Raw genomic sequence first — 981849 nt, forward strand, 5'->3', positions numbered from 1 at the left:
CTAAACCCTACTAAACCCTACTAAACCCTACTAAACCCTACTAAACCCTACTAAACCCTACTAAACCCTACTAAACCCTACTAAACCCTACTAAAATAGATATTTTCTATTATTACATAAAAACGATTCAACAAAAAAAATCTCATAAACATTCAAAAACACATTATCAATACTCAAAGTTAACTGACGGAGTTTTTTTAGCCGAGAACACCTTAGTAATAACCTCCAAGCCCTGTTCGACCTCAAGTTTTTCACCATTTAATTCCTTATTCAAAGCTTTAGTTGCCGAATCTAGATTAAGAGAATATCGAAGCTGACCATAAAACTCAATAGGCACAGGAATGTTGTAGTAGTTGAGCTTCAAACCTCGTCGCCTAAGCTGAATCTTTTGCACATAGTAGATTAATGGGATGGTCATAATAATTGGAATCATGACTCCAACAGCTGCCCAGTAACCATGAGTGGGCTTAAATGCCGGCGCATCGACTGTAGGAAAAACAACGTTGGGAATCCAAGCACCCATGGCATAGTAGAAGGCGTTAGCAAAGGCCGGGAAAAACCCTCGAAGTTCGGCATCGTCGTAAATAACATCTTCAGCCCATGTCATAAGCAGTCCCCAGAACGGTGTTCCAAAGCCGGGAATCAAATAAGCAGCAAATTTTGCGCTGAAACTGATGTCCCAGACAGCAAGCATAAGATTTCCAGTCAAAATAAACAAGCAGGCAACAAGGAAGAGCTGCCAGCGGCAGTAATAGAGATCTGAAATCACACCATACACATATGCCATAACAAGTCCAATAACATTGGAGATAGTGGGCAGAATATTTATCATCTCGACAGAGTACGTCTCTAAGCTTACTAACCACAAGTTCATGTACCCAGCACCGTTAAGAACGTACACAGAGTAGGCAAAAGAGAAAGCATACAATCGCCAGTCTGCGAGGAAGTGCAGGAGACGCCTCAGCGTCATTTTCTGTCTTCCTACTCGTCCGATTTCTTCCATACGTCTGAGGGCCAGTGCCCTCATTTCAGGAGTAAGGTAAGGTGCCCGTGTATTATTGGGAAAGTCTGGAATGGAAAAGAAACCCAAAATAGCAACGGGAAAAGACATAATTCCGTTGATGTAAAACATCCATTTCCAAGCAGGAACTCCCTGCAGGCCATTCATGGTAGCATAGATGCCCGCCATAATATATCCGGAGCATATAGAAGCGATAGCCCAGGAACCATCGTAGATAAGCATTCGCTTTGCCATCTCAGACGGCTTGTACCAAGATGAAATAACCATAGCAAAAACGGGGTAGCATATAGTCTGTGCCGCACCGATAAGAAATCGGAGGGCATAGATACCTTTCACATTGTTTGTGACGGGGATCATAAATGTAAACAGCGTCCATAGTAGCTCGCAAGTGGGAACAACGACGGAAGGGCGGTATTTAAAGGTGATCATCTGCATCGGAATAGCCATGGCTATCGATCCAACATTAAAAAATGTACCAAACAGATTGTACTCGTTATCATTCAATGCTAGATCCTCTTTCATTCCAGAGACATAAGCATTGTAGATACTGGACTGATCGACCGATTTCACAAAGTACGACAAAGTAACGTAAATCCTAAACCGAAATCAGAAATAGAGCAATGGAGAACACAATACATTGTTACGTACAACACTCCGGCATCGAGACGATTTATGAAAGCTCGCTCAAGCGGATCTGTGGAACCAGCATTGTCCCAAAAAATACCCGCGATACGCTTCCGAAGAGGTCGGGTATCTTTAGGCTTCTTCGAATAGTCGACTATTTCGGAGTTTGCAGTTGAGATCACCTCGCCCGCTGAGACGCTGACTTGCTTCTCTAGCTCGATATCAACTGACTTACGATCAATTCCATCCATAGTGTAAGGGTACTACTATCAGATAGGAGTAGATTCTGACTAGATGTTTGGAGCACGGGCATGGTTTATCTTATAACAAAACATTGGCAAGCCGTGTGGGTGGTCGGTCATGCCTGACTGAGTGAGGACTAGCCAGTACGGATAGAGCTTGTGTTAAACTGCTTGTACCTTGAGGCAAACAGCCATAGTACTTGGCTCGAGCTGTCAGTTCTGTGAGTTTGTGACTCATGTTGATTAAGAGCAAAACCCGCCCTTTGGCTGGTTCAGCTAACCAGATTTATTTGCTTGCCAGAATCCATGCTGACTCAAGCAGCTAGCTTACAGAAGTCTCATAGTAATTTTCAGAGATGCGCTGGCTGTAAATATGTGCTCAATTTCTATAGTAAGACGCTTCTCCAAGTGAGTTGCGCGGCTGCTCGAGAGGTCCTGTACAGTGAAAGGTTACTCGTGCTGCTAAAAATTCTTACTTACTTTTGATATAGTATAGCAAAGGCACAGAGCTGTTGGGTAGAAGAACATAAGACTCAATTGAGCACTTAGGACCATCATCAAGAATTAAGTATATCATATCAGATCACCTTGTACATTGGTTCATTCGTTAGGTCTCCTAAGACAGATAGCGTGTTGTTTTAAGTGTTTTGAGTGATTACAACCTGCGTTATATAAAATATTACGCATAACATACGTAATAGCTTCTATGAGAGGCGGAATGTATTTCGGTCAATTCCGGTTAATTGAAGCAGATTTGGAACAAATGGACTGATTTCTTCGCGTTACAATCTGCGGCGGAGCTCAAACCCCAGCAAGTGAGCTCATGGTGTAGGGGACTGTACTCCCAGGTCGGGGTGTGCCATAGCACGGTATGCTCGACCCAGTTCTGCTGACTCACAGATCTTCCCGCATTATTATCTTTTAGGGACAAAAGAATAGAAGATAAGAGCGGGGACTGTGTACATAGGCCCAAGGCTTGAAAAGGACGCTGCGTCGTACGAATGGTCAGTGCTTTGTACTATCGCGAAGACTCGAGCTCTACAGTCTCCGACACTTTGATAATAGCTAGATATCAGGTCTTCCATTGAGTCAACCCCATATAGAGTCTCATTAGCAATAAGGCTTTGCAGAACGATCTTATTGTTATAATCTGCGCATAGTAAAATTAGGTGACCGTCTGACATATGAGGGTAGTGGCTTCTATATCCGGCTGGACAAAAGATACGACGAGTCACATGAAACGGATTAAGCCGCGCTCATTATTGGCAAGTCGTTGCCTTGTAATCGGAACCTGCCGCGCTCACATAACCGATGCCTGCCGCGCTTCGTCAATCTCAGACAGCTCTTTGTTTTTTGAAATAGGCAGTTGATAACCTGGTTCATCAGGTCATTTTCGAAATTCAGACGATGAGAGGGCTGTGGTTTTCGGGTTTGTCCCATCCGAAGATATGTCCAGCAACGTCTAATTTCGAGAAACGTTGACATGTATACTCAAATGCTTTACTCTTGCTTTCTCTGTATAAGTCATCACGCTGCTTGTGAGGGCACAAGGTTTCGGCAGCGAAGGTGCAACGTATGTACAATTAGCCCCTGGTTTCTTACTTGATAAAGTTTATATCTGCACGCATGATAACGGATCAGGACAGTGATCCAGATTCTGTTATCAGCCCTATCAGAAAGTAACTATACGTGAGACTGACCTTCCTCATCGCACTTGTGACATTTTCCTGTATAATCAGCTGCAAAGTCTAAGATATAGTCTTTCCGCGGTTTACTCTACTAATCCTACAATGAGCTGGCTGAAAGGTTGCAGGTCACCTGTCACTACTGTAGCAAAGTGTATAACTGATTAACATTGCTAGAATCTCTAACGTTGATGGAATCTCTTCTATCTCAGCGGTTGTTAGGGACTATTGCTGTAACGGCTATCAGCATGTACACGCGTTAGCCGCGGTATAGATAAGTTTTGATATGCTATGTAAAGCGTTCTGTTATCCAAGTTTCGTATCACCAGATGAGAATGGCAAGGGCTTGAATACTTGCAAGTGGCATGGGATATTAAATACAATTTGAGGTCCCTCACTTCGAAGCTTGCCACGCTATTGTGCTAAGCGTTATGCACTATGCACTTCCTGCCTTGTTTGGGCAGCGTGAGTCATCAGATGAGTGTCCCTTTTCGGGCTTGACCTCCTTATCCGTCCAGATTTGGCGTGTTTCTACTATAAAAATGTTTCGATATCTCAAAGAGGCGTCGGGTAAACCTCAATGGAGGCGTCGCGATGCAATTGCTGACTCACTTTGGTGGCAGCTGCAAGGGAAAACTTAGTTTGCTTAGAAACGCAGCCTCATCGGCAGATAAAGAGCAATAGCTTAGTGTTAGAAATAATTCTCTATCTATTACTGTGACTTATCATGAATATAATTTAAATTCACTATCATTGTCTCGTGCGAGCAGTATGCAGTGGTTGCGCGCGACCCAACATGGCCTGTGCTTTACGCTTGTGGGTCATCTCTACTGGTCCGACAGAGCTTAAACTTCTTTCATGAGCGCTATCACTCCGTACCTTTTCTGTCAAATTGTCGTACCTACTGTAAACCGAATCACAAATGCTCTCAGTCTAATTGCAACCAGACGGGTCCAGTAGGGTCTAACACATGTCGAAACAGCTGGATTTGTTTACTTACTGAATCTGTCAGACTAGAACTTTGCTAGCCGAGTTCCTGATTTGAGGAAGTATTTGTTACAAAAATAATACAAAGGCTATTGAAGAGTGAAGCTATTAATGCTTTACTGGATGCTCTAAATCCATTACTAAAGATTTTATTATCTACAACTGGCATATCTAGCAAGATTAATATACCGGCTACCACAGCTACAACTCCTCCTAAATTATGTGGTATAGATCCAATAAAGCTTGAAATGATAGTAGATACTATTCAAGGACTGTAATTGATAGTATCGATATAGGATTGGTCATTATATGATTTTCTGTATGCTTTGCAATTTCTATTGTATTCGCATTATTTCTTCGAAAATAAGAATTTGCTATACTGGTAGTAATGCGCTTTCATTTTTCTATTAAGTTTAGATTATTAGAATAACTAGCTCGTTTATTATTAAATTCATAATTGTATTAATTAGCCATAATTTATTATTTATACATGATCGTGATAGGTTTAGTCAATATAAGTATATCACAATCCCTTTATAACCTTGACTTTTATCAGAATGAACTCTATTAATAAATACTTTAGAAGGTAGAATATTGTTTAAAATGTTTATTTCTATCCCTAATAACTAATTGAGATGTATTTGTCAATGATTTTTAGATATACAATAACCTACTGTACCGTCTGCATCAAAAAATGAGGAGAGCTACAAAATAATTTATAGAAAATATATAGCACAATTTTTTAAATGTTCTACCTTTAGGATTTTTAACAGCATCATTTACACCTCTAAGAAGTTATTCAATCTTCTTTTTTAGATAATCTATATCTAAGGAATGGAGATACAATTTTTTCTTATTTTATAATTATTTTGAGTTTATGGTAATAAGTTTCATCCTCAAGAGATGCTGTACTGTTATAATGACCATATTTCTCCTTTGTAATCTATCAAACTTGTTAGCCGTTCAGAAGATTTCTTCAAGTTAAAGAACTTCTTGCTTGTAATCTTCTATTATGCTAGTCGTTGCAAATCTTTCTGTGTGCGTATGGTGTCAGAGATACTTACTAAAATAGCATTAATTATTAAAAATATATTTTGATATATTTCTGCTTATAATATCCTCTGTTCAACTATTGATATTTGTATAATCTGGAAAATGAATGATATTTAATAAGGAATATAACACACTACCTTTATTTATAGATTTATTGCAAACCACTAAGCTTAGCATATTGCACTTTATAGGCTATCTATTTCAATATGGTTGCGATTGGCTGCTTTCTTATTCAAAGCTTAAGCGCCGCAAAAATTTCTATTGACGCAGAATAGTTCAGCAGGAGCGAAAAAAATATCTTCTGAAATATCAGATTAAGAGGTAAAGATACTCCGCAATATTTGAATGGATTTACTTTCGAAATTTAATATCAAATTGCAAATAATTTAAAAATAAACTGCTCAATAGAAACAATGAGCGCGACCAGTACACTGATCACATAACCGAAATTGTACCACTTGTTCCAAATGCTGAGATTCCTACTGGCCGCTTATCCAGCAGCGCCAGAGGAACAATACCAGAAACATGCATGTCTGGACCGTACACCTCCATCGGTATGGCAAGTTCTTCGCTGCAGTTCTTGATTAATCTCAAACCTTCTTGCCAATTTGGTCCTCCTCTGCGAACGTACATTCTAACGCCATGGGTATGAAGAAGAGCTTGGTAATCTTTGAATGCGCGAATTATACCCTTAAAAGTCGAACCAACCTGCGTAAAGTTGGCAATACCTCCACCGATGAAAAGGACTTTTCCTCCTTCGACGGGTGATCCACGAGTCATCAGATCAAGAACAGTTTTTGCGTACTCATAGGTTTGAGTCTCGGACGGAGCACCAGAATACTCTCCATAATTCGCAATGTCATTCGCATATCCAGCAGATGCAATTGCATCTGCGTAAACAACGGAGGCACCTCCTCCAGCGACGAGAGTCCATACGCGGCCAGCCGGGTTGAGGACGGTGAGCTTCAAAGAGGCGCCAGTTTTAGAGTCCAGCTCTGCGATATATGCCTCCTCTGTCGTTAACTCACGACCAAAAGGGGCTGGAAACACCATCGGCGGACCAGCGTCGATGTTTATGACTGACCCCGTCGTGGGCGCAGTAATACCAAGAGCAGTTGGTGAACGAGCAATGGCCCACTTAGCACCGCATTCGAATTCAGCAGTTTGATCGAGCTTTGCGGCCAAGTCAAGATAATGAACTTCTACTCCAGACGCAGTGGGAATAACCACCAGAGGATTGATCTCTAGATAGGTAAACTGCAAGTCGACGTAGGCTGCATAAAGACGATTGATGAAATCTACAAGGGTGGCATGCTGCGACTCGGGCACCTTTGACAGCAAGGTAGAGATAATAGTAGCATTGGAAGGATACTCAGATTCAAGATCAACCGGAATCAAAATTTTTGAAGCTTTCGCGTCAACATCTCCAACGTCCACACCGCCCTCGTGGTAGAAGAGAATCCAGTCACCTTCGCGCACCGAGTTAATGTTGATATAATACTCGTTCTCTTGGGCATGCGCCACAAAGGGCTCGACAAGAAAAGTGCGAAGGTAGCCGTTGATACCTTCAACGGCGATTTGCTTGCCTGCACGGGCGGCGACCCAGGCACGCGCTTCACTCCACGTCACGTTAAGAGAGAGCAAGCCAGACTTGCCACGGCGCTTGATCAATTGATCAGGCTTGGCGACAAACCGCGCTCCATCAACAAGCAACCAAGGGTAAGTAGCCTCTGCCGCGTCTAACACGGCAGTAACGGTGGCAGTGGAATCATCAGGGAATGTAAGAGAGGCCAGACGTGGCGGCGCAGGCACGAACGAGGTAGCCGAGCTTTCCTTCGTCAACGCAGGCGAGCGCGGCAAAAAGTAAGCGAGTAATGCCTTGCCATCGGCTTCGTGGATGGATTTGGCAGACATTGAGAATATGAATCAAGTAGAGAAAGTACGGAAAGACGAGGGTGGGCGAAAGACGACAGTTGGGACTAGTACACTAAATATACGCACGCGTGCTGCCTCGAGTCGTGCGTGCGTGCTCATTATTACCCCGCATCATGCTCAGAACTGCCGCTACCCTGGCAAGGCATGCTGTGCTCAGAACTGCCTCAGCGTATTTATTGGCATAGTCCCCCAGCTCCCGCTGAACTCGGACTAGCGCGATACCGTCGCGTGCAGCCTATATTTGCTGCTTCCCCACGCATGCTGTCCTGCTTTTTCTCCTTACTGACCACCGCTTTTTCTACGCTGAATTCATCAATGGCTTCTGCAAACGCAAATATTTCTCGATTTGAGCCTCCTACGGCACCGGCTTCGCCCTTGCCTGCTTACCAACTATTTCACAACAAAACACGCGCGTTCGTCTATGGGATGCAGCCGCGTGCATGCCAGGGCATGCTTGATTTTGATTTTATCTGCAAGCGTAGCGTCCCTTCTGTCGCGGCCATCATTTATCCTTTCGGTGGTCAATTTGTTTCGAAGATGTATTGGGGAACTAAAGAGACCCTCTTACCTGTCTACCAAGCGGTCAAGACTGCAGCTGAGAAACATCCTGAGGTCGACGTCGTTGTTAACTTTGCCTCTTCTCGATCTGTGTACTCCTCAACTATGGAGATCCTGGAGATCCCTCAAATTAGGGTGAGTAGTTTCCTATGCCATTACGGGTGATATTTCTGTATTGACGTTATATAGACTATTGCGATCATTGCAGAAGGTGTGCCTGAGCGACGCGCTCGTGAAATTCTCTTTAAAGCGAAGGAGAAAGGTGTCACGATCATTGGTCCTGCCACTGTCGGCGGTATTAAACCAGGCTGTTTTAAGATTGGTAACACCGGCGGAATGATGGATAATATTGTCGCTTCTAAGCTCTACCGCCCTGGATCGGTTGGCTATGTTTCCAAGTCTGGTGGAATGTCGAACGAACTAAACAACATTATTTCGCAGACAACTGACGGTGTCTATGAGGGAATTGCAATTGGCGGTGATCGCTATCCAGGAACCACTTTTATTGACCACTTGTTGCGCTATGAGGCTGATCCCAATTGCAAGATTCTCCTTCTTCTCGGAGAAGTCGGTGGAGTTGAGGAATATCGCGTGATTGAGGCTGTCAAGACTGGGAAGATCACCAAGCCTATTGTGGCTTGGGCTATTGGAACGTGTGCATCCATGTTTACCACTGAAGTTCAGTTTGGCCATGCTGGATCATTCGCCAACTCTCAGCTCGAAACAGCGTTGGCCAAGAATGCTGCTATGAAGGCTGCCGGATTCCATGTTCCGGAAACGTTTGAAGATATGCCTACTGTTTTGTCGGACCTCTACCAATCTCTAGTGAAGGCTGGAACTATTGTACCTAAGCCAGAACCAGAGGCGCCAAAGATTCCAATTGATTATGCTTGGGCCCAAGAGCTTGGCCTTATCCGTAAGCCTGCTGCATTTATCTCGACTATTTCTGATGATCGTGGACAAGAGCTGCTGTACGCTGGAATGCCAATTACTGATGTTTTCAAAGAGAACATTGGCATTGGTGGTGTGATGTCTCTGCTATGGTTCCGCCGTCGTTTGCCTGAATACGCCTCAAAATTTCTCGAGATGGTGTTGATGTTGACTGCCGATCACGGTCCTGCTGTTTCAGGAGCTATGAATACCATTATTACCACTCGTGCCGGTAAGGATCTTATCTCGGCTCTTGTTTCTGGTCTCTTAACTATTGGTTCTCGCTTTGGTGGCGCCCTGGATGGTGCTGCCCAGGAGTTTACGACCGCTTTTGATAAGGGCTTATCTCCTCGCCAGTTTGTCGACACGATGCGTAAGCAGAACAAGCTGATTCCGGGTATCGGCCATAAAGTCAAATCTCGAAATAATCCGGATATGCGTGTTGAACTTGTGAAAGAGTTTGCGCGCAAGCATTTTCCTACTACAAAGCTGTTGGATTATGCTCTTGCTGTTGAGTCGGTGACTACATCCAAGAAAGATAATCTGATTCTTAATGTTGATGGCTGTGTTGCAGTTTGCTTTGTCGATCTCGTCCGTCACTGCGGTGCATTCACCGCTGAAGAGGCAGAAGATTACCTGAACATGGGTGTTCTTAATGGCTTGTTTGTTTTAGGTCGGTCCATTGGTCTGATTGCACACTATCTTGACCAGAAGCGTCTGCGTACGGGATTGTATCGGCATCCCTGGGATGATATTACGTACTTGCTCCCGACGGTTGACTCGCTGGGTGGCAAGGGTCGTGTTGAAGTCAACGTCTAGACGTTGGCTATTATGGGATCACGCTGCGCGTGAGATGGAAGTGCTTTGAGGGCATTTTACACGCTGGACGTGGGAAGTATTTCGCGGGACGAATATAAACTGTAGTAGAAACAAAACATAAATTTATATCGTGAAGTTAGCGTAATATATTGTTATATATGGTAAATCTATTACAAGCTACAAAAAATGTTTTGAAGGCCTGTATGTCACTATTCGTGTAAGACAGAAGGGTTGCTTTGTACGGCTTGCAGAGTCTCTCCCGCGGGGTAGCTACACACTCCGAGACTTTATTATGATTAGTACTCCCTGCCTAAATTTGTGCCACGTATATCACGAGTTTTAATGCAATTTTTCAGCCGTGCATACGTACATATATATATATATATATATATGCAAATTGTCGGTCATTTGCTGTCATCTAAAAAAAAAGGTACATTTGATTCTTATTACCCTAAACCAATGATAGTTGTTAAGGCGAGACACTACAGCAATGTTAGTAAAATTTGCTGTCAAGGCCTACAAATGAGCAATAACAGTTTTTTGAAGGCTAGTTCAATTTACATTTAGCAAATGAACGCGGAAACAGAATGACCGCACTTTAGCAGTTACACTGACTAAGCTCGCATGCTGCGACGCGTGGGATTCAAAAGGCCCCCCACGTTTCCTAGGACGAAATCTTCAGTAACTTAAATCAAACAGGATTTGCCAGTCATTCCTCCATCTTCTTTGTCACTGGTTTACTCCTTCTCAAACAAAAGTGAAGATATACATCATTGGCTCTGCATTTTAACCAGTTGTTTTATTAATTGAATATGAGTGACGTAGGTGGCTACTTGAAGAGCCTCTTCTCTCTTGAAGGGCGTACTGCACTCGTTACCGGCGCAACTCGTGGAATTGGTCACGGTATCGCCCTTGCATTTGCAAAAGCTGGTGCTCAAATTATTCTTGTTCAGGTAAGAACTCTTTTTATAAAGTTGGCTAGACAATATTTCTGACTTTAAATTCAGCGCAACGCCGACGAGAAAACTAAATCGGAGATTGAAGCAGTCGGCGGAAGGGCCATTATCATTGTCGCTGACCTCTCAAGCCGCGAGGAAGTAAAGGCAATTGTGCCGAAGGCAGTGGATCTTGGCTTTCAAATTGACATTCTTCTCAACTGTGCCGGCATTCAGCGTCGTCACCCGTGCGCTGAATTCCCGGACGAAGACTGGGACGAAGTTCTCCAGGTTAACTTGACGACGGTATTCCTACTTTGTAGAGCCGTTGGCAAGCATATTCTTGATAGAAAGGGAACTGGAAACATTATTAACGTTGCTTCTTTAAATACATTTCAAGGAGGTCTTACTATTCCAGCCTATGCATCTGCCAAGGGTGGAGTAGGTCAGCTGACTAAGGCACTGTCAAACGAGTGGGCTTCTCAGGGCATCAATGTCAATGCAATTGCTCCTGGTTATGTTGCAACTGACATGAACGAGGCTCTCATAGCAAACCCTACGCGATCGCGTCAGATCATGGAGCGCATACCTGCACAGCGATGGGGTGCGCCGGAGGACTTTGAAGGCGCAGCTTTGTTTTTGGCTAGCAGAGCCTGCAAGTACGTGTCAGGAGAGCTTTTAGTAGTGGATGGTGGATGGATGGGTCGCTAGATATAATTTACACTTATTATGTATTTTGCACGTCTTCACGCTGGCGGAATGAATGATGCAAACAAAACCGCCTGAACCCCTATCCAAGTAATCATATATCTAACTTCCCACAATCCTTCATGTCTTTCAAAATCTGCCTTTGCTCTCTTCAATATTTTTTTAAATCCCCAGCCTTTTATGACTTCTCCAGCATCTTCCGGCTCGTCCATAAACAATCGTTCTGCGACATACCAGTAGACAAGTGGCATACAAGTGCCTAGTCTGGTAATTATTTGAACATGCCAAATGAAAAGACTCATTATGCCCATAACCGATTGTATAATCACGTAAGGACGCAAATGCGGCACGTCTTTGTATCTTTCATATGACCTATAAAACAGAAACCATGTAGGAAATGCAAAGAAGAAATTTGGAATCTGCCATGTGCGCCAATATTTGAAGAGGCCTACACCCCAGTAATGACTTTGAACATATCCATAAATGAGTGGAGGTATTTGGTTGCACCATTCACGCCCTGGGCAATACCTAAAATATGCATAAATCTGGCCGGCAAGAAATCCTCCTCCAACCAAGGTGCCACCCAAAATGATCGCTAACGACTTGTATACTTTCTTTTGCCGCGCGGCCTCAAAAAGATCGTTAAGAAATAAAATTCCCCATAACAGTCCATTTCCTCGGAGACAGCATGTTATACAAAACGCAACTCCGGACAAAACGTGCGCATCAGCCTCCCGAAATGCTATACCTAAAAATGAGAAAAAAGCAAATAGGGTCTCAGAATATCCTGCAGACATAAAAATCCCACCGGGAGAGATTATATAAAGAAGTGCGGAAAGCAGCGGGAACACTGATCGCGAATTGCTGCTTTCCTGCTTTAGAGAGACCGCTGATAGCGGACGAATATATTTCTCCACCTGTGATGAAGCAATATATATCATTATAACTGCAAGGTAATGACCTATATGCGCTATTATAATCGCTGCAATTGCATAAATATAAATGCTTTCGACCTGGTTACCAATATCATCAACCTCTTTCTCAAGTTCTGGCCACGCAATAGCAAGAATAGGCGATACGAGGTATTCGCCGACATTTCGAATCGTCCACATCCACAACCACCCCCAAGCCCATTCTTGCTCATAAATGTAGCCTCTTTGAGCAATTCTGATAAAAAATACTGGATCCCAAACTAGGAACCGCGGAAGAACATAATTTGCAATCCATGGCACCTTCGTGGAGGTAAAGATAATTTGAGAAGAAGTATCGTACTGCTGAGTCACAAGCTGAGGAATCACAAAGAGCACGGATTTCACAAAAATAAAAACGGACGTTAGAAAAGTTATATCCGTAGAGCGAGCACTTGAGATCAGCATGGCGCTCTAAGTACTTGTAGACTTGCAAGATCATCAACGATTGTTTAGTTATCTTGAAATCTGAGAAACTCAAATTCCTGCCCGCGCCCCTGCCTGCGTAGGCATTGCTGTCGTATAAGAAATATTGTCAGCACTCTACAATTGGTAGTCTCCGCCGCTTCAAATCTCTAATGCCTTTAATAAATGTCCGTCCGGACTGGAAAATAAAAGAATTCTTCATGCTGGTAAACAAAAAAAAAAAATGAAACGGACAGGAATTGAACCTGCAACCCTTCGATTAACCACCTACTTAGCTGGAGTCGAAAGCTCTACCATTGAGCCACCGCTTCATTATACCAAAAACATATTTTGAATTTCGCTAACAGAGTCTTATTCTACTGCCCTAGCCCTTTACAGTATCTTCAATCCTGGATTTTTGAGGTATCTACGTATTTTCTAACGGCCTAGGTCGCACGTATCTAATAAGGTCTTGCTGAAGTTAATCCTTGCTACAGCCCTTTCTTTAGAAACAGTCAGCCTGTAAATTTGAGGTGAATTTTAACTATGATAACTACTATATATATGTTAGTAAGAATGCGACCGTTAGTTTTCATGGCAGGCACGTGCGTACTGTTTCGTGGTCCAGGTTTTTGGTTTTTTATCAAAAATTAGCACGCCCATATTCCTCAAAGACAGTAAAGTAGTTTAATTGCTTTCGGCAATTACGCAAATCAGACTTGCTAACTACTATTATTCTTCTTACAAGAGCGAAGTGGCCGTATGATTGTCCCTGCCTGGTGGTCTCGAATAATTTTCGTTCGGCAGTTAGATATAGAGTTATAGCTCATCAGGGGTTTGATCAATCGTCAGAGTAATACATCAATCTATTGAAAACATCAAAATTGACTGTAATTCTAATTCTAATCAAGCCAGATCTCTACAATACAAGTCTGACGTTACTCTTTTATGTATTTAATTTAGGAATCTAGTCTATTTTTCTATCCGTTAAGCAGTCCAGTAAATTGGGTTGATTAACGAGTTTTAATTACCTAATCTGAATCAAACCCGCTTGACAATTTTTCTTTCCGCATTACTGGCGTCCCACAGTATTGTGGAGTTTATGCTCTTTCATCAAAAAGCTTGAAGCTGCGCACAATATACTGAGAACAGTGGCGAAAATGAATACCGCTCGCACTGAATCAAGATAAGATTTCATGATTATTTCTTTCAACTCCGGCGACAGATTTGCAACCTCGTCAATTGAGTCCTTAACTTTGTTAATAATCTCCTCTGAACCGGGACCAGTAATGCGAGAATATAATTTTGAAGCAAGAACATTTTGGAACACCGCAGTCGACAATGAAACACCAAGAGTAGATCCAGTTCCTTTGAACCCATACTGGATAGAGGTCGATATAGCCTGATACTCTCTCGGAACAGCGGCAACGAGAGCAATAAGTGTAATCGTTAGATATAATCCAAATCCAAATCCTGGAACAAAGATTATAGTCATAATCAGCCATCTGGGAGTTTCCGTCCCCACAAAGCATAAAATTAGAGAGCCAAAGACCATCGAAAAAGCGGCAAAAACAATCATAGGGAAATAGCGTCCGGTAGCGCGCATATAATAGCCAACTAACAGAGCACCGATGGAGTCACCAATGAAATGAGGAATCAAACTAGAGCCAGACTTAGTAGGTGAAACCCCGCGAACTGACGTAAAATATATGGCAATGTAATAGAGTTGAGCATAGTAAGTCATGTTCATAAACCAAGATGTAAATGATGATCCAAAAACGGTTCGATCTTTTAATAAATGCAGAGGAATTATAGGCTCTTTGGCAACCTTTAATTCGACGTACATGAATGCTGCGAAAAACAATGCTGAAAGCAAGAGAGCGGAAATGACCTGGACACTAAACCACGGCACATAAACGCCACCAATACTAAGAGCAAACAGAAACAGGACTAAGGTCGAGACAAGAGTGAAAGAGCCCATGAAATCAATTCGTTTTAGCCGGGATTCATCAACTTCCTTAACCGGAAGATGCAAGTTAAGACTGAGGGAGAGAATGGAAAGAGCAATAATAGGCCCTTGAGACAGAAAAGCCCAACGCCATCCAAATGCTTCGGTAATTATACCACCAACAACACCACCAAATGCTGCACCGCATCCCCAGAGGATGTTTCCTATACCCTGCAAGACACCACGCTGACGGAGCGGGACGATATCTGAAAGAGTAATCGCCGTGAGTGATGTAAGGCCGCCGCCTCCGATACCAGTAAGAATGCGAGCACCAACCAAAAACCAAAAGCTTGGTGCAAGGCCGCAAAGTACCGACCCTACACCAAAAGTAATATTGCATCCTATAAGGACAATTTTGCGGCCGTAGATATCCTACAAAAGTCAGCAAAATATAGAAACAAGTGAAGCCGTGCCCACATACCGAAATCTTTCCGTAAATCGGCTGTACTGCCGCAACACTAATCATATAGCCAGTTGCTATCCAAGACACAGATCTTAGTTCGTTAAATTCAGATGCAATGTGCGCCAGCAGTGTAGCAACGATTGTTCCATCCAGCGCAGCCAAGAAGATTCCCACGTACAATGATACGAAAACGGTCACCAGCGCACGCGATGACAATTCCTCCTCCTCTGCTTCGTCAGCTTCAAACTCCGCCTGCTCTTCTAGAATATGTGCCTCAATGTCCGCTTGCACAGCATCCAGGAGTGGAGCTGCTTCCTCGATGGTGTCGGAGACAACAAGTGGGCCGGCAGTAGCATTCAAAGGGTCATCCACAGCCATTCTCGTAGCCTCAAGATCGAAAAATACAAAGAAAAGAGAGAGAAGAGTAGTCGCGGTTGATAAAGACAAAACGCGGACCTGCACAGGTTTTTAAAAAGTTTGGCCTCTGAAGGGCTCCGTATATAGTTTACAATTGAAGGGCGATGCGGGACCGATAAAGGAATACATCGTCCTCAGGCATCTGACTCATGACTCAGATGAGTTACAGAGTTAAGGTCGCCTACTTTATCCCACATCTACATAATAGAAGTTTACTTTATTTCAATTGTATCTAAATCTCTAAATATGTTCTTCCAAACCATACCGCAGATGGCTCGCGCGAGAATTCGAGTGCGCACGGAGTTTGCGTCCTGTGCCCAAGTTCTTATCTGCGCGTATAATCGCTCCCAGCCGATATTTTTTTTGCCTTATCTAATCTCGTTAGCTATGATTGCGTAAGGTCGAGAAGTAAATCCTACCAAATTAAGTTTTCAGAATCGCTGAAATAAGAAACGGGTATTCGCAGAGGACAAAATCTGGAAATTCGATTTTCAAATGCAGTGAAATTTTCATTTCCAGAGAATTAACTCCTAGCAAAAATATTGATCTGCTACAGAATAATTTGGGTACACTTTTCATCTCGTTTTGTACACAGTAACTCATTATCTGAGCAAATGAAGGGCTATGCATAACAAACCAGCAGACTGCTCTCATGTTACAGAATTATAGGGCTGCGGAGCAAGAAAAAAATAAATGTTATATCATGAAAATCTAGACGGCAGGCTAGCTATTCAATCATGTCTAATCTACAAAGTACCTGCAGACCGCAAACAAACTACACGCAACTGTCCAAAATCGAACATAGCGGATCAAATACATGAACGTGATAAACCCAAAAATATATACATTGACGCTGCATAACACAATATAGCAATTTCGTTTGATAAACAATAACCGGAACCATAAATCGCAAATCCAAAATTTCCAGCACCCTATAAATAAAACCGTTCACTTGCAAAGCTCAAGATTGATAAATGAAAAAAGACGATCCAAAGTATAGGTACAAAAGTGAACCAAAAAATAATTAAAAGCAATTAGAGATCATCAAGCCGAATCCACTCTTTAAGATTTTTTGTGCCTTCCATCCTGCCTTCCGTGCCGCACCAAATTGATGCTAAGGCTGCGCAAACACAAATAACAATAGTGATAACCCAGGCGCCTGCTTTGTCCTTCGAGGTCACCTCTCCGCTGTATTCTGCAGTTATGCCCTTCGTTCCACCCGAGGCATCGCCAGAGGAAGAGCCACCCGTGTCATTTGCGTATGGGGCTGCTGCACCAAACGAGATCATCAACTGCTGTGTCATCTCTAAAGCGGCCATCTGTTCTCCAAGGCCATACATTCCGTCATATGCGCCCGTTAGCCAAGTATACCCGCATGTATTACCATCAGTGCCTCCACTGCACGTAGTTACAGCGGCAGCAGCAGAGGCCTCAATAGTTGGTAAAAGCGTATCTTTCGTATATGGAGCTACTTGCATTGTGAGACCCACAAATCGGGCAACATAAGCTTTAAAGGACTGCTCATCGACATTACAATTTCCTGAGCTCTCACAGGCAGGTTCATAGATAATGTTAGTGTCGCCTGAAGTGAACATGGACACAGAAGCCACTAAACCATCCAATCTAGTTTTCCAAGTGTCGGCAGCAGTTGAGTTTCCATTTTCAGAAGTGTAGTTATACATATAGGCAGATCCAGCTAAAAAGATAGCCATGTTGTAAGTCCACTGGATCTTATCTATGTCCGCACAATTATTGTCAGTGTTAACTCCGTCGTAAATGAAATAGTCCGAAGTGATTAGCCCGACGTCAACTTCCCATTGCCAGACTTTTTCGGCCCAATCGGCATAAGTGTCGTTTTTAGTGTATCGGGCGAGTCTACCGCCAAGCTGGAGAAGAATACCGTTCGAAACCGAATTTTTGTAGTCGTATCCATTATTTAATACAAATTTCTGCCACCGGACACCACCATCACAGTACTGAGTGTCCCAAACGAGAGCGATCGAGTTGAAGACGGCCTGAGCAAGAGCTAGCCATTGCGGTTTGTCGCTAGCGGGATTTGTAAAGTTGCGCTCTGCGGCCTGCATAGCAGCAAGACCCCAGAAACCTTGATCGTCATTTCCGAGCGAAAGAGTTTGATTTGAAGGCTCGTAATCCCAGTTAGTGCCTACTTGAAAGATCATTCCCGCTTCAATAACATCGTTGTATTGGTCATCACCCGTAAAAAACCAGTAGTCGATCATGCTCTGTTGGGTACAGTTGTCAGCATCAAAAGATATTGAAAGCAACAAAAATCAAAATTCTGTGGAAGGATACAACGTACACCCCAGGCAGCACCACTCTCCCACCAGTAGTAAGGGCCAGAGAAGATGCCAGGCACATATCCAGCTTCGTCACCATGGTAATAGTTCATGAGACCCGAGGCTATCGTGCTGCAGGCTGATTTAATAGATGCTAGCATAATATAATTAGACAAATCAGCTATAGACAACGATAGATATTAGGAACTCACATTCACTAGAGGTATCGAGAGTGATGGCCGCGTGGGCAAGACCAGTGAGGCCACACGCGAGCAGCAGCGGCAGCGGCAGCAGCCTAGGTGCCACAGAAAGACGCATATTTGTGCAAATGCCGGAAAGAATAATATCAAAAGGGAAACTGGCGAAGAAAGAACTGATTAATGAGAGAGTATGGAAGGTTGAGAGGAAGTGAAGAGAAATCCGAGGCTTAGTCGATGTTTGTTTATTACTGTGCGACACTTTTAGTCTCCGCCCTGGTTCTGAGCGGCTCAGCCACTTCTGCCTTTTGCTACAGACAAGTTATGCTTCTGCTGCTGGTGCTACAAACATTGCTAATAGTGCTTGCTCTATTATATTACTACAGATCTGCGACTATATAAAGACGGTAAGCACCGCATCTCCAAGCGCTTCATAAACACGGGGCTATATTTAGACTCAGCGGCACTAGCCACACTACGCGCGTCTCGAGGCTGGCGCCCTTCAAAGCACAGCCCTGCACGTGAATGGTAGAGCACAGTCATAAAAAGTAATCAATTACTAAGCACGCGTTATTGCTCATCCATATAATTCTCTCAGCCAGCATCTGGCGGCAAATTCACATCAACACCACTTGGCTGGTTTGTACGTGCCAGTCTATTCTGTCATGGTCAGCAAACCGCTCGTCTACATTGTCATTGGCAGCACAAGAGTCGGCCGCGCTGGACCAGCAATCGCGCAATGGACAAGAGATATTGCGGCCGCGCGCTCGTCAACCGTGGATTTCCGTATCCTCGACCTTATCGACTTCAATCTGCCTCTGCATTCACCCCATATTCCCATTACCGGATAGTACACCCAACCAGAGACAATTCGTTGGAGTGACACAATCAGCAGCGCCCAAGGATTTGTCTTTGTTACGCCAATCTATAACGGCTCTTACCCCGGTGTCCTCAAACTCTACCTAGACTACCTGAAGAAAGAGTGGGCGCGAAAGCCTGTAGGCATTGTTTCGTACTCCCACAGAGGCGGAGATCGTGCCGCTGTTCAACTGAAAAATATTCTCCGTAGTAGTCTGCAGATGAACGTAATTGATCCACCGGTATTGATGAAGCTTGACGATGTTTTTCCTATCAGATATGCTGAGACTGAAGGGCCACTTAGCGACCAAATCAATGCTATAGTTGATAAAATCTGCCAGAGTATTGAGGCTAGGACCGTCTGAAGACAGTTGTCAGTAAGGCATGCGCGGGAGGTGCATTTGTATTGTATTATGATAGACTTCCTTTTTGATGACAATTATGACAGCTTTGTGATATTGGACAAAACACTGCCAACTTGCCGCCTCTAGAATTCTAATTCTTCTACTTTTATCTCTTCTTTTATTATCTTTTATCTGACCTTTTTCTTACTTTTATTTTTTATCTTTATTTACGTAGGCGAACTTCGGCTCGGTGACGTCATGGAAGCAAGAGCATCAGAAACCTAAAACCCTGAATTCTTTTGATGTCGATCGCATGTGCCTCCCAACCACTGTCTGTTCCATTCAGATATCTAATTTTTTTTTGCTCTCTCTCCCGAAATATCCTTCTTTGACGAATACTTTTCGACGAATATGCGGCCGTGGTTTTTCCACAATGCTACCGCTCCTCTTGATGATCCGTCAGCGCCCCTTCCTGCTCCGTCTACTCCGGCCGCGTCTACGGTCCCAATCGAGAAGGAAACCAACTGGATCCCTTTTACTCCTGAAGACAACGAGCGCTTAGAAAACACCTGGCGGTCGCTATACATCACCAAGGAGAATTCTGAATTTGGCGATGCCACTGTCAAAAAGGGAAAGGGAAAATCAAAACATGATATCGTCAACGTAATAGTCGGCGCGGCCAGATTGTATGCTGTTCAGTTTATGCCGCCTGTGGCTGCAGAAGATGACACTCATCAGCCAGAAGAATCCCCTTTTCACGACAACGCGACTCACGAGTCTGGAGATGCTACGACTTCTAGCGCTAAGGTATCTGCTGCAATGGATCATTTTGATCCACAGTCAGTTTTGGGTCCTTGCAAAATGAAACTCGGCCCCGTGTACTGGCATGCTATGCACGATACTGCACATGTGATTCGTGCTACATGGTTCCATACTACTTCATATCCTCCCGCGCCTATCAGGGATCGGAATCAACAGCCTGTTATTCATCGACACAGATATGCTTCTCATCCAATAACGGATCTCAAGATTGCTGCAAAATTGGAGCATGGTTTCCTAGAAATGCAACCATGGTCACCATCGTACATCTCGGAGCTCAAAGCAGTGCGCAAAACTGGCAGAGAGGCTGAGGACAAAATCAAGTTTCCAGTCTCAGACGGATATTCGGTTGTGTATTGGCCATTACCAGTCGACCCTGAATACGGCAAGAGGCTCAGCAACCACACCCGAATGGATGACTACTCAAGATACATTCCACATTACGCCGAATTGTCTAATGCTGAAGATAGTTACGAGAATAAAAAGGAAGGCTATGCGGTTATGATTCCAGAGACAATAATAGTTCGCACCTTTGCTGGTCGCAGATCAGGGATTTCGCGCGGTATCGCCTGGGTTCTTGGAGCTGTATCTCGCCGTCCAGGTGCCATGGAGGTGAGAATGCCCGGAAAAGGTATTGAGGGAGTTGTTAAGCGCGGTTTCGATTATGAAGATTGGATCCGTGGCGGTGGTAAACACCCCCAAGGACTTTGGAGCGCAGATAAAATTGACCATCTTGTTCTTGTTGTGCATGGTATTGGACAGAAACTTACTGAGCGGGTAGAGACTTTTGATTTTACATATGGTACTCTCTATCTTATAATTTTGAGAATAATTACTGCGCTAACAATTCTCATAGCTATCAACACTTTCCGAGTTCTGATGGCTAAGCAGCACGAATGCATGTCGTTGGCTCATACTCCTCCGTCTGTGCTTCCTATTAACTGGCGTCGAACGATTAATTTTGATTATGAGGACGTTACGTCAAAGGAGAGCCAAGAGACTGGACCTATCCATAAAGCGTACTCTCTGGCTGATATCACACCTTCCACAATCCCTACCGTTCGCAATATAATTTCTGACGTGCTTCTTGATATTCCTTACTACTTGTCACAACATAGGCCTCGAGTACTTCATGCAGTGGCAGCAGAAGCCAATCGTATCTACCGACTGTGGATGAGGAACAATCCTGGCTGGACAGGCAAGGTTTCTATAATTGGCCACTCGCTAGGTTCTGTCATTGCTGTAGATATACTGTCGCGTCAGCCATCTGTCCCTCCTCCTTTGTTTTCTCAGAACGAAGAGAGCAGTGAAGAGGCGGATTTGCAGCTTGAGTTTCCTGTGAAAAACTTGTTTCTAGCTGGAAGTCCTGTAGGGTTCTTTTTGTTGCTCAATAAGGTCAATCTTATTCCACGTATCATATCAACTACTCGTTTGACGAATATTGCCAAAAATATGCCGCCAAACCGAGACGAGTTTGGAAATCTAATGCCGCCATCCGCGGAAAGGCCCGACGATATTGGCATAAATCGTGGCGGAGTTTATGGATGCATTGCTGTCGATAACATCTATAATGTTATTCACACATCTGATCCAATAGCTTATCGCCTGAATCCTTGCGTTGATCCCGAATATGCAGAGACATTGGAACGTGCAGTGCTTACATTACCGTCAAATCAAGAGGGATTTTTGAGTCGATTGTTCACTCTCGACCGGAAGCCAGCCAAGAACCCACTTCATAAGCGGGTAAGGAGGCTGAGATATACGATATCCGACACTGCTCGAGCGGTCAGCAATAAAGTTGCGGTTAGCATCACTCGGACCGTTAATCCTAATTTCCAAGCTGGTGAACGCATTGAAGAGAATAAGGCTGCTATGAAACGCAAGAGGAAGGTTGGTGAGGATGACCTCGGGAGTGTTCAAAACGAGAGTGACGACGATGATGACGATGACTATGACAGTAGTACAGTAGCTGCTAGAGACAGGGATAGAGATAACGAATCTGATATATCTATAGATGGATCTGCCACTACCAAGCGTCCTATTTATTCAACCAACTATTCGTTCACAAGGGGTCCTACCGCAGGATCATCGTCATCTAACCCCCCAGATGCAAAAAAACGACGCGATAATCGTTTCGAGAGAATTGTTAAGACGAGAATGCATGCACTGAACGAAAATGGCCAAATTGATTTCGTGATGCATCCAACAGGCCCATTAGAGAATCAATATATCAGCATCTTAACTGCACATTCAGGATATTGGGAGTCGAGTGAGTTTGCATATTTAGTCGCGGCAGAATGCAGCCGCTCTCCAGGCATTGAGAATACTCTAGAGCAGTTCCGAGCTAAACCGAAGGCTTAAATAGCTCTATTGATTTCGTGTTCAGTGTCTGTGCCGAGTTTATCATGAATTAGAGATTTAAGATTTATTTTTTTCTGTGTTTTTTGTCTTTATCATTTTCAAATTGCATTTGAATGTGTATATCCCTGGTAGATTTTGGAGTACTTGCGGACTGGTTACTGATTGGCTTTGATTATATCCATTCAAGATTGGAATATAATAATAAAGGCTTCATTCTGATATTTCGACCCTACCTGTAAATTATGCTGACTCTTTTTCTGATGGTTATAAGCAACAAAAGAGGCATAAACTAAATTATGAATGAAATGAGTTGGGGGGTGGAATACAGCATCAGAAAAGCGACAAATTGACTCTACTGATTACGGATACGAGTACGCAGAATATTATGTGTATCACGTGACTTTATCTTATCGTTGCTCGTTGGCCGCCGGATCACTAGTGGCTCGACAGGCCTGGGAACAGGGCCCGCGCGCAACTCAGCTATGGCAATAGCTTCCACCTCTCGATATTCTTTTTACGTTGGGCTGTGAATTTCGTTGTGCTGAAGGAGTACCGTTGACATATATAAAACCTCTCGCGGTATAGTAGACGCGACAGTGTGAAGTCGTCAGGAATATCAGGCACATAAGCCATCAACTCGCGTTTCATTATTTACGAAACACAATCGAGGAGTTTGGGGTGCTGAAACTCACATTAATATTTTGAAAAATGTCTTCGGTGTCAGAAGATGAGAAGCAAGCTTTTGCAGCTGCTGATTCTTCGCGGGTAGTAGAACCAATGGGTATGTATTGTCTGGTGAAGGTGATTCTGTAGGTTTTTTTTGCCACTAACGCGATATTCTGTTTAGACTATGGGTCGATATCGACGACGAAATCTGTAAGCGAGGAGAGCTCTGAGCTTCTTGATGAGAAGAATGGGATATATTCTCAGTTTGGTGAGCTGGCCGACTTGTTGGAAGGCGGCACGTACGTTTGTTTTCTTGAGCTTGCTTGATGTAAAAGCAAAGGCTGATTTATATATAGGGACTCGTGGACCGAAGAAGAAGATAGGAGAGTGCGATTTAAGGCTGATTGGCGAATTATGACATGGGCGTGTGTTATGTTTTTAAGTTTGCAGTTGAATCGAATCAATATCGTCAATGTCTTGACTACAGACTTTTTGACGGATTTAGGAATGCAACAGAATGATTATAATCTTGGACAGACAATATACTTCTTTTCGTTTTTGGTCATGGAGATTCCCACTCAAATTATGAACACCATCGTTGGACCTACGATCTGGATTCCAGTAAGTTGTCAAGTTCTTGTGTATAGAGATGTTGAAATTAACACATGTCATAGACTATGATGACTACCTGGGCTCTTGTTGGATTCCTGCAGACATTTATTACTAACAAAGCTTCATATCTTGCTACTCGTGCTCTTCTTGGTGCATGTCAGGGCGGATTTGTTCCGGGCATTGCGCTGTACGTCACTTCTTTCTACAAAGCTCATGAGATGGCTACCCGCCTTGCGATGCTTTGGTCAACTCAATACATCACAAACTCAATCTCTGCCCTTTTGGCTTCCGGCATCTTCAATATGGACGGTCTCAATGGATGGCATAACTGGCAGTGGCTTTTTTTCCTTGAAGGTCTTCTTTCGCTGTCTATTGGTGTTTCGACCTTTTTCATGATGCCATCGTTTAGAAAGCCTACTCTCTCAAAAGTGTTTACCGCTCGTGAGACTGCGATCCTACGTGCTCGTGTCATTCTAGACGATCCATCAAAGGCAAAGGCGCTCGACGGAAGTCGAGTCAATACCATGAAAAATTTGGGCCCTCGGGATATTCTTGGCACGATCACTGATATTTACCTGGTGCCAATGTTTTTGCTTGCATGGCTCGGGTTCTTGCCTTCTGTCGCTTCGTATCAGTTTATGACAATTATGTTCCGTAGCTATGGCTATGAAACATTTGAAGCAAACTTGCTTGTTATTCCCGCCAACATGACTATCATGACGGGTATGCTTGTTGCTTCTTTTGTGGCAGACAGATACCGTCGTCGCTGGCCGATCCCGCTTGCCGCTATGGCTTGGGTTTTGCCGTTTCTTATTCTCCAGAGATCGCTTCCTGATGACACACCGTACGGACTCCGAGTTTTCTGCGTCATCTTTACTGTCGGATTCCCATACTACACTCCGGTACTAATGTCTTGGCTGTCAGCTAATGTTGGCGACCAATCTAAGCGGGCGCTTGCAATTGCCATCTACAACATTGGTGTGCAGTGCGGTAGTATCTCTGCGTCTAATGTTTATCGGGCTGGAGATGCACCATTTTACAGAAACGGAAACTCGATTCTAATTGCTGTTGCTGTACTTGTTGTTTTTTTGACTATATCGGCTAGATGGCTTTACAAACGCGAGAACTTTCGACGCGAGAATGTGTGGTCGGCAATGACAGAGGAGGAGAGAGAGGAGTATCTTGTGACGACCACTGATAAAGGAAATCGTAAATTGAATTTCCGATTCCAGTTGTGAGACAAGATTAGACATTGTTTCATGGAAAGGACCTTTTTTTTTTGCATTTGATGTGTTGCATTTCTTCGAGCGGGGTATTTTGTGGTGGGATTGGTTTCTTGGGAAGGGCGGAAGGGGGTAGAAAGTACTTATTATATTTCGAGGGTTCAAGGTTTGGTGTGGAAGAGGATTATGATTGAGTATGGAGCAGTGGGTTTATGGTATATTGTTTACTAGGCGACATCCGCGTCATCGCACTATAGTATATTAATGACATAGCATTTGTATATACCACACTACATGTATTTAGCCTTCGCCAAATGATTTGTAAAATCCTATTCTTGCAAAAAAAAAAAATAATAGTGACAAAACGCCTAGCTTGCTGATTACAGCAATGTACCAAAACCCTCACGTTCTGATCTCGCTTCGCGGCGCATAACCAGAAGGCGGTATAATCTCAGGCGGAGGTGATCGAATGCCATGGTCGCGAGGTGATTCCAGGTCGTGATTAGACTGCTCAGATGGCCGACGGCCCAGATGCTTAAATCGGCCAATAATTATATCCACATCTTTTCGAGCATTGATACTAACGCCTCCTCCTTCGAGAATCTCTTGCATACTACCGTCACAGTCATCACGACCGTATTCTATTCTCGAGCGTCGAAACACGGGTTCATCTTGTCTGATAAATCGTAGAGCGTCGAAAGCGTCTGCTACTCTGCAAAATGAGACCCAACCACACTTGCGCTCCCATACTATTTTCACGTATTCAATTACACCATATCGTTCGAACATCGCACACAGTCGCGGCGCATTAATATCAGCCGGTATGCCTCCTAAATATAGCTTTCGCGATACATTTCCCTGGCTCAGAAAAATATCCGGAACGGGAGCTGGGCTGGGCACAAGATCTAGAAAGACTTCATATTCATTGATGAACATACTTCCTTGACTCGCTACCCAGTTCATATAAGCAGCCGCGTCTTTCGGATGCATGTAATGCACGAAAAAGGTACGTCGATGAGGGTCATAATGCGAATATTCGATTTTTCCACCACGGATAAGAGAATGCAAAAGAGCCAGGTCAATTTGCTCATCGGGAGGAAGATTAGAGAAAATAACAGTGCGTGGCGCATCATGAGCTACTGGAACAGATAAGGAATGGCGATCACGGTCACGGTCTCGCATATCATGATCTCTGTCGTGCCGGCCGCGCTCATCGTGAGGTGGAGATCGGTAACGAGTGACTGGTGTAGCAGCTGCCATTCGTTAAAATTCAAATTCGATGACAGAAACTTGATATATGTGAGCAGTGAGTTATTTAGACATACCGTAGATAGGGCTGTGGCGACTCATTTGTCAGGATGGTTGTGAATGAGGGAGCAATTTAACTCAATACAGTAGCAGCACCGCAAAACAAAGAGGTACAAGCAGTAATCAATACAACAGATGACAAATTAGAAGAGTATAAAGTCAGAGATCAGAACTGGATGCAGTGAGAAAGCCAACCAGCAAGGCAAGTAACGATTAGAGTACACTTCAGACAAGGACTTTCTGTGCACAACAAATACTATCTGTAGCACACTGTCTTTTCTATACAACTAAATATCAGACCGCAGAGTAGTTCAGGCGCTCAGAGGCGATCAATTGTGATGCGATGAAAGAGCAAGCTTAGAGGAGGTCTGGAAAAGGAAGAGTACGTGAGCACGTCACGTTCTTCTCTTCTCGAAAGTCTAATTCAATCACGTGACATGACGATTAGCTTTATGCCGTTCTCCCTCCAGCCAAGACAATGCTTGCAAGAAACTAATTTGATTATTGATTTTGTGCTAAATTTATACAGAAAATGGTTGTGCATCTTGACATACGAAGCAAATAAAATAAATATTAGAATTGCGGAGATAGTGTCATGCGGCTTTGGCACAGAGATAAGCATGTCATCATCAACTATATATTGTAACTGTGCTCCTGCTTGTCTTCAATATCATACATATAGAAACTTGCGCAGCACTAACAGCTGACTGCTGATTACTATTTTTTAAGTATGGCCTCATTTTCAGACGCGAACTATGATGCAAAATCTTACTCGGACTTCCGTCCCAGCTACCCCCCTCAGCTATACTCTACTCTCACCGCATATCACAAAGGTGCTACCAATCTCCTGGTTGACCAGGGATGTGGCCCAGGCACAGCAACTCTTCCCTTTGCTTCTATTTTCTCGAAAGTAATTGGCAGTGATCCTTCTCCTGGTATGATCCAGACAGCTACGAAAGCAGCGGCCGCCAAAGGAATCCAGAATGTGAAGTTCAAGGCTGCAGCGGCCGAAGATCTCAGTTTTGTGGGTTCTGGACAGGTGGATATGATTGTTGCATCTCAGGCTGCTCATTGGTTTCGCCATGACGATTGGTTTAAAGAGTGCGCTAGGGCGTTGAAATCTGGTGGAACCTTGTCGTATTTTGGCTATCTAGATCACCAATATATGGGCTCGCCTTTGGCTAATCAGATTATCGAAGAGTTTAGCTATGGAGATTCATACTTGGGTAAGAAAATTAGTATAATATGATATAATGGGTTGCGTAGACTGACGATGCGACTCGAACCTAGGTCCATATTGGGAGCCTGGCCGGCATATATTGCGCAATCTGTATCGCGAAATTGTAATTCCGAAAGATCTTTTTAAAGACATTGAGCGCATTGAATATATTCCTGGTAAATCCTCGGAGGAAAAATACCTCGTTGGCAAGAAAATGACGCTTGCCGCTAATGAAGAATATGTCCGCACTTGGAGTAGCTTCCACAATTACGCTAAGTCGCACCCTGAGGTGGCCAGACGTGACAATGGTGATGGAGATATCGTTGATCATCTATTTGATCGACTAAAAGAAGCTATGGGATGGACTGAGAAAACGCTACTGGAAATTAGATGGTCGCATGTAATCATGTTGGCAAGACGTATTTAGAATATACCTTATCGACATTATATACATATTAAAATCAAGTGACAATGATTCACAAGTAAATCTACAACTCCTTCTTGTTAAAATCTTTGTAGGCCTCTTTACCCTTATCAAAAACATATTCGACGGCGTGCTCGACGGGCTCGTCAAAGAGATACGGCAACATTGGAACGACAGCGAGGCCCATACCGACAGGACCCCATGTTCTCATAGCGGGGTTCTTGAGATTCCTCATTGCTCGGCCACTATAGCGTACAGTCTTTACGACGGTTAATCTACAAATCATTCAAAGAGACGGCAACGAAATACATACCGAGTGGATGGTAAAAGCCGGAAGACCCATACTGGCGATGCTCTGAAAGACACCACGCTGCAGAGCTGTAAGCGCCCAGTTGGGCTTCTCACTAGTGGAAGCTTCACCCTTTGCAGCAGCTGCAACCCATTCCTCCTGCTTGAGATAAGTCTAGATATGCTATCAGTAATGCTGTACGAAACTGAGATCAAGAATAATAATTGACAAGGACCTTGTAGCCCTCATAGGAGACATCGCCAAGCACATACGCCCAGCTAATTCCGTAGCAGGCTCTGACGAAACTCGGGTTGACGATAGGTCTGAATGACTCGCCAATATCGGAGGTGTAGGCTACGTATCTCTGGGTAGCGAGCACGATCTGTGATCTGGTCAGCAATGTCTACAACTGTGTCTAGAAAGCAGTAGTGGCATACAGTCTGCAATAAAATCAGTCAGAATACAGTATATTTGATAGTATAAATAAGCAGAAACGCACTCTCAATCGGTTTGCATAAGCGGCATATCGCAGGTTTGTATCTGTAGACTGCGGTGCCTCGCCTTCCTTAATTTCGTAAGCGACCTCCTCTACGCGCTCTTCGACTCTCTCTTCGAGTCCTTTAGCCATATCTAGATACCAGAGAGTTTTGTAGGTGTGACAACAAGCGAATTGCAGGCTAAAGAGAAGAGGAAGTGAAAAAGGCAATGCTCGGAGGAGTGAGAATGTGGTTTAGTGCTTGGCATCAGCCATAGCTCGGTGATTTGGCATACAGCTAGGGCCGAGTGCGGGGTTGGTACTGTTTACAAGGAGCTGCTGGTGTAGTGCTGGAATAGTACTCGAGGATGGCATTTGAAAAAGGACTTAGGTAATGAATGTAGAAACTGATATTTGTTAGATTGTTGATTGTTGTTGATATGAAGCACCTGTAAGTCGGATGGCTTTGTAGTGTTATACATAGTCAAGGGGCAGGGGTGAAAGTCTGAGCCGTGTTTGCTATAATTCACTTTACTTTCTCAATTCAAGACCTCAATAAATGTCGACAGCAAGCAGCACAGCGTATGCACTATATTTGTGTATTTATGACTATCAAAGTGTCTAATCTGAGATTCTAGTGAAGCATACAGTTGCCGGTGCGCCCAGTTTGTGGTAGCCGTTGCGCCGGCACTCTCGCAGCTTCCGCACAGAAAAGCTGATCTATCTGGTCTTGACAGTATTGTAGCACCACGAGATAATTGCCGTCTAACAATGAGAGCTGCACGTGATGCAAAGCCTACAAATTTGGCTAGGTGGGTGGTTGAGAGGATGAATCTATAATATATAATCTAACTCTCTATTACGTGCAGGAGTGACGGAATTGAAGAGCAATGGTATATTTACCGCTGCCCGCGGTGCAGTTTGCCGATTGGATATGATCTGCAGGAGAAAGAAGCTGCTTTTACATATTTATTAGAGTCTGCGTTGATAGCAATAAGTTGAAGAGGACAGGGAAGGAGAAACCTATATGTTGCTATGCAGATGAAGGCGCTAGCGGACCATTGAATGAGATTTATTAATTGTTCTATACTGTTCACGGGGAATTACATGACTATTTCTAAAGATACACCAGTGCGCTGTTCTTTCAAATACGACACTGCTTGATCAACCAGCATTATACAAAGAGTGGATTCATAAGAGTGGTGGCATCTTTGTCATTTTCAGCACACACACACGATAATAAACATTATGACTGCATGCTCATAATCATATTCGCTCGTTTTCTTCTATAACGGCTATTAATGTGAACTTTAATAAAAAGAAAGCAGAGCATTCAAATTAAGACGAATAAAGACAAACGAAGAGCGAGTCTGCTGCGGCTCATTGAAAGAGATAACTAAAACAAACTAATTTTTCTTCCCAATCTTTTAATTCTTCACTTCGTCTACTATTCCACTCTTCTTTTCTCGCTATTTTATACCACGCTTATATTATAACAACATAAAAATGGTCGAAAAGCTCTTTATTTCTTACGAATACGTTCACAAGCTCTGCCAGCGCTCGGCACCCGCTATCAAAGCTTTCAAGCCCGACCTCATGGTCGCTATAGGCGGCGGTGGCTTCATCCCGGCACGTATCCTGCGAACTTTCCTCAAAGAACCCGGTGCAAAGAATATTCCCATTCAGGCTATCGGTCTTACTCTGTACGAAGAAATTGGAACTATCGAGCAGACTGACGCGGAAAAGGTCAAACAGGCGGCGGCCGAGGCAGAAGAGGTCAAGCGGGAAGCTGAAGGTCTGCCCGAGGCTGAGGAGGCCGGTGTCGAGGTCATTCGGACGCAATGGCTCGACTTTAACACTCTTGAGACCCATGCCTTGAACTTGATTGGTAAGAATATTCTTGTTGTTGACGAAGTTGACGACACACGCACAACATTACACTATGCCATCTCAGAATTGGCCAAGGATGTCAAGATTCAAGCAGAGAAACTGGGCCGAGCTGACGAGGTCACAAACTTTTTCGTTTTTGTCTTGCACAACAAGGAAAAGCCTAAGCGTGCTCATTTGCCAAAAGAGATGATGGAGGCTGGTCACTACATTGCTGCCGAGACTGTCGAGGATATCTGGATCGCGTACCCGTGGGAAGCCATCGATATTGATCTTCAGACTAAGTGCGCCGCCGACCAGGGCAATATATAAGATTTATAGTTTATTTGGTTTGGTTTTGGATTATGTTCTGAAGCGTTCTTTGTCTTGGTTTGCGATCTTGTTGGTGTTTTGAAGTCTGGTTGATACTACTGTTCGCATATGTCATGATCTGCTGGCGGAGAGATTTTTCTTTGCTTTAGTTATTTTGTTGCATAAGATTTTCTAATTTTTTTCTAATTTTATTGTAAGAGAATGATTATAATTACCTCGTTTACTGGATTACTCGCAGCTGTTTTAACTGATCTCAAATTCTGAGAAATGGTAAACTCGGCTCTAGTCCAAGAATATTTAGACTATTGATGTGAATTGCTGCTTTTTGATTCACAAGATTATAAATCACAGATGCTGCAAATATCATATTACTTTGCGCTGACTATAAGCACAAAGAATAGTATTTCCGAGTGCGTTATAGAGTTGATAAGCATATTTTTCCAATTATTACTGCATAACCCAATCACCAACAATTGTCGCACTTAAATTATTTGTAATCTGTCTTCCAACCTGCCTCGACTTACTTTCCCACTTCTCCTCCCTCAACTTCCTTCTATACTTCTAATTAATCTCTCAGTTACTCTGATTTATTCTTAATTTTCTCAATTGAGTATTTTTCAGCCTGTATCAGAAATGGCATTCCGCGTAATTCTAGGTATGTCCATGACCCGCAATTTATTTCGATAACGATTTGCGACTGATCTAACTGACTCCAGGCATGATGACCTTTGGTCCGGCATCGTCCAGCACCTCCCGTATCACCACCATCGAGGCTACAAAAGAGGTCTTCTCCTACCTAAAGTCTAAGGGATACAACGAAATCGATACTGCTCGCGTCTACACCGACGGTCTGCAGGAGGCCTTCTCCGTTGAGGCCGGCTATAAGACCGAGTTCGGTTTCGACATTGCGACCAAGTGCTACCCGCAGAAAGGCGGCGAGCACTCGGCTGAGCAGTTGCCCAAATTCCTCAACACGAGCTTGAGCGAGCTTAAGACAGACTCTGTTGGAATCTACTATCTGCATGCCGCTGATCGCACCGTGCCTCTTCTTGAAACTTTACAGACCGTTGATAAGCTCTACAAAGAAGGCAAATTCAAGATCTTTGGAATCTCCAATTATACCGCCTACGAAGTTGCAGAGATTGTTACTCTTTGCAAGGCTTACAATCTCGTTCGTCCGACGCTGTACCAAGGCAGATACAACTGCCTCACGCGCGATGTTGAGGCAGAGCTGATCCCGGCTCTCCGACACTACGGTCTTGATATGGTGGTCTACAACCCAATCGCCGGAGGACTTCTTTCGGGAAAGTACAACAAAAACGTTAATCTGACTACAGGTCGATTCAGTGAGAGTACCGGCAGACAGGGCACACTTTACCGAACTCGGTATTTCAGAGACGTGTACTGGGATGCTTTGGACATGATCCAGCCCGTGGCTGAGAAGAACGGACTGACAGTTTTCGAGATCGCACTTCGTTGGATGGCGCACCACTCGGCTCTCAAGCTTGGTCCTGCTAAGGGACAAACCGGAGATGGTATTATTATCGGTGTCAGCTCGCTCGAGCAGTTGAAAGAAAACCTGGATGCTCTAGAAAGTGGTCCTTTGTCGGATGAGATTTTGCAGGCTCTTGATAAGGCGGCTGCGCATGTGAAAATGGATAGCCCGCCTTACTGGCATGGAGATCTGGTCTACTCTTACAAGTGGGAGTAAATTTATTTTAGTCAATGTTGAGAGGAAAACGAGAGGCAATTGCAGTGCTTGTTGTTATTGAATTTATATAGGCCATAGTTAAAAAACCTGAGACAGCATATCCCGAACTTTTATCCATCTAGTAGATTAGATCTGAATTGCCTGTGTCTTTTCGTCGTATCTCCATTGCAATTGACGACCAGTCAAGTTGAGAGCAGCGGCGATGTCGCTCACTAGCATCTAAAACAGTAAATTAGTATTTTCTTTTTAATAGCTAGAAACTCAACAGTTGCAACTACTTTATAATTTCCCGTGACATTATAAATCACAACTGCCTGTTTATTCCAGATCTTGTCATTTTACATCGTAACTGGTATTGAACCGTTGGGGAAACGGTTGATGAAGTACATCTGGTGAGGATGTTCATTATTCAGTTTGAATCTGGAATCATACTGTCCGGATACAAATTTATCTTTGGATGCCTGCTCTGTATCATCCTCCTTAGCAGGATTTAATGTAGTCTTCGTTTCGCTGGGTCTCTTGCTGGTTTTCTGTGATTTGGTATTAATTTTTGTCGCAGCTTGTGAGATATACCTCCTGCCAGTATTTAATCGCCGTCGTATACTTATCGCACATAGTTCACACGGCAGCCATATCCTTGTATTCGCCTATAGCCGTTGCATGGATGCTGTGTCGTAGTAGCAATACCAAATCAAGATATTGGATATACAGAGCAGAAGGTTAATCACGTGATCTAAAAGCTGAAAGGGGCGCGTGAGCGAAAACTTTTTGTCAGAATAGATTGTACCTTTAAGTATACAAATACAAGCAGAATGGCAGCAGGGAACTCCTTTGATCTTGTTCCGAGGATTCTTCCTTATCTCGACCGTCTCTTGATTTTTGCTCTTCTCGAGCACGCGTCGGAGCAGAAGCTGTACAGCGAAGATGTGCTTCTGCAGGCAAAATTCGATCTGATGAAGGACACAAACATGGCCGACTATGTAACTACTTTGCACAAGAAAATCAGCGGTAGCGATGCCGAAGTGTCAGAGTATGTTGAGCGAAGAGAAAAAGTGTTGGAGAAGCTTGCTGCTTTCGAGAAAGAGTCTGCTGAGTTGTTGCAAGTGCTGAGAAACCCCGACGTCGTCGCTGCTCTGCGGCCAGACAGAGCACAGAACATCGCCTACCTCAAAGAAAACCACAATGTGCGTTGATTTTCTAATTTGAAGTATTTTCTAGACGAAGTACTAACCAATATCTAGATTTCGCCCGATTCGATCGAGGTGCTGTACCACTATGGCCAATTCCAGTACAACTGCGGCAACTACAGCGAAGCCGCCGACCTGCTTTTTCACTACCGAACACTCGCCAGCGACGCCGACCTCGTGATGTCTGCTACCTGGGGTAAGCTTGCGTGCGAAATTATGACTTTGCAATGGGACAACGCCGCCGAAGAGCTACTCAAGCTGCGTGAACAAATCGACGCAAAGACCTTCTCGGACCCGCTCGTACAGCTTAATCACCGTGCATGGCTGCTTCACTGGGCTCTATTCTTTTTCTTCAATGCCGACGCTGGTCGCGAGAAACTAACAGAGCTGTTCCTCACGCCGGCTTACATCAATGCGATCCAGACAGCCACACCCTGGATCCTGCGCTATGTCACAGTTGCCGTCCTAGCATCGCGAGCTGCGCGCAAGACCACTGGCGGCGCAAGCCGTGCGGCCTCCTATGCGACATATCAGAAGCAGATTCGTGAGCTGGTGCGCGTCATCAGACAAGAGCGTTATGAGTACTCTGACCCGGTCACCGAGTTTGTCTACGCGCTCTACGTCGATTTTGACTTTGAGGAGGCACAGGCTAAGCTTTCTGAGTCGGCTGATGTTGTCAGAAGCGATCTGTTCTTGGTTGCTTCGGCTGATGTTTTCCTTGAGAGCGCACGCCACCTTGTCTCGGAGTTGTACTGCCAGATTCACCAGCGGATTGACATAAAGGATTTAAGTGCTCGTCTGAACCTGTCTGACGAGGAAGGTGAGAAATGGATTGTCAACTTGATTCGCGACACCCGCGTCGACGCAAAAATCGACTTCTCCGAGGGTACTGTGATTATGAACCATCCCCCACAGAGCGTTTATCAGCAGGTTATTGAGCGAACAAAGGGGCTTAGTTTCCGGACAAGTCAAGTGCTTGCCCATATGCTGACTGCGAGGAACGCGACTGCGGCCGTGGTGGGAGAGAGTGAGGCATAAAAATCCGTTTCTTTTTTTGTTTTGTTGTAAATGATTATTTTTGTAATTTAAGCAGTCTTGTGTTTCTCAAATATAAATTTAAATGGGGATTTGACATATCAGTCAGTATATACATTTAATTATGTAATCAAGATTGAGCTCCGATGGCGCGCTAGCAAAGTGTGAGTGTTCTAAGAAATCTACAATTTGGAACATTAACTAGCTGTTGCTTTGAGTTGATGTATTTCTATATAAACGACTATTTTATATTCACAGTTGTCCTATGAACGACCAAACAGCTCCTTTTCCGCTGACGGAGGAGAACTTGCAGGCGCTTCTTCGCGCGATATCTGACTCGACGATATCGACCTCGCCGCCAACATCCTCTGCCAATGCGTCACCTTCTCACTCTCTTCCGCACACCCCGCTTAATCATCTAGTATATGGAACACCAGCGCATGCTCTATCTCCGCTTGCGCAGAGGAGCCAAACGTATAGAAACATAGACACGGACGACGATGAATTCGATACAGATATCGATACTGCTTCGCTGACGACTATAACCGATATCGCCGCGCCGGCGGGAGTACGACAAATTCTGCGGACGACTAGCACAGTTGTATCATCTCCGCAGGGATCGGTCATTAATTTTGCTGCGCGCCGTGCGGCAGCGAGGATCCCGAACGCGGGACAGAGACCAGTGCAGGGAACACGTCATCGGAGGAGACTTGAGAATGGTAAATTGTACGATGAATGAGAGGAATAAGTGACAGGTGTTAATCTGTGTTTGAATAGCTCGAATGTTGCATAATCCCCACGCCGTACCGCCAAGTCCTCAAGACTATCTGCCACAGCCGACATACGCAGTGCGGAGGATAGACCGCGATCTTTCTTCGTATCTGGCCTCGCGGACGGCAATCACCGAGTCATTTATCAGCGAAATAGCTGCTAAAGAGGCACATAGAGCACAGGAGATTGCAGATAGAGCAGCAGCCGAACCACGAATTCCTAAAACGCTTAAAGAAAGAGTCAAGAAAGGGCATCTAACACAGCCATTTCTGAAAGGCCTTGAAGAAGATATCCGCGAGTTCGTTGTCTCTGCTACTGTCCCTGTTGTGAAAGAAGCAACCTCACCGGTAGACCGTGAGATTTTAGCAAAGGCAGCCATGGCTAGACGAGATGGCTTAAAAGAAGTGTTTACTGAAACTAAGAAGCCAAGCAGGACGATTCCATCAACGGAGCAGTACCTGCTTGAAAAAGAGATCGAGATCATTCCGGATAGTGAAAAAGCCGAAGCATTTTCTCGGTGGATCGTATATCAGATTGCAGAGTACTATCGTCTGAGCTGCTATAGTGAGTGGTTACTGCAAGTCATATGTTCTGTGTTTATACTGACTGATTCGGCAGCTAAAATAATAGATGAGCGAAGGATACCATGTGTAGTATTGAGTGTGGAAGGAAATACTTTATTTTCAGAAATACCTCGGGCAATTTGGACATATGTGTAGACTATACGTGATTTTTTTGTTTTTTCCTCTACTAAATTGACGGCTCACATTTTGAAATTCTGGATTCTCTGGACTGTTTAACTCACTGGAAAAAATATGAACATTTTAAATAATGATTTAGGCAGGAGATTTGCTTTATATATTACGGAGATGAAATGAATAAGCTGATAATTGTGTAGAAGGAGTTAAGGTTACTAGGAGCAGAGTAAATTGACTAAGCTAATATTTTATTCCCAATTTTTCACTTATCTCCATCTGGTATTCTACTATCTAACAGACCTACATTTTATATTTGCATATTTATAAAAATATCAAAAATAATATCACAAACAAAAGATTTATGGCCAATTTACTAGCTCCTGCGTCATTTCGCCAACCAGATCAAGGGCAAACCGCCGCGCCAACTGTCGTCGATGAGCAAAAGCCGTTCACTTTACACCTCCCTCCTTCCTCTGCGCGGATTCAGACACAAATAAATACTAATAATGAGCATACTACAATAAACAGTGATGGTCCTCTTGTTAAATGTCCCGTGTGCAACCAGAGCTCGCTGCAGAAATGTATGATTGACGAGAAATCCGCCATCCTGATGTGTGTCGATACAAAGGTTTGTTTAGATTTCCACCATTATCGAAGCTATTTTGCAGAACTCTTGATTTCTGATCAGAAGCTTATTTTATCATCTCTAGTGTCCCTATCCATTTCAAGACGAGTCTGGAGTGGCAAACCACATTTTTCCCGTGTCTCGTGAAGAAGCGCTTGAAAGCGCGCGACAACGAATGCTGGAAGTCGGCGTAGGAGAGAGTACTGCGACTCGAATTGTATCAACTCGAGAAAAAACCGTCAAAGACCAAAACGATTAGGAGGATACGATTTTTGGTCAATTGTATATGGTTATTGCTTTGTTACAGAAGCATGGAGTTTTCAGTTTCAATGGGTTTCATTTAGACATTGCATTTCGTACGGTAACTAGGGATTTTATTAAAGGTTTATATATATTTACGTATATGGGTTTGTTCAGGATGATTTAATACTATAATGTCTGCTTACTTGAATCAGAAAAAGATGCAAAGGTAGTTGATTTCTGTGATGCAATAATCTCAGCTTCACTCGACATACCCACTTTACAATATCATCCTTATAATCACTCAAATAACTTGTATTGTATCAACTCTTGCTCAGACATCCTGCAATATCTTTAGCAACCGTATATCCAAGTGATAAGTAAACGAGAATGTCTGTAAACTTGAGCTGTATCGAGGGGATCGTGCGGCTCAAGTTCCTTGAATGCGGGCCGTTTTAGTATTTTTTTAGAGGACGAAAATATTTAAAATCGCACTATCCTCGGCTGAAGCGGCCGACAACCTACAACCTACAGCCGCGTGCTGTTGTTACTCGACGAAAACAATTATAATATCCAAAGGCTCTGTGCAGATTATAATATGCAAAGTCTCTGTGCAGTATCTCAAATCAATTAACATTTGGTATATTTGCTGGAATTTGCTGACACCCAGAAGAGCAAAGCATCTGTTGTGGATCTAGTCGAAGAATCGTCGGCAAGGCGTTGCACTTACGATAGTGATCTTTTTGATATCAGCACAGCACCATGAGCGACGCAAAGTTCTTTGCAAAGGTGCAGTATTTGTTTACTTTTTTTCACACCGAGCTATAAATTTTATACTAATCGTGATTTATGTAGGGCAAAGCTGCGGAGCTTCGCATGGAACTCAAGTCTGACAAAAAAGACAAGAACTTTGCTAGACGCAAGACGACGCTGAAGCGGATTGTTGCTAACATGACTATGAACAATAACGAGATGGTGCAACTTTTCTCGGATATTTTAGAATGCATGCACCTAAACAGTCTCGAGATTAAAAAAATGTAAGTACCAGTACTTTCAAGTGATCAGCTAGTCCCGCTAATCCCGGTCCGCAGGTGCTTTCTATATCTAATCAATTACTGCCGCGTCAAACCAGATCTGGCAAACAAAGCTTTACCGATTTTATTAGCAGATATCAAAGATCAGTCCCCTTTAATACGAGCTCTTGCTTTGCGCACAATGTCTTGTGTTCCGTTGGCGACTTACACTCAGGCCATTGTTGACCCATTACACAAGCTTCTTGGTGATTCAGACCCGTACGTTCGCAAAACTGCTGCATTTGGCGTAGCCAAGCTGTGGGCAGCTGATTCCCGACTTGCCGAGAAATCCGGATTGATTGAAGGAGTAAATCAATTACTTGTCGACGACAACCCAACTGTCGTCTCCGCTGGGCTTGCAGCTTTGACAGATATCACAGATAAATCAGAAGGAATGAAATTAGCAATTGGTTATCAGGATGCCAGCAAACTAATCAAAATTCTTCCTGACTGTAATGAATGGTCGCAGACGTTTATTCTTAATGCTTTAATGTCATATACGCCGCAAGATCCTGCTGAAGCTTTGTTAATGGCAGAACGACTGTCGCCGCGACTGGCACATTCTAATGCTGCTGTCATTTTGGGTACGATTAAAGTAATTTTGTACCTTACGCACTACGTGAGCGATGATGCCGCTATCGATATGCTGGTTCGAAGATTTGGTCCTCCGCTTATCACTTTACTTTCCAAACCTTACGAAATTCAATACGTTGCGCTTCGAAACTGCTTTTTGATTTTGCAGCAGTATCCTCATATTCTTCAAAGCAATGTCAAAGTTTTCTTTTGCAAATATAATGATCCGATATACGTCAAGGTAGCCAAGCTGGAAATTATCTTTTTACTAGCCTCTGAAGAGAATATGCCAGAGATCCTTCGCGAGCTGCGCGAGTACGCTTCCGAGATTGACGTTCAATTTGTTCGCAAGGCGGTGCGCGCGATTGGAAAACTTGCCATCAAAATCGAAGGTTCAGCAAGAGATTGTATTGATACTCTTCTTGACCTTGTTGCTACGCGAGTGTCTTATATCGTTCAAGAGGCCACGGTTGTTATTAAAAATATATTTCGAAAGTATCCCAACAGATACGAGTCTATTATTGCGGTTCTTTGCCGGAACCTTGATTCATTAGATGAGCCCGAAGCTAAAGCCGCTATGGTTTGGATCATTGGACAATACGCAGGCCGCATCGAAAACTCTGACGAACTTCTTGACGATTTCTTGTTTTCATTCAAAGAGGAGGCGGTTGAAGTACAGCTGGCACTTTTGACTGCAACTGTAAAACTATTTGTTCAACGACCGGCAAAAGGCCAGGAGCTTGTATTACAAGTGTTGAAGTGGGCTACTGAGGAGACTGATAATCCGGACTTGCGAGACCGGGGGTACATGTACTGGAGATTACTATCCTCGGCCTCTGGTAATCCTGAGATTACGCGTGAAGTAGTGATGAGTGATAGACCGGCCGTAACTGTTGAAAGTGATCGTCTAGATGAAAAGACTTTGGAAGAGATGACGCTGAACATCGGTAGTCTGGTCTCTATCTACATGAGGTCTGCAAATCAGATCTTTAAAGGTAGCAAATCCAAGCATTTAGAGCCATCACCTGCTTTGCGGAAAGCGTATTCCTATGGTCCGACTGAGGATCAACAGATGAATGTGGATGCTTCGTCATTGATGGAGCAAGGCGAAGACGATGACACGGCTGCGGCGTTTGCGGGGCCCAATGCTTTTGCGGCGCATGGTGATTTATTGTCTGATGAATGATGTATTATATGATTATCCTTTTTTAAATATGTAACAAATTTACGCATAAAGAAGCTGTCTCTGACAATAGACTAAACTGTAAACTGCTGGGGTTGGCCTCTACCCTCAACTTTGACTTCAACTTCATGCTCAAATACTCTCTGCTCGTCTTCTGTATCCTTTATTTCTTCAATTTTGACAGAAAACAAATCTTCAGGTTTGTTGCTGATCTCATTAATCCCAATAACTTCCAGATCCTTTGCAAATTTGACGTTCCCTGTAACTGGCACAATAGTTTCTACTTTACTACCATTAGTCGGCAGATTTCCTTCTGGTCCTTCTGGAATCTCTTCCTGGCGTAATACACCTGGTTCGAGAATTTCTTTTAAAATTATAAAAGCACCAATTTTGGAAAGTACAGCGTTGGATTCGGCGCAGTTCGTGGTGACTATACATTCTGGACATCCATATTCGCAGCCGCAACCCTCGACACGCTCAATAGCCATTTCAATAACGTCTTCTATGAACTCAAACACTTTGCGCGATAAACCGGTGCCATTAATCTCTGCTCCTTGGACGACTGAATGCAGATTTGCACGCCATCCGGTGACGGAGCTGTGGGCGTCGTAAAATGTCAAACGAGCAGGTCGTTTGCGCTGTGTCTCTCGCGTCGAAAATTCCTTCTCGGGTGCTTTGCACTCGGTGTGCAAATCGTTCTGCGTAGCCATGACGAGCACACTTACAGAGCTCATGCCGATGATGATATGCTCTGCCGCATGAATCGCTCCTGCAATATGTAGCTTTTTAGATTTTATCAACTCCAGAGCGCGGTGAGGTACATCTATCCAAAAACCCTTTGTATATTTCTCAACAGCAGGAGTTGTTGATACGTCTATGGCATCGATGATTCGATTACGCGAGTCCATCTTAAAATAGCCAAAAACCATGCTAGTGACTTTGACATTCCCATAGAAAGCATAATTAACTTCGTGAGCTCGATTGGTTGACGTTACTGGTGTGGGCGTGATTGCAATCGAACGAGTATGAAAAGAAGATATAGATTTGATAGCATGAGTTTCGATCGCGTCAACGTCAGTATAATCCCGTTGGGCAGTAGTCCAATCCACGAAGGTCCGCTCGATTTTAGCAATATGCTCGTCAGGATTAAAATCACGCACAAGATACGGCTTTCCCTGGTGGATGTAAATAGCTCCTGGTTTGTGTTTAGATTAGCATGACCAAATTGAACGCGAACTAGATCTGAAACTTGCCTTCATAAATGGTAAAAGTTGTCCGGGATGCCTCAATTTGTTCAATAACAATATTTCGGCCTCCAGTGATATCAACAACGGCAAACATTTCATCCTCTATGTCTCTAATCGCAACATCTTTAGCTGGCCAAGGCAAGAATCTAGTATGACAATCATAAAGTTCAGGGTCTGATTCTTTTAATTTCTCTCTCTTTTTCAATCTCGCCAAAACTAAATTAGTCATAAGTGGTCCAAAATACTGTAAATCTTCAGATAATGAGATTGGAAGTTCAAACGCTGCACATTGTAAATGCGACTCCAGCACAAGCGGATTCTCAATGTCAAGGACTACTTCAGCATTAGGCTTTTCGAACAATTCAGAAGGATGAAGCATGTAATGCTGATCGACGGGCGATGATCCGCAAACTAACAATGTTAATGAGTCCTGATTGCGTCTACCGGCGCGACCACTTTGTTGCCGCAAATTCGCAATAGAAAACGGGAATCCAAGAATGACAACCGCGTCAAGACTTCCAATATCAACACCTAGCTCTAGCGCGTTGGTGGCGATAACACCTAGCAAGCGGCTTTCAAACATGTCCTTTTCGATTCGCCGCCGTTCAAGAGCAGTGTACCCGCCTCGATAACTGATCACTCGATCGCACATTTCTGAGCGGCCCATTGCTTCTAGCATCTGTCGAGCTGTTTTCATCATCAACTCGCATTGCGTGCGGACTTTACAGAAAGCAATCGTGCGTACTCCTCGGAGTACTAACTGCAGAAAGAGTCTCGCAGCTTCATTCAAATCACTTCGTCGACCGGATGATTTGTCTTCGGGGTCTCGGAACGGCGTGTTCCATGATAAAAAGTGCTTTTCACCTGCAGGTGATCCGTCGTCTGAAATAACCGTGATAGCCTCAGAAGACAGTCCAAATACTTTAGACATGTGCCCAGCCGGATTTCCAATTGTTGCGGAACAACTGATGAACTGTACAGCGTCATTACCGAGGAAAGCGCATATGCGCCTTAATCTGCGCATTATGAAAGCTACATTTGATCCAAAGACGCCATCGTAGACGTGCAGTTCGTCTACCACAACAATCCGTAACGCGCGGAAGAACTCGCGCCAACTGGGATGTTCTATTGATGATGGAAGGATAGAGACGTGCAGCATGTCGGGATTTGTAAAAAGTACGTTGGCATTGCTTCGAATATGAGCACGCTGCTCTTTCGGAGTGTCGCCGTCAAAGGTCTCTGCAATAACACTTGAGAGACTAGGAATCAAACTGAGGATCGACTGAAGCGCTCGCTTTTGGTCTTGCGCGAGCGCCTTTGTGGGAAAAATGTATATTGCTGTGACTCGGTTATCTTCTTCCAGAGCTTTGATCACTGGAAGCTGATATATTAGAGACTTGCCGGAGGAGGTAGCGGTTGCGACAATGACATTTTGGTGCGCGTGAAGTGCGTTGAGTGCCTGTGCCTGGTGTGTGTAAAAAGAAGTTATGTTGCAGGCCGTATAGAGAGCATCTGCTACTTCTTGTGATATGGCAAAGTCAAGGTTTCCTAGACGAGTTTACACAAGTTTAGTAATATAAAAATTTTCGCTATAATGGCATGACATACCAAATTGCGCTTGCTTAGCCGGAAGTACTCGGCATCCTTCATCCACTAACTGGCCACAATATTCGTCGTCGGTAATAAGCTCTTCAATGATAGTAGCCACAGAATCCCTATTTTTTGGGACAGTATCCGGGAGCTTGTTCGTTAGCCGGCGCTCAGTCGTAGCAGTCCGCAGATCGGGCTCGACAGGAATACATTTTCTCATTCGGTCTTTAAAAGCCAGTTCTGGATCTAAGGCATTCTCTTTGCATGATTTTAGAAATCGAGCAATGGCTTCGGAAAAACGAGTATTTCGTTTCGTAATCAACTTTGTCATGTTTGCTGTCGAAAATGCTGGCATTCGTATGGCATCCGCACCTTTTAATCTAGAAGCGCTCTCACTATTCTTCTTTGCTTCCTCAACGAATTCAAAAATCAGCATGAATTTGTTTGAAACTGATTCGTCTTCTTTATTTTCAATACTGAATATATCATTTCCTGTGTCACGGCCAAGCCGGTCTTTGGCACCCGCAGAAGTAACTTGCTCGGCGTATAAGCTAAGTTCTAGCTCATCGACGTATTCGAACCTTGTAGTTCCGGGAACCAAGCAATTGATCGCTGCTGCATCTTCAATCGTAAGCTCCTTTATCGAAGACTGAAAAGTACTGAGTAGTGGTGGCACGTTCTTGCGCGACGAGACAAAGGTGTAGAGTGTATTCAGTGACTTGTGGAGTTTCTCCAGACGCTGTAAAAATGGTGGAAATAGAGAACTATCAGGTTGAACCGGTGTCGAGACTCTAGACCGCTTCTTGTTCGATCCAGAAGACGAAGAACTCGAGTCCGAGTCCGAGCGCGAACGCGAACGCTGCATTCTAGTGACCGGCTCTCGAAATATCAAGGACAAGATAAAGTGGGAATTGGGACTACCAGAGACGCGTCGGCGAGTACTTGATTTATTTACCAAATTGAGAACCCTAGACGCGCGCCGCGTCGCTGCTCAGACTTCTATATAAAAATCATTTACAGATATATTTTCCTACATTTTATCTAATACGCAATATAGATACATATATATGTTTTTGCAACCCAATACCCAATTATGAAAAGCTATTTGAAAATTATACTCCAGTTTTATGACCCAGATGCCCATGTTTATAAATCCCGATCCCGTATAGATAGTAATATCACAGCTTGTATACGCCAACACCACCCACATTCAAATTATCCCCGGCCCTCTCACGATTTCCCAGTTGCCCAAATCCAAAGTACGGCATTCCAACAAACAAGTAGTCAGCATACGAGAGCACCGTGTTACCAAACCACGACTCGATCTGTTTATTTAGTCGGGTGCCACGCAATACTGGCTTCAGTCTGATTATCGGAGTCGAAAGAAGAGACGGTGAAATATTGTCCAAATTTTCGGAGGGCATTGCCATGGTAATGTTGTCAAAGACCTCAAATTTCTCAAAGACATTCGTGCTTGAGGCAGCTGCCTTGCGCTTAATCAGAGACAACACCGCGTCTTCGATCGAAAATGACCACACCGCACCTTCGCCATGCCCAGCAAATGGAGATGATATATATACAGTATTTGGCTCACCATCTTTCATCGTGCCCGCATAGCCAAATTTGACAAACTTCTCGCCGGCACTATCAGCAATGATGTAGGCTGCAAGTTTGGGCTTCGCTGATGCCGAGCCTTTGCGTCGGATATAGAGGTAGCACAGTCCACTTTGAGCAAACTCTCCGGGCGCATGTCTTCCACGTCTAGGAACGTTCTTGCTGTCTAGAACTGCCTCGTTGGGACTGCCAACCAATATCCACTCTCCAAGACCTTCGATATTTCCGGTCAAAAGCACCCCGCCACCATAACCTGAAGCAGAGCCAAGTTCTGAAAATAGGCCATACAGTGGGGTACCAGTCTTTGCATCGAAAGCAAAGACAGCACGCGATCCTGGGGCTCCCACATATGCTGTACAACTAGGTGCCGCAGAAAATGCAATTTGAGCACCAAAAAGCTGATAGTCTGTGGACCCAGCAGAAGTATGCAGAACGGATAACCCATCGTCCGGATCTGGAATGGCAATCTCTTTAGGAGTCACAAACCGTGAGAGCCAGACCAAATCCATGGCAATGGTATTGAATCCACTGGCTAATGCAATCTCTAGTTCGCGTCCAGATAGAATCATAATCTCGCCCTCTTCACGAGCTCGCCCTGACAAATCAGACAACGGAGCAGTGACGATCAGGTCTGGAATGCCGTCGTGATCAACATCGTGCGCTAATAGACCATGGCCAAACATTTTCCGTCCGCGGCTGCCATATGTTATTGTGCTGTCTCGGATTGGAGGAGTAATAGTTAATAATAGCTCAGATCCAGCAAAGATGTCAATTGTAGAAACACCCGGGGAAGAAATCGCCAGTAATGTTGTGTTAAATAAATATATAGGAGCCATCGATGCGCCAAATTGACGAGGAAAAGTGAGGTTGAATCTTTCGTGACGGGAAAGAGATAACAAAGACGGAGTAGCGATCCGATATTCAGAGGAAAATAGCTTACTCGGACCGCTATTTACAGAGCTCTCGAACATAGACTCTATTTCCGCCAGCGGAATAATATATACAGCTCCGTCCATTTTGTAAGTCTCATCTGAGTATTCATACGGTGCAGAAACCGCAAGGCATGGGCCAATGTTACTGCCTCTAAAATCTCCGACAGTAAACACAGATCCAAAGAGCGATCCGGACATGCCAGTCGAAAGAGTCACTCCAGTGGGCTGTCCTGTCGTGGATAGAGATAAGCCAGGTTCGAGAATATCTTTGAAAACATACTGGTCGCGTTTCTGCATGTGCTCTGGAAGTACAAACTCCGGAAATTCGATGTAGGTTTCTGAGTTATCCGGTGAGGCAGATATTTTTAATGCAGGCAAGATGTCATCAATGTACTCTTTAAGATCTTCAACTACCGTCGCCTGGGCGCGGTCAGAATCAATGTCTCTGACTAGTGGTGCACGGCCGGCAAACACCTCACAAATGTCCCAAGCATCAACATCTGTAGGCGGTCCATTGTCGAGCCATTGTTCAAAATTTTTCAGACAGAGCACTGTCGAAGCTGTCATTTCCTGTATGCCCCCCATGAAGTAGCTTTCAAGGACATCGACTAAAAGTGGGCTTTTTTTGGCGTAGGTGGGATACATTGTGCGAGCGATGTTGACCTCGGCGCCTAAAGCGGCAACCCCACGAGCCATACAGTACTCGAGAGCTGGGCGAGAGACATCGAGGTGCATACGTCGATAGATGTTGATGATATCAATGCTGGGGATCGTCCAGCGCTGAGTAAGCCAGTCGATATCGCCTGACGCGCGCAGTATGCGGAGCATCAAAATCATGTCGCCGCCAGTGTCGAGGGTGCGATGAGCTGTCGCGGTATCTCCATTAAACTCACGATGGGAAAGGGCCATCAGCAGGCCCTGGTCGACGCCAAGGGAATGCCATGAAATATCAGAAACTTGGTGAGTGAGTGTGCCGAGTAGAAAAGAGCGCAGACCAGCGCCAGCGTCGAGGTTGCCTGTGCTGACGTAGGTTTGGTGGTAGTAGTCTGCAGCAGCACGCAGGAACGGAGGCCAGTGAGCGGCTTCGGCAATGTCGGAGAGGCCCATGCAATTGTAAAAGGCATCGGGCAAAAAGGCTCCCGGGATAGTGAAAGTTGACAGTCCCTGATCTTTGAGAGAGAGATGCTCGCGGATGCGAGCCACAACCTGGACGTGGACGCTGTGAAGAGAGAGCATGTTAAGAATAGAACTAACTTGAGATTATAGTCTAGATGATCGGAAGGAAATTTACCCGATGCCACTGGCCAGCACAGCTGAGATGCAACTAAGCCCCAAATATGAATATACAAGCAGCTTCATAGTGTATACATGCTGGGGAAAAAAGCTGATAGAGAAGGAGGAGGGGAGAAGAAAGAGAAGAGAAAAAGAGGAGAGGGGCGGAGAATGAGCAGCATGAATTAGAGTTTTGGGTGGCTGTTCGGCGCAGTCCGTGCACAGCGAGTCATCCGCTTAGATGAGACTCGTCGTGCTGCTATGAGCATAATGCGGACGCTATCTAATCAGAGAATAAACTCCGTCTGTATTTGTCTGTCCGCTGCATATCACACGGAAAAAAGGAGGATAGGAGTATACAGATATACGAATACAGGTATACGAAGGTGCGCAGTACAAGTGAGGACCGTGCATGCATTAAGTAACTAATATAGTGACGTAATGCAGTAGATCAGTAGCTAGTAGGTGCTCTGCTATTTTCTCCTCACTGATAACGGTGGGAGTAAAGTCGAGGAAAATAATCAAAAACACAGATAGAGAGATAAAACGCTGAGTTTTGTAAAGGCAAGCAGCACGGAATGGCTTTGCTTTGGAGAGGATAATGGTTATAACCATGCCTGCGGTCTTTACCGCACCTTCACTAAATCTACCTGCTCGTCAAAATAGACTATTTACTATGGCTTTCAGGCAATATTCAACTTCAGGCTTATCTTGAGCTCCACCTATTCACCAATTTCGAACACGTCATCCGCAACAGTTAATCCACATCAGACTCATGAACCGTACACTTACTATTCACGCGTTAACCGCCCCGGTTTTCACTTGTACAGTTTTCTCTCATTCAGCGTAAAGAAATTATCCTGCAAAGGTTTTGATGATGATGATGATGATGATGATGATGATATATATCTGAAGACTTAATACAGGGACATCGAAAAACAATCATACATACACTAAACGGGAATTTTCTAAGGGATTATTATAGGTTAAGGGTTAACTAGACAGCGGATAATAGCGAGCTACGAGAAGTTTTGTTTATAGCAAGCCTCTATGGCCAAGTTGGTAAGGCGCGGCACTAGTAATGCCGAGATCAACGGTTCAAATCCGTTTGGAGGCATCATTTTTGTTATTTTTTTTTTTAAATTTTATTTTTATTTTAAATTAATATTCTTGCTTTTCTAATGATAAAATTGCAATTGATGAAGAAGATTACTTTCAAATAAATCGCGCGAGTGAAGATGTGGAAGGTAGTAGGGGTGCAAAATAACGCACCCAAATCTCAGACAGAAAGATTAAGCAGTTCGATGCCTTCCTTTTGACAGGAGCAAGTCGCAGCGCCACACACGCCCGAGCCTTTTCTCAATCAATCCAAACTCCGTGCTGCCAATCCACTATTCTTGTCATTTTAATGTTTCTGAGTGACCGACACATGCCGTCAGTCCCGCATGCCTGCGCTTGCTTGCGAAGTGGCTGTCGGTCACGTGCGATAACACCATAGGTCGCAATCTGCGCGAAGGCGTCTATCTAGACACGACCGGATCTGAAAGGCCTTTTCAGGAATGTTCAAACTCACCCTCTTTCGCCGTCCCTCGCATTTAAACCATGTCGCAGATAGCAGTTTGAATTTAGATGTTAGCTTGTGCCATCCCAAAACCTTCCGTCTCTTCCTTTAAACGCAAACTCAAAACATTGCACACCCGTTTTCTGACGGTCGCGCGTCCGGCTGCGGCTTGCAGGACCACGGTCTCTGTATCTCCATCCCCATATTACCCAGAAGACATTAGCCTAGCTTGTCCAGGCTATTCTGGGCCTGACTCTGACTCGTTGTCGCGCTAGTATTTACACTCAGCCGTAGGACTTCGCTCCACCCTCCTCACTTCTGGCTCCTTTTCCGCTTCTCCTTTCTCGCTTGTCCGCAGAACATGGACTCGCTCTCGGTCTCGTCGGTGTCGTCTGACGACGCGCTCGATGCCGAGATCCGTGAGCGTGGACTTGTCCCCGGTTCAGACCCTGTTCAGCGGCCACCTCACTCACGGTTTGCGTTCGATATGAATGCAGAAGACGGTGACAACGTAGAAGACCCTATAGATGACCTTTTTCCAGAGACATTTGCTGTTCATAGGCGTCCGTTCAGCAAACGGGAGTATACTGGCGACTCCAGTAATGACACATCGCACACCACGAGCGCCTCGCTCTTTCCCGACTCGACCTCAGACGAGCCCTCAAAGGTCGCGCACACGACCTTTTCAGCAGCTTCTTTACTCAACGATGACTCTCGCTCTGGAGACATTGACCAATACGAACTTGAGTACCCGCGGCGGTCGTCAGATTACGATTACCCACGCTCGCTACAGTCCTCACTTGGTACTTTTGTTATCGACGACACTGCCGATGCCGGAGGAGGCAATTACACTATCGAAGATGGTATGGCCTACCACCCTCCGAAGAAGCACTATACAGAGCTCAAGCGTACACTTAAGACGCGGCATATTCAGATGATTGCGGTGGGTGGCGTGCTAGGCAACGGCCTCTTCATCGGCTCAGGAAAGATGCTGGGAAACTCTGGGCCATTGGGTATTTTACTTGGGTTCCTAATCACCGGCTTTATTGTTTTTTCGGTCATGGTATCGTTCGGAGAGATGGTTGCGCTTATTCCTATCGCTGGTGGAATCTCAGCCTTTGGTTCTCGATTTGTCGACGACGGGTTGGGTTTTGCTCTTGGGTTTTGCTATTGGTTCTCTCTCGCAATCGCTATACCTACACAAGTTTCGTCCGCGGCTGTGCTACTGACATATTTCGAACCCTTTAATCCATGGAATTTATATCCAGCTGTTATGGTAGTTGTCTTTCTATTTGTCATTATATTCATCAACTCTATGCGTGTGCAAATATATGGGGAAATCGAATATGTTTTTGGACAAATTAAGTTGACTTTGTTGCTGGGTTTGATTATTCTCATGTTTGTACTTAATCGTGGACACGTCCCTCCTGAAAGCGGCAAATCATCAATGTTTCCTGTGAATTTTTCTTGTGAGTATTTCTTTCTCTTTTTTTCCTGCAAAATATTATCTGGAAGGGTTATAGAATGTTGACTTTATGTTTTAGTCTGGGATAGCAGTAAGAGTTCAGATTATGGTCCATTCCGACCGTATTTTGAGGTATCAGACAACGACAAGATCGAAGGGTCTACAGGACGCTTTCTAATGGTTTGGACGTCAGTTGTACAGTCGGTGTATTGCTTTTCAGGTACAGAGCTCGTCGCTTTGACTGCTGGCGAAGCCAAGCACCCACGACGATCACTACCTCGGGCTACACTGCGAATATTTTTTCGAATTTTTACTTTATATATGCTCGGCATTTTTGCCCTCGGATTGAATGTGGCCGCCAATAATTCGGCGTTGCCAACCTTTTTCGTACCATGGTCGACATACTCTGCTCAAAAGGTCAGTTGGTCGAAGAAATGGACTATTGATGGCAACTGCGAGACAGGAGCTATATCGATGAAGGGCTATTCATCGTCAAATTCATCGCCGTGGATTATTGCACTGCAAGGCGCTGGGCTATGCGTAGGAGCTTCTGTCGTAACCTGTTTATTTGTGTTTTGTGCGTGGAGCGCAGGAAACTCTTATCTTTACGCTTCGAGCCGGACATTATATGCTATGGCGATTCAAGGAAAAGCTCCGCGATGGTTTGGTTACTGTACTAAAGGAGGACTACCTTACGTATCTGTGATTTTCACCTTTACCATTGCCATGACTGTTTTCCTAGTGTCGTTTCCAAACGCGACCACAATCACCATATATTACTGGGTTCGTAAGTTGACTTCGATTCCAGGCACCCTTGTTTGGGCTGGTATATGTTTGAGTTATATACGGTTTTATTATGGGCTTAAGCTGCGGCCAGATATTGTGCAGCGCGATATGCCGTCTTATCCTTACCGGTCGCCATTCCAGCCATTCACTGCTTATTTCGGCTTAATAGGATGCGTCTTTCTGGTCATTTTCAACGACATGACTATTTTTGTCAAATTTGAGTGGCAATACTTCCTAGCTAGTTACGTTTCTCTTTTGCTGTTTCTGATTTGCTTTGTCGGATATAAGCTTTGGAGACGTACAAGACTTGTTCCACTTGCAAGGATGGATTTGGATTTGGGAAGACGAGAAATGGATCTTTACGAGGCTGAGACTGCTGCTGAGATGCGTTTGATGGAGAAGGGGATTTGGGGAAAAGGCAAGCGGACACTGAGGTGGATCAAAGCAATAATTATATGATTCAACTATTTGTGTAATGCCGTTTGCTTTTTATTGTCTTGTATTGGTTTTTTATTTTGCAGTTATCTGATTTAATTCATATTTTTTTTTTTTTTGTTATTTTGTTTGGGACCTGGTTCTTTTTTCTTTCACGATATAAAAGTGTGTTCTCTTTTTTTTACTACCTAATGGAGTCGTTTCAGTTTGTTTTGTCTTGATTTTATATTTGTATCACAATGTATTCTAACAAGTTGAATAATTCGCATTTATCGATATTTCAAATCATAATTTTACTAAAAATATTAAAAAAAAAAGCTGTTGTATACTGATTACAACAACTTCAATTAAACAAAATAAATACACCAAAACTCCGAATTTCTATAATCTCCACTCGCTACTAACGATGCCCAGCTCTCCACTTTTTTAAATCCGGTTTCGGCGTCAATAATGGCGGCGGCATGATACTATCGCTGTTCGCAGCAGCAAGATCATCATGTCTTGGACTCCGGCCGCCATATTCGGCAAATACGGGAACTGGAGCGCAAGAAGCGTCTTCGTTGCGATAATTTACCCAGGTCTCGTGGGATGCAGATCGTAAAGGCGATGACATTCCAGAGAGTGTTTTTGCGCGAGGACGCGTGCGAGAAGCGGATGGTTTTGGAGTTAGCTGGGGAGGTTGTTGGGGTTGATGGTCGGTGCTAATAGTGAATTGCGGCAGAAACGAGAGATCAGGCTGAGTACCAGAGACAGTATGTGCGCGTCTCTCGCGCCGAGAAAGAAATGGATTTTCAGAAGGACTGTCGGCATCTTCTACTAGAGAGTCCGCGAAGGGATTGCTGGAGGTAGTTGAATTCGAGCGGGAGTGAAGCTGACGCGGACGCGGAGGCGGGCGGGAAGGCGATTTTGAGGGGCCGCGGGCGGGTTTGTAGACGTAGCTAGGTGGTGACGAAGAGTTTGCCATCGAGAGAGCAGTACTCCAAGGCTTAGAATACGGGTCTTGCTGCTCTGCTGCGTCGTCGGTATCATCGTAGTCGTCTTCTTGCTGAGCGAAGTGAAGACGCTGGCTGTCGTCAGATACTTTGGAGAAAGAGCGGGCGCGGGCTCTGCCTAGACGCGGCGAGGCGGCCAGCTGTGAGTCTGAAGAGAACGGAATCATTGAGGACAGTACTTTGGCCATAGTAAATGCCTTGAAAACAGGGAAATGTAGACCAAAGTGAGGAAGGAGCAAGGAAAGAAGCCGCGGAATGTGCAGTAAGGAGGCGCTGGGAGTTTAAACGGGGGCCAATTAGTCTGTCCACGCGTCTATTCCCGAATACGAGCTCTCTTGTGTTATTTCTCGGCAGTTTGGTGACAGAGTCAGTAATGAATTGTTATTATTCTTTGATACTCTTATAAGAAGTGCAGCTTCTGCACTTTACCTATATATCGCTGCAGCTTTTTCTAGCTGACAGACGTCTAAATTTATACACTACTGACAACGCGAGCCGAGCTCCGAGCCGCGCGAGCCGCTTTCGCTCCTCTGTTTGCTCTGTAATTAATTATGTAATATGCACAGCCATTAGCATAGCCACATGCACAGCCATCAGTTGGCTCCTCTCTTCATTACTCTGCGCTTGGCATCAGCTGCATTTTATGTCTGAATTACAAATATTTAATTCAATTGTGTAGATAGAGGCATTTTATTTATGAATATTGACTTAGACCCTTTTCTACCCTTCTGCACGTCCAATACTGCCCTTCCTCTGCTCATCTCTACTAAAACACTCATCCAGGGCAAGGGCTACAATTTTTATCAATTCATTCTCGTCCTCGCTCTTCTCTTTTATCTGTGTCGTCTCTCATCCCGCCATGAACCGCTCCTTCGAAGAAGTGCTGCGCAATTCGCGGCTGGCATCTTTGCCAAAGCCACTGCCGTACCTTCGCAGAGCGCGGCATCCAACTCAGCAAGTCATCACTTCTCCAACGCACTCTCTTCGTCGTGGCGACTACGGTCTCAAGGCTCCTCTCCCTGTCCTGCCGGGCTCGAAATCTCATCTCAAGCACGTTGTTGTCTCGACTATCAACACTCCCGAGGGTTTCACTGACTTTTACTCGGGCTCAATGTTCTACCGCACACTCACGAAACTCGAGGAACTCGGCGTGCCTGCGACCGTCGTTAGGGATCCAGCTCGACCTATCGGTAGCGACAGTCCGCGCAAGGCCTCTCGCGATCTTCCTTTTCTGCTAGATTTTTCTCCTAGTATTGGACCAGATGGTAAAAAGCGTGTGCCGACACTCGCTCAGCTCCGGGCAATGCGCCGCGAGTCCCAAGCGTCCGCATCCACTTCCTCGACAACTGCCTCGACACTCCTCGACATCCCCGCCAATGTCAAGGCCCTCTACGCCGACCAGTCGACCTGGGCTCCCGCCAACTTCTCTCCAAAGCCTACGCTTCCGCACCCGGTTCTTCGCCAATCCACTGTCGCCGGCTCAGGCGGTCTCACCTACGCGCTCTCCAACCGCGCATACCAGACCCCTCTTCCTTCGTCCTCGCCATCGTCTTCAGAATCTTCTTTCGGCTCGCTCGTTTATAATCCTACTTTCCCTGGCCGTGATCTTGGACCTGGAAGCGTTCTCCTCGCCGGCGTTGTAAGTTCTCGCGCGTGGGCAAAGTCATCGGGTACTTCCTCGACTCGAACCCGTTCTAGGGATCTGGCTGCGCGATTCACGCCGCAACGATATTCAGTTTTGCAATTGGGTGTCTATTGGACTGGTGATGTTTATATGCGTGTTAAAGCGCCATTTGATGAATTGCAGGAAAACGTTCTCGCGCAGTCATCTAGACGCGATCTATACTCTTCTAGAAATCACAATACTTCATCCTCGGGCTCACGGACAATCAGCAACAACGGGCGCGATCGATTGGTTGCCGATTCTGTAGTCAAAGGGTTTTCTGATTATGAGAATCCAAATGCGTCACCTCGGAGTTTGGATTCGATTACTGGTGATGATCTGTATGGTCTTGTGAGTGGAGAGGAGGGGACTTCGGCTTCGTCGGATGATATTTTAGGACATCTTGAGAGTGTATTAGAGTCGTCGGATTCAAAGCGGTAGAGATGAGAGTTATCATAGATGCTTTTTTTTTATTCTTGTACATATACTAATCATTAAGATAAGAAAAAACTTTTATCCATCTTAAAATTTGTTTCTTGACTTCTCACCGACATACGATCCTCGCAACTTTTAGCATCGCAGCCAACGCCTCGTAATTTTTATCCTCGCTCGCTTCCGGAGAAAAAACGTTGGAAAACATTGTGACTTTATGCGACTTCTGCTGCTCGGCATTTAAAAATGGTAATAATGTCTGCAACACAACCGGGTTCAAAAGCTGATTCACCAAAAATTCCGATGATTCTGCTGCCGTTGTCGAGTTTGCAGCTTGAGGATTACCTAACTGTTCCCACTCTGTCCTGATTTTCCCAGGAACTTTCATTTCGACAGGTTCACCATCCGCACTGTCATCTTGATCGACGGGTTCGCTTGCACTTTCTGGAATATCAGACTCGGCAAAATACATCGCACCCAGTACACTTTCCTCGCGCTTCTTCTGCGTCTCGGCTTCAGGACTCTCGGCATATGTTTTTCCACCGCGCTTATACATGTTTCGGAAGGCTTGCGTCTCACTGAATCTCTCGCATTTAGAAAAGTCAATCTCGGCAGGCACATACCAAGCCACCACTTCGTCTTCCTCCGCCTCTCTTTCAACATTCTCATTCTCGCGATGTCCCATTCTAAATCCTTCGTCTTTATCCAGCTCTCGTGCATTCTTCTTGCGTCCTTTTGTACTGCTGATTTCAGACTCAAAGTATCGCACAGCCACAAGATCTGCGTCGCTCCGCCAGGTTACGGTTTTTTTCGGTTTTTTTTTTACATTGTTTGTGGGGGCCTCCGGCGTTTTCTCAGAGTCGCTGTCGCTGGCATTTTGGCTCGTCAGCAAACTGCTTACTAGCGACATTACTCTTGGCGCAGGTTTTCTAATTTTATCATTAGTAAGACTCGAAAATAAACAGACAGCTTAATTGACACTCACGCAGGTTCTGCTGGCTCTGATGTAGTAGATGCAGAAGTAGATGCTACAGCTGTGCTTGTCGGCACCGGTCTACTCGATGCGGCGGGTTTTTTCAAGTTCTGAAAGAATGCGTTGTACGTTGCAGGTGCAGCTGCCGCTGGTATCGCTGTAACTGCGGCTGTTGCAGATGCTGCTGGCGCTATTACATCTGGAGACGCGGTCTTCGGTCGCTTTTTGATGCTGATGCCAGACAATGCTGTTTTACTCATTGGTGGAGCTTCTTTTTCTATAAATTGATTACTAATTAGTACATAGTCCACAATAGAAGTAAATCAAGTTGAAGAACTCACCAGCTGCTTTATCAAGCACTTTCTTTGCTCCGTCGGCTACTGCACCCTGTGCCTTCTTACTCACCAAAATCAGAGGCTTCGTCATCTTAACCGTATCCAAATCTTCCATCTTGGGCGCCATTCGCGCAAGAAAATTCACTAGCGTACCTACTTTTTCAAAATCGTTCGCTTTGTAGTCGTACACCAGCCAATTTCTTAAACGAGCAAGAAACTTGATATTTGTCGCCATCATCCGCCAAATTTCACGGTTTACAGATGTTAACAAAGAAAGGAGGTACACAGTATATGTCTCGCGCAAGTCAAATTTTGTCTGCTTGCCGTACGCCTCGTCGGGAATGGCAAGACCAATCTCAATCAATCGATCAACCAACGCAGGCTTATCGTCAAGCAAATTCTTGAAAGCGCTCGCGACTCGCATTCTAAGAGCGGTTACTGGATCCTTTTCAGAGAGGATAGGAATCTCGGCTGGCACGGGAGGAGCGGTAGGCGGAGCCGGCGACTCGGATTTCTTGACTGTCGGTTTCTTCTTTGGCGCACTGTCTGTCGCAGAGGTTGGGCGCTTCTTTTTAGCAGCGGCAATCACTGCTGCTGCTGTCGCTGTCGCCGCAGATGATGATGGCTGCTGCTGCTGCTGCTGTTTCTGCGGTTGAATCAGCTGATCGCTAGTTGACATTAGCTGTGGGGTCGAATTTTGTATGTCAAGTCGCTGGCTTTGGACAGCAGGAGTTTGAGTATTTGGTATCTGCCACTGCGTCTGCATAGCCTGCAACGGCGGTGCAGAAACTGCAAACGGCGACGAGAGACCGTCGAACATGGCCGCATTGGAAAAGATCTGCTGGTACTGTTGCTGTGCTTGAGCATCGTAGTGCGAGTTATACTGCGCGTTCATCGTATACGAAGACGGCTGTTGCTGAGGCTGCTGATCTTGTTGCTGATGAGTCTGTGCCTGCGATTGGAGCTCAGGTTGTGGAGAAGGAGAATGCGTTGAGAAAGAGGTGAAGTACGGATTCCTTACTGCAGGCGGGGTATAATTTGCAGACGGCAGCCCGGGAGAGAAATACTGCTGGACATTCTCATCAAGAGTGGGAGTATTTAAGTTGCTGCTGCCATAGTTATCGTAGTTGGTAGAGTGCACAGCTGTTGCTGGAGTCGTGAGCTGTGCTATAGACGGCAGATGAAAGGCGTCGTAGAGATGCTGCTGCTGCGGCGGCGGCGGTGCAGAGTAGCTGTCGACCTGGTGCTGCGAGAAGTACGGGTCATTGTAAGAATTATGCTGCTGCTCAAACTGCTGACGCTCATGTTGTAGCTGTTGCTGTGGTTGTTGTTGTTGCGATGGAGGTGGTGGCGGCTGCTGCTGCTGCTGCTGAGGCTGGGAAGGCTGCTGCTGGCCGTAGAAGAACATCTGGCTCGGTTGCTCCTGAGTCTGCTGCTGCAAAAGATACTCATTATATCGCTGTGGATCCATTGTATTTGATTCAATTAAATCTTAATTCGTAATCTCTCGTTTTCTGTTTTGAATACACTTCTTCGAGTAAACTACTACCGCTTACTGCCGCCTGATCACAGGTTCAACAGCTTGCCTTGTATTGTCTTGCTCCACAGTCCTCAGACAAGACTCAAGCGATTATCTATCTGCTTCACAGCAATGCGAAAAGACACATAAAAAACTGCCTTGATACTTGCTTGAAAGATAAAGAGATTTACAAAGTTAGAAGACAGGCTATGACGAAGAGAATAGAAATAACCTCGTTCTTATAGCTTATCGACCCGATCACCGCGCGTTGATTTCAGATGAGTAATTTCAAATAAGAAAAATGCGATGTGGAACAGATAATAACTAGAAAACAAATTCAAATATGCAGATATATGACTTTGCTATCCTTCTTCCTTACTCTGCTCTTGAGACAGTGAAATTCTGGACAGAGCGAACACGATCGCCAGGGCTGAGTGACATTATTTTGGATTGTTGTGCACCTTGATGACTAATATCTGACATAAATATATTTTTGTGTAAGTTAGTTGTCCGCTTTGACTGATTGATATATAGTTACGGACAACCTGAATACCGTAATCCAGAAATTCCATCAGCAAGAACATACTTCAGGCGACCAGTCTCATGTTATTCTCAGCCTAAGGTACTAATTCAAACTTATCTCAGTCTGTCTTCGTCTAGGATAGCATATCATTCTTGTGCCTTTGCGTTTGTACTGACACGTGATACATCGTACCAGCTTCTGAACTCATGATCTCAGCTTCTGACAATTGCAAATAGACGAGAGAACTGAGATTGGCCAAGACTGCTAATTTTCTATAACTTCGCTGCTTATTTGACTGTTGTTTTTTTAGTGTACCAGATGGAGCGCGGAAAGCAAGGGATGTGTAGGCAGCTGGCGCGTCTGTTCAACTCTTGAAATATGACCATTTCGCCCTTGGTCTAGCAGTTTTTCATTTGGGGCCTTCAGATTAAACTTATCGCAGGCTTGGTCTTACAATATTGCTGGAACAGGCTTTATACCTAGCCAACTATTTCGGTAATTGATCAGCCGGTACTTGTGATTTTGCGTAAGGGCGACTCAAGCAGGATAGTATAAATCATTGTTATCTATTAATATCGCACGACTGTGTGTGGTGAGGGATAGCAAAAGGTATTGGTTGATGTAAGGATTTTTTTTGATCTAACAAGGTCTAGCGGTGATATCTGTTTGTTTTGTTTGTATTCGATGTACATTCGTGCTCCTAATATATGCAGGTGCAAAGCTCTAACTCCCGCTAATTCGTGTATTCGGCAAGGCGTTATACAAATATTAAAAATCATTTAGTGTTCTTAGCTATGTATCTTGTACAAAATCATATATTGTGGCGCTTTTAACAACATTGGTTTTTTATTTACTGAGTTCGGCAAGATCGCGTCGCGTCAATTCACACACGTGACTAACAGGCTGATGTCGGTTTCACGTGTTTTGAGATGATTGCTCAGTCACTTCTTGATCTCGCGTCAAGAGCAAAAGCTAAAGCAATGTCTGCACCAAGAAATAGAAGAAGGCCGTATGCGTCCGTTTTGCTTGGGACTGTGGTCGTAACTGCTGCTGCATCGCTAGCATATTACTACTTTTCTGAGCCAGTGACGCGCTGGATTGAGTCGCGGGGTAGTAGTTCAGCGTCTACACAGGCGAATGATGCCGAGCACAAGAAAGATATCAAAAGGACAAAGAAGGGAAATAAGCGCACGGTGGTGGTGGTTATGTCTGAGGTACGTCGTTCAAACTACTATGATAATCTGACACTAACAGAAGCAGACAATCGCGTCAGTGAATCTACTTACAGAAGACACAAAAGAGCAGATCAGGTTACTCATCTTATACCCGACGGCTTTATCTTCTTTTTCTTCTTCTTCTTCTTCTTCTTCATCAGTCGTACCATCAGTAGAAGAACTTCGTACAAAGTACGTCACGCATCCGACGCACGTCTTTCTTCTATCCAATACCGAGTCAATAAAGCCAATTCTGCGCCATTTGGCAAGCGATGAAAGTACGTCAATGACTATCGTAGTCGCAGATCAGAATCGTGATCTGAAGAATGATGAGGAGATTAAGAAATTTGTTGGAAATGTGGTGGTTGTTGAAGGAGATGGTGCTGAGGACGTGTGGCGGAGTAAAGTGCTGAGTGCGAAATAAGAATTTGAGATTGATTCTTATTAAATATAAAATTATTTTGGGGTTGTATTTTTAATGAATTTCTACAATTTATTGTAATTTGCTGTAGTCTATTGTGATTAATAGTGATTTAATAGTGATTTAAACCAAAATGTATAAAGTTCTAAGAAATCAGTTGGGAGTTTTACGCTCATCGTCGCCACATCGTCAACCTTCACCTGCTACTCTCTTCCTCCTCCTCTTCATCACCATCAGCAAAGATGTCTTCATTCACAATGTCTTCATTGTCAATGGTGATCAAACAAGTAACAGTCATGGCTCTCGCCTCGACTCTCACCTATCTTGTCATGCAGCCGCTCGTCAACAGCCTCGCCGACAGACTGCAACAATCGAATTCTACAAACTCGTCGGCTAGCAAGCAGAAGACCGGCAAGCTCATGGCAAAGATCAAAGAGCGCAATCCGAACGCTAGTCTGAGCTCATACGAGATTGCGCTTATGGCTGAAGTTGTCTTGCCGGAAGATATCAAGGTTGGATTCGAAGATATTGGTGGGCTCGAGGATATTATTGATGATTTACGAGAGACCGTGCTATATCCTCTCACCTTGTGAGTTTTATTTTGGTCTTTGCTTTCAACGAAATCTAAATAGACTGACGATTCCAAATTTAGACCCGGATTTTTTGCAAAAAACTCTCCGCTTCTACAGGCTCCAAAAGGTGTGCTACTCTACGGCCCTCCTGGCTGCGGCAAAACGATGCTCGCGAAAGCACTAGCACACGAGTCGTCTGCAAATTTTCTAAATATCAAAATTTCATCAATTGCTGATAAGTGGTTTGGTGAATCCAACAAGATTGTTGACGCAATTTTCTCACTTGCCCGCAAATTAGAGCCGTGCATTGTTTTTATCGACGAAATAGATTCGTTCCTTCGTGAACGCGCAAGTGGAGATCATGAGGCGATGTCTATGGTCAAAGCTGAATTTATGACTCTTTGGGATGGACTTACGACCGAAGGCCGGATCCTAGTTCTCGGCGCGACCAACCGGCCAAACGATATTGACAGCGCGTTTTTACGCCGCATGCCGAAGCGATATGCAGTCAAGCTTCCTGATGAGCAGAAGCGGAAGAAGATTTTGAAGTTGATGCTTCATGGAACTACTCTTGATCCATCGTTTAATTTTGATAAGGTTGCTAGACAGATGGCAGGCTTGAGCGGTAGCGCTATCCAAGAGGTGTGTCGTGACGCCGTGATGGTCCCGGCAAGAGAATACTTCCAGAAGCGACATGCTGAGGATGGCAAAAAATTTGTTCCAAGCACTGGCGCCGGTGATAATGAGTCGTTAACGATGAGACCGCTGAAAGATACTGATTTTTTTGTTGATTCGGCGGCGGCGAAGAGCTTGAATGACGCGACTGGCGCAGGAGACGTTTTGGGATTGGACTAGGCAATTACATAATATTGATAGATTGTTTGATTTTCCGTTGTCCCTTTTCGCTGCTTGTTTTAATTGTAAATAGTCTTAATGTTGAGCATACGTAATATTAGTTAAGCCAGTTGATAGTATTTACATAAGCATAAATTGGCCTGAATACAGCCTATCGCCGCGCCTCGTCTCCACGTAGCATCAACACCTCCCCACCAGGTCTTTGTGCCGTCGCAACTCTTAGCTTTACAACCGAACAACTTGCTTCTAGTGCACAATGGATCCGCCGTTCAAGGTCAGGTCCGTATTCGAGTACCTTTCCGATCACCCGGACGACCTCTCGTTCCCGCTCGGGACGCAGATCCAGGTCACTGCCGTCGAAGACGACGAGTGGTTCAGCGGTCGCTACTTTGACGGATCCGGCAAGCTTCATGAAGGAATGTTCCCGCGCAATTTTGTCGAGCTGGTTGCTGAAGAAGATGCCGGTCCAAAGGCTCCGGCTCACCCGAGATCAAAGGCTGCTGCCGAGCCAGCTACTGCGGCACCGGTCGCTGCCACCGAGCCTGCGATAGTGAACACTCCAGAGCCTGCCACTGTTTCTGTCACGAGGAGTCCAGAGTCTGAATTACAGCCTGCACAATTGCCTGCAGCCGAGCCAGTTGTCCAGCCTTCTCTTGCTGCTGCTGCTGCTCCGACCTCACCTGCCGCTTCTTCAGGATTGAAGTCTTCATTCCGTGACCGTATTGCCGCCTTCAACACTGTATCAGCTCCTCCAATCACTCCCCAAGCAAAACCTGCAGCTCAATCCTTTGCTCGCAAGCAGTTTGTGGCACCCGCCCCTTCCGCATATGTTCCTCAAGTCCCGCAGCAACATAAGCCGCAGCCTGCGGACTTGCAGCCGGCAATGAGCCCGACGAGATCAAGCTTCGACACTGGAGCAGAGGATGAAATCGAGCGTGAGGATCCGACGCACCATGAGGCTATCAACACTGGAGGCACGAGTTTGAAGGATCGGATTGCGCTGTTGCAGCAGATGCAACTTGAGCAGCAAGCGGCTGCTGCGGCGAAGGCGGCCGGTAAAAAGAAGAAAGCCCACAAGAAGCATGCATCGGATGGCACTGCTGAGGCTGTGCCTGCTGTGTCTGCTGCGTCTCCAGAAGAGCATGTTGTTGAAGATGCGGTCGTCGCTTCGCCTCGACAGAGTCTAGATAGCGAGGCTGATCTGACGAGACGGGCTTCGCTAGACTCGTACGTCTCGTCGTCTGGTATCATCCCTGAGATTCCGCACACTAATGTGCATCGCACTGATGACCGGTACGAGTCTGACGAGGCGGCTATACAGTCTGATGTCGAGGATAATGTGGAGCAGTACGTACATCATCCAACGGTGCAGCATGTTGAGCCGATTGCCGAGGATGCTGACGAGGCTTATGAGGCGGAGAATGAGTACACTGAAAGCGAGACGCCTAACGAGTCCAGGGCTGAAGTGGCAGCAGTGCAGAACGATGAAGACGAGGAAGAGGAAGAGGAAGAAGAGATTGACCCTGAGGTTGCGCGCCGAATGGCAATTCGTGAGCGTATGGCCAAGATGTCTGGCGGTATGGGTATGCCATTTGCACTGCCTGGCGTTGGTGCACCCATGGGAATGCCAATGGGTATGGGTGGCTTTCCACCGCGATCTACCCCTAAGCGTGCACCGGAGCCAGCAGCTCAGGAAGAGCATCATGAGAAGGAAGAGGTTCGTGAGAAGCCGATGCCAGTGATGCCGATGCCAGGCATGGCGCCGACCGCTCCTGCTGCCTCGGAGAGCAGTGAGGAAGAAGAAGCAGAGGATGATGATGATGATGATGATGATGATGATGATGATGATGACGAAGCGGCCGATTTACCAACTCCAGTTACCGCAGTTGTCGCTCCCGTCTCGAAAGCGTCTACAACAGATGAGTCCGTACCTCCTGCTCCAGTTGCGAGGGTGTCAACTGATGAAGCTAGCCTGTCTGGCGTTGTTCAGCGAACCGCTTCCTTAAGCTTAGAGTAAGTCTTGTTTTAAGCCATTGTCTATGTACTATTTATTAATAATTCATAAAGGAATCCGGCTCCGGTGCCACCACCTGTCCCAGTTGCTGAGAGGCATGAGTCTATCTCCCAGGCCCTGTCACCACCTCAGTCGCCAATTGCAGCAGTGCCTCCTCCACCGCCTGCACGTGCGCCGACGATCCCCATTGTACCGCAACGGCAGCCGCAGTATGCGGACTCATCGGAAGAGGAAGAGGAAGAGGCAGCTGACGAGTATACTGAGCCTGCTCCCCAGCCGCGTGCTGTGCCGCCTCCGCCTTTACCGACAGCTGCACCGCGTCCGGTATCGATGACGGCGCCGCCGCCAGTTCCTACGTCGCCTCCAGTTATGATGTCCTCGCCAGAGTCCTCTGCTCCTCCAGTTCCTTCTCATTACCATCAAACTGCCCCGCCTCCACCCCCTGCAAGTACTCTGCCTCCACCGCCGCCTGTACCAACTGCGTCGGCGCCTCCACCGCTGCACTACGCGCCTCCACCGGTACCGAACATGCCGCCTGCGCCTCTGCGTCGATCGACAGATATGTCAGACTACAGCCTGCCGCCGCAGTCGCTGTCGAGGAAACTGACGCAAGAATACGGCTACGCAGATGACGAAGAGGACAGCGACGACGCCTATGGCAGCCGATCCTATGAGAGTAGCTCGCAGCGAGGATACGCGGCATCGCCACCACCTCCCGTCGGCTACGCACCGCCGCCTCCGCCGCCGTCGCAATATGCCTCACCACCAATGCCTCCTACGCAAGCGCCGCAGTACGCGTCGCCTCCTTCTGTACAGGCACCTCCACCGCCGCCGCTCGCAACACATCCTTCTGCCGGGCACGGGTACGAGTCACCGCGACGATCTGTTGAGCAATCGCGGAGGTCTTTGGACCAGACGCGACGCTCAATGGACCCGCGGCGGTCAACGGACTCGCATGAGGTTGCGGGACCGGGAATGTTTGTAGCTAGTGATCTCAATCTAAACGAGCCTGAGCAGTGGTGGGCTACTCCTGAGTCTGTGCCGCCAGCGATTCAGCGCAGGGCCGGTCGTGATTTATCCTTTGAAGTTGACGAAAGCTACCATTCGCGACGTGGACGGGGTGTCGTTACACGATCTATCTACGTACTTTATTACGATTATTCGCAGACAGTCATAAAGCTCTCATTCGAACGTGAAAATCCTGCGCGTGTTAAATTCGAACAGACGCACAGCGCTCCGCCGACTGGTGTGCGTAAAGACCAGCTTGAAGGCTGGTACGAGCGATACGGGCGAGCCGCGGCTAAGATCGCCGGAGATTCTCTCAATGCGGCGAGTATTGTCGGTGATGGTACGTCGTTTGCGTTCGTCTCTGGAGTTGTTGAAAAGCTTGGAGATGCGCTGCCGTGTGTAGGAAACCGCGCGTTTGGAGCGCTCGTGTATAGTAACCTTGCCAATGCTAGTGTTGCGCAGACGGACGAGATCCGCGCGGGAGATATCATTACGTTCAAGAACGCGCGGTTTCAAGGACATAAGGGTAGTTTACGTCAGAAGTACGCGGTCGATGTGGGCGTGGGATCTGATGTTGTGAGCGGCATAGTAAGTGAGTGGGATGGCACGAAGCGGAAGATACGTGTCACGGCACAGATGAGCGCTAAGGAAGGAGGGAAGGGTAAAGGCGTTCGCAGCGAGAGTTATCGACTCGGCGATTTGAAGAGCGGTGAGGTGATTGTTTGGAGAATTGTCGGGCGCGAGTATGTTGGTTGGGATGATGATTCGCTGTAGTTACATACTTTAGCTGTGCGTTTGAGTTGTCAGTTTAATAGCATTTCATGGTTTTTAATCATCTACACCGTCTCCGAAAAGTAAATGTCAACTGTAGATATGCGAACGAGCATATTACTACTGTATACTTTCGACAACATAAGCAGCCACGGAAAACCTTTGAAGATATGTCTGCTAGAATATGAGCAGCCCTCATTTTGCTATATGAAATCTTTTGCAACTTTTATTGAACCAATATACATGATCTAACGACAATTAAGCCCAACCCTCTCAACAAAAGAATAACAACCTATGACTCCTCGACGACGGTGGTCTGCAGGCCCTTGAACGAGGTGACATTGACGGCCTGGACGTATGAAAACAGAGGCTCCTTAGCCTTCTCTTCGTCGTTACGCTTCCGCGAGATGCGCAGACGCAGTCTGTATGGCACACCCTTGATTCCCTGCTTCCAGATCTCCTTGTTCAACTGCGGGTCGAGACGGACGTCCTTGGTGCCCTGCATTTGTTTTGATATTAGTCGGGTGTTGAATTATAAAAAATAAAATGAATTGTTAGTCAACATACCATGTGCTTGTAGGCAAAAGCCTTGATCTCCTTGACAGCGGTGGGAGCACGCTTCTTGAACTGAACGCCATGGACCTATACAACACGATATCAGTTCCATTCTTTTACTTCTTCCTCTTATTCTTCTTCTTCACGAAAACTTACGCGAGTGTGCAAGTGAATGGTATATTCACGAGTAACCACGTCCTTAAGAGCCGATCTCTGGGTAGATGCCATTGTTGTTGGTTGTGGAGGTTGCGGAAGTAGCTCTGGTTGGCGACGACTTTGGCTGTAGTCTTCGAGATCTCCAGAGGTGCTTCCACGAGCGGCGTTGGCCAAAATCGCAGTCACGCTGGGACATAGCCCTACAGCAACCCTACAGCATTTAATTATGTCATCTGTGAGTAATAGAAGTGCCTGTTGACACTAGTGTCACTCGTTTATTTCACGTGATTTAGCCTGCTCTCGAAAAACATCCTTCCTCTTTTTACTGAGGTTAACGGCCATATTCTTTTTTACGGTACCCACTTAAAGTGCAATACACAACAAAGCACGAGTATCGTAATACAAAAGATGCTCTCAAGGACAGCAGCAGCCCCGCTGTGCAGTCGTGTCGCGCGGCCATGGGCGTCTTCAATAATATTCTCTTCTTTCTCGCGGCAACAGTTTTCGACATCAGCAGTCCGCCTCGCCGATCCTAATCCGAAAAAGACTACGAAATTGAAGGATGCAGAGAAGTTTAATACACCGTTCCCGACTCGATTTAACCCGCGCTCGTCGGCAAACACCGCTCGCCCCGTGCTTCCGTCGGGTTTGACCTTTAATCCACCTCCCTCGGCGCCTTCACCGTTCGACACTCCAGATATCTTTCTGCCATTGCATGAGAGACGAAAAATTGAGACTGCGCCGAGTATGGAAGTGCTGCCACCGCCGCTGAGAGCGGTTGTGCCCAAAAAGTACCATTTGAGCGAGAAGCAGATTGACGAGATCCGGAGACTGCGCGATGAAGACCCGAATCGCTGGACAAGAAAAGTATTAGCGGAGAAATATGGGTGCTCGGATTTTTTTATTGCGCTTGTTTCGCGAGCACCAAAGGAACGACTTGACGAAATGGACCGGCGGTTGGATGTCATTAAGTCGCGATGGGGAATGTATAAGCGGAATGCGCGGTTACAGCGCCAAAAGAAGAGGGAGATCTGGGCAAGAGATGAGTGATGATGTTGCATACATGTATATATATTATTATCAATAGATCGTTTGTCATATATGTCATAAAAGGTTAGCTACTACGTGTTGTTGGCTTACGCCCTGCTTATACAACCGGCACCAGCTCATCATCATACTCGGTATACCCAGAACCCCCAACAGCAATATTAGGCCACCCACACACTCTGTCAGTCATCAACACGTCAGGCTTATTTCCTGAATTCACAATCTTCTGTAACGACTGGGAGATCACCTCGACGGCATCTATACGCGTAGTCTTGCGGAAACTTCGCTGATATATAAATGGCAATGGCCAGCCTCGTTTACGTGGAGGCGGGGCGACAGCGGGAAGTGTTTCTGGAAGAAGGAGAGGGGTGAAAAGGTGATCACTATGAGTAACGTGAATGAGTTCCAGCTCATCAATACTCTGATTATTGTTAAACACTTTCGAATCTCTGCAGACAAGATAAAAACTATGTAACTCACCATCGGTGCCTTTTCGTCATCATCACCACCTTCGTCCTCAGCTATCTCAACAAGAACAGTTCGCCATTCTCTCATTTCGTGTCTTCCTCTCGTGACATAGAACTCAGCTACCTGAATAGGTACGAACGCGTTCCAAGACTTTGCGACAAGTAAATCAGAACTTGCCGAATCGAGTGCCGTGCTTGAGATAAGTTTTCGAGGGAACTCTGGATTATTCAAAAGCCTCGATTGTCGCGGAGGCTCTATAATGGTCTTATGAGGTAGATCGTCGTCGTAGAGGTAAACGTTAAACCTGAGATTTTCAAAACTCGGTCGTTTGCCCATGTTGGGATGTCGCGCCTGACTTGGATTTCGCTGGCTAAAATGTACTTGCAGACGATAAGTACCCGGTGCCAGACGAATATGTCTGGCAACATGAAATTGCTTGAGCTGCGGATGTATCGCATCGAGTGACGTTTCGTGGGTGGTCGATAACGGGTTCTTCCGAACATTAAGTCTCCTTCCCAAATATTTGAAATCCCACCCTGCTAGACCGTGTTCAAATGAGAATTTCCATTGCTCGAATAATGCCAAAAAAACCATGTCCCAGGTAAACAAGGAGAACGCTGGATCTTGTCTGATTGCAAGGGCATAAGATCTCCCTTCTTGGCCCAGACAATATACGATCTTTGCCTGCCAAAACTCATTACTCGCGAGTAATTTGTGAAATGTCGAGTTAGTACGATGAAGAGCTTTGAGTTCGTCTCGTGATAGATAAAGACATATTTGAATCAAAATCTCAGTTGGAAGAATGTTAAGAATTGTTCGTGCCATTTCGTGATTACTTTCACTTGGACGCTTGAAATGTACGAAGCAAGATCGTAGAAACTCCAGATCAGGCTGTGATCCTTGTTCAGTATTTCATATCACAGGCATAAACATATTGTACGGTTTCCATATTGCGGATGATAATCAAATCGCTTAGTTTGGTTCAAATCAAAAAGGAGTAGAAGATCTAAGCGGATGAACCTATATCTAATGACATGAATGAACTAGTACCTCATTTTAAGCCGCAGATTACTAATATTGACTAGTTACCTACAAGTTCTATTTTGCGGCTGTTTTTTTGCATTTACTGGTTTGGACAATAAACATTTTCAAATCTTGGATAGACAGTTTTCCAACTCATCTAAGGTTGATAGTGATAGACTGGGCCTTATAGATTAATTGTCTCAGAACGATAAACTATACCCGTAAATCATTAACCTCCCCTACGCCATCCAATTCATTAACCAGTATTCACGAAAACGCCATCATTCACTCTATTTCCGCCGCGATGATGATGACGGTGACAACGAATTATACTTTGCCTTCTTCTCTGCCGGTTTAAGAATCTGAAATGAGCATAAAAGTGACTCGTCTACGCTCATCATTGCCCCAGCGTTATCAAACTCCCCACAATAATTCGGCGCCGAGAAAATAGTCACAAGCTGACGCTTTGAGAAAAACTCGTACCCGTCTTCAACAACCTGATGGCCACGACAAATAAGTTGTAAATCATGATGACGGAGAAATCGAGTTACGACATCGGGACCAAATGTTACAGAAACACCGCGGTCATTCTCAGACCAGCCAGTTACATTTGGATCTGGATCAGACCAGAGGATATCACAGATCAAGCCGGATTCGGGTAGCTGTCAAAATAATTAGAATCCAATCTGATAAATGAAAAGGTATAAAAGGTGGAATACATCTGTAGGACGCATGATACGTCGAATCTGATCCATGCTCACCAAATCAGGTGATAATCCGCCGTGCATAGTAAATATCTTTTCATCAATAATAGCGGCAACGGGAAAGCAGTTGAAGCAGTCAGTGAAAGTCTTCCACAGCTTTATATTATATCGTCTTTTGCCTGTTATTTGAGAACGATCAGTGGTGCGGTGCAATGGAAGACTAACAAAAGTACGTACACTCGTCATAGAATCCGTAAATGCGACTGATTGATGCGCTTTCGTGATTCCCTCGTAATAGAAAAAAGTTCTCCGGGTATTTGATTTTGTAAGCCAGGAGAAGGCAGATTGTTTCAAGGGATTGCTTGCCGCGATCCACGTAATCGCCTAGGAAGAGGTAGTTCGCGTCGGGAGGGAAACCGCCGTATTCGAATAGCCTTAGGAGATCAAAGTATTGACCGTGAATATCGCCTTAAAAGAGGTGTTGGAGCAGTATTCTAAATAATAATAAAAATCAAACCTAACTAACCGCATATCTATGGGAATGGGTTAGCAGACAAGGTCACAGATTAGTGAAGAGAAACAACACACCTTTATCGGCGCCTCCAGCTCGAGCAAGATCGGCTGCTCAATGAATATCTCTCTAGCCTTTGAGCAAAGAAATCTGATTTCACTCTCTTGAAGATCGACATGAGATCCCGGTTTATTGAATCTGACTTTTAAGAGTCGGTCAATGATGTTGTCGAGATCAAAGTAAGAGTCAGGTCTAGGCGTGCTCGGATCGGTTGATTTGGTTGACGCCGGAGTCATTTATGGGCAGGTAATGTAGCGCAGATAATTGCAATAAGGCTAAGAAAAGAAAAAAATAAAGGAAAAAGGTTAAAGGAGAAATGTGAAAAAGCCAAAGATGATGAGAGAGAAGGAGTTAAAGAGTGTTTGTATATATAACGAGAGCGCGCGAATTAGGGATTAGGAAGGGCGGGCAGTGCAAATCACGTGCACTTCAAATATGCTATCTTCGCTTGTTCACCGTCGTGACTGAGATAAGGATGCTGGCAATATTCAGTCTGTTGTTATGCAGAGTTATATCATAATAGTATTATGCTGTTATGGTTATGTCCTGTAAGATTGACAGGCGTCTAGCAGTCGCGCTCTGATGATTGATGATTGAGACTTGCGATGATTGTGATGCTCTGTGATTTGCTTTTAATTCATTTTGAAATCTTCTTGGAGCTGTAGACTATGGAGAAGAGAGGGTACCTGATGCATTCGATCCTAAAGATTTACAAACATCCAGCATATGTATGAGCTGGAATGTAATAGTTAAGTGCAATATATAATCAAAGAGCAGAACAGAAGCTGAGAAAAGGTTTATGTATTTTTGGTAACCTCGTGTCCGGATTCCTCGGTTAACCTTTGCCGTCAATTTGCTTTCGCGACGCGTGTACTTTTTCGCAGAGTCGTATAATGCAAATATAGATTGACTGTGATGCTTACTACTTTGGTAATAAGATTTAGAAAGTGCTTATTCAGGGTGGCATCACTTTTTGTATCATAGTATACTTTGACTGTCGCAACAGACAAAACAAGCAATGCAAGCAATGCAATAAATGCAAGATCAATTGTATTCCGCCATGAGGCTAGAAATTTTTACAGAGACTGCTAAGAGTATGAAGCTTTCGTTCATCATAGTATATTGATCTTGATAATTGTCTGTCAACCGTTTGTAGATCTGTTGGCGGGGATCTACATCTTTGGGATATACTGCTTTCGCACCGAATAGAATAACTGTCTAACCAGATATATGCAATCCTATTAAAAAATAATCAGATATCTCGTTATTTAGCGAATTTTAGTGTAATCATAGAATAATTCTTGGCCTTGTATCCATCTCTTGCCGAGTTTCATTGATGATTTTGCCCTAAACCGCAACTCCGAACGAAGTGTAGAATGCAGTTTTTTTTCTCCCAAGATTTACTCAGTCCTCTACATCTGGTTATATCTCCACCGGCGATCCTTTGCAGTTTTCCTGTATAAACAAGCAATGGCCAAACCTGGAAAGAACCCCGCCTTTCAAGAAGTTAAAATAGCTTCGGCAAACAATAATGCATCATCCTCTCTATCGCGTCTACGCAAAAAGATCCGTGATCTTGAGCGACTGCTCAAGCGCTCAGCTCAACAATCCTCTTCTGCCGGTGGCAAGGTCGGCAAAAATACAACAGCACTCGCTCATCGTGAACAAGAACGTGCATTAAGAGCTCTTAAACTTGAGCTTGCTTCCGCTGAGACTGGGTCTCAGGCGAAGAAGCTTGAAAGACGGTATCATCAAGTTCGCTTCTTTGAACGGCGGAAAGCAGATCGCAAAGTAGTCAAGGGTAGAAAAGTCTTGAATATTGCAGAGATTGCATACAAAACAGCTAAAGCTGGTGAAGATAAAGAATTAAAGTCGGAGTGTAAGCGAAAGCGAAAAGACGCTGAAAGAAAGCTGAAACTTGCCGAGCATGAGCTGGCTTACATTGTATGCTTTCCCGAGCAGCAAAAGTATGTCTCGTTATATGTCGACGGCGGACTTGAGCGTTTACTGAACGAGCGAACAAATGTCGAGAATGAAGACAAGACGGATAAAAAGAGACGCGAATGGTGGGATATTACAGGGCAAATGTTGGAGAGTGGACAAATTGATGTGAATACTCTGTTGTTTGGATATCACGGCGATAAGCCATGGAAGGCCGCAACGCCTAATAACAACACTGGAGTCGAAGATGACGATGGGCAGGAGCTTGAGCAGGCTGAATTCGATGGTGAGGAGGAAGAAGAGGACGAATTTTTTGAAAAATGATTTTGTCGTTGTTGGAGTTTGGGATCATTAAAGAGTCGTTGTATTTTGTTCGGTTATATTCTGCATCTTTGTTGTCTCTGGCATGGAACAATTTATGATAGAATTTTCAGAAATCTTTATTAAATTATTCACTAATCGTATATAGTGAAATTTCAATACAAGACATGCCTAATCCAAACAACAACATTACAAGAAAACAATCCTCATCCACACAATCCGGCCAAAAAATAATTTTATTTGATTTATTGGCGAATTTTTTCTTTCCTTCGACAACATATACCCAGGTCCAGAGAAAAATGAAAGCTGCCACGATCCGCTGTAGCAAAGAAATAGAAAAAGCAAAACTCCATAAGAACAAAAAAAAAGCACACAACGTACAAAAAAAAAGGATACGGACCACAATGCACGAAAATCTAAGAGAAAAGAGACATATATTAGAAATAAAAAGAAAGATACTGCTTCGGCAAATTCATTCAGATTAGTAGTAGCCGTATACACTTCTCTGTTTCGGTTTCCTTTTTTTTTGTATTTTATTTGCTTCAAAGGTGCCCACCCTGAATCATATTCTGATTTACACCGGCTGCGTTCTGCAACTAGTTATTCTGCTGCTGATTATTCTGCTGCTGGTTGTTCTGCTGCTGGTTCTGATTGCCGCGGGTACACTTCTGCCATGACGGGAGACCGCAGCCAAAACCAACAAGGACGTAAATGAGAAAGATAACAGCAATAACAATCATGACGAGCAGTCGCTTATTCTTCCACCACATTTCACGCCGCAGAGCTGTCGAGCGTTTGCGGAAAGCGAAGGCTGTCTGGTTCATATGATCGGTCTTGTCGACGAGATTCTCGATACGCTCACCGCGCTCGATAACGCGCTCAATGTTCTGAGACATAATATTCTTGACTTGGTCAATTTCCTGACGTACACCAGCGACGCGGTCCTGCGAGGAGTCGGCTTTGGTCATGAGCTGACCCAGGGTATGCGAGAAGGAGGCGAGGGCATAAGGCTGGTCGCACTCACCAACCTGCTCCTCAGTGAAAGTCTCGTTAAACTTGCGCTGCACGTCAACAAGGTAGGCAAAGGGTACACGACGCGGGACGGTCGAAAGGGTGATGGCGAGGAAGGTCACGCCGTCAGGAACTGCTTCGTTGGCGGCGGTGGTGATGTAGTGGACGAGCCAGTTGTTGTGTATGTAGGTGAGCTGGAAAATTTAGTGTTAGAGCAAAGCCTTTACGATAAACTCAACAGAATTGGGCTTACTTTGGTGTCATCCTCAGCAGGAATCTTAGGCAGGATGAGGGCCGCGACGGCATTAGCGTTTGATCGGAGGGGAGCATAGTCAGCGAGGACAGTTGTGCCATGCGCCACGCAGGCGTAGAGGACTAGAGATTGTCAGAACGAATGAGCAACTAGCAGAGGCAAATACAAAAGTAGCATAACCAAGATACGTACAGTTAGAAGCGGGCATAATGAGGATAGGGAAGGGGAAGAAGGTGAGCGGAAGAGAGACGAGATGGAGCCAGAAAGATCCGAGAGCGATAAGCCTCGGGGCTGATGCAGCAAAGAAAGGTGCCCTGGTCCAGCCCGGGAGCACCGCCACTTGCACAGCCGCATGCACCGCCAGCCGGATACGAGCACGAGGCTTATCAGATCTACGTCTGTCGCTGGTCTTCGTCGAGAGCAATCGCTGATAAAGAATTTTATGGAATATAAGAGTATAAGCTTACGGCAATTGGCATTTATATGCTTAATTGCGCTAATGTGTATTAGTACCCATAAATACACATCCTGCCTAAATCAAGTCATGAGCATTATTATGGGCCGCAAACACCGACTCCGCTTCGTCGGCGCGCCCGACGTCAACCGCCTCGTCTGCTATCCTCCTTCTCGAGCGCTGCTAACGGGCTTGTCCAGCGACTCAGTCCTACTTCAGTGCACACTACTGGCGGCAGTGAGAGCTGCCAGGCAGAAAATACATGCAACTATAGGAACATAGTCGAACGCGAGTCGAGCAAGTGCGGCGCCGAGCAACTACCACTGCGACCTCTCTCTCGCCCCACCTCCTCCTTCTCCGCTCACTTCTCGCTCCTTAGCCATCCTTCCCGTGCTCCTACGCAGCGATGTCGGACAGGGCATACATATCCCTGATCTTAAATGACGCCTATTTGCCTGGTGAGTGCCTTTGTCTCCGCGCCCTGTCGCGGCTAGTCGACCTCATGCCTCTCGCTAACACTGTCTTTTCTGCTTAAGGCGCCCTCACCCTCGCCAGCGCCCTACAACAATCGGGCTCAAATGTCTGCCGTGCTATCCTTGCCACACCGGCACATCTCTCTTCATCGTCACTCGCGGCTCTAGAATCCGCATACGATCTAGTCATTCCTGTGCCGGCGATCGCCAACCCGGCCCCCGCAAACCTCTTTGCCCTCGGTCGACCCGATCTGTACCTTTCGTTCACAAAAATCTTAGCCTGGAATCAGACTCAGTTTAAGCGACTTGTCTACCTTGATGCTGACGTTCTTCCCCTCGAAAACCTCGACCATCTCTTTGATGTCGATGGCGTAATCGCTGTGAGTAGCATTGCTCTTGCATTGTGTTGATTGTAGAGACTTTGCTAATTTCTTCATCGCAGGCTTGTCCTGACTCGGGGTGGCCCGACATATTTAACAGCGTATGTTTTCTTAAATTTTGTTTTACTAGCCCTTTTTCATTTCACGTGCATGCATCTACGATGAGGCAGTTACCTCGCTTTGTTTGCATCCTTCTTCTTGTGGCTAACACTCTCCCGGCTCAGGGCGTTATCGTGCTCACACCAAGCAACGCAGATTTTCTCGGTCTTTATGCTCTGTCAGAGTCTGGCGAGTCCTTTGATGGTATGTCTACGCCATTCCAATATGAATACCGTGTTTACGTTTGGCGGGCGCTGCATGTGAACCCTGCCACTGACTGATAGACTGACACTCTGTTGCCTCTTGCTTTAGGTGGAGACCAAGGCCTACTCAATACTTACTTTAGCTCAAACTGGACGCGGCTACCTTTTCTTTACAATGTCACTCCAAATGCGTCGTACCAGTATGTTCCCCTGCTCTTCCATGCTCGAAACCCGACGCGTCTTTGTAGAGTTCTTTCTGCTCCCGTTTCCGTTTCCGTTGGTATCTTCCTGACACCTCTCTTGTCTGACACCCGGCTCCCGCGAACAGTGGCTTGCCTTTGGCTCTACTTGGCAAGCCGCTGATTCATGCGCCCGTTAATCAACGCGTTTGTGTGGTTCATGCAACGTGCCCTAGCCCGACGACCACACTAGTACGGAAGCGGAAACTCCCAGATGCGCGTCATGGTTTATGTCAGCCCCGAGATAGTTATCTGTCTATATACGCAGTCTCTTTCGGTAGACTTAAGGGTAAAAGGTGCTAATTTGTTTTTTGTATTATAGATACATACCTGCTTTTCAGCATTTCTCGAAAGATATCAAGGCTGTGCACTTTATCGGCTCACAAAAGCCTTGGAACAAAGCGCGGCCGCCGCCACAGCCTGAGTCTCAAAGCAGGGCAGTACCAGAAGGATACACCACTGGCGAAGAAGTGTATAATTGTCTGCTGAGGCGTTGGTGGGAAATACATGACTCTTTGCCATTGCCGGCCGGAGATGCCTATGTAGAGGAAGAAGCAGCTGCCAGCGTCTTGCCCTCTCGTGAGCCGACGCCTATCCCTGTTGTCGCCGCGCCGTTCTCATTCTCGCGCATCACGGAATGGAATCCTGCTGCTTCTGTACCACCTGCTATTTCTACAGGTGAGGCGACGAATTTGCCTGCGCAGTTCCGTCACGATAACGCATGGGATCGTCCCCTATCGCAGTGGCAGGAGAGATTTGTTCCCCCGCCGGTGCAAATACTGCCAGAGTATGTGCCTAGTGAGTTTACACCTTTGCAAGAGCAAGTGGACTCATTGGCGATTGCACAGTCTCCCGAGTCACTGTGGTACAATGCTGAGCCAGCGTGGAATCCTCCGTCGCCTGTTCATCGCGAACCTAGTTCTCCGGCAGCTGTCTGGCACCCGCCAGAGCCAATAGACCGGGCACCTTCACCGTATCGACCGCCGCCTCCGCGCGAGGATACTCCTCCGCCACCTCCTATTTTTCCATGGGAAACTCGAGGTGGCCCGAAGACCGCTGCGCGCTCGTTTCCTGAAGACGAGTTGCGAATAGCTGCTAAAGCCGAGGCCGCGCGACGAGAAAGACAGGCAAGAGCTGCAAGAGCCGCTGCAATTGCTGCATTTAATGCTAGACAAAAGGCGCAGGATGATGCGAAGTTGAAAACTGTGGGCGCATTTGATGTGGAAGGGGAGAAAGAGGGTGCCGATGAGAACGCATATGGTGAGGATGAGGGAGATGTAAAAAGCAAAAATGAAGGAGCTGAGAATCTAAAAGAGGAGCTGAATGAGGATCTTACAGAGGAAAGGGAGATTGAGAAAGCTGAGGTTGCGGAGTTTGCGCAGGAACCTGCGCAGCATGAGACAAAATCATCGCCAATCTCGTCGCCGACTCCAGTTCGTGTTTCACCGCGGTCTGCGCTTGCACTGAAGGCTCCCTCTTCGACGAGTAGACACGCGCCATATAATGCATGGGATCGGGATAGCTCAATTACTGGATATGTGAGTTCTTTTTCGAATACGATGTTTGGCGGTAATGGTGTCGGTACAGATGTGCCGCTGTCGCCGGAGCCGACTAGGCAAGGATCTTTTTTTGGATTTCAAAAGGTGGATGAGGAAGGTGAAGAGGAAGTCATCGATGACGATGACGATGATGACGAAGGAGTTGAGGAGGCATGGGTAGGTTGGCTTGATAATGTTTTTGAAAGAGCAGTTACTAACGACAAGATGTACAGGATCCGTATAAGAAGCTGGATGAGTTGGCGAAGATGCCCGCGCTGCTAATCGCTCAGCACATGCAGACTACGACGCTGAAAGACGATGAAGAGGAAGCAGGAACAAGCGCAAATGCTTAAAAAGGCGACGATATCGTAGTAGATAGCATTTCTCTTTTGTATACTGCTTTGCATTTAGTCTTACAAATTGATACGTTGCAATGACAGCTTCAAATTTAAATATTAGTCAGTGATTAGTCATGACCTAGCCCTATATGTTACAGAAGGGACCTAATACTCGAAGTTTGTCCGTCAACAATCGGGATATCGAACCACAGCATCGAAGAATCCAATAGATGGACGCAGTAGCCGCAATGCAGGACCAACTCGGGTTTTTGGTGCCGACTGAGGCAGCGACACCTTCGTCGTCGTCGTTGTCGATGTTGTCGTCAGCGGGCGCAATGCTCACGAGCTCGGCCGCAACAACACTGACCTCGACGAGCTCGCCGCTCACATCAGCAGCCGCGATAGTAGACAGCGGCTTACCGGCTGTCGCACAGATTGGAAGGATCATAGGTAGTTTGATGATGGTCATAGTTGAGCAGACAGTAGAGGTAGATATACCAGACAGGCGTCTGGGCACCTTTGTCGCGTATCTGACCTCGCCATTCGCGTTGCTCTGCATGCTCATGGCTGTCGTGCTCAATCGCACCGCCGTATTCGCGTCAGTGAGAAGGCCTCGATCGATGCCATTTGCTCTTAGATTGCTGGTACGTTCAGTCGCGATCATCCAGCTTGTGCGGGCAATCGGCCCGCTGCTCGTAGCGCTCAAGTGCTACTCTCCCGGCATAGGAGCCTACCTGCCCCAATATTTTGCGACCGACTCGTGTCCTGGGCCTGACATCCTCTGGTCTTTGTACAAGGCTTTTTGTGCGGGCCACTTTGTCGAAACGTTTGCGAGCGCGCTGCAAGGCCGCGTGCCGGCGCCAGATACGGGCATGACATTGTTTGAGTACTCCTTAGCATTTCAAGAGGCTCAGTCCGCTCAGCGGCCGTCGGTTGAAATGCTTGTAGTTTCGCTGCTTTGGGCACTCAATTATCTTTCATTTTTACTTATTTCCGTGTTTGATTTGCAGAATTACCGCGTATGCTTTTTTCCAGCTATTTTTGTGTAATCAGTGGGTTCTATTTACTGACTTGTGGCTCTTGCAGCTCATTCCATCCTCCATCTTCGGTATGATCTCACTATCCTACTTCGCCGTATCGACCTTCCACGGTCGTGCGCAGTCTTTTCCAACTGTCTGGATCATCGGTTTTGCTCCCCACCTTGCAGTTCTTTACGTCATTATCCTCTGCGGCGCCATATATGGCCTCGCGACTATCTTCACCGGCGGCACCGCAGACTTGCAGGCAACCGTGCAAACAGTCAATATCTCGCTTGCCGAAGATTTCTATTCATGTTTGCTAAAACTCGGTATCCTCGTTCTCACGTCCGCAGCAGATGCAACGTACATGACCGAAGGTCCTTCTCTCGCTGTACCGGCTACCACTTGGATTGAGGCGCTCGAATTCCAAAAGAAGGCAGGCTTTGAGTACATCAATGATCCACCGGATACCTCTTCTACTCCGGCACTTGCGACTGGAAGCTTGCGTCATCGGGTAAAAATTTCTACTCCGACAGGCGGTGACTATACTGCATTTTCTGCGCCGAACAAGCAGCGACGACGACATAGTCGCAGCGGTCGACGGCGCAGCTCAGTTGGATTTTCTTCGTTTTCTGTGTCGTCCACTGCAACGCAGAGCGATGTTGGGTCGGGCTATGCAAGTCATAATGTCCGGGTTGGAAGTGGAGCTGACGCGAGTTCGGGTAGTGAGCAACGAAGAAAAGGCGCAGATCGGTTCCGGTGGCTTGTTATTGTCTATCGAGTACGTATGGCGTATCGACTTGTGCTGTGGACGACACGGGTATGTAAGAGTGTATTGAAGCGTGCTGCGGCGAATGCTCGCATTAAACTATTCGGCAGCGGCGGTGATGACTTTGAGGATGAAGACAACAGAATCGCGATGAGCGCTTTGGCCGAGAGGTTGACTGATGATGATTACTATTCTGCGTTTGTGACTGGGACTGAGCTTCCGGATATTGACGAGTCTGGGGAGTTTGATCCTGATCCGGATGACGAAGATTATGACGAGGATCTTGATGATGATGATGAGGAGGAAGAAGATTTTCGGGATGAAGAGCGCAGAGTAGTAACGACCTACTCTGAGCAAGATTTATTTCCTGAACTTGAAGACTCAGATATTTCTCTGTTAAGTTTACTTAATCCGCAGAGCAGAGAAGAGCGGCATTTGGCAAATGTTATGCGCGCTCATCTATCCACAAATCAAATCCTGACGCGGAATCGTATGATTCAGCAAGAGGTCGACGACGAAGGATGGGAAACAGACGACTCTACAGATTCTGAATACGAGACTGCAAACTTACTCGCGTTGATTGCTGAAATCCGCAGCTCGCGGAAAGTCGCGACTACAATTAATTCAGATGACGATGATGAAGATGCGACGTACCAGCCATCCTTGTGTGTCGTGTGCCATTGCAACCAGCGTAATATCGTGCTTTGGCCATGCAAGTGTCTTGCTGTATGTGAGGATTGCAGAGTCAGTCTTGCGGTTCGCAATTTTAAGGGTTGCGTGTGTTGTCGAAGGGATGTGGTATCATTTAGTAGGCTTTATGTTCCTTAGCCTATCTATGCTTTGTTTTTTTTAGTTTGTAAAACAGACTCATTGTAATGGAGTGTCATCGTATTTTAATGTATGCACAAGTTTGGGAAATACTTGTGTTCGTTGTTTTGTTTCTTCTCATGAATGTTATGCTTGAAATAATATTGTACATCAGTCTTTCTGCTATATGCTCGTACATACGAAACCTCTTATAAAAAAGCCTTCGATTTCACGCGCTTTAATTGACGAAGCTCTCTATGTAGCGGCATGATGACCTTTATGTTCGTTTAGCTAGCAGGTAGAGTTCAGTCGGTCATACATACACCCTCGAGTCTTCATCACCTAGTCTCCACTGCTTGAGTTCTTCAGGCGTCATCTCCGCCATCTCCGGCAGCACTTTAACAATAACCATATCAAACAAGAAATACAGTAAATGCTTATTCGCAAACTTATTTTCAAAGGGAGAAAGTAATTCTTCTACTCCAGAGAGCGCATCATCGCCGAGAACTTGCTTGCGCATACGTTCAGGTACCACACGGAGAATATTCTTGTGTACACGAGCAAGGATCTGTTTCTTTTCCTCATCGGAAGGGTATATTCTCGGTGCTGCCATCCTGCCATTATTTGGAAACAGAGCCTGTCTCGAAACAGCGAGTACCGAGCACGCAAACTGTGAAGTCATGATGTATGTGTTGAAGAAATGAGCTAGTAGTCTGTCGATCAAGGAACCGGGAGGTAAGGAGACAAGTGGAAGAGCGAGTAATTCAATAGTTGACATCAGCCAGGGTTGGCGGTCGCCTATGTTGAGTAATCGTGCAATTGTTGGGAAAAGGGCAATCGTGAGTAGCGATGCGCTCGCTGTGCTGCTGGAATCTGTTTTGGATGGCGATGGGGTGAAGAGCGGTTCATCAGGGACGGACCGCGCAAAGGACACCAGAAAAACTATTCCAGCCTGTAGAAACGAGCAGAAGGATATAAATGATAAAATAAAGCCCCGGACTGAAGCAGCAATTGACGACACTGTGTTACCAGGTATCACTGGCTCGGTGGGTACATGATCAACTTGTTCTGTCTCTTCGGGGTCGCCGTCGATTTTTAAGCTCTTTTCGATTACTTTGGAGATGATCTCGTGCACCATAAATGGTTCACTTAGTTTATCCACCACTTTCCACAAGACGACATCTGCGACAAGAGATCGGAGCAATGTTCGCTCTGTAGCCGAACCTAGGTCCTCAGACGGTAGCAGTACGGAAAGTATTCCCTTAGCTAGCACGGACAAGAATTTGCGCTCTGCATCGTCTGCAGAGGTAATATTTTTCTCTGATGCCTCTGATGCGACTGGCATTAACGCAGGATGTGGCTGCAAAGCATGAAACATCTCCTCAAAGGACTTACCGGCCGCGTACGCGGTGCCTGTCTTTTGTCTTGCAAGTTTATAGTCACGCAGATGAGCGTCGAGCACGAATGGCACATCGTCAAGGATAATCATTTCGAGTTCAATTTTTCGAAGTCGCTCTTCTAATGACCGTGTGACGTGAGCAACTACATGCACTACCTCATACACGAATGCGCGATCCACAACATCATCGCCGGCAATTTGGGAGTACCATACTAAGACAAACTGCCGTAGTATCAGCGCCACAAATGCATACAGCTCTTTGTCAAGATCGGGAAAAGATGTCAATGCTGGTAATATACTGTCCAGCGGTTTTTGAACGGAAGAAGCAGGCACGAGAATGTTTTTGATCAACGTTGTTGTCGCGTCGTCGGCTGCCGAGCCCGCTGCTGTTGATAGATGATCTGATGCACCGCTCGCATTTGCGGAGTTGCTGCTAGTGCTCGTCACGGCTGATGTGCCGTGCCGGCGCACGTTCGACATGAGACTGTAAATCAAGTGCTGGGCTGTAAAATGTTGCTTTGTGGCTGATATAATGTTTGAGGATTATCAAAGTTGCGATATCAAGGTTGCTACTGTAAGATCTCAAAATTTGATTTTAGGCAAAATTTTAGATTTTAGCAAAAATCTCAATTTCACAATTTAGATAGAATTTTGATAATTTCTCTGCTCTATTTCAACTTTTCAAAACCGAAAAAAACTATCCAGACCTAGGTTCAGCAATGGGTACGTTTCTGCTAATTTAAATCAATTTGATATTTGCTAAATATATCATAGGTGACGGTTTATTGTCGACTTGGCACGAAATTCGTCTGCCGCTCATCATCGGCACGACATTTTGCTATGTCTATTGGCGATACTGTTTTTACCAGCCTCGAGCTACAATTCCCAAGCGAGAAAAATCTGCGCGAGACCCCAGACGACCCGCTTCTGATGATGATGATGACTCTGATGATGATAGGGGGAACGGTGGCGATGAGAAGAAGGTTGGAGATGAAGAGGCTTTGGGAGATAGTTCCCCTGTAGTTGGATCTGAGTGGAACACCACGTCTACATCGTCTCAAACGCCAACACCTGCTTCACTTCCATCCAAAAAAGCAAAAGTTAGAGGTGCAAAGGTCTTCACTCGAAGAGCAGCGAAGAAAGATACACAGACTATGTCTGCGGCATCTGACATTCACATCTTTTACTCGACGCTCACAAATACATCAGAGAAATATGCCTCCAAATTGCACGACCTTCTGCGATCACATCCTATCATTTCTCAGCGCAGCATCACAGTACAGAATATTGACTATGTTGACGACCTTGATACCTTTTTTGTGTCACCCGCGCGCAGCCTCGATAGCGCTTTCTATCTTTTTGTAATTCCTTCGTACGAATCTGAGTCGCCACTAGACTACTTCATCGAGACTTTGAAAGATACATACAACGATTTTCGCATTGATTCGCGTCCTCTTCGACGGATTGGTGGCTATGCGGTCTTTGGTCTCGGAGACATGCTGGGCTGGGATCATATGTTTTGCTATCAGGCACTTCTTGTCGATAAATATCTTGGCAAGTTAGGCGCTCCCCGGGCGTTTCCTGTTGGAACAGGAAATGTGAAAGGAGAGATTGGGAAGGAATTCGAGGAGTGGACTACGCATTTACTTGATACTCTTGCGGATCCTAACGGTGTTGCGGAGATTCCAGATATCACTATGTCTGACGATGAAGGCGCAGAGGAAGCGCAGGATGAAGACGATCTTATCGATTCTGCTTCGGTCAAACTTTCGAAAAGTACTGATGCTAACGACGTTGTTGATGTTGAAGATATGGGTGTGATTATCCAAAATTCAAAAATCTCGAGTACAAAGAAGGAGATGGTTGGCAAGGACTCGCCAACGTATGCTTCCCTTACTAAACAAGGCTATACTATCGTCGGATCACACTCTGGCGTCAAAATCTGTCGCTGGACAAAGTCTGCATTGCGGGGTCGCGGGTCATGCTACAAATTTGCATTTTATGGCATCAAGTCACATTTGTGTATGGAGACCACACCATCACTCTCGTGCTCGAATAAATGTGTATTTTGCTGGCGTCATGGTACTAACCCTGTCGGTACTACCTGGCGCTGGCAAGTTGATCCACCCGAGGCTATTTTAAAAGGCGCTTTAGAAGGCCACTACAAAAAAATAAAGCAGATGCGCGGAGTGCCTGGAGTCCAGGCGGCGCGATTTGCTGAGGCCTTTACCGTTAGACATTGTGCGCTGAGTTTAGTTGGGGAGCCTATATTTTACCCCCATATCAACGAATTTGTAGGTATGCTCCATGAACGGCATATCTCCAGTTTCTTGGTTTGCAATGCACAGCATCCCGATCAACTCGCGCGTATGAATCAGGTTACACAATTATATGTCTCTATCGATGCTGCTGATAAGGAGTCTCTGCGACGGGTTGATAAACCTCTGCATCGTGATTTCTGGGAACGGTTCAATAAGTGTCTTGATATTTTAAAGACGAAGACTAACCAACGTACTGTTTTCCGGCTCACGCTTGTCAAGGGATTCAACGCTGAAGAAGTGCTTGGATACGCTCGTCTTGTTGGGCAGGCTATGCCGTGTTTTATTGAGGTTAAGGGCGTCACGTATTGCGGTAATTCTGCTGCACCGACGGGACCTGGTGCGTCATTTAGCAAGGGCTCAAAGGACACGCTGACTATGGCCAATGTTCCATTTTACGAAGAGGTATTGGCATTTGTCAAGCAGCTTAATGAGGCTCTTCATGATCAGGGGCTCGAATACGATATTGCTGCCGAGCATGCACATAGTTGCTGTATCCTCATCGCGCAGAAGAGGTTTAAGATTGACGGTGACTGGTATACGCACATTGCTTACGATCGATTTTTCGAGTTGCTCGAGAGTGGCGTCGAATTTGGCCCGATGGATTATATTGCCAAGACTCCTGAGTGGGCGCAGTTTGGATCGGAACAGGCAGGATTCAATCCTGAGGATGAGAGGGTGAAGCATAAGAGTGTTGTTAAACGGGAACAAAAATTGCAGGATAAACGGAATTTCCGTGAATCGAATTTGCCGGTAATGATTGAGGTGTAGATTCTCAAGACAATCTATACCTATGTACAATATTTATTTGAATTGACTTGTATATCTTTTTACTGGATGCGTGGCTGCGCCGCTATTGAGCGGGATGAGCGGGGCGCGGCGGGACCTGCAGCTATGTGCCGCATTCATGATTGCATAGATTCTAGAGTCTGTGAAGTTGTAGTGAACTGTAATAGTGTATGCTTCGCAGGATTTTAACTGATGCTGCTGGTCGGTAGTTGCACCTCGCCAAGGTCCAGGCTTCTCTCGCTCGTGATTTCGGTTGCTGTCTCCCGTCCGCGCACGTCTTTGCAGCTACACAATCAGCACCCATTAGAATCGCTTGTAGCCTAACAAAAATCACATGAAAAAATATTCCATACATTGCAAAGTACCGGATGATAGGTCTGCATGGCGAGGCATCTTCAATTCTTAGCGGCAGATCGCAAGCAAATTGTAAGTACTCTCTTAAAGAGCACTCTTTTCGCCGGCTGAGCAATCCAAGCACGTCTTGTCGATTAAGTCTTGTTTCATCAGATGTACCTGCTATATTTGATACTGTTGGGAGATCTAATGGAGGTGGTGTCTTTTTGGCTGCCATTTATGTGTATCGTAGATGAGAGTGGACTATCCAACTAATAAATTAAATAAATATGTTGATGACGCGCCTTCGAGGTTATATCGTGCGGCGACCGAGACAAAATTATCGGCCTTTGTAAAACATTGATCTACATCTCTTTCTTGCTTCCGTTTATCACCAAATTGTATTTCTAAATAATCTGAATTTAGCAAGCCTTTGAAATTTCGGCGTAATCGAAAGCTCAATCTCTTCTTTTTGTCCCAAATCTGACAAATAAAAACAGGAAACGACTTGACTATGACTTCGTTAGATAATTTCTCAATTGCCAAGCTATATGGCATCAATGAAGAGTTTATCATTGAGCAGCTTGAATACGCTAAGGCAATGCTTAAAGGAGAGATTGGAATTAAGGAATTCTATGTTACGAGTTATCCGTATACCGGGGCTGCTTTGATGCATGCCATTGTTATGGTGCTTACCTTTGTCGTTGGTACCTTTCAGGATGAGTACTCTCAGGTATGAATTCATTTAGTCCATGCAGAATCTGCTCATATTCATTTTTTATTTTTCAGGTTGACCGCATATGGTCGCTGCTCCCGGCGTTTACAATTTTGACATACGGAATTCATAGCTATTTGAACGACATTCCATCTCCTCGTCTCTGGATCTACATCACTATCGCCTTAATCTGGTCAATTCGTTTAACGTTCAATTTTGCTCGCAAGGGTGGATACTCTGGTACGGAAGATTACCGTTGGCAGGTTCTACGGTCAAAAATGAGCGACGTTCAGTTTACTATTTTCAGTATTACATTTATTAGTACAGCTCAGATTGCCTTATTGCTCAGCATTACAAGTCCGGCATGCATCTTGTACTACTCTGAAGACAAACCTATTGGAATTGTTGATTATGGGTTCATTTATGCTATGCTAGCCTGCATTATGGTTGAAAGTATCGCTGATAATGATCAGTGGAGTATGTGGCTTGGTCTGATTTTATATGATCGCTATACTGATGGACTACTGACGTTTTATAGATTATCATTGTGCAAAGTCTGAGTTTAAGAAAACGGGAAAGATTGCAAAGGGGTATACAAAAGCACAGCTCGAGCGAGGCTTCTGCACGTCTGGTTTATTTGCCTACTCACGCGTATGTCTTCTTTCCTTGTTGTTATTCGATGATAATTAATGATGATTTTAGCACCCCAATTTTTTTGCAGAGCAGTTGTTCTGGTGTATCCCATATTTGTGGACCATACACGTAACTGGCAAATATATCAACTGGACCATCTTTGGCGCTGTTGGATATGTACTGCTGTTTCAAGCATCTACTTTCTTTACGGAGTACATCTCCACTGGCAAGTACCCGGAGTATTCCAAGTATCAGGAATCTGTGAGCAGATTTCTGCCTGGCTTGAGCCGTTGGAGCGAGCCCGCAAAGAAAGAATAGTGAAGTAAATTTTTAATGTGAATCTAATGTGTATATATCTAAATTTGGCTTCTTTCAGAGAGCAGCAGGAAAAGATGCCTTGTAATTATTTAAACACCAGACTAATCCATACAAACAGTCTAAATCCAATCAGCAGCAGAGGCATTGTATAATAAATAGATATCATACAACAGCACAGCGCCAGGCAATTCCGAAATAAGGTTTTGTAACCGTCACCAAAAAAGGGCTCGACAGTTTTGCTTCTCGAATGCATCCGCTTCCTCAGCACTGAACTTCGAATCCGCTGCCTACCGATTGGCGATCCCTATTTCTGCAGCTCATTGGCATTAGGCAGAGGTTTCTCTTGCGTATTTCTATCTTGGAATCGCTAATTATAAGCAGTGGCGGTGCGTAATTAGACATCTACGCTCTTTAACGCCTTTTTCTCCTTCCCACTCCTCGCCAAAGTTCGTCTGTGTCTGCCGCCATCCCATTGAAGCAGCAGTAACAGTCGAACTCTACAGCACTCACGCCTTCTCCTTACTCGTCTGTCGGGCCTGCTGGTGGCGGGCCTGCTTCCTCCAATCCCTCGCTGGCTTCAGGAAACACCGCCGCCCGCCCGACTGAGTTGTCGAAGATCGTCGGCGCGCAAATTGTCGTTCTTGTTTCTACAATCAAGGAGGACAAGTGGGACGCGACTGTTAAACAGATCAAGCAGGTTTGTTATGGCTTGTTTGGTACCATTTGAGGCAGTTTTTTTGGCTAATACTGGGCTGTCTAGCTCTGCGATCAAAACGGGCCAGAAGTGTATCAAAAGTATCTTCGTCGTCTAATTTCGATCCTGTTCTCTACATCGCCCTCGCGTACGCAAGAGAATCCGGCGATCAGACGTCTTTTGATCGAAGAGGTTACTATTATCTCCACTAATCCCTCTCTATCGCATAAATTTATTGATTCGATTGCACTTCCTGATAACGACGTCTTTAAGGATTTCCGTCTCGGTTCATTCTTTGATAATCTGTCGCTCAATCCTTTTCAGAAAACTATTTTATGTTTGGCTACTAAGACCACTGCGAATCAGGATCTTAGATTTCAGGGTATGCCAAAGTCTGAATATTTTTCCTTCTGTAACAACTGAACGACTAACCTTGTAACACTTTTTCAGCGTTTGACATCCTTTCTGAAAATTTCAATTCTTTCCTATCGATTATTAGAGACCCTTCTCAGTATTCAAGTTCGCTTTCGGATGAAAGTTTGCTTCTGATTGTCGATCAATTCAATCAGGAACCTCTTGCCCCTTTCTTCACTTCCGATTGTCGCTCAGCTTTATACTCTGCAATCAGAGCACGATACTCTCCATCGCAACCTCCCGAATCAATCTCTTCAGTCATTCAGCTTTCTGCGGATTCTCAACCCCCCATGGAGTCTCTTCATAAGTTGATTGCGTCGCTGGGTCCTGGCGTTCCGCAATCGATCGAAGATCTTGTTTACGATAGCAAAATCGTGATCTCAGTCGCAAATGAAGCCAGCGAATTTGAACTCATTGACGAGTTGGTATTCTTTCAGCCTTCATTTTTTGCTCTAGATGTGTTTTCCTACCTGGCACGTCAAGGAAAGTATCCATTGCAGAAATTTCTCGAGGCGAATCTTGTAGGCGATGCATCGGCATTTGTTGCCGCCATCTTGAGCTTCCTCGATGTGAAATCTAGTACCGAATATTCTTTACAGCAACAGCAACAGCAGCAGGAGGCTCAACTGCCAGAGCAGTCTGACTCTCTGTCGCTCCATGTGCAAGTTGTGCATGATTTACTACATGTTCTACTGTCTCAGTATGTCTTCGATCTTTTCTGTTTTTGGCTATATGATGCTGACGCAACTCATCCAGAACCATTCCTCCCGAACTTGTGGACAAGTGGGAGCATGTCCAAGCGAAATGTATCCAAACCTATCCACGTCTAATCAGCCTCGGACGTGGTCACGACTCTGCGGTATTGGCCAACAGTAACGAGACTGGATTTTCAGTGGAAATTGAAAAGAGAATGAAGTACTATTACCAGCGGATGTATGAGCAGGAGATGTCAATTAGTGATGTCATTACTCTCTTGCAAGAACTTCGGGTATCCGATGATCCTAATGAGCAGGACGCCTTCGCTTGCATGGTGCATTCACTCTTTGATGAATATCGCTTTTTCCCCGACTATCCATTGCCGGCTCTTGCGACTACTGCTGTACTTTTTGGATCAATAATTCAATTTCATCTGATTGAAGATCTTCCTTTGGCGGTCGCGCTGCGCTTCGTTCTCGAGGCGTTAAAGGAGTCACCAGATGCCAAAATGTTCAAATTTGGTCTGCAAGCTCTTATGCAATTCCAGTCTCGTCTCGATACATTCCCACATTATTGCACCCTATTACTACAGATTCCCTCATTGGAAGCAGTTCAGCCCCAACTGATTGCCAAGCTGAGGGCGGTGGTTCTGAAAGACGGTGGACTTAATGGCGACACAACCGGCGACCATTCCCTGGATAATGATAGGCCTGCGCCACCACCGCCTTTTCGTTCCTTGCACTTGGACTCTGACCTGGCTGGCCCCAGCGAGACTGCGGCAGAAGATCCGGGCGAGGAACTGCAGGACAAGGTTTTGTTTATTGTCAATAACATTGCCCCAACAAATGTCGACCAAAAATCTAAAGATCTAAAGCTACTTTTAGATGAAAGATATCATCAATGGTTCGCAAACTACTTGGTTGATACTAGAGCCAAACAAGAGCCTAATTTTCATGACCTGTACATGCGGATGCTTGACATCGTTAATGACAATCGTCTTAACAAACAAGTTATCTCGAGTACTTATGCAAGTATAATTTCGATTCTTAATTCTTCGGATGCAGCTATTTCATCTCAGGAGCGCAGCAGACTAAAGAACTTGGGTTGCTGGCTAGGCTATTTAACACTTGCCCGAGATAAGCCAATCAAACACAAGAACATTGCTTTCAAGGAGTTATTGATCGAAGCGTTTGACACCAGTCGGATCGTTGTTGTATTGCCATTTGCATGCAAAGTATTAGAAATGGTGATGAAGTCTCGCATTTTCAAGCCGCCTAGTCCTTGGGTGATGGGTATTTTGAGAGTCATGATTGAGCTATATCAGTTCGCGGACCTTAAACTGAATCTCAAGTTTGAGATTGAGGTGCTCTGCAATTCTCTTGACGTCGAGATGGAAAGCTTGGAGCCTTCGACTGTTATTCGGGATCGATCGCTGAAGACGGATTCGATTGAAGCTACCGGACAGACGATAGACGTAAATAGAGATTTAGATCGTCTTTCGCTTTCTGGATATAACCGGGTTGACGGTCGATTATCCGCTCGACCTGCCGATGCAGTTAGCATTGGTACCCCTACATTGCCTGTCAGTTATCCTCAAATCTCAGCCAGCAGTGCATTGACGACACACCCTGCTTTAAAGAAGATTCTGCAGACCGCGATCGAAAAGTCTATTAGGGAATTGATCACTCCGGTAGTCGAGCGATCAGATACGATTGCGCAGATCGCGACAAAGGAGCTTACAACCAAGGATTTCGCTCTTGAAGGCGATGAGGAGAAGTTGCGCAAAGCGGCCCATAATATGGTTCATTATCTCGCTAGCAGTCTGGCGCTGGTAACATGTAAGGAGCCTCTGCGACTAAATATTGGGAATAATTTGCGGTCGTTACTAGTTGCCAGCGGCTACCCGGAGTCTACGTTCAGTCCTGAGGTTCTCAATGCGACGATCAACGAGCATCTCGATGCTGCCTGTGCAGCCATTCAAAAAGCTGCTGTTGATAAAGCAATCGCAGATATCGATGACGTTCTTGCGCCAGCTTACGCCGTGCGTCGACGTCATCGCGAATTAAGACCGAATCAGCCATTTATTGAGCAGTCCGCTTCACGATACGCTCTGCAGCTTCCTGATCCTTTCCGACTTGCTCCACCAGGATTGACTAGACAGCAGCTGATGGTATACGATGACTTTGGCAAGTTTAAGTTGGGAGGTCCGGATGGACTGTCAAGTGGCGAATTTGGTGCTGGAGTTGATCATACTGGTGTGCCTCTCACATCACAATCCCATCTTTTGCAGCAACAACAGGCTCAGGGTTCACTGCTAAGCCAGTCCCAGAGCGGTCTACAGCAGCAGCAGCAACCTATGGGCCTCCCTCAGAACAGGCTGATGCCGATGCTTCAGCAGCCGCCGTCACTGCAGCAGAGTCACCAGTTTGACAACCAGCTCCACGGGTCTCAGACAGCGAGTCAACAATCTGTCGATGCTGTTGGAGGAATGGGCGATGTGAGTCGACTATCTGCGTCCGGAAAAGTATCAGCTATCGAGCAGACTCTTGCGTCTATGCAGGTGAGCACTAATTAGTTATTTGAATAAAAGACAGTGCGGCTAACACTAGGAACATTTAGACGGCGATTGACGCGATGATTAAGACTATCAAAGAGATGCCTGATGGGCCGTATGAGCAGCTCCCAAATGACGATCGCCTGAAGGCGATGGTGAACTCAATTTTGTCAGTAGCAAACCGGAGTCCTTTGCGCGACCAGGTCATATCACGCACGTCCCAGTTGACAGTCAGTGTTTTATTTACTGTAGCCGACTCGCAGCTTGCGCGGGAAGCGCTCGGTTATCTACTTGCCCGACTTTGTGATTTGTCTGCCGCTACCTTAAAGGAGGTTGTTTTGTGGCTGATTTTATCTGAGGATGAGGTATGTTAATGGCCCTTGTTATAGGAAAGAGAAAGACGAAAAAAAAAGACTAACTGATATCATGACATTTAGCGCAAGTTTAATGTGCCGGTTATGATCACGCTTATAAGACTGGGACTCGTTCATCCACAAGAGCTTGATCTCAATTTGGCAAAGCAGTTGACTGCTCATCGTCTGCCGGCGATTGAGTTTACAGCGAACCTGATTCACGAGGCGCTACTTGGAGAGAGACCATGCGCTCTACGAACTGACTTTTCGCTTTGCTTAGAGGCTATGGAGATGCTCGGTTCGCAGGCGCAACCCGAGCCGATTGCCATTCAGCTGATACAAGCGCTGCAGAATGCATCGCTACCGAGTGTGGCCGGCTCTGACATTACGGAGAAGGAGATGATGCGGTACATCTTCAATGAATGGGTGAGACTGATTCAGCACCCAGCTCAGAGCGAGAAATTGTTGAATGTATTCATCCTGCAGCTAGCCGGGAAGGGAATATTGGACGACGACAAGTATCTTGGTGTGTTTTTCCGAAATGCGCTCGAGTTTTGCTTGGATGCGTATGCCAAGGACCTGCAGTTGCGGATGATGAATAACAATACTGTTACCTCGAAGGATGGCGTTGTCTCGATTGACGCACTCGCAAAGTTAACAGTTATGCTGTTCAATATTCACGAGGACAAGGGGGAAACTACGAAATCTACATACTTGAGATCGATTATGAGTGTATATGTGCTCGTTTTTGCTCATGCGCATGAGTCGCAAGCTGATGCATTCAACGGACAGCCGTTTTTCCGGCTGTTTTCTAGTATTTTGTGCGAGTTTGTTGAAATTGAGGAGACGATGACGGAGGTCAGGGACGAGTTCTTTCTGTTGATGGCTGATATGTTGAAGGTGCTGCAACCACTTGCATTCCCCGGGTTCACATTTGCATGGATGACGCTGATTTCGCACCGGATGTTTATGCCGAAGATTTTGCAACTCGAGCACAAAAAAGGATGGAAGCCGTTTGTAGAGCTGATTGAGCAGCTGCTGAGCTTTATCGGGATGCATATCGTCGGATCCGATTTGGCGGACAGTGTTCGGTATATCTACAAGGGCACGCTGCGGATAGTGCTTGTGCTTCTACATGATATTCCGGAGTTTCTGGTGCAGTATCATTATAGATTATGCAACGCAGTTCCGATCTGCTGTATTCAACTGCGAAATTTGATATTGAGTGCGTTTCCGCAAAACATGGCGCTTCCGGATCCGTTTGCGCAAGGGTTCAAGATGGAGCTGTTGCCAGAAAGCCAGCAGGATCCATTGCTTGCGAGCGAGCCTGCAGAAGATTTGCAAGCTCTGGGCATGCTCGAGTTCGTAAAGACATATTTGATTGCGGCAAATGCGGAGACGATCACGCTTGAGCCGCTGCTTAAGGAGCTTACGATTACGCCCAAGACCGAGATCGGACTTGGGTTTTCGACAGTGACTATAAATCGGCATGCGATGAACGCGCTTGTGCTGTATATTGGACAGCAGGCTGTTGTGGATATGAAGCGCGGCGTGGCCGGCGCGAACAGCTCTGGGGAGGTTGCGTTCGATGCAAAGACAAATTATGTGACGTTCTTGACAAAGCTAGTTCTTGAGCTTGGAGCCGAAGGGCGGTTCTTTTTGCTTAGTGCGGTCGCGAACCAGCTGCGGTATCCGAACAGTCATACTTTTTTCTTTACTAGTTTTGTGATGTATTTGTACGAGAGAGCCGAGTTGGGCGAGCAGCAACAGGATGTGCAGGAGCACATTGCGCGCGTGGTGTTGGAGAGGTTGCTGTGTCATCGACCGCATCCTGTAAGTTTGAGTCTTTTTTGAATCTTTTTTTTATTTACTTTTTTTAATTTTTTTTGAATCGAGTTTACTGACAATGATTGAAATAGTGGGGCCTCCTCATTGCGCAGGGTGTGTGCCGGTCCGACGTGCGACAGCGAGCGCCAGGACTGATTGAATGATTGATTGTACAATAGTGGGACGGAAGATACGATAGATGAAGGGGTGTAGTATGAGAGATGTCTTGCTATTGCTTTATGAATTGCGTTTTGTATTTATGTTAGTTTTACTTTTGAATGTGCAATGTATGTAAGTTACCTACCTATGATCAGCTAAGCAGAGCTGTCTGAATAGGGTTTATAGCATGAGTCAGCAGCGACTTCCGAAAGCGGCTACGGCCTCCCCTTGCGTGCGGCCCGAGTGGCTGAGCGGACCAATCACGCGGCGGGGCAGCAGAGGCGGCGTGCAATAAATTCGGGCCCGCGTCCGCCTGCGCTTCTTTCCGCTTCCTCCCGCGAGTCTGCCGCTGCCCTAGCCCAGCCCCTGTCCGCCCCTTACCCGCACTCGCCTCAGCAGCTCTGATATATCATAGTTTACATCTGAGATGGCTATCGTGGACATTGTCGCCGAGGATGCTCTGTAAGTCTTGGCTGACGTTGCCCTTTATCGCATTGTATTTTCTTTGTGCTGACTTTTGTCTAGGCGATCAATCAAGGATGACCCCCTCAGCGTCAGCTCAAAAGACTCGGCTCCACTCTCCCCTCCCATCCCCTCGCCTCCCCTCCACCACAGCGACCCTTCAGACTCTTCTCAGGATTCATCTCAGCCTGCCGAGTCTGCGCCGTCTGAACCCGCTGAGCCCGCCGAGCCTGTTTTGGTAGTTGACAAGCCTGCTCATGACGCTCCTGAAGCTGATGACGAGCCGCCTGCCAAGCGCGTGAAGTCTGAAGATGTTGTGTCTGAGACCGCGTCAGCAGTCCCAGAGCCAGCTCAGACAGTACAGACAACTCAACCAACTCAGACAGTTCAATCGGCTCCTACAGAACCCGTCAGCGCTCCTGTTGAATCGGCCTCTGCTGCGGCAGCTGATCTCGCCACCACACCGGCTACTCCAGCAACAAACGGCTCCCCGCTACCAAAGCACCAGACAAAATTTGCGCATTCTATGCTGCGCTCACTAAAGCGTCTCAAAGATGCCTACCCTTTCCTCGTTCCTGTCGATCCCATCAAGCTCAACATTCCCGATTATCTAAATGTCGTCACAAATCCCATGGATCTCTCTACGATGGAAAAGAAGCTCACCGCCGGACAGTATAGTTCTATTGATCAGTTTGTTACCGATTTTGATCTCATTGTCAGCAACTGCGCTCGCTACAATGGAGCAGAATCAAAGATTGCTGAAATGGGACGCAGTCTAAAGAGCTCGTTTGAGCGCCAACTGAAGCAGATGCCGCCGGCTGAAGTCAAGACTGAGTCCGGGGCGAGTAAGCGAAAGAAAAGTTTCCCGCCAAAGGATGTTGCCACTGATCAGTCCTTTGCGCTGACTCCCTCTGGGATTCCAATCATTCGTCGCGACTCGACTTCGGCCGAGACTGGTCGACCAAAGCGTGAAATTCACCCTCCACGGCCGAAGGACCTTCCCTACAGTGAAGCTAAACCGCGACGGAAGAAATATGCTGCCGAGCTCAAGTTTTGTGCGTCGGTTCTCAAGGAATTGCAGAGTAAGAAGTATGAATCTTTTTCGTACCCGTTCTTGCTGCCAGTTGATCCTGTGGCGCTGAATTGCCCGTCATACTTCAAGATTATCAAGAAGCCGATGGATCTCAGCACTATCCAGGCGAAGCTCAATAATAACGAGTATGAGACTGGAGATGAGTTTGAGGAAGACGTTCGGTTGATGTTCCGCAATTGCTACAAATTTAATCCTGACACGTCACCCGTTAATGTGATGGGTCACCGTCTGGAGGCGATCTTCGATAAGAAGTGGACTGAGAAGCCTGCTCCCCCTCCAGCTCGAGTGTCCGAGTCACCTGCTGAAGACTCTTCCGAGGAGGAGTCTGAGGAAGAAGAGGACAGCAGTGATCAGATTAACCTGCTGGAGCAGCAGTTGATGGCCATGCAGAGTCAGCTTCTGATGATGAAGAAGGCCAAAAAGGACGCGGGTAAGAAGAAGAAGAAAGAGGTTTCCTCAAAGAAGAAGTCTTCGAAAAAGAAAGGAGGACGGACAAACTCGACATCCTCTGCGCCTGTGCCACATGTGTCATATGACATGAAGAAGGAGCTTTCAGAGAAGATCACTGAACTTTCTGCGCCTAAGCTTCAGCACGTGGTTAAGATGATTCAAGAGTCGATGCCGCATTTGAAGAATGCAGAGCAAGATGAGATCGAGCTTGATGTCGACCAGCTTGATCCGTTTACGCTTGTGAAGCTTTATAATTATGTGACAAAGAACACTCCTGGAGCGACTGTGAAGCCATCAGTTTCGACGCCATCATCGGCGGCGAGGAGCAGTAAAAAGAAGGACCAGAAGAAGAAGCTTGCCAGTTTGGAGAAGCAGCTAAAGACGATGCAGAATTCTGATAGTGAGGACTCGTCGTCGTCTTCGGAGGATGACTCTGATGAGTCGAGCTCTGAGGAGGAGTAAAATCTTCTTTGTTTTATCTCTCCTCAACAATTGTATATTTATTTATTTATTTTATTTTTTTTATTTTTTCTTTCTCTTTTCGTGTTGTGGACACTCTTTTTGTAGTGCAGGACAGGTAAAGGGATGAAGAAGATTGCGCTTGGGAGTATGGATAGTTTCGTTCTTATTAGTATTACATATTTGATAAGTGGGCGAGTGTACGATATTTGATATTGAAGTGTTTCTGCGATGTTTTTGCAAGGGAACGGAGTGCTGATTATTATAAGCCAATACGGAATGAATAAACAGTAAGATTACGGAATGAGCAGAAAGGAGCATAAATAGCTGTTAAGAGAATTATATTCAGTATTATATTCAGTTATATCCAACATCAGCAATCATAACCGGTAGCAGTAGGAAATATTAGACAATTATCCGGCCTGTTGCAGCCCGAAGCAGCCGCAGCCCGGAGCACGGCCAGCACTCGCCCGCGGCAGGCGCCACGAAATAAGTTGCCGCCTCCTCCGCTTTCTTTCTCTTCTTGCTCCGTCACCACACCCACTCCACTCTTTCTCACCATCTGTCTATAACAACTCAATGTCTTCCTCTCTCGAACAGCTCAAGGCCTCCGGCACCGTCGTCGTCTCTGACTCGGGCGACTTCGAGTCGATCGCCAAGTACAAGCCCCAGGATGCCACCACCAACCCGTCGCTGATCTTCGCCGCGGCCAAGAAGCCCGAGTATGCCTCGCTCATCAACGCCGCTGTCGCCTACGGCAAGGCGCATGGCTCGACTGTCGAGGAGCAGGCCTCTGAGGCACTTGACCAGCTCTTGGTTGAATTTGGTCGCGAGATTCTCAAGATTGTGCCCGGCCGGGTGTCGACCGAGGTTGACGCCCGTCTGTCGTTCGACAAGGAGGCGACTATCGCCAAGGCGCTCAAGATCATTGACCTCTACAAGGCTCAGGGCATTGACAAGGATCGTGTTCTTATTAAGATCGCCTCGACTTATGAGGGTATCCAGGCCGCGCGAGTGCTCGAGTCCAAGTACGGCATCCACACCAACTTGACCTTGCTCTTCTCGTTTGTGCAGGCCGTTGCCTGTGCCGAGGCTGGCTGCACCCTCATCTCGCCTTTTGTCGGTCGTATTATGGACTGGTACAAGGCCGCGACCGGAAAGACCTACTCCGGCGCTGAGGACCCTGGTGTCAAGTCTGTGCAAAGCATCTTCAACTACTACAAGAAGTACGGCTACAAGACCATTGTCATGGGTGCCTCTTTCCGCAACACCAGTGAAATCACCGAGCTTGCTGGTGTCGACTTTTTGACAATCTCGCCTAACTTGCTCGAGGAGCTCTACAACTCGACTGAGTCTGTGCCCAAGAAGCTCGATGCCGAGGCGGCTGCTGCCCTTGATATCGCAAAGAAGTCGTACATTGACGACGAGCCTGCTTTCCGTTATGACTTTAACGAGGACCAGATGGCCACCGAGAAGCTTTCGTAAGTGGCGATTTTTGTTTTCTCTTTTTTTTTTTGTTTGAGATGATTTCTATTGAGCGATCGCTAACGATATTACATAATAGTGACGGAATAAGAAAGTTTGCCGCCGATACTCTTCTCCTTCTCGACGTCATCAAGGCAAAGATCACTGCTTAAGTCTTGTCAACCAGATGTGACTTTTTTTTTGATGATAGCGATTCTGTGAATTGCTGACTTGGAAATGGAAATTTAAATGTGAAATTACATATCCAAAATGAATTAGTAAAAAGAATTGGGAATTATAATGTATTTAAATTCATATATAGTGTGCAACGAAAAAAAAGGAGAACCTTAGTGTCTATCGTTAAGTCTATAACAGTTACCAGATTGAGAAATTATTTGTAAACCCATATCTCTTCAAACAACTATATACATCAATCGATAATCCTTCGAACATGAATAGGAAAAGACATTAGTGAGCACGGGTCTAATCACATAAACCTTATCCCCACTAAAACATAGCAGTGTTTATGCGAAATACCCAGTCTTGTTCTCTTTCTTCCTTATGAATATGCGGTATTTGTCTATATAGATCTTTCTGTGTTGAATCAATCAATTACCTAATATGAAATAGTAGAAGACTAGTTCCTGTCCACCATTATGCGATATAGATTTTTGCCGAGCTGAAGTTGGCGATACCAAATAAGTAGTGTTTGAGTAGTAACTAATAAAAAAAAACAAGCTATGCCTTCTCGTCCAGACATATACACATATATTCTACGTAAATATGTTCTCTCTTTCTTCATTCATTTGCTGATATCAAGCAGGTTCTTATTCATTCTCACTATGGATGAAAGGAGGCTTGCGTGCGGCGCGGTGGCGCCGATGACGTGTGATATCATTATGCATAAGCCGTAATAGGAACTTCTACTCTTTGCAGCATCTTTTATTGGGATATTAGAACCAGACTAGCAAGATAAACAGAAATATAAAATAAGCAAAAAAAAGAAAGAGTCAGTATCTGCATTAATAAGAGATTTCGGCAGCTGCGGTGTTGGAACTGTACGCATGCGACGTAGACGATCACTCTCACTCTCACCCAAACCTCAAACCTTGCTGACCGCTCCTTTTCTTCTCTCGTTCTCTTTTCTCTCACTCGGATCTTGCTTCTCTCCTGTATATCGTACTACTCTAAATGGTCTTTTATCATACCTTTACTTGGTATTAATCTTTTTCACTCACGTGCTTGACGCTTTTCTCGTTCTAACGAACCTGCTAGGCCTGCTGATCCGCCCGCAAACGAAGTCTACGTCACCGGATCATTTGATAACTGGTCGAGATCTGCTCCGCTAGTTAAAGAGCTTGACGGGTCCTGGTCTGTCTCTATTCCTCTTCCTAGCGAGAAAACTGTTTATAAAGTACTCTATCTTTGCTCTTTCTCTGCCCTCAATAAGAATAGGTTGTGTTAACATCTGGTTTACAGTTTGTGGTTGACAATCAGTGGCTTGTGGATCCGAATTCAAAGATCGAGCGCGATTCGTCAGGACAAGAAAATAACGTTATTGAAGACTCTGATATCGCAGCTCTATCTTCCTCGAATTCAGCCGCCGTCATCCCAGAATCTGCGATCCCGATGTCGACAAAACCAGCTACAGAGCAGCCGCCAACAGACGGAACAATGACTGAAGACGAGGTAGTCTCTCTTGATTCGCATGGTCAGCCAGAGGTAAAGAAACAGATTAGCGGATTGGCAAAGCCGCCACCGCTTGATATACCCCCTGAAACTAAACTGACGGCGTTACAGCAAAATCCGCATATCAAGTCCACATCGTATGACGAGCATGTCGGTGCTTTGAATGCGGCTCCGGGAATTGCTATTCCTGCCAATGCAGAGCAAATCCCTGAATTGCAGCAGCCTACAAAAGCACCTGAACCGGCTCAGTCAACTCAACAGCAGCAGGAAGGTGTGGGTGCGTTTCATGCGACCCCAGGAATTGCGCTGCCGAATAATCCGCAGATGGCAGCTGCCTTTAAGGCAGAGCCTGCTGCTAATACTAATGCCTATACGGGTAACGGTGATGCGAGTACGACGTCGCCTGCGCCGAAGGGAAAGGAATCGAAACCAAAGTCTTCATTCTTTGATAAAGTGCGCAAACTCTTTTGAATTCTATTTCTTACTATTCTTTTTATTGTTATTTTATTGTCTTGCTTTTTGCTGCTTTGATTGGGCGGTGAGTTGGAAATTTGTTATGTGCTCTGGTTATTTACTCTAGCATGTTTATATATATGTGTAAGTGTGTGTGTAACCGGTCTAATTTTAATAAAGTTGCTTTATACAAATGTATGAAACTTCATTCTGACTTTTTTTTTGTTCAAGGAGTCTAAAGTGGTTGACGACGAAAATATTCAGCAGCATGGCACTGATCAGGATACTTCATTTTCGACATCATCATCATTTGAGATAAGAACCGTTAAAGTAAGTGTTTCTGAAGAAATTATCTCTAAAGAAATTGTCTCTGACCAGAGAGTTGATGAGACGAGTGGAGGTGGTGTTAGAGGGGCTTTGGTGGTTGGAATGTTTGTATTTGCTGTTTTGGCTGTGTTGTATCGCTATGCTTGATTTAGTCTTGCCTTTTCTTTTCTTTCATATTTCCTTTTTTTCAAATCTATTGCTTGTGGGTTTCCAGTGAGAAGCATGACTGCTTTTTTGAGATGAGTTTGTTTGTCCTCATATACATGGCTGTCTGATTAACAGTGCAACGCGCGAAACAAACTTCCTGAATGGGCAGTAAATGCAGTTTTATGCATTCTACAGCTCTTAATTACTTATCGTAAATGATTTATAATTGATTAATATTAAAAACAACTCAATATTACAGACAACTCAATTTCAATAGAGCAATGATGTTACAAAAAAAAAAAAATACGATTCGTTATAACCACGAGAAACAGCCAACAAAAATAAAATATAAAAACGCCTACACGTATACTGAACGCAATGCTCCCAATCGCTATTATTTTCTCATTCTTTTTGACTTTGTTTTATGTTTTTTTTCCTCTCTGAAAAAAAAAAAAGAAAAGTAATTAATTGACGCAAACAGGGTCAGCTCCAGAAGCGATATTGCACTGATGCATCAAACGATGACCTTCAGGACCAAACTGTCCAGTAACAGAATGCCAAACGCCTCGGTTGAAGAAAATTACTAAATCACCTTTTTGCCAATCGTGAAGGTAGATTCTTTCCTTTGTCAACTGCTGCTTCATTAAGCCGTGAATAGTCTCTCTAGCTTGAGCAAGTTCTTGAGTACCCTTTGCGGTCTCGAGTTTCCAGATGCAGCAGCCGTGGACTTGCAAGTGATGGCGACCGGTGACGGGGTTTGTCCAGACTAATGGCAGACGCTTGATTTTTGAATCTTCCCATTCTGGAAGTTCTTCGAGTGGAGTCTCGAGGTTCTCAGACACCATGGTGAAGCCGTCTGAGGTTGCGCGAGCAGGCGAGATGAAGATGTACGGGTGCGGAGCGTAGACAACGGTAGTCGTCAGAGCGAATTGCTTTTCTTCGTCAGAGAGAGCGTCAAATGCATCGGCACCGGAAATAAATGCAGTAGCAGCAACGTCAGACTCAATGGTTTCGCCGGATCCGCCGTCAAGTTTGATCTTTTGGCGTTCACCACTGGGACAATCAATGCCAAGCAAAGTAGTGACAACAGGTGGCGCAAGTTCATAAAGTGCCGAATCGATGTGCCAGCGGTAGAAACGCGTGTATCCATCAGCCATTTCCTGTTCCGACAAGGGTTCCTTGTGGAAAGACATGTGCGTAGGATGGCGCAGTTCAAGCGACTCGGCACCTTCGTGCCCGTCAGCGCGACCCTGGCCTAGTATCTGCACCTGAGGCTGCTTGGGCACCGACGAGCCATCGCGACGAAGCACGGACTTTTGGTGTCGGAATTCTTTGGTGTGACCATATGCGCCTTCGCAGGTGGGATCAAAGCGCTTCGTGAGAAGGTACTGCGATGTGGGGTCGAGGTCAGCGAGGCCCGGAAGGACAACGACGAGATGCTCGTGGACTGCGCGGTAGAGACTGGCAAAATCTTCCTCGTTGAGATCCTTGGGGTCGCGCGCGTAGGAAGGGAGGATGATGCGGGCGCCGAAGGAGCGGCCGGGAAGGGGCTCGACGCGGAGGGTGTCGGCCGTAGTTTGAGTGATGGTAGCGGTAGTAGACATTGTGAGAAGACTGCTGATGTGTCGATGGGGCTACAAGAAGTGGAGGAGGCACGACTATATATGTATAGTTCATTATCTACTATCTCAAATTAGGATGCGGAGTCGAGCTGTCTCAGCCGACCCGCGCCCGAAGCCACGCTCCGAAAAGCCGTAGTGCGGGTTAGGGTAAGATTATGATGGCAGCCCGCGGAGTTGTGCGGAAGGCAGAGAAGCAAGATAAGACAATTTTTTGGTGAATAGAGTGGATAATAGTAGTAAGACGAGAGCTTAGGATGCTGCTGGCAGTCCGAGAACTTCTATATTGTATATCCAGCGATTGCAGCAAATGCAGCGACTGCGGAGACATACGGATTAGATGGCAAAAGTGACTACACCTTATCTTACTATTTCATAGAGTAAGAATCTCTAATCGCTTATGTCACACACTTCCCTCTCGCTACTCTCCAAATTTTCATCATCTATCTCTCTCGATAAACACCCGAAATTACAGAGTTACAAACTCTAGTCTCTGCAAAGTCAAAGCCAGAGCTGACCCGTGGCGCTGTCAGTGCGCCGCCGCAGTCGTCACGGCGTCGCACTTGCCCGACGACGCCGACGATGCTCAGAATTTCCTACGTCTATTCCGTTTTCGGTATACGGTAAACACATGTTTGCGATTCCTTCCGCCGGTCGCCTTCCTCTTCCATGCGCTCTTCTCTCTTGAATCGTCTTGGGTCAGTCTTTTTATCTCTGACCGAGCACCCGTGCCTCTGAGTCAAATGAAATACTCTAATTCTTGATGGCATGCCTCTCGCCGTGCGGCTCTCGTCTCATTTGCTGCCTGCAGATTCTATTCTTTCGCTTTTTATTGTTTACTATCTGCGCTAGCTTGGTGTTTTATTTTCTCTTAGTTGGATCATGTGTATAGGGCCATTTCTTGTTGTCTGGTCTCGGGTATGTCCGGATGTGGACTTTTTGCGGCCAAAGCTCAGTTCTTTTTACATCTTGGCTATCATTATCTACACTTGATACTGCCCTCTTGCCTTTCAATTCTCATAGGCAACCTGTTATATTATCTCGTCTCCTGCGAATTCAGATCAAAAAAAGCTACTTGATATCACCAGAGCCTCAGCTTTAGCTTTTCTGAATATTTTACAGTGCTTTGGAGTTACTTTGCACTTAGTTTCCCTAGCGTATCCCTGAACAGTTTATTCCTCTACATTCTACAACCTTGCTGGTTTGAGAGTCTATGCGTAATTGTCATTCTTACACACACGTCCACCACACTCTTTTCCATGCGAGAGTTCAGTATCGGAATCTATTCACAAAAATCTACTTAAACTCAATGATGATGATGATGATGATATATTCACCGACGCCAATACCGAAAAAAAGATTAGTTTACACGTGATTGAGGAGCACCATTTATATTGGCATTAAGCTTCACTTAAATTGTTAAATGCCTTGGTGGCTTAGTTGGTTAAAGCGTGAGTCTCATAATCTCAAGGTCGTGGGTTCGACTCCCACCCGGGGCACTAAATTTTTTTGCTTTATCAGATGAATGCGTGATATGTTCATTTCAAGCATTAGAAGAATGACTTTTTTCAACGTTGTAGAGGCGCTGGAGGTAGATTAGTTTGGTGCCACTCGAGTCTTAGAAAAGTCGAGGAAAATTCAAGATCTCCCAACAAGGAGAGCGGTCATACTTTAAATTTGTCTAAACTCTTCTCTTTCTTCTATTCGCTTATAATTATTACCATTGTGTAATATTTGATTTGCTCATTTTGCACGAAACATATATTATGGAAGATATTCATGATCCATCTGTTGGTCGGTATAGATCGGACGTGCTGCAGCCTTCATTGTCTGGTAGTAGTCGGTTAGTTGAACTGCGGCAGCAGCGACGCGCGCTGGAAGATGAGCTAGATGCCTTGATTTCTGTATTGGAATCGGTATGTACTGTCTGAGACTATTCAATAAGAAGATTTGGGACTGACTTTATGAGTTATATGAAGCACCATGTTGATATGAGTACGCCGCTACTTACTGCAGATGGGTTTCCTAGAGATGATATCGATGTCGCACAAGGTATCTCGCCAACATTACTCTTTAAAAGTAAATTGTCTTGACTGATAGCTTTTTTTTTGTGTCACTTAGTTCGAATCACTCGGACGCGAGTAATTCGTCTCCGCAACGATCTTAAAGATTTAATGAAGCAAATGGAGGCGGCATTACATGACCATCACGCCAGCCTACGCGATGCGATTTCTTCATCAGCATCAGGGGAATTATCTTCATCAATGAGATTAGCAGCGATGCCCGATGCCGAAGGTATTGCCTTTGCGACTGTTAATTCAGTAGAGGATGGAAGTCCTGCTCATGAGGCCGTATGTCTAACCTTGTTTCTTTCTATGTGTTTTGTCCTTTGGGAACCATTTGGCTCATGAAAGTTTTCTTTAATTTAGGGACTGTCCAGGGGAGATAAGATTATAAAATTTGGCGATGTGCATGCTGAGAATCATCAGCGTTTATCAAGGATATCGACAGTCGTTGAACAAAACCAAAACGTAAATCTCTTCTCGACTCTGATCATCTACCGGATCTGAATGCTAACATGCTATTTTTTAAATTTTATAGAGACCGATTGATATATGTTTAATTAGAGATATAAACGGAGCTAATGCTCGCGCGCAGATAAATATTCAATTGACGCCCCGATCAGGGTGGGGTGGTCGTGGATCTTTAGGATGCCATATTGTCCCGTTATAAGCAATATTGACTACAGCAAGGCCATTATATTGAAGTGTTATCGGTCGCATTTGCGCGAGAAAAGGGTTATAGTAGATTTGCTTTTGTTCAAATATGCATTTGAAAAGAATACCTTTGTGGATTCGGTGAACTTTTTAAAGTGTCTAGTTCAGTCTATTTTGAGAGTTCTCGTAGTTTCCCGACAGGTGCACACTCTCAAACCCCCCTCTTCATTAGTATAGGCAGCTAAAAATGATTTAGAACTTAGGATCTGTAAAGAGACGAGGGGACTGCTGAGTGGAAGTAGAATAGATTTCAAAGGAAAGGCTAGGGTTTGCGGCAGCAGAATCTCTCCATTCGCCTCCGAGCTTCGACTTTGAGACCACGTTCACTGCAACACATCCTGCATCAATTGCTTCTTTCTTGTCTTTCTCGCTTTTTGCTTTCGCGTTTAATTTTTTATTTCTCTAATACAACTAGTAATGAAATTCTCGTCTCGTGTCATTCTTGGACTTTTCGGCGTTGCCGCTCTGGCTACTTCCTCCGTGAAGGCGCAGGAGTACGACGAGGAAGGCGAGGAAGTTATTGCGCCCAACTTCTCGCTCGAGACTGTTTTCGTTGATAGCACCAGCCCTTTGAACCCAATCATTCTTAACACGGTGAAGACTAATGTTGAGATTTCAATTACCAATGAGGAGAATACCGAGGCTATTGTGCAGGTTGCTGGTGGTGCGCTTTTTGAAGTTGGCAAGGACTTGCCGCTCGAGAATGTATGTTTTTCTAAGCTCAGTTTCTATTGGCGTTGTAGCTCTCGATCAATTTCATGAGTCATAATGTTGATGGATAAAATCCTCCGAGGATATCGACTTTGACTAATTGTTGCTATTTGTATTAGATCACTGCTACTCGTGTGGGTCCCATCCAAATTCCTCCGCACGACAAAGTTGCTGTTCCTTACAGCTTCGTGATTGATCGTGAACCAAAGGATTATCTCCTTAGAATTGGCCTGTTGATTGAATACGAAGGCCAGCTTGTTCAGTACCTGAGTTACAATTCCACCGTCTCTGTCGAGGACCCGCCACTCTCGTTCTTTGATCCTGCACTGTGAGTTTTCTGTCGTATTTACTATTACGAATTTCCTTATGCTGATAATCTAGTCTCTTTCTGTACGTTATTATTGCTGTATGCCTCGGCGTTGCCGGATACTTTGCATTCTACTCGTACATTCAACCCAAGTATTTCCCCAAGAAGAAAGCTAGCGCAAAGAAGCGTGTCGCGGCATCGTCTACCGCCAGCGCTAGTTCAACCTCGGCTGAATCTACTAGCGTTAACGCAAAGGGATACGACGAGAGCTGGATCCCTGAGCATCATTTGCGGACCAAGAGTCCTAAGCCGCGTGCTGTCAAGAAGACCGGAAAGAAGGCTGCAAAATAAATTACAAACTTCCGGAGAAGAGTTGAAAAAAAAAACAGGGGATGACAATTAGAGACGTTTAGAGACTGTTGTTTCTGTTTGACAAGAGTATTGAGAATGCATAAAGAAAAGACATAGCTAGGGAAAGTATAGGAGAGAGAATCGGCTTTTTTTTTCTGTATGGAAATCATTGCTATTTATGTTAGGGTTGCGTTTTTTTTTCTCTTTTTTTGTTTATTTTTTTCTTTCTTTTGTATCTTGAAACAAATTATGTATATTTATTTTGCTAAGAAAGCTGTGAATGTGTGTACGAGTCTTGTAATGAGCATCTTTTCCTTTCCTTTGATAGTCAAGCTGTAGTCATTGTTAAGTACGAGATATATTGAGTATATTTCTTTAGTAATGATAATGATAATGATATAAGATACTACTCTATTGCTGAATAGAAGTAAAGAAAATAAATGTTGGAGCTCTGCTGAATAGTGGAATTTCTCAATTGATGAAGAACAATATGGAGAATTGATATAGTCCACTTGTCCCTGTTTCAGTAACTAGTGACACAAAAGCTATCTAATTTTTCGTACGACTATACGTGTTATCAATTCTGTTTTCTGGGTACTACGCTTGGTGATTGCGTTCTCTGGTGTTTATCGTTGTTATTGCTAATGAATAGTTATTGAAATAGTTATAATTTGATTAATTTCACTGTTGCTCCTCAACGAATATCAAACAATCTGACTCTTTTTTAACCAACATTTGATACATGCAAAATTGCATCATTCATATATATATGATATTTATTCAAAAAGTTACCAACTAAAAAAATGTTGCATGTGTCTAGTAGAATATTTAAACTTTAAATTGCTGTACTGGGAGAAAAAATGCAACTGTTCTTGAGAAACGAACAAAGATATTTTGAATCGAATCTGGCTGTACCTCATATGACACCTTCTATCAATATCGAAAAGAGACCAAGTCACTATCTTTTATAATAATGGCGAAAACAAAAGCAGACGATGGACTTCTTAATAAAAAGAAACGGACGCATTCTAAAGAAGAAGAAGAATCAAAACCAACAAGACACACGACAGAAGACACACCGGTTCCCAACCAGGGTGATATATCTGAATCCACCCCGCGCAAAAAACCAAAAAGAGAAAAACAAAAAGATAAGAGCTCGCAACAAAAGGTAAACAAAGCACCGCCTACTCCAGACGAGCTATATGCGGAATACCAGAAATATCTGGACGCATACGCGAATAATCGTTCGAGTTGGAAGTTCTCGAAGCCAAAACAGAACTGGGTTGTACGGCATTTATTTACGGTTATACCAGAGTCTTGGTATGACAACGTGATTGTGTATGTCGAGGGGTTGCCTGTCGGCGGTGTAAGGGAGCGGGTAGTTGCCGAGGCAAGGAAAGTTGTGGCAACTCGGAAGAATAAAGAAAGTGAAATAGAAGAGAATGAAAACGAGAAGAGCGAAAAAAGTAAAGAGAACGAGAAGGAAGTTTATGATGAAATGAAGATTGAGTGGGCAAACAGAATTTTGGTGGCATTAACTGGTGAAGAAGACGACGACGACGAATCAAGCAGCAGCAGCAGCAGCAGCAGTGACGACGACGACTCCGGAAGTGAGTCTGATTCATCGACATCATCTTCAACTTCTAGTTCTTCAGGATCATCTTCTGGTTCGTCGTCGTCAGAATCAGAGTCTAATAATGGGAGTTCGACTGATGAGAGCTCTACTGATAATTCATCAAATAGCTCATCAGAAGACACTTCCGACAGCTCATCAGACGATACTGACTCTGACTCTGATTAGCATCTGTAAATTTAAATATACACATTGTACAGTAGATAGATATAGCATAAGCCACAAGTCAATACAAGTCAAATATACGCTTTAACGGCGTTCTCGCTCATTACGCGTAAGCGCGTCGTTTACATTTTTTGACGCGAACCCACAAAACCCTCGTAAATGTCAGCGATTATTCTGCGCAGCCATCCCCAAAAAGCATCCGAAAGAGGCCACCTTCGCATTCCTCGGTCGACCACTAAATCTCTTGCGTATTTCCCTGTCGTTCTCGTGGGTGTGTCTGAGTTCTATTTTACGATGAACGTCCGTTTTCAAAATATTCAGGTATTTGCCGGTTTCTTTTATATTTGGTAAGAAAGTTATGTACTAATTTGTATTTGATGTAGGTTCAGCAGTTTGTCGAGCGGTTCAAGGTCTGTCTCCACCTCTTTAAGAAATTTACTTTACAAATATACTAACAATTCTATTTAGACTGACTCGACACTCTTGCGTTCTCGCATGGGCACTATTCGTCCTGTCGGCGAGTTCTTTGACTTTAAGCGCATCTCAAAGCCAAGGCACATGAACGAGGTGCAAAGCCGCGTGTCGTATAATCTCACTTATTTCTCGGCAAATTACCTTATTGTATTTGCCATGCTGTCTGTATACAGCTTACTTACGAATATGCTGTTGCTCTTTGTTTTGGTGTGTTTTAGTTTTGAAATGGATTAGAGGTTTGTGGCTGAATTGTTGACATCGAGTAGATTTTTGTGTCGATTGGTTTATACGGTATCAACTATTTGAAAGGAGAAGATTTGAATTTGGGTGGGTTACTTCGGTTTGATGTGCGCAAGTATCAGACTGACTTTGTAATTTAGGATTCACGCGTCTAAATACGTCTCAGCTCTACGCTGGTCTCCTCATTATCGGTAAGCTATAAACCTTCGTTACACGCTGATACATCAATATTGACCCTTAGACAGCTCTCCCTCTTGGATTCCTAGCTTCTCCATTCTCTACAATTCTCTGGCTACTAGGCGCCGCTGGCGTAACAATCATCGGCCACGCAGCAATGCTCGACAAGCCTATCGATTCTGCTTTTTCCGAATCAGCCGTCTAGACCGGGGAGCTGTAGTTGCTAGCGCAGGTTCTTCTTCTTATCATGGTGAAGAGCCTGTCGTAGCTGGGTCTAGGCGGGTACGGAGTGCGGGAGAAAGTGGTGCAAGCAATGGGAAGTTAAGGCGGGGTAAGAAAAGAGTTGGTAGCAGTGGACAGCAAGAGAATAGCGACGGGTATATTAGTACTACTACTAGTACTTCTAGATCGGTTCGTCGAGGATGGTTCAATAGGTTTCGCAGCTCAAGTTCAGGAAGTGAGTCAAGTGATCGTGGCGAGTCATCAACATACTACGTCTCTCGAGAACAGATCATTCCTCAGCAATCGTCACGGTCGTCGTCGTCATCACCAACTTCTTCCAGAAATAAACAAAAGATATTAACGGACGAACAAGGAAATCGGTATATTTTACAATCTCCCTCGTCGTCTCCAGAGTCTCATTTAAACGTTCCAAAGACTCGACATCACCATCATCATCATCATGAACAGCGACATCAGAGATCTCATAGTATAGGTGGGGACGATACCCCGCCTCCAGCTTATCCTTCGTTTATGCAGCAACAAAGATTACCTCAGTATGATCAACGAGTTGTTAGTTTGCCGGTAGCGGGTTCTCGATTGCAACCGCCAGATGATGTTGAGCAAGCTAGGCGTAGTAGTAATGATGGTATTTATTATAGTCGACGTGGAAAGTGATGCGGTTCCTGAATTTGTGTTTTTGAATGTTTTTTTTGCTGTATATAGATTTTGCCTTTTTACCTGTTCTTTTTTTCGAAGTTTTTTTTGTAATTTTAATACAGTACACAAGTATGTAATATTAATAAAATACTTTATTATTTATGATTATATATCAAATTACTGATCACAATCAGGCAGATTACTCATTCAAAAGTCCACACGCGTTTCCTTTTTTTCTATTAATAATATAAGAATGGCCTATACCAAATTAAAGATAGAGAGCAATTCAGTGGTGGAACAAGCGCACATGGTTCTCGACATAGACAATTCCTTTAGAATCAGCGGCAGCAAATACGGCATCGTCTTGAACCGAGCCACTGGCGGCGGCGATGTACTTTACGCCACTCCGGGCAGCTCTGTAGACGTTGTCTGCAAAGGGAAACTATATTTGAAAGGAGGTCAGTATCGGGCTCTTAAGATTGATCTAAAAAAACATACAAATGCATCAGAGGAAAGTGAGACGCCTTCGAGCTTAGATAGCCATTCCTTGCGCTCCTCGGTAGTAAGCGGTACCGGAAGTTCAGCAAACTTCGACTCGTACTCCGACTTCTCCGGGTCCTCATCCGGGATCTGATTCGACACATAGAGATCAATAGCGTTTGACTTGTCGGGCCGCTTAACGCCCTTAGCCCACTTGAATGCCAAGACGCGAGGGTGATGACGCAGCCACCAGTTATCAGCCTTGTCGCCAGCCAAACGCGTGCAGTGAATACGCGACTGCTGACCGGCACCGAGACCGATAAGCATACCGTTCTTTGCGTAGGCAACGGAATTGGACTGCGTGTACTTCAGCGCGATTGTGGCAACGATGAGATCAGTGACTGCTGAGGCGGGCAAATTTTTGTTCTTAGAAACGATATCCTTGAACGAGGCCGCATTAATGAAGACATCGTTGCGCTTCTGCGCAAGCGAAACTCCATAGACTTGACGGGTCTCGACGGCCTCGGGTGTGAATGACGGATCAATCTGCAAGATCGTGTACTTCCCACCTTTCTTCTTCTTGAGAATCTCAAGCGCCTCAGCAGAGTATGCTGGGGCAATGACACCATCCGAGACCTCGCGCGAGATGATCTTGGCGGTGATGGGGTCGACAATATCGGAGAGCGCGATCCAGTCGCCAAAGGACGACATGCGGTCGGCACCGCGAGCGCGTGCATAGGCAATCGCAAGCGGAGTCAGGTCCTCATCCGCAATGTCATCGACGAAGTAAATCTTCTTCTCGACGTCGGACAAAGGAACAGCTACCGCTGCGCCGGCAGGTGAGACATGTTTGAACGAGGCAGCGGCAGGGAGATTGAGTGAGATGGAAAGTTCCTTGACGAGCGGCCACGAGTTGAGCGCATCGAGGAGGTTGATGTAGCCCGGAGAGCCTGCAAGGACCTTGAATGGTAACTCGCCTTGTTTGACGTAGGCCTGCGCCGGCTTCTGGTGCGGGTTGGCGCCGTAGCGCAAGGTGAGCTGAGCTTTTGACTCTGCGTATTTCTTACGGAAGAAGTCAGCAATAGCGGCGTCATACTCAGCTGTGTGTTCGAATGCCTTGAGAGCGTAGGCATTGCGAGCGTCGGCAGAAACCTCGCCAGCCTCGAGTTGCTCGAGAAAACCGGCGTAGTCAGACGGGTCCGAGAGGATCGTGACGCGGGCATGGTTCTTCGCTGCGGCCCGCAGGAGGGTGACACCACCAATGTCGATCTCCTCAACAGCCTCTTCAATAGTAACATTGACCTTTGCAATGGTCTCCTTGAATGGGTAGAGGTTGCAGACAACGTAATCTACTTTGTCAATGCCCTGAGCCGCGAGGTCGGCCTCGTCGGAGTCGATGTTGCGGGCGAGAATACCGGCATGAACGGCGGGATGGAGAGTCTTGACGCGGCCGGCAAGCATTTCAGGAGCGTGAGTAATGGCAGAAACATCTCTGATCAAGAAGATCGTGTTAGTGGTAACATTGCACAAAAATAAGCTGATTCACACGGAGAAGGAGCAAAATAAGAGCGAAAAAAAGGGCAGACGCACTCGACAGGAAAGCCGGCTTCGCGCACGAGTTTAGCGGTGCCGCCACTGGCAAGCAACCTGATGTCGTGCTTTACGAGGCCCTTTGCAAGGTCCAGCAGACCAGTTTTGTCGTATACGGAGAGAATTGCGGTCTTCATTGGAGGATGCTCGGTGCTGGGCTGCCGAATGGAAAAGTTTCAGGCATTTGCAAGAGTAGTTTTACATCACGTGATAGTGACGTAATTATTGTACTAAACCCTTAGGGTTTGACGATTGCTGGCATTTAAATAGAGATTGCTCGCTCCGCTGTTTTCTTTTTCTTTTTTCTTTTTTTTTTAACGCTTTTTAACATTGGACCGCGGGCTTTGAGTCCGAATACAAGTATTCCTATGAGAAGAGCACTTTATAGTGCTTATCGAGGAGGTATGTGAATCTAGGCAGTTCAAATGGAGAAGAAATATCAACAGATCTTGGGTGCAGCGAGCTTTCTGAATGTTTGTTCATTCTAAGGTGTGCCCTTCGTGGTCCCGGATGAGGCTAGGTGCAATGATCTGCGGGACATTTTGTATTTAATTGTAGAATACTATTATTATTATTATCATCATAGACTCATAAAAGCGCTTTGAGAAACAATCGTAACTAAATTTCTTCTGAAAATTCTACGCGGTGGCTTGCCAGTCATCCGTGGCGGTGCGTACGTGGCGGTGTAATCCTCGGCCCTTCCACACTCGTCTCCATCGCACACTCTCTCACACCCATTCTTTCCTTACTCCATCACCAACAATGGTACTCTTTCTACTGTAATACTGTATATATAAGTCATGCTCTAACTTCTCCCTCTCCAGACATCTATTGGCACCGGCTACGATCTCAGCAACAGCGTCTTTAGTCCAGGTACGTCTCCCACCTTCCACGTCTTTATGATCCTCAATCTAACCTTCGTTTTCTACTTCAGATGGCCGGAATTTCCAAGTCGAGTACGCAAGCAAGGCTGTAGAGGCAGATGGTACTGCAATTGGGATCCGATGCGCTGATGGTGTCGTCTTTGCTGTTGAAAAGATCGTGTCTTCGAAGCTACTCGTTCCTGGTGCCAACAAGAAGATCCAGACTATTGACAAGCATGTCGGTGTCGTATGTCGTTAATCTCGTTAGGACTTTAGTTTATTGCTTTCTAATTTCTTCTTTGTGTCAGGCCTACTCCGGACTCACTCCCGACGGTCGTCATCTCGTCGACCGTGGCAGATCCGAATCTTACAGCTGGCGAGGTCTGTACAAGTCCCCTATCGGCGTGCCCATCTTAGCCGATCGTCTTTCCGGTTACGTTCAAGCCTACACTTGCTATTCCTCTGTGCGTCCATTTGGTGTCTCCGTCATCGTCGGTGGCGTAGACAAGTCCGGCCCTCATCTTTACACTATCGAGCCATCCGGCGCGTTCTGGGTGTGTCATCCACCTTTGCTCTCACGTTAACTACTCACTAACTATATTTCTTGCCTCAGGGATACATGGGAGCTGCTACAGGAAAAGGCCGCCAAGCAGCAAAATCAGAACTAGAGAAATTAGACTTACCAAACATCTCGGCACGCGACGCCGTCAAAGCCGCCGCAAAGATCATCTACATTGCGCACGACGACTCTAAAGACAAAGATTTTGAGCTCGAGATCTCTTGGGTTTCCACCTCCGAAACCGGTGGTGATCATCAGTTTGTGCCAAAGGACCTTCTAGACGAAGCCGAGAGACTGGCAAAGGCTGAGGATGATGATGACGATGACGATGACGATGAGATGGATGAGGACTAAACTTGTATCATAGCATTTTCCCACATAATACAGCTACGTCAAACTACTACTCATTTACTTATTACTTGGGTCATAAAACAACTATATTATATGTAAAGTAACACAACAGAAATACTTTTTAAGAACTTTTGCCAGCACTCTAACGGTATCTCCACAAGCTGAGAGTGTTGTGCAGCTTCCAGGTGTGTCTTCTGCCGCTGTTGGTCTTGTTGTATCCGTGTCCCTTCTGGATACCACGCGAAGCCTTGCCGGCGCTTGTGAGACCACGCGACTCGCGGTGCTTGTGCACAGGGTTCGCGATCCAGTTGTACTTGGCTGAGTTGCGGATAGCGTTGTGCTGCGGGTCAACGAGGATAACCTCGAAGTACTTGTACGACGAGTCCTGATTGACCCAGTACGAGTTAAGGACACGCAAGTTGGGGCAACGACGGCCAACACGCTCCTCAGCGGTGGTGCGGAGCGAGCGCTGGTACTTGAGCTGGTTAACTCCCATGTTGGTGGGCTTACCTATTCAAAAGAAAAAAAAATGTCAGCTTCCATGTTTTTTTCTTTCTTTCACATCTTTTAAAACTGCATTAGCATACCATAGGTAGCACCCTTGTGGACGGGTTTCTTGCGGCCTCCACGACGAACGCGGATTCTGTAGATGACAAAGCCCTGCTTGGCCTTGTATCCGAGACGACGAGCCTTGTCCGGGCGCGAAGGACGCGACGCACGGTGGACAACGTTCAACTGACGGTACTCCCAGCAGCGGACACGAAGCAAGAAGCGGAGAACATCCGACTGCTTCTTACGTTGGAGCTGTAATAGTATAGTTAGTATTTCATTTTATTCAGATCGCGAGCATTCAAACGCCTATTTCTTTTCACGTTATTTATTTTAACCCAATAGCATAACTCTTTCATCTGCCTTTATATCACGCTTAATGACTGGATAATGGAGAGATATGCTGCAAGATCTCAAGAAACATAGAATTTGAATACAGCGGTCATGAAACTCTTCAAACCCAGCTATTCGACTCATACCTCTTCCAAATATTTATAGGCACCCACTAAAATATCAAATTAGTATCATTTAATCTATGAAATCGTTATTGCAGAAAGGAATATTCTTACTTGTTAATGAACCTGTTGCTGACTTGGTGTTGCTGAAAGGGTTGGATTCGAGACGTAGGAGGTTTGCTTGCGTTGACAGACCAAGTGCGGCGGGCCCAGCACAAACCCTACAACTCTGTCCCAAAGTGTGACTGCTATTTGTAAACCCTACATCTACTATCCGGTTAGGGCTACCTTTTGGGAAGTTTAAAAACAATGTTATGCTAGTCTGACCGTCCGGCCCATTTCTTGCTCGTGACCGTCGCGCGCACTTGTCTCCTTCTGCGCAAATTTTGTTTAGAACAGTCTACATTTGTATATTTATTAAGTTGAAGTAATGACTCGACGAAATCGCTCGCTAAGACTAGCCTATGTCGACTACGCTGCCGCTCGCGACCGCGCGCCTGAGCCGCCAAATACTTTTCTAACACCGATTCGAATCTTTTGCGCCAACGTGGCAAACTGCTGTCTCGGCCGCACAAATCCTGATAATGGATACAGAGTGATGAGTTTATGGGTGAACGCTTTGGTGAACATGTGCGGTGCGCTAGGCGGCGTTACTTTGATGATCTTGTATGCTCAGGATCTACAAGATACTTATCGTGCTCGCAATCGCGGCATAGAGACTAACAGAACAGAGATAAAACTGCTTGGCGGAATTTTTTTCGCTGCTATCAGCATTGTCTTCTCCATGGTTAAGGTTAGTCCTGCTATTTCTGTCCAGATACGAAATTTTTATCCTCTGTCTCTATTTCTCTGTCTCTGTTTTCTGATTTTCACGGTGGCTGGAGGAAAGCGATTCGGGAACGCCGACAGCGCAAGTTCGCACGACTTCTCCATCGGGCGTAACCATAATTGGATTGTTTCTTGCTTTTTACTTCTATACTGGCTTTTTGTCTCGTGCATTGCGATATATGAGCGAGATCGAAGATCCGAGCCTCCACATAAACCGCGCGCGCTTTCAGATTTGAATAATCTACCGCCTGAAATTCTTAGTGAGGTGTCTCCTATTCAGATGCCCAGTCAGTCTTGTCATATGTACGAAACTGGCACAGATATGGAACTGAATAACGATGGCTCGCGCAACTCAGTCAGTCCAATAAGCTTACGCTCTAACCCGCGAACCACGAGATCAAACGAGCGACGCACTCCAACATATTCAGATTTGCGACCGTTGACACCAATGGTTTCTAATCCCCCACAGCTTCCCGTTGCCTCTTTTCGTGGACCAAGAAACCTTGCGCCGCCAGCTTATTCGCCCGTTGATCCGCTTCAGTCAGATACCCCTCCAAACCCTCCCAACAGCCTTGAAGACGAGACCGTGTTTGATTGCCGCTATGCGCTAAGAAAGCGATCCCCTCCTCTGCCGCCGGGTTCTCGAGTGCCGCCGAGAAAAAGACCATAGCTGTTCTGTTTGCTGTTAATTTTGTCTTGTCAATAATAGCCTTGCCTTGTTCAGTCTCAGCAGTATCCCAGATACCTTATCTTTTTTTTATTGTTGCAGTTACAAATCAACTCAATTCTAGCATTCTATTTTGATCTCTGTAAAACTTTTATTCATGCAGTGGCATCGCTAAAATTGATGTAGTTCAAGTACATAGTCAACACAAACACCGAAACCTCCCAAAATGCTCTCCGTATGCTCTTATTCTATAGTTTCATGTATATCTACAGTTGATGCAGATACATCTTCGGTTGCTGAGCTTGACTCGGATACATCGCCGGCCGCAACTTCTCTCACAGATTCTTCTGTGGTATCTTGAAATTCATTTTCGGTCAATGCGTCCATGGTGCTTGCCAGCTCGGCAACAGACAAAGAAGTATCCACAGACTGCTCTATCGATGTATTCTCAGCCGGAGCTTCATTCTTGTTCTCGTCCTCATCCAACTCCTCCCAAGACGTTGCTACAGGCTGCGGCTCCTTCTTTGCCTTTTTCGCCACAGCGGAGCTTTCTGCCGTAGACTTTGGTGCCGTAGCTCCCAGCGCGGCAAATACGTTATAGGACGCAAATTTGGCTTTCAAATTAGCATTACTCGAGGAAGGCGTTGTAACTGTCGACCATGCGCCGCTCGAAGACTTGCTCTCGTCTGAGCTCTCGCGATAGGCAATGACATTGTCGCGCGTCAGCCAGCACAGTTCGACAACTTTAGCAAGCCGCTGCTCTGCCGTAATAAATCTTTTCAAGCTCGGCTTGATCACCAATAGCTCATGCTCAATTTGTCCAACTTGAAGACCAAGTTCTGATCCATTGCGCTGGATTAAGATAACATCCTCATCAGTAATCCATGAGGCTGTGAACCGCAAGTCTGAAACAGCATTTCTAGCCATCATGTTATCAATGCTACGCTCTAATTCGACACGAGTCAGGCCAAACTGAACATTCTCCAAGAGAATAGCGTTATATGCCTGTTTTGGCGTCCGGCGCATTTGCAGCGGCATACTACTATTCATAGATCCAAGTTTAGGTGCTCCAGAGCTCTGTTGTTTCTTCGTCCAGATCGCGTGTGCTTGCGAAAGATTCCGCTCCGGTAACGCAGTGCGCGAAGTGCGATGTAATACTACTGAGCGATGAGGTTCTGGATCCTGGCTTTCGGAATCAAGGTTATATGCTTCAGCAATGCAGTGAATGAATTGTCGCTGCTGGCTGCGCATAGGAGGGAATGCCAAAGAACGTTTGGCAGCCGAAGATACGACGAATGAGTCGATGATTTTTTCAATACCCTCGCACCACTTCTTGTTGGTTCCATACAAACGTAGTGTGATATCAGAATGAGTGACGGTGCTTGACGACGCTGACGATACTTCAGTATCGATATTTAATGCCTCGGCCAGTTTAGCATTGCGAGCCAGGAGCGCGCATTGGTCATTACTTTTCGATAGTTAGTCGCCAGACGCAAATATTAAGATTAAAGGAAAGATCTCACCATTTGATCACTCTCAATGGCGACTTTGTCGTTTTGGTAGCATTGCATTTCACAGTCCTCTTAAGATTCCCACAATGGCATTGGATTTCAATTGGCGTAGGACAGGGTTTGTCTTCCTCACACTGGAAAGGTGAATGACATGGCGTCTCATCGGGATGCCCGCACGATTTAACTTTGCCGCATTGCTGTTTGCAAGGCGATTCGCACTCGCCTTCGCGATGACATGGTTTCTTGCAGTGATGAGAACCGCAAGATAGAAGCTTGTTACAGATAGTGCCGCAAGATACGTTGCGGCGGCTACATGGCTGGTTCTTCAGAAACGACTTGTCGCACATGCATCGGCGTTCGACAAAATATGGACTGGATTCTAGTTAGTTGTGCTTATCTAGAAAGTTGTAAATTGCCGCATTTTCATTACCATTTGGGACACTCTTCACTATCGAGATGACAGTTATGCTTCACAGCAGGGTGTCCACATTCAGGTACTCTTGTGCACTGATAGGTGCATTTGGGTGGTTTAGTGCCACAAGGAATCGGCGGCATCATCTTCGTTCTCCCGCAGTGACACGAAAGTTCATCAAAGCTTGCTTCAAGACACGGAGGACAAGGTCCGCGATGACAAGTTATCTGACATCGATGATTTCCACATTTAAGCATATTGTTACAGGTAACTGTACAGATATGTTGCGGTTCGATGATATCTTCAAGTGCTTGCTGTTGCTGTATTATGTCTTTCCGGCGATACTTTGAGACTCGCTCCAGGCCAGGTTTCTCTCCTGGACAACATGGTTTACCGCACTCATGACGCTGGCAGTTGAGTTGAACTCGGCAAATTCTTTTGCAGTGAGGTGTACCAAAAATCAAGTCCGCACTTAAAAAATCTATTAATATAAATTTCAAGTTGAATAAACTCTCAAAAACTTACCAAGGAAGAGTAATCTGATTGTATCCACAAACACAGGGAACAATAACTTCTTCCACACAAGGTCCGCAAGCTCCAGAATGACAAACTAGCTTACATTGATGTCCACAAAGCAAAGTTTTTTCGCACTGGTCGCGACACGTGGGAATAGGGTCTTCGCAACTCGCCCGCTCGTGTCCTAATATTTCAGAGACAGAATGCTTTCCACACGGACACGATGTAATTACATCGGGACTAAGTGGACAGTGAGCTGGTTCGAGATCTTGAACGTGGCACGTCTTTTCGCAGCTGTGAACGCCGCAGTCCAAGTCCCTGCCGCACTTGTTATCGCACTTCCAGATTCCAGTCCACCATGCTTCGTCGCCATCTTCATCAATGAAAAAACTTTTGCGAGCAGGCAAAGTTTGGCAACACTTGATATCCTTGTCTTCCTTTCCACAATAGCAGCTACTATGTATAGGAGCCTCGCAAGGCCCACATAGCCCAGTATGACAAGGTCGAGGACATGTGTGTACCCCACAAGCCATCATCTCCCCACAAACAACTCCACAACTCCACCCGTCATATTTGGTATCTACGCATCGCCATTGAGTGTTTGATTTACCGCAGAAACAGTCAAGCGGTGGTCCCATAGCGGTACATTTCGGATGTGGCCCAGGATGGCAAGATATATTACAAACATGCGGACAGTTTGGATATTCATGCGAGCAAATCTGGCCACAGCTATGCGGTGGAAATAATGGTGACTGGTCAGGATTCTCAACTTTGCCGCACCAGCAGCGGTAGCGATCAGGAATCTCCTGACGAGCAGTTTGACAGCCGGGGCACCGCCAAGCAATTGGAATTGTAGGGTCTGCACCTGGGGCTGCAGCAGCCGTGTCTTTAATCTGTTTCGCCCATTTCTGAATGCAGTTAATATGGAAAGAGCGATAACATGTTGCACATGTCCAGATTTTTGATTTGCGAGTGACAGGGCTGATACAGATCATGCACTCATAGGCCCCAGAGTGAATATCTTGGAGCATGCTAACAGCCAGCGAATTATCCGACAAATCATGACCAGAAAAATATTCATGCAGATCGAGTGACGAGGTTGGTGGTGGGCGATGAGCGTGCTGGTGGGTTTCATGCTCATGCTCCTCGTCGTCGGCTGACGGAATTGTCAGTTGCGCACCAAAGTTATTTCGAGCACGATTCGTTTTAAGTGCCTGAGATTGTAAACGTACAACTTCTTTGGGCACGCTACCAGTGCCACGCTCGCGACGACGAGTTCTAGTAGAAGGCTGCTGATGCGGCGACGGCTGGTTGATGAACGCTTCGATACCTATTCCCGACGGCACGAATTCCTGTGCGGTCACGTTCAACGTATTATTGGCAGAATAAGTCTCATCAGAATCCGCCAGTCTGTCATTTTTATTGTTCGCGCGTCTATTTCTGTTTCTTTGTCTTGAAGTGGAAGAGGAAGGACCAGAATCGCTAGGATCCAGAGTTCGCACCTGATTGCTGCTATTTTGGCTTGTATGCGATGACAGGCCATTGGCGTCTTGTTCAGTAAAATCGTTCGCATTACCTTTCCGTTCTATTCGAGAGCGTCTACTGCGTCGTGAACCAGTTGACACGGTAGCATCGCCGATATCGTCGAGTACCTTGGATGCCTCATTTTCAGGCCCTTTCGCGGGCTGCTTCTGTCCACGACGTCTAGATCCTCTAGAATGCTTGTTTCCAGATTCGGAATTTTCGCTGGAACGGTTGTCGCCACGCTGTCGATGCCTAGAGAGATCTTCTGTCGCTGCTGGATTAGTGGTTCTGTCGGACATAGGTAGTTGCCGCTGCGCCTCCACTTCTGCAGCCATAATGTGTATGAATATATACAAAAGTAGTTGCAAATATCAAGACGCCGCTAGTAGAGAGACAGCTCAAATAAAAAAAGAAAAGCTAGAGAAAAAGAGAGGAAGTGGACCTGTTATAAATGTTTATGACTAGCGATGAGAAATCCGACGCAAACACCCAAAAAGCTCTGTATGCGCCACAATATGTGGCAGATGACGACACAAGACCCAATGTGCGCACATTATGCGCTTGCGTGCGGCGCATTGTGGCACAGTAGCTGGCTATAGAATGAAAGTTGACTCATAAATTGAATCTGCGCTGAACCACTAGTGGATTCGGCAATTATTAAAGAATACAGTTAAACTATTGAGTAATAGCTACTTGTTACAGACTAGTCTTTTAGACAAGGTCTGGAATGGAGTAGTGCAGAATGTAGAGTGGCATTCGACTCCCAACGCGTTCACTAAACCAAATCCAGAAAAAATTGTATAGCGAGTGCTCACTGTGTGTTTGTGTCCTGAGCAATGGCGAAGGGCGACCGCAAATCGAATGCCTCTCGAGGCATAATAGTCTCAGGCAATGCTGGGAACTCGTCTAAATCAAAAGCAAAGACTACAGCAATTGCTGAAGGACAGCTTCCGCTGCAAAAGTCCGCGCCGTCGGCAAAATCCATCGTCGCTTCGTCGTCGTCGTGGACGGGGAAGCTGCCGGCCACGCTTCTACACGAGCATTGTCAGAAGCAGGGATGGGAAAAAGTGAATTACGATATGGTGTGTATATGATTAAAGAGTCTTGCTGGTCAAGTTATCAATTGAGAGTGCTAACGATGCTAAATTGGAAGATCCATTCACCAGGCGGGTTTACGGCGACAGCGATACTTGCGGTTCGTAACCCAAAGACAAGTCAGATAGAGACAGTCAAATTCAGACCACCAGATTCGCTTCTTGATCCACAACCGACAGCCTTAGAAGCACGTCACTTTGCAGCTACATTCGCCTTACATCGAATCGCATCCCACAAAAACATGGCAATGATTCTTCCCGGCGAACACAAGACGCTGTGGCGGAAAATGGAAGACATAAGGCGACAAGATGTTAAAGCTGGAAAAGCACATCATTATTCAGCAGATCCATTTTTGGTTCAAAGAGAGCAAAATGACGCGAAGGCTGCCGTCGCCGCAAAGCAGCAAGAGAAGAAAGAAGAGAAAGCCGCAATTGAAGCAGGCATCGTGGCACCCCGTCAGTCCACCGTGTCAAAGAAAGGTTGGGAGAGAGTACCATCTATTGAAATGTCGCGAGATGTGCGCGCGTTGGTTGAGACTTGTATTAGAAGGTATCATGTTTGGGAGAGTGGCGACTCAAAGAAAGGAAGTATATCAGACGAAGAGATAAATGAGCTCATTGGACTTGGGTTTCGTGATGTGCATGTTGTTGAAGCCACCAAATATACTTCTTTTAAGCAGGAAGCGTTGGGTATTTACTTCTTTTGTAACCATAGAGGAAAAAATACTTACTTTGTTTTTAGAATGGCTACTGATCCATGTTCCAGAAGACGATCTGCCTCCCAGATTTCTTCCCGAAAACTACACCCCAGGAGTAACTCTTATTACCGGATCGATCCAGTTAGAATATGCCGTGAAAAGACTCTCACAAGCTGGTTTTCCTGCTGAATTGGCGCGCGAGACAATCGAAGAGTTTTCTGGCGACGAGTGCAAAGCCATCGAGAAGCTCATTTTTTCATTGCAATATCCGGAAGCAGTTTTTGAATTTATTGAAGACGTCGGCGTGGAAGTGGCATGGAACGAAGAAATCGAGACGCTGGCGGCCATTTATGGCGATCGATTTGCTAATCCGCTATCGGAATTCATCGAAATCAAATTATCTCTTCCCTCATCTCCTTTATACAACAAGGATAATCTATCACTACGTTTCCACAAGTCTTCCGGCTATCCTGCTTATAGGATTCCATCTATTTCACTATTTGCCACCGAGAACAATCGGCCAAAGAATCTGCCTGCCTATATTCGTCTATCAGCCGTGCTAAAAGCAGCAAACTATGCCGCAGAGAATCTTGTATCTGTACCAATGATTTTCGATATCGTCGAATGGATGCAGGAGAATCTTGTCGATATAGTTAAACATCCTGTAAAGCTAAAATCGCTTTCAGGGGCAATCTACGGAATCACGTATTCTGGCGAAGGTGATACGATAAGTGATATTTTTGCGAGTATGAATCTTGGAAAGGGCCGAAATGCACAGAGATCTTCCGGTCGATTAGGTCCCATCCGTGTCAGCTCTCAAGAATTGAAGGAGAAGTTGATGAGGAAATTGAATGATCCAAAGATGGAAGCAATGATAAACTCCCGAATATCGTTACCGGCCTGGAAAAAACGCGAAATAATTGTCGAGACGATTCGCAGAAATCAAGTCACGTTAATCACAGGCGAAACCGGTTCTGGAAAATCTACTCAGTCTTTGCAATTTGTACTAGACGACCTTATCGAGGCCGGTAATGGAAACACCGCAAATATGCTGTGCACGCAGCCGCGACGTATTTCCGCCATGGGACTTGCTGCTCGAGTGGCTGACGAACGTGGATGTGCTGTTGGTGAACAGGTAGGATATGTTATTCGTGGCGAGTCGAAGGTCTCTGCAGCTACGCAGCTACGATTTATGACTACCGGTGTGGTTTTAAGAATGCTGCAGGTCGACCCGCAGAGCGCGCTAAAAAACGTCAGTCATATCTTTATCGACGAAGTTCATGAGCGCTCGCTCGATAGTGACTTTTTGTTAATCATTTTAAAAAGATTAGCGCAGGTGAATAAAAGGATCAAAATAGTGTTGATGAGCGCTACCGTTGATGCGGCGATGTTTGCAAATTACTTTGGTGGGGCGGGACATGTTAATATTGAAGGTCGCACGTTTCCTGTTCAAGATATTTATGTAGATGATATTCTGCGAGCTACGGGATTTCGTCCTTCCCTGCAAGGAGTCAAGTTCAGCAAAAAGACTGAAGAATATACGAACAAGAAAGTACGAAGTATTGATGATTATACAGATCGTCACGCACCAAAGCAAGAAGAATCTACGATGACTGAGGAAGAATATGAAGACTCGTTAATGGGCAAATACATCGCTGCACTAGGAGATCGTATCAATTATGATTTTCTCGCCGCAGTGGTCAAATATATTGACAAGTCGCTTGGGGATAAAGATGGTGCAATCCTGATTTTTTTACCAGGAACAGCCGAAATTTCGAGATGTATATCAACAATTTCTTCGGCATCGTCTCATTTTCATTGCTTGCCGCTCCATGCTTCGCTGATTCCGTCTGATCAACGTAAAGTATTTTTATCTCCCCCGGCTGGCAAGCGCAAAGTGGTTGCGGCGACGAATGTTGCCGAGACATCGATCACTATTCCTGACGTGGTCGCCGTTGTTGATTCTGGGCGTGTCAAGGAGACCGAATTTGATCCGCAATCAAATATGACACGTTTAGTGGAAACGTGGGTATCGCAAGCAGCTGCAAAACAGCGACGAGGGCGAGCCGGACGAGTATCGAAGGGTTCTTGCTACAAACTGTACACCGCCAAGGCTGAAGTTGAGCGGATGCCGGTTCGTCAAGTACCTGAAATTGGACGAACGCCGCTCGAACAGATTTATCTGATGGTAAAGGCAATGAAAGTTGGCGACGCAGGCAAGTTCTTAGGCGAGGCTTTGGATCCTCCTGATGTCATGGCGATCGAATCTGCTCGCAATGTTCTGATTCAGGTTGGCGCGCTCGATGAATTTACATCTGAATTGACTCCGCTCGGGAGTCATTTGTCGACTATCCCTGCTGATCTTAAATGCGCAAAGCTACTGGTATACGGCGCTATTTTCGGTTGTTTGGATATGGCAGCTGTTATTGCTTCGATTTTGACGGCAAGATCTCCGTTTATGTCTCCTGCTGAGAATCGAGACGCGGCTAAGGTGTAAGGTTTTCTGTTTCTTCAGTACACACAAAGTGACTTGACTAACAACAGGTTAGAGCCCGATCGGCGTTTTCTAATGGCCATGGTGATGTAATTGCTGACGCTCGTGCGTTTATGGAGTGGGAGACGCGAATAAAATCCTCTGGATATCGCTCAGCGCGTATGTGGTGCGAAGACAACTTTCTTTCTTTTAGAACCCTTGAAGACATTGCGTCTACGCGCGACCAATACTTGCAATCCCTGCAAGAGATTGGATTTATAAAATCCACGAAATTGCCCCCCGCACCAGCGTATACTAATGAGCAACTGAGTCTTGTGCGGACAATTTTAGCTGCGTCAATGAACCCATCCATCACGCGCATTCAATTTCCGGAAAAGAAGTACATGGCAATGAGTTCTGGAGCTGTCGAGTTAGATCCGGAAGCTAAAACTATTAAGTTATTTACGCGAGACGACGGTCGAGTGTTTATTCATCCTAGCTCGACGTTGTTTACTGCGCAGTCGTTTATAGGTGGTGCCGAGTTCATGTCTTTTTTCCATAAAATGGCGACCTCCAAGATTTTTATTCGCGAATTAACTCCCTTTGGCGGATATGGATTGCTAATGTTTTGCGGCACTCTCGGTACTGACTTACTGGGTCGGGGCGTGACGGTGGGTAATTGGGTGCGATTAAGATGCTGGGCGAGGATCGGTGTGTTGGTGGGTAGAATGAGAGTACTTTTAGATCAAATTTTGGCGCTGAAGATCGAGGCTCCAGAAGTTGATGTGAGTGGGCATGAGATTGTACAGGTAGTTAAGCGGTTGATAGATCAAAATGGGCTGTAAATTTATGTCTTCTACAATACTATTCGAATATGTAGATTAGATGAAAGCCATCCAAGCCAAATTCCTATCGCGCTAAACTCCGATTACTGAGAGGAAAAAATCCAAAACCTATCTATGAGAACCCAATGTCAAAGTGCTAGATTTCGCAGACGCAATAGCTTTCGCCAGCGAAAGTCGTCTAGAAAAATAAGAATGTGAGGAATTTGTCGCCGTTGTAGCCGCCTGTTCGGGCGGATCTGTAGCTTGTTTTGCAAATTTATGAGATGAAAGAACTGAATCGAGAGTCGGTACTCGTGTAGACTGCTTAATACACTCACATCAATATTTGTATAATTAAGATTGGAAAATTTTTAAAAGAAGGGGGCAGTCACGTTCAATGGAGTTATTGAATTGGAAGTATTCAAATTCTGTCCATGCCGTTCGGCAGCACCTCGTCTAACCAAGGTAGATCCAACCACGATCTGTCTCCGCAACGTCGGCTTCAATTCGCGGTTCTCGCTCTCAAGGCGGCTATCGATTGTAAGAATTGATGATGCGACTCCAGTTGATCCAGTACTTCCTTGTCGTCTTGAAGCTGTACTTGAACTTCGACCCGATATTGAGCTTGCTGAAGAAGTACTTGATAGTAATGGCTCCAGGAGTGTGGATGGTGAAGAACGATGAGCTAAACTTGATGAAGTAGCGTCGACGGTTGGTTGCCTGGGAATATAAGTTGGCGGAATTGATGCAGTCTCAGAAACTCGGTAAGCGGCGCTAGGAAACACATTTTTCGGAGGATATTTTCGTCGGAGTCGCGCCATTATCCTCTTTAATAATTCATTGTACTGGTTAAATGAAAGTGTGGAGAGAATACTGAAAGTTTCCGCCTAGTGCCGAGAAGGGCGAGAACTTTAATCAGCCTCACGATGACTGCAATGCTTTCGACTAGTTACAAGATTTTTGATTTATATTTCATAGTATATACTTCTAGATATTCAGTTCGTCAAACAATACTTTTTTTATTCATCGGCAAAACAACTGAACTTTATATATGAATGTTGCAAAGAAATGGCTGAAAACGCCAGCAAACGAAACGCCTGTATGTTATAAACATCTCAAGAAACGACGACAAACTATTAACTAAATCAGTCACAGAATTGATGGCCTCTTCGAAACGCCGAAAATTATCACCGCAGTCCTCATCACCTCCGAAAAAGCGCAAGCAGGAGTTCACATCCTTCCGCGACGCTCTTGCAATCTACATCAACGATCCCAAACTTCATCTCAACGACAAGACAATCATCAGATACACAGACACAACGACATTGATTTACGACAAATTTCCTAAATCAAGTATTCATCTCCTTCTTCTTCCTCGAATTCTTGAAATTTCAACTCTGCACCCATTCAAAGTCCTATGTCCAAATATCTCGACCTTTAAAGACGATTATTACAATCTTCTGAAACCAGCTGTCGATGAGGCAAAAGGTGTTGCGCTCACGCTCCTGCAACGAAAATTTAATCGCAAATTTGTCGGAAGCGATATAAAAGCAGGCATCCACGCGTGTCCTTCATTATCTAATCTACACATTCATATAATTTCCGTCGACAATTACTCTCCGTCTCTGAAAAACAGAAAGCACTATAACTCTTTCAACACGGATTTTTTCGTTTTATTTGAAGATTTAAAGGATTTGAAAGTCTCAGATAAAAGAATAAATGAAGAGGAACTTTATTCTCAACAATTACTTAAAAAGGATCTGATTTGTTGGCGATGCGGAGGAAACTTCGCTAACCAATTTAGAAAGCTGGACGCTCATCTCGCCGAAGAATTCAAGGCATGGCTGCATGAAAAGGAAGAAATCTCAAGCACAATAAACCAGCCCGCAAAGCATAAAGCAATAGCATAATAAAAATGATTAATAGAAATAAATACATACATTAGAAAGAACATACATTATACACAAACATCTGTACACAAAAAAGAAGTACATGGTAAAAGATCCATCCATACACCCGTTACATGACAACAAAATCACATTTAAATCATATATCCATGTAGGCTGGAACACAAACAAACTAACAATTTTTCTATGACTCTCACATCGCACACGGCAAGACTACAAAATCCATAAAAGAAAACAAGTGAACAATTACATTATAAAATGGATTAGCAGTTCTCGAGAAGCAAACAAAACACACACAAGAGGGAATAGTGAAATGATAAGTCAAATAATTAAAAAGTAAGAAAAGAAAAAGACGCCGCAGCAATGATATTGGAGAGAGATATTATAGCTATTCTATGACATCATCGTATTATCGGAATTGGCAAAGCTGAAGTTCTGTCCAGTGCCATCGTACGCCGAAGCATCCTGGCCACCGAATCGGAAAGTATCGCCGGCAGTCTGAGGAGCGAGATCAGCATCTTCGACAATATCCTCTTCCGAGAAGTACTTGTCGATAATGTTGTATGCCTTCATGTAAATCTCTTCGTTTTCATTCTGCTGAGTAGCGTGGATCTTCTCCATACCACCGGCCTCCTCAATGTACACAGCATAAACGTTGATACCGTTGGTCTGCTCCTTATCCTGCTCGCCAACCTTGAGAATATTCTCAAGACCATCAAGAGCAACCTGGATAATCTTATTATCCATGCAGGTAAGCAAATCGCAAAGAGGTTTGATACATCCTTGCGAAACAAGGAATCGGATCTGATCAGGTTTAGCCAAGCCGCCCGAGGTAGCATTCGAAATAGCCCAGCAAGCCTCCTTTCTGGTCTTGAAGTCGGCGTTTGCAAGAAGGTTGATCAATGGCGGGATCAGATTGCTCGAAATGACGGCTTCAATCTGAGCATTGTTGCCAGCGGTAATGTTGGAAATAGTCCAGCACGCCTCCTTGCGGATGGCCTCTTTGGGGGAACTCAAAAGAGAGAGCAAGGCGTTGAGAGCGCCAAAGTTGATGATCACCTGAGTCTGCACGTCATCGCCGGTAACGATATTGCCGACCGATCGCAGAGCCGGAGTCTGGACCGAAGTGTTGGGATGCCTAAGGGAAGCCACGTTAGTGAATGCAATCGCAAGGGTATAATTAATAAATCCAGCACACATACAAAAGCAACTCGACTAATCTTCGAGGAATACCAGCCTCAATGACAGCCTGGATCTTATCGTTCGAACCGTCAGAGAGATAAGAAATAGCCCAGCAGGCATCAATCAAAACCTCATCGTCCAAGGAATAAATAAGTCTAGCTAGCACAGGAAGCGCAGTCGAGATCGTAGCCCAATCAGGCTGCGGCGCCTTACCGCGGCAGAAATTGGAGAGCGTCCACGTCGCGTTTCTGAGCATGCTCAACTTGCGCGAGTCGTTCAAGAGCGCAAGCAAGGGACGTAAGGCGCCTGCGTTCAAGACAATATCGCGACATGCGGGAGAATCACCAGCGATGTTGCCGAGTGCCCAGACTGCCTGCTCGCGCACGTCGGCCTCGGAGGAGTCGAGTAGCTCGACAAAGATGGGGATCGCGCCGGCATCAATGACGACACGAGTTTGCTGCGACGATCCAGAGGCAATATTAGTCAGAGCCCAGGCAGCCTCGAATTGGATGATTGAGTGTGGCGATCTGAGAAACTCAACAAATCGAGAGACGACACCGCACTCAATTACTTTTTCGATGGGCGGGTTGCGCTCTTTCGACAGGAGTTTTCTAAATTTGATAGTTGATTGGATCTGCGCATCGATGTTGTCAGAGAATACACCCTGAATCATCTCCGGAAGATCCTCATTGAGCTAGGCGAGAGAAAGAAAAAGTCAGCTTATAGATCAGAAAAGAAAATCACACACGCATGCCAAATGATTGACGTCATAAAGACTATTTTCCAAATAAAACACAAAAGAAAAAAAAACATTGAGGTAAAAAAAGCATACCTGGGTCTCAGCAGTAGACTCATCCTCACTCTCACTCTGGATAGTCTCGATCGGGTTTTGGGGCAGCGTCAAGTTGCGACGTTTGGCGAGAGATTCCTCGCGTTTGGCCTTTCTGATTTCGACCTGGGCCTCCTCACGCCGGCGACGGAGCTCGTCGGCGCGGAAATGACCTTTATTTTTGAAGTTAGTCCGACGATGCTCGGGCACAAAGCGGCTGGTAGAATCAGCATCCATGATGGGGTAGGAGTGGCTGAGCGAGAGGGAGAAGGAAGTGAAGAGACAGAGGCGGAGAAGCGGATTGAGCAAAAAAAGTTGACGACTAAGATTTTAGGCGTATGTTTGTTTTGGAGTGAGCTGTCGCTAGTAAATAGATGAAGCCTCAAGTGCACTGTACCTATGCGGTTACGCCATATACACAGAACATCAAGGTTACATCTGACTTGAGGTCACTGCTAGTCGCGTAATCACGTGACTAGAATGAGTAAGCGCGACGGATACCAGAGTAGATGATTATAGACTGAACATAGACAAGTATAGTCTGGGTATTAGGCGAAGTGAAGAGATACCGAGTGTTTGAAATTTGATTGTTGGTTTCTTATTGCCTATAGATAATTGTATGGCTGACTGACAGTCGACCGTGGTTGAATGGCTTTGTTATTAATTCCAAGTTATGCAAAGCAATAAGCAAGTCCTCTATTTTATTACGTATCTACTAAATGTTCGTAGCAATCTAAATCTACTTCAAAAGAAACCGGACAGAGACCCAAAACATAACTCAAATCATTTGCTCTTGCCAGCTCGTTCATGTAAACATACGTTACCCTACACTAAACTGGTCCGACGCGCGTGCCTTTGTCTAACGCGCTCTATCTTCTGCATAGTCATAATATATGCGGTCGCACGCTCTGCTGTGCTCTTTGCAATCGATCAGTCACTGTCGAATAATTCTCTACGATCAGAGCTGACCTGTCTTTCTGGAAGAAATCAAAACCAATGAATATCACGTTCTGTCCTGAGTTTAAAGATCTGTCGGAACAATTTGTTTGCGCTAATCGTAATGCAAGATATATTGTCGCCGGCCGAGTAGAGAGCCTAAAGGTCAGGACAGTAGGAAATGCCAATAGTATGTTTTCTCTTTCTTTTCACTTTCTTTGAAGATAATGGCAAAGCTGAGCAAAGCGCCTTTTTTGCAGATACTATGCTGTCGCTGATCATCAGTGATCCATCGACGACCGGCTTTGCGTCAAAGCATTTACAGTTTAATGCGTTTTTTGAACAACAATATTTAAGTGGTCAGCCTCAGTTTGACGTTGGATCAATGATTGCTATATATAATGCTGGGGTGAGCTATTCCTAATTATTTGACTTGTGTTGAATTTATCCGAGTGATACTAACTACGCGTCTCAGTTACAAATAAAGAAGAGCCGATTACTAGGATCAGAGGACATTCAAGGCGTCAAGGAGGGGCAAAAAGGATATGTTCTTGCTCTTAACAGCAATAATCGAACCTGCCTTTATTTATCCTCAACTGAGAATCCATCCGAAAACAGTATAAAGACTCTTCGCACCGCCCTCGTTAAACTGAGAACAAGCATGCAGCGGGCCGCTCAAGGAGCAGAGTACCTCTCAATTAGTCAAATATTTGGCCTTGGCACATCGCGACCGCCGTCGTCTAGCAGTCAAGTAGTCGAAGCCGAAGTCCCGGCGCGGAGCCCTCCGTCGCCGACATCGCTCATGCCAATGAGAAGCCTGAGAGCGAGCTCGAGCATTAAATATGACATTGTGTGCGAGATTGTGGCATCGTTTTCAACAAAGTTGGATGGACTCATTATTACTGATTATACGGAGAATCCAGATTTCCCGGTTACGAGTAATCCCCATAGTCCGCCTGGACGCTATTGCATGACGATAAAGTTCGATCCGACACCGTATACATACATCACTAAGAATTGCGTGGTTGGAGATATTATTCAACTGCAAGATATAACAGTAAGCTTTTACGAGAATCGGGATAGACAGAGTAATCTAGTAGCCGCGGCGTCGAACGATAGTCGTGTAAAGAAACTGTCAAAACTTGATTCATTGGCGCAAAGGTTATGTTTACGCAAACAGAGGTTAGAGAAAGAGATGGGTGGCTTTGAGGTCAAGAATAGGAGAGATTCAAGTCGAGCGGCAGCGTCGATTCCGGATCTCGAAGAACTGCGCGCGAAATCGCCGAGAGAAAGAGCTTACTCGATGAGTTTGGAATCGGCGGCATCGAGTCGTAAGCGAGCTAGTTCGGTAACTTCGGACTCGACAAGAGCGTCAGAGAAATCAGTTTCGCGAAGACGGTCGGACGTGACGGATGCGCCGAGTTCTGTGTCATCGAGCCCAGAGTATATTTCTGAAGCTGAGCAAGTCAAGGAGGAGGGTCGACAATCGAGCGTCGAGTCAGATGGTGAGTCTTTTACCTCTCTTCTATTTTTCTCTTTCTTTTTTTGTAATATTCTTTACTAACTTTGTTAGTTGATGATTTGATTTCGATTCAGCAATTAATGAATGAAGGCCAAGTTGGTCAGACGTATCACGTACGCTGTATAATACGCCGACTTGTTCAAGAATCGTGGGAGAGTACGATAAGACAACATAAGTAAGATATATATATATATATATAAATTCTCTTTTAACAAACGGGAAAATTGACAGTGATTTTGATTTATAGTGACGGCGCATATTTTCACATAAGTTTAGTGCTTGCAGATAGTACAAAGGATATTATGGCATTTTGTTCTGGTGCCGAAGCAGTTAGGTTTTTGGAATTAGAGCCGTTAAAGTATGGCTTTTCTTTTGTTTATTATTTTCGTTAAGAAGAAAACTGACGAGTGAGCGTTTAGAACGAATATTCCTCAAATTGAGAGAAAGTTCGCAAAGATCAGTGACGCAAAAGCATGTCTCTTCCGGCCTGTGAATGTCTGGATTACGGTTAAGAGAGGCCCAACTGATTCGACAAAAAAATTTTACCAAATAAACGAATGTACGATTGTTTCCAAGTGATTATATACTAAGGATTTATTGTCGTCATTGTTTCCAATATGTTTTTTGAAAAAAACCCCGATTTGACAGCCAGAACTGTCCAGTAGTCCGTTAACTGGGTTGAATTAGTAGTGTTCGAGCGAGTGAATATGAAATGGCTGTATTTGTTCTACAATTATTGTTGTAAAAATAGACAATTTGTCAATCTAAATTGGTCTCCCTCTCGTATTACTCACTACACCCAGTACCCACAGGTTGACTCGCTCTATTGTGAGTCAATCCGGCGGAATTGATTCACGCTCCCCATCATCATACCTGACCTGAAACGCCGTCGCCCTTATCAATTATAAAGCACAGACACGTTTTAATTGAGGGCTCTTCCGACCATAGTTGTTTCGCTAGATTTTGCCTAATGCACCGCTAATAGCAACCTTCTTATTATACGAAGCCATTGATTCTCCGTCATCTGGGTAGGACCTTGTATTTTCAAGTTGTATGATATCCACGTGTCAGATGTGGTCGGTCTCCTAGTCAGATTATTATGGCTCCATAGCTCCTTGGAAACTGCTATATGAGTCTAATCACTCGCGCTATTCTTATATGCGGTAAAGTACGAGTCGTCATTACCTAAGTACTCTCCGTAAAACCCCAGATCACTCCATTATTCATTTGCTATCATTACGTAATGCTTAAAATATGAGCGATATCATCAAGCTAACGACGCATGGTGTCTCCGGCCTGGGTCTTGAGAATGCAATACCTCTGCACACAACAGCAGATATTTTTTTGACGATAAATCGTAAAAGCGCGCCACAGGACCAGACTTGATCTCCACAGCTTAGAACTAATGACTTCGGTATAAGCAATTTGTAATTCGGTCTCGTCTGAATGTCACGCCGCTGAGCTATTTCCTGGCCGCCCGCCAATCAGTTTTATGTAAGTGTTTAATCCCTTTGGTGTAACGCCCATTACTTCCATTGCAAGTAGTTCCAGTACGATTACGTAGAACTTGACGCCTACCAATTTTGGGACCTACGCCGAACGGTAGGTAAACATATATGGATACCAGCACCCAGGCCACAATGTTCTTCCAGTTATCATATGTCCCAAACACTCCGTAAATTATCGCGCATATTACTACTGTTTCGAGTGCCGAATAGTAGTAGCTATTCATTAAGTATGGACACCTGAGATCCGATCCGGTGTACGCCTATTTGTGTGAATAATTCGATTTTAACTCTTACTGGCGGTAGAACACCTAGCAAAGTCTTAAGCTTTTGAGATGCCAAGTAGGGCACCGGTATTTCCGGTATAACACCTGAATTAAACACGTGCAATCTAGCGTAGAATTATCGATGTTTTTTTATTTTATTCTTGCAATGCTTCTTTTTACAATAATACACGTGAAAAGATACCAAAGTTTATTTTATCAGCAAACAGATCGTATTTCTTCTTGTGAGTTCGTGAGTGCTGAATTGAAACAAGATACGTCATTGACTTGAAGTGAATGCGCGGATGCCTAGATGCAACATGACGTATTATCTAGCTATTACGAAGAGCATGGGTAACAAGAATATTTTTGCCACTAAGAAACGAGTTTTACCAATAATTAGCGAAATTCTGCATAGATGAACTCAGAGTGGGAAATAAAAAAAAAGGATAGAAAAAGAAAGAAGACGGAAAAGAAGGCGAACGATGACGTCCGATCCGGCAATGCCTGTTCAGTTCAGCAGCAAAGTCTCGATTACGATTAAAACAAATCAAACGAAGCAAAGAGAAACTTTTGCGTTTAGAATTTTAAATATTTGCTGTTGATGGAATTCTTATAGAAGTATTAGGATGGATAGTCGAGCAATCAATCCAATCCTGGGAGAGAAAAAGAGCGAATATACTAAAGAAAGATAAAGATTACTACAGCAAAGTAGAGAATATTCTCTCAATCATATGATATCGATACATAGGGTAGGGCTGTGTAATAGAAAGAGTCCAGGTACCGGCAATAGCCAAGGCTGATTAAAATAGCCAAGCTATTATATTGCAATCCTATACTAAATTAGACTGTAAATTATAGAGGGTGTATACAGCTTATGAAGAAGATATCGGCGCGTCTAGTAGTATTCTGGAGTATTGAATAGAGGAGTTTGAAAAGAGGAGATTATCATTAAAGCAGTGTCTCACAATCGCCAAAGTTTAAAAATCCAAGATTGCGGCCCTGTGTTACAGATATAATTTAACTCTTTTTGAAGACCCTTGATTCAAGATGAAGCAATAGATCAGCAATAATCTTGCTATTGTATGATTTAAATTGTCTTTGGAATGTCTTTGGAATGTTGAATGAAGAAATCGGTATCGAAGATGTTGCTACAGGCGTAGATACGGTCATCTTTTATACCTACTTATTCATATTTGTACTCTATACTCTTTATACTCTCTACACTTTCCATTACTGTGCCGAGTCTCAGACTGAACCTGTCTGGTACATTAGCTTAAAGACTACGTAGAAGATTCGAATGAAAAAAGACGCAGGATTAATGACGGATAATGCAAAGAGAAGTAGACTGGAAGGATATAGGATCAAGTTACAGGATGATTAACAACAACATTGAGCTTGAAGATGAGTAGCCTAAACAGTCCAGCTAAACAGTCCAGCTCTGGTTCGAGCTGTGAAAACAAACATACATTTCCGCAGAGCCCTGATCAACTCGGATTTGAGTGTGAGGAACCATTGGCATCCATGCACAGATCTGTAAACTTGTGGCATATGCAACAACTAGTAGTTATCGCATTCATGAGTCGGACATAGAAATACCATTTCTCCAGCAAAGATTAAATGAGGAGATTATTTACTGCCTCCACCAACATATAAAATCACAAAAATGGAAAAGTATGTAGAATCCAGCGAAGTCTTAATGGACTCAAAACAAGCTCCTATAATGCAGAGACCATGTCGGCCAACAATACTAGCAAGATATTGCAAAAAGGTATTATCTTAACAATAACAAGTATAGATACATAATAGAGAATCAGTATAGTCAGTCAATCCAGTGTAATGTAATATAATGTAATATAATGTAAGAATATCCTGGCAGTGGCCGGTTGCTTAATCTCTTTTCCAAATGCGGTTAGATTAGCTCATACATTTCGATTCAATCAAGCTTCCACCGTTCTTCAGTTCTTCATTCTTTGCAACGACAATTTCGGCTAGGGAATAATACAGCCGGTGAGCTATATCACCAATACTATTACCAACCCCATACTTATCAATGCCGTCGATCATCGATTCTAAGGATGATAGAAGCCTGATGCCAGCAATTGCGCACACGACCCACAGCAGACTAATGCAAGCTTAGGCGATCATCGCAAGCCGGATCAGGCAAGGGCGCAACACAGTTTTTTATTGTCCTCTAATCTCTGCCTCGCTTCGTACGCCTTTTTTTCTGCTATTACCGCTTAGGCTCCCTTTATTTGTAGATAGGTGTGACTGATGTCTATCTACTAGGTATTGCTACTAGTCATTTGCTATCGCTGCTACTACTACAAAGATATCGCTAGCATGGTTTACTTGAGCAAACTTCTGCTACAATATAAAACAAGACAGGAGATCTCGAGTCTGTCAAGAGGCTGTGAGTTGAAGAAAGGGAGAGTGAGTTAAAGAAAGGGAGGTGAGTTAAAGAAAGGGAGAGCAAGAAAGGGTGTTGAACAGAAAAAAAAGACTTACTTTTATTTTTCCATAATAGCAATTCTAATTCTTTTAACACCAGCATTAATGCAAACTGATTATAAAAGACAAATACTTATTCTATTATCAATCATATATGCTTTCTGTAATAATATAATGCTTCCTCTCAATTGTCATTTGTATGCTCTCGGATCGTCATTTGCCACCCACAGGGCTAGGGTAATAGGGGCTAGGGTATTCTTAGGGCCGCGCGGCGAGGGCAATGCTAAAAATATCTCATAGGTACCGGGTACCATACTCTGCCACGCTTTCGTCTATCAGCTCTATCGTACCACTACCGCCCTATCCGCTGCGCCCGCCCAAGTCCGTCGGTTCTATCCTGTTCTGCGCTCTTATATATTTCCCAGTCTCCCTTCGTCACTTCTTTCCATCCTATTTTTTCCTCCATCCGCTTCACTTCTGCTTCCACTCTTCACACTCGCTTTACTACAACCGTTTAATCCTACTATATTCACAATGCAATTCAAGGTCGTTCTTCTCGCTCTCGCCGCCGCCGCCGGTGTCTCTGCTGTGTATGTTTCATTTTTTTTTTCTTTCCCTCTTATCTCCCTGTCTTGCTAACACTGCTATAGTACCAACGCCACTACCAACGGCACTAGCACCACTAACACCTCCGTCCCTACCTCGGCTACTCCCTCTGCCACTGAGTCCGTTGCTGCTGGCTCCCAGAACATTGTCGGCGCTGGTATCCTCGGTGCCGTCGTTGCCGGTGGTATTGCCCTCGTCCTGTAAGCGGTCTTACCTCAATTCTCGTGAGTTTTGAGTGCGGTGTCGTTTTGTTTTTCCGTTTACATTCGTTTCGAATCTCTTGGGATGAACGCCGTCGGCTCCGCTTCTGAAGCCTAGTCTTGTCACTTTTTTTTCTTGCTACTCAGTAAAGCTAAAGTGCCAGTGAAACTTGAGTCATGGCTAGTGTTTAGCTTGTTGGCTGCTGCTTCGGTTTTTGTCTTTGTATAGGGCATAGAGGTACACTGTAAGGTGTTTTGGGACGATTTACTTGGAGTTTTCTGCATCTATTTTAATATGTGTTCTTCTTCTTTTATGAGTGAGGCAGTATCTCTGTTCAGCTACTTGTGTCCTCTATTCTTTTTTATTTTGTTACATACTTAATGTGCTGATGGGATTTTTGTGAGAGGTATTTTTTTTCTATTTGTAACATTTGTATTTATAGAAAAATATTTTTATAAGCTACTTATAAAATTCTTTTCTCCTCGTGTAGTAGTAACTTTGTAGGAAATGGCGTCACGGCAGTATCATTTGGCTAGCTTAATTAAGCCGCTTAGTTTGGTTATACTTTTACAAGCGTTCTGCGTTCTTAAGAGGTTTAAAGTTCGGAGCACTTAATTGGCCCCTTTGCTCGGCTATTTAGCATTACTTTGGATATTTCTATTGTTGAATGATTTTGTCTGTGACTGTGGCCAGTTTGGTCTACTGGAGCGTTCGTTTCAAAAGATAAGTTCAGACAAGCAAATAATCAAATAAACAAAAAGCCATAACAGCGGCCGAGTGACGATAGCGTGCTTTATCTGTTCGGCGCGGATGTGCCGAATTCTGACTTTTTGATATTTGGCGTTCTAAACTTCATGATTTGTGGTTCATGGTTCTAAGCACATTCAAGTACTAACTAGTCTTGAGCATTCGCTCATGTGGTATCTGAAGCTATCCTTGGTATGCGCGCCCGTTGGCGACGACGGAATGTAGAATCTGATTTGATTTGATTTGATTTGTGTTGCTTTATATTTCTGATTCTAATTCTATAATTTCTATCTGCATAATTGTGCTATTCTATAGTTTGTGATTCCTTATTACAAGCGGATTTCCATTTAGCCGCATGGTATTATGATTGAATGTACGGCAATTCGAAACTCAAGCTAATTCAATAAGACAATCTCCAGAGTAGCTGCAAGTAGTTCGATACAACTGTCGCGCGTGCCGAAGGACAAGTACTTATTCTTCCTCCTTATCACAATATCAAACTGAATAGATTATTTATACTGCCTTCCTGAATCGGTAATAGGTAAATAAACTAAATTACTGCGCTGCACTGTGAGGATTGTACTTATTTAGTTGGGAAAATGACAAATTGCTGTTAGAGTTAGAGCATGATGTTTAAATTTATATTGGCTTTCACTATTTTATTGAAGAGTCGATGGATGGCGAGATGGTGGTAGTATTGATGATCTTGAAATGAATATTCAAGGATCTGTTAGTAAAGAGTCATTTGATTGAGCTCATTCAATAGCATTGACGTTGACGTACACCAGTGGTAGTCGTTGAGTCTGCATGTACTAGCTAGATAAATACCACTGAAAAGGATTGTGCAAAGAGACATACAAGTCAAAGCAATTTTCAACTATGGTTTTGTCTAAAGTAGCTGAAATCTCAAATTGTCCGCAAATCTTGGATGTACGTCAACCACAGAAAATAAATGACAACGCTACATCTATAAATAATACGCCTTTTTCTTTCTCATCAAGCAGTATTTTACTACATCAGTCACTTTCATAAATCTTAACTCATTCATTCTAACAATTGTAACCATCAAAAAATAAATCACGTGCAAATCACAACTCACGAAGTGTTCTGCACACACAAGCTGAAAGGCGCTCGGAGCCAAACAATCTACTCTCCTCCTCTCGCTGTAGGTTCTGTCTCTTTACAATCCATTTCAAATTTATCGCTATCTCGTACAAATCAGACGGTAATTCATTGGTAAGTTTGCAATTGATTGTTACTTATGATTCTATTTTGCTTTTTGATTATTCTTTGTCATGCACTGCTGTTGATAGCAGGGGGGCATTGCGTGGCCTCGGAAGGATGCGGTGGCCGCAGCAGGCCGCAACGTCATATTACTCTGATTGTTCTCCATTTCCACATCATTTGACTGTCAACTCAATACTGCTCATGATTCAGTTTATACTAACGATTTTACTATCCAGTCTGTGGTTAATAGATTTGATCTGATTCTGGATCGATTGTTTGTCGGTTCCGCGTTTTGCCAGGGACAACAATCAAGTCTTCATTGATTCGAACTATTTTTATCAACAAAATCAAATAGGATAATCTTTTTGAAGGAATAGATTATTCGTCATGGCAGAAGCCGCTTTGCCTATTCAGTTTCAAGAACATTTGAATCTGACTGCGATTGGAATTCCTCAAGAGGCGATCGGATTCAACTCATGTACTCTCGAGAGTGATCATTATATATGGTATGGTTTCACTTCACATATTCTTTTTTAAAAAAGAATATATATATATACATGGCTTCTATTTGAGACAGATAACTAAACTCAATCATAGTGTTCGTGAAACCACTGAATCCGGAGCACAGGTTGTCATCATTGATCTTCACAATGGCAACAGTATCGTCCGCCGTAACATCTCGGCCGACTCAGCCATCATGAACCCGACGCAGAATGTGCTCGCACTGCGTGCCCAAGGTCGTACATTGCAGATCTTCAACTTGGATCTCAAACAAAAGCTGAAGTCGCATACTATGGATGAGGATGTGGTATATTGGAAGTGGTTTAATGACAAGTCTTTGGTGTTGGTTACTGATACGAGTATTTATCACTGGGATATCATTGATTCGACACAGCCTGCTCCTGTTAAAATCACTGAGCGTCATGTGTCGCTCGCTGTGAGTACTTGAGTTTATGCCATACTCTCTGACTATTACTGATTTTTTTTTTCGTTTGTTATCTAGTCCTCGCAGCTGATCAATTATCACGTCGACCACGATGGTAAGTGGAGTGTACTTATTGGAATCGCATCCGAGCAGGGCCGAGTTGTTGGTCACATGCAGCTCTACTCTATGGACCGCAAGCAGTCGCAGCCAATTGAAGGACACGCTGCTGCTTTTGCTCGTCTGCGTCTCGACGGTGCCACGACCGACTCCAAGCTCTTTTCCTTTGCAACGCGATCTGCGACTGGTGCAAAGTTGCATGTGATTGAGATTGATCCTCAGGCTACTGGACCCAAGTACGCAAAGAAAGCTGTCGATATCTACCTGCCTGCTGATGCGGCGTCGGATTTCCCGGTTGCGTTGCAGGCATCGGAGAAGTACGGTGTGCTTTACATGCTCACCAAGCATGGCTTTATCCATCTCTACGATCTTGAATCCGGAACTTGCATCTTCATGAACAGAATTTGTAATGCGATGGTCTTCACTTCGTGCGTGCATACGTCGTCGTCGGGAATCATGGCAATTAACCGCAAGGGCCAGGTTTTGTCAGTCGCTGTTGATGAAAACACGGTTATCCCGTACATTCTCAAGACACTTCAGAATCCGGGTGTCGCCATCGCTCTTGCCTCACGCGCGGGTCTCAGCGGCGCCGATGATTTGTACGTGCAACAATTTTCGCAGTTGATTGCCGCAGGCCAGTATGGCGATGCTGCGCGAGTGGCTGCAACTTCGCCGCGCGGAATCCTGCGCACTCCGCAGACTATCGAGCAGTTCAAGCATTTGCCAGCTGTGCCGGGCCAGCCGTCGCCTATTCTGCAGTATTTTGGAACGCTGCTCGATAAAGGTACGCTCAATCGCCATGAGTCGATTGAACTGGCGAGACCGGTGCTGTCGTCGAATAAGAAGGCTTTGCTTGAGAAGTGGCTGAAGGAGAACAAACTTGAGTGTTCTGAGGAGCTTGGAGATATCGTGCACGGCTACGACGCCGTGCTTGCGCTTAGCGTATATCTTCGCGGCAATGTGCCGGCTAAAGTTGTCGCATGCTTTGCCGAAACGGGACAGTTTGATAAGATACTACCCTACTGCTCCAAAGTAGGCTATACGCCTGACTTTTCGGTTCTGCTACAGAACCTTGTTCGGATTAATCCTGAGAAGGGCGCCGAATTTGCTACGCAGCTGGCTAATCATGAGGGTGGGTCATTAGTTGATATCAACAAGGTCGTTGATATTTTCATGTCGCAAAACATGATCCAGCAGGCTACCGCGTTCTTGTTGGATGCGCTCAAAAATAATGTGCCGGAGCAGGGAGCTTTGCAGACGCGGCTGCTAGAGATGAATCTGATGAGCGCTCCGCAGGTTGCCGATGCTATTCTTGGAAACGACATGTTTAGTTACTACGACAAGAGCCGGATCGCGCTACTTTGCGAGAAGGCTGGCCTTTTTCAGCGTGCGCTTGAACATTTCGAGGATATCGGAGATATCAAGCGCGTGATTGTTCACACTAATGTTCTCAATCCTGACTGGCTTGTTCAATTTTTTGGTAACAAGCTTAGTGTCGAGCAATCGCTTGAGTGTCTGCATGAGATGCTGCGTGTCAATATCCGGCAGAATCTTCAGGTCGTCATTCAGATATCAATCAAGTACTCTGAACTTTTGGGTCCGCAGCGTATTATTTCGCTTTTTGAGGAGTTCAAGTCGTTTGAAGGTCTGTACTATTACTTGCAGAGCACCGTCAATCTCACGCAGGATCCGGATGTTGTGCTCAAGTATATTCGATCGGCCTGCCAAATTGGACAATTTACCGAGGTCGAGCGCATCTGTCGCGACAATAATGTGTATAATGCGGAGAAGGTCAAGAATTTCCTCAAGGAAGCTAAACTTGCGGACCAGCTACCGCTTATTATTGTCTGCGATCGGTTTAATTTTATTCATGACCTCGTGCTGTACTTGTACCAGAACCAGCAGTTTCAGTTCATTGAAACTTATGTGCAGAAAGTTAACCCTACGCGCACGCCGGCTGTTGTCGGCGGCTTGATTGACGTCGACTGCGAGGAATCGATAATCAAGAACTTGCTGCAAACTGTATTGGGACTAGTTCCCCTTGAGGAGCTCGTGGCCGAGGTTGAGAAGCGTAATCGGTTGAAGCTTATTTTGCCATTCTTGGAGGCGACAATGGCTACCGGATCGCAGGATCCGGCACTTTATAATGCGCTGGCCAAAATTTATATCGATAGCAATAATAATCCCGAAAAGTTTTTGCGTGAGAATACTCTTTACGACTCGCTTAATGTTGGAAAATACTGTGAGAAGCGAGATCCGTACCTCGCGTTTATTGCCTACGAAAAGGGACAGAATGACGTTGAACTTGTGCAGATCACGAACGAGAACTCGATGTTTAAGCATCAGGCTCGGTACCTTGTAGCTCGTGCCGATGAGGAATTATGGTCGCTCGTGCTGAATGAGAACAATATTCATCGTCGGCAGTTGATCGACCAGGTTGTGGCCACTGCCGTACCGGAATCTAGCTCTCCTGATGATGTGTCGGTTGCCGTCAAGGCATTTATGTCTGCTGATTTGCCGATTGAGCTTATTGAATTGCTTGAGAAGATCATTCTTGAGCCGTCGCCGTTTAATGACAATACAAATTTGCAAAACTTGTTAATCCTGACTGCGATCAAGGCTGACAAGGGTAAAGTCATGGACTATGTGCATCGCTTGGATAGTTATGATTCTGCCGACATTGCGCAGATTGCTGTTGATAATGAGCTATACGAAGAGGCATTTGAGATTTTCAAAAAGCAAAAGAGTCATAGCGAGGCTATTGGTGTGCTGGTCGATCATATCATGTCGCTTGATCGGGCCGAAGCGTATGCTGAAAAGATTGACACTCCTGAAGTTTGGAGTTTGCTTGGCAAAGCGCAGCTTAATGGTCTTCGTATCAATGACGCGATCGAGTCTTACATCCGTGCGAATGACCCGAGCAATTACCTCGAGGTCATTGAGATTGCCTCCCGAGCGGGTAAGGATGAGGAGCTTGTCAAGTTTTTGATCCTTGCGCGTAAGACTATTCGTGAGCCGGCTGTTGATAGTCAGTTGCTGCTTTCATATGCGCGAATTGGCAAGTTTCCTGAATTTGAGGAACTCTTGTCTGGCGCCAATGTGGCCAATGTTGAATCCGTTGGTGACACATTGTTTGAAGAGAAGAACTATGACGCGGCGAAGATTTTGTATCGGTCAATTTCGAACTGGTCGAAACTCGCTTCTACTCTTGTGTATCTTGGCGATTATCAGTCGGCTGTTGATTCTGCTCGCAAGGCTGGCAGTGTTAAAGTGTGGAAGCAAGTCAATGAGGCGTGTATTGACAAGAAGGAGTTTAGACTTGCGCAGATTTGCGGTCTCAACTTGATTGTTCATGCCGAGGAGCTGCTTGATTTGGTCAACACGTACGAGAAGAACGGCTACTTTGACGAGCTGATTGCGTTGCTTGAGCAAGGTCTTGGACTTGAGCGTGCGCATATGGGAATGTTCACTGAGCTTGCGATTTTGTACTCAAAGTATCATCCAGAGAAGATGATGGAGCATTTGAAGCTGTTTTGGTCGCGGATTAATATCCCAAAGGCGATCCGCTCTTGCGAGGATGCGCATTTATGGCCCGAGCTTGTATTTTTGTATTGTCATTATGACGAATGGGATAATGCAGCGCTGGCAATTATGGAGCATGCGGCTGATGCATTTGAGCACTCTGCCTTTAAGGAGATCATTGTCAAGGTTGCCAATCTCGAGATTTATTACCGCGCATTGAACTTTTATCTTGCGGAGCAGCCGCAGCTGCTGACTGATTTGCTTACGGCGCTCACGCCGCGCATCGACGTTACTCGAGTTGTGCGTATGTTTGAGAAATCGGACAATATGCCCTTGATCAAGCCGTTCCTTGTTGCAGCACAGAGTCAGAATAACGCGGCGGTCAATAAGGCCTACCATGAGCTATTGATTGAGGAAGAAGATTACAAATCACTTCGGGACTCGGTCGATAACTTTGATAACTTTGACCCGCTTGAACTTGCCAAGCGTCTCGAGTCTGACAATTTGATCTTTTTCCGTCAGATTGCGGCGCGTATTTACCGTAACAACAAACGGTGGACACAGTCTATCGAGCTTTCGAAGTCCGATAAGCTCTTCAAGGACGCGATCGAGACGGCGGCTGTGAGTAGCAAGACCGAGGTTGCTGAGGAGTTGCTAAGGTATTTTGTTGAGGTTGGAAATACTGAATGCTATGCGGCTATGCTGTATACTTGCTATGACCTTATTCGTGAGGATATTGTGTCTGAGTTGTCGTGGAGACATTCGTTGAACGATTATACTACTGTGAGTTTTTTTCCTCTATGTTTCCTATCAATTTTTATCCATTTGATTCTTGTGTGAAGGGAGATGCTAATTATTGCTATGTAGCCTTATGTGATCAACAAGCGCCGGGAGCAAGAGATCAAAATCAAGGCCTTTGACGCATTTATTGAAGAACAGAAGCAAAAGGAGAGCCAAGCGGCAGCTGATACGGCACCCATTATGGGGCCTATTCTTGGTGGAGGTCGGTTGATGCTTACGCAGGGAATGACTGGATTGTAGATTGATTATTATATTTGAAAGGAGAGTTTGATTGTGCTTTATTTTTCGATGCATTTATTTACTTTTAAGACAATGAATGCTGTATTTCCCTTTTGTTGTGATTTTTTGATGATGTATTTTATATTTCTTATAGCCAATTTATAAATATACCAGTATTTAAAATACTAATTACCAAAAAGAGTTTTTGAAGTCAGTGTCGTCTGCGTAGACTTTTATGGTTATCAGCACTGAGTCACTATGAGTCCGGGTAACTGCCTGATTTGGCAACGTGCCAGACAGATAGATAACGCGTCTGTTTCGAATCTGGTCCGAGCGGGTGAGTCCTCTATTTGAATGAATTAAGGGAAGTATCGTATAGAGCTGAGCTGACCCTACTTTCGAGAGAATGGAGTTTGCGACTGGCTCGCATAATTGGATTGATAGAATGTGAGTGGCTTTTTTTTTTGTTTTTTGTGTCGGATCTGGGAAGAGAGAGATGCTGATGGGGGTTGACTAAGTAGATCGGGATCATTGAGGGCGCCTGCTACAGGATTTATCTTGATTGATGGACGGACCGGCATGTGCTTAGACGGTACGGTTTTTCCTTCTCTATATCATTACGAGTTTTGATATCAAGTGTGTGTGTTGTTAACGTGGTAATATGCTTGCAGTCAGGGGAGTTGCTAGCAAAGATGATGCCGCTAAGTTATATCTTTCTGTATCAGCGCTCGACGAGTCTGGCAATGGATCTGTTTCGCTACGAGATAAGTAAGTTTTACTTATTCACACTCTCTCGAGAATAATGCTGATGATGTGTGTATGTGATAGTCGGGTTATCTTACGAAAAGAAGATAATTGCCTAATTGGCGTTTACATGGATTCTTCACAAATCCAAAGTTGATATCAGCTTACTCTGAGGTCTCTAGTGAATAATTTGGTAATTTTTTTGGGATTAGCATATTGAACTATTAAGTTATTTAGTTATTGAGCATTGGTGTTATCTTGTAAGATATTGCATATAGCTCTTTCTTTTGTATTTCTATTTTATCGCTGGCGTCTCTCTTACTAGTAATTGTACAAAATGCTGAAATATAAATTAAACAAATTATATAGATTTTGCAAAAATTTCAATGTTTATGCTATTATACAAAGAAAAAAACAACCAGATACTAATGCCAGCGCAAGGGTATGGTATTTTCAACTTATCATCCATGTAAATATATACAATGCTGCCCTCCCTTTTCTTTTATATCTTTGACTATTTTTTCCCTACCAAAATTTATATTTCTGTACCATGAACCCAATCCTGATAATCGCTTGGCTATCCATCATAAATATTAGAAATCTGTCTCGGAGCAATACAAAAACTCAAGGGGAGAAAGTAATTACTTACGTAGACCAGATACCGAGCACAGAAGGAGCATCGACAACTCGGAATGTAGAAAATCTTCGCGGTTCCCAGAATGCTCTATTGTGTCGTCGAGCAGTTGCACCATTGTTCTTTGTCCGCTGGCCCTTGACTGGGTATCTATATTGAAAACCACGAGTTAGTTCTCTGTTCGTATACTATAGTGTATCTGTGAGTTGTAAAAGGCGTACCCCAAAGCATGACGTCTACCAGCATATGTTCCAATAGCTCTCTTTTTTCTGATATTCTCGCGAATCATATTAACGTATGAGTCACCCGTAGTATAGGATTGCAATTCCTTCGACAGCGCTAAAAAGTCGGGCTCTTCAAGTTGATGCACACGCATTCGTGGGTAGAATCCGAGTTTTGCGCATACCCGTTCGGCATTCAAACGGCCTAAGCCTGGAAATTTGTTTTCTAGCATAATCTATTAAAGAGTGACGATTAGTATTGGAGAGCATGTGAATAGGGAGGAGGAATCCGAACGCACTCTGATTAAGGCATTGCCGCGCACGTTTTTTCCTTCAAACCGGATAGGCATTGTAGATTGCGTAATAGTAAAAATACAAGGAGGTCTTTTATGTCTGATATATAGGAAAAATCAAGTTGAATGAAATGGCCAACCTTTGAAACAAAGAGTATCTTTCGGACTTCTTCGACTTCTTCAAAATGACGAAAATCTATGAAAATGGGCTAGGGTTTACATAGACGCGACAATTGGAAAGACAGGGTCGTACTATGCACCCATTCGACTTAAAGAGAAGAATAGCACGAAAGATCAGATATTTATGGTGGGAAAAATCTCTAAAATAATGTTAAAATATAGCAGTTATAGTGAGGTTTTTTTTTCTTAATTATATAGGAATTTGCCGTAGATCAAGGAGGTAGTAAATCCAGTGAGAGCGCGGCGTCCAGGGGCTCGGCACCTTCTTTTATAGTAAATCCACAACTTAACTCTGATCCTCACCTTACTTTGCATGTCTTTTTCTCTATTACTCTTGACTTTGAAATTTAACTGTCTGATTGTTATTACGGATCACTGTCGCAAATACTCCGACTACTGAACTCGACTGCTTTGTAACCATTCCGACTCAGCAGCAATGTTCCTGGCGGTACTTTCGTATATCGGCATACTTGTCGGTTTTGTATTTCTCACCCTCGCAATAGGTACAGTTCATCTTGATTCTGAATTTTCGAGTGCCTTTTTTATAAATAGTCGACTAATTGGTATGATTGTAGCCGCGGGACTATATTACTTGTCAGAATTAGTGGAAGAGCATTCACGATTCACAAAACGATTACTCGAGAAACTGATATTAGGAATCGTGGTTATACATATACTTCTTTTATTATTTGATCACTTCCCATTCTGGCTCACGGTCTTTTCAATCGCGACGCAATTTGTGTATTACCAGAATCTTAAACAGTTTCCTTTCATTCAGCTTTCGAGCAGTACATTTATTGCCAGCTGCGGTAAGATCCTTTTTTTCTTCTTTTTACATTCTTGAGCAAGCCGGTTTCTAATAGTCTGCTGGATAATTAGTCCTGGTTTTGTTGAACCACTATTTTTGGTTCCAGCATTTTTCCCGCCCATCGATCCCACCGCCAACACTGCGCTCATCGCCGCTCTATGAACCACCTGCCGCATTCCCCAGCTTCTCCGAAGTCTCGTCATTTTTTGGAATATGCGTTTGGTTTGTTCCATTTTCCTTATTCGTCAGCCTAAGTGCAGGAGATAACGTCCTGCCAAGCACTACCGACGCGCAAGGTGGCATTGGAAGCGGTAGTGGTGGTAGTGGAAGTGCGTCGATGGGAGGTGGATTCGGCGTTGGTGCTGACGACCGCGCGAGAGTGTATGCCAAAGGACAAGGAATGGCGAAGGTTGTTATTGGCAAGATTCGGGAAGGGATCGCGGAGGTCGCGCGCGTTATTGGCTGGGGCGATGAGAGTTTAAGAGGTGGTAATGCTCGCATTGTCTAAATTTTGGTGGTTCGTTAATATGCCCAAGATATATTCGACTATTGATTATGAAGATGTTAGTATTTAGGGAGGAATCACTTCGTGAAAAGAGAGAGAGAGAGAGTCGTCAGCATTATGTAATTTGTAGTGCATTGTGATTGTAAGACTGTCAAATACGAAATGGGCATACTTTTATCTACAGCCATTACAGCACCCGGATTCCGATAGCCATAGTGAATTTTGAATCAAGACAAATAAAAGTCCGGTGTATGCCTATTGCTGTCCTTTATTGTAGATGATGTTCTTCCTACTATGTGAGTACTTGGGTGGTTTTACCCCAACCTGTCCCCACTGCTGATTATTGATTTACTTCTAAATCTATTTAAGCAAAATACATCTGAAAATGTATAATCTAGGGAATAATCTCATTCTCGCTGATTGTTTGATTCTTGTAGCAGCGCGAACAAAGTAACTCCCAACGCGCGGCTTAGAATCGTGAATTTTTATTATTCAACAGCAATTTTTTTCTTTTCTCTAAACAACAACACTACACAACGGCTGAACCGCCTTATTTCTTGCAACAATGTCGAGGCCCGAGACAACTGCTCCTCCCGAAGTATTTTATAATGACCTCGAATCTAAAAAATACACGTCATCTTCGCGCATCCAGCATATTCAAGCCGAAATGACACTCAGAGCACTAGACCTGCTCACTCTCGAACCGCATCAACATATCCTCGACATTGGCTGCGGTTCAGGTCTGTCAGGTGAAATTCTGTCACAGGAAGGTGATCATGTATGGGTTGGTATGGATATTTCTCCGTCGATGCTCGCTGTCGCGCTTGATCGTGATGTAGCTGGTGATTTATTGCTCGCAGACATGGGAAATGGGATTCCGTTTCGGGCCGGTACTTTTGATGCCGTGATTAGTATTAGTGCTATACAATGGCTCTGTAACGCCGATACCAATACCGCCGATCCGAAAAAACGGCTCGCGAGATTTTTTGACTCGCTTTACGCAGCGCTCAGAAGAGGCGGGAAAGTTGCCTGTCAGTTTTATCCACGGGATGAAAGACAGATCGAGCAGATTCTTGGAGCAGCAAAGGCATCTGGGTTTGCTGGCGGCCTTGTAATCGATGACGAAGAAAACAAGAAAAATAAGAAATACTACCTGATTTTAACTGCGGGTAATGTGACGACTAATGATATCAATCTCAAGGGTATCAAGATTGAGAAGCAGCCCCGAAGAACGGCAAAGAAAAATAAGAGAGAGGAAACTACAAAGGAGTATATCAATCGTAAGAAAGAGCTTATGCGCAAGCGTGGTAGACTCGTTGCCCTCGACAGTCACTTCACTGGACGAAAGAGACGGCCTAAGTTTTAGACTGCGTCGTTATTTTAATGTCGTTGGTTTTCTTTTTTTTTTTTTTTTTTTTTTTTTTCGGGTTTGGAGTTGGGCTGGATTGATTAGATTTATCTTTTATTCATATAATATCATCTATTTTCATATATTGATAGATTCTTACGACTAGTCAGTAGGCAGAACCTAAATCATCACAACATGTCCAATGCACTGCACAAAACACGCATATATAAAAAGTGGAACTGTATCTCTATAAACTAATTGGACGGCTTTTAAATTATTGCCTCTTAATAATACGCAGTACACTTCAAAGGGACTCCATCTTGTCGAGAACAGCCTTAGTAAATTCAGAGGTAGTGTTGGTACCCTTAAGATCAGGAGTTCTAACTTGTCCCTCAGCCAACACAGCGTAGACACCGTTAGAGATACGGTCAGCATGCGACTCAAGGCCAAGATGGCGGAGCATCATAGCCGAAGAAAGGATCAAAGCAGACGGGTTAGCCTGGTTAGTTCCCTTGATATCAAGGCCGACATGTCGGCAACCGGGCTCAAACACGGCGATGTCGCGGCCGATGTTGCAACCGGGCACGAGACCAGGACCACCGACGAGACCGGCGCCAATATTGGAAAGAATAGAACCGTACAAGTTAGGAAGCACAAGTACATCGAATTGCTGAGGGTTAGAGACGGCCTGCATGGATGCGTTGTCGACAATCATGTCGTTGGTCTTGATAGTGGGATACTCGGCGCCCATGTCCTGCACGGTGCGGCGGAAGAGACCGTCGGCGAGCTTCATGATGTTTGCCTTGTGGACGACAGTGACGGCCTTGCGGTTATTCTTGAGCGCAAACTCGAAAGCGAAACGCGAGATACGTTCAGACTTGTACTTTGTGATGATTTTGAGCGATTCGACGACGCCTGGCACAGACTGATGCTCTAGACCAGAGTACTCACCCTCAGTGTTTTCACGGATGAGACACATGTCAATGCCAGAATGACGGGTCTGGACACCAGGAATGTTTTTGATAAGCACGAGAGAGGCAAAAATGTCGAGTTCTTGACGAAGAGCAACGTTGAAGGAAGAATGGCCAGAGCGCTCGACGGGAGTGAAAAGGATACCCTTGAGACCGACCTTGTTCTTCTTGAGCGACTGCACCGACTCACGAATTCCATCCTCGGAGTTGCCGACGCCGGTGACATCGATCTGCTCCCATTCGACGGGGACGTTGTCGGCTTTGAAAATGGCCTTAACGGACTCGGAGACCTCGGCACCGATACCATCACCTGAGCAAGAGAAAGAAATAAAATTTAGTATTGATCTACAATACTAGAAACCAGATAATGGAGTATAAAGAGCAAAAAAAGCGGATTTACGACATACCGGGAATCAGAGAGACGGTATACTTGCCGCCGTACTTGAGGGGCTTGAAGATGTCTGAGGTGGGGGCGACGGTAGTGGCATTACGGGCACCGACGAGAGGAATCGCGGACCGAGCGAGCTGGAGAAGAGCGGTTAGCTGGAAAAGAAGAAGTATGAAAATAGACAGGATACGCACTTTTGAGGCAGAGGATCTCAACATGGCTGCAATTGAGCAAGATGGAGGAAGATGGAGGAGGAGGAGGGGGAGGAGAGGAGAGAGCGGCAGATGAAAACACGATGGTTGACTGTGGTTGGCTGTTTGCCTCCGAACCTCCGCCGACCGCCGCGTCTAAACCAAGCTAAGGCTCTGGGGGTTAGGTCTCTGAACCGCCAGTGCCGATGTCTGTAAGTGATGACTAAGAGATATACTGCACCGAGATTCACCAGTTGCCTTCACAGTCTACAAAAACGACCTCTGCCGCTACTCGCAACACAATATATATAGTAGTTCAACTTTTTTGATTTCATATTACAATAAATACAGCCCGTTCTCTAACTTTTTACTTCGACAAAACAATGGCGTCGTACTTCTGCTTGAACCAGTTGATGCTGTCCTCCTGCTTGATCTTGTGCTGAGCACCGACCTTCGCAGAGGCACGCTTGCGACGAGCGACTCTGCTTCCAGGGCGGGCAAGGCAAACGTAGAAGTCCATACCGTAGATACCTACAAAACAAAAAATAACAGGTTAGTTTCTTACTCTTTGACACTCAATATCAGATACACAATTTAACAAAACAGCTGCGCTTTTGATTTGATATCCAAACATTTTAAACCACAAAAAACATACCAATAGAAGGATCGTATTTGATGCCGAGATCAATGTGCTCAGAGATACCGAAACCAAAGTTACCGGTCTCGGAGAAGTTCTTTCGTCGGAGCTCGTACTCCTTGACCTTCAGTCCACGCTCGAGAATTTCCTCAGCCTTGTTAAAAAAAGTCAATAACTTGTTCAACACGAACGCTTGTATTCAAATCAAAAACCGGATGCTAACCTTGGGTCCTCGGACGGTGACGTGGACGGCAATTCTCTCGTTTCTTCTGATACCAAAAGTTCGGACGGTGTATCTAGCCTTGGAGTAAACAGGAGTCTGACCAGAGAGCTGCTCAAGTACCTTAGCGGCACGAGTAAGTCTGTCACCAGACTCGCCGACGGAGATATTGAGGGTGAGCTTCTCGATACGCAGCTCGCGCATGGGGTTGGAGGACTTGTCAGCCTGGGGATTCATGTTAGAGTAGATGTTTTTGAATTGAGAATAATTGCATGTAAACACAAGATATCCAAGACTATTCTGAATCGTGTATCTTCCTGCTAAGAATGCTAACGTACCATTGCTACTGTGATGTGTGGTGCTGGTGCTGAAAATGGTGAACGAGTTCAAGATTCGTGAAGCAGGAGCCTGGGAAGCGCGAGACTGGCTCCAAACCACAGTCACAAATGTGTAGGGTTGAGCCCTATTATACTTTTAGCATAATAGCCAAATGTTTGGGCATAGCATAACTGCATCAGCAGAAATGCATTTTGAGAATAGAGTTTTTAGACAGGATGGACAGCCAAAGGAGTAAGAAGACATCGCCATTTACACTACAGCATACTGCTGCCCTTGGTACTCATTTTTATTTGTAATACAGATCATATACACTGTATATAATATCCGAGATGGTACGTTTGCTTGTTTGTGTTTGCTTGGTGCGTTTAATATATACATGCTAACAATTGATCCAGGCTTCAAAACGAGCAAAATTGGTACAGTATAGATCTATTATGAAGATAAATAATAATAATGATCAGAAATTTTACTAACGATCTCTAACAGTCGGACCTGATCAACTACAGAATGCGTATTATTATGGAAGATGGCAGACAACTTACAGGACAGATGCTAGCATTTGACAAAGTACGAAATTTTGTTTTGAGTCTTTTCGTCAGATTCTATTTCCGCATTCAGCTAACAATCTAAATTACAGTATATGAATATTGTACTCGCCGATTGCGAAGAATTTCGATTAACCCGCCGATCAGCAAGCGCGAAGCGACAAGCCGCCAAAACCGGTTCCTCCACATCAACCTCAGAAACTGTCGAAGAAAAGAGAACATTGGGATTAGTTATTCTCCGCGGCGAAAACATTGTTTCGGTCAGCGTAGAGGCTCCACCACCATCTGATGAGTTGCCGAGATTAGGTGTTATTCCGCCTGGAGCTGGTGTCGCGCGGGCAGTCGGACGAGGCTTGGGCGGTTTTGTACCGGGAATGGGGTTCTAAGGATTCATTGTATCAATATCTGCTAAATTGTACTAGGGTTTTTTGTTTTTAACTGTCTGATTGCTTTTGGTTTTGCAGAGTTGTTTTATGCGACGCGTGTTTCAAAAAACTGCTGCTCTTCTAGTGTGTTTGATGTAAGATTGATTTGCATAGGAAGTGAATTATAGTATTGACATTCATTCTATTTATCTTCCGTGAAGACGAACAGCTGTGTGACTATAGAGTTAATGATTTGACAGACTGCATTATTCAAACGGTATGCACTGGATAGAGCTCTTCTGTATAGGCATTGTTCACGTCAGCCACGTCATCTCAGTATTAGGTCAAGGATCAATATGATAATAAACTACATCAGCTCAAATTCGTGAACCTTCAGATCAGTTCAAAAAATGCATTCTTTTTTGGCCACAATTTATGGCTATAGTAAAAGGCCACTCATAGTGGTACCGAACCCTGGACTCTCCAAACTTTTATGACGCGTCAACTACCTCGAAACTCCAACCCCTCGCTAAACATTCACTTTACCTACAGCCTTTTCCCAAACTCACCCGCCTTTTCTCGTTCGCCAACTACTATTCTCTTTTACCCTACTCTTTTTGTTTTCTTTTTATATATTTTCGTTTCCGCTATCTCGGCGACAGTGGGTATAATTGCTCTGTAGCAGCCACAACTGCGCGAGCATCTACAAATCCTCCTTTTGCTTGCAATAACCCATTGTTCGCATCCACTTCGTCTGCATCCTTCTATTTATCACGCGCATATCTCTCAACGAACTATTGACGAGCATGCCGGCAGACTCAGCGCCAGTGCCTTGCTGCAACTGCAGCTCTCGCGTGACAGACCTCACCTCCATAGTCGACTCGCAGCGGTCCAAGATCGCGGAGCTTACAGAGTCTCTTGCGCGCCAAGAGGCCGTGAGTAGAGATGCAAGGTATAAGCAGCGAACAGCGGAATTGGAAAGGACTTCATTGCTTGACAAAATCGGTGAACTTGAGCGGAAATTGAGTGTTTTGCGGGGTCTATCATCAATGCCAATTGCCGTAGACACAACGAACGGCAATGATGAAACTGCAGGTAATGATATTAGCGATATAAACGATATTTCCAGTATTCGAGGTATTTGCTTCCTTTTTATTTATTTATTTGTTCGCTTTAAATGCTAATACTATCAAGGCTCTGTGCGACAAGTCGAACCAGATCCGAACCCACCCCTTCCACCCCGCAAATCCATGAAAACATCTACTGGCCAAATCGATCTCACCAATTCAGTCTCTAAATCATCGTCAATATCTCGCGAGTCTGATGCCTCTCAAAAACAAGCTTATCAGCCAGTGCTGCAACTTGACAATTCAGGCTTCGACCTTGTACGTGCGTTTAACGAGTCATTCGATCGCAGCAGGCATTCTTTTTCGTTAGCTTCGGATTCTGGAGCGGATTCAAGTTTTGATACTGCGAAAGAAGACTCTAATGCGGCGTCATCGCCTTTAATTCCCTCAATATCTAATTCAGGCGAAGCCAATTCATCGACGACAGATAATATCGGTTGGAGTGCAAGCGATATATCGGCTTCAAAGAAACAGACAGACAATGAGCCGCATTCTAGACAGACCTCGGATTCATTTTCGTTTGAAGCGACTGCGCAAGACGAGTACGCTATTAGATGGGCTAATCGCGACGACCGGGACTCTACATCATCTGTCGAATACGTCGAGGCGGCTGACGATGACGAGGAAAGAGATAGCGATTACTATGGGAAAAAGGTAAACGACGATGAATTGACGACTCCAACATTAGAATCTACAGGTGGTACAATCACGGCGAGTGAAATGCGACCACCGACTACAAAGAGCGAGCAATTTCCGCCGCGGCTACAGTCGTATTTCCCCTCTAGGCTGAGTTCTGTCCCAAGTGCCGCTGCAGGATTGAACAGCGGCACCAATGGACTAGGTGTTTATGGCATCGCGGAGAAAGGATTCCCTGATAATCAGCAGCAACCATCAAAAGAAGCGCCCCCTAAAGACGACGACTCTTCAGAATTGACGCCATCTGCAACGGCAAGTACAAGTATCGCGTCGGCCGACTCGCCTGTGTACTTCCCACCGCCCTCACCAGCTTCGTCGCGCGGTGCGCGCTCGTCAATCATACCCGCTGCCGCTGTCTTTCCACCCCCTAACTCAAATACATTTTATGCCAATACTCCCATTATCACGCAACCCTCAGGACCGCTGATCACACCCGAAAATCTGCCGACTATCTCTGTGCAAGTGACTTCCAGCCGCATGCGAAATTTCCACAAAGTTAAGGGAAAAGTTGATGATCCGATTATAATCCTTTCGATACGCGATCGCAGCGCGGATAAAGAATGGTGGAAAACCAGCAAGACGCTGACGAGTCTGAATGCGCTTGATTCGATCTTACGGCTCGAGCTGGAAGAATTTTCGATACCGAGAATACCTGATCGCGCGCAGTTTGTGAGTCTTGCGCCGTCAAAGGTTGATAGTCGGAAGCGACTTTTGGAAGGATATTTCTCTGCTATCACTAGTATCCCGTCACTAAGCACCGAGGCTGCTATTCTATTTTGCGATTTCTTGTCGAGAGATATACTTGATCCCATGGCACTTCACGACTCGGCTGTGAGGAAAGAGGGATATCTCACCAAACGCGGCAAAAATTTCGGTGGCTGGAAGGCTAGATATTTTGTCCTTGATGGGCCGGAACTGCAGTACTTTGATGCACCGGGCGGGTCACTACTCGGCAGTATCAGGATTGACAATTCAGAAATTTACAAGCAAGAGGCCCCGGGAGGGTACGATGATGCGCCGAATGCTGGTGACAGAGCATATAGACACGCTTTACAAATCAGCGAGCGTAAACGTGCTGATTCAAGCTCTTCTGTGCGACACATTCTGTGTGCCGAAAGTGATGAGGACCGCGACGATTGGGTTGATGCTCTGAAAGAGTTTACGGGCACGTCGGGATCATCGTCGCCTACGCCATCGCTGTCTACACAGTTACTGACAACTAGTGGATTGCGAGCATCTAGTGATCAGCGGAGTATAATGAGTTCTTCGACATCGATGTTAACTGACGTTGCATCGTCTGCATCGTCGGCTATTACGTCTGTAAGTCCAAAGAAAAAGTTATCCACAGGAATTTCTATTGCGTCGCCAATTTCTCGAAAATTGAGAATCAGGAAAACGTCTCCTGTTGATTCGTCTTTGCGAGAGTTGTCCCCTACCGCTGTACCTGCTAGTGCGGTGTTAGAGCATACGGAGAGCAATGGCAGCTCTGCGAGCTTGACGGATGGAAGTGCTTTGGAGAGCGGCGCAAGCACGCCGTCCGCGCACATGCGCACTCAGAGATCCCCGGTTCTACCACCTGATCATCATCTCTTGCATCCGGATGATGGCGCCAGCATAACAGCTGCTGATTTGAAAAAGCAAAAGAAACGCAGCATCTTTTCGCTTAGAAAGGAGACAAGTCATGAGTCTGGATTGACTGTGCAGGCGATGTCGACATCCGAGCAGTATCGTCAGCAGCAGCAGCACGATACAAGGCGGTTCTTACAGCTTGATATGGATTCACTAAAGAATAATCCGATGTACGAATATCGAGCTTCTTTATCTCGACAATTCGATGACGAGCCACTAAGAAGTCCGAATGGTGATAGATTAGATTACGATAATGATCCGAAATTTAAAGGCGAGATTGTCTGTGGTGGGCTGAAGGCTATTGATAAAACTATCTCAGTATCAGTCTTTGGAATTCCACTTTCGCAGGCCATTGAGGTGTCGTTTGTACAAAAAGGAGAAGTTAAAGTCCCTAGTGTTTTATATCGCTGCGTGGAGTATTTGGACTATAAACATGCGAATCGCGAAGAAGGAATTTTTAGACTTAGCGGTTCGAGCTCTGTGATTCGTGCATTGAAGGAGCGGTTTAATACTGGTGAGTTTTCTCATTTTCGTCTTTTCTATTAAGCGTATCTTGAAAATTAACTGTATTATGTAGAGGGAGACGTGGACCTCATCAACGACGGCGCAAACTACGACGTTCACGCAGTGGCAGGTGTACTCAAACTCTATCTTCGTGAACTACCAAGTAACATTCTTTCTAATCTCGGAAGCGATTTTGCCGAAGCAGTCACATGTCAAGCTCATGCTTCGCGAATCGAGATGCTGTATGTATTGCTTCGACAGTTGCCGTTTGAGAATTTTGGATTGTTGAAGAGCATTTCGCGATATTTGATCAAAATCGTTGAGAAGAGTGAGAACAATAAGATGAACATTCGGAATGGTGAGCCGCCCTTTTTTTTTTTTTACAGTGCGAAAACGTGCTAATTTATATCGCTAGTTGGAATTGTATTTGCGCCTACACTTGGAATTTCTAATGTGCTCGTACAAACATTTATCGTCGATTACGCAAGTCTATTTATCGATAACCGAGAATAGTGTACTTTTATAAACGGTTATTTTTTTTTTTTGGGCATGTAACATTCTGAATTTTCTTTGTTTTGATTCTTTATGTTGGAAATGCGTGGGAGGAGTACAGATTGACATGATTTTACTGATTAGAAAAAATCTAAAGACAAGAACAAAAAAAAAAACAAAGAAGCCAAAAAACAAACAAACAAACAACGCCTATTTGCAAATGTAATGGGCAACAGTAGAAATAGAAAAATAAAAAAATAAAGACTGAATAGGAAGATAATTATGCAGAGTCACCTTCAGACGCTTTCACAGCTAGCGGAGAATTCCTAAAAAACGAGCCCTCTTCTTCTTCATCAACTCCGACTTTCTCACATTGTAATTCACCCCTCATATTTCTAATCCGCTCTACCATCCACTCCGAGCTAAAGGCTTCATCCTCATCACTACCCACCTCAGCTATAGAACCCAATCGCACTCTAGACGCCAACGCGCAGAATTCTGGCTTATACCGGAACTGCAAACAATCACTCCAATCCACACAGCGAGCTTTGCAATCTTCGTATGATCGATGTGCAATTTCTTCAACTTCCGAGTCGTCAATGTTATATTCGCGGTCGTCTGCGCCGTTGTCCCAGTTTTCACGGCGGAAGTCGGTGATGTATGGTTTCACAAAATGCGAGTAAATATCGCGGTAGAGAATTGGGTTGTGCGACGAGCCGTAGAGATTTTCAAAAATATATAGATTCTCGATTTCCCGTGGAGAAACATGATGAAAAGAGACAATTTCGGAACACCAATTGTCTTTGCTTAGACGTACAGAAGTAGGCGCATCGCCTTGTAATCTTGAGTGAACCGGACCCGAGTTAAGAGAGACGCCAATCTCCGCAAGCGCATGAGCAAAAACATGATCGCCACAGCAGTTTTCGGCAGTGAATGCTTCCCACTCATGCGTGATTCCCGGATGAGACGGGAAGACAGAGGAGACGAGACCATGGGAGAGAACGACACCAGAACCGCCGTGCGCGAAGGGTTCACCGTTGATGACGGCCGGAGCGCCGATGTAGAGCGAGTCAGACGGATTGAGAGTACTTAACCAGCGCAGCATATTTGGCCAGATTATATAGGAATCGTCGTCCATGATGATGTACCACTTGAATTGTGGATGCTGCGAGTAGGCATGTGCAGCTATCGGCAGCGGTTTCCACTTGTCGAGGTCCCACGCTTTATCAATATGAGCTTTTGTATCCGTAAAGTCAACGTTGGCATTCTCGGCAAGTAATTCGCGCTGACGGCGGTAAGCCTGCATTGCGTCTGAGCCTAGGGTTGCACTCGTGATGTTTGCGAGTGCATCAAGGACGGCGATGCCCGCTACGGTGCCCGGCGCATCGGAGTAGATGGCATAATGCGGCAGTTGCGAGAAGGTTGTTTGCACGTGAAGCGGTGTACGTTCATAAAGAGAGACCGCGCCGGTTTTGAGCAGGAGATAAACGTCGTCAGAGCCTTGGAGGTAGGAGTTGCGCTGTAGGGCAGAATGGTTTTGGCCGGCCTGCGGAACAAAGTTCGAGAAGGTGGCCGAGGAGTAAGAGAGGGCGATGACGGTGAGTAGCGAAACAACTGCCGCGACGAGTAGGTATCTGACGGAAAGGCGATGCATTCTGCACCGAGATTACTGCATGCTGGTGCGAGAAGAAGAGAAAGGGTCCTGGATTGAGTTTTGGTTGTGGCTCGAGCAAGCGAACTCAGGGGCAGTCTGATCTTTGTCTGCTCTCAACAAGACTGCACTAGCTCTGGCCTTCTTTTCCCTCTCTGATGCGCTCTTTTGAGTATCGTGTACTTTCTCAGTCTACTGTGCTGACTGCTGTGACAATGAAGGTAGCAATGGCGATAACGATACGATGAGATAATGATGGGGGGCGCGGGCACGTGTCTGCGATAGCCGTTGGAGATGTAAACTCCTGGCGAAGCCGCACTCTGTTGCAGCTCAAATCTACCGTCTATGTTGGTTTAGCTGCTGTTTATTATGCAATTAATAACAGACAAAGTAGCTGATAGATAATATCAGTAGAAGCAGCTATAGCCACACCGCAAACCTCACTTTTCTCCTTTTTTCTCATTTCTTGAGGCAGCAGTACTCTTCACTATGGATACCAGCACAGTTTTTCGTGGTATAGGTATCTTCAAAACAATACAGCTTGACAACAGTATCTACAAAGGCTGACCACCCAGATTATACGCAACTTTGTTCGGAGTGAATGGCCGAATCAAGATTTGGCGCCACTTGATCGCACCTCGGGTAGCCTCGTTGCGTACTCTCTCGATAGCGCTAGTCGCATCGTCACCGAGAGCCATGAAATACGCCATCAATCCAGCGGCAATCGGACTCGCCATCGACGTGCCAGAGTATGACACAGTGCCATTTCCGCTGTTTAGTAAACTCTTGACCTCGACTCCAGATGCGAACACGTCCACGCAGTGACCCCAGTTTGAGAACGGTGCAATCGTGTCGTCTGCATCGTCAAGCGCGCCGACGGTAAGTGCCTCACGGGAACTCGCGGGAGAAAACGCACACGCAGGAAGTCCGTCGTTACCTGCTGCTACTACTACTGCAAGGCCGGACTCTACAGCTGCTGTAATTGCGTTGTTTAGGATAGCGTTGTAGAACGCGCCTAGCGAGAGGTTGGCAACTGATTTACGTCCCGTGGATGCCCGTTGCGTGACTGCGTAGTCAAGTCCAGCAATTACCGTCGACAGCTGATTATTCTGTTAGTTACCATTTCATATTTAATACAAATTCTTCCAAACATAATCATACGCTACCACCGCCAGACTCATTGAGAATTTTCACCTCAATTATGCTGACATTCTTTGCGACGCCGTACGTACTGCTTCCAATTAGTCCCGCAACATGAGTACCATGCCCGTTCCTATCTCCGAGCCCTTCACCGGTAAAATCAGCACCGGCAACTGCTCGCCCACCAAATTCAGGGTGCTCTTTGTAAATTCCTGTATCGAGAACGTACGCGTCGACGCTGGTGCCGGCTGAGGAGTCGTAGCTGTACGTAAGCGCTTCGGTAGATGATAGTGCTCCTTGCTGAGAGAGCCTTGCCAAATGACGGGGGGCGCCTGCTTGTGTCGTTAGACTTTTAGTGTTTATGCTTTTCTTTGTTTTTATGTCGTTTGCTTGGAAGATGATGTCTGGCGATATGTTTTTGACCTGTATCTTAGTAAAAAATTGTCACATAGGAAGATTAACACTACTCACTAGAGGATGATGACCCAAGGCGTTAACAAAATTCTCATCGCAGTTTGTGGCAATAGCACGGAAACTTCCAAATGAATATGTGCGAATCATCTTTGCTCTCAACACCGGATGCAGCGTCAAATATTCTTCAATATCAGTGTCTGCCAGGAGCTGGACTAAATATGTCCCTGACACTGCCGAAATCAGAGACGTCATTATTAGTACAGTATTAAGCAGACTGAAGAAATGCATGGCAGTGGTATAAAGAGGGTGCCTGCTGTCAAACAAGTTGCTGGAGCCGAATGAGATGCGGTTTTGGGCACGGAGGTGGACTACCTAGTGTTTTCGTTTTACTTCATTTGGTAATATTGGGAACGCGCATGAGCCGCACCGAATTTTGCATTGTAAGCTAACGCTCGATAAGAATATGATTAATTAATTCATAAATCAATCATATAAAGAAAATTTCTGCAGCCTTTGACTGGCAATCATTTTGTAGACTTTCAATATGTCTTTCAACGCCCTTGAATCTGGAAGAGCCAATGTGGTATGTTATCTAAGTTCTTGATAATGTGCTCTAATTGACGATTATAGGCTCGCTATGTGGCGAACGAGGCCAGTAGACCGGAGTTCGATACCAAAAAACCACTCATCGTGACCAGAGTGCGTATTTATTGATTGTCTATTTGGAGCTGCTTTTTTTCTAAGTTTATGAAGACACCCAAACCCGATTGGCAGCCTGGCGACGGAGCAACAGACGACGAATGGTCAAAACACAAAAAAGTCATTATCGATCCATCTTCGACCGACTCCGGTATCGATACTTACAAACTCCTTATTTCGGCAATTGTACCTCGTCCAATTGCATTTATATCCACTATTTCTGCTGATGGCACGCGCGAGAACTTGGCGCCTTTTAGTTACTTTGAAGTAGTATCAAATGATCCTCCGACGTTTGTTCTCTCAATCTCGGGAGGAATGAAGGACACACTAAGTAACCTGCTAGAGACGAAAGAGGCGGTTCTGAATGTTATCAGTGAATGGTTCATCGACGCTGCAAACTACACCAGTATCACATCACCTCCTGAAATCTCAGAATGGGAATTGAGGTATGTCTTATCTTTCTTCGCTGATTTTTACGTTCATGCTGACAGCTCCTCATTAGTGGTCTTCATAAAGAGCCTTCTAATATTGTGAAACCAAGCTGTATAGCGGAATCTGCATTTAACATCGAAGTAAAACTAGTAAATACACTTGAAATTGAATCTGCGCGTACACCAGGCCAGATTATTTCGCGCGTATGTATTCTACAAGGCGTGTGTATGCACGCTCGAGAAGATATTTTGAATGAGAATAACACTCTTTCGCTTGATAAGCTGAAACCCGTTGGCCGCGCAGGTGGAATTAGTTATGTCAGAGTTAGAGAAACGTTTGAGATTGCGCGATACGAGTATGCTCAGCAGTATGAGGATGTGCCGGTCGTCAAGGAATTGTCGAAGAAGTAGGTGTAAAGACTGCGTATACATGATTTTAGATTATGATATTGTGCAACTGTAATACCATTTACCATCAGTCAACAGCATCTCATATTGTTGTGCCATTGAATTCAGAAAACGGGGGCTAAAAGGATTTGATGATTGGCATAAATTTTTCGATGAACGAGCGCAGGGAGGAAGGAAGTCAGCTTCCTTTTCAACTGTCCTGATTAGATGACACGAATCCAGCAGGTCTATCGTGTACTTTACGCTGTGTTGCAACAATCCATTCGCCGCTAAGGCTACTATTATTCTTTGTATGTCTACTATTATTCTTTGTATGTTTACAGTATTGCCATCTTGGAACGCCACCATTCTTATTCAGCTCGCGACTCTTTAAGCATAAATAATTATACATGCAGCATGCAGCCACGCCAAACACCAAAAAACACAAAAATTAAGAAAAGTAAATTACACACCCAATCAGTTACCCCGCTGCCTCTTCTCAAGATGGTCGAAACTCGACACTGACACGTCCCAGATACTCGTCATCATCCGACGCAGTAGCGACGCTAGTACGATTTCTCTCTGACGAATTTCGATTAAGATACCCCTGTAAATTTCCCAGCAGCTGCGATTCTTGCTCCGCTTGCCTCCGAATCTGATTCAATGTTACAGGGTTTGTAGGAAATGCCATACCGCTACCCTTAGCCGTGCGAACAGGGATTAACCATAGTAAAGGATCATCGCCCATAGCCTGTCGGAAATTTGCACGCCAGCCAAGATCAAAAACATTACCCACTGTTTTCGAGGATGGAGCTTCAGTGTATCTAAATGATGCAGAAGGAACAGCAGATTTATAGCGCTGGGGCTCCATTGCTTCGATTGTGGTCTTGTTGCAGAAGAGGAGGTACAATTGGCATGCTAAGAAGATTGCGACTGAGATACCAAAAACAATAGAGAGAACGAAAAGAAAGACCCAGTTCAGTGATATATAATCTTTGGCCTATAATTGAATGTGGTCAGAAAAACACCCTTTTGAGTGAGACAAAGCAAACTTACAGAGTCAATAGTGTCAAGCCATTCCAGTAGAACAGCTCCGGAGGCCACAAACGACACCCCACAAAGCAACACAACATAAAACAGAAATAGAATAAAAAACTTGTGGTTGTCAAATCCGATACATATTGAAAACCACGGACAGTGATGATCCATTTTTAATACACAGGTCTGACATGTACTGCAATGATGCGTCCGATCGGGTTTCCAGCACTTGCATTTCGAGCAAAACCGTCGCTGGCCGTTCTCTTTAGCCAGAACACCATGAGACAGTAACGACTGCATTCCAGCTTCCAGATCTGATGCTGATGTTGAACTGCTCGCTTCTAAATCATCATCGACAGCTAGTCGTGGAGGTCCTCGAGCTCCAAAATGGACAATACAATAATAACAAAGCACACACATGGCGTATATCAGAGTTCCCAGCGCAACGGTTATAAACGAAGCACAGCCATTCATATGAATCAATCCGATATCGATCACTAAAACGTAAAATACCCAGGTCACTAGTGCGTTGACAAACACTCTTGGAAAAGCAGTTGATAAAGCACAGCAAAACCTGTTCCACTTTTCTGCCGAGCAGGCGCCGCCGCTGTGATTTGACTGTCGAGAGCGAGGGCGCATTCTTTATTCCACTGTATCTACAACTTCGAACAAACTAATAAAAAAAAGGAAAAGATTAAAGAATGAATGTAGTTGTAAGTCTGATAATCGGTGACATCAATATTGTGAGCATGCCGACCGAACCCAGAAGCGGCTTCAGTACAAAGCCCTCGCATAGCACGTAGCTCACCAAGTCGCGTCACTCCCGCGTTCACTTGGTTCCCCGCGCGTCTAGCTTCATTACATTCTTCTGACTCGCCATTTACCCCATCAATAAGCAGCACCGTACTTCGGTGAGCATATACTGCACTGAGAATAGTGCGATAATGACAGCAGCATCAGCAGTTAAGAGAGGTACACCGCTGACGGACTTTACGAATATCCCCCATTCGGCAGCGTCGCAGTCCGCAGGCGACATCAAGCGCGTCAAATATGCGGGCGCGTTAAAGCAGGTCAAACCCAGTAGCTTTGAAGAAGATTTAACAAAATTTGAGGAGGATATTAGTGGGTGTATGTTGTCCATTGGCTTTCGAGAGCTTGATTAGACGCGTTACACGTATGAATTACTGATTGAGAATCCGATATTATAGCTGCTGAGAGTGATCAGAAATGGGCGCGGCCCTCTCTAAAAAACTTCGATCCAAAGACTACGCCGATTGGTGAGTGTGTCTTTTTTATCGAATGACGGTTTGTATTCGAGAGTGCTAATGCGGTTTACTGCAGTATTCCAACAGATCGACGCTGAAGAATCAATGTATGACGGACACCCTGTCGTTCGTCTATTTGGTGTGACTGAGGTTCGTTATTCAATTTTTACTTGTGACGTTAGAGACTTACCAGTTTATACAGGAAGGGCACTCGATTATGTGTAACATGACTGGATTTTATCATTACTTTTATGTGCAAGCGCCATACGGATTTGAGCAGTACCACGTTAATAGTCTGGATGACTATCTAAATGCAAGTTATCACTGTCTATTTTTGAGATATCACTTTACTGACAACAATTTTGTTTAGAACCTATTTCCAGGCGCGATCTATAGTATTGAGATAGTCAGTCGTTGGAGCATAATGTATTATCTCGGTGAATCTGCCAGCGCATTTCTCAAAATCACCGTCAATGATCCACGACTTATTAACCGAGTGCGCAGTGGTTTTGAGCGCGGACAGGTGGAATGGCGCGATGGATCGGTGGGTTTTGCGCTCGAGACTACTTATGATAATATCCAGTATGTGCTTCGTGCAATGATTGATACCAAACTCTCGGGAATGTCGTGGGTTACTCTTCCTGAAGGAAAATACAGTGTAACACCTGATATTCAAAAAATATCTTCCTGTCAACTTGAAGTGCAGATCCCGTTCGATAAAATAGTTGCGCATCCCTCAGAAGGAGAATGGCTTAAGATGGCACCTTTACGAATCCTGAGTTTTGATATTGAATGTGCGGGTCGTAAAGGAATCTTTCCTGAACCCGATGTCGATCCCGTTATTCAGATTGCAAATGTTATATCACGACACGGTGACAGTAAACCTTTTGTGCGTAACGTGTTTACGCTAAATACCTGCTCACCAATTGTTGGATCGCAAGTCATTGAAAATAGAACCGAACAGGAGATGCTGCTTGGATGGCGCGATTTTGTTAGGGAAGCAGATCCGGATGTAATTATCGGTTACAATATCGTCAATTTTGATTTACCGTACTTACTCGATCGTGCCGCTGCGTTAAAAGTTAGCGATTTCCCTTTTTTTGGCAGATTGTCGAATGTGAGACAGGATATGAAGGACTCGACATTTTCATCAAAGGCATATGGCACTCGTGAATCAAAGGTAATCAACATTGACGGACGACTACAGTTCGACATGCTCCAACTTGTACAGCGTGATTACAAATTACGGAGCTACACTCTCAACGCTGTCAGCGCGCATTTTCTGAATGAGCAAAAAGAAGACGTGCATCATTCTATTATTACAGATTTACAGAATGGTGGGGCTGAGTCGCGACGACGTTTGGCGGTGTATTGTCTCAAGGATGCGTATTTGCCTATCCGACTTATGGAAAAATTGATGGCTCTGATTAATTATACTGAGATGGCGCGTGTGACTGGCGTACCTTTTAGTTTTCTCTTAACGAGAGGGCAGCAGATTAAAGTTGTCTCTCAACTGTTTCGTAAAGCGCTACAATTAAGCCTTGTGGTGCCGAATATGCATCAGGAAGGGTCATCTGATGAGCAATATGAAGGAGCTACGGTTATTGAGCCCGTTCGTGGATACTACGATGTACCTATTGCAACCCTTGACTTTTCGAGTTTGTATCCCAGTATCATGATGGCGCATAACCTGTGCTACACGACGTTGCTTACGCCCGAGTATTTGAAACGTGCTGGTAGTGGACTTGAGTTAGACCGCGACTACGAACGAACTCCCAATGGAGATTATTTTGTTAAGTCGAGTGTGAGAAAAGGTGTCTTGCCTGTGATTCTTGAGGAACTTCTAGGAGCGCGTAAGCGCGCCAAAGCGGATTTGAAGAAAGAGGCTGATCCGTTTAAGAAGGCTGTGCTGGATGGACGACAGCTTGCGTTGAAGATTTCTGCGAATTCAGTGTATGGATTTACCGGTGCGACCATTGGCAAACTTCCATGTCTTGCGATTTCATCTTCTGTTACTGCGTACGGTCGAGAGATGATTGAACAGACAAAGTCATTTGTGGAGAATAATTATAACATTGAGCATGGAAATTCACATAATGCACAGGTTATATACGGAGATACGGATTCGGTTATGATTAAGTTTGGACCAGATGATTTGAAGGAGTGTATGCGACTCGGACAGATTGCAGCGGACAGGGTTTCTCAAGAGTTTCCTAATCCGATCAAGCTTGAGTTTGAAAAAGTATATTATCCATATTTATTGATTAACAAGAAGCGATATGCGGGTATGTACTGGACAAAGCCCGATAAACCAGACAAGATGGATACAAAAGGTATTGAGACAGTGCGACGAGACAACTGCCGACTGGTGCAGACTGTTATCGAGACTGTGCTACAGAAGATTCTACATGATCGCGACGTGAGTGGCGCACAAGAGTTTGTCAAGAGAATGATATCAGACTTGCTGCTAAACAAGATCGATCTGTCGCTACTGGTGATTACAAAAGCACTTGCTAAGGCCGACTACGCGGCTAAACAAGCACATGTGGAATTAGCTGAGCGAATGCGAAAGCGTGATGCTGGATCTGCGCCGACTCTGGGAGATCGAGTTGCGTATGTGATTATCAAAGGTGCAAAAAATGACAAAAATTACGAGCGCTCAGAGGACCCGCTTTACGTGCTTGAAAATAATATCCCACTTGACACAAAGTACTATCTCGAAAATCAGCTCGCGAACCCGCTCAAGCGAATTTTCGAGCCAATTCTGGGCACGCGCCAAACAAATAGCTTATTGAATGGCTCGCATACGCGCACAATCTCTGTCGCGGCGCCGACAGTAGGAGGCTTAATGAAGTTTGCGGTCAAGACTGAGGTGTGCATGGGCTGTCGAACGCCGCTTAGCGGTGTATACGCTAAAGGAGCGTTATGCAAGAACTGCCTATCACGAGCACCAGAGTTGTATCGCAAGCAGATTGACAACGTCAACGTGCTAGAGACGAAGTTTGCGAGACTGTGGACACAGTGTCAGCGATGCCAAGGAGGTTTACACCAAGATGTGATTTGTTCGAGTAAGGACTGCGCAATATTTTATATGCGCAAAAAGAGTCAGAAGGATGTGCAGGATGCGACGACGCAGCTTGCTCGGTTTGATAACACGGAGTGGTAGTTACTGTGTATATTTAATCATATAGATTCTAGCTGAAGAGTAAAACTAGATGTTAAGAAAACTCCGCCAGGTGTAGAGCAATCCATAAGAGCGGTACCAACAGAGTAAGCCACCCGAAAGGAGGCAGGCCTTCGCACGAAACTGTCTGCGGAAACGACGCCCGAAATGGTAAGGCGCGGGATATGAAAAAGTAAATATGCCCTTTCTATCAGAGCCACAGCCAAAGCAAAAGTAGCTGAATTTTAGAGTATTTATAAGTGCTGCTCGAGATTTACAATCTGCTAATTTTTCGGTGAGAATTTTGCCTATCTCACAGTGTGGAAACTGTTTCTTCTCCAGAGCAAGAAGAGTTCTCGGGCAGACAGGGTGGGTCGACCAATCAGAATGCAAGTTCACCGATTAAATTGTTTATTGGCATTCTGAGTTAGCATTTGACGGATATTTGGGTGAATAAGAAGCAGACAAGGAAATTTTAACACAGAAGCTTGGCCGGCCTACCGTATGTTTTCTTACAGATATATCCGACCTTAAATAATAGCTGAAGCTCCTGCGTCGCTCTAGTGTCAACTGGAAATATAGTTCCAACATTGTTTCAGCAGCCCCTGGCTTATCTGTCAGTCCCCATCACACCGTAAGGGAATTTCTCAGCAATAAAATGAAAAGAGCACTAATTGTTGTACACGTAATTCAATTCTATTCCTCTACAAAAGCAGCATCCGGTCTTGCATACATTCGACGCACGCAACTCCGGTGGACCGGTGGATGCGGCTCAGTATCCGCCGGCATTGTAGTATTATGGGGATACATGCACTTCTTCTCTTCTCCCCCAGCCGTGGTGCAAAATGTACCAGCACAGAAACTGCGAAAACTCTTATCTGGTTTTGCTGTTCGCGAGAACTTCCCCACAGCCGTAGTTCCACCCCTTTCTTCTTTCTTTTACGTTCTTCTCGTCTCTTTCGTATCGACCACTCCCCAGCATATCTCAGACATCCTTACTCCATGACTGCCGAACTCGAACTCGAGAGCAAGACTGCGTCGCAGCAATTCTCGTCTTCAAAAAGCAGCTCCGAGAATTTTGACCAGAGCGCTGTTGATCACGAGGTTGCTGCTGGCGTAGATATCGAGTCCGGTAGACCAAATCCATTCGTCTTCCTTCTTACTATCCTTGTATCTTTCTCTGGTTTCCTTTTTGGATATGATACCGGCTATATTTCTGGTGCGCTCACCTCCATCGGCATTGACCTCGGTCACGAGCTTTCTGACGGCGACGAGTCCTTCATCACCTCGGCCACGTCACTTGGAGCGCTGTTAGGTGGCATTATCGCTGGTACGCTTGCAGATGTTCTTGGTCGCAAGTGGGTCACTCTCGGCGCCAACACACTTTTTATTGTTGGCGCTATCATTCAAGCCGCGGCGCACACTGTCTGGACTATGATTGCTGGACGTTTCGTCATGGGTTGGGGAGTCGGCATTGCGTCCCTCATTGCTCCTCTCTACATTTCCGAAATGGCACCTTCGCGATTTCGGGGCCGTCTTGTCATTCTCAACGTGCTCGCCATCACCGGCGGGCAGGTTATTGCTTACGCCATCGGAGCAGGTCTCGAGGACGTAGGTAATGGCTGGCGCGTGCTTGTCGGACTCAGTATTGTGCCGGCTACTGTACAGATGGTTATGTTTATTTTCATGCCCGAGACTCCGCGATTTCTTGTCAGTCGTGGACGCATCGATGAAGCTAAGCGCGTTATTCGCTGGGTGTACTCGCCTCGCCACCAAATTGTCTCTGAGAGCCTCGTGGAGAAGAAAGTCAAGCTGCTTGAAATTTACAACAACGATCAGCATCCCGAATGGACCAAGATCCAGCGGTTCCGTTACTCGCTTAGACAACTTTTACTCGTTCCCGAGAATATGCGCGCTGTTATTATCGCTTGTATGTTACAGGGCATCCAGCAATTTAGCGGATTCAACTCACTCATGTACTTTTCCTCGAGTCTTTTCGCTGTTGTTGGTTTCGATCACTCGACAGCAGTCTCGCTCATTGTCGCAGGCACAAACATGGTGTTTACTATCCTTGCCTTTATCCTCATCGACCGAGTCGGAAGAAGACGTATCCTCCTATGCACCATTCCTGGCATGGCTATTTCGCTTGTTGTCGCCGCAATCGCATTCCACTACCTCCCTTCAGATGCCACCGGAGCGGATCCGTGGGCCATTGTCATTCTGCTCTTTATGATGTGCTATGTGGCTTTCTACGCCTCTGGAATTGGTAATGTGCCATGGCAGCAGTCAGAACTTTTCTCTATGCAGGTCCGCGGTCTCGGAACTTCGCTTGCGACCGCTACAAACTGGGCTGGTAACCTTACTATTTCGTCGACATATCTTACAATGATGAAGAATATCACGCCATCGGGAACTTTCGGTCTTTTTGCAGGTCTCTGTATGCTTGGTTGGCTAGGTGTGTTTCTAATGTACCCTGAGACTGCATACCTTACGCTCGAAGATATACAAGGATTTTTGAAGAGCGGATTTGGTATCAAGAAGAGTCAAGCCATGTCGCGCGAGCAGCGACAAAAGCATATTGCTGCGTGGGCAAAAAAAGAGGGAGTCGAGATTGTTGAGGCGGAGCATGTTGCTTATGCCGATTCAGCAGTCGAGAAGCAGTTATAACAATAGTAAGGAGAACGGGCGATGGCTTATATCAGAGATAAAATGGTTAAAAAAATGTGAAAATGTCCATTTGAGAGAGGAAGTAGAGGACGTGAAATAAATGTAGATACAGATCGTGTGAGATATTAATGTCTAATGACATGCTGGGTGTCATGGTGTAATTTATTCTAATAAAAATTAATTGAATAAAAAAAAAAGAAAAAATACTCTATAACAATGCTTCTGCTACTAGTTGCACAACATGAGCAGCCATTCCGTACGAAGACTGATATCCAGCGCCGCCGGCACCGTAGTTATGCACCACCCACCCGTCCTCAAACTTTTCTTTCTCAACTCGAGGTCCACCAATTCGCGAAGGGCGTAAACCTACATTGTGTTTAATGATGTCTAATTTACCCTCATCCTCTAGTTGTGGGCAGATCTGCAAGCACCGCTTGATGATTCGCTGCGCCATATTAGGATCCGGCACGCCGTTCCAATTTCCCAATTGATAGCAACCACCTAGGATAGTGCCGCCGCCGGGGCGCGACATGATGTATGTCATTTCATCGTCTGCATCCGAGGTTCCGGAGACACTATACATTGCCGGTGCATGGTTCCGCACAAGCACCGTCTGCCCGCGGCCAGGAATAACTTTCTCGTCCATGACCCCACCCAATTTGCTCGCCATCAACCCCGTACAATTGATTACTGCCTGTACAGGCACACCTGAGGCGTGGGATTTGAAGGCTTCCGATATGTGCGAGACTGTGCGGGAGCGCACAGATACTCCTAATTTTAAAAGTTGAGATACAAGCCAGGGGAGGTAGATTTGAAGATTTATACAAAACGAATCGTAAGAGATTCCTCGCGAATACTCTTGTGGTAACTCATCTTTGCTCAGTCGTTTGAACTAGATTATCATCAGAAGTAATTAAATTAACGAGTGAAAAAAAATACCTACATTGGGAGTCAGATCTGCAAACCAAGGACGAGGATCCAAGAGACCACCAAGAAGACTAGTTTTTTCTAGATCTTCCTCTCGTACATACTGAATGCATTTCTGGGACTGCTCATTTTATTAATAATTGCACAAAACAGTAAAAGCACACTATACATACCCAAATCCCAGCTTCTGGCTGTTCCTTGACGAGTCTGGTAAATTCCTCGAAAGTCATCCGATCGTAGGTCTTCAACTGCTCGTCATCCTTCACGAAGCCTATATTGTTAATTGTAGAAGTAATGCTATTTTAATATTTTATACTTCAAAACATACTCATCCAATTAGCACCCGCCCATGGACTAGTGTACTCTATATCGTAGTCACCGGGCAAGTACTTTCCAATTACTGACACATCATATAGCCCCGTGCGGGCGAGTTCAAGAGCCGTAGTCAGACCAGCTACACCGGCACTAAACAGGGATTATTGTTAGCTGAAGTATACACAATGCGAATCTGACGCGTACCCGAGCACTACGATCTTTGGTTTAGGCGAGGACATTGCGTTCCAAGATTATCTCGGCGGCGTATGGACGATATATCAACACTGAACCCTACTCAGTTCATTTAGTTTTAGATAGGGGATTTACAAGTTTTGCGGCTTGATTGACGGACTGTTCAAAAGGTTCAATGATTCATTTCGGCTGTGGCTAATTTATATTCAATCAATTCCCTTTTTGCAGTTTTATTAAGAGGATTTAGTGGGTATAGGATAACTAGACGGTTCACGTCAATTGGCATACTTTTATTGTATTTGATTAATGCACATTTCATTAACTCAGTAATCGTATATGTATCGTCATGAGTTGTAATTTACAAACATAAAGCAACATACGCTAAACCAATTGCTCCAATACAAACCAATTGCTTCTCCATTCTATTCACAACCGTTAGTGAGCTACTACGCGCTGTGATCACGCAGACAACGCGGCGCGCGCCCTAGATAACTAACGCGAGATCTGCATAATTTCCCCATTCACATCTTCTTCACCTTATTGTTCACAGCTTAAGCAGTACTGGTGCAATCAAGTTTACTGTCAGAAAGTGCTGGATATTACGTTTTCTGATACTCTCCTTTTTTCGAAAAACTTGAGAGCTGCTAAAAGTCTCGGCCGGGGACATATCTAGATAGTAGATTCAGCATCCAGGTGTTTACCAATTCCATTACCACACGCGCAACAGTCGCATTAGCGCGTCAGACTATCATATTAAAGATATTCAGAAAATGGAATTATCGACAGAATCACTTGCTGACTCAATATTGTCGGAATTAGACAAGATTAGTGAGAATAACAACACAGACAGCGATAGAATTGTTGTAGCACAGAAGCAATCAGCAGTACCATCTTGGCGTGCTTCAGTCGCTCAATCAGGTTCTTTCGAACACGTGTCTACGCCATCACAAGAGTCTGAGACTGTGGATGATGGCGAAGAGGATTACGATGGATATGAATTGATTGATTTGATCGAGGCACATATGGCGGATATGAACATCACCAATAACCAAGATGATGGGAACGAAGAAGGTCTTCCGCGGTCGGAAACTCCGCTGAATGCTTCTACTTTTGAGGATTTGCCGGCTGGAAGTAGCGGACCTGAAATCGAGTCGTTGCATAGTAGCGAGTTTGGATCCGGCGAGAATCGCGGACTTACTCAGTCTCTTAGTATTGGCACAAATGGATCTGTCCTTGACCTCGAGAAGCCTGCAGTCTATGGAGGAGCGTCTTCGGATGCTGCTGCTGATGAGACAGAAGCCATGGTCGTTGTCTCTGAGCGATCGACTGCTGAGGTAGCAAACACGAATGCAGAGTCTACTCCTGCAAACGCGACTGATCCCGATAAGCCAACAGCAGCTAATGATCATCTTCCATCCACCAGCGGCAGCACGTCGTCTTTCGGCCAGCCAGACTACGCCGCGCTCAAGGAGCTAGAAGTCAGCACTGCGACTGAGACCGAGGATGACGTGATTGAAAGCGTATTAGCATCCGCAGACGAGATCGCTGATCCACCGAATGAAGAAGAGGCGTACGCTTCCGACACACTTGAAGAGTCAAAGCTTGCTGCGCGTATCAGTCTGGAGAATGCCGGCCGATCATCATTTGCGGAGAAGGATGGCGACTTTGAGATAGTTGAGAAATTTGCCAAAACCGAAATAGTGGGGGATGACGTAAAGCCTCTCGAAAAGGAAGTAGATGACTACGTGGCAGAAGAATCGTATTTGCCTAACTCATCCCCTGTTGCGAAGAATGAAGGTGCTGTCTCGAAGGATCAGACTTGCAAAGCTGATGAGGCTGAATCTTCTACAAATCCTTCTGCTGAAGATAATAAAGGCTCTTCTGCCGCTGAAGAAATTGCGGCAGCTGAGGAGATCCCAGTTGAAAAGAATTTGACTGCTGACAAGCCGATTACAGCAGATAAAATAGCAGCCGCTGGAGAGATTCCTCTTTTTTCGGTTGCGGAGAAATCATCTGTCACTGAGGATGCAGAAGAGAATCCCGCAGCTAGCAACAAGTCTGTTTCCGTGCAGAATCCTATTATTGAGGACTCCTCTACAGTTGAAGAGACTCCGAATGCCAGCAAGACAGCCGATTTTGAATATGCTAAGCCAGAAGAGATTGCGTCTGCCGAGGAGACTTCCGTTGTGGATAGTCCTGCAACCGATGAACATGAAATTGCTGAAGAAACACCAGTGACTGATGAAAATCCAGTGGTCGACGAAATTCCAGTGGTTGATGCAACTCTTGTTGCAGAGGATGCTGCTTCTGTTGACGAAGCTTCGACTTTGGAAGAGACTGCTGATGTGGAAGAGGTTGCTAGTGCCGAACAACCTGCTTCTTTGAAAGAGACTACTTCCGTTAAAGAAACATCTGCAGTTGAATTTTTTGCGGAAGAATCTGCTTCAATTGGTGCTGATCCTGCAGCTGCGACTGCGACTGAGAAGTCCCTTGATCCAAAGGAGATTTCCGAAGCAGCAGATGCACCTGTTGATGAGATAACTGCCGCTGAGTCTACTGCCGTGGAGTCTTCTGCCGTGGAGTCTTCTGCCGCTGAGGAAGCTTCGAATATCGACGATTCTGATAAGGCTGAACAAGGAATTATTGAATTAGGAGAGATTCCTCCTACTGAAGGCAATCCTGTTGCCGAAGAGACTCCTTTTGTCGAAGAGACTCCTTTTGTCGAAGAGACTCCTGTTGTCGAAGAGACTCCTGTTGTCGAAGAGACTCCTGTTGTCGAAGAGACTCCTGTTGTCGAAGAGACTCCTGTTGTCGAAGACACTCTTGTCGCTGAAGCAGCACCGGCTGATATTTCCACTGCTGAATCTAAAGGGCTTTCGACTGCTGGAATACCAGTTACTGCGGGGTCGGGGTCCGCAGTCAGGAATGATATCTCTACAACTAAAGCTCCTATTAAAGATGAACCGACGGTGACGGCGGCAACCAGTGAGCCAGTAGTTGAACGAAGCTTTGCACTCGGTTCGTCAAAAACGGAGTCTGAACCAATCCCAATTGAGGAATTCTCAAAAACTCTTACTTTATCGCTTGCGAATAATAGATCTCCGGAGCTTGCTCAGGAGGGAGCTGAAGTTGTGGAAGTCAAAGAGCCTGTTGTCGAGAGGAGTTTTGCTCTTGGTTCTTCTCAGGCCGCGATTACAGAACCTGTTGTAGCTACAGAGCCGTCTATATCGGCGCGTACTATGCGCGAACCTCTCAAAGAAGTTGCAGCACCTAAGACTGTTGCTGGGCCTACTTCTACCGTTGACGAAAGTCAGACAATTTTCATTTATACATCTTTCACTGGTGGTATCATGTTTGGCCGAAATATAATGATGCTCACGAGTAAATTACAGACTATTCTTAAAGCCTATGGCATCGAGTTCCAGCTAGTTGATATCGCGACGAATGAGAAAGCTAAGAAGCTATGGGCTAGACAGTCTAAGGGGCGCAAACTACCGGGCATAGTGAAAGGCCAGGATATTGTTGGCGTAAGTTTTACTTTGGTCTTTGTTGTATATACACTAGACAGTTTTCTGATAATTTCACAGAACTACGAGGAGATCGCTGAGTCGCACGAATATGGCGAGGTTCAGATGATGATTGAGGAATTTGTGTAAATCTGATACCATATCTACCAAAGCATACCGTACTTTTTGTGATGTTTTTACGAGTATACATATATAACGATTTAATGATATCGGAGTAATGACTTGAATTTTTTGAAGTTTCCAAATGTGATATTGTAATGTCAATCACAAATTCATATGCTAGTATACAAATATCTTCTTTTCTTTCAGTAGTATTGACCCTGCCCACTGTAACTGACACTTTGCCTTACTGCCGACGGCGATTCATGATGCTCTCCGGTACCTCCCCAATCTATCAAACTTGCAGGTGGCGTCCATTCACCTTTTACAGCGACAACTTCGCGCCCGGATGGCCAATTACGCTTAGTATCCTTGATGTCAGGTATTTTCTGAAAAGACAATCTATCATTCTGGGCTCTATAATCTCTCTCCATCGTTTCCAGTTCTGAGCGGAGCCGCTTCATACTCTCTTTGATATCACCAAGAGACTCACCAGAGAAAGTACCATCGGCAGATATTGATGAAGATGACCGTTTGGGCATCGATAACCGAGAGGACTTTTTCAAGATCGCAGGACCGGGTTTTATTTCTGCGCGGCCGGCCATACAAAGAGCAATAGCGGCACCGACGTCACCTTTTGATTCACGCTCAACAGCCATGAAACGCTCTGCGACAGCCGTTGAATACAATTTCGCGTCTCGAATCCAATTTTCGAAATTGTCGTTTTTGAGAGATGGAGGCAGTAATGATAATGCTGCGGAGAATTTCTCAAGCGCATATATTGATATTCGGCTCATTAGGCTTGGCGATGGTGGTTTTTCTGCGGAGTCGGGTGATGGAAGTGATTTATAGATCACTAGAAGATGAAGAGCGCCACCGATCATGTTGATCAATGGGGACAGAGTAGAAGGCTGAAGATCTAAAGGAGCAGCTGGATCGATTTGGAGGGGATGCGTTGAGAGGTATATCAGAATTGATCGGGCTAGCGTCAAATGAGCAGTAGACTATAAAGGTGTAAGCTATTTGATGCTCAATAACGACAAATGGTCCTTAAGAGTACGCACCTGCTTCCACTTTTCTTGAGAAGTTCCGACTTGATATATTTCCTCAGCCAGCGCCAGTAGCGACAGGGCGTATGCGAGTAGGGTCATTGAAGCTTCATAATCTATTGTTGGAGCCGATATTCGTTGATTTTCAATGATATGTATTGGTGAGCCTGATAATGGCGGTCTCCAGGAGGTCACTGACTAGTTAGCGAAGTCAGAAGATGAAGTGTAAAATAATCGATTTACCAATTTCATTGTCAAGCAATAGATAGCCTGACTCAATGCCGTCCTTGATTGTAAAGACGTGGGGTATATAATCTTCGATGACCTGGGGCCACACAGAATATTGTCAGCTTTCGAAAATATCTCAACGCAAAATAAATATACAGACACACCTTCACAACTTCAACCATATCCTGAATATTCTTCCGCTTTGCCCGTTTCAACACGTCACGTAGCTGGGCGCGTCGGACATCGGCATCGGCCAGAAGCTGATAATGCTCCGATGAGCTGATACACTGGCAAAACGAAAACGCGCCCGTAGTCGGTAATGGGAAAACAAAGGTTACACTCATTCAAAAATATTTAATTGTGCATAAGATTTCTTTATCATAAGCGATATCCAAAATTCTATAAATATGGCGGGGCTAAGAGAGGGTGGAGAGTGTGGTTAAGGGCTCGAAAGTATAAATTATACTTATCACCACAATACGCAGCTCAAGTATATTCTTCTTTTTGCATCTTTGATCCACAGAGCTTCATTTTCGTTAGCTCCGATAAAGGCAAAGAACATCTAAATATGTCGACTGGTGGCTCTACGATTAAGCCTGAGCCGGTGAAGAACGAAGATGAGTTCAGCGTTGGTGGTTACGAGGACGATGAAGACTTGAGTCCTGCTTCTGTTCTAGGAGAAAATGGAGACGAAGACGAGGATGTTTACGAAGACTCTGGAGACCTAGATATGGCAGCGGCTGATAACAAAGTTTGGCTTGTTCGGATTCCGAAGTTTTTAAGAGATCGTTGGATTGAAATGGGTAGCAGCGGCCAAGATTTGGGTACCGTTAGGTTGAATAATCCGAAAGATGTGAGTTTACTACATTTACTTATGAGCATGTAGCTGATATTTACATTTTATTTTTTGATGTAGATCAAATTGATATTAGCAGACGTTCCAGAAATGAAAGATTTACCGCATGAATATAAGCTTTCAGTTACGAATCAAAAGGTTTCAAATACTTATGTATTTTCCGAAGAGAATCTTACACGCTTTCGTGATGGCAAAGAACATACTACGAACGAATCTAGTACTGGCAACGAAAAGAATGGGAGTGGCCAAAGTCATGAATCAGGTTATCAAGCGAAAAGAAAGAGATATCAACCATATCGCCGAGTCAATATACCAAGTATGACGAGAGTCGGATTCTGATTTGATGAATCCGACTACTGACTAACTTTTTACAGAAAAAACGTCAATTGCCGGAACAGTTGCTCACGATTGCTCCTTGACTGTATCCCCAAACGACAGGAACTACAATTCATTCGTCCAGCAGCGGCAGCAACAATTCAATAATATTGCTCCTAGGGCGCAAGTGACGCTATTGGATGAGATTCCTGGAGTTACACTCGCCATGGCTGGTCCGAGTATGAAGCACAGCAACAGTATGTTTATGAAAGCTCAAAAACGAGAAAAGGAGCGCGCACAAGAAGGAAAAGCAGCAAGAATACCTAGAAACGAGCTTTACGATTTACTATTTAAGCTGTTTGAGGAATACGACTATTGGAGTATGAAAGGGTTACGTGAACGGACGCGACAGCCAGAGGTACGTATTCGCTTTTCTTCCAGAGATTACTATTAACACCCGTTATTTTAAAACGCTCAGGCCTACTTGAAAGAGCTACTGGAGTCTGTTGCTATCCTCAACAAAAAGGGGCCATATGCATTGAAGTATAGTCTGAAGCCGGAGTACAAGGGACGGAGAGAAGGCATTTCGTTACCTGATACGGGCACCGAACCACCTGCTGAGTAAATGTTTCTGGGATGTATATTAGCATAACCATAATCTTTTAAATAAAACAACATGACCAAATGTAATGATATAGTTGGGCACTTCTAGTCTCAATTTTTTGGGTTAGGGTGAAGCAAGATTTCAACCTTTTCAGTCTCGGCTCTATTCAAGCAGCTTCACGAATATACATCCCGGGTTTGCCTAATTGGATTGTCACAACCTGCAATAATGTTGTCACATTTATTTTCTTTCTCACGGATTGCTTTGTCCTCAGTCCGGAGAAATGTGGACTTGGGCCTGTCGTGGTCGTTGCAAATGCAGGCCCGCTTTCGTCCTGCTAATGCTTTTCGAAATCTGCCTTCTCCTGAGCCTGCTTCCCGGGGAATCAAAGTCCGCTCGTCGGTAAAGAAGCTCTGCCCTGATTGCTACGTGCGTTTTGCTACTGTTTTTTTTCTCTTGAATTCCCGACTTGTAAGTGTAGCTAACGTTTACATACTTTAGACCGTCCGGCGTAAGGGAAAAGTTTTGATTAGATGCAAGTCGCATCCCAGACACAAGCAGAGGCAGGGTTAATAGATTATTTCGGTCTTGGATGAGGACAGATAGTAGAGTCATGTTTACATCTATAATAGTTGGGGATTTGGTAGCGCATGAGGGCGAATGCTGATTGCGCTATATAAATTAGCTGTACATATTTGGAGATTTTAGCGACAAGTGTATTATAATATTGATACGGATTTACAATTTCAAGCCATTGATTTCATCCTTGAATGCATTTTGAAAACTCTCATTAGATATCTTCAACCTTTCGATAATTAACTGATGTAGCAATGCTTCAAGTGACCACACGTTCCGCGTGTCATCCCATTATATAACATCAGAACTTGTAATCGTTTGTATCTGTCTTTCTTTGGAATCAACCAATCTCGACTCAACATCTACTCGTACAATGTGTTTTCCTGGAACCACGATCATTCCAACATATCTGAATCGTTCTTGTCGCCGAGAGTCGAATGAAATTGGCAGTCGTTCAGTAGCTTCGCTAAGAATCAAATTACGATCCTATGATACTAAATCAGTTTTTCAATCATCATAGCATACAATCCCAAAGAATCCTACCCTGTCAGTCGCAACTAAAGTACCGTAGAATTGACGCCCATCGCTCGTAGAAACAATTAATGGGTTAGATATAAATCGATACACGCCTGCTCGCGATTCAGCTGCCACAGACGATGGACCAGCAGTATTCTGACTCATATCCTTTCACACATTTCCGCCTGTAGAACAGTACTTGAGTAGTTGCTAGACGGTCAATAACTCTTTTGAGTATCTACCAGTTGATGGTGCTATACCTGGGCTACTAACGACAGATGATGAACAGACACTACAAACCCCTCGCCTCTTCTTTCCTCTTCAGGAGTGTGAGCTAGTGCTAATATCCTCTATATTAAATATTCGGATTAAAAATCTGAAATCCATTAGATTGTGGGTATTTACATATCTAAATTCCAAATCGCCAGTCCGGCTCCACCTATAACAAGCACCCGACGGTCTCCAGCCCAGCCGAAACTTATACAACCAGTATCCGAGACAGTAGTATATTCGTCTCTCTCGAGAATCAATTTAGATCTGCTCTCATCAAAGCTCCAAAATCTGACTCGCTGATCAACAGCAGCTGACAAGATTGTGTGATCATTAAGAACCATCAGCGACGAGACAGTCGAGGCATGAGCGCTTGCCAATTTTTGTTGTTGTTCAGCGCAACTTGCGCCATTGACATCTATAACTGATACACTATTGTCATCGCCTCCAGAAATAATAATTGCTTTTTCTGTACGCATAATCTCCATTGACTTAATGCTAGACTGATGAGCACGAATTGACCAGGATTGCTCTGGAAAGGGCAGGCAATCCAGGTTCTGTGTCAACACAGACTCCATAATTGGACCCAAGTTCCAGCAGGTTATGTAACCGTCAGAACCTCCGGTAAGCAGCAAAATATTTTCTCCGTCAATTATAGCCGACACTTTAAATATGCAGCAAGTCTTATATCTCCCTGCTGATTTCAACGTAAACTTTGCCTCAGTAGTATCAAATAGCCACACCTTAATCGTTGAATCAGAGTATACCGTCACAATGAAAAACTGAACTCCTTCCGCAATTTCTACTTTTTTGGCGAAAAAATCCATAACCCGCAAATCCGGCACATCTGACTCTATCGGGGCCGAAGCAATAGGATACATATACACGATACTCCTTCTGATTGTAACTTGCCACACAACAAATTCTTCTCTGGCTGAACTGGAGAACAGATATTTTCCATCATCAGACCATTTGAGCTCTTGAATACCGGATACGTGTTTCCTGAAGATGCCCAATGTTTCAATTCGTCCATCGTTATACACTAATAACCGTCAGTTAACTAATTGACCTAGGTAGAGATTAACGGGCTACATACCATTTGTAAGTCTGATGCACGTGTCCTCTGATCCCGATGCCACTAGAAGAGCATCAGGATCGTTTTTAGCTGAGGAGGCTGAGATTGCTCTGATTTCCCTACCGTGGCTTCCATCTTGGAGTAGCGATGTGGTGTACTTCTGTAACATAGAACTATACGGAGATGCAAAGCACAACTACCAATTATCAGACCAAGCTCAGCAAAAAAAAAATGAAAACAAGCGAAAACATACTGCTGTAGATTTCGTATAAAGAAAAGCGAATTTGGTCAGAGAGCGAATACTAAAATGCCAAAAGCGATGGGGACCGCCGCAAACCTCAGACATAATCTCATACTGCTTACTCTCATTCCACACGAAAAAGTAATTATTTTTGAATCCCCAGAGAATCAAATCTCCGCCGATGAATATGGCCTTTAACAAAAGTTAGCAAGAGAGAACAGACCCTTACAGAAAGTTGACAACTCACTCCTTCAATGCTACCCTTGGCAACGCGGTTAAGATGTATCTTCTGTAATATGACTTTTTTATCTTCTTCTACAACACTGCACACTGAATACACTCCGGTCCTGGAGGTAATTAACACGTCCGTCAAATCTGGTTCTTCATGAGTGACGATGACATTGGTTATGCAATCCTCAGACATTATTCGTCGCCAACACCCGACACTCTTCTTGGAGCTAGCATCGTCAGCAATTGCATATACAGCCAGAGCTCCAAATCTGGATCCAACCACTAGAAGACCAGAATCGTTGATAGCCGCTGCAGAAAATGGAAAAGTAGCATGCGACTCTAACGTTGATGCATATGCCAATGACACAGGGCCAGTCTAAGAACCAGTTAGAAAAAAAAATAAACATTATAATGCACTAATTCCGTCGCCTTACTTTTTCCTCCAGTAAAACAAACAGAGACCACGGCGCTTGTAAGTTGCCATACTGGACAAGTAAATATAGACGGTTGTCTTTACTAATAGTCACCATTTCAACTGTTTTATTACAACTATCGGTGGGAGGTTCTAGCACCAGCACATCACTGTTTCTCTCTTGCGAAAGGATGTAAATCCTACCAAAGCGGTCTCCAACAGCAATGTACGGTTTATCTGTCCAGCCTTTGAGAAGGCTAAAGCCTACAACGCTTTGATTGTAAAAGAGTTCATCCCACGAATTATTCACCGCATCGTAAGACAGAATATAACTGTCCAGAATAGTGTTAATATAGTCGATATGATTATTGGTTAGCAACAGAACTCACCCGCCAGTCGTTGACAACGCATAACTAGTAACATTAAAAGCTGCAAACTGTTTCACGCTACCGCACTTACTTGATAGTCAGCTCAAGTATCCAACAAAGAAGTTGTTACATTTTTGGGATACTTACGGACTTTCCGATAGCTGTTTCAATAGATTTAAAATCAGTGGTTCTTCGGTTTTCTATATAGATTAATGAGTTTTATTCTGCGTCTGATCCATATCAAGGAAAAGAAATAATGCACTTACCGATGAACCGTGGTTTCTCGTCAAGATCCCAAATCCTTATCCGCCCATCGGCCCCGCCAGTCGCAATTAATGTCTCATCGAGCCCATTAACAGCCATTGACCACACATTTCGTCCCGTATGGCCTTCCCATGTCTGCACGCAGTCAAGTTTACCCTGCTTCAGCTCCCATACACGAGCAGTGTTGTCTTCCCCAGTACTGATAATGTTATTCTCCAGAAATTTGAGCTGCCAGATTCTTGCCATATGACCCCATCCTACAGCAAGACATGTCTCTCTATCTATATCCCAGACGCGAATAGATCTGTCATCAGAGCAACTGACTACCTTTGATCCACATTTTGAGAATTGCACATTGAATATGGATCCTTCATGACCATTAAGAACTGAGATGACTTCTCTCTTGTTAACTGACCAGATATCAATGGAGCCGAAAACAGTACCAGCAGCAACGTAAATATCATCGGAAGTTGAATAGACAGAAGCAGAGTATAAACTACATTCATTTCCGCAACTAAACACTTTCTCAAGCTGTTTGCAGTCTATGCTAATTTGAAGTAGCAAATTGTGGGCCGTGACTAGGTAGGCTCTATTATCAAGTCCCCAATGGCCAGCCATCAACCAATCTTTCATTACAAGCTCTGTGAATTCGAAGTTGTCAAGGAGACTGGGTATGTTGATGATACCAAATGAATAAGCTCCCCATAGTAAAATCTTTGACAAACCTAGACCCAAATTTCTGTAAGAGAGGAATAGTAAAAAAGCTCATGCTATAAACATACCGACCGCAATGCCCTGGATTTTATTTCGTTTGAATAATTTGATGTCTTTTAGTAATTCCCCAGAATTCCAGTCATAGATGGATAGCACAGAACCACGACCAGCTAGCAGTAGATTCTTTGGTGCAAAAGCCAGCGAAGTCACAGAACCATAGAATGCCAGACTCTGTTTATTTGAGTTAATGAATTGGTATGACGAATATTCGGCCGATTTGTTTCCTACCTTTTTATCAACTTCATGACCGTACACCATAGCTGCGAGAATTATTAAAGGCTTAGCTAGATATCAACTTCAACCTCAATTAAAGTTTCTAGAGAATAGCAATTTCTCTATATCTCTATAGTACAGTTCTCTGAGCCAAAAAAATGTCAAAACATTTAATAGTCCATATAAAATAAATTTATCTGAGCGTTGGGAGTTTGATCACCTTCGACAGCCGCACATCCGTTATTCATCTTCTCCAGTCTTAAAAAAAGCTTTGAGGTTGACGGAAAGAAATTTTGCAAGATAGACATCCAACTTTCAGTGCGAAAGATCACTACATTGTTGAAATATTTGCTATTTGGATTTTGCCTATGGGCGATACAGAAAACAGCTCTTCTCCTGGATGTCCAGTGAACCATGATACGCCGTCAGATGGAGCAGCGGCTTGTCCTGTCGACCACACTCAGCGAAGTACCTGGCTTTCCAAAATAAAGGGCGGCGATCAAAGCAGACCAGTACCGCCTTCTGCTAGAGGCTCTGAAAAACTACCAGAGGCAAAGCTTGATCAGAAACGAGAAGTGTCTTCAATCCCTCGAGTGGACGCATTTGGTACTTACAATGGCGGAGAAGGGTCACACGGTGGTACAGTCGGAGGTTCATCAAAATGGGTGTATCCCTCGGAGGAGATGTTTTATAAAGCCATGAAACGGAAAAATTGGGATCCAGAAGCTGCTGATATGAGAGTGGTTGTACCTATACACAACGCAGTGAATGAACGGGCATGGAGCGAGATTTTGCAGTGGGAAATACCAATGGGGGCAGCAAAGTGAGTTGCAACTTATATCATCACTAATTTACAGTGATTGCTAATGTGTCTTATGATAGATGTGGCGGTCCAAAATTGGTATCGTTCAGCGGTGACGCAAAGAATATAAGCCCCCGAGCTCGAATGAATGCCATGATGGGGTATGTCTTGAGTCAGTTCCGCATATGAAAGTCCCGAAGCTAACTTCCAATCAATAGGTATTCACTCCCATTCGATCGACATGACTGGGTAGTTGACCGATGCGGAACTCGCATCGAATACATCATTGATTTCTACGCTGGCAAGCCGAATCCACAGACTCCTAACATTCCCAGCTTCTATCTTGACGTTCGCCCGAAACTATCATATGAGGGCGCTAAAATGAGATTCCAAAGGTTTTTTGGTCTCATCTGATGAATTTGATATAAGTCAGTTTCTTTGTTTGTTACATATGTAAATAGTAATACTACATTGCAATTAATACGAATAATCTCCAACATAATATTTTGTCTGCAGCATGGCAACGCTTTAAAATTGGCTAACATATAACGAACATCGACGCTGCACATTAGCTGTTAATGGTATTCCATCAACATATTCTTCAAACCGCTGATAGATCATCGCAAAGCCCGTCTCAACAGTATTATACAGCTCCTCTAGCTCTATAAGCTCAACAGGCCCACCGGTTTCCATCCGAATTCTCTTTGCAGCCACATCACTGGGTTCAAGTGGTGGATTTTCACGAAATCGTTCAAATGTCGACATAGTGAGTTCTAGCTCGTTCATAATTCGAGGAATGTCGTGTTGGACAGTGCCATATGTATCTTCGGCAAGCGAATAATCTAAAAAAAAAGCGAGCGCCATAACGGCATCCTCAAAAAAGTCTTTTTCAGAAGCTAATCTTGCCACTTTTCGCTCAATTGTCCATCGGAACGGGACTGATAACTGACTCTCCGCCAAAACCTCACTATATATGCCCAGTCTGCGGAATGCTGTGGTGACTGCAGTCTGTAACTGCTCTAACCATCCTAAAACCATTGCTGATTGAACGGCCTGGGGATCCTGCACGCTTCTAAGGACCTTGCTCTCTACGCTGACTATCGGGCTCGCACGAGAACTGACGAAAATGTTATCCTTACGAGGCTTAACGGCAATTGGGGTTGGACTCGCTGATGGCGAGGGCTGTATGTGTGCAGTAGTAGCCTTCGTCTTTGTCATTGATGGTTTTCTACTCAAGTCAAATCGGTGCCGCATATCAACGATAGTGCTAAGGCACTCTGAGCATATCTGACTCCAAATAGTTGGCTTCTCAATATCTCGGTAAATATTATTGCGTCGTACACTATCGTTTTGAGCAATATAGCTTAGCTCTTGGTAGGCATTCAACTATCAAAAATATTAGCATCGCAAAGAATTTTGATTTCTTGTAATCAGGCAATACTACTTTTGTAAATGGTTTCTTGTCTGCACGTAAACCTGTTATCAAAGTTCCATTTGGATCGCTAGATTTTGAGCTAAAAGGCTTTCCACGATGAATGGCACCACGACAAAGATAGATTGTAAACATATAGTTTGACATTCTCCACATGAAAAATATCAGAAAAGAATAGCAAAACCAATGATGCAGAGGTAGAGGAAAAGGTGCCATAACATTTGACCTATGAAGTTCATTGCTTCGCGAGAATCTACTCCCAAATTAGAACTTATTCCCGTAACCAAAAAGGGTCCCAAAACGTACCTTGTCAAAGATCGAATGATACCTAAGGCAAACCGCCAAAATGATCCTCGAACCAAAGGATAGACCACGGTTGCAAAACTAGAAACTGAGATTACTGACAATCCAGCCGCTAGTTGTAAAGCTGGTATCACTGCCCGAAGAACTTCTCGCATTGGATCATCCTATGATCAACTGTTAGAACTCTTGCAACCTATTGCCAGGAAGGGATTTGTCATCAAAGATACCTTTGCTCGTAAAAGTCTGATTTTGTCAAGATCAAACCAGCAATAATAAGCGCTAAATATGGCCGCATCGATAAGCGTAAGGACATACATCGAAACTCTCTTCTCATTAAGGCGCGAAAGTTCGAATGCTCTACCAAAGTCTGGGTTAGCTAGAGTCCACGACAGTCTCATACAACAGATGAAACCCACTTTTTGGGCAGGAATACATTCAGAGATGTAAAATCTTTGCAATAGAAATAGGTAACCAAAAACGCAGAGAACGAATACACAATCAGCGTTTTAATGTAAGACTGACAGAGAATTCGCTGCATTATCTGGCTCATAGCACTCGGCGGAGTTCGATCATCGACTGAAATCATTTAGTATGCTACTCCACCAAAAACCTTAATCAACTTACTATGAAGCCTAGCTTTCCGAAAAACATTAAGAACAAACAGCCCAAATAGTAGCACGCCGGATCTGAACGGAAATAGATTCCAAATCCCTATTAACAAACAGTTAGCCGGATCAGCAGGTTCGTGAGAGTTAGACAAGCTCATTACTTACATCCATAACGTAGCCACGTAGGAATAAATCCAAACAAATATAAAATAATGAAGGAAGTCTTGTGCAGTAAACTGAATCTAGATTGTGAAATCGCTGTACTTATGGAATTGTAGTGCATCGCATCAGAGCGCCCGGAAGACGTCTGAGGAAGCGACCGCGGTCCTGCAGACATTCTAGCAAGACAGATTCCAATTACAATAACCCAAATACCACTGCAAAATCCCTAATTTGCAATATCACAGGCGAAAAACTAATTAATGACGTTGCCAATCTTTTTCAATAGAAAAACAATAACTCAACGCGTGAAAACCAAGAAAACGACGCGCAAAGACCTAAACCTATAGTATTATAAGTACCAAAATAGAACAACGTGACCGCGCGTGCAGAGCAAAACAAAACTAGACACGCAAGTATTTACTGTATATACTGGCGATATCTTTGGAGTAGCACTCAACCGAACCAGTTAAATTCGATTAATTCTGCGTGCTTTGATCATATAATAGTTTTGAAGAGCGAAGGGATAGTTTATATTTGTTACCAGTTTGTTAGGCTCTATTTTTTAGCATTTGCGTTGCGATACATTCCGCTGAGAGACGCGATGCCTGCAGAAGGGGACCAACATTTCATTTGGGCTCCTCCACATCCCAATTCACTCATGGCGCGTCAAAAAGGATGGTCAAACAACGAAGCAAGATCTATTCAAGAACGGCTAATGCGTGAACTTGGTCCTGAGTTCGTCTCGCAACGCCCGGGAGCTGGCGGAGGCAAAGTTCACTACTTGGAAGGATGGAAGGTGCTCAATCTTGCCAATGAAGTGTTCGGATTTAACGGATGGAGTTCAGAGATAAAAAACGTCTCTATTGACCACGTAAGACTAAAATGATTTTTTTGCGACTATGCAACTAACTCGGTTCAGAGGGAACAAAATAAGGATGGAAGATACTCCTTGGTAATGTCAGTTACGATTAGAGTGACACTTAAAGATGGCACTTTCCACGAGGTACTAATGAGATATATATGCGATGACAGATGCGAATTTTGCTAATGAATATGGCTGTATCCAGGATGTTGGTAGTGGCCACACCGATAACGCACGCCAGTGGCATGCCGCCTTTGATAAGGTATATTGACTTACTTGAACGCTCGTTGCTGAGAGCCGCCAACTAATGTGTGTTAACAGTGCCGGAAGGAGGCTACGACAGATGCACTGAAACGATGCTTCAGAGCGTTTGGCCCTTTACTTGGCAATTGCCTCTACGATAATGATTACGTCCGCCAAATCACCAAATTGCCTAATCCTCCAGTACGTAATACAGATTGCATATTGCCTATAAGCTTTTAACTAATACTAAATCTCAGCGTCGACAAATTGAAGCTGAGACGCTGCATCGTGCTGTCGAATACAGATCTGACGTACAAGCCGAAGCTTGCCGCCGCCATGCAATGGAGCTAACGGCAGCTGATATAAAACCCACTCGAGCTGTCAACTTGCGACCAGCATCGAACCATTCCAATGCACCCGAAGAGTATCAGGCGATGATTCGGAGCAAGTCACTATCTGATCGACGAGAAGGTGGTGTTTCTAAAATCAGATCCGCAGAACATGAAGACAATCAATCTGCCTCGTCTCTGTCACGAAAGCAAGTACCGCAACAGCCACAGCAGATCATGCATAATGCACAGATATCCGTACAACACTCTGCCCCTAGACCGGAGACTCGAATGGAAACAGATGATAGCTACGTCTCTAAAGGATATGTATCAGCGACGCACTCTCGCCACAATACTATGGGTCAAGATTTTGACATGGATTTTGGAAGTGACTTAATCGAAGATTACAATGGTGTGTAGACTCCAGAAGCTTTTCTTTTTATTTATTTTCATTTTCAGTTTTATTTTTTATTGCTTTGCGTGCTGGATCCTATAGATTGGGACTTGGACCGGAGTGTATCTTAGATTCAACCGCGCTTAGTTTGTCTATATAGGAACAATAGCTAACTTTTATCCTAAGAATTCGATGAGTACAATATAGGATCTGATGATATTTTAGACTATGAGCCGTATGTATATCCTATATCTAAATACTTTTTACGTTTCCACTGACGAAAGTAGATATGATGGAGGTGAAATAGTAACTTATGCGACCAAAGATGATAGCGCAGGAGTCTTTAAACAGCCAAGAAATGTAAATCAGCAGTCGGGCCAAGAAATATCTCAAAAAAGGTCGTTAGAAAAACCTCCTCAGGATCATGTTCAACAGCAACAACGACAACAAGGCTCTACTCTTGAGTATCGAGAAAATCAGCAACGAGTGGAGTATGCGAACGAGACTCACAGCCGAGCTCAATCTGGGCCAAATAGTTGTGTAGCATCAACAGCTGAAAACAGGCCGGACCATTTGCGTGCGGCATCTGTTCCGCCTGTAAATCATCCCCGCGTTCATAATCTTGTGACTAGTAACGCTACTGCTCCCCCTGTTAATCTACCAAGCGCATCCGGCTTTCCCAAGAGTACTCCACCAAATGATGACGAGTCTGACTACGGATCATTATCGTCTGCCACTGAGCTCGCTTTAGTTGAAGGCATCACACCTCATGTAGGGGATGCTGGCAATCAGTCCGGCAATTCTGCAGCAACTCCTATAGCATCTCCATGTTTTTTTAGCGCTCGCGCAGCTGAAGCGGTTCAAAAGGAATTGCCGGTTGATAACTCAGCAATTTTTGATGTTTCCTTCCAGAGTCCGTCTATGCGCAAGACCGTTGATCATACCCGATCTCGCCCAGTGGCTCGCTCGCAACTAGAAAACAGTCCTGCGGCCGCTGTTAGTCCGCGAATGTTTGAGAACCCAAGACTGAATCCTACACGACGAGTAGGGATGCCGCCAGGCAGTGGTGCGTCTAAGTCTCTCTTATCAGTCAAGCGGCCTCTTCATTCCACTTTCACAGCTGCGGCAACTGGTGGATCTGATCAAGCTCCTGATGCTTTGGGTGACATGTCGGAGAGCAGGGTTAATGTCATGAGCAGTGGCTCAATGGCCACCAGTCAAGATGAATTTTCTAAACGACAAAAAGTCTAAAAAAATATTTACAATGTATGGGAAACTATGAATTACTGATTTTACAAGCTGTATTGGCTTAACACTCGTGGGCTCAAGTCTTCTTGCGTTGTAAATAACTTCAATAACATAACTACTAATATTTGCGTACTTCATATGTCAGCCGTGAAAAAAGTAGCTACAATCATTTTTACCGCAGCATGGATCTGCAGTTAGTGAACTATAGCAGTCTATCATGATATTGTAACTTGTCGCGCGGGCGACAGATGTATGCTTTATCGCGATCAAGCACCCTGGATATTCTTGTTGGCACGGTACACCAACATAGGGTTACATCATATGCAATGATTTCATAATTCAAATCAGTGAGACCCAATATAAAGGTTCTATAACAGTTGATAAAGATGTGACCATTAGACTGAATACTGATCATGAAATTTTTCGATACTATAAGACTAGCTGGCACGATCAGCCAACCTTGCACTCATAAACCGGCTAACCTTCAACACTTCACCATTTTCATCTAGAGGCACAAATTCCCTTTCTTCAGGTTTAACATGATACCCATTTTGCTTGTCAATCATTTTTTGGCGGAGACGATGATATGCAACACTTATCTCCTGGCGATGAATGTCAGGATCCAAGTCATCGTTCTCATCAAGATCACTTTCTTTTGCTTGATTTTCGGGCACTTCTTCTGTCAAAATTGCTCGGCCCACATTTACTTCTGCTGATTTTTCCTGCACCATCTTTTTAAATAATGACTGCTTCGATTTACGTGTCGGTTTTTCGGGAGGTTCATAATGCCTCTCTAGAATCGTTTCAGAAAGGAGCGGCTGTTCAGAAACTTCATCTTCCTCATCTGCCTCCATGGCTTCTCTAACCTCTTTAGCATTGAAATTGGGAATAACATTTTCTCTCAAAAGTTTCTCCACATCTATATTTTCATGAACGAGAGGAGGAACGACTATCTTTTTAGGAACAGGTCGACTGATGGTTGTAGGCTTTGGTCGATTCGAAGTTTTGCGGCGCGCCAAGTTTTTTGTTGAATCTATCGGCGGCAGTGAAGTTACTGCCGACTTTTTAGGGACCACCGACGGCTTTAGAATTGGCGGTGCTGCGGCAGCTGAATAATCTCTTTCAATGACATCACCAAACACTTTTCCCACTGGCTTTGGATCCACTGGCTTTGGATCAGAGGTAAGTGGTGGTGATCCAGCCGCATCATCAGCTTCTGTTGTATTCAAAGCACTGAAAAAATTTCCGGTTCCAGCTTGCCGCCCAGCAGCCGATTTCTGACGAGATATCTTAAATCGAGACATTTTCTTTGTATTTAATACAGCCTCATCATCAACGCCGGGTTTGAGGGTAACGGACGATAATTTATTGCTCTCTTTTATTTCAACAGTCGAACTGGGAGATTTTGAATAAAATTTCTGTACGGCAACGGATTCTAAAAATCTGACTTGCTTTGAGGATTCAGACTGAGATGAGTCCTCAGGCTCAAGGTTTGCCTCAGTTTCTAGAGCTGCACCATCGACCGCTTTCAATCCGGAAAAACTAGAAGATATATCTTCTGGTACAGACGATTCGCTCCCGCGAAGAGGAGAGTTGCTATATCTGACTGGCGTATTTATACCGCGGGGGAGCCATGGAAAAAAGCTACCCCGGGTACGGCCAAACTCATCTTCGTTCTCTTCGTCATCATCGTCACCGTACGAGTTATCAGAGTCATAATCTTCATTGTCGCTATTTTTAGCTAATGACCACGCAAGAGATCCCTCAGAAACTTCAATGTCTAAAAGCTCTGAATCGAAATCGCTGTCGTCTTCATCCTCCTCCTCCAAATCTAGAGCAATTTTTTCCAGCTCAAGAAGGCCATTCGGTATTCTAGAACCGCTTGACTTTACAGGCTTTGCAGGAGATCTTGATGAGGGAGATACTGGTGGAGAAGGCTCTGGAGGAGGAGGAGCAAAATTCTTAGATTTGAAAGAGGATATAGATGACTTTTTTGCTTGTTTGGCCGGCGCGCTTGGCTGGTTAAGCGAATGTTCTGCTATAGATGTAATGACCGGTTTTGCATCCTGGGTAGCATGATAATTACTTGCAGACGAATTTTTGCCGTCAGTAACATCGCCCGACTTCTGAATAAAATTCGCCTCCAACTTCGGTTGAGCATTTGATATCTGAGAGGCTATAGAAGAATGTGCCTGCATTGCAGCTGGTGCCTTTGGAGGCGACTTCATTTCTTCGGTGTTGTCAGAGACCTGTTGACTATCTAAATCGCTAGACAAGTATTTGGAAGCGATATCAACATTAGACAGAGATGTCGTATCCTTTGTCGATCTATCTTTAACAGTACTTCGCGCGGAAGCAGTCAATCCGCCGTTAGGGATTCGCTTTGACTGGGAGTCTTCTCCATCTTTGAACCCAGAGCCATCTTTGTTTTTAGCGTTAAATTTTTCCATGATATCGCTCAATCTGTCTTCTGCGAATTGCTCTAGACCAGTTGTCGCTTGGGGGGTAATATTAGTTCCTAAAGCACAATAGTTAGAGATCAGTAAAATTTTAGAAACCACAGTAGATCAAACCTATAACATTTCCATCCTCATCCAGATCTTCGCGTATTTCCATCACAGGAAGGCCGGATTCTTCGTCAAGAACCAGTTGATCTGGCTGGCTGATCATTTCTAGCTGCGACAGCTTTCGCTCTAGATCAGAGACTTGAGATATGAGTTGCACCTTTCCTTCCTGCAAATCTGAATACTGAGATAAGCAACCATATTTTTAGCATCAAAAATTCAGTACATACTTTTTGCTTTGCGCTCTGCCATTCTGGCGGCGTTATAAGCAGATTGCTGAATAACATAACCATCGCCGATTGAGGTATATATCTCATTTGTGTGGACAACTTGAGCTTTGACGATTGCTCTAGGACTTACCTTGACATTTACTTCTTTACTCAAAAACCTTGGATAAGCCTCTAAAGTTTCAGAAAGAGATTTATATTTTTTCGCTTCGGCTTCGACTTCAGTGATTCGCTTTCGAAAAGCTTCTAAGGTGGTCTTCAGCTGCTCCGTATAAGGTGAAAAGAAGGACTGATTAGCAAGTACATCCTTGATTGAAGACATTTTCCGCCAATGACTATAAATACATTGATTATCTGGATACCCAAAGAGATTTCTTCAAAGGAGATAAGCAGATAAGCAGCTGATATACATTGTATTTTTTTCAAATTTCACTGAGCCTACGTAAACTTTCTGCATCTCCCAATAAACACCCTAACCCAAAGCCTTATAGTCAATTTTTCTTCCCAGAGAAATTTTTGTGTATATTTTGCATTTTGGCAACGGAGATCTTAAGACGCCAACCTTGCGCTTTTCAAAATGAGGATTCGAAGTAGGCATATCTTACTAGTTTGTATATTATATTGTGAGTCTTTACTAATATATTGGTATGTTCTTAGGGCCTACCAGCAAACGCACTTCCACCAAGATGCGCGAAGGCATCAAGAAGAAGGCAGCTGCCACCAGACGCAAAAATAAAAAGGAGGCCAAAAAAGACGTTACTTGGAAGAGTCGGGTGAAAAACTCTGGGAAATTGGATATTGATCAGATTCCGAACTCCTTTCCTTACAAAAATAAGATCATTGAGGAGTTAATGCGTGAGAAGGAAGCCGCGAAACTTGAGCGAGAGCAGAGACGCAAAGAGAACAAGGAAAAGGGTCGACTGGCAAAAGAGAATGATGTAGACGATGATATGGCCGTTGACTCCGAAGATGACGACATGGAAGTTGACGACGATGAACAACTGGAGAAAGGAGGCGAAATGAACGCTCTAATGGCTTACGCTAAGAAGATTGCTAGGAACTACGAAGAGGATGAAGACAACGATGATGAGATGGAAGAGGATGGTAACGAATCAAATGGGGAGGCTGACGATGACAGCGAATGGTCTGGTTTTGGAACCGGCTCTAGCTCATTAGAAAATTCGCGAAAGTCATTTGATAAGGTATTCAAATCAGTCGTCGATGCATCAGACGTTATCCTCTATGTACTTGATGCTCGTGATCCCGAAGGCACTCGTTCTATTGAGGTCGAAAAATCAATTTATGGATCCATGGATAAACGTCTCATCTTCGTCTTGAACAAAATTGATCTCGTGCCTGCTCATGTTCAGAAAGCATGGGAGACGTACTTGAAGAACTTCTTCCCAGTTGTATGTGTTCGTGCATCCTCCGCTGCTCCAAATGCCCAACATTTGAACAAAAAAGATATCACAACTCAAGGAACTGCTACGAACCTCCTTCGTGCCCTCAAATCTTTTGCCAATAAGTCGAATCTGAAACGATCCATTTCTGTTGGAATCATCGGATATCCAAATGTTGGAAAATCATCCATCATCAATGCACTTACAAACAGGATTGGTGGTCGCAAGACTGTCTGCCCAGTTGGTGCTGAAGCAGGTGTCACAACTTCGATGCGTGAGGTCAAGCTCGACAGTAAATTGAAGCTGCTTGACTCCCCGGGTATTGTATTCCCGTCCACAACTGCAACAGTTGATGGAATGGATGAACAGGTAGCCAAGGATGCTCGATTACTACTTGTTGGAGCTTTACCTCCTAAGCAGATAACCGATGCTATTCCCGCAGTAACAATGCTCATTCAATATCTTGAGTCTGTACCTGAACTATGGGAGAGTTTGATGAAATACTACGACCTTCCCGCTCTTATGCCACGGCTTACTGAGAATGGAAGATTTGACAAGTCTACAGATTTTCTTGTAAATGTAGCTCGCAAGCGTGGAAGAATTGGAAAAGGTGGCATTCCTAATTTGCAAGCTGCTGCCATTACTGTTATTACTGACTGGCGCGATGGTCGTATTCAGAGATGGGTCATGCCTCCTGCGGAGTCCCCGAAAGACGCTATGGGAACAGGTGTTACAGTATTAAAAAACAAGGAAGGCAAGAATGTTGAACATAAGGAAATTGTTCAAGAATGGGCTAAAGAGTTTAGTCTCGATGGTCTCTGGAATGCTGAAGATGCGAGAAGTGACGAAGAGCTTGAGGGATGATCCAAGTGTATCAGTTCATGGCGATCGTACGATTTGTTTTAGTATAATGGCAAATATAAAAGTTTTTAATTATGGCATAGTATTATACATAACTTACATAATAACTAATGTAAGCTGTATGGGCCTGGTACCAGAACTAAAAATTAAGTAGGCCAGAAAAAAATTGAATGGGGAAGAGAGGACCTTGACTCACAACTTCACAGTCATTGATTAATCTCGACTTTAACTTGATAGTTACCTAATATATCCAGCTATTATTTAGCAGCTTGAGTGCCTATTCACCACGTCGCTGATTAGACTATCTTCTGTGCGGTGTAGCCGTCGAATTGCTCGTTACGGATCCTCTTTTAACCATCTGGTATGTCCTCGCTTGCCTAGCTAGAGTATTGCCTCATTTCCGTAGTTTTAATATAGTGGTTAACGATATAATGCTTAGGACCCTCATTATCGATATTTTATAAGTCGCAACATGGCCTCTGAAGCAGGTAGTGTATTATTTATTGCTTTGAATATCTATAGAATGAGTGCTGATCGAAGACATATAGCTCCTGCCATTCCCACGGCAGAACAGCCCAAGCAGAAGACGGCGAAAGAGCGTATGTATTTTATATTTTATTAAAATATTATTTGGATTTGCCTGAATTTAATTTGATGATACAGTCGAGAAGGAGCGGAAGAAGGCTGAGAAGATGGCCAAGTTTTTAGAGAAGGAGAAGAAGGTAAGCCTCTATTGATATGAATGACGAGAGCCGTTGTCTGATTGTGTGTTTAGAAACAAGTCGCGAAGCCAGGCAAAGCTGACAAGGCAGAGAAAGCTGCCAAGAAAGAAGAGCCTGTTGCGGAGTACGTCGAGCTTACTCCCGTCGGAGAGAAAAAGAGTACGTTGCCCTATGTATTGCACATTTCAAGCTCTGTTATTGACAACAATGCTGTAAAGTTCTGCAGGATCTTGATCACCCAGCTTTGAAATCTTATAACCCTCAGATTGTTGAATCTAGATGGTACGAATGGTGGGAAAAAGAGGGGTTTTTTGAACCAGAGCTCACTTCCGATGGCAAGATAAAACCTGAGGGTGTATTTACCATTCCAGCTCCCCCTCCTAATATCACCGGTGCCCTTCATATTGGCCACGCTTTAACTGTATCCCTTCAAGATGCTTTGATTAGATGGGAGCGTATGCGAGGAAAAACTGTTCTCTATCTTCCTGGATTCGATCACGCCGGTATCAGTACCCAGTCTGTCGTTGAGAAGATGTTGTGGAAAAAGCATAAAATTACCCGTCACGACATTGGTCGTGAAGAGTTTGTAAACCGTGTCTGGGACTGGAAGAACGAGTACTATGTTCGTATTAAGAACCAGTCTAAGCGCCTTGGAGCCTCCTACGACTGGACTCGTGAAGCATTCACTATGGACGAGAATTTGTCTGCTGCCGTTCGCAAGACATTCATTCAGTTTTTTGAGGAAGGTATTATTTACCGCGACAACCGACTTGTGAACTGGTGCGTGGCTCTCAATACTACTCTGTCTAATCTTGAGGTCGACAACAAAGAAATCAAAGCAAAGACCTTACTTCCAGTACCTGGATATGATCAGCCTGTCGAGTTTGGTGTAATTACTTCTTTTGCTTATCGCGTCGAAGGCTCGGATGAGAAACTAATTGTTGCCACCACCCGACCCGAAACCATGTTTGGTGATACGGCTGTTGCGGTCCATCCCGACGATCCAAGATACAAGCATCTCCACGGAAAGTTTGTTGTACATCCTTTTGTTAACAGACGCTTACCGATTATAACCGATGCGGAGGCTGTTGATATGGAGTTTGGTACTGGTGCCGTCAAGATTACACCTGCTCATGACGCCAACGATTACGCTACCGGAAAGCGTCATAGCCTTGAGTTTATCAATATTTTCACAGATGACGGTCTTCTGAATGCAAATTGCGGTGAATGGAAGGGAATGAAGCGATTTGATGCTCGTAAGGCTGTTGTTGATAAACTGACTGAAGCTGGCCTTTTCATTGAGAAGAAGGACAACGAGATGAGCATTCCAATATGCTCAAAGTCCGGCGATGTCATTGAGCCTGTTATGAAGCCTCAGTGGTGGGTTCGCCAGCGCGCTATGGCTGATGCCGTGGTTGAGGCTTTGAAGAAGGGTGATATGGTTCTTGAACCAAAAGGTTTTGACGCTGAGTTTTTTTACTGGATGGAAAATATTCAAGATTGGTGCATTTCTCGTCAACTCTGGTGGGGACACCGAGCCCCCGTTTATTTTGTCAAGATAGAGGGTGTTGAGCAGGACAGAATCGAAGACAAGTGGTGGATTGCAGGTAACGATGAGGAGGAAGCCAGACAGAAAGCTGCTGCCAAATTCCCTGGTCAGGAGTTTACTCTTGAATGGGACGAGGATGTTCTTGACACTTGGTTTTCTTCGGGATTGTGGCCCTTCTCTACCTTGGGATGGCCCAACACTGACAGCAAAGATCTTGCAAACTTTTACCCGATGTCTATGTTGGAGACTGGATGGGATATTATGTTTTTCTGGGTCGCCAGAATGGCTATGATGGGAATCAAGCTGACTGGATCAGTTCCATTCAGGGAGATTTATCTTCATTCGCTTATTCGCGATGCTCAAGGCCGAAAGATGTCCAAGTCCCTGGGCAATGTCGTTGATCCTCTTGACGTCACAACCGGTCTCTCTCTACCGGATTTGCACGCCAAATTGCGCGAAGGAAATCTTGATGAGCGTGAGATTGCCAAGGCAGAGGCTGGACAAAAGCAAAGTTTCCCTAACGGAATACCACAGTGCGGAACTGATGCTATGAGATTTGCTCTCTGTGCCTACACTACTGGAAATAGAGATATTAACCTCGATATTCTTCGACTTGAGGGTTACAGAAAGTTTTGCAACAAAATCTACCAGGCGACCAAGTTTGCTTTGATGCGTCTTGGAGAGGGCTATGTGCCTCCTTCGGACATTGTCGTTACCGGCAAAGAGTCTCTCGTCGAGAAATGGATTTTGCACAAGTTTAGTGCGGCTGCCAAAGAGACTAACGAAGCTCTGGAGAAACGTGACTTTTTGGGTGCCACGACAGCTGTTTACAACTTTTGGTTATATGAGCTTTGCGATGTTTATATCGAGAATTCCAAGTCTCTTATTTTAGAAGGCACTGCAGAGGAGCAGTTGAGTGCTCGGAATACACTTTACACTTGCCTGGATGGTGCCCTCAAGCTTATTCATCCGTTTATGCCTTTCTTGACCGAAGAGCTCTGGCAGCGCATCCCGAGAAGAGAGGGAGATAAAACGGTTACCATCACCAAGGCCAAGTACCCGACTTATCTTGCCGAACTTGATGACTCAAAATCTGCCGCTGTTTACGACCTCGTTTTCTCTGTGGTTAAGAGTGCTAGATCGTTACTTACTCAATACGGTATTCTCAAGGGCGGTAAGATTTTTGTTCAGGTTGTCAAGTCTGAGGACAAGGCTGCTATCGAGGCTCAGGTCAGTAGTATCAGTGCTCTGATCAAGTCTTACGATTCGCTCGTTGTCATTATGGCCGACGAAGCTTTCCCTGAGGGAACTGGTGTTGCTACCGTTTCGAAAGACATTACCGTCGGTATTTTGCTTAAGGGTCAAGTCGATGCCGATGCCGAGATCAAGAAGGCTGAGTCCAGACTGAGCAAGGTACTTTCCAGCCAAGCTGCTTTGGAAAAGACGATGGCTAATAAGGATTACGAGACAAAGGCCAAACCTGAGGCCAAGGAGGCCAACAAGACAAAATTGGATACATTTCAGTCAGAGATAGAGAGTTTGAAATCTATGATTTCTGATTTTGAGAGATTGCGTGTATAGATTTTATATTGTACTCTGAAGATTTGCTACTATAAAGCCGAAGTAATACCATATTCAAAAATAATTCAAAGAACACCTTTATTTCATTTCTCATAGATCTGCGTAGCTTATGTATTCGAAGATTCTAGTCTCTGTGAGACCTGTAGCCACTATCAGACTGAGACTTGCGCATGAACGATAAGTAAATGCGATACATAATCGCTTTGAAGGACCTTCAGAAGCCGCGACACAGCAGCCGCGAGGATTGTCCTGACTCGCAATACTTTATAACACCGCTTGCGCGCTCGAGTCTAGAAATCGAGGAAGTATTCTAAAGCTGACAGTAGATTTTGTTCTTTTTCTTCAGCCCGATGCAGTTGAAAGACGATAGTTGGGGCTTTCGCGCGTCGTACTTTTCCTCACGCGTTGGTCGAGGGATCGAGACCGTCGAGCAATCTAAAGGCGTCGCGAGCATGTTTGAGAGCAGCAGCAGCAGCAACTGAATGAGCACCGTCAGATCGTACCATTGCTATAGCTTGTTCGAGATTTGTATTTCTGTGTTGAGGATTAGATGACTACTGCGTGCATGAGTATATGTAAGACGATACTCACATTTCTGAACAGGTGAGGAGTATTTTCTGTAGCTCAGTTACAACTAGTTTTTCCTGTTCTGTCAATTGAGACTGATCATTTTGCTCCTCAGAGGCGGACATGTCGTGGTTGTATTCTAGCTAATGATTATTGTAGTGATGCGATAATAAAAAGGCCCCGCCTGAGAACGAGATTATCCCTTTGTGAAGAGACGCGTCGCGCTTAGAGACCCTCCGCGCAAACGTGTATACTTACAATATCAGCTTTATGTGAAGATTTGCTTGATTTTTGAGTATATTTCATACATATTCATTACTGTTTATAATCCTTTTCTATTATCTTACTATTTGCTCATTACACAATACACGCAGATTTTAAAATACTTGGATGATATTAAACCGATATCAAATGACTTATTCCACATTCTAGCTTCGATTAGATGGAACTAACTGCCTAGTACCTGCTTAACTGCTTAACGATCCTTTTTCTCTCCTTTCTGAAGTTAACCGAGTCTAGAATAATAAACAGATCAAAGTATATAAAGAGATCCGAAAGACCTTCAGATTGCGTGACCCTAACCCAAAAGCACATTGCCTTCCATCCACTCTAGCTCATCATTTCGGCTTTCAAAGCAACAATAGCCGCCTCCACGTTTATACTCGCATAACTTCGCTTTTATATCTCGAAATTGTGATCACTTATGGTTTTACCGCTTGCTATTCTCTGGAATATTTAGCGTCTTGTTTAGCCATTTCAATGATTCCGAAATCCTATACTCGGCAGCGAATATATTGAAAATTGTCAACATGGATATAACAGACTGTATGCTCAATTTCATGCTGATTCATATTGTTGTCTGGTTTGGTCTAATAGCTGTTTTTAGTCACATCATCAATCTCATCAGTGCACCTGCAAGACGCGACCTTGTCAGAGGCGGCTACTCATCTCTCATTGACTTCCACACTCTCATCTCTTCCCGATTCAGACGAACCAAACCATATTCTACATCATCATCAACAACTGCCGGTACATCATCACGACTTACATCGGCATGTTATTGATCACCAACTACAAGAGTTGCAAGAGCAACAAGAGCAAGAAGAGCTTCAAAAAGGCTCGCAAGTTGAAAATAATCAGATTTCCCAAAACTCTGAAAAACAGCAACAGGAACATACAGAGCAACGAGATTCTGACCGCATATCTGAGGGAAACGATGTAGATTTTGCTGCATTTGCATCGTCTTTACTAATTGCTCCGGACGAGAAACTTGATCTGACACAGACATTCCCTTCTAAAGATGCGCTTTTACTACATCTTAATCGATACGCAACAGTCTCTGGGTTTCGACTATCACGAACATCTTCTCGTCCTGAACATATCAGAATACAATGCTGGAAGCGATCGAAAACTTCAAAATACACCCGCAAAGATGACGATAGTCGCAAACGCCGAGCTAGCTACGGCACTACCCGTTCTACAGACTGTCCATTTTTTCTGAACTGCTGGCATCACAAAAAATCAGGATGCTGGTATGTGAAGTCATCCAACATTTTACATAATCACGACTTTTCGCAGGACTTGATTTCGCAAAAGAGCCTTTCCAACGATGAGCGGAATTTACTAAAGGATTTGAGTTATGCTGGAGCAGAGCTTTCTAGAAATATTCCGGTAACAATCATCAATGCTAAGCGTCGAGAGCGAGGCATACCAGACGTTGACCCCAAGTTAGTGTCTAATGCTTTGGCAAAATGTCGCCAGGCCAGAGATGAAAGTTTGAAGGCCAAGGATATGGGCCAAGACCATGAGCGGCGTAATGATTCCAATGATAATGATGACCAGCCTCCTGCTAAATGAAATCAGTTATTCAACTTAAACACGAGATCTATTCGCTTAAACATGAGTTTTATAGTGCTTGAGTACGCATAACTAAATTAATACCTGGGTGATTTTCACCTTGACTGTATGTGGCGTTTACTGTGTTTTACTTTTAGCCGGCTAATGGGGCTAATTTTCTTTTATTATGCTCTAAGTGTTCTTTTAAATCTGAGCGGAATATTTTTCAGGCAATGAAGTTGTGGCTGTGAAAGTAATTTACGAAGTTATCATAGCTCTCAACAGGCACGCGTAGAAGACGCGTCAATCTATAAACCCTTAACCCACATCCTATGAGACAGACGCGTAAAGCCACACATCCCAAGCCCATTCTTCATAGCCTCCTCCCCACCGTCTCTATATCTTCTCTTTTCTAATTCAAACGTTTGATATCATAGTACATAATCTAGAAGATGAACCAGCCGCAAAATGTGGTGCCGAAGTACGCTCATCCACCTGGGTTAACACGGGTCGCGTACTCTGGAGACGGCAAGTACTTACTCTCCGTCGGCACCAACCGACTTATTCGCAAATTCACTGTCGATTCCCCGAGCGATGAACCAGTATCTACAGAACATCACGAGAGTGATATGACTGGAATTGCTGCTTCTGTGAGTACAACGTGTATTCGTAGTTTGATCCCAGTGGTACGTGATTACTAACGTCACTAGAAAACACATTTCGCAACGTGTTCGGAAGATGGCACTGCCTCTTTGTTTTCTATGGAAACAAGCGATGTAGAGAATATGCTGATGCGTCAATCAATGCCATTTCGGGATCTTGCGTTCAGTGCAGATGGCCAGTGGGTGGCGCTAGCTGGAGAGTAAGCGATTGTGATCCTCTTTGATGTATTGATAGTACTAACATAGCATCTAGTGATACCACTGTCAAGTTGGTGAACACAAAAGATATCACGCGTACTCTTTCACTTTCAGGCCATCGTCAAGGTGTAAAACACATTTCGTTTCACCCTAATGGCGTCTTAGTCTCGACCGCAAGTTTTGATGGTACAATTCGGATTTTTAGCATCAGCTCTGAAGAGCCAGAACTTGTCAAGTCTTTTGAAGGTATTACAGCCGCAATTGAAGATGAGCTTGATGAAAAGTCAATCAAAGTTGCGTGGCATCCTGACGGACGCGTTTTCGCTACGCAAAATAAGACGAGAGATGTAATTACAATCAATCGAAGCACTTGGTTAGTCGAACGCTCGTTCACTAGCGGACATATGGGACCAATTAATGATTTCTCATGGTCGCCCAACGGTGCTTATTTGGCAACTGCAGGCTCGGATGGTAAAATTCTGATTTGGGACACAAAGACTCAGAACATTGTCAGCAAGTTTAGTTACAGAAATGTGATCTCTTTGGCCTGGCATCCCCTCAAGAACCAGATTTCATTTGTCACCAATATGGGACAATTGTATACAATCTTGGAAGTCGTACCCGAGAAATTGGATATGCCGTTTGGTAAATCTATTTATCCTGCGCCATTGATCAATGACCCCGACGCTGGCGCAGCCGTTCCTCGAGCACGGATTAACACATTTAATTCTGAGGTTGAGGCAAAACTTGATGGACATAGACCTATTAGTGTTCGTAATGATGGAGGGTTTGAAGATATGCTTGATTACGACGACCTAGAGGAAGTTCAGCGTGAGTGGATCGAGGATGACGACGGTGCAGGATATATTCCTGACCTTGTGCCAGACAGCGACTCGATGGGTAGTCCCCGGAAGCGACATTACGCTAATGAACGATATGCGGATGACTTTGCTAGTAATAAGAGACGGTTCGTGAGTGTGTTGCAACGTACACAGCATGAAGCATTTCAGCCTGGAAGTACGCCGTTCATTAATGAACGTCGATATCTGGCTTTGACACCAGTTGGATACATTTGGACTGTGAATCAGCTAGAATATAACACAGTGACTGTTAATTTTTTCGATCGCGAGAGTAATCGTGAATACCATTTTACTGATCATTTTCGCTATGACAAGGCATGCATGACTGCAAACGCGGCACTCTTTGCTGCTGATGATGAGAGCGGCAAAGGGTCGCGAATATTCTTTAGAAGTCACGGCAGTCTTGCTGATAGCTGGGACCAGACGTTCCCTGAAGAGACCATAACCTCTATTGCTCTTTCCGAAACTGCTGCTGTCGTATGTTCTTCAAAAGGATATGTGCGAGTATTTAATAATTTTGGTTCTCCTATTCGAATCTATCGGCAGTCTAGCAACTCTGTCGTTTGCTGCGCCTGCTTCCATGACTTTTTGATGATTGTGAGAAACCAAGGCGATGGATCTGGGAAATTGATTTACACGCTTGAAAATGTAAAGTTTGACGAGACTTTACAGAAAAATGATTTTGTTGATATTCCGTACGAGGCCAGTCTTAAATCTCTTTTTTTCTCTGAAGAAGGAGATCCTTGCATCTTTGATTCAGAGGGCGCGCTTCTCGTTCTTATGCATTGGCGTCAACCACTGCAGGCAAAATGGGTCCCTCTTCTCGATACCAAAGCCATGGGCCGCAATAATCCAGATGAGTCGTTCTGGCCTCTGGGAGTGACTGAGAATAAATTCAGCTGTATCATTTTGAAAGGTGGCGAGAAGTATCCTTACCTTCCTCTTCCTATTGCATCTGAGCTTGAGATCAAACTACCTTTATTCTCTGCCTTGGCAACTAAAGCCAATGAGACCGATGGTGCACAGCAAAGAGAAGCAATTGACAGCATGAAGCTTGAAGAACAGTATTTACGAGAAAAAGTGCTTCTACAGCTTTACAAAGACGGCGTATTGGCTTATTGCGGTGGAGACGAGTCTGCAATGGATGATGAGCAACGAGACGAGATTTCAAAACGAGAGCTTGCGCTTGATAAAGTTGCCTTACAGCAGTTGCAGATTTTATGCCGCATTGGTGGATATGATGCAAAGGCTTATGGACTGATATTGATGATTCATAAAGAAAACGCATTAACTGCGGCAAGTAAAATTGCAGTGCGCTATGATATGGATTCGTTGGCAGAGAAGATAAATAGGGAGATTGAGCGAAGACAGGGAGAGCAATATGATTGATTTGTATTAGTAGTAGACATATGTGAATCTATAAATGTTATAATATTGTTGTAACCCAAAACATAAATATAAAAAAAAGGACGGTAGTAATAAAATGAGAACCACATGCCAGACCGACACCGACATACGTCACAGACTGTACAATATAATAAGAAAATATCCGACGCGACAATTTGGATAGATTCAAATGCTGTGAGTTTAATGAATTTAGAAGATGAAGAAGTGATGCGAGGGGATTGTGAGATTTAATCTAGAATCTTGACGTTTCGCTCATGAACTGGTATTCCATCAGCTCCAGGAAGGACTTTATCCAGGTTCTTGAAAGCGGGGTTAGCATTAAACTCGAAATATAAAAAAAACTCATAACATACTAAAAAGGTCTTCACGCATTTGTTTAGGTAGGCTTCTTCTAATCTACACTTGCTCAGTTCGTGGTTCGCGTTCTCAAGACAGGTATAGTGAGTCTTGAGAGTCTCGGCGCAATGCTTGTTAATATCCTCCAAGCTACAACGGACAACAATTAGCAACTAGTATTCAAAAAGATTAATTCTGGTGACCACAACATACACAGAGATAGCGCATCGCGTCACTCGTCGTCCCTCATAAAGACAGTCTTTTTGAGGAGTCTTACTCTGACTCCGACAGAGCATGAAGTTGTCATTATATGCCTGACATCTAGCACCGATGAAATAACCTATAAAACAAGAAAAAAATGAGACATAGTCTCAATTACAAAATCACCGTGAATTTCATACTGACTGAAAGCAAAGGCGCCGAGGTAGCGCCAACCTCGGGAACCTTGGGGATGCCCTCAGGCAACGGGGTCGGATCGGCAACGTAATATGGCAGCGTGCGAAGGTCGTGAGGCGCCATTGCTGTATATTATATCAAAATATATATCTAGATATAGATTGATAAGGACAAACAACCGCAGAGTTGCTGAGTTAACAAAGTTGCCAATGTATTTTGTGAATGACGAAAAACGAAGGAGCGCCAGGCGTAACACGAAAATCACCGACTCTGATTTGGTGGATTCAATGTAAGCAATATATGGGCTTTGTAGGATCACGTGCAATTGTAAGTACTGAAAACTCTTTAGTAAACACTGAATCGCGTACCACGAACAATTACTGTTTATTGCTGCTTGTAATGTCTTTTTCGTTTGGACAACCGCAGCAGCAGTCTCAGCCGTCGATGTTTGGTGCGTCGCTGAATCAGGCACCACAGCAGCAGCAGCAGCAGCAGCAGCAGCAACAGCAACAGCAACAGCAGCAGCAACAACAGCAACAACAGCAACAACAACAACAGCAGCTGCAGCTGCAGCTGCAGCAACAGCCGACCAACGGACTGTTTGGAGCCTCACAGTCGACAAACTTTGCAAATCCTGGAATAAACAATGGCATAGGTGCATCAACATATGGGATGAATAACAATCTTGCGCAGTCCACAAATATAGCCATGTATCCCACTCTACGTAAGTCTACGCTGATCCTTGATTCAATGACCTATTCGATATTAACAGTACACAGCTATGGTTCCCTCAATACCGGACCAGTTGTCACGAATCAAGAACTCATGGGATCCGTCATCGCCAGAATGTGCTTTTCAGTTTTACTTTTATAACAAGGTGCCCTCTGAGCAAGCAGCGTTGTATGGAAAACCGCCTCAGCATGATCAACAGCGATGGGATAACGCGATAGCCAACCGACCTGATGCAAGCTCGGTACCTGTACTTGCAGTTGGATTTACCGACTTGCAAAAGAGAGTAACGGCGCAAGAAGAGCGCGTGGTTGCGTACCGGTTACGAATGCACGAGATCAATACAAAGTTAACGGAGCTGATTACGCGGCATGATTTATACACTACTGTGCGCGTAGCCGAAATGAAAGCTCGACACGCAGCTCTATCGCATCGGACAATGAGCCTGGCTGCCAAAATCCAGGTTCTCAAGAGCCGTGGGTACGCGCTGCGGCCTGATGAGGAAGTATTGAAGCGAAAACTTGAAGCTCTCACAAAGACCCTTGAGGATCCGGCTGTGTTTGGCAAGATTAATGAAGTGTGGGCTAGATTGACTGTTGTACGAGAAAGGATTCGGATTTTAAATGAGCAAGCCAAACAAACTGGTGAGCAGTGGGAGAATACGATTGATTGGGAAAAAGACGACGAGCAACTAGAAAAGTTAGCAAAGGTGAGTTGATCTATCAGTTTTGTCCCCCTTTAATATTTACATTTTCTAATGACAGTTGTATAGATCTTGAAAGGTCAGCAGACCGGGCTGATTTATTTGGCTGATATTTTACGAAACGACACGGTGGAAGTAGATCAAATACTGCGAAATTTGGAGCAAAAGCTTCAGGAGCGGAAGCGGTGATCTGAATAGTCAGATTTAAAATATGTGAACTGTACAATAGATTTAAAAATTATCAATTCTAGCATGACGAAGAAAAAATGAAGAAAATTTTTGGCTCTTGGTAAGGAACAAACTTGTCAGGCCCACATAAAGTGAGTCAAGCGCTCCAGCTAGAACCAGCACTTATAAAGCGAGATCTTGAGCAGAAAGTAGAGATACAGCTGGGGTATAAAATATAGAATATCAAAACCAGAGCACCTACAATAAATTCTGCCCGAATGAGTATGAAAAAAGAAAATTAGAAATAGAAAGACTGGCAAGCAATTTATTGGATCAAGGTTGGGGTTACTAATACTGAAATATACGCATATGCAGCGCAGATATCAGACTGCTACACGGCCAATCAGGATTCTCCCAATATTCATGGTCAACAGGCAGCTCGGAAGACTCGCTTTTGCTCTGCATTTCCCCATCCCAATTCCTCCTCCAGCCCTTCACTACCACAAATTCGCCATGATTGCGCGGCAGATTCGGTTGGCTAGCCGGGCCTTTGCTCAACAGGCAGCACGACGGGCATTTTCGACTTCGCGGCCGACGTTGGCCGAGGTAGAGGTTACCGTTGACGGCAAGAAGATCATGATTGAGGCAGGCTCTGTACGTCCTCCTCCCACTATTGAAAGATCAGAAATACTCTGCTGAAATTGAGCTGGATAAAATTGTTCTGGGCCGATTACTAACCTTCTTAATTTCTATTATAGGCCCTAATTCAGGCGTGCGAAAAGGCAGGCTCATTAGTACCTCGCTACTGCTACCATGAGAAGCTCGCGGTCGCTGGTAACTGCCGTATGTGCCTGGTCGATGTCGAACGCGCCCCCAAGGCTGTTGCATCATGTGCCTGGCCTGTTCAGCATGGTATGGTTGTTCACACAAACTCGGAGCGCGCTATCAAGGCCAGAGAAGGTGTCATGGAGATGCTACTTGCCAACCACCCGCTCGATTGCCCAGTTTGCGACCAGGGAGGAGAGTGCGATTTACAGGATCAGGCAATGCGCTACGGTTCAGATCGTGGTCGATTCCGTGAGATTGAAGGCAAGCGTGCCACTGAGGACAAGGACCTTGGTCCGCTTATTAAGACTGAAATGACGCGTTGTATTCACTGTACTCGTTGTGTACGATTCTCAAACGATGTCGCCGGCATGCCTGAGCTCGGTACCTCTGGCCGTGGTAATGATATGCAGATTGGCACTTATTTGCAAAAGAACTTGACTTCGGAACTTTCTGGTAACGTCATTGACCTTTGCCCCGTTGGTGCGCTCACATCTAAGCCTTATGCTTTCCGTGCTCGCCCTTGGGAACTCAAGAAGACCGAGTCAATTGATGTCCTAGACGGCCTTTGCTCTAACATTCGTGTTGATTCGAAGGGAGTTGAGGTTATGCGCGTTTTACCGCGTTTGAACGACGACGTTAACGAAGAGTGGATTTCAGATAAAACTCGCTTTGCTGTCGACGGCCTCAAGACTCAGCGACTCACAATGCCACTGCTGAAGGCCGGCGACCGTTTTGAACCTGTGACTTGGGACGAAGCTCTTTCTACAATTGTTGAGGCATACGAGAAAATTGCGCCGAAGGGCAATGAGTTCAAGGCTATTGCTGGAGCTCTTGTTGATGTCGAAGCACTTGTCGCTGTAAAGGACCTTGCCAATAGCTTGGGATCCGAAAATTTGGCGCTTGATGTTGCTGGTGGTAATGCTCCGCCGGTGTACGGTGCCGATGTGCGATCGAACTACCTTTTCAACTCTACCATTCACGGTATTGAGGACGCAGATGCGATTTTGCTTGTCGGAACGAACCCACGTCTCGAGGCTGCTGTCTTGAATGCTAGAATACGTAAGCAGTGGCTTCGGTCTAACCTCGAGATTGGTCTTGTTGGTGAGAACTTTGATTCTACATTCGACTACGAGCATCTTGGAGAGGATGCTGCTGCGTTAAAGAAGGCACTTTCAGGAGCTTTTGGCAAGAAGCTGCTTGCTGCACAGAAGCCGATCATTGTTGTCGGTAGTGGTGTTGCTGAGTCTGCTGATGCGGCTGTGTTTTTCGAGCTCATTGGACAATTCGTGAATAAGAATGCCGAGAAGCTCGTTACCTCTGAGTGGAATGCGTACTCATTACTGCATCGTGCCTCGTCGAGAGCGGGTGCGCTTGATGTTGGTTTTGTGACTTCTGACCCTGCTGTGACAAGCGTAACACCTAAGTTTGTGTGGTTGTTGGGAGCGGACGAGATTACTGCTGCTGATGTTCCAAAAGATGCGTTTGTAGTGTACCAGGGTCACCATGGTGATGTTGGTGCACAGTATGCTGATATTGTACTGCCGTCGTCTGCCTATACTGAGAAGGTAGGCACCTATGTTAACACTGAAGGTCGTGTTCAGGTTACACGTGCCGCAACTTCGCCGCCTGGTGTTGCTCGCGATGACTGGAAGATTATTCGGGCCGTCAGCGAGTACCTTGGCGTCGGTCTTCCTTATGATGATATCTACGATATTCGATCGCGAATGGCTGATATCGCACCTCATCTGGTGCGACATGACATTATTGAGCCCAGCAGTCGCGAGGCGACTGTTTTTGGTTTGAAGACACAGATTGTGGACGCAAACAAGGCGGCTAAGCCTACTGGTGCCAAGCTTGGATCGGTGATAAAGAACTTTTACTTTACTGATGCAATTTCGCGGAGTTCGATCACCATGGCGAGGGCCTCGGCTGCTGCGGCCAAGGGAGAGAAGGCGGAGCCGATTGCGGCATATGCATGAGGGAGAACGATACAGGATAGCATTTACCAAAGTTAAATATGTGCGTGAGAAACTGAAAAAAAAGAAAGAAGACGTCGGGTGTTTAGATACGGTTCATTTGTATTTTTTTTCTTGTTTATTGATTCGTCATTATTTCTATTAATGAATAAATGTTTATAAATCTAAATTGTACGGAAACTGTAGACAAGGCAGACATAGCGGAGATATGCCTAGATATGCAGTCAAAAATGGTCAAGGCTCTACTAAATCTGGAAAGCTAATCCCTTAAGTGTGGAGCTGTGGTCAGAGCGCTATGCAGCTCGATTGGAAGATATGAGTCAGCGAGGAGATTCTGTATCCTGATACCTCTTCTTGACGACTGTCTCTAGTTGTTTGAGGGATTGAGTCAGATCGTTGGCAAATTAGTGGCGCCTTGCGATTTATTGTGGGTTGGCTGCATGGAGCTGGTGCAATGCTTATGGCAGATAAGTGGAATATGGTTCTTATCAGAAAATCCAGATATTGGTTGTTAGGGGTCGAACAAGATAAGAGAAGTTTTGAGGATAGTGTTCTATGGAAACAGAAAATATGATAACTTACTTTAGAGAAAACTAGCAACTCGAGTTTTTTAAGCCATGGCATGATTTCGAGCAGATTTCGAGTTATTTGGATAGGTTCTCGGGACCGCGTTTCCTTAATCGAAGACCAGTCAAGAGCCGCACGCCCAGTCTTTAGATACCACCGTTGCTCTCTTTATTGATCTTCGAGTCTCATATATTTTGCTTTGTCATCTTTGTGTGTGCTTCGTTGCTTATATAGAGTGGGATTTGAAGACAATGCAGGTTTTCGTCAGCTTATTCTTGCTTGCCGTGGTAGCCTCGATCGTTTACATCCTCACCTCGAATCGAAAGCAGCAGCGGCAGCAGTCAGACTACAAGTCCAAATATGTATCTGACGAACCACTACCCGAACCAACTCCGTTGTGGGATCTTACTCCGGAGAGACTAAAGACATATGATGATCGTCCTTGGAGACCGTTCCGATGGCCATATCATCAGACTATGTCAATTTTCAAACTTGATATTAATCACTGGCTTGATATGGATAAGTGGTACCAGTATGTTTTCCCGCAGTATAAATTCGTGCCGCCCTCTGGTGTAAAAAAACTAACACGTTAATAGCCGCTACGTGACGGAGAAGATGGACATTATTCGACGAACCGGTAAAGAATACTGCGATACTCTTCCCGACGGCGAAGACGCAGCCGAAGAACTTCTTGATATAGTAGTGGATCACCTTACAAAACGGTACCCGCGACTTTTTACTCGCTCTCCAATTGGCTTGGATAACCATGTAACTGGCGAGAAGATGGATCTACGTCGACCTCTGAAAGAACCTGCACTGCATTATGTCGCGCGCCTGGCGAAGGAAGACTTTTATCTCGTCAAGAAGCGCGACGATGGACGACATTACCTTGTTGCAGCAGTTGTTCCTGCCCCTGGAGGATTTTTTGGTGTGCAAAACAAGATTGGCCAGCATTTGGACGTTATTCATACCGAAGTTCCTTATTACGAGGAGAAACTCAAGGTCTCGATGGAGCGGTGGTTTGCGCGTATGAAAGTGAGTGATCCAGTAGAGCGAGCAAGTTGGTTTATTTGCTGGGACCACGAGCTTTCATGTAACGGGATTTACTCGCTTGAGGATGGGGCCACTGTTCCTAGTGATACTAGCTTCAGCAAGTATAACGTGCGAGTATGTCGGCAGACTCTACGACGACTTCCAAAATCCAATGCAATTATCTTTTCAAATCATCCGATTTTCTATTCAATTGAAGAAATGAAGGATGAGCCGTTTGTTCCTTCAATTCTAAAGAAAGTGGTTCTTGAGGGCCCTGAAAAGATCTTGAAGTACAAGGGGTTTGAGAAATTTGATCAGCACCTCGTGCCTTACCTTGACAGCCTTATCCAGCGACAAATTGATCTGGGAATAATCAAAGCCGATGATCCTATCAAGACCAGCAAAAGCTATCCGTTCGCTGATTGGTATGATATTGCGGAGAAACACACCGGAAAGGGTTACACTAATCCTTACTGGGCGAAACACGACTTGCAGATGCCGGAGCCGCTAGGTATTCCTGTGCATGACGAGAAAAAGGGTCCAAAATTGTAATTTTTAAAAGCTGGTAGTAATTACACTTACGAGTTGACGAACGTATATATATGAGTTCATATATATATTCTAATTTATTAAACCTACATTGGCACTCAGACTAATACAGTGCAACTTTCAAATAAGCTTTCTCCCAAAATTATTGTATACTTAACAGAAATACACACAAGCCGTTTCAATGCTGAAAATAAGACCTCATATTCATTTCTGTTGCAAGAAATTCTTCATCTCTCGGTCCTGAGCCGTCAAATGCGCAACTTTTATCCGCCGATACTTTGCAGCCATGCTAGGACTCTTCAACGCGTCCATAGCAGCTCGAAACTGAGCATCAGCACGATTAGTCGCCCATCCTTTTCCGATATTCTCGTCTGCAACCACGCATTTGACTGTATATCCCGCATACTGTGCGCTTACCCCAGCTGCGACAGGAGTGTCGATATATGCAATAGCTTGAGACTGGCCGCCAATATAGCTGTACAGTTTGTCTTTTGCTTTTTTGTCAACTTTACCTGTTCGAATATTTGCCATTTCAATTGATATCAAAGTCGGCGACAACAAATCAGCAATGAACTTCTCAGCAATGACTCCACCTTCGACTGGATTATCGTGTAAAATGCCTCCAATATAGGCCTCAAAAAGATCCGCATAAACTTTTGAAATCTGAGCCGTGGGCTTAGCAACCTCGCGGTCACTTGTTATTAATTTTTTATCAAATTCGTAGATGTTGGCGTACGAAGCAAGTCTTGAATTCGATACCAGGTCATTGCGCATTTCAGAGAGCTCACCATCGGATGCAGAAGGAAAAAACAAATATATGACACGAGTAACTGCGTAATGTATAAAAGAATCTCCAAGATATTCTAATCTTTCGTATGACTGAGCTTTGCCTTTCCCAGCCGATGAACGATGAGTGAAAACGCGACTTTGAATCTCGGGGTTTCTAATTGGTGGTAGCTGTGGGGGCCAAGCCTTCTCGCATCTACTTAGACGCTGCTGAAGTGCGAGTCGCGCGTCGACGGTGCCGAGCGGTTGAATTGATGGAATACGATGAGTCCAATGACCTTTGCCATCTATTTCTGTTGTCCGTGATTCGTCGGTAAATAAACGATAATCCGCAGTAACAAACTCCAGTTCTCCTTCCTGCGCCATGCGCTTAAGGCATACTGCAAGATCAATACGTGGATCTACTCCGTGCTGCCCAATTCGTGTCTTGTACTCTCGAGGGTTATACGACGGGTCTGTATAGTCAACATCCAGCGTTGACGGCGTTTCTGCGAGAAGCTTGCGCATTGATTTAAGCATTGACTCTGTGCATGATACGACTTTTGCGCTTATAATGTCAGCTTCTGCGGGAGTGTGTGGCCTAGCGGTATCTAGTTGCGAATCTGAAATATCCGCTGACTGTCCGTTCGCTATTCCTTTTTGCCATTTTCGTTTGCTTTTTTTTTTCTCAGATAGTAACTGTTGATTCTCCGCATCGTTTGGCCCTGTAGATTTCTGGCTTCGATCATATAAATCATCGTTATTTTCAATTTGCTGAGTATCGTCAATAATGTGTCCGATCTGTTCTGCCCCCTTTGGCTGACTTATCTGATACGCCTGTCTATCGTCCCCTATAACAGATTTTACACCATCTTTACTATCACCATTGTGCTGCTTATCTCCGTGGTGTCTTTTGCGCTTGGCCATCATGCTATAAGTACATGTATTTTGTAGAAATTGATTTTGCTCTTTGCTCTAACAGAATTTATTTGGGAGCATAAATAAGGTTTGTCTTTGACATCACTTCTACTTTTACAGTCCTCAGTCTTTACTTTTTACTTCAAAGTATCTCAACGTCAGCAATTGTCTGCAATCATCATCAGTTTGAGCAATTGCATTTGAGTTGAAGTTTGATTGATATACGATGCAGTACAAATCACTACTGTTGTTTATTGCCACGTTGGCGCAGGCATCCGCTTACACAGTCCGTGGCTTCCTTGATCCATTCGCGCCCGCATCCTCATCTTCTTCCCCTCCCATCCCCCTCAAATATGCTTCGTCAACCGAAATCACTCTTCGGTCATCTACTGAATCTTACAAAACTTTCTTACAAGCAGCCTCGCTTCCTGTGGAAAGCAGCGATTTGACTGCGTTTGCCTTCGTGAACGTCACTGAGGGTAGTTATCAGCTTTCTGTGAACAGTATTAATCATGTGTTTCCGGTCTTGCGAGTCGATGTTGCGGAGAATGAAGTTTTGGTGTATTTGTCTCATCGAGGAAACGATTGGAGTGTGACGGGTCCACGACAGCCATATCCCATCGAGCTGAAGCCTCTCGGCATGGCCGTGTATTATCAGGTACATTCTCATCTATAGAGTAATGTTGTGTTTTAAGCCTTTTTATTCTAACGCTTTGAAATTTCTCTTTCTTCATAGGTTCGAGAGGGGTTCAATATTCTGAAGCTGTTTAAGAATCCGATGTTGATTATCAGTCTACTCACACTGGTGATGGTATTTGTACTTCCTCGATTGATGAATAATATGGGTATGCTTTCTTCATTCAATCAAATTAAAATTTCGTTCTGACAATATATATTAGATCCTGAGCAATTAAAGGAATTACACGAGCAGCAAGCGAAAAGTATGCCTTCTGTCCTTGCCAATCCAATGAATTTCGACATGGCTAGTTATCTTGCTGGAAAGTCATCTGCATCGTCAACAGAGACTGCCGGTGCTGTTAGTTCGGGAGCGAGTACGGGTTCTGGTTCGAGTTCTACAAAAGGTGGCGCCCATTCGAGAAAAAAGCATTAGAATTTATTAGTAATTTCTTAGAATATAAAACGGTGGGATGTAATTATTTTATGTATTTCGATAAGAACCTATGTAAGCAGTATAAGCATGAACAATATTTTTGGTTATATTCTACGAGAACACAGATCCTCACTTCGACGTCACCTCATGACACTAAACAGCATTCACCACATGATCAAACAGTCGTAATTAACAATGAAATGCGATATCGATTCAAGATCTACAAAGAAATATTCTCAATATAGAGAGGCGCAGTCAAAGCATAGTCTTAGACTAGACGGGGCTGAGCAGAGCATGAATTTCAGCCGCGCCCGTACACGGCTGAATTCCCGCTCGCTTCTTTTAAGTACCTTATCGCTCTTCCGTTCATGCCAAGATTTCTTTTGCTTTTTGTGTAGTTCTTATATTTATGAAGCTAACTTTACATATTCTCATCTTCGCGCTCTGCCTCGCTCTCGTTCTATCTATTGCTGCGGCGTCCCCAGCCAGCACAGACAAAAAGCAGCTTTGGGCGCGGCGCGGTGGTTCTGGTGGTGGTAAAGGAGGCGGCAGTGGTGGTGGTGGTGGTGGTGGTAAAGGTGGTGGCAGTAGCAGTGGTGGAAAAGGAGGATCTAGTGGCGAAGGATCCTGTACGTATAATCTTATCAATATCCGCTTATCGTCATACTAATTTCACAAGCATCATCATCTTCCAATTCTGGTGGGCGCACTTCATCTGGATCAGGAACTAAACCTTCCCTCGCAGGCGGCCAATACTACGCCGGCGGCTCAACAGTTCCCTATCGTACAGGTGCTGTCAGCTATGGCGGAATTAGTCCATATTTTGTGCCCATAGTAGCAATGGGCGCCGTTTTCCCAGGAGTCTGGCTTTACGGCGCGTACGCATACCCTTACAATCACACAATTACATACGATAATCACACTGATGTCAATGCCACTTGTTTGTGTGCTCAATATGCTGAATGCGGATGCGACGAGAACGATGATGCTGATTATCTTGCTGAATTACCGTCGAATAGCACCAATCTCGAGCTAATCAATGGCACTGAACATCTGTATATCAACGGTACGCTGGATAATGGTACCACGGCTACTGGGGGCGATAGTTCCAATGATGCTGGGAGAAGACTTGTCGGTGCCGGTTCTTGCACTGCTGCACTTTTGGCATCTGCAGTATGCGCTTTTGTCTTGTTGTAGAATATCATTGAGCAATAAATTTTTGAATGATGCGTTCTAAAGTGCGATCTCTTATATAGATTGTGCAGCCTTGGCGGCTCTCACCTTGTTAAGTTCGGCCGCCAAGTCTCGAAGTAAAGATAATCTCAATCCTTTGGTATCAATAACACGACCCGATGTCGACGGCATCACAAGAACCCTTGGTCTCCACCTTTTGCCCGCATCAGAGGTCGAGGTATCTTCAGCAAAGTGAAATGGGCATGAGTCCTGCCATCCGAATTCGAATGGTGGCTGCGAAGAAGACAGCGGACGACCACATTTAAACCTATAGATCGCCTCCCAGATGGATTTTCCAACAACACACAGTAACGCTGGACGTAAAGGAATTAGCGTACTTTCAAGTAGCGGAACTCGTATTACCATTTCTTCTCTAGATAACTCTGACTCTGAGCGCGTTACCCGAGCCACTAAATTCGCAATTCCAAGATTGAACAAACGGGGTAGATCTTTGTCATCGGCGGCTGAAAGTGCGCGTGGTAGTACGCCTGATCTGAAGAGTAATTTCCAAAAGTGATTGGAGTGGTGGGCAAACATGTGCTGCGATGTACCGGTTGCTATGCCTGGATTAATGCCAATAAAGATGCAGTCAAGGTCTGGCGCAAGGATAGGTTCTACTGAAGAAATATGACTATATTGAGAAGGGGGCGCATATCTTAACGTCTGCCTAGATCGCAATTTTCGCTCCTTTGCGACTTCGGTTGAAGAAGACGAACTTGAAGTAGTTGGAGAAGGGCAAGATGAAGGATGTATAAAGCGATCAAGAGTCCCGCCAAACGAGAGCTGGCGCTCACGTTGCTCAGCATCCTCTTCATTTTCGTCTTCTTTGCAATCGGCATCACTATCCTCTTTTTTGATCATGGTGTCCTGTCTTTGATTCTCCGCCTCATTTATGCAGTTGGTTGCTTGAAACCGAAAAGAATGATGTAGTCGATCCTTCAAAATTGGAGATAGGGTGTGTAGGGTTTTCTAGCAGTACATCGGATCATGTGATATCAAAATTTGGATCCTCAGTAACAGGGTCAGAGTCAACGATAATATTTTCTTTTATTCTAGATTTCAGCAAAAATGGTCAAATATGTGGTAGAGCACATGGAGGAAGGGATATTCCCATGGGTCCTTCTTGAGTACCTTGCCGTTTCTAGAGACGTCGGTGGACGCGAGAATTTCTTTTTGACATCAATGAAACAATCATTATACGACTCGCTACCTCAAGAACTAGTTGCGAACGATGAGCACGAAGCCGCTGCGACGATGACTACTAATGAAGTTATTGCTATTCCAGAAGTTGCGGAGGCTGCTAAGCTTGGTCGTGTGTGCTTGCTTGATCCAGGTGCTGCGGAGGAGTTGGAACCTGCAGATGGAGATCAGTTTGACTGGTATGTCTTTGGTGGGATTTTAGGCGATCATCCACCTAGAGACCGGACGGCAGAGTTACGCAGATACGGATTTACCGGCAGACGACTTGGGCCTGTTCAAATGACCACTGATACGGCTATTCGGGTAACAAAAATGGTTGTCGAGAATAAAAGTGAGTGCTTGCAATTATTTTTCAGAATGCTACCTTTTTCCTAATCTTCGTGTAGCTGCTCTTGATGATATAGCGTATATTGATTTCCCAGAGCTACGATTTAGCAGACGCGAAAGCACGGAGATGCCGTTTCGATATGTTGCTGACGACAAAGGCGAACCTATACTTCCTAATGTACGAATTCAAATTTTTTTTTAGGCAAGACGCGTGCTAATGTAGAAATCATTTAGGGAATGCGAGAGCTTATTAGAGCTGATTCCTCGCGAGGTTTTGGTGATTTTTTGTAATATTTGCTGGCGACTATCCAATGTAAATAGAATCCATAATGTCATGACATCATTTAGAATAACCTACAAACTATTTTCTCTTCCTCCGTTTGCGCAAGATCGCAATATCATCAGCAATTTCCTCACTCTTTAACCCAATCAGCCCACCAAGAGCTTTCTCGCGATGCCTGCCCGTGACGCTGCCACCATTCGAACCCGAATTTGCACCGGGACCGTTCTTCGATCCTTCATTCCGCGCTGAATGGCCGAACGGTAACGCCTCTCTATCACTCCAAAAAGCAGCAATTTCGTCCTTGTCACCAGCGACAGCGACGCCAGAGCTTGCGCCTCCCCGTTCATTGCGTTTGCGTTTCTTAGTGATAAGAAGACCACTAGCCTCGGCTGCTGCCGTAGTGGGTATTAAATCGCCTCTTCGTCGAAGATTTTTTCTTCGTTCACCTACAGAACCCATTACACCGGCTCCACTTCCAGCACCAGAAGATCCACCGCCAGGAGAATCCGGAGGAGCCTGGTATCCAGACACCGAGAGGAGTAAAGAATGGTCATTAGCAATGTCAAGCAACTCACGGTCTTCCCGCAGTTTACGGCGCTGTGACTCTAGACGGTTGAGAAGATGCTCACGCACACTTCTAGCCATATTCTCGTATTCTTCCATGGCGGCTGCGACGTCACGCTTATACTCTTTCTCTGCTCGTGAAAGTAGGAATTCCTGGTTTAAATACAGAGTGACGAGTTCAGAGTCACGGGCTTCTTCCAGATCATGCATTTGTTCAAGGAAGCCAGGATCAGTGCCTGCATGCAGTGATCCCAGAGTAGCCTGAAGCTCACCGAGTGAGTCGCGGTAAATGACGTCCTTCTGCGCCGAGAAGAGCGAGGTGAGGGAGTTGTAGCGTTCGCTCATATTATGCCGCCGTCGATCGCGTTTCGATCCGTATTGGATTTGCGAGGTCTGATAAGAAGCCGCCATAGCTGGCGGCGGAGAGGGAGTGGAGCCTGGGGAAGGAGGGTCCATTGTGGTGAAGTGTAGAGATGGGATGAGATTAGAGCGAGTGAGATGTGCGAACAGGCAGCGAGCTACCGAGTACATATTATGTCATTCATGATTAATTATTATATTGTAATATATTACTAATCATATCTTACGATATTGGCGAATCAGACAGCTCCAGCAGGAGAGAGAAAAAATAGGAAGACTTTGAAGAAGAATAAAATTGATTAAATGTTAACAAAAATAGAGCAATGTAATTGTTTATAGTCAATTAAAAAAATATAGAAGTAAACACAAGCGAATGTAAACCTTCCGAGGCTTTTGCTACGTCCGGTTCAAGCTCTCGTCACTCGGGTTTTTTTCCTCGTCTCTTTCCTCTTTCTCTCCTCCGTCATCCTCATCCTTCATCTACTTTCTCACAAATGCAACCTTCAGCTGTTCTCCGCCGGACCCCGCTCATTAAATTCGTCGGCAAGCGTGTCTTCACTGGTTAGTCGCATTTGTTTCGAAAAAAAAATTCAAAGATAACATGATCTGACATCACCAGAAGCCGTTGACCACTCTCCCCGAGTCCACTCGCAAGACCCTCACGGTGCCCTTCCTACATCGTTCCAGCAATACCGTCTCAACGCACAACAGCATGGTCCGCTAGCTTCTAGCTCTGCTCACAGACTGTCGGGTTCAATTGCTCCTGCACCCGGTGAGTTCTTTAGCCGGAATGACCTGCCTGCTCGGTACCGCTACACGCCGCTTGACGAAGACGAGATGGACATTATCAATGCCGGTGGTGCAATCTAATTGCTTAAATTCAACCTTCTATAACTGAAGTAGTATTTAGTTAATACAAAAGAAAAAAAGGCATTTCCGTATTCAGTGCTTTACGATCCGTCCTATCCGTTCGGCACATTTTTTTCGTCATTTCCTCCCGTGTTCGCAGGCCGTTAGTATTATTATTGTTATCATATTCCAAAATCAGTTTGGTGTGTTTTTTGAAGCATGTTTTCCCTTGTGCTTTTTTTTTATTGAAATATGGATGGGATGGGGGTGTTTGGTAAAGAATGTCATTGTAATGATTGATTACGCAATACATAAGATTTTATTCTATTCAATATATATTTTTTTCTTAATTCTCTGTGATATGTAAAATTTGGTACAACTGAAGGAGGCCATCTACATGGCAATGATTAATATTCATGTGTGTAAATGATAAAAATGCGCAATATTAACAAAAGACATGTAGCCTATTTATCCTGTTTGCTTATATAGCCAGCGTAGTAGCTTAATCTGAAGCTATGAGGCCAAACTAATATGCTCTCTTCTGTTCAAGATCAAACTCGTGCTCGTCTTCGGCCACGCTTCCCAACGGCTGCATTTCAAAAGACTCATCGGCATCATTCGTCGCAATCGGCGCATACGTATGTCGTCCTATCACACCAGTCTCAACCTCGATATCCGTCTGCGGAGTCTTTTGAGCGTGCAGGATTTTCTCATGCATACTCTTGATACGAAAGTAATTGTAAAAAGCAATAGCAATTAATGTAAGTATGAGCCCAGATACATTGACGGCCGTTAGCTTGTCACCATAGACTCCAGCCGAGACACCGATCGTGAGAACTTCCTTGAAAATTCCGACGATTGACAAAGTGACAACATTTGTGCGATTGAGTAGAAAAAACTCGGCTGTGGTCATGAGAAATGCAATCACGCCCGGGGCAACGAGAATTAGTAACCACATTCCAAAACTCTCTTCTCGCCATATTGGCGCTTCAAAAAAATCAAGAAGCCCTTCAATTGGCAACGCGAGTGCGAAAAGCGTAACTCCCATAATCGGCGCAAGAAAGAAAATCGTAGAGAAAGGGTTTGATGTGGCCTCGTTGGATTTTAAAAGGATTTGCGTGATTGACCAGCGTAAGCCAGATAGCATTGCTGCAGTGAATGCGAGTAGAAATCCAATCAGTACAAATTCCGTTTCTGAAGCTACCATCATGACAACTCCTATCGTCATTAAAGATATGATACCGATAAGACGTAGTGTTGGTCGCTCTAATCGTAAAAGAAATGCAAATAGTAGCACAAATACCAAGTTTGACGATTTGACCATCGCTAAGTACAGCTATTAATTTCTGCTGTAAACTTTGAATCAGGAAATGACTTACTGTAAAATCCTAGAGTAATGTAACGTAATGACATATTTCCTAATCCAATATCTCCACCGGTCGCGAGACCGCATGCTCCTACTCGAAATCTAGACAAGTCAGTCTCAGTGGTTATATGTCAGAGACAGTGGCAGGCTACTTACATATATACTCTCCACGTCATCTTAGCTTGGGGTCGGAAGCGAGGAACAAAATATAATACAAGTCCAGCAAGTACTGTCTGGGTAATCATATGCAGCGATGTTGCAAAGAGCGGGAACTTGAAATTCAAAAACCCATCTGAGAACATCCATTTGTTGTACAGTGATAGCGATAATGAAAATGTATACCATAGCAGAATAAAAATTACATTTATCGCTATCTTATTAAGCAAGATCCGCGTCGATCCGGAAAATCTTGTCCGGTTGAATAGCCTTGTTGTCCACCGCTCGTTGGAGTACCCGATCGGCGCAGGATTTGTGCTATATGGATCTGCATCGTCTAAATCAAACGCAATCTCATCTTCCATTTCAGATCTAATCGACTCGAATGTCCGACGCGCACCACTTCCAACCTGACTTGGCATGTTCTGAACGGACGAGCTGCGCCGATGGGCCTTTTTGTGCGAAGTGACTGCTGAGGTAGCTACGCGGTCATGACCGCCACCATCATCTTCGTCGTTGTCACCACCGCTGTCGAAGCCGTCGTCGATCATAGGTTGTATCGGTGATACGCGGTGGAGATTCGCGTAGTTACTCATGCTTCAAAAATCATATATTTTGAGATACAGAGTGCGACGCGAAGGAGTTGGACGGATAATGGATTTAAAGTCGACTGTGCCGCAAATTCTTGTATCCTGCTCTTATAAATAGTAATAATATTCAGCCGTAGCACCAAATCAGATACTAATCAAGCTAATCGAGAGTAGCGAAGATACAATTGAGAGCTGAAAACGAGATATTGATTGATTGACTGTACACTTTCCTCGAAGCCGCACCGGTCTGTGCCGCCGCGGTGCAGCAGTCTTTTATATTACCTTTCTACGGCGCACGTGGGTATGAATGAGATCCATCACTTGTATTACATAGTAGCACTTATAATAATTTTACATTGTGTATTTCAAAAGTGTGTAAGTATCTAAAATAGTACGATTAGTTTATTGGTCAATAAAGCTGAATCTAGGGCAACGCAGCGACATAAAAAATATACACAAACCCCTTTTGCTCACATCGACAGCTTACCTTTTTTAACACTCATCGAGACAGCCGAGTAGATCAGATTATTGCGCATCTTTCAGGAGAGAAATAGCAAAGTGGAACATTAGAATCAGAGAAACATATACTGTTGTTGATATATCCAGCCTTGCGCCTGAATCTAGCTTGAATCTGTGAGGCATGAGTGTCCGAAAGAAGTTTTTGATCTATACACAAGTACAGCCTCGAAGCGTGATCAAAGCCACTGTCTTTCAGAAACATTCACGATAGATAGCTGCATAAGATAATTGAAGCACTAGTTAGTACGAGAGATGTCGGGTGCGCGGAATGGCGGCAGCGCAGATAGTTATGGACACCTCGCGTCCTCACAACAGCTCGAGACTAGACGCGAAGTGGCATCTTTCAGGCCAACTTCATTGTTGACTTGTGGATTATCCAAATTTTACGCGTCAATTTCTCATAATAGTACAGAGATGCTGGCTGGTATGTGTTAGTTTTCTTCAGTTTAGAGAATCTGTGTGCTGATATGATTGCAGAGCCGCTGCTTCTACATCGATACCAACCACTCCGCCTGCTAGGTTCAGGTGCATTCGCTACTACTCACCTAGCTCTTGACACGTACACATCCACGCATGTCGCTATCAAACGGCTAGCGCAAGAGCATACGCCAATAGCACGCCACGAACATGAAGTTCTTCTGCGACTTCGCAGACGCAATTCACGGCATTTTGTCCGTTTATTGAGTTCCTTCCGCGACGAACAATCTCCCGATGTATTGGAATCCTGCCTCGTGCTCGAGCTACTTGATTCCTCTAATCGTGTAGCTTTACCTGATTGTGCGCATGGCGGTCTCGGACACGATCTTTTCTCTTGTCCTGAGCGAGTGCATACGCTAGCCGATCTCGCGGTGCAACTACTTGCTGGCATGCACGAACTACACACCCTGGGATTTATACATGCAGATCTCAAACCCGATAATATCATGTACGTTAGCTCTTTGAGTGGTACGCGTGCCAAAGTCAAGATCATCGATCTTGGAAATGCAGCAGCGAAATTAGACACACATCTTTATCATGACGACTTTGAAATTCAGTCGTTAGGATACCGAGCTCCTGAAGTTTTACTTGGCGATCGTGGTTTTGATGAGCGTATAGACATCTGGAGCGTCGGTGTTATTCTGCTTGAACTGCTAGCTGGAGAGCAATTGACGGGTGGTCGAATAATAAAGGGGAATACGCGCGAGGAGGTTGTAGCCGTCATGATGCGATGGTTTGGTGACCTTGACTGTTATAAAAGTACTGGATTATTATGGGACGATGCTTTTCCATCTGTGTCTGCTACTGCTACAGCGATCAAAATACCCAAAACACCCTCACCGCAAAAATCTTTTCGCACAACTTCCGATACAGGAAGTGCGCGACAAACAGTTACCAACTCGTCAGAGCGTCGTCGACGGTCATCGAATATGCTACGAGATTATGTTAAGCGGCGCCGAAAACCTCGTGATGAGAATTTATCAAGTAATACAGCTACTTCTTTTGCATCCTCCAATGAAGAGCAAATCATATCATTTGCGAGACGAAATGGATCAAGTACAAGACGACGAAAGAAAATGGAGAACGCAAAGGTGTTTGATTTTTCAACGCTGGATACTGAATCAATTACTCCGCCCCCAAAGCTAGAATCTGAGCCAAACAAGATGTTTGCAGATGATGCTTTTGAGGCAGCAATTATAAGCCGCACATCTCTTTCCTCGGCGCCACCAGTTGTCAAAGTTGAAGATAATCAAACGCCGCCCCCTCCTCCTCCTCCTCCTCCTCCTTCACAATCTACAAAACTAGATGTATTACTAAAAGATCCGCGGCGACAGGACTTATTACAGTTTATGAAAAGGCTACTGAATGTTGATTTTAGACAACGACCGACTGCTGTAGAACTTTTGCGGGATCCATTTCTCGTTGATGAGGTGTTGGGAGTTTGGGGAAGCGTGCTGATGAGCAGGTGATGTGTTATCTATGTACACTAGGTGTATTTCTACCATAGTTTTCAAGAAATGATTGGCGTTTTGAAATGATTGCTCGGTTTCTTTGTTTTTTGGATTGATTAAAATGTACAGTACTGTCAAAATAGAACTATAAGATAATTATTCACATGAGCACACAATCTTCCTTTTTCTTCGGCTTGCCGTTGCTTTTGAACGCTGCTATTTTTTTTCCTCCAGATAAAACACCAGAACTACCATTATCTGGAGCTGCACCGCCAATCAACTTTGATAAATCTCGAGGCGGTATATGACCAATCCTCTCCGCTTTCGCTAATCTGGAGGCTCTAGTAATCTTTACAGCCTCTGTGAACGCTCTTGTGATATTTATATCGTTTCTAGCGGAACTCTCGAAAAATTCACATTTCAGTTTTTTTGATAGATGAGAACCTTCGATTGAAGGTACCTGTCGCTCACCTACTTTGTCAGACTTCGTAGCGACGATAATGGCTGGCACTTGTTCTCCCTTTTGTCGTTCTACGGCCGCCAGCATCGGAGCGATTTTCTGGAATGAGGCACGAGAAGTTACAGAGTATACTAGTACAAAGCCTTCAGCATCGCGAATCCATTGCTCTCGTAGACCGGCAGAGTACTCTTCTAGACCGGCTGTGTCCAAAATTTCGAGAGTACATGATTGGTGAGCTATGATGAAGTGTTTGTGATACGAGTCTTCGATGGTGGGGTCATATCTCTCAATGAAATGATTTAAACATAGCTGATAAATAATTTGAATTAGTCTATGTGTCTATTTGTAACTACTGTTGATAAAGAAATGTACGTACCCGAATTGCTAGAGCGGTCTTGCCCACTCCAGCATCACCGAGAACAGCCAATTTGACGCCGGAGTTTTCCTTGCGCGGAGATAAAGCCATTTGCCATTCACTGCCTTCTTCATATCATCAAGAGAACAATTGATATCCGCTTCGTAGATAATCAATTGCGGCTTTTGAGGCTTTACATATATCCTTGCGACGTGAGAGAAGCAGAGTCACAGCGGCATCCGCTGAGTCCACCAATGTCCCCACAAATGTATCTGAAATTTGATAGGGTTTTGTGATTGAGTTTGGCGAGAACTTTCATTCATTCATATATCTTGTGATAGATTAATTTCACGATACGCTTATTGAAAGTCAATAACTAATATCGGAAATGAAGTTTATTAAAATATTTTTTCTTCTACTTTGTGGAGAGCCTTCTTATTGTGGACTCGGATAGACAACTGAGTAGCAGAGATGAAAAGCAAATCCTCATCTATCTTGCCAAGAGAAAATGAACTAGTATAACTATTGATAACACATCAAATCGATTACAATTAAACAAGATGTACAAAATAATGAATTAAAGAATCGCAAAAAAGCAGAAAAACATATAGTGACAAGCAAACAATTTCAAGAGACTTTGCCAACTCCAAATGCACAAAACGTCATTAAGAAAAACAAAAACACAAAACACAAACAAAAGAGTTTTCAAAAAATGAAAATGGGATTTTAGAATCTAATCCATTTTGACAAACCGACAACTTAATAAAACCACAAGAAGAAATAAAAGATAAGATATATCACATAGGCCTGCGATATCTCGTCTAAGATAATAGCCAAAAACGTTAGTCGCCTCGCCCATTTCCGTCTCAAAATTATAAACAGTAAGTTTACAGCCATTGGTTCTAATACTTCATTATTAGTCTAATGATGAAAAAGATAATCAACATTGGGAAACGTACACGATCCCACTGAGGGTCTTGAATGAATCCACACAACACCTTTGAGCCAGTCTGCAGCAATGGATGACCGGCGACACTATGATGGCACAATTAATATACTTTACTTATGCAAATACAAACAGTAGAAATATAACACAAGATAGTAAACATACACTTGTAGGAACCGTTCTAAACCTTCGCGCCTGGACTCGATAACCTCATCCGAGAATCGGTTTGTAAACACCTTTCCAGGAAGAGGAGGGATAGTGACACGAGAGGACTCGCGTTCTAAAATATCTCTGAAATATTCAAAATCACTATATCTCCGTCGCACAACAGAGTATTTTAATTTAAACGCAGGAATGTTTGTCTATTAGTATAAAAGTGTCAGCCAGTGTGCAAACTAAACCCCTCAAATTATTGAATACACACCCTGCAAATAATTTCGTAATCTGTGTACATTCCTCGACCGTACCCAACTACAGCACATTAGCATAAACTACACAAACAAAGTGTATTACCCAATTGAAATTATTCACCATGAGTCTCCGGATTGCGGACCTAATAGGACAGAAGGACTCATTAGCACAACCAATCTCCATAACTTCTCTTCCATAAAGCAAAAGAAAAGCAGAAAAGCTACATACTTCAATTTCTAGAAAGTTCTCGGGAACTCCATAAATTTCATCAAAAGTCTGCTGTTTGAACTGCGGCCGCGAAATAAATTCGAAATTTCTCGACGAGGGCGAAGTCGAACCAGACCTGGAATTTCCGCTTCCGCTGCCTAGCGACCCACTAGGCATTGGCTGAGGTAAAGAGTTCTGCATATTCTGCATTGCCTTGAAATATTTCTTTTGTAATCGGAAGAGAGGAAGACGAGGAGGGTTCAGTTGTCAAGAATCTCGAGGCTCGTATTCGTTGGATTCGGCGGCGGTCATCAGAATCGCTTTCGTGCTCGGCCCCTTCTCTTATTAGCAACAACCCTGATCCTAAATTAAAGTTGAACTGCACGTGATTCGTTATCGGACTGAGATTATCTGATATTTGATCTGGTGAAATCCTATGTGTGCTTAGCTGTACGATTGTAGTTGTCTTGAATGAGAATAATATAGACTACAATTTTGACTCGCTAATGAGCTGTTCAATAATTAGTTGTAGAGCAAGAAGGGTATGCGCTGCTATCGAAAAATTCATCTCACAAGTGCAGTTTCGTGGCTGCAATCTCGATTTGCAGCAATAAATTGCTCAGTCGAGGCAGCAGTAATCCATATTCTAAGTTTATTTCCATATAAATGTAAGGGACTTCTTCAAATACAAATCATCAATAAACATAGCTCAGATAATAAAAATACGAATACGACATGGGAGTAGGGTTCTATCTCCCAAAATATTTTCTATTTTCAATGTGCGGTTGGGAGCAATAGGAAAAAAATACTATTTTAACGATTGCACTATTTCGACTCTGCCTGCTTGAAATACACCAATTTCAGCATGTCACTTTTTGAAATTGAAGGATGGTCAGTATCAGTGCCCGTTCAATCATCTGACTCATTGCAACTTAATGCGCCGACGACTGCCGCGGGGTCAGATACGCCGATTCCAAAGAAACATAGGAAGAAAATCAAAAAGGCACAGACACACGCTATTGAAGACAAATACACGAGGTCTGAGAGCGGGAAGAAAGTGACCAGCGATGAGTTGCAAAAGCTTTTTGTCGAGCAATTTGGTGTAAATGGTGAAATGGTGAAGGATGAGAAAAGTAAAAAAGAGATCAAGAAAAGCACTTTGACGGCATCGTCAGATACAAAGAGCGATAGTGTAGTCGAGAGCTCAAAATTGAAACGAAAAGCGGAAGATGAGAATATAAAGTCACCAAAGAGGGAGAAGGAAAAGAAATCTGAAGCAATTCATCAGGTCGTCCCGAAACTATCCAAAGACAAGAATCCCAGGCAGGATGACAAGAAAGCATCAACATTCAACAAGTCAGAAGTCGCTACCGTCATAGCAAAGCCGATACAACAGGTAAAACTGACACCACTGCAGCAGAAAATGAAGGACAAGCTGGCTGGTTCTAGGTTCCGCTGGATCAATGAAAAATTGTATACGACTACCTCAGAGGACGCTATAAAGCTAATCAAGAAGCAACCTGAGCTATACAAGGAATATCATGAAGGATTCAGACAGCAAGTGCAGTCTTGGCCTGAGAATCCTGTTGATATTTTTGTGACGCGGATCAAAGAGATGGCAAAGAGCAGAATGCCGCCACCTAAAGGTTTACCAAAAGACAGAGACGGTACAACGTATATAGCAGATATGGGCTGCGGAGATGCCGAACTTTCAAGACAAGTATCAACCAAATACGCGCCACAGAAGAAGAATGGAAAGAGAGCTGGACGATTTGATCCCAAGATAGTAGTGCACAGCTTTGATTTGGCAAAGACTAATGAGAGAGTCACTGTTGCTGATGTCAAACGTGTGCCATTACCCGATGCTAGTGTTCATATTGTCGTTTTTTGCTTATGTGAGTATCTTTCGTTGGAGGGGTGACCAAAAAAGATTACTAACAAACTGTAGCGCTAATGGGAACCAACTTTCTTGATTTTATCAAAGAGGCCAATAGGATATTAAAATCAAGGTAGATATCCTCTTCTTTCATTATTATTAGATTTTAGAATTTAGCTAATGATTTTTTTAAGCGGTCAATTATGGATTTCTGAAATCAAGTCCCGGTTCTCAGATACTGACGGTACAGATTTTGTAAATGCAATCAAAACCCATGGATTTGTTCACACCGAGACAGACGACTCGAACCTGATGTTTATTCGATTTGAATTTTTCCGTCCCTTGTCCGAGAAAAAGGAAGCTCGAGCGATAGCTGAGGGTAGTGGAGCTCCGTCAAAGAAACCTAAGCCTAAATTTATCGAAGAGTCTGATGACGAGGAGGAGGGGACTTCCAATGGTGGTCCGTTACTCAAGCCTTGTTTATATAAAAAGAGGTAGATAACCAAAAAAAGTTATGTCGTTCTATTATTTACAAATTATGTACATTACCATCGAACAGGAGGCTCATTTGATCGTCTTTCAATGCGCTTAATCTCGTAGTCTTGCTTCGCATCTTTTACTTCCAGCAATTTCATTTGCCGTTCCTGTAGAGCGTCAATATTTTATGTTTAATATTAATATTTAATAGTGGCACTTACATAATATTCTTCTTTACTCTCTTTGGGTAGCTGCTGGCTTGTTCTAGGCTTTGGCAGCAAGTCTGCTTCTGGTGTCTGCATGCAGAGTCAGTTTCAGTTTTGTTTAGAGTATTGCACTCGAACAGATTCAAAAACTTACCAAAACTCTGGCCTTGTCGTAGGTCTTGTACCGAATCTCAGTAAACTCTTGTAAATAGTAAGAACCAATTACCATTACTGACATAAATGGCAATCCGTAGAACAGAAACGGGTTCTTTTTTGCGTATTTGTAATATTCAACTTTGGTACGATAGATAAATAGAGATATCTTCTGAATTAAAATAGGTCGAGTATCTTCTTCTTCTTCAAAAATAATCCGCTTGTACTTTTTCGGTGGAGGTGGTTCTTTCTGTGACGGCGCACTTTGCGCTGCGAGATGAGAGATTGCAGTCGTTGAGAAGGCTGAGTATATTCTTTGAAGATCGACAGTACCTCTTCCTGATATTCTAGCTTGCCGTAAGATTATGCTAGGGAATGCCATGATTATGAATAATATGGAAAGTCTCGGCAAAATGTCATAAGAGACTGCCACAGACGTATTCAATCGAGCCGTCTGAGGCTGAGGCTGAAACTGAAGCAGCTACGCGTACAGCCTCCGCCCGATGTTCGTTGCCTCTATATCTATTGATTCACCTTTCTCTTTCTTCTCTCTGATAATCTGTCTTTTGTTTGAATCTGTTTGTTGATGATTATGTGATTTGGTCCATTTCTCGGTATTGAATCTGCATACTCGAGCGTGTTTACGGATTTCCAGATTAACTCAATTCATTTGGAGTAGTCTAGTTCAGCTTCATACAAATCAGCTCCTCACACACATTCGAATTTGCTCTACCGCCGTTTATATTTCCTCAATAGTTGAAGACAGTATACACAATGCAAAGATTTAGTCGTCGTCAACCGTCGCCTTCGGGATTTAAAGTCCATTCCGTGGTTCGTCTGTCCGATTCTCCTTCGGACGCTATTGCAACGACGCAAGCAACTCAATCAGCATATACACATGAAATCTCAAATAGTCGCAGTGAGAGCTATTTAGGTGACTCGCTGGAAATTCCTACAATTGTCATGACACCTCACGAGCAAGATATTCAAAATGAGAGCGAAATCGCATATTTTGATAGTGCTCAGCGACAACGAGCTTCATATTCTTCTGATTCATCAAGTGTCTCGGCTGCCATGGTGGCTGATTTCCATCGGCTATCTGTTAACTCTCGATATTCTGAGGATGGATCAATGACATCTGATAGTAGGCGAAACAGATTTAGTGCCTTGTTCAAAGACAAATTGCAGTTACGATCCAGATCGCGCGGTGAAGAGGACGCCGTAGCCTCACCTTCTGGCGGAAGTTTGTCATCGCCATACGGTCGTGCGCGAAGTAATAGCAACACCAGTGCAGGTCGTAATCGAAGCAGTTCATCACTTATTCAACCAGGTCACTTGAGCCTGCATCTTCCGGAGAATTTACAATCGATTACACCCGACGAAGCACTAGTTGCACGACTTAAAGTGAAAAATGACGAGGACAAAGATGCAGAGATTGAATCTGAATCTATGTGGGAGTCGAGAGCCGTTTTACTCGCTAGGAAGGAAGGCGAGGTTGATAAAAATAGCGTTTCAAGTCGGCGATCTGGATTCGCTGATTTATCGCAGTCTTCGGTGGATACGCTATCATTTGTCGGCTCTGCAAACAATCAACAGTCAGCTCAGAGAAAAGTTTCTAGTGGCTCAATTGCACATAGTGCAGTGAGCGACGGCGACTTACAAGCTGCTATTGATCTACACGAATCTGGTGACTTGGAAAAATCCACTCTGTTATTCGGTCAGTTGGCTGACCCGGAAGGCGTAAACAATCCGTTAGCTCAAGTATTGTACGGATTAGCTCTCCGTCATGGATGGGGTTTACGTGCCGATCCTGACGATGCAATCCACTACTTTCGACTCGCGGCTTCAAACTCTGCATTCATAGAAGAAGCAGCAAAGAAAGCTAATGTCAAAGTAAATCCTCGAAATCGGAAAGCCGGAGTTGGCGGTGCAAAAGGTGAGCTCACGCTGGCGATCTTCGAACTTGGCAATTGTTTTAGGTATGGATGGGGTGTCGAGCAGGATGCTGTGGCTGCAAAGCATTATTATGAAACTGCTGCCAATCTTGGGGATTCTGATGCTATGACTGAGACTGGTAAGTTAGTTTTTCATTTCTTGTTGCTCTGCGTGCTAATGAGTTATCAAAAATAGGATGGTGCTATCTTGAGGGTTTCGGGTGTGAGAAGGATAAGTTTATTGCCGCACAGTTTCTGCGTATGGCTCAAGAAGCAGGAAAAGAGGAAGTTGGACAGTCATGGATTTGGAAACCAAAGTATGATCCTACGACGGAGAATCTATCTTTACGCGAAAAAGGTAAGCGGAGACGACATGCATTTCGAACATAAGGCATTCATAAATACTATATACAAAAAGAATGAAAATAATGATAGGATAAAATTCCAGGATATGTATCGTTGTAGTTGAACTAGCGTAAGCGTAACTTAAAAGAAAATTATCCTGATTTCGACTTATCCCTATCCAAGGAGAAACTAACTGAGTTTTTCAATTTCTGTTTATACTCATCGGCATATTGTTCTCTAATTTTCTGTCCAGCTTCTCGACCATATATATCTTCAGGTGTTCTCATTTTCATTTGTTCGAATAATTCGTTTTTAGCTCTTGCTCTTGCATTGTTCTTTTTTCGTTGTAACATTCGTGCTTCGTGTAGACAGCGGTTCATATCATCTTTAAGATTGTTGCATCGGAATTGTCGTTCCATGAATGCAAGACCTTGGTGGCAGTCTTGCAGAGCGAAAATTATATCTGTGCAGTCTGTGAAAGATGTCAATTAATAGTGCTCTGAATGTGTTTTGTTATGAAGACCGTACCGATGTAGTTTGGATCATCGAGATTAGGATGCATTGTTAATTAGCAGTGCCGCATATGATCTGTATTTTTCTCCAATCTTTTAAGATATATACGTATATACTAAATTTTGAACATAAACAGTCGAATGTTAACAGTGAGATTGAACATGATACGATTGGGAGCAAGTGTAGGAAATCCCAGCCACGCACGCGCCTTGATGTGCGCCACACCTTTTCATGGAAATGCTAAGTGATGCGCAAGCGATGAAGTTATCTTTCGGCATATTACACCAAAATATATTCCGGTTAACAATTGATTGTGGAGTATATAGAGACGTATTAGCCATGTCTGAATCGTCATCAAGTAGCGCTGCTACTGCTGCTGCAAACAAAAAGCAGGCTGGTATATTATATTCCTCGACTATAATTTCATAAAGCGTGAGACGAAACTAATAGATCAAATAGATCTTCAAGCACAATACAACAACTACAAATCAATATTACAACAATTAGCTCAAAAGATCGGGGAACTAGAGAGCGAAACAGATGAGCACAAGCTCGTTCTTGATACTCTAAAGCCTTTACCGGTTGATCGCAAGTGTTTTCGTATGATTGGCGGTGTACTTGTTGAGAGAACTGTTGGAGAAGTTATCCCTGCTTTAGAGACGAATGCTGGCGGAGTTGAAGCAGTGTTGAAGCAGTTGGTTGAAGAGTATCGCAAGACTGAGGAGGATATGCGAAACTGGCAGGTATGTGCCTATTAGCTACGATATTAGATTTGATGAAGTTTGGCACTGACACTACTAATCTAGAAAAAGAATAAAGTCCAGGTGGTGCAGGGGTCATGAGAATGATTGACCGAATGCAGTCAATAATGGAGATATATTGTAAATAGTTACGACAAGTGATTAAGAATGTCACAGTGAATACATGTGATTTAGATTCGATTCCAAATCTTCCTATTTCTTTCAGTCTCCTGCAGACAAAGTCTTCTATCGAGAGTAGAACAAATTTTAGAAAATATGAAGATAATATAGCTCAATGTGCAGAAATTTGATTAAATATATACAAAAGAATGCTAAAGAAAAGAGATGCCGAACAACAATAGTTCAGAGGTCACAAAAAGCACACTGAAAACTAAAAAAAAAAAAAATAAAAAAAAAATAAAATTAGGCAAGCAATACAATATTCCAACAGCAATAACTCCATTTTGCTCATAGGCAATTTTATGTATCCACTGAATTAACTCAAATAGCCGATTTCCGCCGTGCAGCAAGATCATTAAACACTCTGACGTTACTGAAGCGGGAATCATTCTCGACGACTCCCTTCTCGACTTCCTTCTCCAGTGCATCATTGGTGATTCCGTACTTATTCCATCGAACAATGGGCGCTCGAACAATGTTTTGCATAGAAGGAACGCCAGAAACCTTGCCTTGCTTTCGAAGCATATCAATGAATGCATCTGGATCGTCAAGAGCCGTATTTTTTAGTTTCTGCAGGGCAACTATATCCCCCGACGCAGTCTCTCGTTGAGAGTTGAGAAGTTCCAAAGTAGATGAGAGAGCGATATAGTCGGTGTTAGTGTCAAGGTCAATGTCAACGCTAGGCACGCCAGCATCAGCAGCTAGTGGCGACGGTGTCTGCTCAGCGTTGACCGAGGCCTCGACTGCGGCTGATTCCGCCGCTCGCTCTTTCGAACGGGTAGTGACTGGTGTAATTGGCGGAAGGTTTGCCAGCGCAAGACGGCGCTGAAGCGAGATAGCCTGGTTTTTGGCATACGTGGACGCTCGGCGAGGCTGCGGTAGCGGTGTCGCGTCAGCGTAGTAAGCCCCTTGCCGCTCCTGCTCCTGCTGCCGCTGCGCCTGGTTCTGATTCTCAGTCCCTGATGTCAGATGAGTCGAAAGGTCTTGTGCAGAATGAGCATGCCCGAGGCTTATTTCGTCGACGGGTAAGTCTGGCATAGGGAGATCGATACGCTCTGCGGCCTGGAGCGCGGCTTTTTCGTCGAGCAGGGGCTCGCTGACAAAGTGCTGAACCTGCTGCTGCTGCTGTTCTGCTGCGTCCTCAGCCATAGTGTAAATAAAGGCAAAAGGGAGTAGGCGGAGTAGGGGAAGAGGAGGGCTGGGAGTAGGGAAAGAGGGCGAGGAGAAGAACGGAGTCGGGGAAGGAAGCGGCACGAAGATGAGGTCACGGTTGCGCGATGTTGCGGCGCGTGTGTCGCACTATCGTTAAAACCCTTTCCCTGATTTGGTCTAGCCAAAGTTTAAAATTGATTATATAGTGAATTATGTCATAAGAACTGGTACGCAGCGTATATCGAATACAGTATTACAATAGCTATGCCGGTCTCTGCTATCTACTCGCGAGCGCCTGCTTTTCAAATAATAACTGAGTTTGATAAAGAATACCGATTACTGTGCTTTGGATTTTGTTCTCTATTGCATCTAAAGTATATTAGTATTCTTAGCCAATCTCTGCCTAAAAAGTACGCTGATTATCAGGGGTTCATGCAAACTAATATGCATTAGTTATGCCATATACATTGTATTATATCTCAATTAGTGCATTTAGGGAACCCGAACCCTTTCCGTTCTCGCCGCTCGCTTCTCTCGTTCAATCTTTGCCGTCTTTACCTTGTTTGCCTGCACTTCTCTTTTTTTTTGTTTGCCTTTTGTTTGCTGTCCTTTTCCTTTCATCAGCCTGATTTCTGTCTGGTCTGCTGTGCTGGTTGCTGCATATTCGGCGTTGATTGTGCTCGACTTCTTGTTTCACTGGAGTACGTCATCGCCGCCGTTATCTTTCTCTCTTCCCCGGATATTCGTCGCTGACCATTCGTTATCGCAGGACTGGCTGGCCTCTCTCTCCCCTCTCGTCTCATTCCCCTTTAGCCTCCTCTCAGTGCGCGGCGGTTTCTCCTATCATTAATGCTCTCCCCAGCTAATTTTTTGCGTCGGAAATTTCGCTCAATATTCCTGACCGATGTATCTCCTTCTTCGACTCTAGCCCGCCTAGAGACCTCTTGGGACATTAATAAGACTATAAGTCGTGTTCAAGCACACCGGTTCGTCATTACAGATCTGCAGTATCTCCTGGACTTTGCTATCATCTTCTTTGTTCTCTGTATTGTCACCGAGCCCGGTCCTATCCTTAGAATTCTCATCGCCATCGGCTTCTCTCTCCTACTCCTAATTCCCATTACTTCGCAGTTTTTTTTTCCTTTCCTGCCCATAGGCACATGGCTCTTCTTATTCTACTCCTGCCGTTTTGTTCCCGCATCATGGCGTCCTCCTATCTGGGTTCGAGTGCTACCCTCTCTCGAGACAATCTTCTATGGTGGAAATCTCAGTAACGTGCTCGCCGCTCAGAAGTCTCCAGTTCTTGATATACTCGCGTGGATCCCGTATGGTCTTATCCATTTTGGTGGGCCTTTTGTCTGCTCGGCTGTCATTTTTCTTTTTGCTGCTCCGGGAACTCTTCCCGTCTTTGCTCATGCCTTCGGCTACATGAACCTCATTGGCGTCTCTATCCAACTTATGTTCCCTAACTCACCCCCTTGGTACGAAAATATGTATGGTCTTGTCCCTGCCACTTATGACGTCAAAGGTTCGCCAGGAGGTTTGGCTCGGGTCGATCAGATTATTGGTCTTGACCTCTACACTTCCTCCTTTACCGCTTCGCCAATGGTGTTTGGTGCATTTCCGTCCCTGCATTCTGGTTGCGCCGTCATCGAAGTCCTCTTCATGTCCTACTTGTTCCCCCGTCTTACTCCTTATCTGATGGGATATGTTCTTTGGATTTGGTGGTCAACTATGTACCTCACCCACCACTACTTTGTCGATCTTATCGGTGGTGCCATTCTTTCACTTTCAGTCTTTGTCTTAGTCGCCCGCTCGTATCTTCCCAAAGTTCAACCTGACAAACCATCCCGTTGGGCCTACGATTACGTCGAGCTCGGTATTCTTCCCGCCCCCAAAGCTCGTCTTACGAAAGAATACACACCTGGTGACTGGACTCTTTATAATTCTAGTGACTCATCTGACGCTTATACTCTGACGCCAACTTCGGAATGGGAAATCGAAACCTTGGCGGATAATGAGGACGAGTTTAATAGACCACTTGTTAACGCGAATAATGCAAAACCTTCCAGGGCATTGAATGAAAAGGCGGTATATGAAGGATGAAGAGGGCGGTTATCAATTTTTGATGATTTTTGGTCGCCTTTTATGTAAAGTAAAGCTATCGCATACATGCAAGTACACGATGAACATGAGCTGCATGATTTAACAGAAATAGGTTTCTCAATGTTTAATTCTCCCTTCGGTTCTGCTTCTATAAATATTTCCTCTATTGTTTAATTTTTTTATGACATGTTTTTATGCTGAATTTTCATTTTATCTCTTCACACGACTGTACGATAATGTGATTTCTTTACTTTAATTTTTTTTTACATGGATTTGTATAATCTTTACTATATTAATTTAATCTCAAATCATCTATGCCATTATATTAATCGATTAGTATATATATATATATATATAAAAATATAAGTCGCACCCCATAGAAAATTCCAAAGCGCCATAACAAGAGTACATATAAAAAACGGAAGGTGGAATCATGCCTGGCACTTAACCAGATCCATAAAATTCCTTTAACGAATGGCAGCATCTTTCTTAGCCGTGGTCTCCTGCTGCGCCTTCATTTCCGCCATCTTCCGCTTCATCATAACTTTTCCAAAAAAATTCAGCGAGAATGGCAGCATAATCATGTCAATCACTATCCATGCAGCTAGTACTCCGTAATTTCTACCTAACGTATTATGCGTGTTGAACATAATAGTTCGTGTCGCGTCAGCGAGGTTCTTGATCGGCAACGCGTATCCATATCGATAAAATACGTTCTGTAATGGAATCGAATAGAAGGCTGGAGATATATTACTGATTACTGTGCAAATTAACCCGAATCCGAGAATGGGTGGATAGGTAGCGATGCAGATTAAGGCCAGGTTCTCTAGAAAAATTCCCATTGCCAGCATGCCTAAGTAATTTGTCATCCAAAATACAACAAAGCCGGCGTGTCCAAAAGCACGAGAGAAATCCATCTGGAAGGCTAGCGAGACGAGAGAGTAGAACAATGAAAGAAATAAATATGCAATCCAAGAAGACATATACCGGTATGCTATCATATGTGACCGTTGGAGATGAGGCGAAATCAGCTGATGAATTGGCGCAAAGAAATTAAACTGGAAAAACGAGGTAATGACGATTAAAATTAATCCGACCTGCGTCGTCGCCGTTGCTGTTGGATTATCAAATGGGAACAGATTCGCTAAAGCGATCTCACTCGGACGAGTGACAAGTTGTGGCGAATCGTTGACGATATCGGAAAGTGTGTAGTTCTCAGCTGCAAGCGCTAGAGTCTGTAGCGCAAACTCGCCGGTATAGTTCGCGCTGAGCTGCATTACCCACGACACAATGTATCCCATTGCAAGCATATCTCTAGCCTGAGAATACATGAACGTCACTTGGCCTGTACCGTTATATGAAGTACCAGTCGTGGAAGGATTTTGCAGAGCACTTGTAAGTACTTCGGTGGCGTTGGGCGGGATGTAAAAAATACCCCACGTCCGCTCATTCTGGATATCATGCACGATTTCATCATATGACCGGCTGTCTACTGTCTTTACGTTGACAGAGTTTCGAGAGCCGGAAAAGGCTTGCGCATAGTTGATGAAAGAAGGGCCAACAATGTCGCCCTCGTCGTTGTTGACAATCCAAAGATGAACACGGTCGAGATACGAAAGTCGTTTATAGAAGGAGGCCCAATATATAGAAAACAGCATCTACTGAAATTTAGCAAGACGAAGAGCAGGTTATTTTTGGAATAGTAAGCACATACCAGCATAAGAACACCCATTAATAATACAGACAATGCCCTCTGTTTAAAGACCGCATGTCGCTTCTCTTTCAAGGCCGAACTGAAAAAGCCGTATTTGGGGGGAATTCCTCCAGGCCCTGTAGGTCCACCAGGACCAGGACTAGAACCAGAACCAGCAGGCTGAGGTTGTTTCTCCGCAGCATCTAGTGTAGCAGCAGATGAATCTTTGCCAGAGCCTTTTTCATCGTTTGCTTCTCTTTCTCTACCGGCGCCGTCGCTATTCACTAGTACCTCGTCAAACAGATCGCCACTGAGCGATTGTCTTTCGGCATTTGAGAATTTCCTCAATAAATCCTCGTCTCCGTAAAAGTCTGGTTCTTCCAGCTCACGGCTTTCTGACGCTTGATTCGAGTATGCCATTTTAAAGACGAATAGATATAATTTTAAATATACCTTTGACGTGCTATACTGTTTTTTGCGCACCAATCTTTGATGTCAAAAGAAGTGATTATGCGACAAAATCACCAATTAGATGATGCAACAAAAGATAATGCCATAGAATATGAGGCATAGAAAATCGGATTTTATACCCTCTTTGTGAAGATTTAGAGACCTTGATCATCCGAGTGTTGGTCAGCATTTTTTTTGTTCGGCTCCGAAGTGGTTAAAACAAGAAACCCTACTTGAGCGTACCACACACAAACCTCGGATCTACGAGTTGCTTCGGCCGATATGCTGCAGACCTTTTATGGTCTATGTCAAAATCTATATCTTTCTATTTACTTAGGAACATTTTTCAGATATTATCAGCTCATCATATGATAATTATGGTGGTGACGATGATAGTAATTCGAGTTTAACGTCCTTATGAGTAGGTTATGACTTACACTCTATCGCGCGAAAGGCTTGCGGCAGTAATTTGTACTTGTTTCCGAGAAAGGTAATTCTGGGTCAATTGTACTATGCATAACTCTGAGGTGTTTGAATGTTGTGAGATAAAGGCGCGTTTGTAAAACTTATATCTATAATTACGCTCCGCTCGTGCTATCTTTCAAATGCCGTACGACAATTTTGTCATTTTCAATCAAAAAAACCCTTGATTGCGCTGAACTTGAGTTATCAAAATATCTGAATATGAAATATTTGCCCAAGAATACTTGTCGCTAACAAACAGTAGTTAAAATAAGATAGTGATTTTCTCAGCTATTAGCAATTATCGGTGAGGCAGAGATACAAACTCCGGTCGATGCTGCTCGGACTCTTCAAATATTCCTGATTGCTACTCTTGCTCTTCTCCACATACGTGGCATACTTTGCATCTAAGAGGAATACTGCTGAAGAAATTTTTTGTTGATTAGAGATAGTGGGATGATATTGTGACATGCATGTGCCGCTTGATCTAAGGTAGAGAGTATTACCAGATTGTCCTGTGCAAAACGCTCTTGCCTGAATAAATCTAAACTTTTTCCATTGAACACATTTCTACTATCTAATATAATATACAATACAATACAAATTTGTTGGGATGGTGCCATCTCTTTAATGAATCTTGAACTATCAGAGAACTTCTAGTTAAGATGTCTGGTCGTTCTCATATGGGTGTACGCGCATCCAAGACCGCCACTATTGGTATAAATATTAGGTGTTGCTATCCGTATAAGTCTATTGACTAGTTTCAAATTGCAATGTTGGAAATGGTTGAAGTTATAATAGATTTTGGTTTATTTGCTAGATTTGGGTCGTCATTCATCGATATGTAGCTTTTTATCCATATGCTCGGGAGCTGAAAGACCTTATACTGTGATTTTCTTTACGGCTGCCAATCGTACCACACTTAATATTATATATTAACTTGTTATATTGTCTATTCCTCCTGAAGAGGTGGAACAAGATTATGATTGACGCGGTCCATGTGCTAGATTGATTTTGCGGCTTCTAGTGAGATTGCTCGTAATTAATTTGGTTTGACCTCCCAAACGCGAGAAGCAACCGTTGTGTTATCCTTAGAGTAGAAGTTCTGTTGTTCAGATTGTATATGTTTGCTGTTGATTGCATACTATCTTCGGGGAATGAATTTTCTTATTGATGAGACGTGCGGCTGACAGAAAACCAATAGGCATTATATTTCGGCTATAAATTCTCTAAAAGTAGAAGCTCATACCCAAAATCTCGCTAATTCACGCAAGGTCTCATTTCATCTTTCTATATCATCACTTCATATAGGCTTCTACTTAAGATACCGCTTCGAGAAGAGTGCAAAGCGTACTATTAATTTAATTTGTCTCCGTTGTGTTTGTCGCAACTTCCGCTAGGCCCATGCGCGCTCTCGGGCCCGACCTCGATTAGCGATGGTAACCCTAATCGGCTGGGCCCTGTCAAAAAAAGGATAAGGCCAAGTGGAGATAGGCAGCCTTTATCAAATCTTCCTCCGTGAAAGCTGATCGAGACGGGTGCGTTGTCTCTTTTTGATTACTTTTGATGCTTATAAGAGTCTTGCTCTAGGACATCCAGCAACGAGCAAAACAAGATGCATACTGAGACAAAAAAGTTTTGGTCACGACCTGTTCGTGCAGTGTTAGATTTATTTAAATCTGTCTTATCGGCAAATCTAGGTGAACAGATGCTCGAAGTGACTAAACGGCAATGGCATATCGGAACCACGTCTTTTGGAGGACCTATTGTTCAGTATGATTGATTCTTTTGATACTTTTACTAGCAGTGTATGGAGATCGCTAACGATTATTATATATAGAGTTGCTAATGTATGTTCGAGGTTATCGAGATCAAGATTTCAATCTGAGTTAACAAAATGCTAGTTTAACAATCTATTTGTACAAAAATACCACTGGCTGGATGATTCGACATATCAAGAGCTTTTTGGAATCGCTCAATCACTACCCGGTTCCGCGTCTACAAAACTGATTTTCATTATCACTCTCCTACGCACTTCGATCCTTCCCGCTTTACTCTCATTCATGTTTTGGGCTGGTCCAGGAGCGGCTGGAATGTTTGTATTAGCTGTTGGAATTGGTGAAATAGGAAGTTCGCTGCCTAATCCTGTGTATGCTTTACTAAGTGGCTTAAACTCCGCTATCGTTGGTGTGATTTTTGTCGCTGGCCTGAACGTTTCGTCGAGGTGTATCACCGACAAATTAAGTCATCTGACAATATTTGTGTCGGGAATGTTTGGAGTCATGTACACTTCGCTTTGGTATTATCCTGTACTGATGATTGCTGCCGGTATTATAACCTTAGTTTTTGATTCGCCATATTTCAAATTGTTGGTACGATTTGTGAGCAGGCATTGTAAGGCAATAAAGAGATCAATGGCGCAGACTGCCAGAGATATGGTTGACAGCGCGCTTAACAGGAAAAAATCGCCGGATCAGACAATTAGCTTGGAAGACTTAGGCAGCATGCAGCCTGATCAAAGACCGGAACATGACGAGCCATGCGCATACAACGCCGAAGAAAGACCACGCCCGGAACCAACCAAAAAATCCGACGAGATCCTAATCCGCACAAGGACGGGCGCATCTGCAGTTTCATTCACGGCGACAGAGATACATAATGAGAATTCACAAGACGCCGAATCCAGAGCATCGGTAGAACCAAATTATCCCATCAAATTCGGAATTTCTGTCGTTATATTCTTTGTTATATCATTTGTCGTAATCATGGTTATTCGAGCCGTTGTTAAAAACCTCGGTATGCCGTATTTGATGTTCAGTAATATGTACCTGGCCGGTACAATTATTTTTGGCGGTGGACCCGTGGTTATTCCCTTATTGCGTGAATATACAGTTGGACAAGGCTGGGTATCTCCTCGCGACTTTGCAATCGGTCTCGCGCTAATTCAGGCATTTCCCGGTCCAAACTTCAACTTTGCTATATACCTAGGCGCATTGGCATACAAAAATGGGGGGCACTCATCATTTTGGGGAGCAGTTGTCTCTTTTATTGGTATATATACTCCCGGGATGCTTATCGCGGGCGGTATGTTTACATTTTGGCATAAGCTGCGGAGATATGTTGTGATCATGAGTTTTCTCCGAGGTATAACCGCCGCAGCAACAGGCCTTTTATGGACTGCAATCTATCGGATTTGGGATTCCGGATTTCTGTCGTCGTCAAATCAGGTAGGCGAGTCACTGGGGAATGAGGCATGGTGGTATGTAGTGGCTGCTACGGCTTTTGTGTTGGGCTATTTGTATCAGGTGCCGACGCCTTTTTCGATTGCGGTCGGTGGTTTAATGGGTGTTATTCGATGGGCCTATGATGGTGCGCCGATGTAGGTCAACACGGTTTTATCAAAGCACGTTTCGTATGCAATGTCTTTCCAAGTTATGTAATGAATTTTTACAGTACCCGACATCCTTGAATTATTCTTATGTAACTACCTATAGATAGATTGCTGCCCTACTAATAATATCCAGCAACAAAGCTAAGAATGTCGGCTCTTTTATGTAGGTTGACTCGAGAATCACAAAGCATTATTGTAACTGTCGTCTCCGTGCAATTGTACAGCACGACACTAAAATCAAAATGTTTAAAAAACTTGGGCATTAGATATTATAAAATATCATTAGTAGTTTCGATGGTCACTTAGATACATTTTCTTTCATCCTAACCCCGCCCCCGCAAAGTGGAATCAAACAAGATCTCCCGCTTTATATTTAGTATCTACCAAGTAGGATACCTTTTTAGAAATAGGACATCAGTTGTGTAGAACTGATTGCTGATCTAGATTTTAGATTAGATTTTTCTCGTCATACTGAGCAGAGTCGAACCTGACGAGCCCAGAATGTTTACACTACTTACTCCATCTTTACTAGCTGATGATGACTTCAACGCTTACCTCGAAGTTTGGGCCCGATTATGGGTTGTTACTAGAAATGAATACAGATATCCAGTCATTTTTCTCATGCTCGGGAGAAGCTATCAAGTGACGTAATATAAGGCAAGGCATGGTGAAGTCAGTATCATAAAGTGTGTGGTCTTCGCATATCCGCATGTTTCTTAGCGCAGCGGCAAAATACCGCTGGGTAAAATTCACTTAACTCGACATATTTCATCGCTTATATATCTGCGTGGTGGGTTATCCGCTTTCGTCTATACTCGGACAGCAGGCCATCAAAGAGTACATTGGAACACCACACTACTGAATAGAATAGCTGACACTTTCCCTAATAATGCCTACAATCGTCTGCCTATCTTTTTCTGCTACGAAATAAATCAGATATTCCTCGACTGTTCGCGCGAAATATCGCTATATCGAGCTTTTGCTGACTTAAAATATATTTATTTTTGAGCCCTGCTGACTATGTTAATGCAGATCAGGAAAAGACTTAAAAACAGACACAAATCTTCACATCCTGCTCTTCTATTACTACCCACACATCTGCTCGCTTTTTGAATATCAATTAGTCCCTGTAAACACAATGCATGTTTTTGTTACCGGGGCAACCGGCTTTGTCGGTTCAAAAATTGTCGACATCCTTCTTTCTAGAGGCCACACTGTTCTTGCTCTCGCTCGCAACCCCGCAAAGGCAGCCGTCATAGCATCGAAACCCGGAGTGACCATCCATACAGGCTCACTCACTGATCTTGAAAGTCTCAAGGCCGGTGCACTGGCAGCTGATGGTGTCATTCACACTGCATTCGTGCATGATTTCACGCAGTATGCGACGAGTATAGCTATTGATCTTGAAGCAATCAAGGCAATGGTTGGAGTTCTGAAAGGAACAAATAAACCTTTTGTTTCCACTTCTGCAACATTGCTTGCCGGCCAAGGTAGAGTTGTTACAGAAACTGATCCTGTTGAGGTTGTGGATATGCCAACTCGCGGTCCAGCAGAGACCTTTGTTCTAAAGAGCTCTGACGACGGTATACGTTCCAGTGTCGTCAGACTGCCTATCGTCCATGGTGAAAATGATCCTGGTTTTGGAACAATCTTGGTGAATCTTGCTAAGCAAAAAAACTATGTTGGATATATAGGAGATGGCACGAATTTTTGTCCGGCAGTCGAAGTAAACGACGCGGCACTGTTATACGTTCTTGCTCTCGAGAAAGGTACTCCGGGTTCTGTTTACCACGCTATAGCCGAGCAAGGTATCGAATTCCTCGAGATCGCAAGCACTATTGGCAAAAAACTTAGTCTTGAGGTAAAATCGATTCCTAGAGAAGAAGCAGGCAAATACTATGGCTGGTTCGCTGCATTTGCCGGGTTCAACTTCATGGCTTCTAGCGAAATTACTCAGAAGCAGCTAGGCTGGACGCCAAAAGGTGACGGAATGATTTCCAATATCGTTCGGTATTACTTGTAAAGTTATCCAGCTGCTAGGCTTAGTCTAAATGTTGATAGTTGAGAATTTACAATATTCAATTTTTCAATTCGTGGCAGACTGGTCCCAACTGTGCCTTAGTTACTGCTATCGGCAGGAATCTGAAATCTTATAGCTTAATCCTTAATCTTGGAGAGTGGCTAATTTGCTTGATGCATGATTGTCGATTTCCGAACGACTAGCATGCAAAAGGAATTGGGTCGGAACCTAGATCTGTAGGACTGATTGTCGATCTAGATTTTGGAATAGATCTTTGTAGTCATAGTCTTATACTCTTTGCTTCAGAATTCAGAAAAACAATTGAGCAGAACCGAACCCGGCGAGCCCAAAATGTTAACGCTACTTGCGCCATATTTACTAGCTGATGATGACTTCAACGCTGACCTCGAAGTTTGGGCCCGATTCTGAATTTCCACCAAAAGCGATTCCAGATATTCAATCATTTTCTCAAGCTCGGGAGAAGCTATTTAGTGACGTAATATAAGACACCGCATGGTTAAGTCAGTATCATAAAAATTGTGGGGCCTTCACATTTCCGCAACTTTCACCGCACAGCACAAAAAATAATTACCCAAATACTTGGATTCTGACGCATATTTATACAATTCTTACTTCTAATACCCGATTTACTGATGCAGTCGTTGCTTCGAAACACGGTGTCCTGTTATAATATGTGGTATATCCAAACTCCGGTCGCTTGGCATATCACCGCAATTGGCAAATAAACTCCGCGTCCCAAAAGTTAAGCGAAGCGCATCTAAGTTAACGCCGTGAATTACCTCCGTAGATAGCTTGATATATGCGGAGATTTGCTAAGTTAACGTTGCTGACGGCGCCAAAAGTCTGTCGAGCTAACTCTGTTTACGCAGGTCAATTACAGACTCGAAGATTTAAATGGCATGGCCACCGATCGTCTACCACTACTATTGAACAACTACTTGTATCTCACATTTCTTTGTCGATTTCATAGGCAATATGCACGTCTTTGTCACTGGTGCAACCGGCTTTGTCGGTTCAAGAATTGTCAACATCCTTCTTTCTAGAGGCCACACTGTTCTTGCTCTCGCTCGCAACCCCGCAAAGGCAGCCGTCATAGCATCGAAACCCGGAGTGACCATCCATACAGGCTCACTCACTGATATTGAAAGTCTCAAGGCCGGTGCACTGGCAGCTGATGGTGTCATTCACACTGCATTCGTGCATGATTTCACACAGTATGCGGCGAATATAGCTATTGATCTTGAAGCAATCAAGGCAATGGTTGGAGTTCTGAAAGGAACAAATAAACCTTTTGTTTCCACTTCTTCACCATTGCTTGCCGGTCAAGATAAAGTTATTATAGAAATTGATCCTGCTAAAGTTATGGATATGCCAACTCGTGGTCCAGCAGAGACCTTTGTTCTAAAGAGCTCTGACGACGGTATACGTTCCAGTGTCGTCAGACTGCCTATCGTCCATGGTGAAAATGATCCTGGTTTTTTAACAATCTTGATGAATCTTGCTAAGCAAAAAAACTATGTTGGATATATTGAATCCGGTACAAATCATTGGCCGTCGGTCGAAGTAAATGACGCGGCACTGTTATACGTTCTTGCTCTCGAGAAAGGTACTCCGGGTTCTGTTTACCATGCTATAGGCGAGCAAGGTATTGAATTCCGCGAGATCGCAAGCGCAATTGCCAAGAAAGTTGGTCTTGAAGTAAAATCAATTCCTAAAGAAGAGGCGGGCGAATACTATGGCTGGTTTGCTGCATTTGCCGGGTTCAACTTCATGGCCTCCAGCGAAATTACTCAGAAGCAGCTAGGTTGGACTCCAAAAGGGGATGGAATGGTTTCTGAAATCGGTCTTTATTATTCCTGAAGGCAGCAAGTCTGTTGAATTGACTTCGATAATTTATTCTGTTAATTTTAATACTCAATCTTTTTATGTCGTCGTGGCAGTCAACACGCGCTAATCCGGTCGTGTTTCTTGTTAAGTTGCCCAAACCGGATTTGGACAGTTGACGGCACAAGGACGCCGACGACGCTTCATCAGTGGTTACTAAACTGCAGTGGACGGCTGAACAGCCTGTGTTGCTTTATACATTTGGTCAACGCGCTGGCAGAGTAGAGTCCTCGTAGTTGTCAGGGAGTTCTAAAACAAATGCCGGAGGACTGGCAGTGTCTGCAGGCAGATGTAGGCTAGTCTTGCGGAAATTCTTGCCAGACCATAAGTAAAGCGGTTAGCTTCAAAAGGTGCGAGGTGTTGCAAATTATTTTGTGGTTGGCGTTGCAAGCGCTATTTCCAGGATACAATCGGAAAGCAATCTATACGCGTACTCTGTCAGCTTCCAGGATCAATATCAGTTCGGCAGAGTAGGTAACCCAGTATACGACGAAATTGACTAATTCCTTAGATACCAGACAGCTTGATATATGCCTCTGGAATTTGAAAATTATACAGTCTATGCTTATCTATTGCTCGGATACGTGTCAAATATGAAGTGAGGTTGCGGGTGAAACGACTATGTCAGCGATATCGGTCGGAACAATCATCACTCCCATGTCAGCAATTGCACAACACAACACGCCGTATTAATACTCGGGTTTTGCAAAGAGTTAGTAACTATTTATTTTATATGCACAAATCAGTTTTTATTCAATATTTAAAATACGGTCGTTCATCTCAATTTATTGCCTTGCTCATTGCCATCTATTAAACTTTGGCATAACGACGTCATACTGTCTCCGACTCTACTAACGTATAAGAACAATTGCACATCTATCTCTTTTGTGCGAGATAGGTATTTGCTAATACAAAGGGTAAGACTTGCAATCATCTGCATGATAGTTAATCTGTCTGATGACGTGACTAAATCTTTACGAGCCAGTGAGTAGAGAATTTAAAAAGAGACTACATCCGTTGTCCTATTCTACCATCACCCATACATTTCTCCCTTTGCCAATCTCTTTGTCGATTTCACAGACAATATGCACGTTTTTGTTACCGGTGCAACGGGCTTTATCGGCTCAAGAATTGTTAATGTTCTTCTTTCTAGAGGCCACACTGTTCTTGCTCTCGTTCGCAACCCCGCAAAGGCAGCCACCATAGAATCGAAACCCGGAGTAACCATCCATACAGGCTCACTCACTGATCTTGAAAGTCTCAAGGCCGGTGCACTGGCAGCTGATGGTGTTATCCACACTGCATTCGTTCATGATTTTTCAAAATTCGAGGAGAATATTGCTCTTGATGTCGCGGCGATCAAGACAATGACTGAAGTTTTGAAAGGAACAAGTAAACCTTTTGTATCTACGTCCACGCCCTTAGTCGCTGATCCAAGAAAGGTTATTACAGAAACCGATCGAGCTCAAGTTGTGAATTCTCCGGGTCGTGGGCCAGCTGAGAATCTAGTCCTGAAGTCCGCCGCCGATGGCGTACGTTCAAGTATAGTCAGAGTTCCTGTCGTTCACGGCGAAAATGACCAAAATCTTTTACCATCCTTATGCAAGATTGCCAAGGAAAAAAAAATCGCTGCCTACTCTGGAACTGGCTCCAATCGTTGGCCGGCAGTCGAAGTAAACGACGCGGCACTGGTATTCGTTCTTGCTCTCGAAAAAGGTACTCCAGGTTCTGTTTACCACGCTATAGCCGAGCAAGGTATCGAATTTCACGAGATCGCAACCGCGATCGGTAAAAAATATAAGCTTGAAGTAAAATCGATTCCTAGAGAAGAGGCCGGCGGATATTATGGCGGGCTTGCTGGATTTGCCGGGTTCAACTTCGTGGCTTCTAGTGAGATTACACAGAAAGAATTAGGCTGGACCCCTAAAGGGGATGGGATCATTGCCAATATTGGCAAGTATTATTGAGGTTCAAAAGTATGCTGCATTGCATTTAGGATATGTATACTATTGACTGGTGTTTTTTTCTAATCATTAACTCTGTCTGTTATCCATCTCGTCTCGTTTATCATTCTCAGGGGCTACTTATAACTCATGACTAAGGTAAAATGACCCTTTTATACACAATTTCTGTAATCGCAATACGAAAATAGGGACTAGTAATAATAAGACCGCTTAATAATATCATCTGTCGATTTGCATCCAACCGCGTTTCCAAAAATCTCTTTGAATAGTAAAATTATATATATATTCCATGTACGTTAATTACAACCTAATCCGAATCCCAAATTTATTCCTTCCATCTTTCTTTCCATGAATCATTAATAAAATAAAAAATAAAGCCCTAGGTCCATCAGCTTTCAAATATACAGCCAACGATCAGAACTTATCATCTCCATATCTCAATACACAAATTATCCCTTCGGGAACAGAATACCATGCCCTACTATCAATCCTTTCCTTCCACCTAAGACTCAAATAAAAAACCCTTGTAACATTCAAAAATAAAACAATGAAGACAAACTTGCAGGTTCTCCTGACAGGCGACAGATAACAAGAAAGTTAGTCAAACGAGCCGGCAATCCCCATTGCGATCCCAGACCAGTCGCTACAGCCATCAAGGCGAGCGCCATCTGTCTGGATCTGCAGATTCTCGTCACTGAAAACAAGAAATGGAGAGCCAGTCGGACATTCAGTCTGATTGTCGTCATCGGTCAGAGTAGCGGTGCTAATTGTCTGGATGTCTTTTTCTGCGCTAAGAGCTGAGACGTTGGTAGAGATTGTCGAATCGACGGTGGTGGCGGTGATTTGTTTTGGTGAAGCTAGTTCGGATAAAAAATTTTCAGAGATGATGTCGCTGTCGTCGGCGGAGCCAGTAGTCTGAGTTCCAGTCTCATCCTTCGAGTCGAGGACGGCGTCCCAGTCGAAAAGATGAGACTGATTCGAGTTCACCGAGCTGTCAAAGGTAGTGGACTCGGAAAAGATAGTTGCATTTGGCAAAACGTCAAAGAGCATATGTGGAAGAGAATCATTGCTGACATAACTGTAGTGCTCGCGAGCTTTACCATCCAGGGGCCCCAGATGAGTGGTTGGTTCTTCAAATGACGCTGCAGGTCAAGGAGTGACATCACCGCTGCGGGATGATGCATCGATTTGAAGGCCATCACATCGAGGGCGTCAGGAGTGGCAGGGATATCAGACGAGTCTTCAGGAGATGTGCTGTACGAATCAAAAAGTAAACCAGAGGCTGGAGAGAACGACGAAAGAGAGGATGAGGAAGGCGAATCAAAGACAGAGGCTTTATCGGTGGATATAAAGTCAGACGAGGCCATCTCGGTCTTTATCCGAGGTTCCTGTGGTACTGTAGTAGATGATGACGATTTAGAAGCAGACAACTGCGCAGAAAGCTCATCTAACTTCGCGCGAAGAGACTTATTCTCGGCCTCGACGATCGCCAAGCGATCCAAAACGGCACTGTTTTCTGAGCGAAGATCGAGATTGATCGACTCGAGTTCTTCTAGTTGTTTGCGCTTCTTCTCTCGAGAAGACTGGGCGGCTTGACGGTTACGCAGGATTCGCTCTACTCGTCGCTGCTCCTTTTCGATAGCTGTCTTTGCACGCTTGCGCGGAGGCAGGGCGCCAGGGGGGAGAGGAAGTGAAAGACTCTCACGACGTTTTCGAGATCCATCGAGAGAGTAATCTGGAGAGCTGTAGTCCTCGGGTGACTCTGACATGGCTGGAGGTATCAGAGATTTGACGTAAAAAAAGTGATGATGAAGAGAGAAGAGGAGAGAGAAGGTGGAAGTAGGCTGTTAGTTAGGCACCCAATTTGGGGCGCTGGACGCGTGGCCGCAGCAAAGTGGACACGCTGGCACCTTTATGCTGCGCCTTGGACCCGGCTCTCTGGTTTCTGACCCAAGAGCTTTACAGAAAGTGCAACCGGGTCAGGAGATGGGTGCCAGTCGGTTTGCGCACGTGCCGGGCCTGAGACCGCTCACGCGCCATTATTATCCAGAAACAGGGAGAACAGACGAACTGATAAAGAAGATAAGTGTAATAAACTGAGTAGCATTGAATATTGCAGGAGAATCCAAAAGAATCCGAGAGAAAGGTGCGGTTGAGCATGACAGGGGCCGATCCCAGCTAACGAGTATTATCCCGTCACATCGAAGCAAGGAGTCGCGACCAAGATTATCATCAACCCACAGGTGTACGGAAGTCAAATGTATTTAGCTTATGATAGTCACCACTGATTACTGCTCAACCGTATATGAAAGTTTACTCATCCATGATCCGAGACGACTGCGACGTCTGAAGGCTTACATGAAAAGAAAGGCTACTATTGCGCGGCCTCTTTGTTTTTTTGTAATTTTTGTAAGAGTTTATATCATTCGTGGCTAAAACCGAGACTGTTGTATCAAAGACTCAACAGCGATACTTAGTGCGTATCGACTGATATTGCAATACGCTGAGAGATCATTAACATTACCAAGGCGGTTCGGGCGTGTCAAACCCTTCAACTGCCTCGCAATATATATCTGAAAGCGCAACGCCATGACCAGCGATGATCCACTTAATATATATAACCGAGGTACTAGTATCGAGCAGACTTGTACATCCTCCAATTCCTTCATCGTTTATCTTGTCTGGTGTAATTATCTGTAGATCCTCTTTGATTTGTATGATTGTGCTGTCCTGTGTCTCACAGTTGCTTCTGTCTTTTGTATATCTGTAAAGACAGTATACTATATCAGATGCATCGGGTAGCTCATAACACTTTGTATTGCACCCATAGTTTCCATACTGATACTTTGAGCCGAATACCAGTGATTTGACAATGTTGATCATAGAATATACTATAGATCTTTGTTAGTTACTGATATGAAAGGTTCTCACAAGAAAATCCTCGGCGCTGCCATGAATGCTTTGCCAAAGTGGATTACTGCTGCCTTATCAATCCACGGCGGATATCATATCTCAGACATAATAGGCGAATTCTGCTTAAGACAACTCTAACATTATCAAACCATCGCTAGAGCGGCAATGCAAACTCTTCTAAGATTTTATATTTCTAATAATGGCAAGTGTATTATCCTACCGTTATCAATCAGAAACTCTGGCCGGGTCATAGGCACAACACTGATCACGATATTAATAAAAATAACTAATGTAAGTGCGATCGGTAGTTTAGTTTTTTCACCCAAAGCCATGACGAAGACTGCGAATTACACACGTTTACGCTGCACTTCCTACGAGATATAAACTGATCCAATATAGGAGTTCTGTTCATTAGTCATTAATTACACAAACCAAGAGTCATCAATGCGGCTCATATTGAATTCTGTTAGTTGCAGTCATTCAAGCAATTTTTTCGTTTTAAATATATATATGTAACTACAATAACCATCCTTGGATCTCTATATCTGTCACTATCTACAAAAAGCAATCACTTCTAATAAAAATAGAGTCATGTCGTCAGCAATCCGTGCCGCAGCGCGCCGGGCGTCATTGCATCCGCCTTACTGCTCCCAAGCACTCCGATTTCGCTCAGCTATCCGCCACGGGTCCTCTCAGCCTGCCGAGGTATGTCACTCCTTTCTCCTTTAGGCATTTTGCTGCTGATGCAGCAACTGACATTCTTTTAGGTACAGGACGCGACATTGAAATACATTCGTGAAACGGATCCGCACAGTCTTACTACCTATGCCCGACCCGAGATGGTCCTGTACAAGGGCAAAGGTTGCTATCTGTATGATTATAACGAAAAGTAAACATTTCTTTCATTTGCTTGATGCAGGATCTCTCTTGAGTTAGATCAAGGTGCTGACTATTTTTTTAGGAAATACCTGGATTTCACTGCCGGCATTGCTGTCAACGCGCTCGGCCATGGCGATATCGAAATTGCAAAGATCCTCTTCGACCAAGCAATGACAGTCATTCACACCTCAAATCTTTACTACAATGAGTGGTCTGGTCCTCTCGCAAAATTGCTCGTCGACCGGACATTAGCCACCAAAGGCATGACGCAGGCATCGCGAGTATTTTTCGCAAATTCAGGAACTGAAGCTAATGAGGCCGCTTTGAAATTCGCGCGCAAGTTTGGCAAATATGCGGCTAAGAATGCTAGTGAGGAAAAATTCGAGATCATTTCTTTCTATCATTCGTTTCACGGACGAACTTTTGGAAGTCTGACTGCGACACCCAATGAAAAATATCAGAAACCCTTTAAGCCTATGGTTCCTGGGTTTAAATATGCGACTTATAACGACATTGATAGCGTGGATTCGCTTATTAGCGACAAGACTTGTGCTGTGATTATTGAGCCTATTCAAGGCGAGGGCGGAGTGTACACAGCATCGAAAGAATTCATGGTTGCCCTGCGACAGAAGTGCGACGAAGTAGGCGCACTTCTCATCTTTGACGAAATTCAATCAGGATTAGGACGCTCAGGACATGTGTGGGCGCATGAGGCATTTGGACCTGGAGCTCAGCCAGATATTTTGACGATGGCTAAAGCTTTGGGAAACGGCGTGCCGATTGGCGCGACTATGGTTACTGAACGAGTAGCTGAGGCAATTAAGATTGGCGACCATGGAACTACGTTTGGAGGCAATCCTCTTGCCTGCCGCGTGGCACATTATGTTGTTGGCAAGCTCACCACCCCAGAATTTTTAAGCTCGGTGCAAGATAAATCTCGAATCTTCAAAGCCGGCTTTGACAAACTCATGGCGAAGTATCCAAATCTCGTCACGGAGATCCGCGGAACGGGAATGATTTGGGGGATACAATTAAGCACTGATCCTACGCCTGCAGTTAACGCGGCTAGAGAAAAGGGATTGTTAATTATCACTGCGGGAACGAATACTATTCGAGTTGTTCCGCCGTTGATTATTAGCGAGCAGGAAATTGAGGAAGGATTACAGATTTTAGATGCGTCGCTTAGCTCTTTGTAAGGTCTACTGACAAGCTAGCATAGAGTAAAAAGTTTTGTTATTTGTGACTTGCGAAAATAGAATGCTAAATGATAATTTTAATGTTATTCATACGTGGATTTAGATTTACAATTAGTGAATAGAATTGATTATGAATTATGTATTGATCTCTGATCATTCTGGCCATGCGGCGGGCTGCCCTTTTCTAATTCCCAACTGTGTAAGTCGATCAAGATAATTCACCCTCATATCTGCAACATAATATATACTCAGCGCACGCCTCTACTTTAATCAATTATTATATTTTGATATTCCCAGAATTAATCAACTGAGATATTATAAAATTTTTAATTTGGTATTTATCCTTTTTTATATTTTTTTTTTAATTTTCTGGGGAATTTATTATTTCGAAGAGAAGTTGCCACTGCGAACAATGATCCGATCAATCTCACGAATCTCCACCCACCGCCCTCTTCTTCGTTTCACAACTTTTCAAAATTCCCCCCTCTCTATCAGACTATACGCGGATTTTTCTAAACCTCGTCCAGCACCGCCACGACTTCCCGAAGATGAACAAGAAGAGTTTGAGCGCTTACTAAAGAAAGCTAACGCACCATTTACTCTCGATGCCGAAGAACCGGAGATTGAAGTAGATATCGAAACTCTTACAGCTGTTATGGAAGGGAAAGAAGTTGAGAGTCCGAGTGTTGAACAGGAAAGTCTGGCGAGATTGAGAGCTATGAATACGAAGCATGCTGATTATGTCGGACGTACGATTCCTGAATTTGAAGGTGATGTTAATCCAAAGGTACATTACCCATCTCGTTCTGCTTATTATTATTTTTTTTTTATTTTTTATTGAATTTGAATTTGAAACAATGAGCTAACCTGGACGTTAATTTTTTTTCGGAATAGACGGGAGAGATCGGTGGACCAAAGCAGGATCCACTAAAACATGGAGATTATAGCTTTAATGGCCGTGTTACTGATTTTTAGTTGCTATTTTTTAATGATATAGATAATATATCGAAACTCTGAATGGTATTAGAATAATCGTGTAACAGTTTCATTAGTTCTTGCATCTTAGAGATATATGAAACCATTTCAAAGAACTCTGTTCCGATTATCAGCAGTCTTCATATAGATTAACCATTTCAATCTATTTCTCATCTAATCGAATACCTAGAGCATTCAGAGATGATCATTAAATATATCTATATGCATATATAATAACATTGTAATTACATAATGTTCCTAATTCGAGAACAACCTAGTCTTTAGATATCGTTAGATGTCATCGTTTCAAAATCAGCGCCACCACCCGTCTACCTCACCCACAAAGTGAAGCTCAGAATACACTCAAAAAAAAAAAATTCAATAGAATCTCACATTCTCATTCTTGACTAGGATTGTTTCACGCAAAAATACGAAAATTTATATAAATGTTAGGTCCTGCCCGGATTCGAACCGGGGTTGGCGGAAATATCTCGATATAAAATCAGAATCCGCAGTGATAACCAGCTACACTACAGAACCAATTTTTTGAAAAATAAAAATTTAAGTATCTCTTAGCTCTTAGAGTAATCACGTGACGACGTTTTTCTCTGTCTACATACTCTCTTGAGATGTGGTTTGCATGTATGTCATAAGTCTTGATGATCAGTCGATGCTGGGCTATAGCCTTTTTTAAAATTATATTGCGGCGGCAGCGTGCTAAGAGCTGAAAATAATCGACGCAAATGAATTAGTTTCGATCGCGTGTTGGAGTAACAGTGCGATCTTAGACAATAAATGACGATCCAGCGGGCTTGATAATTATGCATGGATGATGACATGTTATGATAGATAGCGCAGGTAAATAATACATTGATGAAGAGGCCTCAATTCCGCAGCTATTTAACAAGAACTAATTTCCTTGACGCACAATTACCTAATGTCTGTATGACAAGCTTGCTACGATTATCTATGGTTGAATCAAAATACTGGGCTATGATGTGAAGTGATGTGCTTTGCTGGTGGCTTGCTTACAGGTGTCTAATTAGCAACTGAAACGAATCCCCAGACTTACCGGATCTATAAATGTACGAAATAGGCTGCGAATTCGAAAAACAAGACTCTAAATTTGCTTATTCAAGTCACGATACACTAGAGATGCCGTTCTAAATAGCGAATTACAGAAATCGAGCAGCACTATAGTTTAGTACGAGAATGAGAATAGGGAGAGATAATAGGAGAGAGTGAATGAGTGAAGGTGAGCATGCACATATTATTACAAATACAAAAGTCAAGGTCAAAGTTCAAAGTTCAAAATGAAAAATCCAAACCGTTGACGACAGAAACAGAAATATGGGTACACTGAGGCCAAAAATTACAGCACTGTCTAGTTCAAAAGAGGAAAACCAGCAACGCTTATTCCCAAACGAGAGGCTTTCTTGTTTGTTGTTCTCTCTAGCGCTTGTCACTGAATATTCTGATGTTGCTATTCTGCAGATCATTTTGGTTTTCTTTTTTTTTCTACTTGTTTGTTTGTTTTGGTGATAAGACCTCAGAGGGCTTCTGGTTAGTAGGTAAATGGAGCACGACAGCATATTCTATTGCTCATCTTTTATCACCATCATCAAGCTAATAATAAAGTGATCGATTGGAAAAAAAGATTCGAAATAGAATGGTCTGGCTCGCTGAATGAATCAGTGAGTCACTGTCATACAACAATCATGCGCATTACAGACACCGCCAGTGAAGTAACTATCTGCTCGTAGAAAGTGGAGCACTTACTATCGCAGATACTACTTACTGTCTGGCTCCTATTGCCCGGCCTATAGCACAATACTACTCTGTACTATACTGTCAGTGCCATTCCTCTCGAGATATAGATACTATAATCACAGCAATATCAACGATAAATAACAATTTTTAAATATTAGTATAATCACAACGATCACAAGACATAACCCAGTCCGATATTTTTGTGTTAGCCTACGGCGATCGCAAGTTGTAGCAGAAAGTTCACTAAACACTCTAAAAATAACCGAGCAAGCAGTACTAATCCAAATTAGGCAGTACGCTAATCTCCAGTCTGCCCGAAATAGTACAATGGCCAGACTCCGTAGTACTCTTTTTCTTTGACAATATTTAATTTTTTAATTTTTTTAGGTTTTTTTCATTTTTAGCTTAGTCTGTGAACGAGCTCACAATTTGTGACGAGCTGCGTTTCATCACTGCTTGATCTCTTTCTATTCGCTAGTCTAAGTAAGAGGAAAAAAAGATAATCTACTCATCCAGCCATTTTTCAAAACAAAGCAAGCTATAATCTACCAATGCGTACAGTGCATTCGCTGACAGGCGGCTGGTCGAACAGCCAAATAAAGACGGGCGCCATCACTCCGTCGGCTCGCCCGTTCGCTCTTTTTTCTCTCTCGACCGTCTCATTCCATTTTCGGAAAAACTCAAAGTCGCTGTACTGTATCCGCCAATGCTCATTCTATTCCCGGCCAATCATAATACACACTCTTAAACCTTATCTACATTCGATTCAGCCATGGTGTGCTTCTCAATTGACGTCCGCAGCGTCATGTCTGATGCACTCAAACGGCAGAACGGCATTAAGATATATATACTATGAGAGTAAATTAGACGGACAATCAGGTTCGTCTCTGCTAATCAACTGCACACTTATCAGAGGTCAGAAAATAGACTCAGGAACCAGTTCCGCACACGAGAAACTCTAAATCACATTCCGGCCGCATAAGAGTAGTCTATTGCCCGTTCCGAACACTCAAGAATGTTCGCTCATTCTACTCTTCTTATCTACAACTTTCATATCATTCATTCGCAGATCAAAGCAATTCCTTTCTTCACTATTCTATTATCACAAACCAGGCTGCCAGATATCTGATTACAAGCGTAAAAAATTATTATTCATACTGTACACTGCAATCGCTCCAAAAGCTAGCCAAATAGGATATCACAATGGCACAAAAAAAATTACCCAAATCCACAATTAAAATAATTTTATTAAAAAAAACATCCAACAGTATATTAAATAGAGAAATTCAATTGATCACTATTCTCTAACCACTTTGTATATCTAAAAAAACGCGTGCAACGCTTAAAAGAAAACCAAGAGCCAAAGATCAGAAACAAATCAAACCCCCCAAATCCAATCACTGCTGCACATCTACCACAGCAAGGATTTGTCAGGCGCCAAACCGCTTACAAAAGGTAAGCAGCCATGGCGACAACACCGGCAACGGCACCACCGGCGACCTGGGCCTTGTTAGCAGCACCGGTGAAGGTGGAGACAGCAGGGGTGGTCGACGAAACGGTCACGATGGCAGGGGTCGACGAAGAGCAGACGGTGACGGTCGAGGTGGTGTAAGTCTTGGTGCGAGTGCAAGGGCAGTCACTAAAAAAAAGTCAATCAGCAAATCCGAATTAGAACGCGTTATGATAGAAACAGTAAAACATACGTGATGGTAAGAGTGGTGGCCGAGGTGATGGTGTAGGTCTTGCCGCCCTCAGTCAGGGTAGTGGGGTAAGGGCAGTAGGTGGTGTAGGCAGTGACGACCTCGGTGGTGGTGACATCGTAGTACAGAGTCGAGGTAGTGCCGTTGGTGAAGGCAGCCGAGGCGGTAGTGGCCAAAAGGGCGGCAGCGGAGAGAATAGCGGTGAACTTCATTGTGTATTAAATTGGTTGGTTTGCAAAGTAGCGAGTGACTAAGGTGGGTAAAAGCGAGTGTATGAGGAGGAAAAAGGAGGACGAGGAGGGGGGCTTAATATATGTGAGATGGGCGGATATCTCAGCTAGCGGCAATGTACGAGCACTGCATGCCAGCGCCTTAAATAAGAACATTGACCTAACCGCATCCGGACAGAGAACGCCGCGCAGTGGGTACCTCAACAAAGGTCGCTAAATTTAGGCCGCACACTTGGCCCGCGGCATGCTGGCTGATCACGGCCTGTTTACATTCCTACGTCATGCGCTTCCATGGCAACGCTAGTAAACACTACCCATAGTCATCGTCGTATAGAGTAGTATGATTGTGACGACTTGCCTGTTTTTGTTACTGTATGTTTATTAGTGCAGGCAAAGTGTTTATGCAGCCCGGACAGTCAGAACCGCAGACTCTCGTCTTCGTTCTTCGTGGTAAATCAGCTCACGCTTTTGCTCGGATTCTGCAAACTCTCAATATCATCTCTCGGCTTGTTCTTCCTCCTGGACGACCGTTTCCGTTTTTTTTGGTTTCTTTTTTGTTTTTGGCTAGTTTGATTTCTCTACTGTTTCTTAATTCTATTTTTTGTATATTCATGCTTTTCATAGCCTTCATCAAAATATTTATCGGAAAAGAGAGCCGTGGCGAAGATGTGTGACTTGCCCTCGACAAAGTTGACCGCTGCCATTCCTTCACTGCCATTCCTTCATTACATTTCCTCAGCCGTGCACCGTTTCCGTCCATATCTCCAGCCGTCTTGCTCAATCTCTCATGTTTTACCATCCAATCACCCTTTCGTTACTCGTCATTTTGTAACTCGACCCTCAGCAAGACTACTAGAAATGAGAGCTCCTTCTAAGTAATGCGTCGAACGCAGAATACGAACGAGAAAAATAAAACTGGAAACCAGAACAGACCAGATACGACATCACCGATTTCAAGCAATAAAACTCTGATTGACAAATTTTACAATTAAAACTCTAATTGTGTGTAGAGAACAGAGAAATTTCGGGGACTAGGCTGAATTCCGAGAAAGAGTTTTGACGATTGGTCTCAGCTTTGCGAATCTGCATTATTCTTAATAAGCGCTGACCTAGTGTCATTCGCAGACTGAACTTCATTGGACATCCTACGCAGTATATTTTTGTTCATGATCTTCAATCTATTCATCTCCTGGTTAGTATTTAACAGTCGTCATCAAAGCGAATTAAACACTTTGCATGAAGTGCATGTGGGTTGATTCTTTGATCATTCAACCGTCACATGCGTCTAATTCTGGATATCCCGCTCGTGTAAAAATAGATAGATAAGCAACCGTAGGATTGCGAAAAACATAACGCCCGACACCTCTCTTGCGCTCGCACTGATCAGGCATTGATTAGACTATTTTCTCGCAATTGTGACTGCTTTTGTTTGTTGAGATTCGCGCTGTCAGTTCCTCGACCGTTTAAAGTGCGCGAATTAAGCCGACGGCCAAGGTGACATCTAATATTGAATACTCAGACACGATGTACATTCACAATCTCTAACCTGTTCTGTTATTGTAAAAGTAGTCAAATATAGAAATCATCTTTTTATAACTTAGCTATTTTTTTGTATTACTGATCTATTTATGGAGTGGCTACTTGTTTATTCTTCGTATCTGTTTTATCTGCACCTGATTAGCGAGTATTATGTAACTTGTCTTGTCTTTGTAAGCCGTTAACCGTCACTCGTTTATACGTTTACCTCCGCATTATTGCACCTAATGGCATAAAACCAGCACAATAGTAGGCTAAATTAGAGAAAAAAATGACTATCTGACTTGCCTTTCTGTCATGCTTTGCTTGCTGTGCTCCTCGCAATTTCCGGATCATGGTAGATCACATACCGCTGAGCCTGGGAACATTTAATCAGTTGGTGAAACTGTTGCTTCCTACTCATACCAGCTTTGACTAGAATTTTCGCCATCATTAGAAATGATGTATTAAATAGAAGGATCATTTAACTCATGATCTGGATTTGTGTAGCCGGCTTTTTTATGAATCCAGTAAATTAGACTAGGCAGTCAGGCAGTAGAGATATACAACGACGCGTAGACTAAAAACTGAAACTCCATAGACTTGGTCTCGCAAGCGAGCTGCCAGCTCAGCCTTACACAACTCAACCTGCATTTAATCGTGTGCTCACTATCTCCGAAGCTAACTATCCTCCTTGCTTCGGTTTATGTGCCTACGATGTCCAACACTGCGGGTGACTTTTAAACCTGAGTTCTATGGACTCAGAACTCAACAGACCTGGAAGTCCAATATCAAGCATCTCGTTTGCTCAATATTAATTGCGGTATCTTAGTCTAGTCATCCAAACGCGCTCCATCTAACATTCCTGGCCAGCATGGATCGGCAAATAAACAAAAAAAAGCTACAACGACCGGATGATTTTATCCGTAGGGAGTCTTTGTTGTGATCCTGCAGTACCTGATTTTAAACTCTGTCAACTACAGGTACTGTCAATAGTTTGCTTTTTCAGTTTTCATATTTCTACCTTTAATTGACTCTTGGTATGCACTGCGTATGTTATTGTACTCTTTTGAAAACATGCGGAGCCGAACCAGGCACCGTTTTTTTTTTTTTTCCATTCCATATAATTTTGCTATTTCTGTGATTTCAGACAGTTGCTTTTTACGATATACTCCTCAATCATTTCCTTCGCGTAATAGGAATAAAAGACAGCTTTTAAATGTTTGCCTTGAAAAAATGAATCAAGACGCGCCGCGTCGTCGCGTCAGGTACCATACACGTCGATTAACCACGCGGCAACTTTAGTCTTTGGTCAGCCGCGCAACGCGAGAAGCACGCGTCCCCCTTTCTTTTGACATTGATAACTGCCGTGCCTGCCTTTCTTGAAAGTCTAAAATAGAACTTTCTACAATGGCTTACAGTTGTTTGTCGATGCTACATCTTAACACTGAGGAATCATCGCCACGCATGTCGGCTAGGTTGGCTAGCAGACGAGTCTGTGGTTTAGTCTTTCTACGACAGCAATTAGCGAGATGCTGTTCTCAGTAAAAAGGAGGTTTGTTCATTCCAGGCGCTTGCAATCTGAATAAGCAAAGCAAGAGAATGTGCACTTACTGGTAACGGCCAATAGCATACTCCTCTTCTAATAATCACAAAAGAGATAGTCCGAATACTGCCAATGCTCAAGCTATATTTATCTTTTGTTGTAAATATAGCACAGAATGTGGGAGTTTACTTACATTCCCGTAGATACAGTTACTGAGAGCACAAATTAGCAATCAAAGCCACATCTTCTCGAGTCTCTCGGGGTTCAACTCTGAATGTAAAAAATATTTGAAGATTAAATAACGATAGAAGCCGAATTGTAACTCAATGTAGATTTTTTTTCTGTTGATATTGAAATACTAAGAGTGATTAATGCTTCTTCAGATTAAATTTTTTAAAACCCATAAATTCTTTACTAGATCCTCCGTTTGTTTATTATGTTGATTCTGAATTCTTGATATTGTGATTTAGTAGTGACTTGTATGACTAACTACCGCAAAATTCCCTACGCTCTCAGCCAACCTACCGATCTAGCTGGCTTACACAAAGAACAACAAACCCTTACCCGATTTACTACAACGGATGCGTTCCACTCGATCTCAATTCCCGGCGCAGATCAAAAGAGATGGATAAATGGGTGCGCTGTGTACGAATCTTGTAATATATATAGCTTGCGTTTTTGTGACAATTGCAGTGTATATTGCACTCGTGGAAACAACATGGCTGCAGTCGACTGCTTCTGGTGCGATCGTTATTGAACGAATCTTTCTATTCTTTGGCGTCTTTACAGTGACTTCCGCTGTCTCCAAAATCGGTTTGTTTTTAATAAACTCGGTATATAAACGGAGAACTACGAAAAATGGTGAAGTAGAGGTTTATAATCTCGCTCATGTGATGTTAAACATCGACTCGAATCTTTCCTCGACTTGGAATAATATGGGATACTGGCCCATTCGTGAGCCAGGATATCCTCCAAGCACGGCATTCGCATCGGCAGCCACTTGCCTCGCTACCAAACTTGCTACAGCTGCAGAATTAAAGTCATCAGATACACTTTTAGATATCGGGATTGGCTGTGGTGATCAGGCGCTTGTGTATGCACCGCTTGTCAAGAAGTACATTGGCGTCACATCTCTTGCCGAGCATGCGTCGCTAGCACACGACAAGCTCGAGAAGAAAGAAATGCTTGATAAAGCGAGTGTATATGCACTTGATTGCAGCTCTCCTAATGAAAGAACCTGGCCTACTGCGTTGCTAAACTCGGTCGTGTTGGATGGTTCAGTCAATAAAATCATCGCATTGGATTGTCTTTACCATTTCTCTCCCTCGCGCGAGAATTTCTTGCATTTTGCAAGTGCCTCTCTCGAAGCAGCGTACGAGAGATTGCGAAATGAAGATCAGAGTGGCTGTCAAGTTAGTTTTGTCGCTGAAGATATGTTACTCGCTAGTCGTCCCCTCCCAATTATCAAAATGCTGGGTTTACGTATAATTTGTAGCCTATCTCAGTCGCCCCTTTTGAATTTCAAGACAGCTGATGAATATCGCTCTATGTTGCAAGATAGTGGCTTTGGTTCTTCTCGTGGATGGACTATTGAGATGCAAGATATTTCTGACAGAGTTTTTCCCGGATTAGCCGATTTTCTTGATGAGAGAGGAAGTGCTCGTGATGGGATTGGTAGGTGGTTGCGTTTTGAACGGTTTACTTATTTTGGAAAAGTGGTGAGGTGGTGGTATGAGCAGCATGTCATTAGGGCGTTTATAATCTCTGCAACGAAAAGGAGTTGATATTGTGTGAATAATACTTTCTTATATATATATATATCTCTTTTTTTACATTTAGGTACTCATTTCTAGTGTCATTCACAAATCTCTCCAAAAATCATTCCACTGCAGAGGTTTTTTGACCGCATTTGAAAATCCGTCGTGAAACTGTACCCAGACTCTGTTCTCTCGCTCGAGTTTACTTTTCTCTTTTGTCTCTTGCATTGAGTTTTGTCGTGAATGGGGTCGACCGCCGCCATTTTCCATATCCGAACCAGTAGAGCGGGGAAAAAATGAAGCAAATGAAGGACGGATTGGCTTGACGTCTGCGACTTTGACTGGCGAAGATGACAAAAGATTATCAGACGCAACACGTTTATCGCGATGTTGAATATCCTCACTCTGCTCTTCATTTTCCCGAGCCCCATCATCATCGTCGCTACCACCTTTTCTCTTCACGCTATCAGCAAGACTCTTCGGTCGTGTCAATCGTCGCGCAAATTCCTGCTCGAGTGCCTGACTTATCAGCTGTCTGATCAGATACTTTCCAACTGAAGCACTCCCCTGCTCTTGCTCCGAAAACTTTGCAATCATCTCAATTGGCGGATCGGCTTTATACACATAAACTCCACTATCCGTGCGCTGCTGCAGGTACTGGAAATCGAAATCTATCATTATTTCTATCGTATGTGATAGTTTCTGCTTTTCGCGGTCCAAGATTAAACCAGCGTTGACGGGGTTTAAAACTGGATTGACGATGGTCATCAAAAACGGCGCAAGTTCGGTCGCAATCACGCTTTCCTGACGAAACATACGCGATGTAGTAGCCGGAGCGTGCGCGATAAGCTGTTTAATCAGATCTCGGTTTGAGCGCTGTTGTTCATATGCTTCAAAATCCGTTTTCGGAATCGCAAACTCTTTAACATCATTCATTGAGTTGCTGAACATGGTATGGAACGCACCGGCCGTGTACGGTAAATATTGATGCAAATCGCGATTCTGGTTGTGATAGATTGAATGTGAGAGTGTATCGTAAAAATGAAGCCAGTCGCCTGCAGCGACTGGTTTTGAGAGCATATTGTCTGCGTACTGCATACCTGGATACAGTGTAAAGCAGCCAGTCGTAATCTTATCAAATTCTCCATTTCGCTCAACATCGTCAATCACACCTTTCAGTCGCTCCGTTACTGTCTTTTTGTCGTTTCTTTGCTTAAAGATATGACCAATTATCGCGTTCGGATTCGCAGATATATCTTTCTGTCCTATACTTTGCTTTCCAACTCGTGACCCACCCATGTCAAACTGTAGTGTATTTATACAACCGCGCACGTCGCCATCCATATTGTCAACCAACTTCTTTAATGTACTTGTATCAACACTCAACTTTTCGGCCGCGCAAATCTCCCGCAGCCGTGTCACGACCGCAGACACCGGCGGCCTCTTGTACGATATGATTTCAGCTAATGGACGAAGACTGCGCAAAGCTGATACGTAGGGGTCATTGCATATTGCAACAATTGGTCGTAAAAGAAATTTCGCTGTCGATTTCTTTTTTTTGCGACCGCCGGAAAGAGAGGTTGTTGACGATGGTCGCTGCTGAATTGCTTTGGCATCGGAGTTTAGTATGTCCATTATCACGCGAATAAATCCCTAAACTATTTTAGTCGATATGATTCAAAAATATAAAAGCTTAAAGAATTCTTACAGATTCGGCACCACCATCAATCTCGTCAATAATTAAACATACCGGCTTTTTGCCCACCCGATGAGATTCCAATGCGCCCGATATTTTTGCCTGAACTGCCGGCCCACCTCGCTCATCGCTAGCATTGATCTCAAGAATATCGTACCCTGCCTGCTTAGCGGCTACGTGCGCAACTGTCGTCTTGCCTAGTCCCGGTGGTCCGTGTAGAAGTATGAGCTTCTTTTGGGGTCGGTGAAATGGGTCGACTGCGATAGGAGGACCGCTGGATTGTAAAGACCTTGATTTAGGGAGGTCCACTACTGATTTCTTGAATACGGCATGAGACCATTGCTGAATCCAGCGAAGAAGATAACGATGTGTTCGCTAGATATAGATTAGAGACCCGTTTTGACAAATATCAAAAAAATATACTAGACATACCTCGTCTCCTACCAAATCAACCCATTTCGAGGCTCGCCATTTCTCAACCCAAAGTTCTTGCTCTTTTCGAAGCGAAATAACGTACTCTCGCTCCTCCAGCATTTTTGCTTCCTTCTCCTGAATCTCTTTCTCGATTTGAATCATCATCATCGAAATATCCGAGCCATAAGTTTCTGATTTCGTATTCGGACCGCGCTGGGTCCAATTATTCGATGAAGAAGAGAATCGCGATGTGCGTTGCCGTAGCGTGACTTGTTTCCCGCTTGCAAGAATAGCGCGTCGATAGAATGCGCTGGTTAATTCATCTGTTGAAGTAGAATTTGTTGTTGAATTTCGGTTTTGGCGCGCATCTGCGCGCAATTGCTGTAGTCGCGTCTCGACATCCGCACGATTATCAGTCTCCTCGTCGTCAATTGATCTCTGTTTTTGGGTGTTGTATTCATTATTCTGGGCGTTATCGGTCGAAATCAGCCCAGCGTCGCAAATTTGATCCTCATATTTCATTTCGTCTTCTTCGATCACATCAAATGGCGGAGGCGCTTCAGGGTATTCTGGTTGAGATTCTCGTAGGGACATATGTTTCACGATCGCCTCTTCATCCGTCTCAACAACCACCCTTCCTTTTGTCAAACTCGGAAACTCATCTTCCAATCTCGCTCTATTTTGCCGCCCAAGCAACATTCCTTGCTCCACATGATACTTGTCGCTTTTACTGTTCGCAAGTATATTGTTATCCACATTTTGAAATCCAAACGCGCTTTCATGATCTTCGCAATCGGCTTCATTAACTAAACCAAACGGTGTACATCTACCCACCCCTAGCAAGCTCTCACGATCAAGCACGTTCATCGCCGTTTTATTCTCGTTTCCTTCCTAGAGAAAAGCGTCGACACGAGACCGTGTGCGTGTTTGCTGTTTGAGTGTTACAGATCCAAGAGACGCGTCGCGTCGACAGTTAGAGTATACAGGAAAACTTAAAAAGTTTCCCTCCCAGCTTCAAGTCACATGAATCCGCTTGCCGTGTGAAATGGTCGACTCTGCGTGTGTCTCGCAATTGTAAATAAAATGAATGGGATTATAATATGACTTGTTTCGCATAATAAACGCTGAAAATGGAATTTTTTTTTTGGATGGGTGCTGAAATAGTTAAATTCGCTGCGTGTTGATCTATATTGGCCTTTGAAGCCCTTATAAGCGATCTTAGTCGTTATCATGAAGATCACAAAACTCAATATGCTAACGCAAATATTTATCGGTGAACATAGTTGACTATTTGTTGTCAAGCAGAACTTATCTTGGAAACAGTTTAGAGATATAGCAGTAATCAATTAAACCCATTTAGCACCACCGCTCCCTAAATCGCACAATACTCCTACACCCAGACTCGAAGATATAAACCATAAACAAAGCACTCACAAAATATTAAAAAAACCACCAGCAACCTCCCAAGTCCATATGCGATACCTAGTACTAATATACACAGCCTGGTTAAGCGGTCTGTCGAATTCTGGGTCGACGTAAAGGAGCTCTCTCATAGTCACTCTCATCGGTATCATCCCCAGCTAAAGATCCACTACTGATTTCAGACTCTTCGTTGTTAATATCGCTTACAAAATCAAAGTCTGACATTGTACTCCCTTCAGCTGTCGTTGTGGATTCGTGATCGGTTTCTGGTTCGATGACAGTCTCGACTGTATTTTTAATAGTAATAACTTCGGAATCGTAGTCGTCTGTGTCTAGACAAAAGATGTTAGCATTTACGATCTTTTCCATAGTATGGTTTCTTCGTTTATAACATACCAGTCGCGAAATCCTGCTCATCCTCAGTAGATGAAGAGACCGAAATAACATGCTGCAAGACATGCTCACTTCCAGAATCATAAGATTCAAGAACTCGCCTACGTCTGAAATTCTCATGTGCAGCCTCTCGAGCAGAGCTAGCGCTCTTTTCACCAAACGCAATGAGATCAGTTGATTCACCACCGTCTCTTGATGACGAGGCAAGTTCATCAATATCAGCCATTATGGGACTTTTATGAATAAAATCATCCGCATTATCGTAAAAATCAGCAAGTTCCTGATCATCAGATGATGCGGCAAGTAATCTATGCATCCGACGGTTCCGATCAGCTTCAACTCTCTCAGCTGCAAATAATTTCAGTTCGTTAAACTTCTGACTGAACGTCTGTGCTATAGCTTCTCGCTCATGATAAATCACAATTCCTAAAATTACACCAGTCGTCACGCCAAGACCGATTCCGAATCCGAGGGCGGCTGCAGGCGCTATTTTTCTGTTAGTTGTACTAATAGCATGCTGGTCATCGTGGGAGCTTACCTGGCATTTTTGGCAGTATTGATCTTTATGAAGCGAGAAAAAGCGTAAGCAATAATTTGGATATGTAAAGACGTACTGAATGCAAATATAGTGAAATGTCAAAAGTGTTCAACAAAGATCCAGCAAAGGCAAACTTCATAAATAATGAGAAGAGACGCCGTCATCTAGTCGAGCTGGGAGTTTTGCCGCCACTCGGTTAATTAAATTACGCAGGCTGGACTGTTCCCCAGAATCCACTGCGTAGTGTAGTCTTGCAAAGCATTCTTACAGCATCAGCATCCTTGAGGTTTGAGTTCACTCGTTAATCATTAATTGCATTTACAAAAATTGTTCATATTCTGTTTCTGAATTTTTTTAATATTTTACCAGAAAAGACTGCTAAATTCTACGCTAATTATTACTATATTTCACTTGATGGACGAGCTCGGCATACAAGATTGGCAACTTCCAGATGATATTTGGGATATAGGTATATACGACGCGCACTGTCACCCAGTCGATAACTATAAAAAGTTACCAGCGGGATTGAAGAATTTGCGTACGTCTAAATTGACGGTGATGGCAACTCGGCTCGATGATCAGCATAAGGTCCATGAAGCTGCATTGCAATTTCCTGACCGTGTAGTGCCCAGTTTTGGTAAATACTGCAGGTTTGATTTTGAGATCTTCAAAGGCTAAATAGTGGTAAAAAGGATATCATCCATGGTTCACACATCTGTTGTATGCTAGCAGCACCCCGCCCGAGTCCAAAAGTCAGCATTATCGATCCGTCTTATTTCCTGAGCCCACAGACAAATTTCTTGACCTACTACCCGATCCAGTTAGTTTACATGAATTCATAAAAGATCTTACTATCAACTTCGAGCGACATCCCTACGCTTTGTTAGGGGAAGTTGGAATTGATAGATCATTTAGATTACCTAAAAGCGGCAAACAAGTTACCTACGAACTACCAGATTCCGACGATGAGCAACCGTCCAGATCCGAGAACGAGTGCTGTGAGCAAGATAAGAAAAGATTAAGCCCATACAGAGTCACACTAGATCATCAAAAACAAGTTTTACTTGCTCAACTTGCCGTGGCTGGAAAATACGATCGTTCAGTGTCCCTTCACGGCGTTCAAGCTCATGGCGTGCTTTTCGAGATCTTTAATGAACTGTGGTCCGACTTTCACGTTCCCACCAAAAAGGAGAGAAAAATGAATAAGGATGAGAAAACTCAGATAGCTGATACCGGCGGCAACGCTTCTTCAGCTACTCCGTCGTTTCCTACTAGGGTTTGTCTACATTCGTACTCTGGTCCTCCTGATCAAATCACATTATGGATCAATAAACGTAAGGTTCCTGCTCGTATATATTTTTCCTTTTCTGTATTGATAAATCAGAGATATGGTGAGAAGTTTAAAAAAGTAGTGCATGCGGTACCTGACGATCGGTTGCTCGTCGAGACGGATTTCCCACTCGCGGGTGAGAAAATGCAAGCGTTACAGGCGCATATTGTATCGGTCGTGTGTGAAATAAAGGGATGGAAATTAGATGAGGGGGTTAAAATTCTCAAAAGAAACTGGAATGAATTTGTATACGGCGAAAGCAGTGCGCTATAATGTCCTTCTAACAATAAATGGATGAAGTAGTCACCTGCAAAGAGAAATAAACATAAACAATACAAAAACACCATTCTAGTCATTCTAATCCAACGCCAAACAAAACCCTTCAATAATATTTATACATAGCCCAATTCACGAGCAAACAGAAGACTGTCTTACTACACGGTCCATTCCCGAAAGGTGTCTACAAATTCTGACAAACCACAACGGACACGCTCTAAGAATCGGCATAAGATTTACATACATCGGGCTCGAGATCTTTCCCGTTTGTCCTAGTTCGATAGCTCGCACAGTTTTTCTGGCCAAATCTTGAGGATCAATAAGGGGAGCCAAAAACTGGAGTGGTGGAGCTATATCGCTAAACATTGAAGTAGTCATTTGACCAGGAACGACCAGTAATGTCTTGACGCCATCCTTTGGAGATAGTTCAAAGGTTAGAGATTCATGATATGCAAAAAGAGCAGCTTTCGAAGCACCATATGCAGCTAGAACAAATGTCAGAAAGAGTGCCATAAAATAAATATTGAACCTACACACCATAGTTAATGGGACTTTGGTATCCTAGACAAGACGCTATTGTCACAATATAACCTCTATTAGCCGCCAACATTCGAGGAAGCACTGCCTTTGACAAAAAAAAATGGGAGAGTAAATTAACATCAAGGATCCTGCAGCAAATAGTCAGTGGACTATTCATTTTTGAAGCTCGTATCCGAAGATTGTACTTTTGTATATCTTTGATTGACGTATTGACGATACTACCTCTATGAGTAATACCAGCATTGTTCACTAGCACAGTAACGACACCCAGCTATTTCCATATAAATCAGTACCTCCAACCTCTGAAAAATCATCAATATTACAAACCTCCCGCCTGACTGTCTCAAGAACAGCAATTACCTCGTCATTGTCTCGTACATCGCATAAATAGTATTTCACACCCGCAACTTCGAACTCAGGAACTGCAATATCAAGAACAGCAACAGCAAGTCTTCTTCTTGTGAATTCTTTTGAAAGCTCATATCCAAAGCCTGAACTGCCTCCTGTGATAACCACCACATCGTTTTCTATATTGTAATTAGGAGTTCGGGTTGCGTCGACGATTAACTGAAGTATGCTATGTATAAGCACTAGTATAGCGTATATTTGCGGAATCAAATACTCCAGGTCTGTAGACTGCGCTCGCCCACTATAAAATATTATTAGATATTTGAAATCAGATTATGCATTGTGGAAACGTACCTCCGTAATAAGAATATAGGCACAAGAACTGCCAATAACGGATTCCATAAGATTCTGCCAGCTGCAGATATTATAGTATCAATAGAAATCATAGCCTTCTATAAAAAGCATCAAAAATCATAAATGAAATCAAGTGTGGTGATATATCAAGCGCGCTGGTAATCTGGTATATTCAGGTTTTGCCCGCACTTTGGACAAATATTAAGCGAGATTTTTCAGAAGTGATGCTGAAGGATGATTTGATTGCGATTTTATATGAATTTCTGATAACCCAAGATCATTAATACAGCGCTCAAAGGTCTCGTATCTATAATTAACATTTCAGATACAAATAAACGCTGCCAAAGCATTTGTCAGTAGATTCCAATCAACCGTTAATAATTATTTATTACGTAACAATTTATTGTTGCTGACGTTATTAGAGTATCAACCCTAACCCCAAATATAAGCCGACGGTGGACTGGCAATCACGAAATTTTCTGAGAAGCAATTCTGACCACAGCTGGACAAATCAATTTCAAGTGTTCGTTTACTCTTAAGAAGACAAAAAACGAAACGAATTTCTGGAGAAATCTGATTGGCTTTTCAATTTTGTCTCTAGATATATCTTTGAAGTTGTTTGCAGCAGCACAATGGCAAAGAAACCTCTTCACTCCGGAATCCTTCCGCGTCCTCGTCGAATTCTTGAATTCCCGAAACCAGTATCGAAGAACCCTGATCAAGGATACGCGGAGAATGTTCCAAATCCACGAGGAACTTCTCGTTATCAGCTATTAAAACCATTTCCGGACCTTGATAATATTTTTACAAAGACAATTTCGGAACCAAAGTCCGCGCGACCTGAAAATTACAAAAATAAAATGGCGGAATTACGACGACGATACCTTCGCGAGTCTTTAGCTAAGGAATATCAACGGCATATGGAGAATTTGCGAAAGCAAGCTGCAGAAGCGCAGAAGCAGATTGAAAGGGCTGAATTTGAACGGCAGGATTTAGCGCAAATGCAGCAAGATAAGATATTCACGCTACCGACGGTGGCCAGTTATATCAAGACTTACCATCCGCCTTCGTCATCTACGGTTGATGAAGAGGCAAAGAAACTACTGACGAAGTCTGCTAAGTACAAATTTCTGGCTGACAAACTAAAGCGGCGAGAAGAGCACGTTTACAATCTCTGGTCTCAAGAAAAGAATTTTGCTACTACTGCTGAGGACGTCAGGGCGCTTGTTGACAAGGGGTTCACCGACCAGAGAGAAACTCGTTCAAACCAATACGACAGACGGAACATCAATTTCCTTGTCTATCAATCAATGAAGAAAGAGATGGCCAGAAGCAGGGGTAATACCGCCAAAGAGGCAGATTGAGCAGAAAGCTGATTTGAGATTTGTATATATGATTTTTTCACTATACTTAATGGCATATAAATGTAATTGTTAGAATTGAAGCACATGCATATACTAAATTGACGCTTTTTGATAAATAGTTGAGAGATGCAATTGGCTCACAGCATGACTGCACCGACACCGCTTCTGTTTACCACATCAAGACTTTGATCAGGTAGCAAACCTCCAGCAATCGGCCGAGCCTTGTAATTGAAAACATAGTAATTGAGATATCCATCGCCGGCACCGAACTTCAGCTCATCCAAGAAAAGCGGGTTGTCGAGTAAAGTGAGGGCGTTAAAAACGTCGAAGTCCAGCTGCAAGAATATCAATATAACTGAGATAGGCATAGAAAAACAAAGAGTACTCACGTCTCTAGATAAAATCAGAGCATTTTCGAAGAGTTTGATAAGTCGAGCTTTTAACTTCGCCGTTACCGCCACATCAGCTCGTGATGGAGCCTCCAAAGCAACAGACGAAGCATAATAGAATGAATAAGCAATATTTATCGAATCATGTTTTGCGTTTCCTAGAACTGTTGAAGGAAGCTTATAAAAAGAAACAACGTCCGTGATGGCACCCTTCTCAGTCTCAACCACATATGCCCAAATAACTCGATCAGGATCATTCGCGTCGTTAGATTTGCCATTCAGACCGTGGTCATGCATCAGCCAATGCAAAAGCTCATCTTTTTCAAACACCTGAGCAAGCTCAAACTTTGACAAGTACGTAACCAAAAGATCATATACTTGATCAATATCTCCGCGCTCCATGAGTCGGAGTCCAGGTAACGAAGTCTTCGCCGGAAGTAAATACTTTGAGATCATCTTTGCACGCGTAGAGTTTGGTGGTAGAGGACTGAAGCCTACGTCATTAAGCTTCGCCCAGTTGATCGATCGGTGATAATATCTACATGTCGATACAGGACTAGGAAGTATCACACCGCCAGTGTACAGTGCATGCCAAATATTTTGCTTGTTGATTCGCCGTGTTACCTCTTTTATAAGAAGAGGGGTAAGACGCTTTGACCGTAGCTTCTTGTGCACGCAAAGAAAGTTGACTTCAGCAGACGGTAATGTTGTGTTGCGTACTCTAAGATGCATAGGTATACCACTTATAAACGCTACCAGCTTCTTTGTAGCAGCAACTCTAACACCAACGAGCCATTCTGGTCGACAACCAGGCGCACGCAAAGCCCAGTCGAAAAACTGCGGAGAATACTTGAATCTAAACGTCTCGTCGGCGTCCTCAACGTAATTAGCGTACAGCAGGTCATATATTTCTGTAATTTGCACGGGATCGTTTAAGTCAAGCGTATCCCATTCAAATTCCTTCAAAAGCGGATACGGATGATCAGGAACTTCGTCGGGAGTTTTGGGTGCGTCAATCGAGCCTTCATCATCGATTTTCTCGTCGAATTTAGTAACCGGCTGTGTGCGCCAAAACTTGTACTCTTCCATACTCTTTTGTTGCGGCTATCACAAAATCAGATGTGAATTAGTAAAAACCACAAAGAATCTAAAAGATAAAAGCATCATCATACCTTGTCGCGGGGCATAGCAAGCTGCCTCAGCAGCTCTTCTAGATCCCGTACACTATTTGAGGACGGAGCCGATACGACAGGCGTTATCTGCGCGGGTTCAATCGGAGCAACGGCCGCAGAATCTTCAGCAGAATCTGTTTCTATCTTTGCAACTTTCTTTTTCTTTTTCTTGTTGGTTTTCTTCTTTTTCGGTTTCTGGGTTCCTTCGACAGAAGGTGCCCCGTTGGAAACTTGGACTTCCTCGGAGGATGATCTATCGTCGATGGTAGTTGCCGTTGCCATGATATCAGTCCTCCACCTTCAGATAAGCACTATTCCAATTGATTGATTTGTGGGATCACTCTAATGAAGAGTAGTTGACAGCACTAGAAGCCAATGAGCAAATATTATATTTTACAGATTGAACTTTTCTGCAAACTAATTCGGTGCAGTGACACTCTTAGACATTTAGTGGTTCAAATGTACGCACAGTACTCAGTTATGCTGAAGTTTTACGCATCATTGATACCCCTGAATTTATCGGTAGCGTCGATTGCTCCGGGAAGGATTGATTCTTTATACGAATTCTAGCTATTCAAGTAACCTTCACTGGCATTGAAGACAGTTTACTAGAAGAGAGATGATTTTTGCAAAAATTATTTATCTGACAATTACGCTATTTGTTTTATATTTTGGATTCTTGTGTACTTTGACATTGGAGCCCGTTCAAAGAGGGTGAGATAGCAACCTCAGCGATGTTGATGCTTTATTTAGATCCCTAGTTAATGAAATTCTAACGTAATATATACACAGCCTTTTGTTTATAAATGGACTTACGATTGGCAGCAATGAAACACTTTATCATCCCGAGACATCCGGATTTGCCAGTACGTAATTCTCACGCTCTGAACTTGATCTTACCTGACATGTCAAACTAGAGAACCAGGTTGCTCCTTTCTGGCTTGAAACACCTGATGGAGAAAAACTATTTGGATGGCATATTTTGCCCTTAGATGTTTATGAATCGCACCAGGCAGAGCTGCGCGCGATTGAGACTACGCAGGACACTATCGATAGCGGAGAACTTGCGCAGATACATTTGAGCATCTTGAGAGATGATCCGCATGCTCACGTTATTATTTATTGTACGTGAATCATCACTGTCATTTTTATTGTCAAGAATAATTGTAAACTAACGGCATGTAACTTAGATCATGGCAATTCAGGATGCATTTCATCAATGCATAGACCAGATATCTACCGTGCTCTTCTCTCTACCTCGCCTGCCCACACCCACCTCTTTATTGTTGACTATCGTGGATTCGGAATATCTACTGGTGTTCCCTCTGAAGAGGACCTAATTACAGATGGCGCACATACCGCACAGGCAATTCTAAAGCTTACAGGTGTCTCTCCGGCAAACACAGTTTTGGCAGGCCAGTCTCTAGGTACAGCAGTCGCTATAGGGGCTGCCGACCTACTCGCTCGAGCTGATCCTCCTGTTGAATTTAAAGCTCTTATTCCAATCGCAGGATTTGCGTCAGTTGAGGAGGTCGTAAAAAGCTTCAGAGTGTTCGGACTTGTCCCTATTATTGGACCAGTAGTGTATTTACCGATAACGCAGACCCTGATCTCAAGGTTTCTTCGATATCCATTCCACAGCGATGTTAAATTGGAGAGATTTGTACGAAACAGTCGCAAGACTAAAGTGCTGATCGTGCACTCGTTTGAGGACCCCGAAATTCCCTTCTTCCACGGCGAGAAACTTGTAGAGGCTGCACTACGTGGAGCCCTTGAAGCAGATGAGGATATTTCAGAGAAAGACTATCTGGAGATGGAATTGACGCATTTGGAAAGGTTTGTGAGTATGGAAGAAGACGAACGGAAGGGAGTATTTGAAGTTGTAAGCATGGCAGAGCAGCAGTCGAGAGAGTACGTCTTTTTCCAGCGATTCTCTGATAATAGTACTAGTGAAGAAAGAGTTGAAATTGAACGATTAGTGAAGGAAGAGGAGGAAAGCGTAATTTCAGTACCGATCGGAGACGAGGTTAGAAGGATCAGCATGCTTGCTATCAAGTGGGGAGGCCATAATACCATTCCAAAGTCATCGGATGTTGTTTTAGCAATCCGTAGCGTCTTGTATAACGACTAGACGAACTGGATAAGCCAGGAAAATAATAGGGTGGTGAAGAAATCAGCTATTTACTAGAGAAGTATTGCGATGACGCAGAGGTAGGGGAGAGAGTCATCTGATGAATAGCCGTAAATGGCATCTAGACGGATGGCTGCCGTTCGTGCGAGGATTGTTCATCCCAAGTCGTACTCATAAAACGACCAGCGAGTCTTTTTTGAAGCTTTTTAAAATTTCAGAACAAATATAACAAAAAAGGATAAATTCGAATGAAAGACAGTGCAGTAATAATATATTCTGCGGGGAAAGCAAGGGACTGGTCCGAATTTCCCCACAGCAACCCTTAGCGCCATTTGCGGAAGTGCTCCTAGCACTCATAAGTATAAAATACTCCGCTGCCTCTGTCTGTTGTCGATCGAGTCTACTCCTTTGACTGTACAGTGCCCCATTTTCTTTGTTTTTTCTTTTACTCTTACCGTCGAAAGCGAAGGAGAACAATAGAGTATCCTGCTGGAAGCGTTTTAGACAGCACACGAACGCTTATCTTGAGTGCATGCAATTGCTAGAGATTTGACATCCACGGACAACCTGATATTTCGATTATAATTCACGGCTGTACTACGGGTTTCCAGCGTTATGCACACAACAGAAGAGCCGACATAGCAGCCGTGGTATAGATACGGATTATGTCCGAGCTGCACTCCCGGCAACATGGGTTAATCGGAGCTGGTAACGACTGTAGGGCTTTCTGACTTAACGCCGGAGAAAGTTACGTCCTTTATAATAGAGCCCCGAACCCCTGCTTATCTCAGTATATATCAGAGAAGTGTGTGCTATGGAGATCAAACCAAACAGGCTCTATTTGGAAAGAGGAAACAGAAATAGTGAAAATGGTATAGAAACGCACAGTATTCAGATAATTTAATCTGAGAATATCAGAGTGCAAGAATGCAAGGTTCAGCGCACAATAAGAGCAGAATCAGATGATTAAGCTCAGCAAGATATAAAAATTTAACAGTTGATTATAGAAATAATAGAGGTTTTTCTCTGATGGCACACTAGTTGAAGCTGTGACGTTACTTAGAATGGGGATATCTGTGTCTTGGAGGGGTCTGCTCAGCAAACACGATACCAAAACGAGGAAGAAACCAACAGAAGAATAATGTGGGGACCCCGGACCCTATTTACATTAGCTTTCGACAATACTAGCAAGCATTTGCTGCGCTGCTCTGAAGTATCCACTACATCTTGGTGGCCGTCAGGCACTTCTCCGGAGCCGGAGTCGGAGACGGAGAGCCAAGTGCCGGATAGCTGACTAGTTATTACTACTGTTTAATCCTGAAAACCTGCTGGATCTAGCTACTGTTTCTGTCTTTATATGAGCGTGAAAGGATTTTCTCGCTCTATATAGAAGAGTTTACTGATTTTATCTGAGTGTTGTCTTGTGCAATACGTATCTAATGAAGAAGAAAGCTGTGTTTCAAACAGCCAGAATCCATTTATCCGCTTATATTGCTTGTTTTGAGTAATAGACTGTTCGCCAATGCCAAACCATTGCAGAAATCAGGCAAGCTGTGAGTAATATTTGATTTGATGATATAATTTTATTCAATATTATTACGGATATAGCGTGTATTATTTTGCAAGAAGCACAGATATAGGTAACAAGTCACGACACTGCAAGTCTCGCACCGCCACGGCTACAGTTAATAGTTCGCAATGCGAGTACGGACAAAAGACGAATGAGAAGAGGGGTCGATCACATGGTGACATAGAGAGCGTCAGACGATTACTTTGAGTAGTGATTGCGCGCTCTAGCGGTGCTAGAGAGTGTGGCTGTTGCCGGCTAAGTTCAGAGGGCGGAGGAGTGAAGATTCAGCTAGGCAAATTGCGTCAAATAGCAGTCAGTCATCATCTTTAAAAAAGCGATAGCAGAGTAGAGAGAAGCGGCCTTCAGAAAGAGAAATTATGACTAGTTTAGATTGTATCATGATAATAGCAACATCTGAACAATGAACTGCGGTGAGGAGCAGAATACCAGGTCAGAGTGAATTTGCAGTGGATAAATACCGATTGACTCAACAGTGATTGTTGTATAGCCGACAGCAAGAAAGTACTGATGCGCAGAAAGTGCTGATTGGCTCTACTTCTGTTACTGTATACTTGTGAGACCAAGCTACTAATTTTCAATGCTATCTATCAATATCATTGTTATTTTTAAATTAACGGGAGTTTTTAGTTTTTTTCAAAGATATTTATTGGAAGGCTTTTGTTCACAGGTACTAGTGAATGTGAAACAAGTACATACATAACAGGAAGCAGCTTGGATGCCTTGTACGCCTATGATTTAGCTGCAAACAACGAATGGCCTAGGAGGCCCCTCAATACAGATGTCAAAATGCTCGCGGCAAACAGAAACAATCGAATCTCGAAAGAAAGCAGAGGAGAAAAGGATATACGCAGCAAAAGAAAATAGAGAAGCAAATATAACTGGATATGCTACACAATAGGAAAAAAACAGAGACGGCTAGCTGGCTCCGAGCAATGGCCGAAGAAGATGCGCTAAGAAGAGTAGCGGCTACACGGAGCAGAATCGGAGAGAGGCAGAATGATTGGCGTCTGATAATAGCCAGCCAAGCCAACAACGAAGCTACAAACTGAACGAAGCCTACTGAATAAAAAAAAAAATCCAAACCTGATCGGACAACGTCAGCTATACCAAACAGAATTTCGGTATTCTTATGAATCCCCGCGCTCATTTATCTCCATCTCTTTTTCTTACTCGCTCTCCCATCAGTTTACACAAAAAATAGCACAGAACGACTGCAGCAACAAGGAGTCCTAAACGCCGAAAATAAGGCCGATCAGGCTACGTGGCGGTGCAATGACGTCGGGGCACGGTTAATCCGGACTCGGGCGAGGTGGTCAAGAGACACACCATTTGGCAGCGCGTGAACGAGCTACAAGGGCGCATAGGTGTGTTTGATGCGGCTCAAAGTGCCGAGAAACAGGCCACTGCGGCAATGGCGGCTTTTTGTAGCACTTCACCAACGCTGATCACGTTTGCGCGCGAGCACGCGAAGGAATAATCTTTTAAGGCAGATTACTGCGACTGTCGACAGAGAGGCAGTATACAAGAGTTCCCTAAGCCCAGTGAAGTGAATGCGAGAGCAGGTGGGCTGCAGTGGCCTTGCTTAGCTTCGGCTCCCACTGAGTTTCTTCAGGCGCTTACCCAAAGTAAGCATCCGGCGGAAACTTAGCGCCAGTATGCAAATCACGCACTGCCACAGCGCCACACCACCGAAATTTGCAGCACTGAAACCTCGTCATGCGAGAACCCAACAAGAACTTTCTTCCCCACGAGCATTGCGTTTGTCTGTTCAGGCTGAGTAACGGAATTTGTCGCCAATCACGGTCCGTCAAATTGCAGGGTGTTTTCCAGCCACACCCCACACTGAGCTGCCTTTGCCACTTGCTCGCCCGCCCTTTTTCTTTCTATCTGCCTCGGTGACCGGCACAGCTCTCCCCACCTTGCCTGCTCCGCTGCTTTAAAGCCACCGCTCTTTCCCCACACTTGTTTACTCTCTCTCTCACACAATTTTCTTTGCATTGCGTTGCACTTACCTAAGTAGCTCCTCTATCACGTCTGCTTCTGTCGCTCCAAACGCCATGTCTTCTCCTTCCACGGCCGCCTCCTCCACCAACCTGCCCATACATGAGAAACCCGTCGACCTCAGCCAACTAGAGGCTGGCAACGGCAACAGCAACCACGATACTCAAGATACTGAATCGAGTGACCAGCTCAAAATCCACCGCATCATTACTCACAATGGTGACCCTGATCTTATTCGAATCGGTGACAGCTGGGTTTCTCGTAGAGAGCTCATGAGTGCCTTTGGTGGTACCCTTAATCCAGGTATGCACTTTTTTTCCCTCTTTTTCTTCACTTCATCGTCATACCCAAAGCATCAGCGGCAGCTTCCTGCTCTTATAGCAAGACTCTGAACGTGCCAGTACAAGCCATATTTGTCATATTATCAGCGATATTATTGCCTAGCTAGCTGAGTGTCTGATGAATTAATATGCTATCAGCATTTGTGAAGTAGGGTGACTGGCTAAATGAGTGATTGGCTGCCTGTGACAAATCATGTCATTTGAGATGAAACAGTTTCACTGTGGCACCAGTACCAGCCGTCTCCATGCACACAACTGCTGCGAGCAGCTATTTGATTCGGAAATACTTTTTGGCTTTTGGAAAGCGAGGCGAGGACAGTGACGTTTATATATATCATAGCTTTTGCGCCGTGAGATATCAGTCGCTGGTGGTGGTGCGCATCTAGGCGCTCCGAATTATCGCCGAGGCCTAGTCCTCCGAGCCTGCGCCGACTGCCTCTGTGTATCTCTCACCACTTTGGGCAATTAGCTGCAAAATGATCTGCTTGTGCTCGCCGAGCCCATGCCGACCATGAGTTACTTGTCTGCCTTACCGCTTTGCTACCTTGTGTCGGCTGACGATCTTGCTGCTGCTGCTGCTGCTGCTGCTGTTGCTGATAGGCCCAACGATATCCATCCATAAGGGAATCTTATACTAACATGATTCTTAGGTTATGCGCCTATTCCCACACGCAAGTTTGGTAACCCGGCTCCCCTCGGACTATGTGCCTTTGGGTTGACCACCTTCGTCCTTTGCATGGCCAATGTCCGTGTTCGTGGTGTAAGCAACCCTTCTACCTTCATCGGTCTCGGATACTTCTATGGCGGCTTCATCCAGCTCCTTGCCGGTATGTGGGAGATGGCTGTTGAGAACACTTTTGGTGCCACTGCGCTCTCGTCCTTTGGTGGCTTTTGGCTTTCATTCGCTGCGATCGAGACCGATGCTTTTGGAATCGTGTCTGCCTATGGTGACGATATCCATGGCCTTAACACTATGCTTGGCATCTACCTCATGGGCTGGTTCATATTCACTTTTATCCTCGTTCTTTGTACTCTTAGATCCACCGTTGCCTTCTTTCTGCTGTTCTTCACTCTTGATCTTGCTTTTATGTTCCTCGGAATCGGCAAGTTTTACCCTGACAAAACCGCTATCACTATTGTTGGTGGTGTCTTCGGCCTAATGTCGGCTTTCTTTGCATTTTATAACGCCTTTGCTGGTTTGGCCAACAACGAGAACTCACTCTTTGTCATCAAACCTATTCCCATGCCCTGGAATCCTGTCTTGAAGGCTTCTCGCAAGAACAAGTCTACTTAGTTCTGGATCTAATTTTGGATTTGTTCTTTTCTTTGTCCTGTTTTGAGTTTGTCATTTTGTTTTTGAGTGATCACGTATCTTTTTCTGGCGCAGGCTTATAAAAGTATTGTTTCGCGCGGGCGTGAAACCTTCTTTTTCTAGCGGTTTCCTTCTAAAGGTCAGTTTCACATTTTTGTCTCGTAGTGGGTGTATTGTTTTTCCTCTGATTCTGTAATGTCTCGGTGTACTCATTGTGGTCTCTTGTCCTTATTTTCTAGATTATCTGCAGTAATAGTCATATCATCCTTAGTCATTCCATTTGATGACATAAATGATAAACACATCCACGATGTTTATAAAGAAAAAATAAAAGTGTGCGGTTCATCAGTTGTTTTTCCTCTCTAGTGCCAGGCTTTACCAGCAGCCTCATATTAGTAGTATGCGGTTACGCACAGCCTGCTATGTTTATGAGATTTTTTTCGGCTAGTGCGATGCTCATCGTGGCTTCTCAGTTGGTCTGTGTGTCAATTGAGAGTTGCAGATTATACTAATGCTCTGAGGAGACGCTGTTGTGCTGTGAGTGAAGAAGCTTTGTTAATCTAATGGATAGCTTGATGGGAGATAGAAGGGGTTTGCAGCGTATTCATCTTGATCTTCTGAACAACAGGTGCTTTGGTTGGCAATGATTGCCTACTTGCAAAGACAAAGACAAAGACAAAGACCCAAGACAGTGACCGTATCTTCCCGTCGGTAAAGAAGAGAAATCACGACTTACAAGCGAGCATTCCTTTTTTGCGTATTCCTCAGGCCGATATTTTATTTTGACTTTCGATACTGAAGTGACAATTATGTACATTGTTGTACTTCAAGACAGACAGCTGCGAGATGTCTACAAATTACTAATTATACTCGTCGCTTGCCACTGTTCTAATTCTGTATTCGATTTCTCCTGAAAATTTCTTGCCGAATGGCTACATCTTTAGCGTCTTTAAAACAATATGCACTTTGCCGACTTTGATCTCGAATAATAAATCAAGAAACAGCACACAAGATACAATAAACACAAACTGACAACCGGATCCGACGCGCTGAAGAATGATTAAGAAATGAAGAGGCAGGAGGAGAGAAGCAATGCCGTCGCAGGAGATAAATAAAAAATTCTTATGCGGGGCGAAAGCGGAACAACGGAATAGTGAAACTACCGCACATCGCTTACTCACTGTCCAATGAATACTAATACGTATTGAGAACAAGGGCGTTGATACACCACCGTATATCTCTATTGGAAGTCGTAATATGCGAATTCTATCTGATTTGCCTATGAAAAAAACTGATAAAGTATTATGCCGACTTCAATCTGAATCGCGATATGAAGGGGCGAAAAGAATTTTGCGAGACTTCAGTTTTTTCCCTTCTGTCTTCTCAGTGAATTGAGGTTTACTCTTAGTTTCACTCTTACCCACATTCGATTGATCTTAAACGATCTCGACTATTTCAGAATATCTTGTGCAAGATACCTGTCATGAAGCAGAAGGTAATGTTAAAATTACAAATATCTATGACAGGTGACAGGAGCTGAGAACGCGCTCGCTTTAAGACTACTAATTGGCTCACTCTACAGCTTAGCGCAGTTAATCTCTTATCTGCCCCTCTTAAGAAGTATCCGAATCATGATTCCGAGACAAGAATTATTTGTGCGCATCCACCGGAGATGATCTGCTGTGCTATTTTTAACTGCGAACGCGGGAGGCACAGTCCTCGAGGATGAGTGGATTAGATAACGGCAATTATTACTTTTCGGTTTATTACACAGAATAATACGCCAGCTATAATTCTTGCTGCTGATGCGATAGATTTTCACTTAGAGTAATAGATAACAAAGACAATTATTTTGTAAAATTGATCGTACCTACCTGTTCGGGTACTTTAATTTTTGCAAGCGTCGGCATCAAGAATTAATTACACATACATTACATAACAAACCACCATACCCTTAATCATAGATAATATACTAAAGTTTATCGCTGATTGTCCTCCACACACTCGGGCTACCTTTTCAGGTCAAGGACACCTAAGTAATGCCATCTCAAACCCCAGACATTGAGCTAGCGCCTCTTACGGGATCTTCCTCAGCTGTAGGGTCTTCTGCTCTGCCAAAAGCGCCTCCCAATTTATCAGCTCCTTCAGCAGATCATTCGCTGGTGGCTTCTAACGCTATGGCAAAGCGAGCGACTACCCTATCAACCGCTTCGACCGGCTCGCTGAGACAGAAGCGGCCGATCGTCTTTCAGGTCGTGCGCGTCGCCACGATTGTGATTTATTTCACGACTGCTGTTCTTACGTATGTGGTCATTTTCATTTGTGGCTGTTCAGCGCCTTGTTATTAGTCAATTGGGGTGCTGACATGAATGTTTCTAGAATTAATCTTACCCAGGTATGCTCCTCCATGACATAAATACAATCTCTGACCATATATTATATCTGTTCACAGTTAACTCTGTTCTTTGCTCTGCGCAGTTACTTGGTCTTCCAATTCGACTATTTTCAAAATCGTGGTTCCACGCTTATGTCGACTACACGAAGCAAAACTTCGGTCTCCTGCTAACGACTGCGACACAATGGTGGGCACCAACGCCCGTTCATGTCGTCGGCGACCAGTCCGTATCAGGTCTGATCAAGCGCGCTAAAGATGGCACTCTTGAAACGAATTTTGGCGAGCGATTGGTCGTGCTTGCGAATCACCAGATTGATGCTGATTGGCTTTATATGTGGTGGATCGCGTATACTGGCAAAAGTCATGGGGGCGTGTACATTATTCTCAAAGAATCCCTGAAAAACGTTCCTTTTCTTGGATGGGGAATGCAATATTTCAAGTTTAGTACGTATTATTATAAATTGAGAGTTTTAAGACTAGAAGTTTTAACGTCATGATAGTCTTTTTATCACGGAAATGGGATAAAGACGAGGCGCGTATGCGATCTGCGCTTACGAATATAAACAATGAACCCGATTGGCCGGCCTGGGTTCTCATCTTCCCCGAAGGCACAAATATTACCGAGAATACCAAAAAGCGAAGTCACGAATACGCAGAAAAATTCAATTTGTCTGAGCCTGAGCATCTGCTCTTGCCACGGGCTCGTGGTCTGTATTTTACGTTAAAGAACTTTGACGTGCCGTATCTCTATGATTGCACTGTTGCTTACGAGGGTGTACCAAGGAATGGATACGGCCAGGATTACTTCAGCTTACCGATTATTTACTGCCAAGGGAGACCACCAAGGGCGGTACATATGCATTGGCGCCGATTCCATCGGTCAACGATCCCATTAGATGACGAATCTGAATTTGAGAGATGGCTTCTAAAGCGTTGGCACGAGAAGGATGAACTATTAGAAAGCTATTATGTGAATGGCCATTTCGATGGCGATGAGCATGTCGATACCGAAGTTCGATTGAAGCGGATGTCGGAGATTCTTAAAATGTACGCCGTCCCTGCTGCAGCAGTATTGTGTGCTAACATAGCTTGGAAACTTTGGAACATTTTATCGTAATTGAGGCCATGATAAACTTACCATGATAGTATAATAGCTTGGGGGCCATGGGTGTCTCAGTTATATCTATTCATCAGGTAGGTAGTAAGAGCTGTTGAGTCGGGAATTGTTGGTCGCGTGCTCCCGAGATTCGTATGTACTTACACTGTCCGCTGCTGTCGTCTTTATCTTTCGATGATTTTGATGTCAGAGCGTTAACTGTAATATGTTTCTATTTTACATTATATATTTATTCACTTTTCTTCTAGTGCAACTGAAATATCTGGTATAATGAATAGATCCATCGTTAAAGACTTGGATAAGGTAGGAACAGAAGTAGCGGCGTAGATAATGCATAAACGTCAAACATGAATAGGCTTTGCAGTGGCGGGCAGCCAAGCACGAGATGAAGTCCCAAGAGATTGTCCGGCACAGCAGCCAAATCCCGAACACAACCCAGCACAGTTTATGAACTTATATCTACCTTGATATTTCTGTTGATTTAAAAATAATCGCCTGAAGAGTTTTGTTAAGATGTCGACTACTGCTAGGCGAAGATTAATGCGCGATTTCAAGGTATGTAGCGTCAACTTCGGCAGCCACTCAATAAATGCATATACTTGCTTTGTGTGTTAAGGTCTTAGTGATATTCTTTGGTCTTATCATAAGTCTATTATCTACTATCTACTATGAATTGCCGTTATTTTCTAGTGAAAGAGCTGATGCTAACAGGTTCAATTATTCAGCGCATGCAGCAAGATCCCCCAGCCGGCGTCTCCGCATCTCCAGTTTCCGATAATGTTATGACCTGGAACGCAGTAATCATTGGTCCGAGTGATACTCCATTTGAAGATGGAACATTCAGACTTTTGATGCAGTTTGACGAGCAATATCCCAACAAACCTCCTTCTGTGCGATTTATTTCTCAGATGTTCCATCCTAATGTTTACGCATCTGGCGATTTATGCTTGGATATTTTGCAAAATAGATGGTCGCCTACGTACGATGTGGCAGCTATCTTGACATCCATTCAAAGGTATTTCAAGGAATATTTAATTCATTGCAAATGCTTTGATTATCAAATGCTAACACTTTCTATAGTCTGCTAAACGATCCGAATACCGCCAGCCCGGCCAATGTCGAAGCTTCTAATTTATATAAAGATCACAGAAAACAATACGAAAAGCGCGTCCGCGAGACTGTTGAAAAGAGCTGGGAAGAGTCATGATTTTGACGGTGGATAAGCATCGTTCGGCAGCGATCTGAATCTCTGCAGATATCGACTGATGCGTTTCACCATAAGATGAGCTACTTAATGTAATTGTCTTGATTTTGATAGAGCCACAACTATCCCTTATAAGATTTTCAAATTATTCGTTACCTTCATGATTGCGTCTTTAATACGTACTTTTTTTGCGACTCGCATTCTTTACTGGTCGCTTGTCTGAGTATCGTTTCATTTGCATAACGACAAATTATTTCGATTGCTTAAGAGTTTTTTAATATTGCTGTGTTGTGTCGGATCTCGGAGTTAATTGATATAATTCTCTTTTTCACTGAAAAATTCTATTGCTAAATTTTCAAGTATTTCATCGTCCGACCTATACCCCCAGCTGACAAGTAGACCAACAACCAAAATAATGCATAACCACACAATAACACACATAAAAATTCACATTATCAATGCAAGGCAAGCACTGACAGAAGCTCAAAGTAAACGCCAGCGCAATTAATAACAAACATATAACCCCATCGACTATTGAGGTAGTGACTGTTACTTATATAGGTTTAAAACAACTAATTTAGACTAGACCATCGTATATGTTTATTAGACTAAGCCATCGTAAATATTTAGTGCTGAAACAATTGTAGGATCCTTTGAGTTAATCATTAGTAGAGGTTCAAGGCGGCATCGGATAGAACGGGGATACGTACCAATTTTGAGCCTTCTTTGAATTCGTCGATTGTTAATTCGCCGTTCTTATCTTTGTCCATCGCATTAAAAATTTTTTCGACGCGCTGAATAAATAGAATTAGTTATAAGTGACTGCGGACATATTTGAAATACTGGTAATACCTTTTCTGGAGTAGCTTCGTCCTCCGGAAGTTTCATCATTGAGCCCACCATCTTGTAGATGGCTTCAACGATCGCCAACATCTCCGAATATGAGATTCTGCCATCATTGTTTAGATCGTAAAGCTGGAAAGACCCTACATCCAGTTTATCACAATCAGCTTGCAGTTCCAAATCTGTCCCGAACAAGATTGGACTTACATAAGAGTTTCTCTTCAACTGATCCACGAGCAGTGATCGACAAAGCGCAGATAAATTCTTTGAAGTCAATAGTACCAGATTTGTCGGCGTCAAAGACATTGAATACATATTCGGCGAAGGAAGAAGGATCACCAAAGGGAAAGAATTGCTTATATATCCTCTGGAACTCGACTTTGTTGAGCTGGCCGGACGGACAATCTTTCAAAAAATCTGCAAAACAGTTAGTATTCATGCTATTGACATATTATAAACAGTTTTGATCCCACCCACCCTTGTACCATTGCTGCAGTTCCCGACGGTCAAAGTAGGTTGACTTCTGGAGCTCAAGCAGCTGCTCGCTGCTTAGTTTAGACTGTGCCTTTCCCATTGAATTTGAATTTACAGATGATTACTAGTTAAACAAAACGTTCAAGTCAGAGAGGAATAGGACTACCAAGGATAGGAAGATGAAGTGAAGACCAGCTAGACAGGTTAATGAGTAGACCAAGAAAGATAGCAAGACTCGAGCGATCTTCGCGATTAGGGCGACGAAGAGAGGCTGTGCGCTTGGCGTAACAAGGTATAAATCACGTGTCTGTGACCGTAGCACCATAATAACTTTAGAACTTTTCTAAGAGAAGAAATATTATTATGGATGCAGAAGCACTCTGCTATAAAAGCCGCACGCACGTGATATGAGTCAGTTTCCCGGACGAAAATTATTTGGAGTCCACCTCCGCAAAAAAAATACATTTCCCTGTCTTCTTCTCCAACAACCGGCCACTTCTCGAAAATGACCACTCACGTAGAGACAACTCGTGTCTCAATTTTGGGAAAGGACTCTATTGTAGTCGGATATGGTCTCATTGAGTCCATGATCAAGGAAATCGTGTCCGGGATTCCTTCCTCGACATACATCCTCATCACTGACACAAACATCGCCCCCATTCACCTCCCGGTCTTTCAGAAGACTTTCAAAGAAATAACTCTTTCTCTGGAGAATCCTCCTAGATTACTTTGCCAAACAGTGGCCCCCGGAGAGCATTCGAAATCCCGAAAAACAAAGGCCTCCATTGAGGATTGGATGCTGCAGAACCGATGCACTCGCGACAGTGTTCTCATTGCCGTCGGTGGCGGAGTTATTGGCGACATGGCGGGTTTCATTGCAGCTACTTTTATGCGAGGAATTAAATTTGTCCAAGTGCCTACGACCCTCTTAGCTATGGTTGACTCCTCTATTGGAGGAAAGACAGCAATCGATGTCCCTCTTGGCAAGAACTTGATTGGTGCCTTTTGGCAGCCACAGCGTATCTTTGTGGATCTTGCCTTTTTGGAAACTCTGCCTGAGCGTGAATTTATAAACGGTATGGCTGAAATCATCAAGGTATGCATATGCTCTGAATTAATTGCTGATTGGCAAGGTGTTACTTAAGTGTCCAAACGCTCATTTTAGCCTATCTACAGACTGCTGCCTTCTGGGATGAGAATGAGTTCAAGCGTTTAGAAGACAACGTTGATGAGTTCTTAACCGCCTTCCGGAATCGTAACGCGGAGACCGGAATTGTGGATTTGTCCTTAATTCAGACTATGCTTCACGCACTTGTGGTCGGATCAATAAAAGTCAAGGCTCACGTCGTCTCCGCTGACGAGCGTGAAGGTGGATTGCGAAACATTCTCAATTTTGGGCATACTATCGGGCACGCCTATGAAGCTATTCTGACGCCTCAAATTCTTCATGGTGAGTGTGTGGCAATCGGTATGATCAAAGAAGCAGAGCTCTCTCGTTATCTCGGCCTGCTATCTGATTCGGCTGTTGCGCGTCTATCCAAGATATTAACCGCTTACGGTCTACCGGTCTCAGTAAATGACCCCGTTGTTCGTCAACGTACAAATAGTCGCGCTACGCCGGTTGATCAACTTATGCGCGCTATGGCTATTGACAAGAAAAACGCTGGAGCTCAAAAGAAAGTTGTTCTTCTCACTGGAATAGGTAAAATATATGAACCAAAAGCTACTGGCGTTGCTGACGATGCTATTCGCGTTGTATTATCTCGTGATATTATTATCAAATTAACTGCTCTCGAGCGTTACGCGAAAATTGAAGTTACTCCGCCGGGATCAAAATCTATTACCAATCGCGCTTTACTCTTGGCGGCTTTAAGCAATACCACAACAAAATTGCACAATCTGCTTCGCTCTGATGACACAGAACATATGATGAATGCTATTACTCAGTTGTCTGGTGCTGAATTTACTTGGATTACTGGAGAAGCGGGTGACATTCTTGAAGTGAAAGGCAAAGGTGGTCAGCTTGTTGCTTCTTCCGATGATATCTACCTTGGAAACTCGGGTACCTCAGCTCGGTTCCTGGCTGCGGTTGTCACCCTTGCCGAACCCTGTGAGAACGCCGATACTGTCGTGTTGACTGGCAATAAGCGCATGAAGGAGCGACCTATTGCGCCACTGGTAAATGCTCTGCGAGAAAACGGATCCGGAATAGAGTATTTAGAATCGGTCGGATGCTTGCCATTGAGAGTTACTGCTGGTATGCATCTCTCTGGAGGAAGAGTCGAGCTTGCGGCTTCTATCTCATCGCAATACGTGTCAGCATTATTGATGGCTGCGCCTTATGCTGAGGATCCGACGGTATTGGCACTTGTTGGTGGAAAACCAATTTCACAGTCCTACATTGATATGACGATTGCAATGATGGCTTCGTTCGGCGTGCATGTGAAAAAGTCAACGACAGAAGAAAATACATATGAAATTCCAAAGGGAGTTTACTCTGCGCCTCCCGCGTACTATGTCGAAAGCGATGCAAGCTCCGCTACTTATCCTCTTGCATTTGCTGCGATCACTGGAACTACATGTGTTGTGCCAAATATTGGATCTAGCTCACTACAGGGCGATGCCAAGTTTGCTGTAGATGTCCTGCTGCCGATGGGATGCGAGGTGGTCCAGACTGCTACGTCTACTACCGTAACCGGACCGGCTCCCGGTAGCCTGCGTCCATTGAAACGAGTTGATATGGAGCCAATGACTGACGCCTTTTTAACAGCAAGTGTGCTAGCTGCCGTTGCTCATGAGAATAGCGAAAAGCCCATTCCGACACAGATTGTGGGAATTGCAAACCAGCGAGTCAAGGAGTGCGATCGTATTGCAGCGATGGTAAAAGAGCTTGGCAAGTTTGGAGTTTTTGCTTGCGAGCTCCCTGATGGTATCGAAATCCACGGTGTTGAATCAATCAGGGATTTGACTGTGCCAAAGGATGGCGTGCATTCCTATGATGACCATCGCGTTGCTATGAGTTTCAGTTTGTTGAGCGTCGTTACTGAAGGACCTGTACTGATCAAAGATCGTCGGTGCGTTGAAAAGACATGGCCTGGATTTTGGGATGTTTTGAATGCGAAGTTCAAGGTTGCACTTGAAGGCTTTGAGGATGCTAACGACGTTATTGGCAAGAAATTTGTGCCAAACAATGGTCGCAGTATTTTCATTATCGGTATGCGTGGAGCCGGTAAGACCTCATGCGGTGGTTGGATTGCTGATAGCCTTGGAATGAAATTTCAGGATCTCGATCCGTACATGGAAGAGAAATTTGGGCGAACTATTCCCCAGATTGTTCGTGAAGATAAGTGGGAAGGTTTTCGCAAGTTGGAACTTGTTGTACTGAAAGAAGTTATGGAGAAATATCCCTCTGGATACGTGTTTGCTTGCGGAGGTGGCGTTGTGGAGTCTCTTGAAGCGCGTAATCTATTGCAAGCCTACATTGAATCTGCCGGGATTGTGATTCATGTTCATCGCGATGTCAAATTAATTATGGAGTATTTGTCAGTCGACGTCACGCGTCCAAGCTATGTCGACGACATGTTCGCGGTCTGGCAACGTCGTGAGCAGTGGTTTGCTGACTGTTCAAATTTCTTCATTTACAATTCCGATTTGTCAGATGAAAAAGATGTCGCTCATTTCAAGTTGACGCTAAGAGGTGTGTTGGAGACCATGATCGGTGTCTCAAAGGTTCACGAAAAAATCTTAGCTAAGCCGCGATCTTTTTTTTTGTCGTTGACGTATCCCGATGTTCAGGATGCTATGCCGGATATTGAAGAGCTCACTGCCGGATCCGATGTGTTGGAGCTGCGTGTTGATCTGCTGCAGCCGGCGCCACACGAGCAGTCTCCTAGTCTAGCTTATGTTCAGGAGCAGATTGGTATTATCAGAAAGTACACCGCTATTCCTCTTCTTTTCACAATTCGTACAGTTACACAAGGAGGTAAATTTCCTGATCATGATTATGCAAAGGCCCTTGATTTGTATATGCTGGCATTAAAGCTCGGAATTGAATACGTCGACGTCGAAGTCTCTTGGCCTAATTGGATGATTCAAAAGATCATTGACGCGCGTCGCTTCACAAAGCTGATTGCTTCTAATCACGACTTTAGCGGCAAATGGAAATGGGATGGACCAGAATGGCAAGCAAAATACGAGGAGGCAATTACTGGCGAATGGGCAGATATAATAAAATTTGTCGGCTTTGCCACGTCTCGTATGGATAATATTTACTTGGAGGAATTTAGAGACCTTCATAAGACAAAGCCATTTTTGGGAATTAATATGGGCAAGACCGGACAGCTTAGCCGGGTGCTCAACAAGATATTGACTCCGGTTACGCATCCTTTGCTACCGGTTAAAGCTGCTCCTGGACAAATCTCGGCTGAGGAGATTCTTGCTGCGGCAGAATTGATTGGAGAGTGAAAAGTCAAATTAATTGTAATTAAAAGTTTGGTATTGTGTGTATGGATTTTAGCGTATTAATTTGAGATTAATTGTTATCAAAAATGTATTTTTTTTCAAATAATTTGATTTAAATCACATTAACATAGAGGAGGCCGATAACGTATGCAGCTTCGCGTCAATACAAAAGAGAATATAATACAGGCGAGGCGGGGAAGAAAAACACGCTAAACCAAACCAATAAAGATAAGTTTTTATAGACCGCATTTTAATAAAAGGGGGATGGGGGAAAGAAACCGTGCCGAAAAACCGAAATATAGAACTTGCAAGAACACAACAGAATTACGCCTCAAGCTATTGCGTTTATTCGTTAGCCTATATTCATATTTAACAATAGATTTTTGCAAAGCCAAACTTACAGGTCTCACAGCAGGAGCAGGAGCAGCAGGAGTCATCATTCTCGAGATAACCATACCGACACCTTCAAAGACAGCAAGCAAGCAACCGCAAGTAATTGCCGAATTTCTAGCATGCTTGAAGCCACCACGCATGGCGAGCGCACCGCCTGTACAGAAGCCAGCCATTATAGGATTGAAAGGATCTTCTTTCCGACGAAGTCCTTTAATTGAGCAGTCGAAAAATGAAAAAACACCACCCCATGAACCAAAATTTCCGCCCACGACAGGTGCACGCGAGCGAATTGCTGTCAGAGCACCTGAGCCTCGCTCGCCCTGTAGAAACATTGTTATTAGCGGTACGTCCTACTACTACCAATAGCAAATAAACATTGATGAAACCGTACAGTAGGAGAATTTCGAAAACCCTTGATACCATGCCAAATGGTGCCTCCAATAACCTGCACAAATATCGTGAGCCACAAGATACACAGAGGAGCTTCGTAAGCCACGAAAAAGGAAAGCATACACCCATCGCAAAAGCACCACCAAAATCATTAACGATAACGATTGGGCAGGGATCTCTGGTATGATCAGCCATGTTGGATTAATACTGATGAAAAAAGGTCTCGAGTAAAGATCGTCAGGCTTCTGTCGACGATGAATAATTGAAATGCACTCTGAAGACGGAAAAAAAAGCTATCGCTCAAGGTCTTAATACAATGCAACTACCTTCAGCAAAAATTACGTCAACTCAGACGCGTATTTATACGAAAGTGGTCTAAAGGTCACTATTTCACTAGACTTCGGTGGAGCAGATTTTTTTGTATGATTTGCCCAGTAGAGTCACGTGAGATGATTTAGTGATGTGTAATCTTTCTAGAATACTGACATAACAGGACTATGATAATGAAAATTTTAGCGTATTACAGTGTTTTGAGCTTCTGGATAATAAAAATTGCCTAAATATATTATATTATGATCTAATTGATACACGATATTGTATGCTTCATCAAGAAATTGTCAGTTTCTACAGTTACTAAAGAAATAGACACTCATCCGAGAATATTGCACAAGCGGCTCGGAATTTTGTCGGAAGCCGGGATTAACCCTGTTCGACTCAATTTTTTGATTTCTATGGCCCGCGACCTTTGCTTTCTCCTCCTTATCGTTATCAAGTGCACAGCTCAGCATCCATGTACACTCGCTATATACGTCTAAAGCGCGCTTTGGCGAACGAATCCGCTTCTCTTTTTCGTGAAGTCCGGAGACGAATGAGCTCTGATGCTGCCAAAGCCCCCGACACTCCGCCGCCTGCACAAGATACCTCATCCGCTTACAAACGCTTCCATGACCGAAGGCCTCACACTACTCAGGTCCTCCAGAGCATGGCCGTTGGTTTCATTGGCGACTCTCTTTCACAGTTAGTTATTTCTCCAGAGAACGAGTACCAGCCATTGCGAACGGTCAAAGTCCTACTCACGGGTTCAATCCTGTCGTTGCCTACCTATCGCTGGTTTCTCTTCATGGCTCGTCGCATCAACCACCCCAATAAATTCGTATCTCTGGCAATGAAGATCGTCGCTAATCAAACCTGTTTTGCTCCTTTCTTTTTGTCATCCTTCATTTCATCCGGCCTGGTGTTCCAGGGCATAACTGATCCCAATGAAATACTAGCAACCCTTAAACAGCGCGTGCCAGTGGCATGGATGAACGGCTGCATGTTCTGGCCTAATATCGTCATCCTAAACTTCACCCTGATTCCTCCTCATTTCCGTGGCCTAGTTAATTCGGCAGCTGGCGTTGTTTGGCAGGCATATTTATCATGGCTTACTTACTCTTCGAAAACTACCGTTCAGCAAGTAATTGACAAGGAAATCGCTTTTGAGCACAAGGTTGAGCATAAAGTGGCTGAAGGTCTTCATTTAGATAGAGCAAAGGTAGCAGTGTTGGCCACCGAGAGAAAAGTACCTGATGCTGCTTCCTCTTCTTAGAATTTTGTAGAGCGATATTTGATAGAAGTCGGCTTGTTCTTACACTCGGGAGTTTTGGTTTGATTTTTTTTTTTTTTTTTTGGTTTTGTAAGTGATGAACGAGATCTAAGTTGATTCGGTTTCAATTGTTGATGCGTATAACATTTGCTTTATTCGTACAGAGGCGCTTCATGGTAGAAACTAGATAAAAGTCATTAACGCCAGTTATGTGTCAACTAATCTACATACTATTATGCCCATCAGTAATATTTATAAAATTGTAAATCTCAGTATCTACGACGAGGATCATTCAAGTGAGGTTGCTGCGGTCCTCCAATATTAGGTCCAGGAGGCTGCTGCTGCTGCTGCTGCTGCTGTCCTAAAACTCCAAGAACATTCAGCTGATACTGCACCTGAGCAAATGCATCCGTAGGATTATTGACCGAGGTAGCAGGTGCTGGGCCATTGGTCGCTGGCTGGCTAGCGTTGACCTGCATTTGATGCAGTAATGCCTGTAGCTGTTGCTGCAGCTGCGCTTGTGTTTGATTTTGCAGAGACTGCACCGGAATTGGGGGTGGCGCGGGCTGCTGCACTGGGGCAGGCTGGGGCGGTGGTACCGGAGCTTGCGTAAGTAACTGCTGTCGAAGTTGAGCTTGAAGCATATTCAGATAGTTTTGTGTCTGCTGCTGCTGCGGAGGTAAAGGGGAAGGTTGGCTCTGGTATTGGTTATAGGAAGGTTGAGACTGAACTGGAGGTGCTGGTTGCGGTTGCTGTATAGCTAACTGGGCAAGAAATGCAGGATTTATATGTGCCCCGGGAGGTAATTGCTGCGCAAAATTTTGCACATTAGGTTGGTAAGGTGCAGCATATGAGCCAGAATATCCACCATACTGATCTGGAACCGATGACGTATGCTGTTGACTGAAGGATCCGTGAGAGTCACGGGATGTTGGTCGGGATGCAAAAGAGTTGCCGCTGCCATATGGAGGCTGACTACGATTATCGTAACTCGTCTGTGATCTTTGTGGCGTGTCAGAATACTCACGGTTATCGCCTCGATCACGCGGCCCAGACCATCGCTGCCTCTCCTCGGCAACATCGCCAAACCGCTCTCGAGCTCCTTTCCGTTTCCTTCTTAGGCGTCGCTTTTGACTGTGTGAAAGCCCTGAAACATCGGAATTTCCATCCTCACCACCAGGGCTCATAGAGTTGTGTGGAGATAGTGTACGCTTTCTCTGATTGGTATGGAAACCTTGGCGAGCTGGAGGCTGGCTTGTACTCAAAAGAAGCCCTGTGGGACGAGTAAGAGTGTGATATGGCTCTTCGTCCAAAATATCGGCGGCTTTTTGTTGCGGAGACTTCCGCTCTTGCAGTAACTGATTTTGACCACTTTTAGATGCACCATCTACAGTTGCAGTACCCTTTGAGTCTTCCGGAAGTCGAGGCTCATAATCATCGTCCTCCTCAGACTCGTTTCTCTTTCCCCTAGAATCTGCAGCAGCCAACTGGTCAAGAAAAGCGACATCCTCGCCAGCTAAATCTCCAAATGACACAATTGAGGGCTGAGAGGTATTTCTCTGAAATGCTGAGACCCTGCTATTAAGTTTTGGAGGTTCTTTCTTTTTGCGCTGACTGTCCTTTTGCTTTAACCGCCTTTTGTGTTCTAGCTCAGCTTCGTCATCCGAGAACTCCTGCTCATTTTCATCCACTTCTTCGTCATTCCAGTTACTTGCATCGCTGCCCTTGATAGCTTTTATCTGTTGTGTATAAACAAAACTACTGTATTTAGGAGCATAATAAACCTCTTTACCAACTTGAGCCCAATATTCAGCAGCCTCAGCGTCAGTCGCAAATTTGACAGAATAAATCGGTTTTTGAACTGGTCCTAGTGTTTCAAACACCTGTCGTAACCACAGTTATTAAAATGATCACCAGTAAATGTATTATCAGGAAATCTTACCCGTCCAAATGGTTTGCGATCGGCAAGAACAAGAATGGAGTCTTGATCTAGTACCTGGTACTCGCCGGTGGTGAACGCAGACACTATAACAGTTTTTCCTACGATCCGTTCAATTATTCCAAGCCTTTCAATTTTCTCATCAGGCCCAAGTTCAATAGTAATGGGCTTGACTGGCTCGTCCAGAATCTCATTTTTGGTCTTGAGTGGGCCAGTATCGCCTTCCTCATATTCATCGTCACCGACATCAGCAGGACTGCCAGGTTCAGAGTCTTCATCTACTTCTCCTTCCTCTTGTTTGCTGTCATCGTCCTCACTGTCGGACTCGTTGTCAGAAGAAGAACTACTTTCTTCGGCCTGCTCTGCTGCTGAAAGCTGGTTATCGCCATTGACATTGCTGATGATGGCATTTCTTACTCCATCCTGGTTTATTACCGGAGCCTTAGAAATACCATCAGCAGCAGGGGCCGAGATACTAGAATCTGGCACATCAATGGATGTGCCAGTCAAAGAGGAAGGGTCATATTCTTCATCAGATTCAGCTTCAGATTCGGGCTCCTCGAGGAGAAATGGGTGTGTCGCAACGGGAGCCTCGCCATCATTGCTTGCCTGACTGCCAAATTCCTCATCTGATTTGTAACTGACTTGCCCGTCGGGGTTGGCCAAAGCATGCTCGAAACTAGCTTCAACGGAAGTTGATGCCGCGGGTCTAGCATCTGAAAGATTTTCGCCAGCCTTCTCGACAGTTCCAGCGGGCGCAGGACTGTCAGACTCACCGTGCGCCGCTATCTGGCTTTCACTGTTCGCATCGGCTTCTGTCGATTGCACAACGAAGTTGGCATCTATTGCGGGTGCCCTTGATTCGCTCAATGCAATATCTGCCGGTAGAGAGTTTGTTGGTGGCAAAGTTTGCTCCATGCTTTACGATCCTGACAGGAAATCACAGTAATAAATACTGATAACAAAACATAAATATGCCAGAGTACAGGAAATTATGATTAGAGCAGATTTGCTGTGGTATGGGATGGTCACTGAGAATGGTAAGGCGCGTCTATTAAATACAAAATCGATTGCAGCAAATTTATTTGCTTGTCCATTCTCACCAAACCCTCAATCCCGCTGATTTTGCGCCGCACGATATTCGAATTCTATTATTCAGTTGGCCTCTGACGAGATTGCGCTAGAAAGAACAAACTGCTTATTAATGGATAAGCGATAGATTCTTATAATGCCTGGATCTGTCACAAAGGCTAGCACTCTTTTGGGAGCCGTGAACCAGGCCTCGGCGCAACATTTACTCTCTGTGTTTGCTGTCGTGGCAGGTATTCGGTCATTATGTGCTCGATTTAGTATTATTCCAGATTGCGACGAAGGTAACTACAATAGTCAATACGTAGTGATCTCTGTTGACTAATATTTACAGTTTTTAATTATTGGGAACCGACACATTATTTGACACATGGATTTGGTCTGGAAACATGGGAGTATTCGCCAGTGTATGCTATTCGTAGCTGGAGCTATGCTTGGATACATGCTCTTCTAGTCAAATTATGCCAAATAGCCGGATTTTCGCAGGTACGCATTGGGAAATCATTGTAAACTTGCTTCTCTAACATAGGGTGATAGACGAATCTATTTTTTGGTTTAAGAACAGTCTTTGGGACCTTTTGCGCCTTTTGTGAGGTTCAGCTGTACGGTTCGCTTTGGAGAAATGTATCCCCGTCAGCGGCTCAATGGTTTATATTCTTGTCGGTTACGGCTACTGGCATGTTTCATGCATCAGTAACCTATTTACCTTCGTCTTTTTCAATGTATTTTACGATGTTGGCTCAAGCCGGCATATTAGATCATGACAGCATACGCTCACCAGTGTTTGTAATTTCAATGTTCGCTATCAGCGGTATTCTAGGATGGCCATTTTCGCTTGCTGTGTCAATTCCGTTTCTATCTGCGATACTGATTCAATTGAAAAATCGCTCGGTTAAAAGACATATTCTGCGAAAGATCATTAAGTCTAGCATACTAGTTCTAGGGTTTTTTTCTATTGTAGTAATCTTTGACTCGATTGCTTTCAAAAGATTACAGATTGTGCCTCTAAACATTGTTTTATACAATGTGCTGGGATCCAATAAAACTGGTCCAGATATTTTCGGAACTGAAGACTGGACATACTATGTATTGAATCTGGTTCTCAATTTTAATGTCATCGTTATTCTTGCTTTATTTTCAGTGTTTATTGTGGTAAGCTTCGCCTATGCTATGTTTATATAGGAACATTGACGCTAAAAAAAAGATTAGCTGATTCGTGTCCTGATTCCTTCTTCTAAAAAAGTGCTTCAGCCCAATGTATCTACAACGCATATTGTGATGGGTTTAACTCCCTTATTCTTGTGGTCAATCATATTTTTTCTTCAGCCTCATAAAGAAGAACGGTTTTTTTACGTTGTTTACCCACTGATTTGTGCTAATGCGGCAATTTTCCTTGACTCTCTGCTAGTAATCGGCAAGACAGTGCTTTATCAGTTAGAAATCCCGAGGCCCCTAGTTACATGGATGGAATATGCAGTTCATATCAGTATTTTGACGATTATAGCTCTTATAGGACTTCTAAGAATCAATGCTTTGCATCATTTCTACTTCGCTCCCTTGGATGTTTACAGTAAATTATTTGAAGAGCAGGAAAAATTTCAATCGCGGAGTGGGGACATACGTAATGTATGTGTTGGACGCGAATGGTACCGTTATCCTTCCTCGTATTTTCTCCCAGATAATATGAGATTGAGGTTCGTTCAATGCGACTTTAACGGTATCCTGCCTACTGAATTTATTGGAGATTCTTGGCTTGACGGGGCATCCAGAGTTCCAGAGGGGCTAAATAATATCAATAAGCAAGAAATGTCATTTTATGTTCCCTTAAGCGAATGTGATTACATGGTGGACTCTAACTATACTATATCGGATGCGGAAGGAAGTGTTGAGCAGCAATACATAATGGATACAGAGTCGTGGGATATAGTGAGCTGCTCGCATCTGCTCGATAGCGATGGCAGTAGTCTCGCCGCGAGGATACTTAAATTACCAGCCAGCATCGAGCGTATAATTCCACAAGACAATACTTTGTATCATAGGAGCTGGGTGTCCTACTGCTTACTGAGGTCGCGAGCAAAGGCCATATCGAATAAGTAAATAATTGATGTGCAAGCATGTGAGAAAAGTGGAGCTGAAGTTGGTGGTCAAAAGTCCGGATAAAGTCAACGTTAATAGCATGTTTTTAAAGCAGACTGCTTTTTATCTCTCTATTTTTTATCAGCAACAAGGAGTTAAAAATTTGCCTGATACTGATGAACAGAAAAAGAATATAATGCTTATAAAATTGTCGTTATGCCGAAGCCTAATTGCTAAACTTTATATGGAGAAGATGTCCCAAAAAAGTGAGCCCTTGGCGAGGACTCAAAGTCTGATTACGAGCGACATTCGAGCCGCACGGGTTAAGTATTCCATTCATGCTACCGTGCTTTGGCCGCCACCTAATCAGGACAGTCAAATCACTCGGGATTTTTGGATAACTTTGAGCGACTTCTAGACTCGTCCTGCTTATATCCCTGCAGCATTCCATTTCATTAGCTACAGCTCATAGCAAAGTTGTCGTGCCGTGCTCTCATTAAGACCATTATGGCTGAAGTGATTGACAAGATAACGCTTTACTTGAAGACGGCGGACCAATATTTGGACAAGGTCATTTTACACGTTCAAACTACTGGTCAAGACCTGGTATCATTTGCCCAGACTCACTTTTCAAATGCGGGTCGACGCGAAATTACATTGGGGTTAGTCGCCGTTATTATTGTTGCACAGATTCTGTTAATCTCGGTGAAACTGGTACAAGTTTTCAGAGCTACTGGCACCGCCCCAGCACCGAAAGCAGTAGGGGAAAAAGTAGGTGAAATAGTAGACGAAAAATCAAAGAGCTCATCTGAATTGAATAATGGTAACTATCTGTTGGTTGTTGGTACTGGCATGTAGAATCTAATGGTTTCTTTCATATAGTGTGGCAGTCGGTGGAATTCAAGACCCCAACGCCAAAGCCTTATCCAAATTGGGATATCAAGACTACTAAGGCGATCTCCTATCGGCCGTTCAAGCACAACTATCATGTTACCATGGGAATCAGAAACTTAGACTGGAACGACTGGATCGAACTTGACAACGAGTTTCTGAAATTTCATGATAGAAAGGTAGAGCGACTGGCAGAGCGCGGCGACAAATTGGTGGCGACTTTTCCAGATGCATTTGATGCTGCAATAGAACTCTTAGAAGAATTTAGAAACTGGCTGCCGGCTCGATACCCCTCCCTCTTCAGGCGCACAAATGTCGGAATTGACAATCTGGTTACTGGTGAAAGCTTCAATATCGTTGAACGCCCACTAAAAAAGGACCCTATGGAAATTGCAGCGCTGCTGCTTCAAGATGATTTAGCTATTATGATGCCGGGTGAAGATGGTCAGTACTATCTAAAAGCTGGATGTATTCTTCTTGCAGGTAATTTATTCTTTTTTTGCTATAAGATTTCGGGTGAAGCTGACTGTGTAGGATTTTGGAGATTGTCCGACAAGCTGGGAATGCCCCTTTCTGAGATCCATACCTCTGGTGATGTTCCACAGTTTCGTGAAAAGCTGCAAGCGTCTATGGAACGGTTTTTTGTTCGTATGAAAGTCGATAAGCCGATCGCACGAAACAACGTAAGACTGCTTCTCAGAGTATGTAAACTATGACGAGATATAATTGCTAAAAGATGATATAGTATTTCCTTCAAACTGATGAGGATCTTGGATGGTCAGCTGCAATTGGTTCCGAAGACAGCAATGATATTGGCTGGAATGCGGCGGCTTTTGCTTCCGACATAACCAAGATGCATTTTCGTTCAGAACGGCAATCGCTTCGGCGATTGCCTAAATCGGGTGGCATTGTGTTCACAATCGTACGCGTTGCATTATGTTTTAATTCATTTGAAAAGCTTCTAACTGAATATATATAGCGTACATACCTTCTCCCGCTTACTGAAATGGCTAAAGAGCCTTACCTTCCAGGACGTCTGGCCGACGGTATAAGGGCTTGGAGCCATGATGTTGCAGACTACAAAGGAAAAGAGAAATATCAGGAGATTGTTTTGAAATTCTTAGATGAAGAACATCAAAAACAGGTTGCGAATGGACTCAAAGTCGATCAGGAGCCGAATAACTATCCGTTTTAAGCTAAGAAAAGATGATTGATTAATGATGGTAGAGATTTTTATGTTCTAAATTTGTATGCATATAGTTTAAGTCATAATTTATACATGTTAATTTACATAAAACACATCCCCATCCGCGACATTTTACTTGCCGAATCGAGATAGAGCTGGTCCAACTTCCGTATCGTCCACCGGCAACCCGCGCTGTTGCTTTCTGTAATTCTGGCGCATAGTTTTCTCTTTCTCCCAAGATTCCTGGACACGTAGCCGTCTTTCGTCAATGACATTATTAGCCTTCTTCCGCAGATATCGTCGTAGCGCCGAGTTTTTGCCTCGAGTTTTTGCTTTTGGCTGGAGTTTGGTATTTTCTTCTTTAATCTTATCGGTTTCACTTGTAGTCACTAGCCGCAGAGCTTGCTTCCGTTCATCAGGTGCTCGAGCGTCAATTCCACCAATAAAGTTGGGATCTAATGCAATCATTTCTGGTTGCAACTTGTTCAGCAAGCCTTGAACCTCAGTCTCACGACGCTGCTTCACAGTCTCATACGGGTTAGCCTCCAAAGCATCGAAGTTCGCTTCACCGGATCCAGGCACAATAAGACTAGAAACGCCATTGTCATGTCCCATAGCAAGAATATCATCAAAGGGACAGAATCTAAGATCACTGACGGCTGATCCTGGACTGAGGTGTGTCATGTACGGAGATTTCTGTTTGACTTTAAGTGCGTCTTTCCAAACACTGACATGGGGTCCCCATCCAACTCCAAGTAATCCTCTATCACTAAGAGTAAGAGTAGTAGCTGGAGTCGGTGTATAGTAAGCATGAACTTCTTTGTACATCCGAACGTCCCAAATCTTGAGCTGACCATCGGCTCCCGCCGAAGTCATATAATTCCCACCACGATCAATCGCAACTGCATTTACAGGACCTTTGTGACACAGCATACTTACAAGCGGGGTGGTCGAGTTAGGAGACCATAATGACACAGTACCGTTTGAGTGTCCAAGGTGTATAATGGCATTATAAGGATTTTGCGCCATTGCTGTACTCGGACCTAATTTCGTTCGAAGTTCGCATACTTGTTCACCAGTAGAAGTATCCTGGTATTTTAACCATCCTGCGTTTCCCACAGTTGCTAAAAGAAAATGGTATCGTAAGAATTCCATATGAGTGACCTCTATGTGCTTCTTTAAGCAATGAACTTCTGCTCCGGTCTTGTCGTAAATGAAAACATATTTTTTCTGGGAAACGGCAAAAAACTGATCATTGTGGAGATATTTTACGTCACGTACTGTTTCGTTGACGTTGAACTCAACATCAAGAACTCCTTCACGAAAATCGAACGATGCAATGTGACCTTTACGCCCGCCGAGAAGTATCTTGCGACCGTTGGTAGTGTAATCAAGCTCATATGGCCCAAAGTCGGGTAACTTGAGGTCAAAAGCTTTTGAAGCCGTCGTTATATCAACGCTCTGTTTCAGCTCCTCTTGATTAAATTTGTAGGTCTTCTCCATGCCCTCAGCTTCGAGGTACCCTGCCTCTTCCTGTAGAAGTAGTTCGCTAGACTTCGCCGCCGCCCTAGCTCTCCGAAATTTTTCATCTGATCGTTTCATAGACTGTCTTAGCCTTCCATCTTTGATTTTATAATTTTTCTAGATAGCAAAGTAAGTACGTATACAAAGAGACAGCAGATTGAAGCTGGACATACTTTCTTCGGTCTAGACTTAACTGATCCATTTGCAGATGTCGGCGCAGATGCCACCTCAATAGCACGGTCTTCATTCTCTAATCCTAGCCCGCTGGCTACTTCAAGAGCAGACATTGCTATGTATTAAGAAGGCTAGGCTAACTATACAGAATGCAGCAGAGAGATCAAAATTTCAAAAAAAGATTTCGCGTGCGGCTTCATTAAGTCCCAGCAACCACAATATAAAGTTACCCTAACATCATTGTCATAACTCCCAAGAAGTCAAAAAAATATTTGAAAACTAAATAACTGGCTGTTGATTCTCTCGTGTGCCACTGTCAGTAATTTGCCGCGATTCTATATTTGTTTGAGACAAAGCAGTAGAGAATAGCATTATGTTGCACCATCATCGCTCTTCACTGAAGCAGAAACAAAAGCCTTACAAATCAAAACACTCCAGCAAAAGTGCTCTCAAGGCAACGAATAAAGGTGAGTTCACCTCTTAAAAGCCGGCAAATATCCTCTCACTGACTATTTTCACAACAGGAAAAATTGAAAAATCAAAATCTAATACTAAGAATACGCATGTTCCATCAAAACTTGAGCGCCGAAATAAAGCAAAACAGCTTATGCTAAACAAGAAAGACGAAATTAGTTTGACTCGCAAACTTTTTGATGGCCGCCAGGGAGCCCCTCGTATTGTGGTACGTACTTATGATGTATGATTCACCATATGTGCTAATACAATTTTTAGGCTATTATTCCTCTGTGCCCGGATGTGGATGCTGAATTAATTGTTCGCAATCTCAATGCAAGCCTTGATGTCTCAATCGATGTACCTAATAGCGGCGTATTCACTGTCCCTATCGAGCGTTTTAATCAAAAGATACAATATATCGTCACTCCTCGTCATTTTACATCGATGGTGAATGCTGCTCAGGTCGCTGATTTTGTTGTTTTTGGGTTGTCTGCCAAGCAGGAAGTTGATCATTTTGGAGAAACGATTTTACGCAGTATTGTTGCTCAAGGTGTTTCAACTGTATATACAGTTGTTCAGCATCTCGCCGAAGTAGAATCAACGAAGATGCAAACTGAGTTGCGCAAATCATTGCTGTCGTACATTACACACTTTTTTGCAGAACAAGAGAAAGTTTACTGTATTGAAACTCGGCAGGAATGTCTTAATGTTTTGAGAGCCTTGACACAGCAGTTTCCTAAGGGCATTCAATGGAGAGATAGTCGATCTTATCTTTTAGCCGACCGTGCCTGGTACGAAGAGACCTCGTCGTCAACCACTGGAGGATTGATTGCAGTTGAAGGCGTCGTGCGTGGAAAGAAATTGAATCCAGATCGATTGGTTCATTTACCAGGAGTCGGTGACTTTCAGATTGAACGTATTTCCTCGGTCGGCTCAAATGATGATAGCGTCTCCATGATGGTCGATACCGATGGTAGTAAATTTTTTGGAGAGTTCTTGATAGTTCCAACTGAAGATCAGGATGATTTGGATCAATATGTGGTGCCCACACGTGGCTCCGAAGACGCGGAAGACATACTGAATGACATACCGGAAATTTCCGAAGGAGTCAAATTGGATGATCACTTCTACTTACATGACGAAGGTGAAGATGAAATAGAGACTCCGACATTAAAGGATAAGAATCGCGTTCCCAAGGGCATGTCAGAGTATCAAGCGCGATGGATTATTGAAGAGAATTCAGACGACGAGTTTGATAACGACGCTGATTCGGATGAGGAAATGGAGCTAGATGAACATGATGGATATGCGGCTACGGCTACAGAGTATGCGGCTACGGAAATAGACGCTCAGAGTGAAATGTTCGTTGATCTTTCTCCAGAGGAAGAAGCGCGACAGTAAGTTATCAACGAATATCTTTTCCCCAGTAGCATTGCTAACGATTATTAATTCAGATTGAAGGCATATCGCGAACGTGAGCGCGAAGAGCTAGAGTTTCCAGACGAAGTTGAACTTACTCCCGAAATGTCTGCAAAAGATAGATATGCTCGATATCGCGGCCTGCGGAATTTACGATCGAGTCCCTGGGATGCTGATGAAACAGACTCCCGCACTCCGTCAGATTGGAATCGTCTCGCACGCTTCCAAAACTTCAGAGCATCTAGAAATAGAGCTATGAAAGAATCTGGTGTAGTTGGTGTTCCAGTATGTTTGAAATTATATTTAAACATTGCGATTAGTGCTAATAAATTGCTTCAGGCCACCACACGCGTTATTTTGTACATCCGTGCAACCAAGGATGTTTTTGATGCTCTTTCTAGCAGATCTTTGCTCCCTATATTTTCTCTACTAAGATATGAGAATAAAAAGGTGGTTCTAAATATGACAGTTACTCCCAACACGGAGTACGAGGAGCCTATCCCCTCAAAGGACTCTTTGATACTGCAATGTGGTCCTCGAAGATATGCCGTCAATCCTATATTCTCCGAAAGCGGAAGGACATCTAATCATGTCTACAAATTAGATAGGTTCTTACATCAAGGCAGTACTGCTATGGCAACAGCTATTGCTCCAGTATCATTTGGCAATACGCCAGTGCTGCTACTAAAGGAAACTGATAAGGGTATAGAGCTAGTAGCATCCGGAAGCGTCGAGAATGCCGACTCTGCAAGGGTTCTAGCTAAGAGAATTGTCCTGACTGGATATCCGTACAAGATTCACAAGAAACTTGTCACTATTCGTTATATGTTTTTCAACGCTGATGATATCGCCTGGTTTAAGGCTGTTCCTCTATTCACCAAGATGGGTAGGCTTGGATATATCAAGGAGAGTATTGGAACGCATGGATATTTCAAATGCACCTTTAATGGTCCTATTAATGCACAGGACACAATTGCAATGGCACTGTACAAGCGCGTATGGCCTCGCGACTCGGAGCTTTGGAATAGCGCTTATTAAACGGTTGTTAATCGTACCTTTAGTGGGGTAATGATATTTATGGTTTGAGTGCATAGCAGCGTAGGAAAATAATGGTTTACGCGTTCTCATCTAGAGTAGACGAGGTTTCTGTGAATTCCAATCTTTGAGTCATAAATTAATTTCGAGCGTCCAGCATGTAGTTCGTAAATCAGATTTAGTGATTTACAAAACCGCCATGACGCGACTCAGTGAATAGTTCTATCTTATGATATTGAAAGTCATACAAGCTTTACTTTCCTCAGCCCAATTTAAATAAATTTTGTTACTCTCGCAATACTCTTTACGGGTAAACTGATGTTATTTTTGCCTGTAGCGTCCGCAAAAGGGAGTACCGAACAGAAAAAGTCATTCTCAGTGTCGATAACTTTGTCAGTTGATATTGGTCTTTTATTGGCAATCTGTATTCGACAGTAAAATAAAAAATAAAAAACAAAATCAAGAAAAATCGGATACAAAAAATAGGAGTCCGTTAACAGAGCAGGAAGAGGGAAGACAAGCAACTGTTCACTAACATAATAGCGGTTTTATGTCATTTTGAAATTAGAGGTTGAATTTCCACTGTGCGGCGTGGAACTGATGCATACTAAAATGATGCACACGCTAGCCAGGAACGCTGAAATCATAGAAGTTTTTATCTTTTATGTGCAATTTAAATGCGCGTTATTTATGAAAAGACAACTATGCATACAATACAATAACATCTGCAAATACTAATAAAAACCAAAGAAAAAAAAATTAATGCCCACAACAGTAATCTAATCGATCAAACGCCAAATAACGCAGACTTTAATGTTTGGCAACTCCGTCTTTTAACCCTAGTTCGTATACAAGGGAATGTGTATATGCATAGTATGCAATTTGTTGGGCTTGACGGAGCCATTTCCCGAATCTCTTTCGCGCAACGATTCCTTCCTATTCAGACTTGAGACAGCGCTCTGTATTTCGTCACACCCTCACATTTGCACAGCGACGACCACGCGTGGTCATGAGCGCTTGAAAAGCTGAGTAACACGGCGTCGTAATCGCAGCAAACCAATCTTACTCCACATCATGAATTCGATCCAAGCAGTTTTGATGCGACGGGTAATGGAGGGCTGAGACTGGGCATTGCGAGTAGTTGTTCGTGGAATAGTTGCTGGAATACCGGCAGCTTTTTCCTGCTGCGTGGTGTGGTCGACCATTTTCAAAAGAAGGAGAAATAAATCGAGTGGCAGTTGGCAATTTTTGGAGAAGGAGTATGAGCTAAAAAAGGAGGAAATACACTGGCAATGGCTGACACGGCCGAAAGAAGAAGTGCAGAAGAACCAAGTCTGAGCTGTTCGGCGCGGCTTCTGTAGGTGCACGTGTAAACTGACTGCAAAGCAGGAATGCCATAAATGCATAGATATATGATCAATATAACCACAACTTAGGCGTTGTTAAGTATAGACACCGGGTAGCTGCATGTTTCAATAACTCTAATTATAATTACCCCTTGACAACATCACGTGTATGAACGGCGGCGGCTACGTCATTGACCGTACGTGCTTGCTCAATACTCGAGAGCAAAGAAGTATCCAAACCGAGTTGGGAAAGGCAGTAGTCTGTAGTTTGTACTTATTAGCCTAGTTTATGTGTTTCAATTGTATGCCCGCTTCTATCTGTTACTTGACTGTGAACTGACGTAGAGCTTGCTATCTGCGCTGCCGAATCGAGCACGTTTAGACAAAACATAGGATAGATATTGTAGATTATATACAACAAATTGTATTCTTATCCCAACGATTTTCTCGCTTGGTGATTTTGTTTGCACTCTCAACACCCTGGTAGTTTGCAAAGCACTTGCTCTTTGATAGACACATGCTCCAGACCTTGTGCGGCAATTGGCCTCTGCAACGCCAGCCTAGATCTCTCCCAGCAGCCCGAGCTTGTCTTATCGGCTTAATTATGCACCACTTAAACCTTATTATCACTTATTATCAGCCGAAAGCCGCACAGCACTGTCGCCTAGACAGAAATTTTTAGAGAGAATGGTGATGGATAAGAGTCTACAGAGAATTTTAGACCGACTACCTAGCATCACCCTTATCATTCCTCCTATCAACAAGACTTCGAACTATCTCGGTTTCTGACAGTTTTCTTCTGTGCTGAGTGCGATATTTTGCAGCTCTATCCGATACGGCAGCGCAGATAACAAGCTCTACGTCAGTTCACAGTCAATTAAGAGCCGATTTGGGCCACTTCTACTAACTGCGCAGCAAAGATCAGCTTTCGCATTCGACACCTAAACAATGACGCTATCTGATACGGGAAGAGCATGGCTGCTTGCAATCTGCTCAGGCATTGCATGCGTTTTAGGCAGTTTCATTATTTGCTCTGATCTCGTATTACGGCGGTTTAAGCGTTTCCAAAGCTTCGATATCAGAGAAGACAAACGGATATTAGTCTACGGCTTCAGTTTGAGTTCTGGTGTAATGGTAAGAAATCTGCTATCAAACATTTCAGCAAGTTTGCTCTAATTCACTAACACATTTTAGCTCTTGACTTCGATGTATGAACTACTTCCAGAAGCAATGGAGAATCTAGTCACCTCTAAGGCTCTCTTTGAGAAAGAAACTCCCTCTGGACTAGTTTTGATGGCGTCATATGTGCTTGGAGTTGCCATTTTTGCCGCTCTTAACCAAATTATTCATGCTCTTACTACAAAGAGTGTCGTCCATTGTGCTCATGAGAACCTTGATGATGGTGAAGGTCACAGTCACGGCCACAGTCACAGTCACGCCTATAGTGAGCCCGATAAAGAGAAATCTCACGCTCATTCGCATTCTGGTTTGCAATCAAATTTGCATTCTCACCAACACAACCATGTGCCTGAGGCACCAGCTGTTGTTACCAGCTATGGTTCGACAGTGTCGGAAAAGGATCCCCTGATTCGAGTCATGACACACCGTCAAAATCTAAACGATGAAACCACTTCTCTCGAAGACGATCTCAATTCGTATATACAAAGTACCTCATCTTCAACTTCTTCAACGGTGATCATAGAAGAGACTGATTCTGCCATTCAAACAGCAACCGCAGAGCCCAACTCTAACTTCGTCGATCTCCTAGCTATTGGTCTGCAAACCTCTCTCGCCATCTCCCTTCACAAAATTCCTGAAGGGTTCATCACTTATGTGACTACATATGCCGACCCGGAACTCGGTCTATCGGTCTTCATCGCGCTCGCCATTCACAATTTTATAGAAGGTTTCACCATCGCTTTTCCTCTCTACCTAGCCCTCGGATCTCGCTGGATGGCTCTCGGCGCCGCGTTCGTTCTCGGCGGTCTGTCTCAACCGCTAGGTGCGCTTATTGCATGGCTTTCATTCCGTAATTCTGAACCTCCGAATGCTGACGAAGGATCCGTTATCTACGGCGTCATTTTCGGTGTTGTTGGCGGCTTCTTAACTATCATTGCTTTACAAATGTTTGCTACCGCTGTCAATTTCAGTAAGAAGCCAAGTGTCTGCATTAATTGGGCCTTTGCTGGTATAGTACTGGTTGGCATTGCTATGAGTTTAGGCGATGTCTAGCCTTTTTATTTTCGTTTTCTTTCTTTCAAATGTGTATTTGTGAATTTTTCTCAAAAGTGGATAGTCATTCTGGGTTTCGGTTTCTTCTGGCGTCATATATATATTTATGTATATATGCATACATATGTTTTTGTTTCTTTGCTTATTTGCGGATAATTATATCATGAAAAATCCTATTTGACAATTAAAAACCTATACTCCATCATTTACCACTAGCCACAAATAATATTGCAAACTCATACGATCTTCCTCATCCCTCATCATTGTCTTTTTACCTAATACACAATATAAGCTTTAGTTTCACTATTTTGATCATCCTTTAGTAACTGTTTATACACCTAGTCACTAACATTAGGTTCACGCCTTTCCCAAAACATCAGTGTATGCACCTTCTAAACATTCTGTTAGTAATTCCCCAAATGGATTATAAAATATCAGCATAGATCACGTACCCCCTTTGCGAGCCATTGACTGCAGCGTTTTTATAATAGCCTGGTGAGTCAATCCTGGCAAACGATCTCTATTTAGACCCAGCCATTCAATAGGAGGCGTTGCTTCACCCATATCCTTCAATTGCGGAGTAGCGATAACCGGTGGTTCCAGAGGGATGTAATTATATATTTTATTCAATTTTACCTCTTTGATCTTCTGTCCCAGCTCATCGCTATCCATCAAATGTCTTTGCGAGAATGGCTTGCCATCAGACTGAATCTGGTGTATAGAAAAGGCATTGACGTGCGTATTCCACATATCACGAATGAAATTAATCGATCCTAAATTCCATCCGACGTCAACTCGCCCCTCAAACATACTCCAAAAGATAAATTCGACTGTGGTCATATCATCCGGAGGTTGCCATGTAGTCATCTCGACACTGACAGCCGGAATCCTAATGATAGTACCTCCCTTTGACTCTTGAATATACTTCACAAACTTATCAATCGCAATTGTACTGACATCCTCATCAAGACGACGAGCAGTAGAAAGCGCAATCAAAAACTGGCCGAGTCGCAGCTTCAAATAACTCTTGAGCTTCTCATTCTCAAGTCCCAAGTTAAATCTTGCCAAAATATTAACTGCTTCAACTCGCAGAACCTCACTATCGGCAAGGGTAGTTGGAAAAACGTCGACACGAAATCTCCTGATTTGCACATTAAGATTAGTCGCAAGCTGGATTGACTTTAAATCAATATTCTCATCATCTATATCAGCCTCACGGATGCTGGGAACGCTATGAATCTTAAATCTCTCTGAGTCGCGCAAGACTGCTTGATATGACGACGCGCGATCCTGTTCAATTCTTTTGATAGTCTTGAGAATCGCCAGGATATTCGATGGTGCCAGAACTGTTAAATAAACACCGATAGAATCACAATCAGCCATACCGACCAGAGAATCGCTACCATGTGCGTGGAGTCTCTGATTCAACATTGTCAAATGCAGAGCTGATCCTGTGGCAATCAAGAACAAATGATAATCAAAGTACAATTTTGACTTTAGCGTCTCGATTCCGGCTGTAAATTGGACAAGCGGTACACCAAAGCGACCGTCATCCAAAATCTCCCAGCGGACAATAGATCTGCCTCGAAGATCGCCGACATGTAAATGACCACCGAGTCGACCACGACAATCAGCAAGCAGAGTACAGACACCGAATGTAAGATGCTGCTCCCAGTCTGAGGACTTGCGAAAAGTAAGCCATATTTTGTCAAGACTGCACTCGAGCTTTCCAAGAGACTGACCAAGATCCAGTTTACCTGTCACATCAACCAGCTCAAAATCAACGTTCCAAGGAAAGGCATTGGTTGAAGTTACACGATGGTACTTTTCAACCACCAATATAGCACGCTCATTGGCTGTCTTTTGAGGCATAACAGACGAAGGAACGAGGGAATGATCAGGTGCCCAAATATCTTGGAATAAAAGCAAATCATGGCTTTGCTTCAGATTGAGATAGAAATCAACACCTGCAACCTTCACTACAAATGATAGTCCAGTATTGCTGCTGATTTTCTGATCAGATAAAGCAGCCACTGTCACCTCCTTTACTGCTATCTGAGCACTAGATTCACGAGAGTAGATATGCTGAAGAGAGGCTCGCAAATTATGCAACTGAGTAGTAACCGTAGCAAATTTTGGAGAATTCGGCTTATGAAACGTATTCATAGAAAAGAACACATCATCAAACGAAACCGAAGTTGAAACCTTTGCAATAGGCTCGCAGCTAAATGTGAACTCCTGTCTTTCAAATCTTAATTCAAAGTTAACTTCCAAATCTCCAAAGAGCTTATCTGCAGTTACGACTTGAGAAGCTTCAGGCGTATATTGCGTGGTAGACATATTTAAAGACTTGCCATCTGCGTCATCCTCATACTTCTGCTCCCGAAAGCTGTCTCTAAGATAATGTAGCATCTCTACTACCACAGGCATCACTTTAGGCTTTAACTGATTAGTTGATGACTCAATAAGAACTTCAGCCCCTAAAGAACGAGAACTTAAAGAGACTGCATAGTCCGCCAAAACACGCACGCCAGGAACATGTAATGTTCCCAGAGACTTAGTCGATTCGGCGTTCTCAGCACCATCTGAAGGACCAAATGATGTCGTCCTTCTGATCAGAGTTGGTTCTTCTGTATACTTCATGTTCGTATTGCCAAATAACTCAATAGTAGCACCAGCAAATTCGGCTTTCACGTTGATGGCACTAAACAATAAACTCTTTCGTTCAGCTGAGATCGGAGCCTCATTGCTGGACCCTCGTGCTACTGACGCATTATGATGTGCAGCAACATGATTTTTGTAGTCTTGAATTTTTTCGGCAGCCGCAGCAGCCGTCTTCGCCACAGATGATTTGATCTCTTGAATTGAGTTGACCACCTTCGGTATAACTTTCATTTGCACTGCAGAACTTTGCACGATAAAACCCAGCGCACGATTGGGACCATCATGGTTCAAAGAGACGTATATTGATATATCCGGCATCATCGCCGAACTTTGTCGAGGTATCTGATGTGAAGCCAAATTCTCAAGCTTTGCCAGCTTCTCTCTTGCCACAATCGCAAACTGTTTAACCTCCATAGCAATTCTGCCTTCACCCTTGGATGCGAGGCGCAGATGATCAGATCCAATCGATAAGAAAAAGTTATAGGGATCATCTCCAAAATCATCAGATATCCAATGCAAGGCACAGTTTAGAAATTGAACTCTTACCAAAGCCTTGAAAATCCCATCCCATGTCTGAATCTCAGGACTGGTTTCTGGTGTAGTTGGAATTTGCGGCGCACTTGATCCTGGATCCTTCAAGAAATCCTGAAGATGGAACTCGGGGAGGTCCAGATTCATGAGAGACTCCTCAAATTGACTTAAAAGCTCTACCATTAATGTTGAGCTATATGGGGAAAGGGTGAGTATCCATTTGGAGCTTTGCACCGCAATCGCTTGACGAACTGAATTTTTGTCCGACTTGTCCTCATTCGTCTTGACTGACAAAATAACATCAGTATCCAGAATTTGGAATTTGCTGCAGTTGAACTTCTTGTTGAGCAGAAATAGTTGAATTTTTGGTAGTGAAACTCCGAGAGACATATTGTGAAATGGCTTGTCCTCCAGACCGTGATTGGGATTTGAATGACCTTCAGTCTTGATATTTTCAATCGTCATGACCAATTCCGAATTAGACGATTCAGCCTTCAAGACGATTCCCTTTATGTACAGCGATCCCTGTATCTTCACATCTCTAGGAGGACGAACAGTCTCCATTGACCTTGTATTTGAAATGTCCGGAGTGTACTGTCGAAGTAAACTTAGAGTCCTATTCCACTCCTTCTGTGCTACCATAAGTTCTGCTTTGGTGACATCTCCAGACAAGACACTCGCGAATGTAGGGAACGACGAAGCATCAAAATTGACAGTATCGAGATTCATGCGAATATCAACGGCGCGACTGTATTCTGAAAAGTCCTCAATTCGCATAATAGTCGTTACTCGCGGGAATTTGGTAGCAGTAATCAGCGTATCTCGAGATTTCTTGCGCTGTCTAAACTCATATATCTGCTCACCTGCCTCAAACGCAACCGAACGAATTTTGTCAACTCCTGGAGTCACGATAATTTGGACTGCGGAGCCCTCCACGTTGAATCTCAGTGAGGGTAGCATATTAAGCACAATTTTATAGTTTCGTAGATCAATGGATATACCAATTATATCTCCTGGAGCAGGTTTGTGAGTGGTAGCATGGGGTTGGGCGTTTCGGTCTTTCTCGCATGAGATCTGTTTAGGCTCTGCTGAAACGGCAGGCGGAAACAGTTCACACATTTGACGGACTTCATCGCTGACGATATCAGTGATAAGTCGAGAAATTCCAATTGTATCCTCTTGGATCTCAAGAGTTACATCGGCTACTCGAAGGTATGACCGAGCCGCTTTTGGATTCGGCAGTCCTGATAGTGAAACCCAAATGTCCGATTGCTGGATTCCAAGAGATAGCACCCGCTTTTCTCTGGAAGCTTTAGGATCAAGAACATCAAATTCCAGAGCAGTAGCACGCAATAAAAAGGATGACGGATTATAACTCGCCACTGACGAGGATGATTGCTTGTCAATATTAACAATAACGCTAGATTCGATGCTATGCCCCGCGTACTGCAGTCGGAAATTGCGGCTGTGAAGAACAGTAATAACTGACTTCACGCTAAGCACCACATGAACCTTAGCAATTTCGGGACTCCTATTTGCGACATCAGATATCGGACCAGACTTCACCGAGGAAACATTATTGACCTGCGAGACACAAATATCTTGAATATCATGGAGTCTACTATCTAACACGCCTTTTATCTCTTCATACAAAGGAATAGAACTCCAGATTGTTATAACGCGGATTTCTTCGCATCCAATTGATAACGACATGTGTCTCGCTGATGCATTACCACCTAGAACCAATTCTTGAGACGGTGAAAACTGTAGATCTGGCTCAGTTCTCTGAGCGCTCGGCTCGGCGCATGTCATACTGAAGGTTAGATATGACATCTGCAGATAATCCTCATGTTCCGTGCCGTTTGCAACATACAGGGTTACAGATTCAATGTCAATCAGAAGTTCGCGAGCAGAAGGCGATAATTGAACTAATTTCGTTTCGCCATCAAAGACATGATTAAAGAAGTAACATGTGCGGATGTCAATCATTTCCCAGTTTCTCCATCTCAAAAGTATATTGATTGTCTTCTCTTTGGCATCTGAAGGAGGAGGAATATCCAACTCTAGATCACACGCGATATCTCTGTTAATATCTGGCGGTAAAGCTCGCGCGATATGACGGAATCGAGAAATAAGTTTCCAGCTATCATTTGTACGAATGTGATCACTAGAAGAACGCAAGATATAGGCAGGACGAGTTAAAAAAGATGGATCATGCGCAATTTCGTAAACGGCGCTAGAAGCAGCAATCAGATAAATTAGATTCTTTGTCCGATTTTTCTTGCGAGTTGCAATTGCACCTAGCTTCTTAGATATTGGCAATAGAGGACATATAATATCAAGAATAGAATGCGTGATCCAGTTCATTTCCTGTCGCACAGCCATGAACCCAACTGACTGGATCTTGACAGATGAAATATCCTTTTCTGTGCCGTCACGATTCCAGATTTCAACAAGTTCAACCTTCAGCTCAAGCGGAGTTGTCCGCCCCATATGATCTTCTGTGTCTTCGTGCCGTACTAATCCAAGACTCATATGATCCAAGGTGAAACATACTCTGGCGACTCTCTGCACGGGATGTCGACGGTAATCTCCATGATTCATACTTTTATCACGAAGTTGAGCACTTATCACCATAGCTTTCCCTTCCAAGTCAACATGGTCGCGCATTGTGATCTGTGAAGGTTGCATTGCGCAATCTGTGAGCTGGTTCTCTACCTGTCCATACCGTATATGAATACCAGGAATTACTATGCGGAACCCAATAATTTCATTCACGTTATTGAGATTGCTTTCAAGTCGGTCAATGATATTGATTTGTAAACTGTCGTATATTCCAGAAGGCTCCTGTCATTAAATTATTAGCATCGTATACTTTATTTTCATCAACATATTGGCTATTTTTACCGGGCGACTAAGAGCATCTAGCACTTCTACCAGAGTCTCCAATCCATCTGCAGACAGAAACCCGTCAATACCACCGCGAAACTCAACTACATAGGCATCATAGGCAACCTCAGAGTTATCGAGTGGACGCATTGACCCAATATCGCTCTGTATTATTCCTTCATCCATTTTATATATCTCGCGGTCAAAGCCGTTACTAACAGCACTCAAATCCTTAGAGAAAAACCCGATATATTAGCAATCTATCTGGCAAACCAAAGGGGTCTGAAAAAATATCATACCTTGAATGCAGTCATACACGAATATGGTGGCAAAAAAGTACTATGAACTTTGCTGTTCTCTTCTTTATCTGCACTCCGACAAGTGGTATAAAAATCATCTATCAACCAAGTTAGCTGATTGTCCATAACCATCCTATCAAAATAACAAAGATTACCTAAATATGACTTTTCATATTGTTGCTCCATCCTCACTGCACTCAAATCATGATGGATTACCGAACTGTTTTGGGACTTAGCACAAAATCATAAACTAAACTCTAGAAACAAAACCGACCTAATCGAAGCAGTACTAGAGTTTTCTCTAGACATAATATCCGTACTTTGCCATCCATAAGATCCGCGATCAATAAATGATTGCCTGTTCTCGACAATTAGTGGCGGAGGTAAACCGGGAGTCGGCAAGGCAATCTTCAGTCTATCGATGGCTTCTGGATCTATCCGATCGGATGTGTGCATTTCAAGTTCTGGGATTAAAAGAAACGAGGCTCGATTAAAGGCGGCATCCTCAGCTCTAATATGCTCCTGCTGCAGCCTTTGCCTTTCAATACCAAACTTTTTGCGATCAAAATTGGTTATGAAAAGAGACGTATTAAAATACCCTAAAACCCTAGAACCCTGTGATTTGTCTCTCAGCTTCTCACGACACAAGAAGCTGATATCAGGAATCTCCACACAAAGACGCGAATTGTATGATCCCGTCGCCAGATCGTTCAGTTGAATCGTTAATTCAGAAGTAAGAAGCGCTAAGGTGGATTTCTCGGTGTGACAAAGTGCTCGCAGAGACGGAATCTTGACTCGCAACATAGTAACATCATATAGTGGGGGATCAGGAACAATAAGAGAATTTTCTTTGTCTAAAAACGTGTGCCTGAAAACTGAAACAGCATCGCCTAAGCCCTCGTAGAGTGTAGGACCGCCTTCTGTAAATATCAGCCCAAGATTAAAGTCCCAGTTGCACACATAAGTCGGTTCCGTCGGAGGGAGTCCGAACATACGATGCCCATAAACCGAGATGCCTACAGATTTCCCATTAGATACCAACTATAATATCAACTTGTTCGAATACTCACCGTCTATGAAGACTTCCGGGTCACGTACACCCACAGCTTCACGTGTCGTAGTCAGCACTTGTTCCACAGGGAGATACAAAGCAAATCCACGAATTGGACTGATATCAATTTGCAAATCTGCGAGCCACATTAGTAACTACTTGATCATATTTTCATATTCAAAATATAGAAGCATACCCATATAGAAGTTTGTGAAACGCAGGTCGACGTCAAGCATGTCAAAGTCAAGTCTGAAGTGACTCTCGGCTGTATATATCATACGGGGTAAAATCAAACAGCCACGATTTGTTTTATAAGAAATCAGCACATCTGTAGAGTTTTGTAAGACAGGTAGCTCGGCTTGTGGAGGCGCTGACGAGAAAAAAGATTGCTCATCAGTGCTGCGCAAACTAGAGTCGAACAATGAAGAGTCGCTCAGGCTTCCCGCCCCATCCTCGGAGGAGCGATATTCATTTCTTCCCCGCGTAAATTCTTCAAGAGTTTTGAAATGGACGTTATCGCCGAAATAATTCTCTCGAATCTTGATGAGATAGCGAATTAGAAAGCCATAGGCAATCAAACTAACGTCACCGGTAGAAATGTCCATGACTAATGTGTCGATAGGCATAGGTAGTGCAGAACTCATATACGTATAGGAGCCTGTAAGTTCTAAGTCTTTAATTTTTCCAAGTTCACGCAATTTCAAGAAACTGGCTAGTGTATTCCATCCTGGAGGCTGTAAATTTAAATTTACTTTTTCGCCCTAAATTCACAGTCAATATCATTAATCAACATTACAATAGCTGAACATACCAGAATCTTGTATGACACAGTACTGTCAGTAGGGAAAACCTGTGTCAGAGGAACATCAATCTGAGCCAACAATTTTGGGCTCGCAAACGAAAGAAAAATATTGTCCTCAAAATCAGTCAGATTACTGATAATATTGGAGTCATTAACGTTGAGATGTATTTCAACGTCCAACAGCGCAAGATTGAAAATATAGTGTTGAGGAACAAAGCACTGGTACGGGGTTCCAGGGCCGGATGTAAAGTCAGTCAACATATCAGAGATCATTGTTACATGCTCACGCAGGAAGAACGCCTGAGTCCCTGTTGCCTCACAGTCAAAAATCCAGGTATCAAGTCCATTCCATTTTAATGAAGACGATAGATCACCATTCAGCTATCAGAAAAAATTAGTGTGCAGCTTCAAATTAACTTATGAAAATACTCATTTCGTACAGAGAATTTTTTGGAAGACCACAGAATATCATGATTGACACTTGAGCGCACATCAAGGCCACAAAGCTCAACAGACAGCGTATGTGGCCAACCATGCGAGGAAGCGACCAGCGCAGTGGAGTAGCTGATAGTAGACAACTCGGCCATTTTCAGTTCAATCCAACCAAACGATCGAATCTCATTAGCTACTTCGTCTAAAGCTTTCTGCTTTTTGAACTCTATATCTTTGCTAGATTCGCGAATTGGAACACGCAGAATAGTAGACTCGTCAAGCTCCACATAGAATTTCATATCGGTATTGATTCTAGGTTCTCCTGGAGATAATTTCTCTTGCGGAACACCATCGACCCGAGCAGACGGGAAAAAGCTGTTAAAGAAGAAAGCACGCTGTCGATCTGCCCAGGGTCCATATTGTATGGTTCCATCGAAAATACGCACAGTCATTCCCCATTCAGGAGGTAATCCTCCGACTCCAATATCAATCGTCTCCGAGCATCCTACGGGCAACGGCTCAGGATCTTCAGGAACCACTCCAGCAACATCATAATAAAATGTGATACTCGCTTTTCGAGCATCCAAAACTGATGTGCTTTTTGCATATTCTTCTAATTGATCTGGATCTTCGTTTAATGCAATATCGTCGTCGTCGAGATAGCGCTGAAGACCTTGCCAGGCCCCTTCAGATTCACTCTCATTATTTTGAGCAGCGTAAGATCTCCTACTGATTAAAAATGACACAAAATCCAAGAAACTCTGCCATTTACTATTTCGATCGCGAAATAGATTCATTCTCTGATCTACCTTTTCCGTTTCTGCGTAATTGTCGGAGTAGTCCATGTTCGCCTTAATCTGAACTACTGGCTGCTGAAACTCAAAATCATAGGTCATTTTATAGTGATCTAACTCTGATCTTGAACGAACCGCATCAATACTTCCTGCTCCGTCCGTAAATTGGTACACCATAATTGTAGGCGTTGTTCTGTTTCCGACTACCAATGAGCCTTTCTCACAAACCAGTTCGATTGGAAACATTTGGAGCATAGGAGATTTCTTGGGATCTTCGATATTGTAGAACTTCGGCGCATGCCTACCCGTTGCCTCATCTGCGTCCGACAAACTTGGATCTTTATCATTGTGGAAAGTTCTGTCAGATTTCTCATTCATAGATGAATCGAGCGCAGTGCTTGGAGGAGTCAACCCCGATGAGTCTCCAGATCCAGATCCATCGTCTCTGGAGTCAGTTCTAGCAGTGACACTGATCTCGCTCTTTTCATCATCGAACATATATCGGCCATTCACACTCTCTCCCTCTAAGCCAAGTTCAGAATCTCCCGACGAGTGCCGCGTAGCAGCATTCTCGTATTCACTTAATGCAGATTCGTATGCCGGCGTACGATTATATACGAACCATTCAAGGCCTTCGACGTAGAGCAAGAATCGGCGTGGTAGAGCCTCGTTTTTCTCGCGCATAGCTGGATCAGCAAAAAGCCCGCATACACACGTACGATTGAGCCAGTATCGCCAGGTGAAATGTCCCTGCACTGCAAAAATTGTTTCATTTGTTCCTATATATCGTATATCTTTAAAAAAGATACGCCCTCCAAGAAAAGATACTTGTATAGCCCTGACGTCGACAAAAACATGATACTTGTGCCAAGTATACCAACGAATGGACAAAGAAAGTAATGTCCCGACAACGCGATTGAAGTAGAATAAAACAAAAATAACGGCAATTCCAATCACAATAAGTTCAACTAAGAATACCCAGCTAAATCCGATCGACGAACGGAGCGGAACAGCCGCGAATTCTGAGCTCGAGTCGAGCATCACTGAAGCAGGTTGTGTTCCGTTTTAGTAAGTTTATTATGACGTGTATTGCTCCAGGATCAACGGCATCAGCATTCAATAGTGGCCCTCATAATATTCATTGTCAAGAATCTGGAACTGAATTTTGAAAGACTCGGAAGTGATAAATGGCAGTTACTCTCAAGCGATGAGCTACGGTTAACTGTTGATGTTGGATCCGAATGTTACGCGTAGTGGCAGTGCATATTTGCGCCACATATATTAACGCCACACAACTGTCAGAGTGACTACTGCTACATCCGCTCCACCAACTTTTTTTTTTACTTCTCAAACCAACCAAATTTTTGAAATTCTTATATTGGTACTGATTTTTGTTGCACTGCTTATCTTTCATCAGGCTTTTTTATATTTTTGTTCTGTAAGTTTTCTTCAGCATGTCTTAATACAATTCATTGCGTGCTCTACAAAATGATGATCATGGTCCTGTTGGACCAAGAGTTACTTAAACCCAGCTCTTCGAGGTCTTTACCAATGAGACAACACTATTATCTGATCTTTTGCGCACGCCAATGAGATTTATATTAAATTTATCGCTCTAAAAGAGTATTGCTAACTAGCATCAACGCGTTAGGTTAATGTCAGCATCTACAAAGCTGTTGCTAGAGAATTTTTGAGCCTGATAGTTTGACATATAGCATGCTAGTATTTACTAAGTTTACTTTCATTTTATACACACTACACAACTGAACTCGCTGCAATTTAGCTTCATAATGTTATTGTAGTTTATGCAGTAAATTTCATGCATAAGAGTAAAATTTTACCACGACAATTTGAACAAAGCATTTACATGAAAGGTAACACTGAACAAGTCACTAATTTGCTTAGTTCTTTCCAGCACCAGCCTAAAAATTTCGATCAATGTTAGCATATGAGATTCTGAATATCCAATAACACCAAAAGAATAACGCACTCTGAAATAAATAATGTCACCGTCCTCAACAGCGTAATCCTTGCCCTTTTGCAAAAGTTTACCCTTTGCTTTCACAGCAGTTTCATCGCCCAATTCCTTCAAGTCCTCGAATTTAGTAACTTGAGCTAGAATGAAAGTGTTCATAAGATCTAGAATAGTAGAGTTTAGTTATGAGCTACAAAAAAGAATTAAAGTTAATATTTCACACCTGTATGAATGACGCCAGCAGCTTGCGGTGCTTTGGTGCCTTTTCTGATCGTCCACTCGCGCACCTCATCGGGGCCGCTCGTGAAGAACGAAATAAGGTTCAATGCACTACGCATGGTGGTGATGATTTTTGGCAAGATGCTGACAGCTCCGACCTTCTTGCATTCCTCATCAATCTCTCCCTGTGTTTCGAAGCCAGTCAGGCGCTCCTCAAACGAAACACTGAGAGGTATAATGACATCACCGGGCGAATTTTCATCGATCCATTCCTTGATGGCAAGTAAATTCTTGTTCTTTTTCCGGATATAATCACGCTCTGACAGGTTGACGAGGTAAATGCAAGGTTTAGCGGTAAGCAAGAACATCTGATTGATGACTTCGACTTCCTTGGTTCCCCAGTTACCCTTGGCAACACGCTTGCCATCTTCTAACCAAGCAATGATCTTCTGGACAATAGCAACTTCCTCCTTGGCGGCCTTCACCTCAAGCGATTGTCCACCACGCTTAGCAAGCTTCTCGACACCTTCAAGGAACTTAGTTGCAAATTCAATATCCTTAAGTCGTAGCTCGTCGAGGATAATCTGCAGATCACGAACAGGATTGACATCGCCCTCAACGTGAATAATTTCAGCATCATCAAAGCAGCGGACAACCTGGTAAATAGCATCTACTGCACGAATGTGCGACAAGAAAGAGTTACCAAGACCTTCACCGGTAGAAGCACCTTTCGTCAACCCGGCAATATCAAAAACGGTGATATTTGCGGGAACCTTCGACGCGGGCTTGTACTGTTCGCAGAGCCATTCAAATCGGGGCGACGGAACAATGACGCGAGCTTCTTCAGGCTCAATGGTTGCATAAGGGTAGTTGGCAGGCTGTATTAACGGCAAGAATTAGTATCCAGCGAATCATACGATATAGAAAAAATATTTTGGTAATACTAACATTTCCAAGCTGAGACTTGGTGAGCGCCTGGAAGAAGGTAGATTTTCCGACCTACATATCAATATTAGCATCTCTTTCAATTACTTCAGTAGCTGAAACACAAAAAAATTGCGGCATACATTAGCCAGACCAACAATACCACTCTGTAGTCGTTCAGTTAGTGAACAAATTCCAAATTGCAGGTAAAAAATTCCAAAGCAAACCTGAGTTCAACACACCTTCAAATTATTTCCCGGACGACCAAGAAGGATTTTTTCTTCCTTAACAGCTTTTTTAGGAGGCATTTTTGTTTTGTTTTTTTTAGCGGCGTAGAATCTGCAGAACTGAAGCGAAGGATAGGCAAGACGTTGCAAACTAGAAGTTTGGAAACTTGTACGCGCAAATAATAGACTAGATGGCGTTGATCGGAGTATATCAAAAGAAAAGCGAATGATGGCTGATTTTAGAGATGCAAATGACAACAAATTAGCTGTCTCTTTGGATCCTTTTTCTCACCTTTTCTCAAAGTGGTTTCAACAAATAGTAAAAATTTGTGATGATACGAAGCTAACTAAAATGGGGGGTTTGTACTAGATGACTGGTTAAGGTTTAGAGATGGATGATTCTCCGCTCTAGTTCTTTACAATCTTCTGGTTTATCGTCAATTCGCTGTCAATCGCATCAGCAATTACACCGATTGCTGCTTTGAAGATCAAATGAGGGCAGTTGCATTAGTTCAAAAAATTGCGTCGGGCACTATTCGTGCGTTTAGCACAACTCGCCCGATTTTTTCTCAACCTTCTCTAAAAATTGGCTATGTGCCTGAGCATTTCTCCACACCAATGTTCTTCGCAAAGCAAAATGGGTATTACGATGAAGCTGGAGTAGCTCCTGAGTTTTTTCCTTATATCTCTGGTACAGGCCATATGATTGAGGCACTTAAGAATCGTGATATCGGTGAGTAATGATTATAACTTCGAGCTTCTTCACAACCTCGGCTTAATTAGTAAATACTCAAATTAGATGTTGCCGTTGGATTGACTGAAGGATTTGTGGCAGGGCTTGGAAAAGGCCAAGACTGGTTTAAAATTGTGGGAAATTACGTTAAATCTCCGCTGTGTGAGTTACAATGTACATCATGGTCAACAATCTGAGGACTAATAGGAATGTAGGCTGGGCGATTAGTAGTGGCATCAACAGAGATGATATCAGCTCTATCTCTGATCTGCGTGGTGGAAAAATTGGAATTAGCCGTCTTGGAAGGTAAGGCTTATTCGAAGGCCTATTAGTACTTTGAAAAATGTAACTTGGACTGACATGGCTACAGTGGATCGTACGTGATGCCTTTTGTTCTTGCCAAGCAAGAAGGATGGAGTGAGCCTTTTGAGTTTAAAATTCTTACGAATTTCAAAAATCTGCGAGATGGCGTTAATGATAAGACTGCGGACGCCTTTATGTGGGAGCTGTTTACTTCCAAGCGCTACTATGATATCAAGGAAATTAAATATGTCGACCGTATCTATACTCCGTGAGTTTTCTTTGTCTTAATGTTTTATGAATCGTTGTAGAATTAGGGGATTATTCCATAGCTGTACTGACCAAGACGATATATAGCTGGCCCTCGTGGACTGTGACTGCGCACAGCGAAATCATTGCCGCTGAGCCCAAGACCGAGGCTGTTGCTCGATTTTTTTCCGCTGTAAACAAAGGGATTTCTTATTTCCGTGAAAATCCCGGCGAAGCTGTTACATATATTGCTAGTAACTTGGATTATACGGCCGAAGATGCAAAAGAGTGGATGAAGACGGTTGAATTTGTAGATGATGTCGCGAAAGTGGATCAGATCACGATTGTGGAGAATACGGTCGTTATTTTGAAGAGCGCTGGAGTTATTGAAGATGAGAAAATCACTGGGAAGGATTTTGTGTATGGTATCAGAAGCCTATGAGGAGAGAAGAATAGTCGAAGGTAGGCATCTGAATTGCCCGGCATGAAAAGGCGCTGGTTTTTACCAGAATGCGGGTTTACAGCTCCAAAAAAAGGTTACATCATATGAGAGGGATATTATTGCGTTAAGATATCTAGTAGAGTTAAACCTTTCCCTAGGAATTGAAAGCTAGTTGATGGTGTAGTAGCTGTTACGTCCAGAAATCGGCCAATATTAAACCCGCCACAAGTGAATGTTCTTAAACTTGTAAAAGTAAAACAGCAAGGGGTCTGACTTGATAAACTGACTAATGAAGAGTGCAGCAGCGGTTGTCTACAGGAAGCTGATATAAGACTCTGAAATACCAAAGTTGGCAATCGAAATAGAATGAGTTACAGTTTGTTGAGCCCTAACCTGCAGACTTTGAATCAGGTGTATAAGCGACACCAGAGCGATGACGTACGAGTGCCGGTTACTATTGAACTAATCAATCTTGCAGAAAGAGGAATTAACAGACATTAAATTGTTTTACAGTAAAAAGTAGCATAAGTATATAAAATATTGCAATAAAAATAAAAGTTTATTTGACAAGCCTCCGGAACGCTCCGTTTTCTTTACTCGCTCTATCTCATAGCTAAGGTTTTGACCAATACTAAGGCTCTACGCTTATTGTTTGCGAAATTATCTAGCAAAACGGGTAGAGTATTGTCGAGAGTTAATCTATATTCAGCGATGCGAAGCTGATAATCATAGTCACGACCATTTCGCTATATTATTCCTCATTCGCCAGTTGCGGCCACTCAGCTTCCGCTCTAATGGACTTTGTATAATCCAACATAGCATTCTAAAATCTACCAATTTAGCTAATTTGAATAGTTTTCCATTCCTGCAAACCCCTTGTCTGACCGGAGCAGGCCCGGCCCAGGCCATGAGGCCAAAGGCAGGCCCGAATCAAAGGCGGGCTCGAGCTAAGAAAGAGCTAGCAAAAAGCAATCGCCGCAGACTATGCGGCTCCGTTCTGAGCGCCGAGAACGCCACACAAATGGTGCGAGGTTACGCATCTATGGCTTATAGACAATAATAGCAAGTGCACCAGTTGCACAAGCGTCGAAAATGCTAGTGCATCGGCGAAGATTCGGAGCTGGCGGCTTCGTCTTGCTTAGGCTGCTGCAAGCCCATCCCGAGTGACAAATAGCCCAGTGCTGCTCGCTGCTTGAATAGACTACTAAATGCTCTTTCTGCTTGCTGGTTGTAGTGGCTCATTGTGGTTATGTAATTGTTTTGCTCTGCGCGGCCTGCGAGTGTTGCATGAATAATTACGTCATATGGAACAATGGTCGTTGATTTTCTCAAAATGTCAGCTAGCGGACCTAGGCGCGATGAGGTAGATAAACCTTATTTAGCCTCGTCGCATACGGCGCGCCGCCGCTCTCACCTCATCTAGTCTTGATCTGGCCGCTCGCAATCCCGAACTCAAATATATCTATATAAGTGCGCCGTTACCTCTTGTGTCATCTTCTTTTCTCACTTCCCTTAGGTTATACAGCTTACGCTGCAGTTCCAATTCATTTACATTACTTCATCACATCAATCAATCATCGATCATGGCTGATTTTGACGAGCATTCGTCTGGATCATCCACCTTCGCGGACAACAACAACAATGCTGGCGCTACCGAAGCGAGAGACAAAGTACAGGACGATTATCCTATTATCTCTAAGGACTTTGAACCTGCTTCCCCTGTCTCCGGCGGCCAGCCAGACTCCACCTTTCCCTTCGACACCGTTAATATCGAGCGCGCAGAGTTCCCAGCCGAATACGAGACAGAAACAGCAACCGGTCTTGTGCCAATTTCCTCCCTAAGCGAGGAAGTTGTCCAAAATAGCACAAGCAACCGCATCTACCGCACGGAAACCGCGCAGTCACTAGCCAGTGCTCTTTCTCGTACTGCCACCACCGACTTCAACTTTCCTTTCGCCACAGAGCGTGCTGATCACGCTGAATTTCCTGACGAGTATACCTCTGAGACTTTCACTGGTTTAGTTCCTCAATCCACTATTCGTTCATATCGCGGCAATGCCGGGCCTTTTGAGCAGATTTCCGAAGAAAACGAAAAAGGCGAAAACGAAGTCGAATACGTTACTTTCTTGATTGGAGATAAAGAGAATCCTATGGTATGTGCATCTGTCAACGGTCTATATACTTAATCTATAATGTTAACTTTATATTAGAATTGGAATACGAAGTTCAAATGGTCCGTCACCTTAATGGTGTCCTTGCTTGTTATTGCCGTCGCCTTTGGCTCTTCCTGCGTAACAGGTGGTCTTGGCCTCGTTGAAGAGAAGTACAACGTTTCTCAAGAAGTTGCAATCTTGACTTGTTCCATCATGGTCATTGGTTTCGCTGTTGGTCCTCTGATATGGTCTCCTCTATCTGAGCAGATTGGCCGACGACCAGTTTATATAATCTCTTTGACTCTTTACACAATCTTCAATATTCCTTGCGCATTGTCTCCAAATATTGGCGGTCTGCTAGTTTCACGATTTCTTTGCGGTGTATTTTCTAGCTCTGGACTCGTGCTTGCTGGTGGCACTATTGCTGATATCTGGCCTATGGAGCATCGTGGTAACGCAATCGCTTACTTTGCTGCTGCTCCTTATTGTGGGCCAGTCTTTGGACCTTTGGTCTGTGGTTGGATTAACATAGGTTCCGGCAGACTTGATCTGATCTTTTGGGTCAATATGGCGTTTGCTGGAGTTGTTAGTATCATTGTCTGTCTAATTCCCGAGACATACGCTCCTGTTATCTTGAAAGCCCGTGCGAAGAGATTGAGGAAAGAAACAGGCAATTACAATATCATGACAGAACAGGAGCGATTAAAGGCTCCAATGTCTGAAGTTATTCGGACCGTCTTGATCAAGCCCATAAATCTCATTGTTACCGAACCGGTTCTTGATCTGATGAATCTTTATATTGTTTTGATCTACTCGCTTCTTTACGCTTTCTTCTTTGCCTACCCTGTCATATTCTCTGAGCTCCATGGTTACAACGATGGCATAATTGGTTTGATGTTTATCCCAATCTTGATCGGGGCATTGTTTGCTCTGGTTACCACTCCTATGCTGGAGAAGCTCTACACAAAGACAATCTCAAGACGTCGCGCCACTCCTGAAGATCGTCTCGTTGGTTCTATGATTGGTGCTCCCTTCGTTCCAATCGCACTATTTATCCTAGGTGCTACTTCTTACAAGCACATCATTTGGGTCGGACCTGCCTCTTCCGGACTTGCTTTCGGATATGGTATGGTTTTGATCTACTTCTCTGTCAACAACTACATCATTGACTCGTACGAGTCTTGCGCGGCTTCAGCTCTTGCGGCAAAGGTCTTTACGCGTTCCGCGGGCGGTGCCGCGTTTCCTTTGTTTACTACCCAAATGTACCATAGATTAGGTCTACAGTGGGCTAGCTGGTTGCTCGCATTCATCAGCCTTGCTATGGTTGCGATTCCCTTTGGCTTCTACAAGTACGGAGCTAATCTAAGATCTATTTGGGGAAATGGAACTTACTCTCTTGATACTAAGCATTAATTTTAATTTCTTTTTATCATCGATGACTGCACTCTTTAGAGAGTCAAAATTTTGGCATATATATTTATACTTGACAGGATTCTTAATTTCTTTACCATTGGTTTTTAATTTTAATATTGCTGTATGATACAGGGGTTCCGGTTTTGTTTCTAAATAAAATAGAATCATTTTATGAATCAAGATAATCACTAAATTCATCGTGATATACTGAGATGTGTGAACGCACTTTAGGCATTCCTATATTCTGCAAGTCGTCCCTTCAGTTCAAACCGATAGTGCTCACCGACGGCGTTCCCAAATCTAGACAGTCACCCATATCAGTACACATACAGAGTTGTATATTACTTCAAAGAAACTCACTTGAATATAACTCTCGTTCAAAAAGAGAATTTCTCGTCGAATGCTTTCGACATAAAGATCTTGGATTTTGAGCCATTCGTCGCGACTCTTGTCTTTGACTTGTACACTGTAAACGTGCTTATCTTCCACAGACTCGTGGGTGACGTTTGCGACTAAATCATATAATACTGGCTCACTTGCTCCTTCGATATCTAGAGTTTGATTTTCCCTGTTAGCAGACATTGCCATTGAAAAAAAAGTGAAGATCACGTACAAGGTGCCATGTTGAGTGCAAGCGAGTTGAAAGTCACAACAGTGTGGTTGACTTCTTCAATTAAATTATTCTTTATAATGCGTTTAATATGAAACGCCATAAACGGAGGTGCTTCGGTAATTTTGTATCTTTTTCGATGTCCTGCGAGTTCATGAGCTGTGATACCATCGTATCGGCTTAATATAGACTGTAATGGAATCTGCGGGATAATATTCTTGTCGATCTCATCTTGGAATAGCGGTGCAGGAGGAAGTTCGAGTGAAAGAAACATGAATGGAGTTTCTGTGATTTGAATCTGCGTGTCTGTCTCGAATCGTAATCGGTCACCGGCATCGGCATGCACTGTTATTCGCTGCGACTCAATCCGTATTTTGCCTTGAAAAATCTTCTGCACAAAACTTGATCTATACCGAGTCTTTGATCCACCAAGTGCAAGATGTAGGTTATTAAGAAACCAGCTCAGAAAATCAAACGGGTCAGCTTGTTCGGTGATTTTGAAGCGTTTCTTAGAAATAGCACTCACATGCTGCAAAAGCTCATGAGGCGAAACGTGGCCTCGGAATGCGTGTGGGTTCCATAGCTTGCGAATTAATATACTGACTCTTTGTAGTAATTCTGATTTCCCTTCAAAGTTTTCTAGCATGAAGAAATTTCGAAACGGACTAACGTGAGCTAGGCTCTGAATAATCACATTCAGATAATCATTCTGTTTGATGTTATTCATTCCCACAAATCCCGGTCGATACGGTTTATAATTCAGATCCAGAGCTTCGATAGGAACTTTGTCAATCTTTGCAACGTCAGACTTTGTGAATGTTGGATTAACCACGAATTTTATGTCGTCAAGAGTCGCTGATTTAGATTCGTAGGACTCGGGAAGGACGTACACTTTGAGCGTTTGCAGATTGATAAATACGTGGTGGTTTTCGTCTACGCTGTGGAAATATGCGTATGATGATTTCCCTCGACCTGAAGAATTCCATTAGCTGTTTTGCGTGAGTGAATGACGTATCTCAACAAGTACCTTGAAAGTATTTTCCGCAGATTAGACATGCGTAGACATTGACGTTTGACAGAGAGACCGAGCACAGTTTCTCAAAATCAAAATCAAGTCGTTTCCGATCAATCTATGCAACGATCCTTATCAGTTTCTATTCATATGATCACATCACGCAAACAAAAAAACTCACAGTCTCTAAATATAAATCACCAGCTGTCTCCGCGTTGACTTTATCAGGCTCAGCAACCTCCACCGACTCGTCCGCCTCTTCATCGTCACTTTCAATCTTTTGGATTTTAGAGTTCCCGTTCTCATGTTCTGTTATATCATTACTGAATTGAACGCGCTTCGCTGCCGGCTCTTTGATTATTCCTTCCTGATCTGGCTCGGGAGACGACGAGGCTGCGCGCTTCGCCATTATTTTGACAGACTCAAACTAATCAAATGCGTATTGTTCAGAGTAATTTTTCTGGCCACAACGATAAATATTGCTAATGCCTCCTTTCTATTATCCTGCTCGTCAGACAAACAAACAAGAATTGTTATTGACGTGAACTTCGAAAAGTATCTTACATTTCAATTACATAATGCAAGTTGTATAAGGGTTATTTGCGCGTTTTCGTGCAATCGCAAATTTTGGAGCAGTTGCTTCGCAGAAGACAAACTCGATAATCGAAATTACCGGTCTTTCATTTGACTTGATCTACTGAAAGTATTACTGATTAAAGTGTGTTATTCAGAGAATATTGCCAAGATGAAGCTACCAGGGATGAGCCCAAATGCGCAAGCGGTTTTCAAGAGTCTTCCCGACAAGCTATCAAAGTTCTTTTTACGCTATCCACCTCGACAAATACAAGAATATGCGCAAAAGCCAGTTTCAATCTCTGATCCTACGCGGAATCCTTTTTTAGCAACGTTTAACGAGATCACGCAAAAGTACCGGAGTCCGGCTTACTCGTTGCGGGAGCAAAGTGACTTGTTTAAACTTGCAGAGCAGTATGGAATTGAGAAGCTGCTACCTTCTATGAATAAAAAATTTGGAATTCAAAAGAAATCGGAGAAGAGGACTATGTCTGGTGTTCGTCGGCCTAAAGGATCTAAATATGATAATAACAGACCTGAACGGTATGTGTGACATATTTTTAATATTTAGTGCATTCTAAAGGCTTATACGGCTGAATACTAATGAAACTTTTTACAGTATGGCTAAGCGCGAGGATGCCATTAAGAGGGCAGACGAGATTATCAAAGAAGTCAGAGGTGTAAGTATCTGAAAAGGTTTACATGTTGAAGACTTGTCTAACGAGTAATCACAGAAACGGTACGAGAAAAGAATTACAGCAAAGAACAGCGTCCCCAAGAATTTATTTTAAAATATGTTTTGAAGGAGTTGGCATGGAATTAAATTCGGAAGGCGGAGCTCTGTGTCAAAGTGTAATATAGTAAGAGGGCGGGCATGTAAATATTCTATGCAGGCATTTTAATGATATTTTTTTGATTTTTCATCAATAATTTACTTTTCAGAGCCGATGTTTTAGCGTACTGGTTTAAACCCGAGCCGTCCTGTAATCTCACATTGAGTAGACGCGACCGAATATCACTAGTTAACAGATGATGAGGGAAGAGTAGTCGATCTGCTATTAGTAGCCTCGCCAAACAGACTATTTGCTTTGTTACTGAAGTGCCATCATATGATTTTGAACTGATGTATTCCTCTGAATTTGACGCCATTGCTGTTGAATTCGGAGTCGAGAGGCATCTGTGAGAAACGTCACACGTATTGGTGTCCGTCAGCTCTTTCAGGTTCATGCAATAATTTTGAGATCCTTGTTGGTTATACAGTTGATTATTTGATTTCATGCACTTTGGATAAGGACTTCATTGTTGGAAATCCAAGGTGCCAAATTAAGGGTTTCAAATCATGTAGACGGTTTGGTGCGCCAATCGCAAGAAATCCAACGCTGCAGTGGCCATAGTGAGGATATTTTTATCATTTTCATCCTTGATTATACTCAAATGCAGACACAAGTCTCAGAGATCAAATTGCCGCAGACAACCCCTTGGACGCCTTGAACAAGGATCAGGAGGCGCACCTTCGTGGTTACATGACATGTTTTCGATATCTATGCCGAGGGCCAGCTTATTATTTCATATTCCAGCATTTTGTAATTGAAAGCAAAACACTTGTACTGATGAGTACAGGAATATTGATAGAATCAATTCCTGACAGTTGTAAGATCAACAATATGACTTGTCGTATCATTGATGGCACAGGTTGTGAGTCATACATTAGATTTTGAATACAGATTTGAGTTGATATCATTAGATGTCTTAAAATAAACATTGAAAAATTGTAAGAGATCATAGACAATCGATAGAGTAATTTCTGTTTATTAAAAAAGCATGAAGGGGATGTATTGAGATCAGCTATTTCTTAAACGGACCTATCAGCGAGCAGATAGTTTTGGACCACCTTGGTAGTTACAGCCCCTCCATAGATTAGTTCATCTTCAATTCTACCTTCTACATTTCACGAAACAGATATTTGCTCTATCTAGAGTGATGAACTTGTCTTGAAGCGCTTCAAGTTAAACTGTGAATACCTTTTTGTCATCTTGCTGGCAAAGCAGTGGGATTGCTGGTGAAGAGAGGAAAGTAGTCGAGCGACTAAATAGGCAATTCGCAGAACAGGTAATATGCACTCACATTGACTGCTCCATTATTTGTTCGACAAGAGCTTACCCACAGCGTACAATCTGTATGCCACCAAATTCTCATAATACAACTAGCACTTATATGACGATCAATAGTATACTCTATATATTACTATTCTAGAGCTTTTCGACACACATAACAGTCTTGTAAGCAGAACCGGAATTTCACGCGTTGTGTGCTACTAATGAGACAAAAGCGGGTGCGGCTTAATTAAACTCTAAAATTAAACTACCTCCAAGGTCCTCTTGCTCGAGAGAAAAACTCCTAGATAAGATATAAAAGAGAACGGTTCGGCAGGCACACTCAAGTCCGAATAGGGTCAGATTTTAACTGCATTTCCTCGCAACAAAGATGCTCGCTCAAGCTCTTTCAGAATTTACTCCTCAGCTCGTTAGTGCGCTTGTTCGAAGAGACGATGGGGCTGCTACCCCAGAGTGTCCCTCTGAGAATGGCTACGACGGACGTATGGGTCTTCGTGTCTCTGCCATTTTTGTTATCATGTTCTCCTCATCTCTTGGTGCGTGTCTTCTTCTATATATCTGTTTGTTTTCAAGTTTACTTATCTGATTTTACTCCAGGCGCCTTGTTCCCAGTTCTGACGAAACAGTCGCGAATTCATGTTCCAGAAATTTGCTATTTTGTCGCAAAATTCTTTGGCTCAGGCGTCATCATCGCTACCTCCTTCGTTCACGTATGTACCTACATGTTTGTTGAATCATTCCGGGTCATTTGTCTAATTGAATCTAGTTGTTGTCTCCTGCCATTGATGCTCTGAGCAATGAGTGCCTCGGAGGCACGTGGCAGCTATACCCCTGGCCTATTGCCATTTGCATGATGGCAATCTTTATCCTCTTCTTCATCGAGCTGGTCACTTATCGATTTGCGACGTTTGGCTCTCTGTCAGGTGTCTCAAGCCAGCCTGCTAAACTCGCCGTAATCGAGAACGATACACAGACGACTGCCGTCCACTTCTCGCACGCTGATGACCACGTTGATACCGACAACGGCCCCGAGAGATCAAACACAATAAGACTAAGTGAAAATCAAGAGTTTGATTATAAGTCTACGGATCTTGAGAAGATGACTGAGGATCACGCTCATTCGGAGAGCGTTACTGCTCAAATGGCTGCCATCTTTGTCCTTGAATTCGGCATTATTTTCCACTCTGTCTTCATTGGACTCAGTCTCGCTATTGCTGGTGATGAGTTCAACACTCTTTACATAGTTCTAGTTTTCCATCAGGGGTTCGAGGGTCTCGGTTTGGGAAGCCGACTAGCTGCGACCCCATGGGCGCCAAACAAGCGATGGTTGCCTATCGTTCTTGCTGTTGCCTTTGGATTAACCACCCCCATCGCAATTGCCATCGGTCTCGGCGTCCGAAAATCATACAGCGATAGCTCGCGCAAGACTCTTATTTCCAATGGTATCTTTGACAGTATTTCAGCCGGTATTTTAATCTACACAGGATTGGTCGAGCTTATGGCTCACGAGTTCCTCTTTTCGCATGATATGAAGCACGCGCCTTTCAAAACCGTCTTACTTGCATTTGGTGTCATGTGTCTTGGTGCTGGTCTAATGGCACTTCTTGGTCGATGGGTGTAAGAGTTTTATGCCTCAGCATGTAGTTGTTTTGCGAAGAGAGCATTAAGCTTATTCTTCGTATTGTCATTATTTAAAAGAAAATACTCTATAGAGTTGGCATCATCGATTATGGGAATATAGGTTTGCGATAGGGAATGCGTTCGTTTGTTTTGTGGTGTATATATGTTAACTACACTTGCTTTCTATTTTTAATGATAAATTATGGTACAAAAATCAAAAATGCTAATCATCGTGATCATGCGTCTCTAACTTTCCCATTGCAAGAGTCTGTCCTTTATCGCCCACAAACAAAATACGATTGATACCTGTAGGTTCGTCATCATCCTCTCCTTCCAAATAGATAACAAGTGAAGTAACCCGCTGGAACCGAACATAGCGCAACTTGACAGAGCTCCACCCCTGCTCATCCGCTTCAGAAATCTCGTCTTCCTCATACACCGTTGGTACGGAATTCACATCGTCGAAAGAAAGAATTGAAGGAAGATTAGTCCATACTTTAATCTTCGTCGGCCGCTGTCGCACTTCGTCGGCCGATTCCTCTGCTCCATCACTTTTCTTCGACACAGCACTCTGAATCAAAATAGAATGTACTTTTGCAACATTCATAAGCTGTACGTAAAACAATAATTGTGAATCAGAATCGCTTTCGATATTACACACTGAAACCGCCGAGCTCTCAGCAGATGGTGCGCTGAATACTGATCGTACGCTCTCGACTTCATCCGTCCCTTTGCGACCAACAGTTAAATTCAACGCTTCAAGAGACTTGAGCTCAATTGTATCATTAAGCAACTCGAATCCTGCGGGGATAAACTTCTGGTACGACATTCTGAATCTCTGAAACAGGAAGTGGTACTGGTGGGTGGATTATGACGTGTGAGGACAGTGGAAGGTAGTGTGTAATATGTTGTTTTTGAGTAATGCGGCTCGCTCATATTATTCGATTGTCCCAGCTTTGTACAGTGAGATACAAAATCCATAGCTCAGAACTTCTCTACTAATACTTCTCTATTTTTGTAAGTCTTGCAATAATAATCACTGCCTCCGCAAACTACGACACTTCAAATCTACACGGTACAAGAGTAGAGAACAAGCTATATTAACGACAACTCACAATAATAAAAGTAAAAGAATTAAAAAGAATCACTGCTGCTTATAGGAAAACAGCAGATAATAAATATAAAAAAAGGATGTAAATCAATAAATAATTAAGTAGCAATATATATATGAATCTTGCAGAATGGACAACACACTTATCAAACATAAAAAACGCCAATGACCGTACCTTTCGAACTAATAAAAAATAAAAATAAATCATATGTATATCGAAATTTCAAAATAAAATAAAAATAAAGTCCGAAAAAAATTCCCGCGACACCGTTGTCCATGTTCCCAGAAAACAGCAAAATAACAAGAGGAAAAAAAAAAAGAAATGTGATAAAATCACAATTTGAAAGGCCAACTTCAGCTCTTATCCAAAGTTGAAAAATAGAATTCAAGACCTCACGAATATTCAGCGGAATCTGAACTATCCTGCTGGCACGATAAGCTACCTAATGATGGCTCGCTGTAGCCGATGTGCGAGAAATTGAGGTTGAAGCAAATGGATAGCTATTCTGCATCTCCAATTTTTTCTTCAACGTAGCCAATCTTCCTCGCACACTATAAATAACTAATAACATAACGTTAGTATCGCCACTACACATCTCTGTCTCGAGAAACATTAACTTACTGCCTTCGACAGTACGTCTGTCATCTTCATCGATTCCATCTCCAGGGTCGCCATCATTATCCAAAATCGCCTGCAACATCAAAATAGATGTCTCATACATGGTCTCACACCCCGCCATATCCTCACCCATAATCTCGCTCATAGCAGCAGTCTTTGACATCTCGACCGCACGATCGTAAAGTAACTTCTCTGCTGTCACGCCAGTGCTGAAATCTTCTGCACTAGCAACAGCAGTAGCATTGCTGCTACCATTACCTACAGGATCGGCAAGTTTCATGCGAGCTACTTGAGCTTTGCTAAGTGCCTCATTGAAGCGCTCACGAGTCCACTCAACGGCATTTACGACGCGAGAAGACACGCGTAAAATGTCTTTGGCCATCCACCAACCAGCAGCTAAATCCATAACGTTTGCCAACAGCGACAAACTTTTGACATAAAGCACTAGTGCCTCTTCTGAGAGTGCCACAATAGCTTGCGAAGTCAAATCTGACGACTCCATGGCGTCGCTTGATGGCGCAGAAGGCATCAGCTGGGAGAATTTTACATTAGCAAACTCGTAGACTGCATTTGATTTTGCTGCGGCGTCTTCAAGTTTAAGAATAATCGCCATCTCTGATTCATCGACATAGTGATGCTCGCGCGGGGACTGGCTCAGCCGGTTTCCAGAGGCACTTCCAGAACTACGACCAATTAATCGGGCACTAGCCATTGCAAGAGCGCGACCTAGTGTTGACGTAGGCGACTCGCCGTATCTTCCAGAAGAAGATTGGCGCGATAGCGAAGGTTTGCGAGAAGAAGATGACAATCGGCGCTGAACGTGGCCGAGCCCTTTTGGCGAGTTACTCGCCAGTTCGTCGGCAAATGCATTAACTTCCACAGTGCGCTTTTCAATAACCACGTACTCTCGTTCAAACATTATGTCGTCCTCTGGTCTTCCCGTTGTTGCCGGACGCATCAATGCAGGACTAAGAGCAGAGTTTATAGGCGGAGTTTGAACGCTGAGCGCGGAGGAGCGACGACTGCTAGTCTGGGATGACGAACGTTCGCGCGACGTACCATCCGGCAACAATGCAGGTACAGCTTGTGGTGAGCTATTGCTCTGATTCTGAACCAATCCTGCAGAGCTATCCTGGTCATGCTTGAATTCCTGACTAGGCTCTTTAGGCTCTTCGATGCGTTCAAGAGAAGGTCGACGGTTCGCAAATGATGAGGTTGCGCGCTGAGGTGAAGGTGGTCTCTGAGCCGCAACGACAGCAGGAGATGCTCCCATGGCAGGAGAAGCAGATCTGAGTGACGCAGTCTTAATAATATTTGCACCCGGAGTTCGCTGAGGTACAGGCATTGGGGTTGTTCTCGTAGCGGGAATTATCGCCGGAATTGCATGCGGAATCGCAGTCTCTGAAGGTGCAGTGGCAGCAGTAGCAGCCGGAGAAGACGGTAATGGACCTGAGCCCTTACGGGAAGGAGATTGCTGCTTGGAGGGGCGCTCGTATGAGGACTTGGATAAGTATTCTGTAATGTACTTGTCTTCATCCATATTAGCTACCAATGCCGGCGCCTCACGAACTTCCGGTATCTCGCCACGCACGGCATCATGTTCGAAAAATTCCTTAAATCCCATACGCTCAACAGGGTTTCGCCTCAGTAAGCCACAAATAAGTCGCTTTAGAGGTTCAGATACTGGAACGGTTTCAGTAAAATTGATACGGTCCTCATTCTTCTCGATCTTTCGGACCAGCTCGACATAGTTCTCGGCTTTGAATGGCGCTTTGCCCATGCATAGCTCGTACAGAATAGCACCTATTGACCATAAATCTGCTTTGGCATCGTATTTTTCATATCGCAGAATCTCAGGGGCCATGTAAAGAGGTGACCCGCAAAGAGTCTCAGCTAAGCTCGCATTTGGAAGAATACGGGCGAACCCAAAGTCGGCAAGCTTGAGAATAGGTAAACCCCAGGTGCCAGCATAGCCTTTATCAATAGCTTCTTGTTCGGTTCGCGGGGGTGGGCACAGAAGAATATTCTGGGGTTTCAAGTCGCGGTGGACAAGATTACGTTCTCGCATGAACGCGATAGCCGATGCCATCTGCTTCAAGAAATGGCGAGTAAGAACCTCGTTTAGACCACCGTCTGGCGAGTTTGGAAACTTCTCCATAATCGAAGCGATAAGCGGCATATTTGAAACACGGTCACGTTTGCGGATAAAGACGTTCAGGTCGCCGAGTGCACAGTACTCCATGATTAGGTGTACATAAGTCGACGACTGTGTGATCTCGTATAGCTGAACAATATGCGGATGAGTCAAGGTCTTCATGATCTCAATCTCCGTCTCAAGATTCTCTAGCAGTCGCTTTTTGAGCTTGGATCGCAGGACGGCCTTGACGGCTACAGAATTGCCGGTACGCTGAGCATATCGAGCGCGTTAGTAACTATTCGGAAAGGCATAGCACGATAACGTAAGTTGCGCAAATAGGGTACTCACAGTATGCACTCCTTTAAACACTATCGCAAAAGATCCCTTTCCGATCTCTTTGCCAATGTTGTACTCATCGATGGTCGTATCCATCGGCGGCGCGCCTGAGGACCGACTGGACTGATGGCGACGCTCGCGCTCCATTTGGAGGCGATGAAAGAGACACGAGTGGAATAAATAAAAAGCGAAAGTAGATCTGGCTCAGTAAAAGTAAAACAAATCGACAGGAAAAGCAGCAAGGCCGGATATCGCGGACATGGAGCGAGGGCTGGGGCGAATGTTTGTAGGGGCTGCTGTTGTCGATTGGTGATGGCGCAACGGAGCCTGAGTGTGAGTCTTGATTGGGAGTTTTGGCACCGCCGCAGCCGGCGCCACAGACACCGCCCGCATCAGTGCAGACGGATAAGCACGGCGGGTCGCGTGCCAGGATTGAGCAGTCTCGCTTACTGAGCGTGATCTGACTAAAGCGGGGACTGATGCACGATACCGGTGACGTAAGCCTGTCTCGGCGTTGGAAGCAGTGCTAATCGGCACTCGACACAAGTGTGACAAAAACCGTGCAGTCGGTGGATTGCTGAGCAAAGGCTGCTTTATTAAATATGGAATATTTTTGAGCCATCGCTAAGACTGCTCGTGCTGCTGCTGATCGAGGTACACGGCTGAGCATGGAGGGTTCTCGTTGCAAATCAGCACACGTAGACAGCGGCGGTGTGGCGCCAAACGCTATCGACGCCTTTAACATGCTTTAATAACATATATTTCACTGTGTCTACACTACTAACGCCAAATGCCAGCGACATCTGAGTAAAGCTATGTTAATACCTCCATATAGTAGCAGGCCTATCCCTTTTCACAAAGCAAAACCGGACGACTTCATTGCTGTTCTGCCTTCATCACTATTGCTGTCGCTATCGCCTTCACTCGCCTTGCTTCCTACCGAACCAGCAACTGACTTGCCTACACCGCCGCCAGCTGGTGTCGACAATGAACGTATAGCCGGTGGACGTAATTACCCTCCTGTTCTCCCATCTGCCCTTGCCGCTGAAGCCGAGCTGTGAGCATACCGTAGAGGCCAATATCTTTCGCGTCTGCCAATCTCGGTCTCAGACGCGCTCTCTGTTGAACTTACGCTTGGAGTTCGCGTAGGTGTCTGCTGCTGCTGCGAGCGTGGTAGATTTGTGTCGCGCACAACACTTAGAGAAGTGTGTTCATCAACATAATCAGCATCCACACTCGGAGGTAAGCCGGTGAAATACGGCTGAATTTGATTCTGAAAATGAGCCAAGTCAGGCGCTACAAGCCGAGCCGACATTTGGACATGAGGACTAGATCCCACCGAATGCGTATTATTTGATAAATTCACCGTAGACGGAATCAGCTCAAATGACACGCGATGTTGCATTTGGTGATGGGGCTGCTGACCTGATTGATGCAAGATCCCTGCCTGCATATTGAGAGTGCTGGATGGTCGCGAGAAGACGCCACGGTGACCTGGTGTTGTAGGCTGCGATCTACTGGCCTGTAGATATGACTGCTGCCGACTTTTATACTGATAACCATATGATGAGATCCTCGGCTGAGAATAATTAAAATAATTGTAATAATATCCGTCGCCACTCGTTCGTCGCCGATGCATCCTTGGTGTGCTAGGCGACGAGTGTGAAGTAGTAGTCGGACTAGGCTGCTGCAACAAACTGGTCGATCTAGCTCTTGTATGGGGCACACTCGATGTAGCTGTCGGAAATAATGAGGCAGACGAAGTCTCCGCAATGCGCGCAGTCTCTATAGGAGAGCCAACATCAAAATCCGTATCTTCCGGATAAACTCCCATCATATATCCTCCATCGTCACCGTCACCTTCGTCGTCGACATCCATAGCACTTTCATACGTCTCTTCTTCTTCTTCTTCTTCTTCCGCTCCATTATTTTTTTCGTGACTGGATGATTGAGGACTGATTTCCCTCTCCGTGACGGGTGAATTAATCTTGACTCTAGAACCTATCTTAGTCGATGAGGAACTTCTTTCAGACGCACAATAATTTTGAGTTTCCGATCCATCAGCATCGTATGATCGCCTTCGTCTGCCAGAATTTGCCTTATGATACTCCTGCGAGAAGGGAAGACGAAACTTTCGCGCGCCAAAAGCGATCGAGCTCATAATCGTTCGTGATCGGAGTTCTATAATCGCAGAATCTAACGCCAGCTCAACGGCGCAGTGATTTCTAATGATTGATATTCGGGACCATGTCGCTCGCTGCCCGCGCAATTTTGCATCTTGCAGGAATTCAGAAGTAGGATTCTTCAAAACTCTCCTTAGTTCAGACACATAAACCTCCGGTAGAATTGTGATATCACCAGAGTACTTCTGGGAAAGAACTGAGCGTAATTTGGTGCATAAGTTTGGAAAAATTCCCATTTCGGATGAAAGCAGCAATCTGTGCATTGTCTCCGACACGGCAAGATTGATAAGAGAATCGCCGAATGCGGTTGATTTCGCTAGTAAATTGCCAATCACGCCAGTGGCAATCGTACGAGTCTTTTCACTCGCGGAGCTATCGATCGAGGCGCTTAGATCATAGCTGTCCACACTCGATACTTCGGGGAATACTCCATTAGAAGATTTAAGAAATGGTACAACATGAGGATTAACTTGTGACACGATAAAGTGGTTCACGTTAAACATCTCGTTTAGTCGCGACATTGGAAGATCGTTGTCAACTGAACCATCTATCCAGCGCTGCGCTGTGGGGTTCCACGGAACGGGTTGGCTAGTACGCGGGTCTTTGGCAAACAATGTATGTGAAGAGAATATAAATGGGACAGAACAAGATGCGCATCTGATATCCGTTAACAACCTGTAGTATCATTTAAACAGAAGAGGAGACTTACACTGCAGACCAGATATACACGTTCGGAGCAGTCAAATAATTTAGCAATCTTGGAGGCTCATAAATGCTTGCACTTGACACCGGTATATTAAGGACCCGTCGTGTACGATTATATGCTTCTTGAAACGTCAGATCTCCAAGAACTTCTTTCATAGACGTCGCTAGGTACGATATATCAGTCCAGACACCGTGTTTCAAAACCCGCGCAATTCGAGTCCAAACTGATTCTTCGTTTCCAGTTTCTTCAAAAACATCAAGATTGAAATACTGGAAATCAGTTAGTAGTTGTGGAAGTTCTTGGTCACTGCGCGTGCATAACGCAGACGCTACAATAGCACCGGCAGATGATCCAGAGATGATCTTTGGTAATAGATTGCACTGTAGCAGTGCTTCAAGAACGCCAGAGTGCAACATTCCCATAGTGCCACCTCCTGACAGTAAAAGCGCGGTCCGACCGTAAGCATGTCTTGTGCGCAGAAGCTCATCGAGCTTAGTGTTATCGTCGATATACATATCTTCATCGTCTTTTGTTCCAGAAGGGATAGAATAATTTAAAATTGTCTTCAACGAATATTCACACTCAGATATATAGTCATCAATAAGATATTTTGTTCCAATATGGGAATGACTATACAGCTGTTATAAGACTTCCAGTTAGACTATCACATCTCTGAAATGAATCAGACAGATCACATACCTGAGGGTTACCAATATTTGCTGGGTTTCTCGTCAGACTGGTCCTTAACAGAAATAAAAGCTTCAGATAGTCGCCGCTTTCGCGAGTATTTCTCATTTCGTTGAGTTTTGTCGTTAGAACCTTATAGTCGTATTCATCAGATACAGGATTCATCTTCCACTTTTCGTATCCTAGCAAAATATCAAGCTCTTCAGATGCACGCGCCCATTCTTCGTAAGATGAAGCATGTTTCTTCAGCATTCGTGCAACATCAAGCTTCTTTTTCAAGTTATCAGCAGACGAACTAGAGCTAGTAGAAGTATGTGGTGTGTCTGAAGAAGTTTCGGAGCCATTGCGTTCGGCGCTTAATAGATCGCAAAGGGATGGAAACTTAGATGCTGCCCGAACAATTCTGTTTGCAAGGGAAAAAACTGCTCCCTGTCCATGCGTTGAAGAACCCGCTGAATCGGAAGAAGATTGCTGTTGGTCTGGTAGGCGATCATGTGGAAAAACTATAGAGGTAAGGAGATTTGTCATCATGCACAACCTAATCTGCCTGTGGTGCTTAAAATATATACAGAAGCGATATCCAACAATATGCTTTGGTGAGAGACGCGAGGGAAATGAGGATCTGCTAATAATACACTATGTACGGCGTAATCTCTCAATTACACGCAGCGGGTTGGGCCTTTTGACACATGCGTAGTGTGTAGTGACTGTGGGGATTTTGAGTTTGAGATACAATGTTAACGACTCTTATCAGCACAATACCAATACAGACCAGTTAGAATCATGGTTACAACTATGAGATATCTTGAATTAACTTTGTCACATATAATATTCAAATTCATATTACTAGAAAAACTGCGTAACAAACGGGGAGCCGGTTAATCCAAATCAACTGACCGTCGTAGATGATCCAGCCCATTTTACTCGATGCGGCTATTTCGGTTTAGGGCTAAAACTCGAGATCTGATCAGGCGTCATTTTACGTAAATCAGATGAACACGTACACAGTAATGATTTATTCTACATTCCCGTTTTCCACTGAATATCGTACAATTGGCGTAGCCAATCCGCAACCCGTCTACCAGCAGACCGCAAACAGCCAACCACGAACAGCAAATCACGAATAGCAAACCACGAAAATCAAAATCAGAAAGTAAAAAACTAAAAATACATAAAAATACACATCATCCAGTATAGCGTACACGATTACGTGACTACTGCCTCATCAGCGACTACTGCCTCTTCAGCGACTACTGTCTCATCAGTGACTACTGTCTCATCAGTGACTACTGTCTCATCAGCGACTACTCTCTCATCAGCGACTACTCTCTCATCAGCGACTACTCTCTCATCAGCGTCAACTACTGTAGCCTCCGGCATTTCGACGACAACCTCCTCAGTTGGGAGTGGTGTAGACGTCGCAATAGGACTACTCGAAATACTCTCCACTTCAGCGGTCTTCGGCTCGGAGAGCGTAGATGGAGGAGGCAATGATGGAACAGGAGTAGCGTCTAAAGTCGCGGATGGCTTTGTAAAGGCCGGGGCCTTCATCATTGCCAAGCTTGGTGGAAAACCCATTGATCTAACTTTCTTTGCGCGGTCAAATTGATTTTCGTTCAAAGTTGACGATTCTGAAGCGCTAGCGGGAGTGCGAAACATTGGGCGGGGAATCTCCATAATCGTTTCTTTCGGTCGAGCGGCTTTAGAGGGGAGATGAGAAGGAATATAGGAAGGCCTTGAAGGTGGCGCCGGAGTTCCAGTTGCAATATTGAATGCTTCGAGAGTTGAAGTATGACCTGGAGGAGCCGGATTAGAACGAGCAGGCTGTTCAGTTTCCTCATCTCGCGATCGTTTCCTAGACTGCAGTAGCTCCATATGCGCATCTTCTTCGCCGCTTACTTTCAAAGGCAACTGCGTTGAAACATTCTCTATTCCATCCAGCACCTCAACAAGACCTTGTTCTGTATTGATCTGAACTGACTCTTCGATCCCTGTCTCATTATCGCCGAAATCTGGAATAGTACCCTTCTCAAGCAAAGAGCTGAATGCCTGTAACAGTGCGGCTTGGTCAACTCCCTCAGCCTCAAGGTCGATATTCATGGCAGCCATAGTCCTCATGGCCTCTGCCATGTCGATCTGTTGACCATCTGGCAGAGTGATAATGTTATTCTGCGGCTCCCCATTTTGATTTTCTGCATGCCCCTGCGCGTCATTCTGCTCGAAAGTAGGAGCAAGAGGATCGGGCGGGAATTTCTGATTATGCGCTTCATTCATGATAAGAGCGGAGCCAGTCTCTAACGACTGTGAATCGGGCAACTGATTGCCTGATTGATTCCCGACTTCATTCTCTGGAGCATCTTTATGCAATGCTTGCTCTTGCGCCTGCTGACCATCTTCAGCGTTTCCTACCTCATGTTCACCTTCTTGTTCATCACCTTCCATACCTTCTAACATTCCTGTTAAATTTTTAATCAAATTAGGATCTCTAGCCAACTGCAAGAGCATGCTATTAAATTTCTCCACATCAGCTTCACGGCCCATTATTTCAGTCAGTGCAGCTTGCAATTCCTCTCCAATTCCCGCCTGCCCAAATAACCCACTCAAAGCACCACCGGCAACGCCAAAATTCTTTGCCGCCTGTCTCTGCATTCTTGCAAACCGCCTTTCGCGTCTTTTGTGAAACTCGGCTTCGATCCATTCGGCTTTTTCTTCTGTTAATTCTTTCCCGAACATGGCGTCTGCGCGACGGTAAACGCGACCACGAAGATCATTGTCTTTGTCTATAATAAGTGTCAGCAGCTTGAAATCCAATAAATTTTTAAAATAGAGTATACGCACTTCTCTCGTCATTGAATTGACGCCATCGCTTTTTGCGTAACCGATTCAAAACTTTAAGTTTTTGCCGTTCCTCCGGAGTAGACGGAACTGTTTTTTTTCGTGTTTGCTTTCGCTTAGCACGATCGCCTTCGGTTTCTTGTCCGTAAAGTTCATCCTCTCCACCGAGAACACTTGACAGAGCATGAGAAACGGCTTGTAAGAGCGTTGACGGATCGATGTTGGTCGCTGCTTGAAGCTGCGCTATGGCAGCAGCCGGATCACTGAGGTCCATACCCATTATGATTTCGTTAAGTTGCTCAATACTTAGAGCCTCACCATCGGCAGTGGCAAGGTCTTGCTGGGCACCAGGCTGCTCGTTTGTACCTGCGTCTTCAGAAGTTGAAGGTTGCTCTAATAACCGACTGGCAGTCTCAGAAGTGTCTTGTAGAGCAGGGTCAATAGTGATAGACTCAGAGGGATCGCCATGAGGCTCTAGTAAGCCTTGCTCATGGGGATCAGCCTCTGAACGCTCTTGGAGACGCATGTGTCTTTCTGTGGCTGCGATAGGTTCGAGAGTATTAGCAACATCCTCAAGATGCTGCTGAGCAGTTTCGCTAGCAGAGTAGTTGGTATCATCAATGCGTTGCTCCATCAGAGATTCCTCAGGTGGCTGAGACAGGTGGTCAACTGCACCATGTTCCTCTATTTGCTCATCCTGTTCTTGTTCTGGACCCAAAGCAAAGTCGCCTGCCAGAAGTCTCTGCATAACATGTTGCTGCAGTTCCTCAGCAGTCAGATTTTCTAACCCGCTTTGTTGAAGCTCTAGAGCTAAAGCAGCCACTTGTTGCTGAAGCTCATCAGAAAGCACGATTTGCTCGTCTGATTTGTCATTATTGTCTTGCGTCTCAGCCTGCTCGTCGGGCTGGAACTCTTGCGCTTGTGGCTGCTGGTCCAAGTTTCCCGATTGTTCAGCACCAGCCTGGCCAAATTTTATGTGCTCATTGAAACCTAGATGACTCTGATCGTCGACATGCGACTGCTGAGCAAGTTCGCCAATAATAGAGTCCACCGGCTCATCGGATGCGGACTCAGATGCAACTTGAGTCTGCATCACGAATCGGTTTACGACATGCTGAATATTCTCGTTGTGATGATCTGTGTCATGATGTCCATCTAAGGAAATTCCTGCAGCACTAGCAGCTTCCTGCAGCATAGATGCGATATCGTCATTCTGTCGTTGTTGCTGCTCTTGCTCTGATTGCTGTCGCTCTTGCTCGCCGTGCTCGTCTGGAAAGTGGTGCTCGTCGCCATGATCCGACTGATGTAATAGCAATTGCTCCGCAATAAACGTGTCGGTATTCAGCGCTGAATCATTATTGTGCTGGTCTTCTGCCGAGAGCTGGCTTTCAGTAGGCTGTTCGTCGGCCATCAGATGGCGATGCTGCGGCTCGGGAGGTGTCCCGCCGCGCAAGGTGCGGCCAATATAATCAGGGTTAGGTTGCTGCTAGTAAGCCGGCCTTTTGAAATTGTCTAAGTTCTGGGGCGGACGCGTCCAGGCAGCGTTAGGATTGTGCGAAACTGGGCTTCGGAGAGACGTGAACGGGACTGTTTTGTGACTGCGAAAGAATTTTGCGTAGGGCTTACCACCTAACCCTGCAAATACAACACTGGGGTTTGTGTCATCACGTGATTATTATTGACGATTTACGCGAGTTAGCCGTATATTATATTATTTTACTGAATATGAACTTGTTGAAATGCATGTCTAGTCGACAGTTGGCGTGGGAAAAATAACAAAAGTGACAATTAGTAACGATGAGATTACTGTACAACAACTATCGACATGTAAACATGAATCGAAATAACAGATAATTAACTCCAGTGATAAAACAGAAGACACCCACTATACATTAGGATAATGTACATGCACAAGATGTATCTCATTGCAGAGCTACACACATATATGCTATTTGTACAAGATTTTCAGATTTAGTCGCCAAAGTATCAAGATTGCATTAGCGACGCTTTTCATTTTCCAGTTTCGAATAGAGCATATATAACGCCATTTCTAGATACATAGTCATTAGAATCACCCAATTAGAATAAAGCAGTATAGAATTAACATACGGTTGCACTCGGTAGTCCCGGTAATAGTAACAAGTCTCTCATTGCTGTTATCCTGAGCCTCGTTGATCTTAATAGAAGATCCCGATAATTGTCTAATCTCATTAATCTTTGATCCACCTTTGCCAATAATAGCGCCAACCATATCGTTTGGAATATATATTTGTTGTGTGAGAGGCTGACCGGGTAGAGCGCGTTGAGCTTGCTGCTGAGCACTCTGAACAGACTGAGCGGATTGAACTGTAGGAACAGGCTGAGCTTTTGTAGTCTCTGCACCAGCATCCGTGGAGGCTGAAGGGGTTGCCACGGCGGTGACGGCAGCAGCAGCAGCAGCAGCAGCAGCTGCCGCTTGGGCTACCAGTGGGGCACCGGTCGCGACAGCGAAATCAGCACCAGTGAACCCGTTGGGTGAAACCCCGTACGGATTGAACGGCGTCGCTACACCTTTCTCTACTATCATACGCCAATGCGAAGGCCTAGCATAGACACCAGATATAGGAAGCGGGGTATAATATTGTACGTGCGCAGTCGCTAGCCGTTCGCTTTGATCGTAAAGATTTCTAGAGATATTTAGCACTGCTGCATGAAGGCCCTGTGTGGGTCCGCGTATGAGGAGTGTGCGCTCTGTCGAAAGAGGAAGAAGAGTATCAGATACAGAGAGAGAAGTGCCGGTCTCTGCTGCGAGAGCACGGATGGCGTTGCCGTGGGACCCAATGATCGGACCGAGCGCTTTATGCGGTATAATTGTTCGAATAGAGTATGTCTCATCAGACTCTGGTTCAGATTCGTTATTCTCAATTGATTCGCCGTGGATTGTCCGAACTAATAAAGTGCAAGCCTGTATATATATAATCAGTAAGATCAGCGCCGTTTATACAATCATAGCAAAGAATACACACGTTTGCGATTGCTTCGACACTACCGCTGACTGTCACAATTCGTTCCGAAACACCCTTTATGTTATCGCTAAAACTGCAACGCACCCCGCAGCTACTGCGGATATGTGCCACATTAGCACCTTTCTTGCCAATCAGCGACGCGGCCTCACGACTAGAGACTAGGCAGCGCAGATGGACCCACGACGTCTCTGCGGCTGTTTTGGTGTCATCGCTGGAACCGTTCTTAGATTTGTAGGTGAAGTTATCGCTGAGAGGAGAAGTGTTACCATTACTGCTTCGTGCCTGGCGCTTGTTGGAACGCGAATCGTCTGGCCCGCTGTGTCTTTTGCGGGCTGTCTGGGTAGATGCCATCGCGAGTTGAAGCTGCACTGCTGAGCACGACACGAATCTTTTGGAAACAAAAGATTAGTACGACAGATGTAGGGTAGAATCAGAGGTGAGCCGAAATTAGCTGAGAACGACGCAGGCAAAGATGGGACGGATAGGAGATCTTGGGAAGGGGAGAGGGTGGAAATAGAATGAGTGGGTGGTGACTTTTCGCGTGAGCTTAAGAGAGCCGCATCTCGTACAGAACCAGTTTGGAGCTTTTCACTGTCAGTTTGCAGAGAGATGCGGTGTGGGTTGCAGTTTTTTAAACTGGTTCTAGACGGGTAAGGGGCTTTTGAACCTGTTTGTGCCCCTTGCCTTGTCAACCGAGTCTAAAACAGCCACCGAAGCATCGTATATTACTTATAGATCTGACTGGTAATCTATTTGATTGCTGAGTTCAATTTGCTATAATACGCTATAATAATATATTCGTCCAGCGCATAAATATACGCAAACAACAATAGAGCCCTCATAACTAGCAAGACAGCAGAATATTACTATACAGCTCATCCTCAAGGGGACTGGTAACCAGTAAACAGGGTATTTGCAAAATGTATCAAATCAAAGGACTTGCCAAAGGAGACGAATTTATTTCTGACGGCAAGCGCGGTGAAAACGGATTTCTGGGCGACACAGCAGCAAACGGCGAAGAGCGCTCAACGACAGACGTGCCGAGCATCACGAATTGATCTTCAGATGCAGAGGGTGCATCTATGGGCCGTATTTGCATCACATTGTTGAATCGTACAGTAGAAGAAGGAGAAGGGTGGGGTATTGGTTCAGATGAAATCAGTTCTCGCGATACTGGAGATAGCGCTCGTAGAGGTTCTTTAGCCAATGCGGAAGGTATCTTGAGAATTGGTGACAATGGTGAATCAACATACGTAGATTGGGTACCAGGCGAGATCATGACCCAGTCGTCTGCTTGCATCTTTGCAGTATCAAAGACCAGTCGCTTTTGCTCAGAATCTTGGGTATTTAACAGTTTGTTCTTGCACGCAAGAATATTTTTCAAATCATCTTCAAAATAGGGCCGTTTCTTACTATCATGACTTTTGATATGTTCCGCTACTTTCCCTAGCTCTTCTAGCTGTTCAAGATATTCATCCTTAGTTACTCGCCGCGATTTGGCAGCACGACGATTAGTTGCTGCTGTCGAGATCAAAGCGCGATATTCATAGATCCGGGATCGAACACGGCTGAAAAGATTAAGACGAGGTACGCGCGATTGCTTCTTCTTCTTGGAAGAGACGAGCTCAACTAGTTGATTTTCTGAAGACTTGACCTCTTGCTGCTTTGAAGTCGCCGGAGAGTCGCTGAATATGCCTCCTGACATTTGCTCGTCGCGATCTTGAATCGGTGAAGATGGCTCGGACAGCAGAGGAGAACCGCAAACTTTAGATTTTCTGCGTCGCTTAAGCGATTCAGAAGCGCGCTGAGCAAAATTTCTTTCCGTAGTTTTCACTTTGCCGTTCTCCTTATGGGGGAGTGTGTCAATACAAAGATAATCCTCGTCGCAAATTGTATTTCCATTGATGGGACTGAATGGGACAGATTTATTATTTCCAACGGAATATAGAGATAAAATTGCATCACCAACACCCTCTGGACTAGCGAGAGGAATTGTAACAAGTTCCGACGTCTCTTTAGAAGCAGTAATAGTTGTCGGACTAGGAATTTGTAAATGCAGCTGCAAGCTAGGTGGTTTTGAGATGGGATTTGTGTGCCTACCTTCTGCTTCGTACTGTGATCGTTGACTGCGTTGCGAGAGACGACGCCATAGACCCGGCTTTGAAGTTGACGCATCAGCTGAGGCGGCAGCGGCAGCTTCAGCAGCTTTTAGAGCAGTAATTTCAGCGGCAGTACTCTCGATGACACGTGTGACGCGAGCAATCGCTTCTTCGGTGTCGAAATCATCCTCATATCCTCTCGAGCTGCTATTAAAACTATTTGCCTCCCTCTCTAAATCAATTTTGCCGGCAGAACCTACCTCAATTTTCATTTGTGGTCTCTTCTGCTCTGACTCTTCGTTCTTGCAGCTCTCTTTGTCACTATGACTGATCGACCTATCAAAACTAGAAAACCTACGGTCGATGGTGTCGCCAAGATGAAGTGAAGATGAAGACAAAAAGTTTAATGCCGGAAGTCGACAGGCCATACGCTTACGCCAGCTCGGACAAACGCGAGACTTGCAGCCTTTCTTTGCCAATGCAGAAGCACCTAGAAATCTAGCTCGGGCAAGATCGAAATCGGCCGCCTCTTCCTCAGGAGAGATGGACGGCTTGTTCTGGTCGCGCGGGGTCGGAATACGGGCTCTGATGACACTAGAATGGGGAGGAAAATAGCTGATGCGAGACTGTTTTTTGGATCTGCTGCGAGCAGAGACCATTGGCTGTGGATTTGTGGGGGACACGGGGGCCGATAGCGAGTAGCGAGGGGTGTTGCGGCGCTCACCGGCGTATCGGGCCGACGATGACGAGGCGGACGAAGTGCATGAGAGAGAAGAAACTGTCGATGCTGATGATGAAGACAATTGATAAAATTGAGAAGGATCCTTGTGCTTTTTGCGCAGCTTGAAAAGAGCCATCCTGCGACGGTGTGGGTGGATGGTAGATTTGGCAGTGGAGGAGCAGACTGGCCGGTTCATGCAGATGTAAACAGAGCTGCGGCTCAGATCAAGTCCTCGGCTGGGTAGCGAGCGCAAAGTGTCTGAGGCGCGCTCGCTTGTAAAAGGCTCGAATGTAGCTGCCCTCGGTACTCCTCGCGCTATCTTGCTTCGCAGTCTTATCTACAATCGAGTGGGGCCCTTTCTTAGCATTTCTTATCGTCCTATTTGCCGCGTCTATCTGTATCCATGCCGCCGTGGCTATGCACTGCGAATTTTGTGCCGTCCACGGCACGTGCTGGTAAACTCCATTGAACCTTGTTTTGAGGGCCAGGGTATTGACGCCCCGCAGCCTTCTGTAGCCTCACCGCTTCGGCTTCAGGACTGTCTACTTCTCGCGCGCACTCGTTTACTTTAAGCTCTCTGTCTGGGTAATCTGGTCTGTTTTAATAGTCGTGGTTAATGCTCGGCGCTACGTCGATATACGACGTACCGGCGCCGCCCATTTCCAACGAGGGCCTTTTCCTACTCACCTTCGTACATCTCTTCACCACGTCGGCTCTGCCTCCCGACTACTTGGCAGCCGCTGTCCGAACCCGAACGAATTCTACAACTCCTCAGTCAGATCCATCGCGTCATCCTCATGTACTTACAGAACCGAGCAAAGAACTCCTGCTTAAATATCACAATGCATCTCCGGCACTGCCGCCAGATCTCCCGCTACCTCCTCTCCCTTCCGCGTCTCGCGCAAACATCAATTCAGAAGGCAATCTGATAGGTCACAAGCACGACCGAAGCAGCGTGCCGTTCGATATTGACAAACTTGATGTTGCTGCCGCCCTCGCGCAACTTGATTCAGCGGCGCTAGAACTTGAATACGATCTACAAGAATCATACATAATGGCTCCTCCGCCAAGTGTCTCTCAGCATACTTCATGGCTAAAACCTCACAACATACATACGCAGCCGGTACTCAAGAAATTCCAATTTCGGTCAGTCAACTTTAATGACCACGGCAAACTGAGTACGCCGTTGTCTCTCGCTGATGGTGGCAGTTCGCCTGCCCATCTATCTCCCGATCGACGAAGCAGTGGTAATATAAGCGAGATCAGTGATGCTAGTTTTGAGATTGAAGATCTCCTTACAGATTTAAGACTCTCAGCCTCAATTATCGAAACAAAGCGACCTTCTCTTCCCTACTTGTCATCTTCAACTACCGCTTCACCTTTTATGTACTCCTCCCGCCAGCGTGAAGGTCTATCTGTCTCTTCTGAAGCTACTACCACCACATCTTCGTCCTCGCTCTCTCCGAATTCACAGAGTCCCGACCCATTTGCTTCTTTATCGTCGCCTACTCATCCGTCGAAAACTTCAAAAAGGTCCAAATCGAAGCATCTTTTTTCTTCTTCTTCATCGGCGCGTAAAACGAGCGCACAATCCGAAATTCTGGTCCCTGTAAATACCCCCGACACGGCCGCTTCTCGCTCGTCATCAGAATCTCAACTCCCCAGTCCCACTTATGTCAACTCCACAAAAGTTAATGCTCCTTACGGTAGCGAGCTCAACTCGCCTTATTATGTACTCACAAATGTTGGCGTGCGTCTTGTGACGCCTGGTCAGGAAGGTGACGCTCCAGTTGATGCGGCAACCGCAGTCGCCGCTGTATCTGCCGCTGGTGGCAGTCTATCTCAAAATGATTCAAAGCTTGGGGGACGCGTTAAGAAAAATAGTGCGTCCAGTGCTACCTCGTCTCGGAAATCAAAGAAAGGCTCAGTCTCTAGTACAAGTACTGGTGGGTCGTCTGCTTGGTTATTTGGGAAGAAGCATCGCTCTAGTCAGACATCTTGATTTACAATTTGTTTTATTTTATATGACATTTGTCTTTTCGGCTTGTTAATTTGGGCGTTTGTGTTGTTTTATGTATACTACTCATTGTTTTGCTTCATTTATGATTATGTATCGTGCGCATATCTTACGTGTAGAGATGAAAGAGCTGGTTGGGGTGGTTCAGCAAATGCTGTGGTGAGCAACAATGGGAATTGTGAGAAGCATTCATTTGCTTATAATCAAATTCAAGTACGAAATAAAAGATTACACACAGTAACTAGAAAAACAATTACACAAGCTAAAAATAGAAAAAAAAATAACAATCGCTTTAAACCGTACCCATCCGTCTAACCATACGTCTTGGTCCATCACCAGAAACGCTAATCTGTCCCTCTACCTCGAGGCTTCTAAGCGCGTCACCAAATTCTAGATTCTCAACATGTTCCGAGGCTTGCTCATTCATATGCCTGATTAAATCAGAGTATCTCACACCAGCACTACTTCCGCGCGACAACGTCTCCAAGGCTTTAATCACTTCGCGCATCAAGTCTGTACGCATACGACGCTGAGCTGCCGAGGTTCCGGTTTGAATCAGGTCCATATCGATCCGTCCGGTGACGGGATCAGTAGCATAATCCTTGATGGCTGAGCGAATCAAACGAACAGCTTCCTCGACATCATCAACAGTGACTTCTTCGGAAAGACGCATGCGCGCGTGAGCTTCCGACAAGCGAATCATACTCTCAAGTTGTCTTGTTGTAGCTGTGATTCTGCGCTCGGCTGCTCTGACGTCTTCTCCGAGTTTGCGCAAGTCAACGTATGCCTTGACTAATGCATCCTTTGCGTCGACTGAAATCACGGGGTTGATGTGCTGTTTGGCGTAGGAAATGTACATTGTCAAAAACTCAATAGGAAGAATCTCGTTTACTGAACCAGTCTCGGGAGCGTCTTCAAGGTACAGTCCAGCCAAGTGGCGGGCCAACCGACGATCGCTTTGCTCATCAACTTTGTCAAGAATCAAGTATACCAAATCAAATCGAGATAGCAATGTAGGCGGCAGATCAATATTCTGCGGCACAGGGAGATTTGGATCGTACTTTGATCCAATCGGATTCGCTGACGCTAAAACAGATGTACGAGCATTCAAAGTAGTGATGATTCCAGCCTTCGCAATCGAGACAGTCTGTTGCTCCATAACTTCGTGCAAGACTGACCGCGTGGCATCGGACATTTTGTCAAACTCATCAATACAACAGACACCGCCGTCAGAAAGTACCAAAGCACCCGATTCAAGTACAAGTTGCTTGGTGTCTTGATCTCGCGTAACATATGCAGTCAAACCAACAGCTGAGGAGCCTTTTCCAGAAGTGTATACACCTCTAGGAGCAATCTTGTGAACATACTGCAATAATTGCGACTTTGAAGTAGAAGGATCACCGCAAAGCAGAACATTGATATCGCCACGGAATCTAGGAGATCCGCTCTTTTCGAATGTCTTGTTGGTGCCTCCGAATAGTTGCAGCAGAATACCCTTTTTTACATCATCCATCTCATAGATCGAAGGTGCTAACGAACGCGAGAGAAGTTCGTAGAGATCTTCACGAGTTGATGTAGCGACAATATTGTCAATATCTTGCTGTGTAATCCTACGCATTTCCTCTACTTCTGTAGACTGCGACGATTGGTTCTGCTGCGTCTGCTCGGCAAACTCGCCCTCGAGAGTTAAAGTCGACATATCGAGTCCCAGTCTCTTCTTGTCGATTTTCTGAATGTGCAAAACATCAACGTAAGTCTTGAACAGGCTCTTGATGGTACGCATGCGCGGATTCACACGAACAGGCACAGATCTGAAAATTCCAGTGATTTCAACTCTATCACCGGCCTTGCTAGCATCAACTAACTCATCGTATGCACAAAGAGCAACGGCATGAGACGTCTGACCGTCAGGCACGACGTCAGGAGTCTCCTGAAGCTTTATAACTTGCTTATCCGCGTACTCGCATCTATTGTGGATCAATTGCATTGACTCGCGCGATCGACAGGCTTGTCGGGGACACAATGTGGGTTCGGCGACCATGCCGCGATCAATGTCCACAATCTGAATATGAGAACATACTGTACATCTAAAAAATGCAGCTTTCATATCTGGAATAATGGGTGTGCTACGAAGCACAAGCCCTTTAACGGACACCAACTTGTCGATGTCTCCAGGATTTAAATCTCGTAGACCCTTGCTACCGCCTTCATCCGAGCGAAGGTTGAAAGGACGTACTTTGTACACCATCCGTGCTTCATGATCGGCGATCTGAGCTTGTGAGAGGCTCATTCTTGTCAACATCTCGACAACACAGTCTCTGATAGCCTGATCCATGACGGGAATCAGTTCCTGCGGGTATCGAAGCAGGTTGTAGTACAACGTACGAGTGGGCGGATACGATCGTAAGTCTTGCACATCAAGGTTTAGCGTAGTCACTCCGACTTCGTACATATCACGGAGCATGTTCATATATACAAGTTCTTCGCCTTCACCAGGCTGAACAAGAACACCGTCTTGTGCCAGCCTGTATTTGGAACGGAAGTTCTGAATAAAACTAGTAAATTGGGCAGTAGATTCGGCAAGAGCAACATTGGTACCCCACACAACGCGGTAAGGTACAGCTGCATCAGAACCGTCGTTGCCAGCGGAGAAAGTGGCAGCGTTGGAGGATGACGAAGGATTAGAGGGGTCAGACGATGGATCATGACCTGCACCATTTGGTCTTGTGCGATGAAGAGGAGTCGAATATATGCCAGACGAGTGAATGTCTCCACGATTACGGCGCGCAGAGCGCGGAGTTGAAGAGAGATGTTCAGATCTATTAGAGCTTTTTGTCAGTAAATTTTCTTACAACCTGCCAATACATTATTATTTCATCTGCTTAACGTACAATTCTGATCTCAAATTTCCAGAGCGAGTAGTGTTACTTTTTCCGAGACTGCTACTTCTCCTAGTACGAGGAGCAGGAGACGAAGACGAGTATCGCAGAGGCGACGAAACCTCATCTAACCGACTTCGGCGGGCGGTATTCCGACTTGCACGTGGTGTAACAGCATCTGAATCGTCGGCATCATCACCATCATCGTTATCAACATCCATGGCATTCATGAATGAAAGTGCACGCGGTCTTGACGATGGACTAGGTCTCACGGGCGATGAGGAGTAGAATAATGGTGACGACGCGATTCTTGACGCCGCTCCTGCTGCGCGAAAAGCTGGACGTGGCGTCTGCTCAGCTGGTGGTGAGGATCCAGGAGGAGAAGACATTTGTGTGTCCAAGTGCGAAAATGAAAATGAAAATGAAAATGAAAAAGTTGTTGGGTGGGAAAAGGAAAGTGAAGAGGGCCAAAGTGACGAAGACGAAGAGATTGGGAAGACAGGGGCCTTTGGGCATTTAGTCTTCCGCAGGGGGTAAATTGAAACTTTAACTTTTCGCGCGTCGTTCACGCGTCGCTTACGCGTAACGCGCCAGAAGAATAAAAAACCCTAAAGTAAATTAGATACTATTGTATCTATTATTCCGATTATTTACATAAGCTATAGTACTCATTTCCGTACAGGTCGATTCCTCTTCCGCTCTTCCTCTACCCATTTTAGAACTGCGCAAAAGTAATTTGCATCATATGGCATATTCCGATTTCTGGCCCAGCGTGCCATTTGCTTGGAGTACACTTCTAAGATGTCCCCAAGCCATTGAGCAGCGCTCGCATTATCTGGGCACCCAGCTAAAATCATTTTGCGAATGCTGCTTTCTGCTGATTTGCAGCAATCGCTATATTCTTTACCATTAGTGTGCTCCGCTGCTTGTGTAATCAGTTTGAGAAGTTTGAAACACCGCGCAGCATCACATCGGAAACTGGCTGTCCAAGGCTCACATAGAAAGCGTAGCAATTTGATAGCTGGAGACTTGACAGATGCATCACTAGTTCTAACAACCTGTAAAATCGGCCACAGCATCGACATGATACGATTTCCGGCTTGGGCACTGTCAAATCGAGTATCCTCCTTATGATCTTTGTAAGCTCCGGCGTACGCGCGCAAAAGTCCAATAACTCGATTTTTAATTTGCACCAATGTCACCTTCGCCGTCTTTTCGCGCTGCTTCTTTGTTTCTATGCGTTTCTTTGTATTTGAACTTACGCGATCTTGAAACATTGCTGAGAGTTTGTCGTCGAGAGCCAGCATTTGATCGTCATCCATCTCTTCTTCCTCGTCCGAGTCATCATCGTCTGAAAGCGGACGTTTTACTCCTAAAATTTGGCCAAGCTTTTTCTCAAAATTGACAAGATCTGCACTGGCATCAGCATCGTCCTCAACTTCGCTGCTCGAGTCGTCGCTTTCGCTCTCTTGATTTTTCTCCTCCTCCTCCTCCTCTTCCTCTTCTTCTCCGTCTTCTTCTTCTCCTTCGTCGCTATCTTCATCATCCTGATTTTCACTTTCCTCGCCGTAGCTCTCACCACTTCCATTCGCACCAGCTTCATCATCACTAGACCCATGAAAGTCACCAGGTCCAAATTCTCCATCAATTTCATCCTCATCCCCGACATCAAACATTTCACTTAAACCGACCAAGCTCTCTTTAGTATTTAGCACATCATAAAGCAAATTTAACTCTGGCTCGGTTACTAAATACGCAAACCAGACCATCATGCGCTCGCAAACTACTCGAAGCTGACTTGAGTTTTTGGTAGAGAATTGAATAACCATCTCAACAAACATATGTCCTAAGTTATTACCTTCTTCGTCAGAGTATTCAATAGACATATCCATGTCATCAATTTCGATTTCTGACCCTCTAGTGACCTTTGATCTTTTATGCCGATGCTTCTGCTGCTGAGTTTTATGTTTGTGCTTTTTCAGTGATGCATTTGCCTTTTTGATTGCAAGACGTGAGAACTGTAGAGCATCTTTTAGTTCTTCGTCGGTCATCTTCCCGTTGCAGGCAAATAACGCACACACTGACAAAAACATCTCGACAAAAAGAACTTGCTCTCCAGCTGGATTTTTCTGATTTTCTTGTTAGTCGTGTGGTCATCAATGCTCGTGATAGAGCCAACTTACTAGAGACTGTATGCCATGCACAAACTGGGCTGACTTTATAATTCGCTTCTCATTGACGCCAGGTTGTAACCTCCACTCATATTGAGTAGCCTCCAAGAGCGAGTCAATTGTATTTAAAACTAACGCCGGATAAGTTACCAGATGTCCACTACTATCTATAAAGGTAGCATTTGATTGATTTTGAGTCATTCGGCCTAAAGTGGCTTCAAATTTTGGAACGAATAGCTTTCTATCATTCGCAAGATCTTGCAGCTTTTCCATTTCAGGATTTACCGGGAATAAGATGCTACATTCAAGTAATAACGCAATAATTGACCTTCGCCATTGATCTGATTCGTACGTCCGTTCTCGACTATAATAAAGCAACTCATTCGCGATTTCAAATGCTAGAATTCTTCGTTCGTGAATATTTTTCGATTGCCAACAGTGCTTTCGCAAAATTTTCACGGTAGCTTCCAAATTGTTCTCATTCATTGTGGAAAGGCATTTGGCAAATTGCAATAATGTTCCACTAAACAACTCGTGGGCGACCTCTGCGCATGAGCAAATAGTATCACATACAAGAAGACTGTTTTCAGAAGAATTCTCGCATTTTTGAATGATGGTAAGAGCAATACGTCTCTTACTAAGAGTCAAAGCCCTATCATCTGAACCTCTCTGATAAAGTAGATATGCACTATTTTTATCTAAAATATCGCTCAAGTATGAGAGGTGCACTTCTGCTGCGACCATAGCAATAGTCCACAGACAGAATTCAATTTCTCGCTGTTCGAAATTACCGGATACAAAGCCCCATACATCTGAAAAAGGAATTAGATCTCTGGATTCTTTCGAAGTGTCTGATTTGGCGGATTTATAGGCGCGTGCAATAAATGTATACAGAAAATGTGGGCGCTCTCGCCATTTGACTGCCTCCCATGTATTTGGTTCCGAAAGATCACTTAATCCTGACAATTGTTTGATCGATGGTCCGCGAATGACTTTGCGTGCTTTTTTAATACAGTTCTCAAGCTGACAATAAGATTCTTTAGATAAAGGATTGACATTGGCCCATTTTCCATGCTTAGTCTCGAGTTTCTTAAATTTTGCAATTAAGCGATTATCAAAATTGTTACGCAGACGAATAGCAATAAGTACACTCGCTGCTGACGGTGTAGCTAAAAGAACCTCATCCTCTTTCAGTTTTTGAACAAAATATGTTTGCAAATTATGAGATATCAGACGGTCGGGGAGAGTGTAGAGCGCCTCGCATAAAATCTCAAATGAAACTGGACCGAAAAATGGTTTTAGGCTTGCAATTTCTAGCAGCATTGATAACAATGCTTCGACATCGGCTGAAGTCATATTTTTATCTTGCAAGAGTGTCTGATTATTTAAAATAGCACGAATGGCAATAAGCGTAACCAAAGTATTGGACTCATCAGTGTCGACGGCTGGAACAATTTTCTGCACCCATGTCAGCTCGAGAGATTTAACACGAGTGTTCCTACAAAACTTACATCTGTGTTTGAATTCTTGGTCATTTCTATAGGAAAGCACTCAATTATTTGCGGTATCTTGATTAACCTTAATGATTCACAAGTAGCCTTCGTATTGCAATGCAAGTTAGATAGATTCAGTGACATATAACATAGGCTAAGACTTACAGAATCGAAAAGATTGATAGTAACTCTCAGTCTACTGGACGCATTCACGGCCATAATTCGAAATATCCTCTTAAACTCCTTACTCCAATCCTCAGCTTTGCCATTTCGTATCAGCTTCAGAATCCTTGCGCTTGCCTCTTCTGCGCGTTTGGTGGTTTTGGAGTTTTCAACCAGAGCAGTGTATAGAGAACATATACCGCCTGGCTTTAACTCTGAAGTGGAAAATTGCAGATCATCTCCTATCCATTGATAGCTTAAGTCGGTCATAGTACCAGAAACTAGAATCAGGCAATATATCTTTTCAAAACAGTTGTTATCATACTTAGATCCCTAGTTTGTCAGTTGGGACCAAAAAAAAAGGCCATACCCCTGAAAAAAAATCTTGTACATTCCCATGCAGTTAGTTGTGTTTCACGTGACTGTCGACTTAAGCAGTGGGTTAGGTGCAGGCTCATCGAATTATAACGACCACGAAATTTTATAGATAGAATATAGGCTGTACCGGTTGTTGCGGAGTTCCTGCGCTCTGCCCGATATTTTGATCAGATTCTGCCGCAAATAGTCAAAGGTAGTTTCCCTACTATAGCCTTATCGATTTTTATTCGAAAAATCTCGCTCTCGCAACAATGGTGGCCGCGGATAACAAAGGCAAGGTGGTTATGATTGACAATTATGACTCATTCACTTGGTAATATTTCCATATATTAGCTGTTCGACTCTATTATTAACATGTCAATTTGAAAGGAATGTCTATCAATTGCTATGTCAGGAAGGTGCAGATGTTACTGTTATCCGAAACGATGTAATAACGGTCGAAGAACTCGCTGCTATGGAGCCAAGCAGGCTTGTTATATCTCCCGGACCAGGTCATCCTCTTCACGACGCTGGAATTTGCCCGGAGGCAGTCAAATACTTTGCCGGAAAAATTCCGATTTTAGGAGTGTGTATGGGCGAGTAAGTGTTTCAACTTTAGTCGATGGTGAGGAATATATTTGATATGTTCTAACTTTCGCTGCAGGCAATGTATCTTTTCAGCATTCGGCGGCACCGTTGCATCTGCCGGCGAAATTGTTCACGGAAAAACCTCATCGATTGATCATGACGGAAAAGGAATATTTACTGATGTTCCACAACAAGTTGCGGTAACTCGATATCACTCGCTTGCCGGAACCGACGCAACGGTTCCGGACAGCTTGATTATCACTGCTAAGACCTCAAATGGCATCATTATGGGTGTTCGTCACAAGGAATTTACAGTTGAAGGTGTGCAGTTTCATCCGGAAAGTATCTTGACTGAGTCCGGCAATCTCATGATCCGAAACTTTTTGAACATGACTGGTGGAACCTGGGCTGCCGACTCCCTAAGCAAAAAGAAAACAGCCATTACTGTCGATTCTCCTGCTACGAATGAAGCTTTTGCTAAAGAGAGTATCCTAGATAGAATCTACGCTCAGCGCCGTTTAGATGTTGAAGCTCAAAAACAGATTCCTGCCTTAACACCCGAGAATTTTCAAAAATTATATGACCTTGGCGTGGCTCCCCCGCAAATAGATTTTGCAGCCCGACTACTTCAAAGCGAATCCGCCTTGCTGGCTGAGATTAAGCGTGCGTCTCCGTCTAAAGGTGATATCGATGTCAACGCCAACGCTGCTGCGCAGGCTCGCTTATACGCCCTTGCTGGCGCATCTGCTATATCCGTTCTGACAGAGCCACATTGGTTTAAGGGAAGTATTGACGACATGCGCTATGCACGGCTTGCTATTGAAGACGTACCTAATCGTCCGGCTGTGCTGCGAAAGGAGTTTGTTTTTGAAGAATATCAGATTTTAGAGGCTCGGTTAAATGGTGCCGATACTGTTTTGCTGATTGTTAAAATGCTGGATGAGAACTTGCTAAAGAGATTGTACACTTACTCAAAATCTCTTGGAATGGAGCCTTTAGTTGAAGTCAACTCTGCACCGGAGATGACCCGAGCGATCCAGCTTGGTGCGAAGGTAATTGGAGTGAACAACAGAGACTTGCACTCATTCAATGTCGATTTAGGCACGACTTCGTCGTTGGTATCGATGGTTCCCAAGGGAACAGTTTTGTGTGCTCTTAGTGGAATCACTTCTCGAGCAGATGTCGAAAAGTATAGATCGGAGGGTGTTGGTGGATTTTTGGTTGGAGAGGCTTTAATGCGCGCACCAGATACAACCGCGTTCGTTCATGAGCTTATTGGATCAAAGTAGAGTAGTGGGTTAAGAAGGGACGGTTTTTGTTTATTATTTTTGCTGAATTTTTTGTAATGCATGTTTGATCTGGCAAAATAAAATATATAATAAACGCTTTTTTTGAGTATGAGCTAAAGTATACTGATATGAATAGGGATTTCATCGATTATTATCATATCTGTATATTAACCTAAGTACATAGTGCAAATCCCTCAACCTGCTGTATGTAACTTTTACAGCTTTTTACCTTTAAACACCAAGTTCTCAGACGAATTATACGATAAGCAAACTGGAATGCACCAAAAATGTTCCGCCAAAAGAATTATCTACAAGCTGTGACAAGTTTGTTACACGACAGGGGCATAACGCAGTTGGAAGCCGAAAAGCTTGTGAATTGTGGAGGAAGAATGAGGATCGAGGCTACAGCGCTGTAGCGTTTGTGTAAGTTGGGACACTGTACACGATCATGTCAGGAACATAAAGAAATCCCGGAAGTATATAATTCTGGGTGATTTATATTGATCTATAGTATTGTAATTGTGCTATTTAAGAATAGATGAGTAAATATTTAACCGAAACTCCAGAGACACATCAACCTGTTTTACAAAATCCAAAAAAAAATTAAAATTAGCTCGTCTACTCGAATCAGCATTCTCTAATCTTCAGAGGAGACGACTGAAGTGGCGGAATTAACGCTTTCAAACGAAGATCGAGGAAGAGATAAATGAGGATTCACCATCTCTCCAGGAACTGCGGCAGACTGTGACATATCTCTATCCGTTATTTTATAGCTGAAGTTTGAAGCATCGCCAAGCTCGAACTCGTATCGAATCTCAGACTCGATGAGGGCGTCATCGATCAGATCAACAGGCTGAAGATACTTGTTCTTTTTTCCTAATTTTGATGATTTAAAGTGTCCATCTATAGCCAGGTATTTGTTTCCCTTGACTGAGAAAGGTCTGGTAGACGACATACTCCGCGAACGAATATGAAATATTCTGGATCGACTGTCGTTAGCGGAGCTACCAAGACATCAACAGACGGAAAAGGGGGTGCACTTACTTCTGATCTAGGTCTAGCATTTGGCGGCTGAAGACCAATATGGCAAGTTATCGAATAAGTGTTTATTGCTGACTTTAACGAATCTGGTCTAAAAATCCAGGAAGGAGGAAGTCGTGCAGTAATAAAATAAAAATGTTATGGCGTGAGCGGCGCAAGGCACAACACTCCCGACCAAGCCGAGGCCACCAGTCAATACCCAGCGCCACTCAGTCGGGGCCCTGCGCCACAAGCGTCACTTCTGACGTCACAGCTCCAACGACAGCCGATCACTGTCAGCGTTTGGCCACTGTCTACCCCGGAATCGGCAGTTACTTGCTTCCCACTAGCGAGAAGACTCTATTATCGTTTCACACACCAATATACACGATTGTTCAATTCAAGGTAATCTAAACGAAGCAGGTAAATTGGTCTCATAATACACATTGAGCCCTGCGCGCCGTAGACATTTGGCATCTTCAATAGTTAAATTAGGACAGCCACTGATGTCGAGAACTTGCAGCGAACAATTTGGTAGACAAGTCACATCTCTTAACAGCTCTCTCAAATTAGACACATCGGGACTGGCTAGATACCGATCCCATTCTCCAATAATTGCAGCTATTCCAAACCATGTGACATTCATAGACAAGGTAAGCCATAGAACCCGCAGCTCTCTCAGTCGTGAGAGTCCAATCAGGGCTCGATCTGTTGCCACGCCACCAAGTCTCTGGTTTCCGAGATCAAGATAACATAATTTTGAGCACAGCTTTACGATGTAGTCCACAGCCTGTAATGAAGAACCAGTCAGACTCGTATCAACCTCGTCAGAGTCAATCAAAGTATTGACGTCCAAAGCCAGGTATCTGCACGATGATAAACGCAAACGCTTCAAGTGGTACCCATTGATTCGAGTCAGCACCGACACCAGTTGTTTCGCTGTCATTCCATGAATGTTTGAGAACTCGAGCGTTTCAACGTTTTTATATTCAGTCTCAAAAACTGCCTCCCTTCTCCCATGATCGTATTCTGGAGCTGATGGATAGTAAATTGCTTCCGTCGTCCCATCAGTTCTTAGGTGTTTTCTTCTTCGCTGAGGCACCGTTCCTGTGTCCGCTAGAGTCACTCGCTTGCATGATGGCGGAATAACTGGCATGATACGCATCAGGCAATTATTAAGCTCCACAGATCCCAACTTTAGATTCTTTTCAAAATTTGGAGTAGTCAGCGAGTCATGCTCTGTTGGCTCCCACTCTTCACATTCGTCATCCGGCTTCAGATCATCAATAAATCTAAACCCTGTCATTTTGAATGATTTGAGATTGGGTAATAAGCGCAGCAGTCTATTCAGTCGTCGACCACATATCGAAGGAGACTGGAATAATTCAGAGCCATCATCAAAAATTGTATTGTATAACTCGCTATTGATGGGCGATGTTCTGGCCTTGATCTTACAAATCGTAAGCTCGGTGATATTTGGTAGTGCATCTACGCAATACCTTGAAAGCGGAACATCATACACCACATTATCACTTTTATGAGATACATGTAGTGGACTGAATTCCTGAAAGTCAATGTTTTCTAGATTTGGGAAATGACCGCGTACAAGTAATGGTACAAAATTAATACTTTGAACAACAGTCATTCTTGTATAAACCAATTGGTTTAATCCTTCAGGCCAGTTGAACTCCAAGGCATATGGCGTTGGCTCGAGATTAAAAAGAGCAAATTGTGATGATCCGGAAGACTCTATGCCTCTCTGAATTCCAAACAAAAAATTAGGATCTCTGACCGCCTCATCGACCACAAACCACTTCCAAAAGCTAGGAGTCGACATGATAAAGCGATCCCAAGACCGTGCAACCAAGCGTAACTCAACCAATAGTTGTATAGGTGTATCTTCAAATATTAACTCGACTAGTTCAGTAGGCAAAAATTGGACGAAGTCATGCTGATGTAAATTGAAATGGTGTTCCACTAGTGAATTTCTATCTTCAGAGATATTCAAAGCGCCCATACCTTTTGAAAGGATATGTCCGTCGACAGATCGTATATCATCAACTAGCACTTCCATTGTTCAGTAAATTTTAATTATTTTGCTCATCGGTGGCTGCTCTTCTGCAAATCTTTTGTATATAATCGAAAATGGCGATTCAAATATCTACTCGGCTCGTTGATTAAATATCAGCAAAATATTCGACTGATCAATTGAATGAAATAAATTAATAAAATCAATCTTCTTTCTTGTATCAGAAGTATAAAAATAAGAGTTTGATTATGTCGCAAGCGTAGTCAAGATTGGGCCGCTTATCGTATGAGTAGCATGTGAACGAATAATTTGAAATGATCACGGTATTCTTCAACGTTAACTGCACGCGCGCGGCTCATAAGTGAATACTCAATATTCGCCGAATTCAGCATCGTGGTACGCAATGTGGTTGTACTCATCATCGATTCCATTAAAACAAAAATTTTGCCTTCTCATGTCATAAAACTTGTCAAGTTTATCAAATAAATAAGAATAATAGCTGTCGAAAAAAAATTGGACGACACCGGAATCGAACCGGGGACCTCCCGCATGCTAAGCGGATGTGATAACCAACTACACCAGACGCCCTTTTCCTAATAAACAGCAAGAAGCTGGTTCATGTAGAGCATCGATAGCTGACAAAGACATCTCTTTCGGAGGCCCTCTGTGAGCCTCGACAGCCTGAACTTCCTGACATAAATGCCTACAAAGACGTCACTATCAGGTGTATCGTTAGTCTAGTCTGTGTTCTGGGTTACAATCAGGAAAATAAGATTATTCTCAGCTTATATTGAAAGGACACTGTAACGATTATTATTGCGACTGAGACGCTTCAGTTCATTCGTTAAGAGTGGATTCATAGACTCGTATTGTCTATGTAGATGTGTCTGTTTAGAGCTTGAGGTTCGTCATAGTGATAGTATAATATTTTGCGAACTTAGCAAATTAGTTTCTTGACTCAAAGAATTTGTTCGCTTTCAGAAACTCGTAGATAGATGGCTTATAATAAGGACGCGTAATATTCTACATAGAATAAACCGACGCGCGTGTCTCATTTTCTTTCTGCGTCATACGACTTCCGCATTAAAAAGTACGCTGTTTTAGCTTATATCATTCGCTTATTGTGTTGTTGGATGGAAAGAGAAATTATTAATGTCAGTTCTTAAAAGAATAGAGATGTACTGTTTTTCGATCTCGCACGAAATTTGAAATTTGCATTGAATCGGTGATGTCTAAGTTTGAAACTGACTGAGAAACTATCCAATTTTTCACGAAGAAAAGCGAAAAGCGAGAAGATTTCTTGGTGTTTTGCTATTTGAAATATCTGTATTTCTTGATATGTATGATTAAGAGTGCGAATTGTTCGTACTTGTATGATGCGATTGAGTAGCTACCGCGAACTAGACATAGGCTAAAAAACATAGTAATCAAACCACGGATATTTGAAATATTTGGCTCACATCTTCTCACCTTCAGTTCTTATCATCATCAATATATCTTTTCCGTCTACTCTCTTTATGCTGTTTTCGCTTAACACCGTCTCCACTGATCTACAAGCTTTTTTGCGAAGTAGATATACCTGACGACGAAACGAATACTAGAAGGACGAGACAAATACAAGATGAGGGGCGTTGAGTAGTAAGATAAACGGCAATGAAAATTGGCAGGTACGACTTGAAATATTAGAAATTACGACTACGTAAGCCGTGTAGACGAAAGTTTTGCCGGGGTAGTATTTTTCGCGGTGACATTAGTATATTCCATGCCAGTCTCACAAGTTACAATCAACAGACTAGCCTTCATGTGCGCGTTAAGTCGTAGTGGATCAGTATATGGTAAAGTGTTGTCCCGCGAAGGGTTAAGGCAAAAATTGTTCTATACGCCGGTGTCGCGCATTTGGCGCCGTTTACTCTTTCGCTGACATCTTTCTGAGAGACGATTTCTCTTTTGACGACAAAGATGAAGGTTATTAAAAAGGGATACGTATGCTAAGTCTGCTTAGAGTGCTTGGATTAACACTCGAAGATAGCATATAGCAAGCTTTATCATATACGTCATTTGCTCAACGGGTTTCTTCTGTTTTCTCTCTCTGTCCCATCTGCGCGGACTAAATGGGAAGCTCAAAGATTTAGATAAGGCTTCAATTTTTTACGGCTTTGTGTGCCTAACAGACGGTATGACAATGATAGGGATGATAAAGATGATCATGAAAATAATTCAAAATTGTTGTTCATATGCATCAGTCGTCGGGCGAATCAAATGCATGATTTTCATTTTTCTAGTTGTCTCAGCGAAACAGAGTAAGGGAAAACAAAAAAGAACTTACTTTTCTTGCTTTCATAAGCACTTTTTTTAGTACAAGGCAATTACGAAGGCAAGCGACAGTACCCAATGTAGTTCCCAATCGAGTAAAAGTAGAAGTATTAACCCCGCCCCCCTGATGCATACGCGCAAGTCCATCACATTCGAGTTCTGATTTTTTGGTAAAGTAAGACTATTTTTAGATACAATCTATCACTAGAGGACTGAAGGCATTCAAGAATGTGCTGTGCGCAGAATGTGGAGAGAAGACGGCAAGATATGAGTTCACAGCGATCGTTCGCTGCACGAACGAGAACGGAAACAACATCTCTCTTGTTCAAAAATACTCTTATAAGTCTCTCAATTATAACTGTAGATTGAGAACGTATAAATAAAAGGTTCTATAAATGCGCAATCACACAACACCCCAGATTTTAAATTCAAATTACAATTTAAGCCTGTTTATAAGCAAGAATACAGTTGTCAGCCTCGTATACGGTGTGCGGCTCTAATTTATTAACCTCCGGCTATGGCGCGGCTGTTTTTACGTAAACAATGAAAGATCTGTCTGATATGAGAATATATTTAACACTCCATTATTTGCTGAAGTAACCAATAAGTTACAAAAACTGCTAATTAGGGCAGTTTTGATAGAAAAAACAGAAAGATACATGCTTAGCGAAGGACGGATGACGTAAGTCTCGTAGACGAGGCGCGCGGAAACCGTCAGCACTCCAGCAACGTCAACAGGCTCCTCCTGCGGCGAGAAATGCCAATATCAAGTTAAAGCGGATATTGATCTTACGTGTTCTGAATTATCATGGTTAAATTTTTTCTTCTAGCCGTTAGCAGCCACAGTCGTTTACTGACTGTGTGAGCGACAAAACTAGTACGTAAGCTATCTTATGTTTATCCTCGAAGACGAAGTTTTGGAACTGTCGTTTGCCGTCAACAAGCCTGACGCAAATTGTATAAATATCTAGCTGCTCGTCTTTGTCAACGATCCAAATTGCTTCACCACCAGCTCTACCCCCTCCTTCCCACCCATCTTCCGCCCGTCCCTCCTCCTCATGCGTCCTTCCCACTTCCTCTTCCTCCTCGGAGCAACTACCTCTCTGGCCGCGGCTCGCGGCAGCGAGCCTGAGCCGGAGGGTATCCCCTCATTCTCGTCCATGTACATGCATCCATTCAATGTCACTGACTTCTTTCTCCTCTACGACACCACTTCCTTCCTCAATACCCCGGACTCGCGCTCTTTCCTGCTCACCCACATTGCCTTGATGCTCTTTGCCTTCGTCGTTGTTCTTCCCGTCTCCGTTATGCTCTCCATTGCCCGCTCGCCCCTACACATCCCCGTCCATGTCATTTTCGTTGCCCTCTCCGTCGTCGGCACCGTCCCCGCCGTCATCTACAAGGCCCGCGTCAATGACCTCTACCCGGGCAACCTGCACTCCTCCTTCGGATGGCTTCTGCTCTTCCTTCTTGCCCTACATTTTGGTGCTGGCTTCCTCAAAAGTCTCCTGAGCTGGGCAATGCGCAAGCCTGCCTCGTCAATTTCCTCTGCTCCACACCATCACCATTCCGTGGCATCAGACAGTGCAGATACTGCCGCTGACCGCGTATTGCTCAGCTCCGTCACCGCTAGTTGCTACGACAATGACTACTTTTTTGCTTGCGATGACTCCACTGACATCTACCCATCAGAGTTTGGCTACCGCTACACTGATGCCGCTGACGGCAGTCGTGAGTATGTTCTTGAGACGGCTGACGACCTTGAAAAGCTCTCGCTTCCTCATCACCCGTCCTCTGTCGAGTATCGCGTGCAGCATGCCATTGCTACTTACTTTGAGCCTGTCCGTCGCGCCGTCTCGCGCCTGCCCGACCGTCTCCTGACTTTTCTCTACCTCGCCGCCTCGGTTACCTTTGCCCTCCTCAACCGTCTGCTAATACTCATTGGCTTCTTCCAGATAATGTCTGGAATCGTCACCGCGACAAACCTTGGCATGCATGACAAAATCTTTGGCCTCCTCGCCCACTTCATCAAGGGCTCCGTCTTCTTCTGGTTCGGTATCCTTTCTTTTGGCCGTGTTCTTGGGGCATATGCAGACCTTGGCTGGGCTTGGAACGTGCGTCCTCCTGTGCCGCTCTTGCGCCAGAGTCTTGGAGCGCGCTCTTTCCGCTGCTCGATGGAGACCGTCGAGTCCGGTCTAATCTTCTTCTACGGCATCACGAACATCTTCTTGGAGCACCTAGGTAATCACGACGGCAAGTGGTCTCACAAGTACTTGCAGCATGTTTCCATTGCTTTTATGTACATAGGCGGCGGCCTTTGTGGCCTGCTGTTCGAGTCCAGCCTCGTTCGCAGTCTCTTCAACGCCTCCATCCGCTCTAAGCTTCCTGGACGCCGCATAAAGAACGGCTCAAATCCAGACGGCTCATCACCGCCGCACGCCTCATCAGCCGCGCGCGCATCGTCATTGTCTTCGCGTCCGGCATCGGCTTTGGCTGTCGACCCTCGCGCGGCAGAGCCAGTGCAGTATACATCGTCGTCGAACCCGTTCCCGCTCTTCACTGTGTTCTTTACCGGTGTGCTCATGAGCCAACATCAGCAGGCCACAGAGCTCTCGACCAAGATTCATATGCAATGGGGATACTTGCTCTGTATCGGTGCCATCTTCCGTGCAATGACCTATCTTTCTTTCTTCCACTCGCCTCCCAAGTCCTATTTGCCGGCGCGTCCAATGACGGAGATCCTTACCTCGTTTTGTCTCATGGCTGCGGGTGTGATCTTTGTCGCTTCTTCGGAGCAGATAGTTAACGCGATGCTGTACCATCGTCTCGATGGCATGTTCACAATGAATGTTACAGTTGGCGCGGTGGCTTTGATCATGGCATGGATCATGTTATTGATGGCAATCAAAGGTTGGGCACTGCAGCGTCGGTACTAAGCTCTTCTCTTCATCTTTTCATTTTCTATCCATTTAGCTCTTGCTTTTAGTTATGTCATTGTCTAGTATAGTTTTCTCCTTGCTATATATTGATGGTTTTCAACAGATATTTCTATACAATCTCTCTCTTTGTGTGTGTGTCGCTGTTGCATTTTATCAATTTTACATGTTTCTTTCTCAAGAGTCATTCTGTACATATTTCTCTAACTTGTCCTTGCTATCTTTTTCCTTTTCGGATATGAACTCCTACTACTCCGTTATACTTCGTTCTGAATGTGTATAATGATCAATTTATCTTAAATATCCGAGCACAGTTTCTGATGTTGCGATGGAACGATGTGGATATGGTTTGAGATGTATAATGTACTTCTGTTTATGTACACACATATTTGAATTGACTATGAATGGATAGATAGTTTAACGAGGCATTGTTGAAGCGTGACAACATAAATCATTGCACGCTGCTGCAGTTTATGGCCAACATGACATTCCTGTGCACTACTCAGAAATGATTCCAGGTCCTTGCCACCGCCCGCGCCAACCAAATCATCCTCGAGACCACAGTAGTTCTCCTTTTCTAGTTAATGCTAGCATTCCTCAAAAATCGCCAATCTCACCTCTAGGTTTCGTATCTACTCTGCACCATTTGTCAATTTAGTCTTTGCTGCGGGTGGACAAGAATACAGATGAGTGGATAGCATGAAGATATTTGTGCAGGGTATGCCTCAAAACAACCGCACAGCTTTCAGATCCTCGCTGATTACGCAGAATGAGCTGGCAGCCACGCTACAGCAGTTGACCTTGGACCTAAATTGTGATACATGTAGTTCAAAACTTGCTCTCCGCCCTTCTCTCTCTCTTTCAGGTGGCACTCTGCGGGAAGCACACACAGTCCGAAGTCAATCTTCTCGGCATTATTCTCGACAACTTACTATCGTTCGAGGCTCATACCCTGGACTGTCCCTATTGCGTGCAGTATTGAAAGTCATTGGAAGGTTTTTCGGTACTCACTGCGGCATTTTTGGCACAGCACTTCGTATCTTGTACTTGGCGTATGTGCCTCCTATGTAAGGCCTACTCGCTGAGGTCTTTTGCATTTCTTGGATTGTGTTCATTTATTATGCTTTCTTTGGTTTCTCTTATATTCTTGTGTGCTTCCCAACGCTTACTGTAAATATTTGAGGAAAAAACTCTGAATCTTCTTATCAATACCAATAATTAATTATTGAAGTGAAGCGTCGTATTTGTTTATTCTGGATGGTCCAGCCCAAATGTTTAACGCGTAGAGTATTCAGATTGTGAGTAAAGAATAGCCTAGTCAATATGCTTAAATACTGTAGCTGGTCTATCGATGACACGCAAAGAAATTATGATTTTGCCGACCAGTTCCTTAACAGTTGATATCAGGATATTTACCGTAGCAGCTCGCTAGCAATTGTCATGTCTATTTCTTACGAGGTGCTAATGTGGGGTTAATTGTCTAGTATTTATCAAACTAAATATGTGCTCAAAGAAGTAAATTAAGTTATCCCATAAGAATCTATGGTTGCCATCAAATTATTTTGGGAATATCTACCAGATCGATACAGCTTTGAAAATAGACCTCTATTTTGAAGGTATTTGTGCTAACGCCATTCAGCGATTCTGCTTAAATTATATCTAAACGATACCGTGTTATTTTATATTTACTAAATGCTAGTTATATATGATGAGCAGTTGACTATTACTATTCTTCTCTACATGGCAATGGTTGCAGAGTGCGCATATTTCGAAAAACCCTAGAGACGAACGCACAATATGGTAACTCTGGGCGCGTAAGGCAGAGCTTAGGCTAAACGACAGCTCGAGCTAAACGACGGCTCGATCGCCATATATTAATGCCCTAGTGTCCACCCATAAATAAAAAGACATTAAAAGGTTTCTATTGTTGTATTGACGATAGCAGGACTTAAGCGCTTTTCGTTGCTGAATCATTGACGTCATCGGTTGACTCACTGACAGCCCTATAAATCCATCTAAGAGACTTGGTTTGAGTCAAGAATTCGTCACGTTCTATCGATCCTTTTCGCAGCCAGTTGTTGACCTACGCAATGGATATTGAAGCAATTAGACAAGCAGAAAATTCTGGTCGGCTTTTACAGCCCTGTCGATATCGAACGGTTTGTGACGCAGTCTTTAATGAGATTTGATCGCAGCTGGTATTGACTGATCACTTAGGGACGAGTGCTGGGACAAGGATCCTACTCCGTGGTCAAGGAATGTGTACTAATAGAAACTGGCCAGTATGGTTACGAGATGCATACAAATCATAGATGATCTGTTTCTGATGTTTAACAGGAAATTTGCAGCAAAGATCATAAATAAGCGGCTGATGTCTGGTCGCGAGAAATTTGTACGCATAACTCTTGCCACTATGGCAGTCGCGCCTGAGAACCTTTGTTTCTTACATAATATGACTGCATTTCCAGGTCCGTAACGAGATTCTGGTTCTTAAGAAAATATCTGCTGGCCACCGAAATATTTTGACTTTGGTTGATTTCTTCGAAACCTCAAACAATCGTACGATTCTACTCTGGCTTTTTTATTATCCGTTTGAGAAAAATAACTAATTGGGACTTATCAGTGTATCTTGTTACTGATATCGCATATGGTGGTGAGCTTTTTGACAGGATATGCAGCAAAGGTTCCTACTATGAGTCAGATGCGACAGCGTTGATCAAATCTATAACATCAGCGGTGGCTTATCTGCACGCACATGGAATTGTACATAGAGGTATGCTTGGTATTTGATACCCTTTTTCTATCTTATGCTAACTTATTCAATTTAGATCTTAAGCCCGAGAATCTGCTTTTCAGAACTGCTGAAGATAACGATGATTTGCTGATTGCTGATTTCGGTTTATCTCGAATTCTAGATCAACAGAAATTGAACATCTTGAATACCACTTGCGGAACACCCGGATATATGGTACGTTATATTTTTATTTATTTGTACCCTTACGTCTTGTTAATGTGTACTGCAGGCTCCGGAGATGATCAAAAAGACTGGTCATGGCCAGCCAGTGTATGTATATGAATAGTTTGTCATTAAATTGACTCAAGACTGACTTAATGATAGGGACGTGTGGGCAATCGGAGTCATTACCTATTTTCTACTGTGTGGATACACGCCTTTTGATCGAGACACCAATGCTGAAGAGATGCAGGCAATTGTCAACGGCGAATATGATTTCGAACCCGAAGAGTACTGGTCGGAGGTAACCGATAATGGTGCGATACCTAATATTTTTTTATCCGAGCGAAAGTGTGTTAACATCCATATACGTCTAGCCAAAGAATTTATTCGTGAATGCTTGAATAAGGACTTTGAGAAGCGCATTACTGCTGAGCAGTGCCTACGACATCCTTTTCTTTTACAATCGCAGGGAAAGGAAGACGAGACAAATCTCCTCCCAAGTCTCAAAACGAACTTGTTACAACGCAAGTATTCTACGACAGACGGAATGCAAAACAAGCCTCTTAAGCGTCTGGCAGAAGAAACAATTATGGACGGAAAATTCAGTGAAAGTCCGGAGGCAATAAGGTCACCAGCCTCTAATACTTCGCCGACCGATCAGATCCCACCATTACTAGCATGATTGAGATCACGCTAGTGCACAAATCTATGAGTTTTCTATAAAATATTATGATTCTTATATAATATTTTTTTTTTGTAAATATAATACCGTTTTACCTTTCATGATATCGAAGTAAATTTTATTTGCGCACAGGAAAATAATCAAAGTACGACCTACTTAGAACTTAAAGATCATTTTTAATCTTCACCAAAATCCATTCTCAAAACTCATTTTATACGCGAGAACTAACACACATCAGCAATCTCAACTTCTAGACCGTCGGTCTCTCCAAGATCAAGCTTAAGAGTACGGTTAAAAAGCTCATTGAGCATGGTCATGCCGATTCGGGTGACAGCTGCGTCGTATCTCTCTCTGGAGTTCTCATCTCTTACGAAAGCGTGCTTCGTAAATACTGTTAGATCTAGAAGTACTAGAACAAAATTGGACTACATACCTGAGCTCCAGCGACTTCCCATAAGCTGAAAAAGACCTCAGCTTTATTCAGTGTTTCACGAATCAAAGCTCGTCCTTCGGGGGGTACATGGGGATCACGCGTGCCAAAGATCATAATAACTTCACCTTTGATATCCTTTGAGCGCTTCAGAGAATCATCTCCAGGGCCAAGAGTGCCAGAGTGAATATCTGTCCCAAACCAACAAACAGTAGCCTTGACACGTTTATCAAAGGCAGCGCGGAAGGCAAGGTGACCACCTAGACACATTCCTGTTGAACCGATGCGACCAGTGCAAATTGGAAGACCGCAAAGATAATCAATTGTAAGCTTTGCATCTTCATCGTATGACTCAACCGGCTTTTCCACTTTGTAACGATTGCCATCGTCGGTGCCAGCTGTGTCGTAGGCAAGTGGCTCGGGACCTAGAATTAACGATCGGCTTGATCAGCAATGGCCGCATATTATACATTAAACTTAGAACCTACCAACAAAATTGTGATAGACTGATGGAGCGGCAACAATGAAGCCTTGGCTGGCAATCTGCTTTGCGAGACGAGCTACGGGTCCTATATTGCTTGTTAGTGGAGATACTTCCGCCCTGTCGAAGTAAAGGCATGCGCGTACCAGTAACTGCAAGATAATTTGGCAAAATTAGCTTAATTGCGCTATACAATAAACAGTATCTGATCTTGTCAAAGCTCACCTTGGTAAATTTCGGAGTAGCAGACTACACCAGGAAATTTGGCTTTCGGGTAGCCAGGAATGAAAGGTGTGTAGGTGAAGACTCGCATGGTAGTGCCAAGCGACGTCGGCAGGTCGACATAGGATTCATGAACCAGCATAGTTTAGTGTAATAGAATCAACGTCAGTCAATTGACCTTGTTGTTGAGACAATTGCTGAAGTAGACGTTAAGAAACTTATTAGTCGATACAATTTAACATAAAGCCCCACGGAGCTAGGTCCGGTCTAGTAAATGCAATCACTAGGAATAAATATCAAACTCCTCTACGGTCGTTTCTTGGTTGCACGCAAAAACTCAGGTCATCGATATTCGTTCAATCATAATTGAAATATTTGAGTCTTATAATATATTGCCTCTGCAGTATTCCAATTCACTTTATATAGGCCTTGGCTTTACATTAGCCTCGCAACCTAAATATAAGCAGCGCATTTTCTTTGCCCATAAACCTGATCTAGCTTCTCTGTCTCTCGAAAAAATAAACATATGCAAACTTCTTCATCTCATCCACATCTCCACCTTCAACAACTTTCTCGTCATTGAATAAAACCCATTGCTCTTTTTTATTGTCCTCCACAGTTTTCTTAACAAAAGCTACATAATGTCCAGCATGGACGCTACCACCCTTATGACAAATGATACTGTGTAATCTATAAGTGGCTGGTAAAGTACCATCTCCAGCACTATCTGTCGATCCAAGGGGAGCAGCAGAAGTGTCCTCACTTCCATCGTCATCTGGATGACTGAATACCCACTCCACAGCACGCTCCATATCGCCACCAGTTTCCTTAAGAGCTTTTTTGGCCTGTGCAACAGTGAATCCCATATCAGTGAGCATTGCAATCCCTTCTGGCGAGGCCTCCGAGGGATTCACACTCTCATTTCCGGAATCAATTTTGAGAGGCTCATCGATATCGGGGTCTTCCATATGCGCAAACAGCCAGTTCATTGCAGAATCTGGATCCGCGTTGCCGGTATTATATAATGCTTTCTCGCATCGCGCAACAGGAAAACCCATACCTTCTAACAAAGACATAATACCTTCATTTGGAGTAAACTTGGTTTCTGCGCTGTCAGACGTTTCTGGCAAGAGCTCTTCTCCCTTTTGTATTCCTTGAGAAAAGTACTGATCAAGGTCAAAAGGCTCATCCCGAACTACCACTGGAACATCTAGACAAATTATTACTTAGGTTAGCATATCATCAGTAACTCGCAATACTTCTGGGGATGACTCACCTAATTTTGTAGGAACCCAGTTGATGATTTCAAATCGTCGGGCGTTAACAATCAGAACCTCGGGAAACGTTTTGAATGCAGTACGTTTGAGAGCTCCATCTCTGCTGCCACATGACTGACAAGTGTAATCCAATCGCTCAGGCTGTGTATATATATCTAGGCATTCTCTCATGTTCACGCTTTCAAACGCGTCTTTATCTTCCGCAGATTGCTTGTCGAGACGACGGACAGGAACTGAAACAGAGATATTGTTCTGCTTATCTGATTTGTAACTAACCTTATGACAACCCAAACATTCCAATCTCTGCTCGGAAATAAACTCCAAGCACTTTGTAGGATCATTTTCTGCTTCCTTGCGATTCGCGCGGCTGATCGTCTCCACTAAGTACAACAAGAACTCAAAAGCATCTTGCTGGCGCATAGTGGAGAACTCAGCATGATTCTTGCCGACCATAGCTTTGAAAGTAGCAGGACGAATACCAGCTTGGAAATGGTCGTCAGTGGATGGAACAGAGTATCTGCCTGATAGTAATCCGTACGCAATTTTTCGGAGCTGAGTCTCAAAATCTGTTGCTGGCTCCGACAATATCGGCATATCGCAATCTGGGTTGTAATATCTAAGAAGCTGTTAAGATAAGGTCTTCGATGTCTGTCATAAAATATGATTCACCTTTTCTGAAATGACGGCAACGAGAACAGACATTGCACAACCGACGCCAGATAGCAGGAGTTACCAAGATTTTTCAAACCAGTAAATCCGGGGCCAAACAATGGCTTCAACTCCTCGCCATTTTCCGCAGTCATGCTAAATTCCCATTTTAAGTTTTGTTCAAGTTGCTAGGTATATCACGTTAGTTATTGACATGAAGCGTTTGAAAATCAATTCAGCAAAACTCACCAATTCGACTAAACTCTTCTCTACTTTTTGTCGCTCCGATATTTTGATTCCCCAATGCCATAAATGCTCTGCAAGGTTCGGATCTTGCCTTTCTTCGTTGCAAAGATAGCAGTACACATCTAAAGTCATCTTGGTCAATTCAAGCTAATAGTTGATGATATAGATTGTGTTTATACCAGCTGTTCCATCAGGAGTAATACTGCCTAGCTTCACAGAAACTGGATGCTGTGTTTGATCGAAATGAGCCAGTCCATGACTATTTCCACCCACTCCACCAAACTGCTGGCGACCGCAGCCCAAAGCACCACACTGTAAACACAACCATAAATTCTCTTTGAGATCACATTGGGAGCAATGGGCGAGTTCTGAAGAACAGCAATTAGAATTAGTATATTTATTAAAAATCGCTACGACACACCTTGATCAGCAAGAACCTTTGGCTCTGCCTGCTCTAAACATAAAGTATGCTCACAGGGGGAAATTTCCTCCTCCCAAGCTTTTACTTCAGATTGCTTGTCTGACGAAAGGCTAGTCATTACGCCTTTGACTGTATCGGCAAGCTAATATGATATCAGTTAGCGTATTGGGCATCCAAAAGAACACTGACATTGGATCCCACTTTGTCGCTATGCTTATCAAGCTCTAGTCCATTGCAAGCAAGACATTTGACCGCTGTAACTGTATCATAGCGATCTTCGTCGGTCTCTGCTGGGATCGCTAGTTTTGCGATCTTGGCAGGGGAGTCATCACGCTATACATATGTTAATCGAGTCTTAACACAATCAGCCAAAATTAACAGCAGCCCTACCTTTATTGGCTTTCGGGTGCGTTTGATATTCAAAACTATTGGGTGCTGCGTAATTGCATAGTGTAACTTTGAATGTCCCGGAAATTCAGAAGTACATCCACCATTGAAGCAGCTCAGGCACACATCCAGCCCAGAAGGCGCTTCCTATAGTAGCAGACCAATAATAAGCAGTTGTACTATCTTTTGGATACTCTAGCAATCAATCTCGTACCGTGCTGTCAAAGCACTGAGTGCAATCATCCTTGTAAACTTGCTGGGATGCGGTCGGCGGTCGTAGACTAAGACTTTCAAGGTGGGCGCAGTTCATTGTTGAAGAAAAAGACAGAATGTGATAGGGAACAATTTCCTGATATGAAATTGTCTATAGGTTGCTCGGGATCGGATTTTCTATGAAGCTGACCACTATGATAGATAGTTGAAATTTGTAGATCTACTAGTTTATGACGTTGCAGTTATATATACACAAACCCCTTAGTAATTACTGATGTTTGCATCCAGGAATTATTCTCTCAAGGCGATGGCCTTATTTCTTTTTGGCCGCTGTTACTGATTTCGAATTATCAGCTTTCTAATTCACTGATTTGTGATTGTCTCTTATACTCATCTTGGTGTAGTAAAGTGTCTGCTATATAAAATGTCTTACAACAACATCGGCTTATCGACAGCGCGGGGAAGCGGCACTAATGGATTCATCCAAGCCAACAAGGCAAACGTCCGACCAAGAGACCCCAACAGAGAGCGTCAATTTCGACGTTACGAAGACTCAGAGTACGGCACAAAAGATGATCTGGAAATCAGAAGAGACGCTAAACGGCGAAAATCGGCCAAGGAAATTGTGGACCATGATGCTGCTCGGGAGATAGAGGTTAAGTGCATGGAATTACGCATCCAGCTGGAAGACGATGAGTATGCTGTTGTGATATTTTATGTTTTGTGTTTCAAGACTCTAATTACCATTATTCAGAGTTGATGATGAAGAAATCGAAAAGAGGGTAGAAAACTTGAGGAAAAGTCTTCTCGATCCAAAGAAACGACCATCCGACTCGCGACAAAATTCCCGCGATGTGCGGCCTCGTCCCGATAGAGATGGTGGAAGCAACAGATACAGTAGAGATACAGCCAGAGAGGATCCCTCTCGATCTCGGCGATCGGTTGTGTATGATTAAACTCTGATAATAACGAGACGGTGATATTCTGGTTGTTTGTATTGTATTGGCTTATGTTGGTAGATTTTATTTTTGTTGGTTTCTAGTTAAGTATCGTAGGACAGTCGTGTATATTATTATGGAAAATAAGGCGTCTTGATAGTTTTTGTTGTAAAAGTATTTGATTCAATATATACAAGAAAAAGGTAAAGTATAGCCAGATTCGAATTCATCGATATATACAATTGAGATCTAGAGCGGTGCCATATCTGCAAATATGATAAAGCCAATATGGTTTCATTTTTCTGCAGCAAGACATAATTGACATAATTTGATTCCGGCTATGCACTGTCGATTCACGAGATTGTCGTATTGAAATTAGAGAATGGTAGTGAACGCCGAATAAAGAGAAATTCAAAACAAAATAAAACAAAATAAAACAAAATAAATAAATAAATAAATAAAGAGAAAAGAAAAAAAAAGAAAAGAAAAATCCCCTCCGCTACTCCATCCGTCAAGGCTAATGAATTATCAAAATCAGTTGAGCAGTTTTTGAAGAAACAGGGGAGACGAATAATCTGAAAGCTCTCACTGCTGTCCGTCGTCTTGCGCTGCAGTCTCAAATGTGGAACTAGAACTATCACTTGCAGCCCGTGGGAGCGGAATCTCAGGAATTTTTATCGAATAACTTGGAGAATCGGTTAATTTGTCCAAAGCAATCTGCCTAAGCCTTTCCATCTGTTTTTCTAACTGTTGTGATTTAACTTCGACTACTCTTTCGTTCTCTCGTTGTTTATGTTCATGCTGGATATGTGCTTGGTATGCTCTTTCAATATCTTCTTCAAGACCTATTCCAAAATAATACATAAATCCGATGGGAAAAAGTAAATAAAGTCCAAACTAATTCAATTCGTTAGCAGTGCAATTGGTGAAGCATGGAAAGAATACTCACTCGATAAAGCTCTAAATTGCCTCCCTGAAAGGAGCGGTTGAATGTTGCGCGAATACGATTTGCAAATGACATGATCAAATCATTCGCTTGGATATCGAAATTGTGGGACGTCTAGACAATGGCAGTAGTAAAAAGTATGAGGATGAGTTTGTAATTAACCAGAGTGGATAAAAGAGAAAGTCACGTCAGTCTATTTCCCGAAAGTCTGCGGCTCGGCTTTCAGTTAGCAGCAGATCAGACTGCCGAGTTCACTTTTATATGTACCAAATGCAGTTGTAACTGCAACAACAGAACTGCATTTGTATTACAAAATAGCAAAAAGAACTCAGCAAAATTTCAGCAAGGTTTTGATTGAAATTACTAATTTGAGGAGTGAGCTGCCGCTGTTGTCAAGGTCACCAATCTTAAACGCTAGGTTCTGTCACTCCGTCGACAACGAATAAGGCGTCGGAAATCCGGAGGCTAGCATTGTACATTGGGATTGAAATATACTTTTGAATTGTTCAATAAGTCTTTACTGATAGCTTGATTTGTCAGAGCAGTAACAGGTACACCACTTTTTTTTCGGACAGATTCTCTGTTATCTCATTCCTTGCATATTAATGATATCTGGCATCTGATTACCAGTCACAACGCTTACGAAAAACTTTTTACGCGTTCAAGATGACTGCAAAGCGTCCAGCAGAAACTGCAAGCTCCCCACTGCCTCCGTCTTCAATCATTGCTCACTCGACAAGTCCTCCAACAATCCGAAGGAAACTTAACAATAGTTTACATGCTTCTATAAAGCGCGGCAGCACAGAGGACTGGGATAGCGGTGATTATGAGTCTCAAAAAGATAATACGACAGAAGAGGGCGAGATTGTTGAGAGCCCAGCGGCTCCGTCTAGCAGATCAGATGGCAGACGAGTATTTCACATCAAGGGAAGCGATGGTCAACATGGCTCTGCGAGCACACCGTCTTCTCCTGCTCAGCTCGAACAAGATCGAGTAAAGCTTTCGCAGGTTGTTATAGCTTCTGGTTCTTCTACTCCCAAGGCACTACCAAGCTCGATCCCTATCAAACATCATTTTTATGGATGCTCGTTTGCAAAAGTAGAATATGACGAGCTGGGAAAACTTGGCGAGGGAACTTTTGGGTATGTTTGCTAGTGCTATATCGACTATTTAACCAATGGAACTGACGCTAGCTATCAGTGAGGTATACAAAGCTAGACATAAGCGTACTGGTCGATTGGTGGCACTTAAAAAAATTCTTATGCATAACGAGAAGGAAGGAGTGAGTACTTCGAAATCAGAGTATTTTTCAATTCCTCAGACTATTGTGCTGATATTACAATAGTTTCCTATCACGGCACTGCGAGAAATTAGAATTTTGAAAGAGCTGTCTCATAAGAATGTGATTCCGCTACTGGAAATGACAATTGAAAGAGCAGTTTGTATGGAAGGATTCTCTTGTAGATGCAAAGAGTTGTGCTAATTTTTTTTTCCTTAGGGGACAAAAATACTAAAAAGAGGGGACAGATTTACATGGTAACGCCGTATATGGACCATGACTTGGCCGGCTTGCTGGAGAATCCATCTGTGTCGTTTAGCATTGCACAGATCAAATGCTATATGCTGCAGCTACTGGCGGGTACTAAATATTTACATGATGTAATGAGTCACTCACTAGCATATTTCAAGCAAGTCGTACTAATAGATATCACGCAGAACCAAATTTTGCACCGAGACATGAAAGCCGCTAATCTTTTGATCGACAACGAAGGAATACTGAAGATTGCTGATTTTGGACTAGCACGAAAATTCGAGGAGGAGCCACCAAAATTTGGGGACGAAGGGGCAGGTCCTGCACGCCGGGAATATACAAACTGTGTCGTGACGCGATGGTATCGGCCTCCGGAGCTACTTCTAGGCGAGCGAAAATACACGGCAGCAATTGATATGTGGGGAGTTGGCTGTATATTTGGTGAAATGTATCGTCATAAGCCCATACTGGCTGGAACTTCAGATATGGACCAACTGCAGAAGATTTTCATGCTTTGCGGGAGTCCGACGCAAGAGGCCATGCCCGGATGGGACAAGCTTCCTGATGCCGGTGGTTTGAGATTTCCACAGTTTCCTCGCCGGCTGGAATCCGATTTCAATGAGTGTGTTTTTTTTTTGTTAAATATTTCAACTTCGAGCTAATTCCATTTATCAGAATTGGCGCGGTGGGGGTGGCACTATTGGCTGACATGCTTACGTTGGATCCACGCAAGCGCATTACGGCTGTCAACGCTATATCTCACTCATTCTTCACGACTAAACCCCTTCCAGCCGCACCACACGAGCTTCCGTCGTACGTCAGCTCTCACGAGTACGATGCGCGTAAACTACGTGAACAGCGTGCGATTCGATATGAGCCCAATAGCCGGGGTCGGCAGCAGAGATGGAATCAAGGTCAATAATAAATCTGGATATGCGTTTAACACGATGGGACTCCACGAACTGAATTTAGTAACTGCAAAAGTTGAATTTATCCAAGCCACAATCATAATACGACGATATTCGTCGTTATCTATACCGAGTGTGTGCGCGAACGTTTATATTGGTCGACGATCTACTAGCGAGCACTGTAATGCACTTTATTCAAAAACATTTGAATTACATAATCACAATCAATTGATTACATAATATGCTGACTCGGCCCCGCGCGCGTCAAATAAGCACTAATCGAATTAGGAAATTTTTGACTCGGGGATTTTTTTCGACTGGCAGCTGAATGACGCGGCGCTCTTGCGAAAAACAAAGGCGACGGATGTTGGGCGCTCATTGTATATTATACTGTGCCATGACCAATTTCACGAAGATGATAAAGCTGCTGAGATCCTCTACTCTTTCCCATTCTCTATCATCTCCATCATCTTTGTCATGTCTTCTGTTTCCTCTTCGCAGCAGTACGCGACCTTTGGAGACTACCCAGTCCCAAAGTATGATGTGCCTGCAAGCGCTGTAGCCATTGCGGCCTTCAGTCTCCTCGCCATTGCCAACAGATACCTCCACAGGGCAAACTCCAAGAGGCGACATAAGTTCGTCATCAGCGGTCCGCTCTTTGGTCTCTGTATAGCGCGAATCGTCACCTTCATCATGCGCATCCTCTACGCACATAACGTAAATGATCTCGGAATCAGGGTCGCCTCCAATGTCTTACTCTCAGCTGGTGTTATTATTCTCTTCATCTTGAACATCATTTTCTCGCAGCGGATCTTCACCGCTCGGCATCCTTCGCTGGCCTATAAAGGATCTATCTTTTACATTGCAATGTGTGCCTCCTATTGTATACTAGTTGCAATGCTGATTGCGCTAATCGTCCTCTCAGCTCTCTACTACAATTCCAGCTCTACTTCCTTTATGCATGGCGTAGTGGTATTCCGCAAAGTGGCCATGGTTGTGTTTACAGTATCAGCGTTTGCTCCCACCGTCATCGTCGCGGTTTCTTTTGCCATTCCACGATTAAATAAAGACGAGTCCTGGCCTACTCGCCACGCTCACTGGATAAAGCAATATCACGGTAGGTATCTTGTCAATACTGACTCTGTTCCTACCAAAATTGGGCCAAAGAAGGATTCTGAGGGTCGCGTGATAGTGCACACAGTCTCTCCTAAGGAACGCCGTCCAAGCAGTGTTTTGGTCATTGTGGTAGTCGTTGCATCTCTTTTACTGACAACTGCCACTGGCATCCGTACCGCTGGGACTTTTGTGATCAAGCTGGAGTCTGAGAAGCCCTGGTTTGATCACCGAGTGACCATGTATATTTGCATTGCTTTGATTGAAGCTGGTGTAGAAGTCATGTGGCTCCTTACCCGAGTCGATCTGAGACTCTATATCCCGGACCGTGCCGATGACATAGCTGAAGATTACGATTCGCCCTTTGAGACCCATGAGGAGACGATTGTTCCCGTTGATATCGAGAACGATAGCGTCACTCACGCAAGCAGACTGGGACGCAGATCGTCCTATATTGATATGCGTGAATATCAGCTTTGATTATATGGCATTAATATATAGAGCAGTCTTCAAGTCAGTCATCCTTCGTCATCAGACCCATCTTAATCAAAATAGCATAGTGAGAGCTTCAAAGTTCAGTTGTTTGTAATCAGAAGATCAGGAGATCCAAACTCTTTGGAAGTGCGTGCATGTTTGTAATAACTGTAATAATAAATTAGAATTAATATACAATTTGAAATAATTTGAAACAATTATATTTCTTCTAAAACCAATCAAATTCAAGCCACAGCTGCGGCTGCTGTCACAGAATTGTCATCACTAGCCTGTTCAATTTTCTGTGCCTCTTTCGCCATTTGAATACTTCGATCAAAATACAAGTTAGGATGGGTAATACTCTCCATACCAACCCCAGTTCCAATTAAACTCTTGACTCCATGTAAACTCTTATGTGTTATCTCAAAGACACGCGTGCAAGCTACATGATATTGCTTTGTTCTCACATCTTCCTTCACTGAACGCAATGTGCTTGCGTCACGAACACCCATTCCTTCCAACGAGGCCACCAGGTTATCCTCCGAAAAATATCTATAAGGACATCCGTGATGATCAATAGGACCCGGTGCCGCATCACTTAAAATTTGTTGACATCCCAGTGGTTTGTAATTCTTCCGACTTCCTTCTAGACCGTAATTATGTCTTATATTATAGCGGTACTCCTTTTGAAACTTATCCTCTACCATATTGGAAAAACTATTTCTCCAAAAAATCAAGGCTTCTTCAACAGAAAGTCCAATTCCTTTCAAGAATAAACCGTACTGCTGTCTGCCATGGTAACGTAGATGATGATCTCGTCGCAGAGCTTGATGCATTGTACGCATACATAGCGGCATGTGTTCTACCAGCGAGTCAACTTGCGCGGCCGTAACTCCACCTCCTAGAACTCCACTATTGATGTCGGGATTATACTCTGAAGCAACAAATCCTTTGGATAGATGATTGAGAATAGGAACCAGACGATCGTCCTCATCCAGCCGCGGTAGAGCTCTAGCGGTTATTTCCAGCATTCGTTCAAGCTTATCACTAAATTCGGTCAAGACAAGCGATAGCTGCAGTGAAGAAGGAACATAAGCGACTCCTTTGCTTAAATATACACGTCGAGATTCAATGAGCTCCGTGACGCGTTCAAATGGAACTTTGAAATAGTTTTCAGCTGCAATCATCTTGTCTGTCGGAGCCGTCAAGGTTTCAGTCGCAAATGAAAATTTGTCAAACAACGTCTGCTTTTCGTCTTCGGAAACAGGCGTCCAGCCAAAGTCGTGTTTACTCAATAGAGTCTGCTGCTCTGCAGCGTCTGCTGCTGTATATCTCAAGCGAAAGAGCAGTGATTCAGCTTTCACAAATCTATGGCGTAACTCTTCACTAAAGGGTAAGTTAGAATCTGGTAAAACAGGCAAACAGGTCAATCAAGTATGGGATATATACCTGCGACAGAACGCGAGTCGCAATATAAAGTGAGAGTAATGATCCTTTTTTCGTTCCTCCTCCAATTGATTATCTTTGTTTCCCCGACTGTTCGTGGAATTTGGCGACAAAGGCAAATACTTTTCTAGTAGTGGACGTACACTTTGCTCTACTTGTCTTATATTTCTGTTTCGAAACATGCATGATTCAATCTCTCCCAGCACTGTCGATTGATATTAAAAATCGCTAGAAAAAAAAAGAGCATTGCAAGTACTAACCTCGAAGTCTGTCCACAGCCCATTCTTCAAACTGGTCAATAGTTATCTCAGAGAGCGGAGGAGTGAGGTACATGTTTAGGCGGTCGGGATATGCCTGCTCGCGTTCGACCTCTTGCCCAAAGGTGGTTCGCTCTAAAGCGCGTTTTTTCTGAGTTCTAAACATAATGTCACTTGGAAATAGTGAGTAGATCTATATCAGATCCAATGTAAATAAAGTCGACTAAAATGTAATTCCATTCAAGGAAAAAGCAGCAGAGGTGTGAAGTGTTCGTGGTGATGATTGTCAACGCGTGTCGCGTTCGCTCTCATAGATTTAAAGTTTATTTATGCATAAACATCAAAACACTGCATAGACGCGCGACCGACGCGACTCGCCAAATCAAATTCTAGATGTTATAATAGAGAAATTACTACATTCGTGCAATTTTATGCAGAAACACACGGCTACAAGATGTCGGCACCGGAAATTCCTGTAGCTTTGCTGGCAAAGGAAGTGCCAATAGAGGTTCCGTCTGCTTCTTCCGTGCCGGCGCCGAGTCCTGGATTAATTCAGAGAATGCTTGAATCGAATCCTTATTTCACTGCCGTACGTCGCTCAGCTTTATCAATGAGGCTGCCTTATGAATAAAGTCGATTTGTGTCTAACATTATCTGAGCAGGGATTTGGGTTGATGGGTCTTGGTGTAGCATTAGCTACTGGTCGGCAACTACTAACTCGAGGTTCGACATTTATGTACAGACAGATGCTGGTAGATTTAGAAATTCCGTCAAAAGATAAATCATATCTTTGGTTTCTTGATTGGATGGCTCGCGAGTCAGTTGCGTTACAAAATCCAATACCTAGTGGTTCCGGTATTAAGAGCCGGATTCTCAGACTTCGGAATTTGTACACTTCGTCGCACCATCTGAGTGTTCAAACCACATACAAACAGCACGATAATGGCAGCGTATCTACCAACTTTAGCCTCGTCCCGGGACCGGGGAAGCATATTCTTCGCTATAATGGCGCTTACATACAGGTCAATCGAGAAAGATCCTCAAGGTTGATGGATTTGACATCCGGGACTCCTTTTGAAACCATAACTCTTACAACATTATATCGGGATAGAGAGGTTTTCAGAGAGCTTCTTCACGAAGCCAATTCAATGGCAGTACGCTTACAAGAAGGAAAAACTGTTATATATACCTCTTGGGGCCCGGAATGGCGTCCATTTGGACAGCCACGCAGAAAGCGATCTTTGGAGAGTGTTATACTAGATGAGGGCGTTGGAGAGCGGATACTTAATGATGTAAAGGACTTTTTGCATTCCGGGAGCTGGTATTACGACAGAGGTATACCTTATCGAAGAGGATATCTCTTATTTGGACCTCCAGGAAGCGGTAAAAGTAGTTTTATTCAGGCTTTGGCCGGTGAATTGGATTACAATATTTGCATTTTGAACCTCAGTGAGCAGAATCTGACAGACGATAGACTCAATCATCTTATGAATCATATTCCAGAACGAAGTATTCTGCTGCTGGAAGATATTGATGCAGCTTTCAATAAGCGAGAGCAGACTGATGACAGTGGATACAAGCTTTCGGGCGTGACATTCTCTGGTCTGCTGAATGCGCTTGATGGCGTGGCATCATCAGAAGAGCGTTTAATTTTCATGACTACAAATCATCCCGAGTTACTAGATCCTGCTTTGATTAGACCTGGACGCGTAGATGTTCGTGAATTGATCGACAATGCTACGGCATATCAGATAAAGAGAATGTTTTTGAGATTTTATGAGGGTTCGGAAGACGAATGTGAGAGGTTCATCGCAGCTGTTAAGGACTTGAATGTTCCTATTAGTACAGCTCAGCTTCAGGGGTTATTTGTATATAATAAGGCTGCTCCTGAAAGAGCTATTGAAATGGTTCCGTTGCTAAAAAGCTGAGGACAGCAAATCTGCATTTATGTTGAAGATTTTGTAGTTGAAACGATACGTTGGTGATACGAAATTGACGGGCTAGTCGTTACCGAAATAAAAAAATAGTATTCTAAACTTTACACAGCTCATTACTCGTGACGACAAATTGCATTAAGCACAATCGTTTCCCCTTGTCGTTTATTAGGGTACGTACTTTAAAATGATATGCGGACTCAGTTTACCTGATACGAGCAGACATATATTTAGACATACTATGACAATCGTTAGCATTTTGGCTGGTTGCTGAGAGAACTATCATCGAAATGCTTACCTGACTAAGCCATCTAATACCTTCTCCGTATCCTTGTCTCATGACAACGGAGCTAAAATATTCATTAGTTGAACCGCTGAGATCAAGCTCGTTCCAGTTAAACATACCACATAAAGACTTCGATCGGTCGGATTCCTTCCAAAGGTACTTTTCCTTTTCCGGTGGTTTGGTATAGCCCAAGAGACAACCGTAACTCATCCTCCGAGACGGCACCAGGAGCATCAATCTTGTTTCCCAAAATCAAAAAGGGAACCTTTGAGAGCTCCTCGATAGCAAGCAGGGCATCGAGCTCGGCCTTGCTTTCGGGGAAGCGATCAACGTCGGCACAGTCAACCAAAAAGACGATTCCGTTAACCTCAGGAAAGTAGTCTTTCCACAGGCGGCGAGCCTGTTGGTGACCGCCTAGGTCGAATGTCGTGAACTTACAGTTGCCAATGGCAAGCTCTTCGGATGCTTTTCATTAAGAGAGTTAGAATACTTACCAAGCAAAAATCACAAGCAGGAAATAATAAACTTACTGGGATGCAAAGTAGGCTGTAGAGTAGCTAATCGATCATTCTGTGCAGCAGTTAGCGATTTAATTCCGCTTGAACGGTATGAATTTGACGCATAAGTTCCCGCGTGGACTTTAGGAAACCTTACCTTCAGCATATGCAGTAGAGTAGTCTTTCCGGCGTTATCCAGACCCAAGAAGAGAAGTTTTGCATGCTTGTTAAGAAGACCCAGGGAGGCGAGAACGTCGTAGACTATTGTGAAGAGTTAAGTCAGCATAATTTATAAGCAAACAAGCATTATCTCTCAGAGAACAAAACCGCATCAGATTCAAATATAAACGCAAGGAAGTACATACACCAGTTGAGAATAAACATTATGAAATGTAGTGTAGTGGATCTGTTTTAACAATTTGACATATTAGTACTTGTGGACGGACTCGCGATACGAATACATCTGACAAATCGCATGCTTCTCTATCAACAACAGCAGATACAGAACATACTCAATTCAACTGATATACGCCTAATTTTAGCCTGTAGCGGATTCTCACAGCAGAGAGATAGCAATCAGAATATAGATATATATGGAAGGAGCGATCCTTCGTCATCTGGGTCCTCTTCTGCATAATCGTCATACTCAATCAATATATATGCTAAAGTCTAATTTCAGCAGTTGACCCGCAGTGTCACCTAAAAGATTTTGCCTGCGACTCAGTCTGCGAAATTTTCTCTGCGCTAGTCCTCCCAAAGAGCAAGCATCTCCATAATCTGACCACTCCAAACAATGTCGGGTGTGCAGTACGTTCTCTACGAAGAGCCAACAGGCTATGCTCTTTTTAAGGTGTCATTCCCTTCTGACTCCGTGGGTGCCCGGCTAAAGGAAGTCCAAGAGGCTGCTAACGACCTGGCTCTGTTCGGCAAATATCTCAGTCTTGTCAGTTTCGCTCCTTTCAAGGGCGCTGCTCATGCATTGGAGAACGCCAACGATATTGCTGAAGGAAATGTTAACGAGCACTTGAAGAACTTCTTGGAGCTAAATATACCCAACAGCACTAAGAAATCAAAGAAGAACAAGACCATTTTAGGAGTGTCAGATTTGAAGTTGGCGAGCGGCATTAAGGAAACTTTTAAGGGCATCGAGTGTGATACCTCAGAAGTCGTTCAGGATCTTTTGAGAGGTCTCCGCCTTCATGGCGCAAAGATGCTCAAGCAGCTTCAAGACGGTGATATTGAACGTGCTCAGCTTGGTCTTGGTCACGCCTACTCTAGAAATAAGGTCCAGTTTAGCGTACAAAAGAATGATAACCACATCATCCAGGCTATTGCCTTACTGGATCAACTTGATAAAGATATCAATACATTCTCTATGCGTGTTAGAGAATGGTACTCATGGCACTTCCCCGAGCTCTTCAAAATTGTCAGCGACAATTACACTTACTCAAAGTTGATTATTTTTATCAAGGACAAGGTCTCTCTGTCAGAATCTTCTCTGCATGACCTCGCTGCTATCGTCAATGACGATGCTGGTATTTCTCAGAGCATTATTGATGCTGCTCGTATTAGTATGGGTCAGGACATATCTGAGACTGACATGGATAACATCATCACATTTGCCGAAAAGGCTGTCAATCTTGCCGATTACCGCAAGCAGCTCCACGCATATCTACTTGAAAAAATGAATACTGTTGCTCCCAATCTGTCAGAACTTATTGGTGAGATTGTTGGCGCTAGACTTATTTCGCATGCAGGTAGTTTGACCAACCTGTCCAAGTATCCTGCTTCGACTGTTCAAATTCTGGGTGCCGAGAAAGCGCTCTTCCGTGCCTTAAAGACCAAGGGTAATACTCCGAAGTATGGCCTTATTTACCACTCGTCTTTTATCGGCAAGGCAGCACAGAAGAACAAAGGCAGGATATCTCGTTTCTTGGCCAACAAATGCTCTATTGCTAGCAGAATTGATTGCTTCTCGGACGTTCCTTCCACTAAATTTGGCGTTGTTCTGAAGAGACAGGTTGAAGAAAGACTTAACTTTTACGAAACTGGTGCTGCTCCTACCAAGAATGCTGACGCCATGCAGGAGGCTCTGAATGCGCCCGACTTGATGGAGGAGTAGTAGGAAAAGGAAAGTTTTTGAAGTTCTAAATGGTTTCGTTTGCTTGCCACAGTTTTTCATGTTTCATTTTTGTAATATATAGCTATGTATTTCTGATACGTGTTTGGGGATTGTTGATTATCTAGTTTGTTCATGCGTCCTTTCAGTTTATCTTTGTCGTCATAAAAAGTTTTTGTTCATAATTTCCTAGTTTTATTGCAAGTGGTACGTAAGATATACGTAGGTGATGAAAATGCATAATACTTGGCTGCTCACAAATGATAAAGCTGTTTTGTATTCAAATGTACATTCCGCTAGATCTGATCCTGGGTGGTAACGTGGCCAAATCCAACTTCCATGGAGCACCGCTGGGGCTAATGACCTTCGACAGGATTTCGGCTGACGCTACAGCATAATCATCTTCAACAAATTCATGATCCGGTACCCCATCAGCGGTGACTAGGAGAGCTACAGCCTTGGAATTGGAAATCTCCGCCTTAGGAGTAGCAGTGTCAGCACGATGATAAACGCCAGACAGAATCAGCAATGTACTTACAAATGATATCAAGGATGCATAAATTCCGGTAATATAGTGAGGTGGCTTCAGGTGTAAATGCTCAGGTAGATCTACTTCAGACTTAGAAGTACATAAAACCTGTACTGGATGGTCTGGATCAACGTATAGAGGAGCCATTACAGCCAACAACTCTGGATGGAGTTCTGCAATCAAATACTGAGCGAGTGGATAACACTCCTTTGAAGGAATTTGAGGTATCCGAATCCAATGGAGTGAGAGATCCTTGATAAACATTATCCGCATAACAAGAAGGTTTACTCTTTTGGAGTCAGTTGGAAACTCGAGGGTCACCGATCCGACTTGCTGAGAAGGTCCCAGACCGAGCATAACACTTTCGAGAGCAGGTGCTACAACGACTAACCTGGATACTGCATCATTAATTAAGATATTTATTTCACTAACGGGACTTGTGTCCTGATATGATGTCTTTTGAGGCTCGACAAGTGACTCATCATCCTCTTCCGTTTGACCTGGATGCTGATCCTCGTCTGACGAGGAATCATCATGCAGCTCATGCCGAGGTGGTGGGACATCTAACCATGGTTTGAACTATTAACCAAAATCAGTCGATGGAACAATTGTATCATATCCTAAAAAAACATACCAGCATTGTGAATAGGTGCACTATGTAAGTTGATATATTGCGAAGGTGCTTATGGATCAATGCATGTCCCAGAAATAATTGGTTGATTATGTAAGTAGTATGAAATGTTACATAATTAATCTAGTGAATAAAGCTAGGGCCAAATCAAAACACGTGAAGAGTTAGCTGCGTACTCAATGCTGATTTCATATAGTGGAAATCACCAACAATTGTGCTGAATGAAGCCAATGATGTGTACTATGTAGCTTGTGGGCTATATAAAGGTTTGGAAGACTTGGGTTGGAGTAATACATGGCCCCTCCTCGGAAACGACGGCGCGAATCGGTCGCTCAACATTCACTTAAACACGACAAAAAGATCAGAAACGAAACTACTGGCATTGACTGTGGTGCAGAGGTAATAGACCTAGTAGTCGACGAGGATAGAGACGTTGGCGATAGTGTGGCCGACGAGGATCTGGTCTTATCTTCAAAAATCGAGCAGATCCTGCCCTTCAAAGAGGGAAAGTCACGAAAGCGAATTGCAAAACAGAATGCGGATACAAATAAGCCTTCAAGCGCCAAATATCAATCTAGTCTTACCGGATTATTTGCTAACTCTGTGTCGTCTAAACAGAGTACGCGAAAAGCTAAGTCAGCGCATTCGCGGTCGACATCTAAGGTGCCGGATATTAGAGCGGGTCGATCTGCACCTTCTTCTTCTAATTCCCAGCAAACGGATGCGAATTTCCTGGAAGATATTGATGATTTGTCTGAATCATTGTCCGAATCAGATACATCGGGACTTGGAAGATCTGACAAAGAGTCCGAGAATGGAGCAACTTACAGGCCTATATTTCGTCCCAAAGGTCTGCAGTCTGTAGATACAGTTGTATTCTCTGGCAGAAATTCAAAAATATCACTCAATAAACCGACAGCAACGGTAAAGTCCCTACCAGAAACGGATTCAGCGATTGCTTGCAAAGAAGCCACCACTTCCGCCGACGACTCTCTCTGGGCCGAGAAGTATGCACCTTTGAACTCTTCTGCCCTGGCATTGCATAAGCGGAAATTTGAAGATGTCAGCAATTGGCTACAACTTGCACTTTCTGGTCGTCTGCCACAGGTGAGGAGTCTATCAATTTGAACAATTCTGCTCATTGCGCTAACGGTTATTATAGCGCGTTCTGGTTCTGGTAGGTCCTTCCGGATGTTCTAAAACATCTGCTATCTCTGTTCTGTCAAAGGAGCTCGACTTTGATATTGTCGAATGGACCGACCCTAATACGTCAGATTATGAGCCCGGTCAGCACTATGAGTCTTTTTCTCAACGCTTCTCTGATTTTTTATCTGGTGTACAAAGATTTGGTTTTGCACATGCAGCTGAAGTGGATGATGAAGAGGAGCAGTTAGTGTATGATATCCGAAGGTCTGCCGTGAAAAACCGTAAAAAGGTTATTCTTATTGAGGATTTTCCGAGTGCGTTATTAACTACACGAGAATATCGTACTCCATTCCTGGACGCTATATTTGCATATATGCACTCATCTGCGAGAAACTCACCGCCAATAATATTCATCATTTCCGAAATTGAGCTACAGGAAGATACTCTTGCAGCAAGACAGTCTGCTTTTACGGCAGAGAATATACTGGGAAGAGAACTAATGTCTAGTTCCAGACTAGCTAGGCTACAGTTCAATCCGGTGAACAAAACGCTGGTGACGCGAGTTTTGAAAGACATAGCAACGAAGGAAAACATACTAGTATCATCGAAGAGTAAGAAATTTGCTGTTGCAAACTCTGAAGCTCTTGATATAATTTCCACAGCTGCAGAGTACGGCGACATTCGTTCGGCAATCAACTCACTGCAAATGTGGGCAATCAGTCGTGGGGCGTTTGCTCCTGCCTTGAGAGAAACAAGAATGGAGGTTTTTCATGCTGTTGGTAAAGTCATTTATAATAAAACCGATGATGTCGATAAAATTCCCGTATCAGAAGCGATAACGCAATCAATACCTACTAATCAGCTTATCGGTTCTATATTTGAAAATTATCCTCCTTCGTGCTCGGATGCTGTCATGCTAGATTCTTGCATTCACCAACTTTCAGACTCTGATTTGTTTTGTGCACGTTCAAACGGATTCGGTAGCAATAGTTTAAGGCGGAGCGAGGATACGTCTTGTGGCTTAGATGATAGTTTACTGGCGTCAATGGTTGCTGTTCGTGGTGTGATGGGAAGTCTGCCATCCTCAGTTACAAGACTCCCTATCTCTATAAAGGATTTTATATCGCCAATAGGTGGCGATCATAAACGGAACTGGAGCTCTCTTGGTGGAAGAGGTGGTAATAATTCTAATCAGATATGCATGCCTCAGTCTTTCTCTGTTTTCAAACGTCAGACAAACATACAGTCTCAAGTACGTAACATTCAGGCTGCGAGAGCTGAAGGATCTGGCGGAAATACAGGTATGGAGGCTTTAAATTCAGTGGAAAAAGTTTCTGGATTTATGTCAAACACAGTATTTTGGTTGTCTTTGATTGGAAAACAGGACAAGTTAAGAAGATTAGGTGGTGAGTATTCGTTAACGGGCACATCCGACCTGGGTACTACCAATGATGACGAATTATTAGAATTGTTTTCCAAACAGAATGATGAAACCAATTCTGACTCGTATGGGTTTGCAGGAGAACCTGGTGTAGGCCTGTATCTATCAGAGGACGACATCGATGAAAGGAGCGATGAAGAGGATTTCAACTATAGTTCTGATTATGATCTTATCTAGCAACTTTGTAAATTCTACTATTACTACAATCAGCGATTCTAAATATTTCCAAATGTGATTTGAATCGCACTAGTTTGCGGTTAGATCGAGTCCCACTAATGTAAAAATTCAAAATATGCTAATCAGCGCTTTTGGTAAAGAAACCGTTGAACAACCAAGAATAAATCAAATTCAATCTGCAGCTTAAGCAAGCTCAAATTCAAGAAAAAAAAAGGTAAAGATGTAAAATCTTTCAGAAATTTATATTTTCGCCTCATCCCGAAGTCTACTAATGCCATATCTCTTGATTTTCAGAATCTCTTTGATCAACCGATCTAAGCTAGAGCAACATAGTTAGCCGGGAAGAGCTTTCTTTCGCCATTGTAAACTCCGCTCCACCAATCTTCATCTGGAAACTGAATATCAGTAATTGTTGCCCCCTCCGGAAAGCTCAACTCATTGTCCTCCTCAGCAACATATTCATACGTGGCGATCGCGGTAGGACCAGCAGCGCCAACTCCAAGCGAAGGGACGCTCAAAGTGGGGGCTGCAGGTTCCTCACTTTCAACCTCAGCTTGTGGCTCTTCTTCTGGCTCGTGTGTCTCTGATAGAGGAGCAGCACTTGCCTCCTGAACCTCGACATAGTTGGCTGGGAATAGTCCACGTTCACCCTCGCTATTGCGGCCAGACCACCATCCTTCGTCAATCTCTTCTATCTCAACAATAGTTTCTCCTTCAACAAGATTGATCTCATTGTCCTCCTCCTTCATATATTCATACACGACCACAGCGGTAACGCCACCCGCTGGCGCTCTTGGAGTTGATTCGACGTTGATGACAGGCGCGCTACCCGTAATGCCTCCAGAAGATAGAGCAGCAGCGGCCGCAGCTCGTCCTTTTGCAAATGCATTCTGCTCTGGCTCCTCCTCTTCAGCGGGCTCCGGTTCTTCCTCTGGCTCAGGGGTAGGCTCTCTGGCAGGAAGCTTGGGTCTACTAGCGAAATCAATTTTAGGAGGTGCAGGAGCCTCTTCGGCTTCCTCTTCGGCTTCCTCTTCGGCTTCCTCCTCGGCTTCCTCCTCGGCTTCCTCTTCGGCTTCCTGCTCGGGTTCCTGCTCGGGCTCGGGTGATTTGGACGCAAAGCTAGTGGCAGTACGTGAAATCGAAGTGGTCGAGGCAATGGGATGTGCAAGACGGATGGGAGAGCTATCTCGTACCCCAAAGGAGGAACGATCCGGGCTCTTTTCAGACTCTTCCTCGTCGTCATCGTGATTTATTGAAGAGCGAGCAAAACGATCTCGGAGCGATGCAATACTGGAGTGTGGCTTTTCCTCTTCTGTTTCTTGATCTCTGTCAGATGTCGGAACAAAACTCGGCGATGATGAAGAAGAAGAAGGAGCATGTGCTGAGCCACCATTCTCTCTTGCCTTGCGCTCTGCCCATAATTGAGCAGGAGTCTTTCCACCTTCGTTACCAAAGTTCCTCATACCTCCAACAGTCCTAGGTGCAGAAGAGAATTGGTTACCGGGAATAACGGGAGCTGTTCCGTATGTCTTTGAAGGCGCAAATCTGCTAGTAACGGAAGATTTCTCAATCTTCGGCTTAGGCAGTTCAGACAGTCTGCCAGAGGAAGTCGCGGAAAAGGCCTTTGCACGCTCAGCGAGACCTAGGGGTTTCGCTTCCTCTTCTTTTTCGGGCTCGGAACTCTTCTCAATTGCCTTTGATTTCGCAGCACTTTCTTCATTCTGCTTAGCCTGAGCTCGAATTGCAGCAATGTCAACTTTGCCAATCGGCTGATAGGCACTCTTGATGATTTCGGGTTTCTCGGCATCCAGTTCCTTTCTCGAAGCAGTTGCACGAATTGCAGCGACATCGACTTTACCAATTGGTTGATAAGAGCTCTTTACTGGTTCGATAGACGAGCGTTCCGAAGCTGAGCTCTTGCGAATCGCGTCAAGATCAACCTTTGTTGGCTTGTAAGCAGAGGCGACTTTGGTGATGGAGCTTTCAACAACAGGTGGAGCATCACCCCAATCATCTTCAGCGGCAGCAGAGGTGTGATGGGAAGATCCATATTTAGGCCGAACTGGAGGAGCTCTACCGAATTTAGACGCAAGATCCGCAACAGAGTACTTGGATCCAGAAGCGTCTGACACCTTTCTAATTATATCGTCCGGATCAGCGTCGTCAACTGAACGGGCGGTGATCTGAACGTGGTATCCCTAAGTGGTAATTCCAGTTAGATGCAAATCCATAATAAAAACTCGAGGGCTTTGGATGTCATACGCGGAGAAGCTTTGCTACTGACCCGAAATGGGCGCTAAAGTAACCCTTGGCTCTCTCTGGAACGCCTTCCCCGCACTACATTCATAAGGTCAGAATAATATTAAATAGTCGAAATAGATAAAGGCGGACATACCATCCCAATCAAGACAAATTTAGGAAGCTGCGAGTTGGGCTCGATGACTCGGGCAAAGGCATATTGGATCTTTCCCTCGGAGAGTTCCTCTTGCAGATCTTGTAAGTCGCCGGCTACATCAGGATAGAATTAATATCTATATTTTTGAGAACACAGCAGCATGCCAATCATAAATATCAATTTGCCATTATGTCCGAGTAGCTTTAATAGACTTCAAGTGACTTACTACCGGAAGCTTGCAGCTTCAAAGTGTTGTTGTTGAACCCGGCACCGTAGGTGAACACTGCCCAAGAAATGTTTGGATCCCCGGCAACAATGGCATCATAAGCCGATTGGATTTCTCGTGCATTTGAAGATAGGTCAATAGCAGCCATATCTCAGAAAATAGACTTTGTTTACGTTGGCAGTGTTTCTGATTTAATTGCGTCTATGGAAGGAGTTCAAGGCATCATTCACTGGTTTGACAGGCGCAGCAACTGCCAGGAATAGTATGTCACGTGATGATTAGTATGGTCGAGCAATCTTACGCGTCTTAGCTATAAATTGTATTTAGTATTCGTTATGGTCGGACAGTTATCTGATAGTAATACACATCTATTACGCAATTTTTTTATAGTACATGGTCCCAGCCAGCTCTTTGGTATATACAGTAGACAAGCTCAACATCAAAATTTCTAAGTCATCCACAACCGTATATCCAACTGCGAAGATGCCGATGCAACCAGACATCGAATTCTCCTAGGATCGATATTATTTGCAGCAATGCTACCGGTATTTATATCGCCATTAGTTGTCTGCTTCGTGACTGCTGATGGCGCCCATTTGAGCGCACAAATAAAGTGATCGTGAGCGCTCTCAATTGTTCTTACGCACTTTCCTCCTTGCAGTAGGTCCCAGCATTTTATGCTTTTATCATCGCCTGCAGAGAGTAAATATTTGCCTCCGGGATGGAACACAATGGCACGCACCCAATTTTCATGACCTTCCAGAGTTTTAATTAGATTTCCTCGTGAGTCCCAAATTTTTATCAGTCTGTCTCGTGCTCCCGTCGCAAAATACTCAAGCTGTCCAGAAGTAGCAGAAGGCACACGGCCTGATTTAGTGAGTGCAGCTATTGCAGCAAAACTAGAAGGCGGTGCAACTGCACAGCACTCTATGGCATGCTCATGAGCTGGAAAAACCACCTTGCAGTCGCCATCGACGGTGCTGCTGACTCTCACCGTCTGATCTGATCCAGTAGAGATTATCAATTCGCTATTTAAAGATACATCAATTGACCTTATCCAGTCACTGTGGCCCGTAATAGTGCGTAGACAATAGCCTGTATCTATTGCCCAAATTCGGATGGTTTTGTCCCGAGACGCGGAAGCGAGTCGCGCTCCGTCGGGCAAGAACCGAACGCTAGAGACGGTGTGATCATGCCCTTTCAATGTTTTTATATTTTTATAGTCGTCGTTTGTGTTCCATAACTTTATCGTCAAGTCTGATGAACAAGTTGCTGTAAGTTATCGTTAGTCTGCATCCAGTTGGCTCTTTACGATCTGTCAAATCCTGCTACTTACCCAGTAGGATATTATTCGGTCTACCACCAAAATCCAAGTCTGTTACGCTTTTAGTGTGGCCTTTCAGAGTCTGCTCCAGTTCGCCCAGCTCCCAGTCCCAGATCTTAACTGTTGTGTCCTCGGATCCAGAAGCCAAGATAGTAAAAATCGGATGAAATGCCAGGGAGGTAATAGCCTGTCTATGACCTAGAAGTGATACTTTTGGCGACCGCGGAAGCCAGTTTATTGAATCCTCGACTTTGGAGGACGATGAAGGCAGATTGTCTAGCTCAGACTGCAAGGTGGACATCTTTGATTCCAGGTCTAATATCTGTCAAGAAGTAAGAAACGGCTGATTAGAACTGTCAGTTTGAACAGCAAGCTACCTTTTTTTGCAACCTCACAACACTAGTCCATTTTTTTTCTAATAGTCCATCATAATTGCGCGCGTCTTCCTCATAGCGCCCCTGCTCGAATTTAAGATCTTCAACTAACGCATTATGAGCTAACTGAAGACCAGAACCAGCCAGGTACTGGAGAATCGATTTATGCCTATTTTGAAAAACGTCAGTACATTTAGAATATCTGGCAATCACTCTTGATAGCAATTCGAAACTTACAGCTCATCGCGTTGCCGATCTGTCAAGAAGGATGATGCCATCTATCTGGCTCAGGCTCATCAGCTACGCCGGTCTCTCGCTATCAGATAGCCGCGTATTATATCAATTGTTTAGCAAACAGTCCCAACACGTAGTATTCAAACTAAGCATGTTAATCAGAATCCTCTCGAAAGAGCTCTTCCCGATCAAATAGAGTGTGATCTAGTAGTGTTGTGGATGATATCCGATAGCCAGAAGTCGCGCCGCGCGTTTGATAAGGTTTTCTGAACACAGACATCTGTGCCATGCGGCGAATTCGCAGCATAAATGCATTACCATCAAGTATTTAGGGTGGTAAACAAGTTAGGTTGCAGATTCCTGGAGTAGATGTAAACAAACAATCAGCCTGCTCTCATCTCTGAACCCACCGACAGCCTGTGCAGTTCTCCAAATAAGCGGCTCCAGATCCAGGTTTAGCAGCCAGATATTCTATTTGTTTCTTATAGACTGAAATGGCTGATCAGGAAATTGACTATTCTACGCTTCCGCTAACAGAACGCGTTGTGCACAAGGTCAGTTACGTTTTATATCTAGTCATTGTGGGTCGTTTGCAGCTAACCTATTCAACACAAAACAGATTTGGAAAGTACGCTTAGGTGCTTATGAAGAGATCACCAAGCAGTTCACGACTTCGGGAAGCGAAAACGATCTATGTTTTCGTCCCTTTTTAAGCGATCCTACCTTATACAAGAAGATAGTTACGGATTCAAACGTCGCCGCTCAGGAGGCCGGTATTGGATCCTTGGTTGCCTTCTTACAATATGGAGGGACTAATGCTTGCCAGAAACTAAGAGGAACTGTGGTTGCTCCTCTTGTGGAAAAAGGACTAGTATCTATGCGCGCCGGTACGAAGCAAAAGACGGTAGACGCCTTGCTATATTTTATTGAACTTGATGCGCCTGATCCAGTAGTAGATGAGATTCTCCCAATTTTAAGCAACAAGTTACCGAAGCTCGTTGCCGGAACTACAATGTCTTTACGCGAAATCATCAAAGCATTCGGAACCAAAACAGTGCCTCCGAAAGGGATCGTGAAAGCTTTGCCAAAGTTATTTGCTCATTCTGACAAGAGTGTTCGAGCAGAGGCAACCAATTTGGCTATTGAATTGTACAAATGGATGGGTGATGCACTGAAGGCTGTGCTTCTTCCAGATTTGAAGCCGGTGCAGCAGAAAGAGTTGGAAGAAGCATTTGACTCAGTAAAAGGAACAGTACCTCAGCAAGAGCGTTTTTTGTTATCTCAACAACAGGCTGCTGCTGCCGCCAATGGAAATGGAGCATCTGGAGAGTTGGCTTCCCCCGAAGAAGAGGAAGAAATTGACCCTATGGATCTGGTTGAGGCAGTTGACGTGTCCGGTAAAATCCCAGGTGATTTTTATGAACGAATGGCATCGGCGAAATGGAAAGATCGGAAGGAGGCAGTTGATGACCTGTTAAAATTGACTTCTGTTCCGAAGATTTCAGATGCTGATTTCAACGAACTCATGCGCGCCCTGGGAAAATGTATACTCAAGGACGCTAATGTTGCCGTGGTGACCACTGCCGCGAATTGTGTTGAGACTCTTGCCAAAGGTTTGAGAAACTCTTGTGGCAAATATAGATCAATAATTTCTGCCTCATTATTTGAACGATTGAAAGAGAAGAAACAATCGGTCTCTGAGGCTTTAGGTGCCGCTTTGGATGCTTTATTTGAAGCAGTGAGTCTAATCTGTTATCAATTTATTTCTAGTGTCTAACAAGTTTAGTCTTCTCTGAGTGATTTCCTGGAAGACATTCTCAGCTTCATGAAGCATAAAAACCCTCAAGTCAAGCAGGAAACTGCCTTGTTTCTTGTTCGTTCATTGAGAAGCGTACGAACAATCCCCAAGAGCGCAGAAATCAAGCAGCTATGTGACGCCTGTACGGTTTTGCTGGCTGATACTGCAAAGCCGGTACGTTCAGCAGGAGCTGAGGCAATGGGTACACTTATGAAGATGATTGGTGAACGAGCGATGACGCCATATATCAGCGATCTTGACGACATTCGAAAGAATATGATCACTGAATTCTGTGAGACAGCTACAGTTCGGGCTAAACCTGAGAAGGTGGCAGCTCCGCCGCCTCCTGCTGTTGCTGCAAAGGCTCCTACTCAAGCGAGAGGAGTGGTCCGGTCTCGACCTTCGGCGGCCGGCGCCAAACGACAGTCAGGCACTCCTACCATTTCTAGTGGCAAGATAGTCGAGCCATCGTCTAGCTCTCGTATTGCCGCTCCCGGTGCACATACGTCTAGAATTGGAATGTCAAATGGTCTTCGGAAAAAGACTGAGGATCCTGCCTCTGCTGCTTCTCCCCGCGTAGTGCGTACCTCTTCTGCTACTTCGGGAACCCCTCCCAGAAGTACAAGCGGCCGCGGCTTGACGGGAGTTTCTCTGTCATCTTCGGCTTCTACCAGTGGGCACGGTGGTCTATCCGCTGCTGATAAATTAGAGCTGATAGAGCTAAGACGCGCGAAAGAAGAATGGTTGTCAAGTAATGCTGCTTTGCAACAGCAAGTGGACACACTTCAAGCTGAAACTACAAAGTTGACCAGGGAAGTTGCGGATTTACAGCTTAATAATGCTCAACTTATTGAGGAACATACAAGAGACATGCTTAGCGTACAGTCCAAAGAGACCCAATTAACCAGAATTCGAGGCGAAGCAGATAATGCTCGAGCTCAAATATCTAAGCTGCAACGGGAGTTGGATCGGGCTAGAGCAGAATCTCAGTTGGTAGGAAGGCAATCTGCATCGAGTCCAAATGGAATTGACAGTCGGGATGCAAAAGAACACTCACAATCGTCGCTTCAAGCGCGTCAGTCGAGTACGATTCGCACGTCGGACGAGGAAAAAGAGAATGAGTTTGGCAGAGTACAGCCGTCGGCAGCAAAGAGAGCATCAGTTTATTCTGGATCGCAGTTACCCAAGCCTGGTTCGTTCAGTCCACAGTCCGACGGAACTGACGGTAGAATATCAAATGCTGGCTCTGTGGAGAGCTGGAAGCGCGCGGCTGAGGTGACGAGTCAACTGAAAGCTAGAATAGAAGCGATGAAAGCCAGACAACTACGTCGATGAGGATTATGTTCAGTCATATATGTACAGTCTCGTCAGCCTGTTTGTTCGATACCATGTATTTTAGTCAATTCGTGATGCAAATGTATTTTATCGTTATTTATATTTACAATGTGAAAAAGCAACCTCGAGCAGTATGCTATGCTCGTGAACACTAAAGAAACCTCATTTTAACGCCCGGGAATGCATAAATCAACTTTTCTCGCAACATTTCTTGCTGTAATTTTCTAGTCTTAGCCATTTTTTCGCGGTTTGATCAGTCCATTGTGCACGAAATAATAAACCACAGTCGAATCATCCGTATACATAGCCATCAAGATTCTTTTTATAGATTCGTTTGTAAACGCTTCCAAGCTTTCAAAAACAGACACCCATCGTCGAATACTCCAGTTTGATTCTGTCCTAACTGGCAGTATCCATTCGTGAGATGGCAATCCGTCGGCGTCGTATAAATCGGTGGCGTATAACCTATCAGTTGGTCTTCCCAGCACAAACACCAATTCCTCTGCATCTAGAAACTTGAACGATTCAGGAGAAAGCGCAGGCATCCTATGTACTGAAAGATCTGTCCATAAATGCTGCAAGTCCAGGTTTAATTTGACCCGATGGGCAAGGTCGGAATTTATAAGATTATTTTCGGCACTCGCTGCGTTGAATGCGCGGTCTGCGAGACCCTGACTGCCGAATTTTGGCCTTGAACTTGAGGACCCGGTAGGAGTAGAATTCAACGATTTCATCATTGAAGTTCCGACGTCTTGATTGGAAGCTTGAGACATATTAAACAGCGTGTTGATTTATGCTGTTCCCATTCATAGAAATGTAGGCAAAGTACTCCTCTAGAAAATATAAAATCTTACTTGAAATCTGGTGAAACTTTAAATATTCTACCTGCGTGAACACGATGAAGACAATGAATGATGTAAATTGAAGCTGCTGCTCTATTTTACTTACAACTCTTATATGATTTAATTGCTCTTTTTCGATTTTTCGTTAATGAAAGTTTGCTATATCCAACTATCCAACCAAGAAAAAATTCATCACCATATGCCATGCAGGAAAAACTAAACTCATCATTATAATTTACCGCCTCTTCAATTCAGACTACAACCGTGTCAACAATAATATTACATGCTCCAAAATTCGCAACCATTGAAAATGCAACACTCATACAAAAACTGATCACATAACAGAACCGATTTAGGTACGTGAAACAAAATCTATAACCTTGTTTCGAACAGCGGAAACCATAGACTCTCTAGCTTCTTCTTTAGGATCTTTGGTTTCATTCGTCTGTGGCTTAGTATCCGTGGGTGAGTCTCCCAGGAGCTTGTACTCAGGAATTTTACCCTTTCCAATGAGAGATCCGTCACTGTGGAGAGTGATTGTACTAGCATCACCGTCGGATCCAGACACATGGGCATTTGTTTCTTGCGAGACTTCAGGTCCCTCTCCGTTGTCAATGTCTTGTTCACCTTTTAATTCGTCGTCATCTTCTTCTTCGGCTTCCTCAAGCATGTCCTCATTCTCAACTTCCTCCAAAGATTCCTCTAAGATTCTGTCTTGAATAAGCAGAGCTGACTTGTATGCTGATGATGACGTAGGCGTGCTTAGTGAACTAGCAAATGAATCATTTAATAAATCAGCTTTAGCGTATTCTTTACTGGACATCTTTCGATCGCTATAAAAATCAAGCTTCATAACCTCCTTTCTCGCAATAAGAATAGCTTTATGTAAAGCTCGGCGGCGTAAGCTTAATTCTTTTACAGTCATTGATTCCAAATCTAAGGTAGCATGATGAGCATGACTTTTTGCATGGCTGTTTGCCTCTGGATCTTCTTTTTCTTCTAGTCCGGTACGCATAAATCTTGAACGAGACCGTACTTGCGTGTAATAAAACAATAACGATCGAAGTAGTTCGCGCCGTGACTGCTGAAAAATCAAGTATGATACAATTTCGTTCATAAGAGGTGCTAAGAGAACAATGTCGTCTCTGCTAGAACATACGAATTGTTCGATAGCGTCAATCTTTTGGCGATCTAGGCGTAATTTTTTCAACTTCCGCATCAACCCACCAATAGTAAAAATTTTCTCGATTGAGGCTTCGTCTCCTTCTTCGTCATCGCTAAACCAAAGGTCCATACTTTTGTTTTCCTCGTCCAAAGTTTTTGGTTTAGAACTATCCTCGGCAACAGCGGATAAAGAGCGTTGATGTCTATTCGCAAGCCGGATCTGTTCGTGCTTTTCACGAGCTTTCACAGACGACGACTCAATAGAGAAGTAATTCAGTGGAGTTCCTTCTACAATCGAATATGCTTTTTTGGATTTGATGCGGTCAGGGATACCCGGATTATTGGGATATTCAACAGAATCTTCGAGATTGTTGACGCGTCTGCGCTTTCGAATCCATCTCCTTCGTCGTACGAAACTGTGAAACCACACATGAGCACCATGCCAAGCTTTCGACGAAAATCCGATTGAGTATGACCAGCCTTGATCGTCCACATCATACGTCATATCTATATACCATGTTCTCCATATCCATTCCCAAGATGGATCAGGAACCGGAGTTGATAAAATATCGAAAGGGGAATATCTGAAATCAGCATCAACCCAGGCCGAAGGGTCAAATTGCAGTAGACTTTGTGAGCTGAACAAGGGAGCACCAAACATGAAAAATCTGACACAAGCAAAGTTAATATGAGATAGAGATAGAACAAGCAAAGGTTCAATTAGCACGCACCCCCGTTGGTTTTCGTATAGGATATCATACGCAATGTTAGGATCTGCACTAAATATTCCATTACCTGCAGCTGAAACCACGTTATCAACCTTGTGTTCTTCTTTTAGACGCTCATAACCACGTCTCGTAAATCGTGAAGGGATAATAGGCAAAATGTCGCCCTCGTCACCAATGATGTATTCACCATCCTCATCAACTCCATCTAAAGATGTTGGACAGCAGAAAAAGAGACAGGATATTATTTTCAAAACTGTCCGCTCCAATGTCATCGTGCATGTTCTCCTAGAGTATTTTCGCCGATGAATGGCTTCTGCAGGCTCGCCATAACCATCGTCCTCGCCATGCTGTAGTAAAGGAGCAGATTCGTCAGAGGTGACTTCTGTGGCATTCAAGGTCAGTGCCATAGTCGGATCCTGACTATCGGCCTGCTCGGCTGAGCTCGATGGCCCATCGCCGTGGTCGCGGCGATCAACAGAGACAGGCACCTCCGGCTCATCTGCGGCCTCTGACTTTCTGGCTATGGCTACGGCATTTGGCTCCTCTCCCAATAACTGCCGTGCTTCTCGTATCTGGACCTGTCTGCGCGCTGCTGCTGCGCCGTTGGTGTTGTTGTGTGAACGCGGTATCAGCGGCTCGGCAGCTTCGTCTGTCGTACGATCGATGAGTCTGATGCGGCGGCCAGGATGAACTGCGCGGGTGCCGCTGCTGAAGAGCGTGCTGCCGGCCTCGAGGATATCGTCCGCCGGACGAGTGATAGCCTGGAATATGGAGCTCATAGGACATAACCAGCGAGAGCAGAGAGCTGAGCAAGAGACAGAGATGACGGAGGACCCAACATGCTAATCCCAAACAAGAAATAAATCTGCGGCTCGAAAGAGATGAGCCCTGGAGGCGAATTAAGCCCATCGACGTCATTTTACGGTCAGCATTGTATTCTTGCTGTTTAATTGGCCACCGCCGTCGTTCGTACGAATCCTTGTTTACTCTATACTATACTTGATATGTACTAAATAACTGACCACATTGTGAACATTGAATGGAATACAATCATACAACATTTTGCATACACATCATAATAAACAACTCAGAAAACAAAACAAAAATGTGTGCCTGACCGCAGCATGTATTTCTTCATGTAAAGCTATAACCTCTCGGCGCATAATCTCGCCAACCAGGGCATGATAAGCATTCCTAACGATCTATAAGATCAGCTAAATCCTTCCCTTTCAATCTCGCGCCGCAAGCTTTCCATTTGACTCAGCCTTCTGTCGACGTAGTTTGGCATACATCTCGGCAACCTTTCGCGATGATACCTTTGCAGGCCAAAAGTAACTCGCAAACACCCTATAACAACGTCAGTAAGAAAAATCAAAGAAAAGTCACAGTGGATAAGAAAAACTCACCATAAATGTTTATGAAGTTTTCCTTGATCTTCATGGGCAGCAGACGAAACCCTGCGCTGAATGTGGTCGCCAACGCTGATCAGTTCTCGCTTAAGAATGTCTGCCCACTCTGCCCGATCAATTCCAACACCGCCTTTGCGTAACCTCCGCAGGCTCTGACGCACAGGATGCAACATATCCTTGCATGACTGCTCATCCATACTGGAATAATCACTATGATCATCATCTCTCTCAATTTTTTCGCGCCGATGAGCAGATTGCGCTGCATTAGATGTTGACGGTGCCTTTGTACGCTCCGTTTTGGGACGTTCCGCTTTAGAACGTTCAGGTTTGGCAGTCTTTGAGCGTGGGGGCGCAGCTGCTCCATTCGAGACCGGGGGATTTTCATGCGAGTCTCCGGCTCGTGCAGTTTCGCTTTTAATTGCAGCAGCAGGTGCTGGAGATGCCGAAGCCGAACCTGCATTTATCTTAGCCGTCTTATTAGCTGATCGTTTCCTGCGCCTTGCATCCTTCTCCGCATCATGAGGCTCTGGCTCCTTCAGCAGTGATATAAGGTATTCAACGCGTCGCCCTAAGTGGACTGGCCCAGGCATCTTTGGACCTGACTTCTCTTCTTTAACTCGCTCTTCCTTTTTTTCTATTCGATGCTCCTCCAGGAAAAACTTCTCGCTTAAGCCCAGTGTGGGATCATCACGAATACTGGCCCACGCTCCATATCCATACTTGCGTACACCAACAAGTAGCATGTTATCGTCCTGTACATCCCACGAACAACTCCATCCATGAACTGACTTCACGTGGCCAGTGAGTTTGAAATTTTGAGAATCATCTTTAGGAATCGCCTCATCCAGAGTTCGTAAATCAATAGGTCGCTGAAGAATGAGCTCAGCATTCAAATTCTTCACCAAACCTTTATACTCAAACAAAACAGCTTTACGCTCTTTCTTTTTGCCAGCTTCAGCGGGAGGTAGACTCTTCTCTAGCTCGAGCCGCCGAGCTTCCTGGCGAGCAATAGCAGCCGTACTTAGCTCTGTCATCTCATCAAACACTTGCTTAATGCGTTCAGGATCTTTATTTGAGAAAGAACCGTCAGCAACAATCTGATCCCAGCGCTCGCGCAGGTTTCCATAGCGAAGTATAGATTTGTAGATACTGCGAACATCACGCTCGGTTAGAGCATTAGGATCACCAGCTCCATCAGTCTCATGCTTGCGTTTCATTGCTCTCTCCTTGCGTCGATTTTCACGCTGATCAGAGCTATCGTCAGAGTCATTATCGTTGGAAAGTTGTTTAGTTGCAGCCTTCCGACGACTACTCAATTTAATTTGTTCTTGCAAGAAATCCTCTTCCCTCCGTTTTTGATCTTCTTCCTTGATTCTCGCAAGATCAGCTGCAGGGATAATATCATCCCAATCGACATCGGCCTTATAATCGGTGACTTCAAATTGCTTCAAAAACTCTTCTCCACCTAGATGAGATTCACCCAGGTCAGGTTGAGTCTCGTGATCCTCAGCATGCTCTAGCACGTCATCCAAATTCATGTTTTCAAGTTTCTTCTGATTTTCATTGGCTTTGAACATGTTACCAGCACCAAATTTCAAGATAGCGCTCAGCTCTTTGCTGGTTGGTTCGGTCTTCTTAGAAGCACCACTGGTGTCAGTGATTCCAAGCGAGATAATTGCGTACTCTAGAATCATCTTACGTCGTGCTCGCTCAAGAACCTCTTCCTCGACAGTGTCTTTTGACACGAATCTGTAAACCATGACATGCGATTTCTGTCCAATACGATGCGCACGAGCCATGGCTTGCAAGTCAGCTTGAGGATTCCAATCAGAGTCGAATATAATAACTGTATCAGCCGTCATCAAATTGATTCCGAGACCGCCAGCACGCGTACTTAACAAGAACACAAAATCGGGACTTCCAGGTGCATTAAAATGATCTATTGCAATTCTTCGAGTCTGAGCAGGAATAGTTCCATCTAATCGTTGAAATGGTAGGCCACGGTGCGTGAGGTAGTCGCCCAAAATATCCAGCATTCTCACCATCTGGCTAAAAATAAGTACTCGGTGACCATCTCGTCGTAGTCGGCCTAGCAGCTTGTCGAGAAGAACCATCTTGCCGCTGTTCATAATCATACCACGAAATATTCGCTCATTACTGTGATCTCCATCTACTGAATTCAAGAATTGATTTTCGGCGTTGGGAAACAAATATGGATGGTTACTGGCCTTCTTTAGTTCCATCATAATGTTGAGCAGACTTAATTGAGAACTTCCAGTAGCCCCAGCATTCAGAGCACTATAGTTTCTCGAAATAATATTTTTATAGTATTCCGTCTGCATATCAGAAAGCTCGACTCGAAGGATGCGCTCCGACTTGGAAGGCAGAGACTTCTCGACATCCTTCTTTAAACGACGCAAAATAAACGGTTTTAAACGCTCATGAAGATCTTTGATGTAAGACTCTTGATTAGCTCCCGGAGTTTCAAAGTCAATCTCAATATCAATATGGATCTTCCCAGGCATAAGAAAATCAATCAATGCGGCCAACTCTCGTATATTGTTTTGCAATGGAGTACCAGTGATGAGCAGTCGGTTTTCCACTTTGAACTCTTGTAAAGATTCATACAGAGCGGACTCCGAATTCTTCAGTCTGTGTGCTTCATCAACAGCAAGATATCGCCATTTGATGCTTCCAAGCTCGGACCGATCCTTTAGAATGTACTCATAAGTGGTGACCAGAACATTAAATTTTGGCTTCTTCTTGTTTCCATCGACATAGAATTCATGCGTTCTCATCATTCTGCGCGATTCAGTGTTTCCCAAATAAACAATATAGTTAAGATCAGGTGCCCACAAATCGATAGTTTCTTGCCATGCTGGGACAGTAGACAATGGAACGACAACCAAAAAAGGACCATGCTGTTTTCGAGCATAGACTAACCAAGAAAGAAATGCAACGGTTTGAACAGTCTTCCCAAGACCCATCTGAAAATTTTGTTAGATTCACTAGAAATGACTATCAATCACATTAATATTCATACCTCGTCGGCGAGGATACCATTCTCGTTTCGAGACCATAAGAAAGCCATCCAATTAAGTCCAGTCAGCTGAAAGTCGCGCAGCTCTCCATTCTTAACAAAAGACGGTTGCTCGGTAAGCTTCTCAAAACGAGGTCTTCGGTTGCCATAATTGACGCTATTCGATGGCAAGAGCTTTGAATTCGATCGAGCAAGAAATTGTTCGACAGCACGCGGTGCAATCTTAGCGACATACTCTGCATCCTCCCAAGTGCATGCGTCATAGTACAACCGTTTCCCTAAGTTCAGGTTAGCAACTTCGCAATGCTTTGGCAACAAAACAAATTGCACAAACATTTTACAAGATAAATTAGTTTCTTTTTACCATCTGAACTAGATCTCTCAGATGACACGACTCGTTCGACAGTTTTGAACTCTTCATAATTTTCTCTCATGCGCTCGCGTTCAATGTCCATAGCTTCGATTTCTTCTTGAGTAGTCGAAGGGTCACTGCGGATTTGCGAGTCAAGGAAGACACTCTGTCGAATATAATTGTCGAGACGCTTATTTCCTTTGAGACTTGAAAGATCTTGGTACGTTTCCCATGTATTGTGAAGATGCGAGATTCCTTGCCATTTGATCTATATACCTGTCAGATCAATAGTTTCCGTTGAAAAAAGGTGATTGCTTACAAAGTATTCGAGATCGACGTGAGGATCATTGGTTCCATTGTCTGAAAACAATTAGCCAATAAACATTAAGTTACTCTATAATATATTTGACATACCTGGCCCGTCAGCGATGGGACGATGATCAAGAACGAGATCAATTGCTCGGGTTTCTAAAGCCAATTAGCCAGGAAAAGATACATACTAGAAGTCGGTATACCTTCAACTTCGTAATTATCCAAAGGAGCTGTATTCTGAGACTTGACTTCATAGTAATCCTCTTCGCTGAGTTCAAGGTCGTCGTCCATTTCGTCTTCGTTGTAGTTCATAACCTTATTATTTCTAGTAGAGAATCTCATCTCCGAAACAGCACTACCATTCATCTTCCTTCTCTTTTTGCGAGAGCGGGAATTGCTGTAATCATCACTATCAGAGGATACTGTCTCTGATCGAGATATATTCGTAGCTAGACATTCATTCGGTTAGCCAGGCCATATCAACCAAATCACAAAATAATTTTACATTTGGCCAACTCTCGTTTAGAAGCCTTACGAGACTTCACAGGAATGTCGTCGCTATCATCTACCCCGTCAAACTATATATCATTATTTTAGCTCATCGTTGTCATATCAAAATATCAGAAAATCCAAGAAAGCATACCTCAACAAACCTATCGGGAGCCGTGTGTGACCGGTTCTTCACAATGTTAGCACTCTTGCAATCACTAGTATATAAATTAACTGAACTTACACTCCTTCGTAAACCATAGAGTTCCGGATCAAAATACTCAGGTTTTCTGCGAGATTTTGTGGATTTTGACTGTGCGGGATAGTTGTTGCTATCACTCTCTGCACCAGACAGGTGCTCAGTAGTAAGAGAACTATCTTTGGAATTACTCTTTTTTGATATTCTCCGAAGATCTTCTTCTTCGGTTTCTTGGCTGTCTGCATCATTCGCTTCCTCATCAGCACCAGTTGTGTCGTCTGCTTCATCTACATCGCCGAAATCTGATTGGTCAGACCTTCTGGAAAGAGACTCATCGTCTGTCGACCCATCACTATCGACCAGATCTTCGTCTCCTGTATGGCTATTAATTGCATCCGAATCTTTAATTGCCGACAGCTCCTGTGTGCTGGTGCTATCATTTGGGGTAACGATGGCCGCGCCCGATTGCATGATCGACAGCGCCTCAACTGCCGTTTCTTCGTTACTCATTGCTGGATAATTCCAAAAAGATAGCTGCAATAATCAGTTACTCTGTTAAAAGAAAAAGGTCAAGCCGACAACCTGCGCGATGGACAAAAACACAGTCTACATATACAGCTATATGTGGTGGCGTTCGTAACATGGGTACTATGCGGTTAAAGTCTCTCATTGAAATGGGCATGCAATCGACGGTCTCGTTTTTTTTCATCTCCAGACGCGAGACGCAAAGTCTTTCTATACTTGGAAATAGTAAACAACGTCGCTGAACCAATAATAGAGACCGACCGCGTTCCGCTAATCTAGCACTGAAACAGCGATAGAAGAAATGCAGTGCCCGAGAACATCAATCAGAAGTTCCATGTCAGACCCAGACTCCACCAGCATACAACTGTGAAAAGCAATTTCCAGATTGTCGAGCTTGAATACGTGAGGAAATAAAGATCCGGAGGGACTTACCGAGAGACCGCACGAAATGTATCATAGCACTCGCACCTAATAAAAGACAATTCGAAAATCACGCGTGCCCACCAAATCAAACAATACCAAATTAAGTGATATGAGAATGATTAATTGTAAATTGCCTGGTCAAATGCAATCAGAAAATGTGAGTAAGGCCCAAGCAGTTTAGTGTAAGACGATTTCGAATATTTCGCTGGGAGAAGGCGTTCAAAGCTGGTAGCACAATACGCAAAAAGCAGGTCGCATATATTCACGTTTAGGGCATATTGTCCACCCGTCTGGCCCCTTGCTGGCTAATTTAATGATTCCATACTTCATCAAAAGAAAAATACAGAGATTGAAAAATAGAAATAACTGATTAGGCATTTTAAATAGCTTTTTTGAAAAAATACATATACCTACAAAAAAAATCGATGATAACTGTGAGATTCGAACTCACGCCCCTTTCGAGATTCGAAACCACGATAATCGTGATAAGAAATCAAATTCTTGAGTCGAACGCCTTAGACCAACTCGGCCAAGTTACCCTCGCAACATCTAAACCAAGTTTCCTGCGCGGCTATATTCCGTAAAAGATTGTATAATAAGTATAAACTATTGAATTTCGGAAAAAAACTGTTTTATTTCCGTAATATCAGAGCTTTTATGGAGCATGATTCTATAAGTAGATGACTTTTAAAATATCTTGTAATCGGTTGTGAAATTCGCTTATTTGCTGAAATTTGCGAAGCGTAAGCATCATTTCTCTCCTCTGTATTGATTACGTCAAAGAGTCGTTTGCGCTTAGTGACGGTTAACCGCGCTTAAGGATGCTGCATCAACTTTTACCCCATCTCTGTATAGACCCGCGTCGCGTTTGATTCCTTTATTGACTCTTATCGCACGCATTTGTGCCCCTTTAAGTGTGAACTACATGCGTTCTCTTTCTTTTCATATCACTCAAGAGCCGTACAATGGCAAGTAAGATTGCAACAGATATATTACAAACAGGCGCGGCGGGCGCTGGGTCTACAGCTTTATGGAGACAATCTCCAGTCTTCATTGGAACAACTAAATTCGATAAATCTGAAAATTCTGATAGAATTCTGGTAACTGGGGGTGCGGGATTCATGTATGTCTTTTTTTTGGTTTTCTTCGAAGTAGCATTCATCTAATAAGATGGGTTAACATAGTGCGTCTTGGGTCGTGCGACATCTCGTCCTGCAATATCCTCACTACTATATAATATGTTTTGATAAGCTTGATTATTGCGCTTCAAAAAACAACTTGGGGAGTGTCAAAGGAAAATCCAATTATTATTTTGTTGAAGGAGACATCACAAATGCCAATCAGGTATCTGCTGTATTGAAAGAGCATAGAATTGATACAATCCTACATCTTGCAGCTTTGAGTCACGTTGATCGCTCATTTGGTGGCGATTCGTATGAATTCACGGAAGTCAATGCGTACGGCACTCATGTGTTGCTAGAGTCATGCAAGGCATATGGATCTATTCGTCGCTTTATTCATGTTTCGACAGACGAGGTGTATGGAGAGGTCCACGATTCAGATGATGATCTGCTTGAATCAGCAATCCTAGCACCAACCAATCCATACTCGGCCTCAAAGGCAGCTGCTGACATGCTTGTTAATGCTTACTACAAAAGCTTTAAGCTGCCAGTTTTAATTGTGCGTTGTAATAACGTGTATGGTGCTCATCAATTTCCCGAAAAGATAATTCCAAAATTTATCTGTCTGTTGCAGAGTAATCGGAAGTGTCTAGTTCATGGTGACGGATCTAATACTAGACGATATCTATATGCAGGCGATGCTGTTGATGCACTGGATACAATTCTTCATAAAGGAACCGTTGGCCAGATATACAACATTGGAACCACGGATGAAATATCAAATTTGGATCTATGCCAGCAGTTGATTAAAGCTTTTGGTTATAAAGAATCGCAGTATATCGATCATATAGAGCACACTGATGATCGCCCATTCAACGATAGGCGGTACGCAATTGATGCCACTAGATTGAAATCTTTGGGCTGGTCCCAGAGAACCAACTTCAGTGACGGTATGGCAATAACAATAGAATGGTATCGAAAGTTTGGGCTTTCTTGGTGGGGTAATCTTTCTGGAATTCTAACTGCGTTTCCCATCGGACCTCTGCATGATGCCCGCAGTGCTGGAGCATGTTAGCAGGTTTATTAGGTCTTATGTGATAATTGGATGCGGCATCCGGTGTATCTAAGTCTTGGTTTTAGGATATGTGAGGTAACTCACCTAAAGCATTTGTACAAAATTATTTTTAATTATTTAAGGAAGATTATATTAAAATTTCTCCACAAATGAAGGATCTTATAGGATGATATATACAGTATCAAAGTGTTTTCTTATTCAGTTTGCTCTGCAATCGAAACCATTTTCCCCTTTTGAAACCAATCAGCAATCTGGAAGGCCACGTCCAAAGCTATAGGGGTACAATTAGCAAGATATAAATTAAAGGCAGTTCAAATAGAAACTTACATTGGCTCTCGCTCAGCCTAGGATCGCAAACCGTGTCGTAGCGAATCTCAAGATCCTCATGTGTCAGCATCTCGGAGCCACCTGCGCGCATTAGTATTGCTCTGAGATTAATTCAAGTATTCTGAATCAAACACTAAATGACTTACCGATGCACTCAGTCACTGCATCACCTGTCAATTCAAGATGAATACCGTGCAGTTGAGAACCGGCTTCTTTGTGGACTTGCAGAGACGAGGCAACTTCTGACATAATGTCTTCAAAATCTCTCGTCTTCAGTCCACTGGCTTCAGATGTCTTTGTATTTCCGTGGCAGGGGTCACACATCCTGTATACAAGTTGTTAGTCTTGATAGAATCTTGCACAGCATTAGATCTATGAGTATCTTAACATACCAAACGACCTTGTGCTTGGTCTTTCTCACCGCTTCAATATGAGCAGGAAGAAGCTGTTCAACCTTTCCAGCTCCATATCGCGATATGAGAGTCACCTTTCCTACTATAAAGTCTGGATCAAGAATATCAAGCGCGTCGACTAGTTCTTTGGCAGTCATTGATGGTCCTACCTTCATACCTATAGGATTCATAATACCTTTGAAATATTCAACGTGGGCACCATCCAATTGTCTTGTCCGGTCCCCAATCCACAAGAAATGTGCCGAGGTATTGTACCATTTATTCTTCGCATCTCTAGGGTCGCGTAATCTTCGTGTAAGACTTTGCTCATACTCTAACAGAAGACCTTCGTGCGAAGTGAATAAATCGATCGAGTTAAGAGAGGACGATTCTGCTCCAACAGTTTTCATAAATGACAGACCTTCCGTAATCGATTTCACCAAAGAAGCATAGCGCTCCTTCACGGTATTTGACTGTACATGCGAAAGCGACCAATCGAAAGGCCTATGGAGGTCAGCAAACCCAGATGAAAGACAGGATCTGATATAATTCAAAGTAGCAGCAGAATGAAAGTAAGCGCTAAATATATGTCAGAGATATTGACCGAATTAGTGCAAAGCGGATGAGAAAGCTTACCTGACTAATCTTGAAGGATCTGGGTTACGCTCCGAGGGATCAAAGCCGTTGATATTGTCACCTCTACACCAAAATTAGAGTGATATTAATAATAAATGAATATTGACTGTACCTGAAAGAAGGAATGGTTTTACCATTGACTTCTTCCGTCAGTTTTGAACGAGGTCTATAATGTACTATTAGAAGTGTTAATGATTTCCATCTCATTTTAAGCACTTACTTGGCGAATTGTCCAGCAATACGCGCAATTCTGACAAGCGGAAGTTTGGCTCCTAAATCAGATGGTCAGTTAAGTTTATAAGCGTTTGCTGTTCAGTTTGATTCACCAACCCCAGATCAGAACCAGGGACATTTGAAGAAGAATCTTCATTTTCGATTCAATACGATCCTTAAAGAAAATTATCAGTATTGTTATAAACATGATGAAGAGAATTTAAGAATTACCTGCGAGCAGTAATCAAAAAGCTCCGCACAGTCACCCCCTTGGAGCACAAATGCCTTTCCTAACGCAGCGTCTCGAAGTAGATCTTGCAATCGATTGATCTATGCGCTCGTGTTAGACCATCTCAGAGCGATTTTGACAATACAGTTGATAGCAGAGCTTACCTCGTAAGGACTGACGAGCGGTGGTAAAGCTTCTAATTTTTCCAAAGCCTATACAGTATATTTGTTAACCTTTGATGTCCAGCAGCAGCGGTATGAATATGTGATTCTAATACCCGTTCGACGGCTTGTTCGTTATCGTAAACTACATCCTGAACGATAGGCTTTGAATGCCAAGTGGTCGGATTCCATGCCGCTCCAGAATTTGTAGATTTTGCTTCATCGTCTTTGGGTACTTCGCCTTGGGTGGTTGTCGAGTTCGACCTTAGCTTCGCTGCTCGAATAGCACCATCACTCGGAACCAGTTTCTGTGGGTTGACCTTGATAAAAACAGGTGACTTGGGAGGGCTCTGCCTTGGATTGAATTCTGCCATGTTATATATGAACACGAGAGGTTCAATATTGAACAACTTTAGCTCATTGACCAAACAGAATAGCTAGTGCAGATATTTAGGGCAAAATGAAAATTTCATAACGCGTTGAGTCAGAGTTTACCACGTGCTCCCGCACGTCATGACAGATTTATCCAGAATGCCAGTTCGGCAGTTCGACTATATCTACGACGATACGATTATGTGAATCTAGCAGTAATTACTTTTTAAGCAAAGATACCGGATCGGCAAGATCTGCGAATCACATACAGCAGAATTTAGCCGCCAGTCGATGCTTGACAGTGAACAAGAAAATGGCGTCTGCCAATCTACTCTTAATGATTGAATCGATTTCTTTGCATGTAAAAAATAAACTATTTTTCTCTGTCCGCATATCTATCACAGCATCGCAACCTATTAAATGATCTATTTGGCAACCGCAGACAACGCCTCCAAAACCTCCAACTCAATCTTAGCCTCGACTTGGTCAATCTCACTTCCAGAAGTTGAGTTCTTCTGGGCCTCGGCCAGCTGGGTGCGGATAGCCTAAAATAAGTGTTAAAACATATGAGAGAAATCGGTCTGCAGAAAAATTCAACAAATTACCTCAGCGCTGAAGTCCTCAACTGGATAGGCTTCGATGGCGTTGATGCTCAACAGCGAACCAGGCTGAACGGTAGCGAAACCACCCGAAACTACATACGCGTATTCATTAGACAACTTTAAATCTCTATAGAATCAAAATCAGAAACATACTGAAGAACTGCTTGGTAGCACCACCATCCTCAACGATATCAATGACACCGGGTCGGAGCTGTTCAATGGTAGGAACATGGCTGGCAAGGACACCCAAGTCACCAGTCACAGCGGGAAGATTAACCTGAACGCTATAGAAGAGTTAGAATGCTGATATTAACAAAGCTCTGCAATTTTGACGCTTTTTCGTTGCTTGCCAAATTATGACCTGCTCCTTAATCCAACACGTATACAGTCTCAATCTTCGTTGCAAATAAAACAAAAACATTTCAGTCACTGCTTCATCTAATGACAGACGTAGCAGATGATCACTGGATACGCCTTATGTTGAATTTAAAAGACGATCGATCGTGCACGCAAAAATCTCGTTCTGATCGAAGTATCGAAAACAATTGAAATTGAACTTACACATCAGCGCTGTTGTAAATAGTCTAAACAATTAAACTGTCAGACTATAATTCTTTTTAAATCTCTCAATAGCAATCAAATCAGATGCTAACCTGGTGAGGAAGGGTCAAGCTCAGACGGATCTTGTCGGCCGGGACGTCGGCGTAGGTGCGAACGCATCCTCGGAGAGACGCGGCAGTCGGCTTTGAACGAAGAACGGATCGGGTGGCCAATCTCAAAGCACTCATTTTGAATCTATCGACTGATGGAATGCTGCAAAGGGAAGTGTGTGTTGCGATTGTTGTAAGTAGAAAGGAAGGAGCCGCCCCGAGTCCATCTTCCGAGAAGCGTCTTGATTGGACGCAATTCCGGGTTAGGTGTTTTTGTCTGACCTGTCGTGACTGCGACACCAAAATAATTTGTCTGGTTTACTATTAACTGAGAAAGGTGTTAAATTGTAGAAATCTTTATTATAGCAACTTTTAATTTTTGGCCTCGAGTATATTACACTGCAAAAGTTTAGACAACAGAATACTTATATAGTGAATACAATTACCGTCATGCCTCCAAAACATATTTAGCCTAGTGTTGTCACCAGCTGTATCCAATATTGAGAAATTAGTTTACATTACATTATTCTTCAGTTGTTTACGATTGAGATATATGCTTCAAAAAAGGACCCCCTCGCTCATGCAAAATGCTAGACCGACGTGGTGAGTAAAGAGCAAATCTATTCTTGTTTGCGCCAAAATAGGTACACAATACAGCTGAAAGCGTAAGAACGCATTCCATTGTGCACCAGAGTGTTGGCAAACGGTGGATCAAGTTGACCTTTTTAGATAAAGATCACATCTTGTCCTCAGTCTACATCATCGTGTTCACATTTCTGCCTGAGAATGTAAACTAACAAACCCAGCCAAAAGCATAGAGTAAAAAAGTATTTATTTTCCCTTTGATTAACATACAGCTCTTTTTTTTAATCCATTAACCGTAAAACGCATCCTTTTTCTAGAATATTGTTTATTCGGAAGGAATGTCGATATCACCGCTGTTGATTCCATCGCTATCCAAAAGTTAGAACTATATTAATAAAAAGTTTAGATATGCGCAAAAAACGTACATGATATCGTGGGGGTTCTGGCCGTCGACACGGCATCCAACAGACTGAGCAGTTCCCAAAACCTCCTTAACAGTTCCTGATAGCTCCTTGGCTAAGCTCTTATAGCGCATCTTTCTGGCGATTTCGATAATCTCATCGAGGGGAACGTTACCGCTGTGCTTGACGTTCTTGTCTTTCTTGCGGTCTCTTGGGGGCTCCTTTAGGGCAGTGATGACAAGCGATGACGCAGCAGGGACAACCGAGGCAACAGCCTGGCGGTTCTGGATGGTGAGCTGGACAGTGACACGAATTCCTTTCTGTTATAATGCATAAGTCTTCCATCTCCATAGTTCATTTTTCTCAAGTATTTTAGGCACTCACGTAGTCCTTGGTGGCCTTGGCGATATCTTCACCGACCTTCTTAGGCGACTATAGCAGCATATATTAGTTTTCTTTTGTTTTCATTCGAGTGTAATACACTGTTGAAGCATACCAAACCAAGAGGACCAATCTTAGGAGCAAGGGCGGAAGAGGCACCAACCTCACCACCAGTGGCTCTCAGGTAGATGATCTTAACCTCAGTGGGATCGGACTAATATAACAGTTAATAAGATAGTCCACATATTAACAACCATTCCCTTCAAATAACTACCCACTTTTGGCGGCATGTTGTATGTTGGTATCTGGCCTTCGTAGGAGTACTGTCTATAACCAAACTCGATTATGACTTCCAACTCAAGTGTGCAATCTCGGGAGTTGCTGCGGCGCCAGCTGCGCATAAATTGTGACTGCTATTATTTCTTTAGGGTTGAGCCCTATATTATTATACCCCAACCCTGGATACGCTCAAAATATGCGTCTCTAGGGTTTTTGGTCTGTCATGGTATTGAAAGCTACTGCGTAATACTGTTTGATCATATTACTATTTGAAATATTAATCTGTTAAGCAAAAATCACTAGAACTACAAGTAAAAAGTTTTTGCATACAGAAGCTAAATTTCTGGCATTCTGCAGTTCTTAAATCTACTGCGCGAGCCAGCACATGTAGCACCATAATCAGCATACAATCACAAGCAAAAGCAAACAAATCAAGACTTTCTAAAGTACAGGTTTGATCCACCGTGTGTCTCTCTTACTCGGCGTAGGCACGAAGCTACAAAAATATCAGTATACATTTCTCAACTTCACAAGAAAAGGGATAGAAACATACGTCGAGTGTCAACGCTCTGGAGCTGTTTTCGATCTGTGCCCTGTAAATGCCCACAAGAGAATCTGATCTCTCAAACAAAGCGTTCTTCAAACTAATCACAATAAACTGGAACCCAGGACCAGCATGGTCGTGAATGTAGTTGGCAATCTTCGCGACGTTCGCGTTGTCAAGAGCTGCGTCGACTTCATCCAAAACGAAAAACGGAGAGGGTCTATAAGAATGGATCGCAAAGAGCAAGGCTAACGCTGCCATTGTCTTCTCACCGCCCGATAATTGATCCATGTCTCTGAATCGCTTCATAGGCGGCATAGCGTGATATTTGATTCCATCAAGATACGGTTCCTAGACTTTGTCAGTCATTGCTCTATATATTGTCGAGGATTACAGGTTAACTTACATCCTGGTCTTCTACCGTAAGATAAGCAGTACCACCAAGAGGGAATGACCGACTTTTTGTCAGTTCTTTGTAAATCTTGTCAATCTGATCAGAAATATGGTTGTATGCCTTGTTAAACAAGTCAAGTCTAGAAGACGTTAGTATTGGATATATTACTCTGTGTCAAATAGAAAGAAATTTGATAAAAATACCTCCTTTCTTTCACGGCATTAAACTTGTCCTTCGCTTGCTTAGCTTCCTTGCGAGCTTTCTCAAACTCTTTCTCGGTCTCATCTAACCGGCCCTCAACCTCTTCGAGTCGCTCGATGGCTTTCATATTGGGCGACATCTTCTCCATCTCCGCATTCAACGACCTGATCTTTTCCAGCAGTGACTCACCAACTTCGTCGCTGTCATCCTAGAATGCAATTCATAAATCAGATAAAGTGCATTAATATTCCTGTTTGAATACATACCTCGAGCAGTTTTTTGTTTAGAGAGCTAAAGTCAACGACAATTCCAAAGTCATTAGTATCGGGAATTGCCTGCGATGCCCCAACAGAGTCATCGATATCCATACGGTTATCCATCAATGCTTCTTCTCCAATCGGAATATTGTCTAAAGAACCTTCAGATAATGGAAGCTCAATTCCCTCCAATTTGCAATTGCGTAGAGCACTTGCTCTGAGAGAATTTTTAGTCTCCAATTCTTCTTGCTATTTACAAAGAATTAGTTATTCTGCGACTATTTCCAAAAAAATTACTAGTTTAAGCTCTGTACTTACCATTGCATTGACCTTCTTGGAAATTTTTTCAATTTCCTTGCTTATTCTCTGAACTTCTCCACGACTCTTAGCCACCTCGTCAGCTTTTAAATCTGCCATTTCTTTATACTCGCTGGACTCTTCATTGATTGCAGAGAGCTCAGACTGCAAAATGCTGATTTCTTCATTGATAGCCGCCTTCTCGGCAATAAGCTGATTTACAAGCTTGGCTTCTTTTTCAAGACTGGCGTCAATATTACTGAGACGTTCTGTCGTTTCTGCCAAGCGTTCTTGTTCGAATCGCAACTGGTTGGATACCCGAGATCGCTGAGTGGTGAAGATTAGACGTTTCCTAGATGCCTCTTGTAAAAGCGTGCCTTGGAATTCTTCGTATTGACGGATATTGTCGACTCCGATCTTTGAACAGAAAGAAGCGTAAACGCTATCCTCGATCTCTCTCACCTTGTGTTCTAATTGGGTAACTTGAGCATTGATTTGCTCGAAATTGGAATCAATTTCTGCTAGCTTGGGAATCAAAACAACCAGTTGCTCCTCAACAAATTTGAGCTCATCTTGTTTGCTCTTAAGATTGCGATGAATGATAGCCTAGTAAATCAAGTCAGATGCTGAATCGCAAGAGTTGTCAAAAACCAGATATCTCACTTACCAGTTCATCGCGTTCAAATCCAAGCCTTTCTTCCAGCCCACCAACATCGCCTGACAGTGTCTCTTCTATGGATGGGTTCCGCTTAGATTTCGCAAGCTCTGCAAGTTCCGCAAGCAGATTCTCTTTAAGAAGTTGAAGGCCTATATTATGTTAACCTCCAGTTTGTTTATCAGTCGCAAGTACCGGCTAACTTACCTTTCACCTCTTGGTCTTCCCACTTCTTGCCTGTCGCATGTCCATTGCGCCCACCAGTCATTAATCCACCCTTGTGGATCACTGAGCCATCAAGAGTAACAGCTAAAAAGAGAATTAGTACAAATAATCGACAATAAAATTATTCATGCCAAAAGTACCTTTAGCCTCGACTCCGCGTTCCCATCGCATATGCTTGGCAATGTTCATGTCATCGCAAACAACAGCGCTGCCGCAGACGTATTCCATAGCACGTTGATTTGATATATCAAAATCAATCGTATCAATAGCTAATCGCATCTGTTTATGCATGCCCTTGAATGACGAGGAGACTGGCTTAACGACAACGGAATTAAGAGGAATAAAGGTGCAAACACCGGCTCTCTGCTCACGCATATAAGCAATACAGTCTGTAGCCGTCTTCTGAGTATCGACAACAATTGCATCAAAATTACGTCCAAGAACTGTGCTCATTGCAACCTCATATTTTCGTTGCTTAGGCTTGCATAGATCGCAGACTCTGCCGCGAACGCCTGGAATAATCCTCTTCAAAGAAGCGATTGTGTCTTTCATTCGAAGTTCGCGCTCCGACTCGCGGCGATCTGCATTTAACTCGATAAGCTCGTTCAAGCATTTCTGCAATCTGCCATTAAGCTCATCTTGTTTGGCTGTCTGCTCTAATCTTTCGTTGACTGTTGCATTCAGTTGCTGTTTCTTCGATTCAAGATCCTGGATATCTTGATTCACGCGAACAGAGATCTATCATCATGTCAGTTGAATGTGCAGTTTACATACGAAACGGAACGCATACCTGATCATACTTGACGGTTATCTCTGCGATTTCGTCTTCCAAGCGCGACTTCTGCTTCTGGAATTCATCAATTTTCACGCGCAGTGCAGTTCCGCTGTCTTCATCAGTTCTCTTTTGTCGCAAGAAATTGTCAAGGGTCGCCTTTTCCTTGGCGGCCTGCCGATTGAAAGTTTCTTTTAGACTCGCGTATGTTTTCATGTCTGCTTTGCTTAAAGATATTCCAAGTTTCTGCGAAGCAGTACGTTGTTGCTCTTCAAAAGCAGTAATTGTCTTGTTGATCTTGTCAAGCTCTCTCTGTAGATGCTGTACAGTGGCCTCCTGGCGAGAGACCTCAGCTGCGACTTCAATCTGACGAGATTTGTGTCGCTTCTCATTGGCGTTTATTACCTTTATCTTCTCATCAACCGGTACCATACTAGTTGACTTATCCTCAATCGATTTCTCAAGCTTTCGGATAACTCTCTCCTGCTTCTGGAGTTTGCGAGTAGCCTGGGATTGCTCAGCTTTTAGTTTATCAAGAATTTGTTGCTCGTTAGCCATCTCTGTTCTGAGTTTGCGCGCCTGGTCTTGCGCAACTTCGATTTGAACATTGCTGGCGTCAATAGAGCGTGTATAATGGTATAATTGCCACAGTATATGAGTCTTGACAGCAGAATCCTGATTAGATTGTAAGCATGTGTAACAGAGTACTGAAACATAGGTAACTCACTCTCTGCTTAATCTTCTTTTCCAGCAGTTCTACTTCAACTTTCTGTTCCATATATTGTTTAATTTCAGTATTATAAGTACGCTTCTTGCTAAAAGCCAGATTGGAAGCATCAGCAGCTTGTTCTTGCTGCTCTTTCAGACTGTCATAGTCGGACCTGTATTCCAATGACCCCGAAATCTGCTCAATAAGACGCGTCAGATCCTTGGGAGATTGAGCGGCTATCGCCTCAACGTCGCCTTGGAAAACGAGGAAGTTTCGCGCTTTAATAAGAATATTCTCCTCTTCTAACGCTCGAGAATATTGAGAGGCACTGACCGATTTGCCGTTGATACGATACTCACTAGAACCTTGGCTCGTAATTCTATGCCACCGCGTGTTAGCAAAATACGAACAAGGAGACGCGTTTTCGACGCACTATACATACGATCGTTTCAGTTTAATCTCATCGCCATCATCCTTCACATAAACCGCAGTAACTGAAGCCGTTGCTGGATCGCTTTCGCCTTGTGTTGCGAGATCGTTGTTTGTTGTCATAACTCTACCACGGTAAACAAGATCCTTAAGCTGCGTACTACGCAGATGGCTGCTCTTGATACCGAGAACAAAAGAGATAGCATCCATCATATTACTCTTTCCAGCTCCATTTGGCCCAATAATACTAGTAAAATATGACTGGCCGAAGTCGATAGTCTGCGTAGATTTGTAAGATTTGAAGTTGCTCACTTCAATACGCGTGAGCTGTCCCATATTGGAGGCAGTGTGCACGAAACGCTAGAAGCAGCTACAATCTGAAGTATTATAAGCGGTCAAAAACAATAAAGTAAATAAAACGTGAAGATACCCTGCGCGCAAATGTACGATAGAAGGGCAATATGAAAAGAAGAGTCGAAGAGAAACACGCGCTGGAGTGATACGCTACCGATAGAGACGCGTCGATATCCGGGTAAGTGAATGGCGCGTCAAGCCCTAACCTGAATTTGCATTTTGTTTACATAGTATAATTTAAATACACTAAAAATTCAATATTTTCAGGCTGTCAAACTGACCCTACGAGCAGGAGGCAATGGTTTTTCGATTATGCTATTATGTACGGGGCAGTATTGCTATTTGAAACTTAAAGTAACATCCGAATCACAGAACTTATTTATATTTGCCAATCTGCCAATCCATGAAAACTTCCAAAACGCCTCCCAATGCAGTAAATCGTTCACAATTGACAGTATCATCCATCAGTAATAATTTGCCCTACCTTCAACGTATGAAGGAAAAAAAATGCAATATCATGCGTTTTGGTTTTTTTGGTTTTGTATTTCTAGCTTCTTTGCCTTCTTTTGGGTGTTCTGTATTTTCTTTGCGGAAGCCAGTTCTCTTCTAGCTTGCTTGCTGGTCAATTTTTGTTTGTCATCAACAGACAAAACAGCCCCACCATTGTCACTCTGTTCTTCGGTAGAGGGTGTATCGAGCTTGACAGAATTATCTGCGTTATCGACCGCCGCAGTTGTAGCAGGCTTGACGCTAAAATTTTGATCTCCATTAGCTGCTGGACCCGTTTTCAGTTGTTTCAGAAACTCTGAGACTTTGGCATTTTCAGTTTCTGAAAGCTTGTTAGTCTCTAGAGCTGGTTTCTTTTGCGCGCGCTCTTCGTCATAAGCGTCATTGCCCGATAGCGCATGTTTTATAAATCGCCCAGCAGCAGGCTTGTCTAGCTGCATTTGTCCTTGTTTATCTGTCAGTAAATCTAAAATAAAGCTGGATCTGCGCTTTCAAAACTTACGTCCTGCAAGTAACTCCTCAGCATGCTTCACTTTCTTCATATAAGTCTGGACTCTTCGGATATCGCTCATAACCGGATGATCTGGTGTGAAACTATCACTGACTTTCAATGCAGCTAGTAATCTGTTAGTCTGTGATAAAAAAAATGGAGCCGAATCACTACACGCATACAAAAAATTGACGAATTCAGAGCATAAAGTAAAGTCATGCACGCCTTAGCTTTGTCCATGGGCGGCAAATCAGCGATAAAAGCTGCGAGGCCATCTTTGGTTAGATGAGAAATGCTCGATTCTAATAGAGTCATTTCGCTGTCAAGAGCCTCGAAAAAAGGCTCAATAGATTCGGATCTGCTCATATCGACTAATCTAGCGCGCTGTCCTTGTCTGAATGTGTAAACTTGGGATGCTGCAATATAAATGCATGTCAAATATAAAAAATTTAGGCGGGAAAAGCCCGAACCCAGATCCTGAATCTTAAAATGTTGTTTACGGTAGGGAAGCTGGCCCATTATGCAATGTTAATCTAGCCCTCAAAGAGAAACTGAGAACAAGGTTATAGAGTAACGGAATCGTTCTGATAATACGTGGATAAGTGGGTTTACATCTACTCCCTATTGAATTCAATTGCTGCATTTGGCTCAGGATCTAGCTTCAAGAACTAGCTATATATTTAATACACACTTGACCCACGGCACAATTTCACACCTTGCCGGCTTCTGTCTGTTTCATATATTCAGTCAACATGGCTGAAAATGCCGTTGCTGCTTCGGCCGCGGATATTGAAAATCAGCTCAATATTGTAATTGATGGGGGTTTTCCTGATGAGAAACTTTATAGCGATGACGGTGAGATGGAAGTCGACAAGGACAATGGTGGAGGCGCTTCTCAAAAGGTTGACAATACTGAGGTTTGTATCATAATCCAGCATCTTATTCCTTCAAAGGCAATATACTGACAGCAGCAAATTAGGAGACAATCCCTGAAGCATACTCGCTAAAACGTTCTGAAGCTGTCTGCTTGATTGGTGTTGACGAAATGTCGACCAAAGATGTCAAATTATACGCGTCAACTTATTTTCCTGAAGAGGCTCCGAAATTTGAATGGATCGATGACAGTTCAAGTATGTAGATGTTACATGGGTTGATCTATGGGCAACGAAGAGACTAACAATGTAGCGAAGTATTACTCGTGTATAGATATGATGACGTAGCTAAGCGGGCTTTAGATGCCTTTACATCTGAGGCGGAGTATTATGACGAGGCTCCCGGCGATGGTGCTTTAAGAAACGCCAAAGTGCATCCCGAGAATGGAAAACACTCGCTGAAAGTTCGGGAAGGGCTAATCACTGACCGAAAAGAGGTGTGTGATTTTTTTCTTGAAATTATATCTCATTGCAGTTGAAATTAACAAATTGATCTTACAGAAAGAAGCACGTTTGAAAAGCCGATATTATCTATTCCACGGTGATCCTCGCGAGGACGAGGAGCGAAAGTGCGTCGACTCATTGTTTATATATCTGTTTGCGATCTAGAGTATTGACGATTTATAGGCGCACGTCTGAGCGTAGGCCCGACAGGGGATCGGCACCGGATGGGAGATATTCTGATAGGAGATCAAGAAGACGAAGTGCATCGCCTACCAAGTTGAGAGACGGTGACGACGATGAATCCTCTTCTGGTTATAGAGACAGATATCCGCCGATCAATAAGACATGGGGCCATTCCTCATCACTTGATCGCTATGTTCCGAGCGAAAATTATGACAAGTTTGCTCGGAGAATCGACCGGTATGCGCCTCGACAGAATATTAATGAATACGTTCCAGACTATGACTCAGGGCGCCTATCACCCGAGAGAAAATCTAGGCGCAGATCTGAACATGAAGAGGGCAGATCTAATACTAGACGTCCGCCGATATCATTAGCCAGAGATGTGGATACAGCGCCGGATAATTCTGAAGAAGAAATATTTGCTACACCAGAAGGTCGTTTATCTGGCCGGCTTTCCGTTGAAATCGATCCCGAAAGACGACTGGCTCGAAGTCAAGCAGATAGCGGTAAAAGTTCAAGCAAGAAGGGATTAGATAATAACTTCTCCGGCCGGATAGGTGATGCTGGTAGTTCAGATATTCTGTCAGAATCAAAGGAATCTGGGAGTTCGTTTGCAACTCGTTTGGGCAGTAAATCGCAACCGCTGCAAAAGAGTGAAAATAGCTCTGATTTTGCTAGTCGACTCTCGAGTAAGGATAAGGGACGACGACGCAGAGCGCATCATCTTGACTTTGATTGAGCTGCTTCAGTGGCTTTTTGCTGTGGATCCAATTCGTTTTTCGAAGCTGAAGTGTATATGAGTTGGAACTTGTAGTATCGCTAGTAGTCGTAGTATCTTTAATGTACATTATTCATGACCATATGCTGATAGATTTCTATCGGATTTTATAATCCGACATTTTTAATACTTGCGTCTCCTAAAAAATTAGATATATCTTCTATTATTATTTATTAGTGATATTCGCAAATAATGTTTCAGGTTGCGGTTTGTAGTATTTGGACTATAAAGATGCAATAAAGCTGACGAATATTTACTGACGATAACTCCGCCGCACGTAAAATAAACTCAATTCGCTATCAAAATGGCGTTTCATTATCTCACGCAGCACTTCCCTGTTCATTCAACACATACTACTTGTTACATACAAAAAACAAGAAGGTAAGAACCAAACAGACAGAACCACTTATTTTTTATTGTGCTGTTGCTGCTAAATTATTGTAAGCAAAACTGAGGAGTACCTATTGGTCTACTCTGACGACGCCGACGATAATTTGTCTCTGAGTGCAGACCTTCAGCTAAATACTGACGCTTTGTGTTTCAGAGATTGAATATGCCGTCTCGGGACAATATTCATGTTATTGTAGCGCGATATCTTCGCGACAATGCGTACGACGCAGTAAGTAGATGTTTCAAACGGACCTTATCAGGCATACTAATTGTTACAGACCCTTGAGGCATTCAAAGGAGAGCTTGGCATCGAAGATGACATGATTCCATCTGATCACTCTATGACGCTTGAGAGGTGAGTGAGCTTCTCCGACACATCAATACCCTCATTTTACTGATTTTACATCACTAGCATTATCGAGCAAAAACGTCTTTATGACCTTGCCATGGGAATCCAAGAAATGGAGATTAAGCCCGAGCCGAAGGATGCCTGGGCAATTCCCGCCCCAAATTTCAAGTCTTTACTCCCCGAACAAATGGCGAATATTCTTTTTGTTAAGGTGGCCAATCTATCTATGCCGACTTCTATTGACGATCCAGCTGCAGGTAACTCGGTACGACCCTGCATTTTAGTTACAGAGGCAGACCGCTCATTGCGAATATTTGACTTCTACACTTTCGATCTTTTGAAGGTGTACTTGCACATACATTCTTCGCCTATATTAATGCTTGAGGTTTTAGACGAATCTAATATCATGACTGGAGGAATGGATGGAAGACTTGTGATTTCGACGCCGAGCACTGGTGAAGTCACGGTTGAACTAAAGGATCACTTCAAATATCTTGTCAAAATCGCGATTTCAAAGGATCATAAATATGTTGCTACTGCCGGTTATGACAAGAAAGTGCATGTATACTCTCTCGAAAAGCCAGAGAGTGGCCCTATAGTGCTCTCAAAGATTGGCACGCTAACGTTTCCAACTAATCCCGAAGCTGCCATATTCGTTTACGCAGACGGCGAAGACGGAGCAACTACTACAAAGTTAGTGGTTTCAAGACGTGATTCTACATTTTTATACTATTACAAACTTCAGCCTAACCTGGTTGAGTTTGCCCGTCACAACTTGAATCCAGAGAGCAACTCTTGGGTTTCTTTTTGTGCTATGGATTTGGTATTGGATCCTACTGAGCATAAATATTTGGGAGCTGTTACCTCAACGGTACCGCACATGAGATTTATGTTGCTTGAGTCTGGTAATGATACGATTTTAAAAAACGCGTTTACTCGGGCCCCTCAGGATGCCTACTCGACTAGTAGAGTCACATGGAGACCACAAGGATCTGTAAGAATTTTGATCATGAAATTTTAAGGTCATGAATGGAAACTAACTATTTTGTATAGGGCATCTGGTGTAATGGTGACGACGGCCTGATTAGAGGCATCGAAGTTTCGACTGGAGCAGTTACGGCAGAACTAAGACACCACGAAGGAAAAGTAAAAGCACTCTACTCAGGGATGGTTGACGGTAAAGAAGTTGTAGTTACTGGTAAGTGTCGGCCCTTTTTTTTGCGTCTACCTTATGTCACATGCTGATTTATTTAAAGGTGGATTTGATAAGACCATTGCTGTGTGGGAGATTGACCAGAGGTAAACAAAAATTTGGATTTGTAGAAAGATTTTATAGACAGAAAGGAGAGTGAGTGATTGAGTGTAAATATTGTTGTATAGCAGATATGAATTTGAACACTGTGATTCAAAAATCTTATTCGTGTATTTTCAACTGAAAGTCGCTATCAGATTATGGCTTGCTGTATAAATATTCAGATTGTCTATTTCAACAAGGCAGTCTTCTTACGCCAGGTTCTAACTGCCCGGAAAATCAGCAAGATTAGCAATTCGACCTCTGAAAATGCAAGACTTATTAGTATGTGTATAAAAAAAAAGAAACCAGATTACATACGGTCTCTAAACATAAAGAGCAGACCCTGAACAAGAACTCCTTTAGAGATTTGAGGTCCAATTCCCTTAAACAATCCTCTCATTCCTTCATTTTTGAATAGATACGCTAGGGCATCGATAAATGAATTAAAGCGCTTCTCGCCAGCCTTGGGTTTCGATTGGGTCATAACTTTAGCCACAATCATTGGTTGCGTCGCAACAGTAGCCATGGACTTGGACAATGCTCCAAGAACTTATCAACAGATCCAGTCAGCGTATTTAATTCATTTTAATGAAAGCGCATCTACTTACAGAAGGAATCGTAAGCTGTCAGGTTAGCTTTGCCGGCGAAGAAGATGTTTCTGAATCGCTGATACATGCCATATGTGATGGCGGGGTTGACCACAAGTACAAGAGACGCCTTGAGACCTCTCCATAAGCCACTTGGTCCATCTTCAGCAATAACTTCCTTTCCTGTCTTTAAGAATTCTGATGGAGTCTCTTCGGTTTGCTGGCGAGTCGTCACCACACTGACAGGAATTGTGAAGATCTGCGCCAATGCTCCTGCAATTGCGCCAAGGATGAGTTCCATGGCAGTAGAAATGCTTGGGTACTTTCTTTGATAAGCTAATCTAATAAATCCGTACCAGCTATTTGTATTGTTAGCACTATTCTTAAAGTCATACGTAGCTGACGTACTAGAAATAAGCGAAGTTGGTAGACGCGACACCAAGAAGAGATCCCGGCAAACCGGTATACAAAGCAGGAACGCCTCCCTTCTTGTAGATCTTTTTTACAGCATCCGCGGTACTAATGTAATAATCCTCGTTTGAACTAAAAATGTGTCAGCTCATAGCTTCAAGAAGATCGGGGTCACATTTTACATACGCTTGTCCTTTCTCTAGAGTATCTTGATCAGATGCGAGGCTCTTTTTTTTCTGTACCTGAAGCTTGGTTTTGGCCCTTAACATAGGTTAGTTCTCTGGTTTTTTATCTTTGCCTTGACGTGGTGCCTCACAAATCTAGAGGATAGACGATCGTGTTTGCCAACACGGCACCGGCAGCGCCGGATAGTGCATATCCCCAAGGGGGAAGTACCTCTTTCGAAGGGACCGGCATGCGTAATTTGGGTAAAAGGTAAAGAAGTAGAAAAGCAAAAAAGATAGGAGAAAGTATTGACGGGTACTCGAGAAGATCGCGATAAGGTAATAATAGAAAATAAAGGCCGATAAAGGTAAAGGCGCGAATCTATTGGGAGATCTCCAGCAAATGACGTAAAAGATGAGCGCGCCGTTTGCCAGCCACAGGCAGTATTGATGGCAAATTAAACAGATTATCAAAGCTATATCTTTATAGGAATAATACGTACTCTCAATTACAGGAAAGAGATCACTCATTTAAATGAAGCAGCACTCGGCTCTTTCTTTACGACTTCAGCCCCGCAGCTCGGGCCGAGCTTACTCGAAAAGGCCCAACCTCGGCTGAACTTTATATTCAGGGGTAGCTGATCAGGGTAATGCCTTAACCTTGCGCTGCGATCCTGGCGATACTCTTTTCTGATAGTGCTCCCCGTTTCCAGCCCATGGACCTATCTCACGAAAATCGTGCAAAGGTTGCTATATCTCATGTTGTATCTAAATTTATCGTGTTCTCACATAATTACTAGAATGCCTTAGCTACTGCCCGTGTCCTCTCTGAACGCGGCGATCGACATGACGCTCTCCAGGCTGCCCTGGAAGCAAGCTCGTTATTCATTGACGCAACTAGGAACGCTACCTCAAAGGCTGAACGAGCACGTTTAAAAGAGCAGTTTGAAGTTGCAACTTCACTGGCGAAGAAGCTCAAGGCAGTTCCACTTACTTTATCAAGGTCAGAACATTCACCTCAGTCGCAGCGGTTAAAACCGAGCAAGGAGGCACGGTTATTCGCAGAGTTGAAGCTACCTACTAAAGAACGCGCCGTTATTTTGAGGAGTTCAAAAATTGGTGGTCTGGTATTTCCCCCGTGGGAGGCATCCGACTCACTACCTGTCTCTTCCAATGAGCTGTTTACGTATGAATATTGCTCTTTTACATGCCTTTTGAGATTTCAATTGACTAATAATCTAGTGATCCTGCCGGCTTTCTTTCTTTATCGCTAGATCAGAAGACACACTTTGCGGGGTGGAAGCGACCGTCTGAAATCTGGGGCCAAAGTGCAATTCTATTCAACAATTCAGAGAGTAACTCTGGTCAACCTCTATCGTCTGATATATGTCAGGTATGATGATCCTATAATATAAACATTTTTAGATTTCAGCGAAATAGTAATTGACGATAAATCCAAAGGACATTTTACCAGACTGCTCAGTTGTCGCGTCACTGTCTGCGATATCTCACTGGGAGTATTTGTCGGGACGTGTAGTAAGTTTACACAAGATAAAATAAGTGCTTACGACATTACAAACTAACGGACAATCGTTCCAGCTAATTTCTGACGTATTATATCCCTCCCAAAAATCTCAGAACGGAAAATATTGCGTAAAATTGTTTTTCAATGGAGTGTATCGCAAGGTCCGTTGATAAATCCATTGTGTTACCTTTTTCAAACATGCATATTCTGACTGCGTCGGTTAGGTCATTATTGACGATTATCTGCCGACATCGAATTCATCAAGATACATACATGTTATCTCAAGATCAAATAACTGTCTTTACGGTCCAGCTTTGATAGAAAAGGCATATCTAAAAGTAATGGGTGGATATGATTTTCCGGGATCAAATGCTGCCAGTGACATTTTTGCTTTAACGGCATGGATTCCTGAACATATTCTACTACATAGCGACAGTATCGACCTAATAGCTCTTTGGAATCGATTGTTCGCTGCCTGGAGGTTTCGAGACATTTTGATTACTATAGGAACCGGACTATTGACGGCCGAGGAATCAGAACTTTTTGGTTTGGTCAGCGAGCACGATTATGCAGTTATAGATATGCGAGTCTTGGAAAGCGGTCAACGCGTGGTTTTGATCAAGAACCCATGGAATTTAGAAAACTTGCCGCAGTCCTCTCAGTCGCGATTTATGAGTGCTGAATCGTTACCTCAAGTAGAAAACTGCTGCTGGATGGAGTTTTCTCGTATGAGTGTACGCTTTAATAGCCTGTATCTCAACTGGAATCCTTTATTGTTCAAATATAAAAAGCAGGCGCATTTTGAATGGAATTTGGAAAATGGGAAGGGATTCGGATCACTACGTAAGTTTCTGATCATTAAATGCAAGAGTTAATTACTAATTTCGTTTTGAAAGATCTGAGTCCGCAAATGTCTATTGAAAATCAAAGTGTTGATGAGTCTAAAGTTTGGATTCTTTTGACAAAACATATAATTAAAAATGATACCAAGATATTTATTGCTCTTCATGTTTTCAACGATCCTGGCACCAGAGTCTGGAGGAAGAAGCCCACGATTATCAAAGTGAGTTTCTATTTTCATGATGAAAAGATTATTTTTCTTGGGCTAATATTACTTAATGTCATAGTCAAACTTTGTCGATTCTAGTCAAACGCTCGTTCGAGTTGATATACCTGCAAACACAAAATACACTATTGCGGTTGCTGCCCAAAGTAGCAACTTCAGCCCGCATGCGTTTTCTCTCTTTGCATATTCGCTAAATCCAATAAATCTCGAGCCAGCTAGCGAAGCGTTTCCGTATTCAGCCGATGCTGATGGACTCTGGACGGAACTTACTTCAGGAGGCAACACTCGCTCGCCTGGCTATATATATAATCCGCAATACAAACTCACAGTCACCCAAGATTCCATAATTCAGTTGATTATCGAGACACGGTCTCATAGCCCGGTGCATGCTCAAATTGTCTGGGGCGGTGGCCATCGAGTCCACTCGTAAGTTTCGATTTTTGGCAATATTAAATTTCGTGTAGTATGGTTGTGCTAAAGACTCATAATAGGATTCTTCCACGGGATATAGTTTTAGATACTGGTGAGTACCGAGTAGGAAGCGCGATGAGCATGAAAGGTCAAGTCATGAAAGGCGATTACACAGTTGTCGTATCGCTTTATGATCCAGGATTGATGGGCGAGTTTTATCTGCATTTGATATCAGATCATCCTAGTCAGTTGACTAGATTGTCAGATTTTCGAGCAAGACCAGAGTAATTGAGAATGGGAGCATGGTCATATGAATATGACTAAGATTGTACGATTGTAAGGCAGTAATAATGTATAATACAATAGCATAAATTTGACTCTAAAATTACGGGTTCTCCTTTCTCTCACTATTTGTTGATTAATCATCCGTGCCTTTTCCATACCCTCCGCGACCAGGATCATAATCCATTCGAAACTCATCTCTGATTTGACCTCCGGATTTTCCACGACCATACTGTCGTCCTTCCTTGAACCCAGCATCGATATCGGTCTTGATTACTCGCTCATCAAGCTTAGATTTATTGATATATCGCATGCATGCCAATGCGTCTTCGCGGGTGTAATACTCGACAAAGCAGAATCCGCAAGGTGTCTTACTGAAGCGATCTAAGCCCATGACGATTTTTTTGACCTCGCCGACTCTATTTATAAAATGTGTAAACCATCAGGTTCTTATAGTATTATACCACTCAAAATAAATATTAGCATACTTCGAAAATAATTCCATGATTTGTTCTTCTGTGGTGTAGAATGACCTGTATATCTCATGGTTAGACATTATCTTCAGCGTGAAGAATATTCATACATACAGATTTCCAACATAAAGTGTGCTAGACTCTTCGAGTTTTTTTCTCTGGAACTCTGCGTCCTCTCTGTCTGCCGAGGATCTCTAAAAAATTATTTGCGTAAGCATATTCAATTGCTGGATTGAATGATTTGAATTAGCAGTAGCCACAAAAATGGAGGGTTTGTACCAGTTTCTTCTCGACGTATGCACTAGGTGCATCTAATCTAAAGGTCGAGTGAACAGCGTATGTTTGGCGCGAGTCCAATGCCATTCTGTAAATAGCTGAGCTGCTTGATGTGGTTAAAAAGACCTCAATTAGTCGGTGCACGGAGGAGTTTGATTTAGCAGTGATATCTTCTCAAATGTCGCGCCGCACCACGCTGATCTAGTCTTGATTACGACTGAGTGAACTAATCATCTAATCCGTATTCTCGTCCAGATATTTATTAACATATACAGGGTTCAAGCATGCCAGTTACCGGGTGCGTTCTTATCAATGATATTTTATATTTTTATGTGCATAAATAATAATGCAGCAGATACTGACTCAAGCTGCAGACTCTATGTAGTTCAGGAACCAGGTACAATTGCGAGTACAATATCGAGTATTAACGACAAAATCACTCGTCAATTCCCTAAAGTTCTCGGTAAATGGTCAATCGAATACAAATTATTTCGAGAAAATCCCGAAATCAGTACGCCGGGAAGACAGGGCTCACAGGCACATATAGATCAATACCAACAGCAACCGCAAAGCAAGGCGCGCTTTCTTTCACAGCTGCATTTATCTACACATGACGATGATGTGTTTAATTTGATTGACGAGCCAATGAGTTACTCGGCTGCAAGGGCGGGAATTAAGTCTGATAAGAAAGTACTCGCGGTGTTTGACAAAGGCATGGATTCGATTATCGGAGCAAAATTACAGAGTATGTGGTTATTGCGGCAATCAATGAGGGCCGAAGGCCATGTATTTGCCATCGGAGACTCTTTTCTTGTGCGAACGGCAAATGTAACACAAAATGGTACATTTAAATTCTTAATTATAGAGGTATTCCTGTTTCCTTTGTTTTCCACTCAATTTCGACTCTTAACAGAGATGTGTTACAGGTCGAATATCTGGCCAGCGATGATCTCGATGCATCCAAAGAAATAATAGCAGGCTTCATCACCAAATGCGGATTCCCCCAAGGCCGCCTATTTTTTGGAGATTCGTTAGACATCTATCGCGAACCTGCCGAAGATCCCAAGAAATTTGGCAAAATCGCACATTGTCTTCAGTACATGGAATTCTTCAGGATGCGGCCATCCGGTTAATTAACTACTAAATGTACGTTCAGAATATGATATGTAAGATAAACAGAATTATGCATAATATATGTACAGTTCTTGCATGCAAAATCGCGGAAACAAAATATGAAAAGATAAACCTTTAGTTATGCTCTACGCGCTTATCAACCGCTCGCTACAATTAACCGATCAGAAGCCAGAAAAATGAAAATAAAATAAAATAAAAACAGAACAAAATATAAGTCCAAATATATAATACGAAACATGCATTACTCTATTTCCGCCACCAGCGCAAAGCTGGTCAACGAACCAGCAGCCAATCCAAGGTTCAAAGCCAATCCCATAAATCCACCAGCGGCCTCCTTCTCGTCTTCAGCCACGTAACTCTCGGCATTCATCATTGCACAGCTACCAATATACCCGTTTGTAATACCAAATGCGAATTGTAAAAGCATGTAAAAAAAGTCACTTGAGATGGCTGCGCCTTCTCCGTTGACATTACAAAGGAAGAACAAAGGAATAAAAATTAATCGGGCGACGGCGAAAATCGCCATGTTCTTTTGTGAATGCATCACAAGTTGAGGATATCCACAAACAAGTCGACCGGCGAGGTCACCTGCGTTCCAAATGAGGTATGCGAATGGGATGTACACGTTTGGTCGAAACCACGAAGTTGATGAAGTCACGCCTTCGACATAATTAACCGAAAGAACGGTGGAGGCAAAAACGGGGAACATCAAAGTAAGACCGAAAGTGAAGAAAACCGCAAAAGCTGAATAATATAGCTTCTTGAGCAATGCAGTGAGAGGAACATATTTTCGACTTGGTTCAGCGGCAATATCACCAGACAGGGAATGGGTCAGAACACTACCGTGATTAATGACTGCCTTTTGTCTTCTATAAAACGACATCCAGAAGAAAATAGTGACGACGGATACACCGGTTGCAGTCAAAAAGTAAACGAAAGAGCTAGCGGATGATGAAGATTGGCCTGCCTGTCCGGTACTTGTAGACTCTACCGATACGACTGAGATAATCTGTGCGACAGATGGAAGTACACCCGCGATAGCTTGACCAACCATAATTCCCTGAGTATATACAGGTGTGAAAAGATTAGCAATAGCAAATGCACCATTTTGCGAAAGCGAGGTAGCCACGGCTGAGAAAAAAACTGAAAGCAAAAGGTAAATGAAGTACACTACGATATGCCAAGCCTCCTCGGTAACTGAAGCGATTGCCAAAATTGTGAAATTGAAAGCGTTCAAAAACAACGCGATCCAAATACGCAAAGTATAGCTTGCGTCTTGCTGCTTATGGGAGAGGTAGAGCATCGAGAGAGTTGCTGTGACTGTGCTAGTCGTCATCATGACTACGCGACGTAATTTTAGTAATGGATGGAGTTTGCAAATGATTTGATACACTTACAGCTTTGAAAATTCTCTCTTAAGAACTCGCTTTCTTTAAATCTGTCTTGAAAGTAGGCGGCCGCGCTAAGGAAGCAATTCCAGGGCCAAAGCATGGCAAGCCCTTGGAAAGTAAAATGGTCAGCGCAATCTACAGGCACAATGCACTCATAGAAAAACACAGCTCACCTAGAAGTAGAAATGCCCAATAATCCATAGAGTTATACGTTTCCTTCGCATGCTGCATCATCTTTGCGTGAGAGTCGACATCATGATTGTTTTCAAGATTATTGAGAGCATCAGCGGCTATGAGGTCATCGTCATTATCGACTGTACTCAAGAACCCCGACGTCGAACTTGGAAACTCATCTTCGCTGCTCAAGAGATGTGAACGCGACGTATCTGAGAACTCTGTCATTTGAGAGAGGATTGTGGTAAGTGGGTTAATAAAGCAGTAGCAATACTAGAGCGATTAATTCTTGTGCACGAGCCAAGGGGGAGATTGTCAGCAAAGTAGGGTGTTGTGTTGGTTTTGTGGAAGCGATTGCGCTTGGCCGAAGCGATGGAAGCGTCTTGGAGCGTTTATTTAAAGCGCTTCACTTGCCCCGGCTCTCTCCCTACTTCCTTTCGACTATTTGGATACCTTGACCTCAATTGATCGCCAAAATGACTGAATTTGACCCTAAGGATATGGAATACCGGTTTCTCGGAAACACTGGTCTCCGCGTCTCATGTCTATCGTACGGCGGCTGGTTGACTGTCGGTGAGGACAGCGAGAAAGTTACCAAGGCATGCTTCGAGGCAGCCTGGAGCCGTGGTGTCAATTTCTTCGATACTGTACGTTTCTACTTGCGAATTCATCTGTATGAGTACGAATGATCGTTGCTAACCCGGCTATAGGCTGAAATTTACTCCAATGGTGAATGTGAGGTTGTCTTTGGCAATGTGCTAAAGTCACTGGGCTGGACTCGCTCCGATTACGTGATTTCGACCAAGCTTTACTTCGGATTTGGCGAGAAGAGTCCTAACGGTCGTGGTTTGTCTCGTAAGCACTTGATTGAAGTATGCCTCTATCTTTGAAGTTTGCGATAATGTAGTTATCGCCTACGATAGTCGTCGGAGTTAACTAATGATGATAATAGGGCCTCGAGAAATCCCTCAAGCGTCTCCAGCTTGATTACGTCGATGTGATCTTTGCCCACCGTCCTGATCGTGAAGGAGTGCCGATGGAGGAAGTCGTGCGCGCATTCACGCAGATGATCACAGACGGAAAGGCGCTATACTGGGGTACTTCGGAGTGGTCGGCATTCGAGATCGAGCATGCTCATCATATCGCCACCAAGTTCGGCTTGATTGCTCCAATTGCCGAGCAGCCTGAGTACAATGCTCTCAAGCGTGATCGGTTTGAAGCCGAGTACAAGCCTTTGTATGATCTGTACAAGTATGGAACTACCATCTGGAGTCCTTTGGTATGTTATCTGCAACTGTTGATCGTCTTTCTGGATTGTGCTAACCAGATTCTCCTCTAATAGGCTGGTGGTATTCTCACTGGAAAGTACAGCGAAGGATTTGGTCCCGGTACTCGTTACGGAGACCAGAGTTCGCCGGTTGTTGCGGGTATTCGCAAGCGCTGGGAAACGCCCGAGGGCCAGGCAAAGATTGAGAAAGTGCGCAAGCTTTCAAAGATTGCCGAGAAGCTTGGATGTACTACCGCGCAGCTCTCCCTTGCGTTCTTGCTCAAGAATAAGAATGGTAGTTTTTCTTTTACTCTTTTGTTTTGTTGTGTTTGGAATCATGCTAATAGTATATGTTATCCCTAGTCTCGACTATTCTTACGGGATCTTCTAGAGCCGAGCAAGTCTACGAGAACTTGGATGCGCTCAAGGTTTACCGCCAGTTGACCGATGCTGATATTGAGGAAATTGAAAAGATCCTGGACAACAAGCCGAACTACAACGCCTTATTTTAAGTTGTAGATAAGATTTTCGCTATATACACTTATTTTCAATAGATATCTCATACTTATAGCCTGCTTAGGGTATAAGATGAGCTTAACTAGAGATTAGAATGGGATTTTTCCAAATTGTTGTAAAGTGCTGCTGCACACATCGCCTTAATATCCTGCGTAGCTGTAAGTAAATCACGAAGCGGCACAAGCCTGAGAGTGATTTTTTCTCGTTCACTTTCATCGCCGCCGATGCGTCCTTCAAGCTGCGCCATCTCGTGAGCATCCATCAACTTTTTACAATAGAAAAACTGAATCTGCTCATCAGATGCTCCGCAACTGGTATATACGCCACCGTCAGTCGTATACAAAGGACGCATATCTGCGGGTGTGACCTCGATGCCGCATTCTTCACGTAGCTCGCGTTGAGCCGTGAATGATAGCGAGCCGTTATCGGATTCGTCGCCGGGATCGAACATGCCGGCTGGGATCTCCTGCATTGCCATGTTTGAGCCAGCGATTCGTGGTTGAATTGTGATTATTACGTGCGCTTTGTCTATAAAATTGTTAGATATCACTGCAATGATAGTTGAGAGATGAGGAAGTTATTATGTACCATCGTCGTAGTCGGCGGCATTGTTGGCTGAGGGATCGTCAGAGGGATAGACGATTACTAGCATAGCAACACTCTGTCCTCTAAGAAACACGATACCCGGTAGACTATCCCCAGTCTCATCTTCAACTAGAGCCTTTAATTTCAAAAACCCGAGACGATTCCTTAAGCGTAATAAAAAGTTTAGTCTGCATGAACAAGATAAGGGAAAGAGAAGCAACGACTCACTTGCCAAAGAAATCTGCACTTTGGATCTCAATTTTCTTTAATCTGTAAAACTTGGTACTATCAGCAAAACCTATCCCACTTCTAACGGATGTTTCTCTCAAACTGCGCTGTAATCTATCAAACCAGCGCACAAAAGGTGGGAATTTCTCTACATGATTGGCGCCGAGCGTGGGAGCTAAATGAGCTGCAATCTCCACGCGAACGGAATTGTAAAGAAATGAAGTTGTAGAAGATGGCATGCCCAGATTTTTCAGTGCTGTTAATGCTGTATTCATTTATACTCGAATTAATACTCGAATTAACAACGAACTACTCAGAAGTACTACAATTGTTGCGTAGATCAAATCTGCAGAATATGTCAAGTGCGATCAAGATTGAACTCCCAATTGAGCCGCACGGACCGGAGATGGGCTATTTGTCTGGACTTTGGCTGCTTGGTTTTTATTTCTTTTTTTTTTTACCAATGCTCCGATATCTCACATTTCTTTCCTATTGTATTGTTCTATTTGTGATATAATACCTTGGAGGTTTTATGCGAGAATTGTGAATTTCGAAGAATGGTGCGAAGGTTTCTGGCAATTGCACCGAGTTTGGCTGCGCGGCAGCAGATTAGAGCATACGTCGTCCATTGGCAATGCGGCAGAATGCTTAGAGAATCAAAAACTGTATGCAATATACAATCAAGACGCCAATTGAGCTCGACTAATAGAGCACATAATTTGGAGACGGCACCGGTGGCAGAGGCGCAAGCAACCGGATTAACAATTACCGATCCGCTCGTGCTATACCGGCTGTACGTCGACTCTGGCCGTATCAGACCTGACGAGGCCCAGCATCGCGCCGCAATTGAATTCCAAAAGTTGTACTATCGAGTGAAAGATTATGTACCCTCAGGAGATTTCCAGCGACAAGTTGACAAACTGTCTCAGCTGCTTGAGGTACATTGTCGGTTTGTCTACTACCAAAGAGGGTGTAAGCTAATGCTGTGAACTAGGAGATGGAGCAACCGGAATACAAATCGGCGTGGTATAGTCCTGAGCGGCAGTCATTGGCACTTATTAAAAAGCTTTCGGACGAAGAAGAAATCTATCTAGTCAAGTCACCTCAAGGACTGATGATTCATGGAGAGGTGTATGTCGTGTGCTATTAGCGTACATCAAAAGATCTGTTACTGACAAAAATACATAGAGGAAGCGGTAAATCCATGCTAATGGACTTATTTGCTGCATCGCTTCCACATGGATCAAAGCGCAGATGGCATTATCATAATTTCATGCTCTCAGTATACTCGCGCATCCACCGTGAAACACAGCGTAGCCAACAGCTAAAATACCTACCGGAAGCCTCAATAAAGAGGCAGCGAATAGTTTTACAGAACGAATATGTGTTGTTGAAAATTGCTCAAGAGCTGGTGGATGAAAGCGCGGTGTTGTTGTTGGATGAATTTATGCTGCCTGATATCGCGGCGGCCAAGATAGTAAAGACGCTATTTACATTTTTTTTCAAGATGGGCGGAGTGCTAGTTGCTACGTCTAATCGTTTGCCAAAGGGTAAGATGGAACACGCTGAAAATACACTAGTGTGCGGTTGGTGCTAATATGACGTAGAACTGTATTCCGTTGATTTCATGAAAACGCAATTTGGATCATTTTACGATATTCTTCAGTCGCGCTGCATTTCATACGACATACGAAGCCAGAATGATTGGCGGCGAATACTTTGCGAGGAGTCGTGTGCTTCAGCGACAGAGACAGATGATAAGATCAGACGATACTGGCTCTTGGGACAAGATTCTGAAGATGAATGGCAAGCTACATTACAAAAGATCACATCGTCATCTGTACTTGCACGTGACGATCCAGATGCTTGCGCAGAGGAAATACAGGTATACGGTCGCGCGGTACAGGTTCCATGGAGTAAGAATGGTGTAGCAATGTTTACGTTTGACGAGCTCTGCAACTCACCGTTAGCAGGTGCAGATTATATTTCGATCGCATCACGGTATCACACTATCGTGCTTGATGATGTGCCGGCTCTGAAGTTGACGCAGAAGAATCAGGCGAGAAGGATGATTACGCTGCTTGATGCACTGTACGAAAGTCGCGTGCGGTTAGTGATTCGTGCGGAGAAAGACATCGACGAGCTGTTTTTCGCAGAGATGAAACGTGATGACGGACGTCCTGTGGCCGAGGTGAAAGTCACAGAGAGCAGAGGTCATAGTAAAGCTGAGGAAGACGACTCACTCGAGCTTGAAATGTATTCTGAGCTCGATCTGGACCTGTCCAGTCCGTACCGGCCCAACGTCTCTGCCTATGACGAGACTGAGAAAGAAGCTACGTTTGCAAAGGCCGCCGCACCGGCTACGACGAAAAAGGCTAGCGACTACACGAGCACGACTGCATTTACAGGAGAAGATGAGCGGTTTGCGTTCAAGCGGGCGATTTCGCGTTTAAAAGAAATGACGGGGTCGGATATGTGGTGGGAGCAGGGACGGTGGCTGCCAGTTGAAGCTGCGGCGCGGATGTGGGAGGCCAATAACGCGTCGGCGCAGACGAGGGTTGTGCACGATGAAGGGCCTGAGCGGGCACTGGCGCACGACCAGCGGAACGCGTATCAGCGTGGAGAGGATGCGCCGCCAAGGTTTAGCGTGGCACACTTTTGGTCGATGATAAGCTGGGGAGAGGGAAAGAGACGCGATGCGGCGACGCGGCGGTGGATGCGAGGGGCGGATGTGTATAGAGAGGAAAAAAGGGACTGACTGTAAAAAAGAAGAAGAAGCTGAGAATATTCAAAGAAGGGCTGGAGCACTGGCATATTAGCGAGTTTTGAAAGAAAAGAGAGTGTGTAGACTTGTGGATAGGCGCAAGGGGTAGAATATAGACGAGACTAAAATAGAAATCCACGCGCCGGACGCGTTGTGGCGCATATTTTTTGACGCGCGGGCCAGAAAGGTCATCACACGGCTGCTTGACCATTTTAGGTAGAGGAGGCTGCAAGAGTAAGAGCGATATCAGAAGGAGAAGAAGAGAAGAAGAGAAGAATAGAAGAATAGGAAAAGATAAGAAGATAAGAGCAGAAGATAAGAAAAGATCGTAGACTGCGATTGCAGGCTACAGATAGTAAATTTGATGCAGCAAGTTGATTTCAACGCGTCGGTGTGCGGAAGATTCCGAATACACGAGTCTGCTAGAGACGCGAGAAAGGAGAGAACCGCAGCGATAACAAAGCGGGATAAATGAGCAAATAAGCGATAAACTAGAGAATGAACAGAGAATGAACAGAGATGAACAAAGAATGAATAAGCTGATGCCACGCGTTCCTGTGTTCCCGATTAGGGATTATCGGTCCTGGCTTGGTGCGGCTGCTCTAAATGCGTCGGCGTGAACAGTGCACAACCACAGACAAACTCTGGTCTACTCTTTAAAACCCTCGTATCTCCTCTTTCTTTCTGTCTAGTCGGTTCTCTTTGGTTCTCTTTTTCACCTCTTCTCCATGCTGCTCTCTCCCGCTGCTCTTCTCTCGGCTGTGGCTGCCCTGGCCTCCTTAGCAGCCGCTACCCCTGCCCCTGCTGCCCCTGCTGCAGCCCGTCGCTGGCTCAATTTTGGCTACGGCCTCAGCGAAAAGGTTCGCGGCGTCAACCTCGGCGGCTGGCTCGTCCTCGAGCCCTACATCACTCCTTCGCTCTTTCAGCAGTTCCCCGATGGCCAGGGCCCAGTTGATGAGTATCACTTCTGCCAGACGCTCGGCAAACAGGCCTGTTCTGATCAACTCACCGCGCACTGGTCCACCTGGTTCACCGCCGACGACTTTTTGCAGATGAGTGCTGCCGGTCTCAACCACGCGCGTCTGCCGGTCGGATACTGGGCCTTTGCTCTACTTGACAATGATCCCTATGTGCAGGGCCAGATCCCTTACCTCGAGCAGGCGCTGCAATGGGCCCGCCAGGCCAACATCAAGATCTGGATTGACATTCACGGCCTTCCTGGCTCGCAGAACGGGTTTGACAACTCTGGCCTGCGTGATTCCGTCAGCTGGACTTCTGACGACTTAAACTACGAGTTTTCCAAGTCCGTCCTCGCAACCGCTATTGCTACTTACTCTGCGCCGGAATGGAACGACGTCGTCGTCGCGATCCAGCCCGTCAACGAGCCTCTGGCCTCCAACGGTTTTGTAGACATCAACAAGGTCAAGGAGTTTTATAACTACGGATACGACGTTTTGCGAAACGATGGCCAGTCTGACATCGTCCTCGCAATCCACGACGCCTTTATGGGCATGCCATATTGGAACGGATATATGTCGTACCCCGACTACTACAACGTTATTCTCGACCACCACTCTTACCAAGTCTTTTCCCAGGGTGAATTGCAGTATAGCATGGACCAGCACATTGCTACTGCTTGCCAGGATGGTGCCAATGCCAGGGCTTCCTCCCTCTGGGTCGTTGTTGGCGAGTGGAGTGCTGCTCTGACTGACTGCGTATGCTTACTCTTTTTGATTTCTTTTTTTTATTACTCTGTACTCTTAAAAGATTCTAGCTAACCCTATTTCTTTCGGCTGACAGGCTCTCTGGCTGAATGGATACGGCCGTGGCTCGCGTTATCAGGATGGCTACGACAACAGCCAGTATATTGGCTCGTGCGATGGCAAGTCTGACATCTCTACCTGGTCAGACGTTGACAAGGCGAACACGCGACGATACGTCGAGGCTCAGCTTGATGCATATGAGCAGGGTCTTGGCTGGATGTTTTGGTGCTGGAAGACTGAGGGCGCGGCAGAGTGGGATTTCCAACGGCTACTAGGAGCGGGCCTCATGCCGCAGCCTCTCGACTCGCGGACGTACCGAAACCAGTGCGGATACTAGTTTGGTTGATTGCTTTTTTTTTCTCTTTGTAGATACGGAATTGTTGGCGGACTGCATATTTTTGTTGCTATGCTCTGCCATTACTGGCCTGATGCGAAAGAGCTAGCAGTTACTGACAATGATTGGTATGTGCTAGCATCATAGCTCTCCGATATGGACTGTGCAAGTATTAGCGTATTTCCGTGAATTGTGTTTATAGAGGTAGACCTTGCGAATTTTGTGATTATTGTTATTTGGGAATAATAAAACGGTAAAACTCTTTAAAAATGTTACTATTGATCTTTCGCTAGTGCGTGCCTGAGTCTCGAGCTAAGAAAGCCATTGTCATTCCAGTCCCTTTTCAAAGCCACATGCGGCTGAATGTGGATTAATCTGGGGATCATGTTGCTGTGGCGCCTCCAAGGTCTGTCTTCTCTGCCACTTTTATCTAATCTAATCCAATTGCTATTACCTAACTCTTTGTCGTAGTCCTGTCTATTACTTCCCCTCGCCCTCTCTCTCTCTCACTCACACACTCTCTCAACGTATCATTTAATAGTCCTTCTCTTCTAAGTCAATATTTCTATATCGTTAGTAAACAAAATCGAGAGCGACCCTGCGCACAGACCTCCTCTACTTGTAAATCCTGCTTCTCCCCACATCTCTTGCGTCTTTTCTTTTCTTTTCTTCCTCTTCTTCTCCTGCAACGCACTGTACCATCCCTATTCCTCTATCTATCAAACTGTTCAATGCCTCCTCGCAAATCCAAAGAGCCGGTTGATCCCACCTCTCTTCGCCGTTCAGGCAGATCGCACTCGGCAACAACTTCTCCGCTCTCTGGCCTCACAAACAAAGCTAAAATTGTAAAACCAACCGCATCCGATCCCAAAGCCGAGAAGAACGAGAAGGACGAGAAGGACAAGAAAGAGTTGAAGAATACAAAACTGGCTGAACTGCAAGTGGGTGATCCTATTCCCGACATCTCCATCGTCGACCAAGACGGCAACTCCGTCAACCTCTCCACTCTTGACGCGTCTACTATCGTCATCTTTGCCTACCCAAAAGCAAGCACCCCGGGCTGCACTCGCCAAGCCTGTGGTTTCCGTGACGAGTTTCCGAAATTTGATGAACGCAAAGTCGTTGTCTTTGGGCTCTCGGCGGACTCTGTATCCGCGCAGAAGAACTTCCAAGAGAAGCAGAAACTGCCATACTCGTTGCTTGCCGATACAAAGTATGAACTTATTGGGCCGCTTGGAGCTAAAAAAACCGCGACGGGTGGGATCACGCGCTCATATTGGGTTGTCAGGAATGGAAAGATCACCACCAAAGTTATTGGTGTCAAGCCTGAGATTTCGGTTGCAAATTCTCTTAAAGAAATTTTAGCGTCTTCGTAAACCCTTGTATTTTTGTGTACTTTTACTGAATGTTATAGCTAGTAAAGATATGTCAACTTGATTATTTTACTGGATTTATTAAACTGATGATTATTCTAATCCTATACTCGAATTAGGATAGTATATGCGTGCATTCTGTAAACACAGGAATGCGCGATATAGACATTATTCTGTACACCTGACTACAGAAGTCTACTATGCCTTTGCAAATTCAAATTATATAATACTGGATAGAATAGCTTATCTTACCGGCAAGCTGAAGAACTGAATCAAGATTCTAAAGGCTTCAAGCTCGCTCGCGTATAACATTCAGATTTAAAATATCAATTCTCTATTACTGTAAATAATCAACAATCTTTTTTTATCTACATCAAGCAATCCATGCCGCAAATTTACCAAACTACTTGTAGTCTCCCGTGTTGTAAAGGCCAATATCAACCTCAGCTTTTCCCTCGCCGTTAACCAACGCATGATATCCCTCCTGTTCCGCGTTCTTTTCAAGTTTCTTCAACCGCGCATTCTGGAATCTGATTTCATCAAGATGCTCAAGATATCCATTCTCGACACCAGTAACGTACTCGCCCGTAAAAACGCCTACCTCAAACTGCGTAATATCCGGATTCTCGCCCGTGCACGCGGAAATCAAGTCCGGTAGCGTCTGGTAAATGACATCGTCGGCGCCGATAGCAGCCGCGACCTCAGACTCGGTACGCGAGTACGCAACAAGTTCTTTGGTGTCTGCAAGATCGATGCCGTAGATGTGGTTATATCTAATTGGCGGAGCACAGCTGGCAACATATACTTTTTTCGCCCCGGCTTCGCGCGCCATTTGCACAATTTCCTTACTAGTCGTGCCACGCACAATCGAGTCATCGACAATCAGCACATTGCGGTTCGTAAATTCCAGGTCCATGGCATTCAACTTCGTGCGCACGGACGAGCGACGAGCCTGCTGGTCCGGCATGATGAATGTGCGGCCAACGTACCGGTTCTTAACGAATCCTTCTCGGTAGATAATACCGAGCGTGAATGCGAGTTGTAGAGCTGCGTTGCGAGAAGTGTCTGGAACCGGAATAATCACGTCAACCTGCTTCTTGAGATTCTCAAGACCGCCGAATCGCTTGACGAGATTCGCGGCAAGTTTGTCGCCCATAGCCAAATGACTTCGGTAGATAGAGATACCGTCCAGGACCGAATCCGGGCGCGCAAAATACACGTACTCAAATATATCTGGAGTGTACGACAATTGCGGGACAACTTGCCGGATGATCGGCTTCATCGTCGACTTTGGAATAATCACGGCCTGACCAGGAAGCACATCACGCAGATTATGGCATCCTTGAGCCTTGAGTGCCACAGACTCGCTAGCCATCAGCTGGTCAATCGAACCGTCGGCGTTAAGACGCTCGCCAATAACAAGCGGTCTAATACCGTTCGCATCGCGAAACCCAATAAGGCCGAAACCAGCCAGCATACCAACACAAGCAAAGGCACCGCGACATTCACGATATACGCCGCCCAAAGCAGTGAAGATATCTTCCTCATTGACGCGTACCTTGTTTGTCTTTTCAAGTTCAGAAGCAAAGACATTGAGAAGGAGCTCAGAGTCAGAGTCAGTATTGATATGACGATGGACGTCTTGGTCAAGGTATCGCCTCAGCGCCGGTGCATTTATGAGATTACCGTTCTGTTGAGGTGTGCGTCAGTATACAAGCATTAAGTAGATAATATGATACATACATACATGCGAGAGAATAATACCATAAGGCGAGTTTACGTAGAACGGCTGCGCTTCGGAATTGGCGGAACTCCCACTCGTCGGATATCGTACTGCAAGTAATAGTCAGCCTACGCGTTCTCAGTCTACACGTTTTCCTCACCTCCGAGATATTTTCAGATAAGAAGAAAAAAACATTCTTAAAGTAATCGTTTCTTGTCCTTGGCGATAATCTTCTAAAGCCAAAGCGTATACAAACTCGTTTGAAAATAAAAGAAAAAAAAAACTTACAATGTCCGACGCCCATATTTCCGATAAGACCAAGCAACCGCTTCTCATTAAATACATCTCTGATCATACCATTGCCCTTGCACTGATACAGCCGACCACGAGGTCCACATGTCACGATACCGGCTGCATCCTGACCACGGTGCTGCAAGAAATTCATCGCCTCGAGAATCTGCGGGGCGGCGTTAGCGCCGTGGTCGGCGAGTAAGATACCGCAGATACCGCACATTGCTGTTCTTCGTCTGCACACTCAAACAACTTATTCAAAAGCGAACAAGTGTAGAAATGAGAGTAGAGGAAAGCGCAGGTTTATAAAAGAGCCCTGCGTGAAGAGAAGGCCAGGAGGTGTGTTCGTGGGACTTCAGACTATCATCTCAAATTTCAAGCGCAAGAGCTGCGGCGGAAATTTATTTATTTGTCGAGTTCTCAGTGAGCCGCATGCACCAACATAAGTTGTCTTTATGCTGTATTTGCACTAATTTTCGAGTATTATGCTTATACCCAATTGTTTCTCGATATTTACTTGAGGTTAATATCAAAAAAATGTACTATCTCTTAGTACTACAATCCAGACCAGTTCTTATTCATTACAGGATAATCCAGCTGCCAAGATCGTTAAATTCGATGGCCGCAGATGTCAAATGGAAACTCCCAATATTCACGTGATTAAATTTCTGCGGCTCGCCCCATAATGATAGACGAATGACGTCATCAGTCCTCTCTCTGGGTCCACATCTCTTCGGCGCACATATAACAATAGCAAGCACCTTTGTTTTTGTATTCTGCAGTTTTGATCTCTCCAGAAGCTGGCAGATCACTTTCATATCATTTTACACGCCTATCAATGGATACTACTGAATATTTGTCGGCTAAGCAGCCAGAACAGTCGCCTGCCGTAACTCCTGCGAGTGTCTCCAGCTCATTCACGCCCCCCCAGATCTCCGGCTTTGCTACGCCCACTTCATCTGCTTTCTCTGACGAGACATTACCAGAGTACCCAGAATCTCCTTCTGAGTCTTTAACAAGTGTCGTCACGCCTACGACCACTTACTCTGCACCAGCTACAGTACCTTCACGGCCCGAGTCGCGCTCGTCTACGTTATCTGGAGTATCGACCACGGCCGTCAAGGACGGCGTCGAAGGCAGAAGAGTCCATCAACAGCCCGACGTGTTTCTCTCTTCATTATTGGGAGCATATAGTCAAGGCGCTTCTCATCAGCATCATCATCATCGTCATCAGCGCGCAAAACAAGCTGGCGAGCAAGTAACTGGAGATCAGACGCCGCGCCCGCTTCTCTCGCGTTCACCTTCGACTACATCTTCGGGATCCTCGTATACGACCGATAGTTTAGGTGCCACTAGTTATACATCAGCGCCTGTTGACGATATTCCTGCAAACACTGTTGTCTCTGGTTAAGTGGGGGTGGTGAATGTTTTCTTTCAAATGTCGTCTTCTTTAGTGAAGTGATAATAGTGAATGTTTCCTTTCTTTTGTCTTCCTGTTGCGCGCCGCTCGATAGTATTATGTTGGTCTTTGGTATTGTGGATGGTTTTTATTCGTTATATGCACGGGTTTTGGAGTGTAGCTGTCAAAAGTTGTCCAAAAAAAATGGAAGCTTAAACAAATTCAAAGCATGACGCCGGGAATGCAAATAAGTTAATAACAATTAAATGCATTTTTTCTATATCTATTATATATATTTTTCAGGCACAAGATATTTTTTTTTTCAAGAATACGCTTGCATCCTAAACACAAGTTTCATTTGTGCGTCCTGGAGCGTAGACTGAAATAATCTTCCAAAATCCAACTGTGGTCGATCGATGAATTCGTCGTCAACTGAAGATATCATATGTTAGGATCTTCATTTATGATCTGATGTTTGTAAAGTAGAAAACACTTACTATCTTCGCCATCTTGTGATGATAATCCCTGTAGCAGCGAGCAGAGCTCATATAAGACCTCTGCTTTCTTTTCATGGATGATTCGGTTTCGTAAAGTATCCTGGAGCGGTTCGCACAGTCCTTCTAGTAGTTCACTATCACAAAAATATAATTAGTCCTGATGACCTATGCGATATATTTGGAAAAGGAAAAGGAAAAGCATACTAAGCAACACCTTCGCCCTCTGTAAATAATGCATAAAACAGCTCGTACTCGTCATTGCAAACTGTTCTCATATATGCAATACTTTGTCGCGTCTGGATTTTTTGTCAGAACGAACGGAACATGACTAACGGTAATCAGAAAACTTACCAGTTGTATTAGATCAGAAATCATATTTCTCATATCGACGATCCGTTTCTGTATGACTGGAACCACAATTCTTTTTCGCACATTGGTGTAATATTTATAACAGTCGGCCATCAAACTAATGTACTCCTCATGACCTTCGCAACGCTGGTGAATCTCATCCGTCAAGCTTTGCAAGATCGGCGCATCAACTCTGAACTTTGTATAGAAAAGCGCGGATTGTGTTGAGTCGTTCAAGGCCTTCGCGGCAATTCGTGATTGGACATCATTTGCCACGTCGCGAATATTGTTTATGAAATGCGCTCGAATGAGAGTAAGAGCGCGCGTCATGCATTGTCGGAAACGCATCGCGTAAAGATCAATTCCTTTAAATTGGGGCTTGAAACAGTGTCAGCATGATAAATAGACCTTTGAAAATCAAATAATCTAAAACTTACGTGCATATTGCAGTATTCGATACACTGATCCAAAGTAGAAAGCATCTGCTTGAATCCTTCTTGTGTAACAAAATCAGTTCCGGGAGCATTAAGTCGTCGCGTAATTTCTTCCAGCATATTAAACGGTCGCAAGTGTGTCTCTATATCATCTGCCAATTTTTCAAGCCTTATATGCTCGATCGATAATTCATCGCATGCCTCCTGAAATGTGGAGGTTTGGTTCCGAACGGAATCAAAGCCACCGCCTAGTGCGTCAAGGATTTCGAGCATATTATTCGATTGAGCAATAAATTGTTTGCATGATTCCCGATATGATTCAGCAGTATCACGAAATTTTCTAGCACAACGTTGTCAGATTATCATTCAAAATTGCAGAATGGACGCACGTATGGCTTACATGAATCGGGCATCGTTGGCATCTTGTATCTCTCTCTCTAGCGAATCATAGACATCCATAAAAGACAATTCGTCATCTTGCGAGTAAAGGAGAGATTTTTTCTCAATTGGAGTGAAAGGATAAGTAATCAAAGCCACAGACTCATTTGGGATTGCAAAATGCTGATCAACCGTGACTGGCTTTCGCAATCTATTGATTCCCGACATAGAACTACTTCGTCGTATTGGGACCGTATATTCGGGAATCTCGTGCGTTGTCCTCATTTGATGCATTACCTCCTCTGCCACATGTCGTAAGCTACCGGGTCGAGAATCGCGTGCGTCAGGCAACTAGTAGTCTCTTTAGTTAGCTCGATTCATCTTTGAGGAGGCGTTGCTCGCATTAAGAAGTAGAAAGTCACAGACCTGAGATGGATGTTCTAATGCAACATCCTGTAATATTGATTTACGCCGTCGTCGATGCCTCTGCGGTGTAGGTTGCGGGGCATACTGTGAAGGACTGACATGGTACGCCCAGTCGTCATACATGATTGTCTAGATGCCGTAGACAGATTAGACGAAAAGCGAGGCCGACCTTGCGAGACGAGACGGTGGGCGATGACAAGCACACGCAATTGCCAGCTTACACAGTAACAACAGATATACAAAAAGGTCTTCACGCTCTGAGTCGTGTCGTTGTTGTCTTCTCGCCGAAAATTGACAGTATGTGGGGGAATATCTGTGTAGAGAGTACTATCTAGATGTTAATTTCTCGAAGACGCTGCACAGGAGCATCCTCGAAGTGTCTTCAGCGTCCAGGGGCTCGCGTTCTAAGTTTTTGCCCGCGTCTCCCTTTTAAGGTTGTCAACTCTTTGTCCTGGCCATCTATCAGCGGGCTAGCAATCGAGCTGTTAAACAGCATTTCCTTTTTTTTTTTTTACAAATAACCATGGCTGTAATATAGACTCATCAAAGTCGCCCTTCTTTTCTGGTTCTTGAAAAATCTGTGTCTTGTTTCTGACAACTCAGATCATTACGCGTGGTCAATAAATATCTATACGATGCCGCTATTACAACGATTGAACCGGGTCTTCAATAAAAAGGGAGGCATTAAATCTCTGATTTCTTTACTTCCGGTGATCTCTGTATTACTAGTACTTGCAGGAGTCTGTTTGCTTTTTGTGCTTCCTATGGATGGGCAATTCCGAAGAACATATATTTCAGAGAACGCATTGCTGCCTGGTCAGGCGCATACATATTTCAAAGATTCCGAGGAGAATATACTACGTGCCTATAGAGAAGAGGTGAAAATTCTTAAAGATGTTGCAGAGTCAGAGTAAGTGCATTTGTATTGCCCTTCCGATATTTGGTTCTAACAATCCCTCTAGACGGGCGGTGGTAATTGAGAAATGGATTAATGATATGGGATACAAAGCTGCAATACATAATTGGTCGTTTACGCATCAAGATGATGTCAAATCTGGCTCGAACGTATATGGTGTGTTGCATGCTCCTAGAGGAGACACCACTGAGTCGATGATTTTGTGCGCGCCGTGGATCAATGGCGACAATGAATTCAACGAAGGGGGCGTTGCGCTTGCGATTGCATTGGCTCGCTATTTCACTCGATGGTCGGTGTGGTCGAAAGATATAATTATCGTGATTCCTTCAGATACAAGATTTGGGCTCAGTAAATGGGTAGCTGATTATCATTATACTTCAATGTCTGCCTCGAGTGGTGCAATCCAAGGTGGAGTCGTGCTGGATTTTCCTGGTTCTTATGAGCATTTCTCACGAATCGAAGTGAAGTATACCGGATATAATGGACAGCTTCCAAATCTGGATCTGATAAATACGGCGGTGCTGATCAGCGCTCATATGCATCTTAACATTGTCATTCATGGTGTTGCTGGAACTGATCATGAATACAAAAATAGGGCGACAACATTACTCAGAGGTATTATCGATCAATCGTCTTCTGGTCTTTATAAACAAGGATATGGTAATGAGCCGTTTAGTGGATGGAGGGTCGATGCAATTACATTGAAAGCAGTCATGGATACCCAGTCAATGCCATTCACGCAGATTGAGTACGGAAAATTAGTAGAGTCTGTTTTGCGTTCGATCAATAATTTGCAAGAACACTTTCACCAGTCCTTTTTCTTTTACTTGATGATATCTCCTTGGCAATTCGTTAGTATTGGAACGTACTTGCCTGCTGCTATGCTTGTCGGCGCTAGTTTTACCATTAAAGGTATCTATTTATGGCTAAAGGCGACGGAGTCTGCATCGGGAAAATCAATTGTTGAGTCTGCGCATGCCTTTGGTTTCTTTGTAGCAATTTTGCTTGCGTGTGCGGCACTTTTTACTGTTGCTGGAAGTGCCCCTTCATCTGTAAGCTGGTCTGTTTTTTCGCGTAACTGCCGCGTGATATTAATTGTTACTATTCTACAGGTTTTGTTGCCAATTTACGGTTTAATCTCAGGGATATCAGTGATTTTACCTTTTTTCCTAAATAAAATCGTGGAACGAAAATCAGAGTCCTATATCACCAAGTTACGCTCCTATTCACTCATCTACGCAGGACTCGTGCTAACCACACTCAGCACTTTAAATTTCTCACTGGCATTAATACTTGGACTTTTATTTTTTCCGCTTGCTCATTTAGTAAAGCCAAGCAAGGAGGTGTCAGAGGTGTCAATTAAAACGAGCGTAGCGTCGCTCGTGTCAAATGCGGCAATCATCTTGACGAGTCCATGGACAGGTATTCTTCTCTATTTTAGATTTATTGTCTGTCCTCCATCGTCTAAGGAAACAGTGTTTCCGCGGCTTATTACATCAATTTCTGTGCCCAAATTAGATGATTTTGTAAATGGGATGATGTGGAATTGGCGTGCGTTGGGTGTATGGTCCTTCGTACCAATCTTGTTCTTGGTATGGCTGCCGTTATGGATAAGTGCTTTTGTGGCTACTTTGATTCAAGAGTCTAAAGTGATAGAAGTAGAATCGGTGAAGAATGGGAAAGCTGGAGAAGAGAAAGTAGCCGTAAATAGTGAAGGGGTTGAAGATGGAAAAAAGAGCGATGAGAGTGCAAAGGACTAATTGTGTGAATAGCGCTTAGATGTACATGAACTAGCATTGATTTAATAGCTGAATAATGTATAATATTTGCTTTGACCGACAGCGTTATCAGTAGAGAATCTACTTATATTTTATCAAACAGTGCTTTATCCATCAAATCACGGGAAACTGGATGTTTTCTCACTATCGCATCGACTCAAAGATACAAAAGAAAAAACCCTAAACAAAGCATAAATTTAGAAGAGTAAATCTCGCTCTCGCTTTTCCTTATCCCTTTTGATATTTTTACAGTTGATCACTACCCTAGTTACTTTTCGCTCTTATTTATCGTTACTTTGTTTATCTGAGGTTGTACAATTGAGTGGTCTTAAAATAGGTCAGTATTCTTCTTTGTTGTGGACTACTGCTATTGTGTATGTCATTCGCTGATCTGGATGGAGATCAGTGACTGGTTGGCACTGTAAACAATGCATCTCAAAAAAGCACTTTTCATTCTTCAACTACTATTGCTAGCCAATATTCGTTAAAGATATATTATCATATTTTAACGTCTTTTTATTAACACTTTATAGGCAAAAGAAATTTATAATGTCATATAGAGTAGGTGTGTACATTCAATATATTGCCTCATCTTGATCCCATATTCAGATCCACGAACCCAAGATCAGAATTACAAAGGACGAATGATATTAATAATAGTATATAGAACTTTCATCGTCCGCTCGTGCGGCGTGTCGATCAGCTTGGTGTAAAACCGCCGACGAGAAGATTCAAAAGGGCGAGTTGCGATTAGGTGTTTTTGTCTCTATAGGCGAACATCAGGCGTATCAATGGAGACACTGGTATGAAATATTACTTCTATTTAGTATTTCGAATTCTTCTTGGGGGCTATTGTCATTTTTGTTCCACATATTAACATGTTGATATTCATCGTAGGAACTGCGTCACGCCCCAAGTTATTGATAACATCAAAAAATCACTCGAGAATCTTCCTGATGATTTAGATGGGTATTCTGATCTCGCGCCTGAATTTCAGAAAACTGTGGTAGACACACTTGAAGCCGGTCATATCAGTGATGATTTATTCAAAGGGGACGTCTCGTTAAATAGACTTGGTGCTAAAAAACCACGAAAACCAAGGGCCAAGAAAACTGAAAGTGAAGAAATTTCTGAGAAATCTGAAAAGCCAAAGAGAGAAGAGGAGAGTGCTGTTGCTACTACTACTGCTGACACAGTTGCAAAGCCGGCTAAGGAGCCCAAAGTGAAAAGGGTTGCAGATGAAGACGCAGATGCCAACGGCAAGCGCAAAAGGGTTGAACCTACTGAAGAGACAGGCAATGGAACGTGAGTGCCAGCATTTGAGGCTACTATATATATATATTTTATGTTGATTGGTTCATAGATCGGTCAAGCGAGGTCGTGGTCGTCCTAAAAAAGATGGATCTGTCTCATCTGCCTCGGATAAGCCAAAAAAGCCTAAAGAGCCAGCATCAAAAGCTGAATCTGCAGACGGCGTCAAAAGAGGACGAGGAAGGCCTAGAAAGCCTGAAGTGAGTTATTTTCTACTAGTTTGTATCTGATGAATTTCTAACATATATGTATATAGTCCGAGAAACCACAACGAGATCCAAACACTCCGAAACGTGGACGTGGTCGGCCAAGAAAAACAGACGCTGATCCTACTAAACCGCCGAAACCCAAGCAAACGCCAGATGGTGAGAAGCGTGCTCGCGGGCGCCCGAAAAAAACAGCTGTTGAGACTGAATGATTTAATTTTGAGAATACTGTAGTAGCGCGATGGTTGTGTTTTCCCTTTTTGTTTCTGGATTTATATTAGGAGTAGGATTTGTATGATTGGCGTCTAAGAGAAGCGGGAATTACTGTTTGTAAAGTACTTTTCGAAAGAAGAAAAGATTATTTTGATTGCATTTTGCATTTCTGTAATACTGTGTGAACGTGTATGGTATGTATGTACTATGTATTCGATAATGTTAATAGGTACTATTTGTACTAATTTTTGTGCCAATTATGGATATCAGTAAGTGCTTGCCACAAATACAGGCTTTTCTCTATTTTTTGCATCTTTTTTTGAGTTTTCGGTGAATGTGATAGTTATAATATCAAAAATTGAACAAAGTAGTTGTATGTGTAAATGAAGTAGAGCAGTAGTCAAGTTATTTGGGTTTGGAATCATAGAGCCTCACCATGAATATCGTGCTTCCCAGTCATGTTATACATCTCGTTTCTCCTTTTAGACACATGCTCAATTACTACCTTGACTATAGACCTCAACTTCACTTTTCGCGTGATTTCTTTTGCAAAAAAAGGTACTAGAAGTGGAATATGAGTAAGAATTTAATAGGTGCATATAAACGCACAGAAGCACAGCGTCTCCGAGGACGTGTAATTGCGTTGTTTGTGGGTGGATTTGTGGGATTATATGTCGGTGCGAAAATGATTCCTTATGAATTAGTATGATTACCTTTTGTTTTTTCTTTGTTTTTTGTATTTGCTTTTTCAAGCTACAGAAAGATGGGTCGAAATTGACAGGTATTCTATTCAGATAGGAAAAGAGAAACCATCGGAAGAACTAGGCAAAGACGGTCAACCGTTCTTGAGATTTCGAATCGAACCCGCCAAACCTCTAGAACTCAAGCGCGATATTCGCGAAGAACAATATAAATCACAAGTAAAGAAACTTATTGATGAAATACAAGCGCAGCGAATAAAGGATGGCAAGAAACCGCTTGATGATGCGATAATCGAGGAACGAGCGGCAGCTTTAGCCGAGGCGCGTTTCGGGATATCTAAGTTGGATGAGGCAAACACTGCAGAGAATGCGATGCCGAAGGTTGATCTTGATGCATTGAGGAAGGGGACGGATGAGAGTACGAATGAGTGGATGAAGACGAAGTTTGGGTCGGCTGAAGATAAAGATTGAAGAAGGGCGCAAAAGAATGACGGCAATGTTTCTGTCTGATGATAGAAACAAAAAGGGTTTGCGTTATGTATATAAGACTAAAGTGCACTGCTATCAATTGAATGAGTGAAGTTATCGTGCTAGATGTTATTTGGAAATGTCCCGGAATCAGTTGCTTTACGATCCTTTTCACCATATTTTCTACATGCTATTGACCAATTCACAATAACCTATCATTCTTATATGATTGATCAATGTTTAATATCATTTATTAATAAAGGCGAAAAAACACTAAAAAGAAGTTAACTTCCCTAGGTTGAACTTTTTGGACAAACAGTTGCGGGTTAGGTGGTAACTGGGAAAGAGTTCGGCAAAACAGTATACCAGTTTTTCATCAACGCCAAGTCAGATTTCTGAATGTTTGTCTCTTTTGCCTACACTTTTATCAGCAAAAGAATAAAGTAGCCTGAAAAGCACGAAGCGAGCAAAGTGCGTTTTTTTCTTGTCTGAACGTCACGCCTCTGTTAAAACTCACGTTCATTGAACATTTCTACATTCGATAAATAATGTCACAAACAAATACAGATCCACCAACATCAATCATACTAAGCGATTCATCCCTACCTGAGGGTCTTCCACGTTGCGCGATTCCAGGTCAACCTCTGTGCTCCTCGAATGAATACACAGCAGGTCCAGGAACATACATCGACACTAACATTACGATCGCAAACAAAAGCGCAATAATTGCGTCTGTTCTCGGAAAAGTCACTGTTAAGCGCGCGTTGAAAGCTGAATCTGAAAAAAGTAAAGAGCAAACTAAACCTGCTCATTATATACGCACAGTGTCAGTTAGTCGTCCTGAAAAGGCAGCTGATGCCGCAAATGCTGTGCCGACGGTCGACGATATCGTACTAGCCAGAGTCCTGAGAATTAACCCCCGAATGGCAAATGTTGCGATTTTAGCTGCGGGTGATGGGATTGCGAGTGAAGAGTATGGTGGAATTATAAGGTACATTTTTTCGCTGTTTTTGGTTTTTGATTTCAAAGTTGTTGTAATTTCGAAACAATATCACTAACAAATATTTAAATATAGATCTACAGATGTACGTGAGACAGAAAAGGACAAAGTGAAGATGTCCTCGAGTTATCGCCCAGGCGATATTATTCGCGCGGTGGTAATCTCTCTAGGCGACGGGACAAATTATTATCTTTCGACAGCACGAAACGATCTAGGCGTAGTTTTTGCTACTAATGAGTTATCTGGAGAACCAATGTTCCCTGTCGATTGGCGGACGATGAAGTGTCCTATTACAGGATCGACGGAAGAGCGAAAATGCGCGAAACCATCAGGATTAGATTAGACTATGAATATGATGAATTGTATGATAATATAACGAAAATTCCACTAGAACTACTCCATCTAACTCAGGGTGCGATGGCTAAACGTGGACGATGATATATCTTTATAAGTCAATATCAAACCAGACTCTACAGCGCGCAATATATCTCGCAGCAGAATCAAGCGTGGCGAAATAACATCAAGGCAAAAAAATAGAATAAAATACGGAAAAAAAAGGAATGCGATAGATACAAATAGATTGATGAGAAAGAAAGGCCAACGATACAAAAAACAACACCAACGTGTATAAGACAGTCTATGCATAGCAAACACAAAATTGGATGTTATACAAATGCATACACATACCTGTAAATCTAGCGCATATCGGTCCCTAGAAATGCGACTGCCAAGAACAGCTAGGTTTGTATATCAAACGCAGCAAGCAATGGCAAATGCACACATAGCAACTAAAAGAAAAGCCTGAAAAAGACTGAAGAATATTACAAACAAAACGAAAAATTAGTTAAACATAGAAATATTACGAGCTCTTATCTTCGAGGGCGACCTTGCTAAGCTGCTCCATAACTTCGTTATCCATCGCCTTCTCGCCTAATTGGCTATTGGCGTCGAGTACAGCAGCAGCTTCTTCAGCAGTCTTATTGTTCCCAAGCATTTCATCAGGAAGCTTTGCAGATGAAGAGGCAGCAGCTACTTGTGACTCTGCCGCAGTCTCGAGTGCCTGAGACTTGCTCAGTTCTTCTTGCAGCTCTGAATCACTCGTCGCGCGCAGAGCGGCCTCAGAAAGACCGACTCCACCACCAAGAGCGCGCCACCTCTCCATGTATCGAGCGCGCTTCTCAGAAGCCATTTCGTCAAGAGCTTTCCAGTAGACTTCGTGTTTGTACTCGAATTCCGATTTGCCGCCAAAGACCGAGTCGAGTTGTGCGGCCGGAACGTATTTGTCAATGGGCTCGGAAAAGACGAGCTTCTCGCGGGTGAGAGGGTCGATGAAGGGGTAGATGATTTTGAGGAAAGTCCATACAAACCAGGGGATATTAATGACGAGGGCCTTTCCAAGACGCTCAGGGTAGTGAGTCTGGAGGATGTGTAAAACCTGACGACCCTGGTTGACCGAGGGATTCTTTGAGGCCGAGGAGGATTTGAAGTCTATTAGCAGCGCCAATGACTCCTGGCCACTAGGCATAAAATCAATAACGCGTTCGAGAGAGTAGACGAGGTGTTGGATCTGGCGATCTGATTTGTCGGTGTTTTGACGTGACGGATGCAGGTAGAGGCAGGGTCGCGCGTTGAAGTCAAAGCCTAGGATAATTTGCTTGCCAGAGGCGTTCTGAAGAAACATAAAAAACAGATGTCAGTAAAAAAGAGCCACGAGTACGAGAACAATTGAGGTAAAACAATGTACAAGGAAAGACGTGCCTCGGGTGAGATGTAGTCAGCAGTAAGCTTGCGGACGCCGTACTCGCGACGCCAGACGATAGAGCCCTCGATGCGCTTCTTAGCATCGGATTCTTTCCACTTAGTGGCCCGGAGATAGCGTAGGATGCACTCTTTCGTAAGCCAAGCAAGCTCTTCGTCACAGAGGGGAGCTTTTTCCTTGCTGTTTTCAGCGACAGGAAGCTCCGTAATGGATTTGACATGCTCAAGGACGGCATTGTACTTTTCCCGCTCTTCGGCGGTCAGAGGTGGGCGGGGAGTGGGTTTGCATGAGGGGATGGGTTCACTGAAGGGCACGTAGCGGACCATTGTGAGGAGAGGTGAATGAGGGAGGAAGAGGAAAAAAAACAGAGGAAGAGAGGACGAGTGGAAGAAGGACGAGCGTGGGCAAGGGCCGGCGGGAAGCACACCCTTCCGGGACTACGCGCTCAAGGCGCGAGGCGACGCTGTGGCGGGTGCCATAGCTCCGAGAGATCCCTCTTCTTTCCCTGAGTCCCTTAGCGGCTGAGCCGACAAACTCTGAGGGAGGCCCAGAACGGACATGATTAGAACAAAACAAAGAGGCAAGAAATTAGCTACGGATTGAGTTTGGGAGGACGGGCACTCTATTGAGGCGATGGAGGAGCGAGAAGGGGAGGCAGGGAGACTGCTGGTGGTTAGCCCTGCTCCGGCTCGATGCAGCTCCGGGCTCCGGGTCGCGAGTTTTTTGTCTTTGCAGAAGCAGCTGAGAATGGGCGATGTTACAACTGGGATTGTGCAATATAATAGACATGTTAGTGAATCTAGAATAATGATAAGGATGGAAGAACTGAAAGAGTTGAGTAATAGTGTTGTCGCTTTGCTGGCGCAGACAAGGGGTTAACAAAGAACAGTCAGCCACAGTCTTCCTCACTGACAATTCATTGTACTCGATCTACTCTCAATTGCCCGATCTGAATCCTTTAGCCGTGTATATTTGAAATTGTTATAGTAAAACAGAACTAAGTTCTGCTCTCAACTATTGCTGTATTTGGTAATTCCTGAACAAAAGAGCCGTGTATTCATGTCAATCGAGCACTGCAGGGCTTGCGGCCTTGCAACAGTTTCATCTATTATTAACGAACTGAAATCTTTGGACCATAAATCTTTTTGGTCAGCATCAATTTGATGCTACAATACACGCTCGCAAGTCATATATTTACATCATATTCACACGCGTCATAACGGTTTTTCCAACGAATCTGTACTCTCTAAATTAAACAACACATTTCGTTGATAATTCTCCCACATCTGTGACAACAGTTCGACGTTCATATTCTCTCGATTGACGTCCTGCATCGAGATCAGCTTATAACGAAAAAACACAATAATAAATTTATATAGGCCGGCTCACCTGCAGAGTTTTGTTCAAGACGATAACTGCCTCGTTCAGCTTTTCCTGATGTATGATATTATTAGCACGTAAACCATACAAGCAAATGCATGCAATTTGAATTCGCGTCGAACGCAGACACGTACGATATTTGTGATGATGCGGGACAACAGCGCGTTCTGGACTTGCTCGTGTGGATTCTCCATTTTCGTTGCAACTATTATAAAAATAAATATCAATATATAGCATATTCATATCACTGTCCATACCTACTATAGAAAATCCAGAATACAGCAGCAATATAACCCACAAATAATCAGGCAGCCAAGACGCGTGCATCAATAACAGAATCAAAACAAATACAGTTCACCACTAAGCAGCAAGTGTAAACCCTTATCCTGAAACGAGCTCCGATCTGATAAGGACATCCAGGAGTTAGTTGCCAGACCCGGGACTCGCAAGTCTGATACAGGAGTGTATAAAACATTTTGATGTATATATAAATCGATAAATAAAATATGATAACTACTAGTTAATAATATTATAATGGGAAACGGGTGCCAGCAGTCAAATTGCGAGGAGTCGACTGCATCGCCTCGGCCACTGCAGAGTACAGACGCAACACTTTTCACAGCCCAGAGGTCAGCGGTCAGTATATTTACTAGATATATCTAATTCTACTATTACTACTAATTATTTTAGCAATCCGATACCATTTCATCCGGAACTGATCCAATGCGAGTATACCTCGGATGTCTCTAACGAATACGAGCGCCGCTCTCGGATAGGATAACGCCACTCGGCAGGGTTACTCGAAAGCGGCACTAGATCCTATCCCATCGCACCACACCACCGAGACTTCCAAGCTCAGTCTCACTATATTTACTTTTCCTCTCTCCTTCCTCTCCTTCTTCCCCATCCGCCTAGCCCTATTGCTCAACCAGCGGCTCTCTCCTTTTTCCTTTTTGCCTCTTCAACAGACCACTCTCGTCTTTTTGTTGCGATTATGTATGCTATTTTGCTCGACCGTTGTCCTGTCTAGATAAGCTCAAAACTGACTCGCGTTCCAGGTCCTCAATCTACAACAGCACCCTCGCCGCTTCAACCTACGGCGAGACGCTTACAAACATTGGCGACGCTTTCCCCTCGTACAATGCTATTGATAAGCTTTGGGCTGCTTGGTACACCTGGATGCAGAACGATGTTCTCGCTACTGGTACGACGCGTCTTTTTTTTTTTTTCTTGTTGGCCTTTATCGCCGCCTCGCAACCGTCATACTTTTCTTTTTTTTCGACGCGCTAACTTTCTATTTTGTCTGCAGGTCTTATGATCTTTGTCATTCATGAATTCTTCTACTTTGGAAGATGTGTGCCATGGTTGATTATCGACTGCATTCCTTACTTCCACAAGTATAAGATTCAGCAAGGGAAGGTCAATTCCTGGAAGGACCAGTGGCAATGTACCTCTGCCGTCCTGCTCTCGCACTTCACTGTCGAGCTCCCGCAGATTTGGGTTTTCCACCCTATTTGCTCATACTTTGGAATGGCTTACGACACTCCTTTGCCTAACTTCCTTACCATGTTCTATCAAATTGCTCTCTTCTTCTGCATGGAGGATACCTGGCACTACTGGAACCATCGTCTGATGCATTACGGTCCTTTCTATAAGTACATCCACAAGCAGCACCATCTCTACTCTGCTCCCTTTGGTCTCGCCGCCGAGTACGCTTCCCCTATTGAGGTTATGGTCCTCGGTCTCGGCACCGTTGGCTCGCCTATCCTTTGGTGCGCACTCACTCACAACCTCCACATCTTTACCTGCTATCTCTGGATCGTCCTCCGCCTTTTCCAGGCTGTCGACGCTCACTCCGGATATGAGTTTCCGTGGTCTCTTCACCACTTCCTTCCCTTCTGGGCTGGAGCTGACCACCATGACGACCACCACCGTTACTTTATCGGAAACTACGCCTCCTCTTTCAGATGGTGGGACTTCCTACTCGACACCGAAGCCGGTCCTAAGGCTAAGGCTGACAGAGCTACCCGTGAGAAGAACAAGGCTGCTGCTAAGCTCCAGGCTGAGATTTCTGGCGCATCCAAGAAGACCGAGTAGATTTGCAAGACCTGTGCAGTATTCAACAAATGATAGAATTCAAGTCAAGATTGACTCAGATCCTAAATGTCTCGTTTTCTCAGTCTCTCTGCAATGAATTCAGTCTAGAAAGAGGGGATTTTTTTAATTTGCTTCTCGTATGTCTGTTCTTAGCGTATGAGCTAGCGGCGAGTCCTTTTTTTATTTTTAAAAAGAAAAACTCTATATATTTACATGGTTGGGCGAATTTTTTTACTGTTTTCATATTATAATTACTTCGGATTTTTTTTATCAGATAAAAATCAATATACCATTCATTATTATTCTTTTTCGATTGTCCTTTTTTTTTTTTTATCTTTTTGTATGGCTGGTTTACTATTCTTTTTAATGTATATTTAGTTTTTAGGTTAAATTGTACTCATTCATTTCTATTATAATTTGCCATTACTCCTTGATCTTTTTGATCTCGCCAGCACCATCTATTGGAACGATAACATCTCCAGCTTTCCACATATACCAGGTGAATAATGTTCGATAAGGTCTGAACATTTCCGATTTTTCAATCATTTCCTGCTCACTCATATATTTGAACTTCCCCTTTTTTCCCTTTGCCAGCGCTAGGTTCTTGCCCCACCAAGACGCCATACCTCGCTGAACGCCTAAGTCGCCTAGGGAGAATACATTCGGCCGCTTCAGTGCGAATATCAAAAACATTTCGCAAGACCAAACACCTAAACCGCGGACTTTTACGAGTAACTCGATTACTTCCTCATCGCTCATAGTAACTAAATCATGCGGGTTTATCTCTCCCGAGTGGAATTTAGTCGCCAGATCGAGCATGTATTCGGCTTTCCTACCTGAAAAACCGATTGAACGCAGTGTCGCGGCGTCTACTTTAAGTACTTCTTCCGGAGTCGGAAATCTGGATGACAGTACTTGATCAGCATCTTCAGGGTTTTCGTCATCAAACTTAGGATGGAGACGGTTGAAAAGAGCAACGAAACGAGCCTTGATGCTCCGAGCTGCAGAGCCACTTATTTGCTGTGAGATTATCGATGAGCCAAGTGCCTCGAACGGGTTGACTGGTTTCTCCAGATCCGCCTCACTTAGAAACTGGCAAGGGTATAGATCGGAAAGTTGCTCGAAGCGTGGGTCAATAGAGATCAGATGTGAGAGGGCTTTATTTAGTGTAAAGTCCTTTTCATAGGCTTTTGGTACGATAAGCATCGGTGCAGGTACACTGCCATCGTTGGAAATAGGCACGTCTTGGATAAGAATTTGGTCTGCGGGGATGTACCCTTTCTTTGTAGCTGATTCTTTCTTTGTAATTACAGGTGTCTCGCTGGTCGCTGTTGCAGTAATAGTGGTAATCTTTGTGCGCTTGGCAGGCTTGTCGAATTTACCGAGTTCTTCATATTTTTCGTTCTTGACGACAGCAATTCGGCGCTTAGAATCTTTAGGCAGCGAAGTAGTCATAGACCGTTTGGTCGATTTGAACGCAGTCGTAATTGAGCTCGTTGTCTCGGACGATATTAAAGTAGATGAGACGATAGTAGTGTCCACTGTATTGAGAGCGGCTGCTGCTCGAGAACGGGTTACTCTCATTGCCAGCGATGATAAATGAATGTTCAACGTAGATTATCGATAGTATAAGATAGAATAAAAATGTATATAATGGTAGATGTGAGATAATGTGGAGGATGCAGACGGTATGTGGTTGGGGGTGGGCTGGGCTACGAAGCAAGCCCCAGCTCGATAAGTAGATGACTAAAGAGATCAAGAGAGAATTATAATGCGCGGCTTGCGTTGGATGAGGATGATGAGGATGATGAGAATAATAGAATCAGAAAAGGACTTATAGAATATTCATCCATGACTGACACAGAGAATATACAACTATATCAAGAAGTTACTGGAGAGTACAAGCAAAGTAGCATCGCCGCTGGTAACATGACTAAGGGCTTTGTATTATCTGTCCACGAGGGCCAAATGATGGATGAGTGTTCAAACTCGTGCCTCATCAGGCGGTGTGAATCATACTTTTTGAACCTCCGACATTTTTTTTCTTCCTCTACCTTTGCTATATCTTACACCCTTATTCTTGCTTATTCTATCTTTCTGCTCCGTCACCGAATAATGCCTGCCGCGTTACCTGTACGTCCTCCTCCATGTCTTTTATCTCCCGTTGCAGATCTTTTCTCGTCTTCTTGCGCGGATGTCCGGCTCGCATCGCCTGAGCCTGTCCAAACTACATACTAACCGCGATCTGCGACAGATGTTCACCGCCGAAGGCTTGACGTCCTCCTCTGGAGCTTCTAGTGTTATGAACGAGGAGCCTGAGGATGTTCGAAGTATGTCCTTTTACTTTTGATTTGTTCTTTTTTTTTTTTACCTGCTGCATGTGCAAAAAGGAAGTGTGTATATTGACATCCATTTCTAGTTATCGGATATGACCCTCTCGTTCCGCCCGCTCTTCTCCAGCTCGAATTCCCGGCCGTGCGTATTCACTTTATTAATAAACTTCTATTTTTCTTTTTCTCGGCCTAATAGTAGTATCATAGTCCGCCCGCTCGACCGAGACCGTTATGCTGGGCCGAAAGGGCGCCGTCAAGATCATCAACGGCAAATCCGACAAGCTACTCGTCATCGTCGGACCCTGTTCGATCCACGATCCTGAAGCTGCCTACGAGTACGCCGCTCGCTTGAGACCCATTGCCGAGAAACTCCAGGATGATCTGCTTATCGTCATGCGAGCATACCTGGAGAAGCCGCGTACCACCGTCGGTTGGAAAGGACTGATTAACGACCCTGATATTGACGAGTCGTTCAAGATCAACAAGGGCCTTCGCGTGAGCAGACAGCTCTTCTGTAAGCTTACCGATATGGGTGTTCCCATTGCCTCCGAAATGCTCGATACGATTAGCCCTCAGTTCCTTGCCGATCTGCTTTCGTGCGGAGCCATCGGCGCGAGAACTACCGAATCTCAGCTGCACAGAGAACTTGCTTCTGGCGTATCATTCCCCGTCGGGTTCAAAAACGGAACTGACGGCTCGCTTGATGTCGCTGTCGCTGCCGTCGGTGCTGCGTCGCACCCTCATCATTTCATGGGTGTCACCAAGCAAGGTCTTGCTGCAATCACTACTACCAAGGGTAACGAACACTGCTTTGTCATCCTCAGAGGTGGTACCAGCGGTCCCAACTACAGCAAGGAACACATCCAGGCCTCTAAAAAGAAACTCCCCGCCGGTGTGCCGTTGATGGTTGACTGCTCACATGGCAACTCGTCAAAAGATTATCGCAACCAGCCTAAAGTTTGCAAAGCAGTCGCTGATCAAGTCCGAGAAGGCGAAGAAATCATCATGGGAGTTATGATTGAAAGTAACATTCACGCCGGAAACCAAACCGCAGCTACGCGTGACAATCTCCAGTACGGTATCAGTATCACTGATGGCTGTGTTGCTTGGGAAGATACCGTGCCTATGCTTGAAGACCTTGCTTCTGCTGTGCGCGAGCGACGACTAAAGGTATCGGCCGCAAAGCAGGCTGCCAAATTACAAATTGCTTCTCAGTAAATAGTGATCCTTTTTTTATGAGAGAAAGAAGACGCTATAAACAGATATTGTAAATTTGTTGATAAAAGTTATTACGAGAACGGAAAAATTTGCAGAATGCGATCAGCTTTCTGTGAATTGTTGTATAGGTTACTTGGATTTTGTTTTTGTTTACTGGTTTATTTGTAATTATGCGTGTTTGGGATCTGTTTTGTTTGCTGTTCTAACTCCCTTTAAACTTTCTCTTGGTATATATTTAAATGCTACAGTTATTCGTACGAGGAATCTTTAAATTACATTTGCATTTCGAGGAAATATCACAATGGTTGTACGAACTTTTATTAGGTTGCGGAACCACCTTACATTCATAAATACAAATAAGAAACCAAAAAAAAAAGAAAAAAAGCTAAGAGATCCCTGCGCTATTACTATTAATACAAACAACTCCTACTCTTCCAACGACCTTCACGATTCAAACGCTCAACTCGACTTTCTCGGCAACAATCAAGTGCTTATAAGGAGCGAGTGCCTGAGCGACATTAACCTTGACGAATTTCTCTGTCTGCTGTGGTGCCCGACCAACAAAAGTACTAGGATCAAGCAAGGTATCAAGTTCAGCCCAGACAGGCTCAAAGTAAGGCTCCTTCTTGATTCGCTCAATAAGATCGTTATCGCCACCCTCTTCCTTGACAACCTTGGCTGCCTGATGGGAAAGCACGCGGATATGCTCGTGGCAGACCTGTCGGTCTCCGCCCTTTTGTACCATTGCCATGATAATATTCTCGGTGGCCATGAAAGGAAGTTCACTCATAATGCGGCGCTCAATTACTTTAGGGTAAACAACCATGCCCGAAGTAATGTTGAGAAGTGTCGAGAGAATGATGTCGGCAGTCAAAAATGCTGAAGGCAGCGAGACTCGACGGATAGCGGAGTCATCGAGAGTACGCTCGAACCATTGCACAGACGCAGTCTGCACGGTATCCTGGAAGAGACCAGTTAAGTGGCGAGAGAGAGAGCAAACGCGCTCGCAGCGCATGGGATTACGTTTGTATGCCATTGCGCTTGATCCAATCTGCGTGCTCTCAAACGGCTCCTCGACTTCTTTGAGGTTTGCGAGTAATCGAAGATCGGTGGCCATCTTGTGCGCAGTAGCGCCAAGCGACGCAAGTGGACCCAAAACATCGATATCGATCTTGCGGGAGTAAGTTTGACCAGTAACGGGATAGGCACCTTTGAATCCCAGCAATTCAACGACAAGTTGGTCAAGATCTTCGACTTTGTCGTGATCACCATTGAACAGAGTCAAGAACGAGGCTTGGGTTCCGGTGGTTCCTTTGACTCCACGAAGAAGAATATCATCTCTGGCACGCGAGATATTTCGCAAATCCCAGAGCAGCTCCTGAAGCCAGAGAGTAGCTCGTTTGCCAACGGTAGTCAACTGAGCAGGCTGAAAATGAGTCCATCCAAGGACTGGCATATCCTTGTACTGCACCGCAAACTCCGACAATTTCTGAATAACATTTACTAGACGCTTGATCAAAATGTCGCAAGCGTCTCTGAGAAAAATAAGATCAGCATTGTCGGTCACGTAGCAAGAAGTAGCGCCGAGATGGATGATTCCAGCGGCGGCCGGGGCAGCGACACCATAGACATGGACATGAGACATAACGTCATGACGCACAATCTTCTCCTGCTCACTAGCTGCGCGAATTTCATCGTCAGTAATTTCAACATGAGCACGAAGCTGCTCAATGGCCTCGTCAGTGATGGCCGAGAGGTCGAGCTGCTTCTCAGCAATGGCAAGAGTAAGCCATAACTTTCTCCAGGTCGAGTATCTGGTTCTGGGAGAGAACAGAGCCGACATTTCTTTCGACGCATAACGCGACGACAAAGGAGATGAGTACGAGTCAAAAGACGACATTTTGTGAGTCTGAATTTGCAAAGCAGTAAGCAAGAGTTAATTTTACGCTTCTCGTCTCTCAAGCAGGACTGGAATATTTTATCGGGGGCCATTCAATAGCGTGCGGCTCAGCCTCCACAGTCACGTGCAGTTATATAAGAGTCACATGAATGTAGGGTTATATTAGGTCACAGAGGATGTGTGACTGCGTTTTCTGCATAGTCTCGCACACAACGCACACAACAATTTGAGTGCGAGACAGGACTAGGGTTTGACATTGGGACCGCTCAATGTGTATCAGTTCGTCTCGAATCTCTTCTTCCTTTCCGTTCAGTCCTTCTCCAGCCCATTCATCATGCCTCCAAAAGCCCCCGCTGCTCCTAAGGGTATGTTTATGTTTTGTTGTTACCTGCTGGGCCTTGACTTTCTGAAGAGACACAGCAGTTGACAGCAGAGATCCTGGTTTATATTCTATTTTCATCATCTAACTTGACTTTTTTTCATCAACAGAGAACATTGCCCTCGGCCCCCAGATCAGAGAGGGTGAGCTCGTTTTCGGTGTTGCTCGTATCTGTATGTCTTATCAACGTATTTCTCAATCGGTTTTTTCAGAATAAGTGCTTACTAGTCGAATTGAATAGTCGCTTCCTTCAACGATACCTTCGTCCATGTCACCGATCTCAGGTACGCTCTCCGTCTCTTTTTCTTTAATTTGCTCGACAAAATAAAAATTGCCAATTTTGTTTTCGTGGGACGGATGTTTAGCGAATAAGTTCAAAAATACTGATTGAATTATTATAGTGGACGCGAAACTATCGCCCGTGTTACCGGTGGAATGAAGGTCAAGGCCGACCGTGACGAGTCCTCCCCTTACGCTGCCATGTTGGCTGCTCAGGACGTTGCAGTTCGTTGCAAGGAGATCGGTATCACTGCTCTTCACATCAAGATCAGAGCCACTGGTGGTACTGGCTCCAAGACCCCCGGTCCTGGTGCTCAGAGCGCTCTGCGGGCGCTGGCTCGTGCCGGTATGCGCATTGGACGTATTGAGGACGTTACTCCCGTTCCTTCAGACTCTACTCGTATGATTCCTTCTTTTTTAAATTTATTTTTTTTACTACGATTACTGACTTGGCTATTTCTTGTACAGGTCGGAAGGGAGGTCGCAGAGGTCGCAGATTGTAAACAACAAAAAAGAACAAACAGCCATTTCCTATTTTTTTTTTGTTTTTTGCACCGTGTTCTATATGTATGTATTATCTTGTTGACATAAATGGAATTTTGTTATAAAAGTTAATGGAGCGGGAAGATACGGCTAGCACGTATCAAATGAATACTATACAAATTGGTTGTACAAGTCGTATAGTTGATCTGCTGAAAGATAACTGCGAGCTTTTATATTGTAGATCACGTAGTATAATTTCACTTTATGATTTTCATAATTTACTATTAGAACTTCACAATTTGTTAAAACTCCAATTATATTTAATTTGATAATCGCCCAAGATATAAAATACTATACAAACCAGCACTCGCAGTCTTTCACTATACACAAACAAAAAGGGCTCTTTCTTTTGAACGGCTGGAAAAAAAAAAAAAGGACAATCAAAATTCTCTCATACTACATAAAATTCTATACTTTACATGAGCACCTTTTCGGGAGATTGCTCCATTTTACTTGCCTCCTGTACGCCATCGCGACTAGCATTGGACACAGTTGAAGCCGACGAGTCGCGACGACTTCTCTTTTGACCCGCGGACACAGAAGTATCATTCACGCTTTTAAACCCTGCAACATCAGAAGGAGAAGAAGGCGCATCTAAGGTCCGATCGGGATCAAAATGTGATGTTTTTGACATATCCGCTATATGTGGAGCCTCGGGGATGTCTGCATGATTAGCCACGTCAAGTGCGTCGACAATAGGCTCTGTCGCCGAATCATTTTCACTGTCGACTGTCGACTTTGTGTGTAAAGCGGTCAACATCTTGTCTTCGTCCTCCATTTCAGTCTCAGCGTCTCCTGTTTCTACATCTGTATCGCCTGAGTCGTGATCGTGTGAAATATGAACTGGTCTATGACCAGTCATTCGTTGACGCTGAGCTTCAGAGATCGATGAAGCCACTGTGACATCGTGCACACGGACCGAATTTGCTTTCCGCACCGGCGATGCAGGAAGCGATCCTGCAAGCGATGGAGCTAGTGAACCTACAGTACTCCCAGCCAAGGATCCTTCCCGAGACTCAGATTCGTCAAGTTGCTGCTGACTTAGAACTTGACTTGCTAGAATCCCCAGGGCAGCTAATGCTCCTTCTTCGTTTTTACCCCGGTGCCGGGCACGTCGCCTACTGTATCGCCGTGAGGTTGGATCGGCTGCAGAATTCGGGGGTTCTTGCGGTAGATGGCCTTTTAATCTGTTTATCTCAACTGCTTGATCTTCAATCCTTCCAAGAGCATCTCGCAGTCGTCTCTTTGCACGCACTAATCGTCGCCTATATTTCTCAGCAGTATCGCTGGCTTCATAGTTTGCCATTGCAGAATAATGCTGCTGAGCAGGAATGCTAGTCGAATTAAGATCCATTCGCAGCTTATCCACTTCCCTTTGCAAAATAACATTCTCGACTTCGTGTCTCCGGTTCGATTCCTGCGCTTCAATATTCAATAGACGGCCTTGAAGATGATGATGAGATGACGCGAGTTTGGTATTTTGCAGCGTTGCGCGTAATCGTTGGATTACGGCATTGGCGCGAAATAGCTGTTATATGTTAGTAAGCTGTAACTTACACGACTATGGCGTGAGACCTACCTGGTGTTGAGCTGTAGTAGAATCCATTTCTCTTATTTTCGTAGCCGGTATGTCCTCCCAATCCTCCTGCTTGTTTTCGTAGTTAGAACCAGAAATTCATCAAAACACTGATACAATCAAAACATACATCCTCCCCCATATTCCAAAAAAACGCACTCATTCTGGGCTGCTCATCTGTTACGGGAGCAGGCAACGACAGAGATCCAGAGGTCGGTACGGGTTTGCTTAGCACACCAGTCAACGACGAAACAGGCATTAAATCAGAGTCGGAGATTGACAACTCTTGGACTGTCTTTGGAGCGGTTGAGTTTGACTGTGTGGACTCCTGCGATGACTCGTCCAAGGTAACGGTGCTCGCCATAGAGCGCACGCGAGCTGCTGTAGACTGGGAAGAGTCTGCTTCTTGTTCATGCAGACTTGTCGTAGCTATTGCATCTCCGTTTAATAAAAGCTGAGCATCAGGTGATTGAGAATGCTCCTGTTTCATCATGCTAATTGTCACGATCGGACTCTCAGACATAGCCGTACTCATTTTGTGCATGCAATGTGAAAACTAGTGACAATTGTGACGAGACTCTAAAAGAAAGCTGGGAAAGGCGATGCCTTAACGTTCTCTCAAATACAACACTTATACAATCAATAGGTGCCAAAACGCTCTGTTGGCTATAGCAAAGGCTGAGGTTTTGGCGAGAGTTGTTCAGTGATGTCTGGCGAGCTGCAACTCTTACAACGACTGATGGCGCAACCCAATATTCAAAGAATCGACGGTCGTATAATACAATACCAAGATAAAATGAATATATCTTGTAGAAATTGCCACGATACTTGATATCGGCTCTCGCGCTTGTAGTTTTATGAGCTGCTTAACGGTTGGGGTCGCAATACCTGCAGTGTTTTGATTAGCAACAGGTCAACAAACACGCTCTGCATCGCGTTAACATGTCAAAGCAAAATCGGAAAACTAACCCAACTATTCAATCATGCACAATAGTAGCAATACACCTTTACTTAATAGCTGGGCGGGCCTGTAAACAACTAGATATAGACACCAAGCTTGAAGCGTTACTTTCGCGCGCATTGAATCGCAAACACAAACCGCGAAGTGCATGCGATGTCACGTGGTATACTGCTTGTTTGTTTACAAAATCAGTCTGAACGCAGCTGCCGTTTTGTCACCAATCTTCAAAACTACATGACGCTCGGCTTATTTGCAAATTTTTGCTAATTGCATCTTGAAACAGTCGTATATTAATGGCTTTGTGAAATTGACGGAAAAGGTGAAAATTTATATACAATGGCTGAAGTCGCGACTCCGCCGGTCAGACCTCCGTCGCGGCTACCAATTTCGAGTCTATCGAGATCACGGTCGGTGTTGGGGATAGCTCAGCATACCTCATCTACTACTAGATCATACTCTCAACTCGTGCCAACTTCTCTAGTATCTCATAGCAATAGTCAACACTTGAGACCGCCAACCACGGTCAGTGCGAAGTTTGAGTCCGCGCGACTCAAGCCGCGAATTCATACGCGATCCGTATCCTCAAAGGCCTCGTCCATAGTGACTTTGGATGGTTCATTGCCAATGGGTTCTGCTAGTTCTGGCTCTACTAGCTCAGTTATTCGGCCAGAAAATTTTGAGTTTACTCCCAATTTTAGCAATCGTGCCTTGAAGCCATTTGCACAAAATCGGCAGGTGTCCAATTATTTACCATCTGATCGGTCAGCTTCTCGTGGTACTGCGACGAGGACAAATCTCAAACAACAGAATGAAGATCCAATTTATAAGCCAAGCTCAAAGATTTCACAGTCCTCAGGTACCCAATCTATTTCTATATCTCGAACGGGCAGGCCAAATTTGGAAGAGACACCAATCAAGAAAGAGAGGGCGGATTCAGCCAGTTTGAGGATCAAACGGTGCCCTACTCCAGGGTCTGAAAGTAGACCAGGAGAAAATCCGACAATGAGAAGAAGTACTCGCTTGTCCAAGATATCTACCACTGCAGAATTGTCGACAGCTCGTCGAAGACCGACTGGACCTAGACGACCACTCCCAGCTTCTGAGCAAGATGATGATGTTGATGCCACACCCAAAGCATCAATTTTGAACTCTTCTAGAAGACAGCAACCTAGCCGTTTAGCGACTATCAGACGTACAGCCCCTGCAGCAAGCCAAGCTCCGCCCACGCCATCAATACCAACATCTGACCGGGGAGCTAGAAAGGGGTCACAGTATTCTGCATTGGCAGCCACGCCTGAATCTATTGCGAAGCGAAGGGTGACGCCGTTTTCTAGTAGGCCCTCGACCACACAGAGGCAAACAAGATCGACTAGTCGAAATGCTGCACTTGACCCTGACGCGACCCCAAAGGCCAAAAGCAACATAGACGACAGAAATGGATTGCCTGATTCTAATATTACTCCGCGAGCAGTATCGCGCTCGCATGTGGATACGGATGTTTTGAAGCAACCAGCTCGCCGATTAGCTTCGGGTGCAAATAAGACACCAATGGGTCCTCGTCGAGCAGTTTCAAGAAGCTCAATGATTGCAACTCCACTATCCAGTTCCAAACTCACAGATTCCATTGCTAGACCTCAGACGGCAGCAGCTATAGAGACAGTTGCCATGGCGCCGATGCGACACGCTTCTCGAGAAAACAATGGGCAGACTCCTGTACGATTAGCCAGTCGAGTGCCATCATGCAGTACAGCAACTTCAGCAAGGTCACAGTCAAGCCTGAGTAGACCTAATGCAACTACAAATGTTTTTTTACCGCGTGTGTCTCGAGACGATAGAGATCGCACGCCAGCACGAACCTTCTCGCGAGCAATCCCCAGAGTAAAGGAATCTATACCTGATGCGTCTGATACTCTAAGGCGACCCAAATCCCGATTCAGAGCTCCAGAAGCTTCCTCTATTGAGCCACCAGAGACGCCAGTGCAGAAGGGAGCTATGTCAAGAGCTACTAGCGGCATGTCACGCCCGCGTCCTGATCTTTCTGCTGAGCTCTCAAAAACAGCTAGTGTACATCATAGAAGGAGAATTCCTGCAACCCCAGCATTGACAAATTTCCAACAATCAGGTTACGAAGCTGCTAATAACACACTCACTCAAGTTATTGATCCATTTAACATGGGCTTGAGCACAGAACTAGAGATATTGAAAAAGATACAAGCAGCTAGAAGTAGTGGGCATTTAAATTTGTCGAGTTGTGATTTAGACACATTTCCGGATGAGATGTATGATTTTTTAAATCTTGACACAGAGATAAAGATGGCGTCTAGAAGGCAAAGTCTTGTTGCCTTAAAGCGCATTGAAGCAAACGATAATAAGCTTGAAAAGCTTGACGACAGATTATGTTCTCAATTTACATATCTGGAAATGCTGAATGTGAGTCATCTCAAGATTGAATTAAGTAGGGTTTCGCCTAAACTAACTAACATATAGCTGCACCATAACTCAATACGAAAGTTGCCACAAACATTTTCTGATCTGCATCATCTAAGAAATCTAAACCTCTCTGAATGCAAGCTCGCCAATGATTCTCTTTCTTTGATATTTTCTCTAAGATCTCTTACAACTCTTGATTTGCATGGAAATAGGCTGGATGGTGAACTTCCCGCGTCAATATCTTTACTAACCGAGCTGTGCTTTTTGGATCTCAGTAACAATGAATTCACTTCAATATCGGCTAACGCTCTTGGAGGTCTAATCTCTCTTGAAGTATTGAAGCTAGAGCTGAATAAGCTGCGCTCATTCCCATTCCAGTCAATTGAAAATGGTTCGTTGACTGAGTTAGATATATCATATAATAAGTTGTCTGGCAGCTTAATATCAACAGCTAGTATTTCTCGATTTTCCGAGCTGCGAATATTGCGTGCAAGTCATAATCAGGTAAAAGTTGTGTCGGAATTTGCCGTTATCTTACCAGCACTTGAGATTTTGGATTTATTTTCGAACCGCATTGCGTCGTTGGGAATGTTGCTTTTGTGTACTCCGAGTCTGACGCATTTGATACTCGGTCAGAATAAGCTTACCGAAATGCCTGAAGGCATAGCCGGCCTTTCAAATCTGAACTCTTTGGATGTCTCCTTCAATTCTCTTACTAAACTGGATCCCAGTCTGGGTCTCATTAACTCTCTTGAAGTGCTCAAATGGGAAGGAAATAAGTTTGCCGAGAAATCCTTCACATATTTGAGCACCAAAGATATCAAGTTCCGGCTTCGGGCGCGGTATGAGAAGGAGCAAGAAGCTGCTGAGGTAGATGATGACTCTGAAACTGAAGAACTCATGGAGCTCATGGTTAAAAAACGAACTATGCAATCTCAGCCAAAGTCTCAGTCGATTGATCTGTCTGGACGCGAGTATTGTGAGATTCCTGCCGATGTCTTAAAGCATTACATGCCTGGAGGGGTTTATAGATATGGCAGCGATGCGGTCAAGGAGCTGATCTTGAGTCGAAACCGATTTACGACAATTCCAGACTCAATCATGAAATTTGCGTTCGCAGACGCATTGCAAATTCTAGATTTGTCGTCAAACAGCCTCTGCGATGAAGCCTTTAATAGTCCATTAGCGTTCCAGATGCTGAAGGAATTGAAGCTGTCAAATAATTCCATAGGCGGGCTGTTTATGCTAGCTGCAAACTGTCAATTTCCTCGGTTGCTGAAGCTTGATTTATCATTTAATAAGATAGAGGAAGTGCCTTTGTCGCTTGTTCGATCTTTTCCTACACTAGAGGAGCTTAATCTCCATGAAAATAGGATTTCTGAAATTTGCGCCGAATCGTTTTACGGATTGGAAAAGTTGGACCTATCGAGCAATTCAATTGGCTATTTACCACCTGAGCTCTGCAAGATAAAGAGTCTGGTGGAACTTCATGTGCTAGGGAACGTTTTTAAAACGCCGAGACTTCAAATTGTACAGAAGGGCACAGATGCATTGTTAGAGTGGTTACGATTGAGATTGCCTGACGAGCAAGACAGCGAGACTGATGACTAAGAAGGCAGTGTGGGTCATCGCCGTATTTTGGAGCGTTATTTCGTTGTATTGCAGCATGCGTATGATAATTCTAAGATTAAAAAGAATGATTTATATCAATCTGAACAGCAAAAAATGATGGTATATCTAGAACAGAAATTATTCAATGGCAAAAAGAGAAATAACTAAGAAAAATTAAATGGAAAATAACGAAACGTATCAGAATCTATCAGAATAGAGAGTGCAAGGTGGCATCACGGACGCGCCAAATATAACGACAGAGGTACAAGAGCTGTCTCTGTTATCTCTCATCGGCAGTACCACTGACAAAGAAACATTGATAGCAAATGCAGAATAAAGGAGAAAAAAGGAGACTTTGGTAAGAATATGAAAATGGAATAAGGATAGGTTGGTCTCGAGACTCTGAAGATCTCCAGGGACGAAAAATGCTGCCAAGGGCTGAAGCATCCGCAGCGGATGTGTTTAGATTGACAGCTTTCAATCTGTATCGTGCTTAGAGAATAATTCTAGTTCATTATTTTGTTATCATGCTATGTACTAAGTAGTAAAGTATGTAGTATCTGATCTGCCGTTGCCGCGCTGCTAAAACCCTAAATATTTCTCAAATTCTCTTGATAATTATTTTGTATTTTATATTCTGGTTCCCAACTTCGGACTGCAACTCTTTCTGATCAGTATACCCAACCACCACGCACTTGCATTCCAGGCCGCACCCGTCCCTCACCACATTTTTTTAGAATCGGGATTTAGCGCCTGGCCATGCGCCGTTCTCGCGCCTTAATTTCGGCTACCAGTCTGCGGTGCAGGCTCTCGCGGCGACTTTCTCAGAGGTCCTTCGGCTCACGAACTGCTGCTGTGTATTTACCCAGTTCAGAACTCTTTGAATTCTCAGAAACACCAAGGTCAGCAGCTGGTCACTCTGAGTTAGTTGATTCCAAAGATTTGGTAGACAAGTTAGGCCTGGTTACCGGTAAAGGTCACGAGCGCTCCAAACCAAACACATACTCGTTTGCTGTCCTGCGACAGCGATATGGAAATATCAAGAGGTTTGCAATTAATAAACGTATGTCGACACATGTATACTCTAATTCTATTTTTCCTTATTTATTCTGTATTAGGCGCACCCGTTTTACATCCACAACTCGGACAGTTCGTGATTACTCTCTTCCCTCTCAAACAAACACCTCCGGAGTTCTTCAACAGTCATCCATTCTACACACCCGACGAAATTTCTTCTCTTACAGCATTACTAGCTCCCTATGGTGATAAAAAGGAAAAAATTCATAAGACTCGGGAGTTTGAAATTCCAACCGAAAATGTTGTTTTACCGATCATGGATCATGAGCATTTGCTACCTGAGGACTTGAAAAAAGAGACAATGTCATTATTGCAGAGTCCCAGTCTTATGTATGCTAGTTTGCAAAACACTACTAATTCTAGTGAATTTGAGGAGGTACCAAAATATTACTGTTTCGAGAAATGTGCAATGGCTAAATAGGCTTACTACAGATTAAGCAACTTTGTGAGCGAATGCTGCAAGCCGAATCATCTACCGCTGCAATTGAACTTTGGACAGGCAAGTACAGGCAGTGTGATTGGCGTGTACAGCTCATTGGTTTACAACAGATTATGGATTTATTGATTACTCATAAATCATCTTCCAGTCATTTTGATCTTTGCTTTGCTATTATCAAGAGCTTCAGTATTGACTCATCGACCACGTACATGCAACAGTCGCTAGCTGCAATCGAAGTGTTACTAGCCCATGTTTCCAAAATATATAACTGGGGGGGTTCTTCAGCCCAGACTTTGTCTCCAATTGACTCAGATTTGCGAGCACTTATTAAAGAGAGTAGGTTTCTTCCCTATATTCTCACCTAATTTTGTTTGAAATAAACTGACCTGCTTCGTAGCTGTTATTGCCTTTGCAAAGATATACTCTCTTAATGGACTCCCGGAGTGTGTCATCGAACCGCTTTTGATTGCTGTTACCTGCGTTCATGACTATGAAATGGCTCTCTCACTGATCCTTAGCGCCAGAATGCATGGGCTTTCCCCATTACCAGAGAACATTGTTCTCCTACTCCAATCTATGGAGAGTTACTCTAAGACTCCACAGCTGATAGCTCAGGACCAGAAATATGCTTTTTCTTTCCTTGATACTGAGAAAATTGGTTTTTTTAGACCATATTTCTTGTCTCGGGCGGGCACTCACTTGGGGTTTGGCTATTTGCTTCGGAATCACTGTCAGACTGTCGATGAGGTGTTTAGTATACTCGAATCGAGCAAAAAATTGGACGCAAAAGGATTTGATCTCATTAAGCTTAGCTTAGTACGAGAGGTGGGTAAGGCGGTTATGAAAGATGACGGAGTGGGAAGGACTCTGCGACAAAGGAAGGAAACCGCCCTAGCTATGATGTTAAACATGGTAACTAAGATCGGCGACGCCCAACTAGGGGACCTCAGCAAGCAGGTTATATCTGAGGTTTTGGCAATGGAAGGCGATGAAAAGAAGTAGTACACGTTAGTATGTTAAAGTTTTGTATATAAGGATACCAAATAGGAATTAGGATTTATTATGCAAAAATAGATCGTTCAATAATATTCTATACATGTAGTTGAGACGGCTACTCTAACTAGTCTTCTCACCGTTGTCAGGGGTTGTCGGTGTCGGAGCAGGCTCTGTAGATGGAGGGGTCGCAGGAGATGACGACCTGTGTTGAATCTTGATTGTTGCAAGAACGGTGAGGAAGAGTACGCAGAGAAGCAAAAATAAAATCACTTTGCACTTTTGCGTTCTTTGTTGATAATGAGCAGCCTATTTTTTGCAATATTAGTAATTAGGAGGTAAATAAGTAGAACGAGAAACGAAGACACACCTGTCGTAAGTCTACTTCTGCAGCCTTTACATGCTCTTTCATATTTTCTATATTATAGTCTATTCGATCGAGGACAGTGCCCTGATCTATAACCATCGTCTGTAGTTCTTTGAAGATTTCGGCCAACTCGAGAATACCTTCTGCAATCATCGTGATTTCGGCCTCTCGTTGCCTAATCATTGTGTCATCTGAACTTTGAGCTAATTGAGCCGATTGCTGGATCTGGGCTTGAGAAAATCCGACGTCGAGATCATCATCGGGATATGACACATATGAGGACTGTGGTAATTCGGCTTGTCTGTTTCCGCGCATTTTCTTGAGATAAGCGGATTGTTTTTTTCGAAACAATGTTGAGGAGTCTTGAACTTTGGTGGCTAGAGATATCTGCATGTTTTTGCACATGTTGATCTGTGCCGGTGTCAGATCTGCTTGGTGGACGAACATGCCGAGTTGTTGTATGCGCTGTTGACATTCATGATAGTGCTGGTAGTCATTGAGTTAGTCAGGTTGTTTCTTAGAATTGCTGGTAATCAAATACACACATGTGTTATTTCCCGCGTGAGATTTTCAATGATTGCCTCTTGCTGCGAGCGGTCGTCGAATCCGGGGAGTACATGCTCCTGATGCAGCTTATCGAGTCTCTGACTCTTTTCCTTGATCAGATCCAGGATCTGATTAACCTCCTCGTCAACGTCAGTCCACGATGGGGGTAAAATGTCCATCTCTATTGCGATATCGTCGTCCCCGTGTCCACCGGCCTCGCCGCCGGAATCGAGCAGTGGGTTGCGAGCATCGTCTGCGCCTACTCCAGCTGTTGAGTGGTTTCGACGAGTGGAGTACGGATAGGCTGCTGATGGCGGGTGACGTGCGTAGGACTGACGATAGGAGTAGTATAGTCCCGTACGGTCGCGGAACATGCCGAGCGGAGAAGGGACCAGTTGCTACGTCGCTCGGGGTGGAGATGCTCTCAGTACTCAGTTCGGGGCCGACTTCTTGAGAGTCTGGCCGCATCGTCATATAGGTAGAGCCGCAGCATATTAGTCTTATGTAAGTAAACTTTAAGGTTCTAAATAATTACATTTTTGTGCAGATATGTAAGTTATTTTGGGTGACGAGCACCAGACTTTATATATTAATTTCTCGGTATTATTATTTCCATAACTATCTAGTCTACGCGCGCCTTCTGGAACTTCATTGATCAACCCACTTCTGATGCGTTCAGATCTTGATCTAACCTTCACTTTTGTAATTTCAGCTAAATATCGTTCAAACTCGAACCTTTAGCAATCGTTCTGCAGAAGTCTGCAAAATGGTCGTTGACTACTCAAAATGGGACAAGCTCGAGCTGTCTGACGACTCGGACATTGAAGGTAAACGCACTTTATTCTAGAGATCATATATAATGCATTTGATAATTTGCTTCAGATACTGACTGAGATCCCGCTTATTCTAGTCCACCCAAATGTCGACAAAAAATCATTCATTCGTTGGAAACAGCAAGACATTCACGAGAAGCGCACCCAGCGCCGCCATGAGATCGAGGCTCTAAAAGCTGAGAATACAATGAACAGCAGTCTACTCATCCGTCTCAACAAACTGATAAACTCACTCACACCTCTCTCGGAAAAAGAAAGAGATTTAGTAGACCCGATTCTTAAGGAGGCATCATTGGAATCTCCCAAAGATCTACCTGAAGAGCAAAAACCAGAAGCTGGACCGTCATTTGCTACTATGATGGAGTCATTGATCGGCCAAGTGCTTGATGAGACAAAGAAAGCTGCTGTCAATGGCAAACCATTTGTTGAAACTCTTAGGTCGACCTTCCAAACTCATCAGAAGAAACTCAGTGAGCTACAAGACGAGTGCGTGAAGAAGCTTAATGCTTTGCAGAACGAGGAAGCGAAACATATTACATCTGAAGATCTGAAGATTGGCTTCGATAGCACGAAAGTATCAAAGAAGCATACAGAGTCGTTGCCCGCAGCTGCTCCCAAGAAAATGATAAGAAAGGTCGAAGTACTCAATCCCAGCTCGTCGCAATCTGAAGCAAAAGGAAAAATGAAACTTATCGAGCAGGATCCTGATGATGATGCCGATGACGAGAAAGAAGAAGCATCTCATAAAGCTGCCGATGATGACGAGGATTACAAGATCTCACCTCTCTCAGAAAAGTTTGCAGAGATAAAATTGGGTGACTACCAGAAATGCCTCGAGTACATTGGTCAACATCCAAGTATTGTTTCAGAAGAGGAGGCAGATGGTATCTTGTACGAGGCTTTCGGTAAAGAAATGGCGAAGAAGCATGTGGCAGCGAAACGCTATGTCCATAATGCTTTACTTTTACAATACTGTGCTCGGCTAGGACGAGATGGAGTTTCGGTGTTTTTTAGAAAGATCATGACTCCTAATCATCCTTCGTTGGGCGCATTCCTACAAGATGTTGAGCAAACATATAATCATGTCAAGCAAAGGTCTCTCTATTTACTCGAAGAGCAGAAGGCTCAAGCTGCCCAAGAAATTGAAGAGGAGGAAATCATTGACCTTGATACTGTTACCGATGAGAAACTAGCTGAGCTGGGACTTACGCGGGAAGATATTGAGAAGTTCAAGAAAGAGCAGGAAGAGAAGGACGCAGCAGAAGCGCTGGAAGCTGGTGCACCACAGTAGTAAACTATTGCACAGTCTTTAGCCTTGCCTATAGTATATATCACTCATAAAGTTAATACTAATTATTAACGTAGCGAAGGCGATGCTACTTTTAACAGCTCAAAAAGACGTATGTAGCATTAATCATTCACAGACATCATCAAAGAATAATAAGAAGCGTTTCACAGTTTGAATTTATATCGTAAAGACACTATATATACGAAACGAATACATCTCAATAAAACTTCCGCTACTGCACATTCAAATTAACCTGAAATATTACAATCAAAACAAACAATAGATCCGGAAAGCTAAGATATATCATATTTTGGTGAAAATGCTTTTTGGTGTCAATTATTTTGAAAGCTAAATATAGGTCAGAAATTAGAACCATGTGACGAGAAGAATACGCGTAAGCTTCAGAAGGACTCACCATCAACTGGACAAATTCATTGTAATCGATGCGACCATCGTTGTCTGTAAAATCATATTTAGAAAAAGATAAAGGAAGAATTATGCATGATTTGAAGACGTACTAGTATCAGCTTCTCTGATCATCTGGTTGACCTCCTCCTCTGAGAGGCGCTCGCCAATAGAGGTCATGACATGCCTCAGCTCAGTAGCAGAGATGTATCCATTGTTATCACGGTCAAAGACGCGAAAAGCCTCTTTGATTTCCTCTTCGGAATCAGTGTCCTTCATCTTGCGCGCCATCATAGTAAGAAATTCTATAAGCACTTGTCAGCTGCAAAGGTCAAGAGTACAAAGGGGCTGAAAACAGACATACCAGGAAAGTCGATAGTGCCATTGTTGTCGACATCAACTTCATTGATCATATCAGCTAGTTCGGCTTCGGAAGGGTTCTGGCCCAGACTTCGCATGACGGTGCCTAACTCCTTAGTGGTGATCTGGCCTGAAGAAAGAAAAGTGCGGTTAGTAGGGCAACTATTATCGGAACTCGTGACAAAAGCGTAACAATAGCAAGCGCGTCACGCTGGTAGCTTTGATTGAAGAAAGGAATGTCCGAATACCATCGTTATTGCGGTCAAAGAGAGAGAAAGCCTCCTTGAAGTCATTGATTTGCTCCTCGGTGAGTTGATCGGCCTAGACATAGTAGACATAGTCAGCTAGCGGTACGCGCGGACAGTAGAAAAGTCGTGAGACGCGGGAAAGACGGATGGCAGATGATCTTTACGAAGAATTAAAAAACACATACCATTGTCCAAAATTAGCAGCAGATATGAGAGAAATAGATCGTTAATAGGAATAGCGTCTAGGGAAGCGAGAGAGGGATGTGTGTACAGAATTCAGACGACTCTCGCGCCGGTCACAGAATAGTACACAGTCACGTGGCATATCTGCGCCACAGCTTTGACGTTGCACAGCCATTGGAGCTGAGCTGACTCGGGCCCGGCCAAAAAAGATACACGCAAAAGTTGTCTTTCCAAGTAGTCTTTCCTCTCCAATTCCCGCGCCCGCGTCAAAACACGTCCACCGCTGCCGCTTACGCGTCTGTCCACTTCTTTACGCGCTACTGTTTGCGCGGTGCTCCGTCTCCGTTGTTTGTCCGGTTCGCCAATTGCCCGTAGAGGGCCTCAGTCTTCGCTGCCATAGTATGCCATGAGCAGCCCGCTCAAACCCGCGTCGCTATCGCGTCTTAGATGCCTTGCACTGCGAATACATTCTCGCACGAATCTGGCTCGCAGTTCGTCTTCAATTCCACTCTCCTTCCAATACTCATGCGGTTCGCGTGTCAGAGTTAATCAGCCTGCTGTTCTTCCGCTCCTTCAGCTATCCGCCTCTATCGCTTCAAGACGCTTGCACACCCTTTCGCCTCTACGGAAAGAGGACACCACCGGAAAGGCGACTATGGAATTTAAAGAGACTTTTCCAGGAAAACCAGATGAGAGCGACCCCGACACGAACGGTTTTGAATTGACCGAGAAAGCGCAAAAAGCTGCTCTGGTCGATTTATCCGCCAGACTCTCCAAACGAGAGGCTCCGCCAAAGACTGCCGGCCTTGACGAAATAAAAAGACTTTTCAAGCTTGCAAAGAAAGAAACTTGGCCCATGTCTGGTAAGTTTGCGATTGTTCTTTGATTAAAGTCCACACTGCTCACCCGTTAAATTCGATTTTAGCCGCCTTTGTTCTTTTATGCTTCTCGTCAGGCGTAACACTAATTATTCCGTAAGTTGCTGTACTCCTCAACATTATGAGATTTTAGGTGCTGATTGCATATATTTGAAATGCATAGATTCTCAATTGGCAAAATTCTGGATATTGCTACAAACAGCGCAGCCGATAGTACGATTTTTGGTATGACCCTTGGGCAATTTTACGGAGTCCTTAGCGTTGTATTCATTGCTGGTTGTACCGCAAACTTCGGACGTGTCGTTATATTGCGCGTGGTTGGTGAACGTCTAGTTGCTCGTCTTCGTTCGACATTGTACAAGCAGACTGTCACTCAAGGTTCGTATTCTTCGTCCCTAGCAATTGTCAACCACTCGTTTCCCGACTGATCTCGAAGCACAGATGCCGAATTTTTTGACGCTAATCGTGTTGGTGATCTAATTTCGAGACTCTCCAGCGATGCAAACATTGTCGCGAAATCTCTTACTCAAAACTTGTCCGATGGATTACGAGCTGTCGTGTCAGGAGTGGCGGGTTTGTCTATGATGGCGTATGTGAGCATCAAACTTACTGTTAGTATTTTTTATTCATTTTCGCTCCATAGACTGCTTCGATTTTCTAATTCTTTAATATTCAGACCGTTATGATGGTGATTGTCCCTCCTGTCGCGATTTTTGCTTTTATTTACGGACGACGAATTCGTAATATTGCAAGAGAAACGCAGCAAGCTCTTGGATCAGCTACAAAGGTTGCTGAAGAGCGTCTAAGTAACATTCGAACTGCGCAATCCTTTTCCGGTGAGATCTCGGAAGTCGGTAGGTATAATAAGAGAATTCGTGAGATATTCAATCTAGGTAAACGAGAAGCATACTATAGCGCCATGTTTTTCAGTTTGACGCGATTCTCAGGAAATCTTACTATTCTTGCTATTCTGGGTGCTGGTTCTTCAATGGTGACCTCTGGTGCGATATCTATTGGTGAATTGTCATCATTCATGATGTACGCGGCGTACACCGGTGGTTCGATGTTTGGCTTGTCTTCCTTTTATGCCGAATTGATGAAGGGCGTTGGCGCTGCCAGTCGTCTTTTTGAACTGGAAGATCGGAAGCCAAAGATTAAAACGACTGTTGGAAAGCCTGTACCTAACAATGGACGCGGTGAAATTGAATTCAGAAATGTCACCTTTGCCTACCCTACCAGACCTGCCGTTAATATATTTGACGGTATATCATTCAAGATCCAGCCGGGAAAAAATGTTTGTATTGTTGGTCCGTCCGGTGGAGGAAAGAGTACAATAGGTGAGCACGACATTTATTATTTTCCCTAATTTCTGTGTGCTATTTCTGTGTACTAACCGAACGATTCAGGTCAACTGCTTATGAGATTTTACGATCCCACTGGCGGAAGCATTATGCTTAACGGGGAAGACATTAGAGGTTTTAACCTGAAGTCGCTTCGTCGAACTATCGGAATTGTTTCTCAAGAGCCCGTCTTGTTTTCCGGAACTCTTGCAGGAAATATTGCCTATGGAAAGAAAACTGCTACTCGGGCTGAGATCACTGCCGCAGCTCGCAAGGCAAATTGTGATTTTATTCAAGGTTTGTTGGTTGAAATGTCAAATACCCATTTGTATTACCTTGCTAAATTTGTTTTTTCATTTTGCAGATTTCCCTGATGGCTTGGACACTCAGGCTGGTGCGAGAGGCACTCAGCTTAGCGGTGGTCAAAAACAGCGAATTGCAATTGCACGAGCTCTTATTCGCGATCCTGCAATTTTGATTCTAGATGAGGCCACTTCTGCTTTGGATGCAGAATCTGAATCCGCAGTCAATGACGCCCTTGTTCGACTGATGAAGAGTAACACTACTACCATCTCAATTGCTCACAGACTTTCCACGATTATGAAGAGTGATTACATTATTGTCTTGAATGGTCACGGACAAGTCGCCGAGATGGGTTCTTTCAAAGAGTTGAGCTCGAATCCTAATACTTTTTTCTCCAAACTTCTGTTAGATAATCAAATTCCCGCTGCTGATGATGTAGCCCGTCAATCTGAGCGTGAGCTAATTCGCGAGGAAGAGGAGGTTTTACAGGAAGAACTATTGGAAGAACTAGAGCAGGATGAAGAAGAAAAAGAAAAAGAAAAAACTCGGGAAGGGCCGTTTAGTTCTTGAGAAGGTGGTGAATAACCAGTGTTTATGGATGTAAATAGTCGGTATATATCACAAGGCATACTCTCGTTTTGACATTGTATAATTGTTCACTGTTTCATAACTTTTTTGTTTCATATAATTCTATTCGTCTACGATTATGATCATACTTTTTAGAAAATAGTTAAGAGTAGTTAACATGTATCCATTAGTACGCAAGATTCTCAGCGCGCTTCAGCGCACATACAAGCGTACAATATATAACATTTTATGACTGTACTACCACAACATTCTTTCTTTTCTCGCATATCGTAAATCCGTCAAAAATCTAATAACCCTTTGCGCCAGGAGCATTGGGGTCACTCTTCAAGGAGAGCAACAACTCTCTGAATCTGGTCTTGTCAACTTTAGCTGTTCGCGCATTCTTCTCAGACAAATCAACGAGCTTAGCGATACGCTCCCATGTTGTTCCTCCTGAAACTGTGCTCTCCTGTGACTCGATGAACTCCTTCTCTTCAGCTCTATACGAAGAATGATAATCAGCAACAAAGCAACTTAGATAATTATGGATGGTAAACGCACCTGGTCTGGGCAATCGCCTTGTCTTTCTTGTCATTGTAATTGTCGTAGAAATCGTCAATGTTTTGCTTCGCAGCATCGAGTGTTTCTTGCTTTCTGGCTTTGCTCTGTTCATCTCGCCGCTGAATCGCGAGTTCTCTACGCTCTCTCCATTCCCTGGCAATCAGAATTAGTATTGACACAGAATTACACTTAGCAAGACCCAAGGCAGTAAAATTGTCTGACATACTTGATCACATCAGGTTCTTCTTCCTCAATCTGCTGTTGTGGCTCGAAATCGATAGTCTCTGGGGCCTAAACACGAATCAGTTACATGAACACACGTGTTCCAACACAGTTTCAAATCTTCGTACCTCACTCGAAGCAGCGAATGGATGGGAAGTTTCTGAGCCATTGATAAAACCAGGCTCGTCTCCACTTAAGAGATCACCGCCATCAGTCGTCAGCGCAGCGGCATCTGAGTCGCCGAGCACAGCCTTCTCTCGGGCAACGAAATCTGCCTCGGTGTCTGGAACACCAAAGTCAATGACGTCGCCTCCATTTGCACCATCATCAATTGTGCGGACTTCGGTCTGGCCCTCGTCAATCTCTTCAAGCGATGGGAAGTACGACATGATTTTGAATAAGGTAGAGTAGTGGATAGTTGTGAACAGAAGATGAAGCAGAGAGATGGAGCGACCGCCGCCGGACGCTGCGCCGCTAGTGGCTGTGCAGAGTGGCTGAGTTCTGAGACTAACTACGTCAACCGCTTTTATGAGCAGTACTGGCGCTACCAGCAATTGCTCTTGACTTGATCTGTCTTTCAAAATCGCGTCTGGGTTATTATAACTGAGAGAGAGTTGTACATTTGTTAATATGTCATATTCTGAAGACGTAGTGATTAGCAAACTGTCGAGCGTGAATGAGACGCAGGAAGCAATCGTGAACATTTCACAATGGGTACGTGTTTCTGCCATTGTAATTCGCTTTTTCGTCGTAGGCAATTAAATGTGAATTGATAAGATATACTAATAGCTTTGCGTATCTAGATCATGTTCCACCGAAGACATGCAGCCCAAACAGTCAAGACTTGGTCGAAAGCATTGAACGATGGTACACCCTCCTCGAGATCCATCTTTACCTACAACTGAACTGACTATTTATTTGTAATACCGCAGCCCCTACTCATAGAAAAATTGCTTTAGTATATCTTGCAAACGAAGTAATCCAACAGTCTAAGGCGCGGAAACGAGACGAGTTCTTGAAAGCCTTCTCTCCAGTATGTCGATTTCCAAACTGAGCATGCCAATTCCAGTTTCTAACTTATCTTTGGCAGGTCATTGCCGACGTAATCGACATTACGTATCGTCAGACTAATACGGAAATACAGGGCAAAATAAAAAGAGTGGTTGATGTCTGGCGGCAGCGAGAGATTTTTTCAAGTAGCGTGCTTCAAGATCTACAAACTCGACTTGCTGGTACGTGGTTCTTTCGACAAATGAAATACGCATCGTAGTATTTTTCTCTAATTGATTCCTGTCTATGTAGATGCCGATCAGAACAAGCCAAAGCCCACGGCAGGCGGGCGTCGTCTGGGTCAGGGAATGACTTTTGGTATGGGCTTGGCTCCAGAGATTTCCAAGCTTTCTAGTGCATTTGGACAGATAAATAGTCGCGCAAACACATTTGGGACCTCATTAGAGGCAGCTAACAAGAATTATGCTTTTCTTGTAGATGCTGATGCTCTCCCGGCGCCAGCTGAATACGCCTCGCGAATAGAATCAGTTTTGCTTACGCTCGAAACTGCGAAGACTGCCTCTGAGGAGTTGATCAAAGCACGAAAAGATTTCATCGCTCAACTTGAATCTTTAACTTCTGTTCACAAAAGTGCTTTGGAAGCTGAGCTGAAACAGCAGGTTGGGCTACAGGAGAAAGAAGCACACATGCTTAGTCTGAAAGAAGACATTCAGGAAATGGTGTCAGGCCCCCCTATGGACTCTGATACCAAATCAGTTTCACCACCAACTTCTAATCTGTCATTAGAAGATCTGCTGGCCAGTACTGCTAAAGCTGCAGCGGCGACTGCTATGGCTACTTCTTCCTCGGAAGAGGATATCAGAGTTCCTGATCCAGAATTTGTTCCTTTATCTGATGCAGACACCGATTCTTCGGCACCGCACAACAAAGAACTTGACCCTGTGCTTGCACAGTTTCTTAGTACAATTGGAGGCTCCACTAATACTGCTAAGGATTTGGAAGGGATGTCGGCGGCGACCAGTTAATGCATATTTCCGTACATTGATGTATCTGGATCGATTTTGAATGAGCATAGGATATGAAAATTATTTGGTTGTTTAGTAATAGTTTTTTTTGGTGATTTTTCTTTCGCTTGGTGTAAATGACTGAATTTGCATTTACCGCAAACGATTTCTGTAGATTTCTAGATTGTGTAGATATTCTACTTCTGTTCTGTTGCGCGGACGGCTCAGAACTAAGTTTAAATGTCAGAAACTGTCAAAAACAAAGCGCGTAGCTGCGCATCAAGATCATATCCCAGCTAACAATCGCCTTCTCTCGTCTCTCATTTCCTTCTGCAATTTTTAATCGGCAAGAAAAATAACCGGAGGGACATGGTTTTTGTGAAGGACTCCCGACTGCAAAATGTCATTGCAGATCATCCGATATTCTCAGGTGTTGGAAATGGTAGCGAGCGAATAAATATTGGCTCTGTTTCATCATTTCTATCTTCACCACAGTTGCCTGCTCAGATACTGTCAAGTGAACCGGCAGTGAAACCTTCAGATGACAACGAAATACGGAATGTCGTTGCTGTGCGAGGAGCAGAGATTTTTTTTGCAATCGACGGTCAAGTACGCTGTGTTGACTGCGCAAATATTCGAGAAAGCAAGAATTCACGATCCTACAAAGTAAGATCTTGCCACATCTCAAATTGACTCTCCATCTTCTTGTCAATCTTACATATTATTTCAGATTTTGAACATACCGCGAATCGAATTTGCAGTACGCCAGTTAAAGATCAACGAAACAGGAACTCTACTTGCAATTATTGGCGACTGCGATATAGTGATCTGCATTTTACCTTTGCCAGGCTTCTCAAAACAGGTTGAGCCAAAATTACATGCTCGGTATGATATAACTGAAATTTAATAGGAGAAATTATACACTAATTCAAGAAAGTCGCCGTACGGTTGGCGAGCGAGTATTTTCGTCAAATATTAAGATTAGGAAGGCACTATGGCACCCACTGTCCAAAGAAGACAGTTGCCTCTTAGTCCTCTGCTCCGATAATACGCTGAGGTAGGGTTTTAGATCTTTACTAATCATTAGATGCTAATATTTGGACTTCAGGATGTTTGATCTTAATTACAGTTACGATGAGCCGGAACAAGTATACAATTTCAGCAAATCAAAATCAGCTTCAGAGAGCACAAACTCATTCGGACTGTCTGACGATGACGAGATGGAAATGGTGTCGATGTGCTTCGGTTCCCCTGTTCAAGGCATGGGATCCATGGCTCTGTACGTGTTGTCCAGCGAAGGAGATATATGTGCACTGTCACCGTTTATTCCCAGACAATGCGCCATCCAGCGAGAAAATATCACGATGATGCTGCAATGGGCTATTGCAGAAGATCGTGATAATGATATCGAAGTATCTGCCTCTCCGTCATCGACGTCATCGGCCAATGATGCCAGCGCCAGAGTTGAACGATTCAGACGACGCCAGCAAGTTACTTGGGTAGCTGATGTCGTTCGTCAGTGTAATTCCACTCGCCCAGTTGGTTTGATACCAAGGATTAATAGATATGGTGAGTCGGCTGACCTGTGCGTCTTCGAACGGCCGGACACTATCAAATATGCCGTCAAATTGCAGAATCCTGTGCGACCTGTTCCCTTTCCAGCAGATCTTTATGGTGCTATAGCTAGCGACATTACTATATTAGAGCTGGAAAATGATTCAACCATACTTATCACTGTCGATCAGAAAGGCAGGGTAAATCTCTTTTTACAGGATACTCCAATTGGAGCGTTATGGGAGACTTCAATATTTGCAACTCTGTTTGGCGATGAGGAAGAGGTCTTTGATGTCATTGATGAACCGACTGTGCAGACTATTGAGAGCATTCAATTAAAATCAAATACGCTTTCTACTTTTGGCAAAGCAAACGCTGTCGAAGAAGGTGTGCGCTATAACTTTGTCGAGGTCTCGTTAGATAACGATTATGTACTTCTAATGAGCTCCACGAGAATAATACAGATTGACTTTAAGAATTGGAAACAGAAGCTCTCAGATGCATTCGCAAGCGCCAGACCCGAGTCTGACCTACGGCAGGTGCTGCTAGAAAAAGACGGAAAGCCGAAAAGTGAGATTAAATCTCTGTACACAACTGCTGCCTCAAGCAAGGGCGTACCTCTTGGTGCTATCGTGGTTCCTAATGCCATCTTGGGAGATATTCTGATTGTCCCTCGCGAAGGAGGAATAGAAGTGTTTATCGATGACGAGGAAGGCGGTATAAATCCTCTGGGAGCGCAAGTTTCCAATTACAGCCTGTCGCAACCTCTTTCTGCTAATGCAAGCAGGGTCACTTACCAGACCTTGATGAGCCCTGTGCCAATTGATGTTAGCTCATTGACGCGAGGAAGCTCAACAGAGGCTAAACTAGCACTAAAACGAGGAATGGTCAAATTCTCGTTAACTGAACGACCACTGGAAGTATCGGAAGATTCGCTTGAGTATTTGGGAAATGCAGCTGAACTACTGGAAGTTGAAATCCGTGATGTTCAAAATGTTGGCTTGAAATTGCAGCGCAGGTAAGCTTATCAACTGTCGCTTCTATTGGGGTTTAAAACTAATCAGTACTTCAGACTTGTGGAGCAAAGAGGCGAATTAGAACGACAAATCAGAAAATTGCAAGAGGTGCTTTCTCGTGCTGCAGACTCTACTCAAGAAGTAACGGCGACAGATCAAGTGGGGAAAATCTTTGAACGACAAAAGAGTCTTAATGATCGCGCAGATAGAATATATAAGAAGCTAGTCGAAACTCAGCCGTTACCAATCAGCGATAGCGAACGGAAATGGATTCAGGAGCTACATCGCGTTAAAGCCAAAGTCGATGAACGAACTACAGGTCTCAAACCTCGCGCGACTATGGTAAGTGTGTTTGTGTTTGTGGCATGTTTTAATTTACATCTAACTTTATTAAAGGCTACTTCTCAAGCAAAAAAGATTGTTGCAATGGCTGGTTCTGTTTCTGACAAATCACTTACCGACGCCACCAATAAATCTCCAAAACCACTGATGACGGGCCTGAGACGCGAAAAAATTGAAAGTTTGAAAGAATTGATAGATACTGAGTAAGTTTTTCTGTCACTTACAGATAAACTAGATTATGAGATTACTTACCAACTGATTTATATTACAGGTCATCTATTATTAACAAGACACGTAGTGCTGTGGATTCTCTTATGCAGCGCATAGACGAGCGAATGGAATCATTGAGTCTAGCTAGTGCTGAGTAATGAGAGGTGTTTGGTTTACGATTTAAAAGCATCTTTATTTCATAAACAATGTACAATAACCGACTGACATGCTATAAATAAACACGAAGCTAGCTCAATTCAAAAATTTTTAAATCAAACGTGGAGGATTAATATGGGCCACTTGGCTTCCAAATCGACTCTTCAGGAAGTTGTAAGGGGTCTAACTCGACTCAAGAATTCAAATCCCACAGGTATTCAACTTGCAGCTTTGGTAGACTCGCCAAACTGGTTTTATATGGGATTGGCGTAATGTTTCTCACTCTCAGCCCAATCTCTAAATTAGAACTAGATTTCTAAAGTAACCGGCGTAACCTCGTTCACTCAAATAATTGGGCTGAGCTTCTGTCGTCGACTTTAACAACTCTCTGGACTAGTATCTAATTCATAGACGCTAAACTGAGTAACCCAGACGAGTTTAGAATCATACAGAGATAATTATTGTCGACAGGTAATCATAATTTCTAAATTACCAGAATTATGCAACCTAGGTACGAAGAGAAATGGCATATTATCATCTATCCCTGGAAAGCAACTCCAGCTTTCTCAACGACTGACTTTCCACCAGCCGAGAATCCTGTTCCTTCTCTTGCTAAAAACAAAAGACCTCTATCGTCTTTTGATTTACTCTTTTTGTTTTTCTTTGAGGATCGAGGTGCGAGATCAATTTGGCAAACGAAGCACTGAAGCGATTCGCCGGCATGCATCGGTTTCATTACTTTTTCAAAGCAAGTTTTACATATGACATGGCCGCATGGTTTGGCAACTATACGCGTCGGTTAGATGATATTTAGAAAATCAGAAAAAAATAGAATCGTACGATAAGCCTCCAGTACGGTTCCGAATGCCTTAGAGCATGACGGACAGACTCGAGTTTTCGAATCTTGCGTAGACGAGTCTTTCAGTGTGTCAAACGATATCGGTAAGAGGGCTTTGAGCGATAGAGAATGTGGATCATCAAGATCTGACATCGGACATAAAGAAACTAATTTTGGAGGCTCTAATTTTGGAGGCTCTGTTTTTAATTGGTCGTTGTGAGCTTTAGGAGCTAAAACAAGAGCCGAGCTTTGATCTGTATGCGCGTTGTCTTCTTCTCCTTCATACTTTCGTTTACTACCGGCCACCTCCTGCTTTGAAGGGTTTGGCTTTATCACAGATTGCAGCAGTTCGAACTGCTTAATATCTTGTCGGCTTTCCTCTTCTTCCCGGATCTGTTTCGCGCGCAGCATCTCAGCATGCTTCGCGGCGATCTCTTCGTTTTTGACACTGATATCAGCTCGCTGGGCAAGTAGATTTTCCATTATACATTCACGACAAAATATATGTCCCTTCGTAGGGCACGCTACCGGGTCGCGCGCCGCCATTAGACAGAGGTTGCAGGCATCGAACTCTCGAAACGAATCGCTGGTCAATCGCTGGCGCTGTCTTCCATAATGCGTGAGAAGTGAGCGCTCGTACGCTGTGAAAAACGGTGACGCGGTACTACATACTATCAGTACAGGTCTGTTAATGTGCATACTTGCCAACGTACTTGTTTTTGGAATGTCGCGTCATTTTGTGCGGTTGTGGATGTGGACGTCTTGAGTTTGAATAAACTAATTTACGCATGAACTCGCATCCCCTAACTCAATCTAAGGGGGTTTAGGTCATATGCCGATATCGGCAGGATGACTCATGCGGCTGCGGTTTAGACCTACCACGGGCGAGGAATTGTAATTCGCATCGAGTTTTTTTTCAGCTAAAATTCTCAATCTTCTAGCTTAACTGATATATTAGTTTTCTGTCCCACACAGAAACAATACAGTAACATATATGAAGATGCTACGAAATTCACAACCACGGACGATGGGCACGGTGCGAGCTAGTTTCCGAAGAGCATTTGGCTCTACAAGGACGCTGAGAAATGAGGAGGACAAGCTTAACAGATATTCTTCGGAAATTACGTTACCAAAATCGCAGGGCGCGTCGCAGGCGATGCTGTACGCGACCGGATTCACTGACAAAGATTTTGAGAAAGCTCAGGTTGGAATATCCAGGTATGCGAATTTGAGGAGTTGAGAAAATAAAATAAAAAGTGCGGGGGTTAGAGTCATTGAATCTAATGCGGAATAATCAATTCTAGTGTATGGTATTCTGGTAATCCGTGCAACATGCACCTGCTTGATCTTAACTTTCGCATCAAGCAAGGAGTCGAGAAAGCTGGTCTGAAGGGGTTGCAGTTCAATACGATTGGCGTCTCTGATGGTATTTCTATGGGTACAACCGGTATGCGCTACTCACTGCAATCGCGTGATCTCATAGCAGATTCTATCGAGACCGTAATGCTGGGCCAGCATTACGACGCAAACATTTCTATCCCTGGCTGTGACAAGAATATGCCCGGTGTTCTTATGGCTATGGGTCGCGTAAACCGACCAGCAATCATGGTCTACGGTGGTACCATCAAACCTGGTCGGTCATCCTGTATGCCTGATGTCGATATTGATGTTATTTCAGCATTCCAGGCTTACGGCCAGTACCTTGCAAAGACTATCGACGAGCCTACTCGTGCTGATATCATCCGCCACGCCTGTCCGGGTGCTGGTGCCTGCGGCGGAATGTACACTGCAAACACGATGGCCTCAGCGGCCGAGGTAATGGGAATGACTCTTCCTGGATCATCTTCTTTCCCTGCAGAGAGTCCCGAGAAGCTACAAGAGTGCGAGGATGTTGGAGAAGCAATCAAGAACCTGATGCGAATCGGTCTGCGTCCGTCAGATATCATGACGCGGGAGGCATTCGAGAATGCCATGAAATATGTTACCATTACTGGGGGTTCAACTAACGCAGTTTTACATCTCATCGCCGTCGCTCACTCTGTGGGTATTAAGCTGACCATTGAGGATTGGCAGGCTGTGTCTGATCGCACACCTATGCTTGCCGATTTCAAACCCTCGGGCAAGTACGTTATGGCTGACTTGCTCGCTTTGGGCGGCACACCCTCGGTTACCAAGTTCCTCATCAATGAAGGCGTCCTCGATGGATCTACTATGACTGTTACCGGTAAGACTCTTGCTGAGAACGCTTCAAAGTTCCCTGATCTTCCTAAGGATCAGAAGATCTTTATGCCGTTTTCTAAGCCTATCAAGGCAACCGGCCATTTGCAGATCCTTAGAGGCAGTCTTGCTCCGGGTGGTTCTGTTGGTAAGATCACCGGTAAGGAAGGAACAATTTTCAAGGGCAAAGCTAGAGTTTTTGATGCCGAGGAGTACCTTATCCCTGCTCTTGAGCGAGGAGAGATTAAGAAGGGCGAGAAGACTGTCATCATTATTCGATACGAAGGACCCAAGGGTGGCCCTGGTATGCCGGAGATGTTGAAGCCTTCTAGTGCGGTTATGGGCGCCGGATTGGGCCAAGATGTTGCATTGTTGACCGATGGACGCTTCAGTGGTGGCTCGCACGGTTTCTTGATTGGACATATCGTCCCTGAGGCTATGGATGGTGGTCCCATTGCCTTGGTCGAAGATGGCGACGAGATTATCATCGACTCGGAGAGAAATGTTATTGACTGGCTTGTTTCTGAGGAAGAAATCGAGAAAAGACGCGCCAAGTTTGTAGCTCCGCCATTGCGCTACAACAAGGGTACTCTTTATAAATACGCAAAGAATGTGTCGGATGCCAGCCATGGATGTGTGACTGACTTATGAACATGCGTTTAGTATCGTTGTTTTTTTGGTTCCGTTGAGTTTGTTATTTTGTATGCTGTTCATATTAGGCTATGTCTAGAGTTTTATTCTTGATAGTTTGATGATCTGGGATTGATTTACTGATTGTCGGACAAGCATAAAATAAAATTAAGCAAAAGTTTGCACTCTAAGTAAACGTTGAAATAGAACAAAATACCTCTAATATCTAGGATTATAATAATACTGAAGCGACATCGAGCAGAACCAGCAGCTCGTGCCGAGTATCATATTCTTGAGACAGAACACTCACTCTTTATTCTGCAGAAGCTCGTAAATATCACCAAGCTTGGTCATGTAGTTTTGGACCGCAACAGGCGCATCCTGGGCCGTGACATCGCTCTCGGTATTGACACCCGTCAACACAAACAAAGTTCCGAGACCGCCTTCGACGCCGAATCGCATGTCAGTATCAAGTCTATCGCCAACCATACAGGCACGAGATGAAACAAAGTCGAATTTCGCCTTAATACAATCCATCATTGCCTGTGAAGGTTTGCCTAACGAGATTGGCTGCCGCTTTGACGCGAGGATAAGAGGGGCTGACATTGTGCCGGCGCCAGGAAACAGTTTTCCATTTGTGGGGTAAGTAGAGTCGATATTTGTCGCCAAGAAAATAGTTTCGGGAACTTGCAAGTTAATTAACGCTATGGATAGCTTAAGATAGTTAATATGCTGGTCCAAGCCACAGAGCACGCAGCCAATTGATGGGTCGGCGACAATCTTGTCGTAGTCTTCGGGCGCAATGTCGCGGCGAAGGGAAGGATCTGTACCGCCGATATACTGAATACCTTCGCTGGCGAGTTCTTCCTCAATTCCAGCTTCTCCGAGGACGAAAACTTTCTTGTCCTTGGGCAGTTTAACTACTTTGCTGAGATATATAGCAGAAGAATACGCAGAACCAAATATTTCCTCCTGTATCAGCGATTAAGACTAAAGATTAGATATTTGTAACCGGCACAATATGACTCGAAGAAATTTCAAGCTTACCGCGGTAACCGAAATTCCTAATTTAGCAAATTTTTTGGTATATGCCTGTCGCGACTTTGTAGAGTTGTTTGTCACGAAAATAAGTCTCTTGCCTAATCATTAATGTTGGCACCAATAAGTCAACTGCTATTCAATTAAGTGAAATTATAAACATACCTCTGGAGCGCAACAATTCTAAAGTCTCGGCAGCATAAGGCAAAAGCTTGTCACCTTGCCACAACACTCCTATAATATACATTACAAATTAGTATTTCCGAGACCGCAAGGCGCGTTTAGAAGTACTCCAAAAAGTATTCCAGGAGACTCCTCACCATCACAATCGAAAAGAAAATCATCGTACGAGTCTAGGAATTTCTCGACTTGCTCTTTAGTCGTTATTTTAGTAGGTCCAGTCATTTTTTCTTTTTGCGTTAGGGTGAAGTGCCGTTATGTGGAGATTTGACTGAGCGTGAGTGCGGGTTCCTTATTTGTGGAGGGACGACAGCGACGAGATCAAGCCTCACCCGGCCTGTAAAGTATAACCTTGGAAAGCTATTTTCGAGTATAGGCAGAAATTACCTTACAAGGCTTCAAGAATTGGTCCATATTCGCAATTTAATGAAGGTACTGTTAATTCGTCCTTGTCTGCATATTATTTTTATGTGTACTAGATACCGCGAGAGCAATACAAAACACGTCTAGCTTAAAGCTCTGCACTTGGTAATAGGTCACGTGAAGTCCAAGTGTCTGGAATATATTTTAAAACACGATAAATTAATAAATTATCAGATAAACTTGAGAGTATACAGTATTTGAAACCTGTCTCGCATTTTACCGCGTGTTTTGTTTGATGTTCATTTGACTAAAAGGATGGCTATGGTTCAGTTGCGCAGTACTAAGAGCATTCTAGTATAAGATCAGGACAAAAAAAATTCATTGGATACTGTATTTACATATGTACTAAAAGCGAATAAATTTGAAAATAATATACAAGATCACAGTAACCGCAACCTATAACAAAGGCTCTAAAACAGCTTTGTAGCAAAAATATGAAAGTTATTGTCATCAGCAAAAAACTCGTCGCCGAAGTGCTCATCATACCCATCGCCTTCACCAACGTCCATATCATCTTCTTCATCATCGACCAATGCATCATTATCATCTGCCTCGACATCGCCCTCATGAAATCCACAGGATTGAACTCCACTCGTATGTCGCGGACCTGAATTAAACTCGTCACTCGTCAACTGGGCTATGGCCTCACTATTAATCTGCGAGCGGACAACTGATCGTTCAGCAACGACAGGAGTAGAAGTACCGCTTGACCCAGAAGCCGTTCCTCCCGCGTTCTGGGTGACGCTTGGAGTGCGTTTACGTCGGATCGGAACAACGAGCTCAACAGAGTTCATCCATAATAATTCCAAATTAGGTAAGGCAGATTTTAAAATAGTTGCCTGACGCCGACAAATATCATAAATACCAATTCCATAGTATACAGTGGGTGTATAATTAAGATACAAATGGTGCAACACAGGAAACTTTTGCATATGAGTGACGAGATCGTTGAAGGATGTTGCGTTACGCGAGAAATCAATGGCAAGTGACTGGATATGTTTTCCGGCAGCAGAAGTAGCAAGCACACGTAAATCATCCAGAGACCATGCTGCAAGTACAATATTCTGACCAGCTGAAATAGACCAGATGTGTATCGACAATTTTCTAAGATGCACAATTGGCGAAGAAGTATTGTGGTATCTTGAACCGCGAGTAGAGTGTCGCGTTCGATGAGACATAGATTGTTGGCGAGAGTGTTTTATTGAGCGTCGAAGATGCCCTCGGTATTGAGAATTATAATCCTGACCTCTATTGAGCTGCAAAAGCCATGGCGCTATATGTTCCGACATGACACGACTCTCAGTTAATGGTTCACAGAGCAACTTCAGGTTCAAGTATTCGACAGCATACAAATCGCGTAGCAAAGTGCTCATCATCGGCGGACGTGTATCGATCGGAGTGATTTCTTCTCCTGGCTGTGCTACCTGCGGTGGCCGCTGAATCGGGGAAAGAGGAAACGCCGCTTTACCAAGCGTAAGATCAAGAGTCTTCATGGTACGCGGCAATACGGTGTTCGTAGTAAGCGTTGAAAAAACTTGACTATCCGTAGAGTGTAGGCGCAAAGTATTCAACGCACTAAACGAGACACGCGAAGCCAGAAACTCGAGATTTATTCTTGGGAAATCAAATAGTGCTAAAGACTCAACTGATAACTTATCACTCTCATCAATATCCTTCAATAGCACCTCCAGAAATTTTGACTTGAGGTTAGTAGTCTCAAGGTCAATATCAGCAGCCTCATCCTGTTGCTGCTGCTGAAAATTCGGATGCGCATGCCATGCGGGTCTATCGACGTCATTTACAACGTCGGCACTTAAATCATCTCTTTCAGCAACTCTAATACTCAGACAAGTCAGACTATCCTTAAACTCCTTCAAAATCCCACTAACAGTCCTGGTCTCATCAAGAGACCGAAGTCTTAAAATTCGCAGCGACCGAAGCTTTGGCAGCGGCGCGGAGATGTTCATTAGAAGTGTCAAAGGCACAGAGCACATTTGCAGAGCAAGCAGATCAGGAAGTGACAAAATGGCTGACAAAACAGCAGCCGGAAGACTGATTTTGCACACGTTCCATTCGACGGTCTGAACTCTATAAAGCTGAGAGATTGCGCGGGCTATAGCATCGACTTGATGCGGGTCAGATACGGTAGACGGAACACTCTGCTCAATGTATTGATTCAAAGACTGGGGAAAAGAGGGTGTCACATCTGGTTTGGAAGTCGAGGAGCAGATTACCACGCGTCTAATCAGGTCCGCGTGCATCGGCAGCAAAGACGCGAGACGGGTAAGCTTTGTCGGCGTATCTACCGCGAGTTTGACAATCCGGTAGAGCTGTGGTAGTGTAGCCTTATAAAGCTTTTTGTTTGTCAGAGCCAGACTGTTCAGCGGTGCATACTCTGAAAGCTGTAGGTTTCGTATTTAGTATCGTTAGCAATGTTGAATGGACAGAATATACAAGACGAAAGAGCACATTACCTGAGCACAAATCTTCCAATAAATTTCAACCGGAAGCCCCAGTAGCTCAGACCGGCCATTGAACTCCTCCTCGTCCTGAAATCTGCCAGTGTACAGTCCCGTATCGTCGCCGAATTGCTGCTCTTCAGTCTCTATAAATGTGTTGACACTGTGCTCGTTGGGAGCATCGCTGGCGTGCGGCTCCATAGCGTGGCGAACAATTTGTACAAGCTATTGCACACAAAAACAACACGACCGCCTAACACTAGACGGGAAAATGAAAAAGCAAAGGAAAAAGAGTAGAGAAGCTATCTTTGAAAGAGAGTACAGAATGCAAAGAGGGTCAGAAAAAGAAGACCGGGTACAGATACCGAAGACGAGACACTACTACCACTGATAAGGTTGGAAACGAGTTTGTCCCAGCGCGGACTATCGTGCACGTGAAATTCTCGTATAATTTGGAAACAAGTCGTGTAGCACCACCGGAAATTGTAAATGGGCTATCACAATAAATATAGTGATTTTTTTGCCAAAAGCTGTTTACTATAGCTATTCACTATAAGACTAGAGCATCTCAAGAGTAGGGCGATGAGCAACGGGGTCCGATGCACGGCAAGATTCTGACGGCGACGCGGGTGGCGGCACCGAGAGTCATAAAGCTTAAAATCACTAAATATCCGTTCCACAGAAGAGCCACGCAGTGTCAAGAAGCTAAATGATAATAATTGAGATAGTAATATGCCAATAAAAGACTTCATGTTTGAGAAAAACCCTCTATAAAGTCTCGTTATAGCGAGATTGATGTGCTCTTCGTACAAGTTCACCTCTTCGTACAAGTTCACCAGCATTCGATGGTTGCGGCAAGCGACTCACTTACCCGAGAAAAAGCACTTGCCAAAACAAACGAAAGTAATAGACTCATGAATTGCAGTTCTTAGCTCAATCCCCCATCTGGAACCTCTCATTTCTCTACTCTTCAGGGAGTTAGGTATTGCACAATACGCTTGACTTTACATGCCAGCTGTATTCGTACTTCTACTTAAAGTTTATACGTTAATAGTTCGTAGAATTCATTAATAGATATATATATATATATACTGGTAATATATCTCCTTTGTCATCCAATCTATTCTCCGCACTTGAAATAATCCGCACTACCTAAATAGTCCACAGTTCATTTCTCACTCATTGGGTTAGGCCTAGATAACTAATCTATCACTACCCTAAACCATTAGACGTGATCTGTACCTATTTCGTTCTCCCTGATCAAAAGAAAAAACCCTTAGCTGATTCTACGATACCCAGTAAATAAAGTTGGATAAGCACTCGCTACTCTTGATAGTAAATCCAGCAAAGTATGGCGCCCACTTTCAAAGGTGCAAAGAAAATCAAGCCAAACGCAATCTCATTCTGTAACAGTTGATTCGGATCTAAAATATTCCGAAAAACTCACAATTGAGGGCAAGGGGTCTTCTACTCCGTCGACCATTGCCTGTCGAAGCTGTTAACTATTCCCGTTGGGATTAACCGACTGCCACGCCGTTGCTGAATAACTGTTTATTTGACGTGTGAACCAGTTCATTTTCTTCGTATCTATTAATCTCTTTAACAAGACAAATAAAAAACCGTGGAACACTTATTCGAAATATCAATTAATTGCTCTACTAATAATTAGTGCTCTTATAAAATGAAAGAAAACTTGTCAAAAACAAAAAACCCATTAACAGAAATGTGACGTACGATGCAGACTCAAAACCCGCTTTTCGAACTGAGACTATAGTAGAGAAGCAAGTATAATAAAAATGACTAGAAATGACGGCAAATAAAACAAAAACTAATTCCCAAAACACCAGCACAAGAATAATTAACAAACGCGCAAAGACAGACAATTAAAACAACTGACCGCACATTCATAAAGCGGCACGGCACGCTATGCTAATGCAAACAACATAAAAAAAACACACATTAATGATTAAAAGATCACGACATTAAAAACCTCCAATTACTTGCACTATCATAATGCAATACTCTGTACTTGTAATTAGTAATAGCAGGTGTAGCATTTGGAACTTTCGTGCACCTCCATCTCAGTACTCTTGAAATTATTTATTTCATCCTTAATTTGCGCAATCATCCACATCGGGAATGTATTATAAGGCACAGGATCAGGAATCTTGCGATCGTACTCTCCCGAATTCCAAGTCGAGTAGATCTTGATGCTGGGCGAGAATTGCACCGTTGATGTCATCGTCGAGGTTTGCGAGAGACAGCGGCCATGGGCACTGATGCTGGTCGGCGACGGCGGTGCAGATGCGTTGCCCAAGACAAGGGAAGTCCAGGACGACGAATGCGATTGCGGCGACGACTCTCTCGTCAAGCCCGGAAGATTCTCAGACGCGTCGCTAGCCGGAGAGGTGCTGGGAGAAGTAACTTGCCCTTGGTGAGAGTCTAAACCGGAAGCAGTTAGAAAAAAGTCATACAATAAGCAAAGCCTTTGAATGAACATACTCTTGAGAATGCTTTTGGGAACAAAATCAGGCTTCTTAACCGGCTCGTACACACGCACAGTTTCAAACTGCGAAGCCTCGTCCTCGTCATCGGCCTGGATAGCCCCGCCGCGAACACTGCTACTAGAAGAGCTAGCAACCGACGAAGTCTCGTTGAGGCTCGTGACGCTCGATACGCGCGACGGGCGGCGCATCGTAAGACCCGAAGAAAGCCGTCTGATAGCTTTCGACATCGACGATGCCGACGAGCGAATCGAAATATCGTCACTCTCATCGTCAACCGGACTCTTGGCGGGCGTATCAATCGAAAAGTTGTAATCGAGCACCTCGGCCGACTCCGGCTGTGCCAGTCGGTGACTATCGGCCGGCACGGTACGAGGAGAAGAGCGAGAAGAAGGCGCAGCTGGAGTCATTGAAGTCGAGGTAACAATGTAAGATACAGGAGTAGCACCATAAACTGGCGGCGACGACGACTGTTGAGGAGCAATGAACGACATAACTTTACTCAATCTCGACTTCTTTTTCTCTTTACCGTTTTCGACTGACTTTGACATTTTTGGGGAGGAGGAGGATGACGCACGCGGAACACTGGTCTCCAGATTTTTGAGTGCCTTCTTGCGTTCATATTCAGAAACGGTTGCAGACGCATTGCTGCGATCACTGAGAGTAGATAACGAAAAGGACGAGGTCATGGCAGAGACTGAGGCGCTGCTGTCGGTAGATGCGTGCCGCACATGTTGACGCGTCTCGATCTGGCTCAAGGTACTCGACCTACGGATGGGCTGCGGCATGTCATCAGTCGACAAACCCGGAGCCGAGCGCACAGAGTTTGCTCTTAAGGAAGGCGGCTGCTGTCTAACGGGAGAAGCCGTACGAGTCATGGTGTAGGCCGTATTCGAAGCTCGCGACATCGAGCGCGGGACAGAAGAGGTAGAAGATGAAGAAGAGGCAATTGAGTGACGCTGATGCTGAACATAGGACGGATCAACAGAATATGTCTGAGATTGCGAATGATGTGCCGCGGAAGAGTACGAGTTCTGCGCTTGAGGAAAGGAATTTGCGTAGGTCAACGACGGACGCGGCGGAGTAAAAGTATAGCTAGCCGGTTCACTAGCAAGCGATGGAACAGAAGAGACCGAGCTCGAACGTGAATAAGACGGAGGAGCTGAACTCGAATTAACAGGCATGCTCACGCTACGTCCAGTCGTAGACAACGAGTACTCGGAGCGGTGGTGACCTAGCCGATAGCGCTGCGGGTGTTGCCCGGGTGCGTACTCTTGCTGTGTGGCAGGAGAACTCATGCGCGAAGTCTGCAATGACGATGGCGTAGAAGAAGCAGGCATCACAGGAGAGGCAGAGCGAGACATGCTTGCCAGAGGCATCTGCCGGAAGGAAGGAGAGTGCGGAACATGCCGCACGGTCTTATTGGCCGGAATAGGAGTAGGGAAAGTCGCAGAAGCAGAAGAACTCGGAGAAGATGTTAGGGAGTACCGGCGATGATCAGCGATGGCCGGAGATGACATATAAGAAGGAGGGTTTGAGTAGGGGGTAGGCCGCGACTGAGTGGAAGCCATTTTTGGAAGCAATCAGCTAGCGATCCGTGCAGGTTTGCCAGAAGAGAAATGTGAGACAGGAGCCAAATTGACAAGGGCAGCCTGATTCCACTCGTACTATTCGCCGCAGTACACTGACAGGCGAGGCGGCGGTGTAATTAGATGATAGAATTAGAGGGGGGGGTGAAGAGACTGTCTTGCGCGAGACCAAAAATAGAGGCAGCAGGCTAAAAATACACGAGAATGTTGTCAGCAGCTACATATGAGCGAGCGAGATATAATCACAAAAAGGCACAAAAAATAAAGACAAAAAAAAGGATCGGTGGAAATCAGAAGATGGTTGAAGAGCCAGAGAGGGAGGGATGCAGATGCGGAGAGAAAGGAGATTCAAAATAAGGCAGGAATGGGGGACGTGAGCGAACAGGATTAGACATACCAGAAAGAGCTATGCGCGTTCAGACAAGCGAGCGGATGGAGAAGATTAGAAAGCAAACATGCCAGAGAAGAAGGCTATTGAGAAGCTATCACGAGAGAAGAGGAAGGAAGCGAGGGTGATTAGAGGGAAGAGGGATATACGGCAGCAGACGGTACCGAGGACGAAGTAGAGATGATACGAGGCCGAAGAGAAGAGAGAGGAGAGAGAAGAGAGACGAAGGAAAAGAAAAGGAAATAGAAAAAAGAATAAAAAGGTATAAGAAGAAAGAGAAGAAAGAGAAGAGAAATAAGAGGAGTAGGAGAAGTAGGATAAGTAGGAGAAGAGAAGAGGTGACGACGAGGTAGAGGATGCGAGAGAAAAGGAACGGACGGGACAAAGGTACCACCTGTGGCGCAAAATAATGTGGCAGTGCATGGTACCCGGCGGTGTTCTGGGTGAAGCCTGCGTCATTGAACCAGGCCAGACACGTGCGGGCACCTACCGACGAGAAGGCAGTAGTACTACATGTAGAAGGATAATGCTGCTTGATCTGCGATGGCTGGATTAAAATTACTGTGAGAAACGGCAGCAGAGGCTAGAATAGATGTAAGGAGTAGTGAATTATGTTAGATGCCGAGGAAGATATCTATATGAATGGATTATTAATACGGTCTACATGGGATCGATAATTGTATGCATAGTTCAGCCGTCAGAAGAGCAGAGAGCAGAGAGCAGAGTAAACAACGATTTGAAAGAATGAAAGAGCAGCAAGAAGGAAAATTAATCAAGAACGGATTTTCATAGTCAATCTAGAGGAGAGCTTTAAGAATAGCAATATAATCAAGGGCGGCCTTGCTGGATGAGATATAATTTGTTTGACATTTGACCGGGTTGCCGGCGCAGAGGATTTCAGCTTATCATCGTATCAGAAACTTCGCAGTATGCAGCGGCTAGCCCACAATATTCTAACTCTTGAATACAATTGTACTTTATTTATTCTTTTTTTATAGCAAATAGTTTGTAGAGTAGATTTTACGAGACTCGAGTAAGATAGACCATGACGAAACGAAAAGATAGGAGACCTCGAAAGTTTTAGGTGGTGTTGCTCGGGCCCGGTTCTGTCGGACGAAAAAAAAGGGCTCAAGAGTGTTTTTGAGCATCGGGCAGCTGTCGTAGCTGCTTTCTGCAACTTCAATTGCTTTGCTTTAAGCGCCGCAGTCGAGGATCTCGGAGAAGCATGCAGATGTGGAGCAGCTGCAATGTAAAAGAGTCCAGTGCTGCAGGTGACTGATCAGAAAATGTTTCTGAACTCTCAGGCTTGCGAGAATTTTTTGCGACAAATAGTGTTAGCCAAAGTACTATTTAAATAATTCAGACTGCAGTTCTGCAGTTCTGCAGTTCTGTAGTCGCTTTTGGTATTATGCAAAAAAGAGCGGAAACCAGACACTGAGCAAAAGTAAAATATCTTCGTTTGCGAATACGACGATAAAATCCGACGACTCTGAGGCCGCACCCTCACTACATCAACCTATTATAGAGTCTCCTGACACTATAGCAAAAACAACCGATACTGCTAATCCCCCACTGCGCGAAAGCATTGAAATCATTTGTAACCCCATCTGGGGAGGCATCCCGAAGAAGAAGGCAAAGCCGAGGCGTGGCCAGCGGGCGGCGTTTATCCAATCGCCGACTCTACCCGCGAACTATATTTACTTCCGCCTATCTAGTTGGTCCCTTCATGTGGATCTGTGTATTATAAGCAGTACAGCATCAGCATACTCGTGCAGCGATAGCAAGCAATCTCATGCCAAACCTACTAGTTACTGCTGTGATAGAGCAGAGGGCACCACCGTCCGGTACGAAGTACGTACAGTGTTTAGTCTGGTAAACCGAGGTGAACTGGAACCCGCGGCCAGCCGCTCATCGAATCCGAACTAATCCAAACTAGTTCCTTGCGTTTCGTGTATGTGCTCCGGAATGAGCACTCCTTATTCTGTTTCTTTACTATTCTCTTTTTACGCAGCTATTATTCTGGTCCCGGTATAATTCCTACTTTAGTGCTATAATACTCTGTCTGCTCGAGGGACTTGGACGACGTACAGCTCTGCCTTCACTCTTCGTCCAATCGCTTTCTTTTCTCCATAACTCTTATTTGAATTTTATTTAACCTACTTGTACTATACCTAAATAGACTCTACTCTCTCTATCATGTCCAACCACGGCTCCACAGCATCGCTGCACAAAAGCCGTTGGTGGTTACTCCTGCTACGCCACAGCGCCGCACGGCCCGGTCTATTCGTGGGTGCAACCCGCGAGCCAGCCATAACCTTCCTGGTGTGCATTTGGCTGACATTTGCATGGAGTTTTTTTGTGCAATTCGTCTCGTTCTGTTTCTGTGAGTGGAATTGTTAAACTCTTCTTGTCTATACTTTCGTCTTCGTCTGAACATCGCCAACTCGTATACTGAAGCAGAGGCGGAAGTAGTTTCAGCTTAGCATTACTTTCCCACTCGCTGCAACATGTGTATGGATAGATATACATATTGTATAAACCATACTTTTTAATAAATAGTAAGTCTTATCAACGCAAATACACTGCTGATCTATCTGCTTTGGTTTATTAACTTGCAGTCCACATGCGTTCATGGTCGTTCTTGCTAGCCGGCTCTTGCTCTTGCTCTTCACTGCCGCTCAGCCACAACCGTGCGCATTAAGGTTTAAATGTTTCAAAATCAGAACAAGCCACGCGCCTCGTCTTTCCAACTCGCTCATGCTCTTGATCTTTGATTTTGTTATGACTCTACGGTATATCAGATAGTAAATTATATCTGCTTATTTGCTTAAAATAATTTGCTTATTTATCATTTAAAGCACTTCCTCACGGCAATCAAGCAGCATCCTCCACTCACAGCCTTGCACTGCGCAGCCACTTCCGTACACTTGTCTCAGCTTGTGCGGCTCAGTATCCAGAGTGTGCACACATCCCGACCCCGTTCCTTCAAACATGACTATCTACTTTAGCTTATACAATCACAGTCACCTCGTTTGCTTCTTTGCGTTGTCTTGATTGCTTTGCATAGCTTTCTTTACTGGCGGAATATTTCCCGAGTGAGCATGGCCTTGCGCTAAATACCGCTGCTTGCAGTATAGTGCAATGTGTTAGTGTATACCTTCCCTTTCCGGACGCGCTCTACTAATCTCGTCACTGCTCTCCCTCAGCACCATTTATACCATACAAACACTAGTCTATAGTGCTTTTTTTTTATTTCCACGGATGCAGTTAGAAGCAGAAAGCGACTGCAATCGCTTTGAGAAATCGGCACTGGTCTTGCTCCTTCGACATGTCCTGCTCGGCCGCGGTTGATACATCTTCTCTTCTAGCATTCGACTGCCGTTAGCATTGCTTCTACTTTATTACGTCTTAATTGGTTGTTTCAATTTATTTCTCTGGCCTGCTGTGACTTGTGTGTTCTTGTTTTATCTCTGTGTGCATTTTGATTAGGCTGCGCCGTAGCTGGGCACAGCCAACGTCGCAGTAGCAAAGTCCTCTTATATTTGTATCACATCCTGGCTCGAGAAAGAAGATCTGTCTGATCCGCTGACTACTCTTCCGGTTCTGCTTCTGTAATCCAAATTTTTGAACACCGCTGTGCCTCTATCTGGAAACACACGTCGAGAGTTTATGCTCATCTGCTTAGATACTGAAGATCCTTTCACATCTAGCGCCATGGCATGTATTTCCCAGACCGGCCGTATCCAAAAACCGTCTTACTAGAAGTAGATTGCTTAAATCAAACCTGGATCTGATGCCTTGTCGATAACCGTAATCGAAGTGAGCTGATGCTCGTTACTTGCAGTGTTTTTTAAAAAGCAATCTTGGGATGGAATATGACGTCAGCTTGTTACTATCTAAACTCTGAAATCCACTGGGTTTTTATGGGACCAAAGAAGACACAAACTTTATTAGTGTTTAAGCGAAAATCTTTTTTGTTTTAATCTTTGACTCGGGTAAATTAAGACATGTCCTCTGCTCTTTTCGGCTGTTAATGATTATTGCTGTATATCGTGTCAGACCGCTGATTGATTAGCCATTGCTGCTACTTGCGTCTATTATCTTTGCTGCACGCCGCTGCTGCTGCTGCAAAAAGAAGTACTTGTCTCAAGTGCCTGATTCTTCACTGACGTGCAGTGTGGCGCACAACCTTATTGTGTACCTCTTACAACCTCGCATCCTATCACGTGATATGTCCTGTTTCAGACGCACTCAGATAGGAAATAATATTGCTGTTGTTTGCAATGCTGGCTTTTTCTTATTTGCGCGGAAGGGGTGTTAAGCACAAGAAGTTTGGCATTTGGTGATTGCAATGCTAGCGCATTGCAAGAATTGAGCTGTGATGATGCTAGTGGATAGAGTTTTGGCACAGGTTTTGTAATCACCTGCTTCACAGTAGCTTACTATTGCTATGCTTTTGACTAATAACGAAAAGATATTTTAAAAATAAAATAAAAATCAGACTAGTTGACTACTAACTTAGCAGTAGACTACATCGGTTTGGTGGAGGTATTGTTGTGTTCTCTTTCGAAGAAATTTTAAGACAACTTGAAAAGTATACGTTAGTAATCTCCTGGTTTTCATTCATTTGTTCAATATTTTGGTTCACTTTTCTCATACCAGCTCAAGTAAACCAAAGGTAAATATCTGCAGCTACAAAATAGTAATTTTATCTCTAATTGAATTATTTTTTTTTAATTTAATCATTCGAGTAAGTCGTTTGAAATGAGTTGCATGAATGAAACGTACGACTTAGATTTAATTAGACGTTCTTCGATAAGCAGACGATCAAAAAGGCCACAAATAAAACATTAGATTACTATGAATCTTTTTTTAAACCTTTGTCTTGAGTACTGTAGACTATAATTACAAGTCGATGATAATCTTGTAAACCGCTAATTCATCTCATCATCCCCAAAGGTCCAAAATCACGTGACTAAATTGACTAACTGTGCTGAGGAATGCACCAGCCGAAAGCTGACAAGGGCTGGGGTTTAATTCAGACAAGAGTCCGTTTGTTCCGCTCGCCTCGCATTGAAACTCTCTCACATCTACGCGGGACCTTCTCTTCGCTCAGGCCTCTCTCTCCTTCCCTACCCACCCTCCAGCCTGCAAGTCTCCAGTCACTTGGATTCAATGCCGTCGAATCCAACTAAGCTTGCATCGCTGTTCGCGCAGGCTCAGGCTCAAATTCAACTCCCCGCCGGCTCGTCTTCGTCCTCCGCCGCGCCATCCCCAAACATGGCCGACTCTACCGCGCCCTCGCTTGGCATCATTAGCTATACATCCGGCTCTCGTGATGTACATTGCAGTCCGCAGAAACTAAAGCGCCGACAGATGCAGTATGGTCCGCTCCTGCATCCGTCATATCTCTACGCCTCGCACCAGGCAAAGGGCGCACTACCTGACCCCGTCGAAGAGGAGCCACCGCTATTTTACCTCCTTACAACGTACATCTCCTACCTTATCCTTATTATTTTTGGTCATGTGCGCGACTTCTTTGGAAAGCGATTTAAGAAGGAAAAATATCAACATCTGATACAGCAGAATGTAGGTTTGCCTTCCTTTTTATTTCTGTTTGCGTTATTACCTTGATGACATGCTATGTGCTTGTATGCTTGTCTTGAACCAAGCAAATGCGCTTTTTTTTTCCCTCAAACAAAAGCATACATTTCTTGAGGATTGCAATTATAACTCATGCATACTACTGCGTCTTCACGTTCAGATACTGTCCTTGCTTCGACTACTACGTCAAGAAAAGAGAATAGACATGCTAACAATCGACGTCTAGGGATACGCGCCATTAACTTCTGACTTTGACTCCTTCTACGTTCGGCGATTAAAAGAGCGTCTGGATGACTGCTTCTCGCGCCCTACTATAAGCGTTCCTGGCCGTTACGTCACTATTCTTGACCGTGAATCTAAGGACCATAACCGCACGTTCAAATTCACTGGCACTACTACCGACGCACTTAATCTGTCTTCGTATAATTACCTCGGCTTTGCTCAGTCTGAGGGACAGTGTGCTGACGCCGCAGAGGAAATTGTACACCGCTACGGAATGTCGTCCGGCAGTTCCCGCGCTGAGGCTGGAACTACTGACTTACACCTTGAGACCGAGGAGCTCATTGCTCGCTTTGTCGGAAAGGAGTCGTCAATGTTGTTTTCAATGGGATATGCTACCAACGGTGCTGCCTTTCCCTCACTTGTCTCCAAGGGCTGTCTCATTATTTCTGATGAACTCAACCATGCCTCTATTCGCTTCGGTGCACGTATGTCTGGTGCTGTCATCAAGACTTGCAAGCATAATGACATGCGCGACTTGGAGCATTTGCTGCGTGAGGAGATTAGTCAGGGCCAGCCGCGCACACATCGGCCTTGGAAGAAGATCCTGGTGGTTGTCGAAGGCTTGTACTCGATGGAGGGTACGATGTGCAATCTGCCTACACTAGTTGAGCTCAAGAAGAAGTACAAGTTTTATCTTTTTGTAGATGAGGCCCATTCTATTGGTGCCATCGGACCTCGTGGGCGTGGTGTTTGCGATTACTTTGGCATTGACCCCAGAGAAATAGACATTCTCATGGGTACATTGACAAAGTCTTTTGGTGCCACCGGTGGCTATATTTCGGCCGACAAGGCGATCATCGATAGACTAAAGCTTGACAACATGGGCTATGTTTATGCCGAGCCAATGTCGCCACCTGTTCTGGGACAAATCGAAGCCGCAATTCGTACAATAATGGGCGAGATTGTACCGGGAGAAGGTGACGAGCGATTGCAGCGTATTGCGTTCAACTCACGCTACCTTCGTCTGGGATTGAAGCGTCTAGGATTCATCATCTCTGGCCATGACGACAGTCCAATTTTGCCGCTTATGTTGTATTCGCCTGCCAAGATGCCGGCTTTTTCGCGCGAGATGTTGAAGCGTAATATTGCGGTCGTCGTGGTCGGATACCCTGCTACGCCGCTCGTCAGTTCGCGTGTGCGGCTCTGCTTGTCGTCGGCGCTCAACAAGGATGATCTTGATGTGATTTTGCGGGCGTGCGATGAGGTTGGAGATATGCTGATGCTCAAGTTTAGACCGGATGAGCATCCACGTTGGAAGCTAGAGGACATCATTCGGAAAGGAGTTATGGACTGCAAGCGTGATGAACTTGAAGATTAAAGCGTGTGTATTTTTACAACGGGAAGATAGGGAATTCAGCTTTTGAAATAGCATATGTAGGTAAAGCTAAAGTGATTATATTGGTGATTGTATAGCTTTAGGATCGCTATTCTTTTCTCTAGATGTGTATTATTAGAACCTTTTCGGTATTGGGACTAATGTGTTGAAAAGAAAGGAGGAGGGGGCGCCGCTGCAGGCAACACTATGCATTATATCATATGAAATTACTGTTGCATACTGCACACTAATTGCTATGAATTATATTCTATTTTTTTTTTCGGGTTTTCGTTGCCTGGGTTTTTTTGTGGCTGTGAAGTTTAGAAGCATTTATATATATATATATATATATATGCCGGTTTGATGTTATCAATAACACTATGATTATTCCAATCAGATTACAAATTAAAGATGGATGTAGTAGTAGATGCTTCTAGTTGAATTTTCGGAAGAATCCATGAAGTTAAATTCGTCCGACGAATCGCTGACTCAAGGTCGATATGCTTTGCATGACAGCAGCAGTGGAGAATTGAACTAATGGCCACAGGTCGCATGGTCTTCTTTGGTAGATTAGCAGTAGCTGACCAAAATCGTTGACTATTCTAAATAGCAAAGATTTTGTAAGATAAGCTAATGCTGACACCTAATGATTAAGAGAGAACCAAGGTGGCTGTATATAATGCGTCTCATGTCCGATATGGGTAGCATATATATATACAAAATTACGCATTTAAGCCATAAATATAGTACTAATTTGTTGTTTCCAAACGGCGCCCCACCGATGAAGACAGGTCAGACGTGCACACGCCTTCTCGCCATCCCCCAGTCTTAAGTTATCGAACTATAGCTGTGCTGCAGCCATCTTCTCCGCTTCCCTTCCCATCTGTCAATTGCCTCGCACACCGAGTGTTTTCGATTGTGCCATTATAGATATTATGTCAGACTCTCCTCCCCCCGCCCCAGAGGGTACTGCTAAAAAGGATAAGCTTATCGATATCTACGTGCGCTTGAATGGCGATAGTGAGAAGGATTACTGCTTCTGCCTGCCCCGCGAGGAGCCCGTCTCGATTCTGCATAGCATCTTCGACACCCTTCCGCTCGTGCTCTCGCCCACATTTTTCTACCAACGAAAACCTTCCGGGTTTCATTTGTCGACCAGCCCTGGCTTTGTTACCAGCGAGGGAGCTCTGCTGTTTGAACACTCTGGCAAATTGACCCCGCTCGACGAAAGCAAGCGTATCAGCGACATCGTTCGCGAAGGCCAATTATTCGTACCTATATTCAAGTACAACAAGCGTCGCTTTTTTACAGTCGTTGCGCTCCTTTTATTTTGGCTTTACACTGATCTGCCGGAATGGTTCACGCCTACGCCTGGTATCTCGCTCTTTGCGCTCTGCACAAAAGCGTACGATCACTTCTTCGCTGAGATCCCGGATCCAAATGCGCCTGAACCAGAGGCCGAACCAGCTGATGGCACTGTCGATGTTGTATTTTTCGTTTTCCATTTTCTAAAGTGTCTAGTCATTTTCCTCATTTTTTTCTTTGGCGGATACAACCCCACCTCTATGAACCCATTCTACGATGCTCCTGATGTTTCGGCCGATCAACTCCGCGCTATTGGATGGACTGGTGCGCGCCGTATCACTCCCGATGAATGGCGCGAGGAGAACCGCAAGCGCAAGATTGAGGAGGTCGGTGGCGCTGTCAAGGCTTATGAGAAGGGTATCCTTCTCGGTCTTGGCACTGCTGGTGTTTCTCTGCGCGCAGGCGAGGGCTTCGATACACCCTGGGATTATGTTCGTCCCGAGACTGCCATTCTCCCTGAGCCACCTGCTGCAGCAGTTGTCACTACTGCTAATGACGCAGACAAGTCCGAGGAGACGGTCGCAGTAGTTGATGGTGAGGCTACTACTACATCGTCCGACGTGGCTAAGACCGTGCCTGTCAAGCCCGCTGCGGCACCCCAAGTCGACCCATTAGACACTGTCGATCTCGAAGCCGTATTGTTTCGTCTGAGCACCGATTACGAGGATAAATTGACAAAGTACCGCCGCTCCGAGATTTCGCGTCGTATGAAACTTGGCGATACTGTCGCTGTCGCGCTCAAAGACTGGCGACGTATTGGACCTCTTGTTCCGCCTGCGAGGGAAGTCGAGTTACAGTATTCTCTGCGCAAGAGACTTGAGAATCGTCCTGATTTGTTTGTCAAGACTATGGGATCGAAGAAGAATGATTAAAATATACTTGTCTTGAGTGTAGTGGAAAAAAGCAGATCTTGAATAATTTTACTTTTGTGATTATTTGTGAATTTTTCAAACTATGTATATGATAATATCTTTCTGAAATTATTTGCATTTCAACGTCGCTTTGAATTCTAGTTTCATTTTTATTTTGTTGAATTTTTTTTTTTTTTTTTTTTTTTTTTTGGTATTGATCATATATATTGTATTTGTAAAGTTTTTATGCACGAATTCTTTTTCTTTTTTACTTTGGCATATATCTTTTTATTTTAAGAAAGTCTTTGTGTGTTTTTGCCATCCTTGTTCTCGCCGCCTGTGTACAATTAGCGATTATCGTGATCCTTACTTTGTTCATCTCTGTTTTATTTTGATCATTTACTTTTCTCGCGGTTTTTTTCCTTTTTTTTTTTCGTATATATTAGAAAAAGTGTTTAACTTAGCGTGATTTGGTTTTCATTAATGTATTCTCGTCTGAATATTTTGCGTGTAAGTACCAAATAACTTTTGTTTGTAGTTATGCTACTGTATCCCAAACATGATATCCCAAACATGATATCGTAGTTATAGCGAATATATTTATGTAAAATGAACTAAAAAAAAAATAGACAAGAATCAGAAAAGAGAAAAAAGAGATAACAAAAGAGCTTATATACAAATTCCTGTAAATATCAAATCATAAAAAAGTACATGATAATTATTTTCTTACTTAGATGAGAATCCAATCCAATCCAATCCAATCCAGTCACAACGTATACAAATCTTCTCTTTATTTCCAGAAATTTCGCATGTAACACTGACCGTTCCTCTGATTTAATATGCGTTGTCTACTTTGAGGTTTACTTTCGTAGAAATTCCTTATGAATATAATCCTAGGTAACTGGCGGTGTAAGAGAGAGAAAAGGAAAAAACTTATAATATGGCGATCTCTTCAATAGCAACAAAAGGAGGAGAACCTCAATCCTTGAGGTTGTGAAAGAAATGTCGGAGAAAAAGGTATTCATATTGTCTTGTGGTGAGATGGATTCTGGTCTAATAAGAAACGACTATTTAGTGTGATATTTTATGATTATTTATGATATCTGATAAGAATTGACTAGTTGAGTTTAATCCTGTGACCGTCTAATGATTTCCAGATTAGTATCAGCAAATGAAAAACAAGTTTGCAGCGAAATAACTTACTTGAAAAGCAAAATGTGTGGCTCCGGCGCTGCAAGTACGACAATTATTAAACACTCTATAAAAATCACAATTAAATAATACTCACTGTGTGTTTCGTAATGCTCCCATCCCAGACTCTGGGTTATACCAAGCCCCCGCCATTCTTCTTCTTGCAGAATTCGTAAAGTGCCGGTTTCGGGATCAAAGTAATCCTTAGGAATGACTTTGAGCATGTTCTTTGGTAATGTGACGTGTCTACAATCAAAGTAGTCATCAGCCAACAATGCTCACTCAAAACCACCAAAAATAGCACTTAAAGTCAAATAAACAAGGAAAGATGTAGAGACATACCGGTATTCAAAGTGGTCATCTGAATATCTAACAGACGCGTACCGATAGTTAGCAACTTTCTCATCGGCAGAGGTAACCAGTTTTTATCAACGAGCACAAATAAAGTAAACATACCTGCTCGAGTAATGAATTAAGTCCTGAAACTCCTCCAGTCGCGCACGCTCTGATTCCGTGAGCATCCGGGGCTGCTGCGCCTTGTTTCGCAGCGCTTTCAAATCCATGTTGGCTGTATTGTGCAGGTAGAAAACGATTGAGATCGGATACGTAAAGTAAGGTGTCAACAATAAAAAAGAATGCGGAGCTGTGTGTGCTCTGAGAGCCGTTGACTCGTCGGAGAGCCTGCTGAGTGGGTAGAGTCGGGGAATAGAGTAGAAAGAGCGGGAGACGCGTCAGGAGAATCCAAGTTTGTTGTGGTTCGCTCTCGCTCGGCTGGCTGCATCACATATAGTCACATGACTCACAATCAGTCACAAGCACGCACAAACATTAACACTCTCTCACCGCCGTTCGAGGAGCAGCTTCACAATCCAACTTTGACCCGCCTTCCTACATCCATCTCGTGTCGCTACGCGTCGCGTCTCATCTATCGTCCGACTTGCCTCTCCCGCCTCGTTCTTCGGCTCAACTTTTGCGGTTTTTGGGAGTCAGCCTTTTTTGTTTTGTTTGTTATTTTTATTTGTCTTTTTTATTTATTGGCCTTGTTGATACGTGTGGCCGGAAAGAGCATTCGTTGAATAAATAGCGACCTCAACTCTACGACCAGCGCGTTTCTTCTTCGTCACTTTCGAAACGGATAAAGTTCTTATCCACTTTTGATTCAATTTGATTTCCATCCTTTGGTCTATATATACATAGATACATATATTTAATATATATTCATATATACATATAATTGACAGCGGCTCTTATTTATATCATCTTGCGATGGCCGATGCAGACAACCTAAAGCAAACGATGCTTAGCATCGTCGCAGAACTTACAAATATGAGGACAGGGTATGCTTTTAATTATAATATTGCAATATCATAAGACAAATGAGACACTGACCGGAAAATCTGTTGCATAGAAAGCGTGGCCGATATTACAGTGAATTGTTTATGGACGAACCATCCGCCGACGACTATCCAGAGTACTATGAAATCATCAAAAACCCAATGTCTTTTAATACTGTTAGCGTGAGTTTATAACCTCATTATATCGAGCGTGTACCTTGATCAATTTGCTGACTGATTGATTTACAGAAAGATATCGCCGACAATAAATTCGCTAGTTTTGAGGAATTCGAGGCTGCTATCAGTCTAATCTTTGAGAACGCAATGTTTTTCAACGAAGAGAATAGTCAGGTATACAACGATGCTAGTCATTTACAGGTATGCATTTCAACTTGGATTTTGCAAATCTTTATCAGACATTGACAATAAGTGAAGCGATCATTCTTTGCAAAGATGGAAAAGAAAAGGAAAGATCTTGGCGGTACATCAACTTCATCCTCTAAAACCAAGAAACGGAAACAAGATAGCGACGACGACCAAGTGTCACGATCAGTCAAGTTAAAAATTTCGTTGGGAAAATCCGACGAGACCGCCAAGCCTTCGCAGAAAATCAAATTGAATATTGGCAAAGCACGTTCATCGGAGGCGACCGCTGAATCGGCTGCTGAAGATGGGGATAATGATGAAGACTTGGTGAAGCAGGAAGCCGAAGCTGCTTCGCCGCCACCGGAAAGACGCGGCAGAGGTAGACCACCGCGAACAACCGAATTGGAAGCGACCGAGAGTGGTAGTAGATCCCTACGAAAATCTATGCGAGCTCCGGATAAGCAGCCAATATACTCCGATAGTGGACTAGCTGCAGATAGTGCCGCGTCAGATGAAGCGGAGTCTTCTCCAGCTGCACCTGCCAGAACCGGCAAGCTAGCGGCTGATTCGAGAGCCGCGACCCCTGGAACACCAGCAACCGAAAATGCTACTTTGGCAGGACCCAATGCACAGTCTTCTGTGTCTGCTTTGCCTGTCGTTGTCCCTTCACCGGGTAATGCTGCCCAATCAGGCGGACTGCAACCCAATGCACAGCCGAAGGCTGCAGACGAGTCGAGACTACGGGCTCCCAATAAAAGTATGTCGAGAATATTCAGTTTGATAAGTTTGAATATTAATTAACCGAATTTCTTTAGCTATCGCCGATGCTTTGATTACTCATTTTGCCATCTCTTCCAATCCAAATCACCCTTCTTATCCGCCATACAACGTCGTGTTCCCACCCAACAAAACCGAGGTTTTTCAGTCCTTTACAATCGTGCTCCCCGCTGCCTACTCTATCATCACAATCTCTCCAACTCTGTCGCTGTCTCTTCTTACTCGCCATTACAACCTTTACATGTCTCTCAATAACCGCCGACTAAGTCCGCTGATATATCCAAACAACTCATCTCGGAAGCTTAATGAGCCTCCGAAGAGCTATTATGAGATCAAACTGAATCCTGGCGTCAACGTCGTCGAATGCCTCGTACACGCGTCGCCACCTCCTCCAACGGGCTCGAATGCCGGTAGAGTAGTGGCGCCGCAGCGTTACGGTATGATTGGTGGCACAAATATGACTGTCAATTCTGAGGGAAGTGAAAAGGAGCGGATTGTAGTATGGATCGTGTTGCAACGCTAGCACTGGTTGCTGCTGTATGTTTTATTATTTAACTTTGTGACTTTTTTGCATGTTCATTATTTGTACTTTAGTTTGAATTTGTGCTGGAGAGAGAGCTGTGACAATTTGTTTTTATTGTTGATGTCGTTGTTGTACATTAGTATCTCGTTTCGTGTAAGTAGACTTGTCTCTAATGAGATTGAGTGTATATTTAGTTTAATTTAGAAACGGACATAGGCTATAATTTAATATTATGTTTTACTTATTATCATTCCCGAAAAAATAAATATCCTTGTTGAATACAGAGATTGCAAAAACGCCGCGCCAGTATGAGCAGACAGAACAAACAAAAAAAAAGACTCTACATCTCAACGATGACGGGAGCGTATTCTCCCCTTTCTTCGTCCTCATCATCACTATCATACACGTCCCCAAATCTGGACGACCCATTCACGGCATCACCATCGCCATCCTCATCATCGCTTCCATAATGATGAACAGCTTCAAACCCGTTAGCAGATGGAGCCGAGAAACCGCCTGAGAGCATACTGAGCGTACTCTGTGCCTGACGTCGTTTACGAGCTGCCGCGGCGGTTCCACTGGTTTCGAGGTCAACGCCAAATTTCTCGTTTAGTAGGCCTGAGATTGTACTGAGTTTGGTGAGCATTTGGTCTCGAAAAGGAGTACTTAAATGATTATCTGCTTCTGAGCCGGGGATCATGGAAGTGAAGGAGTTCGGATTTGTAATGTTTCTTCTGAGTGTACGCAACTGCTTCTTTACGAAATTTGAACCTAGCATGTCGGTGAAGTATACTTCCGGAATACACTGGAACTGAGCCTCGAGGGTGTCTATAAATGATTTATAAATTTCTGACTGGCTGCAAACGGCTGATTGGGAGGTGCATAAAAGCTCAAGTAAACGTTTCCACTGCTCTGCGGCCGAGTAATTCGCCAATAGCACAAGAAGAACGAAACACAGCTGTAATTCAGCAATTACAGACTTATAATCTAAGGCGTCAACAAAGAAAATCAGTAATTGTAATTGAGCCATTGCACTGAAGTTTACTAACCTCCGTGTCTCTCTCTATCGATGATATCGCCAAGGAACCAACTATGATCTAAGGCCGCCGCCGTAATTTCGCGACCAGTGGCACCTTCGGGCCATGTCCGTTGTTTCTTAAGATCGAATGCTAAAAAATTAAATGAATCCGAATTATCCGAGGAAATTGAAAATTTTGATGAAGACGAGTGTGAGATTGCGTCGTTTAGCAGCAGAGAGTCTGCCAACGACGCGGTGATTGATGATATAGGCATATGCTCGGAGAAATATATTTTTGGTAACAACGCAGACAAAAAGCTGAAGGATAAAGAAGATGTGATTAGGTCGAACGAAGGCGATGAATCAGGATACGGAAGTAAATGCGAATACAAATCAATGGGGTCTATAAAAATAAAAAATTAGCATGTTAGCAGCAATCTACTGATTCGAAAAAAAAATGCACTATTCACCTCGACCGTTCAATTCTCCATTGAACTCCGAGAACTCTTCTCTTTCATCATCCCATTGCATATGAATCACTTTCCCGTTGCTGGCCTCGAAAAATCTCGCCATTCGCATATTCATGTTACTCATCAACGCGTCTCCTCCAGCGGCAGCAAGTTGACGATCAACCGCCGACTCGCTATTTAACAGATCATTTTCGTCCTCGGCATTAGTTTGACTTGCCGTCGAAATAACCTCCGTGATTCGCGACGTGCTAGTTGATCCAGGCGTAGGCGGGCTCCAATGCAGCACGTGAATACCGTCTGGAATCACCTTGATACCGTTAAAGTCAATTGTAGCAGTGAAGAATTGCAAGTCAATTCCTAACAAACATTGATCGGGAATATTATACAGGATAAGCGTCGTCTTTGGTGGCTGAAATGTACTCATCGAGTGTTGCTGCGTGTCCTGGTCGTGAATAGTACTCTGCTGCCGATTTCTATTGTGAGCGAAACGCGTCGCTTCTATCCGGGTTTCTTTCAGAGGTTTCAGCGTGAAATGATTAAAAATGAAACAGCCAATTTATAGGATATGGAACATTATAAATAAAAAACAATTAGCCGGCATGAGCATCGTCGAAAAAATCTTTTTCTTTGTTGATTATGAAACCTGGATTACAGCCTACACTTTGCTATAAACTTCACCTTCATGTCACGACTAGGAAGTGGCAATCTCCTTCGTAAAGTGCATGATTTCGATACGAAGCCTATATCCCAAATCAAACACAGTTTTTTTCATGTCTATACGATATTTCAGTTCCTGTTAAAAAGCAGCGAGAAGTCATCTTCTACTCGTCAAACAAAACTGACAAAGAACCAATCTACAGTTTGAATAACACTCTAAGAGATTACATGCTGCAACTCTGCAGTATCGAGCTTGAGAATAGAGAAGAATATTTGACCCGATAAAACTTTTTATTTCAAATTATGAATCATAATACAAATATATATAAATATAGAAACAACCACCCACAACCAAAACCGTGCAATATCGCTTAACGGTACGACTTTTGGTAACGGGCGCGAGCACCGGGACCACCAAACTATAAGAAACAACGTTAGCACATCAAAGCAATATAACGACATAGGATCCATAAATGAAGACAATACACACCTTCTTGGGCTCAGGGTGTCTCGAATCAGCAATGAGGAGAGTACGGTCGTAGGCGATGAGAGCCTTCTTCAGCTCGTTCTTGCTCTGCTCGTCAACGTACTTCTGGTGGTAGGCGACAATGGCCTTGGCTATGGCCTGACGGATGGCGTAGACCTGCGAGACATGACCACCACCGGTGACCCGGACGCGGATGTCGATGTTGGCGAACTTGTCGAGTCCGACGATGAGCAGAGGCTCGTAGACCTATTTACCAATAGCAAAGTTAACACTGCGATCTCTTATTTTCGTTCAGCTTGTCAAACGGCATAGACAGTCGTAGACAACGACGGCATCGCTACAGCTAGATTGATTGAAGATATGTACCTTGAAACGCAGAATCTCGGGCTGGACGAGCTGGATGGGGGACCCGTTGACCTTGAGGAGACCCTTGCCGGCCTAAAAATTGACGGAAAAAAAATCATTAGACGGCTGGTTCGATCGCAGAACTGGAAGACGATATCTTACCTTTGCGTAGGCGACGGCGGTGGCTGACTTCTTCTTGCCGAAGGTCTATAAATTGTTATTAGCGTCTGTCTTTTTCCTCTTTTTACACAATATAAATGATTTGACGAAATAGTATTCGAGAGTACACACCTGGACGCTTTGAGTAGAGGCCATATTTGCTGTGTAGATATGAGGTTGCTGAACAAGAGACCTTTGCGAAGTACAAGCAGAGTGGTTGGTGAAGCTGTCGCAGTAACTGGACTTGTAGGGTTTGAAAAAGCAGTCACGTAGCGCGCGGCGCAACCATACTAAACCCTAGACCATCTGCTAGCCCACACACAACCGCTTGCAAAGGCCAGTCCCAAGGCTAAGTTGTAGAGCACGAAACAAATTCCACCAGCATCACGTCGACGGTTCTTTCGCCAACAACACAGCAGCAATGGGTATGCCTTCGTTTAGTGCTTTTGAATAATATATAGTTATAAAGATCGGTTTATTGATATTGTTATACTCTAGCTATCGCAAAGAACTACCCCATCCTCTCCAACCATTTCAGAAAGGTTAGTGCGCATCATCGATTCATCGTCGCAGAGCAGCCCAGAGAACGAAAAATGATCCTAAAACAATTTTCTATTCTGCTGGGATGCGCTACTTTATATCCTTTACAAAGAAAACGCTGACTGGATTTTTTTTCGTCGATTTAGCAATGGGACACTCGGGTCCGCGTCCACTTTGACCAGGCTGGCCGTAAGCAGCGTCGCAGAACTGCCCGTATTTCCAAGGCTGCTCGTGTTGCTCCCCGACCTGTCGACTCGCTGAGACCTGTCGTTCGTGCTCCCACCATCAGATACAACAGACGTGTTCGCGCTGGCAAGGGTTTCACCCTCGAGGAGTTGAAGGTGTGTTTCACTCTAGCTTTTGCTATCGAAAAATTGATAAAGAATGAAGACAGAAAAGACTAACTGGCTGTGTATCTAGGCTGCTGGTATCCCGAAGAAGTTTGCTCAGACCATTGGCATTGCTGTCGACTTCCGTCGCCAGAACCGCTCAGTCGAGGGTCTTGAGGCTAATGTCGCAAGACTAAAGGAGTACCAGTCTAAGCTCATTGTCTTCCCCCGCAAGGCTGGCAAGCCCAAGTCCGGTGACGCTGACGCCGCCGCCATCGCTGAGGCCACCCAGACCAAGTCTGTTGCTGCCGCCTTGCCCATCGTTCAGACCGCTCCCGAGTCTGCTCCTCGTGCCATCACCGAGGAGGCTAAGGCCTTCAACGCCTATAGAACCCTCCGTGAAGCCCGCTCCGAGGCTCGCTATCTCGGCATCCGTGCCAAGCGGGCTAAGGCCAAGGCTGACGAGGCTGCTGAAAAGAAGAAATAAACGTTACGTTTGTGTGTACGAAAAAGTGGTGATGTGCATGACGGACCTAGCAAAAAATCTGATAGGGATAAAAAATATATTCGGGATTGTACATGATTAGTTCTTTTGTAAATCTAATTGATTAGAAAAGTTTAAAAATTATTACTCAAACTTGTAGCTGAAAGCATCAAAAGGAAAACTAAATGCTTCGCGTAGCTTATATACCAAATATTTTCCTACCATACAAGACAAAGAACGCCAACTCAATAGAAATAAAATCACCAAAACCATATACCCAGACTTTACTATGCGTACTACTTCATAACATATCATCAATCATTTTCAAAGAGATTTCTAATAATGATACACGCGGCGCGGTATACACCTCTAGAGCGCGCAAGACTATTAAACACCTGCGGGATCTTCAAAAATGCTTGACTATCATCAAACTCGGCATCTGAAAAAAACAATTAGTATATAACTATTCTTAGCACACATTCACCAATTAGAGGAGCAACATACAATATCGAGGTGCACTCACGCGCGCAACGACTTTACTAGATGCGTCGCCAGTGACGTCGTCCAGATTGATATCCCACGACAAAATGAGTTGTAAACTCGGAGTCTCGTCTTGCAAACGAACAATCAAACACTGCTCGCCCAACCAGGCAGTCAGCTCACTTTTTGCTACCGGCTTATTTATTTCATCTTGATCATCCTCGTCTGAGTCCTCAGGTATATCAGCATTGGTTATGTCTTGTAGCGATTTTTGCATTTGATGAAACTCGGAACGGTTAATGAGTTCGGGAAATGTTCTACACAGCTTGATAAAGACCTCAGCGCGAACCTGCATTACGCGCACTAAATCAGACACGCCAAACAAAAAGCATGAGATGTCGAAGCTTTGGAGCGTGTCTTCCTCCTCATTTGTGAATTTGTCCGCCCAGCGAGATATCGGCTCACGCGCCCATCCGGGCTTGACTGTGTCGGCTGATAGTGCGAATGAAATAACTTCGAGATCAGTCTGGTTGACCACTAGAGTCATTGAAAAACTTACTGACGAGGCCGGATGTGCAACGTAAACTGTATGGCTTGCTGTGCGCAGAAGGACGCTTCCATCGGCCTCCTGCTCGTCATCTACTTGCAGATATTCGAGAGCAGTATCGAGAGAGGTTATTTCTAGACCAGTGAATTGACGCAGACTTTTGAGATCAAGAGCAGGTTTCGGCATATGCGGTAATTCTTCGTTGACGACAGCAGACACGTTGACAAGAGTAGTCCCGCTGAGGACGGCATCGTTAGACTTTAACAATCGATCAACAAGCGCAGAATCGACAGTGACACTATCTAAATCACTGCCATCATCCTCCTCCTCGAGTTTTGCAAGCTCCGCCTCTAATTTTGAAATCTCGTGTTTTGTCTCTGTCAGCCGCCAAAGCATCGCAGCTCTGGCTTTCTCAATTTGACTACCGACATTGGAGTTACCGGAATTACTAAACAGCACATCGAGAACGGAATCTTTTGTAGTCGGAAGCACAGTCTCGTGTTCCTCAGCCTCAATTTGGCTTAAGCTTTTATACCGCTGTGCAGGACGTCGCGGATGATCATTTTCAGTATTGGGATCGTTTGTGAATGATAAACGAGTGCGTTTACTGGCACTCGAGAGTGTTTTGTCGATACTTGCACTGCGGCGTCGCGTCGAGATTGTCGTGCGCGAGGAACGCGTGGGAGTCGCGATAATCTCATTATTTCCAGGCGATCCCTGAGAAAGAGAGCGATGATGCTCGCGTTCTGGAGAAGAAAATAATAGCGGAGATGCTGACAGCATTTGCATCTGGGAGTCTGTCTATAGAAGATGGATGCGGATAAGGGTGAGTGAGTGGGAGTTGAGTGTTCGGTTGCCATGGTTTCAGTATAAATGCATAAACAATAAGTGTTTGTTTACAAGTATACCGCTCTAAACTCCGCAGCATTTGCGTCTTCTCGTCCAAAAAAAAAAAAAAATCAAAAAGGGGAAGATTAAGAGAAGTTTGAAAAACTTCTCTTAATTAATAAATACACACACAGAAGGTGATCAGGAGGCTGGCAAGAAGCAAATAGGACAGTGTACATTGAGCGTTCGATAACCATAGATCGGGATTTTCCTGTAAACAAATCCCCAGAAAAAGCTAAAGCTGCACAAACCAAAACATTGGATCACTAGACTCCTCCAGCTGAAATATTTCTGGCCACAATCCCTCTTCTCAGCAACACGAGTTCTCTAGAAGCCCGTAATGGACGACGATTTGGTCTCATCTCAGCGACTGGGACCGCAAGAGTCGACCACCGACCACGCCGTCGTGCGTAAGATATCAAACATTTACTCATCAACAGCGCCTTCACAATCAGCTCCTTCTTCACTATCCTCGCCCCGCCGACGACCCCTACGGCGAATCCTCAATAGAACAATATCTACGTACTCAGCCCCATCAGGTGTACAACGACACAGTGACGGACAACAGCGACGCAAGTCAGCGTATTCATCGCGACATTCTGACGGAAGTGGGTCGATATCGATCCGCTACTCGATTGCACCGCGAGGGAGCGCCGCGTACAGATCTTTCTCCGGTGCAAGCGATTTGCTTGCTAGCGCGATCAACAATGATGGAACGAACGATGACGAATTGGAGTATGACGAATGTGCGGTGCGCGCTGACGGTGATGCCATTGATGCGCCCGTTGTCGACAGCCAGGACGGCAGTAGGGGCGAGATCGCTGAAATAGCGCAGAGAGAATATATGAGCACACCAGGTTTCTATTTCAACTCAATTGGCAGTAATTACAATTCGTCTGAAGAAGAGCCCGACGATGATTCTACCGACAGCGATAGATTTAGTGCGATATCGCTGCCGCCGCCGCCACCGATCGAATTAGATGTCGTCGAGACAGGAAGTGTTGACGATGTACAGATATATAGAATGGCAGGCAACAGTAGTGATGAGGATATTGCAAGTTTGGGATCGGAAGATAATGCTCGGATGATTGAGATCGACGAAAATGGTCACTATGTGACGCGGAGTATAAACAGCTCGGTGCTAGGGTTTGATGATTCCTTTGATACAGACGCACAGCAACATATGTCTTATTCTTACGCGGGGACTGCTGGTGATACGGAAGAAGAGGTGGCTCATATTGCCGACTTTGACGAAGATGTTACAGCAACACATAGTATAGCGTTTCAGCAGCAGATACAGAAGGAGGATGAGGCAAAGGCGCAAGGAATGATTGTGCATCCAGCTTGCCAGTATATACCAGCCGAGTATGCCAACAATTATGTGTATCGGACTCGAGAGGTGGAAGAGAATGCAATAGGAGTGCGACAGCCAGAGCGCGCGCTGATACCAGTGTATTCGGAGGGATTGTCTATGTCTACGTTCCCTTACACAAACTCTATGGCGCCGTTGTCTGCGATGATTATACGACAGCAGCCGAAAGGCCAATTTGCTGCTGCGATGTACCGGAGCAGTGTGCTGCTCCCGCCCCTACCGAGAGCGCGCAATCCGGATTTGGTAGTAACCATCGGTGCAGAGCCTGCTGGTGCAGATACCAAGACTGAGCTGCTACTGGACGACAAGGCATCACAGAACAGTCCCGGGGTAGAGGAAGCACTGGATATGCTACGGCAGTTAGAGCAAGCACGACAAATTCGACACGAGTCGATGTTCGAAGGGCCGGCGGTGTATGCGCCTTATATACCCCGAAGTCGGCAGGCGTGCAGCGAAGGAGTCGCTCGGACGGTGCTACTGCTGTGCATATGCTTTCCGCCTATGTTTTTAGTCGTCGGCTTTGGCGGGCTCGATGCGGTGGTGGGAGAGATGCCGCGACGAGAGAAGTTTGTTGCGCGCGCGGTTGGGGCGTGTGTGTTCGCGGGAGCGATAGCGGGGCTGGTTGCCGGGCTCGTGGTGGGGCTATAACGAGAAAGGGGAAGCTATTGATATAGCATAACTGCTGGAAAGGAATAGGAGGGATTGATTGCATGCATTTTCAGGGAAATTCAATTTGGAATAAAAATGATAGATTAATAGCCATTTATGACAAGTGCTGGGGGTAGACTGTAGATGCTCCTGAGAAGGAAGGGCGCGGGATTTGAGAGCGAAACTCCGACCCGCGAGAACTGACCCCGACTTTGGGCTGAGTCCGGTACAATCGGCTTCAAGAGAAGTTAATACAGATACAACAATTGTATCAAGGCATTAAAGCAGGGCGAGCGTACAGGATATAATCTAATATAAATGACGGTGTATGAGAACAGCAGCCAGCCTATTTAGATCATCCAGATTTATATTCACGATACTTCTAGATTCCTATTGACTATATCAATAAACTAGACCATCGTATTGCTTTTCTACTAATATTTACTACTCTAACAGCTATCCTCCCGCTGGATCGAGAATACCAGAGCACAACTGTGAAAGCAGCTTCTCACTTGCGCAGCGCTCCCCACAGACCCGCCTCCGCACACAGCCGCCTCCGGCAGACGCTTCCTCATCGCTCTTCAACCCCCCCATCCTTCCTTCATTTCCCTCCCGCGCTGGACGACACACTACCGTCTACCACGCGGATTCAATTAGGCGTATATGGGCAACTCCGCCGGCAAAGAGACCCGCTCGGAGAGTCCGCTCTACGAGTCACCGCCCGTCGTCGGTGCCGCCTCGTCCTCGCGCCGCCCACGCGCTCGCAGCTCTGGCGGTGAACGCCATTCTAGCCTGGCTGCTACCAGGTCCGCTGTTAGGCATGCATTGAACATGGAAGAAACTGTTGATGGCGGGTACCTTGTCCCACAGGGAGTCTACTCCGGGCCGCAGGACTTTAAGGCTCGTGTCGTGCGACAGCTTATGGTAAGCCGTTGTAGAAGAACCTCCAGAGCTAGCTCAGTTTTGCTGGCGGCTCTCTCGGTTCGAGTTTATTGTACTATTTTGAGTGTTGTCAGAATACTGATTGATTTTTTTTCTTTTTTTTCTACAGATCGACCGACGACTAGCCCCGTTCTTCAAAGGGCTCGAAGACTATGAACCGTCTTGGAGCGAGGCAGAGCTGGTGGCAGCCGTACGCGGCCAGGCGCCAAATACTGCAGCAGCCTCTTCCTCTGAACCGACCGTAGCCATCACACCTGAAATTGAATCGACGCGAGCACGCTCCGAATCGAACGCAACTACAGCCTCGAATGCGTCTTCGTCGTCACACGCCAGCCGTGCGCGCTCAAACACCGTTTCGTCCGTCGGTTCGGTGTCTGAGAAAAAGACCGCTCTTTATACGGCTCTCTATCGCAACGCTGTCGAATGCCCCATCTGTTTTCTCTACTACCCGCCTTTCCTCAACTCCACGCGGTGCTGCGACCAGCCGATCTGCTCAGAATGTTTCGTGCAGATCAAGCGCGCCGATCCACATGTACCTGAGCATGAACAGCCGTCAGCGGATTCAAGCACGGTACCGTCACCTGCTCGGGTCTCTTCGCCGTTTGGTATGATTGAGTTGATATCAGAGTGCGCATGTTGTCCGTATTGCACTGAGCCCGACTTTGGCGTCACATACTCGCCCCCGCCGTTCCGTAGCGGGATTGGCTCGTCACAGTCTGCAGGGTCGGTTCTGAGAGCCACATTATCTCGACACGCGTCAGCGACAGCGTCTACTGTCTCGATTGGCTCCGCTAGCTCATCTTCGCTGCAGGCGACCGCGACAGGTAGCCGACCGCGACGGCCGACATTACCTTCGACGGCGGCCGAAGTCGTCACGACGGACAGGATTCGACCTGATTGGCAATTGAAGTTGGCGAATGCGAATGCGCATGCCGCGAGACGTGCAGCGGCTGCTACTGCACTGCATTCGGCTGCATTTCTTCTTGATGGCGGTGGCGGATCAGCTACTGACTCCGGTGCGGGTAGCGCAGGAGGAAGCAATGGTAGTGCAGGTGGACGAAGGCATCGGCATCACCGTGTACCACGGCCCTCAGGTCTCGAGTTATTGATATCGGGCATGCATAACCACCACAGCAATCACAACAATAACAACAGTAACAGCAACATCACTAGCGGCGGAAGCAGTAACGACGGCGCGAGCAGCAACTCAAGCAGCAGTACGAACCTGTCGATGATGTCGCCCACCCTCGGCGGTGGTAGTCCCACGCGCCGCGGGTCGCTTTTATCCGCGCGGTCAACGTCGCAGCGATCGCGACGGATGGTCGACCTCGAGGAGATGATGGTGATGGAAGCTATTCGGATCTCATTGCTCGAGGACGAAGAGCGCCGAGAGCATGAACGCGATCAAGTTGAGCGAGGAGCAGCTGAGCAGATGAGAAGAAGACAGTCGGCGACGAGTACAATGTCTGGAGGCAGTGCCGTTGCGTCGTCGCCTGCGCTTGCGGCACCGCAGGAGGAAGAAACGGAAACTGAAGAGGGCGACAAGCAGGCTGAGGCAACTACTAAGCGGACGACGACGGTGTCTGCTGCGTGAGAAGTGTATATTGATCGAGGGGCGAGTACGAAGTATGCGTGTTTTAAGTTTGAGAATAGGATAGTTTTTTTTCCTTTACAATGTTTTTGTATTTACGTTGCGGGATTTCTTCTGGGATTGTGTTGAAATAGTATTTATGAATATTACTACATTACAAAATATTCTCTTTGCAAAGCTGGTTTCAATTTATTAACAAATGCTACGTCTGATGAGGGAACACCGACCAATTGGCAAATACTCCGCAAAACTCCAGAGGATCAGCAGACTGCGTACAAGCCCAATAAACCCCATAATGCTTCGCCAAAAGATCAAACTCTTCACGCTCATCAAGTACTTCTAAAGAATCAATTCGCTGACGATCGGAATCATCGATCCAAATATCGTGAATAAATTTTACGTCAGCGCCGGAAGCAATGGTGAAGCCTAGATTACGCAGACGGTCTAGCTGGGCGCGTAGGGTGGGGAAGGCAATCATTGCTGGGATAGAGATACCTCTTGAAGCGAGGTTTTGGACCATGACTTTGCCAAAGGAGTCAGAGAGAGAGAAAGGTTCGTAAGAAACGATGCCGAGTTGCGGAGATGGAGATGCTGCTGTTGAAGGCGAAGAGGAGAAGACGGAGAGGATGGACGAGAGGACGAGGTCAGCTTCTGCAGGCTCGAGGTAGCAAAGACAACATTCAGAGATGATGAGGGTGGAGAGAGAAGGGTCAAGACCCGGTAATGCAAGAATAGAGGAAGAAGAGGTGAGGGAGCGCAAGTCGAGACCATGAATATAGTAGTTTGGACTAGTAAGTGCCGCTTCTACTGTCGAAGAAGGAAGATGAGAGGATCTCTGAGTTTTTGCAGCAGTGAACGCGGCAAACGAAGAACGGGCAGGTTCAGGAATATTGTAAACGGTGCGCTCAGGATCGAGAACAGAGTTCAATTGTGAATGTCGCCGCACCAGTACAGCTTTTGCCCTGGCCGAAACGGCAAAGTCAAGTTCATGATAGATGAGGTCAGGTGCGCGAGCGAGGAGATGGAACGGACGAGTATCAGAGCCGGCGCCGAGAGAGATGATTTGCTTACCACCTGAATGAATAAATGCGTCGACAAGACGCGAGACAGCGGCATGGCGGATATATGTGCCTCTGTTTATGAGCGGGAGACGCCTTGGAGGAGGAGTCGATGAACGCGAAGACGACGAAGGGGAGGGAGGAGGGAGCAGAAGGGGGATGAGAGGATCTGCAAAGTAACCCTGAGCGACGGCAGCGGCTTTCGAAAGCAGTGCGTCATTGTCGGTATCGCGAACTGCTTTTGTCCTCGACATGAGATACAAGTAGAGTAGAGTAGAATAGAGAGAGTAGAAGAGATGACGTAGACAATAGACAAGCGACTCGGGCACGGAAGCATACAAAATCCTAATATCGGATTAGGGTTATCACCGGCTGACTGAGTTAGTCATTTAGTCATCTTCTGGCGGGCTTACGGGCGAGTCGGAAGTCTTTCGGCCCGAGTTTTTTTGATTATAATCATCGCCTCCGCCTCTCTCTTCCGGTCTATATACACCCCCCCACCTCGTCCTCTTCTTTGCCCTCATACCTTCCTTGCCATGGCCTCCTTGTCTGTCGCTGATTCCTTCCGGCTAGCTACAACAGCGCGCAAAAAACTGTCTTCCGCTGCGCGTCGCTCGGACCACGACCTGCGCGTTCTCGTCTCCCACGCAAACTTCCTGGACGCTCTTATGGACCATCTCTCCCACATCGACGCTCCCGTACTTCCACAACGCCGAACAGAGTCTTTTGCTGGTATAGATTTGGGGGGAGATGATTGCGACGATGATGATTCAGACTCAGACTCAGACTCAGATCCTGACGATGTCTGTTCAAACTCGGATTCTGACGATTCCGATGATTCCGACTCTGACAGCGATCTCTTCGATTTACAGCTATTGCAAACCGCATACACACCATCGCAATCACTCTCCATCTCTGATTTTGATTTTTCTGATGACGATGAAGAGGATTATGAGCTCGATTCCGCTGACTCGCTCTACTCATCGGCAAACATGCACCGGTTCTCTGCACACGAAGTCGCCGCTGACATTGATGACGAGGCTGATGATAACCTGTCGCCACTAGTTCGCGTCGACTCACAGGGCGTCAGTCCTCACACCCTCATTCCCGATAGCGAATTACCAGCTTTCAGTGAAGATATGGATGAGCACCCACTTTCTCTGCCCCGGCTGTCCCGGTCACCATCTGCCTCTTCATCCGATGACGAGGATGAGCACTCTTTCCAGCCGTCGCCGCCGCCGGCGGTCTACACCACTTCTCCTCACGTGCAGTTTGCTGCTGCAAATACCAAGCATTACTCCGGAATGTCATTTAGCGAAATGCGCGCGTCGTCGCCCGCTTCGACTGCAGCATTAGCCATGCGTCTAGTCATGTAAATTCTCAATTTTTTTCTTCTCTTCGATGTACCTACTTTTATATACTATTTAGTCATTATTATGAAACTGGTTGGGTCTGGCGTTTGGGGGTTTTTTTTATTTATATCGATTACATTAATAAATACTATTCACTCTTCTCAAAAACTTGTCATAAAATTACAAATCATCAATATTATATAATGAATACTTATCGTACAGGGTTAGGTTCAATTGTTCATTCGTAGAGCCGCGAGGACAGCTCTGAATCCAGACTTCATTCAGCTTACTAGCCCACGATTGCCATCTTTGAATACTTCTTCAATCATAAATTTGGTTTTGTTGATATATATATATATATTTTTGAGTATAAGGCCAGATCATCTATATCGAACAGGCATGGCTCGACCGGTGCCTCAGCAGACGCTCGAATGGTTGCATCGAGTACTACTTCAGGTGTGTATATTTTTGGACACCACTGGTAATGACAATTGATTGTTAATTATAACCTTAGGAATACCGAGATGTCAATCGTACATACTCTGATTCGGTGCAATTGCTACAATCGTATCCGTCTCTCTCTCCACGCACAAGCGTCCACAGTATGTCCTTGTGTTTTCCTATGCGATTGATATGTAACTAACAATCTACTTCCACCAGCCCATGAGACCGGGAAATCACAGCTTCTTTTGAATTTTCACGGAACATTGCCAACCCGCTTTCAATCAGCGGTATATAATATCCCAATTTGCATCTGGATACCTCACGAGTATCCACAAGCAGCGCCCTTTGTCTTTATCACGCCGACCGCGACAATGAACATTCGTCCCGGAAACCACGTCGATACAAATGGTCGCGTCTATCATCCTTTTTTGTCATATTGGAATGCTGCGCAGAGCACTCTTGTCCCGTTGGCTGGACTTTTGTGTGAAGTGTTTGGACAGGAGCCACCGGTATATGGAAAGCCTCAGCAACAGCAACTTCCTCAGCAACAAGCATTTGCGCCATATCAGCAACAAAATGGTTTACAACAGCAGCAGCAGCAGCAACAAGCATATGCGCCAGATATGATTTCGTTTAATCAGCCTCCGGCACAGCAAGTGCAGTATGCGACCCCGGCTCCTCAATATGAACAGCAACAGCCTTATCAACATCCAGCATATCAGCAAGCGCTCCAGGCGCCTCCCCATGTTCCTGCTCCTCCATCTTCTCAAGCGCCTCCACTAGTCCAAGCTCTTCCAGCTCAGGCATATCCCGCTCAGGCATATCCACCTCAGGCACTTGCTCCGCAGTTAGCGGCACCACCACAAGCCCCACCACAAGCCCCACCACACTACTCTATCCAGCATCAACCAGATTTAATAGACGAGCAACCCGCCGCTCCATCACCAGTCCGTGTTTCAACAGATCCAGCACCCTCCCTCCCTCCACATCCAGAACAATCACGACTACTTATGCAAGTTTCCCACGTACTACAAAAGAAAGCCGACGAGGCAGCACCCGCGATGAAGAAGCAGATCAACCAGCTTCAAAGCTCACTCGATATGCTTTCGCGTGCTGATTCCAGCCTCAATCGCGAACTATCGGAATTAGAACGTGTATCTGAAGGAAGTCTTCGGAATACATCTATCCTAGGCGAACGTATCGCTAAAGCTAAATCAAAAACCGAAGAAGCTAAAGCGCGAGGCGAAGTCAATGTCGATGAGATGGTTTGTGCCGAATCGGTGGTATTCAATCAGCTTTACGAGTTAACTGCCGATGACTTAGCAATTGAAGATACAATCTACGTTCTGGGAAAAGCGCTCGACCGCGAGCGGGTTGGACTGGATGTGTTTCTAAAGCATGTAAGAACGCTTGCTAGAGAGCAATTTTTGAAGCGGGCGCTGGTGAGGAAGATTGCGGAAGACACAGGCATGAGACGATAGTTTGTAGCATTCCAAATTATTACTGTATAAATGAAATATACACGAGTGCATAGTTATTTTAGTAATCGTTAGCTGTCTCTTGCCCGAGACCAAGAAAATAGAGTTACAAAAAATTAAATCGGAGGCGGATGAAAGCGGAAACTGAGCAATTGGGAAGCGCCCCGAGAATCCGAGGATTGCCGAGTCTTGTCTCCGAGCTCCCAGAAACCAACTACTAACTGTCTAACTGTAATTACTATGATAATGACCCTAACATGCTAATGCAACTGTTGTTATTGCTGCGATTTGAAAAATATGCGCAATGTCAATCTATTAGATTATAGATGAGATGTACAACTGCAAAGTCAAAAGGCCAAAAGTCCATGACGCCGATCATTGTTTATTAATCCAGTATTTGTAATCGTTTTTCTAGATTTTCTATCAAAGCATACGCGTGTGTATAATTTGATGCAACTACACTTTATAATACTCAAAAAAATGTTATCTTTAAAGAATAATGAAATAAAACGCCAACCTTAATTAAAATACAATACAGTCAATCCAACACCATCCCATTTTTTTAAAAGACAACAAAGCAATATCCTAAAGACCTTTTTAAAAAGAAGAAAAAGAAAAAGGTAGCTTAGATTCACGCAACAAAGTACGCTTGAAACTGCGATTCTTCCTTCAAATTATCCAAAACAACATAATAAACATGCATCAACAATCTCGGAAATCGCTCTTCAAAATAGCTAGCAAAACCGTCAGGCACAGATCCCAACGCGTGTTGCACATTCGCCGGCAAATCTTGATAGTGATGCTTTTTGTTTCTCAGAGCACGCAATAAATCAAGAACTTTATCCGTATGATACTTCCGATACTTGCCTAGATTCTCAATCAAACTCTTGTCGAGCCTGGTGTACCAGTCATTATACACCACATTCTCTGGATCCGACTCCAACATGCCCAATAAGGCACTAGGCGGATCACGCGGTTCAATCTCGAACCGATCAGATACATCAAGCAAGAAATTTAATCGCTTTTGACTAGGCCAAAAATACGGATGTGCAAGTACTTCGCCAGCACTCGGCCGCTTTGTCGGATCACGCTCCAGCATTCTTGAAATCAAATCTCGCGCAGCAACACCTTGCGATCCTAGTAACTCTAAAAAGTCCAGCGAATACTCTCCCTTGACAATATTCGCTTCGCGAAGGTACCGGTCGCCATACGGATGACTTCCGTTTGAAAGAAAAAAATAAAACACACATCCAAGAGAGAAAATATCAATAGCGCGCGTCGCGCGACGATTAGATAGTGTGTCAATCACCGCCGGCTCACTAGTCGAGCCGCTTTCGCTATGCTTATTATTCACGATCGTATGTGAGCTTGAACTCGTTGTACCACCGTTGCCAGACTCGTCGCCTTCAATAAGCAACTCGGGCGCTCGCCACCCAGAAGTACCCGCCGCGTGCGCAGTCGTCGCGCGGAAACTGCTCTGATCTCCTTCCAATTTCTTACACAACCCAAAGTCAGAAATCAGCAACCGTGCAGGCGCACTATCATTCTCGGTCGTGCGTAATCTCTTCGGAGGTGCGACAAGAATATTTTGCGGCTTAATGTCTCGGTGGACAATCTTCAGTGAATGAAGATATTTTAAACCATTTGCAATCTGCGATAAGACAATCCGCGGGTCCATGCGCTCGACAAGATACGCAAAGTCTTGTGGCCGATCAATAACGTCTTGTAGAGTGGCAGGACATAGCTCAAGAGCAATGTACAAGAACTTTTCACTTTCTTGCTTACAGAAATATCGCACGATGTTTGGATGATCATCGCTTTCTTGCAATAGAGAAATCTCATGCGAGGCAACGTCATAAAAATCAAGCAGCATACGCTTAACGGCTACCTCCCGACTCTCAAATGTACCCTTGTAAACCACTGTTCCATGCGATCCGTAACCGAGCACGGAGTCAGTCACTTCCAAAGAGTTAACTTTGTACTGGCCTAAAGTAGTCTGTTCAACAACAGTCTCTAAACTTTGTCCGCGCGTATTGTCTTGCACAACAACCACGTTCGTCTCTGAAATTTTGTCGGAGGTCTTGTCAGCACTATCTTGCTTATTATTCTGATTGCGACGACCGCCTCGTGCACCTCGTTTTCTTTTTTTCACGGGTGTAGATGCCGCTACTGCAGTCGCTAAACTCATACTCTCTCTCTCCAGACTGACTATGTCATCAGTATGTATTTCGTCATTGCTTTCATGTGGTTCAACCGGTACAGGTTCCACATGCGCCTGCTCGACTGACTCTGGCTCCAGTAACTTGCCGCCGCCTTCCGACGAGAACAAAAATTCTCGAACTCCCTGCTTTCTTAGCAGTAAGAAATAGGCGGTAAGCAGAATGGGTACCACAAGCGCCAAATCAAATAATGCACGCATAGGCAATGATGTGGCGATACTCAGTTCCATGCTACTGCCACTGCTTCCAGAGCCGATACGCTCAAGCGGTCTCGCGCCCGCGCCGATCTGCGGCGGTCGTACAAGTGGTCCCTCGATTCCCGGCAAGGAAGCCATAATCGCAGCTCGTTTACCGTCGTGTACACCAACTAGCAAATGCTGCTGACTCTCGGTATCAAATGAGGACATGATGCCCAAGTTCCATCGAGCAATCGGCGCGCTCTCAACCAGGACGGGAAAATTCTGGGCTGAGAGAGCGTACCAGCCGCCATCATCTGTGCGGTTGACAAAAGTCGAAAGTCCGGTTTCGGAAGACTCGTATTTACTGTCGTGTACGGCGGGTTGCGGCAGGAGAACGTAGGGTGCGCGTTGGCCTGATAAAGAATCGTAAGGAGCAAAGACGTCGAATGTTGAGATTGCGGGTGAAGGCAGGATTCGTGCCCATGAGCGAGTCTCTGAAAATCAATTAGCGTCTGAGTTCTTGATAAAAATGATTGAAGAGTAAAACGAAAACAATATGTACCATTATAACGATCGATACCTAAAACAACACCATCGTGAAGAGGGTAGACGTAGAGATTATCAGGAGTCATTGTATGTTGAGCCATGAGATCTGCATCCATATTATTTGGACCCCAAGTTGAGTACGTGACATTCCAGATCGCGCCCGATCTGCCTTCATCTTTAGACTGGAAAAATATTTCTAGTCGATATTCTACTTATAGTTAGTATAATGCATCACAATTGAATTTCTTCGATGAACCTATGCACACCTGTTCTTCCGATGAGAAAGGTTTCTCGATCATTAATGGTTCCTTCCCAATCATCATCCTCCTCAAAGTCTTCGAGATTATTATTCCGCGGACACAGTGCCGCCGGTGCACCAGATCCGTACACCTTAAGAATCTTGCCAGTCCGCGCATCGACAGAGTAAAGCGTTGTTAAGCGATATCCTGTGTAAACTTTGTCGTCGCCGTTAACTGAGAAGGGAGATTCGGCTACGAGTTGTTTGATAGAAATCGGCAGTTTCTATGATGAATATTTGTTATAACCGATAAATTCTATCTTGAATCGAGATAGGACCACAAACCTGCAAACCCGTATTTGGAGTGAAATAGTATAAAGCACCGTCACCCAAAGGCTCAACAATCCACGTCAGTTCGTCTTCGTCACTATCAGCGTCGTCATGATTAGCATCATTGAAAGCCTTGACAACCGAGCCTTCGCCGTCGAGACTCCATCGTTCGATACCAGTGTCTCGTTCGCAAGCATGCAGCGAGCCATCAACAGAAGCAATTAGTAAGAACTCAGCAAGCTTCCAGTCGTCGATTTGTCGCTGATCAGAGATCGAGGACGCTGAAGATGACGAAAAAGCCGAAGCGGTTTTCTTGCGTGGCGGGCTGTTGTCCTCGGCAGTGCTTAATAAAAGGTTACCGCCGTGGTGCTGATGCTGATTTTGATCATGCTGCTGCTGATTGTCGTCGATGAGGTCTACTGCACGCTGCTGCCTGTTGCTGCTATTCTGGCTAGCCTCAGCCAACTCAATGCAGAAGAGCACGAGGGAGAGGAATGCGAGCAAAATGGCGCCGGCGAGGACGGACGTGCGAGAGCCCCGCATCTAAGAAACCAGTCAATTCCCGCAGAGCGATTGTGGGTTTGAATTTAGGATTTGGGTATTTGTTGCGAAGTAGAGAAAAGACAGAGTCTATCAAGAGACTTGAGAGGGCTTGGAGAAAGTTGAGGAAGGCGAGGAAGGTTTCCTTGCCGCAGCCGCCGCCGCAGCCAGAGCCAGAAATTCAACCAAAATAATGTCTCTCGATGGATGATTTAATGTAGCGAACTATAATAAAAGAGGAATACAGCATGTATAAAATCTGGTGATATTTACTTCTAATATTATTTTGTGAAATACAAGCATTCCATACTCACATTCTCGTCCCAACAAAAAGGTTTAACATCAAATATCTCACATTAAGTAATACATTACTAATTGACTGAGGCCTCGACACGGAACTCGCTGAAGAAGTTTGCCGACGGTGGCGCTTTACCTTTTGAAAAAGACATTCAGACAAGTAGCAAGAGAAAAGCAAATTGAGTTAAGTTCACAGTCATTTGGTTTTCCGCAGAGTACGGCCGAATGTTCAGATTGCTATTCTTCGCGCCCGGCCGCAGCTGTGCAAGCAGGGCTGGCTCGACAAGTCTGTTCGCGGCCAAAAGGCAACAGATACACACCAACACCAACACCAACAACGGCTTCTTCTTCTTTTTCAGCTCTAGGACTATCCGACGAGCAAAACCATGGCTTGGAAGAAAAAGCGCAAACGCGCGCCGCAAATTCTCTTCTGGTTTATTTTCCCCGACTATACCAGGTGCAGGTAAAGCAGCCGCTGCCGCGGTGTCTGCTGTCGGACTCACTGGCTCAGTCTCATATTACTACGATGAACTCGAAAAGATGATAAATCACGTCTACATCTCGTCCGAGCGCAGTACTCGGATTGCAATCACGGCAGCGACTTGTTTCGACGACTACCGCCGCGTTCTTGGAAAAGAATATGAATCGCCAGAAGCACGCGCAGAAGCTATTTCTGCATGTCACCAGCGCTGCGCAGATCGGACGTACAAAGTTCTCGAGTTCTGCGCGGGTGTGTACATAAAGATGGGCCAGCATCTGAGTGCAATGACGTACCTTCTACCTCCGGAGTGGACGAAGACGTTTATCCCACTACAAGACCGGTGCCCGATATCGTCGCTCGAAAGCATCCGTGAGATGGTAAAGCAGGATACTGGCCTGGAGATCGAGGATTTATTTTCTGATTTTGACGAGCAGCCTATAGGTATAGCGAGTTTGGCACAGGTGCATACCGCGACGTTAAGAGAGACAGGCGAGAAAGTAGCAGTCAAGTTTCAACACCCCGCCTTGGCAGAGTTCATCCCTCTCGATCTTAAACTCACGCTGCTCGTCTTTTCGGCGATTGACAGGTTTTTTCCAGAGTACCCTACTATGTGGCTTTACCATGAATTTGACCGGTCTATCTTTGTCGAGTTGGATTTCACTCAAGAGGCGAAGAACGCAATTCGCACTCAAGAGTATTTTAAGGATCTTAAAGGTCTGACAGCTTTGCGAATTCCAAACGTCATCTCCGCTAGACCTCGTATTTTAGTCATGGAGTGTATGCTCTTTCTTCTTCTTGTTTACATGTAGAATTACTGTCTGCTAACGTCCATCTAGATATCACTGGAGCTAGACCCGATAATCTGGAATTCCTCGACAAACACCATATCTCGCGCAACCAAGTCAGCATCTGTCTGTCCCACATTTTTAACACCATGATCTTTACACCAGACGTACGTATTCATTGCGACCCGCACGGCGGCAACCTCGCTATCCGCCCACTATCCAAGTCTGAAAGAGGACCCTGGTACAATCGCGGCCACAATTTCGAAATCGTACTCTACGACCACGGTCTTTATCGAGACATTCCTCTCGATCTAAGACGCAGCTACTCACGATTCTGGCTAGCAGTAATTGACTCCAATGAATCGGATATGCGCAAATACGCAAAGCAATTTGCCGGAATCACAGACGAACAATTCCCTCTTTTTGCCAGTGCGATAACAGGCCGCGACTTTAAGTCCGCGACAACATCAATCATGAGCCGTCGAAATCGGGAAGAAATGCAGAAAATGGTGATGGCTTTACAAGGCGGTTTATTACCGAATCTTATACAACTTCTCGCTGGCGTGCCTTCTATCGTATTGCTAATTCTCAAAACAAATGATCTCACGCGCGCGCTCGACGAGTGTCTGCAGACTTCGCTTGGCCCTGAACGTACGTTTCTCATCATGGCCAAATATTGCGCGCGACTGGTACTTGACGAAGATAAAGAGACCTTATCAAATTTATCATTGTTTAGTTTAACAAGAATCTCTGGCACTTGGGTAGCTTATTGGAAGTATTTTAGGCGAGAGAGTAAGGTTTACATATTTGATTTCGTGCTGTGGTTTACGGATCTAGTGCAACTATCATAATGCTTAATTAAGAGTTTTTGTATATATATGCGCTTTATTATAGATGCTTTTTTGTACATAGATCATAATCTTACATTCTGTCTTTTTTTTGTAGATTACCTAAACTAGTAATATGATAAAAGGATTAGGGTACCGCAGAGCAAGTTTTGCGAATAGAAAAAGACTGCATACATGAGGAAATATTGCCATTAAACATTCAAGAAAATAAAACAAAGCAAAGACAAAGCCAATATACATCCAAAGTCCCTGAAAAAATTACAGCCCCACCATTCCCTTCATAACAGTAACAATAGGCGGAATAGCACTCAGAATAATCAACGTGGTACCAAACACCACAAAACTCAGACTACTAAGCGCACTAGCTCGCGGATCTATCGTCAGTAAATGCGCAGTAGCTACTGCAGATGAGTTAATACCAAGCGTGATACCGCGAGTAAGATAGTCGTCTTCGCGAATTCTCAACCATTTGAGAATATATCCGCCGATAAGCACACCAACTATTCCGCTTAATATGGCAACAACTGCTACAAGTGATTGAGACCCTCCTAGAGATTGAATTACTGGGAGTGCAAGCGCAAGGGTGACACTTCTGCCAATGAATGCTATACTTCGTTCAGCGGAAATACCAATGGCATAGCAGAGAGGTGGGTAGGCAAAGAAAGTTACGAGTCCAATGATGATATTCGGGATAATGATAATCAGAAAATGTTTTTTGAGATCACCCCGATACCGATACATTGGAAGGGCGAGCGAGACAATACTAACGTCAAGCATCGTCTTCATCAAATCGCCGGCGCCAGGTCGAATGCCGTAGTACTGCGGCACGCCAAAGAGGTTTAAGTACGTCCTTCCCGTACTATATTGAGCAAGTCCGTCATCAAGAGTCTGGCGGTGAGCCGTTGACATGACATATATTCCCAAAATTGTAAACGCCGAGCATGTGAAGATGGGATGTAAAAAGCGACGAATTTTGGCAGGCAACCGGAGACCAAAGAAAAGCATGAGGATGGTGAATGTACTGTATGCGATCAGCGAGTAACTAATAGCGAAATGCAGAGGTAGCCCAACACAAAGAAAAACGGTGATATAAAGAAAAGTATCAAGGTACTGTGTGATGAGATTTGCAAAATAATGAGCCCGCGGACTTGCCTCTCCTATAGAGAAGAAGGATAGTACACCAGCTGGTACTGTAGCGATAGAGGCCGTCGACGCTACATTCTCATCCTGAGCATCTCTATTCTCAATCTCGCCCTGACCAGTCGAAGAGATCGTCATTGTGTCGTTCTCTCTAAGAATTCTGCTACTGCTCTCGCCAGCCTGCTGAGACTGTCCACTGATCATCCGTCGGAGAGTATTCAACGTCGTCGTCCTAGCGAGATCCGAAGTCTGTCTGTTCGATGAATCGACATGACCGGATGACACCAAATCAGAATTCATACTAGACAATTCATTATCAATCTCCCGATTAAGCCACACCTCCGGATCGGAGAGCTCGACAGGTAACGGCACGTCGCGCGTGTGCCTAGTAGCACGAGGCGCTGCAGGTTCAGGCTGCTCGATCACGGCAGGCAGGGCGACTGAGTGATCAAATTCTTCCATTTCGATAGACTCTTCCAAGTCAAGTGACTGACTCGGTTCGGATCCCGAGCGACGGTGCTGCTGGGAAAAGTCAAACGAGGCCGACGAGCGCGGCGGAGGCACTTCCTCTGCACGCTCGGTAATTGCACGCTTCGAGGTGCCAAACAGACGCTGCAAGTAAACGACCATATAAGCGGTAATTGCCATTGTGATGACGAAGCCTAGAATGAAGACGGCGGCAATCTTGCCTACCTCTGCGCCGCCGACTGCCGGCGAAAGTGGGAGAGTGACAAAGGAAGGCGTGAAAAAAGTATTTATCCAGCGTAGAGAAAAGCCGAGCGGGACATCAATTACACGCGAGAAAGCAGCTGTACGACGAGGACCGAGGGTGAAATCAATAAGGAGGAGGAAGAGGAAGAGCAAGAGCATACATATTACCGAGGCCGGGAAATTAACGGTTGTTAGCAGGATGACGCGGTGAACACCATAGAGATAGAGTAGGACGACAAGGGTTCCTGCCGGAACGAGAACAAAGGAGCGAAAAATTCGATAGTGATTGCGTTTTGCAGCCTGAACGAGTTCAAGTGAGTTTATGAAATTTAGCAGATCAACGACAGGGTCAACTTACAATACCTAGCGCGTTGACGCAGTCAACGGCTAGCGCCGCAAGAGCGGTTTCTTCTTGTGCCATAGTAATAAGAAGTTGAGAGGAGAAAGTAAAGAGAGGGAGGGAGTGGTTGAGGGTATGTAGAGAAACGGCGAGAGACGGCAAGAGACGGCAGATGACTGATATTACCTGCGGCGTACTGGACCTATAGGTCGGGAGAAAAGAAAGAGAGCGGTGAGAGAGGAAAGAGGGAGAGGAGTCAAAAAAATAAACAAGGAGACTTGTATTGCTTTTCAGTAGCCGATGAAAAATGTAATAGTATATAGCGATTGGTGTTTGTACAATTCATGACCAAAAAGAGATGATTGCGATTGCAGGTAAGTAACTGGTTAGTCAGTACAGAGTTGCGGCGGGCTGGTTGCAGACACGACAATGCTCATTGTATTCCATCATACGGAATACTGCGACTGTCTGCCAAAAAATTAAACAATACCCGGCAAATGCGAGAAATAGAGACTAGAAGGCCGTGTTTACGGTGCACTCAGTCTGGTGAATTGTTTGTGAACGGCCGGTTGCGGAGGCGAAGGAGATGGCCGAAGACTGGCTGACGTCACTTTTTCGATGCTCCTTAAAGCAGAACGCCTTGCTTTCTTCTTCCTCTTCCTCATTCACTTCTTTGATATCTCACTTCAAAATGGACCCCATCTCCTCTATCCTAGTAATAGTATCTTCTTTGTTTTGTATGTCTTTTTCTTTCATACTCTATCTTCTTCTCTCTGCGCTTCATCATGATCTCTTGCTAACCCCGCCGATCCGCAGTGCCTCCCCTAGGCGTCGCCTTTATCTCGGGATGCTCCGTCGATTTTGTCATAAACATTGCCCTTACAATGCTTGGATACCTTCCTGGTCTCTTGCATGCCCTCTACCTGTATGTCTATTTTCTTGTTTTGGTTTTTCCTAGCCTCTGTCGCCAGATCGCACCCCTCGAACAGCGTCGCTAACTTGTGCTCCAGTGAGTACGTCTACTACTCCCGTCGCGAGGACGCCGCCAACGGAGTCATCAACTACGACCGTGCTCCTGGCGTCTACTCTGAAATCATCCAGCGCGGAGGTATGCCACGTCTGCATAACAGCGATGTCGAGGGTGGTCACATCAGACTCCCCGATGGACCAGCTACGCAAACTGCCGTCTTCAGAGACGCCGCCCCTGCCCAACCTCCTCAGCGACAGCAGCAGCAACTGCAGCAGCAAGCGGAGCCTCAGCAGTCGGGTGTCTATTCTTCTGACCCACTTTCCGCCCCACAAAAGTCTGTGGCTGAGTTGAAAGAAGATGAAGCCAGACGTCATGCTCAAGATGGCGAGGGTAGCGGTGCCGTCTAAATCATAAATTCTGCTTAGAATGGTCGCCAAAAAACAACAGTATGTTACAAAGTAAGCATACAGTAAAAAACCCGGAGTTTATAGGTTCTGTATTGTAATGTTGCGAGTTTATCGAATTTGGTATATGTGATTTGCTGGTTGTATAAATATCCACTCTGAAGTAGAATTCTGCGTGTATTGTTTTTTTCCTTTTTCTCCTTTTTTTCCTTTACTCCTCTACAGTACTATGGCGTCAATATGAAAATACAAGATATACTATAGAACTGATTAGAACAAAGTGCAGCAAATATCATATATATACAAAGAAACTGCAAAATCAACAATCGACGCAATAATCGACGACACAGAGCAAACAAAAAAGATCAAGAGACTCGGGATACTCGGGATATATAACGATAGGTTTATATACTCTTTCTCCACTCCCTTAAATAAATCGCTGCAAATCATGCAATCAAACCTCTCAACCCAACTCATTAGCTTGCTTCATCTATTTTTTGCGATTGAGAACAGTATCAGCCATATCAAGCAACGCCTCCTTTGCAGTCGAATTCGGGAATTTGTGCATATACTCCCGCGCTTTATCACAGTATGCCTGAGCTAGCACCCTAGTCTGCTCAACACCATCGGACTCGGCCACCAATTTCCGCGCGGTGTCGACATCTCCAGGCTGTCTAAACTTGCGTCTAATCATCGGTCCCAGTTCGGGGTGCTTTTGCCATGCAAACAGTGCAGGTGCAGTAGCTAAACCTAACTGCAGGTCTGCGCCAGCTGGCTTACCTAGTTCAGCGGCTGTGACAGTGTAATCAAGCAAGTCATCGATCAGCTGGAAGGCCATACCGAGATTCCGTCCGTATTCGTAAGCAGCTTCGACAAACTCATCACGCACTCCCGCTAGTACTGCTGCGCCACGGCAGGATTTGCTCATCAAACTCGCGGTCTTGAGATAAGTCTTGTCCAGGTAATGCTTGAAGGTCGCTGGTGTTGCAACTCCGGTGATTGCGTCTTCTGGCGCCGTATTTTTCAGCTGCATGACCTCACCCTCGACAAGATTAACAATTGCCGTCGAAATAAGCTCTGTGACTTCGGCATTACGTAGTCGTGCAAGCGATACACAAGCCCGGCCTAGTAAGAAATCACCGGCTAGAATCGACATCTTGTTGCCGTATTTGAGATTCCCTGATGGCACACCACGGCGAGTTTCCGCGTCATCGATGACATCGTCGTGGAGTAACGAGGCAGCATGAATCATCTCTGTAATCTCAGCAAGCCGTCTCTGCGAAGGCAGCACGCCTGTATGCTCTTCAACTTGCTCCTGCACACTGCCAGCGGCAACTTTGCGCACAGTTGTCGTGATCGTCGATATTATATTCGATGGGTTGAAATCTCGAAGCACGTCAAGTGGACTTATACTATCATCGATATTATTCGCAACCTGGTATCCCTCATCCTTTGGTGCTAGTAGCGCGGCACGACTCATGAGCAGCACCAGCAATGGTCGAATATGCTTTCCCTGGCTCTGCACATAATATTTCGCCGCTGAATCGAGTGACCTCTCACCGGATCCCAGCAACAAATGGATATTCGTAGTCAAGTTCGTCATCTCGGCCGCGACAACGGACAACGGATCCGAAAAGGCCTTTGATCCACGCACGCTCGCCTGTTCGCGCAACCTCACTTCGGCATCACTAGAGTTTCCCGAGGAAGGAAACAGCGACGCAATCAATGACGCAACCGACTGTGCACTCGTCGTCGCCGTAGTCATCGATTCAGATCCATCTTTCGCAGCAGGCCTGGCGGCTGTGTCCGTCCTCGACGAGGAATGCATCTCCGAAACTCGAACTCCATAAGCTAGTGCCGTGACACCGAATGTTGCCGGGATGCGTAGACGCTTAGTAGCCCTTTGTCGTGATATACTCACTCTGATCATGATTTTCTTCTAAAACTAAACGGAAAGAGACGCTTTGGTTACGTTTGAGATACTGCGCTTTGGAACACCTACTCTCTCTCTCGCTCTCTCTTTCTCTCTCTCTTCCCGGGTTGTAGGAACGAATGACTCGCTTCAGAAATATACACTACTCGGAAGACAATCCCGCAACGCTACTAATCAAGCAAACTTGTAAACAAACGGGTCGTAAACCAATTTCCAAAAAATAAGAGAAGAATAAAACGACGATCACTCCAGTCCTCACATATCGTCTGTCTGCCATGCGGCTCTTCTCTTTCCAAAGAGTGCGTGCGTTCCCGAACCAATACTTTTTTTTTATTCTGGGAATCTAAAAACCAATACTACTTGAATGGGGCTAAACATCAATTTACAGACTTTGTGAACTAGTTATTTAATCGTGTATTCTATCATATTCATTATATGCTAATCTTATTACATAATACATATACTATTCGACCCCTCATTTAAACGCACCTACTGCCAAGCGAAAATGATCCGCAATCTTTATACAAATCCCAATGCTCATTCCTCCTCTCTAAACGAAGTCAAACTCTGTCTCGCTATACGCGATCCACCATTCGACAACCCATTCCCGTTCGTAGTCATCATCTTGCTAAACCGTCTCGTCACACCAGCCATGCCTCTAGCCAGACTAGACGTGCTGCCACTCGATGATCCTTTACTCTTCGACGATGACGAAGATGACGGCGCGCTTTCGAATGAGTATTCAGATTTAAGCGTCACAGATGATTGTTTTCGGTCAATTACGTTCCTCATAGATGCCTTTCGCTTATGTCCAGGAGATCCGGATGCAGATCCAGCCCTAGACGAGGCAGATGTCGTCGGCGTAAGCGTCAGACTCGCTTCCGACTTATTTGCCGATGCCGACACTCCATTCTGCCCGCCGGACCCGTTAGTCTGCACAGCGCGTAGCTCGTTATTCCGACCGGATGATGCTGAAGCATTCGTAGACTGCTGTGCCAAGTGATGGAGTCCGTTGCGAATATCATCTGGCGACCGACGGATTCCGTTGCGCAGATCAAGACCATCAATCACGCGACCTTCTTCTTCGACAATTTTGATCTCATCCTTAAAGTTGCGATCAAATAATATCACTAGACTGTCATGTAATGGTCGCAGTGCTGAAGCAACGACAGCAGAATGCACATGCAAGGCGTAAGCCAAAACAGCAACGTAATCCTGCATAACACTACGCATGCGCTCCTTCTCCATGACGATCCCAGCAGTCTGATCAGACGCATACGACTCTAGTAGAATTCGGTATACCTGAATTCCACCATTAACCGGTGCATCAACAGCACCCGACAATAGCATTCCAAGCTGCGAGCTGCACATCTCGTCACCAGGTGCAGCCTTTGATCGCCGCGCCATCTGCTCTATCTCGCCTGCTTTGCGCGCAATTGCATCAGCCGCGCCCGCCAGAGGAGAAATCCGCGTAACTTCAGCATTCACAACCTCGCTGCGTCGTAAAATTGTCGGAAACTTCTCGCGTGTCTCGAAGATTGTCTTCTCGATCCAGACATCAACAGAATTGGTAGACGAGACTCCATTTCCATTCGTACTCGCCGGTCGACCAATTTTTATCGGCCGCGAGACTGAGAACCGTTGTAAATTCTGCCGTAAGAAAAAATCGCGAGCAGCAGGTAAAATTTCAACGGCAGATCCAAGCTCCACAGACGGCTCGGGAGAAACAGCAATAATAGACAGATACTGTCCCTCTGCGTCACCGCCGTCGCCAGCGGCAAGAGATGCATCAAGACTGCTAGTCTGCGAAAGTGACGATAGCGAAGAAGCAATTGACATGTGCTTTGCTGCCGTGCTTGTCGCGCTCGTCCCACCGCTAGCGGTGATAATTTTGGCCTGCGGATACAGATTCTGCAGCCGCACAGTAAAATCAGAAAGCTTCTCCCATTTGCTTCCCTGCATGATAAATTGTTTACCTCGTAGAGCTCGATGGAATCCAAGACCAGAGTACACAACTCTAAAATATTGGGGCTGTGGCCTCGTTGTCGCATTCACAGACTGCTCTTCTTTATATAACCGCGCAATCGTGGAAGTCGTACTCTGCAGCTTTTCAAGCTCGAATGAAATCGTTTCGTAGGCATTGGCAAGCTCTTTGTAAGTGGCAATCGCAAGCTCAGGAGCACCTCCAAGCGTAAAGTACCGCACCATCTGCAAACTCAACGCTTCGCGCCGACGGAACTCTGATTGAGTAGGCAAGTCAATATCCTGTAGCGCGGGCACTCGCGAATCTAATCGCCAGTCGTACATTCTCGCATGCAACTCCAGCGCAAGTCCTGCTTCGGCATAGTGTCCGCTGTGCTCTTGCAGGCGTATAAGTTGGTGCACGTACTTTATAAAGGTATCCTCGCGATGTAGGCCACGCAAGAATTCCATCAGTGATAAAGTACACTTCACTCGATCGTCATTATATGCGTCGCCCTCTGGAAGAGAGTGCAAATCTACTAGTAGATCCAGCAATTTCGACACTACACTGCTCAAGCTCTGCACTTTAAGACCAAGTTCGTGCTCAGCAGTCGGAAAAGCAGCCTTCATGCAAGCTAATATGTTTTCTTTAAGAGAACTGTTTTCTACATTGAACGTTCTTGTGTGGAATACTCGGTCAAGAGTCTAAACCTTGTTAGCAAACTGCATATGAGCAAACAAAAAGTAAGGTAGAAGCACTAAACGTACGTCAATAACATCACTAAAAAGATCATCCAGAGAGTGCTTGGTGTGCCACTCCTGCACAGCTATACTCTTCAGCACTTCAACCGCTCTCATACGCACTTCTCGGCTAGGCGACAGCCAAAGCTCAACAACTTTTCCAAGGAGGGCATAGCTGCCACATGACTTTTTACTGCAAAACATTTGCTGCAGCCCACCAATCGTCTCAATTCCATAAAGAGACCTTGCCAACTCACCAGCATCAGTGCCAATAGCCGTCCACATTCGGGCCAGCAATTGCGCACCTTGCTCGCGGACTTGCCCACTGATAGCCTCCACAGTTCTTCGCTTCTGTTCCGAGAAGTTCTCTACCTCAAGAGCTGGCGACCCAACCAGCTCAATTAGTCTCTCAAAAAACATATGCCATATACTGATTATGCGGCTATCAAGCAATTCGTTAGAGTCGATGTTGGGCAGGAAATATTCCCCTAAAAGCAGCGAGATAAACTCAAGACACGACATGACCGAGCGGTGCAGGTATATGTAAACTGAAAGCCACGATGTCGGCACAGCTTTTCCCGTCAGCACTGAATCCGTCATCTTCAGCACATTGCTCATAAGCTGAATTGCTTGCTCCTCAGTCAATGTCTCACTACCAGAGGAAGTGCTAGAACTATCGTATGTTGCAAACTCAGACAAGACAGCGAGAATGCACGATAGTTCTATCGCAAGCTCGTCAAAAGGTAATTTCTGGATACTGGTATCGACAGGCCGATTGGGAGGGATAGGATACGTCTCTGGGAACAGCACCGAGAATTCGTTTTTGAATTTCGGGGCCGTGATTGCCCTGATAAGCGCACTCTTGCGCTCTTGTTGTAACGACACAAAGATAGCGACGATCTCGGGCAATACACGCACATACATGCTGCAAGACTCCGGATCCTGATCGCGAATCGGCCACATTTTATCCAACTGTACAGCAAGTACCGAACATGCTAGACGGATCCTGTCCTTCCACATCTGCCAAGCAGCAAGACTTGTCAAATCCTCGTCGCCAGCTGGCGCGAGATACGGTCTCAGCCAGATAAGAGTGTGATTGATAAGCTGGGCTCGTACGCTAAGTTTCGTATCAGGGAACAGCCGAAGCTTTGAGAGGTTTTGCATGAGCACGAGGCGGTGCATGTCGAGTTTAGGATTTACCAGACCGACAGCTGTAGTCACCTCGACAAACTCGACAGTGATATCGAGAATTTGCTCGTCATCAAAAATTGAGTGAATCTCGGTAATATAATCGGGAAAATGTCGCATAATCAAGATCTGGCTTGCTTCAATAGATGCAGCATTCTGTTCGAAAATTTGATTAAATTGTACAAAAATCTGTCGCACTGCTTTCGGATAATTGCGCATATCAATAGAGATCGACTCGCGCTCCTGGAACTTATCCCAGCAAGAGTTTATAAAGCGCAATATGATGCCACCGCCTTTGAGCAATTCGCGCACGCTTGAACCTGCATCTGAGCCGGAATATCGCGCCAACAGACGCTGGAAGCCGTAAACGAGCGGGCCGACTACATCTGGATAGTTAAAATGGTAGTCAATATACTCACTGAGCATAGATCGGTCACGTCTTTATCAGGTTAGCAAACTACATATAAAATTCCATAAAAATATCATCCTACCTCTCTTCAGCAGTGACGAGAATGTGCGCCAAGGCAGCAAATGCAGCATCTTCAAACTTGCTATCACCAGCCTTCCAAACAATAATTCCAAACAGAGCGTCAAGAGCTTCGCGCAGTAGCTTGGAGATCTCATTGGGATCAACATATCTAATCTGCTGCATGACAGAAATCAAAGACTTTTGAGAACTCTCTTTTGCAACACGCATTCTGCGCCAGCGAATTAAGGTATTGAGGGTATCGTCAGATGAGAATTCGTTTGAGACTAGATAGCTGTCGATCTCGAGCACGCCAACCTGTAGGCCGTCAATGTCTGCAATACGAATACTGCGCTTGGCATCCTTGATAATGACGTCCTCGTTCCATATGGGGAACTTGCCATGGCCAATTGCCTTACCATCAGCAAGGTGAACACGCACATGGATATCGGCATTGCGCGCCAGCGGCGACAGGCAAACAGTCTCAGAGAGCTTTTCGTCGCGTGAGACAACGGTAGAGGTCCACATATCTTGGGGTTCTGCGCTGGCATGACCATGGAAGCGTAAAGAAGAGTCTTTGTTACATGACAGAGTGACAAAGTAGAGAGCTTTGGAGCTCAGTTCAGGCATTGGCCGACCATTTATGTCAGACCAATGGAAATGAACTCCGCCGATTATGAGATAGAGCTCATCGCGCGGAATCGTGGTCGAGGCGGTGAAGAGAGTTCGCGGGCTACTAGATAGTCCACTGAATAATGAGGGCATTGACGCCGTCAAAGCTTTCGAGTTGGACGACTCAAATGCACGAAGTCCAACAATTACTTTATCTATCTTGGTAGCGCGTTCACTAGAATGCAGAGAGTTAGCGTGTAGAGCTATAGAGCAAGAAAAGAGTTAATTACATACATGCCGTCGGCAACACCGCGAACAAGACGCTCTCGAAGAGAGCCCCAGCCATTTCTGGCAATACCATCCATTCCCTGACTCGATACAGAAGAAGTGAAGAGGCGTAATGTCATATCGCGCTCAGTTTCCGACACTTCACGCATGACACGGCCAATATCCACGACGCCTAGACCGACGCCACGGCGGGCTTTTATAGTGTACGATTCTGTTGTTAGTGCTGTTAGTTAAAATGCATTCAAGTACAGAATATGTACGTACCCGTCTTGTCGGCAGCGGTGGTCTGGGTAGTCATATAGATGGTCTCAAAAATCTCAACGACAAGGAAAATACCATCGCCAGCAACTGCGGGTGGTAAATCGACAAACAAAGCGCGCTGCTCAAGTTCTGCACCATTCACAACAAAGCCTTCGGTAAGCGGTAGCGACTTTGAACATAAGTACACTTTGGCAAACATGCTTTCAGTCAAAGTTCCAACGACAGACTTGATCTGCACCATCAGATGCAGTAACTCCTTCTTGTCCGTGATTTCCGCTGCGGCTGCTCGCGAGGTGTGAAAAGCAGCAACACCGTGCGTAGAAAGTGCCATAATTTCTTGGTCACGGAAGAAGGAAATGAGGTTATGGTCACCAACCCGCAAACTGCCGTCAAGCTCATCACGTACAATAACATCGCCAGAAAGAAGTTTGTTTCCGCGCACGAGCAGCCACAGCGCATTCTTGATACTCTGCTCCCGCTCATACGTGGTGTAAATATCAAGCAATAGCCTCTTGTGAATATCAGAGAGTTCCGAGATCAGCGAGGCGACAGAGTTCAGCTTTGCGTAGTTGCGCGAAGCCGACGAGAAGAGCTGATCAGTGTGCGCGGGACACCATTCTTGCAAAGCCAACTCAATTTCCTCAGTGACTGGCAAAAAAGGCTTTGAATTTCCATTGGCAGAGCTGCCTGAACTCGTGGGAAGCAGTGCCTGATCCAGCGGGGAGGTAGCGAATCCGGTGATGGATACGCACGAGGCCGGGAACGATCCGACGAAGATGCGGATACGATTAGAAGTTTTTGAGGAAGGAGATGTAGAAGAAAGAAGGTAGCCTCTGTAAAAGGCAGGTTCGTTAGCGGAAGACTGCTCGAAGATGTAGACAGAGTCGCCGAGATGCAAGGTGAGGGCCGAGAGGGCGTCCATTCCTGCGGGGGTGTAGGCTGTCTTTGCTACCGCGAGCAGGCAGTGAGGGAGAGAAAGCCACTCATCCATTGCTGCGGGCGCAAGATAACAGAAGGAGGCAAGGATTGGATACCGGAAGAGGAGGAGAGGTGGTGAGTGACAGAGAGAGGGAAGAAGGACGACGAGAGGATCAGAGGTTGAGAGCGGAGACAAGTCACAAAACAGCCCCTGGCATCGAGCCAGCAGCTCACAATATCTTAGCTCAGCGTACCCGAGCCGTCTCTCAGCTCACTTGGTCGCACAGCACGCCATAGTATGAGCCCTCAGTCTGTATTGCCTACAGAAACTGCACGGACGCGAATAGTTCTCCTGTCGCTGTCGACGAGGGTCAAACAGCTACATCAGAGTTACGCCAACCGAGACCCGAAACTCTTGCTATCAGAACAGCACTACAGGCCCAATTGCAGATAGCTGTACACAAGAATAGTAAGATAATAATCAGAATATCATACACTTATCTAATTTGTATCTTTTGAGAGTCTTTTCCCTAAAGAGACGGACAGAATGGGAGCAAAACACCACACAAGCAGCACAAAGACGAGGAGGTATTGAGAACGATTCACAACTTTAATTGCTTTGGCCAAAAAAGCCTTTTTTTTATTAAAATCGTCTGATTCCAGTTCTCCTTATCCAGCAGAATACTACTTCCTTTCATGCTTCTTAATTTTTATACTTGCTCTTACCATATTGAAAGCAACGGCTTTTCTCCTTTGGCTTTCATTTCATACTCTTTCCTCTGTCGACTACTATTTTCTTCAACCGTTGCTGGTATCAACCCTAACCAGATGTGGTACGTCGAGAGATCTGGTCCCCACAATCTGCTTCCCCTTGGAGTTGAGTAAATTTACTTTGCTTCTCTGTAAAAACTAATAACACAAAAGTTATCCACCAGCATCTTCAAAATATTATTGGATACCGGTCACCTTTCTCCCACAACACCTGCCGCCAACTTATCCCGGCCGTCCACCTTTCTTCTTTCCATACCTCCTTCACCGTACTCCATGCTCGACTCCACCCGCCAAACTCTCCTTTCGACACGCTCTCCTCAAATGTCCGCCTTAGAACCTCTCGACAATTTACCATCCTACCAGATAAATCTGCGACTCCGCTCTCTGCACTAGTCACGTTCGCCACGACCACCAGCGCCCATACAATCGTTCTCTCGAGCTCCTGTCCGCTCATCTGTTCTTCCTCCCCTGAAGCACTATGACTCGGTGTCTCGAGCATATCGGACTCATCCAACATAAACTCAGTGGTCAAAATATTTACAAACTGCCTCACACAGTTCCTCACGGCCTCGCTCTCTCGCGCTTCGACTAAGAGCTGACCTCGCACACTACTCACTCTCGTCATCAGCTCAGAATCACTAAAGACAGCCAGGTAGATCTGTATTGCAAGTCTCATCATCTCAGAGCACCGCTGTGTTGTTGTGCGCTGGCAGTCTAAATCAGCTATATATGTATTCAAGTATGCTGCCGCGTTTTCCAGTCGCAGCGCAATGTATGTACTGCCAACGTAAAACTCTGTATTTGTGCTTCCGTTCTCAGGGTTGCTGTTCAAATATCTGCTTTTTTGAGCCGCATGGTCCTGCCACAGCTCATACTCGAATTCTACAATTCGTGACAGTACAAGCAATAGCGGCGTTGAAATCGGAAGACCGGTCGCAATGCCTGTCCTGAATATAGCTTCACCGGCTAGATTATGCCGGTCCAACATCTCTCCATACGTAGCCGCTAGTATTGGCGGCTGTAGCAAATGCGTGGCGGTAAGAATGTCTGCGTGTACTGCATGCGCAGCCACGATCCTGATCGGTATGCTGTCGCTTACACGTTGATCCACAGATAATAAACAGAAATGTGAAACGAGGTTCATAAGCGTCTTGAGAGTTCCGGCATCATGTGTGTTAAAAATCCGAGCAAGTGTGAAAATATTCCAGCCCAGAATCATGACTCGCTCAAGCTCAGCGCGAGGAAAGGGAGGAAAATGCTGACTGTTATGGCCGAATGCAATGCTCGAGCAGATCTCTGTGATGCGAACTGGCGGATTGTCTGCCATAAGAGAATTGGCCTCGCTCGTAAACTTTGAGCTGCCTGCAGATAAGAAGCTGACGTCGTCAACTGTTATTGAACCCGAACTGGCAAATTGAGCAAATGCGCATCCAATCGCACAGACGCTTCGCCATACATAGGGATCATGAGAAGCAATATTATACACTACTGTCTGGAAGTCAACGAGGTCGTCAGTCTGCAGGAACAACCCTGGAAATAAAATACGGGTAGCCATGCGAAAGTAAACGACGGCATACGCTAGTTGCCGGGTAGCATCAGTATGTGCAGAGTACACATTTCGCGGCACCACGGACACATGCGCATGCAAAGCGGGAAGCGGCGAAATCGGAGAGTCAAAGTCAAGGCTATCAAATTCTACAGACAGGAACGGAGGCGGACGACCAGTGGCCGAATACGGATAAAAAGATGATACGTTTGACAGTGCAGTAAAACTATCGCTTACGCTAGCGTCTGATTCCGATGATGTCGATAGGAATTGCTGACCAACGGTGGCCGTCTCAGAAGACACTACGGCGGTCGCGGCATTCGAGCGAGCGGCACTTCGGCGCTTCATAGTGGCGCGAATCTGGACAGTGAGCTCTCGAGCAGCGCGCTTGCGGTCTTCAATAGAACGCATATTTTCGGGGCATTCACCATATTCACAGCGGATGTCGAGACGCTCGCAGGTAAGGCAACGAGGTTTGCGGTCGTCGCACTTTTTGCGGCGGACACGGCACTGCCAGCAACCTGCAAGTAGCTCAGAGATGAGAGAAGAGTTCATAGATAGAAGAGAGGAAAAAGTCTGAAAAAGGGAAGAGGGCGAGAGAGAGAACAAAGTACAGGTACTCACCAGTTCGCGAGCGAGAGACAGAGACACGGTGACGGACCGTGGCTGGCATGACGAGTGGGCTGACATTTGTAGAGGCCGCTGTTGAGAGTAGCGAGCTGTCTGTATTATATGGAATCGCCATGGAGGGCGCGCCGGCGGCTGTTATTACTATGCGATGAGATTGCTCTTGCAGCTGTTGCCGCCAATTCCAGTCGGCTGAAAGAGACGTAGCAGGGTATGACGGTGGTATGACGGCAGAGTAGAGCGAAGAAGTGTAGGGAGCGTGAGGGTATGGAGTGGAGTAAGAAGATAGAGTTGGATCGAGTGGGAGCTGAGAATAAGTGTCGTCTGTCGCCGCCGGGCTCAGACTCTGGCTAGATCGGGAGTAATCGGCATCAAGAGAGACAGTATTGTACATTTTGTTAGAAATAGAGAGAGAAGAGCGGTAAAGGTGCAGAGACCGACTATATATCGAATCTGTGCTGTAGTGCGAGTTGCGGCGGTGCGAGGCTTGTGCGACGCTCGGACAGCCCCTGAGCGAGGACCACGTGCGCGGTCGGTTGTTAATGACGATATGTACATAAAAGACGGCAATGCAAGTATATCGAAATACAATAGTACATAATACACCACAGAATAGGCGATGTCCAACGTCTCCATCGCAATAATAACTTTTAGTCGCAATAATGACGTGGCTCGGCTACTTGGCTGTTTGCAGTCTCTGAAGGACGCGTAATAGGTCAGCTACATGAAATACGTTACTATTACTGTTTATTCATCTCATTGCAATTATAAAATCCAGTAATACTACTGCACAATACATCTAAACTTCCAGCAGAGGCGAGCTCCGAAGCGAGATGCCAGCAAACGTTCGCTAGCGTCAGCGGCAAACTTTATTATGCCGCGGCGTATCTCCCTCTTTCGGCATCTTCAGCTGATTAGTACACCTCAGTTATCAGTTGTTGACTAATCAAGACACGGTATCGTCTATGAGAATGCAAGCGCAAGGCGACGGGCCAGATGCTCGCCAGCAGTCAGCACTCGACCGTCGATAACCGTTCGACGGACCTCGGCATTACGTTGCTCCTTTTCGCTCTTGTTCTCTGGTAGGCTTTCGCCCGCACTCGCTATCGCGGCTGCAATAACTCGGCTCGGGATAGGCTCAAGTAGGACGTCCGAGGCAGGGTGCACAAAGTAGGCCATCGAGTAGCGGTCCTTGCCTGTGCGTTGAGCAGCAGTAGAGAAACGTACGCGATGGTAAGCCGACCGCAGCACGCCGCCGAACCAGAAGCTAAGCTGGTCTAGGCAGATGAAACAAGAACAGTCAGCATTCTGCCTAAGATCATATTCTACAATTGTTTTTACTTACCTGCAATGTTTACAACTATCGGCGCACACTGGCCTGGAGCTCGCGGACCGAGAGCCGGCACCGAGATCCATTCACCCGTCACCGGTGACAACACCTCGAGCCCCGACTGGGCTTCTCTCTGAAACAGCAGCGTCATCGAACCCTGTGACCCCGTTAGCATCCCGTCAGCTACTCTTTGTCATCATCATCGGAACTCACGTAATCAGTATGAGCACCCGCTCGAATCTCGTCATCGGGGCCCTCGATGTCAGCCATCGCCGGATAATGCAAAATTCGCAAAGTACATCCACCCGGTCTGTCGAGTGCATGTCGGCTCGACAGCCAGCCCGGCTCGACCTCTAGCGCAAGACCAAGAGCCTCGAGAAGCCTCTGCGCCAGCTTGTGGCAGCGTTCAGTGAAAACCGCTATTGTCTCGCGCGAGTCTGCAAATGTCGGCGGAAGCGGTTGCACTTCGGATCCTGGGTTTGCCGTCTCTGCAAAGGGTGCAAAGTTAAATAGTCTTTTGATGATAACGTCATATTAGAATATGTCATTGAAAGTTAACTGAATGGTATCTACTCACTCCTTAGGATCGCCCTTCTTTTGACCATTTTCACGTCTATCAACATCAAGACTGTTCCACTTCCTGTCAGCATGATATACGTCCACTACATTGACCAGCAGTATTACCCTTCTTGCTTAAAACTCGAGTAACCACGGTTTTTTGTGATTGGAAACTTCTGCTTCTCCTCCGCAGGTGTCGCAAAGAACTTCTCGGCCTAAAATGCAAGACCGCAAATAGTTAATAATGCTTTGGCAATTGCAGCCTTCAAAAAACAGAGATAGTACTGACCAGTCTAAACACCTCATCAACTTCCTCTTGAGTCAGCCCACTACCCTCGATAAAGAAAAAACCAAGCGTAGAAGCAGCCTCGTACAGTTTCTGTCCTATTACCGCCTCACTGTCACTAGAGAGGTCAATCACAGGCAAGGAGTTCTCAAGAGCAGGCATCTTTTAGCTTCGACCGGAACACGCTGATAAGACTGATAACTCAACGATTGCGAACAAATCTGTCCGACGCTCAAGTATCTAATCATAAAACACTATTAGCGATTATTTTCAGCTATCCAAACCCTTTATCGGAAGACACCAGCGTACCTCTGTAATTATTTTGTCGACCAACAATCAGAAAGTGGAGCCCCGACGACGAGTCACCTTTCTGCGCTTGCTCTCGATAAGCCATAAAACCCCAACCCGATGTCCACATGTCTGTCACGTGATTGTATTTGCGCTGTTGTAAGAAGAGAAAAACTTCGTACCCGAACGTGTCATCAGTAAAACAGTCGATTTCATTCGACTGGGGCTACAAAAAAAAGTACATTTTACTGAAAAAGTATTTTGTCTTTCCATTTAATATTTGGTTCATATTTTTAATGTCTCATGATGAGCGGCGAGGAGGCGGATCATCGCGTGGAAGAGGGTCTTCGCGCGGACGCGACTCGTATAGAGGACGCGGTGGATCCTCGCGTGGAAGACCAAGTTCTGGGCGAGGGCGCGGCGGGTTTACTAGAGGAGGACGTGGAGGCTCATTTTCCGACACAAGGATACAACGACGGCCAAAGGAGATTGTTTTTGATAAGTCAGCTAGAGAGTATGTGATTGTTCATACCTTTTTTTTCTTCAGACTGTCGCTACGACTGTGGTTTTTGCTTCGTTGGACTAATTGTGATTATTCTATAGAGAATATTTGACTGGCTTCCATAAACGAAATGTTGAAAGACGTGAAAAAGCGGTTGCAAAAGCTGTCGCCAATGAGAAAGAAGAGCGGCGTGACGAACGAAGAGCCATACGACAGCAGCGAAGAGCAGAGCTCGAAGAAAAAGTCGAGTTCGCGAAGAATTTGTATAAAGGTGCATTTTACTCTTTTCCCCCTTTTTATTGATACTATGAAAGTTTTTTTTTCTGACTGCATTTTTGCAGAACGTGGCTCCGAGTTAGATTTGGGGTATTATTCTAGTGACCAGTCTTCTGGCGACAACGACGAAGGTGAAGAGGAAGAATGGGATGGCATTCAAGATGAACATACCAGTACACCATCAGCTACACCAGCTCCAGACACGGTCACAGGCATACTAAAGACTGGCAAACGTGTTGTGCAAACCTACGACGCGGCATTCACTGTCGACAATAACGACGAGGAAGACGAAGGAACAGCGACTACCATAGTGGAGATTGAGAATTTTGATGTGGACCGTGAAGCCACAGAACCTAAACCACGGATGAAAGAGTTTCAATCTGACGAAGAAATTCTACACAAGAGCTTACTGCGCGCTGCGTTGTACGCCGAACGCGTGAAGAAAATCAATAACGGGATACCTGTGCCGCCGAAACAAAGGCAGAAAAAGAAGAAATTCAGGTACTTGACATCTCAAGAAAGAAAAGCAAATGTTACTAAAGAGCGGATGAAGAACAGAAAAGTGAGCAAGTAATAGTCTTATATACAATAGATCATATCTGAGTGAAGACATAAGAAGCCATCCCACAACAAAAGTGGGTTACACTCTTCTTCGATATCCCCACACTGGGACAGTCTCTCCAAAGATCGCTACTGCATCCACCATCCTATACATGACTCCATGTAGATAAGCCCTCCATATTGGTTTGCGGTCGTACCACCCAAATTCGCCATCTCTCTGATTAAACACTCTGATTAAACACTCTGTTCTCAGCTGACCTGCTCGTGTGCGTGGGCGATCCGACGCGTCGGATCACTGCAAGCCACTTACCCCAACCCAGGCGAGGCTTCCGGCCAATCCTGGCGCTCAAATAAAAGAGTCCCCCGGCTAGGCCGTACTTTCCATTTTGCTGTTTGCTTATTGTGTTTACGCCTCAAAGTCGACGACATAATCTTCGATTTAATAAAAGACATCTCTCACATATATATCCACAATGCTGAAAGCTTTTGTGCCGTCAAAGGCTTCCTGGAGTTTGACGCAGAGCGGCGCCCGCGCTGTCGTCTACCGACAGACCGTCTTTGCCGGACAGTTTCGTCGTGGTATGGCAACCGAATGTATGTCTGTCTGTTTTCTGATTCAAAATTATATTGTGGAAGATCTGTGACTGACATGATGATTTAGCGGACGAGCTTGATCTCGTTGTCATTGGTGCCGGTCCTGGCGGCTACGTCGCTGCTATTAAGGCTGCCCAACTCGGGCTTAAGGTATAATCGGCCAAGATCTTTTTTTGTAGCGGCTATTGACGCTCCTGGAGTGATATAATGTTGACTTTTGAATATAGACTGCCTGCATTGACAAACGTGGACCTCCTGGTGGCACTTGCTTGAACGTCGGATGCATTCCTTCCAAAGCGCTCCTCAACAACTCACATCTGTATCATGAGATTCTCCACGACACCAAGAAGCGCGGTATCGATGGTAAGTTGCATTTGCCTTAAATTTTTAAATTTTAAAAATTTTTTTTCTTTTGTGAATAAAAGACGATCGGATCTAACGGAACTGACAGTTGGTGACGTTAAGCTCAACTTCGAGCAGTTCATGAAGGCTAAGGACGACGCTGTTACCGGTCTCACTCGCGGTATAGAGACTCTCTTCAAGCAGAACAAGGTCGATTATTTCAAGGGTTCAGGCAAGATTCTTGGACCAAACGAGATCGAGGTTACTGGTAATGAAGGCGAGCGCTCTGCTGTGCTCAAGGCAAAGAACATCATCATTGCAACTGGTTCGGAGGCCACTCCTTTCCCCGGTGTCGAGATTGACGAGAAAAAGATCGTTACCTCGACCGGCGCCATTGCTCTTGAGAAGGTCCCCGAGAAGCTGGTCATCATCGGTGGTGGTATCATTGGTCTTGAGCTCGGATCTGTCTGGAGCAGACTCGGTTCTCAAGTCACTGTTGTCGAGTATATGAACGCGATCGGTGGTGCCGGTATGGATGCTGAGTTCTCAAAGAATATTCAGCGCTCGCTTGCCAAGCAGGGACTCAAGTTCAAGCTTGGAACCAAAGTTCTCGGTGCTGAGCCTGTTGGAGATGGTGTCGCTGTCAAGGTCGACTCGGCCAAAGGCGGCAAGGAGGAGACGCTTGACGCGGACGTAGTTCTCGTCGCTATCGGTCGTCGGCCGTACACCGAGGGTCTTGGACTCGAGAACATTGACATTGACGTCGATGAGCGGGGGCGTCTGGTTATCGACCAGGAGTACCGCACAAAATACCCGCATATCCGTGTGATTGGTGACGTTACTTTTGGTGTTATGCTTGCCCACAAGGCTGAAGAGGAAGGTATTGCTGCAGTCGAGTACATCAAGTCTGGTCACGGACACGTCAACTACGGCGTCATTCCTTCAGTCATGTACACTCATCCCGAGGTCGCCTGGGTCGGTATGACCGAAGAACAAGTCAAGGAGAAAGGAATTGCCTACAACGTTGGAAAGTTTCCTTTTGCCGCCAACTCACGCGCAAAGACTAACCTTGACACCGAGGGCTGGGTAAAGTTCATTTCGGAGAAAGAAACCGACCGTATTCTCGGCATTCACATCATGGGCCCCAATGCTGGTGAGATGATTGCAGAGGGTGCTCTTGCGATCGAGTACGGTGCCTCCTCGGAGGACATTGCTCGTACTTGCCACGCGCATCCTACTCTCTCTGAAGCATTCAAGGAGGCTGCTATGGCAACTTACGGAAAGGCTATCCATTTTTAATTTTTGACTTTGTATACAATCTTATGTGAAGAGCCGCAGTAGGAAAAGATGCTGTGGCTAAAAATTGATGCAATAGATTACTTTCTATAACTCTCTTTTTTTCCCCATTTTGAATAGTAAGATTGTAAAGTCAAACGCAATCTATTAAAAGCTAAACACGCTACTAGTTGCTCAAGATTAAGAAAAAAGAGATGAAAACGAAATATGTACAAACACCCCTACAATACAAAAAATAGAAAATGAACGGCGAATAACGCGCTCTAATGCACATAATCACCCAATCTATAGTACACGCTAAACTACCAAAATCAAGTTGAAGATTAATTAATATAAAAGTAGAAAAAAGGAGAAAAATAATGTCTATATCTAATCTTTTGGTCGTATTTCAGTCATAGCAATCGGTACACGCATGCCTGAGCCGGTAGCGCGGATCCATTCAGTTTCGATACGCAAAAAAAGCCAGATCCAGCGACGAAATAGTTCCAAGATTTCGAGAAAAAAGACGCCGCCTTCGAAATCGTTGAAAAAATATAAATGGGGAGAAAGCTTAAGACTCCACGTAAAGCTAAATAAAATAACGCGTTAGTGAATAAAATACATATTGAGAAAAATGAGGGTAAAGATCATTACGCACCGAAGTCCAAGGTCAAGAACTACTGCAAGATAATAAAACGAAGCCGGAAAGTAGAGTACAGGACGAAGACCTTTGTTGGTCATCTCTGGCCGTTTCCAAGCTGGGGTGAAAAAGGTCAAATCCCAATCCCGCTGTACATCCCAATAGAATGAAAAAAGAGAATTGGCAAGCATAGAAAGAATCCATAAATCGTAAATCAAGAGTGCGCCCACATATGTGGCATCTTCTGACTCGTCGTATTTGTGCTTTACAACCGAGAGAATAATGACTGGAAATGAAGTCGAGTACTTTGCAGCGTTGAGCAAGTGACCGTAATCACGCATTTCCGAACGCAGGAAATCCGTAAGGCACTGTCGCAAACGAATCAAGTACGGAATGCAGATTATACACGGAGCAACCCACTCACCTCCACACGTACGGTCCGGGATCGCAGCCACAGACCGGCCGCAGAGGACCATACATACCATGATCCATCCGTCTGCCAAAACTTTTGAGTATGAAGTGAGTGCATCGGCTGCGATTATATCTGCAAATCGGGTGTCTGCGTCTAATCCGCCAAATGATATACGCCTTACTGTCACGATGAAGCGATTTCGGCTTGTGCGGTGGCCATGGTGACCTGGGAACATGAAAATGACGGGGATGGACGCGAAGCATAGAAAAGGTAGGACATCGCAGCCAAGAATAGTGAAAGAAACATTGTGATTACTTGCCACCCAAAGCAATGCTGTTGCCGCACTATATACAATCAGAAGCATTGTACCGATCTCATACACGGTCTTGTATAAAGGTGGTGTACCGCTGTTCTGGTGGAAACGTAAAATAGACTCGACGTTAATCTGAAGACGCGTCAGGACGTGAAGGACAACAGCCCATCCCCAAACACCTGTACAAAAAAATAGTCTCGTCAATCAAACAGTTTTCTACTAATATATTCAAATAAAGAATTGGGTTCTTACCTATTATGATAGTCGCAACAACGCGATACGGAAGTGGGAAATAGGCGCTGAACAGCTCGTCAGTGATGGCACTCATACCGGCACCGGCCATACCGCCAGCGCCAGTACCAGCGGTACTCTCCACAACAGCTGCTGCTGCCTCTGAAATAGCCATCAATTAGGGGTGAAAAATATCAAAAACACGTAAATTTGCGCGACTCTGTGTTTCAGCAAACAAGGAAACGAAATCAGTGGTCGCTGAATAAGGGTTCAAGCAGTCAGGAATGAGCACTATAACCTCGACATTCCCACAAGCCGCAAATCCACAAGATAAGCAACTCCAAGCAAAAGTAAGAAATGCAGCAGCAATAACTAATAAATGCTGAAAACAACAGAACGCAGTAATCCGAAGCGGTTGGTTGCAGCCAGCTTTTTTGGGCAGCACGGCCGTGCTCGCCCTCGCCACTAGCCAATTTCGGTACGAGCCGCAAATATTAAAGTTTAATGATTATACTAAACCCTTGAGAATAGTCAGCACTGGCCTCGGCTTAGTACTGGCGTAATTCTTGGTGATTTAGATGTACCCCGCGCAAGATCTGACAAGCAGAGCTGGTGCCCTGGTTCTTTCTACGCAGCTCAAATAATGGCTGGGGAGAAGAAATACGATGCGCAGTCACCGTTCGTGTTTGCATCGGCTGCAGATATAAGTGAGTACTGCTCATTGTGTTTAAGAGCTAGGCTGATTTGTGGTATCATTTCATAGTTCGCGCGAATCAAAAGGACGAGCAAGTACAGGATGAACTGCAGGAGAAGCTCTCAAATGCGCTGCGTACAGTTATTGGTATATTCTGTTTATTTTGGGTCAAATAGCAAAACAAAGAAGCTAATTCAACGGCTTAGGATCCCGCAGCTTGCACGAGCACGCTGCTGAAGTGTCGTTACTCTCTGGATTGATATACCTCGGGTTGACAACATGTCTGGGTACACGGTCAATGGGGGAAGAATACTGTGATATCTTTTATGTCACTAAAGATCTCAGAGCGCGGCCTAGTTTTAAGGTCTGAATAACTGTTTAATGTATATTCTTCTGCGCAGAGTGTACTAACTGAATAATTAGCGACGACTGGGGTTCGTTCTCAGTAGTACACTGATTCCATACATTCTCACCAAAAGCCTACCCGAGTTGCGAAAAAGAGTTCGTAAAGCACTCGACAAAATACAGACAGATAAGATAACTGAAGAGACGAAATCGAGTGCCAAGATTAAGGCACAACTGAAACGGCTTCTTCTGAGGAACTTCTCACTGTTGACATCTGGCGAAGCATTCGCGTCAATTCATTTAGCGATATTTTATTTTTACGGGTCATATTTTGATTTTGCTAAACGTATTTGGGGATTACGATATGTATGATAATTCACTAGCAAGTTTGACTGAGAGCAGCGCAGCAGAATACTAATATTCACAGATTTTCCCTCGGCAACTGCAAGATAGTGAGCAGAGACCAGGATACGAAATTTTGGGCCTGCTGCTTACTGTACAAATTGCGGTCAGATTAGGTCGTGAGATAACATCTCTGATACCGCAATCTTCACTCTCCGAGGCGGGAAAAGAATTTACAAAGTCTTCTATTATTGTTCAGTCAAGTAGAAAGCGCAAAGCAGTAGACTTATCCGATTCTTCATGCATGTGCTTCATTCCTGAGTCTTCGCGACGATGTCCACTGTGCTTAACATACTTGACTGATCCTACAGCGACCCCGTGTGGGCACTTATTTTGCTGGGATTGTATCTGTGAATGGTGCGGAGAGAAAGTGAGTTTTTATTTGCTGTGCACTATTGAAAAAAACAACGCTGATATTGAACATAGTCCGAATGTCCGCTGTGTAGACAGCCTGCTAAAGAACAGAACCTGCTGCTATTGGCTGCGTAGGTATTAGATAAGTCATGCGAAATGAAAATGAACTAAAGAATATTAAAGAACAGCATGGCGTCATCCATTAATAAGATTGCCGTTTTAAGCAAATTGATCTGTCTGAGCGCGCGCTTTGCACGCTCTTCTCAAAACCTCGAATTTTCTCCATATTCTGTAACTTGTCGTGCATAGATTGTAATGGTATATTTGACATAATATAGATAGATACAAAAAGGAAACGGAAAAACGATATAGGAAAAAGGAAAAAGGACAAAACATGTAAAGGAAAAAATACAATATAGTGCAAGCTAATTTATACAATAATACAAGTCCCAGTCAATTTACAAAACAGATATAGATAGCAAAGAAATAAACCATACGCGCCGAGTTTCACCAGTAAGTAGTAGTAGTCGCAAGAATTAAAAAATCAAATGAAGGAGAGTATAGCCAAGCAGGAACCAAAGCACTCATTCAATATCCAAATAGAGCACAAAACCCTGCTTCAAACGTTGTATATAATTATCAGAATTTAGGCTTCAAGCACAGATTAGATCATTCCCTGACTGCGCTCAGCATAGTGGCCAGGCGATCGTCCACGAACGACGATGCCCGTGGTGCCAACCCGCTGCAGCTCGATGTAGGTGACACCACTGCGACAGGCAAACACTCCTGATCCGACGATATCGGCACATTCCTGAGAATCGACAGCAGCATAAAGCACAGTCACTAACCGAAACATCTGCTGAGCGGTGTTCTTGCGACCGTTATTGGCAGTCGCTTTCTTGAATTGAATTCTCTCAAAGATGACAGTCTCAGGCACGCGATCTCCGCCCTTGTCTGAAGAAGGCGCTTCTGATCCAATGCTACTGCCGCCGCTTGTGTAACTCTCTGATGATGCGGCAGCAAATTCGTCCTGTCCTTCGAGCTGCCCGAAATCATCCTCGGGAGGTTGCTGATAGGATAGCGACAGGCTGTTCTCATGCTGCTGCTGCTGTTGCTGTTGCTGTACACGACCATCGCTGAACGTCGGCGCCACAGCCACGATAACGGGTGTGCGCTGCGGTCCAGCATCACGTTTAGGTGTATGCTGCACAAGCTCGACAGGCTTGCCACTAATCTCGTCCTCGGCTTGAATGGCGACGGCAAAGCTCTTGACACGCACAGTGCGCGTCCCGCCATCGCGTAGCTCGACGACGGTGTAGAACGCATGCGTGCTGTTCCCGGCAGGAAAACTTGTTGGCGAGACACGCGGAATCGGTAACACTGATAGAGGCAGATCGATTACGACACTGGCCATTACAACGAAATAATTGCGGCGGTAAGCAAGCCAGCGACCGCCTTCGTGTCGCAAACCGCGGGGAACGTAGGAGCGAATGGTAGCCTGCACAGAGTGTAGAAGTGCAAAAGGAGGATGCTGGAGAAAGCCATCAAATGAAGGTGAGCAGAATAGCGGGCGGCTAATTCTTGGGAAGACGAACTGCGAGTGCTGGTCAGCCTCCGGGAGGCCTGCGGAAAAAGGCAGCTCTCTGAAGGAGGGGATCGAGCAGCCAGCCATAAGCTGAGGTTGAGGATAGGTGAGGATTGGGGGCAAGTATGACGCGGGAGCAGGCTCGAGGACTGCGTGGTGGAATGGCGCGAAGTTGAGCGAGGGCATGGCTGGGGCGAGAATAGGCGAGGAGGAAGGAAGGAGAGAATAGGAGGAAGAGGAGGAGGAGGAGAGCTTATAGAGAGCGTGTCAGTGGAAAAAACGAGAAATCAATCAAGGACCTAAAGCGGATAGTACCCGAAGAGGAAGCCGGCGTCAGAAGAGGAAGCTGCCTAACACACACACACGACTCCCACAAAGCACAGCTTCTGTGTCTCTTTTTATCTTTTGTCATATAACTGATATGATTTGATCTTGCTATGAAATATTATTACTGCTCTTCAATCCTCTCCTCGCTCAACAAATCTGCCTGTCTGTAAACACTCGACTGATTCCCTCTTCCAACATGAGGCAGTCAGACCTCCTCTTTGGGCACTAATTGAACTGAAACAGCACCACTTTATCGCGCCTCATCTTCTCTGCCTTCCTTTTCTTCTCCGGGAATGGAAATCTTTGACTCACCCTTCCGCTAATCCTCTCGCTCGCCTACGCACTTCGTCCGCCGCTAATGAGGCATCAGGCGCATGCACAATGGTCCCTCCTTCTGCACAGACGATCAGACAGTCATCTGAGCGATACCTGTGTCCTAGTCTCGTACAAGTGTTTGTACTATGCTCGTGGTTCTAGTTAGTCCTGCTCGCCTCATCTCTGTTCTGATCTGCATCCTGATCTTTCACCGCTGGCTCTGGTCGCTGCATTCGCGGCAGCTACATCCCAGCCATCTAATCACCTATCTGACCAATCACTCGTCAACCCGCTTTCCCGCTTCCGGCCTATACATGTCAATCTATCTTTTCCTTATTCATCCAGTTGTCCATTTCCAGCGACCTTTTTTGCTCTACTGTAGCATTGTCCGACCATCGTGAATCGTGGCTGATAAGCGATATCTACGCGTTATGCATCAAGTCTTCTGCACGTGATTCGGGCGGGACTTGCCGGCCCGAATACAGTCCCGCCCGAATACTTTTAGTATATGAACGTTTTTAACATAAACTAGAAACTATATACATCTATTCACTATTTACAAGTTATGTACATCATTCTTTGCTTTTCTCCAGGCATTCATCCATAGCTTCTTTTGCGCTGTGATAAGTTTCCACTAAAATCTCAGTCAAATTCAAGTCGACCCCCATTCTTCGCGAATGCAGTATTCGCATCGCTTTACAGCTCAAAATATAGTCAATGTGCCTCCGGCACATCAATACTGTGTTTATACATGTCCCATCATCCGGATCAAGAGCCCCGGATTCTACCAAATTATCCCATATCCATGCTACTTCTTTGTACTGTCAGGTCTTCGTTAGCAAACAGCACACTCAAAATATCCAATAAAAGAGTGCCTCTTACAAGAAAATCCCGAGCGCAGCAGCTCAGAAGTCGGCCCCATAACCTTTTTGGCACAGTAACCTGGCTACGCTCGACATGACGCTTCATATAAGAAAACGCAAGACTATACTCGTCGTAATCCATTAAGGTAGCCATAAGTCTCGTAAATACCGAAGTCACTGGCACAAGGCCTCTTTTTTCAAATTCGTCAAATGCTTCTAATGCAAGTTCCAACTCGCTGCTGCACAAGTAGCTTTGGACTAGGCGCTCAATGTCGAATGGCTGCATTTGGTAGCCGAAATCCTTTACTAGACTAAGCAATCTGTGTCTATATACTGGATGCGGACATTTTGCGATTGCCTATTTCAGTGCATTTCTGTTAGCATGTTTTTGCAGATTTTCTTTGGTAAAGCAAACAACCAACCTTGAACAACTGCTCAAACATATGAGCCGTAATAACTCTGTCCTGCTCTAGCAACTCCTCTACCAACCCAAACACGCGCGAAATTAGTACACCACCCGGCCCACTCCTTCGAGCCATTGCAAGCAAAATCTCAGAGTATACGCCAAGAGAAGGAATTACCTTTGAGTTGGCGATACCTTTTGCTATTCTAAACACCGCCATACTAAGATCAAGTTCGTTGTACTCTCGCAATCGGTCGACAACCTCCCGCCATGTCTCGCGTTTGTTCGTGATGCCCAAGTGGCGCTCGGGAAAGAAACTAGGTCGATGACTGTTTCGCATCAATTGTCGCGGGGCCTTGAGTAGAGTCGGGTATCTTCTTTGGGTTATCGTTTGCCTGATTGTTTTATTTGCAGCGACTCCTGGTGACTCCCAGAGAATCTTTAGTGAATCGGCGATTCTGCATTCGGTAATTAGATATATCCTATGAGCAGTAGCTATTGCAAACACACACCTTTCTGAAGGCTCCGGTATACTATCTGAGCTTGTATTGTCGAGCGAGCTGGCAGTACTCTGACTCCGAAATAGAAGCCTAGGTAGGAGCTGCTGACTACTGACCAGCTGGCGCTGGACAAGCCGCAAACTAGAAACCATGGCGTATCATATGTCAATATTAATCGCCAATCATCAAGACAAATTCGCAATTTTATAGAATGATATTTCGAGATTCCGCGTAAATCAAATGAGAAAAATAACTCTAAGAACGCAGATCGGTGGTCTATTAAAATTTGTACAGTATTATAGAGTTTATTTGTGGTGTATATTTAAAGACCTCATCTCAACAGACAGAAATGAGCCTCAGCCTTTGTCACATATACTCTAGCCAATTTAAATATACTGCAATGTCTAAACGAGCAAGAACGGACCAGTTTTCAGATGATGGCACTCAATCATCTGAATCTGAACCTGAATTACCGACCTCCCCGAAAATCAGGCACACATCAAGCCAGTCTTCGAAACCAATAATCAAATGTGCTCTACCACCGCTCTGCTCCAAAAACCCGCCTTCCTTCTTTTCTACCGCCGCCTACGAACTGCATTATCGTACACAGCACTCTCTTGCTTGTATAGAATGTAAGGAAATATTTCCATCAGAACATTTTCTTGATCTTCATATCTCTGAAAATCACGATCCATTCACTGAGACGCGTCGAGATCGCGGGCAGAAAATATACAGATGTTTTGTGGAGGACTGCGATAAAGTATGCTCCGACACGCGAAAGCGGCGTATGCATTTGATTAATAAACATGGATATCCAAAAGAGTTTATGTTCAGCGTTGTTAATCGGGGTATTAGACGTGGACAGACTTCGCTGTTGAATCCGCCACGCCGACGGACTGATATCGATATGCCTGATGATCCAGCGCCACAAATTGAGCAAACTCCCCGCTCTACTGTAGTGAACAGTCTAGATGAGGAAAAGAGTGAGAGTGAGAAAAGCTTTGATAAAAAAGAAGATATAGGCGAGCCTGCACTTGATCCTGAGTTTGAGGTGTTGCAGGAGAGTATGAAGGGTCTACGTATTGTACCCTCAAAGATTCGCTTCGGTAGAGGATCGAGCTGAATTGAAAAATTCAAACGTATAATATACTGCATCACTGGCGTCTGACGGTCTTCACAAATTAGATTAATTTCAATTATGTACAATATTTACTATCAAACGGTAAAATAAATCTGACAGTCTATTTACAATGCCAGTCCCAGCACAGCCAGCGCCATCTTCACACCGGCTCCGACTTTGCGATTTTCCGCATGAAAATCAATTTCTTCCATAACCCTTGTAAATTTCTTCAAATTAGTAGTCTCGATGGCCATGTTCTGGCGTAATACCTCATCAACAGTCACAATAATTCCATTAGATTCAAGATCCATTGTATGTGATCTGCGCGTGAAATTCGACGACCCAATAACGGTTATGCATGGTGTTGATTCGGCCGGAGGGGTTATCCAGATACCCTTGGCATGATATGTCCATCCGCCGGGCTGGTTCAGCACCCCATTCTGCCATTCGAGGAGTTTGATAGCTGAGCTCTTTTTGCGAGATGCAACATCTTTCACAAAGTCATGCGCGAGAGCTGTGTAGGCTGGAGGGAGATACTTTGACACGCCTGCGGACTGGTAGAATCCATTGGCTTCCGGTGCAGCGGTGATAATCACGCCAGACTCTGGGTTCGATTCTAAAAGTTTGGATCGATAGAGTGGATGTAAGTTGAAGTATCCTGCCGTAAACATCCAGGAAAAATGATCTGGGTCGGCGAGGACATTGAGTAGGCGCTCGATGGCTGGCGCCTCGGTAGAGGTGTTTGGTGTCAATATGGGTGTCAATTGAGAGACGGGATAAAATATTGTTTGCGTGACTTGTGAGGCTAAACTTGTAGCTGAAGATGGCAACGTCGTCGTTGGTGGGCAGAGCAATGGAGCTATGAGAGCCGTGGCGGCCCGGCAGAAGGAATTAGGGTGCTTGGTGGGCTCGGGTGCAGATGAAGGCTCGTTAGGCCACGAAAGCCGAAATTGACACGGCACAGAAGAGTCTGGGTGCAGTCTATAGCTGACCGATGAAACCACGTCAAATATACGACGGTAGTAGGCAGTCACCTCTGCTGAATGAAAGAGATAATATCGATCTTGTCTGTTTGTAAAATAGTCTTCCGACAAATTTGCGCCTGAAAGAATAATGTCGTCGTCAAAGCCGTAAAGTTTCATGTGCTGCAGGCCCCAGCCTTCGTTAAGTCGCACTGGTGTGACGGCTTTTGCAAGGCCACGCAGCTTTGGTGTGTGGAATAATCGCACATGCACCCGGTCAGGATAATCGGCAGCGAGAGATGCCATTAGAGACGCGCACGACGCGTTTGGCGCTTCTCGCGTGCCCCGCAGCGCATCTGTAAGTAAATGAACTTGCAAGTCTGAGTTTTCTCGTAAAGCTCTACGTAGAGTGTCTATGAGGTCGTGCTCTGTGCGTCCGATGTAGAGCGTTGCGAGAAAGATGTGCCGCTTGGAAGCGAGGATCTTGCTCTTGAGTGTCGCATAAAACTCTGAAGGAGTCGACAGGATCTCTACTTGTCCTGGATCAAGGAGAAAATGCGGAGAAAGTTGGTCAAGGTCGTCAAGCAGAGAAATCAAGGCGGGGTGCAAGGCGGGTGTCGGCGGGTGGGCTTCTGCCGTGTGCGAGGAAGAGGAAGCCATGCCGCGACAATGCGACGGCCGAGGGACGGCTGGAAGAGATCGCGGTAGCCGGAGCATGCGCGAAGAGGCCCGGCCGGCACGCGAGAAGGAGGCAGACGCGCGCGAGAGGGCGAGCATTGTTTACAAGCTGCTGTTTGCTTCTGGTCTCGGTTGGCAGCGGATTTGAAGAACGAGTATTAAGGTTTAGAAACAAATGTGATATTGGTCACGTGACAGATGCTTGTTCCTGGATCGAACGGTTTTGGTGAACAAGGAACAGTCGTGAACACACTGTCCAAAAATGGCTTAAATGACTATTAAGTCGATTTCAATAAAGCTGTCTTGATTTTAAGACGTAAAATAGATAAAATAGACAATTCTCTGCGAGTCGAGCAGTAGAGCTCATCTTCTATAAATAATCTCTCCAAAATAACCGTCGGTGGCCAGGGGGTGTTTCCGCTGCACTGGGCCGCTGTGCGGCGGGATGCCCCTGCCTTTCTTTCTCTTCTTCCCGGCCACTAGCACTATCTCACTATCTCGTTCGATATCTCTCGTCTCTATCTCCCGGCTTTTCACTCACCTCTCTTCCTCCTCAGTTCCCCGATAAGGCATGGACGCCCCTGAAGAAGCCTTCGCCGACATCGACGACGAGGTCTACTCTTGCCGCAAGTGCAACAAGGTACTTTCTTCCCTTCTCTCCTCCTCCCCAGCTACCCTCTAACTCCGACCCTCTCTTTTCCAGGTCCTCGAAGAAGGCCGCGCCTTTGAACTCGGTGTGTTTCCTTCCATTCCTACTGCTTGTGCTTTTCTGCGCTGCTCTCGCGTCTTCTCTTGTGCTAACTACCATTCTGTCTTCTGCCAGGCGGCTCACGATGGCACGTTGATTGCTTCCGCTGTTCAAATTGCGACAACCAGCTCGACTGTGACGCAAACCTTCTCGTGCTCGGTAACGGCGACCTTATCTGTGCAAATTGCTGCTATTCCTGCTGCGTCTGTCACAAGAAGATCGATGATCTCGCAATCCTCACCGGTAAAGATACTGCGTTCTGCTCAAAGTGTTTCAAATGCCGTAATTGCAAGCGCCCGATCGAGAACTTGCGCTACGCGAGAACGTCTCATGGTATCTTTTGCATGAATTGCTACGATAAACTTATGGAACGACGTAAGCGCTCCAAGGCTCAGCGTCAGCAGACTCCGCCGCAAGAGATACAGCTGCCGCCGCCTGCCGAGGATATGTCGCAAATGATAGACGAGTCGCGAGTGACGCCTTCATCTACGGAATCATCGCGATCCATACTTTTGCAAAAATCTCTGCCTCCTGTTCCTGACGGAAAGCAAGATGAACTTATTGACCCGCTGGATACCCTCGTAGATCACTCATCTACAACAACCGAAGATACAGAGATTTTTGACGAGACTCCAGTATCTGAAGTGGCTTCTATAGTACAACCCGCTTCGCCTTCCTCGACTCGCACACTGCGTATGGTGCGAAGAAACAACTCTATCGCATATTCGCATGCTTCTTTGCAGGCCTCAGATTATGCTAGCGCGGATGAAGATCTTGAACGCGAGTCTCTATCGGCTGCCAACAGGACTGGTCCATCGGCCGAGTCCGGGACGACAATATCTTTTGTCGACACCTATCGCGATTCTTACGCAGATTCGCAGTCAGACATACCCGCTCAGAGCAGTCAAGCTGATGCTACACTTTTCGAACCTAAAGCGGCTTCAACTCCTCTTGAGAATGTAGTTGAAGATGTCGAGCATCGGCTGTCGTCTGATTTACAGACTGAACCCCAGAGCGTAGACATGATGCGCTCGTCCTCGGCTCGTAGTGATAATAATGATCTCTCGCTATCAAAACGAGCTAGTGGTGACAGATCTTCAGTTTCTTCGAGCACTTCGTCGTCAGCACTAGGTGTACGTCCATCAAAAGGTCTATTTACTGATCTCGGCACCACTCGCCGCTCGTCCTCTAGTTTTGCTTCAAGAGTGCGCCGCATCTCGCGGTCAATCACTCAAGAGCAATTCTCGTCTTCAGTGTCAAACTTGGGCAATGGGACTGCTGCATCTGCCTCGAATTTGAGCATCAGTACAGATTTTTCGTATCCGCGACGCGAGAATGACGATGAGCAGAATGATGTTGTGACCCCTATATCGACAACCGTAAACGGCAATTCGCCTGAATGGAATCGTGGTTCCGCGCGCCATTCCTATGCTTCTAGCCATAACAGCACTGACGTAGAGACATCTACAATAGGAGGCGCGAGTGGGAAAGAGAATGCGCTTGCTGTTTCCAAGCAACGCGGACATCATCCAAAGCGATCGATTTCGTCTGGTTCGTTTTTCAACAGGGCGCTCAAGGGCGCTTCGGCGAGCTCAATCGACCTCGCTTCATCTGTTGTTACTGTTGATAGTAAGCAGTCAACTGACGATTTCGCTTCAACCAAATCTACTGTTGTGAAGGAGTCATCTGCGGCATCTCGGTTTTTCTCCTTTGGTAGAAAAGATGACGCCAGAAAACGTCGTATGAATCCAAGCGCTTCGTCGATGAGCCTTGCTAAGGACGCTAGAGGGTCGTCTGCTCGGACAAAGTCGTCGCCAAAGGGCATCGGAAAGCAAAAGATCGTGTCGCCAAAAAAGCCGGTACTGCCGCCTGTTGATAGTGCTATTGCAGACACTGATGTTAAGACGACGCCGACTGCTGCAACATCGGCTGACACTGACAAGGATTCTGAGAAGAAGGCCCCGGTTTCTGAGTCTCCGGTATGCGATAGCCCTTTTTCCTATCAACGATATATGCTGATATATATATTTTATAGTACATTGAGCTTCCAGAGACATTTGCCGACAGCACAGGCTTCAGTCTCGACGAAGATTTTGCCAGTATTCTAAACAGCCAACAACATAACAACTCACCTCACTCGGGCAAAGCCGCAAGCTCGCGTCTGCAATCACTACTGCGCCGGCCAAGTCGTTCAACAATGCGCTCGGCCGTGACTGGAAGTTCGCCTGGTTCGTCTCCACGGACGCAGAGACAAGAGACACCAGTAAAACGCGATGCGTCTAGTTCGCTTTCAGCGTCAAACGCAGCATGGAACATGCCTTCGTCGCCGCCGTATCAGATGGAGATGCCTAATATGCCTGTGGCGTTTTTGGATAGCGGCAATTTGGATAGTAACGTAGATAATGAGAAAAAATTAGGTGAACCTTTTGATATGGGTTATGATCATTCACATATCTCTCGCGCTAGTGAAGCCGGCACCATCAAGATGTTGCAGGCCGAACTTGATTGTGCGATGCAGAGGATAGTTGAGCTAGAAGCGCAGGTGAAGATTTGGAGGTCAGATACTGGAGATACGGATTTGCGAAATGAAGAACGACGCAAAATGAATGCTAATTTGGAGGTGCAGACGACTGTTGTGAAGACAGGAAATGAAGTAAGCCAGGACCAGGACGAAGCTAATGCTCAAGCTGTATTTGCGAAGTTTACACAGGAGATGCAGGCCACCAAGAGCAAACTGCAGGATGAGATTCAGAAACTAATTACGCAGCGTGACGAACTTCTCGATGAAAATGCGCGACTTGTGAAACTACGTGAAGTGACTAGTTTGGAAACGCAAAGCCTAACCTCAAAGAATCAGCAATTTATGGACCTCAATAGCGAGCTGACAAGACAGATTCAGAACGAGTCTAGGAAAAAAGCCTCTACGCATTCTCCGGCTCCAAGCGAATCTACGGTGTTCAGCAACCGGTCGCTGCGTCATAGAAATGAAGGGTCGGCAGACTATTCGCCTAGCATGACATCTTTCAAGGCGCCTTTGTTCTCTCGACACAACAAGACTGCGGAGACAAAGGCGATAGCGCATCCGAGCCATGACACGAGAGATAGTGTCACTGCCACACTCGTCGATGAGCCTGCTTTAATAGAGGAGACAGCGCAAGTAGATGAGCCCGCCAAGATTGGTGCTTCTTCGGCTTCGTCGATTAACGGCAGCACAATGACAATTGGTGAAAGCGTTATGAGCAACGAAATTAGTACTGTCAACAGTAGTGGCTCTGGCAGTACGACCAGTAGCGCAAAGTTTTGGAAAAAACGAGGTCCAGCTGCAGTAGCGAAAGGATTCAACAAGGTCTTCACGGTAGAGAACGCGCTTATGCTGGCGAATTTTGGTGGTGAGTTTGCGACAAATTTGGATGGTCCAACAAGTAAATCTAATGAGAAATCGGCGTATTTGCGTAAAGAATCTACAGATCATGGTCAGCAACAGCAGTCACCGGGTGGACTTGGGATATCGATGTCGAAAAGTGCGAGCGCGAGGTCGGGAATAAGCTCATTGGCTGGCAGCGAGCACAGCAAGCAATCAACAGCTTCGAAATTACGGGGAATGAAATTAAAGGTATCGGCTGACCGCGGAAATAGTGAGGATATGGAAAGTACATTGTTTAGCATGGATATCAGTCAAAGAGCTGCATTTGAAAGACGAGAGGTACCACTGATCGTAATGTGTTGTATTAGGGAAGTCGAACTGCGCGGGATGGACTACGAAGGAATCTATCGAAAATCGGGAATCAAATCTCAAATCACAGCGATTCAGGAGCTATTTGAACGTGCTCCGTCGGAATTGTGGGAATCTTCAGAGTCATCTCTTTTATCGGAATCTGGATCAGCTCTCTTTTCTAACTTGAATTATGACAAATCACCAGCGCCTTTGAGTCGCAAGATGGCAAAATGGCAAGAAGAACTAACTGAGGCTATGGCGCAGGATATTTGTGGTGTGACGAGTGTATTAAAGCAGTACCTTCGTTACATCCCAAATCCAATTATCACTTTTGAGTCATACCTTGACTTTGTCAACTTAACTGATATAGTCGATGTCGAGGGTCGTATTTATAGTATGACTCAGATTGTGAAATCGTTACCATTTACCCATCAACGATGTCTGGAGGTTCTCATGCGTCATCTTTCGCGTGTTGTCGAGTTTTCCGATAAGAATCTGGTATGCTTTTCTCCCCATATTGTAGTTCAATTGTGTGTTTGTCTGTCTGCTAATGAATATTATTCAGATGACATCGAGAAATCTGGCGGTGGTGTTTGCGCCGACGCTTGTTCGAGATTTCTCTGGATCGCGAGAGATTATGGATGCGAACAAGAAGGGCGTGATCGTACAATTTATGATTGACCACTCGCATCGCGTGTTTGGCGATGACGGTGGAATGGTCTAAATTTCATTGTAAAAAAATAATTTAAGCCTTTTGTGTTTAAATGTATATATATATATATAAGAAATGTCGGAGAAGGCGATTTTGTATAGCGTCGGATGAGGTTAAAGTTTCGGTTGGCGTTCGAAGTGTTTGTCAATACTTTAAATGGAAGGAGCGTATAGCATGTTTTGGTGTATAAGTTTCATGATATAAGCTTTAATAGTAATGTGTCTTTGTTTAAAACCACAAAATGTTAAGAGCTATTGACAGACCAGTAAATACTAGTATTAATCAGTGCCTTGCGTTTACTACAGCGACGGAATGACATGCACCACAGAGTATTAGAGAATTTGAGAAAAAAAAATTATCAAAAAAGAACCATGACTGAAAGACCGCTATACATATCTATCATATACCTCTTATAGTATAATCACGTACAATATAAAACAATGAGTGAATAACCAGTCACTCTGCCAACCCAAATATGATGAAAAAGAGCAAGACTTAACACGAACCTCAATGACGCTAACAATTTTCAGTTTTCAACAAATCTAGACAGCAAAAATATCTTCTTTCTTCTAAGATGTGAAATTAACAAATAAATAAATGTCCAAAAGCATAAAAACTAAGATAATTATCGCGGAGCAATCACTCCAGATGGCTTATGCACATCAATATCTTTGCATACTTCATTCCAAGGGATAAAAGTTCCATCAGTATCATAAGCACCACCTGTCTCAAAGACCTGTTGCGATTTCGCTTTGACGGCGGGATTCTCACGCTCGACCGACCACCACATCTTGGACCACCAGGTATCCATAGCTTCTTTGGGTCCGTTGAAATGCAGAATGGGCGGTAAGGCGCCAGAGATACGGTTGAATGCGTAACGACGGCGCTGATCTTTTGGCTTGCGCGGAGAAGTAAGGGTGTCGTCATCGACGAAGATGACGTCTGCATGCGAGAAAGTCATAGTCTGAAAGACTTCAGAAGTAAAGTCAACAGTCATGGAAAGATCCTGCTGGCCATAAACTTCGGCGATGTACATTTGATCGGAGAATACCATGCTGGCAGGCGCGTTGGTGATGAGCTTATTTGCACGATCGTATACCTCGCGCAAGACACCGACAGGACCGACCATGTTCCCCGAGTTGAGCCAGCGCGGACGATGGTGGATAAACTTCTTAGCCGGATCAGAAATGACGCTATCATTATCGGTATCGGGTCCAAAGGCATCTGGAGGCAGTGTAGACTTTGGCACATTCTTGCAGGCGGGCGAGTCGAGGTCGTTTGGCCAGCATTTCTTGTCGGCGCCAAAGACGGCAAAGGAGTGATCGTTGTCACGAGTGTACTCGAGGTAGTGGTCGATAAAGTCGCGATAGGGAAGCTGGTACCAGACATCAAATCCGTCCATGATGATTGCGTACTGGTCGTCGCGAAGACCGTGTAAAACATTGTCGATACCGATAATTTTGTTGACGCGTGCCTGCTGACCGTTTGTGAAGGTCTTACCCCAGTTGATGAGGGTCGGTCGGGGATAGTCATTCATGAGTGCAGTGTAGAGTGAGCGACAGAAGTTGAAGTGCGTCGAGGTAAGCGGAATGAGGAAGACGGCATCGATGGGCAGATCAGTCGAGTCAGTGCCTTTGAGCGGTGCGGGATTGAGGTCGACAGGAGGCGAAGCACCAGCATCAGCAGCACCGCCAGCAGAGACAGATTCGGTCTTATCACTCGGGTTTGTATGCATTCTGACGGCATCCTGCAGGTCTTTGTTGACAGGGTCCACAATATCGGGTGTAGACTCGCCAGGGGGAGTGGTACTGATACCAGCGTTATAACCGAGGCTGCCCTTTGGACGGGGTTGGTCGTAATCGGTGACGACAACCCCGGGAGGCGAAGCAATGACAGATTGCGCGAGAACAGACTGAGGGTCCACGCCCGCCGATGGACGCATCTCACGGACGGCAGCGAGAAGTAAGAGCACTGCTGCGGCGGTGACTGCGGCGAGCAGCACAGTGTGGACGGGATTTTTCATGCGAAGCAGAGGACCGGCCATTGCAGAAGATGGAGTGGCGAGAAGAAGAAAAAAGAAAAAAAGGAGACAAAATGAACGAAAAGGCAAAGGGAACGAAAAGACAAAGAAAACGAGGAAGAGAAGGAAGAGAAGGGGAAAAAGAAAGGAAGGAGGGTGTGCAGGATGGTACCTGGATGCAGTTGCCGCAGGGGCGAAATTATAAGGCGTGGCTGCACTGTGTTGGAGATCATAGTATAGTCACATAGTATAATATATATTGGTGTGTTCATACCCATTACTATTGCTGTTGTCTCTCTCCGAATCCGGAACCCCCAACCCGCAGGAACTGTAAATTGTGATCAAATGCGACGCGTCTGCGCGCATCTCAGGAATACAAAAAGGATTCATATTTGGAGAGAATGATCACAATAAGTTTATCTTTGTTTATAGCCTGTATTTGTGCGCGTGCAAACACGTGAAGTCTCTAATTATCGCAGATTGTATTTCATCACACGTGGACCGCGCTTCTCAGATCACGTGATTTTAATGATGCAGCACGGCGCAGCCTTTTTTTATCATTCCTTTTTCGAGGCGTCTCTGATATATCCCCTATCCAGGTTCTGGCTCCCTCCTCCTTCGTCAATTTCTCTATCCTCCGCAATGCGCACAGCGTCCTCCCGTCGACTGCTCATTGCCTCGCTAGCGGCGTTGGTCTTCGTCGTGCTTATTTGGTCCCTCGTCAGTCCGGCGTCCCTCGCTGGCACGGCCGCACACGCGCCCGCCACTGACGACACCCAGCAGCCTGTCACCGCTGCTCCGGCTGCCTACTTGGAAAAGGGTACTTCTCCTGTTGCTAGTACAGGTGTTCTCGGCGGCGCTTCGGCCCAGCCTGTCACTGAGCAGCCTATCACTGAGCAGACTGTCACCGAACAGTTTGGTGCTGAGCAGGCTGCCGTCGACGCGTCTACCGATCTCAATGCGCCAGCTGATCGCAACACCGTGTCAGTCGAGGTGCCACCCTCTGAGGTACCTGCCTCAGAGATCGTAGCTCCTGCTACTGCTCTTGCAGATAGCAAAGACACGACGGTCGACGGTAACGGTAACGACGACTCCGACGACTCGCTCGCCGGCTCTGGCTCTACAGAACCCGCTCCGCCACTTGATAACGCGCCCACACTGACTACTACTGCCGCTGCCACCGCCGATGATAGCAACTCGCTGCCTCTCATCGGAGGCAAACCCATTGATGTCGCCTTCCTCATGCCGCTCTCGTCCACGCACTTCAACTTCTGCCGCTCTCTCTACACCGCCCTCATGAATGACTATCCCAAGCCTACCCTCGTCAACTGGGGCAAGAGGTTTAAGAATCCTGCTCAAGGTCGTGTGCACAAGATTTCCGGCATCGATCAGTATTTGCACCGCCTCTCTGACGATAAATTTGCCTTCATCCTCGACGGCTACGATGTTTGGTATCAGATTCCGTATCGCGACTTCCTCTCTCGCTTTGTTGAGTCCACGAAAGCCGACAACCATGAAGTAGTCGTCTTTGGCGCTGACAAAAAGTGCTGGCCTAATGAGCCCGATTCGGCTGCCTGCGTTAACGTGCCAAAATCGCCTCTTCCTACCGACGTCTATGGCCCGCAAACTGATAAGCTATTCTCAGTCTATCGACAGCAGTACATCAACTTCCGTCCGCGCTGGCTCAATTCGGGAAATATCATTGGTCCGGTTCAGGGCATGCGTGAAATCTACGATCAGGCAAATTACTCTATCACGCATGCGCCTCCTGATCAGGTCTTTTCTGACCAAATGTACATTGCCGAGATTTATGGCGAGCAGAAGCTTAAGATGACGGTCGATTTTACGTCAGAGCTTTTCCAGACTATGACCTTCTCGCACAAAGATATCACCTTCCTTGAGGATGATCTCTTTACTTTCCCACGCAAAGCCCCCGAGGACCGCAGATGGTATGCTTTCAACCGTGTGACCTCCAAGCTAGCGCCGATCTTGCATTTTAACGGGCCGAAGGAGCACATGGATGAGTGGTGGCCTAAAATGTGGTGGTACAAAGAGCGCGAGAACCCGGCTGTTATTGAAAAGTCTAAGCAGATCTACGAGACCGGCGGTGCCTATGATGAAGATGGAAATTTCATTTCCTGGTCTGATCTATGCATGAATGTCGATGTTAACGATGCTCGCACTGGTAAGATACTCGAGGATCGAAAGGCTGCGCAGGAAGAAGCGGCAAAGAAACTTGTCGCACCGGTTGCTGCTGCTGCTCCTGCGGAATCTATCCCTGAGGCCCAAACAAAAGCTGTGGAAGTTGTTTCTCAGGCGCAAATAGAAATAGCCCAAGTTGTCCCTGAGACGCCTGGAGAAGCTGCTCAAGCTGCTCCTGCTGCTTAAGTCTTGGCGCCGGCCATCCTTCATGTGCAGCACTCTTGCATTCTGGTTCTCGCATACATACGCCTGAGCAACAGCTGCTGCATTGCATATTCGTGATAGTTATACTTTTATTGATCTTTTATATACAAAAGTGGAGTTTTTTGTTCTTTTGATGTTCTATTTACTTTTGTTTGCTTATCAATAGCATTGTTGTGAAATTGTCTTACATTGCGACTGAATACATTGTCGCATTTATACAACTATGTATGTATGCTATCTGGTTTTGGATTTTGCTTTTATCTTAATATTTTGTAAACATAGAGTTTAAGTCATGGCATGCTATACGTTTATCTTTAGTGATTTGGTTTATAAAATGAAATGTGCAACTCGAGAATATATTCACTGGATTGTTTTTCCACTGTAGAATCTTACCAGTGTTAACTAATGTAAATGACCACATTTTTTGCAAGCTCTATACCGATGGCGGCAACAGTTGCCAAAACCTCTTCTTCAAACTCTTTGAATATTTCTGGGCCTGCAACTTTGACGCTCTGCGTTCGTGAAGATCAGCGACGTATTCAAATAAACAAAAGAAAACACATACCATTGCTGTGTATACGTAACGATTTACAATCAGTTGAATATGTTCTAAATTAGCCGTTGCTCTTACTTGCTCGAGAGAAAGCACACCTGGCATGTCTGCTTCAAACACACTGATCGAGTCATCCGGAGTATTTTCCTCCTCATCCTCCGTTTGAGCACCTTTCGCCCCGCCTTTCTGTGGCCGATTGTGTTTATCTGGATGATCCGGCCCGTCGGCAAAAGTCACGTATTCACACTTGCTTAGTTCGGGTTCAAATCTGTCAAATCTAAAATACTCGTATAATTCGGGGTCAAGTAATTGCGAAGGCGCGAATGCAGACTTGTATTTCATCTTTTGACAGCTGTAAATGTATAACCCTGCACAATCACACACTCATCAGCATTTTACTTCGGCTATTTTGTTAAGAGATAAAAAGAAGACGATCTGATCTCACCCATGTAATAAAACTCGTCGTTTTCTTCTAATGCTAGAGCAGCTTCTCGGCAGGCACTGAGTTTTCCCAAACTGTACTTTGCATACTCTTCTCTCCACATGAAGTACACCCCAGACACCGAATTCGGTAAAAAATCTAAAACAGCCATTGCAATTAGATCTCCATCAAGATAATACATTTGATGCCATAATCCAAGTTTTTTGGTATTCTCCTCATACGTGTAGCCAGGTGGCAACTGAAACGGGTTGTCGCAAAGAAATCGCTTGAACCCAGCCTGTGAGATTTCGTGCTCATTCTCATGATGGCAGGTGATTTGGTAGTGCTTGAATAATTCGAACTTCTCAGTAGTGAATATTGGCGCGACTAATTTTACTGTAAATTCATGGTGGCGTGGGATATGCGATAGCTCGGGTGGTAAATTAGACGATTCGGCTCGGTGAATCGCGTCAAGTAGATCGAATTCTTGATTGCGCTTGCCCTTCCCGTGTCTATACATTTTAGAGAAAATATATTGATTAACCCTACCTCACACCAAATAATAAATAGGAAAATACACACGCTTTAGATATTGCGCTCTCATGCCGATATAAGGCGTCTTGATATGTAGCTCCCAGCACGAATCGGTTGAATCGATTAATGGTCTGTCTATGCTCTTTGGACGGTTTATATTGGCTCACTGCTAGTCGAATTGCATACTGTGGGCAACAAGAGTGGAGCAAATCAGGCTAAATATATCCTCTCAAGTTAGGATCTTCTCTATTATCCATTCATTGATATGCATGACGTGCATTGCAATGTCGCATTCACACCTTATACATAAACGATCCCGACCTAACATCACAACGTCAACATCCCACTCATTTCTCTTCTTGAAAAAAAAAAAAAAAAAAAAGGATGTAGAAAAAAAGGATGTAGAAAAAAAGGATGTAGAAAAAAAGGACGCACCTTCTGTACCCGCGGTCCATAAATTCCTGGTAATCCTTAACCGTAAGCGAAATCGCACTGAATCCAAAAATCGCACTCCCACTCGATCCAGAACAATACCCACAATGCCGTCCAGAGAGGTACCGTCCAGTGTCGATTACCGATATCGGATCTCCTGATAACAGCATTATTCTAGTCTAGTCTTTGATAAGTAAAATTGCATTCGAGTGTGGGAGGGGGTGGATTGTGTGGGCGCGGTGCGTGTGTATTTGTTGTAATTGCCAATCGTACTTCTAGCGCGCCAGTTGGGAGCAGATTTACTTTCATTTTACTCATAAAATAGTTTAAAATAGTTAATCAATACAAAAATTATTTCTAATACATTATTCCAATGAAACAATCAGTCTATTTAAAACCTAAGTATCTAAATTATACTCTGCTCAAGTACATGCAGTTTAATTTTCTCTAAAACTTTTAACATCGTAATTAGTTGAATTATAGTCTACATCAGCAAAGATCATATACTCAAACACCATCAGCTATGTAACATTTAAGTCACAGCTTCTTACTGCTGCATAGCTAGTTCTTACTTATGAAATTATTCCGTATAATATATTTGCAATAAAGGAGAAAAAAACAACCAAGCCCAACCAACCAGTCACTCCCACAAACAGTTCACCTTATAATAAAACCACACAACATGGAAAATGAAAAAAAAAGTTATTGTAGTTTGTAATCAAAATCATAATTCTATTTATGCTCAATAATTCACATCAAGCAACAGCTTTACTCAATTGAATTTACTTGGCCTCAGCAAGACCGACACGGTCGTTGCCAATGTCGTAGATAGAGTACCACTTGCGGAGGAAAGCGTCACCAAGAATAACAAGCGGTCCAACCGGTTCGGGGAAGTCCATACCCATGAAAGCGGAGATGCAAGATCCCTGAACCTCCATGATGTAGTCAGAGGCAGAGATAGCAAACTCCTTACCGCCAAGGTTGAACGAGATCTCAGGAAGCGAATCACGAACGTCACATTCGACAGTGTACTGTCCCTGCCAGTTCTTCTTGGCACCAATCTCCATGTTCAGGATCTCAGCAAGGCCGGTGGGCATGGCAATAAGCGAGGTACCAGTGTCAACAATGGCACCAGTGCTCTCGAGCTCAGCAGACTCCTTGCCGAAGGTGATGCTGCGGAGGTCAACCTCCCAGTAGGCCTTGCGACGAACAGGCAACCAGGTGATCTCACCAGTATAGTGAGACTCATCAATACCACCGAAGGTAGCAACACCACCCATCTCCTCATCAACGGCAGTGTCGCCAAGGTAGAAAGAAAAGACGGGCTCGTCGAGGAGACCCTGAGCAATGGCATTGTAGACAGGGGGGACCATGCCATCAACGGAAATGGTGTCGTATCCAAGACCAAGGATACCGTCGAAACGGCCAAAAGCAAAGGCAAGACCAGGCTCCTGGGTGGCCTCAGCAAAGTCCTGGCTCTTGATCTCAAGGTCACCGATAGTCAAGACATCGTTGGAGACGAAGCCAGACATGGAGCCCGATCCGTACTGGATGTCAAAAGAAGTACCGTTCTTGACATAAGTGGACGACGCAGACGAGTCGTACTTAGTGTGTAAGTAGCAGGCGATCGAACCGCACGATACCGACGGAACCCACAAGTTGGAGGAACCAGTGTCAAGAATGACCTTGAAGACCTGAGCGGGAGTACCCAGAGAGATCTCAGTAAAGTCTACATATATCAATTAGCAATCAATCATTCATAGAAAGCGCTACGACAAGTGGTTGGGATGCGTGATTGTTGACCAATGCGCTTTCGTCAAACCCTATCCCATGCATATTACTCATAGTAGATGTGCTTTCGCGGCTTTTTAGTCCACTTCAAAAGATATATATATATATATATATATGTAATTCAGTTTCTGTGAAATGAGGACACCCAGAATAAAACACCAGACGAGTAAACGGCAGGATAAGATAAATGATGCAGGTTAAAGGCAAGGTACACGCGCGGCCTCCATCACATTCGCCCAGCACGATGATCGATAATTACAAAAGGAAACATACACTGAGCGTTCAAGAAGTTGGTCAGGGGAACGTTGTGTGCGGTCTCAGCGTCAAACTCCTGACCCTTGTAGCTGCCAAGATACTTCTGTCCAAGAGCCTGCATGTGGGAGGTCATGTCGAGCTGCGGCACAAAATCCGAGTTAGAATAAGCAATTATTAAAGCGGGCTTTTTTGCATCCGACTAGGAGAGCATCACTGGCGATAAAAACAAAAGTAACATACCTTAGCGAGCTGCTCAGTAAGAGGAACCTTCTTCATGTTCATGCTACAGACGACCAGTCAGCAAGAGAGCTCGTATCACACACACGCCACCAAGATGACGACAGAAAAAAGAACGTACGAGTGGACGGCGGCCTCAGTGGAGCTCAAAAGAGCTCCGAGAGCCAAGATAGCAGAAACCTTCATTGCGAATAGGATGGGATGCGAAAGGTGGTGGGAAAAAAGAGAGGGAGGAAGGCTGATAAAGAGGAGAGGAGAGGAGACGAGAAGAGGCAAAGGTGCGGATGCCCTGAGCTTCTTGTTCCAGAGCGTGATCTGACGGCACTGCCACAGAAATGACGCCACTTGCGGCCGTGCAGCTTATCTGCCCGCGCCCGCCGTGTTCTGGACTCGCTGCTTATCGTGCTACAATTGCGGGAGGTTTAGTGCTGTAAATATTCTGTCATAAACGAAATAAGGTGTAAATGTGCTACGTTATAGCACAATCTATTGCATATTACGCACGCCAGACCTGCAATTACGTAATAACACATGCATTCTGGATAATATCTTGCAGCCCATATAATTGGGCATACCCTGCTATTCTCTTTGTTGAAAAAGATTCCGGTCTGCTTCTGTGACTTGTTAGACTAGTTGGCGACTTGTCTTAGTGCTTCCGGGGTATTACCTCTGTGGTGAGCGATCCAACCAACTTTGCAGCGCTGCGTTGGCCAGGAGTCGACCAGATCATTTACATTTGCTACCTCTGCAACATTTCGATCTACTAGTTACATATTTCAGACCAGCTCCCCTTTCCTTTGAATTTGTTGGTCATGAACCTGACTGATATTCTGCGTCCAGCAGAGTAGGTAGTTCTATCAGATCCGTATACCCTAAACCTAAGCAATGGGATTTTTGCACCTTGACAAACAAAGCATACTCGAAAAGCGTAGTCGAGCGAGAACTCATCATCCAAAGACACACTGTAATCTAAACAGATCTAATTCCGATTCCACAGACTCTTGTTATAATCCAATCTTCCCGTTGTCAAACATATTTTATACATTGGTCATAAGCTAAGTATTCCAATATTTAACATCTCACCGCGTTCAAATGTCGAGTCCGCTGCCTCACACTCCGCGTCCCCGGGGTCGTCCACGCGGAAGACCCCCTGGGAGCAAAAACAAGCATCCGCGAACTGCGCCCCCCGCAACACACCACGGCCGCGGGCGACCACGCCGACATCGTGACTATGACGACGAAGACGTGATCAAAGCCGACGACATCACGTTTGACGACGAAGATGACGAGGGCGAAGAAGACGAGGACGAGGACGACTCTGGGGCAGAAGGTAGGCCGCGCCGCAAACGCCGGCGACAGTCTTTGAAGCGAGAGGAGAACAGTACAAGCAACAGCACCGAAAACGACAATAATACCGACGAACCAAAAGAAGTTCGCGAAGATCCTAGAGTAGCTGCCGCGCGCAAGGCTAGGGCAGCTCGCATGCGCAATATGCAGATGCGCACTACCGCAAACGCGCAGACAGTGGCTCCTCTTGATTTAGACGGAAACCCGCAGACCATTAAAGACGACGAGATCCTGGTTCCGAATCTCGAGATTGGAGATACCAAAGTCGACGAGTTCGGCCATCTGGCTGGCGGTCGCGAGTACCGGTGTCGTACATTCACCATTCAAGGCAAAGGCGAGAGATTGTACATGCTTTCCACCGAGCCGGCACGCTGCATCGGTTTCCGCGATTCCTATTTATTTTTTCAGCGCCATCGACAACTCCTAAAAGTGATCATCGACGAAAAACAAAAATATGATCTCATTGAGCGTAATTTGATTCCACATTCCTACAAAGGTCGCGCAATAGGCGTCGTCACCGCACGCTCCGTCTTTAGAGAATTCGGCGCGCGAATCATTGTCGGCGGAAAGAAAATCACTGATGACTATAACGAAGAAAAAGCTCGTGCCGAAGGCGCTGTTGAAGGCGAACTCGCCGATCCAGATGATAAATTACCGCCTCCGGGTATCGAATACAATAGAAATCAGTACGTGGCCTGGCACGGTGCCAGTGCAGTATATCATACTCAACAAGCAGGTGGCCAGCCTTTGCAAGATTCTGTCGGTGCGCTCAGAGACCCACTGAAGAAGAAGAACATTGTAATCACAGACGAGAACTGGATGCTTGAACATGCTAGAGCGGCAAGTAACTACAATAGCAGTCTAGCTCTGCAACGAAGAAAAACTTGGGGAGAAAAAGGTGTGTACGAAGCTCATACAGGAATCTACATGTTTCCTCAGGCTTCGCAGCCAACGAAATGCTGGTGGGAGTACGTTAGTCCTCGTCCATTGCAGAAAAAAGCTGTCTAGCATACGCTCTCTTGTAATAAAAAGTTATAACGGCATTTTACGATCAAAAGTTATCTAATCATTTTTGCAACATAATTACTCTTGCAACATCTTGGATTGCCAATATGAATCAAAAATTATTATTAATTAGTAACAGTGAATGAAGTATTGTGAAATAACACATTCGAAACCTCCAAACTCAAAGAGCTTACTTTTTTTTCAATCGACAAAAAAATTCATTCATTGCTCTCTCCCCACCGACATTCAAAAGAACCGACATAAAAAAGAAGACACCCAACAAAACCAAGAAAAAAAAATTGCCAACGAATATAGAAATGCAAATCATTAAACATTCTTGGCGACTTGCAACGTCGCCCTTTGACATTAACAAACGAGAGGAGAAAACAGAAATCCAAAATAAATCGTTGAGAGCATCATAGAGCATCATCATCAAAATCCCGTTATATGCCAGCAAGTTAACACAATCAATAAACACAAAAACTTTACAGATACACCAAAAAAAAGGCGAAGGGTTAGAAAAGAGATCTCTTCACATATAAACAACAAAGCTATTCTAACTCAAACCAATCGAACTGATAGAAAAGGAAAGCCATACAAAGAAAGAGAGTTTCAAAGCTCCTTTTCATCCACTTCGCCTCGCTTGCTCTGCAGCATGTTGCTCACGTAAAGCAGACAGTTCTTTCTGCCGTTCACTCTCTGCGGCTGCTGCCAAAACATCGACCGACCCACTCTCCCATGACGATTCAGTTCGCCGGTGTAGTCCTCCTCTAGGTGTGGACGCACTTGAGCTTGGGTTTAATATCGCCGGTCCAGCAAGCTGATGTGGACCATGCCCAAAGTGTGTCGAAGATGGCCTGGCGTATGGCTCATATCCGTGTAAACTAGCTTCAGATCTGTGCCGTGTGTGTCCGGACCCACGTTTTCGCGGGAGCATATTCGCGCTTAACGATGATATTGGAGGCAGAGAAGTGGGTACTTGTTTAGGAGATGCCCCACTAGCATGCTGCAGACCACTGCTAGATGGAGGAAGGTGCTGCTTCGGTGTCCCAGCATCAAATACCGAGGTCTGCCGCCGGCGTTTGGGTGAGGAATCTTCCTGAGGAATATTGAGAAGCGATCGCGTTGGTGAGCGCGGGATTCCATTACCAAGAGGTGGAGGCCGGCTTGAATCACCGAAGTTTTGCGGTCCTTCTTTACCTCCAGGCACACGATCTTTTGCTGAACCGCTGTTTGGTTGCCAGTGATGGAATTGCAAGGTAGGTTGCTGCTGTTGCTGTTGAGATTGCGACTGTGACTGCGACTGCAAAGGCGGAGGGGGAGAAGGGGAGCGAGTAGGTTGGGGAGGTGGAGAAGAGCGATACAAGCCAGATTTGGCCGTAGGAAACTCGACTTGCCGAACTTGCAATGGAGGAGTCACAGCGGCTCCGTGGCCGTGATAAGCTTGGTGCCCCTGAGACCCTCCGGGTGATATCTGTTCTTGCGATGGAGCCGTTTGCGAGGCAGCTGTCACTAAAGTAGGTAACGGTGGTCCTCGAGAAGGTGCGGGCGCCGGTGGTATACAAGGTGGCGGAGGAGGCGCTAGTCCTGGAAGTAGACCCCCACTATGCTGCAAACTTGGGATAGATTGTGCGCTCTGGCTGCGATGATGATGCGTATTATAACGAGGATCGTTTCGCACATCAGGCCCGCCAGGAGTAGATACTGTTGAGGCCGCTTGAGCTGCTGTTGCTGCTGCGATTTCTTGCTGCTGTTGCTGCCATATACGTGCCACATAGTCTCTGATCCATTCCGCAGTGGCGCCGGTTACTCCGTTGCCAATGAATATGAATGGCATCATACTAGGTGGAATACCGTATCGGATTCCTTCCCGAAGAAGCTCTAAATCGCGTTTCCGCAGCTCAAGACGGTATTCCTCTTGTTTAGTTCGCTCTTCTTCGGCGCGACGCCGCTCTTCTTCCGCACGGTAAGATAATGCATGGCGTAGCGACTCATCAGAACCTTGCCATGAAGAAGGTAGGAATCCGAGTAGACCAATAATATTTTCAGTAGATGAAGCGTGTGATTGTGTTGGAGTTTGCGCCGACGGGTGAGCGGCCGACGGCTGTTGCGGGTATGGCTCATGCAGGCTTTGAATATTCATAGTTGCTTTTTTTTCTAAATTCTATAACGTATATGCAAGCCGTGATAGACAAACAAAAACCTTCTAGAGCAAAGAAAAACCGAGAATGCAAATGCGGATAAAGATCGAGTCTGAAAGCACATAGGGATGGTGAAACACGAAACGAAGAGCACTTGGGATTTACGGAAGATCGACGAAAGATCTAAACGCTGATTTGAGATCAAATGTGCTGCGATATTGAAATGGAAAAATCTGCGAGCTACGGTTAGTACCGAATCGATTAATACGAGTGATGGTGAGTCTGCTCGCCCACGACCGAGGCGTTGCAAGAAATTCACATAGTCGAGCTTGAGAGATGACTGAAGGCCAGATACAAGATCAGGACACCAACAGTAAAGAACCTTAGCGGAATTGCGTTTTGATATAGCGCATATACGGCAAACCGGAAGTAATGAGACTAGTGGGCGCGAAGAGAGCGAGGACGAGCAGCCGACACAAAGCGAGAGGGAAGAGAAACGCACCAACCAGGCAAGCACAAAACAAGATCACGCGTGTCGGTTCGCGGCACGGTAGGGCACAGGCGAGAGGGGGCTGACACAAGCAATAAACTGCACACAGGAATCACGCGACACAACGAGATGATCTTCCGGACAGAGACAGACGAGGCTGAGCACGATGAGGAGAAGGACGAACAGGGTTTGCGGATGGAGAATTTGGCGGGCAGAGTTAGTGTTTGCCCCTGTGTTGCTGCAACAGACGCGATCACGTGAGTGATTACTTGAGGGCCAAAGCAGGCGACGCGTTCCCGAAACGGCTTAGTTTACAATCAGAGTTACCCGAAACGGTATCATAATAGACGGTAGCCGATGGGTACGCTTCGGGCGCTAAGTGCTCACGAATTTTTTCTGTACGAGATTGAAGGCGTCAAGAAACTGGCCTCCTTGAGAAGAGACGTTCACGCACTCACCGCAGAAGTTGTACGTCAGACTGATTGCGCTCTCTCTGAACCTGCCTTACGTCGTTCTGGTCCGAAGGCCTGCAGGGTCTGGGCGGACGCTCCAGCAATGTCAGACCTTTCTTTGGCCCAACTGGGCAGCCTACCACCCCTTGCGTCCTGCTGGCACCGACACGATGCCTCTTTCGGGGCTCTTTGCAACCCCCTCCCCCCAAATTAGGCACACGTTTATTTGGACAAATGACGGCGTCTAGAAGTATAGCCAAGCCAATCTCGTCACGCATTGCAGCTCGTACGGCACCCAGTGGGCAGCTCTTAAGCAACCTGCTCCATACTTCAAGTGCACCCATTATCAGTGTCGATCTGAGTATTCTGAATGAAAGATTTGTAAAATCACACATACCCTACACCATTGCTGCGCGTCGCTATCTGTACTCGAACTTTTATCTCAAGTTGAAAGCGGAGGCCAGCAAAACTTTTTCGCTTTTCGCTTTTCGCTTTTTCGCCAGTCACTAGCGTCTTTCTCGTCAGCTGCCGATTCCAGCAGCCATCACTCGAAAACGAGCCCCCGGTCCAACTACAAACCCCATTCGGGCGGGTCAATGCGCGACAATCGCAAGACAGCTAGCCTTTTCTGACGTGCTGCACGCAAGAAACATGCAGCAGCAGCTGCCGATCAGTTGATAGACTTTCCTTCTACCTCTGAGATTTGGTAGCACTCAGTATGCGGACTCCTTTTTTTTTTTAACTTTGGCAACCTCATACTTGCCCGAACCAGAGAAGGTGGCCAGCGCGGAATCAGATATTCGCCTGTCGTTCTCTCTAATTTTTCCCACTGTATTAAGTTGTACTCGCGTTTTCAACGACGCGAACTTAAAAAGCACGAGCCAGCTGCTTAAATTTCTCTTATACGGATACGACTGTCTATAAGGCAGATGCTGCTCTGGCCTGCGAGACTTTATAATAAAACAAAAGCGCTTTTACATAAAGGAAGAAACAAGTAAATAAAACAGCATATATAGCACAAAGTCATTGAAAAAAAAAATAAAAAAAATAAAAAAAATGATTCGACCCAGGATCGAACTGGAGACCTCCTGCGTGTGAAGCAGGTGCCATAACCAACTAGACCATCGAACCATACATAGAGCTTAAGCTTACTACTTCACTATATGAACATAAGAGCAGTTGTCAACGAACGAACGAACGAACGAACGAACAGACCAACAAACTTACGAACGAAACGCCCTATGTGCGTCGGCAGCTTCGACCAGAGTATTCCGGGTACTCAATTGGATAAGCCATTTTTGTTTAGAGCTTAGATGGAGATCAAGAAGGTTGTCTAGACGCAGGTTTCCACCTAGTGTCGTGAAGTAAGGGCACAAAGTATGATTAGATGTATGAATGATCCTTGAATGGCGCTATACAGAGTGAGAAGCAAGGATTATCTTATTTAGAGACAAATTGTTTTAACCATGATTAGAATCAGCCTTGATAAGAATAACATATAACGATACGTCCTAGACTAGCTCGGACGCTCTGCGGCCCGACACCGAATAAAAGTTGCCTCCATTTATCCTTGAAACACACCCTCTACGACCGTCCACTATGCTTACATCGCAGGATACAGCCATGACCTCGATCGACACCCTCGTTAATCCTGAAGTCCTGTTGTCTCGCCACATGGTAGCGATGCATTTGCGAGAGCAACAGGAGAATCCGGAGAGAATATGAACGAGATTCTACTTACTGATTCCAAGAAGTCGAGGTATGGCCAGCCAAGACTCGCGGGCGAGGGCAGGATGCAAATATTGAGGATGACGGCGCTGCTCGCAATATTCTGTGGAGCACCTCAAGTTGATCAGAAAAGTCATTTTGCAAGTTTTGCAACTCAAGTACAATGTTCGCTAATCACCCGCTGCCGCGCCTCGTAGCGTTCGCATACAAAATGCTCCTCCTGAAATAACAAGTGAGGTGCAACAAAGAGGATAACACTCTTCTGTCATCGAGTCTGGCAAGTACGGGACCGACGTGATGAAGGGTGGACCAGCCGTAGCGAGTCGGAGATGGCTACTTCTCAGCGCGCACAACGTATATGGAGACTTATGGCTGTCGATGGCGAAGCTGTGATAGGGACAGGGGGCTACCCCAAAGACAAAAGGTTAACGCCATAAACACGAATCAGAAAAGAGGTTTGCATTGGATATTATTGATGAATCGCAGCGGTTGCAGATATCTGGCTCGATGTCGTTAATCAAATTGCGTAAGACGGGTTACAGGAAAGGCAATGGTAAATTGTATTATTTTGCTTCGATAGGTTTGGTCTTTGCTCTGTGCATGAATTGCATACATAGCAGTATTTCAATAGTACTTATCGATGAATATACGACAGCTATAAAACTGCATCCCCGTTTCGTGGCATTTTATGAGGATGAGCGGGGAAGAAATGCTACAGGCATAAGCAGGCAGGCGACGTGCATAGAAAAGGTACCAAAAGCTCGTGCCCGTACCCTCAGCCTGATATTTGTGTGCCGACTGCGCACTATTCGGGGTTACTATAATAAATAAAAAGCCGTTGACCCACTAGTGCAATGCAGATTACCCTGTCAGAGTTATGGCTGCTGGGCTTTGTGTTTTCTGTCGACTGTTGCTACTGTGACCTACTTCGTCAGGCTATATTTGCAGGACTGAGTCGATGACAACTAGAAGGTCAATTCGCCGAAAAAAGATATAATGATAATAAAACGACGACTGCAGCATGTGCATCATTTTCTTTAACTTGAGCAGACAGTCAATTTTTGCTGGCCATGTGACCCGGATTTGATAAGGAGCAGAAGCTGCACAAAAAAGCCACTCTCGCGCATAATATGAAACGCTTAAGCTGCAGCAGCTATGTCTGACAAGTCTGACAAGACACTATGAAACGTTCAAAGAGACAATAATAAAGTTCTATGTCTAATGGACGACAAAAAAAATCCAAAATGCCCCGTTATTCATCACTAAGCAATATAATGCACCTATCAACGCAAAAACAATCATAGGCGCAGAAAACAGGGCGGATCAAACAAAAGCAAAAAAAATAACAAAAGAACAAAGCCATGCAATTTTAACTAAAACCTTAGATAAACATCTCCACACTATATAGATAGCATAACATATATCGTGACCGAGCTTATCATAGGTGCGAAATAAAGAGCCAAGAAAGAAACCGCTAAACAAGATTCACCAGAAACCCCGTAGATCATACATGTATCGTCAAATTCATATAAATGTCACAAACAAAAGGGCGATAAAATAAAAAACAACAAAACGATAGATGCAAATTATAGTCACTCTTCGACAGATACCTCTGTAGGAAGCGAGGCAGCTTCAAGAACCTCTTCAAAAGCCCCATCGGCGACTCCACCAACTAACCGCAGAGACGGAGAGTGATAGAATAAAAAGACGGCTGCAACTGAGAGTATTACACATGCCGTACCTATCTGCTTGCGCCGACGCAGTGGCAGTTTAGTATAATACTTTTTATAGCCTTGGCTGTCGGTAGTTTGAGCCAGTAGCAACAAAGGCGAATAACCGGCTTTGTATCCAAACATGCCAATTAGAGCAATAATGTAGCCAATCACTTGCAACCGCGTTATTGTTGTCCGCCATATAAGAGACGAAACCAGTACGAGGCCGATGTCTTTGAGGATACCGCATAAACTGAGTACCAGAGACGATGTGCGTCCGATCAGAAAAACGACCGAGATGTTTAGGCAAAATGCCGCAATGGCATTCAAGGTCAGAGTTATGAATCCAAGATCGTGCAGAGCAGAAAGAGTCAATTTCGCGCGCTCATCAGAGAGCATAAAGAGAAAGGAATTCGTGAGGGCGCAGACCGGAGCAAAATAATATAGACAAACCAGCGGATCCATAGACAATCCTTGGCCTGGTCTCGAATTGTAAACTGTCTTTTCTTGCTCCGATTTTGCAGTCGCCGAGTGTAAAAGCCTATTCATCAGTACAAGACGTAAGGCCTCAAAGAAAATGGCAAGGATCTGAATAAAGACGCCATAAAAAGAAAAATTGATTTCGCCAAACGAGGCGACAAAGACGCCAAAGACAATGATCCAGATATTGACGAGAACATCTATGCGGAAGGACTCGACGCCGAGAGAGTATGAGATGATGAAGACAGCGACGGGAGCTGTGGCCTTAAGCATTTGGATGAAGGAGATGTTAAGATAAACGTAGGCTTGGTTGCTGAACACGAGAGAAAGGGAATAGAAAACAGATACGGGAACAATTCGCTTCCAATACACATCTTTTGGGATGCCGAGTGAACGGTTGTCGTAGAAAGTTGTTCCTCTGGCAAGACATTGGGTTGCAATAGCAGAGAAGACAAGATGCCAGGTGGTGAGAAATATTGCTGAGACAGTTAGAGTAAGAACAGACGAAAAACGAAATCAAAAAGATAAATCGATAAAAAGGGCAATCAAGATTGGGGCACATACGGAAGGCTAGAGAGTGAGTCAGTAGAGCACGCATGCAAGTAGAAAAGAGAGCACATACGAAATTGATTGTTATACAGTATCGACTTGTTGAAGAGAATGACGACCGACGAAATCAAGATCCATAGTCTATAGACAAAACGTCAGAAAGACAAGCAGAAGCAGTACTGTAGGAGAGACATACAAAATGAAAACGCCAGCATGGTGGCCGGCCGCAGGGGTCGATCGCACAGCTGCCGGGAGGATGTGGTCTGCAGCGGCGCGCGTTGCCACAGGGATGAGAATGGACTTTGAGTCCATTGAGAGAACGGCAGAGAGCCTGAGGAGGAAACGGGGAGTAGAGAGTAGGAAGAATAGAAGAGGAGGAATAGAAGAGGAGGGTGTGACGAAGGGTAGGCAGCCGCTGATATTTCTCGTAATATTTCTCGCATCAGCTAGCAGAGAGCCGAGGCGACGAGGTGACAGGTATCAACCGTGAGGCTGGCTCGCTTTGATTGCAGCAGTGTTCACTGCTTAATTACTATTGTTAATTGTTTGATTATTAGTATTACTAGTACTACCAGTATTATTACTTTTACTGCTGTTTTCATTATCATCACCATCATCGGTGATACTGCTGCTGCTGCTACCGATACTGTACTTGATGCTGCTGACCACAGCATCCGCGCTGCACGCGTCGCTAGCGTCCGCCACAATGTACCTGAGCACGGCTGGTCTCCCCTGCCTGCACTCTCCACAAACCCCTTTCTCCCAATCCCCTCATGTCAGCACCACTCCCACCTCAGACATGACAATATTTTTTTTCCTCGCTCTCCGCCATCCGTCGTCCGCCATCCACCGATCCGCAGCGTACTCGGCCCATCACAATGGTCAAAAAAGCAATAGACTCGCGTATTCCGACGCTTATTCGCAACAATGTACAGGTGTGTTGTCTGTGTATTCATCCTCCGCTTTTGGCTACTACTTGCTTAAACTAACTTTTACTCGCAGGAACACAAACGTTCGTTCTTCATCATCATCGGCGACCATGCCCGCGACCAGCTGCCAAACCTCCACTATCTCCTCTCCTCCGTCGACCTCAAAATGAACAAATCCGTACTATGGGCCTACAAAAGCAAGCTCCTCGGTTTTACAAGGTATAATACTTCCTGATCTCCAAGCATTATGCTATTCTTGGTCAATATCTAATTGAAATCCATTTACCAGTCACCGCAAGAAGCGTGAAACCAAAATAAAACGTGACATAAAGCGTGGAGTACGCGAGGCGAACTCGGAAGATCCTTTTGAGCTCTTTGTCGGCTTGCAGAGCATTCGCTACGTCTACTACAAAGAAACTGAGAAAATTCTCGGCAACACTTTTGGCATGTGCATTCTCCAGGATTTTGAGGCCCTCACTCCAAATCTTCTAGCTCGGACCATCGAAACTGTTGAAGGTGGAGGTATTGTTGTCATCCTGCTAAAGACAATGTCCAGTCTCAAGCAGCTCTACACTATGACTATGGACATTCACTCTCGATACCGCACTGAAGCTCACGACGACGTTGTCGCGCGCTTCAATGAGCGATTTATTCTCTCTCTTGGAAGCTGCGAGTCTTGTTTGGTAGTAGACGACGAATTAAATGTTCTTCCTATTTCGGGAGCTAAAACTGTCAAACCTCTACCTCCAGCTGATGACGACGAGGACGAGGCAGCTAACCTATCCAAGGAAGCAAAGGAACTTAGAAATCTTAAGGAGAGTCTACAAGATGTACAGCCTGTAGGATCGCTTGTTAACGTCGCAAAAACTGTTGACCAGGCGAAGGCCATCACAACTTTTGTTGAAGCTCTGGGAGAAAAGTCTCTGCGCGGAACTGTGACTCTAACTGCCGGTCGTGGTCGCGGCAAGTCTGCTGCTATGGGACTTGCTGTCGCTGCAGCAGTCTCGCATGGATACTCAAACATTTTCATTACATCTCCTAGTCCAGAAAATCTGAAAACCCTATTCGAGTTCATTTTCAAGGGTTTCGATGCCCTCGGCTACGACGAACATATGGATTACGATATCTTGCAATCGACGGATCCTGAATTCAACAAAGCCATTGTCCGGGTAAACATATTTAGATCTCATCGCCAGACAATTCAATATATTCGTCCACAAGATGCTAGTGTTCTCGGACAGGCCGAACTCGTTGTCATCGACGAAGCTGCCGCGATTCCTCTCCCTCTCGTCAAGAAGCTGCTTGGTCCGTACCTGGTTTTTATGGCTTCGACAATAAATGGATATGAAGGCACCGGTCGCTCTCTTTCTCTCAAGCTTATTCAGCAGTTGCGGGAGCAGTCTCGCATGGTTACGCCCAAAAAAGAAAATTTGGAAGGTCAATCAACCGTCGTCGACCGGTCCGGAAAGCAGTCATCTAAATTCAATTTTTCAGGAGGCCTTGGAAGCCGTACTCTTCGCGAAATTGAACTTAATGAGCCTATTCGATATGCTCCCGGAGATGCTGTCGAGAAATGGCTGAACAAGCTTCTTTGTTTAGAAGCCACGCTGCCGCCAAGTATCTCATCCTCGGGACTTAAGAAGAGATTTCCTCATCCAAACGAATGCCAGCTTTACTGCGTTAATCGTGATACTCTTTTCTCATTTCACCCAGTGTCTGAGGCATTCCTGCATAGAATGATGGCTTTATACGTGGCGAGTCACTACAAAAACACACCCAATGACCTGCAACTCCTCAGTGACGCGCCGGCACACCAGCTATACGTCTTGCTGCCACCAACTGACGAATCTGACCATCGTCTTCCCGAACCTCTTTGCGTTATCCAGCTGGCTCTCGAAGGTGAAATATCAAAGCAGAGTATTATGAACAACTTAAATCGAGGTCAGCGTGCTGGAGGTGATCTAATCCCTTGGATTGTTTCACAACAATTTCAAGACTCCGAATTTGGAACTTTGTCGGGTGCTCGTGTCGTAAGAATTGCTACGCATCCGGAATACACAAAGATGGGATATGGATCGCGCTCTATGGAGTTACTGACCGAGTACTTCCAAGGTAAGTATGCTCCACTGGTAGACCCAGCTGAGGGTATCACTGCACGCGAAAAGTCAATACCGACTGTCTCCGATATGCAGCTTGAATCTGGGTCTTCCGAGCAGCTGTTGACGGAGACGATCAAGGTGCGCGACTCAAAGAGCATGCCTCCACTCTTGTTAAAGTTATCCGAGCAGCCGCCCTCAAAGCTGGATTATATGGGTGTGTCGTACGGCTTGACGCCGCAATTACTCAAGTTTTGGAAGAAAGGAGGATACAAGCCCGTGTATCTCCGCCAAACACCAAATGAGCTGACGGGAGAACATACCTGCGTTATGATTAAGACACTGAGTGCAGGCGATGACAGCGAATGGCTCGATGCGTTCACAGCTGATTTCCGCAAGCGATTCATACAACTGCTGGCGTTTGAGTTCCGTGATTTTGCGTCTGTCACTGGACTCTCTATTTTGGAGGCTGCGTTAGTGAATCAGAAAGGATACGTGACAAAGCAAGAGATTGACAGTCTTTTCTCGCCCTATGATTTGAAACGTTTAGAGTCTTACGCCAACAAATTACTCGACTACCACGTTATTGTCGATTTATTGCCTGCCATTGCACAACTATATATGCAGAATAAGCTGCGTGCTGTTATTTCCGAGATTGAGGAAGAAGTCAAGCTGTCTGCTGTGCAGGCGACTATTTTACTTGGAATTGGACTGCAGAAGAAGGACGTTACTGCTATCGAGAAAGAATTGAGCTTGCCTAGTAGTCAAATCTTGGCGATGTTTGCCAAAAGCGTTCGCAAGATCGCTACATTTTTCAGAGGTGTACAAGAACGGGCGGTTGAGGCTTCTATGTTTAGCTCATCAAGCAGGGTCAAGACCGAGATGGGAGATGACGTCGTGGCACCTGCTGAAGAAGACGAGATGGTTGATGACGAAGAGATTATCAATGGTGATTTGGTGTCTGGGTTTACGCCTATGACGCAGAGATTGGCAGATGATCTTGCTGATGCCGGCGCTGAAGTACTTGATGAGCTAAAAGAGAAGCAGAAAGAGCTTATCAACGCGCTTGACCTCACACAGTACGCTATCGATACTGATCCCGCCGAGTGGGATATTTCCGACCGACTAGCCGGCAGAATAGCGAAGGATGGAAAGGGTGTCGTCAGTATTAAGAGCAATAAAGACAAGAAGCGTAAGGGAGACGCATCCACTGCTTCAGAGATTTTTGACGAAGAGCTGAAGAAGATGGAGAAGGCAAAGATGAATGGCGGTGGCCATAAGCGCGGATCCAAAAAGAGTCGCAAGTTTTAGAAAAAAAGTTATGTTTTTGTTATGATTGCATTAAGTCTATTAATATGTCAATAGACTTACACTGTATAATACAACTTGTTTATGAATGACCGAATGTATGTAGAATTACTAGTTTGTCCGAGTACGAACCCGGGAGCGAGTGTCTGAATCAGGGGTAAATTAAGTTACTAGTGGCCGCTGTTGGGGTTTCGTGCTGACGTTTACGCGTGAACTATTGCAGATGCTGATATATACGCAGGCCTATGCCACACCAGGTGGTTTGTGTCCGAGAGTCCGTCCGAGGCCGACTGGTAATAAAAGGAATCTGATTAGGCTGATTTATCTATCTTTTCTGATCATCTTTGGATTCTTTTTATCTATCTTTTTTGCCAGAGATAAAAATGGTTGCCAGCCCTAGTGACGTTTACATCGTGTCAGTTGCGCGCACGCCCATAGGCAGTCTGCTTGGTTCGCTCGCGTCCTTGAGCGCGACGGACCTTGGTGCTCATGCTGTCAAAGGTATGTTTATATCGCAGTTTTCTTCAATAGATCCTAAGATTTTTAATATTGATCTTGTTTTGGCGTCTAGCTGCTTTGGCAAAGATCCCTCAGTTGAAGCCTGAAGATGTGGAGACGCTCTATTTCGGAAACGTTATGAGCGCAAACGTCGGTCAGGCTCCCGCGCGACAGGTCGCTCTTAAGGGAGGTCTAGGCGAGCATGTCGTCGCTGCCACTGTTAACAAAGTTTGTGCATCAGGAATGAAGGCTTTTATCTTTGGTGCACAAGATATTATGATCGGCACTGCGGACATTGTCGTCGTGGGAGGCTGCGAGTCGATGACAAATGTGCCACACTACGCCTCGGTGCGAAATGGAATCAAATACGGATCTGGTCAACTCGTGGATGGGCTACAGCGTGACGGATTACAAGACGCATACGACAATAGTTTTATGGGTGACGCGGCCGAGGTCTGCGCCGAGACCCACGAAATTACTCGTCAGATGCAGGATGATTTCGCTGTCGAGAGTTATAAGCGAGCGCAAAAGGCTACAGCTGACGGGAAATTCTCTGCCGAGATCGCACCGGTGGAGTTACCTGGCTTCCGTGGCAAGCCTGGCAAGACGATTAGCGCTGACGAAGAGCAAGCTAACTTGAATGAGGATAAACTTCGTTCAGCGCGCACAGTGTTCAAGAAGGATGGTACCGTCACAGCACCTAACGCGTCACCTCTCAACGATGGTGCCGCGGCTCTTGTGCTCATGTCGGCCGCCAAGGTTGCTGAACTCGGTGTCACGCCTCTTGCAAAGATCCGTGCCTGGGGCGAGGCTGCTCAGGCACCAGTGAAGTTCACTACTTCTCCATCGCTCGCCGTTCCCAAGGCGCTCAAGATGGCTGGTTTGTCGTTGGACGATGTCGATTTCTTTGAGTTCAACGAGGCATTTGCAGTAGTCGGATGTGCGAACAGCAAGATTTTGGGACTTACTCCTGACAAGGTCAATGTCTACGGTGGTGCTGTGGCTATAGGCCATCCGCTTGGATGCAGTGGTGCGCGAGTTATCGTCACGCTGACTTCGATTCTTAAGCAGGAGAAGGGAAAGATTGGAGTTGCTGCTATATGTAATGGTGGTGGTGGGGCTAGTGCGGTTGTCATTGAGACATACTAAAGCTATTTAATTGTATATTTTTCTTGTATCATTAGTTTATGGTTTGATCTTAGCTTTTAACTCGGGTTCATCTGCGGTGATTTTGTAAATAGGATAACATAATTGCCGTTTGAATTGTTGCTATATTTCTATTTCAGACTATCCAATTAATTGTAGCGAACTGGCGCTGAGCATTACTTGCGGCTGCTCTGCACACAACTCCTACACCCAACTGTCTCACTGTGACCGCACATTTATTACCAGATACATGCCATGATGCCAGAGCTATTTGCTGTTTTCGATATGCCCGACAATTAGTATAAATAGATAAACCAGCTCTGTCATTACTCCAGATGCTTGAGTCGCGATTTCGATACTCAGACTTGTATTTGCAGGGGTATCGCGCGCACTGATGCATTCTGCTCCTTTGGCCTGATATGCTCTTTCAGCGTATATCATCAGACATTCCTTCCTAAGCATATCAATGTCCACACTTTGGGATTTCTGAAATGAATTCGCTGCCTTTGTGGATCTTGTTTCTAGTCGCAGTCGGTAGTCAGGCATCAGAACCTCTCGTTTCTCTCAATCTCAAACGTGCCGGATCCCTCACTCACTCCGCTGATCTCGATACAGTTTCATCCACCATATACCAGTATTTACACGCTGTATATCTTGCTGAGATTTCAATAGGATCATCGCAGCAGACATTATACCTTCCGATCGATACAAACTCGGGCGATACATGGGTTGTGGGCTCATCTTCTAGCTGTCCACCATCATCTACTTACTGCTCGTTCTTCAATTGGTCACTCTCATCAACATTTCAAGATGTAGGACAGAGTTTCTCCTTGCCGAGTTGGGATAATCCAGGTACTCTGGCTGCTTCGGGATCTTATGGAGTCGACTCTGTTATCTTTGCAAACGCTACTTTTGAAAGTTTCCAGTTTGGACTTGCTGATCAAAGTGTTTCCGGATTGGGGGCTCTTGGCCTTGGTATGATTTTCAATGAGCAGTCATCTGCTCAGTACGCTAATCTACCACTCCTACTACGTATGAATAATATCACAAAATTAGATTCTTATTCGGTATGGTTAAATGATGTGCACTCGTCTTCGGGGACTGTCTTGTTTGGCGGTATAGATCTGGGAAAATTTAGCGGCGGATTGCTAGTGTCTGATATGCATCCCCGTGAAGATGGATCGTTTGTGCATCCCAATATCTCAATTACGCGAATTTTAGTAAGATCGGCAAGGACTCTTGTCGAACTGGTCATCATGGGTCAGAATAGCACTAATACTGATCTCGAAAATGCATTAGTATATTCAGTTATAGACACTAGTGCTGTCGAGTCAAGGTTGCCAGCTGACATTCTCCTGCCACTTGCCTCTATATTTGGATATTCCAGTTTTAGCGCAGAGTATAACATGTATACATATGATTGTGCAGGTATTCCGTCTCAGTATTTGATTATTATTGAATTGGAAGGAAAATTGTCAATAGCGATAAAGGCTTCCCAAGTATTTTATCGAATTGGGGATATTTGTGTATTAGGAATCATGCCTACAGATGACTACTCTGTTCTTGGACAGAGTTTTCTAAGATCAATATACTTTGTCCTAGATTTTGAAAATTTTAAGGTCGGTCTTGCGAGCTCCTATCAAAACTCTGACATATCATCTATTCGCACACTTGATAAGTCAGGTATTCCTACGTCTCTGACTGGCCTTGGGCCACCAATTGAAACCGCGGCTACAACCTCTATACCTAGTGAGCCTTACGAGACAATTCCCACACCGGCTACGACTATACTTGGTGGCGCTAGTGGGATTGTGGTAGTCAGCTCTGCAGATGGACGACGAGCTAGTGAATGGATTGCAGGCTTGACTTTGCATGGGAAGGCAATGGCCGCATTTTGTATATGTATTGTGCTGCTTCTGTGAGCACTCGCGGTATTCATTTTGGACGCGAAAATTTTAATTAAAAAGCTTGTTCTGCTGATTTATATCTATCGTAACATTCTCTATGGCGAGCACTCAGTTGTTAATAGAAACTCGTGATTGTCCCAACTTGGAATGGAAAAGTAGGGGAACTTAAAGTTTATTGATTCGATACTCGAATTTATTGCGCTTAACGCCGACTATTTCGATATTTGAATAGTAGCCTGATTTTATAATAGTTTTAGACAGCAGTCGTGCTAAAAGCTACAGGGCTCCGATTAAGTGGGTTTCAATTTTGAGCTCCTAGCATTTCTTTGGTCTTCTTAGACTGCCTGTGATCCATAACGAAAGTTGAGACAAAATGGGTCGCGATCCTCTGATAGGACTCGTCGGAAAGCCTTCGAGCGGGAAATCTACGATGCATGTTATAAATGTTGTATTATTTTCACTTAGTATGGACACTAATATCTTTGCTATCGTCTAGGTTAAACAGTGAGTGTACCTGACTCAAAACTCACGCGAACGTCAAGTAATTGAAATTTCACATTTCTAGGTCTGACTGATGCGACTGCAAAGACAGGAGCATTCCCATTTACGACGATAGACCCTAATAAAGCGACTGGATATCTGCAAATAGACTGTGCTTGTGGTCGTTTTAATTTGCAAAAACAGTGTAAACCAAATTACGGATCATGTCATAATGGAAAGCGGTTTGTACCTGTTATGTTACTTGATGTAGCCGGTTTAGTCCCTGGAGCTCACGAAGGTATGCAAATTTTGAATCCGTAAGCTTTTTTCGAACAGATACTGATTTTAGAGCTTTAAAGGCCGCGGCTTGGGGAATAAGTTTTTGGACGACTTGCGCCATGCCGATGCCTTGATTCACGTCGTCGATGTGTCGGGAAGTACAGATGCTGAAGGAAAAGCCACCGAGTAAGAAGCTCTCGATTATGATATTTTAGAATTACAGACGCTAATGAAATCTTGCAGAATGTATGATGCTTTACAAGATGTAGAATGGTTAAGGGGAGAAATATTACGCTGGATTGAGGGCAACTTGAAAGAAAAATGGGGATCTATTAAGCGACGGCATACATCAACAAGTGAGATTACACTGTTACATATTTGAGCTCTTGAGATATCTGACTTTGAATAGAATCGACTTCTGTGGCAACGTTGCAAAATCAGTTTAGTGGTATGTTGTCTGCTTTTTGAGAGCTGATAATGACATAATTCTGATTCATTGCCAAAGGATATGGTAGTACGTCTGCTGTTGTTCAAAGATGTTTAGATAGAATCAAACTTGTTGAACCGCTGGAGATATGGAACGACAGGACCATTCACAGAATGGTATCCGCTTTTGTGGATGAGAAATTTCCCACCATCCTGGTAAGACTTTCTACGCAATCATTTGATAGACAAAAACTAAGTGTCGATGCTATTCATGTTACAGGCTCTAAACAAGATAGATCATCCAAACTCAGATCGATGCATCTATCGCATATCACAAAAATACGACTCTGAAAAGATCGTTTTGACTTCTGCTATCTCAGAAGTATTTATACGTAGACTCGTCAAGCAGGGGTTCGTGCATTACGAACAAGGAGGCGGCGATGTAATCACGAAAGCAGAGGACCCGGAGGATTTATATCATTTGAAAGAAATTACAGATGAGCGGCTACAAGAGTAAGTTTCTTTGATATATTTCGTTTTGACGTTTCCCGGTGCTAACTGTATAGTAGACGGATAAATACATTACGAGATATGTTATTTTATAGATGGGGATCCACGGGAGTTATCCGCGCATTACAGGCCGCCGCAAATGCATTACACTTAATCCCTGTATTCTCTGTTCGCAACATTCATAATTTTAAGAACTCAGATTCAGACGATGGAGTATTTAAAGACTGTACATTAGTTAAGCGAGGCACGCATGTTGAAAGTGTTGTTAGGAGAATCATGGGAGACATTCCTGTTGCATTTATAGAGGGACTTGGGGGTACACGTGTAGCGATGTCTGACACTGTCGAAGAAGGCAAAAACGATATCCTGTGTTTCAAACTTGGAAGATGAGAAAAGTTGGGGAGGGGTATTATAGATAGTAATTGCTAATGGTAATGGCTAATAGCATGATTGCTGCACTTACCTACTTACATTCCATGATCAGTCTATTTCTTCTTTCAAAGAAACAGTCAATAACCAAAAAAGAGAAATCGCCCAATAAACACTGCAATACTAATTAGATTTTTCGGCTTTCTTCTTCAGCGCCTCATTCAGGGAAACAAACCCTTCTTCTGTAGACTTAGCAAAGAAAGCCATGAAGAGCCGACTGGTAATCCCACTAAATTTCTCTCCTTGCACAAACTTCGTCTTTGATCCATCTTCGCTGGGAGAATAAGCAAAATAGTGCTCGCCAGCAAAGATAGAATCAAACAAAACGTTACCCTTCCATTTCAACACCTGTTCACTATTTTCCAATACTGTCGGATACATCACCATAGGCGATTTGCCTGGAATTTCCAGTTGAACTTTCAACTGCGACCCAGCAGGAGCTGAAGTTTCGCCCTTGTAGACCTCGATAGAGGTCAGCAACGGGTTCCAGTCTTTGTGGGAAGCAAAGTCGAGAAATATCTCTCGGACTTTAGAGGGAGCTGCGTCGATTGTGATCTCGGTCGAGATTTCTGACATCGCGGATGTTTAAAATAATCAATAGTTTTATCTCAATAAATGACATGAACTAGCTTATTAATTATCAAGAAGCATTAGAAGGTAGATTGCTGGGAGAATTTAACAGTAGGCGTGGTCAGAGTTATAGCTACCGTGTGATGACTGGATCTCAGTCGCCGAGGCGCTTGTGCTTCATCGTCAGCTATCAGCACACGTCATCGAGCTTAACCCTGAAATCTGAACTTTACTGGATGATCATTTAGAGCTGTCACTGATTACAATAAAGAACAGCGTTTATTTGAGATATTCACATCCAATATCCAAAAATTCATATGTCCAGCCAAATGCAGCAACATAAACAATGAAACTTTATCAGATCAAAATCATTTTACAAACCAACCCGGCACATCCGCAAGAGCATATCCATTATCCAATTCCAAAAGTGGATAGTTATATTTCCGACTGACGTGCCTGTCACCAATAACCGCAACTCCATAACGACGAGTAATAACATCAACTTTATTGGGAATCTTTGTGCATCCTCTAACCCAGATCATATGGATATTACCAAGTTTCTTGCCTTTCTTTACTGCTTCTGATATGACGCGGTGCAGCTCTCCTTGATATGTGTTTGCGATGTTGGATCCAACAAATCTCCCGACTTCCTCACCAAATATTAGTGACATCAGTCCCTTAACTGTCACTCTGCTGCTCGAAATATCCAAAAACTGTAAATGACGAAGTTTGCGAAGCTGTAGTAAATTCGTGTCGCCTAACGATGAATTGAAGCCAATTGCTAAAGATCTCACTGATGAGAAGGCTTCTACGAAGGCTTCCAAAAAAGACACACCAGGCAAGGTGGAGACGGCAACTTTTCTTGCTCGCTGATCAGGAAGCATTCGATACTGTCCTGAAAAAAATGAAACATACTCAGTAGATTCATAGTCTATCTGTCGGTTTCCACCTAAATTTATACACTCAAGACTTTGTGCATCGCACCTTTCCACAAGAGTATTCAAAATTTGAGCAGCAGAATCTTCGGCACGTACGCATGCGAAGCCAATATACGACGCTTGAGAAAGAGCAGGAATGACGTTTTGAATTCGCAAATTTGTGTGGTCACACACTCCAGAACAACAGTTGACATTGATAACTCTGCATGAAGCAGGAAGGTTTGTGAAACATGAAGCCTGCGACCAGCTAGCGTCAAAGATAGCCAACTTTGGTAGTAGTGTAGCAAAGGATGTCGTTTCCAGCTGCATATTATTCAAAATCCCAAGAAACCCATTGTCATTCAGTGGTGCGTTAATATCAGCTGCAGCATCATCATCGCCATTCCCATTCTGATCGTCGTTTTGATTGTGATCCACTTCTACTTGGTCTACAACCAGCTCGTCGATGATAATTGACATCCTACAATAAAACTCTTCCAAGTTTGGTACAACAGCCAAAAATTCAAATAAACCGGCTCTGCTAATTCTCAAGCGTGAAATATCACTATTAAAGTCAAACATGCCGCGAGCAGTTGTGTCATCATCAGGCAATGGTGCACCAATCTCAAAGACTCTCAATTGATTCTGTGGATTGCCTGGTTCTGTCAATAGCCCATTTAGTGAAACATGTTTTGAGACTCTTGCAGAATGAGGAGCCACGAGCTTCAGAATCTGCAAATTTGGCAGATTTCCATGGGCAAAGTATTGTAGGAATTCTTCACAATTAATAGCGCTCATATGCAGTTCAACCAGCTGTGCCGATATTTGCTTGAAATATGCCCCAGAGTCGGACCAATCGCAAAGAAATGGTTGAATCAGGCTAAATGGGTAATCTAGTGAGATCATCCTTACGTTTTGTAGATTGTCGTACTCATACTCGAATGACGGCCTTTGATCATCTTGATTTTTCAGTATTTCAAATCTACTTTCATAGTCATCGTGAAATAGAGAAAACGCAACCCACTCGATATCAGTGATGACTATATCCTGTAAGTAAATCTCTGTGACCGCACCCTTAGATCGATTGATTGCTTCCACTACAGCACTTCCTGGGACACAATTGCAGCCACGAAAATCAATCGAAGTACACAGAGCCCAAGAGCTAGCAATAGCTGCTTTCCACAGCTTGCTCACTCGTTGCAGTGTATACCGTTGACGAAAATTAACAAAGGCTAATATCTGTTGACCAATTTCGCTGGGAAGAAACGCAATAGGGTCGCAGTCGATCACCTGCTCGGCACCGGACATATCTTCCAGTGTCAGAGAATTTCGCCTCACAGCTTTTGCTGCAAGTGATCGTGAAAGATGGAAAAAATTGAACATTCGGCCAGCGGCGGTCAAGACCGCTTTGTTTGCGTACTTTGCATGCTGATATTCGAATAGTCGATTATGAACCTTTAGCACGAATTTCTCGTTGACAAACTCTTCCTGTTAATACAACCAGTCAGAAACTTTTAAACTGTAGCGAGAATAAATCTCCAGTTAGAGCATACATTCTTCAATGCAGAATTCTCAGGATCTAAACTGGCTAATCTGCTTCGCATCTCTAGTGCGTCTTCGTCTCTACCCCACTGTCGCAATATGATCTCGGCTATAATATATCCCTAAGCATAAGCGTTAGATACACTTCAATAAAGAGCAGCACCCAGTCAGTTAAAAACACATACATAAGGCTCTGATTTGTAAGCGTAAATCACTTCGAGAGCATGCTTGAAGGCCCTTCGGTGATCTCCCAATTGCTCTAACGAATTGCATGCACTAATAGCACGCACAACGTAATGAATTTGTCGACGAATGTCACTTTTAGAAAAAAATCCCTGCGAATAAAAAGAAAGTCAGCAACATTGGATCCAGTTGCATTTATAAATGCACCGTACTTCATCAAGCGTAGCTCTGGCGCCGTATGCATTTGCCAAATTTTGATACTTGGCAGAGCTAAATATCTTGCGCTCATCCCAGCGGCGAACACGTTCTAAAGGGAAGCAATTGTGGTGGAGAAAGCAATCGGGACAAATCAATCGATGTTCTCGCCCGAGAGGCATAGGTCGATCCATTGTTTTAAGGTGTGATCATGGATAACGATATGATACTTGTCGAGGACGCAAATTGACACGCTGTATCTCAATATTGTTAATAGAAAGGTATGTCATAAATTAGGTCGATTTAGACAGAGACTTGCAGTTTTTGCAAGCTAGACCAGTATTTGTCGTGACGTTATTAGTGAGCAGTCAGAGTCATGCGTTAGTTTACTCCAATTGGGACTTCATCAGGGGGAGGACGCTTATTCTATCACTACAATACGTCTTTACAATGACAGCGTAGCAACGCGCCTTCAAAAAGTACGCGAACTACGCGAACCTATTAGCCGCGACGAGACACTGATTTTAGTTTGTTACTTCACTTTGAAGCATGGCTGAAGACGAAGATGGCGGGGAACGGTCTCAAGCGTTTAGATTGCTTTATGAGAAAACAATTCAAATACCTGCTGAGACTAATTTGTTCACTTGGTGTCCGACTATGGATCTAATGACGTTTTCGCCTGATTCCAAGTCAATTTGGCTGTATCGCATGACGGGTCAACTTGTTTGGAAGGTAAATTTAAAAGGAGGAAATACTGAAATTGCTGCTCTGACATGGAAACCTGATGGTGAGCAAATATGTCAATGTTATACGCAATATAATGTTTACACTTTTCTTGTGCAGGCAAACTGCTAGCCTTAGGCTGTACAGATGGCGCAATCAGGATTTACGATACAAATAACGGTCGACTAATGCACACAAATACTACAACATCATCAGTCGCTTGCTTGAATTGGGTATCAGAAAGCTGCGACGCAATCAAGACGCGCTCAACTTCCGCATTCGAGAATTTGATAAATATTGACGTCACCTCATTTTTACCCAGATTGAACACTATATCTCCATCGCTAGCACCGTAAGATTAAGATAATTGCTTCAAAGAGTTTATTTCGGACGATGACTTACACGTGAGATAACAGGGAGAGTCTGTATGCTACTAGGTTTGCTATGGACAGTATGATTAACAGCAGCTTCAAAGCTAATGATCCAACGCCAATTGATATTCTGGTCAGCGGAGAGTCGTCAGGAAAATTACTGTTCAACATTTATGGTAACTTCACAATAGCGGACCTACCTTTTCCACCAAAACTGGAAGTAAGTAAAATTGCATTACGTTTGGTCGTGCTTCATAACTAACAATAAAATAAGTTAACACCTTTAAGTCATGTGGCGACCGAAAATATGTCGTTCCATGGTTTTGTGGCGAAAACTGCATCAGGAGGTATACTTCTTGTACCTCTACGGGTTCATTTCATCCGTCGATTTGGATCAGATCTTGCTCTCATTTCATTTTCGTCAACGCGTATCAAGGCTTTACTTGAATACATCAACGATGTTGTAATTGCGGTCTACAATGAAAGTAATAGCATTAAAAAGCCTTTAAAGTCATCTATTTCCTCTCTAGAGCAGATCTTAAACTCTGCGGAAGATGGGCCATTTGATACTAAACTTTTAGAGACCTTGCTTTTCGGAGTGCCAAGTGAGTCAGTAAAGCAATGGATTTCTGAAAGTTTATCAGAAAGGTCTTTGAGAGCCTGGAAAAAGACTGCTACTACGTCGTATGAGAATATTCGAAAATTAGTTATCGAATCACTAATTCCAGCTTGTGAGAGAGCCTTGGTCATTTTATCTCGCATTGGCGGATTGGCGGACTGGTAAGTTACGAATTTAAAGACATTTTCATAGTCGATTTATGCAGCTAATAAATCAAAGGCGCGAAAGAGGAGTACATCTGGGACTTAACGGTTCTTCTATTCAACAAATCATTGAGAACTTTCAGACCTTCATGGTATGCGCTCATAGAGTACTATGGGAAATGAATAGCGAGTTTCATTATTACAGTAGTTTTATTCGATGGCTAAAGTATCTTCTTGATGAAGCGTCAAATACAGAAGTTGCCCCCGAAGAAGCTGATACAAAGATTGAGACCACAGATGTCGCCACTTTTATAACTGACTATTTGAGTGTTTCAACAATGGATCGATATTTTGCAGACTCGTCTAAAGTATTTCCGAAATCGCCCGAATTTTCGGAATCAGATTTAGTTTCTGAGTTTCCTTGGGCAGCTGATGAGTCTGCAGGTCGCAGGGTATTCAAACCGAGCGATCCGGTTGATATGCGAAGTATTATCAAACAACTGATCACGCAGTGCGGATCTGTGTTCAAAGAATCTGCAGATGCGATGAAGAAGCATGCACTGTTTGGCAGTCCTCTTCGGATTAAGGATAGTTGCGATGTGACAAAAATTATGCTAACGTCGCGGATTATTAAAGAAAATGACATGTCATTCATGCTGGTGGCACTTTCACTTGATCCTGAATCTGAAAACGGTAGGCATTCAAATTCGCTATATTAATATAATTATGGTTTGATTATTTTTACTCACATTTGAATTAGTGCTATTTATCAGAGTCCAGATTTCTCAAAATCCGAGCGAATTAGCAATGCCTGTTATTAATGCCGTGATGGTTAATTTGCCGGGCCAACGCTTAAAGTCGATGACATTTGTAGACGATGAGAAGATCATGTTTCTCTTTCATCCAAAATCTACTCCAGCATCCACTGATCCATATGCTTCTCTGTCAACTTTTGAATTTTTAGAAATTTTCACAGAGGAGTCAGTCATAGCTACTGATTTACTTGCAAGCGATCTTTTTGATGTAATATCTGCAGCGCCGAAATTGACGCCAGCGTGGGCTGAAAGCCGCACGTTTGAGGAAAATTTTGTTCCCATTGCTCTAGCAGTAAATGGTCGCAAGGGGCGACGAGTAGCTTCTGTTTTGGCTGATGATAGGCAGCGATATTTAGTATTTGACATTGATGATGAAGAAGTAGAGGACGATGAAGACGAAGTTATGCCTGTTGATTGATTCATTACCATGACCACGCATTGGTATTATTATTCTATTTTGTACATATATTTCTAGCTAATCAGGAGTTTGGGTTGTTACTCATTAATACAACTTTATGAACTGAGAAATGACGATGACAGTCAATCGATTCTATTGAGATATTTGAATACAATGAGTCACGTGATAAATATGTAGTGGGTTTAGTTTTGGACGCGAGGAAATTAAACACGACGCGTGCAACGATCAAGATCAAAATCAACAATACTCCTAATCCGTCTGTAGTTCACCTTTTATTTCCAAATACTTATCGCAGATCAAACAAAGGATTATGGGAATTTTTTATAGTGAAGGAAATCTGTCTGCTACTGATTGCTGTTGATAAGAATTAATTCGATTAAGTAGTATGGCGTCGTATGCCGGCGACGCGCAGACGCCGGGAGGATTTCGCAGCGCATATGAAGCGGAAGGAGAATTCGCAGATGCAGTTATGAATGAGGGTACAAACAGAGAGGAATATGCAGATGCAGATGAGGAGATGGGATCAGATGCGGATGAGGATGGACAGCAACAGGACGTGAATAGTCGGACGGTGAATCGCGCTACAGCGGTTGCTGATAGTGCTGAAGATACTGCGTTCCCGCTTAAAGATATTGGGAATCAGGCGACGTGGACACTATCGACTTGGAAACCCGGGTTTGGCGTCGCTGCTTTATTGTCCGAATCTGTCGATTTATACTGGCAGTCAGATGCACCACAACCGCATCACGTCGATATACATTTTGCCAAGCGCGTGGAAATTGCAAAAATCAAGCTTTATTTAGATTACAAGCGTGACGAATCGTATACGCCATCTAAGATTGCCGTGTATGCGGGATCAGGATATCATGATTTACATGAGGTCATGTCGCTTGCATTAGAAGAGCCAGTCGGATGGACCGAGATATCTCTAGCTCATGCAGGGAAAGAGTAACTACCGTTTCAATTTTTTGAATCTGTACGTTTGCTAACACAAAATCAAGTGGATTTTTAAAAGCATTTCTAGTTCGATTGAGTGTGCTTCAAAATCACCAGACAGGCAAGGATACACATATACGCGGAATAAAAGTCCTGTCTCCGGATCGGTAAGGCTTATTCAATTTGATTTGAGATTAAATTCATAAGCATTCAACTGACGCTGATGGGGGTCTTCATGTACAGACAAAGAAACGAGATTACAGACGACGACGGAGTGCCGTTTAGTAGCATTGAGTTGCTGGCGCATAGCACTATTCGCTAAGCAGGACTACTGCATCGAGCTGCAAATAGGAAAAGTCCCCCGAAAATATACAATATTTATAAGAATAGCTTACATTTATCTTTGCTACTTTCAAATTGCTGTTTTACATTACTGATGCATAATATTTGCATATATACTGCTTAATCAAGCAGATTTAATATGAATTATAATCAATATATATAGACACGGGTATTCAGATACCAAAGCGAGGACCGTTTCATTCAATGAGCGCGTATTAGTCGTCTCTTAGTCACTGGAAGTTAAGTGCTCAAACGTGGCATACGAGGTCAATCAAGAACAGCGTTTCTTGAAAGGGCTCAGATTGAATCTCCGGCGGAAGTCGAGGGAGTCGAAAATTAATTCTCCCTCGTGGAATCGATTTCTGTACAGCTTTATAAACCCAGGTAGCAGCAAAAGCAAGACTCAGACAAGATTTAGAATATTATACGAGGCTGCTGGCCATACAACTGCCTCTAAAAAAACGACACACTGATGTAAGCGGTTCCGGGAAGATCCGTGATTGGCCGAGTGGGCTCCGGGGATTTCGCGTGGCGGCAGCGTGGCTGTGCCGACCGCATCAGTGGCGGCCAATCGGAGCGCCTCGAAAACAAAATAGCAGCAAACTTATATAAAACTTGACCTGGTCCGTTTGTCGAGCTTCTCTTTTGCTTCCACTCTACTCCCAAGTTTCTCATTTTCATTACACTCATACTCTACAATGCCTTACGCTCCAGGTGTGTTTAAATCCCCGTATCCTCGGGCAATCCGCAAATCTTTGTTGCTGACTTAGTTCAAACAGGTGACGCTGCCAAGGGTGCCACCCTTTTCAAGACTCGCTGCGCTCAGTGCCACACCGTATGTTTTCCTTGACAGTATCAGTACCTTACTTAATTCACAGGTTTACTAACAGTCATTTTAAAGACCGAGAAAGGTGGTGCCAACAAAGTCGGACCCAACCTCAACGGTGTTTTTGGCCGTCAGTCTGGAAACGCCGAGGGCTACACCTACACCGACGCCAACAAGCGTGCTGGTGTCCATTGGGCCGAGGACACTCTCTTCGATTACCTCGAGAACCCAAAGAAGTACATTCCCGGTACCAAGATGGCCTTCGCTGGTCTCAAGAAGCCCAAGGACAGAAACGACCTCGTTACCTTCCTCAAGGACGCGACCGCTTAAGCATGTCATTTCTGCTTTGTTTATTTCATGAATAATTTACGAGGGGATTAAGCGGCAAGCATTAATTTGCATTTTGGTTGTTGCTGGTCGTTGTCATATACGGTGTTGTCGTCAAAATTTGGTTTTGCTTTGTGTAAAATAGATTTGTATCTTTTGATTTTCTTCGCTCGTCCGTGGCTCTATTCCAGTTCCTGGTAGTATATGCTATTGCATACTACTCATAGCTGTAAAATAATCTCCTCTTTTTTTTTGTAAATAGTATTTAAGATCAATTAATTTTTCTAAATGATTTGCGAGTTGCTGCTGGTTCCTATGCAGCCGTTTGCGCCGCGCTCCGCAATTTTCCGAAGAGAAACGCTCGCGCACACGCGTTCTGTTTTAGTGAGTGACGTCACTCGCCTGAGCTGTGCGCTTTAATATAGCAGCAGGGTCGCTTCGCCACTAATAGTGGATATATGAAGCGAGATGCCGTGAATCCGGCAAGTCTATTAAATCATTGCTAGTCGGGAGAAGAATGGGCATTGTGCTCCGAGGGTTAACGGAGGCAGCCGTAAGAATTCCAGCTCTTTCAACCTCAATTAAATGAGTTGCATAGCACTAACAAACAGCATAGAATTGTTTTAGAGTGATTTGTAGAGCTGGCCCTTGTATCAAGTAAGATATATCGCGATATATCGTTTGACTAAGTTCAATACGTCTTCTGTTTGCTGCAGCCTCGGTGCTTCAGAAACTAATCTTATTAGCTAACATAGCTGCTTCAGACTCTCATCTACTTATCAAAGACAATACCAGCCGTAGCTCACTGCTGCCGTGAGAATGGGACCTGATGAAAAAAAGTTATGAAAAGCATTAAGAACTGATAAGCACTCGAGATTGTCACATGCTTTAGCGACTGCGCAAGCCGGCTCGTTGTCTGGATTCACGTTCACGACCAAGCACGTGCATGAGGGGGACCCTACTAAACCCCACACAGCGCGGCTCTACTCTCCTTGCTGGATGGCTTGCTGAATTGCACCTGCCTCCCGTCTGGCTACTATATCTTGCTGGTCTTGCACGTCTTTTACATTTCGTCTTCTCACGCATCTCTTCTTCACTCCCAGCGTCCTTCCACCATGTCTCCTACCTCTGTACCTAAGTCTGTGAATTTCAACGATGCCGCTACCGGTGTTAAAGCCACCTTCAAACAAAACAAGGACCTCTCGTCCACTGTTGACGAGGTATAGTAAATCCGTTGCTGTTTGATATTATTACTGGCTAATATCCCCCCACAGGTGCTCAAAGCTCAAGGGGTATCCTGGATCGCCAGAAATGCCATAAAACTTGCTCCGGTCACCGTCAATCTCAACTTCTTCACCAGTAGCGACCAACTACTTCACCTTGATGTTGAGCAACTTCTTCCTGCTGGAGCCAAATCAGAGGAACCTCGTATCCTTGACGGCACCATTCGCACTCGCGTTTCCTCCGTCTTTGGACCCGTCCTCGCTAGCTCGAAGTTGATTACTTTGGATGAAGCGGCCGCCATTAGCCCGTTCTTAGCCAACGGATGGGAGCCCGACAGCCAGCTGATCTATGCCTATGCCAAAGGCGATACCTCTAAGTCAAATGGTTACGAGTGGGAGTCATTCCAGGTATTTGGATTTGCAGACCTCGAGGTTGATGAAGGTATGACCGAGCGAAAATACGTCGTCCGGCTGTTCTTCAAGTCTCCGTCTTTGAAGGAGCCTGTCGAGAAGCGACTGGTGTATGATTTCCATAGTCTGTCTACGTAAATAATTCTAGCTTAAGATTCATTGTTGACATTTGTGGCAATTTTGTTTTTGTAATGTATGAAAATTTTTTTTGGTGTATGATTCTCAATGAGAATACTAGTTTATTATAAATGAGTGATTAGCTCTTTACGCTGCTTTTTAGCAACTATTTGCGCACTGGTACTGGGCGCTTGCATAGTTGATTACTTTCAGCTTTGTAATCCTATCTTATCTACACCACACCTTTATAAACCCCTCGTGGAATTCCGTTCTGACCAGGGACTTTGAATTTAAAGATCTCTCCGCCCTGATCCTTTTTCGCGTCTTCCTCTGTCCACACATATTCCAGATTATCCGCATGCAAAGACGCAGTCGTCACATAAATCTCATCAAGATTCTTTCCTCCAAACGTAGGGCAGGTTACTCGACTTGCTGGAAATATGAACTTTGCTTTTAATTCGCCAGTCTTTGAGCATCGTTGTTCTACTCTGCTTCCACTCCAAACCGCAATGAATAAATCACCTTGCTCCGAGATTGTCATACCGTCGCATTCGTCGCCGGGTTTCTCGTAGACAATAAATGGCTTCTTATTAGAGACAGTACCTGTTGCAATATCATAGTCGTACGCAAAGACAGTCTGCTTTGAGGACTCGATATGAAACATCGTCTTACCATCCGCAGACCACTGCAGACCATTAGGAATCGAGCATTCATCAAACAGCGCCTCACATGATCCATCGATATCATACTTAAAAAGACTTCCGACAGCAGTAGGATTACTTTGCTTCATTGACCCGGCAAGGAACCTGCCTACGGGATCCACGTTGCCATCATTAAAACGCATGATTGCGCGCTTTTCTTGATTGCTGCTGTATACATCAGCCTTATATTCCAGCTTTGAATTCTCTTTCGGCATGGCGACAGCAAATCCATATTTTGCACCAACAAGAAATCTTTGCGGTGATTCCGGAAGAAGAGCTAGAACGCCAATTGGCGACTCAGCATATGTTGTTCTTTGAATTGACGCGGAGGAAGGAGCAAATACTTCAATTGCTGGAGCATCAGGTACATTTTCTGCACCCAACTTCGTAGTATCCGACTGATCGGGGACTTTCAAGTACGCAATTTGACATCGGTGAATATCTACAAAAAAAAATTCGTCTGTGGTCGGCACGTAGGTAGGTCCTTCGCCGAGCAAGTTGTGCGGCATCAGATATGGATGAGGAATATGGTACTCAGGGACGACCATCTTGCTATCGCAACTAATCCTTGTATATAAGAAGCAATCTTTGAAAAGTCAATTGCTTCCTATTGAGGGGTACATGGAGTGTTGGCGCGATGGTTATTTTGAAGGATGCCGAAGGAGCCGGAGAAGTTACTACTTTTATAACCCTCAGCGCAGGGATCTCCACGACCCTGCGGCTGAAGCTTAAGCATACGACAATTAACCGCATTAAGGCATAAGATCTTTTACAGATTAGTGCAGTTCTGAGCGTTTTGAGGATCCTGGTATTCATTGAATTACCACACTCCAGAAATATCCATACACTTCCACCATTATGCATAACATAAACCCTTCAGTTCTTCATTAATCTCAAGTGAATGGCGCGCTCAAAGGATCAATAACAACACCAGGCTTAACAATAACACGCGGTTTCGTCAAATCCTGCATTGTGGACTGCGTAGCCCACTCTTTGCCAATCGGCATACGCATCGCACGCTCGTACTGTGCGCGAGTCTCGTAAGGATACGGAACTTTCTCTGTCAAGTACTTAGCGCTCTTCTTGATTGACTTTTCGTTTATGATGACATTTTGTAGTTTGTTGTCTTTTCGATCTTTTGTTTTGATGCCATCCACTTTTTCAATAAATCGCTTCGTTTGCTTCCGTGTTCCCGATCCGGTCCACGATCCCTGTGCAATATCAGTATTATATTCCTAAACGAGTCTACAAAACGAAAAACGTACCCATCCAGGAAGAGTAACGTCTACTTCTTTGTCTCCTTCGTCTTCAACTACTCTAGCCTTTTCGTCCTCAAAATCACGAACAACGTCGTCACCAGCAAAGGCTCGTTTCACCAGCTCCTTTTGTTGAAATTCAGTGCGACCCGACTTGGCAATCATAGTAACCATAGCATCAGTCACTTCATCAACGTTTTGTTCTTCATCGTGGATGCCTCGAACTTGTAAAATGTCGTTGACATTAATCTGAATATCAGCGTCAGTGTCAGCGGAAGAGGATTTAGCGCCCGCTTTAACGGCTTTTTGTTTAGCGCGCCGTAATTTTGCTTCGGTTTTCTCACTCTTGGAACTGTCTCTATCGACAACTCGTAAAGACGATCCTTTAGTGACTGAGCCTGCATCGACGTCTTGGATCCAGGGATTCGACGCATCAGATGTACTTTGTTTCTTCTTTTCTTTTACCGAGTCAAATTCAGAATCAAACACATGCCGAACTTCAATATTACGACCTCTCTTCTTTAGAATGTTGGAACTCTCGTCATCTTCCAACTCATTTGACTTTTGTAGAGTCTTTTTTGTCTCATCTTGGGATTCTTTGGCTCCTGGTCCATACCTTCGGCGACCTTGGTTGATAATTTGGAGTGCAGTATCTCCTTCATCTTCGGAGTCCTCTGCGTCGCGGCCTTCTTGCATTCGATGAATCGCGCTGATCTCTTCACGGTTACTTCTCTTTAATCGTTCTTCTGCATCCTTCATAAACTTCATATCCATAATACTTTTTGGCTGCTTTGGCGCATTTGGCACTTCTTCTTCTTCTTCGTCTTCACTTGGGAGTTCATCGCCGCTACTCTCGTTATCCGATCCTTCTACTTTTTGGGAAAGTTCTTCGCCTCGACGTAGCATCTCTTCAAGTTCAGCTCTGTTTCCTTTATCCTTATTCAAGTTCATCTTTTTCATATCGCGTGCCCATTTGCTCGTATTTTTGTGTTTTAACTGCATACGCTCGCGAGCCCGGGCTACAAGCTTATCATACTCATCTTCATCATCTTCCAAATCCTCGCCTTCTAATTGAGCAGTAACCTGTGCCTCACGTTCTCGTTCCCGCTTGTGAATCTTCCGATATGTCTTACTCTTGATTTTCTTTACCCGGCGAGCCTTCATTTCTTCTCTGAACATCTGTTCTCGCATTTTTCGTAGCTCGTTACGTCGCGCTCGTACTTCTTCTAAACTCACTTTTCTGTCTTGGAGCTGATGTACTAATTGCTCGCTATCTAATTCTCCTTCATCGTTGAGGCCCATCGTGAGATCATCTGCCGCCGATCGATTTTGCTGGAGTGGGAATTCAAGATGCTCTGCGCGTCTGTTTTGCTGGACTGTCTCGTCCCATTTGCTAATTTCCTCTTTTGCGATTTCATATGCGGCAGATCTGTCAACTCGTTGCTCGATCCGGCGTCCTAGACGAGCTTTGACAACTTCTGATTTTCCTTTAGATCGTTTTTCAAGCTCGTCTAGTCTTGCTAGCGCGCGTGTACCGAATGCCGATGAAGTATGCGTTCGAATATCGTCTAGAGTAACCTTTTTCTTTGTTTGAGCAGAGTCCTCACCTTCGCTGTCGTCGTCGCTTAATGGCGGCGGTGCATTTTCCGCCCAATCGCCGTATAATTTCCGTTTTTTGATTTTGCGATCCCGGTCAGCGGCTTCGGTTATTGCACGCTCTTTAGCTGTTACGAGCGCCTCTTTAAGATTCGTCAGGTCTTGATTATCGATATCAGAATCAGAGTCATAGCCTTCGGGAACCTGAAACTTGTCTGAATCGGATTCTGGCTCAATTTCATCTTTGTCTCGTTTATCGCTGTCGTGATTAAGCCCATTATAGTTCCCGACATCGTCGTCTTCATCCTCTACTAGTTGGTCCTTTCTTTCGCCATCTCTAGCTGTCTCATTTTTGGACTTTATAAATCCAAAGTCATCAACACTTTCCTCGCCTTCCGAGTTGCTCGCATCATTGCCATCTTCATCATCTAGAAAGCTATCCGCTGAATCGCTCTCAGTTCCAGCAGCATCTTCGACTTGACGCAGCGCAGTTTCAAACCTCTTAGCAGCAGATGCAATACCAGCACCCTTACGCTTGATTTTACTATCTTTCACCATGATGTTCTCTCCTTCGGTAGACAAACGCTTTCGGAGGCAGTATCAAACGACTGGTTTTCTCTTTTTGAAAATTATTTCAGGCAGAGTTTATGAAGTCCCAAGGAGCCGCACATCATTCAGTCACGTGATTTTTGAAATTTAAAATTGAGATAAGCCTTTATTTTGAACGCCGGTCTAATTTCAAATCAGACAGTTTCTGTCTTTTCAATCCAGCTTCAGCAGTTAGTACCAAAATTTTATGCCTGATTACGACTCATTGATGAAAGCAATTTTATTTTCTTCTTTTGTTTTCAAATCTCAGGAAATTGTGTTTTGAGATCAAGATGAGTTCCTTCAAGTCACTTGCGCGACTGTTTAGTCGCAAAAAGCGAGTAAGAGTGAATTTCTTTATTGAATATATTGGATATTTGTTTTTCGTTATTTCTCACTAATAGTGATATTTGAAGGCAATTTGTCAGCTTGATTCGGTTGACTTGGAGAACTTGGAAATGTCTGATGGCAAACAGAGACTTGAAGCCCCTAGTGCTTTGGCTACGTATAGTAAGACTACAACAATTAGACGAGGCTACACTTTCCGAAATCGTAAACAGAAGGTAAGGTTATCTTGAATTTTTTTTGATGATTTGATAGAAATTTTTATAGCAAAAACAACAGAGACCATCTGCGACGAGTATCTTTGCTCTCGACAACTCAGAACAGTCTTCATTTGTTGATGAAGATGAGGCTGAGACAAGTAATGCACCGCTATCTACAGCAGAGACTGTAGCAGTGGAAAACGAATTACCTCCGTTTCCAGAGTTGGGCAACAAAGGTCATAAATCATGGAAGTTTTCATTTAGTCGCTCATTCCGCAACAGCAAATATGCAGCTCCAACTCCCGTCTCTAACGAATTACAAATCAAAGAGACGGATGCTACCATACGCTTGAATCAGGAATTGAAGGTAGACAGTGGGACTACTAAAGCAGAGAAGAAAATTGACGGATCTGTATCTCGCAAGCATTTTATTCGGAACTGGTTCACGGACTCGTCCAGATCTAGACGTCAAAAGACAGTTTGTGATCTCGAGTCTTCAGAGATAATTCCGACTGATCAAGTGGCAGCGACCACCAATAATACCAAACAAGTTGATTTGGCAAGCCAACAGCACGCCATTATCATTCCCGATTTTGTCGATGACGCTGAGACCGCTAATATTCCATTTTCTGAAATGGGATATGATACTCAGACGGTAGACGATAACAAATTTTATCCAGGAAACTACTGTATTGACGAAAACACTACTAACGACATGATCTATTATGATGATGACGACGAAGATCTTTCGTTATTGGAAGAACACTTGAATCAAACTCTTACTAAGTCATATCCTGGTGCACAAGAACTATGCGATCCAATGTCTCTTTTGAGTGAACGATTATCCAGGGTATCGTCTGATGGACTAATCAATGATCAGAAGTACGACGAGAAAGTGATCTATGGGTCTCGGGTACTTGATATAATTCAAGAAGTTCCAGAAGAAGAAGAAGATGATGATGAAGATGATGATGATGAAGAAGAAAATTGGGAGTATGATGAACAAAGACAGTTGGAGCTTCATTTGGAATCGTTTAACATTGATAATGACGACGACTCGTTAGCTTCGAAAGCAAATTCTGGAGAATTGAATCAAGGATATGAAGCGGATATGAGTGATCATAGCATTGCCTCAGATGATAGCGTGGCAGATTTTATTCCCTCAAATCTACTAGAGACTTTTAAGAACGATTATGACGATACTTTTGAAAGAGACTACGCCATTGATCTCGAACTTGAATCTGATGATACTGCGCTAACCAGTGTTCCGGCATCCCCTATCAAGCCGAGACAAGACGTCATTTCTTTCCCCGAAGATTCATGTGAGTCGACCAATTCTGTTCGTGGAATCGAATTCATTCCCGCCAAAGCCGTCGATGAAACTATCAAGTCATCAACTGCAGAAGCTCAAGAAGAGTCCGCGACACTGAATACGACAATAGCAACTTCAATTCAACTAGAGAGAGAACCCACAATGGAGACTGACATCGCTCAACTCGTCTCTCCGGGAATCATTACTTCGTTTGCATGGGTACCACCGACAACTTCAGAGTACTCTCTTTTAACTTCAGATCCTATAAGCCCCGCTTTGAAAGAACAAAACTTGAGAAGTAGATTGAGTATTGCTAATAGTCAAACATCGAACGAGGAAGATATTGACGAAGACAGTTTCTCTGTTAAGGCGCTGGATCGGACTATAACTGAATTCATTCAACAAGCCAAATCGGACAAATTACATGTTTCAGATATCCCGGTGAAGAACACTAGTCATGATCAGTCTCAAAGTACGACTGAAAGTATACCAGAAAATTCTCAAAATACCCCAGAAATCAAATCTATTACAGCTGTAAAAGGCATGTCATACCAAGTACCTAAAATGGGATATCAGAGTTCTGAAGAACTGCAAAAGAGTATTTTCGAGATGAATGCCTTTAATAAGCAATTGAGGGCGCCAAAGCCGATATCGTACTGGCAGACTTTTAGAGATTACTATTTTAATCGTCCTATTGAGGAATGTGATTCTGTCGTTGCTAAGTCGACAAATGATAATGATATCAATGATGATCAAATGACCAAAAACGCTGATACCCAGTCTTTTGATTTGCCAAATTCATGCTCTACTTTTCCGAAGACTGTTAAAGATTATAGAGCCGTCTGCTCTCCTGCTCATCCTATAGCTGGTGCTACAAAGTATTACCGCGCCAAGCTGAATGCTTCGTTTTATGAATAACTTGACATTATTATCATCGAATTTTGTTTTGTTTTTGATAGACCTCTTCTATAGTTGTATTAATAGGAGTGCTGGACACTCAGCATGCAAATGAATTCTATATATATATGGACACACAAAAGAATACTTCTATGAACTACAAATAATAAAAAAACGCCTTAAACACAAAAACTCCAGAATTGTTCATCAGAAGCAGCAATATGTACAATCCCTTTTACTCAAACGCCTTGGCAATCGATAATCCTGTCGAGACAATCATCACAGTTATGCCGAACACGACGCATGCGATTGGACCAATCCTCGATTTCCAAGTCCGACTTTCCTCTGATGAAGCAAGTTTAAGGTAGCACAGAGGAGGAAGGATATACGCTAGCATACACGCAGAAGTAGATCCTACAACTTCCAAGACAACACCTAAATTCCCAACTATTAATGCCACGAAGAGTGTCAGTAGTGTCAATATGGCGGTGGTGAATCTGTGTGCTCTGAGCGATGGCTCTCGAGGATAGAAAAAATCATCGACTTCACTTTCAGCCGGAGGGAAAAATGTCGAATATATATAATCCAGCAATACTTCACGACATACAAAGATCTCAAGGGGGAATGTGGTCAACATGTTAAAGCCAAAGCAAAATCGTGCAATATTAATTAACACGTTTCTGCTGTCAAAGCTGTTTAAAACATTTCCTTCTGTCTTATCGCCAAATGTTAAAAATCCTGCCAAGGCAAGCGTCAGGCAAGCTATCATTGATACACCAGTGCTCCAATGCGTAACCCGCGCAAATCTATCCATAGTAGGTTTCCGTAGCGCACCGTAAATCAACAACGAATTATGGTGGCATACAAATGCAAACGAAATTACCCCGATACCTTGGAAAACCCCAAAGTTGACTGTCATTAACTTTGTCGAGAATTGACCCCGGATATCTTGCGGTGCGCGAATACCTTCGGTTACTACCGCGACGATGATAACAAACATGCTGATTAGTGCTAATAAAGACGCTTTTGCCAGATTTGCAATGTTTTTGCTCAAACTTAGAGGAAATGAAATGAATAAAACGCAAAAAATCATGACGGGACTTCTCATAGTAAATAAGTTCAAGACAGGAATATCAGCAACCGCTGGGAATAATGCCGATATAACATGCGGAATTGTATCACCAATAATAACAGTAAATGCAATCGATCCACCAAAAGCGAACAGACCCTGAGCAAGAGAAATGGCGAGGTAACCGCCGCGACCAAAGCATGCGGAAACGGTGGCCTGGTAGCTGTTTGTGCCACTGAGCTTAGCATTGACGACCATCAGTCTGTAAAATAGATCATTAACATCAAATAGTAAATAAAAATCAATCTTTAGGGAATAATACCGAATTGTCCAATCGATCACAAATGTTAAACCTACCAAAAGCGTGATTCCAGCCACCAATCCACACTGCATCAACGCATAAGGCTGACCAATGATTCCAGCGCCGATAATACTATTGGCCATATTCATAAACGCCATTCTCATTCCATTCTTCTCCTTGGGTGGATCTCCTGGCAATGCGCCATCAGGAACTGGCTCAACGCCAGCTAAAGTCACCGCTGGAGCTTCGATTCTGGATAGCAAACTCTCGTGTTGACTCTGATAAATATAGTCGTCGGCAAAGGGACTTATCGCACTAGGTGAAAGCGGATCTTCATCCTCAAGACGATATGTATCGTCAACCTCGGCATTGCCCGCGGAATCAACTGAAAACCGCGACGTAGAAAGAAGTGATGCAGGCTCAGTTTCGCCGTCTTGCTGGAATTCAGTTAATCGTTTACTATAAGATGACGACTGGCGACTATCAATCTCAAGCGAGCCTTTAGTTGACGCCATTTTCTTCAAAAGTAATCTTTGAATAGAGATAAGGAATATTGACAAGAATGGCTGATGTATTCGTTCTTGATTCGCAGACTAGGAAAAAACTGGGTGGTTGACACTAATTCAAGATATGCAACCAGTATTTGCCAGATGTAGCTAATAATAATTGTTCAACCCGGAGCTTTCAGACCAAAAAGCAAAAACAGTAGCTGTCTGGAGCGATTTTTTTATACCGCTGAAATATTTTGAGATTGCTATCGTATTAAACGCGTCGGTACTGTCTTTTGGAAAATAAAATAACAAACGCTAAATTGTCTGAGTAGCAGCAAGGACCCTGCTTGGTTGAGCGCGGCTCAATTTGCTTACTCTTTTATACCTAGTTTCCTATTGCAACATCGGATGCTTAGAAAGAAAATTCTATTTACTCTCATTTTCATTTAACTAACAACAATGAATATCACATTTACTTATCGGAATCATTCAATCTTAAAAGCAAAGACAAACAATCAAGTAACGCCCGAAATATAAATCCTAGCTTTTTCTAACACGGAACCAGCACGGCATATATATACCAAAAAAAACCAAAAAGAAAAAAACCCCCAATAAATCGCAAAAATAACAAATAATAATTTAACACCAGCAAGCAATCAAATTTCAATAACAATGATTCTTCATAAAAAATAAGGTCATTATATATCATACGCAATACCATCATCATAAAAAGGCCACAATTCTCAGTTATTTTTTTGCCGGCAGACATCACTCTTCCAGATTCTCTAAACTCATCAAGTCATGGAATACCCAGCAGTAACACCGGGCGAAGGCATAAATTGAAGCGAGGGCGTGGATCCTACTGGCAGTACAGGCTTGTCGCTTGGCTTGAGAGCTCCTGTAAGAACCTCCTTTGTTACGCGCGTCAAGGAAGATAATTGTGGTCGAGCTTCGCTCAAAAAAGCATAGTCGTTGAGAATAGTTTTTGTAAACTCCAAGATATTGATAATAACCTGTATAATCTACGTTAGAATCGACAAATTTGTTTATATGGATTGACAAGAGATACTTACTCGAACAAAAGAATTAGTCTCTTCACCGAACTTTTGGCGTTCAATACCATCACTACCATGTATAGTAGCCAACCGGCCCTTAAGCTGTCCAGTAATATCAAGCCCCATTTCACACATATTTCGCAGATCAAGCATCTTGAGGTCTGACTGATCAGTCTGACTCATCTCAGCAGCAATACCACTCAAGATCAGAGCCAGTACAGACTTGGCGGTCACAATCGCATTATCTATACGATCAAATAATTCTTCGTCTCCATCTGAAGGTTCCGAGGGAAAATGAAACGCTACTGGCCCACTTTCCATTGGTGTGGAAGGCACATAGTAAGACCCCACTGTTGGACTCATTACAGCAGGACCTCCAGATCCACTTGAAAAATAGCCGGGAGTAGGCGGATGTTGCACAGACGGAGTACCAATTGACGTGATAATCGCCGGTGGAACTTTCTTTTGCGATCCAATTGAATGTGGCGTTTGTGGCAAGAATGAAGGTGTCGGGAGGTTCATCGACAAAGGCAGCATCGACGGCGGAATATTTTCAATAGTCATACTGGACATGGAAGGTACAAGTGATGACGGTGGAAGTACAGAAGGCGACAGACTAGGAGTAGAATGGAGAGAGCTCTGCTGTTGAGTCGACGGCGATCGAGACATACTACCAAACACTTTGGGGTTGGCTCCCTTTGCAGTCATATGAGAGCAAACAAGCGAGCGGCATTCATCCAAAGCAGGAATCAAAGTATTCCAAGCATTTCGTACCTCGGCAAGCGTGCCAAATAGAAGTAGGAAAAATGCTCTGGTATGCCTAATCTCAGCATGCGAAGCAAGCGAGCGAATATTTCCTTGCACAAGCGACACAACATGTCTAAATGTACTTAAACATGCAAGAGTGGCATGTATGACGGGTTCAATCGAATTTGCAGCAGCTAATGGCGCGGCTCCCCTAGCAGCAGATGCTCCAGCAGCAGCAGCAGCCGCTGCCGCATTCACGCTTGCAGAAGATAACAGCGCATCATGGTGTTCTAGAGATCGAACAAGAGAATCGATCTGCGCCTTTGAGCCATAGATCACGTTGGCAAGAGTGGTAGACAATTTTTTGTCATCGCAAAACGCGAGAAAATGCCGGAGGGCAGGGAGAAGCTGGGATATTGAAAAGAGAATACTGCGAGAAGATTCTACAACCTGTGTAGAAAACATAGTTGGAGAATTATTAGAATGAGCCGAAAAGGAGGATGCTGTTGGAGAAGGGACAGTAAGTTGCGGATACTCTTCCTTCATGACGGACAGCCGCTTGAAATAAGCTCTGGGCTGAGACTCTACGTCCACGTTGGAACTATCCTTGCTATAAATGCCCGTACTCCCATTACTTTTGTGAGTTTTTGAACTAGTGCCAGAAGCGTTCGAAGTGCCCGAGAATGCAGACGTGGCGGTTGACACAGAGTCGCTGCGGTCACGGTCGCGGATAGTGCTGGCAGACTGATGACCCGTGGACGACGAAGTAGACGAAGAGCTGGAAGTTGCCAGAAGAGGAACTGATCCTTGACATAAAGCACTGTCGGCAACATTGGGGTACGAATATTCCATAATTGAATCATGCGATATACCTCGTGCATGATGACGACGTCGAGGCGGAGCGGCAGCAATACCAGAGGTCGAGCCTACGGTTGCAGCATCTGTGGCACCGTTCGCGTGAGAGGCAACAGAAGAGACCGAGGCCAAGCGACTAGAAAGATGAGCAGGAATGCCGTTTGCCAGGGAAGGAGGCAATTGCGGAGGCGGTGCGCGTGTTAGGGGTCTTGCTTGGCTGGGAGCCCCATTAGCAGCGGCCGCCACAGATCCCGCTGAAGTAGAAGGTATGGCCGATGAAGTAGTATACATTCGAGAGGATTTAGAGTATGACGACTCTGAGACGGTCGAAAGATCTTGGTTCCTTCGAGAGACGACGAAACCCATACGCTTTGCAGCACGCGAGGACGCATTCGCGATGTTGGACTCTGAGTTGCTGCGAGAGCGCTCGACGGGCTCAGCGGCCGACATCGCGGAGGTATGTCCGTGAGCGAGAAAGATTATTCTAGGTGCGACAAGGCTGTCGACGGGCCAGAAACGCAAGAAGACGGGAAGGGGATAAGAAAGAACAGAGGGGAACGGATCACTGCGACGGGACGGCGACGCGGTGAGTTGAGAGGCGAGGGTTTAGCCCCTAACCCAAGCACCAACACAGTGAGCAATGTACAGATGGGTAGGTCATTTAATTGAGTAGAGCATATATGAAGGTTGTATACAGTGTATCATGAGAATAAGCAGGGCATGAATTGTATACGGGGACATGAATATGAATATGAGATACTACGACTATAGAGCAATACAAAAGATGTAGCCGCCGAGCGAACCAAAAAAGCACAAGCAGACGAGTCCGCAGCAGAGATGGATTATAAAAAGCAGCGGCAAATCAGTCTTCGTCCGGCCATTTGTGCGAATATTTCGAATAGAGCAAAACCGAGGCCGCTTGGTATCCAGACGGTATTTAAAAATATGTTGAAGAGAAAAAAATACCGAGTGCGCGAGCGGCGCCTTATATAAGTATATCTCAGCACGCTGCAGTTCTCAGTACGTACACTAAAAAACTTTTCTGCTACAAAAGCACCGCCGAGCCTCGCGCTCAAATTACTCTCTTCTCAAATTCGCGATGCCCCGGCTCTCTCACTCTTTTCTCGCCCCTCTCAACCCTCCCTCTCTCTCAATTCCCTGATTGACAGCTCGTCTGTTTACCATCTATTTCATCTTTTCTTCTGATGGCTTCTGTCGTCATCGGCGCCCAGTGGGGAGACGAGGGCAAGGGTAAACTCGTCGATATCCTCTGCGACAAGATTGACGTCTGTGCTCGCTGCCAGGTTCGTTTGTGCCGCTGTCTATTGTCGCCGTCCTTCTTCATTTTTTAACGATCGTGCTTTTACAGGGCGGAAACAACGCTGGTCACACTATCGTCGTCAATGGCATCAAGTACGACTTCCACATGCTGCCTTCTGGCCTCGTCAACCCAAACTGTGCAAACCTCATCGGATCCGGTGTTGTCGTTCACGTGCCCTCATTCTTTTCTGAGCTTGAGGCAATCGAAAAGAAGGGCCTCAATGCAAACGGCCGTCTCTTCATCTCTTCCAGATCACATCTCGTTTTTGACGTACACCAGATCGTCGACGGTCTTCACGAGGCCGAGCTTTCCGGAGCCGCGCTCGGTACTACGCGTCGTGGGATTGGACCAGCTTACTCTACCAAAGCCACGCGTTCTGGTATCCGTGTGCACCATCTGGTCTCGCAGGAGGCAGGTGCCTGGGAAGAGTTTGAGGAGCGCCTCCGCTCTCTCGTCGCTTCTTTCCAGAAGCGGTATGGAAACTTTGAGTATGATATTGAAGCTGAGCTTGTGCGTTATAAGGGTCTTGCTGAGAAGCTTCGCCCGTACGTGACCGATGCTGTTTCTTTTATTCATGGAGCTATTGACTCCAAGAAGCGTATTCTTGTCGAGGGAGCTAACGCTCTTATGCTTGATCTCGACTTTGGCACGTACCCCTTTGTCACTTCGAGTAATACCTCAATTGGAGGTGTATGTACCGGTCTTGGAATCCCACCGCAATCAATCAACGAGGTCATCGGGGTTGTCAAGGCCTATACGACGCGAGTTGGTGCCGGACCTTTCCCCACTGAGCAGCTCAACGAGATCGGCGAAACTCTGCAGGACGTTGGAGCCGAGTTTGGTGTCACGACCGGACGTAAGCGGCGATGCGGCTGGCTTGACTTGGTTGTGGTAAAGTACTCTGCCCGCATCAATGGCTTTACTAGTATCAACATCACCAAACTTGATGTTCTTGACGGGTTCAAGGAGATTAAGGTGGCTGTAGCGTACCACTACAAGGGCCAGCGACTAACCTCATTCCCCGAGGACCTACGCGTAGTCGAAAAGGTTGAGGTTGAATATGTCACGCTCAAGGGATGGAATTCTAGCATAGCAGAGTGTAGAACCTATGACGAACTGCCAGAGGCCACTAAGAAGTACCTGAAGTTCATTGAAGACTTTTTGATATGCAAGGTTGGATATATTGGTGTTGGCCCTGCGAGGGCAGCCATGATTGAAGTTTGATCCAGTTTTGACTAGAATTTGTGCGTTTCTGTTAGATATTTGCGTGTGCTATAATATATATATATATATATTTTTAAAAGATTAGATAATACAATTTTCTTTTGAAAGGCTCAAGGACCCGTCGAAAACCTTATTGGCTAGTGCGGCTAGAAAAACAGAGCATGTACTAACCAAAAAGGTTATATGACTAGCTATGATGAACATGAGCCGCGCTCTAGAAAGCTATACATTCTCTGATGCTTTTGTGATCGAGATTGAATGAGAGTTAAAGTATTGTGTATGCCGCGTGAAATTTAACCCAATGGATATCGAACCTGTCATAGTCCTGACCTGGTAGTTGCTTATCGTGAAAGTTAAATATAATGTGGTCGTGCTCGAGATACAAACTTTTTGGCACGGCTAAAGTTTCGGGTTGGATATTCTGTTCGGTTTCCCGGTCAAAAAGACTCTAAAAGTGCGTACCCGCCACAGCCGTTCGGGTAGGATGTCATTCGGATCTGCTTTTTTACACTGATAGTCGCTGCTGGATAACGCTTAGAGCAAGTTTCCCTTGCGAGAGTTTCTTGTTTCTATTCTGCTATTCACATCTTCAGCTGCGTTTCCGCATTACTCGCCTTTTCTTTTTGCATTCACTCGCTGCACTTTGCTGCACTTTGCTTATGTTTTTGTGCTGATACCGATAAGCAACAATGAATTTCGACGCGCTCCGCCGAGTGCGTATGTCATCGCTGGCTACGATGACCGACCCCAAGAAGCGAATTTGTGCGTACACATTTTAGTTTGTTCTCCTCATATTGTGCCTATGGTTAACATTCATATAATCAGCTCTGCGACTCAATAAACGCATGTACTTGACCGCTGCTGTCGCGTCTTTGCTCTTCCTCTTCACTGTCTCCTCGCTAGGTCCTAACAGGACCCAGTCTCTAATATCAATGGCATCAAAAGAACCCCTACATGTGTCGCGCGACCAACTTCCTCAGCCTTCGCCCGGCGCGCCGACATATCTGCAGACGGACTATGCAGAAGGTGTCGAGGATGTGTATCTTATGGTCAAGACTGGCGCGACCGTGCTATGGAAGCGTCTGCCTGTTCATTTTCTTACTACTTTCAAGCAAGTCCCATATTTCCAAGTATATTCCGACATGGCTGAAACGATATCCGACCACCATGTCATTGACACATTTGAAAACGTATCTGAAGCGCTCAAGCTCGTCGACGACTTTGAACTCTACCGCATACAGCAGGAGATGATCAACAGCCATTCCAACATGCTGATTGAGGATAATCCAGGAATTACGTCAAACAGAAAGGGATGGTCTCTTGATAAGTACAAGAACTTGCCGATGTTGCAACACGCCTGGTCGGTCCGTCCGGACGCCAAATGGTTCGTGTTTATGGATGCCGACTCGTATGTCATGTGGACGCCGCTTATGAACTGGCTAAGCACACTCAACCACCGCCATGCGCTATATATGGGCTCTTCGGTTGGACGACCACCAGTGCAGTTTGCTCATGGAGGCTCGGTTGTCATCATCTCGCGTGGCGCTATGCTGCGCTCATTTGGCCGAGACTCACAGTATTTTAGAAAATACGAAAAAAAAACAATCAAGACTTGCTGCGGGGACTTGATGGTTGCTCATGCCCTTTACGACAGTGGAGTAAAAATTGCAATTGGTGAGAACCAGTACCCATATGCCAAATGGAAGTTTCAGGGTGAACCCAATTGGTTAGTATATGGCAACAAGGATAATTGGTGCGCTCCTATCATGTCTTTCCATCATGTTTCCATGCAAAATATTCAAGACATCTGGGAATTTGAGCAGGATTGGAAGAAGACCCATCACAAAGATGAATATATCCGTTACGTTGATGTATACCACCGCTTTATGCATCCCTACTTAGAAGCTCAGAAGGATGAGTGGGATAACCGATCCAACGACCGAGAATACTCTAATGCCGAAGACAGACCGAAAGCTTCGCGCGAGCCCGCCTTCGAGTCATTAGAGACTTGTATTGAATACTGCGAGGCATGGGACGAGTGCGTTGGATACCGGTTCAACCCTGGTTTCTGCGGTTTAAGCAGATCCGTGCGTCTTGGCCGGAGAAGAGGCAGATATGGCGATGAAAAGGTAGACGAGTCGAAGCGCTGGATCTCAGGGTGGATGCTAGATCGGATTCGTGACATGAGAGCCCATTCTGGTTGTGACTCAATTGCCAACGAGGAGATTTTGCAGTCTAATGTGACTGAGGATTCGTTGATTGTGCCTGGTCTCGAGGTAAAGGGGAAGGGTGATAAGAAAGGACTGTTTGGATTTTAAAGATGGTTGTATTAATTCTGTAATGGTGTGTGCGTGTTTTTCTTTGTGATATAGATTCTGTAACGACTTGAATGTTCTGGTTTCTTCGGTTTACTGATATTTCCAGTGAATGAGTTCGTCGCTGAGTTAGATGCTGAGAGCTGATTTGACTGGAAAATTAATGAGTTTAATATAGAGGCTGATATTAATTCGGCTGGATTTGAGGGGGCAGCCACTAATACATAATAATATTATTTATAGCTGGATACAGACATTGACGATTGGTTTTGTGTAAACAGTAGTATAATTGATAACGGATACATATAGCTTCGAATAGATCTGTGCCGATAATGCGCATATAACTAGATCAGATCTCAATCCCAGAGATCTTAAACTTAACTTGGGAGATATTAAACATTGTCACTAATCTCCCTTAAGCCTTAGATGAATGACTGTATTTTTTATCTATTAAGGCAGATGACGGCTGACACGACACCGTTCTTGCGGCGCCGATCTCAGATAAGGCTTCTGCCTTAGACCGTGACTCTTGATAACAGCCTCGCGGTGCATTTGCACTCACCAGCTATCGCTGACAGACTGCCGATACTCCAGAAGGGTGGCTTCTAGTCGGGTGGACGTTTAAATTATTAACTTGAAGGTCTTAAGCCAGTGTACGCTTATGGGCTTTTAGACACTGCTATTTACTAGCGCTGGCTGCTGCACTGGCCAGCTTCGCGTGCCATGCGTTGCAGCCGTCGAATGCACGGTAGCTCATGGCGGCAGAACGTACTTTGCGTCCTACATGATACATGACAACCAGGAGTAATAACAATACTATCTGTTCAGCGCAGCGCTGCCTAGTCATACATACACTATACAGTAAGCAATCTTGCTCTTATCGGTATTCCGCTGCTCTGGCTTGCATATCAGGGCATAGGGTTTGACAAAGGCCTACGCATTTTTTGAGTCAACCTCTTTCTTGAAACCCCGGTTCTTAGTCTCGTCCGCCAAAACCCTCGTATTTCTTCCGTCTGCCTCCCACCACCCTGCCCCCGCAGTCGCACTGGTATGAAGGCCGGCAAGGACCCTGCTCACCGTAACCGCAAGCCCTGCCAATCAACCGCTTCAGACAGGCGCTCTGCCAACGGTGCCTTAAAGACGGCAGATACCACACCGATGAAAACCTCCTCAGCCTCGACCGGCAACGGTCCGGCTCCCAACCACCTCACCCGTATCATCTCTGCTTGCTCTCGATGCCGCTCTCGCAAGACAAAATGTGACCAGAAGTTTCCCTCTTGTTCGGCTTGTCTCAAGGCGGGAGTTGAGTGCGTCGGTCTCGATGCTGCTACCGGTCGGGAAGTACCTAGAAGGTATCCTTCTTGCAATCCTTTTCGATTTTACAATGATCTGTCAAGCTTCCTTTTTGAATCGAATTTATCTGCTCATTCACTAAATTTTGTCGACGGTCAAGTTAAATTTGGATTTAATATACTAATTGCTTTCACTAGCTATATCGCTCATCTCGAAGACCGCGTCGCCTTTCTAGAAATCCAGCTGCAGAACCAGGGTATCCCCGTCGACCCCTCAGAAACAATCTTACATCACTCTCGAGGTTCAGATGGTGCCACCGGTAATCCTTCAGTCAAGACAGAATCCTTGGGTTCACGTAACAGCGCAGCGACTTCTGCTGGTGCTCCCGAACGACAAAATCCCAAAGATGTTGATTCTCTAGTCTCCACTGTCGGCCTTGTCTCAATGAAAGGATCAAGCACTCTTAGTTCACCCTCATTTTTAGGTCTTTCCTCTGGTATTTCTTTTGCAAGACTTATGTTTGCAGCTGTGAAATTGCGGGGACAGGAAGTTCCTTCTGCTGCCATGTCGATCGCTTCGTCTGAACAGCCAGATATGACTATCCGTCAAAAACCAGTTGCAATCCAGGCGGCATCACTTCCTTCAAAAGAAGTAGCGGAAACTTTATTGGAAGTATTTTTCAACCAAGCCAACGCTCAGATTCCGATCTTCCACCGCGACGATTTCATTCATTCATATTTCGAACCCGTATATGGTGCATATTCTGTCCAAACGAAACTAGCAAACATTAACAATGTTCGCAATGATTCCGTTTCTTCTTCTGCTGCTGCCTCACCAACTGAGACCAGAGAAAATGTCAAGACTGAGTTACCGTCGCCGTCGGCTTTCGAATCGGTCAAACAAGACACATCCAATGCATCCTCTTCATTCGCTGCAGCATCTGCGTCAACGACAACTTCTAGTAATACACGCTCCAATGGTACGACACACGAACACCATCCTGCAGATTCACCTGAAATGCACCGGTCAATATACTTTCTTAACCTGATTTTTGCAATCAGTGTCGCAGTGCATCAGCAGCAATATCCTGCTTTATTATGTGAATCATACCATGCGGCTGCAATGCGCTATATTGAGCCAGTTTTTGCATCGCCAGATCGTCTGGAGTCGTTACAAGGAATTTTATTGCTTGGGCTCTACTCGATCATGCGTCCCGCGGTTCCTGGTGTCTGGTACGTTCTTGGAGTCGCTCTTCGTCTTTGCGTCGATTTAGGATTGCATGTCGAAGGTGGAGTTAAGTCATGGTCTGGAACCAACATTGTACCCAAGAATGGTCAAGGCAAAGATGTAGCTCCGTTTGATGCTCGTACACTCGATCTCCGGCGCAGGCTATTTTGGTGTACCTATGCGATGGACCGTCAGGTATGCGTCTATTTAGGAAGACCATTTGGTATTGCGGATAACAGTATCAAAGTGCCGTTTCCTAGCGATCTTGATGATGTATTTATCACCCCTGAAGGAATTGTCAAACCTCCTGATGACACTCCGCCATCCTATAAGCAGGTTGCTGTTCATATATTTCAGATTCGTCGGTTGCAGTCCGAAGTGCAAACAATTCTTTATGAACGCGCGGAGCTTCCTCGTCGGTTTGCGACTTTGAAGGAGTGGCAGACTAATATGGCTCGAAGGCTTGAGGAGTGGAACAATTCTTCTCCAAAGTCTGCCAGTGATATGAATTGTAATTTCAACCTGTATTTCCTTGACTTGAATTACCAGCAGACTCGATTACTTCTTCACGGTATTTCTCCTGCGATTCCCCGACCGTCTGTTGAAGCATTTTTTATTATTGCAGATGCGTCAGAGCACGTTATTCGCGCGTACAGGCAGCTTCATCGTGAGAAGAATATCAACTACACGTGGATGGCTGTCCATAATCTTTTTATGGCTGGAACTTCCTATCTGTATTGTCTTTATCACTCAAAGGAAGTTAGACAGCGTACACGAATGGACGTTATAGACTTCAACACTATGGCGTGTATACACGTATTAACAGGGATGGTTGACAAGTGTGACGCTGCCTCTGGCTGTCGAGATACGTTTGAACTTTTGACTGCCGCTATCCTGCGATTATGCTATAACGAGAAAGCTGCCGCCGGAGAAATTGTACCGGCGCCGGGACCAGCAGGCGGTGATAATGAGACGCGATCAGGAAATCGTAATGCAACACCGCCTATTCCACCACCAATGCCACCCCCGGCGAAGCGCCTGAAACGATCACGCTCGTCTGTTTCATCGCAGTCGGCTTCGTTACCTTCGCTGGCTCCGCCCCAGACTAGTCCTCAAGGGCCACCTCAACGAATCGACATCCCAGCACCGGTACTGCAGTCATCGAACGGGTTTCAGTACCCGCAGATATATTCCATGGGTTCAGTTTCTTCTTCATCGGCACAACAGCCAGAGTTTGATTCTGGAAACTCGCCAACTGCTGTGTCGCCGACTACTTTGGTACCTCAGAATCTCACACCTACTCTTGAACCAGCTGTTGCTGCCTCGCAAGCTAGCACTCCGCAATCTACGTCTTCGGCTACGGATTCTGTTAGAAATTCGGGACAGACAGGAAGCGGCATGTCGCCGTTCGCGTCTTTTGAGTCAAATACGTTGCAGTGGATGAGTGAGATGGAGCCCGATTTAGATGAGATCTTCCGAACCGCGGCCGAGATTCAGGCTGTTCCGCCTATGCACGGGAACTTCACACATCCGGTAGCGTATTCTGGAAATGTGAGCGGGAACACACAGGGAGGTGGATATGCGTATCAGTTTAGTCCTGGTGCGGCAGTACAACAGCAGCTCACGAATCAGTATTTTACTGGACAAGAAGGTATGTTCATTTTGTAGTAGCAAAGTTTCAAGTTTTTTTTTACTGATATTCATGTATTGCAGGTATTATTTCGTCTCCTGGAGACTCGACTGTTTCTGCGTCATCTGCATCACCTCAGCCGCGATGGCCGCGTCAGCCTTCGTTCTCGCAGGGACAACAACCTATGCCGCAACAAAATATGCCTCCCCACGGCTCAGCAGGTTCGACTCCTTCGAATTTCTACAACGGTATGCCGCAACAAACGACAGACGACGAATACGATGGTCAACGAATATACGAGATGATGTACGAGCTTCCGTCTGCATCTATCTGGGATCAATTCTTTGCTGTCGGAAACGGAAATGTGAATTTAAATGTTGGCACCGGATTTGGTGGAATGTTTGGACCTATTGGCTCAAATGGGAGTCAAGTTAACCAAGGTGAGAGTCCTGTGACTACTTTGAACCCACCTGCTTCTCAGCAGCAGCAAGTGCCGCTGCGGACACAACCTGCACCGCCACAGCAGCAGATACCGATGCAGCAGCAGCAGATGCAATCTGTTTCCTCGAATGATGAATATAATGGTATGAGAAGTTATTTCTAGGCAAATTCATTGCATGGCGTTTCGATGGTTCGTTCACATTTATTTCAATCAAAGGAAATTTGTTTTTGGGAATTGCTATTTTTTATTTTTACTTTTCCGGTTTCTTTTTCTTTTTTTTTTCTATCTTAGCCGGATAGAAATGGAGGATTCTCTTTGGTCGATGGTGTCTTGTGTGTTTTCATCTGAAGATATTTGCTGGCTTCCATGCTTTTTTCTATTTTTTTTTTTTTGGTTTCTCTTTCTAGGAGAGCTTATCTATTTCGGCTTTTGTATACAAGTGTATTCGTACTTATCAGTGGCTATTGTAAAACAGAATACTTTCTTTTGATGAAATAATATAATATATCTAGGATTTTATTATGACACTGATGCGTATCGTTCATTAATCATTCATGCGTAAAATTACAGAATTTCGCTGCTCTGCCAATTCCTTTTTGTCAATTTTGGTACAAGGTGCAATAACTATACGTTGAAGTCTTGATATGAACTTCTCAAGTACTGTCTTCAGTCAAGTCGTCAATCGCCTTCACACTTTCCAAGTCATGATTCTCATTCTCTGTAGAATCCTCTAATCCCAACTCACTAACAACGCCGTTCGCAATAGGTGCGTTAGGATTCGCGACCGGTGCCCCTTTTTCCCCCTGATATATTCGCGACTGCATGAATCTCTGCGTAAGTTCTCGTTCAGCTTCGGCGGATTCTCGCATGTCGCGGAAAGACACCATAATCAAAATGCCGATGATTGTAAGTGCGGCAAAGTAAGCTATTAATTTTCGACCTGTACGAGAACGTATGACTGCTCCCGCGGTGGGATTCCGGATGCCACCGTTGCGCGGCTGGAAGTAGGTAGGATGACGGTTGTAGTTCATTTGATGAATGCGTAGTTGAATTCAAAGTTATACACAAATGATACCAACAGCTGCCAAAAATGAAAAAAACTCTTTGAAGTTGCAGACAGCAATAAAAAGTATACAATTGAGCAACTAGCTAACTCTTTAGTGATAGGATGAAGTAATGATTTGCACAAACCCCTCGTAGAGCGCACATTCACTGGTGCGTGCTTTAAGTGCTTCCCGACGGAGCCGCGCGGGGCGTTTGCAGCAGACGCAGCAGCAGGTTGCTCCCAACGACAACCTCGATTCGGGAAAAAAGCCTGATTTTCTGCCTTTTGCTGCAGGTGCTGGACTCAATTGGTGTTGTTTCAACTAGCCGTTTGAAGCCGATTAATTTTTGTGCCTATGCGCTCTTATTCTAGAGTAGCGGGCATTTATTTCACGTGCATTGATTACAACCTCTACCTTGTGGAATCAGCCGCCTTCTTCACTCCTATGAATTGGTGAGAACATATCGCTCTAGCAGTATGTCGTCTGAGATGTCGTTTGCGGGTGATAGTGCGCAAAAGGCCTCACCGCCATCTGCTGTCACTGCCGCCTCTAGAAGTCTGCCAATTGCCGACTTTTTTTTCATTGCCGGAGTAGATCACGATGGTTTACGAACATTCACTGAACTCACGAGCCATCACATGCATCAGCAAGCAGAACAAGAGCAGAAAAAGAAGCAGCAACTGCCGATACAGCATAGTAATAATGAGTTATGGAAAACGAAATCTGGTGGCCATGTACGTGATCGCTCGTCGGTGGATCTGAAAATGGTGCAGGATGTAATACCGGAGAATTTGATAAAGAAAGATTCAAGCTCAACTGAGGCTGAGATTACAAAATTTGATCCGAATGCGCCAGGAATTGAAGATGGTTCAAACATCGGAGAGCCGATACCGTCCTCTCTGGTTTCCGCGGAATCACCTTCATTAAAGACTGCAAAGAGTTTAAACAGTCCTAAACTTGTGAAAACACCAATTCAGCAGCCTCTTTCAGCTTTTTCAGCGCCGAAAACCCCTATTAGGACGTCTATGTCCTCGCAGACTACTCCTACATCACCGTCATCTCCCCTACGAAGATCGCCTGCTCAGCGCCGCTTCAACACAGATCAACGACAGACCCCTACGACCTCTCCTGCTCTTTCTGACCCTAGAAGTCATGCTCGGAAAATATCCGAATATGATTCTGTAATTCCAGATCCAGAGCCGATTGCTTGGTCGCCAAATATGCATCCTCTTGATCGAAAACTGGATCCCGTGCTTTTGGACGTATATCCTCGTGATGAAGAGCTACAGAAGGCTAGGGGAGAGATGCCAATATATGTGCCTATGTTTGCTTTTCCTAATGACATTCAAATCAAGCTTGCTGACGAGAGGCCTAAAAGTACTTGGCACCATTTTGTAAGCGATTTCAAAATCAACCTGTGAAATAATGATATTCTGATAATTGATTGCCTATAGGTAATGACGAATCAGGACGGCGACAAGCGCTATGGAACTTGTATTACAATATGGGTTCCGGTTCCTAAGGGGATTGCTAGTTTGGTGGAAAAACTAAGTAAATTTTGGCGCGATAACTACATGCCCGAGTCAGAACGAGATTTTGCCGCAAGTTTAACTGATAAGTTATCGAAAGAGCGCTTGAAACTTTCAGAATTAATTATAGTTTCTGCTGAAGTTGAAGCTGGTATTGAGGCCGCCGCCCAAAGCCCCGAGGATATTCGCGAAGAAATAATGCAGACGGAAGAACGAATTTCAATGTTGGCTGACTTATTAAAGCCTATTCGTCTTGGTGCGGCATCCGCTATACCTGGAGTTTCAGAAGAATTTGGAATGTGGGTTCCTCGAGTTTACGGCCTACTATCTAGAGATGAGTTTACTTGTGGGTTTCGGCTTGAATGGTTAAAAACAGTCTTATACGGAGAAGCTGTTGCTGCGAGAAAGCAGAACATAGCCTGGACGCAGCATCGTGTTCCGATGGAGTATGCTGTGGCTCAGTTATTGAATAAGCCTCCGATCATGAACTCACATACGCAACTGAAAGTGGATGTTGGTTTGCTATCGTACGTATTTGCTCTATCTTTACCGAGTTTTCACATATTCACCTTGATATAGACTTTACGCGAGAAGTCATGCAGATAATGAACTTCCGGGTTCACGAGATGTAAGAATACTTGATGCATTTAATTATCGTATATGCTTTCTAATACTTAATAGACCGACTTGTATGCATTATTTAGATGCTTGAGCATCAAATCGGTTATAGAATTATTCGAAGCAGTCATGGCTGAAGGCCGTATTATTTTCGTGTCGAGTGACCTCGGAATGCTTACTCCTGCCGCTCGTGCAATAATGTCGCTAATATTTCCTTTCCAATGGCAATCAGTCTTTATCCCGGTTCTCCCGGCGCGGCTTGCGACATGTCTCGAAATGCCGGTACCATATATTATAGGTGTACATCGTGTAGGGACTGAATTGCCTCTTCCAGATGACGATTTCGTGCTTTGCGATTTGGATGCAGATGCAATTTTTTCTTCCTCGACCCCTCCTTTACTTCCTACTCCCGTACGATCAAAACTACAAAATCTGTTGTCACTTGCTGCACCTTTGCATTCACAGCCATACGACATTGCTCGAGGAACACCTAAATATGTTCACGAGACATTTCCGATGAATCAGCATGTCCTTGCGGATTCGGCACTGCTATCGCCTGTTGCTCCACGGCAGAATTTGTTCAAATTAGTCGCTGAAAGCTCATCAGCTTTTAGTACTTTCGACAGTGATATGTTGCGTTGGCTGCCAATTGTAAATGCCAGTTACTTTGGCACTAAAGCGAAACTACGCAAGTTATCTACACAACACGACAATGGGTCTGTGAAAAAAGGTAACAGCAGTAACAGCAGTAACAGCAATAGCAGCAATAGCAGCAATAGCAGCAATACATCTGAGACTGATCTTTCAAAACTGTCTCAGGATCAAGGTTCGACGGTGAGAAGACATACGAGAAAGGCTAATTCGGTGTTTAGCTTTGCGTCAACTCTACGATCTAGAGGTGACGGACCTTCTAGTCCGACGACTAAGAAAAGGCAAAGCGCTCCATTGACAATTACCCCGATGTTCGATGGTAGTGAGACTTTTATAGGAGGAACAGAAAGAAAGGAAAGGTCTTCGACAGTACCTTCTTCGCCAGCTAGGAGCCCTGTACCATCTAATACGATATTTAATGGTTCAGTATCGGAACTGTCACCATCACCGTCACTTATATCGAGTGACAGTAGGCGTAGCTCTACATATTCGTTAACGACCAGTGAGGCTGACACATCGGCAGCACAATCTCCTATGACCAGTCGACCATCTTCACCTACAGCACGTCCTGAGGCGCAGATAGTTGAAGGTCATATCTTACTCTCTCCATCATATTTCGGGCTGCCGTCAGGCGAAATGATTTGCTCTATTTGCTTAAATCGAGAGAGGTCTGATTCATGCGTATTGACTTGCAAGGCCTGCAAACTCCAGGTTCATAGCACCTGTACAAAGTCTGTCGTGACGCCATGTACACCAGCAGCATTTCATCCTCATAGAGTTCGTGCTGCATTTGTGCGCGCTATGGCAACGCTGTTGTTTAATTATCGCAAATATCTTGTGCCAACTAATACTATCAAAAGCCACTCAAAACCTACGAACTCATTACACCCATCGTTTGCAGACACGGATGAAGAGCAGTTTTATCAGTTTAACCAGAAAGAGTTTCTGAGTCGCCTTCCTAAAGACCATGCTCCGTATATTCGATTTTTATGTTCTACTCAGTCAGGATCGGAATTTATCAATGAGATCGAACATCGCTGCTTGGATCAGCAAGGTGAAAACATGTTTGGCAGTCCGGCTGTTAAGCATGATCGAATTAGTGTTTTCGATGCTATTATTGACGCTCGACGCAAGCGTGGCATCAAAGGGAAGATTCGAAGTGGAACAGCAGGCGGAAGCGAATCTGCTGAATTACTGGGAGACGCAGTACTCGGTGCATGGCGTACTGCCGAAGTTCCTATGGTTGGCTCCAGTCAAGGATACGCATCAGCCGTGGAATCGATGGTAAAATCTGCACCAAATGGTAGATGGCCTGCTAGATTAGACGCCGATGTTTTAGAAACGTGTACAACGTCAGTCGCGAGTCCCGCCATGGCTGCCGAGATTGCGGAGAATAGTATGCGCAGATTGTCGACTATGTCGTCGGTTGCAAGTCCGGAAAGATCGAGAAGTGACAGTCAAAATTTGGGATTGGGAATAGTTAGTTAAGCAACCATTATTCTGTTACAGATTGCCCAATATGTATATATGGATTTTTACCCACAAATATAAACGAGATATCAAATCTGAAAAAATCTGATAAAACTGGTTAAATCAAGTCTAGTCGCTTTTAGTTGTGCCCCTCATGAACCAAAGCTCCGTATTCTCTGCCTAGACGGTTTGCATCACGTGATTGAATACATGACAACGCGTGGGTAAGGGTTTGTTCCTGGCGCTAACTGAGATTGTCTCGTCAAGGCGCGTTTCTCAAGTTTCCTTTCAAGCTCTAAATCGAAGTGTTTTTCTTACTTCTAAGTCTATAGTTTATTTTTTCTTTAATTCATCTCTTCGTTTTACTTACCCATTGAAATCAATTGGAACTACTCTCAAACAATGTCTGAAGAATTTGCAAATCAAGTGTATGTATTCTAAAGTGTTAGTCCATTCAATTTAGTGCACAAACACGTTGACGACGCGACGCGTCTGATATTGGTCATGCTGTGTAATCAAGTTACTTTGCTAACGATTTTCTTGAACAATTTATAAAGTGCTTTTAAAGAGTTGTCGAAACTCGAAGCTGATTTCGAGGAAGTGGAGGTTGAAATTCGTACGTGCGTATTCACATTCAGGAAAAAGGATGTGACTGCTAATATCCTTTTTTGGTTTTTTTATAGTAAAATACTCTACAAAGCTTCTAAAACCTCTTTATGAGCGACGGAAGGAAGTTGTTAGTAAATTCGATAAATTTTGGCCAGTTGCTATTGAGCAACTTGGAGAGGATCTCGATCAATATTTTACTCCTTTAGATGGCGAGGTTCGTGTGCTTCTCAAAGATCTGTATGCTAAAGATGTTTTCGCGAAATAAGGAGCTAATTTTTTTTGGTTAGCTGATTGAATCTCTTGAATCGCTCGAGCTCGATAGAGACGAGACTGATCCGCGCACATTCACTCTGACATTCAAATTCAAAGAAAATCAATTTCTCGAAACGCTATCTCTATCGAAGACATTCACTTACATTCCAAAGAAGCCAATGTCTGTAGAAGAAGAGGAGGAAGATAGCGAAGACATTACTGAATCGGCCCGTATTTCTTATAAGTCAACTCCGACGCCGATTACATGGAAAGCAGGCCAAGATCTGACAAAAACAAAAGCTGGTCAACCTCCTAGCTTTTTTACATTTTTCTCTTGGGTGAATAGCGATGATGAAGGAAAAAAAGATGTGTTTGAAAATGCGCATGAGGTCGCTATATTAATCGCTGAGGAGCTGTACCCTAATGCCGTTAAGTTGTTCAGTAAGTTTGTCTACTGTGTTTTTAAAAAAGTAAAATTAACTTGTTCATATAGCGGATGCTTTAAATGAAGAAGAGGAAGACGACGAGGAAGAGATCGATCTTGAAGGTACGCTGAAATCCGTTTACGAGAAGAAATCTATGTTGAATGCTAACATTTACGATTTTTTCAGACGAAGATGATGATGATGACGAAGAGGACGAACCTCCCAAAAAGAAGTCAAAAAAGTGAAGAGTTATAGAGAATTGTCATGCATCAAGCATTCAAATGGGAAAAAAAATTTGATACTTTACGCAATACAAAATTTAGAAACGGAAAATCGTATTGTAAATGCCATTAAGATTATATCGAAACCAAAATAGAAAATTAGCACAAAGCTACCCAGGAAATGCAAAATATAAAACCGGCAAAACGAGCAGTCAGAATAAAAGTTGCTTAGAACACAGATTTACCCCAGTTGTCCGATGAGCTTGCCTATTTTGAAGTAACCTCCCAAACATTTATGTTTCCATCATCTCCACCTGTAATTATAATCTCGTCATCAAATTTTATAGAACGCTTTTCTTCTTGAGACTCTCCTTCCAGATGATGAGAGGCGGTTGACTTCCATTTTCGACTCCATACGCAGGAGTTTATCTCAAAAACGGAATGAGCATCTTCTTCCTCTGCAATAACTTGCCATTCACCGGTCTTGACTTCCTCATATACAACCAAAAGACCATCTGCACCAGCCGACACGATTCGTCCACTCCGAGCACTCCAACTAACAGAGTAAATAGGTCCGGTATGCCGTTTGGGTAAGATTGCTTCCTGATTCCAATTTTCAGAAACAGGGTCCGATCTGAACGTTGAAGGAATATCACGCGAGCCAACAGTTCCTGTGATTGATACTCGACTCCAAATACGCACTGTCTCATCAGCTGAACATGAAACAAGTCGAGCTGCAGATCCGGCTTGAGACGGTGTTCGCTTATCAAAATCAATACACCATACTGTGGATCGATGACCTATGATTTCTCCTGAGCATACCCAATCGTCTTCATCTTCGCGCCATAGTCGGATCGAGTCATCATAGGATGCCGAGGCTAGTAAATCTTCTGAAGGATGCCATACAACGTATTTTACATCTTGAGTATGGTCTTGTAATACGGCGATGCACTCGAATTCTTCGTTATCTTCGTCGGCTTTTGATTCAGTTAGCTACTTGATATGTATCACAAAAAGTTCCAGCAATATTTACCTTCCCATATCCAAACGCTCTTATCCCGTGAGCAGGAAGCCAAGTATGCTCCATCGCTAGACCAGTCTACGCACTTGACTTCATTTTCATGTCCTTCTAACGACGCGACAAATTCCCACTCCTCCAGACCGACGTCGGCACCGTCGTCGACACTACCAGAGCTCCCAACTTCTTGCGCATATCTGTCGTCATCACGAATCCAGATTCCAACAGTTCCATCAAAACTTGCAGTCGCTAGTACAACTTCGGATGAGTTGCCAGTCTTTGGTTTCCACGACACTGAACGTATACTGCGCTTATGGTTTCCGTCCAGTTGCGCGACTGGGAAATATGTATTGAGTGAATAAATCTGTGCAGATTTATCTGACGTAGCACATGCAAGTAGCGGAAGTGTAGGGTGAGGAACTACGCTCCATATCCGATCCGTGTGCGCAGGTATTGAATGAACTTGACAGATTGGCATTTTGTAGTTGCTTACAAAAACAGCCGGCTTCCCTGCTCTATGGATTGACGAACAGCTATTATAATAAAATTTCACAGATAAATGTACTGTAAATTCTCGGAGGATGATTAGTTGAAGAACAAAAATTTTCTGCTGTTGTATTAAAGGAGCTAATTGCTTTAAAAATATTCAAATATATGGTGCCCAGTGTTGATGTACACACACATAAAACTTATAAAAAAAACTGACGCAATGTCTCATAAGCCACGTGACAATCACGTGGTTGTTATTCTATTACTTGACGTGTGCCAAGATGAGATGAGTGTGAGTTTCTTGATTCTCATATCCTAGACTGAATCATCTAGTTATGTGAGAAGAGTATTGAAACCAAATTTTTTTCACTCTGATATCGGCTGTTGCTCTTCAGTATATCGATTACTATTTCTGTAAATTAAATACTCTCCTGTGCTTACCAAAATGCACGATTTTCGCGGGGTAAGCTTGCAGATCGTTTATTCTATGGACTGAAATAGCGAAAGTACTGATTCGGGGTTGCTGTTATTATTAGTCTACAGTAGAAGACTTGGATCTTCCTCCGGCATTTGTTATAACGCCGGACACGCGTCTTGATCAGGCTTTGGAAATGTCTTTTGAAAGATCGTACTCATATCTGCCAGTGGTATCCGCTAAATCTCGTTCACTGATAGGATACCTTTCTGCTGAGCAATTGAAAAAAGCAGCTAGCTCTGGAAAACTACCCAAGCCCGTTACAGGCAAGAAATCGAATTCAGATCAGGACTCGGTGATGGTTGATCTGAGTATTGAGACAGCACGAGCCTTTACGCACAGATTCCCCAAGAAGCAGAAGTTCAAGAAGATCACACCTGATACGCCTCTCGAAGAACTTGAGGAATTTTTTGAGCGTGATAATGATTTCGCGGTCGTTACTGACGAGGACCGGAAGTTTGTACTAGGCGTTGCCGTTCCAGAGGATCTCGCGAAGTTTGTAGAGAGAAGGCCGTCGATAGCGATTAGAGACTAATGACTAGAAACATGGAGTTTTTTATAGCTACTGGTATGGAATTATATATTCTGTGAATTCTCGAATACAATGATACGTTACGTTACGTAATGCTAAGGCGTAAGAGCCGTCCCAAGCGTATATCTGAATAATGCATCGCTGGCCTCGCTGGCATAGTTGCAAGCATTTATTGGATTGCTACGCTTGGAAAGCACCGCTTTCGGTCTGACTTGACGCTATTCACCTTCAATAGCTGGATATCTATCATGATTGATAACTTTCAGTTTGGCTGATGTCTTCTGGTAATTGTCACTCCAAAATAAAAGCACAGCCGCTGCGGCGCCAATAGCGCTCGGCGCTCAGCCTCTCTCTAGATGCCCTTAACTCGCTTTAGATTGCTCTCTGGAGCTCCATATTAGCTGTCCGTTTCCGCTTCGTACGAAATGGCACCCATCTCTTCGCCAACCGGAACGTCCGCCTCAGCCATGTCCTCTCATTTGTACTCAATATACGGCAAACTATCGAATCAGCCGGCCTCGTACGATCGAAAGGGTCGCTATAAATTCGGTCGGCCACTGGTATGTGCTCTTGACCTATTCTCGGGTATATGGTTTAACTCGTTCTGCTTCAATTGCTAGGGTGCTGGGACTTACGGGATTGTAAAAGCCGCAACAGTCATTGATACTAGTGAGCCTGTAGCCATTAAGGTGATCTTGAAGAAGAAGGTCCAGGGCCACGAGTCGATGGTCCAGGAAGAGCTCGATCTTCTTCGTAGACTCAATCACCCGCACATCGTCGGCTTCCGAGACTGGTTCGAGTCAAGGGTGATTATTTTCCAAGAATTGGGAGGGTCTGTCCGTTTACTGATTTGAAAAATCTGATTTAGGAGAAATATTACATTGTGACTCAGCTGGCTACCGGCGGTGAACTGTTTGATCGTATTGTTGAACGCGGAAAGGTGGGTAGCCAATTAAGAATATGAAACATTATAGGATCTAAATTTTCTCTAGTACACTGAAAAAGACGCCGTACAAACTGTTAAGGAGGTTTTGGAGGCTGTCGACTATCTTCACTCTCTTAATATCGTCCACCGAGGTATGTACTAGCTGTTGAATAGTTCAGAGGAGAGAAAACTCTAACAAGATCAAAGATCTCAAGCCAGAGAACTTGCTCTACTTGACGCCAGCTGCTGATTCACCTCTTGTGCTTGCTGATTTCGGTATTGCAAAGACATTGACATCCGAGAACGAAGCGTTGACTACTATGGCCGGCTCTTTTGGCTATGCCGCTCCTGAAGTCTTGCTCCGTACCGGCCATGGCAAGCCATGTGATATTTGGAGTTTGGGTGTGATAACTTACACCTTACTTTGCGGATATATTCCTTTCCGTAGCGAGAACGTTCAGGAATTTATTTTGGAGGTGCGAGAGAATGGAGTTATATTCCACGACAAATACTGGAAAGACATCTCGCAAGAAGCCAAGGAGTTTATTTTATGTATGCTAAGTGTCGATCCATCCAAACGATCGACTACTAGTGAACTATTAAAGCACAAATGGATTTCGGGCGTTACTGCCACCACCAACGATCTGCTGCCGAATATCCGCGAGGGCTTCAACGCGCGGTCAAAGTTCCAGCAGGCTATTGAAGCCGTGCGTTTGGCAAACAAGATCAAAGCTCTTGGTCTTGATGATGATGACGATGACGATGATGCCTCGCCTCCACAGAAGTGTTCGATTCCTGGTGTTGTCGCGACTGATCACTCAGACTCGTCAGTGTCAACTACTGACAGTTCTGCAGAACCGACTGCTAGTACAAGCTCTCTGGGTTTACCGCAAACGAACAGAAGAAAGAGCTCATTTGGATCAAAAGGAAATGCTACCCTAATATTTCAAGAAGTTGTCAAGTCTGTTACGCGTATGAAGAGTGCTTCAAATTTGTTAGGGGACGAACGAGAAGAGCCTGAAAAGAAATAAGAACGGTAGCAGGTTGTTATTTTTGGGTGCGGAGAGCAGAGTATTTCACTTTGATAATTATTCTAATTTAATGATGCTATAATTTTTTTTCTTCTTTTAGGTATTAAAGGTAGTGCAGTAGCTGTTTGTCGAGGCTTAAAAGAACCCCACCAAATATTATTAAATTACTACTAGTACAAACCTGTCAATAATATACATTCATATTACAGACGTCCAAAAAAAACTACTCATTGTATATAAGAAAGACCAAAATAACAAGCTAAAAATACAGAATTCTAACCATTCATATGAAGAGCAGTTACAGGCGTACTACTTAGCACCGGCACGCGTCGCAATGAACTATGGAAATTATTAGATAACGCCTAAAGATAGTAATTTACAAAACTCGTACCTGTCTGTATTTTGCAAGATAGATTTTCAGAGTTTCAGAGTAATTTTCAAAACCAAGAGAAGTCATTGCAAACAGAATGTCTTCACCGTTGACGGTCTTTCTCTTCTCAGCTGAACACTTTTCAGATGCTATAAAGTCAAAACCCAGTTAACCAAGATAATTAGCATTCAAAGAAAGATATTAATTTATAGTACCTTCACTAGTTATGAAAGAGATAAATTCGCTGACGCATTCTTGCATGCACTCCTTTGCTTCCTTTGATATTTTAGCATTGTCCGGCAATGCCATTTTCATTATTCGAGCAACTGAAGTCATAGTTAGTTGAATCATTAGCACAATTTTATATAAAAAAGTCATACCGTTGGCAATTGGAAGCCATTTATCTTGTTCTTTCACCTCATAATCTCCATTAAAAACACCACCCGCATCCTCGTCGAGTTCGCCTTCCATAGCCTCCATCATGTCAAGTCCAGCATGTGACGGCCCTTCATCACGGCCTGAACCTTCATTTCCAAGAAGATTATTGTGAGAATTCGGATTTCCACCATTTCCAGGATGGCGCATGTGAATGGGGTTTCCGTGAGCAGACTGGGTTTCAGTCTCTAGCATGTCGAGAATGTTGGCAATGTTGTCATCGGTGTCATCATGAGATGATGGTTTTGGTGAGAGCGACATTTTGCTGTATTATCGTAATATTTAAAGTAATGAGAAAGTATCTGTAGACTCGACAAAATAAACGATCTATATAGATCAAGCTGGTTGATGGAGCAGTCTCTTGGGATCGTATCCTTTGGCACAGGTTTGTATATAATGGCGCCCAGCTGCGCTATTCTTTTCCCAATTGTGCAGATAACCACACATACAATTCAAATCGTGTAAACAAAAATTTGATAAGCGGAAAGCCAAATACACGAAAGAGAATTAATCGCGGCGGATGATAAGAAATATTTGGAGTCAGTCTGCGATGAGCTGGGAACAGACTCAGCCTGCGCGTAAAGACGATGAGTTGTGCGTGGTAAGTGCAGCCGCAAGCTTGTTTGAGTTTCGCTGTTATTTCTTGATTGGACTTGATACTCTGAAATAGGAAATTTAGTCTAAAAGAAATTAGGTTGTTTTAGCTGAGTCATTATTTCATATGCCAGTTAATCAGATATATCAACCTCATTACTAGAGCTGAAATCAAAATTTGTTGCGTATTACTAGCTGCATTTTCGAGCATAACGAGCCTCGTATGAGGCAGATTTAGAATCTGGACCTGGACCAGCACGTAGAATAAAGTCCAATTGCACTTATCCAGATTTACAACATAAAACGAATTATCGAAGAGATTCGTGATGTTGACGCGACAGTTCCAAAATGTTTCTCTTGCATTTTGAGGCAATCAATTGCTTCAATCGCTGCTGCTGCTGCTGCTGCTGCTGCTCACCACCGGTGGTGCTGCTAATGCAGCGACAGTGAATGTTGCATTTCAGATAGCGACTGATAAGGCATCCTGCGCTGATGCAATTTCAGTATCTGAACTGCGCTACAGCCGCTTGTAGTCAGTCTGATCTCAAGTATTGCCAAATTCTTGCTACTCATGATAATTACATTATAGTAGTTCAGCAACAAATGAGACTTTCTCAGCATGATGTAGTAACTAGTGTCTGTCGCTTAGCACCCTTGGTCGTACAATGACATCCACACGTCACACCAGATTAGACACCCGCCCTCATTGCTACATCAACTGGTGTAGCCATTTCCCGTCATGGTTAGACGAACAGCAAAGACGCATTTATGCTTGTGATCCGGCCCCAGGAGGTTGCGCGACAGTCCAAGGTTTGCCCCTGGCTCTGCGGCGGTCATTATCGGCCTTTATAGAGACATTTACTAGCCTCTTTAGGACTAGTAAGCATTCTCGGACACGTCGAATACGCGTCGCGACGCGTGCCTTCAGCTCTATTCTCCGTACTTGCACATTAGCGAGGCGCGTGCCTGTGAGATGGCTCACCACCAGCCGAACCCCCTGCGTGAAAAGATAATTCGCTGCCTTTTCTCTTTCCTTGCTTCTCTTTCTTATTCTTGGTTTTTCTCTTCCTCTTTCTCCTTCTTCCATATCTCTTCTCGTTCATTGCTCTGCTTGTGCTTGCTTCCGCAATGATTGCATTTCTTGGGACGACCATCCTCTCCCTCGCAGCCGTCCTTGGCCTGGTTTCGGCCACTCCTTCTCTTGATTTTCCAATCTCTGATCAATTCCCCCCTGTGGCTCGGGTTGGCGACGCTTTCTCTTTTACAATGTCGTCCTATACTTGCACCACTGATTCCTCGGGCGATCTGTCCTATTCCGTCGCAGATCTCCCGTCATGGCTTTCGTTTGATAGTTCATCTCGTGTGTTCTCGGGTACGCCTTCGAGCTCCGATATTGGCTACTCAACTTTCTCTTTGACCGCGACCGACTCGGCTGACAGCACCAATGCTACATTGTCTGCTTCCTTTGTCGTAACAGACACTACAGCGCCTACTGTGGAGATTTCTGCTTCAGAGCAGCTGCAAAATAATTACTCTACCTTCTCTAATAATGGTATTGGTTTCATGCCGGATTCTCCTTTTGAGCTCAAGTTTTCGGCCGCTACTTTTAAGGGAAATGTGACTGCTGTCTATGGACTCTTTGCTGGACTCACCCCTCTTCCTAGTTGGATCTCTTTTGATTCTTCTACAATGACGTTCCGCGGTACCACTCCGGCTTTATCTTCAGATATAGCTCCGCCAATCGACTTTGAATTTGTGCTCGTCGGCTCTGATGTTAGCGGCTATTCTGCAGTTGAAACGTCCTTTGCGTTCAATATTGGCGAGCACACGCTGACTGGAACTTCAGTTAGTGTGAATGCCACTGAGGACAAAGAGTTTTCTACCACACTTGACATTCTACTCGATGGATCTGAGATTTCTAGCAGCAATATCACAAACGTTAGCTTTAATGGTACTGACAGCTGGATGTCGTTTGATCAAAACTCGCTTACACTTAGCGGAACTCCTACGAATGACGACGTTGGAGAGAGCTCTCACGTCACCGTTATTGTGACTGACAGCTATGGTGATGAAGTCCAGGTCGACGTTGATATTTCTGTGTTTTCCAGTGATGATTCGACTGATATCACCATCTTTGGCGATTCAGGAATTTCCAATGTGACTGCTACTAGAGGCAAAAATTTCGATTACCAATTGTCTCTCAATAATACGAACGACATCGAGAGTATATCGGCGACTTACGATCCTGCAATTGCATCTTCTTGGTTGACCTTTGATGACAGCAGCTATTCATTTACTGGAAAGGCGCCAAATTCTCTAACCTCAGTCAAGGTTTTACTCACCGTCGACACTACTAAGAGAGCTAAGGAGACTGCAATGTTTTACATCAACGGTAAAGGTTATATCGCGACCACGACCACCTCGTCAGCGGCTTCATCTTCTACGCATCATCACTCGCATGCGTTGACTACGAGAACATTGTCGTCTTCTACCACTGCAAGCGCTTCTAGCAGTGCTACTTCTTCCGCTACCGCCTCTACCTCCAAAAAATCTTCCAACTCAAAGGCCGTTGCCATCGCATGTGGCGTTACAATTCCTCTTGCAATTATATTTGCAGGACTTATTTTGTGGTACTGCTGTTGCTACGGCGCTGTGGCTTCTCGTCGTCGTCGTGACTCTAATCAGACTGCTGTGTCTCCTTCCGGAAGTTCTCAGATTTCGAAGCCTATCCCTATTGATGACGATTGGCCGATGAACAATCCGACTCCTGTTAAACCTTCGCGGTCTTGGGACGGACGCAGGCTTTCTGGTCTCTCGGTGTTTTCGGGGCATAGACGCACATACTCTGACCTTGAGAAAGAGCAGCACACATCAGTTGGTGGCTTTGTAATTCCTTATGATCCAGATGATAGCTCGCGACCTCGCCGATCAAAAATCTTTCACAGCTCTCGCGAGTCTTCCCGAAATACCATCGGAAGTGGTTTAGCTCACGACCGCGACTCGATGGCTAGTCTGGCTACTGTTGCTACAAATGAGCTTTTTAGCGTACGACTAGTTGAGTCTAGTAACAACGATATTGCTGAACTAGCGCGCAACGGATCAACAACCAGCGCAGGAAGTGACAGTAGCAGCGGAAGTGATACAAGAAGATACAGCACTGCTCAGCGTAGCATGAACTCGACTGGTACAATAGGTGCCTTTTCGACTTCTTCTTCGGATAGACTTGGAGCTGTTCACGAAGAAGATATTGGTGATGAGTCTGATAAATTAGTCCGCATCCCCGGTATTAGAAGTGACACGCCTTCCTCAGTCGGCGACCACCGCACAACTATGTCAAGCAGTGAAGAGTCTACTCAGCAATTCGAACTTGTGCCTGGCGCACGAGAATGGAGAGAACGAAATCGAAGGCGGGACGCATCCGAGAATGAGCCACGGCTAGTTGCATTCACAAATGGGGGGCGTCCAGCCAGCCGAGGAAGTGTTAGTGAGTCGACAATTTTTCATCATCGACAGGACGGAACTCAGACGAATGAGATTGATGATGACGGACAGGTGTTTTTGTGATTTCAAAATGCTGCCTTTTTGTTCTTCCATTTGTGCTAATATCTTGTGTTTTTTTGAATGGTGCTTGATCGCTGTAGAAAGGTTTTTTTGTTTGTTTGGCGTTTTAGATTAATATTTTTGGAAATTGTAGTGCTATTTAGAAATTGTATGTACAATTGTATGATATTATCATTTTAGTTTCTCATCATTGTGTTCCACATCGGGCAAATCTGACAAGCAACTAAAACTACGAGACGTAATTCAAGTGATGGTTCGTATTCTGTGATATTCAGACGTTCAAATAGCTGCTGATTAAGATAATATATAAATTTGCGGGCACGTCCAATCCATTCTCTAGTGCTGCTTCATATGCTAATTCTATAATACAAGGTTTCTTCTTTTTAGATTATTCTAGCCGCCATGCAATGTGGAAGCAAATAAGATCTGGTCCCCTGATTGAATCACGTACTCTTCCTCGCCCTCTAGTTCCCAATCTGCGTCATTGATGAGAACTAAGATACCTGGCCGTCTAAAATAGGACCAAAAATATATTAGTCTGCAGTTTCTAGACAAAAACGCAATATTCAAAATAAGCTTACACATGATACTCTTCAATCACAAACAGCTCTTTTCGTTTGTCTGTCATTCGCTCATCGCACAAATATTTCACTAAATCAGCTATCGTAGAGCTTGCCTGTTTATCTGATGGGCGGAGTGTGATATTCAAAGTCCGTTCACCTCCAAAAAGGATCTCTAGACCTCCACTGTGTGATCTTGGTAAATATATACCTATGAAAAACTAGACGAAACTAGAAAAATAAACTTACGAAAACTCAACTGTCAATGGGACTGTCATTGTGTAGTCTTTACGCGATTCAAGAGTGAATATTCATTTGAGCAGCTGTAATTTCTTTGTCGGCTCGTGACGATAGATTTCAGGGGTCGCTCTGGAAATTCAAGGTTCCCTCCCAACACTGTAATTGTCATTGTGAATTTTGAAGTGACTAAAGTTTTCTCTTTTCTACAGATTATGGCATCTCTCCAGCAATTCTCACTATATGCTGCATTTGCTCCATCCAAATTACAACATATTCTCTCCATTCTTTCGGCAGTAACTGGCATGCGCCCGATCAGCCTACTACAGCAGCACATTTTATTCTCCCCTTCAATATCAGGTCATGGATCCAGCACTTCAGTCGTTACGGGTGGTGCCGCTGTGTCAGTTGCTCCGTTAGAATCATCAAGAATAGATGTTTCTCGCGATTTACCGCAAAATTTAGATGAAAAAGAAAATGCGAAACCACCAGAATGGACATTGACTATACCGACTATTCCAGAGTCTGGCAAAAGACCTGTTCAAGTCCAAGCGATTTCAAAAACCAAGTTCCGGCCTTCCGAAGAGATTGACCAAAACGTTGATAATATCTCAACGTTGTTTCGATTTTTGAGAGCATTAGATTACGTATATGCATATGATTATCTGGAAAGGGGGTATATCTTTGTTTACAACGGTATCGCGACTATCAAAATATCACAGATATCTCCGCAGCTGCCGCTGCAATTACATGAGATCCCAATGGGGGGTGATGGCGACCAGGTAGCCAGTACAGTAGCTAGAGGTCGGGATCCCGACAATGCAAAGTTTGTAAATACATGGGTAGTTCACGCATATGTCGAGATTGTGACAGGCCCTGAGACAGTTGGCGATGATTCGGAAAAAGTCAAGATTGCGATTGAACGGCTAGAGAGTTTAAAAGCAGAGATCGGGGGACTATTTGAGCTTGAGATACCAGATCGTGCATTATTAGATCCGCGTGTCCAAATGAGACGGTGATCCAGGAAAAGGATTCACAAGCATAGATATGTGCAAAACAAAAGTGTATATTATGATTAGGTTGAAGCAATTCTACATGACTCTAATAGGAGCTCCTGCTAAGAAAGCTACTATATCTTCGACAGACTCGCGGAAATAGATGTCATACGTGGTGTCGCATACATATCCCATATGCGGCGACAACAGTACTTTATCTCCAAGTGATCTCAGTTCGCTATCAGCCGGCAAAGGCTCTACATCAAACACATCCAGAGCAGCTCCCGCAATAACATCCTCCTTTAATATCTTGATTAGCGCAGATTCATTGACGATCGGCCCTCTTGAAGTATTAATCAAAAAAGCTGTTTTCTTCATCATTCGAAGATCACTCTCGTTGATTAAATTGACGGTTCTATCCGACAAGATAACATGCACAGATACAAAATCAGACTGCCTCATCAGTTCTTCTTTGCTCCCTATAAATTCTGCTCCCGCGGCCTCTGCCTTTTCCGCAGTCATATTTTGACTCCAAGCAATCACTCTCATCCCAAACACTTTTGCAATTGTAGTTATCTTAATTCCAAGTCTGCCGAGTCCTATTACACCCAAAGTACGACCAGCAAGACCAGTAGGTAACCGACCAGCCTGCCAAATATTAGCAGTAGCCGGATTCTTCAACCGAGAATCATTTGACACCGTATCTTTCGCAATACCAAAAATTAAAGACCAGATAATTTCAACAGTCGAATCAGCGCCAGAAGCGGTCCCACAGACTGTAACTCCGTGCTCTTTAGCTCCCTTGAGATCTATACCAAGATTCCGCATTCCTGACGTCACTAATAACTTCAAATTAGGTAACTCAGCAAACAATGAGCTTGGAAATTTAGTTCGTTCTCGCATAATGCAGAGTATGGTAAAGGGCTTTAGACGAGAAATCGTCGTCGCATTGTCAGCTGCATGATCAGTATAGACAGTTATCGGAATTTTAGCATTCACGATTGGACTCCAATCTGCTACTTTCAAAGCGACCGACTGATAGTCGTCTAAAATTGCTATAGAGTGCTGCATAGCTTTCTGTGGGAATAATGGCTGATTTATAATAGTGTTATTGTACAAAGCTGATTTCAACCTACTCAGTGAGGCTTTTCCGGCAGCACAATCTTATTAAACCTCTAAAAATTTCCCCTTATTCAGTAGTACATTGAAACCCCCAAGATCTACTATCTTTTTTGATACAAAACAGCTGAGAGTCAGTAACAAAATACTCAACAAATCTATCAAATCTTTTGATTGTAATTTAATACATTGCAACCTCTCCATGCATTGGAACAAGTATAGTGCATAGGGTAAGGTTATAGATTTCGCAGCAAAACATCGCTTTCGAGATTTATCTTTCTGTGTGTGACTACCAGTATAACCCACTGTCGCTCGCTCAGCCAATAGCCAATATCTTTGGCAATGTCATCGCTAGACTCACAAGCACTGTCTCGCAAAGAGCGGCTTGCTCAACTGCGAAATTTGAAACGAAAAAGAGCAGACGATGCAGGCGTGGAAAAGAAAGAACTTGAACACGACTCAAATAATGATGAAGTGAGTCAAGAGACTCCTGAAGAATCTACAAGCACACCAAGGTCCGGTTTTTTATGTTAAGAGGATTTTCGATATGTTTTGGACTAATTTCTGTTAAAGTAGCTACCTTTCAAAACGAAACTATGATCCAGAAGCCCGCGCTCCCAAACAAGGATTTTTTGAACCACCAACAACAACAGCGCCTACCGTCGAAGAAGAAGCCAAGAGGATTGAAAATGAGCTTGCTGAAAAAGAACCAAGCCCAAAAGTAGTTGAGGGAGACGACGAAGACACTTCTAAACCAGAGCTTGATGTAACTAGTTTACGGCCGCGATCAGCCAATTGGGATATCAAACGACAAATTTCTGATAAACTAGAGATATTACAGCGACAAACGGATGTGGCTATAAACAGGATTGTGAGAGAACGTGTTCGCAGTGCGTCGCCTGGAGCGGGAGATATACCTGCTGGCGTTGATCTGAATAGAGCAATGGACAAGATGGAACCTAATGGAGCATCATGAATTGCTCACATTACAGTGACTGTTTAAGATGTCATTAGCTTCTGTATTTTAGGACTGGAATTTTTATTGGTGATTTTCTTTGTATAATAGTAGCAAAATCAAACCCACTGCTGTAGTATTAAGCTGTTGTGTATGCGTCTTCGATTCAGCTAAACCTGTGCAGAATTTGATAGTACTTACAATAGAAAGTACAATACAGCGTATCATTCTCTCTTATTGACATGCAATGGACGTTATATCTTTGCATATTTTATATATAGATCAACTTTTATTGGCAGGTTTTAATTCACGTGATTTAGAGGTAGGGAATAGGATTAGGGCACTGTAAAGTTTCAGTATTGAAAGCCAGACGGTCTTCGTGCAATAATTGAATCTGTTAAAGCTGAGGTTTAGATTGGGTATTGTCTGCATTGAGTCCATTATTTTCACAGCTAAAGATAATATCATTACTTTATTATACTCATGGGATTTTATTCATGGTATCGAAAAACGCGATAAACCTGCTACGAAATATTACTTTGGCACGCGATATTGTACTGAATGTGAGCTCTACGAGCAAATAAGAACTATTGCAATATCCACACCTGCGGCAGAAGACTTATGCGACGACGAGTATTCCGACTAGAACTGTCTAGTTTGAGGGAGTCTACCGCGAAGTCTGTAGGTTACCACAGTCGGCATATTGACGACGCGTCCGGAACTCGGCGATATTACAACGCGAATTCTCACTTAAAACGACGGACTCTTAACCAGCACTGCAACAACGAACCTTTACTTTGGATTGGATCTCAGCATGCGTTGAGCGAATTGCGCAGGTTTATTCATTCGAGTAGGTCTCGACGGCAGAGCTCCTCGAAACCGACTCAAGCTGAGACTTCAGAATCTGCGTTAGATTCAAGGGACTATCTCCTTCCGAAAATAAATGGTAATGCGTCATTTTCACGATTAATTGATAGGCGGTCTACCTCAGCATCAGCCATTGCTAAAAGCACTCATTCCTTGTCGACGAGTAGTCCGTACATGGACATAAAATCTACCAAGACGTACGAGGAGGAGTCGGAAAGCTCAATTAAAAATAATAACGTCGAAGACATGAATAAGACAAGGCTCAAGATAAACAATCATGATATGAGTGATAAAATGCTCTATAATTTTTCAGCGGAAGATGAGACCCGATATGTTGAATTCGTTGAATCACTTCGAAATCAACAACCTGACAATGACAGCCCTGTCGATTACGCAGACGGAGACGAGAGTTTTAGATCTAATGAATATAACACAGAGAGTCTGCAGGATTTTATGCATTCTACTGCAGAGAACTACGGACTGTCTTCTCTTGAGTTGTCGAAATTGCTCTCAGAAGACCTCAGCTCAACTCCGGTTATGACTCCGTTACCTTGGCTTCGCAAGCAATGGGATCAGCAAAGTAGCGAGCGAGATTACAGGGAACCTGATTATTTAAGTTACACTTCTGAAATTGCTAGAGATGAAAGCTACGAAACTGCTGCATCGACTCCAGCAGAAGGTGCATACAAAAATTTTACGAAGTCAGCAAAATCTGTGGTGAAGAAGTATCTGGGTGATTTCGAGACATATCTAGCAAATTCAATGCCAAAATTTTTACCGGTTTTGGAAGAACCGGAAAATGCGCCGAGTGAGGCAGAAATCGTGAGCAATGAATCATATTCATCTCAGCAAAAACAAAAAGAGAGAGAGTCACTAAGTAGCAGTGGATTGCCGCAAGAAGCGACCACACTGGAAGTTGAAGAAGGATTACGGGGCCAAATTTCACAAACAAGTCTACAGAGTAAGAATTTTTCTTGTTATGTTTGTAATATACTAACATGTTTCCAAGATATGATCTATTCATTTATAAGCTTTTACGCTGATGACTCGATACTTCCTGAAGCTCCAAAGAAAAGGCTTACGATGATTGAAATTCAGCTGCAACTTGATCAACAAGATTTATCGCGAGCAGAAGTAGCCGCGATTGCGCGCAATCTTTTTAAATTCGATAGTTCAGATACTCTAGTAACTCAAAAGCTATTTGGACATATGTATAAACATGGAATGCTTGCTGATATTATTCGCTATGCGCTTCGAGTATTTGAATTCTGGACGGCCGCTGAAGTTACAAGTGCGTTCATACTTTATGAGACAAGGGATTCCGAGATTGCAATGTTCAACATTTTCCGGACATGTATTGAATTAAAACAAACGCGTTTTGCGCGGCAATTACTTGCTGATATCGCGCTGACTCCAGATTTTGGAAGAGTTAGTAAATCTTCTAGTCAAGATCTGAGTACGATGGAAAAGCAACTTTTTGGGCGAACGCAATTAGAGTTGAGCATAATGAAGACCGATGATGCGAAAGCTATCGTTGCTCTTGTCAACGCTCGCAGTACCGGTTCCACGGTTCGGAGAAATGAATCTACTTTGACAGTTGCCATCACTCAGCTTACTCGACTAGGGGATATCAATGCTGCTGCTGATCTATTTATTCATTCAGTATTCAAGGAGCCTCAACTTGCTCTTAGTGAGATAGGCCAGGCAGTTTCACAAGGAGTCGACCTTGGATCTCGATTGCATGAGTTGATTGCGGCTGCTACTGTGCAGCTATTGGCTGCAAATCAGTCCTTTGATTCTCTTTCATTTGCGGCGAAGTTTCTGACTAAATCAAATATTTTGGAGATATGGAGTTTGCTAGCCACTGGTTCTCGAACGGCCATTAGCTGGCACAGAAATGTCGATGCTGAGAGTTGCAATAATTGCGATCACCTTACGGCAGGTTTAATTGAAACTTTCTTGAAGCGCGCACTTGCTCTGGAGGACTATACAGCATTTTTGCGAATTTTACAGACGAAAACAACACACAAAGTCCACAAAGAAATCAATCCTAGACTTGCGGCAGCTTTGATGGAAAAGTTACTTCGACAAACTTTTAGTGAGAGTTTTTCCGTAATTGCGGAGCACCGCGCTATTGATACCGCAGCAGCGATATTCAGTGCACAGAGTCAACGAGTTTCATACGCATCGCTTGATTTATTATTGGAGCAAATCGCTAATAAGAAAATCACCGGATCATCCCGTAAAAACTCGTTATATATTTCGACGCTATTGGCTGCACTTCACAGGGCAGTCAAGGTCAATGTTACTCGCGAAATGTGGCGCCAAATGTATCCTGTTATTGTAGCAGGCGATGAAAGATTGCAGATAGATGTCGTAACTCGATATTTTACGTACATTGGTCGACATCGGGCTCGCGAAGTATTGAAAGCCCATATCGATGAATGTCGAGCTGTTGGTGATTATAATGTCGGCATCGTCAATGGATATATGAATTCTGTAATGAAGAATTCTCGATATGCCTCTGAAGAAAAGATTTACATTCTTAAGTCTACTATTCTAAGTTTGATATCACATAATCATGGAAACAGAGAGAAAGGTATTGAATTTGTGACGCAAGCTGCAAAGAGAACGATAAATCGCTCACCAAGAGTCGTCCTAAATAATCGAGGCCTATTTGTGAATCAGCTTGTCACCGCAATTCATCAGCAATGGAACCTGCCTAGTACTTTCTTCCAGTGGTATGTACAATTTTCTATTGTGCATCATCAGTTTGAAGCCGCGCTGCAGACTATACTTTCTGGTAATGAGACCAAATTTTCTTCCGAGGTGGAACGGCAAGCTAGTAGCCAGCCAAGACTGTTATCGATATCTCAGAAAGTTCTTAAGCGAATGCAATACGAAGCAATAGTTGCAAGACAACCTCGATATGCAATTGAAGCTTACAATATCGAAAAGCTGTTATATGATTCACATCTCAAAGAAGAAACGGAACAGCTAGTCAGGGCAACGTTTGCGTTACTGGAATTTGAAACAAATAGAGGCATAGATACAGCTGATTTCGGTATACGGTATCAATGCACAAAGTTATTAAGTCTACTGAGAGAAGACTTTGCGGAACAGTGGAAAGCTGCTGTTGGTCAACTGTTACGGATCTCGCTGATTCGAGCCACGCGCGATGAGCTAATCAATCCAGGAAAAGCAAATAAACGGGTGTATAAGCTTGTCAATAAGCGACGGCTTAGAGAGGCGCTTGAGCTTTGCGTAGCTTCTACAGCTCCCAAGACGTTTGTACCAGAAGGCGCGTGGCTGAACGATCTGGATGAGATTTATGAGACTGTGGTTAGCAGGATATCCGACCCGGAGCTAGTTTCTATGGTCACTGAGCGATACAAGACATTAACTGACATGATAAAACATTACTGCGGGATGTACCGGTGGTGGGGAGGCGATATTTTAGTGACCAGCTATGGCGCCAAGTCGTGGCTACTACACCACACCAATAAAGCTGTGCAGGAAGCTCGATCGCAGGATATTCTCGATGACGAAGACTTGCGAGATATTGACGCTATGGAGAGAAAATATCGTGCAATGTGAGTACTTACGCGAAAGTAGAATTTTTGATTGACTGAAATGCTAACCAGGCATGATTTAGTGCGGCACAGATAAGTAGAGCAGAGAGGGTGCGAAACAGGATATAATGAGACAGTAATTTGGGAGGGTGATTGCATGGTATGAAAATGTACATAGTTTGGTATCTGGTTGATGAACAATTAATAAATGCGAAATATTGAAAGCCACTTTGAGAGCAATCACTAAGTAGATAGCAGTCAATGTCTCGGGGTGATCGCCGACGAGCCGCACGATCAGGGACTTGCGGGGTCGCTAATATGCGGCTCATGGTTGAAGACGCTGCGGCCCAACTGCTTTGACGCGATCGCGGCATTTTGTTTGAACCTGCTGCTCGCCGGCTCGATATTTATATTGAGTACCTCCACTCAGTGTGCTGTTTTACTAGCCACGCCCGAAGAGCACGTCGATAAAATACTGCACTTCTCATTCCTCGTTCCACTCCGCTCGGCCGAATCAACACGCCAATCCCTAGCTCTCAATGTCCCGAGTTCACAAGATCGCGTCCATGCCCGGCGATGGTATTGGCATCGAGGTCACTGGGTCGGCAATTGCGGTCCTCAATGCATGCGCTGAACTCTGCGGTGACTTCCGGCTCGACTTCAAAGAGCTGCCTTATGGTACCGCGTACTACAAAGAGACTGGCGCTTATTTCCCTCCTGATGGCCTCGACGAGGTGCGTCAGTTTGATGCCGTCCTGTTTGGTGCGGTGGGAATGCCTGATGTGCCAGACTCGATCTCGCTTTGGGGATTGCTGCTCGCAATGCGTGGACCGCTGCAGCAGTACGCCAACGTGCGACCAGTCAAGTGCCTAAAGAATATTCTCCCCGCAGTACGAACCGTCGCGCCCAAAGACATCGACTGGGTTCTCGTTCGTGAGAATAGTGAAGGTGAATATGCTGGCCAAGGGGGTCGTTCCCATCGAGGATTTGACTGGGAAGTTGCTACCGAGCTTGCCATTTTTACTAGACATGGCGCGCGTCGTATTATACGCTACGCTTTTGAGATTGCGCAGTCGCGTCCGCGCAAATTGCTCACGGTAGTTTCAAAATCAAACGCCCAGCGCTACGGCATGGTTTTATGGGACGAAGTAGCGGAAGAAGTCAGCAAAGAATTTCCAGACGTCAAGTGGGACAAGATGCTCGTCGATGCAATGACTGTGCGCATGGTTCACAAACCACACACCTTGGACACAATCGTTGGATCGAACTTGCACATGGACATTCTATCAGACCTTGCTGCTGCCCTAGCTGCTTCTATTGGAATTGCACCTTCGGCAAATATTGATCCCACCAGAAAGAGCCCGTCAATGTTTGAACCCGTTCATGGATCCGCATTCGATATCATGGGTAAGGGAGTTGCTAATCCGTTTGGGGCCGTGTGGTCAGCTGCTATGATGCTGGAATTTCTTGGTGAAAAAAAAGCTGGTGATATGTTGATGGAATCGATGGAAAAGTGCTGTGAAGAGGGAAAAACTACCGAAGATTTAGGAGGTAAGATGAATACGAAACAGGTTACTGAGGCGTTGATAGAGAATCTCAAAATCTAAAACGCAATTTCTGTATAGGAGATAAAATTTTATGGCTCGAGTTTTTTTTATTTTGGACTTTATGAATCTATTAATTTTGGAAATAATCTATCTTTATTTGAAAAACAGAAATGAAAATGAATATATGCATTTCAAACAATAATTCAAACAAAACTTAGCAGCAAATCCGCCAAATCGATCTAAGCTAGCAGTACAACATATATTACTACTTAGCACATAAAGCGGAAACCAGTCTTGCCGTCCATGCCATCAACAATCTCACCGGCAGCCAGCTTCTTGTTCAACTTGATAAGATGGAATCGCAAAATAACACAGCCAACAACAGACAAAGCGGCAAAAACAAGGCAGAGCGAGAATCCACCCCAAAAGTGTGGCGAAGCACCGGAGGAGAAGAGGTAAGGCATGAAGATATTGGGGACGTTGAACGCAATGTTGACGATAGCAATACCAGCAGCACGCTTCATAGGGGGCTGATTAATAATACTAGTAATCCAAGCGTAACCAACACCCCAAGAGTTGTAAATCTGCAAAAGAAGCATGATTGCAACGTAACGAGGAGCTGTCTTGAGGGTCGCCAAACCAATAGCAAACCCAATGACAGATACGGCAGGACCCCAGATCATATGCCAGAATCTCTCCTTAGTTCTGTCCGAATGCCAAGCATTTATATAACAAGTTATAGCGCACAGAATCCATGGCGGAGCAGTTAAAAGCAAAGTTTCGGTCTGATCGTATTCAAGAGAATCGACAATGGTGGGGAAGACAGTGTTAATTGACGCAGTTCCAGCAATGCAAAACAAAATCTGGCAGAAGATAATAACTTTCATATCAGTAACTGCCAACTTTACGCCCTGCAGGGGCGTAATATCCTTGAAAGTGGCGTCGCCAATAGCTTCTGCATTTACACTCTTCTCATTATCGCCAGTCACGTTCTCAAGATCGCCAATAGCCGTACTCTGCTCATGTTCTTTCTGCTGGAAATCTTCCATCAAGCGAACAACTCCAAGTAGACGCTCTTCCTTAGAAAGCCAACGTGTGTTTTGGGGCAAGCTAGGCAATATGGGCATGCAGACAATGGAAAACCCCACGGTGGCCACGCCCTCGATAATGAAAAGCCATCTCCAGGCAGCCTTCCCATGAACACCATCAAGATTCTTCATCACGCCATAGGAAATAAAACCGGAGAAAGCACCAGAGAGGTAAGAGCCAAGAATGAAAATAGACGAGCGCTTGGCAAGCTCAAGACGCGTGTACCAGCACGATAAGTAGTAAATAACACCGGGATAGAAGCCAGCCTCGAAGATACCAATGAGCAAACGAAGGACGACCAGAGTACCATAGGACTGCACAACCGAGACTAAAGCAGAAAGTAGCCCCCAAATCATCATGATTATAGGAAGATAAATGTTGGGACGTCCAAGGCGAGCCAGAATAAGGTTGGAAGGAACTTGCATCAAAATGTAAGATACAAAAAGAATAGAGACGCAAGTGGAGTATTGGGTAGAGGTCAGGTGGAGATCCTCGATGATAGTTCCTAATTTTGCAGCTGCAATGTTGTTACGGTCAAGATAGCTAAAGACAGGCTGTTAGAAACCAAACACACACTCGCGGAACAGGATCTCTTTCAGAGAACATATATACTTACTTGAGGATGTACATGCCAACCATCAGAGGCAAGATAGTGAAATCAATCTTGAGCATCAGCTTTTTCTCGAGCTTTTTGCGCTCGGGAGAACCAGGAGGAGGTAGCTCGACGTCATCAAAAACGCCGGCCAATTTACCAAGCGCTTTGGCGAGCTCGACATTGTGCACCGACTCCTTGTCATCGAACGAGTTTATCGTGTCTACGGGGTTCATGGAGAGTGATCGCAGAGGTGTGGGCGCCAAGGAAGAAAGGATGGTAGGCGAATGCGCCTTGGGCCATAGGGAGGACAGCGCTTTAATATAGAGACAGATCCTAGAGTAATAAGTAAATGCGAGCTACTCGCATTTAGCCAGCCCTTGAGGGACATAGTTCGGTGCGAACAACCAGCCAGAGAAAGTTCATAATAACCTTATTGCGGGGAAAAGACTCACTGGCAAAATAAGGCGAACCTTACTGTGCGCGGTGAAGAGGCCAAAAAGAATACAATTACAGTCGCATTTTCAAGAATGATAATCTGACTCTGAATCTGATATCGGCTACATCCCGTCACAGGTCTCGGCGGAGATGCTGCTGGCTAGAATAGTTGCGGGGCCTATTCTGTTTAAGGCCCTTACCCAATGGGCGCCTTGTTTCACAGTCGGCAACAAGTAGAGATCGAACCGCAGATGGACTGACCAGCTGAAGTGTAGGATATTTTGGCACTACTAATCTTTCAATTATTTGTTAGTATAGCGGCCTGCTCCTAGCTAGTTCGCGCAACGTCGACTATGCGAATCATGAAAGAGATATCGGAACCTTTTCGGTTTTTGGCAGCCGACCACTAGCCAAGGTTTTCACGCAAAGGCCTACGCCAAACTACTTTAGAGCGGTTCCTGAGCCCGCCAATCTTCTTTTAAGGTTTGGGCTTCCAAGCGTGCCGATCTGGCCCGGCTGGCCGGGGGACCAGTCAACAAATGTGGCCTGTTATTAAAGCCGACCTAGACTGTTCACATTCCTTCGGCGGCAGCAGGTGACACTGCAGACCTTATCATATAGTAATCGGACTATCCCACCTTTACAGCAACTCTATTGCCGCAGATGCTGCACAGTGCTGGCACTCAGTGTGATTAGTACTGCGTGCACAATATGATTGCGGGATTAGGTGAGGGATAGGGTGTTTTAAACTTAGCTGCGTTATGTGCCCCTCTGCGACAGTGCTTCCGCCGCCAGGAAGATCCCCGCCGCCCAGCGACACTAATAGAAAGCACAACGTAATGGACTAAGTTTGCAGTTCTCTATACTACGCTGTACTGTAACAGATGAATATCTGGCTATATCTTGTGACAGACAATCCTAGTGGACTGGCTGGACGAACAGCATAAAGTTTGCGAACGGATCCTGGATCTGCAAAGGGCATCTGTCGCTTTTCCATGTGACCAACTGAATAAAGGCGTAATACTCCAAGAGTCTCAGAAAGTAGTAATAGAACAACAGCAGCAAATTACTTACTTTACTACGGCTTTAACGAAATTTTCAACGGGATTGTTATCAGCTATTTAGTAAACCTGTTTTCTCTAAGGCAAAATGCCAAAGCGATTCATGCTGGATCTGATTGTTCCGCTCTATGCTGCTCTACACTATCCATTAACTGCCTCTGCTCAGTGCGGTGAGGCACAGAAAGTTTCGGATAGACAGCAGGGAAGCTATTCTTAATAAAGGAACCGTCCCGCATTTGTCGAGGCTTATTTGACGATAGAACAAGTGTAGATACGCTCGTTGCGCATTTCCGGTGGAAGGCGTTGTCACGATAGGCGGATATCCGCATACGACCTATCCCGCGCGCAACTCTAAAATCGCGCAGCCGAGTGCAAGTAGATCTGTTTCATATATTATATTACTAAATCACTTTTTCGTTATTGATATATCAAATTGGATATCACGGCACTGCAGAGCCGGTCATAGAATAACGCGTGGCTTTTGCCGAGAAAATAGCCTGTTTAGCGGATCTGTATTAAAATGGTTCTATCATTTATGTGCATTGGCTGAAATTTTGTAAGCGATATAACGTTGCTGCTTGTTCTTTCTTAAAAAAAGGAGCACGTAAGGCTACCATTAGCAAGAAATGGTTAATAAATATATGGAAATAGATACATCGAACCAGTACCAAAAGATTTAACTTAAATACAGTCGCCGAGATCTATAAACAAAATTGATAGCGATCGTACCATCCCTATTGGCCACCAGAAGAGAGCGAGCATTGATCGCGTCCATCGCCCAGCTTCAATATAATCTTAAAATTTTTGCGGGGATGGAAAATGCTCTTAAACTCAATCTGCCCATATAAGCAATGCCGCCTACCACAATAGAAAGCTATTAAAGAAATTCCAGAATCTAGGATAGACACCGCCATTGTCAGTATTAAGCAGCATTTAGATCCGTATAACATACCGAGTATTTCTTAGTGCTGCTTGTACTCTCTATTTCTGATTTTTCTTGATAAAAGTGATTACCTCGTCTTATTTTCATACTAGAAAAGAATGCGAATTGGGAATTAAAAAGATTGACGCACAAATTGACCTAGCAAAAAATCTGGGAACATATATATACTTGGATAAATATGGACAAAGTATACTAATAGGATTCTTATTATTCTTACCATTCATTTTTGAAAATACAATCTGCTATAGTAAAAGGTTTAGTGCGTAATAGTCTCACCTTAATTATATGTATCATCGCCCGTAATCCAATGCGCTAATCCTTCATAGGTTAATAAATCAAATAAAATAGTAGGTATGATTTCTCTAGTATTTTTATATATGGTATAAATCTAAAAACGAGGCCATTATCTTGTTACTTCAATGCCATAATACCTTTTTCTATTTAATCTTACGAAAAGATCAATAATGTGAAAATAAATTGCAAACACTGCGAGCTCTAGCTAAAGGAGAACTATCTGAAAAAAATTAAAAGAATAATAATAGGGAGATTTTTTTGTTTATATATGTATATTTTGCTAGAGCCACTATTGTTGCAGAGATATTGAAGATGTAATACTAACTAGCATATCCCTTTCTCTTTTTTCTCCTTCCTTTCCTATTTTATTTTTTTCTTCAATGATTTCTTCAGCACTCTCCACGCGGTGATTACCTAAAAGCCGCCTATACAGATTGCATGTCGCAGGCATGTCGCTATCTGAGCTTAAACATTGAATGACCTGAGTCAGGCTTGACAATAATCCTCAATCAATTAGACAATAGACGTAGCAGTTCCCGGCAGGTGTATTATATTGTACTGTGCAGGCTTTTTTGTTCAACTTTGAGACTTTTGGAAAAAAAAAAGCCAAACAGTTGGAGTAGCAGGAGTTTACGCGTGAGGTCGGGATAAATGGAATTAAACGTGTATATACTCAAGCGATTCGTCTGAGTCTGCGCTCTCCAAGCATATTTTTGGATGCTGGAAAAATGAGAAACTTTGTTATGTATTCGATTGCTTATGGTCTTCATGAAATGAATATACGCAAGCTACTGAAGACTGCGATCACATAAATTTCCTAATGCGGTTGTTACCAATGAACACAAGATAACGAGAGAAACTGCTGGCACTACATTTCTAGATTGGAATTACTATACCAGAAAACTATGGTAAGCTAAGTAAATAATAGGTTCAGTCTTTCAGTCCGGAATATAATGTTATTAAAGGCAAAATGAACGGCTGTGCCTGACTAAACCTGTCATCTTTCTAGTTTATTTTGCCTCATTGCGTATATTAACCTAATTACAATAGTTTATTAAATTGGATAATTATATAGTTTATCAAGTTGATTAAGCCTGTGCAGGGAGCTTAGCTCAAATTCCCGATCAACCAACAACTTCGCTTGACCCAAGCACTAATACCTAAAAGTGGTAAGCGGTCTATACAGGACGATTGGTTGAAATAAAACCAGCTCATCCGCTTGTTTAGCCGGAAAAAAAAGTAAATTTTCAGTATTGATGACTTCATATATTTACTGAAAAAGGCTGAATTTGAAAGCCCTTATGACGACGCCGACGTGTGATGGATAACGCTAATATGGCACATTGTATAGCTGCCATAAGGCTTTTCTATTTCAAATCACAAATTTCTGATGAACAAAAATTCAGATAGTACAGAAAAAGAAGGTATAATACATCTAATTTTTTATATCAATATTGCCTTGTGGCTAAGTTAGCAGCTACGAAAATAATCCGGGGAGAATCGTGCGCAGCTGACGATGCCGCAAAGCAATCGAAGCACCATCCGATGAGATGCGCTAATCTTCTCTGAGGAACAGCCCCGAACCGAAATGCCCAGTAAATATCAAAAATCAAGTCTCACAGCCGAGAAAGAGCCGGTCACCAGGTCAAACAAATTCGACACACTATTTCGGATTTATTAAGCCATTATTCGACTCCGCAATCGAGAGTCATTTGACCAGAGCCGATAATTCGAGACTTGAATAGAGTAAACATTAGTTCGTTGATACAGTGAATCTACCCGGAGTAATATATTCATGAGCCAAATTTATTTTTCCGAGTCTCTCAACATACAACTACATTAAACCTTTTTTAAAATCTAAATTGATCTCTTATTGACATTTTTCAGCGTATTCTATTCTATAATCAATGTCAACCGCTTGTAACCTTTCCATATGAACAAGCAAATCTCCTCAGTAGCCTAAATAAAGCCTATTCAAGCCTTTGCAATTGCTTTACCCATATACTCTGTCATGTAAATAGCAGACTTCTTGGGATATCTCTTCAAGTTATCTTCATAATCAACGTAAGTAACTCCAAATCTCGCAGTATATCCTTCTTGCCACTCAAAGTTATCTAGAAAAGACCAGCCGATGTAAGCCTTAACTGGAACGGAATCCTTGAGAGCAATAATCTGATCCACATAATCTCGGAAATACGAAATTCTGTAGTCGTCCTCCAAAATTTCGGGATAAGGTAGAGACCCCTCGTTAGGGCAAATAACACCGTTCTCGGTGATATAAATGTCTTTACCGTAATTCTTATACAAGTATTTAAGTAATTTTTTAAATCCCCAGGGGACTGGTCGCACCCAGCTAAGTCCAGCTTTGGGACCAATTTCGGTACCATCAGGGTATGTGACTGTAGTTTCCACATTACCCATGAAACGCATAAGCATGTTAGAGCCAGAAATTTCACTAGAGGGTCTGCGGATCAAATAAGTGGTATAATGGTTGAGTCCAAAAAAGTCAGACGAATCCTTAACTAACTCAATTTCCTCTGGGGTAAACTTGGGCAGATTAGCACCAATAACCCGCTTCGTGCGCTCGCTGTAATCGCCGCAGTAAACAGGATGAGCATACCACTCCGACGTAACAGACATAAAATCGGCTGCCGCTTCCAAACTCTCCTCAGTATCGTCATAAGGCTCTCCCCAGTTGACATTAATGACAATTCCAAGCTTCTTGCCAGGTAACTTGTATCCGCCTTCGCGGTATAACTTAGCGATAGCACCGTGCGAAAGAAGAAGATTGTGTCCGACAATCAAAGGCTCAAGGGAAGAGTCACCTTCGGGGCTAATCTTGCGATCGCTAGAGCGTCCCGGTGCCTGAGTACCTAGGCAGTGTCCCATCAGAGCATATACGTTAGGCTCATTGATAGTGATCCACAGATTGACGAGATCATTAAAATTGTCAAAGCATACTTTTGCGTAGTTCACAAAATCTTCAATAATATCACGACTGCAGAAACCGGTATAGCGATCCTGCAAAGCCTGAGGAAGATCCCAGTGGAAGAGAGTGCACATGGGCTCGATACCGTTTGCAATGAGCGCCTTCATGAACTTTCTGTAATACGCAATACCCGCCGGGTTAACAGGGTCATTCTTTCCTCCAAGAGGAATGATGCGCGACCACGACAAAGAAAAGCGATAGGCCGTGACACCGTAGGATTTCATGAGAGCAATGTCCTCTTCGTAGCGAGCATATGAATCAGTTGCAATGTCGCCAGACTTGCCATCTTCTGTGTGGGCAGGATCACGAGAGAAAGTGTCCCAAATAGACAGACCGCGACCATCGGCCTCAGGAGAGCCTTCGATTTGGTAAGCAGCTAAAAGTGATAGTGAGTCTCAAGAGCAATTGTAAATGGAGGAGATGAAGACATACCGGTAGCGTATCCCCACAAAAAGTCTGCGGGAAGCTGTCCCGCAGGAGGAGGAACCTGAACAGCAATAGTCATCTTTGCAGTCGTCACAGTTATAATGTATCAAATATGGAAGAGGAGAAAGATGAAAGAAAGATGTAGACAGATGTAGGCAGCTGCGACTATTCGTCTATAAGACCTGTCTTCGCTATTCAGCCAGAGTCGGGAACGCGCCACATCAAGCCAAACGCCGCCGGAGGAAAATCTAAGGATCCGTTTCGTTTTGGGACAATTCTCCGGCCGGTACCAGTGGCACGCAGAAAAGATTCGCCGTAAATTGGGTTGCGTGACGTGTCGACACTTGTTTGCGCAACTGGGCCGGAGGTGCTTCCCAAAGAGGACTAGTTTATTGACTGAATCTTAATCATGACATTCCCCACCTTTTGGAGTGTGGGGCTAAGGAAACAGTGCTGCCTGGGGTGCACATGCTTTCTGAAATGAGACCACTGTTCTTCTTCTAGTACCAAAGCGGTTTACGGGGTACTCTCCGGATAATCATTGCATGTGTGCAACACCACGGTTCGATTTTCTCATATGACCATGCGTCGATAGACTGTTCTGGCCACAAGTTATATATAACGACGGCTTGGCCCACCCCACAATACATTCCCCCATACTGGCTTTGTCTGCTTTTTAGATCTATGAGTCAAACAACTAATATTGCCGATATAAAGGCAGAGGTTGGCGGTAGTCACCTCGAACACCCGTCAGACGTGAAGCTGGAGGATGTTCTGCCAAAAAATCCCGGGCCGTGGTATAAGAACTCGCGTCTCACCTACCTGAACTTTTTGCTTCTCGTGCCAATCTTCTCCTCCACTGGAATTGGCTACGATGGTTCTATGATCAACGGTCTGCAGGCGCAGACTCAGTGGCAGAACTACTTCAATCACCCTACTGGCTACACTCTTGGCCATATTTCCTGCGGCCCAACATATGGAAATTTTATTGGTGTTTTATTTGCCGGGTTTATTGCCGACAAATGGGGTAGAAAGTGGGGAATTATAATTGGAGCATCTATTATGGTTATTGCGTCCGCGATTCAGGCCGCTGCTCAAAATTATGCAATGTTCCTTGTCGCCCGAATCATTATCGGAGTTGGTTCAGTTATTGCCATCGTTCCCTCTCCTTCGCTTTTGTCTGAGTTGTCGTATCCAACTCACAGAGCTTTTATGACTACTGCCTACAATGTCATGTGGTATGGAGGTGCGACTCTTGCCGCTTGGATCACATATGGAACCTATTGGATGGGCGAAGATAGCCATTGGTCGTGGCGTATTCCTTCTCTCTTGCAAGCTTTCTTCCCTCTGTGCCAGCTAGCTCTTGTGTATTGGATTCCCGAATCTCCTAGATTCTTGATTTTTAAGGATCGAATTGATGAAGCTCGCAAGATCCTAGTTCACTTTCATGCCGATGGCGATGAGAGCAGTCCTCTTGTCGACTTTGAATTGTCAGAGATTATTCAAGCCTTGGAAATGGAGAAGCAGACCAAGAACGTAGGATTTGGTGTTCTTTTCAACAAAGAAAATCGTCGCCGTGCCTTTATTTCTGCTATGGTTCCATTCATGCAGCAAATGTCTGGCAACGGTCTGGTCTCGTACTACTTGTCTCTTGTGCTCAATTCTATCGGCATCACAACTGCGTCTCGGCAACTAATCATTAACGGAGGACTTTGCATTTACAACTGGGGAATTGCTATGGTCATGACTGGATTTGTTCCTAGATTTGGAAGACGGCCTCTTCTGCTGATCTGTACATCATCTATGCTTCTTATCTTTGTTATCTGGACAATTCTCTCTGCAATCAACCAGCAGCGCAATTTCGAGGATACAAGTTTAGGAAGGGGCGTTCTGGCAATGATATTCCTTTACTATTTCGCATATAACATCGGCCTTCTCGGACTTCCGTATCTATACCTTACGGAAGTGCTGCCGTACTATATTCGATCGCAAGGTATGGCTCTCGGCCAGTTTACTACTGCTTGCGTCGGAATTTATCAGGCATATGTCAATCCTATCGCCATGGATGCTATTAGCTGGAAATACTATATTGTCTACTGTGTCATTATTACCTTTGAGTTTGTGATTGTTTTCTTCTTCTTCCCAGAAACTAAGGGTTCTACTTTGGAAGAGTCTACCGAGGCATTTGATAGATCTGTACACGCTGGTGTAAGACATCAGAAGGCGGCTCCAGCTGATATAGAAATGGTGGATGAAAAAGCATCAACTGCTAATTAGTTGAAATTTTGTTTGGTGTTGTTTAACTATTCTATTGATTTTTTGTTATTCTATTAGTAATACTAATTTGGCACCATTGCGACGCCTACTTTGATATATAAACTTCACGCTATCCTTATTATTAAGAAAATATTAGCCTACTCAGTAATTTATGAAATGAGTTTGGTAAGCAGTAATAAATTAAAGCTACTATCGTGATAACTGGCTACTCTAGATGTATTCGTATTTTAGGCTTTATTAACAGCTAAATATAAATATATAATTATAAATCCATTCTCCAAATACAATGTAAATCACGGAAATCAGGTAGTCCTCAGGCAGTTCTAGCATCCTCTTCCAAATATTTGTTTAGCAAGTGCCTCTTGTCGCAATTCTCGATACAGAACGACTTAGCAAGCTCATCAAGCTCAGGCTCAGTCATTCCGCGGAAAAATTCGGCGTATTCGTAGCACAAGTATGACGAGAGAACAATCTCACGACTGACTCTGGTGATCTGACGCTTGATATCCCACAGGGGTGGGTACATCTTCTTGTGGAACTGCTCTGGGATCTCCTTCTTGAAATGCTCGGCCAGTGCAGTGTACAGAGCATCAGCATCAGCATCAGGATGGGCGCCCCAGAAGTCAGCTCCGAGACGCTTCTTCTTCTCAATAAAGTCACCAAACTTTTTGTACCATGGCGAGTTGGGCGATACTGTGACGAGACCTTGGATACCAACGTCCTTGTATGTCCAGATAGACCACGAGATATTGCTCTCACGATAAATCCTGAGCTGAGCAGCTAACATGTTGTACCGACCAACATTGGTAGCCACATTCTCCTCAATGCTGATTGTAGCCGGGGCACCAGGGTAGACCACCTCAGGCTCGTAAACGGGTCCAAATTCGCCGTTCCAGACAGGCACATTGGCCTCGTTGGCAACCTTCACTTTACGCAAAAACTGGCGGCGCAGCTTGTCATCCTGCTCAGACTTTCCGGCGTACTGCTCGAAACCAGGGAATCCATACAGAGCGTAGTCGTGAATAGCGTAGACGGTGTTAGGCAGAGGCTTTCCAAAGTGGGTAAAGTCACCAGCGTAAGTGTTTCCGTCCAGAAACAAGATGTGGTCAGGGTCAATTTCACGAATAGCCTTCTCGACGCGAACATAGAAATCCCAGAGACGGGTGTGCTCAGGATCTGCTGGCTCGTTGACAGGGTTGTATCCAGCGATGCGTGCATCACCCTTGTAATGTTTTGCAATTTCAACCCAGAGGTTGATTACGCGGTCCTGAAAATCGCGGTGAACCCAGAAAAGGGCCTGGTGAATAGCGCTATCAGAGTGCCAATCCTGGTTCTGACCACCGGGCACAGCGTGCAAATCAAGGACAACGTAGATACCATACTTGGCGCATCGATCAACCATACGATCAAGTAAAGCAAATCCAGAAGGTTTAATTACACCAGGAGCATCATCGTCAAAGAAATGGCGGTAGTTAAAAGGAATACGGAGAGTATTGAGTCCCATACCGGCGTAAAACTCGGCATCGGCCTCAGTCCAGAAGTAATCGTAAAATCTGTCAAAAAAATAGTCTGTTTTCTTTTTTCCTAAAACTTCTTCGATAGCTTTTTTGTGTTCTGTTTCGTGTCCTGAGTACCCGGTGATGAAGTTCTCCATGTTGAGAGCGCCTCCAAGGCCAGCCTAATAAGGAATTAAATTAACTAATGTCTTGATCAGGTATTGTATTTCAAACATACTCCCTTGAGAACGACCTGCTTTCCAGAAGCATCAACAATCTTAGTTCCGTCGGTTTTGAGGATAGAAGAGAACACAGTCATTTTGAATGAATTGCTGATGGAAGATGCTGTGAGAGGAGGGACGACGAGTCGTTAAAGTGAAGACTTACACTATATCTAAGTTGCTGAATATAGACGGCTAAAGACTATTAGGTTCTATTCTTTTTCATAGGCTAAACACATGATAAAGTCACAGGTCCTATCCTCATTCGGGCCACGGCTCCGCGTCCCTAATTGCTACTCCACATATTCAGGACCATCGGCGCAGTATCCGAAAAGGGAAGTTTCACCGCGCCGCATGTCTTCCAGCGTAGTCCGTCCGGGGTCGGTTGGGTTAGAGAGTTGCCTGCGGCCAGGCCAGCCATCTCAGGCCACCCCGCTCCGCTTTTGGACCAAGTCGGCTTTGATAGGGTTCACACAACGCGTTCTAGGCGTCTATTGCCTCTGATCGCAAGTGTGGTCTCTTGCTCGACTGTCGAAGCAGCAGAGTCTGGCAGTCGGCTGTTAGCGCAAACCGCAGTCGCATGCTATTTGTGACACTTTATGTTACCACTTTACACTCGCAAAAATTCCAAACAGACGTAATGGACATTTAGTTAAGTATAATTAAGTGAGCGACTAAGTATTCGTCGCATAGTGCAGCTGTAAGGAGCGGAAATTAACCGATATAGACAACTATGGTACCAACCCCTTGTATCCCCGCCTTCGTATCTCACCGTGAATTTTCAGCCGAGAAAGTCGGGTTCCCTTCAGTTTGCTGCATCAAAGGTTCCAACTAGCGAAAGTCGACGTGTTTGCCTTATTCCCGCGAGAACTCGCAAGATGCAGAAGATAGAATTTATTCTTTGTGAAGCGGAGAGTTCCGGTAGCTCGCAACCGTCTGGAGGCGGGAATAGACGCCAGAAAGTTCGCACTTCTTGCGAGCATTGCCGAATCAAGAAAACTAAGTAAGTCTGCGTCTAACTATTTCTCGTGGCAAGAAAGGATTCATTAATATGTTCTCAAAGATGTGACAACTTGAAACCCAAGTGTACGAACTGTCGAGTTCGGGAGCTTGACTGTAAATACTGTGAAGTTCCGATGATGTCGATTCGAGTTCAATCGACACCCTCTTTTAAGCCGCCCTCTTCTCATTCAACACCCGGAGCCAGTGCCACGAAGATCCAGAAGGCAAAGAGTAGTCCGTTAGTATTTCGAAAGCAAATTGCAACTACTGCAAGTGATACAACAGCAGATGATACAACAACAGATGATACAACAGCCGATGTTAACCTCCTGAATTTCACTTCCTCACTTTCACCGCAACTTTCAGTCTCTGCTCATGACAGTGGTTTCTCCGACACTGATATCACCTCTATTTATACGAGCTCACCCAAGGCCGGGCAGTTACTAGCTGAGCTTGGTGGCATCGATGATAAATCTTTACTAAATTCAGATACAGCGATAACTGCAGCGCTAGGCCGCGGAACTCCAAGTCTGTCGACCCTTCCCGCACGTCATACATTGCTTCCCGGAAGACTACTACGGTGGCCCAAAGTTTCAATGCTGGCGACTACCCAATTCGATTTCTCACATAGTATTCTGTCGTACGAGGCTCGGCAAGCGGTCGATTTTCCCAATGACACTGCTGCTGCTCGTCCGAATGCCCTCGATTTGCTGCTGCCGGACAAGCTGCAAATAGATGTGCTTATAGATTCATTCATGCTCAAGTTGTATCATTCTTATCCTATTTTTGATTTAGACGTTGTTCGCCGATTGATAGAGAGATGTCAAACTTCGGGCACCCAATATACTGTGACCGAAGGTTCTCTACTAGCCATCATTTTCGCGCTTGGCTGTCAACCGCATTCCATTTTGACCAAATATCCACATTTCTGTGGGTTGTCAGAGAAGCTTTATGCTCTTTGCAATTATTGGCTTCCATCATTTATGCGCCATGCTACAATCATGTCTGTACAGGTATTAATATTAATGTCTGCCTACGAGAGTGCTCAGTGCCGACCTATGGGTTCCTACCGTCTCTATTCACTGGCCTGGGCAAACTTGCAAGTTTTGCTTGGTAGTGATAGTCAGTCGCATGTTGGCTTGGAGTGGGATCTCACATTACGGTCTTATTGGTCATTATTTATCTTTGACTCACAGCTGCGTGCTGAATTTGAGCTTGCCCCTTTAGGTATAGGTACTCTGGAATCAGAGATAGAACTGCCTTGTGGAATTTCAGAGAATGATGCGACTCTACAGCCGTATGGAGGGATACTGATTTGGTACTATTTATACGCTTCAATTTCCTGCAGACGACTGTTTAACCGGATTCATTCTACGCTATACTCACAGGATCCAGCCGTGGCGTTGATGAAGCCTGGGTTGTTAATATCCACAACTGAAGAGCTTCAGTATCAACTAGAGACTTGGCGTGATAGTTTACCGCCTCAGCTAAAGTTTACAAGCGACTCTAATGTTGTTGAAGAAGCCTACGCTATTCCAATGGATGATCGATTAATCTACGGAAATATACAGTCTATCACCACACTTCTAACAAGTTCTCTTAAGGTTCATTATGATGTTATCTGTATCATTGTCAACCGATTCTATTTGTACTATATCCTCCATACAGCAGATATATCTCCTCAAAGAGATGCGCTAGTTGAGAAATGGTTCTATGACAAAGCGAAGATTTGCGTGACCTGCGAGATGCATAGTGAAATTCCTCGCATGTTTCTTGATATGGGGAGCGCCCTTTTATTACCATCATATTTTGCTCATAGCGTGGCTTTGATGATGGCTTTTATGGCATCGGAAGATTTAGGATTCGATCGTGAAGAAATCAGAGAGTCGGCTACTCGAGCTACAGTTTTGGCCAGGGAGCGAATCGCGCCTAAAGCTGGCATTACCTATGCAATCTCGGATCGACTGGAAGCAATGTGGGAGAAACTTCAGTGTAGCTACTCGTGAATTTGGGATTTTCATTTCATTTAATTTTTTGGGTTTTGGTTTGGTCGGTGGACGAGGGTCTGATTTATTTGAGGGACAGCGTTTTTGAAAAGGAGTTTTTGTTGATGCTCATGTATACAATGATTAAAAATTATGATTTGCTGAAGTCTGATCTAGTATAAAATATAAAAAGAGAACGCCTCGACGTTTAGTTACACAGGTTAAAATTGAATTTTAGAGCTATTCGCTCTTTAGATACACATCCTCCACCTCCAGCTCAATATCGCTCGCATGCACCCTTGATTTACGCATGCTCCTTTCAAACATATCGGTAGATTCTTCCAACGTAGCACCTTTTGTCTCTGGAAAAAAGAAAAATACAACCAAAAACTCGAAACAAATAATTGCGCAATATACAATGTAGTATTTCCAACTTATAGCATCCATCGCAATTGGATTCACGTACGAGTTGTATATTCCAGCACATGCACCTGTGAATTGCCCAAGCGACATTCCTTGTGTGCGGATATAGTATGGAAGAACCTCGGTCAAATAGAGATAAGGTAGACCTAATAGACCAATGTTGTATGACAAATAGTAGAGGAATATCATTGCCAGAACGCCCTTTCCTAAACTTTTATCCTCAAAATTGCGTTGCTGGTTGACAGCCGACAGAACTGTCCAAATAACGAACATAACTAGCATCAGCAAGGTAGATGTGAGAAGAAGAGTACGTCTCCCAAATTTAGGGATAAACCCCATAAGAATGACTGCGATGCCCCAATTATAAAGGCAGAGACCGCCGTTAATAATAAGTTGCTGGGGAGCAGAAGAAATACCAATCGACTTGAGCACCAATGAAAGGTAGTAGGACACAAGACCATTACCAGACATTTGTTGCATAAATGGAATCATTACGGAAATGAATGCACGCCGACGATTTTTCTTTGCGAAAAGAACGCCAAAGCCAATGTTTTTCTGCTGCTTCTCGAGTTCTAAGGTTTGAATAATCTCTGAAAGCTCGAAGCTGATCAAGGGACTATTTTCATCGCCGTCAGCGTGATAATTTACGAGAATTTTGCGAGCCTCGTCAATTCGGTCATGAAAAATAAGGAATCGCGGTGACTCAGGAACAAAGTAGATTAACGCCAACTGACAAACCGGAAACAGAGCTTGCAGCATAGACGGAATACGCCAAGACCAGTTATTTGTGTCGCCCATATAGTAAGTGCCATAAGTTACCCAAGCAGCAATTGTGGCACCACCATACCACATGATGTTATATGCGGTTGTTATTGTCGCGCGATGGGTGGGATACGCGAGCTCCGAAAGAAGTGACGGTGAAGAAATAATGGCAATACAGGTTCCTATACCTATTATGATTCGCGATGCTAGAAACATCCCATATGAAATAGACGTAGTCTGAATGATAGTGGCGATAATAGCGATGAACGAGCCGATGGCAATCCCCCACTTCCGTCCCCATTTATCTGCAATATACCCACCCGGCAAAACACCAATAATATTTCCAAACGTGGGGCCACAAGAAAGATTTCCAAGCCGGTATCCAGATGGGTTACCCAAATATGAAGCCCACTGCGTCTGAGATTGTAGACCGTTCAGCATCGAGGCATCAAAGCCAGAGGATGACGACGACAAGATTGGCACTAGTAGCAAGAAATTCAGAATAAGCAGCGACCGAGTGCGATACCATGGTCGACTATTGCTAGGAAGAACGTCCTCAAGCGTCACATTCACATTCTCTTGGTGATATCCAGTGCCAGACTCTTTAAAGTCAGGCAGTTCCGTCGCATTATCGTGGGCAAATGAGTCTGAGCGTTGGCGGGAAGGCGTAGGCCCGCTATGAGCAATGCGTAGCCAGTCCGAAACCCGGTACATTTTTATGGTTAAAATAATCGGTACGAAAAAGTAGAAGTGGGGTGAGCTACCTTGTGTCGACCGACTTGGATGTCGTTGATGCGGTCGGAGGCCATTGCGGAGAGCTGGAAAAAATTGTGGAGTCCCCGGATACTCTCCCGCGACATACAATTAAGCTCCTAACTTACATATCATCCAGGCGGCATCAGTTAATGGTCCGTGCGGACAGATGATGCAGTACAGAGAGAACAAGGTAATTGATTCCTCAATGAAAATATCATGTGCGTCAAGGTCGCGTCGCGTTATGACGGAAATAAAAAAGTAAACAAATCAGACAGAAACATAATATTTGGGTATCAGAGCGACGGATTAATTTGTTCCCGCTGCCTCCGAGGCTGCTGTTTAAAGTTCCGGTCCAAACCTTATATACTGACTGCCTGCTTTGGGAAGGTGCGCCGGAGGGTGTTCGTTTTTCTGACAGCGGGACGTCGCGCTTCTATTATATCCCTAATCTGCCGACATATTGCTGTTTGGCAGTCAATTTATTCAAAGCAAAATAGTCATATGGAAGCTGAAAATGATGGTTGAGGTACGGCCTCTGATCGAACGGATCGCGGGCTTGCAACTGCTAAGAGAGTGATCTCTCTGATTGAATACAGTGAATTAGAGATCTGATGATTCGGTGATTATATATCATATTACCTTCCAAACTAAAACAAACCGTAAAAATATCTAATTCATATCGATATTTGAATCATAAACAAATTCTAACAGCGAAGTAGCGCAGGATACGCAAGTCATTGATGGTGGTTCCTGCCTCTGAGAAGACATCGCTTGACATTCGCCGCGTATTGAGGCTTATCCACCATCTTCCGCTGTCAGCCTCTCGCGATTTCTATCTTGGAATACGGCTAATTCTGAATAGGCTATTGTCATTACTATAATCGCTGATTTACTAATTACGTAATACTAATATGTCGAATGTAAACCTTAAACGAAGGGCTCGCTCTCATCATCGGCGCACATGCCTGATTAGCACTGTCTCCGGCCCGTGGTCACTTGGTCCGAACAGCCTCCACATATCATCTATATGCCTCCACGCATCATTCATCTGCTGCCTCCAATCCTAGTTCTGCATCTTCTGATATCAAACATTTCTTGGGCCTTTAACATACTCAATTAACTATGGCTCCTTTTTCCAAGTTAGATGTCGAAGAGACGCTCGCCCAATTGACAACCGATGAGAAGGTTGGTTTGATTTCAGGTAATCAATGATGTCTGTTTTTCTTTACTAGCTGCACGAGTGTTGACATCAGATTGACAATCAGGAATTGATTTCTGGCATACGTTCCCGGTCCCTCGTCTCGGAATTCCATCTCTGAGATTCTCTGATGGTCCCAATGGTGTCCGTGGCACTCGCTTCTTCAACGGTATCCCTGCCGCTTGTTTCCCATGTGGTACTGCACTCGGCGCGACGTTCGACGTTGACTCCCTCACTGAAGTTGGCAAAGTTATGGGTAAAGAAGCGAAAGCTAAAGGTGCTCATGTCATTCTTGGTCCTACGATCAATATGCAGCGATCTCCTCTTGGAGGAAGAGGCTTTGAGTCATTCTCGGAAGATCCCCTACTTGCTGGACTCGCGGCCGCTGCTGTTATCAATGGTATCCAGGACGAAGGCATCGTGGCTACAGTCAAGCATTACGTCGGGAATGATCAGGAGCACGATCGTATGGCCATAGATTCAATCGCAACTGATCGTGCCATGCGCGAGATTTATCTCAAGCCATTTCAGCTCGCGATCCGCGATTCAGCACCTAAGGCCCTTATGACTGCTTACAATAAAGTGAACGGTACTCACGTTAGTGAAAGCAAATTTTATCTTGACGATGTTTTGCGTAAAGAGTGGGGCTTTGGTGGGTTGGTCATGAGTGACTGGTTTGGCGTGTACTCTACCACCGAATCAATCAACGCTGGTCTAGATATTGACATGCCTGGTCCGTCTGGATTTAGAGGTGAATTAGTTGGTCGCTCAATCAATTCTCGTAAGATCAAGCCTAGTACTTTAGATGATCGCGTTCGTAAAGTTCTCGAGCTCGTTAACAACTGCGCGGAGTCCGGCGTCGAGGAGAACGCATTTGAAGGTACGAACGATACACCAGAGACTACTGCCATCTTACGCAAGATGGCTGCCGAGTCAATTGTATTGTTGAAGAATGAAGATAGCATTTTACCTCTCAGCAAGGCTAGAACCACAGCTGTCATCGGTCCCAACGCTAAAGTTGCAACATTCTGCGGCGGCGGATCCGCTTCCTTACTACCATACTCTGTAGTAACACCCTTTGACGGAATTGCTGCCAAGCTCGAACACTTGCCCGCGTACACTGAAGGATGCAGCGCGTTCAAGTCTACCCCAGTATTTGGAGCAAACACAACCGCCCCATCGGGTAAGCCTGGTCTTGGCATGAATTTCTACCTCGAGCCTGAGACTGTTAAGGATAGAGAGCAAATTGATTCGTTGGAGCTACGGAACGGAAACATCATGCTGATGGATTATGTCAATGATAAGATTGACAAATCCAAGCCTTACTATGCGGAAACTATTGCCTATTTCGTTCCTGAAATTTCTGGAGAATACGAATTTGGTGTTTCAGTCTTTGGTACAGCCAAACTCTATGTTGATGGTAAGCTCGTTGTTGACAATGCGACTGTTCAACGTGCGGGTGAAAGTTTCTTTGGATTTGGTTCGGCTGAAGAGACTGGATCTCTTTTCCTTAATGCGGGACAGAAATACGAAATTAGGACTACATTCGGAAGTGGATTGACGTCTACTCTCGCTTCGACAATGATGCTTCTTGGTGGTGGACTCCGGATAGGTGCGGTTTTGAAGTACACTCGAGAGGAGGGTATTGCAAAAGCTGTTGCTGCAGCCGAGGCAGCAGATCAGGTTGTGGTCTGCATCGGTTTGAACAATGATTGGGAGTCTGAGGGATACGATCGTCCAAATATGGACCTTCCCGGTGCCACAAATGATCTGGTTGAAGCTATTTTGGCCGTAAAGCCAGATGCCGTCGTCGTCGTGCAATCCGGTACTCCTGTCGAGCTTCCTTGGGTGAACAAGAGCAAGGCACTTCTTCACGCATGGTACGGTGGTAACGAGACTGGAAATGGAATCGCAGATGTGCTCTTTGGAGATTTCAACCCCTCTGGAAAGCTACCATTGACCTTCCCGGTCAAAGTCCAGGATAATCCGGCATTCCTCAACTTTAGATCTGAAAACGGTCGAGTGCTATACGGCGAGGACGTATACATTGGATATCGATACTACGAGTTTGCAAAGAGAGAAGTTCTCTTCCCATTCGGACACGGCCTTTCATACGCCAACTTCAAAATATCAGATGCCAAGCTTGCCATTAAAGATGCAGCGGAGAAACCAGCAACCGCAAACGAGCTCGGAACTCTTAGTATTACCGCGACAGTGACAAATACATCTGGCCCCGCAGGTGCCGAAGTAGTCCAAGTCTACATCTCGGAGGCTAAACCGGTCATCAACCGTCCAGTCAAGGAACTCAAGGGATTCGCGCGCGTGGAACTCGCTCCCGGAGCTTCTAAGACAGTGGAGATTGAGATTAGTGTCAAAGAGGCGGTTGCGTATTGGGATGAAGTTGAAGACGCGTGGATTGCTCAGAGCGATAAGTATACTGTTAGTATTGGATCTAGTTCAGCTGCTGTTGAGACTGTCGAGCAGTTTGAGATTAATAAGACTTTGCACTGGAGAGGATTGTAAGATTCTTATATAAAAAACTGAAAATGTGTATTCAATATTTACAGATGAAAGTATGAAAATAACTTGTATAAAAAAACCCATCCTAAAAAAAACCTGAAAATTCAGAAAACAAGTAGATATAAAAAGGAATATAAAACACCGTAAACAAAATGGAGCAAAAAAAAAAGCTCATAAAATATCTTCCCACGTTGATTTTGATAGAAGCACTAGGCTCGTCTCTGCTGCAAAGCAATAGCCGCCTCCCATCGCTTTCTAGCAGCAACCCTGTCTTTTCTAATTGCAGCAAGGTCGGCTTCAGATGTCCATCCACTCTCTGCAAGTCTATTTTCTGTAGCTTCAAAGGCCTGGTCTTCAACTCTCATATTCTCGTACAAGGCAAGTAACTCCTCGTCGTCATAAGATAGCGAGGTAGTGGCTGATGAATCAGAGAGTGACCGATCGCCGCCGGACAACGAGTCAGAGGCCGGGTTCACAACAGGAGGGCCTGATTCTTGTAGTCGCAGCTGCGCTTGCAACCGCTTATGTAACTGGGTTGCCTGAAACTGCGAGGAGCTACTGCTGTTCAGAATTGTGGTTTGAAGCTGCGTCGCGTCAGTGGGGAGAATAGTTGACGCCGAAGAGGAGTATGCAAAAGAACCGTTGAGTGTGGCCATAGCACCGGCACTGCTGCTTTCGTTGAGACTCTCTGCGTAAGTTTGAATAGGCGTAGGCGAAAGAGGCGTTGCGATGTCACACAAGTCAGGCGGCATAGATGCTCTATTGCCGGATAATGGAGATGGAGGTATTGGTGGAGACGATTGTAGTATGGCAGACATGGCAGCTGAGGCAGCCAGTACACCGGGTGAAATGGTGGATGTGTAAGATGCCGGGTAAGAGGTTGGAGTGGTGATGCCGGATGGTAATGGCACGACTGGTGATGCTTGCATGGACTTTGTGTGGTGGTGGTGATGGTGAAGAATGTGCGTGGGGGAGCTTGTCAGGCTTGGATGTGTAGGTGATGGATGCGGCAGTATCGGTGAATGCCTACTAGCAGGCGTTGAGGCGGTCTTTACATTCTGCGACCCTGCACCAAACTCGCCGGTCTCGAGATTTGTATTTGAAGCAATATCAATGTCAAAATATCCATCGGGCTGCTGATTCACAATTCCTGAAGTAGCAGGCGGCGGCGCGGCAAATGGCGAGGAAGTGGGTGAAGACATTGACAATGACATTGACGACAATGAAATCGGCGCTGACATTCGTCGCTTGAGACCAGCGCGAAGTTTAGCCGGAACCATTTTCTTGAAAATCGCTTTACTTAGTTGCGCAGGTGACGACCCTGACGACGATACACCGGTTGATGGAGATGCAACGGTGTCTGTAGCGCCACCTCGCGCGGTACTAGATTCTCCGTCTGTAGATGTAATCTCTGGAGTGCCCAACAAACCTTGCGCAGGTCGATCATCAGAAAAAGCATCAGGATCGAGGAAAAATGATTCCCCATCAACGCCACTAGAGGGATGTCGCATGAGCAGTGAGGCCGCCGCGGCAACTGAGACGTCGTCGTCTTTATCGTCAATTATAGTGTCGATTAGTTCACCAGTTGGGATATCTGAGTAATCTAGCTGGCAAATGTAGGCGGTTGACTGCTCTGATGGAGTGATTTCATCAGGCGGAGTAATCAATTGTGCTTGCTGATGCTGATATATCGAAGCCAGATGCGCCTGATATTGCTGCTGCTGCTGTTGTTGTTGCTGTTGCTGCTGTGGCTGCTGCTGTTGCAATTGCTGCGCAGCAACCGAACCCATAGATACCGAATGCGATTGCTGCCGTCGTGGAGCCTCACGAGCCGCCCCAGCAGGAGATATTGGAATGATCACCGGGGTAGGGAAATATGACGGCGAGGGCGAAGGTGAAGGTGGTGTTACAGCAGGACAGCCGGTCCCAGCTGAGATAGAGGATGCGGCAGCCGCATCTGCGAGGGCCAGGCTCGCTGGGCGGCGCTTGCGCGAGGGCGCGTCAGACATGCACAAGATGCAAAAATCTAGAGATGGGCAACGAGGCGGAAGGGCGTGCGTGTGAGGTGGGATGGAGGAGCGAGAGTGGATTGGGGAAAAGGAAAGAGACGTGGGAGGATTTGAAGAAGAAAGCACTAGTGGAGACCGAGGCGAGAAATTATTTTGTCAGATAGGTGGCAGTTTAAGTAGAGGTTACTAGATCTGGCTAAATGTGCACCGCGCTGACCGTTCCGACAGCACCTTATCGCTAGAAGAGATCTCGAGATGAAGACAGCGCTGTAGTACCGCTTCTAGTAGCAGTTTATATTGTTTATTGTTTACTTTTCATGCAATTTGTAATGAATATGTACACGATCAGCTACACACATACATTGTCCACGCCGCGAACAGAGGCCACGCTGCTTCCAGGCACTTCCACGAGATCACAATGATTGCAGCCACGCGGTCTCGCCAACGGCTCCACGTGCTCGCTATACACTTGCATCCTTTTCTGAACGTCTTTGCAACATGATCTTCTCCATAGAGCGTATGCTAGCAAGACTGAGTACTCTGTGTGATTGTATGTACAGCCTTATTTCAGCCTGTTGTCTAGACCGCTCACAGCTCTTGCTCACAAGGCGCATGGCCCAAAAGATAGGTACTCGAGCTTATTTCGTTAGTGAGGACGCCATCAATGCGCCGGACGTCGATCTTTTAGGGACGCTGCCGCACCCTTTCTGCGACCCTGAACAGGCTACGCACATTTTCCATTGTATCTGATAATCTATTGTAGTTTTTATTTAAATTCAAAAAGTCCCAGCCGCTCTAATCCGTCACACTCTTGGCCAAATCCTCTAATCCACGCAAGGCATCGCCGAAGCTCTTACTCTCAATAGAGCTACGCCGGCCTTCAACGTAGTGCATCGCCTCACCATAGCTGACCGGTAGCACTGACACGGTCTTGTTCTCTACGAAATAAGTATACGTAAACGAGCCCGAGTCTTCAGCCGTGCCGTGCTGAATGTCGCGCACCGTAGAATCCACGCGCACTTGTACGAACGTACCTGCTGGCGAGCCAGTAGGCGACTTGGGCTTGTGCTGGGTGTATGCCACCGTCGCAGTCAGGTAAAGCACCGATCCTACAGGGACAGGTGATCTGAATGTGGTCTGATCGAGTGAGATAAAATGCGGGGTTCCGTGTGAAAAGGCGGCAGCGCAACAATATGCGAGCTCAAACGTCTGTCGCAACAAGTATCCGCCGAAAATCATGTAGCTGTGTCGGTTACGGTACTGAGGCTGCATCAAAGTCGTCGACCTGATTTCTGTGTCATGCATCTTTACTACTCCTGACGGCAGATCGAGCCCAGAGTTTGGATCCTCGTACGCCTTTTGTCGCAGCCACATTGCATGAATGATTTCGGCCTCTTCAGAATTTGGCGGAGAAGTCAGTAATCCACCGATCTTGGCCGCTCGCTTTTTCGCAGCATTGTATTGCTCTGCTCGGTCAAAAATCTGCTTCTCGGCTTCGTTGCGGCAGATAAGCTTGTTGATTGGAAAGCTCTTGCCGGTAATAGGGTGCCTGGCAACAAAGGTAAAGTTTGCAACCAAAAAGGTCTCGTTATCCTGAACAGTATGCGCCTTGATCGTGATCTCCATTGATGACCTACCAGTCCACGTAACGTTTCCACTTAGTTCGATATCGGATAACACGGTCAGTCGTTTGAGTAGACTGATCCGATCAACAGACGCCGTCACAATCGTCGGATCAGCCGGAGCGCAGTGTTTGTACGCAATTACGCCAGCCAGCGCATCCAAATCTTGAAAGATCTGTCCGATTCTGCAACAGACCGGGGTTAGAGGCTCAAAACTTTAGAAATAGAGCAAAGAAATCAAATACACACCTCAAACGACCAGTAGAATTCACGTATGCGTCCATCAACCACTCATCTTCCTTAAACGGCAGAGTAATCGTAGTATTACTATCATCCATCGTCCGCTCCTCCACAGGAGGAGAATTCAACTCTGTAACTACAGACGACACACTAGCCGGTCTGCCTTCCTCACGCGCGTGCAAGGCCTCGATCCAGGTCACCGTTCGACGCATGGGCGACGCCGGCGAACGATTCACTTGAGGCGTGAAGGCGCGTGATGAAGTTGCCGAAAACGCACGCGAGGAACGGCGAAGGGTAGAGAATGCATGGCGAATCATTGACGATTTAGAATACATGGCTATAAAGCAATTCTTGATTGATAGTTAGTCATTTGTGGGATATTTGAAATGATTACACCAGATTTGACTTGTACAATATAGTGCATACCTATAATCTGCTAGATGACTTGAATGCAGTAAAAATGTGATTACCTCAACAGCAACAAAAAAGCAACGCCCAAATAATAAAAGAATCAATGAACGTAAAAGAAATGCACCGGTGCTTTTTATATGCCGTGAGCAAGATGGGCAAAGAGTTTGTTGCCGGTTCGGCTTTACTGAGGCTTAGTGTCTGTGGTACTGGCGGCGAGTGCCGGTTGCCGACGTCGGATGTACGAGTATCCGATGCAGTCCTTTGGACGGAATTAACATTGCTTAATTTTCTCAAATAAAGAGTACAAAGATAATATCTATAATTTGTGCACTAAATTACAATCGAGTACGAAGAGCTTTAACTGCTCCCACGGGTTGAAGAAGAAAGCTATTCGTTTATAGCTAATTTCGGCATTTAGGCAAAGCATACAAATTCAAAGTTCTGTAAAGAGCTCAGTTCCAGAAAAGAAGCATCATCCCGTCTTCAACTCCGAAGTCTCCAGTACGTCATAAAATACTCTCAAACATTTTGTTTCCTTTGAATGTCATTCTGACATGAGAGTTGCTGGATATCAGATCAGTCGAAGACTAGTAGAAGACTGTGCTGAATGTGAATTACAGCAAGAGGGTAAGATCATTATGACTCTTCTACACTTTCATTTAGAAAGTACTACGTATAAGCTACAAGTTTACGGAGACGAAATTTGCTTCCTATTAGCAAGTATAATATTTTATATTATAGCATTCGCTGTTCTCAATTAACATCGATTTAGATTACAGTTAGACTCGGGAGTAGAGTTTCGTAAGAGTAACATTACATTCCCAAACATTGATGTCCACACTTTTAAAAACTGTCAAGAATTTTCCGTATCTATTGGTAATCATAATTTAGAGTGCAGCACTTCGTGTGGTATCTAGACTACATCCGAGCAATCATCGGGACCATCACAAGCGAAAATCTAAATGGGACATGGCCATCAATGGACATGGACATCATTGATCATGATGAGCACCGTCAGTACGCATGCTACTAAAAACTGAACGCTTCTGAACAATGTGAACGACGATCTTATTGATAATCCTTCGCTCGCGTAATGTATCTCTACGAATTCTGTCTCTCTAATATATGTAAATCATGTGTGAAGTCACTTCAGATGTGATAAAAAGACAGTATAGGTTACCACTACATAGGTAGTAGTAATAACTGTTAACAAGCTGACTTAATTGTGTAATCAGTAATCTTGCCATTAAATCTGTGAGTTTCTATCATACAGAAACTGGAAGACACCGTTGTTATCAATACACAGAGGATGGTACAGACTCAAGATATATAGACGAACATGGATCATACAGTTGCCTGAATTAGGGTTTATAGAATGAGTCAGCAGCGACTTCCAAAATGCGCTGTCCCCGTGACCAAGAGAAGATGAATTCGGCAAGTGACGTGAGGCGCACGGGCCGCATCCCAGCCAGCGCTAAAACATGAAGGGCTAGCAACCAGGAAAAGTTCATTTACACTTACAAACCGAACATCTTGCATATTCTAGAAAATAACACTAGACGAAAGAATACTAGTAGTAATGGTAGTAGTGGTAGCAGCAATAAGTAGCAGCAGCGATTTATTGTCAAGTTCTTTTATCAGCCTAAAATACTCGGAACACTTTCAACAAAAAACGAAAAGATCAAATCCCTAAACTCCGAGCCAATTCCATGCCATTTAACTATAATATAATGCGTGACCTGTCTTTAACCTTCTCTAGCACAAATTTAAGAGCTTGAAGAAAGTAAGTGTTTGCAAATACTCCTTGCGAGAATCTACAATCCAGAGGCCGCCTCGGCATCAGGATCGAAGTTCGACACAAACGTAACAGTCGAAGCAGTAGACGAAACGGATTCGGTACGAGGACGAAGTTCCTCTGAGTTGTCGGCTAGCGATGTTTGGTCGTCTATGAGAACGGCCGTAGTAACGTCTGACGAGAGGACCAGGAAATCCTTTTTAGCCGTTTCGGACGAGAACGAATTCTGTCTGGACGAAGTTGAGACCGGTAAGACCATTGTGAAGATTAGAAGTTAGAAGCAAGACGCTGTATATCACGAAAGCTTTGGATACAGTTATATCGAGATGATGTTTCTACAAAAAGAAGAGAACAAAGACAAGGACGGGACCATGGCTATATAGTAGTCCGTCGGGCGGGAGGATGTGACCATCGCGACGAGGAGCACGTGGGGAAAAACATGCCGTATAATCCGCACGTGATAAACCTTCCCCAGATTTAAAGCCTTCCCCACCACACATCCGAGCATCGTCATGTCCGCCTGCGTTCGCCCGAGCATATTGGGTGCTGCTCTTAGTCTGTCTTACCTCTGCTGAGCGAGCAATGGCCGATCTTCGGGCAAGTATTGCTGCGAGAAGACTGCGGTGCTCAAAAATTCTGACCAATATGCTGATGACTACGTCACTACTCCCAAGCCGCTCGCCTGATCACTGTCTCTACCCGGGGCATCCGCAAGTCGTCAGCGTCTGGTTTAGGCAGAGATGGCGTGTTTTTGCACCAACCGACTATGTCAAGCGATTTACGCTAAAATACTCACAGTTTGCTGAAAAGGGCTTGGGAGCCAAAATGCAGCGGCGCAACTCGGATCGAAGTCATTGTTTTGAAGAAATTCCTCCGCGACGAGAGTTCACTCTTCCTCTCTGCTTACCTCACAGCACCAGCTCTGTCTTTATGGATCTGACCGCACACTCGCCTCAAACGGCATCTATTGTAAACGTCGATGATCTAGTGCATTCTACTTTTATCACATTCTATCCTGAACTAGTAGTATTGGTAGTAGAAGTACTACTTACTAGTATGTGGCTCATTGCATTCCATTGATTACTAGAACTGATAGACTATATATACTGTATATCTAAGATTTCACTACTCATATCCACCTTTATAACATATACATATACCACCACCACCACCACCACCACCATCTCCTCCTCCTCCTCACGCTCTAAATATAAATACGACTTTACACACTGATCGGCGGAGCTGTAGCGGTTGTCGTCACAACCGATGCTGCATTCGTGCTCGATCCTTGCCCAGAGATATTCACTGGAATGAATCGCTTGGGCAGGGACACTCTTCCGAAATTATCGGTAAACTTCTTTGTCACCTCATCGAGATCAATGTGACTTGTCAACGCCTTGCGCGGCATGCACGAAATACAGTGCTTCGAGTCTAAATTAATATCCAGCGGGTCTCCACAATGGCATCCACTCGATAGTGATAATCGCACCGCGTATTTCCTATCCGCTCCACTCTCAGATTCAAATACCTCAAACACTATCTGCGTGAGATAATCTAGCTCCGGCACGGTATTACGCGACATCTTAGTCGGAATACCACACTCGTAAATCATATTAAGTAGCGTATAGATATGCGATTCTAAGCACCGTTAGTTCTAAGGTTCCCGTCTCTATTCAGACGAAATTAAAATAAAATAAAATAAAAACCAACCTTTAGTGAAATACGCAAAACACGCCCCCGAATCAGCAGCCTTCACTTGATCCAGATCTGCTAATATCTGCTTCACCAGCGGAAGACTGGTCAGCAACCCGATATCCAGCTTTTCGTCATCCGAAATGCCATACTCCTGCGGACAGATATAACTTGTTTGACATGTCAGCCTCACTTCTCTTGTAACGTTTAAAATTTCAAAATAAATAAATAAATAAATGAAACATACTCAAACAAGACTTTAGTAAGTCTATACAGCTCACGCAGCTTACTAAACTTGGCGTCTTGGAATTTGTCTGCAGGAGGCGTACCGTTCCCACTGGTCGACGACGACTTGCGCGGGAATTCCTCGCTACCAATCTGCGGCGATCCCTTCATACTTCCAGATGATCCGCCACCAACTGCGCTTGCAGGCGACGACGACTGCGATGAATTAGACATCGCACTTTGTGTCTCGGCTGATGTCTTTGCGGGACCACAAGGCGCCAGTTCACCATTCGCGTCTTCAACAGGGAAGAACACATTCTCCAGAAACTGGCGATTATGAAGCGCGTCGTATTTCATCGTATCATACAGCTCCGAGATCTTAGATGGATCAACTTTTTCCACCGTCGTGAATTCTCCAAACAACTTATCCCATCGCTCTTTAAACAGCAACGGATCTTCTCCACAGCACCAGCGCGATTGAAACGAATTCACGTCTCGGTATTTGAAATTAGCTTTCATCACCTTACGGTGGAAGTTCATCAGCTCGACAACCGCCTGGATAACTACACTTGGCTCTTCCATCTTCTCGGGCCAAGTGAACTGCGGAGGAGCTTTCAATCCTTTGCGCAGTAGCGGTTTGATTTTCTTCTTGACCTTGTCCATCAGATCTTTCGCGGCGTTGCTGTCATCAAGCAAATCTTTACGAATGATTAAGAACGAGGGGTCGAGATCCTTCTTATCCAAAAACGACGCACACCAAATCTGCGCACTTGTCGCGACGCGCCGCTCAGAACTCGTGTACACTTTAACATTAGTAAGAGCCTCCTTATTCATGAGCAATACGTCCTTTCGCATCTGATCGCCCAGATCCTGCGATTGATATCGTGCTGAATGCGTAGGTTCTCCACCCCATTTGATAATCAACTGTACTTTCTCTACCTTCATATCTTCACCTAGAACAGGTTTGATTTGCACTTTGGTACCCGCAAAATTCATCTTACGCTCAAGGGCATGTGCAAGCTGCGCAAGTTTTCCCGCATCTTCAATACGCTCTTGCTGAGCAACGCGTGTAGCGGAGAGAACCTCGTCTAGAGGTTCAATACCGCGAATAATAACCTCTTCTCTATGTTCTTTCAATAGAGCAATAAATGTCTGTGAGTAAAACGAAAACTTGAGCTTTTGCTTCGGAGTACGATCTGCGTGACGAATAACGTATATTATTCCCTTCAGCTTCCAGCTCTGCTTCTGTTCAGCCGGTTTGGGCGCGCTCAGCGAAGGTGGTAGTCGTTTTTGACTATCACGTACAGCCATAAAAATTTCACGAAGAACTTTTGAGCATTGCTCGTAGTATTGCTGGTTTTCTTTGACAAATGAGAATCCATTAACGTCAATCACGTACGAGTGTCCATTCACGCGCAATAAATCAAAGCCACAAATAGCCTGATCGAATGCGATTGAGATATTCCTTGCCATATTTTTCTCTTCGGCAGTAAGTTGCGTCACGAACCGAATCTCCTTACCATACGTGTTTCGACGAACTAGCCCATCCACAACCGGAGACTTGCGCGTCTCGGCATGGCAGTAGTTCGGACCGACGGTGTAAGCTTTGACGTCTTCATAGTTATCCGTGTCCATAAATTGCTCATAGATAAAACTACCTTCTGTACGCGGCGAGGATAATTCATCGTCAAACTCTGACGATTTGTTGCCTACCTTGCGAAACAGCTTGCGACCACCGCCTCCTTGAGAAGTGTGATAGTAGATATAAATATTGTGATCCTCTCCATTAACTGGTTTCTCGACATACGGCTTCTTCAGTGTCTTACCATCCACCCATAGCGTGTCGGCGTCCAACATCTTCCAAGGCGGTGCCTCTCCACGCTTGATATTCACACCTTGCTCCTCCATCCGCTTCTCGAGTACCGAATCAACCTTTGGTCCCCCATCACGACTGATTTCTAGACGAGCTGGAGTAGGCACGTGAATGCTATCTAAAACGTCAAGGACTAGTCTTCTATCCCATAGCAGTTTTTGTGACTCGAGATCATTTACAAGGTATGGCTTGCGAAGTTTGGCATACTTGATTGCTTTTTCGAGAGGAAATCCGGTCGAGAAAAAAGAAATCAGGTAGTCACAGGTAGGCCAATTCTCGACATCTGCTTGCTGATTAGACGACTTTACAAAAGTTAAGCTCATTAAAATACGGCGTACCTTCATCTAAAATTACTTTGTCGCCGAAAATAACGGTCTCAAACATACCGTCAGAGATCAGACGGTTGAGAATATGTCTACAAGGCTTACTGCGAGCCTTTGCATCCATAGCGCACACGCCAATAGTTCCGTACTTCTCAACTGGCGTCGGAGGTCCCTGCATGAAAGTTGAGCCCATGGCCGGGGGAGGCAGGTTAAACGCTGAATCCCTAGAAAGCGTCTTTGTCAACGAAAGATTGAAGGCTGAGCTCATGCGCGACGGACTTTCTGTTGCTCTATCTGACGCTGCTGGCGAGGACGAGCGAGACGACTTGGTTGAGGTTGAGAGCGGAAAACTGGATACTGCGCTGAGCTTTGGCGTCGACATCGCTGAATTGAGATCAGATCACTTTCTATGACTATGAATTGTTATAAAAGTAGACAATGCGCTCAATACAGAGCTGATTGTATCAGATAACCGAGCAGAAGAGCAGGAATCTGGTAATGAAAAGAACCAGGTCAACAAGTATCTTATCAAGAGCAAGAAGAATAGTAAAAATGGCCACCGACAATCAAGAAACTCGGCCCATTCATCTGGTCACAAAAGCGCACGCCCCTTCGAGAAATCTTCTGGCAGTAAACTTTAAATCACGTGCTCAATGCTTCATCCGTCAAAACTAAATGACTTCTGATTTAAATGTCCTGCTGGGAGTTTTGATATTGTTACCCGGACTCCAAGAATTTTTTTTGTGAAAGCCTCGAGACAAAAGCTGTAGAGGAACTTTTGAATTGTGCTCTACATTACTGATTCACTCGCATTTTTCGAGCTTACAGAGCTGTTCTAAATCACTATGCCGTCAATTTCCGCCTCTTCCGAGGTGGACCCCGGTAAGCGAAGGAAGATTGCAACAACGTCTTCTACTGTCGCTCTCGGTAATAGCCGAAAGCATGCATCGAGGATTTTTGCTCCATTCAGAGTGCGTATTCCAATTTCTGTTGAATAGCAATGTGCGACAAGATTTAGCTAATTTGAATCTTGAAGGCTCTTGGATATGTGACAAATACAATCCCGTTTTCGGTATCGACTCTCGGTCAGACATTTATCATTACAACAGTCGTTGGAAACTCATTTCAAGTTTACGACGTAAGTCCAAGTCAATTTTGATGCATATGAAAGTATTCTAAAACAGATATAGGCCGGATCACTGCATCTTCTATTTGTTTCGTCTCCGCAGACTAGTTCTCCCATAACCGCCGTCTCGACGCACTTCCATTACGTCTACGCTCTCTGGGGTACCAATATCGGCGTGTACAGACGAGGAAAACTTGAGTACAGCGTCGACACGAAATCACCACTAACTTTGTCTAGACTTTTGGTTTTTGGTGATTATGTCTGTGCAGCCTCTGATGAGACGATATATGTATACCGGTTCTCATCGCCGGACAAATCGAGCCCACCTGAGTACTATACATCAATTGATTTACCACCCGGTATTGGCGAGATTATTGATATAATTCATCCACACACATACCTTAATAAGATTGTCGTTGCTACTTCATCATACATTATTTTACTCAACGTTCGCACTGGCAAACTAGTGTTTCAAAGCGTGCCGTTCGAGTCTCTGTTGACCGCCGTCGATGTAGCACCGGTGCTAGATACTATCGGATTGGCTTTTGAAGATGGTCGTATACAAGCTTTCAATTTACGACACGCACGCGTTCTCTTTGAAATTTCTTGTCGCCAACAAGTTTCGTCAATTTCTTTCAGGACCGACGGAACTGCGCATTTGGCTGCTGGTACGGTTGACGGTGATATTTACTTTTATGATTTGAACAGGGAACGGAGAGTTCATATTATGCGAGAAGTCCATTCTAATGCTCAAGGTGGAGTGTCTTGTGTGTCATTTTTGAACGGTCAGCCAGTCTTTGTTACGTCTGGCGGAGACAATTTCCTCAAAGTAAGATCTTTTAAATCTTTTAATTTAACTCGATTTAATTTAACTCTATCCCATAGGAATATGTTTTCGACCCTGAACTCAGTACTTCTACGATTCCGGTTACGTCTCCACCACGACACCTGCGATCTCGTGGAGGTCACTCGCAGCCATCGACCAATCTCTTTTTTACCGAAGAATCAGGACATTTCTTACTCTCCTCGTCAATGGATCGCTCTCTATGGATATTTTCCCTTCGTAAAGATGCGCAGAGTCATGAACTTTCTCAACGCGAAAAGAATACTCCTGGGACTGGCCGGAAAGCCGGATTGACTAGCGGCTTAAGGGAGAAGTTTCCGGAAATAACAGCCATGGCGCACGAAGCTAATAAAGATGGAGACTGGGAGAATATTATCACTGCGCACAAGGGCTTGCCATATGCGCGTACATGGGACGCGCATCGGGGAGCCGTTGGGCGATGGCAATTGAAGACTTCGGATAAGAGTGTAGTTCGCTCGGTCGCTATCTCATTCTGTGGAAACTTTGGTCTTATCGGTTCAGCGCATGGTACGGTAGACGTGTACAATTTGCAGAGTGGCGTTCGCAGAAAAAGATTTAGAACACATTCAAGAGCTGTGACTGGTGTTGCTATCGATGGACTCAACAAGACGGTAATCAGCTGCTCGCTGGATGGGCAGCTGCAATTTCATGACTTTAAGACGACGACACTTAAAAATACTCTTCATCTTCCTGCGCCTGCCATTTCTTTATTGTTACATAGATCTACCGATCTTCTTGCTGTTGCTCTGGAGAATAAACAGATTCTAGTAGTCGATATTCTGACAATGCGCGTCGTGCGTGAACTGAAAGGTCATTCGCAAGCCATTACCGCTTTTGACTTTTCCGCAGATGGAAGATGGGTTGTATCAGCAAGTAAAGATTCTACGATTCGCACCTGGGACTTGCCGACTGGATCTTGCATCGATGCGGTCCGCATGGAGTCTGTAGTTTCTGCACTCAGATTATCAGGAAACGGCGAGTGGCTTGCTACGGCCCACGAAGACGGGGTTGGAATTAATCTCTGGACAAATAGAACGATGTTTAAACCGGTTGCTTTCCGTCAGATCAGCAATGCTGAGCTAGCTCTGCTTGAAATGCCCACAATCTCTGGCGAAGGCGCAGATGGCGTGCTTGAGGGTGCATTTGGAGAAGAAGCAGATGATGAACAAGACAATCTGGAAGATTCTGGTGTATATTTGTCTCCTGAACAATTGAGTTCGCAATTAGTGACGTTGAGCTTAATGCCACGAAACAGATTTGTGACTCTAGTCAATCTAGACGTGATCAAACAACGTAACAAGCCAAAAGAGGCTCCCAAAGTGCCAGAACAGGCACCGTTTTTCTTAACGCTGACAAGTGCCAAACATGAGACGGAGAAGAAAGATGAGAAAGTGAAGTTGAAATTAAAGAGCGGTACGGTGAAAATGACTGATTTTCGCAGAAAGTTGATTGAAGGATATGCGACTGCAGATTTCGCGGAGTTCATTGAGCATATTAAACGGCTATCACCGTCTGCCACAGATCTAGAATTTAGATCGTTGAATATTGAGGATATAGATCACTTCACTTATTTTATCAAAGCTATGACTTCACGTCTAGAAGAGCGAAAGGATTATGAGTTGGTGCAGGCCTGGATGTCCATGTTTCTAAAAATCCATGGAGATGTGCTGTCAGATAATTGTGACGATACTGAATTGAGTGAGGCGTTGTCTAAATGGCAGGAAGTAGAACAGAAGGAGAAAAAGAGACTTGATGACTTGGTTGGATATTGTACGGGTGTTGTTAGTTTCTTACGACTCGAGTAATTGCAAGATAGAGAGTCTGCTCAGAATTTTTCTGGATATTATGTTTTGTCAAAGCTTTGAATACAGAATGATGCATAATTAATTATGCTGATTTAGATCAAACTAACTATTTTTTTGCCGCTTGACATCAATATCTTCCTCCACAACAGCTCTTATCTCCGTGCTTAATCCAGGATCTTCTTCTAGGTTCTTTGGTAAAGGTCTTTTAGAAGATGGCTTGTCACCTGTAGCTTTTGGGAGTGGACCCCAACACTTGGGGTTCTGAGGGTATCTGGTTATCTTTATTTTCCGAGATGGCGGATTAGCATCCGGATGATCAGTGAAATCAATTTCGATTCTAAAAATCTTATTAGCAGTAAATCCTTTTCAATAAATACAAATAAAATCACATACTTCGGTTCACGTCTTTGAAGAATTTTATATGCTGGAGAACCAAATTTGATGTTTGCTTCAGTTACAGGATTCTTCTTTGCAAACTCACGCATGACATCGTAAATGATGTCGTAACCAGCATTCGTCTTGATTGCTCCCGCTAGTGCATGCGTAGGTGATACTTTATATCCTGCGTTTAGTAATGCTGAGCCGAGTCCGATTAAAGTAGGACATGATGTGCGCATTACGGAAGATACTTTATGAGGAGTGAAATAAAATGGGGCATCTTCTAATTCTTCACTCGCGACAGTGAGCATGGAGTTTATGCGGCCCAAAGTTTTGTATACTATTGGATCGGCTTCGCTGGCTAAGGCTTTGATCTTGGAAATAAAAGTCTTGTTGTGCAATCGACCTCCCCACATTGGTCCAGCCATCTATGGGATCACATTAGCTATACCATTGGACAAAACAACTCAGAATGGTGATGGCGACGTACATGATGAACAAACCCGCAGTTCTCGCAATTGGGTCCTACAGGAGGCCCTCGAGGGAAATGATACTTGGTTGCTATGCCGTCGTCGTTTGTACTCATACGGCCCAAGGGCTGACACGTTGTAGAATGGCAGCCGGTGCATGAGTATGCAAGCATAGTTTGGCTAGTGTCGGCGTTAATCTACAATTTGCACAGAAAAAAAAATAAAAAAGACAAAAAAAACATGAGGATACCTGGCGAGAGATTTGACTTGAATAGGCGAATGTTTGACTTTGATAAATAGACGCACATAAAAATCAATCGAAAGACTCAAGAGAGGTTCAATGGCTTTTCCGTATCGCGCGGCAGTAGTCGCGACAAGATTTAACACTAGCCTAAGAGCTGATTCATGACAAAACTCGGTCTTTGAAGTCATACCTCCATAGTTTGAAAAACATTTCTCGGGATATCCTTGTCCTGCGAGAACTCCGAGATCGGTGCAAGTAACGAGTAAAAGGCCATCGTCGGCAATAGCCTGTACAGCTGCATCAACAAATGGTGCAGCAGTGCCATAAGGATCAAGATCAATACAGTGAAAAGGATTAGCTTTCCGGGAGTACATGACCAAGTTTGCATCTCCATGAGATGGTTCGACAATAGTTTCTGCTCCAGAATTGTATTTGACGTTTCGCCTAATCGCGTCGACTGCCGCTGGCGAGAAATCGTTTGCGACGACGGTTTTCAAATTCGGTATTTCTAAAGCATATCTTATAGCTCGTAGACCTGTGGCCGAAAGAGCTTCGAGAATAGTAATGAATGGCTCAACCTTTTTGTTCTCTGCCTTATTGCCTTCTTCTATGGCTATCCCGTCAACTTTGCTTTCTTCTCTGGTGTTGGTTAGTGTAGCAACCTCGGGTAATGTCTGATCACCATGTTCCTCTTTCTTGCTCTTGTTCTTTGCCTTCCTATTATTGTTCTTCTTCTTCTTCTTCGCTGCCCTCATCTCCATAAATTCCTGCGACCAGGCTCTAATCGCCAGCGTGCTCAAATCTCGATTAAATTGTTGAACAGGATTATAAAACACTTGATTCTCGTTCTCAAATAGCACCGATGCCCGTCCCTCGCTCAAAACCACATACTTTAATCCGTCCTCTTGCTCAACTGTATCCATTTTAGCGAAATTTACGTGGTCCGACGGTCGTGGGTGGGAGCGATCTGGTTCTTGCTGTTGGGAGTAGAATCGGATATAATTTACTCTATGACTAGGAAAGAAAAAAGCTGATCTAAGAATATAAAAGCACGTATTATAAATACCCTTTGATCTTTTGATAGCTGAGAAACTCATACATGAACAAAGACTAGCACGGCAATGTCAATCTCACGGCTAAAACATTTGTTTTCTCAAAAAATTTCGCTCACGCTTCAATTTCAGGGGCTTAGAGTTTTGCTGATTAACAAGCTGAGATAATATTTACGTAACCAAGTCATACTTCCCAAAGATTCATTTACCAAATTCAACAAAATACTCAGCAATGTATGTTGTTGTCTATAGCAGAAAAAAATTATAAGATTGTAGAAGCAATAAAATAGACGTATACAGAAAGAAACAGCGAAACAGCACCCCGTACGAGCATAAAGCAAATAAAACCAAGTATTAAAATCATGCAAAACATTTTGAATCCTCAACAATGATCTTTGGCCTAATCAAACATTGTAGCTAAAATACACAACTAAAAGTCCAAATCTTTCTTTTCAGCGTAATAGATCTTTGTAGCGTCTTTCTCGCTAGCAGACTCATCGCTCGAGCCAACCTCAACGGCGTCGCTGATAATAGCGCCCTTAGCATCATAATCAGCATCCGAGACTTCCTGCAGCGAAAGAACGTCAGCAGGCGGTAATTTAGCAAGACGCTTCTCATCACGACGCTGAAAAAACACGGCAACCGGAATGAGAATAAGTTGAACGACACTGAAGACGACGGAAAGGAGGTAACCAGCATAGTACCGCGGAGCAGAGACAGTTTGCCAAGCACCAAGTGGAATAACGAGGTAGAGCATACAATTGGTGGCGTTTATAGTAGCGAGAGTGATTGCACGCGCTTCAAGATCGTGTGCAAAGGTTTCGGCTGCCCATACAACGACAAGATTACCTGGACCGTTAGAGATACCAAGAAGCATGAAAGCAGCAAAGAGAGTGCTTTCACTCAGGTTATAGACTAGAAGTAAAACATTTCCGATAAGCATTAGCAGACCAGCAAGCAGCATCATATCCCATCGAGTTCGCCGCCAGTCAGAGTAAATAGCCGTGAGTAACGCAGAACCAATCGAGACAGCGGAGGTGGCAGTACCAATGTTATTGACTGCGGGTTCGGAATACTTTTTTTCACCGTTAGGTTTTAGTAGAGCTTGAAGCCACAGCGTGAATGGGGTACTAGATCCATAAGGAGCAAGCCAAAAAAGATTCCCCATCCAGACGAAAGTCCAGAATTGCCAGGCACCAAGGACACGCTTGAATAACTTCATATCGATACCCTTTGACTTTTCAAAGCCATCAGCCTGAAGACGGTCAAACGCGAGCTGACGTTCACGCTCGGAGAACCAACGAGAAGTAGTCTTTTCAGGAACGTCAGGGAAGAAAAAATAACCAAATGCAGCAATAGGGATGGTAATGACAGCGCAAACAATGAAGAGCCACTGCCATCCGCGAATGCCTTTAACGCCGTCAAGATTTACCAGGGCCCCCTGGAGGTAACCAGCGACCATAGTACCGAGAGGCATGGCCGAATAGTAGATAGCATTACGGCGGCCGAGTTCCTCTTTCTTGTACCAGCAGTTAACGATGTGCAAGCAGCCAACATAGCAAGCGGTGGCTCCAAGACCGACGAAGAATCGCAGAGCCAAAAGCTGGTTGTAGGTCTTAACAAAGCCAGTTCCAAGGGTAAAGAGACCCCAGATAACTTCAGCAGTAGGAAGGTAGTACTGGGAAGGAAGACGGGTGATGAGAATGTTTGAGGGAATCTGAAAGGCACAATATCCAACCTGGTAAACTATAGAGAAAAAATAGAAAAACATTAAAAACGTGCTTCAATAACTTCTTTTTCAAAAAAAGCTTCATACCAGCATTGATATAGTTTAGTCTGTTTCCATCCAGGTTAAGATCCTCTTTCATACCAGAGACATAGGCGTTGGTGAGAGCCGAAACATCAAGATACTTCGTGAAGAAAGCAAGGCAGCAGTATCCCAAAACCAAGGCATCAATCTTGCGAACAAGATTCCGCTCCTCCATGGACATAGTAGCAGGATACCATCCACTCTTGGTATCCACCCACGCGAGGCCTTTCATAAAGGCAGAACCGACGCCCATGATTAGAATTGTGTAGAAATGAAGATAGGGCGAAAGGATAAAGGAACTGACACAGAGTGGAGAACTGACAGAAAAGACAGGAAGGGCGGCAAGAGGTATAATATATATAAAAACTTGGGGGCGTTACTTTGAGCGACAATTGACATGCGGCCAACTAGAATTGGGCAGAGAGATAGGAGAACTAAGTTCTATGGTGCGGAAGCAGATAGGGCAAGAGAGGTACGAAGACATAAAGGTGATACAGGTACAGATTTGGAGAACCCGTCACTAGATAGGAGCGGGTCGCGAGACTAAAGCATAGCTTTGAAAACAGCTTATCTGCCACCTGCCCATTAACTTTCCCACACGATGAGTCTCTTCGGCAGAAGAATCAGATGATGTATACAAGACGCAGTACAAGAAGATTGAAATAGAGATAAATTCTTGAGCACGAGCACAAGCACAAGCACAAGCACGGACTGGAAGCACGATGGCTAGCGAGGAGCGAATCGCACACACCTCTGGTTTCGGATTACTGTACACCGAGGCTTGTGCGCAACTGTCTCTCCGAGCCGATAAGCACGTCGCACTTCGCAAGTGTCTGAGGTGTACTCGGCGTACTAAAGTTTATCATGGATTCGTAGCCATAATGAAGTGCAGTATATTTCAGACTTGACTCAAGCAGAATATTAAGAATGTTTGACGCAGCCAATACAGCTGACCAGCCAGTTTCGCGAAACGACTCAGTATCAAGCTAGGTACTCATCGAAAGCACAGACAATTAATCGGTGATCTGTGCCGGCTTGGCCCTTTTGCATGCAGATTTCTCAGACGCTCGAGCAAGCTTTGGCCAAGCAAAGGGCCGGCTGCTAACGTGTACGCAATCATCACAACTCTCTGTGTCCGGGTAATTAGCGGTGGACCCTGCCCAGCGCCCAGCGCCCAGTGCCCAGCATGCCGACTGGTAAACGAGCAGAGGCTTTTGTAATGAAAAGTCATGATCAACTAAGAGTCGAAGCTTTGGACAGAGACCAGCAAGAGCGATGAGGCAGGAGATGGTAGCCAAATTATAGAATATGTTACTACAGCTTACAACACATAAATGCGGCAACACGAATATCGTATCTAGTTCCGTTCATTCTGTTCTCTGCCGAAATTGCACTATTTTCACTCGGCCTAGACAGTCTTACTAGTCTTCTAGAGTTAATTAAGCAACGCCCAGCCATCGCCTAAGCCGTGATGGCTCATTATTCATGTGTCAGCTGGCTGATATCCATATTGGACCATTCATTGCTGTTCTTAGTCATCTTTTAATTTATAATCTTTCTAACCCGTAGATCAGAAACTCTTCTACTATCGAGTAATCTATCGAGTAATTGCCCGTGCATTTGGCGGAGTATGCTCGGGCCATATTTTGTTTATGGCGCTGTGGCCGCTTCGTAACTCGTAGATACCCGCTATGATATGTCCACATCACGAGCTCTCCTCTCTGTTTTCATATTTTTGCGCTCTTTCAAGAAGCGGTATTTTCAAATCGGTCAGAGTCTCGTATGTGTTGCGTGATTGCTTAGCAACTTACTTCCGTCAATTTCGGGTCTACCAGAAAGAGCGCGGCTTATCGCTTATCTCCTGACTGCCCAGATAAGAGCCTCGAGATTACTCCTTCCTAGCTCTCTTCCCTTCGCTCGCGGCTTTTTCCGGACTAGTCTAGCAGGTTACGTATGCAAGCTAGCTTCCGTACCCAATCTGTCTTAGTTCGAACTTTTTGTTTCGCGCAACTTTTAGCTTTGAAGGGCGATGAAGAGGCCTCCTCTTTCCCTTATCGAGCTATTTATGTTCATTTATCGCTCATCAATAGAAATATAAAAATTATGCATTATAGATTACTTACGAAAATGAACACGATTAGTAACTATCTCGGTCATCCTCTTATAAAATGATTATCCAAGCATCCATCTTTGACTATCAAATACTTTGTTTCCAGCGCAGATTGAAGCATGAATCTGGTGCAATAAAAAATTACTTACCGCAAATCAGAAAAAGAATTCGATATCGCAGAAATGACAAGACATAAAAAAAACAGGCCCAAATATTTCCCAAAACACAAATACAGATTTTGATTTTATGTCACAAAAATACACATAGAAAGTAAAAAGAGTGGACGTTAAAACACGCAATTAACTGTAAAAATAGACAAATAGACAAACAAACTAAATAAAAAAATAAAGAAATAGATAAATAAACTGTTCAAAAACTTTTAAAAAACCTTCCAGTCTAATTTTCACTAGTTTTCTTTCAAAACTGCTCGATGTTAGCCCGTCATTCATTCACAGCTTGTCAAAAATACATAATCTACTTACTCGCTGTTGGTGCGCCTGAGGGGGCGATGGCGCGTACGCAGGCGTCATATACTGAGGATATATCATCGGCGATCCTGGACTCCCAGGAATTTGATGCGGACCAGGTATTCCCCGATATTGAGTATCCATAGGCGAATATCGCTGCATCGCTGCGTTAGATGATATCACAGACCCGGGCACGTACGTATCAGCAGCTGCATACTGCGATCCTAGAGGCGGCGATACACTTGAAAATCCCCCGTAGTAGGCATGTTGTTGCTGCTGCTGTTGTTGTTGCTGTTGTTGTTGCTGTCGTTGTTGTTGCTGCTGTTGTTGCTGAATGCGTAAAAATTGTTGGTACATCGCAGGATTGATACCTCCGTATTGTGCAGTGTCTGGAGATTGCGACTGTAGCGCCATTTGCTCCATCTGCATCGCAAGGTACACATCCGTCCCCGCGACGTCTGCCTGCTGAGAATATTCAAATGCGTCGTAACCTTGTTGCTGCGGTACCATGGGATAATGCTGTTGAGCTTGGTTTATTCTTTGTGGACGCATGTAGTCACGATGGTCAGCATGGCCATGATTACTGTTGTTATTGCTGTGAATGTGGTTGTGAGAATTGTGGTGATTATGGTGGTTGTGAGGATTGTGGTGCCCTGATTTACCGTTTGAACTGCCACCAGTCTGCATCTGCGCACTCCCGGGACCGTTCACCGAGGCACCATTATTGACGCGCGTAGAAAGCCCAACTTCGTCCATTAGTCTTCTGTACCCTTGAGATGGATGTACCTTGAGTCGTACAAGCACGTTACGAATAGCAGCTATCGATCGCTGCCGCACGTCGGCTTCCAAAAATGGCGTCGTCAATATCTTGTAAATAACTGTTGGACCCTGCGAGCTTTCTTTTAGTATTTCCTCAAGAGCACTTTCATCCGATGACAAAATCAATGCATCAAAGATCGCTCGTCGTGCCTCGGGCTCAGACCGATAGTTGACAACCTTAAGTACCGTCAACGACGCAAGCTTATGTGTACACAATGGCACCAAGTGTGGAATCAGTCGCGGGGCAAGAATCTTGTGCCGATTAGGAAGGGTGCACGTGTCCAGAAACCAGGTCAATAGTAACGCGCCATTTGCATTCGTAGCCAGCTGTACAGCGTGTAGAGTGATGGCCGCCGCGAGAGCACGCTGCTGCTCTTTATTAGCATAGTGACTCTCTAAACAGGCGCGCATTGCGCGTGCACCAAAGCGACCCTGAGCAATATCCCAAAACTGGCTCAGCATTGTCTCAAATATGAAGTCATTATACGGCGAGCCAAATCGGAGACAGCACTGTAAAACGTAATTTCCAAATTGATCCAAAAACAAGTGAACAGTATAAGGCCTCAGGTTCTGTGCAATGATAAGCATCTGCTCAGGGGTGCGTGCGACATCAATGATTTTTTGAGCTGCCCATGTTCCATTCTTATGAATACCCAGTTGCGCAAGATACGGTGCAATACGAACAAGCATTTTGGTCTTCACATCCTCAGAGCAGAATTCAAATAGCTTTTGCACAACAGTATTGCCAAGATAATCACTCGCCAGCTCGGCAATCTCGCCCAGCATCTCGATAGCCGAGGCCTCGATCTCAGTAACAGAGCAGCTGCCATTATCGATGCGCTTGCGAATTTCGCGCAGCCGAGGTGCGTCGTAAATTCGGTTCGGATTCGGTTCGGGCAAGGCAGGCAAGTCCTCGACAAAGGAAGAAAACGATACCGCATTATGTACAATGGATGTAGTACTCGCGAGTTCTATGTCGTCGGCGCCATACTCTCGCACAATATCAAGAATGTCGGACTCCATATCATAGAGACTGCGAGTGGGAACTGTGATGGCATTGTCGAGCTTCACGGCGTCCTTAACCATGTATGAAATGTCTGATTGCTGTTGCTTCTGTGTCTGTGTTTGTGATTGACCATCAGCTGAGTCGGAAGACAGAACTTTTGCAAATCCTATCCGGATCGGCCCTGAGCCAGGTGCCATTTCTGTTCCACTCAGGGATGCCTTTGCTTGAATCGCTTCATCAATGGCGGAGAAGTTGACAAATCCTGATGTCTTATTGGATAATATTCGCGCAGATTCAAGGACTCCAAACTGGCTGAAAAGGTTCGTGAGAGATGAGACTGTAGCACCGAGCGGGATATTACCAATCCAGAGAGATCGAGTAGGACCCACGGCTTTATCATCAAGCGAATTAACAATCTTAAGATCATAGCCACCATCTTGTTCTTGATTAATGTCAAGGGAATAGCCTTCTAAGTAATCGGGTCGAGAAGAAGCCTCAAATGACTTAATGCGCGAATGTAACTCCGGACCAGCAGTCGTTCGCGATCGTGGCCGAGACGATAATGATGAGGACGAGGAGTGACGCAATATTCCACCGGAAGCTGATGCAGAAAGGTCTGGAAGATGGTCGTGATGCTCGTCTGCTTCTTCGATGAGGCCTTCTAGGCCAGTTGTTGGCGGCTCCTCGTAGCGCTCGGTGGCAGAAACGGAGTAGGAGCGGATGCGATTTACGTCATGACGCATACGATTCAGATCGGAAATGAAGGGAGACGCAGATGATGCAGACTGTGGCATAGGGACCGCGGAAGAGGCAGCCGCAGAACCGGATGACGCACTGAGTCGGCGAAGAGGTGGTTCGTAGGCATCAGCTGGAATGTCAGCAAGGGCGGCAGGAAGTGGAGGATTTTCCAGGCCAAGATAATCAAGTGTCGAGAGAGCAGGCTGGTCATTTACTGTTATTTGATGGCTATGCGGGACGGCCCATGGAGATGATGCTGAGGGGGATGAAGAGAGTGGGGCGAAGACCGAAGAAGAAAAAGACGGTTGCGAGAAACTGGGAAGGGTGAGAGAGCCAGAGCGGAGTCTACTCGGGGATAGAGGGTCTATTGATGTAGGTGCAAACGACGAGGAGGAGGATGAAGAGGGATTGCTGCTGCTAGAGAAAGAGGGCTGAAGTAGCGCAGGCAGTCGCGAAGGAAGGGTGCCGGCACGAGCGCGGCGGTAGGCGGAGGAGGCGGAGGAGGAGGAATCGGAGGAAGCGAGATCAGGGCTAGAAGAAGGCGGCTGCTGAGGCCAGAACGCCATGTCGCGGGCCTCACGGACTCTATTTGCGAGCGATGGTTTGTTAGTAGGCAGAAGAGGGAAGGAGAAGCAAGAAGAGAGTTAGTACCTTTTGGAGACGTAGCGCGGGTCGAATGGCGGCGGCTGCGAGGCGGCTGCGTCGAGTTTGCGGTCGAGAGCAGCCGTCGACGGCTGAGCAGACATTTGCCGGAAAAAAGGAAAAGAACGGATAGAATATAAAGAAATAGGCTTGAGAAAGTGGTGAAGATGCGAAGGAGGACGAGAGGTGAGATAGACAGAGCGCAAAAGCAGGGGCTGTGCAACGTAATTCGCTCGAGCCGCAGACTCCATCTCAAACTCGAATCTTCACCATAACGATCTTGTAATGCTTTTATAATGCTCTAATAATGTCCCTCCTCCACGACCGCGACTTTGCCGTCTATTGTCTTCGCCGCGGATACCTTGAGCACATCCACGATGGCGTAGGAGAACGCGTAGTCCACGTCGACCGTTCGCTGTACTCCCGTGCTTGGGCGATATCGAACCGTCCGTCGACGGTGCTCGCCGAGAACCCGCCTCCACCGTTTCACCCGGAATTTCAGTACTCGCCACCAATACCCAAATTTGTCGAAAGTGCGCGCGCTACGGCTTTGCTTGCTGCATCCAGTTCTAATGGCGACAGCAAGAGCAGCTCGTCCGAGTTCGGCGACAGCGACAGCGGCGACGAAGAGCGCGAGTATGCTGAAGATGAATTCGACACGTCTGAGCCGCCTGCGAATTCGAAGGGCAAACACAAGCGCAACGGGGATACTCGAGTTAGTAGCAATAATGACGACTACGATGATGATGATGATGATGATAACGACGAACTCGGCATCGAAGACCTTCAGCGTGCCGCCCGCCAAATCAAGTTCTCTAAAATGCCAGCTCGCGACAAAGACCGTATTCCTGACGTGGACCAAATGCTGTCGACTTACATCACCGGCGGCAAGCACGCTCATAAAAATGCCATCACAGATCCTTCGCCGTCGTCTTACTCTCGCCGAAACTACAAATACACCTATCCGTCGGATCTAGGATTAGCGGGAAATTTTGATGACAAGGAAGGAATGACCTTCCTTCAGTCGTCTTCTTTTCGGCGGGGAAAGTCCTTCGACAAAAGATTCAATACTCTCTGGTCTGATATCGCCATGGACGATGCCATCGCAGAACAAGATTTGTCGTCTTCCTCCGTTGCCGCCACTGCCAGCGACAAAGTTGATGACCCACTCTCGCCGTCTGGTCCCCCATCGCAGAATAGCGCTCCGTCTGACTCTGGTCCTCCCTCCCGCATGCCCTCAATCTCAGCGTCAACCTCTGAACGGGATCTCTCTCGTATCATTGCATTCACAGAACACAGATCAAATCTCTCAGCGCTCATCAAGGCTTCTCAAGCAACTGAAAAAAACCCCTTTGAAATCTATACATCTGCCTCAGGCGTCGGTGAACTTAAATCTCTCCGACTGAAACTATATCGTCCGACTTCCTCACAGCCAACGAAGCCGTTCGATGTAATTGTCAAACCATACGTTACCGTCGCAGACACAATCGGATTCTCTCTTTACCGCTACTGGGAAGAAAAGCGGGAACCAAAACTCACCGAAGATGAAGCAGATATTTCTAAATGGACTCTTCGCATCGTTGAAGATGACGGTGAACCCGATCGTGATTTCCCGGCCCTTGACCGGACGAGAATTATCTCAGCGTTCAGCTTTGACGAGTTTGCTTTAGTGGAAGCCACACCGAAACAGGTTGCTGAGAATCGCAAGTCAGCGGCTAAGTAATGAACTTTGTCTATGTACACTTCTCATTGTTATTTATTATTTAATTTTGTTTCTATGGAGTTGGCGTTTAGTTTTAGCATATGTTAATTATACATTTCATGATATCATATTTACAAAAAATTATCATACATTTCCCACATTTCCCACATTTTCCTGGCTCGTCGGTTGAGTCAACGGCTCTGGTTGCTCAGCTTGAATTGGCTGCGTAGGCGACTGCGGTTGCTCAGACTGTTTATCCTCAGCCGGCTTTTCCAGTAGTTGTGTTAGATCTTTGCGCTCATAATAATACATTCCCTCACCAAACGCCGCGTTCCATGGCACTTCTCCCTTTGCAATCCTCTGCACGATCCTATATGCATTCAGGTCAAAGTAACGCACGCCAGTCTTTGGGTCAATAAACAGCGCAAGTTTGCCGGTGACATTGCACAAATGCCGCTCGTGTCGAGCTGGTGGATTGCCTGAAGCTGCTTGCTTGCCAAAGAGCACTGATCGTACAAGCGGGGCGTCGAATGTCGTGGTGGTTGGGTAATTTATCAGGATCACAGATTCATTTGAGCATGTCGTAGTCGGGCCCTGCGGTTCAGTAATTGCTTCTTCTTCCTCATCCTCTTCTTCGTCTTCGTCTTGAGCAGCCTTTGATTCAGCACTCACCTCTGCGGTTGCTTTAGCTCCCATTCCGGGCACGGTGGCAGACTCACCCGGCAGCAACTTTTTGTCATCTGTAGTTGTGTCGATCTCCATCGCATCGCCTACTTTCTCTTGCGCTTGATTTTGCACTGGTTCTTGATACGTTTCAGACTGCAGCGGAATTGATTCAGTTTCAACTGATTTAGACGGGTGCTGGGTATTTTCGTCCGGTTTATCTTCCGACTCATTGACACGCATAGCTTCGCCATCATCGACAGCAACAAATTCAGCGGATGACTCAGCAGGCGTCTTCTTTTCAAGAAATTCTGTATTCTCAGGATGATCAACTGGCTGCTGAACGATTTCCTCAGTTGATACAATGGTTTGCTTTGTCTCTGCATCTTTACCAGCCGGCAAATCAGAGACGGATTGTTTCTCTTCTGTAGATATTTCATTAACGTCTGTAGTCTCGGTAGCTCTAGCATCTGACAAGTCGACCGTTGTAGCAGCTGTTGGATCTTTTGCTGTATTGCCTTCAAAGACTAGCAGGCTTTTATCTGCGGGCATTAGAGCATCTGTTTCATCGGTCTTGATGGCCGCCTGCTCAACAGATTGTGCTTTCTGCGGCTGCCCTGTCTCTGATGCAGTACTTGCTTTCTGCTTCATCACCCTCGGCTTTGACTTTTTCTTCATCCTATCCCTGCCAGTGCCGGTCTGCTCTGGAAATGGCTTCGACCCCCTGCGCTTCCTAGCCGCCTCTTCATCAACCACTTCGATAAGTAAGCCACGTTTGTCGTCAGCCACATCACTGATAACACTTCTCCATCGAATAGCAGGTCCAAGCTGCTGACGGCGAGCAAACATTGCCGCCCGTTGAGTTTTCTTGCGCATGACTTCTTGCTCAAAAAAGGTGTTTAGTGAAGCAACGTTTTGCTCTTCTGTAAGTTTTGCCCGCTCGATACGCTCTTCTTGGGTAAGTTGGGTCACGACAGTGGATTTCACATGAGGAGACGGATTTGCTGATTTTCGCTGTTCTTGCTGCTGTAGTCGCTCAAGCACTGCCTGCTTGTTCTGAACGGTGTGCGCTCGTGAACTGGCGCGTAAACTTGAGGAGGCTCGCGAGGAGACTGCCGGTTTTCGTTTTGCTGTGGATGAAGTAGTTGGACGAGGGGGTTTGAATGCAACAGTTCGTTGCTCGAGTTGTTTGCGTTTGCGTGCCTTTTCGCGGCGTTCCTGATCACGTAGCTCTTGCTCTGCAACGTCGATATCGCCTGGGGGGACCTCCTTATCATCTTCGTCATCAGATGAGGAAGAGCTGAACATTTCATCGTCCGCGTTAGATTCGTGTATGACGCGTCGTCTTTTGCGTTTAGGACCGCTTTCGTCGTCATGCTGGTCGTTATCGCTGTCTGGATCTTGAGCCCGACTTTCCTCTCGCGAGCGTCTTTCATCACCCTCTTCTTCATTCTCTTCACCTTCTTCTTCTTCATCTTCTTCATCTTCGCTACTCACGAAATCATCGTCGTCATCAGTCTCGGCGAAAATGCCAGCGACTTCGTCGCCTTCATCAGCAGCCAGAGACTCCTCGATATCGAGAAGATTTCGCAGTCGATTTCCGGCAGTCGCACGCTTTTCGCGGCCTGATATAAGAAGCTCAACTGAAGGAGGAGATGAGGACAATGAATCGCTGGAAGATCCACTATCGCCGTCTTCGTCCGCGGACATTATGTGTGATGAGGATAGTTTGTCGTGTCGTTCAAATTGTGAGGGTGCGGGAAGGTGAGGCTCTGAGCTGCGGCGCCGTGTACCCTTTCACGTGATTATAGTTAGTCCCGAACAGCGCAATTTGCAGCGTACGAAGCAGTATAGGGCGAGAAAAGTAGATGACGATAGTGAAATCGCTTTAAATAAATAGACAAACAAATATATTATCGTAAATAGTAGAGTTGGCATTCGGAAGAGTAGAAATCTCCCGAAAAGGAAGCAGCCAGACCAATGCGGCAGCAAATTTCCACCGTTTGTCACGCCCGGCTTTGTGCAGCTGGAGTGGCTTCCAGCTGACTTGTGAACACTATTTAATCTTCATTACTTCTTAGCTTCTTTACTGCAGCTTCTTCTTTCGATTTATTCTTTATATATTCTTCTTTTTCTTCTTTTTCTTTTTCGTATTCTTCTCTCTCTTGTTTGCTGCTACAGAGCATGTGAGCGGGCGCAATGCCGCGTGCTGCGTCCTCATCCCCATACTCGTCCTCGGGATCGCCGTCACCGTCGAATCCTGAAGATCTGATGCTGCTCTATCCACTACCGCAGTCTGGCTCCGACGACAACACGAGCGTGAACAGCTCGAAGGCCGTCGTGCGACGAAAGAGCCATCGCAAGTCCAAGACCGGCTGCGTTACCTGTCGTCAGCGCAGAGTCAAGTGCGATGAGCAGCTGCCTGTCTGCGCAAACTGCATCCGTCACAAAGGTATCTCGCCCGCTGTGCTCTTGATTATACACTCGAAATTAGCGTATGCTTTTACCGCCATCTTATGAAATAGCTAACTGATCATGATCAGTGCGCTGCGATTATGCAGATCTGTCGTCCACAGATCTCCGAGACCGCCATGTCGCCCAGATAGTCGACCGCCTAATCGCGAGCATGCTCACCCGTCCAACCGTAGGCCGCCCCCGCCCGTTTGCGGTCATTCGCCCATTTGTCGGTCTCACAAACACAGATGCACGACTTCTGCAGCACGTTGCCGTCTGCGCATCGAAATTTGTTGCAGTGCGCCCCGAACACGGCCAGATATGGAAAGAAGTCGCAGTGCAGGCTGCCCAGAGAGAACCTTTTTTGCTACACGCATTTCTTGCTGTAGCCTCAGCGCATGCTGGCTATCTTGTGCGCAGCGGAGAGCTTATGCGTATCTCACTTGAACACAAGACTCTAGCTCTGCGCGGCGCGCAGCAGGCTTTGGCGGTCTTCTCGCGCGCCGACGCCGAAAACGTTCTTGCGACCTCTCTACTACTGTCCTGGCAAGCCTTTTACACTGAAGACCATGACCCAACGGGGGGTTCCCTTTTTGCCGCCTTGGTTGATGGTATCGAGGCTGTACTCGATGCCATGGGTCGCTGGCGGGACGACTTTCCACTCGCTTCGTTGTACTACTACACCACACATACTGAGTCTGCACCCCCGCCCCTCACCTCTGCGGCCGAACGTGAGGCCGTAATCCTGCTTTTGAATTCCAGTGTGGCTAATTGTGCGCCCCTCTGTTCGTCGCCGCATCGCAGTCGTTGCTTCGGATTGTTATCAGCCGCCATCGGCAATCTCACTGAAGCACATCGCAACGCAGCCTTTGATTCGTTACCAGTGCCGAATCAAACTGCCCTTATCAAAGTCTTCGAGCGGTGGCAACTTCTTTTCGCTCCTTCAGACTCGTATCCGTCTGCTTCTTCGATGATGTTCAACTGCGACGAAAGTGTGCCGCTTTCAAACGCAATAATGAACGCTTACTCGCGTGATCCCGTTGTACGACTATTATTTGCATATTATTATGCTACCTCGTTGCTAATGTTTGGCTTCTACCCGCATCTGCGCCGATCAAAGTCTTTCATTTCGCGACTTGGTCCACTTGAGTCGACTATATGGGCAATAAAGCAGCATGACGGCTGGTGGGAAGAAGTAGAGCAGTACGCCTTTTTTGTCACCCGTGTAATTGACTGCTATAAACTCCGATCCTGGACACCGGTGCTTGATCTCGAGACAGAATTCATATTACCTGAACGCATTGCTGAGGTGCTTTGGTATGGAATGACGGAGTCAAAGATTTTAAACACATTCGCAAATTTCACCTCCATCTTATAGAGTTGTCGTTTTTAGTTGGTGTGTAACTAATTTACAGCACCAAGCTAATTTTTAACTTTTCCTCGCAAAGGGTGGGGCAACATGAAATATATTGTTCTTTGAATCAACAAAGATTGCTGTATTATTATACAGCAAAGATGATTATATTTTGCAACCTCTCAACACTCTCATGAAATGGGAGTATTGCGCTGTCTTTTTTCTTCGCCGTGTATATATGCACTGTAGAGACGGCGAACCAGGTTTGCATTCCGATCATCAGCACATTTTGTATGGAGCACTTGGTCTGGAGCACTTTGTCTAGAGTATCTGGAGTATGGTGCAAATACATATGATATGGAAGGATTTATTATGGTGAACTACATCAGGTTTGGCTACCGGTTTTGGATGTGGTTCGTATTTGATTGAAGTAAGACTTTTGAGCAAGCATGAACATGATAGATCCAATTTGGTTAGCTTACATAAAAATTTATATTAATGCAAAAGGTATGACTGAGATATAGACCAGGACATACATCACTCTACACAACTATTTACAATACCCAAAAACTTTTCTTTCGAAATTCCTGATGCCTTTGAGAGCGCAAAAAGGCTTTTGATAGACGTGTCCAGGTGCTTCAGCACTGCTGCATTTTCTCCTGTTTGATCAGTTTGTGCTGTCTGTTGCTGCATTTGCTGCTGTGGATCGTCACTGACGACCATAGTCTCGACGGATTCGTAACGACTGTAGTATTCGTCATCGGAATTTGTTTGATCCTTATTCGGTGTAGTGCTTTGAGTCGGGAAAGTTGGCTGATGTTCAGGCTGCTGCTGCTGGTCTTCTTGCTCGGCTAATTTGCGATCATATTCGTCCCAGTAGCTATCTTCCTCATCTTCTTGGTCTAAATCCACTTCATCATCATTCTCAACAGCGGTGGAATCAGCAAGATACGAGACCTCATGCACTCTCCATGCATTCTCGGTTGCTTCCCAGGTCCAAGTCATAACCACATCGTGATCAACAAGAACACCTCGTACAAGCACGGTCTCAATATCGGGCTTAATAATTCCGCTCGTAGATACTTGAATTGCCTCATTGTTAGCCGCATCGTATAGTCGTCTTGCGAGAACGGGGCCAGATGATGGAGATGAAGACCAGGAGAGCATAGCTGCCCATTGCGAAGTTACTGACTCAATGACTGAGGACAGCATATGGTGGTCGGTCTTATCTCCGGTAGTAAAGCTCTCAATATTGTAAGAGAGTCTTGCTCGCAGAAGAGGGCTCAGTAATCCGAGAAATGTGGGAGTCAAATGAGGTATCAGTATGTCATCTGTACTAGAAGAAGCGCCTTCAGCAGTGGGGTTTTTGGGCAGATTTCCTAGGAAACTCGCAACAAGAGAGTCGACATCTAGTGCTGGATACTCCTCGCTCACAATCGAGGGCATTGTTGTTATCTATTTGGTGATTAAAAATCGCATATACCACAAAATATGCAGAAATTGTTCAGTCGCAAGTGGATGCTGTCTGAATGTATCGGGTTAGGGTATCTACTCTTTGTCTAACTTTTAACATATAAGTGCTCACTCAAATAAGAGATACTGAAACAAAAATTTGCCTTAAAAAGAGAGAAATCTTCTAAATCCAGTAAGAATGGCTAGCTGGCGTTCAGTTGTAGTTTCTGGGCTTCAGAAACCTCTTTTCAGTCAATTCTCCTCTAGAAGTTGTCTTTGTCTGCTTCCATCCGTATCATCCGTTCATTACCGTCAACTTCACCAGCGCGTCCTTTCAGCTCCTCAACAAAAAAACCAGCAGTTAGAACAGAGAAATTTGAGTACAGCAGTCACAAAAGAAGCTACTGCTGCGCCGCAAAGCTGGATATTGAGACATCTTCCTACCGAGATCGTTCCTTACGCGCAGCTCATCCGACTCGACAAGCCCGTCGGCACCTGGCTGCTATACTGGCCTTGCAGTACGTGCCTCGCTGTTTTAGACTGATTTTGCGATTGCGTTCTAACTACGGCCTATTTTAGCTTGGGGAATTGCTATGGCTGCAGCAACAACTTCCGCTCCACTTCTCTCAACCGCCTCAACCCTCGCACTCTTCGGCATTGGCGCCCTCGCCATGCGCAGCGCAGGTTGTGTAGTGAATGATCTCTGGGATCGCGAACTTGATGCTAAAGTTGCACGAACTGCCTTGCGGCCATTAGCATCCGGAAGCGTGTCGGTGCGTGGAGCAGCTGTGTGCCTGTTTACGCAGCTGAGTGTCGCGCTTGGCGTATTGCTCATATTGCCTGCCGACTGCTTCTTGCTCGCGGCTGGTAGTCTCGGCTTTGTTGCCACATATCCTTTGTTTAAGCGGTTCACTTATTATCCGCAGCTTATGCTCGCGTTTACTTACAACTGGGGTGCCTTGCTCGCATTCCCGGCCATGCTTGCGCCGTGGACCGAGATGCTGCCCGCCATGGCTGCTCTGTACGGGGCCGGGATTTGCTGGACGATGATTTACGACACAATATACGCTCATCAGGATAAGCGTGATGATATTGCGGCTGGAATAAAGTCTACCGCGTTAGCTTGGGGCAACAATACGAAACCGATCATGACAGCTGTCGCGACAGCGCAGATTGGTCTGCTTTCTACAGCTGGACTGCTACTGCCTACCGCGACCACATTTGCTGGGCCCTTCTTTCTTGCAGGAGTGGCTTGGGCGTCTTTAAGAATTGGCAAAATGATTTATCAAGTTGATCTGGACGATCCGGCGAATTGCTGGAAGTGGTTTGTGGAGAATATCAAGACAGGCGGCGTCATCTTCTTAGGTATTCTTGGGCAATATTTGTGGCCGATGATTTTCTAATCTCTAAATTTTGCTGTGCATCGTTTAAAAAAATTATTTTGCGCCGATTGATGATTGTCACCTCACTCTCAATTTGGATCTCCACAACTTGGAAGTCAAGAGTTAAGCTTTACTGTGTATAGAAACCATAATGTGTAGTGCCATTGTAATTCACTGTGAAAAATCACTATACAAGTATATATGCATATATATATTTGCATCAGCAAGTAAACTTTTATTTCTCATTAGCCGTTTCCGAGATATAGTACTATAACTTTGGGATATGCAAGCTCTTGCTGATCATCATGCAGCCAGAAATGAAGAAAAGAATAACGGCAGGGTGAAACTCGTAAAAAGTGCCCTTTCCAACAACGCCAAATGGCATTTCATCGAGAAGCCAGTCGCAGTGCAGCCAGTACGCCATTGTAAATACAAGTGATAAAGTAGTTGGGATCGGGGTGCCTTCAAAGTACTTGCTCTTGCCACTCTTGTCCTTGGGCAAGTTTGCCACGGTGACATTAAAGCGGGCGAGACGAGCAAGACCGCAGAGGACAAAGTAGACCAGGACGGCGTTATCAGCAGCTGTGCGAAATCCTATGCAGAAAGCACATGCCGACGGTGCGACACCGAAGGAGACGAGATCGGCAAGCGAGTCAAGCTCTTGGCCCATGAGCGAACTCTTTTTGCGCAGCCGGGCTACCTTTCCGTCCATAAAATCAAAAAAAAGACCAAAAGGCATTAAAACAATGGCAAGCCAAAGGTTAAAGTGCTCACTGCTGTCTCCTAGACAGTAGCGCAGCGAGGAGAAGATGCTCATGACGCCGCAGAGACCTAAAATGCCATAGTCAGCAATTGGGCTTTCATATACAACCAGAGCCACAAAAATTGTGCAATACCATTGAGAAGGGTGATAAAATCGGCCATGTGCAGCGTGCTGGAGACCAGTCAGTCGGGTTGATAAAAAAGATTGTAGATCTTGGCGAAAGACACCAAAAATCACATACCGAATCAGGCTGAGATGCCGCTCGCGTTTGAGAGCCTGTAGCTGCGCTTGCTGCGAGTCCTCTGACTCTGAGCGCTTTGCTTCTAGGAACAGCAAGAGTGTGAGTAGACAGACAATAGATCCTCATACAAAAAACTATGGCAACGTACTTGCGTCTTTAGGCGGGGCCTTCGCCTGTCGCCGAGATCGTATATTCTGACTCATCCTGAGTGATGATCTTCCTCTTCAATGAAAATGAGAGAGTGGACAAAAGAGGGGAATTGAAAGATGAATAAGTAATGAAAGCTGAGAAGAAAAAGACAATTCGAGGCTGAGCTGGCAGAGCAATGACGTTGGCACAAACGCGCAGACATTTTCTCAGTTAGATCCGCAACTTTGTGGCGCACGTGTTTCGCGACGCGTGCTGTTTTTGGTTTTGCCCCTGGCTCGTCCCCTCTGCTTTGCTTCTCGTCTTACTCGCGTCTTCTTTCTCTCTACTTCTTCCTCTTCGCTCGTTATCTTCTTTTCTATTTTCTCGTTAGAATGCTGCTTATCTTGCCTCTTCTTCTTCCGCTTCTCTCCTTCGCAGCTGCCAGTGGCACTTATGTAGGTTGTTTTGCCTCCGCTGGTAGCCTCTCCCTCGACGACACCTACGGCTTCCAGTCATCGCTCAACTGTATTGGCGTCTGCGAAGACGACTCGAATGCGGTCTTTGCCCTCAGCCAGGGCTCCCAGTGTTGGTGTGGTAGCGCTATCCCGGGCTCGCAGGTCGACGATGCTTCTTGCGACACCGTCTGCGACGGCTACGGCCTTGAAAACTGTGCGTCAAGTTCGCTTCTCCTTACTGCTCCTATTTTTCCTTCTAACCTCTTTTTGCAGGCGGCGGAACCGGATTTTACTCAGTTTATCTCACTGGCGTCGGTAGCGTTGAGAACCCTGCTGCTGTGCAGTCTGCCGCCGAGTTTTCCGCTGCTGCCACGTCTGAAACCGCCTCCGCGTCTGAAACCGCATCCTCTTCCACTAGCTCATCGACGTCTACTACTTCGGTAGCAGAGTCGACTTCATCCTCGTCTACTACTTTGGTAGCAGAGTCGACTTCATCCGCGTCTACCACTTCCTCGTCGGTTGACGTCGCGACAACCTCATCCACTTCGTCTACAATTTCGTCTTTGCAGTCTGACAGCGCCACCATGACATCCTCGGCAACCACGGCCGAGTCCTTTACGCCAACCGAGTCCGCTTCGTCAGACACGGCTGTCACCACCGCTACCGCAGTTTCTTCTGTCGTCGTAGCTCCCTCGGCATCTGCTTCTGCAAGTACAGACTCTGGCGCAGACTCGTCTTCCTCCCTTGACAAATCCTCCGGCATTTCGGGCGGTGCCATCGGCGGCATCGTCGCCGGTGTCGTCGTTGGCCTCATCGCTATTGCTGCCCTGTTTTTCTTTCTTTGGCGCCGCCGTCGCAATTCAGACGACGATGACGACGACTGGCCAGATTATTCTCCGCAGTCTCGGTCTACGCGCGCTCGCGGTGGCGCGGCCCCACTTGCGTCTGAGAGTCCACAAACTATGCCTTCCGAAAAGCTTTCGTCAAACTCCCTCAATCGGCAACGCGTTGCTATCGTCGACCAACGATTGAATCCGGTCATGATGGAGCGGCGGTTATCAGATGGCTCGCTCTCAGACGAGCAAGATTACAGTCGCAAAATTCTTCGCGTTGTCAACGTCGATTAGCACCTTTACAGTCTTCTCCTCTTCTCCCCCTGTCCTTTCCGTCGTTGAACATTGAACTTTGGAATGGATAGCTTACTCTCAAGTTTGTGTACGTTATCTGAAAAGATACTGTGTCTTGTCGAAAAAAAAAAGCAACAATCTTAAGAATCTGGATGACTTCCATTTTTATTTCCCCGGCAATGTCAACCTCACCATTTATTCCATTTATCTTTTGTTATTCCTCAATCTCGGGGCCTGTTTTTTTGTTATAGTATTTTGGCATGGAGTTATATTTTTTAATTGGCTTTTTTTCTTGTAAACAGTTATTTTTTTTCTTTGAATTGTATTTTTTGTTATGATTATAGAGCGTCGACCAAAGGCTGTGTATGTTGCGTCGATGGACGAGTGTTGTTAGGAAATTTTTTTTAAAATGTAATATTCTCATATGAATGACTTGTCCGACAAGAAACACAATGAATAACAAATGACACGAGATGAATGTGACTCCGTTTTCTTTCCTTTTCGCGCCTATGCAAATGCTATCGACTAACAACGCTGCGATGCCTTCGGATAGTCAACTCTATCAATACAACACTCTCGGCAAGCCCTTGTCTGGTCCAGTCAACAAATTCAGGCATCTTATGGCCTCTAAACACCGATTTTCGTTTCACTCTGCGCCCTCCTTCAAGTTTATGCAATAATTTCCAATCGATACCCTTTACAGCTCCCTGAAGACCTGAAATTTCCTGATCACAAAAGGCACGGCCGCTTTCATTGCTAGCGCTGAAAAAAACTTTCATGTTTGATCGTGTTAGATTTATAAGTTCGCCAAACCAACTCCACCTAGGTGTGTCCTCGATCTTTGTGGAAATTTGGGTCGTAGCCGTCAGCACTCGCTTATCGGTAGAGATACCTCTATCACCAGCACAGCACATAGCCGGGTCCAGTTCAATAGCCAGACACTTAAGCTTAGTTAGAATCGGTACATAATTTTCAAACAGCATATCGAGATCTAGGTTTCCCAGCACAAGCTCCTCCAATGTGGCCGCATTCTGCTCAAGAAGCATCCTGATTGCATAAAAACTTTCCCACATAACCGACTTGCTCAGCTTTATCGCACGGGCATCCTCCACCTCGAGCGGAGCACGGATAGTTAATCGCCGCAGCTCACGAAATTTGTAGATATCGCCCAGTTGCAGTCGCGATAACCGCTCTAAAGACAACGATGTGACTCCGCTGTTGATACTATTGATGAACGCAGAAAGTTGCGCAGAATCACCGCAGAAGGAAAGCGACTCAAGAGTTGATAATCGGCTGAGTAAGTTCCGCACGCCTCCATATGCGGCATCAGGTGGCATCGGAAACTCAGTCATGCCGTCGGCCGTCGTCTTGATATCTTCAGGTTGCAGATCATGTCCAATAACTGCTATTTCCTTCACTAGTCTCGCCAGACCCGGGTTTCTAAAGCAAACAACTTATTAGCCATGGCCTACATCAATTTCGAATGAAATTAGAATATTGCTCACTCTTTGAAGGTACGCTTCAGTAATGCACCGCTACCTTTCCGATTTGTCTTCATCCCGCCTTTCACTTGTACCCCAATATCATTCCTCACCTCCTGACTATCGATCGAGAAGCTCTCAAATAAACCGACTATGCACTCATCATCATCATCCCAGAAATCTTCTCGGAGCCCAGTGTCTTCCCCTTCGTACTCACAATCATACTCGCTGTCGTTGAATTTAGGAAGATATAACTTCAATTGCCGGTACATCTCGGCCGTCAAGAGTCCATTGAGATGCTTATTAACTAGCACCACGCCATAATAGTCACTTCCTCGAAAATCGGCAAAAACCTGCAGCAGAATCTCGTTAGGAAGCGAGAGTAAGCCTGTCATTCTCCTTCGTTTGATTCAATCGTGTCGTTACTTGCTTTCTCTCTCCGTCGTTCTGCGCTAATGCAAGCACCAAATAACGATCCTCAGATAATCACCAGGTTTATGCTTTTGCCTCTTGTTTTTTTATATTTTATATATATATTTAAGAGCTGTTAAATAAAAGAAATAGACAGAGAAATGGAAATTGTCATTGAAAATAGTGTGACTCGGTGCCTTGGGAAATTCCAATTTTTATTAAGTTGAGGCGTAATTTGGGTACGTCATTTGCACACTTTGGTGGGGGACCTTTTATTTACATTTTCCTTATTACTTTATTTTTAACCACAAATTCTATAAAAATACCCTTTTAATTACATTAGTTTAAATGAATTAACAAAATATAAAAATACGCTTCCTCTACAGTTCATCTAATATTGCACTCGAATATTCTTATAAGCGTATATTTCTTAAAACAAATTAATATTAATCCAAAGCAGACAATCAAAACTCAAACCAGCAATCAAAATTAAAGAAATAGCTTGCTTCAGTCACACACACATATATATATATATATCTAATTCATTCGTCCTACTTGATAGAACCTTTACGCAGTCTCGTATTTTTCCCAATTATCCAAAATATTCCGGATCTTCGCACTACCAGTCAAATCGTAGACTTCCTGGAAATACTCCTTCGAAATCGAAAACGGCTTGGCGGTCAAGTTCGGAATATACTTGCCAATTAAATTCGCCGGTTTCACTGCCTGCTGAGGCAGCTTCTTGAGCAGGAAGCGCTGGAATGGCTTGACACCCGATCGCAAGTATGACGAGTGGAAAGGCACAGAGATACCCTTGAGTGGAATTGTCGCGAAGCCACGCTCCAGATCAATTGGTTGTGGCTTCTCCTCACTCTTCTTTGCAATCTCTGTCACAATCTCAGTCAACTGCTCCTTGACCTCCTCAATTGACATAGTCTGCATGAGCTTATCAAGATCTATCTTCTGAACTTTCATGAAATTCAGAACATTGGTGAGCGAGTCAAGAGCACGCAAGTCTCCAGCAGTAACATACTGAGTATTCTCAACATTATAGTTGACAATCTCAAGAAGCCACTTGGTCTGCTGCGAGATGTGTTCCACAACATATCGCAAAGCAGAATCGTTGAAAGTTTTTGAAATGCGCGACGGATTAACAGCGCACATTCCGTAGTTCGACCGGCCGAGCGAATCACGAGGGACAGCGACCTGCATAGTCATACCACGATAGAACACAACATCAACCAATGACTCAATCGGCATGACATCACCAAGTGCAGTGAGAGCGGAGTACTCTCCAAGCGAATGCCCAGCGTAAGAGCAATCAGCAGGAACAAGGCCCTTTGACTTCATGTCCTCGAATGAGGCCTTCTCCATAAGCGTCAGCGCAGGCTGAGTGAACTGGGTAGCAGACAAAAGTCCAGTATCCGAACGGAAAGTGTAAGAGGTTGTGGTATCAGTAATCTCCTTGAAAATCTTCTCGGATTTCAAATTTCCATCAGCATCAACCGACTCGAACATCATCGAAGTATAATTCTGGCGAATAGCTTTGCCTATATATTTAAAATAGTTAGTCCTGCTTTCTATAAATCATGTCAAACTGCAGCACTCACCTCTGGGTCCACCAAAGTGCACAGTGTACTCCTTGGGATTGTTTCTAACAATATTGGTAATGGAAAATCCTAATAATAAATTAGTCAACTCATGAATAAATTTCTAAAACAAGCACACCTACCATAATTGTTCAAGAAGTGACGGTCAGCGCGGTCCCAGACATCCCTGGCGACCGGGCTTGAATCGTACAGATCCATACCCATGCCCTGCTCCTGAGATCCTTGGCCAGTGAAGATATAAGTAGACACTGGCTGTTCAACCTCAGCTTGACCAACCAAGACAGCTTCTCCGGTTTCCTTGTTTGTTGTCTCGACCTTGATGATCTTACGGCCTCCGATCATACCGACGTGATGAAGCTTAGTCTCAACATCATCATTGGGTAGAACCATACCGACAAATGAGCAGTTAAAACCACGCACGCGGGAAATATTGTTCTCAGCGGCCCATGTCTCAACAAGAGATCGCACGGAGGCCGAAGAATACATGCCGTGTGTGATATTACCCGGCAGATTAGCGTAGGCGGCAAACACGCGAGAAACATGAATTGGATTGTAGTCGCCAGACACACGCGCATAGCCTTCATTAGAAGCGGGCGAGCGGTTAATCAACTCGGTCGAGCCATTCAACGGAATCGAATTCTCAAACAGCACAGGCTGTTCAATAGTGCTACCATATCGCTCAAGGTAATCAATAACTGGGTTTCCATGAGACTCACCAGCCTCATAGTTGACGCTACCAATCTGAATCACTTCACGCGTAGGGAGCTCGAGTAAGACTTGACCAGTTGTCACAACTGAAGAGAAGATAGTCTTGTTCTTGAAGCGAGTGAAAGTCTCAAGACGGAAAATAATGGTCTGCTTCAGCAAATCAATATGGGGCTCATCGTTAAGCTCAAACCAGTCCTTGGATCGCAAGACTGCAACATCTTTCGCAGAATTCAGCGTTATCTGCATAGGCAACTCAGACTTGCGCTGGAAGGTATTCTCGTAGTCGGTGTACACGCCACGGTACAAAAACTGGGAAGTGACTTCCATCACGTCCTTTCCTGCACATGACAGCATACCACTAACTTCGACCATCTTACCAGAATCTTGATTGAGAACGGAGTTGATTTTAGCCTTGGTGGCGACCACGTCACCCTTCTGGAGAGGACCAGCACCAGGAAGCATGTTGAACGAGTTTGAAAGGTGAACAAGTTTCAACAGATCGCCGTCGATTGCCTTAGGGAAGATAGCTTTGATAATGGCTTGCCACCCTACGACAATCGCAAAATCCATGGGAGCATAGGTCGTCTTACCAGGACGGTCAACAAATGCCTCTCCGTTGTTTCCAACGGCATAAACAAAGTCGGCAATATCCTTGCTGGTCACAGTCACAGTACCTCCGTCAATAGGATCAGTGATATCCATGTCGGCGGGGTACGGGTCTGTACCAAACCACAATCTCCAATAGAAGTTCTTGATACGGTCGTTTCGACCCTCCATAACCTCGCGAATGGGAGCAAAACCAACTTCAGGGTGGTAGGTGTAAAGCAGGGTGAGACCAACCGGCTTCTGCTCGACAGTTCTGTTGTCATACAAAGTCATTTCAATTGTGTTTGCATCCTTCTTGAAAGCTTCAATAACCACAACCTCGACGCCATTTATACGTTCAGAAACAGTGATTCGTGTCTTTTCGTTGTCGCTTGGGTTCTTGATCATAACCTTAATACCATAGGCCGGGGCGAATATGCGTTTTAAGGGATTAGTCTCATACTTGGTACCCTGGACAAAAACGTCCGTCGTGAAAAAAGCATGACGCCAACCATATGTCTCTCCACCAAGCAGGCTCAGCCAAGCATCAATTGAAGGCAAAGCAGCGCTGCCAGAAACACCAGCGGACACTGTGTAAGTCACAGAGTCCGCAGTCTCGGTCAGCAAAACACTGTCAGCTTTGAGGGCAGCAGCCGCAGCAGCGGCGGCTATGTCCTTGCCGCCAAAGTATTCAATTACAGGGATTTTAGACTCATCGCCGCCATAAACGTCCTGCGTAAGTAACTCAATATGCTTGTTGTTAATGCCATCAAGAATATCTTTGACAGGCTCATCAACCGCGGTGGCAAATCGGGCTGCAACCGGTCCTTGGAGAATACATGTACGCTGAACGTCGTTTCCAACAACGGCACCAAGATCTTCGCTCTGCCATAGAGAGTCTTTCTTGAAATAGGTGTCGAAGTTGTCGTCTAGAACAGGCACAAATGGAACAGGCTTCTGGCCAGGACGAAGAGAAAGCATAAGGAAAAACTCTTTGTCTTGGACGTTGATAATCTGATCAACAGCCTCCGGGTAAGCATTGAAAAATTTCTGAACAATAGTCTTGGGATCATCAAGCTCAGTATAAGACTGCAGAAGAGACTGAACTCCGGTTTCGTGGGTAAATCGCTCCTCAACACGACGCATAAAGTCGCCAGTCATAGCGCGCAGCGAAGGGTCAATCCAACGCTTCTCTGCTTTGATGTAGAGTAACTCCACAAGACGATTAATAATCTCGCCGTAGGTCATATCTTCTAGATCCATAGGCACACCGGAAGCATTCTGGCCGAACCAGACCTTCTGGAAATCAGCGTTGAGCTTCTTAATGATGTAGTCTTTTTTAGCCTTAAGAGCCTCCACGCGCTTATTCTTCGGTAGGCTGAAAATGGTTGTGTCCATCTCCTTCCTAAAACAAAAAAAAATATACATTAGTAAATAGAAGCAAAAAAATTGAAAAACCAAGAGTACACCAAAATCATACCAGAACAAAACACCGCGAGTAGCAAGCTTGTGAATGGGCTCACCCATCTCAGATAAAACTGTAATTACTCCACCAGTTGGCTTCTGGTAAGTGTTTTCCCACTGTGATTCATCAACACCAGGGGCATCGACGATCGCCTGCTTCGCACCTGGAGAGGTATGAGCCTCCTTAGCAACCATCATTCTACTTCCGTACAAAGCACCATCAAATGGCATGGGCGGGAAACCAAACTTGACCGCCCACTGACCAGTCAGAAAAGGATAAGTATCTTCAGCACCGCCAAAACCCGATCCAGCAACGAGTATAATATTACTGCAACGACGAATGCGAGGATACATCTGCAAAATAGGATTGTGAAAATCTTCATAAGAGTGATGACCTCCTCCACGGCCACCAGTCCATTGGCAAATGATAGGGAATTTGGGGTTTGCTTGAGCAATAGCAATGACCTGCTGAATAGCATCCATCGAGCCAGGCTTGAGGCCAAGGTGTTTGATTCCAAGAGTAGTGATGTACTCATTAGCAACCTCGATCGAAGGAACACCGGCACCAATGGTGAGACCTTCGATAGGAACACCTTCAGCTCTCAGCTTCTGAATGAGAGGAATTGCCCAGCCCATAGCGCGGGGGTTCACGTAGATAAGGTTGATAGTGATACCAGCGCCGGGAAAAATAGACTTTTCAATCTCATAGAGGGCCTTGGTAAGACCATTGGCATTAAAATAACCACCGCCACCAAGCTCGATGTGGTACCCAGCGTTCATCGTCGCGGCAACAAAATCGGCCGGGACAGTAGAAGGGGTCATGCCGGCGACCATGATAGGAGGTTGGCCAAGCAGACGCGAAAACTGAGTGTCCACATAAGTCTTCCCCTGAGTGGTCTTGACAAGCTTTGGGGCGAACTCGAGACCCCAGTTAGCGGCAAACTTGACGGCGCTGTCTTCGCGATCAAAGAGCTCAGGCTTAAAGCCCAATTCCGAGACAGCACCTTCGAGGGCACCGCCAAGGATGATACGGACACCGGTACCCTCCTTGTTGCGGTGGGTAAGGAATCCAAGGCCGGAGGCACCACCAGGACCAAAGTCGACAACATGCGTGGCATTAGGAAAAACTGTTGGCTTCTCCCAGAGAACTGGGAGACTTGTGACAAGGTAGACGAGGTGGTTGACAACAGAACCATTATCTTCACGCAAGTCATGGCCATCAAAAGTATCGTAGACAGGAATGGCGAGTTCAGACGAGTCCAGGGTAACATCCTTTAAATCTTCGACAATAGTCGAGTAAGCCGCATCAACGTATGGCGAATGGAAGGGCGCAGTGATAGGCAGAAATCGAGTAGAGAATTTAAGCTTACGCTGGGAGTAAGGAATTCTATTTTGCTCAAGACCAGGAGGAGCACGTAGCTTGCGAAGCGAGAGAGAAAGACCATAGAGAGACTGAGGAGGACCGGTAACGACAAAATTGCGGGCGCCATTCTCGAGCGAGATCGAGACGTGCTTCTCTTCGGGCAAGTGTGAGTTTGTGAGGTCGACGTGTTTCTGGACCTGAGACTTGGGCAAATCGCGAACTGACAACATAGGAGACGGCTTTCCCTCACCCTCATTGACAGTATCTTGAAGTACGGAAGGAGTGAGCGAAGTTCGAGGGTAAGTCTGCTGAGCGCGACAACCAGTCCAGAACAAAACTTTCATTGTCTTAATAGCGATCTCGAAGAACGATTCCCAGGTCGAAGAAGCCGCAATAGCGGCAGCAGTGATGACGCCCTGAGAATGACCCGTCGTACCTAAGGAAAGTTAGAGATGGACAGGGGAAAAAAATAAAGGGCACAAATATTAGGACTTACCGGCAAGGTATGATCGCAATTCACCAGGCTGTTTGCCGAGAACGCGGCAGGTTGCGGCATAGTGGGTGAGCTGGACGACACCAATCAGCGGAAACGAAACGGGAGCCGACACCAGATAGTCGAGATCAGGGGTGGACTCGGGTTCGCGAAGCCAACGCATGATGTCAAGGCCATTGGAGTAGACCTTTGCTGTGCGGTCGTCGCCGGCGAGAACGAGGAGCTCGTCAGCGCAGGCCTGGACAAATTCGCCGACAAGGCCGTGGTAGAGAGAGTAGACAGAGCGCAGCTCATCAAAATATTCCTCAATGTTGCCCTGACCACCAAAGATCGCGTAGACCGTGGCCCGGCCGTCAGTGACGGCACGGAGAAGAGCCGACTCATGACCCTTGATCGGTCGATTCGCAGCCAGACGGGCAGCGTAGTAGGCTCGAATAACTTCTTCGCGCTTCTCGATAGTTCCAGGCAAAGCGGCAGCTACGGCATGAACCTCATTTGCGCGAAGGAAGCGGGTTTCAAAATCGGCGAGCACGAGAGAAAGAGCATCGTCGTACTGACCAGGTGTCTCTTCGACGCGGAGTACAATTGAGGCAAGAAATAAAGCAACAAGCTCGCAGGTAGACTCTGGCTCGTCATCGCCAGCGAGCTCGGGGGTCGGCTGCGGGAGACTGGCGGTGAACTCGTCGCGGAGATGGAGTACGGAGAGGTAGAGCGCGGTAGGCACGAAGACGGTGTATTCGAGCGGGCCGTGGGCGAGTGTCAGCGGCCGCAGAGAGGCCTGAGTGTGCGGAGTAGCGACACCGGTCTCTGTGCCTGCGTACATTTTCGGAGAGGAGGAAGGAGAGGAAGGAGAGGAAGAAGAGGAGGCGAGGAAGCGGGCGAGGTAGAAAAAGAGCGAGCGAGGAAGAGAAGACGTGCGAGGTAGAGTGTGGCTGGAGAGCGGCGGTGGCAGTGGCGCAGTGTTGGGTGCGGCTTTTGTTGGGCAGTAAAATACCACGAGTACGAGCGCGTCGCCGGCGAGCCGATGGGTCGCCTGAGCGAAACCTGCACAGACAGTGGCCGTAAAAATAATCAGTTTTCTTGATTATTCACATCTGGTTCTAGTAGACCTTGCTCTCGTATCGCTCGTCTAAGTCGCCGGACGCTCAACAAGCATAACTACGCAGGAGTTGTGTGCATATACTGACGTGCGGCTCAGGACCGGCGTAAAGGAGAGTCCTGCGAGCGCAAACTCGCAAACTCGTTGGGGCGCCGCTCTCTTTGCTCGATCTTTGTCCCACGCACTCTTCTTCACCACCTCCTCCTCTTCTCCCCTCCTTTTCTTCACCTCCTCTCTCCTCTCTTCCTCTCCTCTCCACCCGCAACCATGCGCCCCGAAACTGAGCAGGAGCTCGCTCACGTCCTGCTCATCGAGCTGCTGGCCTACCAATTCGCCTCGCCCGTGCGCTGGATTGAGATTCAGGATGTCATCTTCCAGGAGTTCAATTCTGAGCGTCTCGTCGAAATTGGCCCATCCCCGACTTTGGCCGGCATGGCTACCCGTACTCTTAAGTCGAAGTACGAATCCTACGATGCCGCTCTCTCGCTTCAACGTCAGATACTCTGCTACTCCAAAGATGCAAAGGAAATTTACTACACCGCCGACCCGGCCCCCGAAGAGCCTGTCGCCGTCGCCTCTGCCGCCACTCCTGCAGTTGCAGCTACTGCAGTTGCCGCCGTCGCAGCTGCTCCCGTTGCCGCCGCTGCGACGGTCGTCGCAGCTGCCGCCGTTTCAGACGAACCTGTGAAGGCCGTCGACGTCGTGCGTGCCATTGTCGCGCAGAAGCTCAAGAAACCTTTCGACCAGATCCCGCTCTCTAAAACAATCAAGGACCTCGTTGGCGGCAAATCAACCCTGCAAAACGAAATCTTAGGTGATCTCGGCAAGGAGTTCGGCACCGCTCCCGAGAAGGCCGAGGAGACTCCTTTGGAGGAGGTAGGTGCCGCAATTCAGTCATCTGGTTTCAATGGCCAGCTTGGAAAGCAGTCCGCCTCTCTTGCCTCGCGTCTTATAGCTTCAAAAATGCCTGGTGGTTTCAACATGACATCTGCTCGAAAATATCTCCAAGACAGATGGGGTCTCAGCTCTGGGCGTCAGGACTCGGTCCTGCTCGTTGCCATCACTATCGAGCCTCCGGCCCGTCTGGCAGCCGATGCCGACGCAAAGAAATATCTCGACGAAGTTGCTCAAAAGTATGCGTCATTGGCTGGTATTTCTCTTGCTTCAGCCGCTGCCGATGCTGGCGCCGGAGGTGGTGCCGGCGGCGCAATTGCCATCGACTCTGCCGCATTTGACGAGCTCACCAAGGATCAGACTCATCTTGTGCGCCAGCAAATGGAGCTGTTTGCAAAGTATCTCAAGGTTGATCTTCGGGCAGGCGACAAACTTTTTGTCGACGAGCAAGATGCCACTGCCGAGCTTCGCAAGGAGCTTGACCTTTGGCAGGCAGAGCACGGCGACTTCTACGCCTCTGGTATTACTCCCACCTTTTCGCCTTTAAAAGCGCGTGTTTATGATTCGTCGTGGAATTGGGCGCGTCAGGATGCTCTCTCAATGTTCTACGACATCATCTTCGGTCGTCTTTCCGTCGTCGACAGAGAAATTGTGTCTCGCTGTATATTGCTCATGAACCGCTCCAATCCGACATTGCTCGAGTTTATGCAGTATCACATCGACCATTGCCCTGAGAATCGTGGAGACACTTATCAACTTGCCAAGCAGCTTGGACAGATGCTTATTGATAATTGCCGCGACGCTCTCGAAGCTGACCCGGTTTACAAAGACGTCATGTATCCAACCGCGCCTCAGACCATCATTGATTTGAAGGGAGCTATCAACTATGACGAAGTCCCTCGTTCTGCTGTTCGCAAGCTCGAGCAATATGTCAAAGAAATGGCAAACGGTGGCAAGATAACTGAAGATCGCAATCGCACAAAGCTCCATTCCGATCTTTCCCGTATTTACAGGATTATTCGTCAGCAGCAGAAGTTGAGCAAGAGCTCAAAACTGCAAATCAAGAACCTATACGACGACGTTATCCGTTCACTTGCTCTTGAGTCTGGCCCGAAGAACGGTGCCAACTCGCCTGACGGTACAGGTCGCCAACTTTCGCCGAAGCGTGGCAAGCGTAACGGAAGAAAGAAATACACAGAGACTATTCCATTTTTACATCTTAAGCAGAAGGATGCTCAGGGCCAAGGTTGGGAATACAGCAAGCCTTTGACTGGCATCTATCTTGAATGCTTAGAGCAGGCGGCAAAGGTGAATATCTTATAGTTCTTGCAATTTTTATCACACAGTGCTAAATTTTAATTTTTAGAGCGGAATATCATTCAAGGATAAATACGCCCTCATGACTGGTGTTGGTGCCGGATCTATTGGAGCTGCTGTTCTTCAGGGTCTTCTTTCCGGTGGCGCTAAGGTTATCGTCACAACTTCGCGCTACTCGAAGGAGGTCACTGAGTACTATCAGGCTATCTACGCTAAATACGGTGCTAGCAACAGCACCCTGATCGTGGTTCCCTTCAACCAGGGTATGTTTGCAAGAATTTTATATTCTATTTTAAGCTTTTACTTACAGTGTTATAGGTTCCAAGCAAGACGTGGATGCTCTTGTCGACTACATTTATGACACAAAGAAAGGCCTTGGCTGGGATCTTGATTACATCGTTCCTTTTGCTGCTATTCCTGAAAATGGACGAGAAATTGATAATATTGATTCTCGCTCAGAGCTTGCCCATCGTATCATGCTTACAAATCTGCTGCGTATCCTTGGTGCTGTCAAGGTTCAAAAGGCCAATCGCGGTTATGAAACTCGGCCGGCCCAAGTTGTTTTGCCGATGTCGCCCAATCATGGTACGTTTGGCTCAGATGGTCTCTACTCTGAGTCTAAGCTTGCTCTTGAGACTCTCTTTAATCGCTGGTTCTCTGAGTCTTGGAGTTCGTACCTTACCGTTTGTGGTGCTGTCATTGGTTGGACTCGTGGTACTGGTCTTATGAACCAGAACAATTTGATTGCTGAGCGGATTGAGAACCTGGGTGTTCGTACGTTCTCGCAGCAGGAGATGGCCTTTAATATTTTGGGTCTCATGTCTCCTGCAGTTGTCAACCTTTGCCAGATGGAGCCTGTATTTGCTGATCTTAACGGTGGTATGCAGTACATTCCTAATTTAAAAGACATTTCTTCGCAAATTCGCCAGGACCTTATGCAGACCTCTGAGATTCGTCGCGCTGTCTCGTCCGAAAACGCTATTGAGCACAAGCTTGTCAATGGCGCTGAAGCCGAGAGATTGCACAAGTCGGTTGTTATTCAGCCACGTGCTAATATCAAGTTTGAGTTCCCTGAGCTTAAACCATTCTCGACCTTTGAGCCGCTTGCCAAAGACCTTCATGGTATGGTTGACCTTGAGAAGGTCTGCGTTATTACGGGTTTTGCCGAAGTCGGTCCATGGGGTAATTCACGTACCAGATGGGAGATGGAAGCTTACGGTGCATTCTCGCTCGAGGGTTGCATTGAAATGGCATGGATCATGGGCCTTATTAAGCACCATAACGGCCAACTCAAAGGAAAGATGTACTCGGGATGGGTCGACACCAAGACCAACGAGCCTGTCGATGATTTCGACGTAAAGGCTAAATACGAGAAGCACATTCTTGAGCACTCCGGAATTCGTCTTATCGAGTCAGAACTCTTCAACAACTACGATCCCAAGAAGAAGAAATTGTTCCAGGAAGTTGTTATCGAGCACGATCTTGAACCGTTTGAGACTTCAAAAGAGACAGCTTTAGAGTTCAAGCGCGAGAATGGCGACAAGGTTGAAATTTTCGAGATTGCTGAGACAGGACAATGGACTGTTCGCTTCTTGAAGGGCGCTGCCATGCTCATGCCAAAAGCTCTCCAGTTTGACCGCTTCGTTGCTGGACAGATCCCTACTGGCTGGAATGCTAAGACCTACGGTATTTCAGATGACGTTATTTCCCAGGTCGATCCCATTACACTTTATGTTCTTGTCACGACGGTCGAGGCGCTACTATCCAGCGGTGTCACGGACCCGTATGAGTTCTACAAGTACGTGCATGTCTCAGAGCTTGGTAACTGCACCGGCTCTGGTGTCGGTGGCCAGATTGCTCTTCGGGGTATGTACAGAGATCGTTTTATGGACAAGCCTGTGCAGAAGGATATCTTGCAAGAGTCCTTCGTCAACACGATGTCTGCCTGGGTGAACATGTTGTTGCTTTCTTCATCTGGACCGATCAAGACCCCTGTTGGTGCTTGCGCTACTGCTATTGAGTCTGTCGATATTGGTTACGAGACAATTATGTCAGGCAAGGCCAAGATCTGTCTTGTTGGTGGATACGATGATTTCCAGGAGGAAGGATCGTTCGAGTTCGGCAATATGGGAGCGACTTCCAATTCCGAGGAGGAAGCCAAGCATGGCCGGACTCCTGCTGAGATGTCGCGACCTGCGACTACTACTCGCGCTGGGTTTATGGAAGCTCAGGGTGCTGGTATCCAGGTCATGATGACTGCGAAGCTGGCCATTGATATGGGTGTACCAATCTATGGTATTGTTGGTATGACAGCCACAGCTTCTGACAAGATTGGACGATCAGTGCCTGCTCCTGGAAAGGGAATTCTCACGACTGCTCGTGAGAGTGGCAGTTTGAAGTTCCCCTCGCCTCTGCTTGATATTAAGTACCGTCGTCGACAGCTTGAGAAACGCAAGTCTCAGATCAGAGAGTGGACTGAATCGGAGATTTTGCAGCTTCAGGAAGAGGTCGAGGCTATCCGATCGCAGTATGCTGAGGGTGAATTTGATGAGAAGGCTTATTTGTCTGAGCGCATCGGACACCTTGAGCGCGAGGCTACCCGCCAGGAGAAGGACGCGCTTGCTATGTGGGGTAATGAATTCTACAAGCAGGATGCAAGCATTTCTCCTATTCGCGGTGCTTTGGCTGTTTGGAACCTGACTGTTGATGATCTCCGCGTGGCTTCGTTCCATGGTACCTCGACCATGGCTAACGATAAGAACGAGTCGATGACTCTGGCCAACATGATGACTCATCTCGGTCGCTCAAAGGGCAATCCTTTGCTCGGTGTTTTTCAGAAATATCTTACTGGTCATCCGAAGGGTGCTGCTGGTGCCGTACGTACATTCTGAGCTCTTTTTATTTTCAATTTCGATTTCGCTAACATAAATATAGTGGATGCTGAACGGTGTTCTTCAAATTCTCAATACGGGTATTGTCCCTGGCAATCGCAACGCCGATAATATTGACAAGAACCTTGAGCAATTCAGCTCAATTCTGTACCCGTCACGCAGCATTCAGACCGATGGTATCAAGGCTGCTTCAGTCACGTCGTTTGGATTTGGTCAGAAGGGTGCGCAGGCAATTGCTATCAGCTCCGACTACCTCTTTGCCACCCTGGATGAGAAGGTATACAATGAATACGCTGCTAAAGTTACTGCTCGTCATAAGAAGGCTTACGGCTATATCCATAACGCTATGGCTACCAATACTATGTTTGTGGCCAAGACAGACCCTCCTTACAGCAAGGAACAAGAGGCGACAGTTTACCTTGACCCGCTTATGCGTGTCGAAGCAAGCAAGAACACTTACGCCTACCCCACCAAGCTTGCCAAGAAGATTGCTGATCCTGCAACGCAGCAGGCCGAGGATGTGATTTTGAAGCTCACTCAGTCGACTGCTTCTTCAGGCACTAATGTGGGTGTGGATGTTGAGGCACTTGACGCGATCCCCATCACGAACGAGACTTTTTTGGAGCGCAACTATACCGAAGCTGAGATCGCGTATTGCAAAGCGTCTGCTGATCCAACAGCCAGCTTTACTGGCACCTGGTGCGCGAAAGAGGCCGTGTTTAAGAGCTTGGGCGTCAAGTCAGACGGCGCCGGTGCTCCTCTGATTGAGATCGAAATTGTCCGCAAGGCTGGTAAGCCTGAGGTTGTATTGACAGGTGGCGCGAAGACGAAGGCGGATGCCAGCGGCGTGAAGGGTGTCAGTGTGAGTATTAGCCACAATGATTTCCAGGCTGTCGCTGTTGCGGTTGCCGATGTGGCGTGAGTAGAAATACTAGAAAGTATACATGTTTTGTTATCTGGTTTTTTTTGAGTGGGGTAGTTAATAGCAGAGGAAAAGATTTTTTTGTTAGAACTCGTTGGAAGCCATGATGCCTTTTACTATATAATTTGTTACAGGGTCGTTATATTAATATATTACTTGCTTATTATCTAACGCGCAAGATAAGTTGCAAACTTACGTTGTCGGCTGATTATATGTCTTAAGACGCTTAACATGCCGCAAAACTTATCTCCTCTAAAATCTATCCGAACCGAATACATCCCCCTCCTCAAATACTTTGCAATTCGTTCTTAAAACAACCCAGGTCGCTTGTTTCCAAAAAGTACAACTCAAATAGACAATCGCTGTTTAACACAGAAGCCAAACGCAGCCCTTCATCCATCTCGAGTGCTCGCCAAAATCCTCCTGCATATAGCGTAACCAAGATCCGCAACTAGATTAGCGACACACCCAACAGAAGCTCAGCAGTTCTTGAACAATGCTGCACGTGTACAACTGATTCAATTTGCAGTGTTCTTTTCAAACTTAAGGCGCCTGTCGAGCATAACACCTAGGAGCTTGAGCGAAAGTCGCTAGCGATATTGTTGTGCTTCTCAGTAGTCATGTGACTAATTTAGAGTTTTCATAGCAGCTGGTTGGGCTCGCAGTCGTCTATGCAGAGATATTCACGACGCGGCTGTATTTAGCCAAATCAAACAATATTGTCATTATCTGTTCGCGAACAAACATTGTCTATTTATATACAAATCAGGCACTGTTCACTCATTTGGCTGTACATATATCGCAAATTGGATACATACTAACGCGGAAGCACTGTTTGTTGCCACTCACATCGTCAGTATTGGTCAACTCTCTGCCCTCGACCTCCTGATTCCAGATCTGCGCTTGTTATTTGCAGGCCCTAAATAATCAGCAAAGTAGTGTGTCAACGATGCCACCATTTCGCGACGAGAGTGTGTTTGTATGTGCGGCTGTCGTATTGTTTTATAGGCAGTGGCTAATTGTATTGCGATAGGTAATTGCGACCGGGTCGCAGACGACAAGAGTTCAGTATGGGCTTCCCGAGTCTTTGACTCCGGCCCAGATAGTCGTTCCCACGCGCGTTTATCGAATGGGCGAAAGTGGGTTTTCTATGGAAGGTGCAGACTCTGATGCAATTTATCCTATCAAGGAAGGAGTCATTGAAGACTTACACGCTCTGCAATATCTTATGTACGTAATGCCCCTTGATTATTACGTATGAGACTAACAGTAAGTCCAGCGAATCACTTTACAAAGGTACGACGAAATTCGCACCGGAGGTTGTTCCTTTTGCCCCAATATTGATCACCTGCAATTCTGAATGGCGACCAAAGCAAATCGAATCTATTGTGGCACACATGTTTAACAACCTTCGCGTACCAGCCGTGACCGTAATTCCGGAATCTCTTGCCGCAGTATTTTCTTACGGCACGCCGACGGCTTGTGTTGTTAACATTGGCCACGAAAAGACTGAAGTTACTCCAGTTATTGATTTCTGCATCGTTGAGACGGCTCAGACGGTTGCGCATGGCGTGGGCGGAAAACTAATCAATGATGAGCTGGTAAAGCTTCTACCTAATCTTAAGCCCTCTCAAATCGAGGAGTTGAAGCGGTCAAAAATTTACGAGATTCCGAGCGATACTTCAATGAGCTTTTTTGGAGAGCCAAGCGCGCCAGCTACGTCGTCACTTGAAGATGAAGGTATTGTCGATGTAGCAGCTATCGTGACCAGTGATAATGCCCGTGAACTTTTGGCCCAGCGAGAACAGGCAAAGCAAAACGGCACGCAAAGTGAGCCAAAAAATATGGAGCTGCCTCGGAATTCGTTTGTCGACTCGAACGGCAATAGAATTGAAGTTGGCACCGAGCGATTCAAGGGTTCGGAGACTTTACTTGAACAACTATCTCAGGCTGTAGGCAGTACTATTACAAAATTAGATGATATCAGTAAACGAGGTGACTGCTGGGACAATATTGTTTTGGTTGGAGGCTCGACGGCGATAAAAGGATTTGTCGATGCCGTCTTGTTGTCGCTTCAGGAACACTTTATTATTAATCGGGCCAACACATACTCTGAGATTCCATCGGGACTGAACACTCCCGGATATAGCACTCCAGTGTCAGGAGGATACGGTCAGTTACACACTATGGGTCATGGGCAGGTACCGACGAATATCAAAATAGCACGGATGGCAGAATATTTTCTTGGATGGAAGGGGCATACGTGGGAGGATACGCAATTTCTGGGTTGCCAAATTGCTGCCAAACAGATATTTACGCCGGGTATTGCCAGTATAGACGGCGCTTATATATCGAAGGAAGAGTTTGCGGAGCGCGGGGCGAAACATATTTGGACGCTTGGATTATTTTAGAAGATGGTTAAAATGAATCTCTGCTGAGGTTTTGTATGATAATTTATGTGTCGTCAGTTAAATGATTTTATATTATTAATATGTTATTACGCAATGAACTAGTGATTTATAACAAAATCTGATAAATTAAGGATGCAGAATGAGATAAGTACAATTTGCAGCAGAGGATTGATTGCTAAAACTGGGGAACGCGTTGGGAGGCACGGCGCTTTCGGACCGAACTTCCCCGGCGAGCACTACCCCTCCGCAGTGTAAAGAGATATTGATTCTACATGACACCTTAGTTACTTCTGTCCGAAAATATGGCTTCATATTCGGATAAGAATCATGACGAGAGCGAGAATTTTACAGAACAGGTCGGTGATTCTGCTAGTGTGTCCTCAGTCACCTCGCACCACCGATTGCTGATGTCGTCGTCATCCGAAATATCATCATCGCCTTCCAACCGTGTACGTGGAATATACAAGCAGTCCAAGCAGCTTTTCATCAATAGACAGTTTGCCGAATCATATTCAATAATTTTGCCGCTGGTGACGGCAGATTCGTCGCTCTACAATGCTGTTAACAACGATTCGACACTGCATGATCTCGTATGGCAGCTGTATCTGGCATTACTGGATGGGATCTTGAATTTGCCAAGCAGCGAATTACGATCTGCATTTAGCAAAATGGAAATCAAGCATATCCGTGGACTTCTTGAGGACTTTGCGGTCTGGACTCAGGCGTCGGCGACGAGAAAATCAATGACAGCCATGGAGCCAGAGATGATTCTCACTTTGTACGTTGGAATATACTGATATATAAGAGATGGATATTGCTGCAGAAGCTGATTATGGTAATTTTAATTAATCTAGGGCTTCTGTGTGTTCGCGACATACTCTCAATCACGAGGAAGTACGCGCGAGAGTCGAAGATTATTTTCTCGTGACAAGATCCCTTGCGCATTCACAGCAAGCAATCTACAACAAATTAATAGAGTTCTACGTTCTATTTATACTGCCGGCTTGCAATAAGTGGGAGGAGGCACACAAGGCAGTAGATTCTAGTCCGGAGTTCGATGACAAACAGAAGCGAGATATGAGCGATAAGCTGATCCACCTTCTGCAGTCAACAAATGAACTCCAAGAGCAGAAAGCTAAAGCCGCGGCCTCAAAGAAAAATGAATCAAGCCGAAAAAAGAAGAATCAGAGTATAAAGTCACGAGAGTCTTCAAACAGAGATACAAGTCCACCAAAGCAAGAAAAAGCATGCCCCGACAATAAACCGGCGGAACGGGCATCTCAACCTGGACAGTTTGGCCTATTAAGTAGAATGCCCAATTTGTGGAGAACTGTTTTGCAAGCCTCTAAGCAGCCAGCAGTTCTCATCCGGCTGTTGGAGTCGTTTATGCTCGTTTTAGCTCTTCTTTTGGCCCTTGGGGTTTCTGAGAACCGAAAGCGAATCGGCCTGATGGTTTTAGAATTCTTACAGCGAGTCAGAAGGACTGTATTGATGGCCATTCGTGTGAAATATGTATGATACTAGATTATATTTGAGTCAAACAGTAAACAATCATAAATGAGCGTAAATAAACATAAATAAGCATGCATAAATAAGCGTAAATAATAATATCATTATGGGTTAGGGTATATACAATGGCAAAAATTTAAAGTCGCTGGTTCTATTTTGCTACCTAGATAGGTTTTATCTGCGATCTGGCTGCAGACACCGTGAGACGCTCTTATTTTCCTGCCCACAAGCAAAACTCAATCGCTGATTTTAATCATTTCAATGGCTGTCGAGCAAGTTGAGGACGTGACGAAGAAGGTGGCGGATGTAGCACTCGAGAGCGCGCCTGCTGCTGCGAAGGCTTCTAAGGCCCCAAAAGCAAAGAAAGCGAAAAAGGATGCTCCTGAGGGATCCTCGCCTTTGGAGGTTTGTGACTGCAGTCAATCAAATGCAATTTGAAGATACTGACTTTGGTTTTCTTAGGTGAATCCTCCTCCGGAGTTCATTGCCCATAGAGTGAAGATGTTTGAGGAGCTGAAAAAGGAATACGACGCCGATATTGCCAGTAAGTGACTAGAGTATGGATTTGCAAGAATACTGGGCAAGCATAACTGACTTGAATATCGACAAGGCAAGCCGCGCACTGCGATTGTTGTCACCCTTAAAGACGGCAGCACCAAGCCTGGCATTGCATGGGAGACTACTCCCATGAGTATTGCTCGCGAAATCAGCAAGTCATTAGCGGATCGTACAATCATCTCGAAGGTGAACAATCTGCTGTGGGATTTAGAACGCCCGCTTGAGGAAGATTCCACTTTGGAATTCTTTGATTTCGAAACCCCGGAGGGAAAGCGCGTTTTTTGGCATTCGAGTGCCCATATCCTGGGTGAGGCCTCAGAGAGACATTACGGATGCCATCTATGTGTCGGACCTCCCACAGATGACGGATTTTTCTATGAGATGTCTATCGATAGTCGGTTAGTAATCTGTTTTGCCTCGCATTCTAGATTTGATAAAAAAGAATAAGGGAAGAATTTCGTCTGATAATAATTTGTCTAGTGTCGTGTCGCAGAATGATTTCGGAGCTCTCGAGACAATCGCAAAGAGCGCCATCAAAGAGCGTCAACCGTTTGAACGTCTTGTGGTTTCGAAAGAGAATTTGCTCAAGATGTTCACTCACAACAAGTACAAGCAGACAATCATTGAGTCGAAGATTCCTGATGGCACATCTACGACAGTGTATCGCTGTGGCCCTTTGATTGATTTGTGCGTTGGCCCACATGTGCCAAATACCGGCCGTGTCAAGGCATTTAAGGTTCTGAAGAACTCTTCATCCTACTTTTTGGGGAGTGCTGAAAACGATTCGCTGCAGCGCATCTACGGTGTTAGTTATCCCGACCCGAAACAGATGACAGAGTATTTGAAATTCTTGGAAGAGGCAGCTAAGCGCGATCATCGCAAAATCGGTCGCGACCAGGATTTGTTTTTCTTTCATGAACTGTCTCCGGGAAGTTGTTTCTGGTTACCTCATGGAACCAGAATCTATAACAACTTGCTTGAGCTTATGCGCTCAGAGTATCGTAAGCGCGGCTATGAGGAGGTCATCACCCCCAACATGTTTAACTCAAAGCTATGGGAAACGTCCGGTCACTGGCAGCATTACAAGGATGACATGTTCTCAATTGGAGTTGAGAAAGAGACATTTGCGCTGAAACCGATGAACTGTCCTAGTCATTGCTTGATTTTTAAATCGCGCGAGCGATCATACCGTGAGCTGCCTTGGAGAGTGGCCGACTTCGGAGTGTTGCACCGAAATGAAGCGTCGGGAGCTCTTACAGGACTTACGAGAGTACGTAGATTCCAGCAGGATGACACGCATATTTTCTGTACTCAGGACCAGATAGAGGACGAGATTACTGGAGTGTTTGACTTCTTGAAGCATATTTACGGTATCTTTGGATTCACTTTTAAGCTTGAGTTGTCGACGAGACCCGAGAAATATCTAGGAGAATTGTCTACCTGGGATGATGCAGAGAAGAAACTAAGCAGTGCTCTTGACAAGTTCGGAGAGGCGTGGGAGTTGAATCCTGGCGATGGCGCCTTCTACGGTCCCAAGATTGATATTACGATTTCGGATGCGCTGCGTAGACAGTATCAGTGCGCAACCATTCAGCTAGATTACCAGTTGCCTGAGCGATTTGAACTCGAGTACCATGTGGCTACCTCTGAGGAGAAGGAGATAAAGGAGGGCGAGAAGGCGCAGTACGCGCGACCGGTGATGATTCATCGTGCTATTTTGGGAAGCGTCGAGCGAATGACGGCTATTTTGACAGAGCACTTCGGCGGCAGATGGCCGTTCTGGCTGTCTCCGCGCCAGGTTCTGGTGATTCCCGTCGGTGTTAAATACATTGAGTACGCAGAGGAGGTGAAGAAGATTCTTTTTGATGCGGGGCTCTATGCCGACTCTGACGTTAGCGGAAACACGCTGATGAAGAAGGTACGCAACGGACAGCTGCAGCAGTACAATTTCATTTTGATTGTGGGGGAGCAGGAGCTGTCTGCACGAGCCGTGAATGTGCGGAATCGGGACGACCAATCTACACAGGCGAAGGGCGATATGGTTGGATTAGACGAAGTAGTAGAGAAGTTTGTGGCGCTGAAGGAGAGTCGCCAGTTAGAGAACAAGATTTAGGGGTACTGCTCTTATCAGCCGCTATAAAGAATGTGTTTCATGTTATAGTTGTATTTCTATATCTATTTCGTACAAACAAGCCAAAAAAAAAAAAAAAAAAACCTGGCCTTGCTCCTCGTTGAAAGCAGAGTATATAAGGTTCCTCTCCATTACCAAATCAATTACATAAGCAGTACGTCACAGAATGCCGCGTGGCTGGCGCCGGGTGGAAGAAGGCACAGCGCTGAAAGAACTATCTCTTTGAATGCCACGCGGGAAACGCAGGAGCACCAATGCCGTCGTCCGCAGTCTCTTTGTCGTCGTCGTCGGTGTCGTCGTCGGACGCCCTTGATATGCCCGGATCCTTTCCTGTCGAAGACACAGCCGCCCTCGAAAATCCAAATCCGGAGCACAGCCAAGCAAGTGAGCGAGAGAACGGCAGCAAAAGCTTTGAGCAGATCAGAGCACCTGAGGCCGGCGCTGCACAAATGGACCAGCTCCGAAAATCAGTCAAAGACAACGAGCCAATGTTCAACGGATACGCTCCGTTACCGATGACCATGCAAGTTCTGGGTGAAGTGGAGGAAAATAGCACCGAGCTACGGGATTCTCTCTCTCTGCAGCAGCCGCCTGCAGTCCAACTTCACCAACCGCAGCATCAGCAACAGGAGCAACAGCAGCTTTCTTCTCAGCAACTTTCTTCTCAGCAACAGCAGCTGCAATCCGCAAAACTCACTCGCGCTGCTCCTCACCGTGCATCTATGCGTCCACCCGCCAAACCAGCGCAAAGGTCTCCCGACAAACTTAACTGGGCATTCTACACCCCGGTGCCTCTTAACGGAAACCCCACTGAGGTCCTATCGAGTCGCTTCTCCGTTTGGCGTAGAGTCCTCAAGGAATGCATATCCTACTTTGAGGAGGTCGCTGTAGCTCAAGACCAGCGTGCACGCTCTCACCTTCGACTCGCTGGTGTGATAAATGTCCCTTTTCGCGATACTGGAGACACATTCCTTCGCCGAGGAGGTATCCAAGACTCCCCTACAATTATCCGTGACTATCACAAGCAATCTTCTCTGCATTCTGCCGACGCGGCAAAGCAGATCAACGAGCAGGTTGTACCTCGCTTGAAAGACCTGCGACGCGATCTCAACGTTAAAATCAAGGAGATCAAGGGGTTATCTGGCGACTTCAAGAATTCAGTTGCGAAAGAACTAGATCTAACTAAAAAGCAAGTCTCTGTCCTTACGGAGGCTCTAAGCGCCATTGCTGTGAACCCTCACCTCGTCGCCGGAAAATATGATCCTTATATCATCAAGCTCGCAACCGAGAAGCAACTCCGTAAACAGATAGACGAGGAAAACTATCTCCACCAGGTTGGATTTTCTGTGCTCTTCATGTTGTAATTCTTACTAACAGCTCTATATCTTCAGGCGTATTTAAATATCGAAAGCTCCGGAAAGGCCCTTGAGGAAATTGTAATCAAGGAAATACAACAAGCCTTTGATATATACTGTGGCTTCATTCATCGTGAAGGGCAAGAGACCCTCGACTACAACCACAGACTCACAAATAGCATAGTCGATCTTCCACCATCCAAGGAATGGACCGAGTTTGTGTTACGTGACCCCAATTTTGTTGATCCGACTATCCCCGTGCGCAAGTTCGACAATATCATTTATCCCGGTCGCGATGATCCGGCTACTAGACACATTCGTGCTGGCCCATTGGAACGCAGAACAAAATATCTAAAGTCTTACACTAGTGCTTGGTATGTCCTCACTCCAACATATTTGCATGAATTCAAGACTTCAGACCGTAAGAGTGACCTGACTCCGGTCATGTCTTTGCTTCTTCAAGACTGCCAGATTTCCGATCATTCAGAACCCTCTTCAAACTCATATAAATTTCTCATTAAGGGCAAGCAGTCGGGACAGTTCCATCGTGGACATAGTTGGATGTTTAGAGCAGAGTCTCATGAACAAATGATGAACTGGTTTAACGATATCGAAAAGCTCACAGATGCTTCTCCTCATGCAGACCATTCTCAGCAACAGGCAAGTAACTCTCATGCAATTCTTGCAATTCCGGATATTAAATCTGCCCGCAAGTCGACGTCAACTAGACCATCAAGCGAATACTATCCTCGAGATTCGCGAGTGGCTCAACTCGCTAGTGGTTCTGCTTCGGATGATGGCATATCCCGCACCAGCTTTGATAGTACTGCTTCGATTGACGCACCGTTCAGGTGAATCAGATTTTGGCTTCGTTTTTCTTCACATTTTCATGCCAATAGTACTATAGTTCATTTTCAGATAGGTGCATAGGTGTCTTTCGTTCCTTTTTATTTTTTTGCTAACTGTAACTGTAAATTTTCATTCGGTTGTGCGTGAGCTGTTGTGGTATTTTTTAATCTTTGTATGCCATACTTTTGGAATATGGACGGACATGTGTGATAGATTATGCAGTTAAATAGTTCAAATTTATTTTTTGTCGTGAATTTTCACATACTATTCATTTTTAATTAATTCCAAGTAAAAACAGGAGGATTGGCAGCGGATCTGCTGTCGGGAATATCGGAGGCTTCTCCGTTGCTTCTCTTCTTCCGATTGCCCGATCCTGCTGCAACCCAGCCATCTCCCCCATTACCAATCCCTCTGCTTAAATCCTCTCGTCTATCGATTGTCTGTAGGGACCGTTTAGTTTGTGCCTGGTGCTCATACTGTACTTTCAACTGAGCTTCGAGAGCGGCAGTTTGTTTGGCTGCTCTAGCTCGCTGAATATCTGCCATCTCATCTCTAACTTTCTGTGCTCTAAACTCACGTAAACGACGTTCTTGCTCTTCTGCCTGGGCAGTTTTGACTTCTTTATTCATCTCATATCGTTTCCGGTTCTGACGCTGCTTCTTCGTGAGCTCTTCCTCAACTGGCTGCTTTGGTTTCTTCACCTGGATTAGCCGAGCCGGAGCAGTATTGACGATCTTGAGAACTTTTGCCTTTGGCTTGGCGGACTCATGTGGAGGCTCTTCGGGTACAAATATAGTATTATGCTTAGGTTCTTTGATCTTACTTTGCTCGGGAAGCGCAGTCTGGTAGACGATTGGATTCGATTGCTGGTTTGTGACTTCTTCTGTCTTTTCCGAACCCTCTTCCCTCGTAGTCTCTTGGAAATTCCGAGTGTCGAATTGTTTCAAGTCCTCTTCTTGTCCAACTTTACTCCGTTTTTTATTACTCTTGCTCTTGCTCTTGCTCTTCTTGCGCTTCGAAGTCGAACCAGATCCGACCTCATTCTGAGCAGATCTACCAGCATCGGCCGATATCTGTACACAGTACCTCCACAATACCACAGAGATACATACAACAGCAATAGCTTCCCAGGGAATCACCATACTGCGCAAATTAAAACCCAATAATTGTAACAAGAACCCAATAATTGTAACAATCGTAGATAAACGTGATGTCCACTACCAGTCACGTGATATATTGTGCAATTAGCTACTCAAAAAATAACCCTAAACTTTGACCGGACATGGCAGTTTCTCCCAATCGAGGTAGCGAGCGAGTAAGCCAAAGTACCGACCGCCAAAAGATAGGATTCCTCCAACGAGCAAATTTTGGCCTGCGTCCTGCTTACTCGCTCTGATACTTGACCTTTGCGGCATTAGTCATTTGTCTTCTGCGCTGTTATTGCCTGATTGTGGGCTGTATCGCATCTCATGTTGCGAGCGTTCACCCCGGTCCCGGTTGTGGACCTGAGCTCGAAAGAGCGTATCCAATCAATATACAGTTCAGGTACGCATTTATGTTTGAAGCCCTGTGCTTTGAAGTTACTGGATTATTGGATTTTTTTCTGACTGGAATATTCGAAACAGATGATAAGCTGTTTGTAGGTCTGGCGTCCGGAACTTTGAAAGTGTATCAAATAGACGACTCGTTATCGCTATCGGAGCCGGATACGTCTTCACCGAAAAAAGAGTCTACCGGCGGCAGCCCAGTCAAGCTAATAACCTCTATTGAAAAATTTACAAAAGGTTCAGTAGATCAGTTATCAGGCTTAGAAGATGCGCGAGTATTGGTTGCGCTAAGTAACGGCTACGTTTATCTCTACGATCTTGACACACTTGCTCTTCAAGAACGATTGCATCGAACAAAAGGCGCTGTTGTGTTTGCCACTTCTTCAGAACTAAAGTTCCATTCTCTCTTTAATTACCCCCCAAGCACTGCTAATGACCGACGCCCTTCGACGGCCGATATTCAACGATCAGTGTCGCGACTAGTTGTGGCGGCGAAGAAGAAGCTACACTGTTATGAATGGCAGGGCGCTGAACTGATTGGCTCTCGGGAAATATCAGTTTCAGAAAGACCTCGATCATTGACTTTCATCAAACCCGATAAAATATTATGTGGTCTTGTGGTTGAGTATTTCCTAGTCGATATACCCGCCTCTACTGTCTCTCCAATTTTTGCTGCAGGTAGACCAATCGGTGCAATTGATAATGTTTTAGCTGGAGTCGCAGCAAATATAGGAAATATAGCATCCTCTGCGTCGGCATCTGCGCGGAGACAAGGCTGTGCGCTGGCGACTCGTTTACCGGAAGATGAATCTGTCGTGCTAGTCAATGAATTCTCTTCTGCGTTTTTATCTGCCGACACCGGTACCTTCCTGAAGACGAAGAGACCAATAAAATTCAGAGATGTGCCTGCAATGCTAGGATATTCTTATCCCTTTGTTATTTCAGTTACCGCAAGCAGCAAGCGACTCGAAGTTCGTAATCCGAAAACATATACCCTGCTACAGCAAATCAGTTTTCCAACCCTACAACATTTAAACGACGGAAAGCTACCATTCGTTGCATCATCACGGCAAGTTTGGAAGCTTAGCTTGAGACCATTCGAAGCACAACTTGACTTTTTGATTGAGCAAAATCAGCTCGATGAGGCAGTTTCTCTGATTGAGCAGCTGGATGACGTGTTTATTGAGGACCGAATAAACAAGCTTAAAGATCTCAAAATGCGCAAGGCTGAATTGCTGTTTGGAAAATATAAATTCTCGCAGTCAATGACTCTCTTTTCCGAAGTTTCAGCCCCTCCAGAGCGAGTGCTTGCGCTCTATCCTCCTGCTATTTCAGGTATGGAATACCCAAATCATAAAGATGGGCCTACCGAAGAAGAACCAGAAGGCCCAGAGCCTAAAGGGGAAGAAACTACCGAACAGAAAAAGGAAGAACAGCCGATTACTGGTCCTGCGGAAGGCGAGTCTTCGGAGAAGGCTAATGGCGAGATTGCCACAGACACTAATGTACTACCACCACCAGTGGCCGACATGAATGCGACATTGCCGCAAGCTCAAGGAAGCATTCCTATAGCAGCTGACGCAATCTCTATTGCCGACTCGACTAATGCTGAAGCGCAGAGAAAACGAGATTTGGAGATATTTGATCGCTTCTTGCGTCCAACGAAGAGCAACTCGTCGTCATCTAAAGTAGATAACAGTAATGCGATCGGTAAAGGATCTCGGGGAGCCGATACTTCTTCGCTATCGGATAGTTTAGCAAATTTTCTATCGTTCGGTAAGGCAAGCACCACGAAGACGATGCGTTCCGGGCTGGGAGATCCAGATTTTCTGGGACCTGAGTCAATGGACGCTCGAACTCTGGCAAAAGCGGTGCGATGTCTTCTAATTTACTTGATTGATGCGCGGAGAAAGATTTCTCGTCTTGCCTCAGTACAGTCAGGCACCATCACAAAGGCAGATTTAGATCTTGTTTCAAAAGAATCTATGACTGCTACTGCATTTGGAGCCGATCTAGAACGGGAAGCTTGTGTTGTCGATACCGCTTTGCTTAGGTGTTACATGCTGATAAACCCCCAGCTTGTCGGTCCTTTAGTGCGCCTGGCCAACCATTGTGATAAAAAGGTTGTTCGAGAGCAGCTGATGATGTATGGCAAATGGTCCGAGCTGATTGATTTCTATTATGCTAAAAAGCTGCACGGCGACGCGTTGGGATTGCTTAAGCAGTTGAGTGAAAGTAAAAAAACCGCATTTAGCGGACCAGAGCCAACTGTACAGTATTTACAGAAACTGGGCAATGAAAATATTGATTTGGTGTTTGAATACGCGAAAGAGCCTATTAAAATTAACGAACAGTTTGGTATAGATGTGAGTATTTTGAAGATTGGTTTGTTTGCGTAAAGCAGCCCTCTGACCGACATTACAGATATTTATGGCCAACACGCCTGAAGCAGAATCTCTGTCACGCCCTCGTGTTGAGAAGTTTGTACTTTCCATATCTCGAAGCTTAACCATCAAATACCTAGAATACGTTGTATTTGAGCTCGGTGATCTGTCGCCAGAATTTCATAATGACCTTGCTCTTGCCTATCTCGAAGATGTAAAATCTAATGCGCAGTTATATTCTCTTGATGATGAGATGGTACAGCAGCCGGTCAGGAAACTGCTCAAATTACTTCGCGAATCAAAACAGTATAAACCCGAGAAAATTCTGAGAGCCATGCCGAGAGATTGTAAGATTTTATAAATTTTGCTACGATTTTATCAAATACATTATTCTGACTAACACTTATATAGCAACTCTGTTTATGGAGTCAAAGGCTATTTTATTTAGTCGGATAGGGGAACATAGGCGCGCTTTAGAGATCTTTGTATTCAGTATTAAGGATTATGGAAAAGCTCAAGATTACTGCATGAGCGTGTATGATACTGATGCTCCCAACAGTAAAACAGTATTTTATACTCTTTTAGAGCTTTATTTGCGACCTCCTCCGACGAAATATATTGCCGCTCACGGATACAATAAGGCTAGTGCTTTTTCACGGAGAGGTTCTGATGCTTCACTTGACACTGGACTGTCGCCTCCTTCATCTGCTGAGTATCTCAGGCCTCAACAAAATGGGTTTTATAAGTCACCGTCTACCTCGAGTATGAACGATGCCTATGAACACCCTCCGATGAATCTGGAAGCTGCACTGGATCTATTGTCGAATCATGGCTCGCGACTTTCGGCTATTGATGCATTAGAACTTCTTCCATCGGACACTAATATGACTTCACTTGGTCAATTTTTTGAATCACATTTGCGTGAGACCAACACCACTATTAGTCGAGATAGAATTTCTGCAGCGCTACTCAAAACCGAGTTAGTCAGAACTCAACAAACTCTTTTGAAGCTAAGAAGTAAGAATGTGAGTATATCAGACACAAAGACTTGTCCGGTTTGTCTGAAACGCTTGGGGAGCAGTGTGATATCTGTGTTTCCAGACCGCACGGTTGTACACTATGGCTGCGCAAAATCTTATAAGGAGACTGTTGACTCAAAAAACCAAGTGCGGCATAACGTGGATGAGTAACAAGTAGGTCAAATAAATTTTGATTGTAGTTACGGGGAGTAATAATTGGAAGTCAATAAAACTGTAAATCAAATTTGCGGGACTCTTCGCGTCACTTTAAAAGATAGAAAAAGCGATGGCGATCTAAATTTGTGAAGGAACTGTTTATCATTATGAGTTACAAATCTAAATCATCTCATGATGGGTCATACTGAGATGTTATCCTTTTTTAACTCAGGCTTTTAAAGTTTATCGCGTTCGCTCGGTTGTTGGGACCATCTGATGACAGCCGCCGCCGATCAGCTTCTCGTTATTCACCTCCCTTTTTGATTTGTTTGCGCATCCAAAACAACCATTTGCGCCTTGAAAACACTTAATCGGATGAATATTTTGATTTTAGGATTATAGAACTACGCGGCTTAACACGCTTTTATGCTGCTATTTCGCGCTCGATCAGTCGTCAAAGTCGGCCAGCTTCACCGCTACGTCGTTACTTACGTTCCTTCTACCGATAATGTTTTCCCGCCTCCCAAATCATTATTTCTAAGAGTGCGTAACACCGAATCGTTTCCTCTACGTGCAGCATATTTAAATGGCCCCTTTATTTTGTATGTTGATGTCAAACCGTCACATTATGATCCCTACAAAACAACCACAAATGTCTACGACTATCCCGAATTCGAGCCTCAAGTGAAAGCTGCACAATCTTTCTACGCCGAGCTGAAGATGGATCCGAACAGGAAAGACCACTCGTGGACAATTGACGTTGTCAGCCAGTTGATATTCTCGTCGTCGGCGACGGTGTCTTTTGAGCTATCCATTGGTCGTGAAAGGGAATCACTGCATCTTGAATCTGAGCCTGGTGTTTTCTCAAAATCGATTTCGGTAACACATCAGGACACAGCGGCAATATGGAACTCTCCAAAGCCGGATCCAGGGAAACCAGTGCATCTCATTGTAATTAGTCATGGGCTCCATTCAAATACTGGAGCCGATATGCTGTTTGCAAAGGAGCAAATCGAGAAAGCAGCGGCAGCAGCGGGAGAAAATGCCATCGTCCGGGGCTATTTTGACAACGTATGCAGGACTGAGCGAGGTGTGAAGTATCTTGGAAAGCGAATGGCCAAGTACATTGCAACAACACTGCGTGATCCTCAAATCAAGAAAATTTCTTTTGTTGGCCATTCTCTTGGTGGTCTGGTCATGACGTATGCTATTGCCTACATTCATGCTCACTACCCTGAGTTCTTCGAAGAAATTGAACCAATTAACTTTATTGCATTGGCGACGCCATTTTTGGGTTTATCTAATGAAAATCCTCTTTACGTCAAGTTCGCACTCGATTTTGGAATCGTTGGCAAAACAGGGCAAGACCTGGGACTGACATGGAAGCCAACCACTCCTTTTATGTCATCTTCAACAATCGCGTCGAAGCCTTTACTCCGTATTTTGCCAACTGGCCCGGCAGCTGAGATTCTGCGAAGGTTCAAACGTCGCACGGTTTATGCAAATGCAGTGAATGATGGTATCGTTCCGTTGCGAACTTCTTCATTGCTATATTTAGACTGGCGCGCGCTTTCGAAGGCCGAAAAAGCACGCCATGGCGAGATTGTTAGCAGTGCTGATAGCAATTCTAGAATGAATCTCCTAGACACATCTAATTCGGAGCCTAAAGATATCGTGGGCGAAGCTGAAGACTCGAGTCCGAGTGTAAAAGTTGATAAAACTGCAGAAGTTTACGGAAGGTCTTCTGTAAAAGGTAAAAATTCGGATGGCGTTGACAAATCGATTGTGCCAAATACAATGACGCAACAGACTAGAGAGACGAATAGTCCTCTTGCACCACTACAGTATGCTTTCTCTTTATTTCGCCCTCAAGCGACGAAGCGGAAACCGAGCAAAATTTACAACCGGAGCCAAACGCTTGGTTCTGAACAAGAAGAAGAAGAAGAGCCTACTATTCTCCCTAAAACATCAGTACTGGAGTCTGCAACTTCTCTTCTTAATCCACCGTTACCACCAAGCAGTTTCATCTTGGATGTTGATTCACGACCTAAGACAATCTTTCATGACAGAATATATTACCCAGAAGACTTACCTCATAGACACCAAGCCAAGTCTAAGCATACCCACTCTCTGAGTGCAGCAAAACAACTATCAGCTGACCGATCCATCAAGGGAGAAGAAATGAGTAATGCGACTCATCGCGGGCATGTTCACGAGAGCGAAGATAACTCGAGTAGCGGAAAGACTGAAAAGGCACGGGTGGAAGAAAAAATAGCTCGGGCATGGCACAATGATATGTCCTGGCGAAAAGTTCTTGTACAGCTGGAGCCAGATGCTCATAATAATATTATTGTACGGCGGTCGTTTGCGAATGCGTATGGATGGCCTGTTATCAAGCATTTGGTAGAGCATCATTTCACCGATCCTTACAACCCAGAGTCTGAACCGCGCAGAAGCTCGAGTACTAGCGACCCAGGCGAAATAGAGGTACGATAAAACAACGCGGTAGATACAGAGTCAGATGAAAGGCTAACTCAGTTACAGATACAAACCCAGGACCAACCAGAAAACCACGAGGATGCTAAGCTGGTTGAAGGTCCAATGAATCCAGCATCGATTATGGATTCTTCGATCACAATAAACAGTGCGAAATGGGATGCCTCCGCATTTGATGTTAGCGATAGCGATGATGAAGAAGTTGATGGTGGTGACGATAAAGCGGAAGATGAGATTGCAAGGACTTCCTCATATTCGCGCGACAATGACATGTCAGGAAGCTATTTGCAGAATCTTGTGGTGTCTGGGAGTGGGGTCGTAAATTACTTGAGTGACTGGACGCCAATGAAGTTTTACAATGATGTCGTTGGATCGCCGCCGGATGTAGAGAAGGAAGATGAGATCGACGGAGATGTAGATTATGCAGCGGCGAGGCCTTCACGCATGTCTAGTGAGAGGCACGCAAAGAGCGAGTGAAGGCAAATTTTGGTTTGTTTTAATTGTTGTTCAATCTTGCAATTGAAATTTAAGATAGATGATGGAAGAGGATAATTATTCAAATTGATCATAACGTATGAAATTCTTGCAATATATAATAACGATGAATTACAAAATAATACACCACAAGAGCTTTCAATAAGCAGAGCAACAGAAAAAGAAAAAGCATGAACTCCTATCAACGCCTTGTTTACAGATCTGCGCGTAAAAAAAAGAAAGCAGACATAAAAAAGATTAATGATTTATGCATCAAACATACGAACCAATAAACTCCGAATACAAAAAAATTATCGTCTGCGACGAGCGACGAGAGGATCAGGGGCGCTAGGTTGTGGAGGCCACTGACCGCTTGATTGCCAACCAGATACCAGTATTTTGGTTGCGTCTGAAAGATTTATGGGCTCTCGCAGGCGGCGACCCTCGTGAACCAGCATTCGATATATTTTTGGATAATATTCAGGCTTTAGCTGGTGCACCGGATTAGGTGGAATAGCGGCGGACGAACTAGATTGCGGCATAGAGTTGACCGGAGGGGAGACCCAGTGTCGTCTGCGGGCTTTCCAGGACTTGTAGCCTTCATTCCATGATTCTTCTTCCTCTGACTTTTCATTATCAGACTCGACCAGATGAGCGGAGGAGTCGAGAGCGGAAGCAGGAGAGCGCCTATTACTATTTCCGTCATCGCCGTTGGCATTCTCCCCACTTCCAGATTGACTGGGATTGGAGACAGGATTTGACGCGTTGCTAGTCTGGGCGCCGGACGCCTGGCTTGCCACCGGAGCGGCTCTGGCGTCAGTCGATCCAGATACAGCAGATGCTGATGTAACAACCGCTGAGTGGGCAGTTCGCATGCATGGATCTGTCAAAGCCGATGCGGGACAATCTAATGGTAAAAAGAGTTCTTCTGCGAGCTTGCGGTTGCTACGGCGCGTGAGCACCCGGATGTGCAACGGCGGGGAGGTGGAAGACGGGGTAGGGTAAGGAGCGGCAGTATTAGCAGAAGAAGGTGCAGGAACATGAGGTGCGGTGGCTGGGGGAGAGAGAGGTGTAGATGAGGCACTGGAATAGCTGGTACGGTCGCTGGGAGAACTGGTCGAAGATGAGTTGGAGGAGGCTGCGGCTGCCGGAGCGGGCGATGACGCATTCTCGGGCTGCTGGTCGAAGAAAGCAGCAACCTGGGCTTTCCAGGCCGCAATTTCCGCCAGCACGAGGTCACGTTTGCGACGACGTACAACAGACATAGACTGCAAGTCGTCGAGAATGGCGGACAATGTAATTGAAGAGCGCTCGTCGGTGTCGCTTACGGCCGAGGCTACGGCGACAGCAATGAAGGAAGTTCCGACGGCAGGGGGGGCAAAGTAGTTAGAGGAGCGCACCTGACAGCCACGGTCGTCGCACTGGAGCTTCGAGGCGGCCGTGGTAGTGATGAGAGTAGCTGTCGGTGAGAGCTGAGTGCGGCAGCAGGACATTGGCGGCGGAGGAAACGAGAGTATCAAGATGTCGACAACAGTTTATGTCGGCGGAGACGATCGCCAGTGGCGGTGTGGGAGGGCCTGTCCATCACGTGATGGACAAATACGGCAATCGCAAGAACGGCCTTATAAAATTGATTGACTCATATACTGTTACGGATATCGTGCAGTGAGAACAGTCAACAGCAAGTAAAAGAAATAAAAAAGCGATAAGCATATAAAATCAAACACAGACAAGACGTGCGTCTCTGGCTGGATCACAGCATCTACTATCACCGGGGAGACAAGAGCTGACGAGAACTAAATCGGTGAGACGCTCTGCAGAACCGCCCTAGCCCTGTTCCTCTCCGCAAAACAGAGCTCGCAAGTTCCTCTTCCTCTTCCTCTTCCTCTTCCTCTTCCTCTTCTCTGTCTCTTTCTCCACTCCTCTTCTACTTCTCCTCATCCTCCTCCTCCTTCTCTTTCTCATGTCGGCCCCGGACCGCCATCCGCATCACCATCACCACCACTCCCACAACCACTTGCACCGTCACTCGTCCGCAGAACACCTGCCCTCACTGCCTTCCCTCGCTGCCTCCGTGGGCTCGCAGATTCGCACACTCCCGCCCCTGCATGCCCCCGGGCGCGATCTGCCGCCTCTGCATCGCCGAGCGTCCTCCGCCGGCATGTCCATTTCCTCCATTCTAGGATCCTCTTCCCCGCCGCCGCCCGCCTCGGCCGCGCACTCGCCCGCCAAAATCGAGCAACCGGGACCGCCTTCTCCGCCGCACGCACACGCACACCATCATCATCACCACCACCATCACCACCACCACCACTCACCCGCGAACCCCACCGCCGCAGCGTCTGATATTGCAGCAGACAGCGAGCCTTCGCTAGACCAGCCGTCTCCGCAGCCAGCTTCCACCGGTCAGCAGCTTTCGTCGGCCCCGGCCCCGGACCCGCTTCCGCTCTCGGCAGACGACTCTGCTGCGCTCCCCAAAAGCGCCTCACCCGAACCTGTATCCTCGACACCATCAATTGGCAACAACGTATCATCTACAGCAGTTGCTCCTCCGACTTCATCGGCGTCTGTGTCCGCGTCTTCGCCCTTCACCATAGGCCCGACTCTTCCCCCCGTTCAATTTGACCCCAGCCACAGCTCACGCCGCACCACTCCTCAGCCCCAGCCAGTCCCTGCGGCCTCCTCGACCATTGCGACCGACCACAATCAGCACCAAGCTCCAGATCGTGAACTGTCTCCACAGCCGTCGCCCATGCAGTCGCAGCCGCTGCCCCCGCAGAACCAGTCTCATCAGTATGCGTCTACTCCAGAAACCCCGGTGCGCGCTGAAGACGCAATTGCTCGAGTCGTCGTCAAAAAAGCGCAGGCCGCAGCTGCATCTACCTCAATTTCTGCTGATCCGGCTGCGCAGTCTCCTGCTTCCGACTCTGTCAACGACAATCATACTTCTCGAGATTCTCCAGCTCCTGAAGACAAAGGTCGCAAAAAACGGCTTCATCATAGAACTCAGTCGGGTGCCGACGACACTCCCGCTCTGTAAGTCACTCATTTCAGTTTGTTCTTTCTTTTGGATGATAATATTTTAGTATTTTCCATAGCTCCTGTCATACTAATCAGTTATATTGGTAGGAAACATTCCCCTTCTCCAACCACAGCTACTCATGATATTTCTTCATGGCGCAGTATACATGTTGACAACACTGATGCCATAAAAGCAGCCAGCGGCTTTCCATCTTACAATCTAGGATGGTTGATTTATTATCCTTCGATTAAGTCTCACAAACCTTTTCTTCCAAGATTAGATGACAAAGTCAATTCTATTATCCAAATCAGGATTCCCAATAGATTTCTGCTGAAATACTACAACCCTTTCATTTCTCGACGAATGGTCTGGGGAACTGATATCTACACTGACGACTCCGATATTGTTGCTGCTCTATATCACTCGGGATTCACTCCCGCTGGCGATAAAACAACTGCAGCGCCTATTGATCCCGTTGATTTAGATACTACAGATGGCGACTGCGTTGCAACTCTGCGTATTTTACCTTTGCTGCAGCGCTACCAAGGATCAACCCGAAACGGCATCAACTCCCGCTCTTGGATAACCCGTCATGACGGAGTAAGCTACAGAATTGAGAGCGTTCAATTTGTAAGTCGAGGGAAGGCTGAAGATCGGGGATGGAGAATGAAAAAACGGAGGCTAGAAGAGTGGCGGTTGAGCAGAGAGTGGCAAGAAGAAAGATGGGGCTCTCCCGAAATTCCGAATGTTGATGGAAGTGATGAAATGGACTTGGATAATTGAGTGCCTTTATAAACTATTCAGTGACTTGGTCGTCCACATCTTGTAATTCTACGAACCTTGTATAATCAGTAATATAAAATTTTGCATTCCTTCAGCGCCAGTATCAGAAGAAATTTTTGTGGTTAGTGGTTATTTTCCTTAAAATATCGTCATTGAATGATTAACCCGTACGCCAATGCATAGCAAGATCGTTGACGCTCATCCACCAGCTCTCATCGCGAGCTAGACCGTCATTCAGTCGTATTCTTTCCCACCGCTGCATACCCAGACCGACGACTCCTTTTTTCCCTCTTTCTTCTTGTTCTTGTTCTTGTTCTACTTTTTCTTCGTGGTCGACGGCATTCTGACAATCGACAATCACTGCGCGTAAGGAGGGATACATCAACTCTACTTGACCCCACAGCCTATCCTTATATCCCATGACATCGTTACCCAACACAAATTGAACACCTGGCAGTCCCATAATTTTATCAACCAGACCGATCGGAGCATGCGGCATATAGTATAGCGTCTCTCTTCGTCTAGATATCAATTCCCTTGTATTAATAGCTTCCTCTATTTCATCACTTTTGTACGACTCATCCACAAGCCTCGACACTTCTCCAGGGTCATCAATTACATTGCTCACGCCCAATAATGATAGAACGTCAGTGTCCATTTGCAGAAAATCTGGATCGTAACAAGATAGTTTTACTACCCTGCAGACCTTCTCCAGCACCTCTCGCAAAGCAATGAGCATAGCAAGCTGCATAAGTGAATGATCACTTTCAGTCACTCGTCCAAGAGCAAGGCAACGAATATGCGTAACCCTCGGAGAATTTTTGGTTCGAAGAGCCTGAAAAACTATACCTTTCTGTCCATCACTGAAGTATTCACCTGTTTGCATAATTTCGTCGCCAAAAAGTGCCTTGTAAAATTTTTCTTGCTTTTTGAGCGTTTCAAGTTTGTGGTTCACCACAGCGACATAATCTTCTGTTGTTCTTGCCCGCGATGCTTTATACTTAGAGGATTGTGCCTTTCTTCGCCTACTCCAATTACTCGCTTGTCCAATTGTTGAACTGCTATTTGAAATGCTGGCGCTATCGTTAGAAGGGCTTGAAGATAAAGTACTATCGCCTCTGATTTGAGATATTCCGTTTCGGTTCGTGACATTGCGCTTCCGTTGACTCTTTGACACGACCAAGGTAAATTCTTCACGCTCCTTTGAAGCAGCAGAATCCAGTGCTAAAGAATGAGCTATCAATTCGGCGTTAACTGTCGATTGTGATACAACTAAAGGAGTCATAGCGTCAGTTGAAAATAATAAAAAAGTACTATCGCGAAGTCCGGCGCATAAGAACAAAAGTGAGCTTATTTTAATTACTAAATACATTAGTAATCACATGTTTGAAACCCTAATACAGCATGCTAGCGGAATTGTTTGGTCTGGTCATAATTTAGAATATGCCTAGGCCCAAAACGTTGCAGCTTTACATTGTGACAAACATAACCTTGCACAACACAAGCTTAAATAAATTGTCTCACATGCTACATACAGTCAGCTTATTACAAGCACAACTTTTATGTATTTCAATGTTTAATTTTTTTTTCTGGTTTTTCCTATCATTACTTAATTGCAAACTAATTTTTACTGCAATGTGGAGAACATTTGTTAATTCTCTTGCTGTAGAAGAATCTTTTTACTATACATGATGACAGGAGCGACCCAACTTTTAGTGCATAATTAGTGATTCACTTATCTATGTTAATAAGATCGCATATTAAGGGTTTTGTGTTCGGATTATTTCTGTCATTGATTATTACTAAACACTGGGGAGCTGGAGGGTCAATATATATATATATATATATAAAACAAGAGCTCTTTTTATAGACCAATTTTTAAGACTCCTTGCTGAGTATCACTAAGCCTCCCCCTGAGCTTCTTCTCCCTGACCTTCTGAGCTTCTTCTCTGCCTCTTCCTCAACTTCTCAGATTCTTCTCAGCCTTCTTTCTGACATTAAAACACAACTTTAACCTTTAACAAGTCTTCCTACCCCAGCATGTCTCAGTCTTGATCTTATGCTTAAATTAATCCCTCACAATTCCTTTTGTCAAAAATCCAGCAACCATATCATTAGTGCTGCATTCAAAATCACTAATTATTTTTCATCACCGATTGCTTCTCTGGTGAAATGATAACCAACATCGATGTGTTTGATTATCAACTGTAGAATTTAGACAACTTGATTACTTCTTGATAGTCTTCTGCAACCTTGATTGGTGCTTCGGGAACACTGCAGATAAACTCATGAAGTTTTCCAAATATTTAGCCTCTTGTGAAGCCAGATTCAAAGTCATATATTTTGCCTTTGTTGCAGATGCTGCCACTATTTTTTTGTCTCTTGGATTTCTAGCGAGTTACCCCTCCTCACAAACCACTTATCCAGAAGCTAATTTATTTTCATCAATATCCATTGCATGATTCACATCTGAGTACCCTGAAATCAAACTTCCCTGAACCTTGCTGAATGTGCTTCCCATGCCTAGAGTTCCTCCAATATATCTCATGATTCTCTTAACTGCTACCCAATGCTGTTTGCCATAGTTTGAATTAAATCATGAGACTTCTCCCACTGCAATTGCAATATCTGGTCTTGTTTCAATTGACAAATAATTCAAACTGAATTGCATTCAGATAAAATCTTCTGTCTTTCCTCTTTTGGATTCACAATATTGGGTAATGTCACACTCAAGCCTGCAGGTGTTGAACACACTGGAGACTAATTCTGAGTGTCGTTTATATCTCTCAGATCCTTTCCTGTGATTATTAGATCATCCCACATATACTGCCAGTATTAAATTCATTTTTCTGTTTCTGTGTATCTTATAGTCATCACTTGATTGTAAAGACCCATTTTTCAGCAGATATTCATGCAAGTAAATCTCCTCATCCAACCTTCCATAGAGCAACGCTGTAATTATATCCATCTGGTGAATATAATAATGATTGATTGCTGCATGTCCTAAAAGTCGACTCAGATCTGACCACTGGTGCAAAGGTTTCTTCATAATCAATCCCATATTGTTTTGTGAAGCCTTTAGCAATGACCGGTGCCTTGTATCTTGGGAGTCATCCATCCTTTCCATATTTCTTTTGAATACCCATTTAGAAGTGATGGCCTTTCTACCGCTATGCAATTCACTCCATCTCCATACTTGATGTTCTTTCAGAGACTTGAGCTCAACTCCACAAGACTGTCTCCAATGTATCCCCATCCATTCAGTGCTCGATTTTGTCAGATCAATTGATCCAGTTTTGCCACATTATTTGTTTTCACAGCCCATGCCAGAGTTGTGCTTTTAATGAACTCATCTTGAAACTCAGCATTGCCCATAATCAATCTGTCTGTGTTGATCCTATCTCCTTCCAGTCTACTGTTTGCTTGCATTGTGTATCACAAATATCATTGGATCTTGTTACAAAATGTGTTCCACTCTCCAAAAGAGATTCATTATATGCTTGGGAAGTAAGTGGCTTAGGACTAGCTTTGGGATTGGCTTGAGGAAAGGCTTATGCACAGAAAGAAGCTCTTTTATTGTTTATATATTGAACTTGAATATTGTGCTTCATAAAATTGATAATAGTGACAGAAATAATACCAAGCACTCAAACAACTCACATGGATAATGCATTACTCTATCAACTTTGCTATGTCTGGCTCTTCCACTGACAAGCAGCATTTGCAAGAGGTTATGAGCCCTGCAGTGATGTGAGACTCTGGCTTGAAGTTGCCAACCCTTAATGCTTTGAAATACTCCAAATAGGCTTTTGCCTTGAAGATGGGCATCATGCAAGAGGGTTTGTGTTGAGTTGTGGGTCAGGATTTGCAACAATAGCTTGGAATTGCAGTCATTGGAGCAGCATACTGACTTTAAACCATCAACAGAAGGCTGCATTGTGTTGGTGTACTGTTCAGATCAAGGATTACTGCTATTTGAAATGTAGTAATGCTAGGAAGGCCTGGGAAAATCTTCAGAGTGCATACATGAGTGATACAGTGGGAGTAAAGGCTTCCTTAGTTGCAAAGCTTTTGTCTCTCAAAGTTGAAGAAAGCAACACCAGCAAGCTTTGAAGCCTTTGAGCGCAAGTTTACAGGCCTGATGGAGCAGCTGGATCGGCTGGATGTCAAAATACATGTCATCTATTCTTCTATCTTTCTTAGGGCATTGCCTGATGAGCTTGAAGGAACAATTGCTGTCTTGGAACAGCAGAAAACTGCGCTCACTGTGGCAGATGCCGTCAGTGGTGTGACAACATACCTGACAAGAAAGCTTCAGGAGAATCAAATCAGCGCTAGTGGAAGTTCACTTGCAGTAAGAAACAGGAAGAAGAAGGTTATCTGTTTTAACTACCATGAAGAGGGACACTACAGGAGAGAATGTCCAAAGCTGAAGGAACAGAAGGAACAGAAGGAAAATAACAGGAACTTTCAGTTCCAGCTTGCAGCAGTAAAGATCTGTGATGATCAGCAGCAAGTTCAGAAAGCAGAGGCAGTGGTTAATAGCTTGAGTGGAGCACTTGAGAATGGAGGGTGGTTCAGTGACATGGGAGCTAGCAGGCATATGACATCCAATAGAGCATGTCTCCAGGATTACAAACCTCTAGATAGTCTTGGAGGTTGCTAATGAGCAATAGATGAGAGCAATGGGCCAAGGCAATGCAGAAGCCAAGGTCATTGACAAAGGAAAGACATACAAAGTGGTTCTCAAAGATGTGTTGCATGTTTCAGATGCAAAGATGGACTTGTGTCTACAGGAATGCTGCACAAGGATGCAGGAGTGTGGACAGTTGATGCTGGTCTGAGGTGCTTTGTGAGCACAAAAGAAGGCTCGAAAATTCAAATTGGAACCAAGTCCAGATATGACGAGTTGTGCCAGTTTGCAGGACAATTCTCAGTGGTTCAAGTGAATGTAGTGAATGCAGTCAGTACTATCTGGCACAAGAGGCTGGGGGCATGTGTCTGCAGACCGGTGAATACTTCTTTTGATGACCACAGATACTTTATGACTATGATTGATGACTAGTCACATTATGTGACAGTCTACTATCTGAAGAATAAGTCAGATGTAGCAGCAGCCATCAGTACATATATTGCTCAGTCAGGTAGCAACACTGCGCACTGACAATGGTGGAGAGTATGTCTCAAATAATCTTGAGGAATTCTTGCGGGAACAAGGGATTTTGCATCAATTAAATTAACATTGCCGGAAACTCCACAACAAAATGGAGTTGCAGAAAGAATGAATAGGACACTGATAGAGAAGGTATTGAGTAGTTGATTGAAGCAAATATGCAGGAGAAGTCTTGGGCAGAAGCTGTCAACTGTGCATGCATATTATCAACAGAATTACAAGCCGAGCTATAGAGAAGAACAAGACACCGTATGAGCTTTGGTTTGGGAAACAACCTCATGTCTCATATTTTAGGATCTTTGGAAGTACAGCATGGGTTCATCAGCAAAAAATATGGCCAGCAAATTTTCACCCAGAGCAGTCAGAGGGATGATGGTTGGATATGCAAGCAAGAAAAATGCATATCGCATTTATATGCCATCGCATGGAGTGATCTTTGCCAGGGATGTTGTCTTTGATGAGACAACACTGCCTTGCAAATGCTGCTTGTCAGTGGAAGAGTCAGACATATCAAAGTTGATAGAGCTGTTATCCATGTTGATGAGATCGCTTATTCAGGGTTTTGTGTTAAGGTTGTAAATGTTGATACTGTTATTGTTGCTAGATACTAGGGAGGTAAGAGGTCCTTTTGTAGACAAAAGAAAACTAAGTCGCCCCCTGAACAGCTTCTCTAAGTCTCCCACTGAACTTTCTTCCTAACATTGGAACACAATTTCCAACACTCAATGTGTATGATGATGAAGACATAATGGACTTGGATGAGAATGTGCATGATGAAGATGAAGATGAAGAAGTGAGTTCTGTGATAGATAATGCCAAGAAAAGAAGACTTGAAGGAAATAGGGTATTGAATGATTATGGACAATGCTGAGTCTGATGATGCGTTGGTAACAAGTTCAGCTTTACAATGGGCTGTACAAACAAATAATGCAACAGAGCTGAAATCAATTGAGCAGGCACAATAGAGTACTGAATGAGTAAATTGGAAACGGCCTGTGAAGATGAGCTCAAGTCTCTAGTAGACAATCAAGTAAGGAGATGAAGTGAGTTTTCCCAGTGGTAGACAGGCTATCACTTCTAAATGGGTATTCAACAAGAAATATTGTAAGGATTAATAACTTACAAGATACAAAGTGCAGATTATCGCTTGAGGATTCACACAACAGTATGGGATTGGTTATGAGGAAGCCTTTGCAGAAGTGGTCATTTTGAGGCAATCAGAGTACTCTTGGCATATGCAGCAGTCAATGATTATCATATCCACCAGACAGATATAAAAACAGCTTTTCTCTATGACAAGTGGATGAAGAGATTTTACTTGCAGCTCACACCAGGATGCTATCAGAGGAATGGAAAAGTGTGGAGGCTCCAGAGAAGTCTTTATGGGTTAATGCAAGCCCCTGGGTACTGGAATGAGCTTCTGGATGAATATCTGCTGAAAATTGGGATTCTACACTCAAGTGATGACTGTGAGATATAAAGCTGTAAAGTGAATTTACTACTAGCAGTATATGTGGATGATCTAATAATCAGAGGAAAGGATCTAAGAGATATAAACAATTTCAAAGAGAAAATGAAAAAGAAATTTCAACTGACATGACATGCATGGGAGAAACAAGTTACTTTCTTGGAGTGGAACCAGAGAGAAACAGAGACAAAGTGACACGTAGAAATATGTAAAACAGGCATTGCTGAGTTTTGGAGTGAAGGATAGCAATCCAGTATCACCTGTGGACTTGAGTGTGACATTTTCTAAAAATGTGGGTCCAGAAGACAGTGATGAGGAAAAGGAAATAATGAAGAACACTTATCAGAATGCAGTTGGAAGTATGAATCATTTGTCAATTGGAACAAGACCAGATATTGCAATTGCAGTGGGAGAAGTCTCATGATTTAATTCAAACTATGGGCATTGGGTAGTCATTAAGAGGATCATGAGATACATCAGAGGAGCTCTAAGCATGGGAATCACATTCAGCAAGGTTCAGGGAAGTTTGATTTCAGTGTAAACAGTAAGATGCAAATTATGCAGTTGATATTGATGATAGTGAATTGACCTCTGGATATGTTTTGCTTTGGGAGAAGGAGCGATTAGTTCGAAATCCAATAGATAAAAATTAGTAGCAGCAGAGACAAGAATATATGGCTTTGAAAGTGGCTTCACTAGGATAATCAAAGAGCAATCAAGTTGGCCAGAAATCCACAGTTTCATGAAAGAACCAAGCACATTGATGTCTGTTATCATTTTACCAGAGAAACAATTAATGATAAGATTATCAGTAAGTTTGGATAGAACACTAAGGTTATGAGCTGTTGAACTTTTGACCAAAGGACTTGCTGGAGATCAATAAGAAAAACTGAGATCAAGAATGGAAATGATTTGAGCCTTAATGGAACAAACAAGTGGAAGTGTTGGAAATGTTGGAAATTGTGGTTCAATATTGGCTAGAACAGATATCTTACTATAGGAAATTTTAGAAGGGTATAGTGATAGGAAATCATATCAGAAGATCAAATAAGAACATTGTTGAATGTTCTAGAAGGCAGCTGTAGATTTTGTACTTGTCAATATCAATATTGACCTTCCAGCTCCCCTGTGTTGAGTGATAACAACTGCAATAATAACAATTTTATTAAAACACTCTATTAGTGGTCACATCCACTTGGATAACAGCTCTATCAACTTTGCTGTGTCTGACTGAACCTTCCACTGGCAAGCTGCTTTTGCAAGAGAACTGTATTTTTTGTGCCTTGTAACATTGATGTTCACAGTAACAGTGATATTTATACCAAACACTAAGTTGTTGCTTTTGCTTTGAAGTCTACTAGGATGTTGAAAGTGCTGATGTGGTCATGCTGATATAATTAGGGTTTATTCAGTGGAATGAATAGGCTTTAGAGTGTAGAGGCAATTACTGAAAGTGGGAATAGTCAAAACCTAATAATAATAGATTGACTATATAAATCTGTAAAAATTGTAGAGATGCAGGACTCTTGTACTGTAAGCAAGTAGCTGCTGACTAGTGATATGCTTCACAACATAATTGAATATTAATGCTAACATTCATTTAATGTCTACACAATTATATATGCTTTAGTTAAAATTAATATTAGATAATTTGCATTTTGGATGCAGCCATGATAGTTGCTTTATAATGAACAATTATTTGGAGCCATTGATAAGAAATTTGGAATTTTTCATCCTCAGGATCTAGGCAGGCAAATTGCTGTAATTTTATCTGAAACTCCAACCAATTGACCAATTCATGAGCTTCGCAAATATTTTTCCTCTGTAAAATAAGATTGTTAAGAAATCTCTCCACCAGACAAATATCTTCTTCATGAGGTCCAATGTGATCCTCTAATGATGCTAAAAACCAAGAATTCAGAATGTGTTTAGTAGATTCAGTATCATCTCTTGTCATAATTTCATCAGACTTCGATTTTACAGAAACTGGCTTAGATCCGTTCTGAGAATAAAAATTGAGAAGATAATCAGAATTTTTAATCTTTGCCGAATTCTCATATTCTTCTGGCTTTAAATCATAAAAAGCTCTGTTGTATAGTGAAACTGATTTCTGCCCTTTTTTTGCAAAACACTCATCTGCATTTGACAGTTTAGTAATCTGTAAACCAATTCCTCTAATATCCTGCACTATCACAGGCATTTTTAGGATCAGGTTCAAAGATAGATTACATATGTCATTTATGCTGAAAGACTCATCAGAAAAAGACGCAGATCTACTGTAAGAAATGCAATCTCCGCAACCCAAATATTTGGGAGGATCGATAGGAGCATCTGGTGCACGATTTTGGACCTTCAGAGTAAGGGTCTTTCCAGTGATGTTCAACTGTTGAAGGCGTTGAAATAATTCTGTTGCAAGAGAACGAATAAACTTTTGAACTTCATCAAAAGTGGAAAGCCTTACCCCCCAATTGATTTCGACGCCTACACTCTTTCTAGCGGAAACCTCGCCTACTTCTCTGTCATCGATCCCAAATGAGGACCTATGTATTTTGATTCCAGTCTTTTCACCTAAAATTTGTTTCAGTGATGATAGAGAGACTGCTCGAACGTCTCTGATTTTGTTGATAGAAGGCAGGTGCTGTTTTAGTAAAGCTCCAGTAGAATATCCGACTCCGGGAAGATCTGTTATATCCATGCTGCCAATGATATCAAGCGATTCCTTTGCGGTAATGTAATACTGTCCATCAGGCTTGGCTAATTTAGTTGCAATTTTAGATTGCAAAATATTATCACCAATTCCGACGCTAACAGTACAGCCTGAGAGCTGATAAATTCTTCTGCGAATATTCTGGCTTATCGATAAAGCCTTGGATTGGATATCAATGGCATCATCATTGGTACAAGCCGTAGTTAGATCGACTAATGCCTCGTCGATTGAAACTGCTTCGATTCTATCTGCACCGCAATCAAGAAGAACATTATACAAATGACTCGAAACTCGCTCGTACTCCTCAAATTGATAGGGGAGACAGACCAAATTAGAGCACAACTTTTTGGCTTGATGCATCCTTGAAAGAATGAATTAGAGGTTTGTTTTATAAGCAAGGGTACAGGGGTCACATACCACATCCCATTTTTAACTCCAAATTTGCGAGCTTCATAGTTACAACTGGCTATCTCCGAGTTCAAAGTTCCGCCGTTTCCGACACAAAGCGGCTTTCCATTAAATTGCGGGTTCAACTTGACAGCAACAGAGGCAAAAAAGCAATCAAAATCAACATGAAAAATAACTCGGATGTTCTGCTTTTGATTTGAATTCCGACGGCCCATCTTCGATATTGTCTGAGACTTTGGAGTTACATGATTAAGTATTAGGTTCTGATATCTTTTTCGTAGTTCGGCCTTCCATGTACTAAGATGATGAAGGCGTGACTGGCTATAATACTGTCTCACAAAGTCAACATCCAGAGTTCTACTTATTGAACTAGTTCCAATATGACAAGAGGCACTGTCATTATTGTGGGGTTGGTTTTCTAACTCCTTTATCTGTTGCGCAACATACTCAGAGCTGGATCTCTGCTGTATGTTGATCGCTGAATTATTTCGTCTATCATCGAACACTAATTGAGATTCGGAGTTGGGAACAGTACGAAAATTATGCCAAGGCAAGAGTCTGCCAGCATCTATGCTTTCAACTATCCATTCAGGCCTAACGACGCGATATGAATTAAACTCAATGTGTTTTTTGGGGGTCTTGAATATAAAATAATGTCAGATCGCTTTCGGTAATGAGCTTATAAAAAATTCTTACCAACGAAGATGCAACAATATGTGTGATGGAAGTCTTTGAGTCCATATATTGGCAGAACCTCCCCCCATGAAGCACCACAAGCCGATGAAGCACAGAAATGCTAGGGCTAGTATATCCATTGACATATATACTACAACCGCGAAATAATTGATCAGCCGAGACGTCTGCAGCGCCGAAGCTGTCATTCTCTTTCAAATTGAGATCTAGATCTTGAAGCTTTCGTTTCTTATTGGTAAGATACTGTGCAAAATCTCCCAAGCTAGAGCTCGTATGAGCTGCCATTCTTGACAGGATTTGGCTAGAATCGTAAATGTTCCAGAATCAAAGATAAAAGACCGATATTAGAAAAATAAAAGCAATCTCACTTCATTCAGCTTTGGCGACTTTAATTTTTCTTACACAGAACTGGAACGCCATCTGTTCAGTGGAGAAACAGATATTTGTGAATGAATTGTTTCCGAAGTGTACTCCTTGTTTCACTTATTATATTGCTGCACATCGACAGGCTCTGCATGAAGAGGATCAATAATACGCTAGCCATTATAACCTCAAAATAATCACCGCGCATTGTGTTTCGCTTAAAAATACATTAGTCATCATTTGAGCTCTATCACAGTATCTCTGTGCATCAAACTTTACCATCATTGTTCGACTCCGCAACTGCACAACGCATACTGCCCGATTTTAATGCATATTTATTCCAGAGTTGTTATTTTAATTTTGATATGTCTGCTCAATCTCTGAGTCGGCAGTCCTCGGATACAATGTACGCCGGAAATGAACAGTCTTACCAGCATGCCGTCGAAGCTCTTAGTGCCGCTGAAATTGACATACTTCATATTCTAAAAAAAAAGAAGCCAGGTTCTTTACGTGGTTCAAGGTCGCTATTTGAGATTTGCTTGAAGTCTTGCATGCTAAATGCCTCGCGTATGCTTCACAAGAAATGCTTCCTTGCTATTTAGTCTAAAGATTTCTCATGCTGCAGGCATCACCGATATTGGTGATATACCGTACGATCTGATCAGACCTGTTCTAAAGAGAATGGGATCATCTCAATTGGTGAGCAGTTTAATGGTAATTTCAAACAAACTCTGCAATGCTAACGGTGTCTATGTTGTAGCTTGCCGTAGAACGGAAAAGTCCGGTAAGATACTGTAAAATCACTTTTTGTCAATCAAGCTAATGTAATGTCTACCAGCATTTGGTGCCTGACTCGAACGAGCTGTGGACAAAGTTGATAAACCAGACATTTTCCCAAACAGAAATACACAGTGCAGATATTGTTGGGACTAGCAAGTTAGACGTGCGAGCTCAGTTTTTTAAACTCTCTAAGGCTCGCGAAAGACGGATAAAACGGACTTCGGCAAAGGTGAAGGCCGAGTATGACAAAATTGAAAAAAAGAAGAACAAGATAGTGTCATTAGAGTTGCACACGGATCCTGAAAGTGCGCTCAAACGGCGGAGGCGAGGCCAGTCATCAGCTTCACCGTCACCGTCTGCATTGAGAAAAATGAGTATAGTCAAACGAGCAAGATATGAGACTTCGTCTAATCACTTATCTAAGATTTCAAGCTCTTCGTCTGAATCCCGTTCACAAGTTTATCCAATCAGTCATCAAGAAGCGGAGCGACTACGGAAAGAGAGACTTTTGCAGCGTATGAAAGTAGCCAAAATGTCTAGCAAACCTGCAGTCTCCGATCTGAATTATTTGATTGGTACAAATGGCAAAGTTAGCAGCAGTGCTACAGACAAAAACCAGTTTCGCTAAACAGTAGTCTCACGATCACGGCAGAATGCGCAATGTGCTATCATACGTTGCGTCTCTTGATTTCTGACCAAGTATATTTGGATGGTTTCGCCCAAATTGAATGCGCTTTTTATCCAACGGTCATATCACTGTATGCAGTTCACTGAAATTTAGTCACATGTGCAAGCAATTTTCTACACCAATTCTAATATTTATCTAATTTCTGGCCAATTTGTGATTAATTAAAAAAAAGGACTATAAGTTACAATGACGAAGGCTAGAAGGATCTAAATGCGGCGCAGTGGAGAATACTAATGTGTTAAACTCATGACGGCATAAATATCCAGTTAAGTCGCATAAACGGTCGTTAGCCATAAAGTAGATATCACAATGGATATACAAAATTTAATAATTTCAATTCTTTATGTAGAGCACTAGAGAATTATTCTCCCGAAATGCAATCTACGTCATCTATAGGTCGAAAACCAAGATCCACCATTAGTACCCTAAACTCCTGTCTCGCACCAGCCATGTTTGCTAGCCATGAGTCTCATAGCATACTGATTCGGTTCCGTTATCGCCAGTCCATCGTAGGCGACAAGTAGTATTATTAATACTCTGTCAGAGGGGGCATTAGAGGAGTATGCTTTCTCGATCATCTTCGCAGCAATCTTTTCCAGCATCTTCCGCCTCTTCGCGCTCTTCGCTCTCTTCACTTTCAACCGTGGGGCAAGATCAACTTGGCAGTGAACTTCATCCCTACGATTTTATTTGCGTTGGATTTGGACCGTCAGCTCTCTCAATAGCAATTGCGCTAGCCGATACCGCCCCTCATGCTCTTGATAAAGTTTTATTTCTCGAGAAACAGAATAGGTTTATGTGGCATGGAGGTATGCTAATTCCTGCTTCGCGTATGCAGATTAGTTTCATCAAAGATTTTGCAACTCAAAGAGATCCAACATCGCCCTTTACTTTTCTTAACTTTCTTCATTCTCGAGGTCGTCTGATAGATTTCGTTAATCAAGCAAATTTTTACCCTCTGCGGGAAGAATACCAGGAATATATGAGCTGGTGCGCAGATCATTTTTCAAAACAAGTTGTTTATAATACAAATGTGCTTTCGGTTACTCCATTCGCACCGAAGAAAAAAAATGATGGAGAGAGTGGTGGGATTCGTCTTTTGCGTGTTACAAGTGCCTGCTCGGAGGATGATGTTCCCGGTAATGAGAACGCACGAACTCGCTACGCTCGCAATGCAATTATCTGCACAGGCGGCCGACCGCGATTTCCAGAATGCTTGAAACAACTCAGAACAAAATACGCTTATAATACAGTGCGGTATGTAAACACGGATCAGCGGCAAGGTTTAGGTACAAATGCTGTTTTGCAATCCATGATCGCCCATTCGTCGGATTTTATTTACTTAATTCCTTATTTACAATCTCGGGCGGCAAAGAAGCAATCCTTTAAAATTGGAGTTTTAGGATCAGGACAGTCTGCTGCTGAAATTGTCTTACATATTCTTGCAGCATTTCCAGATTTTGTGAACGTAGAGATGATTTTTTCATCTCGTGCTCTTAGGCCGGCAGATGATACGCCATTTGTCAACGAAATATTTAATCCATCAGCCGTTGATGCGATCTACTCCTTGCCTCAAGCTATACGTCAAAGACTTATATGCGAAGATAAAGATACCAATTATGGTGTTGTGCGAGCCCAGCTTATTGAAAAGCTGTACGAAGAACTATACTCCCAAAAATTACCCGGTCACAGGAAAAGATTAACATTACTTAGCAGCCGAACTCTGAAGGAGGCTTCAATATCGGACAATGGGAGTGTGTCTCTTTCGCTTTCTAATTCAATAAGCGGTGAGCACACTGAAGCCATAAATGAGAGCTCTGAAAGAAAAGAGTATGATTATCTTATAGCTGCCACGGGGTATGATCGCACGTTCGAAAACGAATCTCTCCTGAGCGGTCTGAAAAAATACATGAATACAAGCAATGAAAATTATGCGTCTTTTGTCACTAGAGAGTATAGACTGAAACTTGATGAACGCCTGGTAACTGCAGGAGTTTGGATTCAGGGATTATGCGAGGACACGCATGGATTAAGTGATTCCCTGCTTTCTATAATGGCTATTAGAGGAGAAATAATCGCTGATCAAATTTTCCCGCATAAGAAGGGCAGATCAGAGTGAATGGTTCTTATTTTAGAAGTTAAAAGAAATTTACTTTGATATAATCTCTTATACACCTACAGGAAAAATCGTTGTCGTAGTCGAAGTAATCGTCAGTATTGAACTAGCGTTTTCAAATGTCCCAGATGTCATATCTGCGTGAAATCAAAATTGAATTTCTATACTGGTCTATCTCTTCAAACCATTTCTTTTGTGATAATGAGCTAATCTGTTTCCGCGAAAAATCGCGAAAACTTGTCAAGACGTTCAGCAGGTTTGATATGTAGCGTAGCGGCAAAACCTTTCAAAGATCTTTATGAACCTTATGAGCCATTTTTTCTAAAAGTTCAAGCTCGCCAGTCTCGGTGCACATCTCCTTAAAAGCAGAATCTGGCTTCTGCAGAAGGTCATACGGATTCGCATACTCCACAGCTTCACCACAATGCAGCACGAGCACTCTGTCGCAGCCAATTACCGTGCTCAATCTATGAGCGATGGCTATAATCGTTGGCTTTCTACCTGTCTGTCCTCCATACAATGCAACTTCTAGTAAAGCTTCTGTCTCCTTGTCCATAGATGAGGTTGCTTCATCAACAATAATAACAGAGGATTGTTTTATCAAAGCACGAGCAAGACATATCAATTGCCGCTGACCTAGCGAAAAATTCTCTCCGTCATCTGATACAACGGCATCTAAATCGGCGAAGATACTGCACGAAGTGGCATAAAGAAACTCTAAATCAGAATCGTGGTTCAGTAGCATACTATTGTCGTCTTCCAATAAATTCATCCGCATCAATAGCTTTTTGAGTTCATGGTCTGTGTAATAGAAACAGGGGTCGATATTTGACCTGATTGTTCCATTAAACAATTTAGGATCTAGTAATTAGTTAGCGGATAATCACATAACTTTTCACACGAAAACGTACCTTGAGGAATAATAGATAAAGCACTTCGCAAATGACTCAATTTAATTGTAGATATATCAACCCCGTCCACCATGATTTTTCCTTTGTGAGCCTCGAGAAATCTAAAAAAAGCTGAAGCAATAGTTGATTTGCCCGCACCGGTTCGTCCCACAATTCCAACCTTCCATCCCGGTTTCACATAAAAAGATAGATTGTTTATTACACAAGGGGAACTTGATCCATAACGCAGTGAGAGATTCTCGACGCTAATTGCGCCCTCCTGCGGCCATCCTGCAGGAGGTGTAAGTTCACTTTCACTTGTACATGATTCTTGCCTAACATTCAGATACTCTTGCACGCGCTCCACTGAATTAAAATTCATTTCATTGACAGCGTACATAACCGTCAACCACAAAACTGTTTCCGCAAACGACACAGCATTAGTTAATATCAGCCCCGCCATTCCGGCATCAAGCGAATGCATACGAAGGACTACAAAGAAAGCTGCTCCGGTCGACACCAATGCGCTAGCAATTTCTGCGCGTAATGACATCCACCTATTACACGCCCACAAAACACCATAAGGTCTCAAATTGGTATCAATTAGACGCAAACTCTTTGCCATAAAGTTTGATTCATGACCATAGGCCCTGATACTTGCTAGACCTTCTAGTGTCTCTTCAAATAGCTGATATAATGGAGACTCGGTAATCGATTGCATGCGCTTCAGTTCTCTAGAAGCATTCAAATAAAGAGCATTGATCGCCAAAAATACCACCACGACAAATAGTCCCACAAAAGCAAAGGGAGGCAGAACGTAACTCACGAACAAAATTGTCACCAATAACGAAGCAACAAGATGAACTACCGAGAGAAAATCAGGAGCCACCAACTGATCGATAGCTCCAATATCTCTGGAAAATCTGTTTATTATTCTGCCCAATGGAGTTGCATCGAAAAAACTAGGAGTAGCGTTGATAACTCTGTCTATCAGCTCCGTAAAAATTTTATTTGAGGCGCAGATGCTCCCATAAAAGAATATCGATTCGCGCAGAAAGGAAACTAATACAAATATTGTGGATATGACGGCATAAATTCTCAAATAATATACGGAGCTGTGTTCAGCTCTTATCTCAGAGTCTCTATGAGATGTTGCGCTGTCTGCCCATTCCCGGATCCACCAGTTTTGAGCAAATGCTACAGCCTGCTGCATAATAACTGCTGTACAGGCAATAATCCAATAATAAAGGTTTCCCATGCATTTGAAATATTTCCAGTACACTGAAAAACTGATACGGCCAACTTCATGGCGTTCTTCATTTTGCTGATCATGGGAGCTATTGTCTAAAACGGCGTCCCATGCAGTATGCGTTTCAAGAGCATCGACATCGACAAGACTGTCATCCTCAATCCCTACATACTCATCTTCAAAGAGCAAATCCTCCTTAGCAATCAGAGGCATCACTTCTTGGGGTGAACCTTGTGACTTTATCTCACCGTCGGCCATCACGATCATAGAATCTGCTTTCTTATATGCCACAGAAACATTATGAGAAACTAGAACGCATGTTCGATCACGCAATAGTGGGCCAGTGATGCATTTTTCGTATATCCATACAACTGTTTTCGGATCGAGAGCACTCAAACAGTCGTCAAGAAAAAGGTATTTTGCTGAAGAGTATACAGCTCTAGCCAAACTGATTCGCTGTTTTTGTCCGCCCGAAAGTGATGCTCCTTTATCACCCACTTGAGTCAAATCACCGTATTCTAAAGACTTTATATCTTCAAACAATGCACAAGCCGTCAATACACGAACGTATCTATCTTTCACATACTTGGAGCCAAATAATATATTCTCTTTCACTGTATCGTTAAATAGCCAAGGCTGCTGGGGGCAATATGCAGTAGTCTCTGTTAATCCAGTATATGAATCAGATGCCTGTGTCATTGCGGCAGATGATGTAGTATCTGGGCGGTATATCTGTCCGTTCGCTATAGCTATCTCTCCGAGTAGAGCTAGTAGCAACGATGATTTGCCTGACCCAGTAGGACCAACAATAACTGTAAGCTTTCCTGATGGAAATTGTGCAGTAACATTTTTCAGCTTAAATCCTTTTACTCCGTTCTGTCCTTCCCTTACAAAACTTGCATTAGATAAGGCAAGACAAAAGGGTGCTTCTGAACCGCGCGATGCCGCTGCCGACTGGGAGTATTTTTTTGTAGGTGGTTCTTCTATAAAGCTTTCAATTCTGCGCAATGACACGCTAGCACTAGTAATTTCGGTAACCATTTCAGCAAGACGGTCCAGCGGAGAGCGCATCATATTGAATAAAGCTATAGAGCTAAATGCAACAGAAGCTTTAAGCTCTTGCTTGGTCACCATTGTAAAAAACTGAAAAACAATCAAAGATATGAAGGCTGGAAACCCAAAATAAATCACAACTTCAGAAAGTATTAGCATTTGGAAGAGAAAGGATAAATTCGGATACTCACTGGCCACAGTCCATAATATGTAACGGCTGCGAATAGCCTTCAGTTCCTCTTTACGCACTCGCAACAAAGAGGCTTTGAAAGTAGGTTCCCAAGCTATATTGACATATTAGCAGAAAACCAGAATTAGGAATAATCAGGCGTACCAAAATATTTTATAACTTTTATGCATTTCAAAAGCTCAACAGATAGTTGAATTCGATTGTCAGTAAAGTTCAGTATTCTCCTTTGTACTTTTGCAAATGCTTTAGATAGAACATAGTTAAGCGGTAGTATGAGTACCATAGCCAAAATTCCCACCAAGGCACTTAGGCCAAGAGTTAAGTATAGCAGGACCATAGATATTATAATCATAACAACACCTTTAATCAATTGATAAAAATTAGCTACTGCATCGCATATAGCTATAGTGTCTACAGCCATCAAATTGAGTATTGATCCCGAGGCTGGTTGAACTGACTCATCAGCTGATACGGTCTGCAGCTCTTCCCCTTCATTTTCTTTTGCTGCAGGATTACGAACCGATATATCACGCTGAAGTGCCTTAGCGTATAGTTCTCCGAGCAAAAGAGCACGCGTTTTCATGGAGAGACGACGAAATTTCCATTGCGACTGAGCAGATATTATAGCACAGGCTGCGGTGGACACAAATAAAAAAACCACGTAGCCCCACGGGCGTGTGGCCTGAGATTCCGGTAATTGAATAGTCTCCAATATCAGTTTCACAATCCAGATAGGTGCAAAAGATACGACAGCGTATAAGATGGTCCAGATTGTAGCCACAATAATCTCTCCTTTGCAGAATTCCCATAGCGCAGAAAGAAATGAGTATGATTTTCTAATTACTATTTTAGTATTCATATTGAAGTACAGCAAAATCAGTGGAAATGCTTACCGATACAACCAAAATTCTGGAAGAAGATTTTCTGATCGTAAATCACCTGCTAAATCCCAGATGTCGTCAAGCACTAGAGTCTTGCGTCTAGCATTCAAAATGATCTCATTTATCCATGAAAATGAAAATAGAGAGTAAAGGTTAGCAGAGCTCTCGGCCCATGGCCTCAATCCTTTGCAAACCTCCACATAGGGAGGAGGCAGGCTTATCGGTTGCGCTAATGCAATCGAGCACAGAAATGTGCATGCTACAAATTCAGCAGAAGCACATACTTGCTGAAACCTCCCTTGAGAGGTTCCAAATAAGGACCGAAATTGGATAGCTGCTGCGGCCCACGAGATCCCGTACAAAATAATAACATGCCCAAGAAATTTTTTTTTGCTGGCGATACTGATAGGACCGGCCGAGCTTCGCGCTAGAACTACCAACACTGAAATATAACCCCAGAGCACAATTAAGGCTGATGATCGATAATACCATACTGGCTTGGATGGCGAATAATTCTGCAGATGTGAGGTGGAGTTATTTACACTATATAACGGTAAAACAAGCCATTGGGAACCGAACATAATCAGAACTAGAACACGTTCTATAGCAGAATACACTGCTACTCGTTTTTGATGTATCAGAACAAAGGTTTTTCTGTGTCGAACCTCCTTTACTCTGCGAATAATGCTATGGGCAATTTCGTGGCCTTGAAAGTTAGTAGCTAGATTGTTGTTGCCTCTGAAGTTTGAGTCAGACAATTCACTGTCAGCCGTCACCGAAGGTGACCAGCTGTTCAATCCAATTTCTTCATAATTTGATAGTTGCGAATAATTTGAATTGGTGTATTTTCGCTGGCGGACCACATCGCGCCTGAAAATGGGGATCGTAAAGATAGCAGACAACACAACACAACACAGAGGCACTAGGGCGTGCAAATATCTGCGCAACAAGTAAGTTAAAATAATTGGCTGTTAGATTAAGGATGTATATAACATACTTATCGTTGACACATTCGCTGACAGATCCTTCACTCCAGAATGGCTCCACACATGAGAATGTGGAACTGTTCATAATTCAAAATTTCAGCTTTTGATGAGGGTAGCCTTGCTTCAAATGAGAATTCAACCCATTTAACAGTATAATCAGCGCTCAATATGTGCTCTAAAAGCTAATTTGGCTCAGAATTACCATGCACAGGCTGCTGTAGAGTGCCGTGGGCCAGTGTGAAGACTGGAACGCACTCTTGTTAGTCTGAGAGTAAACTCACTTAAAAACCAACGTTCATGCAGAATATGGTTCAGATCAGGTACCAGAGCATCATGCACAATCATAATCAAGGAATAACTGTGTGACTTCATCTTAAAATTCTCTATTTTGATCGAGATTCACCAAGGGGATGAATTGGGATCCCACAACGAATGGTCTGAGCTTTTCTGAGCATCAGAAACCTACACCTAGAACACCGTATAGCGTTTCGTCGTATTTGCAGAATCCTTGATTGGGCCCCAACGCACCCCACAACGTAGTTTGCCATTGTCTAGTGCCATAGCTTTAGAAAATTTGCCAAGCAATTGCGAATTACAGCAGAAACTAAAAGGATTTGAGGAACCTGGTCACAATATACCTGACGGGTGCGGCTTCCTCCTATACCAATTTGGCTTTTATTACATTAAATGACGTACAAGAGCCAAGCTGAGATCTAGACCTCGAGCACAAAACGCATGGTAAAATATTGACGTCGCCATCAGAGTACCTCCAAATAACGCCGAAACTTTTAGAAAGAATTCATATTTGTTGGAGTTCGAGTTAGGTCTGGAGCTTTGCTTGCCAGATAAATTAGCGCCCCGACCATAAGTTCTAGATGGGGTGAATTAAAAAGACGGCTGCTGTCACAAAACCCATAAGTTGACAAGCAACTGGCTCATGTGACAGTAGCATTTAATAAGTTGAGCGGGTAGTATTTACATACATGAACCTGTTACTCCGTAGACTAGTGACTCGTAGTATACCACAAATCAAAAAAGTTTCATATTTCTTTATTACTAATATTGTATTCGTTTGCATATAGGATAAGATATAATTATTTGATAACTGGATAGCCGTCGACGGCCAGCAGAGTAGCATTGACGCTAAACTGGTCTTCGCCGGACCCTGTAGATCTTACGCGCCGCCGACCAGCATAATCGAGTCTAACTTTATTTTCTGTAATTAACCTTAAGCACATTAAGGTTGTAACGGCAAATTCTAATTTCCTATTTTTATGATCAGTTTTGCGGGATCAACCGAGCCTCGGCTATTTCTTTTGGAACTCGGGGTAAATCTAGGTGAATAAGGAGTCTTTCTAGAGTATCATGTTTACGTCTTATCCCTAGTCTAGACTTTACAGAGGGATTTTTGAATTGGCCTGTCAGTAGAGAATGACCATAAAATTCCGATCAAATTACTGCTATCGAATAACCAAAATCTATAATCGACTATATTCTTATATGTATAAAATATCAAATGCTACAACCGATGAAATCAACAGAATCGTAGATTCAATAATAGAATACTCTGCAGGTTACTAAATTATATATCCCACATACCGGCACGTTTCAATCAGATCTTTTTGTTTGCAGCTTCGAAGAAAATTCTGTCAACTACTTCACCGGCCCGTACCGCCATTATGGATAACAAGGAGTCACTAATCTGCAATAAATAAAGAAAACATGTGAGTACTTTTCAAAACCTGAAAAAAGCAAAATACTTCACTTACACCATGAGTATGCTCAGAGCTTCCCAAAATCCACAACCCGGCATCAACTCTCTTGTCAAGTGCGACTTTGTAAAATCGGTCGACAGAAAGTTTCTCATCTATAAAATACTTCTGAATCCCTCCTAAAACAGCGCTAGAGTTTTGAAATTTGTCGTAGCCCGTTGCGGCGATAACTAAATCGTATTGATTAGTTGTAATCTGATCATCCCTGTCTAGGCTTGCCACAGTAAGTAGGACTGAAGAGTCGCTTTGCTCTACTGCACTGAGCACTCGTTTGGACGGCATCAGGCGAAAGGTCTTCAAGTGTCCAGGCAATTTTTGCGCGTAAATGTCTTGATAGATTTTTTCGATAAGCTCCATCCTAACAACGCTATAATTGGTGGCACGATTCTCCAATAAAACATCTCTGCGTCTGTCGGCTGATAAACTGTAAAACTCATCAACAGCGTCTGGATTAAAAATCTCGTTAACGAAGGGAGAATCATCGGAAGGACGAAGCGCAGTTGATGAAAAGTACTGATCAATGTCTATTTGGGTACCAAATTTATCATGTAAATGACTAGCAATCTCAGCTGCTGACTGTCCCGCACCTATGACCGCTATGTTCATGCGCGATTTCGAAGAGGACACTGCGTGCTCAATCTTTGAAATATTATACATAAAACTAGATGAATGTATAATGTTTGAAGAACCTGACAAAGGAAATCCTGGAGGAAATCGGGGTTGACCTCCCGTACATATCAAAACGTTGCGCGCATTGCGAACAATAGTAGTTGAAGGATCTGAGGATAGGCAACTTTCTACTGAAAAAGCTTTGATGGAACCCGATGTTTCAATAGCGCGCACACCAGTAACTTGCTCACTATAAGCCACGCGATCATTGAAATGTGAAGCACACCAGTGCATATAGTGCTGGTATTCCTCACGAAAAGGGTAAAACGTTGACGTGTTTACAAAATCAACCAAACGTCCCTGGGTATGAAGGTAGTTGAGAAATGTAAAATGAGACGTAGGATCGCGGAGAGTAGCAAAGTCTTTTACAAAACTGATCTGCATACGCGCGGAAGGTAGAAGCATGCCACCATGCCACGTATATTGTTCTTGTTTCTCAATAAATAGAACCCTGAGGCTTGAAGTTGAATTTTTCGCGACAGAATCATGAAGAGCAATGGCGACCGACAAAGCAGCCGGGCCAAATCCGACACATATCAAATCATGCATGTTTTCTGAGTCGTCAGCTAGAGAGTTTGCGGAAGAGGTCGTGGACGGCGATGAGAATTGAGATTGATCACTGATCTCAATGCTGGAGACAGCTGAAAGACTTTCGTCTTCAGAAGTAGAAGAAATAATGTTTTCGGTTCCGGTCGTCATCATGGGCTTTTGCAAAGAAACTGGGAAGTGAGTTTCTTCGTTATATGCGAATGGATGCGACTGGGTATTTAACGATCAGTTAGATGGCCGTCCAGACCTTTTCATATAGCAATCTGCTCGAGAAATCTAGTTCTAGGAAAACGTAATTACGAATGACCCTCACCGCATTTTCATTGCAGTCTATTGACACATACAGCTCTTGCTACCGAGAGCCATTCTCAAGTCACAATCAATGTGAGCCGCGACAAGCATAGTGATTCTGCCGATATGTGATACGACTGCGAGATGTGATTAATGTACTATAGTTTTCCCTTTTTACGAGAGAGAGTACCAGTTTTGAGTTGAACACAATATGTTTAAAGAACCTACTGCTCTTTATGCCAAGCCGTATGGAGAATCTAGATCTTTATTTAAAAGAGTATTATCAGATTTGATCAAGTCGTTTCTAAATTATGCTTTCCTCCTTGTGCGTAGTCAATTAGATCAGCCACTACAAACTGTAGACAACTGCTAACGCCCCGTGGGGATTTCGCTTACCATTGAATTTACTTAACTAATTCAGACATCGCGGTGCCTGTATCAGGATCTGTCCTAAACGCGCAGGTCGCTTCAACTTACTTTAGAAAGTATGACTAGTTTGGACTCGAATTTCTTTTCGGCTTCTGTACTATTAAACCTGAGCAACTTAATATCATCTGCCTGATGACGTATCAATTGAAAATTTGTTTCAAACCTCTGCGTACATGCGCCAATTTTTAGGTTTGCGGTGTGCAAAAATTATTGAGCTCGATTTGTATTCTGCTATTCCAGGAGTTCTGGGTATCTCTGTCCATTTTTGACATTTTAGGTAGTTGCGCATTTTTGTCGGAGACAAGCAAATAGTTGCAATGGCTATGAAATTCTGTAAAATATAAAACATGAATTCTACGAAGGAGAGGGCTACAATGCCTAAAGATACAATTTTGCTGACGTAGACTAATTCAGGGAAATAGCCGTAGTCTTCAGCAAATTATCAGATGTCGACAAACCTTTTATTTGGCAAAATTTGTTTTCGGCGAACCTGCGCAAGGGTCGTGCATTGAGTTAATTAGATAACTCTCACCCGAAGCGCGAAGCCGCGCGCTTCTGAGAACTTTAATTCAAAAATCTAGACATGAGAGCTGGTGTTTTGATCTCAATTGCTGTAGAGATTCAATTCACATTTTCTGCCAAACACCAAAACTCAATAATCTTCTTCTACTTGTAAGCTTCTTTTTTGGTTTACGCACTTCACGAAACGTCTAGGCCTATGTGGTAAGCCTTTTTATGAGCCAGTTTCCGCGCCTATGAAATACACTATACACATTTCAGCAGACGTGGACGACCTTAGTGATCTTATTATACGATAACGTGACAAACATGAACAATATTGAAGTTGCCGCCAGTGACGATGTGGCAGCTGCTATTGCGACACTCACGCCTTTCCCGGTGCTTCATCATGCAACCGGCTCGTCCAACGAGTTCGTGGAGCAGACGCTTTCCAGTATTCACTGCTTCAAATCCGACAAAGAAATTATTGAAGCATGGGCCGAACTGCTGGTGAAATACACCCTCGAAAGTGAAGTAGTATTTGCCGTTAAGACAAAAGAGTGCAATTCCGCGATTTTTTTGGTCAAATATTTGTCGACAAGTTCTACATATTCAGTTTATCAGGTGCCTGAGAATTATGCATTGCCATCAGCCGGTACGGTTATTGGAATCGGACTGCCAATGAGCTCTCTCCCTACATTGCCTATTGCTGTTTCCTACAGCATGATCGGTGATGTAGTGTTCCGTTATTGTGAATCTTTGATCCCTGCCGGCTTTGCGGCTGAAATCGGAAATCAACTGATCGATTCACCGACTAGTTACAGCGCTCTCAACGTTCCGAGTTGTGAGATCGATGGCCCTAGCCTTTTGCACGATTTTTTGCCGTTTCATAGTGAGTCTGTCGCTCTTGAGTTTTGGGAAGAATCGGGTGAGATCAGCAAATTCTCCTACGCGAACCTCGAAAATCTGTCGCGTAAAGTTGCGGCAAAGCTGTCAAAATTTGGTGGGAACATTGTCCCACTTATTGTTCCACAATCTCTAGAGCTTTATATTGCCGTGTTGGGTATCTTGAGGGCGGGAAAAGCTTTTTGTCCTTTACCTGCCGCAGATATTCCTCGGGATAGAATTGCGTTTGTTTTAGAAGACACCAATGCAGACGTGGTTTTGGTGACTAAAACTACTGAAGGCCAAGTTAAAGATCTCAATGTAAATACGGTAGTTATTGATGTTGTGGAATTGATGAATGATCATGACGATACATGTTTTTCGGAAATTACCGTCAGCAGTGATGCGGTTGCTTACTGCATGTAAGTTAATTTGTTGATACCAGACAGAATTAGCACTTATCGTTCTATTTTTTTTAGGTTTACTTCAGGTTCAACTGGACAGCCCAAAGGAGTACTTGTTACTCACAGAAATGCGACGCAAGCGATCCTGGCTCACACCTTTGTTCCACGTTTTCAACGATTCTTAAATTTTGCATCTATCACGTTTGACGTATCCGTTCTTGAGATCTTCCTGCCATGGCTTCGAGGTAAAACTCTGGTATCAGCTAGTCGTCCCCTTCTGCTTGCCGATTTGGAAGGTGTAATAAATAAACTTGACGTTGATGCATGCGAGTTGACTCCTACTGTTGCAGGATTGCTCGATCCAAAAAATTTGCCTTCACTGCGAGTCGTCCTGACTATTGGAGAGAAGCTTACAAAGAATGTTATTGAACTATTTGGATCTGCAAATATTCTATATAACACGTACGGTCCTACAGAAGCTGCAATTCAATGCACAGCAGCTGTGACGGGAACTGAAGCAGATTTCGTGGAGGGAGATATTGGTGTGCCCCTCGCTACGTCGAGTGTTATAGTTGCAAACGTTGACATTAAGGATCATGTCGACTGTTTACCTGTTGGCTGGCTGGGTGAGATTATAATATCTGGGTCTCAAGTGGCAAAGGGTTATTTAAATCGGCCAGATCTAACTTCAGCTGCTTTTATCGAAGATTCGAAATATGGGCGCTGTTATCGTACCGGAGATTTAGCGCGTGCACTGCCTAACGGTCGTATAGTATTCGTCGGCCGTATCACAGAAGGTCAAGTCAAGATTCGTGGACGAAGAATCGAGTTGGGTGAAATTGAGTACGCTTGTCAGGTTCCAGCGGTCGCTATGGCTTTTCAGAATCAACTTTTTGTCGTAGTAGATCAAGATCCATCTGTTGCTATGCGTAATTGCCAGCAGACTTTACCTGGATACATGCTCCCTGATCAGTATGTCATGGTAGACCAAATTCCTATTCTTTCGTCAGGGAAAACAGATCGGAAGGCAGTCAGAGCTCTGATCGAACGCGAAGTAGATAAGAATACTCAAACGCGCTCCACAGCTGATTTTGATTCTGAAATCGAATACAGTATTGCGAAAGTGATACAGGAGATTTTGGGATTTCTGCCTGGCCCGACCGATTCCTTTAAAAAGATCGGCATCGATTCCATAATTGCTATGCGCTTATTGGCTCTGATGAAAACAGCTGTTTCTGAAGCTTCTTTCACTCTTGTCAGTATTCTGAAAGCAGATTCCATCAGGAAGCTGCTATCTTTTCAGGGGAAACCTCATCCTCATACTACGTCAGGCACGATAGTTAATATGATTGACAAATACAGCGACACTCCCAGGAATGTGGTTTCAGTAACAAAAGTGTCACGTCTTCAGCTGGGAATGCTCTTGCAATGGTCCCGAAATCACCGACTATATAGTAATCGGATTACAGTTGAGATGAAAAACGTTCGGAAAAGGTCTACAGTGATCGCGGCTTTCAAAGCTCTCATAGACAGGCATGAGATTTTACGTACGGGATTCAAAGAGGTTGAAGACGAAAACATATTCGTACAGCTTGTTTATCGTGACTCTTCATTTGTAAGGATTGTGGATGCTTTGGGCGACAATGGATTTGATAGTCTGCTTGAGCCACCCATCTGTCTCCTTCTCAAAGAAAGCAGTGATAGCAGTGGATTGATAGTTGAAATTATGATTCATCACGCCATTTATGACGGCTGGGCTTTTGATACGCTGCTGACAGAGTTGGACTCGCTGATTTTCCATCCTAATAGCAAGCTCGGTAAGCCTTCTCAGTTTCGGGAAATTATGCCGTACGTTTCCAGAAGTGTCGGGGATCTGAAATTTTGGCAGAGATATCTGGACGGGTTTTCCGGAATTAAAATTCCTAAACTTATGCCTCCTAATTGTGAGGAATCCTTGCAGTATGCAAAGAAAAAAACGTGGCAGTGTAGTGTTCCTATTTCGGAGATTGAGACTTTCTGTAGACATGCTCAGATTTCTGTGCAGAGTATCTTCAGCATGGCCTGGGCTCTCATTCTTCGCCTGTTGAGTGCAGATTCTGATAGTGATGATATAGTGTTTGGAATAGTTATATCACAGAGACCACATCTTATCGAGCCAGGCTTGGAAAGTGCGATTGGTCCTATGATCAGCACTATGCCACTACGTGTGAGATTTATAGACTCACTTAGTGTAGTTCTCCAGAATATCAACAATGACATAATTGAAATTATGCAGAACTCAGATGTCTCTTTGCAGGAAGTTGCGAAAAGTTTGAAAATGCCGACGGAAGACCTTTTTAGAAGTCTTTTTGTATGGCAGCAATCTGATTCTCCAAAAAGTGAGAACATAGCGATTGTCAAGACCATCGACTATCTCGAGGTAAGACACCTATAGCCGCTGTTAAATGATAATGAGTTCTTTTCTAACTTTTTTCAAGTACGAGCTTTTGGCAGAATTTGAACCTCTACCTGAACGCGATGTTATCAAAAAAAGTATTACATATAATCCCAGACAGATTTCTGAAAGTCACGCAGATTTACTTTCTGAAATTTTTGACGAATATCTTCAGCATATACTTAAGAGTGGCAGTATAGACATGGGTCAAATAATGTTCAAGCAGCCACTTTTGTCGGTTTATAATCCCGAGCCAGTCAATTATAATGCTAAATGCGAGACTGCTGTTAGTCTAGTTAACTTTGAGTCTGATCGAGTAGCCGTTGAGATAATTCGTGACGACGGAAGCTCCGAAACGACAGATTATAAGAAGTTACGCACGATTGTTATGTCTATGGCAGGTTTACTCCAGAGCAAGGGTGTTAGCGCAGGTAGCTCTGTCGGCGTTATTTTACCCAAATCTCTCGATCTTTATGCATCAATCTTAGCGATCTGGACATTGGGTGCTATATATGTTCCCGTGGATCCCTCTACGCCTGTAGATCGCATTAACGATATATTGCAGCAGGCTCGAGCTAAGGTGTGCTTAATTTCGGAGTCTCTGAGCTCTTCGCGGGTCGATAATGCATGCATGGTGGAAACTTATCATGAAGAGTGTTATCCATTTGAGCAGCCACAACTACAAAGATCTGCGGATAGTGTTGCATATATAATCTTCACTTCTGGATCGACAGGTAAACCCAAAGGAGTGACCATTTCCCATAACAATCTGGTGAATAACATTCTCCAGCTTTCTGATGCCTATCCGCTACCACTTCCTGAGTCTAAGATGCTTCAGCTTTGCTCAATAAGTTTTGATGTTTCGATTTTTGAAATCCTCTACTCGCTGCATCACCAGATGGTGTTACTTTCGGCACCAACACCTAGCATCCTTCCTCAATTATCCCGGATCATTTCTGACCACCGAATTACACATTTGAGCATGACGCCAACCGTTGCATCCCTTTTAGAAAAGGATTTCATGTCAAATGTCAAACACATTATTCTTGCAGGAGAAGCTATTACACCTTCTGCCCTCGAATTTTGGGATGGTTTGCCAGCAGTCGTTTCTAATTCATATGGTCCTACGGAAATGACAAATGTCTGTAATAGTTTTATAAACCTGAAGTCGGGAAACGATATCAAAAACATTGGTTATTCATTCAAAAATACGTCTTGCTTTGTTCTAGATCCCTCATCCACACAAATAATGCCGATCGGTGCAGTTGGTGAGCTTTCTTTTGGTGGATATCAAGTTTCTAGTGGTTATCTGAATGCCCCGGAGTTGACATCTTCTAAATTTGTTGATATGGGACCCCAATACGGTCGCGTTTATCGGACTGGTGACCGCTGCAGGATGCTGAGTGATGGTAGTATTATTTATCTTGGCCGTATGGATAGCCAAGTGAAAATTCGCGGCCAGCGTGTCGAGCTTGAGGAGTTGAGATTTGTTGTTCAGCAGATCTCAGGAGTTCTGGAATGTCTGCCTACCGTTACCAATGATCATTTAATTATATTCGTCCGCTGTTCGCCAGAATCCAATATTGATGAGAGCAACATCAGGCAGTACATAGACTCAAAGCTTCCTTCATATATGCAGCCTTCCAGAATTTTTATGTTGTCGAAATTTCCTACCAACACTAATGGAAAAATAGATGTGAAGAAGCTTGTCGATCAACTGCGCGGTGCAGATGACTTTCACAATGATACTCAGTCCCTCTCGTCTGATCTAGTCATGAATTGTGGAAATCATATTGAGCGCTCGATAGCAGAGACGTTGATTGGTTGCGTAAACGGAATATCTTTGGAGAGCATTAGTATTCATAAGCCTCTGTTCTATTATGGATTGGACTCTGTATCAGTCGTACGGTTCATAAGGGCGTTAGCAGTCCAGCAGTTCTATTTGACTACTAGTTCAATAGATCGAGACGCGACTATTGCCTCCTTAGCTGCTTTGATTACTTCTAGTCAGTTCTCTTCACCAGATAAGAACCTGTCAACTAAACTAGAGAGATTCGCGCAAGAGGTTGAGCACTTTGTTATTGAAGCTGGCATCCGTCGCCCGGCCATTGACCACATACTACCAGCAACTGCTATGCAAGATACTCTCTTAGGCTCGCAAAGATCATATGTGAATAGTTTTGTACTAAAACTCGCAGAATCTACTGACGTTAAAAAACTGCATAATGCATGGTTGACCTTAAGATCTCATCAAGAGATTCTGCGCACTTCTTTTGTACCGATTGACGGAAATTCTTGCAACCGTTCTTTTGCGCAAGTTATTTTGAAAGATGACTTCTGTTCCTCCGAGTTGGATTGGAAGACAGTGACCGTAGATCATTTTCAAGATTTTTTGCTAGGTAGCTATGACCTGAGTGACCTTTCGGTGCCCCCTTATCGGATATCTATACTGCAATGTCTTGATACGTCGTATATTGCTTTCGAAATGCATCACGCGTTGTATGTCCTTAATTTTTTTTGCATTACAATCGCATACTGATCGCAATTAGATTTGATGGCTATGCGCTAGATCTTCTTTTGCAAGATCTCCGGCAGTATGTAATTTCTGGCCAAGTGAAGTCAAGACCTACATACACGCACTCAATCCGGAGTCTTGAGGGCTTTGATGTTTCAGCTGGAATTCGTTACTACGCCAATCTTCTGCTGGATTATGAGCCGCAATTGTTTCCTGATCTGTTACAAACGCGTGAATCTTACCGTCAGCATGAAAGACTCAGCACAACTCAGCTTTCTTCTTCTAGTTTGTCCGACTATGACGCACTTTGCAAGAGTAACGCAGTATCATTTCAAGCTGCTGTCTATAGCGCCTGGGCAAAACTGTTATCCTTTTTGTGCGGAAGTAAAGATATAGCATTTGGCGCGATTTCTAGTGGGCGAGGTATATTCCGTGGAAGTGAAGATTCTATTGCACCAATATTTTTTAACTATCCGGTAAGATGTAAGTTTAGTGAACTAACCTCTAATTTTGATGTGTTACAGAACCTTGAAGAGCAAGCGTTTATGTGTCTCAAATACCCTTTTACCCCAATGAGGGAAATACTGAAAGAATATTCTCGTACAAACGGCAATGAAGTTAATGCGAAGATCTTTGATTCTATTGTTGTTGTGCAAACTACTTCCGGTTTAGATGATTTCGATGGATACAATAACTCGCTTTGGAGCTGTGTCGCTGAGCGTGACGATAACGATGTAAGCTTTCCTTTTGACCGGAAATGCTGCGTAATGAGCTAACCAACTTTAGATGGCAATTATTTTTGAGGTGCGACGAAACAAGCACGAAAACACTGTCGAATTCTTTGCCAGTTATGACAAGTAAAATTCCCGCTTTCATTTCGGTTTTAATCATGCAATCTGACTTACTTGTCAAATAGAGCATTTTTGGAGCATAAGCAGGTTTCGCTGATCATTTCAGCTTATGATCAGATTATTCAAAAAATGCTAGAAAAACCCTCTCAGACTTCTCGTTCGTTCGAGGATTTGAGTAACATATCTGTCTCAGGGACACCGAAAAAACTCGAAGGGCCTTTGTCCCTGTATTCTGGATTGAGGAATAATGCACTAAAAAGTCCAGATAAAAGTGCTCTTGAATTTTTGGAGGAAGATGGGACAATCAGATCTTGGAGCTATTCTCGACTAGAAGGGTGGTCCAACCAGATTTCTAATTATCTTCGAGCCGTGTGTGGCGTCGAAGTCGAGCATTCGATTCCTTTGTGCATGCCCAAGTCAGCTCACTATTATGCTTGCATGCTGGGTGTTTTGAAATCTGGTGCTGCATTTTGTCCGATTGACCCTTCGGCACCTCCGGATCGTATACATTACATGCTTAAAGAACTTGAAGTATCAGTTCTATTGGTTAACAGCGAATCATATTCTATTATCAAGTCAATCATTGTGAAATACAGTTTGTCGATAAATATTGTGGATGTAGAATCACTTGATCTGACATTTTATGAAGAGACAGCTGGATTTGTTGAGGATTATAATGACTCCGTGACTGCCTACAGAATTTACACATCTGGTATTAATTTGATCTTTGATAGGTTAGTGTCGAGGCTGCTAATGATTTTCATATTAGGGACTACTGGAAAGCCGAAAGCTGTTGCTGTAGAGGTAAGGAACTGTGTACAGACGATATGTGCATCAAAGTCTCTACTTCCACACAATGATCAGAGTAGATTATTGCAATTTGCATCTACAACTTTTGATATGTCAATATACGATTGCTTTGTTGCCTGGGAGTTTGGCTTAACTTTGTGCTTCGCAAAACAGAATCATATGATTTCAGATTTGGAACAGGTCATCAATCAACTTCATGTATCACTACTGGATCTCACTCCCAGTGTTGCCTCCTCCATACGAAGGCAAAATGTTCCAACGGTGGAATGTCTCTATTGTATCGGAGAAATGCTACCCCAGAATTTAGTTGATGAGTGGGATGGCGCGTGTGTTAATTCTTATGGACCTACTGGTAGGAATAATTGTTAGCATTTGATATGTCATATTCTAACAGGCTTGACAGAGGCTGCAATGTGCTGTACAATCTCTCGTACATCAAAGAGCTTAAAGAGCTCTATAATCGGCAAGCCATATTGCACAACATCATTTCGTATAGTGGATCCTGAGAGTGGGCATGATTTACCTTTATATAGCGTCGGGGAACTTGCTATTGGCGGCTATCAAGTAGCTCGCGGATATTATAAAAATAGCTCGCTAACTAAAGAGAAATTTATCTGTTGCAAGGTACCAGAAGATGGACGACTGTATCGGTCCGGAGACTTAGCGCGTATGCTTGAAGATGGCTCTGTCGAGTTTATTGGCAGACGAGATGATCAAGTTAAGCTCAGAGGACAGAGGATTGAATTACAGGAGATAGATTCGGTAATACGTCGATCAGTGCTGCAAAATAACCATTCTGCATTCAGGGATGTCTGCACACTGATACTTAGCAAGTCTGGCAAGGACCGCCCGCAACTGGTCACCTTTATTTGTCTACATGGTAGGGCAGGACAATGTGAGCTCATTGAGCCTTCCAGTAGCGAACTGGAGATTATTAACGTGGCACGAGACGCTTGCAAGGATTTTCTCCCATACTATATGCTCCCGTCCGAGTTCGTGCCAATCTCTAGCATTCCTCTTTCCGCGGCTGGAAAGCTTCAAAAAGGGCGCTTGCAGACAGTATTTGAGTCTTTTAATTCGCGAAATAGTGACGAGCAGGATTCCATAGATTCTGGCGTCTTAAGTGAGACTAACATTCTCATTCGAGATATATTTTCGACTGTCAGCGGAGTTTCTGTTGATGATATAAAAACCGACACTACTATCTATCAGCTTGGAATGGACAGCATATCCGCTACTCAAATATCCGCCCTCATGAGAAGGTTGAAGATCAACGTGACTGCCGTCGATGTCTTAAAGGTTTGAGCCTTATATTATTGTATGAATACTCCTTTATTGACAATATTTGTGCAGAATCCAACCGTTTTAAGACTGTCGACTATAGTCGATGCGAGCTCAAGAAAAGAGATTTGCACTGATTTATGCATCAGGTTTGAGTCAGACTACGTCGCATCTGCGGGAGCACTTCCTGAGGGTATTTCTCATATCTTTCCTTGCTCTCACACGCAAGAAGGAATTCTGTCTCAGTTTCTAATGAGCGAAGGATCTCTTTATTTCAATTATTTTATTTTGGAGATTCCACCTCATATCAACGAGGCAGCGTTACATGAGGCTTGGAAGAAGGTTTTTGCAAAGTACGATATTCTCCGTACTGGGTTTATAGAACTTGCCAAAAACAACGACTATTCATATGCTCAAATGGTCTATGAATCTCCTCAACTCAACTGGACCGTATCGTACACTGACGATATATTTCCTCATGCCAATTTCCAATCGAAAAAATACTCTAAAATTGCTTTACAGAACCTAGAATTGCCCCAGCTGTTTCTCGAGTTTGCAAGGCAATCAGATGGAAAGAACTTCTTATTGTTTGCCGCAAATCATGCTGTTTTTGATGCAAAGCTTTTAGTGACAATTTTGGATGAGGTTTACTTATATTGCGAAGCGGAAGACAGTTGTGAACAGTCTCCTCGGCAGCTGTCGACTTACAAAGACACGCTGAATGAAATACTTTCTACGCAGCAATATTCGAGTTCTAAATCTGCTGAATTCTGGCAAAATATGCTTGCTTCAGTTTCAATTACTCACATTCCTAATATGCATTCAATAACTAACAAAGACCTAAATATTTCAACAAAGACCATCGAGCAAAAACTAGGCCTCTCCCTACCAGACTTGCAAATATTTTCGGCACAGTCCGAAGTTTCAGTTCATTCGCTTGGGATAGCTGCATGGTCTAAGGTAAGATTGTAACGATAGATACCAGTTAGCCATTTCTTCTAACACTAATGTTTAATAGGTAATATCTCTCTACGTCGGAGAGTCTGATATTTTGGTTGGGCAAGTATTGTCGGGTACTTTAGGAATTGAAAATACAAGTGCCGAATTATTTCCCTGTCTTACGACCGTACCATTACGGGTAACTCTTGGAGGCACCAATAAAGAATACGTTCAAGCTGTACATAACTCGGCCATGTCAGTACTAGAATATCAGCATACGCCGTATAACATAATTGCAAGAGCTAGTGAAACGAGAACTATGCTATTTGACACTCTCTTTTTATACCAGAAACAGATGAGAAGTGTGGATCAAGCCAATACCTGGAAGCGAGTGCTTGATTGCGGGACTACTGAGGTGATTTGATTTTTTTTTTTTTTTAAGGCGCATTTATTAATAAAGACTTTTAATAGTATTCTCTATCTCTTGAGCTCGAACCGATGAATGACGGGTCTTTAGTTGCGCGATTATCTTACAAAACCGCTTTAATTCCTGACAGTCAAGCTTCTCTTATTACCCGACAGTTTGAAGCTTTGTTGGTGGATATCATTGAACATCCAAATCATGCCAGCGAATATCCAGATTTGCCCACTGACCTTACTTCTGTTATATCAGCTTCCGTTGACCAGATCTCATCGGATGTTTGCCTGCTTCATCAGTTTGTTGAACGTCAAGCAGCATTGACACCGTCTGCTATTGCGCTTGAATTTGCGCACAGTATTGAGGAAGAAAGCGTTGAGTCATTTAAATGGACTTATGATCAATTAAATCAAGAAGCTAATAGGATTGCGAATTACCTGATTTCGATGAATAATTTGAAACCAAACGACAAGATTGCTACCTGCTTTGATAAATGTCCTCAAGCTTCGTTTGCTTTTATCGGAATATTAAAAGCTGGCTGTTCATTTTTAGCACTTGATCCCTCAGCTCCAATTGAACGAAAGCAATTCATATGTGCTGATGCCGGTGTAACATGCGTACTAACCAATGATCCGCTACTCAGTGAACTCAGCACTATAGATGTGCCTATATTGTCTGTAACAACTGCCGAATTTTTGGAGTCATCGCCTTGTGATCCGAATTTACCCTTCAAGATTCAGCCTGAAAATATTTCTTATTGCCTGTATACGTCTGGATCTACCGGTCAACCAAAGGGTTGTATGTTGACTCATGAGAACGCTGTTCAAGGCATGTTGGCTTTTCAAGAGCAATTTTCTGGGACATGGTCATCTGAATCTAAATTTCTGCAGGTAACAGAAGCTCATTGGTTCTGAAATTTTAATTTTTGGCTAATTGTCTATTTGTTACTGTCTAGTTTGCATCATTTCACTTTGATGGTATGTTCCGTTATTATCTGTCATAGGCCAGCCTGTTACTAAACTCAGTTATAGTCAGCGTGCTAGAACAATTTTGGAGTTGGTCTGTTGGCATTACTGTCGCCTCTGCTCCTCGTGATGTCATACTGAAAGGTACTTAGAAAGTTATTAGTGTCAAAGAATAACATCTGACTGTGATAGACATTGCGTTAACTATACGATCTCTGGATATTACTCACATCGATCTCACTCCTTCACTAGCCACACTGGTCAATCCTGAAAATGCTCCTTCACTTTGTCGAGGCTTGTTTATCACTGGCGGTGATCTTTTAAAGAAGGACATATTAGACTCCTGGGGTGACAAGGCAGTTATTTACAATGCGTAAGTAGAGCTTCCAAAATTGAGTAGTGTATCAAGTGCTAAATCAATACAGGTACGGTCCCACAGAAGTCACTATAGGATGTACCATGCGGGTCCGCGCTCCGACAAATTTACGACCGTCTAATATTGGACAGCAGTTTGTTAATGTGGGAAGCGCTGTTTTCTTTCCTGGAACTGAAACTGCTGTTCCTCGGGGTGCTATTGGTGAGCTATGTGTGTCCGGAAAACTTGTAGGATTAGGATACATTAATCGGCCTGATATCACTTCTGCCTCGTTTACTTACAGCAATCTTCTCAAGGACAGGTTAGTGTATCATTTATGATATATTATATTCGTGTGCTGACGCTTTCCAGAATGTATCGAACTGGTGATTTGGTACGGTTATTGGCTGATAAATCTTTTGATTTCATCGGACGCAAAGATACGCAGGTGAAATTGCGCGGTCAACGCCTTGAGATCGGAGAGATCGACCATGTAGCCAAGTCATCGTGCGACAAAATCGATGACGTTGTTACTATGGTCGTGAAAAATCCTGTAAATAATCGTGACCTACTCGTGAGTTTTGTTGTTATTCGCGATGCTGAACATTGTGATGGACTGCTAGGGTCTTCTGAACTCGTTTGCGAAGCGATTCAAAAAGCACGAAATCACTGTCAAGCAAAGCTGCCGAAGTACATGATACCTACATACATCCTCCCTATTTCTGGACTTCCCCTGTCAGTAAATAACAAGGTGGATAGCAAGGCTCTAGCCAGACTTTACAGCGAAGCAAATTTTGACAAACTAAATCAGTACACTGAGATCAACGATCTAGACTCGAAGTGGTCAGACATAGAGATTCTCTTACGAGATGAACTTTGTGCGCTAGTGCAACTAGACAAGAGCTCTATAAATAAAAATACGACTATCTTCGAATACGGATTGGATTCAATTTCTATGGTTCCCCTAGTGAAAGGATTGCGCTCAAAATTTTCGCATTTGACTTTGTCTGCGATGATGCAAAGTAAGATTCATCCTGTTATTACGAATTTACACTCTCGACTGACAATTAACTAATTTGGAATCTATAGATCCTTCTATCAAGCTTCTTTCTAGTTATCTCTCAAAAACTCCATCAAAGCCGGTATCGTGGAGTGATAATAACGATAGCGTTTATCTAAATTACCACGAACAAGCTTGTCAAAGTCTTGATCTGGCTGCTGATGATATTGAATACATTCTTCCTTGCACAGCTCTTCAGGAAGGACTCGTTACACGGGCAATAAGTTCAGACGAGCGAATGCTATATTTTAACAATTATCGCTTCAATCTTTTTGACGAAGTGGATGAATCAAGGTTGAAAGAATGTTGGAATATTGTCGTTAATAGAAATCAAGCTCTGAGAGCATGCTTTTTTGAAACTGACTTAGGTGTTTTGCAAGTCATTTTGAAAGACTGGAAACCTTTATGGAATAGTATTACATGCAAACGAGCCGACGCTTCGGTACTAATCGACAAGTCTCTGGACGAATATTGGCTCAATACGCAGCTATCACGACCTCCACTAGTTTTCCATTGGCTTCGCTTCAATGGGTCTTTGTCACTCAATTTAAGCATATTTCATGCTCTCTATGATGCGACGTCAATTCAAACGATTTTTGACGATGGTAAGCATGTGCTCCTTCTCAGATGCGAGATGAATGATCCTGACCTATAGTTTAGTTGTCAAATTATATTTCTATATTTCGATTCCTGATCGCCCTCCGTTTATTGAGGCTGTACGCAGAATGCGAGTATCTTATGATTCTAAGGATGCACAGGAATTCTGGACCCAGATGTTCTCAGGAATACAGCTGCCGTTACCAACAGAACAAGGAAATGATAATAAAAGTAATAAAAGTACTCTTCTCTCTCAGGAGTGCTCAGTCTCCTACGATATAGTAAAGGCTGCAGCGAGATCTTTGGCCTGTACTCCGCAGACTTTGTTTCAGGCTGCCTTATGTATGACTATGTCTGCAGTTTTTGGTCCTCATGTTACGTTTGGAGTAGTGGTATGTTTCTAGCAGTTCACAAAAGATCGCAGCTAATCATTTTATGTGTTGCAGGTTTCTGGTCGCTCATTTCAAGATGACTTGGACAGCGTGGCAGGTCCAATGTTCAACACTATACCATTGGCAGTTGACATTAGTAGACTTGCGACTCACAAAGAATTGGTGAACATCCTTCAGAAATACTCATCAGCTCTTTCAGCATTCCAGCATGTTCCTCTTAGACTTATTCGAAAGTGGATTAAGGCTCCAACAAATTGCAGTCTGTTTGACTGTATCTTTGTGTTTCAAGGAGAGCAGATCTCTGAGTTTGTTGACGCGATATGGGCAGATGAAGAAATCGAGGATTATACTACCGAGGTAAGCTTAAGATCTTTTTTTGTTTTATTGGACCTGAGACGTCTGACATTCGACATTTTAGTATCCAATATCATTTGAGGTTTCTCCTCAAAAGCTTGGGAAGGTCATGCTAAGAATTGGATTTCTCAACCGTTTCATTTCTAATGATCGCGCTAATGAATTTCTTTCTGTCATGAACCGCTTGATTACCAATTTAGCGTTAAACCCGGATGTTGCCGTTGCTCTCGATGTCCCAGTATCACTCGAAACTGAGAGCGTAAAATCAGATAATGTTCAGCTTATTGCAAATACCACGAAGACGGCAAGCGAGTACCAGTTCAAAGAAGAAGTTTTGCTTGCCATTAAATATGAGGTTGCAAAGATTGCAAACGTCGATCCTTTAACTATTGACAGCAAAGCAACTATTTTTCAGTATGGTTTAGACAGTATTGATGGAATACGATTGTCTTCTTCTTTGCGAAAGCGAGAAATAACCATACCTCTCAGCATTATTTTGAAGCATCCTACTTGTATTGCGATGGCTCAATGGCACGGTCAGTCTGAGTTTACTTCAAACCGTGAGCCCATGCATCAAGACATATCAATCAAGAATTTGCTCAGCAACTTTACTAATTTCCCTACATGTGACGACGTCTATTACTGCACACCCCTTCAGGATGGAATCATTGCACAAGCAATAAGTTCAAATAATGAGCTATATGTCAATCATGTAGGTCCCATTTTTAATGCCATCTTTTTGAAGTACATCGCACAAGGGATTGGATGTTTTCTGACTGTTGACTTCTAGAATGTACTATTACTCAATACCGACATTGATATTCAGCGTTTAAGGTCTGCATTCGACAAGGTTATAGAATCCAATGCTATATACCGTACTGCAATGATCAGACTTGATGGTGTCCTGCCGAACACTATCTCTCACTTTGGCATGCTTGTACTGAAAAGTTTCCGGCTTCCCTGGTCTAGCAAATATGTGAACGACAACGATTGGCAGTTGTCGATTGATAGCGTATGTCGATCAGCTTCCTTATCAATTGATCACTTTGCGCAACCACCGCTGTCTGTCTGCTATTTACAATCACAGTCTCGAAAAGCTTTGATTTTGACTATTTCTCACGTTTTGTATGACGGGCATTCTTTAGGTCTATTTTTTGATGACGTATGAATGGAATGCCATTTATTTGGGATGCGTTGCATTAGCTAACATATTTTGCAGATTCGATCGGCTTACAAAGAAGATAAAATTACGGTTAGGCCACCTTTTGCATCATTACTTTCTAGAATTACAGAAGAAGCCCAAAAGGTTGAAGGTTTGAACTTTTGGAAAAGTGTATTTCAAGGATTTGAATCTCGGGAATTTCCCAGGTTGTCATCTCCTGGGGCAATTAATTCGGATATTTCCGCTCGTATGAGCCGGGCATCTCTTGAGAGCAGGTTGTCGTTAGAAGAATGTATATCATTTGCTAAACGTACCAACACAACTCTTCAGACTATTGCGCAAGCTTGTTGGAGTATTTTACTTTCGCTATACCTTGATACAGACGATGTTGTTTTTGGCACGGTTTTATCTGGCAGAATATCGGAGGAAGATGAAGAAATTCAATTTCCCAGCATGGTTACCATTCCTACTCGCGTGGCAGTTAAAGGATCTTATGTTTCCATAATTTCTAGAATTCAGAGTTATTTCAATCTAGCCCGTGATCATCAGTACACCCCGTTATCCAGTATTTTCAAAACTGTTTCTCATGGCCGCCGGCTGTTTGATACTCTCTTTATCTTTCAGCGTCATCCTGTAGTTGTCGATGGTATTTGGGAAACTGCAGGAGGTTCATCGGCTATTGAGGTAAGAACTTTGTGTCTTTTAGTGAATATCGCTAACAGTATCTATAGTATTCAGTTGCGGTCGAGTGTGAACAGCTCGCCGATAGCTTGAGATGGAATATTGCCGCACAAATATCTGAGATTTCTAATGAGGATGCCGAGATGATGGTGTCCCAGCTTGACTTTATTTTGTGCGACATGGTTGAGCAATCTGTCTCAGCAAATTATTTCAATTGCTCTAAAAGTTCTTTGGAGCTGATCTCTAGTTATTCAAATAACTGCAACTCATCGTTGTTTTCAATAATTGACATCAACGAGTGTAGCGAGGTCTCTATATCTCCAGAGATAAAGAATATTATACAAAATAACAAGTTTGCTACTAAGGTAAGTTTTTGCCTGTTTTTTTTATCAATTATCGACTAATGATTCCATAAAGATACTCGTTGTTGATGCTGAGGAAAATCTGGTGCCTATCGGTTGTCCAGGAGAACTGACGATTGTGGAAACAAGTAGGGTACGCATTCTACTGTGTGCTTTTACCTTTTGCCAATTATAGTGCTAAATAATATTATAGGAACTGCGCAAGACTGGTCTGAGAGTTAAGATATTGAGCTCGCGAGATATCAAATTTATTGGTTACTCGGATGCTGTCCTGGAGTTTAAGGGACTGGAAATCAATACCTCGATGATTGAAAAATTGTTGAAAGAATTTTCGTCACATGTTATTGACTCTAAAACCATTGTATTTGACTCAGACCTGATCACATTTGTTCAATTAGACCTCTTAGATGAATCTTTGGAGCCTGTTATGCTTTATTCTGCTCTGAAGAGATCTCTGCCAGCGAGTAGAGTTCCATCTTTCTTGGTGCCAGTACTGCAGTCTCAAGTACCGGATATTGATGATAAGCAAACTTTGATTAATCACTTGAAAGAGCTAGATCCGGCAACGAAGTCTACGTATCACTGTTCTTATACGCCTGAGTCAACTGATTGGACTTCGACTGAAATGAGGTTAAGAAATGTTTTATCAAAAATTTCAAGTGTTGCAGAGAAAAACGTATCAAAAGACCAGAGCATCTTTCAATTAGGCCTAGACTCAATTAGTTGCATTCAGGTGTCTAATATGCTACGCCAAGAAGCGATTTTGATAAGTGTGAGTGAAATAATCAAGTGTGAGACTATTCGTGCAATGGGAGTTCATATACAGCAGCGGTCATTGACTCCCAGCAAAATCTCAGAATCTCGAGAAACTGAAAATGAGTATATTCGGCTTTTGGAGGAGGTTGACCTTCGCTCTCTTGCTCTTAGTCCTGAGGATGTCGAAACAGTGCTTCCCGCAACCGCGGGACAAACTTACATGATTTCCGCTTGGCAAAGATCAGAAGGGCAGTCATTCTTATATACTTTTGCGTTTAATTGCATGAAACGTCTAGATCCAGCGATTTTACTTTTGTCATGGAAGAAACTAATACATGAAACTCCTACGCTGCGGACCACGCTTGTTGCTTCTCAGTCAGCTGAGCATCCCCTTCTTCAACTTATACTGAAATCTGAGAATAGCGAGATTGCATTTTCTGCCGACAATGACTTTGATCCGGAATCTGATACCACTTTGGGCATAGTTCCCGTGAAACTCCATTTGAAAGTGGGCGAACACACTTCCTCTATTTATCTTACAATACATCATGCCTTGTACGATGCATGGTCGCTGAAATCAATCGTCTTGCATTTATCGGAAATATACGAAGGCCTTTCGCCGCCAAGATTTTCAGCACAAACTCGCGATACATTTATTAGCAGGTCGACGACGGATACCAGCGATAGGCGCGAGTTTTGGACCAACTTACTTTCTAGCAGCACAAAACGATCTTCTCTACAGCTGGATTCCGCTCGTCGAGAAATCGTTGAGTTTGATTGTGTCGCATTAGCCAACAAAATACCTGCGTTTGTGAAAAGCAACGGTATCACGACCAGCTCTTTCTTGCTGGCCGCATTTTCTTTAGTCTATAATTTGCACGTGCTGCAAACTCCAGCTGAAAATGTCACCTTTGGGCTATACAACTCCGGGCGAACTGTGGATTGCGAAGGAGTTGCCGAATTGGCATTTCCAACTGTCAATATCCATCCACTGGTAGCCGACATAAGATCAAATTCATTAGTTAAGATTGCTAGAAGCATACAGTCGGTTCTTGGTGAAGTTGGACAGGATTATCGATCTCAAGTGCCTTTGTGGCAAGTTGATCGCTGGACGGGTATCAAGCTTGACTGTGCAGTGAACGTCCTTGAAGGAGTTGGCGACTATAGCGATAAATTGGGTATATTTAATTTATCTGACGAAAAATTAGCGACTCCAACTCATGGTTGTGCCAGATTTGGTCGTCTAGTGGAAAACAACTCAGCAAGAGACTCGATGTTTTTGAATATAGATATCGAGCTTGCATTTGTACAAAACAAAGTGAACATTGGTGTTTTTTACAAAGAAGGGGCGCTTCGTGATGGAGTCGACGGTTCCGCGATGATACATGAAATGTCAAAGTTACTTAATGAGACGCTCAAGTCTGATTAGAATATGCGGCTGAGTTTTTATTATTATTATTATTATTATTATTATATATATAATGCGTGTGTTTTAGATACTAAGTGCCACTAAAAAAATAACATTCAAGTATAAAGTAGTAGTAATGTTGCTTTTGAGAACAAAGTCTAGTATGATATAAGATGCGAAACAGATGGTTGCTCAAAAACTCATTTTTTATCGGTGATTGTCCTAACTACTGTACAAAATGATTACATATGTATACAAAACCTATAGCATTGCTTTTAGCACATTCGGTACTCGCAGCGACCTTCAACATGTCGTGAGTGATCTTCATTCTCCGTTCCTTCAGGTTCAAATTTGTAGCCGATCGTGATATCTAAGTCACGAGGATTTGTTGCATTTGGCTTGCTAGTGAGGTTTCCAGAGATGACTTCTCCGTACTAGATTACCTGTATTAGCAGATAAATATCTTCTATGGGTTTCTAATATGCACTCACATTTATGGTTAAAGTTTCACGAGTATAAAAAACAGTCTGCTTCCAGTGCGTGTACTTGGCATGAGGGCCAGTAGAAAACTTTATCGGTTTATGGCATTTAGAGAATTCAATATCAAACCAGGCGATAAAAGCATGTACAAAATCGTTACGGCGGGCGCGGATTTCAAAGTCTGAGGAGAATGCAAGGTCTTCCTTGGTACAAGTATAGAGATCAAGACTGAGTAGGGTGCTTTGATCAGTAACGACAGCCTTCATGTCGACTGTGTCTACAAGCGGTTCAGTTAAAGCAACAGACTGAAAAGGGGTAAAGTTGAATCCATAAACGTCATTCCAAACTAGAAATGCATTAGTAAATACTAAGAGTGAATATAAAGACAACATGGAATACATACAGCCAATCTTCTCTTCCTTGTATTCCCCATCTTCAATACCAGCAATATGTAGAGTGGCCTTGTCCGGAAAAATTAAACCGTCGGGAGCAAGAAATTTATCTCTCGCTACCAGAACAGTATCAAGCATAGACTCGTACAAAAGAAAATATCCCATCCATTCGGAAATGATGATATCGACTTTGGGAAACGGCAGCACAACTTCTTCCATTTTTCCCTTCAACAAAGTAATTTTATCGGAAAGTCCATTAATTTCAACGATCTTTTTCGCCATATCGATAATCGTCGACATATCGACCTGCAATCATTGAGTAATTAGCAAACAGAGTATATATTAAAGGGCAGATAACATACTCCAATAACATGCTTCGCTCCTGCGCGAGCAGCAAACATTGATAAAATACCAGTCCCGCAACCAACGTCAAGAACAACTTTTCCACGAAACATATGACTATTTTGATAAATGGCATTTCTGTATGATAACGTGCGCGTTTCGTCCTTCAACATCTCTTCATGAATGCCAAAGTGATCATAGGAAGAAAAGTAATGACGCTCACTAAAAGTAAGGCCATTTTCGTCGGCGCCTGTTACCTCCGGATTCGACATATTACAGGAAGATAATTAAAAGGTACCAAAAGCTGCAAAAAACGAAAAAACAGAACAGAATATTCTGATTGCAGAACTTTTTGGTGGCAGAAAGCAAAAAAAAGTTGGGAGAAAAGTGCGGCGCGCAATTAAGAAATATGAACTTTATTCTTAAACTTTATTCCTGTTCTCACTGCTGCTTTTACTGCTGCACTCCAGAGAGCTCTATCCGGGTAACTCTCTCACAGTGTTGTTGGTTCCTGGTCGATTTTGAAGCAGACTCACGAAAAACAGTGCTCTTTTCACATATTTGTAACTGGATTCGGTCCTAGGAGCAAGTGTATAATAGTGATTGATTCAATTCTTTGCGCATTGATTATTTCATTTGATTAACATTTTGCCATGCTTGCATCGTCGCAGACAGAAAGATGCAACATCTCTCCTGCCGATTCCCCTGATTCAATTGACTCGCCAGCCTGCTTTAGCAATTCTGTTAATACCCCTTTAACTCCCTGTCAGTCGTCTGAAGTATGCTATCAATCAGTGCCTATATTTATACCTGAGCAATCAAGTCTACCACCGTGTGATATCTTGGGTGAAATTGTTATCAAGTCATCCGATCCAAACTACTTATTATATGGACATGAGATATTTCGACCCAAATTTAGCCCGGCAAAGATTTGTATTGTGCCGGCATCAAATCAATCAGATGAGCAGTCTGCTTTGGTTGGTTATTTGTGCTATGTGCTGGCAAGCAAATTGTCGATACTCGACGCGTGGGAAGAAGAAGGACACTCGAAGTCGCGGATGCCATGTCTGATAACTGACAGAACGGGTGATGAGTTTATTCTAGCTGATGTCTATATGTGGAATGGCAATTCTACTTTAGGAGAGTATGAGTATGCATGAGGACTTTAGGTAGGTCCGTGTCTTATAACAACAAACAAAACCTTAAGATTATATATTTAAGTTCTGTCCCGAGAATATGGCAATATTCTGTCGACGTATGGGAGGCTATTGATACCACCTATTTGATTTTAGTAAACTGAAAATAAAAGAGCTTATATGATTAAGATGTGCCAGACTATAGATATATTTTACATTGTTATGCTAATACAGCACTCTTATCTGGCTCCTTCTTTTAAAACTCGTCGCAGACCAATAAATAATGGAACAAGAACAGGTCCCAATAGAGGCAAATAGACGGCAACTTTGTGCTCGAACGGGACAAACATGTTGAGCATCATATTTTTCTCAAATACAGCCTGTTTGGCCAACCAAGCAGCCGACGCAGCATGGCGGAGACCAATCTGCTCGCTGACTTTGTCGATCGATTTTCCGCCTTTATTTGAAAGAACGCTCACAGATCGACTCCATTCGGCAATCGACGCGTCTACTAATTCGCGAACTTTTTTTGGGACTGCCATTTCTTTTAGAGAAGTCACTAAATGGGATAGTGCTGAAAGCGTCTCGACAGCCGCGTATAAATTTGTAATCGTCGCTATCCTCGAGAATTCATGGCGTAGAGGAACGAGCTTGCTATTTGGTGCATCTGCAGAAAGTAATATGGTGACTGGTGACAATAACTTGTCAATCTGCTTGGCAAAAATCCTGATAGCACTCTCAGTGTCCAGCTGAGAGGACATGACTACACCGGCGCGGTTGGCAATAGTAAAACTGAAAGGGCGCGAATCTGATTGCTTGTCCTTTTGAATTGAGGGTGAAAAAAAATAAACAAATTGCAAAACGCGAGTATCTGAAAGATTTTGCGATGCTAATATCGTTACCGGCTGCAAGTCAAATGAATCCACCAAGGAAGATCGTTGATATAGCGATGAGTCACTATTATCAAGTATTTCTTTCTCTGATTCGGAAATGTATTGCAATCCAATATCAGAATCAAAAGTAGCTGAGGATATGAATCGGCTCAACTCGCTACTTTCCAAATCAAAAATAAGAGACTCAATCTGCTGGCGCCAGGCTTTCTGTGACGTCAAAGAGAGTGCTTCTTCAGCGCTTGACGCAAGCAAAGTGTCAAAATCGCTTCCATAAGCAATAAGCAATGTGAAAGATAAATGAATACGATCAGAGTAAGGTGAGCCCTTATTGAGAACCGAGCCTGCGGCGAGCTCTTTGGAACCAAGTTGATGACGATTAAAAAATAAAATGTCGCTCATGAATACGGATTTGACCCCAGCGACTATCAGCTCAGAACTAGGTTCATCTTTCGAAAAATATATAAAAATAGTTCCAGATTTAGCGACCTTGCTTTTTGGTAAGGGGTTTCTGGTTGATGGAACGCATACCGCTTTATATCGAGATTTTGCTTGAAAATCAATTTCTTCTCCTTGCTCTGTTGTGACTTCAATCGTAAATGCGGAACCCCCGCCTTCCAACTTGATAGATTGCTCAAGCATTTTGTTGACAGATATCGCAGTATCAGTATTACCGCATAATGGATCTAATATCACTGATACTTTAATGGCGTTGTCCAATAATCCCAAGCCGTCATCTAGTTGAGCTCGTAAATTTGAGATTTCAGCCAAAGGTAATGGTGTTCTATGGATTGCTGTGGTTTTGTACCACAATGGAAGACCCAAGAATATAAAAACAGCCTAGACACAAGTTGTGTTAGAGGGATCTGGCATGAAATACGAGAAAGTGAAAATGCAAATAGATACCCAGAATGACAATACCACTTGTCGACGAACAGTGATTGTATGTGCCGGCTCCGGAGGCAAGGCCATTTTCTATCAATATCACGGAATTTCGATCTTTCCTATTTTTTGTATTATTTGAAATTTTCTTACTTCAAAAAGTAGTATTTAGCGATGGCGCATGACAAATTCTGGTCGCGTAAATGCGATTTTGGGAGCGATGAAGTTTGATCAATTTCAGGGGTCCCCCGTCCATCTACAGCTCCCAACCAACATACGTCTGTTCTTAAAGCCAGTCGAACAGCAACAGCCTTTCTAAAATTTGTTATGCACAACGATACTGCTACAAAACAGCACTATAGAAATACAGCGTGAGTATTTTCTCTAATCCCTGTCAGCTATGTCACCGCGTTCTAATCCACTTGTACAATTTAGAAGATGATGTGTATAGAGTGCGCCCATCCGGTGACATCGCTATATACAGCCTATTCCTCAAATAATATTCGATTAACAGCTTGCCCGAACTGCAATAAATTTGCAGACAAGTATATTGAACATGACAGTGTTTTGATATTCATTGATCTTGTTCTCATCAAACCGCAAGTTTATCGCCACTTGGCATTCAATCGTCTTGCTATCTCACCACACTTGCATTCAACTGTCCGCAGAATATTTCTGTTGATCACTTTATTTGATGTCTACTTGACGTGGGCCCGGGTCGAGAAGGAGACACTACGTGGTGATGTGTCTGACGAAGTGGTTGAAACAGAGAGTCAGATTTTGCAGTTTTCGGTGCTGGGGCAATATTTATTTTTCCTGGCATACTGCGTGACGGAGACACTAGTCACTCATGTTGTTTTACGATTCTTTGCTAAATTCTTTGTGTCTTCACAAACGACTCCTGACAATAACTCGAAATACGACCCAAATATAGTGACAATTGCGCTATTGATATCTTCTGCAACAAAAATGTTTCCAATGCTGATGGTGATCTGGACTTACGATATTCCTGCGGCAGCGAAAGCAATAGGGTGGGCGGTGAATGTGAGTACAATCGAAGCTTTAAATATCGTATTGATGTGTGGGCATTTAAAGGCTATTGCGTTGATGGGGATCACTGTATTGACCCGGAGAGCGGTTGTACGGTTACTGGTACGTCTGTGGGTGGGACGAGATATGGTAGGAGGAGTTGTATTGGATGAGTTGACTATGCTCAAAGGATTGTTTTGGCATGTATTGTAGATTTGTGTTTTTGAGTGGCATACTGTATTATAAAGCATTGATGTAAGGTAACCTGAATGAATGGTGCTGAGTGATTCCTAGGACAACTTCACGTGACAAACAGACCCCCACGAAGCCGATGCGCAGGAGTGGGAGGCCACCTGACTCCACAGTTTTAGAATAGCAAAGCCCGGATATTGGGGAAAACGGGAAAACCAATAGTACGAACTCATTTACGTCAGCCCGGTTTTGATGGACCCGAAGCCACCGTTGCAGCACCGGCTTCCTCAACCCTCGGCGGTGTCTGCAAATCCGTATCTGACCGCCGTCGTTCCGCAGCCGAGCAGCGTCGACCTTCCAATCAACGCATCTACGGCTTCCTCTGTGCCGAACTCTTCTCTTCCGCGAGACCTGAGCGACGCCGACGACGCTTACTCGGATGAAATGGGGGAGGCGGTTGTTGGCGAGAAAGAGAAGGATAAACACTCGTCGTCAGCGGGCCCCCCTCGCAAGCGTCGGCGGTCTCGAAAAGGTCTCGAGAAGCAATACGAGTGCGATGCCCCTGGTTGCGGCAAAAGATTCACGAGGTCTGAGCATCTTTCAAGGCACCAGCTCAATCGTAGGTAGCTCTATTTACGATTATTATTATATCGGATTATCTAACTTGAGATTATAGATGCACCGAAGGAGATCTTCAAGTGTACATGGCCGTATTGTACAAAGTCGTTTGTGCGGGAAGATCTGAGAATCCGACATGTCGAACGGCATCGACGGCGCAGTGAATTTAACGATTTTGAAACATATCATGGTTCACAGGTTGGTACACCACTTGGTGAACGGTTGCATGAACAGCAGTTACTAGGCGGAGACAATATCAATATTCTACACAGCGAAACTACAAATAGCCATGGGTTTTCTCCGACAAGTTCTATTGCACATAATCAAGTCCAGAGCTTACCTTCTATGATTAATTCCTCGCTTTACACACCGTCACAGCTACCGCAGACAGGCCCAGCAGGCCCAGCAGTGATGGGAGGACAGGTGTTGAGTCCTCTGTTTCCCGCTGTAGCGTCACCCAGTTTTTCCGATCAGCACTTGGCAGCTCAGGTGTCACCGCAGCAGCAGACTATGCCGCCGCCTCAATCCGCCGCCACCGCTTCTTCACCTCTTGGAGTGAGCCCGCTTAGTTCACAAGTAGCTGGATCAGGATTATCGGCATCGCGCACTTCACCATCAAACACGACCGATCTGATTAATTGGCTGTTTTCCGATGGTATGCTTTCCAACGCGCGTGATTTGTTTTTACCGACAAGTTTTTACTCTGCATTTGAATCGCCAATGGATCTTCCGACTCTTCTCACGCCACCCACTCCGACACAGGCTAGAGCAATGTCAGAGACCAAGCGACTGGATATTTTAGGTCTTATTCCATCACTAGAGTCACACCCGGATATGGAGTTAGATGCGATCCAGAGGTACATTCTCTTATATTGGGAGCGATTTCATTTTCAGTTTCCAGTTCTTCATCGGCCCACTTTTGAAGCCGATTCAACTCCAGGACCCCTACTGTGGAGTATAATAATGATTGGAGCGCACTACGGCGGGGCTCATGGATTAGCGTTGGATATCGCTGAGCATCTTCGATGGGTGATATTTGGTAGTCCAGGCTTTCACCCGCCGGCGAAGATTTGGATTATCCAAAGTTTACTGTTTTTGGAAGTATTTGAAAAGACAATGTCGACGCGTAAATTTCATGAGCGTGCGCATATACATCATGCGACAACATTGCAGCTTATCAGACGCGGCTCGACGCTAATTGGCTCGTCATCAAATTCTGGTGCAGGCGGAGATAATGGCCATGGCATGACCGGAGCGAATGGGATTGGTGGTGGTGGCAGTATGGACAGCAGTAGCAGCGAGGTCTGGAAGCGGTGGATCGATGCCGAAATGGCTAAGCGAGCAGCGTTTATGGCGTTTATTCTCGACGTGTGTCACGCTGCGCTCTTTGCGCACTCGCTTGTGCTTTCTACGCATGAAGTGCGACTGTCGCTTCCGTGCGATGATAGTGCATGGGAGTCGATACCTGGCGACCGTAGCCATGTTGTACGTACGCCGACAATGCCCTTTTTGAAGGCTCTCAAAAAGCTGCTCAATCAGCAATCGGTTGCCACTGGCCGGTTTGGTAGTGTTGTACTTTTGTGTGGGTTGATGTCACTTTCATATCAGATGGAGCAGCTTGATTTGCAGATTTCGTCGCTGGGATGGGGTGCATTTCGGGATACATGGCGAACGACGCTCGCACCTGCGCTTGATTTTTGGAAAGCAGATTACGACAGACGGTACCCGATTGGCGATGGCAACGACAATAATAATGGTCAGCAGCTACTGCCGTACCCCGAAGACGGATCATACTTGCAAAGACTTGTGCCTCCGATGTGGCATATGGCGCACATCGCGATGCGAGTATCAATCTACGATCTAGAGATCTTTTGCGGCGTGCACCGCGTAATGGGGCGGCCTACGCGACACCAAGATTTTACTGCTGCGAAGAGACGGATGACAGACTGGGCGATTTCTGAGCGAGCTCCGGATGCGGCGTTTCATGCTGCACATGGGCTATATGAGGCTATTGTACAGGGTGATCTGGGGTCGTATTATCAGGCGGAAGGGTACATCGCCGGACACGACGCGTTTGTGCATCGCGCGTACATTCTCGCACACTCGGCGATGGTGATGTGGGCGTACGGCTATTGCCTCGAAGGACCTGAGTCGAACGCTTTAGGCGAACGAGATCGCGAGGCGGCCGCGAATGGCCACGCGCCGGCTGCTCGCTCGGATGAGGAGGTCGAGCAGACTATAGCGGCAGTCGAGGAAGGGCGGGCGTTCCTTGAGCGGATGTGTACGGCGGCTACTGCGCGCGAACTGGGGATGCTGCGCGGGAAGAGTCATACAGTTGGACTGCTACGGATAGTGATTGAGGCGCTGCGGTCGAGTAAGTGGCAGCTTGTGCATGAGGTGTGTGATGTGTTGGGATGCTGCGTGCAGCGTAGTCTCGGACGTGAGGAGGCGAATGTGCGCGGTGGACGACAGTACTACGATGACTGAGCAAGTAATTTACTGATACGGATTTTTTTGGAAAAGAAAAAGGAGTTTTGATTTTTTTTGTTTGTATAGCTTGTATAGTAATACTATCATCTTTCAACTGCAGTATCTGGCCTGTCGACACGTGATTAGAGCACGCGGCGGTGGCAGTGGTGAGGCATGGCAGTGGCGAGGCGAGGCGCAAGCAAATTGCGGTTTGCACTAGTCCTATTTGAGCAAGCTGGAGCAGGTTTGGCTTTTCGGCACCGCGGCCGAGCGCGCGAGTGACGCGGCCACGGCGCGATCTGGCCAGGAACACGGAGGGTTGGATTGGATTGGATATAAAGGGCAGCCAGCCTTGCTTTTCCGCTCTTATTCCTGCACACTATACATTCACACCTGCATTGTCACACACATCATGTCTAACAACGATTTTTACGGAAACTCTCAGGGCTACCAGTCCCAGGATGGCAGCAATCAGGAATTTAACAACAATGGCTACAACCAGCAGCAGCAGCAGCAGCAGCAAGGCGAGGGCGAGTCCGGCGATCGAGGACTCGGAAAGGACTTGCTTGGAGCCATCGCCGGTGGCTTTGTTGGTCACAAGGTTGGCGGTAGTTCGGGACATGGCACTCTCGGAACTCTCGGAGGGGCCGTTGCAGGCGCCGGTCTGACTGATTTCATCTCAGACAAGTTTGGCGAGCGCAAGAACCACAACCAAGGTGGACACAACCAAGGTGGATACAACCAGGGACAGCACAATCAAGGCGGATATAACCAGGGCGGTCCGCAGAATAACCAACACCACGGTCGTCGCGATGGTCCGGAGGGTGGATTCGGTGGTCAGGGTGGATTCGAGGGACAGCAGGGTGGACCTGGCGGATTCGGGGGCCCCGGAGGACCTGGCGGATTCGGAGGACCCGGAGGACCTGGTGGATTTGGAGGACCTGGTGGCCCTGGAGGACCTGGTGGCCCTGGAGGATTTGGCGGTGAGCAGGGTGGATACGGCGGCCAGCAAGGAGGATACGGTGGCCAGCAAGGAGGATACGGCGGACAGCAGGGCGGTCGTTGGTAAACGATATTGTTGTGGATGATTATTAACAGCAATCTCTCAATTATGAATACGATTTATGTGTATAATACATTATCTTTAATAATCTAATTGTATTGTATCTAAGAAACTCAGTGCAGAAGGCTCGAAAAAGGCTTCTTTTGTCGGCTTCGATTGCATTCTTCGTTTTCAGCCTCCGGAAGCTCAGCCTCGAACCCCTTGTGGCTTGTACATGTTTGTACGCGTGAACTCTTGACTTGGATGCTTTTTAAGTTGTAGCTTTGAAATAAATGAATATTTATGCGACATGGATGTGTATAGAATATAGTCTATACGTTGTTTATATAATAATATACATACAATCTATTTAAGCATTATTATTCTGCAGAACCTGTGCGGCTCAGTACAATGTACTCATGACGTCGTCCGAGCCCTTATATGTTCCAACTTCACTCCACATAGTGTCCATATCTAGATTTATCTACAGCACTTGATTGAAAGAATATGTATGTATAATTACGATGTGTACGACGAAAATAGAAAAAATTCTCTCTTTTCTACACGTCGACAGATAAAAAACACATGTAGTTAGAAAAAACAAAACATAAAAAATTAAGACACACGTTCAATGTATCAAAAAGGAAACAAGCACAAACTCTTTCTCGCAGCCTTTCCTTTTCTCTCAAATCACTGCTATTGCATAAGAGAGAAGAACTCAAATAAATAATCAGGAGACGCGCAACATTGGAACCCCGCTTTAATACAATAATTATTTGCTATCCTGAGCTAACATAAAAAGACAGAACCTTTCCATTCCTTACCCCTCCATTTACTCTCACACCTGCTTTATTTTTCTTAACGATTAAAAAAAAAGAACTAGCCCTGCTAAAATCAACCAATGCATCTTTTTTTCTTTTAAATAGTAATTATCAGGAGAACTCCGGGTTACTGACCATTCGTCTCAGCAACGACTGGCTGAGGCTCTGCATCAATTTTGCCATTTACGTGTACACCGGCGATGCCAAGCGGTATTCTTGCAAGATTCTTCGCATTGCTAACTTGGTCATGAGCAAAATTTTCAGCGTGCTCAACAATTTCAACCAACAACTGCTTTCCAGTCGACAACGACACGTAAATACGTCCAGTTAGTGGTTTACTCGCAAAATCAGTCTTGGCCTTCTTGTCTTCCCACACAGATAAAAGATGTGTCCTGGCTGCATGTGGAATAGAAAGCACGTAGGTCACATTCTCCTCGGCCAAAGCCTTTGTTGACGCAATTCGGGTCTCGACAAGAGGCTTGACTCGATATATGGCATCAGTGCCGATGAGGTACAGTCTCCCGAGCTCGGTCTCCGAAACAGACGACGTGCCATTAGTAGCTTCAGCGGCCTCAGATGCTTTTGCAGGAGGCAAGTAGGCATCAACAAATGCCACAAGACGAGTGTTGAGGGGAGCGAGAACAGGGTCAAGCTTTGCGCGCACGAATGGGCGGCCCTTCACGTCGTAAAAAGAGACCGTGCGCTGCTTTGCCTTGTCAACGACATGCTTGGTTGGCTCAACGACGGACTCATTAACACGCGACTTTGCAGCCTCGCGATAGAGATTTGTCGTGGACTTGACAGACTCGACCGACTTCGATACCTGTCCCTGGATATCAGGCGCCTGGGTCGACTTGAGGGCAGGTACATACTTGTCAACAGTGGACAGAGTTGAGTCACCAAGCTTGTCGACGCGGGATAGTACAGGCAGAGCACGCTCTACGGCCGGTTGTACAAACTTGTGCACGTAAGGCTTCGCAGTGGTCGAGGCACGCTTGACGAGCGGCAAGGAGGATGTGTATGAGACGGTTGCGTCTACTACAGGGTAGGAAAGCAAATGGCTAACGAAGGCCGAGGAGCGGGGAGAAAAAGAGGTCGAGGCTTCAGTGGCCTCAACTGGGGCCGGCTCAGACATTTTAGGGGATCGACAGATAACTGAGGCAGGATGGAGGGTTAGTGGGAGAAAAAGGATAAGAGGAGAGTACAAAGAAGAGAAGCAAATAAAAGAGCACTCGGCAGGAGTATCGGCAGGTGAGTGATCAGCCAAGGCCGAGGTCTGGGTGGCGAGAGCGTGTGATGGTAGAGCAGGGACGAAGAGAGGTGGAAGATGAGCGAGAAGACTTACGGATAAGGGAGATAGAGGAAGAAGGCGATCTGGAAGAGACAGGATAAGGATACAAAGGCTGCGAGGAGGCCGAAGCGAGAAGGAGATGAGGGAGATGAAGAGAAGGAGGAGGAAGAAGAAGAAGAAGAAAAAGTAGGCGCTAGACAGGCGCGAGTGTGGATCGTGATGTGGACTGGGTGCGTGGCAGATCCTGGTCTGACATGTGAAAGTGCTCTAGCACCCTAGCCCTGAACCACTTAAGCCCCAACCGATCAATTACTTAGCTTCCTATTAGACTACTCATTAGGCTGGTTATTAGGTTGGCTGGCTAAGAGTCGATTAAGAAGTGTAAGAATATATGCTTGGGAGTAGATGACGATAGTAGAGGCATACACCGACTATATTGGTAGTTGTCAAAGACAAAGATAACAGATTAACCTAGTTCCCTCTTTGCTCGCTTGCTGCTTTCCTGCATTGATCGCCTAAACTGCTTCCAAATAAAACCATCGATTACGTAAAGATTGACTATGTGTATTATGTAACAAGCGGTGCACTGCATCAGATTTGAAACTACATGCGATAGAAATGCACCCAGTCAAGACCCACTATTAACCCCTTTTCTGGCATGTAGACGTTGGTTTTTCCTATCAGTTGACAGCCAACTAGCAATATCAGCCTTGAGATTGGTCTGCAATTGCATAGTTAGTCAACCTCTACCTGGGCTCTTTCATTAATGAATCAGACCTCAGACTGCTACTGTTTAATCAAGACAGGGAGTCGGTAGTCAAACGAGAAAAAAGCAATGAAACATATTAATATAATAATTAAAATATTAATTAAAATAAAATAATAATAATAATAATAATAATAAGAAGGAGCCTTGGAAAGCAACGCCTTTGCCCTCCTGGCAGTGCGGCTCAAGTTTCCATGGCAACCAATGTAAATAAACCAAAACACAAACAATTTCCAAACTCAGCACTCTCTAATTCTTAAACTTACTTTCACTCTCACCAAATTCATCTCCAACTCCATCTCGCGCACTCCTCCCTCTAACTATTCAGCAGTAAGTGCCATCAATAGCGTCTGATCGGCTCAGCTCTCGCAATGCTGTCAACGCAATGGATGCGCTCAGAGGTCGCCTCCGCTCAAGCTCTTGTCGAGGACGTCTATGACGACTTTGTGCACGCTGCGACCGACGAGCTTGCCTGGCTTGGTGAGCGAATGGACGGCATTCTTGCCGATCCTGCATATTCCCATACGTACGCTATTATTTTTTTACCCTTTTTTTTTTCTGCTTTTACTCCAATTGCATTCTAAATCTGTATCTCATCTTAGCCGAATTGAGAAAGGTGTTCTTCTCGAGAAGTCGCCCGGTTCTCCCCTCAAGCACTCTGTCATCCTATCACCAATAGGTTCCCGTGACAAGGAGAATCATAGCGTATGTCGTTCTTTACTCTATTTGATTAAACACCTACTGACTCTTCTGTTCTCCAGGCTCATTCCAGTCCTCATCGGCCCGACAGCTCCCCGCTTGCTAATCATCAACAAAGTCGCTCTATCTCAATTCCTGCTTCTCCAGTCACCGCTCGCCAATCCACTCTGTCGGCAGTTACCGAATTTGCATCGGAACCTGCAAATCCAGAACCATCCTCCTCGCCAATCCCTGGACATGATCAATACGTTGATGGCGACTTCTTCGGCGCTCGTGAGCGAGAAATACTGGCTCTTGATCCGAATGACAATGGATCAGGCCTAGAACAGAGTGTTCTTGACTCGTCACCCATCCGCGCTCATGTAGAAGACATGGATCAAGACTCTGATCAGCTTGACGAGCTTGAAACATCCGTACACTACGATGATAACAAATCAGTCACCCTTGGAATCAAATCGCAAATAGAACGCTCAAATACTCACGATACTCACGATTTGTCAGCTGAGGCTGCCACCGACGCACCCTCTTTGAACTCAAAGCAGTCGCGAACAAAGACAAATCGTTCTCTGCAGAGTCTGTTTAGTGAGAGCTCTCCATCGCAGCACGTGTCATTTTACTCTGCAAACGACAACGATAGCAGCTCTGGTCAGGGTCTGCGAATGACCCCAAGCACCAAGAGTGATAATGACGGCAGGAATCTCCCCCCCGGCATTCTTATTCGATCGTCGCCTAATATCACTCCTCTTCATATTCAGCCTTTAGCACACAGCACTCCGTTCAATCAGCCTTCGCCTCACTCGAATTATGTATCGCCTGACCCGGTCAGCCCTCATAGCGCCTTTTCTTCTGCTACTTCATCCCATCGAGGAATTATGCGATCACCCGCCGCGCGTAATCTTAACCAATCATCACCAGTGACTCCAAATCCTCCGGTTACTTCGACCTCCCAAATACCTACTACAATGGTAACAACTACAACTACCGTTCCGTTGAAAAAAGCTACTGCGTCGCCGCAGGTCACCTTTGCGACACTTCCAGCGAAAGCTCCTTTGACTACCAAGAAATCACTTGGAAAGCGCATGTCGGATCTTAGCAGCGCTAAATCATCAATGTCTCACAAATCCTCAGATTTTGATGCTGATCGCACTGAAATTACTAGCCGCTCGTCAGATATGCAGAATAGCCAAATTGAACTATCAGCAGCGCATGCAAAGCAGCAGACACCGAAAAATTATGCAACCTCTCATACAGACAATGCAAGCGACGATGCTCCCCGTACTATTTTATCTAAGCAACCTCAACAGTCCGGAATGACTCCTGGTAGTGCATTTTATAATCGAATCCACAATTACAGTGATGATGCGCATGAGCCGGATGAAGAGGATGAGGAGGATTGGATTCCTCTTTCTAAAGCTACGCCTGCTCCACGTTCGCGGTTTTTAAATTCAGCTGCTTTTAAAAATATGCCTCTGCCAGAAAAGGAACAAGCTAAAAGTACCGATATTGTTATGGAGGAAGACGAAGAAGAAGCGCCAGCTATAACCAAAAAGGAGACATCAATACCTGAAGCGGATACAGCGCAAGAGATTACTCAACCAATTCAAGAGACAGACCATAGTATTCGGTCGATAAATGCAGCAAAAGATGCCCCCAGATATCTGGCAAGCACCGCTTCATCTAGATTGAAATCATCACCTGCAAAATCTGCTGTAGCAATGCCACCGCCGTCCCCGGCACTATCCATGCGTCAACAGCCAGCTGGCTCTCCCGCTCAAAGGCTTCCGATGTCTTTTTCGACAAGACCGCAGACCTCGCCCGTGCGTCACCAGTCTCCTCTACGACACACAATTTCACGACCTGCATCGCCGGAACGAAAGTCAAGCGATAAAGATGCTGTAGCTGGGAAAGTTGTTCTCTCGCCTCGTCGCGCACAAAAGCCTTCTATCCGACTTCAGATGTCTCCAGCTCGTGGGAACCTAGCACGCAGCGGGTCACAATTGGCAATTAATCAGGCCAGCTCGATAGCTGTTGCAGCAGCAGCTCAAGTTAATGGGCATTCTCCAGTGACAAGTGCGCTACGGAATATGAAAACTTCCACTGCTGATGTATTTAGACGCGCAAAACTGCTACTTTTTGATAACGACTCGAATAGTAAAAAAGAAGACGGATCGTCCTCTGGAAAAGAGTTGGTGAAATCGTCGGCGTCTACTTTAAGCCCTACGAAGAAAACTTTGGCAGCTGAATCGTCTGATCAGCGCATGAAGGAAACTAGGATCATGTATCCTGATATATCTGCATTACTTGTTGATAATGGAGGATCTCCTGGCCGGCTCAATGCTCGTCCTCTTGGCCATATCGATGCATCTTCATTTAATCATACACATACCAGCAATCCTGCAAAAGCTCTCTTCCAAGCTCCCAATGCTTTACGAACGGCCGCTAGATTTGAGCAGACGTCTACACAGGTTTCGACAAACGGAGTAAGCGCAACTAGTGCACAGAGAAACTCTATTGAAGATGGTCCGGATAGTGGTGACTTGCATCTCTCGCCTGAGGCGCAGCATCATTTGCGACCCAACGGAATAGCCATGGGGACTGTTGCAGCTGCCGCAGCTGCAATCAACGCAGCTACGGCATCGGCTGACAGTACCGGAGCTGGTCTCAGAGAGAAACAGCAACAGGCGAAGCGCGTCAAGTCTATGGTACGTAAGCCAGCTGCACGAACGAAGCAGGCGCCGGTTGTCGTTAGAGTACCGATGGGTGCTCAGCGAGAGCTGGAGCAGCAGCGAAAATTTGCCCAGAATGTGTCAACTGCATCTGCTGGAGCAACGGATAATGCTGCCGCTGAGAAGAAGATCCCTGTTGCCAATAATAATGGCTGTGAGGAAGAACAAAAGAAGACAGTAGATAAGAAGCAAGATAGTGATCGGCGGCGGCAGGAGAATGCACGTCGAGCGGCTATGCAGCAGCAGCAGACAGAAGAAAAAAAGAAAGCGGAAGATGAGGAGCAGGCAAGACGGAAGTTTGCGCTAGCGAATCGAAATAGCCGGGTTCCTCAGACTCGAGCGGTCGCTAATCTGGTGGTAAGTAGACTATATGTTCTCTTTTCGATAGATAGGAACTAACTTTTGGACGTTTAGCGAACAGAAATTGAGGAAGCTACGAAGCCGATGAAGCGGAATTTCCAAATTGAAGGCGAGCCTGCGCGATTCAAGTCTTCGCTCGTACCAGCTGCTGCAGAGCAAAGTAAGCGTCGGCGTACAGATGAATTGACTGGCTCACCTATCGAGTCCAAGGTTCGGCAATCTGTAGTGCGAAAAGAACAAATTCCAACTCAAGGCGCTGGAAAAGCAGCGAGACCTGCTCCTTTCGTTGAGGGAGTCAAATTCTCTAATGACAAAATCAGATTTGGAGGTGCATCGCAAGAGGGCAACGGTAATGCTGCTTCAACTGTAGGAACTGCACGCAGAACAACTAATTCGGGTGGCACGGCTGCGTCTGGGCTGCCATCAACTACTCCAGGAAGACCGAATCTGCATGGTTCGCATAGTCAGATGCGACTGTCGCAGTTGGCTGCTATACCAGTATCTAACGGAGATCACATTGCGCTTCCTGAAATCTATAGCGAGTAAGTTTTTTTTCGACTGTGCGCGCAGTATTACGAGTTTTTGTTTTCTAATTATAAAATAGGTCCGAGGATGATGATGAGGATTCGGTGATTCTTGACTGGGCGCACTCGCCATTCTTACGCGAAGCTCTTCGTAAGCAGCAGCAGATTGATCCCGATACAGTTTTCGGTCCGGTACCTCCGCTTTCTATGGAGGATGTTTTCCGAAGCAGGGCCGGGGCAGTGCCGTCGCGGTTCAGACCGCGGTCGTCGTCAGCCAACTGGTCAAACAATGATCGGCTGACACCTCAGGAGATTGAGTCTTATGCGCAGGAAATGGGGTATAATCACGGACCGTCGGATAAATAGCAAATTCAGTTAGTAGATAGGGTAATGATTAGCTTCGGTGAATTACTTAAGCTAGGGATCGTTTGTGTAGTTTATTTGCTTTTTTTGATATCATTGTGTGCTTTGTCTTGTTTATCATTGTATATGACGCATTTGTGGTTACCTAAAATTATCATTTTCCTGAAATTATATTATCATATTATCATATGATTCTTTATTCGTTAGTTTAATGCCTGAAATTGTCCCAATCACCGAATTATACAGAAAAAAATTTAAAACTCCGTGTAAAATAGATATGCTGAAATCGCTAAATATGAACGACATGCTTTGCCATCACCTCTCGCTTCGTCTCTTGCTGCTCTAACTTGAGCAGATAATTTTCCCGTTGAAATATTTTTATCCCTAATTCCTTGAAATATGTACTCTTAGGTTCTAATTTCAATCCTCTATCAACGCATTCTTGCGCTTCGCTGATTTTGTCGATTGCAAGGCACGCTTTAGCTGTTCTGTAATATGCTTTTGCGTTCGTCGGTTGAATTTGCAAGACTGCTGCACAGTCGTTTATTACTCTGCGATAGTTTTTCAATTCGAGGTTACAAGCTGCGCGATTCAAGTAGCATGCTGTTACGATTTCTGATAATTCTGATTTCTCTTTAGCTAGATCTTCTTCTGTTTTTTCTGCCTCAAGATTGATAGCTGCCGAGTCGCTGACTTTGGAGTCAAAGTATGCTTCTGCTATTTTCTTCTCTTCAGCTTCTTTTGTCTTTTGTGCCGAGCCTTCGTCGAAAGTTGTGGTCTTCTGTTTTCCGAGACCGGTCATTATTGCTTTTGTATAAAATTCGACAGCATCCCTGTATTGTTTTCCCTGGAAACACTCATTACCTTGAACTTTAAAATTCTTGGATACTTCAACAGGGGTTCCCTCGTATGCAAGTGCTTGTAAAGCTTCGAGCATCATATTCGATCCTCCTTCTCCGTCGGTGGTATCTAGTTCGGTCATGAACAGCGGCAACCGATTAAGGTCTTTCATAAGTGTTTCAGTCGGTGTGTCAACATATTTCAGCTGGGGACCAGCGGCTGCTGTTTTTGTGCTCATTTTCTTTTTTGTAATTATTTCGTCCTGTAGTCTGCCTTGGGATATACTGAAGCAAGTGAGAACGGATGAAGACTGCTGGGAGTAAAGAAAATCGGTAGTGTGAACTTAAACTGGAATCTGAAGGTTTTCTACTTTTGATGCTAGTTGCATAACAAGGGCCATCCTGAATTTTTTAACTGTATATTCGTTATTTACTCACGTTTGCTCAACATAAAATTAATTTGGATTTGCATGTTTACTGAATATCTGCTTATCTCAAGAAAACAATAATTTGTAGCAAAAATAAAAAAACCATTAAGTCGCGAGACAATTCTCGGTAACGGGGAATTGAACCCCGGTCCCCCGCGTGACAGGCGGAAATTCTAGCCACTAAACTATTACCGACTTACTGCCAGATTGGCAGTAATTTACAGTAGTAAGTGTGTCAGCATATGTTACACAACGTGCTTCAGATATGGCTGAGGTACACAAGCTGGTGAGTTTATGCTAAAGATGATAATTAAGGGTATATTACCATAATCAAAACTTTGGTAAAGACCAGTGTTTAGAGAAACGTTTGAACACGAGTTTGATTATATCCAACTACTTAGATTTAGTGCAAGGTGGAACATTTTGAACTTTTCTTTTGTGTATTTTTTCAGTAAGTGTTTGCGATGATTTTTTACTTTGAGAAACGAAAATGAGCGTTTCGCTAACTTTTTTTGCATCAGATCATAGCAGATTCTCACCCTTTGATTGTGTGTTTCCAATTCGCCAAAGAATACTCACATAATTAATCAAACTTAGTGAGATGGATCGTAAAGCTCCTAGGAACACGCATATATCTCGTGGTACGACGCCGTACGCTCGTCCGGTGCCTCAGACGCCTGTTAGGACGACACGCGAGAATGGAAATACTCAAACGCCTGTTCGTGTATGTACTGCTTACTGCCTTATTTATTCAAAAATGATTCGTTCTGACTTGGTATGTGGTATGATTTGTAGACTCCTGGTAGTGGCTTATTCTCTAAGCTGTGGACAATGATTACGCCAGGACGGCGGCAGCCACAGACAGAAGAGCTACGTACTGATGAATCAGCGGAGTCGAGCGAGGTTGAGGTAACTACGCCTTCGATGACAACTCGAGACGAATCACCCTCCACACCAAAGCTGCCCTATCTGTTTTCACCTGCTGTGCGCTCTTCACAGTCAGTTGCACCTGCAAAAGCGCCGTCACCGTTTACGTTCAATCCTGCCGCTGTTCGAGCTCCTGGCTCTGCAAGTAGATCTACAACTGGAGCTTCTACTGCTGTTTCATCCCCTAATCGTAAATTAGAAGAATTTTTCAAAAAGAAGGGGGATGCGCCGTTGTCAGATATTGAGATGGAGGGCGTGATGGCGTTAATGAGACAGGCTTACGAAGAGGCTCAAAAGAGCGAGGCTGAGCAGCCAAGTACACCAGCTCCTGAACCGCAGCAGCCGTCGATTGCTCAACAGATGTATCCGAGTGTGCCCACGTTTGCAACCCCTGTTCGTCAACGGCCGCTTGTATTACAGTCTCAGACTGTTAGAGCGCCGCGTTATAACCCGATCCTGACACCACAGAGAAGAAGAGCGATGACACCAACTCTTGCGAGGCCTCGCGAAATAGTCTTTCCTACACACTCAACGCCGTTCAAAGCGCGCACTCCGAAAACGGTGGCAGCAACTGATGCTTCTACTAGCGAACCAATTGCTGGCACGCCAGTAGGATCGGCTCCGAAACCAAGTACTGCGTTGACATCTACCCCAGAGACAGCAACACCTAAACGAATATCGACAACCGCAAGCACATTGCTGTCGCTGATTAGTCCTGTGGGAACCTCGCAGGAGGTAGCTGCGGTGATTGAGCAAGATCGCGAGCGTGTTATTGATCCAGCGCTCAAGCCGTTTGTGAACCCATACGCGGCATCGTCGTCTAGTTATCGAACTCCTAAACGAGCCAAGCGGAAGGAATCTGTGCTGGGATTGAGCGCTAGCGTGCAGCGTAAGCGGAGTAATGTTGCCGCAACACCGGTTGCGCATAGACAGGTATTGAAGGAAATCGAACGGACAATGCCTAGCGAGGAAAAGTCCGCCTTCGAGCAGGCAATAGCTACTGCTACTCCTATTAAGCCTGCGCCGTCTACGCCACAGGAATCACCTTCGGTAGTTGCTGAAGAGTCAAAGATGGTCGACAAGCCAGACACACCAAAGAATGAAGTGCGGACACCGGGATCAGGGTTTTCATTTGACAAATTCAAGCCTTCTAAATCTTCTCACTTGAGAGAGAGTATTGTCATGAGTCCACCTCAGAGTCCTATGGTCGCCAACAAAGATACGGACTCTACGCTGTCATCTATAGCGAAGAAGGCTTCTGCTCCCATATTATCTTCCCCCGTTACTAAGAACGAAGAGGAGAAGGCTCCCGAATTTAAAATTACACCTATCAATGGCTTCAGCGGTCCTCCAAAAGCGAGTTCCACCCTTGCTGCAGTAGTGCAGACTGCTCCTGTAGCATCCGACCTTGCGATCGAACGTACGCCTGCCGAAGCTAAGGCACTTGATACCTTGGATTACAGAGCTTATCTGGGGCGATTTTTTTTCTATCCGGTGGAGAGAGCAAGTGGGCAGCAGGCGGCAATAGAGAAGGCGCTTGAGTCTCCGGAGCTATTGTATCGGAACTACAAGATGCGATATACTTTTTGAAATTATGAATCTAGCTGCACATATGTATTATACTAATAGTAAATATTTTTGTCCTTTTCAGTCGTAGTATTGTATTTCTATGCAGTTAACTGAGAGAGAAATAAAGATACGCGAGCTACCGCGTCCTCAGCGGCACCGGACTCTGAACCCTCACCAAGGTTATGCTTTCCTCCAGCAACAGTGCCACTACCAGTTGTCCAAAATTGCGGCTTGACGAATGTCTTCCAGCGATTAACTAGAGCTGTCTTATCTAGAGAAGCTGGCATGAACTCATCTGAGCCGGACACTAGAATAAGTAGAGGCGCATCTATAGCAGCAAATGTGGACGAGAGAGATTTATCGTCTAGATCTGAAGAGAAATAATCGTCGTCGCCGTTCTTTTTCGCAAGTGAAATCCATCGCGCTGCAGAAATCGGAGTGTTAAAGAAGAGATCGGAGTACAGCGACGGGAGCACGTCGTTGCCTTTTCCTGACGCCTGCTGCTTGAGCGCGTAATCAAGGAGCGAGTCATAAGTGTCGGGAAAAAGAGTAAGCATTGCTTCGCGGTCTGACACCGGAGCTTGCAAAATTGCCCCGTCGAGACGAGTTTCCGGGTTGGGATTCGGTCGGCGGACCAGATACTGCATTGTATCCTGGCATCCAGTGGAATGGCCCATTAATGCGATCTTTCCGGATCTTTGTTTACGGAAGTATGCCACTGCCTGCTCTATTTCTTGAGAATCGCGCATGAGTGATCCGGTACCCCATCCAATATAGGAAGAGGATATCAAAATCTGCGCTACGGCCCAGCCGTAAGCAGCTAGTTTTTCGGCCAGTAAAGGCACATAAGGAACCGTTTGCAGGCCGTCTCCAAGTCCCCCGACAAAAAGAAGCACGTTTGGATAAGAAGCTGTTCCGTGCTCAAACGCGACCAGGCGACCTGTGTACGCATGGAGAACTCCTGTTGCCATTTCCAATGCTATTGTATTCGGATTCGGCATAGAGCAGATATCCATTCATTGATTCGAACGTGAGCGTGAATACGTCATAGAATTCAGGGGTGACTATTCTGGGTAACAGTGCACGATTCTGTTTACGCGTCTTAAGAAATGCGGATCACCGACCCTTGCCCGCAGCGCACACCTCAGATCAGAGTCACGCCCCGCCTTCCCCATTGGGTACAAGAATAATCAGATCCGAAGTACGAATAGGAAAAAGAAAGTCAAGCAAAAGATGGCCTCTCCGGGATCAGGATTTAACGAGCAAACTTCGTTCCCGTCGTTTTCTTTCACCGATATGCTAAATGGGTCTGACGACGACGACGAGATCTCGGAAGGGCTCGTCTCCAGCTCGTCGTACATGACCGCCTCGGAAGGGGCGAGTGGGTATTCTCGCGATACTGGCATTTCAGCTGCCGAACGTGCGTTTCTTGAACAAACTTTGGCGGAGATGACTACACCGCCCGCGGTCATGGCTCCGGAGTCGCCGATTCATCCCGTGGGTGCCGACGCGTCACGCACTAACGATGGCCCTGAGAGTGAGAGTCAGCCGCGAACACCTATGAGAGTGGAAGAAATTGCAGGAGCGCCTTTTACTCCCGATACGACGGATCTTACAGATGCTATCTCATCTCTGAAAATCGAGGATCGAGAACAGTCGCCTACACCGGTACTAGAACCAAAGCCAGAGACAGATAGTTCAGATAAAACACTGCTACTGCTCTCGCCGTTATCGTACAACCACGTCTTCTCCCGAGATTGGGTAGCAAAGAAATATTTGGCATCAATAGTTGAACGACCACAACGATTAAATGCTAGTGAATTAGGAATCGGTGCGGCGATGACACTGGCTGGAGAGGGCGAGTTCGTACTGGAGTCCTCTATGCGCACAGTTGACCTAAATTCTGCAGTACATGTGAAACGCGTGCATGGCAAGCAGTGGCCGCGTATGCTTTCTCAATTGTGCGCTGCTTCTGGAGAGAAACTTGCAGAAGGCAAGATTGAGGTGCCGGACGCATGGAACTCGGGTGATATATATTTAGGACCCGGTACAATATCCGCTTTGGAAGGTGTCGTGGGAGCAGTTGAGGACGGTGTAGACTGCGTTTTCGGTGAGGATGGGAAGCGACCGAAACGTTGCTTTGTCTGTGTTCGCCCTCCAGGTATGTTTTTTCGGATGTTCAGTTTTGATGTTTTGTGCTATACTAAGTTGAGAGACAGGTCATCACTCTCATCCATGTGCCCCATCCGGGTTTTGTTTAATCAATAACGTGCATGTGGCTATACAGTATGCCGGACTCAAGCACGGACTTACACATGCGATAATCCTTGACTTTGACTTACATCACGGAGATGGAAGTCAAGATATTGTCTGGAAATTATCAGGACTGGAATCACATGAGGAAGAGTTTGAAGCATGCGAAGATGAAAATGAGAAGAGTAGCCCGAAAGTAGGATACTTTTCGCTGCACGATGTGAACTCCTTTCCGACAGAGGTAGGGTATGCCACTGCCGAGAACATCAAGAATGCATCGGTGTGCTTGATGGCGCATGATCTTGCGGTTTGGAATGTTCACCTTGAACCGTATTCGACAAGCGAAGAGTTTGATACGCTGTATGCGAATCGATATTCTGATTTGTTTAGAAAAGCAGAACAATTCTTATCTACTGCGAAGACTGCTGCAACGATATCTAAGACTCCGTTCAAATCCGGCGTGTTTCTTTCTGCTGGATTTGATGCATCTGAGTTTGAAGATAAGGGAATGCAGAGGCATGGCGTACATGTGCCTACGTCGTTCTATGCTCGATTTACTGATGATAGTGTTGCTCTGGCAAATAAATACTGCGACGGACGAGTACTATCGCTATTAGAAGGTGGTTACTCTGATGCTGCACTCTGTAGTGGTGTCATGTCACATTTGATTGGCTTACAAAGTGGATTGAGTGCTTGGCAGGATGAGTTTGCGAGTACTAGTGTGGTGCGACAATTAGAGCGAGGCTGCAAACCGCGATGGAATGCTCCCAAGAGCGCTGTTGCGAAGGATAATTGGATTGTCAAAGCGATCGAATTAGGAAGAAGCATGCGTCCGGATGGCGGGATTGCCGAGGACGGGTTCAGCACTCCAGGTAGTTCTGCGATGAACTCTCCAGTAAAGGGTACACCGATGACTACTACACGAACTTTACGTGAGAGACGAACCACGCCAGCCCACAAAGGATTTGCGACACCGAGCGGTACAGCGCGGAAGAAAGCTGCAATGCCGCCGGTGCCTAATTTGGATAGGCCTGATGTGATGGAGACGCCGGTTGGACGGACGAAGATTGTGAAGGAGGATGGAACCTGGAAGATTATTGATCGCTTTGACAAGTTAAGTATGGAGTGAATTACTTACTATGTTTCTTTTAGGGATGCTTTGGCGTACACGGTTCATGTATAACTTGACTTGCTGATTTATTCGATTTTGTCTATATTTTATGTATTAATCACTATAAGAACTTGTATTATTTTTGTATTATTAATATTACTATTTAATTTGATTCACCTAATCCAATAGTGCTATTATTCTTTTACATGTTATACGGAAAGTCTTAGCTGATGAGAGGAGTCTCCTCGCCATGAACGGCATTCTGCACACGGTTGACACCATCTTCGATAGAGTTTTGGGTTCGCTCAGGTAAAAAGCCCTTGAAACCTTCGGCAAACAATACTATGGCAGCCTGAACGGTAAGAAGAGCGGCAATGATCAAGGCAAATATCCATTGCAGAGCAAAGGTCTTTTCAAAAATTTGACCGACAGCAAGACCCCAAGTGAGGAATGCGGAGGCAAACACGAAGCCCCAGTCGGCGAAGACGAGAAGGGCTGCTGTAGGGAAGAGATAGAGGACCCAGATGAAAATGTTTGCAATGATGCGGGCAAAGAGGTTATGCGAGTGCACGGCAACTGCACCAGTCCAGAAGATGGCAAAAAGAGTCCAGGCAAAGGGCAAAGCTGATGCGGCGAAGTGGATGGTGAGCCACTTGAGCTGCGGCGAGAGGTTGTGAGTGCGCTTTGACCAGTAGAGGGAGCCGGTGAGGAGGAAGTTGATGACGACGACGACCTCGGAGACGATGAAATGGCCATGGGCAAGTAGAAGCAGCCAAAGAAAGTGGAGAAAGTTGAAGGCAGAGAGGAAGTATGCCGCGGTCGAGGCGTCTTTCTTTGCGTCGGAGCTGCCGGCGAAGAGCTGATGGAGAAAGGCAATCTGAGAAATGTAGGAGGCCACCCAGAAGAGGAGGAGGAAGACAATGTTGGGCGTAAAGGGGGTATGTTCGAGGTGGAAGGCTTCAGACTGATGGCCGCCGGCGACGCCGCGACCGCCAAGGTAGTAGAAGTTTGTGATAAGTGCGAGCGTGAAGGACGCTAAAGTAACGAGGCGTTGGACACTGGAGCGAGAAAGAGTAGAGTCCATGACAAATAGTAGAAGAAGATTGAAGTAAGGAGTATAACAGAAATTTCGGAACTAGAGGTATATAAGTAGCAGATGGGGAATTCAGTCGACGGCGAACACGAGAATGGGGTAATTTTATATAGTTGAGATCGACCGACGACGTCATCGACACGCGCTGCAGATCGCTCGCAATAGAGATCATGTGATTTGCGCCAGCTTCGTAGCTTTGGCGTAGAAGGACGAATTGCGAGTAATTAGATACTAAGATAAAGGCATACGACCGCAGGCAGATTAGATAGCGGCGATTAGATAGCTGCACCTCACAGAAGCACAGTAGTAGCCGCCGCCTCAACTTCGTGCTATCATTGTATCACGTGATTGAGATGTTGACCCACTCACACTCTCCTCAACCGAATCAGACCCGACCCGGCATCCCCACAAAGTAGCAAAGTAAACAAACGAAAGAGCGAGCAGACTTCAGCGACAAGCAATGAGCTACGCCCGTCCGACACCGCTTCACCAGCAGATGCTTAATCCGCCGGCTCCGACGCCGGCGTTGCCACTCCAGGGGCTTCACCACCTTCACCACCCGCTGCAACCGCCGCTTGGACCGCAGCAACAACAGCAACAGCAGCGAGTTCTTGCTCTGCCTCTTCAGCACCAGCATCCGCAACAGCAACAGCAACAGCAACAGCAACAGCAACAGCAGCCGTTTTTGCAGCAGCAGCAGCAACAGCCACCGCTCTCTTCCCGGCAGCACCATCTCCTGCATCCAGACCCTACTCCTGTCGTCGCTCCACCGTCTCCACTCTCCTCGAAGAAAAAGACTCAGCAATCCTGGGTATGGAACTACTTTGCCAAGGTGCAGGGCCAGGACAGCATCATGTATGCCGTCTGCCAGCTGCCCTCGGCCACCCCGTCTAAGAAGAGTCGCAAGGACAACGGTCTTGATGACGGCGACGATGCAGAGGATAACGACGACGACGATGGTGGTCCTCAGTCTCAGGCCAGGCGTCAAAATGAATTTTCTCACGATCTTGTCGGAGTCGATGGCTCGTCTCGGCAGCAAGACGAAGAAGGCAGCGGCCGCTGTAATGCGCAATACAAGTATATCCAAGGTACCAAGAACCTCATTCGCCATCTCATCCGCACGCACTCTATTTTTAAGACTACCGCTCATGATGTCGCCATAGCCGGAGCTGCAGGAGCTGCTCCAACTCCGGTAAACAGCGGAACTACTGCTGCTGCCGCTGCTGCTGCCGCTGCTGCTGCCGCCGCTGCCTACAACACTTATGACGACCAACGCGGAGGAGTTCCCCAGGACTCGCGATTTTCGTGGATGACAACCGCGGACTCTCTTGCTTCTGGCTCGTCATTCATATCCGCAGCTCCTACTGCAACCTATCTCATGGATCCTCAGCAGCAACAGCAGCAGCAACAGCAACAACAACAACAACAACAACAACAACAACAACAACAACAACATCAGCAGCAACAACAGCAACAGCACCACCACCAGCAACATCACCAGCACCCTAACCAGCAACATTCACATCCGCAGCAGCAACAACAACAGCAACAGCAGCAGCACTCGAGTGGTATGGTTAATGCGACTACAAACAAGCTTAAGCATTGGAGCGACGATGAGTTAATTTCATTACTTCAAGCTCATCATGATGTACGTACTTCCCGTGGCGCGGATGCCGAATTCCTTCCTCTGGATGACTTGGTTGAAGACACATTTGCGACTTTCAGTGCGCGTCAAGAGCAACTGATTCAGCAGCACCAGCATCACTCGCAATCGAATCCCGATGGTGATGGAAGCGATGGATTTGAGCCTGTTGTACGAAGACCAGCAAAAGCTGTTTATGACAAACTTTACGGGCTTGTTAGTAGCTATAAGTTTGTAACTGACTATGAGGAGGATCGAATTAATCGCGAGAGAAGTGCTATTGGATCTGCTATCCAGCCTACAAAGAAACCTTGGTGGGATCTTACTCCTTCAGACCATCGACGAATTCTTGGAAAGAATAGAGTAGGGTTCATGTACGCTATTTTTTTTACAGGCAAAATGCTAACAGGATAATAGACATCGTTGAGTCGAACAGTGTATAATACGGTTGCTATTCTGATGCCGCAGACTCTCCTGCGACGCAATGGCACGCGACCTGCTCGACACGCCGACGAGTCTGGCAGCGACATATCCGATGGTGAAAACGTCGGCAGACGAAATATGATGCAAGGCATGTCACTCGCACGGAAAAGGCGGCGGACGTCTTCAACTTCTGCCGTTCCTTCACAGTCTGGTCAGCTATCTCAACAGGCACAGCAGCAACAACCGGATCGGCAGGAGGCACAGCAGCAACAACAGCAGCAGCCATCGCAGCAGCAGCAACAGCAGCAAGCTAGAACGCGTCGTCGAGTGGCATATCGTGCACTTCCATCGACTTTAAATGAAAGTGACAATGAAGAACTTGTGGACGAAGACGACGCTCTTCAGGTTGGCGACGACTCTGAAATTGGAGTCGAAGTAATCTTAGGTCAATCAGCTGTCTCGCCACGAAGAGGAACAAAGACCAATGTTAGTAGCGGTGCGAGCAATGCGTTTGAGAGGCAGATGCTGAACGAGCAGGCTGCACAAACAGGGCTTCTGAGAACAATTTTGGAGCAGCAGAGTCGAATGCTGTCTACTTTTGAGCAAACTTTGCGGCGGCTGGATAATCGGTAGAATATTACTATGTACTTTTTAACATTTGTTTCGTGCTTTTCTAATTGTCGCCTTTGGCATTGGGTTATTTTTCTTTCGCTCTTATCTATAGAATTTCTGTAAAGTAATGTTGAATTATCTAACAAACTAATTGATTGTCTATATATTAATTACAACTCTGCTTTCACAAATCTCTATTTTTGCAGATGGGCAGACTCGGGAGCAATATCAACAAGCAATCCACTAGTCAAAGCCGACTTGAGATTCTTCAAAGTCTGCAACTCCATCTTGCGACGCGACTCAAGAGTATGGGTACCGATATGCGGTAATAAAGTAACTTTCTCGTTTGAAAGTAAACCAGGATGAATCTTTGGCTCTTCTTCAAAGACATCGAGACCGGCCGAGAAAACTTTACCGGAATCAAGAGCTTCGACAAGTGCGGCTTCGTCAATAACTGCACCACGAGCCGTATTTGTAATGACGACGCCGTCCTTCATTTTAGCGATTGCGTTCTTGTCAATGATGTGTCTAGTAGAGGCATTGAGAGGCAAATTAAGCGAAATCACATCTGAACGAGCAAGCAACTCATCGAAAGTAGTATACTCTGCGCCAGCGGAAAGTTCTTCCGAGAGTTGCTTTCGGTTGTGGTAGATAACCTTCATATCAAAAGCTTCAGCACGCTTCTTGAGCGCGCGACCAATACCTCCCATACCCAGGATTCCAAGAACTTTCTGCTCAGGGTCATGAGCCAATGGCGTAGTCGAATTCCATTCTCCACGGCGAAGACCGACTAGGGCCTGATTGAAGTTCCTCAATGCAGACAGGATAAGGAATATATTCACGTCCGCCGTAGCGTCGTCGACCGAACCAGGAGTATTGCTGACTTTAATCCCCTTCGCGGCACATGCGTGCACGTCAATCATATCGTATCCAGCACCGTGATGGCAAATATACTTGAGCGTTGAAGGGAAAGCGTCAATCATTGCAGTGTCGACGTCATTTCCAGGTCCGGCTCCATGAGTGTGGAATATAGCCACAACAGAAGAGTACTCTGCTCCCGGTGCGAACTTAGCTCTAAGCTCCTCAGCGGTAGTAGACTTATCCTCGAATAAGGTCGCAATTGACGACAATTCTTGCCACTCCGGGTAAGCGTGCAAAATATTGCCAAATAGAACTACTGCTGGTTTCGACATTGTGCTCGTGGAGAAGAAACTGATAGAGGAGTAGCGGACGCTTTTATATCTCGGCAGCCTCTCCGCTATTCGCTCTTTAGTCCGCTCCGCGGGGGCCGCACTTGTTATTCTGGGCATCATGTTTCAGCGCGGGGCACTCCCGCCGAGCCCCCCCCACCCTCGAGCCCCCCACAGCTGTAAAAGATATAGCAACCAATTTCAAAAGCTCAAACCTATTTCATAGCTCCTAATACAACAGCTTACTAGGCGAAATTATAAATTCTTGTTTAAATCAAAACTACTGTACAAATATACACTATCTTATCATCACGACTCCTCTTCTACCCGGCGTCGCTTCTCCTCCGGTCGCTCACCATTCTCCTCCCGCTCATGCTTGCGACTATCCCGCTTCTCTTTATCCTTTTCATGCCTCTCCCGTCTTCTCTTCTCCCTCTCCTTCTCCCTCTCCTTCTCCCGCTCCCGATCCTTCTCTCGGTCCCGCTCTCTGTCCCGCTCTCTATCCCGTTCGTAGCGTACACCACTACTACTGCCCTGATGATGCGATGACGCGGATGAAGAATGATGATGACGACTACTGGATCGATGCGACTTCTCTTTATCCTCACTCGTAGTCCCTGCAGGAGCAGCTTCTTCGCGTTTCTCTCGTTCGCGACGTCGACGTCGTTCGCGTTCACGATCACGGTCGCGATCTCTGTCACGATCACGTGTATCGTTAGTTGAAACTTGTGCCGTCGTAGTTGTAGTCGATGCCGCTGATTGTGGTGGTGGTGGTGGTGGTGGCGAGATTGCTCTCGTAGAAGATGACTCGCGTGACCGTCGTAGACCTTCACCAGGCTCCATCTGAGAAAATTTGCGACTCACTTGCTGCTGATGCTGTTGCTGCTGCAACGGCGGCGGCGGTGGAGGTAGAGGAGTACCACCATGCGTTCCGGCAGGCGACGATACTCGCGATTGCGACTCAGTACGCTTAGCATTCGTAGCACTCCTATTTTCGTTCTCACTAGCACTCGACTTCCTACTCGGGGCTCGTGGAGTACGCGGAAATCCCCCTTGCTCGAATTCACCTTGCTCACGTGACGACGCTCCAACAGTTGATAATTGAGCTTGTGGTTGTTGAGACTGAGATGGCTGCAGTTGCTTTTCACCTTCTGACAAATTGCTTCCTCCATTAGAAACGTTCCGCGGAGAAGATACAGGAACCGGTCTGCTGCCTTGGTGAATAGGCATCTGCTGTGGCGGCAATGGTACACGACCCTGAGAATTAGCTCTTGGCTGCGCACTTAATCCCTGGATATTCCATTGTGCTCCAGTCAGCGGGGGGGCAGTCGGTCTCTCATCCGGCCCGTTATGTGCAGGCTCGGACGTCGACATGTGTCTTGGGCCGCGTGGTGGTTGAGGGTTCGCTCCGCGCGAGTCACTGCTACCGCGCCCAGCGCCTTGAATTGAAAATTGTGTCTGCTGAGGTGGAAGCGGTGGTCCTGCAGCTGATGGCCGCTGACGTAGGTCTCTCTCCGACTGACGACTAGTCGATAGAGTTGGTCTCTGTTGGGGAGCTCCTTGTTGCTGAGCCGATGATTCTGAAGTCGAGGATCGCGGTCCTTCGCGAGGTACAACTGCAGATTGTGGCGGTAAACGCGTCCGCGCAGAGAGAGGCGCTGAATCACGTTCGCTTCGATCGGGCCTGAGTTCTTTGTCGTTGTCTTTGTCTTTGCCTTTGTCTTTGTCTTCGAATTTGACAGGCTCCTCCCCTCCCTTCAACTCTTCTTTCTTCGAAGAGATCTTGTTGATTTCATTCATCGTAGATTTGGCTTCAGCAGGATTAAACGGTGTGGCTTCAGGATTCAATTTTGTCTCACCCCGCACAGGCGTAGGCCCTCTCGATTCTCTATTCTCCTGACTCGCTTTCTCGGCAATTGCAGCAGATGTTTTATCTTGTGCAGCTTTCTTCGCTGCCGCGGCCGCTGCCTCCATTTCCCGTAATTTAGCCAGTTTCTTCTCCTTTTCAATGCGCGCCTCTTTCTCAGTAAATCGGAAAGTCAGTGCGTCGATCCAGTGAGAAGATTGTCGCTTCATCAAGCCATATAACGCCGTAGCAGTTAGCTTCAAATCAGAGCGCTCCTCCGTCTTTGAAATCTTCTCGACACGATCAACAATCTGTGCTCCGTGGGCGGTGACGACGGGGAAGGTTTTGACTGTAGACTTGAGCACAATGAAAGCATTTCTTCTATGTAAATAATCCTCACTTTCAAGCGCTCTGATCATACACTCGCGCAACTGCGTGTGCCATTTCGTTACAATCTTCTTGAAATTAGAGTACGTCAGCATATGACATTTTTTAGCCTCCGCTTCTGTATCTACCATAGGCGCAGTTGACAGACCAACTTGCGAGGACATGCGCATTCCCGGCAGGAAAATCACTTTACCGTCAACCTCGTGACGACCGAGTCCCTCCCGCACATATACCGCCTGCGTAGCATGCCATCTTCCAATCTCAGCGAGTAACTCACTTAAAAAGCGTCCAAAGTTCTCAGCTTCATTAGGTGAACAACTAGCAATTGTAGCAAACAGTCTGTTGGCAGAGAAAATCACGTCGAAAGCCTGCAAGGTGCGAAATCTAGGTGTGCCTAACATATGCAACTGCTTGATAAACTTGACGCAAAACGTCGCGTCCGTAGGCGAACAGAGTGCGCGCGGGATTATACAGTGAGCCAAAAAAGAATCGACTTGATTTTTCTGTACTGTAACCTCGTATATGACTCTTTGCTCGGCGTCAAGCTCGGCCAGTTCTTGCTCAGTCTTGGAAGTACAGTCAAACCAATGGGAACGCTCGAAACGAAGACGACGACGTGTGCGTTCGACGTGATTCATATGACGCTTGTTTTCAAGCTGAAGAAGCTCGCATCGTCGCGCGTCACGGGACTTGAATTTGTTGAATTCATCGGTGTAGCGCTGAATAGGTATATGAATATCGTACAATGATAACTGATAGAACGTTACAAATAAGCCCTTGGACAAAAATGACCAGTGCGAATCATCTGAGTCGGTATAAATTTTGTCGACAATGTTTTGGAGTAGCGGATGCCAGCAGCCCTACGGATTCACAAGTTAGCTCCTCACGTCTATGGCACCCAGTAACGGCTAAAATCTCACCTCTTTCTCAAGCTGCTCATTATCAAAAAACTCGTCAATCTCGCCGTCGTCGACTATAACTTCAGTTTCCATTACTTCGAGAACGGGATTTTCCTCTGCCATCTTTGTAGTCACAACTCCTTCCATTTTAGAATCATCTCTACTCTCCTCTTCTTCTTTCTCGTCTTTCTCTTCTTTATCATCCTTCTTTACATCCTCTTTCTTAACATCTTCCTTCACATCATCCTGTTCCTTCGTATTCATGTCTTCCTTATTCTTTTCGTCTCGCAGTGTCTTCAAAGCAAGAATTTTTTTCTCGCGTACGGCGGCACGGACTGCATCACGCCGCTCTGCCCTGCTCGCCCATCTCTTCTCGTCAAACTCTCGAATATCGATTCCCAATTTCTCGCGCCATAAACTAAACGCAAGCACTGGATCAACTCCAAAATCATTGCATAACTCCGGAATGGAGAGAGCAACTTTTTCAAATTTATCACAGTGAACATCTTCATGGAGAAGAAAAGTATTGAGCAGATCAACGTACTGAGACAGAATAACCGACAAGTCATCGAACCTGCTTCCAAGCACCTTGGTATGGGCCTGATAATCGGGGATATTGAAAATAGCAGTCTTGTATTGCTGCGCGAGTAATACAAATAGTTCGGAAACAATATCGAGGTCAAGCAAACAAGACACGAGGCGTAAAGCTGATTTACGCGACAAGTGGCGCTGGTCGCCTAGATCCAAGAGAACTTCGCCGCGCACAAGAGGACCACAACTTAAGCCTTCTATTTGAGCTTCTTTCAGATTTGCAAAGGATGCAATTCCAGCCATTTGCTGCAACATTTCTTGTAAAATTAAAATATCTGACGTGTTGGATTGATGAAGCCTGCGCTGTAAATACTGAAGTAACGGTGTGGGATTCATGAGAGAATATTCTTTGCAAAGTTTAGCCGTGAAAGACGCAAGAGCTGAAATATCTGTTAACGAAATCTCTCCTGCAAAACAAGCACATACAATAATAACTTACACTGCAGCCACTTTCTTTCAGTAATGCCATCGCCTTGGACAGTGTTTCTGCCTGAACTAAGCTGCATCATAATAACGAGCGGTAAGGCGTCCCACCCGATCGCCGTAAAATAGCGCGCAGCTTCGACCACGAGACTGCTCAAATTATCATAACTCTCAACTTGACTCACGAGTGCAGTCAGTGAAGTAATCGGATTTGCGTAAGAAACTCTTGCTAACAATCTCATCATCTCTCGCACGTTCTCCTTAGCCAGACGCTTCAGTACATTTTTAGTCTCTTTCTCAGCCTTCGAGCCAGCAACTCGAAGTTGTGGGACATTGCGCAGTAGTACATTGTACCATTCTCCATAAACTGAATATCTAGTTGAATAATCAAAATGAAACAATATAGCCGCCACTTCGTACAGTACACCTGGGTTCTCTTCAATAAGAGAAACGGCTGGTAATAAATACGTTCGGAAATACTGCAGCCAAAATGCAGAGTCGTAACTATTGGTCGTTAAGTCTTTCTCTTTTTTGCTCTCTGTGAGGAAATGATTGACAATCCTGCACAACTTTGTAAACAGTACCGGATCACGACTTAATTGGGGCCCGGTAAATTTGAGAAAGTAATCAGAATACAGGATAAAATCTTCAATATTTTCGATCATCTTGACACCGTCCGTCCATGAATCGTAAAAAATTCTGTATGTCGTATCAGCTTTTTCCGAACGCTTCAAGTGGCTCAAGACTCGTCTGGAAGCTACCGCGTTCGGTGCCATCAGCGTAAACCCGGCTCTACCATGAGCTGAAGCTCCTCGCTGGCGCGCAGGAAGTTTTTTAACATTCTTCGTTTGATCTAAGAACGACTTGAAGGGCCTAATCGATTCATAAAATGGAGTCAATGCATGTGCCATTAATATATTCAAATTATCGGCAATTTCACTATAAGGGCCGGGTAGAAAAGGAAATTTTGCTAAGATGAACATAGCTGGCCAGATTGATCCCACACTAAGTAGTGCAGCCGCAAGCTGCGGCTTTTGAGGAGTAACTGATTTTTTCTCCTTCTGTTTTTCTGACTCTTTTTCCTTTTCCTTTTCCTTAGGTTTGCTAGATCTATCGCGTGGTCCGTCGTCGTCAAGCGGCATGGCTAAAGCGAGGGCTGATGCAGTCGATAAGTACGCAGTCTGTTCTAGTTTTTTGGACCACGCATCTTTCTCTTGAAGTAGTTCTTCGTCAGAGGGAGAAAGATGAGGATATAAATCACCTAAGCAAATAAATCCTTCTTTGATGAGTACAGCGATCATAGCCATCAGATTTTCAGGTGCTGTCTCTTCTAGCTTCCTATACCACTGTAATTTGAATCCAATCAGAGAGGCTGCAAGATAATTGCCGCCTTTGCCAATTTCAGATAGATTGGTAGCGTTCGATGGAACTGTCGGCCACCACGGAGACATTTTCAAAACTTCTAGAAAAAACTGGGCGTGCGCGACTATATTTGTAGAGTATATGTCAAGAAAAATATCTAGCGCCCGATTGGGATCGAGATCAAAGTATCCAATGAGAGAGACTATAATGTTTGCTGTTCGTTTCACCAACGCCATTTTGTTGGGCGAGTACGAAGCGCTGTGGATTTCAACAATCAATTTAGCGTAGCCTTCCGATTCTTCACGTAGAAGATTAAATCGCTTTTGCTTATACACTAGTGCTGTATTTGCCCTAACAACCCGTTTCTCTAGAAGTGGGATGTTCCATTCGGTCGGCAGTAACAAAGGAGGCTCGAGTCGAGTTTGAATTAGAGATCGATTTAGAGCCAATGATTTGATGATTTCGTGTAATGTTTCCGAGTACGAAAATGCCGCAAATGTATCAAGAAGAATTGACGGCATATCCAGCGACTCGGCTCCTTCCATCGTCAAGAATGATTTGAAGATTGTGATTGCGGAGGCAGCTGATATCCGCTCCACGACGGCGGAAAGAGTGAGTTCGTAAATGAGTAGTAAGAGTTTCTCAATATCAGATTCGTCAACAATTGAATGAAAAAGTTTTGCACTGTATCAATCGACAATTGTTAGTTGACTTGCAAATCTAAAATTTGTTTTCAAAATACTCATACAAATTCTCCATGGCGTCGTTTGAGATCCATTCGACTACGGATTCGTCTACCACCAGCCACTTCAAACCTAGCAGCTTGTCCGTAGCTACTACTGCTTTAGATTGGTCATTCGTCTTCGAAGAAAGAACATCAGGAGTCATCGAACGTGCAACAGGTACTGGCGTCGTCGGTGCACTCGAATCGGTCGCGACTCGCGAATGAAGAGCGTCGTCTGCTTCACGCTTTCGTTTCAGCACTGAGTCAGCCATATCACAATGTACGATTCTCCGATACAATTCACCAAAAGAATCAGCCAAAGCAAAACAAGAGCAGTTGGTGAGGATCTCGCTGTAAACCTCGCGCGCACAAGGCACTCTGCTACCGTGTCGGACACACAACGATCAGTCATGTGATCTAGTAAATCACGTGATCTTATATGCTGTATGAAGAGAGCAGCTTTGGAGCTTCGCGGAAGATGATATACTATTGAAGACAGGTTAAATTTTAGTCGGGGAAGGTTGTCTGTGGTTTCAAATCTATCCAGCGAGTTCTTGCTTTTCTGAAAGAGAGGATGTATTTGAAAATGAAATAATCGTCAGTGTTAAGGGAAATAGGCGCCGCAGTAAATTAAATATACCTTGCCCGCAGACCTTTTGTCATCTCATAAGAGATACCATAAGATATCCTGGAATGGTTTTTCCGACATAGGCTACCATTCTGACAAGAGAATCGACTCACATTCTCCTATCTATCTTATTTACTCTACGCTGATTGGCAAATAAATGGTCTGGTACTCAAAGTGGATCTGTCTATCCGGTCATGCACAGTGAACGCCCAACCTCGTTACTTTCGATTGCATCTCCTGCAATTTTATTTCCTCCTTGCTCTATACACCCTCGCAGCAACACAATCACAAGCATAAATGCATTTATCAACCAGCTGCATAATGAAGAGCACTCGCTGGTCTTGTTACAATGCATCTTGCTGACTGCCTGTCGCCACATCGAGGCTCGACCTTTTTTGCGTGATATGGAACCCCGAAAATTTGCGGCCGCGACGCATGCAGAGATCCAGGCGGTTTTGTTTGTGGGCCTTGACATGATTCGATTATTCTGGTGCGCGCACTCGCTTCGCTGTTTTGCGAGAACCTGAATGGACTGACAGACAGTATCAGTTAGGTGTCGATTGCGTTTCACTATGCGCATCACGCTCATTTTCGACGCGATCATTTAGAACTGCAAATGTCTAATGTCTTATTACTGATGCATATGCTGTGGCTATCATTGTAGTGCATTGATCATATGTCTGTTTGCATTGCTTGACATCCACTGCATTCTTATCCTTGAGATGTGGATCTACCGATGGTCGGCAGAGTGTGGTCGGCCGCGGAAAATGAATTTCTGGCGCGAATTACAGAGGCGTGTTATTTTCTTGATATGACGATCAATTTGTTTCGGGCACATCTTCCTGTATAGTGTCTGAAATTACGGCGCCAAAATTTGAAAAGGAGGAATATTTATGACGGCTGGTCCACAGCACCGCGGTTATGCTATTTTATAAGCGTCTCCACAGTCTAACCGAACAGCTACTAGTGTCGGCCATGCAGACATCGCTGGGCCGCGCACGACATTCTGAAAAGTGTAAGAACGATATGGTCGAGCTGTCTCCACGGTTTTTTTACCGCATACGGTCGCAAGTGTTTATGCGATTATATTCCTCCGTGGAGGCTAGGATAAATTGGCATCTGTGCTGTGAGATGTTGGATTAATTCGGCAAGTACTGGTGGATAGCTAAGGCGATGTCGAGTACGGGCCAACGAGTATTCTGCAGGCTGGCGGGAGACCACAATGGAATATCTGGCGAGTGGGCATTGGAGGATTACATCTTTGACCGTACGTCGGCTAATAGGCAAATGATGAACGGTGTACTTGACCAGACTTTTCAATTTTCGGCGAGTTTGACACAGATGTCGTCGATTACCGTTTTCCAACATTAATGTTCTGGGAAACTGAATGCTAGTGCCGATTTGCCAGCGGTCAATACAGTTAGTTGCATAGAGAAAAGGGTGCGGCAGTATGATTGGAGGAGAAAGCTGTTAAATCGCATTTCAACTCGGAATAGCGGGTAGGCCCAAGAATTGAAACCTTAAAAGCGAGGAGATTGGCGAGATTGGCGAGATTGGCGAGATTGGCGGGTACGAGTGGAGAAGTCGCGAGGAGCCTTTGTGAGTTACAGTCTGATTCTTGTAATATCAGCATAAAATGCACTTCCACACCTAAAAATTCCAGGAGTAGATAAGACTATCCAAGATAGCTGTAAAATGAGACATGAGAACCGAACTTGGAAAATCAGCGCCACAGATGATCTCGCTTAGGAGACTCATTGTGGCTGGTGAAAGGGCTGAGACCTGCTCGTCTAAGGAACGCGGCGAGTATCTTCATCAGAATGGCCCGCTCACTCATCTTCAATGCCGTAGCTGGCTATACTACCGTATTCTAAATATCTTTTCTTTTCTTATTTTTTAACAAGTCTGCCTGAACTGAGAATGGGCTCGGCGTCTCCTCCTCAGACAAACCACGGGAAGATGCGCCATCAGCATGCCTACATGTTCCCCCACTCGGCAGCAGAACTCGAGCGTCTGGCTTTCCAGCACGCCATTGTTTCCCAAATTTTGGGCGGCTGCTTTCTTCCAGGTATAGTCAACTTTGTGTCTAATACCGAGCTCTCGATTCTTGACTGTGGCTCTGGCTCCGGCGCGTGGGCAAACGACATTGCGTTTGCTCTTCCGCGCTCGTCTGTGATTGGTTTTGATATATACAAAGTTGACATTGAATTCGCGGCTCCAAATGTCAAGTTCGATGTTGTCGACGCGAACAGTGCGCTGCCGTACGATGACAATTCCTTTGACATCATCCACTCGCGCAATATGATGTTTGCCATCACAGATTGGCCGCGGTACATGACCGAGCTCAAACGCGTCCTCAAACCAGGCGGCAGTATCCATTTCATAGAGACTGTCTTTCCAGAAATTTTCAAATCCAATACTCCTTATTTACTAGATGTCGTCCGATTCGTCACTGATGAGTTACACGTATACTACAACGTCGGACGCCATTTAGAGAACTTACTACCCCTAGCTGGACTCACCTCGTCGCTCGTTAAGTCCTACTCCTTTTCATTTGGTCCATTCGGTGACAACGAAAATGACCGACGACTAGGTGGGCTCATGCAATCTTGCAGTATTGAAGGTGCCGAGGTATTAGTTCGCTCGTATGTAGCTAAATCTAATTTGTCAGAAACGGAAGCTAAGCCGTATTTTGATGATGCTAATAAGCTGTTCGGCACTCATAATAAGTCTGAGGGATCGCTCAAGTATGTCGTTGCTGGTAAACATTGATATAGCATCATTATTTAAATTGGTTACGCGTTGTTACATCATTGTTTATTTTAAACTGGGAGCAAGCAGGTTTTGGTGTTCAGAGTTCACTGTTATATTTGGTTTGTTTTGTTTCAGCAAATTTCATTAAGTCATTAGAATAAATAGAAGTCCAATCATCTTTTTTTTACGTTGTTAACAGTAGCGGAAAGAGGACCAAAATTTAGAGTGATGACATCTACTCCAAGCACTCACTTGCAACCTGTAAGTTATCAATGTCCCAACGAATCTTTATTCGTTAGTCGACTACTTCATACATTGACCAACCTGATCTGCTCATCACCATGGACGATACGGGTCTGCAAAAAGTATCTGGATTAGATTGTTTATCATTAATTTATAAATATCTGACTGTTCATTCTAGGCTCATGCACAAGCGGCCAAAGCAGACACGGCGATCCTCTCTGGCCGACCAAATGATGCAATTACACTCTACTCCGCCGCGTCAAGCGCATTCGAATCAGTAAAAGCAACTACACACGATCCCGAAGCTCTGCGAATGCTCGAAATATTACAGAAAAAATACAAGCAGATGTCTGATCAAATCAAGACCAATCTTGAAGCGAATCCAGAGATATTTAAGCATGCTTATGAGCAAACCAGTACTCGGCACGTTGCGAGCGCGACGAAGAGCTCGGGCGCTTTGGCGACTAGTTTGGCGTCGGCTCGTGGTATAGAAGCTAGTGATATTGATCAGCATTATGTCAATGTCAAGCATCGCGCACGATTATCACATGCTGCTGCTGATACACCCCCGTCGCCACTGGCTGCTGCTGCTATGGCTGCTGCCGCTATAGGCCACAATAGCAATGATGACCTTTTCAGTAAATTCAACGCATCATTGGAGGCTAGTATAAATAAGATATACCAGTCTTCTAATAAAATTCTAGCTTCATTTGAAATTTTGCGTCGTCAGAACTCTGCACTTGCTGGGGGGCAACAATTTGATATGTTTGGCGGAGGTGGTGTTGAGTCTTATTATCTAGTTCCACCGACACACAAGGACGGCACCGACTACGAGAATCCTTCGTTTCAACAACTATCGCAGTCAACAATGACTCTGGCCTCTGAGCTATCAAGTAGCTGTGCCGCTCATGAATCGAATCTACGCCGTCAGCGCGACGTGTTGAGAAACGGTTTGGCGAAATTAAAGATGGATATAAGGACTAGAGAAAGTAGACGCACAAGAGAGCTTGAGAATGAAATTGAAAGATTGGTTGCTGAGAATGAGAAATTGAAAATTGCAAACGGAAGACTTAAAGGACGATGGGATAATTTGAAAGAAAGTGCGCGGAAGCGCAGGGATTCCTCAAATTTGGTTAGCGAAGACGAGGCTGAGATTGCTACAATGGCGGAGCAAGTTGATGGACAAGCAGATTAAGTGTGTGCATTGTAAATAATTTTATAAGGCGTTTGGGTTGGATTTTCTAATCTTTCTTTTTGCTTTTGGTGTATATATCTAGGACCTTGATAACTAAACAATCTGCTTCGACAGCGCATCAATTCGCAACTGTAGACTTTCGACAGCCTTACTAGTCCAACTCCTAGCTTCTTCCAGTGACATTTCCAAATGAACACCTAATCCGACATTTACAAGCATACTTGATTGCTCTGAGACTTCAGCCTGAGCCCAGTAATCCTTTATATTTTCTTGAATCGGCGCGAGAATCGGCGTTGTCTTGGGCTTGTCATTTGGAAGGTGTGGTATCTTTGACAATTGATCTTGTATTGATGAAATGTATTTTGCAAGATCGGTACTGTTTTCTTGATTAGTATGAGTAGAAAGAGGCTGTATGCATATGAATAACTCACTATTCGCTTTTTATTCGTTCGAGTTCTGCGGTATATGATGAGAAAGCAGATGGCGGGATACTGCTATCCACCGGCTCACTTGGTAATGGCAAAACCAACTTCTTATAGTCACTGCCTGCACTCCTTTCAGAGCCGTTGGGTGTTTCGATAGTATTATTGCTGATAAGAATAGTCTTGTCGACAGTAGAACGCAAGATATCAAGCTGTTCGAGTAATTCATGATGATCTCTCTTTTGCTGTTCAAACATCGAGTTAATGCGTAATTGCATATTATTCAAATTCTTTATAATAAGGTCGTGAGAAGCCATCTTCGAGTACAATTTGTGGATGTCGAAGATTTTCACATGTTAAGGAGTTTACTTCTGCTCGAGTTTAGGAGGAAATGTGCGGCTCAGGAATTAGTGAAATTTGAAATGAGATGGAAAGATGTCAACGACCAATTAGTAAAATTATGTGCCCAAAGAATAGCATCTCATGAAATCGGTTTTCCAATTGATATTTGAGATGATCTGTTGAGCGTCATATTCTCAAAAGAATCGTATGAGTTCTTGAACTTCTGAGAAAGAGATACAAAAGCATATATTCATAACCGTCATTAAATTACTTGTACAAACATCAAAAGACTCCGAAACTCTAGGAATAATCCATTATTCATCTAAAACTCCGCTCAAAAATCGCACCACCGCCTTTCCCACTGCTCCCCCATGGTTCTTCTTCTCCACCCGTGCCAGGGCATCCTTTCCCTGTTCTTCAGTCAACCCTCCGTCTCTAATGACTCTCTCGACGAGAGCTCGCGCCACCTCAGAGTTAAATTCCGGGTGCCCTTGTAATGTTAACAGCTTCTTTGGCACAAACATGCCTTGTACAGGCGACACCGGCGACGAGGCGAATATGTGAACGCCGTCAGGCACAGTCGCGACATGATCTCTGTGCATCTCTTGTAATATCAGCTCACCGACCTGCGCCGCCTCAGGAAATAGCTTTGCTGCTATACCCTCCGAGTCCATGCTGAGTGCCGTGACTGAAACTTCCCAACCTTTCGGGTTCTGCTCGACGACGCCGCCGAGTGCGCGCGCGATTATCTGGTGACCGAAGCAGATTCCGACAAGACGGGTCGTGGATGTTGTATATGCTTTGTAAATGTAATCAGACAAATTGATAATCCATTTCTCGCAGTCGAACGCTGTCGCGCCTATTCTCATATACGGTATAAAGTTAGCCACTCTGTCTCGGGAGTTGGGATATACGCAATCAGTTTATACATACGAGAACCAGTAATCAATATTCCATCAAAGTCTCCAGGCGCAGGATAGTTTCCCTTGACGACATTAAAATTAACAAGCTCGAGATGGACATTTTCAAGAGCCTCCTCCTTTTCCGTCGTGCTATTCGTGAATAGCGTCTCGAACAACTGCGCAAAGGACCCGCATACCGTCACGTTATCTGGATCGGTTTCAAATATTGCAAGGCGTATATTTCGCGAGAGTTTTGAAACCGTAGTAGTAGATGTTAATACGGGAGAAATTGACGGTGGAGACATCTTTTGGCGAAGTAATCATTTCAAAAAAAAATCTGGAGATGCCCTCAATCAAAGCTTTAGCTATCGACCTGGAAACTCTAATCGCTATCTTATCGTTTAAGGTTTGTTAGTCATCATTCTTGCAATCTGACTGAAGTATATGTAGGGTATAACCCTACATATATACTTGCTGATAAAACACAGTCACGGCCCTTTTATCAGGCAGCCGAGAGTGTGTGGGTAGCAGAATCCTCGAATCTCATACTTCTTGCTAAGACTACAACCGGCCACATTTTCAATTGTCCGCATCAACAGCAACAATGGCCCCCGCAGCTCCGCACCCCAAGATCGTCAAGAAGAAGACTACCAAGTTTAAGAGATGGCAGTCAGACCGTGTCATTGGAGTTTCTGAATCGTGGCGGAAACCCAAGGGTATTGACTCGCGTATCCGACGTCGGTAAGTGAGAGTCTGGTTTTTGAGTGTGGATCTGTGTGAATCTGGAGTTGGAAAAATTGGGCAGATATGGTGGTTCTGAACGAATAAAAGAGTGAATGAAGAAGAATACAAGAAAAGAAAAGTTATTGAATTCGTAACTTGATTATACAAGTGGAATTAGTAGCTTTGAATCCAGCAAGATCCACACCTTTTACATCAATATCGAACAAAAAATCTAACGAAGCATCTGCTATTGTCTAGTTTTAAGGGTACTTCGGCCATGCCTAAGATTGGATACGGATCGAACAAGAAGACTCGCCACTTGATGCCCTCAGGCCACAAGGCCTTCCTCGTTCGCAACGTCGCCGATGTCGAGGTCCTGCTCATGCACTCGCTCACCTACGCCGCCGAGATTGCCCACAACGTTTCGTCCCGCAAGCGCATCGCTATTCTTGAGAAGGCTAAGGCTCTTGGTCTTAAGGTTACCAATCCTACCGCTAAGCTGAGACTTGAGGGTTAAAGGGGATCTGTATGGAAAGTGTACATATAGGTTGCTTTTTTTCCGCTTTTCTATTAATTCGGTTTTTTGTGGGAACATGGTGTTTTTAATCAAAAAAAGGCGACAAGAGAGTATGGTGTGCATATAGTCTGAAACAAAAATAAATGACGAAAAAATGTATATTTATATCCAAGCATTTTAGTAGTTTTCAATTTGTGTGTGTAAGCTTCAAAGAGACGAGTGATAAGATAAAAAACCTATATATGTGAATAGCAATGTAGTTTGTAGATTTATGAACATTCGATATATTAATCAGGAAAATGAGACACCTCCAACACCGATATTAATGCAATGTATATACAAGATATTTGAAGAAAACTACACATGAGTTTTTCTCTTTTTCTTTCTCGAACTACCGCCATCAGTCGAGACTCCACCGGCATCACTCGCCTCACCACCAGTTATTGCGCCATTCCGCCTTTTGGACTTTTTCCTACCGCGCTCTTCGCCTGCCGAAGACTCGGCGCCGGCTGACTGTCTGTCTCGTTTCGTAGAGGCAGTGGCCGGAGGGGGGGACATCGGAGCCGACATAATACCCAGAGTGGTCGGATCAAATCCAGGGATTCCGGTATCCGGAGTCTTTTCCATTGTGAAGACTGAGTCGAGGAGGGGAGGATCGAGAGTTGATGTGATAGATGGCGGAGGAAGGTCGTTTTGCGGGGCGTAGAGGAGACGGAGGAGGTAGTGTTCGGTAGGGATTTCATTTTTGCCTGTGCATTGTTTATTAAAATCATGATACACAACGAATGGAAAAGAAAAAGCAAAAAAAGAGAAAAAATACCTGGTAAATCGGCAATGAAACCTTTATAACTCTTTCGTAATTTATTCTTACTGCCGTCGGCATGCTGTCGCGCGACAGACAAAGCAAGATTCGAGAGGCCGAAAAGTGAGATTAGATCCTGCGTAGCCGAAGGCGTTGGCTCAGAGTATTTTGTATCAGGAAGAAGATGTAACGGCGGCATTTTTCGTTTATTCTGCTCGAAAAAGGGCAGATGTAAACATACGAATCGTCCGGCTTGATGGTAATTGTATTATGGCAGGATTGGTTTGAAGGTGTGGAATGCCAATGTGGATTAGGGTAATGGCATCTGAGTCGGCATAATAACTAATGAAGCAAGGCTTTTGAGAATGTAGCCCTTTCCACTAACAAGCAGCAAATGTAAGAGGTTATGAGCCCTAGAGTTACTTCAGACTCAGGATTTAAAGCTGCCAACCCTAAATGCTTTGAATTACTCCGAGTTCTTTGACACAAGGCATAACCAGGTATTCTACCGGTTAGGTGAAGTGGGGATTTACAAATAAAAATGGTATATAGTGAAATTAGGCACAGCATGATAATGCTGGTGTTATTTCTAGTATACATGACAGGGCTCGTATTGTGTGCAATAGACTATACCAGGCAGACAGGGTTTGAGGAGCTGAAGCAGATGGTCATAGATTGCAATAAGACGGCCAATGCTAGAACTGCTGAGCTTGTAATCTCTGGCAACGGCGCTATAGCCATACTTTTGGATATAGATTATGAATTTGTAGAAGAGGCTACGGATAAAATGTTCCGGTGTCTAGGCAATGAAGGATTTGGCATTCCAATCGGTCAGAAGCTGAATGGTTGGCGTGACATCTTTGTAAGTGACACTTACAGTATGGAAGGACTATCGCATCTTATCATGTCAGGTCTTGATATTGCGGATGTCTGGATAAGTAGGGACTAATCGGCACGGCAGCGGCGGTCGCGTATCTTGGCAGCTCTTCACTTCCGACGGCAGCAGCAGCGACAGCGCACGAAACGTCTGTCCCCTTACCATCTACTCCGCTACCGCCATATAAACTCACGCTCTCTTCATCTCCCGTCAGCGATGCAGAGCTACAAGCTGTTGACTTGAGTAGTAATGAGTGTGTATTTCATCTATACTCTTTACGATTACTTTCATAGGAGTTCGCATTAAAACTACCGATACCATATCTTTTTCGTAGTTCGGTATCGGAAATAATTAGTGCACTGAATAGATAGCATACTACTGCTAGCTATTGTCTCTATCTCGGTTCGCCCTATTCATTGTATCCTTGTAGCATTGTATCATTGTATCCTGGTCTCATTGTCCCATTGCGAAACATACACTACTTTCGGCCGAGAGCAGACTGTTGTGCCGAGCTCTGGGTTTGGCTTGCGATTTATGCATGGACTCTATCAGTCATGCGGTGGCCAGGTCACACCGCGCCAGTCCCTTGCTTCTTGGTAGACAGGTCTCCTTGCCTACAATTAATCTCAGGGAATATCATAGAATAAATAGACAGGAAAATAGGGCAGAGCGACGATCCTAGTCGGTTGCCGGGGTCGGAAACATAGAAATCAGAGTTCCATGAGCAAGTTTAAACTTTCAAGACTAGCCTTTCTCCTTACTTCTGTAATATACTGTGCGTACGGCACAATAATCAAAACAATATACCAAATAACATATTTACTATCCATATTCTGTTAGAATAGCGCAATTTGTCAAATATAGCTTGCTTTTAGATAATAATAAACCATTAAAAAATTTTTTTATCGAAAGTAGCCTCTATGGCCAAGTTGGTAAGGCGCGGCACTAGTAATGCCGAGATCAACGGTTCAAATCCGTTTGGAGGCATTCAATTTTTCTTATTTTTTTTTATGTGTTTTAGTTAGATTAAATGAATGTTAAAAGCGATATTTATCATAAATAATATTAAAACTTACATTTTTGGAGAGTAGAGTTGAAAGAGAGTGAATATAAGAGATGTTATGCTGTAAGAAAACTGTACTGGATCGAAATGATCTCGGTGGAAAGTCGGTATTTATTTGTGCACTCAGTCATTCATTCAAATTTTTTTTAGAAAAGTTCTAAGTTTGTATATAATTATTCCTGTCCTCTGACTTTTTTATCGACCTTTTACTCTTTGATTGCCATCGTTATTCATCACTGTTCTCATTTATGCACAACTATCTACTGACCCAGTTGTGCCAGAAATATGCCAGATTTGGTTTAGCTTCTCTGAGACGCGGCGAATTGTGCTGTATGAGGCTTGTTTCTGACCCGCCATTGGCTGACAGATGCATGGGTCGTTATTTTCTCGAATCGAGCACAACACTTCCTGTTCTCCTCTTCCCCACTCTTCTTTTTTCTATCTTCTAGCTATATCGTCTTATTCTTTCTATATTATTCTCATTTCCTTTTGTTATATTCTATCTCATAATTATTTTATTGTTCTTCCTTCACCATGGGCTCAACATCGAGTAGACCCCAGCCTGCTCCTCCCCCGCCCCCACCGGAACGCACTCCGCCCCGCGAAGACGTCGCCGAACACGCAGCTCCGCCAAAGAAACTCAGGGCCCGACACCGCTTTCGCAAGCGCCGTCCGGTATCGACAAATCCGGCCCGTAGAAGGCATGTAGACGATTCGTCCGAGCGCGATGATCGCGAACCTAGTCAGGATATTAGCGCAGTCGAAGAGCGGCGGCAGGATTCCGATGAGCCGGCGACGCGCCGTCGCGCTCCTGCAATCTCATCTGCTGCTGCTTCTGCTTCGGTTGAGCAAGACTTGGACCGGTCATCACGCAAGTCAAAGAAATCAGTACATCCGGCCGCGGCTTCTACATCTCCTTTGCCTGTCTCAAGTCTCCCCGTCTTGCCGTCCATCTCGGCTTACGATTCTAGTCGGTCACCTGATGACAAACATGATATATATGAGCGACAAATACGTCAACAAGAAGAGTTGCAACGACGTATTCAAGAGCAAAATCATATCATATATCTTCAGCAGCAACAGCAGCAGCAACAGCAACAACGACAGCAAACCTATCTGCCACCGTTCTCTTCCATGCCGGCCTCAGGCGTTCCAGTGACTGCTTCCCCCGCTCTTTCTTACTCTCCATATGCTACACAGACTCAGTCACCGCCGCAAGCACTCGCCTCGCAGGTATCAAGCCATCTTCTACCAGTCTCTTTTGACGGCACGCGCGCACCGCCTCCGCGACTGCCACCTCCTCTGCACTCGGACCAGTCATACAGAGCTCTACCAGCAAACCAGTTTGTTTCGACTTCTCCACCCAAAGCGTTTCTTAAACGTCCTTCTCCATCTTCGCCTTCTCGTGTAGAAAAGCCCGAGTCTACTAAACGTCGACGAGTACTTTTTGAGAATCCTATACCGCCTACATCTCCGAAGCCAACCGATGAACCATTCACATATCGTCGCATTAGTATCTCTTCCAACGGTACTTTAAAGTCTAGTGTACCATCAAGTGCTTCTTCTTTACAAGTCAACGGCAGATCTATATTGTCCGATCCGATTCCCACAGCCAGTAAGCAGAACGGCAGCGCTATTCCCGAAACTGCAAACTGTAGCGGAGATTATTCCGAGGACGTTTATGAAGAAGCATTTGAGTGTCGCTGCGGGCATGTCTTTGCAACCAAGGGCAACATCAATCGGCACTTGAAAACTATGAGATATGACTTTGAACATGCGCGCTATGTCCATCCTAACAATTATGTCTATTCGCGAATTTTCCCGCGAACAAGGCTGACAAAGGCGGAGTATAATGCTATTAAAGAGAGGAAAGGGTATGTGCCGGCAAAGAAAGAGCAGGCGTCTGTATGAGGGATTTGTATGACTTGGATTTGATTTGATGGATCTGCGCTTATGTTTAGTTTTGGACGAATCAGTGATGTGTATTTGTATTATAGGTTGCATTTATTTTGATTATGAGTTTTAGGCGAACATTGCATTTTTAGTCTTTATGTTTGTATATTGCTTTATTATAATGGGCACAGAGATTGCTTTTTGAAGTTTGAAGTTTGAAGTTTGAAGTTTGAAGTCTGAAGTTTGAAATTGTTCGTAGTTCTAAGACAGTACGTTTGACTGTGCGAATATTTATTAGAGTCATAATCTCATTACAAATCCTTTTATTTATTTAAATATATAGATTTGCGAAAATCAGCAAATTTATAGTTCGGTTGTTTAATATTGAGACTACTTACGAAATATGCCGTCCTTTAAAACTACAGCGATAAACTTTAATCAGAGAATAGAAGTAAAGCCGCACAGTACTCCCAGCTCTTGGTAATTTTTTTCGTTCTGCGTATATTTCCACTGCACTACGCTAGGATAAAGTGACTCAAAAACGAAAACGAAAAAAAAAAGAACAAAAGAAGACTATGAAGACTTGCTATTACGAGATTCTCGAATTACGACGCGATGCGAGCGCCGACGAGATTCGGAAAGCGTATCGGCGACAAGCATTGCTGTTACATCCGGATAAGAATATGGATAATGTTGAAGAAGCCACGCAGAAATTTGCATTAGTGCAGGCCGCTTACGAGATTCTATCTGATCCTGATGAGGTGAGTTTTATTTTGATTTATTCACATTCCTCAAGGACAAAGTGACTGATTTGAATGGGATCGGATAGAGAGCATGGTATGATTCGCATCGAGAACAGATTTTACGCGATGAAGCACCATCGTCTTCATCAGCACCCGGGGCCTCGACCTTCCAATCAGGAACCACAATCTCGGATCTTTTACGATTCTTTGACCCAGGGTTATTTGCAATCATGGATGATTCTGAAATCGGATTCTTCACAATCGCTAGGAAAGTCTTTGCGCAGCTTTCTCAAGAAGAACAAGAGGCTCTGGATGACGATTCCGATGACTTGCTTCCTGATTTCGGGAATAGCTCGACATCATGGTCTCCTGATGTTAGAAATTTTTATTCAAGATGGAGCAGTTTCTCCACGATAAAATCATTCGCATGGTGTGATGCGTATAATTTAGCCGCTGCGCCGGAACGACGTGTCCGGCGCGCAATGGAGAAAGAAAATAAAAAGCTGCGAGATGCCGGGAAAAAAGAGTATAACGATACAGTTCGGGTATGCTTTTTTCCTTTTTTGTTGTAAACCTGTTTTTTTACCTTGTGATCTTGAAATATTAACATGTGTACAGGCTTTCGTCGCATTCATCAGAAAACGCGATCCAAGAGGAAAATCACCATCAGCGGAGCGCGAGCAAAAGCAGCAAGATATGGCTGTAAAAGTGAAAGAACAAGCGGCTCGAGCGAGAGCCGCTCACAGAGAACGCTCGAAGAAGTATGAGGCGCAAGAATGGGCTGTGCCCTCTGCTAAAGACGAAATGTTTTGGGAAGAAGAGTATGGTGATAGAAAGAAGAAGAGAAATGCCGATTCGACAGCTGAAACAACTGTTGAGTCTAACCAAGAAGAGCAGCAGCGACAACAAGAACATGAAGAAGAAAAAGAAGAAGGAGAAGAAGATGAAGAAGACAATGTTGAAGATAAATACAGGATTCCAGCTACGACGACAACAACTTCAATCATTGAAAACGAGGATAATCTATCCGACGACTACGATGAAGAAGACGACATTATAATTTTTGAATGCGTGATTTGTAATAAATCATTCAAGTCGGAAAAGCAAATGCAATCTCATGAAAAGAGTAAAAAACATATAAAAATGGTTAAAGATGTGGTTAGACGAATGAAAAAGGAGAATAAGGATATGGGACTTGAAAATAGTGGCGAGGAGGAATTTGTTGACGCTATTGAAAATGAACTTGACAATTTAACTGTTTAATGTTATCTTAATTGCTTTGCTTTTGATGAATTCTATTTTCAAAAGATGGAATAGGCGTTCTGGGTTATCTTTATTTTGTTGATCTTTTGCATATGGCGTTTCTAAAATATCGCATAAACTACTTAATTCTCATAATATACAACCGCTAACTAAACAGAAAAGTAAACCCCCTTCAAAGAGAAATGCAAAAAAAAATAAAAAAAATAGAACCGCCTAAATCCTCAGTCTAAAGTCCAACTTCAAATTCCCTCGATCAGTGGAAGTACGTCTATAAACTTCTCTCTCTTCCTCTGTCATCTTCTCCCAAATTTTTTCTCTCCTCATATTTTCACGTCTGTAAAATCCCATTATACCGAATGCTAAAATCATAGACGCAATATTTAAGGCTAAAAGAATATAATAGCCTTTAACATAATACGGCGCATCACTTTCTTGAAATATATTTGCGGCAGTTAAATTTCCTAGCTGCACTGCGATATTGTAAATAGCTTGCGCAAGGGCGCGGCGATCTGGATCGTTGGAATTGGCAGATACCCATGAGACGAGGATTGGTTGATAATAGGGGTATCCTAAGGTGAATGTATAAGACGCGTACCGCCACCATCTACTCGCTGAGTATGGTAGGAATTGTAGGAAAATTAAGTTGGGAAAAACCCATATTGCTGATAAGATTGCGAATATCCATTTCGTGCGGTAGAAATCGGAAAGTCTGCTAAATGACGTTGTCGAAATGATATTTATAACAGCGTAGGGAATAATCAACAGATTTATAGCCGTCGTGCTGAACATTAGCACGCGCATATTAATCGGAAAGTAATATCGCAACGTGACTGACGGAATGAATCCAACATAGCCTAATAAGAAAATTGGAACAAGATATTTATCAGTAATAGTGCCGAAAATCTCTTGGAAAATCTTCTTTGCTGATTGTCGTTTGCCAACGTCTTTGTTACTCTGGTTTCGTTTCGACGGATCATCTTGTTCTACTCGCACTTTCAAAATAACCGCCTCGCGTGGCGTGAATATACTAGCCACTTTGGCTGTCTTGAGAGATGGAATTAGGAAAAATGTAGCGACGCCAATAGCTGTTGTCAGCAGTCCTTCTAAAAGAAGGAGCCATTGCCAATTCTTCAAAACGCCTACATCCATCAACAAAATCGCCGAAGCCATAAGCGCAGACAAAACATTAGTTCCTGCCTGCGTTGCCCAGATCCACGATAGGCGAATTGACAGTTCATCAGTTTTATAAAACGAAGATACATAAAAGGCTAATCCGGACACGAATCCACCTTCACAGAATCCGAGCGCGGCTCGCGTGAAAAGAAAGAAAGGTCGGGCTTGGATGAAGACTTGGATAGTCGAGACGATTCCCCATGCTGTCATAATTGTCGGTAACCATCTCTCTGGACCAAATCTTTTATTCATCATCTGCGATGGGACCTCAAGCGAAAGAAAGAAAATAAGGAAGAGAGATTGTCCGATATTGTAATCGTTTGTAGTCATACTGGTATCGAATAGGAAATCAGATGATAACACTTGTTGAATATTAGATCTATCGAGATCCAAAGAGAAAAACATCACACATGCGAGAATCATCACTCGCAGATCTGTTTTTCTGCGTACTATATTTTCTTCTTCTTCGGTCCACGCCGGTCTATATTTACAAAATTGTTAAAAACTAGTCTAAAAAAAATAAGAGGAAGAAACTATCAAATATACGTACTCCCCATTTTTCAACTTTGCATCAATTAACGCAGCTTGATAAACATATTCATCCTCTTCATCCTCTTCATCCTCTTTTTCGGTGACCTTATTACTCTTTTCTAGACTTCCGTACTCATTTTTTGTTATATCATTCCCTTTCTCACCACATAATAGCGACGAAGATTCACCCATAACATCAACAACCTCGTCAATTTCAGAGTCGCCGATGATCGTCGTCTTTTCGTCAAAACTCGTACCGTCAGAATCACTCGATGCCATTGGTATGGTGTCTATTTTACAGCCAGCGCCCGTATGCTGCAAGTGCTTACTTTTGTTGAACAGTGGTGTAAGGCAATTAACAGAGTTTCGTAGCCGGTGGCCGGGACGATAGCCGATTGTAATCAGCACGTGATGTCGACCAATATTTGAACACTAAACAGCTAATATTTTTTAAATATTTCTTTATTAAGCCTCATCCTTGCCTCCATTGGATGTGTTCGAGAATCCTAACCACGTTGGTAATACTATTCCCATCCTCAGTCCACGGCCTGATATTCTTCAGCACAATATCCTGCAATTCCCGCACATCAGGCACATATTCCTTCAATACCCCACCATCGACCGCTGCCGCCGTTATAACCAGAATAGCTCCAAACAAGCTCTGCGATAATGTCCATGTATAAGGAGTTGGCTTGCGCAGAAGATATCCGGTGCAATAGATATAATTTCGAATACTTTCTAGACATTTACAACAGTTCTCAAACACGCGAGTTCTATGTATCCCGTAGTCTTCCTCCGAACAATTTATAACTCGCAGAACAAATGGTCGAAATATGATATGACGCGTAGCATAGTACCTGATTCGTAGTACACTCTCTCTATCATTGTCACCTGTATCTAATGATGTCGTACTCAAATCTGGTCGGACGGGCTCGGGAATTGAATCATACCATAACTCAAGCTGTCGGTTCAATTCCTCGCAAATCTTCAACAATGAAGTAAGACTTTTGATATGTCCATTTCCGATATACAAAGAGTTATGAACCCGATTAAGTAATCTTCGAATCGAAATCTCGGCCAGGAAATACACCAGTGAAGAATCAGCGGGATCAGATATAGTCGGTAGTGGCATGTCATCAACAATTGACTCGATGCCTGATCTGGGTAGTTCAAATTCAGCAAGACGATCGCATTCAATGAGAAAACAACTCCAAAATATGCGCACTTCGACTTCCCTGCGCGCACAGATTTCAGAAAACGACGGTGGTGCTGAGTCCCTTTGGTCTGCTGATGTATGCATTGAGAAAGTCGACGATCGTGCGAGACTTAACTGGACACTCGTCGATGCCGCATGTATAAACTTCCAACTATTTAGCGGTCTCGCAATATACGCCATATATAATCCCGCAAGAACCAATCCCTGTGCAACAGTAGTATTCGCGCTCAAATCTGAGGCTGATGCGTCCCAAATAATTCGATATGCAGGTTTAAAATATTCGGGTCCGGCGAGTTGCCTGCCCTTTAAGCGAGTATCTTGTAGTTCGGATGATACGGCGCCCAGCGCCAGAATTAGTAATATGAGTCCCGAGTTAACGCTCCAATCAAACCCGTTCTGCACTATATCGCTGTATAATGATAATATCTCTGAACGTTCAATAATAGGATGATGAACATATACTTTGGATAGATATTTTGTTAATAAAATATCGCATTCCGCATTATCAAGTATCGGCAACTCAATAAGCTCAGACCCCACCGTATTCCACGAAATCGGTCGTCTAGCTTCAATATTATAAAAATAATCAAGCGGATACTCGCCTACTAGCGCTTTAATCTGCGGTAAGGCAAGAACTCTGACTGCCATTGTATCATGTTTTGCCGGAATTGTAAATGCCGGCAGCGCAGATATAGACGGTAATGATTCGTTGTACGATATACCATCGGGAAAAAATAGTCCACCATCTGGACTGCTTGATGAAAAAGACGGATTCCAGAGCTCTATGTTTCGCTGTACTTCACGCGACGACAAATTACTAGTTGACGGCGGTGTTGGAGAAGGACCTTCTTGTTGCTGTGATAATGCGGAGCTTTTCAAAAGTTGATCGTGGCGGGCTAAAAGCTTTTCGATTCGTTCGAGTCTCTCTTCGATTTTTGTTGAAACCTTTATGTTATCATTGTCAAATCTATCTTGGTCTAAATTAGTAAAATCTTATTGCAATAAGTTGAATAAAGTTGAGAGCTAACCGTTGAATCGGAAGTTCTTGGAATTTACATTCAACTTGCGAATCGACGCAGTTACTACAGACTGGTCTGTTTCCATCACATCTCCTTTTTCTAAGACGAACATAGTCAGTATCTTTCCTGGGCAATCATCTAAGAATTTCTAATTTCAATATACACACTTGAAGCGACAGAAATCGCACGCAACAGAGGCTCGTCTCCGCGAAAAACTCATCCTCTGAAACTAAGAGCAGCCAAATTTTTTAAATTTAGACTCGCCTATTGACACATATTCATTCAGTTAACTCTTGATTTTGCGCTAATTGAAAAAATCCAATATCCGATTCGACGAGTAATCAGGTTGTCTTGAAGGTGGGGCATGATGGGGTGAGCCGCAGCACGTGATGTAGATATTACATAACATTTGACATATGATATTGCTAAACTTTTGTTGAATAGAGCCTTATTAGACGGAATATTTGGTTTAGAGATTTTTAGAAAGAGAAACAAAGTATACGATAAAAAAGAAGCCCTTATTTTGATTGTCTGATCATTTCAATTTGTTTGATAGATATACAATCACTCAACGTATTTTATATATAATGACTACTTGGAGAAAAAAAAAGCGATAAAGTTTCTTTCTGAGATACTGAGAATAGAATAGCGAAGTTTATAAGTTAATAGATAAGATCCGGTAAGCTTTATCTCGATATCTGTATTCCAACTTGTTTGAGTATTTCATTCGTCTTAGGGGCAAAATTCTCTGTCCGTTAAAGAAAAATCAGTATGATTAAAATAAATGTTTATTGTTGTAGACTATACTGACAGAATAATCGAACTAAAAGCCGAAGACATTGCCGATAGCAACCACCATAATCCAGTCAAGCCGCAGAACCAACCTTATCGGATACACATGTCCACCTCTTTGCATTAAAAACGATGGTAGGTGAAAGTGAATTACCTAAACGGCCTGCCTTTTCGGAATTACCTTTACATGAAGGAGATCCGCCGTACTCTTCATGGGGTCTTTGGGGTGATAAAGATGAGCTCGGTTCGATTAATTTGATTACTTCCAAAGTGACTCGGGAAGCCATCAAAGAGGCACAACTTGGGATCACGATTCCGTTAGAGTAAGTTGTTCTTTGTTCATTTGTAAATAATGGATTCACCTAATGATAAGGATAGTTTGCCTCTTGATGCGATTGCGAAACCGCTAATCCCATCACGCATAGCCTATCACCATAACCTAATAGCTAAAGGATTTGCCAACGACGACGAAATCCATATGAACACGCAATCGACTTCTCAATGGGATTCAATGCGTCATTTTCCGTATCAAGATGGATACCGGTATTATAACGGCACTACAATGGATGATATTGCGGGATCAGTCGAGAAAGGGATCAAGGCGAATAATCGAAATGGAATTCAAAATATTGCAAAGAAAGGTATTGCTACGCGTGGAGTACTTATAGACTGGTGCTCGTATGCAAAAAGAAAGGGAATCAAATTCTCAGCTTTTGATCGATATGAGATCCCGCTGCAGGATATCATCGACATTGCAAAAGAATCAAATATAGTATTCAGACCAGGCGACATTTTGATCCTCCGCACAGGGCTAACCGAGCAATACACCAAACTTACATACGACGAGAAAATAGCTCTAACTCAACGGGGGAAAAACTCATTTATTGGTATAGCCTGCGGCAAAGAAACTGCACAATGGTTCTGGTCTCAAGCATTTGCCGCAGTCGCTACCGATACTCTATCATTCGAAGCATGGCCTCGTCAAAATTCAGATTCTTGGACGTGGTTGCTTCATGAGATTTTCTTGGCGGGATGGGGAATGCCGATTGGAGAACTTTGGGATCTTGAGTTGCTGGCGGCAAAGTGTGAGGAAGTTGGCAGATGGAGTTTTCTATTGACGTCGCAGCCTTTGATTATTGATGGGGGAGTAGCGAGTCCGCCTAATGCGATGGCTATCTTGTGAGCCCAAGAATCCAAACTAGTATAATCAATTGGTTTGCCAATCGAATACAGAATGCGATTACAAAGACTACAGTAATCCAATTTCTACTCAACAAGCCTAAAGGAAATTCTTAAAAAAAAAATCCCTCAACTAAAACTATAAAAAAGAATCAAACAATTCTAATCAAGCACAAACCGACAAAAAACTCTACGAGAATTAGCCCATTCAAGCCACACTTTAAATAAAACCACGCAATGTTCGATATTTTGTTAAGCGAATTTCATATTTGAGATTACATTATTGTTATTTTCCTTTCAAGTGTAGCTTCTGTGAGCAATTGTATATAGACTATGTATACGGAGAAGTGGGATGAGAATCAAAATTCTGGCTCCGGATAAGTAGAAAAACCCTGAATCAAAAAGAGGTTCAGATTAATCCATAAACTCAGGAAATTTTCGGACTAAACTTCTTGAAAAGCGCACTACAAAAGAGGCAGAAAATTTTTTTAACAAAAACATGTGTATTTTCGAAAATAAATGATTACCGTGTTACAAAACATCTGTGAATAGATATAAAAAGAGAGAAACTTTTATACTCTTCCAATTACAAAACTCCGAAAACCAAACCATTTAAATCATATCCTTTTACACACGCGAGTAAAACGACAAGCCGAAAGTTGAACAAAGCCACGCATTATTCCAGAAACAGAAGCAAAAAGAAAAACAAATAATGACGAAGAGAGATTAGATCATCTTTTCGTCATCAGTAGCAGATTTCTTGCTTGAAGGACCATCCTCAGAAGAAGTGACAGTCTCGACAATCACACTTCCGTCATCTTGTACTTCTTTGCTGTTAATAACACGCGCATCATCACGCTCATCAGTTTCCCAGAAGCGCTTCTTGTGGTGGATGGCGAGACGAGTAAGCCAAGGAGGGAAGAATACGGTAGCAACGTCGACAACAGACATCTTTTGCTTGCTGTGTTCAGGAAGTTGGCCGTCAACGAGCTCGATAGAGTCAGCGTCGGATTCTGTGGTCACAGCCGAGCGCCAGGACCAGCCCTCGCGCTTCTCGTAGTTTTCGGGCGTAATACGACCACCAGAGAGTTTGTCGAGAGCCCAGGTGAAGATATTGAGGATCATGTAGGAGATGATACCAGCGATAAGACCATATGAGATAGAGTAAGTGAAAGGCATGACGGCGATGGTAAGGAAGGCAGGGATAGCGTCTCCGATGTAGGCCCAGTTGATTTCCGCGACGGCGGCCATCATCATTGATCCGACGATGACCAGAGTAGATCCAGTGGCCCAAGGCGGGATAGAGGCAAAGATAGGGGCAAAGAAGATTGAGATGAAGAAGCAGATACCAGTGGTCATGGCAGTCAAGCCAGTCTTGCCACCTTCAGAAATACCAGCACCCGACTCAATGAATGCAGTCACGGGTGGAGTGCCAAAGAGCGAACCGATAACAATTCCAGAGGCATCGACGAGGTAGGCAACGGCCGAACCTTCAAAGTCTCCAGTCTTGGGGTTCATAAAGCCCGCGAATTTAGCCATCGAGTAAAGAGTACCTGTCGTGTCGAGGATGTCGACATACAAGAAAGTGACGAGCGCGAGCCAGAACTGTCCGGTGCCGCCGGGAAGCGAGCCGATGTTCCATTCCTGCACGTTGAGAACTTTTTCAATCTTGTGGAACGCAACTACTTTTTCGAAAAACTCGTATCTAGTATTTCCTTCTTCATTGTGAGGAAAGTAGGTAGTAGGACTGTTGCGAGGCCATGAGACGATAGAAACACAAGCAATACCAATAATGATGGCACCCTTGACGCGGTATAGCATGCACAATACGGTGACAAAGCCTCCGAGGAAGATTCCAAGCCACATGCGACCATCGCTCATCTGGTGCTCGGCGCAGAGGTCGGCGTCGCTCTGGTACTCTTGAGCGCATCCGGCGAGATCGACAGGAGTAGAGGTGGAACCGGTAGTAACACCAAGACCGGCCGAGCCGTAGAGACCAATGAATGTGAGGTAAAGACCGATACCAGCACCGGTAGCGTGCTTAATGGTGGTTGGGATAGAGCGTGCCAACCATTGTCTGATACCCAAGAGCGAGAGACCGATAAAGATGAAACCTTCGACGAAGACGGCGGTTACGGCGAGTCTATAGGAGACGCTACCGGAACCATGGTATCCGACGACCTGGTAGGTGAAGTAGGCGTTGAGACCCATGCCGGGGGCGAGACCGATGGGGAGGTTGGCAAAGAGACCCATGCAGAAGGTGGTGAGGCAGGCGATTGCGGCGGTACCAGTAACAAGATCACGACGGACAACTAAGCGGAGGATGAGAATAAGAATAAAACATATTAGTGCGACAAAAAGAAGACGGTGACATACCCTGAATGCAGTTCATGTAGTCAGTGTCGGCGTCACAGGTCGGGTCGTCGGCGGTGCCGTTACAGACGCAGGTGCCGCCGGACTCGGAGGTAACTGACGCGTTGACGGAGATGATATAGGCCATAGCGAAAAAAGTGGCAAGACCGGCACGGATTTCGGTGAAGAAGAAGGCGCCATGGCGCTCGCGACGAGCACCCGAATTCTCGAGTTTGAACCAGCGACCGACGGGGGAGCGGGCAACCTTGAGGTTGATGGCATGGATGGCGTCACTGAGACCCATTGGAGAGAATGGAGTAGAAGAGGAGAAGCAGAAGAAAGAGAAGACAGAGCAAGCGAGAAGCCGAGCGAAAGAACAAGCGGAGGAGGCAGACGGACGTGGATTTATAGAATAGGAAGAGGAGGAGGAAGAGGAAGAGGAACGGAAAAAAAGGACGAGTCAGTGCGTGCGCCGCATGCACGACTGCCTTAGTCTGAGACTGCGTAATCTGGTCTCAGACTGGTACTTAACCCTTTCCGTAACCATATTAGTAGAGCATTGGTATCTGGACTTGCTCAAAACACGGAAATCTCCTATACTACAACTACTAAATGAGAATAACTTCTATACTCTCTGCAACCCAGCAGCGAACAGCAGGACTTGCTCCTCGAGTGCAAACAGGGCCTCGATACGAAGAGATACGCCACCGCGCGGCCCTACAGCCTCTTCAGCCACAAATTATAACCCTAAGCCAAAACTCTAACTAAAACTGGCTGCTGTCGGTGTTGTCCGCGCAAGCCACAGGGCGAGCCACAGGCTTTACTGTAGTATTTCGAATACGGAGGATAGTCCTATAATGACAGTAATATCAATAGAAATAGTAAGAGGATGATAATGTCAAGGGCAATGATGATAGCAATGTCAACGTCGGTAAAAGCAAAAATATCGAAAGCTGGTGGTAGTGTTTCTCAACACCTAATCTGGGCACATCCTATCGCTCGCTATCTTCAGCCAATCAGGCTTCATCGTTCTCCGACTGTCGCTTCTCTATCTACACTCTATTTTCTCGGGTTTCGTTTAGTGAATTCCAGTGTCTACTAATTCTAAGCATAATGATCACCAGTCCATCGGATTCCGCATATTTCTCAGCCATAGATACCCCAGCGACAGCGCCACCGCCGTCAGTGGCGCCTTACTCAGTTCTCCATCTCTTCAAACTGACTTTAGTGGCTGCTCGCGCGTTTGCCCGTGATTATTCGCATCTAAAAGAGATCTTACTAACAAATTGCCTGGCATTAACGATAGTGGAGTAGCTGATGTGCGCCGTTCGTCTTTGATTCGTACTCTTGACTGACTCCGCGCATCCGTGCTCGCCTATCAGCCTCCTATCGCTATCTCCACTGATGCTAGTTTATCTGGCTCATCGGACTTCTCCTACTTTTATCCCATCCTATTTCATTGCTTCCCAACTTGTCTACCCCCCGGAGCTTTCCGAAGTGCGCTCCAGTCTGGCTGGTGTACTCGGTGGACTGCAACAGCGGCAGCACTAGTGCTGGTACATCCGTACCTCATCGCTTGCTGCTTATCGCATTTGACAGCCGTGAGCCAACCACCGGCTCTTGAAATCATTATTTTATTTAAGTTTTTTTCAATCTCATTTGACTCTTCTTCATGATTGAAGATCTTTTGCCCGCTCCTATCTTCTCTACATAACAATATACACCACCACCGTCATAATTTGCAATTTTTCTGCTTTTTCAAATAATTGACTAAATCAAATTAGTTTTATTATTCTGCCATTCTATTATTAAAAAAATCTACTAAAAAATTTGTACATTCGCACTCATCGACTAAGGACATCTCCGACATCCAGACAAAAACTCAAAATTCCAATCCTCTTCCTATTCTGGTATAATATCAATACACATCTCCCCACTATCCAACTTTCCGACTCGCTTTCTTCTCTCGCTGCTTCTCCGCATCTCTCCGCATTCGTTTTAGTTTATTTTATAATTATAATACTAATGGATGCACTATTTTTATTTTCATAAAAATTTTTAAACGTTGAGGGGGCATGTGAGTGATGGTACTGGTGCAGATGCTACATGTACTCGTAAAGCACATGTATCTCGTACATTACCTCGTAAATTGTATTACATCGCTAGTTCTATATGAGGATTTTGTAATAAATAGCTGCAGTTTGATATATAAATTAGATAGCAAGTATATTAGAGGTTCTACAAGCATACAAGCATATTCTTATTGAAATTGTATGATTTATCAATTAGCCGCAGCATCACCTTCACCAACACTCGACGTGTAAGATTTTAAAACACAAACAACAGGAAAAATAAGACGACTAAAGGAAAATAATTGGAAAAAGTAAAATAAATTCGCAATTTAATCATAGTCACAGTACTAATAGTTGAACTTATGTACCTGTACCTACTTCCTAGACAAGTTACTCTCTGCATACAAGTTTACCAACACGAAAAAAAAAAATCTCGCAAATGATTACCATCCACTAGTGAGTATGCACTGAAAAAAATAGGGAAAGGAATAAAAAATGATTTATTTCTTGTGTACAGGTGATCTGGTATTTACTCAGCTTCTCAGACCACCAAAGCCACGAATGATCAAGTAAGACCCCATAACTTTTTCTATCCGGAGAATTTATTTTCAACACAGATCATCATAGGAATAATCATAATCTAGACTAATCATAATCTAGAATCAAATGCATTTTCAAACAACATGCAACCGACAAATACGTTTGCTAAAACATATCTTCATAAATTGTCCAACTAATGCTCCACTTCTTATCGCAACTTATTCAAGTGATTGAATTCCACATTTTCCACTTGCTGCATCTTTCAGAATTGTTTGTCAGTAGTATAACGGATATGGCTCAACGATTGAGTAAAGTATCGCGAACTGTCTTTATTTCAGTTCATACCCTTGCTCATAACATTCATTCTGCTTGATTCGCGTAGTTATTTCAATGTGATTAGCACAGAATTTATGATTGCTGATGATTTTGATATAATATTTTGTATTCGAAATGATTTTGGAATCTGCCTTTCGGATCTGATGCCTCTGTAATGTTATATGAATCTGAACAATAAGTGAGCTGTATCTTGTATTTTGTAATCAGACTCATCTCTATCATTTACAATCAGAAATGTTATTGCAACTGAAACTCCTTCTTCACTCCTTTTTCATGGTATTATATTCGACATACTCCTGTAAATCGCAAGTACTGTATATAACTAAAGAGCAAACAGCCCCGCATATATATCCATAAGATTTAAGGTTTTCCAGAACACTCCTTCTCCCATCTCGATTTCAGCATCTGTATAGTCAGTGCCTGCATCCAACGCTACTTTCTTTTTCATTTTTGATATTTGCGTTCGATTTCATTGATAAAATTGAAGAAGGCAAATAAGAGATGTCGAGTCTATGTTTAAATAGATTACAAGAAGAACGGTATACTATTTCATTTTCAGTTCATTATCTATACTACAAAAACACTGACCTCTTGAATCATTTTCTAGCAAGCAATGGCGGAAAGACCACCCATTCGGATTCTACGCCAAACCAAGCAAAGCTGGCGATGGCAGTCTAGATCTAATGAACTGGTCCGTCGGCATCCCGGGAAAGAAGGGTACTTTGTGGGAAGGTGGCACATATCCGCTAACAATTGCATTTCCCGATGAATATCCAACAAAACCGCCGAAATGTAAATTCCCGCCAAATTTTTGGCATCCGAATGTGTATCCTTCTGGAACTGTTTGTTTATCAATTTTAAATGAAGAAGAAGCTTGGAAACCGGCTATTACTATAAAGCAGATTTTACTAGGAATTCAGGATTTGCTGAATGATCCGAATCCGGATTCACCTGCCCAAGCCGACGCGTTTAATGCCTTCAAGTGAGTTTTCTTTATTTTTTTTTCTATTTACTTTTTCTTTTTTGCTATAGCTATTAACGATTATTATTATTTCTTTTTTGTAGGAGAGATAGAGCGTTGTATGAAAGACGGGTTAAATCACAATCAAAAGAATATGCTACGCAGTGAGCAGATATTCTGTATTTTATCCTTTGGTTATGTACTTTTAGGTTTCGCGTTTTGTTTAAATCATTTATCATTGTCAGGAGAAGATTTGACACTTTGTGAAATCTTTCTCGTCAAATCTCCATGTAGGATTGTCAATAGTATAAAACTGAAAGTACTTTTTTCTCTTACCACAGACAAACAACAAACGTCTGATCAATAATGACAAAAAAAAATTTTAAACAGTAACTACACCTAGCTCGTCAAAAATAATTTTTAAAATAACTCAACTAAATCTCGATTACACTACTCTCAGTCGATTGAGAGAGAATTTCATCATCGTATTGCTGGTCAACTTACATCCCTGGCGGTGGGGGATACGATGCATTTGCTCCAGGAGGTCCAGGAAATCCAGGCGGCGCAGACAGTCCAGGCGGACCTGCAGTTCCCGGAGCTGTAGGTCCAGCAGGAGCAGCAGAAGCAGCAGGAGTAGCAGGAGCAGCAGAAGCAGGAGCAGTCGTGGCAGCGGCACTCGTACCTCCAGCTTGTTGCTGCTGCTGGGCATAATACTGCTCATAATATTGCTGATAATACTGTACATACGCCGCATATCCACCATACGCAGCATACGGATCTTGTCCCGCGGCAACAGCAGCATAATACGCCGTATAGTCCGGATTCTGACTAGCAGCGGCATCAGCCGCCGCTTCCGCCGCCACTCGATCAGGCGACTGCGCGCCAGTTCTCGCATCATCTCGTCCGTAGCGATCATCTCGTCGTCCTTGTCCGCCGTCTCGTCGATTGTATCCGTCGTCGTTCCGCCGTTGCTGAGAGCGAGGATTGGCACGAAAAGCGTTGTAGTCTTCTGTCACTGCCTTGACTAGGTCGCGAGCTAAACCTGCAGCCCTGTCGACACTTTCTTGATCGCGGCCACTTTATATAAAAAAGGAAAGAAGCTAGAAGTCAGTTTCATCCAATGTTCAAAATAACAAAAAGATAATATAAAAAAGAATTCAGAAACAGAAAACAGACGAAATCTACTGAATTTCCAAGTTAAACACCAACAAAAGTTCAAATCATTGCTAATACATACAGAATATGAAGATACGTAGGTTCCTCGCTCTCGCGTCCAGTTGCTTGCTCGATAAATTGTGATCCGCGGCCTTTGATTTGCACACGACATCCAGTTTCGGCGTGGATATGTTTTACGTTCGAACCTTGCTGGCCTACGATGTGTCCACGGACGTTGAAGCCAGGAAAATAGTCAATTCCAATTGGCACTTTTTCTTCAAGCCAAGGTTGACGCTGGAAAATAGACTGTTAATTGAAAATAGAGAACAATTACCATTTGACATAAAACTCACAGGCCGATATTCGCGTCGCTCACCGCCGAATCTGTTGTCACCACCAAATCTATTCTCACCGCCGCCGCCGCCAAACCTATTCTCGCCTCCGAAACGACCACCACCACGATCATCGCCACCAGCCGGTGCAGAAGATGGTGTGCCTTCAGACGATGCCTCGCGGGTTGGGGGCTTGTTGTCGCGTTGCATGAGGTCCTGAATTATAGTTACTGCTTTCTCGAGAGCTTCCTTTGATTGGGCAGTGATGTGTAGGTATAATAGCGGTTCTTGCTCTGTGGCCATCGATGCATCCGGGTAGTATCGACCACGCGTGGTCACGTCTAAATTGGTTAATATCTTGCACTATTTACTAGGAGTAAATAAATCCTCATACCAGCACCAGTCTCGGTCTTGATCATGGCTTGTGTCTGGCCTTTAGTCAAAGTATACCGATTAACCAAATGATTAATCTCGATATCACGAACGAAATCACCGTCATCAATCATTGTCTCTGCGGTTGCGCGCACCGAGCCAGAAGAGACAGCAGATGTTGACGGTGCAGATAAAGGCGATGCAGATGATGTCGAATTCGCAGAGACGGGGTTCGAAGCAGATCCCATTTTCGACTGAAGAAGTGCATTAATTCGTTCAGCGGCAGCAGCTAGCACAGTCGCAAAAAGGTTAGCATCAACAGTCTCCTTTACAGAAATAGATACAGAACTAAGGATATTCACAAAGGACTCACCAGCAGCAGCAATAGCATCTCGTTTCTTAGCAGCAACGGCATCATCATCACGCCGCGACCGATTTCCGGGAGACGCAGACCTGTCGCGGCCACGAGCACCACTATCGCGATGACTTCTCGAGTGATGACGATCTGGAGAGCGGTCGCGACGCGAACTGCGGTCGTCGTAATCCATTTTTCTTCTGCAAAATCTTTTATGAAGTCTTTTGAAAGATTTTGTAGGTTTGTAAGTAGTGAGAGTCGGGTAGACGACCAAGATGCGGGGGGGTGAAAATTTAGTGCCCCTGCCTTGAAGAGGTCGAGTATTTGTGACTCCATGATAGTGTATCGTGTGTCTAAAAATCTGACTGAATTAAATTGGGGACAAGAGTTTCAAGGTGTCACTAGTACTAAGCAATTATATAAGTCTCTCCCCTACGTATCTGATTAAAACAAGAGTAGTTTTTACTATATTCTTCTGTATAACCAAAGAATAAATAAGCCTGGAACAGTTGTTAGCAACACAGAAAGGGGCATCTCTTGACTGACAACCCTCGATGGCATTCAAGCGCCGTCTTCAAGCCGAACGCAAAACCTCTCTACAGTTCCCTCACGCAAAAACCTCACACAAAAACAAACCACCCTCTCTCTCATTCAAGCAAAAAATAGACACTGAACAATCATTGAACAGGATTCGGGAGCGCGTCGGGCGAATCAGGACACGAGGCTCCGCATGTGCAGGTACGTAAACATTCGGCTTTACTGCGTTCGCTAATTAACCATGTGCACGATTTAGGTGATTATAGAGCTTTAAATGCGCAAACATTTACCATTTGCACAGAACAGCTATTTTAACACGCTATTCAGAGACTATAGTAAACATGGAATATATATTGAGATGCTTGGTATCTGAAGCTCCTCAAATAAACAGCAGATAGATTTAAATATTGCTGCTGGAGCAGTGCAGATGTTGACGCGGTGCACGCACAGTGGCCGCTCCCGTGTTCGTTTCCCCGGCCTTCTCTCCTCCTCTTTCCTCCTCCTTTCTCTCTCTCCTCCTCATCCTCACCCTCATCTTCAACAATGTCTTACTCCAGCATCCCCAAGCAGACCAACGACCTTATCAACGGTGGTTTCTACCACTCGTCTCCTGTCGCGCTCAGCGTCAAGAGCACAATCTCCACCGGTGTCGTAAGTGCCCTCCCCTCGTCTACTCTGCCTGGCTGCTCCGCAAAGCACAGTATTTGCTCAATGCGACCCGTTACGCTCGCCAAAAGCCATCCAAACTTATTTGAGTTTGAATTGCCATTGCTTTGCAGTTCCTGATGTTGATTGAGTGGTTTTCTCGAGTTGCTCCGATAGTGCAGCCAGCTGGTCATCGCTGTTCTGCTGTGCCCACTGTAGCGACGCAATTGCCGAGATGTCTTGCACCTTACTCATCAACTAACTTCTTTTGCAGGTCCTCTCCGCCAACGGAAAGTCGGCCCCCTCCGGTGCCATTAGCGGTGGCTTCGAGGCTCAATTCCCCGACAAGGTCTCGGGTGTCACCCTCACTCAGGGATGGACCACCGACAACAAGCTCAACACCAAGTTTGCTCTCCCCAGCTTCGCTCCTGGTCTCAAGACTGATCTTGCTACCACCTTTGTGCCTTCGTCTGGCACTCGTGGTGCCAATGTCACCTTCAACTACAGCCACGGCCCCTTCACTTCCAAGGTCTTTGCCGACCTCCTCAAGGGACCTACCTTCAAGTCAGACTTTGCTTTCACCAAGTCTAGTGCCTCCATTGGTGGTGAGGTCGAGTACGACGTCCCCGCTGGTGCTGTGAAGGGTTACGCCGCTGGTGTCGGATACTCTGGCCCCAGCTACTCTGTCTTCGCGACCGCCACCTCCAAGCTTTCCGTATTCTCGGCCGGCTATTACACCAAGCCTTCCGACCTTGTCCAGGTCGCTACCAAGGCCACCTGGAACTCCAAGGAGCCTGCCCAGGCTGTTGACTTTGAGCTTGCCTCGCAGTACAAGATCAGTGCCACTTCGTTCTCCAAGGCTAAGATCTCCAACAAGGGAATCGTCACCCTCGCCTACACCAACACCCTCCAGGATGGCGTTAAGCTCGGATTCGGTGTGTCTGTCGACACACAGAAGCTCAACGAGCCTGTCCACAAGGCTGGTCTTTCATTCTCTTTCGAGTCGAAGGCACCTGTTAAGGCTTGAATCTGACGTCCTTTTTGATTGCCAGATGAATAGTGTTGCCTATTTTTCAATTCATGCTAGTCGCGTTTGGACTGAGCTTTGCTTTTGTTGAATAGCCATTATTTCTACTTTTTTTTGTTCAATAAATTATTTAGAGTTTGTTCCATTTCTATACAAAATATTTATTTATTCTTAATTATTTTTTTTTCCGGACTCTTGAATTGATCTGCGTAGATTTAACAAGCGAGATAAAACAAGAGCTTATCTTACAATATGCAACATCTTCTCCTGTTTGAAGATAATTATGCACTTACTTTGCGGCACTCTCGCGCTGCTTTGCCACCGCTCGCGGGATGAACAATCGCGAGTTTTTCATCGCCGAACTTGCAGAGTCTTCACTACGAGTACTTGCCGCTTCAGATTGATTATCCTTTCCTCCTCGTCTGCTCCTGCCTTTACCTTTAGTTGTAGATGCAGACGCCGTAGTGTTTTTCGGTTTGTCTTCTGCTAGGACAACGCTAAGTACACGATCGCCTACTTTGGTTAAATTGAGCTCCAACGCGCGTTGCGCATCTTCAGTATTTTTAAACGTGACGAATCCGAATCCTTGATGATTACCAAATGCTTGATCACTGCTGCTTTTCCCTACTGGTAAGTGAATGCGTTCTATCGCGCCATATTTTGAAAATAATTCGCGGATCTGCGATTCTTTCATTGTGATTGGGATGCTGCGGACAAATAGCTCGCGGCGTTCGTAGACTGCGCCTTGTCGGTTTTGTCGTTGACTTGGATCGCTTATTTTCACGACAAGCCGATGCTGCTTTTTTTTGGGCTCATCAGTTTGCTCTGTTGTGTTGTCGTCATTGCCCTTGCTCATTGGAGGCGCTTCCGAGTCGTTTAGCTCTCGCTGTGCCGCGATGGCAGCCGCCGCGGTCGAGTATTGCAAGTAACAGAATCTTCGTTTTGTATTCACACTCAACGAAGGAAATCTTACATCAACAACCTCACCAAACTTGTCAAATAATGCTCGAATGTACGATTCATCTGCCTCAGAAGGGAAATTGGTGATCCAAAGCGTTGTATTAACTGCTCTTCGCACTGCGATTATGGAACTCTGGTCACCGCTAAGCTTTTGGTCGCGTGTGAGTGCTGAAAGAACATCTTCTTCTGTGTCATATTCGACTGTTGCTGTGACACTATTGCCTGTAGATACTAGCTTTAGTGACTTGATTTCTCCGCACTAAATAGTCTGTTAGCTTTTTTTCTTTTCGAGTCTAGATAGCTGGAGAGTAAATAATACGCACGTCTTTAAAAAAATCTCTGACGTCTTTCTCAGTTGCATCCGTAGCGAATCCTTCCGCAATCACCGACAAATGCTCACGATCGCGACCATGCTCTATAGTCTTGCCCGAAGTCTTCGCTTTCTTAGAGCCAGCGTTAGTTGATACATCATCTGGTGCTTGCTTCCGTTTACCGTTCGTACTACTGCCCTCTTCCTTTTTCTGATTATCTTCTAAATCTTCTCCTTTTTGAGATTTTACTTGCTGAATCTCTCGCCCGTTGTCAGCTTGCTCTCTAGCTTCTTTCTTTATAGCCTCCGTAGCCCGCCGCTTCAATACCACTCTCATCAGTTTTTTACATTTGATTTCAGCTTTTTCAATCGCAAACGCAGTCCCATGCGCTCTCTCGTATACTAAAAACTCATCAATGACACGTTCCGGGAGATCAAGACTCTTGACGCCGATAGCCGCACTAAGAACTCCAGCCGCGGTTAGATGATCACCCTGTGGCTCACAAACTAATCGTTCCCATGCAAAGCGCTTCAACCAAAAGTCGCCTTCTCGAGCATGCTTTTTGGCTAAATATTCCCATTCCTGTCGTGCCTGTGTGAGTTCACCCCGAGAAGTTAGCGAGTCTATATACAGTTGAGAAAGTACATATTTCGAGTCTTTGCGATTAGATATCGGGAATTTCTCATTGAAAGATACCACAAACGAGTCGATTTGCTCATGGTATGCGACGTCGTCATCAGGCGTTGTCTGATGTCTCACATAAGCGAGCCAGGCTGCTGCAACCAGACTATACTCTTCAGCATTCCCATCAAGAAGCCCAGCATCAAACGCTCGATCTTTGACTTCAGTCACTAAATCTGCCGCCATATTGAACCTCTCACGAGTACGAATAAAATGCGCCCATAATACACCTGATTTAGGACACGCGCGCACTGCGCGACTCAGCACCGAATCAATTATCGAGTACGGCATATTCTGGTCGAGAAGGAATAAAATGTACGAGTCCCAAATTGGCGCACTTGTAGGACTCGATATTATAGCTCGCTCGTAGACGGATCTCGTTAGTTCAGGATCGAAAGATTTCCTCGGACGACTAATTGTAGCATCGATGTATTGAGACCAGACTCCTAAATCATCACCGTGTTGCGCGAGGTGATCTTCGAACATCTGAATATCAGATAGCGTGCGCTTTGTTTCAGCCACAATCTTATTTGCGGAAACTAGCTCCTTTTCATAATTATCATTGGCATATGTCGTGATGAAGGTCGAAAAATCAGAGAATGTGTCGGAGATTGTTGCGTGTGGGACTTTGAGGCGAGCAAGATAATAACGTTTCACAAGAGCAATCGATTCCGGACTTGATGTAGATGATAATTCGCGAAGTTTAGTGTCGCGGTAGATGTTCCAAATATTGTGACTCTATATAGTATTGTTAGTTATCTTTGCAGATCAGACCCAGTAGTGAACAATCTTACAACGGGGATGAAATAGCCAGTAGCGTTCACGGCTTCGATCAGCACAGCTTCTATCGTGGCTTTATCAAATATTCTCAAATCGTCCTCTTTATCCTCTTGACTTTCTCGTTCGTGCTCGTTCATTAAGAAATTAATATATCGCTTCCACTGCGCGACTGACGTCAGATCACCCACGCTCTTTGCATACAGCTCAAGTAACTTAATTGCCTCGTCATCTTCGTCAAAGCCCTCTTCTGATCTCTTTGCTTCCCGCGACGCCTCCTCGTCATCCAGCCATGCGTTCCAAAATTCTGAATCCATCAGAAAAAGGCCCGACATTCGCTGTCTTGCCTCACGAAGCTCATCTTCTAAAGCACCAGGCCCAGCTTTCTTCAACAATTTAAGTAACTCGATATGCGCTCCATATTTGTACTTATTCGTCAGTACAGTCTCCAGCAATTCTCCAAGCTTCTCGGCATCTTTGTCTGTAAATTGAGCTTCCTCATCATTTTCGATTTCCGTTGCTACACGAGGTTCAATCGCAGTCTCGTCCACAGCCATCGCCGCCTCAGCGTCACCTTCCTCACCAATCTCTGGAGATGGTGTATCGTATACTGGTTCAGCCATTACACTATAGATATAGCGAGTGCTGCTGTAGTTGTAGTTGTACGAGCAGCCCGATCTTGTTTGTTTGATACTCATCTCCAATGAGATGTCTAAACCGGGTAACTTAATCCACCGGATTTTTCTCACTGAGTCAACGAGAAAGACTTTTGTCCGAAACATCTCGAGTAGTTTCTCTCTCGCTTTTTTCTTTTTGTACATATCCGGAAAACTCTTCATTTTTTTTAAATATTTAAGATAAAGTGAAGAGCGTGAAATATGGCTTCGTCAATTGCGATGACAAGCATGAGGTGTCTGGCATTACGACCGGTACTGCGGAGTCGCAATTGCGTCTATCCTGGTAAGTCTCCTTCTTCCAATTGTCCTTTGCTAATTGTTGTTATAAATCGAAACTAATTTTAATATTTATGAATAAAGCTGCAACTAATTTTCGCAGCATAAGCTCCAGTACACCTCGTTTTGCTGACGACGATAAGAGCAAAGGACTTTTTGGCGGTCTCTTCGGCAGCCGTTCGCAGTCGACAAAAGAGGCAAAGACAAAATCTAAAGAAGAAGGAGAAGAAGGAAGCGAAAGTTCACTTTTCGACGCAGCTGCACCGACAGGACCTTCTCAGCCGAAGATTTTTGATGTTATGGATATGAACGCCGAGTCTATTCGCGCTCGTGAAGAAGAAGCTGCCACCGCCAAAACCAAGACTGAAGAAGATCGCGAGCTGGAGGAGTTAAATCGAACACTAGACCAGTACGAAGCAAGTGAGTCAGAGACTGCTGTATCCGAAGGCGAGGAAGACAGTTGGGAAAAACAGCTCGCGAAGGCTGAGTATGCAAAGAAGTACCTGCGTCCAGAAGACGACGCCGCGTTGATGGAGATCATGAAGCCTACGCCTAAGTCTGCTATTGATGCCTACCTGAGTCCAGTGCAAAAAGCCGTGTATTTGCGACAAAAGACAGGCCAGGAAGATCCGCTCATTATGGGCAAGAAATATCGCTTTAAAGTTAGTCGGAAATTAGAAGCATTGCTTGAGCCATCAGTTTGGGTCAAGAGTAATACTCTGAAAGGAAGTGTGAAGAAAGTGACTCCATTTTTACGATCATTGCGCAAAATGACAGTGCCAAAAGCTATTGCGCACTGCCATTTCAACGTCAAGAACGAATCAAAGCACGTCGAGGCTCTGCTCTACCGCGCAGTTGAAGAAGCCAAGGCATTAGGAATGGAAGAGAAGGGTCTCTATATCGACCAGATTTGGTCAGGCAAAGAGACCCGGCCAACTGCAGCCGAGTGGATGAAGTATGACTACAAAGGACGTGGTAGGGCAGGTATCAAGACAAGGAAAGAGCATCATGTTCAGCTTGTTCTCAAGACTCCTGTCACCCTCAAACGACTTGCTGCTGAAAAGGAGAAGAAAATTAATAATAAGAAGCCTTGGACAACATTGGTTGATACGCCTTTTTATAACAAGAAGGGAGCTCATTATACTTGGTAATGTGGTTTGTACTATATAATACGCTCTAACAAGTCTGTACATATTACTTTATTATTACAAATGCACTAATACCAAAATGATTATCGTAATATAAAGCCAATCCGTTAAAAGAACCGCGCAATGAGATACCAAGTAGACCCAACAAAACGAATAAGAGCAAGCGCAGCAACAGTCCACAAAATAACCTCCAAATAAACTGATGAAATCTCCTCTTGCTTTTCTTGAAGTTCATCATCTGACTTTGAATCGTCAGATGTTAACCGTGACAGTCCAGCTGTCTGCAAGACAACTGCTACAATTGCGAAATTACTAACCATCCATGTTAATACGACGACTGATCGCACAAGAGCATAGTAACTATTTGCTTTCTCTTCTGCTGCCTTTCGATCATCTTCTTCCTGCTGCTTGGGTGACTTGACCTCAACTATTTTTTTAGGATCGACAAGTAACAAATCGCACTGCTTACGATATTCTTCATCAAATTCTTCTGGTCGCGTGGGGATTGCCATTTTCGCAGTTTTTGACTCACCATCGCCTTTAGATTTCGCTTTGCCGAGATCATTCTTAGATCCAGTGTCGCCTTTTGTGCCCCATGAAATATCGTGAATGTTACAGAATGCGTAGACGTTCAGGACATTGATATACGAAGGACTCAGTAGCACATACTGAAAGAGCTGCGATGGAATATTGTTAGAAATCATCATTATAGTCATGCTCCGAAAAGTACTCACCGAAGTAAACATATGTCCGAACTCGAAAAATAAAAAGGAGGACACAAAATACAGCACATAAGTAGTACTCAACGACAAAACAAGTCCCCGCAGTATGCTGTTTGTAAAGAAATCTTTCACCTCAAGTGATCGATTATCGTCTTCTCTGATATCATTCTCGACAGACTGTACAGATTTCACGGCCACGTAAATGACCGCAAATGTAAGATAGCACATCAAGATCGCAAAAAAGTAAACCATAGTCAGATAAGCTCTCTTTGTTCCTTGTGGTTTATTTCCCAACGAAAGAACAAAGCAAACAATCAAGCAGCCAGCATAGAGCCATTCGAGCACGACACCGAGGTATCGACCAGCATCAAAATTCATGCCTGCAGCTCCAACACTTGCCGTCAGTAGTCTAAAAACAAGAAAGAAGTTGGCAAGTCCAAACCAAGAAAACAAAATTGAAATGAACTGATAGAAAAACTCGACGTGAAACATAAGCTTGCGCAGAAATGAATGATTGGATCTCCAAATATTGAACGCGTGAGTAAGAGAATACAAAGCAGCAAAGAAAGACCCATTAAGCCAACGACGACGCTGAAGAATAAGCTCTGCAAGATCTCCAGGAACGTCAGTTTCTGCATGCGCGTTTTTGACATAATGCAGCAGCCAAGATGCGCCGCGCTTAGATACCAACTCGTAGCATAAAATTCGATCTTCGGCAAGATACATGTTTTTTGTGAAGATTCCTGCATTGGAACTGTGAATCGACTCTCCCAAGAAGTATTTGTCTAATGGACCGTAATCATTGACCTTTTCAAGGTTTGGATCTCCAGCTGGAGAAAGTTGAGAGTTCCCGCGAAGAAGAGCAGTATATCGATAAGCAGAGAAGGCTCCGGGCAATACTGAAATAAATCCAAAAGCAGACTCAAGTGGCTTATCAAGAATATTTGACATCTTGTACTCGAAGTTTTGAGTTGCCACAAGCGGATTAAGCAAGTTTCGGCCATTGTGTCCAAGGTCTGCCTTTATTTCACCACAAGCTCCGCCAACGTGTGGATTCTTGTAAAACTCGTACCAAAGATGGAATAGCGAGTCATTGCCAGGTTTCGTACCAGCATCAAGAAGAATGCACACATTCGGTTTCAGGATCGGCGCAAAGGCTTCAAAAAACCATCGATGCGAGTTGATTTTTTTAGCATTTTTTTCCTTGAGACAGAAGAGAAGCTGTACGGGACAAGCTTTATTCTTTTGTTCGTTTTCTCGGTTATCTGCGAAACTAACCACCCCATCCTTGACATCAGCAATTCCAATTTGCGTTGTATATTCGTACACGTGCGCGGCGACGTCCTTGTCATCCACTTTGTTCACGGCTACACTTTCTTGATAGCAGCCGAGCGCGGCCATCAAGGCCTTGGCTCGAGGCTTCATAATCATACGGCCATCGGCTACAACGCAGACGACAACTTTTTTCCATGAATCAGGACCCCAGACATCACCTCCTGGCCTATTCGGTTTGATTTTCGCCAAATGATAAATGTTGGCAAACACACCTTTAAGCGTACGGGCTAGAAGCTCGTCGCTCTCGTTGTATAAAGTGACGACAATAAATAGTTCAGTTTTCCGCGGAGTATTGTACAGGCTTTGTCTCAGAGTATAATTCTCTTGCGGGAATAGCGTGGGGGTAGCACAGGTAGCAGCAGTGTAACGCATATGCGTGAATTCTCTTCCAGTGCTGTTGGTCGAACGCGAGAGCAGCTCGTTGGAAACTTGACAGTCGAGTACGAGATTTCCTCGGAAAAACTTTACCGTCTTTTTAGAGAGATGGCGACGGGGCTGTACAGCAGGGGCGGGCCAGACTGCATCTGACGGATCTTCATCGCCCTCTTCGTAGTCATTGTAGTCTTGGTTGCGGAGGACTCCCCCAGGAGCGATAAAGCCTCGGCCTTCTTCTGCAAGGTCTTGAGCTGCGTCTTCGTCTGCGTAAGCATAATATGTAGCATTCTCCGGTGCGCCCATGATATCTTCATCATCGTCATCAAGGTACGAGTCACCATCGTCGGCATCGTCGACATCTTCGTAGGTGTTGATATCATACGATTCGCCTTTCCAATTTGTAGAATTTCCGTTCGAGTAGCTGTATCCGTCTTCCGAGGCACTGTCGTAGTAGGTATCGGAAGGAACACTCAAGTGATGCTGTTGCTGCGGTTGAAATCCAGCGGGTGGGACTGGATAGCTAGTGAGTGGGAAGGCGTCGTCCTGTCCTACATATGAGTCTGTTGGGTCGAGCTCCTGGCCCATGTATGATTGCTCAGGCACGGTGGGGTAGTTCGGCAAGTACGAGACGGCCGGCTCGACAAAGTCCATGTGTTGTTGACTGTATAAAGGGGCCTCCGAGTGCTGGGAGATATACTGATCTGGCCGTGGGCTGTACGCGGGCTGCGGAGAGGACGATTGGTACTGCTGCAAGGGGGTTGGGTCCTGGTACTGGTAGGGAGCCGGATGAACGGGGGCGGGAGAAAGATGCTGTCGCTGATCCAAAAACAATACAGATTCCTGCTGCTGCTGCTGCTGCTCGGGCTCATCATCGTAGGGATATGTTCGCGGAATTGGAGGGCGAACAGGGACAGGAGCGACGGGGTGCGAGAACCGCCTGTCGTTTGCTGAGAGGAAGTGTTAGAATATCTTTTGGGAAAAAAGCAACCAATGGATATACCCGAGTAGTTGCTATTGCTATTGTTATAGTTATCTGCCATTATCAGCAAAGATCAGGCAAGATATTAAGAAGTATAACAAACTGAGAGCCTCGTCAGGAGGCCGGAAGTTTTATGGTTTCAAAATCTGGCGACGCGTACAAACTCAATTTCCAAGAGGCTGAGCCGCTGACACGCACCACCGCCACCGCCGCACTGCTCAGCCTCATATCTTTTATTAGAGATTGTATTCATAATTGCTGAATACTATTCCTACACGGGTATGATGTGCTGCAATATGCTATACTTTGATTTAATATATATTAAAAAAGATCTACCATTGTTTTATATTCAGCAGTTCTTTTCAGCAGTTCTTTTAAAGTGTATCACCATTCGCTATTTAGTCATAACTCTCGACGGCTGGTATATTCTATAAATTCTATATATGACTTATATTTGTTCACTGCTTCACTCGCTACTCCTTACTGCGCCCAATCGACTTCAAAAACGATATTGAAAAATGGTCGAGCTGGCAGAAACTCCGCTGGAAACCCTCAGGTCCGCCGTAATACGGATCACCAACTATTCGGTCCAGTTTCGGGTCTTCGCAATACGTTCCAAACAGTTCAACTGTGACGCAGTCAGTCAATCACAAATACTTCAAAGCTCTTTATATCGTAAGCATACTCTTCGCCCGACTGCCGTGGGGCCGCATGTAGTTGAGATCTTCCAGGTTTTCCCGATCCTTCTAAAGTTAGCATACAATCTGTTTATCGCGTCAAATTAACAAGCATACCATTGCGAATATATAGTCAAATTGATGATAGTCAGATGTTTTCTAAACCAGAGCATATATCATATTAGCCGTTGATTCCTACCTCCTTATAAGAATCCATAGAGTTTCGAAAACAGACAATTTGCCTTGACGTATGACTGACTGGCACTCCGTTGGCCTTGCAAGTCTGCACCGTCCGTCTATCAGGTCCATCACCTGAATGAAAGGCGCTCGTCCCAAAGGAGTCAATGCGCGTAATAATATCGGCCATGTTCGTTTCCTTGACCCGTCTTCGCATGATTGCTCTAGGATTATCACTGGTTAATTGAACCTGCCTAGAACTTTGTATCCAGAGTGGTGCACGTACTCGGCCATTGGTGATCGGCAACTACATAGCTTCATTAGCAGTTTACTATCTCCTATATACCCAATGTTCAATACTCACATATTACCCATACAGCAGAAAGCAATCGCAATAGTCTTGTCGCCGGCGGCCTTCGGCGGCGGCGGCGGCGAAGGCTCCCGCGACCGCGACCAGGACTCAAACATCTCTAAATACAACTGTATCAGATATCCGGCAGTAGCAGAGTGAATTCAGCAGCCAAGTAGCAGCATATATCCCTAGCAGCATATATCCCTAGCTGCAGGTAAGCGCAAGAGTGATGAGATGGAAGTGGAACCCCCCACGCGGGGTTCAGAGAGAGTAATAGTGGGTTTAAAGCGCCTTCCTTCATGAACAGCAGCTCTTCTGCACAGTAATTGATGCTCCAGAAATAGTACAAAGTACAAATAATCTTAGCAAACAGAGCCGAAATCAAACGCGGATATTTCATAAATAAATTAGATTCCGCTGTCCGATCATAAAAAACCAAAGGAGATCCCCCACAGAGCCCGGCTTATGTAAGCTGCCTCCCACGCGCCGGAAAGCTAGTACGCGTCTCGTCAGCAAGTGTTGCTCAAATCAATAGACGCGAGTGGCCTCCTCATGGTCTCTAGATTCGTCGCACAGCAATTCGTAGAAGAGCAAGAATCACTCGAATCTAGCAGTGATGTCGAACTTGAGCAGGATGGCGTTCATCAGAGTGATGACGAGGAAGAGCGCGTGAGTTGGCGAGTTACTGATGATGAGGAACAGCTTTCTAAAACAGTGACTCCGCGATTTGTATTGCGTCAAGATGGAATATCAAGAGTTGAGATACAATCTCGACAAAAGAGACGAAAGATTGCCACGATGTTTCCTCCTAGCGAGGACATTGAAGATGAAGAGAGCTTCTCAATACCTAAAGACGATTATTCATTGCAAACTCGACGCGAGAGACGGTCTGCAAACCACATCGAAATTGATATTGATGATGATCCAGTTGATTCGCAAGATTACGATATGCAAGTCGGTCCCACAAATCCACGCTCACCTCGCGACAAGCCTTACGAGCAAATCGAGTCGTTTGATATGCCCTCATCGTGGCGACCATACACATCAACCTCGGATACCATCATGTCTCAATACTTTCTTACACAACCCAATCCTGGCGTTAAACCTCGCAAAGATTTTGATGGCGCAGAGTCGAGTACACCGTCACTGCATGCCAGATCCAGCGCTTCACCAACAAATCTGTCTTCCGAGCCAGACTTAGACTTAATGGCCGACGAAACCCTGGGAGAGCGCCCGCGATTTATTCAGAGATCAATACAAACGGGAATAGAAGTATCGGATAAGCGCAAGCAGCGAGCTTCTGTCTCTGCAACGTCCCTTTCTAGATTGATCCAAGGACGGCAGGGTATAAGCGCACTAACTGACGATCCTTTGTATCTAAACATCTCTCCTCCGAGCCACTTTTCGTCTCGCGCAAAACAAAGCTCCCAGCTTATTTTACAAAAATCAAAGGATAGCTCAAGTTTGAGTAAGATCGTGATATCAAGGATCTTAAAGCTGCAAAGTGATGTTCAATTGAATTCCGCCACCGATACCAATGACACTGATTGCTCAAATCGGAGAAAGATTTCATTTTGGAAAGTCATGCAGGAAAATAGTGGATATGCCCATGGTGTCAAAAGTCATGCAGGATTCACACTCGCCCGGATACGTAAAATGATTGACATCAACTCAAGTCAAGGTTCAGAAACTGAGGAGACGTGGGCATTATTGTTTAATACGGCTAGTGCATTTGCTTTTCTGCAGGAAGAAACTGAAAAAAAGACTTCAGAATCATTGATGAGTATTATGCTAAAAAATAAGAGTCTGCAAAAGAACTCAGTGTTGAAATTATATGATCCGGTATGGCATATATCATTGATGAAAGAAGATAATGAGCAGCTGCGAAGCGCCGGATATGATAACGGAGAAGAGACTAAAGGTGTTATGGTGTGTATTAAATGGCAATTACTCGGTTAATTAATTATATCTTATAATGTAATATTTCTTACCAGAAAAAATCCGAGGTCGATAACTAGATCTGTATCGTGGTTAGGGTAACATTTTACGCGCTCGAGACGCGTCTTGAAGGGAGCATTTGAGTTGCCCACGCGTCAGAACTCCCAGCCTACCTCACATTACATACAGGTACTGCTCGTATGACCTTTTAGATTCCCAACCTGTTCAATAGCTGTTCCGTAGCTAGCACAATGGCTGACACTCAGGATTCCTCTGAAAAAAGTGCTTCAAAAGCTAAAGCAGCCCTTCTGGAAGACCTCTTCGACGACACTGACGACGGCGATGATACTGCATCTCCAGCGCCCTCGACGCCTGCACGCTCAGAGTCCGCATCACAGCATACGTATGGAGGCAGCGATAGTGAGGGGCAAATGACGCCTCGAACGCGTGTTCGCATGATGCTGCAACAGTCGGAAGAAGAGGATGATTCTCCGATGAATAATTCTCAACACGACGAGGTTCCAGTTGACGGTAGTGGCGACGTGGAGACAAAATACTCAATTGCGCGTCGAAGAATGAGAGATCTTTTGAAGAGCGCAAAAAGCATCTCTTCTACCGTTCCCAAGTCAAGTACTCCGGAATCCGACTCTGAATCGCCGGATTCTCTAGGAATCGAACTATCCGAGGCACAAAAGTCCCTTCCGCAAACATACCAACGATCCAAAATCGTACCACCTTCTCTGCAGACTAGATCGATTCTTGAAGATCTTCCAGTATTCGCAGGTCTCGACCCTGAAGCGCGTCTGAAGCGCATAATGGATAAGAAGAAATCGATATCTTTAGGTCCTCTGTCTAAAGAAACCATCGCCGAAGGCGAAAGTGATAGCGATTATGAGAGTGACACCAACTACGATGAGGTCATCCGAAAACGAGAAGCTAGACTTGCTCGTGCGCTATTAGAGGAAAGTTCGGTAGAAGAGAATAGTGGTACTGACAAGGAGAATCGGAAGCCGAGAAAGAAACGCTTAGCCAAAGAAGATGTTGCTCCGCAAAAGAGTTTCGCTCAGAAAAAGGGCGTTATTCGTAAAAAGAAAGCAAAGAAGCAAAATAGCCGCCGACAAGGGTTATCTGAAGATGATCTAGACGTTATTAAAGGACTACAAGACTCCTCTACCGATCATGATGATATGTCATCACTCAGTAGTGGTATCGACGATCTAGCCAATATTGCAGATGGCGAATTCATGGATAACGTGCGCAAGAAACGTGAGATTCGCCTAGCGGCAGAAGCAAGCCGTCGCGCAGCAGTACAAAAGCGCAAAAATGAAGAACAGGAACGAATCAAGCTCGAAAAAGAACTGGAGCAGATGAATGAGGCTTTCCTCAGTTCTGAGGATGAAGTGAATAGAAGAAAGCCGCGGATGGCGAGTAAGAAAGCAATGGAAGAAATGAGTAGAGAAGCAGCTCGTGTCGAAAGAAGTACGTAGTATTTGCTCTACTTACAACAAGCTTATTAACATATCTGTTGCAGATCGTCAATTGGCACTACAGCCAGTTACAATTGGCAAATTCACTAAGGAGGCTTTATTTGCTAAATTTGCATTCGATGCCAAGGCTCCTGAGGGAAAGTACAAAGTCGAAACAAGCAGCTCCTCGCCTGTGCAGAATATTCATGACGGTGGCAGTACGCTCAGTACGCCTACCACCTCGCCAATCAAAGACACTGCAAAAGAGCAGGCAATCAGCAATATTGTCGCAACCGACAACAGAGTAGACTCCGACAGCGATATTGCCTCTGACAACGAAGATACAAACATGGAATCTATACTGCAAGATATTCGTAACCGCAAAGCTCAAGAGGACAAGGATGGCCAAGCAAATAACTACAAAACAGTCTCGAACTTGCCAAAAGCTCTAACGACACCCGTCAAGCACATTCACCAGGCGTTACGCGTTCAGCTGCCAGCAGATACATTGGAGATGATAAAAGCCGCCAAAGCTCGCTCCGCAAAATTTGTTCCGAAGGCAAACATAAAGACGGCCATCAATTCCTCCTCTGAAGATGACGACCTAGAGATTCTTCCCCCTGGAGTTGTCGGCGAAAAGACGCCCAAAACAAAAGTCACTCTAGACAATATTCACGTGCGGCGAAAACGCGGGTCTACTGTTCCAGTATGGAAAATGTTTACAAAGTCACCTGCCAAGTTACGTCGAAAGGGGGCCTTGACTGACCGTGAACTCGACGAGCTGCTTGCGCTTCGTGAGCGTGAGCAGGCTGCTGCTGAGAAACGCGAGAAACAAGCAGAGCTGGTTGCGAAGGGCGGTAGTCTAATGTCTCTCGATGAAAAGATGAAAGAGGAGCAAATTGTCGAGGACTTGCTTGAGCGTGAGAGAAAAAATGCCGAGGATGCTAGGAAGAAAGATAAGAGAGAAAGACGCCGAAATGGAGAAGAAGAAGAGATATTTGACGATGAAGAAGATGATGATGAGGACGAAGATGAGGAGTATGACATTGAAGAATTGGCAGAGGATGAAGATGATAATCTTGCCGACGATGAGGATGAGGATGATGAGGACGAAGAAGAGGACGAGGACAAAGAAGAGAATGTGGGCACAGAAATCGATTATACCGCTGACGTTGTTGATAAATCAATGGACAGCGCTATCCTCTCTGAATTCTTCGACCCTACTCAACAACCATCAGAGGAGACAATTTCTCAAAAACGAGCACATCTGCATACATCCCAACCTTTAATGAACAGTCAACGCAAATTTGCATCCGGAAATGAAAATCTGCATCCAGCTAGTCCCACATTCATGACGCAGCCTACTCAGGTAGACCCACAGACGCAAATATCAAATGACAGTCCAAAGAACCGGCGTGATCCGGATTGGCCTTTCTCGCCTTCTACCGTCTCCCCGGCATCACAATCTCGCGCCAGTCAACTTGCAAAAGCCCGATATTCAAGTCCCGATCGCGCGGCGTTTTCTGACGACGTCGATGGCGACGATGTCGATGATGTGCTGGATCCAGGACACATTAGCGGTATTGAAGAAATGAGAGCAACAGCACAGGAACCGGCTAATGCATTTGCAAAGCTTTTAAGAGCACAAAAGAGGAAAAGCGCGGATATCAAGCGGTTAAAGAAATCGAAGCAACTGCGTGAGATGTTCGACGAGCGTGCTGAGGAGTCTGAGGATGAATGGGCTGGTGTTGGCGGAAAAGATGAGTCTGAATCTGATGGCGACGATGACGAGGAGGAACAAATGAAGGATCCGGAATTGCTAGCTATGGTCAACGATGCAGCTGACGAACAGGAGAATCGTGATCGGGTGCAGGCTATGTTCAAGTATGTAATTTTTGGGATCAAAAAAAAAGCACTTGCAAGTGAGCTTGTACTAACAGTATTCTTAGTGCCGATGAGCTTGATCGAGATGAGAGATTAGTTCAAGACCTATTAAAGGGTGTACATGGAGGTTTCCGAAAGCGAAGAAAGAACGGCGAGTTAGATTTGTCAGATGATTCTGAAGACGAAGCGCAATATGCCGCTCGTCGTCGCCAGCTACGTGAGGCGCGTAGACGGAAACTACTTCTTCAAGATGAAAAAATATCTTCGCTAGCTGAAAATCCAAAAACAGCTGCGTTTTTTAAGACGATTGAGGAAGATGAGCGTAAAGTGATTGAGACGAAATTTGTGTCATTTCAAGATTTGGCAATGATTATTAATGATGAATGAGATAGTTTTTGTTTCCAAAATTGAAAATCATATATTAAACAGAGAAGAAAATTAAAATGCCAAACACCTGAATGAAAATCAAAATGCAAACAAGAATGTAAAAGCTATTGACAAAAAAAACTCATTATATACAAAGAGTGCTTTTTCAATAGTCTAAGGAGTTCTAAAACGGTGAGGTATTGGAAGAGGTCGCCGTTCAGACGAAGGCGTCGGCGGCGGCGACTGCTGCTCTACTGACGAGCGCAAGCTTTCATGGTCTAGTATAGCAATGATAGCATTATGCGATGAGGAAAGCTGTTCTGGTGTCATTGATTGTATGAATAAATCGTATGAATCTGGAAGACTGGTTAAAAGAGTTCTCACAACTGTGATGTCGTCAATTTCGTCGCCTGCCCAGCGTAGGAACTCTACTGCAGAGAGAATTCGCTGAATGTTATTAGTCATAGATTCTCCTGTCTGCATTCTTTGATATAACCGTCTATCGGTCCTTATCCTGTCGAAAACAGTAACATCGCCATAGACATCGTCGAGATGTATCCATGCCTTATGTGCCGACGACTGATTAGTCAAGAACTGCCGGAGCTCGCCGGCAATTTCGTCCGAGACAGATAGAGAGATGCACGAAAATGCAAGAGCGTTTCGCTCTTGATAAGAAGACTCGCTGTGTAGTGCGGAGAAGGATGCAGCACTTTGCACAGATACTCGTCGAAGCCGTGAGCTTGGACGAGTCGGGGTGGCAGGAGAAGAAGAAACTGAAGGTGAGACCACGACAGACCAGAGATCAAGTTGCTCGAAGCAAGCTTGCATTAAATATCTCCATTGATAATAATCAAGTTTTCCTGTAAGTTTGCGTATACCCATGAACGACAGATCCGGCCTGCTTGTGTTTGTCGGTGGCATAGGAAAGGACTCTTGTATGGCAGCGATCTGCATCTGCAAGAGCACATTAAGTTGCGCAAGCGACCCCGCCGCCTGATCCAACGACTCGACAGACTCCTCAGCAATGATCTCCTTTCTCGGGGTGCTTCTAGTCGACTGCGGACTCTGTGCAGTCAAGACTCGTTGTGCCGGCGAGGAAGAGGAGCCGGCGGTGACAGGGGCGCTGCTGCGGGTCTTGGCTGCCGCCGTTGCTGCCGCTGCCGCGGCGACAGCTGCTGATCCATGAGATACGCTGCCGCGAGAACGGGCTGCAGGTCTATCGGGCGACATCGACATAGGGCATGGCTTCTGCTTGGGAAGCGGAAACTGGTTTTGAAAAGAGAAAGAATGGCTTCGAGCGCCGTGGCTGCTTTGGGAAGCTCTATTTTAAGCCTTTTCGACACAAGTTAACAAACGGCACCCTCAGCCGCTGATTATGCGGCGCGCGCCTTATCTTCTCCGCGAAGAACAGTACGAAGACAAGTGTCGAGCAGCAGTTTTTTCAATTACTATAAGGTGTGTACACGGTACACGGCTGTATTCAACTATATCTTTAAAACAAGACCTTCTTCAACGGCCGGTACTCGGCCTTCCACATCTGCGTCTTCACCCATTGCAGACAGCGCTCGTAGTCCCGGGGAACTTTAACCTTATCCATCTGCTCGACACGCGCCACGCCTGTCTCCAAGGCCTTGAGCACGACCGCCGTCGCAATCCTCGCTGAGATCTCACGAATATCTCTGACATCCGGTAGTAATGGACTGTCGGGATCCTTTGCTGAGGGAGCAAGAGCGGCCAGTTGTAGCGCCGTAGCCGCGATAAGGTCGTCAGTGATACGGTCTGCGCGCGAAAGAATTGCCCCGAGCCCAATGCCGGGGTAGACAAAGCAGTTATTATTCTCTGCAATCTCACGGCCATTGACTGGATCAAATGGGGAGCCTGTGGCAATAAGCGCTCTGCCTTCCGTAGCGTGCATGATTTCCTCAGGAGTGGCTTCGTGTAGTCGCGTCGGGTTACTCAAAGGGAACACGATCGGGCGCTCGACGTACTTGGCCATCTCGCGAAGAACTTCTTCGGTGAACGCCTTGGGCTTGGTCGAGCACCCAATCAGTGCATGCGGTTTAACCCTGCGAATGATTTCGACTAGCGAAGTAGTGTCGCACCCTTCCCATCTTTCATCATGCGCAGCATACTGCTTCTGCGCAGGTGTGAGCTTGTCGCCCATTGACTTCATTAGCAGACCAGGCTTATCAACCAACCAGATATGATCAAAAATCTCTTCGGGCTGCACGTCTTCTGTTTTCAGGAAATCTCTAATCTGATCCGCAATTCCGGTTCCCGCTGTCCCAGCGCCAAAAATTACAAATCTAATATCTCGCATCTGCGTCTTGAGGACTTTTACAGCAGCAAGAAGAGCACTAAGAGTGACTGCCCCTGTACCTTGCACGTCATCATTAAAGCAAGCAAGTTGAGGTCTATACGTATCCAACAGTCTTCGCGCGTTCGTGAGCCCAAAATCCTCGAAATGCAATATGGCACGCGGATACTGCCTCTTTACAACCGACACAAAGGAATCTACAAATTCGTCATATCGCTTTCCACGTATGCGATCGTGCTGATTACCGAGATATAGTTCGTCATTGCGGAGTCTCACATTGTCGGTTCCGACGTCGAGGGCTACAGGAATTATACGCGACGGATGTACACCGGCGCATAGCGTCATCAGTACACCTTTTGCGCTCGATATGCCAATTGCTCCGACTCCTTGATCTCCAATTCCTAGAATCTTTTCAAGTTGCCTGTGTTAGCAGTAAACCGAAGAGAAAAAAAATTCACTCTCTCGCACCTCTTCGCCATCACTGACAATGATATAATCGACATTCTCATTCGTACCCCACGACAATAGCGACTGCTCGATTCGCTCTGGGTGATTGATATCCAAGAAGCAGCCTTCAGGACGTCTAAAAAGTCTAGAATACTTTTCAATCGCCTCACTCTTTTCTAAGTTAGCTTATTTTGTCTAATGATCAATGAGGGGTCTTACCTCTGTAGGAGTGTAGACAATGCTAAACATCTCCTTTAAATGATCTTGCAATAACTTGAAATACAGAACCTCATTCTGAGTCTTCAAACTCACTAAGAACGTATTCTTAGCAAGAGCACTATCAATAGTTTGAAATTGCTGATAAGCTCGCATCGCTTGATTTTCTAGCTTCGGAGGAAATGTAAGCTTGATCTTCACCTCAAGGCCCTAGATCAACGCACCTAGTGTCTGCAGCGCAGCGGGTAAAAATCCGTGTAAATTAAAAGCATCTCGTTCTTCGGCAGTGAATCCTGTTCCTCGATTAAATTGCGGAAGATTTAGCATTTCCAGACCCTTATGAGTTTTGATGTTAGTATTTGTCAGTTGCATTGATTTCCTGTCTCGGATAGTTCTTCCAAAGCTACTTTACCTCGAACGGACATGCTATAGGTCCCACTACTGAAAGTGGAATTCTAGATGACGGAGTACCAGGAGTTGAAGACATCTAATGCGTTTGAGAATCTAGCAAAAATCTTGCGTAAAGTTGAGAGAAATGAGAATTGACGATAGGTCGGGTATAAGCACTGTGATGACGTATATAAGCCGCAGAGTATCGGATGATTATTGCAGTTTAGTCTATTTAGAAAGATCTGTTTTTTTCTCAATATTTTTCTTCGAAAGATATTGTTAGTAAATCAAAGAAAAATATCAACTGGTGTTATTTATATCAGGAGTGTAGCAGCGCGAAATGGCAATACAGAGTACCTAATGAGTCGCAACTTTCTGAGCCTTAAAAAAATGAGCAACATTAGTGTACAGCATACATTATCGATAATCATAGTACTATTTGAATATCAATGCACTTGTTATATACATATGCGTATATTAAGTAAAAAAAGAATAAAAATTTAGTAAATTGACCGATACTTTTTACTAAAGAGAGTGAGAGTCATTGAAAATCAAATGGTACATTTACATATTCAAAAAATGTGTCTATAGTAAAAGCCAGATACCATTTCAGAAGTATTGACCTTAATCCAACTGTAACGCCTCTACAATTAATAATAAAGATTAAAACTTGTTTTATATTTTATAACTTTTTGGTTTGGAAATTGAGCGATAGGGAATCTACATCTGATAATCAAAGGGCAAAAATCTAGTACTCGCATTCAATGTGACTCGTCTGATCATTTAACATCTGCCTCTAGACTTCAAATCATTCACATATTAAATGTCGACACTACCATTCTACAGTAACTTGCGTCGCTATTTAATGAGTTGATTATACTTTTTGCATTGCTGAAGAAACATCGAGCACACATCCAACAAGATATAGCACACATGCGAGTTAATAAAATATACATTAAACATGACCCAGCAAACCAACCACAAAGATAATTTCCCTCTTTGAAATCAAATTTACTCTGCACATGCTCCGCGTTTTTGCTTTTCATTCAAAACTCCCGCGCATTCTCAAAAATATCCTATTTCCCTCCTTTATTTTTTGTTTCACATTACCTGACCCCGAAACCAGCTAAATCATCTATTTCTTAGCGGTCTTCTTCTTAGGCTTCTCGGCCTTGGGGGCGGCAACAACGGTAGTCTTCACGACCTTCTTGACAATCTTCTGCTCCTCAATCAAGAAAGCACGAACGATTCTACGGCAGAGAGTTAATCACTAATTCATCACAATTCATAATAATTATCTTCAACATACCTCTCCCGAACGCAGTTTCCGCAGTAGACACCACCATACGCACGCTGGACGGTCTTGGTGGGCTTGGAGACATTAGCGTACTGTCTTGGTCGCAGAGCGGGGATCTAAAAACAATATTTAATCAGCATCGTGTTCTGATCACTCTCATATCAGCTTGCCTCGCTTTTCCGAAATTATCTTAACGCAAAACAACTCATTCGCAAAGGCGCTGAACAATAATAAATCAAGAGGTGCATACTCCGGGAAGGAAGTGCTCGCAGCCACCGCACTTCGGCTTCGAAGCAAGCTTCTTGACGTGCTGGTAAACGAGCTTGCCACCGGGGGTCTTAACGACCTTGACCTTGTTGGACCGGGTGTTGTCTATGGAACAAAAGCAGATCCGTTAGCGTTTACTCCCTTTATAACTCGAGCTTTCTTCTGGTAGTTGTTTCCTAGCCAATCCACTTCTCGTGTGCACTTCCCCGTCTATCAAAACAACTACCAAACAAAATTTAAACAGCTGAAACGTACAAGGATTTCTCTTTCTGTATGCGAGTCTTTGAGCCATTGCGTAAGTTGGTGACTAGGCTGTCGTTCTTGTTGCTGAATAGGAAAAAGAACTGTCGAAGGCCTGAACGATCTCGAAAGTGAGTGCACACGCTCTCCCAGGCATATGTCGCTAAACAGAGTGGCTTTGTCAACACATATATGTGACTGCTTCTGTGTGCGGCTGTGTCAAACTTAGGGTTAAGCCCTATTTAGTACCAGACCCACATATAATGTCTGTTTACATTTTATTGCGAGCTGACCATTACGCGTGCTTGCGTACAATTGAGCACAGCATTCCAATCTGAGATCTGCTGAAATCATATTGGAACAAGCTAGATCAGATTCCGAACAGATAGGGGTCGACACATTATTGTCCCATCAATAGCAATTGTTTTAGCAGTCATGGATGCAATGGAAGTTGATGATGCTAGCAAAGCGCTTAGTATGTTACGCCGTCTCTAGATTATCATGTTCTTGTCTAACAATTTTTAGGCTCAGGAGGTTTGAAAGCTCAATTTAATGCCACAGCTGTTGCATGTATGTATTTCTCTATATGCTATTAGGAATTACACTTTATAGGCGGTCACTTATACTTTGAATAGCAATTGAGGGCTGGATCATTGTAGCCACGAATATTCACGAAGAAGCAACTGAAGAAGATGTCAATGACTTCTTTTCGGAATTTGGGAAAATCAAGAATCTACACTTAAACCTGGATCGACGAACCGGTTATGTTAAGGTATATATCGTTTCTTTGTTACGTCCATAGAAGCGCTAAGAGGATCGGGGACAAGTCGATACTAACTGAAATCAGGGATACGCTTTAGTCGAATATGAGCTAGCGGCCGAGGCAGAAAAAGCCGTGATCGGATCTCGCGGAGCTGAATTACTTGGACAGGTACTAGATGCAGATTTCTGCTTTGTCAGGCCCCCGCCGGAGAAGATACTTCGGGGTTCGGGACGCCGAGGTCGCAGTCGGAGTCCTACTCGCCGATAGGTGCATATACACAAAAGAGTTGCATTCTGAGAGGGAAAAAGTGGTACTGAAGATAGCGAGACATGGAACATGTATATCAGAAGTTGGTTTATTGCGCTCATGCATTGTACATTTGTTATCTTAGTTGATTTAATGGAGTTGGTTATTGGGATACTGCACAAAATAAATAAATCGTACGTTGCTTTGAAATAAAAATTTTAGAATTTATCATCATATTTATTAACATGGACTTCTAATTAAGCCCTTCATTTTTTATATAATTTATATAAATTACTCGTGGCTTTTCGACTAAAGCACTTGTACTTATATCACTCTAAGCGAGAGCAATGCACTCGATCTCAATCTGCTCAGAAATTAGTCAATCAGTTCTTCCACTCGGTCTTGCAATATCAAAGAGCACATACGATAGCACCCAGAGGAAGCTGCTTGATAGCGATACAGGTTCTAGCAGGTCTGTGCTCGCCAAAGAACTGCACACACAAAGACAGATTAGCAATTGGCATGAGAATGATTGCATAAACAACTTTTATACCTCAGAGTAGACCTCGTTGACGGGACCGAATTGCTCCATATCGGTCAGGTAAACGTTGACTATTACAGATTAGCTTATCGATGCCAGCGATGACTGCTCTAGAGATAAATTTCTCACCCTTGAAGATCTTGCCAACATCCGAGCCACCGGCCTCGAGAACAGCTTTGAGGTTGTTCAAGCATTGGAGCTATATGATGTAAAACATGTTAAGCTGCTAAATTAACTTCACGAGCTACGCGCTTCAGTACTTACAGCAGCAGGCTGAATCTCGGTGAGAACGACTCCCTCGGGGGTCATCGGGATCTGGCCAGAGCAGTAGATGAAGTCTACGATACATAAATTAGCAACTTTATCATGACAGTTCCTATTATAATCTGCAGAATATTTTACCATTGACCTTGACAGCCTGAGAGTAGGGAGCTCTAGGAGCAGCCGAGCTGTTGGTGGAGACCTGAGATAGCAATTAGACAATCAACAATTCTTGGGCATCGCCGCAGTATAAAAAATTAAACCCGAATGCAGTAAAAGAAAGCAAGATAAGGATCCATACGATAGTAAGAGCGGGATTAGTAGCAGGCATTTTGAAGGTAGTCTTTGAGGAGAAGTAGCGAGGCCGTAGAAGAGAAGAAGTACTAGGAACTAACACCGATTGATTATTACTCTTGGCCAGAGCACGCCTGAAGCTTCCGGCCTTCACCGATGTCAATTTCTGTGCCTGGCAACCCAAATTTGACGCCGATGATGACAATGATTTGGATGTTATTGCAAATTTCTGGGGCAGCATTAAAACGTTAAATTTGCTCTGTATTGCTACTGTGCAGTGTCAGGAGAGCGGAGTAAAAAGAAAACTACTCAATTACAGGTGTCTTCTAGGGTAAATCCAATCTTCAGAACAAAAACACTCCTTTCTTGACTGACAGCTTTAGCTCCTTGCTACAAATATACACTGTTGGCTTTTGACTGTAAGTATTTCTTGTAAAAGTCACAGCCGATATCAACTCGATTTATCTGTCAGAGGCAACACACCGTACAACAGCAATTGCAAAAAAAATTGAAACTACAAGTGTCAAACAATGAACCGTAGGAGAATCGAACCCCTGTCACCTGCTTGGAAGGCAAGTATGATAACCACTACACTAACGGTCCCCTTTCGAGAACTTATCTGGAACCGTCGCGCCCACAGCGCCAGGCGACTCTTTTACCCTATATAGGGTTATAGGGTTGAAGTTGAATTGGCCAAAAGGACATATTTGGATTCTTATGTTTTGGATAATGAACTCTTTTTTATATGATTGCGATATTTGTTATAAGTGACTTATGAGATGCGGTTATGATGTCAGGGTGCGGTTATGATGTCAGGGAGTTGAGGCACCTGCCTACTCTGATTGCGTTCTTGACTTCTCCGCTATGGTAGTGATGTTGATTGCGAGTTTGTCTGCGAGCGTTGGTGGTACTGCTGTTGGACTCATTCTCACTAAGTGATGGAGAATTGGGGACCATGTATTATTCGGATTCGCGAGCATCGTAAGCCTGTACTTCTTGACTTCACTTAGTTGTCTCCCATAATACGCCTTCAGTATAGCTAGGGAAGGGAGAGCAAGCATCTTGATGATCCGACACCGACTTCTACTCCGACGATTCGATGAAAGGATGCTGCAACTACAATAAGAAATTACTATGCTGGATGTCGATAATATTAAATCCAAGCTTTTATTATAAATCAAAGTAAACACAGAATACGACATGAAAGAACTACCTACTGGAACTCGCCAATTTTCAAGCCAAAGCCGCCTTCCGGTGGGTCTAACAACGTGGCAGTTTTTGCATAATCAACGCCTGCCGAATACACTTCGTTGCCCCACCACTTCAAAGATGTGCCAGTATACTGCAGTGTCAAGAAGATAATGATTCCACCAAATGCAACACCAGCAGACAAACCTGAAGTCAGCACGTAATTATATTTTGTCCACCACCTTATGTATCGTGTCTTGATGTATTTGTTGAAGAAAAATCCGGCAATGATTCCCGGTGTATAATATGTCAGATTATAAGTGCTACCCCAGCGACTAAATCCGTTGACAATTAAAATTGGATGAGCATACATCAAAACTCTTGGAAAGTAAATCTTGAGAGCGAATACCGGAATTGCAAGTACAAATCCAATCAAGAAGCAGTATTTGAGAACCGGATACAGAGAAAAAAACATCCGTTGGGGACCAACAATACCATACATAATTGTCTGCGAGTAAAGCTGATGAGGGAACGTACAAGTAAATTTGTCAACTTGAGTCAGACTGCAAAAGTTATCAATCGAAGTCATTGAGAACTGCACGACACCAATGGTTACGCAGCATTGAATGAACACCGCCACCATCTGTGCTCGGAAGACAGCTCGAGGAGGAAGCTTGACATAGTGACCCATCTTCTGATCCGAAATAAAAGACTCGCCTTGAACGTCAATGTTGTTACCGTACAGTCGGCAAATCATATTGGCCATTCCGTTCCCCTTGCACATGTAACCGGTAATAATTACAGCAAAGTAGTACACGTTCAGCTCGTAACCAGTAACTGAATAAACCAGTGTACTCGGAAGAAGCATTGCAATACTGAGAAGTACAATAACTAGAATAGCCCAGACCGGCGTACCCGTGGGCCAATGAGTTACAGCAACAACACCAAAGACAAAAGACAACACTAACACGGTCAGATACCACCAGTCAGGAACTTCTTTATATTTTCGCATCATTCGAGTATGCGGATCATGAAAGTCTTGCATAGTCGTGCTTCTTGGGTGGCGCAAAGCGTACCAGAAACTTTTAGCGGCTTTCCACAGAAGTCGGTGCTCCGTCAATACAACATACGTAAAAGCAAATACGTAAAGAGTAAATAATCCTCCGTTCAAAATTAAATTGCCAGCGGATATATACGGCGGCGAATAGTTTCTGTAGGCCTCTTCATCAAGGACCAAGTTGCTTGAGACCCGACTCGTGTTGTAAGTCTTGCCGAAACTGTCGTACAAGTTGGCAGAATTAATAGGCATGTAAGCTGTCCATTTATAATTCTTCCAGTACAAACCAATGATAACAAAAGCAGAAAGCAACATTCCACAGTAGCGATTGACAATAGAAAAGAAAGGGACCGTAAGCGGTACTGAATAGTTGATAACTGACCAATCAAAGGTTGCAATAGGATTGAATCCAAGACCAAGATAAGAACCTGTGATGATGGCAAGATTTTTGTTCTTAGGACTGATCCAAGTCATCCAATTGAAAAAACTCAAAGCCTTGAACAGATAATCCGGGACAAAAAAGTAGAGGAATGATGAAATAAGGACAATGAAGAAGAACTTGTATTTTGTGATCGTCCAGCCATGGATATTGGCGCGTATCTCTGGCACCAAAAGTGCACGATTGAGAGCAAGTGTCGGCAAAACAGTAGGCCAGACAGTCTTAACAGGATAAATGACAAATCGGCGCATTATTCCTGCGAGTCCAAATCCAAAGAAGAGCGACGACAAATTCATAACAAACATGAATCCAAAAGTGACCCACTTCAAATTGAAAAACATTTCGAGACGCATGACAATAACGTATGATGCAAGATTGAGAGTCGTAGCTCCGATGTTAACCATGAGCGTCGACAGCATCTGTTCCTTGTTCGTCCACGGTCCAGGATTTAACGAAATTCGCTTTCCCCGAATCGTGAAACCCCAATCCGGCATAACCTTTGCCCAGAGTTTACCACACGGATAGAGAAGAAGCTGGATAGCGGTAGATGAGATAGTAAGATGGGGCTGGCGCTGCTGAAAGAACTCATTGACGAAGGAGCCAATAGCAACCCAGACAATACCAAGAACATAGACACGGAAGGTCTCGACAGGAATTGTCGGGTCATCGAATGGGTCGCACACTGCGCGCACCTCGGGGTAGGGAGAATGAGAGTCAATCAGAACAGCCATGATCTTTGCATCAAGATTAAAAGTTTCCTCATCGCCTTGAAACTCCTCATATCCTAGAGAGAGAATTCTGACGTACTCAAGATCATCTGGTGGGTAATTGACGTCATCAAAATGCTCCTTGTAAGTCTCGCGAAGGATCTCAACAGCTCTCTCAACGGTCATCTCTTGAAAAGCTTTGTACAGGAACAGTGTAACAGGTTCTATGGAGCCGTCCTGCTCCCAATATGTCTTCGTGAGTTCCTTGATGCGAACCAAAGTTTTTTCGCGGTCAAGGTCGACGATCGACACTTCTCGTTCTTTCTTGTCGTCACTGTAGTCATCAGAATCCACCTCTCTCCTGTTCACAATAACAGTGTTCTTTTCATCACGGTAGATTTCCTTCGCATCTTCGAGAATATCGCTGCTGGATTCATCAGACATGCTGGAGAAATTAGCCTTCATGCTCAACGCCAACAAACAACATGGTTAATCACATACGCTGCACTAGAATGTAATCCAATCAAAGAAGCAGAATGGGCTGCTGCTGAAAGTGAGATTAGCGAGAGCGTTCGCGATTTCAAACTTCCCTGAGGGAGAGGACTGCACTACATATTTATCGCTTGATAAGCCCTTGCCAAGGAATTAGCTTCAAGCCCATACGCCTTCAGGATAGATAGAGTTGAAGCTATAGAGATTTTTTGCATTGCGACATCGCGCAAGTTAGTTTTTGCTACGGAATGATGGAGAAGAGGCTTGCAAAAAGCTTCAAACACCGGCAGATACCGACAGCTAGCCCGCTAAGATAAAGTTGAAGCTAGTAGCACGATATGTCTTTCCGCATCGCGCCATCCTGCAAGGAAATGCCTAATAACTTGAGCGGCTCAACTCAAAATATCTTGAAATTTTGATTGAATTTGCTTCGTAAACGAAACTCGCGGAAAAGCAGGATCTGGTGTAGGTGGGGGCTATATCAGCCACGACGGTTTGCAACGGTTTTCGCTTCCCTAGTCAGCAGTGGCCGGTGAGTTGAATGTTCTGTAACTAAAAGTGAAAAAAGCTCTCTGTCGAGGTTGGATCTTATCGGAGATCCAAAATTATAGCGAATAGGAATCAATGTAAACTGCTGCTCAGAGTTGAATGCTCGCGCGACTGGAAGAAACTCAGTACCTAGGAGTTGATTGAATACACTTTTCCGCATGAAACACTCAAAGTTCGTTGGTAGCCTTAATCGGGTCTCCTACCTAAACCACTATTACTATCTAATAATTGAGCCCTCAAGTAGTATTGTATTGCAAAATAAAAGACAGATAAGTGATTACTATACGTTTAGGACAGCAGGCACACACTTGTCGCAACTGGTGAGTTATCGTTGCGAACGAAGTACAAAACATCAACAGACTTTGGATATGCTACCACCCAAGTTTAGTGCCTGTCCTACATTGATGTCAGCTTTTGCTGGTACTGGGGGTAATGGGGAGATACTCTATTTGAAAGGCATTGTTATAGTTGTGGCGTATAAACGAAAATCAAGAGGGGGAAGACTGAAGGGGGCACACCGAAGTTCGATATATTCTGCTTCTCTCGCTTGGCGATCACAGAGGACAGATGCTTACCCTGGTATAGTTTCAGAATCTGGATACCCTCAACGCGAAATTGTATGAACATGAAACCATACGTGCTTCATTGCGCATTTCGCGATATGCGGATAACTAATATATATGTATGTAAATGCGAAAAGTATTATGTGTATAGCTTGGCGAAGTTTGGATTTCATTTCAGTTCGCTTCTGACTTGTCTTCATATGTTTTTTGTCTCCACATCGGCTTGCGCCTGATATCGCTTTTCGCCGACTTGATTGGTTCGGCTTTTTTTTTTTTACCCGAATTACGCTGTTTGATATTATTGTCATTTCGCTTTTTTTCATATTTAATGAGAATGGTAGCATGGTGAACCATTAAAAGAAATTACAGCATGCCGAAAGCAGCCGTAAGAATTCATAGTAAGGTTAACCCGTACTAAATGTTTGACATTCATGTTAGAAAGGCCTATCCATCCGTAATTTCTAAACGACGTGCGTTGTTAAGCTGTCCCGGGTGCAAATTATACTAGGGAAACGCTTCATGCCTCATGTAGCCATAATCTTGGCAAATTGCCAATTGTTGCATGCGCGAATGGTCAAGACTGTTGAGCAAAAATTCTTAGCGACCTACTTTCTCGACGATGACTAGTTTGTCTTCAGTTGTTTAATCTCGGACGAGCCTTAGTGCACAACTCATATAACAGCTAATCGTGACAAGATCTCTCCACAAATGACATCTGTCTGATATTTGTAATTTCCAAAGAGACCAAACTGCATTGAGCTTCAAAGTTTCGTAGTGATAACTTCATTATTCATCCACGCCTGTTTTGATTCGGTTAGCGTATGTTTTCTGTTGAAAAACAAAAAAATAAGGAAGTCAGCCACGACCGGTGACCCAGTAAAAATAGGATCACTCTAGAATTAATAGTATAGTAAGTACCTCCTTGTCAGCTTTCGCGCTAACGAGGAGTGGGCGCCGGCAATAGACATGAATGATGACTACTTTGATATCATCTCCTAAGCCTTGCCGGGTATTGAAAATCAAGTGGTTAGATAACAAAACTGGAGCCGGCATATGCTGTAGCCAAGCTTGTCCTGGCGAAAGACAAGCTGGCGATAACGCCATCTGGAGCATCGATAAGCAATGCAGACTTGGCAAAGTGCCCATGCTGCATACGTCATTGCCGACTGGCTGCTGTGCCAGGTATCGCGAACCAAGACAACAGCTATATAAACTGTAAACCTGATTTTTATATCTTGCAAGTGGTTGCTTTTGTCGTCGCAGTTCAGATTTCTATACAATGGCTGTCAGTAGAGAACTCATATGAGTCTCGACTGACTACGACTGCTCCGAGGCTTTAAAATAAAGTTGCGTCGACAACAATTAGAGAACGCCACGAGGATTCTGCAGGGTTTCACTGGTCTGGTGTCAGCCGGGACCTCTTTTCTGATGGGTGTTCGGCCTATTTCTTCCGCATTGAGATAGGGATATAACTAACTATTTGACGCAAGTCTTTGTGGGTCGAACCAATCTTAGTAAACTCTTGTAACATTGCGGAAATAGAGAGCTCATCTGTCAAATAAAATTAAAATATGGTGGCATCATGGCCAAAAGCAACTTTTATAGTACCCTACTGGGAACTTTGGCTGTCGAGTCCTGGTAGTCAATATACATATTTGACGGACATAGTAAAAGCCCACAAAAACATGTTGAAACTGAGTATTATCTCAATACTGATATCCATGGACCAGAACACATAGTCTAGCCAGCTATATCTCGTGCCAGTCAGCTTAAGAGGAAATTACACCCTGGCTGACCGAACTACACTTGGCCTAACCAGCCTTTCCGGACCTCTGCTACGTCACGGCATTCCATTTTTCCAGCGGCGTCCCGCTCTTCCGGCCAGCTCGCTATTCTGGGATAACAGTGAATAGCCCATGTCGTAATCCTGTACTAGCAGATAGAGTTCAAATAATGCTGCAGTTCGGAATTGGTCAAAGTACACACTGAAACCCAAGCAGCTGGTAGAAACCAAGACAGTGCACTGCGTAGTGGGAAATGTAATATTTCAAGTATTTGATTTCTTGCTAAATATTGGCATCTGATAATGAGGTAGACCTCGCTAGCCGTCAAAGAGAAGACATCCAACCAGTCGAGAGATTCACCTCTACAAATAATCACGAAGCTTCAAAGACACAATTGAGATCGAGAACTATTTTATTAAATTTTATTTGCGAGCATTAACCTTCACGTTTTTCTTATTGGATTTCTGGTGTATTTCGGTTAGTGTCCGGAAATGATATCTTCAGACCTCTGCATAACGCGCAAGCATTTATGGAACATATGACGTGCGAACCGTTTATCATTTCGTTTCCTACAAAAATGAAATTCAGCAAGAAATTCATCTTAGTAAAAACAAGGGAGCAAGTATGAGCTGAAAAATTTTCCGCAATCCAACCACTCAAGTCCTTACTTTCGCAATACGATCGCAAATACAAATATATTAAAATAAACTGCAAAAATACAGAGTGCAACATTCAAGGCTCAGCCTGATTATTCTTTTCACTCGCAACGTTATGAGCATCATCAGTCACAACATCAAAATGATGCACGGCCTCTTTTTCCTCGGGAGACGCATGGAATTCATCGCGCACTTCTGACAATTGATTCAAAACATGGTCATGAGCGCGCCAGGCTGGAACTTCGTTTGTGAACAAGCCATCAACCATCTCGAGGGGTATTCCTTTTGTTTCGGGAATTAGAAAGAAAACATAAACTATTCCCAAAGTCGACAGCGACGCAAAAAGGAAATAAACGCCGTATCCATCCTTTCCCTGTATAAAGGTTAATTAAGTCTCGACGTTTATGACCAAAAATCAAAGACAAGGAGAGAAAAAATCGCGGCTTACCATCTTAGCAAACATCTGCGGAGTAAAGCGGGCCATTATGAAACTCCAGAACCAATTAGCTGCCGCGTTTATAGCCTGCACAAAAGTTCTGATATTATTATCGAACACCTCAGCGTTAATAATCCAAGGAGTCCAATTCCAACTCGCTGAATAAAACATTGTCCAGAGATAAAAAAAGGCCATTGCAGCTCGTCCGCCTGGACTCAGATTTCCAACTCCCGCAGTAGCTGAACTAGCAACCGTAGAAGGCTGAGCAATCCTGACGTACGCACCCAAGAAAAACATACAGAACGAGATACCCGTAGAGCCAACCATGAGAGTCAGACGACGACCCCAGGATTCGACAAGAAAGATCATCCATAGAAAGACAGAGACAGTCTTGATAACTCCAAACAAGCCGGTGGAAAGCAACTTTGCATCCGTACCTCCCACACCAATCGATTTGAATACCGTAGGCGAGTAATAATTAATCGCATTGATTCCTGAGGCATTCTGCCAAATGAAGAGAGTAGTAGTCAGTGCTAAGCGCGACAAAATCTTCTTGGATGTAAAAACTGCTCTTATTGGTGCCAAGAAACCGAGACCAATTGCTCCTGCGCGAGACTCGATAGATTCCTCGATTTGCGCGACCTCAAAGCGAAAATACTCATCAGACTCGTCAAGCTTGCGAAACCATCGTAAATTCTCAAGTCCTTTAGGCGAGTTCTTCTCTGCCATAAGCCAACGAGGAGATTCACGAAGGAAAAATACAAAAATTAATAGCAAACCACCAGGAATAACTTGAACAGAGAACGGAATCAAAAACTGCTTGCGGGAGACAGGAATCGTCTCGCTGACGGCATAATTGATCCAAAAGCCAACCAGACCACCAATTTGCCATACGATATCGTACATTGCTAGAAGTTGTCCGCGAATACCTGGAGGTGCAATCTCTGAGATGTAAATCGGTCCCAAATTTGAAGTTGCGCCGACTCCAAGACCGACAAGGATACGACCAGCATACATGATGCCAAGACCTGTTTTTGAGGAAGCAGCACAATTCAGAATAGCGCCGACAAGAAAAATAGAAGTCGCAACAATCAGACCAATTTTACGACCGTAATAGTGACCCAACGGATACACAAATAATGCGCCCCAGAAGCAACCAGCTTGGAATGTCGAGGCAATGTTCGCAGAGACAAAGTTTGCATGCGACGTAGTCATTTTATCAAGACCAAATTCAGCTTGAAAAGAAGGTAATGCCAGAGTTCCTCCCACGAACCCGTTGTCGTATCCGATCATTGCACCAGCAATAGCAATGATTATTGATGAGTAGTATACACGAATGTTGTAGACAGCCTTTGGCGTCGGCCGGTCCTCGGCGCGCTTGAATGCCCTGATTTGCCATATAGAAGTGCCCATTTTCGTCAAAGGTATCGTGTGATGTTTAGAGAGCAACCAGCAGTAGCAAGTCTCTAGGGTAGTTTATATACACCGTGGAGAGGGTCGGAGCAGCGGGAGAACTATCGGTAGACTGATCCCGATTCTCCATATTCTCGCTAGCTGATCAGCCTACAAATATGGTCTGTCCATTTGCATTGGTTAACGCGGGGTAAATATATGAGCGTAGACGCTGCCATTGTTTGCCCGATCTCAGTGGGATGAAGAGTTTGGGTTAGATTAGTGGATATCAAGACTCGGTCCCGAGAGAAACCCTGCGGGATCACCTGTTCTTCCCCGCTTTGGGTGCGGCTTCAGGCCGGGCTTTGCACCGAGATTGTGTTAGCGCCGACTCAGTTTAGTAGTCTGGTGATTGATGATCTGACTCGCGGCTAGAAATAAAGAGGATTTTAATGGGATCTAACGGGACCTAATGGGATGGGCGGGTGGGATGCGATGGTAGGGCTCCTGCTCATGCGTGAACAATCGATAAGATCTTCTCATCTTCACTCGATAACAATGTACATATAAATCATAAAAACTTCCTTGAACTAAAAATACAAGATTTAATTATTTTTTTTCAGCCATTTATCAGATGTCTTTGACCTTCGTCCGTCGTCATAAATTCCCAACATGTAGGCACATCTAATCGCAACCAAATCAACCGCCATGTTAATACTATCCCGCGCAAGATCCATCTTGCTTCCATCCACTTCATGCCATGATATTGGCACTTCGACAACTTTGATCTTCTTGCGCTCTGCAAGAATAAGAACCTCGACATCAAATATCCATCCCTCATTATGCATATACGGAAAAATCTCTTTCGCCGCTGATCTCGTAAACATCTTGAACCCGCACTGAGTATCCCCAATGGTGCGGATTCCAAATAAATACAAGAGCGTGTGTAAACCGTACATCAAAAAGTTCCGAATGAAAGATCGTCTGACAACGGCGTCGGTCTTGACCATGTGCGCTCGTGATCCAAGAGCAATACCCCCAGCAGCTTGATCACCCTCGAGAAGATTACAAAGCTCTTGGTGCAGCGATTTGATATCTGCAAATTTTGAAGCGCCATCAGCATCAGCAAATATTATGTAATCTCCGCGTGCCCGCTGCATTCCCTACATTGAAAAGAGTTAGAAGTTGTCACAGTTTAATATATATGATTGTCAAAGACGACAGCATACATGCGTAACAGCACCTCCTTTTCCCCGATTTTTCACCAGCTTACAGACGCGCAAACTTCCACAATCCAATTTATGATCTCTAGCAAATTCGAGTGCCACATCAGCTGTTGCGTCACTACTACCGTCATCGACGAGTAATATTTCCCAAGTCACAGGAGTATTGTTGACCGTCCAAGTTTTCAGCACGTCAATAGCTTCCTCCAGCATGATTGGCAACCGAGCTATCTCGTTATACGCGGGTACAACTACAGACATAAAAACAGAATCCTCTCTGCTTTCGCTATCTATAGCATCCTGGCTTATGTGAGGTAGAGGCAGCGGTTCTGAAATTTTATCGGCTGCAGTCACTGTCTTGTACGTATTTTCAACCTTCTCTGCGCGTCGAGGAAAATGGGCGATGCACGCTATAATTATGTATAATGCCGTAAGACCAACCAAAGCGAAACCACCGAACCATGCCAGTACCAACATTAGAGCCACCAGCAGTGAAGGCTGCGAAGTGTTTGCGATCCTGCCGAATGATAGGTAAGAAACGAATATGTGTCTATAGGTTGCTGGTTTAGAAGAATCGACCAAGGAGGAAGTGATTGAAGATGTTGCATCTAAAAGAACTGTAGTCGTACTTGCTATTGATGTCGGACTTGGTGTCGAATTGGAAATCATTGTGAACTGTATGAAGACTGATGTCGGATCAATGACCTAGTAGACACGTACAAGCAGCTGCCTAAATACAGCTATAGCAGAATAATGTGTCTATGGTGCTTAAACAAAGATCGTCATGCCCCTAATGAATTTGTACAGTTTCCGCGATTAACCGCTATAGATCAAGACTCTGAATCAGGGCCGGTGCAAACAGCTGGAGTGGGAGTCGTGTAGCCTGTTATTAACTGAACAAAAATAACGACCGGTAGGAGTATAAAAGTCAGAAATAGCAGCAGCGAACTAAGGAAAATATGCTATGCACGACCGAGTTAAAGAACAGAGAGAGCCGATACAAAGATGAAATGAACACGTCAAGCGATTTTGCTGCACTCGGTACTGTAAATTAGATGGCTGTGCATCCCTGTGGCGCAGTGCGAAGAGCCACTTCCGACGCGTGTGCACGTGCTCTGCTTGCCGGATGATAGCCATTCATTCTCAGCTTTTTTCAGATGCTATTTCTACTTGCAGACAGTAGCTCCTTTTTAGTCTACCAAGAGTAGTATACGGATTGTTTAATTTCAGTAATTGTCAGTATCAATTACAGGCAGGCTAGAGCGGTCTCATATTAATGCCTCTCATACGATAGAGATATATGTACATGACAAACTAGTTTACAAGCAATAGTATCTATCGCCAAAGTCTCCCAATCCCGGAACAACAAATCTAAAAAAATCAGTAAGTATAAGTTCATAGCTTTACCAAGTCAGATAGTTTAGGAAAATGATTACCTTTTCTCATTCAAGCCTTCATCGATGAATCCGGTAATAATCTTGACACCGGGGCAGGACTTGCAAAATGTCTCTATACCTTCAGGAGACGATATCAAGTTCAAGAAAAGGATCCGGTTGGCAGGGACTCCCTTGCTTAGAAGGACTTCCACGGCCATGATTGCAGAGCCTCCAGTTGCCAACATAGGATCCAGCAATAGCACATCTAAACAAAGAAGCAATCAGTAAAAGCTCGGCAACCAGGAAATCAATGCATCTTACATCTGTCCTTAATATCCGCAGGGAGCTTCTCATAAAATAGCTTTGCATCTGCCGTCTCTTCATCTCGTTGAATCAAGATCTTGCCGATGCGCACTGATCGACAGCAATCTCGCAGGCCTTGCTCCATGGCCTCACCAGCCCTCATAATCGATACTCCGCAAATCTTTCCTTCAAATTGCAAGCCCTTGTATGCAAGATCTGCGGTTTCTTTATAAATAGCAATTCCTGATTTACAGTATCAATATACAGACTTACCAGTCGGCGTGGAGACTTCCAGTTCTTTAACTGGAAGGTGATTAAGGCCTTGAATAAACTGTCAGCACAAGCATATTTCTTTCAGATTAAAGCTATTCACACCTTCTTCCACCATCATTCGAATGATTCGATTGCTATAAAACACAAAATCCCCACGCTGCGTCTTGACATCTCTGATCATTCTGTAGCCAAAGTAGTTAGAAAACCATTGCGCCTAATAATAAACAAAGCATTCAATAAGATAGATATGCATTAAAGAACACATACGTAAACAATGCAATCAATTGCGGAGTCTGTGGTAAGACTGTGACATCTGGCAGAGTCGATGATTTGGACAAGGTAGCTGATTTCGACATTATCCTCTAATTAACCTCTCAGATGCAAGATATTGCCAGTAATGTTCAGTCAATAAATTGATCGTAGCAATATAAGCGCCAATAATTTTTACAAGAGACTCAAGAATAACGATTCTGTATCTTAAGAAAAAACCAAATATCGTGAGCTGCTATCTTTGTAAACCCTTGCCCTTTAACAGTTCATTTTAATTTTAAGCCTCTCCACTTAATAATCTTGTCTAGCGTCATCGACTGATCCGTAGATTATTCTCACCGGCGCAAATCGAACTCTCATATGACAGCTAATTGATTGATTTTGCTAATAATTCTGAGCTGTTGCTGTCTGTTTATAGTCGAGTATTCGATCATGATGCGTGAACTTTGAATTAGTGATCAAATTCAGTCAACGCGCGTCTCAACGCGTTCAGATCAGCCTTGAGCGCAACAACTTAAGGCTGTGGCAGAAATAGTTCTCACTGCCAGAGAAAAAAACCGACATCAACAACTATATTTAATCTCTGTTGAGAAAACTGCAAATCTCTGCCAAAATATGTCGGAATCACCGTTCACGCGTCGTACACCTGGCACAGCGAAGACTTATGGTCGTAAAAGTCGGGTCCCCGCAACACCATCAGAACGCGCATCGCCTGTTAAGCGGAACAGTAATAGCACCTCATTATTTGAATTACATGGCACAGCAGCTACAGATGACAAAGAAGGGTCCGCAAAGAGAGGGGTCGACAGCAAGTCTACGGGCTTGACAGGTTGGATGTCGAAAGTTGGAATTAAAGGCAAAACGCCATTGTCAGCGGTACCAGCGAAGCAAACAAAGCGACCTTCACCAGTATCTCTAGATTGGGATGAGATTCTAGCTCCAGAATTTGCAACGCGGAAGCGAACAAAAACTGTGGGCGATAAGTTTACATCTGCAAAGAGCAAAATGAACGATCCGTTTGCTTTTGACGATACCGAAGAGACAGAAATTGACAGTATAGCTCACAAGGATTTGCCTGCTGAATCGCCTGCTCCGACACGCAAGCGTACTTCCAAAAGCCAAACAAAGAGCGCTATCAAGAAACGATCCTCCTTAAAATCCAAACTGGCTGCTGCAGCCGATCCAATTGCTCTCGACGACGACTCTGAGTCAGGCAAAGACTTAGCGCGACCAGGACCAAAGCTCACAAAGCGGTCGACAATTAATCAAAAGCCGCAATCAACTGCTTCTGCGAGGGCAAATACGCCGACTCGAGCACAAACTCCAGAAGCCAATCTTGCATCACCTACCAAATCACCCACCAAATCACCCACCAAATCACCCTCGTTTACTGTTCGTCCGCCCAAGACATCTCCACATAAGCGGGTCATTCTATTAGAAAGCTCAGCACCTAATATTTCTTCTCCCATTTCTGTACAGCAATCGCCAATTGCAATATCTTCGAATTCTACGCAGTCACAAAGCCCGGAACACGAATCGCCAGACCTTCAATCCGTACCGCCAGATGATGTACAACCTTCTAAGCCTCGAAGATTAATTTTACCACCTCCTTTGGAAGAACTTGAGTTTGAGACGCCAGATATGAGTATTCCAGCACTACCCGTAACACCAGAAGTCGCGAATGGTCGGGTCATTGACATTTCCCCGAGACTTACCTCTCGACAGAATGAAGCGTGGGAAATACTTGATCAGACGGTGGAGAGTTTGAAGAAGCGAAGTACGATGGATCAGGTATTAAGCGGTGATAGCACTCCCCGATCTGAGAAACTATCAAGAATGTTGACGGCAAAGAAAGAAACTGGCTCTAGATCCCAAAAGAAAATGGTCATGACAAAATCATTCGAGGAAATAAAGAAGAGAGCGGTAGAGAAGGCGTATGAAGAAGAGTTAAAATCAACCATTGTACAGCCACCATCTCAGTTGTCGCAACAGACGTATGCATTGCTGCGGCCAGGAAAGCGGACATATGGCTCGCAGCGTAGTTATTTAGATGACACGACACCTACCTCTTCTGCACAAGCCAGTTCGCGGCCCGGAACTTTTAGTGAAATGTCAGATGCTGAATTGCTAAGTGTATCTCTGACCGCAAATACGGGTCGTCACAGTTCTTCCGACGAGGAAGACGAAACTAGCGACGGAAATGGTGAAGTTGACAACGTTACGCATGTCAGATCGATTCATGAGCTACGGGCTTCAGGAATTAATACCAAATTCATGGATGATATGGAGTACCTTCTCGATGGTCTCAAGCCGACTTCGGCTCCTTCAGTGCTGCGTATGACGTACCTTGAACTTGCGTTAAAGTTGACAGACAAGTCCTTTGCGCAGAAATTCAAAGCAGGTGGATTTCTTATTCGAGTATTTGAGTCCATTTCTCGACCCTCAAATACTACTGACGCTGTCTCAACTTTTGCACTGGCTTATATACTATGCAGTTATCTGGATGATGAAGGTGTTATGAGGAATCTGATATCCGAATATGCGATAGTAGAGTTCTTGGTTGGAATTCTTGACGATGGAACAGATATCATCAAGGCGTCAAAGTCAGGAGGTATTACAAAAATCGCACAAACAATGGTAAAATTTTTTTGCTGGCACGCAAGTTTGTTGATAGAGTGACTGACTTTTTACAGGTACTGGATCTACGCTCTAAAATATCCTCCTCAATTCCATCAACTGCGATAACACCGAAAAAAATTTCACGACGGTTAATGGCACTAACGGGACTTTTGCAACTGATAAACAAATATGCTCAATTTGATATAGTCCAAAGTGCAGTGGCAAGCAGCAATTTGCAACCGAAGCTGATTGATATATTACAAGCATTACTATCTGTTGATAGAGATGTTGAGTATCATGATCTCGAGCTTACGGTTTCAATACTCGAAGACTGCACAGAAGTTTCCGACGCCCGACTTCCATCCAAACAAGATGAAGACGAGAAGATTATCGACGTCACTACAAAATTGATGAATCTGCTACCGAAAGTTCGATCGACGCCAAACGAGACGATTATGGTGTCAATACTGAAATATACGATTCTGGTCACAAATAGTGGATCACCCGTGATCTGCCGCAGTTTATGCACCGACGAAACTATCGTTTGCGCAGAGCAATGCATTGAAAGAGTGGTCAACGCGAATGAAGAAGAAGAATACGGATTATCTGCTAATATTGCTATTTTCTCAATTGGACTGCTAGTTAATTTTTGCGAAAACGAAGAAGCAAGAAATGAAATTGCAAAAACAAAATACATGAAGGAAATCGTCCGTTTATTCAAAATAGCAGTCTCATCATCATCGCACGCTGAACCGGCTCGGAAAACGTACATGACAGACATACGTGGCTATTTAGCACTTTTACTTGGTCTTCTTACCCGCGAGAGACTTGTGATCGAGGGTGGTGCTGTGTTAGTTGCCGCTGTGGGAAAGGAATTGGAGGTATTTAGAGATGATGCATGTGGTGAAGGATCACAGGATGACCAGGATACGGGAATTGTTGGACAGATTTCGAATGTGCTGAAAAAACTGTATGCAGAGCAGTGAATTCTCTGCTTGTTGAATGTTTATTCGATACTGTACTATAAAAAATTACAACTTAGAGTGAATACAAGTTTAGTGCTCATCGTTTATGGCAAACCCTAAATACAGCTTGATGTACGAAAGGCGGGGAGAGCGTGTTCAAGCCGCGGAAGAATCCCGTGAAATATTCTCGAAACACCAAACACCCCGCTTCTTTCGTTAAATTTGTTTTCGTCAAAGTTGTTAAAGCTGGAAAATTATTGCATATTTTTAAGGTAGTTGATCTGATATGGCTGAGGAAAAACTGCCTCCGGTGCAGGTAGTAAGTACGGCAGATGAAGACGATCTTGATGATCTCGACGGTACGTGCAATATACCTATATCGAATTCTGATTATATTCTGCTAATCGAGTGTAACTAGACCTGCTGGATGAGTTTACGATAAAGTCGACGGCGAAACATAGTATACCGGAAACCAAATCACATTCGCTACAATCCTCTACGTCCTTGGCCGCAGTATCTGACGAGCGTGCAGCTCCTCCATCCTCACAACCACAAAATGACCACAGCGAAGAACAGCAGCAAGGACTGCAATTTTCAGGCTTACTTGATGATGAAACTGAAGCACTTGAGGCTACAGAAGATGAATTTGTGAAACAGCTTGAGCAGGGATTGGAGAGTATGCTCGCCGATGTTGAAACAGATCCTGAAAGCCGTCGCAATTTCGAGGCTATCATGGCTGAAGTGAGTAAATACTCTGATGGCACAGAGTTAGAAGAGAGTAATTTGAATGAGAATGCAACACGCTCGCAGACAAAAGACTCGCTGCAGGATGCTATTGCCAAGACAATGGAGCGGATGAAGGAGTCTGGTGAAAAAGTCGATCAGCAGATTGCCGATGGTGGTACAGATGGATTAGGTACCGGTGACGGATTTGACGATGATGTCTTTCTTGCAGCGATGATGAAGCAGTTGGAGCAGGCCGCTGCAGGGGAAGGAGATGAAAGCGAGCAAGGCACGGATGAGAATCTTATGAGCACTTTAGCTTCAGTGATGGATCAGCTCGCGTCGAAATCAATCTTGTACGAGCCAATAAAGGGTCTAGATGAATTTTATCCCGCGTGGCTCGAAAGTAAACGAAGCACGATAGAAGCCGAAGAATTCGCGCGACATGAAGCGTTGTCCAAGATAGTTCGTGGCATGCGGCTACGGTTCGAACGGCCGTCGTATAATGATGCGAATTCGGATGATCAGCAGTTTATATTGGAAAATTTACATAACATGGGAGAATATGGGCTTGTTCCGGCTGAATTTTTTGATGAGTACCTCGGTCAGATCACTGAAAACTCTTCGGGACTGTTAGGGTCTGATGCTGGCTGTCCGATGCAGTGATTATTTAATAAAGAGAATTTTTGTAGATTATGATACATGAAACGTACTCCGAATAAATGCCCCAAAGAACAAACACACCAAACTCCAAAGACTGATATACACTACGATAAATCCATCTCCTCATCCATATAGCACTCAGCACCCAAATCATTCTGCATATCCGCTAGCAAAGCTTCAACCTGCTGCTGCTCATACTGGTCAACCATATCCGCCATCATCTGATCGGACTGATTCCGAGTCTCTTCTTCAAGGGCAAGTAATTCGTCTATGCTAATATTTTCTTGCTCTGCCTGTTCACGCAGTTCGCGTTCTAGTTTTCGGTTTTCAACTTCGTCAATCCTCCGCATTAGCTAAATATAAGTCAGCATCTTTTGAAATTAATAGTAACTCTGAAGAAAGAAATCAGCGTACCTCTTCATCGCCACCGCGAACGGCATGATATATAGCCTGTCGTCTCTGCACAAGCGAATCAAGTCTCTGCTTGCGCCGGCGGTCACGCAAAGAATCTGACGGTGGATTTGCTTTGATAGGAGATGAGCTGTTCATTTGAGAGGAGAAGGTGCGCTGAAGAGAGGCCTGTCGTCGCTGAATTGTCGATGGCGAGTGTGTGGGCGAGGAGGACGCGTCGTCCAACGCGATACTGCTGCTGCGAAGCCGCGACGGTTCAAAGGGAGGCGAGGAGAACATCGCAATACTAATTCCGACTAAACGAACCCGACTAATCCTCTACAACCAGGTTATTCTTCTATCTGAAGGATACAGGATGTAGTTGATCTAAGTGTACCTAATCCGCCATGACATCTATTGCAGGGTAAGGGTTTAAGTAACAGATAGGGTTTAAGCAGAAGTGACTCTTCAACGGCGCAACTTTTTTGAAGTAATCTGGCTTTTAGTACCCACAAACTGGCAACTACCTAAATCTCACTTTTTAGAACAAAAGTTTTGTTTTTTTGAGAGAATCTCAGTTTACGTGGCTGCTCTACTTTTTTTTTATTTGTATTTGGTATATTCTTCGCTGTTTCGCCGCGTACTAGTTAACTCAAAATGTGCGGAATCTTTGCCTGCCACCACCATCCCGACGTTATCGCGTTCAAGCCCAAGGCTCTGCAGCTGGCCAAGCTGTGAGTATATAATATACTCTTGCGTTTTATATAAATTGTCTTACTGATATTTTATGGGGCATTAGTATTCGTCACCGTGGACCTGATTGGAGTATGTCTTCAGAGAGCTATGATATCGCCGAAGTTGATTAGTATGCTAACTATTCGCAGGTGGAAACTTTGTCAAGAACAAGACCAGTAAGTATTTTATAGATTAATTACCTCTATGGAGAATAACGGTGTATATTAACTTCATAATAGTCATCGCTCATGAGCGTCTTGCTATCGTCGGTCTCGGTAAGTCGGAGTTTATCCACCATGGGCTCAAGAATAGTTTACTAACTCCTAAAAAGACACTGGCGCGCAACCCCTTATTAACGACGATCAGACAATCTCTCTTGGTGTTAACGGTGAGATTTACAACCATGTTGTTCTCCGACACAAGCTGTTTAGCGATTATCCGTTCAAGACGCAGTCCGACTGCGAGGTTATCATTCCTCTCGTGAGTATCTCTTTATATTATAAAGTAAAGCGAAAGAACAAAAAATTGCTAACTAGAGTTTCAGTACCAAAAGTTCGATCTCGAGTGCCCTACCTACCTCGATGGTATGTTTGCGTTTGTGCTCTACGACGCCGTCAAGGACCGTACAATTGCTGCACGCGACCCCATCGGTATCACGTCGCTGTACATGGGTCGTTCGTCAACTACCCCTGGTGCTGTCTATTTTGCGTCGGAAATGAAGTCTCTTGCTGAGGTGTGCGATGACATCTCGGTTTTCCCACCCGGACATGTCTATGACAGCGCCACTGATTCTCTGACGCGATACTTCAAGCCGAGTTGGTGGGATGGCTCGAAGGTGCCTTCGACCCCGCTAGACCTAAAGGCTATTCGTTCTACACTCGAGGCTTCGGTGCGTAAGCGTCTCATGTCCGAAGTTCCCTACGGTGTGCTGCTATCCGGTGGTCTAGACTCATCACTTATCGCGTCCATTGCCGCTCGCGAGACAAAGAAGGCGCAAAGCGAGGCCGTCAGCGACTCGACACTCACCGGCGTCGACGAGGATGGAAACCTGTCTGGTGCAGCCTCGTGGCCACGATTGCACTCCTTTGCTATTGGACTTCCCGGAGCGCCGGACTTGATTGCGGCTCGTAAGGTCGCGGACTTTATCGGTACTGTGCATCATGAGCACACTTTCACTTTACAGGAAGGTCTCGATGCGCTCTCGGATGTTATTTACCATCTTGAGACGTACGATGTTACCACTGTTCGTGCTTCGACGCCAATGTACTTGCTGAGCCGGATGATCAAGGCCGGAGGTGTCAAGATGGTGCTCTCCGGCGAAGGTTCGGACGAAATTTTCGGTGGATACCTTTACTTTGGAGCCGCGCCTAACAAAGAGGATTTCCACGCTGAGACGGTGCAAAGAGTGAAGAACCTGCATTTTGCCGATTGTCTGCGTGCCAACAAGTCGACTTGCGCATGGGGTCTTGAGGCGCGAGTTCCGTTCCTAGATAAGGCTTTCCTTGAGCTTGTCATGAACATTGATCCTCAGGAGAAGATGATCACCAAAGATCGAATCGAAAAGTATATTTTGCGCAAGGCATTTGACACCACTGACGAGCCCGAAACCGAGCCTTACCTGCCACAGGAGATTCTTTGGCGGCAGAAGGAGCAATTCTCCGATGGAGTCGGATACAGCTGGATCGACTGTCTCAAGGACTCTGCCGAGAAATTTGTGTCGGACGAAGATATGGCGAACCCGAAGGCGCATTGGGGCGATGATGTTCCGACCACTAAGGAAGCATACTGGTATCGGTGTATGTTTGATGAGCACTTTCCTTCTAAGACATGTGCTGATACTGTTATGCGGTGGATTCCGAAGGCTGATTGGGGATGTGCTGAGGATCCGTCCGGACGGTTTGTGAAGAGTCATCTGCAGGCTGTTGATACTGCTTGATTTATTTTTATGTTATTCTTTTGATTGTAATTTAAGTATATAAGTTAATTTGTTTTTTATAATAAATCTCTTGTTTGTTTTAAAAATGTTGACGACGGTATTATACATAGATAGATTTATTCGGGTAACAGAAGAAATCAGAGAGGATGCTGATGATGATGATTCGAACTATATTGTCCGTTTTGTATAGTGACCGAAACAAAGTACTTCGATTGTATGCTTTGCTTAAATTACTATTGTACTGTCAGTAAATAATACTAGAAAGTAGGTAATGATTAGAATTTTTTTTATCTACAATGTAAATTTATTAGAGACGACTCATATCAAGGAACTAATAAGCTCGATTCTCTTATATATTTCAGCCTTCGAATAATATATCTGGCAGACTTATTTGCAGGCAGCTTGCGCACCATTCAAGAGCATTTGCTTAAATGTTTCGCAATCGCAATCGGTTCATAGTTGATTGTTTTTAGTAAGGAATTTCATACTAAACTGAATTTTAGTTAATTGGAGAAAAAAAAAACCGATCTGTATAATGGTATTTGGCTTACTATAATTGACTACTTTGAAAAGGAAAAAAAAATTGAAAATATTAGCAACTACTTCTTTCGTAATGCGGGGCTGAGTAAAAAAATAAAGTCTTTACCCCGCATTCCTAGACAGGAGAAATTTAAAAACTGATCTTTTTACTGAGGAACATGTGTATCAATGAGAAATTTGTATATCATTGAGAGAAATAAAACCAGCAAATCCAAAAAACTAATAACAGATAAGAAAAGACCTAGCAAAACTAGGTAATCGGAGAACACAGAATTTTAATATGCTTATCCTTGTGATTGATAAGTCCATCGAATCCGACGGAAACCGTATTCTTCATCGGAATTTTAGCAGTTACCATCTTATCAAGTCCCTTGAGTCTACCGTCTTCAATAGCCTTTAGTACGGCATTGAAATCGCGACTAATGTATGCGCATGACGCCATCAACACACGCTCACGGTTGAGTGCGTGCGTGGGATTATATAGCGCGGGTTTGGTCCAGGTAGCGATGTTCATCGCCACACCGCTGGCAGCCAAGGCGTCGATCGAAGCTTGGAAAGTAGCCTGCACTCCAGAGCAGTCGTAAGTGCGATCGACGCCTTCTCCGTTGACAATCTCTTTTACTTTGGATATAACGTCGACTTCCATCGGGTTGAGAGCGTAGTCGACGTCAAAATTCTCGGCCTGCTTCCGTCTAGCGGTAGCGGGCTCTGACACAATGACTGTCTTTGCGCCCATTGCCTGGAGACATATAATCACAGCAATACCAATAGGACCAGCTCCAAGCACAAGAGCCGTCATACCAGGTTTGATTCCGCTTAATTCAACCGCATGCCAAGCAACGGCGATTGGTTCGACAAGAGCACCGTATTCAATTGGCAAATTATCTGGTAATTTGTACACTTGATTGAAAGGTACTACAACTTTTTCTGCAAGTCCACCACCGAGACCTGTCAGGCCATACGCAGCAGGACCCAAAACGCATAGATTTGTATGACCGGAGAGACAATTTACGCACTTGCTGCAGCGTTGCATTGCTTCGACGCAGACCCTGTCGCCGACTTTCACGTTTGGCACAGATGCTCCGACGGCAAGTACAATGGCCGAGAACTCGTGGCCTAGGACGACAGGCAGGGTTTCAGAGGTAAGCGGATGAGGGTGGGTCGGACAGACAGTTGGTCCGTCGAAATACTCATGCAGGTCGGAGCCACAGATTCCACACCATTGCGGGGCGAGGAGGACGTCTGTTGGCTCTGAGATAGCTGGTTCAGATACGTTGTCGTCTAGACGAACGTCGCGGTTACCGTAGTAGCGGAGGGCTTTCATTGCTGATATATTACGCGAGATGAAGCAGAAGTAGGTAGCAGCAGAGGGAGAAGATGAAGGAGGGGAGTAGGGAAAGAGGGGAGCTTGTCGTTTATAAATTATGTTTTTGATTTTAAATAATATTTTATCCTGAATAACAGATAATGAATACTGCTTAAGCGGAACAGGTGTTTCCAGATTAAGGCTAGTGTTTGTGGGGTAGCTCTTACTCCTCCTTCACCATTTAGCAGTTTCTATCTGAGTTGAATGATGCAAAATACAAAATTTATTTGAATCTATACATTTGTAACGCTTGCGATATATAGATAGATACGCTGTATTGATTCTATAAAAGCATGAAAAGTAGGCAAGTGAATGCTGCTAGATCGCAGAGAGTCTGCCATGTCGATGCAGCCGCAATCTCTGCAAGATAGTCCTTAACCTTGCGGCAAATCATTAGTAAGTCTTATTTGTAAATATTTAACTCATTAAAAACTAGTAAAACACTCGCCATCTATGTAGCAGGAGCTAGAATGAGATTCGACTGCTGTTATCAGCCATTATGTAATTAGGGGACGGAAGAATACTCGAACACTGCGTCCAGCAATTGGGAGTTTAAAGTTTTTGACTTTTTGAAACGAATTCTATCCGACAATATTATCTCTTGTTTAGATTGTATATGATATTATGAATTATTACAATAATAGAGAGTATGAGAAGGACAAAAAAATACAAAAGCAAACCTCATGACTCCGTATCCAAGACTAATGTGAATGTGAATAATATACAAGTGCATCTATCATACACTGCAAAATGTACAATATACGCTGCTAATAGTAGAATATGCGAGTGTAAGCTACTAATAGTACAACGGCAGTGCAATAGCATTACCATCATCATGTTTTGGCAGCAGCGGTAGGAATGATCGTGGCTTACTGCTGCTCGACGCTTTCTCGGTAGCGAGGCTCCCAGCAGATGTCATGGCAGACGAAGAAGAGCTGTAATCTGCCTCGTAGTCAAGCGAAGTCAAGCGTCTGATAGCGGACAACGAGTGCAAGAAATTCTTAGACGGAGCATCGTACTGACTCCAATAGCTCCCTTCCTCGTCATCATCCGTTACTGTGTCTGTTTCTTCAGCGTATAAAGGCGGAGTAAGGTCTTCGGTATTGCGCCATGAGTGGTACATGGACTGTGTCGCGTCGCAGTATTGAGATTTACGCTTTGCTGCTGCAACAGCTTCTGACCGAAGTTGAAGCAAAGCTGAGCGAATACGTTTCGATTCGTCGCGGGAGTCAAGATACGACTGCCAGCTGCGCTCAGCTTCAGCGACGGTAACACACCAAGGTCGCCAATAAAGCGCATCATCAGCATCGGCGAACCGCACTTCATCCACTAGCCATCGAGAGTCACTGGAAGAGGCACTAGATGCAGTATTATACGTCCATCGTACTTCGATTTCTCCACGGAAATACTGCTCTTCGTCCGCGAGTTCGTAGTCTTCTGAACCGCAGAAGACAGCGGAGGCGTGCAGGGATTGCGCGCTCACCCGGCGCACGCCGTTTGTGTAGACCAAGTGTAGCCGTGCAGCTAAAGCGTCAGCCAGTTCGGCTGAGTAGAGTTGAGCAGTAACTAATGACCTTGCCCAGTCGTCGCCGGCTGCTTGGACACGCGCGCGCAGGCCGGACGAGAGGAGCGAGAGTAGGCGGGTGGAAGGCTGGCTGTGATATGATGAAGCGGGTAGCAGGGCCGCGGAGAAGGCAGCTGCCAGGGCAGGAAAGTCCGGGTCCATATTGCCACAAGAAATAGAGAGAGGCAAAAATATACAAAGAAAGAAGAAGGACGAGCGCAATCGGAATACGGAGGAAGAGCAGTGACGGAGAAGAGGTTATATATAAAGACACAAAGTAGGCATCCGCGGGTGGTGTGGGGAAGCAGATACCGCGAACCGACTGTCCGCTCGCCCGCGCTGTCGCTTTAACCCCCGAACAAAAACATATATTGAGAAAAGCCTTATTATCTCGAATACTCGGCTTCTCTGATATCCAACTGCTTTTTGTATATTCTTTGCAAACACTCCTAAAGCAAGTATGCAGCTTCAGCCAGCTACCCGACCTACGAGCCGCGCGCTGGCTCAGCCCATCGCCATTACTCCGGCGGGCGCGCGGAGAGCCGGAACATTGTGCGCTTATGCTTAACCTTAAATAGACTATGATGCTGTCGTCATTGCTGTGGCATAAGTGTGCATGTTTCTAATCCTCTCAGCTGATAATATCATCATCGTCTGATCATATTGTAAATCAGGCGATTTTCAGTTCCTACGTTATGCCGTCTCTACTCTCACACTTAAATCTATGAAACTAGGCAGCACGCCATAGCGGCATCATCGCCAGAATTAATATATACGGACTCAATTATATCTTGCTACCCTTGTCCCAAAATCTTAAAGTAAATCATTGATCAAGCATTCTATATATTCCTCATCAAGCCGCACACAGTTGCTGCCACTCCGACGGTGGATTAAGAGTGCCAATCTGGCTAGACATTGTCTGGAATTGCATCATCAAGCCGGCTTCTAAGTGCCATGTGATATGGCCTATTAGTCAAGTTAGCTCGGCCCATGAAAAGTGAAAAGAGATAATAATGACATACAGTGGAAAGCCCAGAGACCCGGATTATCTGCCACAAAGCGCAGAATAGCCCATCCATATGACTGCACAGTGACAGTATCGCGCAGCATCGGATTATCTGACGTCCAATTGCCGTAATTTGTATACTTATAATTCCCTCTTCCTGAATCCATCACCCAGAATTTGTATCCGTGTAAATGAAAAGGATGCGAGCCATCGTCAAGATTGTTGAGCAGGATGTCGACGACGGCGTAATCGGGTACGTTGATGACATATTGATTTTTGTTTCCTGCATAGACCCCCAATTCTAGCGGTCCGACCGTGTTGAGTAAACTTGTCGCATTGCTATCGCTGCTATTAGCACCAAGTCCTGCTGGACTCAGTTGCTCCCATGCAGAATATAGCGTAGGAGTATCGGCAGACACCCAGCTGGTGCCGTTGATATAAGCAAGATCAAGCTGATAGGCACCGATAAAAAAACTGGAATCGAGACGGAAAAAATGCGTCGCATTAGGAACCTCAAGTTTTTCAAATGGCTCAATTGAATTATTATCCAGATCAAGACACCGCACGTTCGCATCCCGGTCGTCCCATGAGTTAGTCGTCGTCGATACTCGTGAAGATTTGCTAACCATAGTCAAGCGCGCGACAGAATCGGTCGTGTTGGTGTACTTTATCGCCGCTTTGACGCCAACGTCGAGAACTGGGTTAGATTCCTTGAAGCAGAACTTATTCAGCTCGGCACGCATCCAATATGTATCATTTTGAGAGTCAGACGCAGTAACGTTTGTTGTCATTAGTACCGAATATCGCTGTGCGACGGCAATGCGCACTTTATGGAATGTAGACGGTTTGACAGTAGTGCCGTCGGCCTCGACGAGAGTAAACGGATGAGAATCAACCGAGAAGTCGATTTCAGCAAATGATCCAACATTGATAACGCGAAGTCGATAAGTCTTGTCACGCTCAAAGTTGAAAAGTTCTCGCTTGGATTCAGCTTGGTAGCATGTATCATCGGGTTTTAACGAGCAGTTAAAGAAATTCGCCCCATTAATAAGACCATTGTCGGGAGTGGGCTCGGTATTCTCGTTGTTGGAGGCCAGGTACTCTGGTAAATATCCGAATGATACCCCATGATACCAATCTTGAATCAGCACAACTTGGTCATAATCGTACATATCACCAATCATCTCATCCTCGTCAGCCGAGTGAATCACAAGTGGTCCATATACACCATCCGAGTACTGCGTGCCGTAGTGCGAATGATACCAGTACGTGCCGTATTGGCTATCGGAAATAGTAAAATTGTACTGAAACGAACTGCCGGCCGGGATTGGGCATTGAGTAATACCAGTGACGCCATCCATGTAATTTGAACCGTTTTGGAATAATCCATGAAAATGCATCGTGGTAGCATTTACACCATTGTTGATGACATTCACAATCAGACGGTCGCCTGCATTAACTTCAATCAGAGGACCCGGAAACTGTCCATTGATCACTGTAAGAGTACGATTATATCCATCGGGCCAGCCAGTGGTCTCCGATATCGTAAGGTTGTACACTCGCGTGGTAGGCTCGGCAGATGAATCCCAGTCTGCGGCTACGGCGTATGCAGTCGAAGTATCAAGCCGCCAGTCTTCGTTTAACGAACTTGAAGTCGATGAACTCGAAGGGTTGCTTGAATTTTGGTATTTGCGCAGACCTATGCCCATGCCGAGGGCGACGGCGGCGATGACGAGGATGCCGGTCCCCATGTAGAACAATTGGCTACGCCAGAACGGCTTGTGAGATTTTGATTTTTCTGTATGATCTGTTCTTTCCATTTGATATAAGATGAAAGAAAGTATACAACAGAAAGTAGCAAGGAGAAAATACGAAAGGAACAGGAAGAGAAGGGAAGAGTGGAAAGAGGGAATAAGTAAAATAGTGTCCAGCAAAACAGGGTCTAGCCGGAGCTTGGGCTAAGCTAAACTTTTTTATTGCGAGATAAGTATTGTAGAACAGACTATTTCCTCGCGACTTCTATCCATTCACCTCGAGTACTGCCACTGGCCAAGCCTGAAGAACTGTGCTTGGCGTTGGTAGACTGAGTACTCGTGCTCTCCTGCGCACCCTCACCAAACAGACAAAGTACAGCAAGGCATTTATTCATTGTACAAGATAACACACGGAAGAACATCCGTAAATTGGCCATCTGCGCCTTCATCAAAGGCCTCGCGACTGGCAGCCAGCGACAGCAGTTCCTCCACACACGTGGGCCACGAGTGCGCGGCGCAAGATACGCACGTGTGCAAAGCTCGGCAGGCCAAGACACGCCGAACCATACAAGCTTCTCGGTTCGCTCGTTTCAGTAGCCATCAAGCTGGCCCGTCAGACAATCACAGACCTCGCTATTGGCTGCATCTGCATTTTCTCGCACTCTGCTGGCTGTCATCGCCCGCCGCCTGCCTCGGCACCCGAATGCGATAGGCTGGTCGTCTTGCCGCGTGCCATTCTGCGTCTGTCATGACTATATAGATACCCCTCGCGCTGCATGTCAATATCCTGTCTCTTTTTTTCTACATCTGCCATTACCTGCTCTGTATCCAAAAATGAAGTACGGCTCTTCAGTTCTTGGCCTCGTGGGTGTCATCTCCTCCGTCGCCGCCGCCGCCGCCTCGTCGTCGGCAGACCCTACCCCCTCATTCTCGACCGTCTCACCCTCATACTCCGAGATCCAGGCTGCTGCTGCCACTGCCGGTGTTGGCGAATTCGCGTCGGATGTTGAAGGCTCCTTTTTTAACCGCTTCGTCATCATCTGGCTTGAGAATACAGTATGGCAAAGCATACTAGATTCTGCGTATTCTGTGCATTTAAACTGATTCTATTTTTCTTCTATCCAGGACTTTGAGGCCGCTGATACCCAGGCTGATATGGAGTGGCTCTCGCAGTACGCCATCAAGCTTACCAACTACTTCTCGCTCACTCACCCGTCTGAGCCCAATGTATGAACTTTTTTTGTATTGGCAATTTCATTGGTGCTAATATATAGATCAGTATTTTGCTGCCGTCTCTGGCGATTACATGGGTATGAACTCGGATGACTTCTTCCGTATCCCCTCCAACGTTTCCAATGTCGTCGACTTGCTCGACACCAAAGGAATCTCGTGGGCAGAGTACCAGGAGCACCAGCCCTATGCCGGTTACCAAGGTTTCAACTACTCTAACCAGGAAACCTTTGCCAACGACTATGTTCGCAAACATAATCCTCTTATCCTGTTTGACAACGTTGTCAATAATTCCTCGCGTATTGAGAACATCAAGAACTTCACTTCCTTCTACGATGACCTTGAGAACGAGTCACTTCCCCAGTGGATGTTCATCACTCCCAACATGACCAACGATGGACATGATACCAACATCGACGTCTCTGGTTCGTGGTCGCGCTCATTCCTTGAGCCTTTGCTCAACAACTCTTACTTTATGAAGGACACTCTTGTTCTCCTTACCTTTGATGAGAACGAGAACTACGCCATTCCTAACCGCGTCTATGCTCTGCTTCTTGGAGGCGCGGTTCCCGAGAAGCTGCAGGGAACCGAGGACAGCACTTTCTACAACCACTACTCCGAGCTCGCCACCGTCGAGGCCAACTGGGATCTCCCGCATCTCGGCCGCGGAGACGTTGACGCTAACGTATTTTCGCTCGTTGCCGACGACCTCAGCATTGCTACTGTTGATATTGACTTGTCAAGCATCTACAATAACTTCTCGGCTCCGGGATATTACAACGACGAGTCGATCCCAATTCCTCCTCCTAATGTTGAAGCTACCAATCGTAACGGTAAGGGCGTGCTAGACTCAGTTAAAAATGTCTGGGGTGAAGAATACGCTTCATACACCGCTCAGTCTTTCACTTACTCCACCGCGACCGACAACTTTGCCAAGACCGTCGCCTCCTCCGTCACTCTCAACTCGACTGTTCTCGGCTCCGCTTTTGACGCCACTACTGTCTCGACCTCCGCGACTTCTGCCGCCGCTGTTTCATCGACCTCAGCTACAGCTGTCACTTCCTTAGCTTCAGCTTCTGCCTCTTCATCTGCCGGCAGCAGCTCGGCTGCCGCTACTGCTACCAAGAACGTGGCTACCACTGCTGCTTTGGCGCCTGCTTCTGGTATCTTTGGTGTCCTTATCGCTATATTGGCCATGATCTAAACCTTGCCCTCTATAACAATATCTTGTTATTTGATAGATAAAATGTTTTGAAGACTAATTTGAACGAAAAAGTTCTTTTTTTTATTACTGTGTAGGAACTCTTTGGTTAATCAATTAGATAATGTGCTTATACTTACGATCTGTAGCATATCTGGTCTTTGAGATAAAAAAAGCAAGATATTACAATTGAATTCATATCCATAAAAGACGATAAAGCTTATTATTTGATTTCTTTTCATACTCTCAATTTATAGTTTTAAACAAAGCGTTTAGTGATAAGGTTTGAGCCGCAGAGCGTTATGTATACTATTCCCAACTAGCCGAAACTATAATAGCGAGTGTATTACTGTGTCAAATGCTGTAAGTTATGTACTATAGAGAGTATTTGTATGTTATTTTCCGACATGAAAAATGCTCTGAATTAAGTAGTAATAAGGTAAGAGGTTAACAGCTCAATGAGAATCGAAACTAGATTCACACTACCGCATACGAGTACTCAAAACCAATAAATAGTTTGTAAAAAGATATATATTCCCCTAGACATAACTAGCCTCCCATAAAAAAACAGCCGTATTCCTTGATAATTAATTCATAAGTCGTTATACCGTATATATGTCTACCAATCAACCCTAGCAAACAAAAAAAATCATTATTAAAGACAGCAAGAACCCTACATCAAGTAATCACGCATAATGAGCTAGATCTCCTCGAGAAACCTCCCTCTGCAACACCGCCTCCACCTTCACCCCCACCATCATCAGCAGCATTCTGATTAGCGTAACCATCTGCGTCAGGATTAATCACCTCATTCAATCGTTCATCGATAAACGTTTCCCGAAAAACTGCTTCGAGTGTGGACTCAGACTCCGAGTTATCGCCCGTGGCTACTATATATTCGCGTAAAGCATCACCAATTTGTCGCACACTCAAAGATCTCTTGGGTGTCAATCCATGCGCCACAAATTGCGAAAGTCGGCGCTGGAGCGCTGGTGGACTTGCGGTGCCCATTGCAAGTTCGTGTATAGATTGTGCAGGCGATGGCGGAGGTGTGACAAGATTCGACCCGAGCAGAACTTCATCTACGTCAAAACCCATGGCCGAAGCAATTGACGGGTGATTATGTATCCAAGACTCAAATCCCATGATACATATATTTGGAGTGCTTAGCATCGCATGCTGTACGTATCGCCTGAATCCAAAATACGCATTCGAGTTTTGACCCGCGCAGTATGTTGCCCAGTCCATCGTCAAAGCTGCTGCGCGCACGTAATCTGGGGGTCGCTGACCATGTACAAACGACAGGTGCCGCAGAAAAATAGACTCATAGACAAATGGGAAATGAACATAAATCTGACCGGCAGAAACAAGCCTCATGTCCTCTCGTAAATAATTATCCCTAAAACTAAGTTGACAGACCGGTATACGCGGTGGAGTCTCGTCTGGAGCAACTTGAGTATCTGGTACAGCTCTGTCAATATAGTATAGTGTCTCGTGAGCTCTACGGTCCCGAGCTGATGGTATGCCGCTCGCGGACACAGCCACGCGTTCCATGTTTCGCCGCATAATAGTTAACACGCCGTACCATGTAATATTTGAGCAGTCATACACCGTGATATGCAACAAGACCCCCGAGCTATATGTCAAAACTTCGTCATTAGATCTCTCAGTCAACGCTTTGGTAATACGTGCTCTCGTTACATCGGCTGCCGTCTCAAGAACGGCATCCGTCACTCGCGTATTATCTAGATCCAGATTTCTCAACAGCGGCGCAGATCTTAGCAGTAAAATTATGCCTTCGTCAGTAATATTGACACAATATGAAAATGAGGCATGCTCTAGTCTTTTGCAGTAGCAAGACAGGTACGCAAGCGTCGGATTTCCGACGTTCCCCACCTGATCACAGTCAAGATAACGCAATCGCCGGGTGGTTTTGAATAATGATTTCAACCCGCGGTCGCCAATTGAACGTAATCCTGCAATTTCTAATTCACTTATTTCAGGGAACATCCCCGCGAGATCTTTCATCGCTCGATTTGTGAGCTGGGTGCAGTATGATAAATTTAAGTGACGCAAGTGTAGTGTTGAGGTAGCCAATTCGCCGGATATCGGATCGGCTGGTATAGGGTCTGTTGATCCGGTTCGCAAGACCCGAATAGAAGTATCTGTGAGATCGACGCAGAAGGCCATGATCAACCGTGTGAGATTAGGTAGAATGTCATGTAATGCGACAAGAAACTTATGGTCTTCTACGCCACGTAGAGAGGAGATATTCAGATCTTTAATCTTTGTGCAGGATTTTAAAACGTCAAAGACCCCATCGGCAGTAACCATCTTGCAATGCGACACATCAAGCATCACAAGGTCTCGACAAGTCACGCTGACTGTAAAACAAGTCGCATTAGTAAACGCAAAAGTCCCAGTCGCAGCCAGAAACTTCAAACTGGGATTTCCTCGTAGCAAATGCGTTAATGCGTTATGGTCAAAATGCCCATTCTGCTCAAGCGAAACAAATGTAAGCTGCTTGACTTCTTTCGATATAGCAAGCGAATCCTGCGGAGATAGATTCTTGTGCCCGCGGAGATTTAATTCACGAACAAATGGTCCCGCACCGACTATAACATCAAGCAATATACTAGGTTTCATGTCATAAAAGAACGGACTACCACCTATATATTGCCATAGCTCTCCGTCGCGCGATAATGTATTGAGACACCGATTCACCTACACACCCGTAAGCTACTTTCCTCTCATGAGAGCTCCACCACATCTGAAAACAGGCAAATAGAAAAGTCTAACAGCTCACCTTTCTTAGTCGTACTATATCAGTTGGTTCGAGGTTTTTCAATATCCGCAATAAAACCTCCCGCGGCAATAGAGCAGTGAGATCAACGCCGTGATACTTGCATATGCAATCTTCTATGCCTTCATCCCGCAAAATCACCGGCGCCTCCTGTGCCAGCTCGTTCATGATAGTCTCAGGATCCATTAATTCTCCCTTTGACTACTATACAGACTCCGCAACTGGAGCATAAGTTATCTAGTCAAATGAACATTCACTGCATCGCAATCACCTGAGCAGCGGCCGATGAGCAAACTCCCAACGGGGTAACCAGCAGCTTAAATTACTCTGAGGGTCTCGTACGCTTTTGAATAAATTCTTAACCTCCACGTTGGAACTCACTACAAGTATATCTACCAGATAAATAATTGCTATTATCAAATAGTTGTCAGATTGAAGCACAAATTTATTGCGTAAACTCCCAAAAACACCCAAATATGTACAGAGATTAACAAAAAAACCTCTTCTCCTAGCTCAAAAGATGATAAAAAAATGAGTAAAAATGAGAAAAAATGAGAAAAAAATGCGTTATTATTCTATCAAGTGGTCATAATTTTAATATCTGACACTGCTCGGGTTCTCAACTGGAGTGTAGATGATATCCTTCTCGGTACGAGCATGACGAGTTGAGCCAACGCAGATGGAAAAGAACCAGAAGATAGCCGAGAGCAAGGCAGCAACGGCGGCAGCCCAGCCAAGTGCATAAGTGGTTTTTCCGAGCGAAGCCGAGATTTCGAGGGAAGTGGAAGCCTCAAAGAAAGCTTTCACCCAAAGCTTGTAAATTGCGGTAGCGATCGCAATGGACGCCAGCGAGCAGACAAGAGAGAGACCAGCGATGATAAGAGCGCAGAAAGAGCCTCCACGAGAATGAAAAGCAAAGAATCCGGTGACAAATTCCATGACGGCAAAAACAGCAGCAAGACAGAAAAGGATTGTCATAGCATACGATAAAGCTTTGTAACTCTTTACCACATTTGCTGAGAATTCATCGACAATCCCGGTAAGATCGGCGCTAGAAGCGCTTTTAACGATAGTCGCGAAGTCGAATGCAAAGAGTCCGGTAGTTTTGGTGCAGTTATCAACAGTGTAGACGTTGTTAACAATCGATCCTTGGCAATAGTTCCAGAGACCGACCTGGTAAAAGTCAGGCCAGTTGGCGGAAGGCAAGTTGGCGGAAGACAAGATGGAGGTCTCGCTGTCGCTGACCAGCGACATATCTATCCGCATAAAGTAGAGTTTGGAGAGGAGACCATGGTTGGTGAGGTTGCCGACGATGACAAAAACTGTGAGCACAAAGGTCGCGATCGTGAACTATGCCAAGTTAGTAGAAGAAAATAAAGATAAGACAGAAGACGAACATACGAGAAAGGGGAAGGAGACGATGAAGCAGTTGCGTCCGGCGGCCATTGCTATGAATGAAAAGACTTATTGAAAAGATAGATTGATTGGATATAAATGAGATTGGCTGATAAGAAATAGTGGAGGAGGAAAAGAGCGAGCGCAGAGGATTGTTTAAGTATGCAAACAACGCGGGCGCAGTAGCTCACCAGCCTCTTCGAAGCGGCTGGCTCTTGACCCTTTCAGCCTAGTGCGGCACTCTCTAAATAGAATTGCCTCTGGCCACTGCGCCTATGAAGCTATGTTCTCTAAGTTTATTCATTCATGCCTTATCTCAAAGATTATAGTGCATGTGCGACGCGTCTGCTGCGCCTCGCGTGCAGACACAGCCTGCGCTTTGTTTACTATCCATTTCCTCTGCCCCATTATTCATCCTATTTTTGTCTTGGCGAGAAAATGATTAAGAATATTGGGACGTGTGCAACAAAGACCCGTGACGATAACCCTAGTAGATCTCGCTGCATCACAAGATCTCAATAAGCGCCTCTTTCGAGTTATCGACGCGCAGTCAGGGTCCTGCCACTCCTGCGATTATACTGCAAACAGCTCAATAACTGGTGATTCTGTAGTCTACAAGAGAATAGTTATACATAATTATCGCATTGGCTTGTTACTTGTATTTTCGTCTTTATCATCATCATTATCATCGGTTTCAGGCACTTAAGTATCCGTAAATCTCTCAATCTTGTAGAGAGCTACGCTTATTTATCACCTCCATTCGTTAGCAAAACTGAAGGTGAACAGTGTCTCAGCATTTCATCAGTCCATTTATCAGATACATCAGTAACAATGAATGATAATTGATATGTGGATAGTAAAAGCGAGCAGAGATATACATTCCAATGAAATCCCTCATCTTTTGCCCAGCAACCTAATTCTTGATATTAGCATGTTTTGACCGCAGCTCAACCTTAATGCTCCTCATATCATATAGTGTGTTGAAAAATCCTTCGTCTATATTAGATAATAGACTATTTCTCACTCGTAAGTTTTCGTGAATTATTGAAATGCGTCCGCACGTGACAGTTATTTACTATCTTCCTAAGTCAGCTCAACCAAAAACCACATAAGTACTATTCAGTCTAGTTGAATATTCTCACACTCCACAAGCAAAGCAATGTCAAATATAATCACTTTCTATCTCATATTCGTATTTCTGGCCCGGTATTATATTACTGAACTTTCTGCATATCTAATTTCGCAGTTCAAAATTATTCGCGGGGAAACTATATTACTTGACGAGCATGAACTGGAAACTGCGCTTTCTACTTTGATACCAAATAATGCAATCATCTGCGACAGTCTTAATGACTCTGACATTTCATTTCAGGAAGAAGAACCAAGTTTCAATGATCTAAGAGATATACAGACTCTATTAGCTTCCTCATCTTCTAATACTCGCGAATTATCAGATACATCCAGTTTCCGTTGTCGAATGGAAGTCATAGCCGCGTTATTTGATACAACATCACAAAACCATAATTCGGCAAATGAATCGGCAAATTCTGATTTAATTGCTCGACACATCGCTTACTTGTCAGCAGTGCTCAATGAGAATTCAAATATTGACGACAATCAAGTGTTTAGAGTACCTTCCAACTCAGCTGCATCAATACTTCCTTCTTCACCGCGACAGTTGCAAAACCCTTTTCGCCGATTATTTCAAAGAAAAGTCGAGAATAAAAGAGCACTTGCGGATACTGCACTTACTGTCAAAAAGCGAAGAACTATATTGCGACCACTTTTTCGCTTCAGACGTATAAATGCATAACTCTCCCATTCTGGTTTTTCTTTCTTTTCGCTTTTATTGCATAATTCTTTATTCAGTATATTACTGATAATCACTATATATTTTTCAATATCTTATAAACAAGTCTGATGATATATCAAACTCACAGCTATTCACAAGCACACAGTATGAATATGTATCACATATCAAACTTTCAAATTATACCCAAACATATGCTGCGACCCGAGTAATTTCGTTCTTTGTTCTTATTTTCTCTTTTATCTCTAATATTTCTGTCAACGACATGACGAGTTAATCAGGATATGAATACAGCTATATGAATTTATAGCAACGCACAAAGAAACGACTATAACAAAGAAAAAAAACAGTTCGCCTGAAACCCAAAAAACAAAAAGAAAAAAAAAAGAGAAAGGCAATACAAGGCATGTCAGAAATCATTTTTTCAAACTCAAAATAAAAGAGAAAAACACAGCACTGTGAACAAAAAGAAACGCCCGTCTTCAACCTCTTCATTCTAGAACACCCACAAATAAAAAAAAATGCATCGTAGTCAGCCAAACTAAGCTGCATTACCGGCAGCGGTAGGAGACTCATTGATAATCATGTTGTCAAAGACAAATGGTCCAGCTTCATTAGCAGGTGTAAGGACGTTGTTTAAACTCATTCTCGACGCCATATTCTCCGCCAAGCCAGCTTCATCCGATGGCTTTACGGGACCAGAAGAGCTTAATGGTGGTATTCCACTTCCACTTCCTTCTGAGGATCCACTAACGTCATCACTATGTACATCGTCTAAACCATCTTCAGAGTGTACTTGATCAGGAGCAGCATCTGTAGGCTGTTCTTCAACCACCGGAAGTTCCGGAACATCAACATCGGCTTCTAAATCACATACTGCCCGACAATTAGGACATAAAAACTGTGGGTATGATTTAACAATAATGGGTCTTATGCATTTATAATGCCACACATGCGAACACGGCGCCACGAATAAACTTTGACACGGCGCCACCGCAACCAGACAGATACTGCACTCTTGCTGCTGTCCTGCCGATGGTTTCTCTTGTGTCAAACTGCGCAGTCGAGAGTGGGCGGAAACGTTGAAGTTGTTTATCCGCTTCTGCCAGGACCGATTGATTTCGACCCGCATCTTAACACATTTGTATACTTCCTCTGAGCCACCTCGAAAGTCCATGCCTAGTTGTAGAATGTCGCCGTCTTTGATTGGGAATGCTTGGGATGTCGTGCAGGCTGGCGATAATCTGATGCGGTTGAGAAAAGTACCGGATGAAGATTTCACATCTTTGACGTACCACTAGCAGGCATTATTCAGTACGACTATTTATAAATAAAAATAGAATAAAATAGAATACACACCTGTCCATTGTCAACCCACAGTTCAGCGTGAGTGCGAGAAACAACTTTACTTTTGAATACAACCGGAGCGTATGGCACCTCTGCATTTGGTATCTCTTTCTTGTCAGTGTAACGACCCAAACGAATAGTGACACCTTCGCGTCCTTTACGCTCTATAGGTTCAAAGTACAGTGCAGGGGTAGCTGTCGAATGGTCGATGAAAGTGGACATGCGGATACAGGGTTCCTCGTCTGCAGTTGACGATGCCGCAGCTGGAGTAACCGGCAAACTGGCAGACGAGGAGGCAGCGGCAGGGGAGGATGACGATGGAATGCCGGCTGCGAGCGGTGTCTGGTCAACGGCTACAGGCGCAGCTGTCGGAGTTGAAAGAGTATGCGAGCGAGGTCTAAGAGAAGCTCTGATAGATGCACCAGGCGAGAGCGAAGAGGAGGAAGCCAAGGCAGGAGTAGGGGCGGCGGCAGCGGCGGCGGAATTGTTATTCGAGGAGCGCGACAGACGCGAGTTTGAGTACGAGCGAAAGGCAGCCGAGAGACGCGGTCGTCGAGGCGTCGACTCTGCTGCTGCTGACATTATTTCCAAACAGGAGACGAAGAAGGAGCACGATAAGCTGAGGCAGTATTTGTGGAAGCAGTAGAAGATGGAGAAGTGGAGCGCCGATAGCGTGGGCCGAAGCAGGGCGACGCAAGTGAGTAATGTCTTTGAGATATATGCAGCTGGCTGTCGACTGCGGCTCTGGTCTCGATTAGTTGACGTCACTTGACAGCAGTGGTTGCGCTGCATATGACGTTGCTTTTGCCAGAATAGTTTACTCTCTTCGTAGTTCCAGAGATGATATATTATTATTTGTGAATACAAGTATTGAGAGTGGATATTGTGGTCAAACAGAAGCAGAGATGTGAGGCTGGTCATCTGTGAGTTGTGTAAGCAGCTAGCCACCCCTCAACGGCCGCCTGACCACTGCATCTACTCCATTATCGGTCCGTCTACTGACTTGTGGAAGTTACCGCAGTACCGTACATGTCTATTAGTATTATACTGTAATAGTAGAAATATAAAGCAATTGCTTCAGGAACACTAAATAGAACATCGATTCTGTAGTAAGCCACTGACAGAATTGCCATAAACAGTAATGAAACCCCTGAATTCTGTTCTCTTGTGTAATTCTATCCTGCTTTTCTCGCATTGTCCAAGTATTGCACATTGTAAGCCTCTAGTCAGACTAACTATCTTTCGCTATTTGAATTGCAAATTATACTAGACGATAGATATTTTGCATCGTGCTATAAGTGGCTTTGGAGATTCAGGAACCAAGAAACCTTAATATCTCAGACCTCGACTTCCAGCCTAGACACAGCAATTGCTTGTCTACTATTTTAATCGTAAGCAAACAATCTTAAACTTATAATTGGATATTGTAATTGTTCTAATCGTGCTCATTTGCATCTATTGGCTCTGAGTTCAATGTAGCTCTTCCCTTCGAAGCAGGGCATTGTAATCTCGGACCATATACTCTGGATGGCATAGGCGCATTATTCCATACAAACTTCTAATTGTAAAGTTGTAGTATTTTAAATGTACTCGATACACAAATACAGTGCAGCCTTCAAATTACATCGATATGGTCTCGTTTAATAGTCACGTGAAGACTACTAAGTGTATAGATCACGTGGTCTGGATTATCTCGCGTGTATTCTTTATTGCAGAAAAATAGGGAACGTGGTTTTGCTCAGTAGTTAATACATTTGATTTAAAATCATTGTTTAGCTGGCATTGACTAGTTGGTATTGACTAGTTGATATTGAACGTTTTAAAGGTGTACAATAAATAATCATGTCCGGAGTCATGGAAAAGGCGCAATTCTTACCGGCCACTTCTTCAGTTCAGGCATCCCACTCTTTTCAACAGCAAGTCAAAGCCCTTTAATACATTTATCTACGCGTTCTCCATACTTTTTAAGTCCGCATTCTTGTTATGCGCTTGTCCTCGAAAACACCTGGCTTTGCAGTGACATCGGACTTCCGCCGGTGCGGCTTGCGGCTCGCCCGGCTTGTTGCCCGTCATCGTTTCGTCGAGGCTACCACCTCTCCACGAATTCTGTTTTGAAACTGTCTCTTCTGTTACCTCAATCATCCATAGGTTAAAAACATCAATTGAACGTCAAATAATTGGACTACTCATGGCTCCAAAACGGACACCAATTATCGGCATTTCGCTGAAAATGTACTTCAGCCCAGCGCGAACGACATCCTACATCTCCGCATTCGCTCCTCTAGCAACTGCCGCATCATCCCTGGGAGTCTCGACTTTCGTCGTCCCGGATTTTCTCTCTGCACCTTCTTGTGCCGCAGTCTTAAACGCGACAGCTACGCCAGGTACGGGATCAACTGGTGCTGGAGCGCAAGACTGCTTCTGGGAAGAAGAAGGAGCGTATACGGGAGAAGTATCGCCTAAGCACTTGGCAGAATTTGGAATCAAGTACGTCGAACTCGGACACGCCGAGCGTCGTCGTATATTTCACGAGACGGACGATGAAGTGGCGCTCAAAACCGCAGCTGCTACCAAAAATGGAGTGATTCCAATCATCTGCGTAGGTGAAATCGATAGAGACGAAAGTAATGTTCCGGCGGCTGTCGAGTTTGTCGCCAACCAAATCAGGGCGGCTGTCAAAAATGTGCCTCTTGATTCTGAAATTATCCTTGCATATGAACCTGTCTGGGCGATTGGTCAGCCTGTGCCTGCACCTACTTCATACATTAACCAAGTCTGCGCTGGTTTGAGATCAATGTTGGATCAAGAGCTGGGTAGAGAAAAAACTGCACGAATAATTTATGGCGGATCAGCTGGACCAGGACTGTTTACAGAATTGGATCCAGAGGCTGTTGATGGTCTCTTCATCGGCAGATTTGGCCATGAACCAAAAAACTTTGAGATCATGGTCAACGAAATTGCAAAGAAAAAATACGTCTAGATTTGACATAGATTAATAATACAAAGATTAATAATACAATGTACATTTATTGACTTAGGAATTCGTCTAAACTTATATTTCCCATCAACAAACTGCGCAAAGGATCATCCGCCCCCCATGAACTGTTAATATCCTCTATCCTTGGCTCATCTTGATACAGATCATGCTCTATTATCGGCTCCCCAGTAGCCGCCATCCCGAGCTCATCTGACGTCAACCGCTCGTCTCCTGTACCCCTCGTAACATTACCACTCGATGCGCTCTCTGTTGATTTTTCGTAAAACCTCCCCGCGCTCTCCGTTGTCATTCCAGCAATTGCAACACCCATGTTAACTCCCTCTTTATCGAATTCCTCTGCAAGCCACGTTCGCGTCGCCTCGTCTATCGAGGCACGCTTGACAAATCCCATATCTCGCATCTTAACTTTACTCCCACTTGCTCGCGACAAATCGACATCCGGCTCAAATTTTTCTAAAGAATCCAACATGGAACAAAGCCAACTCACTCCTTTCCACCGTTTCTGAAGTCGACGAAGTCCATCTTGACATGTAGTAAAACCGCGATGCAACGTGCTAGCTGCCACTTCCGAGCTACTAGGCTCTGAATTGTCAGATTCTGAAGTCAGCGAACGCCATAACGTCAGACATGTAGAGCCAGCCATCAAAATCGGCTGCGAAACAAACGGATTCGATAACAAGGCCTCGGGGGAGATTAATTCTGAAAAGGCAATCATGTCAGCAATACTAATTGCCGACGTGCGTGTCAGATTGGCATTTGGGTTTGATTGCCAGCCAGTCATATCGACTGCGCTGCGCGGATAAACTAGTTCTGGATGATACAAAGCTAAGATAATAGCATGGTTCCAGACATGAACCAGTAGAAGACACTGGGCATGCATAGTTTGTGCAAATGCTTGGAAATTAGAAACATCAAATACCAAATCTGGCGGTAATGACGAGTGGAATTCTGAAATCTCAGTCCGAATATCTCCCAAAACTGTTTGCATATCCACTTCAGGTTTCGCTCGACTCGATGATTGGCCTGCAGTAAAGGAATTCAAAGCATCGCTCACTTTTCCTAATATAATCAAAAGTCGACATAGATAGGGAAACGGATCATTGAGTCTAATGCCTTCAGCACTAACAATTTCATGGCCAGTCGTAATATCTCCAACCTGATGCTCAACCTGATCCAATAGAATAGTACATATGCGGCCAGTGCCACAACTCACAAGTCTATCCAAGCAAAAAACTGACCAAAGCACTCGTCGTCGTTGATCAATCTGCTCCTGATCTGCACCCACAACCGCACCGCTAGGATTCTTGTGGAGTCCTAAATCATAGCTCATTCGAATAGCAAGTCCACTCCAGGCCCATAGACCACTATCTCTATCATCTGCAAATTCATGATATGCAATCAATAATAATGTATATACTGTCTCCACGGTCGGAATAGCTAGTAGCGGTATGATTAGTAGTTTTGCCTGTTCGGCATAAAACTCTGAAACATCTTCGCTATTAGTGATTCCCGCAACAGCAACACTACCAGGCTGCATTCTCTCTGCTAATGCTGCCATAGCGTATAACATGCACTCGTCCGCTACTCCATCTTTGATGCGCAAATCAAGCTCTTCGCGCTTTAAGAATGGGAGAAAAGACGATAAGCATGAGTAAAATACATCAATGGCCTCTTTAGATGGTAATTCGGGTTTCAAATGACCATTGTAGAACTGCTCAGTGATTGAATGGTCGTGGTTATGTGCAGACAAACTCGGAGACCGTGTTGGGGGAGCAGTAGAAGAGTTTGAGAATAAACTCTCGTCCGCGCCGGGAGGTCTTGTAAATTCATGTCTACCAATAATAAACGGGCGGTCGGTAGATTGACTGGCTAATTGTTCAATTGCCCCACCTGAGGAATTTATTGTCGGGCTAGTAGATAGATTGACCGAGATTAATCGAAACATGCCATCGACTGGGGGCGCTACAGAAGTAGGACCCAGCCATCTGAAATATGGTTGACGAATCAGTACAGAAGTATTTTTGCTTTTTGGCTCTGTTGAAAGGTTTACATTCGAGCTAATCTCTCGTTTTCGTTTTGCGCCGTGCTGTTGCTGTTGTTCAGAGGCGGGAGATGACGCTGTTTCGCGTTCTCTGTATATGCATTCAATATTGCGACTGATGCACACAGCACATGGTTGAGATCCAGAACATCTGATCTATACAGATTAGCACTTGCAATCTCGCAGTTAAAAATCAAGAAAAAATTATGATACTTTTCTCTGTTTACAGCTTAAACAAGCGCGACTGACCCTCTTCGCGCGATGCACGACATCAAAACTATCGTCGTCACCGTCGCCGCCGCCGCCGCCGCCGCCGCCAGGTTTTGTCAACGAGCTTACAAGCGCGGGATCATACTGCGCCATAGATTCGTCTACAACAAAGCGAATACGACCTGCCATTCCTCAGTACCTCATTCCATGTCTTTACTGCAAATGCACAAACAACAATGCAGACCCAAGGGCGAGAACGGGCGGGCCACGTCGTCTAGCTTATATACAAGTCAACTTTTGTCCGTCTCTCGTTTGGCTTATGTCATTCCTCCGTAAATGAGATTTACAGACGCAGAGCTCTTGGTCTTGCAGTGCCAAAAGTCCTGCTGAAGTCAGTTTATTCCGATACATGCGGAGTCATCGCCGGGAATAAGACCGCGATCGCTCGCGGACGCGAGAAAGTCTGCTGAAAACAGCGCCGCATCCATTGTTTACTAGTTGACGAAAACGAACTTCAAAATCTACTATTACCCAATACAGAAATTATAGCCTCCTGATATATAATTACACAACTATGCAAAGACAAAAAGCAACAGCAAAAATTGTTCTCTTATTCTTACTCTTACTCCGCCAATCCCTGAATCAGCTCATGCACACCCCATGCACCTGGATCAGGAGGCAATAGATCCCGACCAGCAAGCCCGCCAACATAAGTCGCGCGTCCGAGTTTGGGCATCAACTTCATAGTTCCCTCGGCTGCCTCCTTTGCAGCCTTTGCAGCTTTTTCGACATTTCCACCGTCAAATGCAGCAGAGAACGGAATCATAACGTCCATGACTGTACGGTCACCTTCTTTGGCAGGAGTATGAGTCCGCAAAGAGGCAAGTGCTTCGGCAGTAGCAGTAGCAAGAACTTGCTCGATAGGCGCATCAGGCTTACCAGCCGCTGCAACCAGAGCGCTCATCAGAGCTGCAAAAAAGATCCCAAAAACAGCACCCAAAGTTCCACCCATGTGATCTTCTGTAATGTCGACCATAGCATCAACAACGCGAAGTATCGAGCCTGTCTTTGCAAGTCCTGAGTCGAGAAGGTCAAGGAGTGCGACGGCGCCAGCCTTGATGGTTTCACCGCAGTCACCGTCACCCATCTCAGTGTCCCACTCAGTTAGTTTGGGCTCTATTTCAATTATGTTCTCACAAGCCTTGCGGAGCTTGCGTTCGAGGGTCGCAGGATTAACAGTGATATCCTCAGCAAACGACTTTTCAGATTCGTCTTCAATCGCTTCTTCCTCGGCGGCATCGGCAGAGTACGGCGCAGTCTTGGGCCAGCTAAGAGCGTCAGTAGGTGCGTCAAAATATTCGAGAATTTGAGATGCGTCAACGCCAGACTCACGCGCGGCATGAGTGATGTTGAGAAGAGTGATTGCAAAAGCAGGTGCGTTGAGGGAGGTCATGAATGTGCCTGCCACGACGCGCGAAGGCACGATGCCATGAATTGTTTTTAGACCAGCGATGGTCGCTTGCGTGGCAGCGCGGAGCTCTAAGGTTGAGACCCCACCGAGATTGTTTATTAAGACGACTATCTCATCCGTCTTCTGAAATGGGACATAAGCGCGATCCGCATCGTTGGGATCAATTAAGTATTGCAGTAATTCAGCAATTAGATCATCGATAGGTGGAATAGGGGTCACTGTTCGCACACCAGGCTCGTTGTGAATACCCATCCCTATTTCCAGAGTGTCGCCTTCAATTGCTCCATAGGCTGTTGTACGACCGGGAACATGGCAGTGGTCAAGACCAGCGGAAATGGTAACGAGAGAGACTCCGACAGCGGTGCCCAGAGTCATGATCTCGTCAAAGGAGCAGTCAGCAGAAGCCATGCTTCCAAGGATCTTGTCCACTATATATAACTATTAGAAAAAGAGCTCTCTGATCAATGTAAAGCAGAATGTCTGGACGTACAAATAATTGTTCCAGCAAGTCCACGACGGCCGACCATTCCACCGTTCTTTCTTCCAACAGCAACATCGTCTGCAGCCTTAACAACACCAACCTTGTATCCCTCCGCCTTCATTTTCTCACATGCCAGTCCAAAGTGCAACATATCACCGGTGTAGTTTGTGACGATAAGAATGTATCCCTGGTCAGACGGCACAGTCATGCAACCCTTCTGCACCTGCTTCGCAGAAGGCGAGGCGAAGACGTCTCCGCAGACAGCAGCCGCGAGCATGCCTTCGCCCACGAAACCAGCGTGAGCAGGCTCATGACCAGAGCCTCCACCACAGATGACGGAGACCTGAGATCGCGGGTGATTTTTGGCGTAGAGAACTTTTTCCGATCGTAGCAGCGCAAGTCCGGGGTTGGATGCAGCAGTTCCGAGCAGAGCTTGGTCAACGAGGCCGTCAATGGCGGGATAGAAGTGCTTGGTAGCCATTGCTATTTTATCGAATATTATCGGGCAAAGACAAGCAGGTCTTTATTAACCTATATCTTCTGCGGCCACGAGCCGGCTTGCTCGGGCGTCGCCCCCGCGTCCGGCATTGCTGTTCGGGGCCGATCCGCGAGCAGGCGGAGTTATTCCCGGTCTGCGGCTCACATACCCCGCCGCCCCGCAGTGGCTTAAGTAATCCTAAGGCTATCATGACTAAGTCTATAAGTGGACTAGCTGTTGGGCAGTTTTATTTGGTAGATAACACTACAGATATCGTATATAGTGATTAATTCCGTAGCTCGTAGATTTTTAAAGGAGGCTTGGACTACCAAGCCGTATGTCCGCCAGACACAATTATATCACTGCCCGTGCAAAACGACGACGCCTCGCTAGACAGCCAGGCGATAACTCCACGCAACTCATGAATAGCGCCAATACGGCCTAGCGGATTTAGACTTGCCCAGAATGCTTCCATTTTGGTATCTGATTCAAGTGTTTGAGCCGTCATTTTGGTGCGGATGTGGCCTGGCGAGAGAGTGTTTACTCGGATCCCAAACTGGCCCAGTTCACAGGCCATTGACCTGCCCATCTGTACGACTGCTGACTTGCTCACGTTATATGCAGACCATTTCATATCCTATAAATGGTAAGAGGCGCGCTCTAATTTGCAGATATTGACTGATGCTTACCCTGTTTGTAACGGATCCCGATATTGAAGCAATGAGAATAATCGACCCCGCAATCCCTTTCCTCTTCATGATTTTCGCCGCAGCTTGCGCTGAATAAAATACGCCTCCACAGTTGATATCCATGACTTTGCGGAAGCTTTCGGCAGGATATGCCTCGACGTCATGCTCGTCTCCAAGAATACCGGCTGCCGCAATCAGCACGTCGACTCTGCCATCATTGTTATTCGCAATTTCCTCGAGTATAGCTGTCGCTCGCAGCGAATCAGAAATATCGGCGCGTCTGTACTCAAGACTCGTTCCTAATCTTCTGCAGTACTTCGCAGCGGCCTCAAAGTCTGCGGACGGTTTAGCTGGTAGATCGATGGCGTAGACAGCGGCGCCCAGCTCTGCCAATACAATACAAAACTCCAGACCCAGACCTCCGTCACCGCCAGTAACAACAGCCACTTTATCTTTTAAACTAAACTCTGAAAATATTTCGGGCTTCACGTCAAATCTTGGATCTGCCAGGGCCGTCAGAGCGGCTTCGACGCCGACCACTTTGTGCGGTAAGGGAGCCAATTTGGCGGGGTTGCGTACACCAATCGCAGCTTCGCTGGTAATTGAGGGATCCATGATGGGGTGTAGTATATGACTGAAGCGACGAACTATGAACGATATTTAAGAAATGAGCAATTAGTCAAAACGGTACTACGCTTTATATTCCAAAATCGGAGACTCTTCCCGATCTGGACATGGCTGATTGGCGGTCAATTGATCAGCCTCATGACTGCTCAAATCAGTTAGACGATCGTATTGCAATGCACCTTACCAGCATGCTTTGACGAGTGGCTATTTCGGCGATTCTGATGGAAGTCTCATTGTTAGAGCAGTCAGAGCGTTGAGCAGAGATCCAGTGGTTATGACATCATTGGTGCGTCGCTATAGCGGTTGCTCACAGGTTCGTCGTGGGTTATGAAGAGAGACGACAATATATGACTTCATCGGTCTATGAAATAGCCCTTTTTCTATGATTGTTTGTGTTGGGTCTTTCTTAGTAACGTAACGACATTGCGCTCATGATGTCAGCGTAACTGCAAAGTCCTTACCTTTTATGACACTACAATAATGCGGGTTTTCACTCCACTTTATGTTTACTTTCAATACGTTGGCATATTGTTTGGAACATTATATACATGCTTGAGACAACGCGAGAGCTTTATAGCCGCAAATTTTTCGTAAATATATATTTTCACATCGCGAGGAGGTATTTGTCGCACGTAGCGCGAGTGGCTTTTGATGATTAGATATCGCTAGCTTAGTATAATGGTACTGAAGCTTCATCTTTTATCGCTTCATAAAGCAGTACCTCCATGGAATACGTGTCTTGTCCAATTAAAAACACCAAACTCCAAAATGCTCAAAAGAAAGTCCTAATTTGTCGTTTTTGCATCCTGCGTCATCAAATCCCAAATTCCACGTTCTACATCGCCCATATTTGCCGTCACACTCCATTCATTCTCATCCGCTTCAGAAAAATCTTCTGCTTTTTTCTGCCCTCCTATCGATGCACTATACCCAGAGTTCGAGCGGAGATCAAGTCTGGCAAACCTTAAAGTATTCTCCTCTGAAATCAAACTCATAGCAGCCTTCGCTTCATCTCCGGCATATGGATCGCCGTTTTCGTCCTCGTCGTAAAGGGCATGCGTAGCTCGTGATTGAGCAACATCTTGTGAGGCATGAACTTGAAATCGAACTGGGTCTCTTTGATATATACCCGATACCTGGTCTAGCCCACCAGACTTGAATGATCGCTTAAAGTAGCTCAGCACACGGCCCACAAAAACTCTTCCATTACACCGAAATGGTGATTCTCGTTCAGTATCTGTATCATCATATAGCAGTTGTTGGTCTTCTGATTTTTCTGCCAAGGAAAAGTCAAATTCGGCGGTGAGCGGATGAACTAGTGGATGAGAAGATAATGGAGAAAGCAGTTTTAGAACTGGAAGTGAAAGAGGATATGTATCCGGAAAAAAGAGCATAAAGCGGAATATACCACCAGTATAAGGTCCTTTATGGACAAAGATTACTCCATACCAGATTTGCGGTGTTGTGGGAGATGTCGCAACGTACACTCCTGACGGACATAGGGTGCGAATATTAGCACTATCGATTGTTTGATTGTTAGACGTGCATCTGATCAGTGTGAAAATAAGTGTACTCACTATTCAACTAGAAGCTCTTGCAAGGCGAAAGAGGAAATAGTTGGCCTTATAATTGGTCCCCTATTCATCTCGAGACAAGATGGGTTGAGACTTGTTCAGTAAATGTATCGCGTTTTCAATCTTGAATCTCATTATATAACAATATGGGGTTGGTACTCTCTAAATGTGCCGCGCAATCTCAGAACAGCGTAGCGAATTTATCTTTAAGGTAAGTCATTCAAGCAACTGTCTTTACTCTACATAGTGGAACATTATGCTTAGAAAAACAGAAAGAGCATTATTGACACTATTAGTGACTTATAGTCAATCTGAGCTGTTCTTCGAGGAACGGAAAGTTTATTTTCAGGGGAGCTTCAGGTACGGCAAATTCTGTGCAGTTATGCTCAGGATTAGGGCTCAATTGGATTTGTTGATCATGAAAACAAAAGTTTAGTTGCGGTTTCTGTGTAAAAGAGTCCAAGCACGCTAACAGCTCGCTTTACTCAGCCCAGATTGAAGATATTAAAAGGTTCAGCAAGAGTGCGACTGGATTTCTGGCTGTGTACGTTATTTTTCTTGCCTGTTTGATGCGGATCAGTAACTGACGACGCGCAAATAGATCGAAGCAAGAAACTGTGTCTGCGGTATACCACACATGCAACGCGAGTCAAGTGTTTGACCTACAGAATTTGAACTCGCGATAACTATACCTAATTTGCAACATGGCCTCACTTACCTGGTCGACAGAGCCGTTTGTTATGCTGAATGGGCTGTTCAGCTTGCACGATGCGCCTGATGAGCTCTTGGAGAAGAGTATATCAGAATTATTAGGTGATTTGCGGAATCTTCTGGATGTCCCAAGTAAAAATGATGCTAGTCGAAAGCAATTGGTTCCTGGTGTGTATTGGATTGTCATGACGTGATTCCTGTATGGTAAGACTGACGGCAGGCTGCTAGATTCTACCCTCGAACTCGATGGTGCCGAATATCGAATCAACTCAGATTTCGTAACTCAAGCTTGTATGCTTGCCGACGAGCTCGACATCGACGAGAAAATTGCCGCATCCTATCTTCACTATGGTCAGCTGAGCTCGGAAGAGCTTGATCGGCCGCCGGTACAAGCGGCCGCCATCATTTTCCACATGAGACGCGAATATCTACTTGATCTCGTACGCGTCATTCTAGAATTCGCACTACAGCCTGCTGGAGGGCGGTATGACCTGTGTCTTAAATTTGCAAAAGAACTTGCTAAAGATGGATTTGCTGCGCGAGTAATAAAGAGCATGAGTGACCTGCGTGGTGTTCTACGCTTATTGCAAGAAAAGGAGGCAAGTGGGCATTTCCTAGGTCGCGATTTAGATGAAGGATTTGTCGAGAATATAAAGCTTCGTCGGGAGTATACTCTCAAAGAGCATGAGGTTTTAGCGCAGATTCTCGTCTTGCTTGCTCGTCTTGATTATGTCAATGCAAGCCAACTAAAATCGCTCTTGGAAATCTCAGCTACTCTGGATCGGTACGATCAAGTGCTGGTTCAATATTCTGTTTGTTTGATTGCTTGTTTTGATTCCATTTGTGTGCCTCTCGATGAAGTTGATCGCTCGAAAGCCAAATCGCTTATGCAAAGCGCAGTCGGACTACAAAATTATATAGCAGAGCGACGGCGGAAACCGCTACCTAAAATCCCTTTTTTCCATGCCGCAATCGATTTATGGTGGTATGTTTACTTCAACCGAATGTGTTCAAGTGAGCGTGATGGCGACGAGCTTTTCCTGCAAAATATCGACTATTCCTCAGACTTACTGAAACCAGCCTTGTCGTGTGTCATCAAAGGCGGGGCATTCGAATTTATGATGATTATGGCATCAGATTTTTTGACTCAAAATGAGGCAGCTACTTCGCATACAGAGATGAAATTCTTGTTGCAATCAAAGACTATGCAGCCGACTGTAGATATTCAGGGTGCGGTTGCTAGCGCAGGAACTCCTCTAGAGCTTGAAGTAAGTTTTGAGACAACTAAAAATTTTGAAAAATTATTCATGGAGGTGATGAGTGGCTTAGTTGACGCTATAATCTCTGATATGCCAGATATCTTGAAAGAGCTTTGTTTCAAAGAAGAGGAGCTGTTTTTCGGGGACAATATATCTGAACAGCCAGATGCAGATGCTCAGCAGCAAGACGACGATGGTCCAGTTGACATGGAGCTTGAAAAGTTTTTCATGTTTATCTCTTATCTGTATGTCGGTCGTCCGGAAAGTTCAATGCCGTTCTGGTCTGATACTGAAGGAAATTTATACGGGTTTTTAACTTGGGCGGCGCATTGTCAGACTCCTGTTATGATGGCGACCTATTGCGATATGCTGGCTTCTCTCTCTGCTGGCGATGAGGCTAGTATAGCGGCCTTCAACTTTTTGAAAAGTGCAGATGATGCCTCGTTTCAAGGAGCGATCGCTCGTTCCTCTCAGCCGCGAAGTATGAGCTGGAATTATCTATTCGAGACATTCGCATACTACATTGCTCATCTTCAGAATGTTACGCCGGAACAAAACATGTTTGCTTCGAATGCGCCGTCACGTTCGCTAATTGCGATTGCTGATCTGCCGGAACTTAATGACGACGACTCTTTGATTCTGGCCTCTTATTTCCGATTATTGGAACAAATTGCGAAATGGAGTCCGTCATTGGCTAGATCTAATCTGATTCAGCCTATGCCGACTTTAAATGTGTATGATCTACTATTTGCGCTTCTCAAATGCCGAACGTCACTTACAGGGGCCATTTTTAATGTTATCGCTGCCTTTGCATCTGAGGCTCCTCGGAATGAACGCAATCAGATTTGGAGTGTACTAGATGCCTGGCTATTGCATGAGCCGATTGTTGTTTCGCGGACGCCGCATGCGCTCTCTGGTGCGCCAGGCCGCTCTCAGCATTTGTCATTTCAAGATCGATTCAACATTCTGTTGACATCTTACACTGATATATTGGGATTTGTATCGTTAATTGACTGTCTTACCTGTGTTGCAGTTGATGGTACAATTAACGATATTCCATATCCCGAGACGTTGGGAGAGAAATATCGCTCTCCGCCGGGTATAAGGCCATATATTGATTTCATTGTTGATGAGATATTTTACCCATCGACCACGCAAGAGTTGACAGATAAGGAGAAGCTAATTTTACAAATTCCTTGCTTACGTTTTATTCGCAATTGTATTGAGAATTTCAATACCGATCTAGTAGCTCTTGCGTCGGCTTCATCGGGAGCCGAGATTGGTACTGGTGGAGTCAATGTTGAATTGTCGATCCAGCCGCATGGTCTTAATAATTACATTCGAATTCATTCGTGTGTGTGGATCATGGACAAACTATTTCAGGAAAAGATATATGGTGTACTCTTTGGAATTTCTGCTCTAGGGATTGACGTCATTACTCAACCAAGTGCGATACGGGAAGTTGCAATCGCAGCAGTGGCGTTGGCATTGCAGGTTATTTACCGGATTCTGAGTATTGAAAATGTGTACTTGGATGTCCTGGAGCCGGCTGTGCGAGCTTCGGTCATAGGTGGCGATAGTAGCAAGCCAAGTCTAGTTTCTGCGTCTTCAAGAGCGTTATTGGGAATTCGAAATTTCGAAGACGCCATCTTGTTCAATATTTATGTTGTCACCCACTTTGCGTTATATGTAAATTCAGAATCGCTGAATGTTGCTTCATTGTCGATCAAGGTTTTGGATATTATTTCCCGGGCGCCACAGTTTTTGAATCTCGATTACGATGCTCCGATTCCTGGAACGTATGCAAACGGAATTGTTTCTGGAATATCAAGCAAAACGACTTTTAACTATCAAGAAACTGGCAACAGAATTGGTGTTAATCGGCTATTAAGCGCCTTGGATTCTGTGTCTGAATCCCGAAGGATAATTTTTGGATTTATCTCACAGCTGCAGAGACCGACGAGTGATTTGGAAGACGGCGAAGATGCGGCTGATCAGTTGAAGCTTGAGATTCTGGACTTTCTATCGCGCAATTTGAATAGTGTGTTGTCGTTATCATCGTCGATTAACAACTTTGAAATGCCATTATTGGAAGTTGACGCGTCAACATTGTCAGATGTGCCTACCATCTCGCATCTATTGCTTGGATTTAAGATCGGTGACGGCGCTACTGCGGCTAGTACTGCTGTTTTACAGCATAATACTGAGCATGGTGGAGTTGATTCCCAAGTCTCGTTATTCAGGACAATTGTCGATATTCTAGAAGACCATGTGCGAAATACCTCGACTAGTTTCACGGTCAGTCCTAAAGATGCAGCATTTTGTCGGATCGCAATGGAAATTCTGTACAAGTTATGCGCTGCAAGAATTTCGTCATCAGTGACTCTTTCTTTGCTGCGCAGTGCAGACTATGATTTTTTCAAGTCGAGAGCATCCTTTGAACCTTTAATCACATTGAATGCTACACGGTGGGGTTCAGCTACTTTCTACGAGCTGTTGGCTGAGTCGGATGGCGACGACTATGAGCAACTGGAAGATCCGTCTGCCGTGAGGTATGTGCCTACGGAGGCAGACGAAGAGAAGGCCACTGCCTCGTTACTACATTTCTTTGCTTCTAGGACATGCCTGCTCGAGTATGCCTCGGTTGAGCTGCACAGCGTAAGTGACCCCATAACGTCAGTGTTTGAAGGTTACGTCAAGCTGCTGATTACCACGCGCGGCGTTGATCGGGAGTCAGCTTCACCAGACTTTGGCGTTCCTCTGGCTTGTGAGACTGCCAAAGCCTTAGAGCTTCTCGATTTCCTTGAGTTTGATATTGAGAAGCTTGCAGGAAGATGGGGAATCAGCGGTAGCCCCGTCAAAATTTCTGAGATATCTACATTATTCGCAGATGCGATTGTGCCTGGAGGCGATGCTGCGTCGGTATTCAAAGGCTTGCGTCTTGAGGATACCTGCATGTACTCGTTGCCGTCTACGATATCTGTCATGTCTGGAGTGAGCGATTTTGTCGGACCCAGTGAGGTTGTTTATGATATGTCTCGCGTAAATGGTATTTTAGATCTAAAGGTTTGCGAACAGCAGAATTTAGGTCGGATACCATATCCGACGCCAGAAGCAGTTGAAATACAAAAACAGAGAATAATGCTATCATGTCGCAGGTTCAATGCTGTAGTCTGCCTGCGCCGAGCACAAAGCCAGTGTCTTGCTGCGTGGTGCAGGCTGCTACGGATTATCCTGATTGATACTGCGCCGCTTGCCTCCGAGCCAGAGAGGCTTCCTGGACGAGATGCATTCATGCTCGAAACTATACAAGTTCTCGCGCCAAAGTTGTTACATTATGCTCATGTGTGGGAATCTCGTGTAGCTGAGCATCTAGCGTCGGCATGTTCATCTTTGATATCCGGAATTTCTCATTACCTGGCGCTTGAGGAAGTAGCTGGTGACGAAGATGATGATGCTGCTACAGATATTGCGCATACGGTTTTCCGAGGTTCTTTAATTGCTGTGCAGAATCCATACGCATCTGCTTCTGTACGTGCTGATCTCTACACGCTGATCAACGTATTTATCTGTGATCATCCGACATGGAAGCGCGGCAAGCTGTCACGACTACAAAGAACAATCGAAAGCTGTTCAAACGGAGCACCACTACCATCTGCTTCGCCCACTGACGAGTCATCGAAAGAGAACAGGCTGATTGAGCGGATTGCTAACGACGCAGTCTCGGGTGAGGGAATTACTCGGATAATGTCATTAACTGTACTCCGTGCGTTTGCTGCGGTTGAGAACGTGACTGAACGGTATTTCGTGTTGAATGCTCTGGTACGATACAATTTATTGCTATTACTTGTGCGATCGATACGACGCATTGATGAAGAGCTTGATGATGAGAACAGAGGTTAGTGAAATTGTGTTTGCATATAGTCGCTTTGACAAAGTTATATTAACAGAATGGAAATAGTGTCGAACTATGAGGTCACAGCATTCAAGGCGGTTATGGTATTCCTCACTGAACTTGCTCAGTCACGCGCAGGCGCAGGTCAGATTATTCAATCTGGTTTGTTCCCTGTTGTGCAAAGTGTGAGATTTCTTGCTATTGATCCAGACGTCGGAATATTCACGTTTGCGTCCCAGACTACCGTCAATGCCACCGGATCACGCTCATTATCGTCCTTTTGGCCTGCGAGTGATGGATCCAGTGGGGCAGGACGGAATGTGTTTTTCGAGCTAGTTGCGCCTACGCTGCGGTTACTTACATGCTGTTTACTGAGTATGGGACAAAGAAATTACGTTGTTCTGAAATACGTTCGCGATACGCTGAGCATGCGAGTTTTACTCACACGAGCGATATTGAGACGAGTTGTTGGAATAGATATTGGACAGAGTATTGACAGTAGTGTGGTGGGTGGAGTGACAGATGAAGAAGCGGCGGTGCTGGAATCGGGCAAGTTGGTTGTTTTAGTGTCGAATCTGACGAGTTCTATTGAGGAAGAAGAGGCGGTGAATGCAATGGCGGCGGGTGTGGTCTGAATCAAGTGTATGATATGATTTGATCTTATGTATATGTTTTCTTATATTTGTTTTAATTTGTGTAAATAGAATTGTGAGTTTTTGAGACAGTATTACTAGGTTTTTATTCACCTACTAGCAACAAGTAAAAAAAGTCAGATTCTGATTTAAAATGCGATATTTGCAGAGTAACTGAATTTATGCGCAAGCAATGCCATCTTTAATTTTTGTTTAAATAGCGACAAAAAACGGCGCTATTGCGACTAGAGTAAATATGATAAAATGGTACTCGCACATCAGACGAGTGAAATTTTTTCTGCTTTACGTGATTGAGTCTTGACGCGCTCCTCGAAATCAACGAGATATTGGCAGCCACGAGATTGTAAATCACCATCCCAATTTGTGAACGCGCGTGAAGGATCTTAATATTTTTTTTTTCTTTTTATTCTTTTTGTTCATATGCTTATTTTCAATGAATATATTAAATCTTCTAAATCTTTCTCCTAAAATTTTTACGCCAATCTAGAAATACTAATCTAACTAAGCAAAAAAAACCAACAAGGGTTAACGATTGAATATTTACAAATCGTACAGTACATCCATTGCAATTACAAGTTGCTGAGGCAAATTCGAGATATGAGAAAATATACTATAAATAAAAATAATATAGATAATTAGGATCCCTCTTCCTAATTTCGTTTTTAGATATTTTATTGGAAATATTTTGTTTGCAGGATTTATTTCCGATAGCGATCTGGCCGTTTATGATTTTGAGGTCTACACGTTTTAGATTGAATGCGAACAGCACGACAGGATGATTCTTGATACACAGACAAGAAGTATGAATTGGTAATGTACGCGAAGGATCAGCTCGGTAAAAGTCAGAGCATGTGTGTGATGTGTTTTCAGAAAACGTAATATCAAATGAGTATGGCATTTATTGAACCCAAGATGAGAACGTATAAGATAGCGATAAGAACGAGATCAGAGTAACAAAATCAAGCAGGATGCTATAATCGATATTGAGAATGATCCGACATTTGCAGTCGGCTTAATCAGAGAAAAAGAAAAAAAAAGCAGGACACGGAGATGAAGGCGGGGGAGGGGCACGAAGCGAGCGATGAGAATGACGCGATCATGCACAAAAAGATGCAGATGGCGTGCGATGAATGCACGAACCCCACTGAAAGCAGGCCATTCGCAGCAAAAGCACGCAGCAGCTTAAATGGAAAGTATTTTCTTTTGCAAATCTCGTTTTTATTTGTTGCAAGAGAGAGTATACAACAGTAAATTGATCTGCAAAGCCTTTCGATACACGCATTTACGAAAATTCCCCTACGGCGGCGATAAGAAGCGGACAAAGGTTCACAACTGGCTATCGCAGCTAAATAACTGTAAGCAGAGGGTATTGTAGCGCACGGGAGCAGCCTCGATTAGGAAGGCAGTTGCGGAGGCAGAGGTCTTTGCGGCGACTACTTTTGTCGAGACCCCGGCGGCGTAGTAAGAGCGAGAAGAATAGAACAGCGCACAACAGGGCAGAATTCTGACTGGCTTTCCTGAACATTGGGATTGGCAGGGATTTCTGTTCATTTCAGTCACAAATCCGACTATTCTATTTCTATAATCGAGCGGCAGGTTTAATAGTTCGGATTTAACTGTCCGTCGTCCTGTCTACAGTTCGGTGAGATAGTAGGAGCAAGTAGTGTAGGGATGAGAACGTTGCTATATCTACTCTTAAGTGATATATATCATAAATATAATACATTTATAAATTGCAATTCTGCTATCGCACGTAGCTCGAGTTTTTCTTTCTGGCATTTCCAGCAATCACGCGGTTGGCAGTTTTCTGCAGCGGTCTATTTGATATGATAAAGCAGCAGATGCAGTGCATTTGCAACTGTAAATACACAACGATAGCGTGATTATGGCTGTATATCAATAGAAAGACAATCTGTGAGTCTGGTCGTGACGTAGCTGATAAGAAAATAAGGTTTGCAGGTTCACGAACCAGCTGGCTGATAGAGATAGCAGGGAGGCCCTCAAACAGCCAGGCACGCGCTACCTCTCTTCGATAGTCAAACTAAAGTAATAAATTGCCAAATGCTGCTGAACTGATATTGACATTAAGCAGAAATACAAGAGAAGATGACCGGATGCGAAAGCAGCAGACACAGTGCGAGAGCAATCGGAAGCTCCGACCGGTTCCGGTTCACACTACTTGTAGTTGAACCGAACTGAATTGCAACACCTCAGCAATTAGAATCAGAATTCAGCACATTTTCGAGTGATAAACCTACAGCAAGACACAATTCAAGCAGTAAACTACGTATTCCCTTTTGTACCTCATCCTCGTCGTAAATAGCAGGCCAGAAATAGTCAGAACCTGTTCAGCAGATAAAGCCATAGCTATAAAACCCAGGAATTCAGGGCTAGGGTCTGTGGCTTGCGTGGTGTGAGCGGCCACTTATCGCTCGCCGTCCTCTTTTTAGTAGCTTCGCCTCGCTCCTCCTCTTTCTTCTCCTCGTCACTCCTCGAACAATCATCCCTCCCTCTAATTCCTCGAACAGCCCCCCTTCGAGTACTTCCCCGTCTCCGCAGCAATGGCCGTCTATGACTCGTCGTCAAACTCGTACTACGACGAGTACTCAAATATGACTTACTCGCCCGGCGAGTGGGCCGCCATCCAGCAGGAGGAGTTCGACGAGCGCGGACGCGAGTGGTCCCGCAAGTTCTACCTCTCTTACAACATCATTGTCGTCGCATTTTTTCTCACTGCCGTTCTTGCGCACTTTTACACTGTTCAGTTCAAGAAGACCGTGCGCCGATCGCTATCAGAAAAGACTCCTCTTATTCCGACGTCTTCTGGTGCCCCCAAGCCCCTCTCCTTGCCTGTCCGCTACTACCGCAAGATCTCTTCTACGCTTCTCTACCAGCCGGCTGGTCGCTATGCTGAGTCTTATGGCACCATGACCATCATCGCACTCTATCTCGGTCTTAACATTCTCTATGTCTTCGTCCACGGTGGTGCCTCATCGACGCAGATCTTTGCCAACCGCACTGGTCTCATCTCGATCGTCAACATGCCAATCCTCTTCTTACTCGGCTCCAAGACTGGTCTCCTGGTCGACTGGACTGGCTGGTCGCATGAGGGCTACATTATCCTTCACAAGCATGTCGGTCGTGTTGTCACTATCCTTGCTATCATCCATGTGTTTGCTTATTGCGCAGTCATCCCCATCAATCAGCGAGTTCTCCTTAACAACGAGGCCATCGTAGGTCTTATTGCCACCACTTGCTTTGGTATTATCCTGGCTTCGTCGCTCGCTCCTCTGCGTGCCCGTCTCTATGAGATCTTCCTTTACATTCATGTTTGGTTTTTGGTCTTGCCCTTACCCTTTCTTTTCTTCCACTGGGTTCGCACCAAGCCTTATGTCATCACCTGCGCAGCTATTTTTGCCTGGGACAGATTATCTCGTTTCCGCAACGTCCACCACGTTGTTGGTACCTCGACTAACCTCTCTGGTGACACCGTTAAGCTTTGCATGAACATCAAGTCTTCGTTCTCGGAGATTCACTGGACGACCGGCCAGTACGTTTACATTGCTATCGCCAACCTCGCCCGCTGGCAATATCATCCTTTCACCATCGCCTCTCCTCCGTATGTCTTTTTTTATATATATTTATTTGCTTGTCTTCAATTTTCTAACAAGCTATATCTAGTGGAGCTGACACTCTTGATCTTATCATCCGTGCTCGCAAAGGTTTCTCGCGGTCGCTTTTCAACTCCGAGGGCGAGCATCTCGTTGCTGTCCACGGACCTTATGGTGCTAAGCACAACTTTGACGGCTGCCGCAAGGTCGTTCTTATTGCCGGCGGTGCTGGTGTCTCATACACCTACCCTGAGGCTATCGAGATTGTGCGCACTCACCAGGCTATTGGTGAGATTGCTCCCGAGATCGATTTCCTCTGGGTCGTTCCCGACAATTCGTTTGCCACCTGGGCTGACCTTGATTCAGAGAAGTACGGAGTCAATTTCAAGCTCTGGTGCACTAAGGAGAAAGGACGGCCTGATATTCGCAAGTACGTGCGTGAGAGCTTGAAGGAGTGCATCGATCAGTACGGTGGTGACAAGAACGTTGCTGTTGCTGCCGCTGTCTGCGGTCCTGGCGCTATTGTTCGTGAGACACGTAACGCTTGCTCTGATCTTTTGTGGGAGGAGTACAATGTTGACTTCCATGCCGAGTCTTTCGGCTGGTAATCACTTTTGCTCTTTTTTATTTCTTTCTATTCTTAATTTTGTTTTGGGTGTCTTTTCACTTTAATGCTGGCACGGTGTTTCTAGATGGTGTGGGTTTCTTTCTCTTTTTACACGCATTTCTCATCTGCACGATACAAACTGGCAGTGACGTCGGACTTTATCTATGAATCTTTCAGAGATTCGGCATTTTCTCTTTTCCATTTCTTTCCTCAACATCATCTGGATCTAACAGATTGAATTTTCATAGAAGTGAACTTTTTATCCAGAAAAAGAGATCTTTCATTATCTATCTACTTTTTTATTTCATGACTTGCATTTTCCTTCGTCATTGTTAGTGAGTGTATTCTTAACTGATACAGGGGTTTTTTTCTATTTTTTTTTGTGTTTACTAGACTTTTATTATGTTTATTTTTTTGTTATTTTGTATTTTTTTTTATTTTTTTCATATATTTCGTTAGGAGTTGTTAATTATTGAGAATGGACTAGAAGCGATGAAGAAGATATTACTTGTGTATAGCGGACTGTTTATTTCTAGATAGAAAAGTCGAGAAGTCGAAGTTGAATTCTTAATGAAATAGTTGACCATTATAGACAATTTCATGATTGTAGATTGTAGATAAGATTAAAGGGATGGAAGAATGAGTGGTGGGCTTGCCGGGAATGGACATTATGTCCGTGTGTTGAAGTCCGTGAGCAAGCCTCGACCTCGGAGCACCCGATAAGGAATTTTCTTGCCGAGAAAGTAGCATTTGTGAATATATGTCATTCTTATACTGATTTGCATTAAATGATGATTAGTAGAGTATCTTCTAAGGAGTATAGAACAAATTTAATAAATTCAAAATCATGTAAACAAAATGATCTGTAATCTACGATACAGAAATCTAGAACCAAATTCCTTCTATCTCTCCATGATCGCCCCCGTTCTAGCCACTCTTGAGTCTACCCGGTGCTAGCTGCGCTTAGTCTAGTGTCCGTGTTTTATCGCCTATTAGAGCTTTATGGTGGCTTGGTTTTCTTTAATTCTTGGTTCGCCGCCGTGCGCCAAGTCAGTTCAGTGATTCAGTTTTGATCTTCACGTGCAATTGGTGGATTTGAATTTGTGTTAGTCGCTGTGGTCAAGATAAGATACCTGATTTTAATTTGCGATTTGCGATATGTGTTTAAATTGTTGTTTTAAAAGCCGTACTTAAATATGAGTGCTGCAATGATTGTATATATGTCGTAATCATGGTAAGTGTTTAGATACTTACAACACAATGACCATTATGAAATTGACTAGGATCTTCAATTCTTACTTTCGATACTCCACTCTAAATCAAATCATCACAATACGCAGTCTACATAATATACCAAAATGCAATGGCTTATTCTCGTTTCTACTGCTATCCTTTTGCTTTTCTCAGTTTACATTCTAATGTACGTAATCGTGGATGTTTTAGTGTATGCCTCATCTGATATCAAGCATACGCTTCCCGGCCGTCTAATGGTTTCTCGCACGAAATACACATCGGTATACCTATCAAAAGCTGAACGAGAAATACAAATCTCTCCTACGGATTATGTACTGGTCTATCCTCAACATTGCACTTCTACTTTAAAGGAAAATGTGAGACCAAGTCGTTAACTTGGTTTATTATTCTTTTCACACTGCTTTTATTTCTTTCTTTTGCTTTCTGTTACGATAATGAAACATTTTTCATCGTTAAATATACAATAATAAAATGCCTAATCATCACTAACAATGACATACTGCGCAATCAGCAACTGACTAACTATTTTTTGGTTTTTGATCGCAACAGCCTTTAAATCCGTACTTTGCTTCACTTCAATTGGAAGCTTATACTTATTGCTCTTAACTGTCGGTGTAGATAAATCAGTCGTGTAATAAATTGTTGCGCCGCTTGAGTTGGTTGATAATTCGACCTTGAAATCCGAGGTATACTGACCATTAGCCACCGAGGCACTAACAGTGTATTCTGTCTTTGCAACTGAATTTACCGAGGAAGGTGTACCATATACAGTAACCTCATTAATTCCGGCAGCCCAAGTAGCAGAATTCCCATTATTCGCATTAATAATATCACTGACGTCTATTCGCACGTATCGATACGCCGTCAAATCGCTCACAAGAGACACCACAAATCCCGGAGATTTATTTGCGCTATTGTCAGAAATCAAAACAAATTTCTTGCCATCTCGACTTGCTGAGATTGTGTAATTATAGTACGTCTCGGAACCCTTGACGATATGGGTTAGCAAATCGATCTCGCTGACAATTGCATAGTCTTCAAGGTCGATCGTGTAGTAAAATGGTACTGCCGATGGAATATAATAATTCGTATACACAGTCTTGATGCCGTCAACCGCCAACTCGGCAGAGTGATTCGTATCAGACGCGCTGGTCGCATTAACAGTCTTACCCACCGACAATACTTTTCCAGACTGCACAGCGACAACACCTTTTTCTTGCGCGGTTGGATTATACTCGATAGCCTGATAAAACTCATAGCTCGCAAAGCCATCCTTGAGCGTAATCGGTGCCGCGCGTACAGAGTGAACTGCTTCTGAAGCAAAATTCGCACCCCATCTATCGCCCAGCATAATGTACTCGTCGCCAACCTTATCCACACCGCCAGATTGCGTGCCGAACGTGAATAAATCAGCAATAGCACGTGGCTCACTCCAGGGACCAGACATATTTGTCGCAGAGATGTAGTCTGCAGCAGACGGGAACCATCCAGCTGAATTGGACGTAAAGAGGTAGTAATATCCATCAACTTTCTCTAAATCAGGAGCCTCGCGGTATTGTTTCACAAGTACAGTAGTTAGCAAAGAATCAATTGCAGTCCAATTCGAAGTCAATGAGTAAATATTCATATTCGTATTAGTACCGGTGGCGGATATAATATATCCTTCACCGGTATCGGCATCTCCATATAGAGTGTAATCACGCGAATCGTAACCAAGAGGTCTAAACGCGCCCAAGAAATCGAATTCCTCACCAGCTTCAGCTTCAGCGACACAAAGCTCACCAAGGGTATAATCCGCGCGATTCTCGAAATGACCCCAGAATACAATTTTTCCAGTTGTCGGATTCAACTTGAAACTTTGTCGCTCAATTTTGCAGAGACCTGGAGTGACGGTAGTCACCGACGCGCAGACTTCATCGCGCGACATGACGGTCTTGTTTCCGGTGAATACGAATCCGTCTGTTGAAGTTTGCTGATAATACCGCACAAAGCCATCCGAGTCTGATTCATATACATAGCGGTAATACACCCCATCAACTAGAATACCACTCGAAGTGTTAAACGACGAATACAAAAATGTATTGTCATAGACTTGCAGGTTGCTTGCAGGAGTATATGTCGACTTGCTAACGACGCCTGAATCAAGAACCGTCGTCGTGCCATTAATTCCAGTCACTCTATATGAATACTTTTTATTGCAGTCAAGATCATAGTCGTCATAAGTATACGACGTCGTGTTTGCGAGAAACTTGAAAGTTTTTCCCTCCAGACGTGAGACGCGGTAAATATCAGCCGGCGAAGTAAATATAAGCTTGATATTATTTGCCGAGTGAGAACCTGCGAGAGCAAATGACCGCGTAAGTACGACTAGCGAGTCCGCGGCCAGGACAGAGACGGCAAAGATGAGTAGCGCAAGAATCTGCTTGAAAGGTTTTAAATTAGAAGGGGGTGAGCGGTATGCTGAGAACATGCAGATATACTTACTTTCATTTTTGAATTTCAAGGATCAGAGATAAACTATCCGAGCACTATTCAAATCCGCTATGATTATACGTATACGTGTATATACATATATATATATATATATATATTCATAGGGAATCCAGATTTCCCCCGCATCCTTTCCGGCATTTTCCCCGCCTACTCCTTCGAAGCGAAGCGCAAGCGCAAAGGACCAAACAGGAATTATGAAAACAGCCACAGCTCATCTCACAATGTCAGATCAAAATCATACCTGTCATAACGTTCTAAAAACTCTGTAACTACCCCACTAACAAGTGTGAGACAAAGTCACCACACCCTCTTCACGCTTCTCGCATACGCAGCAACATGCTGCTCCTCCACATCCGCGCAGAAGAGAACTCAATTTTCCCGCGAATAAACTATTAAGAGGTAAACGGAACCGAAAAGCCGAAGTATTATTGACGGCGCTGCGGACCGCAGCTCGCTCCGGCCTTACAACTTTCTTTTCCATCGCCGAAGTCGCAATATGTCATTTATCGCTTGCGCTTGCCAGTAAACGACATAAATGAAAAAAAAGCAATTGTAGAACATAGAAAAGTGTCATATATTATTTCTTCAAATAGCATATATAGATATGAGAATGCAAACCCGCCTGAGGATATAAATAACAAAACGATTAAGCAGTTAAAATACATTACAAAAAATGACCTAAATTACATACAATTTTGACCCAAAAAAAAAAAAATTTGAAATACAGCAGAGCAAAAAGCATTGAATACCCACAAACAAGCCCGAAACCAACAAGTAAAATAGAAACTAAAAAGAGAAAAAGAAAGAATTAATGAAATCAAGCGTACATAGACTCAGAATGGAAATCCCGACACTCGCCGCCTTCAACATGATTCTCGACCCAGTTCTCATTGCATGCAAAAAGCATACCACAGGCGGCACACCAGCCTCTTATTCCAGCCCGCTGATCACTACGAGTTCCCGCGGGATACACAAAATGACGCGACTTGAGATGTGTCTTGTACGTGTCACGTCGCGAGAAACCGCCAGTCGAATGGCAAGGAGTAGTTGACGTAGGGTCGTAAAACGGGCAAGTGTAGGCTTTGTTCATTGCGTGCTTCTTCAAATGACGAGTGAGATAGCCTTTTATTCTAAACTTAGACGGGCAATGAGGGCATTGGAAAGTAGGCTGCGAGGACGAATTGAGAAGCATGGGCGAAGAAGCTTCTGTACCGGAAACGCCCGAACTCGACGGCGTCGACAGACCCGCATGCGTCTTTGGCGGAGACGAAGACGGTGACGAATTTGACGAGGCAGGGGAGTTGGCTGCTGATGAGCTGCCAGTCGATGTTTGCGGCGAAGACATGCTAGATGCTGGGCTCGGCATATGCGTGTGTGCATTGGGTGCATGTAGATGCTGCGAGTGAATAAACATATCAGACTGATCCTCAAACATAAATTCAGGTATATTGGGATAACCAGGCGACGTGAGCGCAGCAACAGTCTGGAAGGGTTGTTGCGACATCATGCCGAGAGATTGGAACTGGTCATCTAAAATATCCTTTCCATGCAGGTCGACAAACTCGTTTGGATTGGTGAACTGGTCGACAGGATCGTGCATAGCCGGTGTGAAGGAATAACTTGCGTCGTCAGCAGATACGCTAGAAGGCGAGCTGTCATCAGCAAAATCAGCCGGCGACCAGGAAGCAGAAGAAGACAGATCTTCAGGCGCAACAAAGGCGGCGGAAGATGTAGATGGCTGGTACACCGCAGGACGAACGTAGGGAGCTGCCGAAGACATGCTCTGACGCTCGTTACGGCGACGGACTACACGAGACGAAGCAGCGGCGGCAGCAGTCAGATGGTGGTCTTCGGGGGCTGGTGTACCGGACGGGGTAGAACCCGAGCCCGAGAGACGGCTGCGCATCTGCGCGATGTAGACCTCAAGTTCGTCGAGTTTGTTGAGAAACTCGCCTGGGTCTGTCGACTCCGGGGGAGCAGCGAGCACCTGAGGCGGCGCAACGAACTGAGGCGGGTACTGAAGCTGGTACTGCAACTGGGGCTGGAGCTGGAACATGTACGAAGACGACTGCTGCTGCATGGCAGCATCGGCAAGGTCAAATCCGACGAGCTCACCGCCAGCATTGTGAACTTGTAAGAGAGTTGCCGAGGGATCGGTAGCGCAAGGAGTTGCAGTAGCGAGCTCGGACGGCGCAGCCGTAAGACGCACGTCGAGAATGATTTGCGGGAAGAGCTGGGTATCACTGGAAGTATCCCTGGGTTCGACGACGAAAGACTTTGCAGCAGGTAGGGACTCGACATCGGCGCTGGAAGGCTTGCTTTTGGAGAAGAAGGACAGGAAGGAAGTGAAAGGGCTGAGCAAGAACGAAGACTTGGAGAAGAAGGAGGACAATAGGGCGCCGGCCGAGAGAGGGGAGAAGAGAGCGAAGTGGGATCTGTCGGCCATGAAAAGCGAGCGCAGACGCGACCAGAGAGGGCGCTGGTAGTTGTCAGCCATTGCAAGAGAAGTATTGAAAACGGCAAGCTGGTGAAGGGGGTAAAAAAGTGAAGAAGCAATCCTGAAGCAAAATTCAAGAAGAGGACGGGGCGGGACGGAAGAAGTATGTGCGTGATAGGATTCTAGGGGCTAGGGTTTATGGTGCCGCGCCACGGAGCTGGTGTCGTTCCGCACGCCACTGGGGCAGGATACTTAAATGACTATGGAGTACGGCAAATAATCGTGAATATCGAACGAGCGCAAAAATAATTAGAATACTGTCAGAATATGGGAAAAACCCATAATGTTTTCCGTCACATAGCGCTGACATAATGTTGTAGTAATAGCCATACAGTCTGTTACTAATCATTTGATAAGCAATTACTAACACGATCATGCGCTAATGCACGCTCGGCCGTCAGTGCCTTGTGCGGCGCCAACTCTAATTGCGACCCGAAACAGCCTCGTCGCTGCGGCAAGGCCGTATCGCGAGAAATCTGCTTTACGCGTAGCTTCCTCCTTCTCAGAGTCTTTGTCCCAGCACCTAACAATGCCGGACTCGTCCTCCTTGGGACAGCGAACATCGACGTCGTCTATCTGCTCGACTACGTCCTTCTCCGCAGCTTCTTCGCGCTCGTCAGCGTCCTCTGTCTCATCGTGTCCTGCTCAGGGCTCGGAGTATAGTAGGGACTGCAACGCTTCTCCACTTTTTCCTCTCCCGCTCGCCGCTGTCAGAGACTCTGCTCCTCATCAGCGGGAGCAGTTTACCCTTTTCCCGCAGCCTGCTCGACTAGATCTCTCCATCCCCATCCTGCCTGATCCTTCACCGGTCGCAGATCCCTCCTTCAGTCATGATTTCGCGCCCTTTGACTTGCCTTCTCCCGGTCGTCCGCCTGCTCCCACTTCTCCGCGAGTAAAGCACCACAGTCACCATCACCATCATCATTCTCGCCATTCCCATCGCTCCTCTTCTCCAGACATATTTCACCGCTTAGAGCAGCAGGAGCAGCAACAGCAGCAGCAGGAGCAGCAACAGCAGCAGCAGGAGCAGCAACAGCAACGCACTGCCGGCGTCGTCGCCGCGGCAGCTCCATCCTCTTCCGCCGTGCGCATGCAGTTCCGCGAAGATATGCTTTTTGGCTCTGATGGCTGTATCGACGACGACGATACCATAGATGCTAAGATTCGTGCCTTTAAGCTGGCACAGGACCTAGAGACAGATTACTACGCTGATGAAGACGAGCCGTCAGACGACGACGGATACAGTAGCAAAGGTAAAGATAGGCGAGGACGGCCTACGCATAATCAGTCAGGAACCGATCATCAACAGCAGCGGCAGCGGCGGCGGCATCCTGTCAAGCTATCGCCTATAGACACTCTTTTCCCAGAGCCTGCTCTGCGTGAACCACAGTACTCCTCCGAAATGCAATCCAACGAGCCACAGTCTTCTTTTTCGTTGCATGATCATCTGCAACAGCATCTCCAGCTACACGAGCAAGCACAAGAGCACCCGCCGCAATCTCCACTCATCGCCAAACCAATAGACACTCTCTTCCCTACTCCGGCCACGCCTGCTACCTCAGATCATTCGCGAAACCCGCTCAGCCGCTTGCGGCAACAGGATGGTATGGACAGTCTCGTCTCACCCTTGTCTGATCCGCCTTCGGGTTTCCCTTCTCTTGATTTTCCTTCTGCCGAGCATTAATCGTCATATTCTTTACATCCATCCTTCTCATTGACTTTCTGAGACTGTGGCTGCACTGATGCGCTGGCGACAAATAATTCTGTCGACATATTAAAAGAAAGGCGTTATTTAATTTTCTATTATTTTCCTGTTTATCATTCTCATTTACCTCATTTTTTTTCTATCAATTTTATATAATCGTATAGAGAACAGTACATAGTCATTCGTTTCTAACTTTTATTTTTTCCGTTAATTTTGCTTTTACTTTGGAGTTTCATCTCTGTTTGACTGTCGTGACATATTGTTGTATCTGACGTGGTTCTATCATAGCATTTAATGAATAATGACAATTTTTTCTATAGAATCGATCTTTGTTTTCACTAATTTGATGTGCAATTTTACTTTCTTGCGCTCCGGCTCTTAATACTCGCTACATCAGCACCCTAAACCGATACATACTTGTCAAATTAGCCGATTCATAAAGTACATAGGAATGTAATAATATATATGTGTAGAGTCCACACTGCCTAATTCGTTGGAATATGACCTTGCACTGCATTATAGAGCTATAAAAACACTATTATTATTATTCAGCCTTCAAATGAGTGCCTATTACAGTAATCACCCATAGTTTTGCGTGCGTTTATTCGTACTTTAGTATGAACTTTAAAATTTAGCTAGTGAGTCAACCGATAAGATAGAAGCAGCACTGAGCCGCTAATTGCATTCGGTGTAGCTGTATTTGAGATAAAAGGGATTGATTTAAAAATGGGATTAATTGGTTTAGCTTAGACTGGTCGAGTGTCTGCTATGTGTGGCGATACTGCTCCGTTCATTCTCTATTTTTCAGGACTGGTATTGTCTCAACTTTTAGAAATAGCTCTAGAAAGATATGAAATGAAGGCTCTTTAAATCTCGAATTATAAAGAAAAAATAAGATGGAAATAATAAAATTCAAAAATTTTATAAAAAAACTATATACGTACAGATGGATTCTAATTGCGTTAAGATAAGCCTAAATATCCACAAAATAGTTTTCTTTAGCCGCTAACTGCAGTGACAAAGGAGTTTAGCAAGACATAAACTATATATGCATATATATATATTTCACTTTTTTGGTTGCCTGTTTTAATTGAATTGACTGACACTGGTCAAGAGTTTCAAGAAATCAAAGACTGCTGGCTTGGTTGGTTGAATGTGATGCTGTCTGTATGTTGAGAGTTTGCCCTCTCTCTGTCAGCGCACGTACAATCACATTTAATGATTTTTATTGCTAGCTTTTGACCTACATCTGTTTTGTTTATATCTGGTAATTTATGTGAAATGAAATCTCCAGTATAGTTACGGTAGCTCGATTTTTGGTAGTCAATTGGGCAGCAATTGCATATAACCTGATACGATTTTTAAATTATTTCTCTAATTTCATGGATTCCTGCTGGTAAATTTGATCGTCTATAGATATAAACATAAACAGTAATCAACTGTCTTGAAATGAATTCAGAGATCAATGTGCTCAACAGACCAAGTGGTGATAATTTCATACCGTTCTGCTTGACATTTTATCAGAAATTTCTGCTTCTGCTCCAACTTTTGCTTGCGAAAGGTATCGCCAATTGTAGTAGCGCTGAACCAGTAAATCAAATGCATCTCACTGAATTATATAAACAAGTATCAACCGGGTGTCTCTCGTATTGGAAGCCATATAGATTCTCACGGCATCTGAATCTACAGCACGCGACCGCAAACAGCAAGATCTCTCATGGTAGTCAAGATCTGTGTAGTTTATTTATCTTCAGCGACTAGCCATACGCAATCTGACGCAAGCATTTATATGATTGATTATGCGCTCCACTTTTCAGGGTCCATTTGTACGCGTAATACGGATCAGTTGATCAGGGCAGGCTGTGTTTATTAAGGTTATTTTTATTATTATTGTGAAGCTGCGGCCAAATATAGAACTGGACCGGCTTAAAGAACAGATTGAGTAATATCCACAGCTAAACAACTAAGAGTGCTAAAGAAATCAACCCGAACTCTTCATTCATAACTATTTCTTTCTTACTATCTGGAATCGTAAACAGACAAGAATATCTTTTGCTATTAGAGCCCAGCTATAGTCGCGTCGATTGAGCCGCTCCTTCTCTTTCAACGCTCACAGAAAAAGTAAACACTTCGACACGTCTTTCCACCACGTCCAACCTTCAACACAATGCCTCTTCAAGGACATTCTCAGGCATCTCTGAATCGAAGGCCGGTAGCGAGACAAGTTACAACTTTGGATGCCTATAATTACGTCGTCAAGCTTTGCTATCTTGAGTTTATTCGCAGACCTCGTCCGCACTCTCTCATCCAGCGTGTTTCACAATTCCTGAACGACAATAACAAATCAAACGACATCCGCGACCCGGAACGTCTTTCTCTGTCTTTACTAAAGCATGTTCGAAAAGATGTCAAAGATTACACGAAATCTCACCGCAGCCCGACTATAGCCGTGACAGAGATGTTTGCCGGCTTCGCCACCGCTGTAGAGTACGCGCCGCTTAAAGACCGATTTAAAGAGGAAGGCATGACGATTGATGAATTGTTTAATGTATTCTTCACAAAATCAAAATACAGTAATCTGGATACGCAGCAAGCGAATAAGGTCACCCTTGCGTTTGTTGATTATGTTCTGTTTGCAATGGATCGAAGTCGAAACGCAGTCGATTCTTTACCGCGCCTACGAAAGTTTTTGAATCAGGTAAAGGAGTGCTGCTCAACTCCGGGAGAGTACCCGCTAATCACAGAGGTAGCACATATCTTTACCATTGACAAGAGTATGATTCGTCAAGATATTGAAAAGCTTGCAAAGACCTCTATTTCTGAGCGTGATTATATTGATGATCTAAAAACTCTATCTACAAATATAACGACAAATAATAATATCCAATCACAATTCCATTCAGAATCAGATTACAAGTCGTGGCGTGATCGAGAAGTTCGGGAAATGACTCAATTAATTGAGATGTATCTTGTTCTTCACCCATCGCGTCAATCAAGCACTTCGTCTATAGACACAAAGATGACTTTTATTCCTCCCGAGAGCAAATCTTACTACCAGCTGATTTTGAGGATGGCGTTCGAGGCTGATTTGAATCTGGCAATGTCGTCAAATGATATGCCGGACGACATTCTATCAACCGGCTCTCGCAAATTGCTTCGCGCAATCGGGACTAACTGGAGAATCAAGAAATCCACTTGCGATTTGCTTTTCCTCGAAATTGCTAAAGAGCTATTTGTAGCGCAAAAGGCTGATTTGGCGTATCTAAAAGCTGCATTTTTAATATGGCGCAAGCAGAGCGCTCTGCAACGCAGCACTAAGCTAGCAGATCCATGGACAAAGCAAGATAAATTATCATACGGGAGTACTCTCCGCGGAATTTACGATGCAATAATTTCTCAATTCAAAATCAGTTTGCAAAGCTTGTTTACAGCCCGCGATCATCAGGAGATAACGCTACACTTCATGGCTACTCTTTCTTTTATAGAAGAGTTTATTTGCGCTGATGAAGGGTTTCAAAGTACACCGCAAGAGTTTGACAAAACTATCAGCGACTTTCGACATACAGTCAAAGTAAGTTTTCTATATATTTTTGTTATTTTTAATCGTCCTAATGTCTGGGTTTAGACATCTGCATACAATACCTTTATCGATTTAGTTAAATCGGGACCAACTGGCCAGAGCGTTGTCGATCATCTCAATCTTCTCCATCATGTTTTGCCGACAACAATAAGCACGGTAACGATAATTGCTAGACATTACAATCTCGAATTTGAATATTTTCAAACTGATATTACTCGGTGGTCTGTGGCTCTCAAAATTCCCAAATGGACGGCTGAGCAACTATCCAATATGGCTGCACAGTTTTCAAAAGTTGAACTAGCGAGTCTTCGGAAAGCTAGTGTTGAGAGCGGGGGAGTTGACTTTGCGTTTGAAGACATTAAGGATTTGTGCTCTCAATTAAATAAATTGAAGAGGCTTTTCATAAAATCCTTTGGAGAGCAGGTACATTTTCCTGTAGAGCCCGAGGAAGAGCTTTTTGGATATCTGCTGCGGTCATTGATTAAGAAAGTTGAATACGAAAAGAGCTTGGTTGAAAATTTGATTGCGACTGAGAATTCTACTCCAGATGCCGTAAGTTTGTTTCATTTTATTACTTTATGTTTTTGAAACTGACTTCTGCAAGTACTCGATTATAAGCCAGGAAAAGCGATATAGTACTAGCGTTTCTGATCTTTTTGCGATATTGAGCGCCAATGTGAATCTTATTAAAATGCTCTCTTGGAAAAACAATCTCCATCTGGCAAAGATGTATACAGTATTACTCAGTCAAATATCGTCAGATATAAACGCTTATGTGAAAAACTTGGTAACCGCATTCAGAAAAGATTTGAACGATAACGGAGCTATTAAGCCGGCGACGTGCGTGAAATTGAATAATGTAGAGTATTTGAAGACTTCACTTGACGCTTTGCAGAATTCAATTAATGCCGATGACTTGACACAACTGCTAGATGAGCAGGAGATGAATAAAAAGTCAGAGTCTAACCAACGTCCTCCAAAATATATTTACACTATTGAAGTTATACAAGCAGAGAACCTGAAAGCAATGGATTTGAATGGATACTCTGATCCATATGTTGAGCTTCTTAATGCGAATACTCAGCAAGTCTTATTCCGTACGCGTACCATTTACAAGGAGTTGAATCCAATTTGGAATGAACAGTTTGAATTTGTGACTGATCAGAGCGAACGAATCACACTCAGAGTTTGGGATGAAGATCGAAATGGTCGCGATTTATGCGGAGGATGTACGTTTGTTCTCAATCCCGCTGAATTTGCAGACAACAGGGCAAAAGACGAATGGTATGATCTTAAATTTGCCGGAGATGAATCTACGGGACATGGCCAAATCAAAGTCATTATCAGCATGGAGCGTCAGCGCGATAACTTGCTGTTTCATCTTGGTACCGCGTTTAAAGAATTGCGCGTTGCCGAAGATTTCATGGTTTCTCATTTGACGTCGAAGTTTCAAAACAGTATCTCGACATATGTTTCCCATAGTGCGCTCAAGAAACTACTAAAAACTGAAGGAACTTTCAATCGACTTATGGGCAGATCAGCACCCAGTGTTTCAGATGAAGAGATTGAGATTGCGATTCAGCCACTATTTGAACTGATCACGCCTGACTTTTATGTATTTGGGCATACGCTTACTGAAAGTATGAAAATGCGTGTATTCATCTCGGCATGGACTAAGATGCTGCAAGCTATTGAAGCTCTGGTTATCCCTCCTCTGTCTGAGCGACAAACACGACAGAAGCTTCTCACTGATGACGAGCTGCGTGTTCTTACAATTTGGATACAAGAGGCTTGCGAGTTTTTCCATGGAGATGGACGTGGACCACCATTGGAAGAGCTAAAAAGCTCAGAGCACTACAAGACAATTGAGATTGCTCGTGCATACTATTCGTTACCAGCTGCCGAACTTGCACGGAACTACGAGCGATTATCGGTCGCGACTTTTGATAGTATGCGCAAACATGACACTATTGGAGTTACAAAACTTCTAGGACGCAGCAGAACAGTGATGGCGCATCGAAATTTATCGACAATGAATGCAGAGCAGAGGAAGCTTGGTGATGCAGTTGCTGCTGAGGCCTCTGAGACAATCATTTTGCGGATTCTGCGAGTCAAAGACGCGAGTTTGTTGCGTAAATTTTTTGAGAAGCGTAAACAGAGGATCGATATTATTAATGGACAGGCAATAGCAAAGGCTGCACCTGAACGTGCGGGAGGAAGGGCGAAACAAGCATTCAATCGCAGGTCGCATGTTCCGCAGTATCCGTCCATGCCACCACTGCCAAATTAGACATTCGACAAGTTTTTGCATTACGGAGTTATGAATTTTTTGAGTATCGAAATGTATAAGTTGAGATACCTTAGTTTTGAATATCAAGGAATTATTAGATGAAATCTATATGCATATATTAAGTTGCAACTTGTACTGTATAGAAACTAACCCACAACAGATCTTTCTCTACCCCTATTTACTTTGGATAAAAGCTGCCGTCGTCGACGCCAGCAGTCTTTATCTGCGGGAAATCCTCACCACCTCCTAGCTCTTTGAATAGACCATTATCGTATACTCTTCCGACAGCAACCTTTTCAGGCACGTAGAAAGAAAGACCGTAGCTGGCAAGACCGACGATGCCGAAAAAGGCAAGGATATGGCGGAAGGCGGAACCTGTCGAGACATGGTCGTGAACATCGGGAGACCACATATTGAGCAAGTCGTCATCCTCATGGAGCTAAACGCAAAACATCCAAAGTCAGTTTACAGAGCACATATAATGCAAGAATTAGAGCACAATTCTCTCAAGGCATACCGGATCGTTGAAGTTGCGTCGCAGCTGCTGGTCGTCGTACTTTGCATACGGATCGCGGTGTTGATTGTAAACGTAGGGATACTCTGGATAGTCGCCAACCTATTTCACAGTTACTTAGAGTCTGTTCCACATCCTGACTCATCTCCTGATGATAATTGTCTCATACCAGTCTGTCGTCGCCCTTGTTATAAGGAAAGTCGGTATATTCGGGCAGTTGTGTTTCTTCCGGAGCAGAAGCGTATGCTCTCACCAGGCTTATTCGCTGGCTCATCAACTGCTGCCGAACAGGTCGTGCCAGTCGCATTGCTGTTCTCAGAGACGCAGACATTGTGTATTTTTTTATTTCTATTGTCACCGATTTGTCTAGTATCAATAGCAATTAATAGTGACGAGAGTACTTTCTACACTCTCGCGACACGCTTACTGCGAAATTCCTGATTGGCTCAGCGTCAAAAACCCCAACCCAAGTTAGGGTTCGGGCTCTATCATTCTGGCCCTCTAGTCGCCCCTGCGCCGGCAGCCCACGACGCTCATCACAACACTCTCTTGTTTGTGCCTTGATATCTGCCTTACGACCGACTCAGAGCCGGATCAGATCTGAAAATTTTGTAGAAAGAACTTGAGATCTGTGCGCATATTTTGATGCTGGAAATTTACTGATTGGGATTGATTTCCCTTGAGTTTTCTCGCAAGTTTGAGCATATTGCCGCGCTCTGGGTGCGCTAGTTGCAGCAATGGCTCCACTGACAACAACCCGAAGGTCGCGAGCGAGCGATGCCATTAAAAGTAAGAGGAGTTTCCTGTTGCACTAGTGTACTAATTTTTTGCTAACCAGCTGGATCAGATGAGAATGAGAGTATTAGTACCGGCTCACGTGTACTTCGCCATCGGCCTTCGTCAGATAGTCGCAGTAGTACAGGCAAAAAGACGGTCCCGACCTCTGCCCCAACTCAGCAGAGAACAAAAAGACATTCTACTACTTTTATGGCTAGTCCTGGATCAGTGCAAAAAGCTACGCCCCCTGCGCCGAGTAAACAGCGACTGCTAAAGCGACAAACTGACGAGCCTCGCGAAGATATCAAAGATGTGAAGCGACCACGCACAACCAAAACGATAAAGTCATATTCGCAGCCAAGACGAACATCATCTAGGTTGAAAAAGGAAGATGACATCAAGCCAGAGCCTGACTCCGACGAGGGCGCGTTGCTAAATGAATCTGGGGATCCAATAGTGTTTCCTAAAATCAAAATCAGATATTCAGTTCCACAGCCTATAGTCGGCCAACCGGAGCATGTCCCTGCCCAACCGAAATTTGGATCATCAGTTGATGCGTATTTGGATTCATTTAAATCGATAGATGACGACGTGGATGAAGTGACTTTTGAAAAGCGAATTGCCGAAGAAGCTGCTTTACGACGAAGAATCGATGATGCGATTGCAGACGGTTCAATCTCAAATATTTCTGGAGTCGAGTCTATTCCTCAAAAGTCTCTTTCTAGAGTGTTTGATCCGCCGAAAGAGCATTCGCATCATGACCATCTAATTTCGCATGCTCTGTTTCTTTCCAAGCTATCCAGCGATGAGCGACGAAGCCATATATCCAAGGCGAGAAAAATTGCCGGTATGGTACAAGCGCATTTCAAAAAGTTGTCTGGCGCAGATGAAAAGGAACGCAAAGCCGAAGAAAAGAGGATAAAACAGCTGGCTAAGCGAACCGCCTTAGATGTGAAACGGAAGTGGAGGCTAGCTGAGAAGGTACGAGTAATTTGCCTAATGTATATCGAATCTGCTTCTAACGAAATCAGGTCGTTCGACAACGCTTGGAAGCGCAAGCCAAGGAACAACAGAGACTGGCCGGCAAAGAGCAGCTGAATAGTATTCTCAATCAATCGACGCAGTTATTAGAAGCTCGCAAAGACCAGTTAACGAGAATAGCTGAACTTACAGATAATGAGGACGAAGTTGATGTTATTTCAGCTGAATCAGACAATGCTGAAGATTCATTTTCGGAGATGGATATGTCAAGCGATAGCGATGATGAACATGAAGACTCCAGTGAAGATGAAGAAGCTGATGATGAAGATTATGACGAAAATAAAGACAACGAACAACAGGAGAGTAGTGCAGGGTTAGCTGATCTTTACAGTGCCGAAGAACTTCGAGATGCCGAGCTTCCAGCAGGCGAAAAGAAGTCTGAGGCAGTAGCCGAAGTTTTGGAAGTAAAAGAAGCAGATGACAGCGAGTCTCATAATGAACGCGAAGCTTCCGTTTCTCATTCTGAACTGATGACTCCGCCTACTCCTTCAAATGATATCTCGACAAAACCAAGCATGTCACCCCCCTTTCTGTTGCGAGGAACCTTGCGAGAATATCAACAATCGGGGCTTGAATGGCTTGCGGGACTGTACAACAATGGCACTAATGGTATTCTTGCAGACGAGATGGGCTTAGGGTGAGATTCAATTTGCTTAGTTTGTGAATTTCATTAAATATTAACAATTTATTAGCAAAACTATTCAAACCATCTCGCTTCTCGCTTATCTGGCTTGCGAGAAACAGATCTGGGGTCCTCATCTTATTGTCGTTCCCACGTCGGTAATGCTTAATTGGGAAATGGAATTTAAACGATTCGCTCCGGGATTTCGTATTCTTACATACTACGGGAATCCGGCTCAGCGCAAAGAGAAGCGTCGTGGCTGGACTAATGATGACAGCTGGGACGTATGCATTACATCATATCAGTTAGTTATTCATGATCAAGTTGCGTTCAGACGGAAACAGTGGCAGTACATGATTCTTGACGAAGCTCACAACATCAAGAACTTCCGGTCACAGCGATGGCAGGCTCTATTGAATTTCAAGGCCCACCGTCGGTTGCTACTAACTGGTACTCCATTGCAGAATAACCTGATGGAATTATGGTCCCTGCTTTATTTCCTCATGCCATCGTCCAAGAGCTCAGGATCTGTGATGAGCAGCGGGTTCGCTAGTCTTGCTGATTTTCAAGAGTGGTTCTCTCATCCACTTGACAAGCTTATTGAAGGCGATTTTTCAAAGAATGACACAGAGGCAAGGACAACAATTCAAAATCTACACAAGATATTGCGTCCTTACCTACTTCGACGATTGAAAGCCGATGTCGAGAAGCAGATGCCAGCAAAGTATGAGCACATCGTATATTGCAAGCTGTCAAAACGCCAACGTTACTTGTATGATGATTTTATGTCTCGCGCGCAAACGAAGGAGACTTTAGCGTCGGGAAATTTTCTAAGCATTATCAACTGTCTGATGCAACTTCGAAAGGTCTGTAATCATCCAGATCTGTTTGAGGTAAGACCAATTGTCACATCATTTGCTATGGAGAGATCCGCCATTTCTGAGTATAACAAGACGGAGAAAGCCATTCGCAATTGTCTAATTAGAGGGAACTCTCAAGAAAGTCTCGACTTAGAATTTTTGAATCTTGTGCCGGCACATGATTCTTCTGTTTCGAGTCTAAGCTCTGAATCTTTGTTTAAGCTTTGTGCCAATTATGCGATTAAACGTGACTTGGGAGAGATGGAAGCCGACGCCGATAATTTTAATCTTCCAGTGAATTTTTCAAATATGCTTGAATTCAAAAAGTCAATGGCTTTACGTCGCAGGGCTGAAAAGTATCAGCAACTACAGCACGAGCTGTACATCAACACCTTTCGATGTAGCAAATCTCCTATGCTTCCCAGTAACGTTTTGAAAATCTGCGATATCCGAGCGGCAAGCAGAAAGCGAAGCCGGTATGATCCAGCTATTCAGCGAACAGTAGCGCAGAGCATGATTATGCCAATCATTGAACGTGCACAGCAAATGAGCGACGTCATTGATCATTACGCTTGCGTGACGCCGAATGTTGTTGCGCTGGATATGCCGCAGTTATTATTTTCTGGGATTCCAGATACAGTGTTTTCGAAAGTTCGTGCTAGCAGTGAGAATCCGATGCACCAAACTCAAGTGAAGTTGTCAATTGCATTTCCAGATAAGCGATTGCTGCAGTTTGACTGCGGAAAGCTTCAAAGACTTGCTGTATTATTGCAGGACTTGAAAGCAGGCGGACACCGGGCACTTATCTTTACACAGATGACTAAAGTGCTTGACATTCTGGAACAGTTTTTGAATATCCATGGATATCGCTATCTCCGACTTGACGGTGCGACAAAGATCGAGCAGCGACAGATCATGACGGAGCGGTTTAATAGCGATCCGCGCATAACGGTGTTTATTCTTTCTACCCGCTCTGGGGGACTGGGTATCAATTTGACCGGTGCAGATACTGTAATTTTCTATGACTCGGACTGGAATCCGTCGATGGATAAGCAGTGTCAAGATCGTTGCCATCGAATTGGACAGACGAGAGATGTACATATTTATCGTCTAGTGTCCGAGTACACTATTGAGTCGAATATATTGCGAAAAGCAAATCAAAAACGGATGCTCGATGATATCGTGATTCAGGAAGGCGAGTTCACTACGGATTATTTCACAAAGTTCTCTCTCAGCGATATGCTTGGAACAGAGACTGAAGAGCTACCTAATGTTCCTGTATTGAGTAATGCCAAGGAAGGTCTTGAGAAAGCACTCGCTATGGCTGAGGACGAAGACGACGTGGTAGCAGCGAGAGTTGCAATGAAAGAAGCTAGGGTTGATAATGAAGACTTTTCAGATTCAGAGAATTTGAATACTACATCGGCTAGAAAAGATTCGGCTTCGGCTTCGGCTTCGGCTTCTGTTTCCGCTGCTCCTACGCCTGCTGCGGTACCTGACGATTATGATGAACGGCCTGCGGGAGAAGAAGAAGAAGAAGGGGACGACGACGCGGAGGAAGAAGAAGGAGAAGAAGGAGAGGAAGAAGATGAGTTTGGAAGTGTTGATGACTACATGATTAAGTTCATTGAGGGTGGCTATTACTGGGATTAAGAATCTTGTGATGTGTGTAATTTTATACCTGACAATTATATAGTTGGCGTTTTGTGGAGTTTGCTTGTTATCCCCACTTTTTTCTTTATTTTATTTTTTATTTTCTACATTATAGTCTGTTAAGTTTTGTACATAATCTATGAACAAGGATTTGCATGTGAGATAAGTCTTAAGTAATTTTGAATATGAATAATCTAATATATTATACAAGCTGTGATATAAAAATCATTTCTCCCGACTTTCTAGTCTAGCTACAGCATGGTGGTATTCGGCTACTCTGTTACCCAATGCCATAAACACCGCGTACTCTTCTTTTAACGCATTCAGTACTCCTTCAGCACTACTACTTGCTATAATTCTCCCCTCGACAATTTCATGTTCAACGCCATCAACCGCCTGTCCAACTTCTTCCAGAACACCTTTATAATCTGATATTTTTCTTTCAAGTTCGAGAGATAGGCGTTCAAAAAATTCAAGGAGTGGGTCGCCTGGTGGGAGACGAGAACCTTGAATTCGGAGTTGCTGCAGAAGATCCATACATATTTTCGCATCTTGGCATGCGGTATCAACGATTTGACGCTGAGCTGTCATTGCTGCGAGGTCATTTGCCAGCGCTTGATTTGTAGTTGCAAGTTTCTTTTTGAGGATTAGTAGGTTTTCTTGATGAAGCAAAAGTGTTAGTGCGAACGTACCCGCATCAAAACTTCGACATCACGAGGCACGCTATGTAAATATTCTTGTCGTGTTTCCTTTCGGGCTTTTAAATCATCTGAAATAGCAATTTGTTGTGAGATGTAGTTACTAACGTGTCTCATTAGTATAGCATAAAATATTATACGACAGACACGCTTACTCTACAACATCTAGCTCTTTCTGAGCGGCTTCTGGTAAATCACTGTGACGTGTTAATGAGGTGATCTGCTGTGGCTGCTGTTGCTGCTGTGGCTGCTGTTGCTGCTGCTGCCCACCAAAAGTAGATGCTCCAAGTAATGGTGGATTGGTCATTGTATTGCTGGTAGTGCTGCCGCCGAAGGGTCCAGCAGCCGGTTTTGGGGCATTACTGTTAGAATTGAGTGAAAATAGATTACTGCTCGGCGTAGCAGTATTGTTATAAGTTGCGGCACCTCCAAACATATTAGTGGTACCAAGTGTGGCCGGCTGTGCAGTATTGGTGGTAGCAGCGCCTGCGTTGCCAAACAGAGATGGTGCAGATGATGTAGTGGTGGTGGTGGTGTTTGTATTTGTGTTAGTGCCAAAGAGGTTCGTGGCCGGCTTCGCTGCTGTGCTGCCGAAAAGCGACGGCGCACTCGCTGATGACTGCGGAGTTGAGCTACAAAACACAAATGAATATTTTATAAAAACAACGTGTATAAAATAAAAAAGAGAAATACATACAAAAGCGACATGGATGCGAATCAAAACGCAGAGCACGGAGAGGTCACGATGGAAGACTTTGTTTACCCCTCGGGCATAACCCTAAACAGCGCGCTTATATAGTCACATAGAATGCGCGTGATGCTGAAGACGTAACATTAAACTGTCCCCTGCACAAATCCACAGACGTTTGTGCAACTGATGCCAAATCTTATTTTTTTTGGGAGGCCGGCGCGGCGTGGTCCGCTCCGGCTAATAAACAGCTGCTCTTCAACTATCCTACAACAGATAAAAGTTCGCAAAAAAACTGGCTACCGTGTTTAGAGCACTATCGCTGCGAACACCTCAGCTCTCTACTGCTTTCATTCGCAAAATGTCAAGTGTAGAAGCTACCATTGAGGGAGCAAAGCGGCTTGCCGCGTTTACCGCTATCGATTCTCACTTCCCCAAGGACGCAAAGGTGGTTGGAATAGGCTCGGGTTCGACAGTGATTTACTGTGTCGAGCGTATTGTCGAGAAGAAGCTCGCTGGCGAGATTTCCTCGGACGTAATCTATATTCCTACCGGATTCCAAAGTAAAGAGCTCATCATCAATGGCGGCTTGAATCTCGGAGCCGTCGACGGATATCCTGTCATTGACGTTGCTTTCGATGGTGCGGATGAGGTTGATCCCGCTTTGAACTGTATCAAAGGCGGCGGAGCTTGCTTGTTTCAGGAAAAGCTAGTTGCCGAGTGCGCAAAGAAGTTTGTTGTTGTCGCGGACTTCCGCAAGAACTCGACTGCTCTTGGAACGCAGTGGTTACAGGGTGTTCCTATTGAGGTCGTGCCTACAGCACATGCAAAGGTTCGTCAGGACCTGCTGGCCATGGGCGCAATCACGGCAACTCTGCGATTAGGAGGCAAGGCCAAAGCTGGTGCCGTTATTACTGACAACTGCAATGTCATAATCGATGCTCACTTTGGTAAAATTTCAGATCCTGTGGCGCTTGCTCAGAAAATTAAATTACTTGTTGGCGTCGTTGAGGTCGGCTTGTTCATTAATATGGCTACGGCTTCATACTTTGGAAACGCAGATGGATCTGTGACAGCAAAGTTCAGTAACGGCGAGGTCAGTCAAATTCAATAAAGCGCTGCAGGAAACGCGAAAAATAAACTGTTGCATTCGACTCCAAATTGCTCTAATATACATTAATATACAACTCTATACGATCATATAATACAATTATTGATGAAAATAGACGAATCCCTCACTGTCGCGCAGTACTTGCTTAGTATAGTCAATTTCTGGGTCAAACTCTTGCCACGTATTTGCGGGGAAGATATGCTTGTTCTTTTCATACCAAGCGCGGTGCACAACTTTTGTTCTCTTGATATCTCGATCAACTGCATCGAAATCGAACAACAAGCCACTTTTAGTTTCGACCCTGTTGAGAATAAAGTAATGAAATTCGTAATAATGTGGAATTATAATGTTATCTTGAATAAGCATTATATCGTCAACTGTTCCTCGATGGAACTCTGTATTTCCCTTGCGGGTGCGATCGAGCATTAGCCAGACCTGATCCCCTTTTTTTATTGTAACTTGTCCGGGTGTGTAAGTTCCGTCAAAGTAACAGAACCGAAACTCTACAGTTTCTTCCTTGATCTTCTCTTGCAGTGATAGATATTCACGTTTCAGCTGTTCACGTTGAGCTCGTTCCAATTCCTCTTCTTTTTTCGTTTTGATAAATGAGGAATCTATACTTGGATCAGCTGTCCTACTTTTCTTTGGACGCGACACAACTTCACTTTCCCCTTCTTCCTCGTCATCATAAAACGAAAGTTTACTCTTTTGCGCACTCTTTCTCTTTTTCTTAATCTTTCGAGCAGCAGAATCGTCAGTCAGTGAATTATCCTCGGCGTCGGTACCCAGTTTCGTCTCATCAGCCTGTCGCAACTTCGCACCCATCTCTCCACGCATACGTTTCAACTCTTCAAATCCGACCAGTCCGATGGTCTCGCTAGCCATCATCTTCTCAACAGTCGACATACTCGAGCTAGTGAACTCTCGCACGCCGGACTTTGCAGACGCCACCTCACGGAGCAGCTGCTCGCTCCGCTCAAGGTCCTCACGTTGCTTCTTAGAAAGGTTGGGATCTGCTAAGCGAGCATTTTTAACAGGAGCCGAAGGTCGCTTCGAACGAAAACTCATATTAAACACAAATGTTTGCTATATCCAGTGTCTTTGAGGTTAGAGCTCAAGATATCTCCCGTGACGTAGAGTTTGCAGTGTTGTGAGCACCATAATAGCAATATTTAAACTCTAATGATTACATGTATATTTATCTTTGAGAAGAATCAGATATTCAATTGTATATCAAGACCTGCTAAATCAATTGCTAATTTTTCTACTTAAGTAACTCGGGAAAAGGCGTGCAGAGAATTTTGATATGTTTTTCCTTATTGTTGATGAGTCCGTCGTATCCAACAGAGACAGTGTCCTCCATCGGGATCCTCGCAGTAATCATCTTCTCGAAGCCCTTGAGCCGCCCGTCCGCAATGGCAGCAATGACTGCAGCAAAATCGCGACCGGTGTAGCCAATTGAACCCATGATTACGCGCTCACGAACCAAGGTGTCCATGGGGTTGTACTGAGTTGGTTTTTCCCATAAGGCGATATTCATGGCGATGCCGCCAGCAGCGAGGGCAGCGACTGAGGCTTGGAATGTGGCCTGAATGCCAGAGCAATCGTATGACCGCTCAGCACCTTCTCCTTTAAGAATTTCCTTGACTTTAGCCACAACATCTTCCTCAAACGGGTTGATGACAAAGTCAACGTCAAATTCCTCTGCCTGCTTACGCCTGCCTACTGCGGGCTCGGAGACAATGATGGTCTTTGCTCCCATAGCTTGCAGGCATAGGATGGTTGCGATACCAATTGGGCCAGATCCGAGGACGAGGGCGGTCATTCCAGGCTTGAATCCCGAGAGCTCGACGGCGTGCCATGCAACAGAGAGCGGCTCAACGAGAGCACCATAGGCAACTGGCAAATCGCTGGGCAACTTGAAGACATGGGAGACCGGGATGACAACTTTCTCAGCCAAGCCACCACCAAGACCGGTGAGGCCGTAGAAGGCGGGGCCATAGACACAGCAGTTTGTGCGGCCAGAGCGGCAGTTGGCGCACTCTTCGCAGCGCTGAGTGGCTTCGACGCAGACCTTATCACCCACTACAATCTCAGAGACTTCAGATCCGACGGCAAGCACAATACCGGAAAACTCGTGGCCAAGAACTACCGGGATTTTATCGGCGGTGAGTGAATGAGGATGCGTCGGGCAGAAGGTCGGTCCACCGAGAAATTCATGCAAATCTGATCCGCAAATACCACACCATTGAGGGGCGATGAGCACGTCAGTAGGCTTCGAGATCACGGGTTCGGGAACATTATCGTCTACACGGACGTCGCGGTTGCCGTAGAAGCGGAGCGCCTTCATCGTTAGTAATAGTTAGCGATAGATAGCGATATCGACAGGAAACAGGAAGATGAGCAAACAGGGCTGTATATACCGCGAGTCAGGATCACCCCCTGGACCGAACAAAACCCTCATCTCCGATAAACACTGATAAACGATAACCCTAGGGTATTTATGAGAGTAGTCACACGTGATATACACGTGATCTCCGCGGCGGAGCGGCTTCGCGGAAGTCTGTCAAAAACTCTTCCGATCGCGCAGCTTTTCTTGATTCCTTTTATTTTCACCTCTGCTTCTTCCCTGACTTGCTCAACTTCTTCTTTTCTTTAACGCCCCTGATTCAGCTCTACTTATTTGAAAATGGTGAGTAGCGTGCAATATCATCTCTAGATCCCGCTTTGTTCGTCACGCTTCGTTGCTTCGTCGGTTTTACTCGGATGCCTGCGCACTTTCTCAGCACCCCGCAAAGTGCGACGACGACGCACACGAAGTGCTACTTCACGCTCCCATAAGCCAACGCCCACTAACAATGCTTGTCAGGCTCGCAAATTTTTTGTCGGAGGTAACTTCAAGATGAACGGCTCCAAGGCCTCAATCAAAGAGATCGTCGAGCAGCTCAACGCTGCCGATATTCCTGATTCCGCCGGTATGTCTGCCTAGTCTGCCAGATGCAATTGGCTTGTGATTTCTAACTCTGTCGCAACAGAAGTCGTTATCTCACCTCCTGCTCTTTACGTTCACTGGGCGGAGAAGCACCTGACTAATGACAAGGTCAAGATTGCTGCGCAAAACGCCTTCCCCAAGGCTAGCGGTGCCTACACCGGTGAGATCAGTGCTTCTCAGATCAAGGACGTTGGTGCGGACTGGGTCATTCTTGGCCACTCTGAGCGCCGTACTATTATCAAGGAGAGTGACGAATTTGTTGCCGAAAAGACTGTTCATGCTCTTGAGAACGACCTTGGCGTTATCCTCTGCATCGGTGAGCTTCTCGAGGAGCGCCAGAATGGCGAGACTGTCGAGGTCTGCACGCGTCAGCTCAAGCCCGTCGTCGAGGCTGTCAAAGACTGGTCTAAGATCGTCGTTGCCTACGAGCCCGTCTGGGCTATCGGTACCGGTCTGGCTGCCACTCCTGAGGACGCACAGGAGACCCACGCCGCCATCAGAAAGTACCTTTCTGAGAAGATTGGTGAGCAGGCTGACGGTGTCAGAATTCTTTACGGCGGAAGCGTTAACGGCAAGAATGCTCACACTTTTAACGATTGCCCGGATATTGACGGATACCTTGTCGGTGGTGCTTCGCTCAAGCCTGAGTTCCTCGACATCATCAAGAGCCGATCGTAGATATTTTAGTCTTCACGATCCCAAAATAGTATAATATACTGATGTTCTGAAACCAGTTGTAATTATAGAGTTATTTTTTCAATCTATATACAGTATATGATACATTACGCACTCAATCCGTACTTTTTACACTCAGCCAGCACATCGCCAAACACACCAGGTTTACCCTGCATTACAACCGTTGGCCTGCTACTAAGCGACCCTTCATTGTTTACGCCGGTTTTCAAAACCCGCGTAGCGACTCGTGTGATATCAGACACTGTCAGAGCATCTATCTTGTCGCACATTTCCTGCACTGCTAAGCGTTTCCCGGTAACTTGCACCTGTCGTCCAACATCTTCAAGCTCAACCATCTTACTTTCCAAATTCATCAATAAAGAGCTTCGTAGCTGGTTCTTTGCCCGTGAAACATCCGACAGAGTTAGTCCTCCAGAGAACTTTGAAGTGCAGTACGCTAGCTGAGAGCAAATTACTGGAGCAACGAGTTTAGCATGAGATGGAAGACATGATACCGTGATTCCAAATAATCCAGAATCTGTATACGAGTGATTGAATGCCGCACAATTTTCGATAAACGCATAGCGGTTCAAGACACTTGTGTATAGGCGAGAGTACATACCCTTTCCGGGTCCACCAGCAGAAAAAGATCCACCGCCTCCTAACAGAGTCTGCAGCGTTGCTAAGGCATAAATATCCGGATCATTAATCGACAATCCCTCGAAGGCAACAAGAATATGAGCCAGCTCCGGCTGGTTCGGCACGTGCTCAACTGCCATGTTCCCCATATCTCTGACACCGCCCGTATACTGCGCGACCTGACGAGGCACAGCAATATGTGAATTTGCCATATCGCCAAACTGCTTTGTTGCCATATCGACCGCTTGCTCATGATCAACTCCTACAAATGCAGCCACAATCCGCTCTGGACTGTAAAATTTCTCGCGATATCTGAGCACATCTTGGCGTCTAATTGCCGGTAATCGCTCCTCGGGACATAATAACGGTAGACCAAGCGTGTTATTTTGGTATGCAGTCATATGCAAAATTTCCGGTAAAATCAGCTCTGGTTTTTGCCAAATTTCCGAAATCTCATACATGGCAGCCTCTTTCTGCATATAAAGCTCCTCCTCTGTGATCTGCGGCCATCGAACAGTTGCAGACAGTAACTCAAACATCTGCGCAACGTCATGATTAAACACCGCTGCTTGATAAATAATCGACTCCCGTGAGGAAACGCACATGTAGTTTCCTCCGAGCGATCCAAGTTTACTTTCCATTTCGTGCGCATTAATTCCCAATGTCGACTGTTACTCGTAAATTAGCTCCTCATCCTTCAACTGTTTTTATAGGACTCAAGCACGTACTTGGTATGCTAATCGGTCCATTAAATGACTGACTCCACATAAAGAAGAATCCTCATAGCGCGAACCGCTATCGACGTAAATGCCGAGAGCCGAAAAATGTCCCGGCAGTCCGTCTGTCGCGACTCGAAGACCGTTTGGCAATGTTGTGACTTTGAATAGAGACTCAGGAAGCTAAATTGCAAGTCAGTATTACGAGAAAAAAAACACCAGCAAGAATAGATGAAGCATACTTGGTCAAGATGCGGACGCGCATTACTGAATTTCCGAAGAAACTGAGCCGAAAACCGACTTTCAGCAGTATTCTTGAGCAGCCGTAAGTTTCTCAAAAGCATCTCTAAACAGTTAAGTGGTTGCTACCGAATAGCTTGGTATCAAGAATCGCTGATATATAAATTTGTATAGCCAAATTCTAGGTTCATTTGCTGGATGAATAATTCAGAACCTACCTTCAGTCTCCAGAATAGTGCTTCCTCATGTTATATGAGCATTATACTATTATGGGTATATAGATACGAACATACAAACTCTGCTTCCCTCGCTCTTCAATAATCGCTTCCTCAACCGAGTGGCAATCTTCTGCGAGAAACTCCAGAGTTAGCACAGCAGTGGTAGAATGAGCCATTTGCTGACCTTCAACCCTGCCCGCGACTCTTCTAACCCACCAGACCCTTTTTTTTGCGCCCGGAGTACAGTAGTGTACAAAGACCGACTTCGCTATTTCCTGCACAGCAGCACAGTACCCCACACCAAATCAAGGAAACTATTAGAAAGGATTTGTCTGATTTGGACAGTATGGCTTCTGATTATTCAAGATCAGCTTCGGAACAGAGTTTCTTTTCTGCAGACTCTCATAGCCAAAGTTCTGCTCCCTTACCCCCAGCCCCGACAATACCCATAGATAGTTCTCTTGCATCAACAGCACCTCATTCAACTCCAACATCTCGACCGTCCAATTCCCAATTTCGGTCATATGATATAGTTGACCTAGATTCAGAAGCGGTCGTCATGCTATCCCCCGAACTCGGATCACAACAAGAGTTTGCCACAGATCATAGCCGCAAACGGAGGCGTGTCGAATCAAGCAGCGTCATAGATATCGAGGATGATAGTGAATCTGATCTACAAAAATATAACGTCAGCCCACTTTTAAATGGAGATGAAGACAGTGAAGACGAAGACGAGGAAGGGCAATCAGGAGAGCATAGAGAGTGGCAGCGCAAACAACTTGAGAAACCTACTGAAAGCTCAAGTATTTTGAGCGATTTCTCATGCGTGATTTGCTTTGACCAGCCAGATATCTTGGCTTTGACGCCGTGTGGCCATATGTACTGTATGGATTGTATATGGCGGGCACTGACTACAGGTGCAAAGGCTACCACTGCGGGCGGTGAGTGCCCTATATGCCGCAGAAAGGTACAGCTGAAAAAAGTTATTCCACTACAGATGCGATTGGCGGATGAAGAAACTGATGAGGTTGATGAAGTTTCCCCGCCGGTGGCTGAGAGTAGTGGGTCGCAGTCGAAATAAGCTTGCATATCGCAGATCGTTGGAGTGAAACGTTTGCATTAACTTGGTGTTTTCTTTCTGTTCCATGTATGATAGTTTGTATATTTATTCAATCTATTTTCTAACAATTGTTTCTCTTTTTCTTTTTTTCTTCTTTTTATTTGGTTCATTTAACGCAATTTCGTTTTTATTGCTTGTCACTGTAGGTTCCGCAGTAACCTCTTCACCAAATCCATTCCACTCCTCAACTTCCTCCTCGTCCTCTTTCAATTCCCTTTTACCCGATTTGCCGGTTGCAATGCTAAATTTAAGCGGTTCGCCAACTTTTTCAAAGCCTGCTACGAAGAACCCGATTCCTCCGTCAGCAACTGGCTCGGCTCGAACGCATCCTTCAGCAAGCTCCTGAGCACTCTGACAATACCCTTCTTCCTGCATACCTTCGAATCTAGCCTGCCACCCGCGTCTATGCCAGGTAGGTATGACATCTTCACGTTTCATCAATCGCCAGCCTAGTTTAGCGACTTCGGGATCCATTAATAGGGCTCGTACTACATCTTCATTTTCTTCACCGTGAACAGAGCATGTAGAGTATACTACCCTCTTTACATTCGGAAAGTGTACAAGCGCATGCTTAACTATTTTTGTCTGAAAAAATGCAAGATTGACTAATCGTGTCGCTAATTCGTCATCATCAGCAATAGAAGAAGAAGCCAAGATAGCATCTTCTTGCTCATCAAGTCCTTCGGCCTCATTGTGTTCGCGGCTTTTAAACTCTTCCTTGCGAAAAATTCCACTACCAGAACATGATGGATCACACAGAATTCTCGCAACATCATCAATTTCGTGCGGATAACTACTAGTGAAATCGCAATTCTCGACTCGAACAAGCTCACCTGCTCCGGCTCGTCTGACCATCTTCTCAAGAACCTTAGATCGCGCTTCATTGCGCTCATATGCAACAACAGAACCTTTCCCTCCCATCAAAGCGGCAATGTGCGTGGTTTTATTACCTGGTGCCGCGCAGGAATCGACAATGGTTTCGTCTGGTTTGGGAGCAAGAATTTGAGCTGGAAAGCAGGATGCTCGATCTTGCAAAATGATTGCACCGGATTTATATGCTGCAGTATTGAGAATGAAGCGAGTGTGTACGACTGATACCGCATATAGATTATCTATGTATACATCTTGGTATATCTTGTCTGGTTGAGGAGGGAAATCAGTGGTAGATGTGAAGGGAAGCTCACTTGGAAGTGAAGGTGCGAGCAGTGTATTAAGTCGGATCCAGCGAATCTGTCGGTCTGTATATACCTCATGATTAGTCCTCGTACCGCAGAGAAAAAATAGTAAAATATCTTACCGTTACTTCCTGAAGCAGTGGAAGAAATAGCATTGAAAGCAAAAATATCAGAGATCCCCCTCTTTACTAGCACTTTAGTAAGCTCGCCTTTGAGTCTTGTTTTATGTCGTATAACCGCATCTTTAAGTGGACCCTTTCCAGCAGTAATTCCAGTCTTTGAAATCAAAAAGTCGTGTATAAGAAGCAACGCAATACTATACGACAACTTGTGTTCTTCAGATAAAATCTTGCTTTCTTTGATAACTGGATCCAAAAGTTCTTTGTATCGGATAGTTGATCTCAATAGTGCGTAAATCCGCTTCGGCTCTGATTTAAGTGAAGTAAGTTTCTCTTCAATTTTTGCATGCAGAGATGAGAAATTGTTGGCAGATTCAATTTTGTAACTAGATTTAGTATTTATAAATTGAGATGCATCGAGATATAGGTTCATATTCGCGATTCCAGCATTGTACTGAATCGAAGATATTCTGAATTATTGAAGAGGTAAAAGGGATTTTTAAAATAATTTTAAGATTTCTGGTAGCTGCGGTGGGTGCGGCTTACGCAAAGATAGAAATGTGGTCGAAGATTAGTTTAGTTTTAAGCCGCCAACCTCATGCCGCATCGCGGAGCAACCGTCTCTAGTTTATTAAGGACAACGTTATATATATCTATTGTTTCAATTACTTACAAATACCCATTTTTTTTTGATTAATCACATTAATACTGGAGCATCTTGGTTAAGCTGTATATGCACACAACGGCGCGATGTATCATCTGATCAAAGGGATATACTATGAGTTGTCAAAGCAAGAAGGTAAGCGCAGACTCAAAATCCATCAATTGTCGGGAAAATCACGTTTATTAAAATTATAATATAGAATACTCTGTATTAATTCTTGGCTTGGATAATGCTGGCAAAACGGTAAGATATCAGATGAGCTACTAAAGATCAATTCCCTAAATTAACAATGGATAGACGCTTGTCGAGAAGCTCAAAAGCTTATATAACGAAGGCCGATCAATGCCAATAGACAAAATCGTTCCGACAGTTGGGCAAAATGGTATTAGCTTATTCCTATTTATATTAATTCGCAGAAACTAGAAATTGGCTAACTAAATTGGTAGTCGGTCACATAGCAATAAACAGCATGAATCTGAAATTATGGGATGTCGGCGGTCAAGATATGCTTCGCCAATTATGGAAAGAATACTACGCAGAATGTCACGCTATCGTATTCGTAGTCGACTCAACAGATCGTGCTCGAATCGAGGAATGCAGAGATACACTACAAACAGTCGTCGCTCATGAAGATACCGAAGGTATTCCAGTGCTAATGCTCGCTAATAAACAAGATCGAGACGATAGCTTGGAAGTAGAGGATATTAAAGAGATTTTCAATAAAATTGCCGAAAGTTTAGGTGCAAGAGATAGTAGAGTGTTACCGATTTCTGCGTTAAAGGGTACCGGAGTTACAGAGGCTGCAGATTGGTTAACTACAAGATTATTGAGAAACAAGCAATATCGACCACCAGACAAGCGATAAAATTATTCATATTATCACTACACAATACAAGCAACCCAAATATACCAACAGCTCAGCTTCTGTCTGATGCAATCAGTTCGTAAATCACTTTAGAGTTATGGATCTCGCTTCAAAACTACTACGATCGCTTCCACATGACAGGAACTCTTATAGTCATGTCATAGTAATAAGCAGTTTTTAGATCTGAAAAAGATTGCATTCTTGGAGTAGTGATAAGAATATACTCACTCTACTTTACGCAGAGATATCAAATTAGTTGTACAGGAACAATAAGCAAAATTATCAAACCTGTAGGTTGATGATAGTTGTAAAATACAGACATGTAATCTATCAAAAAATAATAAAACAAACGCCTAGGTGTTACGAGCCAACAGCAAACAAAATAATCTACTAGGCGATAATAACGAATATTACACCCCACAATGAGAAAAAAAGAAAAAAAAAACAAGAAACAGCAACAAAAGCTACGACAACAGTAAAGAACCAGATCCGTTTACACATCGTAATAGAAAACACAAAAGAAACCAAAAAAGTAGCTAAAATCATCGATAGAGCATCATTCTCTGAATAGCCGGAAAACTGCAAAAAGCAAAAAAAAAAGTTGATAGAAAGCAATTTGAACTTATTTTGAATGAATGTCTCAATCGTCAGTGACGAGAATTGACAGAAAAATAAAAGACACCAACCAAACGCAAAATATGAAATCACCACCAAAAAAAAGAAAAAGTCAAAGAAAAAAAAAGTGCGAACTTGATAACACGCATCGCCTATTTTTTTAGAATTTTGTCTCTTTGGCCTATACCCATGAAGACATGCATAACAAGAAAGCCAAAAGGTTTGCAAAAAGAGTGACTGAGATTCGTTAAAATAATTTTAAACTTACTCCTGACCGAGGTATTTGTAACTCAGAGCTGTCTTTGGGTAATAAATTCTTCGCATAACAAGATACGACGTGAAACCAAAAACTGAAGCAATCAAGAATCCAAGGATGGTAAAGAGAAGCCAATGCAGACCAAGATACTTGATCCATTTCGCATCATCCTCGTGCCAACTCGAACCGTGCAGATCGTTGAAATATGCAGCGCCAGGCTCGGCAGGCATCAAAATCCAGAGCTGTTCAGCATCATAGACAGCCCATCGCTTAAATTGTTTCCAAATAACAGATAAAAAGAGAGGACCGGTTGCGTACATGACTGTAATGTAAGGAACACCCCATTGGAAGTCATAGTTTTTGAGATCGAGCATGACGCGCATGAAAAATGGATGATGAGGAGTCGAGCCCATTACAGAGTTGGAGATGCCAGTGGGATCAGCCTTACGAACCCAAGCAGGGTATGTGAGTAGCGGGTCAAGACGAGAGACGCAGCCCTGTACATATATTAACGAAAGTGCTTCGCAGCAAACCAAAGAGACTTACTTCATCTAGATCGATGTAGATACCACCAAAATGGTTCAAAACAAAGTAACGAATTGCGTCTGCACGCATGATAGGAAATGGGTAGCTATCGAACGTATCGAGAAACCATGGATATTCCGTTTCGATGAATTCGCGAGCACTCGCGTCGGTCCATAACTAGCCAGATGAAGGTGAGAATTGAAGTCTAACGTAAGCAACACTTTGAGGACTAACCTTGTACTCAAAATCGGGATGCATATCTATACAAGACGATTGAGCCATCTTCCACTGCTCCGGCACAGTGTCATTTTTCCAGGTTTGATGAATGATTTTGGGGATGAGCTGGGGATTGACGGTGGAGTATGTGCCTGAGGCCTTGTCGAAGACAGGCACCTCGAACTCAATGGCATTATCCGTAGCAGGATCGAAGAGCAGGACGATGTAGTCAAAAGTAATGATGATACCGACTATGACGATGAGGCCAAGTACTATGAGAGGAATGGCGAAAGGCCGACGAAGAGTATGAATTTGCATGTCGAGAGATACTACGCGCCGCAAGAGATACGCGTTGGCAGCAGAAGCGCAGATAAGATATAGTATGCAGCTATGGAAGCATAGAAAGAGGAGAAAGAAGTCGAAAAAGAAGAGGAGGACCGGACTTCGATGATGAGAGAAGGAGGCGTAGAGGGGAGAAAGAGAAGTTGGGGAAAAAGGCGAGAAAGCGTTGAGAGAGATATAGGCTCCAGGCTGAAAGTCAGCGAACAAACGCGTGGCGGCGGCGAGTTCTTTGCTAGGCTGTGCAAAACCTTGCGGTTATCATAGGAGAGGGGCTAGCCCGATCTGGTGACACGAGACCCTCGTTCCTACAGACAGCCACGCTTTTTAACCCTAGCATAAACCCTACTCAAGTTTCAGTAATAATATGCAATTATGCCATTAGAGATACAATACAGTTATGGCATAAACAAGAATTTAACAGTTTGCACAGATTATGTAGGCTGTAGAACTTGATGTATATATTCTAGCCAAGAAGAGCCCAGAAATTGGCCAAGCTGCGAAACACCAATGAACGTCCTCAGCTACTGCCCGTGGAAAACCAGCGTTTACTGCTTCCAAGTATTCTCTACATCAGTCCCTCAGGAGGATTTTTGCTGGATGCTATCAAGGGAGGTCGCTTTCGTTGTACTGCGTCTAGATAATGGCACATATTATGATGAGCCAGCAGAAGCCACATGCAAGCCACACATTGCGCGCACGACACCGGCGATGAGCCACTCATGAATTCACTATTCATACTGCTACATCTGCGGACTGTCTAACAATTTCTTTGTAACAGCTTGGCAACTTTGACCTCCAATTGCCGAAAAGATCGACTCCACGTGTATTTCATTTTCCTTGCGTGGAGGGAGCTTCTGACACCGTTGTGCGCAGTTGCTAGCGATGGACGTATATCTATATAAACCTGTCTCTTCTGTCTCTGTCTCTTCTGTTTGTCTGTTGCTTTAGCGAAACTCTTATATTTTTCCCTCGCAAAAAATGGCTTTGCATCAGTTTGACTATTTGTTTGCAATTGGCATGATCTTTGCCTTCCTGGACGCCTGGAACATCGGCGCGAACGATGTTGCAAACTCCTTCGCGACATCGGTCTCATCGCGTGCACTCACATACCCTCAGGCAATGGTTATTGCTGCTATCTGCGAGTTCCTTGGTTCTGTTCTTCTTGGATCCCGAGTGGCGGACACGATTCGCAATAAAATTCGTGCGTTTTCATATATACCGCATACTTTTCGCTACGTCTACTAACTTCGATACAGTCGATGTTACTTTATTTGAGGACGCTCCAGGCACGTTAATGATTGCAATGGTATGCGCTGTCATTGGATCTTCGATTTGGCTTACTATTGCCACCAAAATTGGAGCTCCTGTCTCAACTACTCACTCTATTGTTGGCGCCATTATCGGCGTCGGTATTGCTTGCTTTGGTGCAGATGGTGTAGTTTGGGGGTGGAAAGGGTTCTCTCAGATAGTTGCCTCGTGGTTCATTGCACCCGCGGTGGCAGGATGCTTTGCTGCCATCCTGTTTCTTATTACTAAGTTTTGTGTTCTTGAACGCGGCGACAAAGCTCTGCGCAATGCACTTTACCTGCTGCCACTATATTATGCTTTCACATTTTCGGTCCTGTGCCTCGTTATTGTTTGGAAAGGCGCGCCAAATCTGCACATCGCAGACTTAAAACCCGGCCAAATTGCTGGCGCCTGTCTCGGTGTAGCTGGCGGTGTTGTCCTTATTTACGTCACCTTTTTTCTCCCTTACTTTCATCGCCGTATTGTTCAAGAGGATTGGACTCTTAACTGGTATCATATTTTTATCGGCCCTACATTATGGAAGCGCGGTCCAGTATTGCCCGCCCCTCGTGGCGTCTCGGTTGTTCAGGACTACTACCGCGGCCACGAAGATCTGCCGATCCAAACTGCTGGCCTTGTTGAATCCAAACAGAATGATTTGTGCAGCGAAAAAGAATCTGACCTGGACGTCAACAAAGTTGACACCGTGACCGTTGTCAAGAATTCTCAGCCGGTTATCGAAGCTGCCGTCTATGAGGACCCCATTACCAAACTGAAGACGCGTCTTGCTGACTTTGAGAAGCAAGGTCATGCTAGGAAGTGGTACAGCCCGCATGGTTTTCTCATTCGCGTCTTCTATTATCTTACTTATGGCCTGCGACAGGATGTGGTTTCCTACCAGCAGTCTGAAAATGGTGGTTTCCTAGCCGGCGACGCCGCTTCTCGGAATCGAGCTGCTCCTCACTATGACAACAAAGTCGAGCATCTCTACTCGTTTTTACAAGGAGTCACTGCCGGCACCGCTTCTTTTGCACATGGATCAAATGACGTGTCTAATGCTATTGGACCTCTTGCCGCTATTTATAATGTCTGGTCGCAAAATACTATCGGATCTAAGTCTCAGATTCCAGTCTGGATTCTCGTGTACGGAGGGGCTGCCATTTCTATTGGATTGTGGACTTATGGATACAACATCATGCGCAACCTTGGCAACCGTCTTACTCTGCACTCGCCGTCTCGTGGATTCTCAATGGAGCTTGGCGCAGCAATAACTACTATTTTTGCCACAAAGCTGTCCCTTCCTATTTCCACTACTCAGTGCATTGTTGGTGCTACCGTCTTTGTAGGCCTGTGTAATCGTGATCTGAAGGCTATCAACTTCCGTATGGTCGCATGGTGTTACATTGGATGGATCGTCACTCTTCCTTGTGCAGGTATTATTGCCGGATGTTTGTGTGGAATCATTATCAATGCTCCCCACTACATGGAGAAATATACTATGTCAGATTAGCGGGGTTTCTTTGGCCGTCGTCTTGCGGACCAGTGTCTATGTTAACGATATGATTTGATTTGACTTTTAAATGATAAAATGGACAATATAAATAGCGATTTCAGTTTGATTTTAGAGTCTTTTTTTGACCAATTAAGGTAGACAATAGATTAGAACGAAATATACTGTCAGAGTTCTGATTCAAGGGTTTCGTATCGATATTTGGTTTCCAGCTCTGTCTTTTTTACGCAAAGGAGTCCAATACGTATCTAAATAGCTTTCTTTTATTCTTTTATAATATCAGTCATCCTCCAGTTGACATTCGACTTCAGAAACCTTAGCTTAGAGAAATAGCTATACCGAATAGTCATCAAGATGTTGGTGGCGATGATATAGATCACGTGTATCGCTGATTGTCTAATAAAGCTATGAGCCTTGCCACGAGTAGTCTTGCACAGACAGTTCTTTTCTGTACCTTTTTCACAAAGAATGACTTATTTGCTCTATTACGAGACTAGGAAAACAGTATAACATACATTGGACTTGTACTTTGATGAGTTTCTCGTTCCCGGCTGACGAGATATGTACCGCCATAGTATGGGATCAACGAAGCCCGGTTCAGACGCTGCAGGTTTCGAGTCAAAGACCAGTATAAGAAAAAGGGCTAAATATGTCGCAGTTGCTTGGTATGTTACTTTCTGTCTGTGTAGGTACTGAAGTTGTAGTTGCTGACTTTGTTGATTAAGCAATGAATGCAAGCGACGGAAGGTGAAGGTGAGTTTTGCTCCGTTTTGCTCGGGATTGTGCGGTGATGATAGTTAACTCGATGTTTATAGTGTAATGGCTTGACAAAATGCAAGCGGTGTACAAAGATGAATCTTGTATGCTCTTACAAATATGTTGAGAGACTATCACAGAATTCTGGACCCGAAAGCGAGTAAGTAAATCTATCTATACGCGAAATGATTTTGGAGCTCGTAATCTAACTATAGTACTACATTACAGCCTAGGACGATCACAATCCAAAAATTCAAAGACTCAACAAGCGCCGTCAGAATCCGACCAACAACTTCCCAGTATTGCTAGAATGATTTCTGCCCCAAGCCAGCTCATCGAATCTCAACCGTCGGTACCTGGCTTATCTGAGGTGGTACATCCACCGCCCGTCGCACCTACAGCATCAATACCTATCCATTCTTTAACGCATGCATCGCAATCTGATTTTTCTTCACAACCCATTGGCTTGCCGCTCCCTCAGCATTTACCGACTTTTGCATCCCCTCCTCTTAACGCGCCTCAGCCCCAAACCCCAACTTACTCGACTTCATTTTTTCCCAATAAGAATCTCCCTTTACCCGTCACAGAGCAAAGACAAAGTTCGAAACTGTCAAAGGACTTACCTAGTACTATCTATTCCTTTGGATCTCTTTCAATGCTATCCTCGGGCGCTAAAACTACGACACATCCACAAGCCAGTTATAGTTCGCGACGGTCGCTACCTAAACCAGCTAGGACATGGGAACAAGAGAACCAAAAGGCATTCACAGGACCAATGTCATCAGCTAGCCCGTTTCAGCAAGGTACGATGTTTTTAGATGACAGGAGAGGTTCTTTGAGCGGAAAATCTGAAGAAGACGAAGAGGAAGAAGATGGTTCAGAGGAATTGGAAGATCCAAGTTCGCCGAAATCAGATGAAATGCAAAAATCTCAGATAAGGAAGAAGAAGAACTCACAGTTTTTGTATTTGGAGTATGAGGTAGCGAAGCGTTTGATCAATGTCTACGAATCCGAGATAAACAGCATGTCACCTATATTTGAAGTTCATGAACTCGATGCAAAATATGAAGAATTTCAAAGTTATTATCGAGAAAATAATGCTGAATATCCTGATACGAGAGATGTTTCAATTATCAAACTTGTCTTGGCTATTGCAACTGGTGTTACCGAGACATATGTGAAAGAAGGACGTATGCTGTATGAAGAGGTCTTGTCAATGACGGAATGGCGTATTGTCGCTGGCACTGCTGATATCTATACTTTGATTTCAGTGTGGCTTATTCACAATTATCAGTTTCATACAGACATGGAGTCTCTAGCTTATCGAACTATATGTTTTGCAGCAGTTTTGGCTATCGAGCTTGGACTGCATCAATCTAGTAAGATGGAAGAAATGTTTCCTGATCCTGTTCAGCGAGAGAGATATCGGGCTCTATTCTGGTGTATATATGTGGTTGATAGGCGTCTGGCTTTTAGTACGGGGCGTCCTCATGTTTTGCGTGAGGCCGATATTGATCAAGAACTTCCAAAAGTCGTTGAGTCAAGTTCAGATATCTCGCAAGACACGATTATAAGATCGCTATACCTGAATGCGATGGTGGTCTACACTAAAGTAGCCGGTCGAGTCTGGAATGCCTCGTCAAATTTCAAGCCTCCTAATCAATATAAAATTGACACTGAAGAGTTGAACTACATTGAGTTTCTAATATCAAGGTGGTACAGTGGTTTACCCCAGCAACTTCGTTTATGCCGGCCCTCAGATCCTAATTATCATCCTCCTCCTAATCTGTCGAGAAAACTGCAAGTAATTCTGTATTTGCGGTATAACCTTATGTTTTTGCATCTCTATCGTCCAGTTCTATTCTCAAATCGTACGATTGCAGAGCACATGCCTTATGCGTTTCGAGCTGTCGAAATTGCCTTAGATTCTATTCGAGAGCTATTTCGCTTACGATTTGAATCTGATCTTTATGCATCTTGTCAGATTCATTACAATTACTTTTTATTGACGGCATTAGGCGTGTTATTTACGGCGATTATTCACGCTCCTAATGTCTTTGCAGCGCTTTGTAAGCGTGAATTCGACAAGGCTTTAGACTTAATTAAGCTGTTTTCTAAAGTGTCAAATGTCGGCAAAAGATTATGGGCGACTGTCAAAAGATTGCGCTCCGTTACGCATGCTATTTCAAAGACATCAAATTTTAATTCAGAAACTTGGAATTCTTTGGATCTTGCAAATACTCATCAGCAGCCTCACCAGCAGCTAAATACTGCCTCGCCCGTTATTAAATCCCCATCTTTGGTAAATGACATCCAGACATCCGCTGCAAGTTCTCTGAATGACGGCATGACGTCTTCTGCATTAAAATCTTCTTTGGAGGCAGATCCAGAAGAGAATTTTAATTCCATAAGATTCGGTGTGCAGTCACAAATACCAAAGACGGAGAGTTTTAATACGAGCGTAAATGATATACAGAGTCCGATGGACTACTCGTCTACGTCTTCAATTGACGGCTTGAACCTATCGTCTGAAGTTTCAGACTTGTTCTCGATGGTCACTGGTGATGTGTCAAACCCTCGCGACGTCGATATACATGCCGCCCCGTCTGCTTCTCTACCAATAGGATATTATCCTAACACGATGCCGAATTCACACTTACTCCGGCATGTATATACAAATCAAATGCCGATAACGCCTCAATATGCGCCTATACAACAGCGAAGCACTGGAGGATCGCAAGTGTATCTTACTGAAAATGGAACACAGTTTGCGCCCTTAGGAATGGAAGCATCATTAGTAGCCCAGATGTTGACGCAGGGAGCTAGAAATGATGCTGCCCATGATAATGAAGTGTTTAAATTAATTGAAAATTTATTTTGAATTTTTGGAGTTGATTTCCGTTTAGATAATGTTAGCTTTGTACTAATTGTACTATAGGCATTTTTTTTTCTTTTTGGTTTAGGACAGTTATGTGATTTTGGTTAGTTTTGGGTGGTTAAATTGATCTTTTAGGAATTTGATGTGTATGATTATGAGCTTTTTTAAATTTCTTACTTGGTAGTAGGGCCTCAATTAAATATCAAATTAGACCAAAAATATGAATAAGTCAAACAAGCTAGCTAAACAAATTACCATGCTACATTGATAATCTGGTACATAAGTACTGCTGTGTTGTAAATATTATCACTCATGAAACTATTGAGAAATTCACGAGCAATCCAGTTTCGTGCTCGCTTACCAAATATCCACAAGGAAATCGTATATAGCTGTAAGAGGCTTTTTATATTTTAATTGATCGGCATTTAGCTGTAGACAATAATCTATCATAGCACGAGCTACTTTTAGGGTATATATATTCTGCGGTGTCATATAATTATCGCTTATAAATAAGATCACGTGGTATTTTAACGTACTTTAGCGTAATTTAACGCCACCTCTTTTAGTAGTAGTTCACGCTACTAAGCTGAACACCTATATCAGCTCCAGATCGAGGAAAAAAGCTAATTGGGTGGGGTGAGGTACCTGCAAGTTACAGCTGCTGTTTGTCATTGGAAGAATCTGACAAAGCAGTGTTGATATAATTGTTAATCATTTTGATAAGATTGTTTGTTTCGGCGTTGAGAGTTAGAGTTATTGTCGTGAATGTTGATGTTTAAAAAAACCCTACTAAGACGGAGTCTCCATATCCTGCTATTCATATCTGAGGACTGGTTTAAAGGTTTGCTCGTCATCAATTTCGTACTGTTGCGTAAATTCTCGAGCCACAATCCGGACTTTGTATCTTGCGAGTTGTCCATCCTCGCCATAGTTCTTCTTGAATACCTACTTGGAGGTAGTACGCTTTCTACTATTTGGCAGCTCACTCCATCTCCGTACTCGATTTTCTTGTGGAGACTTCAGCTTATCATCGCAATCTTCTTTCCAATGTATCGTTTGGTGTTTGCCTGTTGAGTTGATTTGAGCTCTGCTATAATCTTCGTTTGTACAGCCCATCCCACATTTCGGATTATGGTGAACTCATCTTCAGACTTGTTTCTGTCCCAAATCTTTCAATCTGTGTTTATTCTATTTTGCATCCAGTCTTCTGATGTATATGATTTTTCTAAATCAAATAGTGAAAAAAAATTGAGTTTCAATTAAACAGCAAATTAGACATAGAAAACAAATAAATCAAACAAGCCAATCAGACAGATTTTTCGGCTACGTTGACAATCAGGCACATAAATATTTCTGGGCTGCAAATATCTGAGTCATCACTCATCAGTCATGAAATTATTGAGAAATTCACAACGGGCAATCCAGCTTCGTGCTCGCTTACCAAATATCCACAAGGGAATTGTAGACAAGCAAGCCAAGACAAACAGCGTTCCCAAAATACAGAAAACTACAAGCGGACCGTCTCTTTCTAGCCAGTCATTGACAAAGTAGGTCAAACCAAATGTGAGAAGATTACGCAAATTGATTGCAACAAAGGCTTCTTCAGAGAGCTTGGGATGCGAATCCATCACATAGCCAAAGACAGAACCGGATGCAACAGCCATCGACATATTAGCTAGACCGTAGGTAAATACTGGTCCCATCCAATGAGTCTGATAATGAACACAGGCACCAAATCCAAAAAAGCCAGCTGCGCCAATGATCATAACCGGAATGAGTAGCACCAAACGGAATTCAGACTCATAAATACCCTTATTCTTTTGAGCAAGATACACGCAAAGATAATCGTTAAGCGGCCCCGCTGCTAATTCTCCAATAATAACCAAAACTAACGGAGAGATACCAATTAGGCCAGTTTGGCCAACCGAAAAGTTGTAAGGCTCGACAGTGAAAATTGAAGCGTTGACAACGCTAAAGACAACAATCCATGTCGTTGTAGTACCGACAACAAGAAACGCCCAGAACACGGCGGGGTAAAAGAAAACAATCAATGTTCTGGCAATGATGCGCCAAAGTGGAGCATTAGAATAACGACCCGTATATATAGCTAGCGAAGCAATAAAGCCCTTTTTTGGGTCATCAGCACCCCAGTGAATTCGTCTACGAAGCTCTTGATTACTATTTCCAGATTCAGTCTTTTTTTCTTCATCGGCAACCGTCTCGGAAGTATTCTCGATTTGCAGCTCAGCAACTTTTTCTAGTGTTGGGTCAAATTCAGGCGCAATATCCAGCGGAGGGCGAATGAATGTAGTCTCTGGAACAAAAAAGAAGACAAAAAACATTAAAATACCAAAGAAAATTGCACAGAACCAGAAAGTCCATTTCCAGCCCAAGTCTTCAATAACATAGCCAGACACGAGACCTCCTCCAGAAATACCACAGAGAAGAAACAGGTTCCAGATTGCCACTCGGGTTCCTTTCTCGTGTACAAAGTACATGTCATTTAAGGTACATTGCACGAGAACCTCATACGGTGCCATACCAAAACCAGCATAGATTCTACTGGCGAGCAAAGAGTTGAAACTTTTGGCAGCCCCGCCCCAGACACTGCTAGTAAACATTAGAGTAATTGCTAGTATGTACATTGGACGTTTTCCGTAAGCTTTTGCCAGAGGATTCATAATCACCAGCGATAACCCGATAGTAAGCACCAGCCATGAAGTCGTCTGGGATACTGTGTTGACAGAAATGCCAAGTTCTGCAGCGATCAGCACAAATCCAGGAGAAAGCATGGGACCATATGCACCAACAACAGCTGCCGAAAGTCCGACAATGAGTAGAATACATTCTTTCTTCCATTGAGGCCACTGTTTTTTTTTCAAAACATTAGAATTGAACAATAGTTACAGCACAAAATCAGCAGACTCACGTTGAGAGGATCATTTGGTGAATCAGAAGGTTGAGGAACTAGAATGACATGGGAATATCTGCCTTTACCATGCTTGAGCATGCTAGGCGGCAAATGAGCATAAATGGTAGCAGCATCCTCTTGATCATTCAGATTTGCTAAAAGAGTTCAAGGCGATATTAGAAGATTGCAAAGTAGAAGAGCATAGTCTACCAACCAGTTCCTGGAACGATATCCAAATGATTGTCCTCAAGAATTCCAAACGGCATCTTTGCTGATATTGCAAACTACAGAGTAGCGGTATAGTAACACAGCAGTCAGTCACGCCGACGACTTATTATATACGAAAATATATTGCAAATCAGAAAGCGGGGAAGATAAGTAGAGAGACCTATGCTGCAGTCTCCATAGCTGGAGAGGAGCCTGATCTCTAACGGAAATTCTAATTCACCGGTAGAGAGGGGCCCAAAGTGTGAGAGAAGGGCATGATCGAACCCACCAGAGAACTGCCATATTAGAAGTTTTACATCTTGACACATCGCATTATATAAAAGAACCTAAGAATTTTTTTGATCTTGCTCTTACAATGGGAATGATGCTAAACACAGGGTTTTAGTCACTTTGACGTATCCAAGACGTCGACAACAAGAGCCGTGAAGGATAGCTTAGTGGTGGGTTTGTTCCGACAAAATGGCCAAGAGCGTAAATTAATAAATAAATATCGAAGAATTATTATTCATTTCTGAAATTCTTATTTTTTCTGCTGATTGTAGACGGAGAGAACGAGAGGGTAATAGTATGCGGATAATTATGTGAGGCCGAATAAGGTCACATGAGAT

General features: G+C 44.5%; 425 protein-coding genes across 425 annotated transcripts; 220 read left to right on the forward strand and 205 right to left on the reverse strand.

Moving 5' to 3' along the window:
• Nucleotides 1–166: 166 nt before the first annotated feature.
• Nucleotides 167–1896, reverse strand: V2V93DRAFT_321729 (major facilitator superfamily domain-containing protein; the record flags this gene model as incomplete). Its single annotated transcript, XM_066907372.1, has 2 exons — nt 167–1616; nt 1670–1896. 2 exons carry the CDS (start codon nt 1894–1896, stop codon nt 167–169), a joined length of 1677 nt encoding a protein of 558 aa, XP_066767220.1.
• Nucleotides 1897–6047: 4151 nt separating this feature from the next.
• V2V93DRAFT_321257 (uncharacterized protein) lies at nt 6048–7526 on the reverse strand (the record flags this gene model as incomplete). Its single annotated transcript, XM_066907354.1, has 1 exon — nt 6048–7526. The coding sequence occupies one exon, from the start codon at nt 7524–7526 to the stop codon at nt 6048–6050; it is 1479 nt and encodes a 492-aa protein (XP_066767221.1).
• A 336-nt stretch (nt 7527–7862) lies between these two features.
• Nucleotides 7863–9854, forward strand: V2V93DRAFT_390110 (citrate synthase-like protein; the record flags this gene model as incomplete). Its single annotated transcript, XM_066912388.1, has 2 exons — nt 7863–8240; nt 8295–9854. 2 exons carry the CDS (start codon nt 7863–7865, stop codon nt 9852–9854), a joined length of 1938 nt encoding a protein of 645 aa, XP_066767222.1.
• A 333-nt stretch (nt 9855–10187) lies between these two features.
• V2V93DRAFT_364995 (uncharacterized protein) lies at nt 10188–11610 on the forward strand. Its single transcript, XM_066908968.1, has 2 exons — nt 10188–10807; nt 10862–11610. Exons 1-2 carry the CDS (start codon nt 10667–10669, stop codon nt 11498–11500), a joined length of 780 nt encoding a protein of 259 aa, XP_066767223.1. The 5' UTR covers nt 10188–10666; the 3' UTR covers nt 11501–11610.
• Nucleotides 11491–13156, reverse strand: V2V93DRAFT_364998 (uncharacterized protein). The gene has a single exon (XM_066908969.1). It carries the CDS (start codon nt 12871–12873, stop codon nt 11536–11538), a length of 1338 nt encoding a protein of 445 aa, XP_066767224.1. The 5' UTR covers nt 12874–13156; the 3' UTR covers nt 11491–11535.
• A 609-nt stretch (nt 13157–13765) lies between these two features.
• On the reverse strand, nt 13766–15806 carry V2V93DRAFT_365001 (major facilitator superfamily-domain-containing protein). Its single transcript, XM_066908970.1, has 2 exons — nt 15300–15806; nt 13766–15250 (listed from the first exon to the last, which is right to left on the reverse strand). Exons 1-2 carry the CDS (start codon nt 15657–15659, stop codon nt 13943–13945), a joined length of 1668 nt encoding a protein of 555 aa, XP_066767225.1. The 5' UTR covers nt 15660–15806; the 3' UTR covers nt 13766–13942.
• Nucleotides 15807–16099: 293 nt separating this feature from the next.
• On the reverse strand, nt 16100–16531 carry V2V93DRAFT_365005 (uncharacterized protein). The gene has a single exon (XM_066908971.1). The coding sequence runs from the start codon at nt 16350–16352 to the stop codon at nt 16122–16124; it is 231 nt and encodes a 76-aa protein (XP_066767226.1). The 5' UTR covers nt 16353–16531; the 3' UTR covers nt 16100–16121.
• Nucleotides 16532–16542: 11 nt separating this feature from the next.
• Nucleotides 16543–18360, reverse strand: V2V93DRAFT_146688 (glycoside hydrolase). Its single transcript, XM_066906861.1, has 2 exons — nt 18019–18360; nt 16543–17941 (listed from the first exon to the last, which is right to left on the reverse strand). Exons 1-2 carry the CDS (start codon nt 18154–18156, stop codon nt 16733–16735), a joined length of 1347 nt encoding a protein of 448 aa, XP_066767227.1. The 5' UTR covers nt 18157–18360; the 3' UTR covers nt 16543–16732.
• A 221-nt stretch (nt 18361–18581) lies between these two features.
• Nucleotides 18582–19415, forward strand: V2V93DRAFT_384538 (flavoprotein-like protein; the record flags this gene model as incomplete). Its single annotated transcript, XM_066912219.1, has 2 exons — nt 18582–19042; nt 19088–19415. Exons 1-2 carry the CDS (start codon nt 18858–18860, stop codon nt 19413–19415), a joined length of 513 nt encoding a protein of 170 aa, XP_066767228.1. The 5' UTR covers nt 18582–18857.
• A 1416-nt stretch (nt 19416–20831) lies between these two features.
• V2V93DRAFT_321235 (DDHD domain-containing protein) lies at nt 20832–22574 on the forward strand (the record flags this gene model as incomplete). The annotated part of the gene is made up of 3 exons (XM_066907353.1): nt 20832–21015; nt 21070–21998; nt 22248–22574. 3 exons carry the CDS (start codon nt 20832–20834, stop codon nt 22572–22574), a joined length of 1440 nt encoding a protein of 479 aa, XP_066767229.1.
• Nucleotides 22575–22928: 354 nt separating this feature from the next.
• Nucleotides 22929–25284, forward strand: V2V93DRAFT_146587 (major facilitator superfamily domain-containing protein). Its single transcript, XM_066906860.1, has 4 exons — nt 22929–23355; nt 23422–23539; nt 23597–23861; nt 23915–25284. Exons 1-4 carry the CDS (start codon nt 23283–23285, stop codon nt 25088–25090), a joined length of 1632 nt encoding a protein of 543 aa, XP_066767230.1. The 5' UTR covers nt 22929–23282; the 3' UTR covers nt 25091–25284.
• An 11-nt stretch (nt 25285–25295) lies between these two features.
• Nucleotides 25296–26848, reverse strand: V2V93DRAFT_365013 (uncharacterized protein). Its single transcript, XM_066908972.1, has 2 exons — nt 26401–26848; nt 25296–26328 (listed from the first exon to the last, which is right to left on the reverse strand). Exons 1-2 carry the CDS (start codon nt 26423–26425, stop codon nt 25478–25480), a joined length of 876 nt encoding a protein of 291 aa, XP_066767231.1. The 5' UTR covers nt 26426–26848; the 3' UTR covers nt 25296–25477.
• Nucleotides 26849–26871: 23 nt separating this feature from the next.
• Nucleotides 26872–28082, forward strand: V2V93DRAFT_332216 (S-adenosyl-L-methionine-dependent methyltransferase). Its single transcript, XM_066907672.1, has 2 exons — nt 26872–27609; nt 27674–28082. The coding sequence occupies exons 1-2, from the start codon at nt 27114–27116 to the stop codon at nt 28027–28029; spliced, it is 852 nt and encodes a 283-aa protein (XP_066767232.1). The 5' UTR covers nt 26872–27113; the 3' UTR covers nt 28030–28082.
• On the reverse strand, nt 27989–29330 carry V2V93DRAFT_365016 (mitochondrial 18 KDa protein-domain-containing protein). The gene is made up of 5 exons (XM_066908973.1): nt 28815–29330; nt 28792–28794; nt 28551–28697; nt 28340–28489; nt 27989–28285 (listed from the first exon to the last, which is right to left on the reverse strand). The coding sequence occupies exons 1-5, from the start codon at nt 28941–28943 to the stop codon at nt 28091–28093; spliced, it is 624 nt and encodes a 207-aa protein (XP_066767233.1). The 5' UTR covers nt 28944–29330; the 3' UTR covers nt 27989–28090.
• A 966-nt stretch (nt 29331–30296) lies between these two features.
• On the forward strand, nt 30297–30989 carry V2V93DRAFT_357171 (uncharacterized protein; the record flags this gene model as incomplete). The annotated part of the gene is made up of 1 exon (XM_066908023.1): nt 30297–30989. One exon carries the CDS (start codon nt 30297–30299, stop codon nt 30987–30989), a length of 693 nt encoding a protein of 230 aa, XP_066767234.1.
• A 354-nt stretch (nt 30990–31343) lies between these two features.
• On the forward strand, nt 31344–32807 carry V2V93DRAFT_365020 (NADP-dependent oxidoreductase domain-containing protein). Its single transcript, XM_066908974.1, has 2 exons — nt 31344–31644; nt 31706–32807. Exons 1-2 carry the CDS (start codon nt 31623–31625, stop codon nt 32698–32700), a joined length of 1017 nt encoding a protein of 338 aa, XP_066767235.1. The 5' UTR covers nt 31344–31622; the 3' UTR covers nt 32701–32807.
• A 680-nt stretch (nt 32808–33487) lies between these two features.
• Nucleotides 33488–35044, forward strand: V2V93DRAFT_365021 (eIF3 subunit 6 N terminal domain-containing protein). Its single transcript, XM_066908975.1, has 2 exons — nt 33488–33884; nt 33942–35044. The coding sequence occupies exons 1-2, from the start codon at nt 33513–33515 to the stop codon at nt 34923–34925; spliced, it is 1356 nt and encodes a 451-aa protein (XP_066767236.1). The 5' UTR covers nt 33488–33512; the 3' UTR covers nt 34926–35044.
• V2V93DRAFT_365023 (uncharacterized protein) lies at nt 35034–36643 on the forward strand. Its single transcript, XM_066908976.1, has 3 exons — nt 35034–35641; nt 35700–36257; nt 36312–36643. The coding sequence occupies exons 1-3, from the start codon at nt 35188–35190 to the stop codon at nt 36410–36412; spliced, it is 1113 nt and encodes a 370-aa protein (XP_066767237.1). The 5' UTR covers nt 35034–35187; the 3' UTR covers nt 36413–36643.
• A 1115-nt stretch (nt 36644–37758) lies between these two features.
• On the forward strand, nt 37759–40157 carry V2V93DRAFT_343286 (adaptin N terminal region-domain-containing protein). Its single transcript, XM_066907845.1, has 3 exons — nt 37759–38045; nt 38112–38293; nt 38348–40157. Exons 1-3 carry the CDS (start codon nt 38019–38021, stop codon nt 40086–40088), a joined length of 1950 nt encoding a protein of 649 aa, XP_066767238.1. The 5' UTR covers nt 37759–38018; the 3' UTR covers nt 40089–40157.
• Nucleotides 40070–43821, reverse strand: V2V93DRAFT_365030 (uncharacterized protein). Its single transcript, XM_066908977.1, has 3 exons — nt 42941–43821; nt 41339–42880; nt 40070–41280 (listed from the first exon to the last, which is right to left on the reverse strand). Exons 1-3 carry the CDS (start codon nt 43785–43787, stop codon nt 40160–40162), a joined length of 3510 nt encoding a protein of 1169 aa, XP_066767239.1. The 5' UTR covers nt 43788–43821; the 3' UTR covers nt 40070–40159.
• A 118-nt stretch (nt 43822–43939) lies between these two features.
• On the reverse strand, nt 43940–46864 carry V2V93DRAFT_365033 (uncharacterized protein). Its single transcript, XM_066908978.1, has 2 exons — nt 46760–46864; nt 43940–46687 (listed from the first exon to the last, which is right to left on the reverse strand). Exons 1-2 carry the CDS (start codon nt 46825–46827, stop codon nt 44101–44103), a joined length of 2655 nt encoding a protein of 884 aa, XP_066767240.1. The 5' UTR covers nt 46828–46864; the 3' UTR covers nt 43940–44100.
• A 1924-nt stretch (nt 46865–48788) lies between these two features.
• On the forward strand, nt 48789–51011 carry V2V93DRAFT_321494 (amino acid permease-domain-containing protein; the record flags this gene model as incomplete). The annotated part of the gene is made up of 2 exons (XM_066907360.1): nt 48789–49770; nt 49846–51011. The coding sequence occupies 2 exons, from the start codon at nt 48789–48791 to the stop codon at nt 51009–51011; spliced, it is 2148 nt and encodes a 715-aa protein (XP_066767241.1).
• Nucleotides 51012–51201: 190 nt separating this feature from the next.
• V2V93DRAFT_365035 (uncharacterized protein) lies at nt 51202–52419 on the reverse strand. The gene has a single exon (XM_066908979.1). The coding sequence runs from the start codon at nt 52165–52167 to the stop codon at nt 51388–51390; it is 780 nt and encodes a 259-aa protein (XP_066767242.1). The 5' UTR covers nt 52168–52419; the 3' UTR covers nt 51202–51387.
• A 403-nt stretch (nt 52420–52822) lies between these two features.
• On the forward strand, nt 52823–54170 carry V2V93DRAFT_365036 (mitochondrial 37S ribosomal protein bS1m). Its single transcript, XM_066908980.1, has one exon. It carries the CDS (start codon nt 52839–52841, stop codon nt 54081–54083), a length of 1245 nt encoding a protein of 414 aa, XP_066767243.1. The 5' UTR covers nt 52823–52838; the 3' UTR covers nt 54084–54170.
• Nucleotides 54092–57288, reverse strand: V2V93DRAFT_365037 (uncharacterized protein). Its single transcript, XM_066908981.1, has 3 exons — nt 55389–57288; nt 55060–55324; nt 54092–55003 (listed from the first exon to the last, which is right to left on the reverse strand). Exons 1-3 carry the CDS (start codon nt 56851–56853, stop codon nt 54187–54189), a joined length of 2547 nt encoding a protein of 848 aa, XP_066767244.1. The 5' UTR covers nt 56854–57288; the 3' UTR covers nt 54092–54186.
• Nucleotides 57289–58404: 1116 nt separating this feature from the next.
• Nucleotides 58405–59062, forward strand: V2V93DRAFT_378475 (uncharacterized protein; the record flags this gene model as incomplete). The annotated part of the gene is made up of 2 exons (XM_066911958.1): nt 58405–58638; nt 58679–59062. The coding sequence occupies 2 exons, from the start codon at nt 58405–58407 to the stop codon at nt 59060–59062; spliced, it is 618 nt and encodes a 205-aa protein (XP_066767245.1).
• A 416-nt stretch (nt 59063–59478) lies between these two features.
• On the forward strand, nt 59479–60486 carry V2V93DRAFT_321344 (P-loop containing nucleoside triphosphate hydrolase protein; the record flags this gene model as incomplete). Its single annotated transcript, XM_066907356.1, has 2 exons — nt 59479–59648; nt 59712–60486. 2 exons carry the CDS (start codon nt 59479–59481, stop codon nt 60484–60486), a joined length of 945 nt encoding a protein of 314 aa, XP_066767246.1.
• Nucleotides 60487–60670: 184 nt separating this feature from the next.
• V2V93DRAFT_384558 (uncharacterized protein) lies at nt 60671–64430 on the forward strand. Its single transcript, XM_066912220.1, has 2 exons — nt 60671–62499; nt 62554–64430. Exons 1-2 carry the CDS (start codon nt 60743–60745, stop codon nt 64280–64282), a joined length of 3486 nt encoding a protein of 1161 aa, XP_066767247.1. The 5' UTR covers nt 60671–60742; the 3' UTR covers nt 64283–64430.
• A 1-nt stretch (nt 64431) lies between these two features.
• V2V93DRAFT_365044 (60S ribosomal protein eL31) lies at nt 64432–65195 on the reverse strand (the record flags this gene model as incomplete). The annotated part of the gene is made up of 3 exons (XM_066908982.1): nt 64991–65195; nt 64847–64921; nt 64432–64778 (listed from the first exon to the last, which is right to left on the reverse strand). Coding segments are annotated over exons 1-3 (272 nt in total), but the record flags the coding sequence as incomplete, so codon positions are not given.
• A 136-nt stretch (nt 65196–65331) lies between these two features.
• On the forward strand, nt 65332–66088 carry V2V93DRAFT_365047 (mitochondrial 54S ribosomal protein mL58). Its single transcript, XM_066908983.1, has one exon. The coding sequence runs from the start codon at nt 65399–65401 to the stop codon at nt 66038–66040; it is 642 nt and encodes a 213-aa protein (XP_066767249.1). The 5' UTR covers nt 65332–65398; the 3' UTR covers nt 66041–66088.
• On the reverse strand, nt 66041–67576 carry V2V93DRAFT_403593 (uncharacterized protein). Its single transcript, XM_066912627.1, has 2 exons — nt 66518–67576; nt 66041–66458 (listed from the first exon to the last, which is right to left on the reverse strand). The coding sequence occupies exons 1-2, from the start codon at nt 67328–67330 to the stop codon at nt 66138–66140; spliced, it is 1134 nt and encodes a 377-aa protein (XP_066767250.1). The 5' UTR covers nt 67331–67576; the 3' UTR covers nt 66041–66137.
• V2V93DRAFT_365051 (Metallo-dependent phosphatase-like protein) lies at nt 67556–69248 on the reverse strand. The gene is made up of 5 exons (XM_066908984.1): nt 68821–69248; nt 68759–68765; nt 68470–68700; nt 68248–68411; nt 67556–68190 (listed from the first exon to the last, which is right to left on the reverse strand). The coding sequence occupies exons 1-5, from the start codon at nt 69037–69039 to the stop codon at nt 67819–67821; spliced, it is 993 nt and encodes a 330-aa protein (XP_066767251.1). The 5' UTR covers nt 69040–69248; the 3' UTR covers nt 67556–67818.
• A 975-nt stretch (nt 69249–70223) lies between these two features.
• Nucleotides 70224–71277, forward strand: V2V93DRAFT_365052 (uncharacterized protein). Its single transcript, XM_066908985.1, has one exon. The coding sequence runs from the start codon at nt 70274–70276 to the stop codon at nt 71066–71068; it is 795 nt and encodes a 264-aa protein (XP_066767252.1). The 5' UTR covers nt 70224–70273; the 3' UTR covers nt 71069–71277.
• Nucleotides 71278–71661: 384 nt separating this feature from the next.
• Nucleotides 71662–72537, reverse strand: V2V93DRAFT_390131 (synaptobrevin-domain-containing protein; the record flags this gene model as incomplete). The annotated part of the gene is made up of 3 exons (XM_066912389.1): nt 71662–72270; nt 72330–72451; nt 72522–72537. The coding sequence occupies 3 exons, from the start codon at nt 72535–72537 to the stop codon at nt 71662–71664; spliced, it is 747 nt and encodes a 248-aa protein (XP_066767253.1).
• A 449-nt stretch (nt 72538–72986) lies between these two features.
• Nucleotides 72987–76176, forward strand: V2V93DRAFT_147155 (nucleotide-diphospho-sugar transferase). Its single transcript, XM_066906862.1, has 7 exons — nt 72987–73241; nt 73320–73636; nt 73699–73737; nt 73861–73939; nt 74048–74138; nt 74500–75892; nt 75949–76176. Exons 1-7 carry the CDS (start codon nt 73190–73192, stop codon nt 76066–76068), a joined length of 2091 nt encoding a protein of 696 aa, XP_066767254.1. The 5' UTR covers nt 72987–73189; the 3' UTR covers nt 76069–76176.
• Nucleotides 76177–78815, forward strand: V2V93DRAFT_147156 (uncharacterized protein). Its single transcript, XM_066906863.1, has 2 exons — nt 76177–77072; nt 77140–78815. Exons 1-2 carry the CDS (start codon nt 76284–76286, stop codon nt 78667–78669), a joined length of 2319 nt encoding a protein of 772 aa, XP_066767255.1. The 5' UTR covers nt 76177–76283; the 3' UTR covers nt 78670–78815.
• On the reverse strand, nt 78775–80603 carry V2V93DRAFT_365059 (PXA domain-containing protein). Its single transcript, XM_066908986.1, has one exon. The coding sequence runs from the start codon at nt 80525–80527 to the stop codon at nt 78962–78964; it is 1566 nt and encodes a 521-aa protein (XP_066767256.1). The 5' UTR covers nt 80528–80603; the 3' UTR covers nt 78775–78961.
• A 115-nt stretch (nt 80604–80718) lies between these two features.
• On the forward strand, nt 80719–81013 carry V2V93DRAFT_399408 (uncharacterized protein; the record flags this gene model as incomplete). Its single annotated transcript, XM_066912560.1, has 2 exons — nt 80719–80770; nt 80822–81013. Coding segments are annotated over exons 1-2 (195 nt in total), but the record flags the coding sequence as incomplete, so codon positions are not given.
• V2V93DRAFT_365061 (radical SAM superfamily-domain-containing protein) lies at nt 80764–83198 on the forward strand. The gene has a single exon (XM_066908987.1). It carries the CDS (start codon nt 81202–81204, stop codon nt 83134–83136), a length of 1935 nt encoding a protein of 644 aa, XP_066767258.1. The 5' UTR covers nt 80764–81201; the 3' UTR covers nt 83137–83198.
• V2V93DRAFT_365063 (uncharacterized protein) lies at nt 82846–83964 on the reverse strand. Its single transcript, XM_066908988.1, has 2 exons — nt 83508–83964; nt 82846–83439 (listed from the first exon to the last, which is right to left on the reverse strand). The coding sequence occupies exons 1-2, from the start codon at nt 83723–83725 to the stop codon at nt 83340–83342; spliced, it is 318 nt and encodes a 105-aa protein (XP_066767259.1). The 5' UTR covers nt 83726–83964; the 3' UTR covers nt 82846–83339.
• V2V93DRAFT_384569 (CCR4-Not complex component, Not1-domain-containing protein) lies at nt 83842–92065 on the forward strand. The gene is made up of 11 exons (XM_066912221.1): nt 83842–84220; nt 84277–84679; nt 84741–84853; nt 84905–85096; nt 85644–85850; nt 85914–86229; nt 86298–86961; nt 87018–89517; nt 89577–89876; nt 89949–91697; nt 91784–92065. The coding sequence occupies exons 1-11, from the start codon at nt 84002–84004 to the stop codon at nt 91853–91855; spliced, it is 6735 nt and encodes a 2244-aa protein (XP_066767260.1). The 5' UTR covers nt 83842–84001; the 3' UTR covers nt 91856–92065.
• A 120-nt stretch (nt 92066–92185) lies between these two features.
• On the forward strand, nt 92186–94778 carry V2V93DRAFT_365069 (Bromodomain-containing protein). The gene is made up of 2 exons (XM_066908989.1): nt 92186–92312; nt 92376–94778. Exons 1-2 carry the CDS (start codon nt 92278–92280, stop codon nt 94315–94317), a joined length of 1977 nt encoding a protein of 658 aa, XP_066767261.1. The 5' UTR covers nt 92186–92277; the 3' UTR covers nt 94318–94778.
• Nucleotides 94779–94800: 22 nt separating this feature from the next.
• On the forward strand, nt 94801–96284 carry V2V93DRAFT_365071 (Transaldolase, enzyme in the non-oxidative pentose phosphate pathway). Its single transcript, XM_066908990.1, has 2 exons — nt 94801–95795; nt 95879–96284. Exons 1-2 carry the CDS (start codon nt 94894–94896, stop codon nt 95949–95951), a joined length of 975 nt encoding a protein of 324 aa, XP_066767262.1. The 5' UTR covers nt 94801–94893; the 3' UTR covers nt 95952–96284.
• A 547-nt stretch (nt 96285–96831) lies between these two features.
• V2V93DRAFT_147603 (immunoglobulin E-set) lies at nt 96832–98051 on the forward strand. Its single transcript, XM_066906864.1, has 4 exons — nt 96832–96995; nt 97054–97192; nt 97258–97500; nt 97579–98051. Exons 1-4 carry the CDS (start codon nt 96970–96972, stop codon nt 97936–97938), a joined length of 768 nt encoding a protein of 255 aa, XP_066767263.1. The 5' UTR covers nt 96832–96969; the 3' UTR covers nt 97939–98051.
• A 559-nt stretch (nt 98052–98610) lies between these two features.
• V2V93DRAFT_365080 (uncharacterized protein) lies at nt 98611–100073 on the reverse strand. Its single transcript, XM_066908991.1, has one exon. It carries the CDS (start codon nt 99996–99998, stop codon nt 98859–98861), a length of 1140 nt encoding a protein of 379 aa, XP_066767264.1. The 5' UTR covers nt 99999–100073; the 3' UTR covers nt 98611–98858.
• A 1373-nt stretch (nt 100074–101446) lies between these two features.
• Nucleotides 101447–103121, forward strand: V2V93DRAFT_365083 (uncharacterized protein). Its single transcript, XM_066908992.1, has 5 exons — nt 101447–101929; nt 101993–102065; nt 102135–102364; nt 102443–102544; nt 102615–103121. The coding sequence occupies exons 1-5, from the start codon at nt 101780–101782 to the stop codon at nt 102744–102746; spliced, it is 687 nt and encodes a 228-aa protein (XP_066767265.1). The 5' UTR covers nt 101447–101779; the 3' UTR covers nt 102747–103121.
• Nucleotides 103122–103216: 95 nt separating this feature from the next.
• Nucleotides 103217–104144, forward strand: V2V93DRAFT_318415 (uncharacterized protein; the record flags this gene model as incomplete). Its single annotated transcript, XM_066907253.1, has 3 exons — nt 103217–103495; nt 103621–103829; nt 103883–104144. Coding segments are annotated over 3 exons (750 nt in total), but the record flags the coding sequence as incomplete, so codon positions are not given.
• Nucleotides 104145–105132: 988 nt separating this feature from the next.
• Nucleotides 105133–105960, forward strand: V2V93DRAFT_378495 (uncharacterized protein; the record flags this gene model as incomplete). Its single annotated transcript, XM_066911959.1, has 1 exon — nt 105133–105960. One exon carries the CDS (start codon nt 105133–105135, stop codon nt 105958–105960), a length of 828 nt encoding a protein of 275 aa, XP_066767267.1.
• A 199-nt stretch (nt 105961–106159) lies between these two features.
• V2V93DRAFT_148086 (prenylated rab acceptor PRA1) lies at nt 106160–107367 on the forward strand. The gene is made up of 5 exons (XM_066906865.1): nt 106160–106367; nt 106426–106638; nt 106698–106758; nt 106812–106862; nt 106917–107367. Exons 2-5 carry the CDS (start codon nt 106453–106455, stop codon nt 107051–107053), a joined length of 435 nt encoding a protein of 144 aa, XP_066767268.1. The 5' UTR covers nt 106160–106367; nt 106426–106452; the 3' UTR covers nt 107054–107367.
• A 494-nt stretch (nt 107368–107861) lies between these two features.
• On the reverse strand, nt 107862–109953 carry V2V93DRAFT_365100 (cytidine deaminase-like protein). The gene is made up of 3 exons (XM_066908993.1): nt 109798–109953; nt 108226–109699; nt 107862–108169 (listed from the first exon to the last, which is right to left on the reverse strand). The coding sequence occupies exons 1-3, from the start codon at nt 109932–109934 to the stop codon at nt 108014–108016; spliced, it is 1767 nt and encodes a 588-aa protein (XP_066767269.1). The 5' UTR covers nt 109935–109953; the 3' UTR covers nt 107862–108013.
• A 496-nt stretch (nt 109954–110449) lies between these two features.
• V2V93DRAFT_365102 (nucleophile aminohydrolase) lies at nt 110450–111622 on the forward strand. Its single transcript, XM_066908994.1, has 5 exons — nt 110450–110562; nt 110622–110670; nt 110732–110907; nt 110969–111214; nt 111274–111622. Exons 1-5 carry the CDS (start codon nt 110560–110562, stop codon nt 111571–111573), a joined length of 774 nt encoding a protein of 257 aa, XP_066767270.1. The 5' UTR covers nt 110450–110559; the 3' UTR covers nt 111574–111622.
• Nucleotides 111623–111638: 16 nt separating this feature from the next.
• On the reverse strand, nt 111639–112794 carry V2V93DRAFT_365106 (60S ribosomal protein eL15). The gene is made up of 4 exons (XM_066908995.1): nt 112689–112794; nt 112599–112624; nt 112158–112374; nt 111639–112080 (listed from the first exon to the last, which is right to left on the reverse strand). Coding segments are annotated over exons 1-4 (612 nt in total). The 5' UTR covers nt 112690–112794; the 3' UTR covers nt 111639–111712.
• Nucleotides 112795–112923: 129 nt separating this feature from the next.
• On the forward strand, nt 112924–114292 carry V2V93DRAFT_365109 (uncharacterized protein). Its single transcript, XM_066908996.1, has one exon. It carries the CDS (start codon nt 113005–113007, stop codon nt 114070–114072), a length of 1068 nt encoding a protein of 355 aa, XP_066767272.1. The 5' UTR covers nt 112924–113004; the 3' UTR covers nt 114073–114292.
• V2V93DRAFT_148211 (uncharacterized protein) lies at nt 114193–118509 on the reverse strand. The gene is made up of 4 exons (XM_066906866.1): nt 116518–118509; nt 116011–116463; nt 115593–115952; nt 114193–115537 (listed from the first exon to the last, which is right to left on the reverse strand). The coding sequence occupies exons 1-4, from the start codon at nt 118365–118367 to the stop codon at nt 114313–114315; spliced, it is 3888 nt and encodes a 1295-aa protein (XP_066767273.1). The 5' UTR covers nt 118368–118509; the 3' UTR covers nt 114193–114312.
• A 159-nt stretch (nt 118510–118668) lies between these two features.
• On the forward strand, nt 118669–123159 carry V2V93DRAFT_365114 (P-loop containing nucleoside triphosphate hydrolase protein). Its single transcript, XM_066908997.1, has 4 exons — nt 118669–119114; nt 119186–119816; nt 119869–122317; nt 122374–123159. The coding sequence occupies exons 1-4, from the start codon at nt 118869–118871 to the stop codon at nt 123140–123142; spliced, it is 4095 nt and encodes a 1364-aa protein (XP_066767274.1). The 5' UTR covers nt 118669–118868; the 3' UTR covers nt 123143–123159.
• V2V93DRAFT_365115 (uncharacterized protein) lies at nt 123115–124031 on the reverse strand (the record flags this gene model as incomplete). The annotated part of the gene is made up of 2 exons (XM_066908998.1): nt 123514–124031; nt 123115–123442 (listed from the first exon to the last, which is right to left on the reverse strand). Coding segments are annotated over exons 1-2 (617 nt in total), but the record flags the coding sequence as incomplete, so codon positions are not given.
• On the forward strand, nt 123897–125069 carry V2V93DRAFT_365117 (HIT-like domain-containing protein). Its single transcript, XM_066908999.1, has 2 exons — nt 123897–124220; nt 124271–125069. Exons 1-2 carry the CDS (start codon nt 124190–124192, stop codon nt 125029–125031), a joined length of 792 nt encoding a protein of 263 aa, XP_066767276.1. The 5' UTR covers nt 123897–124189; the 3' UTR covers nt 125032–125069.
• On the reverse strand, nt 125016–127362 carry V2V93DRAFT_365118 (armadillo-type protein). The gene is made up of 3 exons (XM_066909000.1): nt 127043–127362; nt 126231–126904; nt 125016–126166 (listed from the first exon to the last, which is right to left on the reverse strand). Exons 1-3 carry the CDS (start codon nt 127274–127276, stop codon nt 125422–125424), a joined length of 1653 nt encoding a protein of 550 aa, XP_066767277.1. The 5' UTR covers nt 127277–127362; the 3' UTR covers nt 125016–125421.
• A 539-nt stretch (nt 127363–127901) lies between these two features.
• On the forward strand, nt 127902–130260 carry V2V93DRAFT_365122 (uncharacterized protein). Its single transcript, XM_066909001.1, has 6 exons — nt 127902–128165; nt 128236–128384; nt 128451–129480; nt 129549–129672; nt 129745–129855; nt 129917–130260. The coding sequence occupies exons 1-6, from the start codon at nt 128036–128038 to the stop codon at nt 130074–130076; spliced, it is 1704 nt and encodes a 567-aa protein (XP_066767278.1). The 5' UTR covers nt 127902–128035; the 3' UTR covers nt 130077–130260.
• A 3990-nt stretch (nt 130261–134250) lies between these two features.
• Nucleotides 134251–134526, forward strand: V2V93DRAFT_378507 (uncharacterized protein; the record flags this gene model as incomplete). Its single annotated transcript, XM_066911960.1, has 2 exons — nt 134251–134306; nt 134367–134526. 2 exons carry the CDS (start codon nt 134251–134253, stop codon nt 134524–134526), a joined length of 216 nt encoding a protein of 71 aa, XP_066767279.1.
• Nucleotides 134527–136884: 2358 nt separating this feature from the next.
• On the forward strand, nt 136885–142102 carry V2V93DRAFT_321619 (uncharacterized protein; the record flags this gene model as incomplete). Its single annotated transcript, XM_066907365.1, has 4 exons — nt 136885–137003; nt 137095–137434; nt 137501–141844; nt 141929–142102. 4 exons carry the CDS (start codon nt 136885–136887, stop codon nt 142100–142102), a joined length of 4977 nt encoding a protein of 1658 aa, XP_066767280.1.
• A 320-nt stretch (nt 142103–142422) lies between these two features.
• On the forward strand, nt 142423–143201 carry V2V93DRAFT_365140 (uncharacterized protein). Its single transcript, XM_066909002.1, has 5 exons — nt 142423–142528; nt 142603–142673; nt 142753–142849; nt 142910–142999; nt 143063–143201. The coding sequence occupies exons 1-4, from the start codon at nt 142488–142490 to the stop codon at nt 142980–142982; spliced, it is 282 nt and encodes a 93-aa protein (XP_066767281.1). The 5' UTR covers nt 142423–142487; the 3' UTR covers nt 142983–142999; nt 143063–143201.
• V2V93DRAFT_365142 (mitochondrial 37S ribosomal protein uS13m) lies at nt 143104–144159 on the reverse strand. The gene is made up of 4 exons (XM_066909003.1): nt 143980–144159; nt 143681–143916; nt 143475–143609; nt 143104–143402 (listed from the first exon to the last, which is right to left on the reverse strand). Exons 1-4 carry the CDS (start codon nt 144028–144030, stop codon nt 143351–143353), a joined length of 474 nt encoding a protein of 157 aa, XP_066767282.1. The 5' UTR covers nt 144031–144159; the 3' UTR covers nt 143104–143350.
• A 229-nt stretch (nt 144160–144388) lies between these two features.
• Nucleotides 144389–145733, forward strand: V2V93DRAFT_365146 (transmembrane adaptor Erv26). Its single transcript, XM_066909004.1, has 3 exons — nt 144389–144656; nt 144729–144962; nt 145033–145733. The coding sequence occupies exons 1-3, from the start codon at nt 144590–144592 to the stop codon at nt 145467–145469; spliced, it is 738 nt and encodes a 245-aa protein (XP_066767283.1). The 5' UTR covers nt 144389–144589; the 3' UTR covers nt 145470–145733.
• On the forward strand, nt 145734–146890 carry V2V93DRAFT_365147 (S-adenosyl-L-methionine-dependent methyltransferase). The gene has a single exon (XM_066909005.1). The coding sequence runs from the start codon at nt 146032–146034 to the stop codon at nt 146830–146832; it is 801 nt and encodes a 266-aa protein (XP_066767284.1). The 5' UTR covers nt 145734–146031; the 3' UTR covers nt 146833–146890.
• Nucleotides 146891–146911: 21 nt separating this feature from the next.
• V2V93DRAFT_365149 (uncharacterized protein) lies at nt 146912–148670 on the reverse strand. Its single transcript, XM_066909006.1, has 3 exons — nt 148368–148670; nt 148193–148310; nt 146912–148095 (listed from the first exon to the last, which is right to left on the reverse strand). The coding sequence occupies exons 1-3, from the start codon at nt 148389–148391 to the stop codon at nt 147119–147121; spliced, it is 1119 nt and encodes a 372-aa protein (XP_066767285.1). The 5' UTR covers nt 148392–148670; the 3' UTR covers nt 146912–147118.
• V2V93DRAFT_365151 (60S ribosomal protein uL5) lies at nt 148671–149598 on the reverse strand. Its single transcript, XM_066909007.1, has 4 exons — nt 149560–149598; nt 149225–149446; nt 149020–149155; nt 148671–148895 (listed from the first exon to the last, which is right to left on the reverse strand). Exons 1-4 carry the CDS (start codon nt 149560–149562, stop codon nt 148732–148734), a joined length of 525 nt encoding a protein of 174 aa, XP_066767286.1. The 5' UTR covers nt 149563–149598; the 3' UTR covers nt 148671–148731.
• Nucleotides 149599–149889: 291 nt separating this feature from the next.
• On the forward strand, nt 149890–150491 carry V2V93DRAFT_378515 (uncharacterized protein; the record flags this gene model as incomplete). The annotated part of the gene is made up of 4 exons (XM_066911961.1): nt 149890–149892; nt 149956–149976; nt 150047–150127; nt 150198–150491. 4 exons carry the CDS (start codon nt 149890–149892, stop codon nt 150489–150491), a joined length of 399 nt encoding a protein of 132 aa, XP_066767287.1.
• Nucleotides 150492–150835: 344 nt separating this feature from the next.
• On the forward strand, nt 150836–155069 carry V2V93DRAFT_149069 (uncharacterized protein). Its single transcript, XM_066906867.1, has 4 exons — nt 150836–151607; nt 151665–154436; nt 154500–154784; nt 154842–155069. The coding sequence occupies exons 1-4, from the start codon at nt 151277–151279 to the stop codon at nt 154937–154939; spliced, it is 3486 nt and encodes a 1161-aa protein (XP_066767288.1). The 5' UTR covers nt 150836–151276; the 3' UTR covers nt 154940–155069.
• A 7-nt stretch (nt 155070–155076) lies between these two features.
• V2V93DRAFT_365156 (uncharacterized protein) lies at nt 155077–156850 on the reverse strand. Its single transcript, XM_066909008.1, has one exon. It carries the CDS (start codon nt 156570–156572, stop codon nt 155199–155201), a length of 1374 nt encoding a protein of 457 aa, XP_066767289.1. The 5' UTR covers nt 156573–156850; the 3' UTR covers nt 155077–155198.
• A 144-nt stretch (nt 156851–156994) lies between these two features.
• V2V93DRAFT_365160 (peptidase S8/S53 domain-containing protein) lies at nt 156995–158437 on the reverse strand. Its single transcript, XM_066909009.1, has 3 exons — nt 158181–158437; nt 157731–158132; nt 156995–157669 (listed from the first exon to the last, which is right to left on the reverse strand). The coding sequence occupies exons 1-3, from the start codon at nt 158409–158411 to the stop codon at nt 157124–157126; spliced, it is 1179 nt and encodes a 392-aa protein (XP_066767290.1). The 5' UTR covers nt 158412–158437; the 3' UTR covers nt 156995–157123.
• Nucleotides 158438–158607: 170 nt separating this feature from the next.
• On the forward strand, nt 158608–160014 carry V2V93DRAFT_365165 (uncharacterized protein). The gene is made up of 4 exons (XM_066909010.1): nt 158608–158706; nt 158754–158822; nt 158877–159268; nt 159325–160014. The coding sequence occupies exons 1-4, from the start codon at nt 158668–158670 to the stop codon at nt 159662–159664; spliced, it is 840 nt and encodes a 279-aa protein (XP_066767291.1). The 5' UTR covers nt 158608–158667; the 3' UTR covers nt 159665–160014.
• Nucleotides 159911–161402, reverse strand: V2V93DRAFT_399430 (DHHC palmitoyltransferase-domain-containing protein). Its single transcript, XM_066912561.1, has 2 exons — nt 160697–161402; nt 159911–160640 (listed from the first exon to the last, which is right to left on the reverse strand). Exons 1-2 carry the CDS (start codon nt 161315–161317, stop codon nt 160140–160142), a joined length of 1122 nt encoding a protein of 373 aa, XP_066767292.1. The 5' UTR covers nt 161318–161402; the 3' UTR covers nt 159911–160139.
• A 127-nt stretch (nt 161403–161529) lies between these two features.
• On the forward strand, nt 161530–165204 carry V2V93DRAFT_365167 (DNA polymerase family B-domain-containing protein). Its single transcript, XM_066909011.1, has 5 exons — nt 161530–161806; nt 161887–161955; nt 162020–162093; nt 162146–162256; nt 162314–165204. The coding sequence occupies exons 1-5, from the start codon at nt 161623–161625 to the stop codon at nt 165107–165109; spliced, it is 3234 nt and encodes a 1077-aa protein (XP_066767293.1). The 5' UTR covers nt 161530–161622; the 3' UTR covers nt 165110–165204.
• Nucleotides 165205–165914: 710 nt separating this feature from the next.
• On the forward strand, nt 165915–167959 carry V2V93DRAFT_365171 (general substrate transporter). Its single transcript, XM_066909012.1, has one exon. It carries the CDS (start codon nt 166109–166111, stop codon nt 167771–167773), a length of 1665 nt encoding a protein of 554 aa, XP_066767294.1. The 5' UTR covers nt 165915–166108; the 3' UTR covers nt 167774–167959.
• Nucleotides 167899–169395, reverse strand: V2V93DRAFT_365175 (FAD dependent oxidoreductase). Its single transcript, XM_066909013.1, has 5 exons — nt 169220–169395; nt 169029–169165; nt 168874–168971; nt 168717–168821; nt 167899–168665 (listed from the first exon to the last, which is right to left on the reverse strand). The coding sequence occupies exons 1-5, from the start codon at nt 169252–169254 to the stop codon at nt 167982–167984; spliced, it is 1059 nt and encodes a 352-aa protein (XP_066767295.1). The 5' UTR covers nt 169255–169395; the 3' UTR covers nt 167899–167981.
• Nucleotides 169396–169713: 318 nt separating this feature from the next.
• Nucleotides 169714–173121, forward strand: V2V93DRAFT_365176 (uncharacterized protein). Its single transcript, XM_066909014.1, has 4 exons — nt 169714–170015; nt 170037–170139; nt 170161–172734; nt 172795–173121. The coding sequence occupies exons 1-4, from the start codon at nt 169978–169980 to the stop codon at nt 172861–172863; spliced, it is 2784 nt and encodes a 927-aa protein (XP_066767296.1). The 5' UTR covers nt 169714–169977; the 3' UTR covers nt 172864–173121.
• On the reverse strand, nt 172944–174518 carry V2V93DRAFT_365178 (uncharacterized protein). The gene is made up of 4 exons (XM_066909015.1): nt 174275–174518; nt 174126–174207; nt 173898–174076; nt 172944–173837 (listed from the first exon to the last, which is right to left on the reverse strand). Exons 1-4 carry the CDS (start codon nt 174452–174454, stop codon nt 173040–173042), a joined length of 1239 nt encoding a protein of 412 aa, XP_066767297.1. The 5' UTR covers nt 174455–174518; the 3' UTR covers nt 172944–173039.
• Nucleotides 174519–174543: 25 nt separating this feature from the next.
• V2V93DRAFT_365184 (transcription initiation factor IIF, beta subunit) lies at nt 174544–175970 on the forward strand. Its single transcript, XM_066909016.1, has 4 exons — nt 174544–174963; nt 175027–175282; nt 175341–175699; nt 175760–175970. The coding sequence occupies exons 1-4, from the start codon at nt 174679–174681 to the stop codon at nt 175904–175906; spliced, it is 1047 nt and encodes a 348-aa protein (XP_066767298.1). The 5' UTR covers nt 174544–174678; the 3' UTR covers nt 175907–175970.
• Nucleotides 175971–176064: 94 nt separating this feature from the next.
• On the forward strand, nt 176065–176635 carry V2V93DRAFT_365185 (mitochondrial 54S ribosomal protein bL36m). Its single transcript, XM_066909017.1, has 2 exons — nt 176065–176314; nt 176387–176635. The coding sequence occupies exons 1-2, from the start codon at nt 176114–176116 to the stop codon at nt 176456–176458; spliced, it is 273 nt and encodes a 90-aa protein (XP_066767299.1). The 5' UTR covers nt 176065–176113; the 3' UTR covers nt 176459–176635.
• On the reverse strand, nt 176580–177299 carry V2V93DRAFT_365187 (uncharacterized protein). The gene is made up of 2 exons (XM_066909018.1): nt 177005–177299; nt 176580–176947 (listed from the first exon to the last, which is right to left on the reverse strand). The coding sequence occupies exons 1-2, from the start codon at nt 177140–177142 to the stop codon at nt 176753–176755; spliced, it is 333 nt and encodes a 110-aa protein (XP_066767300.1). The 5' UTR covers nt 177143–177299; the 3' UTR covers nt 176580–176752.
• On the reverse strand, nt 177300–181050 carry V2V93DRAFT_365189 (WD40-repeat-containing domain protein). The gene is made up of 10 exons (XM_066909019.1): nt 180841–181050; nt 180621–180783; nt 179841–180563; nt 179722–179774; nt 179596–179660; nt 179229–179538; nt 178811–179170; nt 178576–178755; nt 178344–178518; nt 177300–178289 (listed from the first exon to the last, which is right to left on the reverse strand). Exons 1-10 carry the CDS (start codon nt 180868–180870, stop codon nt 177379–177381), a joined length of 2970 nt encoding a protein of 989 aa, XP_066767301.1. The 5' UTR covers nt 180871–181050; the 3' UTR covers nt 177300–177378.
• V2V93DRAFT_365193 (cytochrome c/c1 heme-lyase) lies at nt 180956–182129 on the forward strand. Its single transcript, XM_066909020.1, has 3 exons — nt 180956–181648; nt 181708–181788; nt 181846–182129. Exons 1-3 carry the CDS (start codon nt 181194–181196, stop codon nt 182039–182041), a joined length of 732 nt encoding a protein of 243 aa, XP_066767302.1. The 5' UTR covers nt 180956–181193; the 3' UTR covers nt 182042–182129.
• V2V93DRAFT_365195 (nucleoporin protein Ndc1-Nup) lies at nt 181958–184427 on the reverse strand. The gene is made up of 7 exons (XM_066909021.1): nt 184136–184427; nt 183987–184073; nt 183779–183938; nt 183590–183719; nt 183366–183526; nt 183072–183312; nt 181958–183013 (listed from the first exon to the last, which is right to left on the reverse strand). The coding sequence occupies exons 1-7, from the start codon at nt 184305–184307 to the stop codon at nt 182156–182158; spliced, it is 1809 nt and encodes a 602-aa protein (XP_066767303.1). The 5' UTR covers nt 184308–184427; the 3' UTR covers nt 181958–182155.
• Nucleotides 184428–184733: 306 nt separating this feature from the next.
• Nucleotides 184734–187211, forward strand: V2V93DRAFT_321761 (uncharacterized protein; the record flags this gene model as incomplete). The annotated part of the gene is made up of 7 exons (XM_066907374.1): nt 184734–185003; nt 185052–185135; nt 185200–185256; nt 185316–185442; nt 185616–185978; nt 186147–186199; nt 186426–187211. 7 exons carry the CDS (start codon nt 184734–184736, stop codon nt 187209–187211), a joined length of 1740 nt encoding a protein of 579 aa, XP_066767304.1.
• A 217-nt stretch (nt 187212–187428) lies between these two features.
• Nucleotides 187429–189773, reverse strand: V2V93DRAFT_149552 (uncharacterized protein). Its single transcript, XM_066906868.1, has one exon. It carries the CDS (start codon nt 189656–189658, stop codon nt 187646–187648), a length of 2013 nt encoding a protein of 670 aa, XP_066767305.1. The 5' UTR covers nt 189659–189773; the 3' UTR covers nt 187429–187645.
• Nucleotides 189774–189991: 218 nt separating this feature from the next.
• V2V93DRAFT_321463 (uncharacterized protein) lies at nt 189992–190321 on the reverse strand (the record flags this gene model as incomplete). Its single annotated transcript, XM_066907359.1, has 1 exon — nt 189992–190321. One exon carries the CDS (start codon nt 190319–190321, stop codon nt 189992–189994), a length of 330 nt encoding a protein of 109 aa, XP_066767306.1.
• Nucleotides 190322–190537: 216 nt separating this feature from the next.
• On the forward strand, nt 190538–192340 carry V2V93DRAFT_403638 (P-loop containing nucleoside triphosphate hydrolase protein). The gene is made up of 2 exons (XM_066912628.1): nt 190538–190589; nt 190657–192340. Exons 1-2 carry the CDS (start codon nt 190577–190579, stop codon nt 192261–192263), a joined length of 1620 nt encoding a protein of 539 aa, XP_066767307.1. The 5' UTR covers nt 190538–190576; the 3' UTR covers nt 192264–192340.
• A 105-nt stretch (nt 192341–192445) lies between these two features.
• V2V93DRAFT_365204 (tRNA synthetases class I-domain-containing protein) lies at nt 192446–196198 on the forward strand. The gene is made up of 6 exons (XM_066909022.1): nt 192446–192621; nt 192700–192748; nt 192809–192859; nt 192924–192982; nt 193036–193141; nt 193201–196198. The coding sequence occupies exons 2-6, from the start codon at nt 192733–192735 to the stop codon at nt 196110–196112; spliced, it is 3144 nt and encodes a 1047-aa protein (XP_066767308.1). The 5' UTR covers nt 192446–192621; nt 192700–192732; the 3' UTR covers nt 196113–196198.
• Nucleotides 196199–197294: 1096 nt separating this feature from the next.
• V2V93DRAFT_365207 (uncharacterized protein) lies at nt 197295–198904 on the forward strand. The gene is made up of 3 exons (XM_066909023.1): nt 197295–197504; nt 197566–198642; nt 198713–198904. Exons 1-2 carry the CDS (start codon nt 197489–197491, stop codon nt 198534–198536), a joined length of 987 nt encoding a protein of 328 aa, XP_066767309.1. The 5' UTR covers nt 197295–197488; the 3' UTR covers nt 198537–198642; nt 198713–198904.
• On the forward strand, nt 198887–201678 carry V2V93DRAFT_365208 (WD40-repeat-containing domain protein). Its single transcript, XM_066909024.1, has 3 exons — nt 198887–199165; nt 199226–199377; nt 199431–201678. Exons 1-3 carry the CDS (start codon nt 198968–198970, stop codon nt 201622–201624), a joined length of 2544 nt encoding a protein of 847 aa, XP_066767310.1. The 5' UTR covers nt 198887–198967; the 3' UTR covers nt 201625–201678.
• Nucleotides 201679–201869: 191 nt separating this feature from the next.
• Nucleotides 201870–202497, reverse strand: V2V93DRAFT_378538 (uncharacterized protein; the record flags this gene model as incomplete). The annotated part of the gene is made up of 4 exons (XM_066911962.1): nt 201870–201941; nt 201996–202128; nt 202192–202318; nt 202380–202497. The coding sequence occupies 4 exons, from the start codon at nt 202495–202497 to the stop codon at nt 201870–201872; spliced, it is 450 nt and encodes a 149-aa protein (XP_066767311.1).
• Nucleotides 202498–202817: 320 nt separating this feature from the next.
• On the forward strand, nt 202818–204198 carry V2V93DRAFT_365216 (nucleoporin complex subunit 54-domain-containing protein; the record flags this gene model as incomplete). The annotated part of the gene is made up of 3 exons (XM_066909025.1): nt 202818–203098; nt 203154–203812; nt 203876–204198. Coding segments are annotated over 3 exons (1060 nt in total), but the record flags the coding sequence as incomplete, so codon positions are not given.
• Nucleotides 204199–204419: 221 nt separating this feature from the next.
• Nucleotides 204420–206947, forward strand: V2V93DRAFT_365218 (uncharacterized protein). Its single transcript, XM_066909026.1, has 2 exons — nt 204420–204628; nt 204733–206947. Exons 1-2 carry the CDS (start codon nt 204488–204490, stop codon nt 206779–206781), a joined length of 2190 nt encoding a protein of 729 aa, XP_066767313.1. The 5' UTR covers nt 204420–204487; the 3' UTR covers nt 206782–206947.
• Nucleotides 206948–207529: 582 nt separating this feature from the next.
• V2V93DRAFT_365219 (uncharacterized protein) lies at nt 207530–209064 on the forward strand. Its single transcript, XM_066909027.1, has 2 exons — nt 207530–207877; nt 207942–209064. The coding sequence occupies exons 1-2, from the start codon at nt 207597–207599 to the stop codon at nt 208927–208929; spliced, it is 1269 nt and encodes a 422-aa protein (XP_066767314.1). The 5' UTR covers nt 207530–207596; the 3' UTR covers nt 208930–209064.
• V2V93DRAFT_365220 (uncharacterized protein) lies at nt 208984–210650 on the reverse strand. The gene has a single exon (XM_066909028.1). The coding sequence runs from the start codon at nt 210619–210621 to the stop codon at nt 209131–209133; it is 1491 nt and encodes a 496-aa protein (XP_066767315.1). The 5' UTR covers nt 210622–210650; the 3' UTR covers nt 208984–209130.
• Nucleotides 210651–210760: 110 nt separating this feature from the next.
• On the forward strand, nt 210761–211906 carry V2V93DRAFT_365221 (uncharacterized protein). Its single transcript, XM_066909029.1, has 3 exons — nt 210761–211267; nt 211346–211454; nt 211509–211906. The coding sequence occupies exons 1-3, from the start codon at nt 210836–210838 to the stop codon at nt 211718–211720; spliced, it is 753 nt and encodes a 250-aa protein (XP_066767316.1). The 5' UTR covers nt 210761–210835; the 3' UTR covers nt 211721–211906.
• A 166-nt stretch (nt 211907–212072) lies between these two features.
• On the forward strand, nt 212073–212950 carry V2V93DRAFT_365224 (uncharacterized protein). The gene is made up of 2 exons (XM_066909030.1): nt 212073–212349; nt 212400–212950. The coding sequence occupies exons 1-2, from the start codon at nt 212130–212132 to the stop codon at nt 212915–212917; spliced, it is 738 nt and encodes a 245-aa protein (XP_066767317.1). The 5' UTR covers nt 212073–212129; the 3' UTR covers nt 212918–212950.
• V2V93DRAFT_150056 (uracil-DNA glycosylase-like protein) lies at nt 212944–214248 on the reverse strand. Its single transcript, XM_066906869.1, has one exon. It carries the CDS (start codon nt 213812–213814, stop codon nt 212969–212971), a length of 846 nt encoding a protein of 281 aa, XP_066767318.1. The 5' UTR covers nt 213815–214248; the 3' UTR covers nt 212944–212968.
• On the forward strand, nt 214008–214841 carry V2V93DRAFT_365228 (SAM-dependent RNA methyltransferase). Its single transcript, XM_066909031.1, has 3 exons — nt 214008–214484; nt 214540–214658; nt 214715–214841. The coding sequence occupies exons 1-3, from the start codon at nt 214022–214024 to the stop codon at nt 214769–214771; spliced, it is 639 nt and encodes a 212-aa protein (XP_066767319.1). The 5' UTR covers nt 214008–214021; the 3' UTR covers nt 214772–214841.
• Nucleotides 214752–215812, reverse strand: V2V93DRAFT_365230 (Sds3-like protein). Its single transcript, XM_066909032.1, has one exon. It carries the CDS (start codon nt 215781–215783, stop codon nt 214842–214844), a length of 942 nt encoding a protein of 313 aa, XP_066767320.1. The 5' UTR covers nt 215784–215812; the 3' UTR covers nt 214752–214841.
• A 312-nt stretch (nt 215813–216124) lies between these two features.
• V2V93DRAFT_365231 (uncharacterized protein) lies at nt 216125–216868 on the forward strand. Its single transcript, XM_066909033.1, has 2 exons — nt 216125–216248; nt 216307–216868. Exons 1-2 carry the CDS (start codon nt 216182–216184, stop codon nt 216555–216557), a joined length of 318 nt encoding a protein of 105 aa, XP_066767321.1. The 5' UTR covers nt 216125–216181; the 3' UTR covers nt 216558–216868.
• Nucleotides 216854–218884, reverse strand: V2V93DRAFT_365234 (triose-phosphate transporter family-domain-containing protein). Its single transcript, XM_066909034.1, has 3 exons — nt 218059–218884; nt 217916–218004; nt 216854–217862 (listed from the first exon to the last, which is right to left on the reverse strand). The coding sequence occupies exons 1-3, from the start codon at nt 218652–218654 to the stop codon at nt 217063–217065; spliced, it is 1485 nt and encodes a 494-aa protein (XP_066767322.1). The 5' UTR covers nt 218655–218884; the 3' UTR covers nt 216854–217062.
• A 71-nt stretch (nt 218885–218955) lies between these two features.
• Nucleotides 218956–221254, forward strand: V2V93DRAFT_365235 (kinase-like domain-containing protein). Its single transcript, XM_066909035.1, has 3 exons — nt 218956–219023; nt 219087–219591; nt 219645–221254. The coding sequence occupies exons 2-3, from the start codon at nt 219420–219422 to the stop codon at nt 221111–221113; spliced, it is 1641 nt and encodes a 546-aa protein (XP_066767323.1). The 5' UTR covers nt 218956–219023; nt 219087–219419; the 3' UTR covers nt 221114–221254.
• V2V93DRAFT_384629 (ras family-domain-containing protein) lies at nt 221129–222262 on the reverse strand. Its single transcript, XM_066912222.1, has 2 exons — nt 221932–222262; nt 221129–221864 (listed from the first exon to the last, which is right to left on the reverse strand). Exons 1-2 carry the CDS (start codon nt 222019–222021, stop codon nt 221256–221258), a joined length of 699 nt encoding a protein of 232 aa, XP_066767324.1. The 5' UTR covers nt 222022–222262; the 3' UTR covers nt 221129–221255.
• A 610-nt stretch (nt 222263–222872) lies between these two features.
• V2V93DRAFT_315060 (Phox homologous domain-containing protein) lies at nt 222873–223594 on the reverse strand (the record flags this gene model as incomplete). Its single annotated transcript, XM_066907233.1, has 5 exons — nt 222873–222945; nt 223022–223218; nt 223281–223327; nt 223388–223409; nt 223496–223594. Coding segments are annotated over 5 exons (438 nt in total), but the record flags the coding sequence as incomplete, so codon positions are not given.
• Nucleotides 223595–224137: 543 nt separating this feature from the next.
• V2V93DRAFT_365242 (methyltransferase-domain-containing protein) lies at nt 224138–225977 on the forward strand. Its single transcript, XM_066909036.1, has 3 exons — nt 224138–225369; nt 225423–225483; nt 225545–225977. Exons 1-3 carry the CDS (start codon nt 224340–224342, stop codon nt 225846–225848), a joined length of 1395 nt encoding a protein of 464 aa, XP_066767326.1. The 5' UTR covers nt 224138–224339; the 3' UTR covers nt 225849–225977.
• V2V93DRAFT_365245 (cytochrome c oxidase assembly protein COX16-domain-containing protein) lies at nt 225723–226649 on the reverse strand. The gene is made up of 3 exons (XM_066909037.1): nt 226188–226649; nt 226049–226123; nt 225723–225994 (listed from the first exon to the last, which is right to left on the reverse strand). Exons 1-3 carry the CDS (start codon nt 226566–226568, stop codon nt 225896–225898), a joined length of 555 nt encoding a protein of 184 aa, XP_066767327.1. The 5' UTR covers nt 226569–226649; the 3' UTR covers nt 225723–225895.
• Nucleotides 226650–226682: 33 nt separating this feature from the next.
• V2V93DRAFT_365246 (uncharacterized protein) lies at nt 226683–228562 on the forward strand. Its single transcript, XM_066909038.1, has 2 exons — nt 226683–228260; nt 228317–228562. The coding sequence occupies exons 1-2, from the start codon at nt 226961–226963 to the stop codon at nt 228508–228510; spliced, it is 1494 nt and encodes a 497-aa protein (XP_066767328.1). The 5' UTR covers nt 226683–226960; the 3' UTR covers nt 228511–228562.
• Nucleotides 228467–229212, reverse strand: V2V93DRAFT_150242 (uncharacterized protein). Its single transcript, XM_066906870.1, has 2 exons — nt 228994–229212; nt 228467–228937 (listed from the first exon to the last, which is right to left on the reverse strand). The coding sequence occupies exons 1-2, from the start codon at nt 229025–229027 to the stop codon at nt 228618–228620; spliced, it is 354 nt and encodes a 117-aa protein (XP_066767329.1). The 5' UTR covers nt 229028–229212; the 3' UTR covers nt 228467–228617.
• A 15-nt stretch (nt 229213–229227) lies between these two features.
• Nucleotides 229228–230068, forward strand: V2V93DRAFT_365251 (Prefoldin subunit-domain-containing protein). Its single transcript, XM_066909039.1, has 3 exons — nt 229228–229375; nt 229438–229721; nt 229785–230068. Exons 1-3 carry the CDS (start codon nt 229237–229239, stop codon nt 229818–229820), a joined length of 459 nt encoding a protein of 152 aa, XP_066767330.1. The 5' UTR covers nt 229228–229236; the 3' UTR covers nt 229821–230068.
• On the reverse strand, nt 229897–231162 carry V2V93DRAFT_365252 (uncharacterized protein). Its single transcript, XM_066909040.1, has one exon. The coding sequence runs from the start codon at nt 231045–231047 to the stop codon at nt 230220–230222; it is 828 nt and encodes a 275-aa protein (XP_066767331.1). The 5' UTR covers nt 231048–231162; the 3' UTR covers nt 229897–230219.
• A 440-nt stretch (nt 231163–231602) lies between these two features.
• On the forward strand, nt 231603–233474 carry V2V93DRAFT_365255 (uncharacterized protein). Its single transcript, XM_066909041.1, has one exon. The coding sequence runs from the start codon at nt 231900–231902 to the stop codon at nt 233154–233156; it is 1257 nt and encodes a 418-aa protein (XP_066767332.1). The 5' UTR covers nt 231603–231899; the 3' UTR covers nt 233157–233474.
• V2V93DRAFT_365257 (uncharacterized protein) lies at nt 233423–235511 on the reverse strand. Its single transcript, XM_066909042.1, has 2 exons — nt 234871–235511; nt 233423–234814 (listed from the first exon to the last, which is right to left on the reverse strand). Exons 1-2 carry the CDS (start codon nt 235267–235269, stop codon nt 233624–233626), a joined length of 1590 nt encoding a protein of 529 aa, XP_066767333.1. The 5' UTR covers nt 235270–235511; the 3' UTR covers nt 233423–233623.
• A 1490-nt stretch (nt 235512–237001) lies between these two features.
• On the forward strand, nt 237002–239449 carry V2V93DRAFT_365261 (chromate transporter-domain-containing protein). The gene is made up of 3 exons (XM_066909043.1): nt 237002–237534; nt 237602–237611; nt 237666–239449. The coding sequence occupies exons 1-3, from the start codon at nt 237377–237379 to the stop codon at nt 239142–239144; spliced, it is 1647 nt and encodes a 548-aa protein (XP_066767334.1). The 5' UTR covers nt 237002–237376; the 3' UTR covers nt 239145–239449.
• Nucleotides 239450–240290: 841 nt separating this feature from the next.
• V2V93DRAFT_378561 (SDR family oxidoreductase) lies at nt 240291–241175 on the forward strand (the record flags this gene model as incomplete). Its single annotated transcript, XM_066911963.1, has 1 exon — nt 240291–241175. One exon carries the CDS (start codon nt 240291–240293, stop codon nt 241173–241175), a length of 885 nt encoding a protein of 294 aa, XP_066767335.1.
• Nucleotides 241176–242168: 993 nt separating this feature from the next.
• On the forward strand, nt 242169–243053 carry V2V93DRAFT_357264 (SDR family oxidoreductase; the record flags this gene model as incomplete). The annotated part of the gene is made up of 1 exon (XM_066908024.1): nt 242169–243053. The coding sequence occupies one exon, from the start codon at nt 242169–242171 to the stop codon at nt 243051–243053; it is 885 nt and encodes a 294-aa protein (XP_066767336.1).
• Nucleotides 243054–243736: 683 nt separating this feature from the next.
• Nucleotides 243737–245288, forward strand: V2V93DRAFT_365270 (SDR family oxidoreductase). Its single transcript, XM_066909044.1, has 2 exons — nt 243737–243994; nt 244063–245288. The coding sequence occupies exon 2, from the start codon at nt 244163–244165 to the stop codon at nt 245042–245044; it is 882 nt and encodes a 293-aa protein (XP_066767337.1). The 5' UTR covers nt 243737–243994; nt 244063–244162; the 3' UTR covers nt 245045–245288.
• A 350-nt stretch (nt 245289–245638) lies between these two features.
• Nucleotides 245639–246810, reverse strand: V2V93DRAFT_378564 (uncharacterized protein; the record flags this gene model as incomplete). Its single annotated transcript, XM_066911964.1, has 2 exons — nt 245639–246049; nt 246142–246810. The coding sequence occupies 2 exons, from the start codon at nt 246808–246810 to the stop codon at nt 245639–245641; spliced, it is 1080 nt and encodes a 359-aa protein (XP_066767338.1).
• Nucleotides 246811–247290: 480 nt separating this feature from the next.
• On the reverse strand, nt 247291–248307 carry V2V93DRAFT_365278 (uncharacterized protein). The gene is made up of 2 exons (XM_066909045.1): nt 248175–248307; nt 247291–247932 (listed from the first exon to the last, which is right to left on the reverse strand). Exons 1-2 carry the CDS (start codon nt 248284–248286, stop codon nt 247562–247564), a joined length of 483 nt encoding a protein of 160 aa, XP_066767339.1. The 5' UTR covers nt 248287–248307; the 3' UTR covers nt 247291–247561.
• A 238-nt stretch (nt 248308–248545) lies between these two features.
• On the forward strand, nt 248546–250029 carry V2V93DRAFT_390181 (pyridoxal phosphate-dependent transferase; the record flags this gene model as incomplete). Its single annotated transcript, XM_066912390.1, has 3 exons — nt 248546–248659; nt 248722–248843; nt 248916–250029. 3 exons carry the CDS (start codon nt 248546–248548, stop codon nt 250027–250029), a joined length of 1350 nt encoding a protein of 449 aa, XP_066767340.1.
• Nucleotides 250030–250259: 230 nt separating this feature from the next.
• On the forward strand, nt 250260–251232 carry V2V93DRAFT_365280 (uncharacterized protein). The gene is made up of 2 exons (XM_066909046.1): nt 250260–250816; nt 250924–251232. Exons 1-2 carry the CDS (start codon nt 250442–250444, stop codon nt 251002–251004), a joined length of 456 nt encoding a protein of 151 aa, XP_066767341.1. The 5' UTR covers nt 250260–250441; the 3' UTR covers nt 251005–251232.
• Nucleotides 251233–254220: 2988 nt separating this feature from the next.
• On the reverse strand, nt 254221–254686 carry V2V93DRAFT_357269 (uncharacterized protein; the record flags this gene model as incomplete). Its single annotated transcript, XM_066908025.1, has 2 exons — nt 254221–254413; nt 254478–254686. 2 exons carry the CDS (start codon nt 254684–254686, stop codon nt 254221–254223), a joined length of 402 nt encoding a protein of 133 aa, XP_066767342.1.
• Nucleotides 254687–258658: 3972 nt separating this feature from the next.
• On the forward strand, nt 258659–259549 carry V2V93DRAFT_390183 (uncharacterized protein; the record flags this gene model as incomplete). Its single annotated transcript, XM_066912391.1, has 1 exon — nt 258659–259549. One exon carries the CDS (start codon nt 258659–258661, stop codon nt 259547–259549), a length of 891 nt encoding a protein of 296 aa, XP_066767343.1.
• Nucleotides 259550–259586: 37 nt separating this feature from the next.
• Nucleotides 259587–262818, reverse strand: V2V93DRAFT_151470 (uncharacterized protein). Its single transcript, XM_066906871.1, has 3 exons — nt 261651–262818; nt 261231–261593; nt 259587–261175 (listed from the first exon to the last, which is right to left on the reverse strand). The coding sequence occupies exons 1-3, from the start codon at nt 262497–262499 to the stop codon at nt 259625–259627; spliced, it is 2763 nt and encodes a 920-aa protein (XP_066767344.1). The 5' UTR covers nt 262500–262818; the 3' UTR covers nt 259587–259624.
• Nucleotides 262819–263138: 320 nt separating this feature from the next.
• Nucleotides 263139–263992, reverse strand: V2V93DRAFT_357272 (uncharacterized protein; the record flags this gene model as incomplete). The annotated part of the gene is made up of 3 exons (XM_066908026.1): nt 263139–263386; nt 263451–263933; nt 263986–263992. The coding sequence occupies 3 exons, from the start codon at nt 263990–263992 to the stop codon at nt 263139–263141; spliced, it is 738 nt and encodes a 245-aa protein (XP_066767345.1).
• Nucleotides 263993–264399: 407 nt separating this feature from the next.
• V2V93DRAFT_378571 (TatD family) lies at nt 264400–265588 on the forward strand (the record flags this gene model as incomplete). Its single annotated transcript, XM_066911965.1, has 2 exons — nt 264400–264622; nt 264678–265588. The coding sequence occupies 2 exons, from the start codon at nt 264400–264402 to the stop codon at nt 265586–265588; spliced, it is 1134 nt and encodes a 377-aa protein (XP_066767346.1).
• Nucleotides 265530–267205, reverse strand: V2V93DRAFT_365297 (NAD(P)-binding protein). Its single transcript, XM_066909047.1, has 5 exons — nt 266834–267205; nt 266459–266780; nt 266317–266402; nt 266129–266259; nt 265530–266076 (listed from the first exon to the last, which is right to left on the reverse strand). The coding sequence occupies exons 1-5, from the start codon at nt 266923–266925 to the stop codon at nt 265724–265726; spliced, it is 984 nt and encodes a 327-aa protein (XP_066767347.1). The 5' UTR covers nt 266926–267205; the 3' UTR covers nt 265530–265723.
• A 124-nt stretch (nt 267206–267329) lies between these two features.
• On the forward strand, nt 267330–268358 carry V2V93DRAFT_365300 (uncharacterized protein). Its single transcript, XM_066909048.1, has one exon. It carries the CDS (start codon nt 267466–267468, stop codon nt 268195–268197), a length of 732 nt encoding a protein of 243 aa, XP_066767348.1. The 5' UTR covers nt 267330–267465; the 3' UTR covers nt 268198–268358.
• V2V93DRAFT_365301 (acyl-CoA N-acyltransferase) lies at nt 268120–270137 on the reverse strand. The gene is made up of 3 exons (XM_066909049.1): nt 269759–270137; nt 268587–269690; nt 268120–268532 (listed from the first exon to the last, which is right to left on the reverse strand). Exons 1-3 carry the CDS (start codon nt 270038–270040, stop codon nt 268335–268337), a joined length of 1584 nt encoding a protein of 527 aa, XP_066767349.1. The 5' UTR covers nt 270041–270137; the 3' UTR covers nt 268120–268334.
• Nucleotides 270138–270301: 164 nt separating this feature from the next.
• Nucleotides 270302–272279, forward strand: V2V93DRAFT_332406 (Alpha/Beta hydrolase protein). The gene is made up of 4 exons (XM_066907674.1): nt 270302–270472; nt 270551–270624; nt 270676–270882; nt 270949–272279. The coding sequence occupies exons 1-4, from the start codon at nt 270378–270380 to the stop codon at nt 271887–271889; spliced, it is 1317 nt and encodes a 438-aa protein (XP_066767350.1). The 5' UTR covers nt 270302–270377; the 3' UTR covers nt 271890–272279.
• Nucleotides 272280–275753: 3474 nt separating this feature from the next.
• V2V93DRAFT_390188 (GPR1/FUN34/yaaH family-domain-containing protein) lies at nt 275754–277116 on the forward strand (the record flags this gene model as incomplete). The annotated part of the gene is made up of 2 exons (XM_066912392.1): nt 275754–275784; nt 276473–277116. The coding sequence occupies 2 exons, from the start codon at nt 275754–275756 to the stop codon at nt 277114–277116; spliced, it is 675 nt and encodes a 224-aa protein (XP_066767351.1).
• A 2057-nt stretch (nt 277117–279173) lies between these two features.
• On the forward strand, nt 279174–279443 carry V2V93DRAFT_399463 (uncharacterized protein; the record flags this gene model as incomplete). Its single annotated transcript, XM_066912562.1, has 1 exon — nt 279174–279443. A coding segment is annotated over one exon (270 nt), but the record flags the coding sequence as incomplete, so codon positions are not given.
• An 88-nt stretch (nt 279444–279531) lies between these two features.
• On the forward strand, nt 279532–280646 carry V2V93DRAFT_321322 (acyltransferase-domain-containing protein; the record flags this gene model as incomplete). The annotated part of the gene is made up of 2 exons (XM_066907355.1): nt 279532–279973; nt 280030–280646. The coding sequence occupies 2 exons, from the start codon at nt 279532–279534 to the stop codon at nt 280644–280646; spliced, it is 1059 nt and encodes a 352-aa protein (XP_066767353.1).
• An 88-nt stretch (nt 280647–280734) lies between these two features.
• V2V93DRAFT_151954 (ubiquitin-conjugating enzyme) lies at nt 280735–282239 on the forward strand. The gene is made up of 4 exons (XM_066906872.1): nt 280735–280778; nt 280895–281201; nt 281372–281661; nt 281727–282239. The coding sequence occupies exons 2-4, from the start codon at nt 281160–281162 to the stop codon at nt 281851–281853; spliced, it is 459 nt and encodes a 152-aa protein (XP_066767354.1). The 5' UTR covers nt 280735–280778; nt 280895–281159; the 3' UTR covers nt 281854–282239.
• A 214-nt stretch (nt 282240–282453) lies between these two features.
• Nucleotides 282454–283267, reverse strand: V2V93DRAFT_378579 (uncharacterized protein; the record flags this gene model as incomplete). Its single annotated transcript, XM_066911966.1, has 5 exons — nt 282454–282501; nt 282561–282644; nt 282703–282836; nt 282901–283110; nt 283171–283267. The coding sequence occupies 5 exons, from the start codon at nt 283265–283267 to the stop codon at nt 282454–282456; spliced, it is 573 nt and encodes a 190-aa protein (XP_066767355.1).
• A 362-nt stretch (nt 283268–283629) lies between these two features.
• V2V93DRAFT_365320 (EPSP synthase-domain-containing protein) lies at nt 283630–287734 on the forward strand. The gene is made up of 2 exons (XM_066909050.1): nt 283630–284263; nt 284344–287734. Exons 1-2 carry the CDS (start codon nt 283673–283675, stop codon nt 287629–287631), a joined length of 3879 nt encoding a protein of 1292 aa, XP_066767356.1. The 5' UTR covers nt 283630–283672; the 3' UTR covers nt 287632–287734.
• V2V93DRAFT_365322 (mitochondrial inner membrane translocase subunit Tim17/Tim22/Tim23/peroxisomal protein PMP24) lies at nt 287699–288792 on the reverse strand. Its single transcript, XM_066909051.1, has 4 exons — nt 288535–288792; nt 288413–288466; nt 288030–288341; nt 287699–287964 (listed from the first exon to the last, which is right to left on the reverse strand). Exons 1-4 carry the CDS (start codon nt 288604–288606, stop codon nt 287953–287955), a joined length of 450 nt encoding a protein of 149 aa, XP_066767357.1. The 5' UTR covers nt 288607–288792; the 3' UTR covers nt 287699–287952.
• Nucleotides 288793–289027: 235 nt separating this feature from the next.
• On the forward strand, nt 289028–290241 carry V2V93DRAFT_365325 (uncharacterized protein). Its single transcript, XM_066909052.1, has one exon. The coding sequence runs from the start codon at nt 289202–289204 to the stop codon at nt 289997–289999; it is 798 nt and encodes a 265-aa protein (XP_066767358.1). The 5' UTR covers nt 289028–289201; the 3' UTR covers nt 290000–290241.
• Nucleotides 289885–292977, reverse strand: V2V93DRAFT_365327 (Gar1/Naf1 RNA binding region-domain-containing protein). Its single transcript, XM_066909053.1, has 2 exons — nt 291939–292977; nt 289885–291879 (listed from the first exon to the last, which is right to left on the reverse strand). Exons 1-2 carry the CDS (start codon nt 292851–292853, stop codon nt 290266–290268), a joined length of 2529 nt encoding a protein of 842 aa, XP_066767359.1. The 5' UTR covers nt 292854–292977; the 3' UTR covers nt 289885–290265.
• A 186-nt stretch (nt 292978–293163) lies between these two features.
• V2V93DRAFT_321164 (Alg9-like mannosyltransferase family-domain-containing protein) lies at nt 293164–295121 on the forward strand (the record flags this gene model as incomplete). The annotated part of the gene is made up of 4 exons (XM_066907351.1): nt 293164–293308; nt 293359–293510; nt 293562–294176; nt 294234–295121. 4 exons carry the CDS (start codon nt 293164–293166, stop codon nt 295119–295121), a joined length of 1800 nt encoding a protein of 599 aa, XP_066767360.1.
• A 243-nt stretch (nt 295122–295364) lies between these two features.
• On the forward strand, nt 295365–297248 carry V2V93DRAFT_152115 (uncharacterized protein). Its single transcript, XM_066906873.1, has 5 exons — nt 295365–295923; nt 295983–296474; nt 296526–296674; nt 296737–296913; nt 296971–297248. Exons 1-5 carry the CDS (start codon nt 295608–295610, stop codon nt 297184–297186), a joined length of 1350 nt encoding a protein of 449 aa, XP_066767361.1. The 5' UTR covers nt 295365–295607; the 3' UTR covers nt 297187–297248.
• On the reverse strand, nt 297202–299022 carry V2V93DRAFT_343481 (WD40-repeat-containing domain protein). The gene is made up of 2 exons (XM_066907846.1): nt 298875–299022; nt 297202–298818 (listed from the first exon to the last, which is right to left on the reverse strand). The coding sequence occupies exons 1-2, from the start codon at nt 298986–298988 to the stop codon at nt 297310–297312; spliced, it is 1623 nt and encodes a 540-aa protein (XP_066767362.1). The 5' UTR covers nt 298989–299022; the 3' UTR covers nt 297202–297309.
• Nucleotides 299023–299162: 140 nt separating this feature from the next.
• V2V93DRAFT_365335 (uncharacterized protein) lies at nt 299163–302083 on the forward strand. The gene is made up of 5 exons (XM_066909054.1): nt 299163–299342; nt 299400–299557; nt 299608–300728; nt 300786–301035; nt 301090–302083. Exons 1-5 carry the CDS (start codon nt 299249–299251, stop codon nt 301786–301788), a joined length of 2322 nt encoding a protein of 773 aa, XP_066767363.1. The 5' UTR covers nt 299163–299248; the 3' UTR covers nt 301789–302083.
• Nucleotides 302084–303816: 1733 nt separating this feature from the next.
• On the forward strand, nt 303817–305557 carry V2V93DRAFT_365338 (Zinc/iron permease). The gene is made up of 2 exons (XM_066909055.1): nt 303817–304265; nt 304326–305557. The coding sequence occupies exons 1-2, from the start codon at nt 304080–304082 to the stop codon at nt 305361–305363; spliced, it is 1224 nt and encodes a 407-aa protein (XP_066767364.1). The 5' UTR covers nt 303817–304079; the 3' UTR covers nt 305364–305557.
• Nucleotides 305542–316062, reverse strand: V2V93DRAFT_152225 (uncharacterized protein). The gene is made up of 10 exons (XM_066906874.1): nt 314040–316062; nt 313609–313980; nt 312994–313558; nt 312817–312933; nt 312021–312762; nt 311902–311966; nt 311747–311844; nt 311466–311678; nt 305816–311405; nt 305542–305755 (listed from the first exon to the last, which is right to left on the reverse strand). Exons 1-10 carry the CDS (start codon nt 315864–315866, stop codon nt 305721–305723), a joined length of 9624 nt encoding a protein of 3207 aa, XP_066767365.1. The 5' UTR covers nt 315867–316062; the 3' UTR covers nt 305542–305720.
• A 445-nt stretch (nt 316063–316507) lies between these two features.
• V2V93DRAFT_365344 (P-loop containing nucleoside triphosphate hydrolase protein) lies at nt 316508–318465 on the reverse strand. Its single transcript, XM_066909056.1, has 6 exons — nt 318186–318465; nt 318087–318110; nt 317968–318018; nt 317024–317897; nt 316816–316964; nt 316508–316747 (listed from the first exon to the last, which is right to left on the reverse strand). The coding sequence occupies exons 1-6, from the start codon at nt 318249–318251 to the stop codon at nt 316727–316729; spliced, it is 1185 nt and encodes a 394-aa protein (XP_066767366.1). The 5' UTR covers nt 318252–318465; the 3' UTR covers nt 316508–316726.
• Nucleotides 318466–318551: 86 nt separating this feature from the next.
• Nucleotides 318552–320283, forward strand: V2V93DRAFT_365348 (uncharacterized protein). The gene is made up of 5 exons (XM_066909057.1): nt 318552–318903; nt 318970–319065; nt 319119–319209; nt 319274–319474; nt 319561–320283. Exons 1-5 carry the CDS (start codon nt 318663–318665, stop codon nt 319892–319894), a joined length of 963 nt encoding a protein of 320 aa, XP_066767367.1. The 5' UTR covers nt 318552–318662; the 3' UTR covers nt 319895–320283.
• A 1073-nt stretch (nt 320284–321356) lies between these two features.
• V2V93DRAFT_403699 (major facilitator superfamily domain-containing protein) lies at nt 321357–323645 on the forward strand. Its single transcript, XM_066912629.1, has 2 exons — nt 321357–322047; nt 322105–323645. Exons 1-2 carry the CDS (start codon nt 321478–321480, stop codon nt 323458–323460), a joined length of 1926 nt encoding a protein of 641 aa, XP_066767368.1. The 5' UTR covers nt 321357–321477; the 3' UTR covers nt 323461–323645.
• On the reverse strand, nt 323514–325607 carry V2V93DRAFT_365351 (uncharacterized protein). Its single transcript, XM_066909058.1, has 5 exons — nt 325264–325607; nt 325098–325200; nt 324074–325042; nt 323821–324011; nt 323514–323760 (listed from the first exon to the last, which is right to left on the reverse strand). The coding sequence occupies exons 1-5, from the start codon at nt 325489–325491 to the stop codon at nt 323740–323742; spliced, it is 1512 nt and encodes a 503-aa protein (XP_066767369.1). The 5' UTR covers nt 325492–325607; the 3' UTR covers nt 323514–323739.
• Nucleotides 325608–325639: 32 nt separating this feature from the next.
• V2V93DRAFT_153130 (mitochondrial 54S ribosomal protein mL59) lies at nt 325640–326493 on the forward strand. The gene is made up of 4 exons (XM_066906876.1): nt 325640–325785; nt 325841–326198; nt 326275–326335; nt 326390–326493. Exons 2-4 carry the CDS (start codon nt 325843–325845, stop codon nt 326444–326446), a joined length of 474 nt encoding a protein of 157 aa, XP_066767370.1. The 5' UTR covers nt 325640–325785; nt 325841–325842; the 3' UTR covers nt 326447–326493.
• Nucleotides 326494–328032: 1539 nt separating this feature from the next.
• Nucleotides 328033–329607, forward strand: V2V93DRAFT_403702 (Zinc/iron permease). Its single transcript, XM_066912630.1, has 3 exons — nt 328033–328305; nt 328367–328479; nt 328536–329607. The coding sequence occupies exons 1-3, from the start codon at nt 328140–328142 to the stop codon at nt 329388–329390; spliced, it is 1134 nt and encodes a 377-aa protein (XP_066767371.1). The 5' UTR covers nt 328033–328139; the 3' UTR covers nt 329391–329607.
• On the reverse strand, nt 329552–330330 carry V2V93DRAFT_365358 (PITH domain-containing protein; the record flags this gene model as incomplete). The annotated part of the gene is made up of 1 exon (XM_066909059.1): nt 329552–330330. A coding segment is annotated over exon 1 (602 nt), but the record flags the coding sequence as incomplete, so codon positions are not given.
• Nucleotides 330331–330474: 144 nt separating this feature from the next.
• Nucleotides 330475–333990, reverse strand: V2V93DRAFT_365359 (kinase-like domain-containing protein). The gene is made up of 3 exons (XM_066909060.1): nt 333605–333990; nt 331123–333526; nt 330475–331062 (listed from the first exon to the last, which is right to left on the reverse strand). The coding sequence occupies exons 1-3, from the start codon at nt 333737–333739 to the stop codon at nt 330944–330946; spliced, it is 2658 nt and encodes an 885-aa protein (XP_066767373.1). The 5' UTR covers nt 333740–333990; the 3' UTR covers nt 330475–330943.
• A 480-nt stretch (nt 333991–334470) lies between these two features.
• V2V93DRAFT_152770 (acyl transferase/acyl hydrolase/lysophospholipase) lies at nt 334471–337971 on the reverse strand. Its single transcript, XM_066906875.1, has 3 exons — nt 337181–337971; nt 336485–337119; nt 334471–336432 (listed from the first exon to the last, which is right to left on the reverse strand). Exons 1-3 carry the CDS (start codon nt 337697–337699, stop codon nt 334605–334607), a joined length of 2982 nt encoding a protein of 993 aa, XP_066767374.1. The 5' UTR covers nt 337700–337971; the 3' UTR covers nt 334471–334604.
• Nucleotides 337972–338374: 403 nt separating this feature from the next.
• Nucleotides 338375–341096, reverse strand: V2V93DRAFT_321096 (uncharacterized protein; the record flags this gene model as incomplete). The annotated part of the gene is made up of 2 exons (XM_066907347.1): nt 338375–339948; nt 340007–341096. The coding sequence occupies 2 exons, from the start codon at nt 341094–341096 to the stop codon at nt 338375–338377; spliced, it is 2664 nt and encodes an 887-aa protein (XP_066767375.1).
• A 608-nt stretch (nt 341097–341704) lies between these two features.
• V2V93DRAFT_332464 (uncharacterized protein) lies at nt 341705–343605 on the reverse strand. The gene is made up of 3 exons (XM_066907675.1): nt 343009–343605; nt 342113–342947; nt 341705–342053 (listed from the first exon to the last, which is right to left on the reverse strand). The coding sequence occupies exons 1-3, from the start codon at nt 343357–343359 to the stop codon at nt 342001–342003; spliced, it is 1239 nt and encodes a 412-aa protein (XP_066767376.1). The 5' UTR covers nt 343360–343605; the 3' UTR covers nt 341705–342000.
• Nucleotides 343606–343933: 328 nt separating this feature from the next.
• Nucleotides 343934–345964, reverse strand: V2V93DRAFT_357304 (uncharacterized protein; the record flags this gene model as incomplete). The annotated part of the gene is made up of 1 exon (XM_066908027.1): nt 343934–345964. One exon carries the CDS (start codon nt 345962–345964, stop codon nt 343934–343936), a length of 2031 nt encoding a protein of 676 aa, XP_066767377.1.
• A 113-nt stretch (nt 345965–346077) lies between these two features.
• Nucleotides 346078–348107, forward strand: V2V93DRAFT_365371 (uncharacterized protein). Its single transcript, XM_066909061.1, has one exon. The coding sequence runs from the start codon at nt 346445–346447 to the stop codon at nt 347828–347830; it is 1386 nt and encodes a 461-aa protein (XP_066767378.1). The 5' UTR covers nt 346078–346444; the 3' UTR covers nt 347831–348107.
• On the reverse strand, nt 348022–351191 carry V2V93DRAFT_365372 (MCM2/3/5 family-domain-containing protein). The gene is made up of 2 exons (XM_066909062.1): nt 350737–351191; nt 348022–350664 (listed from the first exon to the last, which is right to left on the reverse strand). Exons 1-2 carry the CDS (start codon nt 351111–351113, stop codon nt 348138–348140), a joined length of 2904 nt encoding a protein of 967 aa, XP_066767379.1. The 5' UTR covers nt 351114–351191; the 3' UTR covers nt 348022–348137.
• A 126-nt stretch (nt 351192–351317) lies between these two features.
• V2V93DRAFT_365374 (DNA polymerase phi-domain-containing protein) lies at nt 351318–355171 on the reverse strand. Its single transcript, XM_066909063.1, has 5 exons — nt 355135–355171; nt 354554–355079; nt 354407–354493; nt 352908–354353; nt 351318–352853 (listed from the first exon to the last, which is right to left on the reverse strand). Exons 2-5 carry the CDS (start codon nt 354818–354820, stop codon nt 351393–351395), a joined length of 3261 nt encoding a protein of 1086 aa, XP_066767380.1. The 5' UTR covers nt 354821–355079; nt 355135–355171; the 3' UTR covers nt 351318–351392.
• V2V93DRAFT_365380 (indole-3-glycerol phosphate synthase-domain-containing protein) lies at nt 355036–356912 on the forward strand. The gene is made up of 3 exons (XM_066909064.1): nt 355036–355241; nt 355298–355507; nt 355572–356912. Exons 1-3 carry the CDS (start codon nt 355180–355182, stop codon nt 356782–356784), a joined length of 1485 nt encoding a protein of 494 aa, XP_066767381.1. The 5' UTR covers nt 355036–355179; the 3' UTR covers nt 356785–356912.
• Nucleotides 356913–357940: 1028 nt separating this feature from the next.
• V2V93DRAFT_365383 (uncharacterized protein) lies at nt 357941–360127 on the reverse strand. The gene has a single exon (XM_066909065.1). The coding sequence runs from the start codon at nt 359876–359878 to the stop codon at nt 358205–358207; it is 1674 nt and encodes a 557-aa protein (XP_066767382.1). The 5' UTR covers nt 359879–360127; the 3' UTR covers nt 357941–358204.
• Nucleotides 360128–363414: 3287 nt separating this feature from the next.
• V2V93DRAFT_390208 (uncharacterized protein) lies at nt 363415–365082 on the forward strand (the record flags this gene model as incomplete). The annotated part of the gene is made up of 1 exon (XM_066912393.1): nt 363415–365082. The coding sequence occupies one exon, from the start codon at nt 363415–363417 to the stop codon at nt 365080–365082; it is 1668 nt and encodes a 555-aa protein (XP_066767383.1).
• A 2090-nt stretch (nt 365083–367172) lies between these two features.
• Nucleotides 367173–368720, forward strand: V2V93DRAFT_321877 (kinase-like domain-containing protein; the record flags this gene model as incomplete). Its single annotated transcript, XM_066907377.1, has 9 exons — nt 367173–367241; nt 367300–367364; nt 367420–367474; nt 367551–367641; nt 367706–367855; nt 367911–368050; nt 368106–368146; nt 368201–368352; nt 368413–368720. 9 exons carry the CDS (start codon nt 367173–367175, stop codon nt 368718–368720), a joined length of 1071 nt encoding a protein of 356 aa, XP_066767384.1.
• A 224-nt stretch (nt 368721–368944) lies between these two features.
• On the reverse strand, nt 368945–369995 carry V2V93DRAFT_378611 (Alpha/Beta hydrolase protein; the record flags this gene model as incomplete). Its single annotated transcript, XM_066911967.1, has 5 exons — nt 368945–369100; nt 369154–369575; nt 369639–369719; nt 369778–369783; nt 369857–369995. The coding sequence occupies 5 exons, from the start codon at nt 369993–369995 to the stop codon at nt 368945–368947; spliced, it is 804 nt and encodes a 267-aa protein (XP_066767385.1).
• Nucleotides 369996–370171: 176 nt separating this feature from the next.
• Nucleotides 370172–373270, reverse strand: V2V93DRAFT_154310 (uncharacterized protein). Its single transcript, XM_066906879.1, has 9 exons — nt 373047–373270; nt 372836–372979; nt 372635–372778; nt 372446–372587; nt 372204–372392; nt 372028–372146; nt 371800–371966; nt 371130–371746; nt 370172–371063 (listed from the first exon to the last, which is right to left on the reverse strand). The coding sequence occupies exons 1-9, from the start codon at nt 373140–373142 to the stop codon at nt 370348–370350; spliced, it is 2334 nt and encodes a 777-aa protein (XP_066767386.1). The 5' UTR covers nt 373143–373270; the 3' UTR covers nt 370172–370347.
• A 102-nt stretch (nt 373271–373372) lies between these two features.
• V2V93DRAFT_365405 (uncharacterized protein) lies at nt 373373–374350 on the forward strand. Its single transcript, XM_066909066.1, has 2 exons — nt 373373–373741; nt 373800–374350. Exons 1-2 carry the CDS (start codon nt 373470–373472, stop codon nt 373999–374001), a joined length of 474 nt encoding a protein of 157 aa, XP_066767387.1. The 5' UTR covers nt 373373–373469; the 3' UTR covers nt 374002–374350.
• On the reverse strand, nt 374150–375267 carry V2V93DRAFT_365406 (uncharacterized protein). Its single transcript, XM_066909067.1, has 2 exons — nt 374933–375267; nt 374150–374880 (listed from the first exon to the last, which is right to left on the reverse strand). The coding sequence occupies exons 1-2, from the start codon at nt 375002–375004 to the stop codon at nt 374569–374571; spliced, it is 384 nt and encodes a 127-aa protein (XP_066767388.1). The 5' UTR covers nt 375005–375267; the 3' UTR covers nt 374150–374568.
• A 328-nt stretch (nt 375268–375595) lies between these two features.
• V2V93DRAFT_321769 (kinase-like domain-containing protein) lies at nt 375596–377382 on the forward strand (the record flags this gene model as incomplete). Its single annotated transcript, XM_066907375.1, has 6 exons — nt 375596–376071; nt 376130–376211; nt 376275–376371; nt 376428–376588; nt 376646–377082; nt 377136–377382. The coding sequence occupies 6 exons, from the start codon at nt 375596–375598 to the stop codon at nt 377380–377382; spliced, it is 1500 nt and encodes a 499-aa protein (XP_066767389.1).
• Nucleotides 377383–377614: 232 nt separating this feature from the next.
• V2V93DRAFT_153667 (uncharacterized protein) lies at nt 377615–379081 on the forward strand. The gene has a single exon (XM_066906878.1). The coding sequence runs from the start codon at nt 377846–377848 to the stop codon at nt 378959–378961; it is 1116 nt and encodes a 371-aa protein (XP_066767390.1). The 5' UTR covers nt 377615–377845; the 3' UTR covers nt 378962–379081.
• Nucleotides 379082–379108: 27 nt separating this feature from the next.
• Nucleotides 379109–380932, reverse strand: V2V93DRAFT_365414 (eukaryotic and archaeal DNA primase, large subunit-domain-containing protein). The gene is made up of 3 exons (XM_066909068.1): nt 380662–380932; nt 380405–380606; nt 379109–380341 (listed from the first exon to the last, which is right to left on the reverse strand). Exons 1-3 carry the CDS (start codon nt 380822–380824, stop codon nt 379201–379203), a joined length of 1506 nt encoding a protein of 501 aa, XP_066767391.1. The 5' UTR covers nt 380825–380932; the 3' UTR covers nt 379109–379200.
• Nucleotides 380933–381061: 129 nt separating this feature from the next.
• On the forward strand, nt 381062–382711 carry V2V93DRAFT_332491 (BCS1 N terminal-domain-containing protein). The gene is made up of 2 exons (XM_066907676.1): nt 381062–381247; nt 381321–382711. The coding sequence occupies exons 1-2, from the start codon at nt 381113–381115 to the stop codon at nt 382584–382586; spliced, it is 1401 nt and encodes a 466-aa protein (XP_066767392.1). The 5' UTR covers nt 381062–381112; the 3' UTR covers nt 382587–382711.
• Nucleotides 382466–383953, reverse strand: V2V93DRAFT_365421 (ADP-ribosylation factor family-domain-containing protein). Its single transcript, XM_066909069.1, has 6 exons — nt 383741–383953; nt 383533–383636; nt 383409–383448; nt 382998–383343; nt 382891–382942; nt 382466–382831 (listed from the first exon to the last, which is right to left on the reverse strand). The coding sequence occupies exons 1-6, from the start codon at nt 383757–383759 to the stop codon at nt 382823–382825; spliced, it is 570 nt and encodes a 189-aa protein (XP_066767393.1). The 5' UTR covers nt 383760–383953; the 3' UTR covers nt 382466–382822.
• Nucleotides 383954–384131: 178 nt separating this feature from the next.
• Nucleotides 384132–385806, forward strand: V2V93DRAFT_365423 (uncharacterized protein). The gene has a single exon (XM_066909070.1). It carries the CDS (start codon nt 384169–384171, stop codon nt 385495–385497), a length of 1329 nt encoding a protein of 442 aa, XP_066767394.1. The 5' UTR covers nt 384132–384168; the 3' UTR covers nt 385498–385806.
• V2V93DRAFT_365425 (uncharacterized protein) lies at nt 385555–386771 on the reverse strand. Its single transcript, XM_066909071.1, has 2 exons — nt 386658–386771; nt 385555–386602 (listed from the first exon to the last, which is right to left on the reverse strand). Exons 1-2 carry the CDS (start codon nt 386661–386663, stop codon nt 385775–385777), a joined length of 834 nt encoding a protein of 277 aa, XP_066767395.1. The 5' UTR covers nt 386664–386771; the 3' UTR covers nt 385555–385774.
• V2V93DRAFT_365427 (Rad17 cell cycle checkpoint protein-domain-containing protein) lies at nt 386742–389449 on the forward strand. Its single transcript, XM_066909072.1, has 2 exons — nt 386742–387761; nt 387817–389449. Exons 1-2 carry the CDS (start codon nt 386949–386951, stop codon nt 389416–389418), a joined length of 2415 nt encoding a protein of 804 aa, XP_066767396.1. The 5' UTR covers nt 386742–386948; the 3' UTR covers nt 389419–389449.
• A 283-nt stretch (nt 389450–389732) lies between these two features.
• V2V93DRAFT_390216 (uncharacterized protein) lies at nt 389733–392187 on the reverse strand (the record flags this gene model as incomplete). Its single annotated transcript, XM_066912394.1, has 4 exons — nt 389733–391616; nt 391681–391755; nt 391814–391926; nt 392040–392187. 4 exons carry the CDS (start codon nt 392185–392187, stop codon nt 389733–389735), a joined length of 2220 nt encoding a protein of 739 aa, XP_066767397.1.
• A 204-nt stretch (nt 392188–392391) lies between these two features.
• On the reverse strand, nt 392392–394327 carry V2V93DRAFT_332505 (WD40-repeat-containing domain protein). Its single transcript, XM_066907677.1, has 4 exons — nt 393975–394327; nt 393741–393906; nt 393376–393685; nt 392392–393311 (listed from the first exon to the last, which is right to left on the reverse strand). The coding sequence occupies exons 1-4, from the start codon at nt 394013–394015 to the stop codon at nt 392488–392490; spliced, it is 1341 nt and encodes a 446-aa protein (XP_066767398.1). The 5' UTR covers nt 394016–394327; the 3' UTR covers nt 392392–392487.
• On the forward strand, nt 394298–397256 carry V2V93DRAFT_365436 (armadillo-type protein). The gene is made up of 3 exons (XM_066909073.1): nt 394298–394525; nt 394591–395709; nt 395758–397256. Exons 1-3 carry the CDS (start codon nt 394466–394468, stop codon nt 397102–397104), a joined length of 2526 nt encoding a protein of 841 aa, XP_066767399.1. The 5' UTR covers nt 394298–394465; the 3' UTR covers nt 397105–397256.
• On the reverse strand, nt 397163–397930 carry V2V93DRAFT_365438 (Sen15 protein-domain-containing protein). Its single transcript, XM_066909074.1, has one exon. It carries the CDS (start codon nt 397875–397877, stop codon nt 397335–397337), a length of 543 nt encoding a protein of 180 aa, XP_066767400.1. The 5' UTR covers nt 397878–397930; the 3' UTR covers nt 397163–397334.
• A 38-nt stretch (nt 397931–397968) lies between these two features.
• On the reverse strand, nt 397969–400719 carry V2V93DRAFT_343562 (uncharacterized protein). The gene is made up of 2 exons (XM_066907847.1): nt 399842–400719; nt 397969–399778 (listed from the first exon to the last, which is right to left on the reverse strand). Exons 1-2 carry the CDS (start codon nt 400615–400617, stop codon nt 398299–398301), a joined length of 2256 nt encoding a protein of 751 aa, XP_066767401.1. The 5' UTR covers nt 400618–400719; the 3' UTR covers nt 397969–398298.
• A 348-nt stretch (nt 400720–401067) lies between these two features.
• V2V93DRAFT_390223 (SNF2 family N-terminal domain-containing protein) lies at nt 401068–405293 on the reverse strand (the record flags this gene model as incomplete). Its single annotated transcript, XM_066912395.1, has 7 exons — nt 401068–401185; nt 401245–404234; nt 404291–404565; nt 404622–404907; nt 404959–404999; nt 405054–405107; nt 405155–405293. 7 exons carry the CDS (start codon nt 405291–405293, stop codon nt 401068–401070), a joined length of 3903 nt encoding a protein of 1300 aa, XP_066767402.1.
• Nucleotides 405294–407408: 2115 nt separating this feature from the next.
• V2V93DRAFT_365442 (uncharacterized protein) lies at nt 407409–408964 on the forward strand. The gene is made up of 2 exons (XM_066909075.1): nt 407409–407710; nt 407772–408964. The coding sequence occupies exons 1-2, from the start codon at nt 407553–407555 to the stop codon at nt 408781–408783; spliced, it is 1170 nt and encodes a 389-aa protein (XP_066767403.1). The 5' UTR covers nt 407409–407552; the 3' UTR covers nt 408784–408964.
• Nucleotides 408965–408977: 13 nt separating this feature from the next.
• On the reverse strand, nt 408978–411115 carry V2V93DRAFT_378630 (DAHP synthetase; the record flags this gene model as incomplete). Its single annotated transcript, XM_066911968.1, has 11 exons — nt 408978–409054; nt 409111–409191; nt 409257–409435; nt 409503–410081; nt 410139–410201; nt 410251–410304; nt 410359–410410; nt 410469–410526; nt 410583–410681; nt 410745–410792; nt 410858–411115. The coding sequence occupies 11 exons, from the start codon at nt 411113–411115 to the stop codon at nt 408978–408980; spliced, it is 1548 nt and encodes a 515-aa protein (XP_066767404.1).
• Nucleotides 411116–411314: 199 nt separating this feature from the next.
• Nucleotides 411315–412562, reverse strand: V2V93DRAFT_365451 (ATP synthase subunit delta). The gene is made up of 5 exons (XM_066909076.1): nt 412369–412562; nt 412277–412299; nt 411869–411999; nt 411719–411807; nt 411315–411658 (listed from the first exon to the last, which is right to left on the reverse strand). Exons 1-5 carry the CDS (start codon nt 412501–412503, stop codon nt 411539–411541), a joined length of 498 nt encoding a protein of 165 aa, XP_066767405.1. The 5' UTR covers nt 412504–412562; the 3' UTR covers nt 411315–411538.
• A 617-nt stretch (nt 412563–413179) lies between these two features.
• Nucleotides 413180–414136, reverse strand: V2V93DRAFT_365457 (60S ribosomal uL11 domain-containing protein; the record flags this gene model as incomplete). Its single annotated transcript, XM_066909077.1, has 5 exons — nt 413180–413318; nt 413376–413671; nt 413736–413783; nt 413848–413946; nt 414011–414136. 5 exons carry the CDS (start codon nt 414131–414133, stop codon nt 413276–413278), a joined length of 609 nt encoding a protein of 202 aa, XP_066767406.1. The 3' UTR covers nt 413180–413275.
• A 125-nt stretch (nt 414137–414261) lies between these two features.
• On the reverse strand, nt 414262–419012 carry V2V93DRAFT_365459 (RecF/RecN/SMC protein). Its single transcript, XM_066909078.1, has 13 exons — nt 418925–419012; nt 418508–418871; nt 418084–418444; nt 417375–418031; nt 416725–417322; nt 416567–416668; nt 416372–416511; nt 415726–416310; nt 415417–415656; nt 415153–415358; nt 414962–415088; nt 414565–414906; nt 414262–414507 (listed from the first exon to the last, which is right to left on the reverse strand). Exons 2-13 carry the CDS (start codon nt 418828–418830, stop codon nt 414487–414489), a joined length of 3702 nt encoding a protein of 1233 aa, XP_066767407.1. The 5' UTR covers nt 418831–418871; nt 418925–419012; the 3' UTR covers nt 414262–414486.
• Nucleotides 419013–419705: 693 nt separating this feature from the next.
• V2V93DRAFT_317915 (uncharacterized protein) lies at nt 419706–420211 on the reverse strand (the record flags this gene model as incomplete). Its single annotated transcript, XM_066907249.1, has 3 exons — nt 419706–419800; nt 419858–419971; nt 420028–420211. Coding segments are annotated over 3 exons (393 nt in total), but the record flags the coding sequence as incomplete, so codon positions are not given.
• Nucleotides 420212–420278: 67 nt separating this feature from the next.
• On the forward strand, nt 420279–422273 carry V2V93DRAFT_365466 (uncharacterized protein). The gene is made up of 5 exons (XM_066909079.1): nt 420279–420762; nt 420825–420975; nt 421036–421214; nt 421279–421346; nt 421405–422273. Exons 1-5 carry the CDS (start codon nt 420598–420600, stop codon nt 422141–422143), a joined length of 1302 nt encoding a protein of 433 aa, XP_066767409.1. The 5' UTR covers nt 420279–420597; the 3' UTR covers nt 422144–422273.
• A 239-nt stretch (nt 422274–422512) lies between these two features.
• Nucleotides 422513–424333, forward strand: V2V93DRAFT_365467 (WD40-repeat-containing domain protein). The gene is made up of 6 exons (XM_066909080.1): nt 422513–422563; nt 422628–422801; nt 422851–422927; nt 422985–423915; nt 423975–424119; nt 424178–424333. Exons 2-6 carry the CDS (start codon nt 422736–422738, stop codon nt 424222–424224), a joined length of 1266 nt encoding a protein of 421 aa, XP_066767410.1. The 5' UTR covers nt 422513–422563; nt 422628–422735; the 3' UTR covers nt 424225–424333.
• On the reverse strand, nt 424169–425949 carry V2V93DRAFT_332528 (mitochondrial carrier domain-containing protein). The gene is made up of 6 exons (XM_066907678.1): nt 425530–425949; nt 425400–425474; nt 425211–425345; nt 424824–425161; nt 424534–424764; nt 424169–424476 (listed from the first exon to the last, which is right to left on the reverse strand). The coding sequence occupies exons 1-6, from the start codon at nt 425628–425630 to the stop codon at nt 424403–424405; spliced, it is 954 nt and encodes a 317-aa protein (XP_066767411.1). The 5' UTR covers nt 425631–425949; the 3' UTR covers nt 424169–424402.
• V2V93DRAFT_365474 (uncharacterized protein) lies at nt 425892–428770 on the forward strand. Its single transcript, XM_066909081.1, has 9 exons — nt 425892–426123; nt 426178–426563; nt 426620–426770; nt 426839–426913; nt 426977–427063; nt 427127–427745; nt 427799–427965; nt 428030–428394; nt 428460–428770. The coding sequence occupies exons 1-9, from the start codon at nt 426094–426096 to the stop codon at nt 428665–428667; spliced, it is 2088 nt and encodes a 695-aa protein (XP_066767412.1). The 5' UTR covers nt 425892–426093; the 3' UTR covers nt 428668–428770.
• Nucleotides 428416–429626, reverse strand: V2V93DRAFT_156251 (uncharacterized protein). The gene is made up of 4 exons (XM_066906881.1): nt 429414–429626; nt 429249–429328; nt 429150–429194; nt 428416–429080 (listed from the first exon to the last, which is right to left on the reverse strand). The coding sequence occupies exons 1-4, from the start codon at nt 429495–429497 to the stop codon at nt 428798–428800; spliced, it is 492 nt and encodes a 163-aa protein (XP_066767413.1). The 5' UTR covers nt 429498–429626; the 3' UTR covers nt 428416–428797.
• On the forward strand, nt 429559–430717 carry V2V93DRAFT_365482 (mediator complex, subunit Med20). Its single transcript, XM_066909082.1, has 3 exons — nt 429559–429708; nt 429785–430277; nt 430337–430717. The coding sequence occupies exons 1-3, from the start codon at nt 429695–429697 to the stop codon at nt 430541–430543; spliced, it is 714 nt and encodes a 237-aa protein (XP_066767414.1). The 5' UTR covers nt 429559–429694; the 3' UTR covers nt 430544–430717.
• On the reverse strand, nt 430584–432472 carry V2V93DRAFT_155724 (nucleoside transporter-domain-containing protein). Its single transcript, XM_066906880.1, has 2 exons — nt 431942–432472; nt 430584–431885 (listed from the first exon to the last, which is right to left on the reverse strand). The coding sequence occupies exons 1-2, from the start codon at nt 432033–432035 to the stop codon at nt 430786–430788; spliced, it is 1194 nt and encodes a 397-aa protein (XP_066767415.1). The 5' UTR covers nt 432036–432472; the 3' UTR covers nt 430584–430785.
• Nucleotides 432473–432496: 24 nt separating this feature from the next.
• On the forward strand, nt 432497–433991 carry V2V93DRAFT_365487 (NADP-dependent oxidoreductase domain-containing protein). Its single transcript, XM_066909083.1, has 5 exons — nt 432497–432756; nt 432820–432981; nt 433062–433388; nt 433452–433671; nt 433740–433991. Exons 1-5 carry the CDS (start codon nt 432586–432588, stop codon nt 433886–433888), a joined length of 1029 nt encoding a protein of 342 aa, XP_066767416.1. The 5' UTR covers nt 432497–432585; the 3' UTR covers nt 433889–433991.
• On the reverse strand, nt 433883–435055 carry V2V93DRAFT_365490 (uncharacterized protein). Its single transcript, XM_066909084.1, has 3 exons — nt 434706–435055; nt 434481–434641; nt 433883–434420 (listed from the first exon to the last, which is right to left on the reverse strand). Exons 1-3 carry the CDS (start codon nt 434978–434980, stop codon nt 433975–433977), a joined length of 882 nt encoding a protein of 293 aa, XP_066767417.1. The 5' UTR covers nt 434981–435055; the 3' UTR covers nt 433883–433974.
• A 294-nt stretch (nt 435056–435349) lies between these two features.
• On the forward strand, nt 435350–437463 carry V2V93DRAFT_321705 (AFG1-like ATPase-domain-containing protein; the record flags this gene model as incomplete). The annotated part of the gene is made up of 6 exons (XM_066907370.1): nt 435350–435643; nt 435703–435836; nt 435894–436018; nt 436073–436255; nt 436313–436887; nt 436936–437463. The coding sequence occupies 6 exons, from the start codon at nt 435350–435352 to the stop codon at nt 437461–437463; spliced, it is 1839 nt and encodes a 612-aa protein (XP_066767418.1).
• A 634-nt stretch (nt 437464–438097) lies between these two features.
• On the forward strand, nt 438098–439836 carry V2V93DRAFT_365496 (glycoside hydrolase superfamily). Its single transcript, XM_066909085.1, has 2 exons — nt 438098–439184; nt 439270–439836. Exons 1-2 carry the CDS (start codon nt 438198–438200, stop codon nt 439567–439569), a joined length of 1287 nt encoding a protein of 428 aa, XP_066767419.1. The 5' UTR covers nt 438098–438197; the 3' UTR covers nt 439570–439836.
• A 262-nt stretch (nt 439837–440098) lies between these two features.
• V2V93DRAFT_365499 (thioredoxin-like protein) lies at nt 440099–441308 on the forward strand. The gene has a single exon (XM_066909086.1). It carries the CDS (start codon nt 440298–440300, stop codon nt 440940–440942), a length of 645 nt encoding a protein of 214 aa, XP_066767420.1. The 5' UTR covers nt 440099–440297; the 3' UTR covers nt 440943–441308.
• On the reverse strand, nt 441269–443374 carry V2V93DRAFT_365500 (phosphoribosyltransferase-like protein). Its single transcript, XM_066909087.1, has 3 exons — nt 442951–443374; nt 442687–442772; nt 441269–442629 (listed from the first exon to the last, which is right to left on the reverse strand). Exons 1-3 carry the CDS (start codon nt 443174–443176, stop codon nt 441343–441345), a joined length of 1599 nt encoding a protein of 532 aa, XP_066767421.1. The 5' UTR covers nt 443177–443374; the 3' UTR covers nt 441269–441342.
• A 1300-nt stretch (nt 443375–444674) lies between these two features.
• V2V93DRAFT_390237 (Sec34-like family-domain-containing protein) lies at nt 444675–446237 on the reverse strand (the record flags this gene model as incomplete). Its single annotated transcript, XM_066912396.1, has 6 exons — nt 444675–444784; nt 444850–444983; nt 445054–445145; nt 445201–445575; nt 445635–445971; nt 446032–446237. The coding sequence occupies 6 exons, from the start codon at nt 446235–446237 to the stop codon at nt 444675–444677; spliced, it is 1254 nt and encodes a 417-aa protein (XP_066767422.1).
• Nucleotides 446238–446869: 632 nt separating this feature from the next.
• Nucleotides 446870–449186, forward strand: V2V93DRAFT_343606 (Gaa1-like protein). The gene is made up of 3 exons (XM_066907848.1): nt 446870–447345; nt 447398–448403; nt 448464–449186. Exons 1-3 carry the CDS (start codon nt 447071–447073, stop codon nt 449109–449111), a joined length of 1929 nt encoding a protein of 642 aa, XP_066767423.1. The 5' UTR covers nt 446870–447070; the 3' UTR covers nt 449112–449186.
• Nucleotides 449187–449321: 135 nt separating this feature from the next.
• Nucleotides 449322–451229, forward strand: V2V93DRAFT_365510 (uncharacterized protein). The gene is made up of 5 exons (XM_066909088.1): nt 449322–449694; nt 449797–449932; nt 450027–450434; nt 450493–450640; nt 450697–451229. The coding sequence occupies exons 1-5, from the start codon at nt 449679–449681 to the stop codon at nt 450856–450858; spliced, it is 870 nt and encodes a 289-aa protein (XP_066767424.1). The 5' UTR covers nt 449322–449678; the 3' UTR covers nt 450859–451229.
• A 204-nt stretch (nt 451230–451433) lies between these two features.
• V2V93DRAFT_378652 (uncharacterized protein) lies at nt 451434–452031 on the forward strand (the record flags this gene model as incomplete). The annotated part of the gene is made up of 2 exons (XM_066911969.1): nt 451434–451562; nt 451654–452031. The coding sequence occupies 2 exons, from the start codon at nt 451434–451436 to the stop codon at nt 452029–452031; spliced, it is 507 nt and encodes a 168-aa protein (XP_066767425.1).
• A 380-nt stretch (nt 452032–452411) lies between these two features.
• V2V93DRAFT_343608 (uncharacterized protein) lies at nt 452412–453450 on the forward strand. The gene is made up of 2 exons (XM_066907849.1): nt 452412–453019; nt 453104–453450. The coding sequence occupies exons 1-2, from the start codon at nt 452577–452579 to the stop codon at nt 453369–453371; spliced, it is 711 nt and encodes a 236-aa protein (XP_066767426.1). The 5' UTR covers nt 452412–452576; the 3' UTR covers nt 453372–453450.
• A 437-nt stretch (nt 453451–453887) lies between these two features.
• On the reverse strand, nt 453888–455113 carry V2V93DRAFT_390241 (CRAL-TRIO domain-containing protein; the record flags this gene model as incomplete). Its single annotated transcript, XM_066912397.1, has 3 exons — nt 453888–453966; nt 454096–454697; nt 454766–455113. The coding sequence occupies 3 exons, from the start codon at nt 455111–455113 to the stop codon at nt 453888–453890; spliced, it is 1029 nt and encodes a 342-aa protein (XP_066767427.1).
• Nucleotides 455114–455612: 499 nt separating this feature from the next.
• V2V93DRAFT_365526 (DASH complex subunit Dad4) lies at nt 455613–456521 on the reverse strand. Its single transcript, XM_066909089.1, has 3 exons — nt 456302–456521; nt 456177–456221; nt 455613–456115 (listed from the first exon to the last, which is right to left on the reverse strand). Exons 1-3 carry the CDS (start codon nt 456359–456361, stop codon nt 456002–456004), a joined length of 219 nt encoding a protein of 72 aa, XP_066767428.1. The 5' UTR covers nt 456362–456521; the 3' UTR covers nt 455613–456001.
• Nucleotides 456522–457033: 512 nt separating this feature from the next.
• V2V93DRAFT_365529 (uncharacterized protein) lies at nt 457034–458680 on the forward strand. Its single transcript, XM_066909090.1, has 3 exons — nt 457034–457163; nt 457226–457371; nt 457477–458680. Coding segments are annotated over exons 1-3 (936 nt in total). The 5' UTR covers nt 457034–457161; the 3' UTR covers nt 458265–458680.
• On the reverse strand, nt 458643–460179 carry V2V93DRAFT_365531 (HhH-GPD superfamily base excision DNA repair protein). The gene has a single exon (XM_066909091.1). It carries the CDS (start codon nt 459846–459848, stop codon nt 458688–458690), a length of 1161 nt encoding a protein of 386 aa, XP_066767430.1. The 5' UTR covers nt 459849–460179; the 3' UTR covers nt 458643–458687.
• A 26-nt stretch (nt 460180–460205) lies between these two features.
• V2V93DRAFT_365532 (3-deoxy-7-phosphoheptulonate synthase) lies at nt 460206–462176 on the forward strand. The gene is made up of 4 exons (XM_066909092.1): nt 460206–460397; nt 460519–460594; nt 460684–460739; nt 460805–462176. Exons 1-4 carry the CDS (start codon nt 460233–460235, stop codon nt 461813–461815), a joined length of 1308 nt encoding a protein of 435 aa, XP_066767431.1. The 5' UTR covers nt 460206–460232; the 3' UTR covers nt 461816–462176.
• V2V93DRAFT_365536 (L-Aspartase-like protein) lies at nt 462119–463765 on the reverse strand. The gene has a single exon (XM_066909093.1). It carries the CDS (start codon nt 463713–463715, stop codon nt 462267–462269), a length of 1449 nt encoding a protein of 482 aa, XP_066767432.1. The 5' UTR covers nt 463716–463765; the 3' UTR covers nt 462119–462266.
• A 208-nt stretch (nt 463766–463973) lies between these two features.
• Nucleotides 463974–465140, forward strand: V2V93DRAFT_365538 (40S ribosomal protein uS11). The gene is made up of 5 exons (XM_066909094.1): nt 463974–464080; nt 464205–464267; nt 464336–464378; nt 464496–464773; nt 464842–465140. The coding sequence occupies exons 1-5, from the start codon at nt 464050–464052 to the stop codon at nt 464874–464876; spliced, it is 450 nt and encodes a 149-aa protein (XP_066767433.1). The 5' UTR covers nt 463974–464049; the 3' UTR covers nt 464877–465140.
• Nucleotides 465141–465331: 191 nt separating this feature from the next.
• Nucleotides 465332–467027, reverse strand: V2V93DRAFT_378661 (uncharacterized protein; the record flags this gene model as incomplete). Its single annotated transcript, XM_066911970.1, has 3 exons — nt 465332–466444; nt 466496–466561; nt 466623–467027. The coding sequence occupies 3 exons, from the start codon at nt 467025–467027 to the stop codon at nt 465332–465334; spliced, it is 1584 nt and encodes a 527-aa protein (XP_066767434.1).
• Nucleotides 467028–467789: 762 nt separating this feature from the next.
• On the forward strand, nt 467790–471494 carry V2V93DRAFT_357360 (uncharacterized protein; the record flags this gene model as incomplete). The annotated part of the gene is made up of 2 exons (XM_066908028.1): nt 467790–469883; nt 469941–471494. The coding sequence occupies 2 exons, from the start codon at nt 467790–467792 to the stop codon at nt 471492–471494; spliced, it is 3648 nt and encodes a 1215-aa protein (XP_066767435.1).
• Nucleotides 471495–472151: 657 nt separating this feature from the next.
• Nucleotides 472152–474091, forward strand: V2V93DRAFT_365548 (uncharacterized protein). Its single transcript, XM_066909095.1, has 3 exons — nt 472152–472947; nt 473004–473346; nt 473408–474091. Exons 1-3 carry the CDS (start codon nt 472525–472527, stop codon nt 474010–474012), a joined length of 1371 nt encoding a protein of 456 aa, XP_066767436.1. The 5' UTR covers nt 472152–472524; the 3' UTR covers nt 474013–474091.
• V2V93DRAFT_343631 (t-SNARE) lies at nt 474042–475349 on the reverse strand. The gene is made up of 3 exons (XM_066907850.1): nt 474916–475349; nt 474374–474856; nt 474042–474312 (listed from the first exon to the last, which is right to left on the reverse strand). Exons 1-3 carry the CDS (start codon nt 475288–475290, stop codon nt 474127–474129), a joined length of 1044 nt encoding a protein of 347 aa, XP_066767437.1. The 5' UTR covers nt 475291–475349; the 3' UTR covers nt 474042–474126.
• Nucleotides 475350–475562: 213 nt separating this feature from the next.
• Nucleotides 475563–477195, forward strand: V2V93DRAFT_365552 (Cdc37 N terminal kinase binding-domain-containing protein). The gene is made up of 2 exons (XM_066909096.1): nt 475563–475743; nt 475827–477195. Exons 1-2 carry the CDS (start codon nt 475683–475685, stop codon nt 477038–477040), a joined length of 1275 nt encoding a protein of 424 aa, XP_066767438.1. The 5' UTR covers nt 475563–475682; the 3' UTR covers nt 477041–477195.
• Nucleotides 477139–478315, reverse strand: V2V93DRAFT_365555 (calmodulin). The gene is made up of 6 exons (XM_066909097.1): nt 478236–478315; nt 478051–478123; nt 477807–477932; nt 477556–477747; nt 477453–477496; nt 477139–477385 (listed from the first exon to the last, which is right to left on the reverse strand). The coding sequence occupies exons 1-6, from the start codon at nt 478236–478238 to the stop codon at nt 477374–477376; spliced, it is 450 nt and encodes a 149-aa protein (XP_066767439.1). The 5' UTR covers nt 478239–478315; the 3' UTR covers nt 477139–477373.
• A 145-nt stretch (nt 478316–478460) lies between these two features.
• On the forward strand, nt 478461–481589 carry V2V93DRAFT_365559 (P-loop containing nucleoside triphosphate hydrolase protein). The gene is made up of 7 exons (XM_066909098.1): nt 478461–479096; nt 479159–479207; nt 479275–479489; nt 479553–479722; nt 479788–480448; nt 480518–480748; nt 480816–481589. Exons 1-7 carry the CDS (start codon nt 478640–478642, stop codon nt 481322–481324), a joined length of 2292 nt encoding a protein of 763 aa, XP_066767440.1. The 5' UTR covers nt 478461–478639; the 3' UTR covers nt 481325–481589.
• V2V93DRAFT_365561 (clathrin light chain) lies at nt 481426–482517 on the reverse strand. The gene is made up of 4 exons (XM_066909099.1): nt 482233–482517; nt 482109–482173; nt 481883–482035; nt 481426–481821 (listed from the first exon to the last, which is right to left on the reverse strand). The coding sequence occupies exons 1-4, from the start codon at nt 482491–482493 to the stop codon at nt 481629–481631; spliced, it is 672 nt and encodes a 223-aa protein (XP_066767441.1). The 5' UTR covers nt 482494–482517; the 3' UTR covers nt 481426–481628.
• A 140-nt stretch (nt 482518–482657) lies between these two features.
• V2V93DRAFT_365562 (RNA polymerase II-binding domain-containing protein) lies at nt 482658–484294 on the forward strand. The gene is made up of 5 exons (XM_066909100.1): nt 482658–482818; nt 482908–482971; nt 483037–483137; nt 483195–483336; nt 483407–484294. Exons 1-5 carry the CDS (start codon nt 482735–482737, stop codon nt 484138–484140), a joined length of 1125 nt encoding a protein of 374 aa, XP_066767442.1. The 5' UTR covers nt 482658–482734; the 3' UTR covers nt 484141–484294.
• A 102-nt stretch (nt 484295–484396) lies between these two features.
• Nucleotides 484397–487525, forward strand: V2V93DRAFT_365565 (uncharacterized protein). The gene is made up of 7 exons (XM_066909101.1): nt 484397–484785; nt 484850–485004; nt 485057–485176; nt 485228–486691; nt 486746–487031; nt 487086–487234; nt 487303–487525. The coding sequence occupies exons 1-7, from the start codon at nt 484489–484491 to the stop codon at nt 487397–487399; spliced, it is 2568 nt and encodes an 855-aa protein (XP_066767443.1). The 5' UTR covers nt 484397–484488; the 3' UTR covers nt 487400–487525.
• A 410-nt stretch (nt 487526–487935) lies between these two features.
• On the reverse strand, nt 487936–488971 carry V2V93DRAFT_390255 (nitric oxide synthase-interacting; the record flags this gene model as incomplete). The annotated part of the gene is made up of 3 exons (XM_066912398.1): nt 487936–488183; nt 488238–488899; nt 488949–488971. The coding sequence occupies 3 exons, from the start codon at nt 488969–488971 to the stop codon at nt 487936–487938; spliced, it is 933 nt and encodes a 310-aa protein (XP_066767444.1).
• Nucleotides 488972–489146: 175 nt separating this feature from the next.
• On the forward strand, nt 489147–491261 carry V2V93DRAFT_365571 (dihydroxy-acid/6-phosphogluconate dehydratase). Its single transcript, XM_066909102.1, has 2 exons — nt 489147–489453; nt 489540–491261. Exons 1-2 carry the CDS (start codon nt 489230–489232, stop codon nt 491101–491103), a joined length of 1788 nt encoding a protein of 595 aa, XP_066767445.1. The 5' UTR covers nt 489147–489229; the 3' UTR covers nt 491104–491261.
• On the reverse strand, nt 491227–492630 carry V2V93DRAFT_365572 (HAD-like domain-containing protein). The gene is made up of 4 exons (XM_066909103.1): nt 492441–492630; nt 492286–492354; nt 492130–492221; nt 491227–492054 (listed from the first exon to the last, which is right to left on the reverse strand). Exons 1-4 carry the CDS (start codon nt 492523–492525, stop codon nt 491389–491391), a joined length of 912 nt encoding a protein of 303 aa, XP_066767446.1. The 5' UTR covers nt 492526–492630; the 3' UTR covers nt 491227–491388.
• A 395-nt stretch (nt 492631–493025) lies between these two features.
• On the reverse strand, nt 493026–495762 carry V2V93DRAFT_365577 (uncharacterized protein). The gene is made up of 2 exons (XM_066909104.1): nt 495198–495762; nt 493026–495125 (listed from the first exon to the last, which is right to left on the reverse strand). The coding sequence occupies exons 1-2, from the start codon at nt 495381–495383 to the stop codon at nt 493134–493136; spliced, it is 2178 nt and encodes a 725-aa protein (XP_066767447.1). The 5' UTR covers nt 495384–495762; the 3' UTR covers nt 493026–493133.
• Nucleotides 495763–496777: 1015 nt separating this feature from the next.
• On the reverse strand, nt 496778–499487 carry V2V93DRAFT_159310 (uncharacterized protein). The gene is made up of 2 exons (XM_066906884.1): nt 497685–499487; nt 496778–497624 (listed from the first exon to the last, which is right to left on the reverse strand). Exons 1-2 carry the CDS (start codon nt 499255–499257, stop codon nt 497218–497220), a joined length of 1980 nt encoding a protein of 659 aa, XP_066767448.1. The 5' UTR covers nt 499258–499487; the 3' UTR covers nt 496778–497217.
• Nucleotides 499488–504737: 5250 nt separating this feature from the next.
• V2V93DRAFT_365587 (pyridoxal phosphate-dependent transferase) lies at nt 504738–507262 on the forward strand. Its single transcript, XM_066909105.1, has 2 exons — nt 504738–505262; nt 505504–507262. The coding sequence occupies exons 1-2, from the start codon at nt 504839–504841 to the stop codon at nt 506865–506867; spliced, it is 1788 nt and encodes a 595-aa protein (XP_066767449.1). The 5' UTR covers nt 504738–504838; the 3' UTR covers nt 506868–507262.
• Nucleotides 507263–507657: 395 nt separating this feature from the next.
• On the forward strand, nt 507658–509580 carry V2V93DRAFT_365588 (glucose signaling factor 2-domain-containing protein). Its single transcript, XM_066909106.1, has one exon. It carries the CDS (start codon nt 507800–507802, stop codon nt 509099–509101), a length of 1302 nt encoding a protein of 433 aa, XP_066767450.1. The 5' UTR covers nt 507658–507799; the 3' UTR covers nt 509102–509580.
• Nucleotides 509581–510207: 627 nt separating this feature from the next.
• V2V93DRAFT_378678 (regulatory subunit of cyclin-dependent kinase) lies at nt 510208–510834 on the reverse strand (the record flags this gene model as incomplete). Its single annotated transcript, XM_066911971.1, has 5 exons — nt 510208–510223; nt 510284–510311; nt 510369–510517; nt 510614–510640; nt 510728–510834. 5 exons carry the CDS (start codon nt 510832–510834, stop codon nt 510208–510210), a joined length of 327 nt encoding a protein of 108 aa, XP_066767451.1.
• A 317-nt stretch (nt 510835–511151) lies between these two features.
• V2V93DRAFT_365596 (uncharacterized protein) lies at nt 511152–513518 on the forward strand. Its single transcript, XM_066909107.1, has 5 exons — nt 511152–511608; nt 511680–511788; nt 511855–511983; nt 512041–512728; nt 512787–513518. The coding sequence occupies exons 1-5, from the start codon at nt 511538–511540 to the stop codon at nt 513269–513271; spliced, it is 1482 nt and encodes a 493-aa protein (XP_066767452.1). The 5' UTR covers nt 511152–511537; the 3' UTR covers nt 513272–513518.
• Nucleotides 513450–515662, reverse strand: V2V93DRAFT_365598 (A1 cistron-splicing factor). The gene is made up of 3 exons (XM_066909108.1): nt 514760–515662; nt 514321–514692; nt 513450–514258 (listed from the first exon to the last, which is right to left on the reverse strand). Exons 1-3 carry the CDS (start codon nt 515181–515183, stop codon nt 513612–513614), a joined length of 1443 nt encoding a protein of 480 aa, XP_066767453.1. The 5' UTR covers nt 515184–515662; the 3' UTR covers nt 513450–513611.
• A 26-nt stretch (nt 515663–515688) lies between these two features.
• Nucleotides 515689–516610, reverse strand: V2V93DRAFT_365604 (40S ribosomal protein uS9). The gene is made up of 5 exons (XM_066909109.1): nt 516540–516610; nt 516411–516455; nt 516270–516341; nt 515907–516149; nt 515689–515835 (listed from the first exon to the last, which is right to left on the reverse strand). The coding sequence occupies exons 1-5, from the start codon at nt 516561–516563 to the stop codon at nt 515788–515790; spliced, it is 432 nt and encodes a 143-aa protein (XP_066767454.1). The 5' UTR covers nt 516564–516610; the 3' UTR covers nt 515689–515787.
• Nucleotides 516611–516762: 152 nt separating this feature from the next.
• Nucleotides 516763–517904, forward strand: V2V93DRAFT_365609 (60S ribosomal protein eL13). Its single transcript, XM_066909110.1, has 4 exons — nt 516763–516832; nt 516906–516949; nt 517094–517288; nt 517368–517904. Exons 1-4 carry the CDS (start codon nt 516829–516831, stop codon nt 517761–517763), a joined length of 639 nt encoding a protein of 212 aa, XP_066767455.1. The 5' UTR covers nt 516763–516828; the 3' UTR covers nt 517764–517904.
• Nucleotides 517829–519610, reverse strand: V2V93DRAFT_384760 (uncharacterized protein). The gene is made up of 2 exons (XM_066912223.1): nt 518265–519610; nt 517829–518199 (listed from the first exon to the last, which is right to left on the reverse strand). Exons 1-2 carry the CDS (start codon nt 519574–519576, stop codon nt 518075–518077), a joined length of 1437 nt encoding a protein of 478 aa, XP_066767456.1. The 5' UTR covers nt 519577–519610; the 3' UTR covers nt 517829–518074.
• Nucleotides 519611–519927: 317 nt separating this feature from the next.
• On the forward strand, nt 519928–522152 carry V2V93DRAFT_365611 (uncharacterized protein). Its single transcript, XM_066909111.1, has one exon. It carries the CDS (start codon nt 520016–520018, stop codon nt 521693–521695), a length of 1680 nt encoding a protein of 559 aa, XP_066767457.1. The 5' UTR covers nt 519928–520015; the 3' UTR covers nt 521696–522152.
• Nucleotides 522153–522203: 51 nt separating this feature from the next.
• V2V93DRAFT_159888 (uncharacterized protein) lies at nt 522204–524331 on the forward strand. The gene is made up of 2 exons (XM_066906885.1): nt 522204–522676; nt 522747–524331. The coding sequence occupies exons 1-2, from the start codon at nt 522359–522361 to the stop codon at nt 524229–524231; spliced, it is 1803 nt and encodes a 600-aa protein (XP_066767458.1). The 5' UTR covers nt 522204–522358; the 3' UTR covers nt 524232–524331.
• A 21-nt stretch (nt 524332–524352) lies between these two features.
• Nucleotides 524353–525566, reverse strand: V2V93DRAFT_365613 (S-adenosyl-L-methionine-dependent methyltransferase). Its single transcript, XM_066909112.1, has one exon. It carries the CDS (start codon nt 525538–525540, stop codon nt 524431–524433), a length of 1110 nt encoding a protein of 369 aa, XP_066767459.1. The 5' UTR covers nt 525541–525566; the 3' UTR covers nt 524353–524430.
• Nucleotides 525567–525749: 183 nt separating this feature from the next.
• On the forward strand, nt 525750–526806 carry V2V93DRAFT_365614 (uncharacterized protein). The gene has a single exon (XM_066909113.1). It carries the CDS (start codon nt 525823–525825, stop codon nt 526660–526662), a length of 840 nt encoding a protein of 279 aa, XP_066767460.1. The 5' UTR covers nt 525750–525822; the 3' UTR covers nt 526663–526806.
• Nucleotides 526807–526894: 88 nt separating this feature from the next.
• V2V93DRAFT_365615 (UEV domain-containing protein) lies at nt 526895–528615 on the forward strand. The gene is made up of 3 exons (XM_066909114.1): nt 526895–527094; nt 527153–527240; nt 527299–528615. The coding sequence occupies exons 1-3, from the start codon at nt 527038–527040 to the stop codon at nt 528561–528563; spliced, it is 1410 nt and encodes a 469-aa protein (XP_066767461.1). The 5' UTR covers nt 526895–527037; the 3' UTR covers nt 528564–528615.
• Nucleotides 528616–528913: 298 nt separating this feature from the next.
• On the reverse strand, nt 528914–532886 carry V2V93DRAFT_365619 (uncharacterized protein). Its single transcript, XM_066909115.1, has 4 exons — nt 532088–532886; nt 531771–532026; nt 531521–531712; nt 528914–531452 (listed from the first exon to the last, which is right to left on the reverse strand). Exons 1-4 carry the CDS (start codon nt 532613–532615, stop codon nt 529192–529194), a joined length of 3237 nt encoding a protein of 1078 aa, XP_066767462.1. The 5' UTR covers nt 532616–532886; the 3' UTR covers nt 528914–529191.
• Nucleotides 532832–535195, forward strand: V2V93DRAFT_343677 (ABC1 family-domain-containing protein). Its single transcript, XM_066907851.1, has 2 exons — nt 532832–534167; nt 534227–535195. Exons 1-2 carry the CDS (start codon nt 533135–533137, stop codon nt 535024–535026), a joined length of 1833 nt encoding a protein of 610 aa, XP_066767463.1. The 5' UTR covers nt 532832–533134; the 3' UTR covers nt 535027–535195.
• Nucleotides 535062–537782, reverse strand: V2V93DRAFT_159946 (LrgB-like family-domain-containing protein). Its single transcript, XM_066906886.1, has 2 exons — nt 537233–537782; nt 535062–537174 (listed from the first exon to the last, which is right to left on the reverse strand). The coding sequence occupies exons 1-2, from the start codon at nt 537293–537295 to the stop codon at nt 535282–535284; spliced, it is 1956 nt and encodes a 651-aa protein (XP_066767464.1). The 5' UTR covers nt 537296–537782; the 3' UTR covers nt 535062–535281.
• Nucleotides 537783–537886: 104 nt separating this feature from the next.
• On the forward strand, nt 537887–539068 carry V2V93DRAFT_365625 (uncharacterized protein). The gene is made up of 3 exons (XM_066909116.1): nt 537887–537951; nt 538031–538139; nt 538225–539068. Exons 1-3 carry the CDS (start codon nt 537906–537908, stop codon nt 538589–538591), a joined length of 522 nt encoding a protein of 173 aa, XP_066767465.1. The 5' UTR covers nt 537887–537905; the 3' UTR covers nt 538592–539068.
• V2V93DRAFT_365628 (isoprenoid synthase domain-containing protein) lies at nt 538762–540799 on the reverse strand. The gene has a single exon (XM_066909117.1). It carries the CDS (start codon nt 540516–540518, stop codon nt 539079–539081), a length of 1440 nt encoding a protein of 479 aa, XP_066767466.1. The 5' UTR covers nt 540519–540799; the 3' UTR covers nt 538762–539078.
• A 133-nt stretch (nt 540800–540932) lies between these two features.
• Nucleotides 540933–547185, reverse strand: V2V93DRAFT_365630 (uncharacterized protein). The gene is made up of 5 exons (XM_066909118.1): nt 546043–547185; nt 545785–545989; nt 544904–545725; nt 543252–544851; nt 540933–543188 (listed from the first exon to the last, which is right to left on the reverse strand). The coding sequence occupies exons 1-5, from the start codon at nt 547028–547030 to the stop codon at nt 541059–541061; spliced, it is 5745 nt and encodes a 1914-aa protein (XP_066767467.1). The 5' UTR covers nt 547031–547185; the 3' UTR covers nt 540933–541058.
• Nucleotides 547186–547897: 712 nt separating this feature from the next.
• Nucleotides 547898–549947, reverse strand: V2V93DRAFT_321711 (uncharacterized protein; the record flags this gene model as incomplete). Its single annotated transcript, XM_066907371.1, has 4 exons — nt 547898–548552; nt 548595–548986; nt 549038–549795; nt 549899–549947. The coding sequence occupies 4 exons, from the start codon at nt 549945–549947 to the stop codon at nt 547898–547900; spliced, it is 1854 nt and encodes a 617-aa protein (XP_066767468.1).
• A 683-nt stretch (nt 549948–550630) lies between these two features.
• Nucleotides 550631–552424, reverse strand: V2V93DRAFT_365637 (uncharacterized protein). The gene is made up of 7 exons (XM_066909119.1): nt 552385–552424; nt 552079–552315; nt 551916–552004; nt 551809–551859; nt 551445–551745; nt 551247–551388; nt 550631–551178 (listed from the first exon to the last, which is right to left on the reverse strand). Exons 2-7 carry the CDS (start codon nt 552235–552237, stop codon nt 550865–550867), a joined length of 1056 nt encoding a protein of 351 aa, XP_066767469.1. The 5' UTR covers nt 552238–552315; nt 552385–552424; the 3' UTR covers nt 550631–550864.
• A 134-nt stretch (nt 552425–552558) lies between these two features.
• On the forward strand, nt 552559–553970 carry V2V93DRAFT_365639 (nucleolar protein 12-domain-containing protein). Its single transcript, XM_066909120.1, has 3 exons — nt 552559–552877; nt 552967–553136; nt 553207–553970. Exons 1-3 carry the CDS (start codon nt 552660–552662, stop codon nt 553713–553715), a joined length of 897 nt encoding a protein of 298 aa, XP_066767470.1. The 5' UTR covers nt 552559–552659; the 3' UTR covers nt 553716–553970.
• Nucleotides 553971–554024: 54 nt separating this feature from the next.
• On the forward strand, nt 554025–556176 carry V2V93DRAFT_365641 (uncharacterized protein). The gene is made up of 4 exons (XM_066909121.1): nt 554025–554296; nt 554364–554446; nt 554524–554659; nt 554748–556176. The coding sequence occupies exons 1-4, from the start codon at nt 554176–554178 to the stop codon at nt 555935–555937; spliced, it is 1530 nt and encodes a 509-aa protein (XP_066767471.1). The 5' UTR covers nt 554025–554175; the 3' UTR covers nt 555938–556176.
• A 127-nt stretch (nt 556177–556303) lies between these two features.
• V2V93DRAFT_321754 (EXS family-domain-containing protein) lies at nt 556304–557606 on the reverse strand (the record flags this gene model as incomplete). Its single annotated transcript, XM_066907373.1, has 3 exons — nt 556304–556502; nt 556572–557457; nt 557531–557606. 3 exons carry the CDS (start codon nt 557604–557606, stop codon nt 556304–556306), a joined length of 1161 nt encoding a protein of 386 aa, XP_066767472.1.
• Nucleotides 557607–558094: 488 nt separating this feature from the next.
• Nucleotides 558095–559754, forward strand: V2V93DRAFT_365645 (Pex12 amino terminal region-domain-containing protein). Its single transcript, XM_066909122.1, has 6 exons — nt 558095–558216; nt 558273–558350; nt 558410–558567; nt 558627–558914; nt 558976–559320; nt 559377–559754. Exons 1-6 carry the CDS (start codon nt 558153–558155, stop codon nt 559437–559439), a joined length of 996 nt encoding a protein of 331 aa, XP_066767473.1. The 5' UTR covers nt 558095–558152; the 3' UTR covers nt 559440–559754.
• A 214-nt stretch (nt 559755–559968) lies between these two features.
• Nucleotides 559969–560976, reverse strand: V2V93DRAFT_321223 (uncharacterized protein; the record flags this gene model as incomplete). The annotated part of the gene is made up of 1 exon (XM_066907352.1): nt 559969–560976. The coding sequence occupies one exon, from the start codon at nt 560974–560976 to the stop codon at nt 559969–559971; it is 1008 nt and encodes a 335-aa protein (XP_066767474.1).
• A 1083-nt stretch (nt 560977–562059) lies between these two features.
• V2V93DRAFT_365650 (uncharacterized protein) lies at nt 562060–563519 on the reverse strand. Its single transcript, XM_066909123.1, has 4 exons — nt 563310–563519; nt 562817–563255; nt 562414–562752; nt 562060–562352 (listed from the first exon to the last, which is right to left on the reverse strand). Exons 1-4 carry the CDS (start codon nt 563447–563449, stop codon nt 562104–562106), a joined length of 1167 nt encoding a protein of 388 aa, XP_066767475.1. The 5' UTR covers nt 563450–563519; the 3' UTR covers nt 562060–562103.
• Nucleotides 563520–563672: 153 nt separating this feature from the next.
• On the forward strand, nt 563673–564548 carry V2V93DRAFT_365652 (uncharacterized protein). Its single transcript, XM_066909124.1, has one exon. It carries the CDS (start codon nt 563698–563700, stop codon nt 564418–564420), a length of 723 nt encoding a protein of 240 aa, XP_066767476.1. The 5' UTR covers nt 563673–563697; the 3' UTR covers nt 564421–564548.
• V2V93DRAFT_365653 (uncharacterized protein) lies at nt 564465–566396 on the reverse strand. The gene has a single exon (XM_066909125.1). It carries the CDS (start codon nt 566154–566156, stop codon nt 564543–564545), a length of 1614 nt encoding a protein of 537 aa, XP_066767477.1. The 5' UTR covers nt 566157–566396; the 3' UTR covers nt 564465–564542.
• Nucleotides 566397–566650: 254 nt separating this feature from the next.
• On the forward strand, nt 566651–571551 carry V2V93DRAFT_160484 (uncharacterized protein). Its single transcript, XM_066906887.1, has 4 exons — nt 566651–566697; nt 566761–568784; nt 568841–571018; nt 571086–571551. Exons 2-4 carry the CDS (start codon nt 567150–567152, stop codon nt 571242–571244), a joined length of 3972 nt encoding a protein of 1323 aa, XP_066767478.1. The 5' UTR covers nt 566651–566697; nt 566761–567149; the 3' UTR covers nt 571245–571551.
• On the reverse strand, nt 571436–573700 carry V2V93DRAFT_365658 (uncharacterized protein). Its single transcript, XM_066909126.1, has one exon. The coding sequence runs from the start codon at nt 573274–573276 to the stop codon at nt 571858–571860; it is 1419 nt and encodes a 472-aa protein (XP_066767479.1). The 5' UTR covers nt 573277–573700; the 3' UTR covers nt 571436–571857.
• A 131-nt stretch (nt 573701–573831) lies between these two features.
• Nucleotides 573832–576043, forward strand: V2V93DRAFT_365659 (uncharacterized protein). The gene has a single exon (XM_066909127.1). The coding sequence runs from the start codon at nt 573895–573897 to the stop codon at nt 575638–575640; it is 1746 nt and encodes a 581-aa protein (XP_066767480.1). The 5' UTR covers nt 573832–573894; the 3' UTR covers nt 575641–576043.
• Nucleotides 575919–577844, reverse strand: V2V93DRAFT_365662 (arginine-tRNA-protein transferase). The gene is made up of 5 exons (XM_066909128.1): nt 577602–577844; nt 577466–577487; nt 577215–577381; nt 576657–577144; nt 575919–576579 (listed from the first exon to the last, which is right to left on the reverse strand). The coding sequence occupies exons 1-5, from the start codon at nt 577766–577768 to the stop codon at nt 576092–576094; spliced, it is 1332 nt and encodes a 443-aa protein (XP_066767481.1). The 5' UTR covers nt 577769–577844; the 3' UTR covers nt 575919–576091.
• An 87-nt stretch (nt 577845–577931) lies between these two features.
• Nucleotides 577932–580125, reverse strand: V2V93DRAFT_365669 (aspartic peptidase domain-containing protein). Its single transcript, XM_066909129.1, has 4 exons — nt 580003–580125; nt 579885–579927; nt 579663–579783; nt 577932–579327 (listed from the first exon to the last, which is right to left on the reverse strand). The coding sequence occupies exons 1-4, from the start codon at nt 580065–580067 to the stop codon at nt 578381–578383; spliced, it is 1176 nt and encodes a 391-aa protein (XP_066767482.1). The 5' UTR covers nt 580068–580125; the 3' UTR covers nt 577932–578380.
• A 691-nt stretch (nt 580126–580816) lies between these two features.
• V2V93DRAFT_365672 (chromatin remodelling complex Rsc7/Swp82 subunit-domain-containing protein) lies at nt 580817–582398 on the forward strand. The gene has a single exon (XM_066909130.1). The coding sequence runs from the start codon at nt 580974–580976 to the stop codon at nt 582234–582236; it is 1263 nt and encodes a 420-aa protein (XP_066767483.1). The 5' UTR covers nt 580817–580973; the 3' UTR covers nt 582237–582398.
• Nucleotides 582399–582858: 460 nt separating this feature from the next.
• On the reverse strand, nt 582859–584376 carry V2V93DRAFT_357409 (uncharacterized protein; the record flags this gene model as incomplete). Its single annotated transcript, XM_066908029.1, has 1 exon — nt 582859–584376. One exon carries the CDS (start codon nt 584374–584376, stop codon nt 582859–582861), a length of 1518 nt encoding a protein of 505 aa, XP_066767484.1.
• A 4260-nt stretch (nt 584377–588636) lies between these two features.
• V2V93DRAFT_378712 (triose-phosphate transporter family-domain-containing protein) lies at nt 588637–590097 on the reverse strand (the record flags this gene model as incomplete). The annotated part of the gene is made up of 4 exons (XM_066911972.1): nt 588637–589715; nt 589801–589806; nt 589859–589926; nt 589982–590097. The coding sequence occupies 4 exons, from the start codon at nt 590095–590097 to the stop codon at nt 588637–588639; spliced, it is 1269 nt and encodes a 422-aa protein (XP_066767485.1).
• A 518-nt stretch (nt 590098–590615) lies between these two features.
• On the forward strand, nt 590616–594283 carry V2V93DRAFT_365683 (GNAT acetyltransferase 2-domain-containing protein). The gene is made up of 3 exons (XM_066909131.1): nt 590616–590720; nt 590788–590933; nt 591004–594283. Exons 1-3 carry the CDS (start codon nt 590664–590666, stop codon nt 594119–594121), a joined length of 3321 nt encoding a protein of 1106 aa, XP_066767486.1. The 5' UTR covers nt 590616–590663; the 3' UTR covers nt 594122–594283.
• A 218-nt stretch (nt 594284–594501) lies between these two features.
• V2V93DRAFT_321101 (Thiolase, N-terminal domain-containing protein) lies at nt 594502–595765 on the forward strand (the record flags this gene model as incomplete). Its single annotated transcript, XM_066907348.1, has 2 exons — nt 594502–594619; nt 594690–595765. 2 exons carry the CDS (start codon nt 594502–594504, stop codon nt 595763–595765), a joined length of 1194 nt encoding a protein of 397 aa, XP_066767487.1.
• A 123-nt stretch (nt 595766–595888) lies between these two features.
• V2V93DRAFT_343722 (aspartic peptidase domain-containing protein) lies at nt 595889–597684 on the forward strand (the record flags this gene model as incomplete). Its single annotated transcript, XM_066907852.1, has 1 exon — nt 595889–597684. The coding sequence occupies exon 1, from the start codon at nt 596254–596256 to the stop codon at nt 597682–597684; it is 1431 nt and encodes a 476-aa protein (XP_066767488.1). The 5' UTR covers nt 595889–596253.
• Nucleotides 597685–598042: 358 nt separating this feature from the next.
• V2V93DRAFT_378716 (P-loop containing nucleoside triphosphate hydrolase protein) lies at nt 598043–599754 on the forward strand (the record flags this gene model as incomplete). The annotated part of the gene is made up of 9 exons (XM_066911973.1): nt 598043–598101; nt 598166–598173; nt 598235–598447; nt 598509–598614; nt 598672–598784; nt 598838–598876; nt 598934–599070; nt 599135–599367; nt 599424–599754. The coding sequence occupies 9 exons, from the start codon at nt 598043–598045 to the stop codon at nt 599752–599754; spliced, it is 1239 nt and encodes a 412-aa protein (XP_066767489.1).
• An 81-nt stretch (nt 599755–599835) lies between these two features.
• Nucleotides 599836–600601, reverse strand: V2V93DRAFT_160707 (uncharacterized protein). The gene has a single exon (XM_066906888.1). The coding sequence runs from the start codon at nt 600367–600369 to the stop codon at nt 599917–599919; it is 453 nt and encodes a 150-aa protein (XP_066767490.1). The 5' UTR covers nt 600370–600601; the 3' UTR covers nt 599836–599916.
• Nucleotide 600602: 1 nt separating this feature from the next.
• On the reverse strand, nt 600603–603577 carry V2V93DRAFT_161119 (uncharacterized protein). Its single transcript, XM_066906889.1, has 4 exons — nt 603218–603577; nt 603008–603157; nt 602834–602931; nt 600603–602768 (listed from the first exon to the last, which is right to left on the reverse strand). Exons 2-4 carry the CDS (start codon nt 603093–603095, stop codon nt 600732–600734), a joined length of 2223 nt encoding a protein of 740 aa, XP_066767491.1. The 5' UTR covers nt 603096–603157; nt 603218–603577; the 3' UTR covers nt 600603–600731.
• Nucleotides 603578–603711: 134 nt separating this feature from the next.
• V2V93DRAFT_365693 (anaphase-promoting complex, cyclosome, subunit 4-domain-containing protein) lies at nt 603712–606399 on the forward strand. Its single transcript, XM_066909132.1, has 6 exons — nt 603712–603987; nt 604044–604275; nt 604340–604514; nt 604569–605074; nt 605133–605749; nt 605817–606399. The coding sequence occupies exons 1-6, from the start codon at nt 603750–603752 to the stop codon at nt 606287–606289; spliced, it is 2241 nt and encodes a 746-aa protein (XP_066767492.1). The 5' UTR covers nt 603712–603749; the 3' UTR covers nt 606290–606399.
• A 407-nt stretch (nt 606400–606806) lies between these two features.
• On the forward strand, nt 606807–607547 carry V2V93DRAFT_321369 (anaphase-promoting complex, subunit 10/DOC domain-containing protein; the record flags this gene model as incomplete). The annotated part of the gene is made up of 3 exons (XM_066907358.1): nt 606807–607237; nt 607291–607392; nt 607469–607547. 3 exons carry the CDS (start codon nt 606807–606809, stop codon nt 607545–607547), a joined length of 612 nt encoding a protein of 203 aa, XP_066767493.1.
• A 647-nt stretch (nt 607548–608194) lies between these two features.
• Nucleotides 608195–609154, forward strand: V2V93DRAFT_365697 (cytochrome c-like domain-containing protein). Its single transcript, XM_066909133.1, has 3 exons — nt 608195–608281; nt 608347–608402; nt 608469–609154. Exons 1-3 carry the CDS (start codon nt 608266–608268, stop codon nt 608721–608723), a joined length of 327 nt encoding a protein of 108 aa, XP_066767494.1. The 5' UTR covers nt 608195–608265; the 3' UTR covers nt 608724–609154.
• Nucleotides 609155–609835: 681 nt separating this feature from the next.
• Nucleotides 609836–610492, forward strand: V2V93DRAFT_378722 (uncharacterized protein; the record flags this gene model as incomplete). The annotated part of the gene is made up of 2 exons (XM_066911974.1): nt 609836–609940; nt 609995–610492. 2 exons carry the CDS (start codon nt 609836–609838, stop codon nt 610490–610492), a joined length of 603 nt encoding a protein of 200 aa, XP_066767495.1.
• Nucleotides 610493–610550: 58 nt separating this feature from the next.
• Nucleotides 610551–611920, reverse strand: V2V93DRAFT_365702 (uncharacterized protein). Its single transcript, XM_066909134.1, has one exon. It carries the CDS (start codon nt 611718–611720, stop codon nt 610704–610706), a length of 1017 nt encoding a protein of 338 aa, XP_066767496.1. The 5' UTR covers nt 611721–611920; the 3' UTR covers nt 610551–610703.
• On the reverse strand, nt 611921–614636 carry V2V93DRAFT_403824 (small-subunit processome). Its single transcript, XM_066912631.1, has 2 exons — nt 612438–614636; nt 611921–612383 (listed from the first exon to the last, which is right to left on the reverse strand). Exons 1-2 carry the CDS (start codon nt 614580–614582, stop codon nt 612066–612068), a joined length of 2463 nt encoding a protein of 820 aa, XP_066767497.1. The 5' UTR covers nt 614583–614636; the 3' UTR covers nt 611921–612065.
• Nucleotides 614637–614764: 128 nt separating this feature from the next.
• V2V93DRAFT_365706 (uncharacterized protein) lies at nt 614765–617531 on the forward strand. Its single transcript, XM_066909135.1, has 3 exons — nt 614765–614953; nt 615029–615175; nt 615225–617531. Exons 1-3 carry the CDS (start codon nt 614906–614908, stop codon nt 617385–617387), a joined length of 2358 nt encoding a protein of 785 aa, XP_066767498.1. The 5' UTR covers nt 614765–614905; the 3' UTR covers nt 617388–617531.
• A 70-nt stretch (nt 617532–617601) lies between these two features.
• On the reverse strand, nt 617602–619600 carry V2V93DRAFT_396396 (transmembrane amino acid transporter protein-domain-containing protein; the record flags this gene model as incomplete). Its single annotated transcript, XM_066912527.1, has 2 exons — nt 618758–619600; nt 617602–618697 (listed from the first exon to the last, which is right to left on the reverse strand). The coding sequence occupies exons 1-2, from the start codon at nt 619249–619251 to the stop codon at nt 617602–617604; spliced, it is 1590 nt and encodes a 529-aa protein (XP_066767499.1). The 5' UTR covers nt 619252–619600.
• Nucleotides 619601–619636: 36 nt separating this feature from the next.
• V2V93DRAFT_403827 (RAM signaling pathway protein-domain-containing protein) lies at nt 619637–622473 on the reverse strand. The gene is made up of 2 exons (XM_066912632.1): nt 620301–622473; nt 619637–620240 (listed from the first exon to the last, which is right to left on the reverse strand). Exons 1-2 carry the CDS (start codon nt 622332–622334, stop codon nt 620022–620024), a joined length of 2253 nt encoding a protein of 750 aa, XP_066767500.1. The 5' UTR covers nt 622335–622473; the 3' UTR covers nt 619637–620021.
• A 511-nt stretch (nt 622474–622984) lies between these two features.
• Nucleotides 622985–624515, forward strand: V2V93DRAFT_365714 (Adenylosuccinate synthetase). The gene is made up of 2 exons (XM_066909136.1): nt 622985–623188; nt 623254–624515. The coding sequence occupies exons 1-2, from the start codon at nt 623090–623092 to the stop codon at nt 624427–624429; spliced, it is 1275 nt and encodes a 424-aa protein (XP_066767501.1). The 5' UTR covers nt 622985–623089; the 3' UTR covers nt 624430–624515.
• Nucleotides 624516–624774: 259 nt separating this feature from the next.
• V2V93DRAFT_161374 (uncharacterized protein) lies at nt 624775–626864 on the forward strand. The gene is made up of 2 exons (XM_066906890.1): nt 624775–625191; nt 625255–626864. Exons 1-2 carry the CDS (start codon nt 625119–625121, stop codon nt 626745–626747), a joined length of 1566 nt encoding a protein of 521 aa, XP_066767502.1. The 5' UTR covers nt 624775–625118; the 3' UTR covers nt 626748–626864.
• An 829-nt stretch (nt 626865–627693) lies between these two features.
• On the forward strand, nt 627694–631744 carry V2V93DRAFT_161410 (fungal-specific transcription factor domain-containing protein). The gene is made up of 2 exons (XM_066906891.1): nt 627694–630915; nt 630978–631744. The coding sequence occupies exons 1-2, from the start codon at nt 627795–627797 to the stop codon at nt 631496–631498; spliced, it is 3642 nt and encodes a 1213-aa protein (XP_066767503.1). The 5' UTR covers nt 627694–627794; the 3' UTR covers nt 631499–631744.
• Nucleotides 631745–631989: 245 nt separating this feature from the next.
• Nucleotides 631990–632367, reverse strand: V2V93DRAFT_357429 (uncharacterized protein; the record flags this gene model as incomplete). The annotated part of the gene is made up of 1 exon (XM_066908030.1): nt 631990–632367. One exon carries the CDS (start codon nt 632365–632367, stop codon nt 631990–631992), a length of 378 nt encoding a protein of 125 aa, XP_066767504.1.
• Nucleotides 632368–632603: 236 nt separating this feature from the next.
• Nucleotides 632604–636754, forward strand: V2V93DRAFT_365722 (AEX-3 domain-containing protein). Its single transcript, XM_066909137.1, has 4 exons — nt 632604–633776; nt 633837–634438; nt 634491–634539; nt 634593–636754. The coding sequence occupies exons 1-4, from the start codon at nt 632859–632861 to the stop codon at nt 636666–636668; spliced, it is 3645 nt and encodes a 1214-aa protein (XP_066767505.1). The 5' UTR covers nt 632604–632858; the 3' UTR covers nt 636669–636754.
• Nucleotides 636755–636944: 190 nt separating this feature from the next.
• On the forward strand, nt 636945–638269 carry V2V93DRAFT_365725 (uncharacterized protein). Its single transcript, XM_066909138.1, has 6 exons — nt 636945–637078; nt 637208–637266; nt 637334–637473; nt 637547–637952; nt 638005–638058; nt 638123–638269. Exons 1-6 carry the CDS (start codon nt 637053–637055, stop codon nt 638179–638181), a joined length of 744 nt encoding a protein of 247 aa, XP_066767506.1. The 5' UTR covers nt 636945–637052; the 3' UTR covers nt 638182–638269.
• On the reverse strand, nt 638270–639930 carry V2V93DRAFT_403834 (WD40-repeat-containing domain protein). Its single transcript, XM_066912633.1, has 2 exons — nt 639191–639930; nt 638270–639134 (listed from the first exon to the last, which is right to left on the reverse strand). The coding sequence occupies exons 1-2, from the start codon at nt 639651–639653 to the stop codon at nt 638425–638427; spliced, it is 1173 nt and encodes a 390-aa protein (XP_066767507.1). The 5' UTR covers nt 639654–639930; the 3' UTR covers nt 638270–638424.
• A 30-nt stretch (nt 639931–639960) lies between these two features.
• On the forward strand, nt 639961–640996 carry V2V93DRAFT_365729 (uncharacterized protein). The gene is made up of 2 exons (XM_066909139.1): nt 639961–640127; nt 640201–640996. Exons 1-2 carry the CDS (start codon nt 640110–640112, stop codon nt 640672–640674), a joined length of 492 nt encoding a protein of 163 aa, XP_066767508.1. The 5' UTR covers nt 639961–640109; the 3' UTR covers nt 640675–640996.
• V2V93DRAFT_365732 (kinase-like domain-containing protein) lies at nt 640983–642874 on the forward strand. Its single transcript, XM_066909140.1, has 5 exons — nt 640983–641231; nt 641292–641477; nt 641540–641611; nt 641664–641748; nt 641804–642874. The coding sequence occupies exons 1-5, from the start codon at nt 641097–641099 to the stop codon at nt 642625–642627; spliced, it is 1302 nt and encodes a 433-aa protein (XP_066767509.1). The 5' UTR covers nt 640983–641096; the 3' UTR covers nt 642628–642874.
• On the reverse strand, nt 642750–644004 carry V2V93DRAFT_403837 (histone-fold-containing protein). Its single transcript, XM_066912634.1, has 4 exons — nt 643378–644004; nt 643213–643323; nt 643019–643146; nt 642750–642966 (listed from the first exon to the last, which is right to left on the reverse strand). The coding sequence occupies exons 1-4, from the start codon at nt 643691–643693 to the stop codon at nt 642937–642939; spliced, it is 585 nt and encodes a 194-aa protein (XP_066767510.1). The 5' UTR covers nt 643694–644004; the 3' UTR covers nt 642750–642936.
• Nucleotides 644005–644981: 977 nt separating this feature from the next.
• Nucleotides 644982–647835, forward strand: V2V93DRAFT_365740 (uncharacterized protein). The gene has a single exon (XM_066909141.1). It carries the CDS (start codon nt 645155–645157, stop codon nt 647588–647590), a length of 2436 nt encoding a protein of 811 aa, XP_066767511.1. The 5' UTR covers nt 644982–645154; the 3' UTR covers nt 647591–647835.
• On the reverse strand, nt 647697–648488 carry V2V93DRAFT_365741 (ubiquitin-related modifier 1). The gene is made up of 3 exons (XM_066909142.1): nt 648397–648488; nt 648169–648333; nt 647697–648098 (listed from the first exon to the last, which is right to left on the reverse strand). The coding sequence occupies exons 1-3, from the start codon at nt 648423–648425 to the stop codon at nt 647981–647983; spliced, it is 312 nt and encodes a 103-aa protein (XP_066767512.1). The 5' UTR covers nt 648426–648488; the 3' UTR covers nt 647697–647980.
• Nucleotides 648489–648551: 63 nt separating this feature from the next.
• On the forward strand, nt 648552–649720 carry V2V93DRAFT_365743 (mediator complex, subunit Med18). Its single transcript, XM_066909143.1, has one exon. It carries the CDS (start codon nt 648600–648602, stop codon nt 649401–649403), a length of 804 nt encoding a protein of 267 aa, XP_066767513.1. The 5' UTR covers nt 648552–648599; the 3' UTR covers nt 649404–649720.
• On the reverse strand, nt 649431–650878 carry V2V93DRAFT_365744 (D-isomer specific 2-hydroxyacid dehydrogenase). The gene has a single exon (XM_066909144.1). The coding sequence runs from the start codon at nt 650448–650450 to the stop codon at nt 649476–649478; it is 975 nt and encodes a 324-aa protein (XP_066767514.1). The 5' UTR covers nt 650451–650878; the 3' UTR covers nt 649431–649475.
• On the forward strand, nt 650782–651861 carry V2V93DRAFT_365745 (mRNA splicing factor). The gene is made up of 2 exons (XM_066909145.1): nt 650782–651013; nt 651072–651861. The coding sequence occupies exons 1-2, from the start codon at nt 650841–650843 to the stop codon at nt 651472–651474; spliced, it is 576 nt and encodes a 191-aa protein (XP_066767515.1). The 5' UTR covers nt 650782–650840; the 3' UTR covers nt 651475–651861.
• On the forward strand, nt 651606–655917 carry V2V93DRAFT_396402 (uncharacterized protein; the record flags this gene model as incomplete). The annotated part of the gene is made up of 2 exons (XM_066912528.1): nt 651606–653281; nt 653330–655917. Exons 1-2 carry the CDS (start codon nt 652075–652077, stop codon nt 655915–655917), a joined length of 3795 nt encoding a protein of 1264 aa, XP_066767516.1. The 5' UTR covers nt 651606–652074.
• A 205-nt stretch (nt 655918–656122) lies between these two features.
• V2V93DRAFT_365748 (putative tartrate dehydrogenase) lies at nt 656123–657641 on the forward strand. Its single transcript, XM_066909146.1, has one exon. The coding sequence runs from the start codon at nt 656432–656434 to the stop codon at nt 657497–657499; it is 1068 nt and encodes a 355-aa protein (XP_066767517.1). The 5' UTR covers nt 656123–656431; the 3' UTR covers nt 657500–657641.
• V2V93DRAFT_365749 (Tna1p) lies at nt 657574–659684 on the reverse strand. The gene is made up of 2 exons (XM_066909147.1): nt 659145–659684; nt 657574–659071 (listed from the first exon to the last, which is right to left on the reverse strand). The coding sequence occupies exons 1-2, from the start codon at nt 659354–659356 to the stop codon at nt 657709–657711; spliced, it is 1575 nt and encodes a 524-aa protein (XP_066767518.1). The 5' UTR covers nt 659357–659684; the 3' UTR covers nt 657574–657708.
• A 3966-nt stretch (nt 659685–663650) lies between these two features.
• Nucleotides 663651–665687, reverse strand: V2V93DRAFT_365756 (glycoside hydrolase superfamily). The gene is made up of 2 exons (XM_066909148.1): nt 665278–665687; nt 663651–665221 (listed from the first exon to the last, which is right to left on the reverse strand). Exons 1-2 carry the CDS (start codon nt 665348–665350, stop codon nt 663831–663833), a joined length of 1464 nt encoding a protein of 487 aa, XP_066767519.1. The 5' UTR covers nt 665351–665687; the 3' UTR covers nt 663651–663830.
• Nucleotides 665688–665713: 26 nt separating this feature from the next.
• V2V93DRAFT_365757 (general substrate transporter) lies at nt 665714–667634 on the forward strand. Its single transcript, XM_066909149.1, has one exon. It carries the CDS (start codon nt 665956–665958, stop codon nt 667546–667548), a length of 1593 nt encoding a protein of 530 aa, XP_066767520.1. The 5' UTR covers nt 665714–665955; the 3' UTR covers nt 667549–667634.
• A 227-nt stretch (nt 667635–667861) lies between these two features.
• On the reverse strand, nt 667862–669363 carry V2V93DRAFT_378748 (endoglucanase family 5 glycoside hydrolase; the record flags this gene model as incomplete). The annotated part of the gene is made up of 2 exons (XM_066911975.1): nt 667862–669226; nt 669283–669363. 2 exons carry the CDS (start codon nt 669361–669363, stop codon nt 667862–667864), a joined length of 1446 nt encoding a protein of 481 aa, XP_066767521.1.
• A 591-nt stretch (nt 669364–669954) lies between these two features.
• Nucleotides 669955–672383, forward strand: V2V93DRAFT_161959 (uncharacterized protein). Its single transcript, XM_066906892.1, has 2 exons — nt 669955–670268; nt 670329–672383. Exons 1-2 carry the CDS (start codon nt 670144–670146, stop codon nt 672271–672273), a joined length of 2070 nt encoding a protein of 689 aa, XP_066767522.1. The 5' UTR covers nt 669955–670143; the 3' UTR covers nt 672274–672383.
• A 5-nt stretch (nt 672384–672388) lies between these two features.
• On the reverse strand, nt 672389–674443 carry V2V93DRAFT_365763 (general substrate transporter). Its single transcript, XM_066909150.1, has one exon. It carries the CDS (start codon nt 674149–674151, stop codon nt 672493–672495), a length of 1659 nt encoding a protein of 552 aa, XP_066767523.1. The 5' UTR covers nt 674152–674443; the 3' UTR covers nt 672389–672492.
• Nucleotides 674444–675178: 735 nt separating this feature from the next.
• Nucleotides 675179–677964, forward strand: V2V93DRAFT_365764 (glycoside hydrolase superfamily). The gene is made up of 2 exons (XM_066909151.1): nt 675179–675394; nt 675459–677964. The coding sequence occupies exons 1-2, from the start codon at nt 675316–675318 to the stop codon at nt 677912–677914; spliced, it is 2535 nt and encodes an 844-aa protein (XP_066767524.1). The 5' UTR covers nt 675179–675315; the 3' UTR covers nt 677915–677964.
• On the reverse strand, nt 677912–680021 carry V2V93DRAFT_365766 (uncharacterized protein). The gene has a single exon (XM_066909152.1). The coding sequence runs from the start codon at nt 679918–679920 to the stop codon at nt 678121–678123; it is 1800 nt and encodes a 599-aa protein (XP_066767525.1). The 5' UTR covers nt 679921–680021; the 3' UTR covers nt 677912–678120.
• A 631-nt stretch (nt 680022–680652) lies between these two features.
• V2V93DRAFT_365769 (HotDog domain-containing protein) lies at nt 680653–682424 on the reverse strand. The gene is made up of 3 exons (XM_066909153.1): nt 682209–682424; nt 681792–682132; nt 680653–681727 (listed from the first exon to the last, which is right to left on the reverse strand). Exons 2-3 carry the CDS (start codon nt 682115–682117, stop codon nt 680716–680718), a joined length of 1338 nt encoding a protein of 445 aa, XP_066767526.1. The 5' UTR covers nt 682118–682132; nt 682209–682424; the 3' UTR covers nt 680653–680715.
• Nucleotides 682425–684570: 2146 nt separating this feature from the next.
• On the forward strand, nt 684571–685068 carry V2V93DRAFT_378755 (uncharacterized protein; the record flags this gene model as incomplete). The annotated part of the gene is made up of 1 exon (XM_066911976.1): nt 684571–685068. The coding sequence occupies one exon, from the start codon at nt 684571–684573 to the stop codon at nt 685066–685068; it is 498 nt and encodes a 165-aa protein (XP_066767527.1).
• Nucleotides 685069–685078: 10 nt separating this feature from the next.
• Nucleotides 685079–688677, reverse strand: V2V93DRAFT_365776 (histidine phosphatase superfamily-domain-containing protein). The gene is made up of 4 exons (XM_066909154.1): nt 688117–688677; nt 685928–688061; nt 685699–685850; nt 685079–685626 (listed from the first exon to the last, which is right to left on the reverse strand). Exons 1-4 carry the CDS (start codon nt 688481–688483, stop codon nt 685211–685213), a joined length of 3069 nt encoding a protein of 1022 aa, XP_066767528.1. The 5' UTR covers nt 688484–688677; the 3' UTR covers nt 685079–685210.
• A 175-nt stretch (nt 688678–688852) lies between these two features.
• V2V93DRAFT_343792 (Utp21 specific WD40 associated putative domain-containing protein) lies at nt 688853–692218 on the forward strand. Its single transcript, XM_066907853.1, has 4 exons — nt 688853–689072; nt 689138–689239; nt 689292–690056; nt 690113–692218. The coding sequence occupies exons 1-4, from the start codon at nt 688947–688949 to the stop codon at nt 691895–691897; spliced, it is 2778 nt and encodes a 925-aa protein (XP_066767529.1). The 5' UTR covers nt 688853–688946; the 3' UTR covers nt 691898–692218.
• Nucleotides 692000–693912, reverse strand: V2V93DRAFT_321607 (N2,N2-dimethylguanosine tRNA methyltransferase-domain-containing protein; the record flags this gene model as incomplete). The annotated part of the gene is made up of 4 exons (XM_066907364.1): nt 692000–692234; nt 692291–692703; nt 692766–692925; nt 692996–693912. 4 exons carry the CDS (start codon nt 693910–693912, stop codon nt 692000–692002), a joined length of 1725 nt encoding a protein of 574 aa, XP_066767530.1.
• Nucleotides 693913–694401: 489 nt separating this feature from the next.
• Nucleotides 694402–696474, reverse strand: V2V93DRAFT_162122 (major facilitator superfamily domain-containing protein). Its single transcript, XM_066906893.1, has 2 exons — nt 695858–696474; nt 694402–695787 (listed from the first exon to the last, which is right to left on the reverse strand). The coding sequence occupies exons 1-2, from the start codon at nt 696102–696104 to the stop codon at nt 694472–694474; spliced, it is 1563 nt and encodes a 520-aa protein (XP_066767531.1). The 5' UTR covers nt 696105–696474; the 3' UTR covers nt 694402–694471.
• A 1904-nt stretch (nt 696475–698378) lies between these two features.
• Nucleotides 698379–701737, reverse strand: V2V93DRAFT_378760 (armadillo-type protein; the record flags this gene model as incomplete). Its single annotated transcript, XM_066911977.1, has 3 exons — nt 698379–698384; nt 698444–701576; nt 701643–701737. 3 exons carry the CDS (start codon nt 701735–701737, stop codon nt 698379–698381), a joined length of 3234 nt encoding a protein of 1077 aa, XP_066767532.1.
• Nucleotides 701738–701903: 166 nt separating this feature from the next.
• On the forward strand, nt 701904–703465 carry V2V93DRAFT_365784 (stress-activated map kinase interacting protein 1-domain-containing protein). Its single transcript, XM_066909155.1, has one exon. It carries the CDS (start codon nt 701941–701943, stop codon nt 703354–703356), a length of 1416 nt encoding a protein of 471 aa, XP_066767533.1. The 5' UTR covers nt 701904–701940; the 3' UTR covers nt 703357–703465.
• V2V93DRAFT_365785 (YL1 nuclear protein-domain-containing protein) lies at nt 703311–705746 on the reverse strand. Its single transcript, XM_066909156.1, has one exon. It carries the CDS (start codon nt 705706–705708, stop codon nt 703480–703482), a length of 2229 nt encoding a protein of 742 aa, XP_066767534.1. The 5' UTR covers nt 705709–705746; the 3' UTR covers nt 703311–703479.
• Nucleotides 705747–706197: 451 nt separating this feature from the next.
• On the forward strand, nt 706198–707830 carry V2V93DRAFT_378763 (uncharacterized protein; the record flags this gene model as incomplete). Its single annotated transcript, XM_066911978.1, has 2 exons — nt 706198–706450; nt 706542–707830. The coding sequence occupies 2 exons, from the start codon at nt 706198–706200 to the stop codon at nt 707828–707830; spliced, it is 1542 nt and encodes a 513-aa protein (XP_066767535.1).
• Nucleotides 707831–708250: 420 nt separating this feature from the next.
• V2V93DRAFT_162221 (uncharacterized protein) lies at nt 708251–709313 on the reverse strand. Its single transcript, XM_066906894.1, has one exon. It carries the CDS (start codon nt 709250–709252, stop codon nt 708344–708346), a length of 909 nt encoding a protein of 302 aa, XP_066767536.1. The 5' UTR covers nt 709253–709313; the 3' UTR covers nt 708251–708343.
• A 92-nt stretch (nt 709314–709405) lies between these two features.
• Nucleotides 709406–710854, forward strand: V2V93DRAFT_365789 (para-hydroxybenzoate-polyprenyltransferase). The gene is made up of 2 exons (XM_066909157.1): nt 709406–709776; nt 709838–710854. Exons 1-2 carry the CDS (start codon nt 709458–709460, stop codon nt 710659–710661), a joined length of 1143 nt encoding a protein of 380 aa, XP_066767537.1. The 5' UTR covers nt 709406–709457; the 3' UTR covers nt 710662–710854.
• Nucleotides 710554–711927, reverse strand: V2V93DRAFT_365793 (uncharacterized protein). Its single transcript, XM_066909158.1, has 4 exons — nt 711793–711927; nt 711645–711726; nt 711537–711574; nt 710554–711471 (listed from the first exon to the last, which is right to left on the reverse strand). Exons 1-4 carry the CDS (start codon nt 711845–711847, stop codon nt 710909–710911), a joined length of 738 nt encoding a protein of 245 aa, XP_066767538.1. The 5' UTR covers nt 711848–711927; the 3' UTR covers nt 710554–710908.
• Nucleotides 711928–712081: 154 nt separating this feature from the next.
• Nucleotides 712082–713355, forward strand: V2V93DRAFT_343809 (uncharacterized protein; the record flags this gene model as incomplete). The annotated part of the gene is made up of 3 exons (XM_066907854.1): nt 712082–712442; nt 712502–712746; nt 712840–713355. Exons 1-3 carry the CDS (start codon nt 712166–712168, stop codon nt 713353–713355), a joined length of 1038 nt encoding a protein of 345 aa, XP_066767539.1. The 5' UTR covers nt 712082–712165.
• Nucleotides 713356–713668: 313 nt separating this feature from the next.
• Nucleotides 713669–715442, reverse strand: V2V93DRAFT_365796 (uncharacterized protein). Its single transcript, XM_066909159.1, has 2 exons — nt 714861–715442; nt 713669–714795 (listed from the first exon to the last, which is right to left on the reverse strand). Exons 1-2 carry the CDS (start codon nt 715229–715231, stop codon nt 713874–713876), a joined length of 1293 nt encoding a protein of 430 aa, XP_066767540.1. The 5' UTR covers nt 715232–715442; the 3' UTR covers nt 713669–713873.
• Nucleotides 715443–715580: 138 nt separating this feature from the next.
• On the reverse strand, nt 715581–722342 carry V2V93DRAFT_332761 (acyl transferase domain-containing protein). Its single transcript, XM_066907679.1, has 5 exons — nt 721474–722342; nt 719631–721413; nt 716980–719555; nt 716858–716926; nt 715581–716797 (listed from the first exon to the last, which is right to left on the reverse strand). Exons 1-5 carry the CDS (start codon nt 722291–722293, stop codon nt 715815–715817), a joined length of 6231 nt encoding a protein of 2076 aa, XP_066767541.1. The 5' UTR covers nt 722294–722342; the 3' UTR covers nt 715581–715814.
• A 163-nt stretch (nt 722343–722505) lies between these two features.
• On the forward strand, nt 722506–728759 carry V2V93DRAFT_343816 (3-oxoacyl-reductase). The gene is made up of 4 exons (XM_066907855.1): nt 722506–724771; nt 724830–725043; nt 725099–727656; nt 727715–728759. The coding sequence occupies exons 1-4, from the start codon at nt 722837–722839 to the stop codon at nt 728591–728593; spliced, it is 5586 nt and encodes a 1861-aa protein (XP_066767542.1). The 5' UTR covers nt 722506–722836; the 3' UTR covers nt 728594–728759.
• A 532-nt stretch (nt 728760–729291) lies between these two features.
• V2V93DRAFT_332765 (actin-domain-containing protein) lies at nt 729292–731119 on the forward strand. Its single transcript, XM_066907680.1, has 3 exons — nt 729292–729572; nt 729627–729823; nt 729873–731119. The coding sequence occupies exons 1-3, from the start codon at nt 729543–729545 to the stop codon at nt 731002–731004; spliced, it is 1359 nt and encodes a 452-aa protein (XP_066767543.1). The 5' UTR covers nt 729292–729542; the 3' UTR covers nt 731005–731119.
• A 103-nt stretch (nt 731120–731222) lies between these two features.
• On the forward strand, nt 731223–732587 carry V2V93DRAFT_365801 (uncharacterized protein). The gene is made up of 2 exons (XM_066909160.1): nt 731223–731782; nt 731859–732587. Exons 1-2 carry the CDS (start codon nt 731307–731309, stop codon nt 732520–732522), a joined length of 1140 nt encoding a protein of 379 aa, XP_066767544.1. The 5' UTR covers nt 731223–731306; the 3' UTR covers nt 732523–732587.
• Nucleotides 732588–732684: 97 nt separating this feature from the next.
• V2V93DRAFT_343820 (uncharacterized protein) lies at nt 732685–735371 on the forward strand. Its single transcript, XM_066907856.1, has 4 exons — nt 732685–732918; nt 732976–733057; nt 733124–733469; nt 733552–735371. The coding sequence occupies exons 1-4, from the start codon at nt 732775–732777 to the stop codon at nt 735182–735184; spliced, it is 2205 nt and encodes a 734-aa protein (XP_066767545.1). The 5' UTR covers nt 732685–732774; the 3' UTR covers nt 735185–735371.
• Nucleotides 735372–735413: 42 nt separating this feature from the next.
• On the forward strand, nt 735414–737666 carry V2V93DRAFT_365803 (uncharacterized protein). The gene is made up of 2 exons (XM_066909161.1): nt 735414–736536; nt 736594–737666. Exons 1-2 carry the CDS (start codon nt 735457–735459, stop codon nt 737410–737412), a joined length of 1899 nt encoding a protein of 632 aa, XP_066767546.1. The 5' UTR covers nt 735414–735456; the 3' UTR covers nt 737413–737666.
• On the reverse strand, nt 737515–738599 carry V2V93DRAFT_365805 (uncharacterized protein). Its single transcript, XM_066909162.1, has one exon. The coding sequence runs from the start codon at nt 738546–738548 to the stop codon at nt 737685–737687; it is 864 nt and encodes a 287-aa protein (XP_066767547.1). The 5' UTR covers nt 738549–738599; the 3' UTR covers nt 737515–737684.
• A 135-nt stretch (nt 738600–738734) lies between these two features.
• Nucleotides 738735–742761, forward strand: V2V93DRAFT_343826 (uncharacterized protein). Its single transcript, XM_066907857.1, has 4 exons — nt 738735–738951; nt 739032–741319; nt 741378–741684; nt 741749–742761. Exons 1-4 carry the CDS (start codon nt 738876–738878, stop codon nt 742525–742527), a joined length of 3450 nt encoding a protein of 1149 aa, XP_066767548.1. The 5' UTR covers nt 738735–738875; the 3' UTR covers nt 742528–742761.
• A 34-nt stretch (nt 742762–742795) lies between these two features.
• V2V93DRAFT_365809 (putative serine esterase-domain-containing protein) lies at nt 742796–745622 on the forward strand. Its single transcript, XM_066909163.1, has 2 exons — nt 742796–744999; nt 745057–745622. Exons 1-2 carry the CDS (start codon nt 742939–742941, stop codon nt 745483–745485), a joined length of 2490 nt encoding a protein of 829 aa, XP_066767549.1. The 5' UTR covers nt 742796–742938; the 3' UTR covers nt 745486–745622.
• V2V93DRAFT_365810 (uncharacterized protein) lies at nt 745545–747004 on the reverse strand. Its single transcript, XM_066909164.1, has one exon. It carries the CDS (start codon nt 746973–746975, stop codon nt 745794–745796), a length of 1182 nt encoding a protein of 393 aa, XP_066767550.1. The 5' UTR covers nt 746976–747004; the 3' UTR covers nt 745545–745793.
• A 168-nt stretch (nt 747005–747172) lies between these two features.
• On the forward strand, nt 747173–749381 carry V2V93DRAFT_365812 (histone deacetylation protein Rxt3-domain-containing protein). Its single transcript, XM_066909165.1, has 2 exons — nt 747173–748518; nt 748612–749381. Exons 1-2 carry the CDS (start codon nt 747446–747448, stop codon nt 749285–749287), a joined length of 1749 nt encoding a protein of 582 aa, XP_066767551.1. The 5' UTR covers nt 747173–747445; the 3' UTR covers nt 749288–749381.
• On the reverse strand, nt 749139–750612 carry V2V93DRAFT_365813 (uncharacterized protein). The gene has a single exon (XM_066909166.1). It carries the CDS (start codon nt 750570–750572, stop codon nt 749448–749450), a length of 1125 nt encoding a protein of 374 aa, XP_066767552.1. The 5' UTR covers nt 750573–750612; the 3' UTR covers nt 749139–749447.
• Nucleotides 750613–758065: 7453 nt separating this feature from the next.
• V2V93DRAFT_316133 (uncharacterized protein) lies at nt 758066–760018 on the reverse strand (the record flags this gene model as incomplete). Its single annotated transcript, XM_066907239.1, has 3 exons — nt 758066–758996; nt 759053–759681; nt 759740–760018. Coding segments are annotated over 3 exons (1839 nt in total), but the record flags the coding sequence as incomplete, so codon positions are not given.
• Nucleotides 760019–760057: 39 nt separating this feature from the next.
• On the forward strand, nt 760058–761907 carry V2V93DRAFT_365821 (RNA polymerase II transcription factor SIII subunit A-domain-containing protein). Its single transcript, XM_066909167.1, has 4 exons — nt 760058–760666; nt 760725–760798; nt 760860–760883; nt 760938–761907. The coding sequence occupies exons 1-4, from the start codon at nt 760465–760467 to the stop codon at nt 761505–761507; spliced, it is 870 nt and encodes a 289-aa protein (XP_066767554.1). The 5' UTR covers nt 760058–760464; the 3' UTR covers nt 761508–761907.
• Nucleotides 761908–761922: 15 nt separating this feature from the next.
• V2V93DRAFT_365824 (L-lysine 6-monooxygenase (NADPH-requiring)-domain-containing protein) lies at nt 761923–763861 on the forward strand. Its single transcript, XM_066909168.1, has one exon. It carries the CDS (start codon nt 762130–762132, stop codon nt 763684–763686), a length of 1557 nt encoding a protein of 518 aa, XP_066767555.1. The 5' UTR covers nt 761923–762129; the 3' UTR covers nt 763687–763861.
• Nucleotides 763855–769166, reverse strand: V2V93DRAFT_162688 (P-loop containing nucleoside triphosphate hydrolase protein). Its single transcript, XM_066906895.1, has 6 exons — nt 768944–769166; nt 767959–768885; nt 767210–767901; nt 767067–767159; nt 764595–767015; nt 763855–764544 (listed from the first exon to the last, which is right to left on the reverse strand). Exons 1-6 carry the CDS (start codon nt 769015–769017, stop codon nt 763970–763972), a joined length of 4782 nt encoding a protein of 1593 aa, XP_066767556.1. The 5' UTR covers nt 769018–769166; the 3' UTR covers nt 763855–763969.
• A 1378-nt stretch (nt 769167–770544) lies between these two features.
• Nucleotides 770545–771922, reverse strand: V2V93DRAFT_321580 (L-lysine 6-monooxygenase; the record flags this gene model as incomplete). The annotated part of the gene is made up of 2 exons (XM_066907362.1): nt 770545–770634; nt 770702–771922. The coding sequence occupies 2 exons, from the start codon at nt 771920–771922 to the stop codon at nt 770545–770547; spliced, it is 1311 nt and encodes a 436-aa protein (XP_066767557.1).
• Nucleotides 771923–773121: 1199 nt separating this feature from the next.
• On the forward strand, nt 773122–792018 carry V2V93DRAFT_162906 (uncharacterized protein). Its single transcript, XM_066906898.1, has 25 exons — nt 773122–774447; nt 774505–776848; nt 776907–779362; nt 779413–780112; nt 780165–780235; nt 780295–780941; nt 780999–781391; nt 781443–782338; nt 782393–783280; nt 783339–783674; nt 783731–784567; nt 784633–784654; nt 784709–784786; nt 784835–785015; nt 785068–785319; nt 785370–786019; nt 786087–786662; nt 786718–787046; nt 787101–787403; nt 787465–788112; nt 788191–788562; nt 788620–789246; nt 789294–789608; nt 789661–789738; nt 789799–792018. Exons 1-25 carry the CDS (start codon nt 773471–773473, stop codon nt 791788–791790), a joined length of 16968 nt encoding a protein of 5655 aa, XP_066767558.1. The 5' UTR covers nt 773122–773470; the 3' UTR covers nt 791791–792018.
• V2V93DRAFT_162894 (S-adenosyl-L-methionine-dependent methyltransferase) lies at nt 791918–793352 on the reverse strand. Its single transcript, XM_066906897.1, has 4 exons — nt 793004–793352; nt 792653–792947; nt 792261–792595; nt 791918–792203 (listed from the first exon to the last, which is right to left on the reverse strand). Exons 1-4 carry the CDS (start codon nt 793253–793255, stop codon nt 792045–792047), a joined length of 1041 nt encoding a protein of 346 aa, XP_066767559.1. The 5' UTR covers nt 793256–793352; the 3' UTR covers nt 791918–792044.
• A 137-nt stretch (nt 793353–793489) lies between these two features.
• V2V93DRAFT_365836 (uncharacterized protein) lies at nt 793490–794440 on the forward strand. Its single transcript, XM_066909169.1, has one exon. It carries the CDS (start codon nt 793637–793639, stop codon nt 794141–794143), a length of 507 nt encoding a protein of 168 aa, XP_066767560.1. The 5' UTR covers nt 793490–793636; the 3' UTR covers nt 794144–794440.
• On the reverse strand, nt 794251–796163 carry V2V93DRAFT_162892 (phosphatidylinositol-glycan biosynthesis class S protein). The gene is made up of 2 exons (XM_066906896.1): nt 795916–796163; nt 794251–795849 (listed from the first exon to the last, which is right to left on the reverse strand). Exons 1-2 carry the CDS (start codon nt 795979–795981, stop codon nt 794359–794361), a joined length of 1557 nt encoding a protein of 518 aa, XP_066767561.1. The 5' UTR covers nt 795982–796163; the 3' UTR covers nt 794251–794358.
• Nucleotides 796164–796169: 6 nt separating this feature from the next.
• Nucleotides 796170–797214, forward strand: V2V93DRAFT_365838 (Arv1-like family-domain-containing protein). Its single transcript, XM_066909170.1, has one exon. It carries the CDS (start codon nt 796330–796332, stop codon nt 797131–797133), a length of 804 nt encoding a protein of 267 aa, XP_066767562.1. The 5' UTR covers nt 796170–796329; the 3' UTR covers nt 797134–797214.
• A 342-nt stretch (nt 797215–797556) lies between these two features.
• V2V93DRAFT_321569 (fungal-specific transcription factor domain-containing protein) lies at nt 797557–800217 on the forward strand (the record flags this gene model as incomplete). Its single annotated transcript, XM_066907361.1, has 2 exons — nt 797557–797731; nt 797789–800217. The coding sequence occupies 2 exons, from the start codon at nt 797557–797559 to the stop codon at nt 800215–800217; spliced, it is 2604 nt and encodes an 867-aa protein (XP_066767563.1).
• A 284-nt stretch (nt 800218–800501) lies between these two features.
• V2V93DRAFT_365841 (uncharacterized protein) lies at nt 800502–801558 on the forward strand. Its single transcript, XM_066909171.1, has one exon. It carries the CDS (start codon nt 800612–800614, stop codon nt 801266–801268), a length of 657 nt encoding a protein of 218 aa, XP_066767564.1. The 5' UTR covers nt 800502–800611; the 3' UTR covers nt 801269–801558.
• A 631-nt stretch (nt 801559–802189) lies between these two features.
• Nucleotides 802190–803197, reverse strand: V2V93DRAFT_357489 (uncharacterized protein; the record flags this gene model as incomplete). Its single annotated transcript, XM_066908031.1, has 1 exon — nt 802190–803197. The coding sequence occupies one exon, from the start codon at nt 803195–803197 to the stop codon at nt 802190–802192; it is 1008 nt and encodes a 335-aa protein (XP_066767565.1).
• A 1198-nt stretch (nt 803198–804395) lies between these two features.
• On the forward strand, nt 804396–808957 carry V2V93DRAFT_365844 (uncharacterized protein). The gene is made up of 5 exons (XM_066909172.1): nt 804396–804645; nt 804722–804824; nt 804881–807901; nt 807959–808446; nt 808509–808957. Exons 1-5 carry the CDS (start codon nt 804491–804493, stop codon nt 808792–808794), a joined length of 4053 nt encoding a protein of 1350 aa, XP_066767566.1. The 5' UTR covers nt 804396–804490; the 3' UTR covers nt 808795–808957.
• V2V93DRAFT_365846 (uncharacterized protein) lies at nt 808899–809956 on the reverse strand. The gene has a single exon (XM_066909173.1). It carries the CDS (start codon nt 809867–809869, stop codon nt 809081–809083), a length of 789 nt encoding a protein of 262 aa, XP_066767567.1. The 5' UTR covers nt 809870–809956; the 3' UTR covers nt 808899–809080.
• Nucleotides 809957–810417: 461 nt separating this feature from the next.
• V2V93DRAFT_332807 (uncharacterized protein) lies at nt 810418–812633 on the forward strand. The gene is made up of 3 exons (XM_066907681.1): nt 810418–810509; nt 810580–810782; nt 810854–812633. The coding sequence occupies exons 2-3, from the start codon at nt 810660–810662 to the stop codon at nt 812573–812575; spliced, it is 1845 nt and encodes a 614-aa protein (XP_066767568.1). The 5' UTR covers nt 810418–810509; nt 810580–810659; the 3' UTR covers nt 812576–812633.
• V2V93DRAFT_365848 (uncharacterized protein) lies at nt 812585–813578 on the reverse strand. The gene has a single exon (XM_066909174.1). The coding sequence runs from the start codon at nt 813568–813570 to the stop codon at nt 812653–812655; it is 918 nt and encodes a 305-aa protein (XP_066767569.1). The 5' UTR covers nt 813571–813578; the 3' UTR covers nt 812585–812652.
• Nucleotides 813579–813696: 118 nt separating this feature from the next.
• Nucleotides 813697–816097, forward strand: V2V93DRAFT_365849 (histone deacetylase domain-containing protein). The gene is made up of 2 exons (XM_066909175.1): nt 813697–814715; nt 814774–816097. The coding sequence occupies exons 1-2, from the start codon at nt 813788–813790 to the stop codon at nt 815934–815936; spliced, it is 2091 nt and encodes a 696-aa protein (XP_066767570.1). The 5' UTR covers nt 813697–813787; the 3' UTR covers nt 815937–816097.
• On the reverse strand, nt 816033–817169 carry V2V93DRAFT_365851 (uncharacterized protein). The gene has a single exon (XM_066909176.1). It carries the CDS (start codon nt 817000–817002, stop codon nt 816142–816144), a length of 861 nt encoding a protein of 286 aa, XP_066767571.1. The 5' UTR covers nt 817003–817169; the 3' UTR covers nt 816033–816141.
• Nucleotides 817170–817237: 68 nt separating this feature from the next.
• On the forward strand, nt 817238–819796 carry V2V93DRAFT_163173 (uncharacterized protein). Its single transcript, XM_066906899.1, has 3 exons — nt 817238–818099; nt 818175–818659; nt 819071–819796. The coding sequence occupies exons 1-3, from the start codon at nt 817472–817474 to the stop codon at nt 819707–819709; spliced, it is 1752 nt and encodes a 583-aa protein (XP_066767572.1). The 5' UTR covers nt 817238–817471; the 3' UTR covers nt 819710–819796.
• Nucleotides 819797–819802: 6 nt separating this feature from the next.
• On the reverse strand, nt 819803–820910 carry V2V93DRAFT_365853 (D-isomer specific 2-hydroxyacid dehydrogenase). Its single transcript, XM_066909177.1, has one exon. The coding sequence runs from the start codon at nt 820879–820881 to the stop codon at nt 819883–819885; it is 999 nt and encodes a 332-aa protein (XP_066767573.1). The 5' UTR covers nt 820882–820910; the 3' UTR covers nt 819803–819882.
• Nucleotides 820911–821092: 182 nt separating this feature from the next.
• On the reverse strand, nt 821093–827548 carry V2V93DRAFT_365855 (transcription factor/nuclear export subunit protein 2-domain-containing protein). The gene is made up of 4 exons (XM_066909178.1): nt 827135–827548; nt 825041–827070; nt 824032–824981; nt 821093–823971 (listed from the first exon to the last, which is right to left on the reverse strand). Exons 1-4 carry the CDS (start codon nt 827380–827382, stop codon nt 821188–821190), a joined length of 6012 nt encoding a protein of 2003 aa, XP_066767574.1. The 5' UTR covers nt 827383–827548; the 3' UTR covers nt 821093–821187.
• A 2170-nt stretch (nt 827549–829718) lies between these two features.
• V2V93DRAFT_321146 (S-adenosyl-L-methionine-dependent methyltransferase) lies at nt 829719–830510 on the forward strand (the record flags this gene model as incomplete). The annotated part of the gene is made up of 1 exon (XM_066907350.1): nt 829719–830510. The coding sequence occupies one exon, from the start codon at nt 829719–829721 to the stop codon at nt 830508–830510; it is 792 nt and encodes a 263-aa protein (XP_066767575.1).
• Nucleotides 830511–830680: 170 nt separating this feature from the next.
• On the forward strand, nt 830681–832111 carry V2V93DRAFT_365861 (uncharacterized protein). Its single transcript, XM_066909179.1, has 2 exons — nt 830681–830857; nt 830914–832111. Exons 1-2 carry the CDS (start codon nt 830834–830836, stop codon nt 831928–831930), a joined length of 1041 nt encoding a protein of 346 aa, XP_066767576.1. The 5' UTR covers nt 830681–830833; the 3' UTR covers nt 831931–832111.
• V2V93DRAFT_365862 (uncharacterized protein) lies at nt 831939–832732 on the reverse strand. The gene is made up of 2 exons (XM_066909180.1): nt 832362–832732; nt 831939–832306 (listed from the first exon to the last, which is right to left on the reverse strand). Exons 1-2 carry the CDS (start codon nt 832667–832669, stop codon nt 832024–832026), a joined length of 591 nt encoding a protein of 196 aa, XP_066767577.1. The 5' UTR covers nt 832670–832732; the 3' UTR covers nt 831939–832023.
• Nucleotides 832733–832923: 191 nt separating this feature from the next.
• On the reverse strand, nt 832924–834104 carry V2V93DRAFT_365864 (class I glutamine amidotransferase-like protein; the record flags this gene model as incomplete). The annotated part of the gene is made up of 2 exons (XM_066909181.1): nt 833628–834104; nt 832924–833553 (listed from the first exon to the last, which is right to left on the reverse strand). Coding segments are annotated over exons 1-2 (815 nt in total), but the record flags the coding sequence as incomplete, so codon positions are not given.
• Nucleotides 834105–834155: 51 nt separating this feature from the next.
• Nucleotides 834156–835063, forward strand: V2V93DRAFT_365865 (60S ribosomal protein eL32). Its single transcript, XM_066909182.1, has 2 exons — nt 834156–834337; nt 834578–835063. The coding sequence occupies exons 1-2, from the start codon at nt 834201–834203 to the stop codon at nt 834834–834836; spliced, it is 396 nt and encodes a 131-aa protein (XP_066767579.1). The 5' UTR covers nt 834156–834200; the 3' UTR covers nt 834837–835063.
• On the reverse strand, nt 834984–835923 carry V2V93DRAFT_365868 (mediator complex, subunit Med19). Its single transcript, XM_066909183.1, has 2 exons — nt 835657–835923; nt 834984–835585 (listed from the first exon to the last, which is right to left on the reverse strand). Exons 1-2 carry the CDS (start codon nt 835835–835837, stop codon nt 835194–835196), a joined length of 573 nt encoding a protein of 190 aa, XP_066767580.1. The 5' UTR covers nt 835838–835923; the 3' UTR covers nt 834984–835193.
• A 96-nt stretch (nt 835924–836019) lies between these two features.
• On the forward strand, nt 836020–837168 carry V2V93DRAFT_384886 (uncharacterized protein). The gene is made up of 2 exons (XM_066912224.1): nt 836020–836500; nt 836581–837168. Exons 1-2 carry the CDS (start codon nt 836180–836182, stop codon nt 836806–836808), a joined length of 549 nt encoding a protein of 182 aa, XP_066767581.1. The 5' UTR covers nt 836020–836179; the 3' UTR covers nt 836809–837168.
• An 836-nt stretch (nt 837169–838004) lies between these two features.
• On the forward strand, nt 838005–839793 carry V2V93DRAFT_365871 (uncharacterized protein). Its single transcript, XM_066909184.1, has one exon. The coding sequence runs from the start codon at nt 838113–838115 to the stop codon at nt 839487–839489; it is 1377 nt and encodes a 458-aa protein (XP_066767582.1). The 5' UTR covers nt 838005–838112; the 3' UTR covers nt 839490–839793.
• Nucleotides 839794–839971: 178 nt separating this feature from the next.
• Nucleotides 839972–841624, forward strand: V2V93DRAFT_365872 (DnaJ domain-containing protein). Its single transcript, XM_066909185.1, has 3 exons — nt 839972–840232; nt 840301–840759; nt 840833–841624. Exons 1-3 carry the CDS (start codon nt 840047–840049, stop codon nt 841475–841477), a joined length of 1290 nt encoding a protein of 429 aa, XP_066767583.1. The 5' UTR covers nt 839972–840046; the 3' UTR covers nt 841478–841624.
• On the reverse strand, nt 841584–843556 carry V2V93DRAFT_163395 (major facilitator superfamily domain-containing protein). Its single transcript, XM_066906900.1, has 2 exons — nt 843201–843556; nt 841584–843131 (listed from the first exon to the last, which is right to left on the reverse strand). Exons 1-2 carry the CDS (start codon nt 843458–843460, stop codon nt 841691–841693), a joined length of 1701 nt encoding a protein of 566 aa, XP_066767584.1. The 5' UTR covers nt 843461–843556; the 3' UTR covers nt 841584–841690.
• Nucleotides 843557–843653: 97 nt separating this feature from the next.
• On the reverse strand, nt 843654–845528 carry V2V93DRAFT_378816 (uncharacterized protein; the record flags this gene model as incomplete). Its single annotated transcript, XM_066911979.1, has 2 exons — nt 843654–845368; nt 845426–845528. 2 exons carry the CDS (start codon nt 845526–845528, stop codon nt 843654–843656), a joined length of 1818 nt encoding a protein of 605 aa, XP_066767585.1.
• Nucleotides 845529–845908: 380 nt separating this feature from the next.
• On the forward strand, nt 845909–847515 carry V2V93DRAFT_365874 (putative cyclase-domain-containing protein). The gene is made up of 3 exons (XM_066909186.1): nt 845909–846185; nt 846247–846531; nt 846587–847515. The coding sequence occupies exons 2-3, from the start codon at nt 846341–846343 to the stop codon at nt 847389–847391; spliced, it is 996 nt and encodes a 331-aa protein (XP_066767586.1). The 5' UTR covers nt 845909–846185; nt 846247–846340; the 3' UTR covers nt 847392–847515.
• Nucleotides 847516–847870: 355 nt separating this feature from the next.
• Nucleotides 847871–850272, reverse strand: V2V93DRAFT_365877 (permease family-domain-containing protein; the record flags this gene model as incomplete). The annotated part of the gene is made up of 2 exons (XM_066909187.1): nt 849764–850272; nt 847871–849699 (listed from the first exon to the last, which is right to left on the reverse strand). Coding segments are annotated over exons 1-2 (1861 nt in total), but the record flags the coding sequence as incomplete, so codon positions are not given.
• Nucleotides 850273–853089: 2817 nt separating this feature from the next.
• V2V93DRAFT_365884 (ubiquitin-conjugating enzyme/RWD-like protein) lies at nt 853090–854038 on the forward strand. Its single transcript, XM_066909188.1, has 3 exons — nt 853090–853226; nt 853295–853669; nt 853753–854038. The coding sequence occupies exons 1-3, from the start codon at nt 853189–853191 to the stop codon at nt 853814–853816; spliced, it is 477 nt and encodes a 158-aa protein (XP_066767588.1). The 5' UTR covers nt 853090–853188; the 3' UTR covers nt 853817–854038.
• Nucleotides 853923–856170, reverse strand: V2V93DRAFT_163481 (uncharacterized protein). Its single transcript, XM_066906901.1, has 6 exons — nt 855881–856170; nt 855530–855796; nt 855157–855476; nt 854886–855097; nt 854409–854725; nt 853923–854206 (listed from the first exon to the last, which is right to left on the reverse strand). Exons 1-6 carry the CDS (start codon nt 856053–856055, stop codon nt 854094–854096), a joined length of 1404 nt encoding a protein of 467 aa, XP_066767589.1. The 5' UTR covers nt 856056–856170; the 3' UTR covers nt 853923–854093.
• A 730-nt stretch (nt 856171–856900) lies between these two features.
• Nucleotides 856901–858249, forward strand: V2V93DRAFT_365895 (eukaryotic porin/Tom40). The gene is made up of 2 exons (XM_066909189.1): nt 856901–857050; nt 857319–858249. Exons 1-2 carry the CDS (start codon nt 856943–856945, stop codon nt 858069–858071), a joined length of 861 nt encoding a protein of 286 aa, XP_066767590.1. The 5' UTR covers nt 856901–856942; the 3' UTR covers nt 858072–858249.
• A 111-nt stretch (nt 858250–858360) lies between these two features.
• V2V93DRAFT_321581 (uncharacterized protein) lies at nt 858361–861357 on the reverse strand (the record flags this gene model as incomplete). Its single annotated transcript, XM_066907363.1, has 3 exons — nt 858361–859290; nt 859355–860761; nt 860818–861357. The coding sequence occupies 3 exons, from the start codon at nt 861355–861357 to the stop codon at nt 858361–858363; spliced, it is 2877 nt and encodes a 958-aa protein (XP_066767591.1).
• A 47-nt stretch (nt 861358–861404) lies between these two features.
• On the forward strand, nt 861405–862984 carry V2V93DRAFT_365897 (mitochondrial 54S ribosomal protein uL22m). The gene is made up of 2 exons (XM_066909190.1): nt 861405–861760; nt 861838–862984. The coding sequence occupies exons 1-2, from the start codon at nt 861679–861681 to the stop codon at nt 862902–862904; spliced, it is 1149 nt and encodes a 382-aa protein (XP_066767592.1). The 5' UTR covers nt 861405–861678; the 3' UTR covers nt 862905–862984.
• V2V93DRAFT_365899 (chitin synthase-domain-containing protein) lies at nt 862940–866515 on the reverse strand. The gene is made up of 3 exons (XM_066909191.1): nt 866334–866515; nt 863636–866280; nt 862940–863578 (listed from the first exon to the last, which is right to left on the reverse strand). The coding sequence occupies exons 1-3, from the start codon at nt 866371–866373 to the stop codon at nt 863009–863011; spliced, it is 3255 nt and encodes a 1084-aa protein (XP_066767593.1). The 5' UTR covers nt 866374–866515; the 3' UTR covers nt 862940–863008.
• A 270-nt stretch (nt 866516–866785) lies between these two features.
• Nucleotides 866786–867634, reverse strand: V2V93DRAFT_321128 (phosphotyrosine protein phosphatase I superfamily; the record flags this gene model as incomplete). Its single annotated transcript, XM_066907349.1, has 6 exons — nt 866786–866940; nt 866998–867055; nt 867107–867148; nt 867225–867390; nt 867453–867473; nt 867531–867634. The coding sequence occupies 6 exons, from the start codon at nt 867632–867634 to the stop codon at nt 866786–866788; spliced, it is 546 nt and encodes a 181-aa protein (XP_066767594.1).
• A 319-nt stretch (nt 867635–867953) lies between these two features.
• Nucleotides 867954–869512, forward strand: V2V93DRAFT_365906 (uncharacterized protein). Its single transcript, XM_066909192.1, has one exon. It carries the CDS (start codon nt 868071–868073, stop codon nt 869475–869477), a length of 1407 nt encoding a protein of 468 aa, XP_066767595.1. The 5' UTR covers nt 867954–868070; the 3' UTR covers nt 869478–869512.
• A 1-nt stretch (nt 869513) lies between these two features.
• On the forward strand, nt 869514–873244 carry V2V93DRAFT_365909 (MRC1-like domain-containing protein). The gene is made up of 3 exons (XM_066909193.1): nt 869514–870935; nt 870988–872806; nt 872872–873244. Exons 1-3 carry the CDS (start codon nt 869708–869710, stop codon nt 873191–873193), a joined length of 3369 nt encoding a protein of 1122 aa, XP_066767596.1. The 5' UTR covers nt 869514–869707; the 3' UTR covers nt 873194–873244.
• Nucleotides 873245–874491: 1247 nt separating this feature from the next.
• Nucleotides 874492–876803, reverse strand: V2V93DRAFT_163883 (malate dehydrogenase). Its single transcript, XM_066906902.1, has 4 exons — nt 876377–876803; nt 876156–876319; nt 875958–876101; nt 874492–875897 (listed from the first exon to the last, which is right to left on the reverse strand). Exons 1-4 carry the CDS (start codon nt 876522–876524, stop codon nt 874665–874667), a joined length of 1689 nt encoding a protein of 562 aa, XP_066767597.1. The 5' UTR covers nt 876525–876803; the 3' UTR covers nt 874492–874664.
• A 599-nt stretch (nt 876804–877402) lies between these two features.
• On the reverse strand, nt 877403–878457 carry V2V93DRAFT_365916 (60S ribosomal protein eL34). Its single transcript, XM_066909194.1, has 4 exons — nt 878362–878457; nt 878090–878211; nt 877852–877955; nt 877403–877792 (listed from the first exon to the last, which is right to left on the reverse strand). Exons 1-4 carry the CDS (start codon nt 878396–878398, stop codon nt 877678–877680), a joined length of 378 nt encoding a protein of 125 aa, XP_066767598.1. The 5' UTR covers nt 878399–878457; the 3' UTR covers nt 877403–877677.
• A 136-nt stretch (nt 878458–878593) lies between these two features.
• Nucleotides 878594–879583, forward strand: V2V93DRAFT_365918 (RNA-binding domain-containing protein). Its single transcript, XM_066909195.1, has 4 exons — nt 878594–878821; nt 878872–878916; nt 878982–879118; nt 879194–879583. The coding sequence occupies exons 1-4, from the start codon at nt 878782–878784 to the stop codon at nt 879374–879376; spliced, it is 405 nt and encodes a 134-aa protein (XP_066767599.1). The 5' UTR covers nt 878594–878781; the 3' UTR covers nt 879377–879583.
• On the reverse strand, nt 879572–881055 carry V2V93DRAFT_365922 (Endoribonuclease L-PSP/chorismate mutase-like protein). The gene is made up of 7 exons (XM_066909196.1): nt 880459–881055; nt 880299–880359; nt 880161–880234; nt 880026–880095; nt 879909–879967; nt 879781–879846; nt 879572–879719 (listed from the first exon to the last, which is right to left on the reverse strand). The coding sequence occupies exons 1-7, from the start codon at nt 880690–880692 to the stop codon at nt 879690–879692; spliced, it is 594 nt and encodes a 197-aa protein (XP_066767600.1). The 5' UTR covers nt 880693–881055; the 3' UTR covers nt 879572–879689.
• Nucleotides 881056–881664: 609 nt separating this feature from the next.
• On the reverse strand, nt 881665–884286 carry V2V93DRAFT_390352 (OPT oligopeptide transporter protein-domain-containing protein; the record flags this gene model as incomplete). Its single annotated transcript, XM_066912399.1, has 2 exons — nt 881665–884198; nt 884235–884286. 2 exons carry the CDS (start codon nt 884284–884286, stop codon nt 881665–881667), a joined length of 2586 nt encoding a protein of 861 aa, XP_066767601.1.
• A 916-nt stretch (nt 884287–885202) lies between these two features.
• V2V93DRAFT_164187 (uncharacterized protein) lies at nt 885203–886062 on the reverse strand. The gene is made up of 3 exons (XM_066906903.1): nt 885521–886062; nt 885328–885459; nt 885203–885279 (listed from the first exon to the last, which is right to left on the reverse strand). Exons 1-2 carry the CDS (start codon nt 885788–885790, stop codon nt 885346–885348), a joined length of 384 nt encoding a protein of 127 aa, XP_066767602.1. The 5' UTR covers nt 885791–886062; the 3' UTR covers nt 885203–885279; nt 885328–885345.
• Nucleotides 886063–887586: 1524 nt separating this feature from the next.
• On the reverse strand, nt 887587–888014 carry V2V93DRAFT_365934 (uncharacterized protein). The gene has a single exon (XM_066909197.1). The coding sequence runs from the start codon at nt 887960–887962 to the stop codon at nt 887684–887686; it is 279 nt and encodes a 92-aa protein (XP_066767603.1). The 5' UTR covers nt 887963–888014; the 3' UTR covers nt 887587–887683.
• On the reverse strand, nt 887963–889735 carry V2V93DRAFT_378834 (general substrate transporter; the record flags this gene model as incomplete). Its single annotated transcript, XM_066911980.1, has 2 exons — nt 887963–888259; nt 888335–889735. 2 exons carry the CDS (start codon nt 889733–889735, stop codon nt 887963–887965), a joined length of 1698 nt encoding a protein of 565 aa, XP_066767604.1.
• Nucleotides 889736–890319: 584 nt separating this feature from the next.
• V2V93DRAFT_390354 (nucleotide-diphospho-sugar transferase) lies at nt 890320–891414 on the reverse strand (the record flags this gene model as incomplete). Its single annotated transcript, XM_066912400.1, has 2 exons — nt 890320–890877; nt 890944–891414. The coding sequence occupies 2 exons, from the start codon at nt 891412–891414 to the stop codon at nt 890320–890322; spliced, it is 1029 nt and encodes a 342-aa protein (XP_066767605.1).
• A 586-nt stretch (nt 891415–892000) lies between these two features.
• Nucleotides 892001–893359, reverse strand: V2V93DRAFT_365937 (uracil phosphoribosyltransferase-domain-containing protein). The gene is made up of 6 exons (XM_066909198.1): nt 893157–893359; nt 892992–893071; nt 892890–892937; nt 892635–892832; nt 892374–892578; nt 892001–892308 (listed from the first exon to the last, which is right to left on the reverse strand). Exons 1-6 carry the CDS (start codon nt 893243–893245, stop codon nt 892257–892259), a joined length of 672 nt encoding a protein of 223 aa, XP_066767606.1. The 5' UTR covers nt 893246–893359; the 3' UTR covers nt 892001–892256.
• A 117-nt stretch (nt 893360–893476) lies between these two features.
• Nucleotides 893477–896860, forward strand: V2V93DRAFT_365940 (wings apart-like protein regulation of heterochromatin-domain-containing protein). The gene is made up of 2 exons (XM_066909199.1): nt 893477–895796; nt 895853–896860. Exons 1-2 carry the CDS (start codon nt 893775–893777, stop codon nt 896762–896764), a joined length of 2934 nt encoding a protein of 977 aa, XP_066767607.1. The 5' UTR covers nt 893477–893774; the 3' UTR covers nt 896765–896860.
• A 49-nt stretch (nt 896861–896909) lies between these two features.
• On the forward strand, nt 896910–898209 carry V2V93DRAFT_365943 (Pex19 protein family-domain-containing protein). Its single transcript, XM_066909200.1, has 2 exons — nt 896910–897102; nt 897162–898209. The coding sequence occupies exons 1-2, from the start codon at nt 897030–897032 to the stop codon at nt 898130–898132; spliced, it is 1044 nt and encodes a 347-aa protein (XP_066767608.1). The 5' UTR covers nt 896910–897029; the 3' UTR covers nt 898133–898209.
• V2V93DRAFT_365944 (uncharacterized protein) lies at nt 898136–898911 on the reverse strand. The gene is made up of 2 exons (XM_066909201.1): nt 898544–898911; nt 898136–898482 (listed from the first exon to the last, which is right to left on the reverse strand). Exons 1-2 carry the CDS (start codon nt 898817–898819, stop codon nt 898234–898236), a joined length of 525 nt encoding a protein of 174 aa, XP_066767609.1. The 5' UTR covers nt 898820–898911; the 3' UTR covers nt 898136–898233.
• Nucleotides 898912–898956: 45 nt separating this feature from the next.
• Nucleotides 898957–901471, forward strand: V2V93DRAFT_365946 (uncharacterized protein). The gene is made up of 6 exons (XM_066909202.1): nt 898957–899253; nt 899319–899344; nt 899404–899430; nt 899494–899529; nt 899586–899734; nt 899799–901471. The coding sequence occupies exons 1-6, from the start codon at nt 899177–899179 to the stop codon at nt 901188–901190; spliced, it is 1707 nt and encodes a 568-aa protein (XP_066767610.1). The 5' UTR covers nt 898957–899176; the 3' UTR covers nt 901191–901471.
• Nucleotides 901472–901892: 421 nt separating this feature from the next.
• On the reverse strand, nt 901893–903334 carry V2V93DRAFT_365949 (chaperonin 10-like protein). The gene has a single exon (XM_066909203.1). The coding sequence runs from the start codon at nt 903052–903054 to the stop codon at nt 901981–901983; it is 1074 nt and encodes a 357-aa protein (XP_066767611.1). The 5' UTR covers nt 903055–903334; the 3' UTR covers nt 901893–901980.
• Nucleotides 903335–903692: 358 nt separating this feature from the next.
• On the reverse strand, nt 903693–904890 carry V2V93DRAFT_365951 (uncharacterized protein). Its single transcript, XM_066909204.1, has one exon. It carries the CDS (start codon nt 904820–904822, stop codon nt 903893–903895), a length of 930 nt encoding a protein of 309 aa, XP_066767612.1. The 5' UTR covers nt 904823–904890; the 3' UTR covers nt 903693–903892.
• Nucleotides 904891–905513: 623 nt separating this feature from the next.
• On the reverse strand, nt 905514–907375 carry V2V93DRAFT_321682 (Cupredoxin; the record flags this gene model as incomplete). Its single annotated transcript, XM_066907369.1, has 2 exons — nt 905514–905626; nt 905683–907375. The coding sequence occupies 2 exons, from the start codon at nt 907373–907375 to the stop codon at nt 905514–905516; spliced, it is 1806 nt and encodes a 601-aa protein (XP_066767613.1).
• Nucleotides 907376–907875: 500 nt separating this feature from the next.
• On the forward strand, nt 907876–910060 carry V2V93DRAFT_365955 (putative acid phosphatase). The gene is made up of 3 exons (XM_066909205.1): nt 907876–908476; nt 908546–908647; nt 908700–910060. Exons 1-3 carry the CDS (start codon nt 908255–908257, stop codon nt 909852–909854), a joined length of 1479 nt encoding a protein of 492 aa, XP_066767614.1. The 5' UTR covers nt 907876–908254; the 3' UTR covers nt 909855–910060.
• A 469-nt stretch (nt 910061–910529) lies between these two features.
• Nucleotides 910530–912840, reverse strand: V2V93DRAFT_378845 (uncharacterized protein; the record flags this gene model as incomplete). Its single annotated transcript, XM_066911981.1, has 2 exons — nt 910530–912575; nt 912658–912840. The coding sequence occupies 2 exons, from the start codon at nt 912838–912840 to the stop codon at nt 910530–910532; spliced, it is 2229 nt and encodes a 742-aa protein (XP_066767615.1).
• Nucleotides 912841–913248: 408 nt separating this feature from the next.
• Nucleotides 913249–914100, reverse strand: V2V93DRAFT_390360 (actin cortical patch SUR7/pH-response regulator pali; the record flags this gene model as incomplete). Its single annotated transcript, XM_066912401.1, has 2 exons — nt 913249–914004; nt 914056–914100. 2 exons carry the CDS (start codon nt 914098–914100, stop codon nt 913249–913251), a joined length of 801 nt encoding a protein of 266 aa, XP_066767616.1.
• A 1108-nt stretch (nt 914101–915208) lies between these two features.
• Nucleotides 915209–915862, forward strand: V2V93DRAFT_357539 (uncharacterized protein; the record flags this gene model as incomplete). Its single annotated transcript, XM_066908032.1, has 1 exon — nt 915209–915862. The coding sequence occupies one exon, from the start codon at nt 915209–915211 to the stop codon at nt 915860–915862; it is 654 nt and encodes a 217-aa protein (XP_066767617.1).
• An 838-nt stretch (nt 915863–916700) lies between these two features.
• On the reverse strand, nt 916701–917434 carry V2V93DRAFT_317329 (SMAD/FHA domain-containing protein; the record flags this gene model as incomplete). The annotated part of the gene is made up of 2 exons (XM_066907244.1): nt 916701–917156; nt 917219–917434. Coding segments are annotated over 2 exons (672 nt in total), but the record flags the coding sequence as incomplete, so codon positions are not given.
• Nucleotides 917435–919299: 1865 nt separating this feature from the next.
• V2V93DRAFT_365963 (Triosephosphate isomerase) lies at nt 919300–920225 on the forward strand. The gene has a single exon (XM_066909206.1). The coding sequence runs from the start codon at nt 919395–919397 to the stop codon at nt 920184–920186; it is 792 nt and encodes a 263-aa protein (XP_066767619.1). The 5' UTR covers nt 919300–919394; the 3' UTR covers nt 920187–920225.
• V2V93DRAFT_365964 (fungal-specific transcription factor domain-containing protein) lies at nt 920115–922908 on the reverse strand. The gene is made up of 2 exons (XM_066909207.1): nt 922459–922908; nt 920115–922401 (listed from the first exon to the last, which is right to left on the reverse strand). Exons 1-2 carry the CDS (start codon nt 922642–922644, stop codon nt 920233–920235), a joined length of 2355 nt encoding a protein of 784 aa, XP_066767620.1. The 5' UTR covers nt 922645–922908; the 3' UTR covers nt 920115–920232.
• Nucleotides 922909–922949: 41 nt separating this feature from the next.
• V2V93DRAFT_164592 (Dak1 domain-containing protein) lies at nt 922950–925049 on the reverse strand. Its single transcript, XM_066906905.1, has 2 exons — nt 924417–925049; nt 922950–924354 (listed from the first exon to the last, which is right to left on the reverse strand). The coding sequence occupies exons 1-2, from the start codon at nt 924886–924888 to the stop codon at nt 923078–923080; spliced, it is 1749 nt and encodes a 582-aa protein (XP_066767621.1). The 5' UTR covers nt 924889–925049; the 3' UTR covers nt 922950–923077.
• A 161-nt stretch (nt 925050–925210) lies between these two features.
• On the reverse strand, nt 925211–926189 carry V2V93DRAFT_321778 (uncharacterized protein; the record flags this gene model as incomplete). The annotated part of the gene is made up of 3 exons (XM_066907376.1): nt 925211–925522; nt 925575–926057; nt 926106–926189. The coding sequence occupies 3 exons, from the start codon at nt 926187–926189 to the stop codon at nt 925211–925213; spliced, it is 879 nt and encodes a 292-aa protein (XP_066767622.1).
• A 531-nt stretch (nt 926190–926720) lies between these two features.
• Nucleotides 926721–928061, reverse strand: V2V93DRAFT_365970 (uncharacterized protein). Its single transcript, XM_066909208.1, has 2 exons — nt 927779–928061; nt 926721–927719 (listed from the first exon to the last, which is right to left on the reverse strand). The coding sequence occupies exons 1-2, from the start codon at nt 927844–927846 to the stop codon at nt 926987–926989; spliced, it is 801 nt and encodes a 266-aa protein (XP_066767623.1). The 5' UTR covers nt 927847–928061; the 3' UTR covers nt 926721–926986.
• A 148-nt stretch (nt 928062–928209) lies between these two features.
• Nucleotides 928210–934370, forward strand: V2V93DRAFT_332920 (nucleoporin Nup186/Nup192/Nup205). Its single transcript, XM_066907682.1, has 3 exons — nt 928210–928654; nt 928715–933643; nt 933707–934370. Exons 1-3 carry the CDS (start codon nt 928480–928482, stop codon nt 934273–934275), a joined length of 5673 nt encoding a protein of 1890 aa, XP_066767624.1. The 5' UTR covers nt 928210–928479; the 3' UTR covers nt 934276–934370.
• A 2484-nt stretch (nt 934371–936854) lies between these two features.
• V2V93DRAFT_357547 (uncharacterized protein) lies at nt 936855–938512 on the forward strand (the record flags this gene model as incomplete). The annotated part of the gene is made up of 2 exons (XM_066908033.1): nt 936855–937912; nt 937975–938512. The coding sequence occupies 2 exons, from the start codon at nt 936855–936857 to the stop codon at nt 938510–938512; spliced, it is 1596 nt and encodes a 531-aa protein (XP_066767625.1).
• Nucleotides 938513–940189: 1677 nt separating this feature from the next.
• On the reverse strand, nt 940190–942395 carry V2V93DRAFT_164767 (glycosyl hydrolase). The gene is made up of 2 exons (XM_066906907.1): nt 942250–942395; nt 940190–942184 (listed from the first exon to the last, which is right to left on the reverse strand). Exons 1-2 carry the CDS (start codon nt 942253–942255, stop codon nt 940241–940243), a joined length of 1950 nt encoding a protein of 649 aa, XP_066767626.1. The 5' UTR covers nt 942256–942395; the 3' UTR covers nt 940190–940240.
• A 404-nt stretch (nt 942396–942799) lies between these two features.
• V2V93DRAFT_164758 (uncharacterized protein) lies at nt 942800–944983 on the reverse strand. Its single transcript, XM_066906906.1, has one exon. The coding sequence runs from the start codon at nt 944753–944755 to the stop codon at nt 943076–943078; it is 1680 nt and encodes a 559-aa protein (XP_066767627.1). The 5' UTR covers nt 944756–944983; the 3' UTR covers nt 942800–943075.
• A 6-nt stretch (nt 944984–944989) lies between these two features.
• V2V93DRAFT_164791 (uncharacterized protein) lies at nt 944990–946921 on the forward strand. Its single transcript, XM_066906908.1, has one exon. The coding sequence runs from the start codon at nt 945138–945140 to the stop codon at nt 946437–946439; it is 1302 nt and encodes a 433-aa protein (XP_066767628.1). The 5' UTR covers nt 944990–945137; the 3' UTR covers nt 946440–946921.
• A 1448-nt stretch (nt 946922–948369) lies between these two features.
• On the forward strand, nt 948370–952477 carry V2V93DRAFT_365981 (uncharacterized protein). Its single transcript, XM_066909209.1, has 3 exons — nt 948370–950031; nt 950086–950592; nt 950645–952477. The coding sequence occupies exons 1-3, from the start codon at nt 948628–948630 to the stop codon at nt 952328–952330; spliced, it is 3597 nt and encodes a 1198-aa protein (XP_066767629.1). The 5' UTR covers nt 948370–948627; the 3' UTR covers nt 952331–952477.
• Nucleotides 952292–953248, reverse strand: V2V93DRAFT_365985 (uncharacterized protein). Its single transcript, XM_066909210.1, has 3 exons — nt 953014–953248; nt 952848–952946; nt 952292–952769 (listed from the first exon to the last, which is right to left on the reverse strand). Exons 1-3 carry the CDS (start codon nt 953173–953175, stop codon nt 952509–952511), a joined length of 522 nt encoding a protein of 173 aa, XP_066767630.1. The 5' UTR covers nt 953176–953248; the 3' UTR covers nt 952292–952508.
• A 140-nt stretch (nt 953249–953388) lies between these two features.
• On the forward strand, nt 953389–958007 carry V2V93DRAFT_365986 (SNF2 family N-terminal domain-containing protein). The gene is made up of 4 exons (XM_066909211.1): nt 953389–953633; nt 953692–954602; nt 954653–955299; nt 955355–958007. Exons 1-4 carry the CDS (start codon nt 953582–953584, stop codon nt 957795–957797), a joined length of 4053 nt encoding a protein of 1350 aa, XP_066767631.1. The 5' UTR covers nt 953389–953581; the 3' UTR covers nt 957798–958007.
• V2V93DRAFT_365991 (uncharacterized protein) lies at nt 957955–959228 on the reverse strand. The gene is made up of 4 exons (XM_066909212.1): nt 959193–959228; nt 958651–959127; nt 958490–958598; nt 957955–958433 (listed from the first exon to the last, which is right to left on the reverse strand). Exons 1-4 carry the CDS (start codon nt 959201–959203, stop codon nt 958023–958025), a joined length of 1008 nt encoding a protein of 335 aa, XP_066767632.1. The 5' UTR covers nt 959204–959228; the 3' UTR covers nt 957955–958022.
• A 116-nt stretch (nt 959229–959344) lies between these two features.
• Nucleotides 959345–960708, forward strand: V2V93DRAFT_365992 (ribose 5-phosphate isomerase A-domain-containing protein). Its single transcript, XM_066909213.1, has one exon. It carries the CDS (start codon nt 959545–959547, stop codon nt 960295–960297), a length of 753 nt encoding a protein of 250 aa, XP_066767633.1. The 5' UTR covers nt 959345–959544; the 3' UTR covers nt 960298–960708.
• Nucleotides 960346–961459, reverse strand: V2V93DRAFT_164878 (XAP5, circadian clock regulator-domain-containing protein). The gene has a single exon (XM_066906909.1). The coding sequence runs from the start codon at nt 961360–961362 to the stop codon at nt 960394–960396; it is 969 nt and encodes a 322-aa protein (XP_066767634.1). The 5' UTR covers nt 961363–961459; the 3' UTR covers nt 960346–960393.
• Nucleotide 961460: 1 nt separating this feature from the next.
• On the reverse strand, nt 961461–963015 carry V2V93DRAFT_164955 (chaperonin 10-like protein). Its single transcript, XM_066906910.1, has one exon. The coding sequence runs from the start codon at nt 962642–962644 to the stop codon at nt 961559–961561; it is 1086 nt and encodes a 361-aa protein (XP_066767635.1). The 5' UTR covers nt 962645–963015; the 3' UTR covers nt 961461–961558.
• Nucleotides 962841–964075, forward strand: V2V93DRAFT_365996 (Triosephosphate isomerase). The gene is made up of 3 exons (XM_066909214.1): nt 962841–962986; nt 963164–963269; nt 963330–964075. Exons 1-3 carry the CDS (start codon nt 962984–962986, stop codon nt 963962–963964), a joined length of 744 nt encoding a protein of 247 aa, XP_066767636.1. The 5' UTR covers nt 962841–962983; the 3' UTR covers nt 963965–964075.
• Nucleotides 963923–966130, reverse strand: V2V93DRAFT_365999 (Metalloenzyme, LuxS/M16 peptidase-like protein). Its single transcript, XM_066909215.1, has 3 exons — nt 965559–966130; nt 965329–965499; nt 963923–965268 (listed from the first exon to the last, which is right to left on the reverse strand). Exons 1-3 carry the CDS (start codon nt 965658–965660, stop codon nt 964069–964071), a joined length of 1473 nt encoding a protein of 490 aa, XP_066767637.1. The 5' UTR covers nt 965661–966130; the 3' UTR covers nt 963923–964068.
• Nucleotides 965890–967010, forward strand: V2V93DRAFT_366001 (uncharacterized protein). Its single transcript, XM_066909216.1, has one exon. It carries the CDS (start codon nt 966121–966123, stop codon nt 966853–966855), a length of 735 nt encoding a protein of 244 aa, XP_066767638.1. The 5' UTR covers nt 965890–966120; the 3' UTR covers nt 966856–967010.
• Nucleotides 966920–968653, reverse strand: V2V93DRAFT_366002 (S-adenosyl-L-methionine-dependent methyltransferase). Its single transcript, XM_066909217.1, has 2 exons — nt 968192–968653; nt 966920–968132 (listed from the first exon to the last, which is right to left on the reverse strand). Exons 1-2 carry the CDS (start codon nt 968619–968621, stop codon nt 966949–966951), a joined length of 1614 nt encoding a protein of 537 aa, XP_066767639.1. The 5' UTR covers nt 968622–968653; the 3' UTR covers nt 966920–966948.
• A 77-nt stretch (nt 968654–968730) lies between these two features.
• On the forward strand, nt 968731–970021 carry V2V93DRAFT_366003 (ADP-ribosylation factor family-domain-containing protein). Its single transcript, XM_066909218.1, has 4 exons — nt 968731–968987; nt 969052–969095; nt 969150–969234; nt 969299–970021. The coding sequence occupies exons 1-4, from the start codon at nt 968939–968941 to the stop codon at nt 969715–969717; spliced, it is 597 nt and encodes a 198-aa protein (XP_066767640.1). The 5' UTR covers nt 968731–968938; the 3' UTR covers nt 969718–970021.
• Nucleotides 970022–970596: 575 nt separating this feature from the next.
• Nucleotides 970597–971647, reverse strand: V2V93DRAFT_321356 (nucleotide-diphospho-sugar transferase; the record flags this gene model as incomplete). Its single annotated transcript, XM_066907357.1, has 3 exons — nt 970597–971085; nt 971135–971290; nt 971348–971647. The coding sequence occupies 3 exons, from the start codon at nt 971645–971647 to the stop codon at nt 970597–970599; spliced, it is 945 nt and encodes a 314-aa protein (XP_066767641.1).
• Nucleotides 971648–972522: 875 nt separating this feature from the next.
• Nucleotides 972523–974593, forward strand: V2V93DRAFT_165074 (phosphate transporter). The gene is made up of 2 exons (XM_066906911.1): nt 972523–972872; nt 972928–974593. Exons 1-2 carry the CDS (start codon nt 972650–972652, stop codon nt 974466–974468), a joined length of 1764 nt encoding a protein of 587 aa, XP_066767642.1. The 5' UTR covers nt 972523–972649; the 3' UTR covers nt 974469–974593.
• Nucleotides 974594–974907: 314 nt separating this feature from the next.
• V2V93DRAFT_366015 (fungal-specific transcription factor domain-containing protein) lies at nt 974908–978340 on the forward strand. Its single transcript, XM_066909219.1, has 4 exons — nt 974908–975133; nt 975194–975221; nt 975284–975384; nt 975453–978340. Exons 1-4 carry the CDS (start codon nt 975030–975032, stop codon nt 978103–978105), a joined length of 2886 nt encoding a protein of 961 aa, XP_066767643.1. The 5' UTR covers nt 974908–975029; the 3' UTR covers nt 978106–978340.
• Nucleotides 978341–979478: 1138 nt separating this feature from the next.
• Nucleotides 979479–981112, reverse strand: V2V93DRAFT_321658 (major facilitator superfamily domain-containing protein; the record flags this gene model as incomplete). The annotated part of the gene is made up of 2 exons (XM_066907367.1): nt 979479–980969; nt 981032–981112. The coding sequence occupies 2 exons, from the start codon at nt 981110–981112 to the stop codon at nt 979479–979481; spliced, it is 1572 nt and encodes a 523-aa protein (XP_066767644.1).
• Between the last annotated feature and the right edge of the window lie 737 nt (nt 981113–981849).

The sequence above is a fragment of the Kockiozyma suomiensis genome (assembly GCF_038497685.1).
Source record: "Kockiozyma suomiensis strain NRRL Y-17356 unplaced genomic scaffold V2V93scaffold_3, whole genome shotgun sequence".
NCBI lineage: Eukaryota > Fungi > Ascomycota > Lipomycetes > Lipomycetales > Lipomycetaceae > Kockiozyma > Kockiozyma suomiensis.

What these genes read in the sequence shown, in the direction of transcription:
- V2V93DRAFT_364995 (XM_066908968.1), top strand. Translation starts at nt 10,667, where the DNA reads ATGAGTGACGTAGGTGGCTACTTGAAGAGCCTCTTCTCTCTTGAAGGG. An exon ending in CTCAAATTATTCTTGTTCAG is followed by an intron (nt 10,808 to 10,861) that starts GTAAGAACTCTT and finishes CTTTAAATTCAG; the next exon opens with CGCAACGCCGACGAGAAAAC.
- V2V93DRAFT_364998 (XM_066908969.1), bottom strand. Translation starts at nt 12,873, where the DNA reads ATGCTGATCTCAAGTGCTCGCTCTACGGATATAACTTTTCTAACGTCC.
- V2V93DRAFT_365001 (XM_066908970.1), bottom strand. Translation starts at nt 15,659, where the DNA reads ATGGCTGTGGATGACCCTTTGAATGCTACTGCCGGCCCACTTGTTGTC. An exon ending in CGATTTACGGAAAGATTTCG is followed by an intron (nt 15,251 to 15,299) that starts GTATGTGGGCAC and finishes TGACTTTTGTAG; the next exon opens with GATATCTACGGCCGCAAAAT.
- V2V93DRAFT_365005 (XM_066908971.1), bottom strand. Translation starts at nt 16,352, where the DNA reads ATGAGAGCAGTCTGCTGGTTTGTTATGCATAGCCCTTCATTTGCTCAG.
- V2V93DRAFT_146688 (XM_066906861.1), bottom strand. Translation starts at nt 18,156, where the DNA reads ATGCTAGCATCTATTAAATCAGCCTGCAGCACGATAGCCTCGGGTCTC. An exon ending in AGAGTGGTGCTGCCTGGGGT is followed by an intron (nt 17,942 to 18,018) that starts GTACGTTGTATC and finishes TGTACCCAACAG; the next exon opens with AGCATGATCGACTACTGGTT.
- V2V93DRAFT_146587 (XM_066906860.1), top strand. Translation starts at nt 23,283, where the DNA reads ATGTCTTCGGTGTCAGAAGATGAGAAGCAAGCTTTTGCAGCTGCTGAT. An exon ending in GACTTGTTGGAAGGCGGCAC is followed by an intron (nt 23,540 to 23,596) that starts GTACGTTTGTTT and finishes ATTTATATATAG; the next exon opens with GGACTCGTGGACCGAAGAAG. An exon ending in GACCTACGATCTGGATTCCA is followed by an intron (nt 23,862 to 23,914) that starts GTAAGTTGTCAA and finishes CACATGTCATAG; the next exon opens with ACTATGATGACTACCTGGGC.
- V2V93DRAFT_365013 (XM_066908972.1), bottom strand. Translation starts at nt 26,425, where the DNA reads ATGAGTCGCCACAGCCCTATCTACG. An exon ending in TCGCCACAGCCCTATCTACG is followed by an intron (nt 26,329 to 26,400) that starts GTATGTCTAAAT and finishes AACGAATGGCAG; the next exon opens with CTGCTACACCAGTCACTCGT.
- V2V93DRAFT_332216 (XM_066907672.1), top strand. Translation starts at nt 27,114, where the DNA reads ATGGCCTCATTTTCAGACGCGAACTATGATGCAAAATCTTACTCGGAC. An exon ending in CTATGGAGATTCATACTTGG is followed by an intron (nt 27,610 to 27,673) that starts GTAAGAAAATTA and finishes ACTCGAACCTAG; the next exon opens with GTCCATATTGGGAGCCTGGC.
- V2V93DRAFT_365016 (XM_066908973.1), bottom strand. Translation starts at nt 28,943, where the DNA reads ATGGCTAAAGGACTCGAAGAGAGAGTCGAAGAGCGCGTAGAGGAGGTC. An exon ending in TCTCCTATGAGGGCTACAAG is followed by an intron (nt 28,490 to 28,550) that starts GTCCTTGTCAAT and finishes TAGCATATCTAG; the next exon opens with ACTTATCTCAAGCAGGAGGA. An exon ending in CGGCTTTTACCATCCACTCG is followed by an intron (nt 28,286 to 28,339) that starts GTATGTATTTCG and finishes ACCGTCGTAAAG; the next exon opens with ACTGTACGCTATAGTGGCCG.
- V2V93DRAFT_365020 (XM_066908974.1), top strand. Translation starts at nt 31,623, where the DNA reads ATGGCATTCCGCGTAATTCTAG. An exon ending in GGCATTCCGCGTAATTCTAG is followed by an intron (nt 31,645 to 31,705) that starts GTATGTCCATGA and finishes AACTGACTCCAG; the next exon opens with GCATGATGACCTTTGGTCCG.
- V2V93DRAFT_365021 (XM_066908975.1), top strand. Translation starts at nt 33,513, where the DNA reads ATGGCAGCAGGGAACTCCTTTGATCTTGTTCCGAGGATTCTTCCTTAT. An exon ending in ACCTCAAAGAAAACCACAAT is followed by an intron (nt 33,885 to 33,941) that starts GTGCGTTGATTT and finishes ACCAATATCTAG; the next exon opens with ATTTCGCCCGATTCGATCGA.
- V2V93DRAFT_365023 (XM_066908976.1), top strand. Translation starts at nt 35,188, where the DNA reads ATGAACGACCAAACAGCTCCTTTTCCGCTGACGGAGGAGAACTTGCAG. An exon ending in TCGGAGGAGACTTGAGAATG is followed by an intron (nt 35,642 to 35,699) that starts GTAAATTGTACG and finishes GTGTTTGAATAG; the next exon opens with CTCGAATGTTGCATAATCCC. An exon ending in CTATCGTCTGAGCTGCTATA is followed by an intron (nt 36,258 to 36,311) that starts GTGAGTGGTTAC and finishes CTGATTCGGCAG; the next exon opens with CTAAAATAATAGATGAGCGA.
- V2V93DRAFT_343286 (XM_066907845.1), top strand. Translation starts at nt 38,019, where the DNA reads ATGAGCGACGCAAAGTTCTTTGCAAAG. An exon ending in ACGCAAAGTTCTTTGCAAAG is followed by an intron (nt 38,046 to 38,111) that starts GTGCAGTATTTG and finishes TGATTTATGTAG; the next exon opens with GGCAAAGCTGCGGAGCTTCG. An exon ending in AGTCTCGAGATTAAAAAAAT is followed by an intron (nt 38,294 to 38,347) that starts GTAAGTACCAGT and finishes CCCGGTCCGCAG; the next exon opens with GTGCTTTCTATATCTAATCA.
- V2V93DRAFT_365030 (XM_066908977.1), bottom strand. Translation starts at nt 43,787, where the DNA reads ATGCAGCGTTCGCGTTCGCGCTCGGACTCGGACTCGAGTTCTTCGTCT. An exon ending in GGCTAAGCAAGCGCAATTTG is followed by an intron (nt 42,881 to 42,940) that starts GTATGTCATGCC and finishes AAACTCGTCTAG; the next exon opens with GAAACCTTGACTTTGCCATA. An exon ending in AACTTTTACCATTTATGAAG is followed by an intron (nt 41,281 to 41,338) that starts GCAAGTTTCAGA and finishes AACACAAACCAG; the next exon opens with GAGCTATTTACATCCACCAG.
- V2V93DRAFT_365033 (XM_066908978.1), bottom strand. Translation starts at nt 46,827, where the DNA reads ATGAAGCTGCTTGTATATTCATATTTGGGGCTTAGTTGCATCTCAGCT. An exon ending in GTGCTGGCCAGTGGCATCGG is followed by an intron (nt 46,688 to 46,759) that starts GTAAATTTCCTT and finishes CTCTCTTCACAG; the next exon opens with CGTCCACGTCCAGGTTGTGG.
- V2V93DRAFT_365035 (XM_066908979.1), bottom strand. Translation starts at nt 52,167, where the DNA reads ATGGCCAAAGTACTGTCCTCAATGATTCCGTTCTCTTCAGACTCACAG.
- V2V93DRAFT_365036 (XM_066908980.1), top strand. Translation starts at nt 52,839, where the DNA reads ATGAACCGCTCCTTCGAAGAAGTGCTGCGCAATTCGCGGCTGGCATCT.
- V2V93DRAFT_365037 (XM_066908981.1), bottom strand. Translation starts at nt 56,853, where the DNA reads ATGGATCCACAGCGATATAATGAGTATCTTTTGCAGCAGCAGACTCAG. An exon ending in AGTGCTTGATAAAGCAGCTG is followed by an intron (nt 55,325 to 55,388) that starts GTGAGTTCTTCA and finishes ATCAATTTATAG; the next exon opens with AAAAAGAAGCTCCACCAATG. An exon ending in TCAGAGCCAGCAGAACCTGC is followed by an intron (nt 55,004 to 55,059) that starts GTGAGTGTCAAT and finishes TGATAAAATTAG; the next exon opens with AAAACCTGCGCCAAGAGTAA.
- V2V93DRAFT_384558 (XM_066912220.1), top strand. Translation starts at nt 60,743, where the DNA reads ATGGATCCGCCGTTCAAGGTCAGGTCCGTATTCGAGTACCTTTCCGAT. An exon ending in ACCGCTTCCTTAAGCTTAGA is followed by an intron (nt 62,500 to 62,553) that starts GTAAGTCTTGTT and finishes TAATTCATAAAG; the next exon opens with GAATCCGGCTCCGGTGCCAC.
- V2V93DRAFT_365047 (XM_066908983.1), top strand. Translation starts at nt 65,399, where the DNA reads ATGCTCTCAAGGACAGCAGCAGCCCCGCTGTGCAGTCGTGTCGCGCGG.
- V2V93DRAFT_403593 (XM_066912627.1), bottom strand. Translation starts at nt 67,330, where the DNA reads ATGGCACGAACAATTCTTAACATTCTTCCAACTGAGATTTTGATTCAA. An exon ending in ATGACGAAAAGGCACCGATG is followed by an intron (nt 66,459 to 66,517) that starts GTGAGTTACATA and finishes AACAATAATCAG; the next exon opens with AGTATTGATGAGCTGGAACT.
- V2V93DRAFT_365051 (XM_066908984.1), bottom strand. Translation starts at nt 69,039, where the DNA reads ATGACTCCGGCGTCAACCAAATCAACCGATCCGAGCACGCCTAGACCT. An exon ending in TTACGGATTCTATGACGAGT is followed by an intron (nt 68,412 to 68,469) that starts GTACGTACTTTT and finishes CTCAAATAACAG; the next exon opens with GCAAAAGACGATATAATATA. An exon ending in GTATCATGCGTCCTACAGAT is followed by an intron (nt 68,191 to 68,247) that starts GTATTCCACCTT and finishes TTATTTTGACAG; the next exon opens with CTACCCGAATCCGGCTTGAT.
- V2V93DRAFT_365052 (XM_066908985.1), top strand. Translation starts at nt 70,274, where the DNA reads ATGGCCAAACCTGGAAAGAACCCCGCCTTTCAAGAAGTTAAAATAGCT.
- V2V93DRAFT_147155 (XM_066906862.1), top strand. Translation starts at nt 73,190, where the DNA reads ATGTCGGACAGGGCATACATATCCCTGATCTTAAATGACGCCTATTTG. An exon ending in ATGTCGATGGCGTAATCGCT is followed by an intron (nt 73,637 to 73,698) that starts GTGAGTAGCATT and finishes TCTTCATCGCAG; the next exon opens with GCTTGTCCTGACTCGGGGTG. An exon ending in GTCTGGCGAGTCCTTTGATG is followed by an intron (nt 73,940 to 74,047) that starts GTATGTCTACGC and finishes CTCTTGCTTTAG; the next exon opens with GTGGAGACCAAGGCCTACTC.
- V2V93DRAFT_147156 (XM_066906863.1), top strand. Translation starts at nt 76,284, where the DNA reads ATGGACGCAGTAGCCGCAATGCAGGACCAACTCGGGTTTTTGGTGCCG. An exon ending in TTGATTTGCAGAATTACCGC is followed by an intron (nt 77,073 to 77,139) that starts GTATGCTTTTTT and finishes TGGCTCTTGCAG; the next exon opens with CTCATTCCATCCTCCATCTT.
- V2V93DRAFT_365059 (XM_066908986.1), bottom strand. Translation starts at nt 80,527, where the DNA reads ATGTCGAACGTGCGCCGGCACGGCACATCAGCCGTGACGAGCACTAGC.
- V2V93DRAFT_365061 (XM_066908987.1), top strand. Translation starts at nt 81,202, where the DNA reads ATGTCTGCGGCATCTGACATTCACATCTTTTACTCGACGCTCACAAAT.
- V2V93DRAFT_365063 (XM_066908988.1), bottom strand. Translation starts at nt 83,725, where the DNA reads ATGGCAGCCAAAAAGACACCACCTCCATTAGATCTCCCAACAGTATCA. An exon ending in ATCATCCGGTACTTTGCAAT is followed by an intron (nt 83,440 to 83,507) that starts GTATGGAATATT and finishes CTGATTGTGTAG; the next exon opens with CTGCAAAGACGTGCGCGGAC.
- V2V93DRAFT_384569 (XM_066912221.1), top strand. Translation starts at nt 84,002, where the DNA reads ATGACTTCGTTAGATAATTTCTCAATTGCCAAGCTATATGGCATCAAT. An exon ending in CTGTTAAACAGATCAAGCAG is followed by an intron (nt 85,851 to 85,913) that starts GTTTGTTATGGC and finishes TGGGCTGTCTAG; the next exon opens with CTCTGCGATCAAAACGGGCC. An exon ending in TCAGGATCTTAGATTTCAGG is followed by an intron (nt 86,230 to 86,297) that starts GTATGCCAAAGT and finishes ACACTTTTTCAG; the next exon opens with CGTTTGACATCCTTTCTGAA.
- V2V93DRAFT_365069 (XM_066908989.1), top strand. Translation starts at nt 92,278, where the DNA reads ATGGCTATCGTGGACATTGTCGCCGAGGATGCTCT. An exon ending in ATTGTCGCCGAGGATGCTCT is followed by an intron (nt 92,313 to 92,375) that starts GTAAGTCTTGGC and finishes ACTTTTGTCTAG; the next exon opens with GCGATCAATCAAGGATGACC.
- V2V93DRAFT_365071 (XM_066908990.1), top strand. Translation starts at nt 94,894, where the DNA reads ATGTCTTCCTCTCTCGAACAGCTCAAGGCCTCCGGCACCGTCGTCGTC. An exon ending in ATGGCCACCGAGAAGCTTTC is followed by an intron (nt 95,796 to 95,878) that starts GTAAGTGGCGAT and finishes ATTACATAATAG; the next exon opens with TGACGGAATAAGAAAGTTTG.
- V2V93DRAFT_147603 (XM_066906864.1), top strand. Translation starts at nt 96,970, where the DNA reads ATGGTCTTTTATCATACCTTTACTTG. An exon ending in TTTTATCATACCTTTACTTG is followed by an intron (nt 96,996 to 97,053) that starts GTATTAATCTTT and finishes CGAACCTGCTAG; the next exon opens with GCCTGCTGATCCGCCCGCAA. An exon ending in GCGAGAAAACTGTTTATAAA is followed by an intron (nt 97,193 to 97,257) that starts GTACTCTATCTT and finishes TCTGGTTTACAG; the next exon opens with TTTGTGGTTGACAATCAGTG.
- V2V93DRAFT_365080 (XM_066908991.1), bottom strand. Translation starts at nt 99,998, where the DNA reads ATGTCTACTACCGCTACCATCACTCAAACTACGGCCGACACCCTCCGC.
- V2V93DRAFT_365083 (XM_066908992.1), top strand. Translation starts at nt 101,780, where the DNA reads ATGGAAGATATTCATGATCCATCTGTTGGTCGGTATAGATCGGACGTG. An exon ending in TGATTTCTGTATTGGAATCG is followed by an intron (nt 101,930 to 101,992) that starts GTATGTACTGTC and finishes AGTTATATGAAG; the next exon opens with CACCATGTTGATATGAGTAC. An exon ending in TGATATCGATGTCGCACAAG is followed by an intron (nt 102,066 to 102,134) that starts GTATCTCGCCAA and finishes TGTGTCACTTAG; the next exon opens with TTCGAATCACTCGGACGCGA.
- V2V93DRAFT_148086 (XM_066906865.1), top strand. Translation starts at nt 106,453, where the DNA reads ATGGGCACTATTCGTCCTGTCGGCGAGTTCTTTGACTTTAAGCGCATC. An exon ending in AGGAGAAGATTTGAATTTGG is followed by an intron (nt 106,759 to 106,811) that starts GTGGGTTACTTC and finishes TTTGTAATTTAG; the next exon opens with GATTCACGCGTCTAAATACG. An exon ending in CGCTGGTCTCCTCATTATCG is followed by an intron (nt 106,863 to 106,916) that starts GTAAGCTATAAA and finishes ACCCTTAGACAG; the next exon opens with CTCTCCCTCTTGGATTCCTA.
- V2V93DRAFT_365100 (XM_066908993.1), bottom strand. Translation starts at nt 109,934, where the DNA reads ATGAAGACCGCAATTCTCTCCGTATACGACAAAACTGGTCTGCTGGAC. An exon ending in GAAGCCGGCTTTCCTGTCGA is followed by an intron (nt 109,700 to 109,797) that starts GTGCGTCTGCCC and finishes CTTCTTGATCAG; the next exon opens with AGATGTTTCTGCCATTACTC. An exon ending in CACTTTCCTCTGATGCATTT is followed by an intron (nt 108,170 to 108,225) that starts GTATGTTTTTTT and finishes TTTCAAATATAG; the next exon opens with TTTCCCTTTGCAGACAACGT.
- V2V93DRAFT_365102 (XM_066908994.1), top strand. An exon ending in TTGACAAGCATGTCGGTGTC is followed by an intron (nt 110,908 to 110,968) that starts GTATGTCGTTAA and finishes TCTTTGTGTCAG; the next exon opens with GCCTACTCCGGACTCACTCC. An exon ending in AGCCATCCGGCGCGTTCTGG is followed by an intron (nt 111,215 to 111,273) that starts GTGTGTCATCCA and finishes TTCTTGCCTCAG; the next exon opens with GGATACATGGGAGCTGCTAC.
- V2V93DRAFT_365106 (XM_066908995.1), bottom strand. An exon ending in CCTATAAATATTTGGAAGAG is followed by an intron (nt 112,375 to 112,598) that starts GTATGAGTCGAA and finishes ATACTATTACAG; the next exon opens with CTCCAACGTAAGAAGCAGTC. An exon ending in CCACAAGGGTGCTACCTATG is followed by an intron (nt 112,081 to 112,157) that starts GTATGCTAATGC and finishes TCTTTTGAATAG; the next exon opens with GTAAGCCCACCAACATGGGA.
- V2V93DRAFT_365109 (XM_066908996.1), top strand. Translation starts at nt 113,005, where the DNA reads ATGACTCGACGAAATCGCTCGCTAAGACTAGCCTATGTCGACTACGCT.
- V2V93DRAFT_148211 (XM_066906866.1), bottom strand. Translation starts at nt 118,367, where the DNA reads ATGGCTGCAGAAGTGGAGGCGCAGCGGCAACTACCTATGTCCGACAGA. An exon ending in AATCAGATTACTCTTCCTTG is followed by an intron (nt 116,464 to 116,517) that starts GTAAGTTTTTGA and finishes AGATTTTTTAAG; the next exon opens with TGCGGACTTGATTTTTGGTA. An exon ending in AGTGAAGAGTGTCCCAAATG is followed by an intron (nt 115,953 to 116,010) that starts GTAATGAAAATG and finishes ACTAGAATCCAG; the next exon opens with TCCATATTTTGTCGAACGCC.
- V2V93DRAFT_365114 (XM_066908997.1), top strand. Translation starts at nt 118,869, where the DNA reads ATGGCGAAGGGCGACCGCAAATCGAATGCCTCTCGAGGCATAATAGTC. An exon ending in AAAAAGTGAATTACGATATG is followed by an intron (nt 119,115 to 119,185) that starts GTGTGTATATGA and finishes CTAAATTGGAAG; the next exon opens with ATCCATTCACCAGGCGGGTT. An exon ending in AATCGAGACGCGGCTAAGGT is followed by an intron (nt 122,318 to 122,373) that starts GTAAGGTTTTCT and finishes ACAACAGGTTAG; the next exon opens with AGCCCGATCGGCGTTTTCTA.
- V2V93DRAFT_365117 (XM_066908999.1), top strand. Translation starts at nt 124,190, where the DNA reads ATGGCTGAAAACGCCAGCAAACGAAACGCCT. An exon ending in CGCCAGCAAACGAAACGCCT is followed by an intron (nt 124,221 to 124,270) that starts GTATGTTATAAA and finishes TAACTAAATCAG; the next exon opens with TCACAGAATTGATGGCCTCT.
- V2V93DRAFT_365118 (XM_066909000.1), bottom strand. Translation starts at nt 127,276, where the DNA reads ATGGATGCTGATTCTACCAGCCGCTTTGTGCCCGAGCATCGTCGGACT. An exon ending in AGTCTACTGCTGAGACCCAG is followed by an intron (nt 126,905 to 127,042) that starts GTATGCTTTTTT and finishes TCTCTCGCCTAG; the next exon opens with CTCAATGAGGATCTTCCGGA. An exon ending in AGATTAGTCGAGTTGCTTTT is followed by an intron (nt 126,167 to 126,230) that starts GTATGTGTGCTG and finishes GGCTTCCCTTAG; the next exon opens with GCATCCCAACACTTCGGTCC.
- V2V93DRAFT_365122 (XM_066909001.1), top strand. Translation starts at nt 128,036, where the DNA reads ATGAATATCACGTTCTGTCCTGAGTTTAAAGATCTGTCGGAACAATTT. An exon ending in TTGCTATATATAATGCTGGG is followed by an intron (nt 128,385 to 128,450) that starts GTGAGCTATTCC and finishes TACGCGTCTCAG; the next exon opens with TTACAAATAAAGAAGAGCCG. An exon ending in AGTACGATAAGACAACATAA is followed by an intron (nt 129,673 to 129,744) that starts GTAAGATATATA and finishes TTTGATTTATAG; the next exon opens with TGACGGCGCATATTTTCACA.
- V2V93DRAFT_365140 (XM_066909002.1), top strand. Translation starts at nt 142,488, where the DNA reads ATGGAGTTTGCGACTGGCTCGCATAATTGGATTGATAGAAT. An exon ending in CATAATTGGATTGATAGAAT is followed by an intron (nt 142,529 to 142,602) that starts GTGAGTGGCTTT and finishes TTGACTAAGTAG; the next exon opens with ATCGGGATCATTGAGGGCGC. An exon ending in TCTGTTTCGCTACGAGATAA is followed by an intron (nt 142,850 to 142,909) that starts GTAAGTTTTACT and finishes TGTATGTGATAG; the next exon opens with TCGGGTTATCTTACGAAAAG.
- V2V93DRAFT_365142 (XM_066909003.1), bottom strand. Translation starts at nt 144,030, where the DNA reads ATGCCTATCCGGTTTGAAGGAAAAAACGTGCGCGGCAATGCCTTAATC. An exon ending in GCGGCAATGCCTTAATCAGA is followed by an intron (nt 143,917 to 143,979) that starts GTGCGTTCGGAT and finishes ACTCTTTAATAG; the next exon opens with ATTATGCTAGAAAACAAATT. An exon ending in GGTAGACGTCATGCTTTGGG is followed by an intron (nt 143,610 to 143,680) that starts GTACGCCTTTTA and finishes TTTTCAATATAG; the next exon opens with ATACCCAGTCAAGGGCCAGC.
- V2V93DRAFT_365146 (XM_066909004.1), top strand. Translation starts at nt 144,590, where the DNA reads ATGTTCCTGGCGGTACTTTCGTATATCGGCATACTTGTCGGTTTTGTA. An exon ending in ATTTCTCACCCTCGCAATAG is followed by an intron (nt 144,657 to 144,728) that starts GTACAGTTCATC and finishes GTATGATTGTAG; the next exon opens with CCGCGGGACTATATTACTTG. An exon ending in TACATTTATTGCCAGCTGCG is followed by an intron (nt 144,963 to 145,032) that starts GTAAGATCCTTT and finishes CTGGATAATTAG; the next exon opens with TCCTGGTTTTGTTGAACCAC.
- V2V93DRAFT_365147 (XM_066909005.1), top strand. Translation starts at nt 146,032, where the DNA reads ATGTCGAGGCCCGAGACAACTGCTCCTCCCGAAGTATTTTATAATGAC.
- V2V93DRAFT_365149 (XM_066909006.1), bottom strand. Translation starts at nt 148,391, where the DNA reads ATGTTGAGATCCTCTGCCTCAAAA. An exon ending in TGAGATCCTCTGCCTCAAAA is followed by an intron (nt 148,311 to 148,367) that starts GTGCGTATCCTG and finishes GCTCTTCTCCAG; the next exon opens with CTCGCTCGGTCCGCGATTCC. An exon ending in TACCGTCTCTCTGATTCCCG is followed by an intron (nt 148,096 to 148,192) that starts GTATGTCGTAAA and finishes TCTCTTGCTCAG; the next exon opens with GTGATGGTATCGGTGCCGAG.
- V2V93DRAFT_365151 (XM_066909007.1), bottom strand. An exon ending in TCACCGTCCGAGGACCCAAG is followed by an intron (nt 149,156 to 149,224) that starts GTTAGCATCCGG and finishes TTTTTTAACAAG; the next exon opens with GCTGAGGAAATTCTCGAGCG. An exon ending in CAAATACGATCCTTCTATTG is followed by an intron (nt 148,896 to 149,019) that starts GTATGTTTTTTG and finishes TTTGTTTTGTAG; the next exon opens with GTATCTACGGTATGGACTTC.
- V2V93DRAFT_149069 (XM_066906867.1), top strand. Translation starts at nt 151,277, where the DNA reads ATGCCGGCAGACTCAGCGCCAGTGCCTTGCTGCAACTGCAGCTCTCGC. An exon ending in CGATATTTCCAGTATTCGAG is followed by an intron (nt 151,608 to 151,664) that starts GTATTTGCTTCC and finishes AATACTATCAAG; the next exon opens with GCTCTGTGCGACAAGTCGAA. An exon ending in TAAGATGAACATTCGGAATG is followed by an intron (nt 154,785 to 154,841) that starts GTGAGCCGCCCT and finishes TTATATCGCTAG; the next exon opens with TTGGAATTGTATTTGCGCCT.
- V2V93DRAFT_365156 (XM_066909008.1), bottom strand. Translation starts at nt 156,572, where the DNA reads ATGCATCGCCTTTCCGTCAGATACCTACTCGTCGCGGCAGTTGTTTCG.
- V2V93DRAFT_365160 (XM_066909009.1), bottom strand. Translation starts at nt 158,411, where the DNA reads ATGCATTTCTTCAGTCTGCTTAATACTGTACTAATAATGACGTCTCTG. An exon ending in CCTTGGGTCATCATCCTCTA is followed by an intron (nt 158,133 to 158,180) that starts GTGAGTAGTGTT and finishes ACTAAGATACAG; the next exon opens with GTCAAAAACATATCGCCAGA. An exon ending in ATGAGTCTGGCGGTGGTAGC is followed by an intron (nt 157,670 to 157,730) that starts GTATGATTATGT and finishes CAGAATAATCAG; the next exon opens with CTGTCGACGGTAATTGCTGG.
- V2V93DRAFT_365165 (XM_066909010.1), top strand. Translation starts at nt 158,668, where the DNA reads ATGTCTTTCAACGCCCTTGAATCTGGAAGAGCCAATGTG. An exon ending in AATCTGGAAGAGCCAATGTG is followed by an intron (nt 158,707 to 158,753) that starts GTATGTTATCTA and finishes TGACGATTATAG; the next exon opens with GCTCGCTATGTGGCGAACGA. An exon ending in ATCTCAGAATGGGAATTGAG is followed by an intron (nt 159,269 to 159,324) that starts GTATGTCTTATC and finishes GCTCCTCATTAG; the next exon opens with TGGTCTTCATAAAGAGCCTT.
- V2V93DRAFT_399430 (XM_066912561.1), bottom strand. Translation starts at nt 161,317, where the DNA reads ATGCGCCCTCGCTCTCGACAGTCAAATCACAGCGGCGGCGCCTGCTCG. An exon ending in GGCTTGACACTATTGACTCT is followed by an intron (nt 160,641 to 160,696) that starts GTAAGTTTGCTT and finishes ATTCAATTATAG; the next exon opens with GCCAAAGATTATATATCACT.
- V2V93DRAFT_365167 (XM_066909011.1), top strand. Translation starts at nt 161,623, where the DNA reads ATGACAGCAGCATCAGCAGTTAAGAGAGGTACACCGCTGACGGACTTT. An exon ending in TGAGGAGGATATTAGTGGGT is followed by an intron (nt 161,807 to 161,886) that starts GTATGTTGTCCA and finishes CCGATATTATAG; the next exon opens with CTGCTGAGAGTGATCAGAAA. An exon ending in GTCTGGATGACTATCTAAAT is followed by an intron (nt 162,257 to 162,313) that starts GCAAGTTATCAC and finishes AATTTTGTTTAG; the next exon opens with AACCTATTTCCAGGCGCGAT.
- V2V93DRAFT_365171 (XM_066909012.1), top strand. Translation starts at nt 166,109, where the DNA reads ATGACTGCCGAACTCGAACTCGAGAGCAAGACTGCGTCGCAGCAATTC.
- V2V93DRAFT_365175 (XM_066909013.1), bottom strand. Translation starts at nt 169,254, where the DNA reads ATGTCCTCGCCTAAACCAAAGATCGTAGTGCTCGG. An exon ending in CCAAAGATCGTAGTGCTCGG is followed by an intron (nt 169,166 to 169,219) that starts GTACGCGTCAGA and finishes ATCCCTGTTTAG; the next exon opens with TGCCGGTGTAGCTGGTCTGA. An exon ending in TTGCAGATCTGACTCCCAAT is followed by an intron (nt 168,666 to 168,716) that starts GTAGGTATTTTT and finishes ATGATAATCTAG; the next exon opens with TTCAAACGACTGAGCAAAGA.
- V2V93DRAFT_365176 (XM_066909014.1), top strand. Translation starts at nt 169,978, where the DNA reads ATGGAATTATCGACAGAATCACTTGCTGACTCAATATT. An exon ending in AAGGCCAGGATATTGTTGGC is followed by an intron (nt 172,735 to 172,794) that starts GTAAGTTTTACT and finishes ATAATTTCACAG; the next exon opens with AACTACGAGGAGATCGCTGA.
- V2V93DRAFT_365178 (XM_066909015.1), bottom strand. Translation starts at nt 174,454, where the DNA reads ATGAGTGTAACCTTTGTTTTCCCATTACCGACTACGGGCGCGTTTTCG. An exon ending in ATTGCTTGACAATGAAATTG is followed by an intron (nt 174,077 to 174,125) that starts GTAAATCGATTA and finishes CTAACTAGTCAG; the next exon opens with TGACCTCCTGGAGACCGCCA. An exon ending in CTCAAGAAAAGTGGAAGCAG is followed by an intron (nt 173,838 to 173,897) that starts GTGCGTACTCTT and finishes ACACCTTTATAG; the next exon opens with TCTACTGCTCATTTGACGCT.
- V2V93DRAFT_365184 (XM_066909016.1), top strand. Translation starts at nt 174,679, where the DNA reads ATGTCGACTGGTGGCTCTACGATTAAGCCTGAGCCGGTGAAGAACGAA. An exon ending in GGTTGAATAATCCGAAAGAT is followed by an intron (nt 174,964 to 175,026) that starts GTGAGTTTACTA and finishes TTTTTGATGTAG; the next exon opens with ATCAAATTGATATTAGCAGA. An exon ending in AACGGACGCGACAGCCAGAG is followed by an intron (nt 175,700 to 175,759) that starts GTACGTATTCGC and finishes TAAAACGCTCAG; the next exon opens with GCCTACTTGAAAGAGCTACT.
- V2V93DRAFT_365185 (XM_066909017.1), top strand. Translation starts at nt 176,114, where the DNA reads ATGTTGTCACATTTATTTTCTTTCTCACGGATTGCTTTGTCCTCAGTC. An exon ending in AGCTCTGCCCTGATTGCTAC is followed by an intron (nt 176,315 to 176,386) that starts GTGCGTTTTGCT and finishes TACATACTTTAG; the next exon opens with ACCGTCCGGCGTAAGGGAAA.
- V2V93DRAFT_365187 (XM_066909018.1), bottom strand. Translation starts at nt 177,142, where the DNA reads ATGAGTCAGAATACTGCTGGTCCATCGTCTGTGGCAGCTGAATCGCGA. An exon ending in CTTTAGTTGCGACTGACAGG is followed by an intron (nt 176,948 to 177,004) that starts GTAGGATTCTTT and finishes TTAGTATCATAG; the next exon opens with GATCGTAATTTGATTCTTAG.
- V2V93DRAFT_365189 (XM_066909019.1), bottom strand. Translation starts at nt 180,870, where the DNA reads ATGGTGTACGGTCATGAAGTTGATAAAAAG. An exon ending in GCGTTGTCAACGACTGGCGG is followed by an intron (nt 179,539 to 179,595) that starts GTGAGTTCTGTT and finishes TATTCTGGACAG; the next exon opens with TTATATTCTGTCTTACGATG. An exon ending in CCAAGGGTAGCATTGAAGGA is followed by an intron (nt 178,756 to 178,810) that starts GTGAGTTGTCAA and finishes CTTTTGTTAAAG; the next exon opens with GCCATATTCATCGGCGGAGA.
- V2V93DRAFT_365193 (XM_066909020.1), top strand. Translation starts at nt 181,194, where the DNA reads ATGGGCGATACAGAAAACAGCTCTTCTCCTGGATGTCCAGTGAACCAT. An exon ending in ATACCAATGGGGGCAGCAAA is followed by an intron (nt 181,649 to 181,707) that starts GTGAGTTGCAAC and finishes GTCTTATGATAG; the next exon opens with ATGTGGCGGTCCAAAATTGG. An exon ending in CGAATGAATGCCATGATGGG is followed by an intron (nt 181,789 to 181,845) that starts GTATGTCTTGAG and finishes TCCAATCAATAG; the next exon opens with GTATTCACTCCCATTCGATC.
- V2V93DRAFT_365195 (XM_066909021.1), bottom strand. Translation starts at nt 184,307, where the DNA reads ATGTCTGCAGGACCGCGGTCGCTTCCTCAGACGTCTTCCGGGCGCTCT. An exon ending in TCGGAAAGCTAGGCTTCATA is followed by an intron (nt 183,939 to 183,986) that starts GTAAGTTGATTA and finishes AAATGATTTCAG; the next exon opens with TCGATGATCGAACTCCGCCG. An exon ending in ATCATTCGATCTTTGACAAG is followed by an intron (nt 183,313 to 183,365) that starts GTACGTTTTGGG and finishes ATTTGGGAGTAG; the next exon opens with ATTCTCGCGAAGCAATGAAC.
- V2V93DRAFT_149552 (XM_066906868.1), bottom strand. Translation starts at nt 189,658, where the DNA reads ATGGAAAAATTTAACGCTAAAAACAAAGATGGCTCTGGGTTCAAAGAT.
- V2V93DRAFT_365204 (XM_066909022.1), top strand. An exon ending in TTTTAGAGAAGGAGAAGAAG is followed by an intron (nt 192,983 to 193,035) that starts GTAAGCCTCTAT and finishes TTGTGTGTTTAG; the next exon opens with AAACAAGTCGCGAAGCCAGG. An exon ending in TCCCGTCGGAGAGAAAAAGA is followed by an intron (nt 193,142 to 193,200) that starts GTACGTTGCCCT and finishes AATGCTGTAAAG; the next exon opens with TTCTGCAGGATCTTGATCAC.
- V2V93DRAFT_365208 (XM_066909024.1), top strand. Translation starts at nt 198,968, where the DNA reads ATGAACCAGCCGCAAAATGTGGTGCCGAAGTACGCTCATCCACCTGGG. An exon ending in TGACTGGAATTGCTGCTTCT is followed by an intron (nt 199,166 to 199,225) that starts GTGAGTACAACG and finishes TAACGTCACTAG; the next exon opens with AAAACACATTTCGCAACGTG. An exon ending in TGGGTGGCGCTAGCTGGAGA is followed by an intron (nt 199,378 to 199,430) that starts GTAAGCGATTGT and finishes CATAGCATCTAG; the next exon opens with TGATACCACTGTCAAGTTGG.
- V2V93DRAFT_365218 (XM_066909026.1), top strand. Translation starts at nt 204,488, where the DNA reads ATGATTGCGCGGCAGATTCGGTTGGCTAGCCGGGCCTTTGCTCAACAG. An exon ending in TCATGATTGAGGCAGGCTCT is followed by an intron (nt 204,629 to 204,732) that starts GTACGTCCTCCT and finishes TTTCTATTATAG; the next exon opens with GCCCTAATTCAGGCGTGCGA.
- V2V93DRAFT_365219 (XM_066909027.1), top strand. Translation starts at nt 207,597, where the DNA reads ATGCAGGTTTTCGTCAGCTTATTCTTGCTTGCCGTGGTAGCCTCGATC. An exon ending in GATATGGATAAGTGGTACCA is followed by an intron (nt 207,878 to 207,941) that starts GTATGTTTTCCC and finishes ACACGTTAATAG; the next exon opens with CCGCTACGTGACGGAGAAGA.
- V2V93DRAFT_365220 (XM_066909028.1), bottom strand. Translation starts at nt 210,621, where the DNA reads ATGATGGCCAAGCGCAAAAGACACCACGGAGATAAGCAGCACAATGGT.
- V2V93DRAFT_365221 (XM_066909029.1), top strand. Translation starts at nt 210,836, where the DNA reads ATGCAGTACAAATCACTACTGTTGTTTATTGCCACGTTGGCGCAGGCA. An exon ending in GCATGGCCGTGTATTATCAG is followed by an intron (nt 211,268 to 211,345) that starts GTACATTCTCAT and finishes CTTTCTTCATAG; the next exon opens with GTTCGAGAGGGGTTCAATAT. An exon ending in TCGATTGATGAATAATATGG is followed by an intron (nt 211,455 to 211,508) that starts GTATGCTTTCTT and finishes AATATATATTAG; the next exon opens with ATCCTGAGCAATTAAAGGAA.
- V2V93DRAFT_365224 (XM_066909030.1), top strand. Translation starts at nt 212,130, where the DNA reads ATGAAGCTAACTTTACATATTCTCATCTTCGCGCTCTGCCTCGCTCTC. An exon ending in ATCTAGTGGCGAAGGATCCT is followed by an intron (nt 212,350 to 212,399) that starts GTACGTATAATC and finishes TAATTTCACAAG; the next exon opens with CATCATCATCTTCCAATTCT.
- V2V93DRAFT_150056 (XM_066906869.1), bottom strand. Translation starts at nt 213,814, where the DNA reads ATGATCAAAAAAGAGGATAGTGATGCCGATTGCAAAGAAGACGAAAAT.
- V2V93DRAFT_365228 (XM_066909031.1), top strand. Translation starts at nt 214,022, where the DNA reads ATGGTCAAATATGTGGTAGAGCACATGGAGGAAGGGATATTCCCATGG. An exon ending in AATGGTTGTCGAGAATAAAA is followed by an intron (nt 214,485 to 214,539) that starts GTGAGTGCTTGC and finishes ATCTTCGTGTAG; the next exon opens with CTGCTCTTGATGATATAGCG. An exon ending in GCGAACCTATACTTCCTAAT is followed by an intron (nt 214,659 to 214,714) that starts GTACGAATTCAA and finishes GAAATCATTTAG; the next exon opens with GGAATGCGAGAGCTTATTAG.
- V2V93DRAFT_365230 (XM_066909032.1), bottom strand. Translation starts at nt 215,783, where the DNA reads ATGGACCCTCCTTCCCCAGGCTCCACTCCCTCTCCGCCGCCAGCTATG.
- V2V93DRAFT_365231 (XM_066909033.1), top strand. Translation starts at nt 216,182, where the DNA reads ATGCAACCTTCAGCTGTTCTCCGCCGGACCCCGCTCATTAAATTCGTC. An exon ending in CGGCAAGCGTGTCTTCACTG is followed by an intron (nt 216,249 to 216,306) that starts GTTAGTCGCATT and finishes TGACATCACCAG; the next exon opens with AAGCCGTTGACCACTCTCCC.
- V2V93DRAFT_365234 (XM_066909034.1), bottom strand. Translation starts at nt 218,654, where the DNA reads ATGAGTAACTACGCGAATCTCCACCGCGTATCACCGATACAACCTATG. An exon ending in ATGACGTGGAGAGTATATAT is followed by an intron (nt 218,005 to 218,058) that starts GTAAGTAGCCTG and finishes TGACTTGTCTAG; the next exon opens with ATTTCGAGTAGGAGCATGCG. An exon ending in CATTACTCTAGGATTTTACA is followed by an intron (nt 217,863 to 217,915) that starts GTAAGTCATTTC and finishes AGCTGTACTTAG; the next exon opens with CGATGGTCAAATCGTCAAAC.
- V2V93DRAFT_365235 (XM_066909035.1), top strand. Translation starts at nt 219,420, where the DNA reads ATGTCGGGTGCGCGGAATGGCGGCAGCGCAGATAGTTATGGACACCTC. An exon ending in TAGTACAGAGATGCTGGCTG is followed by an intron (nt 219,592 to 219,644) that starts GTATGTGTTAGT and finishes ATATGATTGCAG; the next exon opens with AGCCGCTGCTTCTACATCGA.
- V2V93DRAFT_384629 (XM_066912222.1), bottom strand. Translation starts at nt 222,021, where the DNA reads ATGGCTTTATCTCCGCGCAAGGAAAACTCCGGCGTCAAATTGGCTGTT. An exon ending in AGACCGCTCTAGCAATTCGG is followed by an intron (nt 221,865 to 221,931) that starts GTACGTACATTT and finishes ATTATTTATCAG; the next exon opens with CTATGTTTAAATCATTTCAT.
- V2V93DRAFT_365242 (XM_066909036.1), top strand. Translation starts at nt 224,340, where the DNA reads ATGTCACTTTTTGAAATTGAAGGATGGTCAGTATCAGTGCCCGTTCAA. An exon ending in TATTGTCGTTTTTTGCTTAT is followed by an intron (nt 225,370 to 225,422) that starts GTGAGTATCTTT and finishes AACAAACTGTAG; the next exon opens with CGCTAATGGGAACCAACTTT. An exon ending in AATAGGATATTAAAATCAAG is followed by an intron (nt 225,484 to 225,544) that starts GTAGATATCCTC and finishes GATTTTTTTAAG; the next exon opens with CGGTCAATTATGGATTTCTG.
- V2V93DRAFT_365245 (XM_066909037.1), bottom strand. Translation starts at nt 226,568, where the DNA reads ATGGCATTCCCTAGCATAATCTTACGGCAAGCTAGAATATCAGGAAGA. An exon ending in ACGACAAGGCCAGAGTTTTG is followed by an intron (nt 226,124 to 226,187) that starts GTAAGTTTTTGA and finishes CTCTGCATGCAG; the next exon opens with ACACCAGAAGCAGACTTGCT. An exon ending in AGAGTAAAGAAGAATATTAT is followed by an intron (nt 225,995 to 226,048) that starts GTAAGTGCCACT and finishes GACGCTCTACAG; the next exon opens with GAACGGCAAATGAAATTGCT.
- V2V93DRAFT_365246 (XM_066909038.1), top strand. Translation starts at nt 226,961, where the DNA reads ATGCAAAGATTTAGTCGTCGTCAACCGTCGCCTTCGGGATTTAAAGTC. An exon ending in TGATGCTATGACTGAGACTG is followed by an intron (nt 228,261 to 228,316) that starts GTAAGTTAGTTT and finishes TATCAAAAATAG; the next exon opens with GATGGTGCTATCTTGAGGGT.
- V2V93DRAFT_150242 (XM_066906870.1), bottom strand. Translation starts at nt 229,027, where the DNA reads ATGCATCCTAATCTCGATGATCCAAACTACATCG. An exon ending in CGATGATCCAAACTACATCG is followed by an intron (nt 228,938 to 228,993) that starts GTACGGTCTTCA and finishes CATCTTTCACAG; the next exon opens with ACTGCACAGATATAATTTTC.
- V2V93DRAFT_365251 (XM_066909039.1), top strand. Translation starts at nt 229,237, where the DNA reads ATGAAGTTATCTTTCGGCATATTACACCAAAATATATTCCGGTTAACA. An exon ending in TGCAAACAAAAAGCAGGCTG is followed by an intron (nt 229,376 to 229,437) that starts GTATATTATATT and finishes TAGATCAAATAG; the next exon opens with ATCTTCAAGCACAATACAAC. An exon ending in AGGATATGCGAAACTGGCAG is followed by an intron (nt 229,722 to 229,784) that starts GTATGTGCCTAT and finishes CTACTAATCTAG; the next exon opens with AAAAAGAATAAAGTCCAGGT.
- V2V93DRAFT_365252 (XM_066909040.1), bottom strand. Translation starts at nt 231,047, where the DNA reads ATGGCTGAGGACGCAGCAGAACAGCAGCAGCAGCAGGTTCAGCACTTT.
- V2V93DRAFT_365255 (XM_066909041.1), top strand. Translation starts at nt 231,900, where the DNA reads ATGCTCTCCCCAGCTAATTTTTTGCGTCGGAAATTTCGCTCAATATTC.
- V2V93DRAFT_365257 (XM_066909042.1), bottom strand. Translation starts at nt 235,269, where the DNA reads ATGGCATACTCGAATCAAGCGTCAGAAAGCCGTGAGCTGGAAGAACCA. An exon ending in TAATGGGTGTTCTTATGCTG is followed by an intron (nt 234,815 to 234,870) that starts GTATGTGCTTAC and finishes AAATTTCAGTAG; the next exon opens with ATGCTGTTTTCTATATATTG.
- V2V93DRAFT_365261 (XM_066909043.1), top strand. Translation starts at nt 237,377, where the DNA reads ATGCATACTGAGACAAAAAAGTTTTGGTCACGACCTGTTCGTGCAGTG.
- V2V93DRAFT_365270 (XM_066909044.1), top strand. Translation starts at nt 244,163, where the DNA reads ATGCACGTTTTTGTTACCGGTGCAACGGGCTTTATCGGCTCAAGAATT.
- V2V93DRAFT_365278 (XM_066909045.1), bottom strand. Translation starts at nt 248,286, where the DNA reads ATGGCTTTGGGTGAAAAAACTAAACTACCGATCGCACTTACATTAGTT. An exon ending in AGAGTTTCTGATTGATAACG is followed by an intron (nt 247,933 to 248,174) that starts GTAGGATAATAC and finishes AAAGATCTATAG; the next exon opens with TATATTCTATGATCAACATT.
- V2V93DRAFT_365280 (XM_066909046.1), top strand. Translation starts at nt 250,442, where the DNA reads ATGATCCGATCAATCTCACGAATCTCCACCCACCGCCCTCTTCTTCGT. An exon ending in AAGGTGATGTTAATCCAAAG is followed by an intron (nt 250,817 to 250,923) that starts GTACATTACCCA and finishes TTTTCGGAATAG; the next exon opens with ACGGGAGAGATCGGTGGACC.
- V2V93DRAFT_151470 (XM_066906871.1), bottom strand. Translation starts at nt 262,499, where the DNA reads ATGAACGTGCTTGATCGTGAGAGCTTGCTAGGGGTGGGTAGATGTACA. An exon ending in TTGATTTGGTAGGAGACGAG is followed by an intron (nt 261,594 to 261,650) that starts GTATGTCTAGTA and finishes ATCTATATCTAG; the next exon opens with CGAACACATCGTTATCTTCT. An exon ending in TTGATGGTGGTGCCGAATCT is followed by an intron (nt 261,176 to 261,230) that starts GTAAGAATTCTT and finishes AAAATAGTTTAG; the next exon opens with GGATTTATTCGCGTGATAAT.
- V2V93DRAFT_365297 (XM_066909047.1), bottom strand. Translation starts at nt 266,925, where the DNA reads ATGATTTCTATTGATACTATAATATCTGCAGCTGGCAGAATCTTATGG. An exon ending in TCAATCAAAGATATACAAAA is followed by an intron (nt 266,260 to 266,316) that starts GTACAATCTTCG and finishes TATTTGCTGCAG; the next exon opens with GATCCTTGATGTTAATTTAC. An exon ending in CCAAAGTCCCATTAACTATG is followed by an intron (nt 266,077 to 266,128) that starts GTGTGTAGGTTC and finishes CATTTGTTCTAG; the next exon opens with CTGCATATGGTGCTTCGAAA.
- V2V93DRAFT_365300 (XM_066909048.1), top strand. Translation starts at nt 267,466, where the DNA reads ATGGCAAAGAAACCTCTTCACTCCGGAATCCTTCCGCGTCCTCGTCGA.
- V2V93DRAFT_365301 (XM_066909049.1), bottom strand. Translation starts at nt 270,040, where the DNA reads ATGGCAACGGCAACTACCATCGACGATAGATCATCCTCCGAGGAAGTC. An exon ending in TTGCTATGCCCCGCGACAAG is followed by an intron (nt 269,691 to 269,758) that starts GTATGATGATGC and finishes ATTTTGTGATAG; the next exon opens with CCGCAACAAAAGAGTATGGA. An exon ending in CTCTGATTTTATCTAGAGAC is followed by an intron (nt 268,533 to 268,586) that starts GTGAGTACTCTT and finishes ATATTCTTGCAG; the next exon opens with CTGGACTTCGACGTTTTTAA.
- V2V93DRAFT_332406 (XM_066907674.1), top strand. Translation starts at nt 270,378, where the DNA reads ATGATTTTTGCAAAAATTATTTATCTGACAATTACGCTATTTGTTTTA. An exon ending in TTGGAGCCCGTTCAAAGAGG is followed by an intron (nt 270,473 to 270,550) that starts GTGAGATAGCAA and finishes ATATATACACAG; the next exon opens with CCTTTTGTTTATAAATGGAC. An exon ending in CGAGACATCCGGATTTGCCA is followed by an intron (nt 270,625 to 270,675) that starts GTACGTAATTCT and finishes ATGTCAAACTAG; the next exon opens with AGAACCAGGTTGCTCCTTTC.
- V2V93DRAFT_151954 (XM_066906872.1), top strand. Translation starts at nt 281,160, where the DNA reads ATGTCGACTACTGCTAGGCGAAGATTAATGCGCGATTTCAAG. An exon ending in GATTAATGCGCGATTTCAAG is followed by an intron (nt 281,202 to 281,371) that starts GTATGTAGCGTC and finishes TCAATTATTCAG; the next exon opens with CGCATGCAGCAAGATCCCCC. An exon ending in ATCTTGACATCCATTCAAAG is followed by an intron (nt 281,662 to 281,726) that starts GTATTTCAAGGA and finishes CACTTTCTATAG; the next exon opens with TCTGCTAAACGATCCGAATA.
- V2V93DRAFT_365320 (XM_066909050.1), top strand. Translation starts at nt 283,673, where the DNA reads ATGACCACTCACGTAGAGACAACTCGTGTCTCAATTTTGGGAAAGGAC. An exon ending in GTATGGCTGAAATCATCAAG is followed by an intron (nt 284,264 to 284,343) that starts GTATGCATATGC and finishes GCCTATCTACAG; the next exon opens with ACTGCTGCCTTCTGGGATGA.
- V2V93DRAFT_365322 (XM_066909051.1), bottom strand. Translation starts at nt 288,606, where the DNA reads ATGGCTGATCATACCAGAGATCCCTGCCCAATCGTTATCGTTAATGAT. An exon ending in GTGGTGCTTTTGCGATGGGT is followed by an intron (nt 288,467 to 288,534) that starts GTATGCTTTCCT and finishes ATATTTGTGCAG; the next exon opens with GTTATTGGAGGCACCATTTG. An exon ending in GTTTTCGAAATTCTCCTACT is followed by an intron (nt 288,342 to 288,412) that starts GTACGGTTTCAT and finishes ATGTTTCTACAG; the next exon opens with GGCGAGCGAGGCTCAGGTGC.
- V2V93DRAFT_365325 (XM_066909052.1), top strand. Translation starts at nt 289,202, where the DNA reads ATGTACACTCGCTATATACGTCTAAAGCGCGCTTTGGCGAACGAATCC.
- V2V93DRAFT_365327 (XM_066909053.1), bottom strand. Translation starts at nt 292,853, where the DNA reads ATGGAGCAAACTTTGCCACCAACAAACTCTCTACCGGCAGATATTGCA. An exon ending in ATCGCAAACCATTTGGACGG is followed by an intron (nt 291,880 to 291,938) that starts GTAAGATTTCCT and finishes TGGTTACGACAG; the next exon opens with GTGTTTGAAACACTAGGACC.
- V2V93DRAFT_152115 (XM_066906873.1), top strand. Translation starts at nt 295,608, where the DNA reads ATGGCTGAAGTGATTGACAAGATAACGCTTTACTTGAAGACGGCGGAC. An exon ending in CTCATCTGAATTGAATAATG is followed by an intron (nt 295,924 to 295,982) that starts GTAACTATCTGT and finishes TCTTTCATATAG; the next exon opens with TGTGGCAGTCGGTGGAATTC. An exon ending in AGCCGATCGCACGAAACAAC is followed by an intron (nt 296,675 to 296,736) that starts GTAAGACTGCTT and finishes AAGATGATATAG; the next exon opens with TATTTCCTTCAAACTGATGA.
- V2V93DRAFT_343481 (XM_066907846.1), bottom strand. Translation starts at nt 298,988, where the DNA reads ATGTCTGCTCTTGAAGTAGCCAGCGGGCTAGGATTAGAGAATGAAGAC. An exon ending in TTAAGTCTAGACCGAAGAAA is followed by an intron (nt 298,819 to 298,874) that starts GTATGTCCAGCT and finishes TTTGCTATCTAG; the next exon opens with AAAAATTATAAAATCAAAGA.
- V2V93DRAFT_365335 (XM_066909054.1), top strand. Translation starts at nt 299,249, where the DNA reads ATGTTGCACCATCATCGCTCTTCACTGAAGCAGAAACAAAAGCCTTAC. An exon ending in TCTCAAGGCAACGAATAAAG is followed by an intron (nt 299,343 to 299,399) that starts GTGAGTTCACCT and finishes TTTTCACAACAG; the next exon opens with GAAAAATTGAAAAATCAAAA. An exon ending in CTGGTGTAGTTGGTGTTCCA is followed by an intron (nt 301,036 to 301,089) that starts GTATGTTTGAAA and finishes AAATTGCTTCAG; the next exon opens with GCCACCACACGCGTTATTTT.
- V2V93DRAFT_365338 (XM_066909055.1), top strand. Translation starts at nt 304,080, where the DNA reads ATGACGCTATCTGATACGGGAAGAGCATGGCTGCTTGCAATCTGCTCA. An exon ending in GTTTGAGTTCTGGTGTAATG is followed by an intron (nt 304,266 to 304,325) that starts GTAAGAAATCTG and finishes AACACATTTTAG; the next exon opens with CTCTTGACTTCGATGTATGA.
- V2V93DRAFT_152225 (XM_066906874.1), bottom strand. Translation starts at nt 315,866, where the DNA reads ATGCTCGACTCGAGCTCAGAATTCGCGGCTGTTCCGCTCCGTTCGTCG. An exon ending in GGTCTTCCAAAAAATTCTCT is followed by an intron (nt 313,981 to 314,039) that starts GTACGAAATGAG and finishes TTTTTCTGATAG; the next exon opens with CTGAATGGTGATCTATCGTC. An exon ending in TAGATGCTCTTAGTCGCCCG is followed by an intron (nt 311,406 to 311,465) that starts GTAAAAATAGCC and finishes ATTTAATGACAG; the next exon opens with GAGCCTTCTGGAATATACGA.
- V2V93DRAFT_365344 (XM_066909056.1), bottom strand. Translation starts at nt 318,251, where the DNA reads ATGCCTCCTAAAAAAGCTGTTAAGGAAGAAAAAATCCTTCTTGGTCGT. An exon ending in GTATTGTTGGTCTGGCTAAT is followed by an intron (nt 318,019 to 318,086) that starts GTATGCCGCAAT and finishes ATTGATATGTAG; the next exon opens with GTCGGAAAATCTACCTTCTT. An exon ending in GTGACATTATTTATTTCAGA is followed by an intron (nt 316,748 to 316,815) that starts GTGCGTTATTCT and finishes CGAAATTTTTAG; the next exon opens with GCTGGTGCTGGAAAGAACTA.
- V2V93DRAFT_365348 (XM_066909057.1), top strand. Translation starts at nt 318,663, where the DNA reads ATGAGGGCAGTTGCATTAGTTCAAAAAATTGCGTCGGGCACTATTCGT. An exon ending in GGAATTAGCCGTCTTGGAAG is followed by an intron (nt 319,210 to 319,273) that starts GTAAGGCTTATT and finishes ACATGGCTACAG; the next exon opens with TGGATCGTACGTGATGCCTT. An exon ending in GTCGACCGTATCTATACTCC is followed by an intron (nt 319,475 to 319,560) that starts GTGAGTTTTCTT and finishes GACGATATATAG; the next exon opens with CTGGCCCTCGTGGACTGTGA.
- V2V93DRAFT_403699 (XM_066912629.1), top strand. Translation starts at nt 321,478, where the DNA reads ATGGCTGATTTTGACGAGCATTCGTCTGGATCATCCACCTTCGCGGAC. An exon ending in GAGATAAAGAGAATCCTATG is followed by an intron (nt 322,048 to 322,104) that starts GTATGTGCATCT and finishes ACTTTATATTAG; the next exon opens with AATTGGAATACGAAGTTCAA.
- V2V93DRAFT_365351 (XM_066909058.1), bottom strand. Translation starts at nt 325,491, where the DNA reads ATGGCGAAGCGCGCAGCCTCGTCGTCTCCCGAGCCAGATCAGGAAGGA. An exon ending in CTGCGGAAAATACTTTCAAG is followed by an intron (nt 325,043 to 325,097) that starts GTACTTGTTGAG and finishes GGAATTCTTCAG; the next exon opens with GTCGAGGGAAATCATCATAC. An exon ending in TGCACTCAACATGGCACCTT is followed by an intron (nt 324,012 to 324,073) that starts GTACGTGATCTT and finishes ATCAAACTCTAG; the next exon opens with ATATCGAAGGAGCAAGTGAG.
- V2V93DRAFT_153130 (XM_066906876.1), top strand. Translation starts at nt 325,843, where the DNA reads ATGAGCCCAAATGCGCAAGCGGTTTTCAAGAGTCTTCCCGACAAGCTA. An exon ending in GATAATAACAGACCTGAACG is followed by an intron (nt 326,199 to 326,274) that starts GTATGTGTGACA and finishes AACTTTTTACAG; the next exon opens with TATGGCTAAGCGCGAGGATG. An exon ending in TTATCAAAGAAGTCAGAGGT is followed by an intron (nt 326,336 to 326,389) that starts GTAAGTATCTGA and finishes GAGTAATCACAG; the next exon opens with AAACGGTACGAGAAAAGAAT.
- V2V93DRAFT_403702 (XM_066912630.1), top strand. Translation starts at nt 328,140, where the DNA reads ATGCTCGCTCAAGCTCTTTCAGAATTTACTCCTCAGCTCGTTAGTGCG. An exon ending in CATGTTCTCCTCATCTCTTG is followed by an intron (nt 328,306 to 328,366) that starts GTGCGTGTCTTC and finishes ATTTTACTCCAG; the next exon opens with GCGCCTTGTTCCCAGTTCTG. An exon ending in TCGCTACCTCCTTCGTTCAC is followed by an intron (nt 328,480 to 328,535) that starts GTATGTACCTAC and finishes AATTGAATCTAG; the next exon opens with TTGTTGTCTCCTGCCATTGA.
- V2V93DRAFT_365359 (XM_066909060.1), bottom strand. Translation starts at nt 333,739, where the DNA reads ATGGAGCGCGAGCGTCGCCATCAGTCCAGTCGGTCCTCAGGCGCGCCG. An exon ending in TGTTTAAAGGAGTGCATACT is followed by an intron (nt 333,527 to 333,604) that starts GTGAGTACCCTA and finishes CGATATGCTCAG; the next exon opens with CGTACCGGCAATTCTGTAGC. An exon ending in CAGACGTACTGTCGAAGGCA is followed by an intron (nt 331,063 to 331,122) that starts GTAAGTTAATGT and finishes TTATGTTATTAG; the next exon opens with TTATTTATAGTGTGCGAGGA.
- V2V93DRAFT_152770 (XM_066906875.1), bottom strand. Translation starts at nt 337,699, where the DNA reads ATGATGACAAATCTCCTTACCTCTATAGTTTTTCCACATGATCGCCTA. An exon ending in CAAATATTGGTAACCCTCAG is followed by an intron (nt 337,120 to 337,180) that starts GTATGTGATCTG and finishes GTCTTATAACAG; the next exon opens with CTGTATAGTCATTCCCATAT. An exon ending in GTGTATATCTGGTCTGCAGT is followed by an intron (nt 336,433 to 336,484) that starts GTAAGTCTCCTC and finishes AACGGATATCAG; the next exon opens with ATGCGCATCTTGTTCTGTCC.
- V2V93DRAFT_332464 (XM_066907675.1), bottom strand. Translation starts at nt 343,359, where the DNA reads ATGGCATCTACCCAGACAGCCCGCAAAAGACACAGCGGGCCAGACGAT. An exon ending in GTGTCGAAGCAATCGCAAAC is followed by an intron (nt 342,948 to 343,008) that starts GTGTGTATTCTT and finishes ATATATATACAG; the next exon opens with GCTTGCACTTTATTAGTTCG. An exon ending in CGGGACTACCGAGTGCAACC is followed by an intron (nt 342,054 to 342,112) that starts GTATGTTAATTC and finishes CTATGTATCTAG; the next exon opens with AAATGGCGTTATATATGCTC.
- V2V93DRAFT_365371 (XM_066909061.1), top strand. Translation starts at nt 346,445, where the DNA reads ATGCTCGGCGCTACGTCGATATACGACGTACCGGCGCCGCCCATTTCC.
- V2V93DRAFT_365372 (XM_066909062.1), bottom strand. Translation starts at nt 351,113, where the DNA reads ATGTCTTCTCCTCCTGGATCCTCACCACCAGCTGAGCAGACGCCACGT. An exon ending in GGAAATTTGAGATCAGAATT is followed by an intron (nt 350,665 to 350,736) that starts GTACGTTAAGCA and finishes AAGCTCTAATAG; the next exon opens with ATCTGAACATCTCTCTTCAA.
- V2V93DRAFT_365374 (XM_066909063.1), bottom strand. Translation starts at nt 354,820, where the DNA reads ATGACCGACTTAAGCTATCAATGGATAGGAGATGATCTGCAATTTTCC. An exon ending in CTATCAATCTTTTCGATTCT is followed by an intron (nt 354,494 to 354,553) that starts GTAAGTCTTAGC and finishes TGCAATACGAAG; the next exon opens with GCTACTTGTGAATCATTAAG. An exon ending in TGCATGGCATACAGTCTCTA is followed by an intron (nt 352,854 to 352,907) that starts GTAAGTTGGCTC and finishes CAAGAAAATCAG; the next exon opens with AAAAATCCAGCTGGAGAGCA.
- V2V93DRAFT_365380 (XM_066909064.1), top strand. Translation starts at nt 355,180, where the DNA reads ATGGTGGCCGCGGATAACAAAGGCAAGGTGGTTATGATTGACAATTAT. An exon ending in AATTATGACTCATTCACTTG is followed by an intron (nt 355,242 to 355,297) that starts GTAATATTTCCA and finishes TCAATTTGAAAG; the next exon opens with GAATGTCTATCAATTGCTAT. An exon ending in TTAGGAGTGTGTATGGGCGA is followed by an intron (nt 355,508 to 355,571) that starts GTAAGTGTTTCA and finishes CTTTCGCTGCAG; the next exon opens with GCAATGTATCTTTTCAGCAT.
- V2V93DRAFT_365383 (XM_066909065.1), bottom strand. Translation starts at nt 359,878, where the DNA reads ATGGAAGTGCTAGTTGATGATATACGATCTGTCGACGGACATATCCTT.
- V2V93DRAFT_154310 (XM_066906879.1), bottom strand. Translation starts at nt 373,142, where the DNA reads ATGAACTGCGCCCACCTTGAAAGTCTTAGTCTACGACCGCCGACCGCA. An exon ending in GCACCCGAAAGCCAATAAAG is followed by an intron (nt 372,779 to 372,835) that starts GTAGGGCTGCTG and finishes ACATATGTATAG; the next exon opens with CGTGATGACTCCCCTGCCAA. An exon ending in CTGGGTTCCTACAAAATTAG is followed by an intron (nt 371,064 to 371,129) that starts GTGAGTCATCCC and finishes TAATTTGTCTAG; the next exon opens with ATGTTCCAGTGGTAGTTCGG.
- V2V93DRAFT_365405 (XM_066909066.1), top strand. Translation starts at nt 373,470, where the DNA reads ATGTCTTACAACAACATCGGCTTATCGACAGCGCGGGGAAGCGGCACT. An exon ending in ATCCAGCTGGAAGACGATGA is followed by an intron (nt 373,742 to 373,799) that starts GTATGCTGTTGT and finishes ACCATTATTCAG; the next exon opens with AGTTGATGATGAAGAAATCG.
- V2V93DRAFT_365406 (XM_066909067.1), bottom strand. Translation starts at nt 375,004, where the DNA reads ATGTCATTTGCAAATCGTATTCGCGCAACATTCAACCGCTCCTTTCAG. An exon ending in GCAATTTAGAGCTTTATCGA is followed by an intron (nt 374,881 to 374,932) that starts GTGAGTATTCTT and finishes GAATTGAATTAG; the next exon opens with TTTGGACTTTATTTACTTTT.
- V2V93DRAFT_153667 (XM_066906878.1), top strand. Translation starts at nt 377,846, where the DNA reads ATGTCTTCTGTTTCCTCTTCGCAGCAGTACGCGACCTTTGGAGACTAC.
- V2V93DRAFT_365414 (XM_066909068.1), bottom strand. Translation starts at nt 380,824, where the DNA reads ATGTTTAGAACTCAGAAAAAACGCGCTTTAGAGCGAACCACCTTTGGG. An exon ending in GGCTGTGGACAGACTTCGAG is followed by an intron (nt 380,607 to 380,661) that starts GTTAGTACTTGC and finishes ATCAATCGACAG; the next exon opens with TGCTGGGAGAGATTGAATCA. An exon ending in CGACTCGCGTTCTGTCGCAG is followed by an intron (nt 380,342 to 380,404) that starts GTATATATCCCA and finishes CTTACCCTTTAG; the next exon opens with TGAAGAGTTACGCCATAGAT.
- V2V93DRAFT_332491 (XM_066907676.1), top strand. Translation starts at nt 381,113, where the DNA reads ATGTCGGCACCGGAAATTCCTGTAGCTTTGCTGGCAAAGGAAGTGCCA. An exon ending in CGAATCCTTATTTCACTGCC is followed by an intron (nt 381,248 to 381,320) that starts GTACGTCGCTCA and finishes TTATCTGAGCAG; the next exon opens with GGATTTGGGTTGATGGGTCT.
- V2V93DRAFT_365421 (XM_066909069.1), bottom strand. An exon ending in CTCTACTGCATATGCTGAAG is followed by an intron (nt 383,449 to 383,532) that starts GTAAGGTTTCCT and finishes ACTGCTGCACAG; the next exon opens with AATGATCGATTAGCTACTCT. An exon ending in CCGATCGAAGTCTTTATGTG is followed by an intron (nt 382,943 to 382,997) that starts GTATGTTTAACT and finishes TGAATATTTTAG; the next exon opens with CTCCGTTGTCATGAGACAAG.
- V2V93DRAFT_365423 (XM_066909070.1), top strand. Translation starts at nt 384,169, where the DNA reads ATGTCGGGTGTGCAGTACGTTCTCTACGAAGAGCCAACAGGCTATGCT.
- V2V93DRAFT_365427 (XM_066909072.1), top strand. Translation starts at nt 386,949, where the DNA reads ATGGCCCCTCCTCGGAAACGACGGCGCGAATCGGTCGCTCAACATTCA. An exon ending in TTTCTGGTCGTCTGCCACAG is followed by an intron (nt 387,762 to 387,816) that starts GTGAGGAGTCTA and finishes CGGTTATTATAG; the next exon opens with CGCGTTCTGGTTCTGGTAGG.
- V2V93DRAFT_332505 (XM_066907677.1), bottom strand. Translation starts at nt 394,015, where the DNA reads ATGGCATCATCCTTCTTGACAGATCGGCAACGCGATGAGCT. An exon ending in TTGTGAGGTTGCAAAAAAAG is followed by an intron (nt 393,686 to 393,740) that starts GTAGCTTGCTGT and finishes ACTTCTTGACAG; the next exon opens with ATATTAGACCTGGAATCAAA. An exon ending in ACCGAATAATATCCTACTGG is followed by an intron (nt 393,312 to 393,375) that starts GTAAGTAGCAGG and finishes GATAACTTACAG; the next exon opens with CAACTTGTTCATCAGACTTG.
- V2V93DRAFT_365436 (XM_066909073.1), top strand. Translation starts at nt 394,466, where the DNA reads ATGGCTGATCAGGAAATTGACTATTCTACGCTTCCGCTAACAGAACGC. An exon ending in CAGAACGCGTTGTGCACAAG is followed by an intron (nt 394,526 to 394,590) that starts GTCAGTTACGTT and finishes AACACAAAACAG; the next exon opens with ATTTGGAAAGTACGCTTAGG. An exon ending in TGGATGCTTTATTTGAAGCA is followed by an intron (nt 395,710 to 395,757) that starts GTGAGTCTAATC and finishes TAACAAGTTTAG; the next exon opens with TCTTCTCTGAGTGATTTCCT.
- V2V93DRAFT_365438 (XM_066909074.1), bottom strand. Translation starts at nt 397,877, where the DNA reads ATGTCTCAAGCTTCCAATCAAGACGTCGGAACTTCAATGATGAAATCG.
- V2V93DRAFT_343562 (XM_066907847.1), bottom strand. Translation starts at nt 400,617, where the DNA reads ATGAGCTCCATATTCCAGGCTATCACTCGTCCGGCGGACGATATCCTC. An exon ending in CTATACGAAAACCAACGGGG is followed by an intron (nt 399,779 to 399,841) that starts GTGCGTGCTAAT and finishes TGCTTGTGTCAG; the next exon opens with ATTTTTCATGTTTGGTGCTC.
- V2V93DRAFT_365442 (XM_066909075.1), top strand. Translation starts at nt 407,553, where the DNA reads ATGGCAAGTAAGATTGCAACAGATATATTACAAACAGGCGCGGCGGGC. An exon ending in ACTGGGGGTGCGGGATTCAT is followed by an intron (nt 407,711 to 407,771) that starts GTATGTCTTTTT and finishes GGGTTAACATAG; the next exon opens with TGCGTCTTGGGTCGTGCGAC.
- V2V93DRAFT_365451 (XM_066909076.1), bottom strand. Translation starts at nt 412,503, where the DNA reads ATGAGTGCTTTGAGATTGGCCACCCGATCCGTTCTTCGTTCAAAGCCG. An exon ending in ATTTACAACAGCGCTGATGT is followed by an intron (nt 412,000 to 412,276) that starts GTAAGTTCAATT and finishes ACTCTTCTATAG; the next exon opens with CGTTCAGGTTAATCTTCCCG. An exon ending in TGCTACCAAGCAGTTCTTCA is followed by an intron (nt 411,808 to 411,868) that starts GTATGTTTCTGA and finishes ACGCGTATGTAG; the next exon opens with TTTCGGGTGGTTTCGCTACC.
- V2V93DRAFT_365459 (XM_066909078.1), bottom strand. Translation starts at nt 418,830, where the DNA reads ATGGGACAGCTCACGCGTATTGAAGTGAGCAACTTCAAATCTTACAAA. An exon ending in GATTTGAACGCGATGAACTG is followed by an intron (nt 416,311 to 416,371) that starts GTAAGTGAGATA and finishes TTGATTTACTAG; the next exon opens with GCTATCATTCATCGCAATCT. An exon ending in CCAGAGCGTTGACACTCGAC is followed by an intron (nt 414,508 to 414,564) that starts GTATGTTTCTAT and finishes ATATTTTTGTAG; the next exon opens with CTTCGTGCCTACGCCGAGTA.
- V2V93DRAFT_365466 (XM_066909079.1), top strand. Translation starts at nt 420,598, where the DNA reads ATGGCTGAAAATGCCGTTGCTGCTTCGGCCGCGGATATTGAAAATCAG. An exon ending in AAAAGGTTGACAATACTGAG is followed by an intron (nt 420,763 to 420,824) that starts GTTTGTATCATA and finishes GCAGCAAATTAG; the next exon opens with GAGACAATCCCTGAAGCATA. An exon ending in ATGGATCGATGACAGTTCAA is followed by an intron (nt 420,976 to 421,035) that starts GTATGTAGATGT and finishes AATGTAGCGAAG; the next exon opens with TATTACTCGTGTATAGATAT.
- V2V93DRAFT_365467 (XM_066909080.1), top strand. Translation starts at nt 422,736, where the DNA reads ATGCCGTCTCGGGACAATATTCATGTTATTGTAGCGCGATATCTTCGC. An exon ending in CACTCTATGACGCTTGAGAG is followed by an intron (nt 422,928 to 422,984) that starts GTGAGTGAGCTT and finishes TTACATCACTAG; the next exon opens with CATTATCGAGCAAAAACGTC. An exon ending in TAAAGAAGTTGTAGTTACTG is followed by an intron (nt 424,120 to 424,177) that starts GTAAGTGTCGGC and finishes ATTTATTTAAAG; the next exon opens with GTGGATTTGATAAGACCATT.
- V2V93DRAFT_332528 (XM_066907678.1), bottom strand. Translation starts at nt 425,630, where the DNA reads ATGCCGGTCCCTTCGAAAGAGGTACTTCCCCCTTGGGGATATGCACTA. An exon ending in ACTCTAGAGAAAGGACAAGC is followed by an intron (nt 425,346 to 425,399) that starts GTATGTAAAATG and finishes ACACATTTTTAG; the next exon opens with TTCAAACGAGGATTATTACA. An exon ending in ACCAACTTCGCTTATTTCTA is followed by an intron (nt 425,162 to 425,210) that starts GTACGTCAGCTA and finishes CAATACAAATAG; the next exon opens with CTGGTACGGATTTATTAGAT.
- V2V93DRAFT_365474 (XM_066909081.1), top strand. Translation starts at nt 426,094, where the DNA reads ATGGACCTATCTCACGAAAATCGTGCAAAG. An exon ending in TCAATGGAGTGTATCGCAAG is followed by an intron (nt 427,064 to 427,126) that starts GTCCGTTGATAA and finishes TGCGTCGGTTAG; the next exon opens with GTCATTATTGACGATTATCT. An exon ending in GAAGGGATTCGGATCACTAC is followed by an intron (nt 427,746 to 427,798) that starts GTAAGTTTCTGA and finishes TCGTTTTGAAAG; the next exon opens with ATCTGAGTCCGCAAATGTCT.
- V2V93DRAFT_156251 (XM_066906881.1), bottom strand. Translation starts at nt 429,497, where the DNA reads ATGGCATTGGACTCGCGCCAAACATACGCTGTTCACTCGACCTTTAGA. An exon ending in CATACGTCGAGAAGAAACTG is followed by an intron (nt 429,329 to 429,413) that starts GTACAAACCCTC and finishes ATAATTTTTTAG; the next exon opens with AGATCCTCGGCAGACAGAGA. An exon ending in ACACTTTATGTTGGAAATCT is followed by an intron (nt 429,195 to 429,248) that starts GTATGTATGAAT and finishes TGAGATATACAG; the next exon opens with GTCATTCTACACCACAGAAG.
- V2V93DRAFT_365482 (XM_066909082.1), top strand. An exon ending in TTAAATTCTTAATTATAGAG is followed by an intron (nt 430,278 to 430,336) that starts GTATTCCTGTTT and finishes GATGTGTTACAG; the next exon opens with GTCGAATATCTGGCCAGCGA.
- V2V93DRAFT_155724 (XM_066906880.1), bottom strand. Translation starts at nt 432,035, where the DNA reads ATGCTTTGGCCCTGGAATTGCTTCCTTAGCGCGGCCGCCTACTTTCAA. An exon ending in AAGAGAGAATTTTCAAAGCT is followed by an intron (nt 431,886 to 431,941) that starts GTAAGTGTATCA and finishes TACGTCGCGTAG; the next exon opens with TCATGATGACGACTAGCACA.
- V2V93DRAFT_365487 (XM_066909083.1), top strand. Translation starts at nt 432,586, where the DNA reads ATGACTGAATTTGACCCTAAGGATATGGAATACCGGTTTCTCGGAAAC. An exon ending in GTGTCAATTTCTTCGATACT is followed by an intron (nt 432,757 to 432,819) that starts GTACGTTTCTAC and finishes ACCCGGCTATAG; the next exon opens with GCTGAAATTTACTCCAATGG. An exon ending in CTCGTAAGCACTTGATTGAA is followed by an intron (nt 432,982 to 433,061) that starts GTATGCCTCTAT and finishes TGATGATAATAG; the next exon opens with GGCCTCGAGAAATCCCTCAA.
- V2V93DRAFT_365490 (XM_066909084.1), bottom strand. Translation starts at nt 434,980, where the DNA reads ATGAATACAGCATTAACAGCACTGAAAAATCTGGGCATGCCATCTTCT. An exon ending in AGTGCAGATTTCTTTGGCAA is followed by an intron (nt 434,642 to 434,705) that starts GTGAGTCGTTGC and finishes ATTACGCTTAAG; the next exon opens with GAATCGTCTCGGGTTTTTGA. An exon ending in TGCCGCCGACTACGACGATG is followed by an intron (nt 434,421 to 434,480) that starts GTACATAATAAC and finishes ACAATTTTATAG; the next exon opens with ACAAAGCGCACGTAATAATC.
- V2V93DRAFT_365496 (XM_066909085.1), top strand. Translation starts at nt 438,198, where the DNA reads ATGCTGCTCTCTCCCGCTGCTCTTCTCTCGGCTGTGGCTGCCCTGGCC. An exon ending in GTGCTGCTCTGACTGACTGC is followed by an intron (nt 439,185 to 439,269) that starts GTATGCTTACTC and finishes TTCGGCTGACAG; the next exon opens with GCTCTCTGGCTGAATGGATA.
- V2V93DRAFT_365499 (XM_066909086.1), top strand. Translation starts at nt 440,298, where the DNA reads ATGCCTCCTCGCAAATCCAAAGAGCCGGTTGATCCCACCTCTCTTCGC.
- V2V93DRAFT_365500 (XM_066909087.1), bottom strand. Translation starts at nt 443,176, where the DNA reads ATGTGCGGTATCTGCGGTATCTTACTCGCCGACCACGGCGCTAACGCC. An exon ending in AAATATGGGCGTCGGACATT is followed by an intron (nt 442,773 to 442,950) that starts GTAAGTTTTTTT and finishes TATTACTTGCAG; the next exon opens with TACGATATCCGACGAGTGGG. An exon ending in ATGGTATTATTCTCTCGCAT is followed by an intron (nt 442,630 to 442,686) that starts GTATGTATGTAT and finishes ACACCTCAACAG; the next exon opens with AACGGTAATCTCATAAATGC.
- V2V93DRAFT_343606 (XM_066907848.1), top strand. Translation starts at nt 447,071, where the DNA reads ATGCCGCTATTACAACGATTGAACCGGGTCTTCAATAAAAAGGGAGGC. An exon ending in AAAGATGTTGCAGAGTCAGA is followed by an intron (nt 447,346 to 447,397) that starts GTAAGTGCATTT and finishes CAATCCCTCTAG; the next exon opens with ACGGGCGGTGGTAATTGAGA. An exon ending in CTGGAAGTGCCCCTTCATCT is followed by an intron (nt 448,404 to 448,463) that starts GTAAGCTGGTCT and finishes ACTATTCTACAG; the next exon opens with GTTTTGTTGCCAATTTACGG.
- V2V93DRAFT_365510 (XM_066909088.1), top strand. An exon ending in GAAGAGACAGGCAATGGAAC is followed by an intron (nt 450,435 to 450,492) that starts GTGAGTGCCAGC and finishes ATTGGTTCATAG; the next exon opens with ATCGGTCAAGCGAGGTCGTG. An exon ending in GAAGGCCTAGAAAGCCTGAA is followed by an intron (nt 450,641 to 450,696) that starts GTGAGTTATTTT and finishes ATATGTATATAG; the next exon opens with TCCGAGAAACCACAACGAGA.
- V2V93DRAFT_343608 (XM_066907849.1), top strand. Translation starts at nt 452,577, where the DNA reads ATGTCACAAACAAATACAGATCCACCAACATCAATCATACTAAGCGAT. An exon ending in GAGTATGGTGGAATTATAAG is followed by an intron (nt 453,020 to 453,103) that starts GTACATTTTTTC and finishes ATTTAAATATAG; the next exon opens with ATCTACAGATGTACGTGAGA.
- V2V93DRAFT_365526 (XM_066909089.1), bottom strand. Translation starts at nt 456,361, where the DNA reads ATGGAGAATCCACACGAGCAAGTCCAGAACGCGCTGTTGTCCCGCATC. An exon ending in CCCGCATCATCACAAATATC is followed by an intron (nt 456,222 to 456,301) that starts GTACGTGTCTGC and finishes ATCATACATCAG; the next exon opens with GAAAAGCTGAACGAGGCAGT. An exon ending in TCTTGAACAAAACTCTGCAG is followed by an intron (nt 456,116 to 456,176) that starts GTGAGCCGGCCT and finishes ATCTCGATGCAG; the next exon opens with GACGTCAATCGAGAGAATAT.
- V2V93DRAFT_365529 (XM_066909090.1), top strand. An exon ending in GAACGATGTTCTCGCTACTG is followed by an intron (nt 457,372 to 457,476) that starts GTACGACGCGTC and finishes TTTTGTCTGCAG; the next exon opens with GTCTTATGATCTTTGTCATT.
- V2V93DRAFT_365531 (XM_066909091.1), bottom strand. Translation starts at nt 459,848, where the DNA reads ATGAGAGTAACCCGTTCTCGAGCAGCAGCCGCTCTCAATACAGTGGAC.
- V2V93DRAFT_365532 (XM_066909092.1), top strand. Translation starts at nt 460,233, where the DNA reads ATGATGGATGAGTGTTCAAACTCGTGCCTCATCAGGCGGTGTGAATCA. An exon ending in TAATGCCTGCCGCGTTACCT is followed by an intron (nt 460,398 to 460,518) that starts GTACGTCCTCCT and finishes GATCTGCGACAG; the next exon opens with ATGTTCACCGCCGAAGGCTT. An exon ending in GGAGCCTGAGGATGTTCGAA is followed by an intron (nt 460,595 to 460,683) that starts GTATGTCCTTTT and finishes ATCCATTTCTAG; the next exon opens with TTATCGGATATGACCCTCTC.
- V2V93DRAFT_365536 (XM_066909093.1), bottom strand. Translation starts at nt 463,715, where the DNA reads ATGTCGTCTTTTGACTCGTACTCATCTCCTTTGTCGTCGCGTTATGCG.
- V2V93DRAFT_365538 (XM_066909094.1), top strand. Translation starts at nt 464,050, where the DNA reads ATGCCTCCAAAAGCCCCCGCTGCTCCTAAGG. An exon ending in TTTCGGTGTTGCTCGTATCT is followed by an intron (nt 464,268 to 464,335) that starts GTATGTCTTATC and finishes CGAATTGAATAG; the next exon opens with TCGCTTCCTTCAACGATACC. An exon ending in CGTTCCTTCAGACTCTACTC is followed by an intron (nt 464,774 to 464,841) that starts GTATGATTCCTT and finishes TTTCTTGTACAG; the next exon opens with GTCGGAAGGGAGGTCGCAGA.
- V2V93DRAFT_365548 (XM_066909095.1), top strand. Translation starts at nt 472,525, where the DNA reads ATGGAAATATCAAGAGGTTTGCAATTAATAAACGTATGTCGACACATG. An exon ending in ATTCTAGTGAATTTGAGGAG is followed by an intron (nt 472,948 to 473,003) that starts GTACCAAAATAT and finishes GGCTTACTACAG; the next exon opens with ATTAAGCAACTTTGTGAGCG. An exon ending in GCGAGCACTTATTAAAGAGA is followed by an intron (nt 473,347 to 473,407) that starts GTAGGTTTCTTC and finishes CCTGCTTCGTAG; the next exon opens with CTGTTATTGCCTTTGCAAAG.
- V2V93DRAFT_343631 (XM_066907850.1), bottom strand. Translation starts at nt 475,290, where the DNA reads ATGTTCCGCGACCGTACGGGACTATACTACTCCTATCGTCAGTCCTAC. An exon ending in TCACGCGGGAAATAACACAT is followed by an intron (nt 474,857 to 474,915) that starts GTGTGTATTTGA and finishes AATGACTACCAG; the next exon opens with CACTATCATGAATGTCAACA. An exon ending in CAGAAGTAGACTTACGACAG is followed by an intron (nt 474,313 to 474,373) that starts GTGTGTCTTCGT and finishes TGCAAAAAATAG; the next exon opens with GCTGCTCATTATCAACAAAG.
- V2V93DRAFT_365552 (XM_066909096.1), top strand. Translation starts at nt 475,683, where the DNA reads ATGGTCGTTGACTACTCAAAATGGGACAAGCTCGAGCTGTCTGACGAC. An exon ending in TGACGACTCGGACATTGAAG is followed by an intron (nt 475,744 to 475,826) that starts GTAAACGCACTT and finishes CGCTTATTCTAG; the next exon opens with TCCACCCAAATGTCGACAAA.
- V2V93DRAFT_365555 (XM_066909097.1), bottom strand. An exon ending in CTTTGACCGCAATAACGATG is followed by an intron (nt 477,933 to 478,050) that starts GTATTCGGACAT and finishes TTCTTTCTTCAG; the next exon opens with GCCAGATCACCACTAAGGAG. An exon ending in GATCAGAGAAGCTGATACTA is followed by an intron (nt 477,497 to 477,555) that starts GTACGTCTTCAA and finishes ATGATTTTACAG; the next exon opens with ACAACGATGGTCGCATCGAT.
- V2V93DRAFT_365559 (XM_066909098.1), top strand. Translation starts at nt 478,640, where the DNA reads ATGAGCAGCCCGCTCAAACCCGCGTCGCTATCGCGTCTTAGATGCCTT. An exon ending in AGAAACTTGGCCCATGTCTG is followed by an intron (nt 479,097 to 479,158) that starts GTAAGTTTGCGA and finishes ATTCGATTTTAG; the next exon opens with CCGCCTTTGTTCTTTTATGC. An exon ending in TGGAGGAAAGAGTACAATAG is followed by an intron (nt 480,449 to 480,517) that starts GTGAGCACGACA and finishes CGAACGATTCAG; the next exon opens with GTCAACTGCTTATGAGATTT.
- V2V93DRAFT_365561 (XM_066909099.1), bottom strand. Translation starts at nt 482,493, where the DNA reads ATGTCGTACTTCCCATCGCTTGAAGAGATTGACGAGGGCCAGACCGAA. An exon ending in GAAGAACCTGATGTGATCAA is followed by an intron (nt 482,036 to 482,108) that starts GTATGTCAGACA and finishes TCTGATTGCCAG; the next exon opens with GGAATGGAGAGAGCGTAGAG. An exon ending in AAGGCGATTGCCCAGACCAG is followed by an intron (nt 481,822 to 481,882) that starts GTGCGTTTACCA and finishes TTCTTCGTATAG; the next exon opens with AGCTGAAGAGAAGGAGTTCA.
- V2V93DRAFT_365562 (XM_066909100.1), top strand. Translation starts at nt 482,735, where the DNA reads ATGTCATATTCTGAAGACGTAGTGATTAGCAAACTGTCGAGCGTGAAT. An exon ending in TCGTGAACATTTCACAATGG is followed by an intron (nt 482,819 to 482,907) that starts GTACGTGTTTCT and finishes TTGCGTATCTAG; the next exon opens with ATCATGTTCCACCGAAGACA. An exon ending in TCTACAAACTCGACTTGCTG is followed by an intron (nt 483,337 to 483,406) that starts GTACGTGGTTCT and finishes CTGTCTATGTAG; the next exon opens with ATGCCGATCAGAACAAGCCA.
- V2V93DRAFT_365565 (XM_066909101.1), top strand. Translation starts at nt 484,489, where the DNA reads ATGGTTTTTGTGAAGGACTCCCGACTGCAAAATGTCATTGCAGATCAT. An exon ending in GGCTTGAAATTGCAGCGCAG is followed by an intron (nt 486,692 to 486,745) that starts GTAAGCTTATCA and finishes TCAGTACTTCAG; the next exon opens with ACTTGTGGAGCAAAGAGGCG. An exon ending in TCAAACCTCGCGCGACTATG is followed by an intron (nt 487,032 to 487,085) that starts GTAAGTGTGTTT and finishes ACTTTATTAAAG; the next exon opens with GCTACTTCTCAAGCAAAAAA.
- V2V93DRAFT_365571 (XM_066909102.1), top strand. Translation starts at nt 489,230, where the DNA reads ATGAAGATGCTACGAAATTCACAACCACGGACGATGGGCACGGTGCGA. An exon ending in GCTCAGGTTGGAATATCCAG is followed by an intron (nt 489,454 to 489,539) that starts GTATGCGAATTT and finishes AATCAATTCTAG; the next exon opens with TGTATGGTATTCTGGTAATC.
- V2V93DRAFT_365572 (XM_066909103.1), bottom strand. Translation starts at nt 492,525, where the DNA reads ATGACTGGACCTACTAAAATAACGACTAAAGAGCAAGTCGAGAAATTC. An exon ending in AGAATTGTTGCGCTCCAGAG is followed by an intron (nt 492,222 to 492,285) that starts GTATGTTTATAA and finishes ATTAATGATTAG; the next exon opens with GCAAGAGACTTATTTTCGTG. An exon ending in TAGGAATTTCGGTTACCGCG is followed by an intron (nt 492,055 to 492,129) that starts GTAAGCTTGAAA and finishes TCGCTGATACAG; the next exon opens with GAGGAAATATTTGGTTCTGC.
- V2V93DRAFT_365577 (XM_066909104.1), bottom strand. Translation starts at nt 495,383, where the DNA reads ATGGAGCCGCACGCCAGCGATGCTCCCAACGAGCACAGTGTCAACACA. An exon ending in ATTGGAAGATTTGTGCTCAG is followed by an intron (nt 495,126 to 495,197) that starts GTAATGTGCTCT and finishes CGAAACCTACAG; the next exon opens with CTTTCAGAGTATGCACCGCT.
- V2V93DRAFT_159310 (XM_066906884.1), bottom strand. Translation starts at nt 499,257, where the DNA reads ATGGCTTCCACTCAGTCGCGGCCTACCCCCTACTCAAACCCTCCTTCT. An exon ending in TCCCAAAAGCATTCTCAAGA is followed by an intron (nt 497,625 to 497,684) that starts GTATGTTCATTC and finishes CTTCCGGTTTAG; the next exon opens with ACTCTCACCAAGGGCAAGTT.
- V2V93DRAFT_365587 (XM_066909105.1), top strand. Translation starts at nt 504,839, where the DNA reads ATGCCGTCGAATCCAACTAAGCTTGCATCGCTGTTCGCGCAGGCTCAG. An exon ending in ACAGCAGAATGTAGGTTTGC is followed by an intron (nt 505,263 to 505,503) that starts CTTCCTTTTTAT and finishes AGGGATACGCGC; the next exon opens with CATTAACTTCTGACTTTGAC.
- V2V93DRAFT_365588 (XM_066909106.1), top strand. Translation starts at nt 507,800, where the DNA reads ATGTCAGACTCTCCTCCCCCCGCCCCAGAGGGTACTGCTAAAAAGGAT.
- V2V93DRAFT_365596 (XM_066909107.1), top strand. Translation starts at nt 511,538, where the DNA reads ATGGCCGATGCAGACAACCTAAAGCAAACGATGCTTAGCATCGTCGCA. An exon ending in TGTCTTTTAATACTGTTAGC is followed by an intron (nt 511,789 to 511,854) that starts GTGAGTTTATAA and finishes ATTGATTTACAG; the next exon opens with AAAGATATCGCCGACAATAA. An exon ending in ACTACGGGCTCCCAATAAAA is followed by an intron (nt 512,729 to 512,786) that starts GTATGTCGAGAA and finishes GAATTTCTTTAG; the next exon opens with CTATCGCCGATGCTTTGATT.
- V2V93DRAFT_365598 (XM_066909108.1), bottom strand. Translation starts at nt 515,183, where the DNA reads ATGAGTACATTTCAGCCACCAAAGACGACGCTTATCCTGTATAATATT. An exon ending in TGGAGAATTGAACGGTCGAG is followed by an intron (nt 514,693 to 514,759) that starts GTGAATAGTGCA and finishes TTATTTTTATAG; the next exon opens with ACCCCATTGATTTGTATTCG. An exon ending in CGATAGAGAGAGACACGGAG is followed by an intron (nt 514,259 to 514,320) that starts GTTAGTAAACTT and finishes TTGACGCCTTAG; the next exon opens with ATTATAAGTCTGTAATTGCT.
- V2V93DRAFT_365604 (XM_066909109.1), bottom strand. Translation starts at nt 516,563, where the DNA reads ATGGCCTCTACTCAAAGCGTCCAG. An exon ending in CCTCTACTCAAAGCGTCCAG is followed by an intron (nt 516,456 to 516,539) that starts GTGTGTACTCTC and finishes AACAATTTATAG; the next exon opens with ACCTTCGGCAAGAAGAAGTC. An exon ending in CCGCCGTCGCCTACGCAAAG is followed by an intron (nt 516,342 to 516,410) that starts GTAAGATATCGT and finishes GTCAATTTTTAG; the next exon opens with GCCGGCAAGGGTCTCCTCAA.
- V2V93DRAFT_365609 (XM_066909110.1), top strand. An exon ending in TCTCCAACCATTTCAGAAAG is followed by an intron (nt 516,950 to 517,093) that starts GTTAGTGCGCAT and finishes TCGTCGATTTAG; the next exon opens with CAATGGGACACTCGGGTCCG. An exon ending in TCACCCTCGAGGAGTTGAAG is followed by an intron (nt 517,289 to 517,367) that starts GTGTGTTTCACT and finishes CTGTGTATCTAG; the next exon opens with GCTGCTGGTATCCCGAAGAA.
- V2V93DRAFT_384760 (XM_066912223.1), bottom strand. Translation starts at nt 519,576, where the DNA reads ATGCAAATGCTGTCAGCATCTCCGCTATTATTTTCTTCTCCAGAACGC. An exon ending in CGTGAGTGCACCTCGATATT is followed by an intron (nt 518,200 to 518,264) that starts GTATGTTGCTCC and finishes TGTTTTTTTCAG; the next exon opens with ATGCCGAGTTTGATGATAGT.
- V2V93DRAFT_365611 (XM_066909111.1), top strand. Translation starts at nt 520,016, where the DNA reads ATGGACGACGATTTGGTCTCATCTCAGCGACTGGGACCGCAAGAGTCG.
- V2V93DRAFT_159888 (XM_066906885.1), top strand. Translation starts at nt 522,359, where the DNA reads ATGGGCAACTCCGCCGGCAAAGAGACCCGCTCGGAGAGTCCGCTCTAC. An exon ending in TTTTGCTGGCGGCTCTCTCG is followed by an intron (nt 522,677 to 522,746) that starts GTTCGAGTTTAT and finishes TTTTTTCTACAG; the next exon opens with ATCGACCGACGACTAGCCCC.
- V2V93DRAFT_365613 (XM_066909112.1), bottom strand. Translation starts at nt 525,540, where the DNA reads ATGTCGAGGACAAAAGCAGTTCGCGATACCGACAATGACGCACTGCTT.
- V2V93DRAFT_365614 (XM_066909113.1), top strand. Translation starts at nt 525,823, where the DNA reads ATGGCCTCCTTGTCTGTCGCTGATTCCTTCCGGCTAGCTACAACAGCG.
- V2V93DRAFT_365615 (XM_066909114.1), top strand. Translation starts at nt 527,038, where the DNA reads ATGGCTCGACCGGTGCCTCAGCAGACGCTCGAATGGTTGCATCGAGTA. An exon ending in TGCATCGAGTACTACTTCAG is followed by an intron (nt 527,095 to 527,152) that starts GTGTGTATATTT and finishes TTATAACCTTAG; the next exon opens with GAATACCGAGATGTCAATCG. An exon ending in TCCACGCACAAGCGTCCACA is followed by an intron (nt 527,241 to 527,298) that starts GTATGTCCTTGT and finishes TACTTCCACCAG; the next exon opens with CCCATGAGACCGGGAAATCA.
- V2V93DRAFT_365619 (XM_066909115.1), bottom strand. Translation starts at nt 532,615, where the DNA reads ATGCGGGGCTCTCGCACGTCCGTCCTCGCCGGCGCCATTTTGCTCGCA. An exon ending in CTTTCTCATCGGAAGAACAG is followed by an intron (nt 531,713 to 531,770) that starts GTGTGCATAGGT and finishes AACTATAAGTAG; the next exon opens with AATATCGACTAGAAATATTT. An exon ending in AGGTATCGATCGTTATAATG is followed by an intron (nt 531,453 to 531,520) that starts GTACATATTGTT and finishes ATTGATTTTCAG; the next exon opens with AGACTCGCTCATGGGCACGA.
- V2V93DRAFT_343677 (XM_066907851.1), top strand. Translation starts at nt 533,135, where the DNA reads ATGTTCAGATTGCTATTCTTCGCGCCCGGCCGCAGCTGTGCAAGCAGG. An exon ending in TCGTATTTTAGTCATGGAGT is followed by an intron (nt 534,168 to 534,226) that starts GTATGCTCTTTC and finishes ACGTCCATCTAG; the next exon opens with ATATCACTGGAGCTAGACCC.
- V2V93DRAFT_159946 (XM_066906886.1), bottom strand. Translation starts at nt 537,295, where the DNA reads ATGGCACAAGAAGAAACCGCTCTTGCGGCGCTAGCCGTTGACTGCGTC. An exon ending in GCGTCAACGCGCTAGGTATT is followed by an intron (nt 537,175 to 537,232) that starts GTAAGTTGACCC and finishes GAACTCGTTCAG; the next exon opens with GCTGCAAAACGCAATCACTA.
- V2V93DRAFT_365625 (XM_066909116.1), top strand. Translation starts at nt 537,906, where the DNA reads ATGGACCCCATCTCCTCTATCCTAGTAATAGTATCTTCTTTGTTTT. An exon ending in AATAGTATCTTCTTTGTTTT is followed by an intron (nt 537,952 to 538,030) that starts GTATGTCTTTTT and finishes GCCGATCCGCAG; the next exon opens with TGCCTCCCCTAGGCGTCGCC. An exon ending in CTCTTGCATGCCCTCTACCT is followed by an intron (nt 538,140 to 538,224) that starts GTATGTCTATTT and finishes CTTGTGCTCCAG; the next exon opens with TGAGTACGTCTACTACTCCC.
- V2V93DRAFT_365628 (XM_066909117.1), bottom strand. Translation starts at nt 540,518, where the DNA reads ATGATCAGAGTGAGTATATCACGACAAAGGGCTACTAAGCGTCTACGC.
- V2V93DRAFT_365630 (XM_066909118.1), bottom strand. Translation starts at nt 547,030, where the DNA reads ATGGATGAGTGGCTTTCTCTCCCTCACTGCCTGCTCGCGGTAGCAAAG. An exon ending in CACCGCTGCCGACAAGACGG is followed by an intron (nt 545,990 to 546,042) that starts GTACGTACATAT and finishes CACTAACAACAG; the next exon opens with AATCGTACACTATAAAAGCC. An exon ending in CGCGGTGTTGCCGACGGCAT is followed by an intron (nt 545,726 to 545,784) that starts GTATGTAATTAA and finishes TCTGCATTCTAG; the next exon opens with TGAACGCGCTACCAAGATAG.
- V2V93DRAFT_365637 (XM_066909119.1), bottom strand. Translation starts at nt 552,237, where the DNA reads ATGCCTGCTCTTGAGAACTCCTTGCCTGTGATTGACCTCTCTAGTGAC. An exon ending in TCGAGTTTTAAGCAAGAAGG is followed by an intron (nt 551,860 to 551,915) that starts GTAATACTGCTG and finishes GAAGTGGAACAG; the next exon opens with TCTTGATGTTGATAGACGTG. An exon ending in GATAGTTGTAAACATTGCAG is followed by an intron (nt 551,179 to 551,246) that starts GTAAGTAAAAAC and finishes TCATCTGCCTAG; the next exon opens with ACCAGCTTAGCTTCTGGTTC.
- V2V93DRAFT_365639 (XM_066909120.1), top strand. Translation starts at nt 552,660, where the DNA reads ATGTCTCATGATGAGCGGCGAGGAGGCGGATCATCGCGTGGAAGAGGG. An exon ending in TTTGATAAGTCAGCTAGAGA is followed by an intron (nt 552,878 to 552,966) that starts GTATGTGATTGT and finishes ATTATTCTATAG; the next exon opens with AGAATATTTGACTGGCTTCC. An exon ending in CGCGAAGAATTTGTATAAAG is followed by an intron (nt 553,137 to 553,206) that starts GTGCATTTTACT and finishes GCATTTTTGCAG; the next exon opens with AACGTGGCTCCGAGTTAGAT.
- V2V93DRAFT_365641 (XM_066909121.1), top strand. Translation starts at nt 554,176, where the DNA reads ATGCTGAAAGCTTTTGTGCCGTCAAAGGCTTCCTGGAGTTTGACGCAG. An exon ending in TCGTGGTATGGCAACCGAAT is followed by an intron (nt 554,297 to 554,363) that starts GTATGTCTGTCT and finishes ATGATGATTTAG; the next exon opens with CGGACGAGCTTGATCTCGTT. An exon ending in CAAGAAGCGCGGTATCGATG is followed by an intron (nt 554,660 to 554,747) that starts GTAAGTTGCATT and finishes CGGAACTGACAG; the next exon opens with TTGGTGACGTTAAGCTCAAC.
- V2V93DRAFT_365645 (XM_066909122.1), top strand. Translation starts at nt 558,153, where the DNA reads ATGGCTGGGGAGAAGAAATACGATGCGCAGTCACCGTTCGTGTTTGCA. An exon ending in TGCATCGGCTGCAGATATAA is followed by an intron (nt 558,217 to 558,272) that starts GTGAGTACTGCT and finishes ATCATTTCATAG; the next exon opens with TTCGCGCGAATCAAAAGGAC. An exon ending in GTGAATGGTGCGGAGAGAAA is followed by an intron (nt 559,321 to 559,376) that starts GTGAGTTTTTAT and finishes TATTGAACATAG; the next exon opens with TCCGAATGTCCGCTGTGTAG.
- V2V93DRAFT_365650 (XM_066909123.1), bottom strand. Translation starts at nt 563,449, where the DNA reads ATGGTTTCTAGTTTGCGGCTTGTCCAGCGCCAGCTGGTCAGTAGTCAG. An exon ending in TGTTTGAGCAGTTGTTCAAG is followed by an intron (nt 562,753 to 562,816) that starts GTTGGTTGTTTG and finishes GCACTGAAATAG; the next exon opens with GCAATCGCAAAATGTCCGCA. An exon ending in GCTGCGCTCGGGATTTTCTT is followed by an intron (nt 562,353 to 562,413) that starts GTAAGAGGCACT and finishes AAGACCTGACAG; the next exon opens with TACAAAGAAGTAGCATGGAT.
- V2V93DRAFT_365652 (XM_066909124.1), top strand. Translation starts at nt 563,698, where the DNA reads ATGTCTAAACGAGCAAGAACGGACCAGTTTTCAGATGATGGCACTCAA.
- V2V93DRAFT_365653 (XM_066909125.1), bottom strand. Translation starts at nt 566,156, where the DNA reads ATGCTCGCCCTCTCGCGCGCGTCTGCCTCCTTCTCGCGTGCCGGCCGG.
- V2V93DRAFT_160484 (XM_066906887.1), top strand. Translation starts at nt 567,150, where the DNA reads ATGAATTGCTACGATAAACTTATGGAACGACGTAAGCGCTCCAAGGCT. An exon ending in CCCCGGTTTCTGAGTCTCCG is followed by an intron (nt 568,785 to 568,840) that starts GTATGCGATAGC and finishes TATATTTTATAG; the next exon opens with TACATTGAGCTTCCAGAGAC. An exon ending in AGTTTTCCGATAAGAATCTG is followed by an intron (nt 571,019 to 571,085) that starts GTATGCTTTTCT and finishes AATATTATTCAG; the next exon opens with ATGACATCGAGAAATCTGGC.
- V2V93DRAFT_365658 (XM_066909126.1), bottom strand. Translation starts at nt 573,276, where the DNA reads ATGGCCGGTCCTCTGCTTCGCATGAAAAATCCCGTCCACACTGTGCTG.
- V2V93DRAFT_365659 (XM_066909127.1), top strand. Translation starts at nt 573,895, where the DNA reads ATGCGCACAGCGTCCTCCCGTCGACTGCTCATTGCCTCGCTAGCGGCG.
- V2V93DRAFT_365662 (XM_066909128.1), bottom strand. Translation starts at nt 577,768, where the DNA reads ATGCTGTTATCAGGAGATCCGATATCGGTAATCGACACTGGACGGTAC. An exon ending in ATGGACCGCGGGTACAGAAG is followed by an intron (nt 577,488 to 577,601) that starts GTGCGTCCTTTT and finishes TTGTGATGTTAG; the next exon opens with GTCGGGATCGTTTATGTATA. An exon ending in CGACGAGTTTTATTACATGG is followed by an intron (nt 576,580 to 576,656) that starts GTGAGATCAGAT and finishes GTGATTGTGCAG; the next exon opens with GGTTATACATTTACAGCTGT.
- V2V93DRAFT_365669 (XM_066909129.1), bottom strand. Translation starts at nt 580,067, where the DNA reads ATGAAGGTTTCTGCTATCTTGGCTCTCGGAGCTCTTTTGAGCTCCACT. An exon ending in ACTGAGGCCGCCGTCCACTC is followed by an intron (nt 579,928 to 580,002) that starts GTACGTTCTTTT and finishes GGTCGTCTGTAG; the next exon opens with CATGAACATGAAGAAGGTTC. An exon ending in TTACTGAGCAGCTCGCTAAG is followed by an intron (nt 579,784 to 579,884) that starts GTATGTTACTTT and finishes TTTGTGCCGCAG; the next exon opens with CTCGACATGACCTCCCACAT.
- V2V93DRAFT_365672 (XM_066909130.1), top strand. Translation starts at nt 580,974, where the DNA reads ATGTCGAGTCCGCTGCCTCACACTCCGCGTCCCCGGGGTCGTCCACGC.
- V2V93DRAFT_365683 (XM_066909131.1), top strand. Translation starts at nt 590,664, where the DNA reads ATGGTCAAAAAAGCAATAGACTCGCGTATTCCGACGCTTATTCGCAAC. An exon ending in TTATTCGCAACAATGTACAG is followed by an intron (nt 590,721 to 590,787) that starts GTGTGTTGTCTG and finishes TTTTACTCGCAG; the next exon opens with GAACACAAACGTTCGTTCTT. An exon ending in AAGCTCCTCGGTTTTACAAG is followed by an intron (nt 590,934 to 591,003) that starts GTATAATACTTC and finishes TCCATTTACCAG; the next exon opens with TCACCGCAAGAAGCGTGAAA.
- V2V93DRAFT_160707 (XM_066906888.1), bottom strand. Translation starts at nt 600,369, where the DNA reads ATGTCAGAAATCTCGACCGAGATCACAATCGACGCAGCTCCCTCTAAA.
- V2V93DRAFT_161119 (XM_066906889.1), bottom strand. Translation starts at nt 603,095, where the DNA reads ATGCAATTCGTTAGAGCAATTGGGAGATCACCGAAGGGCCTTCAAGCA. An exon ending in CTTACAAATCAGAGCCTTAT is followed by an intron (nt 602,932 to 603,007) that starts GTATGTGTTTTT and finishes GATATATTATAG; the next exon opens with CCGAGATCATATTGCGACAG. An exon ending in AGAATTCTGCATTGAAGAAT is followed by an intron (nt 602,769 to 602,833) that starts GTATGCTCTAAC and finishes TTGTATTAACAG; the next exon opens with GAAGAGTTTGTCAACGAGAA.
- V2V93DRAFT_365693 (XM_066909132.1), top strand. Translation starts at nt 603,750, where the DNA reads ATGGCTGAAGACGAAGATGGCGGGGAACGGTCTCAAGCGTTTAGATTG. An exon ending in ATATCTCCATCGCTAGCACC is followed by an intron (nt 604,276 to 604,339) that starts GTAAGATTAAGA and finishes GTGAGATAACAG; the next exon opens with GGAGAGTCTGTATGCTACTA. An exon ending in TGATCCTGAATCTGAAAACG is followed by an intron (nt 605,750 to 605,816) that starts GTAGGCATTCAA and finishes CATTTGAATTAG; the next exon opens with TGCTATTTATCAGAGTCCAG.
- V2V93DRAFT_365697 (XM_066909133.1), top strand. An exon ending in GCTGCGCTCAGTGCCACACC is followed by an intron (nt 608,403 to 608,468) that starts GTATGTTTTCCT and finishes GTCATTTTAAAG; the next exon opens with ACCGAGAAAGGTGGTGCCAA.
- V2V93DRAFT_365702 (XM_066909134.1), bottom strand. Translation starts at nt 611,720, where the DNA reads ATGGTCGTCCCTGAGTACCATATTCCTCATCCATATCTGATGCCGCAC.
- V2V93DRAFT_403824 (XM_066912631.1), bottom strand. Translation starts at nt 614,582, where the DNA reads ATGGTGAAAGATAGTAAAATCAAGCGTAAGGGTGCTGGTATTGCATCT. An exon ending in ACGTTACTCTTCCTGGATGG is followed by an intron (nt 612,384 to 612,437) that starts GTACGTTTTTCG and finishes GATATTGCACAG; the next exon opens with GGATCGTGGACCGGATCGGG.
- V2V93DRAFT_365706 (XM_066909135.1), top strand. Translation starts at nt 614,906, where the DNA reads ATGAGTTCCTTCAAGTCACTTGCGCGACTGTTTAGTCGCAAAAAGCGA. An exon ending in TGTTTAGTCGCAAAAAGCGA is followed by an intron (nt 614,954 to 615,028) that starts GTAAGAGTGAAT and finishes TGATATTTGAAG; the next exon opens with GCAATTTGTCAGCTTGATTC. An exon ending in TCCGAAATCGTAAACAGAAG is followed by an intron (nt 615,176 to 615,224) that starts GTAAGGTTATCT and finishes AAATTTTTATAG; the next exon opens with CAAAAACAACAGAGACCATC.
- V2V93DRAFT_403827 (XM_066912632.1), bottom strand. Translation starts at nt 622,334, where the DNA reads ATGTCGGCCGCTGAGCCCGTCGAGCGCTCTCGCAGCAACTCAGAGTCC. An exon ending in AGACTAATTCTTTTGTTCGA is followed by an intron (nt 620,241 to 620,300) that starts GTAAGTATCTCT and finishes TAGATTATACAG; the next exon opens with GTTATTATCAATATCTTGGA.
- V2V93DRAFT_365714 (XM_066909136.1), top strand. Translation starts at nt 623,090, where the DNA reads ATGGCTTCTGTCGTCATCGGCGCCCAGTGGGGAGACGAGGGCAAGGGT. An exon ending in ACGTCTGTGCTCGCTGCCAG is followed by an intron (nt 623,189 to 623,253) that starts GTTCGTTTGTGC and finishes GTGCTTTTACAG; the next exon opens with GGCGGAAACAACGCTGGTCA.
- V2V93DRAFT_161374 (XM_066906890.1), top strand. Translation starts at nt 625,119, where the DNA reads ATGAATTTCGACGCGCTCCGCCGAGTGCGTATGTCATCGCTGGCTACG. An exon ending in CGACCCCAAGAAGCGAATTT is followed by an intron (nt 625,192 to 625,254) that starts GTGCGTACACAT and finishes TCATATAATCAG; the next exon opens with CTCTGCGACTCAATAAACGC.
- V2V93DRAFT_161410 (XM_066906891.1), top strand. Translation starts at nt 627,795, where the DNA reads ATGAAGGCCGGCAAGGACCCTGCTCACCGTAACCGCAAGCCCTGCCAA. An exon ending in GTATTTTACTGGACAAGAAG is followed by an intron (nt 630,916 to 630,977) that starts GTATGTTCATTT and finishes CATGTATTGCAG; the next exon opens with GTATTATTTCGTCTCCTGGA.
- V2V93DRAFT_365722 (XM_066909137.1), top strand. Translation starts at nt 632,859, where the DNA reads ATGTCGTCTGAGATGTCGTTTGCGGGTGATAGTGCGCAAAAGGCCTCA. An exon ending in GTGGATGTTGGTTTGCTATC is followed by an intron (nt 634,439 to 634,490) that starts GTACGTATTTGC and finishes ACCTTGATATAG; the next exon opens with ACTTTACGCGAGAAGTCATG. An exon ending in AACTTCCGGGTTCACGAGAT is followed by an intron (nt 634,540 to 634,592) that starts GTAAGAATACTT and finishes AATACTTAATAG; the next exon opens with ACCGACTTGTATGCATTATT.
- V2V93DRAFT_365725 (XM_066909138.1), top strand. Translation starts at nt 637,053, where the DNA reads ATGTCTGAAGAATTTGCAAATCAAGT. An exon ending in GAAGAATTTGCAAATCAAGT is followed by an intron (nt 637,079 to 637,207) that starts GTATGTATTCTA and finishes CAATTTATAAAG; the next exon opens with TGCTTTTAAAGAGTTGTCGA. An exon ending in GGAAGAGATCGATCTTGAAG is followed by an intron (nt 638,059 to 638,122) that starts GTACGCTGAAAT and finishes CGATTTTTTCAG; the next exon opens with ACGAAGATGATGATGATGAC.
- V2V93DRAFT_403834 (XM_066912633.1), bottom strand. Translation starts at nt 639,653, where the DNA reads ATGCCAATCTGTCAAGTTCATTCAATACCTGCGCACACGGATCGGATA. An exon ending in GAGCGTTTGGATATGGGAAG is followed by an intron (nt 639,135 to 639,190) that starts GTAAATATTGCT and finishes CTGAATCAAAAG; the next exon opens with CCGACGAAGATAACGAAGAA.
- V2V93DRAFT_365732 (XM_066909140.1), top strand. Translation starts at nt 641,097, where the DNA reads ATGGCACCCATCTCTTCGCCAACCGGAACGTCCGCCTCAGCCATGTCC. An exon ending in ATAAATTCGGTCGGCCACTG is followed by an intron (nt 641,232 to 641,291) that starts GTATGTGCTCTT and finishes TTCAATTGCTAG; the next exon opens with GGTGCTGGGACTTACGGGAT. An exon ending in GAGACTGGTTCGAGTCAAGG is followed by an intron (nt 641,478 to 641,539) that starts GTGATTATTTTC and finishes AATCTGATTTAG; the next exon opens with GAGAAATATTACATTGTGAC.
- V2V93DRAFT_403837 (XM_066912634.1), bottom strand. Translation starts at nt 643,693, where the DNA reads ATGTCGCTCTCACCAAAACCATCATCTCATGATGACACCGATGACAAC. An exon ending in ATGGCTTCCAATTGCCAACG is followed by an intron (nt 643,324 to 643,377) that starts GTATGACTTTTT and finishes CTATGACTTCAG; the next exon opens with TTGCTCGAATAATGAAAATG. An exon ending in ATCTTGCAAAATACAGACAG is followed by an intron (nt 642,967 to 643,018) that starts GTACGAGTTTTG and finishes TAATTTCCATAG; the next exon opens with TTCATTGCGACGCGTGCCGG.
- V2V93DRAFT_365740 (XM_066909141.1), top strand. Translation starts at nt 645,155, where the DNA reads ATGATTGCATTTCTTGGGACGACCATCCTCTCCCTCGCAGCCGTCCTT.
- V2V93DRAFT_365741 (XM_066909142.1), bottom strand. Translation starts at nt 648,425, where the DNA reads ATGACAGTCCCATTGACAGTTGAGTTTTC. An exon ending in CCATTGACAGTTGAGTTTTC is followed by an intron (nt 648,334 to 648,396) that starts GTAAGTTTATTT and finishes AAGATCACACAG; the next exon opens with TGGAGGTCTAGAGATCCTTT. An exon ending in GTGATTGAAGAGTATCATGT is followed by an intron (nt 648,099 to 648,168) that starts GTAAGCTTATTT and finishes GTCCTATTTTAG; the next exon opens with ACGGCCAGGTATCTTAGTTC.
- V2V93DRAFT_365743 (XM_066909143.1), top strand. Translation starts at nt 648,600, where the DNA reads ATGGCATCTCTCCAGCAATTCTCACTATATGCTGCATTTGCTCCATCC.
- V2V93DRAFT_365744 (XM_066909144.1), bottom strand. Translation starts at nt 650,450, where the DNA reads ATGCAGCACTCTATAGCAATTTTAGACGACTATCAGTCGGTCGCTTTG.
- V2V93DRAFT_365745 (XM_066909145.1), top strand. Translation starts at nt 650,841, where the DNA reads ATGTCATCGCTAGACTCACAAGCACTGTCTCGCAAAGAGCGGCTTGCT. An exon ending in GAATCTACAAGCACACCAAG is followed by an intron (nt 651,014 to 651,071) that starts GTCCGGTTTTTT and finishes TTTCTGTTAAAG; the next exon opens with TAGCTACCTTTCAAAACGAA.
- V2V93DRAFT_365748 (XM_066909146.1), top strand. Translation starts at nt 656,432, where the DNA reads ATGTCCCGAGTTCACAAGATCGCGTCCATGCCCGGCGATGGTATTGGC.
- V2V93DRAFT_365749 (XM_066909147.1), bottom strand. Translation starts at nt 659,356, where the DNA reads ATGAACCCCGTAGACACGATAAACTCGTTCGATGACAAGGAGTCGGTG. An exon ending in GTTGGCATGTACATCCTCAA is followed by an intron (nt 659,072 to 659,144) that starts GTAAGTATATAT and finishes GCCTGTCTTTAG; the next exon opens with CTATCTTGACCGTAACAACA.
- V2V93DRAFT_365756 (XM_066909148.1), bottom strand. Translation starts at nt 665,350, where the DNA reads ATGACTATTGCTGTTCAGGTTCCTCCTCCTGCGGGACAGCTTCCCGCA. An exon ending in TTTGTGGGGATACGCTACCG is followed by an intron (nt 665,222 to 665,277) that starts GTATGTCTTCAT and finishes TATCACTTTTAG; the next exon opens with CTGCTTACCAAATCGAAGGC.
- V2V93DRAFT_365757 (XM_066909149.1), top strand. Translation starts at nt 665,956, where the DNA reads ATGAGTCAAACAACTAATATTGCCGATATAAAGGCAGAGGTTGGCGGT.
- V2V93DRAFT_161959 (XM_066906892.1), top strand. Translation starts at nt 670,144, where the DNA reads ATGCAGAAGATAGAATTTATTCTTTGTGAAGCGGAGAGTTCCGGTAGC. An exon ending in TGCCGAATCAAGAAAACTAA is followed by an intron (nt 670,269 to 670,328) that starts GTAAGTCTGCGT and finishes ATGTTCTCAAAG; the next exon opens with ATGTGACAACTTGAAACCCA.
- V2V93DRAFT_365763 (XM_066909150.1), bottom strand. Translation starts at nt 674,151, where the DNA reads ATGTACCGGGTTTCGGACTGGCTACGCATTGCTCATAGCGGGCCTACG.
- V2V93DRAFT_365764 (XM_066909151.1), top strand. Translation starts at nt 675,316, where the DNA reads ATGGCTCCTTTTTCCAAGTTAGATGTCGAAGAGACGCTCGCCCAATTG. An exon ending in GAAGGTTGGTTTGATTTCAG is followed by an intron (nt 675,395 to 675,458) that starts GTAATCAATGAT and finishes ATTGACAATCAG; the next exon opens with GAATTGATTTCTGGCATACG.
- V2V93DRAFT_365766 (XM_066909152.1), bottom strand. Translation starts at nt 679,920, where the DNA reads ATGTCTGACGCGCCCTCGCGCAAGCGCCGCCCAGCGAGCCTGGCCCTC.
- V2V93DRAFT_365769 (XM_066909153.1), bottom strand. Translation starts at nt 682,117, where the DNA reads ATGTATTCTAAATCGTCAATGATTCGCCATGCATTCTCTACCCTTCGC. An exon ending in AATTCTACTGGTCGTTTGAG is followed by an intron (nt 681,728 to 681,791) that starts GTGTGTATTTGA and finishes GGTCTGTTGCAG; the next exon opens with AATCGGACAGATCTTTCAAG.
- V2V93DRAFT_365776 (XM_066909154.1), bottom strand. Translation starts at nt 688,483, where the DNA reads ATGTCGACGCCAAAGCTCAGCGCAGTATCCAGTTTTCCGCTCTCAACC. An exon ending in CTTACTAAAGTCTTGTTTGA is followed by an intron (nt 685,851 to 685,927) that starts GTATGTTTCATT and finishes ATGTCAAACAAG; the next exon opens with TTATATCTGTCCGCAGGAGT. An exon ending in TTTTGCGTATTTCACTAAAG is followed by an intron (nt 685,627 to 685,698) that starts GTTGGTTTTTAT and finishes AACGGTGCTTAG; the next exon opens with AATCGCATATCTATACGCTA.
- V2V93DRAFT_343792 (XM_066907853.1), top strand. Translation starts at nt 688,947, where the DNA reads ATGCCGTCAATTTCCGCCTCTTCCGAGGTGGACCCCGGTAAGCGAAGG. An exon ending in GGATTTTTGCTCCATTCAGA is followed by an intron (nt 689,073 to 689,137) that starts GTGCGTATTCCA and finishes TGAATCTTGAAG; the next exon opens with GCTCTTGGATATGTGACAAA. An exon ending in GCGGAGACAATTTCCTCAAA is followed by an intron (nt 690,057 to 690,112) that starts GTAAGATCTTTT and finishes TCTATCCCATAG; the next exon opens with GAATATGTTTTCGACCCTGA.
- V2V93DRAFT_162122 (XM_066906893.1), bottom strand. Translation starts at nt 696,104, where the DNA reads ATGGGCGTCGGTTCTGCCTTTATGAAAGGCCTCGCGTGGGTGGATACC. An exon ending in ACTAAACTATATCAATGCTG is followed by an intron (nt 695,788 to 695,857) that starts GTATGAAGCTTT and finishes TTTTCTCTATAG; the next exon opens with TTTACCAGGTTGGATATTGT.
- V2V93DRAFT_365784 (XM_066909155.1), top strand. Translation starts at nt 701,941, where the DNA reads ATGTCCCTCCTCCACGACCGCGACTTTGCCGTCTATTGTCTTCGCCGC.
- V2V93DRAFT_365785 (XM_066909156.1), bottom strand. Translation starts at nt 705,708, where the DNA reads ATGTCCGCGGACGAAGACGGCGATAGTGGATCTTCCAGCGATTCATTG.
- V2V93DRAFT_162221 (XM_066906894.1), bottom strand. Translation starts at nt 709,252, where the DNA reads ATGCCCTCGATTGTGAGCGAGGAGTATCCAGCACTAGATGTCGACTCT.
- V2V93DRAFT_365789 (XM_066909157.1), top strand. Translation starts at nt 709,458, where the DNA reads ATGGCTAGCTGGCGTTCAGTTGTAGTTTCTGGGCTTCAGAAACCTCTT. An exon ending in GCTGCTATACTGGCCTTGCA is followed by an intron (nt 709,777 to 709,837) that starts GTACGTGCCTCG and finishes GGCCTATTTTAG; the next exon opens with CTTGGGGAATTGCTATGGCT.
- V2V93DRAFT_365793 (XM_066909158.1), bottom strand. Translation starts at nt 711,847, where the DNA reads ATGAGTCAGAATATACGATCTCGGCGACAGGCGAAGGCCCCGCCTAAA. An exon ending in CGGCATCTCAGCCTGATTCG is followed by an intron (nt 711,575 to 711,644) that starts GTATGTGATTTT and finishes ACTGGTCTCCAG; the next exon opens with CACGCTGCACATGGCCGATT. An exon ending in TTTTATCACCCTTCTCAATG is followed by an intron (nt 711,472 to 711,536) that starts GTATTGCACAAT and finishes ATGGCATTTTAG; the next exon opens with GTCTCTGCGGCGTCATGAGC.
- V2V93DRAFT_365796 (XM_066909159.1), bottom strand. Translation starts at nt 715,231, where the DNA reads ATGACAGGCTTACTCTCGCTTCCTAACGAGATTCTGCTGCAGGTTTTT. An exon ending in CTGAAGCGTACCTTCAAAGA is followed by an intron (nt 714,796 to 714,860) that starts GTGAGCAATATT and finishes TGTTTGCTTTAG; the next exon opens with AAACCCGGGTCTGGCGAGAC.
- V2V93DRAFT_332761 (XM_066907679.1), bottom strand. Translation starts at nt 722,293, where the DNA reads ATGTACGCAGGCACAGAGACCGGTGTCGCTACTCCGCACACTCAGGCC. An exon ending in ATTGCGATCATACCTTGCCG is followed by an intron (nt 721,414 to 721,473) that starts GTAAGTCCTAAT and finishes AACTTTCCTTAG; the next exon opens with GTACGACGGGTCATTCTCAG. An exon ending in GCACTTTGGTGGACCCAGAG is followed by an intron (nt 716,798 to 716,857) that starts GTGAGTGCTGCA and finishes TTAAATATATAG; the next exon opens with GCAAAGCTATTCGCCAGAAT.
- V2V93DRAFT_343816 (XM_066907855.1), top strand. Translation starts at nt 722,837, where the DNA reads ATGCGCCCCGAAACTGAGCAGGAGCTCGCTCACGTCCTGCTCATCGAG. An exon ending in CGTGGTTCCCTTCAACCAGG is followed by an intron (nt 725,044 to 725,098) that starts GTATGTTTGCAA and finishes ACAGTGTTATAG; the next exon opens with GTTCCAAGCAAGACGTGGAT. An exon ending in CGAAGGGTGCTGCTGGTGCC is followed by an intron (nt 727,657 to 727,714) that starts GTACGTACATTC and finishes ACATAAATATAG; the next exon opens with TGGATGCTGAACGGTGTTCT.
- V2V93DRAFT_332765 (XM_066907680.1), top strand. Translation starts at nt 729,543, where the DNA reads ATGCCACCATTTCGCGACGAGAGTGTGTTT. An exon ending in TTCGCGACGAGAGTGTGTTT is followed by an intron (nt 729,573 to 729,626) that starts GTATGTGCGGCT and finishes GTATTGCGATAG; the next exon opens with GTAATTGCGACCGGGTCGCA. An exon ending in CACGCTCTGCAATATCTTAT is followed by an intron (nt 729,824 to 729,872) that starts GTACGTAATGCC and finishes CAGTAAGTCCAG; the next exon opens with CGAATCACTTTACAAAGGTA.
- V2V93DRAFT_365801 (XM_066909160.1), top strand. Translation starts at nt 731,307, where the DNA reads ATGGCTTCATATTCGGATAAGAATCATGACGAGAGCGAGAATTTTACA. An exon ending in CCAGAGATGATTCTCACTTT is followed by an intron (nt 731,783 to 731,858) that starts GTACGTTGGAAT and finishes TAATTAATCTAG; the next exon opens with GGCTTCTGTGTGTTCGCGAC.
- V2V93DRAFT_343820 (XM_066907856.1), top strand. Translation starts at nt 732,775, where the DNA reads ATGGCTGTCGAGCAAGTTGAGGACGTGACGAAGAAGGTGGCGGATGTA. An exon ending in AGGGATCCTCGCCTTTGGAG is followed by an intron (nt 732,919 to 732,975) that starts GTTTGTGACTGC and finishes TGGTTTTCTTAG; the next exon opens with GTGAATCCTCCTCCGGAGTT. An exon ending in GAGATGTCTATCGATAGTCG is followed by an intron (nt 733,470 to 733,551) that starts GTTAGTAATCTG and finishes TAATTTGTCTAG; the next exon opens with TGTCGTGTCGCAGAATGATT.
- V2V93DRAFT_365803 (XM_066909161.1), top strand. Translation starts at nt 735,457, where the DNA reads ATGCCGTCGTCCGCAGTCTCTTTGTCGTCGTCGTCGGTGTCGTCGTCG. An exon ending in AGGAAAACTATCTCCACCAG is followed by an intron (nt 736,537 to 736,593) that starts GTTGGATTTTCT and finishes CTATATCTTCAG; the next exon opens with GCGTATTTAAATATCGAAAG.
- V2V93DRAFT_365805 (XM_066909162.1), bottom strand. Translation starts at nt 738,548, where the DNA reads ATGGTGATTCCCTGGGAAGCTATTGCTGTTGTATGTATCTCTGTGGTA.
- V2V93DRAFT_343826 (XM_066907857.1), top strand. Translation starts at nt 738,876, where the DNA reads ATGTTGCGAGCGTTCACCCCGGTCCCGGTTGTGGACCTGAGCTCGAAA. An exon ending in CCAATCAATATACAGTTCAG is followed by an intron (nt 738,952 to 739,031) that starts GTACGCATTTAT and finishes TATTCGAAACAG; the next exon opens with ATGATAAGCTGTTTGTAGGT. An exon ending in ACGAACAGTTTGGTATAGAT is followed by an intron (nt 741,320 to 741,377) that starts GTGAGTATTTTG and finishes CCGACATTACAG; the next exon opens with ATATTTATGGCCAACACGCC.
- V2V93DRAFT_365809 (XM_066909163.1), top strand. Translation starts at nt 742,939, where the DNA reads ATGCTGCTATTTCGCGCTCGATCAGTCGTCAAAGTCGGCCAGCTTCAC. An exon ending in GCGACCCAGGCGAAATAGAG is followed by an intron (nt 745,000 to 745,056) that starts GTACGATAAAAC and finishes ACTCAGTTACAG; the next exon opens with ATACAAACCCAGGACCAACC.
- V2V93DRAFT_365810 (XM_066909164.1), bottom strand. Translation starts at nt 746,975, where the DNA reads ATGTCCTGCTGCCGCACTCAGCTCTCACCGACAGCTACTCTCATCACT.
- V2V93DRAFT_365812 (XM_066909165.1), top strand. Translation starts at nt 747,446, where the DNA reads ATGTCGGCCCCGGACCGCCATCCGCATCACCATCACCACCACTCCCAC. An exon ending in GCCGACGACACTCCCGCTCT is followed by an intron (nt 748,519 to 748,611) that starts GTAAGTCACTCA and finishes TTATATTGGTAG; the next exon opens with GAAACATTCCCCTTCTCCAA.
- V2V93DRAFT_365813 (XM_066909166.1), bottom strand. Translation starts at nt 750,572, where the DNA reads ATGACTCCTTTAGTTGTATCACAATCGACAGTTAACGCCGAATTGATA.
- V2V93DRAFT_365821 (XM_066909167.1), top strand. Translation starts at nt 760,465, where the DNA reads ATGTCTGCTCAATCTCTGAGTCGGCAGTCCTCGGATACAATGTACGCC. An exon ending in TTGCATGCTAAATGCCTCGC is followed by an intron (nt 760,667 to 760,724) that starts GTATGCTTCACA and finishes CTCATGCTGCAG; the next exon opens with GCATCACCGATATTGGTGAT. An exon ending in GAATGGGATCATCTCAATTG is followed by an intron (nt 760,799 to 760,859) that starts GTGAGCAGTTTA and finishes TCTATGTTGTAG; the next exon opens with CTTGCCGTAGAACGGAAAAG.
- V2V93DRAFT_365824 (XM_066909168.1), top strand. Translation starts at nt 762,130, where the DNA reads ATGCTTTCTCGATCATCTTCGCAGCAATCTTTTCCAGCATCTTCCGCC.
- V2V93DRAFT_162688 (XM_066906895.1), bottom strand. Translation starts at nt 769,017, where the DNA reads ATGAACAGTTCCACATTCTCATGTGTGGAGCCATTCTGGAGTGAAGGA. An exon ending in CCAGAATTTTGGTTGTATCG is followed by an intron (nt 767,902 to 767,958) that starts GTAAGCATTTCC and finishes AATAGTAATTAG; the next exon opens with AAAATCATACTCATTTCTTT. An exon ending in CATATTATGGACTGTGGCCA is followed by an intron (nt 767,016 to 767,066) that starts GTGAGTATCCGA and finishes TACTTTCTGAAG; the next exon opens with TTGTGATTTATTTTGGGTTT.
- V2V93DRAFT_162906 (XM_066906898.1), top strand. Translation starts at nt 773,471, where the DNA reads ATGAACAATATTGAAGTTGCCGCCAGTGACGATGTGGCAGCTGCTATT. An exon ending in TTGATTGCGGGACTACTGAG is followed by an intron (nt 783,675 to 783,730) that starts GTGATTTGATTT and finishes GACTTTTAATAG; the next exon opens with TATTCTCTATCTCTTGAGCT. An exon ending in CGATTGTGGAAACAAGTAGG is followed by an intron (nt 789,739 to 789,798) that starts GTACGCATTCTA and finishes ATAATATTATAG; the next exon opens with GAACTGCGCAAGACTGGTCT.
- V2V93DRAFT_162894 (XM_066906897.1), bottom strand. Translation starts at nt 793,255, where the DNA reads ATGTCGAATCCGGAGGTAACAGGCGCCGACGAAAATGGCCTTACTTTT. An exon ending in CAAGGAAGAGAAGATTGGCT is followed by an intron (nt 792,596 to 792,652) that starts GTATGTATTCCA and finishes ATGCATTTCTAG; the next exon opens with TTTGGAATGACGTTTATGGA. An exon ending in GTGAAACTTTAACCATAAAT is followed by an intron (nt 792,204 to 792,260) that starts GTGAGTGCATAT and finishes CAGGTAATCTAG; the next exon opens with TACGGAGAAGTCATCTCTGG.
- V2V93DRAFT_365836 (XM_066909169.1), top strand. Translation starts at nt 793,637, where the DNA reads ATGCTTGCATCGTCGCAGACAGAAAGATGCAACATCTCTCCTGCCGAT.
- V2V93DRAFT_162892 (XM_066906896.1), bottom strand. Translation starts at nt 795,981, where the DNA reads ATGGCCTTGCCTCCGGAGCCGGCACATACAATCACTGTTCGTCGACAA. An exon ending in AAGTGGTATTGTCATTCTGG is followed by an intron (nt 795,850 to 795,915) that starts GTATCTATTTGC and finishes ACTTGTGTCTAG; the next exon opens with GCTGTTTTTATATTCTTGGG.
- V2V93DRAFT_365838 (XM_066909170.1), top strand. Translation starts at nt 796,330, where the DNA reads ATGATGTGTATAGAGTGCGCCCATCCGGTGACATCGCTATATACAGCC.
- V2V93DRAFT_365841 (XM_066909171.1), top strand. Translation starts at nt 800,612, where the DNA reads ATGTCTAACAACGATTTTTACGGAAACTCTCAGGGCTACCAGTCCCAG.
- V2V93DRAFT_365844 (XM_066909172.1), top strand. Translation starts at nt 804,491, where the DNA reads ATGCTGTCAACGCAATGGATGCGCTCAGAGGTCGCCTCCGCTCAAGCT. An exon ending in GATCCTGCATATTCCCATAC is followed by an intron (nt 804,646 to 804,721) that starts GTACGCTATTAT and finishes ATCTCATCTTAG; the next exon opens with CCGAATTGAGAAAGGTGTTC. An exon ending in CTTCCTGAAATCTATAGCGA is followed by an intron (nt 808,447 to 808,508) that starts GTAAGTTTTTTT and finishes ATTATAAAATAG; the next exon opens with GTCCGAGGATGATGATGAGG.
- V2V93DRAFT_365846 (XM_066909173.1), bottom strand. Translation starts at nt 809,869, where the DNA reads ATGAGCACAAAAACAGCAGCCGCTGGTCCCCAGCTGAAATATGTTGAC.
- V2V93DRAFT_332807 (XM_066907681.1), top strand. Translation starts at nt 810,660, where the DNA reads ATGGATCGTAAAGCTCCTAGGAACACGCATATATCTCGTGGTACGACG. An exon ending in ATACTCAAACGCCTGTTCGT is followed by an intron (nt 810,783 to 810,853) that starts GTATGTACTGCT and finishes TATGATTTGTAG; the next exon opens with ACTCCTGGTAGTGGCTTATT.
- V2V93DRAFT_365848 (XM_066909174.1), bottom strand. Translation starts at nt 813,570, where the DNA reads ATGGATATCTGCTCTATGCCGAATCCGAATACAATAGCATTGGAAATG.
- V2V93DRAFT_365849 (XM_066909175.1), top strand. Translation starts at nt 813,788, where the DNA reads ATGGCCTCTCCGGGATCAGGATTTAACGAGCAAACTTCGTTCCCGTCG. An exon ending in TGTCTGTGTTCGCCCTCCAG is followed by an intron (nt 814,716 to 814,773) that starts GTATGTTTTTTC and finishes GTTGAGAGACAG; the next exon opens with GTCATCACTCTCATCCATGT.
- V2V93DRAFT_365851 (XM_066909176.1), bottom strand. Translation starts at nt 817,002, where the DNA reads ATGGACTCTACTCTTTCTCGCTCCAGTGTCCAACGCCTCGTTACTTTA.
- V2V93DRAFT_163173 (XM_066906899.1), top strand. Translation starts at nt 817,472, where the DNA reads ATGAGCTACGCCCGTCCGACACCGCTTCACCAGCAGATGCTTAATCCG. An exon ending in GCAATACAAGTATATCCAAG is followed by an intron (nt 818,100 to 818,174) that starts GTACCAAGAACC and finishes ATGTCGCCATAG; the next exon opens with CCGGAGCTGCAGGAGCTGCT. An exon ending in TACTTCAAGCTCATCATGAT is followed by an intron (nt 818,660 to 819,070) that starts GTACGTACTTCC and finishes ACAGGATAATAG; the next exon opens with ACATCGTTGAGTCGAACAGT.
- V2V93DRAFT_365853 (XM_066909177.1), bottom strand. Translation starts at nt 820,881, where the DNA reads ATGTCGAAACCAGCAGTAGTTCTATTTGGCAATATTTTGCACGCTTAC.
- V2V93DRAFT_365855 (XM_066909178.1), bottom strand. Translation starts at nt 827,382, where the DNA reads ATGGCTGACTCAGTGCTGAAACGAAAGCGTGAAGCAGACGACGCTCTT. An exon ending in TGAAAGAAAGTGGCTGCAGT is followed by an intron (nt 824,982 to 825,040) that starts GTAAGTTATTAT and finishes CAGATATTTCAG; the next exon opens with CTCTTGCGTCTTTCACGGCT. An exon ending in ATGAGCAGCTTGAGAAAGAG is followed by an intron (nt 823,972 to 824,031) that starts GTGAGATTTTAG and finishes GTGAATCCGTAG; the next exon opens with GGCTGCTGGCATCCGCTACT.
- V2V93DRAFT_365861 (XM_066909179.1), top strand. Translation starts at nt 830,834, where the DNA reads ATGGACGATACGGGTCTGCAAAAA. An exon ending in ACGATACGGGTCTGCAAAAA is followed by an intron (nt 830,858 to 830,913) that starts GTATCTGGATTA and finishes TGTTCATTCTAG; the next exon opens with GCTCATGCACAAGCGGCCAA.
- V2V93DRAFT_365862 (XM_066909180.1), bottom strand. Translation starts at nt 832,669, where the DNA reads ATGGCTTCTCACGACCTTATTATAAAGAATTTGAATAATATGCAATTA. An exon ending in GAACGAATAAAAAGCGAATA is followed by an intron (nt 832,307 to 832,361) that starts GTGAGTTATTCA and finishes TCAAGAAAACAG; the next exon opens with TACCGATCTTGCAAAATACA.
- V2V93DRAFT_365865 (XM_066909182.1), top strand. Translation starts at nt 834,201, where the DNA reads ATGGCCCCCGCAGCTCCGCACCCCAAGATCGTCAAGAAGAAGACTACC. An exon ending in GACTCGCGTATCCGACGTCG is followed by an intron (nt 834,338 to 834,577) that starts GTAAGTGAGAGT and finishes GCTATTGTCTAG; the next exon opens with TTTTAAGGGTACTTCGGCCA.
- V2V93DRAFT_365868 (XM_066909183.1), bottom strand. Translation starts at nt 835,837, where the DNA reads ATGCCGCCGTTACATCTTCTTCCTGATACAAAATACTCTGAGCCAACG. An exon ending in TTTCATTGCCGATTTACCAG is followed by an intron (nt 835,586 to 835,656) that starts GTATTTTTTCTC and finishes AACAATGCACAG; the next exon opens with GCAAAAATGAAATCCCTACC.
- V2V93DRAFT_384886 (XM_066912224.1), top strand. Translation starts at nt 836,180, where the DNA reads ATGGTATATAGTGAAATTAGGCACAGCATGATAATGCTGGTGTTATTT. An exon ending in ATGGTTGGCGTGACATCTTT is followed by an intron (nt 836,501 to 836,580) that starts GTAAGTGACACT and finishes CTGGATAAGTAG; the next exon opens with GGACTAATCGGCACGGCAGC.
- V2V93DRAFT_365871 (XM_066909184.1), top strand. Translation starts at nt 838,113, where the DNA reads ATGGGCTCAACATCGAGTAGACCCCAGCCTGCTCCTCCCCCGCCCCCA.
- V2V93DRAFT_365872 (XM_066909185.1), top strand. Translation starts at nt 840,047, where the DNA reads ATGAAGACTTGCTATTACGAGATTCTCGAATTACGACGCGATGCGAGC. An exon ending in TTCTATCTGATCCTGATGAG is followed by an intron (nt 840,233 to 840,300) that starts GTGAGTTTTATT and finishes GGGATCGGATAG; the next exon opens with AGAGCATGGTATGATTCGCA. An exon ending in AGTATAACGATACAGTTCGG is followed by an intron (nt 840,760 to 840,832) that starts GTATGCTTTTTT and finishes ACATGTGTACAG; the next exon opens with GCTTTCGTCGCATTCATCAG.
- V2V93DRAFT_163395 (XM_066906900.1), bottom strand. Translation starts at nt 843,460, where the DNA reads ATGGCATCGAGTGATTCTGACGGTACGAGTTTTGACGAAAAGACGACG. An exon ending in GCAAAGTTGAAAAATGGGGA is followed by an intron (nt 843,132 to 843,200) that starts GTACGTATATTT and finishes TTGTAAATATAG; the next exon opens with ACCGGCGTGGACCGAAGAAG.
- V2V93DRAFT_365874 (XM_066909186.1), top strand. Translation starts at nt 846,341, where the DNA reads ATGGTAGGTGAAAGTGAATTACCTAAACGGCCTGCCTTTTCGGAATTA. An exon ending in GGGATCACGATTCCGTTAGA is followed by an intron (nt 846,532 to 846,586) that starts GTAAGTTGTTCT and finishes TGATAAGGATAG; the next exon opens with TTTGCCTCTTGATGCGATTG.
- V2V93DRAFT_365884 (XM_066909188.1), top strand. Translation starts at nt 853,189, where the DNA reads ATGTCGAGTCTATGTTTAAATAGATTACAAGAAGAACG. An exon ending in AATAGATTACAAGAAGAACG is followed by an intron (nt 853,227 to 853,294) that starts GTATACTATTTC and finishes ATCATTTTCTAG; the next exon opens with CAAGCAATGGCGGAAAGACC. An exon ending in GACGCGTTTAATGCCTTCAA is followed by an intron (nt 853,670 to 853,752) that starts GTGAGTTTTCTT and finishes TCTTTTTTGTAG; the next exon opens with GAGAGATAGAGCGTTGTATG.
- V2V93DRAFT_163481 (XM_066906901.1), bottom strand. Translation starts at nt 856,055, where the DNA reads ATGGATTACGACGACCGCAGTTCGCGTCGCGACCGCTCTCCAGATCGT. An exon ending in CAAGACCGAGACTGGTGCTG is followed by an intron (nt 855,477 to 855,529) that starts GTATGAGGATTT and finishes TAACCAATTTAG; the next exon opens with ACGTGACCACGCGTGGTCGA. An exon ending in AGATCCGTATGCTGCGTATG is followed by an intron (nt 854,207 to 854,408) that starts GTGGATATGCGG and finishes GTCTGCGCCGCC; the next exon opens with TGGATTTCCTGGACCTCCTG.
- V2V93DRAFT_365895 (XM_066909189.1), top strand. Translation starts at nt 856,943, where the DNA reads ATGTCTTACTCCAGCATCCCCAAGCAGACCAACGACCTTATCAACGGT. An exon ending in GCACAATCTCCACCGGTGTC is followed by an intron (nt 857,051 to 857,318) that starts GTAAGTGCCCTC and finishes CTTCTTTTGCAG; the next exon opens with GTCCTCTCCGCCAACGGAAA.
- V2V93DRAFT_365897 (XM_066909190.1), top strand. Translation starts at nt 861,679, where the DNA reads ATGGCTTCGTCAATTGCGATGACAAGCATGAGGTGTCTGGCATTACGA. An exon ending in TCGCAATTGCGTCTATCCTG is followed by an intron (nt 861,761 to 861,837) that starts GTAAGTCTCCTT and finishes TTATGAATAAAG; the next exon opens with CTGCAACTAATTTTCGCAGC.
- V2V93DRAFT_365899 (XM_066909191.1), bottom strand. Translation starts at nt 866,373, where the DNA reads ATGGCAGATAACTATAACAATAGCAATAGCAACTACTCGG. An exon ending in TAGCAATAGCAACTACTCGG is followed by an intron (nt 866,281 to 866,333) that starts GTATATCCATTG and finishes ACTTCCTCTCAG; the next exon opens with CAAACGACAGGCGGTTCTCG. An exon ending in TCGGACATATGTTTACTTCG is followed by an intron (nt 863,579 to 863,635) that starts GTGAGTACTTTT and finishes ATTCCATCGCAG; the next exon opens with CTCTTTCAGTATGTGCTACT.
- V2V93DRAFT_365906 (XM_066909192.1), top strand. Translation starts at nt 868,071, where the DNA reads ATGGTCTCTAGATTCGTCGCACAGCAATTCGTAGAAGAGCAAGAATCA.
- V2V93DRAFT_365909 (XM_066909193.1), top strand. Translation starts at nt 869,708, where the DNA reads ATGGCTGACACTCAGGATTCCTCTGAAAAAAGTGCTTCAAAAGCTAAA. An exon ending in AGCAGCTCGTGTCGAAAGAA is followed by an intron (nt 870,936 to 870,987) that starts GTACGTAGTATT and finishes TATCTGTTGCAG; the next exon opens with ATCGTCAATTGGCACTACAG. An exon ending in CGGGTGCAGGCTATGTTCAA is followed by an intron (nt 872,807 to 872,871) that starts GTATGTAATTTT and finishes CAGTATTCTTAG; the next exon opens with TGCCGATGAGCTTGATCGAG.
- V2V93DRAFT_163883 (XM_066906902.1), bottom strand. Translation starts at nt 876,524, where the DNA reads ATGCAACTGACAAATACTAACATCAAAACTCATAAGGGTCTGGAAATG. An exon ending in CGCTGCGCTGCAGACACTAG is followed by an intron (nt 876,320 to 876,376) that starts GTGCGTTGATCT and finishes CTCCGAAGCTAG; the next exon opens with AAAATCAAGCGATGCGAGCT. An exon ending in TTGTCAGTGATGGCGAAGAG is followed by an intron (nt 875,898 to 875,957) that starts GTGCGAGAGAGT and finishes CAACTTGAAAAG; the next exon opens with ATTCTAGGAATTGGAGATCA.
- V2V93DRAFT_365916 (XM_066909194.1), bottom strand. Translation starts at nt 878,398, where the DNA reads ATGGCTCAAAGACTCGCATACAGAAAGAGAAATCCTT. An exon ending in GCGAGCACTTCCTTCCCGGA is followed by an intron (nt 877,956 to 878,089) that starts GTATGCACCTCT and finishes TATTGTTTTTAG; the next exon opens with ATCCCCGCTCTGCGACCAAG. An exon ending in GGAAACTGCGTTCGGGAGAG is followed by an intron (nt 877,793 to 877,851) that starts GTATGTTGAAGA and finishes TCTCTGCCGTAG; the next exon opens with AATCGTTCGTGCTTTCTTGA.
- V2V93DRAFT_365918 (XM_066909195.1), top strand. Translation starts at nt 878,782, where the DNA reads ATGGATGCAATGGAAGTTGATGATGCTAGCAAAGCGCTTA. An exon ending in TAATGCCACAGCTGTTGCAT is followed by an intron (nt 878,917 to 878,981) that starts GTATGTATTTCT and finishes TACTTTGAATAG; the next exon opens with CAATTGAGGGCTGGATCATT. An exon ending in GACGAACCGGTTATGTTAAG is followed by an intron (nt 879,119 to 879,193) that starts GTATATATCGTT and finishes AACTGAAATCAG; the next exon opens with GGATACGCTTTAGTCGAATA.
- V2V93DRAFT_365922 (XM_066909196.1), bottom strand. Translation starts at nt 880,692, where the DNA reads ATGCTGCCCCAGAAATTTGCAATAACATCCAAATCATTGTCATCATCG. An exon ending in CTAATCCCGCTCTTACTATC is followed by an intron (nt 880,360 to 880,458) that starts GTATGGATCCTT and finishes TTGCTATCTCAG; the next exon opens with GTCTCCACCAACAGCTCGGC. An exon ending in TGTTGGCAAGATCTTCAAGG is followed by an intron (nt 879,968 to 880,025) that starts GTGAGAAATTTA and finishes AATCTGTAATAG; the next exon opens with TCAACGTTTACCTGACCGAT.
- V2V93DRAFT_164187 (XM_066906903.1), bottom strand. Translation starts at nt 885,790, where the DNA reads ATGCTACCATTCTCATTAAATATGAAAAAAAGCGAAATGACAATAATA. An exon ending in CGAAATGCGCAATGAAGCAC is followed by an intron (nt 885,460 to 885,520) that starts GTATGGTTTCAT and finishes AAACTATACCAG; the next exon opens with GGTAAGCATCTGTCCTCTGT.
- V2V93DRAFT_365934 (XM_066909197.1), bottom strand. Translation starts at nt 887,962, where the DNA reads ATGTTGCACTCTGTATTTTTGCAGTTTATTTTAATATATTTGTATTTG.
- V2V93DRAFT_365937 (XM_066909198.1), bottom strand. Translation starts at nt 893,245, where the DNA reads ATGTCGAAATCAGCTACCTTGTCCAAATCATCGACTCTGCCAGATGTC. An exon ending in TCGAATGATGGTGGAAGAAG is followed by an intron (nt 892,938 to 892,991) that starts GTGTGAATAGCT and finishes AGTTTATTCAAG; the next exon opens with GCCTTAATCACCTTCCAGTT. An exon ending in TGCGGATATTAAGGACAGAT is followed by an intron (nt 892,579 to 892,634) that starts GTAAGATGCATT and finishes TTCTTTGTTTAG; the next exon opens with ATGTGCTATTGCTGGATCCT.
- V2V93DRAFT_365940 (XM_066909199.1), top strand. Translation starts at nt 893,775, where the DNA reads ATGTCGGAATCACCGTTCACGCGTCGTACACCTGGCACAGCGAAGACT. An exon ending in CAAAAATCGCACAAACAATG is followed by an intron (nt 895,797 to 895,852) that starts GTAAAATTTTTT and finishes GACTTTTTACAG; the next exon opens with GTACTGGATCTACGCTCTAA.
- V2V93DRAFT_365943 (XM_066909200.1), top strand. Translation starts at nt 897,030, where the DNA reads ATGGCTGAGGAAAAACTGCCTCCGGTGCAGGTAGTAAGTACGGCAGAT. An exon ending in CGATCTTGATGATCTCGACG is followed by an intron (nt 897,103 to 897,161) that starts GTACGTGCAATA and finishes GAGTGTAACTAG; the next exon opens with ACCTGCTGGATGAGTTTACG.
- V2V93DRAFT_365944 (XM_066909201.1), bottom strand. Translation starts at nt 898,819, where the DNA reads ATGTTCTCCTCGCCTCCCTTTGAACCGTCGCGGCTTCGCAGCAGCAGT. An exon ending in TTCGCGGTGGCGATGAAGAG is followed by an intron (nt 898,483 to 898,543) that starts GTACGCTGATTT and finishes ACTTATATTTAG; the next exon opens with CTAATGCGGAGGATTGACGA.
- V2V93DRAFT_365946 (XM_066909202.1), top strand. Translation starts at nt 899,177, where the DNA reads ATGTGCGGAATCTTTGCCTGCCACCACCATCCCGACGTTATCGCGTTC. An exon ending in TCTTGCTATCGTCGGTCTCG is followed by an intron (nt 899,530 to 899,585) that starts GTAAGTCGGAGT and finishes ACTCCTAAAAAG; the next exon opens with ACACTGGCGCGCAACCCCTT. An exon ending in GCGAGGTTATCATTCCTCTC is followed by an intron (nt 899,735 to 899,798) that starts GTGAGTATCTCT and finishes CTAGAGTTTCAG; the next exon opens with TACCAAAAGTTCGATCTCGA.
- V2V93DRAFT_365949 (XM_066909203.1), bottom strand. Translation starts at nt 903,054, where the DNA reads ATGAAAGCCCTCCGCTACTACGGTAACCGCGACGTTCGTCTAGACGAC.
- V2V93DRAFT_365951 (XM_066909204.1), bottom strand. Translation starts at nt 904,822, where the DNA reads ATGGACCCGGACTTTCCTGCCCTGGCAGCTGCCTTCTCCGCGGCCCTG.
- V2V93DRAFT_365955 (XM_066909205.1), top strand. Translation starts at nt 908,255, where the DNA reads ATGAAGTACGGCTCTTCAGTTCTTGGCCTCGTGGGTGTCATCTCCTCC. An exon ending in TCATCTGGCTTGAGAATACA is followed by an intron (nt 908,477 to 908,545) that starts GTATGGCAAAGC and finishes TCTTCTATCCAG; the next exon opens with GACTTTGAGGCCGCTGATAC. An exon ending in CTCACCCGTCTGAGCCCAAT is followed by an intron (nt 908,648 to 908,699) that starts GTATGAACTTTT and finishes TATATAGATCAG; the next exon opens with TATTTTGCTGCCGTCTCTGG.
- V2V93DRAFT_365963 (XM_066909206.1), top strand. Translation starts at nt 919,395, where the DNA reads ATGGCTCCAAAACGGACACCAATTATCGGCATTTCGCTGAAAATGTAC.
- V2V93DRAFT_365964 (XM_066909207.1), bottom strand. Translation starts at nt 922,644, where the DNA reads ATGGCAGGTCGTATTCGCTTTGTTGTAGACGAATCTATGGCGCAGTAT. An exon ending in TAAGCTGTAAACAGAGAAAA is followed by an intron (nt 922,402 to 922,458) that starts GTATCATAATTT and finishes TAATCTGTATAG; the next exon opens with ATCAGATGTTCTGGATCTCA.
- V2V93DRAFT_164592 (XM_066906905.1), bottom strand. Translation starts at nt 924,888, where the DNA reads ATGGCTACCAAGCACTTCTATCCCGCCATTGACGGCCTCGTTGACCAA. An exon ending in ACTTGCTGGAACAATTATTT is followed by an intron (nt 924,355 to 924,416) that starts GTACGTCCAGAC and finishes AGTTATATATAG; the next exon opens with TGGACAAGATCCTTGGAAGC.
- V2V93DRAFT_365970 (XM_066909208.1), bottom strand. Translation starts at nt 927,846, where the DNA reads ATGAATAGGGGACCAATTATAAGGCCAACTATTTCCTCTTTCGCCTTG. An exon ending in CAAGAGCTTCTAGTTGAATA is followed by an intron (nt 927,720 to 927,778) that starts GTGAGTACACTT and finishes AACAATCGATAG; the next exon opens with TGCTAATATTCGCACCCTAT.
- V2V93DRAFT_332920 (XM_066907682.1), top strand. Translation starts at nt 928,480, where the DNA reads ATGGCCTCACTTACCTGGTCGACAGAGCCGTTTGTTATGCTGAATGGG. An exon ending in TCGAAAGCAATTGGTTCCTG is followed by an intron (nt 928,655 to 928,714) that starts GTGTGTATTGGA and finishes GCAGGCTGCTAG; the next exon opens with ATTCTACCCTCGAACTCGAT. An exon ending in GCTTGATGATGAGAACAGAG is followed by an intron (nt 933,644 to 933,706) that starts GTTAGTGAAATT and finishes GAATGGAAATAG; the next exon opens with TGTCGAACTATGAGGTCACA.
- V2V93DRAFT_164758 (XM_066906906.1), bottom strand. Translation starts at nt 944,755, where the DNA reads ATGGCTGACAACTACCAGCGCCCTCTCTGGTCGCGTCTGCGCTCGCTT.
- V2V93DRAFT_164791 (XM_066906908.1), top strand. Translation starts at nt 945,138, where the DNA reads ATGCACGCTCGGCCGTCAGTGCCTTGTGCGGCGCCAACTCTAATTGCG.
- V2V93DRAFT_365981 (XM_066909209.1), top strand. Translation starts at nt 948,628, where the DNA reads ATGCCTCTTCAAGGACATTCTCAGGCATCTCTGAATCGAAGGCCGGTA. An exon ending in ACTTTCGACATACAGTCAAA is followed by an intron (nt 950,032 to 950,085) that starts GTAAGTTTTCTA and finishes GTCTGGGTTTAG; the next exon opens with ACATCTGCATACAATACCTT. An exon ending in AGAATTCTACTCCAGATGCC is followed by an intron (nt 950,593 to 950,644) that starts GTAAGTTTGTTT and finishes GACTTCTGCAAG; the next exon opens with TACTCGATTATAAGCCAGGA.
- V2V93DRAFT_365985 (XM_066909210.1), bottom strand. Translation starts at nt 953,175, where the DNA reads ATGTCTGCGTCTCTGAGAACAGCAATGCGACTGGCACGACCTGTTCGG. An exon ending in ACAAGGGCGACGACAGACTG is followed by an intron (nt 952,947 to 953,013) that starts GTATGAGACAAT and finishes ACTGTGAAATAG; the next exon opens with GTTGGCGACTATCCAGAGTA. An exon ending in GACGCAACTTCAACGATCCG is followed by an intron (nt 952,770 to 952,847) that starts GTATGCCTTGAG and finishes TTTTGCGTTTAG; the next exon opens with CTCCATGAGGATGACGACTT.
- V2V93DRAFT_365986 (XM_066909211.1), top strand. Translation starts at nt 953,582, where the DNA reads ATGGCTCCACTGACAACAACCCGAAGGTCGCGAGCGAGCGATGCCATT. An exon ending in AGTGGAGGCTAGCTGAGAAG is followed by an intron (nt 954,603 to 954,652) that starts GTACGAGTAATT and finishes TAACGAAATCAG; the next exon opens with GTCGTTCGACAACGCTTGGA. An exon ending in GCAGACGAGATGGGCTTAGG is followed by an intron (nt 955,300 to 955,354) that starts GTGAGATTCAAT and finishes ACAATTTATTAG; the next exon opens with CAAAACTATTCAAACCATCT.
- V2V93DRAFT_365991 (XM_066909212.1), bottom strand. An exon ending in AAAGAGCTAGATGTTGTAGA is followed by an intron (nt 958,599 to 958,650) that starts GTAAGCGTGTCT and finishes GAGACACGTTAG; the next exon opens with TAACTACATCTCACAACAAA. An exon ending in ATGTCGAAGTTTTGATGCGG is followed by an intron (nt 958,434 to 958,489) that starts GTACGTTCGCAC and finishes ATCCTCAAAAAG; the next exon opens with AAACTTGCAACTACAAATCA.
- V2V93DRAFT_365992 (XM_066909213.1), top strand. Translation starts at nt 959,545, where the DNA reads ATGTCAAGTGTAGAAGCTACCATTGAGGGAGCAAAGCGGCTTGCCGCG.
- V2V93DRAFT_164878 (XM_066906909.1), bottom strand. Translation starts at nt 961,362, where the DNA reads ATGAGTTTTCGTTCGAAGCGACCTTCGGCTCCTGTTAAAAATGCTCGC.
- V2V93DRAFT_164955 (XM_066906910.1), bottom strand. Translation starts at nt 962,644, where the DNA reads ATGAAGGCGCTCCGCTTCTACGGCAACCGCGACGTCCGTGTAGACGAT.
- V2V93DRAFT_365996 (XM_066909214.1), top strand. An exon ending in CGATATTCCTGATTCCGCCG is followed by an intron (nt 963,270 to 963,329) that starts GTATGTCTGCCT and finishes CTGTCGCAACAG; the next exon opens with AAGTCGTTATCTCACCTCCT.
- V2V93DRAFT_365999 (XM_066909215.1), bottom strand. Translation starts at nt 965,660, where the DNA reads ATGCTTTTGAGAAACTTACGGCTGCTCAAGAATACTGCTGAAAGTCGG. An exon ending in CGCGTCCGCATCTTGACCAA is followed by an intron (nt 965,500 to 965,558) that starts GTATGCTTCATC and finishes CTTGCAATTTAG; the next exon opens with CTTCCTGAGTCTCTATTCAA. An exon ending in TGGACCGATTAGCATACCAA is followed by an intron (nt 965,269 to 965,328) that starts GTACGTGCTTGA and finishes TACGAGTAACAG; the next exon opens with TCGACATTGGGAATTAATGC.
- V2V93DRAFT_366001 (XM_066909216.1), top strand. Translation starts at nt 966,121, where the DNA reads ATGGCTTCTGATTATTCAAGATCAGCTTCGGAACAGAGTTTCTTTTCT.
- V2V93DRAFT_366002 (XM_066909217.1), bottom strand. Translation starts at nt 968,621, where the DNA reads ATGAACCTATATCTCGATGCATCTCAATTTATAAATACTAAATCTAGT. An exon ending in CACTGCTTCAGGAAGTAACG is followed by an intron (nt 968,133 to 968,191) that starts GTAAGATATTTT and finishes AGGTATATACAG; the next exon opens with ACCGACAGATTCGCTGGATC.
- V2V93DRAFT_366003 (XM_066909218.1), top strand. Translation starts at nt 968,939, where the DNA reads ATGTATCATCTGATCAAAGGGATATACTATGAGTTGTCAAAGCAAGAA. An exon ending in TGGATAATGCTGGCAAAACG is followed by an intron (nt 969,096 to 969,149) that starts GTAAGATATCAG and finishes AACAATGGATAG; the next exon opens with ACGCTTGTCGAGAAGCTCAA. An exon ending in TCCGACAGTTGGGCAAAATG is followed by an intron (nt 969,235 to 969,298) that starts GTATTAGCTTAT and finishes CTAAATTGGTAG; the next exon opens with TCGGTCACATAGCAATAAAC.
- V2V93DRAFT_165074 (XM_066906911.1), top strand. Translation starts at nt 972,650, where the DNA reads ATGGCTTTGCATCAGTTTGACTATTTGTTTGCAATTGGCATGATCTTT. An exon ending in CACGATTCGCAATAAAATTC is followed by an intron (nt 972,873 to 972,927) that starts GTGCGTTTTCAT and finishes ACTTCGATACAG; the next exon opens with TCGATGTTACTTTATTTGAG.
- V2V93DRAFT_366015 (XM_066909219.1), top strand. Translation starts at nt 975,030, where the DNA reads ATGTACCGCCATAGTATGGGATCAACGAAGCCCGGTTCAGACGCTGCA. An exon ending in GCAAGCGACGGAAGGTGAAG is followed by an intron (nt 975,222 to 975,283) that starts GTGAGTTTTGCT and finishes CGATGTTTATAG; the next exon opens with TGTAATGGCTTGACAAAATG. An exon ending in AATTCTGGACCCGAAAGCGA is followed by an intron (nt 975,385 to 975,452) that starts GTAAGTAAATCT and finishes ACTACATTACAG; the next exon opens with CCTAGGACGATCACAATCCA.